This window comes from Lissotriton helveticus, chromosome 3_2, assembly GCF_964261635.1.
Source record: "Lissotriton helveticus chromosome 3_2, aLisHel1.1, whole genome shotgun sequence".
NCBI lineage: Eukaryota > Metazoa > Chordata > Amphibia > Caudata > Salamandridae > Lissotriton > Lissotriton helveticus.
In genome coordinates, this window is record NC_136062.1 from 128,579,513 (window position 1) to 129,617,533 (window position 1,038,021).

The following is a 1,038,021-nucleotide window of genomic DNA, read 5'->3' on the forward strand; positions in this document are numbered from 1 at the left end:
GGCATTTAGGGCGGGTGCCACCTTCCCCAGATGTTTAGCCGGGCACGGGTCAAGTGGAGAGCCTGATTTCAAACTTGACAGAAGCTCGAGAGAAGTGTCAAGGCATAAATGTGGAAATTGTAAAAGAGAAGGGCCTAGACCCTCCCTAAATGAAGGGGGGGATGAGGATCCCACACCCGACTGAGAACTAGAGTGGAAGAGAGAGGCTTGAATGGTTGTGATGTTACTAACAAAGAAAGTTGCAAGCTGTTTTATCCATACTTCTGAGTGAGTATGGGATGGTGTACAGATAGCTGGAGAGGTGAAATCCAGAACAACTTTAAAAATTTCTTTACAGCCATTTTCAGCCTCATCGATTCGACGCTCGAAATAAGCCTTTTTTTTGTTCCAGATTGACTGGTGGTAGGCTTTAGTGTCGTGTATTTCTATAGGTCCTGAATCGATCCCCCTATTCCTGACCCTATTCTGGTTAAACTAACTATCAAGTTAACTAACAGTCAGCCCATGAGGCAAGAAATCCCCCATGATGCAGATACCGTTATCTGACGCAGTCACACTACGGCACAGGAACGTGTTATCTGATTAGGTCATAACGCTTGAGATCTAATTAGACAAGCGACATTCCTCCAGCCCCTGATAAGGCATACGACGTTCTCATAACAAATCAAACCTATGACAACCTGGAAAATCCGTGCGGCCATTGTTTTGATTTCACAGAGAACTTTTGCAAAAGAATGTGCTAACGAGCAAGTCGTATGACATCTTTATTGACGTACCTATGTCCATCCTTACGTCAATCTCGGCACCTTTAAGGTATAAATATTGCCGATCTTGCCCTATGCAAACACACGCGTGGTGACAAGACGGAGCAGCCATACTTGCCGAAGCCGAGAGCAGAAGCAGACCCCGCAGGCAGCAGCCCCGCCTTCCTGACGCGCTGAGAGACGCGCTGCTATCTCAAGCCGAGAGACCCAGCACCGGCGCTTCTGGGCAGCCCTCGCAGGCAGCCTGGAATATCGAGAGCAGAGAAAGAGATACCATTCCTCATTCATCCTAACTTCCAGGTACAGAACTGAATAACCCCTCACAGAGAATTCTTTAGTTATTCACTTGGCAAAAACAAACTTAACTTAAACTGTAACTTTCTATTCCCGCCCACGCATTAGACTTAGGTCAGGTACACGGGGTAGGCGTATTTAGAAACACCAGTTGAGTACGTTTAGTCAAATGTATATGTGTATGTAAATATATTTTAATCATTTTAAACATCGTATGGCTCAGAAACCATATCAATGTTTTTACAGTATTATTTTATACTATTGCTTCTAATGTATGCACTTTACTTAACTATAAGTATCGCAATAATATCGATCCATTTCTCTTGTACGAGAAAAGAGACTGATCAATAAATAACATCTTTTATTGAACACGCCCGTCTCTTCCTTTTCTCTACATTCTGATGAGACTAAGAATGCACGTACTGACTGAGTAAAATAATTGCCTTGTGCTCACACGACTCTTGAGATTGACTCTTGATTAGGGGAGAGCAAAGTTGTCATGTTCTATGGTTGTCAGAAACTAAATCCCTTCTTGTCTAATCAGGGGAGTTAATCCTTCCTTGAACATTCGAGAAAGTTTCTAGCGAACTCTGAGCTTAGCTGGCAAACCCAAAAATTAAGTCTAGTATCGACAGTAGTAGACCTAGTTAACGTCTGGCCTAGGCCTTTACTGCTGTAGGTACTATTCCAATGCGCAGAGCCTATTGGGAAAATAGGAGCTACACTACATTAGTTATTGCTCGAAATTTCAGTTTTTCAGTCGGATCATAGGCCCGTCTCCAAACTCTCTCAGCCCTTTTACAACCCTGCCGATGCTCCCTTAACTGGGGAGTGAACCAAGGGGCCGATGCTCTGCGTTCGCCTGATTTAAGCTTTTTTTGGGGGATTAAGATCTCGAATCTGGCTATCAGCCAATTATGAAAGAGACTAAGATTCTCTTCCAGATTGCCCAAAAGAGGACATGGAAAGGTGGCAAGGGCCTCAGATAACATATCCACCGAAAGCAGATGGAAAGGGCGCGAAATTCGCGTGGTCTCTATTGATTCTCTCACCCGAGTAAGAGCAGTGGCAGGCACAGAAAAGGAGATCAAAAAATGATCAGACCATAGTACTGGTTGTATAGACGTTATCGTAATAGATTTTGTTGAAAAAATCTGGTCTAGAGTATGGCCTTTATTGTGCGTCGGTTTCTGCAAAAACGGAGACAATCCTAATGGAGCTGTGATGTCACTGAGTTTCATTGCATCGAGGTCCAATGTATTATCCATGTGAACATTGAGATCCCCAAGAAGAATACAATGCTCAGATCTGAGACAAGGGACTGAGAGAGCTACTTGTAGTTCATCAAAGAACGACCCTGCAGGTCCCGGGGCTCTATACAGGAGAATCCCGGTACAAGCCTGGAGGGGGGAGAGCTGAAGGGTGAAACCCAGGGCTTCACATCCCTGGATATTCTCTACCGGGAAGGTTAAACAGGGAATGTTTTTATTTACCACAAGAGCTACACCCCCCCCTCTGCCCGATGTTCTATCCCTCCTAAAGATGTTATATTCCGGAGGGATGGCGTTGGCTAGATCAGGTGCGGAGCGGTCACTCAGCCAGGTCTCAGTGAGAAATAGGCATGATATATTGGAGTTCTGTAATAGATTCCAGATATCAAGGGAGTGTCAGGTCAAGGATCTGGTATTAAGGAGGTGACATTGGTAAGGGGCCGAAAGAAGGAGTGGGATCCGCTGGAGATGTGTCAGAAAGACTAGGTTTGCTATACAGCTGTTGGAAATATGCAGCCCAAGTATCTCCATCGATTGCCAGATCTAACCTCCTCTCGGGCATTTTGACCCACGGAAGTGGGGCTTTAACAAATTTCCAAAAAGCTGAGGAATCACGGCTTTCACTAGTTGACAGCAGTGTCTGCCAAGCTTCCGCTTTCAAAGATTTTTTCCTACTCTTTATGGCAAGGCGGTACCGAGATCTAGCCTGACGAATCTCCAATGATGACTTTGGTGTAGATTGTAAGGCTTTCTTCAGAATTTTTAAAGCTCGCGTGCAATCTTTATCAAACCATCCTTTTGGAGTAAAATGACCTGGCTTGAACTGACGAGTAAGTAGCTTTTTTAGACTTTCTTGAATTTTTAAAAATGCTTTAAGGATTTTTTGGGGGTGTTCAATCGGGGACAGACAAATGTGCACCTCGTCCCACCTCAACTGCAAGAGGTTCTTAAGGAGGCTTGCGGGATGAATTTTTTCCCATTTTAGGGTATAGCCATTTGTCGCCCCCAATATGGTTGGTTGCTCATAAGTTATGGGATGAGAATAATGGCGAGTAGTAGAAGATGTTAGGAGGATAGAAAGAGCTAAGGGATAATGGTCACCATATAAATGGTCAAGTGTGTCCCAAGAGGATATCAGGGAAGCATATGTTTTGGAAAAAAAGTACAAAATCAATGGTGGAATTTGTACCTCTTCCATGAAAGGAAGGTTTGAAGGGTTTCGGTGGGAAACATAAATCATTTGCAAAGGCTAAATTAAAATGTGCTAAAAAATTATTTAATACCTCCCCTGTTTTAGAGTGCATGAAGTGATTTGGGGTATCATCAGTTTCATTATCAGGGGTGGAAGAAAACTCACATAGTCCCATTAAGGCATGTTGACAGGAATAACAATTTAAATCGCCCATAAAAGCAATAACCCATTCACCCCCGCACTGCTCTTTAATAGACATAACAGTGTTGGACAATTCATTTAATGCGCTCTCCAAACCCTGTAATGACATGTTGTTATAGATATTAATTATTAACAGGTTCAGTGATATGCCCATTTGAATGGCAATTATTTGATAATACTCCCTGAGGAGATATTTCCGAACCCTCAAACCCCCAACTACATTAACATATATACACAACCCCCCCCTATTTCTTCCTTGCTTACTTTCTGACGCCGGTGAATGGAAGGTTTGAAAGCCCAAAAGATGTACCGGGGTTTGCACCCACGTCTCCTGAAAGCATAAAACTGAGAAAGAGCTGACCACATCAAGCCAAGGTGGTAAAGCTATTTTAGTGGTAATACCAGCCACATTCCAACTAAGGATCTGGATTTCGGGGGATGTGACTCGATTCTCAGGATGGTTATAAAGTGACACTGTATTATTTGACTGATTTACACATGGTAATATAGTTAAGGAGTCCGAAAAAGCTACTCGGCTTTCTATCCCTTTATCATCTAACTTAGTACACGGGACGATACAACTTGAAGGTACTACATTAAAAGTGGTGCCAGCTACATTCTAAGCATGGGCGGCAAATCCGTTACGTCCGCGGATTTTTCGGATTTTTGGTGAATACGCAATCTGTGTATTTTACGTATTTTCCCAAAAATCCGAAAAAATCAGCGGATGTAACGGGTTCAAAAGTTGAACCCCCACCCACTCATGTAATGGCGCCAGCAAGCTGCCAGCGCCGTTGTAAAATAGTTACAAAGTTAGCTTGCACAGGAAGCACTTAGATAAAACGAAGCAGGTGCTGCTTTATTTTATCTAAGTGCTTCCTGTGCAAGCTAACTTTGTAACTATTTTACAACGGCGCTGGCAGCTTGCTGGCGCCATTGTAAACACACACATGGTCGCTGGAACTAGTTGAAGCTCAAATGCAGTGACTCATTCATCAGCCCCACATCTACCGTCGAAAGTCAGCTGTGATGCTGGATAGAGGCCTTTGCATCCTTGACTTTCACGAGCACAATCCCTGTGCTGTTCCTGTGACCAGGAGTCTCTGTATCTTCATCTGCTGCTCTGATCGGCCTCTGACCTTTCATACACACAAGAGGCATGTGCACTCGCATGGAAGCCCCGTCCGTTTGGCCATGAGTAGGCACATTGTGTTCGCACGGGTTTCTGCACGTTCGCGAGCGTTTTGTACAATAAAACCCTCGCGAACTTGCAGAAACCCGTGCGAACACGCAAAAAAAAAAATACGCTAGGATCCGCGGATTTTGCGTATTGTCGCAATCCGCAAATACGCAAATTCGCAGATCCGCGGATTGCCAATACGCAAAATCCGCTCATGCTTACTACATTCCCCTTCTCGTAGCTATCATCAGGAGCGAAAAGTCATTCAATGTCGTCCAGGCCAGAAAGTGGTGCATATTGATTGTGACAAGGGATGTTCCACTGAGATGTTGTAGGTGGCGGGCAATGACCATATCCGGCAAAGCCATGTGGAAAAGAAGAAAGAAATCTGTTTTCCATGGGTCTTGGCCTGAAGGGATAGGGGTTATAAGATGGTCTTTGATGCTGGGGGAAAGGGTAGTTATCATAGCACTGTTTAGGGCGATATATTTTACGGGGCATTAAGGCTTCAGGATAGAAGTAACTCACAACTTTAGGTGTAATCGTCCCCCTATTGTAGTCAGAGAACCAGTCCCTAATGTGCGAAATAACTCTAGAGTCTTTAAAAGTAATAATTACAATATCGCCCTCAATGTCCTTTGGGCGCAGTCCAACCCAGTTTGTTCGTCTTACAGTGATAATGTCACCATTTATGTGGGGTGGCAATGGCCTGTTTTTACATAGCCAATAAATGACTTTGTTCTTTAGACTAGTATGATTTTCAAGGGATCCTGTTGGTAAAGGTAGGACCCCTGTTAGAATGATGACATTATTAGAAGCAGCTGGGGGTAAATCCACATTTCTTTCGCGTGGGACTCTTGTTGATTTAAATCCATCCTTGTTCATCACGGGAAGGGTCTTTTTATTCCCCATTCTGGCTGATTCCATAAGTGAGTTTATTTGAGAAGCCTGTGACTGTGGGTTTTGTGGCTTCTTCATTGAGACGGTGGGAACCTTAGTGTTTGCTGGTTTCTTTTTAACAAGAGGGGTTTGCGCAGTAGTAGTATTTACTGCGGGTGTTATTTTAGCCTTATGTGATATTTTTTCTACCTCCTTTATGGTAGTTGATTTTGCTGCATCCTTTCTTAATGGAGTTTTTAATTTAGGGCCTTCAGTAAGTATATCCAATTGGGCACCTATTCTCTTGACTCTCTCTACTATGGGTAGCAGTAAAGCTTTCAGGAGGTGTTCCATCGCATCAACAAAGTCTATCAAGGATGGTGGAACAAGGGAAGGATTTTTATTAATGGAAGTAGTCGAGACCCCTTCTGCAATTTTAAGTAGTTCTTTTCTAAGGGAGTCTTTGGAAGGCAATAGATTACGGGCGGGGCTGGGTATTTTTCCCGAGCCTCTTCTCCTTCGTTTTTTGGGAGGTGAGCGGATAACTGCCTGTTTCTTTTTAGAAGGGTTATTTACAGTTAATGATTTAGGATCCACAGGAGGAAGAGTGCGTAATTGCACTTGCTGATCAACACCCAAGCCTGTTTGTGACCCGGTAAGACTTTGACTAGGGTGTACTAGCGCCTTTGGAGTTGTAGGGGTATTAAGGTCAATGAGATCAATAATTAGATTGCTAGGGGGAGGTAGATCTAACTGAGCGGCAACGGATGTTGACAAAGTGGCAATTTTTGGGGACGAGCTAACTTGAAATATTAAAGGAATACTGTAGGAGAGTAGGGTCTGCAATCCTATGATCACCCAGATTTTTGCTTTTTGCTGCACTGGTTTACGACTTTTCCTGGCTGTGGGCCTGCTAATCAGACCCACAGCCTAGCTGTTCTCTCTATCCAAATTGTACTCAGGTACTGAATTGGCCCTGGGCCCTCTCCAAGTCCCTGTACCCAGGGCTGAGGTGCACCCAGAAGTCTCCCAGGGGCTGAAGCATGTATTGTGCCACCCCTGGATTGACTAACTAAAACTGACACAACTGGCTGCACGACAGCTGGGGCAAAGTGGTGTACTCATCCTTTGCTTTAGATATAGTATACCTATATCTAACCCTAAAATGGACACACAGATCTCCTATCAGTCACTCCTATGGCAGGCCTTAACAATCCTGAAGGCAGAGTGCTTGGAATCGTGTGAGATGGTGCTCTGGCATGAGCTGAGCCTGTCTGCGGCTTTCGGGATCCATCCCTTAGCCGTTTCCATGATATCGCATACCATATACTCTTAAGTGCATTATAATCCTCGCGGTTATGTGCCAACTCTGGTATCGCTTTATCAAAACATGTCGAGTAAGGTGTCATACGAATTGGAATACTAACCCCTCGCCAATTCTGGCGACGGGGTTAGCATCCCACCCTTCTAGAGGGACACGACATGCCTGTAACCTATAACCCGGTTAAAAGTCAGACAGAGCCTTAGCATCCACAAAATGGATGCTGCCACCGAGACACAAGTCTGCCCTCCTGCTGCTGGGAGTCCTCCCAGAGCAGGAGATAAGGACAAAGGGTTTCCTGCCAGGGGCGGTGCCAGCACCGTCCCAGACAGGGTTTTGTGTATTGTAGGTAGGCAGGGCTTTAGAGGAAGGTGACTGCACGTGGCACCCCGGTGCTCACTGTGCATAGGCTGGCTGGAACCAGTTCCAGGGGCACTCCAGCCCCTGGCCTGGGGAAAAGCCCGCCAAGGAGGTGGGTGTAACCACCCCCCTCCTGGTCCCACCCATAGGGCAGGACCTAGTCGCGTGCCAGCCCCCTTTTCCCAGATAAAGGTAGAGACTGGCCCCCTTCCAAATCAGATCATCTTTGGAATCAAGACACGACTTTCTGCGAAAGGACTTCAAGATTTCCTTCTTCAAGATTCTCCCTTGTGACTAAGGAGTAGTCACCCTGCATCCGCAGGCACCATCTAAGAACACTGCGGTCTGCTGCAAGTCCTTCCTCCGGAATCCGACTGCCCAGCTCGACGAGAACCGGCTTCCCTGGCACCTCTGACCTCTACCCGCCTCTACAGCCCAGCTGAGAACCGTGGGTGCGACGAGACCTCAAGGGACCGGCCATCTTCAAGACTGCACGACTTCTTTCCAGCAAGCCCGCCGAGTAATCTACTGGTGAGTGCTTTGGGGTCCGAGAAGCCCCGACTCTGAGCAGCTCCAGCTCCGAAGTGCAGCCCCCCAGCATCTCCACGATCTGCGTGGGGCCCTTCTGCTTTCCGCTGCTCACCGCGTTGTTTGGCTACTAGCCCGTTGGCTTGTGGCCTTCCTGACGACGCCCGACGACATTTCTGCTGCTGGTCTGGTTGCTCCAGACTGGCCCTTGCTCCCTTCCAGAAGAGGAGCACCCCGGACCCTCCTGGTCCACTCAAGACGCCATTTTGAGTCCACCGCGTGGGCTTGAATTAGCCAAGGCTTGTTGCCCAATCCTGGGTACCTTCGACGCCGACAACTTCATCCGTCGTGGGACAGCTCGCACCTCCATCCTGGTCGCCGACAACGCCTCCTGGTCCGAGAGACTGCAGAGCCCAGCAGCGCCCACTCACCTGACTGCGGTGACTTCGCCCGGTGCCATCCTGGTGCCCACTTAATCACTGGCTAGTGATTCAAGAACTTGGTCCCCTCTGCTTTCAGGTTTTCTTCTTCCTTGATCCAGGCTTGGATCCCTCGAACTTTTCGTCACTGGTCGCCTGCCAGCAACTTCTTCCTTCCAGGCTCCTGGTCCGGCAACGAGATCCCCGACGTCTTTTCAGACCTATGCAGCTGCAGCCCCTGGGCTAGGTAACTTCGGCACTCCGGTGTCCCAGCATAGCCTCACTATCCAAGGGTCAGGATCCACTGTCATTTTCTCCCTACCAGGTCGGGTTCGCCCGTGAACACTAACTTTGTGAATTCTAGCTTCCATAGACTTTGTCCCGCATCCCGCGTGAGAGTGCACACTCTGCACCCGAGTCCCCTGGGCCTCCTAGTAGTAATCTAACGATTCCCTAGTCCAGTCCTAGCGATTCCAAAGCCTATTAGAACTGTTACTTACCTGCTAGTAATTCGCATTCCACTTTTAGAGTATATGGTTTGTCGTGCCCCTCGGGCATTTGTGTAACGTGCTAACTTAAAAGTATTTTCGTAAGAGTTTTGTTGTGTGCTTAGCTCCCTGTCTCATAAAGAGCCAGGGTAGTCTTGTTATAAATAAATACACTGTTTATTTTCATAACAACTTGTGTGGTGTCCTTTCACTGGGTGTTCAAGGGGTAATGTGATGGTAAAACAGCTGGCTTAACACGCCCTCTAGAGTCTTAGCCTTAGACTGCTCGTATCCACGCTACTAGGATAGCTGGTCTATAAGGTTGACTTACAACCAATCATCAATAAGGGTTGTTTGGACTGATATATAGTGATCACTAGAATAGTGAACACTGCACATCAGGCCAACTTCTCACATTGGTGAGCAGCGGTTGGGATTTGAGCTTGCTGTTGTTTTACCACACATGCCCTAAGAATATCTTGTGAAAGATCACATAAGTACTAAAGGTACATATAACTTAGCTTAGAATACTCTGAGTTCTACTGAACCAGCTGTTGTAGCTCCTAGGGCCTAGCACACCCTAAACTACAACTCTAGCAAGGGATCAGTAGGCAAACATATAGTGTAGGTAAGTGCACCACTTACACCTCACTAGAAAAGCATGTCGACTCAGGGGGACTCTACTGAGACTCCCCTGGTCAGTGTTGACCCTCCACAGGTCACTTCAAGATATGCAGCTCTCAGTTTTCATGAGATGAGACAGATCTGTGTCTCCAGAAAACTGAAGCAGGGGTCTAACCCCACCACTTCCTTTCTGATAGGTCTCTTAGAGACATATGATGCCAGAAAGCTTTCCCAGTTACATGAGAACATGCCAGCCTTAGAGGGAACCTCTGGGGATCCAGATCTCCCCAACACTGATTCAGCAGTTGAGGAGGAGGATCAGGAGGTACTCTCTGGGGATGAGGTAGACAAAGGTCTTGAGGTAGTCAGAAGGCTAACTAGGACCAACTTAGACTTACTTGGGCTAGGATCTGGGGGCCCCCCAGTACTAACCCGAAGTGGGCCTAACTTTGGAGTTAGGAGAGATAGATCTCTTTCTAGGGACTCCAATAGATCTCTGCACTCTAATGCCTCTTCTCAGGGGAGAAGGAATCCTCCACAGAGGAGATTTACTTCCCCTCAGAGAAAGGAGCATGAAGCTAGGATGAGACAAGCTGAACTGAGGATTGAAAGGGAAGAAATTGCCCTGGCCAAAGAGAAGCTTGCCCTGGCAAGAGAGCAGCAGATGAGTGGGCTAGCTCCCACTGGTGGCAGCAATCTCCCAAGAGATAAAGAGAAGGGTTTAGATACTAAACACCTGACTAAAATAGTGCCCCCCTTTAAGCAAGGGGATGACATCCAGAAATGGATGGCTGCTCTGGAGAGGGCCTGCACTGTGCAGGGCATTCCCCAGAGTCAGTGGGCAGCTATACTGTGGCTCTCCTTTGATGGTAAAGGTAGAGATAAGCTCCTCACTACAAGAGTGGAGGATGCTAACAATTACCAGGTCCTGAAGAATACACTGGTTGATGGGTTTGGTTTAACCACTGAGCAGTACAGGTTGCTGTTCAGAGACACCCAGAAAACTCAGTCTCAGGACTGGTCTGATTTTGTGGATTGTGCCACTAAGGCTTTGGAGGGCTGGTTGCTGGGTAGCAAGGTTACAGATTACACAGGATTGTATAATCTAATGATGAGAGAACACATTTTGAACAATTGTCAGAACCAGTTGCTGCACCAGCACCTTGTTGATTCAGATCTGACCTCTCCCCAAGAATTGGGAAAGAAGGCAGACAAATGGGTCAGGACAAGGATCAAGCAGAACCAGAACCAGAACCAGGGTGGTCAGAAGAAAGCAGACCAGAAGGGTAATGTTAAGAATGAGCAAAATGACCAGAAGTCTTCACCAGGTCCCCAACAAACCAAAGAGGGTGGGGGTCAGGCTTCCCAGAAGAAGAAGACTCAAGAAGGCCAGTCAAAAAGGTGGTGCCAGTACTGCAAAAGTAAATCTCACTGGTTTAGTGAGTGCACCAAAAGAGGAGGACAAACTCCTGCCACTACAGCTCCTAAAGCAACTGCAACCCCTAGTACAGTCAGTAGTGGTAGTGTACCTCCCAAGGCATTAGTTGGGTTAACCTTGGGTACTGAGGGGTCTGACAACTTAGTTGGCACACTCACTCAGGCTGTCCTTGTCTGTACAGGGGATGTGGATATGTCCCCTGAAATAAGTCCCAATACTTTGGGCAAATACAGGCAGACACCTTTGATAAATGGCAAAATGGCTCAGGCCTATAGGGACACTTGTGCCAGTGTCACCATGGTGACACCTAACTTTGTGGACCCTGGACAGATCATGCCAGGTACTGATTTCCTGGTGACCAATGCCAGCAATGTCACTACTAGTCATAGTGTGGCAATTGTGGCTTTCTCCTGGGGTGGAGTGAAGGGACAAAAGAAAGTTGTAGTCAGTTCAGACCTCCCAGTTGATTGTTTGTTGGGCAATGATTTGGAGTCATCACAATGGTCAGAAGTGGAGCAGAGGACTCACATGGAGATGTTAGGCTTGCCAGCACATGTGCTTGCTGTGACTAGGTCACAGGCCAGAAGATGCCCCACTGAACAGGTGCTGGATCCTGAAACTATGGACCAGACACCTCCCAAGAAGAAGAGCAGTAAGGGTAAGGCTTTGCCTTCCCCCTTGCCCCAGGTTGAGGATCAAGTCTCTGAGGAGGCTGATCTAGAAGAGCTGAGGGAAACTGAGCCTAAAGAGCTTGAACTTGATCAAGTTGAGTTTCTGGGCTCAGGGGGACCCTCCAGAGCAGACCTGGGGAAGGAACAGTTGAGCTGCCCTTCCCTTGAACCCCTCAGACAGCAGGCTGCTGCTGAGGCTGCAGGGAATGCCACAGGTGCCCACAGGGTATACTGGGAAGATGGACTCCTGTACTCTGAGTCAAGAGACCCCAAGCCTGGTGCAACCAGGAGGCTGGTCATCCCCTTGTCTCTGAGAGGTTTCCTTCTCACCTTGGCCCATGAGATTCCCCTTGCAGGTCATTTAGGTCAGACAAAGACTTGGGACAGGCTTGTCTCACACTTTCACTGGCCCCATATGAATGAGAATACCAAGGAGTTTTGTCGCTCATGTGTCACTTGCCAAGCCAGTGGTAAGTCAGGTGGCACAACAAAGGCCCCCCTCATACCACTACCTGTGGTGGGGGTTCCCTTTGAAAGAGTGGGGATTGACATTGTTGGTCCAATGGAACCCCAGACAGCATCAGGACACAAGTTTATACTGGTGGTGGTGGACCATGCCACCAGGTATCCTGAGGCTATTCCCCTTAGGACCACTACAGCCCCTGTAGTGGCAAGAGCCCTAGTTGGAGTGTTCTCCAGAGTGGGTTTCCCTAAGGAGGTCGTTTCTGACAGAGGTACAAACTTCATGTCAGGATATCTGACTGCCATGTGGAAAGAGTGTGGTGTGAACTACAAGTTCACCACACCCTATCATCCACAATGCAATGGGCTTGTTGAGAGATTCAACAGGACCCTGAAAGGGATGATTCATGGACTACCTGAAACTCTTAGGAGAAGATGGGATGTCCTGATCCCCTGCCTCTTGTTTGCTTACAGAGAGGTCCCACAGAAGGGGGTTGGCTACAGCCCTTTTGAGCTTCTGTATGGGCATCCTGTAAGAGGACCCCTGTGTTTGGTGAAGGAAGGATGGGAGAGACCTCTCAAAAAGCCTGCAACCAACATAGTGGACTATGTACTTGGTCTCCGCTCCAGGATGGCTGAGTATATGGAGAAGGCATCTAAAAACCTTGAGGCCAGCCAGGAACTTCAAAAAGCTTGGCATGACCAAAAGGCTGTACTGACTGTGTACCAGCCAGGACAGAAGGTGTGGGTGCTGGAGCCAGTGGCCCCAGCAGCTCTGAAAGACAAATGGTCTGGGCCCCACACCATCATTGAGCAAAAGGGAGAGGTTACCTACTTGGTGGACCTTGGAACTCCCAGGAGCCCTCTCAGAGTGCTCCATGTTAACAGGCTCAAGGCATATGTTGACAGGAAGGACATGAGCTTGCTCATGGCCACAGATGAGGGACAGGAGGAAGAGAGTGACCCTCTCCCAGACCTGCTCACTCAGAATCCTGATGATGGATCAGTTGATGGTGTTGTCTTTTGTGGCAGCCTCACTGAACATCAGCAACAGGATTGCAGGCAAGTCTTGCAATCCTTCAGACATATGTTCTCTCTGACACCCAGCCAAACTGATTGGTGTACCCATAATGTTGACACTGGAGACAGTCTGCCTGTCAAGAGTAAAATCTACAGACAGCCTGATCATGTTAGAGACTGCATCAAAACTGAAGTGCAGAAAATGTTGGAGCTGGGAGTCATTGAGCCCTCAGATAGCCCTTGGGCTAGCCCAGTAGTTCTAGTGCCAAAGCCTCACACCCAGGGTGGTAAGAGAGAGATGAGGTTTTGCGTAGACTACAGAGGCCTCAATGCAGTCACTAAGACTGATGCCCACCCAATACCAAAAGCAGATGAGCTTATAGATAGATTGGCTTCTGCCAACTTCTTAAGCACATTTGATTTGACAGCTGGGTATTGGCAAATCAGGTTAGCTGAGGAAGCCAAACCCAAGACAGCATTTTCTACCCCTGGAGGGCATTATCAATTTGTGGTAATGCCCTTTGGACTGAAAAATGCACCTGCCACCTTCCAAAGGTTGGTGAATCAAGTCCTCACTGGGCTGGATGACTTCTGTGCAGCTTATCTTGACGATATTGCTGTCTTTAGCTCCACCTGGGAGGATCACCTGGTCCACCTGAGGAAAGTGTTAGAGGCCCTGCAAAAGGCAGGCCTCACTATCAAGGCCACAAAGTGCCAGATAGGGCAGTCACAGGTTGTATACCTGGGCCACCTTGTAGGTGGAGGCCAGGTTCAGCCACTGGAGAGTAAGATACAGGCCATCAAGGACTGGACTCCTCCAATCACCCAGACTCAGGTTCGAGCTTTCTTGGGCCTGACTGGGTACTATAGGAAGTTTGTCAGAAATTATGGGTCCATAGTGACCCCCCTTAATGACCTGACAAGCAAGAAGATGCCAAAGAAAGTTCAGTGGACAGCAAGCTGTCAGAAAGCATTCAATGACCTAAAGCAGGCCATGTGCACAGCACCTATCCTCAAGAGTCCAGATTACTCCAAGCCATTCATTGTCCAAACAGATGCTTCTGAGTTGGGTGTGGGAGCTGTTCTGTCTCAACTGAATTTTGATGGTAATGATCAGCCTATTGCTTTCATTAGTAGAAGGTTGACACCCAGAGAGAAAAATTGGTCAGCTATTGAGAGGGAGGCCTTTGCTGTGGTCTGGGCCCTGAAGAAGCTGAGGGCCTACTTGTTTGGCACTCACTTCACCATTCAGACAGACCATAAGCCCCTCTTGTGGCTAAATCAGATGAAGGATGAAAACCCCAAACTGCTTAGGTGGTCCATTTCCCTACAGGGGATGGATTTTACAGTGGAGCATAGACCTGGGACTGATCACAGCAATGCTGATGGGCTCTCCAGGTATTTCCACTTAGAGCAAGAAGACTCACCTGGTCAAGGTTAGTTTATTGTCCCAAAGTTGGGGGGGGGGGGGTCATGTAGGAGAGTAGGGTCTGCAATCCTATGATCACCCAGATTTTTGCTTTTTGCTGCACTGGTTTACGACTTTTCCTGGCTGTGGGCCTGCTAATCAGACCCACAGCCTAGCTGTTCTCTCTATCCAAATTGTACTCAGGTACTGAATTGGCCCTGGGCCCTCTCCAAGTCCCTGTACCCAGGGCTGAGGTGCACCCAGAAGTCTCCCAGGGGCTGAAGCATGTATTGTGCCACCCCTGGATTGACTAACTAAAACTGACACAACTGGCTGCACGACAGCTGGGGCAAAGTGGTGTACTCATCCTTTGCTTTAGATATAGTATACCTATATCTAACCCTAAAATGGACACACAGATCTCCTATCAGTCACTCCTATGGCAGGCCTTAACAATCCTGAAGGCAGAGTGCTTGGAATCGTGTGAGATGGTGCTCTGGCATGAGCTGAGCCTGTCTGCGGCTTTCGGGATCCATCCCTTAGCCGTTTCCATGATATCGCATACCATATACTCTTAAGTGCATTATAATCCTCGCGGTTATGTGCCAACTCTGGTATCGCTTTATCAAAACATGTCGAGTAAGGTGTCATACGAATTGGAATACTAACCCCTCGCCAATTCTGGCGACGGGGTTAGCATCCCACCCTTCTAGAGGGACACGACATGCCTGTAACCTATAACCCGGTTAAAAGTCAGACAGAGCCTTAGCATCCACAAAATGGATGCTGCCACCGAGACACAAGTCTGCCCTCCTGCTGCTGGGAGTCCTCCCAGAGCAGGAGATAAGGACAAAGGGTTTCCTGCCAGGGGCGGTGCCAGCACCGTCCCAGACAGGGTTTTGTGTATTGTAGGTAGGCAGGGCTTTAGAGGAAGGTGACTGCACGTGGCACCCCGGTGCTCACTGTGCATAGGCTGGCTGGAACCAGTTCCAGGGGCACTCCAGCCCCTGGCCTGGGGAAAAGCCCGCCAAGGAGGTGGGTGTAACCACCCCCCTCCTGGTCCCACCCATAGGGCAGGACCTAGTCGCGTGCCAGCCCCCTTTTCCCAGATAAAGGTAGAGACTGGCCCCCTTCCAAATCAGATCATCTTTGGAATCAAGACACGACTTTCTGCGAAAGGACTTCAAGATTTCCTTCTTCAAGATTCTCCCTTGTGACTAAGGAGTAGTCACCCTGCATCCGCAGGCACCATCTAAGAACACTGCGGTCTGCTGCAAGTCCTTCCTCCGGAATCCGACTGCCCAGCTCGACGAGAACCGGCTTCCCTGGCACCTCTGACCTCTACCCGCCTCTACAGCCCAGCTGAGAACCGTGGGTGCGACGAGACCTCAAGGGACCGGCCATCTTCAAGACTGCACGACTTCTTTCCAGCAAGCCCGCCGAGTAATCTACTGGTGAGTGCTTTGGGGTCCGAGAAGCCCCGACTCTGAGCAGCTCCAGCTCCGAAGTGCAGCCCCCCAGCATCTCCACGATCTGCGTGGGGCCCTTCTGCTTTCCGCTGCTCACCGCGTTGTTTGGCTACTAGCCCGTTGGCTTGTGGCCTTCCTGACGACGCCCGACGACATTTCTGCTGCTGGTCTGGTTGCTCCAGACTGGCCCTTGCTCCCTTCCAGAAGAGGAGCACCCCGGACCCTCCTGGCCCACTCAAGACGCCATTTTGAGTCCACCGCGTGGGCTTGAATTAGCCAAGGCTTGTTGCCCAATCCTGGGTACCTTCGACGCCGACAACTTCATCCGTCGTGGGACAGCTCGCACCTCCATCCTGGTCGCCGACAACGCCTCCTGGTCCGAGAGACTGCAGAGCCCAGCAGCGCCCACTCACCTGACTGCGGTGACTTCGCCCGGTGCCATCCTGGTGCCCACTTAATCACTGGCTAGTGATTCAAGAACTTGGTCCCCTCTGCTTTCAGGTTTTCTTCTTCCTTGATCCAGGCTTGGATCCCTCGAACTTTTCGTCACTGGTCGCCTGCCAGCAACTTCTTCCTTCCAGGCTCCTGGTCCGGCAACGAGATCCCCGACGTCTTTTCAGACCTATGCAGCTGCAGCCCCTGGGCTAGGTAACTTCGGCACTCCGGTGTCCCAGCATAGCCTCACTATCCAAGGGTCAGGATCCACTGTCGTTTTCTCCCTACCAGGTCGGGTTCGCCCGTGAACACTAACTTTGTGAATTCTAGCTTCCATAGACTTTGTCCCGCATCCCGCGTGAGAGTGCACACTCTGCACCCGAGTCCCCTGGGCCTCCTAGTAGTAATCTAACGATTCCCTAGTCCAGTCCTAGCGATTCCAAAGCCTATTAGAACTGTTACTTACCTGCTAGTAATTCGCATTCCACTTTTAGAGTATATGGTTTGTCGTGCCCCTCGGGCATTTGTGTAACGTGCTAACTTAAAAGTATTTTCGTAAGAGTTTTGTTGTGTGCTTAGCTCCCTGTCTCATAAAGAGCCAGGGTAGTCTTGTTATAAATAAATACACTGTTTATTTTCATAACAACTTGTGTGGTGTCCTTTCACTGGGTGTTCAAGGGGTAATGTGATGGTAAAACAGCTGGCTTAACACGCCCTCTAGAGTCTTAGCCTTAGACTGCTCGTATCCACGCTACTAGGATAGCTGGTCTATAAGGTTGACTTACAACCAATCATCAATAAGGGTTGTTTGGACTGATATATAGTGATCACTAGAATAGTGAACACTGCACATCAGGCCAACTTCTCACAAATACTCTCAGTGTTAAACAGATCAGCGTCTATATTTTCCATAGAGACATGATCTATGTGTGAGACAATGGTATCCTGGGTAAGAGAGACAATTGCAGTATTTTTTAATAGCTCGATGGAAAGACGACGAGCAGCACGCCGCTCAGCTAGTGCAATGTCTCTATCGACGTCCGTAATTGCTCTGGTGAAATATTTATCTAATGGACCCAAAATGGATACACCTACCCTAGATGGATAGTCATCAACTACAGAAGTCGACATTTCTGCTGCTAGTGACTGGGATACGGTAAGGTTCTGTACAACCAGGAACAAAAGAGTAGGCGTTGGAGAGTATGCCAAGCCAAGCCTTGTTTGGCCGTAGAGGGTCCGCCCTTTGCCCGGGCTTCGCCCCGGGCGTCCCGCTCGCGTCCCGCGACGCTGAGGGCTCAAAGCTTTATCGGCCCCTCCTGGCGCGTGAGACGCGTCAGGGCAACGCGCCGCCGCAAAGGCTGCCGGCACACGTAGTCCCGGGGCGGCGGCGCGGTTGGTGGCGGTGAGACCCGCTGTTGGTGCTGTTGGCGCTGTAGAATGCTCAGGCTTCCCTCTGCCTCGTCTCGTGCGAGTTCTTCAGTAAGGTATGTCTCCCCCCGCTCCACCGAGGGCTCAAAGCTTTATCGGCCCCTCCTGGCGCGTGAGACGCGTCAGGGCAACGCGCCGCCGCAAAGGCTGCTGGCACACGTAGTCCCGGGGCGGCGGCGTGGTTGGTGGCGGTGAGACCCGCTGTTGGCGCTGTTGGCACTGTAGAATGCTCAGGCTGCCCTCTGCCTCGTCTCGTGTGAGTTCTTCAGTGAGGTATGTCTCCCCCCCGCTCCACCGAGGGCTCAAAGCTTTATCGGCCCCTCCTGGCGCGTGAGACGCGTCAGGGCAACGCGCCGCCGCAAAGGCTGCCGGCACACGTAGTCCCGTGGCGGCGGCGCGGTTGGTGGCGGTGAGACCCGCTGTTGGCGCTGTTGGCGTTGTAGAATGCTCAGGCTGCCCTCTGCCTCGTCTCGTGTGAGTTCTTCAGTAAGGTATGTCTCCCTTTCAAATGATTTTGAGTGCTGTAGTATGTTAGACCCGGGACAGACCAGGTTATGGGCACGGTGACTGTCGGAGACTGTTTAAGTCGCCATGCTGAATGATTGTAGCCACAGTAGGCCTCTCCTCCGAATTGCATGCGATTGACCATTACATTTGTCTGGCATACATGAGTCTAGATGGTCCTGCCCTTCTATGGTTTGTTTACTTTCTTGAAGTTTGGCATTTGGAACCTTGAGACAGGGACAGATCATTCATGGGCTCCACAGGGATCATTTGTGTCTCCTATTTTGTTCAATATTTATATATGCCCAGACATTTCATTTGCAGTACGTGTTACATGCAGGTGACACCCAGCTGTTTTTCTTTTTAGCTTCAATCTCCTTATTGATTAAATTAAAAATAAACTTAATGCTTTGTCTGTCTGCTGTTCAGTTATGGATGAGCTACATTATGCTCAAACTGAATTCCGAGAAGAGCAAGTTTCTAATGTGTGGTTCTTGATCTCCTTGGCTGGGTAATCTTTGGCCGGCCAGTCTGGGCTCTCCCCTTATGCCAATAGAGGTGGTGAAGAGCTTAGGCTTTAAGCTGGATAAAGAATTAGCAATTAAAGAACAGATCAATTCAGTGGTATCCTCAATCATATTAGCTCAGATTATTGAAAAAGAGATTGAAGGTGATTTTATTCTAGCATATGTCCATAGTGGCAGCTGCTGCAAAACATTTTAAAGGATTGGTTACCCAAACACCTGCTACTTGGAGTTACCTTCTAAGCTATTGAATTGATTACGTCTTATTCAGAAGTTGAACAGTGCTGAGACTTTGGCATGTGGAATGGCGACCATATTACGAAAACTGGACTAAATTGGCACTGGCTTCTGTAAAACCGGAGACTACAATTTAAGTAACTCTGCCTGGTTCACAAGGCTCTACAGAAGAAGGAGCCCCTGCTCTCAAGCCCCATATTTTCGAAATGTATCCTGACAAGGCTGTAGGGAAGTCATTCATCACACGGAAGACAGTTGGTTAATAGCAGATTTATTTCGTTCCTCCTTCTGTGAAGTTCAAGCCAGTAATAACGATATTAACCATGCTTAACAGTAAGCATCCTACATGTCTTTCAAAACATAACATATAACCCTTCTAGCGCACGCCCGTGTCACGAGCGCTAGACACTGCTGAGTGCTCGTGACACGGCTCGTGTAACATATGTACAATCTGTGATCTCTACACACCTCCCTCCTTTATATTAAAACAATTTTTAAAGTTTTTAATTCATCACATAGTCATTAAATTGGACAGGTAGACGATGACAACGTGTTGTTCTGTTACTGGTAGTACTATTTTCTTCATGTAGATGTTCCACATTGTCATTCTGTTTTCCCACATCAAAAAAAACATTGTTGTCAACATCATCTTCAATTTGGTTTGGACTAGGTCCTTTAAAAATTGAAATTCTGCTAAAATTCCATACAGAACCTCCATCAATCCTGACTGCGTTTCTGAAAATTTCTATAACTTTCTTGGGACTTGACCAAACTGGAAAACCCTTACTTACACCTTCCTTCCTTTTTACACGTACATAATCGCCCACTTTAATGGAACCACAATATGTAGAACCAATTCTTTTAACTAAATTATGTTTCATTTTGTTCTTATAAGATTGTACTCTGTTTCTAACTGCTTCAAAGTCCACCTTCATATAATTTTCAGTGCCCGCTAAATTTCCTTTTAACCACCATGGAACCAATTTGGTACTAGGTTTCCGTCCTCTTAGTAACTCAAAAGGTGTGACCAAAGTCACTGAATTAGGTGATGTCCTATAAGCCAACAACATGGATTGCAATGCATTTCTCCAATTTAAATTCCCCTTGATAGATAATTGTATGGCTTCTTTAATTACGCGGTTGAATCTCTCAACCTGGCCATTGGCTTCTGGATGGAAAACTGCAATCTTTTTATGGACAATACCGCATTTAACAAAAAACAATTCAATTTCCTTGCTCACAAATTGCGGCCCATTATCGGTCACAATCTCCTGAGGTATACCTTCCCTGCAAAAAATTTCATCTAAGAATTCTATTATGTGATGCGAGGTGACTTCCTTTACCATCTTAACTTCTGGCCATTTAGAAAAGTAATCTACAAGTACTATGCCAAAGGCCTCCTGTTTGGGTAAGCAACTAAAAGGTCCTATTATATCTATACCTAGTTTTCGCCAGGGGCCTAAAGGTAATTCAACTGGGTATGGTTCAGGACGCAAAGCTACTGCTGTCTTGTCACTACTTGAACAGTAAGAACAAGAACGTACATATTGATCTACACACGAGTCAATGCCCGGCCACCAAAATGACTCTTTTAAACGTCTTCTGGTGAAAGATATCCCCAAATGTCCCTCATGGGCAATTTTGAGAATAGTAGTTCTAATAGAAAAAGGTGGCACAATTTTATCGCTACGAAGAATCAATTCATTCTCTACTGCAAGTTCCTCTTGAATTTTATAAAAACCCATTAAGTTCCCTGTTAACTTCCTCTGTTCGGGCCAACCATGAACAATATACTTTTTGACATTGCACAATTCCAAGTCTTTACTCATCTCTTCCATCCAATCTTCTTTCTGTAATGACAATTGTTCACCACATACTAAACTAATGTCTTGAAAAGTAAAAGCTACTTCACAATCTTCTTCATTAATGTTTGTAGATGTCTCTGAATCAGAAATCAACCTGGACATGCAATCGGCATGCATATTTGCCTTTCCTTGAACATATTCAATAGTGAATTGAAAAGATTGTAATCTGGATGCTAATCTTGCAAGACGTGCCGACATAGTTCTGCCTCCACCTGGAGCCATTAGATACACTAAAGGTTTATGATCAGTTTTAATCAAAAATCTTGTTCCCCATAGAAAAGGTCTAAAATGCTCAGCTCCCCAAACACACGCTAATAACTCTCTCTCTATTACAGAATAATTTTTCTCTGCATCTCTCAGAGCTCTTGATGCATAAGCAACAACCCATTCGTTTTCATTGTCTTTCTGGAGGAGTACTCCACCTAAACCTGAAGAGCTAGCATCTACCATGATGATACATTTCATGCCAATCACAAAAGGTTTGAGACACGGTGCATTAACAATATACATTTTTAAGGATTGAAAGGCTTTTGTCATTTCCTCAGTCCAGTTAAATTTCACATTTTTCTTTAGCAAACATCTGAATGGATCAACTTTTACAGAAAAATTCGGAATAAATTTGGCATAAAATTCGATAAGTCCTAAAAAAGCTACAAGTTGTTCTTTTGAAGTGGGCACAGGAGTATTTACAATGCTTTTAACGTGGTTTCCCTTAGGTTTGATACCCTTTCCACTTATAGTATGTCCAAGATACTCTACTTCTTTTTGTTTAATTTTTTTTTTGTCAATGCGTAGTGTTAGTCCTTTGTTTGCCAATGCAGCAATCACACATTTCAAATTGTTGTCATGCTCAGTATCATCTTTTCCATATACTAAGATGTCATCTTGAAATGCTACAGCTCCATTTAAACCTTCTAAGGTATCTCTCATTAATCTTTGGAACACTGAGGCCGCACTCGCTAAGCCAAAAGGCATGCGACAAAATCTGTACAACCCTTCAGGAGTGATAAATGCAGTTATGTTTTTGATTCATCAGCTAATACCACTTGGTGATATGCACTGGCTAGATCCACACACGAGAATACTTTTGCGCCAGCTAGAGTCGAGACCATCTCATGTAGATTGGGTAAAGGGTGTGAATCAACCCAGATGGCTGCATTTACACTACGGAGGTCAATGCATAATCTGAGTTCCCCACTGGATTTAACCGAAATCACAATAGGGGAAACCCAAGGTGATGATTCTATCGGTTCAATAATATTTTTCTCACAGAGATCTTTTATCATTTCTTTAAGTTTGATCCTGTATGATAGAGGAACATTCCTTACTCTATGTCTTATAGGTATAACATTTTCCTTTAATTTGATGACATGTTCGAATCCCTTATATTGGCCTAGTTTATCGCTAAAGACAGTGGGAAAAGATTCTCGTAGTTTCTCCACTATTGAAGAACTATCTTCAGTGACACTTAAAATACTTAGTGTTTGTTCAATGTAAACAGGAGGATTGGCTCTGGGATCAATTTTCATCCCTAATTCATATTGATGTGGCCAACTTAAAAGTGATAGTCCAGATCTTGACACATAAATTTTTCCTGTTATGTGTCGGTTAGAGAATTGTATTTTTGCTATAAAGTAACCTATTAAGTCAATTTTGTGTCCTGTATATCCACCAGGAGAAATATCAGACTCATGTAATGTTCTGTTAGTAAATTTGTCTCTGAATACATTTAAGGAAATTATTGTGTACCATGCGCATGAGTCTACAAAAATTTCTAAATTTACTCCATCAATGTTTATAATGCATGATGGAAATTTTTTGCAATTTTCATCTCCACATACATTGATAACAGTATTTACTTGAAACCTTTCTTCATTATCTGATTGGTAGTCATCACAGTACTCGTGTATACAATTCATTTTTCCTTGTGCTGATCTACAGCATTTTGTGAAATGGCCTTTCTTGTTGCATTTTACACATGTTTTTCCTAAAGCAGGGCAATTTTTATAGTCTGCTAAATGGCTGTCACTGCCGCATCTAAAACATAGTAGCTTGGAAGTTTTCTTTTCATATCTCTGATTTTTGAATTTGTTATCATTCCTAGGAGTGTATTCATTCCTTTGAAAGAAACTTTTCCTAGATTTATCTAAATCTTTGGTAATGTTAAAAACATCATTTTTATCATTGCCTCTAATTTCTTTGACAAATTTCTCTGAATGTTCTATGGACTTAGCGATATCTATAGCATTATTAAGTGACATATCAGATGTTGTCCAAAGGCGTTCCTGTACTTTTTTGTTGTTAGTTCTCATTAAAATCTGGTCTCTCAACACTTGTTCATATGATATGTGTTCAAAATCACACGTGACAGCTAAGGATCTTAAAGCTGAAACAAAATCCTCTACAGGTTCGTCACTTCGTTGTTTGCGAGAATAAAATATGAACCTTTCCATGACCACATTCTTTTTCTTCCCATACCTTAGACTTAGCTGTTGAGAAGCATATTCATATACATTAATGTTCCCTGGGTTTACTAATACTGGCAATGTTTTGAATTCTTTCAATGCTATACCCCCTAAACAATGTTTTAAAAGAGATAACTTTCTTTCTGGTTCACACTCCCCTTCTTCTAACACATCAACATAAGCCAAGAATACAGGTTCCCAAATCTCCCAAGCCATGGGTGGTTCACCAGGTGAGGATAGAAACGAGGGGGGAGGTACTATGCCTGACATGTTAATTTCTTGTTAATATATTTACTTTTATGCTATATATATATATTTTACACTGTATGTAATATTTTTCACTCTAATTATAATTTTTGTGCACTTTAAATGTACATTAAATGCATGTTAGATAATAAAATATTTGGGTAAAGTACTTAGTTTCTGGAACACTCAGTGAGCGTGTCACTGAAAGGTTTTTGAAGGCGATGTAGGACACACAGTGAGTGTGTCACTGAAGAGATTTCCAACGCGATGTTTCATGAAATTGTAATGCGCGCTGTGTTGAAGGCGATGTAGGACACACAGTGAGTGTGTCACTGAAGAGATTTCCAACGCGATGTTTGCGTGCTGTGCCTTTATGTGCGCTGTGTCTTTAAATCCAGTGAAATCTTGGTTGGGTTCTTGTTACCGGAAACAATTTCCCGGAACTGACGTTGCGCGATGGCTTCAAGCGTCGTGTTGATCAGCGGTAAACAGTTATGCGCGAATCCCTGTGCGCGTGTGTGCCAGCATTCAACGCGAGCAAGGTGCTCGAGACTTTGATTCAGTTTAAAAGTTGCAGCATGAAAAGTAAGTAACCCAGTGAAAATTAATTTTCGCTTCCTTTAGGTTATAAAAACGATCTTCCGTTTCTTCTTCCCGTTATTCAGTAGTATTCCAATTTTGTTGATTTGATTTTGACATCGCTGAATTCCCAGAAAAATTTTAAAATCCAATGGAATAGATGTTTTTCTGTTGCAGCGAGGTTTCTTTTATGCAGGTAATCAAAATCCCATCCTCGTCGCCAGTGTAGGGAAGTCATTCATCACACGGAAGACAGTTGGTTAATAGCAGATTTATTTCGTTCCTCCTTCTGTGAAGTTCAAGCCAGTAATAACGATATTAACCATGCTTAACAGTAAGCATCCTACATGTCTTTCAAAACATAACATATAACCCTTCTAGCGCACGCCCGTGTCACGAGCGCTAGACACTGCTGAGTGCTCGTGACACGGCTCGTGTAACATATGTACAATCTGTGATCTCTACAAAGGCCCCTTTGCTTTGCTTCAAAAACCTTGGCATCGGGCCCCAAGATCGGAACAACCACTTTAATACTTCTGATGGGAATTTCACCTTATGAGTACATAGTAAGTTACACAAGGGCCTGTCTTGGTGTATGTGGAATCAATTCATTTACTTTCTTACATTGCCGCATTGTTGATGATGAGGGCATATGCCTCTGGTGGCACGTGGCCACCGCTGAAAGAGAGCCATGGAGATTCCCATGATCTTAGTGGCAGGTTGTCACACCTGTAAATGAGAAGGAAGTTCTGTACCTCCCACAGCGATCCTGAGTTGCCGGAATACTTTATTAAAGAGAAGATGGGTATGGAAGGCAATACAGATTGGATCCTATTTTCACTGTCATCTTTGAACTGGCTGGCGCATCTGGGAAGTCTCCCAGTCCTATTGACAGGACCAGACCGGGGAGTTGTCTGTGACGGGACAAGATGCGGAGTCCTGAGGATGTGACGGAATGAGCAGGAGTCCCCTGTGAGTTTCCGTGGCCTGTCGCCACATTTTAGGGCATGTATATAAAGGGCATGCATTGCGTGGCCTGTCGCCACTTTTTACCAGTTACTTCATGGCTGCCATCCCATCATTAGCCATGTGCATCAATACCATCTAGGGGGCGTTAAATGACGAGTGGATTCCTGCACCGTGTACCGATCCAGTTGTCTAGCTGGCGTACATCCTGTCCTGGTGGTGTGTGCATGTTTGTCCAGGTTACATCCACCCTTGAAGTTGCGCAAGTGACTAGGTGGAGGCTCCGAGGTGTTTTGCGACTGTCTAGATGCGGACACATGCAGACCCAGTGCAGCCCATAGGCGGTCCTGTGGCAACTCATTTAAAGGGCCTCCCAGAGCGTGAGAGGTGGATTTTACTTTGCCCCACCGGCAGATTTCCAAGGCTATAGTCAAGAGATTAAGGTGCTTACAGTGGGTATCACTCAGGCTCCAGATGCACCCATGTATGAACTGGACAACTTCAATTGTCTCACAGCAAGAGTACGCTGGACTGACTACCATCATGTAGGGGAACTCTCTGTTAACTGATGCAATACTGAAGGGCCGGACTTCATCAGCACTGTGCTCGTGTCCAGATGTACCTGGTTAAAATATGGACACGTGCCAAGATGCCCGGGTGCTTCCAGCTGCACCATTCCATCGCTGTCTGGCATTATGAGACTTTTAGTTGTTTTTATTTGTTTTTGCATTCCTTCCCATAGTTTGGACTTTTGCTTGTTTTTCATATGATTTGGGAGGAATGTTGTGTCCTGTTGGACACAGTTGAATGCTTTGCTAGCCACTCCCTCGAGGGCTGGCCCATACGCTCACCTACACCCATCCAACACAGGTGCTACCAATTAGGTGCCCTGCTAATAAAGGAGCCAGAGTGCACGTACTCGTGGCCATTAACAGTAACTACGATCACGGCGTTTGTTCATTTCCTCAACATGTGGGCCTAGAGCCCACGGATATCACATTTAGTAGGTAGGGCATTTTCTGCGATTGCAGCAAAAACTTGTAACATTCTCCCTGCAACCTATCTCTGACCATAACATTGGGTCCCCGGGGCCGAAATCAGCCAGGGGAGGGGGGTGCGAGGCCCTCCTCCTCAAAGAGCTATAATTTGTATAATGGCCAAGCCCCAGCGGATATGTTCCCCGGGGCCAATAGTGGCCCCCTTACTTGTAAATATTGAGAAAAAAAGAAGAGGCCATGCCTCAGGGGATGGGGTCCCCAGGGCCAAAAGTGGCCCAAGGAAGGGGGCCACACGGCCCCCTTCCCTTTAAATATGTATAATTTAAAAAAAATTTTTTTAAAAGGAGGCCATGCTTAGGGTCCCCAGGGTCTAAAAACCAGCCTCTGTAGGGGGGCCGCGCAGCCCCTATCCCGTTTTTTTGCTTCATTCTTCTTCAAGGATGGCGTCCCCAGGGCCCCAAAAATATTAAATTAAGGGGGTCACACAGTTCCCCTTTCTATAAAAAAAAAAAACAGGCATCTTGCAGGAGGCCACACCCCCTCCCTGTAACACTCTGCAAATGCACCTCCTGGAGCGTTCGAGTTGGGGGATTAAGTCCCCTTGAATACTAAGGGTCTTTGTGGGACAACTAGCCCACCAGGCACCTCCAATAAGCGCCACACAGCTGGATTGCAGAGAGGTGGTCCAAGGCCATGCCCCTTTTTACACCACTCCGCAAACACGCCTCTTGGCGCATTGCTGGTGGGGCGATGAGATCCTCTTGTGCCCTGAGGACCTCAGGACACAAGTGGACTTCATCCCCCGAGCAGCAGTGCCCCAGGAGGCATGTTTGCAGAGTGGTGTGAAAAGGGGGCGTGGCCTCGGACCACCTCTCTGCAATCCAGTTGCGTGGCGCTTATTGGAGGTACCTGGTGGGCTAGTTGGCCCCCAGGGACACTGAGGAGACAAGGGGACTTCATCCCCCAACCTAGAGCACCCCGGATGGCACGTTTGCTGAGTGGTTGAGAAAGGGGGGAGGGCCAGTGTCCGCTCTAAGCAATCCCAATATCTGGGGTTTGCTGGATGTGTCAGGTAGGCTAGTCAGGCACTAAGGACCTCCAGCAGTGAAGGGAACTTCAAACCCCATCTAAGAGCGCGCCAGGGAGCTTATTTGCAGACTGGTGGTCAAAGGGGACATGGCATGCTTTGAGAACTTACCATTGCTGCTGTATGGGACTTACTGGAGGTAAATGGAGGGGAAGTTGTACCCTAAGGTTGTCCTTGGGGGCCAACTACCCTTCCTATTACCTTCAGTAAGTGCCACACAGTGGTATTGCTAAGAGGTCTGCGGAGGCCACACCCCTTTTCCATAGCACACTGCAAATGTGCCTCCTGGCACACTATGGGTTGGGGTATGAAGTCCACTTTACTCCTAAGGGACTTTAGGGGCCAAGAAGCCCTCCTGGTACCTCCTGTAAGTCCTTCGCAGTGGAATTCCTGAGCGCTGGTCGGAGGCCCAGCCCCTTTTCTCCACCACTCTGCAAACATGGCTAGTTGTTAAAGAAGCATTAGCAATGCAATAGGTTTCGCATTTGCAAGAGTTAGAGCTATTGGTGTTGTAAATGTAAAATATTTTTACTCATGTTTTTTGAAGTGGAGTGAATGTACGTTGTGTGTAGTGAAATTATGTGGTATGTTGTGCAGTGAAATTATGTGGATAGAACGTATGTGGTATTTAGTGTATAGGAATTATGTTGAGTGGGTTTGTTTTAAAGTCAATCAATCAATCAATCACTGCATTTGTAAAGCGCGCTATACACCCGAGAGGGTCTCAAGGCGCTGGGGAGGGGGGGGGGGGGCGCTATTGATCGAAGAGCCAGGTCTTGTGGAGTCTTCTGAAGGCCAGCAGGTCCTGGGTCTGTCGTAGGATGGTGGGGAGAGTGTTCCAGGTCTTGGCAGCGAGGTAGGAAAAGAATCTGCCGCCGGCGGTGGTTTTCCGGATGCGGGGGACTGTGGCGAGGGCAAGGTTGGCTGAGCGGAGGCTTCGGATGGGGGTGTGGAAGCTGAGTCGGTTGTTGAGGTAAGTGGGTCCAGTGTTGTGTAGTGCTTTGTGTGCGTGGATGAGGAGTTTGAAGGTGATCCTTTTGTTGACGGGGAGCCAGTGCAGGCCTCTCAGGTGGGGTGTGATGTGGCTGCGGCAGGGGGCGTCGAGGACGAGTCGGGCCGAGGCGTTCTGGATATGTTGGAGTCGTCTCAGAAGCTTGTTTGTTGTTCCTGAGTAGAGGGCGTTCCCGTAGTCGAGTCTGTTTGTGATGAGGGCCTGGGTAACGGTTTTTCTCGTGTCGAGGGGGATCCACTTGAAGATCCTGCGGAGCATACGGAGGGTGTTGAAGCAGGACGCGGAGACGGCATTGACTTGCCTGGTCATGGAGAGAGTGGAGTCGAGGATGACCTCCAGGTTGCGTGCGTGGTCCGTGGGTTCCGGGGCTGTACCTATCGATGTGGGCCTCCAAGAGTCGTCCCAGGCTGATGGGGTGGGTCCGAGAATGAGGACCTCCGTCTTGTCTGAGTTCAGCTACAGTCTGCTGTCCCTTATCCAGTCGGCTACGGCCTTCATTCCTCTGTGGAGGTTGGCTTTGGCGGTGTGGGGGTCTTCGGTGAGGGATATGATCAGCTGGGTGTCGTCGGCGTAGGAGATGATGTTGAGGTTATGTTGTCGTGCGACGTGGGCGAGAGGTGCCATGTAGATATTGAACAGCGTTGGGCTGAGGGAGGATCCCTGTGGGATGCCGCAGTAGATCTCAGTGGTTTTGGAGCGGAAGGGTGGGAGGCGGACGCTCCAGGTTCTGCCGGAGAGGAAGGATGTGGTCCAGGCCAGGGCCTACTCTTGGATACCAGCATCATGGAGGCGTGCTGATAGGGTGCGGTAGCAGACCATGTCAAAGGCTGCTGATAGGTCCAGGAGGATAAGGGCGGCTGTTTCTCCTTTGTCCATCAGGGTCCTGATGTCGTCAGTGGCGGTGATGAGGGTGGTCTCGGTGCTGTGGTTGCTGCGAAAACCTGATTGGGAAGGGTCCAGGATGTTGTCTTCGAGGTAGCGGGTCAGCTGTTTGTTGACAATCTTCTCAGTCACTTTAGCCGGGAATGGGAGCAGGGAGATGGGCCGGAAGTTCTTGACGTTCTTGGGGTCCGCCTTGGGCTTCTTCAGAAGGGCGTTGATATCGGTGTGCTTCCAGCTTTCTGGGAAGGTTGCCGTCTCAAAGTAACAGTTGATTGTTTTCCGGAGGTGGGGCGCGATGGTTGTGCTGGCTTTGTTGAAGATGTGGTGAGGGCAGGGGTCAGATGGGGATCCAGAGTGGATGGAGTTCATGGTTTTGATGGTGTCTTCGTTGCTGACGCTGGACCAGACGGTCAGGCGACTAGTGCGGGTGATAGTCACAGGGGTGGTGGACTCGGTGGTGGGTGCGCGGGGCGCGGAGTGGAAGCTGTCGTGGATGTCGGTGATCTTGCGGTGGAAGAAAGTGGCCAGGGAGTCGCACAGGTCTTGAGATGGCGGGATGGCGTTGGTGTTAGAGCTGGGGTTGGAGAGTTCTTTCACGATGCCGAAGAGCTCTTTGGTGTTGTGTGCGTTGTCGTCTAGGCGGTCCTTGAAGGCGGTCTTCTTGACGGTCCTGATGAGTTGATGGTGTCTGCGGGTGGCGCTCTTGAGGGCTGTGTGGTTGTCTGATGTTCAGTCGTGGAGCCATTTCTTCTCCAGCTTCCGACAGGTGTGCTTGGAGATCGGAGGTCTTCGGTGGACCAGGCGGCTTTCTTGTTGGTGTGGTTGGTTGTGGAGGTCTTGAGAGGGGCGAGGGTGTTGGCGCAGTCATTGATCCACTGTGTGAGGTTGGTCGCGGCGGTGTCTGGGTCGGTGAGGTAGGTGGGTGGGTGGTCTCAGGGCGAGGGCGGTAGTCAGTTGTTCCTCTGTGACCTTGCCCCAGCAGCGGCGTGGTAGCTGTTGGGTGCGGTGGGTTTCCTGAAGGTGAAGTGGACGCATCTGTGGTCGGTCCAGTGGGGAACGGTGGTGTGGCTGAAGGAGACGTGGGGGCTTGCAGAGAAGATGGGGTCGAGCGTGTGTCCAGCGGCGTGAGTAGGTGTCGTTAAGAGCTGTTTGAGTCCGAGGTTGACGAGGTTGTCGATCAGGGCGGTGGAGTTGGCGTCGTCGTTGTTCTCGAGGTGGAAGTTCAGGTCCCCGAGGAGGATGTAGTCAGTGGAAGCGAGGGCGTGTGTGCTGATGAGGTCGGCGATGGTGTAGCAGAACTGTGGGCGGGGTCCTGGAGGTCTGTAGATGAGTGTTCCTCTGAGGGTGGTGTTGGGGTCGGTGTGGATCTGGAAGTGCATGTGCTCGGCGGTGGTGAGGGAGTCGTCGGTGTTCGTTGAGATTTTTATGGAGTCTTTGTGGATGATGGCGATTCCTCCTCCCACTCCGTTGGTGCGGTCTCTGCGGGAGATCTTGTAGCCCTGTGGGATAGCTATGGCGATGTCTGGTGCTGAGGTGGCGTTCAGCCAGGTCTCCGCCAGGAAGGCGACGTCGGGGGAGGTGGAGTCTAGGAGGTCCCAGAGTTCGATGGCGTGCTTGCGAGCGGAGCGGGTGTTGAGGAGGATGCAGCGGAGGTGGTTGGGTACTCTGGCTGGCGGTGTGGAGGGTTGGGTGCTGGTGAATCTGCAGTTCCGGCAGGTGAAGGGCCCCTGGTGCGCTTCGGGGTGGCCCGGTAGCTGGGGTGGTCTCGTTCGGTGTTGAGTGCGTGGAGGGTGCTGGAGTCGTAGTGCAGTCTGGCGTTGCGGGGGGTGCGGGGTCCAGGGGTTCTGGCACTGGGTGCGGTCCAGGCGCGGACGGGCGCAGACGGGCTTGCCTTAGGCGCGCCTTCAGCGCGCAATAGCGGCGCGCCCGCTGCGCAGCGCCGCTATTGCTTCGCGGAGGCTTCGCGGCCTCCATATGCGGACAGAGGGAGGGAGGAGCAGCTGGGAGGTGGGAGCGGGGCGGCCAATAGGAGAGAAGGGGGCGGGGCCGCAGGGGCTCAGCGGCGGGGGAAAACGTCGGGAAAAGACGGCGGGAGAGGCGGCGAGGGTCCCGGAGGGAGGGGGGATGACAAAAGGGGCACAGGAAGGGAGAGAGCACAGGGATACAGAAATTAAAAGCACAGGGGTACAGAAATGAAACACACAGGGGTACAGCAGTGACAGGGAGAAAATGCAGTCAAGTGGCAAAGCGGGAAAACGGAGGTCCAGTCACACAGGGGGCTGCATGGCAGTTGGGGGGAGCGACCTGCCTGGTGACAGGGTCAAAGGTCGCTCTCTACCACCGCTTCGCGGCCTCCAAATGAGGGCAGAGGGAGAGAGGAGCAGCTGGGAGGTGGGAGCGGGGCGGCCAATGGGAAAGAAGGGGGCGGGGCCCCAGGGGCTCAGCAGTGGGGGGGGAAACGGCAGGAAAAGACGGCGGGAGAGGCGGCGAGGGTCCCGGAGGGAGGGGGGGATGACAGCAAAGGGGCAAAGGAAGGGAGAGAGCACAGGGGTACAGAAATGAAAAGCACAGGGGTACAGAAATGAAAGGCACAAGGGTACAGCAGTGACAGGGAGAAAATGCAGTCAAGTGGCAAAGCGGAAAAAACGGAGGTCCAGTCACACAGGGGGGCTTCGTGGCGGTTGGGGGGAGCGACCTGCCTAGTGAGTAATTATGTGGTATGGTAGTGTGTGTTGTAGAGTGGTAACCTCAGCTTTAGTCTTCCTCGTCTCTACAGAAGTTAAACTATAAACTTAACTGAGACAAAAAAAGAAGTAACCACTGAAGAGCACTTCCGGATCTAGTCAGAGGTATGAGCTAGGCCATTGGAATTATGCAACTGTTTGGCTGTACTGATTTTCGCATAATTATCAATTTTCCGCATTTGCCGCATAATCCATCTTCTGCTTTATAATCTGCAGACTTGAACAAAAAAATCTTGTTTCTAGCTCAAAGTTTATCAAAAATGTAGCAACAAGTGTTACAGCGTGGTGGAAGGTCCTTTGCAAAGCTGGAATGGTCAACTGTTACTTATTGCTAAATGTAGGTGTTAAATTGGTACTAATGGTGCGCAAATCACTCTTGCTTCATTCTGCGCTTCTCTTGCCTGTCTGCACCTCACTTCCCTCAGTCTGTACCTCTTATGCCTCTTTCTGCACCTCACGTGCCACTTTCTGCATCTCACTTGCCTCTTTTGTACCTCTCTTGCCTCTTTCAGCACATTGCTTGCCTCTTTCTGCACCTCCTACCACACCTCACTTGCCACTTTCTGCACTTCTTGCCTCTTTCTGCACTTCTCTTGTGTCTTTCTGCACTTCTTTTCGCTCTTTCTGTACTTCTAATTCCTCTTTCTGCACTTCTGTTCCTTCTTTCGGTGCTTCTCTTGCCTTTTTGGGCACATCAGTTTCTGCACTTCTTTTGCCTCTTTCTCCACTTCTCGTGCCTCTTTCTGCACTTCTCTTGCCTCTTTCTGCACATTTCTTACTTTTTCTGCGCTCCTGTTTTTTTCTGCACTTCTCTTGCCTCTTTCTGTACTTTTCTTGCCTGTTTCTGCACCTCACTGGCCTCTTTCTGAAGTTCTCTTTCTCTTTTCTGCGCTTTTCATGCTTCTTTCTGCATCACCCGTGCCTCTTTCTGCACTTCTCCTGCCTCTTTCTGCACTTCTCCTCCTTCTTTCTGTACTTCTTTTGCCTCTTTTTGCACTTCTCTTGCATCTGTCTGTACCTCTTGCCTCTTTCTGTACCTTACTTGCCTCTTTCTCTATCTCTCTTGCCTTTCTGCACCTCACTTGCCTCTCTCTGTACTTCTTTTGCCTCTTTCTGCACTTCGCTTGTCTCTTTCTGCACTTCTCTTGCCTCTTCCTGTAACTCTTTTGATTCTTTCTACACCTCACTTGCCTTTCTGCAGTTCTCTTACCTCTGTCTGCACCTCACTCTTCTTTCTGCACCTCTTGCCTCTTTCTGTGCTTCTTTCTTTTCTGCACCTTACTCTCTTCCTTCTGCACCTCTCTTGCCTCTTTCTGCACATTTCTTACTCTTTCTGCGCTCCTGTTTTTTCTGCACTTCTCTTGCCTCTTTCTGTACTTTTCTTGAATGTTTCTGCACCACACTGGCCTCTTTCTGAAGTTCTCTTTTCTGCACTTTTCATGCTTCTTTCTGCATCTCCAGTGCCTCTTTCTGCACTTCTCACTCTCTTCTTTCTTTACCTCACTTGCCTCTGTCTGCACTTCTCTTACTTCTTTCTGCACCTCTTGCCTATTTCTGCACCTCCCTTGCCTCTTTCTGCACTTTTGCCTCTTTCTTCACTTCTCTTGCCTCTTTCTGCAATTCTCTCACTTCTTTCTGCACTTCTCTTGGCTCTTTCTATACTTCTATTTCCTCTTTTTGCACTTCTATTGCTTCTTTCTGCAACTCTTGTGCCTCTTTCTGCACCTTACTTGCCTCTTTCTGCCTCTCACTTGCATCTTTCTGCACCTCATTTCTCTCTTTCTGCACTTCTCTTGCTTCTTTCTGCACTTCTCTTGGCTCTTTCTGTACTTCTATTGCCCCTTTCTGCACATCTCTTGCCTCTTTCTGCACTTCTCCTCCCTCTTTTTTTTACTTCTCTTCCCTCTGTCTGCACCTCTATCCCCTTTCTGCACCTCTGTTGCCTCTTTCTGCAATTCTCTTTCGTTTTTCTGCACTTCTCACCTCTTTCTGTACTACTGTTGCCACTTTCTGCACCTCACTTGCCTTTCTGCACTTCTTGCCTCTTTCTGCACCTCTCTTGCCTCTTCCTGCACCTCACTTGCTCTTTCTGTACCTCACTTGCTCTTTCTGCACCTCTCTTGCCTCTTCCTGCACCTCACTTGCTCTTTCTGTACCTCACTTGCTCTTTCTGCACCTCACTTGCCTCTTCCTGCACTTCTCTTTCCTCTTTCTGTACCTCTCCTGCCTATTTCTATACCTCACTTGCCTCTTTTTGCACTTCTCTGGTTTCTTTCTGCACCTCTCTTACCTATTTCTGCACCTTACTTGCCTCTTTCTTCACTACTCTTGCCTCTTTTTTGCAGAAGTCTTGCTTTTTTCTGCACATCTCTTGCCTTTTTGTGCGCATCTCTTGCTTGTTTCTGCATTTCTTTGCCTCATTCTCCACTTCTCTTGCATGTTTCTGCGCTTCTCTTGTCTTTCTGCACATTTCTTACGCTTTCTGTAGCACTTTTGCTTCTTTCTACACTTCTCTTGCCTCTTTCTGCACCCGTTGCTTCATTCTGCACTTTCCATGCTTCTTTCTGCACCTGTCTTGCGTCTCTCTGCACCCCTGTTGTCTCTTTCTTCACTCGTCTTCCCTCTCTCTACCTTTCTTGCCTGTTTCTGCATCTCACTTCGCTCTTTTTGCACTTTTCTTGCCTCTGTCTACACCTCTGTTACTGCTTTCAGCAATTCTCTTGCCTCCTTCTGCAGTTCTCTTGCCTGTTTCTGCACCCTTCTTGCCTCTTTCTGTACCCATCCTCCCTCTTTGTGCACCTCTCTAGCCTCTTTCTACACCTCTCTTCCTTCTTTCTGCACCTCTCTTGCCTTTCTGTACCTCTGTTGCTCCTTTCTGCACTTCTCGACTCTTTCTGCACTCTTGGTGCCTCTTTCAGCATTTCTCTTCCTTCTTTCTGCACCCCTCCTGCCTCTTTCTGCACCTCTTCTACCTATTTCTGCACCCCTCTTGCCTCTTTTTGCACCTGTTGGTTCTTTCTGCACTTCTCTTGCTTCTTTCTGCACCTCTTTTGCAAATTTCTGCACCCCTCGTCCTCATTTTAGTTTCCCTCTTTCTGAACCCCGGTTCCCTCTTTCTGTACCCCTCTTGCTTGTTTGTGCACCTCTCTTACCTTTTTCGGCACCACTATTGCTTTTTTCTGCACCTCTCTTGCCTCTTTCTGTATCCCTTTTGCCTCTTTCTGCACCTCTCTTGGCTCTTTCTGCACCACTCACGCCTTTTTCTGCAGTTCTCTTGCCTTTTTCTGCATTTCAGTTGGTTCTTTCTGCACTGCTCTTGCTTCTTTTTTGCACATCTGTTGCACGTCTGCATCCCTCTTTCCTCTTTCTGCATCCCTCTTACCTCTTTCTGCACCTCTCGTTCCTTCTTTCTGCACCCCTTTTACCTGTTTCAGCAACTCTCTTGCCTCTTCCTGCAGTTCTCTTGCTTCCTTCTGCACCCCACTTGCCTCTTCCTGCACTTCTCTGGTTTCTTTCTGCACCCTTCTTCCTTTTTCTGCACATCTCTTGCTACTTTCTGCATGTCTCTGTCGCCTCATTCTGCACATCTCCTGGTTCTTGCCTATTTTTGGACCCCGCTTGCCTCTGTGTACCTCTTTTGCTTTTTTGCACTTCTCTATCTTTCTGCGCCTGTCTTGACTCTTTCTGCACCTGTTGCTTCTTTCTGCACTTGTATTTCTTCTTTCTGCACCTCTGTTGTCTCTTTCTGCACTCATCCTCCCTTTCTGCACCTCTCTTGCTTCTTTCTGCACCCTGCTTCCTTTTTCTGCACACCTCTTGCCTCTTTCTGCATGTCTCTTGCCTCATTCTGCACATCTTTTAGTTATTTCTGCACTGCTTTTGTCACTTTCTGCACCCTCTTGCCTCTTTGTGCACTTCTTGTGCTTCTTTCTGCACCTCTCTCCTCTTTCTGTACCTCTCTTGCCTCTTTTTGTACCTCTGTTGGTTCGATCTGTACTTCCCTTGCTTCTTTCTACACCTCTGTTGCTTCTTTCAGCAATTCTCTTGCCTCTTTCTGCACTTCTCTTGCGTCTTTCTGCACCTCTGTTGCCTCTTTCTTCACTTGCTTCTTTCTGCACCTCTCGCCTCTTTCGGCACTTCTGTAGCTTTTTTCTGTACTTCTCTTTCTGCACTCCTCCTGCCTCTTTCTGTACCTCTCCTGTCTCTTTGTACAACCCTCCTACCTTTTTCTGCACCTCTCTTGCCTCTTTTTGCACCTCTGTTGGTTCATTCTGCACTACTCCTGCTTCTTTCTCTACCACTCTTGCCTCTTCCGGCACATCTGTTGCCTCTTTCTGCACCTCTGACTTAGAGGTAGTTTTAATCCCCCTGCCCTATTATATACTAGGGCCTTAAGGGGAGTTCATGGCAATCACAGGGGTACCCCAACCCATAGTGTACTCTAGTTTATGTAGGTGTTTTCACTGTATTCTAAGTGTCTTTCAGCATAGCACTGGCTCTGGGCCTGATTAGTCAGTTACCACCAGTCAGCAAAAAGTTGGGGGCACAGGATGACTTTGCAACAAGGTCTCTTTTTGCACCTCTGTTGGTTCTCTCTGCAGCTTTCTTTATCTTTCTGGACTTCTGTTGCCTCTTTCTGCATTTCTCTTGCTTCTTTCTGTGCTTTTCTTCCTCTTTCAGCGCTGTTCTTCCTCTTTCTGCACTTGTCCTAACTTTGTAGGAATGGACGAAATTAGTATTTAAAAAACCTTCGAAATTCACTGAAAAAAACATAGGTTTCAGGGACGTTATAGTTAGAAATTATCCTTTAAAAAACCTTTGAAATTCACTGAAACAACCATAGGTTTCAGGGACGTTATAGTTAGAAATGAGCATTTAACCTTTAGATATTCACTGCAGAAACCACAGGTTTCAGGGACGTGATAGTTAGACATTTCACTCGTACAAAACCAGAGAAATTTGGCCGTTATATTTAGTTGAGCTAACTATAACTGGTGCCCCAGCAATGCACTGCTGATGAATTCACATAGTACATCATTCATGACATGGTCTGTGACATCACTGATGACATCTCAAATGACATCATCCACGTGATAATATATAACCTTTGATACACCCACTCCAAAATAACTATAATTTTTGAAACCATAGACACACCAATACCAGTTACTACATACCCACTCACCGATTCTTAGGTCTACACACACATCCAATCATTCACCCATACAGTCACTCATACATGCAGTCACTCATCAATACGGCACTATCATGCAATCATACACCTATACAGACACTCACATACTGCCACTCATCCATAGAGTTACTCACACACCTAGACAGTCATGCAAAGAATCAATCACACTCCCATTTACTCACCTAGTTATACACACACCACCTCACTTATTCATACATATATTAACACATACTTACACTCTTATACAATCACTAATACAAGCACACACTCATCCATACAGCCATCACTCACTCTCACATATAGTCATTTATACTCCCAACACTCACATATACTGCCTTTTACATATGTACTCGCATGTACCACTTAGACATCCATTCACTCACCAACGCACCCATACACACTCACCCACCCATACAGTCCATCACAGATGCAGTCTTGAAGCCATCACCCAGTGAATCACCCATTCACACATCTATGCAGTCATAGACCCCCCCCCCACCCAAGCACAGAGACACTCATGCACCCATACAGATATTCAGACAACCAATCAATAACCCATATAGAAACTCATTTAGCTACTCACCAACCCATGCAGCCGCTTACACACCAACTGACAGACTGATAGACATTTACAGCTTAGTCACTAACCCATGCATTCTGTAAAACACGTTTAATCACTCACTTATACAGTCAAGCACCTGCTAAATCATCCATTCAGACACTTAAACAACCACTCATTCTTCAATACACTTTTGCATATATATATAAAAAATATTTAAACTTTACAGAAACACAGTCACTGGATGATGTTATCAGTGATATAATCAGTGATTTCATTTGGGATGTCAGCAGTGATGTCACTGCCATGTCATGAATGATATAATATGTGACGTCATCAGCAGTACATTGCGGGGGCGTCAGTTATAGCTGAACTAACTATAACGTCCAAATTTCTCTGGTTTTGTACAAGTGAAATGTCTAACTATAACATCCCTGAAACTTGTGTTTTTTTCAGTGAATTTCAAAGTTTTTTAAATGCAAATTTCTAACTATAACGTCCCTGAAACGAATGTTTTTTTCAGTGAATTTCAAAGGTCTTTTAAATGATAATTTCTAACTATAATGTCCCTGAAACCTATGTATCCCTCCCCACACTACTTTTAATGTTATACAGCCTCAGGGATGTGGTGGCCTCCGGGGCTTGGGGCCCTTCGAGGGCCCCCCCACCCATATTATAATAATGCCCCGGGGAGGTGGCAGTCCCCGGGGCAGCACGGGGGGAGCAGGAGTCCCCCACGCAGATTTTTTACATGCCCCGGGGAGGTGGCGGTCCCCGGGCCCCCGCATCATAAATCTGCATTGCAATTCTTATAAAAAAGACTGTGTGGATGACCATGGTTAGGCACCTCAGTTTTAAAGTACACCTGTCAATACGTAGTTTGTGCACAATACATCCGGAGCTTGCCACACATATGCTCCACTGATACAAACTTTTGAGGACAAGGATGGTGCACCAAAGATAAAAGTCCAGAAAGCTTCCAATGTTGCCAAAATTAAGTCCTTTATTTTTCAATCTCTAAAAAGCCTCAGCCAAAGAGTTTCGTTCCTTTCAGATCTTCCTCAGGGCTCGGTAATCTCTTGAGGTTCCAACACAGCGGTCAAAAGGTTAGAATAATCCAAGTGTTTTTTTAATAAAAAAACACACGTTCTTATATATATTTCTTATTCTTCATTCAAGCTGAATTCGTGCGAGCTCGCTGGTATTTTGGTGCTGTTCCCGACAAACAAGGGAGGACGAATGTAGACGGGCGGGCCGTTTAATGACCGTAGTTTGGGGGTTATATATGCCCAGTTGATAATTGAGCTGAACGACCGTCATTCCGGTTGTGATGTATCCTTCATGTGATAGTGGGTTACTTATGCCCCCCTTCTTTGAATAAAAAGAATATTGGGCCCACTAAGTTACCGACACTAGAATTGTCTGATTTCTAAGGAGGACCTCTTAACATTTCGAAGTGTTTATTAAAATACAGAGGTATATATTACTGGTCTATGCTCTATTGGAACCCTCTCTGACTCTGGAGAAAGAAGGTTGCTTATATACAATTTTGCACGAATTCAGCACGAATGAAGAATAAGACATATATATAAGAACGTGTGTTTTTTTAATAAAAAAAATACTTGGATTATTCTAACCTTTTGACCGCTGTGTTGGAACCTAAAGAGATTACCGAGCCCTGAGGAAGTTCCGAAAGGAACGAAAAGCGTTGGCTGAGGCTTTTTAGAGATTGAAAAATAAAGGACTTAATTTTGGAAAAATTGGAAGCTTTCTGGACTTTTATCTTTGGTGCACCATCCTTGTCCTCATAAATCTGCATTGCCTCCGGGACCTGGCCTACCTGGGGGCTTCTAGAAAACGAAGTGCGGGAAACCGCTCTTCTTTTTTTTGTGGGATTCGCGGACCCCAAAATGTGTTTTTTGCCCCTCGGGTCCCTGTGGCCTAGTGGGTCAAGGTATTTCTACCCTGCCAACTTTTCGCGTTTTTGTCCTTTTTTTGTGACTCTGTTGTAGAGAGTCACAAGATGGCTGCCAACACTTCTTGGTTTGAAGTGTTGGCAGCCAATCAGAATCAAGCTTGTGATAGGAAGGGTTCCCTGACCCCACCGCGGTCACCAGATCGATATTTTTTATTTCTCAGGAACTACTGAACGGATTTACACCATTTAGAGCAAACAGTGCATTCTGGACAAAGAGGTATCGCTCTGCCAAATTTAGTGTAATTCCGTTCAACAGTTAGGGCTGTAGCCGAAACAAAATTTTCCTATGGAGAGAATGCGTTTTGGGACCCCCTCTTTTTCTCGGCCTCTGCTTCATGAATCACCCCGAAACATTCAAGATCGGAGCCGACAGGAGCGGGCCATTAGTTTTGGAAATTTCACGAAGATTCGTCAACCAACGCCAAAGAAATTGGCAAAAGAAAAAAAGCTTTTTAAATAGAAAGAAAGTCCTAACTACCTACTGGTGACCACCAGAAGGTAATATATATATATATACACACATATACATATACACACACACACACACACACATATGTATAGGCTTTGGAACAGCTGTATTCATCCATTGGTCTATCATACACACTTTGCTTCCATCCCCCACAGCATGCCGTTGGGAAGTGCGACAAGATCCTACTTCAACCAATGGCTCCCTTGCACTATATGAATGTATATGGTCTATAGAGATAGCACCAACCATGGTGCATATGTATAGCGCCAACCTAGCCCAAAAGGCAGCGGAGCGTGTGTACATGGTCAAAGGGAAGCTTAAAGTTAGCGAGTAATAGGAGGTGACGTCAAGTTGTGGACAGTTAATGCATTATAATTTAGTGTTCTTTAATGAGGCGAGCCTTCAATTCTTTCCAAAACTGGAGCAGCTTTGGGGCAATCCTGATAGATATAGGCATGTTGTTCTAGATCTGGGTGTATAGATAGAAAAGGTCTGTTATTGGGTGACTGGTTGCGGGAGGGGTGGGCTTCTCAGGCAGCAACTATTATTTCTGTTAGGATGAAGACACAAGCGATGCAGAGAGGCAGGAAATGCGACACACCTCTGCAGGTAGAGGACTCTAGAAGCTTCCCCCACTTCAAAGCGGGCACCAGCTACAAATATTGGACCCTCAGACTAAACTCGTGGGATCACTTCTGGACTTGTGGACTCTGCCAAGAAGAAGGACTACCCAGCTGTGAAGTATGTCCTGCTTGCTGACCAAGGACTGCTTTGCTGCAGAGGCCTGCTGTTTCTGCTCCATGGCTATTGTGAACCACCATAATGAATCCAGCCTGCCTGTGTGGACTCAGTACTACAGGAACTCACCAAGGGTCAGTTGTCTGGCTGCCTGTTCAAGCCACAGGATCTTGCACCGCAGCTCCTCGTGGACGGTCATCAAATCAGCCTCTGTGCAACATATCTCTACATTGAACCATGCATCGCAGCTCCTCGTCGATGGTTCCTTGAAGCCAGCCAGCGCATCTTGATGCCCAGGCCACAAGGTACTTTTTCAAGGGGCTGTACTCAGTCCTGTATACAGCCCATGCTCCATCGCTGTCGACCAGAACTTATGACAGGACCAGATAACTGTGATTGGAGCTTTTTGCTTTTTAGTGCTTGATTTGTATAAAATCTTAAATTACATATCTCTGGCACTACTAATTGAACAACTAATCTTTCGTTTTGGTGTCAATTAATTTATTACATTTTACTCGATTTCTAAATTGGTGTGGATCTCTTGTGTTGTGTTTCCACAGTATTGCTGTTTGAGAGCTGCATTAACACTTTACACATTGCCTCTACGTTAAACTGGACTGCTTTTGTGCCAAGAGGGTAGAGCACAGTTTAATTTGGGGTTTCCTTGTTTACCCACAATAAGAACTGTGATTGCTGCTTTAGTTATGTTTCACCCTCCCACCCCCCAACAAGTACTCCAATTTCCCACAGGCAGTATGTCTTAAATGATTAACCATGATAGCAGAACACAAACATGGCAGCAGCCTTACCAAATGAGATGGCCAGTCGAGGTTTAACAATCTATGTTAAATCTTCACGTATCTTTTGACAAGGGAGGTGTAGTAGTTAAACCTGCTGACTATTGGAATCTAATATTTATTGTTTGTCTGTTCTTTAATTTTAACAGCTAACGGTTTAATAAAATATATACCAAACCGGTTTCTTGGGATCTACTTGGTGGTTGTTCAAGAATGGCTCGTGTGAGATAAAAAGGGTTGCAATCTGGGTCTCGGGGGTTATAGCATATTTAAAAGCCCTTTTTCTCACTATTGCTTAGTGGATGGGTTACGTGTCCTCGATTATATGATTACCATATACACCTTATCCATCGGTTTCGCTGCAGTTGGTCAGGTTAATCCGATTTTCCTAACAGACAATCTAGTTTCAGGGAGTTTTGCAACAATTTTTTACCACAGTAACGATACGAGGCATGAAGAGCAGTCACTGCACAAAGGTCTGGGTGCGGCTGTTGTAGGTTTGTAAAGTTTACACAAGCTACCACTTTAAAATAAAAGTGCAAAGATAGGAAAAAACAAGGTACTTTAGTGGTGCAGAAAGCAAGAAATACAAATTTGTCAATTATCAATGTCATGAGTGAATACATGGAGTTAAAGGCAGACTGAGTCACTGCAGAAGCTTGGATGTCTAGCACAGGCTAGCCTGTTCAATGTGCAGATAGAGGAGGGTTCATTGCACTGCAGGCCAGCTCTGCAAGTCGCTTACACAACACGTAGTATGCCTCTAGGAGAGGAAGTAAAATGGGGAAAACTTACATTTTCTTCTTCATCTGACCTTTGAGGCGGCGAGAGGGCTCCCTTTGTGACCAAATCACTATTTCTCTTTCTGTGCAAACGCTAGCAGTGAGTAAATCTCTGCTCTGCTTGTGTTTGATGGTGTTTGTTGATGGAGATCCTAGAACCATTGGTCCATGGTTCTCGGTGCCCTCTCCCTTGCAGAGAGGGCCCACCTGCTCCTCAACAAGGATATCTGACAGACCTGTGCAACACTAGTAGAGAACAGCCTAGACTTTTGTTCAGAAATCGTATACTTTTTAAAGTATAAACAATTTTAAACAAGTCTTTTCTCTGAAATCTACAATGAATCTATGCCTGTAACTTAGGTCTGACAAGCATTTATTATAAAACAGAACACAGAATTTACAGTACACATATTAATAAAGTGGTATGTACAAGGTCAGCCCGCAAAATCCACTATAGTTTAAATTTCTGAACCGAAAGTTCTTGCTGTTTCTTCGCCTTTTTCTGTGCATTCTTGGCATCTTTGATCTGCAGTTTGACTTGATCTTGCAACTGAGAAAAGAATGCTTGAGATGACTTGAGAGCTTTATCCTTTCCAGCATCCTGAACGAAATAGAAAAAAAACAGATTTAAGATAAATTCACCATAATAATTTCTCTCAAGAGGATAACATCACGGAATCATCTTTATACTATATACAGGAAAGTGAGACTTATAGAGTTCGTTTATAAATTCAGTGATATTTAGCAGTTTGGTTTTCATGTTCTCTGGCCCACTAATGGGGAGGGAATAACATTAACAATGGTCCAATGTTTCAAACACCGAGTAGATTGCTGCATTGCAACAAACTAGAAGCTTTTTGTAGTGCAGGTCATAACTGTATGTTTCCAGTTAATTTTTGATGTTGCTGGTGAAAGTTGCATTACTATCTGAAATATCAACGTGGTCATTTTATTCGGAAACATTTGTGCCATGCATCTATTTCTGACTTATGGTGTGTGATGCATTTGTCACAAATAATTTTTTATCAATCTAGCTGCCTTGAGATACTTTACCAACTCAGTGCCTCCAATGCTGATGTGGAACTATGCCACGACGAGAGGACCAGGAGAGGGAAGAGGCAAATACACTAGTGTGTTAAGGGTCGAGGTACGGGTCTGACTGCTACCATTCTGGGATCCCAATATGCAGGCCCAGGTAAAAAAAGCAAATTCACAGCTCTAACACAATAGATTCATATCTCTGCTTGATTTAAAGCTCTCTACATATGCTCATTTGCAAAACAATAACTGTATTACATTTAGGGATTAGTTTTCCTTTGTGGAACCAAACCTGAAAAAAATTTCACCCTGCCAAATTAGTGCATTGATGGTGCTGTCTCTCTCTAAAAGTCAAACATGCAGGTAAGAAGCTGTATTTTCTTGGGGTGGGGTGACTACCCACTGTGAGAAGTTGGCCTGGCATATGCATTCCACTATTCTAGTGGGAACCTTGCACCAGTCCAAACGACCCTTATTGATGCTAGGTTTAAAGAAAACCTATATAGAAAAATATCCTAGTGGTAGCTGTGGAGAGCAGCCTTGAGGCTAAGTCTTGAAGGAATGTAAAGCAGCTAGTTTTACCAGTCTATAATCTCGTGAATGACTAAATGAAAGGAGAACCACACCAGGTATATATATATATATATATATATATATATATATATATATATATATATATAAAATATATGTATTTAATCTAAACACACCCCTCTAGTCTCTTTATGAGGCTAGAGGCAAAAGTACATATAGTAAACTTATTTAGCACACAGTAAATTAGCACAATATATGATTAGCCCTAGGGGCGTCATAAACCATATACTAAGTAAGTGGTATAAGAACCACGACAGAGACAAGGCCTAGGACCTTTAGAACCGCTGGGGCAACCAGGAACCACCCAAGGTAGTGACGCAGGAGACCCACGGGGGACGCGTGCAGTGTCTAAACACAGCCGCGAATCACCATTGACTTCTATGGAGAAAGATGCGATTAGAATTTGAAAGATTACAGACACTTAGGAGTGGATGTGGATGTGGAGCAAACCCCTTGAGAACTAGACAGTTCGAGAGTCAACACCCACGGGAGCACCGGAGTACTCGAGTTACCTCACCCAGGGAAGCCGGGTGCATAGGTGTCTTTTCGTGTCGGGTTTCGTCGTCGCTTTCTATGACGAGCTGCGGAAAAGTGCTGCAGGCATCCAAGTGGGAAGTGTCCGGATGGATCCAAGGGTGGATCGGAGATCTGAAGAACCTGAAAGCGCAGAGAGGACAGAGTCTGGGTCACTTGCCTGTGACGAGGGGCAAGATAGTCGAATGCCCACCGATGTCCGGTGATTTCAGGTGCGAAAGGTGAAGCTTGACTCTTCAGCCATGAGGACCAAGAGGCATCGACGACAACCAGGAGCTGGATTCGAGCTGTCCCATGTCGGGTGTCGAGTGCTGCGGTGTCGGTATCCGGATTGGACCCAACAAGCCTTGCTAACAGCAACCCACGCAGAATGCAAAGATTGGCTTCGGAGCAGACCAGCAAGGTCTGAGGGACTCACCCTTTGGATTGGAGTCAAGGCACGACTGGAACAACCAGGGTAGCCCAAGAAACAAAAGAGTTACCTTCGTGGGGGCCCAACAGTCGACGGACCAGGGATCGCGGAGGGGGCTCGAGCAGAAATGCTAGAAGCGGGCCCACAGAACACTCGTGGAGTGTATGCCCACAATCTTCGGTGCAGATGGTGCTCAGGGCTTGGACTACGAGTAGCCCAATGCACAACTTCGGGAAAACTTGGGTAGTAGGTGCACTAGCAAATGTGCACGGTGTCAAGGGGTTCCGGTTCCACGTCTCTTGTGATGGCTGCGGGTCTCAGCTTTGCTGGGATCTTGGGTCGGGCTCGGAGATGTCTGGAAGTCTGGGTCCTGTGTCGGAGCCTTGGAAATGCAGACCGGTAAGATGCTTCTTTGGTGCCTGTTTGAACAGGGGAGTCACTCCTTGACCCCAAGGGAGATTCTTCCGTCTTCTAGTCGATACAGAATATCGAAGTTACAGGATATATGTTGTAGAGTTTCGTCCAGGTATAATCTAAAGTCTTAAGGAATGGGTTCCTATACTTGTATTAAGTTTAGGGGTTGGACTTACTCTAGGGACCCACCTATGGGAGGACCCAGGGTGGGGGTGGTAACACCCATTCCCCTTTGTCCAGTTTCGCGCCAGAGCTGGGGTTGAGTGCCCCTGCAACCGGTTTGAACTAGGGTATGCACGGGGACACCAAGTGTGCCCCCAACACTGTCTGAAAAGCATTCACTGAATGCACCCACCCAGCCCCAATACACTAAAGCCTGTCTGGGGAGATGGATCCATCTCCCTGTGACAGGAAACCTATTGTCCAGGCCTCCCCTGCCGGAGTTTCGTCCAGCAGCAGGAGGTCAGACTCTTGTCTGGCTGCAGCATCCATTTTGTGACGCTGTTGCTCTTTTAAACTATTACCGGTCAGGAAAGTGTGTACATGTCTTCTCCCTCTAGAAGGATGGAATTCTACCCCCGCCGCCAGGACTGACTGGGGGGGTGGGAAGGGGGGGGTGAGGGGAGAGGGATAGGTTTCCAAAGTGTTTGACACCAAACACGACATGTTTTTGATGCAGCCATTCCAAAGTTAGCATTTACCGTGAGGTTATAATGCACTTAAAGAGTATATGGTATGGCTGTATCACAGAACAGCTTCAGAGAATAGATTCCGAAAGCTGCAGAGGGGTCCTGTTCATGCATGGGCACAAGCTCACACAAAACATAGCACTCTGCCTTCAGGATTAAGGTCTGGCATAGGAGTGACTTATACGTGTATATGTGTGTCATTAGAGGTAGATATAGGTAGCCTATATCTTAGTAAGGGGTGCAAGCACCACCTTACTCAGGCTGCAGTAGCAGACCTGTGGTGCCATTTTGGAAGGCTTCCCAGGTGTGGCATAATACATGCTACAGCCCCTGGTAGACCTCTGGTGTACCTATACCCTTGGTACCTAAGGTACCATATACTAGGGACTCACAAGGTTAACCCAGTAATCAATCTGGAGTGTACTTAAAGTACATGTAATCAATTTAGAGAGGAAGCAGCTACGCTGGGGTCCTGAATAGCAGGGCCCCAGCCAGACTAAAGTCGAAAAACAGTGAAACACCAGCAAAAAAAGGGGGGGGGGGGGTAACCATAGTAAGCAGATCCTACTCTCCTAAACACACACCTCAAGGAATAATCAAAACCTACGTCAGGGTGAACCTTTAAAGTCATTAAATTAACCTGAGTATAATATTCTAGTAGCTATCGTACAGAGCAGACCGGCTTAACATAGGGGAACATTTGTGAAGTATTTATGCAGTACCAAAACAGTAATAAAGTCAAAATGGAAAACAATAAAAATCCCAGGCCAAATTAGAAACAGAGTGAAATGTAATATACAAAATGACACCACAATGACAAAAATCCAATAAGAGAACCGGAGATATGATTTTTGAAAGTTTTCAAGCAGGACTAGCTTTAAGAAGCACAAAGCGCAATTGACAGTCAAGCGTCACCGTAGACCTGACCTAGGGCTGGTATGAAGCATGTCTGCGATGTATTACGGATTCCATACAGGCACTTAGAGACTCACAGGGTGTCAGGCAAAGGCCAACAGCAAGGTCCAGTTGCCACTGATCAACTAGGTAGATGCAGAGAAGGCCTTTTGTAGTTTGTTGTATCTCTATAGTTTGAACAGGAAGTCAGCCTTAGGACTGTGAAGTCCACTTCTTTGTCCAGGGTACAAGAGGGAGCAGGTCCAGTCCTTTAGGGTGACTCGCAGATTATAGACAGCAGCTCCAGTCCTCTTCTGTTTTTCCTCAGGTCCTTCAGTGTTCTGAAGTGGGTGCCAGGAGGTCCACATTTATGCCTGGCACTAGCGAGTTGGTAGGAATGTCTCCTGGACATGCCCCAGTCAATGAGATAAAAGTTCCCAGAGCCAACTCTACCCACTTTGGGCATTTTTTAAGATATCAATAGTATATGGCCACACTAAGCTTGGGCTCTGAGGGCTAGGTGTGTGTGGGCAGTGCACCATCATAATCCCAGTGTCCTCCCACATCCGACACTGAAGTCCAGTTTGAGGTAGCCACTGTACCCACAATAAATCCAGAGACAGAGGTCTGGTAGGACAAAAGCACCAAACAGGTGCTGGATATACAAGAATCGGCTTGGAATCCTGTTACCTTCCTTTCATGCGACTCAGCAGACATGTCGAGCAGAAATCTGACAATGTGCTGTCAAAAGGAGCCCCACCCTGCATATTCCATCAAGCTTAAAGGATTCACCTCTCTTAAGGTCAGTCTATTGTTTGCTCCTGGGAGGATTTTCACACCTAATGATTACTGGCTGGGAGCTGACAGATTATGCTTAGTTGTATTCTGACACTTCAGCTTTTCCTTAATATGTATTGAAAATCTGATTTCACTGGTGAATTGGATTTAAATAACTATTGAAAATAGTAAATTATTTTTCTAGATAGTCCCATTCCCAAGGTACGGTTTTAGGATTTTAATCTGTTCTCTGGTTTTCTACAAAGGAAAGCTAGACCTGCAACACTGAGAAATAGCTTTTGGGTGCTTGTCACTGTAAGAAAGTGTTAGTATTTAAAGTAGGATGTGTACAAATTAAATTTTATGCACCTTGCCTTGTGGTCTACAAGGTCTATGTAAGGGAGACTTATTAATATTTAAAAGGGAGCAGTCACAAGGATTTATTTTGACAGGTCAAACTTGACAGTTTTTACATTGCTAGAGTGGGTAGGCCTCAAGCCATGTTTGCACTACAGCTGTAGTGGATGGAACAATAGGTGCTGGAGTCTACTAGTGGTGTTCAATTTCCAGGCCATGGGTGCTCCTTGTACCATATAGTAGCAACTTATAGGTAAGTTATAGATACCTATTAGGAATGTGTGAATTGCCAATATTTAAAGGAGGCGCACAGGCGCTTTACTACTAATTAGCAGGGGTAAACTGCAGAGTTCTAAAGCCAAGAAAAAATAGAGTCCAGCAAAATGCAAAAACTCCATGGTTACTACTCAGAAAAGGCAGATTTCCCACAATGCCTCAACTCAAGGTACAGCAATTGTGAGCTGTGTTAAAGGTAACAGGATGTAATAGCGGACCAGATACACTTTACAGGTGCTAGTCAATTATTGGCCTCTTTCATTCTCAGTGTGCTAGAGGATGGTAGTCTGGGAAGAGACTCCCTACCAGGAGCAGATCCAAGACAGAGGAAAGCCCCTGTAGTTTGCAGACCTAGGCCACTTGATCTAAAAAGAAAGACTGAAAATCAATAAGATCAGAATATCCAAAACCATAATGTCAGAGATTTTGTTGGAGATATTAGGGGAGGATGGTTTCAAACTCCTCCTCTCCTCATATTCCGCTTTTCTTTTAGATGTCCCCATGTTAGACTTTTAGTATCCCAGGGGGCTTTCCTGCTCATTATCTTGTATGTTGTTATAGCACCTACCTGAACACTAATACAAATAACTCATTATATCGATTTTTAGCTGAAAGGCATTGTTTAAAACAAATTAAGTGGCATGACTGGGCATCATGGTGAACGGACTCTATGTGAACACCCATTGTGATGCAGTCTGGCAGCAGCAACCACAAAGGAGGACAGCCTACAACTGTGAATCATTCCACAGGACAGGGCAGGTAAAGAGATTCATCAAGAGCCATGCAATTTGAGACATTCCTGTATGCAAGGCCAAAACATTTGACGAGTGTATTAAACCCACCCACATGTGGGAAGAACAGCAAAGATGGCCCGACTGTGGTTTAAGTAGTGAAATGGCACAGGGGCTCCTGGAATCCGCCATTGGCACGGACACGGATGGAAAACCTGCCTCACCATACTAAGACCTGGAGAGCGCAGCATGCATGCACTATACATCAAAGAAGAACAAAACCCGGAAGGAGGTGAAACGTGACAAGAAGACAGCGCATACAGGGTACCTGGGGAAACTGGAGAAAGACAAGAGAGAGGAGTTACTATGCCAGATGGTATTCATCTTTTATGACAGGCCATATGGCTGACTAGGTTTGCAGCAGGCAACTGGAGACGTATCCATTTAGAAGACCCCTATGAGCATTTAATTAGACCTCTGACATCATCAGGGGAAGATCACATTAATTTTTCCTGAGCTACCGTCACTGTTTTGGACCTTTTCCCTTCTTCTGGGTAAGGTTTTTTACTTGTCTTGGTAACATGAATGAGGGTGCACTAATTCAAATTAGCTGTAGACATATTACCCACAGGATGTTTTGCCCGAAGGCCTTAATCCACTTGCAAGAATACCGAGAAAACGGTTAATGTTCGTCCGGGGAGGCGGGAGGGTTGCTTATGACTTTGATGAGTATACCCCTGGAAGAGAACTAGGATTACAGGTAAGTAACTTATCCTTCTCTTCCAGGGGATACTCATCAATAGTCATAAGCACTGAATAGAGTAGTAATCCCATACCCACTTCCGCACGGACGAGCAAAAAAAACCAGCAAACTAATTTGACGTACACATGTTAAACTGTATTAACAAGTTTCACAGTGAGGCTTGCCCAACCTGAGCATCTGTAGTGGCGAGTAAAAGTATGAACTGATCGCCACGTAGCTGCTTTACAAATTTCTGCTATGGGGACATTCCTCAGGAGAGCCATGGTAGAAGCTTTCCCCCTAGTGGAATGGGCCTTAGGCTTCCCCGGAAGGGATTTGTTGGCCAATTGGTAGGACAGTAGAATACAAGAAACTATCCATCTAGAAATGGATCTTTTGAAATCCTCAGAACCTGTGTTAACAGGACCATAGTTAATAAACAAATGTTCTGATTTCCTCAGAGTCTTTGTTGTGTCCAAATAACACTTCAGAACCCTCTTGAGATCTAGGGAGTGGAGAGAACTTTCCGGAGAATTCAAAGGATTCTGAAAAAAGGTAGGTAAAGTGATAGTCTGGTTAATATGAAAGTCCAAGACTATTTTAGGCAAAACACCTAGGATGTGTTCTGATAGCGTGAAACACAGTATATGGTTCCATATAGCAAAGAGCCTCAATCACCCTGCGAGCAGTTGTAATGGCCACCAGGAACGCGGCTTTCCATGTTAAATGCTGTAAGGAAGCTTTATGAATTGGCTCGAAAGGAGCCCCCATTGACTTTGTTAGCACAATGTTAAGTTCCCATGGAGGAGAAGGAGTTCTGACTGGTGGGTAAACCTTTCTAAAACCCTCAAGAAAATGCTTTACCACAGCAATCCTAAACAAAGAAGTCTGGTTGGGGGACTTCCTATAGGCTGTGATAGCTGCAAGGTGGACTTTGATAGAAGAGAACTGAAGACCAGATCTAGCTAAATGCAGCAAGTACGGTCAAATCAACTTATTCCTGACCCCGAATGGGATCATGTCCATTGTCCACACACCACAGGAAGAAACGCTTCCACTTGAAGGCATATAAACTCCTCGTGGAAGGTCTTTTCGCTTCTTTGAGAATAGACATACAGTCTGGATTCAATTGTAGGTGTCCATATTGTATGACTTCAGGAGCCATGCGGAGGGAGGACACGTTGGGGTGGAATACTCTCCCTGCCTGTTTGGAGGGGAGATCCGGGTGGCATGGTAACCTCCTGTGTGGCACTTCCGATAGTTGAAGGAGGTCCGGAAACCACCACTGGCGAGGCCACTCTGGGGCTATTAGGATCATCCTGTAGTTGATCCTGTACAGCTTGTTGATTACAACTGGGATCACCGGAATCGGTGGAAAAGCGTACAGTAAGCTCTGAGACCATTCGATCAAAAGGACATTCCCTTGAGATCCTTGTTGGGGAAACCTGGATGTGAAGACAGGGCATTTTGCATTTACCGCGTCTGCAAACAGTTCGATGTTTGGCATTCCCCATTCTTGAAAGATGCTGTGAGCGACCACGTTATTGAGAGCCCAATCGTGGGCTTCGAATAAGTCTCTGCTGAGGAAGTCCGCCTGGGAGTTGAGAGAGCCTGGTAGATGAATGGCTACTATTGATAGGTCTCTCGCTAGAAGCCAGTTCCATATGGTTTGAGACTATGGAAAGCGTTCTTGATCAGGTACCGCCCCGTTTGTTCAAATAATACATCGTTGTTGTATTGTCCGTTTGGATTAGAATGGAGCGAGACTTGGACGGAAACAGGGACTTGGGAGCTAGATGTATGGCTCTCAGCTTTAACAGGTTGATGTGGTAGCTCTTTTCGGAGTCGGACCATAGAACTTGTACTTGCAGAGGACCCATATGAGCACCCCAACCCTGGAGAGAGGTGTCCGTGACTATAGTCTGGGTTGGAGGATCCTGGTGGAAAGGGACTCCCTTCATCAGGTGCGATGGCTTCATCTACCACCGGATGGAGTCTTTGGCTGATTGGTGGAGAATGACATGATCCTCCCAGCGCCCCGATACTTGCATCCGCTGGTCCTCTAAACATTGTTGAAGTGGACGCATGTGTAATCGTGCGTTTGGTACTATAAAAATGCAAGACGCCATCGATCCCAGTAGTGATAACACCTGTTGAACTGTCGGGAGATGCGTGTGAAGAAGGGTCAGGAATTTTCTTTGGATTGATGACAACCTTTCCTCCGAAGGACACACGCTTGCTTTTTCGGTGTCCAGGGAGGAGCCTAGGTAATGAATCTTTTGCGCTGGATTTTGAATATGCTACTTACCAGTATGCATCTGTTCTTGGCATGTAGGGCTGCTAACATTCATATCTTAGCATCAGATCGCCGCCTAGTGTTGGGTCCGGATGATCGCACATTGTTGTCCTGGAAGAGTCTTCGAAGTATCCTGAGATAGGTGGCTCCTCCCCTGGACGACAGTGCGCATGGGCATTGGCTCCATCCCCAGATTGTTTTTCGCCATTGTGGCAGAAGATGGAGTGAAAAGTGTAAAGGATGTCCATGCTAATGATTGAATACAATAGTATATCTGCAGCTGCGACAGGCACCGGGGAGGAGGGTGGGCGATATGAATGTTAGCAGCCCTACATGCCAAGAACAGATGCATACTGGTAAGTAGCATATTCAGTTCGAGGCATGTGGGCTGCTAAATTCATATCTTAGCATAGACTACATAGCAGTCCCTCCATCAGCGGCGGTTGCCCGTGCTAGCTGCAGAAACCTGAAAAAGTGTCTTGAGAACAGCCTGTCCTACAGCAGCTTGCTGCTTGGAATGCACATCAACACAGTAGTGTTTTGTAAAGGTATGTGGGGTAACCCACGTGGCTGCTCTGCAAATGTCTTTTAAAGGAATGTTCCCCAGGAAAGCCATGGATGCCCCCAATTTGCGTGTGGAGTGCGCCCTTGGGGGTATCGTTAAAGTGCGCTTGGCCTTTTGATAACAGATTTGGATGCACTTAACGATCCACCTGGCTATTCCTGCTTTGGAAAAAGGGTTGCCTTTGTGCTGTGGTGAGAAGGCAACAAAAAGTTGTTTTGTTTTCCTAAAGTGTTGTGTTCTGTCTATTTAGTACATCAACGCCCTCCGTACGTCTAACGTATGGAGCATTCTTTCCGCTACCGTTTGTGGGTTTTGGAAGAATGCCGGTAAGTCAATAGTTTGGTTGAGATGAAACTGTGACACCACCTTCGGAAGGAATTTGGGGTTAGTACGTAGCACTACCCTATTTGGATGAATCTGAATGAATGGCTCTTGGATTGTGAGCGCTTGTAGCTCACTAACACGCCTCAGTGACGTAATAGCAATGAGGAAAGCTACTTTCCACGTTAGGAACTGGAGTTCACATGAGTGCAGTGGCTCAAAGGGTGGTCCCATCAGTCTGGTGAGGACCACATTGAGGTTCCACACCGGAGCTGGCGGTGTTCTTGGGGGAATGACTCGTTTCAGACCTTCAAGGAAAGCTTTAATGGCAGGCACCCTGAAGACAGAGAGATGCTGCCTATTCTGAAGATAAGCTGCGATGGCGGATAGATGTATCCGAATAGAAGTGAACGCTAGATTGCACTTGTAAAGATGTAGCAGATAGCAAATGATGTTAGGGATAGATGCATCTAGCGGGTTGATGTCATTGGCTGTACAGTAAATGACAAAACGCTTCCATTTTGCAGCATAGCATGCTCTGGTAGTAGGCTTCCTTGCCTCCTTGATGATGTCCATGCATTCTGGAGGTAGGTGGAGGTATCCAAACTCTAGGACTTCAGGAGCCAGATCGCCAGGTTGAGCTGTTGCGGATCTGGATGCTGAATGTCTCCATGGTTCTGCGTTAAAAGTCTGGGCGTGAGGCGCAGTCTTTGATGCGGCACCACTGAGAGTTCGAGGAACGTGGTGTACCATGCTTGGCGCGCCCACGTTGGAGCAGCCAGGATGAGAGTCATCGAGTGCTGCCTTAGCTTTCTTGCCACCAGCGGTATCAGAGGGGCTGGCGGAAAAGCGTACGCAAATTTGCCTGACCAGTTCATCCATATCGCATTCCCCTGCGACTGTGGGTGAGGGAACCTGGCGGCAAAGTGTTGGCATTTTGCGTTTTCTTTTGTTGCAAACAGGTCTATCTCCGGATGACCCCACTGCTGGAAGTACGGGTGGAGTACAGATGGGTGTAACTCCCACTCGTGCATTTGATGGCTGTATCTGCTGAGCAGATACGCCATCTGATTGTCCTTGCCCGGGAGGTGTTCTGCAATGAGGAAGATGTTCCTCTGAATGGCCCACCGCCACATGCCCTGAGCCAGATGAGACAGCTGTGGCGAGTGGGTGCCTCCCTGCTTTTGAATGTAGTACATCGCGGTCATGTTGTCCGTCCGGACTAACACTACCTTGTTGCACAGATGTACAATGAAGGACTTGAGCGCCATGAAGATTGCCATCAGTTCTAGATAGTTGATGTGCATCTTCTGTTGCTGCGTCGTCCATAGTCCCTGCACTGTGTAAGTGAGCAGATGAGCTCCCCATCCCTGGAGAGATGCGTCCGTTGTCAGGGTAATCTGTGGCACTGGCTCCTGGAACAGTCGGCCCTTGCAAAGGTTGTGTGGAGTCCACCAATGCAGAGAGTCATATGCCCGACTGGTAACCAACACTAGGTCTGTTAATTGTCCTTGAGCCTGTGTCCACTGATTTGCTAAGCATTCTGGAGCGGGCGCATATGCAACCGTGCGTGAGGGACTATGAAGATGCAGGAGGCCATCATGCCTATCAACTGCATGAACACTCTCGCTGGAAGTGAGTGTTGTGGTCTGAACTTCTGGATCAGAGACTGCATGCTGTTTATCCTGACTTGGTTTGGTTGAGCCATGGCCGTCGGGGTATTGATCGTTGCACCTAGAAACTGCCGGACATGTGCCGGCTGAAGATGCGACTTTGGGTAGTTCAACGAGAAACCTAGATCGTGAAGGAGGTGAATGGTAGTCGACATGTCCGCGGCGCACTGTTGTTTCGACTTGGCTTGAACGAGCCAGTCGTCCAGGTAGGGGTAGACATGGATGTTCTGCCTCCTGAGGTGCGCTGCTACTGTCGCCAGACACTTGGTAAACACTCTTGGGGCTGTGGTCACTCCGAAGGGTAGGACCTTGAACTGATAATGCCTGCCTTGGATAGTGAACCTGAGGTATTTTCTGTGGGACGGGTGTAGTGGTATGTGGAAATAAGCATCCTTGAGGTCTAAGGTTGCTAAGAAGTCCCCTTGGTTTAACAAGGGAAGAATCTGTTTCAGTGTGAGCATATGGAAATGTTCTGACAGTATATACAGGTTGAGGGGACGTAGATCTAGAATGGGCCTGAGATCCGTCGTCCTTCGGAATAAGGAAGTACAGGGAATATACCCCTGTGCCTTCCTCCTCTACTGGCACGAGCTCGATTGCGCCTTTTTGCAGCATCACCACTACTTCCTGCTGCAATAAGTGCAAGTGCTCTGCGGACATGGGCCGTTGCCTTGGTGGGATGTTGGGTGGAGTGGATTTTAACTCTAGACAATAACCGTACTGGACAAGTTGTCGCACCCACCTGTCTGTGGTGATGTTTCTCCAGACGGGCAGGAACTGCTGTAGTCTCCCCCCGACAGGTGTTAAGTGGTCGGGGGGCAGTGACAGAGAGTCACTGTTTGCTTGGGGCAGAGGAGCGGGAGTTGTTGTTCCCTCTGCCACGTCCTCTGGTGCTGTTTCCTCGGTAACCCCCCTTGTTCTGTTTGGGGTACGAGGATTGTGCTCCACCTCTAGAGAATTGTGATTGTTGACCCATCTGTCCTCTGGTGACTCCACGTGCACCTGAGCGACGAAAATTGTTGCCACGAAACTGTTGTGATTGTAGGGCCCCCATAGACTTAGCAGTTTCGGTGTCTTTCTTAATTTTTTCTAGGGTGGTGTCCACATCTGGACCAAACAGTCTATCAGGATTGACTGGCTGATTAAGTATGGTTGTCTGAATGTCAGGTTTAAACCCCGATATGCGGAGCCACGCCTGTCGTCTCAGCATGACGCTAGTGTTAATGGCCCTAGCTGCTGTGTCTGCGGCATCAAGTGCACACTTTATGGCTGCGTTGGAGATCAGTTTTCCCTCTTCTATAAGCAGTTTGGTGCCCTCTTGAAACTGCGAAGGCAGGTGTTCTAAAACCCGCTCTAGGGTGTCGTAATGCGCCCTATCATAACGTGCCAAGAGTGCCTGTGTATTTGCAATACGCCAAAAATTGGCAGCCTGTGCAGCTACCCTTTTGCCTCCTGCCTCTAGCACCTTGGACTCCTTATCCGGGGGAGGAGCTTCACCCGTTGTTTGGGAGTTGGCCCTTTTGCGGGCATTTGCGACCACCAGGGAGTCAAGCGGCAACTGTCCCCGAATGTATGCAGGGTCTGCAGGTGCTGGTCTGTACTTCTTTTCGATACGTGGATTGACCACTCTCGCCCTGGTAGGTTCCTTAAAGATGTCCGCAGCATGTTTGAGGACCCCTTTGAGCATAGGCAGTGTCTTTACTGTCCGTTCAGAGACTGAAAAAGTGTCAAATAGAAAGTCTTCTTCTACTGGGTCAGCATGCATGTCCACATCATGATTAGCAGCTGCCCTTTCAATGAGTGCATGAAAACCTGCAGAATCTTCTGTTGGGGATGCACGTGCAGTGAAAGGCTGTGGGTCTTGCCCCACATCTTGGGTGCCTTGGTCACCAATGTCATCATATGAATCCGGCTGTGCATCTGGTTCATTGATGGGGAAAGTGTATTGGTCATCTTCAACATATCCCTCACCCTCAGAGTGTTCTGGGGAAGGAGTTGGGCTCCTTCTTGGAGGAGGCTGGATAGGTTCCATGAGGCCTGAAGCGTCTTGAGGAAGCCTTTTTTTCTTTAGGGGGATGACATAGGAGTCCACTGGCTGTGAAGTGATCCTCCTCTTGTAAAGGGTCAATTTGCCCGTGTCTGCGTCGATAAAACGCTCAGAATCCTCTTCAGAGTCGAGTACCCGACTTGAAAGTGCCCCTGCCGTTGAAGAATCCGACTTGTTTGGCGTCGATTTCGTTGAAAAGGCCTTTGGCGTCTCTTTTGGCGGCAGAAGGAAGAGAAGTTTACCCGCAGGCTTCACCGGAATGTCCATCGGCTTCTGTGGCGATGGCATCGGAGCCGGCGTAGCAGAGGCCTTCTCCCTGATTCTCTGTAGTGAAGAGGCGATGGGGGACGCGTCACTTACAGTGGCCTTTGGCGCCGACGAGGAGGTCTTGACCTTGCCCTCGGATCCGACGTCCTGTCGGCCCTTCTGAGTTTTGGACGATGATGCCGCAGCCGCCGACCCAGAGTCCTTGGACCGATGCGCAGATGTGCCAGCCTTCGATCCGTGTGATTTTGTCGGCTCCGTCACCACCACGCGTCCGACTAAAGGAATCCCAGTCGGAACCGGAGCCGTGTCGCTGGCTTTGGCGGGCTTTGACGGCGTCGCAGCGGTTGACCCGTGCCGACCACCCTTCTTAGAGGATCCCTCCTCTGGCGCCGATTTCGACCCTGTGGAATCGACAGATTTCTTCGACTTTTGTGGACCGGAGGTCGACGGAGTCGATGAAGCAGCGGGTGTAGTAGTTTTTGGTGGTACGGCCGCCATCTTAGGGTCGCTCGAATCGATAAGTTTCGGTTTCGTTTTCGGGTCGGCCATTTTAGGTGTAGTCGATACCGTAGGTTTCAGTTTCGATACGGGCTGCGCAGCAAGTATGTCCGTGGCCGGGCCTGAAGGCGGGGCCGTGGCTTGCGGTACGGGGACTTGGGTAAGGCCGACAGGCGATCCCGTGACCCGATCTTGATTTTCGTAACCTTCGGGGCATAGCTCGTCCCCTGAGCTATCTTCCGCGGCCCCATAAATCTCTTCGACGTCCCCTACCTCGTCGACGTATTCAAGGCCTTGATCCACGACTCCGTCGTCGTCTTCCGGATCTGCCTCGACCTCCGTCTCGGGCGGGGAGATTTGAAGATGATGGCTCTGGTCCTCCTCTTCTCGGTCGCCGAAGATGTTTTCTGGATCCGGGGCCGCTTGTCTGGCCTCAAGGCGCACCGCGCGCCGAAGCTTGAGTGTCTTCTTTGACCTGAATTTTGCGCAGGCCCTGCAGTTGTCTTCGTTATGGTCTGGTGAAAGGCATTTGTTACAGACCGGGTGCACGTCGATATGTGGGTATTTGGACCCACAGAGCGGACAGTACTTAAACGGACTCCGCTCCATGCTGGAAAGTTGCGTCGTGTCGCGATGAGAAGGCCTCGATGTCCGAAGAGTGCAAGCACTCCGTTGATTCCGACTCCAAGAGACGGAAGAACTCAAGACCGTGCGCAAACAATACCGACGCAAAGAATACAAGGCCTTTTGGCCGTAAAAAGTTAGTTTTTCTCGGTTCCGACAGAGAGACGTCGATACATTTGGAGAATGTTCGGGGAGCTGATTTGAGCCTGAACGGGAGAACTGAGTACTGGTAAGGTTGAAAAGACACTCAAAATCGTCGAAATTTGCGATGTTTCTTTGATATTGGTACGTGGAAGTATGCGTCCTGTATGTCGATGGAGCACATCCAATCCTCTTGATGAAGCTGTGGGAAAATTTTATGGAGTGCTATCATTCGAAATTTCTCTCTGCGAATGTATTTGTTCAACAGTCTCAAGTCCAGTATCGGTCTGTACTCTGTGGAGGGGCCTCTTTTTTGCACAAGGAAGTAACAAGAGTAGACTGCTTGATTTCTTTGAGGAGCAGGGACTTTTTATATAGCTCCTTTCTTCAATAAGGGGTTTACCTCAGTTTGTAACAATAATTGGTCGGGGTGAGAAATGCCTCTCAGAGGTATAGATGGAGAGGAGTTTTGAACTTAAGAAGATAGCCATTTTGAACAATGTTGATGACTCATTTGTCTATTGTTATACGTTTCCACTCCTCCAGATGTAGTGAAACACTTACTCCCACCGGAGTGGACAACAGTTTTGGAGGAAGACACACCAAATTGCTTTTGTGGCTGCTATGTGCTGTTGACTGCTGTTTGTTTCCACCTCTGCCACGTCCCGGTCTACGTTGTTGGAACTGGGACCTTTGCTGTGTTTGACCTTGGTTCTGCGATGACCAGTTAGAGCAGTAACCCCGCTTCTGGAAAGAGTGTTTGTCATACGAACGAAAGCAACAATGAAATTCCTTCTTCTTTTCAAGGCCTACAGCCTTGAGGGTATCCAACTCAGTTTTAATTTTTGACATTTCGCCTTCCGAATGTGTACCAAACAACAATGAGCCATTAAAGGGCAGATTGACTATCTTTCCTTGAGCATCGGGCTTGAGACCCGTGAGTTGAAGCCATGCTTATCTTCGAGAGCAAATACCGTGAGCATATCCATGGGCTGCCAAATCTGCAGAATCGGCCGCTGTACTAATGATCTGGTTAGCTACCAGGCAACCTTCCTGTACGATCTCTAGAAAATCCCTTTGATATTCTCTGGGTAATTTCTCTGTGAATCTTGTTAAAGAGTCCCGTAAGGACCGTTCATATCGTCCCAGTAGAGCGGCTGCACTAGCCACCCTCATGACAGATCTTGAAGTACTGCACATTCTCCGTCCCAAAGAATCCATGTTTTTGCTATCCTTCTCTGGAGGAGTAGATGAAATAGAAGTATTGGAATGTGCTTTCCTGGCAGCGGCAGCTATAAGGGAATCCGGTGGCGGATCAGACCGCAGAAACAAAGGATCTTGGTCCTTGTATTTTTTTAAATCCTTGCGGGACCCGAGCCCACTGTGGCAGGTGTCAAAATGGTTTTTATTGCAGGCTCTAACAATCCTGGCACCAAAGGTAGAAGGGACTTTGCCGAAGCTCGATGGTGCAGCGTTTCAAATATGATGGAAGTAATCACCTGAGGCACAGTCATGGTTATGTTCAACTTGCTGGCACCTCTACAGAGCACCTCGTTGAATGTATTAATATCATCAACAGGGGAAACCCTGGATGGTGGAGTTGGAGATAGTCGTGGATTAATCTCTATACGATGACCTTGTTGATGAGGTCGTTGTAGGAGACCTCTGTCTTCTCCTTGGTGTGTGCGATCGGCAGGACCTTGAGCGCTCTTTAGAGCGTGAGCACCGTCTTAAGGGAGATCTGGATCGCCTCCGGGACCTACCAGCGGAATGTCATCAAGATTCCGTGGGAGGAGGTTTCTCTGTAGGTCTGGGTTGGATCTTCCAGTGTCTAATGTCCTCCAACCATCTGGGTGACATGTTAATAGGAGATTTGTTCCCACTAGCCGGAGAGCCCTCCGGTGTAACCTGTATGATGGTTATACCAGGCAAGGAAGAAGCTTCCTTCGACGTCGAGCGCCGTGATCTCGCCGTCGGTCTTTCTACGCCTTCAGCAGGAATAACATGCCGCTCCCTCGACGTCGAACGGGATGAGCCACTATCGACGATGACCGTGGTGGTGACACACTTGACGGTGGAGTCTATGGGACGAAGCTCTCGACGTCGGTCTCTTCGACATCGACCGCGGGTGTTCCTGCGGTATCTTCGATGTCGACCAGGCCCTCGACATAGATCGCTGACGGCACCGAGAGGGTCATCTGGAGTGTCTCACCGCCGACCTTCGAGAAGGGGGCGGAGATCTCAATGGTGACCTCTATATTGATGTTGACGGGCGATTAGACTTTGACTGAGGTCTATCAAGCTTCGAGCCCGAGGCATGTCTCGACATCGACTTACTTCTCAACTGCGATCTCCTCTTCGACGTCGATCTCGCTTGCGTCGTTGGTCTTGTCGACTTTTCTACGGCGATATTGCCTTCGACCTTACTTTCTTAGTTGGTTTCGACGTCAACGACGCGCTGTGATGCTTTTTCTTACTTCTAGCATCTGGTGATGCTGATCTTCTCTCTGTCTTTCAATGTTCTTCTTGAAAGTTGAAGACCGTGGTAGCATGTCTCTGTGTCGTGAGAAGAAGATAGGCACACGACGCAGGCCGAATGAGGATCGGATTTGGCCATCTTCTTCCCACAGGAAAGACATTTATAAAATAAAGGTGGCATATCTGACTAAAAAGAATGACCAATTAGTCAACAAAATAATGGTAAAGACAGCCGGTAACAAGAAATGTTGAAAAAAGTAGTTAGAATATAAATTCCGACTGGAAGAAGTCAAAATCATTTAAGCTCAAACTCCAGGTTCCTCACAGAAGGAGCCAGAAAAAAGAACTGACCTGTCACTTGTGATGCATGATGGGAGCAGGGGTCTCCTGGAGGCCTTAAAGGCAAAGTGCTCAGGGTCTCTGAGGCCTTAAAGGCGAGGTGCCAGTTTCCTTTTCTGTACAAAGATGGTATTTATTTATGCAGCCTTTCTTATGCTAATTGCCTGCTATTACCGGTTTTCTTTTATGAAATAAAAGGTTATTGCGGAATGCTATTACTGTGCATGTCCTTCTCTCACATTATATGTATGTGTGTGATATTCATACTAGAGAAATACATGCAATTATGGCTTCTTAGCCTACTGGATATGTATGGGGCTGTATTTCTGTTATACATGTGTATGTGTGTGTTTATTTAGTACTAAGTACTTCTTTTCTAAAACACACATATATATGTATTTAAGTATATGCCATGGGTTCCCGCACGTGGGCGGAGATAATTCAGTGCTTAGGACTATTGATGAGTATCCCCTGGAAGAGAAGTAGGAGTAATTAACAAGTGTTGTGTTTCCGGGGAAGGAGATGGAGGAGGGGAAGGGTTAATACCCACGTGTTTCCTCTTTAAAGGCTTCATCTGAGCCAGATTTGAGTTTAAGTCGCAATAGGTCCAGTTTTTGGATTGATGTATTGTTCCTTTTGTTCCAGGTCCGGTTTTGGAGGTGGAACATCGAAACGAGGCTCCTTCAATGGTATCGGAGCATCTTTATGTTTCGGTACCAAAGTTTTCAGTGCCGGTGTCTTGAGTGCCGAGTATTTAGGTTCCATAGCCAATTACGGCATCCAAGGATGTGGGCCTGAGACGGGTTTTGGCTTTGCCCCCGAAGGTTTCAGCATGGTGATCGAGAGTGGATGACTCGATCCCGAGCCAGAAGGCTTGGACATATGTTTCTGTGCCGGTACCGAAGGCGGGCGTTGGAAACATTTTCTCGGTGCCAACCAAAGCCCGAAGGCAGAGGTGGGAGCGGAGTGTTTTTCTTTGGCTGAGTTGGACTTTGGGGCAAGGAGGGGATCGGTACTCACGATACGCTGACCTTGCGGGATGTCTTCATCCACATTGGAGCCAGACTCGGAGACGGAGATATGATCTTCTTGTTCTTCCTCAGCTCCTATGGCATAGACCGTTTCCTGTTCGGAATCTTCTCCGAAGAGGTCCGGAATGGAGCTGGTGTTTTGGCTCTGCATGTCGCAACGTCGAGCCTGAAGGTCGCAGTGCGTTTTCTTCAAGCGGAAAGATTTACACACATTGTAGTCTTGTTTGTTGTGCTCCGCAGATAAGCATAGGTTGTACACTTCATGCTATTCAGTGCGTGGGAACTTCGCGTGGCACAGAGGGCAGAATTTGAATGGAGTCTGTTCCATCGACTGCGAGGCGGATAGACGTGGGTAGGCCCAATAGCCTTCCACGAGTTTCCATATTGAAAATACTTTTTGTTTTAAATCCGATACGCAGAGAGGGGAAATACGTGATCGAAAACAATACTGTCAAGGGTAAGTGGATTGCGCACCGAGGGAAACCAGTGAAACAGTGTAGAACCGGCGAGCAGCAATTCACGTCCGAACCTGATGGCGGAGAAAAACAATCTAACAATGGAGTCGATGCCCATGCGCACTATCACCGAAAAGAGGAGTCACCTACCTCGTGACTGGAAAGACTTCTTCAAAGAAAAACAACTTGCAAACATCTGACCCAACACTAGATGGCAGGAGTTTGCAAAACATGTGATATATATATCAGTCACACATGGCTCACTCCAAGGCTCCCGGGCGCTCTAAGGCGGTGCATCAGAAGAGCGGCAGAGCCAAGCCGCAAATTAATCGATTAGGGTTTCCCCGAGGGGCAGTTTTTCTTCGTGCACTCGCAGGCTAATATAAACGATATCCAGCCAATATCTTGTAGTTAGGTTGTTTTAATAACAGCAAGCCAGCATCTTCCTTACACGTTTCAGTCTCACCAGAGACCTTGCTCACAGGACTGTTAACAAACCACAATCAGTTTTTTGTGTGAAATAAATAAAGTGCAACATACAACGTGACATCATTTCCTGTTCTTGGCACAGGGCATTGTGGGACATGTAGTCTTTAGGTTATCTGATCTAAATTGCAGGATTCATGTTCCTTACGTGGTGCAATGTGGGGTTTGTAGTGCAACTATAATTCTTAATAGTGCGACTATTTACAATGTGTCATGTAAATTACATGTTTTAGAAATACAGGTTACCATTTTTATATGCCTATTACCATAGGATAAATGTGACTTTGTCAGAGATAATGCCCTCCAGTGGGCTGAATTATAACCTGTACTCTCGATTTATTCTAACCATTCGGCCCTCCAGTGGGTGTTCAATTGGGTATTTCTGATTTCCTTATGACTCTCAGTCTTGATGCTGTTGTTCCTGCATTGCGGTACAAAAGGGGTGGTGATGGACGGAGCATCTGAACCAATCAAACACTCACACCCAGTCAAAAGATCTGGGTTTAATCCAACACCACCACTAATCCTCTCTCACGCACCCCCCCCACCCCCCCCAACATCCTCACCTACCCGATCAGCAACACACTCACTAACAGTTCCAACCCCATCCACCTCACATGCACCACCCCCTATCATCGATTTCCTGCCCAATAGCACCAACACCACCACTAATACTCTCTCACTCACCCCATCATCCACCCCCGCCCCGACATCGCCACCTACCCGATCAGCAACACACTCACTAACAATTCCAACTCCAACTCCATCCACCTCAAATGCACCCCCTCCCCTCACCCCCCGTCTCTAGTAACACAGACACTAGCTCTCCATCAATCCCCAGCCCCAATACCGTACCCAACCCCACGCTTGACACTATCATGGCCACCCTCCTACAATTGAGAGAAGAACTCCACACCCTCAGAGAGTTTCTCTTCACACGCCCCAGACACCCCCTTCCCATCTCCACTTCCCGACCTAACATCCTAGCTCCCTCACACCGTTCTCGACATAACAACCTAGCCCCCTCACACCGCTCTCGACCGTACAACCTAGCCCCCTCATACCACACGCACCCCCCCCCAGTGGACCACTATCCCCTCTCGCAACACCTCCAAACGCCCTCGACGCACCATCAGGACGCTATCGGACCTCGACATACTCACCCTACTCCGTACATATGTCTCGGCTCGCCCAAACTCCATGGCCACGACACATCTGCCCATTCCTACGATTCTCTCTAACCCTCGTAGGCACCCCATGCAGAACAACAGAAGCTCTGTCCCCAACAACCTCACTAGGGTACCCTTCACTCAAGATCACCCACCCACCCTCTGCACCCCCAAGCTCAAATGCACACTTCTCAACTGTAGATCGGCCCAAAGACACTCCTCGGAGGTCGCGGACCTCATCATCTCTCTGAACCTTGACCTAGCCATCCTTACTGAAACATGGTTAACTGAATCCTCTGCTCCTTTCATGGACATCCTAGTCCCCCCTAACTATTGCATCATTCGACTTGATAGACCCAGGAAGACAGGCGGTGGAATTGCTTGCATCTACAAGAGCAACCTTGCAATTATTAGAGTCTCCGCCCCCTCTCTTACCTCCTGTGAATACTTCTGCCTTGAGGTCATCAGTGAAAACAAACCTATTTGTTCACTACACATCATCTACCACCCTCCTGGGGACAACCTCACGTTCTCCCAACAACTCATGGACATTATTTCAATCAACTCAGGCCGGCAAAACACACAAATTTTCCTTGGAGACTACAATCTTCACTGGAATGATGGTAGTGACGCAGTGGTCAATAGCCTCAAAAATTACCTTAGCGCCTCCGACCTCACCCAAATTTGCAACAGCCCGACCCATGACAAAGGATCTATCCTTGACCTCATCATCTCCAAAGAAGGCACTATTCAACATGATTCAATCCAACCCTGTGACTGGTCAGATCACCATATTGTCACCTTCTACATTAACGAAAAAGTGAAACGGATCCCGGTCCAATCCTCCAAGCCCAAAGTTTGGAAAAGAGACTTGAAGAAACTCAAGCCAAACACCGTACCCCCTAACAGCTGCAATCTCCTACTTCCCCCGTCCGACGTTACGGACGTTCAGTGCTTAACTGACCAATACCACAACGCTATGACCTCAATAATCAATGAGGCTGCACCGATGCAACTGAAAAGAGACACCTCCAAGATCTCTAACCCTTGGTACAACGGGAGTCTCAATGAAGACAGACGGGCCATGCGAATGGCAGAGCGCACATGGAGATCTGTTCCCTCGGCACAGCACCTAAAAATTCTTAAGAAAAAGAGAAACGCATACTTCAGGAAAATAAAGCGCTCAAAGTCGGATTTCTTCAGACTCCAGCTCGACCAAGCAAAAAAACGTCCAAGAAAATTGTTTGAGATAATTCGATCCCAATGCAAGGAACAACCCCAAGCAGCCGACACCATGGTCAATGCACCTTCCTGTGAAGACTTCTCTGCTTTCTTTAAACAAAAAACTGACAACATAAGGAACAATCTCCTCATTGACGCAAACCTCTACTCCAAACACCACTGCACAACATCCAATGAACCAAAAAACAATGCAACATGGTCAGCCTTTGACACGTACTCTGAAGAAGAAATTGGCAACCTACTCAGCACCCTGAAACCCTTAAATCACCTCAGTGACCCTCTTCCCGCTAACGCTGTAAAAGACTTCACCCCGTTCATCCTTCCACTCTGGACTAAAATTATCAATAGCTCGCTTCAGCAAGGAATGATACCTGACTCCCTCAAAGTGGGACAAGTAACACCTTTACTAAAGAAACCAACAGCTGACCCCACTGATCTAAACAATTACCACCCTATCACCAACATTCCCACTCTTGCCAAACTGTTGGAGAAATGCGTTCAACTACAATTGACAAAGCACATAGAACAGTTTGACCTCCTCAACTCTCACCAATCAGGCTTCCGAGCAGGGCACAGTACCGAAACGGCTATGACTCACATAATCGACGATGCCCTCCAAATCTTAGATCACAATGACTCCTGCCTGCTTATCCTTCTTGATCTCTCTTCGGCATTCGACACTGTGAAACATGAGAACTTACTGGAACTTTTAAAGACAAGAATGGGTCTCTCAGGGACTGTTCTTCAGTGGTTCACCTCATTTCTTCACAACAGATCTCAGAAATTCAAGAGCAACAACTTGATGTCCTCCCCAGTACCTGTATCATTAGGTGTACCTCAAGGTTCCTGCCTATCCCCTACTTTGTTCAACCTAGTTATGGAACCTCTCACCTCCTTACTACAAGCTTCCAATGTACACTTCCACATGTACGCCGATGACACTCAATTGTACCTCAAACTACAATCCCCCAAAGACATCATGCGTCTGAACTCAACGATCAGAAGCACCCAAGCATGGCTGGCCGATAACCACCTCAAACTCAATGCCATGAAAACGGAGTTCCTTCTGATCTCACCTCCTGCGAAAATATCCAACACTCAAACTTGGCTGAAACACCTAACTGCACTCAATGTCCAGCCGACCATCGTGGACTCCGCAAAATCTCTAGGTATAACACTTGACGCCAGTCTCAACATGCAACAGCATATCAGCAAGGCAACCAAGGGAGCGAACTTCCAAATAAATACCTTGAGGAAACTCAAACCCTTCCTCCCAGCCAAAGACTTCCAAACTGCTGTACAAGCGCTAATCATCCCTCGCATAGACTACGGCAGCATCGCCCTCAGCGGCCTCCCCTAACTACAACTGCACCCCTGAGAGCCTCACTAAACGCGGCAGCGAGACTCATCACTGGATCAAAAAAACATTCACATATCACCCCTGACTTCAAGTCCCTGAATTGGCTGCCTTTTGAAGCCAGAATACACCTGAAAATTGCCTGCCTGACACACAAGGCTATACACCTGAACTCACCCAGCTACCTCACTCAGAAGCTGACAATCTCAGGCGGCTCGAGATCCACCAGAAGCGCAAAGAATCTTCTGCTGAAACCACGAAGATTCCGGAAGGAAAGAACTTACAAACGCTCCTTCTCAGGAATGGCGCCGAGGATCTGGAACTCACTACCTCCTGAAACTAGGCTCATCCCCATCTCTTTTCTTTTTAAGAAAAAAGTTAAAGCTATCCTCATGGCTAAATTTACCTGAATTCCCACCCACGATCTTTTAAGACTCTGTTTCGATCTATATTCGTGCTCGATCCAGGTGCACAGCTGTTTTGATTTTACCTGTATTACCGACCTTTCCCGATTGCTATTACTATGTGTATTTTATTTTATGCTCCCTCTTGTACCCACCCTCCCTTGCATATGTTAAGCGCTCTGTTATTCTTGTTCGCGCTATATAAAACTTTCAAAATAAAATAAATAAATCACCGTTCTTTAGCCCACTCTGCCACCCCAGTTCAGAAATGGCAATATGCAAATCAGTCTGACCCTGTGCCTCATGGGAACAGTCCAGCCCGAACTGCCAAGCCATGCCTTCCCTGGACCGGAAACAAGCTTCCTAGGACCGGTTTCTGGCATTTCAGCCGTCTTCAGACAAGCTTGCTTGAATCCAGTGGCAAAGTGAGCAAGGGACTCTCGTCTGAGTATACCCTTCCAACTTATGGCGAACAAAACGGGGTGGTGATGGACTGAGCATCTGAACCAATCAAACACTCACACCCAGTCAAAAGATCTGGGTTTAATCCATCACCGTTCTTTAGCCCACTCTGCCACCCCAGTTCAGACATGGCCATATGCAAATCAGTCTGACCCTGTGCCTCATGGGAACAGTCCAGCCCGAACTGCCAAGCCATGCCTTCCCTGGACCGGAAACAAGCTTCCTAGGACCGGTTTCTGGCATTTCAGCCAGGCTTGCTTGAATCCAGTGGCAAAGTGAGCAAGGGAATCACGTCTGAGCATACCTTCCAATTTATGGCGAACAAAGCGAAAAGTTGTTCCTGCATTGGGCCACCCCTTGCCTATAACTTCGCTCGTGCCCTGTACGGTGTAGAATTAGTGGAATCTAAGCAGTGTGATATGTGAAGTTTAAAATGTAATGTGCCATAAAAAGTTTAAGGAGGAAGGTCTGTCTTATCCGCTCCTATTTTAACCCATCTTTTTGGGAGCTTCCAAACACGACAGTTCTCAGAGATGGTAATGTAATTCCTCATCCTGGTTCAATCCATGCGGGCTTAAAGTCCGGAAATTCAGGATGTGTTTTGACTCCTTTTGCCGCATTGTCTTTTCACGATCCCTCCTCTCGGGTGTACACCCATACTTCCCACAGCAAAGAATTTGAGTTCCTTCCAGTTACCACCATGTTCTCTCTCCATGTGTTTGGCAACAGCATTGCTCCTGTCAGTGTTGATCGTTGCTCGAACGTGCTCTAACGAATAGTTTTCTTACCTGTCGGTGTAGTTTTGCAGCTTGAAGATCTTTCTGGATTCACTATGCTGTGCATTATTCCGCGGTCTTGTGGTTGGGTCCGGATTCGTAGTCTTTTCTTTGTGTTTTTTTTTTTTTTTTCTTTGCCCAGGTGGGCGTCGGCGTCGCACCCCCTTTGGGTGTATTTCCGGTGACGTCGGCATGCTTCCTGCGGAAGCTCCCACTCTTGGGCGCCATCTTCGGGTTCTTTTTTTCCGTGTTTCTTTCGTTTCCGAAGTAATGGCAATGTTCTTCTTAGTTTGTATTTACCGCTTTGTACTTTCAAAGTCTATTCTTTAGTTAACCACCTCTTCTCTCTCCAGCCTCATCTTTCTGGCGGAGGTGGGTGGGTTCGCTAGTGAATCCAGAAAGATCTTCAAGCTGCAAAACTACACCGACAGGTAAGAAAACTATTCGTTTTGCAGCGTGAATCTTTCTGGATTCACTATGCTGTGCATAGATTTTGTAGCGGTTTCTCATCTCTGTGGCGGCTGGGTGGAAGATGAGCGTTGGGTGTTGAATATGTGCTGTAGCACCTTCTGTCCCACTTGAGCTTCCTTGTTCATTTGTATGTCCACACAGTAGTGCTTCGTGAACGTGTGCACCGAAGCCCATGTTGCCGCCAGGCATATGTCCTCTATGGGTGTGTTAGCCAGGAAGGCTATTGTAGCGCCCTTCTTCCTGGTGGAGTGGGCACGTGTCCCCTCAGCCAGTTCCTGTCCTGCCCGTTTGTGGCAGAGTTGGATTGTTTGTGCGATCCATCGTGCAATGGTCCTTTTGGTTACTGCTTTGCCCATGAAGCTGTTTGCGAAGGACACAAAAAACTGTTTCGTTTTCCTGTGCCCCTTTGTCCTTTCAATGTAGTGCATGACTGCCCTTCTGGCGTCCAGGGTGTGCAGAGCTCTCTCTGCGCTGGTTGTGGGTTTTTGGAAAAAACTCGGTATCTGTATAGACTGGTTCATGTGAAAATTGGATACCACCTTCGGCATGAAGTGTGGGTCAGTCCTCATCACAACTCTATCGTTGTGTATTTGTATGTATGGTTCTTGTAGCGTCAGCGCTTGAAGCTCGCTTACTCTGCGTAAGGACGTTATCGCAACCAGGAAGGCTGTTTTCATAGTTAGCATCTTTAGGGAGGCCTTGTGAAGTGGTTCAAAGGGCTCTTTCATGAGTTCCGTTAGGACTGTGTTCAAGTTCCATGCAGGTGGCGGCACCCGCTTGGGTGGCGCGATCCTTTTCGCTCCTTCTAGGAATCTCTTCACCACCTGTGATGTGAAGAAGCTCCTGCACGTTTCTCCCCTTGTGTAGGCTACTATCGCTGCCAAGTGAACTCTTAACGAGGATGAGCTAAGGTTCTTCTCCAGTAAGTGCGTCAGGTACCTTAGCACTGTGGAGTCCCTCTTCATCTTATTGTGGAGTCTTTCCTGTCTGCACCATATTGTGAATCTTTTCCATTTCGCAACGTAGCACTTTCGAGTGCTGGGCCTTCGTGCCTCCCGAAGTACCCTCAGGGTGCTTTCTGGTAGTCTCAAATGTGCGAACTCTATGTCCTCAGGAGCCACGCTACTAGGCTCATGCTCTCTGGCTCTGGATGCAGTACCTCTCCGTTCTGCATGGACAGTAGATCTTTCCTCCTGCTGAATCTGTGGGGTGCACACTGTGTCATCTCCATGATCTGCGAGTACCAGGTCTGCCTCGCCCACTGCGGTGCGACCAGTATCAGTGTCATGTTGCTCGCTCTGCACTTGCTCAGTACTCTGTGCATCAGTGGTATCGGGGGAAAGGCGTAGGCAAATGTCCTTGACCAATCTATCCATAGGGCATTCCCCAGTGTCCCCTCCTCGGGCTGCCTGGATGCGAAGTTTTGGCATTTTGCATTCTGGCGTGTGGCAAACAGGTCCACCGATGGTGTCCCCCACCTGTCGAACAGGTATCTTGTCTCCTGAGCATTGAGCTCCCACTCGTGGGATGCCGATGTCTGCCTGCTGAGCCAATCGGCTTGTATGTTGTCCTTCCCTGGTAGGTGTATGGCTAGCAGGTCTATCTTGAGAGGGATGGCCCATCTCCATATCTCCTGCGCCAGCGTTGAAAGCGGTGCGGACTGTGTGCCCCCCTGCTTGTTGATGTAGAACATCGCAGTGGTGTTGTCTGTTTGTATCAATACCTTGTGCTTGTACAGTCTTGTTTGAAAGGCCTTCAGTGCAAGGAAGATTGTCTTCAATTCTAAGTAATTGATGTGCTTTGTGGCATCCGTCGGTGTCCACAGTCCCCTCACCTTGAGCTCCTCCATGTGAGCGCCCCATCCCTTCAGGGATGCGTCTGTGGTGATGGTCACTGTTGGCGTTGGGGGCGTTAGAGGCTTTCCCCTTGCTATGTTCTCCATGGTCCACCATGTCATCTCCTTCTGCACTGCGTGCGTTACAACCACTAGATCCTCCCAACTGCCTGTAGCTTGTGACCATTGCTCCTGTAGCCATTCTTGAATGGGTCTCATGTGGAGTCGTACATTCGGTACCAGGTGGATGCATGATGCCATCATCCCCATGATCTTGCTCGCCGTCCTCACTGTCCGAGCTTGTCCCTTCCGGTAGAGGCGAGTTTCCTTCACCAGCGCCCTCGCCCTCTTCTCGCTGGGGAACACCTTGCCCTGTAAGGTGTTGATCTGTGCTCCCAGGAAGATCTTCACTTGTTCCGGCTCCATTGATGATTTCTTCCAATGGATGGAGAACCCCAGGTTTATGAGCGTGCTGGTCACTGTATGTGCGTGCAGCTTGCATTTCTGGTATGAGTTTGCTTTCACCAGCCAGTCGTCCAGGTAAGGGTATACATGTATTCCCTGCCTTCTTAGGTGCGCTGCGACTGCTGCGAGGCACTTTGTGAAAACTCTTGGTGCCGATTTTAGACCGAAGGCCAGTGTCGTGAACTGGTAGTGGCTTTCTCCGACGGTGAACCTGAGCATGTGCTTGTGCTTCCTGTTCATTGGGATGTGCAGGTATGCGTCTTTGAGGTCTATAGTGACCATGAAGTCCCCGGTCTGCAACTGTGGGAGCACCTCTTGCAGGGAGGTCATTTTGAATTTTTGCGTTCTTATGAATTTGTTCACGAACCGTAAATCGAGAATGGGCCTCATTGTCTCGTCTACTTTTGGTACCAGGAAGTATGTTGAGTATACTCCTGTGTTTCTTTCCTTGAAGGGTACCCTTTCTATGGCCTGCTTCCGCAGGAGTTCTTTTGCTTCTTCCTGAAGGCACTGCAGCTGCTTGCTTGCTAGCGGCTTTCTTCTTGGTTTTCTGCTTGTTGGCCTCGCCTCCAACTCTATGCAGTATCCGAATTGGATAATGTTGAGGATCCATTTGTCTGATGTGATTCCTCTCCACTCCTGGAGGTGGAATCTTAATCTTCCTCCCACTGGTGTCCTGTGGTCGTAGGTGTCTAGTTTGTCTTGACCCATCTGTACGTGCTGCCCCCTGGGATCTTTTTTGTGGGTGGGCACACGGATTTTTTTGAAGTCACTTGGAGGTGGGCTGCTGGCCCCCTCTCCTATTTTGTCCCCGTCCATTTCTCCCTCGAAAGGACTGGCCTCTTTGTTGGTACTGCCAGGGCTGTTTCTGATGGCCCTGCTGACCCTGCGAGTCTGCCTGGTGCGTTTGCTGGAAAGCCTGGTGTGATGTACCTGGCTGGTTTCCGCCTCTTCCGCCGGGCCTCCGTGACGGGGTGCCCCTCTTGTTCCCTCTGAACTGCATGCTCCCATGGATCTTGCTGTTTCGTTATCCTTCTTAAGTTGGCTGAGTTGCTCATCAACTGTTTGTCCGAAAAGCGTACTGCCGTTGAACGGTGTGTTCAGGATGCTGTGTTGCACCTCCGGTTTGAAACCGGATATCCTGAGCCAGGCGTGTCTCCTTTCCGTGACGCCCATCATCATGAGCCTGCTGGCGGTGTCTGCCCCATCCAGGGCCGTCTTAAGGCAAGAATTTGCAGCATTCTTCCCCTCTTCAATTAGCTTTTCGGCTTTCTGCTTGGCATCCTGGGGCAAGTCCTTCACCAACTGCCCCAGTCCCTCCATGATTTGGTACATGTGTCTGTTTACCAGGGCGTTGGAATTAGCCATGCGCCAGTGGGTCGCGGCATTCCGTTCGATCCTTCTGCCCACCAGATCCATCCTTTTGCTCTCTTTATCCGGTGGCGGGCCCGAGGTAGTGGGTACGTTAGCCCTCCTCCTTGCTGTGGCCGTGATAATGGAGTCTGCGGAGACCGTGCCCTGAATGTAGGCCGGGTCCTTTGCGGCATGCTTGTACTTCTTCTCAGTTCTGGGAGTTACTGCCTTGCATGTTGCGGGCTCCCTGAAAGCTTCCTTCCCCTGAGCCAAGACGCTCTCGAGCATCGGGAGGAACTGGCTCCTCGTTTGTGTTGGGAGCAATGTTTCCAGAAGGAAGTCTGCTTTCTGCTTCTCTTCGTCGAGCTTGAGCTTGAAAGCTGCTGCGGCAGATTGTATCACCGCGTTGTAGGCCCCGATGTCGTCCGGCGGCGAGGGCCTCGAGGGGTAGGTGTCGACCACCTCCTCCGGGCTGTCGGTGTCGACATCGATGTAATCTACCTCCTGAAGGTCATAGGGCGCCGACTCTGTGTCTGTCCTGCCCTCATCTTCCTCCCCATAGCTGTAGCTCTCGTGGGGATTCTCGTACTCCTCCTGGTCGTCGAACACCTCGACGTCCTGGTCTTGCTCGGTGACTTCGGCGACCTCTTCTTCTTCCTCCTCGACCGCCTCCAGCACTGGTGGCTTGGTCTTGTGAGGGATCGTGAAGGCCTTCATCCTTGCGTCGAAATCTTTTTTCCGCTGCATGAAGTTCTCCATTTCTGCCTCGAGGCGCCTTCTTTTCTTTTCCATCTCGGCCGCGTGTTCCGCGTCGGATGGTTCCGCCGCTCTCTTCGACGGATGGCTCGTCGCCGTGCCTCTCGGAGTCGAAGTTTTCGACGTCGAACCGGATATCGGGTCTCTGGTCGTCGTCGACAGTTTCGGGTCTTTCTCCCTCGTCGATCGATCCTTTTCGGGGACGATTTTCGACGTCTTCTGCTGATCAGCAGCTCTCGGCGCCGGGGACTCCTTCTCTGAGGATCCGCTGGGCCTGGGAGTAGTCGCGGACGCCGCCTTTTTTGGCGTCGGCGCTTTCGGGGTCTTGCCCTCGATTTTTCGAGACTCAGAGTCTCTCGGGTTCTTGGGGGCCGAAGAGTCTCCTACCTTGTCAGAAGTCTTCGTGTAATCGGTCTCTACGACCGTGTAGCTGTCGTCTTCGGCGGCAGCGTTGTCTTCTTCCTCGGAGGACATCCCCAGCTCGTAGAGCGACGGGGTCGGGGCCTTCCCCTGCAGGGCGGCGTGTGCTACCCTCTGCCTCTCTCTCACACGAAGGGTCTTCGGGGTGAAGGCGGAACAGGCGTTGCAGTCTCCGCTTTCGTGGTCCACCGGTAGGCAAAGGTTGCATACCGGGTGCTGGTCCTTCTGCGCGTACTTGTGGTGGCAGTTACGGCAGAACTTGAACGGCGTGTTGTCCATCCTCGAGCGTCCAGGGCCTCTCTGGTCGCGTGTTCGTCGACGGTCGTCGAAGATCTGGATGGAAAACGCCTTATCTTTGCTTGTCTTTCGTCGGTGAAGTCCCCTGGAGTCTTCAGATGACTTCTCCTCGTCTTTTCTGTATTTTCTTTCTTCTTTCTCCAAAAATGTCTGGAGCCCAAACGGGAACGATCCAGACCCGACCGCGGAAAAAAAGAATCTGAAGATGGCGCCCAAGAGTGGGAGCTTCCGCAGGAAGCATGCCGACGTCACCGGAAATACACCCAAAGGGGGTGCGACGCCGACGCCCACCTGGGCAAAGAAAAAAAAAAAAAAAAACACAAAGAAAAGACTACGAATCCGGACCCAACCACAAGACCGCGGAATAATGCACAGCATAGTGAATCCAGAAAGATTCACGCTGCAAAAATTCCGTTTTTTCAATTCGCCTTTCGTGCTCCCTAAATATTTCAGGGAGCAAGGATATTCAATGATGTATATAACGAATTGACTTTTACAATTGATTAGTTGTTGGATTCTCCACGTGCCTTTGTTTGCCATTGTTATTTCCTTGGTATTTTGCGCAATACAACACACCTTACAGCTTGTACATGTATAGAATCCTTATGGTTTTAACCATGTTTCTGGTTTCTTTTGTGGTTGAAAATGCCTGTGGACCAACTGATCCCTTAAGTTCTTGGCCCTCCGATAGGTTATCTCGAGATGATTTCCCACGATTTCTGATGTTGTAGTATCCATATGGAGTATATGCCAATTCTTTCTTAGGATTTTCGTCACTTGTTGGTTCGCCGTGGAGTATGTGGTAATTAGTCGTATTTTCTTGTCGTTATTCTCTTGCACTTGTTTTTCTTTTAGTAGTTCCATTCTATTTACTGACAGTGTTCGATTTAAGGCAGCTTTGATGGTTCCCGGATATTACTTTCTTTTTTCAAATCTAATTGCTGCTTGTTTTTGATGTTTGATCCATTTTTCCTCTTTCGAACAGATTATTTTTATTCTCAAAAATTACCCATACGGGATATTTTTAATCAAGCTGGGTTGATGAAAGATTTGAGCATGCAAAACCGCATTTGTGGCAGTGCTCTTGCGGTGTAGAGTCGTATGCACTTTGTTGTTCTGGATGAAAATCTCCGTATCCAAAAACACCACCCTCTCTTCGCTTATGTCATATGTGAATTTGAGTTTGAAATTGGAATTATTTAGTATTTTGAAGTACTCCGCGAATTCACTTTTTGTTCCGTCCCATATCAGTAGCAGGTCGTCAATATATCTTAGCCAGGCAATGGTTTTGCTGACAAAATGATCGCTCTCATGGTTCCATGCCCAGGTCTTCTCCCATAATCCCATGGTCAGGCAAGCATACGATGGACTAAAAGAGAAGCCCATCGCGGTTCCTTTTGATTGACGAAACATTTGTTCCCCAAAGAGAATTGCATTTTGTTCTAAACACATTTGGATCATTTCTAAAAGCATGTTGTTGTGGTCAGCAAATTGAATGTTTCTGTCCATCAGAAAATGTTCACAAGCTTTCAAACCAATGTCACTTTGGATATTGGAGTATAGTGATATCACATCCATCGTGATTAGCTTGTAGGTCGACTACCAAGGAGTTTCCTGCAGCCGTCTCAGCAAGTCGCCCGTATCTTGAATATATGAAGTGAGACCTTTCACATATGGTAACAGGAACACATCCAGATAGTTTGCCATGGGTTCAAGTAGTGCTCCCTTCGCCGAGATTATTGGCCTCCTGGTGGTTTAGTGGGATGTTTGTGCACTTTCGGGAGGAAATAAATCTTATTACCTGGCAGTGGAGATGCAGGAGTTCATCCACTGGCTGTACAACAGAAAGACTCTGGGGCAGGAAGTGGGACCATTCAGGCCCAGGCTCCAGTAGCTAATCCAGTTGCTTCTTGCTGTCTGATGACCACTTTGGGGGGAGATGGGACTCTGCAAAGCTCCAGGTTTTATAGTGCAGTTAGCTAAGGTGCTTACAATAAACATGCATGCGGTTCCCGCATGATAAGCCCCTACACATCCTAAAGGAATTACCCCATGGGGGATACTGGTGGGGACTGTCGGAGTGGACTGCTGCTGTTATAGCTCGAATAGGGGATTTATCCAGAGCAGATGAGTTACTCTCATTCGAAGACATGAGGTTAGAATTTCACCTCCCGCGAGGAGACTATTTGCTTCATTGAACGGTGTCAGGGGAGATTCGGAAACACTAGGGGGTGGGTACGGTGGAACCCCCTACTAACCGGAGTTGCCAATTAATAAGTATGACGTCTGGGACCTTCAAGGCAGTTTCCTGTTTTTACAAAGTGCTAAGGGAAATATATTAAACCCCTGGATGACCTCCTGAAACAATGTAAGAGGGACCTGGGAGAATAGATTCCTGAGGGAGACTGGACAAAAATCATAGAGCTGATATGTGAAATGTGTGTCCTACACTGGCCATATCTTACCCCCACCAGGGTGAAAAGGCTCCCTCAGGCAGCGGGAGCCGCATCTACTAGGTGTGGCACAAAGGGGGTGGAGATACACCATATATAGTGGTTCCGTCCCATATGTGTTACCAGGAGGATTCATCCCCGGTTAAAGAAATTTGAGACTATCGCATTTTGTAAAGCTGTACCATTTGTTAACCCACTTCACCCAAAACCGTCCGCTTGCAGACTAAAGGAAATACCAGGCCATGCGTAATAGGGAACTAAATGAGCACAAATCTCCAACCGCAATGGACTGCAATACCGGTATATTCTCTGAAAGTGGATTGCAGCATATATCGGATATATAGGATTGCCACACAAACTGCACAAAGCAAAGTCAACACAACAGGTGAGAAAGCGTTGTGAAAGTAAAAAAACAGATGTAATTAGGATTAAAGCAGCAGATCGTTATAAGTATTACATTATATAAAATTCAGAAAGTGTCTTACGGCTAATAATTTTGTTTTTCCGTCCTTCGTTAGTGTCTTTAATTTTTCTGCGGCAGCTTTTTTACTTAGTTTCTTATATCCTTCTTGAGGTTTTATCTTCTCCTTGAGCTTCTGATGCTTCTCTTTCTCTCTTAGTTTTATACGTTTTGTTAGCTTTTTCTTTCTCCTTTCTCTTTTCTTATCTGTGCTGGTCTTCTCAGCATCTGCCTTTAGATCTCCAGCTTTGTTTTTTTCCTATGGAAGAAACATTTTCATCAGTTTACAAAATTATTAACTTAACTATGCTTTTCAAATTGCACATCCCTTCCACTTTGGTAGTCACTTTACTACTAAGATGTCCTGAGTTAGTACGCAATACATGCATTTCTGCGTGAGGTGCTTAAAAATACATTTGCATTAATACCACTCAGAGTGGCACTCTTAGGTTCTTCAGTGTATCAAAACATATAGAATTATAGATGCGTAATAGTGAATTTACCAATTTTGTGGATTATGGGGATGCTTTTCACTGAGTGTTTCTAAGTCACATCAAATAGACAACAAGAGCGAAGCCGGAGTTGTCTATGAAGTCACTCAGAACTCGGAGGCGAAAAAAATATCCCCGTCATTAATTCAAGCATTCCACCATAACATTTTTGTATGCTTTTGTGTGCGTTCACAAGAAGTTACTCATTACTACTCTTCACTCAGGTTGTGGTAATGGGACTAGCGAAGCTATTAGCATGATGATACTGAATGCTGGGCTTTTAATGCACTTACCTTGACCTCTTCTGGAGCCAAGAGGGCTGCCTCGCTGACATGCACTGGTGCTACCTCTTCCATGGTAATCGCTGGCAGATTGGAGACTATCTTAACTTCTGGTATAGACTTGAAAGAAAAATACAAACGTACATTATTATTCATATTACGGACTTCAGAACACACATCTATCACTTGTGATAGGACATGGCCATTTTACAGAAGCAATATACTACTTGAACTCAACTACCTTAGATGTACGACTGGCTACATAGCAAATGATTAAGGCAATGTCTTACTTTGTTATCCCATTATCAGAAAGAAATGTGTTACTTACCTGTAACAGCAGTTATCCAGTATTGGTGTCTTTCATAGATTCACATGCCTTAATCATTCCCAGTCGTCGAGACGGGAGCCTCCGGTATATAGAAAAGTAATGTCCTATAGACATACATAAAGAAGAATAGGCCTAAGGGCCTCACCTTAGTAGCCTATCCTTGTCCTTATGCAAAAAGGACTAAACTCTTAGAGCCAGCCAATCAGCTATCACCTCCCTCAGCTATCACCTCCCTCTAGAACCTTCCTGGCAGGAGCCTCAGTCTCTCAGATTTTCGTACGCACCAAGCTAGGTAGGCGTAATGCAGGTAGAGAGAACGTGAGTCCTTCCAGGGGAGGCGGGAGGGTTGCATGTGAATCTATGAAAGACACCAATACTGGATAACTGCTGTTACAGGTAAGTAACGCATTTCTTATCCAGTATTAGGGGTGTCTTTCATAGATTCACATGCCTGAATCAGAGTAGTTAGCAATATATTATGCACATTTCTGGTGCAATGATGGCACATAATCAGTTAGAGAATACACTTAGTATCATGCGACTGTGACCATTAGCATACATCAACATAACCAAATAGAAAGAGATGTGCATACCAGGATGGCGGGATGTAGGAAGGCTCACCTCACTGGAATAGATGTCTAAGCACCGCCTGACCCACTGCTGCATCCTGCAGAAGCTCAACATCCAGGCAGTAGTGTCTGGCGAATGTATGCGGTGACTTCCACGTCGCTGCTCTGCATATGTCCAGAATCGGCACTCCAGCGAACAGCGCTGCTGATGTGGACATTGCTCTTGTGGAATGTGCTTGAACAGTAGCATTCAACGGCCGGCCGGCCTTCTCATGGCAGAATGCTATCGCTGAAGAGATCCACCTTGAGATACTCTGTTTCGTTAGAGGTAGACCCAGTCTTGGTCTACTGTAGGCCTCAAAAAGCTGTGACGACTTCCTGAAGTCTTTTGTCTTGTCCAAGTAAAACTTTATACACCGCTTGAGGTCCAAGGAGTGTAACGTCCTTTCTGCTGCAGTGGAAGGGTTTGCAAAGGAGGAACGTAGAACCACCGGCTCATTAAGGTGAAAGTCTGAAGGCACTTTCGGTATGAACTTGGGATTCATCCTCAGCACCACTCTGTCGTGTTTAAATTGCATGAATGGTTCCTGAATGGACAGGGCTTGTAACTCGCTGACTCTCCTGGCAGATGTTAGAGCGAGCAGAAGAGCCACCTTCCATGAGATGTACTTGATGGGTGCTCGATGAATGGGTTCAAAAGGGTGCCTCATAAGTTGGGTGAGGACCAAATTTAGATGCCATGTAGGTGGGATCCTTCTAGGTCTTGGGTAGGATCTATATAGGCCTTTGAGGAACTGTTTAACAAGCCTACTGGACCACAGCGAAGGGGCCTTCGAGGACCTAGTGAATCGTGAAATTGAAGCCAAATGAACTTTTATAGATGCATGTGCCAACCCTGACTGAGCCAAGTGTAGAAGGTATGGCAAGATCTGTACAGGAGTAACCTGGAGAGGTGACAGTCCGTGTTCCACACACCATATGCAGAAACGTTTCCACTTTAGAGAGTACGTTCTGTTGGTACTGTCCGCTCTTGCTTTCGCCAGTGCCTCCCTGCATTCTTGCGGGATGTCTAGATGACAGAATTCTCTGTGCTCAGGAGCCAGGCTGATAATCCGAGCGATTGTAGGTTCGGGTGTTGGATCTGTCCGTTGGACATTGTCAGCAGGGTTGGGTGCTGTTTCAGACGAATCGGAGTCCTGATGGAGAGGCGATGAAGGTCCGAGAACCAGTGCTGCCTCGGCCAGAACGGGGCAATTAGGATCAGGGTACAAGGCTCTGCCTTCATCTTCCTGAGGACCCTGGGAATCATCGGGAATGGCGGAAAAGCGTACGCAAATACGCCGAACCAACCGATGGAAAGGGCATTTCCGAGTGACCTTGGTTGGGGACGCCAGCTTGCGTAGTTTGGGCATTTGGCGTTCTCCCTGGTGGCAAACAGGTCGATCCTTGGGACTCCCCATTCTGAGAATACTTGATCCAATGTACTCTGGTCGAGCTCCCATTCGTGAGTGAGAGACGTCTGTCTGCTGAGAGCGTCCGCAATGGTATTGTCCTTGCCCGGGACATAGTCCGCTTTGAGCGTGATCCCCTGGAGCACTAGCCAGTTCCAGATTCCTTGCGATTCGCGTGATAGAGTGAGCGAACGCGTTCCTCCCTGTTTGTTCAGGTAGTGCATCGTCGTGGTGTTGTCTGTTCTGACGAGCACCTGGGAGTTCTGGATACGTGGTAAAAAGGCCTTCAGTGCCAGGAACACAGCTCGCAGTTCCAGAAAGTTTATATGGAATTGCTACTCCTGCTCTGTCCATTTGCCGCTTACTTGGAGGTCCTGGAGGACCGCTCCCCATCCTTCCAGGGAGGCGTCCGTGGTGATCACCAAAGGTGCTGCTGGAAGTAGGAATGGTAGGCCTGCCGACAGATTCCTGTGGTTCAACCACCATTGCAGGGTCTTGGACATTTGTGGTGTTACTCTCACTATGTCCTCGAAAGAACCTGTACTCTGAGTCCATTGGCATGCGAGGGCTTCTTGCAATGGGGCATCCTGAGCCTGCAGTGCGGGATGAGGAGTATACAGGACGACATCATGCCCAATAGTGATTTGAAAGTTCGAACTCTCATGGTCTTTCTTGATGCCACCGCCGTGGCCAGAGATATGATCTTGTGTTTCCGTTCCTTTGAAGGGAATGCTTTTGCACATTCCGTGTCCAAGGTCGCCCCAAGGAAGGAGATGTGTCTGGTTGGGGTCATGCAGGATTTCTCGAGATTGAGAGTCAATCCTAGCTGCAGAAAGAGATTGGTGCAGGCGTTGGAGGATGCGGTTGCGCCTGTCGCTGAGGGTGCTTTCACCAGCCAGTCGTCGAGGTAAGGGAAGACCTGGTGACCCATTTGACGTAGAAAGGCTGCCACAGGGGAAAGGCACTTCGTGAAAATCCGCGGTGCGGACTTGAGGCCAAACGGCAGAACTTTGAATTGGTAGTGGTGTCCTGCCACCTCGAACCTTAGGAATTTTCTGTGCCCGTTGAGTATCGGGATGTGGTAGTAGGCATCCTGGAGATCTAAGGATGTTATGAAATCTCCTTTTTCTAGAATGCCTAGTATTTCTTGAATCGTCACCATCCTGAACGACTGACTCTTTAGGAAAGAGTTGAGGGCTCTGAGATCCAATATGGGCCTCCACTTTTTCTCCTTCTTGCGAATAAGAAAGAAGCGGGAATAGAATCCCTTTCCTCTTTGAGACGATGGAACCAGCTCGATCGCTCCCTTCTTCAACATCGCAGATATTTCCTGGAGCAACGGCCGTAGATGTTTGTGCGGCAGTTTGCGTGGTGGTGTTGGAGGCGGGATGGTGATGAATTCCAGGGAATGGCCGAATCTTATTAATTGTAGGACCCACCGATCTGTGGTTATGAGATGCCAATTCTGTAGGAAATCGGTCAACTTTCCTCCAATCTTTAATGAGGGATATTGTTGCTGGACTGGCTGGAGTAATCGGTCACTGGCGTCCGCCAGTGCCCCTCCTCTGGTTCTTTCCTCGGAAGTTCGATCTTCCATACGAAGTTTGGCAACTCTGCTGTTGCTTCGGTGGATACTGCGATTTATTTTGGTAGGAATATGAGGATCTATTCTGGAAGGACCTCCTGTAGGAGGGCTGACCTCTGGACCTGTTACCCCGAAAGGACTGGTTTCTTGCCTGCAGCGTACCCAGTGCTCTAGCCGTATCGGTGTCTTTTTTGATGGTCTGGAGCGCTTCGTCAATTGTGGCTCCAAAAAGATGTTGTCCGTCGAAGGGCATGTCCAGCACCTTCGTTTGTACTTCTTGCCTAAATGAAGTAGCCTTAAGCCAGCCCTGGCGCCGCAGGACTGCTGCTCCAGCTAATTGGCGAAAGCCAGTCATGGTCCATCTATGGCACAGTCGATGATCTCCGCTGCCGAGGTTTGTCCTTCCGAGAGCAGTGCCTTGACCTCGTCCTCAACTGTATCTGGCAGCTCCGCCAAATAAGGGACTATATCTTCCCACAGCTGGCGATTATAACGTCCCAACAGGGCTATAGAGTTGGCAACCTTGATTGTCATGGCTGACTTAGTGGTGAACCTTTTCCCGATGGTATCCAACTTTCTTCCTTCCTTGTCCGGTGGGGCTGACAAGGGAGAGGAAGGGTTGCGGGAATTCTTCTGGGCTGCCTGGGTCACCACCGAATCTGGTTTCGGGTGCCCATTGAAACAAGCTGCCGCTTTGGTGGGAGCTTTGTATTTCTTGTCCAGGCGTGGAACCACCGCAGGTATGGAGGCCGGCGTGGACATCAGTTTCTTTCCCTGGTCCCAGAGAAAGTCTATAATTGGAATCGACTTTGTGATCTTTTTAGTTTGTTCCTTAAAGTCATGTAAGAAACATTCGGTTTCCGTCGTTTCCATCTCCATGTGAAAACGCTTTGCTGCCCGTTCCATTATCTTATGGAAACCGCCAATGTCCACTGGTCGGAGAGTCCGACTGGCGCGGTTGGGGCGAAGCTGGGGAGGGTGCCACATACTCCTCGTCGTCGTCCTGATCCGTGCGATCCTCATGGACTTCGCCCTCTTCCATTTCCTCAGCTTCCTCATCTGAGGACTCCACCACCTGAGGCGAGACTGTCTCATGGTAAGTCTGCGGAGGTGGTCGCGTCTGTCTTGGGGCTGCCGGTGGTGCATATGTAGCCGGCGTCGGGCCCCCTGCCTCAGTTGTCTGCGCTTCCGGGAAACGTTGTTTGTAGTCCTGGATAAGATGTTTAAGGTCATCCACGATGGAAGCAGGAAGGCACACCATCGGGGTCACTTCCGTCCGTACATGAGCTTGGAAAGAGTGTTCCTGGTAGACCAGTTCCTCTTGTTCCTCATCAGTGCTTTGGCATTTCACATGAAGGTCTGAAATGGACGTAGCCCGAGTCGTGATGTCCTCTTCCGATTCTTCACTCTGGAGAATCTCAGAAGGTAAATGGCTTTGTACTTTGCCTGGGGATGTTGTTTCCGGTGTGATTAGTTTTTTAGGCACCTTGCTCGGTGATGTCGGTGGTGGTAAGGTCCATGACGATGATTCTATTAGTTTGGACCTCTTCCATGGTGCAGCGTCGTCCCGGTACGTAGACGACCCTCCCGTCGACGGTCTTGTCGTCGACGGCATGAGCTCCGTCGTCGGTGGTTCCGCAGACGAGATCCTCGTCGTCGACGAGGTCTTCGTCGACGACGTCCTCGATGCGCTCGTCGACGATTCGTTCTTCGTCGACGAGTCATGCCTCGTCGACGGTCTCGGCGTCGATTCTCCCGTCGACGGCTGACTTCTCGTTGACGCCGTCGACGTACCAGTCTTCATCGTCGATGGGTTCCTCGTCGACGGTGTCGTCGTCGACGGTCCCGATTTCATCGTCGATGGGTTCTTCGTCGATGGGCCCAACTTCGTCGTCGAAGGTGTTGTCGTCGACGACGGCTTTGGCAGTATGACAGATGGTATAGGTCTACCCGCCGACGACGATGATGGGGTGGTCGTCGTCGAGGCGAGAATAGACGACGCCGTCGTCGACACCGGCGTCGTCGTTGTGGGGACGGCGGGTGGCGTCACAGCTCTTTTAAGTGTTGAAGATGATGCAGGCTTAGTGGATGAGTGCGCAGGCTTCTTAAAGGCATGAGAGCCTTTGTCAGACACTGAAGAAGTTGTAGATTTTGCCTCTGAAGATTTCTTTTGTACCTTCATAGGAGGAGTGTCTGAGGGGCCAGGGGGGTCCCCCCTTGGCCTCTTGAGGGAGACTTCCGAGGTCATGGAGAAGCTACCCTCCGAGGACTCCACATTATCCCTCTGTTTAAGCCTGTCCAGCCAAATTAGAAGTCGACCTTCCCTATCCCTCAAGGTCTTATTAGGGAAAGAGCGACATATTTTACAGTCTTTGGGGACGTGGTCCGGATAAAGGCAATATAAGCACAGGTCATGCTTGTCCTCCACATGGAGCCTTTTCTTCCCACAAGAAGAGCAGGCCCTGAAAAGGGCTTTCTTCTGGGATCCAGACATTCCTTAAAATTGTAAGGAAAGAACTCACTTACTGCAAGAGAAGAGTCTGAAGTATCTCAGTTGAAGAATTTGAGAAGGAAATCCTTGTCACAAGTGAAAAAGTAGGTTTAGAAGAAATCCTGAGGAGAGCTCAGGCTGGAGACTCCCTAGCACAACGTGCGGTAGAAAATCTGAGAGACTGAGGCTCCTGCCAGGAAGGTTCTAGAGGGAGGTGATAGCTGATTGGCTGGCTCTAAGAGTTTGTTCCTTTTTGCATAAGGACAAGGATACTAAGGTGAGGCCCTTAGGCCTATTCTTCTTTATGTATGTCTATAGGACATTACTTTTCTATATACCGGAGGCTCCCGTCTCGACGACGGGGAATGATTCAGGCATGTGAATCTATGAAAGACACCCCTAATACTGGATAAGTTATCTTAAGTTTAAGGACTACTGGGCCTCAATTACATTACCAGTAAACCATTTACAAACTTTATGCAAAGTTGATCTCCACAGTCATGAACACACGCTTGTTAGTATTTGCCTTTTCTTTCTTTTTAGCCAGAGTTAGCACTGTGACTCAAACAGTGGAATCCCACTGGAATCTAGCTACGCCTACACTGGTAGCATAACAAGAAAATTAAGGATAGACGCAAACAAGGGAAGGACGAACACATGCTAATTTCACAAGGGTGAAAAAAAGACTTTGCTGCAGTGTGAAAGGCAACACACTGGATGAAAGCGATCACAGGTAAGTTTGGCGGACTGTAATCCAAAAGACCATCAAAGAATGCAATTGCCAACAGATGTCTGGCATATGGACAGGTCTCTGGAATCGTTTTCCCAAATGTTACAGCACTTTCTTCGCAAATAATGATAAATATTACTATGTTCTAGACAGGATAAGTATTTGAATTTACTGTAGCGAAGGACATATTGATTTCAGTTCTTTTAGAGGATTTGAGCCATCAATAATAGCCTTAGTAGCAAGATTTACAGGTAGCATGCAGGGTATTTCATTGGCCAACTCTTAAAAAAGGGCAACGTTTGTAGGATAAGTAGCATATCTCCAAAGGTTTGACAGAAAAGATCTCCAACTGGTGCAGGATGCTTATAAGAGAATAATCAGTGATGGCTTGTGGTGGCGTAGATGAAAAGCAGAGATTTCAAATGCGGAACATGAACTAAAAAAAGTAGATGAAAAGTAATGATGCATGTAACCCAAACATGAACTGTTGTAGGAAAACAGCAGTGTTTATCTAACAGTATAGAGTCTTAATTTAAATATGTGGCACTGGTAATCTCTAAAGAACTAAAAGACCGAACAGAAATAAAAGAATGGACCAAAAAGCAAGCATGGATTGGCCGTTTAGACCCCGTGCAATTAGGTGCGCTAAACGCATGGAAAAAAACTGAAAAACGATTGCGAACTATTGTCGCTTTTTGGTGGTCAAACTAAAAACGGTGTTAGGAACAAAAAGGAAATTTCCCATCTAACGAAAATTGTGCGGCTGTAACATTCAATCACATGAAGCTCAAAACGAGAACATGTGATTTCATACCTTAGCAGCTCACAGCTTGCATAACTTCATTTTGGAGAAGAAAGTTAATTCTAAGGCAGGACCGCAGGCAAGGATTATGCTACCCTCTCTCTGCTTTATCATCATAGCAGCCTTTAACAAAACTTTCTTTCCAACTTTTCATTCAAAGGTGAAAAATGTGAAAAGCTAATAGTCCCATGAGACACTGGGAACACAGTTCAAAACATGGACAATCGGAACATACCTGTAGTCCTTGGTGCAGCCAATCAGGGCCCAGCTGACCGAGGAATATTACGCTTTCTGCTCTGATTTCCCCCCCCCCTCCCCTTTTTTTGCTGCTGCGGCCTCAAATAAGTCGCGCTGTTACTCTATCTGCAATACGTTTTGAGACCAGCGCTATTTCATTACTAAGTGTTGTGTGTGTGGAACGCCGCTTTGCGCTGATCGTTTCCCGGCCGGGGAGTGTTTCACTCGCTCCTCCGTGGCCAATTATTAATTTGTGCAGCGCCGCGGTGCGGTCCTCCGCCCGCCACATGGCACACGGCCTCCGGGACACATGATTCCTGTCAGTTTCAAAGCTGACAGGATCGCACACATGCAGTACCGGTGACCGAGAGCCTGTAGCTTGGAGACTGACGCCCGGTGTTAAGCGAGGTCTGTACTGATGATCTCTGCAGCATTTAAGAGCCTTGATGCCCGAGTAAGGGTTGGTATTTCCTGATTGAGTAACACCCTCCTGGAGTCAGTTTTATTTTTGGTGATCGGCGAGATCAGTTCAGGGATCATGTTCCCATGCACATTACCCCTCCTAATTTTGGCGCTAAGGGGGAAGTTTTCCCAGGGCTCAGACCCAATTTACAGGGTAGCTTTGGACACGTCAAATCCAGACCCTCAACTGCAGCCTCTGGTCTGCCCATATCCCCTGCCTGTATGGCATGCTGGAAATAGTTTTGGGCCAAAAACTTTCATCAAAAGCCTGAATACTACAGACACTGTGGTGTGCTGCATTAGCCTTAGCAGGAAAAAGCTAGGTAAGTCACTGTCGCTTACTTGGAGGCCTCAGGGAATGGGTATGAGGACCCGTTATCTAACCTCCTTTGGGATGACAAGTTCTACCAAGCGGTGGAGAAGGCTATGGGCCCGATGGAGGAACGCCTTGCTCAACTGATTGAGCCTCAGTGGGCCAAAAGACCACAGGATGCGCCAGTGGTTCTGTGGGGTGATACATTAACTTTCCTGCTCTACTAGGGATTCTGTTCATTACTCTCCCGATTTTTATTTTTTTTTAAATTCTTTTATTAATATAAAGGCATCGTAGTCAATGAGATCAATACAGATAATCGGCATAGTTACATTTATACAAGACCAAACCGGCATCATTTGTTGTGGCATACCTGTTACATCATAATCACATTCTGTCTGTCTAAACCCTGCATTTGTATTACTATTCATCAGACACATGTTACCAGTATTGCTTAACATGTTAAGTAATCGTGCCACGATGCCCATCCTGTAAAAATGTCTTGTAACTTTCAAGAAACATTCCCCCCCCCACACCCCAACTCAGCGTCATCACTTTTATTTATGTTGCACACTTCTCCTCCTCCTAACAGGCCTCACCGCCCTATTGTCTTATCTCGGTGCAGTCATCCCAACACGTCGCCACAATTAGCACAGAGAATCAGAACCCTATAGCCTCAACCATCACTCCTCCTCATCCTCGGAGTCCAGGTCATCTCCCTCCGGTAAGGGTTCACAGATTTCCCCCCTGTAAACATTCCACCCTGTCCATACCTTGTTCCATTTGCGGGGTGCAGCTCGAAGGGCATACACAGTTCTTTCCGTGACCATCAGGATGTCCATGTGCTCAGCCCATCTGTCTGCAGTGGGCACGTCTGGAGCTCCCCATTTCTGTGCAATATCACGTTTCGCCACTGTCATAGCAAGTGTGGCCCAAATGATACCATATCTGTTCAGGTCATTGGGGTCCCATATGTTTAAAAGGCACCTACGCGGGTCTGGCAGAGCGGAGACCTTAAGTGTCTGGGATATGGTGCGCATTATCCGTGTCCAGTATCCCTGAATTTTGGGGCAGTCCCAGAGTGTGTGAAATAGTGTCCCTTCTTCCCCGCAACCTCTCAAGCAAAAGGGAGTGGGTGCTCTGTGTATTTTGTGGAGTAGAGTCCTGGTGTAGTAGATGCGATGTAAAATTTTCAGTTGTACTAGTCTAAATTTGGCCGAAATGCCTACTTCTCTTGGAGAAGCCAAGGCCTCATTCCATTCCGTTTCATCCATCATTCCTATCTCCCCCTCCCATCGTTCCTTAAGTTTTGTCGTGGGGTCCTGTAAGTTGTTTATTAGTTTTTTGTAGGTGAGGGACGTGGCGCTCTGTAGCATGTATTCCGTTAACAGCCTGTCCTCAAGTGGCGAGGAGTCCGGCAGATCAGTGCCCTGCGGGATCGCTTGGAGCAGTGCATGTCTAATTTGGACATAGCGAAACGTTTCAGTGGGTCTGAGGTCATACTGTTGTTGCAGTTGTGAGAATGGGAGCACTGTGTCATTGTCCCAGAGGTCCCCCACCGTGGAGATACCTATCCGGTCCCACTGTGCGAACCCCTTGCATGTTCCAAGGCTTCCCAATGATTTCGTGTCCCACAGTGGCGTCATCTTGGTAATTTTCCCCGTCCAGCCCAGCCATGCCTGCGCTATGTGCCAAAGGGCCGCTGTGTGTCGTGTCGGGCCGTGTAGATGTTTAAGCTGTGGTTTATTATACAGTACCGATAGCATGGAGTCTGACCCTAATTGTGCCCAATCGGCCCTGCATGCCGCAATCTGTTTGAAGTAACGTGGAGGGACAAGATGTGGGGCGTTTTCCAAGATGTAAAGAAATCTGGGGAGTGCCATCATCTTAAATAAGGCTGCGCGCCCCAGGAGGGTGAGGGGTAAGGTCGCCCAGTGCTTAAAGTCAGCGCGCAGGCGGTCCAGAGGTGGTCTCAGGTTGCTAGTGAAGAAATCTGTCTCAGATCGCACGATGATAATGCCCAGGTACTTGAAGGAGGTCACTGGCGCCGCTAGAGGGCAATCATCCGGCAGGTTCGGTGCCGGACCCTTCAACGTGTAGATCATCGATTTTGACCAGTTCAGGGTATAGTACGACGTCTCCCCATGCATGTTACAAATGTCCAGCAGAGCTGGGATGCCGTTATCAGGGTCTACCATGTAAATGAGCATATCGTCGGCATAGAGGGAGATCTTGTCTTCCCATCCCTCCTGCCACTGAATGCCTCTAAATAAGGGCGTGTTTCTGATCAGAATTGCCAAAGGTTCGAGTACCAGTGCGAAGAGCAGGGGTGACAGGGGGCACCCCTGTCTGGTACCCCTGCCCAACGGGAACGCCGGCGAGATGTGGCCATTAGACACCACCTGTGCCACTGGTTTAGTATATAGTAGCCGTATCCAGGCTATATATTTCGACCCAAAGCCCATACGCGTGAGCACCTCGAAGAGGTATTCCCACTCTACTAGGTCAAAAGCCATTTTTGCATCGAGGGAAAGGATCACCGCCCTCTCAGTGAGTAGGTGTGACCGTGCCAGCACCCCATGTACTCTCCTAAGGTTCAGCGCCGTGCTCCTGTGGGGCATAAAGCCTGATTGGTCGGGGTAGATCAGGGTACTCAGGTGCGGCATCAGGCGGTTGGCCAGAAGTTTAGCCAGTACTTTGGCTTCCGTATTTAATAATGATATTGGGCGATATGAGGTACAGTCGTCTGGGGGTTTACCCGGTTTCGGTATGGCTACGATCGTGGCCGTGCGTTGGTCTAGCGGCAGTTCAGCCCGTTCCCTACTGTCCAGATACATATCCAGTAAGGGACCACTAAGTTCTGAGGCCATCGATTTGTACCATTCCACCGGAAGCCCATTAGGTCCCAGTGCCTTGCCTGATTGTAGTGAAGGAATCGCTAACTGGATTTCCTCCTCCGAAGGATCTGCCTCTAAGTCTCGTGCAGCCTCTGGTGTTATGCCGGGGAGAACAATGTCTGCCAGCGACACCGCCGCCATTTGTGCAGTGATGTCCCGATCAGGTGTATATGTGGTGTGAAAGTGACGTGCCAAAGCGCGCACTATGTCTTCTGGGTGTGTGAACACTTGGCCGTCGCTGCTAACGATCCTCTGAATCCCTCTCGCGCTACTCTCCCGATTTTGATGGCCACTTGGTGCCTTAGAATTCTGATTTTGCATTTCTCTATATTGCGCTGCTCACTGAGAAAACTTCATGGCATTGGCCCTGTATTGCCTTCTTTTTGAACTTGTAATAAAACCATTTAATTATTCAATCGATATAGAACTCAGTGAGTGGGCCTATTTACCTAATTGACTGTATTTCTGATATTTTGAGGCATTGGGCGGTGCCTTAACCTGGGCACACATTACCTCATGAAATTGAGGTTTAACATAGTCTCCCACCCAGTGAAATGTGGGCATCCGCACTGAGTGAATTTTGGGGTGTCCAAAATTGTGAGGGCTCTCCCGCACTCACACATTCAAAACTTTCCTATCATTTTAGGTGATTTTAATCACATCTTTACAATACCCAGGACATCCATAGATAAGGTTTACATTTTCTCCTGCAATCTTGTGGCTTGCAACAATATTCCAAAGCTCCAACTCACATTACTGGTCACATGCGTGATCTTTTTGTCTCCTTTAAAAACACCATTAGTTCAGCCACCTCTACCCCTATGGGTTGGTCTGACCATTGGGTTGTCCAATTGCAGATTATTCTCTCCTTTACTTTATTTCTCCAAAGACCATACCTCACAGCAAGTGGAACGTGAAGTAGAACTGTGCCCCACACTTTTGCGAAGAATTGTCAAATCTTCAACATCTTCAATGGCTAGCCGCCTGTGTCAGAATTTCTTTAGAAAACTCTGTGCACAATCCTCTCTTACACTCTAATCCATTTCATTTCTAAATAACTTGTCCCTTATACCACATCCAGACTCTTCACTTTTCTGGACTCTCTCTTCTTAGCACTCCCAGGTTTCACAAATCCAGATGCGGTGGTTGAACTCTCTCCATCATCACCTCTTCCTTGTGTGACTCCTTCGTTTGCGAGCTCTGCTATAAAATTTTTCACTTTATGTTCCAACAACAATTTAAAACATCTTTTTACCCGCAATATTTAATCCTGCACATCTACATAGGTCTTGCTTTCTATCTGAACTAATACCAAAGACCAAGAGACCTTGTTGGCGATAACGAGATTTACAAATATCTCTTTATATAACATACTTGGTCAGCCTTATTTGCAAATGGATGGTCGGCCCTTGAAATGGTATAGCTGAGGAATGGATGATGGAATGCTACACAGTGGTGTACCTCCATTAGACTCGAATTGTATGGTCAAGTTACTTTAACATTTATAGTTTTCAATATCACATGTTGTCCAGAGGGTCTCACATGATGACAAGTGCTAAATGTGCTCAAATTGTACAAAAATATATTCAGGGGGGCGTGGCTTGGCTGGTGATGGCGTAGGACGTGTCCCGGGTGAGCTCCGGCGGCCTACCACTGTTTTTAGCTATTATACGCGGAGCCGGGAGGACACGACACTTACCCTGGCGGGGACATAGACAGCGGAGTCCGGGGCTTCTGGCGGAGAGGCGGCAGTAGGCTCAGTGGCGCCCTGAAGCACGGAGAAGCGTGGACTTCGGAGGTCTGGGCGATCGGGCCACCATCTTGCGAGGCCCTGTCGGAGCTGCTCTCCTGGTGATCGTCCGGGGCCACCGAGGACTAGACGGGCTGTGACACGGAGGCGGAGGAGCCCGGCGGCGCCGACCCCCCCCTGGCGTTGGATGGTAGAGGAGGTGATTGTACTGGCGAGGAGTTGCGCGATGTGCTGAGGCGTCCCCTGGTGTGCCTGGAGGAGGTGCGGGATGCTCCGGAGGCCGGCTGGTGACAGAGCATTTGTGAAATTTCTTATATTGGCCAAGAAAAAGTTGGACGCTTGTGTTTGAATTTTGTGTAACTACTCTCAAGATGATTAATGGAATAATTTTAATGGTTCAGAGTACTTTTTATTGTTTTATGAGAAGTATTTGAATATAAGCGATGCATCAATGTTTAAGTATTGTATACATTTTTTTATATCCGTTTTGTAAGATTTTAATTAATCAAACAAATAAACATGAAACATGTGACAGAGGAGTGGCCTGCCATTTTGGGTACGCCTGGCGTGGGCTTTGCTGCTCTCGCCTCGGAGGCGGCAGGGGGCATCTGCGGAGAACGGACTGGCGGCCCCATTGTAGCAGCGGTGGGGACCCCTGACTCTGTGCTGGCTGCGGGGAGTCCGATCGGCCTGGTGGGGCCTGCGGTGTGGAGCTTGCCAGACTAATGCAGCGGGCTGCATCCCGGTGGAACTGCAGGCGGAGTGGAGGTCAGGTACGGCGAAGCTGGGTAGCGGGCCGCAAATAGGAGGCGTGACGGACTGCGAGTACCCCCTGCTTCTCTGAGACTAGGGGCTGCGGCTGTGAGTTGATGCGGAGCGTGGGCGGCCCTCCCCCAGCTTGGGACTGCGCTGGAGTCGGGGGATCTCTGTGGAGGCAGCTTGGGGTCCCTTCCATGGAGCGCTGAGGCCCTGGATTCTTGGGGTGAGCATTGATCGCCAGGGATCGGAGAAGGGTGGTCGAGCGCTCTGTGGACTGCGCTGGCGGGGACACTGGCGAGAGTGCACCCCTTACAGTTGAGAGACACGGAGGCGTTTGGCATAGTGCTGGGGCTGGGACTCCTGCGCTCTTCCTGGCGATCCTGCGCTTGGTGGCCCTTCTGGCGGTGGGGGCGAGGAACCTGTGACCATCGTGACGCAAGGGGTGACTGAGACCGATAGTTGAGCTGGGGAGTGCGTGGATAGTGGCTGCTGTGAGGCGGCGGAGGGCGAGGTTGGTGCGGCCTAGTGGATCAGAGGCCTGATAGAGCCCAGCCGGAGTGAGGCCTGGTGGGGTCATTGCAGCCACCCTCCTGTGGGGCTCGTGGGGGCTATATCAGGTACAGCACGGCTGGGACTGGGGGCTGCGAGAGAGCGGCACGACCTCAGGAGCATCACCCCGTCATTTTGAGTCTGCCACCCCGAGGGGATTTGGGACGTTGGTCACTGTGTGCTGCTGCGGCCGGGGGCTTTACATTTCCATTGAGGCCTCTGCGTCTGGAGGCACTGCTGGTGCGGGGGCACAGGGACTGTGATCAGAGAGCGAGTGGGCACGGAGGTGCTGGGAGGCCTCCTCGGGGGTTGGGGCGACCTGTGTTCCCTTCTATGCTGCTTGGCCTGCCAACACTGTACTGCAGGGCTGTTGGGGGCCTGCATTGGAGGCAACGGGGTTGGGGGATGCGAGAGAGCAATACGGAGAAGAAAGCACCTCTGCCCTCATTGAGGAGCCTACATCAGAGCAGGAGCGCATAGGCTACGTGGCCTGGTGGCCAGCAGGACATCGGCACCCTGGCGATGACGCGTTCTAAGGGGGGTAAGGCGGACCCTGCGGCGGCCTCCAGAGACAACACCGTGGTCGCCATGTGGGACAGGGCGGGATCGTCGGTTCCCAGTGTGGTGGCGGCACAGACTGAGGGAGAATCAGCACCTGAGACCCAGGCGTTTATGACATCCTTTTTGGCTGATCTCAAGTCAGAAATTGGCGCTTTGCGCACAGAGGTGCACTTGTGTGTGCGGGAGAATCGGCAGGAGGTGACGGACTTGGGAGATCGAGTGGACGGGCTGGAGAAAATAGTGGATGCTCGCACAGAAGATCAAGAACAGTTGTGGCAACGCCTTGCAACGCTGGAGGAGCAGAATATTGAGCTTTAAGTCAAGCAGGAAGATTTGGAAAATCGGAGTCGCCGAAACAACCTCCGGGTCCGGGGGGTGCCTCTTGGTGCAGAGGGAAGTGACATCATGACCTACATGGCAAAGTTACTGCATGAGTTATGGGAGGACGAGGATGCCTCGCCGCCGGCTTTGGATTGAGCCCATAGGGTCTCCGGGCCCGCGGGGAGGCCGGGTCTCCCTCCCAGACATTCTCACTAGAGTTCATTTTTTTTACTGAAAAGGAGGCTATCTTCAAGGCGGCCGATGCGAAACCGGATCTATGCTACGAGGGGCACATAATTCAGATCTACCAGGATCTGGCACTAACACCCTGAAATGAAATGAAAAATTGCACTTATATTTGATATTTTGATATTTATTGACACTTGTATAGCGCGACTACCGCTCCGGAAGGAGCATCTTGGCGCTGAGCGAGCAGAAGAACCAACGTGGAGAGGCGTGGATCAGATGGCTGCAAGAACCGCTGAGTCTGGCTGGAGGAAAATCCAGGTCTTCAAGAGTTTCCTGAACTGGCTTTCTGTGGGGGCGTGCCTAAGGTTAAAGGGGAGACCGTTCCATGCCTTTGACGCCAGGAATGAAAAAGTTTTACCACCTTTAGTTTTTAGTTTTATTCTAGGTATGGCAACCAAATTAGCTTCAGATGACCTCAGGCAGCGCGATGGAATGTAGCGCCGGAGGCGCTTGGCTAGATAGAAAGGGCCAGTGTTCCTAGTGGCCTTAAAGACCGTGACAAGGAGCTTGAAAAGAACTCTCTTGTGGAGGGGAAGCCAATGCAGCGTGTTGAGGGCTGCAGAGGCCGAGGACCTTTTCGGAAGTTTAAGAACAAGTCTGGCTGCTGCGTGTTGGACACTTTGCAGTTTCTTTAGAGAAGACTTCTTTATTCCTGCCAGGAGGCCGTTACAATAATCCAGCCGGGAAAGGATTAAGGCCACCGCGACTGTTTTTCTGGCAGAGATGGGGAGGAAGTCGAAGAATTTCTTCAGCTGTCTGATGAGGTTGAAGCAGCACCCTGCTGTGATGCGCACATGGTCATCAAAACTCAAGGAGGAGTCAAATTGGACACCTAAGTTGCGGGCCGAGGGAACCGCACTAGGCGGTGCTTCAGAGTTTTGAGGCCACCAATCCTTTGGTGAGAAAAGGATGTCTTTACCTAGTGGTATTATTTCAGTTTTAGCGCTATTGCACTTAAGATGGTTAAGGTTAAGCCAGGAAAAAACTTGGGAAAGGCAATTCTGAAATCTAAGGGCGGCGTCAGGGTATTTTTTATCAATGGTGACGACAAGCTGGGTGTCGTCAGCATATGATGTTACGAGGATGCCGTGGGATTCAATCAATGTAAGAAGGGGGGCCATATATATATTAAAAAAGAGGGGGCTAAGTATGGACCCCTGGGGCCCACCAGATGAAACAGGTCTTTCACCAGAAAGAAAGGGGCCAAGTGAAACTGTTTGTGTTCTGTTGGATAGGAATGATGTAATCCATATTAATGCAGTACCCGACACCCCAATCTCGCGCATTCTGTTAATAAGGATGGCGTGCGAGATGGTATCGAATGCTGCGGTTAAGTCGAGCAGGATGAGTACAGCTTGTCTCCCTTCATCCTGCAAGAACTTAATGGTGTCCGATAGCTCAATCAATGCAGTTTCTGTTGAGTGGCCAGGGCGAAAACCTGATTGCTGTGGGTGCAAAATGTGATTGTTTTCCACAAAGGCTTTTAATTCCTCGTGGACCAGCTGCTCGGTGATTTTGCCTAGTGCCGGGAGTAGAGAAATGGGGCGCATATTAGATAAATCTGTAGGGGATTTGTTTTGCTTTTTCATAAGGGGCTTGACTATGGCCTTCTTCCATTCAGCGGGAACAATGCCAGAGCTGAGGGATTCATTAACAATGGCATTGATGGAAGGGTTGACGGCCTCGATGAGGTGGTGGAGAATAATCGGAGGGCAGGAGTCCGTAGGGGCTCCCGATCGGCAGGTCATGATGGCCTTCTGTGTTTGTAGCAGAGAAACTGCAGTAAAATTGTCAAGTGGAGGTAATGTAGTGACGGCATCTTGTGTATGAATTAAGGGAGGGGGAAAGTCTTTGTGAATGGTATTTATTTTATCAATAAAAAAATCAGCTATTTGATCGCAAAGGATTTGAGATGGGGGAATTGCAAGTGTCAGGGCCTTGGGATGGGTGAAGGACTTGACTATATTAAAAATGATCTGTTGTTTCTGTTTAGCTTCCTCTATAGCTGAAGTAAAGAACTCCTTTTTGGCTTTTTTTATATTGGAGAGGTATTGTTTCCTCTGTGAGATGTAAAGGGATCTGGAAGTGTCATCATAAGTTTTCATCCACTCTCTTTCAAGGACCCTGCATTTAAGGTGACTTTCGGAGAGGGCCTGGGTATACCAGGGGGCATTGGGTTTTCTCTTGCGATGAACTGATTTTAGGATGGTTGGGTTGGAGAAAGACGAAACCACTCTGTCAATCCAGAAGTGGAGATTTTTGGAATCTTTAGATACATCTCCGACAATAGTGGGAAGGGGAGCAAGGGGCCGGGGATTTAACATAATGCGATCAGCCACTTTCTTCCAGTTGGTCGGGAAGGGAGCGGGAGAGTACATAATATTGGATTGCGCTACGGGTTTTACCTTGATGGAAAAAGGAATAAAACAGTGGTCAGTCCATATTTGTGGGATCGGGGGAAAGACAGCTAGGGCAGCAGAGTTTGTACAGATGCCATCTAGCGTGTGGCCGGCCAGATGCGTAGGGGGGGAAACCAGTTGAGAGAGGCCAAAAATGTCCAATGAATGTTGAAAATTCAGAGTGTGGGGGTCTGAAAGGGATTCCAAATGGAGATTAAAATCACCAAGAAGGGTGAAGGTGGGGTAGTGAGTCAAGAGTGAACCAAGGGTCTCGTCCAGGGAATCCAAAAACGGTGTGGCGTTCCCAGGGGGGCGATAGACGAGTCCTCCTGAAAAGGAAGTGGATGGGTTGATTTGGATCACAAAGCCTATACCCTCACAGTGCTCGAGAAAGGTCAGATCAAATGCATGGCACATAAAGGGTTTCTTGACGATGATGGCTATCCCCCCCTCCCCTACCGCAGGGTCTATCACGCCTGAGGATGGTAAAATCAGGGGGGAGGGCGGTTGCTAAGTCGGGATTTGATGCGTCGTTTAGCCACGTTTCAGTAATGAAAAGGGCGTCGAGGTCGCACGACAGTATGAGGTCGTGAATATCCTGTCCGTGGCAAGCTAGGGATCTGGCATTAATAAGACCGCAATTGAAAGTGGCATGTTTGTGTGGAGGGGGAGGGGGTGGGGAAGAAGTTATGCCAGAGGGTCCCAGGGATGTCCATCTACAGAGGCGGCATGAGAAAGGGCCCCAAAGACGATCAGTAGGAAGATGCCCCTTACAGCTATGGCTGGCCCTTGTCAAGCGCACTGAGAGCAGGGCGTCAGAATCATACCTGATGGCTGGATGGTTTTGGACAGCATGGCCCGCGCCCGGCGTGATCCTGGCGCGGACGGGCGCAGACGGGCTTGGCTTAGGCGCGGCTTCGGCGCGCATCCGGCGCCCCCGCTGCGCCAGCCCGCTGCGCAGTCTAGCCGCCTTACACATTTATGGGAAGGTAAGAGGGCGGGAAGGACGGCCCGACTTGAGCGCTGTCCCCACCTGCCTCACTCAAGATGGCGCCCACCGCCGCCGGGAATCGGCTGAGAAGCGGCTGGGCTGAAGACGAACAATAAAGGTGTTTAGAGGTGTCAGAGTACCTAATATTTCAATTCCCCTTGTACTGATATCCCCCACAGTCAAAAATAAGGCGGTTTTAAAATTGATTAGAGACGCTCCAGAAACGCTATTAAAAAGCACAAATCAAGTATCACATTGCTAAAATTACTCTGCAGCTCGCAGCCCCAGTTCCCCTCACCAGGGAGAGCTTCTGAGAGGCGCCGAGCGCTGCGGATGGGCTAAGTTAAATACACAAAGAGGGCGGGAAGGACGGCCCGACTTGAGCGCTGTCCCCACCTGCCTCACTCAAGATGGCGCCCACCGCCGCCGGGAATCGGCTGAGAAGCGGCTGGGCTGAAGACGAACAATAAAGGTGTTTAGAGGTGTCAGAGTACCTAATATTTCAATTCCCCTTGTACTGATACCCCCCACAGTCAAAAATAAGGCGGTTTTAAAATTGATTAGAGACGCTATTAAAAAGCACAAATCAAGTATCACATTGCTAAAATTACTCTGCAGCTCGCAGCCCCAGTTCCCCTCACCAGGGAGAGCTTCTGAGAGACTTATATAGCGCGTAACTACCCGGAGGCCTCGCAGCGCTTACCCTGAAGCGGCGGCGAGCCTTCAAGCCCGTGACGGAGAAGCTGCGAGACCTGGGCATCTCGTACCAGTGGGGGCATCCGTTTGCCCTCATCTTTCAATGGGAATCCAAGAAGCGGGTGGTGCGAACATATACTGAGGCGGCCCAACTACTGCGCATTCCGACGACTCCGCCGAGCCTGCCCCTCCCGCCCCTGACGCCAGGAGTGAATGCCCGCCAAAGCAGCTTGGTCTACAGTGCCCCGCTTCTGGCGCTCACCACGAGTGGATGAGCAGTCTGCCTCCCAAACCAAGCAGGACAACATCGCCCACATTAGGTCCCTTGAGGGGGATAAGGACGATCCATGCTCGCATCCCTCGACCCCATGAGTGCTGGCCTGTGCGAGCCTGAGACGTATATCCCCTTTGGCATGTGGTTGTCTTTCCTGGATTGCTGATCCTTATTCCGACCGGATCCACCTCCCGGCGCGTCTCCTATAGGGTGGGGACGCTGGGGCTCCCCCCAATGACGAACTTGTTGTTGATTACTCCCACGCCCCCACTGATTCCTGAGTAAGTGACATCCCAGGGCTGCTCCGAACCGTCGGGTGTAGGATGCCCGGTGGCGGGAACAGATTGATTTGGCCCAGTTGGCCATTGTTCGTTTATTGTCTTCCTCTCTTGTATCTCTTTTCTTCCTACTCTTTCTTGCTTCCATCCCTTCTCTCTTTCCCCTTCTCTGGTTGGGGGCTTTGCGACAGCGGCGCGTGGGGTGCGGGTGATGACTGACCTTCCTTGCGGATGTGTGATGCTGTGGGGCTGGGATGGTGAGATGCGAATGACACCTGTTTGGGCTTTCCTATGACAGCTAACTTGCCTAGCCCCTTAAAAGTCTTGACGCTTAATTTCAACTTGGTCTGTCACTCGGAAGCGGACCGCAGTGACGGCTCCTATAGCGGAACTGGGGCCATGTCCTCTGCGCTGCGCACTCAAGTGACGGAGCTGGGGCTGTTCGATGCATGGCGCTATCACTCCCCTTAATTGAGGGACTATTCGTTCTACTCCCATGCCCACCGCTCGTACTCCCGTATAGACTATTTATTCGTCTCCCATGATCTCCTGCGCGATGTGTTGGACGCCTCTATGTCTGTTATTTAAATATCGGATCATGCGCATGTCGAGCTGCTCCTGCAGGACCCGGCCGCTTGCCACACTCGGGAGACGAAGTGACGCCTGCCGCCAGGTATCCACCGGGATGCGGCCGATGTGGAAAGTATTAGGGCGGCCATTGATTCCTACTTTGATAGCAACGACTTACCAGAGACACCCTTTCCCATGGTTTGGGATGCCTTCAAGGCAACGATCCGGGGGCACATTACCACCCTCTCGATAGCACGGTCGCGCACGGCTCGAGCCTTGGAGGATGGCTTGGCAAAGGATATAAAGCTAGAGGAGCGGCGCATGCAGGGTGGCTCCTCGCTGGCATCTAGGCGGCGGCTTGCCAACCTCAGAGGGCAGCTTCGGCTGTTACGCACCAATAGGGCGGAGAAAGCCTTGCTAGCCTCGAAGCAGAAGTATTTTGAGGGAGGGGACATGGTGGGCAGGCTGCTTGCTAGGCGGTTAGGAGCACGTGCGGCTAGGGACCACATAGCCAATGTGCATCTACCAGACGGGACGAGAGTCACCTCGGAGAGGGATAAGAGTGAGGCGTTTCAGGCTTATTATACTGCGTTGTACAGGGAGGAGCAGACATCCCCAGAGGTGGTGGCGGACGTCCTGAGCAACTACACGGGGTCCAGGCTCCACCCGCATTATGCGGAGTCCTTGGAAGGCCCCATCACCCAAGAAGAGGGAGCGGCAGCCATGAAGAACCTTCCCCTTGGAAAGACTCCAAGGGGAAACCAGATGGTTTGCGCCTGGCTTTTTATCGCATGTTTAAGTCGCAGCTTCGACCTCACCTCTTGCGGTTGTACAACTCATTTACTGATCCGGAGGGGCCGCCCTGCGACATGGGTATGGCGGAGATAGCATTGATCTTGAAGCCGGGGAAGGACCCTGCACAGTGCGTATCCTACCGCCCCATTGCCCTCCTGAACACTGATTTTAAAATTTATACCAAACTCTTGGCGAAGCGCTTAGACCCCCCTATGCCGGGTCTCGTCGACCCGGATCAGGTTGGCTTTATCCGATCTCGACAGGGAGCGGATAACGTGCGCAAAACCTCGCAAACTTCATTTGGGGAGGGAAACGTCCTCGGTTTTCGCAGAAGCTTCTGATGACGTCAAGGGATAGGGGAGCCTGGCGTGTCCCAGTTTGGTGGAATACTATTGGGCCTCACACCTTCACTTTGTGGTGGAGTGGGGGGTAATGGAGAGTGAGAAGCAATGGCTGCACATGGACCGAGTAGTGAAGGGGCGAACCATCTGGGACCTTCCTTGGCGTCATAGGACGACACGCTCCAGGAGCGCATATATTGCAGTGCCCACTAGGACGGTGCTGGACATATGGGACAAAGTAGCAGTTCGCAGGGGTCTCACGACGTTTCCCTCTCCTCACACCCAGATAGAGGGGAATCCGTCCTTTCCGCCGGCGCACCAGTCACGTGCCTTCGCTAAGTGGACACAAGGAGAGTGCAGGGTAATCACTGATCTATTTGAGGGGGGCAAGCTTAAAACCTTTGCACAGTGTAGGGAGGAGTTCCATGTGCCATTGGCGGCAAGGTTGCAATATGCTCAGCTGAGGCACTGGGTGTCTGAAGAGGAAGTGTATCAGGAGGCCACGCGCACTTTTACCCCTTTTGAGCGGATCTACCAGATCTTGCAGCACCCAATAGTGTCGCCCTCGCATCCTTATCAGAGCAGATGACAGGCAGCGTCAGACACGGACATTACCCCAGCACAGTGGAGTGTGGCGGGACATCCCCAAAGTGTACCGTAGCATCCCGCAACGAGAGAATGCCTACAAGCTCGTGACTCAGTGGTACCATGCGCCCCAGCATCTACATAAGATGTTCCCAGCGACCTCCCCCTTGTGCTGGAGGTGCCGATCTGCATCCAGGGATTTTATACATATCTGGTGGTCATGCCCGTCGCTGACCTTATTCTGGAAGGAGGTCCTTAGCCAGATCAGGAGGGTCCTGGGATTCCCTTTGCCTGAAGTCGCAAGCACAATCCTGCGGGGTGTTAAACCTGCCGGCCTGAAAGCCCTTACCAGGAGTGATTGGATCTTGGAGCTCCAAATATTGGGAGCTGCCAGACAGCTCATAGCTCTGTATTGGAAGAAAGCTGAAACTCCTCCAATCGCAGCCTGGTTTGTGTGTTTATGGCATGTCCTCACGATGGAGCTTTTTACGGCGCGGTTGCAGGCAAGCGACACTCGCTACAAGGCTGTCTGGAAGCCCTTGATTAAATATCTTTGTGCGGTTGAACATGCGCGTCATTTGCCTACCAAGCTTAGGACACTGCGCCTGTTTGAGGATGCTGGTATCCCCCCCTGATCCGAGCAGACTGCTCTCATAATTGGCCCCCTGCAATGTAGCTCCACTGTGGCCGACGCTGGGTCGGATGTATGGCCCCGCCGCCTCCCCCTTCCCCGCGCCTGTTGCTCTTGCTCTCGCCTCTCTGTTCTTCCCTCTCTCCGTTTGACCTCCTCTCTTTCTCTATTCGTTTCCTTTCCATCTCTTCTGCTCTGGGCCCTGTTGGGTTGAGTGTTTTGTTTGGACTAGTTGCCCGTTCGCTTTGAAGATGGGCCCTATGGGGCTTGCCTTCCCACACGACCAGTTGACCCTACACTGTGCAGTTTTGAACGCGGCTGGCCCCTTGTGGGTTGTAGGCACAACGCTGTGTATAAGCTATCTTTATGCACTGACTCTCAGCGAAGTTCACGCCCTGTTTTCCTACGCGGCCGGCCCTGGTTAAGGGTTGTAGGCTTATCGCTGTGTATCTAATGGGCTTGTGAAGTGTGTGTTATTTGGAGGAAAATAAAAAAAGATTTGAAACAAAAATATATTCAGTATATTGGGCATAATTATTTTATATACATGTGGAGAAAATGTAAAAAATTTAAATATCAGATTTAGAGGCAATGTGAACTGCACCATAATAACATACTCACAGGTTTGGGTGTAAAGTGGAAATTAGAAAGGGCGTCTAATTTTAGGAAAAGAGAGTCCATCAACTTCTGAATTTCCACATGTTTTGGGTTTTCTTCTTCTTCAGTTTTTTTCTGCAGTAATTGAGAACACATAAAAGCAATCAATATGTAGAATAGCTTAACCACTAGCACCACACAGTAAAGCAGTGGTTCTTAACCACACATTAAGGAGTCAAAACAAATGAGGAAACCTAAAAGTAATAGTACCAAAAGAGGAAGGTCTCACACTACCTATTAAAATTAGATTCTGTTATCTGTACAGAGTATTGTCATCTTGAATTAATGTAAGCTTTCAGAAGTGGATCTCCTTGGCTAAAACATTTTCACTGGAACTAGTGAATGCGGTTACTTCTATTTAGGTCCCATCCATGTCAGAGAGATTTATCACAATCTGACACAAACCAGTACAAATATAGTGATACCCATTATCTTGGAAAAAAAGCTGTTCCACTTAAAATAAATGCACACTATTGTGCCCTCACACCCACAGTACATAGCATAGCTTTAGTAGTGCCTATATTGAATGGAACTAGTTTATCAAATGGATCTAGGGAAAAGGATGGGAGCGGTAGGAAGAACATACTTAATTGCTGTAGGATGAAAAGGTGAGCAAATAACAGGGTGGATCAAATGTGCTGTAATAAAGAGTCTAAAGTTTTAGTGAGGGACAAGCATGAATCACATACAGATCATCTCTGTCCGTCACAGTACTAAGAGCCCAGAATCTCTTCAAAAAACCTTCTGCATGAGAAATTGAAGTTCAATGTAAACAAATAACAGGTTCGACCAAAGTGCTGCAGGGACACTTGATACCTGCGTCCAGGAGAGGCAGGTTATGAGATAATCAATGCTTCATACAAGATCGATTTGTGGTATTATCTGTAAGTAAAAGCTTCAGCCAGTCAGTTTGACACTAAATGTTTAATGGCATCAACCATGTGATAATTTCCAATTGCTCAAGTCAAACAAAGAAGGTGTTCGGGGAAGGTGAAGCCAATCAGAATTTTCTGACTTCAACTGAGGGGAATTTAAAGTCAGCATCGTCTTGGAGAAACAGACTTTATCCAGTTCCTGTACAGGAGCCAAGTTACAAGTACAAAGCATGAACTATGCAGAATGCCCTCTAGTCAAAGAATTTTCTTAGGCACATATTCGATGAGATTGTAGTGTTCCCAGAGGAATGTAGAGGATACCAAGGAATATCTCGTTCAAGGTGAAAAATGGTTTAAAATTACTTCGATTGCGATTTTGAAAAGTAACTTGTACTGGCCTTATTGCTTCATGGGTTCATTAAGTGTATATAGTATAGAAGACTAGTGAGTCTAAGGTAAATATACTATCTCTGCAATTGACTGGTCAGACCGAACAGAAAACATAGCATTTATAAAATATATATTACCTTTTTTTAAGAGTCCAGGCACCTTGGGACGGTTTGTTACAGAAGAAAGGAATAGATGTCAGAATTGTTTTATTTCCAAACAAAAAGGCAAAGGATTATTTAGGAACACTCCGAATCAAGACCTCACAAGCTCTGAATCGAACCTTCTTTGGTGCTGTAACTACCTGCTGGATCCCCTTCCAATGAACCAAAGGATTGTACCTAGATTCCTATCTTTCAGGAAAACTAAAAATCCACCCAATTGATATGTATTGAACTGAACCACAAGACTACTTGCCAAACTAATGTTTTTAGCTATGTTTCATCTTATGATTTCCTCTAACGGCCTCATTAGGAGTTGGCCAGTATTTACTCTAGGGATATCGGGGGCTAAGTTAGGGTAAGTATTCTGGCATCAAATTCTAGTGATTCTGAGTTCTCTCGCCGCAACGGTGAATACCCACAGGGACCCTGGGATATTGTAGGTTTTTCTCAGATCCTGGGAGAAAGAACTCAAACATTTTCACTGAGCAGGTGAAAAGTGTCAGCAGGAGAGCCAGCAAGGGATTGAGAGGTGTGGTCCAAGGGGAGTATAATTTCTCCCCCCCAGAATGCTGCAGGTGGCAACCGAAGGTAGAGCAAATCTGCTGACTGCAGCCCATGTTCCTGCAGCATCTGATAGGCTCTGGTGTCTCTGAGTCCAGACCCAGAATTATTAAATATAGAGTTGCAGACCCGATAATTCTGGGTTTAGAGACACTTGGAACTTATCACAGAGGTATCGCTCTGGGTGAGATACGCCAGCTCGTGACAAGGGCCTCAATCTCTTGATTTGATTTTTATTCAGTTCATAGTAAAAGCACATTAATTCACTATAGTACACAAGCTCTTATATAAAAATACAGAATAAATCAAATTTAAATGAATAGACAAGATGAAAAGTAATTGACGGAGGGATTTACCATCAAAGAAGCCAACAGTATGCCTATATATGCCAGATAGGACAAAGATTTGTGGCTGGAACGCTTAAGGAAGCACAAGACCTACTACAGAAAGGAAAAGAAAGGAAGACGAGACATGAAACCAGAGCCGGAGAGCTACTGTAGTTCAAGAAGACTCATGATAGTCATAGGGCAATCTAGAGGTTTGAAGTGCAGGATTATACAATCAGGTGGGCTTAACAGAAGGTGCCTGTTTGGTAAGGAGTAAGTAGTGCATAATATTGGACAAGATAAAGATGGCAATAGAAACAACCTGGAACCTCGACAGCAAGAAGGCATGTGATGCATGCCTCAGCTTTCCCATATAAAAGTAGAAGTAGTTTGCATTATTCAAGGCCATATTGATGCCACTATGCCAAGTTAGTGGAGTCCCCAATTTTGTAGTCTTAAGGGAACTTTCTATTTTTGATCCAAGAACATCAACAGGAAGAAACTCGAGAGAGGCTTCCAAGAGCTGGACCTAGTCATTTGTTACAGCCTAAGACTGTGGAGACAGACAGATTTTCAAGAAGAAAACATACATAGAACACATACTATTACCTCATACATTCATCATTCTGCTTTCTATAGAGGCAGAGAGATTAGGGTATTAAGCCTGATAAAGATGTATCTGGTACTAACCACAATTAATTATTCAGATACAGTGAGGCAACAGAAGTTGAAGAGCACAGAAAAGGTGAAAAGTAAAAATTATGCCAAATATTGCCACAAAGGCTCACTCAAAAAGGTGACAGACTGTAGGAAGGTCTAAAATATGAACAGAGTTCAGTGGATTTCTGCGTGTTAAATACAAAATTTGTTTGTGTCCATATAAGGAGAAGGTGTTTGGTAAGGATTCCACATGATGCTCACATCAGCATGAAATTCCAGATAAAATGTCAGTACGATTTGACCAATTCACAGATTTAACAGTAATTCTAGGGAAAAATTGTGTCTACATTTTTTTTCTAGATTTACTACTGATTTGGAATGTACAAGATTCCTGTGTGGCTTTCTAAAAGTAAGTCTCCTTCCCACCCTCATCAGCATACACTGGTTCTTTGTCATTCTGGCAAATATGAAGGTACAATGACACTGGTATTCCAATGCAAGATAAAATGATTCAGAACACCATCACTGTTCAAATTAACTGCCTTGTCCATAATTTGGAACCATGGGCTTGCGCACCAAGTTTTGATGAAAATGTTGTAGTTCTTAATGCAAGCAGTATGCTGCAGTTCATTCGCCGCATCAGAACGTCAATCATGTGCATTTTCAGGGGCCTTAATTCAGCTGTCTCAATCTAAGATTGGAAGCAACAGCCTGTAAGATCAACCTAAAGAGCCTGCTGCTGTTTCTCACACAGGAAAATTATACATGTTATCCAAGACTGCTCTTTGTGCTACAATGCCTAACGAAAGTGTAAGTTTCATTTGTTAAGCCAACAATATTCAAATTCATTATTTGAATAAACTTCCAAAGTTTACCATGTTTTACCTGATTGAGTTTCACATATTCTTGTTCATAAAGCTCAGCAAGGCTTAATTTACTCTTTTCATGGTCCAATGTTAATCGCTTCTTGTATTCAAATGCATCCTCCTTAGGCTTTTCTTTGCGTACTACATCATCCCAGGACTTGAAACAGAAAACAATGTCAGGATATTAGTTTCACTAGATTTAGTAGAACTACAACATGTTACCAAGAGATCTCTACACTCCTCTATCCATGGCTGACAACTTCCCGGACCTGCTAATTTACATCCAACCCCGCGCGACTAACATTCTAATCATCCAAAAATACTATGGGCATTAAATCCCAGCCCAACATTTCCCTAACAAAACTGAAGAATGCTAATCAATTGATTAAGAAAGGATCCAAATCATGTCAACTGTCCCCAAATATAAACAGATTCCTCCTCTAAGACACCCAAAATGATGATGTGTGGGAATATTTTTCTTTACCCAGGGGCAGAAAAAATACTAGCTAGTGCTAGTAACTATTTTTTCTTACATTTTAATAATATTTGTCTGATTGACTAGTTGATCCCGGATTATTTAATCACATAAATATTTAAACCTGCCCGTGCAGATAGTGTTAGCAATTATATCTGCGGTTTTAGCTTACATTTCCGATTGGCATAATAGTAGAGACCTCAGAATATATAGCCAAGACTCCATTCGTTTACGTGAAGCATCTTGGGTCTCTTGCAGCAACATTCTTACAGTCCAACAGAAACTGTAGGCAAAATACACAGATCTTGAGACTAAATTGTTGGCAAAAGGCCACTGCATGATAGCTATGCAACCTGCTCCATATGGCTCCCGTGCATAACATTTCCGAAAAACAAACAGCTGAGCAATGACTGGTCGCAGACAAGGTTTTTGGGTGCCAGTCATCTTGTGGTTGGCAACAATAGACACTATCAGACATTACTGGCCAATAAGACGGCTTTTTGCCAGAAGTAGAATGAAAAATACTAAAAAGAGATGGCTGGAATGACAGAGTTAATTTCAGACACTAGTCGTTTCTAGGGGGAGCATCCCAGTTCATATTTGTTTGCCCATGTCATCGGCAAATCAGCCTTGGCCCTGCTCCAAATGGAACAGACCAGTCTGAACTGACAAGCCAGTCCTCCCATAACCACAACACAAGGAAACCAAGAGTAGTTTCAGCCTAATTAGACACCAGTCAGGTGCAGTTTGGTTCCAGTGGCACAGGGAGCATTGGGCATACCCGTTTCACTGAGAGCATTATCATGAAAAATACAAAGCACACTAAAGATGTGCATCAACACAAGGCACAGTGAGATGCATGTCATGCAAGATGTACCGGTACTTTATCCATCCAGATCTGAAAGAACTCACAATAAAGAAGCGGTGCACTATAAGCCAATGCTTGGATTCACCTTCATGTGGAAGTTATTGCCTCCTGAATTACCTAAACACACTGTGCTAACAAACAGTTAGTGGCGAAAATGAGTTCTCACCACGGAGTTAGTCTCTGCACCTCAGCCATATGGATAACTGCTTCCTTTGGTTTATTTTTCTAAATTCACTCAGACCCACCATAAAAGGTTTTCTTTTGGGTTTTATCTTCCAAATCTACAATGAAGGTCCAATCTTTTACAATAATTGATATTTGGTTCAATTTGACAGTTTTCTTAAATTCATATACTCAGGAAGAGGTGTGGCGCTGCGGCCAGGGCGACTGACACCGGAAGCTGGGGACCACGGTTCGATCCCTGGCACCGGCGGCAGATTAGTCCAGCACCATGTGATTCTGGGCAATAGCTTGCTTAATCTTCCCGACGGCCCCCAGCGCCTAGAGACTAACGGGTGATTGTACGCTTTACAAATGTGGATTATTATTATTATTACAAACATTATGCTACTGGACTATAACTAACCTGATCTTTTATTCTCTGTTTAATAATGTCTTCGAGCTGTAATGTGGTTTCCTCTGTGACTACTGGAGCTAGAAAAGATAGAAATGCAGAACGCCATCAAACAGGTATATTTACAATCAAATCACATTTTGACATACAGCTACATTAGTTACTTGCTACCATACACTGACTGGATACCACGAGTGGCGTTATCAGGCTTCACATGATACTTGGCAGTTATAATAACATTTGATGGCACGCTCAAGTAAACAGATTACAATTTAAGACCTGTGAGGCTTTTGCTCGCCAATGTTACAGATACCATGTTTCAGATGGAAGGTACTGAGGGGCAAGGGAAAGGATATGAACTGTGTGGGGAGGCTGGGAGGGGTACCTGCCCTCACGTTAGCTACGGTTTTGTTAACCACATGGTGGGGAAGATGTATTAATGTTTTGCAGGACACGAGGAGGCTTTAGAAAATTAGGTGGCATTTTAATAACTTTTCAGAAGCTCAGTATATTGACTGATTAGTATATATAGAGAACAAGGGTACCCCAGTAGTACGACGAGGAGTGTTGTACGTATTTGAAAAGAACAATGGTCTGGGTGAGGCCAAGCAGGTCCTCGTGTAGCAGAGCTACTGTCGATTATTATTAGGTGATGGTGACTTTAAAATGTACATCGCCTACCAGCATAGGCGATGTATGGGCTCGGGGACAAAATGGGTGTGCAGAGAAGCCAGGGGGTTAAGTTGTGGATAAGTAGAACGTGCAAGTAGTTTGTCTACGCGGTTGAGTCGGTGTGGCAGGAACTAATCACAGGAGTGCAGTGCTGCGAGCAACCAGCTAATGTGCGTTTCGGCCTGCGTTAACCAAGCCCATACAGCGCCTACGCTGGTCTCCTACACGACTATATCCCAGCGCTACTTCCAGCTTACTGAACTACCGACGACCGGCGCTCAATTCCACATAGCCAGATCCTATCGGCTCACACGCTCTTGTCCTGATGATGATCTCCAACCCAAGGAGATCGAAACACCGTTAACTTCCCACAACCAAAAACTCAATTTAAACAACTCAAACACTCATGGAGTTGTATAATGTGTTGTAAATGCGATGTAAATTGATGTAAATTGTAAATTCACCATCAACTATCACTTCACACACCTTCACATTTTGTGTGAGCACCAAGACTAGCTCCCTACACTTTGAATGACACTCCGTTTATGATGCTAATAAATGTGATGTCACCCTTACTACCTTGTGTCCCTTCATACACTGTGTTTCCAATGTTACTGGTTATCTTGCTAAACCTCTAACCTAGATGAAAGCTATACTTTAATCAACAGTAGCTCTGCTACACGAGGACCTGCTTGACCTCACCCAGTATATTGACTGAGGCAGTGATGTGCGCATAGCAAGATAGGGAGTTGCAACTCAGTGGCTAATACGCTTTCAGTATGGGCGAGTTGTTGCAAAATAATTTGCAGCATAATAGTGATGGACCTGAGATCCAGCCATCTAGTTATTCCGCAGTGGCATACTGTGTAGGACCTGGTGTGAAATAAAAAATATACTTCTGTTACATTCAAGCATTCAAGGGAAGCTGGTGAAGAAGGGTTAGAGTGCGTCATAAGAAGTCCCCCAATGTGAGTCCCTTGACAAACCAGACTTCTGCTTTTGGGCTAGTGGTAGGTCGTAAATTTGTTTTTAAGTTAGAGGCCTCGGAGTGGATTTGTACCTATTCTGCCTATAAAAAAAAATAAAATTAGTGTATAAAAATTACTTGGAGGGAGGATTTGTTTCAATTTTCGCAGGCAAGCTAGGATGCTGGAGCAGAATTCTAAAACGTCTTTTTTGGGGTGAAGATTCTCAGGGTTCCTTTTGCTGATGCTCAACAGCATTAGCAAAATAAGTATTAAAGAAAAAAAGTTTTGTGAAGCGAACTCGCACATGTGTACGTACATGTCATGATGCTGCTAAGGGCATCGTCATTCTGCATGCATGAGCATGCATGATGAAGTGGTACCTACAGAACAACACAGCACCATTTTATCTATTATTTTATTTACTATTCCAAGACGTCACTTAGAGCGGTAATTTAAATACGTAAAAATAAAACATTTACTTGCGCAAAGGCACTTATTTGGTACTGACAAATTAAAAATAAATAAACATTATTTGAAGGACTGCGTGTTGATGCTGTGGTGGAGGAGGGGCCAAAAAAGCGGAATTTAAAAAATAAGTCAGTGTAGGGCAAAAGAGAGCATGTGGGGCAGGTGGGGAAGCTAGGAATGCGGTTGATGAGAGCAACATGGAGGGAGTGGGCATTTGAGGAGGGAGCCACACTTGAGAGACAGAGCAAGAAAACAAATACACTCAAGTAATGCTTACATAAAAATAAAAAAATAAAAAAAAGTAGTTCCCTGGATGTGAGCAGCAGGAGAATTCAATCAATAGGATTGTAAAGAAGCTACGCTCCAAGGGAGGGATAAACTCACAAACAAGAACGGTCAGGTAAGGCATTTAATAAGAAGCAAGCAAATGAGAGAAAAAGTCAACCAATGGTAAGCAACGGGTTGGCTCTAAAGCCCACTCTACGTATTTGGTATGGTCAACAAGTCGTCCTTGGACAACTTGTAGCGATCTGTAGATGAGACCTAAAAATGAGGGCAGTTAGGGGAGAAGGGAATTTTTATTTCAGTCTCCTTGATCCTTAGGTCAATAATTACATTTTCATTAAGACAACTAGTTAGCAGACTTCCATTAATAGCTGGTATAATGTAGCCATGGTCTTTACATCTTTAGCACCCCTGATCTGCACGCTAGATTATGGGGAGTCTTGTCAGGGAATGGAACACTAAGGATTGAATGATTAAACAAATATGGGACTGTACGCTTAATCACACAGCATTTGGTGTTTTTATACGACTTTAAATGTTAGACACTGCTAAAGTAAGAGGTCCAGTCGAAAAGATGATATGATCGTGAGACAAAATTGTCTCAAAATTGCACACAAAGTGTTAAATATGTTATGTTTAGAATATTTTGATATCACAAAGTAAATGGGTGAAATAAAGGTTCCTGGATTAAAATGGACAGGTGTGACTGATCCTTCTTGAACATATGGATATTAGTGCAGAAATTTCTTTGACCTCTAACCTGTACTAGATATTGCATATTATCCTACAAAAAATGGAGTTCAAAGGAAAGGGTCACCCTCATCAAATAAATCACTAGCGCAAAAGCTGGGATCCATACCAAGTCAAACCATGAATATCCTTCAATGAAAAATAGAGACCAGCCTTGCTATAAAGGTTAGCGTTTGGCAAACACACTGGGGAAATCCCCAAGTTGGTTATAAACCATCAAATGGCACAGCCAGGACCCAAATATGTTCCTTAAAAAGTAGGAGCCACTTCTGGTGGGATAGCTGTGCATAACACTATACTATAAAGGGAACAGTCGACAGCATAATGCACGCCTCAAATGTAGTGCAACCAAGTGACTCTTAATTAACCAAGTTGTGTATGCTTCTTTTCCTGAAGCCACCTCAACATTGTACCTTTCTGAACTTTGTTTAGCGATAGATCCCAATACCCAAAATACCTTACTATGCCCGTGCTGTCTCCGAGGTGGAACTACAATCGAACTCGCCTAAAGTAAACTTTAAAAATAATGCATAGAATTCACTGAATTATCTTCATTACTAGTGCACCTGAACCAAAAGCAAAACAAAACTTTTAAATACATATTGGTACCACTTATTAATTAGTTCTAGACGTGTTCCACTGCATAATTTCTGCAGATATATTAGGCCAAGCTGCTTTATTGGATGACTATTACTTACTCATATATGGTTTGCACTCTGTCAAGGCAAACATATTTCCCCTTCAGTGATAAAAGGAGAACCTCGAGTACACATAAAAACATATCAGCAGCAGAAAAGTGTACTTGTCCCGACAGACGTAACTAACAATTAATAAGAGAATGGAAAATAGCAAATAAAAACAGCAGACAGAAATAGAATCTCATTTTGTACCAGCAGTCTCAACACTGTCTATCAAACACCTGATGTGAAAAAATAATGAAAATACCATGCTGTCAAAATACTAGTCGATTGTTTAGAAGATGGTTTTCTTTTGCCAAATAATAAATCATGCACTGAATACCTTTAATCTCATAGAAAATGTGTCATCGTGATTTCCGCAAAGAGGTAAGAAAAGATACAAAGAGGCGTTTACTGAGCAGTTGGTGTAAGGAACAAAACTATTCACCTTTATTATTCTCTTGCATGAAATGCCCTCTGCCAAAATCCCTCTAATGAGGTCATTTACCTGCCCTGGAAGCATGATCAAACAGTAACGTTTCTTCCAGTAAGCTGTTTTCAGGCCTCTTTTGAGCTGTGACTTCTCCCCTGAGCTGCCACGATTTTTCATTCAGTAAATCTTTCTCTAGATCGTTGATTTTTTCGGCCATCTAAAATAAAAATATTAGCAAATATAAGTCAGAAAATGCATTATTCACAAAGATTGGAACACAATAACAGCCCTGTGTGACTTGAGTCCGTAGAATTTTTACAAAAACAAAATACGTCAACAGCTGGCGAAACTGCGCTCAGTTTGGAATAATTTGAAAAGGAAAAATAAACTAACTTTGGATTGAAGTGTGTTATGAAACTCTTTTTGACCCAGCAAAAAATTCAAAATCAATTCATAAACAAGAGCATATGTGTAAAAAAAAAAATCAAATCTTTGAAACCACTTTAAAAAGTAGACCAATGGTTTTCTCGAAGTGATTTGAAATTAAATGAGCCACGCCAAGGTCAGAGGAAACCATTTCTGGCACAACGATAAGCCGAAAATGAATACATTACAAAATTAGTTGCAATGGGCATCTAGAGGATCTTCTCCCCAAATTCCCACCCTCAGTAAAACAAACAATACAACCTTTAAAAGGGCTTCTGGCACAACTAAATTGGGACAAAACAGTAGCGAGATATTCCTGAGCGAGTAGCTCATTAAGTGACACCTCCACAGAATGATGGACTCATCACTCTTCATGAAACTGCTTCCACCAGTGTGAAATTGTACTGAAAGTAGCATGAAAGGAAACCATACTCTTAAAAACGCTTTAGCTGCAAGGATCTGAGCCATAGCAGAAGCGACAGAAAAGGGCACCCTCAAGAATGTGCATAGGAAAAACAGTGCTTATGCAATTCAAATGGAGCATACAAATAAGCATGTGTGCAAGAGAAAGAGAATATGTGGTTAGTGTCCATGGGTGCACCTTGGCAATAGCAAGCAAAGGAAAGTTCTTTGCATGCAAGATATAGCCGCCATGGTATACCTAGAATGGGGCTGGCTAACAATATGTGGGAGTACTATGCAGAGACTTCAGCTGTTTAGTGACCAAAGTGATTGACCAACACATCACACTTTAAACATTGTGCGAGTGATTTTCGCTTCAGTCACAGCGGTGGTGAACCAGATTGGGTTTTAATGAGCTATATTAAGTTGAGAGACACAAAAGGAGACAACAAGTTTGAAATAGGTTAATTGTTTGGTTGTAGGAAGGGAAAGGGGGAAGTGGGAGATAGAATTTGAGAGGGTTTGAGCGATACCAATACACAAGGATGGGTATTCTAATTGTGGGACTGAAAGAACTTCCTCTGCGTTCTAGGCAGTCCAACAAGCTCTTACTTAACATATGTAAAAGCAAGCCATAAAAAAAATCAATTAGAGTCCAAAACACATTTGAATTGTTGCATTAAAAACACAAAAGCACTGGCCTTCAATAAACATGAAAATAAATATAGCTGTGAACTCATCTCAGAAGCAGTAAAAGAAAAAAATTAAGTCAAAGAAAATTCCAATTAGACTCAAAAGGGCGATTCCGAAAAAGGTGCCTCCCCTTTACGCGTACGTGCGACGATAACGCTTACATCTGTGCACTGCCACTTGGCCAACAGATCTGAACTACCCTTGCACGGGCTGCCATACTGAAATATCCGGCTCTTATTCCATCTACCACCCGCCTCCTCTTCGTTCAATACTATAAACTGCACAGCGCTTATCTCACACCGGACAAGATAAATCGCTATTATTGTCGTACTGACGCGGTTTGTCCTTGCTGCACCCTGCCCATTGCCAATTTCATTCACATGCTCTGGGCCTGCCCGTCACTTCACAGCATCTGGCTCGGCGTGACCACACACCTGTAGAACCGCAGAGGGCAATCCATACTGCATACATTGAAGGTGAGCCTCATAGGCCTGCAACACAGGGATGAAGAACACAAAGCCACTACCCACTTTATTGGTTTGGGACGCCACCTAGCCTGATCACCCGTAGGTAGAAATCATTTACTCATCTTGCGGTCACTGCTTGGGAATGTTCCATGCACTGCGCTCCACAGGGAAGGCCCGAGAGGCCTCCGTAAATACCCTCTTGCAGCCAGTTGGGAGGCCATACATGCCGACTACCCTCCCACCCTGTTACCCACCGCAGATTCACCCGAGGAGGACATGATTCTTGCAGATGCTGAGAACTCCGGTCACCTGCCCTCCACCAGATCTACTAGACACCCGGCCCTGAATTCCTCTCCCAATCTCATATCTGACATTTTATAGGGCACTGTCGCTTTACCTTCCTTTCTTTTTTCCCTAATGCCGTGGAAAGGCGCAGACTTGTTTCGTTATTAAAATTGTTGGTTTGATTTTTTGTATTTGTTGATTCACGAGTTGATTTCCCTGTAACTACAAGATACCACAATTGAACAATTACACGCGTTATGTATATGCTGAAATATATGTAAATCTTAACTCTAAAAAAAGATTCAAACAAAAAAAAGAATCGGAAAATGGTTCTTCCCACTGTAGCTGCTCAATAAGAATGGTGTCATCCTGTAAAAACTGTCCTATCATGAAGTATTGAAAAAATGTATATGGTGTGCGGCACTCCTGTTTTAATCACAGTAACTGTGGTATGTTTTAATCCGTCTGGACTCAATGTCTGTTTCTGGGTGCCAATAGGTAGACCCCCTCTGACCCTAGGGGGTACGTACTTGAAGAAACAAAAAGATGCAGTGTTGACCAAACAACACAGTGCCCTTGATGGCACTCCTACTGAGACCGTGTCTATTTGTGATCAATTGTATTCCATTTCGCTAAGAATACAAATCGTGGGTATCAAAGTTAAATCATGGATGAAAGGAATCCTTTGAAATTTCAACGAACCATTATTAACTTTTGAAAAATAAAGGACAAGAACACAAAGTCTGCAGCAGAACTAACCAGAATGGAACCACTACAAGGTTCGTTCAAGGGTGCAAGTGCCCACAACTTCACACAGCCAACACACATCAAACAGCCCATATGAAACACCTCTTTCCCATAAAACAATAAAAGGAAATCAAAAGGAAATAGGAACAAATTAAACGGCAAACAACAAGAAACTGTGAAGATTTAATGCAGTTACCCTGTCATCTTATAAAAGAGAACACAACAGTATAGGCTCCTGAGGATTACATTCAAGAATAGGGTAAGAAGCTTCAGAAATTCTGGCGGCTTAGCGGCAGATAAATTATTATGGTATAAACAAAAAATTCCAACAGGATGAAAGATTGGTCTTTGAGAATGAATGAAGAAGTTACTTACCTTCGGTAATACCTTATCTGGTTGAGGCTCAATCTAGCCACAGATTTTTTACCGTGGAATTTCCCCACGTCGAGTGGATCCACAGGATTTTCCATGAGCAGTACCCATGTGCACCAGTAGGTGGCGTTGTTTAGCTCGGAGTACGTTGACCGCGCCGGAAGGGACGTTCACGGCACTTATATAGGCCAACTATGTGCGCCGACGTCAGTTTATTTGTACAACTTTCCACTCCTGACACGCAAAGTCATAATGAACACTGACCACTGGTGTGGAAAACTAGGGCCCGGAAAAGGGATTAGATCTGTCCCTAGAAATCTGTTCGCCGAGCAGGGAGGATGGGTGGGTCGGTAAGGAATCTGCAGCTAGATAGGGCTTCTACCAGATAAGGCGTTACCAAAGGTAAGTAACTTTTTCATCTGACAGACTACTAGCCGCAGATTCCTTACCTTTGACCTTACCCAGCGCCAAGAAACCTTTTTTGTGAAAGAGCGCTATACAAATTTGGTATAACATAACACTGAGTAGGTTTCCAAGCAATACCACCCCAGAGGTGGGTCTGCGGACTAATTTCATACAAGCAAGTTCTGTAGGACCGAAAGTGCACAGTGTCCAGCTCTACAGATCTGACTGTCAAGACAGTAATGTTTAGTGAACGTGTGCAGGGAAGCCCACGCTGCTGCCAGGCAGATGTCCAAAACCTGAACTCGGTGTGCGAACCACAGTGGTCACAGCTTTAGCTTTGGTGGAATAAGCTTGCAAACCTTCAGTAGGTTCATTCTTAGCCAGTGCATAGCAGATTTTGATGCAAAGTATGAACCAGCTAGTGCACCACCCAACCTTTCTTGGCATCAACATACCCCACAAAGATTTTGTCATCCACCCCGAAATATTGTGTGCTGTCAAGCCAATGCTCTTTTTGAGTACAGACTATGGATTCACTCCTCTTCTTCAGAGGGATGTGCAGGACCGTAAAAGGTACACAGGGTGATGGGCTGGCCTACACGAAATGGGGTGACGAATTTTGGTAGAAAGGAGAACCTAGTTCGGAGCAGCAGTTTGTAAGGATAGACTGACAGGTAAGGAGGCTTTGATGATGAGGCCTGCAGCTCATTCACCCTGCAGGCAGAGGTAATAACCAAAAGAAAGGCTGTTTTAGTTGTCAAAAGGTTGAGGAGACAATTATGAAGAAGCTAAAAAAGAGCACACATTAAAAAAGTCAAAACCACATTAAGGTCCAACTAAAACATAGTAAATGGCATAGGAGGGAAGAGATGGACAATTTCTTTCAAGAATCTATGTATAATAGGACATCCGCAAAAAGGCAGAAAGAACAGATAGCCCTTAAGAGTTCCCAGAGCAGAGCCCTGCTGGGAAAGGAAAACAATGAAGAGTAAGACTTCAGAAAGGAGGGCAGAAAGGGGATCAATGTCTTTTTTCTGCACAACATGCCACAATTTCTTTTCTAACGGCAGGCATATACCATCTTGGTGGAGGTACGCCTAACTGCCCAGTTGACATTACAGAATGAGGGAGGAAAGTCGAAGGGTGTCAAATGTCACCGCTCAATATTCATGGCACAGTTTCAGAGAGTGGACAAGTTCGGTTGGAGAACCCTCCCCTGATGTTGTAACAGAAGATCCTCCAGAAGGGGCAACCTGGTGAGGGGATCAATGGCTATGCTCAGTTGCTCGGAATACCAGACCCTCCGTGCAGTCTGGAGCTACAAGGATGGGGGAAAGGCATACAGGAGGTCTGAGCTCCACTCGAGACAAAAAGCGTCTCAGAGCAAGAGCAGCTTTGCAAACTCCAGCATGCAAAACTACTGACATTGCGCATTTGACAGAGGTGAACATAGCTACCCACGACTCTCCCCACTATTGAACGAGACCTTGTACCACCTCCGAATGGAGACACCATTTATGATCCACTAAACATGGATGGCTGAGTTTGTCTGCTCTGGAGTACAGAGAGCCCACCAGGTGTTGAACCACCAGGGATATGCACTTGTGTTCCAGCCATGTCTAGATATGCAGGGCCTCTTGACAAAGGGTCCACGATCCCAACACCTTGCCCTGCTTGTATCAGTACAACATGGCAGTGGTGTTGTCCGTGAAAACTTTCACCAACTTTCCCTTCATGGAGGTTAGACAAGCTTTCAATGCCAGTCGGATCGCACAAAGCTACAGCAGGTTGATGAGGAGTCCGAATTCCGCTGGAGAGCAGACTCCTCTGACCTTCACCTCTCCCAGGTGGCTGACCCATCCCAGGAGTGACGCATCTGTCCCTACTGTGAGATCTGGTTGGGGAAGAGAGAGGGATCTGCCTCTGGCCAATCGCGTTTTGTTAGCCACCACTGCAAATCTTTTGCAGTTCCTGCTGAGATCTTTATTCAAAGTTTTACATAGCGCGAACAAGATCTTTGCAGATATCAGAGTGCTTTACAGAGACAGGGGTAGGGGCAACAGGAGGGTGATTTAAACACTATTGGGTACAATATAGTAGCATAATAGGATAGCAATCATGTACAAATAGGATATCAGTCAACGAACAAGTGACTAATAATACAAAACGGTGCAGAGTCTTTGATCCAGCAACAATAAAGATCAGGTGAGCTTAGGCCATAAAGATGGCATTTACCTCTTACTTAAAACCTGCAGGAAACAAGGGGTAGGGGCCGCCAGAAGGTGGTTAGACTAACTATTGGGTACAATATAGTAATCAGTAATAAGTGAGGTGACATAATCGGATATCAGTCCTGTACAAATATAATACCAACAGACAATCAGGTAACCAGTACTACAGTAAACGGTGCAAAAGTCTCTGTTCCAGCAGCAATAGAGTTCAGGTAAACTTGGCCATAAGGATGGCTTTGACCTCTTTCTTAAAAAGTGCTGTGGAGGAGATAAGCCTGGTTTTAGGAGGGAGTGCATTCCAGATCCTGGGAGCCATTCCTGAGAAGGAGCGTTTGCATGTTTTTTTCTTCCGGAATCTACGAGGTTTCAGGAGTAGATTTTTTGTACTTCTATTGGATCTCGAGCCTCCAGATATAGTCAGCTTTTGGGTGAGGTAGCTGGGTGACTTGTGGTGTACAGCCGAGTGTGTCATAACGGCTATTTTCAGCTGTATTCTGGCTTCAACAGGCAGCCAGTTCAGGGATTTTAAGTCAGGGGATATATGCGAATGCTTCCTTGAACCAGTGATGAGTCTCGCGGCAGCGTTCAAAGAGGCTCTTAGGGGTGCAGTTGTTGAAAGGGGGAGTCCGCTAAGGGCCACAATTCCGTAGTCTATGCGAGGGATGACTAGGGCTTGTACAGCATTTTGGAAGTCCTTAGCTGGGAAGAAGGGCTTAAGTTTCCTCAGAGTGTTGATTTGGAAGTTTGCTCCTTTAGTTGCTTTGCTAATGTGCTGCTGCATGTTGAGCTTGTCGTCAAGTGTAATACCTAGGGATTTCGCAGATTCCACGATGGTGGGTTGGACATTGAGCGCAGTTAGGTGATTGAGCCAGGTTTGGGTGATGGCCATTTTCGTGGGAGGTGAGATCAGAAGGAATTCAGTTTTCAGAGCATTTAGCTTGAGGTGATTGATGGCCAACCATGATTGGGTGTTTCTGAGTGTGGAGTTCAGAAGCTTGATGTCTTCCGGGGATTGTAGCTGGAGATAGAGTTGTGTCATCGGCGTACATATGGAAGTGTACATTAGATGCTTGAAGCAAGGTGGTGAGTGGTTCCATGACAAGGTTGAACAATGTGGGGGATAGGGAGGATCCTTGTGGGACGCCTAAAGTTACAGGCAGAGGTGAGGACAGCACGTTGTTGATCTTGAACTTCTGAGACCGGTTATGTAGGAAGGAAGTGAGCCATTTGAGGACAGTCCCGGATAAACCCATTCTGGTATTTAGCAGCTCCAATAGGTTCTCATGTTTGACCGTATCAAAAGCTGAGGAGAAGTCAAGAAGGATGAGGAGACAGGAATCATTGCGATCAAGGATTTGAAGGGCGTCATCAATTATGTGCGTCATAGCCGTTTCCGTGCTGTGTTTCGCTCTGAAGCCTGATTGATGAGGGTTGAGGAGGTCAAACTGATCAATGTGTTTTGTCAATTGGAGTTGTACACATTTTTCCAGTAGTTTGGCCAAGGTGGGGATATTGGTGATAGGGCGATAATTGTTTAGGTCAGCCGGGTCAGCTGTAGGTTTCTTGAGTATGGGTGTGACTTGCCCCACCTTGAGGGAGTCTGGGATGAGACCTTGTTGAAGGGAGCTGTTAATTATTTTGGTCCAGAGTGGGAGGAGCAGCGGGGTGAAGTCTTTCACAGCATTAGCCGGTAGGGGGTCTATGAAGTGATTAGAGGGCTTCAAGGTGCCGAGCAGTTTGTGAATTGCCTCTTCAGTGTAGGTGTCGAATGACGACCATGATGCGTTGTTTTTAGGGTGAGTGGTAGTCATGCTGATGGGGCTGGAGTATCGATTTACATCAATGAGGAGGTCACTTCTTATGTTGTCTGTCTTTAGCTTAAAGAAAACAGAAAAGTCTTCACAGCGTGGAATATCGCTTGTTGTGCTGTTTGATTGTAGAGGTTGCATCTTGGTTTGACTTTTGACTAGTTCGAACAGTTTTCTTGGTCGGTTCTGGACCATGTTGGAGAGGTTCACATTATGCTGTGCCCATTGAGCCTTCCAAGTCCCACTGCAGAGCCCGCATGTGCCACTGGGCATGAGATACCAATAGGATGAAGAAGAAATGAGTCCCAAAAGGATAGAGTCTGAAATATTGGTCTGATAGTCTGAATATCCTGAACTCGGCGCTTGATGGCTGAGCAGGAACTGGCACGTTTGGAAGCCCCTTCAGTAGCTGTGAAAGGCAGATTGGGGTGACGTAGAGCCAAAGAAAGGCCTGAGTATTTGGCCACAGCCACACTGTCCTTGAAGTGCTCCAGCACCGAATCTGCCTAGTGTCCGAAGAGACGGGTGCCATTGAAAGGCAAGTCCATAAGGGATGCCTGGGTATCCTCCAAAAAGCCAGTCCTCCTCAACCAGGCATGGCACTTCAGGGCCACCACCGAAGAAACTGCTCTGCTCAGCGAGTCTGTCTTATCAAGTACACAGCGAATAGTGAACTGTGCTGCCTCTTTCCCATCTGCAACAGCCTGAGAGAGTGCACCCGGGTCTCCTAAAGGACTGCACTTGCGCAACTGTGTCACACAGTGTGTGGGAGTAATGGCCCAATAGGCATGCGGTGTTCACAGACCACTGAGGGAAACTGGAGATCAAGGACCTCAGCCACCCTCCGAACCACTATTGCATATGAGGCTCCCTCCTTTGTAGCCATGGTAGGGTAGAAAGCATACAAGTCCACTGGCTTCACCAAGTTCATCACACCAGTCAATGTTAGAGTGCTCCTCATATGGCTGGTATTCTTCAGGGTCCACTAACCCATCCCATTCTTGCTAGTGTCCTAACTAACCCAAGTAAATCGGGCTCAGGCTCCGATCTAGGAGGCAAAGATCCTGTTGGTGCCGGAGGTGGGCGACGTCCATCCAACTCCGTATCAAAGTCAGCGATCAAAATGGGGATGGCACCGGTGATTTCGGCACCGGGACCGACTTTAGGGGAATGTTGAGTTGCTGTGACCGGCACCGGTCCAAAATGAGAAATGGACCCATGGGGGTCCACTGGAGCTGGGCCGCTGAGTCCAACCCTGTGGGGCTGAAGGTGCGCCAGAGGGGTCTGGCGGCCCAAATATGAGTTGCATGGCCTCATAGAACTCTTTTAATTAAGTAGGGTTCGCTCTGGCTCCCGGAATGTCAGGGAGGTGCGGAGTCAGCGTAGGCTCTACTGCGGAGCCAGGCCTTGAATGTCGATGCTTCCTCATCTCGTTGGCTGACGGACGAGGAGAAGTTGACGTCCTCTTCGGCGACGTCTTCTTGTGATACAACTCACCCAACTGTACCGACTACTTGAAGTGGTACAAAGAACCTTGGACTCTGTGACCGCTCCCAGGACCTTCCTCTCGACCGGGACCTTGAGTGATGTAGAGTCACAAGTCAGACAGCCATGATCTTGACAGACTGCTCCCTCAAGGCCTTCGGATTCATGGCACAGGCTCCACAGGGCTTGAATCCCGTTTTTCTAGTTGACATAAATCACACCAGGAGGGTAAGTTTCAAAAACCCTGGAAAAAACATTGAAAAAATTCAGTGAAACTGTGACTGAGTGGTAAGCACTTTTCCGGATCAGCGCTGGCTGGCGCAGAAAGAAAAGAACCAACGTCAGTGCACCTAGTGGCGCCTATATAGGTACCACAGACATCACTTCCGGTGCGAACAACACACGCAGAGCCGAAAGACACCACCTACCAGCACGCAGGGGTACTGCTCACAAAAAATCTTTCGGATCTAGTCTGACGCCTAGGGAAATTCAAAGGTAAGGAATCTGCGGCTAGAAGTCTCTATCAAATATTCAGAACAGAGCCCCAAAAAAAATAAAAAAATCAAGAAGGTGATTCAGAAACACTGGCAGCATACTGAGAATGACCATGAACTGCGGAAATCGTGTGTGCAAAACCAATCACTGCACATTTAAGAAATCATCCACTCTGAACAGGAAAATAAAAGAGATGGGCAAAAGGCATGGAACCTTGCCAACATTGTATACACTGTAACAATGATATAAAGGTTACATACATGGTACATCCACGAACTAGAGAAAAAATGAAATTGTAGGACAAAGTTATATGTGACACCAAGTGTTACATATACATGGCAAACTGTAGGTGGGCAAAATGAAATATAAAATAAAGATCTGAATAGCCACAAACAAGAGTAATATCAGAAATAAATATGAGACAGTTCTGTGTGTCACACATTGGATGGAAATGCAGCATAACATCAACCAATGAGGTCTTTAGTAACACCTACTAAAAACACCACCCACGTTCCAAAAGGAATATTTTTGGACACCCAGGCTAGGAACTCCGCAGCCAACTGGATTGAATGACAAGGTTGAAATAAGAGGTTTTATTTGAATTAAACTACTGGTTGGTGAGGCACATTGAATAAACTGTTTAATATGTTCTCCTTTTCTTTTACATTCTTTTCATATTTAAATAAAATACATTTTGGAACAGTAGTAGCAGGATGGAGAACGGCGGGCATGAACACAGATAATACTGCTTTATACAAATTTGTTTCATTATTAACTGAGCAAAGAAGTGTATGAATACTAAGGCTCCCGGTTTTCCATTTTTACGGATTTTTACAGATAAATACAAACAGAAAATAATGTGTTTTCGGTCTGTATTTAATTTTAAAAGTGGATAAATACAGAAAATTGGGCTTCTTTTAAGGGAATCTGCTCTCTTTCATGAATTATAGGCCAACAGCTGAGCAGATGGACAGCAAGGGAAATTAAATAAACATAGTGCAATTTCATTAAATAGTACATTTGTGGTATAATGCTAATGTTTACCAGTGGATGTTTTGATATATAATATTTTGCAGCTGAAATAGATATCAAAGCCTGAGTGTACGTCAATCAGTTAAATAAATATGGAAATGTACAGTTTTACAACTTCATTTCTCCACAAAACACAGATTAAATATGGATAAATACAGACGGAAATGCTAAAAAAAATAAATACCACAAAACCGGGAGCCCTAATTAATACGTATGTTATAGGCAGTATGAAATGATTCGTACAGAATGTTTAATGTACCAATAACATAGTGGAAGGTATAATGCACGTTAGGATGATTAAATAAGGGATGCGGTCTAAATTGTTGGAAGTTAGAGAGTATGATCCGTGAGCCGTGTAACTTGAGAGAAATAAGGCATCACAACTTAATAGTAAAGAACGGTTAAACACAGTTTTATTACATCATTATGAGGACAGAGTCAGCAATGGCAGAAAATCAAGGTTTGATAAAAGTGGTTATGGCACGCAGTGCCTTGGATAGAGTAAAGCAGGGTTGAAGATGACGGTGGGAAAGAAATCTTCTGGCCGTCAGTCTCTGGACGATGAAGAATGGGAAGTTTTTATTAAATATCAGCTGGTTGCTGAATGTAAGAATAGCATAATAAAAAATTGTGAGTGGGCAGTAGTTAACTGGCTGCGAATACCAGTTATGTGTGCACACATTTATACACACAGAGAAGCACTCAGGACTGGACTATCATGTTTGTTCATGTATATAGAGAAAGCTCTCTAGATTGGACAACTAAGTAAAGTATTGTAAAATGAGAATACTGTCTTTTTGGCAGGCATTTAAGTTTTTAATTATAAAAGGGTCCTCATGCTATTGTGAACCTGATGGTGTTGTGAAAACAGATTTTACGATGTATGGTGTTCTTAAGTGCTTGTGGGGTAAGACAGAGCACCGGTGGCTCTCCCTCGCTTGTGTGCTTCTCTCTAGCCTTTCTGCCCACTAACTCCCTGGAATTCTGCTTTTCCTCTCCCTCCCCTAAATCCCTGTTTTTTTTCTGTCCCCACCTGCTCCTACATTGCCACCCCCATCTACGGTCCTATTTGTTTTTTAAAAATATTATACTTAAGAAAAAGTGTTTGTGTGCTACTTTCATTTTTTATTTACCAATACATATCGGGATCAGTAAACTAAAAAAAAAAAAAAGCATTCTAGTAATTTTGAAGGCGCTTGCATGTGTGATCACACAAAATGATGCGGCTGCAAAGCGTTTGTCATCTTCTTTTGTACACGTGTACAGATGTACTTGCAGCGTGACAAAAGGCATTGTCAAAGCCAATAGGTCTAAAAGGCGAGACCTATTGGCTTTGCCAAAGCTTTTTTGTTCGTGCGCAGCGGCATGGCCCCTCCCCACTTGGCCACTCCTCACTTGCATGTTGCGGAGAAAACATTTGTTGTTTATGAAGACCCTCACTCACCAACCTAGTTGGTGGCATGCTTCATCATCCGGTCCCACCCCAGGCACTGAATGCACCTAGGGTGTGCTTCAACGCCTGACTACAGCGGAGCAGGTTGTGTACAGTGAGTGTGCAGTGAAAGTGGAACGTGTGTAGGTTAAAAACTGTCCTAAGGGTCCTACATTTTGAAAAATCTAATACTGGGGCCTTGGCAGTATTAACCCCTTCGGCGCTCATGACGAGCTCAGCTCGTCATGAGCCTAACCTGCGCTACGCGGATGACGAGCTGAACTCGTCATGTAACGCGGGTTTTTTTTAAATCGCAGCGCGCAGCGGGAAAACCGCTAGCGCGCATGCGGTTAAGAACAGAGAGGTGGATATTTGTGGAGGTAAATTATGTCTCCAATATCCTGTGCGGTCTACATGTTTCAGCCAGGTCTCAGGATTGTGCTGGCTTTCGTCAGGACCTATGTGAGTGGAGAACTAGTGTTGGTCAAAAATTTATATATTTTGTGTGTTTAAGACCAAAGTGTGTCTCGCGTGTTAACCCCTTCGATACTGATGACGGCCGGGAGCCGTCATGGCACACAGTGCTCGTGTGCTGATGACGGCTCCCGGCCGTCATGGCGCTCACCCACGGGGGAAGCGCTGGCGCTCCCCCCCGCGGGTCTCCGATATTAGTTTCTTAACTTGGGAAGACCTTCCCCTGCCTCCCCCTCCGCCCCCCTGCCTTGTCATCAATGACGTCAGCGCGCAAGCCGCGCTGACGTCATTGGGTGTTTACCTTCGGTTTCCCAACGCGGTGGAAGCCATTTGTTTCCAGCGCGTTGGGAAAGGAAGGTAAGTTTCTCCTCCGGGGAGCGGGCGATTTTTACAAAACAGGCATCGGGGGAAAGGAAAGGGTTTTCCTTTCCCCTGATGCCTCTTTTGTGCATTCCTCCTGCACGATCCGATCATGCGGCAGGAATGCCCACTAGAGCCAGGGATTTTTTTGTGTGTTTGTTTACTGTTTGGGGGAGCGGCCCCTTGGGCAAGGGTCGCTCCCCAAGGGGCCCAATTAATTTTACGTTGTCGGCCCCCCCCCTGGGGGGGGGGGGGATGGGTCCTTATTTTTTATTATATAGGCACCAATTGTGCATAATGTGGGCAGTGGCCCCTTGGGCAAGGGTCACTGCCCTTGGGGGGCATGTTTTTGGCTGTCTGCTCCCTTGGGGGGCCAGATCAAGCCGTTTTTTATGTTTTTGTAGGGCCCACTAGGCCACCAGGGATGTTTGTAAGGAGAGTGACCCCTTGGGCAAGGGTCACTCTCCATTGGGGCTATTACGCACCACATTTGGCCCACTAGACCACCAGGGATGGTTGTTGGGAGCGGCCGCTTGGGCAAGGGTTGCTCCCCAAGGGGTGCAATTTATTTTGGCATATTGAATGTTTGGTATGTATTGGCCCACTGGACCACCAATGAAGCCATGTGTGGGAGGTGGCCTCAAGGGCAAGGGTTGCTCCCTTTTTACAGGGGTGAATATTTTATTTATACTCTTAGGCCCACCTACCCCTTAGCTTAGCTGGTGTATTGTGTGTTGACTGGTGCATTATTTGAATATGTGATTGTAATGTTTTTTCTTCTCCTTTTTATTGTAGTGTAAATCTTGTGATTCCTGTTTGCGGTTTCGGCAGTGGTTGTTCTGCAGTTTTGCGTATTTGCATTTATTTGGTAAGAAAAACATTTTTGTAGGGTTTACTCCAAATGAGTATTATTGTTATGCATAAATGTCTTTTTTTGTAAGTGCTGTCATAATGGCTGTATTTCTGTTTGTGTTCTGAGTATGAAATTCTTTGCGATGTATTTTGCGTTGTCTTATGTGTAATTTTTCTTTTTCTTTTTTAGTGGGATATTGTTGATCCTTTCTGTGTCTGTGCAGAGTAGGTGGTGCTGAGTCTAGCTGCTTCTGTCAAGTGAGTGTTATAGTGTTGAAGTATATAGGTCTTTGAGATAAAGCAACATTGTGTTTTTCTTTTTTTTCCCAAAGGATTTGTTGTACACGTGTTTGACAAGTTACCTTTCTTAGTTAGCAATATGGCTAGCCGTAGAATGACTGCTCAGCAGGTGATTGGTTTGCTTCTTGAATCTTCCTCTGAGCTGGATTATGAGACTGACAGTGCGTCTGAGGGAGAGGAGGGAGGGGAAGATTCAGGCAGTGGGTTTTCTCTCCACATGGAATCATCGGATGATGAATCCACTCTCAGTGCGGACGAAGTGCCTGTTTTAGAGGAGGAGATTGATGTGCCGATGGTGCAAGAGACATCTGGATTGCAGCCTGGGGCTGCAAGCCTTCCCATTGGAAGTGCTGGACTCTGGGTTGATCCAAACATGGTGCAGCCTGTGTTGTCTGACTTTACTGGTTATGCAGGGTGTAGAGTGGATTGTGAAAGTTTCTTGCCTATACAGTTTTTTAAGTTGTTCATGGATGATGTCTTTTTGGCTGATATTGTTGAGCAGACTAATTTGTATGCGGAACAGTTTTTGAGGGACAACAGCGCCAAACTTGGGCCCCACTCTAGAGCTACCCGTTGGACTCCCACAAATCTGGATGAGATGAAGAGGTTTTTAGGTTTGACTTTTTTGATGGGCTTGATAAGGAAGCCTTCCCCGGCTTCATATTGGTCTTCCAGTCCCTTGATGGCAACGTCTATATTTCCTGCAGTTATGAGTCGTGATCGGTATTTACTTTTGCTTCGGATGCTGCATTTCGTTGATAATGCTTTGGCGTTGCCACGAGATCACCCTGACTGTGACCGCCTTTTTAAGATTAGGCCTGTTATTGATCATTTTGTAGATCGATTTTCAGAGATCTATACTCCAGGCAAAGAAATATCTATAGATGAGTCTTTGGTCCTTTTCAAGGGCTGTTTACTTTTTAAGCAGTACATTCCTAACAAGAGGGCACGTTATGAAATTAAGCTGTATATGTTGTCTGAGAGTAGGACAGGATATGCCTATAATTTACGTGTGTACACTGGTAAGGATTCCACTATTGACCCCCCTGGTTGTCCGTCCACTTTTGGAGTGGCAGAGAAAATTGTCTGGAATCTTGCTAGAGGACTGTTTAACAGAGGCCACCATTTGTACCTTGATAACTTCTACACTGCTTTGCCATTGTTTAAGGAGTTGTTCAAAGTGGACACTTTTGCCTGTGGCACAATCCGCTCTAACCGTAAAGGTTATCCGAAAGAGCTTGTTTGCAAAAAGCTTCAGAGGGGACAGTGCAGTGCCTTGCATAGTGATGAACTGCTAGCAGTAAAATTTGTCAACAGGAGGGATGTGTACATGCTGACTACCATCCATGATGAAAGTACTACATCTGTGCCTGTTTGGGGTGAGGTTGCTGAAGTGCGTAAACCTGTGTGCATTGTAGACTACAATAACCACATGGGTGGTGTTGACAGAGTAGATCAGAGGTTGGAACCTTACACTGCTATTCGAAAGTCTTACATTTGGTATAAGAAGTTGGCCATCCATCTGTTTAATATAGCAACTTTTAATGCTATTGTGGTGTTCAAGGAGTGTTCTCCTGCGTCAAAGTTGACTTTTGTTCAGTTTCAGGAGTCTGTGATAGGCAGCCTTGTTGTTCTGGAACAGGCACATGTTCCTAGAGTCGGAGTGGTGGAGGAAGTGGCTAGATTGCGAGATCGCCACTTTCCTGATTTAATTCCTCCCACGCCCAAAAAAACAACAATCCCTGTAAGAGATGTAAAGTCTGCTATCGAAGAGATGTGCGGAAGGATACTCGTATGCACTGTGCCGATTGTCCTTCTCATCCTGGGCTGTGTGTGCCCAGATGTTTCAGAATGTATCACACTCAAAAGAAATTTTGGGAGCTACCGTGAGTCTAATGGTCTACTGCCTGGTCTGTAATATTTTTTATTGGTTATTCAGTTTCACCTGTGGCATTAGTATTTTGTTTTTTAGTTACCGCTGTTTGTAGTTGTATTTTTGGATCTAGTTCCAAATGGTTTGTAATTTTTTTCTTTGTTTAAAAAAAAAATGTATTTGGCGGTGTGCGCGGACTGGTGATTGGCTGGCGGCGTGCATGGACTGGTGTGTGGCTGGCGTCGTGCATGGACTGGCACTTGGCTAGTGGTGTGTGTAGACGGGCGCTTGGCTGGCGGTGTGTGTGGACGGGCGTTTGGCTGGCGGTGTGTGTGGACGGGTGCTTGGCTGGCGGTGTGCGTGGACGGGCGCTTGGATGGCGGTGTGTGTGGACGGGCGCTTGGCTGGCGGTGTGTGTGGACGGGCGCTTGGCTGGCGGTGTGTGTGGACGGGCGCTTGGCAGGCGGGGTGCGTGGACCGGTGCTTGGCAGGCGGTGTGCGTGGACTGGCGCTTGGCAGGTGGTGTGCGTGGACTGGCGCTTGGCTGGCGGTGTGCGTGGATTGGCGATTGGCTGGCAGTATGCATTGACTGGCGCTTGGCTGGTGGTGTGCGTGGATTGGCGATTGGCTGGCAGTATGCATTGACTGGCGCTTGGCTGGCGGTGTGCGTTGACTGGTGCTTGGCTGGCGGTGTGCTTTGACTGGTGCTTGGCTGGCGGTGTGCGTGGACTGGTGCTTGGCTGGCAGAGTGTGTGGATTGGCGCTAGGCTGGCGATGTGCATGGCCTGGTATTTGGATGGTGGTGTGGGTGGACTGGCACTTGGCTGGCGGTGTGTGAGTAGTTTCATTCTGTTGGTCACAACAAACACTGCTAGCTGAGCGCAACTCCACGCAGTCCATCACTTTGTATAGTTGCTGTGTCTGGAATGTGGGTGTGTGAAAGTGATGGGCACTTGAATGGCGCGGTCTGCTGGTGTGAGTGTTGTAATGTGATGGGCCCGCGGCTGGCGGTGTGAATGTTTTGTATGTGTCACACGTATGAAAGGTGTATGAATGGCCTGTAAAGAGGTTGGTGCCTTGACGTGGCTTTACAGCTCACGAGCTGTGAGTCAATGGTTCAGTTCCTCATTCTTTCAAGTATTAACAGTTCATTTCATTTTTGTGATATGACTTGATAATACAATTGTATATACTGAATCATCACTCACCCTCGTGCCAAATCCAACCAGTATGTGTGTGTGTGTGCTTGAGGATTAGATGGCTGTGCAGTAATATTTGTCTTTTTTCTCTTTCTGAAGCAGGGTGTATCTTGTCCCTTTTTGTGAATATTGTAATGTGTTGTATTTGCTCCTGGATGGCGTGAATGGTCTTCTGTGTATCAGGTATGAAAGGTGCGTGAATGGCCTGTAAAACGGTTGGTGCCTTGTCGTGGCTTTACAGCTCACGAGTTGCGAGTCACTGGTTCGGTTTTTATGCATTTAATTATTGACAGAGCATTTCATTAGTGTGAAATCTCTTGTTAAATAAATTTTATGTACTGAACCATCACTCGCCCTCGTGCCAAATCCAACCAGTATGTGTGTGTGTTTGAGGAATAGATAGCTGTGATGAAATGTTTGACTTTTGAGTGTCTCTGTTAAGGTGCATTCCAGTTAAGAATAACCTACTAAATGTAGACATTATTGTTAAACCATGGGAGTATATGGTGATGTCTCTCTTGTGGATTCCCCCCGGGTGTTTAGTTTTCAGAAATGTTTGGGCTTTGTAGTTTCCCAAGATGGCCGCAAAGCCCGGGGCCAAAAACTCGTGGGAACCCCCTTGCAAAACCAGGTTGGTTTGTGATAGGTTATTTTGATGTCAGCTCATTATGTTTTGGGCCCTTTGCCTGTTGCGGGTCCTTGAGCCACCCACGCAAGTGAGGTACCATTTTTATCGGGAGACCTGGGGGAACGCTGGGTGGGAGGAAATTTGTGTGAGCCCAGTGATGCCACGCATTCCCACACAAAAATGAGTGAAAAATCTGATTTTTTCAGCTAAAATTGAGGTTTGCAAGGGATTCTGGGTAAAGGAACGTTGGAGGATCCACGCAAGCCATACCTCCTTGGAAGCCCCCAGGTGTCTACTTTTCAGAAATGTGTGGGTTTGGTAGGTTTCCCTAGATGGCCGTCTAGCACGGGGCCAAAAACCCAGGTAACCCCCCGTGCAAAAGCTGGTGGTTTTGACATAGGCTGCCTATGTCAAAACCACTAGCTTTTGAGTCAGTTGAGGCCCTTGAGTCACCCCATCCTCAATTCCCCTTGGTGTTTTATGTTTCAAAAACGTATAGGTTTGCTAGGTTTCCCTAGGTGCGGGTAGAGCTAGGGTTCAAAAACGAAAGGTAGGCACTTTTCCAAAAAAACGGCCAGTTTTCACTGCAAAATTGCGGTGCGACCACTTTGCGTTTTGCGCTGTTTCCGGTCGCAGGCACTAGGCAGACCCAGGCAAGTGAGGTACCATTTTTTTTGGGAGACCTTGAGGAACGCGGGGTGGGTGGAAATTTGTTGATCCACGCATATTCCAGAACTTTCCACCACAGAAATGTGAGGAAAATGCGTTTTTTTTTGTCAATTTTTCAGCTTTGCAAGGGATTCTGGGTAACAGAACCTAGTGGGAGGCAGTTGAGTCACCACATCCTGAATTCCCCTGGGTGTCTAGTTTTAAAAAATGTATAGGTTTGCTAGGTTTCCCTAGGTGCCGGCAGAGCTAGGGCTCAAAAACGAAAGGTAGGCACTTTGCCAAAAAAGGGCCCGTTTTCACTGCAAAATATCGGTGCGACCACGTTGCGTATTGCGCGGTTTCCTGTCGCAGGCACTAGGCAGACCCAGGCAAGTGAGGTACCATTTTTTTTGGGAGACCTGGGGGAACGCTGGGTGGGAATCTGTTGATCCACGCAGATTCCAGACCTTTCCACCACAGAAATGGGAGGAAAATGCGTTTTCCCCAATTTTTTAGGTTTGCAAGGGATTCTGGGTAACAGAACCTGTTGGAGGCCGTCAAGTCACCCCATCCTGAATTCCCCCCTGGATGTCTAGTTTTCAAAAATGTATAGGTTTGCTAGGTTTCCCTAGGTGCCGGCAGAGCTAGGGTGCAAAAACTACAGCTAGGCACTTTGCCATAAAAGGGTCAATTTTTAACTGCAAAATTGAGGTGTGACCACGTTGCATTTTGCACCGTTTCCTGTCGCAGGCACAAGGTCGACCCACACAAGTGAGGTACCGTTTTTATCGGGAGACTTAGGGTAATTCAGGTTTGTAAATAAACTGTTATTACCTATTGAGTTTTCATGCATTTCTCCCTTCCCAATGAAAGACATTGTGTAAAAAAAAAATCTTTTTGAAAAATGACCAATAATTCTCATGCTAGTATGAGTATTCCCAATTTTGAAAATGTGAAAATATATACTGTTTCTAAACTCTATAATTTGTACCCAATTCAGAAATACATAGGTGTCTTTCATACCGATTTTTCCATGTATACATTTTCCAAGAATAAGTGCTCTATACCCAGTAAATAATAAAATACCATTGCAAGTTGCTGCTCAGTTTTTGGCTCTGGGTTCGTCGGGTTCTTGGTGAAACTACAAGTCCTATATATCCCCACAACCAGGAACGTTAAACGGATGTAACGGTATATTGCTTTCAAAGAGCTGTCAAAATTACAAGAAGTTACAGGTGAAAACGTTGAGACGAAAGGCTGTTTTTTTCAACTAATTTTTAATTATTCCAATATTTAACTGTTAGTTTCTATAAAGAAACCTTCATGGATTTAGACAAATGACCCCTTTCTGAATTCAGAATTTTGTCTACTTTTCGAAGGATCCATTATTGCTTTCAAACTCATTTCTACCATTAACTGCAAGGAGGTTGAAAGCTCTAAAAATAGCAAAAATAGGCTATGTCCCAGAAAAATGCCAAAACTGTGTGAAAAATGTTGATTCTCTGACAAAAGACTGTCATTCCCTAAAAGCTGAGAAAATTGAGATTTCAGCCCCACAAACCCTTTTTTGATCACATTTGCAGGAAAAAACCCCAGAGGCTTTCATTTGCAGCCCGTTTTTCCCAATTTTCTGAAAAAAACTAAATTTTTACTGTATTTTGCTTAATTTCTGGGACCCCTGCAAGGGAATCCACAAACCCTGGGCACCTTTAGAATCCACATGATGGAAGAAAAGGACGCAAATTTGGCGTGGATACCTTATGTGGTCAAAAAGTTACAGGGGCCTAAGCGCGCAATACCCCAAATCGCCAAAAAAAGACTTAGCACAGGAGGGGAAAAGGCCTAGCAGCGAAGGGGTTAAGGTGCGGTAACTAGAAGAGGTATTCCTCTAATGCTCAGTACTAATTTTTCAGAACGAGCCCCATGAATCCCGTTGGGAGACGGACAAATAGTCACACATTAATCGAGGTCTCGAGCCCTCTGTCCATACCTACTGCAGGCCGCATACTTCTACCTCATAGCTAGTTCCCATTGATTTTTGCTTACATTAATAGGGGAAGTTAACTAGCACATTAATTTCCTCTCTCTCTCGCTTGAAACATAACACTCCTCACTTGCACCTAGCAAATTCATTGTGTGTCCTGGCTGACTCAAGTACTACCCACCCATATAGACCATTCTTCTTTCTGCTGGCCTCTGCCCCAGAGCACTTTAACGTGCTGGGATTGAGAGCTACTATTAAAGACAACGAAAAGCAGTTGTATGACAAGACTCATGATTTCATTGGAAGTTGGGTCTTTGACGCCACTACAACCACCTCTGATGTGGAGGTCTACACTGTACATTAATTAGTAGGGTTTCTTTCCATACAAAGGGATGGGGGATGGGGGAGGGGGTCACAAAATACAAAAAATACCTTTTCCTGTCTTTTCTCAAAAGACGACTTTGGTTCAGGGGTGTCATGTTTCTTTCCACCAAGAATATCTCCAAGTTCCTCTCCTTCGCTGTCATCTGATAATTGAAATGTCACTTTCTTAAAGTCTTCTTTTGCCTTCTTGCTCGCCTTAGTTTCTTCCATATAATTATCATCTTCATCACTTTCATCATCCTCGTCAACCTCCTCCTCATCCACTTCCTCATCTCTAAAATATACAATAAGATAATTAAGGAGAAAGCATACCTATGGGTCTATGGCTAGGCACTGGGAGAGGGGTGCCTCTCACCAATGTTCCGTCTTTGTCCAAAACTCCTCTCCATCAGGAAAGGACAAATTACATTTCTTTTTGAAACATAGATGGCTTAGAGTGGCTGACCGTGCTTACCTTGATGCAAGCCTTTCCCTTTTAAAGGCAGCTCAACATTTCCGCACCTCCGTTGAATCAACGAAATTGCTCCTGAAAACACAGCAACAGCTCCCAGTGTGAATTTAAGTAATTCAGTGAGGACAAGTTTCTTCTACACAATATTTGCAATCATTCTGACACTTTTTGACATTGAAGTACTTTCTAAAAAATTAATTCGTTAAGGGCTCCATTTAACTAAACAGAAATACAGCACCAACTCCTGATCTGAATTTTATTAATCCAATGTCAAAATTTTCTTCTGAACAATATTTATAACTATGCTGCAACCTTTTGACCTTTAATTATTTTCCAACGTATGCTGTTTCCCGGAAGCACTGAAATTGTAAACATCATGCATATGGTGCTTTTCTTCTATTACAGGCATTCTCATTGAAAATGATTGATTTCTCCATGCATATTGCTAATTTGCTCAAATAAATTAATTATTTGACCTGACTCGTGGTACGGTGCTCCTATTGACTACTTCACTTACTGCAATAGTGCCCGATAGAGAAGCACTTTTCAAAATATGTTATTTACATTTCTGTATACTTTTTTTTAAAAAAATTTAAACACGCAAGACAAGGATATAATACTTAATTCAAAGTGGTAGTAGTCCATTTCTTTTATATTGCATTGTGCTCTTATAATCAATTGCTATTCAACTGACACGCTCAGAAAGGGGTATCGGATAGACATGGTCTTTACGGAATCAAACAACCTTGCTCTATTTATTCCACACGTCTTACTGCTGCTCTTCTACTGATATTTCATGTGGCCACCATCAGGAGACTTACTGACCTCTTTATGTCGGTTCTCTCCACTCCTCAGGAACATTTCATAAAGCCTGCGGGTCCCAGGGGACTCACACAATCAGATGGTGTAGCCAGTGCCACAGCCGCATCCCGCAGGTGCTTTCAAAAGGACGCTCTCACTCCGCAGCCTGGGACACACTCCGGCCATGAGCGGTCCTGGCTGCACCCATAAGAGCTCGGAGGAGGCTGGGCTGGGCACCGCCCTCCCCCCTTAGCTCTCGCACAAAATGTACGGTTGAATCTCGTTGATCACTACAAGCTTATGGTGATCAGGCTGGAGTGGTCCTTGTTACTCCTACAACATATTTTACGACCTATTATGCGTGTGGGGCAGTGAAGGATAGCCTTTAGTGGTGTCATTGATTTGTTTATCCGACTGATCCAGGCAAGCTGATGTAGTGACAAGCTTATTTTATTTGTCCTCATTTATTAATTTGCTGTTCGAAGAGGTGCCGGATAGTATGAGTTACTGAATATTAATGTTAGCAGCAAATGGCTTATGCACTTTGGTTCATTTTGCAGTAGTGATTATTAGTCGGTTCTAGTCTTGCTGTTGTAATTTTACCATAATACAATATCAATATTTCTCATGTTTATTACCAACCCAAATTCTAACCCTTTGCTGTCCAAGTGTGAGGTGGGGCTGATAATTCATCCCTCTAATGGGGAAGAGGAAAGCAGACAACCTAGCTGATGCAGGGAAGGATAAGAAGCAGGCAAAACATGCAGCAGCTAATTGCGCCTTGGACGAAATTGACCTACTAATCGAGGAAGGGAGGGGCTTATTAAATACACATCAGAAGAAAAATAACCCGATAAAGAACAAAGGCAGGCAAGGAGGCATTAAGTCTTATTTAACAAAATCACTTGGGAGGGGAGGAGGGCTTGGCGGTGTACAACGGCCAGCGCTGTACTGCACCAAGAAAGTCCAAAGGCCCCATTTTGCAAACTAGTAAACTCAGAGACCCACAGGTGGGGTCATGGGAGAAAGACTAACTTCCTCTAATGTGATAACGGTGGAGTGTATGAAAAGATTTTAACCATTGGTGTAGTTTGAGAGTGATATGATGCCCGACTCCCCTTCACACACTGATCTCCCGTTACATAGCCACACTACATACTCCTTGATCTTAGATTATGGCAATGCCCGAGTGACATCGAGGAGATACTACTCTGGATAGTGACCACAAAGATCTTGCACTAGAATTCTCTGTTGACATGATCTTTAAGTCCCATGAGCGTGTCAATAACATCATCTTCGTGCCACTGACTGTTACAAATAGCTTTAGAAATTTAAAGTGGGCAACTTTAATCAACAACAATTAAGCACTGGCCAAGATATACCAAGTCTTTGTGGATTTTTTCAATCATATGAACAAACTAATCTCAGCATGTCTAAATTTGTTCCAACACATTCAGATTACTTTGATGTTTTAAAACCAATGTTCAGGAATTATGCAGAAGTCATATGACAGGAACAAATGTTGCCTATGATTTGCAAAAGAATGGCGTGAGAGGAAATTGGGTCTGATCAAAGCTGGTAAAAAGGGCAATAAATGTGGAATTCATGCTAGAAAGTCATAAAAGTTGATTTTGAGGGCAAAAAGGAAAAATTGGGATGAGGCCATGTGGGTCAAACTAGCAGATACCCTGCAAAGACAGTAGAAGCATGCTTTCTGAAGAGTCCTCGCCTTTGGAAGTTGGTTGAGTCAACCCCAATCTGACTCATTCATGCAGGCAAAGCCAAGGGTAGCTCACTTCTGTAGTCTCATCAAAGAAAGCAATATCTGTCTGTAGAGCATATATGCTGGCAATGGGCATAACCTAACTTTACAAGGGACGCAGTTAGCTGGCCCTAAACCTTCCACATGCACATTCTCACTTAAAGAAACAGAGTCAGCGATCCAAAAGATGCGACAGGGAAAAGCACCCACCTATGATAGTATACCAGGAGATCTGCTCATTTCTGAGCCTACTGTTTGGTTCCCCTATCTGAACACTCTTAGCATTACGATAGCCGGTGGAGAGGAACTCCCTGGGATGTGGTGTGGGGCCATTATTGTCTCCATTCACATGAAGGGAGCAAAGGATACTCCAGCAAATTACAGACCTATCAATCAATCAATCAATCAGGAGTTTTTATAGCGCAGCTACTCACCCTTGAGGGTCTCAATGCCCTTAGGGCGAGGGGGGGACGGGCCGGCTGTTCCATCTGGGTATCATTCTCATCGACAACACACAAAATGTTTTCTGTAGGCAAGTTATTTATCAGCCTCAAGGCTGGATGATAGACCATCAGTTCTGGTCGGACTTATAGGGTGGGTTCTGTGAGAAAATAAGACAGGAGTTCCGGTTCTTAGTTATCTGCGGGAAGTACTTTACCATAAGGAAAGACCATTTATATGTGGACTTCATGGATCTGAAGGCCACATTTGATTTAGTTCCTAGGGAATGTCTGTGAGAAGTGTTGAGGTAGTACGCTATCCCAGAAGATCTCTTGTACATTTTGACCAAACTGCATACAGACACTTATGCAGGGAGTTGACTAATAGGATCCTCATAAAATGTGGGGTGAGAAAAGGGGAGTCTTGACACCCGCATTATTTTGTCTGTACATTAACAGCGTGGCGAGGAGCTTGAATTCCTGCCAGCACGATGCCCAAAGTTAGCAAATGTCAGCAACCCGGTGCTTATGTTTGCTGACAGTACTTTATTGTTGTCATGAACCCCCATAGGACTACAGGAATTACTAAATCAATGTGTTATGTTCTGTAAAAGTAGGGAACTTGAAATAAATGTGGAGAAATCTAAGTTTATTTCTTTAAACCCTAAACACTCATTCAAAAATAAAACAGAGGTGGATGGGTCCCCAACTGAGTTTTGATGACTTGGGAGTCAGGCTCTACAAATATTTATCCTGGAAGGGCGAGCTTGATAAAAGCAAAACCACCCTGTAGCACAGATCAGCAGCCACCCTGAAAAAGTACAAGCAAACATGGAGTAGGACTGTCTCATCAGTCCTTAAGGTATATAAAGTGGTGGCCCTGGTTGGGACTTTGTACAGGGCTGAATAACGGAGGTATGGGGAAGCTAGTCCGATAACCCGCATGGAAAACTCATTTTTGAGATCCTATTTTATCTTTCGAATAGCACGCCCTTGCTACTACGGAAGTGGAATTTGAATATCTAAGAAGGAATATATCATATTGCCCGTCTAAGAATCCTAAATTATTGGGTCAGAATTTGGGCAATGCCATAATTGAGCCTGATGAAATGTCCTGGGGGAGTTACTAACATTAGATAAGAATGTTCCACGCCCTGGTTAAAGAGAGAAGTGTGGTGTAAACCATGACACGATGCCAGGGCTAATATGTTTCTCACCCACACATGTTCTCCTTTGTTTGAAATATTCTTGGACAGGAGTGTTGGTGCAACAGGGATACCCCTGTTGCACCAACACTCCTGCCTCTTCTGCCCAGCACTTTGGAAATAGAAGAGCACTTTCTATTCTTTTGCCCCAGGTATAGGTCATTCTCAAATTGGATTATTCCACTCTGCCGTTGTCTGTTTGTCAGACATTGTATTCAGGTGTTGCATTTACACAAAAATTGACACACATGAACCAATTGTTTTCGCCTTATTTAGGGTCTTAAACTAGAATCGCCCATTAGAAATCCCTGAAACAATCCATAAAGGTTTCTGATGATGGCGGTCATATTATTATTCAGAAACTGATGGGCCCCTTCAGAAGTGGTTATTGCCTACTGCATCACATCCAGGCTGTTGCACTCGTCATTTTAAAATGATTTTATAATCACAGCATTAATAGAGCTTGTCTATCATTTTATTACTTTTCCTGCCTTTTTATAGTCATGATCATTGCACCATGGGAATTATGCTTGTAATATATCTTGTTGATGTAGATTTTGACTTTTTTACATCAATGTGAATCTGCACTATTAATCTTATTCTTATCTGAATGTTGCACGTATCACTATATATAACCGCTGGACATTTTAAGACTAATGTTTGTGCGTGTAATTTTATTTGTGATATTTTTTATTGTACTTTTAGGCTAATTTATTTTAACAGAAATAAAGCAATTACTACTTCTATTCCTCTGGATAATACTATACAATCTATATCTGCCTTTGATACCATAGATGTTCCTTCAACACTTAAAAATGACTCTGCAGTCTAATGTATTCCTTGACCATACTAGTCTACTAAATCTGTTATGTCCTCAAATGTTAAAACAACAAAAAGACCTAAGAAAGAACCTCCTACTCCCATTACCTCAGTTTCCTTTGATCTGTTACTTGAGGAAATTAGAGACGTAAAACCATACATGTGATAGACTAATAAAAGACGGCAATCGTTGGATGATAAATGGTCTCATATAGAGTAGCTGAAGTATAACAACGTGTAAGTGATCTACAGGATTGTACTAAAAAAAGTTGATCTCATGCAACAAGAAGACCAGTAAAACAGAAGGAAGTAATCTCACGACTTGTGGTCTACTACATGGAATTGAGGAAAATTACCACATCATTTTCTTCTAAATATTAATAACAAGGGTCCTGGAAATGCCCCAATCTACTTACTTGAGTATACAGAGAGCGCCTACATTAGGTACAAACCCTTATTCATCATCGACTGTCAAACACGGAAAAGTCATACTTTTATTCTTGGAATACATAGATCTTTTCAACGTGATTTTATCTGCTAAACATAAGACCACCATCTCATGGTCTGGGTAACAATTTGTTCTTTACACAAGACGTTGCTCAAATGTACTGCTGACTGTCGAAAGAGGTATTTGGATATGCAGCCTGCCTTCAGGTCTCTCGAAGCTAGATTTGATTTATTGCATCCATGCCTTTTTAAGATTACCTAAAACAATAAAGCCACAGGATACGATGATCCTTAAAAACTGAAACAATTCATTGACAATGTTAAATGAAAAACTATGGAAACGTCATTCTCCTTATACACTTAATTTGTCTGTTTTATATAATGCCCTAATCATTTATCTCCTTCTTCCAGGACCTGTTAATTATTCATTTGATCAATTGTGTCCAAGATCTTAATTGTTTGTTTCCTCTGGTTCTAGATACATTCCCAACCATACTGTTCTTGTCCCAGCCATGTCTTATGTTATTCTCTCCTTGTTACCCCATGAAGTAAAGATGCACCAACTTCATTTTGTGGCTCCTCCAGCCACAACATTTATAGGTGTGTTTTTTTTTTTCCTACTCATTCAATGTTAAGTCAGTTCTTTCTTTCTTATCTTCCTCCTATTATCCACCTGTTCTAATGATTCCGAATGTTTAGCATGTAATCTTTACTTAGGTTTTGATATTCAAGTCACATGGAACCTAAAATAGTCTCTTGTATTATACAGCGACTTGATTCTCCCCTTCAACTCTTTTTTAATCTTTATTTTCCAGTTTGAATACACAATTATCAGGAAACAATATTAAAGGGGTACATTGTCAGGCGTTTCGTCACATAGCAATAATACTCTATGATATACATATCATAATATTTGGCAACAGCAGAGGAAAACCTGTCCAAAGAGCAAAGGAATTAACAAACTTCAAGACTCCAGTTTGTCCGATCAGATATGTACTAATATGTCGTGTCTGCGTATAATGTGGCAGTTACACAATCTGTAGTCCGTTTCACCCAATGAAATAAGCATATTGCAGAAGTGTGAGTATAGAGTACACAAAATAACAAGAATCGCATACCCATATTGTATCATCTCAACCCACCCCTTCTGGCACAATGCCGCATTCAACTTGTGCATCAGTGTCTCCGCATCTTTCAGCTATGTATGCCCTATATGGGCCCCATATCTCTTTGGGGCGTGAGGAGCTTGGCATTAGTGAAGCGTAAATTTCACAATTTACATTGCAATAAGCTAGGCTGCGCAGCCAGGCCTGCAATGTGGGAGCGGTTCTCTTCCCCATGTGGAAAAGTAAATTTTGCCAGGTTCTGTGTCCCTACGTGTCCTCCATCTTATGTTATGTGTGCATGATTAAATATGCATATGTATCCCCATGTTTGATTAAAGACGCAATTACAGTTGGGTCCATCACTAGTATGCCAGTTTCCAGTTCTTGTGAAAGCTACGAGTATCAGGCCTATGTAAAGTTACGTTGCCACGTTTCTCAGTGTGCACGTTATTTTATTGTAAAGTCCCCGTTTCTAGGCCTCAAAAGGGCCCGGACACCAGATTCAGCTCCTGTCTTCTGAGTCCTCGCTGAGGAGCGATACAGCCCCCACCTGTATCCTCGACCCTTCACTTACATCCTGCCTCGCAGTGCCCGGCTCAGCCTGGCTCTGCCTCTGAGTCTGCCAAGAGTATGTTATGATTCTAGTTATCAGTCCAGCCCTCCTTCTCTGCATTCCTAAGCTACTGAATCGCATCAATAGTTTCCGTCATTGTCTAGCCTTTACGTCTCCATGTAAGAGAAATACTGCATTTAATGGTCATTTAATATTCTTCATCACGCACTACATGTAGAATAATGCATGCACCATTCTTAGAGTCCGTTAGCCTTTACCCCGATAACTTTTGGATTCTATCAACATGTCCTCTAAACATCAGATACTAGATAGGGTTTAGGTACATGTCGCCCTGACTCTCCAGACTTCAGTCTCTGCTCCTAGCACAGAGTTCATAGCCCCCAGCTTCTCCTAGTAACACGTCATTGTCAGTTTGCGCGCACCATTAGGTTAGAGGTCCCGGCTCCTTAGGTAGCCCCCTCCATGTTTCCGCCCCATTTATGACATATTCTGTTACGTTTGCATCACATGTCTATGTATACGCCCCTGTTACACCCATTTTCACCCTTATCTTTCGCAACTGCTATTGACCACACCCACTGCTCCGCCTACTGTAATTCATTGTAATGTAACTGTTTTAGTATATATATTGGTGCACTGTTATTAAATGTTACGCCGATTCTGATCCTGCCCCCGGCAGCGCTGCCATCCTGTTCCCGTGCAGGTTGTCCTGTTCCTGTCCTTTATGCTGTATTAAACCTGCAAACTCCTACTACCTCGAATCTGGACTCTTATTTATTGAGCTATCTGTTATTGCTATGTCCAGTAAAACCTAGATCCGGTATTATTTATTTATATACCACATAATGGCGCCCGAACAGGGACCTGCCCTTTCCCCACGCGCCGGTGAAGCCACGCCGGCCCCCTGACCCTCTGCAGCCGTGACGGAACCATACCGTGCACGTGCAGATATTTCTGCTTCAAGTATCCCTCAGGCCCACGGAGGAGACGGAGGTGGCGGTCCAGCATCCAGACGAGGCGGTGGAGGAACGCGGCGAGTCCCGACCAGAGCCCAAGCCGAGAGTCCAAGGTCCGAGGTATCCGGAGGCCCACCCGTAACAGAAGTCCGAAGTTCGTCCGTCCGGCGTCGAAGCAGTCCAGTCCAGTCCGAGGCCTTCCGTTCTTGCTGCCCGGTGAGTACCATTGCTGGGGTAGTATCTAGACAGGGTCAATCTAATTGACTCTGGTCCGTGGGTTGGTGGTACACAGACCCAAAACGAAGTGTCCACTTCGGTGGATGCGGGTCCTGACGTGTCTCTTTATGAGACCGGTAAGTTTCGTACTGTTTCAGCAGTGCATCTAGTTTCTGTTCTAGTCAGTTCTGTTCTCGAGAAAATTCATGTATTCTGAGTATTCCAGGTAGTATTCTGTTCGAACTGTTATTTTAAATGTTCTTCATGTATTTTTAATGTCGTGGTATGAAAGTGGTGTAGTTATCGTGTTCGTTGTGTATTGTATTGTGTCTAGATTACAGTTCAGTCATGCCTTTATTCTCGAAATTACGTCAGTTAAAAACCAGAAAAGGTCTGCTAGAAGCAGCAGTTCCTGTCCCGCCTAGGGACAGTCCAGGTCATTTTATGTATCAAAAGCATGGCATAAGTGCCATATTATATCTAGATTTATGGGTAGAGTATACCAAAGAGTTAGAGGAAAAGTATAGATGGCCCGTATCAGGTACGTGGGATGCAGAGTGCATCATGAGAGTAGAAGAAGCATTATGGAAAAAGAAAGCCAGACAGTCACAGAAAGATGCCATCGAGTTATGGCGCAAAGAATCTCATAAAAGAACCGAAAAAGAAATCAGAAAGTCAGAACTAAGTAGAGAATCCTTAGAACGAGCCCAAGAAAAGGAATTAATCGAGATAGGTGAACGAGTTAAAACAGAACAGTCAGACAGACAGAGGCATGCCCTTATTAAGGGTATGTATCCACTTCTTGCCGAGGGCTTGCCAAAAGCGACCCCGGAGGCATCCAGTAATTTTCCGCCACCACTAGTTCCGACTAAGCTACGTCACAAACCGACCGCAGCTGATATTTTCATCTCGTCCTATTTGGACGACACAGTCCCGGAATATGCAAATCCTGTTCCGCCAGTCCCTGTAAATAATGTAAATCCTGCTCCTCCAGTCACCGGAGTACCTGCCACGGTACCCCCGGTTCAGCCCACATTACAATTTCCCACTCTGCCAGCACGAAAAGTATCAGTCGACGATTCCAGCATAGGGGCCGCAGGAGGAGGTCCTCCTGGTACCCCGCCACCACACCAACGTAGAACGTTGGCCGAGTTACATGAATGTGCGTTACAACGTACGCCCAAATTTAAGTCCGTTGCAGATATCCGACGAGCTCTTACTGAATGCCGCTATGATCCGGTTGCAGGTGATGATAGTACAGTAATATATTCCATCCGTGTAAGACGGGTGACCGGGTATTTAGACACCCTACCAGATATGAAAGGAGATCTAGACTGAATATATTGTTTCATCCGTACAGGGGATGATCCAGAAAGTATTGGTGAAGCCATGTCTCAAAGGAAAGCTGAGATCCAGCTCATGATATTAAAGTTTCTGATTAATTGTCTAATAAGAGAACAAGACTACCCGACTAAAGATCCGGCCGAAATGAGAATCCTGACAAGGTGGAGTGATAATATAGCCGAGGGTAAGCACAAGACTATCAGTAGTATAGAGAGTATGTACAAGAGAATTCGTAAAGAAATAATAAAGTTACATGAACAACGTAAAGCAGCACAAGTAAGCGAGAAAGAAAATGACTCTTCTACTGAAGAGGTAGAGGACGAGAATCCTGTCAGAATAGCGTATGTAGGAAAATCTAGATTTCCAGACCGACATTCACGTCTAGACTACAAGAAAACTGTTCCTCATCCAGCACCAGAACAAGGTTCTCTAGAACAAGTATTTCAAGCTACCGATCACATTCTGAAATCACGAATCGGTTATAGTGAGTTAAGTACTATGCATGAACAAGAACTAGCCCGATCAGCAGTCCGATGGATTACTGATTCTACCACTTTTCCAGATGAAATAGTGGCACAAATGTTCCTGAAATTGCCCCCAGCCGAGCAGCGACTGGTGGGTATGTATATGATCCAACACCTCATTACTCTGTATGAGGGTCAACATTCTGATCCAGGTCCGTTACACGATGTCCTGAACGAGTTACTCCAGTATAGATGGAAAGGTTTAGGTACCGATTTAATTAGTGTCATCCTAGAACAGCGCCACAAATATAGAACGTTTTTGAACCCGCATTTTGTTCATGTCTCACCTCCAGAAAGTAAACCGTTTTACATAGACAGACAGAATCCGTTACGAGAAGTACACCCAGTTAGGACAACAGATGGTGAAATGCAACGAGTGTTTGTTTACACTCCGATTACAAAGATGGAACTCTTAGAGATGAAGAAATTAATTCCCTGTCATGACAAAGATCCAGCAGGGTTCCACCGAGAATTAAAAGACATGCTCCGTATGGGAGAATACACGTATCCAGATATAATTAAAATGTTAAAAGTCCTGTTGCCCGCAGGGGTATACGAAAAACTCAAGGAAAAAGATTGGGAGGTGGGAGAGAAAAAGATCGACTGGGCAGTTCTAGAAGCTGAAGATAAGATACGAGTACCAGGTACCGGTCTAGGAGAGAAATGTAAAGAATTACCAGAACTGTTAATACAAGTTTTGCCAAGATTATTAGCCACTAAAAAGGAAGACTGGGATGCAATCTCAGCCTGTAAACAGAAACAAGACGAAGACACTAGTGATTTTTATTCTAGATTCGAGAAATGCTTTAGTATAAACAGTGGCCTCAAGACAAGTAGCGAGTCATACCCTCATCTTTTTGTTACTAAATTAGTCGAGAATTCAAGTCCACAAGTGAAGAATCGAGTTTTGAAAGTCGAAAGTACCTGGCAAGCTAATACCCCGTCCCAGATGTTACAGATGCTTCAGTATCACCAGAATAGAATCAGAGAAGAGCAAGATCATGAAAGAAAACGTATGAAAGACACGAAAATGAAAGTACTAGTTGCACAATCTGTTCCTCAAGACAGTCAGAAGAGGGGTCCGAATCAAGCCAGTCATCCTGCAGTTCCCGTTAAAGGGACCTGCAATTATTGTAAACAGCCAGGTCATTTCATAAACGAGTGTGCAGTTCTGAAACACAATATAGCTACTGGTAAGACTAAAGAAAGACCACGTCCGCCTAGACAAGAACAAGTTTCACAGACTTCTCAGCCACAGAATGCACAACAGACAGTTCCAGCACCGCAGCCTATTGCTGCAACACAGCATGTTACACAGCAGATGTACCAGTATGCACAATCCGAGTATCCAGAGTATCAGCCATATTCATGAAACAGCCTAGAGAGGGAGGTAGGCTTGCCTCTCATCGAGATACCTGTAGATCAAGAGGGTCCCTATGTTCTTAGTCAAGTACTAGGGAAAGACAGAAAGTTTCTGATTGATACAGGGGCAAGTAGGACCACCATCAGTCACGCCGAAGTTCCAGGGGCTCCGCTCTCAGGCTCTAGAAATGTTTCCCTTGGATTTTCAGGAAAGCCTATTGTAAACGAGATATCTAAGCCAGTTACTCTAGAAGTAGGTCCATTGTCCCGCACTACTGATCTATTACTTACTAAGTCATGTCCAGAAAATCTGTTAGGCATTAAGACACTGAAAGAATTAGGTGCAGTTATTTGCTGTTCCCCAGAGGGAATACGCCTGTTTCTACGTGACTTCAAGGGTCACTATGTATTACGAGATTTTGATCCGAGATTGTCTAATGTTCCGCAGCATCTATGGGCGCAAGGTCCAACTGATGTTGGTTATATGCAAATCACACCCCATCGTGTGACTCTTAAGTCAGGTGTAGTGTTACCACGAATCAGACAGTACAGATTGCCACCTGAGGCTGTAGCAGCCTTATCCAAAATTATTGACGAGCTCATCGCTCAAGGAGTAGTTGTAGAAACTGACTCCAATGTATGTAATTCTCCGATCATTCCAGTCATGAAACGTACTGATCCAAATGCACCCCCAGTATATCGATTAGTGATTGACCTTCGAGAACTCAACAAATGTATTATTCCCCAGTACCCAGTTGTCCCAGATATCTCTTCCCTATTGACAGCCATTGATTCTGAAGCCTCATTTTTCACAGTCATAGACCTCAAGAACGCGTTTTTCAGTGTCCCCATTCATCCAGACAGCCAGTTCCTTTTCGGATTTTGTTTAAATGGAAGGAGCTATATGTTCACACGCGCTCCTCAAGGTTTCACAGAAAGTCCTAGTATTTACAGTCAAGCACTTAAGAGACAACTAGATAATATTCACATGCCAACTGACACTGCCCTGCTCCAGTATGTCGATGATCTACTGATCACAGCCCGTTCTGAACGTGCATGCGAGCGAGCATCCCTTACAGTCTTGTACTTCTTAGCAGAGATGGGGCACAAGGTGTCCCCTTCTAAGCTTCAATTCTGTGTCCAGCAAGTGATCTATTTAGGCCACTTACTGTCCAAGAGGGGTAGGCAGTTGACACCTGACCGTATCCAGCTAATAGCGAGTCTTCCTCAGCCCAAGACCCAGAAGGAGGTACGTGCTTTTATCGGCCTCACTTCTTACTGCAGACAATGGATTCCTCAGTATGCATTTCTAGCTAAACCACTGATACAGTTAACGACACAGGAGGCAGCCGTATCGACTGTCCTCCCTTGGACATCTGAACATACACTTAGTTTCAATGAATTAAAGAAAGCCTTATGCCAAGCTCCAGTTCTAGCAACACCGAACTACAGTAAGCCTTTTACACTTTTTGTCACTGAACGGGAAGGTACAGCATTATCTGTTCTTACACAAGATCAAGCAGGACAATACAAGCCCTGTGCTTATTTTTCGAGCACACTAGATCCTGTAGCCCAGGCTCTGCCTGCGTGCCTCAAGTCAGTTGCAGCCACAGCTCTAGCTATCAGACAAAGTGATTCCATAGTATTAGGACATTCCTTGACAGTACAAGTTCCACACTCCGTGGAAGTTCTTTTAAACCGAACACAGACTCAGCACTTGACAATTGCACGTTTAACAGGTTATGAACTGACACTGTTCCAGCCACACATAGAAATCAGACGCTGCAACGTTCTAAATCCTGCAACACTGTTACCGTCAGTTACTTCAAATCCTGCCACACATGACTGTGTGGAAGTTGTTAACACTATGACTAAGCCAAGACAAGACTTGACAGATATTCCATTACCAGATCCCGACCTGACACTTTATGTGGATGGTTCATGTATGAGAACGAGTACAGGAGAACTAGTAGCCGCGTATGCAGTGACTACTGACACTGAAGTTATAGAAACACACCGTATTGACACCCTGTCTGCTCAAGCAGCAGAGCTAGTTGCTCTGACTCAAGCCTGCATACACGCCAAGAACCTGAAAGTTAATATTTACACAGATTCACATTACGCATTTGGAGTCGTACACGACTTCGGAGTACTCTGGCAGGAGAGAGGTTTCATGACTTCTCATGGAACCAAGATTCAGCATGGTCTCCTTATTCAAGCTCTGTTAGATGCCATACACTTACCGACATCTATTGCTATCATGAAGTGCAAAGCACATACGAAAGTTACTGACACTATTTCCCAAGGTAATGATCTAGCAGATCGCACAGCCAAGCTTACAGCACAGACTCCAGACATGTCAGTTAATCCGATACAGACACATACTCCAGATCCGACTACATGCATGACAGTTAAGGACCCTACTCAAGATGTCATAGATATCCAGTTACATGCTACTCCCGATGAAATCAAGAAATGGTCCGAACAAGGAGGGGTCCAGACAGATCAGGGATGGGTAACGAAGGGTAAAGCCACATGGTTTCTCCCCGACTCTATGGTTCAAGTCATTATCAATACCGCACATAGTCCAGCACATTTAGGAGAAAAAGCTATGTTAGATAGTATCCAGAACATTTGGTTCAACAAGCATTTACGAGCTGCAGCCAAGCAGAAGGTCCGTACCTGTATGATATGTTGCCAGTTTAATCCAGGTAAAAGTGTCCCGGTGGAACAAGGTGGTTTCCAGCCCCCTGACCACCCTTTTGAAGTCCTCCAGATGGATTATATTCAAATGGAGCGATGTCGAGGTTTCAAGTATGTCCTCGTAGTTGTATGCGCTTTGTCCAGGTGGACAGAAGCATATCCAGTCCCAGATTACACAGCCGCGACCACTGCCAAGCAGTTGGTTCGTGAGTTCTTCCCCCGTTATGGACTCCCAAGAGTCGTATATTCTGATAACGGCCAGCCATTCTCATCCGAGCTTATGAAACATATTTCCCTGTTGTTAGGGTACCAGTGGAAGTTCCATTGTGTACGCCATCCAGAAGCAGCCGGTCTCGTAGAGAGACATAATCAGACCCTGAAAATTCGAATTGCAAAAGTATGTAAAGAGAAAGGTGTGGACTGGCTGGTAGCTCTGCCAGTTGCCCTATTTTATATGCGCATGGTCGCACATTCCAGATCAGGTCTGTCCCCGTATGAAGTCGTATTCGGCCGCCCCCCTAACATGTGGGGTACACCTAGACCTCGAAGTATTACCGATGTTTCAAGTAATATGCTGACAGATTACCTAGCTTCCTTGATGTCTGCCCTCAACTCTTGTCGTTCACAGGTTGCTGCCGCATTTCCAGACAATACCGAGGTGGCACCGCATGAAATCGTTCCCGGATCCATGGTTCTGGTCAGGAACTTTGATCGTTCAAGTCCGCTGGAGCCTCGCTGGAAGGAACCCCGACAGGTCCTCCTGGCCACCCGTACTGCCGTCAAGCTGGAAGGCAGGAAGGGCTGGGTCCACCTGTCACATGTGAAAAGATTTTTTGGATTGAAGCCTGTTTCAAAGAACATTTCCGAGGATCTTAAAGACTGCCAAAGTACTATTCTTAAGGACTGTCCCGCAAAAGACATTGCTACGAACCCTTCCCTGTTAGAGAAAACTCCGCAGCAGGAGTATAAGCTTAAACTAAGGTCTAGTAAAATAAGTCAGCCAGTTTGATTGTCTAAGTCCTCCCCTAGGTGAAACGGTTAGACCGGTTTCTGACATGTATATAATAGACCCCCACAGAGAGAGAGTTAGTGAGAACTCTAGAAGTTGCACTATTATTTTATGTTTTCTGCTATATTTCAGCATTATAATTTCCTGCACCAGTTATGCATTTTATTTGTGTTTTTCAGTTTCTCATGTAAATAAGTCTGCTAATGTTACAGTAGAGCACACGTTTAGTGATCTGCCTCCTCATGAACTCTCTTATCGTCTTGCTATGCGTAATAACTCCTTTATCCGCATGTTACATTATTCACACCAGACCAGCAATGCCACTAATTGTTGGGTGTGTGGTCGACTCCCCCCTTTCCAGACACCGAAGGGAGTTCTGCCACTCTTTCCTTATCCATTTTCACATAATGGTTCGTGTGGAGCATGGTCCACGTTAACGTCATCCTCAACAGATATGTCTTTTCTTAACAGTACATGTTTTCCAGACAAGCAAGGTCTTCCCCACAGAACAGGGTTAGATCTAGAAAATGAAGTTTATAATTTAGGAAATTATTCTTCGAATTTTATGGTCCTGAATGTTCAGTCTGATACTACTCCAGACTTACCTGCTATGTCAGTACTACCAGTTAAAGGCGAATTATGTGTCCGAAAGAATGGTTCCGTACATGTAGGCCATAGTGATTGTACTACTATCGTCAAGTATAGTGACAGTAGGAAATCTATTTTCAAAGCTTCACGTCATTCTTATTTTGTTTGTGGTCAGACCGCATATGTTCGTCTGCCCCTCGATTGGGAGGGAATCTGTTACATTGCCTTCCTACTGCCACCAGTTTTTCTAGCCCCACCTGACTATCATAGGAATTCCCACCTAGTACATACGAGACACAAAAGAGACCTCCCGATTGTCGATTATACTGAAACTGCTCTAGAACAATACATAGATATCAATAAAGGTGTCTTCCCTTATTTAGGTACTGTCGTGAATAGTAAACTGATACGTAGATTAACGAGAACCCTTGAAGCAGTAGTGATTGAGACTACTTCTGCTCTAAGTAACTTAACCGAAGAGCAATCCTTTATGAGAATTGTCGTGCTCCAGAATCGTCTCGTCCTTGACGTCATACTGGCCGATAGGGGCGGGGCCTGTAGAGTCATCGGATCTAGTTGCTGCATTTTCATTCCTAATAACGCGCCGTCTGTTTATTCAGCTATAACCAGACTCCATAAAATTGCCCATATGTTACACCAAGATCCAGGCACCTGGACATGGTCCGGTTGGTTCTGGAATATAATTTCCGCCTGGGGATGGAAAGTATTGTCATTTCTGGGTATTGCAGTAGCGATCATATTCAGTTGCTGCCTCTGTTTACAATGTGGCCCTGCGATTTGCGGCATTTGTGCTACCTCTTGTATTCCTAGTCCCAAGTCCCGTTCTAAATCCCGCTCCGAGAAAATCCGAGACGAGCAAATGATACTGTATGAAATGATAGATGGTATCATGAATATTGATGTTTCCTGATGGAAACGTAGTGACAAGGAGGGAATGTGGAAAAGTAAATTTTGCCAGGTTCTGTGTCCCTACGTGTCCTCCATCTTATGTTATGTGTGCATGATTAAATATGCATATGTATCCCCATGTTTGATTAAAGACGCAATTACAGTTGTGTCCATCACTAGTATGCCAGTTTCCAGTTCTTGTGAAAGCTACGAGTATCAGGCCTATGTAAAGTTACGTTGCCACATTTCTCAGTGTGCACGTTATTTTATTGTAAAGTCCCCGTTTCTAGGCCTCAAAAGGGCCCGGACACCAGATTCAGCTCCTGTCTTCTGAGTCCTCGCTGAGGAGCGATACAGCCCCCACCTGTATCCTCGACCCTTCACTTACATCCTGCCTCGCAGTGCCCGGCTCAGCCTGGCTCTGCCTCTGAGTCTGCCAAGAGTATGTTATGATTCTAGTTATCAGTCCAGCCCTCCTTCTCTGCATTCCTAAGCTACTGAATCGCATCAATAGTTTCCGTCATTGTCTAGCCTTTACGTCTCCATGTAAGAGAAATACTGCATTTAATGGTCATTTAATATTCTTCATCACGCACTACATGTAGAATAATGCATGCACCATTCTTAGAGTCCGTTAGCCTTTACCCCGATAACTTTTGGATTCTATCAACATGTCCTCTAAACATCAGATACTAGATAGGGTTTAGGTACATGTCGCCCTGACTCTCCAGACTTCAGTCTCTGCTCCTAGCACAGAGTTCATAGCCCCCAGCTTCTCCTAGTAACACGTCATTGTCAGTTTGCGCGCACCATTAGGTTAGAGGTCCCGGCTCCTTAGGTAGCCCCCTCCATGTTTCCGCCCCATTTATTAAATATTCTGTTACGTTTGCATCACATGTCTATGTATACGCCCCTGTTACACCCATTTTCACCCTTATCTTTCGCGACTGCTATTGACCACACCCACTGCTCCGCCTACTGTAATTCATTGTAATGTAACTGTTTTAGTATATATATTGGTGCACTGTTATTAAATGTTACGCCGATTCTGATCCTGCCCCCGGCAGCGCTGCCATCCTGTTCCCGTGCAGGTTGTCCTGTTCCTGTCCTTTATGCTGTATTAAACCTGCAAACTCCTACTACCTCGAATCTTGACTCTTATTTATTGAGCTATCTGTTATTGCTATGTCCAGTAAAACCTAGATCCGGTATTATTTATTTATATACCACACCCATACTAGCCTATCTCAGACTTAGCCAGCAGAAACCCAAGTGCCGCAAACCTCTTTATCTTCTTGGGGAAGTTGGTCATGTATCCCATGAGTGCGATTTCCGGAGTGGGGGTCAGCGACAGGGAAGTCATTTCACCTAATGTGGCATGCACCTGTTCTCAATACTGCTGTAGTTTAGGACAGGTCCATGTTAAATGGGCGAAGTCCGCTTGAGGGGAAGAACATTTCAAACAATGATGTGGTCTAAAAGGATCCATCTTGTGTGACCAGGCTGGTGTGGTACATTCTGCGAATACATTAAAATGAATGAGTTTGTGCCTGCTGTTTAGGGATATTTCCTTCGTGACCCTGCAACACTGTTCCCATTGATCATCTGATATGGGCCGGCCTGGATCACGTTCCCAAGCTGTGCGAATTTTAACGTCGGTGATTGGAGGTACCTTGAGGCAGGCGCTGTACATTTGGAAATTAGATATGCGCCCGTCTCACTCCCAATAATCAGCGTTAATGGGGCCGCAGGGTCCGGTGCCACTGGATATGTAGGAAGAGCGGCTCGTAGAATGGAATGCATGCGTAGCATTATGAAGGAATCTATGATTGAACTGTCTTGAAACCGAGCGTCCTCTCACATCGAGAAAACATGATCATATGGGAATAGATTGCCTATCTTTCGGACATCAAACTTAGCCTGCATGTGTTGCGCTAGTGTTTCTCCCGTGATGGGGAGCCATGAAGGGTTTGGAAGTGGAAGCGCCGGGAGTATAGTAGATCCAGCCCCAACAGTCTCCGTAGCTCCTCCAATGCCCAGCTAGTGGTGGACACTGTCTGAATATCAAGTGGGTCCCTTGGGATTCCCTTGGTCAGTACTGTGGACAATTTCTGAGGGAGCACTAAGTCTGCCTCCGGTCACAAGAAAGGGATCGGGCGTCCGGGTGATACCAAGCGTAAGCATAACTGCACTGCGCAGTTAAGTAATATGAATACATATCTGGAACGCCAAAACCTCCCCTTTCATACGGGAGAGTCAAAATCTGTCAGTTAACCCGAGGTCTCCCCCCCGCCCCAACCAATGGTATCAGGTGTTGCTGCAGCTAAAGAAAAAAGGACTGAGTGAGGGGATGGGAATGTTGTTAAAAAGATATAAACATTTAGGCAGCACTATCATTTTGATAATGGCGACCCTACCCGCCATTGATAGAGGAAGGCGAAGCCATCTTTCGACCTGTGTCTCCAAGGAGCTTACGGCTCGTCCGTAATTTAGCCTAATTATATTAGATGTGTCCATATGTATGTGGATGCCGAGATATTTGACCGTATCATGTCACCACTCAAGTGGATACCCACAGTCCCATGGAGCAGTGCTGCGCATCAACGGGATTACAGACTTGTGCCAATTAATGCTGAGTCCCGAAAAACGGCCAAATCTCAAAATTTCCCTAAAAATTGGTTCAAGATTAATCTGAGGACGTCTCACATATAGAATAGTATCATCTGCATAACGTGATACCAATAACGGACCAGTGTTAAACTGTAAACCACGATGCAGGTGACGTTCCTGGAAATGTCTTAAGGGGTCCATAGCTAAAATATACAATAATGGGGACAAAGGGCATCCCTGCCTTGTTTCGCGCGTCAAGTGAAAGGGTTGAGATAGAATGCCATTGACACGCAGCCTGGCGGTGGGGCTAGTGTATAAGAGAGCTGTAGTGGCAACAAAACCCTCCGGCATCACCATGCGGCGCATCACTGAAATAAACAAGCATTTGCAATGCAATAGGTCTTGCAGTTACGCAAGTTTAAGCTATTGCCATTGTAAATGTGAATGCCTTTTATTTATGTTTTTTTAAACGAAAACAGATATAAAAGATATTGTTATTTGCAATGCCAATAGCTCAAACTCGCATAACTGCGAGACCTATTGCATTGCAAATGCTTGTTTCTTTTGCTTTCAACATTCTGAGGGAGTGGATGTTTTTTCTTGACCCCCCCCCTCATATCGTATCAACCCATGCTCTCTGTGTTGCTTTCCATTTTCTTCTTTTTTGCTGATGCTGTTCAGCATTGCCACGATGCATTGGTAAAACCAAAAGGTTGGCTAGCGCAATTCAAAGTGGAGACTTATTGGCTTTGCCAATGGTTGCTTGTTTTTGAAAGCCGTTCATTAAACAATTCAGAAAAAAGTACAATATTCACAGCAAAAAATGTAATAGGTGGGTATCCCCAAAGAGCTTTTAAAGAAACAAATGAGAACAGGTGCTCGGAGGTGACGCCTTTGGACAGCACCATGTTTAATGAGACCAGCGAGACGGGTGGTCTTCTCAGCAGGACAGTGCCCCCTCTCTTCGGCTTCTAATGAGTTATTCTGCAGATTTTAAATTCCAAACACGCCTTTGTCAGAGCAGCACTTACAGGCTCTTTTAAAGTAAAAAGCACCATGACACAGAGAATGTGAAATAATAACTGAAGGCACATGTGGGGATGCAAGAGTAAAACCGTAGGGAGAGACGGCTCCGAGGACAAAGAGGAGGGCAGGGGCGGCACAGAAGGTGAACTACGTTGAACTTGTCTTGTCAGTGAGTTTTCAGTTAATGCAGATAGAAACTGTCCAGTAACACCTTATCTTTTTTTTTTTCACAACCGTGTTTATTAGATGTTTAAGCAGATCATATGTACAGTTCTCCATAATCAGGAGGACACTGTCAGTGGTCAACATACAACAGAATGCATGAACAGCCTAAACGTTCAACTGGCCCCCCACCCCCAGCCAACAACCCCAAAATCCCCCACTACCCACCCCTTATCCCACCCTATCCCGGTGCACGTGATCACTGTCAGCTGCATTATACAGTTTAAAGCTAAAGAGGCGTCCTGGAGCCACCTAGTCCCCGAGGTCTCTACAGGTAGGCAGGCCATCATCCATGTCAACGGGAGGCTCCAAGGTCAGCTCCCTATAGTCCGCCCACCGCTTCCAGATCTTATAATGTTTTCGGGGGCAGCCCCTGGCCTCAAACACTGGCAATTCCAACCCCATGAGGAAATCCAAGCCCGCCCTCCAGGCGCCAAGTGGGGGGGCACAGTCACTCTTCCATGCCCTTGCCAAATCCCGCTTAGCCACAACTAGGCCAGCAGAAGGAGGTGACGCTTATAAATGTTACCACCCACTTGATCCAGGATATGTAGAAGACCCAGTCTGGGCGTACGAGGAAGATCCCACCCCAGCACCTCTGACAAGCAGTTCCACACTCCATTCCAGAACCGGGTCAGGCCCACACACGACCACACAGTATGTACCAGTGTGCCTCTCTCAGTCCCACAGCGCAGGCAGTCTGGGGTAGCAATAAGGCCAGCCTTCCACAGTCTCTCTCTGGTGTAATAGGCCCTATGCAGGTATTTGTATTGTATAAACCGGAGTCTCACAGCTATTGCAGCCCCACGGGGGGATTCCAGAGCCTCCCTCCAGTCATCGTCATCCAAAGGACCAACATCCACCTCCCAGGAGGCCTTCAGCGACAGGAGGGAAGAGGAGCAATGAGTGACTAGCGTTTGGTAAATTTTGGAAACTTTTTTATCCCCCAGGTCTCCCATGAAGAGCTTAGCTTCCACGGGGCTAAACTCCGGAAGACGGTCCAGCCCCACCAGACTCGGTGCAAGAGCATGACGAAGCTGTAGATTTTTAAAAATTGGGTCTTGGGCATGTCAAATTCGGCACTAAGAGCTTGAAAGGATTTGAGAGTATTCCCAGTAAGAACATGGCCAAGTGACGAGATCCCTATGGAGTCCCAGCCACCGAACCCCCGCAACGAGGCCAGCGCAGGGAGCTGTCCGTTGTTCCAAAGTGGAGTTTCCGCCGTCAGCCGACCCCACCAGCCCATGCGGCGCAGCACCTTTCTCCAAATTATGAAGACTACCTGAGTAGCCTGCGGCAGTTTTTTTCACCGCCCCGCCGAATACAACAGGGTATGAAGCGTGGCGTCCCCCATCAGACGATGTTCTTGGGCGTATGCCGGATCGCTATGTCCACCGTACCACCACTCGTTCAGAACCAACAAATGGGAGGCCTGATAGTAGGATAGAATGTCCGATGTTGCGAGACCTCCACAGTACGTGGACAAGAAACAGGTCCGCAGCGCCACTCTGGAAGCGCCCCCAGCCCATAAAAATCGACCCAGCACTGAATTTACTCGACGGAACCATTGCGGGTCGACCCTGTGTGGATGGTTTTGCAGTTGGTACAAGAGTCTAGGAAGTGCGACCATCTTGAAAATTGCGGACCTGCCATAAATATTAAGAGGCATGCGCGACCATGTTTTGACGTCCGATTGAACCTTGTCCCATACCGGCTGTATGTTGCGCTCCCATGCAATTGCAGCAGACTCAGAGAGGAAAACTCCCAGATATTTTAGACCACCGACCGCCACTTGTAGAGCCGAGGCCCAAGAGAATGCCTCAGACCTTCCCCCCAGTACCCAAAGAGTCGATTTGCGCGGGTTGAGGAAGAGTCCCGAAACTTCTCCAAAAATGTGCATTATTTCCAAGATTCGAGGGCCCGAGCGATTAAGGTCGGTCATAAAGAAAAGGACATCATCCGCGTACAGCGCGATCCTGTCCGAAAGTCCCGCTCCCCACACAAAGCCACGAAGCTGCGCATCAATGCGCACCCACGCGGCCAGTGGTTCCATGACCAATGCAAAGAGGTAAGGGGATAGGGGGCACCCCTGCCGGGTCCCCCTAGCAACCGGGAATCTCTACGAAATGGCTCCTGAAATACGCACTGAGGCGGTGATGTCTGTGTATAACAGCCTGACGTACGAGACAAAAACCGGACCCAGATTGAGACGCGGCAAAAGAGCGAAGAGGTAAGTCCAGCTGACAGAGTCGAATGCCCTGTCAATGTCCGCCAGCAGTAGCGCCGCCTGTTCTCCAGTCGCTCCCATCGCGTCCACCGCCACCTGTGCCCGTCTGATATTGTGTCTTGTCGCTCTACCCGGCATAAAGCCCGCTTGATCCGGGTGGACCAAGTCCACTATATACGGGAAGAGGCGATTCGCCAACGCTTTGGCCAACAATTTAGCTTCAAAGTTGATTAGAGATATTGGGCGATATGACTCGTGTCTGTCGGGAGGCCTGCCCGGTTTTTGGAAGACTACGATTTCAGCCTGACGCCAGTCCGCCGGTAAGCTACCATGTTCCCGCGCTGCCTCCAAGGCCCGCCGATAGTGCGGTCCCAGCTGCAAGTGGAATTTCTTGTAGAATTCACTGGGGAATCCGCTCGGTCCAGTATTGAGTTGTCCCAGTGCATCACCCAGTTCCTTCGCCGTCAAGGGAAGGTCCAGGGCTGTTCTGGCTTCATCCGATATCGCACGGGGGGGAAGGTCAGCTATGAACTTGTCAATCGCCTCCGGTGGGAGACTGTCCCTAGGGGCGTATTGTACCGCATAGTAGCCAGCAAAGCTCGCCGCAAGGGCAGCAGGATCTGTCATGGCAATCCCTTCTCCGTCCGTGAGGCCCGGTAGAGTAGTCGGCTGTAGAGTTTGTTGACACAGCCTATGGAGCATAGTGCAGGACTTCGTCGCCCCACTGGTAAACCCTGCTCCGTGAGGCTAGCCAGGCTTGTCGAGCTTTGTCTAGTAGGACCGAGGCGTAGGATTGCTGCGCCTGCAGGAGCAGTCTCAGCGCTACACCGTCACCGTCTTCCCGACGCCGATTCTCTAATACTCCCACCCTAGCCGCCGCTGCCACTGTGGCCTCTCGGCGACTTCGGCGGGCAGCAGCACACCAGGCTATATCCACGCCCCTCAATGTGGGCTTCATGGCCTCCCAGACCGTCATGCCATCCACTCCCTCCGTCAGGTTCTCCTGCCAGTAGTGGGCAATCGCTCCGCGCATGTGTGTTGTAAAATCTGCCTGCTGGAGATGCCACGAGGACATCCGCCACCGGAATGGCTGGTACGACTTGCGCAGCTCAATCCGTACTACGACCGGGGAGTGGTCAGACAGCCCCCGAGGCTGAATCTCGGCCTGCTTCACTCTGTCGAGAAAGGCCCCTGGGACAAACACACAGTCCAGCCGGGAGAAGGAGCCGTGTACAGCAGACACATACGTGTACTCACGTGTCCTGACATGCAAATGCCTCCAGGCATCCACCCAGCCCAACCCATCAATCATCGCTTTCAAGCGTGTAGGGGAGGTTGTCACCGCTGCCCCTTGCAGCCTCTGTCTGTCCAGGCCCACATCCACCACATCGTTCCAGTCGCCACCTATCACAGCCAAGGAATCTGGGATCTCGGCCCACAATTCAAATAGGCGCTCTGCCAGGGACCATTGTAGAGGAGGGGGAGCATACACACTACCAAACACCACTGGCTCCGCACCAATCATACCTTTAACAAACACATATCGACCTTGGGGATCGAGCCAATGACGCTCGTGAGTATATGACAGTCGTCGATGAATGAGGATGGCCCCCCCCCTCGAGCCCCTGGAAAACCCTGCATGAAACACCTGGGTATATCCAAAACGTTGTAAACTCAGTACCTTCGTTCCCAACATATGTGTCTCCTGTAACAGCATGACATCCGCTGAGTCCCTCTTACCCCAGCGCAGCACTGCCCCACGCTTAATTTTGTCCAACATCCCCCTTACATTCCAACTTAAGATTCGCATAGAACCACTAGCGAGCGCTAGCTTCGGGAAATCACCCATAGTCTCGATGGGAGAGTCTCTGAAAACCCCAGGACCCAGCCCAGGCGCCTAGTACCATGTATAGCACTGCAGCAAAAATCACGTGCATCCCCGTCAAGACCCCCCTTACCCCCCCATCCCTGCCCACTAACACAACCCCCCCAACTACCCAATGTCCGTCTATTCCCCCTCCCCCACCCCAATACCTCATTAAACACTGAAGTATCTGTCGCGGCATGGGGAGCTTCAGGCCCAAAACAGAGCACCCAAAGCCACCCATACCAATGGATCCCACTACTCCCCCCAACTAACGGTACCTTCCCTTAGGGCCGCCCCCCAAACGTGAGAGGACTAGGCCGCCCATGGGCCAGTACCCCGAGCCCCATTGAACCACAATTGTCCCACAGCTCGAATGGAGCGAGGCAGTCAGACAACGCCTATATCGCCCCTCCTGTGTCAAGCCATGCTCCAGATCTCACCACACCAGATGCTAGTCACTCGATTGACGCGGCAACCGCTCTGGGCCTCTCGGAAAGTCCAACGACGAAGAGTTGCCAGGGGAGCAAGAAAGAGCTCCCACGGCCTTCAAGTCCCAGTCCCGGATTGAGCAGTGTCAGACTGTGCACCATCCAGAGGACCACCCCCGGATCGGGAGCGCCGCCGTGATCGAGATTTCCTGTGTCTTTTACCCCTGATGGAAGATTCGCCCCTCTCCTGCGACGACCCACGCGATGATCCGGGGTTCAAGCCCGGTTGGGCGTTCGGTCGGAGCCTGGTCGTCTCATCAGTCCAGCCAAACACTGCCTCCGGGGTATCAAAAAAGTGGGTCTTGGATTGAAAGACGACTCGAAGACGAGCCGGGTATAGCAGCGAATATTGGATCTTCAGACCACGCAGTTTGGCCTTCGCATCCTGGAAGTAACGGCGCTGCTGCTGCACCATCTTAGTATAGTCTGGGAAAATCATAATCCTGTGATTGTCAAACAGCAAAGTCTCCTTGGCCCTCGCTTCGCGGAGTATAGTGTCCCTGTCGTGGAAGTTGAGGATTTTAGCTATGACCGGACGCGGCCATTCTCCCACCGGCGGTTTCTGCATCAGGGCTCTATGGGCGCGCTCCACCACAAAGCAGCGCGACAGGACGTCCGGGGGAAGCCAGCCCTCTAGCCAGCGTGTCAGGAACGCATCCATGGGCCCCTTCTCGCAGTCCTCCGGAAATCCCACGAAACGCAGATTATTCCTGCGCGCTCGCCCTTCTGCATCCTCGACGCGGAGTGCCAGCCCCTTTCGGATCCTGTCCATTTCCGCCACTTTCTTTTTCAGGGTAACTACATCCTCCTCCACCCCTGTGATCCTGGTTTCGGTCTCTGTGATGCGAGCAACGGCATTGCGGAGGTCCTGACGTAGTAGCATGACATCGGCTCCCACCGCACCAATCTTGGCATCAAGCATGTCCCTGGATTGTGTAATGGCGGCCATCAGGGCCGCGTTATCAGGTCCCGTGCCCTGGCCGGCCCCGGATCCCCCACTGGGTCCAGTGAATTTGTCGATCGGTCCTTGCTTGGCGGATCCAGCGCCGCCCCCACCTCTCGTCATGGTCAGCAGAAGGTGGGCGGACCGCTCCGCGCCCACGGTAGGTCCTTCACCCAACGCAATCCAACAAGAGATTCCACTCGGGGGCCCAAGGTAACCACAGTCAAGGCCTGGAGGCCGTCCCCAACAAGCACCCCCAGAGGCCAGGCACCCAGCCAGCAGGAGTTCTCGTCGTCACTCAGGGCTAAGGCCACTGCAACACCTTATCTTTTTGACTTTTTCTGCACTCAAACTCTGTGTCCAGCCGGGGCAGATAGAATCTAGGCTGAGTGAATCTAGGCTGAATTTCAGTTTATCCCGAGCCCACGAGTGTCATGTCAGTTAAAAACACTCAACAACTGATTAAAATCGGCCACCGCAAAACTAACGTACAAGAATGGCCAGTATATTGGGATCAAGTTGTTTTCATTAATAAAAGGTGCCTGTTTATCGATTGCTGGAGTGGTTGCCATTGGTGGGTGGTTGTGACAAGAATGGGAGAAGATGTGGTCAAAGTTGCCGATTTTGAAACTGTGGAACCAAGTTGGGGTCAAGCCATCAGCGCAACATCCAGTGGGCACATTACTTAACCCCACTATGCCTAAAAATGAATTTCCTGCTCCCCGCGCCTAAAAACATGCATGTGACCTTGCGCAATGCACCTGATACTCATGTAAAGCGCTCCAGTACCTTCAGCTCAAGTTAGCTTTACATAAAAGTGCACACACAAAAAACAAGAAAAAAACAGAACCATTAGTTCAGAGTTTTGTGTAATGAAAATGTTTTTTCTCTTTACACACAGCAGTAACAAGCTCACAAAATCCAAAATATGAACATGCATTACAGGAGCAGCATCACTGTATTGCAATAGATGAAATTGTAAATAACATTACATTCTTAAAAGACCGGATGGTATGTGCGGACTTATAAATGTGCACTATGTTGTGGAGTTTGCATTGCACATCAGTGCGGTTGTTACCATGAAGTTTCCGGGCCAACTGTGGGATGAGCCAATTATGTCAACACCTGTCTGTTGATGTACAGCTCGTGATCGGAAACAGATACTCTGGCACTTTTGGAGAGGCTCCAACGGACAGACAAGCGCTAATAAATCAAGCAATTGGGGGGAGCGTGTAAAGGCTCCTATCACTACAAAGGAGATGCCAGAGAGGAGACGCCATGCGCGTGCACATCGCCTGTCCAGGCGCGCACATGGTTTGTCTCTCTTTGTGAATGAAAGCCATACCAATAGAGTCTCGCCAAGCGAAGCAGCTGCGCTGCATTCGCTAAGCGAGACCTAAAAAGGGCCATTCTAAGGAATCAAAAGCCTTTTCGGCATCTAATAGCACCACCACTGCCGGCACCAGGGATCTATTCTATGAATAACTGCAAAAAGGGTCCGGAGATTAAGCAAAGTGGAGCGATGGGGAACAAATCCAGACTGCGCAGGGGACATAATATACTCCATTAACAAAGAGAGCCTGATAGCAATCACCATGGCTAATATTTTATAATCCAGATTCAATAAAGAAAGGGGCCTGTACGAGCCACACAGAGAAGGGTCCTTACCGGGTTTAGGAAGTAGTATAATAATGACGGCCTCTCGAAAAGTGTGGGGAAGAATGTGTTTTTCCAACGCTTCTGCGTAAACCTCTATCAATCGTGGGACCAGAATATCCTTGTACGCCTTTTAAAATCTGCAGAGAACCTATCTAGTCCCGGAGCAGAGGAACCCCGGGACGCGTCTATGGCCTCCACAATATTTTCTTATGATATTGGAATGTCCTGGAAGTCCTGCATATATTTCTCAAGATAAACTAATGCAATTTCGGATAAGTATTCTTCCTGCGCTGAGATCTCTGTCTATTCTGGAACTGTATAGGGTTTTAAAATGGGTCATGAATGTGTCACTTTCCACGGGGACCCACCCGTAATTCCGTCAAATTGCCCAATCCAGATTGCGCCCGGCAATTAATCATGGGATTTACGGCCGTCCGGATGATCCGGGATATGCTATGGACAGGTGGCTGCTCCCTGGAGCGGACTTTAATAGAGTTTTGTATGCAAAACCTAGTAGATTCCCCCTGACTGGACCCACGGCTCACTCCGCCCATGTATGGTATGCAGTTAACAGAAACATGAAATGGGAAAATAAACTCACTTTGGCCACACTGCTGTGGGGCTCTGAGAGACTTGGGAGCCTTTGGCGTTCTAAGGGGTTTGATAAGTGGGACATTATTGGGATCACACGGATAAAGGACGTCTGGGGGGAGGGTATTGTCCTTTCCTTTGCCTCACTGAAAAAGCAATATGACTTGGCAGATACCTAGTATTATAGATATCTCCAGGTTCGGCATGCCTTACACTCCCAGATACCGAAGAATACCACGCTCTCGAAAGCCTCCCCCCTGGAGGAAAAGACCATCTCCCTCATTTACAAGAAACTAAATTAACAATATGGCAGACCCTCTACAGGCCCTCAAGGGGAAATTGAATAATCATGGGTTGGAACTTGAGGAGGACTGGCAGGCGGCGATATCATCCCCACGGGAGGTTGCAATTCCGGCTAGACTGCGGTTAATACAGCTCAAAATACTGCACTGAATATTTGTGACAGGTCCTCGACTGGTCCAGATGGGAAAGACAGAGTGCAGAGTGTAAAAGAGGGTGTGGAGAACCAGGGACGTTCCTCCACATACTGTGGGACTGTCAATACCGCTCCTTTCCTGTGAGGCTCTCCAATTTTCCATTAAATTCACTCCCTCGGTAAACTTCAAAGGTATCCTTCTTTACCGTCCTCCAGGGCAAAGGTCGGCATTTATTTCCGACATCGGTCATATTCTGGAAGTAGCTGCCCTGGATGGTTCATTTACAATATTAGGCGACTTCAATTTTCATTTCGACAAAAGTGAAGACAATGATACAGCCGCTCTGCAGGCATGCCTAACAACATTCGGATTCTCCCAGTTAGTGAAAGCCCCTACCCATGAAGGAGGCCATACCCTGGATGCCATTTTTACTAATTTAAATGACCTTCAGGTCTCAGCCATTTTCCCCATCATCTGGTCAGATCATTTTGTCATAATGGCCACCCTAATCAACCATGCTCCACGAACAGCTATGGAAAATGGTAACCACCGTCAGCCCTTCTTGGATTGGAAAAATATTGACAGCAATAGCTTGCAATCGCTTTTGATTAAAACTAGTCCACATCTGTCATATGATTCCAATTCTGCGATCACTCAATACAATAAGTGGGTTGCTTCCGCGACCACTCTCTTGGTTCAGTCAAAACAAAGCTCCCGAAACAGATCATCCCCGTCTGCTCCATGGTACTCGGAAATTCTAAGGACACAAAAGCAGTTGTGTCGGAGGAATGAAAGGAATTGGCGCAGACTCTATTCCGAAGAGGCCAAAATGACCTACAAGCACTCGGTCATTATGTATAAAAACATGATCCTAGATGCCAAGAAGAAGTTCTTCTCTGAGAAAATTGAACTTTCCAAAAATTCAAACAAGGCTTTATTTGAGACCACTAAACAGTTGGCAGGATGCTTGCCTAACTTACAACCCCCCTCTTCCCAATCATTTTGTGATGCATTGGCTGACTATTTTTATAACAAAGTCAATGACATTTATGCTGTCTTTGCCAATGGTGTAAAAATGCCACAAAACACTGCTCCTGAGATGGCGAGCTCCTCCATGGCTGGCCCTTCTTTTTCTCAGTTTAAGGAGGTCTCTATCACTCAGGTCAGGGATATTTTGTTATCCATCAAATCAGGCTCTGCCCTTGATCCCTGCCCGTTTAAAGTACTGCGCCCAGTTTCGGAAGTGCTGCTCCCAGCAATCACTACCATCTGTAACACTATGATTAACACAGGAGTTTATCCCTCCGATTTAAAAAAGACACTACTAAAACCGCTGCTAAAAAAACAAAACCTAGATAGGAATGAGCTTAAAAATTATCGACCTATTGCCAATCTGCCTATTTTGGCTAAAGTTGTCGAAAAGGCCCTAAATATTCAACTGTCGGCCTTTATAGAAACCCACCGTCTACTGGATGATTCCCAGTTTGGTTTTCGCCTAAATCATGGGACAGAGACGGCCCTGATTAAGGCTACAGAGGACATCAGAACCATTCGCGATGCGGGTGGCACGGCAGTCTTGATACTGCTGGACCTGTCAGCAGCGTTCGACACGGTCGATCATGCTATTTTGATCGACCGTGTCGAAGACCTGGGGATTAGGCACAAGGCTAGGACTCTCCTGGCTTCCTTCCTCGCCGAAAGAACTCAGGTGGTCACCATAGGGCCTTTTTAGTCTACCACCTTGTCCTTGCCGTGCGGAGTACCCCAAGGCTCATCCCTGAGTCCGACACTCTTTAACATATATGTGTCGGACCTCGCCAATACCATTCGTGCCCATGGGATGAGCCTCACATCCTACGCTGACGACACCCAGTTGGTTCTGGCCATCAGAAATGACGGCCAAAAAATCGCCAATAATTTCAATCTGGGCATGCAGGCCATAGGGAATTGGATGGCATCCAATTGCCTTAAATTGAATTCGGATAAGTCCGAGGTGGTCATCTTTGGAAACTTAACCCCAGAATGGTCCTCCCGCTGGTGGCCACAGTCTATGGGCCCTCCCCCCACTCCCGTCAGCAAAGTGAGGAACCTAGGTGTCATGTTTGACGACCGTCTCACTTTTGTTCCTCACGCAAATCAGATTGCCTCTTCTGCTTTCTACAAGCTACGAATTATTAAAAAAATCCTCCCTTTCCTTCCGGATTCCGCTGGTAAAACCTTGATTACGTCCTTGGTCTTGTCCACCTTGGACTACTGCAATGCCCTATTCCTGAACTCCCAAGAAATAGTCCTCAATAAGCTGCAAACCATTCAAAATGCTGCTGCCAGACTGCTGGGTGATATCCCCAAATTTCAATCAGTCTCAGGAACCATCAGAGAACTTCACTGGCTTTCCATCAGGAACAGAACTAAGTTTAAGGCTTTGTGCATTGTCTATAAGGCGCTGCACAATCAGGGACAAGCCTTTCTCACTCAACAACTTGTCCCCTACCGGCCCACAAGGTCCCTGCGGTCCTCTGACCTTTTCCAGTTGGAAGTACCCCGTACCAAACTGGTTTCATGGGGTGATAGAAGATTCCTCGTTGCAGCACCCAAGCTCTGGAATACTCTGCCACTATCTATAAAGAACAGCCCATCCCTGTGGTCCTTCCGTAAGCACCTCAAAACGTGGCTATTTGAACAATAACCACATCCATCTGTAGGGCTGAATTCAGCAGATACTTAGCGCCGAGATGCCCAAGGGCCTTTGTTGCGCTTTATAAGTGTTTAAATAAATAAATAAATACATACAAGCATACTGGAGATACATACATGACACCTTGCGGGAGGTTTTGGGTGTAAACCTGCAACCAGAGACGCAAAGGTGTATCCTCAACGTTTGGGAACCCACAGATCTGAATACCAACGCTACGCAATGGGTAACCCTGGCATACATGATCACGAAAAGAAATGTTGCACAGCTGTTGGGGCGCTCCAGCCGCCCCAATTAAGGAAATGGGAGGAAGATCTAGACTGGAGTATGTATAGGGAAAAGTCGGTCTATGTGGCCAGAGAATGCCCTGGGAAATGGAGTAGGGTGTGGGGAGCGTGGAACCACTATAGAGGCGACATTTGCGCCCCACCAAATCGACAGGTCGTTACAGACACTCTACAATCCCCTTGACTTGTTTAGCTCATTAATCCTGATTTTTATTGCAATTTAAATGTCAATAATGTGAAATGATGTAGTCGCTGGCCTGACTGTAATTACTGTGATATATGTCGAAAGTGTTTAATAAAAAGAAATATATAAAATTTAAAATGAAGAATGCGTCACTTATCTCTGGGGTAGAATATACCGACTGGTCAACTGAGTTTCTTAATTTTGGTTATGTACGCTCTGCTTTAAGGGGTGGGGTATGTGTGCCAGAATTCTACCAGGACGTTCGCCCTCTCCGTATCTCCTGGTCGTGTGATATTTACCCAAGTGCAACAGTTCTGTCCGCTGCATCCCAGAAATCCACTAATTTATTCTGGTCCAGGTGTTATGGTAACCTGAATAGTGAGTACATGAAGTAGTAGCCGAATTGTGTGTCCGCTCAACGTCTACCAAGCAGAATTGCCGGCAGATGTCTTGTAATGCAAGGTGAGAGTGGGCTTTAGTGTCTGGAGAGGAGGAAGTGCTGACCCTTGTGGGATCTAATAACAAATTTAAATCACCTCCCATAATAAGCAAACAGGGATTTAATGCCAATAAGTGCACCTGTAAGGAATAAAAGAACTCTAGTGAGTCTATGTTTGGAACATAGATGCCTATCACTGCAACAAAGTGACCCATTAGGGTGCCTGTGACAACCAGGAAACAGCCCTCACTGTCTTCTATCACTCTACCCGGGTAAAAGGGGATCTTTTTGTGGATAAGTATGGCGACCCCCCTAGCGTGTCTACTATAATTAGAGAAATATCTGTGTGCCCCCCAGCTTGCGGCCACTAGGGAAGTGTCTGATTTGGACAAGTGTGTCTCCTGCAGGCAGGCTACATTGATGTTATGTCGTAGTAAGTAATTGATTACCTGGCGTCTTTTACGGGTGTTGTTTAGGCCCCTAACATTCCATGACATGAGGGACAGCCCAGAAGGTCCAGACAAGTTACCTAACTGTGCCATACTACCTCTGAGACATTAAACATGTATGTAAATAAGCTATTTAAACGCCTTGTGACAATGACCTGTTTGTCAATTCCCTGAAAATATTGAACATACTGCATGAAAACCGCCCACCACCCAGCCTCAACCCTTCCCAAGTGAGGCAATACCATGCCCATCGGATCAGCTGGTGGTGCTAGTAGAATGCACATCTAGATGTGATCTAGACCAATACCAGGTATACACCTTGAGGTGTGGCAACCCCACGCCGGCCGGATATTCAAGTAGCAACTTCAGTGAACAAGAAGAAACCGTATAACGAAAGCATCAGTTTCAGAAAGCCCATACATTACTGTCCGTTTATCCAGTCCCTGTATTTGAGAAGAGATCCATGCTGGATTCAGAGCCGCTCCGAGGAGGGGATGAAACCCGTCCACTGTCACCACCCCTTTGTTGTCCTTTTTGTAAGTGTGGAGGAACTCCTGTGCTTCATTTGGGGTGTTAAATATACGGGATCGGCCTCCCACGTCCACCCTAAGCCTGGCTGGATACAACATTCCATACCGTAGCCCCGGATTCCTCAGGGTAGCCTTCACCCCATTAAACTTGCCGCGAGCGTCCTGGATCATAATAGTGAAGTCTGGAAAGAAAGACAGTTTAGACCCCTGCCACTGTACGTCGCCACGTTCAAGGGCGGCACTCAAGATGGAGTCTCGATCCCTGAAGTTCATAATTCTTGCAATGATGGTTCTCGGTGGAAGTCCAGGATTAGGGCGGGGGGCCAACGATCTGTGAGCACGTTCTACTACAAACCCCTGAGTGAAGGCCTCCCTGCCAAACAGATCAGATAGCAAGTGTTCAGCGAAGACGTCCATATGACCAGTAGTAGCCGGTCCCGGTACGCCTAGGATGTGCACGTTGTTGCGCAGACTGCGCGCTTCTTGGTCCTCATTCTTAATTGCCACCTCCTTCAAGATTCGTTCCACTCTGTCCAGTCGTTTCTGGGACTGCGCCGCGCTATCCTGCACATCCGATATCCGAGCCTCCGCCACATCCAGCCGTCGATCATGTGCCTGCACCTTAGCACACATGTCTGCCAAGCTTTTATCCAGTGCGTCACACCTGCCTCCAGGGCCCGCAATCCCGCTCTCATTTCCTGGAGCATCGCAGCTGATAGAAACGGAGGGTTTTCTGTATCCTTGGCACTGTGGGCTCCGCCCGCCATGTCAGTGGGGTCGTCGGTCATGTTGTCTACAACTTTCCCAAAGGGCAAAGTCCTTTGCTTGGGATCTTTGCAGCCCATGCCTCAGGGTAGCGAAGGGGCACCACCAGGGGAGGCTCGGCGGGGCAGCCGTGTAGGCAGGGGCCCGGCTTGGGCCAAAGGCCTCAACTAGGCTGAACAGGCATATATGGGAGTAGAGGCTGCGTTCTCGACGTTCAGCCCACCAAGCCCAGCCCGGAGGCAGAAGTAGAATTGACTCCGCAACTGACAAGGTGCAGTGTGGACCAACAAGGCGTGATCAGAAAGCTATCAGTCCCCTCGTGTCTCAGCGTGTATGTCCCTCAAATCAGCCAGGGCCACCAGCGAAGCAATGCAGGGGATGGCCCATGTGGGAACCACTATCCTCAGCCCATCAGATCTGGACTAGGCCGGTAAGCATTATTCGAATCGTGGGGCCACCTGTAGTCGCCAGATCTGCTGAGAGCAATCTTGTTATGCCAAAGAACGTTTATCTTTTTTTTCCTCTTTTTTTTCAAGTAAGGCGGGCCATTGTCAGTGTGCAATTTCTTAACCAGGCCATGGGTGGCCATTATCTTCTCAAGATGAGGTATCGTTTGACTGGCGGTATTGTACTCCATGACTTCTACTTCGGGGTACTTTGAAAAATCATCGATGACCACTAACGTGTCTATCATCAGGTAGACTATCAAAATCAGTGCTGGCTCATTGCCAGGAAAACATCGGGATGTCGTCTGGGGGGATATGCGTGGGTGAGTCCGTAGGGCCGGCAGCCTGGTACAGGGAGCACCGACGCACAGTCTGCTCCATGAGGGCATCTGTATTGTAAAGTCAAACCTTGCATCGCAGCCACGATTAGGTCTTGACAACCTCTTGAAGCGCCAAGCGTTGTTGCAGGGTCGCAAGGACCACCCGGCGGGGCACCCCTCATGATACAGCCTTTTAGGTATACCTCCAGCTCCATGCAAAAATTGTGCAACGAGGTTAACATTAACCTCGCTCCGTCTGTGCAGTATGTGGGCTTGTCCAGCAAGGTGTACTGCCTTCCGTACCGCACAGCCGAGATGCCTAGCTGGATACACTTCTCAGTCAAAGTAGCTTCGATGATCTCCTCCAGTGAGATGGGGAGTGGGCCGGAGGGAGCGTTCAACGACAAAACGCACATATTCTTCCACATCTTCCGCGTCACATACTTCGCTTTCCGTCGCAGGCCGGAATAGGTAGTCCGCAGGATTCTGAGCACCTGGGCGAAAAAGCACTGTGAAATGGTAGTCTTGCAGTTGTAAAATTCATTTTTCTCACTGAGATGGTGGGGGTTTGGATGATGATCCCACGAACAAAGGGATGAGGGGTCAGCGTGCACCACGAAAGGTGTGCATTCATATATAGATGAAAATGACGACATTCCCAATGCACAGCAATGGCTTCTTTCTCTATATGAGAATAGCGTTGCTCAGTCTCCGTCAATGCTCAGCTGGAATAGGCCACCGGAGCCCATTCCCAGTTGATCTGTTTCTGGGATAGACCTGCTCCCAGACCCGTGGAACTGGCATCGATAGATAGCTCAGAGTCTTATGACTGGGTCTTATCAGCCGACAATGCTCGTTTCGTGGGCTGTAATGCTTCCTCCTGATTGGGCCCCCAATTTCAGGGTGTGTTGGCTTTTGTCAGCTCTCGCAAGGGGGCGGTGAGGTCTGTGAGATTGCTGATTAATCAGCCACAGTACATAACCATACCGAGAAAACTTCTCACCATGGTCACACTGGTGGGAGCTTGGGGGCAGCCTGTATGTTCTGGACTATGAATAGATCCGGTAATACCCCTTCTTGGGAGGAACGATAACCAGCCTGTATGTTCTGGACTATGAATAGATGCGGTAATACCCCTTCTTGGGAGGAACGATAACCAGCGAAGGATATTTATTTTTGGAGAAAAGCACAGTTTTCTCGATGAAGGGTTAGACCATTCTCTTTGAGGCGTTGGAAGGTGACTCTCAACACTCAACCGCTCAAAGCGTAGTTCAAGTGTCGGAGCATGGACCAGAATGTCTGGACTGACATTGAGGACTGCGGTTGCACTATAGATTCCAAAACGGAGAGGTTTGTACCTTCTCAATCCCATCCGAGTGGAGAATGTGGTCATCACTTGAGATTCTGGCTCCAACATCAGATGGTGATAGCCAGCCCTTAAGTCCATCTTTGAGAACCAAATTGATCTACTGACTACAGACACAATATCGTTGACGGAGGGTGTCAATAGCCAGATTAGGCAGGTGCATATCCATGTATATTCTGACTTCTCCTGGCTGTTGAGGTTTGCGAGCTACGTTAATTGGAGACACCCACGGTGTCAGACCTTCAACCTTCTCAATGATATTCGCATGTTCCAGCTCGATCAATTCTTCCTTCACCTTTGGCCTGAGGTGAAAGGCCACCCTCTGATGTTTCAAGGGCATGGCTGGATTGAAACATCGATGTGTAGGCGTATAAAACAGTTTGTGAGGCATCCCATGCCCTCAAACAATGATTTAAATTGAGTCACCAGGTTACTAGTGTATGCTGAAAATGAAAACAAAGATTTGACGGTGTTCTGCTGTACCTCAACTCAGTAGCATCCCTGTGCCTTCTTTCGTGACATATACTTTAGCACGAGTAGAGCGAGAATCATGAGCAATTTCGGTTCTGCATACCCCCACTAGAGGAAGAGAAGTGGATCCGTAGTTGAACACCTTTATAGTGGTTGGCCTTAGAGTGGGTTGTACTGGAAGAGTGTGCATTATGGACTGGTCCATGATCACATCTTACTGCTAATGCTACATACACCATACTTTTTAAATACAAAAGATAATTACTGACAACTGATCGATTACAAAAATTAATTCCAATTTGTTTACCAATTGTTGTTCTTGTAATGTACCCCATTCAGACTTCAAAACATATGCTTTAAGATTGCAATAATATATCTGAATTCTGTCAGATTACACGTATATTTTAAACTTATTTACCATTTAATACCATTGATCTGTTTCTAGGACTTGTATATCAAACAAATGGAATTGTTAGTTTAATGTTCAAATTCCTGATCTTCTTATAGCTGTAGCTTTTTTAAGAGATGACAAAAGATTGAAAATATAATTCTAATGTTTCTTTTCAAGCATGGTGTTATGGAGTTCACTTTAACCATAGATTAGATAAAGCATTTGTCACACCCATGACTTTGTTATCTAAACGAGAATTACTTTATCCAAGGTTTCAGCAGAACCCAATGTGCATTCTCCATTTATTAAGGATGTATCCAAACCACCTTGCTCTGTTATAGTTTAAATAATGTATATGACATGTTGTTTATGCCTAATAATACTTATATATTTAAAGTATCATATTATTTACTTGCTTATATATTATACATTCTCTGAAAGAACAATTCGAATTTTAGATTCCGTTTTAATTTCTCCCTTTTTCCATCCATGCATTTATTACAATATTTACAAGGTACTTTATTGTTCTTAATGTCTATTGTCTTATAAATCAATCACATTTCTTAAAACAAAACAAAAAAAGAAAGCATACCTACAACATGAAAATAGTTTTTAAACATAAGGTACTTCATAATACACTCAAATACTGAAGAAGGTAAATAAAAAAATAAAAAATTACAATGCCTTGTAAATGTAAAAATAATGGAGTGTGGAGTGTAGGGACAGTCATGTTGTGGAAATCTGCAGTCATTTGTAGCTAGATCTTTCAGTGGAAAAAGAGTCGAACTTTATATTCAAAATGACAGTAGTCCTGCATCATAAAATCTTGTGTTATCTTTCAATTTAGATATTTGGTCTAGGGACTTAGTGATTATCTTCCATCTGGGAGACCGGAGTTCTAAACCCAGTGTGGCAATGGTTTCTGGATAAAACACTATGTCCCATTCTTAAACATACCTCACAGCTGCATTGCAACAATTATACATCTTGTTCTTTACGAGACAAATGTCGTATAATATAACTTACTCAGATTCAAGAACATTAATTTCTGAAACAGAAAAAAATCAAATACTCACTATTCATGAACATTCATTTACAAACTTTAATTTTCAGAACAGTAGGAAGGCGACTCAGATACACTTACACTACTGACTCTTCGCCGTCTGCTTCTTCATGATCATCATCTACATCTGGCTCGACATTACCATTCTCCTGATCAACTGGATCAAAGTAGTCTTTATAATGGAGGTCTCGTGAACTTTTAATCGGCTGAAATTGTAAGTGTGTGTAAAAAAATTAGTATCTTATAGTTGAGCAAATAGATTTGAATAAGGCACCTAAGCAGTTATTGGCTGTGACTTGCACATTCTTATAACATACAGCATCAGAAAAGAAACGAAAGACAAACGACTTATGTGGCTCACAAATTCCATTTTTCCCTCACCGAAGTTGTGTACTGACTACTTACCTTACTTTTAATTGGGCACAATGCAAATACATGCAGAAGAATGGAACCAAAAACGTTGATTGATTTCAAAATAAAATGTATTATTATAATAATTGCAATTTAAATAAAAGGTCAAGGTTACAGGCAGTTTTGCTAAATTATTCTACAATTTTCGTGTAAGGTATCATTAAATAAAAAGTGTTTAAAAGAGAGACACCATTGAGGCTGGGAAGCATCCACCTTGCCTATGAGAACACCATTCGGTAGTAGCAGCCCACCCATCAAATGAATGGCCTAGGAGGTGCTGTAAAAGGCATCATTCCAGATCGGCATCTGATATGGTCCCATTTCCTACAGTGCTTCCGTGACATTTCTATGGCCACCTGGCAATGATACCTTAAACACAATATCTTTTGCCAAGCAACTGGCTGTATGCATATGTTGTCCTTTTTTGGGTATCTGGCTTCCCCATAGCGGGACTTTCAAGTTCTGAGCTATGTTTTATTTCTCACTATTGTGGCTGTTTTTTTAACTATGGAAGATTATATGGGACACTTAGGCTGGGCACCACTATCGGCCTTACTGCTAGCTAGAGGACGGCTTCACTATCCACAACTACTCGACAGATAGTGCATGGAATAATTAAAACAAGCATGGAATAATTAAAACAAGCTACAACTAAGAAACCTACACCCACCACCCCGTTCATTGTACTAACACATTCTACCAGCATTCCCACTTGCTATGTCCAACGATAGCCATAGAAATGCATGATGGCGAATACTTCCTTTGATAGCATCCCTGCGCCATTTAGATAGATGCCTCACATGGAATGACAATTGGTCACTTAAAGTTAAAACGGGAGCAACTCTAAAGGCTGCCAAGAAATAAGGGACCAATGTGCTCATGTTACAGGAGACACACTTGCTCAGCTTTAGAACAGCTTACCAAATGGGGTTCAACAGGGGGCTAAAGAGGTAGGGGTTTTGTTAGATTTTAATTCCCACTTCAGGAGGCCCGCTAGAGCAGGTAGGTCAAAATGCTATGATGGGGTTTCCGGGATTTACAGGTAATTTCCCTATCACTACTTTGTCCCAATAGCGGATTACTAGTGCTCCTGTGGCTTATCGGGCAATGCCTCCCACAAGATCAGATTCAAGAAGCACCTGTCTTTGCGACTAAGCTCAAGGTAGATCACCTAAGCAGAAAACAGGAAGTAGCTGCAAGAAGAAACAATGCAACAGTTTCAAACTATCACTGAGTAAGTAGATTCTCTTATTACCCACTGGAAGGCATTCAGGGCTATAGAGAGGAGCTATGAGTACTGTGTTCCATTGAGAGTCTGGTGGCATAGTGGACTAATGCATCCACTGTAGGGGCCTGTGTTCGACCTCAGTCACAGGTTCAAATCCGGGCAGGTCCACTCAGCCTTTCACCCTTCTGAAGTAAATAATAGGAGTACCACTGTGTTAGGTAACAATAAACATCTGTTATTCAGCACCAAGATACACTTCTGGGTGAACCTGGGCTTTACAAATACACGTTATATTATGTTATTGTATCACATTCCTTTTCTTTCACAACCAAACTGAGTTGGGAAAGACAATTTGCAAGCTTATTGCGAGAACCAGGTACAAGACAATATTCTTGTAATCCAACAATCCACCTGCTAATGCACATGGAGATAACATCAAGACCTTTGTTTACTAAACACTTCCACTAAGTATTTGTGATCGGTGAGCAGCGTGAGTGAGACGCTGGTTGGCAAGCGATGATTTTTGGAGGCATATAGGCGATTGCGTGGCTGATTTAAGAACCACCATTCGTTTTTAATCACTTGTACAACTTTTGTGAAATTTTAATAACAAAGTTAATTTTTAAAAACTGTGTGGGTGATTTGCTGGCAGAACTTTACACATTGTATCTTTGCACTTTGCCTCTTTGCACTTCCCCGGTCCGTTCCTTCACGGCTATCTGTGCCGCTTGAACGGAGGGACGCGACTCCTCCCCCTCGCAGATTCACTTCCGGGGCCCTTCCATGAAGGGAAATGTGCCTACGGCCGTGCAGCGGACGTGCGCAGCGGGCGCGCCAATGGCGCGCCGAAGGCAAGCCCGTCTGCGCCCGACCGCGACCGAATCGCGGCCAGGGCCTGTCATGGTGCCAGTTTGAGGTCAGGCGCAGGCAGGATTGTCCGGTCTAGAGAGGAGTTATTGACGCTGGAACCAAGACAGCCCTGTAAAGCCTATACACTCGATCCAGCTGATGACCTTAGCCCACAAGCCTGCCTGCACTGTGGTATTTCGCTGAGCTGGGCTACTCTCCCTAGACCGTGCTCTCCTTATAAGCCTCGCGCCCAGCCTGACTTTTGCTGGTGCAGCATGAAAGCGGGTCTTTTAAACTGTCGATCCTTGGCAAAACATGCCGATGACATCTGGCTACTGCTAGAGGACGGTGAGTGGGATGCGCTGTTCCTAACCGAAACGTGGCTGAATGACCACACTATGTCCGCTGTTGCCCTGGCGGTGCCACTCGTCTTCAAAATGAGTTTTTCTAATCGGGTGGATGGAAGAAGGGGCGGGGGGGGTGGCCCTTATCTTTAGAGATCGTTACACGCTTACGTCCTCCATACCTACTACGATCGCAGGGGTAGAAGGCTTGCACTTTTGCCTACAAATTAACCCACGCCAGTCACTGGCTGGACTGGTTATCTACCGCCCCCCAGACTGTTCAGAGGGGGTCTCTATGGCGCTTATAGACGCTATCGTCCAAAGTTCCATCCTTCACTCTCACTTCATAGTGGTAGGGGATTTTAATGTTCATGCCTATATAGCGGCGTGCCCGCTGGCGGAGCAGCTTATTTCTATACTTAGTGCCGCTAACCTGACATTGTCCAGCACAGGTCCCACACACAAAGCAGGCCATATGCTCGATTTGATATTCTCTAACATCAGGGATCTGGCGGTGGGAACCAGTTGCTCTGGTCAGATCATACACTGATCCCGTTTATGGTTAGGGTACCAGGGGGAGGGCCAGAGGCTGGGAGGCGCTCCTTTTTGCAGAGACAATGGAAAGAATTGGTCCCTGAAACTATGGGCCACGTTCTGGCTCGTAATCTCCCAGCACTTTCCTCCGATGCAAATAAGGATGCAGTGGCTATGTCTCAATGGATAGGCAATATGGTGACATCTATTGCGCCTGCAAAACGGGCAATGTCCCGCAGAGGTTCCCCCTTCTGCTCCATGATTTTCACTGGAGCTAAGGGCGGAGAAGTCAGCCTGCAAGAGATTAGAGCGACTTTGGAGGGTGAATTACTGTGATCAGGCGAAGGCCCGCTATAAAGCCGCCATCCGCGAATTTCACAAATCTATAAAAAAAGCAAGGCAACTTTTCATTACCACCTCCATTCAACAAGCAGAACACTCCAGTAAAGAAGTGTTCAAGATAGTGCAGTCCTTCTTTAAACCGAGATGTATTGAGCTGGATGTTACTCCGTCAAACATACTATGCGACAATATCTCAGAATATTTTGAGAACAACATTTTTTAAAGTGTTCGACACTTTTACCCTAGCCGGTCACACTGTTAAATCAGATTTAGTGGAGACTAGGGCCCCCCAAACAACCTTGTGCCAATTCCAGCCTGTCCCACTGGATGCGGTCATACAAGAATTAAATAGATGCAAATCAGGATCCCCTGATGATCCCTGCCCACCAAAACGATGTAGTTTGATGGCGGAATTTATCGCGCCCACTCTCCAACACATATGGAATACGTCCATTTCTACCGGTGTGTTCCCGGAGAGTTGGAAGCATGCCACCATCCTCCCACTGAAAAAAAAGCCAAACGGTGCTTCAGAGGACTTAAGCAATCTTCGCCCCATCTCACTACTGGCGGCTCCGGGCAAAATGCTAGAAAAACTAATTCAGCGGCAACTAAACAAATTCACGGAAGACAACAATGTGCTCCATGAAACTCAATCAGGTTTTAGATCCGGTTTTAGCACCGAGACCGCCCTGATCGAGGTGGCCGAGTCAGTTAGGTGGTCGCTGGATTCAGGAGCATCGGCAATGCTGGTGCTCCTGGATCTATCGGCCGCCTTTGATACGGTAGATCACGGCAGTCTTCTACAACGTCTAGCAGAGATCGGCCTCCAGGCTCAGGCACTTGGATGGCTCCATTCTTATCTGTCCGACAGATCTCAGAAGGTGGCTCTGGGCGCCTTTTCGTCTAAATCCAGGAGACTGAACTGCGGGGTCCCACAGGGGTCGGCTCTTAGCCCATTGCTTTTTAATATTTATTTGGCCCCGCTGTTCACACTGATTGCCAAATGGGGAGTCACTGCAATTTCTTACGCTGATGACACCCAATTGGCTTTTCCATACTCTGAGGTATCGGAGGCAGCCTTTGTTAATTTCAAGGGCTGCCTTCGTGATGTGGCGTGCTGGATGAATACCAATAAACTAAAATTGAATGCGGGAAAAACGGAGGTGATCTTTTTCGGGAAAGGTGCCCACCCTCCTGCCGAGTTCTGGTGGCCGGCCGAGATGGGCCCTGCACCGCTCCCCAGTTCAAAGGCAAAAAACCTGGGGGTTACATGGGATGATGGTCTATCTTTTACCCCTCACATACAGCAGGTCGCCGGAGGATGCTTAAGCATACTTAGGAACCTACGGAGATTTCTTCAACTGCTTCCGGAGGGATGCCGAAAGACGGTGATCCATGCCATGGTCACCTCGAGGCTTGATTATGCCAACGGTCTCTATTTAGGCCTCCCGAAATTTTTGATACAAAGGTTGCAAACCGTTCAAAACTCGGCTGTAAGACTGTTAAGGCATGTTCCTTTTAAACACCACATTTCTCCACATTTCCGCATGCTACACTGGCTACCTGTGGCCAGCCGGATAAAATTCAAGGCTCTCACTCTGGCCTACAGAGCCTTACACGGAACCTGCCCGAACTATTTAAAAACACGACTGCCTACATACTCTCAGGCTAGACTCCTCCGTTCTAACCACTAGGTTCATCTTCGCGTCCCTCGTGTGAAAAGGGCTCGCTTGGGCGGCAGAACTTTTTCCACAAGTACGGCACTTCTTTGGAATACCCTGCCGCCTGAAATACAATAGGCATCCTCTGAACCCAGTTTTAGGAGACTAATGAAAACCTGGCTTTTCACGCAATAATCTCAACTCCTATCATTCTGGTTTTTACTGCTCACCGACCGCCGGGACACTTCCTCCGGAGGTAGCCGCTCACGCTTTACAAAATTCAGTATTATTATTTTATTATTATCTATCAGAATAGTTAACATTTTCCCCATACAAAGTTTCTCAATTTCCTCCTCGAACAGTGAACACGTAATGCCTCTCTCAATCGTGGAATAATTAGCTTCTGCTGCATGCAAAGACCTGGAAATGTGAGTGATAGCCTTAAACTCTCCATCATTTATTCTCCTTTAGTAGCAATACAGCCCCCAGGTCCCACTCATTGCACTGGCATCTGTCATTGCAAAACAATGCTTGGATGGATCAAAACACTGCCAAATTATTCTCACACTCCAGACTTTTCTTGATCTCAACAAATTCCTTCTCAATTCAATTCAATAATCTTTATTTCGTTGCATTGCAACATAAAAGATATACAATAATACATAATTTAAAAAAATTCATTATACAATACCAAAAAACCAGTAATCAATACTACGCGTCATTATTTTAAAACAATCTGTCATGGTTTAGAATTATCACAGGGTTTAAATAAATAGATTAAAACACATTATACAATGTTAAAAAGTCATTAAACCAAGTCAAAATTTATAACATCCAAGGCATAGAGTTTTTAAAATTACAAACCTATAAAACTAAAAAACATAATCCGTGGTTTGAACAGGTACGAATGGTATACAGTTTAAAAAGGGAGAGACATTTTTAATCTAATGAAATTTGCAGCCAGAAGAAATCTACTAATTCCAAACCCGATTGCTTGGCTGGTGTCCTTTTTTCTTAAAATTCTACCAGCTTCCTTGTGGGATCTAGAGCCAATAATATAACATAATGGCTTTATCCATTTTTTCCTTGGTATGCTATAACTAGGGCAAAAAAACAATATGTGTAAAACATCTTCCCTTATATTATTAGAACATAAAGTGCAGTAGTCACTATTTGTCTTCCCCCAGTTTTTCTCTGTTACTTTGGTTCTCAGTGTTCCATAGCTGAATTTTAGGTACAGGGTTTTGGCCAACGGCGGCTGAACCTCATCAAGAAATGTTTCAAAACACACCACATTTTTGACCATTAAGAATGTTTCGGTTAAGGGGCCGTGTGTCCTAACATACGCAGAATCGTGGCTCACATAAGACCAGAAAGATAACTTTACGATTTTCTTGGAAGCCATAATTAAGGACTCCGGCTCACTCCAAAAGTGCGCTAGTCCTAGTTTGGATAACCACACTCTTACATGCTTAAACCAATAAATTCGGTTACCACTATCTAGGTCCAGTACTTCTTTCAACCCACTTTTGTAGTCAATCAATTCGGGGGTTGTCCATAATCTAACCCATAATATTAATGGTCTCAACATTGCATGATGGTCAGTATGCTTGATATTTAGATCTAAGAATAATGGTACCAATGGGGTGTTAGTGGGAACTTTTAATAATCCCCTAATAAACTTGTTTTCCAGTGTTTCGAAGGTCTTCCTACATACTGGTCCCCAAAGTTCCGCCCCGTACAAAACAGCTGATTGGACCTTGTACCTAAAAATCTCTATTGCTGGGGTTACTGCCTTGTTCACACATTTATTGTGTCTTTTTAATATTGGGAGACAGTTTTGTTTGAACACTATTTTAGATTTTTCTAGCGGAGGTCTCCATCCCATAGTCGAATCTAATAATACCCCTAAGTATGTAAAACTCTGTTCATAGTCAAGCTTGACCATTTAACATTAGTTTTTTAAAAAAACTTTTATGAGGGTTTAGTGCCATGTATTTAGTTTTTTTTGTGTTAATCTCTAACCCTTTTAAGGTACAGTATTGCTGGAACCTATCTAATAAGATCTGAAGGCCCCTAGGAGTCTGTGAGATGAGGATCGTGTCGTCCGCGAAAAGGAGGGACGGTACACGTTCCCCTCCCAATCAAGGCGAGTCATTATCACAATCCTCCATATAAGCCGCAATATCATTAACAAAAAGGGAAAAGAGTGTGGGAGCAAGTACGCATCCCTGGCGTACTCCCCTTTTTATTGGGATTGAGTCTGTAAGTTCCCCGTTAGGGCCCCACCTGACCTTAGCATAGTTTTCCTGGTGAAGGCCCATCACCAGTTTTAAAAGTTCCCCAGAGAGTCCCTGCCTTTTCAAGGACTTCCAAAGCAGGTCACGAGGTATTAGGTCAAATGCTGCTCGTAAATCTACAAAGGTCACATACAAGTGGCCCTTGCGGATGATGACATATTTCCAATACAAGCAGCATAACCTTAGAACCTGATATATGGTCCCAGTTTTTTCCCTAAACCCCGCCTGATATTTTGATAAAACTAATTCTTCATCTAACCACGTATTTATGCGATTTAATATGTGCCTGGCATATATTTTTTGAGTTATGTCTAAAAGACTAATGGGGCGATAATTGGCTGGATCGCCTCTATCCCCCTTTTTAAAAATAGTGATAATTTCTGCACCATCCCAAGTTTCTGGCATATGGTCACCGGCCGCAATAGTATTGAATAAATGGTTTAAATATGGTGCCCAAACATCAGTGTTATGCAAATAAAGATCGCCTGGAATTTTATCAAGTCCAGGTGCCTTCCCTTGTTTGACTGAAGCAACTGCTAACTCGGTTTCGTGTAAATCAAAGACTACCGGTGGGTGTGGGTTCGCTGGCTGAAAAAGAGTCGGTTCTTCCAAGGGAGCAACCTCGCTTATTTTAGCTGCGTACAAGTTTGTAAAATGTTTTACCCACGTGGCCTCGTCTAAAAAACAAACTCTCTAGAGCCTTTCTCACGTTTGTTCCCCATGGCCACTAATTCCCAGAAGTGCCTCTGGTCCTTGGTTTTAGCTGCTTGTAACATACTGGACCATATTCCGTCGTCCCAAGAGGATTTTACTTTTACCAATGTTGTATTATATAATTTCCTTTTGTCTTTAATTTCTACTGGACTTTTTCTTTTAATTGCCTCAATCAGAGCGGTTTTGGCAACACGGCATTCCTTGTTATACCATGGTTTCCCAACTGGTTTAGCATTTGCAATACCAGTCCCTTTTTTTGGTCTTTTTGTTAAAAGGTCTAGTAATTGGCTAAAAAAGGATTTGTGTAGGTTAATAAATTCCCCATGTTCACTTCCGAGCGGACAATACGATTCAAATGTATTTGCTAAGGTGCAATAAATATTAGATAGGAGGTCCTCTCTTTCCAATATATATGCCCATTTGACAGCCCTTCTATTGTTGCTAACAATGATGTTATCTAGTGTTGGTAACTGTGCATTTGTAACACCTCCCTCTATATTTCCCTGCCCATTTAATAAGTTTTTAAGAAAGCTGGTTTCAAGGGGGTAATGGTCACTCTCAAATCTCTCATTGACTTTTAAATCAATTGTATATTGCCACAAGTCAAACGAAATGATAACAAAATCAAGGTTGCTTTTGTAATTTCGCCTCCTAAAGGTGGGTGCTTTCGGGCTATCAGAAGGCATACGCCCATTACTAGCCCTCAGACCATGGCTTGTAAGCAACCTAGTGATCTGAAGGGCTAGTGTAGTCCCAGCAACGGTTCCATTATCAATCAGAAGAGGTATCCTATTAGCCACATCCTCTTCTTCATACAAATTGACCATGCCCGTAATCGGTTCAAAATTACAGTTCATGTCCCCGCATAAAATTACACTTGCGTCAGGCTCTAGGGTGTCCATAAAACTCTCCAGTTTTTCAATACATGGCGACACCTTATGAGATGGATGAGGACTATTATACACATTTATAAGGTTAATCACCCTTTTGTCCTCTATAGTTATTTCCAGGCCTAATATATCTAGGGAGTCAGTATTTAAGATCTTTATACCGATATTAATAGATACACTGATCCATATTAGTAGGCCTCCTGCGGCTCGACCTCTTGGTGCAGGGACAGCCTCTATTTGATATGTTTTGTATCCCACTCTATGGACCTGTTCCGTAGCCCATGTCTCCTGCAGCATACAGATATCAAAGATGTTCATGTATCTATTCCAATCTGGGTCACATATTTTTGCACGCACCCCCGCCACATTCCATGAAACTAATGTAATCAAAGAGGGCCCCTCATTTGACCCACAGTTGCCAACTATTGTGGGTGAAGACAAGCTACAATTAATCCCAGTGCCAATTACAGTAACAGAATTGTCTGCCCTCAGGGATCTACTTCCTTCTTCCTCCTTTGCTCCATCAGTATTATAGTTGTTTGCACCACCACTATCTACCTCCCTGTTCCTTGAACTTCAATCACATTCATCCAAACCACTGAAGACATGTTATGTTATGTTATGTTAATTTATTTCTTCTATAGCGCACGGCTACTCCGAGGAGCATCCCTGCGCTTTGGCGAGGAATATCCGCATATAAAAGCAGCCACACAACAAAGAGGAGCAGAGAAAGAAAAAGATCTATTTCGTGAAGAGCCATGTTTTCAAGTCCCTCCTGAAAGCCAGAAGACAGGGAGCCTGTCTCAAGGACAGTGGTAAATCGTTCCAGGCCTTAGGTGTTAGATGGCGGAAAGACCGGCCTCCCAATCTTACAAGTCGAATTTCAGGGACTGTCATCAAAGACAGACCCGATGACCTCAGGGTCCTGCTCGGAGCATACCGGGAAAGACGTTTCCCAATATACTTGGGGCCAATACCATGTAAGGCCTTAAAGGCCACGGTCAGGCATTTGAAAAGAATTCGCTTGGAGATAGGTAGACAGTGTAAGGTGTTCAGTAAACCAGTGGCACCAGCTCTCCTTGGGAGTCCAAAGATGGTACGGGCTGCCGAATTCTGGACTACTTGCAAACGGGTCATAAGATATTTCGGTAACCCCAAAAAAAGAGCGTTTGCGTAGTCCAGTCGTGAACCAATCAATGCCTGAACAACTGTTTTCCTATGGTTGAGTGATAGTAGAGGAAGAAATTTCCTCAACATCCGTAAAATGCCAAAGCATTTCCCTGAAAGAGACGAGATGTGAGGCCCAAAAGATAGTTCACAACCCACTATCACTCCCAAATTCTTGGCCTTAAAAGACACCTTGTCAGGGGGAAAACAGATCTTGTGGCCACCAAGATTTCCAATTGGGTTCAGGGGCGCAGCCGAAAAAGAGGAGCTCCGACTTATCTGAGTTGCACTTTAAGCCATGACATCTAAACCACTCAAACACCGCACCAAGGCAATCCCTAATCTGTATGCCATTGAATGACCCGCCCCTATCGCAAGTGAACAGGAGCTGGGTGTCATCAGCGTATGACACGATCTGGGCGCCAAATGATTCCGCGACTACCGCCAGAGGGGCCATAAAGATGTTAAACAGCATAGGGCTGAGAATGGAGCCCTGAGGGACTCCCACCTCTAGCGGAGCCATATCAGCGGAAAAAGGAGGCGCCCAGATCGTTTGTCGGCGGTCGGCCAGAAATGACTTAAGCCAGTTCCACACTGTTCCGCGAAGGCCACATTCCCAGAGTCTTACAAGGAGGCCTTCGTGAGGAACCGTGTCGAAAGCCGCCGACAAGTCAAGCATGACTAACATGGCCTTTCCCCCCGAGTCGAGCACTTCCCTGATGGCATCAGTGACCTCAAGCAAAGCCGACTCCGTGCTAAAATTAGCACGGAAACCGGATTGCGAGGCGTGCAACAGGTCGTTTCCTTCGATGAAACTGGAAATTGTCCTGTGCACGTATCTCTCGGCCACTTTCGCCAGAGAAGGGAGATTGGCCTGTAGTTGGCATGGATGAGGGGGTCCAAGGTGGGTTTTTTGAGCAGTGGTAGAATCATGGCATGCTTCCATGCCTGAGGCACCTCCCCTGTAGACAGGGAAGTATTCAACAGGGGATTCACCAAAATGTTAATGGCAGATGCCACTTTCCCCAAATATTTGGCCGGGCATGGGTCTAAGGGAGAGCCAGATTTCAGACCGGACAGAAGCTCCAAAGATGTACTAAAATCCATATGAGGGAATTCGAAGAGGAAAGGGCCATGACCTTCCACAAGAGATGGTGACGTTAAATGGCTCAAATCCGATTGAGAGCCGGAGAGAGAGGCTTGAATAGCTGTGATCTTGCTAACGAAAAAGGTGGCTAATTGTTGTATCCAAGAGTCAGTGTAAGTATAACTAGGAATACAAACAGCAGGAGAAATAAAATCCTGAACCACTTTAAAAATTTCTTTGCAGACATTATCAGCCTCATCAATACGATGTTCAAAATAGGCCCTTTTTTCATCCCAAATTGACTGATGGTAGGCTTTTATTGCTGCTCGAAATTTCAATTTCTCAATTGGATCATAAGCCCGCCTCCAGGCCCTCTCAGCCCTTTTACACTCCTGTCGCTGTGTCTTCAACTGAGGAGAAAACCAAGGGGCCGACGCTCTGCGCTCTCCTAATTTAGGTTTCTTAGCGGGGATTAAAGTCTCAAATCTGGCTAGGAGCCATTTTTGGAGGAGGACAAGATTCTCTTCCAAACTTCCCAGAAGGGGGCAAGGAAAAGTGATAAGAGCCTCCGATAACATATCCCCGGAGAGCAGATGGAACGGGCGTGAGGCCCGCGTGGCCTCTATTACTTCTCTCTCCCGAATGAGGGCAGTGGTAGGCAAGGAGAAGGATATTAAAAAATGATCACACCAGAGTACTGGCTGTATAGAACAAACAGAAATGGGTCTTGTTGAGAAAACCTGATCTAAGGTATGGCCTTTGTTATGTGTTGGTCCTTTCACGAACGGGGATAGCCCTAACGAAGCCGTAATGTCAATGAGTTTAGTAACGTCAGGGTCACAGTCATTGTCCATATGGATATTAAGATCTCCAAGAAAGATACACTGATCAGACCTGAGACAAGGAACTGAAAGAGCTACTTGCAAATCGTCAAAGAAAGGTCCCGTCGATCCGGGGGTTCTGTACAAAAGTATCCCGGTACAGGCCTGGAGAGGGGAGAGATGTAAGGTGAAGCCGAGGGCTTCACATCCCTGAATATTCTCCACCGGAAAGGTAGAGCAGGAAATACTCTTTTCCACAATAAGAGCTACTCCACCTCCTCTGCCCAATGTTCTATCCCTCCTAAAGATGTTATAATTCAGAGGGATGGCATTGGCCTCGTCCGGTGCAGAACACTCACCTAACCAGGTCTCAGTCAAAAATAGACACGTAATGTTGGAATTATGCAACAAATTCCAAATATTGAGGGAGTGACAATTTACTGACCTAGTATTAAGAAGAAGACATTGAAAAGGAACCGATGTATTGTCATGCACGGTTCCGTCTACAACCGGGAAACGCCACCCGCATGACGGACAACCTTTCCTTAATTTCCGACCCCCAGGAAAAATATGGGGGCAGTAGCCTCGAGGGAGGCGCAAGGCGAGTAGCTCAACCGCAGTATAGGTCAACATTTTTTAATAAAACGGAACAGACAGGGACCAGGATATAACAAACCAACAAGCTACAGCCGTCGAGCCCCGGCCGCCTCCGGAACGCTGACTCTGGCGTGACTCCGGCGCTGTGGAGGCGCCCCCGCTGCGCGATCCCGCTGCGCTCACAAGGGAGCTTTATGTAGGCGTGCATCAGATCCCACAGAGCGCTAGTCCGCTCGTAGTCACCGCCCCCCTCTCGGCAAACACCACTCAAAGATGGCGGCCGATGTTTTTCCCACCCCGGGACCCGGACCCGCAACAATAGCGGTGGACAACACAATTAAAGTGCAGGTGAGAGGGGAAGGAGAGCCCCACGTTAAAAACAGGGGATAACAAATGAACAGCAAAAAGCAAATATCAAAAAGGTAAATTTAAAAGAGAGCGCGATGTAAAGAGCGCGAGGCGCTATGCAGGGATTTCTTTACCTTAGCAAGGAAGAGCCAAGGGTCGGTCGCCTTATGTAGGCGTGCATCAGATCCCACAGAGCGCTAGTCCGCTCGTAGTCACCGCCCCCCTCTCGGCAAACACCACTCAAAGATGGCGGCCGATGTTTTTCCCACCCCGGGACCCGGACCCGCAACAATAGCGGTGGACAACACAATTAAAGTGCAGGTGAGAGGGGAAGGAGAGCCCCACGTTCTAAACAGGGGATAACAAATGAACAGCAAAAAGCAAATATCAAAAAGGTAAATTTAAAAGAGAGCGCGATGTAAAGAGCGCGAGGCGCGAGGCGCTATGCAGGGATTTCTTTACCTTAGCAAGCCTGTTCGATGTTTCCAATGGCGTGAATGGCAATATGTGAGACATTCTTCTATATTCACTTGTGTTGTATCTTGGGGGTATGGTATTCCACCCAGGTAAAACAGGGGCTGATGCTGGTTGGTACATATGAACAGGGTTTCTAGCAAGCTCCAAGTTAAAAAAATGGTTATCCAAGAGAGCATTGCTAGTTACCGGTTTATTTGGAAATACTATGGATCTTGGATAAAAGTAAGTCAGTGGACGCGGTATAATACAACTATTCTCATTACCATGCGGCCAGGACAGTATATATTGGACCGCATTTTTATCTCTGAAATTCACCACAACCACATCTCCCCCTATGTCCTTTGGTCTTCCTCCTAGCCAAGGCAACCGTCGGACATGGATTATTTCGCCATTAATATTGCTGGCCTTTGGTCTGTGTGAAATTAGACAATGCATTATTTTATTCTTAAGTTGGAAAAAACCTTCCCGCTTATTTCCAGGCAGTTCTGGTACCCCAGTGAGTACCACCACGTAGGGTACAGCTTCTGGTGGGAGTTCTGTGGGTGGTCTCCTACCTTGGACCCCTCTTGTATATCTGGCTTCTTCCCCTTCCAATCTAGGTAGCCCATTTAATGAGTTACCCACTTCCCTTACTTGATTATTATTAACGGGGATATCCGGAATATGATTCGTAGCTGCAGCTGATCTTGATGTCACTATTTGAGTCTGATTTGGTTTAGGAGTTGGGGAATATTTGGTAGCAGATAGTGTACCTGTAGGCTGGTTTTTGGTCACAACTGGTGTGGCTATTTTCAAATAATTACAAGGAGTAGTGGTAGGAGGTGTTGCCACTACTACGTTTGATGTAGTAACGTGGGCCGAAGTGGAGGCTCTGCTAGGGATTGATGCTATTATTGGACCCTTATTTCCTAAAGCCCTAGCTGAGTTTCCATGTGTGGCCAAGTCCGCCTCTATTTTCCCTAGTCTTGTCTCCACCCCTTTTAATCTTTCAACTATGGCTAGCGTATAACTCCTCACAATTAGTTCTATACTATCTAGTAAATTACTAGTGGGAGTTAATGGGGACCCTTCAACATTTATGGCGTGTTCTGTATTGTGCTTAGTGGCCAAGTGTGAAGTCGATAATAAGAGTGCTGGAGGGTCTAACACTGTCTCTGCAGCTCCCTTCGCAACTATAGATCCCGTTGCTTCAATGGTGGTAGAATTAGGCTTTTTCCCCAAATTCAGAATGACTTAATTTGGGCTTAGTTGGGTCCAATCTTTTGCGTCTCTTTTTCATTGGCGGTGGGCCATGGATTTTATATGGCAAGGGTCTCGTTGTTTTTCCTCTTACTATCTTCCCTGGCCTGGGTGTTGGTGAAATCATAACTTTTGATGCATTAGGGGTACTGGAAAAATCAAGGGAGATAGGAGCTGATTCAGTATGCGTTGAACCGATAGAAGGTGCTAGACACTCCCTTAACAATATGGGCACACTGTCCCCAATTAATGTAGCGTCCATGGTGTCAGCACAAAAGTTATTAGCTGTTGTAACAACAGGGATTGGTTCAGATAAAGCCCTGTTCTTAATTCGTTCTATAGAACGGCGGCGGTCGTCCCGGCGTTCTGCTAAAGATAGTACTCTAGTACCTTCAAGGGCAGTTTTAGTAAAATAGTTATCAAGGGTACCATTCAACAAGCCCCCTACTTTATCAGGGGCAATAGCAGAGGGTGATGTAATCACGGTGGTAGACATTACCAACAATAGCACCAAAATACAAGAAGTTTACACTCTTACTTAAATAGAGTCCCACAACCAGGGGGGTCTGGCCCAGTCCAGTCTCCTCAGGCCACAGAGGGCCCGCCCTTTGCTCGGGCTTCGCCCGGCGTCCCGCTCGCGTCCCGCGTTACGGGAGATCCCGTCCTTTAACGTGCCCCAGGCGCCTAGCGTGACGATGTTTGCGGGCGCCGCCGCATGGGTTGCTGGGTAGCCGAGTCCTCCGCTCGGCGGCCGCTGAAGATTGCACACGCGGCAGCGGGAGGACTCGGGGTGCAGCCAGGGCGAGTCCGGTGGTGAAGGTGAGCTACTCGGTTAAACCTCCGCAAGGAAATACTCCCAATGTCTATTTCTGGCGTTTTCCTTCTCACATTCTTCCCGCCACAGACATTCTTGTCTCTTCTTTAGTCTCATGTTAATCATTTAAGAAGCTAATCTGAGAATGAACTTAGCAAGAAACTCCACCATTCCGAGGAAAGACATCCACTCTTCCTATTTCTATGGACCGTGCACAAAATTAACTTTTTGGGAGAGATCCCATAAAATTTGATACAGTGAACCCAAATACTAAATTTCTTCTCTTCTGAACTTGTACTTACTGAGTTTGAGAATGAAGCCATTTATTCCAAGCACCTCCAGTACCCGCCTCACCCTAAAATCATGTATTTGCAAGGTTTCACCAAAGATCGATATGTCATTCTGGAAGCATTTTACTCCTCCCATGCCCCTGAACAACTTATACATCATCGTTTGGAATAACCAAACCAAACGGCATACACACAAAGCAGTATGTACTGAACAAAGTATTTAAGGTGGTATGGTCTTTAGAATCAGGATGCAACCTTATCTGGTGGTATGCTGCTGTTAAATATAGGTTGAGAAAAAACTTGTCCCATGCAACATGGACACCACCTCAGTAATATTTGACAAGGGAAACTGATCGATCACTACACACTTTTGTACAGCTCTAAAGTCTACACACAATCCTATGCAGCCCGATTGTTTTCAAGACAACAATGGGAGCAACCCGCTTTGAGCTCAATGATGCCTTTGTCACACATTCTTTTTAACTTTGACCAGATTCTCTCTTAGAAATGGCTGTGGGTGAACCATTAAACTTCTGAAAATGTATCAATAAATTTGGCACAGTGATCCATCTTTGCAATTTCTAAACTTTTAACACTAGTCATTTGTATCTCTCTGATATAAATCTGCAGTTTTACTGTGGAAGAGGCATTAAGATCCAATAAAATTCCAAGATAACGTTGATATGGCCATCTCAAAACGCTTTCACCCTTAACAAGAAAACACAATTTCACAAAGATTTTGTTGGTTTTAAATCCAATTTCAGCACCAAAGTTACCCCTTAATTATGTAGTTTGTCCCCCATATCCATCTGGAATCACATCGGGATCTTTCAATTTTATTTTATCACAAAATTCCTTATGAAATGCCTCAATGGACATCAGAGTGAAAAAAGAACCAGAATCAAAAAGAGCTTCCTCGCACTACCCATCAATGGAAATTAGATCTTTGAATGGTTTGTCTTTCCATTAGTGGAGACCATCAAAATACTATCTTCTACCACCTTGCCTGATTCAGTAGATACCTCAGTCAGCCCTCTTGTTCTTAGGTAAACAACATCATTTAGTAAAAGGTCACTTTTGTTGCAGAGCTTACACATTGCAATCATCGCAGGACATTTCTTTAAAGAAGACACATGGCCTGCATTTCCACACATATATTATGCACCCTTAAACTAAGATTTCCAGGCTTGGGCTACTTTGCCTTAACCATCTTCCTCCTTTAATTCCACTTTGATAATAACAGCGTTCTTGTTTTTGTCTAACTCCTCTACACAAGTTAAGAAATTATCAACCTAAGCAATGCAAATGACTTCATTAAGCGTGGGATCATCCTTCAACCAAAGTTCTTGCCTCACCTTATCAGAGTGACAGTCGGGCATAAACTGATTTTTTCATACCAGGGCTCGAAAATTCCACTCAACCGCTCGGATAGTCGAGCTAAATTTAACAAGGTCGAGCTGTTTTTAGGTCCTAATCGCCCTTTCTGGCGAGTAGTAAAACAAACCAACTTTTGTCCTCTGTCTGAGAAAACGGAGCAAATGTGACAAGATAAGATTTAAAGGCATTTTTATTGCTCACAAAGTTAATGAGCAATAAAGATGCCTTTAAATCTTGTTATCTTGTCACATTTGCTCAACGGAGGTCAAGTAGGTTGCAGTTAGGTCGAGGACATTTTGGAAGGTACTAGTCCTGCAGGACTAGTACCATTTTTTGGATTTTTCGAGCACTGCATACGCTCCTCCAAAATGGCTCTACATTTGCAAGAAGCAGCCTATTTCCTACGGGTAGTTATATACTCCTTCACACTTTCTCCAAATCTCTATCCCCTCTATTCCTAACAAATTACAGATTTTTTTTGGGACAAATTTTATTGAGTTTTTCCATCAAATGGGATGTGCCCCCAACAAGCAATATTCAACCATAGCAATGATCATAGTTATACAAGTCGCTGCCGAGGGTATCCTTCGAGGATCTATAAAACATCCAAACCAACAACCCGCGCCTCCCGCCACCCCTGCACCGCCCTACCCGCTTGAAATACTAACAAGCATTTACAATGCAACGGTTTCGCCTTCGGAAAAGTTAGAGCTATTGGCATTGTAAATGACAAACTTTTTATTTATGTGTTGGTTTTGAAAACAGATAAATAAATGGCATTGTCATTTACAATGCCAATAGCTTACTCTGTCGCAAATGCGAGACGTATTGCATTTACACACACACACACCCACACAAGAGCCCCACACACACACAAGAGCCCCCCACACACACACGAGGCCCACACACACACCATGCAAGAGCTGATGAATAATACAGCAAGAAAGAAGAAACAATGGCAGTGCTTCCGGGTGGGGGTAAGTGGGGTGGCAAAGTAAACAAACCTGATTAGAGACCGATAAATGCTAACATTTGCAAAGCAAGTTAAACATGTGTGCGAGGAAAATTGGATAAGGGCGAAACAAAGGAAGAAAAAGCACGTAACAAAAGAAAGAAAGATAGAAAAGAAAAATGGAAGAATGGAACAAGGGATGAAGGGAACTCTCTTCCGGCGGACCTTTCTAGAAAGGGTCCAGAACGCGCAAAGTGGAGTTTTCATTTAGACAGCCTAGGGAAAGTCACTCATGATGCTATCTACTTTAGCATAGGAGAAACCAGGATAAAAACACGTGAGCGTAAAGTAAATGCGATTTTAGGAAAGTCACATGATCGAAAATTAAAGCACAAACTAAGAATGTCAAGAAGGTAGGAAATTACAACCAAACATGCAAAAATGTGTCATCCAAATTACAAATCAACTGCAATGCTATGACAAAACAAAATACAAACTAAGGGAATGAGACCTACAACTGCGATAATATTAAAAGCATATCAGGCGGCACATAATTACACGTTGCCACATTGTTAGTACCCAGTGAAAAAGAAGTGTCGAACCCCTTGCACACCTGTTTGCACTGGTAATACCTGTCTTGCGGTAACTACTTCTGCAAACACTGGAGAACGTTCGCTATTTGCACCTCTTTTAGCACATACTTCCAAGTCTGAATGACTGGGTTTAAATAACATAGTATTGCAGTTAAAGAGGTCAGAAAAACTGATGAAAATTAGAATAGAGGCTTATGCATTTCACAGTGAAATGGAATATTGGTTCACATGCAACAGGATGTCGAACAAACTCCAGTGTACATAATTACATAAAACGTATCTTAGCAGAAAATTCCAATCAAACTTTAAAACATGACATCTGCACAATTGCCTTAACACTTGACTTTGGCCTGGTTGTACAGCAATGAGAAAGAGTAAACTCATTAACCGCTCGGGTGCCATACAATGTTGCTGAGACTTTGAACTCAGAGTACCACAAAAGAATGACTTCTGAACAGATGTCACAAATGACAAGAACGTAACATATGTATACTGCGAGTTCTGTGCAGCAACTACATACTTCTAATCCCAATGTCGACATCTGTAACGCATGCCAGAGAGGGTAATCTGGTAAATCATTTCCTAGCTGGAAACAGTGAATGTGCGGCAGGCATCAATCCTGACTGGGGACTACAGTAACACGCAGAACCATCGGGAAATGCTGTATTCATATCCTGTTAAAACTATGAGCTGTGTGTCCAAAGCAGCAGTAAGTAAAGTATATTCATTTTTTTACATACCAATATCATTTATGAGCCACAGAAAGCTGGGAAAACCCCTCGGACTGGTGTCCAACGAGCCCTTTAACTCCTCAGCGAGATTTGAGCGAGGGGAGCACGGCACACGCATGAATAATGCAGGTCAGCCTTACTAAGCCAGCTCATGTTCTCTGACGGGGCAGGAACACGGCAGCAATCCAATCAGCAGAGCTTAACTCGGTGGCAACTAGTAAACAGCGTGGGATCGCCATGGCAGCGAATCAATAAGAACCCTCTAGGTATAGTATTAACCCCGAAATGCGGATCCTTGGTGAAGCATGCGATGCAAGTAAGGCCATTTTGTGGGAGAAGAGAGCGCCGTGCTGTGCCGAGGAGACCCGCTGTCAGACTCTTCCGTGAAGTGCACAGGGGGGCAGAAAAGGCACGGACAGCGGGAGGGGGGGGGGGTGGCACACGGGCAGCGGGAGGGGGGGCGGGAACGGGCACTCACCTGGACTTATTCCAGCGGCGGTCGTCCTGGAATGAACAAAACAAACCTAAAAAAAAAAAAAAAAAAACGCCCACCGCAGCATGACGTAGGAAAAGGGGTGGGATGAGTAAAAATCGCAGGAACGCCCACGAATCTGCTCCGGCCATGACGGACAGATGTCTGCTCCAAAGGCTAGCCTCCATTTATGGAGCTAGCCAATGGAACAGAGGGCGGATTCCCAAGCCACATACTCTAAACAAAAGATTTCGCCTTGCGCGAAACGCTGCTTGCGCAGCTTTTCGCCAGGTCGAAACCTAAAAAGGCATATATACATATGATCGCAACTCCACGCCGGCTAATCCGCGAGTTAAAGCGGAAAGTTATGTAATGGTCAGTCTGTCTATGAGATCTTGATTCGTGGACAAGATAGAAAGATCAACGCCCCGGTACTTGGCCCATGCAGTCCAGATTTTCCCGTGCTTCTGAGGGCAACCCCTGGCCTGAAACACCGCCACTTCAGCATACATACATTTATCTAATGCAGATTTCCAGGCCGCCACCCCGGGGGAGAAGAAGACTTCCATTGTTGGGCTATGTCGAGCTTGGCCAGTTTGAGTCTCAGAAAAAGTAGGTGTCTTTTATATATGTTCCCCCCTATGTCACCAGTACTGTGGAGGAGGGTCAGGCGTGGATCAGCTAGAAGGTCCCACCCCAGTACCCGCCCCAGGCAGGACAGTACTCCGACCAAAATGACGTAACGCCGTGCAGCCCCAGACAGTGTGTAAAAAGGATCCGTCTTCTGACTGGCATCTGAGGCATGTGGGGGATGGAGGCAGGTATAGTACACCCGATGCAGGTATTTAAACTGTATCAATCTGTATCTAAATGACACTGCTGAACCCCTACGACTGGCAAGAGCCTCGGTCCAGTCGTCATCTGAAAGGGTCGGTACATCCGCCTCCCATGCTGCCCGCGTCCGGTGCAGGTTCGTCTTAGTATGTGTGGCCAATGTCTGATAGAGCTTGTGGAAAAGTAAATTTTGCCATGTTCTGTGTCCCTACGCCTCCTCCATCATATGTTATGTGTGCATGATTAATATGCATATGTATTCCCCATGTTTGATTAAAGACGCAATTATAGTTGTGTCCACCTCTAGTATGCCAGTTTCCAGTCCTCGTGAATACTACGAATATCAGGCCTGTGTAAAGCTACGTTGCCACGTTTCCCAGTGTGCACGTTATTTCATTATAAAGTCCCCGTTTCTAGGCCTCAAAAGGGCCTGGACATCAGATTCAGCTCCTGTCTCCTGAGCCCTCGCTGAGGAGCCATCCAGCCCCCACCTGTATCCTCGACCCTTCACTTACTTCCTGCCTTGCAGTGCCCGGTCCAGCCTGGCTCTGCCTCTGAGCCTGCCAAGAGTATGTTATGGTTCCAGTTATCAGTTCAGTCCTCCTTCTCTACATTCCTAAGCTACTGAATCGCATTAATAGTTTCCGTCATTGTCTAGCCTTCACGTCTCCATGTAAGAGAAATACTGTATTTAATGATCATTTAATATTCTTCATCACGCACTACATGTAGAATAATGCATGCTTCAGTCTTAGAGTCCGTTAGCCTTTCCCCTCCTGACTTCTAGTTTATATCAACATGTTCTCTAAACATCAGATACTAGATACTGCTTAGGTACATGTCGCTCCGACCCTCCAGACTTCAGTCTCTGCTCCTAGCACAGAGTTCATAGCCCCAGCTTCTCCTTGTAACACGTCATTGCCAGTTTGCGCGCACCACCAGGTTAGAGGTCCCGGCTCCTTAGGTAGCCCCCTCCAATGTTTCCGCCCATTCATGACATATTCTGTTACGTTTGCATCACATGTCTATGTATACGCCCTGTTACACCCAGTTACACCTACTTTCACCCTTATCTTTCGCGACTGCTACGCGTCACGCCTCTTGCTCCACCCACTGCTACGCCTATTGCAATGTAATGCTATGTGTTTGCGCTATGTATATATGCTCATGTACTGTTATTAAAAGGTTATTCCCTTGTCCAGATCCTGCCCCCGGCAGCGCTGCCATCCTATTCCCGTGCAGGTTGTCCTGTTCCTGTCCTTATGCTGTATTAAAACCTGCAAAACTCCTACTACCTCGAATCTTGACTCTTATTTATTGAGCTATCTGTTATTCATTTATACATTCAAAAATAGGGTATTATTTATTTATTTACCACATAATGGCGCCCGAATAGGGACTTGCCCTTTCCCCACGCGCCGGTGAAGCCACGCCGGCCCCCTGACCCTCTGCAGCCGTGACGGAACCATACCGTGCACATGCAGATATTTCTGCTTCAAGTATCCCTCAGGCCCACGGAGGAAACGGAGGAGGCGGTCCAGCATCCAGACGAGGCGGTGGAGGAATGCGGCGAGTCCCGACCAGAGCTCAAGCCAAGAGTCCAAGGTCCGAGGTATCCGGAGGTCCACCCGTAACTGAAGTCCGAAGTCCGTCGTCGTCGAAGCAGTCCAGTCCAGTCCGAGGCCTTCCGTTCTTGCTGCCCGGTGAGTACCATTACTGGGGTAGTATCTAGACAGGGTCAATCTAATTGACTCTGGTCCGTGGGTTGGTGGTACCCAGACACACAAACGAAGTGTCCACTTCGGTGGATACGGGTCCTGACGTGTCTCTTTATGAGACCGGCAAGTTTCGTACTGTTTCAGCAGTGCATCTAGTTTCTGTTCTAGTCAGTTCAGTTCTCGAGAAAAATTCATGCATTCGGTTTTCCTGTAGTCCGTATTCCAGGTGGTATTCTGTTCGAACTGTTATTTATAATGTTCTTCATGTATCTTGATGTTGTGGTATGAGTGAGAAGTGATTTTCGTGTTTATTATGTACTGTATTGTGTCCAGATTATAGTTCAGTCATGCCGCTGTTTTCAAAATTACGTCAGTTAAAAACTAGAAAGGGTTTGTTAGAGGAAGCAGTTCCAGTCCCGCCTAGGGACAGTCCAGGTCATTTTATGTATCAGAAGCATGGCATAAGTGCCATACTATATCTAGATTTATGGGTAGAGTATACAAAACAGTTAGAAGAAAAGTATAGATGGCCCGTATCGGGTACATGGGATGCCGAGTGCATCATGCGAGTAGAAGAGGCATTATGGAAAAAGAAAGCCAGACAATCACAGAAAGATGCCATCGAGCTATGGCGTAAAGAAGCTCATAAAAGAACCGAAAAAGAAATCAGAAAGTCAGAATTAAGTAGAGAATCCTCGGAACGAGCACAAGAAAAAGAATTAATTGGCGAGAGGTGAACAAGTTAGAACTGAGCAATCAGACAGACAGAGGAATGCCCTCATTAAGGGTATGTACCCTCTTCTTGCCGAGGGCCTGCCAAAAGCGCCCCCGGAGGCATCTAGCAACTTTCCGCCACCATTAGTTCCGATCAAGTTACGTCACAAACAGACCGCAGCTGATATTTTCATCTCGTCCTATTTGGACGACACAGTCCCGGAATATGCAAATCCCGTTCCTGCTCCGCCAGTCCCTGTAAATCAGGTAATTCCTGCTCCTCCAGACACCGGGGTACCCTTTGCAGTCCCCCCGGTTCAGCCCGCCATACAAGTCCAGCCCGCATTCCAATTTCCCACCCTGCCAGGACGAAAAGCATCAGTTGATGATTCTAGTCTAGGGGCCGCAGGAGGAGGTCCTCCTCGAACCCCGCCGCCACATAAGCGTTTAGATGCAGCCGCATTACATATGCAAGCGTCACAACGTACGCCTAGACTGTCCGTTGCAGAAATAAGAAAATCCCTTGCCGAATGCTGTTATGACCCAGTCCCAGGCGAAGATGATATGGTTTTATATTCATTACGCGTAAGAAATGTGGCCGAGTATCTAGTCACCCTACCAGATATGAAGGAAGATCTAGACAGAATATATCGTTTCATCCGTACGGGGGAAGATCCAGAAAGTATTAGTGACGTCATGTCCCACAGGAAAGCTGAGACCCAGCTCATGGTATTAAAGTTCCTGATCAATTGCCTAATAAGAGAACAAGATTACCCGTCCAAAAATCCGGCCGAAATGAAAGCCCTGATGAAGTGGAGTAATAGTATAGCCGAGGGTAAGCATAAGACTATCAGTGCTATGGAGAGTATGTACAAGAAAATCCGTAGAGAAATAATGAAGATACACGAACAACGTAAAGCAGCACAAGTAAGCGAGAAAGAAAGTAACTCTGATCCTGAAGAGGTAGAGGACGAGAATTCCGCCAGAATAGCGTATGTAGGAAAATCTAGATTTCCAAATCGCCATTCACGTCTAGAACCCAAGTCTACTTTCCATCATCCAGCACCAGAACAAGGTTCTCTAGAACAAGTGTTTCAAGCTACCGATCACATTCTGAAATCACGAATCGGTTACAGCGAGTTAAGTACTATGCATGAACAAGAACTAGCCCGATCGGCAGTCCGATGGGTTACTGATTCTACCACTTTTCCGGACGAAATAGTGGCACAGATGTTCCTGAAATTGCCCCCAGCCGAGCAGCGACTGGTGGGTATGTATATGATCCAGCACCTCATTACTCTGTATGAGGGTCAGCACTCCGATCCAGGTCCGCTACATGATATCCTGAACGAGTTACTCCAGTATAGATGGAGAGGTCTAGGTACCGATTTAATTAGTGTCATTCTAGAACAACGCCACAAATATAGAACGTTTCTGAACCCGCATTTTGTTCATGTCTCACCCCCAGAAAGTAAACCATTTTACATAGACAGACAGAATCCGTTACGAGAAGTCCACCCGGTTAGAGGAACGGGTGGCGAAATGCAACGAGTGTTTGTATACACTCCGATCACGAAGATGGAACTTCTAGAGATGAAGAAATTAATTCCCTGTCATGACAAAGATCCAGCAGGGTTCCATAGAGAATTAAAAGACATGCTCCGTATGGGAGAATACACGTACCCAGATATAATTAAAATGTTAAAAGTTCTGTTGCCCGCAGGGGTGTATGAAAAGCTCAAGGAAAAAGACTGGGAGGTGGGAGAGAAAAAGATCGATTGGGCAGTCCTAGAAGCTGAAGATAAGATACGAGTACCAGGTACCGGTCTCGGAGATAAATGTAAAGAATTACCTGAATTATTGATTCAAGTTTTACCCAGATTATTAACAACTAAAAAGGAAGACTGGGATGCAATCTCAGCCTGTAAACAGAAACAAGACGAAGATATTAGTGATTTTTATTCTAGATTTGAGAAGTGTTTTAGCATCAACAGTGGCCTCAAGACAAGTAGTGAGTCATACCCTCACCTTTTTGTTACTAAATTAGTCGAGAATTCAAGTCCACCAATTAAAAATCGAGTTTTGAAAGTCGAAAGTACCTGGCAAGCTAATACCCCGTCCCAGATGTTGCAAATGCTCCAATACCACCAGAATAGAATCAGGGAAGAACAAGAACACGAGAGAAAACGTATGAAAGATACGAAAATGAAAGTACTAGTTGCACAATCTGTTCCTCAAGACAGTCAGAAGAGGGGTCCGAATCAAGCCAGTCATCCTGCAGCTCCCGTTAAAGGGAACTGCAATTATTGTAAACAGCCAGGTCATTTTATAAACGAGTGTGCAGTTCTGAAACACAACATAGCTACCGGTAAGACTAAAGAAAGACCACGTCCGCCTAGACAGGAACAAGTTTCACAGACTCCTCAGCCACAGAATGCACCACAGACAGGTACAGCACCGCAGCCTATTGCTGCAACACAGCATGTTACATCGCAGATGTACCAGTATGCACAGTCTGAGTATCCAGAGTACCAGCAGTATTCATGAAACAGCCTAGAGAGGGAGGTAGGCTTGCCTCTCATCGAGATACCTGTAGATCAAGAGGGTCCCTATGTTCTTAGTCAAGTACTAGGGAAAGACAGAAAGTTTTTGATTGATACAAGGGCAAGTAGGACCACAATTAGTCACGCCGAAGTTCCAGGGGCTCCGCTCTCAGGCTCAAGCAATGTTTCCCTTGGATTTTCAGGAAAACCTATCGTAAATGAGATTTCAAAGCCAGTTACTCTAGAAGTAGGTCCATTGTCCCGCACTACTGATCTGTTACTTACTAAGTCATGTCCGGAAAATCTACTAGGCATTAAGACACTGAAAGAATTAGGTGCAGTTATATGCTGTTCCCCAGAGGGAATACGATTGTTCCTACGTGACTTTAAGGGTCACTATGTATTACGAGATTTTGATTCAAGACTGTCTAATGTTCCACAGCATCTATGGGCGCAAGGTCCAACTGATGTAGGTTACATGCAAATCACACCCTATCGTGTGACTCTCAAGCCAGGTGTAGTGTTACCACGAATCAGACAGTATAGATTGCCACCGGAGGCTGTAGCAGCCTTATCCAAAATCATTGACGAGCTCATGGCTCAAGGAGTAGTTGTAGAAACTGACTCCAATGTATGCAATTCTCCGATCATTCCAGTCATGAAACGTACTGATCCAAATGCACCCCCGGTATATCGATTAGTGATTGACCTACGAGAACTTAATAAATGTATTATTCCTCAGTATCCAGTTGTCCCAGATATCTCGTCCCTATTAACAGCTATTGATTCCGAAGCCACACTCTTTACTGTAATCGACCTTAAGAATGCATTTTTTAGTGTTCCCATTCATCCAGATAGCCAGTTTCTTTTCGGATTTTGTTTAAATGGAAGGAGCTATATGTTCACACGAGCTCCTCAAGGTTTCACAGAAAGTCCTAGTATTTACAGTCAAGCACTTAAGAGACAACTAGACAACATTCACATGCCAGCTGACACTGCCCTGCTCCAGTATGTCGATCTACTGATCACAGCCCGTTCTGAACGTGCTTGCGAGCAAGCATCCCTTACAGTCTTGTATTTCCTAGCCGAGATGGGGCACAAGGTGTCCCCTTCTAAGCTTCAATTCTGTGTCCAGCAAGTGGTATACTTAGGACACTTACTGTCCAAGAGGGGTAGGCAGTTGACACCTGACCGTATCCAGTTAATAGCGAGTCTTCCTCAGCCCAAGACCCAGAAGGAGGTACGTGCTTTTATCGGCCTTACTTCTTATTGCAGACAATGGATTCCGCAGTATGCATTTCTAGCCAAACCACTGATACAGTTAACGACACAGGAGGCAGCCGTATCGACTGTCCTCCCTTGGACATCTGAACATACACTTAGTTTCAATGAGTTAAAGAAAGCCCTATGCCAAGCTCCAGTTCTAGCTACACCGAACTACAGTAAGCCTTTTACACTTTTTGTCACAGAACGCGAAGGTACAGCATTATCTGTTCTTACACAAGATCAAGCAGGACAATACAAGCCATGTGCTTATTTTTCGAGCACATTAGATCCTGTAGCCCAGGCTCTGCCTGCGTGCCTCAAGTCAGTTGCAGCCACAGCACTAGCTATCAGACAAAGTGACTCCATAGTCTTAGGACATTCCTTGACAGTACAAGTTCCACACTCTGTGGAAGTTCTTTTAAACCGAACCCAAACTCAGCACTTGACAATTGCACGTTTAACTGGTTATGAATTGACACTGTTTCAGCCACACATAGAAATCAGACGCTGCAACGTCCTTAATCCTGCTACACTGTTACCATCAGTTAATTCAAATTCTACCGCACACGACTGTGTGGAAGTAGTTAACATTACGACTAAACCAAGACAAGATCTGACAGATATTCCGTTACCAGATCCCGACCTGACACTTTATGTGGATGGTTCATGCATGAGAACTAGTACAGGAGAACTAGTCGCCGCGTATGCAGTGACTACTGACACTGAAGTTATAGAGACACACCGCATTGACACTCTGTCCGCTCAAGCAGCAGAGCTAGTTGCTCTGACACAAGCCTGCATATACGCCAAGAACCAGAAAGTTAATGTTTACACGGATTCACGCTACGCATTTGGAGTCGTCCACGACTTCGGAGTGCTCTGGCAGGAGAGAGGTTTCATGACTTCTCATGGAACCAAGATTCAGCATGGTCTCCTTATTCAAGCTCTGTTAGATGCAATACATTTACCGACATCCATTGCTATCATGAAATGCAAAGCACATACGAAAGTTACTGACATTATTTCCCAAGGTAATGATCTAGCAGATCGCACAGCCAAGCTTACATCACAGACTCCAGACATTCAAGTTAATCCGACACAGACACATACTCCAGATCCGACTACATGTATGACAGTTAAGGACCCTACACAAGATGTCATAGACATACAGTTACATGCTACTCCTGAAGAAATTAAGAAATGGTCCGAACAAGGAGGGGTCCAGACAGATCAAGGATGGTTAACGAAGGGTAGAGCCACATGGTTTCTCCCCGACTCTATGGTTCAAGTCATTATTAATACCGCACATAGTCCAGCACATTTAGGAGAAAAAGCTATGTTAGACAGTATCCAGAACATTTGGTTCAACAAGCATTTACGAGCTGCAGCCAAGCAGAAAGTCCGTACCTGTATGATATGTTGTCAGTTTAATCCAGGTAAAAGTGTCCCGGTGGAACAAGGTGGATTCCAGCCCCCTGACCACCCTTTTGAAGTCCTCCAGATGGATTATATTCAGATGGAGCGATGTCGAGGTTTCAAGTATGTCCTTGTAGTTGTATGCGCTTTGTCCAGGTGGACAGAAGCATATCCAGTCCCAGATTACACAGCCGCGACCACTGCCAAGCAGTTGGTTCGTGAGTTCTTCCCTCGTTATGGACTCCCTAGAGTCGTATATTCTGATAACGGCCAGCCATTCTCATCTGAGTTGATGAAGCACGTTTCCCTGTTGTTAGGGTACCAGTGGAAGTTTCATTGTGTACGCCATCCTGAAGCAGCTGGTCTCGTAGAGAGACATAATCAGACCCTGAAAATTCGTATCGCAAAAGTTTGTCAAGAGAAAGGTGTGGACTGGCTAGTAGCTCTGCCAGTCGCCTTGTTTTACATGCGCATGGTCGCACATTCCAGATCAGGTCTGTCCCCGTACGAGGTCGTATTCGGCCGCCCCCCTAACATGTGGGGTACACCTAGACCCCGAAGTATTACCGATGTTTCAAGTAATATGCTGACAGATTACCTAGCTTCCTTGATGTCTGCCCTCAACTCATGTCGTTCACAGGTTGCCGCCGCATTTCCAGACAATACCGAGGTGGCACCGCATGAAATCGTTCCAGGATCCATGGTGATGGTGAGGAATTTTGACAGATCAAGTCCGCTGGAGCCTCGCTGGAAAGAGCCCCGACAAGTCCTCCTCACCACCCGTACAGCCGTGAAGTTGGAAGGTCGCAAAGGCTGGGTGCACCTTTCTCATATAAAACAGTTTAATGGACTGAAACCCGTCTTAAAGAACATTTCCCAGGATTTGAAAGATTGCCAAAGCATTGTTCTCAAGGACTGTCCCGCAAATGACATTGATTCAAAACCCCCCCTGTTAGAGAAAACTCCGCAGCAGGAGTATAAACAGAAATTAAGGTCTAGTAAAATAAGTCAGTCAGTTTGATTGTCTAAGTCCTCCCCTAGGTGAAACGGTTAGACTGTTTCTGACATGTATAAAATAGACCCCCATAGTGAGAGAGTTAGTCAAAACTCAATCCGATGTATCGTTTTTCTAAGTTTCATATTATTTCTCAGCATTATGATTTCCTGCACCAGTTATGCATTCTACCTGTATCTTCCAGTTCCTCATGTAAATATGTCTTCTAATGTTACAGTAGAGCACATGTTTAGTGATCTGCCTCCTCATGAACTCTCTTACCGCCTCGCTATGCGAAATAATTCCTTTATCCGCATGTTACATTACTCACACCAGACCAGCAATGCCACTAATTGTTGGGTGTGTGGTCGACTCCCCCCTTTCCAGACACCGAAGGGAGTTCTGCCACTTTTTCCTTATCCATTTTCACATAATGGTTCGTGTGGAGCATGGTCCACGTTAACGTCATCCTCAATAGATATGTCTTTTCTTAACAGTACATGTTTCCCAGACAAGCAAGGTCTCCCTCACCGAACAGGTTTAGATCTAGAAAACGAAGTGTATAATTTAGGTAACTATTCGTCGAATTTTATGGTCCTGAATGTTCAGTCTGATTCTACTCCAGACTTACCTGCTATTTCAGTATTGCCAGTCAAAGGTGAATTATGTGTCCGAAATTATGGTTCTGTACATGTAGGACATAGTGATTGTACTACTATTGTCAAGTATAGTGACAGTGGGAAATCTATTTTCAAAGCTTCACGTCATTCCTATTTTATTTGTGGTCAAACTGCATATGTCCGTCTGCCCCTCGATTGGGAGGGAACCTGTTACATTGCCTTCCTACTGCCACCTGTTTTCCTAGCCCCATCTGATTATCACAGAAACACACATCTAGTACACATTAGACATAGAAGGGAGTCCCCAATTGTCGATTATACTGAAACTGCTCTAGAACAGTATACAGATTTCAATAGAGGTTTCTTCTTCTTTATAGGACCTATCCAGAATAGTAAACTGATCCGTAGGTTAACAAGAACCCTTGAAGCTGTAGTAAATGAGACTGCCTCTGCTCTAGGTAACTTAACCGAAGAACAATCTGCTATGAGATTTGTCGTTTTGCAAAATCGTCTCGTCCTTGACGTCATACTGGCCGATAGGGGCGGGGCCTGTAGAGTCATCGGATCTAGTTGCTGCATTTTCATTCCAAATAACGCGCCGTCTGTTTATTCAGCTATAACCAGACTTCATAAAATTGCCCATCTGTTACACCAAGATCCAGGCACCTGGACATGGTCCGGTTGGTTCTGGAATATAATTTCCGCCTGGGGATGGAAAGTCTTGTCCTTTCTAGGTATTGCAGTAGCGATTATATTCAGCTGCTGCCTCTGTATACAATGTGGCCCTGCGATTTGCGGCATTTGTGCTACATCATGTATCCCTAGTCCCAAGTCCCGTTCTAAATCCCGTTCCAGGATAATTCGAGACGAACAAATGATACTGTATGAAATGATAGATGGTATCATGAATATTGATGTTTCCTGATGGAAACGTAGTGACAAGGAGGGAATGTGGAAAAGTAAATTTTGCCATGTTCTGTGTCCCTACGCCTCCTCCATCATATGTTATGTGTGCATGATTAATATGCATATGTATTCCCCATGTTTGATTAAAGACGCAATTATAGTTGTGTCCACCTCTAGTATGCCAGTTTCCAGTCCTCGTGAATACTACGAATATCAGGCCTGTGTAAAGCTACGTTGCCACGTTTCCCAGTGTGCACGTTATTTCATTATAAAGTCCCCGTTTCTAGGCCTCAAAAGGGCCTGGACATCAGATTCAGCTCCTGTCTCCTGAGCCCTCGCTGAGGAGCCATCCAGCCCCCACCTGTATCCTCGACCCTTCACTTACTTCCTGCCTTGCAGTGCCCGGTCCAGCCTGGCTCTGCCTCTGAGCCTGCCAAGAGTATGTTATGGTTCCAGTTATCAGTTCAGTCCTCCTTCTCTACATTCCTAAGCTACTGAATCGCATCAATAGTTTCCGTCATTGTCTAGCCTTCACGTCTCCATGTAAGAGAAATACTGTATTTAATGATCATTTAATATTCTTCATCACGCACTACATGTAGAATAATGCATGCTTCAGTCTTAGAGTCCGTTAGCCTTTCCCCTCCTGACTTCTAGTTTATATCAACATGTTCTCTAAACATCAGATACTAGATACTGCTTAGGTACATGTCGCTCCGACCCTCCAGACTTCAGTCTCTGCTCCTAGCACAGAGTTCATAGCCCCAGCTTCTCCTTGTAACACGTCATTGCCAGTTTGCGCGCACCACCAGGTTAGAGGTCCCGGCTCCTTAGGTAGCCCCCTCCAATGTTTCCGCCCATTCATGACATATTCTGTTACGTTTGCATCACATGTCTATGTATACGCCCTGTTACACCCAGTTACACCTACTTTCACCCTTATCTTTCGCGACTGCTACGCGTCACGCCTCTTGCTCCACCCACTGCTACGCCTATTGCAATGTAATGCTATGTGTTTGCGCTATGTATATATGCTCATGTACTGTTATTAAAAGGTTATTCCCTTGTCCAGATCCTGCCCCCGGCAGCGCTGCCATCCTATTCCCGTGCAGGTTGTCCTGTTCCTGTCCTTATGCTGTATTAAAACCTGCAAAACTCCTACTACCTCGAATCTTGACTCTTATTTATTGAGCTATCTGTTATTCATTTATACATTCAAAAATAGGGTATTATTTATTTATTTACCACAAGCTGACGGATTTTGTGTTCCCCCAGATCACCCATCAACAGTCTACCCTCCAGGGGATGGAATTCTGGCAGCGTCGTAAGGTTTTTAATCAGGGGAGACAGAGCGTGGCGCAGCTGGAGATATTTATGGAATTGGGATTTGTGTAGGTCAAACTCCTCCTGCAGCCTTTGAAAGGATTTAAGTGCGGGACCGCGCATCACATCACCCAGTGTCGAGATCCCTATTGTATCCCACCGACGGAACCCAGGCAAAGCCGCGACCGATTGGAGGCATGTGCCCCGCCAGAGGGGCGTCTCGCACGTCAGCATACCCCACCAACCCATGGACTTCGAAACATTTCTCCATATCTGGATCACCATGCGACAGGCCGTGGGAGAGCTTCCAGGGTGGAGTTACTATACAAGAGATCTAGCAGTGGATAGACCTCTAGGAAGAGCTGCTCCACCACGTAAGCCGGATCGCCCTGCGGATTATACCACCATTCATTGATAACCAGTAGTTGGGACGCCTAGTAATAAGATCGTACGTCTGCCGCCGCGATAGCCCCACAGTAAGTAGATTGGACAGAGGCCGCCAGAGCCACCCGGACCGCCCCGCCATCCCACAGGAAACTGTTCAGGAGAGCATTCACTTGACGGAACCAGGACGGAAGGATGGGATAAGGGTAGTTTTGCAATTTGTATAATAAGCACGGCAATGACAACGTTTTAAAAATCGCAGACCTGCCATACCGTCGTCTCCTCCCGGACCACAGGAAACAGAGGGGCCATGTTAAGCGACCACGCCTAGGTGGGATCCCTGGTGATATGGACACCGAGGTATTTAAATCTGTCATTTGCTATGACGAGCTGTGAGGCCCAGTCTTGACACCCCTGCTCCCCCATATCGGAAAAAGCGTAGACTTAGACGGGTTGGTGCGTAGCCCCGTCGCCTCGCCAAATACCCGCAGAATCTCAAGCACCCTCGGTCCGGTAACCCTGGGGTCCGAAAAGAAGAATAGTGCATCGTCCGCGTACAATTTTATCTGTGTATTCTGGGGACCAAACCAGGCCCCTATAGACCGCATCCAGGCACACCCACGCCACCAATGGCTAGATGGCCAGAGCGAAAAGAAGCGGGGACAGAGGGCATCCCTGTCATGTCCCCCGCCGGATATGAAAGGGGTCCGAGCGATACCCGGCCACTCTCACCCAGGCCGTCAGGTGGGTGTATAGAAGTTTAACGTAAGCTCGAAAGCGTGGACACATATTAACCGCCTCCAGTAATTTAAAAAGGTATGTCCAGCTCAGGGAGTCAAAGGCCTTGTCAATATCGGCCAGTAGGACCGCTGCGGGATGTCCCAGGCAGTGGCGTAATGCGCACAACGTATGTTATGCCTGGTGGAGCGGTGCGGCATGAAGCCTGACTGGTCCGGGTGGACGAGATCCAGAATACAAGTGCAGAGGCGATCGACCAACACCTTCCCCAGCAGCTTCGGCTCAAAGTTCAATAAGGATATGGGGCGATACAAGCCCTGGTCTTCCGGCGGTCGGCTGGTTTGAGGAAAACAACTATTTCGGTATGCCGCCAATCCGGGGGCAAGATTTCCTGCTCGAGCGCCTGGTGTAGTGCTCCAGGAAGGTGGGGACCAACGGTCCCCATGTGAGGACGTAGGAAGTCGCCGGGGAACCCGTTGGGTCCAGGTGCACAGCCCGGGTGGATATTGGTGAGGGCGTCAAGAGAGATGGGTTTATGAAGGGCGTCCCACAGCTCATTGCATAAGCGCTTCGGAGGGATATCTACGAGGAAGGCATCTATGAGCGAATCTGCGAGTTCCTCACAGGCACTGTGAAGAGTAGCGTAGAACTCTGCGAAGACCTACTCCACTGCCTCTGGGGGGGCGGGGTGGAGCACAAGGCGCCAGTAGAGGATCTAAGTATCGGGATCTGCGTCGGGCGGACCGCGCCTGGCAGAGTCTGTGGAGCATCTGACTGGATTTGTCACCCCGGTATTGTGTCGCCAGTCAGGCTTCCTTGGCATAGTTTGTAAGCAGCTGGCGCAGCTGATGCTGAGCATGGAGCAAAATTGCGGCGAGCACCACTCCCCGAGGCCTCCACCACCACCTCCTGGAGGTCGCGTTGACGCTCCTCCAACTCTATAATCTGTGCCAAGCGACGTCTCTTTTCCCCTGTACGGTAGCTAATATCTACCCCTCGTATCGTGGGTTTGAAGGCTTCCCAAAGCGATATCTTGGATGTAATCAACCCGACATTCGAGGCAAAGTAATCAACCATAGCACGATGACGTGCCTCCCGGGATCTCGAAGCAACCATGGTGACATTTGCCAGCGATAGGGGGACCGGCTGGTCTGCAGACAGAGTATGAGCTGGGTGGGTGAGTGGTCTGACAGGCCTCGGTGGAGGATGGAGGTGGACCTAACCCCCATGTGTGTAGCTATGTCGAAGAAATATGTAGTCTAAACGAGAGAGCGTGGGGTGTACTAAGACAGATACGTGTAGCCATCCTCGAAGGGGTGGAGGGCCCGCCATGTGTCCATCCTGCCCAAAGTATGCGCCAGGATGTTGAGTTGGGATCTAGGAGGGGGAACGGATGGAGGATGCGCCCGCCACCTGTCCAAAGGGGCCATAACGTCATTTTAATCACCCCCAAGTATTATCAAGCCATCAGGAAGTTCTCCCCAGAGCTGCGTCAGTCTGTCCACAAACAAACGTCTGGCTAATGGGGGTGGGGCGTACATACTACCTATGGTCATCTGTTCACCCGCCAGAGTACCTGAAACGACAGTGAAACGGCCGCGGGGGGTCAACGCATTGTCGAGTAATCTGGAAAGGGACCGTGCGATGGACGAGTATGGCCGTGCGCCCCTGGAGAAGCCCGAATGATACACCAAGTGGTAGCCAAATCTGGAAAGGCATGGGCCTTATTGCCTAGCAGGTGGGTCTCCTGTAGGAGCAAAACATTGGCAGAGTAGCGCTCGGCTTGGGTCAGTGCCGCCCCTCGCTTGACCTTATTCAGCAGGCCCCGCACATTCCACGACACAATATTGAGGTCCCCCATGGGGACGTCCCTAGCTGTGTGTGTCATGGGCCCTAAATGGAGCAAAGCGCAGATGCCTACACAAGCTTGTGAGTCGGTGCGGTGCAAACAACATACAACCTAACTTAGAAACAAACTGTTCAAACCCCCACCTCTGCCACCACCCTATACTCCCTGGAACATGGAGTATCTGTCGCGGCAAGAGTCTAGTCCAGGCCCTCCAACGAGAAGACCACAGCGGACCCTCCCTTCCACCCCTACCCATCAACTTAGAATAAGAAGGCGAGTCAGGTCCAACCCAGCCAGAGAGTATGTAATAGGTCCCTTCGACATAGCGTCCGGGCTTAGAGTGAGGCATCCCTGCTGACAACAAAAGGGAATAGAGCAGCCAACATTAGCACAACCCCCAGAGTACCTCACTCCGCTGCATCTGTCGTATCCTGGGAGCGCCAATTGGAGCAGGAGCGGCGCTGCCATTGAGAGGCATCTCCACCATGACGGCCACTCCGGTGTGAGGAGTCTGAATCGTGAGGCGGCGGAGTGTGTGGTTTAATGTGCTGGCGTTTGTCAGTCCATGCAAAGACCTCCTCAGGGGTGTCAAATAAGTAGGATTTGGATTGATAGAGTACTTTCATGCGGGCTGGGAACGTAAGAGCATAGGAGAGGTTCAGGTCACACAGTCGCCGCTTCGCAGCTACAAAGGACTGTCGCTGGACAATCAAGAGTGTAGTCAGGGAAAGCCATGATTGGATGGGACTCAAAGACCATTTTCTCCTTGTGTGTCCGGGCAAAACGCAGTATGGCATCTCGGTCTGCGTAGTTAAGGAGGCGAGCAGTGACTGGTCGTGGGCGTTCACCCGGCTGTGGCCTCGAGCCAGGGCTTGATGTGCTCTCTCGACCATAAAGCAGGATGAAATGTCCTCAGCGGGTAGCAGCGCCTTGAGCCAGTTTGAGAGGAAATTCCCCATCGAGGACCCCTCGCATCCTTCCGGAAAGCCCACCAGACGGATGTTGTTGTGGTGGGCCCTCCCTTCTGCGTCTTCGGCCCTAGCTGCTAGGTCCTTGGAGATCATGGCCAGCTTGTCGACCTTCTTCTGGAGGGTGGACACAGTATCTTCCACCGTCAAAACCCTCGTCTCGGCCTCCGTCATTCGGTCCACTTCCTTCCGAAGATCCTGGCGGAGGAACCCCACCTCGGACCCCACCGCTCCTATCTGAGCCTCAAGTGCCACGCAAGACTGCGTGATGGCCTCTAGAAGCATCACCGTATCCGAGGAGACCCCACCAGCGGCCTCATTCCCGGCCGTGGCGTACTGATCCATAGTGGGCTGCTAATGCGCCGGCGTTGTTTTTACCCATAGTGGGGTGGAAGCCCACTCACCGGCGGTCCGAGGCAGCACAGTCCACGGAGCAGCAGAGCAGGGGGAAGGACGGCAGGGACCAGCCCCACCGCGTGGCAAGACAGAGCACCCCCTGCCGTCCCGTCGAGCAGGCACCACTCCCCAGTGTACCGGTCCCAGCAAGTCAGGCCGCCAGGCGGCTCGGCCCGGCCCACGGGCTGCAACAGAAAATATCAGGCCCACCTGCTGTCCGCCGCCAGTAAACTATACACGGCTGCAGCAGAGAAAATGAGCACCCCACCTGCGGCGTCTCTGTCCTCAGGGGCCAGCCTCGGACCCCATCCGGTGCACTCCTGACATTGATGAGCTCCACGGGCCCCAGCCCCCTCGCCAAGCTTGAGTACCACCAGAGCTCCGTACCTGGCACAGGCCTCACTATTCCCCGGGGTCCGGCCCAGCTCCCGCAGTCACATCAGGGGGACCGTGGACATGTAGAGGCCCCACCCCGCCTCCGCCAGGCACCAGCAGTCAACTCTGTCGCTAGAGGGGGCATGGCGGCAGCAAAGCGAGACCCACCTCCTGCCAGGATCACCGGCCAGGCAGCCACTCGCAAGGGGCACGTCAATGTATGGGCTCTGGCTCCAGCCCTCCCCATTGCGCAGCCCGCCAAATCGTAGGACAGACCGGGGGTGGGGGCTCCACCGCCGCCGCACACCCCAGCTCAGCGCTGGGTCTGCTCCCGTTTGTCACACCCCCGAGCCTAGGCACTCAGGCAGCTCCCTCTAGGCCCAGGCCTCCTCAGCCGCAGGGAAGGAGAGGGGGAATGGGCGCCGCGGTGTCACCGTGCGAGCCGCCGACTCCGGGATCGGGCACTCAGCACAGCAGGCCGACCCAGCAGATCAGCCCCGCTCCAGGCGCTCGCCGCGGGACGCCCTGCTTCAGTCCTTTCGCCGCCGCCCTCGTAGAAGCCACGGCGGCAGCCCGCCAGCCAAGAACAGGTGCGGCATCCGATGCGGGCACCCCCGGACCTCCGGGACACACCGTCCGATGCCTGGTACGTACCCTCCAAAGCGCCCTGTAATTTCAGTCTGTCGGGACAAGGATAATAGGCGGATGATGGCTCTGGCAAGGGCGGACTGCGGAGCTCTAATGAGACCGGTCCGCCATGATCGGCACCCAAGCCACGCCCCCAAAGTACTGATTTTAAGAAGGCAATAGAGGTCCAATTATCTTATACATGTATAAAAATTCATTCAAATCCGCTGCCTCAACTTCTTCCTCCAAGTAAGGTAAATTTTTGAATATTTCTTGTACCTCACACAAACTATTCATCAACAGTGAATTTCTCCTTTCCTTTAAGGGATGAGATTAGAAGCACATACTTTAGCATAATGATTGAAAGCTTTCTTCCATTTAGAACATTTAATTGGAGGATCTGCTGGATAAGTGAGGAAAAATGGTGGAGGAACAATATTCTGCATGTTGACACCATGTACAGAAAAATGTTATCAAAATAGAAAACACAAATAAAAAACACAAACCAAACAAAATAAGGAATGACAGTAACACATTCCTTTTTATCTCCTCCAGCAGGAAGTCTTAACACTGAAGATCATGTGGTGCAGAAGGAAAGTATAAACACAAAAAAGATTGGCTCAAATTCCTTCTCTGGTGAGTAGTCTAGACACAGCAGATCACGTTGTGCAAGAAAGAGGTGGTCACGGCCACGTGGCGATATCCAGTTTACAAGTACTGTGAGTGAAGCAGCAATAGAGAAATAGTGAACAGTGGTTCCTTCTTCAGAAGTAAATTTGAACGGTAGGTTGGCAACACTAAACAGGCACAACAATGTCGATTTTGCTGCATGGGGTCCGTAGCAAAAGCGTTTGTTGCCGAAGCTTGAGCGAAATAGTGCATACACAGAACGTGGCACTGTTTACTGTTCCTTGCACACACCTCTTCACTTGCACAGGCTAAGAGTGCACATCTCCTTTACGGTTCAAAAGCAGAGATGCCTCGCATGGAGATGAACCTGCTTCTCTGCTCTCGCTTATCCCCGCGCTACAGTGGTTGCAGTTGCTTTTAGTACTCAAGACTTTCCTCTTGTATATTGAGCAGCCAAAAATAAAGATTTCAGTGGCTGAAATTAACAAGCATTTACAATGCAATGGTCTCACCTTTGCAAAAGTTAGAGCTATTGGCATTGTAAATGACACATTTTTTATGTATGTGTAGATTTTGAAACAGATAAATAAATGGCATTGTTTTTTACAACGCCAATACCTTAATCTCTCGCAAATGCGAGACCTATTGCATTTGCACACACACACTCACCCAGAGCCACACACACACACACAGAGCCACACACACACAGAGAGCCAGACACACACACATACAGAGCCAGACACACACACATACAGAGCCAGACACACACACATACAGAGCCAGCCAGACACACACAGAGCCAGACACACACACACAGAGCCAGACACACACACACAGAGCCAGACACACACACACAGAGCCAGACACACACACACAGAGCCAGACACACACACACAGAGCCAGACACACACCCACAGAACCAGACACACACCCACAGAGCCAGACACACACAAACAGAGCCAGACACACACAAACAGAGCCAGACACACACACACAGAGCCAGACACACACACACAGAGCCAGACACACACACACACACAGAGCCAGACACACACACACACAGAGCCAGACACACACAGAGCCAGACACACACAGAGCCAGACACACACAGAGCCAGACACACACAGAGCCAGACACACACAGAGCCAGACACACTTACACACCCTCAAACGCAGTAGCTAATGTAGTGTAGTTTGCAGAATGTTTGGTACCGTCCTGCGAATTTGGGCACAATCAGCTCTTAAAGTTCCCTGATACTGCGTCCACTTGATTGTATCACTATACAAAAAAATTAACTGTGCACAGACACTCGCTCTCACTTAAATGACATAACTTGCTATTAATCACATTCAACTGATTGTGTGGAACTGGGCAGACGGGGATTACTTGTACGTCAATAGTTTTACATAGAACTGCATAAAAGCGATTTAAAAATTAAAATCACTGCAATCATACATGAACCCTTAAAACCCACAGACAGTAAACAGCGCACAAAGCACACACACACAGCCCCACACCCACAGAGCCACACACACACACACACACTCAAACGCAGTAGCTAATGTGGTGCAGTTTGCCGAATGTTTGGTACCGTCCTGCAAATTTTGGCACAATCAGCTCTTAAAGTTCCCCGATACTGCGTCCACTGTATTGTACCACTATACAAAAAAAGCCACTGTGCACAGACACTCTCTCTCACTTGCCTGACGATGCCCCTCCTACTTTTGCCATGTTGTTTTTTTACAGGACAAGATAGAGAAAGAGTCAGATTTACGATACAGCCTTATCGGAATTATATAATTTTGGGGCAAAACTATTTTACAAAAACTGCATACCTGCCAATCATCAGAAGGCATAAGCACATTTTCTATTGGTTTTGTCATCGTTCCCCACTGAGAGTTCTCTTTTGCGATATTTATGTAGCGCTAGTAGCCGGGAGCTTCTAGGCACTGGTGATCTGTGGTTTACCTGTGCGTAACATTCTCGCTGCACACTGAAGTCTACAACATTCTAGCCTAGTGCCTGTGTTTGCCGCTCCCTCGACAGCCTGCTGACTCTTTGGTCTAAGATCATAGAGATGTCAGCTAACAAGACCCAGATAACCATCTCCCAGCGCTGCCCATGCTTTTCAGTGTCGCCCGGAGTCATTATTCATTGTTAAGCTGCGCCTCTTCGCATCTGTGCCCCCTGAAAAGGCGATGCCCCTCCTACCTCACACGTGGCTGTTCTTCGGGAGATTTTCACAAGGCTGAGCGTTCAATGTGCATTCGTTGTGAACACAGGTATTCGACCAGAACGAGTAATGACGTTTACTAAAGAGATAGGTTGAGGTATTTTCTTACCAAAGCCACTGCAACACGGAATACGAAATCCAATAAGAAACAAGATGCGAGGATTTTTCAAGTTAATCCATGCTAGGGTTAAAACATTGCATGTACCTTTGCACTGCACTCATACAAGGGTGCATCAGTGCTTATTACACCTACAGCCACGTTTATTTTCATAGCATGGCATAAACACATTTTGATGCACATACATACACTTTTTATTGTGCCTCCTGTAATGCAGCTTTTCAGCCTCTCTTCATCTGTCCCAACTTGCACTCTGGGTGAGCCACGTTTCATTCTGCTGCTAAATGTCACAAGCACGTCTCTTAAAAGTGGCGTACAAGCGGGTCGGAACGTATCAAATTATATTTGCAAAAGCAGATTTCAGAGCGGAAACCAGGCGTTTGTGGCGCAGGACGCGCTGAACATGATGAGCTCGGAGCAGTGAACAGACAACGCCTTCCTCCCAGGACCGTGAGAGGAGGCAGTCTGGTGTTAGCTTGGGCGGGTGAGTCAAACACTGCGTTACGTGCTATTGGAATGGGGACGCTAGGCGAGTAACGTTGCGCGAGCCTCAACAAACGGCTCGCGCGCCGCACACCTTCGAATCTCGCCGGTGTCTGACTGAAACCTACGGCCCAGGAAGGGTCAACGCAGCGCGGCGTTAAGCAGGGAGGCGCAGAGCGGCAGAATTCACCCGACATCAATCAGCAAGGGTTGGGCACAGCTGCCCGCCCTCTTGTTGTTGTGGTACCGATATATGGTCAACGCGCGCCGGCGGGGAGGTAGCGTTGCCCGTGGATGCTGCAGAACTGCAGATTTTTTTTCCCGTATTGATGCGCATTAAAGGGCACGGACGGCTGAACGAGCTCGGAGACGGACGCGGTTAACCCGTGCCGCCCGTCGACGCTCCGAGGAGCGGCATCGCTTTTTAGCAATGTCATGATTTCAACCAGCCCTTAATTATTGTGCACCACCCGCAAATTCGATCGCATTGGTCTCTGGCTCGGCTAAACAAACTACAACTTCCAGAAGCCAAAGGGAGAGGCGTAGTCATATGACCCAGGAGGCTATTCCCGCACAGACACACAGCAGAGACATGGCGGAACACTAAACAGTAGGAGCGAGCACTGCAAAAATTAAACCACAAGACAGAAGGTGCGCTGTAATTCGGCCCCCAGAGTTTTAACTAAAGTCCGCTGATAAATGGGTGCGTTCATAACAAAGTCTTTTAAACCCTTTCAGCTAGAAATATTGAAGGCGGCAGAGTAACTCATTAACGAAGACGCGCCGAAACACAGTAAAGTGATAAAACTACGGCACACACAAGTAAGAGCTCGCTTTACTTAAAGTGACTTCGAATGTTTGTAAATTATAACCGACTTTCTGTTGGAATTTAAAACAAATCTATTATTTACAAACAGAAGGGTGGTTCCCCCAGACCGTCTTTTAACGCAGGACCGGTCTGCAGCACGAGTTCACTGCATCAACTATTACAAGTAAGTCCGAGTACCAAAAATGCAAAAAATGTTTTAAGAAATGCCCATTTTGTTAAACACAAGGAGACAATGTCATGTCTCTTTTCATCAACACAGGAAAAAAAGTCTCCATATCAAGAGTGTACACGCCAAAGCGGCGCTGGAACATTAAGGTAAATCCGTGCGCTAGAAAGCCGCAGCACAACAATACAAAAAGATAAATAGGAGAAGGCACTAACCCGTTGGGTACCCAGGTTTGCCCTGAGGAAAAAACCGAACAATTGGACCGGGTTTGGAAACGCGTCGGCATTTCCGATCAGATTCGTCTCTCCAATTCGCCAAGGGCAGAAAACAAAAGGGTGTCCTAGTTGGGCACATTAGGTCAAAACAAGCCCATGGTGAAAATCAGTCCTGAAACATATAAAGAAATAAGTAGACAGGACTAAAACATAACTGAGTCTGGTGTACCTTTGTATGAAGTTTTTATAAAGATTGAATTGTAATGATTTATTCATATGCATGAAACCGTTTTGAATTATGATTTGTTTAGCACAATGTGTTTACAATTTATGTTAGAATGTGTTAAAACCTCGTATAAGAAATGAAGAAATGTCTTATATGAAACTTGTTAAAAATAAGTGAAATGGGGGAGGAGCCAAGCTCGCGTCCGAGATGGCCGCGTTTTAGCTCGGCTCCGATCACTCTCCTGTCTGCAACAAATATCCTGTACTTTATCCTGCCCCGGGAAGTATTCCACGATGTGCAGTGGAACGACGATAACTCACAGGCACTTACCGTTTGCTCCGGTGATTCCTGGGTGTCACGGATCCTGAGTTACGCCCCTGTCTGCTTCGGGGCCTCCGGAGCGGCCGGGTCTGGCACTCCTTGGCGGCGCCCGGGCTGGACGGGGCGCGGTGGCCGGCCCTTGGTGGTGGTGTGGAGTCTGTCGAAAGGGCCGCTGTGCTAATAGACCGATTGCGGCCTCCCGGGCCTGGTCCGGCGGTCCTGCGGCCTGGTGTTGGGGAGCTGACTTCCATGGACGGGGTTAACCGTACATCTGGCTCGTCTCCCCTTTGTTCTCCGGCCCGGCCATTTTGAGTTCCTCCGCCCGGACTCGGAGAACGGTGCCGGCGGCGTGTGGGGTGCCGGCGCATCGCCTTCTTCTGGTGGCTCCCCTTCCTGCCCTGGTGGCACTTCCGCTGGTGGTTGCCGGTGTCCTGTTTTGCCCCGCTGATATCCGGGCGGGGGTCGGTGTTTGAGGCGGCCCCGCCGGGCTTCTAAGATGGCGGCCGGCCCCATGATTCTCGGCCTGCGGGGACCGGCGATGCGGGTCCGCCGCGCGGCACGTTTGCTGAATACTGTAAAGGTGAGCCTACGCTTCGCGACATCCTCGCCGCCCTGCGCTCCTGGGGGGCACCCACGACCGCACCGACCGCTATCCTGGAGGGGGGTCCCTTTGCTGGGCCTGCCGGACCCCCCTCGGTTTGTGCGGCTTCATCTCTGTTGTGTGCTGCTGGAACTTTCCTTGGGGTCGTGGACCTGGAGGCTGCTGTTGGTGTGGATGTACGGGGGTCCGCTGCCCTTCTTCGTCCTGTGCCTCCTTCTGCTCCGGAGGTTCCCCGGCTGGATCCCGTCTGGACCGACCTCGATGGGTCTCCTTTTCCTCTTTTGCCTCACATGGCCGTACGAAGATCCTGTGACGGTGCCGCTGGACCGGCTTTCTCCGTATTCTCATCGGAACTTTGCCTGCTTAGCCTGAAGTGGTTACTGTACTTTCTGGATCATCCGGGTCACGATCGCTACAACTTGAGTGTATTTTTGATTCGACTCCCTGTTATTCACCTCCTGTTTTATGTGATCTGGTTCCTGGTGCGCTGGACGATTACAGTTTGCGAAAAACGAGGACAGGGTTGAGCTGATCTTGCCTCTGTGGACTGTTATTTTGTGGTATGGTTGGGTGATCCGTTCATAATTGTATGATTATGTTTGATACGTCTTTACGTTCCTGGAGCTTATCCGTGTGTTTCTTATCTTCCCGTGGGCTCTGAGTATTTTCGGGCGGGGGGGTGGGAGCTGAAGGGGTTTTGATTATGTGGCTCCTCTCCCGCTGGTTTTCCCTGTTTTCCCTTCCCCCCCTTTTTTAATCTAAGTGATTCTTTCTTTCTTATATTTCTCTATATTTCGGGTTCTAATTAGGGCGACAGGCACGCTGCTGGGGGGTAGGCCATAGCCTTCTGCAGGGGTGCAGGGTGGGCTGTGCGGGGTGGTGGGGGGGTCTGTTTATTGTATCTTTCCCTGTTCCTCTTTTTGGATCTATGGCTCTTATGTATCCCCTAATTTCGTGGCGCGGTGTCGGCACGTAGCCCCCCGGGGTGTTTGTGCTGGCATGGCCCTTTTGGTATGTTTGCTGTCACGGTTTACTGCGCATTCATTTCTCCTGTTGCCACTAGTTCCATGTGCCGAATTGGTATTGGGTGCTTTGTTAGCCGTGGGGGGCGTGCACTGACGCTGCGCCCTCACTTTCCCCCTCCCCCTTTTTTGATGTCCTCTTCCTCCCCTTTTTTCCCTTTCCCCACCCCATTTTCTTTTCCTCCCTTGGGTTGTTGTAACGGAGGGCTTTTAGTTTTGTAAGCGTATTTTTCGCTGTTTTATTATTATGTGCCCTGGTAGTGGTGGGTGGGTGCTGAGCAGCGATTGTGATTGTTCTTGATGTGGGACTCACGTTCTGCCTTTGCCAAAATGTATTGTTCTGTTGGTCTTTTCCTGTATTCGAGACTTCGGCTTGCTCACGGCCCACCACGGCCCTCTGGACTTTATAGATTGTCATTATCCTGTGACACCCTTTTTTCTATTATAAAATTAACCTACTTTTATCCTGTCCGTGATGGCGACTCAAAGACTTGTTGCCTTTGCCTTTCATATGAGCTATTTAGAAATCCTGTTGTCTCTCCTGTATTGCCTCGTATGTCTCTTTATTGTGGTGGCCGGCCCGGTGGGTTGTAGGCCCGTATTTGTGCGCGCCTTCTGTACAATAAAGGTTTAAAAAAAACAAACAAAAAAAAAAATAAGTGAAATAACACATGAGCTGCTTAAAGCTCATATTTTGTTGATAATTAAAAAACAGCATGAAATTAGAGACCAGGCGATTGTGTATTACTTATGATTTCAACCTTAGCATCCTATTTTCTTGGACTTGGCTGGCAGGCCGGTATAGAAGCTTTGCGTTCCCTAGTTGATGAGTAGTTGATAAATCTTGGCAGGGGTGAACTGTTAGAACAGTTAGATGGTGCTAGCGCAGTGACACTTGCAACATTTCGAGTAGTGATGACAACAAGCGCTCGCTATGCCTTTTGTCTGTAAGCTCCGTCCTTTTCAGATTGGGTTCCTTGACTTACTGCTGAATTAAAAGCTTCCTTATCTTCTTTATGGGGCCATCTGGACCCATAAAGAAGATAAGAAACCTTTTAATTCAGCAGTAAGTCAAGGAACCCAATCTGAAAAGGACGGGGCTTAAAGAGAAAGAAGAACGTCACTAGGACCTCTTATCCAATGGCTGACCAGCGTTTAGGAGGCCAGCCAATGAAGAAGAGGGGCGGGACTTAACCTCGCTAGTGATGTTCTCTCTATCTCATTAAATCTCGCCAGCGAGACTGCACAAGCGCAGCCATCGCAGGCTGAGACCTAAAAATGAAGACGGGTAAAGTCTCTGGATAAATAGTAAATTCCCTGTATCTAAGCAGCTTCTGTCAAACTCGCAACTCACGACGGGTTCCTTAGGGAGCTGTGAAATAGTGTAGAGGTGCTCTTGCCCAGTCATCACCAATGTGAAGATATCAATTGAATCAGAAAAGTTCATAGATTCTTTATTGAAGAGCACCTAATGCACAAGCCATCAGCCCTCCTGGACCAGCTTCAGCTGACCACAATAGAATTCCACCTCTACATTTTATCCCACTACATTCTAAATCCAACCTCGGGTAATAACACACCGTTCTTATTTACACTGGCTTTAATTGTCATCTGGGCTAAGTAGTTTATATTTCTTCTCTATAGCCAGGCAGATGTGACATGGACCAACATAGCAGGTTAGGAATCTGTAGGCTGGATGGAGGACATCCTTCCTCTACTCTCCCTCATTCGAAGAGACACCATTCAATAGTCTTCTCCTCCTCTATGCCAGATTGGAAGGTTGCCCTGGTTAAGATGCTGACCCTTCCCCAGAATTACATAGGTCTTGCAGAACTAACCATTCAGGCTTCCATCCTCCTCCTCAAAGAGCATCAGCTCATTGATGAGGCCTGTCTCCTTGCAGAATTGAAACCAAAGAGTAGCGACAGAAAGATGTAAAAAAAATTCATCTATGAAAGGGGGCTGGGCGTGGCTAGTCAACAAATAGCTCCATGGTCTTGTATTTGACCTGGCATATAAAAAGGGAACTATGTGCAATGTTTCATTGCTTCTTCATGTGTCTGGAGGAGTGGAGAGAGAGAGGGTTGGAGGGAATCCCCCTCTGGAATTTCCCCAGAAACTAAAGTAGTACTTGACATGTCCCAAGCCTCCCTCTCACAGACTGAATGAGCAAGAAAGTTCATGAAGACCCTCCATTAAGAGTTGGATATCGACTTATCCAAATAAAAGCCTTCTAAGGTTTCTTGTTGGTGGGACATGCTAGAAATCACTATGCTAGGGGTGGTAATTTTCCCTAGCCAATTAAATAATTAATGGAATTCCAAGAGGAATTTGAGTAACTACATTCACAATTTACCGCTATCTACAACTTGCCTTTGCTCATTATCTTGCTACTACTGATGAGTCGCCTGCCTTCAATCCACTGGAGGCTAGCTAACCTTGCGTCAATTGTTAAAGAAAGGGAAGATTTCAAGAATATATAGATCCCTTGTCATAAATAATCCAGACACATTTGAGAAGCAAAAGCTGGATAGGAGGCATACGTGGGCCCTTTAGAAGATTAGGAGTGGACATTCAAGCTCATGGCTCAAGATAAATTCACATTTCCAGTAGGTATTGACTGATAAAATTCACATATCTACACCAGGTTTACTTCGTCCCACAGTATTTACGAAGCAGGGGTGAGGAATTCCTATAGCCCGACACCCAGTACATATTGTTTGGGGTCAAGGGCAACAAGTTTTCAGTATAAACATGTGTACACACGTTTTCAAAGATTAGTAGTATGAGGCTATGTATCATGCTCTCAGATCACCTGCAAATATTTGCAGGAGCTTTAAAGCAAGATGGATGTTTCTTTGTTTTCAAAATAAAATGTTCACAAAAAAATGCAACTAGGAAAAAACATTTTGCTAAACTACTGTAAAATTTTAGGTACCATTTCTTTTCAAGATAATTTATAAAATGTGCTGATGCATGCTGGTAGTTCCAAATGATACATCTAACGTGTAATCAGTTTCAATGAGATTATAGGAAACCTAAAAATAAACAAGCATTGCAAAGTTAGTAGGTCTGAAATTGGTGGTCAGACTTTTGGCTTTGTCAAGGAGTGTCTTGTTTTGGCAAATCCTTTTTGGCGTAGGAGCCGTAGGGCCCTCACCATTATAACAAGTAATGGCAAAAAGCAAAACAAAATTTGGTCTCAAAATGCACCCAAGAGCACATTAGATCCTGGCACTGAAGAAAACTACTTTGTGGGTCAATATGCTCCTTGTGAAAGAGCAGAATGAGGTCACTCATAGTGAATCCAGCCAATATAGAGAGAGAAAAAATAAAAAAATACTGAAGGGCTTAATTAGGAGTCTGGTGGTCCGGAGACCACCAGACTCATCATGGTGGCGAGGCTGTGGCAGTCGCTCGACTGCCCTATTACAATAAGGGCCATTGGACTGCTATTGCCCCGCCCGCCCCAGCCGACAGGGAACCGCTGTTCCTTGGCGGTGTAGAGGCATTAATATGCTTTGCAGGACCATGTGAAAATCTGTTGAGCATTTGCAAGTTTACTTTCCCTGCAACCACTTTTTTTCTCAAACCTGGAAGAAGTTTAAGTCTGATATTGTCAGGAGAAAACTGCCAACCTCTCTCAGTAAGGGAAAAGAGAAGAGCTGGTGAAAACCTTTAAAAAATGCAAGTTAGTAGGTTTGCATAGGCTCAAAAGGGAATTCAAATCCTGGAACATTTGCTTACCACTACCTACAGCCCCAGTGCTCTGTGTAAGAATGGCAAAATAAGGGAATTTCTCATATTCAAACCCTACTATGGTATGAGCCCTGGCATAATCGGAGAGGTAACATCAGAGCTCTTATATAATGAGATTGCGGCCATAATTTGTCACTACACTGCTTGGCATGAAAGTGGATTTAACAGGGAAAGTAGATTTATAAAGCAACCTGCCCCATGGACAAGTAGATATTTTAATAAATTCTACACCCCTGAAGGAGTCTGTGGAGAAGGTCCTTTCCTGCTTGCCTCAGATGCTTGATTGAAGAAGGTGATTTACTCCACACAGTTTGGTTATCGTAAATCCTTTGGAGAAAGCCATAACAGAAACATTTCAAGTGGCTGTGAGTCACCCAGCCAAACTCCCGCCGAAGATGGCACTGTTAAACAAACTAGTGGATGAAGCCTTTAATTGAACCGTGATGCTCGCATAGGGATTTTCCTTGAAAAGAAAATCAAAAGACAAGAGGAATTTGGCAAAACAGGAACAAGTTGGTTTAATTCAATGCAGCGGCCATGAGAGTAGCAAACGAGGCATGTCTGATGACTACTTAGACAAACAGAGGTTTTGGCCGGCATTATATACAGTTCTTGAAGTAAAATAAAGGGATTGCACACTCTTGTAGAGAACATAAATCCGTGCCTACTCATTCAAACATTTGATAACGGGGCAGAGGTGGCTCTCGACTTTGTGGAGACCTAATGTGTATGTATGTGCCCAGATGTCCGGCGTGGAGCGAGTGATTTGTACATGCTGTGTTCAATTTGGTTGAGTGTTCCTAACTACATGTGGCATCTTAATTTGTGGTATCTTGGGGCCAAGTTTCTAGGACCTTTTGTGGTGTAGCTGCCTATTTGTGGGTTCGATCTTGGTTTTCTCTGTTTGCGCGTTTGTCTTTGGGCCCTCTGGTGGATTAAACACCAATGATACAAGTTCGTTATTATGTGTACATATAACATAGCGGTCATTAATGTTGCATTTACCGAAATCCTCGTTTTTATGCGTGCATTTGTCATGACGTACATTGGCAGCGTGTTTACCGGAATTGACATGGTTTTGTGTACATATATTGTGGGGTACATTGCCATCGCATTCAATGGAATTGACATTGTTAAGGGAACATATATTATGGTGTACATTGACATGGTATTCAGCAATATTATCAACAGAGAAAGCCATGTTGGGCCTAGGGGTAGTAATAGCAAAACGGAGCTATGCAGAGAATTGGAGGAAGACAGTAGTCCTCTGTATTGAAAGATGGAATATGGGACTTGATGTTAGTCGCTTCTTGAACTTCCAATAGGACTCATTCATAGTATTACCACATGAAATAAATCACAGGTAATAGGATTCATTCCAAATGCATTTACAGTCATACAATGATTGACACAAAGAAATATATTATATACATACACACAGAGACACATACACATATATACAAACCTCCCGTTATAGGAAGAGACTCGGACACCCAAAGCTCCTGGCAGGATTTTTTTTTATTATGCAGGTGGAAAAACGACACATTTCGCCATTACGGCTTGATCACGCTCGTCAAACAGTGTGATATGCGGGTGACCTTACTGGGACCGCCCAAGACAGCTGAAGATATCGAAGAAAGGACCACTTTACTTGAAAGTAATCACGAGGACACAGCAGGGAACGTTTCGGGAGGCTCTTTAATTCACAGGCACAGCATGCATTTCGGCGTATCAGCCTTCTTCAGACGCCACTGTTGCCACGCCTTCGCCTTCTCCCTCCCTTGTACATCCTCTGGCGCTCCCATTGGTGGGAGATCAGCTGACTGCTGCAAAGGGGCTCTGCAGGCAAATGTGAGCCTACAAGCCCCAGCGTGCATCAGTTCGAGTGAATGCAGCAGCTAGGTCCGGTTTTAAAATTGTGGCTGAAGTTTGCTTCTGCAAAGGAGGGGCCGTGTAGAGGCAGGTAAGGGCATATTGATAGTGTTAAAAGGGCTCCCTCCGGTCCCCTGCGTCCGAGCCTCAGACTGGAAGCAAACCGGGCTGTGAGGTGAGCTGTAATCATACTCGCCTCCCCATGTAATCAAAGGCCGCGTTGGCAGCAGCCACTGGCATGGTTCCTTCCAGAGGCGGTCCAGGTGTAGTGTAGTTCCTATTTTCCCAATAGGCTCTGCGCATTGGAATAGTACCTACAGCAGTAAAGGCCTAGACCAGACGTTAACTAGGTCTACTACTGTCGATACTAGACTTAATTTTTGGGTTTGCCAGCTAAGCTCAGAGTTCGCTAGAAACTTTCTCGAATGTTCAAGGAAGGATTAACTTCCCTGATTAGACAAGAAGGGATTTAGTTTCTGACAACCATAGAACATGACAACTTTGCTCTCCCCTAATCAAGAGTCAATCTCAAGAGTCGTGTGAGCACAAGGCAATTATTTTACTCAGTCAGTACGTGCATTCTTAGTCTCATCAGAATGTAGAGAAAAGGAAGAGACGGGCGTGTTCAATAAAAAGGTGTTATTTATTGATCAGTCTCTTTTCTCATACATGAGAAATGGATCGATATTATTGCAATACTTATAGTTAAGTAAAGTGCATACATTAAAAGCAATAGTATAAAATAATACTGTAAAAACATTGATATGGTTTCTGAGCCATATGATGTTTAAAATGATTAAAATATATTTACATACAAATATACATTTGACTAAACGGATTATCCAGGTTGTCATAGGTTTGATTTGTTATGAGAATGTCGTATGCCTTATCAGGGGCTGGAGGAATGTCGCTTGTCTAATTAGATCTCAAGCGTTATGACCTAATCAGATAACACGTTCCTGTGCCGTAGTGTGACTGCGTCAGATAACGGTATCTGCATCATGGGGGTTTTCTTGCCTCATGGGCTGACTGTTAGTTAACTTGATAGTTAGTTTAACCAGAATAGGGTCAGGAATAGGGGGACTGATTCAGAACCTATAGAAATACACGACACCCACTCCACGCTAACTATGGTCATATCTACTAATCTATGCATAGTATAACATAGTACAACATACTATAGAGTATAGTGTATACCTTACCACCCCAAAATACATAAATGCATTTCGAAATTTTCAAATATACTGAAAAATTGCAGTCATATATATTGTATGCACTTAAGCTATGAATTAAATGCAAAAGTAAACACGCATTTTTATGCATTATTGCTTATTGGTATATGAGAAATACACATGAAATGGCTCTTAATATGGCTATACAGAAAGGAAGTTCGAGACCATTTCATCACATAATAAAATATTTGTGAACATCCCAGCGGGCAGCTAAAGTCTATATAAAGTATCTAAAAATAGAAATTTTAGTTCTCTAGGAATAGTTTCTTACTTTAAGCAGAAGATCAGTGTCCCGGGAAAAATATAGGAAGAAAAATATTTTAGGGGCTTGCTGAAAAAATTGCTGTCCGTGAACTGGATTGTAATTGTTAATGTGACTTTATTTTTAAAAGTTGAAGGCCGAATTCAGGGAACGCCGTGTGCGAGTTTACTCAAAAGTCTCTATTTCTGTTCCGGAGAGAACATCATATCATTCAGGCTTTCGAAAAAACTGTCAACAGCTTCATGGGAAAGTTCCACTAAGTCGGGAATAGGTGTAACCATGCATTCGTGCGCATGATTGTCTCCATTGACATTCTGATTCGCATCACTGACAGAAGGTCGTACCTGTTCGATGCTGCTTTCATCTTGAACTTCACTACTCTTCAATCGTAGCGGTGAAGATTCCAGGAATGCCGTCATCAGGATTGGCAGCCTTTGAGGGCAGCACAAAGCGTGAACCTTGGTAGGAACCAACAGTGTATCTGCATCCACTGGCGCATCCGATTGTAGCGTCAGACAGGTGTCTAACACGCATTCTTCTCCGCATAGCAGACACCTTAGTACAGGTAAAACACACCTTTGCCACATTGGTCGAAATGATAGAAACCAAGTCATGTTCAGGTCTCTAAGCCGGGAGAGTCCCAGGATTTTTGATATCCGGTCCCGGTATCCAATGGCTAGGATCGTATCTTCCATTGTCGCGAGAGTTTGATCTGTGACATGGGTTGCCATAACGAAAAATAAGGACTAGGAATAGGATTCCTGCAATTAGTCCCAGGATCAGGGGAAGTCCGCCAAAAATCGAATGGACGAAATCTGGAAAAATACCCAGTATGGCTTTGAATGGTGTTAATGCCATCGAAAATACTGTCTTAAATACCTTTGAGACCCCAGTGGTATCAGAAATATTTAAGATTTCGCTCAGGATTTCCGCGAAATGTACGGGGGAATTAGTTGATAATAATGTATGTATCTCTGCAGTCGTCCTTGCGACTTGTAGATCATATGTTTCTTTTGATGACGTGAGCCTTGTAGGCGTCTGAAGAAGCACTGTTTTCATTCTGCTTAAAGTGTCTATTCGAATAGAAGTAATTTTCAAACTGGGCCATGCCCTTGCCTCCCTGTCTGGAAAGGAGCTGGGGAATAAAGAACGTCCACAGCACTTGACCTTCGCCGTTGTAGTTACTAGATAAGGAGTCCCGGGCATAAGACTGCAACATCTGCGGTCTACAATAAGAATGTAACTCCCATTATAGAGTCTTTGAAAGAATGGTTCTATTTCAGTTGCAGGTGCGCCTTGCTGGTGACATGAAAGGTTGTATGAATTCCCTTCACAGGCTCCATGCAAACTAATTCCGTTACACAGAAGCGTGCCGCTTAGTGACATAGCACAATTGTTGCCACTAAGAAACACTTTCTGTCCTTTATTACTGACACATGCATGTGAATAGGGCAGGTTCCATGTTGTTTTAAGGTACCCCTTTCCCAATTTCTCGTACATGCCAGCCTGTATATATTTTTGGCAGTATTGAAACCTGAAGGTTGAGATTGGAATATTTATGATTCCGTGGATTATCCATTCACTGACAGGTCGTTCTGACATTGTCATTGGTAATCTTTCTAGTTTTTCAATGCTCAAGATTGTATAATCAGCACCCTTTTGCGCCATACCGATTTGTCTATCAGTAAGGTTAAAGATTTGGAATAGTGACGTTGTGTTGATTAAACGGCAAGGCACATAGCCTGAACGCAGATTTTGTAACGTCCAGCCAAGCTGTACAATAGAACGCAATTGTGACTGACCATGTTGTAATAACAGTAAGTCTTGCGATAATATATCGATTGCTGAAGACACAATGCTGTCCAATGAAAAAATTCTGGAGGACAGAGTCATTAACCCATTGTCCACTACAGATAGTGATTTTTCCAAATTGATACGGTCAATTTCCCGTATTCTTTCTGCTGTTTCAATTTGAGTAACCTTCCAGGCCTCATTGTATGCTGCATATACAGAGGCTGCTATGAAACGCTTTTGACGCTGTTTGCGTGGTCCCAGTATGAAATCACGCAAGTCAGCACCATCAGTAAGTAAAGTTAGGTGTTGCTTAATTTCAGGCAGTGTGGAAGTCTGTAGCCATTGAAGGCATAATTTGCCCACACTGTAGGTTGTTATTATCCCTGGGTGATGTCTTTGGGGATATCTAGGGTCTGGCCTGGTCATTTTGAAACCCTGTGTTTTATTCAGGAATCTATCTTGACAGTTATTTGTATCTGTGGGCCAGATCAACCATTGTTTCCAATCAGGATGTGTTCTGTTTTGGTTAAGTATATGGTTTACGTCTATCTCTTCATCTGTATCAGAGCTATTGCTAAACATTGTTGGCTTTGGAATAGACGGTTTAATTAAATCTTTGATTTTGGCTAAGCCAAGACAGGTGGTTTGTTGAACAGTGTCATTTAAAAATATCATTTGTTCTGGGATCATGCAGGCTCTAAACAAAGCTTCTAAACCCTGTACTTGCCATTCTTTTGTACCCCAAACACTTTTCAAATCAACATTTTTGTCCCAATAATCAAATCCAAAAGTATTCATTTGTTCAAAGAATGAGTCTGAATATATCAATTTTGTGTTGGTTATCATGGTTTTCATCCCTGTCTTGTTTGACAATTTAAAATAAAATGTTTCAGCATTACTTGTGTTAAAACCTGAAAAATATGAATATTTGTCATACACAGTTCTAGAGCTCCCTTTTGGAGGTGTAGCACAATGTTCCCATTGATTATAATTTAAAACATTTCTAGGTTGTGCCGATTTATGCAAAAAATGGTTACCATAATGGTTATAGCAATACATACTATCATAATTTGTAGAACCTTGCAAATAATCATGTTTTGTAAATTTAGCAGACATTACTAAATCAGACATCATATTGTTAATGCTTTCGAAGTCCCAATCATCAGCAAATGAGTTTGGTTTTGCAAAGTCACTCAAAGAGATCTTGATTTGGTGTGGATATTTCAGGATCTCGACCGGACCATAAATTTCATAGTCAGTGTTGTCCCAGGCTACCCCACCAGGTATCGGATTGGCTGTGAAGTTGGCTGAAGAAAGTTCTGGAGAAAGTTCTCTTTTCTCGACGTGTGAAGATGTGTGTGGTTTGAGGACCAAGTTGATGTTCTGACTTGCTGTGTCCATTTTAGCATATTTTCCCTCAATGAAGCGTCCCAAAGTAAATACCATGATGAGCCAAAGTATGAGGATAAATGCACCAAAACCCACCCAAAATTCAATCCATGGAGAAATCAGATATGTTTCTTTCAGTTGTTTCAAAAGTTCCTTCGCTTTGTCTTTAAAGGATTTTGATGATGGCCGTGTCTTTGATTCACTGAAGCCGTCAGAGGAATCATCGAAGTTGATGAAGTAACCAGATGCAGTTCTGTCAATTGTTCCAATTGGTTCAGGATTTTTGTTTTTTGCATTTTCACTTGGTACTTCAGTATAGATTGGTGTGTCTCTGCTAAATGTCTTTATTTGGGTTTTCAGAGGTCTGAGTTCTATTGCATTATTGCATAGTCCTTGTTGTTCTTCTGTAGGCGTTTCGAATGTGATGAGCCTCTTTGTTAGGACCTCTGTACTGGTAGCAAACCTTGGTGTTCTGCTACTTATTGGGAGTCCACTTGGCCTACTGTTTGTTATCGGCCACATGTTGTGGTTTTACCAGGTCGATGGATACAACTCGGTTCTCCTTTTTTCCAGCAAGTGGCGGTAGTACAACTGATCTTGTCCCGTTGACAGACAAGACAGGAACTGCTTTTCTGTAAGAAGGCCCAAATTCCTTCTTTACCGCGATCTTCTCCCTGACTAGATCCCCGACTTTTGGAATCCAGACAGGTCTTGCTGGGACAGGTGGTGATTCTTCAGTGGTTGTTGGCTGTTGTTTCAACTGTATGTTGCTCAGGTCTTTTCTTGTTTTGTTTAAGTCCTGCAAAATAGCCAAACGGTCTTTGACATCAAAGGTTTTTTCTTTAACCACTGAAGTCTGACTATCAAGGTCAGAGATCAACATCCTAGTTCCGAATAATAATTCGTACGGACTGAATCCCTTCAGAGAATTTCTTGGCAAGTTATTTAGACTACGTTGGACACTTATTAGATGTTTGACCCACCCAGCTCCCGAACCTAATATCCTTTCCATTATAGATTGTTTTCTGCCTTGGTTTTTTCTTTACACCATCCCGTACCCTCAGGAAGGAAGTGAGAAGATTCCCGCTGGGCTGTGCTCATTTGGCCATGTTTCCCCCCCAGGCTGGATTGCCTGAGTGAAAACAATGGTCGAACGTAGCATGCTCTTAGCGTATATGCCATTTAGACTCGCAAATCTTGTATAATAGTCCGGACGTCAGCCGAGTGCTGGTGATCTACATTATAAGTGGAAACTAGCCTGTATATGTTAAATCGCAAGCCATTCTTTTTGCTGGTAATATTATCTGCCTTGATACGACGAGGTATTAAACTGCTTCTCTCCCCACTGCGATCTCTGTTGCAGTTTGGGCAGTTTTTTACAAACATGGTGTAGTGCAGGCTCATGCCTGGCCACCAGTACCGTGATTGTAATTCTTCCAGAGAATCTTTTAATTTAAGGTGTCTGTGACCCTCGCCCATGTGTGCGTCTGCGATTAACAAGTTTCTCCTGTCCATGTTTGGAATCACTCTATCCCCCACTCCAGGGATTCGAGCAAAAGGGACGGAGTTTGCATCGATTATGTATGTATAATTGAGTGGATAGTTGATCGGTAACGCTGAGCAGTCGCCTTTTGATGACGTTTTCACCGCCAGCATTGTTTCACCGTCAATGTATTTTAATGTACGCTTTTTTCGATCTACGGGAGCCGGTTTAGTGGCTGCCGCTGCGGCTGTTTCAGCCAATGAATTCCCCACAACGTGAACGCCATCACGCTGATGACTCAGTGAGTGTGTCACGTGAGTCTTTGGTAGTTCTTTTTTCAAAAGAGCTACTTGTTCCCAGAGCAGTTTCTGCTTTATTGGTGCATCTGTGTCATCTTTGTAACCGTTCTAAATCCATGTCTGCAAATCCTTGTTATATGCTTTGACGCAGTAATATGAATCTGACACTATAAGTGTCGGGAATTCGCGATCCGCATTATCTAGCGCCATTTTCAAAGCTATTATTTCAGTTTGTTTTTCTGAATTAGTTTCTACTGAGTGTGATTTTGTTAATAGAGGTCTTAGTTTACCTCCGCGCCACACTTCTTTTGTAATCTCACATGTGGGGTTGTATGCTTGTTCTCCCCAAACGGAGGGTTGAGCATGTCCGTCTGTATAGATTACACAGGCGTAATGTCGTAGAGGCAGAATGTCGATTGGCAGAGGATACGTCTTTTCATATTTTAGATTTTTTAATTCTTCTAGTTCTTAAAAAATTGTCAACCAGGCTATACTTGATAATTCATATCCTTCGTATAGAATTTTTAGATGGGCAATTCTGGACTTTTTGAAGTTAAATTTGTAACCCTCTGCAGCGAACCCAAGTATTATGGTGTTCACTCTTTTCAAGTGAGTATCCAAGTCATCATCTGTTAAGTAAATGTCATCGACATAAGATAATGCTTCATCATCATATAGTTGTAGTAATTCTGTTACTCTCGCTGAGAATACACCCGGGCTGTTCTTGTACCCCTGGGCTAACCGACAGAATTGTTTTTGAGTGCCATTTACTGAGAATGCAGTTAAAGATCTGCTCTCTGGTGCTATGTTTTGACAAAAGAATCCATTGGAGATGTCCAAGGTTGTTTTGTATTTTTTGCGCACTATGTTATTCATTAGTGCAGCACTGTGTGAGTTTTGCACTGCAAAGGTTTTGCAACATGTGTTAAGGTGTCGGTAATCCAAAACTAGACGATATGAATTGTCTGGTTTGGAGATCGGAAACAAAGGATTGTTCATTTGTGAGGTGCAAGTTTCAATCACCCCCTGGTATTCTAGCTGATCTAGTATTTCATTTACTTGTTTTTTAGCTTCTTGCTTAATTGGGTACTGCCTTTGTGCAGTAGGTTGTGATTTTAACTGGATTTTGTGAGGAGGAGAATCCTCATCCCATCCTACATGATTTTTATATAAAGCAGGTGCTAAGGCCACTGCCCACTTTCTAGCAAGTGTATATTTTTTATGAATCGGGATTTGATTCGAGAAGGCAGGCATAATTACTTCTTCGCCATGAGGGCACTCCCTGACAAACTCTGGTGGCCAGTCTTTTTCAGCTAGAAGGATGTCATAGCCTTTGGAGAGGTTATCCCAAAATAGTCCCCTTATTTTCCTAGTCTTATCTCCCTCTATACGTAATGTTATCTCGTATATCTTGTGGGGCTTGCTAACTCTGGTGTCTGCAGTTTCCACTTGAAGGTATTCATTCGTGTCCACTGTCTCCAGATGATTCATAAGGACTTTGCGAGCTATGCTCATCTCTGCTGCGCTGTCTAGCATTGTCTGAGCCCACTCTCCGTTTTTCAGTTGTGTCCTCAGTATTCTCGGCATTGTTAACTACCTTGATACTGGCTACCTTCTTTTTTGGAAATTGTAATTTCTTTTTTAGCTGAGCAGGTTCCTTGTCTTTGGACTTGGCGTGCTCTTCTGATCGTCCTCTTCTTTCCGATTTCTGCGAGGAATTCTGAAAAGATTGAGAGGGACGTGTATCAATGTCTTGATATCTATCAGGTTTTTTAATATTATCCCTATTTCTAAGGTTATATCTATTCCCAGAGGGGTCACTCTGCGGTGACCTCTGTCTTTGGTTTGGAGATTTCTCTCTTCGCCTCGGAGACCTTCCTCTGGACTGGAATTTCTTTTCTTTAGGATTGGATTGTTTGTTTCCATCCCAGTTCTTTTTTGGTGAATTATTATTATTAAAAAATATTTTTTCTGGACTTGTAGTCAGTTGCGGTTTTACTGGTATTCCACCTAGACTATCTCTGCCTAGTTCTTCATAGGATTTTTCTATGATTCTGGCTATTTCAGCTGGTTGGTCTGCTATATCTGTCTCTTTTAACCTCTGGCGGATCGCCACGTTTGCTGCTTCACCTTTTATGTTGGCTAGTAATATAGCCGAGACCTGCTTGAAGTCTTTCAGTAATTTCATACCAAGAGTTAAAGCAGGTTCTGGACCGTATTCATCTTGAATTTGTTTTAGCACATCTGGTATTACCGAAATGGATGGAACACCGTGCGTTTTTGTGTAGATGGAAGCAAAGACTGTACCCCAAGTGTCACAGTCCTCAATGTGTGGTGCGATTCCCATTGGGAGACATATAGTCAGAATCCTGTGTTTTTCTAATGGGGTGGTGTCAGGAAACACCGCCTCTATTTGGGTAATTTTCTGTGCCAACCAGAATGGTATTTGTTCCCGTTTAGCTGGAACTTTACCTAGGCAGGATTGGATGTTCTGTGGTGTAATTTTATTTGTGTTCCCCTGGTGAGGGGTCAGCTGTGGAAGTTTAATCGCTGGCTGAATTGTTGAAGTCCGCATTACATACTGAACTAATTGTCTATGAATTTTTAGTAGTTGTTTTAGCTGTATTAACAGCTCTGCTGCAGGCATTCTTTCGATGTCTGGATGTGGTGTGTATCCGGCTAAGACCGGCCACGTTGCTCCTGGTCTTCCTAAAGGACCGAGCCTTGTAATGTGATTGTTATGTTTTAGGGCGCCATCAAATAAGAGCAAATGCTCTTGGAATTTGAGTGGTACTTCCACCTCCTCGAAAGGAGTGTACGTTTCAGGAGGTTCCTCTACTTTGTAATAGTGGAAGTACTTTGTTACAGCATTTGCTGCTGGAAAATGTATCCATGAATAGTATACCTCTGTCTGCCGATATTCGTGTGCCTCAATTACGAATATGACTGTGCCACCTCTAGGTGTCAGTCCATTTTCTATAAGTTTTAAGGTTATAGATCTCCTTTTAATGACCGGAATGAGTGTTATATTCGGGTCTGCTGCTTGCATGGTAGCATCAGCATCTGCGAGTTCAGTTGCTAATCTAACTGCCTCTCTTTCATCATCACTCTCTGCCATTTTACAGACAGGATGGTATTATGTTTGTTTGCAGATCAGGTTTCTTTATGGAACAAAGATTAGATGTACAATATTTTGGAACTGTTTATCCTTCAACGTTGACTTGACCAAGAACCATACATAGGAGTTCCCTCCTGCGAGGTTTTGGAGGATATAACCTTTCACCCACTCCAGACGTCTTTGGAGTATTTGGGAAAAGGGGTCTGAGTGAGAAAGCACGACTGAGTTACTCTAAATGTCTTACGTTAGTTTTATCGCCCTTTCCAAACGCGTTGGGCGCCATGTAGTGTAGTTCCTATTTTCCCAATAGGCTCTGCGCATTGGAATAGTACCTACAGCAGTAAAGGCCTAGACCAGACGTTAACTAGGTCTACTACTGTCGATACTAGACTTAATTTTTGGGTTTGCCAGCTAAGCTCAGAGTTCGCTAGAAACTTTCTCGAATGTTCAAGGAAGGATTAACTTCCCTGATTAGACAAGAAGGGATTTAGTTTCTGACAACCATAGAACATGACAACTTTGCTCTCCCCTAATCAAGAGTCAATCTCAAGAGTCGTGTGAGCACAAGGCAATTATTTTACTCAGTCAGTACGTGCATTCTTAGTCTCATCAGAATGTAGAGAAAAGGAAGAGACGGGCGTGTTCAATAAAAAGGTGTTATTTATTGATCAGTCTCTTTTCTCATACATGAGAAATGGATCGATATTATTGCAATACTTATAGTTAAGTAAAGTGCATACATTAAAAGCAATAGTATAAAATAATACTGTAAAAACATTGATATGGTTTCTGAGCCATATGATGTTTAAAATGATTAAAATATATTTACATACACATATACATTTGACTAAACGTACTCAACTGGTGTTTCTAAATACGCCTACCCCGTGTACCTGACCTAAGTCTAATGCGTGGGCGGGAATAGAAAGTTACAGTTTAAGTTAAGTTTGTTTTTGCCAAGTGAATAACTAAAGAATTCTCTGTGAGGGGTTATTCAGTTCTGTACCTGGAATTTAGGATGAATGAGGAATGGTATCTCTTTCTCTGCTCTCGATATTCCAGGCTGCCTGCGAGGGCTGCCCGAAAGCGCCGGTGCTGGGTCTCTCGGCTTGAGATAGCAGCGCGTCTCTCAGCGCGTCAGGAAGGCGGGGCTGCGCCAGCGGGGTCTGCTTCTGCTCTCGGCTTCGGCAAGTATGGCTGCTCCGTCTTGTCACCACGCGTGTGTTTGCATAGGGCAAGGTCGGCAATATTTATACCTTAAAGGTGCCGAGATTGACGTAAGGATGGACATAGGTACGTCAATAAAGATGTCATACGACTTGCTCGTTAGCACATTCTTTTGCAAAAGTTCTCTGTGAAATCAAAACAATGGCCGCACGGATTATCCAGGTTGTCATAGGTTTGATTTGTTATGAGAACGTCGTATGCCTTATCAGGGGCTGGAGGAATGTCGCTTGTCTAATTAGATCTCAAGCGTTATGACCTAATCAGATAACACGTTCCTGTGCCGTAGTGTGACTGCGTCAGATAACGGTATCTGCATCATGGGGGTTTTCTTGCCTCATGGGCTGACTGTTAGTTAACTTGATAGTTAGTTTAACCAGAATAGGGTCAGGAATAGGGGGACTGATTCAGAACCTATAGAAATACACGACACAGGGACTATCAATACCTATATATATATATCCACAAAGCATCTCCATTTTACCGGGGGCCCCCGATCCTGCAGAGCGAGCTCTGGAGATCCTGGTAACAACGGTACTTTCACCAACACACAAAAGAGCCCAACATCGACTGAGTGACAGGCTGGACTTTTATTCGTTTCGAAAAGCGGAGCTTTAAACACTCATAAGTCCTTATGCGTTTCAGCCGTTAGGCCTTGGTCACTGGTGAGTGTTAATTTCAATTGTAGTCCCAGTGGTCACATGGCTTGTATTCCAACTGCAAACCCCAGAATGCAATGTTCTTTGCTTTCTTACATTGAGACATGGCATATTTACAATTTTGCATTATTGGCGTATATTTACAATGTCCCAATGGGTTAATCATGATTTGTCTCTGCATAGTGCGTTTTTTTCCGCTTTCCTGAAATAACTGCTTGCCATGCGATGCCGTCAGGGAAAGAATTATCCTTCTCTTCTCCCTTTCTCGTGTGGAAAGCTGCTAAATAACAGCGGAAATCCTTTTTGCTGGCGCTTTCTCGAGCGGATCCTGCCCCCTCAATTCACATCCACAAAGCATCTCCATTTTACCGGGGGGCCCCGATCCTGCAGGGCGAGCTCTGGAGCCAGGAATGGAGATCCTGGTAACAACGGTACTTCCACCAACACACAAAAGAGCCCGACATCGACTGAGTGACAGGCTTGACTTTTATTCGTCTTGAAAAGCGGAGCTTAAACACCCATAAGTCCTTACGCGTTTCAGCCGTTAGGCCTTCGTCACAGGTAAGTGTTATATATGCTATTCCATAGAATGAACATTTTGGGGTTTGCTAGTAACTTTGTCCCCGTTTGACAAACCTTCACAAACCTTTCAAAAACAAAGGTTCTACCACCTCAGCCACTTCCTGGAAAGTTTCGGGGTGATTCGTCAAGCGGTGGCTGAGAAAAAAGGGGAGTCCAAAACAAAAAATCCCCAAGCATTTTCCATAGACTACTTTAAACAAGGCTACAGCAAAAACTGCTGAACGGAATTACACCAAATTCGGCATGAAGCCAAGTTTTGGACTGCTGATTGTGCTTTATATGATTTGGCGTAAATTCGTTCAGTAGTTTTGAGAAATTTAGGGTAAAAAATAATTGTATATTTTGGAAGTTGTCTCGCGTGGGCACCAGTTAAAAAAACAGAGCATTCTGATTGGTCCAGCTAGCTCTATTTCCTGTGGGCCATCTTTCTCCCATCAGAGACAGACTACCACGAGAGTCAGCAACATGAGAAATGTGTTGCTGGCAGCCTTCACAAGACTCGAAGACTTAATCTCCTGCCCTGAAATTATATTTTTTAAAAATGAAGATATTTGGGTGCAGGACAGGGATACCCGGAACCCCTAGGCTTCTCTGGGAGGGGGGTTGCTTCAGAGGTTCCCCCTCCACCAGTGGCCGAAAATAAACAGCGTGATCTTGTAAGGCTTTCGTCCGGGGCTGATTTGATAAAGAGGAAAGAGGTTTCATGGCCCTCCCTCCTCTAGCCTCTAAAGGCCCCAGGGAGTCCAGACCCTGGGCCGAAATCTGTGAAGATTGGTGGATGTAGCCACTCTGTCCCCTCCCTACCTACCAAAGGCCCTAGGGAGACTACCTCCGGGGCCAAAATGTGCTTATATGAGGATGGGGCGTAACATGGCCCCCCTCCTTGAGTCTGAAAAAGCCCCAATGAATCCACCACTGGGGCCTATTAGCTGAAGTATGGGGGGGTCGTGTGTCTACCCCTCTACCCTGAGCCACCAATGGCCCCAGGGGCCAGCTCGGATGCTATGTCCCAAGGAGCCCACCCCCGGGACATAGTTTCCCTGCGTCTAAAAAATGGGGCGTGGGGACGATAAAAGCAGTCTCCCATTTGCGAGAGTTTGAGCTCTTGGCATTAAAAATAACAATGCCTTTTATATACGTGTTCCTTTTAAAAACACTTAAATAAAAGGCATTGTAATTTTCAATGCCAATAGCAAAAAGCGAGACCTTTCACATTGAAAATGCTGGTTAAAAATAGCGACTATAATTGAAGTTGAACATGTACTAGGTAAGGAGAAGTGGGCTAAACTCTTAAAAACATTGAATAGTAATGGGGCCCAGAATCCGTGGTTGGGGTTAAGAAGGTTAATCGGTACCCTGTCAGGGCTAGGGGTCTTACCCCATATGCTCTGATATATTGCATCTTAGACTTCCCCCAAGTTCAGCTGCACTAGCAAGAAATTTGGATCAGGCAGTAAGGCAGTGGTTCACTATCAATGGAAACAGGGCCATAGATATTAGTAAAATGTAGTTTCCAGGCCTCACTATTGATAGGACAGCTGATTCTTAACTCTACCTTGTTAAACTGTTTCATCTCTTTCACTACCGTTCAATAAACTTTGCTATTCTTATTGTTGGCCGTTAAAAGTGGGCAGAGTAACAGATTGAGCCAGAAGGAAAGGTGTTACTACCTTAGGCATAAAAGATGCCCTAGTGCGCAGCACTACTTTGTCCGGAAAGACAATAAGGTAAGGAGGCTGATATGACAGTGCCTGCAGTTTGCTCACCCTCCTGGCAGAAGTTACTCCCACTAAAAAGGGTGTTTTGATAGTGAGCAGCCAGGGGGGCCAACTGTGCAGAAGTTCAAATGGTGCACACACCAAAAAGGTAAGGATCAAATTAACGTCCCATTGGGGAATAATAAAAGGCAATGGGGGTAAAGATTGGTAAGCCCCTTCAAAAATCTGTGTACAAGAGGTGATTTAAAAAGTGGTGACTGATCCGGCAGCCGAAGAAAGGCAGACAGGTGCAAAAGGTAGCACCACAGAGTGCCCAGAGCAGACCCCTGCTGGGTCAAGGAGAGAATGAAAAGAAGTACATCTGACAGGAAAGCAGCTAAAGAGTCAACAGACAATTCTGTACCGTATTTACAAACTTTGCCATTAGCAGCCGTATACGCCTGGCTTCCAGAATAACTTCACAGACTTTAGGAGGAACGTCTAAAGCTCTCAACTGTCACCGCTCAATCGCCACGCAAGGAAGCGCAGAGTAGACCAGTTAGGGTTGAGGACCCTCCCAGGCTGCTGCGACACAAGATCCACCCAAAGGTGCAGACTGACCAGAGGATCGAAGCTCGTTTGCAGAAGCTCGGGATACCAAACTCTCCATGCTCAGTCCAGAGCCACAAGGATGGCTTTGGCCCGGTCACTCCTAAACTACTTCTTAAGCACTCTTGGCAGGAGTGGTATGGGCGTAAAGGAGGCCTAAGCTCACCTCGCGACGAAAAGTGCAGCTGATCGAGAGCCACCTTTGAAACTTCAATGCGCAAAACTGATGACATTGTGCAATCTCTTCAGGGGCGAATAGATCTAACCAAGGCTCTCCCCACTGTTGAAAGAGGCCTTGCAACACCTCCGGATGGAGACGCCACTTGTGATCCGCAAGGCACAGGAGGCTTGATTTGTCCGCTTTGGCGTATAGAGAACCGGCAGTTGTTCAGTTCATATCAAAGTTTCTGATTAGACGTGGATTTGAAAACCTAACGCATTTCGGGAGTTGTAGTTTTAGTTCACTTCAATTAAACTAGTTGCGCTAAAGTACCAGATTAGAACGATTGGTAAAATAAGTTAAGGGATAGAAAAAGCTAGCGCATGACCCTTGACTCTGGTAAAGGCCCACATAACACGGAGGCTCCAGCTCACCTCCCAATCTATGTGCTTCATTTATGCCTGAGCTATGTAGTTATCTCACTTTTCACAAAAATGCATCATGGTGGGTGAGGAAATGCCTTGGGATTATGAAGTGTGTGAAATACTACAGGAGTATTACCCGTAAACCAAGTCGGGAACGGGGTAGGAAGGTAGAGAAAACAAACAATATCCCAACAGGTACTACTCTGGAGACAATTAAGCATGTATGCTGAAAGCATTACTGGTACAGAAATAAGGAAACTTGAATCAAATTAAGGTATTGATTGTTATTCATCATATACTTTACGCGAGAACAAAGGAAAATATAAAATAAATACACAGTTATAGCAGCACTGTACGACAAAAATCAATAACAACCCGATTGTACTTGGTGCTCAGGTATGTGCAGGTGACATAGGTGGAAATACACAGTTATAGCAGCACTGTACGAAAAAAATCAATAACAACCCGATTGTACTTGGTGCTCAGGTATGTGCAGGTGACATAGGTGGCGACGCAAGTGACAATAATGGACAGCGTGGGCGGCGCAAGTTGAGTGATTGTGCAAATATATACAGTGAATGGGAACATGTGGCTCAAGGGCAAATACAGTAATGAAAGAATTAGACAGTTAGTGATTCAAAATGAGCCATCATAGAGACTGCGCCATGTCTTGCGCTGTGTTGTCGACGACGTTTCGATCCTCGTCAATTGGAATCGTCTTCAGGACAGGGTTGTGTTGTTTGGAGGGTGCTGGATTAAGTAGCTTGGAAGCGGAAAAGTCAGTGGTACAATTAATGTTGGCTTCCAGCTGAATGGACGCAATCTGAATAAAGAGGAAGGCGCGGGCGATCGGTGCACCGTCCGGGGACGCCTGGTGCTTCACGATGTGGCATCCGACAGGCTGAGGTAGGATGCCTGAATCAATCAGCGAGAGGGCTGTCTTGGAATCAATCCGAAGGACCGTGTGAGAATCGGCAGGTTTATTGTGGTAACACGGAGGCTCCAGCCCACCTCCCAATCCATGTGCTTCATTTATGCCTGAGCTATGTAGTTATCTCACTTTTCACAAAAATGCATCAAGGTGGGTGAGGAAATGCCTTGGGATTATGAAGCCAGCTTAATGTGACAGAAGGACTAACACCAACTCCACAATGTTGGGGAGTTAGGGTCACGACCACCTGCTGTACCCATATACTTATTTCTCTCATTTTCAGATTGTTTTCCTGTGCAAAAATAGTTTAGACATATGCACTAGAGCAAAATCGGTTTCTCCATTCCATAATACACATGGAGCATAAATAGTGGAAATACATTTGCTCTGTATTATTTATACCAGTGCAAAGTTTCTAAGATGCAACATCAGAGATCTATATATTGTGATGGTGAAATTGAGGTGAACGGATTCTTTAAATAAATTAGCTGATCATACAAATGTGGAGATTGTTATCATGGGGACACGAATCATAAATAAATAGAAAGGGAGGAAGGAAAATGGTAGGAGGATCTCAAAGCAAAATAATGTGAGAAAATGTTAAAACCTGTCTCCAGGTACTGATTGAACAGAAAGGCCTCGGACCATTATCGAAGTCATAACAATGATGATTCCGTGCACATAGAGGGGAGGAAAGAAATTCAGACTGAGGTACTTGAATCTGTGAATGACAGGGACAGAATTGTATAAGTCTCCTACGATTTTTAGAGGCCTTATTGAACTCCAAATTCTTAATTCCTAAATTCACAAAGCAACACAGCAGTGATGCTGCTCCACTGTGGGTGTCACAAAAGAGATACTCGGTTATACTGGTAGCACTTTTCACCTTCTTCCTGGACAGCACACACTAGATTTTCCCTCAATAACTAGATGGCTGGAGATATTTGGTAAAGCATTGTGGCATGAGAAAAAGGCGAAGCAACATGTACAAAAGGCTATGCTAAGCGCTAAGAGACCTGCCGTTGACTATGTGCTTTATAAATCCCAATTAACATAACATACGTGTAACAAGGAAGAAGTTTTTCAGGCACATGAAGTGATTTGGGGCGAGGGTGACTAATTGTAAAGCATCAAACATTCCGCTCACAAATTCTCTACACAACGACAGTATACGGTACATAGCATTACAATGAGTGACCTAAGCCACAGTGAGTTATGTTATGACATAACATTTATTTGTAAAGCACACATTTATTCTGAGGAGTGTCTTGCCTCAAATAACAGATGTTCGTCATTAGCCAACTCCCCAGTTCTCATTTTATCAAGAAAGATTCAAACCTTTGACCACAAGGCCAAACATAGTACTTTGTAATGGATGAATTCATCCACTAAGGCACCAGAGCCAGTTTGTTAAAGGAAGCTGTTGTGTGATGAGATGACAGCAGACACTAACTGCACATTTTATTTTTTCAGATTTGAATTGAAAACTCTTGGTATTAGTGGTATGGTCGGTAAAGGAGGCCAGGGTGCATGCCCCAACCATATACCAAAAGACACACATTTGTGTGTCTTTTGCTTTCTCGCCCTAAGTGCGCCAGGTATGCCCAGACGTGGGTCCTGGGCTCACTGTGCCACTGGAATCAAGTTATCCTGGCTGAAGAGGGGTGAAACTCCGAAACCGGTACTAGGATGCTTGTTTCCGATCCAGGGAGGACCTGGCTTGGCAGTTCGGGCTGCACTGTTCCCATAAGGCACCGGGTCAAAACTGATATGCATATGGCTAGGTCTAAACTGGGGTGGCATGGTGAGCAAAAGAATGATTGATTTAACCCACATCTCTTGACTGGGGGTGAATGTTTTGATTTGTTCTGCATGCCGTCCATCAATTGTGGGTCTACTGCTTGTCAACCATATACCAGCATGTACTACTTGTGCCAAATCACCAGAAGAACTGCTACACTTTAAGTGCCCGGCCATGAGATTGTCAGGCTTCTGCAGAAAACCTGATCTTGATCTACAGCATGGCAAGCACTCAAACAGAAATACTTCTAAGATGGATAGTTAAAATCACCTTTATTGCTCTCGGACCAATGATGTAACACCCAATTAGCGCCTCTACCATCATACTAAATATCTGGCACCAACTAAGTTGAGGAATCTTTTCCATCTTGTAAATATGTATTATGACCATCTACTGAATGGCAATATGCTTCATTCTGATTGAACACTAATATGTGCGTGCCCAAAGGCAAAACACTGCCGAATTGCAATAACTGCATTTGCCTGGTTTTACCAGTTTGCTCTTCATGTGCACTCGCAGGGCTTATTTCCCCTTTTCTATGAAAACGGACATGGAAAATACATTATTTCACCTTATTTAAAAAACAACTCAGGGAGATAAACTCTCTGAGGATGTTTTAGGACATTTGAGCCAGGTATTATTCACCATAATTTTTAAAGATTACCAACCACCACTGCTAGAGGGTTAGAACCTTGCAATCATCTTTCAGCCCGAGTTACCCGTAGCTTTCTAAATAAATGTAATTATTAAGGGTGGCTTTGCTTACACAAGAGTATATAAAAGCATCCTCTACTTGCTATTGCTTATACACAGGATGATCCTGGGCTTGGTTAGGTCCGATTTAAATCGACACTATTGTGAAGAGTGAAAACATTCAGAAACTTGTAAGCGTCTAGGGCAACGTACAAAGAAGTAGTCTTAAGCTGCACTGTATTACTGAAGCACCTCAGTACAACATTTACACTGGCTTCTGGAAAGGAAATATTCAAAAAACAAAAATGTTGTATGTGGCTGGACATGTAGTAAGTGCCCATGGTCCTCTGGCAAAATCAGAGGAAACAGGTGCATTCTGAAATCTGCTTGCAATTCACCATGGAGATTCGAAAAGGCCTAATTCGCTACTTTCTGATCACAGATACGACTATGTATTCCTACGGTTCTGGAGAAAGTTTTGACTCGGGGTAATTTGCAGCCCTCATCCTTCGCGGTCAAAAACAAGTAATGTGAAACACCTGACAGCCAAATTACCCTCTAATTTTCCATTCTCTCTGCAATGAAATGCTAAAAAACAACTATGCTTTACTAAAAACCGTTTCAAGAGCTGATACATCAATACCAATTAAGTATGATGTGGGATGTGTTCCGAAAGCTGAAGATCGCAAAATGCTCTAACACTTTGTTGCTATTAAAGAGCAAATAAAGCCTAAAAAATGAATTTAAATTTAAAAATATGAATCGGTTTACCTTTTTTCGCTTTCCAAAGAGCAGGTCTTCCTTCTCATCATTGTCTGTATCATCATCGTCGTCGTCAGATATGACATCTTCGAAATAATCAATATGATCAGCATCTGTTTCAGTCTTTCCAATTTCTCCTTTCTCTACATCATCCAAATAGGCTTCCATCTCAGCTAGTTTAAAAAATCTATCATCTACCACTGACTTTTCAATAGGTCTTCCTAGAGTTTTTTTGGTCTTTTTACTTTTCTGTTCTAGTTCATCAATGTTAAAATCGACATCAGAGTCTTCATCACTATATGGTTGTTTTCCAGTTTCATTGAAATTTGCTCTCTTTTTCTTTTTGATTTCCTCACTTTGCTCCAGATTGCCATCACTGCTCAGATCAGACTCCTCATCATCACTGTCATGATTGTCCTCATCACTGGAATGTGCTGCAGGCCCATCACCCTGCTCATCTGTGCTGTGAAGGAGAGTGGCATCTTTGTCTTTGACAATCTGATTAACAGATTTCTTAAAAAATCCCAGAATTGCACTGTTTTGAAGCTCTAGCTGTTGCCAAATCTGCTCTTCATCAAAATTCACTATCACCAGTTCCTTCAAAGGGCTTCCTGTTGTTGTCTCAGCAGGCTCAAGTTTATGGAAATCATAAAGGTTCTTAGTCAGACGTGAAAATTCTGAGGCCAATTCACCTTGCACACTAAACAAAATAGAAAAAAAGACTTAACAATATGCCAACTATATTAAAACCACATGAGATCTTACAATACAATCAATCCCAGATTTAAGAACACTTCTCAATATGGAAAGCCCTTATAAAAAATGTATATTGCAATATTTGTATGCTTTGCATTTTCGTCTTCAGAGGAACATTACAGAGATAAATTATTATATGCTTGGGACACTGCTACACAGAAGGAAAAATGCTTAAACACATCATATGGGTTTGTGTATATATCAGTCTTGCTTTCAAAGATATACCAAAAGCGTCTGAAACATATTAATGGGATGTTTTACACTTTCATTCCAATAGTAAACTCTTGTAATACACTCAACCATAATCATCTACTTCCATATAATTCAGAAGATACATTCACACAACGTTATAGTTATCTGTTTTTCTTTCTCGTTCTCCAAGAAGAAAACAATAAAAACGTCCAAATTAAAGTTGACTTGAGACCATATCTACCATGCTTGTTGGCGTGGACCAGAGAAGAAACTGTTTCAGCTTGCAGGGTTGTGCAGTAGCACCTGCTTCATAAACAAAGTGAAGATGCTGGAAAGCGCTAGGTCAGTGGCTAAAATCTTAACTTACTTGATAGCTGGAGCCAGCTGACTTATCCTGCATGCAGAGTCTGTTTGTAAGTGCACAATAAGTTTTAAAAGAGTTTTCAAGTCCATTTAGTATGTTTGTGCTTCCCTTTTTGATTGCGGCAGGAAACGGAAAGTGGCCTCAGCTTATTAGGAATCAATTAGGGAAAAAGCTTGAATTTTAATTGAAGTTTTTTTTTGCTGTCTCTCCTTCAATTTGGAGTCACAGATAATTATGCAAATGTTTTGGATATGTTTCATGTTCCTGAATTGGTGGTCTTTTAACGAGACCCATACTGAGCTTAGAAAATGGGTTCCAGCTTTCCAGTGTTGGTGTACAAACTAGGTGAAAAATATGGTAAATATAAAGTCCGGTCAAGATTCAATCTTACCAACAGAGGGAATAAGAATGTAACACTGATTTCTATGTGATAGGCGGTAACAAGGTTATTAAAAAGATGGGCCTTGCGCACGTTAGATCTATAAAAGAAGCTTGCAATGTAAACGGCAACCCTTTAGGTGATTCTATGGGTAGTAGTGGTGGTAGTAGTAGTGCATGAATCTTGCCTCGTTGTAATGGTGCTTCCTCTTCCCACATCAGCTAATGAAAATAAGACTATCAAAGCTAAAAATCATGATCAATATAATAAGGCTGATTTGGCGGCCTCTATAATAGAAAAGGTACTCACAAGTTGTGGAAAACTAAGTGGAATATTTGCGCTTTAAATCTATCAAAACCTTTAGCATTTTCTAAAGCCATCCCTTAGAAGTTATATGGATTTGTATTTGGTGGGGTTCAGCATGGTGAAAGGGTGCAGAGCAACTACAGAACAAGTTCAATCAAATTTGTGGCAACCATTGTGACGGAGGCAAGTGCTGACAGAGTTGTTAATGGTAACAAACTTTGCGACGGTCCTGAGGATTTTGAATGAAGGCTCCTAACCAACAGCTCCAATACTCACTTATTGCTCAGAAAATATGGGGGACTGCCCTCCATGCACATTTAACTTTCCTACCTATGTCAAAACCCACTACAGAAGAGAACAAAAATACTTATGAAAATACTGAACCTTTTGATAAAAATATAACAGGTAAGTGGAAATTATTTGCCAATGGTTATTATAAGTCGACTATTCCTCTTAGGTGTTTATCTCTAGAGCCTCAGGCTAGAAAGGGAATTGTTAGTAGAATGGGCATCCCGAAGCAATAAAGAAATCTTATTAGGAATATTCATGGATATACCGCTCAGCTTAACTCAAGTTAGTTTTCTATAAAGCAATCCTGGAAAAATATTCAATCTTGATTTTACAGTCTTGACTGATAGCGAGGCTCTAAATCGATGGGTTCATGAGACTCCGTGATACAGAGCTCCGTGGCCCCATATTTCCGGGTGATGCATCACCCGCGGCTGGGAGGCCGCGTTTAAATCAAAGCTCCAAGATTCCCACCTGTTGGAGACGCTCTCTGACATCCCCTGCAGCAACCATCATGAGGTAAAATCCGGATCACAGAAAAAAACATAGGTTTCAGGCATGTTATAGTTAGGAATTAGCATTTAAAAAACCATAGCAATTCACAGAAAAACCAAAGGTCTCTAGGGCGTTATAGTTAGATGGACATTTCACTCATACAAAACCATTGAAATTCCACTGTTATAGTTAGTTAGTTAGTTAGTTAGTTAGTTAGTTAGTTAAGCTAAGCTAAGCTAAGCTAACTATAACTCGCGCGACCGCAATGCTGATGACGTCACATATTACATCACTGATGACATCTCAAATGACATCACTGATGACATCATCCAGTGAATGTGTGTCTTTCTAAAAATTAAATACTTTTTATATATGTATATCTCAAGGTCGATGGAAGAATAAATGGGTAAGTAAGTGTCTAAATGGATGTTTTTTTGTAAAATTGATTGTATAACTGACTGATTAAGTGTATCTTAGAGAATACATGGGTTAGAGATTAATGTTTAAATATGTAAATATCTGGGGGGCGTGGCTAGCAGCCGACGATGGCGGCCACTGCTTAGAGGGGCTCCCGTGCTGAGGCGGCTTCCCGCTAATATCCGATGTATTTATCCTCTGTGTATCAGTGTATGCCGGGGTGTGCCGGACCCTGAGTCCTTGCAGCACCCGCCGGTGAGAATCCGGAGCGGCGACGACCTGGAGTCTGGCTGACATCGCAGGGTGCCGGCCGGAGTGGAATGAGGCCTTCCTGTATCCTGGAAGCAGCGGAGTGGTGAGCTGCGTGAATCCGGCCGGAAGTGACCCCCTTGGCGGCCGCGGTGAACCGGAAGTGCCGGTCACCGGTGCCCATCGACCTGCGACTTCCCCTGGCGGCCTGGAGTGGCGGATGGGACCCGGCGGTGTCCTGCGACCGCGGACGCGGCTGTAGGGCCCCTTTCAGAGGCGGCGCGACCAACACCGGCAAGCCGCGGGTCGGACCCGCCATATTGGGAGCAGGAGACACATCGCGCCCGGGGCCCCAGTAAGGGCGGCCTGCACTTCGGAACATTGATTCTGCGCCCCGCTGGCGTTGGGGGGCAGCGCGGAGCAGACGGGACAGAAGGGAGCGGACGGACTGCCCGGTGTATCTCCGCAAAGGTGGGGGCGTTGGCTGGGCCCCCCCCCCCGCAAACACCTTGCTCCTGAATACCTGCGAGGACCGGTACCAGCCCACCTGCTGTTGTGACACTGTGCCGAGGTGAGACGCTGCACCGTGCGCCTGCTCTACGGCGTGCTCGCCTGCATCCTTGAGCCTTTCTGCAGCCATATAGGCTCGGCGAGCCACGTGGGCACTAACTCCAATCGCAAAGTTTCCGCGTCTTGCCTCCGGCACGCGGCGGTAGCCTTGCCGGCCCCAACATCCCTGCTGGGCTGGGTCCTTACACGTAAAAGCCGAGGGGGTCGGTGAGACTCACGCCCTGTACATTTCTTTAACGGCGCCAACGCAGGCCGACACAGCAGCGCGACAGATATCCCTACCAGGCGGCAGAGCCCATCAGTGCGCAACTATGTCGAACAGAGGCCCCAAACACAACACTACCCAGGCCAAGCTGGATAAGTTTGCGTACGAGAGACACACTCCTCCACCGGAGCAGCGCAAGAACGCTGGGAAGGCAAATGACACTGAGGGGGCGAAAAAGGCCACGTTAGAAGATGTCCTGATGGCACTGGCCCAAGTGCAGGCGACGGTGAGAGCTACGGCCACAGAAGTTACCCTGATCCGGGCAGACCTCCAGAAAATGAGCGAAAAGGTCAAACAAGTTGAAGTGGTCACTAAATCCTTGGTGGAGGATGTCTCTGCTTTGCAGACGGAGATGGAGCAACTACAAACGGACAACAAACTACTCAGGGAAAGGTTGGATGACCAGGAAGGGCGCTCCCGGCGCAATAACGTACGAATTTTAGGTGTGCCCGAATCGGAGGACACGGGAGCGATGGACATCTATGTTGAAGGCTTGATCAAAACCAGACTTCAGCCCAAAGGCCTCTCGAACTTTTTTTCGGTGGAACGGGCACACCGAGTGCCGGGGGGCAAGCCCCGGACGGGAGGACCGCCTCGGCCAATCTTAGCCCGGCTGTTCAACTTTAGAGACCGCGACGCCATCCTTCAGGCCGCGAGGGTAGCGCCGGCCATTCAAGTCCAGAACTCGAGAATAGCGTTCTTCCCGGACTACACGGCGGAGGTCGCCAGACGGCGGAAAACATTTCTTGAGGTGAAAAAGACTTTGCGGGAGAAGGAACTGCCGTACTCGATGATCTACCCGGCGAGGCTGCGAGTAGTAGCGGACAAGAAGGTGTGGTTTTTTGACTCCCCGGAAGCGGCTCGGGACTGGCTGGAGGGATGGCACACAGTGGGCAAGCCGAGGAGGGCACCCAGATCTACACAGGATCGCGGGGGAGGCAGCAGGCCCGCTTCACTAATGTCTGGTAGGGAGGAGGCGGAGGGCTCTCCGCCGCGTGGGGTCTGATCTTGGGGCCCCCCCCCCCTCCACACATCGCTGGACTCTAAGGTCGAGACGATCGCTGTCCGTTTCAACACAGTTTCAAGGCTGCATATGGACACTGGCAAGGACACCCCGGATGCACGCAGGGATGCCGCCTGCTCAGGGGGACACTCTCCCCCTTACAAGCAAGTACTCTGGTTATGGGAGGGGTAAAGCGCTCTGCTAAGTTGGGGGGGCGGGCAGTTGTAAGTCCGTTAGGCAGGGATGCAGGGAGGGGGGATTGGTTGGGGGGTTGCTGTTGCTTTTTTGTGGTTTGGTGTTGGAATAGTATGTCACGGAAGAATGTTAGGCCCCTGTATGTGTTTGCCCCGACGGGGATAAGAGTGGTGAGGAAGACTGGCCCGATGGGTTCATCTGTTGTCCCCCTACATGGTCCTACCTCCACTGCCGATGCTGGGTATGCTTGTCGATACCCCATGCTGCCCGTAGTTCCCGATGGCTGACATACCTTTGAATGGCGGTGGCACCGCAGATACCGAGAGCACACGTCCCACCCTGAGACTCATGGCATGGAATGTGAGAGGGTTGGGTGACAAGGTAAAAAGGGGTTTGGTTCTAGCTGCGATTAAACGCCAGAAGCCCACTGTTGTGCTCCTGCAGGAGACCCACTTAACGGGGGGAGCAGTTAAGGCTCTGGACAGGAGAGGATACAAAATGGTGGTCCATTCGATGTTTACGTCCGGATCCCGTGGGACCGGAATCCTGTTACACAAAAATGCACTGTTCATCCCCCTGCTGACTAAGTTTGATGATCAAGGTTGTTTTGCCGCCCTGCAGGGACGGTGGGAGGGGAAACTCATTAATCTCGTTTCAGTGTACGTCCCACCGGCACTACACTCGGTGGTCCTCCCTAAACTGGGCGAATTTATCCTATCGCTCCCGGAGGGGGAGGTCATCCTCGGTGGGGATTTTAATGCCATCATGGATGCTCAACTCGACAAATTCCCGGCACCAGTCTCCGGGGGAGGGATCCCCCGGCTTCAACAATTTTTAACGGCCATGGGCCTAGTAGACATTTGGAGGCATCTCCACCCCGCAGATCTGGCATATACTTATCATTCAGCAGTGCATGGGAGCCTGTCTAGGATCGACCACTTCCTAACGCTGGGGGGGGGACTCCAATATATAGATGGGATGGCAATTCACCCTAGGGGGATCTCTGATCACTCCCCACTGACTCTTACACTTTCCTCCCGGATACCGACACGCAGGCGCATATACCTTATCCAGCCTACCTACCTCAAGGTGCCCCAGATTCACAAAGCTCTGAAAAAGGCCACGACACAATATTTCTCTGAGAACGCACACTCGGTGGACTCTGCGGAGATCCTCTGGGAGGCATATAAAACAGTTCTACGGGGACACGCTATAAGTGCCATCGCGGGTTACAAGAGGGAACGTTCCCAGGAACTAGCGAACCTGGAACTGACTTTACAGGACTCCACCACTACACATGAGCGCCATCCCACCCCGGAGACACTACACACGCTTACTTTGCACCAGCGGATGTACACGGATCACGTTCGCTTACACGTTAAGAATGACATTACCAACACTCAGAACAGGGTTTATGAGGTGGGGGACAAGGCGGGAAAGATGTTGGCGTGGCTCGACAAAAGGGAGGGGAGCTCAAGGGGAATCCATAGGTTGAAAGATGACCGAGGTGAGGTGCATTCCGACCCGGAGCACATTGTGGAACTGCTCGCTGACCACTTCGAACGGGTGTACACCCCTGAAAGAGAGGTGACGCCTGAGATGGCCAGGGAGGCGCTGGCTCCTGTCGAGGTCAGTACGCTGGCCCCGGAGGTGTCTGCAGAACTGGATGCGGACATTACCGCTGAGGAGATACAACTGGCGGTCAACGCTTTGAACCCGGGTAAGGCGACAGGCCCCAACGGGATTCCGGTGGAGTGGTACCAGGCAATGTCTGAAACCCTGAGTGCGCAATTGTTGGAAATGTATGGGGAATGCCTGGGGAGGGGTACACTTCCGCCGGATCAGCGGGTGGCTACGATAGTGGCCATCGCCAAGCCGGGCAAACCACCTGAGGAGTGCTCTTCCTACCGTCCCATATCACTGCTTAACGCAGAAACCAAAATCCTCGCCAAGCTTCTGGCGCTGAGATTGGTGCCCCACTTGGCTTCGCTGATACACCCGGACCAGTCCGGGTTTATGCCCCATCGAAACACTGCCCTAAATCTACGCAGGCTGCACGGGGTGTTGGCCCGTGCTGATTTGGTCACTACTCGGGCGGTCATCTTGGCGCTTGATGCTAGGATGGCATTTGACCTCGTGGAGTGGGCTCACCTATTTGAAACGCTGATACGCATGGGGTTCGGCCCCCGCTTTATCGCGTGGGTAAGATTGCTCTACACTGCCCCGACAGCGCGGGTGGTGGCGAATGGGCATATCTCACGGGCATTCCCGCTGGGCAGGGGCACGCGGCAAGGCTGCCCTCTGTCGCCGTTGCTGTTTGCAATCGCACTAGAACCTTTAGCCACCTTGATTAGGGGGTCGCCTCGACTTCAGGGAGTCTGCTGGAAGGAGGGGTGGGAAGACCGGCTGTCTCTTTATGCGGACGATATGCTGATATACCTCTCAAACCCCGAAAGTGGAATCCCTGCGCTCCTACACCTTTGCGATGCCTATGGTACGACCTCCGGTTACACGCTGAACTGGAATAAATCAGAGATGTACGTGCTGAAAGGGGAAGCCCCGGTCCTGGCAGTGGACTGCCCTCTACGGAGAGCGGATACCTCATTTAAATACCTGGGCATTCAGGTCACTGCGGATCCGGTGGAATTTATGTCCAAAAATCTTGGTCCCCTCGTGGATAGGCTCAAACGTGATGTGCAATTTTGGTCAGGCCTCCCATTGACGCTTCTAGGGCGGGCCGCACTCTATAAAATGATGACTCTACCTAGGCTGTTGTATGTCCTTGAGAATACTCCCTTTCCAGTAGCCCCGGGGTTCTTCCGAAAAATATCGTCACTGGTGTCGACCCTCTTATGGGGGAACTCCCCCCCACGTATAGCCCAATCCAAATTGCATAGAGGGTGGTTTGACGGAGGCATTGCCCTTCCCAATATAAAACTATATTATTGGGCGGCACACCTCAAACCCGTTAACCAATGGATCCACGCTCCGCAGACTGAGCCTGCGTTCCGAGCGGATAGAATGCAGTTGGGCACCGCCACTCTCCTGGCCCCACTCTATGACCATAGTAAAGCGCGCAAGCTGGTGGGACCTACGAAACTGTCAGTATCACTCTGGCACACAGCAACGGCGGCCCTGGGGTGGAAGGGCAGGATCACCAAACTAACCCCGTTGTGGGACTCTCGAGTCCTTGGTAACCTGAGAATTAGTAAAGGCTTTTCGCACTGGGACACTATAGGCATATCCGCCGTGGGCGACCTATGGGAACGGGGTGAGGTCATACCTTTCGCTAGATTGCAAGAACTATATGAGCTTAATGACAGGGAACTCTATAGGTACGTTCAGGTTCGACACGCACTACTGGCGGCCCTCCCCGCGGGAACGGACCTACCAGAATCCTCCCCGCTGGAGGACCGCCTCCTTACTGAATTCATGTTAGAGCGAGCCACGTCTTTTACATATCGCAAACTGATTAATAACCTACCAGACCCAATGCTCTCCCTGAAGATGAAATGGGAGGGAGATACGGAGGAGATGGATGAGCACGAATGGAATGAGGCATTGGCCTCGCCCAGGGAGGTGGGCATCTCCGCACGGCTGAGACTAGTGCAATTAAAAATTCTACACAGAGTATATTACACAAGGACACTGCTGCATCGTATATCTCGAGCTCAGCACCCCTATTGCCTTCGAGGGTGTGGGGAGGAGGGTACTTTTTTCCACACTATATGGGACTGCCCGCACATACGGGACTACTGGAGGCAGATAATGAGAACGATCTCACAAACATTAGAATTATCCCTAGTGCCAGACCCGAGGAGATGCCTGTTAAATGTGTGGGCGCCTACAGACATTACTAGACATGGGCGACTTTGGGCAACGGTGGGAATGGTTGTGGCTAAACGTGATATTGCACAGAGGTGGGGAGTGGCGGAGGTTCCAACCGTGTCAGCCTGGTGTCTGAACATGGACAGGATAATGATAACCGAGAGGGCGGTGTACTCCAACCGTGAATGCCCGGGAAAATGGAATAAAGTCTGGTCCAACTGGAATGTTTACAGGGGGGACATTTGTGACCCTTTGCCGGAGGAGGACCTAGCGGAATCCGATGAGGAAGGGGAGGAAGGCTGACATATGAGGTACCAGGGGGGGCAAGGAGACTGTGAAGCAGGGTCTCTAGTCACACTTAAGGGAGGGGTAGGATCGAGGGGGGATACGGGCTACAGCTAACTCGGGATCATTACCTCAATACATGCATTATAGTTGGGAAAGATGGGAGATTTGGTGAGAGTAATGCTTACAGACACATGGTTACGGGGGACACGATAATTTCTTGGTGACACTTCTATGAACACGTGATTATTCCTGATTGTTCTTTTCAGTTTCTATTGTTTGCTGGGGGGGGGGGGGGAGAAAATATGAAACACCAAAAACCTAACCTCACGAGTATTGATTTCGCTTATAACGCACCCTTTCTTTTCAGCAACGGACATGATGTTGGAATGTTTACGAATGCTATTTTACTTGTACTTGTATATCTTGTCTCATGCACACTACTATAGCGGCCAGCCCATACGGGATGTTGGCATTTCGCTGTGTGAATTGAAGGTGTAATAAAGGTTTTTGAAAAACAAAAAAAAAAAAAAAAAAAAATATGTAAATATCTGAATCAGTCTCTCACTTTGTGTATAAGTGGCTGCATGGGTTGGTGAGTAGCTGCATATATGGGTTATTAGTTGTTTTTTTGAGTATCAATATGAGTGTCTGTATGGTTCGGTGGGGGGGTATTTCTTAGCGCATAGATGCATGAATTAGTGACTCAGTGTATGTGTTTTGAAGACAGCATGTGTACAGGACTCTATGGGTGGATGAGTGTGTGTATGGGTGTGTTAGTGAGTGAATGACTCTCACTAGTGTCTTTATGAGTCTCTACATATGTTTAAAACTAGTATATGTGAGCATTGGTGTATTTTAGTGAGTATATGTGAGAGATTGGAAGAGTTCCTATATAAATACGTATGTTTTTCTATAAGTGATTGTTTAACAGAGTGTGTGTACGTTTCTGTAGCAGTAAGTGTAGTGGTGTGTGTACAACTGAATATGCCCATAAATGGGTGTTTTAGTCGTTATTAGCATGAGTGACTATGTGTGTGAATAACTATGAATGAGTGGTACAAAAGGGGGTGGTGATGGACGGAGCATCTGAACCAATCAAACACTCACACCCAGTCAAAGGATCTGGGTTTGATCCATCACCGTTCTTTAGCCCACTCTGCCACCCCAGTTCAGACATGGCTATATGCAAATCAGTCTGACCCTGTGCCTCATGGGAACAGTCCAGCCCGAACTGCTAAGCCATGCCTTCCCTGGACCGGAAACAAGCTTCCGAGGACTGGTTTCTGGCATTCCAGCCGTCTTCAGTCCGGCTTGCTTGAATCCAGTGGGCAAGTGAGCAAGGGACTCCAATCAAACACTCACACCCAGTCAAAAGATCTGGGTTTGATACATCACCGTTCTGTCAAGGCTGATTTGCATATGGCCATGTCTGTGCAAACAAACGATGGATTTAGGCCCAGATCTCTGTACTGGGATGAATGTATGACATTGTTCTGCATTCCGTCCATCAATTGTTGTTTTTGCATTTGTCACCCCGAGTGGGAGGGGTATGCTCAGACGTGAGTCCCATGCTCTCCACACCACTGGAGTCAAGCTATCTGTACAGTAAAGTTAAATTCCTGTAGACCTTCACTCCATCTCTTCAATCTAGGTGTCATATGATCACTTTGATGACAATAAAATATCTGAACAAGGGGGCGATGATCCGATCTCACAACAAACGGAATGCCCCATAGAAAGAACTTAAAATGACATATCGACCAAAATACAGCCCAATGCCTCTCTTTCAATGCAAGAGTAATTTAATTCTGCATCTTTCAAAGCTCTTGAAGCAAAAGCTATCACAACCTCCTCTCCATTCACAATTTGGGAAAGTACAGCGCCAAGGCCTTTAAGGCTAGCATCGCTAGTGACAATAGTTTTTAGTTTTGCATCAAAATGACTCAAAGTGGGCATTTTGCCAATCTCACTCTTTATCAAACGAAATGCTTCCTCACAATCGTTAGACCAAATGAATCGTACACCCTTTTTTAAAAGAGATCTTATAGGCTCAACAATGCTAGCAAAACCTTTAACAAATTTGGAATAAAATTCCGCCATGCCCAAAAAAGACTTGGCCTGGTCTTTATCCTCTGGAGCTGGTGCTTTAACAATACTTTCAGTCAATTCTAACTTCGGTTGTATCCCTTTCCCAGAGATTACATGCCCAAGATAAGTAACTGAGTCCAAGCCAGTTTTGCACTTCTCTTTCTTAACTGTGAGTCCCCTGTCAGAAAGTCTATTTAACACTGATCTTAGGACAGCATCATGCTCCCTGGCATCCACTGCATACATCAAAATGTCATCTTGGAAGAACATTACATTATGTAGATCTCCAAGAACCATTTTCATCACTCTTTGAAAACAGGCAGCAGCTGAAGCTAACCCGAAGGGCATTCTCAAGAAGCGATAAGCACCAAGGGGTGTAACAAAGGATGTTAAATGTTTAGACTCCTGATGTAAGACAATTTGGTGGTACGCAGAAGAGAGATCTAGAACACTAAACATGTTCGCTCCCTTCAAAATACTAACAGATTCAGAAATATTTGGTAAAGGTTGTCGATCAACCCAAATACATTCATTCAGCCCACGCAAATCCACACACATTCTTACCGCTTTTCCATCATCTTTGGGTGTCAAAACTATTGGACTTAACCATTCTGAAGATTCAATTTCTTCAATCACTCCCAATTTCAAAAGTTTCTCAATCTCCAATCTCAAAGGCTCAACCATCATATTAGGGACTTTTCGAACCTTATGCACACACGGTTTAGCAGATTTCTTAAGAACAATTTTGTGTTCAAATCCCTTTAAACATTCCAATGTATCTGAGAACACTTTAGGAAATTCAGAAAAAATGTTGTCAGAATTAGACACAGTACTAACTCCTTGAGGAAGAGAAGAAGAAATTAAGTCCTCCATAAAGATGACTTGATCATGAGGATTTTTAGCACAAGGATTAAGGATTATACCAAAATCATGTTGATGTTTCCACCCAAGAAGATTGTCCCCTCTCAAAGCCACATAAACTTTACCAGTGATTTCTTTACCTCTGAAAGAAATCTTAGCTACTGTATATCCCAAGATGTCTATCTTTGAACGACCATAACTTAAAGGAGCAATGTCTGGAGGTAATAGTGGAACATTTTCTAGACCAACAACCTCATCCCAAATTTTGTTACCTATTAAAGTAAAAGGAGATCCTGAATCTGCCATAAGCTTGAATATATACTTGTCAATACCTATATCACAAAAAGGCATAATAATCTTTTCAGAATCAACACTCTCTTCAATATCCTTCCCATTTGAAACAACTACAGTGCGTACAATGTCAGATACATTTTCATTAGATTCTTTCTTTTTGTTGGACTTACAAACTCGAGCATAGTGACCTTTACCCCCACAATTGTTACAAATACTATCTCTTGCAAAAACAATTTGGAAAATTAGAGGTGTGAGAAAAACTACCACATCTGAAACAACGCAATCTTTGATTAGAAAATGGGCGTTGTTGTCGAAAATCACTTTCCTTGGATAAAGAAGTCTCTCTATTAAACAAAGGACGACTCTCTTGAGGACCCTTCTGAGGTGATAAGTTCTTTTGAGGCAATTTGTTGCTTATATTAACTGAAACTTTGGCAATGGAATCAGGAGATTCTTCCAAAAATTCATCTTCTTCTAGTCTATGTACAACATCTTGACTTTTCTTTTTAACTTCGACAGAAGTGTGATTTGCCTCTTCTTTATTTTTTCTTATTTCTTTAACCCAAGTAGACGTATTCTCCATGCCTTCTACAATATCCATAGCCTCTTTCAAAGTGGGGTTTTTTGATAATTTTTCTTGGACTCTTGCGCTGTTTGTGCATCTTACAAGCTGATCTCTTACAAGTGACTCAGATAAATCTCCAAAATCACAAGTACGTGCAAGAGTTTTTAAAACAGCTACATATGTACCAACACGTTCAACAGGACCTTGTACACGAGTAAAAAATCTATGTCGTTCTAAAACAACATTAATTCTTGGGCCAAAATAACGTTCCAACATAGTCATAGACATTTCGAAAATGTCTGCAGGTTCACCATCAGCCCCACCCACTGGTATGGTATCCATGCTATCGTACGTGTGTCTGCCTTCAACCCCCAAGTTATGCAGTAAAATAGCTTGTTTCCTTATAGCTGAGAACTTCTCTCCACCAATTGCCACCAAATACGAGTCGAAAAGATTACGCCATCTCTTCCAAGGAAGAATAGGTTCTCCCCCCTCAGAAAGAAATGGTGGGGGTTGTGACATACTGGAAGTAGTAGCCATGTTAATATCCAATATAAAGCAGAACTAAATCAAAGTGTCTTTGAATGTAACTCACTTTCAAACAGAATCATTAAAAAAAATGATTGTGCTGTTATACACATCGTAAAAGAAATGTAACTTACTTCCAAACAGAATCATAAATCAATGTGCGGTCGTGCACATCGACGTTGCAAAAATGGTAATCCTAAAATGTACTGCCGTGTGTAAAGAGTAGTTATGGTAATGAAAAATTAGTGAAATTGCACTGCCGTGCGCATCGGCGTAATTGGTTACTATGGTAACGAAAATGCGCTGCTGTGCGCATCAGCGTGAAGGGTTGTGAAAATCAAAGATGGCCGCCGACGTGGCTTGCGTGATGCCACACGCTTCACGTTGCGTGCGTAGGGGTCAGAGTTCTCCAGAATCGTGACGCGTTGAAACAAGAGAAAGCCGTAGACCGAAAATGTCCGTTGGAGAACGTGTGGAACAGGCGCGTAAGCCACACGCGATGCCACACGCGGCCTCAGCAACACGCAATGCCTCATCCGACTGAGTTCAAAGGAAAACAAAGCGCAACAGTCACAGATGAACAGGTGAACCGAGTTAATTAAAAGTTACCTGTTTTCCGAAATTGGTTAGTTGTTTCCAAATATCTGCGCAATAATAAACAGTTCAAGTCCATCAGGGCAATCCAAAGTAATTTGTGGGTACAGTATAATCCATAGATACTGTACTAGAAAGTAAGCAAGCAGTCAGCCAATGTTAATATTAAATTTTTTAGAGTTTTCATAAAAGATTGTAAATCCAAGGCAGTCCAGCAATAAATCCAAATATCCGTGTCTGTACAGTATCAAAGGTACAGTAACTAATGTCCAATGTCCAGTATTCAATAACCAAAATCTAAGTTTGTTCAAATCAAGTCCAAACCATTTTTCCAATTGGAGGGGAGTTGATGGTTGAAGATGCTTGTCCCCAATCAAGCCTTGACCCTCGTCGCCATTGATAAAAGCTCTTAAACAGGTTGAATTGGAAGAGCAGGTTTATTGATACAACCATCCACAGCAGATTGCAGCAACTGACTCCACATAGGAAACATAACATTCCAACAATGATGTAAGGAAGACAGTGTTCCATTAAAGGGATAGTAACCATAACACGTATCACATTAGAGTCCTAAAGAAAATGTTGTTGACTCCTACAAGGAAGTAGCAACTGTCCAGGTCTGTTTGCTGCACGAGTAACGTCAATTTTACAAGAAACTGATTCAAAAGCATTGTCATATGTTGACTGACATTCACCTCACAGATGATGATGATTTTAACACCCACTTGGCAAGAGTAGATTGCATAATTTTGGGATTTGCTGATCATGGCTATAAATTACTTTTTTTTTAAATCCTCTTTTCTTAGCGTCCTGTTTTTAGGATATGAATTATCAAATGAAGGCAGAATCCTTGCCACATACTTCTTAGCGATGTGTGCTCTTCTCCAACCACCAAATACATTAAAATAGCAACAATAATGTTTAGGCTTTCTAAACTTTGGTAGAACATACCAGACAATGCACAGCAGATTAAACCTTGTACGATTTAATTTGTCTTCAATTTTTCAGACTCTCTCTATAAACTTAATTTTGGCTGTAAACCATAAATGCACACGAGATAAAAAAACATACATAATTCAATTGCCATTTACTTTATAATGGTGCAAAATTGTGCAGTAACAGACAATGAAGCAAACTATGACCCTTTGCTGTTAGGCAGGCACCTGCAGCCTAAAGGATTTATAAAATATTTTGTGAAGTGCCTGGTACCTCCCTGGCTTAAATTTATCGTTAACATAATTGCAGATTCAGCCATCATAAAGCTGGTTGTATGTGATTTTCTAGGAAATAAAATAGGTTCATCACCTGCAAAAGGATTCAAAAGCATGTAAAATTCTAATAAGGATCCTGTTAACCAACCAGTAAAAGTTTTCGATTCTCCTATGAATGTACCAACTGCTGTGTTACTGTTCGCCGCTATACATGTTTACTTAAGAGATACTCAGCTTGTACCTTATTCTCCACACACTCATCAGGAAACAAGACAGAGCAAAGATTGACAACCTACATATATCATTTCTCGGAATCCCGAGTGCTTCCCTGTGTTCCCTAGCTCCCAGAGCCCGACAGAGCGGGTTTATTCAACAACTCCTTTGGGATACATAGTTTCGGCAAAAGAAAATAATGTGCTCAATGGTTTTTATTCCCCACGGGCATTGCAGCTCCTTGGCCAGTTGAGCATGCTCCCACTTTGCAGTAAAAGCCCAGAGAGGTAAAGTTACATACCAGAACTGTACCGCTAGAGACGCCCGACTAAAGGGGGGTCTAATTCGTCCAGGAAATACTCCAGCTTAAAGGAATCCTTAACTAAAAGAAAAGCATTTGTTAGAGATACGTGGCTCAACTGGCTATGTATGCAATTGTCTTTGTGTTGCCTTTATGCACTTTTGATAAAGCATAGTCAGGAAGACATTTTTCCACAGACAGAAGAAAAGTACAATGGCTTTAAATGATCTATGAGTGGTGGATCATTGAGCTGCACCTGACTGTTCTGTTGGAACGAAAGGAACCCAGTAGGGAGAGATAAAAGGAACCGCCATTAACTAGCGGAGAAGACTAGAGATTGGGAGGAATTTGGGGTAGTGGAGATAACCTGGGAGGGGAACAAGCAATATCAGCAAAATGGCGCATAGATGGAATAATTAGCGAGTTGCGGGCAGGGGGCGGGTGAGGAAACAGTCAAGGGAGTTGTACATCTTCTGGTGTACTTCAGTATCTTCAGGGGGATCTGTATGGGAATTTGCCTATTTCAAGGGAGTTTATGGGGATACGCAGAGTAAAGTTTTGGGACCGCCATAGGCCATCAGTGTAAGCAGGAGATAGGAGCCCTTAAGGACTAGGGAAGAGGCGGAGGTACTATGTAAGCATGGTATCCCAGGCTGCAGATATGCAGTGCCTATGCATTAGTCGAGCTTACTTCCTTTGTAGTGCGGAGCTTTCCATCTCTGCCCAACGGAGTAGTGCCTTATCCCACTGGGTAAGGGTATTATTCCTGTTGATTAATGTGTTGTTGCTCTGCAAAGGTTGTTCCAAAACAAGGCCAAATGGTGATGGACTTACCACATGTCCGTCTGCTCCGTGAACGCATGGCGCAGTACTTTGGTTTGTCAAAGACACTGTTTTCCTTTCTTTCTGTGCTTCCTAGGAGGCACTTCATTTTAGTTTGATGAAACCAAATGTGCTGCTCTGAGCCTCTGCCACAGTTGATAAGAGCAGCGTTTTATTATATAAACAATTCCCGTGCTAAAGGTCTTTGACAGGAACATTTCCATGCAGGCAATTATCATGGAACCGCTGCAGACTGTGACTGAGATGCAGCACGGCGGACTTCAATCTCCATCCTGCTAAAGAAGATAATCTGTACACTACGACCGGTTTCCTGACACCTAAGAAAAAACTATAGGAGTTAAGCTATGCCAACATATCCAGCACAATAATGATACTGCTATGCTCTCTTTAGTATAGTGGCAGAGATAGATAGGAGCAGGCAAACATTAGCAACAATAAATATGGTCGAATTGTTCATATTGTTTGTTTACCATTGTAACAATGCTGATTACATAACATGCCTCATCTTTTTAAAAATTGCAGCTCACGCTTTTTGTACAAAAATACTATCATTTCAATAAATGTTTAAAAATGCAGTGTTGTATCATTCTTGTGTTGGGTGTGCAAGAGTAACCTAACGAAAGGGTCGATCTGTTTCCACTGATTCCTTGGGAATCAGAGAGTCATGTTCAAAGGTGCCAACAACATCTGTTACCCTGGGTGGTTTAAGGTGTTAGATGTAGTACTGTGAGCTTGCCGAAACCCACCAACACTCACTGATGGTATTTATGGACTAAGGCTCTATACTATGAAGGTTGTGATGGTCTAATAGACAGTCCTACTATACTTGTTGGAAATATATAACACACTGAAGAGTCATTTTTTTAAAAACCTGCCGAAATTTACAGTAGGAGTGGGACGAGGGGTGATACCCCGAAACACGTGTCCCTGCTGACGAGGGGTGATACCCCGAAACACGTGTCCAGGGATGGCGAAGACAACAGAGAATCGAAGGAAGATGCATCGCGGAACACGTAACTACATTTACCATAGTCCTTAGGGGCGATACTGCTGGTGTGTGAGTAGTGTGCGACCCCACCCCCAATTGTAATGTTAAAGCTCCCTCGTGCAGTTGGCTGACGAGCCTGGGACCCGCACCTACGCGCCTGAGTGGTACTAAACCTGGCAGATATTTGGCAGCCACCGGCAACCCCAGAACACGGCCTATCCTTGCTGACGAGGGGCGATACCCCGAAACACGTGTCCAGGGATGGCGAAGACAGCGAAGATAGCAGAGAATCGAAAGAAGATGCATCGCGGAACACGTAACTACATTTACCATAGTCCTTAGGGGCGATACCGCTGGTGTGTGAGTAGTGTGCGACCCCACCCCCAATTGTAATGTTAAAGCTCCCTCGAGCAGTTGGCTGACGAGCCTGGGACCCCGCACCTACGCGCCTGAGTGGTACTAAACCTGGCAGATATTTGGCAGCCACCGGCAACCCCAGAACACGGCCTATCCCTGCTGACGAGGGGTGATACCCCGAAACACGTATCCAGGGATGGCAAAAAGACATGCAGTATTTAGTGTAGTAAGCACAAAATCTGCATGTTCCACTCCATTTCAAGGGCAGTATTTGGTGATATTTATCGCGCCCAATAAATACCACATCATTTTCCAGGCTTACTGCATAGTTCCATTAAAATGCCTGAAGCAGCACTGAGAAGAGGTACTGTCTTATTTAATGTAAAGCCATAATGAGGAGGTTGAAAGCAAAGTAACCCGGGCCTTAGCGTACTTCCCAGTTAAAGGTAACGACAAGATATTTAATGGAACTGGTTTTAATTAAATTATGTCTAGCAAGCAGAGATCAATGCATACACCACCGAGTAATTGCCTAGGAATACAATCATTGGTGTCAGTTATTAATGGGACGCATGTTTGCAATAACCATCGCTGCACCCTCAGAATCGAACAACACTGCATGGACTTGACCGTGCTCACACGCAACTTAAATGCACAGGTTGATACCTACATGCCTATACTGCATGCAAAGCCCCGGTGTTACTATATTAACATCATCACACTGGTAACACAAGCTTCTACCATGAGCCCCTTTACTCGGCTTATTGCTAAACAGGAGTGTTTGTGTTCGTTAAACTGTAAATCGTGCTGAGGATCCTCACAGACACACTCCCACTAATGCGCTTTGTTTCATTTTTAACTGCACAACTGGTGACCCCACATTGATCAGGTATGGTTTGCTAAACCATGCGGCACTCCCACCAATGTGCCTGTCCAATTGGATTATTTAAGTGGTGGCCCCATGCTTATCTAGTAATTTTTACTCGCAGAAGCCAACCGGGTGGGTCATCTGCATTGAATTGTGCCTAACCAGGCCTCTTCCGCATTATCCGTTAGGTGAGTTCTCGCCACCTATCTTTGTCACCACAATCTAGTGGAATTTGGAACACATGACACTGTTATGAATAAAGAATTTGACACGCGCCTTAAATTACCCCTGCAGGTTGTCATCCCACACTCAAGTCCTGATGAAGACCCGCATGAAGATTTAATATCGCATACCTAGGGTTGAAACGTCAACAACATCTAAGCCCAGTACAAGACCCCGCTTGCAAAAAACCTGAATTATTTGGAGCAGCAGGGTCATTGTTTTCTCTGTCTCTTATACTGGCCTCTTACAAACTTGTATATAACCTTTCAATCCCTTTGTAGATATTACACACCCATTGTGTCACTTACGTCACCATGTCACTTATTCACAATTCACTTTAGACTTTCACAGTATTAGCAGCCTCTTATGCTACAAAGAATTGCACGTATATGGGTGAAAGTATAAATGATGCAATTTATATAAAAATACCTTGTCACCCAACAAACCTGATTCACTTGTGGTTTGAGTACCCTATTTATCCCATGTGTCCCTTCCCAATAATTTTCTTTTGTAGATTTACTGTAGATTGAAATAATCTGTTCTTTGTAAATTCAATTGTAATGAGAAGCAATATTGTGGTCATACCCGACAGAACCACAGTACCTTCTGCAAGTTATTTCAGTCAGGCATACAAATACTAAAAGTCCCACACTTCACTTACCTGTTAAACGAAAGCCAAGAACAACATAAGGGTTAAGGTTACCCGATGACTCTGCACCAAGGATGCAAAATGTCCTGGAGTTTTCTTTTACGGATCAGGAGAGTCATAAGATTTGTCAACTAGAATAAAATCAATAAAAGTTCCGTGACTTCTTGCTTTAAAGGTGGGTTCTTTTTGTATTGTCATCGGTGGGGCAACTGAGCAGAGTGGCGGCAAACAGGGCTCCCAGCAAGGGAAGGCGACAAGACAAGGGACCCAGGGCGTCAGGCGTCCACAAGGTGAGCTCCGACTCTGTTTGAAACAACCCGCTCGTTGGCAGGTGAGACGCCTTTTTCAAGCGCCTCCGGGCGCGTTTGGGGGCGTGACCAAGATGAGGGCTCCTGGGTGATGTAGTATTCCGAGCTAAGTTCCCCCCACTCTGCGGCTGCGCCTGGTGGCCTGCGGCGGGTTGGGGGGGCGGCAACTGGGCAGAGTGGCGGCAAACAGGGCTCCCAGCAAGGGAAGGCGACAAGACAGGGGACCCAGGGCATCAGGCGTCCACAAGGTGAGCTCCGTCTCCGACTCCGTTTGAAACAACTAGATTGTATTCCGTCCAAGTTAAATGCCCCTCCTTCACACCCGGATTTCAGTAATCCTCTTATCTAGATCCATACACACCAGCAGACATATATTTGTGATGTCCCTTGCTACAACAACAAGCATTGGCATTGCCAATAGGTCTCGCCTTTGAGACCTCATAAGTGTTTAGTCATGCAACGGTTGATGTTGTTGCACCAAGGATATTGTGCTACATAACTAAATTCTTATACGCGAGACATATTGGCTATGCCAATGCTTGTTTAATCGTGGAGCTTCACATGAAAATGGCATAACTGAGGAGAAATGGTATTAAGTTTGTTTTATTGAGTTTGCTGTATGCACAAACGCTTTGGAGCAGCGTGTTTATGGGCTGACAATTCAATTGTACATCCTCGCCGTGCCTTTTCCTATCTCCATTTTAGGATTAAAAGGTTAATGTCACTACTCAAATGTTTTCGAAAGGCTGTTTTTTGGACCCAGGTCCGCATTGTTGAATTTATTTTTTGACGGACGTCACCAATATTCCATCCGTCTCCCATGTTAAACACTTTGCCCAAATAAGTAAATCAGAGTAATTAATCTGATTATGAAGGGTGCAGGGAGGATGTCAATATGTTTAGCCCCATGTAGTACGATAATGGAAAGCTTTGTGCTTGGTCTGACCCACTGCTTGCTTACCAGTTAAATTGTTATGCCTTTAACCAACCGGTTCTAAAGGCTGCTGTATAATCTGAAAAACCGCCACGAGACACCATCCAGTAATCTCCCCTGCTGGTGCTGAAAAGCCTGTACCATCTCAAAGCAATGCAACCAATAGGAAGTTAAAGAGGCTGTTAAAGTGCCTGCTGACTATGGTGAGACAGTGGCCTTTGTTCAATTTTGCATAGGTACCCAGGTCTAAAATTAATCGTAAGAACAGAGTCAGTATCTGGGTACGCAACGAACCACAAAGTTATCATTAAAAAAAGGTGCATGATTTCTGATAAACTGCCTACTGCCAGGAATTGGCTGAACAGTAATGGCCTGGGGTTTATTGAACATTAAAGGGCCTTTTGACAGGGCCAGCTGCTTTTGGAAAGCTGGTCATCATTTCCTACTCGCAGGGTAATGCTCAATGACAGGATGTTCTCTGGTTAGTCATGCGAGCGCAGTGCAGCCAGTTGTGCTGCTTTTTAGGTCTCGCGACCTATCGATGCGCGCATGCGCATCGAGCGGAGCGAGAATTCAAGCGGCGAAAACATCATGAAACCACCAGCTTTTTGCTGGCGTTTTCATGGCGTTTTCATGCAGTTCATGTGAACTACGTGTTCAAACATGAACACGCATCAGCCTCCCTCCATTTGCCGCAGAGCGCATCAAAGGGCTTCGCCCAGCGTGCGCTCTGCGGCTTCTCCTCCCCTAATTAGTAGTTTTCGCCGCTCCCCTGCCCGCCGTGTCGCATTTCTCCTCCCCCCTCCCCTTCTCTGCCTTCTGCCTTCCTTTCCCGGCGCACGCATTTTTTTTTTACTCCCCCCTCCCCTTCTCTGCCTTCTGCCTTCCTTTCCCGGCGCACGCATTTTTTTTTTTTTTACAAGCCAAGCCGGCGGTAAACTGAGGTTTTTTTTTTGCAGAGTTTTATATAGCGCGAACTAGACCCGAACGGAATCAGGTATCAGAGCGCTTTACATATTTTCCTTCTTTGCTTTCCTTTCTTTAGAGTCCCCTCCTTGCAGCTCTGGAGCAGTTTAGGGTTAAACATCATCCAAGCAAGCAGTGTGACTTAGCATCATGTTCCCTCTTTCCCTCACTCCAATTCCCTAAAGTATTCCCCCCCCATGCCGTCATTCCCTCTTCAATTGTGTTGCAGCGCTTTAAACGTCTTAAACGCAATAAGCACTATACAAGCCAATACATTACATAAAGTGACATCCTCCCCTCGCCACTTCTGTGTACCTTTCCCCTTCAGATGCAGCGCTTTGACTATCTGCCTTGGCGGTAAACTGAGGTTTTTTTTTTGCCGAGTTTTATATAGCGCGAACTAGACCCGAACGGAATCAGGTATCAGAGCGCTTTACATATTTTCCTTCTTTGCTTTCCTTTCTTTAGAGTCCCCTCCTTGCAGCTCTGGAGCAGTTTAGGGTTAAACATCATCCAAGCAAGCAGTGTGACGTAGCATCATGTTCCCTCTTTCCCTCACTCCAATTCCCTAAAGTATTCCCCCCCATGCCCTGTCATTCCCTCTTCAATTGTGTTGCAGTGCTTTAAACGACTTAAACGCAATAAGCACTCTACAAGCCAATACATTACATAAAGTGACATCCTCCCCTCGCCACTTCTGTGTACCTTTCCCCTTCAGATGCAGCGCTTTGACTATCTGCCTCGGCGGTAAACTGAGGTTTTTTTTTTGCCGAGTTTTATATAGCGCGAACTAGACCCGAACGGAATCAGGTATCAGAGCGCTTTACATTTTTTCCTTCTTTGCTTTCCTTTCTTTAGAGTCCCCTCCTTGCAGCTCTGGAGCAGTTTAGGGTTAAACATCATCCAAGCAAGCAGTGTGACGTAGCATCATGTTCCCTCTTTCCCTCACTCCAATTCCCTAAAGTATTCCCCCCCCATGCCCTGTCATTCCCTCTTCAATTGTGTTGCAGCGCTTTAAACGTCTTAAACGCAATAAGCACTATACAAGCCAATACATTACATAAAGTGACATCCTCCCCTCACCACTTCTGTGTACCTTTCCCCTTCAGATGCAGCGCTTTGACCCTATCTGCATGTGGCATAAGCACTATCTATGCAAACTGCTGACATATTACATTGGGTTTTCCTGTTCCCTCTCTCTAATTCCTTTTCTCCTTCCACTTGTTTCTCCTCACCTTTACTGCTTCCTTAAAGTACTAAGTTGCACTATAAATGTAGGGCAACTTTACTGTCGTATAATAAGCAGCCAACGTGACATAACGTCCAGGTTCCTTTCTTCTCTCTCTCCGGCTCCCTCCTGTGTCCACTCCTTCCCTTGCTTGCCCCGCTCTGCGCATGCGCCAGCTGTTTGCAAGCGTTTATTAACAAAAGGAAAACATAGTCTGGGAATCACAGGGGCGGGTAACAGGGGGTCCTCAAGCATTGGCATTGCCAATAGGTCTCGCTTGTGGGACCTTATAAGTATTTAGTTTTGCAGCACAATATCCGATTATGCAACAAGGATATTGTGCTGCAAAACTAAATACTTATAAGGTCCCACAAATGCGAGACCTATTGGCAATGCCAATGCTTGTTGTGGTATTGTATTTTAGTTGCGTTCGATTTTCATCTGAAATTGCAGGTACTACAACTCTTGCTGCCAGCGTGTGATTCAATCGACAGTTATAAGAGCCTCTCTAGCATTCACTGTATCACTAATACATATGCCAACACTGTCAAAGGACTTTAATTGTTGCCTGGTTTTACTGCTTTTTTTTCATTGGTGTAATTTATTTTTCACCTCCCCTTCCTCGTAACCTATTTCCCATTTTCTGGTTTTCCAGCGCCGCGAGTCATACGAATGGGCATCGGTGCTAAGCAAATATGAGTACTCCACTCCACTGCAAACAAACAAACAAAAGCAAAAACCATTGTCATTTGCAACGCCTATAGCTCTAACTTTCACAAATACAAGACCGACTGCACTACAAATGCATGGTTGTACTACACATAGGCTGCTAACCAGCACTTTGACGGATGGAACTGTAAACATGAAATACGTTATAAGTACTGCGTTTAGGTCTCACCTTAGGAACCTTTCGGGTCGGGCACTGGCTACCTTAAGGCTCGTTAGGCACTTCTGCAGCACGTTTTCGTTCTGCTGCACTGCCATCCTTCAGAAACAGAAACCCACATGTGAAGCAATGGAGAGACTCTGGCTTGGAGTTGTGCATATCCGGTCCGGCCGGAAACACGGAACTCAGAATAGTTCCGCGACGAGCAGAAGTTGGTGGTGAACAGACAGCTCACTATTCCAATAAGGGAAAAGAGTATTGACGAATTTTCTGTACTACTTTTAAAAAGTGAAACCCGTCGAACACCATGCTACTAGATTGGCACAGAATCGGTAAAAATTACTTATCAAAAATTCATTTGGGGGGAACTTTCCATTCGTTTACAAACAGATTCGAAAGAGAGACGTCGCATGTAAATCAAAACAACACCGCGTCAGGGGTAGTAAGCGCTATATTAATACACAAATATAGAGACATTGCACTGATTGAAGAAAACTAACAGCCGTCCTAAAATTAACAAACTCATTCTCCTTTCAGCTTCCAAGCGGAATTTATTGTTATGGTTGAAAATAAATGCTCTGATATGTCCCGCATCGTTTCAAATATAAACGTGGCATAGCCAGGGAAAAGACGAAGTCCATTCACAATTAAGAAAACTTATGTGAATTCTACGCACATTTTTGCAGTTCCTAGTTCAGTTACAATTCTGCTCAAAATGTGTTCATTCATAATATTTCTCTATATTAAGTCCGGAAATATTAACACTCCAAGATGGCCGCACCCTTTACCTATGTCTCGCTGATACAAGCAGACAAGTCCTTTCTTTGTTACTCTCGTTTTTGTTCGTTTGTCTTTTTTTAAACATGCTAAGTAAAGTTATTTATGAATTAAATTCATTATGGCTGCTTCCATGTTTCGATTCACAGGTAAACCTTTTACTTTCCTTCATACGAAGTAGAGGGCATTATGGTTTATTGCATAGACTTATCGAATGCATTATGTTGACGGTAAAATAAGCCCAAACCTAATCGGTAGGCTCAGGCAAAAATAAGAAGGGGTGTTATAAGTAACAGGTATATCCTGGCAGTGACTGATTCATGTGGTTGATCGACTTTCCAGTAACCTTTCCCAGAGCATTTTACATTGTGTGCCTGTAACATACATCAGAAATGCTTAGGGGGGAGGGGTCTAGTATATAGCTACATGGGGGTATGACCATCCGTAAGACACCATAACATCAACTTTCCTAGCTTTTACCACTAAATACTGGTACACTATTCGTCTCAGTAGCAAAGTACAATATGCACGGCTACCTTTTTGGGAATTCTCCACAAACCCCAAGGGTTTTGTTGAAACGTTATTTTTTTAGAGTTTGTTAACTAAATTGCTGAATAAAAATATAGGGGAACTCATTTACAAGCCCCTTGCGCTGCTGGTGCGTCACTTTTAATATGGGATAAAGTGACGCCCCGGCGGCGCAAGGGGTAGTAAATAAGCCCCTGAATTTCTACAGTTCTGAAGGCATAAATGCAAACATTCCAAATTTAAGAGGAAAGCACCTTATTGCATTAGTTGTTCAAAGTTCTGCCTTGAAATCCCCCCGACTTCCATGCATCTTTATATGGCATTTAAATTCGGCCATTTTATCTGAATCCCCCCTCTCTCACCAGCATTCCCTGTTCATGGTGCGACTACCAGACTGCTCCTGCCTGAAGATAGCCTCACCAGCCAGCCTGCCTTGCCACCTCACTGTTTTCCTGCTCCTCCAGCGCAGTTTTTTCCTGCTCTCCTCTGCCTCCTGAGCGTCCCTCCCAGGACTATTTAATAGAGGCCATTGCGCTGTCCCATTGAGCAGGTCCTCACCAGCTGTCCCTGCTGCCTGTCCACACCTCGGCTGCCAGGCTGCTCTTGCCTGATGCCAGCCTGTCTGGGTCCATTACCCTAGGCTCAGCCCCAATGTTTATTGTGCCATAGGCCTAGGACCAGTACAACAGGGGGTGGTGATGGACGGAGCATCCGAACAAATCCAACACTCACACCCAGTCAAAAGATCTGGGCTTTATCCATCACCGTTCTTTAGCCCACTCTGCCACCCCAGTTCAGACATGGCTATATGCAAATCAGTCTGACCCTGTGCTTCATGGGAACAGTCCAGCCCGAACTGCCAAGCCATGCCTTCCCTGGACCGGAAACAAGCTTCCGAGGACCGGTTTCTGGCATTCCAGCCGTCTTTAGCCCGGCTTGCTTGAATCCAGTGGCAAAGTGAGCAAGGGACTCACGTCTGAGCATACCCTGCCACACTTATGGCAGCCAAAGCAGTACAAAAGGGGGTGGTGATGGACGGAGCATCCGAACGAATCCAACACTCACACCCAGTCAAAAGATCTGGGCTTGATCCATCACCGTTCTTTAGCCCACTCTGTCGCCCCAGTTCAGACATGGCTATATGCAAATCAGTCTGACCCTGTGCCTCATGGGAACAGTCCAGCCCGAACTGCCAAGCCATGCCTTCCCTGGACCGGAAACAAGCTTCCGAGGACCGGTTTCTGGCATTCCAGCCGTCTTCAGCCCAGCTTGCTTGAATCCAGTGGCAAAGTGAGCAAGGGACTCACGTCTGAGCATACCCTGCCACACTTAGGACCAGCACCTTGCAGTTGTTCCGCTCTTCCCGCGCCTTATTGTTTTGCTCTTGCCACCTCCTGCCTCCCCAGTGCCTTCCCAGGACCTACCTAATATTGGCTGCCATGCTACTGGTGCACCAAAGGCATGCTCTTGCGCGCCCAGCACCAAGAACCTTGGCGCTCCGTCTCCCTCTGCTACACCGCTGGGTAGCGCCTGGCCCTGGACACTGAATCATCAACTGCTGCATCTTTTCCCCACAAACAACCAATGGGCCCTTCACTTGCCGCCATTACTCCTGCAACACAGCACTGCCAGTCCACACAGGGTCCAGCTCGACATCCGCATGAAATACCACAAACAATACAGATCCGCTCCACTGCATAATGCTCAATGCACAATCCCTATGCAAATATGCCACAGAAATCTGGGAAACCATTACCACCCTCTCCCCCTATGTCGCCGTCATCACTGAAACATAGATCAGGCCTCCTTGAACCCCAACATCGTAGCACCCTTCGGCTACAAGATGATTCACAGGGACCGCACCAACAAGCTCGGTGGAGGCATCACCATCATTTTCAAGGAAACCATTCAATGCATCGTTAGGAAATCACCCAATGCATCGCCACCGCCAACGACCACACTCCCCTTGTGGAACTCCTCCACTTTCAGCTACAGACCCACGCCAAGACCACAATATACAGACCCCCAGGACCTTGACCAGCTTTCTGCGATGCCATATACAACCTCATCGCCCCCCCTAGCCATTAAATCCTACCGTTTCGTCCTACTCGGTGACGTACATTTCCACATCGACTCCACCTACTCCACCACCCTCCTGGAGAACCTGAATAACATTGGCCTCACGCAACTGGTCACCGAACCTACACACAGAGCTAGACACAAACTCAACCCCATTTCCATCTACAGAGACAGAGACGGAGAACTCACTTGGTCCAACCACGCCATCGTCCACTTCACCATCTCTGGCGTTCAGCACACTTTCACCAAACATCACAGCTCCGCCCACCATGGCTGGGGCAAGATAAGACAGACTCAATGGCCTCAGGCTCTGAACTCCAACCAACCCGAACCATCATCAGACCTGGAACAGGCCGTCCAGTACTTCTCTGCATAAATCACCAACTGCGTTGACAGAATTGCCCCAAAGAACCAGCTAAAACCAACATAACATCAAAACACTCCAGCTGGTACACCCCTGAGTTCAGAACCGTCTGGCGCAACTGCTACCAACTCGAGAAACTATAACGCTCCACAAGGGACCCCACCCACAGAGCAGCACACAGAGTGGCCCTCAGCAATTACCACCTGCACATCTAAGAAGCCGGGAGAGCAGCCATTCAGAAGCCAACCACACAGAAGAAATATTGAAAATAGTCAAGGAATTCTCTAACCCGGCAGCCTCAACAAACACATTCCACCCCTACCAAGAACTCTGCAACACCCTCTCGGAATACTTCCACAGCAAGATTTACACCACAAGTTCGACCCACAACCCACTGCTCTCAACCTTAACAGCCTCGGCTAACCAGAGCATGCCAGTTGAGTGATCACCACATGGTCTCCACTCACCACACAACCACCACAGCCCTCATTCCAGCCATCCACTCAGGGATATCCACCGACCCCTGCCCCCATCGTCTTTTTTCATCCTTGGAACCGTCCCAATCAGCTCAAAGCTCACCAGCATCATCAACACTCCATCTCCACAGCAGTCTTTCTGGACAGATGGAAAAAGGCAGAGGTCAGACTCCTCCTAAAGAAACCCTCCTACGAGTCCAGTGAACTAAAAAATTCTCAACCAATCTCCTTGCTCCATTACCCTACCAAAGTACTGGAGAAGGCATCAACCAACAGCTCACCTAATGCCTGGAACAAAACCACCTGCTTTGGGCCTCCCAATCAGGCGTCCATGCCAACCACAACACGAAGACTGCGCTTATCGCTGCTACAGACGACATCAGAACCCTCCTCCCCGGCAGGGAGACAGTAGCCCTGATCCTCCTCGACCTATCTGATGCAATTGACTCAGTATCCCACCACACCCTCACCAGCAGACTCCACAACATCGGCATACAGCCAAACGTCCTCAAGTGGACCCCCTTCTTCCTTACAGGATGGGCACAGAGCACCCAACTTTTACCTACGACCCCAAATACATCATATGCAGTGTACCCCAAGGATCTTCCCTCAGCCTCACGTTGGTCAACACCTACATGACCCCCCTCGCAGACATTGCCTAAACATAATTTCTTATGCAGATGACACTCAACTCACCCTCTCGCTGACCACCAGAACATACTTCTGAGATGCCACGACCAACGTAGCCAACTGGATGATAGCCAACTGCCTCAAACTCAACTCAAACAAGATTGAAGTACTGATCTTTGGGAAGAACACATCTTCGACAGCGAACTGACGTGAAACGACAAGTCAATGCTGCAGCCTCCTGCTTCCATACCCTCCGCACGCTCCACAGAATTTTCAGATGGATGACAATCATTAACATCAGGAAGATTGTCACTCAGTCCATGGTCATCAGCCGCCTCGACTATCGCAACACACTCTATACAGTTATACCCACCCAGCTCCTCAGAAGACCCCAGACCATACAGAACGCCACAGTCAGACTCATCTTGCACCTCCCCAGACAAACCTACCTCACCTCTCCCACCTCGGAAGCCTCCACTGACTCCCCTTTCAGAAGAGATGCATTTCTAGATTCTCACAAATGTCTACAAAGCCTTAAACGATCAAGGACGAGCCAACATCAACCACCCTTCATCAACCAGCAAGACATCTGCGCTCCTCCTCGCTAGCCCTTGTGCACACACACACTGTGAGAAAGTGGCTCTAAATCATGGGTACTCACAAACTTTCTCTCAGGGGCCAAATTTAGAGTTTGGTTTGTGTCCGAGGGCCGCATCGGTGGGGGCGGGGTCAGTGAGAGAGGGGGCGGGGCTAGAGCAAAAAAAAAACTGTGACCATGAGGTTGAACACAGGCCCCTGCAGCGGACGTCTTTGTCCACTGAGCCACCAGACCCAGCATACATACATATCTCTCTTGCTCTCGCTCTCTCTCTGTCTCCCTCCCTCCCTCTCTCTATCTCTTCCTCCCTCTCCCTCCCTCTTTCTCTCACTCCCTCTCTCTCTCTCTCTCTCCCTCCCTCTCTGTCTCCCTCCCTCTCTATCTGTCTCCCTCCCTGTCTGTCTCCCCCTCTCTTTCTGTCTCGCTCCCTCTTTCTCTCTCCCTCCCTCTCTCTCTCTGTCTCCCTCCCTCTCTCTCTGTCTCCCTCCCTCTCTCTCTGTCTCCCTCCCTCTCTCTGTCTCCCTCCCTCTCTCTCTGTCTCCCTCCCTCTCTCTCTGTCTCCCTCCCTCTCTCTCTGTCTCCCTCCCCCTCTCTCTGTCTCCCTCCCCCTCTCTCTGTCTCCCTCCCTCTCTCACTGTCTCCCTCCCTCTCTCACTGTCTCCCCCCTCTCTCACTGTCTCCCTCCATCTCCCTCTGTCTCCCTCCCTCTCTGTCTCCCTCCCACTCTCTCTCTGTCTCCCTCCCGCTCTCTCTCTGTCTCCCTCCCGCTCTCTCTCTGTCTCCCTCCATCTCCCTCTGTCTCCCTCCCTCTCTGTCTCCCTCCCACTCTCTCTCTGTCTCCCTCCCGCTCTCTCACTGTCTCCCTCCATCTCTCACTGTCTCCCTCCATCTCTCACTGTCTCCCTCCCGCTCTCTCTCTCCCTCCCTCCCGCTCTCTCTCTGTCTCCCTCCCGCTCTCTCTCTGTCTCCCTCCCGCTCTCTCTCTGTGTCCCTCCCGCTCTCTCTCTGTGTCCCTCCCGCTCTCTCTCTGTGTCCCTCCCGCTCTCTCTCTGTGTCCCTCCCGCTCTCTCTCTGTCTCCCTCCCGCTCTCTCTCTGTCTCCCTCCCGCTCTCTCTCTGTCTCCCTCCCGCTCTCTCTCTGTCTCCCTCCCGCTCTCTCTCTGTCTCCCTCCCGCTCTCTCTGTCTCCCTTCCTCACTCTGTCTCCCTCCCTCACTCTGTCTCCCTCCCTATCCCTATCTCTATCTCTCCCCCTCACTATCTCTCTCCCCCCTGTCTCCCTCCCTCTCTCTGTCTCCCTCCCTCTCTCTCTCTCTCTCTCTCTCTCTCTCTCTCTCTCTCTCTGTCTCCCTCTTTCTCACCCTCTGTCTCTCCCTCTGCCTCCCTCCCTCTGCCTCTCTTCCTCTGCCTCCCTCCCTCTGTCTCCCTCCCTCCCCCTCCCTCTGTCTCCCTCTGCCTCCCTCCCTTCTTCTCTCTCCCTCGCCCTCCCCTGACTCTCTCCTTCCCTCGCCCTCCCCTGGCCCTCTCCCTCCCTCTATCTCTCCCTCCCTCGCCCTCCCCTGACTCTCTCCCTCCCTCCTTCGCCCTCCCCTGACTCTCCCTCCCTCGCCTTCCCCTGACTCTTTCCCTCCCTCGCCCTCCCCTGGCTCTCTCCCTCCCTCTATCTCGCCCTCCCTCGCCCTCCCCTGACTCTTTCCCTCCCTCGCCCTCCCCTGACTCTCCCTCCCTCGCCTTCCCCTGACTCTTTCCCTCCCTTCCCCTGACTCTTTCCCTCCCTTGCCCTCCCATGACTCTTTCCCTCCCTCGCGTTCCCCTGACTCTTTCCCTCCCTCACCCTCCCCTGACTCTCCCTCCCTCGCCTTCCCCTGACTCTTTCCCTCCCTCACCCTCTCTGACTCTCCCTCCCTCGCCTTCCCCTGACTCTTTCCCTCCCTCACCCTCCCCTGACTCTCCCTCCCTCGCCTTCCCCTGACTCTCTCCCTCCCCCTCCCCTGTCTCTCTCCCTCCCTCTATCTCTCCCTCCCCCGCCCTCCCCTGACTCTCTCCCTCCCTCCTTCGCCCTCCCCTGACTCTTCCTCCCTCGCCTTCCCCTGACTCTTTCCCTCCCTCGCCCTCCCCTGGCTCTCTCCCTCCCTCTATCTCGCCCTCCCTCGCCCTCCCCTGACTCTCTCCCTCCCTCCTTCGCCCTCCCCTGACTCTCCCTCCCTCGCCATCCCCTGACTCTTTCCCTCCCTCGCCCTCCCCTGACTCGTTCCCTCCCTCGTCCTCCCCTGACTCTTTCCCTCCCTCGCCCTCCCCTGACTCTCCCTCCCTCACCATCCCCTGACTGTTTCCCTCCCTCGCCCTCCCCTGACTCTTTCCCTCCCTTGTCCTCCCCTGACTCTTTCCCTCCCTCACCCTCCCCTGACTCTCCCTCCCTCGCCCTCCCCTGACTCTTTCCCTCCCTCGCCATCCCCTGACTTTCCCTCCCTCGCCCTCCCCTGACTTTCCCTCCCTCGCCCTCCCCTGACTCTCCCTCCCTCGCCTTCCCCTGACTCTTTCCCTCCCTTGCCCTCCCATGACTCTTTTCCTCGCTCGCGTTCCCCTGACTCTTTCCCTCCCTCACCCTCCCCTGACTCTCCCTCCCTCGCCTTCCCCCTGACTCTTTCCCTCCCTCGCCCTCCCCTGACTCTCCCTCCCTCGCCTTCCCCATACTCTTTCCCTCCCTCGCCCTCCCCTGACTCTCCCTCCCTCGCCTTCCCCTGACTCTTTCCCTCCCTCGCCCTCCCCTGACTCTCCCTCCCTCGCCTTCCCCTGACTCTTTCCCTCCCTCACCCTCCCCTGACTCTCCCTCCCTCGCCTTCCCCTGACTCTTTCCCTCCCTCGTCCTCCCCTGACTCACTCCCTCCCTCGTCCTCCCCTGACTCTTTCCCTCCCCCGTCCTCCCTCTGTCTCCCTCTGCCTCCCTCCCTTCTTCTCTCTCCTCGCCCTCCCCTGACTCTCTCCCTCCCTCGCCCTCCCGTGGCTCTATCCTGATGCATTTGCAACTCCCGACTTCAAAGATGACCACCTCATTCAGATGTAATGACACAGTAGTGTACAGAGTGGCCTAGTAGGTAGTGCATGCAGCAGTAAGCCAACCACCAACCACTGTGGTGTGCTCCTTACCTTACCCCCAAGAGAAATCACATTTACCACTGCTGGGCTTCACTTAAAAGCATGGCCTTCTTTCGTGCAAGTGATCTCCAGCATATGCCAGTGTAGTGATCCTGTCTGAATGCTAACCAACTGCTTCTGTCAAACTCATTGTACTAGATCTGTTCCCTGTGCTTAAAAGTCGCTGTGTGTATGTGAAACAAGGAAGCCACTTCATGTACTGAGAAAAGCATGAGCAAGGTGAAAACGCTACTAAAAACTGCTGTACAGCTTATCCTGTGAGGAAGAAAGGGGAGTCTCGAACTAGAGTGTCTGCGACCACTCGAGGGTCCAGGGAGGGGACCGAGGTTCTTTTCACTGGTGTAACTGGTGCTTGGTCATGCCAGTAAATACAAGTAAGTGTAGAGAAGTAAGGGCCTTTGGGGGAGGGGACTGGCTGATGCGTAGGGCCAGCTTGCCATGAATCATTGGTTAATAATTCTAAAAACTAAATGAACATCCTCAAAAGAGAAAGCACTCCAGTCTCGCACACAAATGCATCCACTTAGGCCGCGCTCCCCCCCCCCTTTCGTGTGTGGCAGCCCGTGATGAGACGGCTTGCCAGTCGCGCACACAGCCGCACCGGCGCTCTTCACAGGTCTTTAAAAGACCATTAACTTGTTAATGAGGCTTTGTTCTGTTTCACCTCTTCTGAGGCCCCGGCAGCTCCTCTCTATGGCTGGAATCTCTCGGCCCTCATAGAGCAGAGCCTCTCCGAGTCGAGGCTGCTGCTGACACTTTTTTTTTTTTATCCTGGTACCATGTCTGCAAGGTCCGCGGGCCGCCAAAGAAGGCTTGCCGGGCCGCGGGCCGTACTATGAGTACCCCTGCTCTAAATGTTCTGGACCAAAGTAAGGTGCAGTGTGTATAGAGGCCACCAACCCCAGAGGTTAAAGTCAGGGCTGACCTTACTCTCAAAAGTGGTAGCTTGGTCGAGCAATAAGGCAGTACTAGAGGACAGTGTAAAGCATTTGTTGTACACACTCAGTCAGCAAAAGGCTTCACACACTCAAGGACTGAACTCCAGGCCAAATGTTGTTATATCAAAAGATATAGTTGTTTTATCTTTAGAATCAACAGGTATCGAAATATACTTTTCTCAGTGATGAGTAATCTCAGGTTATTGCTTTGCAGAAAGGCAATGACTTTGTAAACACAATAAGTACAGGGGATGCAATAGGCAACACAGTTCTACACACAATTTAGTATTGAGCTCAATGGGTTTTTCTACACAATTACAGTTGATTACTTTGCAGATTACTTTTGTAAGTCCACGACTGGATCCTAGATTCAGTCCTGGAGGTCTAAGCTGGAAACAGTTTAGTAAAATCGTTTTGGCTATTGCAATGATTTTTAAGGAATAAAAATGTATTTCAAAAGGTCACACTTAAGAAACTTTTCAGTAAAACTCTGGCAATGTTATCCAATGGGAGAAAATTCAGGTTACAGGTAAAGTATGTTCTCGTTACTTTTGTAATCAAGTACTGGGCTGCTAGATCCAGCACTGGGATCTCTACTTAGGACAGATGAGTAATTACGTTTCAATAGTATGTGCGAATTTTAAAGAATATTTCAAGTTTTCAAAAGAAGAAATTTCATTGAAAAGCAGACAATGGATACCTATGGAGAAAATACTGGTTAATGGTAAACCCGGTTCGGATTACTTTTGTGGTTCTATACTGGGCTACAAGGTACAGTACTGGCTTCTCTCCTGATCACAGGTGAGTACTTCAGAATTCGTTACTCGGCTGATTTTGTAGGACTATTTTAAGTTTTCAAAACTTCACAATGGCAGGTAAGTGAGTTACCGGTTTCCAGGTGAGTACTCGGCTGGTAAAGTTAAGGTTCTGGGCATAGACTCGGGGGTCCCCCAGGGTCAGGTAGGTACAGTTGGTTCACCCTCAGTGGTACAGGGGCAGCCAGGTGCAGAGGTAGTTAGGCCCCATGTTAGCCAATGAGGGGCAGGGGGCCTTCGGTTGGTGGCTGCTGGCCCACAGGCACCCTTTGTTGATTTCTGTCTCTGTTTGGGGGTTTTGTCAGTGTGCAGGTCTATAAATATGCCCTGGGACCCACCTCTTATCGTTTGTTATTGATGCTGGCTAGCAGGCCAAGCGGCTGTGGAAGCTGGGCTCCTGGTCACTTGCTCAGGGAAAATGGGGAAGTAGGATAGGACAAAGGTTGCACTGCCAGAGGCACTCTGCCTGCTGGGTGCAGGGTGCTTTTGAGCCGTCGTGCGCTCAATGTTATTCAATGGGAAAGGTAAAAAGGGAACAAAGGCTGCAGACTCGGGGACGGTGATTCTTCAGGTGCGACCACCACTTCGAGAGGTAAGTTGGGATCCTGTAGAAGAGGTAGGTACCCCAAAGGGAGGCACAGGGAGCCGCAGGGCGCCGGGTGCAGGGGTGTCTTTGGGTGTCAGGAAATCCTACGCTCGGCTGGCCGTGGTTTGAGGGGTCCCTGGTTCTGAGGCTGCAGGCTTCGTCTGGTTCGTCGAGGAGGGTTTGGGCCCTGGACTTTGGGTCCCAGTCACCGGGGGGACGTCCTAGTGGTCCTGGATCACTCGGACACGGGCCGGCACGGCGGGTGCAGAGTGGGCTGGCACCAGGGGTTGGTTTTAAAGCAGAGCCTCTACTTATGGGACTCCCAGTCTTTAAGAGGACCAAGGCAGGCAGGTCCTCCGGGTATCCCAAGGTTGCTGTTCGTAGTAGTTGCCGGGATTAAGCAGGGGCAGGTTCCAGGATCGACAGGCCGGTAGGGCTGGGGCCAAGTCGGTGTGTGTCGCCCTGTTGTGAGCAGCTGCACGGCAGGTCTTCTTCCTCTTGATCTTCTTTCTTCTTTTCGTATCGGGATCGGAGGAAGGAAGGTTCTGGGAGCCCCTAAATACTAAATTTAGGGGCGTTCCAGGTAGGGCAAGGGCAGGGACCAATAGGTCCCTGTCCTGGGGTGGGTACACCCCCCAGCCTGCTCCTCTCCAGTGGGAGGGATGCAGGAACCTAGCTGTGATTGAGCAGGGCTCCCCATCTTAAAGATGGCCGGAGCCCGGGGTCGTGCTTCACCTCGCCTCCCCCACCTGAGGGGTGGGGTTGGCACAGGCTGGCACACCCCCTTCCTGACGTAGGTTTTCCCGCCAGTCTTCCCGCCAGAGTGGGGGTCAGAACTGGTGAGGGCCAGTTGCTGGGTACAGCAAATGGTCTGGAGAAGCTCACAGAGGCAGCATGCCTTTGAAGCTTCCTCCTGCCCATCCTGGGGGAGGAGACCTAGCACCTCGCCCAGGATGTGCATTGTTTCAGGCCCAGGAGAGCGAGGGGCTCTCCACCCAGGGGTCCAGCAACATGTCTGCTGGGTGGCAGCCTGGGCAGCCACTCAGTCCAGATGTGGATTGTAGGTTAGGTTTCAGGGGGCATCTCTAAGATGCCCACTGGTGCATTTTACATTAAACCTCACACTGGCATCAGTGCGGGTTTAATGTGCTGAGCAGTTTGATACCAAACTTTTCAGTCTTAAGTGAAGCCATCATGGTGCTGTGGAGTTCGTAATGACGACCTCCCAGCACCATATACTCTTGAAATGGCAGTACTGCACTTACAGTGCTCAGGAATGGCCCTGGGTACTGTAGGGGCACAGAGCTCATGCACCTGTGCCCACACCACTGGCATAGGGCACCCAGCTAGGGGGGTGACTGATGTATGCCAGGGCAGTGGGGTTTGTAGGCATGGCACACAGGGATGTGTGCCATGTCGAACCTCTGTTTAGTTCTGTACGTAGACACTCAGCCTGCAAAGGCAGTGTGTGGGTGTCAGGGTACAGGGCCCCTAAGGGTGGCACAATAAGTGCTGCAACCCTTAGGGGTCTTCTCTGGTCACCATGCCCTGAGTACCTAGGGTACCATTTACTAGGGGCTGAAAGGTGGCCAGAGATGCCAATTGGGTTTTGTTTCAACACAGCTTTAGTGAAGGAACACAGGCCCTGGGTACCTGGTTGGCAGGAGCCCAGGGCACACTCAGTCAAAGCACATCAGCAGTTCAGCAAAAAGTGGGGGCATACCAATGCAAGAAAGATGGCACTTTCTCACACACACATCCTGCATCGCACCCCTGCATCCGTGGCAGTCGCAGCGGGGACCGTTCATTCTCCTACATTGCTGCTAAGACCTGGAACGACCTGTCCCTCCACCTCAGGCAGCTCCCTCCCTGGCACACGTCAGAAGAAAACACAAGACCTGGCTTTTTGATGTAGACCCCAAGCACTCAGATACCCTGTGGGGTGACAGTGCAACACTCTACAAATGCTGATGGATTGATTGATTGATTCCTTCAAGCAGATAGATATGCCAAAATTAGGGAACTATACATCTTAATTTAAAAAGTCCATGTAGCAGTCCCAAATTCTAATTCAAGTGCCTCAGACAAGACATATGGGTGCTTAGGAGGAAAATTTATATGATGAAGTCCAAGGCATATTAGTCCTGCAGAATAAAAATATGAACTTTATATAATTAAAAGTATTACCTCTCTTAATGTTTTCTTTGCTGAAAATTTGCCACAGAATTTTGTGTTTAGCCGAGTAACACAGACCTGGCCACTTATCACACCAGGCGTATCAAAATTTATAGTAGAGACGAGGATGATTATAAAAAAAATATCAAGGGGGTTACGTTTTCCATAAACTTACATTTGAATTGGGGGATATTTTTAATTGGGTGAAGTCTAAATGAAAACCATTGCCTCTAGGTCCATTGTCCCATACAGGTGAACCCTGCCATTTAGTAAACATCTAGACTACTAAAAATCCCATAAAAGGCTTGGCATTTTCAGCACCCTCTTGTTTCATTCCCTGTCTTAACTTGGGCAAAGACTACAGGTGTAAAAGTACCTGCTAGACATAGCCCTTTAACTTGGTATCTGCACACTCCTTCCCTTCAGGACTTAGGCGGAGACAGAAATCCATTGTGGGAGAAGTGACTGTGGGATTACTTGTGAAAATTCATGAATACATTTCAAGCCCCTCAGATGCTTCTGTGTGGTCAAGTTTACCTTGTGGGCTCCTGGCTGCTTGATGTGCAGAGCGCTCTAGCAGGGATTCTATTTTCTTAATTATTCATTCAAGATAATGGACTGGGGCCTGCAAATGTGGGACAGGTGGAAGAGTCATGTAGGAAATCAACTTTTTCTGCATGTTCATCCGGGATCTTTTGCATCTACAGTACCTGATATTTTTGCTGGCTTTATAACCTCGTGCAATATACCCCTGGTACACACTAGTAAAGTACCAGTTCTTCCCCTTTAAACATGGTTGAATTGTCATATTCCTAGTTGGACTTTGTAACCTGCCTATAAGTCTCTAGTAGGTGGTATAAAATGTAGACAGTGCCTGGAAGTTGAAAACCATTTGTGGACTGCAGCACCTCTGCCATTCACTACAGTAGTTGTGCAAAAATGGCTTCAGGCCTACCATTGCAGTCAGAGTGTTACAGTGTAAAGCCCCCACTTGACAGGTAAAAACCTTCTTATTAAATATGAATGTCACCCCAATATAGGCCTTGTAACGCACAAGGGCGTGGGCTTGGCATTTAAAGGTAGGACATGTAGAAATGTAATGTTAACATGTTCTTACAGTGACTAGCACCCAAAGCTATTTTCACTATCTGAAGGCTCATTAGGCCATAGAGAAAAACTGGGAAGCGGTATTAAAAACTAATACCCTATTTTGGGCATTTGACCAGCTAGAGAAATAATTAAACAATTATTGTTAATAGTTATTTAAATGCAATTCAGCGATGAAGTCAGACTTTTAATAAATATTAAGGGAAAGTGACTTTTAGAAAGTTAATTTTTCCTTGGTTGATATTCCTGGTTGCTAATTTGCATTGGTTCTCTAGCTTCTCCCAAACATCAATTAGCCTTGAATAGGTGAAATGTTCCTAGGAGCAAAGAATAGGCTGTTCTGGATGGGCAGCTATTACTCCTCTGAACTCCCCAGAATATGCATGGTGGGGTCTGTTGGCATCCTTTTTGAGACTACTGTAGCAAATCTTCCTTGAGTGTCAGATTCTGCTTGACTGGTCTGCTGTGTTCACATATACCACTTGGGGCACACTTGAAAGGGGAGTAAACAGGATGCCAATACAATTATTGTGCATCGCTATGTGGTTGCTGAAGGACCCTTTCTTTTTTGTCCTCCCAGTCTTCTGTCTCTGTGTTTTCATATAACCTTTGGGGCACACTTGAAAGGGGAGACACAGTCATGACAAGACAGTTCTTGTGCTATCACTGCCTGGTTGCGAAGGACTATGCTTTTGACCCACCAGATTTCTGTATCTGGGTTTAGTGTGGGTAGAGTGGCTGGCGCAAACTGTATTTAGTGTTAGATGTGAGAGGACAGGAGAATTGTAATAGTACATGCCTCACACACACCCCCAGCACCCAAGTTTAGTGTGTCAGAAGACCTTTGCCATCTTGTAAAACCCCAAAGTCATCAGGGTTGCCCCCCTAGAACTATTACTCTATGGTATCTCCAGTAGTCATTCCCACCCACTAGCTAGATCCAGGCACAAATGTAGCACCTTCAGGCACAAGGAACACTTCCTGAAACTTCAGAAGAGGACTGGATCTGCTGTCTGTGACCTCTTGTTTCCAGAAGTGGGCACCAAGGATCATATGGCTGACTTCCTGTTCAAGCTGCAGGGATACAACATGCAACAAAGGTCTTATCTTGAACTACCCAGCTGGTCCGTGGCAACTACACTCTGGTGTTGGCCTCTGGCAGATACGCTGTGAGTATCAAACTGCCTCCCCTGAAGTCCTGGGGAGTTTTAGTAGTGTACTCCCGAGGCGAATTGGGACTTAATAGAGTAAGTCAAAACGTAAAATCTTTGTCCAGGGCGTTCCAGGTTGGTGTATCCAACCTACGCTCCATCTTGGTCAGACTCAAATTACGCCTGTGCCCTGGTCTATTGCAACTATTGATATTCATTAGAGCTTTGTGCTTTTTTTCATGATTTATACTGAAACGTGTAAAAAAATGAATTTCCAGGTCTCCTGATTGGATTTTTGTTCTTTTGTTTATTACATTTTTCTCTCTTATTCTGGTTAGGATTTTTTTATTATTTCTCATTTTGTCATTCCTGGTTTGGTGTTGCATAAATCCTTTACACATTGCCCTAAGTGAACTTTTAACACCAATATGAAAGTAAGTGAATTGCTATATACAGCGAATTACCACATTTACCCTGCACATGAAAGCTTTTATATTGTTTTAATTTTTATTTTTTTAAACATTTTTAGTAAGAAGAAAGGTCTTTGTTTGATGGTATGGACAAGCAACGTGTTCCTATATAACCTGCAGAGTATTAAAAAGATTGTTGCCAACATCAACCACCCTTTCATCCCATCTCCCCATATTTAGCCATAAGTAAAAATTCAGATACAAACAACCACGATCCATTACATAATCGGCTATACACAATTGATGTGAAACATCACCACCAAAAGGAGGGGGCGGCCAAAAGTGTTCTTATGACTCACATAGCCCAGAGATAGCAACTGGAAGATATGGCAACAATGGCACTTCATGGTAACATAGGATTCCTGGGTCGCTGCCATCAAGATGTCCAATGAATAAGCCCATTTTGCAGTAGAAAACCAACAATTAGTAAAATATCCTGCAGAGTTTCCTGAAATTCACAGCAAACGCCATCTTGTTCATGTGCTTCATAAATCACATATAGTCACCCATCTTTGGAAATAATCTCTTCAGTGGTATGCAGCAAAAAGATGACAATGTTTGGAATTAATCACGGTGATCCAACAAAAAGTAGGGCTTGTTCGCCATCAAGATGTGCTATCTGTAATATTTTGCATCTCCCATTCAGAGTTCAGCTGCCTGCTTTGTAGTCGGCCTGGGTTTCAGCCCTAGGAATGGAAAAACTGTTTTGCTCTCCTTAGACTCGAAGTTAAAGTCACAATCTTTACATTAACAATTGTCATTAAATATCTGCGGAGCCAGAGGGATTCCTTGTGCCATTCTAAATTATTGAGGAATGTTTTTGTACATCCACTGCCTCAGATCTTCGGGCATGGTGACATCCGCCTCCTTGAACTTGATCTAGTTACCTTTGAGAAACCACACCAATCCCTGTTACCTCTTCTTTATCAGGACCAGAAGGAGGCCACGAACACTCTGATTCCCTTCCTGAACTCGACAGAGACTTCCCTCAGACTGTGCATAAGACTCAGTCCCTTGCTTCTTCCTGCACCATTCTGTTTGGTGCTGCTGTAAGAAAGAGCATCGGAAACGGCTTAGTGATTGCTCTGAGTTAGGCCTGTCTGCTCTGTTCCATTCCTACCAGGTGGTTGAGTACAAGTTATTATAATGACTTTAAGGGTTCACCCTGGCAAGGGGTGTGGCTATTCATTGAAGTCTGTGGGCACCCAGCCCAAATAATCCAATTTCTTACAGTACCTGCACACATCGATGTTTGTTTTTGGCTTGGGGTTGGTGATGTATCAGATCTCCGGATAGAGTTCGAAAAATCCACTCGCCCACTCACATTGTCGAGCAAGATTTAGGACGAGCTATTTTCAGAAACTACTCACCCTTTCTGGCAATTTGAAAATCCTCTAACTTCAGGGAAGACAAACTGACTTTTGACCTCTGTCTCTGAAAGCAGAGTAAATGTGACAAGATAAGAAGATTTAAAGGCATCTTTATTGCTCACAAAGTGAAAGATTAATAAATAAAAATTGCATTAAAACTTGTTATCTTGTCACATTTACTGGCTTTCAGAGACAGAAGTCAAAAGTCAACTTATCTTCTTATATTAATTTCCTTTCTGTGACTTAAGTTAGAGGATTTTGTTTCAAATTCTTTTTATTGAAGTTATTTGGAGCACCACAGTAAGAAAAACATGGCGGATACAATCATACAGTAAGAAGGTCAAATGCTAAAGAAATCTCACAAGTAAACACTGCTTGTGAACAAGGATTCGACCCAATATACATTTATGCTTCCACGCCCCTGCTTGTTCCCACTGCTTTTATTAACAGAGCTTATGGGTAGCGACCCAGTTGAAGGGGTACTCAGTGAGAATGTGAATGCTTACTGTCCATACTATGCGCTCCATTGAAAAAAAAAATGAACTAGTAAAATAAAAGAAAACGGAGAAAAGGATAGAAGAACAATGTGAACAATGTATCATGGTGAGTGGTGTGGAGTGAAATGCCGTGTGGGGTGGGCGGTGGGCCAAGTCCAGGAAAACTCAAAACAGGAAGGTTAACTCCATGGGGGACTCCCTACTTGGTCAGATATGAAAGAGGTGAAGACCCCTCAGTCAGGAGCTACAAGCAAATAAGGGTAGACCCTCCGAGAGGTATGACACTAACAGGGATCAAATGTAGTCGAAGCCATTCTTAGTGTCCTCGATGATGTCCGTCAGTCCTTACGAGCGCCAGTGCTCGCCACAATCTCACATGCCACTGTGAGATGGAAGGGGCCTCTGTCTTTGTCCAACCTGCTGCGACCTCCATCTTAGCCGCACCGAGGCATAACCACATAATAACTCGGTCACTGTTTGTTTGTCTCTTCAGTAGAGGGTCTCTTATGCCCAGGAGAGTGTGTTCAATGGTTTCCGGAATGAGATACCTGAGAATCAGTATTATTTGAGACAGAATTTCCTTCCAAAATGGTTTAATGGAGGGACAGTCCCACCAGATGTGTCTGAAATCACCCAACAAACCACAGCCCCTCCAACATCTATAAGAAGTGTTATGGAATATTTTATGTACTTTCTGCAGATACATGTACCAATCATACATTGTTTTGTAATGAGCTTCCCGGAGATACATTGAGCGATTATGTTTTGTTATATCTTTGTATAGGCGGGTCCACTGCTTCTCCTCTACTGGTTGAGGCAAGATGGCCTCCCAGAAAGCTCTGTGCTTTGGCCTTTCACGAGGGTCCAACGACTGAATGAGGGCATACAAAAAATAAATATTGCCCTTAGCGGAGGTACCGGACTGTGCCCATTTTTCTATTGGAAGCAAGTCCCTGGTAGCGGCCAGCCGCTCCTGTGGTTGCTGCACCCAATGTTTGAGTTGCGTGTAGTGGAAGCCCTCATGTGCTTCTAACTGGAGCTCTTTTGCACATTCCGCAAACGTCAATAGTTCCTCCTTCTTATATAGGTGGGAGATCATTAGACAGCAGCCCCCTGTTTCTACAGCGAAAAAGGCCCCTCCTGCAAGGCCAGCGGGAAGTCGGGATTAAAATGGATGGGGGTGAAGGGGGAGGGAAAGGTGGATAATGAAAACTTTTAGTAAGATGATCCCAAACTCTCAGGGTAGTGGCCGTAGGGGTACTGATGTAGGCGTTTGGTGATCTGTGTTGTTTTTTTAACCACAAAAGATCCCAAATGATCCTCCCAGTGATCTGGCGATCCATATGCAACCAATGTTTTTTCGACTCCCTAAGCGATCATTCCCTGATGACCCGGAGCTGGGGCCGCTCGGTGATAACTTCTAAAATCCGGCAAGGCCAGGCCCCCTTCTGATCTGGGCCCTAGCCATAATCTGATGCGCGAGTCATGCACTTCGGTACTGCCAAATAAAGTTGGTGACTGCTTGGTTATGGTCAGCAAAAAAATTCCCTGTCTACATTAATCGGGAGGCCTTGAAATAGGTAGAGTAGCCCAGGGAGAATATTCATTTTTATCGCGTTTACTCTACCAATCCAAGAAGTGTAGGCCACCCTCCACCTTTTTAGATCATCTTTAATTTGCCGCAGTAGCGGCGAGTAATTGGCTTTGTAGAGGCCTGATAGTTTGGGAGTAAGCTTGACCCCTACGTAAGTACGTTTTTTGTTAGTGCAACAGAAAGGCACAGTCTCACGTAGACACTCCCAGTCAGCCGCAGGAAGAGTACGATTTGGAGCTGTTCACCCGAAATCCTGCCACTCTTTCGAAGCTCTCCAGCTCCATTAAGGTTGCCGGGAGCGTGGTCTAAGGATCGGTGATGGGTAGGAACACATCATCGGCAAATAGAGTAATCTTGTGAGTGTCGGGGGCCAAAAGGTACCCCCTTGATGTCTTGGTTGGCCCTTATCCTCTCTACCAGAGGCTCAATACTGAGCGCGAGCAACAAGGGGGACAGCGGGCCACCCTGTCTCGTTCCCCCTCGTGAGCATGAAAGCGTCAAACACCGCTCCATTCACAAGAACTCTAGAAGTGGGAGAGTTGTAATTGGCCTACATCATAGCTACAAACGCATCACAAAAGCCGTACCGTCTCATGGTTCTAACTAGGAAGGCCCAATCAACACTATCAAAGGCCTTTTCCGTGCCCAGCAACAGGAGGGCTGCAGGGATGCTTTTCCTATGCACCTTTTCAATTATATGTCTCAGTCTGCGGAGGTTGTCATGGCTCTGACGTCTCTTGATAACCCCGGATCGGTTGGGATCTATCAACGCCAGGAGGAGGTTTTCTAGGAGCGTGGCTACAATTTTAGAGTAGAGTTTAACATCCAGGTTTAAGAGAGCAATTGGCCTGTAAGAGGCATACATTGTGGGATTCTTACCTGTCTCGGGGATGACTGTAACCAGGGTCTCTCCTATGGAATCCGTGACTATGCACGCCTTTGCTATCTTATTAAATAGGGTCACTAGCTAGGCCCAAACTTACGATAGAAGTGGGCATTAGCCCATCCAGGCCCGATGCTTTCTGTAGTTTTAAAGCGTCTATTGCCTTTTGGACCACCTCCTTCGTGAATGGCTTACTCAGTTCCTCGTTGGTGTGAGCCGAGACTTGGGGCAGGGAGAGGGACTGCAAGTATTGCTCCAGGGCTTGGCTGTCTACTGGGTCCGCGGAACACAAAGCTTTGTAGAATCGGCCAAAGGCAATCGCTTTGTCCTCTTCCATGGAGTGGTAGACACCCGTGTCAGCCACTATCTGTCGAATGTAGGCTTTTTATTGTTTTGCCCTGAGTTGGCGCGCTAAGAGCAACTTATCTTATTCCTACTCTCTGGCCTACAATCTCAACAGTGTACGCTCGGCCCTGTTAGTGTAAATGGCTTTCAATTTCCCCCTGAGGGCAGCGACTTTTCGTAGGGATTAGCTGGAGAGGAACGTTTGATGATTCTTTTCTGCCTCTTGTAGGTCTTTTTCCAGGTGAAGCCTCTCCTCTTTTTGTTGGTTTCTGACGGCTGTGACTAATTCTATACTTTTGCCCTGAATCACTACCTTGAAGGCGTCCCAGTTAGTAGTAAAGGAAGTCTGGCCTGGGTGGTTGTGTTAAAAAAATTCTGTGATAGTCGCCCAGAGGTCATCCCTAAAAAGTGTGTCCCGACTAAGCACATTGGGGAAATACCACCTCCTATGTTTTGACCGTGGCCAGGCCAATCTAATGTAGTCTCTAGTGGGGCATGATCGAAGAGGCAGATCGAGTGATAACAGGAATCCAAACCCCCCCCACCAACCCCCCCACCCCCCTCACCCCTCAGAAGAGATTGACTGAGAAAGGCATGGTCTATTTCTAGAGTGGGTTCTGTGGGAGTGGGAAAAAATGAGCAGTCTTTATCTGTGGGGTGGGCTTCCCTCCATGCATTTACCAAGCCTATTCGCTGAATCGCGCTTTAGGAGATGTACTAAATGACCCCCCCCCCGTAGCTCTCTGGGGATGGGGTGTATACAACGCGGGAACCCTAATGAGGTTAAAATACCCTACAAGCAGAATATAGCCCTTGGCAAACTCTTTCAGTGTGGTCAGGAAAGAGGACAAAAAATCCAGTTGACCGTTGTTAAGTGCATATAATGTGGCTATGGTGCACTCCTACCTCTAAGCACCCCGCACACTATTACACAGCGCCCTGAAGTATCAGATTTAGTCCTTGGTGCAGAAAGGGAAGCGTGGAATGGAAGAGGGCAACCCCATTCTGCTTCGAGGCGGCAGAGGAGCGGAATATATGAGGATACCTCTTGTGTTTCAGCCTACCCTCCTCAGTTTCCTTGAGATGTGTTTCTTGTAGTGCGGCCATGAGGATCTGATGATCCGATAGATATTTCCAGAGGGAATGCCTTTTATTGGGGGAGTTAAGCCCCCTCACGTTCCAGGAAATACAGTTAACTGCCATAGTCTGGGGCACATATGTTCCATCTAATTGTAGGACCCACCAGGGCCTCCTGGCTGGACCCCACCCCTCCCAACCCCCGACATCACCCCGCCCTGCCCAATAAGAAGTCACCATGATACACAACAAGTACAATAACAAATAACTAAAATATTTAGTTGTAGGAGCCTCCATCCCAGAGGAGGAATTCCCGTCGATCAACCCCGGAAGCAAGCCCAATTCCGCTCCTAGTTACCCCAGCTATTACGCAGTCAGGGTTCACATTTCATCTTCATCCTCAGTATGGACATGAGCATGACCCACATTAGGAATCAGACGTCGAAGTCACTCTGTGGGTTGTAGACTCCCATACACAGAGATCAGGGGTAGTCTACGTGAATGCCTTAGAACCATGATCCGATAACCTTGGCCCCCCCGGGGCTACTTGCCCTTGTTCAATGTCGCTCCCCCATGAGTGGGACTGCTCATCCTAAAAATTGTTCCCCAACAAACCAGCATCCATCCGGCATTAGCTTGAAGTCTTCTTGTTCATTAGACCTTACATTCTCAATGCCCTGGTGCCACTCCACCTCTCGCGCCAGACTCCTTCCTCGTTCTGCGACATGGATTCATTTGGAGAGGAGGGAGAAGTGAGACCCAGGAACTCCATCTCCTCTCCGAGTTCTGTACAGTGAATGCAATGCCGAAGGCATAGGTCCAGCTGTACTTGATGTCCTCTCAGCGCTTCTGTCACCGGGTGGAATTGCTGGCTGCGCATCAGGGTGGCCTGGTCCACTTCTTGAAAGAGCGAGCAGGAAGCGTTTTCAAAGGTGATTTTCTCCATCCCTCTCTCTTTCTGCAGAACCAGTTCTTTTGAAGGAGCTAAATTTCGCTAGGATATCCCTCGGCTTCTTGTTGGAGCCAGATAGCTTTGGTCCCACTCTGTGATTTGCTCGAGTTGCACCTCCGGGCCCCCCTCTCCGATGACAGTGGAGAAGAGGTCCACCGGGAAGGCCTCCAGGTCCGGGCCCTCACTTCCTTCCTCCAGATCTCTAATTCTTATGTTGTCGCGTCAGGAGCGATTTCCGAGGTCCTCACATTTAAGGACAGAGGCCTTCAGTTGCTCGCAGAGCGACGCTGTTCCTTCCTCAAGTGGGCCCAGTTGATCCTCCAGGTCCTGACATTTCCCCTGCACATCTTATGTACGGGCCCCCACCGAATCCACATCAGATTGCAGAGCTACCATCTTCGCCCTCATCTCCGCCTGGAAGGATTCAAAGGAGGCTGTCATGTCTGCCTTAATGTCCTCTCGTAGTTCCCTTTTGAATTCTCGGGGCAACTCTAATAGATCCTCTCGAGTGAGCGCCATGGTTCCTCTTATTTGTATGTCGCTGTCTTTGGCGGAACCCCGCCAAAATAGTTTGAGACTTTGTTGTTCGAAGTCTTTTTGGCTGGCATATGGGGACTGAGGCGGAGACCATGCCGGGCCATGACAAGGAGCGGGCGTCACACCCGACAGACCACCAGAAGTAAGACACGGCGGTGGGCTTTCACTGTTCTGGACCTGTGGGGCACCGCACCTCAGATCCTCCACTCAGCGGAAAGGCTGTCTGGCCGTATCATGTAAATTAGGCGCAGCTCCTCAGCGGAGGCCCCCCCGATCAAATGGCTTTGCGGCTCAACTGGGGGCCCAGATCACAAAGATTTATGGTGCCAAGGCAGGTTGCTTTGTTCGTCCCCTCAGCAGGCCATCCAACCAGCCACACAGACCACTCACCTCCGGGGAACCACTCTCGTAACCTCTGGACAGGGCCTGGTGGCTTGTAGTTGGTGTACTCCCGCAAAAGCACTAGAGCCTCCACTGGAGAGAGTGAGGAAATTTGGAACAGGAACCAATCTGTTGTGTGGTAGATGGGTCGGGACCAACGCTGTAGAAACCCAGGGGGAGATCCCCGGCCCAGGGAGCTGGCTGGTTACTTTTGGACTTCACATGCTGACCAGGGACCACACAGTGCAAAAAGGCGGCTCCCTGTCTGCGGCCACTGCCATGTTTGGGTCAGGCAGGCATCTTCGGCAGGCATCTTCTCTAAGACCGGTGCGCTTCACTGCTCTGGGTCCCTCGTCTCTCGGAGCTGCACCAGGGGGTCCGCCTTCCCCCGGGGCAGGGCTATTAGATGCAGGCCTTGAAAATTCATAAACATGGTACTAGACCTGCAGGTCTAGTGACTTAACTAATCTACTCAACCTATGTGTAATGCTCTTGACCCATAAACTGATTTCAAATGATGTGATCGTTGGAAAATATTTTAATTCATTGAGCCGCCATTTTCTTCATTATCACATACGAGAGAACCTACAAATGTGCAAGTTAAGTGGTTCTGTTATACAAAAAAATCTCTTGTGTTTGATTTAATAGACAACTTTTTTTCATATATAATACAAATCAAGCCACATATAGGATATACATGACCCCTGACTTGTTTCTTAGTTCATTAACAACATTGTTATCAGAGCGGGGGCAGGAATGTTTCTCAAATATGTTTAAAAACTATCACATTTAATACATTTAATAAATACATAACTAAATCCTGAAGTGGTAGCACACTGTCATTTGAAATCAGCAAATTTTACATTGAAATTGCCACAAACCTTCCCACTGACATGTGGCTTTACTGATAAAAATAGTACTTTGTCGTGTACGTTTTTAATGACCAAAGACTTTTACCAATTTGAGCCTGTCTTAGATGATGTTAGTCCTGCTGTCCTTAGAAAATTGTACCTCCAATGGAGACACGGCTCTTTACCTATTAGAGCCTTCACGAGTAAGTGGTGTCCAACTTCCCCTAAAAATTGTCCAGGTTGTACTTCGGAGCTGGAAACTGAATTGCATGTTGGTTTCTTTTGCCCTGCCTACCAAAAATCTAGAAGGAGGTGGATTATTCCCCTATGTAAAAATTTGGGGATCATGAATTGCTCACAAGGTTACAGAATACTTAAAACTAAATTTCTAGCAGCTATGTGGAACACAAGAAGGACGTATCTGAATATTGTCTGAAATGGGTTCTAACAGATATATCTGTATAAATGTTTTGGAGCTTGACCTCAAATTTTAGTTGGGCAAGGTGGACTATTTAGTCATCTACTTATCTATGTTCTCTGTTATCTACTTGATGTAATGATAAGTTTTTAGAGCAGAATATGGGGACCCCCTCTATGAGACCTAGTGTGGTCAGGGAAAAGAGGAGAAAGAACATACAGCAGTATCAATATTTCCCTCACAGACCATACAATTTACATCAATGATCTTTTTACACAATTGACAATTCTAATTCCAAAAGTACACCCTTAGACATATAGGATTATTTCAAAGTATATTTTTATTTGTATCAAAAGATTTATTATTATAAATTTTATTTTTTATTATTTTTCTCTTTTTACTATTTTAGCAACACATCCATGTGTCTAATAACAGAGTGAGGGCTACAGTCCTTCAGTACATATGTTCATTGATACATATATTTCTAGTGATTCATGCTATTCATAAAAAATACAGATAAAAAAACACATATTACTACATTCCCCTGGAACACTTCATTCATACACTCTCATCCCAACTTTCATACCACTCCTTTCACTCTCAAAACAACCTATATCCCTTTGCACACAACAAAAAAACAACCTATATCCCAACTTGGTACTCAAGGTGTCTCAATATCAATGTATGAGACTACGCACTAAAAATGGTCTACGCGCGTTTCGGTGGGTAAATGTTGTTCGACAACCACCTTCTTCAGGACCTTGTTAGGTGTCACACTTTTATCTTGCCAGGGGACATGTGAGTCTCACACCCAAACGTCCTTGTGGTGAAGTGTATCTCCTGGTAGTCGAAGTTATTCGTATAAACGACACGGGAGGTCTAGGTCCTTTTTTCCGCTAGAGCGTCAAGTACACATAATTCCACAGTCTCCACTGTTCTATTTCAATCTTGTAAGAGCTCAGTATTATTGTCGTCCTGAGGTGCTGTAATAATGTCCTCATAGATTTCAGTGGATCAAATCCATCATTTAGCTGTTTTCGTAGTGACCTGGTGTGGTCCAGTGATTGTTGTCAAATACCTGACTGACCAGACTGGTCCTCCTGCATTCCATGCCCAGCCGCCGGCCGGGATGAGCCGCAGGAGGGAGCGCTGAGACCCGGGGCCATGGAGGGGGCAGGTATTTGACAAGAATCACTGGACCATACCAGGTCACTACGAAAACAGCTAAATGATGAATTTGATCCACTGAAATCTATGAGGACATTATTACAGCACCTCAGGACGACATTAATACTGCGTTCTTACAAGATTGAAATAGAACAGTGGAGACTGTGGAATTATGTGTACTTGACGCTCTAGCCGAAAAAAGGACCTAGACCTCCCATGTCGTTTATACGAATAACTTCGACTACTAGGAGATAAACTTCACCACAAGGACGTTTGGGTGTGAGACTCACATGCCCCCTGGCAAGATAAAAGTGTGACACCTAACAAGGTCCTGAAGAAGGTGGTTGTCGAACAACATTTACCCACCGAAACGCGCGTAGACCATTTTTAGTGCGTAGTCTCATACATTGATATTGAGACACCTTGAGTACCAAGTTGGGATATAGGTTGTTTTGAGAGTGAAAGGAGTGGTATGAAAGTTGGGATGAGAGTGTATGAATGAAGTGTTCCAGGGGAATGTAGTAATATGTGTTTTTTTATCTGTATTTTTTATGAATAGCATGAATCACTAGAAATATATGTATCAATGAACATATGTACTGAAGGACTGTAGCCTTCACTCTGTTATTAGACAAATGGATGTGTTGCTAAAATAGTAAAAAGAGAAAAATAATAAAATAAAAAAATTATAATAATAAATCTTTTGATACAAATAAAAATATACTTTGAAATAATCCTATATGTCTAAGGGTGTACTTTTGGAATTAGAATTGTCAATTGTGTAAAATAATCATTGATGTAAATTGTATGGTCTGTGAGGGAAATATTGATACTGATGATAAGTTGTTAGACTACGCGTCATTTTAATCTTTTATTGTGTATTTAAATGCATTTCATCAATTTTTAATTGTCTTACCTATGTGATCTCTTTTATGACATTATTGTCGAAATAAAGGTGAAATGAAATGAAATGATAAAACAATATAATGTACAAACAATAATGTTTGGAAATAAAGTTTTTGCAAATATGTGTCATTTGCACAGCACCAAGTAAAGTGTTCTGGTTTGTTTTGCTCCTATTTAACTCTTTGTTTGCATCACACTTCTTAATTACAAACAATTTAGCTTTTGTAATTCCTGTTATATTTTGAAATATTTGTAATATTAATGTACAGGCTATTTTTATATTTGTTATGCGTTAGAGAAAAATAATTGACATCTTCTGGCAGCTCACTTGACAAAAATCTCTATCTCTAGTAAGAGAGAAAAATAAACCTCATTTTCCAAGCAGCAATTAGTTAATTGAGAAACTGACATTTGACCTCTTTCCTTGAACAGACAGCAAATGTGTCAAGATAAAAACAAGATTTAATATCATATTTATTGTTCATTCACTTTCTGAATGAACAGAACACCTGTTCCTTTCCACTTAAGTTAGGACTAGTAGGTGCTAAAAAAAAAAAAAGCTCGACCTAAGAAAATTTTAGTTGCAATTGCGAGTGGGCGAGTAGATTTTTCGAGCCGTGAAATGTCAACACAACACAACACTGAAATAGCTAAGTGAACTGTTCAAACATTTCAAATATATTTCACTGATTATGGAGACCCATTTTTGAAATTCTGTGGTGAGGAATCATGTGTACCCTATATATGGGCTTGATTCTTGTTATACCTGGGGCAAACATTTAGTCTAGTAAATAAAGAGTTTTTTTGTACAGCAGAAATAGTGAACTGACATATTTGAAGGTGCACTCTTATTTGATAATCAAGAAAAAGGCGGCTCTATAATACAAAATATTTGCCTAGGATCACACAATTTGAGACCAGTTCACTGGTCAAGTACATTACAATTAGTTCTAGTAGATTGTTAAAGTTATTATACCTGCAGGTCTAGTAAAATTTTTATTTTTCGAGCCATGCGTGTGGCTATTTAAATACTGGACACCCAATTAGGAGAACTTTGTTCTACATCGGAGGAAACATTCCTACAAAATTTTCAAAAAGCTCCTAATCTAGCAGTGCACACATATTAGATTGTTTTGCTTGTTGTGCGTAAAGAATGGAAGGATACTGATACATTTGTCTCAGTTTATGTCTCATCTCTTTCTCTTGGAGGATATGGAGACTACAATACCAGGCACTGTACATGTTGATGCGAGAGCCTCGATGGCAGAAGAACATATCCTGACAGTCAGCTTCGAATGTGGAATCTAATTTAAAGATTTTTATTCAGTATCTTGTTTGGTTCTTCCTACTGGCATTTATGGAGCTTGAACATCTTGGTCTATAATTTGAGATTTTAAGGTGCCATAAAAAGCAATTTAAGGTAGAATGGAGTGTTTTGTTTTAATTGGAGTTTTAGAGCAAACAATTAAAACTCTTATCAGACTTTTGGTGTAATGTTGAAAGAGTTTAGTGAAAAAAATCTCATTCATTCTGGAGGCTCAAGAGAGAATTCTCATATTTACAATACATTTGATGGACACTTATTTTGTCATACCCATTGCAAATTGCTGCCAGTACTTCCTGAGGTTTTGTATCTAGAATCAGTATTCTACATTTAGCACTAAGAGCCATTAGGAAATTAGTGGCTTTTTTGGTACTTCCATCTTCATTTCCAAGAAGTTCTCATCTATGCCTATCTCGCCAACTGGCTGATCTATTCTCAATGATAACATAGGACTGTGCAATATCTGGAAATGACACAGTCCTCTATAAGTCAAAGTATCACATCAGTCCAGCAAGAGATATGACGTCCCAGAAGCGTGGTTATGACGGAAGTTTTTCTTCTTGAGATGCAAGTGAACAGGTCCATGGACAAGTCGACTTTCTAAAAAAAAAATGAAAAAAAACAAACACTCCTACTTTCTTAGAGTACAAGTCTAACTTGGACAAAAATGCAGTTGAGACCTATACTAACAAAAACACCAAACAAGGCATACTAGATATTTATGACCAGGGTTGTTCCCAATAACCACAAAATGCCCAATGCGCATGTTAACAGATGGATACCTGTATCTGTGGCAATCAAAAAATATATTATTTATAATGTCAAGGCTGACATTAAAAAGTATTTACTTCTCACCTAAGAATACACACAATTCAAAAAAGAAAATTCTGATTATGTTGATAATAGTACACTAATAAATGAGTCACTAACATTAAAAAGAATATTCTTGGTGTTATAAGCATTTGTAACTATCCACCTTTGTTAGGTAACCTTTCCACATGTTTACCTTGCATTGGCGCAAAATGCACAATCCTTTTACCACTTCCTTCACTTAACCACATTGTGTGATCCTGGACAAATGTTCTTTTTCCCCTGGCCTTCAGTCCAAGTGGTAGGTGTTAGAGGGGCTTAAAGGACAGGCGCCAGATGCACAGGAGCAAAGCACCAAGAGAGGGAACCCTGGGACAGACCTCAGAAAGCGTGGATGGGACAGAGAGAAAAATCTCCAGGAGATGGGCCTGAGCGGCATACTTAAGATGTGTGTGAGGTTCTAGGGGGAAGAAGCCTACTAAAATAGGGGTCCGAGTGGAAGCATAAGAGGCCCGGGAAGCAAGGAACTCTAACTTTGTTCCCCCCGAATCGGGAATAAAATGCTAACGTTCCTCCTTCCTCCAACATATCATCTGGAAGTGATGCAATTGTCTCGAAAGTAACGTGCAATCCATCATGAGGTTTCTCTGGCTCTGAGGAAAGGAAAGGACAGACTCTTTTTCCAGTGAACTCGTGCAACCAACAACAGCAGCCCAGTTCCTACCCTGGTATCAGTTAACCTATAGGAAGACATTTTAGGGGTACACACAGCGCCCATGCAGCCAGTCACAGTTGAGTCTACAGTCATTAATCTGGGCCCAACCACAAGCCACTACACATTCCAGCACCTGCTGTATATAATTTGGATACTTTGATTGGATGAGAGCACAGCTAAATATTCTCTCTAATTTATTTTCAAGTTGTCTTTTGGCCAGAGCAGACTTTAAACCTTCTTTCCCATGTGAGGAATGTGGATGTCTCGGGTATTGTCCAATGTAAATTCAGCACCCCTGTATTTAGTTTGTCAGAGTCGAGTACTACCTCTTATACTGTACTCCAGGCGGCGTCCATCACAATCATCATCTTAATTTTTGGATCATATAAAGTGCATCTCACAGAATTATTACAAACGTAGCAATCATGATTTAAAAAGGGGTTCAAATAGAAGAAAAATACAAAAAACTACAACAATGCTTCCTGATTTAAAAAGGGGTTCAAATAGAAGAAAAATACAAACAACTACAACAATGCTTCCTTAAAAAACGGTCAGGTGAATGACCATTTAACAACAACATTGCTATATGAGGGGTTACCATTTCTCATTGTTTATAGACTCGTATGTACACAGTGGTTCCATTAATTTTTAGATTATAAAATTGAAAACAAGATCAGCAACCAAGTTCAAACATAAATATTAAAACAAGGGGCCTAACGCCTAAAGACATACATCTCAAAGAATAAAATCTACAACCATCCCACAGTTTTTAATATACAGTCACACAATACACTTCAAGTGTCTGATCCATAGGTCCATCAGAAAGTTTGCTAAGCCAAATTCTACAATTCTCCTAGTGTCCGTGCTGAGAATTCAGAGCACCTCAATGTGGTGATTGGAACCAATACACCTGACTAGGGGGACGATACACTTGGACCTCAAATTTTTGTAGTGAAGGCAAAAAAATAATGAGTGAACCAGGGATTCGAGACCTCCTTTGCATGCTGGGCACTGATCACAAAGTGGTGCTTGGGATCACCATCTGCTGCAGAACACCCTGGTAGGGAGTGTCTTGTATCTAAATTGGAGGAACAATTTCCGTGCTATTGCTTAGACAATCTCATCAATCCTTTTGGGGATAGGATTTAAAATTTATGAATACTACTAAAGTGAGCGGTTACACATCTTTGGTCGCTTTTTTCACCTGGATAGATTCACAGTAAGTTTCTTTGGCCCTGTCTCTGGAAATCTGGGTCATCTTTTCCAGGTCTGTCCAACATATTTCCCACCCTAGTTTCCTCAGGAGTTCCCTATGGGAGCATAAGCAGGTAATTTTGCTAACACTTGGGCACTGAATGGAATCCATGAGTACCACACGATAGGGGGCGAGTGCTTCACTAGACCATACCCTATGCCAAAACATTAGTAATCTGCCCTCTATTTTGTCGAAATCTTCATTTGAGCCAAATCTAAGAAAGCTGGGGTTGCAGGTGTTCTTGCCGGAAGATTGAGTAAGGGTCTTCTAAACGATACTCAACCATTGATAGGCTGTCAGTATGCCCACTTCTCCACAATTCAGCTCCGTACAAGACTGAGTCTAGGGCCTTGGTGTTGTAAATTTCAAGTGCTGAGGCCTTTTGTCTTGACACAGTTCTTCTATGTATCTTGGTTATGTGTGAAGTGTTCTGAATGAGTAAAAGTTGTGCTTTCTCAAGGAGAGGAGCTCAACGCAAATCTGGGGTGAGATGGATACCTAAATAATCAAATGTGGGGACCAGGCGGCTTCTACCAATTTGGTTAACATCCAGATTAAGCCCCATGTATGCTGATGACATCCAACTCTGTCTTCTGCAGGGAAATATCATTGTCTGTGATACTATATTGGGAACTGGATAGCCTCTTTTATTGAAGTTGAATCGCTCAAAAATGTAATTCATTTTGTTGTCAACTTTTACCACAGTGTCCTATGTTCAAAGTTTTCATAGTAGACTTTCTGCGGTGGGCATTATTACTTCAACTCTTATTTCTTCACAGAAGTCACTTGGTTTTATTCTTGATTGAAAAATGTCTTTCCAGCCATATGTCGATAGGGTATACAAATCATTTATGTACCAATCTTTTTGGTGAGAAAAATCAAATCTTTCATAGCCCGCACTCTCCGATTCCAACCACCATCCATTGTTCTTTCAGGTCTGGGTGAAAGAATGGCCGCTTTGGTTGGTTTAGCTGCCGTTTCGCTTTCTCCGTTGTAGTCTGTTTTACATTGCTGCTTTTTTTTATATATATTTCTGGCATTAGCAGAATTCATTATTTTGCACTGGTTGACCTTGCACTTACGACTGAGTACAAGCTGTGTTGCCCTTCCTTTGTTCAGCTTTGTTGTCGGTCTGAAAATGAAAGCTTTTAATGACTTTGGGGCATCACAAGGGAATATGATAAAAGTACTTCATGTAGTTAGATGTTTCCGTATCCCGCTATCTACAAACATACATTCTCTGCCATTGCTCTTCATTTATGTAATTATGTTCCATTAGCTATCCGCCTTCTCCCTGACCATCTGGCTTTTCCAAAGGCTTTGAAGACTGACGTTTTCAGACTGAATTATGTTCCAAGTTTCGCCTGTTTTTTTTAAATATGAGATTGTATTTTTTCTTTTTGCTTATTTATCTTTATGGATGTGCACATCTATATTACTTTGTTTTTGTTAGTGCCCCACTGCCACTAGAAAGGTGTAAGCGTTTGTAAATTTCGCGCTATATTTAAATAATTTGCAACTGCAATCTACCACAGGAACCACTTTCACTGCACGATTCTACAAAAACATAAAGAATACCTTTCCCCTGTGAAGTGAAAGACTCATTCCCATTCAAAAAGCTTTGAAACCTTAAATGCTTGAGTGAGGGTGAGCTCTGTGAGCTTTCAAATTTAAAGTGATGCATTCTGTCGAAGTGGCTAGTTCGAATACTTCGGGCATCGTTGTAATGGAACAGCTGTTTGAACACAATGGACTGTTGAACTTCCTTGGAATACAATCCTGTCATGGTCTTGATGAGCTTTTGTGTCCCCCAGGACTGTTTGCATTAATGCCCTGATTACTTACCGGTAATCTTCAATACTCCGAGTATAGTCTTCCTCGCCACATGAGTAACATAGTGAGCTTCAGCTCCACACTAGAACCCTCCAAAGCAAAAGAAGTCAGCCTCCAATGCCTCCCATCCCTTCCCAATATGGCCGACCCGTTACACCCTTGACCTCTATAAGAGGCTCGCTGGCCCAACCCTTCAGCCTGAAACTACCAAGCCTAAACATGAAGCCGACAGCCAGACAGGGAGGGAGGGATGGGAACTAATGTGGCGAGGAAGACTATATTCGGAGTAATGAAGATTACCGGTAAGTAATCAGGGCATTACCTCCTCGTAAGTCTTCCTCGCCACATGAGTAACATAGTGAGCACATACCAAAGCCGAGCGGCTTCATGGAAGCTCACAAGAAACCAACGGACGAGAAGGGGATGCCAAGGATGCAGGCAAACCCAAAAGACCAGACAAGTGGAAGGACCACCCGCGAGAAAGGCAACCACGTGCAGGAAGAACCAGCCCGGGACAGAGAGACACCGGAAGGGCCGAGAATCCGGACCCCCGGGACCCGCAGGGTCACCAGAAAAACCGCCCAACCAACAACCGAAGAAGGACAGAGAAGGCACGGAACCAGACCGTACGGGGCCAAAAGCCACAACAAACACGCCCAGAACAGACGGCAGCAAGCCGACCCAAACACACCAAGACCACCCAATGGACAGCCACAAGCGAGAGGGGAGCAAGCCCAGACACCGGAACCGAAGAAACAGAGGGCAACCCAACCACCGCAACCCAACAAAAAGCCACAGCAGGAAGAGAAGTAGTCCGACCGAAAAACAGCAACACCGCATGGCGGACCAGCAACATCGAGAGAGTAGATCCCACTCGAGGTCAGAAGCAGCGGAACCAGATGAAACAACACAGACTGGCAGGAGCCGCAAGAATGGAAGAGGTGCCGAAAGGAACCCAGCACGCCAACCAAACCACAACAAAAAAAAACGAAGGGCACCAAAACCCCACCAGCAAGGACAGAAACATGCGGGACACGAACCCCAGTGGCATAAAGGACCCCTCGGAAGGGAGCGCAACACTAAAGATAAAACCCAGGCAGGCACAAGGCAAAACAGACCTAGGAAGCCGCAGGAACGCCCCGGCCCCAAAGGGAACCCAACCGGTCAACAGCGGAAAGCCCATCAGGACGCCCACGGAACCCAAAGAGCGTAAGGGACCATGCCCAAGGCCAAGCCACCAGAAAGGAAGCGAAACCCCACCAGGGGCCACCATGCACAAGAAAGCAAACAGAACCCGATAGGGAGGGGAACACAATACGAAGGAGCGAGACCGCCCCGCCAAGGTGCCAAGCAAAACGCCCCAGGAACGCTCCACATGTAGCAAGCGAGCCACGAAGCGAGCACCCAGGAGGGCATACAGCCAGTCAACACCAGGTCCGACCCAGCCGAACAACGAAGAGCCGACAGGAACAGGAGTGGGAGAGAGGAAAGGCCACAGGTAGAAACACACCAAAGGCGAGAAGGACGGAAGAGCAGGGCGAAACGAGCCCGAGCAAAGCCAACTCCCCCAGGGAGAAAACCAGAGCCAGCAGGCACCAGCACCCCAAATCCAGGGACAAAGAAGAAGCAAAATCCAGACAGGAAGCGCAGGGGGCCACCACGGGCAAGGAGAACCTGGAAACCCAGTACCCCCGGACAAAAAGCACCATCCGAACATCACACTGGTATAACACGAAAGCAGTGGCAGGACCCAAACCCCTGTACTGCGCGAACCTGTGCCCCCAGAAGCACAATACAAATCATGGAACCAACGCCCCCGGACCAACACCCATAGCAGCAGAAACCAAGGGAGAAGCAGCCAGGCGAGTACCATCAACAGGCCAAAAGGCCCCGTCCAGGCCAAACAAGCCCATACCCCGAGCAAGCCAAGGGACCAGAGGAATCGGAAAGCCGGGAGTCCAGACGAGAAGGTAGACAGAGACACCACCTATGACTCCAACCGGAACCCAAGCGACCCAGCCAAGGAATGGAACAACCGAGCCAAAAACCAAAGGGGCAAACCCAGCAACCCCCCGGAGAACGAGGCAGCTGAAAAACTGCCCAGAATAGAAACAATGAGCCCTCGCAGGGCCGGGGCAAACCCCAGACCAGCCAAGGAACGGCCAATAGAAGCCAGACGAGAAACCCGCCACCTGGTGAACCAACCGACCCAGTACAGACCGGGAACCCAAGCACGCCCAACAGGATGGAAAAAGACAGTCAATATCCGGGAAGGGGACACCTGAACTAGAAGACCACAGGCTGCACCCGTAACAGGGCGGGAAAGGAGCCACCGGGGCAAGAGAAGGGACACCAACGGAACAGGCAAAGTAGGGACGGAACCGGAACCAAGGAGGGCCTAGAGGCAACGAGACCAATCGGATGGGAAGAATCCCCAACAGACAGACCGGGCAAGCACCACCAGCCAAGAAGGCACAAAAACCACCAGAAACACGCCCAGTGGAAGGCTCCTACCAAGGAATGCTCGTATGTATGTATGTATGGCACATCTATATAGCGCGAAAACAGCCACCCTACGGGCATCCTGGCACTTTAGATTTGGTGATTGACAGCACGAAACCAGCCCATAGTAGGCAATAGGAGGACTAGTTTTCCATCCTCGGGAACAACCAGGTTGTCAGATCCTTTCTGAAACAGGCCCACGAATTGGCCCGTCTGATGGACTGAGGCAGATTTGTGATGGGGTAGCACAGGTAAGAAGGTGCGAGGACCCGCTCTAGCAGGACCCACGGCCCAGGGGAGGAGGACCAGCTCGAGCTGGCACCAGCAATGGGCAATCCCCCGCCATGTGATACCTGGAAGAGCCCGCAAACATCAGAGCCCGCTAGAGCAGATCTGAAAAACAAAAACAAAAGGGGCAGCAGGCACCAGATGAACAGGAACCGACGGAGAAGGAGTAAAAGAAATAACATTGCCTAGACAATTGTAAATGAGCACAGTGTCCGGGAAAGACCAGGGATCGAGCACCTAATCTAGAGTAAGAGACCAGGACCCCAACCATAAGGCCAGAGAGACTGTGACCAGAGAGACAGCCAAAAGGCGACCCCAGAAGAATAGTACAAAACACACATCCCAGCAGAGGCGTGAAATGAACCCCAGGCCCGACCAAGCTGCCACCACCCGAAGGAAGTAGACCAATCAAAGTGCTGCAGCACGTTGGACGTGAGCAGGGGAGCCCAACAACCGACAACTGGAGCGGCCCGGCATGGGGCAGGACCCAAGGAACCGATACAGAGTCATCCAGGACGTGAGGAGAGGTAGCAGAAGGCCCCCAACAGAGCCCCCAACCCCCAGGAAGCGAGGAAAAGCACAAACAGGATGGGGGAGCAAGAGCCGCCCGACAAGGCAGGGAGCAGGAGGAGGAGAGGGTGACACGGTGTGACAACACACGTATTCCCAAAGCGTACATATCACCCATGGGTCGCAAGGCGCTGAATAACATGTTTATTGTTACCCAGCACAATGGTACTCCAGGAACGACCTCACATGGAAAAAAGGCTGAGTGGACCCGCCGAAATGTGAACCTTGACCACGAGGACGAACACCGCCCCTGCAGAGGACGCAGAAGGCCACTAACCCACCAGACCAGAAGCAAAAGCCCATATTGGGACCATCAAAGCGGCCCAGAGAAGGCCGGACAGGCGTCAACAGCCACCCACCGTCAACAGACCAGCAGTAGCCCACAGCCCCCGGAATCCCCAGGAGGACGCCTAATCAGAGACCAACCAGGTCGGACCCCGCATAACAAACGTGGGTAGGACGGATGGACCGCAGACCCAAAGCCCAGAAGGGAGGAAGGTGTCAGGGACAACCCAGGAAAAGAATATGAAGCCACGGCCCCGTAACACACCCCTAAATGCCAGTAAAAACACCAGGACAGGAGCACACACTCATTGGGCCAAAGGTCGATTTAAGTGCCCCCACACGCACAGGAAAGGCAAAACTTAAATAACCCATTACGAAGAGCGGGGAACCGTACCAAGGAACCCGTGAAGGCCACCCAGAATAAAGAATAAGAGTCCAAAGGAGAAGAAAGGAGAGCAAGGTACAGGTCACCCACTGCTCCATGATGCCGCTACAAAAGACAGCAAACAGAACTGCAAAAACAGAGAGAAGGACCAGCATCGCAAATTGCCCCAAACCAAACTTCGCAGTGAAGGACTACAAGGACCCAAGGACAGGCGACACACAAAATACAAAAATGGCCTGATGAACGGGTGAGGTGTGCGGCTACAAATGGGACAGGACGCAACCGAGGCCATGGCAACAGCGCACGGACCCGGGCTTCAAGCAGGTGCACGTGGCACCCGTCAGTTCACGCGCCCACACCAGGAGTGGGTGCCGCCCGGACATCGGAAATGCGTGCCCCTCCCTTCCCCCGCCGAAAACTCAGAACGGTCCACCGTGCGCGACCGAGGGGGAGAAATGGAGCGCCGCCACCCGCCTGTGCAGGACTCGCCACGAGCCTGGACAGACAGAGAGGGATGAGAGGTGCGGAACGGCGCCGGGAACTGCCACCGTCCCGGACGCCGACTCAGGAAGTAAGGATTCAGAAAAGGGGGTGGTGATGAACAGAGTGTCTGAATTAAGCAGACCACTCTTACCCAGTCCAAAGATCAGGGCTTGATCCATCACCGTTATTTAGCTCACTGCCCCATCCCAGCTCAGAACCTTGCTATATGCAAATTAGTCTGTCCCTGGCCCAGTGCATCATGGGAACAGGGCAGACCAAACTACCAAGCCAATTCTTCACCAGAAAGGAGACAAGCTACCGGGGACCGGTTTCTGGCATTTCAGCCTCGTCGGCCCGGCTTGCTTGAATCCTGATGGAGCAGTGAGCAAGGGACTCATGTCTGAGTATACCCTGCCACACCTATAGTGGCCAAAAACGATTCAGAAAAGGGGGTGGTGATGAACAGAGTGTCTGAATTAAGCAGACCACTCTTACCCAGTCCAAAGATCAGGGCTTGATCCATCACCGTTATTTAGCTCACTGCCCCATCCCAGCTCAGAACCTGACTATATGCAAATTAGTCTGTCCCTGGCCCAGTGCATCATGGGAACAGGGCAGACCAAACTACCAAGCCAATTCTTCACCAGAAAGGAGACAAGCTACCGGGGACCGGTTTCTGGCATTTCAGCCTCGTCGGCCCGGCTTGCTTGAATCCTGATGGAGGAAGTAAGGCCAGGACCCGCGAGGTCCATGCACAAACACGGCCCCTCCCAGCAATCTCCAACCAGCAGCGGAAAAACCACCCGCGATCACTCTACCATAACGAGTGCACATGGAGGTCGGTCGATACTATAGCCACAGTGAGCGACCTGCGTGCTAGAAGCCCATGTGTGCTGGGCGGGTCTAAATGCTAGCAACCCCAGATGGGGAAAAAATGCACCGGAAACCAGGCAGGAAGCCTCCACGGCTGCAGGGGCCGGGAAACCGAGCCCAATACCCCCGCAGCCGCCCCCTATTAACCCGTGGCTCGCTACAGCAGAGCCTAACCGCTCCCAAGCAAGTGGAACAGGGGAAGGAAGGGGTGAGGATCCCCGCGTCCATGGGCCCGCTAGAGCAGGGCCTCCACCAAGGGACCCATGCTCCCAGCTAAAGCAGGAACACACTTACCTGAACGCGCCTCAGAGAGTCTGCGCAGAACTAAAAAAACAGGCTTAAGGTCAAGGGTGTAACGGGTCAGCCATATTGGGAAGGGATGGGAGGCATGGGAGGCTGACTTCTTTTGTTTTGGAGGGTTCTGGTGTGGAGCTGAAGCTCACTATGTTACTCATGTGGCGAGGAAGACTTACCAGGAGGTAATGTGTGCTCAGATTAAACACCTCTATCTTTTTAAGCACCCTAAAACCAATAATTCTTGAAATCTAGTCAAAGATTAGTGTCTTAATTCTTTGATACCTTGCCCATTCTTTTAATCACTTTGGTTCCACCATTCGTTTAAATAATAGAAAAATAGTATTTGTCTCATACTAATAACAACGAGGCTGTGTTTGTATAATTAATTTTTTTGTGACAACAATCCTAGTAGGTTGCAGTGAGATCCTTAAGTAGTACTGACCATTAGTTTTCAGTCATTTATAAAACATATTAATGTATATTGATCAAATCTGCAATTCTTCCTACATCCGATACATTCCTCGACCCCTTCGCTTTACAGCTGTGGACTTTTCAAAGCTTAGTAGTTCCTTAAAAATTGTTTGAGAAGAGAACGGGTCTCCTGAGGTCCTGTTGGAGAAAGCAGGGCACGGATCTGTCAGTAATGAATCTCCTGCGGTCTCTTCCCAAAGGGCAGTCATTTTATTACCTGATTCTTTTATTGCTTTTTGAGCTTTAGCAAAATAGGTAGTGTTACAACTAAATATCCTTAAAAGGATTGACAAGGAGAATAGACGGTGTACAAGCAAATAAGAAACAGTGTCCACAACACAAACCTAAACGACTCATACAAAATTATCCCACTAGGGCTCCAAACCTTTTGACCTTTACCAGGGCACCCTATTGCTTAGTAGATTACCTTCTGAATCTGAGACCAGTGGTGCATACCTATCAGCCACTCTGTGAAGAGTGGTGCTATATTAGAATGCCACTAGTGTGCATTCTCATCTCTGACAAAAAGGAATCCTAGACCCAAAACTAATCACATGGGAACACTTCCATGAGCCAGAAAAGCCCCAACTTTGTGGAAAAGTCAGTTGGATATCCCAAGGCCCAAGAGAGCCTATTGCTAGCTCTCTGCCAATAACCCTGGATTACAAGGCAGAACCAAACCATGTGGAAAAAAGCTCCCTTCTCTGAGTAGTGTCTCTGACAGTGCTCAGAGGGGAGCATACCATTTACTATAATCTCTTAGGGGTTAAAAGTGTTCTGTTTAGGGATTAAAATTGACATAGATAAAATTTGGCTGAAATCACTAGCTCCCGTAGTGACATCTTAGCAACAACGCCATTAATTGTTCTTTAATTGTCCTAGACCACTTTCCCAATGGGCAAACCTACAAATTGGTTTGGATCGTTCGCCACTAATGAATGATATAATCATGAACTACCTTCTTTATGCGATGGGGGGAGGAGATCATCAATATGGCTTCCAGGTGTCTAAACTTGAGGAGGGCCACTAACTGTTGTGATGTCCTAGCTGCAAATACTTGACGATTTGTGGCTTTATGGAACTCCTCTGTCAGGTCTCCCAAGGATTTTATATGATCTATCTCCCAGTCCTGAAAGACCTATAAGGTCCCAGGCTCTGAAACCTTGCAGACCAGCAGATTCTGTTAATAAAGTGCCTTGCAACCGAGGTGCTATTTGAGTCAATTAACCTTCCCATATAATCCAGCTCTCACCCCAAGATTGGGCAGATGTATGTATTCCTGAACAATGTGGCGGTGGACTACCAAGAAGCTAAGTGGGCAGACAAACTGGGTACTCGCGGTGTAAATATTTGGATCTCAATAGAGGTTGGTATGCAAGTGTTGCTAACTGCAAGCCTGAAAACGTAACATTATGAAACAATTTTTAATTGATATTACACTCTGGCCAAATTGTTTAGCTGGGGCAGATGAGCTGATGACAATTGCCCACGGTGTGGGAAGGCACCTGTTGATTTAAGACACATGTTTTATGATTGTGTTAAGCTAGCTGTACTAAAAGAGGGTTTTGAGGATCCAAGGATAACCACCCTATCTTCAGAAAACGACTCAAGAGTTGGCTCTTCCCCACTTAACCATCACAAGCGAATAGAAATATACAGCATATCCCTCTGTATGTAAGCATGTATTTGGACTATAGATATGTACCTATATATGTGTATTGCTTTGTAAAAGCAGGTATAATAATTATGGGGCTCATTACGATGGCTGTAACATCATAAAGCACTTCTCCACCCGCCAAATTACAATGGCCGGCGATGTGCTGGGGGACGCAAAGTCCGTCTGCCACTGGTGGTGGACCTACCCTGAATCAACAATACGGTGCCGGTGCCTAGCAGGCACCATCCGCCATATTATGATGCTGCCTCCCCACCAGCCCATGTATGACGTTGTAACCGCCGTTTACAGTATGGCTGTGATTGCATTTGGGGGCCCGTAGCAGGCCCCCCTTTTGTTGGGAGAGGTGGGTGTGCACTGGGGAGGGTACCTATTGTACCCCCCTACATTTCCCTGCACCAGGGGGCAGGCATAGTGTGGTGCCTGCAACGTAGAGCAGGGAAATGCAAACAGTGCATTTCAGACATTGCGGCGGGTGCTGCAGCCAGCAGCACCCTTCGCAATGTTAGAGATACACGCATCATAATGTCATGTGCGGACCGGCGCATTACAGGCGGACGGTCCCAAAACCCCGGCATGATCGCCATCGAAATGACCCCCTATGTTTTTAAAAATATAGATATTCATTAGTTCTGCTTAACAAATGTACATATTACTGATATATGCATTATTATATATTTTTAACATGTGTATAAATGACGGCTTAAATAAGTAAATCTTTTGTCCTAACTATTTATCTACAATTGCTTCACTATTGAATTACAAAAAAAAATAAAAATTAAAGTACAACAACATTTAAAAGCCGGAGTTTATTAAATGTATTTTTAATCTGCATATACTACCTTTCTTATACATATATGCACCTTCCATGTACTTGCGTGCGTATCTATATATTTTTTACTTATCTTCGTATTTAGCATATCCAATGCACTAGCCTATTTATTACCCAATACCGCTATCAATATATCCTCTACCTCAACTCTCTGACTTTTCTCAAACCTAATTCTACTACTCTTTCCAATGCACTACTCTTTTTCTCACCCTATACCTCTATCAATATATCCTCTTCCTCCACTTTCACATTCATCCCAAACCCCATACCACTACTATGATCCCCAAAATAACCCTTTCTAGACTCTTCCCTACTCTATCCCTCCTTGCATCATCTCATACCTCTTTTTCTATTCAGATCTCCCAAACAAGCTGTTGTAAACCCTTCCGTCTGACTCTTCCCCCTCCACCTCCAGTTTACTTATACCAAGTCTCCTGCTGCTAGGAGCTCCAAATAAACAACATTCTAAATCCTTCCCTCTTCTATCCCTCTCCTATTCTTTTCAATCCAAATAACAGACTAACATGTCTATCACTCAACTTAATTTCATATTTCACTATACTAATTCACCACTAATCCTTTATGGGTTACGGAGTAGCATGCTACTCACCAAAAAAGCGATTTAACATCTCCTCAGGGGTAGCAATCACTATATAAATGTAATTACAATACAATAAGTGATTTGAAATGAGAAATCCTAGAGGAGAACCAGATCATCTTCAATAACTCAATCACTAGTAATTAATTTGCAGTTTTACATAGCGCATGTTTGGCCCAAGGCCATTAGAATGCATCACAAGAGAAAGGTAGTTCACAACAAAAGACAATCAAGCATCGGAGCCAATAAGCCCATGGTAGGAATAGTCAGGAGTGCAGTGACAAAAAGACGATTTAATTGTCTAAAATGTCAATCAAGTGGGAGGAATTTGAATTCCTTTTTAGAGGTATGAGGACAGTGTCATGCATAGAGCAGGTGGTATTTAGTTCAGAATCCATGTTGCACTGCTAAGAAAGAATTGCTTCGTACACATACACTGTTCTTGTACAAAAGTGGGAGGGAGTCCACATTCTGTGACCCCCAGTTGGGCACCTGGTATTACATTTTCATCAGTAGGTATGCAGGTGTGGAGTTATTCAAGGCGTTATGAGTAACACACGTTATCTTGTAGTGAGCTTTTGCTTCAACAGGGAGCTGACGAAGGGATAGAAAGACATGAGAGATGTGGTCTAATCACTTGTATGCTAAATAAAAGTGAGCAGCTGCATAGAGCATAGTACGTGAGTTTTTGGGAGACAAGTGTGAAGAGTGTTTCCATAGCCCAGATTGGAAATAACTAGTGCCTGTATTACTGACTTTAAGTATTAGTTAGGGATAAAATTGTAGATGTCTCAAACCCAAGATGGTAACATGCATTCTTGGCTATCTATATTGGAGATTCTATTAAGGACACAGAGGTGAGGATTATGCTTTCTCCCTCTTTACTGTCTCAAGCAGCAGCCAATAAAAACACAAGTAGCACGTCAAACAAAACTCTTAGGATGCAACCAGCATCCACACTTGAATCAATCCGCACCAAATTCTCCTGGAACAGTGAAACGCTACATTAGAGTTATCATTCAGCCTTCTGCTCCAAACCTGGAACAAGAATGCAAAATGGTAATACTGGACATCAACAAGGTTGGGCAAACATCAGAAAAAACGTGCAATACATGAAATTTAATATCATCCATCATCAGCATAAATAAATATCAAACAAGAGACATAACCACCTATTCCATCGTCCTGTAGGTGGGATAATTCTCGCCTCCATGTCCCTAATAGAATTTAAATTCTTGTTGCGAAAGCTTGTTTAAAGCTAATCCACCTCAGAACTAGCCACATGCACAATAGGTTTATAATAGAAATGCTTGAATGTAAAATCGGAGGACTAATCCACAGCCCTGAGAATGTCCTCCAACCGGGAGTGTAAGATGTCTTTAGATGCCATTGCTCCTGAGCAGAGTGGGCTCTAAACTTGCTCGTGTCAATACCTGGCGGAAAGACAGGCGGAAAGAACATGGAGGAAGCACTACTCTGAGCTATATAGATCCCGGTTCAAACAGTCACTCTTGGCCTATAAAGCTCAGATTAAGTGTGCTAAAGCCAAGTACCTTGAGGAGATGCTGGCTCAAGCAGCTAATAAATCACAGACTTTGTGTAAAATTGTCAATGATCTCTCCCATCCGGTGTGTGCGACCAATAACATCCCGGCCTCCCAGACTTTGTGTGATTCCTTGGCTGCTGCATTTGAGGACAAGATTGCCACCATTTTGAGTGGCCTGTCTGATATATGCACTCCTTGTTCTCAGTCCGCTCTCTGTACCCCCGGTCCTCGGTCCCCGATTGAGTTAGAATCTCTGTTCTCGTCGGGCGCTCCCGGGGAAGACAGAGAGTACTCGCCACTGGACAGCTTTATCTTTCCATCCTACGAGGACTTTTGTACTCTGGCCAATGGTGTGTCCTCAGGCTCCCCAATGGATCCGCTGGCCCATAAGTTTTGGAAAATGTTCCGTGAGGAACTTTTTCCCCCTCTCTACTCCATCTGCTGTCAGTCATTTAGTACCGCCACTGTTCCTGACAGCTGGAAACTTGCTGTGGTCTCCCCCCTTCTGAAGAAGGCCACACAGGACCCTACCTGCCCTGCGAATTATAGGCCAATCTCGCTGCTCCCATTCCCCGTTAAGATCATGGAGAAATTTGTCACCAAATCTATGTCCACTTTCATAGAGGCTAACACCTGCCTGGATGTGGCCCAGTTCGGCTTCCGGCCAGCTCATGGCACGGAATACGCGCTGGTGGTGTCCTGGACGATCTTCGTTCGCGGGTCGACACTGGGCGGGCAGCCTTTTTAGTGCTGCTCGACATGTCGGCCGCGTTCGATGCGGTCAACCATGCTACACTAACCAGTAGACTGGAAGAGATTGGGGTAGTTGGCCGGGCCCGGGATTGGCTAACTTCATAATAGGCATCAGGTGGTGGCCTTGCCGCCTTTTAGATCTGGTACCAGAAGGGTAGGACAAGTGGTGCTGCAGGGGTCAGCAATCAGCCCTATCTTATTTAATCTTTATCTCCATCCTTTGATTAGGCTGATTAAATCCTTTGGCATCTCGGTCATTAATTACGCCGATGACACGCAGCTAATTTTTTCCTTTGAAGGCAGAGATGCCATCTCTAAGGAAACTTTCCATCACTGCATGACAGCTACTGCGGATTGGCTGAGACATAATTCCCTCCAGTTTAATGGATCCAAAACGGAGGTATTGTACTGCTCCACGGACCGAACTCCTCGCCCTTTGCCGACGGGCTTCTGGCCAGTCTCTTCCCTGGGCACAGTTGTGGCAGCGGACGCTGCTCGCAATTTTGGCGTTATGTTTGGCCCAAATCTTCAGCTTGATGCCTTTGCAAATAAAACAATCGCTACATGTATGATGCTATTGCGTACACTGCGTAAGATCCTTCCTATGCTTCCGGCACCTGCTAGACCGGAGGTGGTGCGCAGTATCATCCTGAGCAGGCTTGATTACTGCAAAGCACTACTTCTGGGTGCCCCAAGTACTTTGATCAGGAAGTTGCAGCGCATACAGAATATGGCAGCGAAGCTTGCCCTCTCTCGGATGCGTTCGGCCTCCTCTTCTTTAGCGCTAAAAGATCTGCATTGGCTGCCCATTCACCAGCGTATCTGTTTTAAGGCGTCCTGCATTGTGTTTAGGGCTCTACACGGACAGGGGCCTGTCCTATTGCAGGAACTCTTTTCCTGGTATTCGACAGCTAGACTTCTTCGGTCCTCTTCTGCATGCCTGGTGGCAGTCCCTAGAATCCAGAGGATAAGGATGGGCGGCCGTTCCTTTAGCTTTACCGCTGCAAAACGTTGGAATTCTCTTCCCCTGTTCCTGAGGAGTATGTCCGAACTTTCCTCCTTCAAGAAAGGGCTGAAGTCTTATCTCTTCCCAAGGGCAGTGTAAATATCCGTGACAGTGCATAGTCAGGTAGAGTCAAAGCTCCAGGATACCCTTTGGGAGACAGTCTGCGCTATAAAAGTATGCGATACATACATACATACATACCTGCCTCAGCCATAATTCACCTGACCTATCTGGCCAAGGTTTCTGAATTACTAACAACAATTAACCAGGTATGTCAGAACGAATGGACTTAATACATTCCTCATAGACTTTAGGACATTTCACCACACAGAGGTGGTCATAATGCAGAAAAGCAGCATAATCCATGCATCTTGAAAATGTTTTCGTATGTCGAGATGAAAAAAACCAACTTTTTAACAATCTACAAACCAAAGAATGCAAACAGATAGGCTTAGCTGCTAAATGTGCATGACCTGCCGAAATGGCTGATCAGAAGTTTTTTACTGACCTGTTACACAAATTAGCATTTGCCATTTCCAAAAGGAAATTAAGGACATCTTTCAACTCTGCCTCTGCCTCCACAGGATCCAAATGTCGCTCCACGCATCAACCCACCCATCGCTTCCAAGCTGAAGAGTACCTTTTGTGGGTCGATGGAGCTCATGCCTGCTGAATTAATTTCGTAGCTGATCTGAAATGCCAGGCACATGATGACATTTCCCGATATTTTCCAGATCATGATTTGCAACTATTGCATGTGTCTCAATTGATACTCACTGCCTCTGTTTGCATGCCTCTCAAAATGAGGAGGTAGGAATTTAAAAACAAATAGCACAGCAGGAAAATAGATGTTGAAGTATTTATAAGTGTGAAGATCTTGGCCCTGCACACTTATGCATAGCTCTCTCTTGCTCATTTGTCATACAAGCGGGAAACAGGGCTTTTCCCCAGTCCATCTGCCCTGGTCAGAAAAAAGGAGTGTAGAGGTTTTTTTAGGTCTCGGACTAGCGTCCCACGCAGTGGGCGGAGTCAGAGATTTTATGTTTTGGCAGTATGGGGGCTTGAACCCGCCCCTCTTCTCCATTGGCTGGCCTCGTAAATGCTGGCCAGCCATTGGAGGAGAGGGGCGTCACTCGGTTCAAGCCCCGTCTTTTTGCCATTCGGGGGCGTTTTTTTGCAGTTTTTTAGCCGTGAAGTCATATGTCACTCAACTGCTAAAAACACGCCCCCGAATCGCGAAAATGGCGGTGCTTTTGTTCTGGCATTTTGCCCTGACCGCTGCCGCAAGAAGTCGCCGAGTCCTCCACCCGTTGTTTTCGCCCTGCCCCCTTTTTCTCTCAATCCAGATTTCTCGTTTCCTCTCTACTTTCACGTGCCCCCCAGCACCTACCCATCTCTCTCTGTTGCCCACACCCCTCAACTGCCCTCGTTGTTTGGCCTATGTTACCTTTCATTTCGCCCCTCTTTCCTTCACACCCAGCTTGCCCTTCTCTCTCCCTGCACCCACCCGTCCCTCTCTGTACTGCACAAGATGGCGGCGGTGGCTCTGCTCCACGTCTGACAGACAGTGCTGTACATTTGGCGCCTTAACCCCCCTCCTGGCTAACGCCGCCTCCCCAGCCATCCGAGACACCCCAGAATTCTAGAGAGCGTGGGGGGAGCTCGCATATCACACACAGAGAATATTGCTCCGGAGGAAGCTGCAGCTGCAAAATGGCTGTTATACCAACTTGCAGATAAACGCAAGATCTGCTTTCCCACTCCTGAACAACCGACGGCTGTGCTGGGTGGTACTCACACCCTTCACGTCTGAGTACCAAGAGGCTGGAAACTGGCTATTTTCCAAAAGTCTCTCAATCTGCCATAAAACACAGAATCCCCCCACACCTCCATAAAACCCCATTCTCTCCACCGATCTATTTCCTCAGCCAATACTTCACGTGCAATACGCATTACAGAACCGGCAGGGTATGCGCTGCAGAACATCAGCGGGCTGCAGAACGCCTGTTTAACCTCAAAGACCCCATAATCTGCCGACAAATACAAAATCAAACCCGCTGCCTTGCCTGCTACCCCTATGATATGTGCCCTCACCGACACTTTAATGATTAGCCCGCATTATTCAACGGATAGGGATAGTGGGCCGTTTGCAGAATATCTCGGGGTCGCAACCCGGTTTTTAGCCCACAAATCTCGTAATCTGTTGGCAGGTAGGAACCCACGCCACACCTTTAAATATGGGACGTCCAGCCTCGGTCCTCCGGGCATAGCTGGCTATAAACTCCGCCCCTAGGGTCCTTTGCTTCTTTCTGCGGGTTGCAAAACGGCCATTGACCCTCAAAGTGGGCCTGTCTTCTGACAAAATAAAAACCTCAAACATGCACCACCTAAAAAACCTTCTATCCCTCTGACCTGCCTCGCCCCCATTTCAGAGGATAGCTTCACGTCAGCTACCTCCCCCACAGGCCCCAGTAAGTCGATAAACACAAAACCAATTCCACACCCCGTTTGCAACACACGCCCCTCTGTGCCACATCGGCTAGTCTTGGTGAGCCCAGGGCCCCTGTGGGCTGAAAACACCTCTTCAGTCCCCAACACTCACAATGGCCATATTTACCCAAAGTATAGGGTCACTCCCGCCAGTGTTCTCTTGAGAATTTTTGGGACCTATGTTGGGGCCCCTGTTCGGAGAAATCTTGTTTTTTCATGTTTCTGTTGCAACTTTCGAATTCGCCTCCCTTTCAGACGTTGCTAATTGCATACTTTCTTTTGTTATGATTGTCTTTGCTGACATGTATTAGCATCTTCAGTTTAACACAGTAAATGAACGTTAAGTGTCAAGTGTTAGAATACCGATTCGCTGTGATGATACATTTTGTCACAAACGAATATTAGTTCCGCGTATCTTCTCACAGAACAATCTGCACCTTCATCCTTGCCGGCACGGTTCGCAGCGTCTCAGAACAATCCGCACCTTCATCCTTGCCGGCACGGTTCGCAGCGTCTCAGAACAATCCGCACCTTCATCCTTGCTGGCACCGTTTGCACTGTGTATTGAAAAGTATACATTCTAGCTAGAAGAGCTTGTTCTAACTTTGGTGTACTTTTATAAGGCCACAGAGTCCACAGAGAGGATTTCAAGGCAGGAAACAAACTGGGTATTTCTTAAAAAACACACACTACGAACGAACACCACGCAACATCCCAAGGTCCAGTTAATTGTATCATCAACAGAATCATATAACATTACGACTGCAAACTATCAAAGTATGGATTCACGTGTCCTGGTTAGAAAAAACATGCATTTTAAAAGGGCATTTATTGAACACGTTTTTGATTGTATAGTAGAGTCTGAAAGCGCAAACTGCAGCAAGAGGCGCTACTCGAAAACGGAAGTCACAATGAGTAGTCCCGTGAATACTATCATCCCTCCATACATATGTTTGTTTAAATCCCCAAACATAAAAGACTGCACTGCATACTTTCAAAATGCTGGGAACTGCAGAAGACGATTGGCGGACTGCCACTGAGTATCATTCATTGACACTCATGACCGTTCTCCAACTGATCATATCTCCTTAAGTCAGTGCGTGTTCATATTCAACTCATGCACTTTAACGATTCAGTGGTGGAAGGCGCAAACTAAGATAATGTTTTACAGAAAAAACACAATCCGGGTTTTTTCCTTATCAGAGGGCTGTCATAACGATCTAATTTTAAAGGTTTTTTTGCAGTTTTATACAGCGCGAATATGGCTCTAGAACTTCACAGCGCTTTCCCCGAGATCAGGATAATGGAATTCAATTTTTTTAGGCACAGGGAATTACAAACAACGCGGAACAATCAGTCAAAGAGACGGCGTGCCCGAGGACAGTGCTACAGGACACCACCTCTCGCTCACTTACGGAAGTTTATTTTATCAGCTGGCGCACTATGTGTGCGTGCGTGTTCGTGCGTGTGCATGCACACGTGATGTCATTGTCCAGCGATATGTTCAGAGCTGTAAGCACTTCCGAGCCCTTGTCCTCCAGGGGCCCGTTGTGAAGGCGGATCTTTACACCTGCACTTGGGCAGCCGGAGGTTATCTGATGAACCCAGTGGTTGAAGTGGGGAAAAAAAGTAGGGGAACTGTGGGCGGAGCATCAGGGGGCGGGAATAACCAGAGGATTGGGTCAGTGGGCGGAGTCAGAGGTGCGCCTAAAAAGAGCAAAACATACCAATTTTTAGTATATTTGCTATTTCACTGACCAGTTACAGATTAGAACGTTATTTAATGCAACCAATAGATACACGTTTATTTGAGGTTTGATATATGAGTTATTGATATCAAAATACATTTACAATGTGGGATATTTTTTCAATCACAGAATGTCCCAAATACGCTTATAAGTGGAAACATAAGCCATTTGTCTCTGAGCCATGCAGTTTCTTTCATCAGCACTTCTCCTCCCTTTTGCAAACCATTTCTGAACATAAGATTTGGGTTTAAATTCTATGACAGGAGACCCCATGTTTTGGGGAGCACTATTGATTATATAATTCTGTGCCCCACGGTCAATGCAAAATTGTAGTCCTACATTTTGTATGTGCTTCACGCAACATGTCATGAAGCCAGCATTAGATACCTCTTATTTCCTGTTATTTTATCTAGACATAGCACACAAAAGTGAATATATACACCGAATACAACCCAGTTATGTTGGTTTTGCAGATGCTTTAAGCAGTATCAGATGAATGAGATATAACTATTCTATTAGTAGTTTGTGTAATTACCACTCAAGATAGTTAACATTGAGAATTGCAAATGTATCAACTCAGTGTAGGAAGCTGGCTCTGTGTACACTATACCTTACTTTGGTATAGTATATACAGAGTACAGTGGATCCCCAAAGGCTTACAAAGGTAAAAGTAGATAATACCTTACACTCTATTTGTGGTAGTGTGGGCGAGCAGTAATGCTTTATCGCAGGGAAGTGGTGAGCATTTATTGTACACACTCAGGCAAGAAATGATAGCACACACTCAAAGAAGGAACTCCGACCAATTGTTTGTATAAAAACACTTCTTGTATTGTATTTTATTTTTAGAACCAAGCAGGACTTGGTAATGGAAAGTAAAATGTAGATTTTCCTAGTTATTATGACGGAAAGTCTTAATTTTATTAAAGACACGGAGGCGAGTATTATGCTTTCTTATCTTGCAATTTATTCCATAGCAGCCAAGATAAGTGCAAGAAACTACAGTTCCCAGAGGGCCAGGCAACAACTGGGCCATGGGAATGAGAAAAAACGAGATAACAGTAACCAATCAGCAGTCACATATTAGATAAGAGGACACACTGACTGCGCAGCTTCCTCTTTTCGCTGAGAGACAGTCAGATAACAATAGAAAATAAAGAAAAAATAGCCATAACCAGAAAGAACGCCAAAGTCCAGGAGCAGAAATCCTTAATCAGTGGAATCCAGAGCCAAAGTCCAAGGAAATGAGCCGAAGGAGCTGGAAGGACCGGAGGGGACATCCAATCAGGAGATGAACGGAACCGCTGGAGAGTAGATCCTCTATGATGAGGCAGGCGGTAAGGCCGGATTCGCTGTAGGGAGGGAGAACACATGTTAATAGTGTAGCGGCGGGATAATACTCGCCTCCGTGTCTTTAATAAAATTAAGACTTTCCGTCATAATAACTAGGAAAATCTACATTTTATGGCAAGACCGGAGGCTCCTATTATGCTTGTTCAAAGCAGATTAACAACATCAGAAGCAACAGAATGAATAGGTTTACAGTAGAACATTCGGAAAATACTGTCATTGGACCAATCTGCTGATCTCAGTATGTCCTCTAAACGGGAGCCAGACCAAAAGGCCTTAGAAGCCATGGCTCCTCGAGCCGAATGTGCTCCGAAAACAGAGACATCAATACCGGCAAGGGACATAACCCAGCGAACCCACCTGGCGAGGGTCGGGGAGGAAACAGGAAGGTGTGGTTTGCGAAAGGAAATGAGGAGTTGGGAACAAGAGGGCGTTCTGAGATCAGCGGTCCTTTGCTCATACATCTTTAAACAGTGACCCACACAAAGTTGAGGTTGATCAGGAAAATAAGGATAAAAAACAGAGTCTAAGTTAGTCTTCGTGCGTCTGCGAATCTGGAACAGCACACCTGTAGGGGAAAATTGACGAGAAGAAACATCCAAAGCTCTAACATCAGAAACCCTTTTGATAGAAACTACACAAAGTAACATGGTAAGTTTGTCCGATAACATTTTGAGAGACAAATCAGAATTAGAGGGCCAGTTTAAAAACAGTTTAAGAACCACAGAAACATCCCACAAAGAGGTATACTTAGCCAACGGTGGTTTAGAGCATCGAACACCTTTGAGGAGGCGACAAACCAGAGGATGAGCGCCTACAGGCTTTCCGTCAATTTGGTCGTGGTTGAGGGAAATGGCAGAGCGGTAGAGGTTGACAGTGCGATAGGCCTTCCCAGCACTGGCCTGAGAGGCCAGGAAATTGATAACCAAACCTAGAGGGGCTGAAAAGGGATCGAGAGACCTTTCCAGACACCAGCTTGCCCAAAGAGACCAGGCGGATTTGTATGCTTTGGAAGTGCCTGGAGCCCAGGCCTGGTCGATAAAGTGAGCAGCCTCTTGTGAAATGAGGATGTTAGGAGGGGAAGGCCGGAAACTTTCCAAGCCGACAGAGTGAGGGAGGAATCCAAGATCAGGCTGTGACGCTCGCCCCGAGGGTTGAGCAGAAGATCGTCGAAGGACGGCAGAAGTACAGGAAAATCCATTGCCATTTCTAGAAGAACCGGAAACCAGATTTGAGCTTGCCAGAAGGGAACTATCAGAACAAGAGAAGTCTCCTGGCGGCGGACTTGCGCCAGCACACGGTTGATCATAATGAAAGGAGGAAAGGCATAAGAGAGGTGAAGAGACCAATCCTGGAGGAAGGCATCCGTGGCCAGAGCTAGGGGGTCTGGACGCCAGCTGAAAAATTGGGGCAAATGGGAATTGAGGCGAGAAGCAAAGAGATCGATGGAAAAGGGACCCCACAAAAGAGAAAGAGAATGGAAGACGGAGGGACAAAGCCTCCAATCGCTGGAATCGCGCAGGAACCGCGAGTGCCAATCCGCCACAGAATTGAGGTTGCCTGGAAGGTATTCCGCTGTCAAGGAGAGATGATGGGCCAGACAGTATTCCCATAGACTCTTCGCTAAATCTGCTAGAGGCTTGGACTTGGTGCCGCCGAGATGATTGATGTATCGAACCGCAGAAACATTGTCCATACGTAGGAGTATGGAACAACGGATCCTGTCTTTGGAAAGACTTTTGATCGCAAAGGAACCAGCAAGCATCTCTAAACAATTTATGTGCAGACTGGACTCCTCTCTGGACCATGCTCCTCCAGTTGAGACTGGACCACAGCGGGCGCCCCAACCCGAGAGACTGGCATCGGATTCTAAAACAAGATCTGGGGATGTGGCGAAGATAGTGCGCCCGTTCCACGCATCTAAATGGTCTATCCACCATTGCAGTTCCGTGCGGGACTCTTGGTCGAGAGCGAGAACGTCTGAATAAGCTAAACCTTGACGAAGGTGTCTGATCTTTAGGCGCTGGAGGGCCCGATAGTGCAGGGGGCCTGGAAAAATCGCTTGGATGGAAGAGGAAAGTAGACCGACAATCCTGGCCAGAGATCTGAGGGAGATGACAGAAAGATGGAGCACAGAGGCAATCTCCGCCTTGATTTTGGAAATTTTGGAAAGGGGAAGGCGTAAAGACGCCGCCACCGAGTCCACAAGGAAGCCCAGAAATTCCATGTTCTGAGAGGGGATCAAAGAAGACTTCTCGAGATTTATCAGGAAACCCAAGTCCAGAAGAAGAGACTGAGTGGTCTGGAGATCTGTAAGGAGACCCTGTTTGTCCAAATTCAGGATAAGAATATCGTCTAAGTATATTATGAGTCTGATCCCAAGAGAGCGCAGAAAAGCAACCACCGGCTTCAGAAGTTTGGTGAAGCACCATGGTGCGGAAGAGAGACCAAAGGGAAGAGAGGTGAAACAATAGGTCACTCCTGACCACTGGAACTGAAGGAACTTCCAGTGAGACTGGTGGATAGGGACTGTAAGATAGGCATCCTGGAGGTCCAAACGAACCATCCAATCGTTTGGTCGAAGGGTATCCCTCAGATGAAGGATCGTTTCCATTTTGAAATGACGATACACCACAAAGTGGTTGAACCATTTCAGGTTTATGACGGTGCGTAATTTCTTGTTTTTCTTCTGAACTAGAAAAATGGAGCTTAAAAAGCCGGTAGAGTCGAAGTGAGAAATCCTGATGGCATTTTTCTGTAGCAAGGACTGTATCTCGGTGGAGATGAGGTTTGCCATGTGGGAAGAGAACACTAGAGGAGGAGGGAAAGAGGTCTGGACAGGAGGAGAGTAAAATTCTATAAGATAGCCTTGAATGGTGTTGAGGACCCACGGGTCTACACTTATGGAATGCCATTTTGGAAGAAACAGTTTTAAACGACCCCCTACAGGAGGGGAAGAAGAAAGGCTTACCTTGTTGATTGTGGTTGGAGTTGCGATAACCTTTGTGTCCCCTGCCGCGGAAACCACGTCCACGTTGTGGATAGAACTGCGGCTTGTATTCTTTGGAGGTGTCGTGGGAACCTCTGGAGCCTTGATTGTAGGGACAGCCGGAAGAGCGACCCCTTCCTCGTCCGGCCCGTCCAAAAACCCGAGGGGCGAAAGTCTTTTTGATGGATTGCTGGGCCTTGTCCAGAGAGGCAAAGGTAGAGACAAAGCGGCTGATGTCGCGAACCAAATTCTCCCCAAAGAGGAGGCCATTTGCCTTAGATCCGGGGTCCATAGGAGCGAGGTTAGCCAACTTGGGGTCCAACTTGATCAAAAGACCTTTACGTCTTTCATGGGTAATCGCTGCGTTTGCATTGCCCAAAAGGCAGAAGGCTCGCTGAACCCACATGGAGATGTCATCCGCTGAAAGATCAGTACCCTCAAGACGGGCAGACTCTGCCATGTCGAAGATACGGGCCAAGGGACCAACAATGTCCAGCAGCTTGTCCTGGCATGTGGACCATGCCTTGTCTACCCCGCGCCGAGGGTCTTTACCAAATTTAGAAAAGAAAGTAAGGAGAGGTTGGTCGATGGAAGGGACAAGGGTGATTTTGTCAGGAAGGGCAGGTTTGGGACATTCAGATTTTAACCTGGAACGCACAGCCGCCTCTAGGGGGAGACGAAGGCGGGCAGAAATGTATTCACCAACGTGATGAGAGGGGAACCACTCAGTTGAGTTGGGATGACGGATGGAGGACGGATCAAACATGGGGTGACCTTCCGAGTCATACACGGGGTCAAAATTAAAAGAATCACTTTGGGGTATTTTGGGGGGGGGGGGGTCTGTGACGTCAAAGATGTCGCACAAGTCGTCAGCGTCAGGCATGTCATCATCCGTGTCCAAGATGGTGGAAATTACTAATTTCTTAGTAGGAGACTCTGTGTGCTTGGATTTTTGCTTTCGCTTGCCCTCTGAACCGACAAACCCCTCCTTAGCAGGAGGCCTGGGAGGCACCTCGTCCTCATCCAAATGCGAGTAAGACTCGCTAACCAAAGTTGATGCCTTTTTAGGCTTATGCACAGTAGCAGAGTGTTCCACCTTACGCTTTCTGCTATCCCCCGCAGATTGGGCCAAAACCTTGGACAACATGCTGACCATAGTATTTTCCATGTTTTTTGACATCCTTTTCATTGAGACTTCAACTGCCTGTTCGACAGAAGTATTAATAAATCTATGAAGGTCCTTTTTTAGAGACCCATCATCCATGTGAGAGGGATTTTCCTCTGAGGAACTGTCATGCTCCATAATGAAGAAGGAGGGAGGAAATGGTTAACTCCAAAGAGGGAGGCGTGGTAGGGGCGTGCACCAGGGCGGGACGTCCTCAGGACGCGGAGCGAGGAGAAAGGCAGCAGGAAGGAAGAGCTCCGTCGAGCACAAATGCGACCGCTTTTGAAAGCGGTGGATGGAGGAGGCAGAAAGCTCCTGAAGCGGTAAGAGCCGGCGCGAGGAGCGCGAGCACCGCGAGCAGGGAGAAACCAACGGAAAGGGCGGGACTGGGGGACAGAAGAGTCGGGAAACAGAACCGGACGGGAAACAAAACACGCGACTAGCGTGAACCCAGGGGCGCAAGAGCGCAAAACGAGGTAGCAGAATTGTAGAAACAACACAATAAGCTGGTAAATAAACAACAAGAACCAAATATTAACAATAATAAAGCGAGCATAGATAAGGGAACACTTATCTGACTGCGAGCAGCAAGAAAAGAGGAAGCTGCGCAGTCAGTGTGTCCTCTTATCTAATATGTGACTGCTGATTGGTTACTGTTATCTCGTTTTTTCTCATTCCCATGGCCCAGTTGTTGCCTGCCCCTCTGGGAACTGTAGTTTCTTGCACTTATCTTGGCTGCTATGGAATAAATTGCAAGATAAGAAAGCATAATAGGAGCCTCCGGTCTTGCCATAAAATTGTAATTTTACAGACAGGTTTATAAGAAAATGCAAGCTGAATGAATTTGACTTTGTTACAGGTTGGTAAAATGCTTAAAAAAAGCTGCACTTACTTTTGGATTACTTTGTTAATACTTTTTAGGTTACTTTTTCTACTTAGTGTGATATGCGTAGATATCACACTGGGACATTTCCTAGACAAAGGTAAGTAAAACGCTTTACATTAAAAACACAGTTACTTAGGTTTCCATACAAACATAACTGAACACAGAACTTTTTCAGAGAAAGACAGTCTATGCAATCCTATGGAGGAAAATGTGGTTATCAGTTTGCAGGTAAGTAATCGGTCTTGAGGGTTGAGTTTCAGGGGCTAGAACAAGGAATCCCCCAGGGTCGAGGATGCACTCAAAAAGCACCCTCAGCGGCACGCGGGCAGCTGGGTGCAGAGTGCTGATGCCCAATGTTAGCCTATTGGGCTAGGGGGGCCTTTGGTTGGTGGCTGTTCACGGGCAGGCTACTCTGTCTTGGGAGCCAAGCTCCTAAGGTTAAGGTCAGGGCTAAGGGTGTCCCGGGTCAGCACTAAGTCCACAACACGAGCGGTGCCGGGGCGGCCGAGTGCAGAGTGGTTAGGAGGGGTCGGGAGCCCAATGCAATCCTATGAAGATTGCCTGTTTTGTTTTTTAGCTGCAGGCTTGGTCAAAGAAGTCTTCCAGGACGAACCAACAGCTGGGCAGGTAAGTTTGAGGGCTCAGAGACGTAGGTCCACCTCAGGTCCTCTTCGCCAGGGTGCAGGGCGGCCGGATGCAGGCGTACCTTTTGAAGTTGAAATTTCACCTTACCAGGCCACTCAAGGTTGGATGGGTCTCCGTACAGAGGCTGCAGGCAATGTCAGGGAGTCCTGGAGGGATCAACCCACGGAGGATTTGGACTATGGAGTCCTGCTGGGACTGGTGGGGGACGGGTGGAGTGGTGGTTCCAGGCATTGGGTTTCTTTGTCTTCAGCAGGCTCAGATTCTTTCTTTGGGGATTCTTTTGAACAGAGTGGCTGTTCACAGGATATCCTTTGTTGAAGGCAGTCAGACCTCCCAGGGGTTCTGGAGGTCTCTGGCTGCAGGACAAGATGACTTCTGGCGCAGGACCTCTGGAAACTCCAGATGGGCTGGTAGGGCTGGGGCCAAGTCAGTTCTCTGCTGTGCATCTTCTTTTGTCCTCACAGTATTCAGGGGGCGTGTTAGGGGTCTCGGACTAGTAACAAATAGGCTACTGACCTTAGAGTGACTGCACCCTTGGTGTGCTCACCCCACGTGGGGGAGTGGCCACAATCCCTAACCCTGATTGGAGAGGGCCCACCACCTGCAAGAAGGCAGGCACTGAAGAGTGGGCTTCACCTCGCCTTCCCCCACCTGAGGAGTGGGGTTGGCAGAGGGGGGCACATCTTCTAGGCTGTCCTAATTTTGCGGAGGGGAGGCAGGAAGGGGTCCTGCTACTGATAGCAGGAGAGGCTGGGGGTGGCGTTGCAAAGACGGCAAGGCCTTTGAAGCTCCCCTGCCACAGATGGCTCTTCCTGACCTGGGGGAGGTGTGAACACCTCCGTCCTGGAAAAACTTTGTTTCTGGCCTCAGAGAGCGAAGGCTCCCACCCCAGGGGTCCAGAAATGTGTCTTGTGAAAGCAGGCTGGTGTCTACCAGTCAGGGAACCCACCAGAGGCCTGTTGTTTTTTAGGTGGCATCTCTAAGATGCCCCCTGAGTGTAATCTAGAATAAATCCCACACTGGCATCAGTGTACCTTTCTGCACAAAACAATCATTTTTCTATGTGTGCTGCACATATAGAAAGAGGAAAAACAGGGAGAAATAAAGATATGTCTCCTTGTTGTGCCTCCCTTGGGGAGGCGTAAGATTTTGATGCATTCATCCAACTTTATTTTTTTGGGTGACACTATAGTATGTTAGTGATGCTGAAAAGCATCGCTAAAACAATTCACAAACCTAAGAGGTCCCAAAGCAAAACCCAGTAGCTTTGCTAATCCTTGTATAGATATCTCATTTGCTAAATGGGGTATTTTAATTTGGTGCCAGACATGGAAGAACTGGGAACCCAAAGCAGTCCTAGCAAAGATTTCCCAAAGACAAGACCTATTGGCTTTGCCACTGCTTGTTATCTCATTTGCTGAATGGGGCACTTTTAATTTGGTGTGACATAAGTCTGAACTGGGAACCCAAAGCAGCCCTGGCACTTTGTCCATCCCCTGTACGGTGTGTTGCGAGCCAACGCAGTAAGGAAGCCTGACCACTACAAAGGGGACATGGGAAAAGGGTGTTCTCTATCCAAGAAAATTTAGAACAAATTACATAAAGTGTGCATTCTACAACACATTTTATTATATATTCAATTATATTGGCATTTAGAGCACAGTAAATGATGACCTTACAGTGCACCAGGATACGCCAATCTTGTTGGGGCTCTTCAATGTTTCCCTCACTATCACCCTTCAACACTGCCCCTCATCTCTCCATAGCCGCTCTCACATGTATTTAATTTGTTTTATGTAGCGTCTCTCATAACAGTGTAGCTCTGCGCGACAGGGAGGGAGCAGGAGAGCGCCATTTTTTCAGAGATATGGCTCACTCCTCCCCTTTCCCTTGCGCCGGCGCTCATTACAGCTGCTGTGTGCCACACACATACACATACACATTTAATTCAAACCATACGCCAAAGAATGTTGTATAGATTTCTTCACAAATTTATTGAAGCGTTCTATACTGCCATTTGATTCGGGATGATAAAAATCTGTTTTCCTACGTCAAGAAAATTGATAAAATCCATTGTCTCCACTAAATTCACAACATTCACTTCTAGCCAACAGGAGTACATTTCCATACAAGTTATGACTTACTTGTCCGATTAAGAAATCCATATAGGCCCACCTATATCCAATGCAATATCAACCCATGGACCCAAAGGAAGTGCACGCACCATCATGGGTTGAGTCCCACATTTTAAAATCGTGTCACCGTTGACACACTCAAAACACTCCCTTTCAACCTTTTTGTCCATATCCGGCCACCAATACCCCTCTCCACGTCGAAGTGACCACCACCAGAAGGCAGGATGGTATCCAGATATTTATTTTAAATCAGTCATGCAGGACCCAATCCACATTGATTTTTTCTGCTGCCACCTCCAGCCCACATTGGAATCATGACATTCCTCTCTAGGAACGTTAGTTCACAAAGGTTCTACTTTCAGCTTATAAATACCACAACACGCCTTCCGAAAATGGCTCAATAAGGATTCTAATGTGCAAGCTTCTACCTCATGGGTTTGTAAAGGGATAAACCAAAACTGTGTTCTACTAATATCATAACCTGTAACAAAATACTTATCTACAAACTTTACCTTTAATGCCTATCGACATTAAGAAATGATTTTCACAATAAATATGTTGACCCCACTGCCTGTTTCGATACGTTTAACAATAAATAGGATGAGTCCTTCAGCCTTGATCACAGTCATGCTGTGTTAAGTATAACATTTGGCTTAAAGCAAAAGATACCCTTTTTGATGTTGTTTACATAATGTCACATGCGAGCTGCATTGTTAATCCAGACCTAAAACGCCACTCCTTTTTCCAAAGCTTATGATTGTGAGGTCTAATAGTTATCAAAGTGAGATGTAGTTGCCACATTATTGTTGATTGTTTATGGCTGTACTGATAATTATTTCTGCATATGTCCCCACACAGTCCTCGCCAAATCGATTTCTTTGACTTCTTGTACATGAGGAACCATTGTTATGTTGGCAATGACTGCAGACAGGTATCATTGTAATGGGATTCCATAAATGATTCGGTCAGCTAATACAGAGCGAGACCCACTGTGAATGTGCGTGCACTCAGCTTCTTTGTAATGACAGTGTTTACAACTGGAAAATTCAGACAGCCTATGCAACTCAGGGATATATTTTTAGCTTCATTTATTAAATCCGCTCACATAATTATGCAAATGTTTTGTTTGATATTTTGTAGCTCAGCTGAGGCTTAAAATTAAGATCCATTCCCTGTTAAGTCACCTTCAATAGCCAGGCATGATAAATCATGATGGTGATACTACTTTAACCTTTCCAGCATTAAATCAGAATGTTTCTGATAAAGTATTATTAGCAATTTAGTAAGAGCAGGCGCAAGGCTTTTAATGCCATGTGTAATGTTTTTCCCTCCACCACATGCTGCTAACAATTCCCAGTACAGTAAGTAGGGCCCCTACAGGCCAGGTTAGAAATGGAAGTAAGAAGCTTTGAGTTTCAGGAGAGTCTTTTCAAAGTACAATTTGATTTTTCAGGGTGCCTTATGAGAGCACAAAGGGCGGTGCCAACAATACGTACCTTCTCCTCATGTCTGCCCTTGGGTCAGAAGCTTCCTGCCTCTTTGTGGAAACTGGGTCGACTCAACCATGTTGCCATCGCAGTACCTGACCTGGAGAAGGCTAGGACTCTGTACCAGGACGTCCTGGGGGCCCAGGTGAGCGAGACGGTGCCTCTCCCAGAACATGGCGTCTACACTGTTTTTGTCGAGCTGGGAAACACAAAGCTGGAACTTCTCCATCCACTCGGGACGGACAGCCCTATTGCGGGTTTCTTGCGAAAAAACAAGACCGGGGGAATGCATCATATCTGCATTGAGGTACAGAGTTTGCTTTTATGATTAATAATTTGTTAATCAACTCAAAATAGCTCTGGCTGTAACGAAATGTGACCAAGGATACTGCATTGATGGTTATAGAAAGCAGACATTATATCTTTATAATTTGCTACAAATTTTTAGAAATGTCTATTTGACTTTCAGGCCAAATACAAGTCTCACCCAGTGTCTATCACATTAATATTTGCTAATTGCATTCTCTTGTGAATCTATAGCACTTGCGTAGCACTCCACTTTGCTTTTTTCTTTAAACAAATCTCTTCAAACTCCTCTCAGCTTTTCTGTAACATATATTTAAAGAAATATGTGAGGCATTTTCTCTGGGTCATCAAGAAGTAAGTGTTTACTCGCCAATGTCCATGAATGCACTGTTGTACACCACTGGCATTAAAGAGCCTTAGTTACTCAATGTGTACTCTTCATTCTCCTGAGGTATCCAAGTCAAGCACTCAGTGATTTCTGGGCATTGTAGTTGATTTGAATGGCAGATTTAGTAATCACTCATGAACTAAACGCTCAGTTACAAGTACCTGTTTCAAAAACAATACATCATAGAATGTAGAAATTAAAATGATGATCACCAGGACAAGCTAGGTTCTTGCACCTTCTAGGGCTGGGATGCAATCCCACACATATGCGGGAAGACACCAGTGGTATCCTATGAGGAAGGACTATATTATCAAGGTTGTCTTTGGAAACCTCAGGTTCTCTTCCCTGAGTTTACAGTCTGGTCATAGAGAACTTAGCAATGTAGTAAACAAGTTATTATTTTCAGCTCTTTGTCCTAGTTTCTAAATGGCGTTGGGTGCAAGAGGAAACAAGCATTGGCATAGCCAATCGTTCTCGCTTTTGGGACCTTCTTAGTATTTAGTACATCAACTGTTGCGTGGCTAAACACTTATAAGGTCCCAAAGACGAGTCCTATTAGCTATGCCAATGCTTGTTATTTTTTGTACTTGGGGGAAACCAGGAGGTGCCAGGAGGGTCAAGGGTGATTGGTAGGGAGGTGAGGAGTGAATGCCATTAGGGTCAGGGGTGACTGTCAGGCCATGGGGGTGAAGGGTGAGTGCCAGAGAGGTGAGGAGTGAGTGCAGGGGAGATGAGACGTAAGAGTCAGAAGGGTCAAGGGTGAGTGCCAGGGAGGGGAAGTATGAGTGCCAGGGGTAAGGGGTAGCTGCCAGGCCAGGGGGGTGAAGGGCTAGTGCCACGGATGTGAAGGTTGAGTGCCATGGAGGTGAGATGTAAGAGTCAGGAGGGTCAAAGGTGAGTGCCAGGGAGGGGAAGGGTGAGTGCAAGGGGTTAAGCTTAGATGCCAGGCCAGGGGGGTGAAGGGCTAGTGCCAAGGATGTGACGGGTGAGCGCCAAGGGGGCGAGTAGTGAATGCCAGGAGGGACATGGGTGAGAGTTAGGGAGGTGAAGGATATGTGTGTAGTGCATGAGCCACTTTAGTGGTCTGATGATCTTTGATGACCTTCGATCACCACCATTGTGTACTGATTTTAGTGTGCTAGGTTACTGTAGCCTTAATGTAGGATGGTCTTGCATTACAATAATCTTGACAAAGAATAGAAGGTGTGGGAGACCGAGGTGCTGAGTTGTTGGTGATGGTGCACACATGTGCTCCATAGTGGATACTGAGGGATTAAGTGCATAGTGTTATGTGAGTTAGGTGAATTATGACTTTAGCCTATTGGCTTTGACAGGGTATAATATCATTCTGCTTTCCAAGTAGTAGAGGCCTATGCTTGAGCAACTCCATATTCTAAACTGCAGCCATCTTCTGAGCCTCTGTAGGTGAGAGGTGATATTTGAGATTACATGTGTTGTTCACCGGCAGTGAACCAGAGCAGACCAGTTCTTATCAGGAGGAATGTGCCTTCTTCGCATTGGCGCCAGAACAGAAGCTTGGCCAGCTGCTGTTGGGTGCTTGGTGTGGAAAAGTACAGGAATCTTGTGAGAAAGGTAGGCGGGTTCTTCCTGAAGCTTCGATAGAGGATAGAGTTCTATATTAGAGAAAGGGGGTCCGAGAGATGCTCAGATTCAGAGATTCAGAGATGCAGGCAGATAGAGAGTTTCTGAGAGGCAGAGAGCTTCTGAGATGCTGAGAGATGCTGATATGCTGAGCTGAGATGCTGGTCTGGTGTTTTGGCGGTCTGATGATACATCACAATGCAGACGTGCAGTCGTGAGTGTGTGCAACAGAGAGTCCGGAACCAACCAGTGAGGCAAAGAGAGACGGACCCTTCTTCAGATGACAAGACGCCTAAGATTATGGTGAGGTGTTCGATGTATATCTAACTTTATCTAACTATGCTTTTATTTTCAGGCTCTATGTATATCTATGATTGCTGCTAATGTTTACTGTGATGTTTAGTTATTTCTTTCTTTTGTCATCCTATTATCATGTAATAAAGCATATAATTTGTTGGTATTCCTTGTGAGGGATGGTTGAGACCCCTTTTTTACCAAGTACTTACAGAGGGATTGGCGATTCCCCTCTAATGGGTAATTGTTGATACGGAAGGGAAATGCTTCCCATCAGGGATGTCTAAATTACATTGCTAGGAGGAGCATGCGCTGTGTACCCTCTTAGATTAGGAGGTGTTGTGACTTGTTGTTATTTGCGAGCTCCTCAGCAATGGTCTTTTATGTTGTCAGTGTTTATTCCTTTCTTGGGTAAGTATTGTGAAATGTGGTGTCTTTCTGTAACCTGAGAAAGGGTGTGGTAAGTAATGACCTGGTGACTGACAGAAGCACCAAAACATACGGAGAAACACGTCATTACAATGTGCCAGGGAGGGAAGTATGAGTACCAGGAGGGTGGAGGGTGAGTGTCAGGGAGGTGACAGTTGAGTGTCACGGAGAGTCAATGCTGAGTGCCAGAGAGGGAGAAGGGTGAGTGCCAAATGCGAGGAGTGACTGCCAGGCCTGAGGGGTGAAGGGTGAGTGCCAGGGAGGTGAGGAGTGAGTGACAGACTGCAAACAGTAGTGAGCTGGGGTCTAGAAGGAGGTGCGGAGATCATCATCTGGTGTGTGCCAGGCTGTGACGCACCAGTGCCAGGCCAGACTTGGGTGGATGCAAGAACCTCTGAAAGGCGGGTGCCAGGTCACTCGTAACCTTAGTACAGGAGTCGGGTGCGCAGGAGAGAGTAACATTTTCAAACAAGAAACTATTCAAAATCCTGAAAACTCCACTTTATGGTCTTGCAACCTTATGTGGAATATAATTAGCAAATTAATGGGCTTCCGTAACGGACTTGCAGCTTGTTACAGCAACTTATTGAGATAAAGTTTGCATTGCAAATAAGCCAACGCTAATACAATTTGAATTAGTAACGGTAAGATTCGCAATGAAACGAAATGAATTAAATGAAATGAAAATTAAACTTGTATAGCGCGTAACTACCCAGAGGCCTCGCAGCGCTTTAGCCAGGACCGTTCTGACAACAGGATAGGGCGCTAATAAGCTTTTGCAAACAGATGAGTTTTTAGTTGTCTCCTGAAAGTCAGCAGATTGTTGTTCTCTCTCAGGGCAAGCGGAAGGGAGTTCCACATTCTGGCGGCATTGTGCGAAAATGAGCGACCACCCCAGCGGGCTTTGTTTAATTTGGTCGTAGTGGCCAGGTGCAACACGCTGGATCGTAGGGCTCTAGAAGGAGAGTAGGGAATGGCCAAGGGAAACCTTATGGATAGGCCTGTCTTGCGAAGGGCCTTCTGAGCCAGGCACATAGATTTGAATTGTATCCTGGCTGCTACCAGAAGCCAGTGTTGAGGTACTGGGTTTTTAAGAACCGGTACAGAACCTACAGAACCGGTAACCCAGCGGTGCCAGGGGATCAACACCCAGAGACCTCGGGTTCTCCTGAGTCAGACCTACAGAAACTTCAGAGTCTTCCAGGTGAAGTCAAAGATTCGTTTATTGGCTGCAACCAAGGTGACAGGGTCCTAGAAGTACAATACCAGTATATTCAGGAGACTGCACACTTTCACAAAGTTAGGTTTCTCTTCTTATACACAATTTTCACCCTTGGGCAAAACATTCCTTGGATTCGCGGTATTTCATTTATGGTTACTGATTACAGAAGAAAAGCAGAGTCATGATGACATGTACATATTTCACGTCGTGCTGCTCATAACAAATCATCCGGCAAGGCCCAACATTTCATCAGATATCGCTGGACCCCTAATAAAAATGGTCACCTCCCCATCATAAAATAAGTGAGGAAAAGGAGTGGAGAAAGATGTGAGCGAGATATGGCAGGTGTGCGCGCTGAAATGGCTTTATGGCCGGTTGGGCCTAGATGCTATCTTGCTCGGCCACTGGGAGGGAACTGACCTAACGAGTTCGGCCTGGGGCAATGGTTCTAACTTGTACTGGGGTCAGGGAGAAGTCGATTAAGGAGTATGTGTCCTTGTGGAATCAAATTCAACTGGATTAAGGCCTATGTAGAGGGCAACATGCAGCTAAGGGTTTAGAAGGTAAATGACGATTTCGAGGTGAAATCGTCACTCGAATATGCCGAAAATACATGTACTTGATGTACTCGTCATTCTCGGTCTTTTTTTTTTTTTTTTTATAGTTAGCGCACCCGGTTTTATGGTATTTATTTTTTTGTCATTTCCTTCTGTATTTATTCATATTTTTTTTTTTTTTTTTTTTTTTTTTAAATCTTTATTGGAGTAAGCAAGAAAATACAAGGATGGGCCTACAACCACACGGGCTGGCCGCTAAAGAGGAGTCGAAATACAAGATACCTGCCCGCAGAGGCAACAATCGACCAACCATGCAATACTCCCCACGAAATACAGGACAAAACAGATTTTATTTTATATGAAAGAACAAGCACACAAAAAGGCGAAAGTATAGTACTGTCAGTCAGCCCAAAGGACGTAAAGGGGGTATAGCAGCAGGAGAACATAAACGGAGCTCCAAGCTCCAAGGAGATCGGGGGGGGGGGGGGGCGAGGAGATCAGAGGGGAGAACCGGAAACACCAGCACAACCCCTATATGAAAGGTTCCAGGAACGCTCGCCTAGGGAGACAGGGTAATCTCAGCAGTGCCTACAAGGGGAGGAGTACAAATGTCGCCACGGTAGTCATTCCATTGACCCCAAACCTTCGTCCACGCCCTGGGTCTGCCCCTGGCCACATAGACAGTCTTCTCACGGAACATGGACCAGTCCATATTATCCTCCCATTTCGAGACGTCAGGGGGCCTAGAGGCCCCCCAGAGTTGCGCGATATCCCGCTTCGCAACCATATAACCCAGGGTGGCCCATCTGGTCTGGGCCACCGAATAGTCGGTGGGTTCCCAAACATTCAAAAGACAGCGACGAGGTTCCGGACGCAAGGACACACCTGTCACCACAGCCATCACTTCAAGCACAGCCGTCCAATAAGCAGCCACCATCGGGCACTCCCAAAGAATATTCAAAAAAGTTGCACTCAAACCACAGCCACGCTTGCATAACCCGTCGGAGGAAAAGCCCATCACCACCAGACGCGGTCCCGTAACGTACACCCGATGAAGGATCTTAAGTTGAACCAGACGGAGACGAGCCGGAATAGCCACCTCCTTCGGGGAGGAGAGGGCCGATTGCCAGTCCTCATCATCAAGTTCCAACCCATCGCCCACCCACGCTTCCCGAAGTCGGACCAGTAGGTCGGCCCGATTATTAATCAACTTTTTATAGATCAGGGAGATAGTGCTATCAGGAAGATGCCCGTCAAGGATACGGTCTTCAAGGGGGGAAGAATCAGGCGGAATCTCACCAGGAGCAAATACCGAAGCAAGGGCGTGTCTGACCTGTAGATAACGAAAGAATTCCCGACCATTCAGGCCATAGTCAGCCTGGAGGGCCTGAAACGACCGCCCAGAACCCTTAGAGTACACATCCCCCACCTTACAAATCCCAATCACATCCCAACGGTCGAAACCCTTGGTAGACCAGAGACCGCCCAGACGTTCCGAAGCATAAAGCGGTGTCGCCAACGTCAAGCGATCTTCCCAGCCCAAGCTCACATTCGCAGCGCGCCACACAGTCAAAGCAGTCAATGTAGGTCCCACAAGATGGCGCCCAGCGGAGCGAGAGTAAAGCACTCTGTTAATGTCACCTCCCGGAAGCTGAAGTTTATCCATCTCGAACGCCGGATTACGACCCGGCGAAAACATAACGTGATTGATAGCAGACAGGTGGGAGGCCCAATAATATCTCTTAACGTCGGGGAGCGCCATGCCCCCGTCATACCACGGGATGGAAAGTTTCGCGAGAGCAATGCGCGGACGCCCATCCCAAATAAGCTGTCTCTGAAGACTCTCAATCTCCCGAAAATAGGTCTTAGGGATAGGATCATAAAAGTTCTGGAGAGCGTAGAGAAATCGCGGCAATGACATCATTTTAAACAGGGCCGCCCGACCCAGAGGAGATAAGGGAAGTTTACGCCAGCGGGCAACGTCCAAACGTAGTCTAAGCAACGGGGGAAGGAGATTACGATCAAAGCGAAGGGACGAGTCCAAAGTAACAAAAATCCCCAAGTATTTGAAGCCATCCTGGGCCACCTGAATGGGAAGTCTACTCGGCAACGGAGGCAAGACACCAGATAAAACATATACACAGGACTTGGTCCAGTTAATTACAAGGCCCGAGTTAGCACCAAAGGACGCGAGAACGTCAAATAAAACAGATAAAGACTTACGAGGGGAGGTAAGATACAAGAGGATATCGTCCGCATAAAGCGAGACACGGTCTTCAAAGTCCGGGGCCCAACGAATCCCTTTAAGGGACGGTTCCCACCGAAGCCAGGCCGCCAATGGTTCAAGAGCGAGTGCAAACAGCAGCGGAGACAAGGGGCAACCCTGGCGGGTGCCCCTGCCCAAGGAGAAGGGAGCCGACACCCTACCATTCACCACAACTTGCGCCAGAGGTTCCGCGTACAACAATTTAATCCAGCTAATAAACTCGCACCCGAATCCGAATTTCTCAAGAGTCGCCCATAAATAGGGCCACTCCACAGTATCGAAGGCCATAGAGGCATCCAAAGACGCCAAAATGGCCGGTTCCGTCAACAGCCCCGCCCTCGCTATCACGCCGTGAAGGCGACGTAGATTCAAAGCAGTGTTGCGATGCGGGATAAAGCCAGATTGATCTGGATGGACCAGGTCACCAAGAACCGACAGAAGACGGGACGCCAAAAGTTTCGCCAAAACCTTGGGTTCAACATTTAACAGGGATATAGGCCTATATGAGGAACAAAGGTCCCGCGGTTTACCATCTTTGGGGATGACGACTATCGTCGCCAGACGCTGATCGTAGGGAAGGATGTTCCGCTCTCGGGATTCTAAAAACATATCGCGGAGATACGGCGCCATCTTATCGGGACGTAACTTGTACAACTCAATAGGCAACCCGTTCGGGCCCAATGCTTTGCCCGAGCGGAGCGAACGGATAGCAGTAGCTATCTCATCAGCCGTAAAAGGGGAATCCAAAGCAATACGGTCCAAGTCGGAGACACAGGGCAGAGTTATATCACGCAACAGAAGGCGAGAATCAGCCACATCCCTCACAGACACGGGAGCATACACAACACGGAAGTATTCGGCAAAACGGTCAACAATGGCAATCGGGTCAGTCACATTCTCACCACTCGCAGACTGAATCACGGGCACCACACGATTAACTCTTTCTTTCTTGTCCAACCACGCTAGGAGTTTACCCGCTTTATCACCCACATCATATAACCTGCCTTGTTGTTCTCGAAACATCACCTTTGCAGCGTCCGTGACCAGGGATTTATAGGCAAATTGTTTCAAACCCAGGGCGTGAAGTTTCTCAGGCGTGACACCAGAGTCCAGTTCGTCCTCCAAAGCCGAAATCTCCCCCTCAAGGTCTACCACCTCCCTCTTCCCGGCTTTCTTAGCTTCAACAATCAAGGAAAGGGCCTGTCCACGAATCACCGTTTTAAAGGCTTCCCACAGGGACACAGCCGAAGAGACCGACCCCTCGTTGTCCAGGAAATACGCATCCATGGACTTGAGCAAGAGGCTACGGGTCTCAGGGGAGGAAAGGTACCATGGGTTAATGGGAGCTACTCGGCCCGCTGCCTCTACCCCAACCTCAAAACGAAGCCAGAGCGGCGAGTGGTCAGAGATACCCCTTGGCAAATGCAAAATCTCACTGACCGCCGACGACTGGGCCGCGGGCATCAGGAAGTAATCCAGCCGAGACAAACTGCCATGTGCCCCAGAGTGGAATGTGTATTGAAGCTGAGTGGGATGCAACAGTCGCCAGCAGTCCACAAGGCCAAAGGTATCTAGAAACCCACCCAACCACTGCTGAGCAGCCGGAGTATCCCTAGGGGGATGGCGATCGCGAAGGCCGGAAAGCACCGAATTAAAATCACCGGCCAGGAAGAGAGTACTATTAGGGAGATCTAACAAGACGCGGCCCAAATCAGTGAAAGTAGAAGTCTGCAAACCCGGGGGGACATAAACATTGAAGAGAGATAGGGTGCGGCCCTCATATCTACCCACCAAGACCGCATACCTCCCTCGGTCATCTTGAATCACCTCATCAATTGCCAGGGGGAGGGAGGTTCGAACAAGGATACCCACACCCCTGGAACCAGAGTTAAACCCCGAGTGTGCCACAAGGCGGTAGCCCCACCTATTCATTGCATAACAAACATTTCCAATCAAATGAGTTTCTTGCAGGAAAACAATGTCCGGTGATAAACGTCGTATACATTTCAAAACTACACTGCGCTTAAAACGATCTCCCAGACCGTTAACGTTCCAGGAAACGAATTTTAACCCTCTACCCCCATCCCATCCACCCGAGCCAAGACCCCACGTCCATGAGCACGACATCAAAAACAGCAGCAAACACAGGAGCAATCCGCCTTGAAAACAACACACAGAAAAGAAAGAACTTCCCAACCCCCCTCCCCCAAACTGAAAAGGAACACCCCCCACCCTGCACCCCTGCAAAAAGCTAAAGAGCCACCCCAACCTGCAGTGTGCCTGTCGCCCTAGAACCCCTATTCTACACAAAGACCCCGGAGGAGGAAAGGCCCCCGTTCCACCCGCCCCCCGACCACACCAAGAACTAAAAGGAACAAACTAAAGGCAAAATAATTATGCTGTAGAGGAACGCCGGCCAACACTCCTGAAAACGTATTCAAAGTAAGACATGAGAGCCGAACAGTCAGATCTCCGCACCACCTTCGGCACCACCAGGGTGAGCGGCGGGCTCAGTCTCAGGAGGACGGTCAGGCAAGGAGTCCAGCCAGTCATTAACAACATCTGGTCGATCAAAGAAAAGGGTACGCTCGTTATACTCGACCCGAAGCCTGGTGGGAAAGAGCATAGCATAGCGTAGGCCCCGGTCCCGAAGACGTTTCTTGGCACCACGAAATTCCATCCGTTGTCTCTGAACTTGTTGGGAAAAGTCCGGGTAAAAGTTCACCGTGGCATTTTCAAAGGCCACCGGGCCCTTCACCCGCGAAGCCTGCAGGATAGCGTCCCGGTCTCTATAGTGGAAAAGCTTCGCCACAATAGGTCTCGGCGGGGCTCCCGGCTTACCTTTGCCCCCCGGAACACGATGTGCACGTTCCACTGTGAAAAACTTAGTAAGACCAGAAGGGGCAAGATGGTTCAAGACCAGATCTTCAACCAGGAGATCCACCGAGTGGGGTTCTGGGTTCTCCGGTACACCAACCAGACGGACATTGCAGCGACGTGCCCTATTTTCAAAATCTTCCAGGCGTCGGGTCATGAAGTCGTTCACCCGACGGAGATTCCCAACCTCCGTCTGGAGCTCCGATACGTCCTTCGTGAGGCTGGATGATTTAATATCCAGTGATTGTACCCTTTCATTCGTCTTGCCGAGATCAGCACGAATCAGATTCACTTCAATAGCCACAGTGTCAAGTTTATGGGCCAAGGCCTCGTACTGTAGGCCGATGGATTCCCTCACGCCCGAAATGGCGCCCATAATGTCCTGCAGGGAGGGCTCCGCCGACTCCTCCAAAACTCGATCGGACGCTGTAATAGGACCAGGCAGGGCAGCTCCGGGGGACCCCTTAGAATGGGTATAGCGGTCCATAACATTTGATTGAACCGGAGCTCCGCGCAGAGGTGTTTTCGTCTTGCGCGTCTCCCTGTCCCCTCTGCCCGCCATTTTGAAGATGCGTCACAAGGCGAGCCACCAGGGTCAACGGGCCCGACACCCAAATCGCAGGACCAAAGGTTCCAAAAAGGGCACCACTCGGGTAGAGGTCGCCAAACCAGCAAATAGTCCACAGGAAGGCCCAACAGCCGATCTGCCTCCAAGTATCAGCCCCTGCACGACACGCACACTGTCGGCCCAAGTCGAAACAGAATCGAAACCGAAACTTAGGAGGGGGACCCACAAGGCTAGTTCTCCTGCCGCTGTTGTTCAATTCCAGGACGGCCACAGAACCGCACCCCGTCCCGGGCGCACCTCAAGGGCGGAGCCCAAAAGTTCAGATCACCATATCTCAGGAATCCAATGTCCAAATCGATTTCTGAAAAGTGCCAGGGTCATCAGCCAAACGTCCTCCACATGAATTCTTGCAGGAAATCAGGATTCAGTCAGGATAAAATGCCGGGAGCGGCGAGGGTCCGGAGAGCGCTGTGCTCAAGCGGCCATCTCGGATGCCCGCCAAGCTCCTCCTCCCATTCTCGGTCTTTTGATACCAAATTCGTCCTATTTCGACGAAGTTTTTATTCTCGAGTCCAATACTATAATATGAATCCAGATTTTTCAGAACCACAGACCCTCCTTTTGCCCTTACATAGGCAATTAATCTATCCTCATGTCAATCTGAGTCCAGATCTATATTCCTAAAGTCATTGAGATGTTGCTGCAACATCATTCTAGTGCTGAGCTCATGTCTTGACACAGGCTTCCTTACACATGATGTAACACAGAGGCCACATATTGCAGGAGCACACTGTATACATAGACAGAACAGAAGAAGAATGGCTAAGACCATCCCAATGACCATCAGAATTTTCCATCCCCAGGCAGATATCAGTCCCCAGAACCATCCCATTAATGACCAATCTCCTTTATCCACATGAATAGATTCGGAAATCTTATGTAGTTTGGAGATGGCCCCGTACACTGTTGGAGCATTATCTGGAATAAAAATGCAACAACTGGACTGGATCAATTTGCATACTCCACCTCGGTCCGCAAGTATTACATCCAAAGCGACCCGGTTCTGAAGGGTCATCAGTCGATCCGACTGGAGCTCAGCAGTCAGGTTACTAAGGGCACCAGCAGTTTCAATCACGGTGGATTCAACTACCCTTGTTAATTGCCTTATGTTTCTGCTGTTAACCATGGCTCCCCAGAACGGCAGAACACCCATTGCAAAGTCACCAAATTCTTGACCTGCAGTGTCTTCTTTACTCAAAACACCTCTAACTACCCTTGTCCGATGGTAATCCGCCGCTGCTGTGTAGGTGGGAGGTAACAGGAATGAAACAAAACATGAGCCCGAGAAGTCAGGGGGCAACCATGTATAGGCTCTATCATGACAGATGAAATAAGTACCCTTAGCGGCTAAAAAGGCAGGGGAAGTCTGAGATCCAAAAACGTACGTTTCTGTGCAGACACTCTTCCCTAGCTGAGCTCTGGGATTCTTACCAATACCTTGCAGACACAGGTGACCTTGATGGGGTACGATCTAGATAGGGGACGATCTCTTGGCTTGCTGTTTCTCACTTAATGTAGTGCCATATCCGGTCACATTCCAACCTACATATGCAAGTATCTCATCATCCGGGGTATCTTCGTAAGAAGTTACTTCCTTGATCATGTCAACTATACCCTTGACTAGGGCGCTAGTCTTGAGTTTGTCTTTTACAGAACGTAGGGGTTGGATTTCTCGTGCATATATGAACATTGTCCTATATGCCCATACTGACCCATTGTGACTAAATGGCAGGACCAAATAGGGGATACCTCTATCCGTGGTGTGGGGCATGAGACCACACACCCAACAGTTGGTTGTGTTCATTACAAGTTGGTGTTGGTGTAATAGCTGAACGAAGGAGTTATTAATGAACTCTAATCTCCAATTTGATTCGTGGTCAGGCAAAGGGAGGAAAGAATGAGAGGGAACAGTAGGAGGAGGTATGGGTGATGTAGTGGGCGCAAATGTCACATGAAAATAAAATAAAACATAGCTTATCAAAAAGACCATTACGCTAAGTAGCATAAAAATACACATTATTATAAAAAATTTCTTTTTCATTGTTTTCAAAAGTCTCTGCTTAAAGTTCATTTGTTTGGCAGTTCTCTCCACATCAGGAAACTCCATCCTCTCTAAGGTGCTGCCCGCGGCGGTAGGTTGTTTCTGCTAAAGGATGCTTCCGTCAGTCTAGGGTGACTCCCTTGGACCAACTGGAACCAGCGACCTATTGTCGTCAGCTGCACCCAAAAGTCTTTAATCAACCGCGACCCTAGCAGCGGAACCCGGATGGCGGTTCAAGAAAAACAAAAATAAGCAAGTTACCTAGATGGGAGAATCTGCACTTTCAAAAATAGGATTTGGGGAAAAAAACGTATTTTATTAGTCCACAGGTTTTTCTCTCGGATCATAAAATAAATCACTTTTACTTTTAGTCGGTTTTTCTTGGTCGCAAATTGTAGCGTCTTTTCCCGGGTACTGTCTGGTCCAGAAATAGTAGCTCAGGTGCCACAGAGTTCAATTGTTCTGATGGCGGCGTAGTTTCTTGAAAAATGTTCCCACTCTTACAATCACGTTTAGCTTCTTTTACACGTTCATCAGTTGTGCGCTCTGAGTCAGTGCCTCCTTTTCGGACCCCTTGGTCATGTGGCAGAGGGAAGGGTATCTTCTTACAATGGATCCCGTGGACCCAATTGGCCTTCCCCTCCACTTTAACAGTCGACCTTGTGGACAGGAGGACGAGGTGAGGCCCGGTCCATCTGGGCTGGTCGTTTCTTGTCCTCTGGAAATTGCGGACCAATACCCAGGAGCCGGGGTCAATGGAGTGACCCGGTGTCTCAGAGACCGGAGGCAAGGTGTTGTGGACCTGTTGATATAAAACACGCAATTTAGCCGTCAATTCATACAAATAGTCAAGCAAAATGGGGTGTTGCAGCTCGCTAAACTTCATGGGCCTAGGCACTCCCCATATGTTGGCTGGCCGACCAAAGATTATCTCATAGGGGCTGAGCTTCATTCGCGAATGCACAGTCATTCTGGTGGATAGGAGTGCTAAGGGTAGAGCGTCGGGCCATTTAAGACCCGTGCTCGCTTGGATTTTGGCCAATTTAAGTTTAAGCGTGCCATTGTAACATTCCACTAATCCAGCTGATTGGGGGTGATTTGCAGCGTGGAACTTCTGCCTAATGCCTAGCCCTTCACACACTCTTTTCATCACACAACCCACAAATTCACTTCCGTTGTCCGACCAGACCATTCTAGGCATTCCGAACCTGGGGAAGAACTCTTTCACAAGGGCTTTCGCTGTGGACAAGGCAGTATTGTCCCTTAGGGGATAAGCTTCTACCCATCTTGAGAAGGCACAAACAACCACGAGCACATATTTTAAGTTGTTGCACCTCTCCATGTGTATGAAATCTAGCTGCAAAACCTCGAACGGATACGTAGGAGGTGCAAAATGACCAGCTGGAGTTGGGGTTCCCCTACCAGGATTGTGCTTCAGACATACCATGCAATTCTTGACAACATTCTCTGCACACTTGGGAATCCCTGAATTCTTCCACACTGGGGCCAACGACTCGCAAATCCCTTTCGCGCTGATATGGGCCATCCCATGAGCCATTGTAACCACTGCAGGCACATATGCATCGGGTAACAACCATCTCTGTTGCTCTGTCGATTCAATCCAACAACCATTTGCATCCATTCTCCCTGTACTTTCTCTCCACATGCTTAACTCTTTCTCCGTGGCCTCAGCTTGGATGGACTTCACACTTTCTATCGTGTCTTCACATATTCCAACATCACCAGTCCATCTTTCTGGGCTCGCAACATACATTCGGCTCATCATATTCTTTGCAGTGTCCTTAGCAGTTTCATCAGCGAATGCATTTCCACGACCAACATCATCAATCACTTTCTTGTGTGCACTACACTTCACGATCGCTACTTTCAGGGGCAACGTCAGTGATTCAAGAAGCTCATTCACCAACTGACCATGCTGAATCTTAGCTCCATGCGAAGTCAGGAACCCACGTTCTCTCCACAATCGTCCAAAACTGTGAGCCACTCCAAAAGCATACTGACTGTCGGTATAGATAGTCACTTTCATTCCTTTGGATAACACACATGCTCTCGTTAGTGCCACGAGTTCAGCGGCTTGAGCTGAACCATGTGGTATTCGCGCAGTTTCAACGATTGTGTGCAAAGTTGTGACAGCATACGCTGTAGTCACGTTACCATTTGGGAGTTTAAAGCAGGAACCATCCACCCATAATGTACCATCACATTCAGCAAGAGGAGTGTCGAATAAATCAACTCTCCCTTTTGTCTCTTCCTCTGTTCTGAGGAAACAATCGTGCTGTTCTGAAGCATCCGATTCCTCAGTAATTGGTAACAATGTGGCTATGTTCAAGGTACTGCATCTTTTGATGTGCACATGGCTCGCTAGTAGCGTCAATTCATAACTGGACAGTCGAGCACTAGTTAAATGCTGTGTCTTGGTCCTATTTAACAATGTGTCTACTGCATGTGGGACCATCAAGATTAGTGTATTATTCATTACTAGACCTGCAGACTGTCGAATAGAAACAGCTGCTGCTGCTGTGGCCCTTAAACAACTTGGCAATGCTCGTGCTACCGGATCCAGAGTTGACGAAAAATAGGCGCATGGCCGCTGTCTATCTCCGTATAACTGAGTCAGCACGGACAATGCACAGCCCTCCTTCTCGTGGACATATAATGTGAAAGGCTTACTGTAGTTGGGGTTACCTAACACAGGGGCCGAACATAATGCTGTGCGTAATTCGAGAAAACTTTTCTGACACTCATCGGACCAAGGAATGGGATTGGGTGTATTTGTACACGTTAGTGCCAATAAGGGTTTGGCTAATAACGAAAAATTTGGAATCCACTGTCTACAGTACGATGTAATGCCCAAGAAAGCGCGTACTTCTCTCTGCGTTCTTGGCACATTCAATTTAGCTATTGCCTGAATTCTTTCTGGGGTCAGTTTCCTTCCCTCCTTCGATAAGAGATGACCTAAGTAGGTCACTTCTTGTCGGCAATATTGAAGCTTGGAAAGTGACACCTTGTGATGTAGATCACATAGATGACGCAGTAATTCCAACGTGGCCATTTTACATATTTTCTCAGTGTCCGCAGCTATGAGCAAATCGTCCACGTACTGTACGAGAGTGGAACCTTTGGGCAAAACCATTGTGTCAAGCTGACTTTTCAGAGCTTGACTGTATATTGAGGGGCTTTCACAGTAGCCTTGAGGAGCGCGTTTAAAGCGGAAACTGCGACCACCTAAACTAAACGAAAAAATATCCCTGCTTTCCTCAGCAATCGGATTACTGAAGAAAGCATTTTTCAGGTCAATCACCGAAAACCAGGATGCAGATGCTGGAATCCTAGTCAATAATGTTGTAATGTCGGGGACAACTGGGAATTGTGGCACCACTATCTTATTTACTTCCTTAAGATCGATCACAAATCTATACACAGGTGGCTGAGAAGGGTCAGTTCGTTTTAAAACAGGCAGAACAGGACTATTGCAAACATTGCCTCGTGTTTCTTCAATTACGTCTTTCTCGATTAACTCGTAAACAATCGCTAGCAAAGCTTTTTCGCCTTCATTGGATATTCTGTATTGGGGAATTCGTGGCATTTTGACATTCGGTTTCAATGTTACAATATACGGTGGAATTTCTAAAAGACCTACATCATTCGGACCAGTAGCCCAAAGAACATCTGGAAGAAATGCCAATTCTGCTGGAAGTGCGTTTCTCGACAAATACATGGGAGAAACCACTTTCTTACCTAAAGTAAGTTGTACTCCTGAGGGAGAACAGTACAGAGTCGCATACAATCTTTTTAGCAAATCTAATCCTAGCAAATTTTCACCACAACCTGTTGTCAAAATAAGGGGTGCTTCGAATTCACAAGGACCAACAGAAAGAGATAAAGGGTCAGAAATTGGATTTCTAACCGGGGCGCCAGAAAAACCTACGGAAACGTTCATTTCGCCAGACAAAGGTGCGCCAGGGAGTTTGGAGTGCATAATCGAACTCTTTGTAGCACCAGTATCCAACAGAAAAGGTTCTGACACACCCGATGTAATCACCTCAACGTAAGGTCCACTCTGATCTACTGGAACTGAAACAACTCCCTCTCCTTGTCTAAGGCTGTCCTAGCAATCATTACTCTCCCACTGCTCATTTTCTGTGTAATACTCATCGACGTAGTATTGAGCTGTCCTGTCAGATACGTTATTTTGCTGGTCAAACCTGTTCATAGAGTTTTGTGGTGGAAGGGGACGTGCGTCCTGAGGGGCGTTTCCACGCCCTCTACCTCTAGGCGCTTGCTGACTACCACGACCTCTTACGCCAGAAAATCCATTTGCCCGTTGTGGCAGGGCAGGACAGTCATATTTGTAATGACCCTCTTGTTTGCAGTATAAACACTGGTTGGGACCTACGCGGTTTTGATTGTAATCGAATCTCTGAAAGTTTCTCTGAGGCTGCTGAAAAGTGTTGTGGTACTGATTCGGACCATTATTATTTCTGTTACCACCACCACGTGGCGGATAGGCTTGCTGTAGCAAAACCTTTGTTTTGAGTTCTCTAGCTTTCTTCTCTACTTTATCTTTCTCATCCTTGTCTCTATTCTCGTAGTACTGTGCGGTAGCTAATATCTGGGCTGAAGATGAGACTGCCCAAGAACTTTCTGAATCTTTTAATTTCCTACACAAGTCTGGAAGTAGATTGTGCACAAATTTATCGACAAACAATCTCTGACCACCTTCTGTGGTCATATCTTGACCGCTGTGGTCAATGAATGTTTCTTCAAATCTGGTGAAGAAATCTGAAACAGTTTCTTCTTTCTTTTGCTTGCATGCAGATAACTTATCCCAATTTACGCGTATTGCAGGCATTATTGTTTTCTTGTAATCTACTATCCTACCAGGTAGTTCCGCTATTAGAGGCTCAGGCTTGGCACCACCAACTTGTCGTGCATCTGCAGCAGTAATATTGGCCCACGTGTCACCTAATTCCTGGTCATGATCTACATGACGAATTTTTCCCCATAAAGGCTGTGGAACAACGTTCCCGAATAACATATCGATATCGGCCAAATTCATTATACATGACCCAGCAGTTTGCGACAATTCTTTATAGTACCCTGCAGGATTTTTACGCGGATCTGGTAGTGTTTGTTTGAGTGCTAAAACTTCAGCTCGCTTCCATGGAACATGTACCCATACTCGGTGAAAGTGGGGCAGGACAGGTGGGACAGCTGTCGCGTCACCCTCTCTCCACTGTGGGGGAACTTCTCTCATAGGGTATTGTCGTGCCTTTTTCCTACTAGATGCACTAAATTCCGATGGTGACCCAGAACTGCTTCCCTTACTTCGATATGATAATAGCATTTCAACTGCTTTTTCTACATCGGGACCTACAATCATACCCTCTCCAAACTTAAATCGTACACGACACATCTCTTGTGGGATGCATTCTTGATCATTGTCTTCTAAATCCTCGCCAAGAAAGACACACATTTGTTCGAACACATATCTCTGTGTCGCTGTTTCCCATTGATGGAAAACTTCCATGACAGACTGTAAATCATATTTTGCAGTGTCCATGACCCATTTACGAGCTAAACCATTCAGGGAATCTCTCTCTTGATAATCAGGCAGTTGACTTCGCAACTGTCTTCTACTTATGTTAGGGGTCGCAGCAGGCGACCCAAAAAGGGGTAAAAGAAGATTAGTAACAGTGCTGGCCATTTTCTGCCGAAGGGAAGGTGAAACTGAAGGACAAACAGATGAAAAAACGGGGTGAGATAAGGCTGTGGTAGAGATGGCTGAAGAGGGATCAGTAATAATAGATGTGGTACTAGGCAAAATCGTAGAAAACACAGGAGAAACAGAAGTTGTCGGTGGGCCTGAAGGAGGCTGCACCGAAGAAGTAGGAGCCAGCTGAAGAACAGCTGGTGGGTGCTGTGGAAGAGCCGGAGGCGCAGCTTGTGCAACTAAAGGTTGCGGGGGTGCTGTGGCATTCTGCGCATAGGGGGGTGGTGAAGTTAATAATTGCGACATTAATTGGTCTTTTTCACGCTCTTTTGCTGTCCCTTGCTGAAGAGACGGCAAAACTGGATAACACTTATCTATTGCCATTTTACGTTGCCTGTGCAACTGCTCATTTATCTGCTCTTCCTCATTATCTTTAAACTGCACGGCAGATTTCATTACTGAAGGTCCCCCTTCTCTCTTATTTTTCTTAGCTAATTTAATTTCTTTTTGTTTGGCTTCTTTTCGCCATAGGCGGAAAGAGTCAAACATCGCCGGCCGGGCTTTCTTTTTGAAGAGTTTAACTTCAAGGTTGTCTAAGGTTTCAGAATCAAAGCTACCATATTGGGGCCATTTTAAAACACCATCTTTCCTAGTGTATTTAATCCATACCTCGTTGTAAACGATGGGGCCTACCCCATGTTTAACGTACAGCTCGTAAGTCGGAGTTCCAACTGGAGGAACCGGACATGAGTCCTCCAATCGGGAGTCCCTATTATTACTACCAAGACAAAACCAATTCCCGAGTCTAAGACTAGGCATCCTCGCTCTCTAGTCTAGTTCCAAAACTTCAAAGGATTTATCGATTACGATATTTCTCGTGAATACACGAGTCCTTCGGTTATGGTGCTTGCAAGTACCAATAAAACCTTTATGTATCTCCAAGATACCACAAAGTAAGTCCAACTAAGGACTAGGAGACGCTCCACTTATACTTAACTGAAAAATATCGATGGCTTCACCAGAAGACTCGTCTCAGCGTTTCGCTCTACCGAAAATTTCAAGGGTCCAACATCAGGGCGATAGCCAGGGCAGCAGTCCTTGTAGCCGTCGGGAAGCGGGGAACCTCGTAGTAAAGACCTTCGGACCACGTCGACATGCAGGGGTCGATGAGGTGGTGGGCCCTCCTCCGGAATTTTCACACGAAGCTCCTCACGATCTTCAGGCTGATTGGTACCACTGGAATCGCCCCAAACGCTGGGCGCCAAATGAGGTACTGGGTTTTTAAGAACCGGTACCGAACCTACAGAACCGGTAACCCAGCGGTGCCAGGGGATCAACACCCAGAGACCTCGGGTTCTCCTGAGTCAGACCTACAGAAACTTCAGAGTCTTCCAGGTGAAGTCAAAGATTCGTTTATTGGCTGCAACCAAGGTGACAGGGTCCTAGAAGTACAATACCAGTATATTCAGGAGACTGCACACTTTCACAAAGTTAGGTTTCTCTTCTTATACACAATTTTCACCCTTGGGCAAAACATTCCTTGGATTCGCGGCATTTCATTTATGGTTACTGATTACAGAAGAAAAGCAGAGTCATGATGACATGTACATATTTCACGTCGTGCTGCTCATAACAAATCATCCGGCAAGGCCCAACATTTCATCAGATATCGCTGGACCCCTAATAAAAATGGTCACCTCCCCATCATAAAATAAGTGAGGAAAAGGAGTGGAGAAAGATGTGAGCGAGATATGGCAGGTGTGCGCGCTGAAATGGCTTTATGGCCGGTTGGGCCTAGATGCTATCTTGCTCGGCCACTGGGAGGGAACTGACCTAACGAGTTCGGCCTGGGGCAATGGTTCTAACTTGTACTGGGGTCAGGGAGAAGTCGATTAAGGAGTATGTGTCCTTGTGGAATCAAATTCAACTGGATTAAGGCCTATGTAGAGGGCAACATGCAGCTAAGGGTTTAGAAGGTAAATGACGATTTCGAGGTGAAATCGTCACTCGAATATGCCGAAAATACATGTACTTGATGTACTCGTCATTCTCGGTCTTTTGATACCAAATTCGTCCTATTTCGACGAAGTTTTTATTCTCGAGTCCAATACTATAATATGAATCCAGATTTTTCAGAACCACAGTGTAACTTCCTCAAGGCAGGTCTGGCCGGCTGCCATCGAGGGATCTGGAAAAGCAATCGGGCTGCACAATTTTGGGTAACCTGGAGCTTATGTATTGCGGCCAGAGGGGCTCCAAGATAAAGTGCATTGCCGCAGTCCAGACGGGAGAGGATCAGAGCCTGAACCATGATTCTCCTCGCCTGGAACGGCAATAATGGGAGGACTTTCCGGAGCATTTTCATAAGTCCGAAGCAAGTAGCAGATGTCTTGGTTGCCTGGACAGTGAAGTCGAGTGATCTGTCTAACCAGACTCCTAGGCTCTTTATCTGGGGTTTGGGGGAGGGGGAAGGACCGAGACAGGGGGGCCAAATGGGAACCAGAATGGAAGGTGAAGGGTTCCCCAACAGCATAACCTCCGTCTTTTCCCCATTTAATCTAAGGCAGGAGAGCTCCATCCATCTGGTGACCGCCTCAAGACAGGTACTCAAAGTGCTAGACGAACTAGCAACAAATTGAAAAAGCACCACAGAATTGAACCGACGATACAGAATAATAAAATTGGGGGCAATATTGGTCTCCTTTTCACAGCTGACATCCAAAAAACAGGGTGTTGTGGAGGACTCGGAATCTGGTGGAATCAGAATTTTTAAAAGAGTCAATTTTTCATAAAACTTTTTTTTAAACAACTCTTTTGAACACACTAGCGTATAGTGCCATACGAGTGCCACTGCCCTTCTCCTAAGACACAACCTCTATGAAACAAACCGTTTAGAATAACTATTTGCTGTTTAAAACTAAGTGGGGCACAAATGCAGTTTAGTATTCCGGTTATTGCTTGAAGGAAGGATAACAAACCTTCATGGCGAATGTGGCCGTGAAAGTGAAACAGATCGCGATCGCGTGATAGTGAAACTGATCGCGCTACCTGGCTAAGAGGAGGCTGATAGGCAGTGAGTGGCCGGGCGGGGTGTGTGTGTGTGGTTGTGTGTGTGTGGTTGGGTGTGGTGGTGTGGTTGATGTGGTTGATGTGGTTGATGTGGTTGTGTGTGTGGTTGTGTGGTAGGTTGTGGTTGTGTGTGTGTGTGGTTGTGTGTGGGTGTGTGGTTGTGTGTGTGTGGTTGGGGTTGGTGGTTGTGTCTGTGGTTGTGCGTATGTGTGTGATTGTGTTTTGTGTGTGTGGTTGTGTATGTGGGTGTTGGTGTGGTTGTGGGTGTGGTTGTGATTATGGGTGCGGTTGTGGGTGTGTGTGTGTGGATGTGTGGTTGTGTGCGTGGGTGTGGTGTGTGTGGTTGTGGTTGTATGTGTGTGTGGTATTGTGTGGGTGTGTGTGTGGTTGTGTGTGTGTGGTTGTGGTTGTGTTTGTGGTTGGTTGTGTGTGTGGTTGGGTGTGGTTGTAGTTGTGTGTGTGGGGATGGTTGTGTGTGTGTGTGGTGGTGGTTGTGTGTGTGGTTGTGTGTAGTTGTATGTGAGTGGCTGTGTGTGTGGTTGTGTTTGTGGCTGTGTGTGTGTGGTTGTGTGTGTGTTGGGGTGTGTGGTTGTGTTTGTGGTTGTGTGTGTGTGGTTGTGTGTGTTTGGTTGTTGGGTGGTTGTGTGTGGTTGGTTGTGTGTGTGGTTGTGTGTTTGGTTGTGTGTGTTTTTTGTGTGCGGTTGTGTGTGTGGTTGTGTGTGTTGTGTGTCTGGTTGTGTGTGTTGTGGTTGTATGTGTATGGTTGTGTGTGGTTGTATGTGGTTTTGGTTGTGTGTGTTGTGTTTGTGGTTGCATGTGTATAGTTGGGTGTGTGTGTGGTTGTGTGTGTGTTGGTGTGTGTGTGGGTGTGTGTGTATGGTTGTGATTGTGTGTGGTTGTGTGTGTTGTGGTTGTGTGTGTTGTGGTTGTATGTGTATGGTTGTGTGTGTGGTGTGTGTTGTGTTTGTAGTTGTATGTGCATGGTTGTGTTTGTGGTTGTGTGTGGTTGTGTCTGGTTGTGTGTGTGGTTGTGTGTGTTGTGTTTGTGGTTGTGTGTGTGGTTGGGTGTGTGTGTGGTTGGGTGTTGTGTGTGTGCGTGTGTGTGGTTGTGTGTGTGTGGTTGTGGTGTGTGTGTGGTTGTGTGTGTGGTTCTGTGTGAGTGGTTGTGGTTTTGTGAGTGGTTGTGTGTATAGTTGTGTGTGGTTGTATGTGCTGTTTGTGTGTGTAGTTGTGCGTGTGGTTGTGGTTGTGGTTGTTAGGGTGGTTGTGGTTGTGTGTGTGACAGTAATACTAAAAGCATCTCAAAGTAAAGGAACACAGACATCGAGTTTGGGGAAAGAGAACGCACGTTGTAAGTCAAACGGGTGCAGCAAAGCATTGACACAACAACAAAACAACATCACTTAGCAAAGACCAAGTGCTGATAATGGATACACACAGCCCATCATCTTAAGAGTTTGATTGCAGCCAATTTGCACTCAAACCTGCCCCCTCCTTGTGAGTTGTACCCCATATTTTATGAGTTATATCTGCTGCATCCACCATAGCGCTTTGAGATCTAAAGCGCTACATAGGTCTAATCGACTAACCAGTCGCCAACATGCTGTGCTTTTAAAGAGAATGTGCTAAAAGTTTCCAGCTTCCTCCTCATGTCATCATGAAAGCGCCAACGAAATGACTGCCTGAATGGTGCAACGGACATGAAGCCGCCGCTGCGATCAGAAATAAACACTGTGAAAGTTGTCCAGTTTCACGATAATATTTAATGTTCCTTAAGTCACAAAACAGTAATACTAAAAGCATCTCAAAATAAAGGAACACAAATATCGAGTTTGTGGAAAGAGAAAGCACGTTGTAAGTCAAACGGGCGCAGCAAAGCATTGACACAAGAAAACAAGATCACTTACCGGAAGCGCTCATTCTACATATAACAAGCCCGGGAGTGGGAAATAAAATAAAAAAACACACGAGATGTGCACGTGAAAGTGGTGGCCGCGAGAGGCACTCTGTGGTGAGGGAGGGGCGAGCAAGACAGAGAGGCAGAGCACGGGGGAGGGGGGTGAGGAGCATGCAGTAAGGCTTAGTGAGCCATGAAAGAAAGGCAGATGGCGGCTGCGCGCGTGCACGCGCTCGTGAACGCAAGCTTTAGGCCAGGAAAAAGCCCCTGGTAGCACTTTTGAAGGCTCGTTTACTAAATTTCTTGCATGCGCTGGCTCAGCAAGACCTAAAAATCAAGGGTCCAATGCAATGTTAATCTAGTTCTGTGTGTAACTTCTGTCTGTGACTGAAACGAAGTACAAGTTTCTAAAATTAAACACACCTGGAATTATCTGGTGAGGCAAAGCCCAGACACATTTCCACATTAAAAAGGCAGGAGAATGTATGTCTGGCATCTGGTCCGGTAAGGGGAAAAACATGCTGAAAGACGCAGTAATTTTGCATCCTGACTTGTATTCCCCTTTACAAGCCCAAAAACTCATAATTGCACAGCAATGGTGGGTTGATACCGCATTGAAATGGGAATTTCTGGTGTGGAGTTCACACTGTGCCTTTATGATGAACCTGAGATCGATCTTTAAATGAGTTTCAACCCAGCAATCTGAGAATTTTAGGTTGGCAAAACTAGTCTCGAGTCCAGTAGCCAGTTACAGGACTACTGCTGCAGTGGTGGGTGTTACAGGAGGCACTGGACAAGATTCAGTCATAAACTAGCTGCTCTCGTCACATACCGGGAGGACACTGAAGTTGGAAATGGGTTTGTACCCACTGTAGATAACCACAGAGATAAACGTTAGTGGCACGCATCTCTTGAAGTCCTCGTTGCAGTCTAAATTTTTCAGAGATGGGTCAACCCACAGGACCGGCGGCACCCACTGATCCCAGCTTGTCTCAGTAGCAACTAGAGAACTGGGATTTAGGATTTTGGTCCATTTGCATCTGTTAACCTGCTATCAGAGTTAGAAGGATTATGAAGACTGTTCAGGAATAAAGACTTTCCAAATGGTCAAATATTTATCAGTAGTACGACCAAAAGTTCCTCTGCCTTAAGGAACAGTTTGGGGACATTGTCTGTGTGTCACAGATTATGGGTTGTTGACATATGTGGTAGAAAGCCATACTGATCTGGGTGTACAAGCTCTTCTACACCCAAGAATAGTGGATTTAGATGATTTCTAAGCCATATATCTGGCAAAACTGCTAATAACTACAAACGTTTGCTTGAGTCCATGGGAGTTTCAGAAAGCATGGATGCACTAATCAGCACAGAGGAGGGTAGTCAGCATTGAGCCTCTCTATGTCAGTGTGTCAGGGTACTTTAATGCCAAATATGTATATATGAGCTATATGAGCAAAAAGGCGGTAGGTGCCAGGACACAGCCTTGCGAACTCCACTAATGACAGGAAGTTTATCTGCCAATTTCCCATTAAGCCCACACATAACTCTTGCATAGTTGCTTGAATGAAGTCCAGTTATGGCATCTAATAACAGTTGCGAAACACCTGTGTCACATCCCTTCATCCTACACTATTGAGGACATCATTTAAGTTAACAAATTCTATATACAAGGGATTACCTTGGGGGGGGGGGGTATTTGGAGCAGGATACCCCCATATAAATGCATTCTTGGCTTGGTAGTTGGGTCTGGGGGGGCCTAATTCGGTACTGCTATGTCTTTTGTTGGTTTTTCTTGTCACCCTCTTTCACTTGGAGGTTTTTACTTGTTCATTTTTTGTGATTAGCAACTTATATTTAGTGACAGTTTTACTAAAGTGGCATTGAAAAGCCAAAAGGTGTTGCCTTTGTGACCTGTTTCTTTGCCATTGGTCTTTAGCCAGGCTGCACACCGTTGACCACTGCTTGTTTAGTTGGGAAAATCAGATCCACTTCCCGAATCTCAATATATATATATCTATTGTAGGAAGCTGGCACTGTATATACTATACCAAAGTAAGGTATAGTGTGCACAGAGTCCAGTGGAACCCCAAAGGTAGGCAGATGTAAAAGTAGATAATACCTTACTCCCTATTTGTGGTAGAGTGGGTGAGCAGTAAGGCTTTATCAGAGGGTAGGGTTAAGCATTTATTGTACATACTCTGGCAATAAATGATGTCACACACTCAAAGACTGAACTCAGACCAATTTTGTATGTATAAAAATATTATTTAGTTATATTTATTTTCTAGAACCAAGCAAGCCTGGCACAGGTATGTGTTAATGGTACTTTTCAAGGCAGATTGAACAATACAAGCAAGCTGAATGAAAATGACTTTGTTACATGTTTGTTAATACTTTGAATACAGTTGAAATTGCTGTTATATTACTTTTGATTACTTTGCAGATTACTTTTTCTACTCAATGTGATATGCCTAGATATCACACTAGTGGGAAAAATATCAAGTACCAACTACACACTTCTCTAAATCCTCACATTTGAGGAAAAACAAACCAGTGTTACTCCTAGGTTTATTGGGTATATCTTATTCGTACCCTTGTATTCTATTTTTTCATTTTCTTCAAAATTTTTATGTATGAAAAGAACACTAGACATTTTTACCATTTACACATAAATACAAAACATTATTCAACAACACAGATATATATACACAATATACAGTTTTTCACTTTATGTACACAAACCCTTTTCTATCTATACTTAACAAAGTAACGCTCAGTTCCAAATTAAATAGACCGCATATAAATGCTAACAACAAAACTATTTTTGAAATAGACCACAAATAAATTCATTGGTCTATAAATCAGTTAATGTCTATTTTATGTGCCGACGCGTTTCGAACCAGCTGACTTCAGTTCTCAGGTTCTCTTTAGGGCTCTGTCTTTTGTAATTATCTAGAAAATGTGTACAAAGCAAAAGTTTGTTTTAATTCACTATTGTTTATCACTTATCTTCTCTATCTACTCCAACTATCGCTATTTTTACCTGTTTATCCAGCAGTCGCCGGTCTACAGGTATGATTTCACTCAACCCAGTTCTCGTGGTCTTGTTCCTGCACCCAAAGTGAGAAAATTCATCACTATTTGTGCAGGACATTGCAGCTTTACAGTATAAAACCCGATCTCTCCTAGGATATACCTTGATGTATCTTTGTTGATAACACTGGACTCTTGCTTTAATCTCTTTGTACGGGGGCGCTCGGCTTTAAACCAATCTTGACCTAAAATTCATAAAAACGCCCTGTCATATCTCAAAAGCGTTTCTCTATTTTGCCTTTTACCCGCGTTCATAATCGGGAAGGCATACCTGTTGTGATTGCAGTGCACGGTCGGCAACCCTCCGTGTCTCTTAATCTCTTTGTGCGGGGGCGCTCATCAAGTGGCATTTATATCAATCATGACCTGAAATTCATAAAAACGCCCCTGTTATATCTATAGGCGTAGAATGGAGAAACTCCCAGCACCATATACTCTTAATGGCAGCACTCCACTTACAATGTCTAAGAATTGACTTAGACACTGTAGGGGTATAGGGCTCATGGTCCTGTACCTCACCCTCCTCTCTTTAAGAACAGCATTTTTTTAACCTTTCTACAAACCAGCTTCCATCTGTGCCATAATAACAAATTCTGTAAGCAAGATATTTGCATAGATTTTCTGGACTAAATCAAGTAAGCTAACAGGGGATTAACTTGACGGAACCCTTCGTCAGCCTTTTTTAAATACCCTAAATATCTTTGTCTAGCCAATAGTGAAGGGAGTGTCATGTTTTATTCTATAGCCCGCTAGAAAATTGCAAAGTGCTCTGATCTTATTCAGCATCCCGGATGTTCTTTGGGGGTGTGTGGTTGGAAGGGTGTAGGGCGTGGTATGTCTTTAGTGAGTAAAGCTGGGTGAGGATTAAACCTGCATACAATGCTGCACATAAGTGTGAAGAGCTGTGGACACCCAGGTTGTTCTCCAGCACATGCACACACGTTTATTTTCTTAAATAAAGTTGCCAATAAGCACTGTAGATGCTTAACTGCAAACCATCATTCATTTCATGACCAGGATGCTTCCACAGTCATGTCGCAGTTGGTGCATTGTAAATTTAACGATAAAAGGCCTCACATGACTGAAGGCGAGATCATGACCGTGATTGCATATATTCTGCCTCTCTAACTCAGTCTGTCCTTTGCCCCATTAGACTTGGAATCGTGTAGCGTGGTACAAGTCCGGTAATATTCATTTAACATTTTAGATTGCATATTGTAATTGCAAGTTCTGCTTTTATATGCTGCATACCTTGAACTAGCACACGCCTTCAAAAGCATAATTTTTGTTCAAGTAATGAGACTTTAATAATTTAGAGCCTTGTTAATTCGTGGACTCTTGGAGCTATAGCAGTAGCCGAGAAAGAGAGAGCGAGCGAGAGGGCATGCTAGAATGTTAAATCAAAATACTCCCCTTTAATAATTTACAGTTTATCATAAAATATAAAACCAGGGGACTGATGCAATAGTCTTGAGATTTTCCAGCTGCTGTTCCAGCCCACTTTTCCAGTTAATAAGGAAACCTTATAAAATGTAGTTTTGCATCAATAAGAACAAGTTGCATTTGCTTTCTTCTTGGTGCAAAGGTAAGGTTGGTCTTTTTCACAGTTGATTTAAATTCAGAATACTTTACGTGGAAGGTGAACGTGCGCATGTCAGCTTTGACTTGGTGGCATTTGTTAAAGAGTGCCACACTGCCACATCAACTTCATGAGAAGAACGGGTAGATTTCACCACGAAAAGTACATATTTGAGGACGCCTTTCCTGTTTAAGCGCGACTTTATTTAAAGTTTTTTTTATATTTATGCAGGTTTTGAATCTGAAAACCAGTAATATGTTGTTAAATCCGCCCAAACTAGGGAGGCTACCTGCCGTTGGAGGGCAACAGAGGTCTCTCCTTACCCCATATCAGGCCCGAATAGCTCATCTAGTGCTGTTTGTTTTATTGTGGCTTTCTGGAACATGTAGGCCTGCATGCAAGAACACTTGAGAATTGTGGAACAACTTGAGTAGATTTGGGTCATTTGAATTTGGTCAGCTGTTAGTTTTGCCTTTGTAGGCTACACATCACCCTGTATGGAAGTGGGAAAGCCATGACTCAAGTCCTAAAGATGTTAACACTGATAGTATGCCTGCTAAATATGACAACACTAGCTCACCCTCAATTCCTTATCTTCTTACATACACATGCACACACTTCCCAAGAACTTAAACAAGGCAGCATAATGGTACAATTAATTTATGTAGTTTGGACCATAACCTGGAACAAAGAAGCTACTAATACATTCACACTAATCGAAATATTGTCAATGACCAAATCATCAGCCCTCCCGGTAGCCATCACTGCTCCTTAATTCACTCTCATTCAGTACCATCGTACAAGTCAACTCCAGCTACACAAAAAGAGTAGCACACAAACTAATTCTCCACAGAAGGTCCAACCACCCATTGGCATGATTCATCTGAGAGGTGCGATTACTCATCTCATGCTTAATTACAAGCATTTACTGTGGACCAGCGACCAAATCTCGTATACATTCCCCATATCCCTAAAATGAAGTCAGCCCAAAGCTGAATCACCTACTTGAGATGGTACAGTGTCTGGAAACCACACTCTGCCAGTCTCTCCCACAAGCATTTGCCTCTCCCCGGGGCTTCTCTTCTAACCCACTTCTCCCCAGACACCCCATTCTGTAGACCTACTTGTGAGGAGCAGAAGAACCACCAACCCTAATGCTTTAGAGCATTCGTCCACGCAGACTAGCTCTAGTGCACCCCACACACCTGAATACTCTGGGCTCACAGACACCCCTACACATCCTATTATCATGTTACCAAAATCTTCAGAGCTAGACGTCTTAAAGGCATAAGAAATCAGCCTAGCCATGCATCCTCAAAAGAATCACTTCCTCTCAAAGCATTGACCTATCTCTTTTACATCAAATCAAAACTTCATCCTACAAAACGGTGACCTCTCTGTTCTCCTACAACCGAAAGTCTGGTTCTGAACAATCTGCAGACCACAGTCTTACCACTAAGACACAGCATCCGCCACCTCAAAAGAAGTAGTACTATCAATATGGGAGGCCTAACTTTATCAACAAGGAGTCCCTTAAATGCAAACTCTTAAAATAAACCAGTCCTGGTTCCAATGCCTCACCGTTCAGGTTAGATATGACACTTAAACCATTGAGGCCGAGCATTCTGCGTTGCCCATATAGCAGGAAAACTAGTTTAGTGATGGTTTTGTAGACAATAGCAGTGATCTAATTTCCCTTCAAAGTGAGCTTTAAACCTCCATTAGGGAAAAGGCGAAGACACCCACACGCCCACCCTCATTCAACTTTCTAAAAGTCTTCCTTACTCACTTTAATCACTATTCCATGGACATGATTTTCGTAAACGCCACAAACTAAACTAACCCTCTCAAACTGGATTTTTTCCAAACATCTGACCTTCTTTCAGTCTCCCCCAGCAAACACGGATTTGAAAAGGTAAAATGGTAAAACTGTAAAATCTCCAACACATTAACAACAAGCATTGACTTTAATATGCTCGCACATACAAACACATGCATGCAAACATGCACACAGACTATATGCTCTGTGTCTCTGTGCCTTTGTGGTGCTTCGGTTTATTAGGCCTCACGCTTGTGCTGCGAATTCTAAAGAACACTGTAAGGTTGGTGAGTTAAAAAAAGAAAATATATATATATCACACAAATACACTTTATGGTTTTGGTAGGAGATTGGCACAAACTTTTATCTATTACTGTGTGAACAAGTCGGATTTTACCGTGGTTATAAATTATTGCATAGAGTAATATATTATGAGTTGCAATATTAGACAGTATATTCTACAAGTTTGGGGTGGGTGGAGGCACTTCCCTCTTAAACCGCGATAGTCAGGAATCAACTCTGTTAACTACCTCAACCCGATAAATTATAAATCTAATGCTTGAGCATAATTGGCTTAACAAAGAGTTATCTAAAATTCTTACCTCATTTATACTAGTTTGATCCTAACAACTTTTATACATATATTTATATATGCATATTTTTCTTTGTATAGGCAATGTTTTATCTATATATCAATTGAAATATTTACGTTGTTCTAGATTTGTTATTTGAAAATGTTACACAGATGTATATGTATATTGGTATATATTTATGCAGTATGTGTTACTCATGTATATGAGTGAATCACGTTTTAACACAGAAATATATGTTGCGTACACCTGCCATTATGATCAATATGATAGTCTGCCTTTTTGCAATCCAACAACCCATCGTATTTCTGTCTTCAGTGGTTGTTGTTTGCAGGGCATGACATGGGCATTAGACAAAGAATTATTAAAAAGACACTTTGAGACGAACAGTATATGTGAACAAGGCCAGGCTTGGCCGAAAAGCATCATATCATACAGACATGTTGCTACTAAAATTAATTGCACATATAAACTTGGAGTCTGTGCCCAGTCTTCATTTTGGATTTCGGGAGTTCGAACGATATATATGTATATATGTATGTATGTAAATATTTATTTTCTTCCTGCCTTTCTTCTTGCTGGCATGCATCAAAGTGTTGGTGGTGCTCGCGGAGCGCGACTGGTGGCGCATTTGAAATTCAAACGGCTCTCTCACATTACAACAAAAGTGAAAAGATACACCATCTTGGAGTGGATATAAATTGGGAGCTAATTTTGTTTACAGTGCTTCCTGCAGAATCAACTTATTGCACGAGAATTTATTGAAAGAGAATTAACGACCCATTGCCCCTTTGTAATTATCCCCAAATGGGATTTTAAAAAACGCAATTAATTTGTCTCCATTTCATTACCACGTGGTCTCTCAAACACTAAAAAAGCACCTAAATTAATCACATTCACGACCATGTGATTGCCCAAATATTATCATGATTCCAATGTATCTTCTCACCCCAGTGGGTAATTCAGTATGTCACAGAATGCCTTCGTTGTTAAAAAAATCTAAAAGAAAAGAAAAATGAATTCAAATACAAAGTACATTAAAATTAGTAACATTAGTAAAGCTGGTATTTTACGTCAAAGAAATTCACATAGCGACTGGTATTATAAAAAACCTATATCTTCACAATTTTCTTTTGTGTGAAGAAACTGAGGTGGATAGAATTATGGCAATAGAATTGACAAATTTGGATTTTGAGGTGAAAAGGAGGTGTTGCAGTTCAGGACCAAGTTGAAATTCACCCCTCAAACTTCACACAACAGTATAGATACCTTCAATGAAGTTATAATAAAAGAATTAAAACTTGTACGTAACAAAGTTTCCAAAGGGAAGTCTTTTATTTTTTATGGAATTCTTCTTTATTGAGAAATCTGAACAAAACAATATAATAAAAAGGGGAGGGGACGGGAAGCATGAGATGCTGTGCGTGAGACAATATTGCAGCACGAAAGAATATAATACAAAATGAAACCAAATACTGGCCATATCACAAGCTGAGTACGCATGGTACAGGGACCCTTAAAGGGCGAGTTAAGCAACATCAAGGAGAGCTTGTGGATCCACAGTTGCATAAAACATAATCAATTGGATAAGGGTGGGGGGGATGTGGGACGAAAAAAAGACAAAAACATGACATAGGACAACAAATGGGGTAGGGGAGGGGGAGAGCAGAGAGTCCATACTCGCATCCACGCCCACACATCCGAGGGGAGACGGGGAGGAGAAAGATCAGGGGGGGGGGGAGAGAGAGAGAGAGACAGAAAAAAAATGGAGATGGAAAAAGACGGGAACCAATAAAGAAGAGAGAATTAGAGAAGGAAGAAACAAGAGGGAAAGAAAGAGCAAGTAATGTGGCACACATCTGCACAGGTCATGACCAGGTAGGATCCCAAAAGTGATGTCAATGTGGTGCAATTGAGCAACCAGCCAAACCATTAGGGATGTGTGTGTACACAGATAAGGATTAATGTGCAGTGTCCTGGAGGAAGGGCCCCCAGCTGTGAAGGAAGGCCTCTGTCCTGAAGGTTGTAGATGACCCGCTCATTTGAAGCCATCTGATGCATCGACGAGAGCCGTTCATCATGGAAAGGGGGTGGGACGCCAGCGGCAGAGAATGCAAATCTTATCTGTCGTGAGTGCTGTATGCAAGAGAAGGATCCAGGGGTAAGACAGAGGAGTCACGACCGGAAGAATCTGACTCCTCGTAATGCCAACTGCCTACCAGAAAGGACGTATCGAGGAGCAGTCACAGGGAACGTGCAGCAGGTCACAGCGGCCATGGGGGCAGCACCAGCAATTTGCGTGAGGTAACAGACCTGCTGCTCGCAACTTCATGTATGATTTTACCATGGCTTGCGGCATCGGGTTGGCTGAACCTGACATGGGTGCATCACCCATGTAGAGTGGTTGTAATCCCTGTGGGCAATACAACAGTTTACGCTCCACTACTGCGTATCCGTAGTTCTGGGGAGCATATAAACTAGGTGTGATTAGTGAAGGACTAAGGCATAGTGCTCAACCGGGCTAAGACCCTTGCCCCCACACGAGCAGTAAGCCAGGAGTTTGGCACTGACCAAGCGGGGATAGGAGGCCCCTCAGACGAAAGACCGTATACTCCAGAGCCCAGTAAGGACGAGGGACATATTAGGGCAGCACATCGAGTACGTATGTATAGCATGGCAGCGTCACCACTCTCACCGCCTGTACCTTCTCCCTTAATGAGATTCCAAGGTGGGCTCACTTTTCAAGGTCCAGTTTCATATGTGCCAGCAGGGGATTGAGGTTGTCTTCCTCTATTCAGTCCAAGCCTCTGTTTACAAACACCCCCAGACACTGGAGGGAGGAGGACTTCCAGTGGAAGGGGTAGGTGGACACCCCCGCACTGGTGGTCACCTGTGACATGGGTAGTTCTTCACTTTAGTCCCAGTTAGCCCAAGAGCACCGTAAACGCTGAGGATATCCAGGAGGGCGGGAAGGGAGCATGGGAGATCTGAGAGGGTAAGCAAGGCATCATCTGCATAGAGATAGATGGGGGACGTCCTGCCGGGGATGCTGGTAAGGTGATGGGATTGACGACAAGGGGTTCCATGGCAAGAAAGAACAGTAGGGGCGATAGTGGACATACCTGCTGGGTCCCCCTCTGTATTAGGAATGGATCCGCGAGAAACCCTCCACAATTAACTTGGGCAGTAGGTGAGTCGTAAAGCCAGCAGACTGTGCTTATAAATCCCTGCCCAGGTCAAACCATCGGAGGGTCGCAAAAACGTACCCCCACTCGATCCTGTCAAACACCTATTTGGCGTCCAGGAAGAGGGCGAGGGTCTCGTCCTGTAGATCCTTGGTCGAGACAGGGCACGGGTGAGCGTTTGGTTCCTGGAGGAACGGCCAGGAACAAGCCTCCACCTGCATATGATGGATCAAGGACAGAATAACCTTTCGGAGATGAGCCGTGAAGACACAAGCAAGTGTCTTGATGTCCCTGTTGAGGAGAGAAATGGGTCTATAGCTCCCACAGTGTTGGAGGTCTTTCCTTTGCTTGGGAAGGACCACTATTACCGCCCTATTTGAGATGGAGCCAAGGCAGTCTGTTTGACCAGCTTCACAGAAGTCTTCATAAAGGGAGTCCACCATGTTCTTGCCTGCCCGCTTATAGAACTCCACAGGGAAAAAGACTTCCCCAGGGGCCTTGAAGTAGGGAAGCCTAGAGGTGGCCTGTGCTATCTCTGTCTTGCTAAATTCCCGCTCAAGCAGGTCCCTACTGGACTCATTCAGGCTGGGAGGCTCACACCATTAAAGAAGGCCTCTAAGCGGGCAGGGTCGTCTGTCACCTCCAGGGTGTTCAGGTGCCGATTGAATTCTGCAAATTCATCATCAATGTCCTGTGGGTGGGTGGTTTAGTATACTCCCACCTGTAGATTGAATGGGTGGGATGGCAAGTGCTGTCTACTGACTGCCAATAGCCGCCTGCCTTCGCGCCTTACTCATCATGGTGAACCTTAAGCCGCTGGAGTCCATATTGAGCCTTGGAGGTGAACAGAGCGTTGAGGTCCAACCTCGCCTTCTCCAAGCGGCGGCGTAGAGGTGGCACAGGATTTACAGTCTAAAGGTGTATGATGGTCGCAATCTCGTTCTCTAGGATCCTCTCTGGGCTGGCCTCTGAGTATTGGCAAGGGCCGCGTCTCGCATGAGCTGGCCGCGGATAGTCTCTTTAGCAGCCACTCACAATACTCGGTAGGAAGAGACAGACCCTCTATGATTATCTAAGTAGGTAGAGACGTGGGTGCGGAGCAGAGATTTGCTGTGGGGGGTATGGTGTATGTTTTTCCGCTTTTAAAAATAAATACAGACAGGAAACACATTGTTTTCTGTTTGTTTTCATCTGCAAAAATCAGTATGAGGGGAAAACTGGTAGCCTTAATTTTAATGTACTTAGTATTTGAATTTAATTTTCTTTTGTTTTAGATTTATGTGCAAAGAAGGAAATTCCGAGACAGCTTAAATGACCCACATGGGGTGATATGATGAATTGGAAACATGATAGTATTTGGGCAATCACATGGATGTGAATGTTATTATTTTACGTGCTTTTATAGTGTTTGAGGGACCTCGTGGTAAGGAAATGGATACAAATTAAAAGCATTTTTTTTAAATCCCATTTGAGGATTATTACTGTGGGGAAATGGGTCGATAATTCTCTGTTGACTGATAAATGTGATTGCAATAAGTTGATTCTCTGCACGAAGCACTGTAATCAATATTCGCTCCCAGTGGAATTTATATCCACTCCAAGATGATGTATCTTTTTACTCTAGGGTATTGACCTTCACTTATGTCAATGTACATGAATTGTTAAGTCTTATGGTATTAAAATGACATGCTAAGATGCCACCATGGTCATATGCAAGGCTCTTCGGAGCCGAGATGCTTTGATTGTGCCTTAGCCATTAAATCAATTGCATTAAGAAACTACTGGACAGCCGACCTCTTTTGTTGTAACGTTAGAGACCAGTTTGGATGTAAATATAATATTATATTACATACATATACACTACATACATAGCGAACATAGCAGGTGGCGAAAAAGGAGGTCACACAGATTGTGCACAAATCATCCGTGCGCATTTGTTCATGTCTCTGTTTAAGTGTATTAGCTTAGTCAAGTCTGACTCACTCCTTTGCCAGTACTTAAATGTTATGTTATTAGTATTTGTATAGCGCTGGAATACCACGGACTTTCGTGGTGCTGTAGCAATAATAACACAATCTGACGGTAAACGTGAAAGCTAACAGATAGTAGTGTATTTATGGATTAAAAATAAAGGCTTTCTGTGTCTTCATAATCACTGAGAACAGGGGATTTGTACGCAGTTATGCAGGGAATTGTCCAAATTGATTTTTAATGTAATTTTTGTGCCTTTGCTTTTCGAAGACTCTGCAGGTCCAAAGCATCTCCTATCCAGGATATCCTGTTGGTGCTATCTGCTACCTGCAGTGCATGCTACCCATGTTTCAATGGAAGATTAAGAGATGGGAAGATGTAGGGACGAAGATCCTCCCTCTTCTACCGAAGCTGTGTGCCCCTGATGTTTGTGCTTCATTCTGCTCCTTTTGTCCAAGTGACATCTTTGAGTTCATTGAAGGAGCTCAATATATGTTTGCTCCTTCAACAGCGTAAAGGATTCCGCTTGGAAGTTAAATACTCTAAAAGTGTGCCCCTGCTCCTTGTGGAGGATAACTACTGCTCTGTCACCTTGCATCGGTGAGACAGGGACGTAGTGGTGGCTGACGTGTAGTGCAGAAGCGTAGGCATTGTTTTAACATGCCTTATGTAGATGACCCACTGACTCCTTCATCCATCATCTCCTCAGTTCCTCCTAACCTGCGATCTTTTCCCTTAGCATGGGGTTGTGAAGTTGGAGTATGAGGGGTTATTTAGTGGATGGTGTTTGGGCGTTAAATGAATAGGTGTTCATGGGCTACATGAGTGGTGTCCTGCGAGGCTACAGGGGCGGCAGCACAAGATGGAGTTTACCCCTCAGATTGTCCTGTTGTACGTGACAGCCTACAAGAAGCTTCCCACGGTAAGCCCTATAGATTATCTGGGGCAGTTGTGCTAATCCATATTCACACTCTGCCAGCACTCTACTAGGGGACACAGGACTTACCAGCACTGATTAATCTGCAGAGGCACCCACAAACCAAATCTTCCTGACAAGAGTCCCTTGCTTGAAATGTCTACACCCTGTTACCTGGTATGTATATTCCTGAGACAATCTGTGTCTTCCTGTTCTGCTTTGGGAACTGGCTTTGTGTACCTTGGAGCCTGTTCAAGGAGAATGGCCAGAAAGTGACATTCCTTTGGGCAATTGGTGCCTGCCTCTCTCCTCGCTTCCATCATAGAAATGCTAGGAACACGTGTCTGGTACTGGATTGGCTGCACATAAGCACTGTGAACTTTGTACTCTTTTTAAGGTCTCGCTAGACGAAAGCAAAAGCGAAGCTTTTGCTGTCTATGCGAGACAACTAATGTAATCACTTTTGGGGGAATGTAGACAGCAGACTGTCACAAGCTTCTCCTGCCGGAGATTGGACCTCGTGTGCGTGCACGCCCAGCCAGCGCCGTGCACATCCCCTGCCTCTGATTCTCACCTAAACACGCAGTCAGGCACACACGCAGGCAGGCACCCACACAGACGCAGGCACATACAATCACACATAGCACATGCCCCCCCCCACACACACAGCCACGCACGCACACCTACCACTCACGGGCGCGCACACACACAGATACAACCCCCCCCCCCCCCTCACCGTGCTCTTTCTGCCTCGTTTTAAATTGTGCTTGAATACTGTTCTGAAGGTTTGCAGAACTGCAGGAAATCGAGCATTGTTCCGACCCCCCTGTAACACTGACGAAGCCCCCGGGCTCCCCTAACGCTGCGCCTCCTGTACAGTTAGAGCTGCGCGCGCTCTGCATCCAGCGGGAGCCCGCCCAGCCTTCAGCAGTTCTTGCAGTCACACGCCCTCTACACAGATACAACCCCCCCTCCCTCCCACTCACCGTGCTCTTTCTGCCTCGTTTTAAATTGTGCTTGAATACAGGAAATCGAGCATTGTTCCGACACCCCTGTAACACTGACGAAGCTCCCGGGCTCCCCTAACGCTGCGCCTGCGCCTCCTGTACAGTTAGAGCTGCGCGCGCTCTGCATCCAGCGGGAGCCCGCCCAGCCTTCAGCAGTTCTTGCAGTCACGCGCCCTCTAGTGGCCCGGTGTGGTAGAAGAGCTCGCGCGCGGCTGACGTCAGCGGCGCGGCCGCCTGAGCTTGGAGGCTGCTGGAGCGCGAGACGAGCGCGCAGGGAAAGAGTTGCTGGCGGAGCAAGGAGTTGTGCGGGGGGCACGCGGGCAGCCGGAAGGGAGCCGGAGCATCGGGAGGACGCGCGGCTGGAACAACGGGGTGCAGGGGCGACTCCCGCCGCCGCCAGACTGGCGGCGGCAGCCATGGCGCGGGCGCTCGCTGCCATCCTCGGGACTTTGCTTGGACTTGTGACTGCGGTGCGGGAAGGCGAGAGTTACACAGGTAAGGAGAGCTGCGGATGGGACAGATCTGGGTGCTGGGGGGCGGGCAGCCCCCTTGTTGTGATTTTGCTTGATGCTCTGTTACAGCAGAGAACCGGTGACATGGGACGTCGTCTACCCCTGTACTGCCAACAGTGCCCCTGCAGTGCTAACTGTGCCTCTGCCAAGCTAAGGGGTGCACGGGCACAGGATGCATCTGTAGTTTAAGGGTGAAAGTGTTGATGTAGAGGCCCGTGGCGTGGGTGAGCCCTTCCCTATCAGTGCATGCAACAGTGTGCGTAGTTGGCAAACTCCTCACCTGTGACTCGGGAGCTCTCTGGCAGCAGGCGCCCTGGCACGGCACATGGTATCAGCAGCAACTTCAGGGTGGCGCCCAAGGCTGCCCCTTTCCTCGCCCGAAACTGCCCCCTGGTCTGTCATAGGATTTCTATGCTTCCATTCCTGTGCCCTTTCAGCTTTTGTTGCAACTCCTGATGCTACCCTCTTCCCTATACCATGAGGGTGCCCTCGCCACCATGCTGTATCACTCCCGTTGTATGTGCCCTCATGCCCAATGTGGCTGCCCTCCTTCCTTCTCTGTCGGCTCGCCGCAGTTGCCCTGTCCTGTGCATCTGACCTCAGGTCTGTCTCCTGTGGGCATATCTGCGATGTATTTACCCGAGATCTGCCCTTTCAGTTGTCCTATTCATGGCGGGTCGACTGGGTGGGACACGCCTTATGCCAGTCTCCTCAGTGGGGGATCGTCAGTAAACATTAAAGAAGAACGGGGGGGAGGTGGGGGCGCGATTCGCTCCAAACGCATCTCTTTCCAGAGATGGTGCGGTGCCCTGCAGTTTCAAAGTTTGGAGCCAGGGCACCAGCCGCCGAATCCTGGCGCTCCCCTCCCTTCACCTAAAGTGTCTGACACTGGGCAAATCTCTGTAATTTCCAGTTCCACGCTTCCTTATCAACGTGAGGGCTGGGAGCACTTACGCTGAAGTCTGACGAGCCTTGCTGAAATTAAATCAAGTTCACACTTAACTCTACGCCTAGCCGCAAATTGACCCCAAACTCTACTAAGCTCGGTTTCCGTTGCTGAATAGCATCCTAGCAGGGGCGTCTGTCAGTCATGGTGGTTCTCCCCTTGGGGCAGGCTACGTGCCACCTAAATTTGTAATCTGTAAATATGTAACTCTCACCTCGAATAACCGTAGTAGCCATAAATGTGGTTCCTTACTACCTTGTTACTTTAAACCTTCTCATGTAGCACTCCTCGCTCCAATCTAGAGCGCTCTGATGCCTCTGGTAGTGCAGGCACTATATAAAATCGCATACATAAATAAGTAATATTGACTAGTGCGTGTTCTTGGAATTGTCCCAGTTGACTTGCTATGACTAATAAAGTACATTTGAATTACATTTTGCTGAGGCCCTGTAATCCACCCTCCCCCCGGAGTGTTCTTTGGGGCTCGTTAAAAGCACACACTTGAAGCGAGCACCAGGCACACACACCACCAGCCGTCAGTGCACGCTTTAGCCAGGCACATACCACCAGCTGTCAGTGTACACTTTCACCAAACACACACAATACCAGCCGTCAGTGCACACTTGCACCAGGCACACACACCACCAACCGTCAGTGCACACTTCCACCAGGCACACACACCACCAGCCATCAGTGCACCATTTCTACAGGCACACACACCACCAGCCATCAGTGCACACATCAATTGTTAACGCATCCACAATTAACTATTGTAGAAATCGCAGTATGGCACACTTTACTTTCCACGCAACCACTGCATCACTCAGCGCAACCACAGCATCACTCAGCACCACCACAGCATCACTGGTTCAAATATGTTCTCTCAATGTTTCAAGCTTTATTACAAATGTCACAAAAAAATTTTAATATTTCACTTCTGTTCTTGGATTTTCGTCACAATAAAATACACTGAACATAATGTTCACAAAAGTTATTTACAAAAGTTTAAGCTATTGCCATTATAAATTAGAATCACTTTTAAGTATTAATTATTAAAAAGAAATAAAAGCCATTGTTATTTGTAATACCAACACATGTAAGTCACGTAAATACAAAACATGTTGCATTACCAATGCTATAGGTGTCACATTTGTGAAAGTTATAACTATTGGCATTGTAAATGACAAAGCTATTAATTACGTTATTTTAAAAAAAAACACATACATAAAAAATTTGTCATTTACCATACCAATAGCTCAAACTTTACTAATGCGAGACCTATTGCATTGCAAATGCTTGTTTATTGGCTCCGATTCCAGTTAGTGTTCCTTGAAGTGCATCACAACTAGCATTCAAATCCTGTTATTTGTATTCTTCTGTAATCTGCAGCACTAGCACAGACCGGCGACTGAGGAGAATGAAGACATTTGGGTTTCTTCTATACACTCCAGAGGCTGGGGCCAAGTCTTGGGCATCAAAGAAGTACTCTGTTGCATCCTGCTGAGAAGGCTGGCGCCTTAGATAGGAACAGGGCTGCCTGACTATGAAAGATGAGCCAGACACAACTGTCTGGATCTGCATGGCGGATGAATCTAGGACCTGATACTGACCTGCAGCCACTAAAGTGAGCAGATACATGTCAACATCTGCGTCACATGATGGTCGAGGGCTTACTTTGTGCCACAATGGGTGTGCGCCTTTTAGTGAGCTTGCACAGGCCCATATCCGTCCTATTTTCAGAATTAGAATGACGCAAGGTTTTCTCTTTAGGATTAAGACTCGGCATCATATATCGGCTAAGACAGGCCGACTATCCTCGTTCCAGGCTCATTTGAACCGTTTATCGACAGCTTCCCTTTTCAGAGCAATGGCGGTTTAAGGGTGCAGTAAATCCCTAATATTAAATTCCAAATTCTTCAGTTTTAGAGGTGATGTACTAGGATTTCCAGATCCTTTGCTACATCATCACTGGAAAGGTCTGACTTCTGACCTACATTGGCTGCTCGGTTTATGCCCTGCACCTGTACTCCCATGTTGGGATATTGACTTTGAAAACCCGTTAGAACTGTTACTAGAATGTTCCTTGTCGGCTTCTGCTACCGCTGCAACATGAAAGTGGGGGTTTAGGCTATTTTTAGAACTTTTGAAGGTTATTGACTACCTGGGCTCAAACGTACCTAGCTGGCCTCTCTTTCTTTGCTTTTGACCCTAGACCACTGGCAATCTAGGGCGAGAGACAGGCCTCTCATTGGAACACTGCACCTGGTGCATTTAGTCCATGATAAACATTGCCCATAGTAACAATAGAAAACCCCTAAGGTTGTGGGAGAATTTCTGACATAGACACTGCTACAGACGGTGCTAGGAGCATTGCTGTTTTGATTTGTGTTTAACTGTCGTATATTATCTTGCTTTTCAAACATAGATCTAATGACTCTGAGAAGTCGTTGAGTTAATTTAGTGTGAGTACTGTGTCAAACTATCTCCAAACCAGCACCTGACACAGTCTAACAGCTTCAATCCCTAGGGCTTTAAGTGACCCGGGTCCTGACGGTGCGGCAGTTCTAAAAAGCAGGTGCTGAGACGGATCCCCATCGGGCTCTCCATTTTTATCGCACCCTCAGGATGAAAAAAAAACCTCAACTCTGCAGCCGTACCACCCTTCGCTGCCTTTGATGTAACTTCTCGTTGTAGGTCTTTCATAGTCTCATCATTTCAGAACTGAAGCATCTTCACTGTGCTATAATACGAAGCCATGGTTGTTGCTTATTTATGTTATGCAACCAACAACCATTGACAAACTCAATAGTACTGGCTTGTAGGTATAATGTTACTTGTTCTATTATATATCTGGATGCACTGACAGAAGAAGCACATTTCCTCTCAGGCGGCACACTATGCTAAGCACAGATTTTTAGCTTACTTTTTAAGTTTTGCCCCCCAGTTTTTTCATCCCACTTAAAACCATAAGCTTCATAATGCTACCCTTGTAGTGCCTGGGTGTTTAAAAGAAGAAACGGAGCTGTCAATTGGAGAGGCTTCTCTGGACAAAATAATGCCTGATGCCGCCTTAGACACAAGTGGGAAACTACATTCCCCAGTGGAGATTCTGTCCAGTAACCACTGGCTGCTCTAGGGCCCAGGGAACAGGCCTCCAAGGGCCAAGTACTAACACAATGATAAGTGCACTAAAGGAACTTCTCTTTTAAGGTGGCATGTTAGCCGTGTGAGTTAATCTTTCCTTATTGAGAAGTATTGTGCCCTGAATTACACCAAGGCTAACTTAATTTTCAATCCTTCCGAGGCCTGTAATTGAGTACCATTACATTGGATAATGGTTACAGCTGCAATTTACAACACTTATTGCAGTATGAAGCGCTACATGAATAATAAATTATTAGCCATTATTCATAAAAATGTAGATGTAAAATGGTGCCGCCATGCTGCCGATTCTTGGTCTGTTTTTCAGAGCATTCCAAGCTCAGTCGACTTGTGCTTCAATGCCGGCGCACAATTCAATTGCATTTCCGTGTTGTGTCTGATGTTGCCTCTGATGGGCTCAGTGGACTAATGAATGCATCCATCGCAGACACTGTTTTATCCCATGCTCACGGGTTTCAATCTTGCTGCCTCTCAGCCTTTCATCGTTACTGGTCCATAAAATGGGTGCACCTGAAATGGGTACCCATAAACAACTGTTACTTAGCGACCAGAAACCCACGGGCGAACGGGCGCTGCACGTATCCTTTATTTTATGTGCTCTCTGCCCTCCCCTACAAGTAACAGATCAGTAAAAACAAAGCCAGAGTCCTGCGTGTAATCCGGAAGCCCATCTCTTGCGATGCCTGCTCTCTGTGCTGTCTGTCTCTGCTCCTCCAGTCAGGTGTAGGTGCAAGAAAGGATGGGCATTCACTACCGATGTAGAGCCCAGTCGCGCGGATTGATGTCAGACAGCAGTGCTCTGCGGTGATACTAATGACACATGAAAGCTCACTGCAGAACTCTGGGGCATGCTCACGAGCTCTATAAACTCTGGTGAGTGATGGGTAGACGCAGGCGCGGCTTAATGATCCCAGCCCCGAGAACAGGAACAGATTAGCTACCTGCCGCCTCCTCAGATCACTGTTAGATTGTGAGCCCTAATAGGAGGCAAGGATGTAAAGGGTGCATCAATCAGCGTAATAACCTTGAATTCTTCTGTGGATGCCAGCGGATTTCCGAGCAGCGAGGCTGTCTGACTCCAGCATCGTTCGTCTCCTGTGCTTTGTGCCTGCTCCTCTGGAGTCTTGACAGCAGGCAGTGTACACAGGCTGCAGCAGAGTAACAACGCGCGCACGGTGTGACTGTGATAAACAAGTCCCTGAGCTCGCCTCTTTAGCTTCCCTGCAGTGCTGTGCGGCAGTTCGGCTCCTAAGTGTTTCATTTCCATTCCCCTTATGAGAAAAGCCATGAGATCAGTCTTTGGAAATTTCTTCAGGTCTGGAATCTTAAATACGAAATCTATCTAATTTCCACGCAATGCAAATGGAATATGTTTCTGGGAAATCGTCTTATCTGGTGTTATTGCCTGTCAGAATTAACTGCCTAGTTACTTATGTGCAATCTTACTTGCTTTAAGGCCTGGTATTCCTTTTTTACGCCTCTTCACGGTGTTTAGTATCCGAAGCGGAAAACAGCAATTACAACATGAGGATTACGGTAGTTATAGTTAGGACCAATCGTCCATAGGAAAATCGTTTTTGTCTTAACAATAACTTTGGCGCTGTTTGACAAATCTTCACAAACTGTTCAAAATTAAAACGACACTCTGTTCAGCTGCGGTGTTGAAGGTTTTGGAGTGATTCATCAAGCAGGGGCTGAGAAAAAAAGGGGGGGGGAACCAAAACGTGTTTTCCCCATGCAGTTTTCCATATAGATTTTAAACACGACTTCAGCCCGAATTCCTGAACGGTATAACATCAAATTTGGCAGAAAGGTAGATCTTGGTCGAGAAAGCAACCTTTTTTTGAATTGGATTAAAAAAAGTGGATGAGAGGCAACACACAAAATCAACAGGTAATAGTGTACACAACTCAAGGTACAATCTTCAGACGTTGATTTCAAGTCTATTTATTTTTTCAAAATCCTTTTTGTACATGTAGAGAACAGCCAACGCGTTTCACCCTTCACAAGGGCTTTTTAAGGGCAATAAGTGGTGACTTTATTCATTGCTGGACCCGACATATGGACACACAAATTTGGCTACCACTTATTGCCCTGAAAAAACCCCAGTGAAGGGTGGCCGCGAGGTTTCACAGATGAGCGCTGTGTATGAGGCCGTACCCTGATGCGGGAAGTGTGTGTGTCTCCGTGATTTTTTAAATTGAAATCTCTGTTGTTTCCGCTATTTTAAAGATTGGAACCACATTTTAACTTGCACTATTGAACCAGAGAATCCGGCACTTTGAAGCTTGAAAGCTTAAAACTTAATTTGTACCTTGAACTTTTAAGCCCAGTCACCTTCTAGATTTCAGCCCCTTCGCCGCATGCCTCCCGCTCCGACCCCGGTCCACCACAGCCCAGGGCTGCCTGAGTGGAGGGCGGAACGGGGAGAGAGCGAGACACGCCCCTGATCCAGCTGGCCTACATTAGGCCCATAGCCTCGCGCCGCGCCTCAGACTACATGAGCGCTGTGTGTGAGGCCGTACCCTGACGCGGGAAGTGTGTGTGTCTCCGTGATTTTTAAATTGAAATCTCTGTTGTTTCCGCTATTTTAAAGATTGGAACCGCATTTTAACTTGCACTATTGAACCAGCGAATCCGGCACTTTGAAGCTTGAAAGCGTAAAACTTAATTTGTACCTTGAACTTTTAAGCCCAGTCACCTTCCAGATTTCAGCCCCTTCGCCGCACGCCTCCCGCTCTGACCCCGGTCCACCACAGCCCAGGGCTGCTTGAGTGGAGGGCGGAAGGGGGAAAGAGTGAGACACGCCCCCTGACTCCTCCTCCTAACAGTATATATGCAGTCCACGCCGAGACCGTGCCGCCGGCGCGCCAAAGGCAAGCCCGTCTGCGCCCGTCCGCGGCCGAATGGGGCCAGGGGCCACAACCCCTACATCTCGGGCATCAGAAAGGAGGAGCTACAGCCCTAGGGAACTTAAAGCATTTAGGGACAAACCCCCCACCTTATGTAACCATACCTGGCATCTGGACGCCCCCCAATTAGCCTGTTTCAAGTGCGGCTTCCAAGTTAAGCCTATCTCCAACAGCAACACTGCTCTGGACAGGCATAATATGCTCCTTGTAAACTGTAGATCTCTTGTGAAGCACGCCCTGGAAATCCACCTCCTCATTCAGGAGCTCGACTTTGATGCCATCTTCCTGACCGAAACGTGGCTCACCGATGAGTCTGAACCTGATTTGGTCCTGGCTTTACCACAGGGATACCAAATTGTACATGAAAATCGTAAGACAGGGAAGGGAGGGGGACTTGCCATCATCTTTAAAGACTCCTACCAGTGTCGGATCTCCCACCCTCCCATCTCGAGCTGTGAAAGCATGCCATTTGTAATAGATTTAGCCCCCACTAACACATTCTCGAGGATCCTAATATACCGTCCACGGGAACGCAACGACTTTTATAAACACTCTCCCCCCATCAGTTGCTGATCTAGCAACTATGCCCGCTAATTTCACCTTGCGGGGGGATCTCAATATCCACCTGGACGATGTTTCCAGCCCATCCGCCCTTCACCTCATCTCTACCCTGGCGGCGCTACAACTCATCCAGAGAGTGGACAGCCCCACCCATATTAAAGGCCACCTTCTTGACCCGATATTTAGCAACTGCCCGGGCCTAGAAGTACGTAGGCCCACGCCCATCCCGTGGTCTGACCACCATTCAATTTTCTTCACTTGGACCATTCCCAATTCCCAACCACAGCACCAAACGATCTTACCCCTACGGAGGAATTGGTCCAAACTCCCTGTACATGAATGGCAATCCACTCTGAACAAAACCAGACCTCTCACTAACACTGACCCCACATTAGCAAACGAGGACTTTAACAGGTGGATTACTAGTTCCCTAGACTCAGTTCTCCCTCTGAGGAGGATGGAGACAAAGCGGACCACTAAAACTGCCCCCTGGTACTCTCCCGAACTGCGGGAACTCAAGAGTAAATGTAGACATCTGGAAAGGAAGTGGAGACTTGACTTCTCCCCTGCTAGCAAAGTCATTTACAGAGACTCGATTAGGTCCTACAAAAAGGAGATCAAAGCCGCTGTAGTGTAGTTCCTATATTCCTAATAGGCTCTGCGCATTGGAATAATATATTCAGCAGTGTAGACGTAGGACTGAGGTCGACTAGGTCTCTACTGACTATATTAGACTTAAGTTTTGACAGCTAGCTCAGAGGTCACTAGAAACTTTCTCGAATAAACGAGGAGGAGTTTAACCTCCCTGGATAGACAAGAAGGGATTAGCTTCTGACAACCATATAACATGACAACTTTGCTCCCTCAGAATAAGAGTGTATCTCTAGAGTCGTGTGAAAACAATAGACAGCTATTTCACTCAGTCAAGTGTGCATACTTAGTTTCACCAGAGTGAAGAGAAAAGAGAGACGGGCGTTTTCAATAAAAGGTTGTTATTTATTGAGCAGTCTTCTTTCTCATGCAAGAGAAATGAATTGCCACAATTGCAATACTCATAGTAAAGTAAAGTGCGTACAGTAAAAGGAGGATTAAGAAATAATACTGTAAAAGCATTGATATGGCTTCTTAGCCATAAGATACTTTAAAGTAGATAAAATATATACATACTTATATACATTGACTAACGTACTCAACTGGTGCTTCTAAATACGCCTACCCCGGTGTACCTGACCTAAGCCTAATACGTGGGAATGAGTAAGTAGGTAGCAGTTTAAGTTAAGTTGGTTTTTGCCAAGAATCTGACTCAAGAATTCTCTCTAAGGTTTTAGTCAGCTCCGTACCTGGGTTAATAGAAAGCAGGAGGTCTTTTATCTCTCTCTCAGGACTCGATATCCCAGTAACCCGCGAAGGTATCTGCAAACACCGGAGCTGGATTTCTCAGCAGGAAAAAAGGCAGCGTCTCTCTCAGTGCGTCAAAGAGGAGGGGCAGCATCCGTGGGCTCTCGCATCAGCTGGGCTCTCGGGCAAGTAGATAGCTCCTCTGCTCCAAAAGAACCACCGTGTTTGCTTAAGGCAGCGTTGGTATATTTATACCTGAAAGGTGCCGGGTTTGACGTAAGGTTGGACATAAGACGTCAATAAAGATGTCACTAAGAACTGGCCGTTCTTAGAGTGCTCACAGGAGTTCTAGAACGAAATCAAAACAAAAGCAATGGGGAATTCCCAGGTTGCTGGAGGTTTGGTTTGTTTACAGAACTCGTTGTACTTGCTAGCAGCCTGGGGAAGTAGCCTTGCTTAATTTGGGCAGCATGGGCTATGACTAAATATCGATGTGATTCTTATGCCTTTATAAGGATATTATTCATTATAACCACATAAGGGCATAAATCAGGGCTATCGAATTTAGGGTCCTAGATAGAACTACAACACCCACTCCACGATCTAATGTCCCTCATTACTTAAAACTAAGCAATAGTAAACATATAATGATGCATGTGTTTTCCAACCCTCCCCAAAATACATAAATTTGCATATTGAAACGGTATATGGTAATACACGAAAGTGAGTATTAGTACTGTACGCTTTTCAAGCAGTGTTATCATTCAGAAAAAAGGATTGCATATAATTATCAGCTGAATGATTTGCGAAAATTACACATGAAATGGCTCTTAATACAGAAAAGAAGGTCGAGACCATTCCATCACATATGGATACAAAATGCTGTACATTTGCTAGAGGCTGAGGTAATATATTGTCTCTAGAGTTCCTAAAATAGAAGCTCTGTTCTCTAAGAATAGTTCTACTTTAAGCAGAGTACATGTGCCAGAAAAAGGTAAATATTTTGGAAGTGGGAAAAAATAATTTCTCTTCAGGGGAAAAAATAGTTCCAAATATTTTCAGTAGCTTTTGTTTATCAAAGCTGAAGGCCGAATTCAGAGTTCAGGGAACGCTGTGTGCTCGTTGCTTAAAAAAGTTATTCTTTCTGTTCAGGGGAGAACATCATTTCAGACAGACTCTCAAAAAATTGGTCTACGGCTTCTGGTGAAAGTTCGACCAAGTTCGAAAATGCCGCAACAGTGCAGTCGTGAGAATGATTGCTATAATCGATGTCAGGATCAGCAATGCTCACAGAAGGTCGTACCTGGGTGATGTTTCTCTCATCTCGTACTTCACTACTCCCTAATCGTGGTGGTGAAGTCTCAACGAATGCCGTCATCAGAATGGGTAGCCGCTGGGACAACACGATGCATGAGCCGTTACAGGACTTAGCAAAGTATCTGTATCCAATGGTACTGCTGATGGTAGTGTAAGACAGACGTCCAACACGCATTCTTCTCCGCATAGCATACATCGAAGCACAGGTAAGATGCAATTCTGCCAGATAGGTCTGAATGAAAGAAACCAGGTCATATTCAGATCTCTTAGCCGGGCTAATCCAAGGACTTTAGTTATGCGGTCCCGATAGCGTATAGCTAGGATCGTTTCTTCCATTGTTGCCGGAGTCTTGTCTGCGACTTGGCTTGCCATATCGGAGCAGAAGGATCAAAAATAAAATGCCTGCTACGAGTCCCAACAGAAGTGGTAGGCTGCCAAAGACAGAATGGACAAAATTAGGAAAAATGCCCAGAACTGTTTCAAAGGGTGTTAACAGTCCCGAAAAAATTGTCTTAAATATATGTGGGATACCACTGGTATCTGACATATTTAGAATTTGGCTTAGCATTTCTACGAAATGCACGGGGCAATTTGTTGATAAAAGGCTATGTATCTCTGCCGTTGTCCTTGCAACTTGCAGATCATACGTTTCTTTTGATGACGTTAAGGGCACAGTTGTCTGTAAAAGCACAGACTTTATTCTACTTAAAGTATCAATTCGAATAGAAGAGATATTCAAAGAAGGCCAAATTGTTGCCTCCGTATCTGGAGTGCTGTTTGGATACAACACTTGCATACAGCAAGTGACCATGTAACTCACGCTCACGAGATAGGCTTTTCCTGGCACCATGCCACAACAGCTGTGGCCCACTATTAGAATGTAACTCCCGTTAGAAAGTCGTCTAAAGAATGGCACTATTTGTGTTGCAGGTGTGCCGTGCTGGTGACATGAAAGGTTATTTGAAGTCCCCTCACAGGCCCAATGCAGGTCAATACCTTGACACAGAAGTATACCGCTTAGTGATTGTTTACAATTTTTTCCACTAAGAAATACATTCTGTTTCTTTAAACTGTAACATGTGTGTGTATAAGGTAATTTCCATGATGACTTAATGTACCCTTTACCCAACCTTTCATACTGGCCCGCTGGTATATACTCTTGACAGTATTTAAATTGGAAAGTTGTTATCGGAATTGTGATTATTCCATGTATTATCCGTTCAATGACAGGTCTTTCTAACATTGTCAATGGTAATCTCTCAAGTTTTTCAATGCTCAGAATCATATAGTCTGCTCTTTTTTGTGCCAAACTGATTTGTGTATCAGTAAGGTTAAAGATAGAGAATAATGACGTTGTGTTGATTAAACGCCATGGCACATAGCCTGAACGCAGATTTTGCAACGTCCAGCCAAGCTGTACAATAGAACGTAATTGGGACTGACCGTGTTGTAACATTAGTAAGTCCTGTTCTATGATATCAATAGCAGAGGATACAATACTGTCCAGTGAATATATTCTGGAGGACAGAGTCATTAACCCATTGTCCACAACAGAAAATGATTTTTCCAAATTAATACGATCAATTTCTCGTATTTTTTCTGCTGTTTTAATTTGCATCACTTTCCAAGCTTCGTTGTAAGTAGCGTACATACCGGCCGCTATGAAACGTTTTTGACGCTGTTTGCGTGGTCCCATTATGAAATCACGCAAGTCAGCACCTTCTTTAAGTAAAGTCAAGTGTTGCTTAATTTCAGCCAGTGTGGATTTCTGTAGCCATTCGGGGCAGAGTTTCCCTACACTGTATGTTGTGACTATCCCTGGATGTTGTCTCTGGGAGTATCTTGGGTCTGGCTGGTCATTTTTAACCCCTGTGTTTTGTTCAGGAATCTATCTTGACAGTTATTTGTGTCTGTGGGCCAGATCAACCATTTTTTCCAATCAGGATGTGTTCTGTTTTGGTTAAAAATATGGGATACGTCTATCTCAACATCTGTAGTGCTATTACTGTCAGGCGTTGGCTTTGGAATAGACGGTTTGTTTAAGTCTTTCATTTTGGCTAGGCCAAGACAGGTTGTCTGTTGAAAGGTGTCATTCAAGAATATAATTTGTTCTGGTATTATGCAGGCTCTAAATAATGCTTCTAAACCTTGGGCCTGCCAATCTTTGGTACCCCAGATGGTTTTTGTTTCAATGTTGTTTTTCCAGAAATCAAAACCAAATGTAATCATTTTTTCATAAAATGTTTCAGAATAGATCAATTTGGTATTAGTCAGCATTGTTTTTACCCCTGTCTTATTCAACAGTTTGAAATAAAACGTTTCTGCATCACATGTGTTAAACCCTGAGAAGTATGGGAATTTCTCGTAAAATGTTTTCGAACTGCTTTTAGGTGGAGTTGCACAATGTTCCCATTGATTATAATTAAAAACATTTCTAGGTTGAGCAGATTTATGCAAATAGTGATGTGCAAAGTGATTGTAGCAATACATTTCTTCATAATTTGATGAACCCTGTAAATAATCATGTTCAGTAAATTTTGCTGACATTACTAAATCTGACATCATATCATTAATACTTTCAAAGTCCCAATCATCAGAGAATGTACTCGGTTTTACAAAGTCACTTAATGAAACCTTGAACTGGTGTGGATATTTCAAGAGCTCGACCGGGCCATAGATTTTGTAATCCGTTTTGTCCCAAGCTACCCCACCGGGTATTGGATTGGCTGTGACATTCACTTATGATAGTTCTCTTTTCTCGATCTGAGATGACTTGTGAGGCTTTAGGACCTAGTTGATGTTCTGACTTGCTGTGTCCATTGTACTGTATTTTCCCTCAATGAATTTTCCTAAACAAAGAACCATGATGATCCAAAGCAGGAGGAAAAGTACACCTAACACAATCCAAAATTCAATCCATGGAGAAATCAGATAGGTTTCTTTGAGTTGATGTAGAAGTTCTGTTACTTTGTCTTTAAAAGTTTTTGTTGTTGGCTGTTCTTCAGGCTCGCTTGGATCCTCAGAAAAGTCATCGAAATTGATGAAGTAGCCAGATGCAGTTTTGTCAATTGTTGGAATTGCTTCCGAATTTTCATTTGCTTTTGGATTTTTCTTTGTTTCATTAGCATAGTCTGAGGCTACATAGTTGTAGACTGGTGTTTCTTGACGAACTGTTGCAATTTGGGTTTCAAGAGGCACAAGTTCCATGGCATTGTTGCATAGTCCTTTTTTATTCACTGCAGGTTTATCAAATGTGATTAGTCTCTCAGTTTGAACCTCTTGTATTGTAGCAGGTTTTGGTACTCTGCTACTTCTTGGTAGTCCACTGGGCCTACTACTTATTATTGGCCACATGATTGTGGTTTTACCAGGTCGATGGATACAACTCGGTTCTCCTTTTTACCAGCAAGGGGCGGTAGTACAACTGATCTTGTTCCGCTGATAGCTAAGACAGGTACTGCTTTTCTGTAAGAAGGCCCAAATTCCTTCTTCACCGCGATCTTCTCTCTGACCAGATCCCCAATCTTTGGAATCCAGGCAGGCCTTGCTGGGACAGGTGGTTTATCTTCAGTGGCTGTTGGCTGCTGTTTTAACTTTACATTGCTCAGGTCTTTTCTTGTTTCATTTAAGTCCTCTAAAATAGCCAAACGATCTTTGATATCAAAGCATTTTTCTTCTACCACTGAAGTCTGACTATCTAAGTCCTGAATATGCATTCTAGTCCCGAACAATAGTTCGTACGGACTGAAACCTTTTAGAGAATTTCTTGGCAGATTTTTAAGACTACGTTGGACACTTGTTAAATGTTGGACCCACCCATCACCCGAACCGAATACCCTCGCCGTTATAGATTGCTTTATGTCCCTTTTTTTCTTTCTACAATCCCATTTCCCTCGGGATGGAAGGGACAAGAATACCGCAATGCAATGCCCATGCTGGTCATGGCCTCCTTATAAGCCCGAGAGCTAAAAGCAGGACCCTGGTAAGAATGGAGCATGCCAATTGCGTATGTGCCGATATAGACTCGCAAATCTTTTATAACAGTTCTGGCGTCAGCCGAGCGCTGGGGCCACATCCAAATGAATCTCGTGCAGGAATCCACTGCGACCATGATATATTTATAGTTGCCATCCCTTTGTAAGGGACCACAGTGGTCCAGGTAAACACACGCTAATAGTTTATCTGAGATTAGAAGGGGCGCCTGTGCTGGTCGTTTCACTGTTGATACTTTCATTCTTTGGCATATCTCGCATTCTAGAACATAGTTCCTAGTCTGTTTTCTCATACGTGGCCACCAATATCTCTGTTTTAATAACAATATTGTGGCAGAAACGCCAGCATGTGCAGAAGCCAGCCCTTCGTGTGCCGCTGTAATTAGTCCTAACCTGTGTTCCATGTTTGGAATTGCCATGTCCCCCACTCCAGGGATTCGAGCAAATGGAACATTATTCGCATCAGTTATGTATGAGTACTTTACTGGAAAGCCTTTCGGGAGTGATTTTATATCATCTTTTACCGTAGCACTGACAGCTTGCATTATATCGCTGTCTATTTTTGTTTTTGACCGGGTGATAGCAGCTACGGAAGCCGTTTGCACAGCTGCCTTCGCGGCCTCATCAGCCAATGAATTCCCCGCAACGTGAACGCCATCACGTTGATGACTCAGTGTATGTATCACGTGAGTCTTTTGTAGTTCTTTCTGTAAAAGAACTACTTGTTCCCAAAGCGTTTTATGCTTGATTGTGCCACCTTTTGCATCTTTGAAACCGTTTTGAACCCAGTTCTGCAAGTATTCATTGTAAGACTGAACGCAGTAATATGAATCGCACACTATTAGTGTGGGGAATTCGCGATCGGTATTTTCAAGCGCCATCTTAAATGCTAGTAGTTCAGCTCGCTGAGCTGTACAATCTCCTAGAGATTGGGTTTTAGTGACCAATGGTCTAAATTTTCCTTCGTGCCAACGACCTTTAACAATCGCGCACGCAGCACTGTAAGCTTGTTTACCCCCAACTACAGGTTGTGCTGATCCTTCTGTATATATTATACCGCCGTAGTGTTCTAGAGGCATGATTTCGGTCGGCAGAGGACATTCATATTCGTATTGTAGAAATTCTTGTGTTTTCAAATTAGGATCAAATTCGTATACTACGTCTGTTGCAGCAAGAGAATTAACCCATTGTATCCATCTCGGATGTAGTGCTTTAGCATTTGGAATGCTTGCTTTTGTTACTGCTTCTAGGGCTGGTATTGGTGTAACGATTATTGTTCGTTTACCATGTGCTAGGGCTCTTTCTTTTGCTACAGCAGTTTGGACCGCAGTTAGAATTTTTTCAGTAGAACTGAATTTCATTTCCGCTTGTGTGTACAAGTGTGATTTGTAAACTATTGGTACCGTTTCTCCCTCATTAGAGGTCAGGTACGTGAATCGGCATCTTCCTGGGATGACTCGGATTACAAGGTTGCGTATGCTTTCGCGTGTTTGTAATTTTGTTTTAGCTAACATGTCTGTTTGCAATGCTCTTAAAATTTCTGTGTGTTTTTGAGTCCAATTGATTGGTTTGAAATCCGGTTTTATTAATTCATAGAGCGGTTTAACCCTCTCTGCATAATTTAGAATGTATGTTCTTCAGAAATTCAGGAAACCTAGTACTGATTGTAAGTTCTTCACCATTTTAGGTGCTTGGAGTACAGCGCATTTCTCTAAGAAATTGTCCGCTAGGCTTTTGCCTTCACTTGATAATTCATATCCTAAAAACAGGACTGTTAGATGGGCAATTCGTGACTTTTTAAAGTTGAATTTGTAACCCTCTGCTGCGATCCCAAGTATTATGGTGTTCACTCTTTTCAAGTGAGTGTCCAAGTCATCATCTGTGAGATAGATGTCATCGACATAAGGTTATGCCTCATCATCATGTATTTGTAGTAACTCTGTTACTCTTGCTGAGAATAATCCTGGGCTATTCTTGAATCCCTGTGGGAGTCGACAGACATTTTCTGTGACCCCATTATTGAGAAAGCGGTCAAATACCTGCTTTCAGGTGCAATGTTTTGACAAAAGAATCCATTAGAGATGTCTAATGTCGTTTTGTATTTCTTGCGCACGATGTTATTCATTAGTGCTGCACTGTGTGAGTTTTGTACTGCAAATGTTTTGCAACATGAGTTAAGGTGTCTGTAGTCCAAAACTAGAAGATATGAATCATCTGGCTAGGAGACAGGAAACAAAGGATTGTTCATTTTTAGAGGTGCATGTTTCAATCACCCCCTGGTATTCAAGTTGATCTAAGATCTCCCTGACTTGCTTTTTAGCTTCTTGTTTAATTGGGTACTGCCTTTGTGCAGTGGGTTGATATTTTAACTGGATTTTGTGAGGAGGAGAGTCCTCATCCCATCCTACATGATTTTTGTATAATGCAGGAGCTTGGGCTACTGCCCATTTTCTTGCATATGTATATTTTCTATGAATTGGAATATGATTTGAGAAGGCAGGCATAATCATTTCTTCGCCATGAGGGCACTCCCTGACAAACTCTGGTGGCCAGTCTTTCTCAGCTAAAAGGATGTCATAGCCTTTTGAAAGATTATCCCAAAAGAGACCCCTTACTTTCCTAGTCTTATCTCCCTCTATACGTAAAGTTATCTCGTATATTTTATGAGGTTTGCTAACTCTGGTATCTGCAGTTTCCACCTGAATGTATTCATTCGTGTCCACTGTCTCCAGATGATTCATCAGGATCTTGCGAGCTATTGTCACTTCTGCTGCGCTGTCTAGCATTGTCTGGGCCCACTCTCTGTTTTTCAGTTGTGTCCTCAGTATCCTCTGCATGTTTAATTATTTTAATACTGGCTACCTTCATTCTTGGAAATTGTAATTTTTTACTTTGATGAGCAGGTTCTTTGTCTTTGGACTTGACGTGCTCTTCCCTGTGTTCTGGCCGTCCTCTTCTTTCCGATTTCTGAGAGGAAGTCTGAAAAGATCGAGAGAGACGTGTATCAATATCTTGATATCTATCAGGTTTCTTTAGATTATCCCTATTTCTAAGGTTGTATCTTTTCTCAGAGGGCTCCCTCTGGGGAGACTTGTGTCCTTGGTCCGGAGATCTTTCTCTCCGCCGAGGAGACCTTCCTCTGGACTGGAATCTTTTTTCTTTGGGAGTGGATTGTTTATTTCCATCCCAGTTCTTTTTTGGAGTGTTTAGATTAATAAATATATTTTCAGGATTTTCAGTTAGTTGGGGTTTTACTGGTTTCCCACCCAAACTATCTCTACCTAGTTCTTCATAGGATTTTTCTATGATTCTGGCAAGTTCAAATGGCTGTTCTGCTATATCTGTCTCTTTCAATTTCTGGCCGATCGCCACAGATACTGCTTCTCCTTTTATGTTGGCTAATAATATAGCCGAGACCTGCTTGAAGTCTTTCAGTAATTTCATACCCAGAGTTCAAGCAGGTTCTGGACCGTATTCATTTTGAATCTGTCTTAGTACATCTGATATTACCGCCATGGACGGAACACCATGTGTTTTTGTGTAAATGGAAGCAAAGACTGTGCCCCAAGTGTCACAGTCCTCCACATGTGGTGCGATCCCCCTTGGAAGACAGATAGTCAGAATTCTGTGTTTCTCAGTAGGGGTAGTATCCGGAAATACTGCCTCTATTTGAGTGATTTTTTTGTGCTAACCAGAATGGAATTTGTTCCCGTTTTGCGGGTGTTTTACCAAGACATGATTGTATGTTCTGTGGTGTTATTTTGTTTGTGTTCCCCTGATGAGGGGTCAGCTGTGGAATGTTAATTGCTGGTTGGACTGTTGTAGTCCGCATTACATATTGGACTAATTGTCTATCTATTTTAATCAGTTGTTTTAGCTGTGCTAAAAGTTCTGGTACTGACATTTTATCAATGTATGGATGTGGTGTGTAGCTGGCTAGAACCGGCCACGTTGCTCCTGGTCTACCTAGTGGACCGAGCCTGGTGATGTGATTGTTATGTTTTAGGGCGCCATTAAACCAGAGCAGGTGCTCTTGGTAATTTAGTGGGATTTCCACCTCCTCGAAAGGGGTGTACTCCTCCGGAGGTTCCTCTATTTTGTAATAGTGGAAGTCGTGTGTGACAGCGTTTGCTGCTGGAAAGTTTATCCATGAATAGAATACCTCTGTCTGCCGATATTCATGGGCCTCTATCACGAATATGACTATACCACCTCGTGATGTCAGTCTGTTTTCTATAAGTTTAAGAGTTATAGTTTTTCTTATGTTGACCGGAATGAGTATAACATTCGGGTCATTGTCTCGGAGACTTGTGTCATCCGCTAGGAGTTGAGCTTCTATTCTAGCTGCCTCCCTTTCGTCTTCACTTTCTGACATTTTTACTGACAGAAAGGTTTTTGTTGCAGATCAAGTTTCAAGGAAACAAAGATTAGGTGCACAATATTTTGGAACACTGTATCCTTCAACCTTGACTAAACCAAAAACTATACATAGGAATCTCTTCCTACTAAGCTCCGGCGGATTTTAACCTTTTACCCACTCCAGACGTCTTTTGGAGTATTTACGGGAAAAGGGGTCTGTGTGTAAAAGCACGACTGAGTTACTCTAACGTCTTGCGTTAGATTTATTGCCTTACCAAACGTTGGGCGCCATGTAGTGTAGTTCCTATATTCCCAATAGGCTCTGTGCATTGGAATAATATATTCAGCAGTGTAGACGTAGGACTGAGGTCGACTAGGTCTCTACTGACTATATTAGACTTAAGTTTTGCCAGCGAGCTCAGAGGTCACTAGAAACTTTCTCGAATAAACGAGGAGTAGTTTAACCTCCCTGGATAGACAAGAAGGGATTAGCTTCTGACAGCCATATAACATGACAACTTTGCTCCCTCAGAATAAGAGTGTATCTCTAGAGTCGTGCGAAAACAATAGACAGCTATTTCACTCAGTCAAGTGTGCATACTTAGTTTCACCAGAGTGCAGAGAAAAGAGAGACGGGCGTTTTCAATAAAAGATTGTTATTTATTGAGCAGTCTTCTTTCTCATGCAAGAGAAATAAATTGCCACAATTGCAATACTCATAGTAAAGTAAAGTGCGTACAGTAAAAGGAGGATTAAGAAATAATACTGTAAAAGCATTGATATGGTTTCTTAGCATAAGATACTTTAAAATAGATAAAATATATACATACTTATATACATTGACTAACGTACTCAACTGGTGCTTCTAAATACGCCTACCCCGGTGTACCTGACCTAAGCCTAATACGTGGGAAGGAGTAAGTAAGTCGCAGTTTAAGTTAAGTTGGTTTTTGCCAAGAATCTGACTCAAGAATTCTCTCTAAGGTTTTAGTCAACTCCGTACCTGGGTTAATAGAAAGCAGGAGGTCTTGTATCTCTCTCTCAGGACTCGATATCCAAGTAACCCGCAAAGGTATCTGGAAACACCGGAGCTGGATTTCTCGGCAGGAGAAAAGACAGCGTCTCTCTGAGTGCGTCAAAGAGGAGGGGCAACGTCCGTGGGCTCTCACATCAGCTGGGCTCTCGGGCAAGTAGATAGCTGCTCTGCTCCAAAACCACCACCGTGTGTTTGCTTAAGGCAGCGTTGGTATATTTATACCTGAAAGGTGCCGGGTTTGACGTAAAGTTGGACATAAGACGTCAATAAAGATGTCACTAAGAACTGGCCGTTCTTAGAGTGCTCACAGGAGTTCTAGGACGAAATCAAAACAAAAGCAATGGGGAATTCCCAGGTTGCTGGAGGTTTGGTTTGTTTACAGAACTCGTTGTACTTGCTAGGAGCCTGGGGAAGTAGCCTTGCTTAATTTGGGCAGCATGGGCTATGACTAAATATGGATATGATTCTTATGCCTTTATAAGGATATTATTCATTATAACCACATAAGGGCATAAATCAGGGCTATCGAATTTAGGGTCCTAGATAGAACTACAACACCGCTCAAGCAATTTTCTTTGCGGAGGAAATTAATCTCGCCACCTCTAAACCCAAAGAGATCTATAGGATTGCAAAGACTCTCCTGAAATGGCGAGAACCGCCCCCCAACCCTCAGAATGCCCAATCCCGCTGTAATGATCTAGCTAATTATTTTTCTGAAAAAATTCAACTGATATATTCCTCCTTTCAGACATACCCCGTTCCTTCTCAGAGAGAGTCCTCATACATTCCCGAGACTCATCCGACCCACTCCCTGCAGTTCTTTCTTCAGATCAATATGGCCACACTCAATCTCATTGCCCCTCAGGTAAAATCAGGCTCCCCTAAGGACCCGGCTCCACCGCGAACCATTGATATGGTAAATGAAAACATTTTCCCAACACTATTGAACCTACTCAATACCTCTATCACTGCAGGCTCAGTTCCACCTCCCTGGAAACAGGCGATGGTCAAGGCTCTTTTAAAAAAAAACAGCCTCGACCATACTGACCCTAAAAATTATCGTCCAATCTCACTCCTCCCCTGGGCAAGCAAGGTGCTAGAAAAACATGTCAACTCTGTACTAATGGAGTATATTGAAGCTAGTCACCTGCTCGATGACTCACAAACAGGCTTTCGTCCCAAACATGGGACCGAAACCGCCTTGTTGGCAGTGACGGAGGAAGCACGGATGAACATGGACAGGGGGGGCTCAGCGGCCATAATCCTCCTGGACCTAAGTGCTGCCTTCGACACTGTCAACCACAGCACACTACTGTCACGACTGACAAACATCGGAGTGTCGGGTAAGGCCAGATCCTGGTTAAAATCTTTCCTTTCCGACCGCTCCTTTCAAGTGTTCGAGGGCGACTTCACCTCATTGAGCAAACCTCTCGTTTGCGGTGTGCACCAGGGTTCCTCATTAAGCCAGACGCTGTTTAACGTTTATATGGAGCCACTAGCGGGTGTCGTCCGACCGTTTGGAGTGCGAATCGTCACTTACGTGGACGACACCCAGCTGCTGGTGTCCCTCAATCAGTTGGAATCCAACCCCGGCAATCTGATAACATGCCTGGAGGAGGTCTCCAACTGGATGACCATGTCACATCACAAACTAAACAGCGACAAGACCGAGCTAATGCTCCTGAGCAACCCCTCCCCCCTGGCTCTCAAGCTGCTTTGGCCCTCCTCATTGGGCTCCACCCCGGTGCCCAAAGATGAAATCAAGACCGTGGGCATTTGGCTCGACAAAGCTCTCACTTTCAACTCCCAAGCCTCAAAACTTTCAGCGACCTGCTTTGGTTTGCTAAGGGTACTATGTAAGATTCTCCCCGTGTTACCATTTGAGGCCAGGAAAATCATGATCCAGGGACTTATATTGTCTAGACTGGACTTCGGAAACGCTCTGTATCTGGGTGCCCCCCAGTCGACCCTGAACACATTGCAGATTGTGCAGAACTGTGCGGCCCGCACACTGCTCCAAATTCCCCGCCGAACATCAGTTAGGGATGAACTAAGGAGCCTACACTGGCTGCCAATCCGATGAAGAATCGAATTCAAATCTCTATGCACCATCCACCGAGTAATATGGAAAACTGGCCCGCCCATCAATCGCTCCCCGGCAACTCCATATTCTCCCGCCAGGCAGCTCAGATCATCGAACTCATTTCTACTGACGGTCCCTAGGATCAAGAAAGCCAGATGCGGAGGCCGTGCCTTCTCGTACAATGCATCCAGGCTGTGGAACTCCCTCCCCCTCCACCTGCGTGCAGAATCTAACCTACTGGCTTTTCATAAACTACTAAAGACCCTTCTTTTCTTAAAACTCAATTAGGTTTCCTGCCCACCCCTTCTGCTCACAGTGTCTGTTAGCGCTAGGACGCCTCAGGGTAACTATCGCGCTCTATAAATCGTCTTTCCATTCCATCACAGATTTGTGGGTGAAGATGCTCTTGGAACAATCACTTTGCCAAAATTGATCTGCCTGGTTCTGACATTTTTGTCTTGCTACTAGCGCCTGAAATAATTTTTTTAATTTATTACAGCGGGCCCAGCTGCCATGAGCTTCTGATCAAGGAGCTGGGAACCAATCCTCTGAGTATGGCCTGCTCCACGTGGTGTCAGCAGCACTTGAGGTGAAACATAAGCATTAATAAACATCAATACAACAGAGGGTCCAAGGGGATTATTTTTAGTGACCAGGTACTCTCCAAACCCCCATAAACTAAGCATACAACAGAAAAGGAGAGAACTGGTCGATTTGTAACGAGACTAAGGAGCTAGAAAAACAATGAATATAGTGTAAAGCAATGTGAGTTTAGCTCCACCATGCTGAGAGGAATCCCATCAGCCCACCACACTGGCGGAGCATCGTCATCTGGGACAGAGATAAGCGAATCCAATGAAGCACACTCCTAATAGGGGGAACTAGCTCCTACTGTATTTAAGGGACGACTTGTCTGCCCAAGTATAATCTCAGTGGAGTGGTGCTGAAAGAAAGTATTGTGCAGTGCATAACTAAGTGAAGATTAAAAATGACTACCGGTAAACACAACCATATTTTATTAAGTGTTAACCAGGTGCCAAGATTAAAAAGGTGAAAGACTGATAGTTTGAAAAAATAACTATCTCAAGGCAAAAGGATCAGGGTCGACATGTTTCAGCCATATAGGTATTACTAACCTGGCTTTCGTCAGGACCTAGTGTGGAATAACGCTACTGCAATAATATGAAGAAAACGTGCATAGATAAATTGTAAATCATTGTTACGATACACCCTACCAAGACCTGGTGGACAATTCTGTCCTAGTATCCAGTAGATGTTGGGTGCTCATCCATTCCTGTAACAACAATGGTGATAACAATGAAAATCAAATGTGATTGCAAAACTAGCTCCTGGTCTCTATATACAACTTTACCATAAAGAACATGTTTACAGAAACAAAGTGCCCACTAAGGTCAATGCATCTAGTATGCTGAACAAATGTTCTACTAACACTGTAGATGTTCTCACCCAGCACCCAGTTATCACCATTGTTGTTACAGGAATGGATGAGCATCCAACATCTACTGGATACTAGGACAGAGAATTGTCCACCAGGTCTTGGTAGGGTGTATCGTAACAATGATTTTCAATTTACCTATGCATGTTTTCTTCATATTATTGCAGTAGCGTTTTTCCACACTAGGTCCTGACGAATTTCAATTTTTTCTTCCGTCAGCTAAAATCTAAAAGGTTCATTGTTTAGGCAACGTCCGGCCTAGTCACGTTCTCAATTAGCAACTTTACTAAATCTTCTCACGTTCAGAACCATTGTGCTCATCCTTTTTGGCAGCCATCTGGACTTCCAGGCCACTCTGTCCTTGTACCGCTTTCACTTCAGGCACAAGCAGCTCACATTCGAACTCGGACTTGGGCTGCGCATGCTCAGCTCATCATTTAATGAAACAGCCATATTTTCACTAGGCCTCAGAGGCCAGAATGGGAACTATCATAGAAACAAACACAAATAAACGTTAATTTTGGAAATCTAACCCTTCTGTTTACCTCCCCCCTTACTAGGTTTTTACCTATTAGTAGTTATATAGCGAAATAAGCAACATTTAGGCGTAATATACTCACCTGTCTTCATGTTTTGCCACAAAATACGTAAACGAAAAGTACATTTTTGCCGCATTCCAGTATCTCAAAGCTGCTGATTAGTTTAGGACACGACAAAATCACATAATTAGTTAATTATGATTGCAACATAAGCAAAATTAGTTCCCACGTATGTCTGTGTAGGTGCAACTTTTATTCAAGTTATGATTATTGAAGTGTGATTTTGCTAGGGCTACACAAAAATTTGTTTTCTCAACCTTGCTCCATCAACTCACCCCTTTGGTGATTTTATCACCAAATATCTCCCAAAATGTAGAAAATTTTTATCAAAACATGTTTCAAATTCTTCAGATTAGTATGGTGCTATACTCTAGTATCCTTTTCTCTAGTCTCTTTAAAGATCTTTTCTCGGAATTCCTCCATTTCTATATCCCCTTTTTCTCTTTCTCTCTCTCTCGTTTTTCTAGGATTACTTTCTTTAATGACTTTCTAACATTCCTTCTTTTTCTGTATATGCAACATAATCTTATCATTAAAATCACTAATACTATCACTGTTACTGGAATTAGTATTTTGCCTATAATTGAACTACTTATTAACGGCTGTAAAATCTTTACCAAGTCGTTCAAGAATTCCATCAACCTCCAGAGGTTCAATTTCTCTATGCAACTCTGTAATATTTGTGATGTACTTTTCAATGTTTTGACTTTTGTCTGGAATATAGGTGCAGCAGTGCGTACCTTCAAAATTCCACAAACTCCTCCTTTCTTTGCTAATATTATGTCAAGAGCAAGACGATTTTGCATTACCATAGTTCTCATAGCAATCATTTCGGTGTTTACCATTAAAAATCCACCGGCTGTGTCTGTTGACAAACGATCTACTATCGTTGACAATCTTCTAATTCGATTTGCATTGACAGATATTCCCACTGCTGGTATCAGTGCTCCAAAAACATCACCTATTATTTCTATTACACTCTCTCTTTTTCTACAACTTAAAGGTTTACCTATCTCATATATGCCATTAGTACCTCTATCTACATGAAAATTTTAAAGAAAGACCACACCCACGTAGCAAGTCCCATACCAATGGTCAGGTAATCTATAATAAGCCTTGTTTCCACAAATGAAATAAACACCAGGAAAAACTGGATCTTTCCCCCCTTTAAATCCCCAACCCCCTACGATTCTATAGGTATCTTTACATTGACTTGCTCCCACAAAATAATTGTCATACACAGTATTATCTCTCCTAATACAAAATATCCCTAACAATGGAGTGTCTATATTTATAGGTACATTCACATTTTCGTCATTAAATGTCCAATATTTGGATTTCTCATGCTTTACTTTTTCTTTACGTTTATAGGCAATTCTTCTTTCCTCTACCATATCTAAAAATGCTTTCTCTTCCACTCTCATTTTTAAATGCATAATCGTGGCTCAATTCATCTATTTCTAAAAAGTATTCCCCCATTACTGTGGCGTGCTTTTTCTTATTCAGTGCATTATCGATTTTCATTTTTGCAAAAAGTTCATCCATATTAAAATAATGATATTCTAATGTTCCTGTTTGATAAAACAGGCTTGCAATCACACTACACGTGACTCCATATGTAAGCGGAAGGTGGTGATATGTCACCCCTTCGGAAACAGATGCAGGTAACTTTACACATACATAACAGTCACTAGCATCCATTGTCCTGACATACTCGGATAACAATCTTGAAAATGTATTCTTGGTGAAATCACTAATAGAACTATCCTGATGTATTTCTGGCCTATATACATGCTGCTTGTTAGACTTTGATTACACATTTTGTTCATTTGAACTCACATTATGTTTCAGTTTGACTAAATTATCCTGAAAAGGAATGACAATAGCTAAGATTATCCATATCAATATTAGTAATCCAGTACATATCAAACATGATCTACACCATTTTCTAAAAATAGAACATTTCGTTTTATGCTCATTGTTAACCATTTTTTTTCCACTGCGATTTTTCTAACAGATTTTCTTCGACCTTATGTCCCCTACAAGCTTTTATTTTTCACTTACACAGTGATATTTCTAACAAGTTTTCTTCGACCTTGTGTCACCTACAAGCTTTTATTTTTCACTTACAGTGCCCTCTCTTTTATCAGGGTTTCAGGTTTTGCCTTTACCTTATCTCTTTGATCAATTACCACTTTTCTCTGTGTTTCGGTTCTCTACTCACTTTTACCATTTGTCTTTGGGCAGTTCAGATTCTCTTGACTGCTGTTTATTTCTTCAATTGGAGGCAGTATTATGTATGTCCACTCAGGTGATTTGTACTTCTGATTTGGTCTACTCAATCTTTTTGGCCTTTGGACAACTTCTATTCTTTTTCCCAATGTCTCTCTTTGACTTGTTATTTCGTTCACTTGGTCCTCCGGCTTTCTTTCTTTGTTAACCAGTTTAAATCTCAGTCCATCATTTCCTTTAGGCCAATTATCTCCCTTAAAAACTCTTTTTGTCTTAGGCTCCGTGGTGTTATGTTCCACTCTCCAAGCCCTATTTCTTGGACTCTTTCTCAATGAAGTTTCATCTGCACTGTCGTCAGTTTCACTTTCAGTGTCTTCAACAGTTTCATTTATGATAAACTTTACAATGTCTATCCCTTTTTCAGAGTCAGTTATCTCTTTTGACAGTTGTTTCACTCTGTTAGCAACATCTCCATAGCTGGTACTTGGAATCTCATCCTTCTCGTGAGTTTTTCCTTCTTTTCCAGTGTCAGGATTTTCGTTCCTGCTTCCAGAGCTTTCAGACTGTTCTTCAGAATTTTCTTGATCACCAGTTTTATTTTTGCTTTGCTCAGTGTCCTTACTGATCTTATTCTCTACCAATTCTCGATCTTCAGATTGATCTTCAGAATTCGGTACTTCAACAATTTCTCCCTCTCCTTCAGACGCAGAGCTATCATCTGATACTTCCAGATATCGACGTTCCTGTCGATCTTCAGTATCTGGACTTCTCTCTGGTTCACCTTCAGAGTCAGAATCAGTTGTGCTTTCACCTTCTTCGTTTGGATATTCAGGTTCAGGCACACGGATAGTATGACTTGCGTGCACCCATCTTTTTACTCCAGCACACTTAACTGCATTGGTGCTAACCAATATGACTTGTCTCGGTCTCTACCAACGAGGCACCAAACAGTTTCTTCTGCGTGTACCTTTATGCGTACCCAGTCTCCAGGAACTAGATCATGAGCTGGATTTTTCTCTTTCGTGTTCGATTCAGTTCCCACCTGATGGAACACAGAAGTCACCACGTCAGACAGGTTTTTGCAGTAATCCAGTATGATGTCATCATTAATAGTCAACAACTTATCAACTGGTACAAATGCCCGTCTCATCACCCTGCCCATTACGATCTCATGTGTACTCAGTCCAGTTTTTCTGTCAGGTATGCTTCTTAAGGTCATCAAAACAAGTGGCATGGCATCTGGGCACTTTAGTCCTGTTGCCAAGCACATTTTTGCAATCCTGTTTTTAATTGTTCCATTTACTTGCTCAACCACTCCTGAAGCCTCAGGTCTGTAAGCACAATGCAGTCTCTGGCGAATATCCAGTGCTTCACATACCATTTGCATAAGTTCATTTTGGAAATGTGGACCACGTTCAGTTTCAATGGTCACTGGAAACCCGAATCTTGGGATTATTTCGCGTAAAACCAATTTTGCAACAGTTAGCCCATCATTTCTCCTCGTGGGGAAAGCCTCTACCCATCGAGAGAACAAACAGATGATCACCAAAACATATCTGAGTCGGTTACAAGGTGGAAGTTCTATAAAATCCAACTGCATACGTGTAAATGGACCTCCCTCCTGTCCTATGGTTCCCAGACTCACAATTGTTTTCCTGTTTGGCTTAAACTGTTGGCATAAAAGGCACCTCTGGCATAAGCTTTCCGCAATCATTCTGAACTCTGGATTGTACCACGTCTGTCCGAATAAACGAAGCATGGCATCTCCCCCAGTATGAGCTTGACCATGGTACATTTGGGCCATACCTGAGATCATGCTATCTGGCATTACTGGTCTTTCATCTTTGTAAACCCAGATTTTATCTTCCTCTCTTTGTCTGCATCCTGCTTTTAACCAAATATTTTTATCTTCCTCATCAGCTTCCTCCTGCATTTGCCTCACTTCCTGCCAAGTTTCAACTACTGTTGTTAGCATTAAAGGACTTGAAACATGTTCTTTTTCTCTGTCCCTGTTAATTGAGGCCGAATTTCTAGCACAGTACTTTGCAATTGAGTCTACATACCTGTCACCTCGAGTGATATAATCATTCCCCTTTTTGTGAGCTGCACACTTCACCACAGCTATTTTGTGAGGCAGTTGAATTGCATCAATCAACATTCTCACTAATTCTACATTACGTATTGGTGATCCTGCAGAAGTCATATAACCTCTTTGGGACCACAGTTGTCCGTAATCATGGACAACTCCAAAACCATACTGACTATCGGTCACTATGGTTACCTTGATTTCCTTTCCCAACTCACATGCTCGAATCAAAGCAATCAATTCTGCTATTTGAGCAGAACAAATTCCTTTTTAGACAAGAAGCTTCCATTAGATCTGCCACTGTACAAAAGGCATATGCTGCACTCAAAACACCCTCATCTGTTCTCAGACACGAACCATCTACGTACATCACGTAATCAGATTCAGGCAATGGCTCATCTCTGATGTCTTGTCTTGGTTTGGTACAGTATTCAAGAACATCTAGGCATTTGTGATCTACTTCACTTTTCACCTCAACTTCCATGGTATCAGGCAATAACGTTGATGGGTTTACATTTACGCATCTAGAGATTGTCACATTTTCTGCTCCCAAAATTGTCTTTTCGTATTTTGTCACCCTATTGTTGGTCAAATACTGTGTTTTCGTCATAGTGAGGAGAATCTCCACAGAATGAGGTACATACACCCTCACAGGAAATCCCATCACTATTCCTTCACTTTGTTCTATACTGACACTTGTAGCTGCTACTGCTTTCAGACAACCTGGCTTTGCTTTTGCAACAGGGTCTAAAACAGCTGAGAAATACGCAATTGGCTCTCTCAGTTTTCCATGTCTCTGAATCAGTACTGACAATGCATATCCTTCTCGTTCACTACAGTACAATTCGCACTCTTTTTCATAGTCCGGCATCCCTAAAGCTGGTGCTTCACATAAACTCATTTTTAACTGTTCAAATGCTTCCATCTCAGTTTTGGTCAGTACTATAGGATCTCTGATATCTGCTCTGGTTAATCTCTGTAATGGCTTTGCAACCAGTGAGAATCCACTGTCTACAGTAACCTACCATTCCCAGAAACATCCTCACTTGTCTTTGAGTTTTTGGTGGCTACATCCCTTGTATCATTTTAATTCTTTCTGCAGTAACTTGTCTGATTCCTTTGGCAATTTTATGACCTAAGTATTGCACTTCTTTCTGACAAAATTGTAATTTAGATGGAGGCACTTTATGTCCCTCTTCTGCCAAAATGATTCAGCAATGCAACGGTATCCGTTACACATGCATTTTTTGTCTTTGATGCCACTAGGAGATCATCAATATATTAAACCAATACAGACTCTCCAGGCATGCTCAAACTTTCTAGTGATTTCTTTAGCAACTGATTAAAGATAGATAGACTTTCAGTATACCCTTGAGGAATTCGGCACCATGCCAAAATACGATCTCCGAATCTGAACGCAAATATTGGCTGGCCTTCTGGGTGCACTGGAACTGTAAAGAACGCATTACGCCGATCGATCACAGTGTACCTTTCTGCATCATGGGGTATTTGATATAAATCACTGCTGGATTTGGTACAATCGGACAACATGGAACAACAATGTTATTAACCTTTCTCAAATCCTGTACAATTCTAAATTTTCCATTTGGCTTTTTCAATCCCATTATCGGTGAATAACAAGGACTACTCTCTATTTCTCTCAGTATGCCTTGTTCAATCATTTTGTTTATCACTGGGGTTATTCCTTCAATTATTTCTGCGGTCATTTTGTATTGGGGAATGTTCGGGTAATTCGCACCTTCTTTTATAGAGACTTTTACAGGATCTACATCTTTCATCAACCCAATATCTTCTCCTGTGAAATCCCACACTTTCTCTTTCACTACCTTTTTCAATTCATCAGGTATCTTTTCTCCATCAAACACAGGGAACAATTTATTTTGTTCTTCCTCAATCATGAGCATAGTCGTTTTATACAGGCTATCTTCATCTGGGGTTTGCAATTCTATGCCATCTGGTGAACAATATATGGCACAGTTCATCTTGCACAAAATATCTCGTCCTAACAGATTTACGGGGCTACTATCACACACCACAAATCGGCGCATGTCTTTGAAATTTCCATTTTCTACCTCAACCGGTTGTGTCAAGAAAGTTTTAATCTGTCTATTAGCTACGTCTACAACCTGGATATGGTCTCCCGAGAGAGGAAGATTTTGGACTTCCACTGATCTAACAGAAGAACGGGTAGCACCAGTGTCCACTAGGAAAGTTATTTCTACATCATTCACCTTTCCGTTCACAAATGGACTAGACTGATCTACCTCAAGAGTGGGTCCAAGCACACACTCTTCTCCCTCTCTTAGGCACCGTCAGAAACTTTCATCCGACTCACTCCCGCCTTCCTCTTTTAACCAATACTGGGGACCCACATTCACTCCGGGCGATCTCTTTACCTGCTCACCTCCGCTGAATCCTGTCTCTGCACTGTATCTCTGTTGGTTTACACTGTGTGAAAGTGGCGGTTGTGGCACCTGACTTTGCTGATTAACTAACTGCTACTGTTGCTGTTGAATTACCTCATGCTGCACCTGTGGATTCAATGATGTATTTTCTGGATTAACTCTCTTAAGCTCTTCTATATTTCCTACTAATTTGGTTTTGCTGAAATTTCCTTTCAATTTTCCCTGACTTGCATCAGTATTTTTATTTCCAATTGTGCCACTTGGTGTTCTACTACCTTCACTTGTGCCCACATAGCTTTTTCTTTTAATTTCTTTTGTTTGGCATCGATCTTTTAACTACAATATTTTGCTTTTCTTAAGACATCATCTACAGTGCTCGATTGCCATCCTATCATACTATGCCTAATCATATCTCCAATTTCTGGTCTTAATCCATACACAAATCGATATATAAAATGACTCATGTCTTTTTCGCTCAACTCTTCATAGCCACTGTATTGTTTAAACACCAACAATAATCTTTCATAAAATGCATGTACAGATTCTTTCGGTTCCTGTGTAGTTCTGTCTATTTTAACCCAGTCTGTCTCTTTTGGTAGTATTTTATTTTTCAAAAACACTATCACTTGCTCATACTTTCGCATTACTTCAGGTGATGGAGCACCTGTTACTTTGTCTCGAGGATATTCCTCTTTTGGCCAATATACAGTTATTTTACAATCAGTCCACAAATCTGCTGGTACGACTATGTCAAATAATCCATCCAGATCAACCCATAGCACTTTTGAAACTTTCACAAATCGATCCACCTGTCGATACCATTCTACTGTTTTTTTCTCTCAATCTGGGGAAATCATTTGTAAATGATAATAAATCCTGTCTACTCCAAGGAACATGCACATATCCTCCTCCAGGTATTTCTCTCATAGGGAACTCATTTGCGACTGTCTCCTTTTCTCTGACTGGGAATGCTAATGTGGATTTATCACTAGCCTCCTCTTTCTTCTTTGCCCATTTCATTCTCCATTTATTCACATCTCCCCATCTCCGTAACAGCACAATTAATTCTTTTATTTGGGTTAACCTTCCGGCAGTATTCATGTTTTCAATGTCTTTTTCTGAAAAATCCACCCTATCGGATTTCTGCAATGCTTTAATCTTTGCAAATTCTACTTCAAATTCATTTGCCAATCCTTCTAATTGATCATGTACAGACTTCGCTTTCCATGTTATGCTTTTACACATGAACATTAGTTTATCATCATGGTACGTTTTTAATCTGTCTGTCCCAATTGTTCCGATAATTAATTTTCCATATCGACTTTTAATCTCGCTACATCCAATACTTTGGGTTCATGCTCTTTTAATTTCAACGTTTTAATCCAATCACTTAATTCCTGTTCTGATGGTCCTACAGGGGTTTGCATTAAATCTATTTTATCTATGCTCTTTTCAGGTGTAGCAGAGTCAGATTCTGCTCCGGTTGCATACTTATAGGGTAAACTCTGATTGAAAGTTAAGTCAGGTGGATTTACATTATTCGCTCGTTTGATTTCTGACAAATCTGGATAAATATTTTCTTTTACTTTTTGCAAACTCTGTTGTAAAGGGATTGTCAAACTTGATTCTTTTATTCTTTGGTTTTCAAACACTGGAATTGCAGGTCCTATCGATACTGGGACTGTTACTGCTTCTATGTTTTTCGTAAGTTCTTGTATCTTTTCTGTCAATGCATTTGTAGTCCGTATATATTCATCAGTGCTTGTTTGTTCTTCAGCTCGCTTTTCTACTCTATTTACGCTCTCTCGGTCACTATTTTGCTTGGGAGTACCGGTAAGTCTTGGTTCTGTTATCGAAGTACTCGGATTATATCTCACTTCTACTCTTTCTTGTACATCTCTAAAATTAGAAAATTGCCTTGGGGTTTCATTAATTCTTTCATCTACGGGTGGAGCATTAGGCGTAGTCCATAAAAAACCTGGTTGTTGTGGTGGGGGTCTACTATTTAATATTTCTTCCAGTACAGCATCCTCTGATTCGCTGTCAACATAACCTTCTCTCCCTGTTTCCACAGTTTTCCTTTTTTCTGTGCATTTCCGCCCTTCATATTCATCCACTAGTCTGACTGGATACATGCCATCACACATGTCAGCATTTCTCCATCTACGCATTCTACTCTCATGTGTCTCTCCCCATAAATTACGAAATGTACCTCTTGGTCTGATATGTCCTTTCAATCTTTCACTTTCCAATTCATGCATCTCATCTTCCCATTCAACTAAAGCTTCAAACTGAGTCGGTCTAGGTCTTGGATCAAGCTTCATCATCTTTTCTCTCAAATTTCTCAAAACTGCCACATCAGAAGATCCTACTTCTGGAAAAGCTAACACATCATCATTTCTGGTATATCTCACCCAATTTTCTAACTAGACACACGTATGGTAACCATATTTTGACAACATATAGGAAGCAGGCGTTTTCGGCGGAGGAAGTAATTTTCCCTCTGTTGTGACCATCGCCTTTTCCTTCACAAACACATTCTTCAATTTCTTAAACCATGAAGGTTTCTTCTTTTCCTCTTTGTAATAGTAATCCATTTTCGGTAAATTCCCTGTTTTTCAAAAGTTTGCGTACTATTCTGTTGCTGTTCCGTAACACCAACCTATCACATCATGGTTTACACTAGCATACCAATTAGAACAAGATACGTCTCTTTAGTGCTTAACCAATAGTTTAGCTGCTTTTCGTGATGCACCATCAGCCTTTGCTCTGTCTTGGTAACGAGAACCAATCCCTGCGCGACACTTTTGATGTCACCAGGGCTTTGGCTTCTGCAGCGCATACCTTTACAAGGTTTTTTCAAGAAGCCGTATTTACAAGATATTTGACAAAATCGGTTAGTAACTTAAACAAAACAACTCCATTCGTCTGTTTCGCTAAACAAAGTGATAGAATTTTCTCAATCACACAAGTATTCTGTATATCCAGTAGCCAGCGCTTACCTCATCTCTACCACAGAATTTTACATTCGCCAATAAAGTACCACCACTTCCTCTACTTTACCCTTCTCTCAAGCTCGGGTTAAGCTCTATTACTCTCCCAGCAGTAAGTTTTAAATCAGGATACACAATGATCCCTTTACTCGAAAGCTAAGATTTTATAGGCTGCCCTCGCTATGCATTTATCCTTTCACACGGAAAGTCCCTAAACCAGTGATGTGCGACAACACCACTTGTGATATACGACGATACCACCGCAGTATACGACGATACTACTTTTTGAAACAGACTATGCGATGCGCGACTTCACTTGCCACACTTCCTCTGCCTGCAGACAGAGTGACCAGCTTCACACAATCCTCGGAAGCCTTTTCAGGACTACATATAACGTAATACGAACTCAACAGATGTTAGTCATAATCTGTACATCAAAAACCCTTATATAACGCTATGATTGCAACATAAGCAAAATTAGTTCCCACGTATGTCTGTGTAGGTGCAACTTTTATTCTAGGTTGATTAATTTCACACATCACTCAATTAGTTCACATTATGATTATGGAAGTGTGATTTTGCAAGGGGTATGCAAAAATTTGTTTACTCAACCTTGCTCCATCAGGACCAAGTAGTTAGCAATGTCTGATGACGAAAAATACATGTGAACAGATGGATAATTATTCATTATCAGTCAGCACTGCAGCCCTCTGTGAATTGGTATAGTCTTACTGACTTCTGTTGTTTCTGGCAAGGCGCCACATTAATCATGTAGCAGTCGATCACGATTAGCCCAGTGGTAGTTGCGTAAAGATCCTTTTTTCTCCTCCCATTGCAGAGGGGCTTGCCAGACAAGTGGTGCTGCCTGGGGCACATGCTGCGACCCTCCTAATGCTGTAAAGGAGGCCGAACTAGCAGGATCATGTTATTTTCCTCTACGTCTCGAGTCCTGCCAGTTCCAGCGCAAGCAATTTCGGCTGCCCCAACAGGGTTGGATCATGATAAAAATGTGTGGGCGACAAGTCAATAACTCCTTTCCAACACTCCCGTCATGTGTCTAGAAGGGCACAATTTGTCCATTCTTAGCCACTCACAGACCCACACAGGCAATCACATACCCACACAGGCACTCACATACCCACACAGACACTCACATACCAACAGACACTAAGACAGCCACTCACAAAAGTGACCAGTTACAGTTAGGATTACAAAGTTGAAAACATTTAGATATTCATTGAAAAAACCCAAAGGTTACAGGGACATTATAGTTGGAAAATAGAATAAAAAACAAACCTTAAAAATTCACTGAAAAAACAAAGGTTACAGGGACGTTATATTTAGGCGTAGATTTCACTCGTACAAAACCATTGTTGTTCAGCAGTTCTAGTTACCTGAGCTAACAAATTACGCCACAACAATGCACTGCTTATGACCTCACATATTACATCACTCATGACATCTCAAATGACATCACTCATGACCTCATCATGTGAGTAAAAGTTTTGTGATTGCTGAGGGGATTTATCACGCCAACACGACATCAAATTTTACTTATTGACTTTTGGCAGAAAGACCTATTTCAGGTTGCAAGGATCATAGAAAACACCGTAATCTACGGATAGCAGAAATGTTCTCTCGACCAGGAGGTCCATCGAATTATGGCAGGCCCAATCCTCAGTTTGCTAAATCAACTTTCCAGGCATTGGAAAAGGCAGTTAAAAATGAAACCAGAAAATGGTGGGAAGCAGCTTTCCTTAAACTATACTTGGAAGCGGATAGAGGACTTTGCATCTTAATATTTCCCTTAGTGCAAACAACAAACCCCGAACAAATCTTAAATGGATAAAACATTTGAGAGAAGCATCCAATAATATGATACTGCAGCTGCAAGATATTGCTGAAGATAAAGATAATAAACACAAAACAGAAGTTGACTTTCTGTCAAAGAAAATTGATGACTCCAATTGGGGGAACGTTACCAATAAGAACTATGAGATATTAAACAGAGTTATTGATGAATATGAAGAAGACCTGATTCAACGTAAGAATCGCCAATTTCGACGTGATAAGTTGAATTACCAACTGGGTAGAGTATATACATTTGCGAAAAGCTATGACAATATCTCAAGAGGGGCAGTAACTTTTCAAACAAAACGTCCACCAGAATCAGTTTCCAGCTCAGACATGGAATCCCCAGGTAATTAAGTAGTAGCTTCCACTTCTAAAGTTGTTTTTTTTTTTCAAGGACATTTTAAAACATTGTCCCGGTTTTCAGACTCCAAACAATTAAGATGCCAGAACCTGAGTAGAAAATCCACCAAATACCACAGCAAAGAACCCTGCCACTGGAGTAACGACACAAGCCAGGAGAAAACAAGAAACTGAGACCAGGAATCAAATCAACTGATGATTAACATATCTAGAATGGATAGTAGGCTATCACAGAAAATTATCATCAATAGAGGCCTTTCATTTTGCCCAACAGCATTTTGAGATATTACCAGAACTCAGATTGACCTTTTTAAGTTTAGTCAAAAATTAAAATGTACCTCCTTTTTTTCACAACAAACCTAAAAAACCTGGAGAGATACGACTTACGATAACTAGCTCGGTCCAGGACTTGGGCAACATACATCTAGTGACAACATAATTGGATGATTCAAATGACCAACAATCATCACCTTTGACATTAGCTCAAGAACTGGTAATTGATATCACTTACACTATTTAATTGGCTAGGAATAAATACAGAAAAACACACATGACTGTTGGATATTTGGAAATTTTTCCAAAAATTAAATTATAAACCTGTGGTACAAACTGTCTTTTTTTACAGTTATCTCTTTCAGTCTGGGGGATCTTTGGGGTGTAACCACTTGACAGGTTGTCCTGCCTTTGGATCACTAACTAGGGCCCTTTCCACTTGCGCATGAATCCAGGAGCTTCACCCCTCATATAAAAAAGCTATACTAACCCTGAAACTGGATTAGAATTAAATATTGCACAAAAGAGTGACATGTTCCAAATAAGAGTATTCTGCTTTTGAAGTGAGCCTGGGGGGAAACACCCAACACATCGGGGTCAAAACATCGCGGTGCTATCACACCGCGACTTTGACATCGCATGGTCGCTCACATCGCATGCTATTACTACGCATGCTACGACCGCGCGAGGCCATTAACATCGCATGCAATTACAACGCATGCGATGTTAAGGTGGCTACAGAAACGGGCTTTTCCGAAAGAAAATTCAAGGGATGCAAACAGTTGTCTTTTAAACGGGCGCCAAACAAATGCAAAAGAAACGCAGAAACGGGCTTTTCCAACAGAAATTTATTGGACTAAATTAAAATGCTATGTTAAACAAATGCAAAAAAAATGCAGAAACGGGCTTTTCCAACAAATGCAAACATGCAGCGTGTATTATGCAGTTCCAATGAATGCTATATACAATGATACCTGTTCTATCACATTGTACTCAGTCATTCTACGACATGTGCTAAAATATGACATTTCACAACCCAACTGAACTCAGTCTAGTCTATATGCACTTAATTTTCCTTAAATGCTCAATGTAAAAGGTACCCACTGAGACATGTCGCAAGCTGCGATGACGTAATACTGGATCGTGTAATGCTGGACCAATCTTTTCTGAAGCCTTACTGGATTCTACACTGTTCTCGACAGGGCAGACTCCAAAACAAATAAAGACTAACCTCAGGAACACAAAAATAATAACTTCAAAGTCCCTGTCAGTGCGCAGAAAAAGATACGGTTTACACAAGACAATCTATGTAGTATCAATCTACTTGCGACACCTAGAACTTTCTCCAAGACTCCTTAGTATGAACCTGCATCCTGTGACTCGAGCAAAATCAGACATAAAACACACATTTGCGGAAGAGAATCTTGTCTGATGCACATCTCTTTAACGCTTTCGTGCATGAACCAGATCATAGTAGACGCACTGCTTAGCCTCTGGTCTGGACGTTGAGCATACTTGTCAAAGAATAGACTGTCGATGGCGGTGCCAAGTAAATGGCTGGTGGTCCACTGCAGTCTACGGGTTACATCAGGTTAAGTAGATTTTACTCCTGGCGCGGAATTGTGGTCCATCAGATGTTGTTTAATTGTTCTTTTTCGAAGGTGTAGCTGATGGTGTTCATTATATCACTGTAGACTAGTCCCTGCTTTGTAGGAGAAATGAGCACAGAAGCACACCTGACACGAGCACAGAAGCACACCTGACACGAGCACAGAAGCACACCTGACACGAGCACAGAAGCACACCTGACACATGGCGGGGGATGGATGGTGGATGGAGGCATGGATGAGTGCTGGGTGGGTGGATGGATGAATGGATGATGGCGGACCGTATGGTGGATGGGTGGGGGGGATGAATGGATGGATGATGGCGGACCGTATGGTGGGTGGATGCATGGACACCTGACACATGGAGGGGGATGGATGAATGGGCGGATGAATGGATGGATGGATGAATGGATGGATGATGGCGGACCGTACGGTGGGTGGATGCATGGACACCTGACACATGGAGGGGGATGGATGAATGGGCGGATGAATGGATAGATGGATGAATGGATGGATGGATGATGGCGGACCGTATGGTGGATGGATGGATGAATGGATGGATGGATGATGGCGGACCGTATGGTGGATGGATGGATGAAGGGCTGGATGGATGAATGCTCAGTCTCGCATGGCGGACCGTATGATGGATGGATGCATGGGTGGGTGGGGGGATGGATGGATGAATGGATGGATGGATGGATGAATGAATGCTCAGCCTCGCAGATGGGGACGGGGAGGGGGAGCAGGCATATGGGGTGTGAGCGTGCGCGCATGGCCATACAACATGCATTGTGAGAAATACCCTTGACATATGAAAAAAATAAGCCACATAGAAAAACACACGTTCTGGTTTTAAAACCATTTCCAATATTTATTTAACCCTTAGTGTATTTTCCCCTTTCCCCTAAATCCTTAATGTTTTTCGGGTGGTGCTAATACTAAGTCAAAGGTTTCTTCAATTCTCGTAAGTTTATGTTTTATGTTTGAAACATAAGCCGGTCCTCCCAATTTGCAAATGTCTTTAGTGTTTGGCCTTTCTTTGTCTCATTGACCTGCAACTGTATTTGCACTTTATTCAGAAGGCCGCTGTCATCACACTCGCAAAGCCTGATGTGATTACATTATGCACTTTATCCGGCCCTGACTGGGCTCACTTGAGAAAGAGTTAGGTTAAACATGTCAGTAAATTGATGCGTCCACACATGGGAATGACTGACAAAGAACACTACACTGTGCATGCTGCCAATCTCTATGGTGGGAAGCTACACTTTCCGGGCCAGATTTACTAAATGTTTGGTCTCCTGTGATCCAGCGCTCTCACCAAAATATTGCACAAATGACACTATCTACTACCACAAAACTTACACTACAACACTAGGCCCATAACAACAATAGAGCGCTTGAATCATGAGGCGATAAGATCTAAATATAGTTGTTTAAACCATCTGCAATAATCAAGACCAGCTTGTCATTTTAGAAAGTTTATTTTAACACATCTAGAAAAACTTAGGTTTTGGTATTTTATTAAACAAGCATTAGAAAATGTCATAAAGAAAGATTTATTCAGTATTAATAAAAAGAGCATAAATCAAGAATTATTATTCATTAGCAGGAATAAGTAAAATTAAGCATTTCCAAAATCCTAACTATATCTCTGTCTCTACCCTCATCACCTAGTAATAAAGTAATTAATAAAAACTCCTGTCCTCACGTGTAAAGTCCATCAGCATAACATCGTCCTCCAGAATTCTCGAGCGTAAGCCAACTATGTGTTCTCTGAACCTATTCTTATACCCTAATTTTAGCTGAGCTAACTATTTTTCACATTACAGCAGACGAATTCTAGTTCTCCATTGGCTGAGCCACCTCGTACCACAGTAAACTGTGACACCTCCTTCTTACATGCCCGGGCAAATTCACTAGTCCATTGTTCATTTAGAAGTCTTGGCAGTTCTTCCTTAGGCTGCTACATTTTGTAGCGACAGCTTCCTTTTTAACCTTGAGCTAGTCAGCTCTGAACTCCCGTGGCACGTTAGCAAACGTTAGCAAATTTCTCCAAAAAGTCATCTTTTAGCAGTTCAATCCAAAACCTTTCAAAATAAAAGCTCAGAGGCCTTTTCCATCCTTCTTGGAATTATTTTCACTTGAGCCATTTTCATCATTAGGCCTCTTTCAGAAAGCGTCAATTTTCTGCGCCACCTTCCCTGCGTCACTTTTAAAAGGGTACTATTTTCCTGCAGCCATCTCTAAGCTTCATTTGTAAAACTATTATATAAACAAACACAAAGAATAATTAATGAAAGAAATACAGTTTGTTCTGTTGCCTCCCATCATTGCTAATAATTAACCCATTAGTCTAAATTACCTAGCAGTAAAGCACAAATAAAGCAGCTTTTTATATCTACCTGTCTTCATGAATCCAGCAGGGTTCTTTATGCACCTATAAAGAATATAGTGACACCACATAGACAAGGGAAGCAAAATAAGCACATGCCATTATTTTAAAAACAGCTGCTATTAGTTATGACATGACAATAGACAAGATTAATTTATTATTTTCCACATACATAAGAATGCAACATAATGCACATTTATGAGCACACATGTTAGTTTCCCACGTGTTCTGTAATGTAATGTAACTTTAAACTAGGTTGAATTAACACACACAGCACAAATTGTTAGCATTATTAATTTATTTATGGAAGTGTGACTTCACGGGTTTAAACAAATTTTTGTTTTCTATCCCGCTCCATCAACTCCCTCATCTGGTGATTAACAAATCACCACACCAGCACCCAAAATTTTAGCAAAGATTTTATCTAAGATGAACATAATTCAATTTCACCTGTGTTAGTATTTCTAAAGACTTATCTCATCAGTTTATCTACAATTCTCATATATATATTTAAGAAACCCCTCTAGTTCTATTTCTTTCTCTTGTGTAACATACAACTAAGCTTCAATAAATGTGTTGCAAAAACTATAACTAATATAATGTCAGTATCTTGCTTGTCATATTAACCTAAAACTTCTCCTAGTTAATCTCTAAAAGAACAATAACCTAAATTAACCAAAGCAGAATTATGTTTTCATTAAGCTTGCAAGAAAAATAAAAAAAGTAAAAAAATTTTTTTACCTAAATTTTCTAAAAATTTCTAACACCCCCCTTTTTCAATTTTTTTTTTTTTTTTTTATATACTCTTTAAACCTTCTAACAGTTTTTCTTCGACCTAATGTCACAAATTAATTTTTCAGCTAACAGAATTTCTTCGACCTTGTGTCACCTAACAAGATTTCTTCAGCCTTATGCCAAAAACAGAAAACCTAAAAAATTTAACAGGTATATACTTCAATCATTGTCACTATTCTTTTCAATCACTTTTTGACTGTAACTATTTACCTCCATTACAGGTATCACTTCTATTTTCTTTCCTGCCTCACTTTTCTTCTCAGAATCTTTTTGACTTGATATCTCATCAATCTGTTCCTTTAATCTGTATCTCAATTTGAATTTTAGGCCTTCGTTTTTTTTTTTTTCTGGCCATTCATCACTTTTTCTTAGTAATTTCTTCTTTTGCTTGGTCACATTACATTCTGTTCTCCAAGCTCCTTTTCTGAATTTTCTTATTTCAGAATCTTCGTCATTTTCATCAGTTTCAGTGTCAGATATTTTCATTCTGGACTCAGGTACTTCTTTACTCAGCAACTTCACTCCGTTAGGAACATCATCTTTGTAGCTGGTACTTGGCAATTCATCTTCTTCTTCAATTACCTTCAACTTCCCAGTTTCAGAATTCTTGTTCCTGCTTTCAGAGCTACTTTTCTGCTTTTCAATACTCTCCTGGTCTTGAATCACAATCTGATCACATTCTTCTTCTGCTTCTTTTTCTAGCAGATTTCCATCATTTTCTGAGTCTTCAGTCACAATTTTCAAGTCTTCTTCAATCAAGGCTTGTTTTCTTTTCGTGTTCTCCAGATATCGACCAACTTGTCGACCTTCAAGATCTGGATTCTCTTCAGGCTCTTCTTCAGAATCTGAATCATCAATTGTGACACTATCCTCATCAGGATTTTCAGGTGTAGATACACGAAAAGTATGGCCAGTGTCAATCCACCTCTTCAGTCTTTTGCACTTCTCTGCATTTGTTGTGACAAGACTAACTAGCCTCCTTTTCTGCCACCTTGGCACTAGAGAATTTCTTTTTAGACGAACCTTTTTCCTGATTCTTTTACCTGGTAACGGATCAAATACTTGCTCTTTTTCTCTTGTTTGCACTTCAGTTTCATCTTCATCAAACACAGAGATCATTTCATCTGATAAATTCCTGCAGTTCTTCAAATTGATACTATCATTGATAGTCATCATTCTTTTCTCTGGTATGAATGACTGTCTCATGACCTTGTCCATCATAATCTCACGTGGACTTAAATCTGTCTTTTTATCAGTAGTACTTCTCAGAAACATCAAAACAAGTGGAAGGATATCTGTCCATTTTGTACCTGCAGCTAGGCACATTTTTGCATCTCTGTCTTTTATAGTATCGTTCTCATGCTCCTCAACATCTGAAATTTCTAGTCTATGTGTACATTGGAGCAATCTGTTTTCAATATGTCTTCTGTTATCTGTTAACTTTGCAACAGTAATTTCATCATCACGTCGCATCTGAAATGTTTCAACCCATTTTGTAATCAAATAGATAATCACAAAAATGTAGCACAGTTTTTCATGCAGTGACATCTCACAGAAATCTATTTGTAATTTGGTCAATGAATCACTCTCCTGTAATTCTGTTCCCAATCTCACAATTGTTCTCTTAATTGTGTTCACTTGCTGATATGTCAGACACCTCTGGTAAAGAAATTTTGCAATTTTATGGTACATATTGTCCATGTCAATAATTATGCTATTTGGTAAAACTACTCTATCATCTCTGTGTGTCAAAATCTCATTCTCATCTCGCTGTCTAAAATCTGTACTCAACCATGTGTTTCTCAACCATTTGTTTTCCTCCTCATGAATTGCATCATCTTGTAAGTCTTTGACTCCTTGCCATGTTTCAACTACGGATGTTAGTATTAGTGAACTCAAAGCATGTTCATCATTCATTTTGTATGCTGCACATATCACGACAGCAAACCTTTCTGCCAATTGAATATCATCAATCAACCCTTTAATTAAATTTGCATTTCTGAAAAGTGAACCTGCAGAAGTCAATGTTTTAATCTGTTTATCAATTGTGTCTTTTACTTTGATGTCTTCACTCAAAAGAACATCATTTTTATTCCAACATTCTGGAAGTGTATTTAATCTTTGTCGACTGTTTTCTTGTTCTTTAATTAATCCTGTATCTATTTTGTCTGACTGTTCATTAACAAAAATGTGTAATGGCAGTGAAGCCATGTCAATCTGCTGAACCATTACCTGTCTCTGTATTTTTAGCTGTTCATTTAGCTCATTTATTTCAATTTCCTTTTCCTTTGACCATAATTTTGACTCATCAGGCTGGGTCAATTTAATCAGATCAGTATCAGACTTCTCACTTACTAGAACTGAAGTCATCTCTGTTTCTTGCTGAGTTTTGATCCCTACCAGTTCAATCTCAAGTACAATAGAATAAACTTTTTCAGTTAATGGGACCTTTAAATTTGCTGAATTAATTTCATCTTTTCTAAGTACAGGCACTATCTCTTTTTCCAAAATTTTCATGGACTCCTTCAAATCATTTGATGAATTTATATAATCAGGAATATTAATTCCAGATATACCAATCATTTCATCATGTTTTTCAATTGCATTAATTTTAGTAAAAGTTTGAACTGGTATTTTATCAGTTTGATCTGACACTTTTGACGTTACATTAATCTGTTCTGGGGGTCTTCTTGAATTTCTGTTCTGATCCATATTTACAACATCAATTTTACACTGATCTATATTTTCTACTCTGACACCTTTATTATTTATTTTCGCTAATTTGGGAATCTTTAATTTATTCTCGCATTTGGTAACAACCTTTTTCATTTTCTTGTATAAGGAAGACATTTTCTTTAATTAATTTGGTAAATGTACTCTTTAAATTTTCCTTACAGCGCTTGTTGATCAATTAATTAATTAATTAAATACTATCAGGTGTAGAAAACTTTATAATTTGGTCAATTTAATATATCTCCTAATTTACCTGTATCACTAAATTTAATTAACCTGTAAAGAAAAATTATCAATTTGCAAAAACAGTAGCAACGTAATATATTTATTTATAACAATAATACCAACATATAATCACATGTGTTTTAAGTGTACTTATTTTTCACTTACACACCTTCTGCAACATATACCTGTGGAAAAAGAAAACCTAACTAGTTTTGCCTTAATTTACATATAATTTCTTGCTTGTAAATAACCCTTTACCCTTTAAATATTAATTATATATCATTATCGCATTTCGTTTTGCGACACAATGTTTTACTGTTCCTGCTATTACCTGTATTTAATTTACATTTTTATGATAACTATTTATTATTTAACATTTATTTATTAAACTCTAATCACCTTTGTTGCTATTGTCAATTAAACAGGGTAACTAGTTACATATAATATTCAATGTTTTATAAAATTTCACTATTTAATGTTAATCAGTTATTAAAATATATTTCTGGGCATTACTAGCATAGGAAATTAAACATTTGATAGAAAATAAACAATGTACATCAGCACAACAGGTGTTTTAATCAATCAGCGTGTGATTACTATAATGCTCAGCTGATCAGTTTATTCAGCAGTGAACCTCTACTAACAGCTCATCTCTAGCTATAACCACACTGTTGCTAAGGCCAAAAATCGCTACTGCTTCTGTCCCAATCGCCTCACGTTCAAGCCTCTGCATTAAATCAAGTCGGGGACAATTTAAAACCTTTTAACATATAACAGCGCTTCATCCAATCACAGCGCGACTTTGCTGTGACATCACAAACACCTCGTCCAATCAGAATGCAGCTTTCGCGTTATTCAGTCAATTTCAGCGCTGCTGCAGCTGACAGTCTCTTCAGCGCTCGTCATACAACAGCTGTAACAAAAAAAAAACGATAGCGCGACTAGAAAGGAAATTTAAAACGGGAATATTTACTTTTATTTTTTTCTCGGCAATTAAGTTTAAAATGTCAGCGCGTCACAGCCAATCAGTGGCTCCCCCATGACACTGTATCTCACCAGCCAATGGGTGCCCGGCTCCTCTATGACGAGTCGGGACCAAGGAATGTTCATCAGAAAAGCCTCGCCCAATCAGAGCGCAGCTCCCTTGACCAGGACTCAAAGCGGAGTCTCGCCCAATCGCTCACGAGCCTCCTCAACCTATAAGGTCGCGGCCCCTGTATGACGCTGCGCGTCAACAGCCAATGGGTGCGCGACCTTTGTGTGACACGCCGGGGCGCTTTAACCGAAGCGAAAATCTGTTTCTTAATTTAATTATCCTGTCGCTGCAGCTTCAAGTTTTCTCCTCTCGCGCTTCAAACAGTCTCTTTCCAAAATTCCTAGAGACTGTATTATAATGTGTAGCGCTCCCCACACGAACTCATTACAACTCGCTTATGCATAGAGTCAATCCATTAGAACGTACTCTTTATTATTCAATTTAATTTGGGGACATTTTCTATTTATTAAAATTTCAATAATCAAGGTGACGCTCATTAGCCAATTAGAGCGCAGGTTCGTTATGACGCTACGGGACTTTAACGAATCAGGACACAGCCTTGTCACGAAGCTGTGATATTCTAGCCAATGAGAGAGCAGCGGCTGTTTATGACGCACTGGTCACTTTCTACTAATCAGGGCAAAGCGGCTCTAACACACCCTCTCGCTGTAGCTCTAAGCTCTCTCCCCTCGCGCTTCAATCAATACAAAATAGCGCGATAAGAAGGAATCATGAAACAGGAATTTATATATTATTTCAAGTATTTTAATGCAAACTTGGGGACACTTATTATATCTTTATTTATTTAATTACTATCTTTGTGTACACTCGCTCAACCTACACACAGTTCATAGAGCTTTGCCCAATTAAGGCGCAGCTCACGAAGCCTTAACCAATAAGGTCGCGACCCTGTTATGACGCTACGCGTCAATATCCAATGGGTGCGCGGCCTTGTGATGACGCGACGGGCCGTTTTAGCCAATGGCAGCGCGGCTGCTGACGTAGGGAGCCGCTGCAGGCAGCTCTCTCTCCTACTCGCTCCTTAACGGCCCCCCTCCTTCACAAAATGTGATTGCAACGCAGTGCTATGCTTATGGCATACATTAATTTTTTGAAATAACAGTATAATTTTAACTAGAAAAACCAAAACGGACGATTAGCCAATTATAGCATCACAGCAATGCTTCAGCCAATCAGGGAACACTTTACTGTAATGCTCCAAATACACCAACCAATTAGAGTAAGGCCTTGTTTTTATTCTGTGACAATCTAACCAAAGAGAGTAACTTGGCATGAAGTGAAGACGCGCACTAGCCAATCACGCGCGACTATTCTAAAACATCACAGCGAATCATAACGCTGCCTTGCTATGGTGCTCCAGACACTTGAGCCAATCAGAGCGCGGCAAGCTCTGACGTAGGCAGCTGCTGCAGCTTCAGTCTCTCTCCCCACACGTTCTCACTCCTAAAACAGCCCCTCCCTTACAAATTTCGATCGGGGCACATTTTAATGTTTTTAAACTACGGAGAACAGTTTATTACTACAATTAAAGCGAGGAATGTTTATAAAATCAATACTAATCACTTTTTATTTACTTAAAAATGTTTAACAACTTAGAATACCTTAATTATAGCCTAATTAACACAAAACATTCTAAAATGCTCCTGAATGTTTTAAAATAGCATAGTTCACCTTTTTAGACTTTTCAACTATGCTGAACACTTTTGAATTCAATTTTATTAGCGTGCAGAGCTTTTAAATATATTTAAACACTGCACAATACTTTTAGAAAGTCTTAGAATGGTACAGACTTTATCCTGAACTTTCCTAAGTACCTTAGAATTACTTTTGGTACATTTTAGTGAATACATAAAACGAAACTCATCTGTCTGTTTCTCTAATTAGGATAGTTTACATACATTCAAGTATTCTCATTCTCGGAATATAAGGCGCTATTCCCATAGAATATTTCTCATTTGCCAGTAGAGTAACTCTTACCCTACCCTTCTAACACGTAAAATATGAACTCATTTTCCTCTGAACCCACCGCGAAGTGAAAGTTCTAAGAGTTCCACTTGAACATACCTTACAAAACAATCACGCACTTTCACACTGAAAATTCCCTAACTTCAGTCACACATGAAATCCGTACAGGACTCTCACCTGTTTATAGAAATCATGCACCGTTAGCAAAATAACACCGTTATCCGTACAGGGCTCTCACCTGTTTATAGATATAAAACATGTACCCGTACAGGACTCTAACCTGTTTATAGATAATCATGCACCGACATTACCCTGCCCTTCACTCAAGCTTGAATATAACTAATACTCTTATCACAGTGAGTTTTATGGAAGGCGCTTTGTCCCTATTCTCATGCTGCTCTAATTTCTTAGAAAACTCTCACTATTCAACATTCACACCTAGCCCTAAAACTGTGCTGCTCGGCGACAACACTATGGTACACGGCGATACCTCTTGTGATACTCGGCGATATCACTACAAACAGAACAGATGTCTTGTGTGACTGCCTTCTCATCACACAAACAGTACCGGTACAACTCACATATACCACAAAACAAACAAACTTAACATGTGTTAAAATTTAATCCTATGAATTTACCTACATATATGTATCATGCATGTAACATGTATGTCAAAAACAACATATATAAACCGTCCGATGGCTACCAGAAATTGATCCAGCGCTCTCACCAAAATATTGCACAAATGACACTATCTACTACCACAAAACTTACACTACAACACTAGGCCCATAACAACAATAGAGCGCTTGAATCATGAGGCGATAAGATCTAAATATAGTTGTTTAAACCATCTGCAATAATCAAGACCAGCTTGTCATTTTAGAAAGTTTATTTTAACACATCTAGAAAAACTTAGGTTTTGGTATTTTATTAAACAAGCATTAGAAAATGTCATAAAGAAAGATTTATTCAGTATTAATAAAAAGAGCATAAATCAAGAATTATTATTCATTAGCAGGAATAAGTAAAATTAAGCATTTCCAAAATCCTAACTATATCTCTGTCTCTACCCTCATCACCTAGTAATAAAGTAATTAATAAAAACTCCTGTCCTCACGTGTAAAGTCCATCAGCATAACATCGTCCTCCAGAATTCTCGAGCGTAAGCCAACTATGTGTTCTCTGAACCTATTCTTATACCCTAATTTTAGCTGAGCTAACTATTTTTCACATTACAGCAGACGAATTCTAGTTCTCCATTGGCTGAGCCACCTCGTACCACAGTAAACTGTGACACCTCCTTCTTACATGCCCGGGCAAATTCACTAGTCCATTGTTCATTTAGAAGTCTTGGCAGTTCTTCCTTAGGCTGCTACATTTTGTAGCGACAGCTTCCTTTTTAACCTTGAGCTAGTCAGCTCTGAACTCCCGTGGCACGTTAGCAAACGTTAGCAAATTTCTCCAAAAAGTCATCTTTTAGCAGTTCAATCCAAAACCTTTCAAAATAAAAGCTCAGAGGCCTTTTCCATCCTTCTTGGAATTATTTTCACTTGAGCCATTTTCATCATTAGGCCTCTTTCAGAAAGCGTCAATTTTCTGCGCCACCTTCCCTGCGTCACTTTTAAAAGGGTACTATTTTCCTGCAGCCATCTCTAAGCTTCATTTGTAAAACTATTATATAAACAAACACAAAGAATAATTAATGAAAGAAATACAGTTTGTTCTGTTGCCTCCCATCATTGCTAATAATTAACCCATTAGTCTAAATTACCTAGCAGTAAAGCACAAATAAAGCAGCTTTTTATATCTACCTGTCTTCATGAATCCAGCAGGGTTCTTTATGCACCTATAAAGAATATAGTGACACCACATAGACAAGGGAAGCAAAATAAGCACATGCCATTATTTTAAAAACAGCTGCTATTAGTTATGACATGACAATAGACAAGATTAATTTATTATTTTCCACATACATAAGAATGCAACATAATGCACATTTATGAGCACACATGTTAGTTTCCCACGTGTTCTGTAATGTAATGTAACTTTAAACTAGGTTGAATTAACACACACAGCACAAATTGTTAGCATTATTAATTTATTTATGGAAGTGTGACTTCACGGGTTTAAACAAATTTTTGTTTTCTATCCCGCTCCATCAACTGCAACGGGATGAAATGGGGATCAAACATCACTCACAGGCAACTTTTTGTGCGCATAGAACTGCTTTGCCTCCTCCCCCTTATTATGTTATGCCAAAGGCCATTCTGGGACGGGCAGCGCAAAAACAATAGGTTTTTGGCCAAAGCCAGATATAATCGTATGTCATTTGGTTTTACATGTAACTTATGTGCTATACCCTCGAGCACACATCTTACATGTTTGACTCCTGTGCTGTCGTTTACAAGTAAAAATGAATATTTATACGGGGGGTGGGGGGCTCCTAGAGTACACACCCTATGCCAGAAAATGCTGGCTTGCTTTAGCGACACAGTTCAAGGTGAGCAACACGCATATTATCAATCATTTTTAGTCTGAGCATCACCATGTTTTCGGCCTTCTCACAAGGCGAAACTCCAATTTTTCACACAACGCTCCATTGCATGAAGGATAGGGCCTCTGAGACTGTATTTGTTCTTACTAACATTTCTCTTATACATTGCCCTTATCATTGCTCATTCCATATTTATATAGTTCCACACCAGCGTGTGTTTACGCTTACTGTCACTTATCCCCTTAGGATTCAGGCCATCTTCATTCGTGTCCACTTCCTTGATTTCTTCATTGAACTGTCTCACTTTTGCCTTGGACCTGTCTCCCTCTCCTCTCCCCTCCCTTTCTGCCCTACCCCGTTGTTTGCTTCTTTTTTATTGCTTTTCACTCTTTTCTCCCCCGCCCTCTCTTCTAGCGCTGTCTCCCTGCCTCTCTCTTTCTGCCTCCCTTTCTCCTCCCTCCCTTCCAGTGATGCTCTGGAAGTACATGCCGGATCCGCCCTAAGATCTGTCCATCTAAGCAGCGGCGCATCTATCAGTGTCACCCCCACTGCACGATGCAGCAACAGTGCACATGGCAGCCGAGAGCCGCGGTTCACGGGCAATCACAAGCGTAGAGCGCTGTGCACGGATCACAGAGAGCAGTGCATGGATCAGTGAGCGCAGTGCACGGATCACTGAGAGCAGTGCTCTCACTGAGCACAGGGCGGGCGCAGTATGCAGATCTAAGAGCACAGCAAGCCTTGTCAGGAGCGCATGGTGCACAGTTCAAGGTCAGGGCTCAGTGCAGTGGAGCGAACATAGTTTACTGTGTACAGATTCCAGAGGGCAGTGCAGTGCTCGGTACTCAGTTCACAGTGTACCGGTTACAGGGCATATTGCAGTGAAGCAGGCGTAGCCCGTAGCACCGTAGTGTTAAATAACTAGAACCAATAGAAGTTGGCTGTAGGGCACAAACATCGCATCGTTATGTCGCGCGATGTAATGTCGGCGATGTAACACGCGATTCAATTAAAAGGCCGCATTAGCGGCGCAACAACGCGCGATGTTTAGATGTCATTGCCGTTGCGATTTAATAGCCGCGATGTAAATGCGCGCGATATCTATGTCCGCGATATCGCGTCATACAACCGAGCCTGGGACCAGGCCTAAGGAGTGCAATAAACTGACATTTCTTTATATATGGATCAGCTATCACTATGGCCCTCTCTGCTGACCACCTGATCAACGATCAGGGTACCAAAACCATCTTAGCTGACCACCAATGAAAGTGGTTTTGGGCAGACTCTGCAGCCACTGCAATTCTAAAGGTAAAAGTCAAGAAGGCAGTAGGGAATGGATAACTGGTTTTCTATGTTTATGGCACCAGAGGAATCCTAAGACTATCGATTGGATTATGATCAGGGTCCTGAAGTTACTAAACACTTAGCAGGGAATAGCTATAGGAGAGTGGGCATGTACCAGTGGCAGACCAAATGGCAGCTTAAGCACTTCCTCTTTTGACTTTGAGATGTCAGGGAGGGCTTCTCATATTCATTTCCAGAATCCTCTCAGATAGCCAGGCTCAAGTCACAGTAAAAGAGAGCAGCAGGTTTTCAACCCTGACAGGTGATAGGTGAATGTATCTAGAGTAGAGTAGAAAACAAGTTTATTAGGACAATTATTCATAAAATATTCTAAAACCATAGAAACACCTGTGCAATATAAAATTGACTTAAAGCCAAGCAACTCCTCCCTCCAACATTGCACCCTACTGAAACCTATCCATGATCAATGGCAATATAAAAAATACAGTCCATGAGGACATGCAATAGGGAACATTTTACATTAAGAGTGCAGGGGCAGAGACCATTACCGTCCCATATCATATTATACTGGATGCGGGACAAGTACATTGGATTGCATCTGACTCTCAACCTTAAAATTTTGTTCTGCAATCTGGGGCCTTGCAATTTAGCCAAGTAAAGGAAATCCATTTCGACGCACCGAGTATTTAAAGAGAAGCTGATAGATGGCTTCTTCCTCAGGTATTCCAATTCGAGAGACCCAGTAACCTCTCCTGCAGATCCACCTCTCTAGCAGATTAATGGAGAGCTCTTCTAAATAGAGGCGTTGCGAAGGCACTGAAGACCGGCCTGCCTGGTGGACAAAGGGTTCTGCCGGATTGAAACAAGAGCTTCTGGGTAATTTTACAGTAAGGCAAAGAGAAGGTGGGGATACTGCAAGATAATAGTTATGATTGGGTGACAGAATTCCTCCAAACACTGGCTAGTGCACAGGATAAATCAGGCCCCTCAGCTACCACGTCCTTAGAACATCTCAGGCCTGGGAAGGCTACACCCGAAGAAAAAGGCCCTACTGGAAGATTAGGACTCAAGGACTCCTGACTCTGCTAGAAGGTAATGTCTCAAAGGCGCCCACTGTCTGCTGCAGTAAGAAAGATTTCTACTCTCAACTGGCCCCTAAGAACTGGAACTAGTTTCCAAAGGCCAGGTGGCGGACTTCCATTTTGTCTGCTCCAGGGACACAAACAATAGAAGGATTTCTGACTCCATGAGGGCCCAACTGACCACAGTGGACTGAACCGTTGCATGAGCTGTGGTTGAGGAGTGATCTAGTGCCTAGAAGCATGTCACATAGATCTGGGGTACACAGGATTAACTAGAAAGAGTCTTTCTGTTATGTAGGAATCTAGGACCCTATGTGTAATTTTCCTGATTCATGCCCATATATAGGTATAATTCACCCAATCCTTTTATAGGCATAGGAATCATTACCTTATTTAGTCTTAGCCTATGCAGCCCAAATACGGCATGGCTACTTCTACTAAACTCCGAGAATCCACAACGATTTCTTGGAAAAACTCGCCTTCAGCAGTCAGAGACTTCCCCCTGCTTGAATATTAATCTATCCAAGAACTCCTGGAGTTTTCAAGGAACTGAGGGACTAGTGACGATATTATGTCCAATCTTACGTCAAACTCGGCACCTTCAAAGTAAAAATATGCCTACATTTGCCCAGTCAAACACACAGTGGTTTAGGAGCAGATCGACTAACTACTTGCCCGATGCCCTGTTGCAAAAAATCAAATGGGGAAGGATCACTTGTCCTGCATGAACCAGGGTATGCAGGAGATCGTACAACGGTGTCTCCAATAAAAACCCTCATGCACGTGTTGGGTGGTGCGGTAAGCGGTATATCTTGGTTCTCCGCTCTTCAAACACGTGTGTGCATAATCATAGGGTTAGTTTCGGTATGCAGCCTCCGCCAGGAGGATCTTACCCTTGGTAAAAACAGTAGTGACCCAGTGATGTGGACAATGTGCAAAAATAAATTTAAAAATCCCCCGGATAACCAGAAAAAGAATTTAATAAGGTCTGGGTTCGGGTGGATCCCATGAGGGAATGCTCAATTGGCGTGCGCTCTATTGAAAAAATTAAGTTTTCAGGACGCACTGGCATTAATAAAAATTGAAAATTAAAAGGGCCGACATGTTTCAGCCCTCTGTGCCGGGATTCGGACTTAAGGGCTTTCTTCAGGACCAGTAGTGGTAGGTGAAGGTGATACTGGTTTACTAAATTTTAGCAAGCAAGTGTTAGAAAAGGGAAATTATCAACCTGTTTCTTTTCTTCAAGGTCACGATGTACCTATAGATCAAACATGATGAAAACAAATACAATAGGGAAAAGGGTAAGGGAGACACATAGCGTAGTGAATTCACTACTTTTCAGTTGATGCAACTTAAAATGGCAATACTTTGTAGGTCCCAGTAAATGGCAGTGTCAACTCTCTCTTTCTCCAACAAGCGTGTGTCATGCAAAAAGGATTCAAATTTCTGGTTTGGTGGTGGTGTGTCATACAGTCATGCAAGGTGAAAATATGGAGCTTGTAGATCTCTTTTCACTCAAAAAACTGTTTTGGTAAGGCACAGATGTAATTCTCGTTACTAAAAAGCAAAGTGGTGATATGGCATGCAGTAACGTTGTAATCTGTGTGCAGTATCTACAGAATTCGTGTCTGTTTCATTCTTAATTAGCTAAAAAAATATTCGTGCTTTATTAATTTACGGTCTCAAAATATATATATATATATAATCATGCCACAGTTCTTCTACGCGCCAAATTTCGTACCTGAAGTATATGTCAGTTACACCTCCTTCGGGTGTGACAAGGGCTTTGAGGGGGCTAGGTAAAGAGGAACATTTAAACATTAACGGGGTGGGGTGTGTGATACTTGCGGTTTTGTAGCTGAATTCTGTTGAGGACGGGTACCTAACGCTCCGCTCCTCGCGCCTCGCGTTACGCTGCGGCTGCCTCTTGTGACCCGGAAGTAGCAGAACTCCGCTTCCGGGTCGTTTATGAAGTTCTTGGTCCAAGGTGATAGAAAAGGGACTCGCTATTTCTTGCTGTTAAATGTATCGCGATGTCAAAAGATTGTAATCAAAAAATGGATTATAATGAAGAAGCGTGAATTCTCAAAATGCTGCTTCTAAAACATGCGGTTTGTTATAAAAAATAAAAGTAAAAAAGAAAATCGATGCCCTGTTGCTGCAAGTGGCGAAGGAAGCCGAACCTCCAACTGACGCACTGAGAAGACGCTGTCTTTTCTCTTGCTGAGAAATCCAGCTCCGGTGTTTCCAGGCTACCCTTGCGGGTTGCTGGGAAATCGAGTCCTGAGAGAGAGATACAAGACCTCCTTCATTCTAAACCAAGGTACGGAGCTGATTAGACCCATAGAGAATTCTTGGAACAGATTCTTGGCAGAAAATTACTAGACTTAAGCTACACCACACTTACTCCTCCCTCGTACTAGACTTAGGTTAGGTACACCGGGGTAGGCGTATTTTAGAAGCACCAGTTGAGTACTTTTAGCCACTATTTTATCACTGCATGTATTTTATGCATTTTATGTATTCTATGTTTATGGCTTAGAAACCATATCATGCTTTTACAGTAATATTTTATAATACTATTCGTATTATATGCATTGTACTTCTTAACTAGCATTTAAATTGTAGCAGTGCATTTCTTATGCTTAAGACATAAGACTGTTCAATAAATACTTTTATTGAAAACGCCCTTCTCTCTATTTCTGAGCAACTCTGGTGAAACGAAGCATGCACCTCTGACTGAGTGAAATAGCCGTCTATTGTTTCCGCGACTCTAGAGATACGTTTCATTCTAGGGAAACAAAGTTGTCATGTTATATGGTTGTCAGAGACTAATCCCTTCTTGTACTTTCGAGAAAGTTTCTAGTGACCTCTGAGCTAGCTGGCACTCACAATTAAGTCTAATATATTCGGCAGAGACCTAGTCGACTCAAGTCCTACGTCTAAGCTGCAGGATATAATATTCCAATGCGCAGAGCCTATTGGGAATATAGGAACGACACTACTGGTGGACAAAGGGTACTGCCGGATTGAAACAGGAGCTTCTGGGTAATTTTACAGTAAGGCAAAGAGAAGGTGGGGATACTGCAAGATAATAGTTATGATTGGGTGACAGAATTCCTCCAAACACTGGCTAGTGCACAGAATAAATCAGGCCCCTCAGCTACCACGTCCTTAGAACATCTCAGGCCTGAAAAGGCTATACTTGAATAAAAAGACATCCTATTAAAACACAATTCATCTGAGTGGTAAGAAAGGCTACAACATTACATGGCAGAGTAGCCCTACATTCACTTTCCATAGTGGCCGCGACTTAATAGGCTGTAAATATTAACACTGTCCCTTGTATTGATCAGCAGCTATTAGTAAACATAAAGTGCAAATAATATTAGTAAAACAGTGCGCTAGGAACAGACATATCTTGTAAAAATTGTATTGCACGAATCAAAAGAACATGATTACACTGCCACAGTATCCAAAATGACTAGCTCAACGGCAGCCTATTCCTATGTCTGATAGCCCCAATTAAGAAACTTGCCACCCCAACACAGACTGTAGGTGAGGCTAACATTTGTAGATAAATCGGAGCCAGCCTAGCTTAAACAAATTTACAACCTCTGAGCAGGAGAGGATGAACTTCTTGCATAGGGGATCGTAGTGAGTGCAGAAGAACATTAAATGGAGAGAATCTTGCTCAGAGAAGTTGTCACAAGGCCAGGGTTTTAAGGAATCAGGTTTGAAATAGCCTTTGGGAAATGCCAATAACCGATTCAATCGGTATCTTGACAAGACAAAAAGATGGTAAGCTTTGTTTACATAAGATAAGTATGGTTGCATCTGTTGGCCCAGGCTCAGTGTAACAAACCTTCTCACTGGGGGTTTCGTTAATTCATGCCCCTTCCTTAGACCTTGGCGCCTATCTAAAAATTGCTGTTTAAAAGCTCTAATAGCGTTCTTGCCCAGGAAAGTGGGGGTCAGAAACAAACCGGGGCAACCAAGATTCTCAGTCTGATCCTTAATATATTTCAGTCACAGGATGTGTAAGGCCTTCTCTAGTGCTATACAATCTAAAATAATGAGTTGATTTAAATTTGGGTTGGTTGAGCCCAGACCCTCAGCCAACGTAAAAGTGGTGCAACCGCAATCTGGTACAATATGTAGCCCACTCCCAGTTCCTCATGTAAATAAAAAATCTGTATAGCAACAGGGACCAAATAGAAGTTTGCGCATAAAATTGTTCTCAGTCTCTTGAATTCCCTTCACGTTTTACAGCCCCAGATGTCACTACAATAGGTGTCCATGGGGATACACTTCGCATTATAGACCTTCAGAAGCGTGGGAAACAGCTTCGACCCTTTTCTTTTTGCAAAATCCAGGATAGCCCCTGCTGCTCTGGCTAAAACATTCTTTTTTAGTGCCGCTTCACTCACCAAGAACCTTGGTCATCGTAAAGTACCCCTAGATATGGGAATGTGGACACTTTAGTTAACTCTGCCCCCTTACAGTAAAATGTGGCCTTGGCCACCTTCCGGGAGCCTATGGTAATGGCATGCGATTTTTTTAAATTGGTGATTAAATCCAAAGAATTCATAAAATCTATAAAACAATTTAAAAGTAGTTGCAGCCCCCTTTCTGTTCTGGACACTAAAACCGCATCATCAGCTTACAGAAGTGCGGGAATCATCTTGGTGCCAGCTCTTGGTATATCTTTACAACAGGATGTTATTGAGTCCCCCAGTTTGTTGATGTAGAGGGTGAACAGCAGGGGAGCCAATATGCCCTGCTGTACCCCTCTTTTTACTGCCCAAGAGTCTGTCAGGCTCCCATCTTCAGTGAAGCGTACTGCAGCCGTTGTGTTATCATGGGCAGTAGCCAAAAAGGAGATCAAGTCAACATCAAGCCCAAGATCACGCAGGATCAACCACAGCTGAGATCTATTAACAAGGTCAAAAGCTGAGGTTAAGTCCATAAAAGCCAGGTGTAAGTCCCCCCCTCCCCCCCACCTTGGCAACAGTATACTTCCCAATCACCAAGTGAAGATTGAGGCATTGATCCAAGGTCCCTTTCCCCTGCCTCAAACCGTATTGGAGGTCAGAGACGATGTTAGCATGATCAAGCCAGGCTGTTAGATGATCCAAAACTACTTAACCCATCATTTTAGCCGCATAATCAAGGAGCGAGATGGGTCTATAACATGCAGGGTTGTCCCTGGCGCCCTTTTTAGATCTTGCTTGAGCAGCGTGCATGCCCTGCTCTGCGAGACTCTGTGTAAGAGTGCTTCAAAAAGCTGACCACACGCTCGGGCTTGTGTGGCCTATTGCTTGCGGTTACCCGCACCAGACACGGGCGCGATGATTCAAAACATAAGGCCTGATGCTCGCTCTCGCGTGCACAGGCTTGTTTTTTAACTTTCAGCATGAGGCTACACATCCTGACGCTTTCTCCTTCATTCCCCTTCCCTTGCTGTTATGGCGATTTCCTTTTCTCAGTCACTTCTCTCCTCCTTAACACTTGTTTCTCCATCTACACACCTGGAATCCGCCAGGTCTTCCATCTCTCGGTTTTTCCTTTCGTTTTGCCCTTCATTTGTGTCTGTATGTGCGTTCAAATAACTGTACATGCTACTATGCGTTGCTTGCATAGTGCCCACACTCCCAGCGCTTACTCCACTCTGCGCCCCATAACACTTACATACCAAGGAAACTCATGAGACAAATTAGTGGGAAAGCAGTGGTGCAGGTTTATTTTGCACAACAAGTGGAAATAAGGTGGGTCATCTTACGGGCGATCCAATGCGGCAGCCCCTCGCTGCCCCGCATGCCTAATGAGCCATTCTTGCACGGCGAGTCGATGCTCTGACGGTGCAGTCCATTATCACTTTCTTTCGTTCACTCCCGCCCCCCCTGTCAGGGCGGAGCGATGAGGCACACCCCCGGTCGGTTCAGGCCCCCCGACCGCCCGAAGGACTAACGGGGCGCCGACGCTGTTTCCTGGAACCCCCTCGGCTCCAGGTTCTTGGCTCAGGCACCCCTACTGTGCCCGGCAGAGGTATTGACTGTGTCCTTCTGCCGCAGAGGTACCCCTACTGTCCATCTGCTTCCAGATCGCCCTGTGACTCCGCCTGCAACACAAAAACAGACCGTTAACAGTTCAAAACATGCCTGCCGCTCTGCCGCTGGGTCTGGCCCAGGGAGGGAACAGCGCAGAGCAGCCAGGAACGCGACGGCAGGAAAGACCGAGCCTCGCTGCCGCGCTAAACTTAAACCCCTTAAGGGCCGCCCCTCACACCTGATGGCCCGCGCCCATTGGACGCGCATGAAAGGGGGCGGTCACGAGCTGGCAGCACCGTTTGTTCGCGCGGAATGTGGGACTAAGATGCTGTCTCGCTTAGCTCCCCTTCGCGTCGCGCGGCCAGCGGCATAGTGCCCACACTCCCAGCGCTTACTCCACTCTGCGCCCCATAACACTTACATACCAAGGAAACTCATGAGACAAATTAGTGGGAAAGCAGTGGTGCAGGTTTATTTTGCACAACAAGTGGAAATAAGGTGGGTCATCTTACGGGCGATCCAATGCGGCAGCCCCTCGCTGCCCCGCATGCCTAATGAGCCATTCTTGCACGGCGAGTCGATGCTCTGACGGTGCAGTCCATTATCACTTTCTTTCGTTCACTCCCGCCCCCCCTGTCAGGGCGGAGCGATGAGGCACACCCCCGGTCGGTTCAGGCCCCCGACCGCCCGAAGGACTAACGGGGCGCCGACGCTGTTTCCTGGAACCCCCTCGGCTCAAGGTTCTTGGCTCAGGCACCCCTACTGTGCCCGGCAGAGGTATTGACTGTGTCCTTCTGCCGCAGAGGTACCCCTACTGTCCATCTGCTTCCAGATCGCCCTGTACTCCGCCACAGCTCTGGAGGAGGCCCCCGTCGATGACAGAGCCCCCCCGACCCTGACAGAGGGACCAACCCTTCCTGTGCAGCCGCCATGGTGTCTAAACGCTTCTGAAATATATTCATCAACCCCAACATATCATCCATTGTCTTACCCATTTGGGCTAAGTCCGTCATTCCTGCCACTGTCTCATGTACCACGGTAGGTACGGCCACAGTCTCAACTGGCGGCCCGGCTGGATTGGATTGTTTCGTTTTATTACAGCGGGCTGGCGCGGCCGGGAATTCCTTCCGTGTGCCCTTCCGTTTGCGTGTGGACCGACGAGTCCCCTCTCCCTCTCCTGAAGTGCCCGGGGCGTCCTCAGGGGTCGCAGGTCTGCCAGCCTCCTCGAGCCGGCGCCCCTCGATGAAGCCTTGAGCCCAAGCTGGCCCCTTAGCCTGCGCGATCGCCAAAAATTCTGCCCATAGCCCATCCTGCGGCAACGCAGCTCCGTGGGAACTCATCGCGACTGCTTCTGCCCTTCCGGGTTCCTACGGATGAAAAAGTGCACGAGTTTAATAACCCATTTGGTCGGAACGTATCCTTGCCAGCACACCTGCAAAAGAAGACGCGTCACACGCTGCCTCGTTCCCGCCGACCTATGCAACCCAGTATTACCTGCCGCTCCCTCAAGATAGCCGGTGGCAATCCCTGCCCGTGTTCCTGGCAATGTGCTGCTCCTTCAAGGCAGCCGCTACCGGTCCCAACCCGCGGTCCAGAACGGAATCTGTAATACAACACTGTGTTATTTGTGGACAGACCAATCTTTGCCAGTTCACTTGCGCCAACGATGCCCCGCTCTTAACCGACGTACGCAATACGTGCATTACCTGCTACTCCTTAAATTCAGCCGCTGCCGGTCCTTTCCCCCCAGAGGCAGCTACCTTGAGGTATCTGAAAGAACAACAACTGTTATTCGCCGGCATATACACCTAAATGTAAATGTAAATGTAAATGTACATGTATTTATATAGCGCAAATCACCGACACGGTATCTAAGCGCTTGCTTAGGGAACCCGTCCTGGTATTCCCCTGTGAGATAACCCCGGCAGGGTATCCACAAGGTGAAAGCCAGGCATCCCGCCGCGAGGGGCCGTAGTGGAGATTAAGCAAGCTATTGCCCAGAGTCGCAGAGTGTGAACCCATGAGTCGAGTAGGCACCGGAGCGAGAATTATCGAGTCCGTGGAATTTTTGAGCCCAAGACCCGCTGAGGCGGGGAATTGAACCCTGGTCCAGGACCGATCTCAGCTTCCGGGTCTGCCGCCTCTAACCCCTGAGCCACACTTCTCCACTATGTACCACAAACTTTGTTTGATGTCATATACTCCGGCTGGCCCTGTCACTCCCCTGACCCCGTGGCCCGCAAAGTTATTAATTTCGCTATTTTCAAAACCCACCCTTAAATAAAATTTTGTGTCATTTATAATATCCAAACTTCAAACTTTCTTAATGCGAGGCCTATTGCGTTGCACATGCTTGTTAACTGGACGCTTTTCCACACGCTGATATTACGAGGAATTTTGCACCTAACTGTCCCTACGTGCCTCTGAATCTTTCCGCACGTCTTCACGTTCTGGAAAAGGTCACATTTTTGACTGATCCCGGCTGTCTAAGCGTTCCCGCTTACACATCTCAGTCCTGCTTTGATATTGTAACCCAGCAAAGCACAACTGCTAGTGCCTCCACACTCTGTACCCACTCGCTGTGTCTTAACTTCAATGCTCGTGTAGTCTGCAGTGCTCTACCGAGCACTTAATGCCAGTTTCAACCATTCCCTCACCATGTAAACCAACAAAATGGCCACCCAGGGTCATGCAGCATGACCTGATGGGCTGTGCGCGTCACGACGTGTAACTAAGGCATTGCATGCCGTGCACCTTACAGTGAGATGTTGGACTCTGAGTGTATGTGTACAGATGACGGTACCTGCAGCAGGATACTCAAGCACCCCGAGGCTTCTAACGTCGGAACCAACAGGATTCCAGGTTTGAAACGTACACCGCCCCACCTTTGCCAATAAAACTGGAACCGTAGTTATACTGTACTTGCCGGCCCGGGCAATTTGCGACTGAATGACAGTACCAGTGAGGCGCAGCCGGGTAGTCCAAGCGCTAAAAATTGGCTCAGTTACCAGCTTGTCGCCAAATTGAAGTGTAGTATTCCATGCCATATAAGTAAATATGGAAGTGGCTGTGATATGAATTTAACTTCTTTCTTCTAGTTCCGACCATACAGTAAAAAGGCCAGCCTGACTCTTCTGTTACAAACGCCATGTTCAGCATGCTCGCTGATGAACCAGGCGTACCCTTGAGTTCCCCAAGGTACAAACCACAATGTTGGGCTGAAGCTGTGTGGGTGTATTTCCCAGGGAAACCCTGCTCGAATATGGCTGTATCAGGATACAGATAACATTTTGTTCTCTCTTTCGGAGGGTGCCCTCAGCGGCACTCAGCGGCACTACGTTCACCAGATCGCTAGCCCGGGAGCCGTTTAGAGAACCGTGGGTGCATTCCAAGCAATTTACAAATGCAGAAAACTAACATTTAAATAGTTTAAGATGAAGCCACTTCTAGCAAGCATTGACAAAGCTCGCAAGCAGGGCTCGAGGGCTTGGTATTTATATGGGCGTGCATACTAACCCACGATGTTTCGTGACACAAAAGACAGCAGAGCGTTTCGCCAAAGCCTCACAAGAAGCAAGGGTGCGTTCCACGCAATTCGCAACTGCAAGAAACTACTTTTAAACAGTTAAGACGAAGCAACTTCTAGCCCGAAATGATAACGCGAGAGCTTGGATTTATATATGATGCGTGCATACTACACCCGATCCGATGTTTCCTTCGTGACACAAAAGACAGCAGAGCGTTTTGCCAAAGCCTCACAAGAAGCAAGGGTGCGTTCCACGCAATTCGCAAATGCAGGAAACTACTTTTAAACAGTTAAGACGAAGCAACTTCTAGCCCGAATTGGTAACGCGAGAGCTTGAATTTTTATATGATGCGTGCATACTACACACGATGTTTCCTTGATACAGAAGACCCTCCGGAACATGTTATGAAAGTCTGTGCCGCCCGGGGGTGGAGCGCGTGTCTATTGCGGAAGGGGCGGGCGTTAATGGGGGCTAACGAACGTTGCCGGCCAGAGCCCTCCCTGCCCCTGCTCTGCCCCGCTCCCCCCCCGGGCGACCGCAACAAACGTCGGAAAGAAGGCGAAACTGTGGTGCGTCCCCTATTGCCCTGGGGGGCACACACTTGCGCCGTCGCTTCTCACGCGCACCCATGCATCACGCGCTGCTATCTCTTCCCTAACTACCCGTTGCCACTTAACTTGCCTCGTGGTCGGCAATGGCGGCGGGTACTCACGGCATTTCGAAACATGTCGGAAGGGACTGACTCCGCTCCGTTTTACTTGCAGTGAAATGGCACACATTAACTTTCCACAAAGTGCATCATCGTTCTCATATTAACCGCTGTTCAGTTCAGCGGTCACCCCGTAAAGGCAATTTGTAGGACAACTGTTCTCGCTGTCCCCCGTGCTCACAAACGTTGCTAAGCGTGCGTTTGTTCTGCAGAAACATTTTTAACAAAACGCCTTCGTAATTCACATCTAATGCCAGGCGTGAGTTTGCTCCGCTAGCAAGGTATTTTTCACAAAACGCCTACGTAATTAGTCCAGGATTCGAGGCTTCCACTCTCTTGTTATTTCCGCTCGTCCTCGCACTGCTATGATTCTGCTTTCGATTAGCGCAATGCCTTAACTACACACCGCCGCCTAACTCGCCTCGTCCTCGCAGTGCTAGTACCCCGCTTTCGGTTAGCCCATATGTCCTAACTACACACCGCCGCGTAACCCACTGTCCTAACTACACACCGCCGCGTAACTTGCCTCGTGGTCGGCAATGGCGGCGGGTGCTCGCAAAGCACTTGAAACAGCCCGATTCCACTGTGCTTCACGAAGCACTTGAAACAGCCCATACACTTACTACCGAAACCCGCGCACCCCGCTTTCCACCGAAGCGCTCTCAGCCACTACCCGAACCCACTCTACATTGGTCTCCGACAATGGACGCGACCAGCAAACCCCAGCCCCCCCGTGATCAACATCACAGGGCCCAATCGACCTGAGCATGTCCAGGGATCGGGCCGGGGGGGGACCAAGCGAATGCAACATACCTCTGAAACCGATGACGATCGAGCGAAACAGCGCAGAGCAGCCAGGAACGCGACGGCAGGAAAGACCGAGCCTCGCTGCCGCGCTAAACTTAAACCCCTTAAGGGCCGCCCCTCACACCTGATGGCCCGCGCCCATTGGACGCGCATGAAAGGGGGCGGTCACGAGCTGGCAGCACCGTTTGTTCGCGCGGAATGTGGGACTAAGATGCTGTCTCGCTTAGCTCCCCTTCGCGTCGCGCGGCCAGCGGCATTCATGTGTTTTTTACGAATAGAGACCCTCCGGCATCTATCCAGGAGACGGTAGTGTTTTCCTTTCTCGTGGTTGCAATTTACTCTTCCAGCAGCGAACAATCCTTTTGATCAAATTAAAGCGTTTCCAAGCTAAGTGTTGCAATTCTTTGTTTATGGTAACACTGCTTTCTACCACTTGTACACATTCTTAATATAGAAGTTCAAAGGCTTGGCAGCGCGTATTTATATTTTGTGGCACATATACCGAACTGCACTAGCTGCTTGTTTTTTAAACATACAATGTTTACCTTGCTCCACCCAATGTGGCAAGGACAAGGTGGCATGCGTGGTATTGTGCCTTACCCACAAGCAATGCTAGGATTTCCCTTCACGCTGCGCTTAGAAGCACGTGCCGGCACACACCAAGCACAAGGAGCGCTTTAAGACGTGCAGCTTCAGGCTGCTCTCCGTGGACAAGGCAAAAAACACGGTGGGACCACTGTAAAGGTGCATGCCGCCTACCATTCCCTCTAGAAAAACCATTCACAGTTCCGTTGCTTTATTCCGCAAGTGCTGATTAACAGTGGTGGAAATAGTTGATAACTGTGTAAGTGGCACACAGCCGAAAGCTAAAAGCAAAAAGCTCTGCCGTTTTTTGTTAAGAATAAGGTTAGTTAGCCAATAGTGCTGCACACACGTAGATGGTTAAAAACCAACAAAGGGCGCGTGCTCCACAGAGTCTCTGCCGTGTGTGAGCAGTTTGCTTTTCTTTACATGTGCATTTTACTGACGTGAAAAGGAACAGTTTACATCAGACCACCCTTATATTAGAAGCTGTTTGAAATGTGCAGACATGTAGTTGCTAAAAAAACAGAGGTGTGCGTGCCAAGAAGTCTGTGATAGTGGGTGCAGTTTGTGTTTTCGAAAATCTGCATTTTATTGGCGAGAAAACAAACAGTTTCCAACAGTCTACCTTATTAAAGTAAGCTCTCTGTAGTGCACACTCATATACATATTAAAAGAAATAAGGAAGCTTGTTCCAAGAAGTATGTGACAATGGAATTAGTTTGTACTGTTTGTTATTGAGTTTGTAATAGTGTTACTGCGTACGTATTTGATTGGTAAAAATAATCAGAGTAGCACAGATAACAAGCGTTGGCAGAGCCAATAGGTCTCGCCTTTGGGACCTTATAAGTATCTAGTTATGCAGCACAATGTCCTTGGTGCAACAACATCATCTGTTGCATGGCTAAACACTTATAATGTCCCAAAGGCGAGACCTATTGGCTATGCCAATGCTTGTTAAAAATGGGGCTGATAACCGCCTTTGCCCATGATGAGGGAAAACCAGACACACAAGCTGCAATAAAGACGTGTTAAAATCTTAGCCCAGACTTCTAGGTCTGCCTTGTAAAGGTCAGCCGGTACCCCGTCAGGGCCAGGCGCCTTTCCACCTGAGATTGAAATGATGGCTTTATAGACCTCATCTATATTAAAGTAAAGGGAAGAACTTGCTAATTCGGGAAAGGTTTGTCCCAGGGTATCCCCTAAGTTGGCGTGTTGGAGTGTCAGAGAAGAGACTGTTAACAACAGACCAAAATTTAGAGCTATTAGTCAGCACACTGGCTTGGCTAAGCTCCTCCCAGGCCAGCTCCCTTAACTGTTCTTTCCTCCTCTGAACTGCAGGTTTGTAAGCCTTTCTACTGTTCTTAACTAATATTGTGTCCCTCGGTTTTTGCTTGAGGGCCTGCGTGAGCTCCTTATGGGTAGCCACACAGGTATCGTCAAAACACCTTTTCAGTTGTAGGCACCTTACTCTAGTTGTAGTAGATAATTTAAAGGCAACCTGTTAAGTAAATATTTCAAAGGCATCTAAAATGGCTCTGTCATGAGATGCCTGATCTAGACACACTTGGAACTCAGAGGCACAAGTAGTATACAGGTTATCAATAAAGCTCTCGGGGTGATCCTATCCCACCTCAATCTGCATGCTTGGTCTTTGAGACTAATGTTTTAATAGTGACTTGACTTGTGGCCCTTCCCTTAAGGGCAGCCTGGAGGTACGAATCCAATATTAAAGGATTATGGTTGCTAAAGTAATTCCAGGTGACACTTAAGTTATTTACGGCTGATGTTAACGGAGAGGATAGCAGAATATGATAAATTATGCTTTGACTACCATGGCCCACATAGGTAGGGACCAATGCTGACCTATCTGATTGTTGTTAGCAGTTCAAGTTATAGGCTGATAGGAGGCCTTCTAGGAAGGTGCTAGACGGAGCATGTTCAAAGTGATTTTGCTCCAGCAGGCCTTCTTCCTCCTCCAGCATTACTAAACAATTGAGGGGACAATTACCAGTATTAAAGTCTCCCCAAATTATTGTCATAGTAGGCTTCAGTTCCTTCCCCATAACTTCCCAAAAATAGCTCTAGTGCTGAAAGATGCTCCGTCTCGTGGTGCTCCATTGCGGGAATTATAAAAATGTACCACTAACAAAGTTGGTAAATTCTTCCTTGACAATTCCACAGCTAGCACATGGGGCAAACGGGAATCAATCAGCTTGGCACTATAAGAAAATTTGAGATTGAACATTAAAATAAGACCCCCCCCTTGCCTCTGCCCATGTTTGACGGAGTAGAAAATTTACAAAATTATATAAAACCCTCCAAATAGTAATGGTCAGTTGACTCCCATGTTTCTTGTAGAGCAATGATGTGATGTGTGGCAAGGAAAAGTTCCCAGGAGATGTCATCCTTTTTTGACCTTAAGCCAGCTATGTTCCAAGAAAGTACCTTCGTCATAGCATCGTCAGTAATAGTTGGAATTGTACAAAATTTTGCTGAGTTAACCTACGGTAATTGAATTGGAAGGGAAGGTGCAATTGGATGGGAGGGACCGTCAGCAGAGGCAGACACTGTCACAACAGTAGAATGGGGAAAGCTGTCAGCAGAGGCAGGTGCTGCCGCAAGAGGAGGTAGTCAATCTTGGGTGTCCAATCAAGAAAGTACTTGAAACCTATTAAAAGTGAGATTTGGAGGGGTCACGTTAGGGCAGGGCCCGTGGTTTGGTTTGTAAAAATAACCAAGGGGTAGTGAGCATATATTGGTGCACTTAGATGTTACAGACTCACAAGCCCTTAATAAGTATCTCACCAAGGCTGGCCTGCAAAAACTAATTACAATGCAGTCCCCTTCGATGTTCTTTGTAGAAGCGCCAACCCACCCAACTCTACGTAACATAATAATGTCCTTCATATTAGATAGATGGAACCTCCTATATCTAAATAACAAATCTTCACATTTCTTATGTAATTCAGCCCTCGGCTCGTGCTGATCCCTTTTTAATGTTGTTACATCTGCCAAAACCAGCACATAGGGACACGCAGCAGGCGGAAGACTTAAGACAACTTGGTTAGCTACTGTGGAAATACAATTTTGCATGGCTGAAGTGTTACTACTCGAGCTACCGATCAGTGGGTTCTGATCTACTCCATTAGGCCTACTTGGGCCATTTGCATTCTCCTGTATGAGCTGAGTGTTTGGGTGGTGGTATAATTACCAGTGGATGCAATGCTATGCCTGCCAGGGTTAAATTGGGGGCGGGCAAAGTTTGGTCTGGTAACACGCATGAATTACTTGCAGGAGTGATAGCTCTAACGGTAGGGGGTTGGGTTCCATGTAATACACGATTAGGTATACTCGTTATTGCATGCTTACTACCCTCACCTCCTCCCTTTGAAGTGGTGGACATTTGCACACTCCCTGCTGACTGTCCGGCCCCCCATAAGTAAAGCCAGGTTATCTATGCAAGCCTTAAGTGGGACAAGTTTCTTCTCCACGAGTTCATTAATTTGTTTATTCACTAGCACTGCAACAACGTTGGCGACAGTGTCCCCACAATTCTCAAGACAAGGTGTTTTCAGTCACAAACCCTATGATTTTACGACTTGTAGGGTTTGCTACCACAAAATGCCTTTGTAATCTCTTTTAGACCTTATATTGGTACTTTTAGCTTAAACAAACATTACATGTAGTTGTACTAATGTCTCGTTGACATAAACATATGACATTCATGCTATGAGAATGTATCCGTCATCTGTGTCTGCTAAAAACTCACTGGTACCATGTTGTTGCAAACTGGTGGCGGCAAGCCATCCACAAATTCGCCAGGTAAACTACCCAATAGTGTCCGCAATCCACAACAAACGAGGTAGAAAAGAACACCAAACATTGAACACCATATTGTAGATACGTGTGATAGACTGTACATTTTAATCAGATAGCTATGTGCTTGGTAGTGTCAGTTAACAGTTTCTTTTAACTTCCAGAGGAAACCCTTTTCGTAATTTGCCTTTAGTATAGCTTTATGGACCGCTGTAGCGAGCTAAAGGCGAGGTCCTTTAACAAGGGAGCAGGCTTTTGTAGCCCAGCAACGGAGGGCTATAAGGCTATTAGAACATTTCACCACTACAGGGCAGAATGTTCTAACAAATAAAACAAAGGCCTTGTGGAGCCAGAGGGAATTAAAATCCAGTGGTGGCTCCACCGATATGGCTGAGGAGGGTTGTCCCACAAAAAAAAAAAAATTATAATAAAACTATTTATTATCATTTTATTTTTCCCTTACTGTGCCGAGTGGCCCAAATCTAGGGCAGGCAGGGCCATAGTCCATTATGGCATCAGGCTGATCAGAAATTATTAGAGTTGCACTCTGTAAGTGCGCTTGTCGGTTTGGCCAGCCGTCTTAGGACAGCCAAACCGACATGCGCACTTACATTTCTCCAACCCAGCTGTATTGTACAGCCGGGTGGGAGAAAAGGTACAGGCTCCCTGTCTCTGAGCGAGCGCCACTCAGACCAGTCCAGACGCTGCTCTCGTGCATGATAGCAGTATCTGGAGTGGGTGGGGAGCCTGTGAGTGCTTGATCATGGAAGAAGCTGGACTCCGGCAGTGGCATTTAAGTCCTCTTGAAAAAATATATATTTATTATTCCCTACTGCCCTTTACAGCCCATTCTGTCTCACACTTGATTTTGGTAGCTGCCGCAACTGTTAAAATCGCCTTGTGCTCCGTGAGGCCTTTGTTCACAGCAACAGCTGTGAACGACAATATTGGAATGTTGAAGCTCCGGCTTCTACTGGCCAATAGAAGCCTGGAGCACACCATTGTTTTCAATGAAGTTCCCAAAATTCCAATGTTCCAATTAAGGTTAAGAACTTCCCATAGTGATGAATTCGATAGTTTACTGACATGCACATAGACGTCTGGACAAACTCTTTGACCCCGTCTTTCTTAATGACTACTACTACTCACCTACTACTGCCTAATGCTCACTACTCACCCATGGAGGTCTCAAGGGGCTGGGGGGTGGGGAGGGGTGCTGCTACTGCTCGAACAGCCAGGTCTTGAGTAGCCTCCTGAAAGTTAGTAGGTCTTGGGTCTGCTGTAGGAGGATGGGGAGGGTGTTCCAGGTCTTGGTGGCGAGGAAGGAGAATGATCTGCCTCCGGAGGTCGCTCTTTGAATGCAGGGGATGGTGGCGAGGGCGCAGTTGGCGGAGTGGAGCTTGTGGTTCGGGGTGTAGAAGGTGAGGCATCCGTTGAGGTATGCTGGTCTGGTGTTGTGGAGTGCCTTGTGTGTGTGGGAGAGGAGCTTGAAGGTGATCCTCTTGTTAACGGGCAGCCAGTGCAGGTCTCTCAGGTGGGGTATGATGTGGCTGTGTCTAGGGATGTTGAGGATCAGACGGGCCGAGGCGTTCTGTATGCATTTCAGCAGTTTGGCCAGGGCTCCCGCGTAGAAGGCGTTTCTGTAGTCCTATATGCTGCTGACGGGGGTCTGGGTAACCGTTTGTCTTGTGTCGTGGGGATCCACCTGTAGCTCTTGCGGAGCATGTGGAGGGTGTTGAAGCAGGAGGATGCGACGGCGTTGACTTGCTTGGTCTTGGAGAGTGTTGAGTCGAGGACGAACCCCAGGTTGCGTGCGTGGTCGGTGGGCGTTGGTGCTGCTCCCAGGGCGGTCAGCCACCAGGACTCGTCCCAGGTTGAGGGGGTAGAGCCGAAGATGAGGACCTCCGTCTTGTCTGAGTTCAGCTTCAGACAGCTGTTCTTCATCCATTTGGCGATGGCTTTCATTCCTTCGTGGAGGTTGGTCTTGGCGGTGAGGGGGTCTTTGGTGAGGGAGAGGATCAGCTGTGTGTCATCGGCGTAGGAGATGAGGTTTAGGTCGTGCAGTCTGGTGACGTGGGCGAGCGGGGCCATGTAGATATTGAACATTGTCTGGCTGAGGGATGATCCTTGGGGTACGCCGCAGATGATTTTGGAGGCTTCGGAGTGGAAAGGAGGGAGGCTGACGCTCTGGGTTCTGTCAGAGAGGAATGAGGTGGTCCATTCCAGAGTCTTGTCTCAGATCCCTGCATTGTGGAGTCATGTGCTTAGGATGTGGTGGCAGATGTCGAAGGCGGCTGATAGCTCTAGGAGGATGAGGGCTGCAGTTTCGCTGTTGTCCAGCAGGGCCCTGATGTCATCGGTGGCGGCGATGAGGGCAGTTTAGGTGCTGTGGTTGCTACGGAACCCGGACTGGGACGGTTCCGGGATATTGTTTTCCTCAAGGTAGAGGGTAAGCTGCTTGTTGATGGTTTTCCCGATGACCTTTTCCGGGAACGGGAGCAGGGAGATGGGCCGGAAGTTCTTAAGGTCCCTTGGGTTTCTTGAGCAAGGCGTTGATCTCGGCGTGCTTCCAGCTCTCAGGGAAGGTCGCAGTCTCGAAGGAGATTTTGATGGCCTTGCGGAGATGGGGTGCGGTGGTGGTGCAGACTTTGTTGAAGATGTGGTGTGGGCACGGGTCTGATGGAGAGCCGGAGTGGATGGTGTTCATGATTTTTATGGTGTTGTCGTCGTTGATGTTGGTCCAGGTGAGCAGGTGGTCGTGGGGTCTGAGGTGTCATTGGTTGTCGATGCTGTTGTGGATGCCTGTGATCTTGCGATGGAAGAAGGTGGCCAGGGAGTTGCACAGGTCTTGCGATGGTGGGATGTTGTTGATGTTGGAGCTGGGATTAGAGAGTTCCTTCACGATGTTGAAGAGCTCTTTGCTGTTGTGTGCGTTGTTGTCGAGGCGGTCCTTGAAGGAGGTCCTTTTGGCGCATCTGATGAGGTAATGGTGTTGGCGCGTGGCGCTCTTGAGGGATGCTTTGTTCTCCAGTGTCTGTTCACTGCGCCATTTCTTCTCTAGTCTTCAGTGGGTTTGGTTGGAGGTCTGGAGGTCCGTGGAGAACCAGCTGGCATTCTTGTTGGTGTGTCTGTTGGAGGGTTTCTTGATCGGGGCGAGGATGTTGGCACAGTCGTCGATCCATCGCCTTAGGTTGCTGGCGGCGGCGGTGGGGTCGGTGGGATCGGCAGGTGGGCTTCGGGCGGTGTTTAGCTGGTTTTTGGTGATTTTGCTCCAGCAGCGGTGGGGGATCTGTTGGTTGCGGTGGTGCGTGGTGGGTTACTGGAAGGTGAGGTAGATGCAGCGATGGTCAGTCCAGTGGAGTCCGATGATGTGGCTAAAGGAGACGTGGGAGCTTGCGAAGAAGATGGGATCAAGTGTGTGGCCGGCGGAGTGGGTCGGCGGTGTGATGACCTGTCAGAGTCCGAGTTTGCGCGAGGTTGTCAATCGGGGTGGAGGAGTTGGTGTCGTTGTTGTTCTCGAGGTGGAAGTTCAGGTCTCCGAGGAGGATGTAGTCTGTGGAGGTCATGGTTTGTGTGCTGACTAAGTCGGCGATGGAGTCGCTGAACTGAGGCCGGAGTCCGGGGGTTCTGTAGATCAGAATTCCTCTGAGGGTGGTGTTGGGATCAGTGTGGATCTGGAAGTGCAGGTGTTCGGTGGTGCTGAGGATGTCTTCGGAGTTGGTCGAGACCTTGAGGGTGGACTTGTGGATGATGCCGATTCCCCCTCTTGTTCTGTTGGTGCGGTCTCTAGGGGTGATTTATAGCCGGCCGGAATGGCTATGGCGCTGTCCGGTGCCGAGGTGTCGTTCATCCAGGTCTCCGTCAGGAAGGCGACGTCCAGGGAGGATGTGTCGAGCAGGTCCCAGAGTTCGACTGTGTGTTTGTGTGCGGAGCGGGTGTTCCATAGTATGCATCTGAGGTGGTAGTGTCCTGTCCTGGTGAGCAGGTTGGCGGCTTGTAAAGAAAAGTGGCTTTATTTCTCTTCACAGTAATTAGTTCAGGGAGCCACAGCTTTCAGCATCCTTTTTCCTGTTGTTAGGCTCTCAGAGTATGATTTTCTCATCTTCATCAAGACCCATCCTCCAACTTCTCATGAGATTCTGGTTAATCTTGGAGTAATTGTAGCAAAATACTACAAGTCTGAAACCTCATCTTGTGAGAAAGTCTCAAACATATCCTGTCAGGCAGTCTGCTACTTCTTTTGCTGCCATGCCTAGAGCATGCACTGTGGCTACTCTTTGTATATTAAACGGTCTTTAGCTTCCAGCCTCAAAGGGTAGCAGAGCAGGCTCCACTTATATAGCCTTATAGTCTGCTGTAGTGGGCTATACCAGACATTAAAGGTCCATTCCAGCGTTAACAAGGGAGCTGCACTTTAATGGCAGTATAGCCCAGCTACGGAGGGCAATAGGGATATTCGAACATTATGTCACTAGAGGGCAGGATGTTCCAACAAATACAAAAAAGGCCTTGTGGAGCCCGAGGAGATTGATATCCCCTCAGGGTCCGTGAGGCCTTTGTTCACAGCAACAGCTGTGAACAACAACATTGGAATGTTGGACCTCTAGGCTTCTACCAGCCATTAGAAGCCTGGAGCACTCCATTGTTTTCAATGGAGCTCCCAACATTCCAATGTTCTAATAACTTGCAAACGCTTTTATTTAATGTAGTTTTAAGCATTATGTTGTGCTTAGTCACTTGATTTTTCTTTCTGTTCTTACAATCTTTTGGTTTATAGAATCCAATTGTCACTTTTTTGGAAAAGGAGCTACTATTTAGATCTTGTCCGACCCCTTTCCAGGGCCACAGGGCATGTGGGTCTAGCGGTGGTGGTTGGGATTGTTTGCCAGCGGTGTCTTGGGACCTGTGCGGTTATGACTCTGCAACTGTAGCAGGGTAAGCAAGCACCGGCTTCTGAGGGAAGTAGTGGAGGGTGATCAAGATCTCCGAACTGAAGAAGTCAACCAGCAAACATAATAAGGTATTGCCTCGCCAAGGTTCTTCTCTTTAGAGAAAAAAAAAGTATTTTTAACCTTATAGCAAACCTAGATAGTTTACAGTTCAATGAATATGAGATAGAGGGCTGCAAAATGCTACATTCTATAAAGAGGTGCTGCAACCCTTCCTTTTCCAGTAATCGTCCTCATTTTCTCGTTAAAGACCAAACTCTCGCTATTAACGTCCCCACTCTTTTATAGGTTGAGGAAGGATTAGTCTTGGGTGCAGTTAATTCACACGTTCTCACTGGTTTCAATAGGCAGCTCAGTTTAACTGTTTATCGTTTCTTTACAACCACAAAACGTTTGTAGTGGACACTGTGTGCCACTCTGTGCCCTACAGTTTACTTTACCTAAAAGAATGCTTTTAACAATCTGAATGTGTGGCATATGCAGTCACACTGTCCCTCCTCGCAACTTGAATTCTTTAATATAGTGCTGCGAAAGCAGCCTTTCAAACAGCATCAGAAGATGGACTCTTAAAGGCAGGTCTTTATGGCAGTGCCTGGCTGAGCAGCAGCAGGTCTTGGAGTGTGCTGCAGGCAGAAGCTCAGTGAGGGTAGTTGCTGGTTCTAGGCCAGATCTTCTGATGGTAATCTCTTGGGCAAGAATAGCCCCAGGGCAGATTATACTGTCGACTTTGCAGTGACCCAGTCCTTCACTCTTAGTGGCAGCACCAGATGATCCAATCTAGCGGCTGGATGATATACCCCTGGCCTAAACATACCCAGCTCATTCCAGGAACATGTTATGGAGATCCTTCCACAGCACAGACTTTCCTAGCACAACTTCTTGGGCCATCTGCTTTCTTTGAGGTTTCCCTCTCCATCATCAAACATGGGCTACTTCTCCTGGACAGTCTCTCATCCTGCAGGTGTAGGCAAATTCCTACTCTCTTTCAGCAAGCAGGCAGGCATCGAGGCTTGTCACAGGGATCAGCAGAATGTATTAACTTCAGATGATGTTCCATGTGTGGGAGACTAACTGTCCAGAGGACACCAGCCCTAGCTGCTCAGCAGTTTTCAAGTACTCTGCAAAGTGCTTCCTTGGTCAAGAAGAACTTGGGATTGTTACGTAGCGGATAGTTATGTGCATCGCTTTTAAACACATTTGTGGAGGTGGAGCCACTGTCTCAAGTTTCAGAAATGGTTTTGGTTGGTTTTCTTGCAAGTGTTCTTCTCTGGCTGGACTCCAACAGAGCCTTTATGTAAAGTGGAGTTTCTCATAGCAGGTAGCACTTGGGCTAGATCCAAGCAGGAGCATGCACAACATGGACACAGTGATGTTTGACCTTCCTGCTACTGGCTGTCATCAGTCTTCCTGGGGCCGTATTCGGAGACAGACAAAAGGGCATGCTTGTCCTAGACACTTCATCACCTTGAACAATGGAAACTGCAGGCCCACTGGTCACCTCCACTAGTTATCAGTGATTGGGAAGAATTAATCAGAAGCCCCTTGCAACTAAGTCTTCAATTTCTAAAGGTAGCCCTGTCTCAACCTTTCTCGTTTAATTGTCAGGATCTCATTCCTCCTTCTCAGGAATGCAGACAATACATGCCACTCTCTGGGAAATTATCATCATGCTCCCTCTTGTGGCATGTTACAATCATAGGCATCCAAAATGGATCCCACTTGTATCAGCACTCAGACAGACAGACACACACACACACAAACACTCTCTATTTCTGTCAATCTCTCTCTCTGTCTCTCTCTTTCTCTCTCTCCCACCCAACTACTACCACAACTTATGCCACAGGATCACTATATATGCGCTTGACTTGTACACAGTTTGTCATTGCAAGGTTCTGGGTTGCAGATAACAGCTGTCCTTTAAACAGGAGACTCAGTGGGATGCACTCGCTCACTGACAGAGCTGGAAACGTATTGCCAGTTAAACATTCTCAAAACACGGTACGTAGCCATCGCCATTTATTTTTTTCAGCGTTTCAATATTTATTGAAGCATGTGATTCTTGAATAATACTTTTGCTGCAATAATCAATAAAAGGAAACAGAATAATGCAATAAGCATTACGAGAATGGTGAGCAAGATGAACAGTTCAACCATCTTGCTTGTTACAGAGAATATATGCTTCCATACAAGTAATGTAATATAGTGTGCTCCTACCTAGAGCATCCTAACCTATCATGTCCAGAATAAGCATGAAGGAGGATGCATGAATTGAGCGGAGGATTTTATTTTGGTGACACTGTCGTAGGTATCATTGGATGTTCACCGATAAACAATTTCCCCAGACATGATTAACTTCTGATGTTTTGCTAGCCTTATGTTCCATGGGTGTGAGGCATGTCCATGATTGTGACATAGTGTCAGCTAGCCATCTCCACTTTATTCTGACACCGAGGACAGGGATACTAGTCCACTGTCGACTATGAAGACAAGTAGTTCACCCTCTGAGGTCACTGGATAGGTCCTGGACTATGCATAGTCAGGGACACGTCTGGGGCTCTGCGCATATGATAAACAAGGACTCCACCAGTGCCAAAATAATAAGTTAGGGTACCGGGTTCATATGTATTAAAGCACTCATGGCACGGGTTCGCACCCGGGTGTATACCTGCAAGGAACATTCTCATCCCAACATCTGTTTTTTTATTAAATGTCTCTTGAGTGACCCTTAGGGGACGTCTTCACCCGTTAAGGCACCAGCCATTACTGCAATGACACCTCCTGAGTGCTGTCCTCCAAGTTTTTACCTACTGTTTCCCAGATTAAAATGAGTCTGCTGTAGGACTCTTAATACTCTGTCATTGTATGTATCTTACGAGTGGTCTACTTCGTACAGGACGCTTATGACCCCTATGAACCCACAGGTATGTTTGGAATTATCGCATCTCTGGCAGGTTGACACCTTCCACAGTACTTATTCTAATTTCTCTTTAGTCATCTAGCTTTCCTACTTCCTTTTTTGTGTATAGACCTACTCGAGAGACATACTCGAGAGCCTTTTTTCTAATCCTACTTTGGATGACCCTTCAATTATCTTCTCCAATCAGGAATGGCACATCTGCAGCAGACAACAACTTATCCTTTTTAGATATTGGTAGTTGCTGTGCTCAGATCAAGTTGAGATCAGCTGTCCACAGACTATCTTGTCTTTCCCCCCATGATCTGTCTTATAAACTTCACCTTGCAGGTATTGCACATATGATGCAGGGGAGCTGGCTCTTCCAAGAATTGGTAATGAAGAGCTCCAGATAGCATTGCAGGTGCAATAACCTGTTTTATGCAATGTCTGCTCTCTAAAATGGTTTGAAGGTAGGACTAGACTCTCTTATGTCTATTATAGCGTGCACTCATCGCTGCTTCTAGTTCCTAGTGGAGGTAACACACTATATACAAGCAACTAGGGCCTGTGGAACCCACCTTGTTCTCACTGTGTGATGGTCTTGGTGGTACAGTTCTTATTCCTTTCTCTAATGGTTCTTTATTTCCTTTACTTGAAATACTGCTGTATATAGTACAGACAAACAGGGTTGATGGGGTGCTGGGACTCTGCTGATTGATGAATTGAATGATTGGTTCTTGTGACACAGTTGAATAATCTTGACCCTTTGTCTCCCCAGCGAATCCTGTCCCAAGCTCTAGGCTTTTTAAAATTATTTGAAATACCTCACTTTCTCATCACCACTTTTAAAACACCACACCCATTGCCTCTCTTCAATAACCTGTCTGAAGTATTCTACACCTGGAAGGCACATCATCCCAGTCCTTGCAAAACCATATTATTGTCTCCTTTACCAGATGACGGCCTCCCTTACAAGAGGATTGCCTTGAGATAGATGCTCCAGCATGCTGATGTTCAGAGAATCCCTCAGATTACTCCTTCTTTAGAAGTGATAATACTGAACTTACATTTCAGTCTGGTGGATTTGTTTGCATGTAGGTAAAAGTTCTTGGGGCTAGTCAAAAGAGAATATGATTTAAATACCGTAACACATTTGTTGATTCAATATATGAATATGATTTGAAATGATAAAACGTACAACGTAAAAAAAAAATAACAATGGATGTACTTTCCTTAAAGCATGTTTGGGAAGCAAAGAAGCATGTAAGTAGAACAGAGTGTATCGTTCTAGGCCATACACTTGTACCTTTTGATCCACGGTTGACTCCCATGCATACACATTTCTACAATTCTGTTGCATTTGTAGGAACCACGTGATAGTTAAAAGTGGCTGTCCAATTTAATTTAGTGGCTACACGGATAAGGGATTTGCACGTATTCACCCTCAGATATTCATATTTTCAGGTATTAAAAAAAACAGAACCTATTTATTCACTTAATCAGTTCTATTTGATCTCTGGAGCCATTACACAGGAAACCAAAGCATCCAGGAATATCTAGGTTTCGACTTAATGATGGAATCCAATTTCACTGTTATCTTACTGAAGGATTCAGAAAGTCTGTATTTCTATGCAATACAGCAATTGCCTTGGGATCTGTCCCTTCCGCTGATGTGGCCCCTGATAGCTGTTCTTTTAGTTTGCTATTGTGCTATCCTTTCAGTATGTTGCATATGAAGACATATTTGTCTCATTAAAGTTGAACCATTGTATTCCCCCAGACTTTTAATTAGCCTCTTGAACTAGGCAGACCAAATTCTTTATTCTAGAAGACAACCGAATTTGAGAGTAGCATGTAACCATTAAATTCACTTGCTGGGGCAGCAGTCTTGTTTATTGAAAAGAACGCAGGTAACATGGGACTTTGTGTTGATTTCTGGGCAAAACTATAAAATCATAATACAGACCGAGCCCCCTCTTCTGATATCAGATATGAAGTGAAGAACAGTATAGTCACAAAACTGGGTTTGACTAATATGCTCCTGGGAAGACTATGTTCAAAACCAAACAAGGATACCTGAAATGCTCATTGATCTTTGTAACACCCCAGCCTCATTCCAAAATACCATTAAACTTGTGTTCCCCAAAACGTGTACTTTGTTTTTAGCAATATACCCAGGTGCAATCTGAGTGTATTCACTGATGTATTCCTATCATGTTATACAATTAAATGTATTATTAAGCTAACTTCATAATGATGTTTTCATTCATCCAACACAAACTTGTTGTCCTATGTTCTGTGCCTTTAAAAGGTATCTTTTCAACCAAATAACGTTGAGGCTATCAAAGACAGACTCATTCTGTGTGCTGGCCAAGTAATACAGTAGTTTGTGGGCTTAGCATACTTCTGTTGCTGTTTTATTCCACAGCATTTCCAATAAACAGGCTTTCAAAAACATAACATAAAAGAATACAATGTTCTCCTGGACTACAGGTATTGGCTATGTAGTTCTTGTGGGAAACGTTCTGTTCAGATTAATTAATCTCCCAGCAGATTCCTCACATTATGAATAACAAATAGACACTAGATTGAAATCAAACGTGTTTTTCTCCAGCAAAAGATATCCAACACTGTCAAGTGACCATAGGTGGCCTCAGCCATGACTTTCCCCACTCCAAATGGTGATCAGAAAATATAAGGCTTCAACCTATATGCTAATATTGGTTCCTGTTTTTCCATACCGTATGACCGCCAGCCAGTCCAATGCTCTTTGTACTTGACCAACTTAATTCTTACGCTTTTGACAGAATCTAGGAAAAATTGCTCTTATGAATTTGGGGGTTTAAATGCTTTAGCAGATGTCACAAGAAGATGTCTTTATTGAACCCGTATAACATTTACATGTGGTGTCCTATATCAGAACATGAGTCCTTGGGCTGCAACTTCTGTTCATTCATGTACACAAAGGAAATCAGAGAGCTTACCTGAAGTGATCACCAACCCCTTCAGGTAAGTGTACGAATGGAAATGATCACCCACAAGATCTTCCCAAAAAAAGCACACAAAACTCAAGGGAAAGGACCTAGAGGAAGGAAAAATATAGTGGAAATGATAATGCTGCTGTGGTCTTTCTTGTACTGAAGCTGATTTCAACATTTAAAAAAATTAAGCTGGAATTCTCAACTTCATCAGCTGACATCATAGGGGTAAAGGTGCTCCAAAAGACCATGCTGGATATCTTCAAGATGGCCACTCCACATAGCCAAGCCTTCTTCTGCTTTGCCGATGCCATTGACGCCAACCTTGAAGTCAGACTCTGCGTTTCCACACACCCCAGATCTGAATTTGCTTCTGACAAAGCAAGTGTCCTCCAAGGTGCAGCTGACATGTGCTCAGCATTGCCTTTAAAATCCTTGAAGTCAGCTGACATTATCAAAGTCGTTAAAGAAGAGGTTTGGACTTATTTTGATGATGAATCTTTGTAAAACTCCTTCCTCAGGACCAGGAATTTGCTCATATGAAGGAACTCTTTGGACCCTACTCTGATGCTCTTGTCATGGCCGATTAAACCTATGTCTGTACAGATGATGATGTTGATTCGAAGGCAGATAACCTCTTCCCAGATGTGGGTCTTTTCTTCAACTTAAAAAACGCAGGTGGTCTGGGTACGGATGTATGACGTTACAACGCGATATATTACAACGCACTCCGTTACAACGCATTTTTTACAACGCAGGATCCATTACATCGCATGCCTTTACAACGCATGACATTACATAGCAGATGCTATTACAACGCATGCCATTACAATGTAAGTATAGGTAAGTATATATATTTTTTTTAATGTAAGTAATTTAAATTTAATTAATTAAATAAATTAAATGATTTTTAAATAATTATTTAGTACATATAATATTTTACGTTTATTTTTAAAAGAACTTTTAATAATAAATAACTATTTTTAATAAATAATAAAATTATTAAAATTAATTTTTTTAATTAAAATAAAAGATTGTATTTTAAAACTAAACCCTAAAAAAACCTGTATCCCAAAACCCAACCCTGAAACCTAAAAATACCCCTGTACCCCAAAACCCAAACCCAACCCTGAAACCTAAAAATACCCCTGTACCCCAAAACCCAAACCCAACCTTGAAACCTAAAAATACCCGTGTACCCCAAAACCCAAACCCAACCCTGAAACCTAAAAATACCCCTGTACCCCAAAACCCAAACCCAACCCTGAAACCTAAAAATACCCCTGTACCCCAAAACCCAAACCCAACCCTGAAACCTAAAAATACCCCTGTACCCCAAAACCCAAACCCAACCCTGAAACCTAAAAACACCCCTGTACCCCAAAACCCAAACCCAACCCTGTAACCTAAAAATACCCCTGTACCCCAAAACCCAAACCCAACCCTGAAACCTAAAAATACCCCTGTACCCCAAAACCCAAACCCAACCCTGAAACCTAAAAATACCCCTGTACCCCAAAACCCAAACCCAACCCTGAAAACTAAAAATACCCCTATACCCCAAAACCCAAACCCAACCATAAAACCTAAAAATACCCCTGTACCCCAAAACCCAAACCCAACCCTGAAACCTAAAAATACCCCTATACCCCAAAACCCAAACCCAACCCTGAAACCTAAAAATACCCCTGTACCCCAAAACCCAAACCCAATATAAAAAAACATAAATTAATATATTTATTTATTTTTAATATTAAATAAAATAATTAAATAATGTTAAATAAAATATAAAATAAAATTATATACTTACCTATACTTACGTTGTAATGGCATGCGTTGTAATAGCATCTGCTATGTAATGTCATGCGTTGTAAAGGCATGCGATGTAATAGATCCAGCGTTGTAAAAGTTGCGTTGTAATAGAAGTGCGTTGTAAAAGTTGCGATGTAACGGTTGTTTCCCCTGGGTACATCTCCAAGCATACTTAGCATCCTGGTGCCTCTTCAGAGGAAGTCTCTTCATTCACTTTGGTGGTATGAACAACAACAGAAGCATTTTAATTAATTGTGTCCACCACTGAGGCCAAATTTCACTTTTTGATAGAGCTCATGCAACCTTCCTCTGCCTCACAGCTTGTTCTACCCTTCAGTAAGGCACTATTGGCTTGTTTTTGCTGTCTTGGAGGAGCCAATTTGGGCTTGACAGTCCACAGACAAATCACTGAGCAACACAGCATGTACCTTGTGACCTGAAAATCAGTGGTGCTAATCGGAAAGTCTTAAACCATTTCAGTTTCACCTTTCTGTATCTCTACACTTCTCTTTATCCCTTGCCAGGCAGGGCTTAGCATTGGCTAATGTAAAAGATTATTTTACCCATCCAGCCTTCTCTTTTTAATTCACCTCTAGCTGCATGGAGTTCTTGTCATCACATCCCTCTCTGAAGAGTCCGCTTTCAAAACTTTCTCTCTTAAGTTGAACCCAAATCTCTTTGATTTGGGCCTTCAGGTCTGAGTCCAAGAGAGTGGACTTTATGGACGAAAACGTTTTGTCCACCACGATGAGGGAAAAACTAATACACAGCGTGCATTTAGTTTGAAAAGCTAATCCCACGGCTGTTAGGATATAGCATGGACAGCACCATCAGCCGATGATGTGCAAAGTCTGTAGGACAGTTTTTCTCAGCAAGGTACACCAGCCAGAGTATTTTTAGGATTCGGAATCATCACAGCATACAGCATACCACGAACGCAGGACAGGTCACTAGTCTGTGAGCAAGCCAACTATCATTTTCCCACCATCATCTTTATAGTAGTGTTGCGACTTTGTTTCTTCTAAAATGTTTCTATTCTAACCATCTTCAAGCCTTTCTATTGATCATTACTGCGGGGAGGTAACATCTCGTGACGATGACTTTACAATTTTCTCTACACAGTCTTTGTCTAATGTTATACAACTTCCTAGAGAGGAAGAGGAAAAACTACAGTTTCAGTTATATATACTTCTTGCAACTGTTTCATTTCTGACTTCCAACAAACCTCGCCTAGGCCGGTGTTCTGAGAAGCATTGTACCCCCATGTGGCTATGTCCCCCCTACGTCACGGGGTGCAGAAAATCTCAGCACCGAGCTATTCGCCGTCGCTCCCCCATGGCGCTCTGTACCCCCTACGTCATGGGGGAGGAGCGGTTCGCGTGCTTCAGTGTAGCAAATCTCAACACCGAGGTATTCGCCGTTGCTCCCCTATGGCGCTTTGTACCCCCTACGCCATGGGGGAGGAGCGGTTCTCGTGCTTCAGTGTAATAGAAGAATTGCCGAAATTTCTTGCGGACGCCATTTGCTTTTTTAGGTTATTTAGGGCGGAGCGGCCCCCGCGCGGTGTACTCCGCAGAGTTTTGCCTACATTGACAGAGCGGCCCCTTTGACTAGGTTTAACTCCCCCGATGGCATGGTACTTTTTCCCGGTTATTTGAAGCTTCGAGTTTTATATCAGTGCGGTCCCTCCGGCCAGGTTTGCCTTCCCTCGATGGCCACGGTGGAGTTCTCCGGGGAAATAAATTAAAAAAATACAATAATAAGAAGCGGCGTACTGGTGGTGTTGCGCCTTTTTCAGCTGCAGTCTGTGGCTGGCTCGGCGCACGAGGCTTCATGGCGCAGTGAGACAAAAGGGCAGGCGCGCATCTCTTTGATTCAAGCAAGCTTTAATAGCTCAGTTGGTAGAGCGTTCGACTGCAGAGCTAGAGGACCCTGGTTCAATCCCGGGTTTCGGCATAGTTGCAACTTGTACTTTTAAATTTTTTTTATTTATGTATTTATTTATTTATGAGTTTTTATATAGCGCGGACTTTACCCGAAGGTGTCAGAGTGCTTCACAAGAGGACCGTTAATGATACAAGAGGAAACAATTGCAAATGAGCAAATTAAAAAAAAAAAACTTACATTACATGATCAAAACTGACAATAGTGAGCAACCAAAATACATGAGGTACCAATCGGTACATTTCAGGAGAATAAAGTGATATGTGTGCAGGTTACAAAAGCATACAATGTACAAGTAGAGGTATAATACTGCAATAAATCGCAGACACTCCAGCACAACAACAAACGTTACGTAGGCAATGGTGGCACTGGTGCAAGTATCTAAAGCAAACAAAATGTGAGAGGTAGCAAACAGTGTGTTACAAGAGAAAAGTGAAATGTGCAAGTTACAAAAGGCTACCATCACAGGTACAAGGATAATACTGGAAAAAATGGTAAACATTCAAACTACCAGAACACACTCGGAAGGAACTTCCATAGTCCTGGACAATAGACTTTTCAATAATGGGAGGACTTCCTTCCGATGATAGCGAGGGTGTGAATTAGATTTGGAGGTGTCTTTGGAGGAGGAGTCAGTCTTAAGTCAAAATCAAATTAAGATCAAAATACGCAACGCTGGTGGCCTTATTAGACTTACTTTTTATACTGTTTTCTCCTGTACCCGGTAACTCAAAAAAGAGCTTATACAGGCCTGTTCTAGTTTGCCTGTGTGCCCTGCCTAGTGTTTTGCTGGCGTTGATGGGTAGCAGGAAGTATTTAAGCTCCCCGTGGTTTTGTGTACTACCTAAATCAAAAGGCACTTTATACATGTCTGTTCAAGTTGTTTGTTGTGCCTTGGCTAGGGCTCGGCAGGCGTTGTTGGGGAGCAGGTAGGATTTCTGCTCCCCGTGGTGCTTTCTGTACCCCATAACTCCAAAGGGAGCTCATACAGGCCTGTTCAAGTTGTTTGTTGTGCCTTGGCTAGGGCTCGGCTGGCGTTGTTGGGGAGCAGGTAGGATTTCTGCTCCCCGTGGTGCTTTCTGTACCCCATAACTCCAAAGGGAGCTTATACAGGTCTGTTCAAGTTGTTTGTTGTGCCTTGGCTAGGGCTCGGCTGGCGTTGATGGGGAGCAGGTAGGATTTCTGCTCCCCGTGGTGCTTTCTGTACCCCATAACTCCAAAGGGAGCTTATACAGGCCTGTTCAAGTTGTTTTGTTGTGCCTTGGCTAGGGCTCGGCTGGCGTTGTTGGGGAGCAGGTAGGATTTCTGCTCCCCGTGGTGCTTTCTGTACCCCATAACTCCAAAGGGAGCTTATACAGGCCTGTTCAAGTTGTTTTTTTGTGCCTTGGCTAGGGCTCGGCTGGCGTTGTTGGGGAGCAGGTAGGATTTCTGCTCCCCGTGGTGCTTTCTGTACCCCATAACTCCAAAGGGAGCTTATACAGGCCTGTTCAAGTTGTTTTGTTGTGCCTTGGCTAGGGCTCGGCTGGCGTTGATTTGGAGCAGGTAGGATTTCTGCTCCCCGTGGTGCTTTCTGTACCCCATAACTCCAAAGGGAGCTCATACAGGCCTGTTCAAGTTGTTTTGTTGTGCCTTGGCTAGGGCTCGGCTGGCGTTGATGGGGAGCAGGTAGGATTTCTGCTCCACGTGGTGCTTTCTGTACCCCATAACTCCAAAGGGAGCTCATACAGGCCTGTTCAAGTTGTTTTTTTGTGCCTTGGCTAGGGCTCGGCTGGCGTTGTTGGGGAGCAGGTAGGATTTCTGCTCCACGTGGTGCTTTCTGTACCCCATAACTCCAAAGGGAGCTCATACAGGCCTGTTCAAGTTGTTTTTTTGTGCCTTGGCTAGGGCTCGGCTGGAGTTGTTGGGGAGCAGGTAGGATTTCTGCTCCCCGTGGTGCTTTCTGTACCCCATAACTCCAAAGGGAGCTCATACAGGCCTGTTCAAGTTGTTTTGTTGTGCCTTGGCTAGGGCTCGGCTGGCGTTGTTGGGGAGCAGGTAGGATTTCTGCTCCCCGTGGTGCTTTCTGTATCCCATAACTCCAAAGGGAGCTCATACAGGCCTGTTCAAGTTGTTTTTTTGTGCCTTGGCTAGGGCTCGGCTGGCGTTGTTGGGGAGCAGGTAGGATTTCTGCTCCCCGTGGTGCTTTCTGTACCCCATAACTCCAAAGGGAGCTTATCCAGGCCTGTTCAAGTTGTTTTGTTGTGCCTTGGCTAGGGCTCGGCTGGCGTTGATGGGGAGCAGGTAGGATTTCTGCTCCCCGTGGTGCTTTCTGTACCCCATAACTCCAAAGGGAGCTTATACAGGTCTGTTCAAGTTGTTTGTTGTGCCTTGGCTAGGGCTCGGCTGGCGTTGATGGGGAGCAGGTAGGATTTCTGCTCCACGTGGTGCTTTCTGTACCCCATAACTCCAAAGGGAGCTTATACAGGTCTGTTCAAGTTGTTTGTTGTGCCTTGGCTAGGGCTCGGCTGGCGTTGTTGGGGAGCAGGTAGGATTTCTGCTCCACGTGGTGCTTTCTGTACCCCATAACTCCAAAGGGAGCTCATACAGGCCTGTTCAAGTTGTTTTTTTGTGCCTTGGCTAGGGCTCGGCTGGCGTTGTTGGGGAGCAGGTAGGATTTCTGCTCCACGTGGTGCTTTCTGTACCCCATAACTCCAAAGGGAGCTCATACAGGCCTGTTCAAGTTGTTTTTTTGTGCCTTGGCTAGGGCTCGGCTGGAGTTGTTGGGGAGCAGGTAGGATTTCTGCTCCCCGTGGTGCTTTCTGTACCCCATAACTCCAAAGGGAGCTCATACAGGCCTGTTCAAGTTGTTTTGTTGTGCCTTGGCTAGGGCTCGGCTGGCGTTGTTGGGGAGCAGGTAGGATTTCTGCTCCCCGTGGTGCTTTCTGTACCCCATAACTCCAAAGGGAGCTCATACAGGCCTGTTCAAGTTGTTTTTTTGTGCCTTGGCTAGGGCTCGGCTGGCGTTGTTGGGGAGCAGGTAGGATTTCTGCTCCACGTGGTGCTTTCTGTACCCCATAACTCCAAAGGGAGCTCATACAGGCCTGTTCAAGTTGTTTTTTTGTGCCTTGGCTAGGGCTCGGCTGGCGTTGTTGGGGAGCAGGTAGGATTTCTGCTCCACGTGGTGCTTTCTGTACCCCATAAATCCAAAGGGAGCTCATACAGGCCTGTTCAAGTTCTTTTTTTGTGCCTTGGCTAGGGCTCGGCTGGGGTTGTTGGGGAGCAGGTAGGATTTCTGCTCCCCGTGGTGCTTTCTGTACCCCATAACTCCAAAGGGAGCTTATACAGGCCTGTTCAAGTTGTTTTGTTGTGCCTTGGCTAGGGCTCGGCTGGCGTTGATGGGGAGCAGGTAGGATTTCTGCTCCCCGTGGTGCTTTCTGTAGCCCATAACTCCAAAGGGAGCTTATACAGGCCTGTTCAAGTTGTTTTGTTGTGCCTTGGCTAGGGCTCGGCTGGCGTTGTTGGGGAGCAGGTAGGATTTCTGCTCCCCGTGGTGCTCGTGGTTTATGGTGAGATGATAGTGTTTTTGCTCTCTGCAGTTCTCTGTACCTTTAAACTTAAATTGGAGCTCATACAGGCTGATTATATTTTGGGATTGTCCGTTGATAGTGTTGCTGCCCAACCTCTGCTGCTCCTAAAACATTGTGACTTATAGTTTGTGCACTTACATTTACTTGTAGTACTACATTGTTACCCCCCAGTGTGCTTGGCTTTTATGACATTCTACCGTTGTTTATTTGGGAACACCGCATTGTCATAGATCTTTTGCACCTGCCATTGCAATCTGTTTATTTTGTGTCAGTTGTATTTTAGTATACCTCTTCAGCCGATTTTTCACATTCTGTAGAAGATCGTCTTACCTATTTATGCACTTTGGCTCTTTATTGTGTTTCATGTAGGACATAGGCTCTTCCATGCTTTACTCATAGTTCCGAACACACCAGGACATAAGGGTTAATGTGCTTTACCCATTTACATTCATTTCCAACAACCTACAAAATGTTGGTGTAACATACAGTGACAGTGTTTGGTTGCTTTTGTGTTACATTTTCCACATAGTAGGTAGGATACAGATTAATTGACTGAGTCTTCACCACCCAAGAATCTTACATGTTGTTCTTGCCACCTCTTTTTAAAAAGTGTATGCAGTTATTTGTAATGACAGTTTTGTAGTAGGCTTATGTCTGTTATACTTGTAATCTAATGAATATTCTTGCCTATTTGTGTGGACCCCTTGCGTAATCTAAATTACTCTGTCAAGTTGTTTTAATTGCAGTTATTGTTCATGCTGTGACTATAACAGAGATATCCTTAGTACAGAACTTTAATGACTACTAAGAAAGTACTCCATTGAATTTCTAGACTTAACGTCTTACTTGTCCAGTGTTTTCTCCTCACAGTCCAAATTTGTATAATTCTTTTGTCGTTGCCCTCTCAGTGCATGTTGGATCCACCACTTCATATTCATTATTAGACACCAACTTGTGCGTAACCATTATTATAATGCCTCCAATGGCCATTCTTCTTGTTTTTTTCTTTCATTTTTCGTGCAAATTGTATTTTCCACACCTCAATCACCATTCTTGATAAAAACCAAGAAGGATGTGATGCTGCTTCATTTGCTATCTCTGCATGCCATATTAATCACAAAATTATTAAAGTAGTTTCTTTTCACCTTTCTGCAATGTTCTTTATTTGCAGTCTGCTTGTACGTTTCACAACAATTGAATGCACCATCTCCATGCATATTGCGTACCAAAAAGACAATAAAGTCACAATATTTATTTTTAATTATTCTTTATTTCATTTCTTTTAATAATTTCCACATGTACCAATTACATTCATTTATTATTAGCATAATAAATAATAATTTTACATCATACATCACAAACACAAATATTACAGTAAAGAATTGTTGAGAATGTATCAAGTCACAATCCATTCAAAATTTGCAATTCCAACAGTAAAATTTAAAAATCCAATTCTGTACTTCACAACAAAATTTGTGGGCCCACAAATAAGTAATACTATTTTTAACAATTCTAAAAACCTCTCAGTTTACTTTTAATTTGAGAATATGATGTCTCCAAACACTGAAAAAACAGAACAGGTAAAAATAGTTTCAATGTTTCACATTGGTTATTTACTGTCATCTTTTCTTAGTACTGCTATATGTTACATATGTTACATATGTTAAACAGTCACTTACACAGTAAGTATCTCTTTTGCATGTTCGGCTGTACATTACCATGGTCGCTGTGTCAAGATATTTTTTCAAGGGTATACTTTCTTTTCTTTGCATCAATTTAGAGATGGTTGTAATTGAAATATGAACACTTTAATATTCTTCGATGTATATGTTAGTGAATGAAACTTGGACACTTCGTAAGTGTAACAATAAAAATAATTCTCATTTGCTAAGGCCTAAATCACACGTAAGGGCCGCTGGGGGCATTCTGTAAAAAAAAAACATGGGTTAATACAAAAATAAAAAGCACTTTCACTTCCAAATGGCATTAGAGGTACTGGAGTCTACAGCGGTAGCCATGGCCGCAAATGTGTTATGCAGTTTCTTACTGTTAGCTATCTCTCTCAATTTGCTAGTTCAACACGTTTAGTCCTAATGACTCAAGCATTAAAGGTAATCTAGTCAAGCGTACCTATTAATTTAAATCAAAAGTAATTAATGTTTTTAAGATCCACCTTCCTATAATATACATGCACCTTATTTGAAATTTGAAACTATTCTTTCTCTAAAAAATACTCGCGTTCATTGAATCAAAGTACCCAATTATAAAATTTGTCGCTTACCATAAATCCTTTTTATGGTTAAAGGCACACATCTGTAGCAATACATTTGTATTAGTGGAGATCTGTGTATTTATACTCTAATTACCACAGAGCAATTAAAAATAATGACATTGTCTGTCTTCTCTGCCTTTCTACATTGTCACTTTTTATGACATTAAAGACCTACATTGCCGTCTATAACCAGTTGTATACAACCATAATGACTGAATGTGCAAGTAAAATATATTTTTTAAAATTCATGTCATAAATATAGTGTAGTGTTGCATATTGGATACTTCAAGCAGAAGGTGAACATCTGACAGGTCGCCTGACAAGGATCACCAACCCATCCGCCTACAGATTTCTTAATGAACCTCAATTCAAAGAACATTATTATGTAATGTTATGGACAGGTCAGTACTTGCGAGGAGTGTGCATAAAGTGTCCAATGATTTTGATTACTGGTAGTGTACAGATAGTCCCAAGTAACCATGATGTTGAACGTTATTCATAAGCATAGTTAACTCTCAATTTGATACAGGTGTAGCATATGATTCAGAAATGAACAGAAGAAGGTGTAGATGAACATCGGCATGTTTGCCTCTAAAACTCTCAACGGTGATTGATAGGAAGCGACCAAGATGGTCAGCCAAAGATCATTAAATTACTTTACTGACTAACCCATTGTTATCAGAAAGGTTGCATGAAGAAATGGATTAATTTTTAACAAGGTAATTGAAAATGCAAATAGGCAGGTGCATTCTTATAGTCTTTGCCAGGGTCAGAGCCATATCCGAACAAAACAGATAGCCTGTGTGGATGGGGGTCAAGACGTAGAGTCGATTGAACACACAGACTTATGCTGAGGTCAAGAAGCGATCCCAGATTGTTGCGATTGTGTCCAGTGTAAATACATGGAAGCAGAACATGATGATATCTGCTGGCATCAAGCCAACTGTATGTTGAAGAACATCAATACCAACAGAGAAGTGGACTAAACCCAATTAACCAACACGCCCATTGTAAATAATTCACATACCACCAATGTAGGGGATTATGTGCACAGTACTTTTAAATCTGATTCAACTCGAAATTCATGCTCTCAACCAAAAAGAAAATAAAAAAGAAAACATAATATTGCAGGACTTTTTGGGTTGGTGAACTGAAGTTACCGACTAATTATTACAAAAATTTGAGGCACTGACATGAATTTTGAAACTCAGGCCACTCACTTCTTACATACAGTCAGAGCATGTTCATATGAACACTCGACAACAAGTACTCTCATTTTGAAAACCATATAAATCTTTTTCATTAAAAAATATATTACACTTGTTGTACATGCTGGATACTATCAGTTTAAAGTCAATCCATTTGTGCTTCAAAACTACATCACGAGTGTTTACAAACTCAACACCATTAATAACAGCACATCTTGGGAGAAAACATATTAGACATTAGACAACACTACAAGAAATTCTGAGCAAAACGGGAGTAAGCAGGTCTCTACATTTTTCAAGGTGAACAAAAAAAAGCAGAGTTTTAAGAAGACAATAAGATAATCGCCAAGGTCAAGCATCTAGTGGCCTAAAAGGCCCACCCCTCACTCCAAAAAGCCCTTATCATCTAACCACGGTTGATGTCAGAGAAGAATTTTGACATTGAAAAGATTGATGTTTAGTTTTTGAAATTGGAAGACATTGACGCAAATTAAAAAATATTATACATCAAGGAGACAGTACATGTTGAAAGTTGACCGTCATCATGTTCACACACACCAATATTTAAATGTCTTGTGACCGTACAAGCCATAAAAGAACAGTGACTCGTTGCGGCATATCAATTTAGCATCACCACAGAGATTACTGACACCATTTGGGGGGAAAAATGGATATAATGGGTCAGATTTTATTTTCAACCAAATACAAAGTTATGTTGTTTTGGGCTGAATAGCAGACTAAATACTTGCACAAAACTTATTGTAGTGTTGGGTCCCTGTCAAGGGATCGTTTGTCTGTACTCGTTTTGTCATGGATTTGCATCATTGATGCATTTCTGGACCTGTCCCGATCCCGTTGCCACACAACTATATTGATGCGTCTTATGAACAATACAAGTACAGGCCCAGAAGGGGCCCGTACTTAGGAAATCAGACAAGAACCCATACTATTCAAATGCTGGCCTCAAGTTGTCCAAAATGATCATGATTTTTGTGACTGCCTCAGCTGTGCTTGGCATGTGAAAACAAGCCGGTGAACAATTGGTTATCAGCACAACGAGTACTGACACCAGTAAAAAAAAATGAAGACATAATGTGTCCTGTTTGGTTTGTAACCTCACTACACAGATGTGGCTTTTGAGCAAGCAAACTCCAAGTAAGACTAAATACTTTCACCAAACGGATAGTAGTGTTGTGTATCGTTTGAATGCACACGAAATGCCATGGATTTGCCTCATACAGTCATTAATTGATATGTGAACTCTGGCATTAACAGATTAACAGATTCACAATAAAACTTTAAGAAAGAGCTTGAAGGCAAGAAGGCGGCCAAGACTCCAGGCAACCAATTGGCTTCAGTTGATTTAATCGAGTTTAAACAATAAATACAAAGGAGTAACATCCAACGGAACCAGATAGCCAGATGCGGGTGCCTGGAGTGCAAGCGCACAGCATTTGACAATATACCAGTACAATTTGTGAAGAAAGAGGCTGAGAACTGCTCGGAGAGTAACCTTTCACACACAACTTATAAGGCAAGCTAAGAGAGGCTTCTCAGATCTGATCTTGAAAGTGATGACCGCCTCTGCTGAGTTGAATGGAGTCCCACTGGGGGGATGCAAAGAAGTCACAGTCAAAACAATGTTAAAGAATACTGCGATCTGTCTTTAAAATGATGCTTAGATGCGGGCAGGAGCCTGGTTAGGAAAAGCGTCCTACTGTTTAAGAATATAGAGGAAGTTTCTAAAAAACAGAAAAAGTCAATCAGAACATCAAAGTACAAGCCCGGTAAGACCCGGTACTTTGTAATTTGAACAATGGCCAATTAAAAGGACCGTAAACAGCTCAGAAAGGGGCTGTACTTTTAATTGAAATCAACAGAAAAAAAACTTATCAGAAAAGGGTCTCGAGTTTGAACTCAATGAATGAACTGAATGAATTGAATGAATAGACAAACACATCTCTGACTGAGTTGGAAGACTAATCTTTTCTTCTATCCTGTTTTCCAGCAAAGAATGAAACGCTAGCCTCAAGTTGTCCAAAATGATCATGAATTTTGTGACAGCCTCAGCTGTGCTTGGCAATGGAAAACAATTAAAGTACAGGCACAGACACTTTGGCAGTGTGTTTAAATATAGATTGAACAGAATTAACCTGAGCAAATACACATGGATTAAAGTTAATGAAAAATGTGCTATTGGATTAAGCACATGAGTTTCACATTGAATTAGCCTTATAGCTAAAACGATTGTATGGACATACTGAAGGAGGCTTAGCGACCTTCCACTAGGACTTCTTCTGCTTATAAATGCAAGAGGTTTTGCATCTGGTGCAAGTCTAAGAACTATGATCCGACGACATGCAAGAGTTGGCGAATGAAATTCATGAAATATTTTGCTACCAGCGTCAACACCAACAACAATTTTCCTTTTAGTATCTTTAAAAGTATACAATAAATATCCATGTATGTAGATGCTCTACAAGGAATATCAAAGTGAACAAACAAAAGCAGGAAGCCCAGAATGTTGGCAGTACACCGTAAACAGCTCAGAAGGGGGCTGTGCTTTGAATTGAAACATACCAAAAAGACAGGTCTCAGGAAAGGGTCTAGGGTTTGAATTGAATGAATAGACAAACACATCTCTGGATAAGCTGGAACACTACCAATGTTTTCTTCTATCTGTTTTCCTAGTAACTTATAAAAACACTGGCCTCAAGTTGTCCAAAAGATCATGTTTTTTGTGACTGCCTCAGCTGTGCTTGGCAATGGAGTTGCAAAGCTGTGCTCTGTAATTTGAACACTAGAATACTAAATGGACAGTAAACAAACAATAAAGGCCATTGAAACATCTTGCAAAATAGGCCCCTTTGTCATGGAACAGAAAAATGGATCCTGTGCAGGGGAACGGGACACAGCTCAACGGAGATCCCGTCTACAGTGACCCCCTTAGCACACCGAGGTTGAAGCGTCTTCTGATTGTAGAAAGCCAAGAAACAACAGTGACTCTTGGCGGCAGAATAAGTAGTAAAAAAAAAAATCTTCAAGTCAAGAAGCAATGGAGCAGAACGATGGTGAGTCTGCAGATATGAAGGAGTATGGACAGGTCAGTACTTGTGAGGAGCTTTGGGATTTTCTCGTCGCTATATGTATAGCCCCATTTTGTGTGTGAAAATAGGAGCAGTATATTTGGCAAATTTTTCTGAGAAAATAAAGCTCCATCAAGGAAACTGGAAAGGAAAGCCCCGCAATGGCGTTTGTGGGGGACGTACACATATTATGGTCTCGCCAAGACAATCAACAATAAAGACTTCAGAGCACGGAATGCCAGGCTGAGATACTTCAAGAGTCAATACTTAATGTTTTTAATAAACCATTCAGATGTTATGAGTGCAACCCTTCTGCAGATGGACAAACATATTTATCTGACACATGAATAAGTTAAGAAGTACTCCTTTCAGAAGTAACTCAGTTGTGATCAGCTACACCACACAATGCATTAAGACTGTGTGCACACAAGACGGGTATCTGGCATTTAAACTGTGATGCTATTTATTATAAAGTTCGTTTCTCCCTTAGGATAGTATAATGTCGCTATATGATGAAGTATAATCATACTCTACGGTCACTTGTCAAGGTAAATACATGCTCACTGCTGGAGGCACAAAGTGCATTGTGTAGATTAGACGTTAAAGGGAAGTGTAAAAGGGGCTAATCCATAAAAGGAAAGCAGAGTCCAGACTCTGGTTCAGCATTTAAGACAAGATTGTGTGAGTTTGGAGTAAAAAGGCGACTTTGGAAATCACACAAGAAAAGTACAGGCCCAGGAGGGGCCCGTACTTTGGAAATCACACAAATCTTCAACCCACCATCGTGGACACAACTAAATCCTGTTTTAAACACAATGGTACAGCCGAAGAACATCAATAAGGTGCATGTATTTTGGAAATCAGACAAGATAAGTACAGGCCCAGGAGGGGCCCGTACTTTGGAAATCACACAAGAAAAGTACAGGCCCAGGAGGGGCCCGTACTTTTGAAGATAGCATGTATCGATTTATGTGAATCATATTACTAATTGCATATAACTAATGGTCATATAACCCCATATTAGTAATTGCCCAATTTAAACACGATAGAACTGCAGAAGAACATCAATATAGAGCATGTACTTTTTCAATCAGACAATACAAGTACTCTTGAAATCAGACAACACAAGTACAGGCCCAGGAGGGGCCCGTACTCTTGAAATCAGACAACACAAGTACAGGCCCAGGAGGGGCCCGTACTTAGGAAGATAGCATGTATCGATTTATGGGAATCATGTGACAGCTTGCCCAATTGAAACACAATGGAACTCTTGAAATCAGACAACACAAGTACAGGCCCAGGAGGGGCCCGTACTCTTGAAATCAGACAACACAAGTACAGGCCCAGGAGGGGCCAGTACTTTGGAAGATAGCATGTATCGCTCTATTGGAATCATGTGACAGCTTGCCCAATTGAAACACAATGGAACTCTTGAAATCAGACAACACAAGTACAGGCCCAGGAGGGGCCCGTACTTAGGAAGATAGCATGTATCGATTTATGGGAATCATGTGACAGCTTGCCCAATTGAAACACAATGGAACTCTTGAAATCAGACAACACAAGTACAGGCCCAGGAGGGGCCCGTACTCTTGAAATCAGACAACACAAGTACAGGCCCAGGAGGGGCCAGTACTTTGGAAGATAGCATGTATCGCTCTATTGGAATCATGTGACAGCTTGCCCAATTGAAACACAATGGAACTCTTGAAATCAGACAACACAAGTACAGGCCCAGGAGGGGCCCGTACTTAGGAAGATAGCATGTATCGATTTATGGGAATCATGTGACAGCTTGCCCAATTGAAACACAATGGAACTCTTGAAATCAGACAACACAAGTACAGGCCCAGGAGGGGCCCGTACTCTTGAAATCAGACAACACAAGTACAGGCCCAGGAGGGGCCGTACTTAGGAAGATAGCATGTATCGCTCTATTGGAATCATGTGACAGCTTGCCCAATTGAAACACAATGGAACTCTTGAAATCAGACAACACAAGTACAGGCCCAGGAGGGGCCCGTACTCTTGAAATCAGACAACACAAGTACAGGCCCAGGAGGGGCCCGTACTTAGGAAGATAGCATGTATCAATTTATGGGAATCATGTGACAGCTTGCCCAATTGAAACACAATGGAACTCTTGAAATCAGATAACACAAGTACAGGCCCAGGAGGGGCCCGTACTCTTGAAATCAGACAACACAAGTACAGGCCCAGGAGGGGCCCGTACTTAGGAAGATAGCAAGTATCAATTTATGGGAATCATGTGACAGCTTGCCCAATTGAAACACAATGGAACTCTTGAAATCAGACAACACAAGTACAGGCCCAGGAGGGGCCCGTACTCTTGAAATCAGACAACACAAGTACAGGCCCAGGAGGGGCCCGTACTTTGGAAATCACACAAGAAAAGTACAGGCCCAGGAGGGGCCCGTACTTTTGAAGATAGCATGTATCGATTTATGTGAATCATATTACTAATTGCATATAACTAATGGTCATATAACCCCATATTAGTAATTGCCCAATTTAAACACGATAGAACTGCAGAAGAACATCAATATAGAGCATGTACTTTTTCAATCAGACAATACAAGTACTCTTGAAATCAGACAACACAAGTACAGGCCCAGGAGGGGCCCGTACTCTTGAAATCAGACAACACAAGTACAGGCCCAGGAGGGGCCCGTACTTAGGAAGATAGCATGTATCGATTTATGGGAATCATGTGACAGCTTGCCCAATTGAAACACAATGGAACTCTTGAAATCAGACAACACAAGTACAGGCCCAGGAGGGGCCCGTACTCTTGAAATCAGACAACACAAGTACAGGCCCAGGAGGGGCCAGTACTTTGGAAGATAGCATGTATCGCTCTATTGGAATCATGTGACAGCTTGCCCAATTGAAACACAATGGAACTCTTGAAATCAGACAACACAAGTACAGGCCCAGGAGGGGCCCGTACTTAGGAAGATAGCATGTATCGATTTATGGGAATCATGTGACAGCTTGCCCAATTGAAACACAATGGAACTCTTGAAATCAGACAACACAAGTACAGGCCCAGGAGGGGCCAGTACTTTGGAAGATAGCATGTATCGCTCTATTGGAATCATGTGACAGCTTGCCCAATTGAAACACAATGGAACTCTTGAAATCAGACAACACAAGTACAGGCCCAGGAGGGGCCCGTACTTAGGAAGATAGCATGTATCGATTTATGGGAATCATGTGACAGCTTGCCCAATTGAAACACAATGGAACTCTTGAAATCAGACAACACAAGTACAGGCCCAGGAGGGGCCCGTACTCTTGAAATCAGACAACACAAGTACAGGCCCAGGAGGGGCCCGTACTTAGGAAGATAGCATGTATCGCTCTATTGGAATCATGTGACAGCTTGCCCAATTGAAACACAATGGAACTCTTGAAATCAGACAACACAAGTACAGGCCCAGGAGGGGCCCGTACTCTTGAAATCAGACAACACAAGTACAGGCCCAGGAGGGGCCCGTACTTAGGAAGATAGCATGTATCAATTTATGGGAATCATGTGACAGCTTGCCCAATTGAAACACAATGGAACTCTTGAAATCAGACAACACAAGTACAGGCCCAGGAGGGGCCCGTACTCTTGAAATCAGACAACACAAGTACAGGCCCAGGAGGGGCCCGTACTTAGGAAGATAGCAAGTATCAATTTATGGGAATCATGTGACAGCTTGCCCAATTGAAACACAATGGAACTCTTGAAATCAGACAACACAAGTACAGGCCCAGGAGGGGCCCGTACTCTTGAAATCAGACAACACAAGTACAGGCCCAGGAGGGGCCCGTACTTAGGAAGATAGCATGTATCGCTCTATTGGAATCATGTGACAGCTTGCCCAATTGAAACACAATGCAACTCTTGAAATCAGACAACACAAGTACAGGCCCAGGAGGGGCCCGTACTCTTGAAATCAGACAACACAAGTACAGGCCCAGGAGGGGCCCGTACTTAGGAAGATAGCATGTATCAATTTATGGGAATCATGTGACAGCTTGCCCAATTGAAACACAATGGAACTCTTGAAATCAGACAACACAAGTACAGGCCCAGGAGGGGCCCGTACTTGGGAAGATAGCATGTATCGATTTATGTAAATCAGATTACTAATTGCCCAATTTAAACACGATAGAACTGCAGAAGAACATCAATATAGAGCATGTACTTTTGAAATCAGACAATACAAGTACAGGCCCAGGAGGGGCCCGTACTCTTGAAATCAGACAACAAAAGTACAGGCCCAGGAGGGGCCCGTACTCTTGAAATCAGACAACACAAGTACAGGCCCAGGAGGGGCCCGTACTTAGGAAGATAGCATGTATCGATTTATGGGAATCATGTGACAGCTTGCCCAATTGAAACACAATAGAACTCTTGAAATCAGACAACACAAGTACAGGCCCAGGAGGGGCCCGTACTTAGGAAGATAGCATGTATCGATTTATGGGAATCATGTGACAGCTTGCCCAATTGAAACACAATGGAACTCTTGAAATCAGACAACACAAGTACAGGCCCAGGAGGGGCCCGTACTTAGGAAGATAGCATGTATCGATTTATGGGAATCATGTGACAGCTTGCCCAATTGAAACACAATGGAACTCTTGAAATCAGACAACACAAGTACAGGCCCAGGAGGGGCCCGTACTTAGGAAGATAGCATGTATCGATTTATGGGAATCATGTGACAGCTTGCCCAATTGAAACACAATGGAACTCTTGAAATCAGACAACACAAGTACAGGCCCAGGAGGGGCCCGTACTTAGGAAGATAGCATGTATCGATTTATGTAAATCAGATTACTAATTGCCCAATTTAAACACGATAGAACTGCAGAAGAACATCAATATAGAGCATGTACTTTTGAAATCAGACAATACAAGTACAGGCCCAGGAGGGGCCCGTACTCTTGAAATCAGACAAGAAAAGTACAGACCCAGGAGGGGCCCGTACTCTTGAAAGCAGACTATATAAGTACAGGCCCAGAAGGGGCCCGTGCTTAGGTAATCAGCATGGATCGCTCTATTGGAATCATGTGATAGCTTGCCCAATTGAAACACAATGGAACTTCCAAAGAAAATCAATAAGATGCATGTACTTTTGAATTCAGACAAGAAAAGTACAGACCCAGAAGGGGCCCGTACTTAGGTAATCAGACTATACAAGTACTGGCACAGAAGGGGCGAGACGTGCTAGAGACGGGGCTAGCCGTGCTGGAGAAGGGGCGAGCCGCCCTGGAGACGATGAAATGTGAATTGGAGTAGAAACATTTTGCGCTTCTGGGAAACGTGATGGTGACAGTCGGAGAGGTGCAGGACATGATTGAAGCACAGAAGACCAACTATCACTGTTCATTATAGCAAATAAAAACATAACAATTGGTCTGAATAATCAATTAGTATGGTATTTTAAGGAGCGTGAGGAGCGTGTTCAGAACAAGTCTGTTCATATCACTTAAAAAGTAAAATTAGAAAAACACCGTACTCTTGAAATCAGACAACACAAGTACAGGCCCAGGAGGGGCCCGTACTTTGGAAGATAGCATGTATCGATTTATGGGAATCAGATTACTAATTGCCCAATTTAAATACAATGGAACTGCAGAAGAACATCAATAAGGTGCATGTACTTTAGAAATCAGACAGTACAAGTACAGGCCCAGGAGGGGCCCGTACTTAGGAAATCAGACAAGAAAAGTACAGGCCCAGGAGGGGCCCGTACTTTTGAAATCAGACTATACAAGTACAGGCCCAGGAGGGGCCCGTACTTAGGAAATCAGACAACACAAGTACAGGCCCAGGAGGGGCCCGTACTTTGGAAGATAGCATGTATCGATTTATGGGAATCAGATTACTAATTGCCCAATTTAAATACAATGGAACTGCAGAAGAACATCAATAAGGTGCATGTACTTTAGAAATCAGACAGTACAAGTACAGGCCCAGGAGGGGCCCGTACTTTAGAAATCAGACAAGAAAAGTACAGGCCCATGAGGGGCCCGTACTTAGAAAATCAGCATGGATCGATATACGGCCCATCACCAATATCACCAAACTGGTAGAAAAATGTGTCCAACTACAACTAACAAAACACATTGACCATTTTGACCTCCTCAACCCTCATCAATCAGGCTTCCGAACAGAACATAGCACGGAAACAGCTATGACACACATAATTGATGACGCCCTCCAAATTCTTGATCGCAATGAGTCCTGCCTCATCATCCTTCTTGACCTCTCGTCAGCATTTGACACGGTCAAACATGAGAACTTGCTGGAGCTGCTAAGCACTAGAATGGGTCTATCGGGAACTGTTCTCAAATGGTTTTCGTCCTTCCTTCACAATCGATCACAGAAGTTCAAGATTGACAATGTGCTATCCACACCTGTGCCTGCAGATCTAGGTGTCCCACAAGGATCCTCCCTCTCCCCCACACTGTTCAACCTCGCCATGGAACCGCTCGCCACCTTGCTCCAAGCTTCCAATGTCCAATTCAATATGTACGCCGACGACACACAACTCTACCTAAAGCTACAATCTCCGGTAGATATCAAACATCTGAACTCCATGCGTATTAACACTCAATCTTGGCTGGCAGATAATCACCTCAAAGTAACTGCTCTGAAAACCGAGTTCCTACTCATCTCACCCCCGACGAAAACTTCCACCACCCAAACATGGTTTAATAATCTAACAGCACTCAATGTTCAACCTACCATCGTGGACTCGGCGAAATCCCTGGCCATCACACTCGATGCCAAGCTCAACATGCGGCAGCACGTTAGCAAAGCCACAAAAGCAGCTAATTCCAAACTGCTGTACAAGCTTTAGTCATCCCTGTAGTGGGATCAATGACTTGTACCGTCTTATATTACTTGTTTACCTGATTGTATTGTGATATGTTTCATGTATGTTACTTTTTCCCCACCATGTTAGTGACTACTATATTGCTCCCATTGTCTCTGTTCACTCCTACTGCCCCTACCCTGTCTTTGTGAAGCGCTCAGATATCCGTAAGGATCTTGTTCGCGCTGTATAAAACTCTGAATGAATAAATAAATAAATGGGAATCATGTGACCACACCAAAATATGCAACATCACAACACACGGCAAAGGCTCCATACTTGGTGACATCATCACAAAGACTGAACCCAAATAGGGGAAATCAAACCTTGTGATTGGTCAGACCGCCACATTATCACCCTCTACATAATTGAGAAAGGTTAAAACAATCGCGGCACATCCCATACAATTTAACATCTAGAAAAAAAGGACATGAAGAACCTGAACCACAACTCGCTGCCTCCCAACCTCACCAATTGCCTCCTTCCCTCTCCTGGGACCTCAGATGTTTAATCACTGACTGATCACTACCTCGACTCTATTAATTCAATAATCAATGAAGCCGCCCCACTGAAAGTAAAGAGCGTGTCCACCAAGATCTAGAACCCTTGGTAGAATGGCAGCCTCAATGAAGACAGGCGTGCTATGCAAATGACATAAGGCAGATGGACATCTGACCCCTCATCACAGCATCCCAAGATACTCAAGACCAAACGAAATGCATACTTTAAGAAAATAAAAGGCGCAATATGTGAGTTCAGCCTACAGCGGGACCAAGCAAAAAAAGAAGTTCGAAGTAGTCGAGAGTCAAACAAAGAAGCAACTCTTACTATCAAAAGACACAAGAAACGACATCCCACACTGTGAACACTTTTCTGCTTTCTTTAAGATAAAGACCAACAACATAAGGAGTGACCTCCTTAATGATGCGAGTCGATACACGAGCCTTATCGAAAGGCCCGACACCCAACCTGAAAGTAACACATGCTGGTCGTTTTTACACACCTACTCTGAAGAAGAATAAAACACGGGCCTCAAGTTGTCCAACATGATCATGAAGTTTATGGATGCCTCAGCTGTGGATTACACAGAACTCGTTAGTATACAGGTAGACCCCACTCACAATTACCTTCAATCTTAATGAAAGTACCTATAGATTGAACAGAATTGACCTGAGGAAACACACCTCGATTTCAGAGACTCTAAAAAATGCCAATGGATTGCACACACGAGTTAAAGACAGAATGACCCCTTTATCAAAAAAGATATAGGAACATATGAGGAGCAGAACTCGTTAGTATACTGGTAGAGCCCACTCACAATTATGTTCAATGTTTAAAAAAGTAAATGTAGATTGAACAGAATTGATGTGAGGAAATGCACATGGATTTAAAAATGTAATTCCTGGATTTAAAACTCATTTTCTGACCTTGCCACTTAAGCCTGGACTACAGTCCAGCATACTAGTCTGATAGATGGGGCTAGTAAATAGTCACTTTGCACACTTTTGGTAACGATTAGGAAAGGAGAAAACATTCCTGAGGAAATTAACGGAACTGGAAGGCAGAAGAACTAACTGGGCATTTAGGTACTGAGGTAAAGTTGAAATCAGAGACCTGGGTCAAGGCGCAGCAAATCTATAAACACAGATTCTTCCAGTGAAAAGTATTGTAGTCGCTATTAATAACGATGGTAACATGGGCTGGCGACAACTGGTGCCCTAAAAGTAAACTTGCATACAGTTTAGAAAGTTTGTCTTCTGATATTATCAACGTTAGCTAAAGAATGGCACAGTTGCAGCAACTTTATACTGTTCAAGACACGGTTCTACTGAATTCGCTCCCAATTCCATTCAAAACGAGAGGCACCACCCTCTCCTATTCTGCAGGAAAAACAAAAGGCAGTGCTCATTATCCACTTCTCAAGGAGCACACTATCTACTCTACCATATACTGCAACCTGCACAATATGATATTCCTCTAATTGCAAGGACCACTTCTCCAGAATGTATTTTGCTAGTTACCATAGCATACAGACAAAAAAAAGCATAACTCTCGCTAGAGCTCTTCCGTCTTACTGTACATCCCAGCTCAGATCATAAATTATTCAACTTTAAATAGTACAGGTCCGAATTTGGTGATGGATCTTTACATGTGTCAGGGGCAAAACTCTGGAACAATCTACGTAAAGCTGGTGAACAAATCCACATGCGTTAAGTGTAAACAAAAACAGCATCTGCATGAGTTAAGGATTTTTTGCCAGCTGCCTTCTCCTTATAACCAACACAAGGCCATTGCAAACGTCCCAACCTGGTTGCTTTATAAATGTAATTACTTTACTTGCTGGCTACCATTTAACTTAATAAATATTTAATATAAAAAGTATTTTTAATTTCCACAGCGTTACAATTATTGTGGTTTTTACACTACCATTCAAACGCGTCTTGTTTGTTAGGTATAAGTCAGTCCATGGCATTTGTAGGAATTTACAACAAAACAAAAAAATCATACACAATCAACAGTAAAGACAACGCATGTGACAGCACTTTGACTCACGTACACCTTCATAAATGGTTAAAGCAGGTTGGGTATAATCGTGGGCCTGGTGCCCTGATCCCTGTCATATGTGGCTTTTCAACATGGAAATCTATAAGGCCGACCCGCACTGGCCACCAAGCCGGGCTAACAACTGTTTGAAAAAGACCCAACTACTACATATGACCTCCGTGCTCAACGTCAAGTTGACCGTCATACTAAAAGTACTGTAGTGCGGGCGATATAGTGAGGGTGGGACCGGAGTCCAACGCCATGTTAGGGACACTGAGAGCAGTGCAAGGAGTTCTACAATGTGTGGCTGGGAACCAGCCCCCATGGACTTAACAGTGGGCTACTGTGTTGCGTGCGCACTCCACCAATTATATATCGCCCGCACTACAGTACTTTTAGTATGACGGCCAACTTGACGTTGAGAACGGAGATCATATGTAGTAGTTGGGTCTTTTTCAACAGTTTTTCAAACGGCCTCTCTCCGCAGGAAGGGAGCACCCACTCACCGTTGTGGTAGCGCTCTAGTGTTCAGAATATGGTTATGCAGGAAGCGGAAGGCGGCCATATTGTTCTTGGCACCGACCGCGATCAGAGCTAAGCCCCGGCGCTCCGAAATAAAGTAGCTTAAAACCAAAAGCCTGGCTACCTCACTTTATTACAATGGCGACGAGGGTGGGATCGGTAATTACCCGAACGCTCGCGCGAACATGCGTCTAGCGTGACTCACCAGAAAGAGAAACCTGATTATTATGCATACCTCCAGTTCTCACATACAAGGTGGAAGAGGAGGAATTCCTATACATTGATGTCCAGATTCTAGAAATGGATGGTTCCAATTCAGATAGACCCCGGCTCGACATGCACATAGGGGGGAGTACCCCTGGAGATGATCGCAGACAGTGGAGCGCCCATATCCATCGTTCAAAGGCGGGTATGGGAAGACAAATTTGCGTCAAGAATCAAAGAATCACTCTTGCCCATGGATGTGAGGCCGGTTACATACACCGGACAAAAGATTCCAATGTTGGGGTACTGTCCACTCATGTTTGAGTTTAGAGGCCGTCACGCTCAGTGCAAGCTGTATGTCGCAGAGAGAGGCCCGTCAGTGCTGAGTTGGAAAGATCAAAGAGCACTGGGGATCCAGCTCAACCCAGGTGGCATTGAGAAAATTCTACTCATGGACATGGAGGTCAAGGAAGACATGTGCACTTGTGGCAGACGACGTATCCCAAAGTCTTCAACGGGCAAATTGGTGAACTGGGCAAGTACACACACCTCATCAAGCTAAAAGATGGAGCAGTGCCGGTGGTGCACAAAGTGAGGAACATCCCCTTCCGTAGCAGGGAGACAGTGCAAGCAGAGCTGGACAGGCTGGAAAAGGAAGGGGTCATCAGGGCGATTGAGAGCGCGGAGTGGCTATCTCCCCTGGTTGTAGCACAAAAGCCCAACGGCAAAGTACGTCTCTGCGTGGACCTAAGAGAATTAAACAAGAACATTGTCATAGACAAATTCCCTCTTCCGCGCATCAATGAAATGTTAGCAAAAACCAAAGATGTCACATGGTTCTCCACGGTAGACTTGTCGTCAGCCTACCATCAAGTGAAGCTTCATCCGTCGTGCAGCCACCTCTTAAAAGACCTGAAAGACGTTCTGTTCTTCCAGGATGACATCCTGGTAATGGGGAGGTCGAAGCAAGATCACAACGTAAAACTCCACAAAGTGTTACAGAGATTACAAGACAACGGGCTGACCGCCGAATGGTCAAAATGTAATTTGGGAGTCCAATCTGTCACGTATATTGGCCATGAAGTGAGCGGACAAGGAATAACCCCAAAGAAGTCGAACATGAGAGCCATTATGGAATCGCCCACACCGGAAAGAATGGCAGAGTATTACAGCAAATTCATCCCACATTTCGCAACGAAAACCCACTATATCCGACAACTGCTCAAAGAAAAGAACAGATTTCAATGGGGACAGGAAGAGCAAATGGAATTCGATGCACTCAAGCAAGAAATGGGCAAGGCCATTCCCCTCAAAGGATTTGACCCGAGCGCTGAGTCCATCCTCACCACGGACGCCAGTGACCGCGGCCTAGGGGCTGTGCTGATGCAGAGAGCGGAATCAGGAGAGATGTCCACCATCAGTTTCGCCTCCCGCTCGTTGGCCCCCAATGAGGAGAAGTTCAGCGTGGTGGAGAAAGAAAAGTTGGCAGTGGTCTGGGCGGTGGAGAAGTTCAGGCAGTACTTGTGGGGAGCCAAGTTCCTGGTGAAAACCGACCACAAACCCCTGGTTCGTGTCCCGACGTCTAGTGGACATGATCATGCTACACCCAGAATCGCCAAGATGACCCTTCGACTATTGGACTTCGTCTATGAAGTTGAACACATCCCAGGGCCACAGAACAAAATTGCTGACTTTCTTAGCAGGGCGGCAGCCATGGAAGAGGCGAAGAGAAGCATGATTGGTAAGGCTACGTGGTGGCCACCATCCAGGACACGGAGGGAGTAATAAGCGCCCAAGAATGGGAAAGGGCCTACAAAGAAGACACAGACCTAGAGGCCGTGAAAGGTTACGTTGTCCATGGATGGCCAGAAAAAAGACACTTGAAGGAGGAATTGAAGAGATACTGGGAGGTCAGAGAGGAGCTGTCATTGGCAGAAAATCCAGTGTTTCTACTCCGAGGAGACAAAGTGGTCCCGCCCCAGAACCTCATAGAGCATCTGATGTCTTTACTGCATGAAGGGCATCAAGGGATTACGAAAACTAAAGCTCTGGCCAGACAAGCATACTGGTGGCCAGCCATCGATGCACAAGTAGAACGACATGTACACACGTGCGAGTCTTGTGCCAAGTCAGACAAGCCACAGAGCATGCTGAGACCACCTTTGGGGAGGTTCCCGATTCCGGATGGCCCGTGGGAGATGTTGTCGGTGGACATAATGGGTCCGGTCTTAGATATGGAGGGCACTCAGAAGTACGTGGTGGTAGCCATAGACAAGTACTCTAAATGGCCGGAAATATGTGTTTTAGAACATGTGGACACAGAGGCGGTCATACGATTTTTGCGTTCCACGTTTCTCAGTGAAGGCATCCCGAAGATCATCACCTGCGACAATGGCCCAATCAGAGAAGTGGATCGCCTTTACCAACAGGAACGGCATAGAAATGAAGCACACCCCGATATATCACCCGGCAGGCAATGGACAAGTGGAGGATTTTAATCGGGTGATAATGGGCACAATACAAGCAGCCATTGAGGATGGCATGGACTGGGAAAAAGAGCTTGAGAAAATGGTTTGGGCATACCGCATCACACCGGGGAGCACAGGATACAGCCCCTTCAAGATCTTAAGAGGTAGAGAAGCCTTCACCAAAGACAATGCAGCATGGAGGAAATTGGTTGTCCAGAGCAAGTGGTCACCGGCGGTGGTCAGGAAAAATTTAGAAAGAGCCCAAGAAGTCTACACGGCTCATTACAACAAGAGACGTAACACTCGAAGTACAGAACTAGACAAAGGTGATTGGGTGAGGGTGAAGCTAGCCATCATGAAAAGGAAGGGGGAGAGCAAGTTCTCACCTCCCCTCAAAGTAGTGGAACCCTATGCCCGGTCGGCTCTCCTGAGCGATGGAAAGGTATGGTCTATGGACAGAATGGCAAGGTTTAGCAAGATACTGAAATGGGAAGAGGAGACGGAAGAAGGAACAGAGCAAGTCTTCGAGGAAGGAGAAAGTGAAGGTGGAGAAAGGCAAGGAGAGAACGTGGATGGTACAGAAGGACAAACAGTAGGTGAGGAAGGCGTACGGAGAGAGACAACGGAAGGAGGAAGCAGAAGCGAAGAAGGTAGTGAGAAGAAGGCAATGGACAGAGAAGAAGAAGGTACGAGAGAGTGTATGGAGCACAAGACGACAGGAGGAGAGAGAAAAGATGAGAGTGGAGACTCGCGTAGGAAGGAGAGTTAAGGTACCTGAGAGATTCAAAGATTATGAGATGGACTGGAAGTAAGACTTTTGTAAATTGTTTGTTGTGCATTAAAGGGGGGAGATATGTGGTAGCGCTCTAGTGTTCCTAGAGCGGAACAGGATATGGTTATGCAGGAAGCCGAAGGCGGCCATATTGTTCTTGGCGCCGACCGCGATCAGAGCTAAGCCCCGGCGCTCCGAAATAAAGTAGCTTAAAACCCAAAGCCTGGCTACCTCACTTTATTACAACCGTTTGCCCGCTTAAGGGCGTTCTCAGGTCGCTGGAAATACACAGGCATGGTGGCGGTGACTACGAAGGGCTCCCCTGGTCCGGCGGAAATCAGAGGGCACGAGGCGGCAACAACAGCATGTCCCGGCCTGAGGAGAAAGAGAGAGGGCGGGCGAGGGGTGCTGACGCATCCACGGGGCCGAGGCGCAGACGCATTACAAGTAGGAAACAGAAGCCTCCATGAAATGGGTAATAAACACAGAGAACGGCGCAAAAATAACCATGATGGCCGCTCCCACGGTGTACAATTCAAAGCAGTTCCAAAGCATACTATGCATGGGATTAGAAAAACAAGTCAGGTCCCGGGCCAGCCAGCCAATCACAGCGCGGCCCGGGAAAGACGTCACGGGGGTGTCCCGGGCCGGCAGCCAATCGCAGCGCAGCTTAGGACAAAGGGGCGGGGCTTAAAAAAATCACCAGAAACGGCCCCGAATCGCGTTTTCAAGAGAAAGCGCGATTGACAGCCTCTGTCTCCCAATGGCTAGCCTCCATTTATGGAGCTAGCCAATGAGAGGCAGAGGCGGTGCCGACATCCCTACTGTAGACAATAGTTTTCGATCTGGGAGTGGCACTGCGTACCCCTCGCCAGGTCGAAACCTAAAAAGATATAGGAACATATGAGGAGCAGAACTCGTTAGTATACAGGTAGACCCCACTCACAATTACCTTCAATCTTAATGAAAGTACCTATAGATTGAACAGAATTGACCTGAGGAAACACACCTCGATTTCAGAGACTCTAAAAAATGCCAATGGATTGCACACATGAGTTAAAGACAGAATGACCCAATTATCATAAAAGATATAGGAACATATGAGGAGCAGAACTCGTTAGTATACTGGTAGACCCCACTCACAATTACCTTCAATCTTAATGAAAGTACCTATAGATTGAACAGAATTGACCTGAGGAAACACACCTCGATTTCAGAGACTCTAAAAAATGCCAATGGATTGCACACATGAGTTAAAGACAGAATGACCCAATTATCATAAAAGATATAGGAACATATGAGGAGCAGAACTCGTTAGTATACTGGTAGACCCCACTCACAATTACCTTCAATCTTAATGAAAGTACCTATAGATTGAACAGAATTGACCTGAGGAAACACACCTCGATTTCAGAGAGTCAAAAAAATGCCAATGGATTGCACACATGAGTTAAAGACAGAATGACCCCATTATCATAAAAGATATAGGAACATATGAGGAGCAGAACTCGTTAGTATACTGGTAGACCACACTCACAATTACCTTTAATCTTAATGAAAGTATCTATAGATTGAACAGAATTGACCTGAGGAAACACACCTCGATTTCAGAGACTCAAAAAGGTGCCAATGGATTACACACATGAGTTAAAGACAGAATGACCCCATTATCAAAAAAGATATAGGAACATATGACGAGCAGAACACGTTAGTATACTGGCCCATAAGGGGCCCGTACTTTTGAAATCAGACTAGACAAGTACAGACCCAGAAGGTGTTCCCTACTTAGGAAAATCAGACAATAAAAATACAGGCACAGAAGTGGCCCGTACTTTGGAACAACGGAACAAACCGCGACACTAAAAGTACAGGCCACTTCTGGCCATATCATTAGGAAATCAGAACAAGCAATCAACGGGCAGGCAATGAAGGTGTCCCCGCCGACGAGGCACAGACACGTGGTCAACAGAAGAAACACTTCTCAGGAAAGGGTCTCGAGTTTGAATTGAATGAATAGACAAACACATCTCTGGCTGAGTTGGAAGACTAATAATCTTTTCTTCTATCCTGTTTTCCAGCAAAGAATAAAACGCTAGCCTCAATTTGTCCAAAATGATCATGAATTTTGTGACTGCCTCAGCTGTGCTTGGTAATGGAAAACAATAAAAGTACAGGCCCAGGAGGGGCCTGTACTTTGTCAATCAGAACATAAAAGTACAGGCCCAGGAGGGGCCTGCACTTTGTAATTTGAATACTGGACCACTAAATGGACAGTAAAAAGCTCAGAAAGGGGCTGTACTTTGAATTGGAACCAACAGAAGAAACACTTCTCAGGAAAGGGTCTCGAGTTTGAATTGAATGAATAGACAAACACATCTCTGGCTGAGTTGGAAGACTAATAATCTTTTCTTCTATCCTGTTTTCCAGCAAAGAATAAAACGCTAGCCTCAATTTGTCCAAAATGATCATGAATTTTGTGACTGCCTCAGCTGTGCTTGGTAATGGAAAACAATAAAAGTACAGGCCCAGGAGGGGCCTGTACTTTGTCAATCAGAACATAAAAGTACAGGCCCAGGAGGGGCCTGCACTTTGTAATTTGAATACTGGACCACTAAATGGACAGTAAAAAGCTCAGAAAGGGGCTGTACTTTGAATTGGAACCAACAGAAGAAACACTTCTCAGGAAAGGGTCTCGAGTTTGAATTGAATGAATAGACAAACACATCTCTGGCTGAGTTGGAAGACTAATAATCTTTTCTTCTATCCTGTTTTCCAGCAAAGAATAAAACGCTAGCCTCAATTTGTCCAAAATGATCATGAATTTTGTGACTGCCTCAGCTGTGCTTGGTAATGGAAAACAATAAAAGTACAGGCCCAGGAGGGGCCTGTACTTTGTCAATCAGAACATAAAAGTACAGGCCCAGGAGGGGCCTGCACTTTGTAATTTGAATACTGGACCACTAAATGGACAGTAAACAGCTCAGAAAGGGGCTGTACTTTGAATTGGAACCAACAGAAGAAACACTTCTCAGGAAAGGGTCTCGAGTTTGAATTGAATGAATAGACAAACACATCTCTGGCTGAGTTGGAAGACTAATAATCTTTTCTTCTATCCTGTTTTCCAGCAAAGAATAAAACGCTAGCCTCAATTTGTCCAAAATGATCATGAATTTTGTGACTGCCTCAGCTGTGCTTGGTAATGGAAAACAATAAAAGTACAGGCCCAGGAGGGGCCTGTACTTTGTCAATCAGAACATAAAAATACAGGCCCAGGAGGGGCCTGCACTTTGTAATTTGAATACTGGACCACTAAATGGACAGTAAACAGCTCAGAAAGGGGCTGTACTTTGAATTGGAACCAACAGAAGAAACACTTCTCAGGAAAGGGTCTCGAGTTTGAATTGAATGAATAGACAAACACATCTCTGGCTGAGTTGGAAGACTAATAATCTTTTCTTCTATCCTGTTTTCCAGCAAAGAATAAAACGCTAGCCTCAATTTGTCCAAAATGATCATGAATTTTGTGACTGCCTCAGCTGTGCTTGGCAATGGAAAACAATAATAGTGGGAGATCCCACTTACAATTATTTGGATTGTTGAATGGAACAAGTTTAGTCTTCTTTGAATGACTTGAATGGAAAATGTGGAATTGGATTAAGCACATTAAATAGAGACTCTCGCCGGGGTCAAGAAGAGACAGCCGGCTTTTGAAATAGATTATTCCAGAGGTAGAACCCCTCGTTAATATAGTGGGAGATCCCACTTACAATTATTTGGATTGTTGAATGGAACAAGTTTAGTCTTCATGGAACGAGTTGAATGGAAAATGTGGAATTGGATTAAGCACATTAAATAGAGACTCTCGCCGGGGTCAAGAAGAGACAGCCGGCTTTTGAAATAGATTATTCCAGAGGTAGAACCCCTCGTTAATATAGTGGGAGATCCCACTTACAATTATTTGGATTGTTGAATGGAACAAGTTTAGTCTTCATGGAACGAGTTGAATGGAAATTGTGGAATTGGATTAAGCACATTAAATAGAGACTCTCGCCGGGGTCAAGAAGAGACAGCCGGCTTTTGAAATAGATTATTCCAGAGGTAGAACCCCTCGTTAATATAGTGGGAGATCCCACTTACAATTATTTGGATTGTTGAATGGAACAAGTTTAGTCTTCATGGAACGAGTTGAATGTAAAATGTGGAATTGGATTAAGCACATTAAATAGAGACTCTCGCCGGGGTCAAGAAGAGACAGCCGGCTTTTGAAATAGATTATTCCAGAGGTAGAACCCCTCGTTAATATAGTGGGAGATCCCACTTACAATTATTTGGATTGTTGAATGGAACAAGTTTAGTCTTCATGGAACGAGTTGAATGGAAAATGTGGAATTGGATTAAGCACATTAAATAGAGACTCTCGCCGGGGTCAAGAAGAGACAGCCGGCTTTTGAAATAGATTATTCCAGAGGTAGAACCCCTCGTTAATATAGTGGGAGATCCCACTTACAATTATTTGGATTGTTGAATGGAACAAGTTTAGTCTTCATGGAACGAGTTGAATGGAAAATGTGGAATTGGATTAAGCACATTAAATAGAGACTCTCGCCGGGGTCAAGAAGAGACAGCCGGCTTTTGAAATAGATTATTCCAGAGGTAGAACCCCTCGTTAATATAGTGGGAGATCCCACTTACAATTATTTGGATTGTTGAATGGAACAAGTTTAGTCTTCATGGAACTAGTTGAATGGAAAATGTGGAATTGGATTAAGCACATTAAATAGAGACTCTCGCCGGGGTCAAGAAGAGACAGCCGGCTTTTGAAATAGATTATTCCAGAGGTAGAACCCCTCGTTAATATAGTGGGAGGTCCCACTTACAATTATTTGGATTGTTGAATGGAACAAGTTTAGTCTTCATGGAACGAGTTGAATGGAAAATGTGGAATTGGATTAAGCACATTAAATAGAGACTCTCGCCGGGGTCAAGAAGAGACAGCCGGCTTTTGAAATAGATTATTTCAGAGGTAGAACCCCTCGTTAATATAGTGGGAGATCCCACTTACAATTATTTGGATTGTTGAATGGAACAAGTTTAGTCTTCATGGAACGAGTTGAATGAAACATGTGGAATTGGATTAAGCACATTAAATAGAGACTCTCGCCGGGGTCAAGAAGAGACAGCCGGTTTTTGAAATAGATTATTCCAGAGGTAGAACCCCTCGTTAATATAGTGGGAGATCCCACGTACAATTATTTGGATTGTTGAATGGAACAAGTTTAGTCTTCATGGAACGAGTTGAATGGAACATGTGGAATTGGATTAAGCACATTAAATAGAGACTCTCGCCGGTGTCAAGAAGAGACCCTAGTATCATTAGTACATCAGGGTAGAGGGGTATACTCACTATACTTCCTAATCCCCAAAAATGAAGTCAAGAACATCAATATAAGACCTCATAGCCCTAAAAAGGTCACTGAAAAACGCATAGTGCCCTTGCTGTGTCAAGGATATCAGACACTTACTTCCACATGCCTACACTCACTGTACACAGGAAATATCTCAGATTTACCATACAAGGACAACACGATCATTACATAATGCATCCATTGGTTGCCAAACAGTGTCTACCCTTATTTATAGAGTTCCCCATGCTTACGGGTATGATGTCTGCATTATAACATTCATCAATAGTATATTAAAATTGCCCTAAAAGCAATGTAAAATATAAGAAGTATATACAGAAATGTACTGTTTGATTGGAAACCATAACTTGAAAGGTTCCCAAAAACCAATGTATGTGTAATATCTGTGCTGTTACACACATTATTTGGAGCAACAAACTGTATCATTATCCACATTTTTTTAAAATTATAGTATTGCATATCAACTACATTTCATAAGAAGATTAACATTTAATGTGGCATTTCTCTACCAAGTGGACGTTGGCTGACATTTTATATATCTAAATTTAGAAAAGAGGTCATATTGGCGGTTTTAATATGGTATGCCTAGCACTTACAAACGATACACATTTTTAAATATAACCAAATTATAACTTCAAGTTTGTTTAGTTTTTGTCCCAGACTTTGTGTAACATTTTTTTAATTAAACGATATATGATCTTTTATCATATTTATGTTGTGAATTAACACAAAATAAAAGCTGGGAAAAATTAGCAATTTCAACGTCAACATTTTCATCCAGGATGCCTATTCAAGATTCTTATTGCTTAAGAGGTTTAAATACATTTTTGAGTTATTTGCTTGGCGTGCTGTCATTGACATAAAAACTCTTTGCACACAGCTTAACATGACTGGTTTGTCAGCTGTAAATAGAGGGACTGATCACGATGAAAGTGATGCGGTCAATTTGAAGTACTAGCAGAATATGTATTAGAATTTAAGGTTAAAAAATATCTTAGTATTTCGGTGGGATACAAAGATTGTAGTCTTTGAGAGGTGATTCATAGTAAAAATTTTGCAGTAGCAAAGTGATAAGTAGAAACTAAAATTGCAAAGCATAGACATTGTATGGAAGGAGCACAGGCATAGATCTTTCGGTATCACCCAAATAGTTGTAGAAAATTTTGGGCGACAACCAAATAGAGTGACTTCTCAGGGTAGATTTTCATGGTTAGGTAAGTTGAAAATCAGTAAACAGTAAGGAACTGCATAACACATGAAAAACACACAATGACTATCTTTTTGAATTGTTCCAGTGTTCCGACCACACAGACAACTAAAAATTCAAATCATCATTATTATTTTGTGGGTACATGCTGCTAATAAGTCATGGTGATTTTTGGAAAATCAGATAGCCACAGTGCTATCAAGAGATAGGATCGAACATAAGGCAAGCACCGTATGAGTGAAGGAAATAGGTTGCTTTAAATACCTAAAAGCACATAGTAACAAGTGTGGATAATGGCGGTTGGTTTCAAGTTAGGAAATGTGCATTTCAATGTACTTAAAGGCTGAGGTACAACCAATTTTATATTTCAACATTCACTCACCATTTTTCAATCATGGATTTAGAAGCAAAATATCGCTAATGCCAAACAGTAAAGAAGTTAACTTCCTTAATACCGAGAAGAGCACAGGACGACACTTCAGACCATGGTGATGTACAGCTGATTGGCAAAAACAAGATAAGTAACATAGTTACCATGCTTTTTCAAACACATTTGATACAAACGAAACCTCGATCAAAAGACAACGAAGACATGTCAACTTGGATGCATTTCAAATGAATCCATCGGCGGCACTCATTGCATAGGACGGTGGCCAAACCAGACGAGGTACAATTACATCCACCACAGAGATCTAAGACAGAATCTAAAATTAAATAAAGAGAAACAATGCATCATGAAACGGGGGTACGGTTAAATGAACATATTGAAAGAAGTGATAAGCAATCTACAGTTGGGAGACATGAAAACAATAATAAGTCTTCGATTCATTGCAAACAGCCAAAAACACCTAATACATAGAAAATGTACAGTTCACAATCCAAAAATACAGCGGTTTTATTTAAAAAAAGAATATTGTTGAATAATTCCCTCTAACCTGAGAACTCCATGAGCTTCATTGCAATAAAGAGTCTGTAATCCTCCAGAAAAGCAGCATTTATTATCTCTTGATGCGGAACAGGATAACCACTTAGGTACGATTCTGCAAACTAAACAAACATCACCAAAAATGAAATTTGGAGAAGTAAGGAAATGTTACCTATTAAATCTGTAAATACAATTTACTGTTTTAAATTGGGGAAAAATCCATCAAAGCTCACAAAATAGCGACATTCATATCGTGAGAATAATCTTAAAAAACTTAGTCAAAAACAGAGCAACATACACTTGCATTATCATCAAAGTAAGTTCCACAGTTGGAACATAATAAGCATAGCTTAACATAAAACCACAGAAGATAACATAAATAGATGATAACAGTATTGCAAAATTACCAGCATGCAAAAAACACCACAATTGTAGCTGTCCTGTTGCTTGGCGTTACTTTCTACCACTAACTCCCATTGGTCATGATCTTTACAACCGATTGCCTGTAGGAAAGCACTTTCCAAACATATGAAAGAGTTATTTTTCAAATTTCTACCAACAAAAAAATACAAGATGTAACTAGAATGAACAATTACTATCTTAAAAACATAACTCCCCAGTGTAACAAGACTTCAAGATTTACACAGATTTCAAAAACAAGTTAAGTATACTCTTACCTCCAATTTAATAAATAATGATGGTTGCTTGCAACATCAGCAACGATAGAGTCGTACAGTAATAAAAATTTGGACAAAGGTTTCACTATCTGGAAAGAAAAATAGAATGGAAAAAAAGTTTTGAAATTCAAGTCTTTTTACATACATTTCAGATTTCAAAACTTGTGGAAGGGAAATGCTAGCAGAGGGATTAATTAAATTAACAAACATCAGGCATAACATCTATTACATGAAGAACACTTGTAGATAAAAATAATTACATTTCACACTCACAATTAGTATCCAATGCATTCCCGTATTGGTGGGACACAGGACAGTCTCCTTTTCAAAAAGAGGAAGCTATGAAATAAAGAACAAAATAAATATATTCAATATTCTCACAAAAATGAATAACACAATTATCAGATAAAACAAATCAGATACAGGAAAAACATAACAGTATTTACCCGGCAAGAAGATGATGGATAATTGCCACTGAATACAGAGGAAGCCACTGTGCAAGACATCAATAAGCACTAAATATTAAAGAAATATAATGAGGTGAGAATACTGTCTGAAAATCTACTTTAAAAATGAGTAAAAATAATAAGTTATCTGATGACTTTTTGTTTCAAAGATAAGTACCTCTGCTCTTGGCATACATAGTCTTGACAGATAAGCATCTATCACCTTCAAAAATATAAGAAGAAAAACTGTCCATTAAGACTTGCACTAAAATGACAAGCATACAAAAGTACAGTACGTACACTAAAATTTTTTATAAAGTAAGCATACCTCGTCACATATCCATTCATTTGGTTGCAAGGTGGCAAACGAAGAATCATATAGTTTATAACTTGAAACTATTGCTTCCACCCTTCCAGTGATAGGTTTATTCCACACATCGAGAACTTGCTTCTTCAAAACACACTCAAAAGATAGAGGGGATGGAGGCCATGATGGAGAGATTGTAAGCTGTGCTGTAGACGCAGAAATGTGTGGTGGAGTTGCTGAGAAACTTGATGGAGATGGTGCAAGCACTGCTGGAGACATTGCAAACCGTGCTGGAGACCGGACGAGCCGTGATGGAGACGGGGCGAGCCGTGATGGAGACGGGGCGAGCCGTGATGGAGACGGGGCGAGCCCTGCAGGCGATGATGAAAGGTTGCTTGGAGGAGAGACATTTTGCAATTCTTGGGAACTTGATGGTGACAGTCGGAGAGGTGCAGAACATGATGGAAGCTGAGAAGACCAACTATCACTGTTCATTGTGCCTGCAGAAACATTTTTTATAAAACAACATTATTAACAAGTTCATTCAATAAACACAGTACTATATCGTGTACCTATAACAAATAAAAACATAAAAATTGTTCAGGATACTGAATTCGTCTGTTCTTTACAGTATCGTGTCCAGAACAAATCTGTTCATATCACTTTAAGAGAAACATAAAAAAGCTGCACCATGATTAGTAGGTGAAGAATGAAAGAAGTGTACTACAGCAAGAAATTACCTGGATTGCTTACATTGTAAGGCCTCAACATGTCCAAATTAAAAGTTCTACTTAATACTGTGTTTTTAGCATTCATTAGCTTTACACGCTTTCCTTTTACTTCAGAAACAGTGTAGGGTCCTGAAAATCTCTGCTCCAAAACGCCGCCTTTTCTGGTGGAACGCCTAGTATTTTGCAATAACACTAACTGTCCTTTTTGAAAGATGTATGGCTGATATTTCTTGCAAAGTCTATTTTTAAATTTGACTTTCTGCCTTTCCTGGCCAACCTCTATATTCTGTTTTGCCTGTTCATGCAAGTCTGCTGCTCTAATTTTCATTTCTGCAACAATGGAGGGATATTCACTTTCTGATGGTAGTACATACTCTTGCTAATAAAGGAAACATAAAAATTAAAAAATGATATTTAATTGCATAGAAATAAAAGTAGACTTTATAAATACAATCGATTAACAAATAAGTAATACTTAGTGTGGAAAGAAAACTAAAATACTACATAGCAAGTTTTGCACACATACCAATTAACAAATACCAATATTATTTCAAGTCTTGGAAATCTCATACCTGCTCAGCATCAAGCTCACAAGGGAATTTTGGTTCACGACCCAAATACAGTAGAAAGGGGGAAAATTTCGTGGTGGAATGCGGCTTCGATCGTAAGGAAAACAAAACATGGTCCAAATAACGATCCCAATCAGTCTGGTGCTCATTCACGTACTTGGTCAATGTGCTGTACAAGGAAACACGATGTTGCTTATGTGTTTTTTAAAAATAACAAATCATTATTGGACATTCTTTTCAACAAACATATGTGATGATTACAGACTTAACATACAAAAAAACGTTAATGACGTTTAAAAGAGACACAATATCGAAACGATACAGCAAAGTATACACAAGTCACAAAAATAAACACCTTGTTTGTGTGATTTTGAGCACATGGCATATATCATCCATAGAGCCAAAGTACAAATAAAATCGATTGCAGCTCCATATGAATTTTCTCAATCTTATTTTACGGCTTACCTGATTGAGGTATTTTTGGGATACACGACTGCTAACCTATTAAGCCTCTCATTACCACACCCTATCCATTATGAAGTGTAGTAACCTCCCTGTTGCCCCTATCCCTGTCTCTGTAAAACGATCGGATAACTATAAGATCTTTTGCTCGCTATATAAATATTTAAACAAATGAAGCTACGATTACCTTTTTATGTTGGCATTTGTACGCTCATCTAAACCATTTGTCTGGGGATGATAAGGTGCACTTACAGATCGTTTAATGTTCAACAGCTTACACATGTTAGCATTAACCTGAAAAGAAAAGTTCAGAACTTTCTAAAACAATTGTGCAATACAAGTTAACAATCAGAAGGATTACAAAACGACTCACTACATAATTCACAAATAAGAAAAACTATGAGAATACATGAAAACAGGACAACAATGTCAGAAAAAGATACTTTGCTTACCTCGTTGACAAACTCCCGGCCTTGATCTGAGAGGATCCTTTCAGGACTACCATGGCGCAGAAAGATTTCCATAAGTTTCAAAGCAACTTCAGATGCAGTCTTTGTTTTTAAAGGGAATGCTTCAACCCATTTCGACAAATAATCGGTTGCAGTTAAAATATATCTGTATCCAGCAGGAGTTGTTGGTAAGGGGCCCATCAAATCCACTCCTAGAAGCTCCCAAACACGAGTCACCTACAAATAAAACAATTGCAAAAGTATGGGATAAGAAATAGCAAAACATGATTCTGCGGATAGACCTTCAAATATAAAGTATGACATTTCTTAACATACTTTTATCGGTTTTAACTCGGGGCACTTCATGAGAGATGGCTGTTCCTTTTGACATGCATCACAAAGTTTAATCTGCAAATACATAATTGCGATGCTCAGTTAAACATGATGTCTGATTATAAAGAAACGCTCACATTACAGCAGATCATAGAACAAAAAAAAAGGAAAAACTAAAGATTTACATTTAACATAACAAATGTAAATAACAGGAAACAATAACACTCACCCATTCTTTGATATGAGTTGACATATCTGGCCAAAAAAAACGGGCACTGATGCTTCGCTGTGTCTTATTAATACCGGAATGACCACCAAATGTCGAAGAATGAAATTCATGAAATATATTTCGGGCAGCTTCAGCACCAACAACAACTTTTCTCTTCACATCCTTCAATTTATGGAACAAATGTCCATCTATCAACGACAAGGAATAAGAAACAAAAACAAAGATTTACCAAACAAGCACGATAGAAATGCAAAGTCAACAAGCAATACAGCACATATTATACACACTTTCGACCATTGAGAATTAACATTACAAAATAAGATACCTTCACATACGAAGTTTTTGGACATTCGACGCAATGCATGCTTATCAACCTTGGTGAAATCAACTGGATACACATTACGGCTCAAATATGACAGAAGCTGATTGAACTTAAAGGGATCCATTTTAATTAGCACAAAAAAACAAAAAAAAATTATTTCCAATATGCATAAACAGCATGGGGACGACATTAAAATAAAATGAAACCATCAAAACCTCGAGCATGTACAAATGATAACATCAATAGATGCCATACACTGTGAACTTTAAAAAAATACAAAGCCATTAAGGAGATGATAAAGGGAAAATGGCATCAGAAAAGATGTCTGACTTTACAGTACAAGAAAATGTAATATACAGAAAGAGATGATATCTTCGAATTTTTAAAAAGGAATATGAATGGCAAACACTTTCTACGACATTAAACGGCTAATAAGACTACATCATTTTATCTCAAAGCTAAAAAATAGAGGCAACATAGAAGGAATGCTACAAAAAGAAGGTTTCAGTATCATTACAGTGTGCTGAGGAAACGTTACTTTCACTATGGCTATGGAAATGACTTCTAATCATAAGTCAGCATACTGCTTCAATACGGAGCACATTACTAAGGATGATGATAGCAATAATGACATTCAGAGAGAATCAAATTAGAGCTCACAAAATGACGTTTTAAAAGATTAGTTCAAAAACAAATTCATTTTCTAACATTTTGCTGACGTCAGGACATAATTTACATTGACAGCTCATTGAACCACTTAAGTCAATCGATGAAACTTCGAATAATACTCAGAAAAAAAAAATGGGCTTAAATATCAGGGTGAGATTACAATGTAAAATGCACTCACCAACTACAAGGAACACAAGAGCCGTTTGCCGTGCTCAGAGAAAGCTTATTGAAAACAAGGAAGAGATAGAATACACACTGAAGTGGAACAGACGCCAAACAAGGTTTGGACAGCAAACTGTAAGCAGGGCGGTGACTGTTATACTGTCAGCAGGGCTGTGAGTGTGACCTAGGCAACAGAAAATAATCACAATTATTAATGTTGACTCACATATTACAGACGTTGCACAATGAAGGTGTGATCAACAACTAATACTTGATAAAACACTTCCATAAACATCATTAAACACAGACCAGACACATGAGGTGGTTAACAGAAAAAGTCATTTGAGAAGGAATGGGCAGACGCCATTTTGAAAAGTACCTAGATGCGTCACCGTTTTGAAATAATTCACACATTGGTGGGGTAAATAGAAATAAAGTTGAACAAATGCAATGCAAGCAGACGCAAAGCACAATATTTGATATTTTTTGATGGCTGCAATTTCAAACAAGCAGTGGTAATGCAATAGGTCTCGCATTAGAAAATTTGGAGCTATTGGTCTTGTGAATGACAAATATTTCATTTATGTCTTACTTTTTAAAATAGCTACATGGATAGTTTTGACATTTTCAAAGCCAATAGTTTTAACTTTTGAGAATGTGACACTTGTAGCATTTGGAATGCAACTAGTTTTTTATTTACGTGACTTTGAAGCCAGCTCTGGGCGTTAGGCCACATATCTAGAGAGTACGACAGTGCAGCAGAGGAAAGAAGCACAGACAGGGAGATGAGAGTGCAGCAAGGAAGAGAAGCACGGAGAGGGAGCCCAAAAGTGAAGCAAGGGTGAGATGCAAGGACAGGGAGCCTGAGAGTGCAGCAGGGGACAGAAGCATGGAGAGGGAAACAGAATCAGGGGCGAGAAGTACGGACACGGAGCACAAGAACGAAGCAAGAGAGAGAAGCAGGAGAGGGAGTCTTAGAGTATAGAAAGGGAGAGAGTGGAGTATAGAAAGGGAGAAAATGTGTTTGGGAGAGAGCCATGAGAGGTGGAAGGCAGGGCAATGGAGATAGACCTGGGAAAGGAGTAACCAAGAGGGAGAAGAAGATGAGAACAGGAAAAAACTAGTGCTGTTGACTAATGCCGAAATGGTATAAATGATGCTGTGTTAGTGCTCATTGACAATCGTGTGGACCATGAGGAGATATGGGAGAGGGGAGGGGAGAAAAGGAGGAGAGTGTGGAGAGGAGAGAGGAGAGAGAAGGAAGAGTGTGGAGAGAGATAGTGGAGGGGAGAGTGAGGAAAGGGGGGAGAGAGAAGACAGGAGAGTTGTGAGAAGGGAGAGTGGTGAGAGTGTGGAGAGTGGTTAGAGGGAGGAGAGTGGGGATAGAGGGGGAGGGGAAATTGATGGGAGAGTGAGGAGTGAAAAATCAAAAAAATTGAAGGGAGGGGAGAGTGCATACTGGTGAGGTGGGATGAGAGAAGATATTGGTGAGAGGGCAGAGTGGTGAGAGTGCAGAGTGGTGAGTTGAGATAGGAGAGGGGAGAGTGGTGTGAGAGGGGAGAGGGAAGAGTGGTGGTGAGAGGGGAGAGTGGTGGTGAGAGGGGAGAGTGGTGGTAAGAGAGGAGAGTGGTGGTGAGAAAGAAGAGTGGTGGTGACAGGAGAGAGTGCTGGTGACAGGAGAGAGTGGTGGTGAGAGTGGTGTTAAGAGGGGAGAGTGGTGGTGAAGGGAGAGAGTGGTGAGGAGAGAGTCAGGCCTGGAGAGAGTGAGGAGAAGGGCGAGTGAGCAGAGGGGAAAGAGGGGTGAGTGAGGAGAGAGAGATTGGAGAGAGAGTGTAGTGGTGAGAGTTGAGATGGTGAGTGAGGAGAGAGGGGAGGGAGTCAAAAGAGACTGGGATTTGAGAGAGGGAGGGAGAGTGTTGAGAGGGGAGGCGAGGGGAGGTTGAGGAGAGAATGAGGGGTGAGTGAGAAGAGCCGGGGGAGGGGAGGTTGAGGAGAGAGGGAAGATGGGAGGCGGAGAGTTATTTTTCATTTTTCAAAAAACCTTTTAAAAATATCTCTCAAACTTTTTTTATTTGCTCCTTTACAATCAGTCATTGGTTCGGAGACAAGCATGTGATTTATGAGGTATTTGTGCTTGACTTGATAGCGGTAATATGGCAGAATGGCAGTAAAAAAGGTTAGAGAATATGATGTATGTCTAAACTTTTCCTCACTAACTCACGTTCTGAAAGATGAGGCCGCTTTGGGTCAGAGACTTTTACCGGCCAATTCAGAGGAGGATGAGGAGAGGTAGAAGGGAGAAGTCGCGCCAGGAGCCTAATGAGGGCGCGCATAAACACCTACCACTCCTGTGAAGGATGTGGTAAGGTCGAAGGGAGAAGTCGCACTACTGAGGGCGCGCATAAAAAAGCTATAAAATTCACCTTGAATCTTTATAAGCACTTCTCAAAGCGGATACAACTCCCTTTTTTAATCCCTGACACTACATCAGGGAAGCCCTCTTGACCGGACATTAGGAGTGTATACCAAATATCTCCATGTCTAATTTTACTGCCTCACCAAGATGAACGTCGACGATGGCCTCTTCTACGAGGGTTGTTGACGACCGCCTCATCCCCGGAGAGTCAGTCATGGAGACCCCATGTTTGTCCGGCATGAAAGTGAGTTTTACCATCTTCACAGCCCCTTGCCAAAGCCTTCACGGTGTAAGCTCCACATAGGCACCGTTGTGCATACATATTTAATGCCCATGCAACTAACAAGAAACTTTAAAAAAGCAATTGGAAAGGGGAGCTGCGGTGAGGAATAGAAATTAAACACAGTAAAGTTTGGAGTTTTAAAGCAGAAACTATTACAAGTAACTATTATGCTGGCTGCACAAGCACCGTGATGGGGCCACATAAACGATAGAGCACGCACACGCCCACCACAATTAGGCCTAGAGCACGCCTTGGAAGAGACTCTGGAGGACACTAGCGTTTACAGTCAAGGCTAAAATCGTGCACCGTTCTCTACCACTGGTTAGGTATTGGCTGCTACAAAAAAGGCGCCATTCCGAACAGTAACTCGATGCGTCACAGTGTTAAAAAAAAATATGGGTGGGGTCCATAGAATTCCATAAGCAGATAGGAAATGCAAGCACATGCACAACATTTATTTTCGATTTGTGAGGAATAGAAATTAAACACAGTAAAGTTTGGAGTTTTAAAGCAGAAACTATTACAAGTAACTATTATGCTGGCTGCACAAGCACCGTGATGGGGCCACATAAACGATAGAGCACGCACACGCCCACCACAATTAGGCCTAGAGCACGCCTTGGAAGAGACTCTGGAGGACACTAGCGTTTACAGTCAAGGCTAAAATCGTGCACCGTTCTCTACCACTGGTTAGGTATTGGCTGCTACAAAAAAAGCGCCATTCCGAACAGTAACTCGATGCGTCACAGTGTTAAAAAAAATATGGGTGGGGTCCATAGAATTCCATAAGCAGATAGGAAATGCAAGCACATGCACAACATTTATTTTCGATTTGTGAGGAATAGAAATTAAACACAGTAAAGTTTGGAGTTTTAAAGCAGAAACTATTACAAGTAACTATTATGCTGGCTGCACAAGCACCGTGATGGGGCCACATAAACGATAGAGCACGCACACGCCCACCACAATTAGGCCTAGAGCACGCCTTGGAAGAGACTCTGGAGGACACTAGCGTTTACAGTCAAGGCTAAAATCGTGCACCGTTCTCTACCACTGGTTAGGTATTGGCTGCTACAAAAAAAGCGCCATTCCGAACAGTAACTCGATGCGTCACAGTGTTAAAAAAAATATGGGTGGGGTCCATAGAATTCCATAAGCAGATAGGAAATGCAAGCACATGCACAACATTTATTTTCGATTTGTGAGGAATAGAAATTAAACACAGTAAAGTTTGGAGTTTTAAAGCAGAAACTATTACAAGTAACTATTATGCTGGCTGCACAAGCACCGTGATGGGGCCACATAAACGATAGAGCACGCACACGCCCACCACAATTAGGCCTAGAGCACGCCTTGGAAGAGACTCTGGAGGACACTAGCGTTTACAGTCAAGGCTAAAATCGTGCACCGTTCTCTACCACTGGTTAGGTATTGGCTGCTACAAAAAAAGGCGCCATTCCGAACAGTAACTCGATGCGTCACAGTGTTAAAAAAAATATGGGTGGGGTCCATAGAATTCCATAAGCAGATAGGAAATGCAAGCACATGCACAACATTTATTTTCGATTTGTGAGGAATAGAAATTAAACACAGTAAAGTTTGGAGTTTTAAAGCAGAAACTATTACAAGTAACTATTATGCTGGCTGCACAAGCACCGTCATGGGGCCACATAAACGATAGAGCACGCACACGCCCACCACAATTAGGCCTAGAGCACGCCTTGGAAGAGACTCTGGAGGACACTAGCGTTTACAGTCAAGGCTAAAATCGTGCACCGTTCTCTACCACTGGTTAGGTATTGGCTGCTACAAAAAAAGGCGCCATTCCGAACAGTAACTCGATGCGTCACAGTGTTAAAAAAAATATGGGTGGGGTCCATAAAATTCCATAAGCAGATAGGAAATGCAAGCACATGCACAACATTTATTTTCGATTTGTGAGGAATAGAAATTAAACACAGTAAAATTTGGAGTTTTAAAGCAGAAACTATTACAAGTAACTATTATGCTGGCTGCACAAGCACCGTGATGGGGCCACATAAACGATAGAGCACGCACACGCCCACCACAATTAGGCCTAGAGCACGCCTTGGAAGAGACTCTGGAGGACACTAGCGTTTACAGTCAAGGCTAAAATCGTGCACCGTTCTCTACCACTGGTTAGGTATTGGCTGCTACAAAAAAAGGCGCCATTCCGAACAGTAACTCGATGCGTCACAGTGTTAAAAAAAATATGGGTGGGGTCCATAGAATTCCATAAGCAGATAGGAAATGCAAGCACATGCACAACATTTATTTTCGATTTGTGAGGAATAGAAATTAAACACAGTAAAGTTTGGAGTTTTAAAGCAGAAACTATTACAAGTAACTATTATGCTGGCTGCACAAGCACCGTGATGGGGCCACATAAACGATAGAGCACGCACACGCCCACCACAATTAGGCCTAGAGCACGCCTTGGAAGAGACTCTGGAGGACACTAGCGTTTACAGTCAAGGCTAAAATCGTGCACCGTTCTCTACCACTGGTTAGGTATTGGCTGCTACAAAAAAAGGCGCCATTCCGAACAGTAACTCGATGCGTCACAGTGTTAAAAAAAATATGGGTGGGGTCCATAGAATTCCATAAGCAGATAGGAAATGCAAGCACATGCACAACATTTATTTTCGATTTGTGAGGAATAGAAATTAAACACAGTAAAGTTTGGAGTTTTAAAGCAGAAACTATTACAAGTAACTATTATGCTGGCTGCACAAGCACCGTGATGGGGCCACATAAACGATAGAGCATGCACACGCCCACCACAATTAGGCCTAGAGCACGCCTTGGAAGAGACTCTGGAGGACACTAGCGTTTACAGTCAAGGCTAAAATCGTGCACCGTTCTCTACCACTGGTTAGGTATTGGCTGCTACAAAAAAAGGCGCCATTCCGAACAGTAACTCGATGCGTCACAGTGTTAAAAAAAAATATGGGTGGGGTCCATAGAATTCCATAAGCAGATAGGAAATGCAAGCAAGCAAAACGTCGAAAAATAATTCTAAATTTCGGTATGTGGCGCATTAGTAAAAGTGAAATGGGTTTTAGCCGCCGACAAGAAAACACAGACGTGTGGCGCATTAGTAAAAGGAACATTTCGGTATGTGGCGCATTAGTAAAAGGAACATGGCTTAGCCGCCGACAAGAAAACACAGACGTGTGGCGCATAAGTAAAAGGAACATGGTTTTTAGCCGCCGACAAGAAAACACAGACGTCGATCAATAATTCAACATTTCTGTTTGGTGCGCACTACTAAAAGGAACATTTAATAACTAAAAATTTACTATAACATTTGACAACATTTTAAAAAAAGAAGGAGCGATTACTAAAAGGAACATTTAATACAGAACAACCATAAACCAGCAAAAGACAAGAGCAGAGGAAAGACTCACCGCTGAACAGCTTAAAAAGAATTTCACGAACAACGTCGTGGGATTATATACACAACAGAATTAGATCATTGGTTAAATAGAAGTGCAAGTAAACGTAACCCTGCGATATGATTGGATGGACCGTGATTCTGAAATGTGATTGGCCTGCGACGAATGTGCGCAGATAAGGGGGTACAATGAATTATAACATACGTAGTGAAACGTCATGGAAACGTCACTGCGCATGCGCAATGTCTGTACGCATGCGCACAAACAGGGGGGGGACGCTCAGCCACGGGGGACGTTGGAACATGGAACACCGGAAAGAATACTACTGTTTTCTACATTCTAAGGAAGCCTTTGTAATTTTTACAAGGACATCGGAAAAGGAGCATGTTAGCACATCCCCTACCAAATACATTTGCTGAGACCTACTATTCCTAGCAAAGGATAGAGGAGAGAGAAAAATCATTTTTCTAAGGCCTACATAGCTTTCACGGAGAATAAAAAGCTTTTTCTCGTGTTTGCAGTTGCTTATTCCTGCAGTTCAGGAAACATACGAATATTTAAATTAGACAGACGAGATAGTAATTTCTCTCTCATTCTTTGATGAAGTTTCATTTTCCCTTAATGTTAGCTCCGCTACTTGTATTTATTCTGACTTTCAAAAACGTGCACAATTTGCACATTTCTCTGTCGTACTTTTGAAATCTGCAAGTTTAGTAATTTTGGTTTTTCACTCGTGTCAGTAATTTATTAAAACACACTCACGGGTGAATTTTCTCGAGCAGAGTTATTTGCAAAAATCGTGCTCCATCAGATCCCTCTCACCTTGGCCTTAACTGGATGAAACTCTGTTTGTTTTGATTGTAGATTTGTTGGAACTCAGCTTTCAGTCTCCCTTTCCTTTCTGCCATTAGGTGGACCTGCTTTTAGAGCAGTATGGGGAGGCATCCCAATCCCTAAACGCGATTGTACATATGGAAATTGAGAGTTATCAACCAGAGCCTTTCAGTGCCTGCATGAGGTTATAGACGTCATCTCGGCTGCCAGAAACCCATCCCAAAAACAATTTATCTTGATTGCCAAAACAGGTTTGTCCACTAGTGCTAGTCAGAGAGTCTGAACCTATTTCAGTTTCGCCTTTCTGTTCACTTTGCATGGTCTCTTACCCAGCAGGGTCTAGCAGTGGCTCATGTAAGGCGTTATTTGGCTGCCATTTCTGTTTACCTAAGCAGTCTTCTCTTTTTAAGTCCCCACTAGCGCTACATTTTCTGAAAGGTTTGCTTTACTTGTCGCTTCTTTCTCTGCTTACTGTTAATCAGTGGGATTTGACTATTGTGCGAACGTGCATCTCCATTCAAGCTGCTGGACAATTGCCCGGTTTCACTTCTGACCTTGACAACTGTCTTTTTAGTTGGCTAGTGAATTCCAGGGTTCCTCTGTCTGACCACCGTTTACAATTCGTGCCCAGATAAACTGTGACTTTGCACCTGTCTATCCTTCCTGCCAAAATTGCTATAGGCTTTTCACATGGGCCAGTCCACCACTATTCCATCTTAATTTCACCCTCCCAAGCACACCGAAGAGGAGGGGCAGCTGCACACACTGGACACAGGCCTGGACTGTGCTACGGTATCGACCTGGCACAACAAAATAGAGTGGGTGATCAGCTAAGAAGGGTAAAGCTGTCGCCAATTTTGCATTAAGTTACCCTCTGCATTAAGACCTATAATGCCTTGTCCAAGAAAGACCCTCTCACTGTCATTTGCGTCCACTCAGCTAGGACTGAGGCTGCTTCCACTGCTCTCATCAGAGACATTCCGGCAGTTCTTCTGACGGCGGCAATAGTCTTCTTTAAATACTTCTGTTAAAGCTTATAGCCTCAAAGATCACACATTCAGAGACTCATACTTTCACTTTGCCTTGGCTGGGTTGTATAACTCCCGTGGAAATGTGGTACTACTCAATACCACCACGTTTGCTTTGAAACTCATTTATTTTCATAGGGTGAGGAATCTGCAGGGAGCTAAGTATCCATTAGAAACAAGAGTTAATTTTACCTTTGTTCTGCTCCCATTCGTACTCCTCAAGCTTGCCTCTTGGGTAGGTATGCATTGTATACTGTCCCTTGAATGGTATTCTCACAGTGGAGTTTTGATGACAGTCTTCATCCTGCCTACTCCTGTAAACTAACATTACCTAAAGGAAATAATACCATCTACAACATAGACGTTTGCAACTCTGTGATAAATCGTCCACTGAGAAAATGACTTAGAAAGGAAAAATGGTAACAACTGATTGAATTCCTCATGCATAATTAAATCCTGACTTTTTGTTTGGCAGGTTGTCTTGGTCCAGGCAATGCTCGTTGAATGTTCTCCTTTGCAAGACTGTTTTATGCCATCATATATAGACCAGGTTTCAAACATGGACATGCTTATTTCCTTTCATGTATGTGTCACAGGGCAGGTTGCAAATCAGTCCCTTTACATATGTTAGCATCAGAGACCTTTATGCAGTAGAAGCAGTAGACATTTCAGGTCCATACTTTTGAGGATTTCTGTATGAACAAAGAAGGTTGTCTAGTGCATCACACTGGAGTGAATGTACTTACTGGATTGCGGTGCCAACATGGTCAGCAGGGAAAGAGTAAACTCTGAACCGAATGATAGATTTGGATAAGCTGGCCGAAAGTCAGACCTGCGATCATACATACACCTTCCACTTGGAAAGGGTGACTCAACCAATGTTTCTGTGTAATAACCTACTATGTGATATCGGTATGCTTTTGAAGCCAATTGTTTTGATTAATAATAAAAAAAATAGGAGGAGGAGCTACGCAAGCAACCAAGATGGCCACATAAGCTCCCGGCTCCGTCGACCTCCGTCGCTGGCGGACTTATCCTGAACTTCATCCTGACCTCCCGCCAGACTCCCGTGTGTCTGAATCGTTGCTGAGCCCAGGGGGGCAATCCCAGAGTTTGTCTCGCCTTTATTGACGAAGTTACACCGTCTTTCATTTTTGGGCCTCCTCCAGTGTGTAAGCCGGGGCCTCGAGTACTGACCCAGCTGGGTTTCAGTTGAACAACATCGGCCGCGGGTGCCCGGCAGAGTCCGGTCTCATCAGAGTGGAACATATTCTCTATCCTGGTGGTGGTCCTTGGTCCCTGTGAATACTGGACGAACAGCGACGGGACGTGGTTGCCGCGGTGGGTGGGGGCCAGGTCCCGGGACCCTGCTGCAGCCCTCGGGGTCCGCGGGTGGGGCACCCGCTCTCGGCAGTGGTGTAAAGGTTGCCAAGCCTGTGAGTGGCCAGTCGCTTCCGTCCACTCCGCGCCTGTTGGTTTCCCCGGAGTAGCCGGCCTCCGGGGTTGAAGATCTGCTTTGCTATCGCCCACGCGGAGATGGATCGGACGATGTGTGGACCGACTCTGGGGACCGTAATGGCCGCCATCGGGGCTCTTCGCCTGCAAATGGAGGCTGCTCTCCACAATTTGACTGCACGCCTCGAGACTGTTTGTTTGAGACCGGACTCCGGCCTTGTTTTAGACCTGCAGCATACGCTTACCCCCGCGAAGCTTGATCTACTTCGAGAGGAGAACCCCGAATATGATCTGAAATTGGTGATGATTGTGCCCGCATGATTACAGCGGTACGTTACTGGAGCCCCTGAACACCTAGCAAGATCGGCAAAGTCATCGCCCGCACGGGACTCACTTCTTCCTTCTCTTCTGGAGACCTCCACTGATATTTTTTGGATTGACTTTCGTGTATATGATAGACTTCGAGACTTAACCTTTTTGACTCTTTCTGGCTATATTGATCTCCTTTTTCAACAACACTTTGACTTTTTCGCTACTATATTGGTTCTACTGGATGGGGTTTGTGCAATGGATCGTAAGGGCCAGGGCTGAATTTGACTTGAATTCGGTACGATGACTTTCTTTTGGCTCAGCTGGGTTGTACCTGTGGGAGTGAGGGCCAGATGGAATTCTTATTGTCTGGGTTTGGTGTGACTGCTATGATCGAACAGGGATTTGCTGTCTCTGTGGTGCCGGGGGCTGGGCGGGACGGTCTTTTCTCTGTCGGTGGCTCCCATATTGATTTGCTTACTAGTCTGTTATACCTTGCTTAATACCGCGGTAGGGGTTGTCTGCTTTTGGCGGGGGGGAGGGGAGTCCGGGAGCTCGTATCATCTTGTAATACATCTCCTCCTCCATCTTTTCCCTTCCCTGGGGTGTAGTTTAGGGGGCGACAGGCACGCTGCTAGTGGGGTTAGGTCGTAGCCATCTGCAGGGGCGCAGGGTGGGGGGTTGAGTTTTTTTTTTTCCTTTATTTTGTTCTATGACCTTTCTATTTCCCTTTTCCCTTCTTCACAAGAGATGTGGCATCTTCTCCTGATCTTTTTGTCTCTCATATCCGGGTGTCGAATGTCCAATCTGCATATCCTGTATCCCTGGTGGGCGGGTTCTGATAAGGTTTGCTTATGGTTATCTGTATCGTATTGTTTTGCCTCGGCTCTAAGCTGGTATTGATATTTTTCAGATGCCTATAATTGTACTGTATTTCCTCAATTCATTCGCCCGTTCACCGCTGTAATATGTACCACCAAATGACACCCGATATGTACATTTTTACTCTTGTGCTATAATCAATAAAAATATATACAAAAAAAATATTAAAAAATAATTTTAAAAAAGTTATGTACTTACTGGCTGAACTTCATCCAAAATATTGTCTGTTTTGGAAAGTGATGATTTTTTTGCAGACTTTCACTGCAAAAAATGTTTTATTTCTCCTATTAGCGTTTTCTACCGTTTACATTCCGTATTTAGCATGGATCTCGAGTCCGCCTGCGTGCTTTGTGGTGTTACAGCAAACCAGAGAGGTTGATAGAGTGAAAAGAAAAAGAGAGTTTGAAAGACGGCGAGACTGACTGTAGAAACAATGAGCTTGAAAAATAAAACAAACATATGGGCGTGAGTGGTAAAGTATGAGGAGAGCCGGGGACGGGGGGGGGGGGGTCAGAAAAATGGTAAGAGAAAGGACAGAAATTGGGAAACATGGATTGAGAGGACAGGGCAAAGAATGCGAAAGTTTACAGAAAGAGAGGGGGCACCACTAGAAATAATGACATAGATAAGAAAAAGGAAAAGAGTAGGAAGGACAGTGGAAATGCATGGGAGTTAGAAAAGAAATCATGGAAACAAATGGAAGACAGCTTGAAAGAATTAAAGAAGAAAAAAGCTTTGAGTGGCTGACGAGGGAGGTGTGAAAAGCTGGACAGGCAAGAGGGAGAAAACAGGGACTGTTTAAAGGATTTGAGGGGGCACTGAGATACGTGGAAGTATGAGTGGCAAATTAGTGAAGAGGAGAGAATTAGGGGTAGTGAAATAGGGAAGACATTCGAGAGAGTAAGGAAACATTTCATTGATGAGACGAAAATAAACATAGAGAGTAAAGTGGATGCAGGAGTTGAGTGGTGAGGAATAGGAACTAAGGAAAAGAATGAAGGAGAAACGGGGAAAATATTAGATTGGGAAATCACAGTACATTTTAGAAATGTCAGGTGACCTCATGTCAAAAAAGCACATGGTTAATGGAAAAAAGGGCGACAATATATTTCAGATGTAAGGTTTACTTTTGCTAATTGCTGTATTGATAGGACTTAAGCTCTTTCTTTTGTTGCATTGTCTTTTGTTAAATTAAACCTACTGAACTAGCACAAAAAGTTGTTTGCAAAGTAAAGGCAGAAATCGTGCACACTGCATAACTGCTTACTGTCTGCATACACTAATGACATTCATCCAGTCATTGCTTTTTACACAACGGAAATTGGTGTGGTTTAAGTCTATAAATAAAATTGAAGTAACAGTCAAATTGCACAGGACTAGATGAAGGTTACCCATATGGAAATCATCTAATGCAACTTAAATAACGTGAATGAGTTCTGTCCTTTGATACTGATGCAAATATGTATATATTACTTTTTTATGCTTAATTACTTGTAGAAGTTTAAATTCCTGTAGATTTGCGTTTGGCGTTGCTAGTCATAACCACAAAACTCGTGAAATTAAAAAACGCCATAATTGTTACTTTTTCATTTTCTTTAAACGATTTCGCCATCAATGATTTGTTTACCATAAGCATGATTCTTATAAACCGTCTCTGATAGAAATGTTGCTGTTGCTAAAAACATAAATACATGAGCTGGAGCCAGTTGACAGGTTTAGTACAGCGAATAAAAATTGGAGAACATTCTATAGTAGGTTAATTCATACTCCTCGCGTAATGTCAATGAATACAAAAATGCTCTTTAATTTACTCCAGTGTATTAATAGCAATGCAAAGAAATGATCAAAGCAAAGTTCAGGGACTAAGAACAGGTCTGGGGAGAACGTCTCAGGGAGCCCTTCCTGAGAAAGATTCGAGAATTATTTTTACATTTTAATTCTGATTTAAAAAAAATATATTTTTAAAAACTTTGTTTATAGGTTTATTGTAAGTAACAAACAAGTTACATCTACACAAAACAGAACAAAGGAGTAGAAAGAAAAATTTAAAAAAACGAAATGGACATCACTTGTGATTATAGCATATGACTTAGTGCACGTTTACAGAATATAGTGTGGTTCCCATTACAAGCATCCGTACCAAGAGCAGCTGAAACAGTGTAAGGCCCAGCAAGGGTCTCAGTAGGCACTTAAACAGTATACAGTAGTATGAATCTTAATTTCATTGCTAATTTTAACCATTTACATCCTGTAGCTTCACCCCAACCCCACAAGGGCATCAATAGCATGAACCTGTGTCACCCTCTGGCCTCTATCACCCTGACGCACTCAACTCCCTTGTGGCTAGGTAGTTCTGGTAAAGTCTCCAAAAACTCTTGGGGCAGCTCTGTGGGGGGAGCAGCTCACTGTATAGTTCTGACTGTGTATTGCAGCATAACATGTCCTTAGACCACTTGGCAATTGTGGGGGCTGGGCCCGAGCCCATCTCATTGCCACTCTGCGCATCGCCATGAGCAAACCCATATCCATTAATTTGCGCAAATCCGTCTGCAGCAGTCTAGAATGTCCCAGGAGTGCCAGTAATAGGTCTATAGGGAGGGGCGTGCCTATGATGTTGCTTAACTGCAGGAAAATCAACCTCCGGAAGTTAGCTATAACTGGACATGACCAGGCTAGTTGCTTGTATTTCAGCGAGTCAGTGTTGCATCTTTCACACTCAGCGGAGTCTCTAAGGCCATATCTATGTAGTCGGCCTGGGGTGTAGTAAGTTCTATTTTGGAATTTAAATTGGATTAGTCTGTGTCTCCCAATGAGGGAAATGCGCCTTGTGGATTCACAGCAGTACCGCCATGTGGTATCATCAAGGATCGTGTCCAGGTCACTCTGCCACTCCAGTCTAGCCTTAGTGTAGATGTTTTTGCGTTCATCTTGTTCTAAACTATAAATGATAGATACTGTCTTATTAGGAGAGTCTGTGCATAGTATGTGTGAAAGGAGGCAAGCTCCAGTATGTCCTCCCGAGCAACCCAAAAAGGGCGTGAAGTGAAACCTAGTCGGCGGGGAGGTAGTATGACCCTCGGCTTCTACTTCGATCCAATTGCGAACTGTGCCAGCCATAAATAGATCCCCAATTTTAGTGATATTGATTGTACCCATTGCCCTCACTACCTCTTTTTCCCTGCAGGTTGGCAACCATTGACACCATTCCAGAGGTGTCAATGGGGAATACAAGATAGCTCCCGTGTGTCTTTTCAGCAGATTATTCCACGCATGCACTGTAGCACTGATTGAGTCCAAGATCCCCGCGCTTCTAGATGGAGTGCGAAACAATGACACCACTCGGGGTTCAGGGGCAGCAGCCAATCTTTCGATTTGTACGTGTGGGAGAGCTGTGCTCTAGTAAACACAATAGTGAGCGTGTGAACACCGCGCAACTCTGTAATAGAGTTCTAGATCAGGAGCTCCCAATCCCCCCATGATATAAGGGAGAGTGAGAATATTCCACCCAGCTCGGGATTGCTTACCAACCCAGGCGAGCCTCACAAGAAGAGACCTAACTTGCTTAAAGAAATGTGTGGGGAGGACCAACGGAATATTGAGGAACAGGAAGAGGAATCTAGGTAACACCACCATCTTCAGCAGAGAGATTCGGTCTAATAACGACTGGGGCAATCAAATCCAGTGCTCTACCTCCTCCTCCAGCTTGGTCATTTCCCTGCCATAATTCTCTCGAAAAATCATCTCCGGGTTCGTGTGGACCTAATATCAAGATAACAAACTGAGTCTGTGGACCATGACAGGGGGAAGTATAGCTCAATAGGCTTCTTAGCTGGCGTCAGTGGGAATATTATGGACTCATTCTAATTTATCTTAAGGCAAGAAAACTCCCCGTATCTCACCACTTCTCTTAGCATTGGGGATGAGTTGGCTGCAGGGTCTCTAATGTATAAGAGTATGTCATCTGCATATGTGGAAACAGTTAGGTCATATCCCGGGAAACAAATCCCTCTATGCCCGTGGTATTCTCTAAGTGCACACGCCAGCGGCTCTGCTACAATTGCATATAATAGTGGTGAAAGCGGGCATCCCTGTTGTGTGCATCTGGTAATCTTGATTGGCGCAGTCACTAAGTTTCCCACCCTGATCCTGGCAGATGGGGAATTATATAGCAGTCCTACGAGTTGTAAGAAGACTTCCCCAACACCCATTCTTCTCAACACAGTGGACATGAAGGCCCATTCGACAGAGTCAAAGACCTTCTGTGCATCAAGGAAGACTGCTGCGGCCTTGAAATCTGGTTTCGTATGTTGAATAGTGCCAAACACCGTTTGTAGGTTATATTCCAGATTTCACCCCAGGATGAGTCCCGCTTGTTCCGCTACAACCAATTGGGGCACTACAGGAGCCAAGCGGTTGGCAAGTATTTTGGCAAAAAGCTTGGTATCAACATTAAGTTGGGACAATGGTCTATATGAGGAGCATTCGTTAGGCAGTTTGCCTGGTTTAGGGAGAGTAGCTATCAATGGCTCTCGCATAGACAGAGGCATCTCACCAGTGTCACCCATCTCCTTAAACAAAGTGATTAGTGTGGGACCAGGAGTTCTTTGAATTCTTTGTAAAATGCGACGGTTAGGCCATCTAGCCCTGGTGCGCTACCATAGCGCATTATCTTCAACGCAGTTAGAACTTCCCAAGCGTCAAGCGGTCTCATTAGGTACTCCCTATGCTCATCAGTCAGCCATGGTAATTTAATATGCTCAATATGGCTTAGACTGGCTGCAGCATCTGCTGATGTTCTGGAGCTGTACAGTTCCGAATACTACTGACTAAATCTATCTGCTATAGAGGTGGGATCTTTCAATACCTCACCAGATTCAGTATATAATGCCGTAATCTGAGCCGCCTCCCTTCTGCTGCGTGCCAATGAGTTCAGGGTTGCACCGGGGTGCTCTCCTTCGCCATATGTTTTGGCAACAGCATATTGCCCCATATATTGATCTCCTTATCTGCAATTTCATAGTATTCTTCGAGTGTCTTCCTTAGCTCCTCTATAGTATGATCGTCACCCCCTGCTCTAGCCGCACTCTCGAGCTCAGCCAGTCTACCTTCAAGTAATTTCAGCCTATCTCTGAGGGAGAGATTAACTCCCAAGTGTTTAGAGATGGCAATCCCTCGGACATAAACTTTAAAGGTTTCCCAGACCATAGCAAATCGACTGACCGATCCGATGTTGATATCAAAGAAATATTCTATCGCTCCCGAGATTTATCTACTAGTGAACATGGTGGAAATTGGCAGGTGAATGGAGCTGGTCTTTTCTGCGGACATTCTATATCCAACTGTATAGATGCATGGTCTGAGTAAGAGCTAGGGTGAACTACACAATCCAGAACATGCGTGTACAAGGTTCTAGAGGAGAACCAAATATATAAAAGGAGCCGGATAGTGAGTGAAGCCCCCCACACCTGGAGAAATTGTGCGCCATATATCTACCATGTCTAATTGAGTAATATCATCTGTGATCGATTTGGCGGCCACTGACAGCCATCTGGGGGGACCAGCAGAGCGATCGAACATCGGGTCAAGTATGCAATTGAAATTGCGATTCTCCTATTAACATGACCAGAGAATCTGGATTTCATTAAAGACACGGAGGCTAGCATTATGCATATAACTTTTAATGCAACTCCAAACAGCCGCATATGTCATAAAGCAATAGTTCCAATGGAACATTACTAACAAAACAATTCTACAAAGTACTAGGCAATCAGCCTCTTTTAAATAAGGAGTAAAGTAAGGAAAAGTCATAATGAGAAATTCAACGATGAAACTTCAAGTAAACCAAGGTGGAAGAAGGCAAGAAATAACTTCAAGATCCTTAGGGAAGTAGTCAGGAACATGAGTTCAGGAGAGGTTATCTGAAAAAGGAAAGAAGTGTAATTAAAATCTAGATATATGAGCAAAGATAAATCCTGAAAAGGAAATGAAAATTAAAGAGAAACAATTCAATAGTTGTAGTATGTTCATTGTAAAGCAAGAATAATATCAAATGCATAAATACATAAAATATTAACCAAGAACCACCCAGGGAGGGTGGGAGGGATAATGCTAGCCTCCGTGTCTTTAATGAAATCCAGATTCTCTGGTCATGTTAATAGGAGAATCGCAATTTCATTACAAGACCGGAGGCTACCATTATGCATGTTGGTAGCCATGTAACACAACATTAGACATATGAGAGATCGGTTTGCAATAATGATGTGCAAAGGTTCTAGAGTTTGACCAATCAGCAGCTTTAAGAATATCATCCAACTTACCTCCTGACCAAAAGGATTTACTCGCCATAGCACCTCTGATAGAGTGTGGTTTGAAGACATTTAGGTCAATACCAGCAAGATTCATAACAGTTTTTACCCACCTTGCAATAGAAGCAGAGGAGACAGCCTTATGAGGCTTAACAAAGGAAATAAGCAGCTGATTTACACCACAGGGGCGAAGGGTACTTGTCATCAGATCATATTGTTTCAAACAATCCACGACACACAGTTTTTTACACATATCAAAACGAGGATAGAAAATGGAATCAGACATAGTTTTGGTCCTTCTGTGGAGTTCGAACTTAACTCCAAACATATCATAAGATCTATAAGATATATCGAGAGCTTTAACATCAGAAACTCTACGACATGAAATTAAACAGAGTAGGGTAGCTAATTTAATAGAAAGATTCTTTCTGCTCAAAAGAGAGTTATCTGGCCAATTGCAAAAAAGGTCAAGAATCAATTTGACATCCCACAAAGATTGATATCTAGGTTTGGGGGGTCTTCTAAGTCTTATACTTTTAAGGATTCTGCAAATGATGGGATTCTTACCAACCGTTCTATTGTTGATCAGGGAGTGACCAGCAGAAATGGCGGATCTATAGCAGTTGATAGATCTATAACTGAAACCTCTGTCGAATTGATCTCCGAGGAAGTTAACTATATCAACGATAGGTGCCTCCACGGGATCCAAGTTCCTTTCCAGGCACCAACGTAACCATACTTTCCAGATGTTGTTATACCGGTAGTGTGTCCCTGGGGCTCAAGATTCTCCGAGGAGAGTTGAAACTGTAGACGAAAGTCTTGCGAGATCATTGGATCTCCTGACACTCTCCAAGCAAGAAGGTTCAACTTCCCTATATGAACAAGGGGGTGAATTTGACCGTCTATGTCGGTAAGAAGGTTGTTGAGGGAAGGAATTAGGAAGGGGAGATCGCAGGACATCTCTAGAGTAGTTGGGAACCAGGCTTGTGAAGGCCAAAAGGGAGTTATCAGAACGATGGAGGCATGTTGATGTCTCACTTTCTGGAGGACTCTCTGAATCATTGCAAAGGGAGGAAAGGCATATGCGTTGACTCCTACCCAAGACTGCAGAAAGGCGTTGACTGCTAGAGCACCCGGGTCGGGCATCCAGCTGTAGTAAGGAATTAGTTGGAAGGTCAGTCTGCTCGCGAAAAGGTCTATTTGAAAGGGACCCCCAGAAATGGTTGAGGGATCTGAAAACTAGGGTGTTGAGTTTCCAATCGGAATGGTCTAAAAGGAACCTGGAATTCCAGTCTGCAGAAAGGTTGGAATCTCCTGGAAGGTATTCTGCTCTCAAGGAAATTTTGTGTTCTAGACAAAACATCCAAAGTTTTTTGGCTAAATTTGATAAGTCCTTCGACTTTGTTCCACCCAGACGATTTATGTAAGCGACAGCTGAGATATTGTCCATTTTTAGAATTACTGATCTGCCTTGAAGCAAGTGTTTGAAGCTCATTAGGGCGTAAAGGCCTGCAGTCAGTTCCAGATAGTTTATATGATGAGAAGACTCTTCTCGGGACCAGATTCCACCAGTATTCTGATCTAGGAGACAGGCACCCCAACCATGGAGGCTTGCATCCGATTCCAGAATAAAGTCCGGCGATGAACCGAATATTGCTCTGCCATTCCAGGCATCCAAATTCTCCAACCACCAGGTCAGTTCTGAAATGCAATCTTGATTCAGGGAAACATGGTCTTCGTACCAGAGGCCTGATCTCAAGGCACTTCCTTTTAACCTCTGGAGAGCTCGATAATTCAGAGGGCCCGGGAAGATGGCTTGAATGGAGGAAGAGAGAAGGCCGAGGAGTCTGGCCAATTCTCTTAGAGAAAGGTTCTGATGTTTGAGGACATGTCTTATATCTTTTTTGATCTTGGAAATCTTCTTCTGAGGAAGGAGGAGGAGACAGTTGGAGGTGTCTACGGTGAAACCTAGGAATTCCATGGATTTTGAGGGAGACAGTATTGATTTTTCTTTGTTTACAATAAAGCCAAGATTCTCTAGAAGATCCATAACCGTTTTGAGGTCTTGAAGGATCTAAGAAAGATCCTGAGACATGATAAGAATGTCGTCTAGATAAATGATCATGCGAATTCCTTTTTCTCTTAGAGAGGATGCAACAGCTCTCATTACCTTGGTGAAACACCAGGGGGCTGATGAGAGACCGAAGGGAAGAGCTTGGAATTGATAGAGACGGTTCTTCCAAATAAACTGTAGGAAGGATTGATGTTCCTTGGCCATGGGGATGGTAAAATAAGCGTCTTTGAGATCTAGTTTGACTAACCAGTCCCCTTCCAACAAAAGATCCCTTAAAAGATGGATGCCTTCCATCTTGAAGTGTCTGTAAACGAGAAACTTGTTGAGTTCCCTGAGATTTATGACAGGTCTCCAACCTTTGTCCTTTTTTTCCACAAGAAAGAGAGTACTTACAAACCTCAGAAGTTCCATGGGAACTTGTATAATTGCATCTTTCTGTAGCATGGAGGATATCTCCTCCTCTATGATCGCTTCTTGAGCAGGAGAAAGGGACATTACTCTTGGGAAAGAAGACTGGATTGGGGTTTCTATAAAATCTATTGAAAAACCGGTAACGGTGTTCAAGACCCAAGGATCTACAGTGATAAGTTTCCAATTTTTGACGAAGAATCTCAGTCTGCCCCCCACTTTGAGGGAAGGGGAGGGAGGAACCAAAACACTTACTTTGAGGGTTGACGTTGTTAGGTCCTCCTCTCGGTCTGGAGCCTCTCGAGCGGAAGCCTCTTCCTCTTGGAGGATAAAATTGGGATTGGTAAGAGGATTGGTAACTGCCTCTGCTGTCGAAGCCTCTGGATCTACCGTAGGGCCTTCGATTAAAACGGCCGAAAGATTGGCCCCTTCTTCCGGCCCTGCCAAAAAGGTTATTGGTGTTGGGGTTGAAGACTTTCTTCATATTCTGGTGAGCTCTGTCTAGGGCAGTAAACGTTGATACATATCTCCCTAGCGTTTTGATAAGGTCTTCTCCAAATAATAGTCCCTTTGGATTGAGGGAGGGCTCTTTGTCAGCCAAGTCACTCAATTTGGGGCTAATCTTTGTAAGTACGACCCTCCTCCTTTCGGAATTAAGGCCAGCATTTGCGTTTCCTAAGAGGACGAGTGCCCTCTGGCTCCAGCCGCGTATGAGGTTAGTATCCAAGGTGGAACCATTGATGTGACTATCTTCGGCTGCATCTATGATTTTTGAGAGGGGACCCAAGATGTCTAAAACTCGATCTTGGCAGATTTTGAGAGATCTCTCCATGCCCTTTCTTGGATCTCTCCCGAGTTTGAAGAGATACTTTATCAACTCTGGGTCGAGATTAGGCGTTTGGCAAACTTTGCCTTCAATGGAAGGTCTTGAGCATTCCATTCGTAGGAGATTACGAGTATTTCTCTCAAGCGGATTCCTGATCCACTTGCTGATGAATTGGCTGACATGTTCCAAAGGAGTCCAATCGTAGCTCCAAGGATGTTTGATATTGAGGGGAGAGAACATCTCTTGACCAAGGGGGTCTAAGATACTATCCTTTGAGGAGGAGGGTAGGTTATCATCAAAGGATTCGAAATCCTGATCATCCTCATCTAAATCGAGGACGTATTCGTCGGGAGATTCTGACATAGTATCGTTATAATTGTCATGGGTAAGGTTATTAAAATCGTCATGGTCAAGAGAAGCATCATTTCGAGCACTGGGATAGGTTGTGCCGCTGAGGACACCTTTAGGATTTGTGCCGCGATGGACACCTTTATACGTTGTGCCGCGGTGGACACCTTGATAAGTTGTGCCGCTGAGGACACCCGAGGTACTGGGACCTGAGATTGTGCTCTTAGGGGTAGTATCAATATTTTTAGTTTTTTTAGACTTTTTACCCCTTAAGTCAGGGAGGTCATTATCAAGTCCTCCTTGGAAATCTTCTTCCTCTTCTGGGGAGAGGGGTCTCTTGGATGCCATGACTTGGGAGAGCGTAGAAAACATGCACGAGCGCATTTCTCTATGGATAAGAGATTTAAATGCCTCATTATCAAAGTTAGGGAGAGAGACGTTGTCTTGGTCTGAGTCTGAGTCAGACATTGTAGGGAGATAAAGGTATAGTATATAATACAATTACAAGTTCAGTTCTCTCCTATTCTTCTCTCCTTTTTTTTTTTAAGACAGAGAATTAAATATATATAAATATATCTCCCCTCTTTTTTTTATTTTTTTTATATAGTATAGTATGGTAAAGCGTTTTTATCCCTGTTTTATGGGAAGGGTGGGCTTCGTTTTTAATTTGCGAGCGTAGAGAAACAGAAGCAGCCGATCGCGTCGGAAAAACCGTCAGTTTCCCGACCGCGATCAGCTGGTTGCTAGGGAACAGTCATTGTAATCGCGCGGTTAGAGGAAAGGGCTAGGCGGACACAGCGCGCAGCGCGTGGTTCGCCAAGGGCCCTTCCTCTAACGGTCGCGCAAAAGGGGAAAGGCACAAAGAGAGGCAGCCGGAAGGTTAGAGAAGCCGGCGCTGTTGTCTAGGGGGTATCCTGAATGGGTTTAGACGAATGAGGAATGAGGGCGAGCCGACCTCCGTAAATTGGAGGTCGGGGATCAGACAGGTCGGGGAAGGGGGAAACGGAGGCCTTCCACGACGTCGAAATCTGGGAATCAGCTATATAAAAAAGTACCACATCAAGGACGTGGTAGGGTAACAACGTGAGGGTAACACTTACCGTGTAAACTTACGCACTCATAATGAGGCGAACACACCTAAAGGTAAACACAAGTTATTATTAAGAGCAAGTACACAGTACTAGGCGCAAGTTAAGAGTAATATATATCTACATGTATAAGTCTGTTAAGATCATAAAAAGAACATTGTAATAGGAGTAAAAGAAAGCATGACTTATCTGCTTGGAGCCGCATTTAAAAGAGGCAGATTGCCTAGTACTTTGTAGAATTGTTTTGTTAGTAATGTTCCATTGGAACTATTGCTTTATGACATATGCGGCTGTTTGGAGTTGCATTAAAAGTTATATGCATAATGGTAGCCTCCGGTCTTGTAATGAAATCTCCACCCCACAGTTACAGGAGTGAGGTGCCTCCCAGGACACGTCCCAGGAGTTTTCTCTAGGATTGTGGATTGTCAACGTTGGGGCCATAGATATTAGTAATCATTATATCCAGTCCTCGACCCTTATACCTAGAGATGGCATAGCTACCCACCGTATCAGTGTCAATGACCTCTAATGTGATACCCGATTTTGGGTTAACCCATGTTAAGACTCCTCTTGCATGTGTGGAAAATCCAGCAGCATGGAAGTGACCATGTAATTGCCTGAAAGTAAGTAATTTGCTGTGTAGGGGCAAATATGTCTCCTGTAAGAGAGCGACATCTATGCTATGCCTGGTGAGGTACGCTAGCACCTTACAAAGCTTTCTTAAATCCTTAAGTCCCCTTATGTTCCATGTTAGGAATCACACCTTGCTACCATGCTTCAGAGCTACAAATGGATAACATTCTGTATACACCCTTACTATGACCGTTTTACTCTCCTTTGGATATATCAGTAGGTAAATGCTTTTGATGTCATAAGTAAACGTACAATGCACTTTATGTCCAAAATTATAGATCCCAAAATCCCCCTCCCTCCTCCCTTGTCATGGTCGAAAAAAACCTTTCCCCCTTTCAGAACTTGACTGGTGTGGTGCCAAAAAGTGAGTAACACACTGGGGCAGATGTTACCACAGCACAGCCTAGTATCTCTACATGGTAGGGGACTAGAAATGCCATCAAAACTTAGAATATACACCCAGAGAATGTAGAGTACAGTGATTATTTTTATTAGTATCAAGACCCTCTGTACCCACCCATGTGAAGCCCATAAAAACCTTTGACTGGACAATGGGAGACCTCATCAGTTTCAAAGTCTCGATGGATATGACAGCGTCTATCAAATGAGGTACTTTATGTTTGATTTGCAATGTCCCAGTGCTCTCCCAGGGGCCGGAGACCAGATCCTTTCAGTTTGGCAGCATGTATGTTAAGGAATCACATCACCTACCACTCAAAAGGTCTCGCCAGGAGTTATGCACAACACAGTATAAAACTTGCTCCTCCATGCTTCCTATAGCGACCTCAGAAAGTTTCTCTCTCTCGCTGCTCCTCCTGTCCGGGTTAGCGTAGTCCTTGAAGGCCGCATGCAAGGACCTGGGGCCCGAGAAAATCCTTGATTTGCCATTGAAATTCACCCTCAGCCTGGCGGGATAGAGCATTGCATATTAATGGTTGTAGTCACAGAGTTTTCACTTCAGAGGGGCGAACTGGCATCAGGCTTCCTGCACCTTAGAAGGGAAGTCCGGAAACAACGAAATTGCGGAGCCCTCAAACTGCAGCTCTCCTTTCTCTCTGGCCTGCCTCAGTGCGGCATCTCTGTCTCTATAATTCAATAGCTTAGCGATTATTGGGCGAAGAGTAGCCTCCGGCGGCGGTCTATGGCCCAGTGACCGATGAGCTCGCTCAACTTGAAATAAGGGGGAAAAGACATCTCGGCCGAGCATTGATACCAGTAGTTTTTTCACAAACAATTTCATGTTGCCCGTGGAGGTAGGTGCCGGGAGACCAATGATGCAGATGTTACTACTTCTTGACCTGGCTACCAAGTCTTCAGCCCGGTCCTGCAGGGCAGCAAGGATCTTCCCCATGTTCTTTTGAGCTACATCTGTCTACATGTGAGAGTCTTCAATCTCCGTCACGCGCCGTTCCGTCATGTCAAGGCATTTGGCATGCTTATCAATCCTCTCCGCCATGCAGTCCATACGATAAGCTAATGAATCAATTTTGCCATCTATGGTGGACAGACTTTTCTGCATTGCAGACAAGATTTGGCGTATGTCTTCAGGTAATTCCTCTGCCTCATCAGTCTGGTCATTGGGGGATGGAGCCCAACCCCTTTCTTTATTCCTCGACTTTCGCTGGTCAAACTGCAGCTTCGATTGTGTTTCATCAGCCTTACCCATTTCCGCAGAAGATGCAGGACCCAACCAAGGTCTTACTCAATATCCGCAACTTCAAATTATCTTATTACCACAGAGTCTAGTACGGTCGGGGAGATCAGCCTGTCCTGCAGCTGGAACACAGGGGTAGTTTGTATTATGAATTGCTGAGTTCAAACTTTTAATCCCCGGGTCGTACGCGCAGTGCCCCCAATTGCAGCTGAAGAGTTAGTAGCAGGCACTTGCCGTCAAAACAATCCCTGTTAAAAGGCCCAATTGCAGGGACCCACCACTAAACACTGGTGAGTCAACAACCTACCCGTGAGGATATAGTGGTGGTCCGAACTAGTTTGGCTCCTGTATGTCCGTGGTGCAAGCTTATGGCACCTCTGCCGGCCAGATATGGATACTGTTCTAGGCTTCTGCCCATCTCCTGGCGTCTGTTTGCAATGTAAAGGGTGGTGATTGATCACATTTCGGCTAGGCTTCACAACTCAGGCCTCTGTTCAAGTCAATTGTTGCTCTGGGTTAAGGACTCCTACAGGATATTAATTATGGTTTGCAGAGTACGATCAAGACGCGGCCATCTTGCGCTTAGGCAAGCTCTGCCCCTAATTCTGATTCAAATTATACTGGAAATAAATTACAATTATTGTTAATTGCTCTAGTACTTCTGTATTCTACTCAATAATTATTTGAGGGAGATCATGCAAATGCTGTGCAATTTCTACACATTTGTGATAAATGTTACTCTCTAAAACAAGTCTGGAGCCGATTTGGCCAGACCACTAACAGAAGGCTTCCCTCTTAAGGAACTACACTTTTTACGGGTTCTCTTAGCATAGAGAGATGCTATTGTTTTCCTGAAACTGAAGGTATCACACACGTTCCTAGGAATCCTCCGCCAAAATATATTAGGATGAACACCCGAGCATGCACCACAGATAATTTGTTTTTATTATGGTTGAAGAATTTCACCATTTGACAACAGTGTCATCAACAGGCACATTAATTGATTATTTCGTCTTGGACTAATACGCCGAGAAGGAGGACGAACCCCAGCATTAAACCAAACCTAATAGCCTTGATTAAGTCATAGGGATACTTCCCCGAGATGACAAAACACATGTTGGCTAAAGGAGATCTTTTTGGCAAAAAGAAAAAGCCAGAAAGTAAACCCATAAAGTCAAGACAAAAAATGTCTCTGTATTCATTGAATTGTAATATATTGGAATGTGTCTGATGATGTGAATCGTGTGTGCCTCAGAAGTGTAATTCTCTGTATATATTTTATATTTTTATATATATATTATATTATATTTTTTTTATTGACAATACAAATGTTGAAATGCTTTGAAAGAGGTAACAGTTCCCAGTATTGTGGTGTGCAAATATTTTAAGGATTTCGCCAATGGAACTGGCTAATATGTGTACAACTATACAATAATCTACTTCTAGGGGAAATCACCAAAGTGGTTTCTAAGCTCAACTAGATCAGGACAAATGTCAGTGAATTTTTGTTTTGAAATATATAATTTTCTAATAAATTCCCCAAATTCTAATTGGAAAACCCACCAGACCCTACTCCAAAGTCGTTTTTGAATCCTACCAAGTTATCATTTATTACAGTCCTGATAGGCTCCTTGATTGCACATTTCAAACATTCCTGGAATGAAAATTCACAACCATTCCTTTTCTTCCACCATGTTAAGTGGTTGTTTGCCAGGTCCCGTATGCTGATATGTTGTATGGAGTTTACAAGATGGTTTCCATTTTCACTGATATTTAAATTTTGCTTATTGCCCACAAAAGGTTGGGGAACTGCGACATAGCTGCACAAGTGATAGACTGAGCCTTCCTAACTTTTCTGTGTACAAATCTGCATGTATGTGTATGGTATGGTATGTATAACGCAAACCTAGCCAAAAGGCACTGAATCGCTGTACATGGTCGAAAACAAGCATACTTATGTATACTTTTCCTCCTGCCTGTCACCTGCTCGTGCTGCAGAGTGTTCTCTGTTGGAATCCTTGGAAGATTCTGCAGTGTTACTTCATTCTGGGGTTATACGAGTGGCAGGCAGGGAATACGGTCCGTTGTAAGAGCCAGCAATAAACCCCTCCAAACTCACCTACCTGTTTTTCGCATTCCTTTACTTCTTTTTTGGAGACGCTGGTCTGCTGCTCCTTCTCGCTGACTCTTCAACGACCACGACGAACCCATGGAAGAAGTCCGATCCGCCTCTAGTCTTGAAATTCCTTGTTTCAAAAGACTTCTTCTTTTCAAATTTCTCTCGGACATTCAAGGTAGTGTTCTTGCATATTAAGTGGCTATTTGGCTTTCGGCAGCTTTCTGTTTCGATTGGGTGCTCGAGCGATGCTCACGCTCGTGACTTCGTGACTCCTACGTCACTTTAAAATTCTCGAGCTGCCTTTGCTATCTCCTTGGCAACCATAGACGCTAAGCCTGACTGGTTCCGTCAGTACGTCTTGGTGCGCTTGCCTGCTATTGCAGGGGTGGGGAATTCGTATCGCCCGACGCCCTGGACATGAGCATTCTTGTTGCGGACAAGAAGTTTTATTGTCTACTTAGTCCTCCGGACAAGTAGACATTCTCTTTAACCCTTGTGCATCTATTAAAATCACAAACCAGTTATTATCCGATGGGAAAATTTTAGTGAATGCGCCTTTTTTTAGGTAATTACTGTAACCAAGCTAAGCCTGGCTGCAGCTGTAAGAAAGTTTGTGCTCACTGCCGTTGTTTTAATCTCCCCATTGGGATGATCTCCCCTTCATCTGCGTGCGTATTTGACCCTGCATGTGCATTTACAAAAATAAACCTTTGGCACGTCTTTCTGAGCTCCCCAGCAAAGCCAAAAAATACTGTCATTGCTCACTGTATTTGTAAGGCCCGTGTTAGAACACCGGCTCCCATATTAGTTATGCTTCCGGGTGCTAAAAGTTGCTGCACGTGCGCTCTTAAACAACAAAAATATGCAACTAGTGACGCTGGGCGGATTTCCCTGCAGTGGTAGATGCCTACGTGAGGGGGGTCAGAGAAGGTGCATTTCGTACGTTACGATTCCTTGAGAGTGTACAGGAAAGCTGTGTATGCAAATTCTCTGAAAGAGTAAGAAGTCAGAGGAGCCCTGCGAGCTAAAGTTGAAGGGAAGGAAGCTGAACAAGGAGGATGTGGTGCCACTGGACGCCCTCAATTACATAAAGGGTTACGGATATAAGTTGTACTTGTTTGATAAAACATACACATATTTCTCACTGCTTAAAAGCTCCTGAAGTCAGCTGTGTGTGAAATAACACCAGAGAGCCTTAACACCAGTAATGCAGGAAGTATTTGATGCACTTGTAGAGTCCTGAAGTCCCTGATTCAAGGAACGTCTGGGACATTGCTCTATTTACTGTGCAGAAAGATACATGGTGCAATTTGAAGGCATTTGTGATGCCATTTTCCACAGGAAAGCCGTTTCTGTCCAGGGGAATAGATCGTCTCATTTGCGTAGGCTCTGAAGACCAAAAATAACGGGCTTGTTGGAAATATATGGTGGAGATAAGAGAGATGGAAAGTCTAAGCCAAAAAACAGGAGAACAGAATAAGGAGCACTTGAGACCCCTCATTCTTCACCTGCCCCTATTGGCACAACGATGAGCCGATAGTAAGCAGCGCACAAGTAACTTTGAATTATTTGAAATCCTCACCGTGGCTTCGACCATACATGCTAACAATCTGAAATTATAAAGAGGGTGATTTAAAATAAATTTTAAAAAAAAGATTGTGTGACTGTATTTTTCATTCATAGACCTTCATTGAAGCAGATGCATTATTTTCAGGCAGCAGACTGTCAAAATAAAACAGTTTTAAACCAAGAGTCTCCTGTCTGAATCGGGTCTGTTGGCATCTATGGCTCCAACAGTTTTCAGATGTATCCAGCTTGGCTCATACGGAGCAGCAGGTGATGTGTGGGATGATGAGGGCCTCATAACAGTGTAAAGGTTGATAAATATGAAATGCAGGAGCTCCCAGGAGGCACTTACCAAAAGCGCAAAAAACTCAACTAGTGGGAACAAAATCCCAACCAAGAGGCAGGCAGCAAGCAACGGAGTGGAACATTGGGCGCGTTTCAAAATGCTCTATGCTTCTTTTACTACATTGTCTTAAAGGCATATGTTTCCCAATGGAGGTGGTACTGACCTTTCTTCACTGGGAGCTCGCTGTTGATGGTAAGTGCACCCTTTGAGTCCTCTAAGGTGCCCATTCCTCCTTCTCCCCGTCTTCCCCAGTTTCCTAACTTCACTGTATTCTGTTCCCGTTCATGTAACCTAACTGATCAGCTTCTACAATTTGTATTTCACAATACGTGGCACGCTTATACTGAGCGGGAGCATAGACTCTCATGGGGAATATCAGGCTCCCCGGGCGAACGCCTAGTAGTCCGACCTGCTCTGTGCGCTCTCCTCCACTTTTCTCTAAATACCTCCTCCGTTTAATGCCACACAATAATCATAAATGCTCGCCTCAAGCTGTTCTCTAATGCCCACATATCTGCTTGGAATCCTTCAGTTGCTTGTGTCCAGCCTGTCTCTTCCTCCCACCACACTCACTGAACTTTTAGCACCACATTTTACAGTGCTATATCCCAGTCGTTCACAAGTTCGCCCCTATTAGCTAGTACTTGTTGTTGATATTATAGTGCTATTTATAAATCAATGTGGAAAGGATCACTGGTCCTGCATAACCAAGGTCTGCAGGTGGATCGGTAGGTGTCTCCCAAATAAAAGACCCTCATACACGTGTTTTTTCAGAGTCGTGTAGCGGTATATGATGTGTCCCTGCTTCCTGTAACACGTGTCCGTGCGTAATCCTTGGGTCAGTTTTTGTTTGCACCCTCCGCCAGGAGGTTGTACCATTGGTTAAAACAGTAGTGATGGTGAATAAGTGAAATAGTGCTATAAAGGTGTTCTAAAATACCCGGACAGCCAGAGGTTCAACTTTAATATTTCTGGATTCGGGTAGAAGGTTAAGGCGTGTCGCTATGGAATTATTTAGGAATTCTAGCGCACTAATCTTGTGAGGTTAAAAGTGGTCGACATGTTTCAGCCTTATCTGCCTGTTGGTCAGTCGGCTTTCCTCAGGACCATAAAGTGATTAAGTGAAAAAAAGGAAAAGGTAAATTTGTAACCTGATTCGTTTTGTGGTAGTAGGTCACATTGTACCTGTAGTAAGAGAAAAGGGAGATAGTGCAACCACATTTGTAGCAAATAAGTGGGAAAAGACACTTCAGCAATGTACAATGACATAGAGACACAGTTGAGAATTATGAAGCATATTGTTAAAAAAAAAACCCAAAAAAACCCATATAATTAAAAGCGAGTTGTGCAATACTAGACTCAGAGTCACATTCATATTAAGCGTCAACTTGCTCATTCTCAAAATTCTATGCGGAATACTGTAATGTATAAATCCCAAAGTCGTATTTAGGCGTCATGAGATCATTTCTTTACAGTGCCCTGATATTAAAAGCGCTATTTACTTTAAGGCGCAATTTCATTGTTACATTACCATGACGTCAAAGGCGCTTATCAATTTTACTGTGTCATCACGATTATCTTAGACATTGGTATAATGATGTAATACCTTTTCGAGTATAGACTCTTGCTATTATTTCAAAGTACATGCATTCATTATTAGACGGTACCAAGCACTCGTTTTACATGTATTCTGAAAATTGAACATGTGCATACTGCCACTATAGTATCTTTAAATGCGCACTCTGGAAAGCCTATTCAGAAAGAGATTCTATTCAAAAAGTAGGCACTACTAACAAAAGTCTAGAACTAAGCAAAACTCAGTACAGAGCATGGTCTTCACATGCGCTTATGCGTAACTGGACCTTATGGAATGTACCTCTACATTATGTAAGACTTGTCTCCTCGGGAACCACGGCAGTTAGGGGGAGGCTTCACTGTTTTGGAGTGAGGAAAAAAGAGTTTAGTAAAGGGGTTTTAATACTTGCGGCTTACTCCATAACGAAAAGGACAATGCTCCTCAATACCTCTAGCCTTCAAACACCCGTCTAGCAGCTTGTGCTGTCTCTGCCCTTGGTGACCCGGAATCAATCGCCAGTGTGTAACCTGTCTTCTTTTATTGCATAGTGATGGAAACTGAAGAGTTACTCGAGTGTTTGTACTTATTAGTTGTACTAAATTGTTATACCTAATTTTTAGATGAGAATTGTAATCATTTCTAGCTTGGAAAAAGATGACAAATGGAGTTTATGAGAATGTACTCTTTAGGCGCTCATTCTGAATTTTCTCATAGTTAGAGAACGTTAGAGAATTCGTAATTCAGGCAAAATATCAATTATTTGTTAAGACATAACCATGGAGCGGCATCATTCAGGCCCTCACTGTCTGTCTTAAGTCTGTGCACCCAACGTTGCTCTTTTTCAAATAAAATTTTAGCTGCATTCCTGTCCACAGTTTCCAGGGTTTCCAGGATGACCCACTGTAGGTCATTCACAGAGTGCCCAGATTCTTTGTAGTGAGTTGACATTTTTGTGGTTGTTTTTTTACAGTTCACATTGCTGCGGTGTTCGCAAAGTCTTTGTTTTGCTTTACGACAGGTCATGCCAATATATCTCATTTGACACTGGCAGGTTATCATGTAAATGACATGGCTTGTGTTGCGTTGTTCTAGACTTTTGTTAGTAGTGCCTACTTTTCGAATAGAATCTCTTTCTGAATAGGCTTTCCAGAGTGCGCATTTAAAGATACTATAGCGGCAGTATGCACATGTTAAATTTTCAGAATACATGTAAAACAAGTGCTTGGTACCGTCTAATAACGAATGCATGTACTTTGAAATAATAGCAAGAGTCTATACTCGAAAAGGTATTACATCATTATACCAATGTCTAAGATAATCGTGATGACACAGTAAAATTGATAAGCGCCTTTGACGTCATGGTAATGTAACAATGAAATTGCGCCTTAAAGTAAATAGCGCTTTTAATATCAGGGCACTGTAAAGAAATGATCTCATGACGCCTAAATACGACTTTGGGATTTATACATTACAGTATTCCGCATAGAATTTTGAGAATGAGCAAGTTGACGCTTAATATGAATGTGACTCTGAGTCTAGTATTGCACAACTCGCTTTTAATTATGTTTTATTTTTTTGTTTTTTTTTAACAATATGCTTCATAATTCTCAACTGTGTCTCTATGTCATTGTACATTGCTGCAGTGTCTTTTCCCACTTATTCGCTACAAATGTGGTTGCACTATCTCCCTTTTCTCTTACTACAGGTACAATGTGACCTACTACCACAAAACGAATCAGGTTACAAATTTACCTTTTCCTTTTTTTCACTTAATCACTTTATGGTCCTGAGGAAAGCCGACTGACCAACAGGCAGATAAGGCTGAAACATGTCGACCACTTTTAACCTCACAAGATTAGTGCGCTAGAATTCCTAAATAATTCCATAGCGACACGCCTTAACCTTCTACCCGAATCCAGAAATATTAAAGTTGAACCTCTGGCTGTCCGGGTATTTTAGAACACCTTTATAGCACTATTTCACTTATTCACCATCACTACTGTTTTAACCAATGGTACAACCTCCTGGCAGAGGGCGCAAACAAAAACTGACCCAAGGATTACGCACAGACACGTGTTACAAGAAGCGGGACACATCATATACCGCTACACGACTCTGAAAAAACACGTGTATGCGGGTCTTTTATTTGGGAGACACCTACCGATCCACCTGCAGACCTTGGTTATGCAGGACCAGTGATCCTTTCCACATTGATTTATAATTATTGAAAGGAGATTGAAAGGATCTCTACTCTCTCTCCCTCCACCAATTGATGATACGCGATATTATAGTGCTTCACACTTCACTCGTGTTCTTTTCAAGCACCAGAAAAACAGACTTTACCACTACTTAATCGGATGCTAATCAGCGACTTTAGAAGGCTGAATGACGGAGGCTGCCCTGCCAGGGTTTTAGTAATATTCTCTTCCAACTTGAGACCAAAACTAAGAAAACATTTAAAGTGCCATCATCCCTCCTTCCTTTCGACTTTAATCCTGGGTGGAAGCTATCTAGATCCTAACACCTAAATGCCACAGTAATGGGGAAACAAAGGCACACTGCTTGTTATCACTGAAGTAAAAAAAGCTAAGATTTGGAGGCTGGTTTTTGATTTTCTGTAGCTCCTACATGTAACACATGTGCATGCACTGTAAACATTTCAGCTGTATAAGTACGTATGAATATTTACAGGAATAACAAATTAAATAGCAATTCCTAACTTTTTTAATTTAATACTTTTATAGCACTACTTATCCCACTGTAAAGTGTCAGAGCGCTTTACATCACACACACATTATACACTGACTATTAATCATACAAGTATGTAGTGTCAGAACAGTCTTTGCTGGTAGGGATTATATGCCATGATTGTATGGCTGGTAGAAATTGAAAGTTGGGGTTTAAAATATAATAGTGCCTGGGATGGTCTATTAATAATGCTCCCAAAAACTTTTTAGCATCCTTATAATAACAGATTGAGAATAAACAAGGTTCTCAACCCATGTCTTGCAGTTTACATGCAGGTGCTTGATGCCGGTTTATAGCTCACTGAATATTGATTTGTTTTCAATAATTCACAGCTTGGGTGTCTGTTCTCTCCACCTCAATCCAGCCTGGTCCCCTTTAGGTCTGCCTCAGTGCCATCTGTGAGTCTCATAACATTCCCTTCATTGATTCGGGTATTATGCTATTGAAATATCCACTCTGAGCTGTATTGTCCAGGCTTCTCAATTTTGACTCCTTCCACTGTTTCTGTGGAGGCAGTTGGCAGGGCTGATGGAAGGCAGGAAGCAAAGTGAGCTGGTTAAGGTAAAAGGGTTGCCCAGAGCGCTTAGATGAGTTCGCAGAGGGGGGTAAAGAAGGCTGATCAGCCTGTAATAAGCGGAGGCAAGGTAGCAACAGTAGACAAGAGAGGGGTGTGGAAGGGATGAAGCCTATGGTGAAACTGCAGAGGGAATAACACCTCTACTGAGAGGGGAGGAGAACCTGTAATGAAATGTGCAAGGTGTACAGAGCCTGTGATGAGGGAGTGGAGAGAAGGTCATGGGATGGGTATGGAGAGGAATATCCATTCCAATGTATATAGTGTGAAGGTATATTTGTAGTAAGAGAGAGGTGTAATTTAACAGTAAGTCTGTGAAGCCCTTGTTGTGAGCAAAGAGAACAGGCGGGTTATGAACGCTATGATGAAGATGTGGAATTGGCATGGGCCCTATGGCAAGTTAGTGGAAAGACAAATGATTTCTGCTGATAGCAAGAAAACCGTGTGGAAGGTAATACTTTATAATAAGAGAGTTTGCAAGGGCAAAGAGGCAGAGATGGCCAAGTATACTTTGGGTTTTATAGTTGACTAGTAATAAGTCCTTGCTAGTCTGTTTAGCTTTAATTTTATAGAGTATATGGGACTAGTGGATTTCTTTACAGGGCTAGAAGATTATTGCATCCCTTTGTCCCTTGGACAAGTAGAGTTTTTAAAAAATTCCACACCCCTGTATTGTCTTCGCTACACGCTGCGTTTCCATGGCATCCACATTACGCTGTGTTTATTTTATTGCCGCAGTGCGTCTATCAGCCTGGTAATGTCGTCGTAGAGTGCCACACTTCTTTTCAGCCTTCGTGTTCAGTTTCTTTTCTCGTTGATCTGCTCACCATACCAGCAGATCGTCTGTCATTTACTTTCTACGATTTTCTACTCACCATATTATCGCCATACACTGCGATTTGCAAGTCAAACTGTCATCTACACACCTTTACCACGGTGATTTGTCATCTGCACACCTTTACTACGGTGATTTGCACACCTTTGCAGACCATCAGTTTTGTGTAAATTCAACGGTGATTTGCACACCTTCACTACGGTGATTTGCACACCTTTGTAGATCATCATTTTTGTGTGAATTCAACAGTGATCTGCACACCTTTACTACAATTTTGGAGCTACGGTTTCTTGCGCACTTTTGCAAAAAAAATGTTTTTCTTTCCTTTCTGTATTCTTCAAATATTTTGGTTTATTTTATTATTATGGCTGCTTCTCAAAATATCACTCCTCCTCCTTTATTTTTAATTGAGGGAGATACACCGGACATTGAATGGGAAGAGTGGTTAAGTATTTTTGAGAACTATCTAGAAGCCATAGATGGTCTTAGATTTCAAAATTCCAGAAAAAAAATTCTATTTTACTTAATTCTTTAGGCAAAGCTGGTCAGCATGTGTTCAAGTTTTTACCTGAAGTTATAGGTGCTGATGTCGAACCTTTGTATAATCCATACTTTGAAGCCAAACAAAGGTTGGAAAAATACTTTGGTAAGCAGGTTAACATTGTTATGCAGCGCCATAAGTTTTATACCATTCCACAAAAGGGGAATGAATCTGTTGATCAAATGGTTACCAGACTTAGAGAGCTTTCTCTTAAATGCGATTTTGGCAATATGTGCGACCAACTTATTCGTGACCAACTTATTGTGCAATGTAAGAATAAGAGAATGCAGGAGAAACTTTGGGCAGCAAAGAACCCATCATTGCTTGAAGCTATCACTATTGCTAAGGTTGTAGAGGAATCTGATAAATGCCTGCAAGAGATGCGTTCTTTAGAACTAAAAAAAGATGATTCAGTTAATGTTGTTTCTAAAAAAGATTCTTCTACTGATACTGATGTGAAACCTAAACTACCATTTAAACCTAAGACAAGGTATTCTACTGATTACAAAAACAAATTCAAAGGTTGTTTTAGATGCGGTAGTGTAAATCATGCCGCAGATTTTGCAGGATGTTTTGCTAGAGATAAAACATGCAAAAGTTGTGGGAAAAGGGCCATTTGAGTGCGGTGTGCAACAATTCTAGAAAGAATAGAGTTGCCTTTGTTGATGACGATACAATTCCTCCTGAAATGTCAATATGTATTGAGGAAGATGTCACTGGTACACTACAAAGACCAAAGGCTGTTTTCATCTTGAATGTTGATCCAGGGTCTAGTAGACCCTGGATCCATGTTCACTATTATTCCCTTTCGCATATTTAGGGAATGTTGGCCTGATATATTTTGCTACCTACAGATGTGTCTCCCAAAGGTTATACAGGTCAACCTATCAACATCAAAGGCACCATGGATACCACATTTGAATTCAAAGGACGTAAGGCTGTAGGTAAAGTCTATGTTTCAGAAGATGGGCCAGCAATTCTTGGTTGGGTACAACAACACGATTTACACATCATCATTGATTCTCAATCTCAGGAACATGTCTTGGTTTTAGAAGATTTTCCTAGTCTTGAATCAATTTTGTCCAAATTCAGTGAAGTTTTTCGCTCAGATTTAGGTAAATTGTCTGGGTATACACACAAAATTATTTTAAAGAAAGACGCTATTCCCGTTAGGCATCCATTGAGGAGAATTCCTATTGCTGTTCGTGAAAAAGTTAGAGAAGTTACTTGATATGCAGAAGCAAGATATTATTGAACAAATAGAAGTGTCAGAATGGCTTTCTCCAATTGTTATCACGAAAAAAAACGATGGAAAGCTTAGTTTTTGTGTGGACCTTAGGTCCCTAAACCAGAACATCGTTGTTGACTCCTTTCCCCTCCCAAATATTTCTGAAATGATTTTGCTAATGGATAGGGCTAAATTGTTTTCAAAACTAGACCTACGATCGGCTTATCATCAAGTGGTTCTGCATCCCAATTCTAGAAAACTCACTGCCTTTCTTTACATTGGAGGGTGTGTTCCAATTCAAGAGGTTACCCTTCGGGCTAGTCTCAGCCGCTAGCGTGTTTCAACGAATGATGCATCAAATTTTGAAAGGTTTTTCTAATGTGCACTACTTTCAAGATGATATTCTTATTACTGGTAATCAGAATCAGAAATGTACCTATTTCCACCACTAAGGAACAGTTAAAGTCCTTTATGGGACTTATAGAGTACTATTCGAAGTTTGTTGATAATTTTGCTCACAAAACTGAACCACTTAGACAACTATTGAGAAAAGGAGTTTCCTTTTCTTGGAATACTCCGCAAGAACTTGCCTTTCAGGACATCAAAAATGAAATTATCAGTGCTGGCATTCTCAGACCATTTGAATCCGGCAAAAGTACTTTCGTCACAGTAGATGCTAGTGCACATGGTATTGGAGCAGTTCTTTCTCAAAATAAGATGGGCGTTGAGAAGCCTGTTGCCTTTCCCTCACGCACACTCAGTAATGCTGAAAGGAATTATGCGGTCATTGAGCGCAAAGCTCTGGCTGCAGCCTGGGGTGTACATTATTTTCGAACTTATGTGTGGGGTAATCGCTTCACTCTCAGGACCGACCATAAGCCGTTGGTTAGGATTCTCAGTCCTGGTGGTGCCAACAAGGGGTCTCCCCGTTTGATGAGGTTTGCTTCCAAACTACAGGAATTTTCATATGACATAGAATATATTACTGGTTGGAGAAATATTCAAGCAGACTGTTTATCTAGGCTTCCTTTGTCTGTCGAAGATGCCTTCAATTTCAAAGATGAAGTAATTTGTTCTGTAGCTAGTTTTGATGATGTTGGTGCTGAAATCTCCAAAGTTATCTCTAAAGAAGAATGGCATGATGCTGCTATCAATGATTCTGATCATTGTGAGTTACTCAATTGTATTCGTATTGGATGGAAACGTGAAGGTTCGGTGAAGTCTTCTTTACGTGCTTTTGTAAAATTGCATGATGAACTTAGCATTGGTGTCTCGGATGATTTGGTGTTGAGGGGTGATAAATTTATTCCCCCAAGTTCTCTTCGAAAGAAGTTGTTCTCATTAGCTTATGAGGGACATCTTGGGCAAACTAATACCGCTAAACGTTTGAAAGGTCAGTTTTGGTGGCCAGGCCTTGATGATGATGTGAAGACTTGGGTTGAGAAATGTTCTCTTTGCAGGGATAGCGAGAAACGGTTAAAAATTAATTCGAAGTCTACTGGATCCATTATTGATAGTACTGGTGCACCCTGGGAAAAAGTTTGTCTTGATTTCATTGGTCCCTTGGAATATGTTTCTGGTGATTTACGTTTTGGAATGGTGTTGGTTGATGTTTTTTCAAGATGGCTGGAAGTGAAATTTCTAAGGAACATCACTACCCTCACTGTCATTGATAGCCTCAAGGCTATTTTTATGAGGGAGGGTTTTCCACATTCCCTTATCACTGTTAACGGCACACAATTAACCTCTCATGTTATGCGTAATTGTCTTCAGCATAATGGAATTAAACATATTGGACCTCACTTTACAATCCTCAAGGGAACGGTATCGTAGAAAGAATGAACAGGGTTGTTAAGGGTTCTATTCAGTTGGCCATTCAAGGGCGACAAGATGTTCAAAAGTGTGTTCAAGATATGGTTTGGGCACATAATACCACAATACATAGCATTACCGGTGAAACACCGTTCATGAGGATGAGGGGGAGATCAGCAAAGACCAAATTAACACCTTTCTGGATGTATGCACCAGTTACTTCCGGTCCCAAAACGCCACGTTTTGGTAATATTGAAGTTGGTGACTTAGTCAAAATAAAATTTGGCAGAAAAGAGGGTGGTCAGAATAGGTTTTCTGATCCTATGAGAGTGACGGAAGTTCATAAATGGCATGTTGTTTTAGAGAATGATCAGAAATGGAATGTTAGAAGGTTAGATTTGTATAAAAAAAGTTCCTTTCAATTTAAATACCCCTCCTTTAAGTGTCAAAGAACCTGATGTGGGTGGTGGTTTCAGTGGTTTTAGTCATCCTTTATCAACTAGGTCGCGCCAGCTTCATAAGAAGTATGATGACTTTGTCATGAATTAATTTTGTTATTATACTACAAACTAGCAGCCCGTCCCGACCTTGTCCGGGTGCAACAGGCTTCCCCAACCCCCGCCCGTCCCGACATTGTGCAGCAGCCCAGGCCCCCGCCCTGCCTGTCCCCCGCCTGCCCCGACCCCCGCCTGCCCCGACATGGGTCCCCTTACCTGAGCCGGCTGTCCGCTGCTCGCACCGCCGCTGGCCTGTCCGCTGCTCCTCACGTCACCGCTCCTCCCCCGCGCCATGTCCGCCGCTCCCTTACCTCAGTCGCCGCTCCTCCAGCCTGTCTTCTGCTCGCACCGCCGCTGGCCTGTCCGCTGCTCCTCACGTCATCGCTCCTCCCCGGCCCCATGTCCGCCGCTCCTCGTCGCGCTCCTGGACGCCCCTCCTCCCCGCGGTCCTGACGTGAGCACGCAAGTCGCGGCCGGCGCTACTTCGGAGGGACTACTTTTTTTTTTACTGTCAATTTTTCAAATGTATATAGCCTATAACCATCTACACACCCGGACGATTCCAACGGTGTATCGGGTGTGTGGATTGGCGCTGTGGTTCCCGAGTTTACCCGCCTCAAAGGCTGAAAGTTCTTCCTTTATTATAGTAGTATAGATGTCATATCATTTCATGTTTGTTATTGTTATAGTACTCAAATGCCACAACATTTCTTCTTATTGCTTTTATAGTATGGTTTATTGCCCTTTCTTTAGGTATGATGATTTTGTCATAAACTGATTTTATTATTATATTACAAATGTAATATTATTTCTTGTCATTATTGTTATAGTACACAAATGTCACATTATCTCTTCTTATTGCTTTTATAGTATGATTTTATGCCCTTCCTTTTGTTATTGTTTTGTTTATTGTAACAAATGGAGATATGTTGTATACTTTTCCTCCTGCCTGTCACCTGCTCGTGCTGCAGAGTGTTCGCTGTTGGAATCCTTGGAAGATTCTGCAGTGTTACTTCATTCTGGGGAGACGGTTATACGAGCGGCAGGCAGGTAATACGGTCCGTTGTAAGAGCCAGCAATAAACCCCTCCAAACTCACCTACTTGTTTTCCGCATTCCTTTACTTCACATACAGCCAATAAGTAATAGGAGAAGTAGGTGAGTTTTGTAGGGTTAATTCTTTGTATTATAGTGGTCTTTAAAAGGTGAGTTTTCATCTAGTTTGTAAATTGGAGCAACGTTGTGGAAGTATTAATCGATAGTGGTGATCTTGGTAAAGATCTTGTGTGTATAGATGAAATTGCCTGTTGGTTTGTTTTCTATTTTTTACACTTTTTAGTCTGCAGCTTAATGGAGTCCTGGCAGCGGGTGTATCGAGAACCACAAGAGTGAACTTATATGCAAGATAAGTGAGAGTGTATGTGCTGCAAAGGGAGCCAGTAGAGTTCCATCAGGATGGGGTGATGTGATCATATTTCTTCAGGCCCTAGAGGAGACGTGTTTCAGCCCAGTATGATGCTCTGAAGGGGTGCTCCTGTGAGTCTTGGAGGCCATGTGGCAGGACGTTACTACTGTGAAGATGCAAGAATACAAGGGCTTGGACAGCAGTTCTGAAGCTATTTTATGAAAGAAATACTTTGAATTTCCTCAGAGGTCGACTTTGTTTTTTGGCAGCGTGTTCCTTGAGAGTGAGGCTGGTGTCCAAGTGATTTGGTATTCAGTGAAAGTTGGGGTTTGAAGCTGCCAAGAATCCGGTCATTGAGGCAGGTTTGTAATGTGTTTTCTTAATTGTTTTTAGCAAATAATAGGAATTTTGTCTTGGTTGGGTTGAGCTTTATTTTGGCCCTGGACAACCAGTGTTTGAGGTGTTGAATGTCTGAAGCAGAAGAGACCTTCAAGAAGAGTTGTGTATTATCAGCGTATCAGTGAATCGCAGTGCTGTTATCGAAGTGTAGGGCACCATGCAGCTCCATGTAAAGGTTGAAGATGGCAGTAGACCATCTAAAAGAGAGCCAACTACTAACCAGGAAGTGGGTAGAAGATGTGGCTAATGGCTAATGGCCAGAGCCGCTGACTTCAGAGCTGGGGATCCAGGTTCAAGCCTCTGCATCGGCTCAACATCTTGCAATTCAGGGCAAATCACTTAATCTCCCCGTGCCTATCAAGCATTTGTGTGTGCTCATCAAACTATAGTGTCGGTGTTGATGATTGAGTGGCGGTGCTGAGCATTGGCATGCACCGGCTCAAAGTAAGCACTGGTACAAAGCAAACACTGGTACAAAGCACAACAAACACAATTTTTAGTGACTGTTGTTTGGCTCCCCAGGATGAAACAAACTCAAAGAGGACCAAGGGAGAACATTTAAAGACCCAACCTACATCCCTCCCAAATACTAATACAACACAAATTGGATACATAGTGGGTGAGGGTTTTTCGTCCTTAAAACAAAGATGTCTTTTGCTTCTTCAAAGAGACTTGCACAGTGTGAGCACGACTTACTCGTCGATTGCTCCAAGCAGGCCCCATATATACACTTGGTCTTGTACAAATCTGTAAGCCCCCCTGATGCAGTGGAGTCTGACATACATTCCTGCCCAGGAGAAGCTCCAAATGTATCACAAAGCATCCTGCAACTGACACATTCACCTGGAAGTACAAGATTCCCATCATGGCATGCCTAGTAAGTACACCTGCATAGATAGCATTCTTACTGATCACATGAACATCACATTCATTTTTTTGTTTAAATATCCTTTATTGAATTCACAGGAGAAATGAAATCAGGAATGTTACATCACACATATTACCACATCTCAGAGATGTCTGTCATGTTCTCGGGGCGCGTCACACAATACAGTAGTTCTCCGCTTCATACATCATGACAATGGTTCATCACAAACCAACCGTGTTGGTGCAACAAAGAAGATGACATTACAAGATAAACAGCGAAGAAAAAAGCAACGGGGGAAAAGGAAAAGGGGGTTATGGTCTTCTGCTTTGGAAACGTGGTGTGCATGTCTAGTGGAGGTTGCATCGATGCGGTGGGGGCGCGTGGGCTCTATTGAGTAATGACTATTGGTGCGAGTTCAGCTTTGGGGAGGCCCATGTTTCAGCTGTGGTGGGTAATTGGCAGGTGGAGAGTGTCGGGAGGGGTATCACCATGGCCGTCATCGTGGGCTGCCAGCAATAGGTGCATCAACGGCATTGCCCGGGTGGTCGTGTAGTTCCCTGTCGGTATCGCCTGGGTTGCAGCCTATATGTTCTCTGCTCCGCCCTGTGCCTCCTGATCTCTTCCAGAGGGGGAATCGTTTGAGGGGTTCTGTACTAGTTGGCATTCCCTATGAAAGGAGCTTAGCGTTTCATCCCATAGCGCCGCAATTGGGAACTGCCTTAGACCCGCTGTTTCTTCATTATGGAGGGTGGTGCTTTCGGCTGTCGCCCAGGTGTCTAGGGAAGCGCGCCAGTGCTCCGTCAGGGGTGGGGTAGTTCGCTTCCAGTGTTTTGTGATCAGTCTTTTGGCCGTGAGAAGGCCCAGGTCCCAAAAACGAGAGGGGACTCTATTTAATTTGGTTCGTTTATATAAGCCTAGTAGGCATGCCTCCCATGTGTGCGGTATCGGCATGGCTGTGCATCTCTCCAGTATCGGCAGCACAGTCCGCCAGTATGTCTGAATCTGTGGGCATTGCCACAGCATGTGCAGTAAGTCTGCTCCCACCAGTGCACATCTCGGGCAGCTAGCTGCGGCGCCCGGGAAGTACTGGTTAATTTTATCAGGTGAGAGGTATGCCCTATGCAGTATATAGAACTGAATCAGTTTGAAGCGTGCGTTGCGGGGAATGTTCCTGGGACCCATTAGCACCAGCGTCCACTCCCTGTCCGTCCAGTCCCTCCCCCTGTCAACCGCCCATTTGTCGCGTAACGGCTGTAAAGTGTGTTGCGTGTGTATAGCACAATAGTGCTTGAGTCAGCCAATGCACCACATGCGTACCGTCCCCCATGACATGCAGGCTCTGGATCAATTGATGTGTGGGTAGTTCCTCAGTAATGTTACCCCATCGTTGCGTGTATGCCCTAACTATGGAGGCGTGTTGTATGAACTGTCCCGCTGGTAGACCCGTTTCGGCAGCCAGTGTCACAAAAGGTATCAGTGCACCATCGGCGTATAAGTCCGCCATGGTGTCCACTCCGGTGCGTGTCCAGTGTTCCAGTGCCGTTTCTGTGACAATGGAGGTGGTTTTTGGGGTGCCTAGAAGCGGGAGTGCCGGGGCATATGGTTTGGTGTGGTTCGTGAGCCGTAAGCTCCTGACATAGCATCGTACCGCCACGTCTACATGTAGTTGTGACGTTCTCCGCGGGTGTTGCAGGGGGTGAAATAAGGTATGTATCTGTGTGGAGGACAGCATATCTGTTGTCGTGGCTGTGTCCTCCAGATGATTTCCAGCGAGCCAGGCAGTTACCCATTGTAGTTGCGCAGCTAGATAATAAAGTTCTAGGTTTGGTACTGCGAGACCACCCTCACTAATCGGCGCATACAGTTTTTGCAGGGCCACTCTAGGTCTGCCAGCATTCCATATCAGGTCTCTGACCATGGTTGCCAGTTCTTTGAAGGTGTGGGCCTGTACGTATACTGGGATGTTGGCGAAGTAATATAGGAGTCTGGGAAGGACAATCATTTTCGTCAACGTCACCCTGCTCGGGACATTGAGCGGTAGAGTCTTCCAAAAGGCAATCTGGGCCCTTATGGACGTTATGGCGCGTGTTAGGTTGCCGTCCAGGATGTCCGGGGGTGTTCTGTAAATATAGATTCCCAGATACTTGAACGTGGTGTGGTGCCACGGCAAGTATTCGCCATTAATCCTAATTTCAGGGTCTGGGACGTCGGGATTGAACGAATATGCCCCTGATTTGGCCCAGATTACCCTGATGCTTGACATGTTCTCAAAAGACCGGAAGATCTCCGAGAGTTCCGGTGGTATTTGGGTGAGGTCCCTGACGTACAAGAGTAGGTCGTCTGCATATAGCGAGACTATGTGCACACCGTCCGCCAGTGGGACGCCCCAGTGCGAGCCCCTGTTGCGTAACACCTCAGCGAGGGGTTCTATTGCCAGTGAAAAGAGTAGTGGGGACAGTGGGCAGCCTTGTCTGGTGCCGCATTGCACCCTAATGGCGTCGGACACCAGCCTGCCCGTGCGGACTCGCACCACAGGTTGCCTGTACAGCAATCTAACTAGTTCAATATAGTCATCCCCTAGCTCGAACTTGCGCATCACTGCCAGTAGGTAGGGCCATTCGACCGAATCGAATGCCTTCTCCAGGTCAAGAACCAGGCAACCCGATCTTGGCCACTCCCGTACCGCGTACGTCTGCACCCGGAACAGCCTCCGTATGTTGTGGGAGGTACATCTAGTGGGCACAAAGCCGTTTTGGTCACTGTGTATCAAGACGGGCACCAGGCCTGCCAGACGTCGGGCCAGGGTCGAAGCCAGAATCTTATAATCGGTGTTCAGCAGCGCAAGCGGTCTATACGAGCCGAGGAGCGTGCCATCTCTACCCGGTTTGAGAAGGGACACCAGTGTCGCCTCATTCATTGACTGGGGTAAAGCCGAGTCTTCCAGCGCCGCAGCGTACACCTTGAGGAGCTCCAGGATCAGGATATCGGAGCAGGCTTTATAATATTCCGCTGGCAGCCTATCTGGGCCGGGGGCTTTGCCATTCGAGAGGGCAAAGATGGCTTCACGGAGGTCATCTGCTACCAACGGCGACCCTAGGTCATCCCGCTGGTCGTCTGTCAGGGCAGGCAGCGCGACATCGTCTAGATACGCAGTTATGGTGGGTTGCGCAGTTAGAAGTCGGGACACATATAGCGCGCTGTAGTGCGCCACAAAGACCTCATGTATTTTCGCCTGGGTATATACCTTCGGGCCAACGACTGGTTGTATCGCCGTCACTGGCGTTGCGCGCTCTTCGCGTTGTATCAGCCAGACCAACAGCTTACCAGGCTTGTCCCCAGTATGATGTGTGCGGGCTGAGTGTGCCTTGTAATTATTGTTTTTCAACCTGTCAATCAGTCTGGCATGCTCAGCCTGCGCCTCCAATAAGTCGGTGGTCGCGCCTGTAGCTGTTGCTTGTTCCGCTTGTATCAAGTCCGATTCTAAGTGTCTGAGATCTGCTTCTAACTGTCGTCGGGAATGGGCCTGTGTTCCTAGACATTGTCCTCTGAGTACTACTTTAAAAGCGTCCCATTCAATCTGCGGTGTCGACGCCGTGCCAGAGTTGTCTTCGAAATAGTGTGCTGTCTGCGTGCATATGGATCCTCGAAACGGGCCATCCAGTAGTAAGTCAGGTTGTAACCGCCATGTAGGGACCGGGGGCATAAACATCACATTCATTGTAGTTACCTTGGCATGCTCCATAGTAAGATTTGTGTCCCAGTGCAACATTCAATACAGTGACTCTGCCAATATAAAGTGCAATGTTATTGTCGGAGGCAACACCGAGTACAAAAATAAGTTGCTTCTGTAATGATTACTTTTCTCCAAAAGTGCGTGCAAGGAAGTAAAAAAAACATTACAGTGGTAATAGGACGGACCTTGACAAGCACTTCATATGTTTATGCTCTTTTTTGCCACAATGTAATAAGACTAACAGACATACTAACAAAAAATACAAAGATAAAGGAGTGCCCAGCAGCTTCTCCATTCGAGCCCTACTACTGAACTCTCCTTCAGGTGGCTATGGACCAGCGCTCAGTCAGAATGACCTCACTCACGGAGCAGCCAGGGCATGAAGAGAGCTGACCCATTAACCGGTGCTGTATGCTGTGGTGGGCAGAAGCAAACTTGTAATCACACTTAGACCTCTGGCTGCCCGAAAGCCACGGTATGCGAGTGTATTATGATTTTTCAGGGAACACATAAGGCTGTGAGACCTCTAAAGCTGCCTCTAGGCCACACATAAACTGGTTATGTAACAGCTGTTGTAAACAGGTGATGGAACTTTTCGAATTGTAAATTCCCACTTCTGTTGCTATGCGGACACTTTCGCAGGATTATATCTCAAGTGAAGGAAGAGTTTTGTCTGGAAGGTTAATAACGCACGTGCCCTTCTGTCGTCCTTTATTTTAGGTTGATGATATAAAAGCAGCAATCGCATCCCTGAAGGAAAGAAACATCCGCATCCTGAGCGAGGAGCCAAAAATAGGCGCGCACGGAAAACCTGTGGTTTTTTTGCACCCCAAAGACTGTGACGGAGTCCTGGTGGAGTTCGAGGAGGCGTGAGGTGCTCACAGGGTGGGGCGAAAAGGCTGCGGGGGGAGGGGAGAGGGGGAGGGAAGCGGGTAAGTGCTTCCGTCTCCACCTGCTACTGGGAACCTATTTATTCACTTTATGTCAGCTGGGACAGGCGATTAAGAGATATTTCCGATTTCCATTAACGCTCGGCTCTCTCACCCACCCGCGTGTTATTCTGAGTGAAACCTCTAATCAACACTGCGAATCTCATAATGAACACAGTATGTTTAGCACCACAGGCTTCCCAACACCGCCCCCTTACTTGGAAGCAGAAGTATTGACTAAAGCATCTCGATTATTACCTGTTGGTATGCAGGAATATGATTGCGCTGTTGATCATCACAATTTTCCTCAGCTCGGCATTCTTCCAGCAGCTTTTCACTCTTCGTGCAGCTTTGCAAACTTGGCTGCATGTTTCAGATTAGCAAATGTGTTCTTTCATCGTACACCCTTTTACCGTTCTTTATAAACACCTGCTCCTTTCCTTCTGATGTACCGTCAGGTTTGTCGCAGTTGAGGAAACTTGTGAAAAATAAAATGTGCATTTTCACATAATATTGTTTCTGCAGTGTTATTTGGGGCGGTGGGGTTTGGCTGAGGAGGAGTCCAGTGACAGCATCCCTCAGGTTCAATAATAATATGTTTTCGGATAAACACGAGAAAGCTCTGATTGGCTGTCGAACTACCCTATGCTGCACACATGGACCACTGTTGCTACAGAAACCCTCGTTCGTATGGCAACAATCCTAATTGCAAATTCTAGGTCACCCTGCCTCCCCCGGCTCTTATTCCAGAGTGAGATCCTCTTGGCAGTCACCACAAGATGCATCAGTGATGCTCGGAAGTGAGCAGACAACAGGAGAGCATCCTTTGTGCCACTTTGATGAGGAGGCTATCAGCTTGTTTGCCTTGGCTTGGTTCCTTGATAACCGGCTACTTGCCTTATTGTACATATGTCAAGGATTGCTAGGCAACCCTTATTCCGGACTGGAAATTATCCCCACTGCAAACGTTATGTGTAATGCTGCCTTTTTCAACTCTACAAGGCCCACTGCAAGTTCTTTAAACGAATTAATCGTCTATTAATTTTAATAAAACAAAACCCTGCCCCAGATAGCATGTTTTGACAAGTGTTTACCTCACGTTTGCTGTTGAAGCGAAGGCGCGGCGGACCTTTGTTCAGGCACTCACTCACCCCAGAGTGTGAATTATGTTCGAACTATATCATATATTTTCCTGCTAAGGAGACCCTCGGGATTACAATCTTTGGAACAAAATTCTCCTTTTATGTTTTGCTGAGCAGTGCTTCAAGCTGAATAGTCTACATGAAAAGGATTGTTGAAGGGCAAGGACTGTGTTCGCTTTTTTAAACTCGATTTATCAAACCTACTACTTGGTACTAGAAAAAGAATACTGTTTTGTTTGCTTGATGAACATACTTTCAAATGTGTACTACTGAAGTTATGAACCCTGCAGCATTTTCTAGAATGGTGCACAATTTCGACCTATTCCAGGTTATAAACTATCGCTTTATAAGTGTAAACGGATGGGATTAATGGTTAAGGCGAGTATCACTGCATGAATGTTAAGAATGCACCGATGTCATTACACAAGAGAGGAGCCTTCAGTTAAAAAGAAGAGCTTATAGCCCAGTCACTATAAAAACAATTTTGAAACATATTCTTGTCAGTAAATGGAAATATAATTCCTGTTAAAAGCAAAGTGCCATTATTCGTCAGTGCTTAATCGCACCATTAAGTAAAACATTTTCAGGCCTGTTAGCTGTTTGTATAGTAGCTAGAACACAGTAATATTTTTCTGTCTGCTATCGAAAACCTCTTGCCTCCAGTTCAGTAATGCATACAGTGTGCTAAAGGTCAGCCAATTGGGCATTGTTTATTGTCTTTATCTGTTACAATGATCCTGATTCGTTGGCTTTCCTTTATATTCTTGTGTTTGGATGCCTTGTATCCTTCTTCTACTGACATCACAGAACTATTTTTATTTGTTCTTCAGCATTCCAAGGGAGCCTATGAATTGCCTCTACCTATTCTGTCTCCCAGTATAATTACCAACCCCTGCTTATCCATTGCTGCCTCGTCACTCCCTGCTTCTTCATTGTTTTTTCTTTAATATATATATATATATATTCAAAAATAATTTATTATGTGAGAGCTCCACAGCTTCACACTGCTACCGGGCTGCTCTCTTTGTTTTGCACAACATTACACATACACCGTTGTCACCCCGTCCACTACTCTTTCCTACCTCCATTCATCTGTAGTTCCCTCACCCCTCCTTGCTTTTTCTTAAAATTTCCTTTTTTTTTTTTAAAAAACGGAAAAGAAAAAGTTTTCTTCCTGAGTGCTCTGCAGCTTTATACTATTACCAGACCAATTGCTTGTTTCTTTTTGAGCTTCCCTACCGTGTTTTGTTATTTCATTTGCTGCTTGTAAAAATGTCTGTCAGCTATATTGGAAAACTGAATTAAACTTAAAACCAAAAGTCACAATAGCCTCGGGTGTATGACTATGTATGTATTTAATATTTCTCTAGTCAAACCAAGCTAAAAGGAAGCGGAGTGCTGTGCAAGGCCAAAGACAAACATGACGCGGCGGCAGCCGATCCCAAATGTTGCAGTGACAATATCAATGATCTCAAAGAAGATGTCAGGGGTGGTGAAATACGTGCATGGCAAGGGCGTGAGTTATAGTTACCTCGGGGGACGAGTGGGTGTGTAAGAGTGTGTGGTGGGTGTGTGGGTCTGGGAGTGGGTGTGTCAGTGGCTGTGTGAGTACGTTTGTGAGTGGCTGTGTGGATGTGTAAGTGGTTTTGAGGGCCTGTGAGTGGCTGTATGGATGTGTGAAAGCTCTGTGAGTGGGTCTATGAGTGGGTTTGAGGGCCTCTGAGTGGCTACATTGGTGTGTTAATAGGTGTGTGGATCCACCCGAATCCAAGAGGAACAGAGGAGGATCCACAGATCCTCGCTTGGTATTAAAATAAAAAAAGGGTTTTGGACAATTTCTTGCCCATGAGGAGTCCCTCCCAGACCCCGCCATTAGTCTCATGGGGTCAGAGTACCTCCACCATGACCCCTTCTATCACTTTTTAACTTTATTTTTCGTGCTAGGGACCGAGTCCCAATGAACAAAATGGTGGCTACAACTTTTCTCTCAGGTTGCAGCCAGCCAATCAAGGCATTGCTGTTGGCTCGCTGACATCAGTTCTTTTCTCTCCGCGCCAGCTAACTCAGATCTGGCGAAGTAAAAACAAAAGACTGTCAAAAAGTGCCAGGGGGTGTTACTTTTTGACAGACTTTTTTTGCCTTTTTGTTGAGTCCTTTTGGTGTGTAGGTATGTTCAAGAATACCTCAGGGTTGAAGATGTGCAGCACCTGTCACCTCGCCATGCTGGTCACGGACCTCCACCTGGTGTGTCTTTGGTGCATGGAGCACAACTACGACACAAAGTCTTGCTCTGATTCCTGGGCCATAGCGCCAAAAGCTTGGAGGGAGCGGTCCCTAAAGCTAATCGCGGTCCCGCGTACAGCGCCAATGGAGGCCACTTTGTCGCTCCCGGTTGAGCGGAAGGTCCGAGCGTCGCTCCGAGCGGTTGAAGTCTTCTTCCTCTCAGTGGCAGTCATCGCGGTCAGGTGAGAAGCACTATAAAAAGCACAAAAAGTCGTAGCGTGCTTCCACTTCGCCCCGTCCGTCATGTGACGAGACAAAGGAGTCTCGGCGTTCCAGGCCCCGCTCCGCAGAACGGGTGCCTGGATCGGCTTTGCTTTCCCCTCCCTTTCTAGAGCCGGGAGCGACCCCCGCCTAATTACAAGAATTGTATGACTTCATTTGCGCCATATTCGGGCAGCCAGACCCTGTTGGCGCGCCTTCGGGCCTGCATGTTTAGTAGTAGCAGATCCAGTGAGGTTCGCACATCCAGTTCCAGCCCTGGTGCCATGGCCTCCTCTTCGATCCGTTCCTGGATCCGGAACGTGCCAGTTGTCCCTCAATTACCTTCCCCCGACTCTGTGACCCTCGGCATCGCCTCACCCATCGTCATTCCAGATGACACAGTGCTGGTTGGGCGTTCGCTGAGATTGATGCCGATAGAGCCGTACGGCTCCATGCCGTTCACCCTGCCCTATTCTGAAGGGCAAGGAATGGATGATGATGATTGGGAGGGGCAGCAAGATCCCTTAGAAATCCCGCAACCAAATAAAATCTGGACTGGTATGAGGACCTGGGTGATGCCAGCGACCTGAACCGGCCGAATCCCGGGATGCTACTGAGCCACCCCGAGACGAACCCACGGACCCTTCAGCTGTCACGCCTGCAAGTTCTCCTGCATCCGGACCTGCCCCGCACCAGCACCCGCCAAGCCGAACACCAACAGTAACCACCTCAAGTGCATCCTACTCAACACCCGCTCCGTCCACAGACACACCATCGAACTCTGGAACCTCCTCGACACCACAACTCCTGACGTCGCCTTCCTCACGGAAACCTGGATGAACGACTCCTCAGCGCCCGACATCGCCATCGCCATCCCAGAGGGCTACAAGATCACTCGAAGAGACCGCGGCAATCAGACTGGAGGAGGCATCGCCATCATCCACAGGGACACCATCCGCATCACGACCAACACCGACGACACCCTGACAACCGCCGAACACCTGCACTTCCAGATCCACACAGACCCCAAGACCACCCTCAGAGGCACCCTCATCTACCGACCCCCGGGACCACGCACACAATTCAGCGAAGACATCGCCGACTTCATCAGCCCGCACGCCCTCTGCTCCGCTGACTACATCCTCCTGGGGGACATCAACTTCCACCTGGAGAACAACAATGACCGCAACACCGCCACCCTGCTTGACAACCTCGCCAACCTCTGACTCAAGCAGCTGGTGACCACCCCCACCCACCTCGCCGGACACACACTCGACGCTGTCTTCTCTTCCAGCAAGGACATCGCCTTCAGCCACGCCACCGGGCTCCCCTGGACGGACCACAGCTGCGTCCACTTCACCTTCAGAAGATCCACGATCCACCACCACCAGCAACAGGTTGCTCGAAGAAACTGGAACAAGATCACAGCAGACCAGCTCGCCGCTTCCCTGAGCCAGCACCCTCCCGCCAGCTCAGCGAACCCCAGCCAGGCCGCCGACAACCTCAAGAAATGGATCAGCAACTGCGCAGACGACCTCGCCCCACTGAGGACCCCGCCTAGCAGACCCGGCAGCAAGAAGGCCCCATGGTTCACCGACGAACTCAAGAGCTCCAAGAAGAACTGCCGAGCCCTCGAGAAGGCCTGGAGAAGGGAGCCAACACCGGACAACATGACCACCCTCAAGCACGCCACCCGGAAGCACCATCAACTGATCCGCGCCACCAAGAAAACAGCATACAAGGATCGGCTGGACAACAACGCACACAACTGCAAGGAACTCTTCATCATCGTGAAAGAGCTCTCCAACCCCAACGCCGGAAACAACGACATCACCCCGTCGCAAGACCTCTGCAACTCCCTCGCCTCCTACTTCCACAACAAGATCGCGGACATACACAACAGCTTCAGCACTCAACCGACGCACGCCACGACCGAACCACGGCCCCCCACCACCACCCTCCGCGCCTGGACCCCGATCAGCACCGAAGACACCATCTGCACGATGAACTCTATCCACTCCGGATCTCCAACCGACCCCTGCCCCCACCACGTCTTCAACAAGGCCGACGCTGTCATCGCACCCCACCTGCGTGACACCATCAACACCTCCTTCGACACCGCCACCTTCCCTGAGAGCTGGAAGCACGCCGAACTCAGCGCTCTACTAAAGAAACCAACAGCGGACCCCACCGAACTCAAGAATTACCGCCCCATCTCGCTCCTCCCGTTCCCAGCCAAAGTCATCGAGAAGACCGTCAACAAGCAGCTGGCCGCCTTCCTCGAGACGAATGGATCCCTCGACCCCTCACAGTCTGGCTTCCGAGCCAACCACAGCACCGAGACCGCCCTCATCGCTGCCACCGATGACATCCGGGCCCTGCTGGACAACGGTGAAACAGCGGCCCTCATCCTCCTAGACCTCTCCGCGGCGTTCGACACTGTCTGCCACCGCACCCTAGTGCAACGCCTCAGCAACATCGGAATCCAGGAGAAGGCACTGGAGTGGATCATCTCCTTCCTCGCTGGAAGGACACAGAGAGTCCGCCTACCACCGTTCAGATCTGCATCCACGGAGGTCATCTGCGGCGTTCCTCAGGGCTCCTCGCTCAGCCCCACCCTCTTCAACGTCTACATGAGCCCCCTTGCGGCCATCGCACGCCAACACAACCTCAACATCATCTCCTACGCCGACGACACCCAGCTGATCCTCTCCCTGACCAACGACCCCGCCACCGCCAAAACCAACCTCCACGAAGGGATGAAAGACGTAGCCGAGTGGATGACGACCAGCCGCCTGAAACTGAACTCAGACAAGACGGAAGTCCTCATCCTGGGTTCCTCGCCCTCCGCCTGGGACGACTCCTGGTGGCCCCCCGCCCTGGGCATCGCACCCAAACCGACAGACCACGCACGCAACCTGGGCTTCATCCTGGACTCCTCCCTCTCCATGACCAGACAAGTCAACGCCGTCTCCGCGTCCTGTTTCAACATCCTGCGCATGCTACGGAAGATCTTCCGGTGGATCCCCACCGAGACCAGGAAGACGGTCACCCAGGCCCCCGTCACCAGCCGACTGGACTACGGCAACGCCCTCTACGCCGGAACCACCGCCAAGCTCCAGAAGAGACTCCAGCGGATCCAGAACGCCTCAGCCAGACTCATCCTCGACATCCCCCGACGCAGCCACATCTCCGGACATCTGAGAAACCTGCACTGGCTCCCCGTCAACAAGAGAATCACCTTCCGTCTCCTCACCCACGCACACAAAGCCCTACACAACCAAGGCCCGAGCTACCTCAACAACCGCCTCAACTTCTACGCTCCCAAACGCCACCTCCGATCGACCAACCACGCCCTCGCCGCCGTCCCCCGCATCCGAAGAGCGAGAACAGGAGGAAGGTCCTTCTCCTACCTGGCCGCCAAGACCTGGAACACCCTCCCCCCGACCTTCGACTGACCCAAGACCACCTCTCCTTCAGGAAGAAGCTCAAGACCTGGCTGTTCGAGCAGTAGCGGTACCCCCCCCGCCCCCCAAGCGCCTTGGTACCCTCCGGGTGAGTAGTGCGCTCTATAAATGCCTTGATTGATTGATTGATTGAACACCTCTCCGTATTCTGGCATGCTGTGTCCCCCTAACCTGGCTACAGAGGAGGGGACTTCATTTACAGTGGTGGTGCCTAGGGCTGCGGAGGTCTTGGATCTGCAGCTTCCTACAGTGGCAGTCAAGACTAACGTTGTAACGGAGGTCCTGCAGCCTGGTGCCTCCACCTTGAACCCTTGCTGCCTTTCAACGAGGCCTTGACCGACGTTCTACTGGTCACCCAGTCCAAGCCCAGCACAGGGGCTTCGGTGCATAGAACCATTGCCCGCTGCCACTGCCCTGCAACGGACCCATCCCACCCCACAAAGCTTGGTGATCCAAGCATCCACTTCCCGTGGTACGTTCCATTCCGCACCCTTGGGCAAGGAATCCAAATGGCTGGACAGCTTCGGAAAGAAGATCTTTTCTTCCGCCAGCCTAGCATTGAGGGTGGTAAAAACAACATGCCTCTTGGCCCATTAATCCCATTCGATATGGGATACGATTACGCATGTACTGCCAAGAGTCTCGGAGTAGACTGGGCTCTCCTCTCCCAAGACTGGAGAGATGCAGCGAAAATTGCCATATGCTGTGGCTTAGACACAACAGACTCGCTAGGCAGAGCGATTTCCTCAATGGTGGCCGTAAGGCCACACGCCTCGCTGAGGACGTATGGTTTTTCAAGGGATGTCCAAGCTAATTTTATGGACATGCCCTTTGATGACTCCCGTCTCTTCAGAGACAAGGCAAATGCAGTGCTTGAGCACTTTCACGACTCGCAGGCCAAGTCCTTAGGTCTTATCACGTCATACCGGCTTGTTTCTGCTTTTCGCCCCTTTCGTGGCTACACAAGGGTTTTCCAACTGCGCCAACCCTATTCCAGCCAGAGGACCTCGCGAGTCCAGCAACATCTGCAGGGCTGTGAACGTGGTTCACCCCAACCTTATGAGTCGGGTTGCCACAAGTCTAGTCACGTCACAAACCCATCCTAAACCACAAAATCTTCCTAGTCGGATCTCTCTGGACCATGGACGTCCAGTTGGTGGCAGGATACACCATCACCTCCACCACTGGTGAGATATCACATCAGGGTATCTGCAGAGATCAGGAGTCCCAGCCTTCCCCTATCTCGACGACTGGTTGTTAAATGCAAGCTTGTCCCAAGCAGATATCTCCCACCTCCAGATTACTGCGAACCTTCTGCATTTGCTGGGGTTCGCTATCAATGTGCCAAAGTCACACCTGACTCCCTCTCAGACGCATCCTTTCATCGGAGCAGTTTGGGACCCGGTGCAGTTTTGGGCTTATTCTCCAGAGCAGAGAGTCCAGGATAGTCAGGCTTTGATACAAATGTTTCAGCCTCGATCCTGGATTTTGGTTAGAATGACTCTATGGCTGTTGGGCCTCATGGCCTCCTGCATCCTGCTAGTGGACCATGCCAAATGGCACATGCAGGCTTTGCAGTAGGACCTGAAGTTCCAATAGGCACAGCATCGGTGACATATTACCGACCTAGTTCAGATATGGGAGGGCACTGCTAACGACCTGCAGTTGTGGTGATTGGGTCAGAGGCAGACCCCTCGCCCTTCCCCACCCAGATCTCACAGTAGTGACGGATGCATCTCTTCTGGGATAGGGTGGCCGTCTGGGAGAGGTGGAAATCAGTGGACTCTGGTCTCCGGCAGAAACCAGGCTCAATATCAACCTGTTGGAGCTTTGTGCGATCCAATTGGCACTAAAAGCCTTTTTTACCATCCCTCATGGGAAGTCTAGTTCAGGTGCTCACAGACAACATTACCACCATCTGGTACTGCAACAAACGGAGCAGAGTAGTGTCTTGGACCCTCTGTCAAGAGACCCTGTGTCTCTGGACTTGGCTGGAACAACAGGGCATATCCCTTGTGGTATAACATCTGTCCGGTTCTCTGAATGCCAAAGCTGACTAACTCAGGCATCGGTTCCTTGCGGATCATGAGTGACATCTCCATCCAGAGGTAGTGCAAGTTCTCTTTCTAGTGGGGAGAGCCTTGGTTAGATCTGTTTTCCTCCAAAGAGAGTGTGCAATGTCATCAGTTTTGCGCTTTGGAGTTTCTAAGGTTGCTGTCGCTCGGCCTCGCTTTTCATTGCTAGTGGAGCACAGGTCTTCTGTACGCCTTTCTGCCCATGCCACTTCTGCTCAGAGTGCTCAAGAATATCAGGAGCGACTGGGCCCAAGTCATCCTTGTGGCTCCGGACTGGGCACGGAGAGTGTGGTATCCCAAGCTTCTGCAAATGAGTATCGATCCTCTAATTGGGCTGCCTCTTCAAGAGGGTGTTCTGTCGCAACAGCAGGAGAGGGTCCTCCCAACCGAACCTGTCCGCTCACCGCCTCCATGGCTGGCAATTGAGCAGTGACAGTTGTCAGCTTTTGACCTTCTTGCCAAAGTCTGAGCGGTTATTTTGGCAGCCAGGCATCCCCCCACAAAGTTGGTATATGCCTGCCGATAGCCCCATTGTCCCATGGGGATGGGCCGCCCCTGACACTTGATGGCTTGCGGTGGGAACCCGACTGCTTATCGTATCTGGGGGTCTGCATATTTCATGCCCCTGCCGACCTCTTTGACGGGAACGTGGGTGGCGCGCTGAGAGGGCTCAGAGGCATCATAGCGTTCTGGCGTACTCTCCCCCTATCGGTAGCGGGGCACGTGGCCCTTCTGAAGATGGTGGCACTCCCGCGCCTGCTCTACTTCTTTCGTACCCTCCCGATCTGGATCCCCGTTTCCTTTTTTCGAACACTACGGGCGTTGGTGACGGAATTTATCTGGGGATCCGGCAGACCTAGGGTTGCGTTAACCACCCTGATGCGGCCGAGAGAGGAGGGGGGCTGGCGGCCCCAGACTTTGAGTGGTACTATCTGGCGGCGCAGCTGCAATGGCTTACACAGGCAGTGGCACGGGAGTTCAGGGGGCCGGACGGTCTGCAGGGCAGGGTCATTCCCAGGCATGTCCTATCATTCATTATCCTCCGACAGCAACTCTGGCTGGACCAGCTCACTCTCGAGGAGCGCACCCTCCGGTCATGCTGGCTGTGAAGTCAGAAGCGCGCGGGGTTCGCGAACCCCTATGCCCCGTAAATTCCTTTGGGTATGTGCACGGCACTCCCTCATGGTGGAGATTGGTCGGCATTGGCTGGATGGGAGGAGCGCGGGCTCCACATGATGGGCGATTTATATAGGGGCGGTGTCTTGCTGCCTTTCCCGGCCTTGCGGGAAGCCTTTGACCTTCCAAGAGGGGACTATTTACTGCATGCTGCCCTCGTGGCGGGAATTCAGAAATACTGGAAGATGGGATTGTCGGAACCCCCGACGGGAATTCAGAAATACTGGAAGATGGGATTGTCGGAACCCCCGACGTCGTCGGGGTGCCAATACGTCACTATGGCGGCGGGTACGGTTAAGGCCATCACCTGCTTATATCGGCGACTGTCCACTGAACACCTTCCCCCTCTGGATCGCCTGAGAGGCAAATTGAAGGGGGACCTTGGCAGGCCCATCCCGGAGACGACGTGGCCACAGTTGCTGAGACGGGCCTGGAAGGGCACGCGCAACGCTAGGTTCCAATTGGTCCAATTTTACACTCTCCACAGGGCCTACTTAACCCCGGTCAAGATTCAGCAGTATTTCGGGGGGGCCCAATCGCTGTGCCCTCGGTGCAGGCAGAAGACGCTGATTTTGTTCACATGTTTTGGTCCTGTGTGGGGCTAAGTTCTTATTGGGCGGATGTGATGGCATGCTTGAATCGTGTGACGGAGCGAGAGTTGGAGGCTGAGATGGGAACCTGCCTCCTGTTGTGGTTTCTACACACCCCTTCCACTAAAGTGACAAGCAAATGTTATGACTTGGGCTTAATTATGGCAAAGAGGGAGCTCACCATGCATTGGAAGGCGAGGGCAGGTCCTAGTTTTGGGAGATGGAAGGCGAGTTTCCAGCGGTGGGTTGGGAGTGAGGCGACACTTCGACTCCAGCTGGCTAGGCGCTCCTCTAATGATAAGGCACTGGAAGTTGCGAGGGCTTGGGGAGCATTGGTGATGGAGCTCCAGTTACCGGAGGAGCCGGAAGGCGAAGACGTGGTACAGGTTGGGGCAGATCAGGGAGAGAGCACTAGTGTGGAGGCCACCGGGAACGATGAGGGGAATGTCCTAGATGGGGACACTTAAACATGTATAGGGAGGAGCCACGCACTACACGACACATCCTGCCAGATTGATAGTTCAGAAAGGAGAGTCGGGGCACATGTGAGCGAACGGATGGAAATTACCTTTTCTTGGGATTCATGGTGATGTTATTTTACATTGATATAGATTGACCTTTGTGGACCCAGTTTTGTAGATGCTCCATTGTACAAGGTGATATGAGGGCACACTGACGGGGGGGTGGGGGTAGTGGGGGAGGAGGTAGGGGAGTTAGGGGGGGGAATAAGAATATTGAGTATTGCTTAATCCTGGTTGCTTGACGACGACGATCATCGAATTGTATCCAAGCTGTTTTATTTTCTTTTTGTATAAGATGGTAAATTGCTGATATGTCGCTTGTTTACTCAATAATAAAAAAACTCTTTAAAAAAAAAATGCCTGCCGATAGCAAAGAGTTTGTAAATACTGTACGGAATGGTCTATTGACACCTTGTCTGCCTACCTCTCGGATATTCTTTTTTTCATTCTCTCTTTGGCCCAGCAGGTTTCTGCTCTGGGCACTCTGAAGGGCTACCTTTCAGCCCTGTCTGCTTTTCTCAGTTTGCCAGAGCAACCATCACTTTTTAAATCACCTCTTGTAATGAGACTTTCGAAGGAGCTTACCCATTTGTTTCCCCCTTCACCTTTTATTATGCCCCAGTAGGACCTTTTTTTTTTTTTTCTTTTTTGCAGAGTTTTATATAGCGCGAACTAGACCCGAACCGAATCAGGTATCAGAGCGCTTTACATAGCACCAGTTACGTTACATGAGGAGGGACAAAGATTCATTTTAGGCACGAGGAGATTAAGTGATTTGCCCAGAATCACAGGAGGTTTTTGGCGTCGTTACCGAGACTCGAACCCAGATCCCCAGTTCCGAGATCGAGCGCCCTAGCCGTTAGGCCAACTCCTCTCCCACCTTGACTTGGTTCTCTCCTTCTTGATATGTGCACAGTTTGAACCTCTGCACAAGTGTGCCCTCCGGCTGCTCACTATCAAAACAGCCTTTTTAGTGGAAATAACTTCTACCAATAGGGTGAGCGAACTGCAGGCTCTGTAATCGCAGGCTCCTTACCTGACCGCCTTACTGGACAAAGTAGTGCTCCGCACTAGGGCTTCCTTTCTGCCTAAGTTAGTAACACCTTTCCATCTGGGACTGTCCGTTACCCTGCCCACCTTTTACGCACCTCTGCATCCTTCCAAGGACGAGGAGCGCCTCCACCGTCTGAACCGAAAAAGAGCATTATTGTTCTACCTTGATCGCACTAAAGAGTCCCGAGTTCATGGCCAAAGCGTTGTAGGGTACGATGGAGCAAAGAAGGAAGGTGCTGTGCAGAAGAGGACCATTTCACGCTGAATCATCCTCTACATACAATATTTTACACCTTGGCAAAGATACAGCCTCCTGAAGGCCCATTCTTCCAGGGCAGAGGCAGCCAACATGGCTCTTCAGTGTGGTGGTCCGGTTCGTGACAGCTGCCAGACAGCCACATGGGCATCCCTGCACATGTTTGCCAGACATTACTGACTGGACAATCAGACCCACAGTGAGGGCCTTTTTTGCCGTTCTGTCATGTCATGCAGAACTTTTTGGTTTGAAGTGTTTCTGCAGTTCCACCTCTGGATATGGTATTGCCCCTGTTCAAAGGTAAGGAATCTGTGGCTAGATGTCTCTATCAGATGGACCAGTTACTTACCTTCGGTCATGCCTTATCTGGTAGTGACATGATCTAGGCTCCGATTCCTTACTGACCCACCAATCCTCCATCACTGCGGATTAGTTTTAGTGTCAGGGCTGTTTCCCTTCAGGAACCTAGTTGTTTTTTGACACACCATGATCAATCACTTCATTGTTCTGTGTTTCTGGCGTGGATACTCGGGATGGCACCTATGTAGGCAACACAGACGTCATGACCACGATGAACCAGACGCCTACGAAGTCAGGCAGAGTCGACCGACCCCACCTAGCAGCGTGCAGGGATACTGCTATCAAAAATCTTCTGGATCCAGCCTGATGCCTGGAAGTTCAAAGGTAAGGAATCTGCAGCTAGATCATGTCTCTACCAGATAAGGTGTTACTGAAGGTAAGTAATTTGTTCTATTTGATCACCCCCAAAACATTCCATGCATAACTATAATCAGTGACACGTTTTGTTGTAAAATTTCATGAAGATTTGTCTGTCAAAACCAAAGATATAGGCAAGTCTAAAAATGCTTTTCCTATGGAAACTAGTTCCTAAATATAACTACCTACTGGAGACCACCAGTAGTATATATACATCAACCACAACTCTATAGACCAACTACTGACGTAATCATTGAGATAACTGGGACTTTTGCACATTCTACAACTTTTCCTACCACCAACACTGTCACTATCATTGCTGCAGGTATCTACATCCTTGTTGACATACTCCTTTCAAGTGCATGGGCTGTTGAAGCGCACTACTAGAACACAACTCTAGTTCCAAATCCTTCCATCATCAATCCATTCTTAAACATTTTTCCAACTTTTTGGGCCCTTGAGAATTTTTACCCCTGCTCACATCTGACCGTCTCCTTCACATTCACCCAATCACAAACCCGAACGTAACTGTCCTTCACACAGTTCCATTTATCAAAATACCCTTTTCTCTTAAACTGCAGTTCCTTCGCTTTTCATGTAATTTTTCCACCCCATTGAACTTCACCCTTTATCTCTGACAGATCCACCCTACATGTTGGGAGACCTTCCCTTGAAAACTCAAAGAGTGTTTTTCTTGTGGATGAATGAAGAAACATGCAATAGGCTGTGATCCTCTCATATAATGCCCCTCTCCATCCCAAACGGTTCATTCTGGACAATTGTAGCCTCTCAAACTTTTCTTCTCTCCGCTCCGTAATTGGTTTCATGGTGATAGATTGAACTCTATAGATTGCTTTTTCATTTATAACTAAAATATAGACTTTTTCCAAATCTTTGGATATGCTCTTGTGGACAGAGGGCATTTGAAAATTGCACGCTAGTACACTTAGAATCAGTAATACAAATTTTATTGGGGATATCAGGATTGGTGCTTGAAATAGGAGTGGTCCACTGTCCATATCTTGTTTTGTCTATAGATTGAACTCTATATATATATATATATATATTGTATTTCACAAAACTTTAGTTAAATTTCTTCTCAAATGAACAGAATTGGGGACCACTGTCAGACAAAATAGAGTTGGGATAACTCTCTCTTTTAAATTAATCTTCCAAAAACTTGATTATGCCTGTGGAAGAGATGTCCTGGACACACACAATCTCTACCCACCTTGAGTAAGGATCTATTAACAATATAAGATAAAGCGTGTGATGTTCTTCTTTCAACAGTCTCACTAAATCTATTGCTACTTCATACCATGGAAATTTTGGAAGGCTTCTTCACACCATGGGCATTTTCTGCCATTCAACACTTTGTTGCTGTATTTGCCTTCCTTGCAGCCTCTTACTATTCGTTCCACTTTTATGTCCACTTTTGAGCGTAATCTTTCTTTGGTCTTAGGTACGCCTGTTTGACCTTCATAAGCCAAACACAGTAACTTCCATTTTAAACCTCTGGAGGTAGCAGTCTTTTTTGCCTCAGTAAAATTGTATTATATGCTGACAACTCATCTTTAACCATGGACCATAATATTCCAGATCTTAACTCTCCTAGCACTTTGGTCAAGGCAGAATACTTTTCCATTTCTAATCTTCAGTCATCCTTGGCTGAATCTGCCACCTATGATCTTGCAAACACTTAGGTCTTCTTCCTCAGACTCATCCTGAGCATCACCATTGTCATCGCTCGCACTAAACTGGACAAGGAATCTGCAGAAAAACTCTTCACAGCTGGTATACACTCAGCTGTGAAATCAAACTCTTGAAGAGCAATGACCTACCTCCTTGTTTGTGAGGAGATGGAGTTCAGCCCTTTCCTCATGAAGGTTTGTGGTCTGAACGAACTTTAAATGTAGTGCCCGAGACCAAGTTCTGAAACTTCGTAAACAACCAATAGATAGTCAGGACTTCCATCTCAATGATAGAGTAGTCTAACTCTGACCCTCTCAAAAAACACAATGCACAGGCTATCAGTTGTTCCACACTTTGACTTTTCTGTACAAATACAGTACCTATGTACTTATAGCTCACGCCTGTTAACAATAAATATCTCCTCACTTAGCACACATGCCTACCAAGTTTAGTTGGCCCTACCAGCATTCTTCTGATCTTCTTTTAATGTATTCAAGTTCTCTTGAATGTTCCATTAAAACTCAACCTTTTTGTCCAGTGATCTCCTCAGGTGGACAGACGTATCAGCATACTCCTTTATGAACGTTTTTAAAATCTCCACCTTACTTACAAAAATACATAAGTTACACGTTAGTGTACAGTTATTTTAGCTCAGCAATTATATTCACCAACTCTTTTTTTGAGGATCCCAGATATATCATGTCCGAGATAATTTAACTCATGAACTCCAAACTTGCACTTATCTTTGCTTTTGGTCATCATTCTCTGGAAAACTAAAGCTGAGGATATCAACCCAAAATATATCTTCTTGAACCTGTATGCTTCATTGGGCTTGACAAAATGAGTCAAATCTTGTGAGCAACCGTCAAACTCAACTTGGCGATAAGCTGAGGTTAGATCAAGAGTTGTGAAATAGTTTACCCCCGCTAGAGTATTCACAGTGTCTTCAGTGCTGGGAAGGGGAAATCTATCCTCTATCACTTCCAGGTGGAGAGCTATAAGGTTGATTCTTAAGCAGATTTCACCACTTGCTTTCTTGGCTACAACTATCAGCACCAACCATTCTGTTGCCTCCACATATTCCTCTACTATCTTTAAGCCATTCTAGCTCTTTACTTACACTGTGTTGTACACTTGCAGGCATGTCTTACAGTTACAAGACCATGATCAGGCCTCCAAAAATCAAACATTTTACCAGACCTGCAGGTCTAGTGACTTAAATAATCTATTCCACCTAACTGAAATGTACTTGACCCATAATCCGGTCTCAAAGTGTGTAATCCTAGGCAAATATATTTTATTTTACAGAGCCTTTTTCTTCAATAACACATACGAGAGCACCTTCAAATATGCGAGTTTAGCATTTCTGCTGTGCAAATAACTCTTTTGTCTAGATTCAACTTTTACTACATGTTTAATATTCTAGCCAACATATAGGGTACATGTGACCCCTGACTTCTTAGTTCATGTTTAAAACCTACTCACTTTTAATACATATATTACAAAGCATGATGTGGTAGCACACAGTCATTTACAAACAACGCATTTTCCATTTAAATGGCCACAAACCTCCCCACTAACATGCAGCCTTACTGAAAGAACTGTATAGTATATAAACAATCTGTGTAAATTGGGTTTCAAGAAAAATATTTATCATTTGCACATCAACAACCAAAGTGTTCTGATTTGTTTTCATCCTAATAAAATCCTTTTTTCATCATTCAGAATTACAATTCATTTCTTTCATAACTAATGAAAAACTTTGTACAGTACATTTCCAAGCTATTTAAATGATGTTTGTTAGAAAAAAACTTTAAAGGATTTAATTTCACACTCTTATGCAACAGAATTATCAGATGGTTCACGTTACATAGTCTTCTAATTTTGCAGTTAGAGAAAGTAAACCTCCAGGATAAAATTGTAAGAAGACATAAACTTATATTTGACCTCATTCTCTTAACACAGAGCAAATATGAGAATATACAAACAAGATTTAGAGGCATCTTTGTTGATCATTCACTTTCTGAGTGAACAGAACACCTGTTATTTTTCAGCTTGCCAGAACAGGCCAGTATGCTCTAAAAATAGTTTGCCCTGATAAATTCTTACTCGCCATGGCTAGTGGGCGAGTAGATTACTAGATGCCTAACGGTGGTGTGTGCCCTCCCTGTATGATATCCCCATTCAATACTGAATTAATGTTCAAACTCTTTCTCAAAATCGTTCAGGTATTGCTCCATTTCTTGAGTTTTCACTTGAGGATTCCTATTGGGATTCATTATGACCCCAATTGATGTGGCAACCCTATCTAATTGTCTCCTTTGTTTGAAACGTATACTTTACCAACCAAATATCTGCTCCTCAAGCATTAAAACACTCCAACATTTTTATGGAGGTACCATTATGCTCTCCTTTAAAGTTTTCTGCGACTAGGGTTTTGTAACTATGGTCAAATATGAACGCAAACCAAACCTCATTAGTACATCAACATTTCTGTCTTGACCCTGTTAACTGGGTGATCATTGTCTGCTTCTCAAACTTGGAATATTATCTCGTTTGAAACCTCTTTCACATCACAATGTTGCTCTTTCTTTTACATCATTTGTTGATGTGCCCTTTTATTTACTACATTTATTTCAATACATATATAAGGCAGAATAGACATTCACATTAGCTTTTTGACCTTGCCTTCCACAACGAAAACATACACCATTGAAGTTACTTTTGCCTTGATCAACTTCTGACGTTTGTTTTACTTAACCCATCCCTTCATACACCTTGTTCTGGGTGAATAATGTGTTTGTTCTTAGTACCACCGAGTTCATTCACGCAGTTCAACATATGTTCCACTGTTTTGGGTATCGCTAGAACCTGCTCTAGAGGAGATTTTTGGTCATAGTTGCACCCTAATTTTGTCACTACCACACTTCAACATGAATTGGTTCCTAAATTCTCTCCTCTGTTGAACAACCAAACTTGCAGGTTGAATGTAGTTTCCTTAACCTAGTAATGTAATCTTCCACAGTTTCGTCTTTTTTCTTGCTCTCTCAATCCAAAATGGCAATGTTCCATAACTGTACTGACACACTGTAGTGATGATGCTGTTTAAGAATAAAGACTCCATATTTATTCATCGTTTTTAGTTGTTCTGCATCTAGACTAGGTAGAGTATCTAAAACGTTTTTGCCTTTTGCCTCCTAAACAGTGTAGCACAAGTGGGTATTTGCGTTCAGCACTGAGATTAATTCTGCAAACTCTAGCACAGTTTATAAAAATATTTCCCCACTTGTTCCATTTTACCACTGGTTCATCAGGGCTACTTAAGAAAAATGGTGCCGGTGATGCATTCTGCATCTTCGTCTCAGGAGTGGTAGAATACCTGTGCACCAACCCCTTTAGTGTGCCTCACTCAATGCTGATAAATGTAGTCATATTGTTTTAAATAACACCACAACAATAACAAACAAACAAAACAAAATACACTCTTATTGCTTCAGTACCTATTTTTAAGATTTCGTTTTTTTCCAGTTCTACTTGAAGCATTACTCTTCTAATTGCAGTGACAACTGTATACATCAACCTCTTAAATGTACCTCACTCAACGCTCATAAATGTAGCCACAGTGTTTTAAACACTACCACAACAATAACAAACAAAACAAGCATTTGCAATGCAATAGGTCTCACATTTGCTCGAGTTTGAGCTGTTGGCATTGTAATTGGCAATGCCTTTTATTTATGTGTTTTGAAAACCAGCAAGTTGTGTGTAAATATTCATTTTGTAATTATAGTCCTTACTTACGAGAAGCAAGTCTGACAGTAAAAGATGCACATTTTTGCCAGCCTTGCTTTTCATAAGCAACAACTATAAGTACAAAATGAATGTTTACGCACTGCTTGCAGGTTTTTAATACACATAAAAGGCATTATCATGTTGACGTTTGTTTTCAAGTAGTCCAGACCATGTATGTCATCTCTGCATGTACATTTATTGAATGTTGAATTTTTTTTGTAAAACAGCCAGATTTTGTCTCTTAAAGGGATAGGTGCTCCTCTCAAAAATAAATTTGATGTGGAAGCATCTGCTTTGCCAATGGTTTACCACCCGTTTTTGGTAGTCGGAAACTTATAAATGGTTTGCGTCTGCTAAGCATTGACACATTCCACAGCGAATCACAAAAAAAAGGGGAACACCAATTTCACGCCCTTCCGTTTGTTGTTCTTTATTAAAAACATGTTGCACAAATTAAGAGGGAAAAGTGATTTACATTTTACTTTGCTACGACTATACACTTATCACTACTACTTCTGAATTGGGGATAAAAGCACATGCAGACAATAACTGCACGCAATAATGCCCCCTTTTTGCACTCAACTACAATTCAGGTACAAAGTTTCACCACAAATTGATTTTATTTTTAGAGTTTTATATAGCGCAAACTAGACTCGAGACACTGGGTATCAGAGCGCTTTACATAGCACCAGTTTCGTTACTTGAGGACACATTCATTTCATTTCAAAATCTTTATTCGGTCTTTCAAGCAGAAAAAAACCATAAAAGCACGTTGTCCAAAGATAAATAATACACAGTAAAAACATGAAATACAAGCATAAAATACCCAGATAATATGAAAAATATTAATAGCGGCAATCACAAATAGGCAGGTGTAAAAATGGCAGCGGTACTTAAACAGTTAGCTTTCCCTACTGTTTCTAAGTCTTAAAGCAGATTTTAAAAAAACAGTCAAAAATAAAGTGCTTTCAGGGTTTAACAGTTGCAGATAGTAAAGGGCTGGTCTGACCTGGGTAAAGTTCAGTTTTTTTAAAAGAGGCTTTAAATAGAACCTCCGGGGTAAGTCATAAAATGGGCAGATAAATAAAAAGTGCACCAGATCCTGCGGGGACTCATTGTCGCAACCGCAGGATGGTCGCACTTGGCCTCGGTGAGAACCCCTTGGAACAGTTAGCAGAAGGTGGTAATAATTCAGACGAAACCTGATTAACAGTTCCCGCTCAAAGCCCGACATGGGCCAGGATAAATAAGGCTCCATTGAGGGTGTAGTTTTCAACATAGCATGGTTTCCGATACTGGGTTTATTTAGTTCCACCTCTTCCTGATTCATTTGTTGTAACAGAGAAAAAGTTTTCCTCACAGACTCTACATCAGCGAGTCTAATCGAATCAGGATTTGAAAACAGTTCTGGGCGCCCCACGGCATAAAAACAATCTTTTAAATATTTTAGCCACGGAATTTTGAGCATATTGTCTAAAGATAGTGCTTCCCTTAGGAGTAGATGGTTTAAAAGCAAATCTTTGTTTAGTCAACATTTTAGCCAAAAGATTAGTGGCCGTAGTGCTAAAGTATCACTAATGAATGGTGTTCCAGTTTCATCATGCACTATTAGGTTGGAAGTCCCCTTTGGAACCCCCAACAGTTGTTTCAAAAAGATGTTCTCTGCCACCACAATATCGTTAGCTGCCACGTACCCCCCGAGTGCGCTACCGTAACTCCCTATTGCCACGCTCTTTGCCTGATAAATCTTTAAAAGTGCAGCAATAGATTGCTTACCCATTTTCCGGGCAAAGTTAAATAGAGCTGCATTTGCCCGGGTTATCTCGCCCCTTTTCATTTGGATTAATGGTCCCCATTTTAGCTGGTCATCAAACAGAACTCCCAAATAAGAGAACGTTCTGGTTGTGGGGACCCTCTCCTTGTTAACCCTGAATAGATATGGCTTATTAATGCGCTGCCCCACCTGCATTATATAAGATTTTGTATTATTGATAGATAAGTCGCGGGCATCCATAAAATTATAAAAAGCATTTAATAAGGTTTGGAGGCCTCTTGCGGTCCTAGCCAGGAGGACGGCGTTGTCCGCATACAATAAAACAGGCAAACCCTTGCAACCAACATAGGGATAATCAGCACCAGTATTTAATAAAAACTCCTCCAGATTATTAATATATAAATTAAAAAGAAAGGGGGCTAAAATACAGCCCTGCCTAACACCCCTGTGAACGCTGAAATCCCTGGACACCCCCTGCGAGTACCTCACGTTGGCCTTAGTATCCTGATACAGGTCCCTCAGAAAGTTGACCAGATTAGGCTCCACCACCATGGCGCCCATGGCCTCCCAAAGTTTCACCCGGTTGACACAGTCAAACGCGGAGGAAAGGTCCATGAACGCCATGTGGATGGCACCATGCCTAGCCAAGGTATATTTCCCTAAGACCATGTACAGGTTGAGGCACTGCGCTATTGTGGAGTGGCCTGGCCGGAACCCATATTGGATTTTAGAGATGACCCCGTGGTTATTGGCCCAGGATGTCAGTCTGTTCAGGATTACTCCTCCCACTACTTTGACCACAGAGTCACTGAGTGAGATTGGCCTATAACAGGTAGTGCTATTACGGTCTCCTTTCTTAAATACTGGCACTATCGTGAATGTACCCTAGGACCTAGGGCAGCCATGCTCTGCGGCTGCGTTAAACACAGCGGTAAGAACCGGCGCCCAAAGAGATTCATTTGATTTAAATAAATCTGGGGGCATACCGTCTGGACCTGGTGCTTTGTTACTAGATAGCCCCAAGATGCTTTTCTTAACCTCATTAATTGTAAAAGTGGGAGGGTTACACTTTGTTCTCCTGTAACCATTTCTGTCTGCGGAATATTGCAGTTAAAAATAAGACTAAAATGAGATACCCACTCATCTTCGGGGATGTTGGTGCCAATTGAATTTGCCCCACCACATCAAACAGAGGTTTGTTAATGATAGCCCAAAATCGTTCACTGTTACCGAGGGTATTGGGGTCTAACAAATCTTGCCAAATTTTGTCCTTTATTTCTGCCTTGCGCTTAGCCAAGGCCTTTTTATAGGATAGACGTAGTGACCTGATTAATATGGGGTCTCTAGGGATAGTCTTCAAAGCCACCTTTAGCTCACGGCCTACTTTTGAGCAGGAATGGTCAAACCATTTGGGGTCCCTACAGCGAGGGCCCGAAGGTGGTACAGTTAGCATATCGCCTACTTTTGAAACAATCCCGTCAAATGCCAAGAGAATGTCTGGTGGGAGAGACGCAGGGGATACACATAGTGAAAACTCGTAGACACAAGTTTTGGAAATCTTGTCATAGATTGTGTCCGAGTTCACCTTAGACCATTTTAAACGCCGTCTACCGTCTGAGCATTTCAGGACACCGCGATTTGGGATCTTTTCACGTAAGTTTAAAAGATTACCAACCAATGAAATACAAACAGGATTGTGGTCGCTATATATGGTTTCCTGGATTTTAAAATCAGATATAATCGATTTTAGGCCACATTCATTTTTTGTTAGGTACAGGGAGATTAAGTGATTTGCCCAGAATCACAGAATGTTGAACGTCGCTGCCAGGACTCAAACCCGGTTCCCAAGATTCGAGGTTGACCGCTCTAGCCGTAAGGCTACGTCCTCTCTGTGTATGTTTACGTAAAGATTTAGGGCAAGGCTTAAAATGAAAACGCATTGGTAAATGCATTAGGTTTTTCATATGGGATTAATAATAAGTTAGGAGGTGTGGGAGTAGTGTGTGAGTGCAGGGAGAATTGTGTGACTGCTCTCTGTGCAGGGTGAGTGGTGTATAAATGAAGGACTATGGTCATGTGCGTTGCGGAAGTATTTGTTTAACTTATAATATTACACATTGTGAGGCTATAAGTCAAGCAGGTTTTTTTTACATATTTACGGGGGTCGTGGCCGAGCCGGCGACCAAGAAAGCTGCTTGACTCCGAAGCTATGAGCCGCCTACTGCGTGATCGACCACCCACCGCTTTTCCTGCTGCCGTTCCGGTGCACAGAGCACAGAAAAGAGGCTGCAAACAAGCGGTTCCAAGATGAGCCATCAGCGGCTCGGAATGACCCGGGATTGACAATGATGCGACCCGCACTCCCCTGGGCCTGACTTGGCCCTCCGAGGTCCACGGACGACAGGGGTCCCGGGTGAGCCTGAGGGCGGGGTTCTGGGTGCTTGGCGACTTAACAACTCAGTATCCTGGGTGTTTGCCCTCAAGAAGGGTACAAGGCAGGGCTGTACCTTTTCCCCAGTGCTCTTTGCCCTGGCCGTCGAGCGACTAGTGGCCTGGGTTCATCAAGATTCCTTCATATGGGGCATTCCAGTGAACAGGTTGTGGGACAAAAGAATCTCACTCTAAGCGGACTATGTCCTACTGTATGTCATGAAGCCAATGCACTTAATTGAATGATTTTTGCAGATGTTCTATACATTTGAGCACTACTCCGGGTACCGAATCAACTTGGGGAAGTCTATATTTTTGTTTGAATCTACTTTTATTACTTTTTAATTAATAACAGGGTGTGAAAAATATTTCATCTCCAATTTCGCAGTCTGGCGTGTCTATGCATCTTTTGCATAAAGGCAACCTTTCAGGGATATCACAGTAATACAATAAAAGGGGGCTTGCATTTCAGTTACATTTGTATCACGAGATAGATATGTGACCACTACTCAGGGACAACAAGGTGATCCCCTTGTTATACAGGTGAATTAGTGAATTATTCTTTTATGTCTTGTCATAGTCCTTAATCAGTTATATCTTTAGAATATGGCTCTTAAGTTAGCCTAGTTATATGGGAAGATAATGGAGGATGGATGAAGAAACAAAGGAATATGATGGGAAGTACATGGCCCAACTGTGGTCCCCTTGCCCCCCTCAAAGCCAATGATATAGACATCACTCCATGTTCTGGGTAATTTGTTCATCAGGACTTGGTTAATAGGTGAGGCAAGTATTTTTGTTGTCTGTTTGTTGTTTGAAGTGACCAATGCATCTTATATGTGGCGTGAGACGGCGTGTCAGATGTCATTGATTACCGCTGCGATAGACCCTGCAGCAGATGGGCAGACCGACTGTGTACGCTTCATTTTGTAGCTCGTGGAGTATAGTGTCCCAGATGGATGCAATGGGGATTTTACGAAGCCCCAGGATATCTTCCCTAAGTAAGGCAATGCTCTCTGCCTTGGCCCACACCAGTAGTGATTGTGTCAAGGCCACTCTGGAGGAAGTCTCTATTGTCTAGTTGGGGAGGGGGGGGGGGGGTTGAAACATCCAGGTGTAAGGTCCCAGTCTATATAGTTGGTTTCAGGTATTTGGGCGTGTATGTGAATATGTAGGCATTGGCCTTTTACACTAAGAACCTTGCTTTGCAGCTGGACCAGTTCCCCAAAGATGTCCAACACTGGCGGACGATTCCACTCTTGCTGATGGGTCTAGTGCCCATTTTTTAAATTATGACTCTCCCAGGCTTCGTATACATCTTAAAAAATACACTCTTCTGAATCCTTCAAGATTTCTTTCAAAAGATAATCTCAGAGTAAGTAAGGCAATGCCCTCTGCCTTGGCCCACACCAGTAGTGATTGTGTCAAGGCCACTCTGGAGGAAGTCTCTATTGTCTAGTTGGGGAGGGGGGGGGGGTTGAAACATCCAGGTGTAAGGTCCCAGTCTATATAGTTGGTTTCAGGTATATGGGCGTGTATGTGACTATGTAGGCACTGGCCTTTTACACTAAGAACCTTGCTGTGCAGCTGGACCAGTTCCCCAGAGATGTCCAACACTGGTGGACGATTCCACTCTTGCTGATGGGTCTAGTGGCCATTTTTAAAATTATGACTCTCCCAGGCCTCCTATACATCTTAAAAAATACACCCTTCGGAATCCTTTTAAGAATTTTTTCAAAAGATAAACTCAGAGCTAAGACAATTGTGGAGCATTGGCACTTCCCGTATACCTTTGCATAGGCTGCAGAGAATGAAGTGAATGAGGGTGGACTGGCAGTGCCTGATATTAACAAATACTGTTGGGATGCTCAGGTGGTATCTGTGAATGATTGGTTATTTGGGGACACAGAAGATCCAGCCTATAGATTAGACAGAATGGCCATGGGCGACAGAGGATACCTCCCACTTCTATATCGAAGAAAGACAGAGCAGGACTTGCCTTTCCACACAGAGACAGTGGTGGGTGTGGAGGGAGGCCGCCAAATACTTGGGTTGGGAGGGTAAACTGACAGAAATGACACCACTTTTGGAAAATTATCTTCCCCATGGGGTAGGGGGAACTATGGGGCTTCACGAAATTGGAGTTATTAAGTCTGGAGAGATTGGGTGATGTGTGGAGTGGGCAGGCATACCTCTTCTTTGAAACTCTCAAACAGGAATACGAATCGGGGAAAGCAGAGTGGCTCCAATACTTACCGATTGGACATGGACTGCGGAGCCACCTCCAAGAGGGGGAGCAGTTGGCCAGGGCAGCCCCACTTGAGGACTGCTTGTTGATCGACCCCCAGATAGACAAGACGATCTCAGACGTCTACAAAAAAACTGGTGAAAAATTCCCCAGACCCTCAGGGCCATTGAAGGCAGCTTGGGAAAGAGATCTTGGTCCAAGGGAGGTGGATGTAAGATCTTGCTTCAGGCTGGCCCAATTGAAGATTTTGCGCACAACTTCTTATTCAAGGCTACAGTTGCACCGCAGAGGGAGTGCTAACACTACCATATGTCAATGGGGATGTAGACAGGAAGAAACCTTTTACCACCTGCTGTGGGAATGCCCACTGATCCAGAGATATTGGGCGGACGTAATACGGATAATGGCTGAGGTGGTGCAACAGGTGGTCCCTCTGAAAGCTAAATGGCACCTGCTCCTTATCCCAGATGCGGAGACCTGGCCCAGATATAACAAAATCTTCCTGGCACTGGCTACAGCGGTGGCTAAGTGCAATATAGCACAAGGTGTGGCTCTGCGCAGAGGGGACTGGAGAGTGGCCCCTCTGGACAATTCTATGTTACACACTAATATAATCCCCTGAAATGTGCATTGTATGCACACGCCCTCGCACCTCTATGCAGTGTACTCATACCTAAGGTGCAAATTTAATCACATAGTACTACAGGAGACGCACCTGGCATCTACAGAAACGTATCGCCTTTGTCGCCATTAGCGGGGCCAGGTGTACGCCACAAACGACTCCATATATGCCAGGGGGTGTTGGTGTGAAATCGGGGACCCCACTCATAGCAAAAGATGTTGTGAAGGACGCAGAGGACAGATATGTGCTTGTTGTGTGTCTCCTTGATGGTAGACAGGTTCTGCTGGGTACGATAAATGCCCCTAACAGAGATCAGGCTACAGACCTATGTGCGCTATCTAGCGCCATGTCTCGCTTGAGCGGGATTCCCTGACTTCTTAGAGGCAACTTTAAGACTGTTTTCGAGACCACTCTGGATCGCTTTACATGTGCTACTTGAACGCATAGTAGGGTCGACCACTCTTCTTCCCACAATACGTCACATTAAAGTAAAGTAAAGTCCACATTTGTAAAGCGCACAATCACCCGTAAGGGTCTCTAGGCGCTGGGGGCCGTCGGGAAGATTAAGCGAGCTATTGCCCAGAGTCACATGGTGGTGGGCTAACCTGCCGCCGGAGCCGGGGATCGAACCGTGGTCCCCAGATTCCAGCGTCAGTCGCCCTGGCCGCGGCGCCACACCTCTTCCACATTGATTACTTAGCCCGAACACACTCCAGCCACAACCCTCAGTTCCTAACTCTTGCATGGGAAAGGGAGGCTCCTGCATCCCTGCACGGCATCTCTATCCGGCTGCACTGGAGGATATGCCGTTCATAAAGTTGTGGGTGTTGCCACAACAGACTATTTCGATCTTAATGCAGGTTCAGCGTCTGACAAGCTCATTGAATGGGATGCCTTCAAAGGTCGCCATAAGAGGGCGCAGTTTAGGCTTTACATGGAACATTCGTAAGCAATTGAAAATTCATACATCTTGAAACACGTTCGGTGACCTGCCCAGGATTCAAGCGACTACTGGATAAGGCCTGTAGCGAATATACTGCACTACTTCAACGCCTGCGCTACCTCAATTATACTGCTCACTCAGCGTGAACACTTGCAGCATCAGATCGGGCGGGGTGACTTGGTGTGGCTAATACACCAGGAGCAACCTCAATGTCACGATTGCCGGGACCGGGAGCAGCAAACTACAATGATGGCCGCCGGCCGGTAACACGCATGCGCGGGACAGGTCAGGCAAGTTAAAGCCCGGCCTCCCTCAAGCAGCAGCGCTTCGCGTTCTAGAGTTGGGTAGAGTTTAGTTCCGTCTTATCTGTTTGCTTCAGGGTCGTCGCGCTCCTCGCCTTGATGCAGCGTTTCTCCTGTCGGGTCATCTTTCCTTGGCGTGCCTTGGACTTCTTTCCTGTTTCCTGCAAAGAAAAGATATAGACAGACAAGACAAAGCAGCATTATCGTTTTATACCGTAACAGCACTTTATTATTTGTTCATATCACTTACCTGATCCTGTGCTCTTGGCGCTGTGGGCATCCGCCCCGTCTTTTGAAAACTAAAGGAAAAGTGTGGACAGTTATTTCCCTGAGCATAAGGTTTATTTATTTTGCGATATATAAGCTGTTGAAGACCGTTACTTGGGGATTGTTTCCTCGAGCTTTACTGGGTGAATAGGTAGGCACATACACAGATTCTTACCTATTGTGTCAACTCATTCTCAAATGGTCATTTTGCTTACATCACCTCATTGTTTTTTCCAGCACCCGACACAAGCTCTGAACTCCGTTATTATCTCACTAACCAGTTTAATGAAGAAGGGATATCATAAGGTAAGAAAGAGAAAAATAACAAAAATAACAGAAGAGCTAGTATATATTTCTGTTTTCTAACTTGTGTACTGATTCTCTCCTGCCTTTTGCCTTATCCTGACGGATCCTGTGGTTATCTGAGTTACAACGTGGAATTTCTTCCCCTTTGTCCTTGTTTTGTTTCCCTTCTTCCCCGGGTTACCATTGTCACCTTGTATGTGTTGGGTGCATTAGGTAATTGGGAGAAGTTGTGGACCTTACTTCAAATCCATGACTTTCCAGCCGAAACATAGGTGAGATTCTTACAGAACGCGAAGCCCAAAAGAATAGATTTTCTTTCTGCCCGGACGTCATGGAAATTAGTCAGGTGAATCTGGTTGATTGAGCCCACATATAGGGTAATCTTCAAGTGGAAACTCAATCCCTATCAACCAGGGTGGATTCCATACAACGTGAAATGAGAACTGATCCAGGTGTAGGTTCCCAGAATCCCAGTGCTAAAGTTCCAGTAATACAAGAAACTACAACTTCATCGTTCCCTTTGGCGCCGCCTGAGCATTTTTTAGGAGATACTTCTAAGTTTGCTGTCTTTGTCAGTCAGTGTCAGCTTCATTTCATGTGCAAAGCCTCCTGTTTTCCTACAGACCAAGATAAGGTGGCATTTGAAATTTCCTATCCAGCGGGGTCTGCTGCTAATTGAACCATACCTCTGATAGAAAGAAACAATCCATTGCTACAGGACTATTGTGCTTTCAACTGTTTGATAGACATACTTTCATGCACTCAGCAGACCCTGAACTTTTAACATTAAGACTGGGAACGAAGGATTTAACCTCTTACATTACCACATTCTATAGATTAGTAGCTGAAGCTGGGTGGCCTGAGGAGCGCTTTGTTTTACAAGTGGTTGAGAGACGAATTAAAGGATACATTGGCACAAGTGGTAGAACCTCCTGAGTCGTGCACTGCCCCTAGTGCCTTGGTGGTCAAGTTGGATCATAGAATCAGTGAGCGTAAGAGAGAAAGAGGCAGGTCAGAGGGGAGAGTTTTCCTTATCGGGAAAGAAAGCCTGATCCTGAGAGAACAGTAGAAGAACCAGAACCTATGCAAATAGGGAGCATAAGAGGGCCCCTCAGTGTAGAAGAAAAACAGAGAACGCATGAGAAGAAATTATGCTTGTTCTGTGTGTTGGAAAGTGGGTTATTGGTAGGGGCAAATGTAGGTCTGCCACTGGCAATAAGGCCACTAACACATGATAGGACTCAGCATAGGTCTTAGAAAATTATTTCTTTGCTCAACCCTTGGTAACATGGCTGCGAGCAGACAGGCTTAACTTCAAAGACAGGTATGTAAAGCATTCAAAAACACAATTTCAGTAAATAATTAAGACACAACACAAAATAAAAATCCAACACCAATTTATAAAAATAGGTAATATATTTATCTTTTAAATGACATGAAAACGAAAATAATCCACTGTAGGGAACCAGAGATCTGAATTTTTAAAGATTAGTCACTTTCTAGTGCTTAGAAACCAACAGTGCCCCTTTAAGACATTTTGTTTTCTCTGTCAGGGACACACCTTTATAAATTGTTCTGAAGAATTCTCACCACTGTAGTGGGCCGCCTTCTTGAGCAAGCGGGGTCCAGTTAGAACACCTTCCTGGCGTTCTGCTTGCGGGTCCCAAAGTATCCAACACACAATCCAAGGGTCTGGAATCTCCAAGAGGGTCCTTGAAAGTGTGAAACTTCAATTCCACAATCCACTTGAACAAAATCCTTACAAATCCACTGGTACTGCAGGCTTTGAATTCTTTGTGGGGCTGTCCAGGTGAGCTCTGTTAACCTGTAGCTTGCAGGGAGTCCACTCTTAGTCCTTTGGCAGCAAGGTAATCCACAGGGCTGTAGTTTCAGATGGTGCAGTCTTCATAGGTCAGGCCTTAGAGTTCCTCCGCAGCAAAACTTTCCAGCATGGCACTTCTTGCTTCATTCAGTTTCAAGCAGCAGATCTGGAGGGCTCTGCTCCTCTCAGATACTTATTCAAAATTCTCTGGGTCAAGCACCAGGTCACTGCTGACCAATGTGAGCAGGGCAACTCCTCATAGTTATGACCACATCCTGTAGAGTGTGGCATTAGTTTTTCCCAGAGTGCATCATTCTTCCAAATCTATAATGGCTGATTTTCCAGCAAGGAGGTAAGAGCTGACTAAGCACACCCCCTGGGATTGATTATTTCCATGGACTCTCCCACTACCATCTGCACATACCTTCCTTAAGCCTAGCCCTGACTCTGGGTCAAGACTGTCCGAGTGGACTGAAACCCGGGCCTCCCCTCTACCTTTGAAGCGGATGGTTTACGACTCCACCCCCTGGCCTGGCATTTCTATAGACCAGCACACTGCCCTCCGAGCAGAGTGATTAACCCGAGGGGTTCCTTATCAACTCTTCAAAGCAGCCTGGCTAATCCACTTAACTCTGACCAATCAGGGCAGACCACTGGAAGGCTGAATTTGGACTTACAAACAAGAAAGTCTTATAACTTCTTGTATGTACACTTTAGGAGAAATTCAACAATATAATATTGTTGGATTTACTACTACCATTCTGGGAAGTCTTTGAATGATCCGGCTAGTCCTCTCCTATCAATATTTATTAATCAATAACGTCCTACCATGCTAACCTATGGGCCATGGGGTTTGCAATGGGGAAAATGACTGAGGCCACCTTTGTAGTGCCAGGGCTTATAAAACCATATTTTATAAGTATTTCCCTAATTTATATATGACCCCCACCCCCTGTGCACCTAGGGGAGACTTCAGGGGTTCTGAATCTGCAGAAATCATGCAGAGTATCCTTACCCAATTCTTCTAGCAGCTCTTTAACACAATGTGGGGAGTGAAATGTAAAATGTCACTTTACCCAGGCATATAGAAACTCATTTTATAAGGGCTCTCCTTATAGATAACTGACCCCCCATCCATGGGATACCTAGGGGTGACCCTAGGGGTCCCTAATATGCATTAACATGGTAGGTTTTTCATTTTTAAGGGCCCCTACCCCCAAAGTCGAGTTTGGGCACAATTTAAGGTTTAAAAGCTGCCCTGGCCACCAGGGATGCTTTTAAACTGACCTCGGGCTTCAGCACAGCACACATGCTGGTGCAGAAAATCTGCTGGCCTCTACACTGCCCTGCCCCAGGATACTGGAGACTTCTAGGTAGTTTCAATCCCCTGCCATATTACATACTAGGGGCTTATGGGGGGTACCCCACAATACCGTAGTGTACCCTAGTGTATGTTGGGTGTCTTAACTGTATTCTAATGTGTTCTTTTTAGCTTGGCACTGGGCCTGGTTAAACAGAGCCCAGGGTCAGTCAGAGTCAGTTACCACCAGTTCCAGTCAGCAAAAAAGTGGGGGGTAACCAGGGCACAGGATGACTTTGCAACATAGCCCCCCCCAAACGAAAGGTGATGGGTTACTAACCTACACCCTGGTAGTCCTCATCGGCTAAGTGGAAAAACCTGGAAAGTCCATCTGCATTGGCATGGGTAGCCCCCAGGTCTGTGTTCCACTGTAAAGTCCATTCCCTGTAGGTAAATGGATCACCTTAACAGCTTGGGATTCTCCCCTCTCATCTGCATGAGCCACCTGAGAGGCCTGTGGTCAGTTTGAACACAAAAGTGAGTCCCAAACAAATATGGTCTCAACTTTTTCAGTGACCACACCACAGCAAAAGCCTCTCTCTCAATGGCACTCCACCTCTGCTCTCTAGGAAGAAGCCTCCTGCTAATAAAGGCAACTGGCTGGTCAAGGCCCCCTTCATTTAGCTGTGATAAGACTGCCCCAATCCCTTGCTCTGAAGCATCAGTCTGAACTACAAATTATTTTGTGTAGTCAGGGGCCAGTAACACTGGTGCTGAACACATAGCAGCTTTCAGAGTGTCAAAAGCCTTCTGACACTCTGGGGTTCAGATCACCTTTTTGGGCCTCTTTTTAGAAGTCAGTTCTGTTAGGGGCCCCACAATGGTCCCATAATTTTTAACAAACCTTCTATAGTACCCTGTCAGTCCAAGAAATGCCCTGACCTGAGTCTGGGTAACAGGATCTGTCCAATCCAAAATAGTTTGGATTTTAGCTTGGAGAGGCTATACATGGCCCCCACCTACCAGGTGGCCCAGGTACACTACAGAACTCTGCCCTATTTGGCACTTGCCTGCCTTCTGCATGGCCTGAAGAACTTCGCTTAGGTGGTTTAAGTGACCCCCCCAGGTAGAACTGTATTCAGCTATATCATCCAGATAAGCTGCACTGAACTGTTCCAACCCAGACAAGACCCTGTTCAGCAACCTTTGGAAGGTGGCAGGTGCATTCTTTATTCCAAAGGGCATTACCTTGAACTGATAATGTCCCTATGGTGTGGAGAATGCTGACCTCTCCTTTGCTCCATCTGTGAGGGCAATCTGCCAGTAACCTGAAGTCAAATCAAAAGTACTCAGGTACTTAGCAGCCCCTAACCTATCAATGAGCTCATCAGCTCTAAGTATAGGGTGAGCGTCCGTCTTTGTGACTGCATTCAAACCTCTGTAGTCCACACAGAACCTTAACTCCTTGGGTCCCCCCTGAGGGTTAGGTTTAGGTACCAGTACCACTGGACTGGCCCATGGACTCTCAGACGGTTCAATTACCCCCAGCTCCAGCATCTTAGCAACCTCAGCTTTAATGCTGGCTTTGACATGGTCAGACGACCTGTACAGTTTATTTTTGACAGGTAGGCTGTCACTAGTGTCAATGTGGTGCACACACCACTCAGTGATGCCTGGGGTCAAAGAGAACAGGCCAGCAAACTGCTCCAGCACCTGCTTACAATCTCTGTGCTGCTCGTCTGTCAATTTGGGAGAGAGTACAACTCTCTCCACTGACCCATCTTGCACATTAGTGGAGAGGAGGTCGGGCACAGGCTCAGTTTCCTCCTCCACGCCCTCATCAGTGACCAGTAATATGGTCATGTCTGCCCTGTCATGGTGGGGTTTCAATCTATTCATGTGCAGGACCCTGTGAGAGTTCCTGGTGGTGCCAAGGTCCACCAAATAGGTAACGTCACCCTTCTTTTCTAAGATTGGATAGTGCCCACTCCACTTGTCATGGAGGGCCCTGGGAGCCACACCAACTGTCCTGGAGTATACTCAGGCATAGTAGCCTTTTGATCATACCAGTGCTTCATGAGCTCCTGGCTGGCGTCCAGTTTCCTGTTTGCCTTGTACATGTACTCCGCCATTCTAGATCTCAGGCCTAGCACATAATCAAGCACATTGTCCTGAGCTTCTTTAAGAGGCTTCTCTAAAGACTCTCTTAACAGGCTCAACGGCCCCCTCACAGGGTGTCCAAACACCAACTCAAAAGGACTGAAACCAACCCCTTTCTGTGGCACCTCCCTGTAGGCAAACAGTAAGCATGGGAGGAGAACATCCCATCTCCTCCTGAGTTTCTCCGACAACCCATTTATCATGCCCTTCAGGGTTTTGTTGAATCTCTCAACAAGACAATTTCCTTGTGGGTGATAGGGGATGGTGAACTTGTAGTTGACACCACACTCATCCCACATAGCAGTCAGATAGCTGGACAGGAAGTTTGTGCCCCTATCTGACACCACCCCTTTTGGAAAACCCACTCTGGTGCACACACCAAGCAGTGCTCTAGCCACTGCAGGTGCATCAATGGTTCTAAGAGGTATGGCTTCAGGGTATCTAGTAGCATGGTCAACTACCACTAAGATATACCTATTCCCTGATGCAGTAGGTGGGTCCAGAGGACCAACAATATCCATCCCCACCCTTTGAAAAGGAACCCCAACCACTGCCAGTGGTATTGGGGGAGCCTTTGTATGGCCCCCTGCCTTGCCACTGGCCTGACAAGTGACACAGGAGCTGCAAAACTCCTTTACCTTTTCAGACATATTGGGCCAGTAGAAATGGTTCACCAACCGGTTCCATATCTTTGTCCGTCCCAAATGTCCTGCCAAGGGGATTTCATGACCCAAAGTCAGGATGAACGCTCTGTACTTCTGGGGCACCACCAATTTCCTGGTGGCCCCCTCCTTGAGGTTTCTGGCCTCAGTATAAAGCAGTCCATCTTCCCAGTAGAGTTTGTGAAACCCACTGTCATCCCCCTCTTGCTTAGAAGCAATCTGCCTCAAGCTCTCAAGGGTGGGACAGTCACGCTGTCCCTGACTGAACTCCTCTCTGGAGGGTCCACCTGCTCCTGTCAGTTCTGCCAAATCTGACAGCTCTGGCAGGAATGGAGTCCCTCCCTCAGAGGCCAGATCCTCCCCATCAGGGTTAGATTCTTCCTGCACCTCTGAGGTCCCTGGGCTGGCTCACCAGGCCCAGTGCCCTTGTCCTTGGATGCTTGGCCCTTTGTTCCAGGGTCCAAATGGCCAGCCCCTCTCTTCTGGCTACTCTGTGACCTAGTCACAGCACATACCCACTCAGGAAGCTCCAATATTTTCATATGGAGTTCCCTCTCCACCTCTGACCACGCAGATGCTTTAAGATCATTGCCCAGTAAACACTGTACTGGGAGCACCCTTGACACAGCCACCTTCATAGGGCCTGTCACGCCTCCCCATTCCAAATCCACCACAGCCATGGGATGGAGTTTGGTAGTGCTGTCTGCATATGTCACCTGGTGAAACTCACCAGGTAACAACCTCTCTGGTGGCATCAATTCATCCAGGACCAAAGTTACACTAGCCCCAGTGTCTCTGATAGCCTCAACCTCAGTCCCATTCACTTTAGGCTCTGCCTGTACTTGTCCGTGTTTGGAGATAAGGCAGCAAGGGTGGCAATACTCACCCACCCAGGGACACTAAGGTTGCTTGCACCACCTGACTACCCCTCTCTGGGGCACCACTCTCCACCCCTACACTGACACTGACAATCCCTGTGGAAGGCCCCTTAGGAGGGAGCTTCTTGGAGCAGACAGCATCTCCCTGCTTACGCCCTAGCTGGTTACAGTCAAAGCACTCACCCACCTTTGAGGGATCAAAGAACCTACTAGGCTTTCCCTGGAACCCCCTCCCTTTGAATTGGGTTGGCTCGGGCCCCCCCTCCTTGTGTAGGTTGTTGTGGGTCTTTGGAGGACTCCTTAGGTTTTTGACCTTTATTTCCCTGGGCTTTCCCCTGGGGAGGGACCTGTCCTTTCTTCTGGTCACCCCCCTGGTGCTGAATGGAAACCCGGGTTCTCACCCACTCATCAGCTGATTCCCCCAGCTCTCTGGGATCTGTCACCTTAGTGTTCACTAGATACTGGCATAACTTCTCTTCTGCACAATGAGTCAAAATGTGTTCTTTCAAAAACAAATTATACAATCCATCATATGTGTCAACTTTGTTACCAACAATCCAGCCTTCCAGTGCCTTTACTGAAACGTCCACAAAGTCTACCCAAGACTTTGAACTCAATTTCTGGGTGCCTCTAAGCTTCACCCTGTACTGTTCTGGAGTCAGATCAAGTCTCTTGACTAAGCATGCCTTCATCTGCTGGTATGATTTTGCATCCTCTCCCTTCAGGGTCAGGAGCCTATCCCTCCCAGCTACTGGAATCAACTCCCACAGGAGTGCACCCCAATATCTAGAGTGGATCCTACTCATTTTAAGAGCCCTCTCAAGAGCTGCTAGCCACTTGTCAATGTCATCCCCCTCAGTGTACTTAGGTACTATGCCCTTGGGAAGTTTAGGTTCAAATCTACCACCCCTGGGCATCTCAACATCTTCTTCACTTTCGCTGCCACCATTCCTTTTCTCCTCCTCCCTATCCCATTTTCTCTTAGCCAATTCGAATTTCTCCTTCTCCAAGACTATCAACTCTAATTGAGCCTGAAGCTGTCTCTCTGCAAGGGACAGTAGTGGTACCTGAGTAAGGGACCCTTCCCCACTCCCACCACCACCGTGATTCACCTGGCTAACACTAGTCACAATGGGAAGGGTCTCATTCTCACCCCTCTCTCGGGTGAGGTTGGGGGAACATCTTCCCACCCCCTTGGGTTCTCCTCCGCTGCCCTGGCCCAGGCCTTTAGGGACTCAAGCAACCCTTCCTTCCTCATCTTCTTTGCAGGACGCAGCCCCCTAAGCCTACGCTGTTCCCTAAGATCCGCCATCTTAAACTGGGACAGTTTAGCCAGGTCCTGCTCCATGGTTCCCTAGTTTTGGGTCCCAAAAAACTAGGCACAAGAGACTTAGAACAATTTGGAAAAATCAAAACAATGGATTAAAAACAGTTTAGTCCAAACTCGAAAAATCAAACTCAAAAGTTTTGTTCTAAGGCAATTTTGAGGATTTTTATAATCTTAAATTATTCACTGAAAGGTGTACTTTTTAAACACAAGTCCTCATCCACACCGCTGAACACCAAATGTTGGAAAGTGGGTTATTGGTAGGGGTAAATGTAGGTCTGCCACTGGCAATAAGGCCACTAACACATGATAGGACTCAGCATAGGTCTTAGAAAATTATTCCTTTGCTCAACCCTTGGTAACGTGGCTGCGAGCAGACAGGCTTAACTTCAAAGACAGGTATGTAAAGCATTCATAAACACAATTTCAGTAAATACTTAAGACACAACACAAAATAAAAATCCAACACCAATTTATAAAAATAGGTAATATTTGTATCTTTTAAAGGTCACCAAAACGAAAATAATCCACTGTAGGGAACCAGAGATATGAATTTTTAAAGAATAGTCACTTTCTAGTGCTTACAAAACCAACAGTGACCCTTTAAGTCATTTCGTTTTCTCTGTCAAGGACACACCTTTATAAATTGTTCTGAAGAATTCCCACCACTGTAGTGGGCCGCCTTCTTCAGCAAGCGGGGTCCAGTTAGAACACCTTCCTGGCGTTCTGCTTGCGGGTCCCAAAGTATGCAACACACAATCCAAGGTTCTGGAATCTCCAAGAGGGTCCTTGAAAGTGTGAAACTACAATTCCGCAATCCACTTGAACAAAACCCTTACAAATCCACTGGTACTCCAGGCTTTGAATTCTTTGTGGGGCTGTCCAGGTGAGCTCTGTTAACCTGTAGCTTGCAGGTAGTCCACTCTTAGTCCTTTGGCAGCAAGGTAATCCACAGGGCTGTAGTTTCAGATGGTGCAGTCTTCATCGGTCATGCCTTAGAGTTCCTTGCATAGCAAAACTTTCCAGCAGGGCACTTCTTGCTTCAGTTTCAAGCAGCAGATCTGGAGGGCTCTGCTCCTCTCAGATACTTATTCAAAATTCTCTGGGTCAAGCACCAGGTCACTGCTGACCAATGAGAGCAGGGTAACTCCTCATAGTTATGACCACATCCTGTAAAGTGTGGCATTAGTTTGTCCCAGAGTGCATCATTCTTTCAAATCCATAATGGCTGATTTTCCAGCAAGGAGGTAAGAGCTGACTAAACACCCCCCCAGGGATTGATTATTTCCATGGACTCTCCTCCTACCATCTGCACATACCTTTCTTAAGCCTAGCCCTGACTCTGGGTCAAGAGTGTCCGAGTGGACTGAAACCCAGGCCTCCCCTCTTCCTTTGAAGCGGATGGTTTACGACTCCACCCCCTGGCCTGGCATTCCTATAGACCAGCACACTGCCCTCCCAGCAGAGTGATTAACCCGAGAGGTTCCTTGTCAACTCTTCAAAGCAGCCTGGCTAATCCACTTAACTCTGACCAATCGGGGCAGACCACTGGAAGGCTGAATTTGGATTTACAAACAAAAAAGTATAACTTCTTTTTTTTTTTTTTGGTTAAAAACTTTTATTGAGCAATCACATAAAATTACATAGATGGGCCCACAACCACACGGGCTGGCCGCTAAGTCGCATAGTACGACACATGAAATAAACAATCATTTCCCAGGTCGGGCCAAATCGTAGAACGAAATTGCTACAGACATAGAACAGGATACAACAATTTTCTATATAAAACATAAAAATACCCAACACAAACATAAGGCGAGTGCAATAATCAAGTCAGCCCAAATAGCAGAGGGGGAGGTCACGAAACAGGAGAACAAAAATACATCAATGAAAGTCGGGAAGGCCGTGAGGGGGGGGGGAGCAGGGAGGACAGGAAAATCCTAGAACAGAGCGAAAAATTTCGGGAACGTCAGCCTAAGGAGACAGGGTAATATCGGAGGTGGCAACCAAGGGAGGGGTACAAATTTCTCCACGGTACGCATTCCATTGACCCCAAATTTTCGTCCAAGCCCCCGGCCTGCCCCTAGCCATGTAGACTGTCTTCTCACGGAACATGGACCAGTCCATGTTGTCCTCCCACACTGAAACATCAGGAGGTCGGGATGCGCCCCAGAGTTGCGCAATGTCACGCTTCGCGACCATGTAACCCAGGGTCGCCCATCTAGTCTGGGCCACAGAGTAATCGGAGGGTTCCCACACATTCAGCAGACATCGACGGGCCTCAGGCCGCAGGTCAACACCAGTCACCTCAGTCATCAACGCAAGCACATCCACTCAATAAGCTGCCACCACAGGACACTCCCAAAGTATGTGCATAAAGGTAGCGCTCATCCCACAGCCACGCTTACACAAGCCATCCGGGGAAAAACCCATCACGACCAGACGCGGACCAGTCACGTACACCCGGTGGAGGATCTTAAGTTGCACCAAACGAAGACGGGCGGGAATGGCGACCTCCTTTGGGGAGGAGAGTGCCGACTGCCAGTCCTCGTCATCTAGTTCCAAGCCATCACCTACCCACATTTCTCGGAGTCGGACCAACAAATCAGCGCGATTATGAATCAGCTTCTTGTAGATGAGAGAGATGGTGCTGTCGGGCAAGTGTCCATCTAGTATACGATCTTCAAGGGGGGAAGACTCGGGCAGGGCCATATCAGGAGTCAGAACCGAGGCCAAGGCATGTCGGACTTGCAGATACCGGAAAAACTCTCTATCACTCAAGTCGTATTCCGCCTTAAGGGCCTGGAATGATTTCACGCGACCATTCACACAAACGTCACCCACTTTACAAATCCCGATCACATCCCAGCGGTCAAAGCCCTTAGAAGACCAGAGACATCCCAAACGTTCAGAAGCATAAAGCGGAGTCGCCAGCGTCAGCCGATTCTCCCATCCCAAACTCACATTCGCTGCGCGCCACACGTTGACCGCTGCCCTGGTCGGGCCCACAAGATGGCGCCCGGCCGATCTGGAGTATAGCGCTCTATTAAAATCCCCTCCCGGCAACTGGAGCTTATCCATCTCAAACGCCGGATCGCGACCCGGCGAGTACATCGCATGGTTAATGGCCGATAGCTGGGCTGCCCAGTAGTACCTCTTGATGTCGGGGAGTGCCATGCCCCCGTCGTACCAAGGGATAGTAAGTTTCGCAAGGGCTATACGTGGACACCCATCCCAAATCAATTGTCTTTGCAGACTCTCGATTTCCCTGAAATAAGTAGCAGGAACATCGTCGAAAGAATTCTGAAGGGCGTAGAGGAACCGCGGCAAAGACATCATTTTAAAGAGAGCAGCCCTACCCAGAGGAGACAGGGGCAGCTTACGCCAACGGGCCACATCCAGTCGCAATCTAAGAAGCGGGGGGAGGAGATTACGCTCAAACCGGAGGGAGGAATCCCGGGTAATAAAAATCCCTAAATACTTGAAGCCAGACTGGACCACCTGGATAGGGAATCTGGCCGGCAAAGAGGGCAAAACACCCGAGAGAACATACACACAGGACTTAGCCCAATTAATAACAAGGCCCGAGTTAGCACCGAACGAAGTAAGAACATCAAATAAGACGTTCAAAGATTTACGCGGGGATGTCAAATAAAGAAGAATGTCGTCCGCGTAAAGAGAGACGCGGTCTTCAAAGTCCGGTGACCAACGGATCCCTTTGAGGGAGGGTTCCCATCGAAGCCACGCAGCTAACGGTTCCAAGGCCAGCGCGAAAAGCAATGGAGACAGGGGGCAACCCTGACGGGTCCCTCTACCAAGGCTAAAGGGGACAGAAACTCTACCATTCACCACCACTTGCGCTAAGGGTTCCACATACAACAACTTCACCCATCCAATAAATTCAGGTCCAAGTATAACTTCTTGTATGTACACTTTAGGAGAAATTCAACAATATAATATTGTTGGATTTACTACTACCATTCTGGGAAGTCTTTGAATGGTCCGGCTAGTCCTCTCCTATCAATATTTATTAATCAATAACTTCCTATCATGTTAACCTATGGGCCATGGGGTTTGCAATGGGGAAAATGACTGGGGCCACTTGTGTAGCGCCAGGGCTTATAAAACCATATTTTATAAGTATTTCCCTAATTTCTACAGGACCCCCACCCCATGTGCACCTAGGGGAGACTTCAGGGGTTCTGAATCTGCAGAAATCTTTAACACAATGTGGGGAGTGAAATGTAAAATTTCACTTTACCCAGGCATATAAAAACTCATTTTATAAGGGCGCTCCTTGTAGATAACTGATCCCCCACCCCTGGGATACCTAGGGGTGACCCTGGGGGTCCCTAATATGCAATAACATGGTAGGTTTTTCATTTTTAAGAGCCCCTACCCCCAAAGTCGAGTTTGGGCACAATTTAAGGTTTAAAAGCTGCCCTGGCCACCAGGGATGCTTTTAAACTGACCTCAGGCTTCAGCACTGCACACATGCTAGTGCAGGAAATCTGCTGGCCTCTAAACTGCCCTGCCCCATGATACTGGAGACTTCTAGGTAGTTTCAATCCCCTGCCATATTACATACTAGGGGCTTATGGGGTAGGTCATGCCAATTACAGGGGGTACCCCACCATACCATAGTGTACCCTAGTGTTAACTGTATTCTAATGTGTTCTTTTTAGCTTGGCACTGGCACTGGGCCTGGTTAAACAGAGCCCAGGGTCAGTCAGAGTCAGTTACCACCAGTTCCAGTCGGCAAAAAGTTGGCGGGTGCCCAGGGCACAGGATGACTTTGCAACACTGTGGAAAGCAGGGCCATTTTCTTAGGGAGAGTCCTGTCAAACCAAAAAAGACAAGGCGTTCGGAAACCTAGTGAGCCCGAAGTCTCAGGAGACAAGGACTTCAGGTAATTCAGGATTGATTGTCTCATCTATGGAGGTAACGGCATCCCAGCCACGTCACTTCCTTCTCTCCTCACATCTAAAATGGGAACATCAGGTGGTAGATGTGCAAATAATTGTTAATTCTGGTGCTTCGGGTAATTTTATGGATGCACAGTGGGCTTAGAGTAAGAAAATCCCTTGGGTGTCTAAATCCTCTTGGGAAGAAGTCACAACAATTGATGGTAGCACTTTGAAGTCTGGTCCCATTAAGCACGCTAAGATTTGTTTGACGGTAGTTATCTCGCAGAAACTCCAGGAACTCATTGCATTTGATCTATCTTATACAGTCTACTCAGTCTCTCCAGCTGTTTTAGGGCTACCCTGGTTATGTCAACGCAGCCCGTTTATTTGATTGGAAGACAATGATATTAACCTTTAATCACAACCTTTGTAGAGAGCATATTCTTCTTGACTCAGGTGATCCTGAGAAAAGTGTTTCATTCACTAGTATAGATGAATGTGTCATACCTTCCTCTTATCCTGACCTCAAGTAAATATTTGAGGCAGAACAGGCCACTAGTCTCCCACCACAACGAGAAAGCAAATGTTTTTTCTCGCTTAGGTTATGAACCCATAGAATCACAAAGTGAGCCCCCCCTCTATAATAACTAGAGTGCGAATAATTGGGGTTATGTGTTCTGAAGAAGACTTCTTAGAGTCAGTTAAGGAGGCACAAACATCCACAGCTATGGAAGTAATAACAGGTACACAAGATGTCACTGAAGAACAAGAACTGTCCTATGTTCAGGGAGGGTTGGTACTCTCCACTCAAGAGCTGAGATTACAGGCCATAGAATGGTGTCACACTCATCCTCTTGCAGGGCATCCAGGGTACAAGAAGACACTATAAGTAATAACAAAGGAGGGAGTGGAGAGGAAGTGGATTCGGTCTCCCCAACTGTGATATACATAAACAAAAAGAATCCACAGAAGTTTAGGATTCTGGTCCCTACAATGGTGGGGAGCACACAGTGTTCTTTAAATACCCCTCACACACCAAAAGGACCCTTGGTGTCATGCTTCATCATAGGGGTCTTAGCATTCCTCTACGGAATGCAGCGTGCTACTAACCAACGACTACGCGGGAGCACTGTTGGTAAATCTATGTGTGGTGCATGAGGGTGTATAGTGCTAGGTGAGTAGTGGGGTCAGAAGTGAATGAAAGGTGAGTGTTAAAAAATACCTGGCAAATGAGGTCTAAAAATGTTATTCAGCCTCCATGCTGGTATTGTTAAAAAGGGGTGGTAGAGGTACTGTTGTATTTAATGTACATTACCTCATTAGTGCGTCGACATGTTTCGAAGCTAGGCTTCTTCTTCAGGACAGGGTGCACAGATCCCCACCTTACTCACGTCACAGAAATAAACTCAGTAACCAAGGTTAAATAACCGGTAATGTAGAAATTATGTGTACCTATTGTTTTTATAATTTCTCATAAATCCCCTATTGATGAGGATCTAGACTAAGTACCTGCAATGAGGACCTAAGAACAAAAGGGAGGAAGAACACAAGAAAAACTTGTGGTACTTCAATTGGAACAACCAGCATGGAAATGTAGTGACCTTTAAAAAAGTGATATTAACACTCTCAAGACACTGAAGGCCAATCTAATCCGGTGCAGTGACCTGTAAAAAATGAGAATACATGACACACACACACTGAACACAAAACACACACTCTATGATTAAGAAGGTGATCCTGCAGCTTAATAATTGTGTTTTCTGCAAAAACTGTGGTAAAAGAAGGGAGAAATGCATACTTGTTGCCAAGTTGCTGATTAACGACATGAGCCTTTCAACGAAGGGACCAGGTGCTTATTAGCATTTCTACAAAATAACCAGGGCAAGAAAGAAAGATATATAGGTTCTTAGTAATAGTGCTCACTTTAGCAGGGCTCTTGGTTGCAGGGTTGAGATTGCATCGGCTAAGCCATACTTACGAACGGTAGAGATCTCTCTAACTCCAAACCTTTCTCTCCGCGGCTCCGTGGTTGAATGTGGAGTGTGGAGAGGTCGGCTAAAATACCCTAGTTAATTACATAATTGGCTGCAGGTGTCGGCAACCTGGAAACGTTGTAGGAGGCCGATTTCCTAGTCCAGAAAACACCAAGGATTCCTTACTTCTACACCATTCCTAAAATACATAAAAATGTGACCAACCCGCCAGGGAGACCAATTGTCTCTGGCATCGGTTCTATTCTTGAACCTTTGTCAAAGTTCGCTGACGCTTTTCTACGCCCCCTGGTACAAGCTACAGATACGTACTCGAAGGACACGAAAGCAGTGCTCCAGTTACTACAGACTCTACCCTTCAATCCCACGAATCAATTTCTACTGAGCTTGGATGTAGAAAGCTTGTACACCAGCCTACCCCCGATGAAACACTCTACGTTATAGAAGAGGTCCTTTTTTCTACACAATGGAAGTACCAGACCCCCAGGAACCTGGTGATGGAGTGTATCGCTTTGGCACTCACCAAGAATTTTATTCAGTACAAAACCACCTTGTACTTACAGAGCCACGGGACCAGCATGGGCAGCACCTTTGCTCACAGCCTGGCCGAGCTCTACGTACACCACCTGGAGGATCGGAGAATCCTCCACCAAAACAACCCCTTCCGCCAAAACATAAAAATGTGGAAGCGGTATATAGACGATGTTCTGGTCATTTGGGAAGGTGACCTCCAGTCCATTGAGCAGTTCATGGTCTGGCTGAATGCACAAAACCCTTTCCTTAACTTTACCAGCACCGCTTCACAAGAAAAAATGGTATTCCTGGATCTAAACATTTACCCGGAAGGGGGGTTTCTGAAAACGATGTATTTTTGCAGACAAAAACGATAATTAAGCTACAGGATCACCTTCTTAATCATAGAGTGTGTGTTTTATGTTCAGTGTGTGTGTGTGTCATGTATTGTAATTTTTTACAGGTCAGTGCACCGGATTAGATTGACCTTTAGTGTCTAGAGAGTGCTAATATCACTTTTTTAAAGGTCACTACATTTCCATGCTGGTTGTTCCAATTGAAGTACCACATGTATTTCTTGTGTACATTAAATACAACAGTACCTCTACCACCCCTTTTTAACAATACCAGCATGGAGGCTGAAAACATTTTTTAGACCTCATTTGCCAGGTATTTTTTAACACTCACCTTTCATTTATTTTTGACCCCACTACTCACCTAGCACTATACACCCTCATGCATCACCACATAGATTTACTAACAGTGCTCCCGCGTAGTCGCTGGTTAGTATCACGCCACATTCGGAAGCGGAATGCGAAGACCCCTCTGATGAAGCATGACACCAAGGGTCCTTTTGGAGTATGAGGGGTATTTAAAGAACACTGTGTGCTCCCCACCATTGTAGGGACTACAATCCTATACCTCTTTGGATTCTTTTTGTTTATGTACAAGAAAACACTAGACTTACTACAGAGGCACTTTTGGGGGCCTACTATGGGAAAAGACAAAACTCTATATTCAGACATTTCACATGTGTGCCCAGGGGAAGGCCTCTCACCAGAGCGCTGCAGGGTTGTTACAGCCTTTACCTACACCACCTAGTCCTTGGCATACAGTATCCTTAGATTTTATAGTAGAATTACCGAGGACTGCAAAAGGGAACACTACCCTCTTCGTTGTAGTAGACTTATTAACCAAGATGGCCCATTTTATCCCATTGACAGGTCTCCCCACATCTAGAGTATTATCCTCTGTATTTGTTCAGCAAGTGGTACGCTTACACGGCCTCCCCTCCGTGCTGGTATCAGACAGGGGAGCTCAGTTCATCTCAAGGTTCTGGAAAGGGATGGGAGGCTTATTGCAGATAGACGTACGGCTGTCCTCAAGTCACCACCCTCAGACAGATGGTCAAACTGAGAGAGTGAACCAATGTTTTGAACAATATATCAGGTGCCAGGTCTTACACACTCTTGCCGATTGGGATGAGATGATATGGATAGCTGAGTTTTCATTTAACAACAGTTACCAGTCTTCCACTGCTTACTCACCTTTCTATTCCACTTACGGTTTTCATCCACAAACTATGCTATCTCCGCTTTCCTCCTCTTGCTCTACTCCTGCAGCCGTAGACTTTGTAAAGGAATTACAAGATGTACACAAGACAACACAGGTGAACCTGGAAAGTGCCAAGGCTAGTTATAAGAGGGGGGGCGGATGTTCACAGACGCACAGAGCCTGGATACAAACAGGGCGACGAAGTCTGGTTATCCTCTAAGAATCTGACATTGAGAGAGTCTTGCAAATTCAAACCTAAGTACATAGGCCCTTACAAGACATGTAAGGTGGTGAACCCTGTCGCTATGAAGCTGGACCTTTTAGCCTCAATGAAGAGTCATCCGGTGTTTCATGTTTCTCTTCTGAAACCGGTAGAACCAGCCACACGTCTCCCTAACGTCCCCACGTCTGTAATGGTGGATGATGAACAAGAATATGAGGTTGAGGCGATCATTGATTCACGTAGAGTGAGACGCAAATTCCAGTATCTGGTACACTGGAAGGGTTACGGTGTTGAGGAACGTGCCTGGGAGCCAGCCAGTCAGGTACATGCCCCTCGGTTGTTGCGTTTATTTCACGGAAGACATCCTGAAAAACCCAAGCCAGTAAGGGATCCGCTGGGGGGGTGTAGTGTCACGATTGCCGGGACCGGGCGCAGCAAACTACAATGATGGCCGCCGGCCAGGAACACACATGCGCGGGGACAGACTGGGCGCAGCAAACTACATTGATGGCCGCTGGCTGGTAACACGCATGCGCGGGGACAGGTCAGTCAAGTTAAAGCCCGGCCTCCCTCAAGCAGCAGCGCTTTGCGTTCTAGAGTTGTGTAGAGTTTAGTTCCGTCTTACCTGTTTGCTTCCGGGTTGTCGCGCTCCTCGCGTTGGATTTGGCGTTTGGTGCAGCGTTCCTCCTGTTGGGTCGTCTTTCCTTGGCGTGCCTCGGACTTCCTGTTTCCTGCAAAGACAAGATATAGACAGACAAGACAAAGCAGCATTATTGTTTTATACGGTAACAGCACTTTTGCGCTCACATGTTATTTCATTATTATTTGTTCATATCACTTACCTGATCCTATGCTCTTGGCGCTGTGGGAATCCGCGCCGTCTTTTGGAAACTAAAGGAAAAGTGAGGACAGTTATTTACCTGAGCATAAGGTTTATTTATTTTGCGATACATAAGCTGTTGAAGACAGTTACTTAGGGTTTGGTTTCGCGAGCTATACTGGGTGTATAGGTAAGCACATACACTGATTCTTAACTATTGTGTCAGCTCATTCTCAAAATGGTCGTTTTGCTTACATCATCTCATTGTTTTTTTCTAGCACCCGACACAAGCTCTAAACTCCGTTATTATATCACTACCCAGTTTAATGAAGAAGGGATATCATAAGGTAGGAAAGAGAAAAATAACAGAAGAGCTAGTATATGTTTCTGTTTTCTAACTTGTGTACTGATTCTCTCCTGCCTACAGCCTCTTGCCTTATCCTGACGGATCCTGTGGTTATCTGAGTTACGACATGGAAATTTCTTCCCCTTTGTACTTGTTTTGTTTCCCTACTTCCCCGGGTTACCATTGTCACCTTGATTGTGTCGGGTGCAATAGGTGATTTGGAGAAGTTGTGGCCCTTACTCCAAATCCATGACGTTCCTGCGGAAACATAGGTGAGATTCTTGCACTAAACCCCCTATCCTCTCCTTACGTGTCCAAGACGACCGACACCTTCACACATAGCATAAAAAAGCTCACTGAGTTGGCACGCCACTACTCCTTGCTATATCAATTCACAGTTACACGTAGCCTGGCACTCCTTACCGTCTTCTTTTTCTTCATAAATGTGCCCGCTATCTCTCCCATTCAATGGGAAGACCTGGAGAAGCCTATTTTGCTCTCTGAAATCTGTGAAGCCATTAAGTCCTTGGCGTCCAGTAAAGCCCCTGGACCGGACGGCTGCCCGCTGACTATTATAAAGCGTACGCCTCGGCCTGTTGCTCCGCTTCTTCATGCTCGAATTAAAGATGCTCTAGCAGCCTCTATTCTTCGGGCATCACATAGAAAAACTCTTCTTATTTCCCTCCCTAAGCCAAACAGGGACCCCACTGCACTAGGCTCTTATTGTGTCCTCGCTGTTAATATGAGTGCAAATAAGGACATTTAAAGAGGCCTCAAGTGCTAAGTATATTAGTAAAAGGTTACCATAAAGTAAAAACTATGCTTTTCTATCTTGAATTGTAAACTAATGTTGAATTGTGCCTAAGACTGAGCAATAATAAATATTGCTCAGTGGAGTGAAGAACATTAGGCAATATTGAACTAATGTAGAAATATTCCAGGATAAGGGATTGGGCCCTCCATCAATGTGGGCATAAGTTTAACAGAATTAATTGCTATGGGTGGTTTTATCATGGACAATACAGTCTCTATTCCAACATTTTCAAACCATATATCAGTCTTAATCTAGTTTTTTTTATTTTCAAAGACATGCTATTTATTACAAGTCCCCCTTTCTTCAAACCTTCTCCTAAGTAGGTATGATGACCTTTTTTGAAAGGTTATATCTCCAATCTGCCACCCACCCAGCCTGTCTATGCGTCTGGTCACCAAAAATCACCACTACCGATTTTGTGCTATTTACCTTTGGAGCCCAATAGATGTCTGTTCAAGGATGATGGTTAAAGTGACCAACTGTCTGTAAATTTCACTGACCGTCTACAATTTGGACCTCACGTTCGTTGTCCCTGAGGATCCCTTTTATGGACTCCTTTTTTCTGTAATTTTGGGCCTTGTAGGGAGCAGAGCTTTTCCCCTGCGGGATGACTCAGCTCCCTAATGGGGCCACCTCGCACTCATCCTCGGAGCACAAGAGCAGCCCCACCCCGCCCATTATCATTCTGTCTGCTGCTGATTGTCACATACAGAATGACAATGGTCCAGTTTGGGCTCTTACAGCATGTGGCGGCCTCCTCCTGCCACAATCTAGGGCAGGGCATTCTGTTAGGGCTAAATGGAACAAATGTACTAAACAAATGTACAAAAATGCCCATGCTGCTATGTGCCTGTTCATGAAAAGAAGCTGGTGGAAGAAGTTAAAAAGAAGAGGTTATAGTTTAAAAAAAAAAATCTTGTTATTGGGTTTTTGAAATGAACAATCATCCTTACTGTCCTGCAAAGCAATACAATAAAAAAAGTGTATAATCCAGAAGTAACAAAACACAAGTTTGATTGACCAGTTCATATCACATCTTCACATGTATCCTGACATTACGCATCCCCTTTTAGGCTATGGTGAGAGCTGTCTTTGCCTATGAATGTATCTCAACAACCCTGCATGGTGTCAGTAGAGGCCTGCGACAATAGGTATTGCCGCAAAGGTTTCCAGATGTATTTGGGCTTCGAAGAGGAGGGCAGCTCTTCCGCGTAAAGTTCAAGATTTTCCTTGCAATACACCATGTCTCTGATCCATTTGTTAGTGTGAGGCGCTATAGTATTCTCCAACGTGAGCGCTATCCGCCTTTTCGCTAATAAGAGAGTGAATCTCCCAAATTTCCCAACCCTTCCCTTTATCTGAGGCACATAGCAAAGCAAACATATCAGTGGCGTACACTGCAAAGAAACGTTAGTCATGGCATGCATACACTTTACCACGTCTTCCTAGTATTGTATTACCATTCTACAACTCCACGCCAGGTGCCGGATGTCAGCGTCCGGGCTACCGCACCGTTTGCAATTACTCGTGTCCCGGAGACCAATTTTATAGAGTTTAAGTGGGGTGTGATATATTTGATGAATGTATTTAAAATGAATGATCCTCAGATTACCATTAGGCGTGAGCCGTCCGGTCAGCATACAGATGTGTTCCCATTCAGACATCGTTAGTGGGGTTGGTAATTTAGCATTCCAACGATCAAAACTTCTATCCGCACTCCTAACTGTCTCACCCCTCACTGCTTTATACTCAGCTGACGTCTAGTGGGAGCCACTAATAAGAGCTGCATGGAGTGTAGAGGAGGCGGCTCAGCGGAAAAAAGTCGGGTAGTGTGTTTTCACTGCAAGTTTCAGACGGTGGAATGTGAATTGAAAGAGAGGGGTTTGGTTTGTAATGTATGTAAGTTCTTCCGATGTAATAAACTCCCCATCCGTATATAGATCCTGCATGCAGTCTAAATCAGTCTCTTTGATAGAACACATTGGGCCAATCTCCCGTGTCACTGATAGTGCCGCATGAAAGGCCAACGGCATGGCCGAAGTGTATAGAGGAAGTTTATCCGCGAGTTTGCCTTTGTCCTGCCAAGCTGCAATTGTAGTATCTAAGGTATTTATCTCTGATTCCGGTGTGCCTCTGCGAGTGTGCGTTATTATACCAGCAAGGGGGATAGGGTGTGCATCCCCATCTTTCACAGCGACATGAGGTATATATGCATTTGGACAATAACAGTAATAAGCATATTGTGCTTGTGCACAGAGATAGTATGTGTAGAAGTCTGGTGCACAAAAGCCTCCCTTCGTGTAGTCCAGTGTTAAAATGTTCCACCCTACTCTAGCCTGTTTGCCCTCCTATATAAGTATAAGTAACTGCGTTCTCACTGTTGCAAGAAGTGTTTTGATATCTGTATAGGGATATTACAGAAGAGATATAAAAAGCGAGGCAATATAACCATTTTAATGACAGCAATGCGGTCAGCTAGTGACAGCGGGAGATGTGACTATCCACCTGAGACTCCAGGGCGGCGTAGGCCTGAACATAATTCTTACTCCCAACAATCTCCGGGTCGCGATGCACCTATAGTCCAAGATATTTCACAGGCTTAGTTGACCAGACCAGTTGGTATTCCATCTGAGGAGGTGCCCTATTTGTAGTCAATTATCACCGATTTTTCCCAGTTGATGGTAAGGCCAGAGAATAAACCAAAACTAATATATTCCCGTAGGACTGGGGACAGATACTTCTGTGGTTCACGGATAAATAGCACCATATCATCTGCGTAAAGCGATATGGCGATGCATAACATTTAGTTCTGATTCTCTATGATGCTGCCGGATCACGAACACCAGTGGCTCGAGCATGAGAGCAAGTAGAAGTGGGGATAAAGGGCATCCCTGACGGGTGCCTTGTTCTGTTCGGAATGTTGTGGACGTGAGCCCCCCCACTCGAACACACGCCATTGTATCTGCATATAGCAATCGTATCCATCCTAAAAAGACACCAGGTAGCCCTATTCTGCTCAAGATATAAAACATGTATCTCCATTCAATGGAGTCAAATGCTTTAGCAGCAGCCAACATTACGGCTGCGGTGGGTAGTTCAGGGCCTAAGACATGGAACATGGTGAAATTAGTCCTCAAATTATGGGAGGTGGAGCGTCCTGGTATAAACCCTAATTGGTCCGGGAGCACTAAACAGAACAACAGTGGTTGAAGTTTGGTGGCTAGATTTTTAGCTAGGATTTTCGCGTCTAGGTTGATTATTCATAGAGGACGGTATGATTCACACTGGGGCGGTGGCTTATCTTTTGTAAGAAGCATGATTATTAGGGCCCTGTTGAAGGGAAGGCTGTAGTATGCCCGATTCGTGTGCCTCCGCATACATCTCCAGTAAATAGGGTGCTAATAGGTGAACCTATCCTTTATATAATTTGACTGAGGCCGTCGGCCCCGGTGCTTTGTTATTGGGGAGGGAGAGTATCGCTGCTTTAATATCAACATCATCAATGGGTTGGCTGAGATACTCGTGATGCCCGTCCGATAACCATGCACAGGCAATATCAGATAGGTAATCATTCAAATCATCATCATCCATAACCCCTCTTGAGGTGTACACATCCGGATAACACTCCTTAAACTGATCTACAATTGCTTGAGGTGTGAACTGTTCCACTCCATGGCCATCGACTATCTTGGTGATATGGTGGTGTTCGGCCCGGAATTTCAATCTCATTGCTAACTGTCTGTCTGACTATCCCCCTCACCATATGCTCTGGCGACATGCTGACGTGAAATATAGTGTGTTTCAGATTCAGCTAATGTGTTGTATTCCAGTAACAGCTCATGTATGCGGGCTAGAATGGAGGCTTTCGGTGTGGGCTTGTATTGTTGTTCCAACTTCCCCAACGCTGCCCCAGTCTTCGAAAGCTGACCCCTGATGTCATGCAATAGGCCTGCTGTTGTGCTAATACAGACCCCCCTCACAGTGGCCTTAAAGGCTTCCCGTAAGGTGGCGCCACTATTGACCCTACCCACATTTATTTTGAAGTAGTCTGTTATTGCCTCCCTAACAGTGTCCTTGTATATAGGATCTAGTAAGGCATCAGCACAGAAGAGCCAGATGAAGGGGCGGTCCGTGTTTGTGGGATTATTGAGGTCTAGTCACACAGGGTTATGATCAGACAGAGTGCGTGAAAGATGTGAGATGTCTGTGACCCACTCATTCGCCCCCTCCCTTAGTAACCAGTAATCCAGGTGGGACCAGCTGTAATGTGCTGGCGTGGCATGTGTTCCCCGCTTGATTGTGGCATTTCGTAAACACCATGTATTTACAAGCCCCAATTCCGCTATAGCGTCTCTTACACATTGGGCAACTTTAACAGTGCATGCGCTCATTGAGTAAGATTTGTCCATATTATGGTCCGAGTGTGTGTTTAGATCATCGCCCCACAAGGAGGCTGCCTCCAGCCAGGTGCGCAATACGCTGAGCAGTTGTATAAATACTTGTGGCTCATCTACTACAGGGCCATACATATTGACTACCATAACCATTGATGCCCCCGGCTTACCATGGATCATAGTCCAACACCCCTTGTCGTCAGTATGGGTTATGATTAGTGTGAACTTTATGCGGAAGAGCTGCCCTTTCAGTAAAATGAGTACCCGTCTAGCATAAGAGGAGTACGGTGAGGCCAGTTTATATCCCGCCCATTTAAGCATTATTTTAGTCTCAGTCGTTTTAGTCAAGTGTATCTCCCTTAGGAGAGCCAGTTGAACCCCGTGCCTGTCTAAGTAGGCAAACACTTGGCAAATCTTTTTGGGCATGTTTAACCTGCGAATATTCCAGGTTAGGCAGGTGTGTCTATCACCCATGGTTAGGTATGAGGAATCCAAATGCAAACAAGGTGCACAACAAGGTGTACTCGGATGCAGTGATATAATGACATGGTAACCAGCATAATGGTACAATCACATTAAACAATCTCCAATGTAAAACATAGAGCCTCCCACCACCCACCCACTTTAGCATTCCCAATGTGCCAAAGCCATCTCCCAAACACCCAGCTTTCCCCACCATGTTAGACAAGTCCGATGCCAGATGCCAGCTTCGCGCTTGAATGCCTCACATGCACTGGCCATGAACCGCATTCCAAACATCTTTGGCAGAATTTTCTGCCCCTTACTAAATCTCTCGCATAGCGATTGCTTACGCAATAGCTAGGCTCAACCTAAAAAACTGTGTAACTCAATATGGGGTATACCCATTAGAGGCCGCAGCGGCACGTCTAACTCTCAGATGAGACGAGGAGGTGGTCCACTGAAGGCAAATTCATACTCCTGCGAGTCCACATCTATCTTAGTAAAAGGACAACTTATAGTGGCATGTATCTAAGCATACATCAGAAATGGCACACAACCAGTGCAACGGCAATCGATTACTTGGTGCTCCTCAGAGCCAGACCCCTCACCTTCTGCAAAAGAGAAACAGTTATGTCCTGATTTCCATACATCTAAGGGTGCACTGTATATAAAAGAGCCCCATGTGAGTGGGCAAACTATTCTACGAAATCACATTTACAGCCCACCACCTGTGCCCATCATGACATTCAGCGACTGAGTCTCAGTGAGATCTATAGTATAACAACAGTGTCCTTATTAACATCAGGGCTCTAACAATAACCAACAGTTCTAGGTTTGGGGCATGGATCCAATGTATTAATCTTCAGTATCAGGGGGGGCTGTTTTTTACAGTGTCCATCACTAGCTTAGGGCTGTTAAAAATCTTAGCCTTGTTGTCCATACCAATCCGTAGGCGTGCTGGCTACAGCATGGTGTAAGGAATATTTTCGTGTAGCAGCATTTTTTTCACAGTCTGAAATTCCTTCCGTGCAGATTGAACATTGGCCGTGAAATCAGGGTAGAAGGATAAAGCATTCCCTTGGTAGGTGATGGTGCCTTTCTGCCGAGTGATGCTAAGGACTGCATCTCGATCCCTAAAGTTGAGTAACCTTGCAATAATGGGCCTAGGAGGGGCGCCCGGAGGAGCATGGGATGCCAGAGAGCGATGAGCCTGTTTAACATTAAGCAGAGCAGATCGATTTTCGGCACCACATATGTCACGAAGCGTGTTTTCCACATATGCTTCCAGCCGGCCTGCATTTGTGGATTCTGGCAGGCCAAAAATGCGCACGTTATTACGCCGTGAGCGCACCTCAAGTTCCTTGTTCTTGGCTGAATACCTGCAAGACTTTTCTCCATGTCGGTGGTCTTTGTGGTGATTTGTTGCAGCCCAACCTCAGTATTCGAGATGCGATGTTCCGCCTCTCCAAGTCTCACTGTGTGTTTATCCAGCTTAGCGGATATGTCGTCTATGCGACCATTGAGGGCCTCTATCTTACCGTCTATGGACTGAAAGCTCACCTGGATGGCGGTCAGGGTCTGTTTCAAAGCAGTCGTGGGCAGAGAGGCGGAGTCCAGCTCAGAGTCAGAAACAGCAGTATGTGAAAATGTACCTGATTTGCATGAATCAAAATTGAGGCGCGGTTTATTTTTATCTGGTTTGCCCATGCTAACAGAACTATGATAGCGCCAGTGCCCAGCTTTCAAGTATTGACCCTATGCTTTCCTGTCCCAAAAACACTTGTCCGGTCAGCTGCAGGCCCCCCTCGCACTGAGTAACAGGAGTGTCCACAAGGAAGATGCTTACATTAGAACATTTCTCCTCACCTCCCCAACCCTAGAGGAGCACTGTTCCTTATCAATTAGCACCACAGCACTTTATATATAATGTAGTCTCTGCATAACCTTTCTTGTGCCCAGTAGAGGAAAGTGTGTAGATGGCAGACGCATCCGGATCCCCGCCTCCCAAAGATTGCAGATGAGCACCACGACTCCTCAAAACCCTGCCCACACACTTCACGTCCGTAGCGCCAGAGATGGCCAAGCAGTGACTGTAGACCCGGTAGGACCCCAGCACTCAATGTATTCCAGCGATTTCTGCTCCGCACAAGAGACCCCAGGCACTCGATTCAGGCGGGCTCACCAGAAGCACGCAGAGGCCATCAAGATCTATTGCTAGGCCTCCAGGTTCAGCAGCTATCTGGCGGTACAAGTTCCGTTAATCAGTCCGCCCAGGTAAGCACACCCCAAGTACTCCCCGCTGTCCGGGCCAGCGCTGCGTTAGCTTGTCACTTTATGTAGTACCCCGCATATGCGGCTCCAGCACAGCCCGTCCAGGGCAGAAGGGCAGCCCCACAGAACCGACAGCAGCAGTCGGGGAGAGAACGTTAGGCCCCGGCGTCACAGCGAGCCCAGGACCCACACCTGGCCAGCAGCGATTACCTTCCGAGGTCTGGCACCAGTAGCGCCACGCAGACATGGGCCACACACAGATCGGGCCTCAAGCCGGACAGATGGGTGAGTCCTGGCAGCCGTTCGGTATGCGGACGGGTGCAGCGAGCCGTACCCAGTGCCGCGCGCACCCCATCCACTGCAGGGTCCCTCGGCGACCACAGCAGACCGGAGCGTCTCTCTGCAACATGGGTATCAGAATGCCCCCATTAATCCTGGTACCTCCAGTCACAGGCAATGACGTGTTGAGCCGCGGGTCACCGAACAGCACAGGACACTTGAAAAGCCCCAAACGAAGGTGCCATGCCTCACACAGCCGTCATGTTGCCTCAATTTCCCTGGGGGATGCCAAAGCCTCCAGCCATTCCGTGCCCTCCATATCCGCAACGTCTTGTTCCCAGTGTGCACAGAGTTGGAGGAGGGGGTCGGGTATATTCATCTAGTATTCTATCTTTGAGAGGAGTAAATTCTGGAAGCAGCTTTTCTCTTGGGATAACAGATTGTAATACGTACCTTATCTGCAAGTACCTGAAGTATTCTGTTTCAACCAATTCAAATTTGGTTTGCAACTGTGCAAAGGGAATCACGTCTCCCTTCCTCCACAAATCTCCGACCCTGGAAATGCCTATCATATCCCATCGTTCAAAGCCCTTGCTGTTTCTTAGGTTGCCAAATCTTGTGTGCCATGCCTGGACCACATGCGCAGTTGGGACTCTTAATAGCAATTTATTAGGTTTGGAGTAGAATACTCCTGTAAAATCCCTTTCCGCGAGAAGCCACCTATCTATTTGATGTACCGGGTCACCCTGGGATCTGTATATGCATTGGTTAATAGCTGCTAGCTGTGCTGACCAATAATATCTTTTGACATCAGGGAGTCCTATTCCCCTGTCGTACCACCCCCATATTAGCATTTGGGTCGATATACCAGGTGGTTTCCCTTCCCACAAGAGTTCTCTTTGCTTGCTTTCAATGGCTTCAAAATAGTTTGTTTGCACCGGTCCCAATGAGTTTTGTAGGATATATAAGAAGCGTGGTAAGGACATCATTTTGAAGAGTGTGGTACAGCCCAGTAATGACAGTGGTAGTGACTGCCAATGTGTAACGTTGTCTCTTAGCCGTTGTAGCGGGAGCAACAGGTTGCGCTCATAATACAGTGCCGGGTCCTTAGTGACGTATATCCCCAGATATCTAAATTCCTACAGTGTATCCCCTGGGTAAGGGAGGGAACCAGGCCCTTAGCACATAGATGATTGATTTGGACCTGTTTATGATATAGCCCGAATAATTCCCAAGATTAGTGAAGATATGTAGAGCTCTAGTTAATGAGGTTCTGTTTGATGCCAGATATAACAGGATATCATCGACGTATAGTGAAATACGGTCCTCCCAGTCCTCCGACCATCTTAGACCCCTCATAATTGGATCCTTTCATATCCACATTGCTAATGGTCCCAACATTAGAGTGAAGAAGAGCGGGGACAGGGGGCAGCCTTGTCTGGTTCTCTTCTCAATGGTAAACACTGGGGACTATCAGTTATTTACTACAACCTGGGCCAGAGGGTCTCTATACAGGGGTTGGATCCAGCTCAGGTAATTATGGCCAAATCCCATTTTTCGGAAGACTGAAAACTTGTGTGGCCATTCGATTGTGTCAAACACCATGGTGGCATGGAAGGACACCACCACCGCATCCATACGGTGTATCTAATCTTCCTATTACTCCATGTAAGCACCGCAGAATGAGAGAGGTTTTTTGCTGGCATGAAGCCTGACTGGTCAGGGTGCACTTGTTTCATGATAACCTGTAGCAGGCGGGGGGCCAACAGTTTCCCTAGGATCTTAACTTCTGCGTTAAGCAATGATATTGGTCGATATGAGGAGCATTTACTTTTGGGATTTACATTTTTATGAATGACCACTATTGTGGCCAGTCTTAGGTCTGCCAGAAGTATCCCCTGTTCCCGACTTTCCAAGAACATTTTGGTGGGATGTGGTGCTATTTTGCCTAGGGATAATTTGTCAAACTATATGGACAAACCGTTGGGACCCATTGCCTTCCCTGCCTGTAATTCTCTTTTTGCCGCTCGGTGGAGGTGACGGAACTTGAGTCCTGATTGAAACTCCTTCCTGAGCTGTTGACGGACTTTCCCCTGCTTGAGCTGGCAAGGATGATGCAAATTTAATCGGTGAGGTGTTCCTAGCCATTCTTGTATATATTTTCTACGCTTTGCTATCTGTATATACTGCATTTTATTTCAATTGTTCATTGTAGTTAATTGATACTTGAGAATCTGCATTTACTGATATTTTTGGCCTACCGTTTTAAACAATGCATTAATAAACTTGTGTGTCTCATTTTAAATTCACCAGAATTTTTTTTCTTGCCTTGCCTGAAGAGAGTGATATGTCCTTTCCTCGTCTTTGGGAAGTGCTTTTCAAAGCGTATTATTTAAAGGTCCAGTGGATTATTTGGCTCCCAGGTGGGAGTGCAGGATTTGGGTGTGTCCTTTTTGTGAAGAGCACATTCATTACAATGACCCTGTGCCTGCAGGGGAGCGGTGGCTGGCCCAGTAGTGTGCCCAGACGTACTACTGCACCAAGGCCTTCAGGACACCATCTTGACTGTCGAGGAGGCTGAGACGTGTGGAGGCGCTGGGATCAAGTCAGTGCTTCGGGCCCCACACTGCCAGTCACGTGTCCTCATTAACACTGCGCTCCTGGTTGCACGCCCCATCGGATCTGCAGGCTTGGTTCTGCTGCGGGGGGAGCAGGTGGCTCTTTCTGCTCAGTCTTTAACAGTGCGCACTCCCCTTGGCCCGGTCGCGTGCTGTATTGCGGTTGGCTACTGAAATTGATTCGGGTCAGCCTCTCCACTTCCTTACACTTTGAGACACTTCTAGTCCTGGGATCCTGCCTTACGGTCCTGCCCCCCCCTCTCCTCACTGGCTGTGGAGCCAGAGGACCTGCTGCTGCGGCCCTCCGTGGTCCTTCCCGTGTAGCCTGGCCAAGCTACCATGGTATGGCCTAGCAATCAGACCTTGGCCATCAGTCCAAAATCAACAAGTTAACCAATGCCCGCCGGGGTGATGGGTGGGACCCCCAGATGACCAAGTTTTCTCAGAAATGATTCTTCAAGCCAACCAGACTTCCAGACTAGAGGATCACATTTGGGGGGGAGAAAGGCTGTGCTGGAGGTATCCTTGCTGAGGTAGGATTTGCACAACCTCTCAGACAGCACCAGGGAGGGACCGTATTTTGTCAGTTGTGGACCAACTCTGTGATCTCACGGCCAACTATACTACACTTATATCAACTGCAGAGTGGCTGGAAATGCATGTAGAGGATGCAGAGGCCAGATCAAGCTGGAAGATCCTTCAGTTAGTTGGATTGCCTTAAAGCCAGGAGGTCCCATGTCCTAAGATGCTTTTGACTGATTAGTTCAGATCTTGGATGCCACGTAAAGCACTCAATCCCTGCTTTATAGTGGCACATGCCCACTGTGCCCTGGTGCCCAGCACCTGCCTGGCACTCCTCCCCACATCATGATAATACACCTACTCAGTTATGCAGACAGTGACTCTAAACTTCGTGAGAATTTGGAGAGGAAAGAGGTTTTCGGCAATGCCTCCAAAATCCTACACTTTCTGTACTATACCTTCAAGAACCCGCAGCAATGTAGGTTATGAAAGTCAAGCAAAATATGAAAACCATGCAACTACAATATTCGTTACTGAATCCTGCAAAATTTGGGAAAGCACACTTTTTTGAGACACCTGAGAGGGCATGGGAGTAGGTGGAGGAGCAGCATGACTTCCAAGGACAGCAAGGGAAATATCCCTTGGCCACTTTGCAGGCTCACTGAGGAAGCACTAAGAGGCCTTGGGGTCGCTCCCAAACTGGGAACTAAAGTTGGCGAAGCCTTCGGTCGCAGCATCGAAAATGGAAACTAGATATTGATTCTGGTTCTCCTGTTTCCAGTGGTGACAGTGATGCTCAGGTTGAGGGGTTGAGGATCGTGATGACGTTTGGGGGGTGTTAAGTCACCAACCAAAATAGCAAAGCTACCACATTACATGAACTTTAATTCGTTTTGGCGGCTTAGCCGGCCATGCCTGGGACCTGAAGTCACTTAGTTGATCTTTTGGGGCGACAGATGCTTCAAATTAGGAAGTATGGGGTGGAGGGGAGTTGGGTGAGTTTGGGGGTTGTTCTCGTTTTCACTAGTTTAGTGCAGTACTGGCCTACAACTCGTGGGGAGGAATGCTTACTCTTGCAACACAGTGTCATTTTTATACACATCAGCTGATTTAAAAATCATTTCTTGGAACGTCAGCGGCATGAACAATAAGAACAAACAAGGTGCAGTTCTGCAATGCCTCAAAACTCAGAGCCCACAGTTAATACTATTGAAGGAAACCCATCTGCTTGGTACCAGGTGTGGATTTCTTGGTAGATACAGCTTCTCCAGGGTCTATCAAGCAGGGATGACAATTACCTGTTGCTTTGTGAGCATATATGTCCCACCGGCATTGATTGACAGTACATTGACTGCCCAATTCTGGCCTGATTGTGGAGCTCCCTGTCGGGAGGCTGGTTGTGGTAGAGGACTTCAACGTTATTGGGGACCAGGAACTGGACGTACATTCCCTGGGTGCCTGCCTTAATACTATCCCGCTGCCAGCCTGGACCTCTTCATTGGAGCTCCCAGATGCATGAAGAACATATCACCCAACCATCCAGGCATACACTTTTTTACTCTGGCGCCCATGGCTCGCACTCCAAGCTAGACCATTTCTTTTCCCCCCGCTTCTGACAGGCTGGCAATACTGTCCACAGCTATTCTCCCCAGATGCCTCTCCGACCACTCTCTAGTGGAACTGACCCTAGCAGGTCTCCCAAACAGTCAAGATTGCCAGTGGCTCTGAACACATATAGACTGACTGACAGATGTTTTAGCAGACTGGGTCCGGGAGGGCATTGAGGGGAATTTTTCTGTAACATTGCCTCTGCTTCGTCGCCGGTAACACTTTGGAAGGCGCTGAAGGTCACAGTCTTGCGGCACATTCTCTTCCACTGCTGGACACTGGTGGGACGTGGAAAGTGATATCGGTTGACTGAGCGCGTACCCCGTGAGCCTAGAGACGACCATGCATCATGGGGCCGGAGATGAGGTGCTCTACCCTGTCGAGTCGGTCAGATTGGAGCTAAAGGGTAAATTACTGGAGAAGACTAGAAAGCGGTGGGTCTCCCACACTGAATATACGATATGGGCGTCAAAATGGGTAATTAGCACACTGTGACTTAGAGCATCGAGTAGTGACGGGATTCCGCAACCCTATGGGTAGCGTTGCGACTGCATCCGCAGATATCACCAATATATTTGCAGATTATTACAGTGGGCTATATAAAGCTCTCCTCATCCCTGTGGCGGAATGTGACAATCCGAATAAGAGATCCCCTGGTGACTCACTACAACCAGATGATAGAGGCGCCCTAGATATGCCAATTATGTACTCTGAAATATATGCAGCGAACAGTGCCATGCCATCGAGTCAGAGCCCTGGCCAAACGTCTTTCCCTCAGACTTTTACAAAAGATTTTCCAGTTTACTGGTCAACCCATTTGAAGCTCTGTATCAAGAATCTCTACGTAAGGAAGAGTGGCTGCGAGACCTCGAAGAGGCGACCACAGTGGTACTTTTCAAAGCAGGTAGAGACCCTTTGGACTGTACTTCTTATCGCCCCATCTCCCTTATCAACTCTGAGGTAAAAAAGCCCACCAAAATCCTAGGCTCCAGCTTAGCAGGTATGATCCGCACTGCAGTTCCGGACCAAAATGGCTTCATGCTGGCATGAGGCACCAGGCATAATTTCAGGCGCCTGCATATAACCCTCGGCCTCCTTCGTCATTCCCCAAGACTACATAAACGGCTAGCGCTACTAGCCTTAGATTTTTAAAAGTCACTTGACTGCATGAGCTGGCCCTTCATGTTCCAGCTGCTCAATGAAATGACCTTCGGACCACGATTCATCTCGTACTTTCGACTCTTGTCTTTCTCTCCCTGGGCTTGGGTGCGCCTCAACGGCCTACTTTCTTGCCCCTTGCCCATCGAGCGGGGCTGCCTATTATCCCCACTCCTATTTGTCCTGCCTATTAAACCGCTTGCAGCGTGGGGCATTGACATGGGTGGGAGGTGGCGGGGTGGAGGATCGGGTGCCCCTGTACCAGGCTGATGTGTTACTGTACATGGAGCACGCATGTCTGACGATCCCTCGAATCTTTCAGATGCTGTTGGGTTACGGAGAAGCCTCAGGCCTCAAAGTTAACTGGCATAAATTGGGGATGATCAATGAAGTGATTTTGCCAGCTATTCTGGGCCTCTGACAGTCCCCTGCCCCCTTTAAATATCTGGGAATACACATCACACTGAGACCAGAAGACTGTTGGGGACTCAATGTAGAGCCATTGCTATGTAAATTTAAACTACAGTTCACTGCTTGATAAGGGTTCCCACTTTCGATTGCAGGGCGAGTGGTTTTGTATAATACGGTTTCTCTCTTGCAATTACTTTGCACACTATGGGACTACCCACACCCGCACCCACTGCTTTTTTCAGCCGACTGCATGCCACTCTTTCTGCACACTTGTGAGAGAATGGTCTCCGCAAGTTTCATTTACGAAGGTGACACAGTCAACATGGGAGGGGGGCTAGGAGTGCCAAACATACAGCTCTACTACGGGATGGCCAACATGCTCCCTATTAATGACTAGCTACATATGGACAGTGACGATCCTATAATATGACTTGAAGTTCTAGAAGTTGAGAAATAAGGGGGGTTTGTGCTTCTTTATGGAGCTTAGATACTGATGGACCTCCTTGCAGCCACGAGTCTGACCATCAAAATCTTGTCTAAAGTTATGCAATACATTCAATGAATGGGGCAGCTCATATGGGCGACCCCCACCCTCCATGTGGGCGGGCGACTGACTACCCTCGATGACACACCTACCGGGATTTGACCCTTGGGACAAAATAGACATTTCCACATTGGGAGATGTTCGGTCTGCCTCTCATACGAAATCCTTTGCTGCACTAGCAGCCTAATACGGTATTTATGGATCCCAATTCTCTTGGTTACTTTTGATACGAGATGCTCTGAAATCCTATAAAACTGCCCTTAGTCTTATCCCTGAACATAATTCTCTCGAGGGTTACTTAACTCTTGAAGCAATCCACAGTAAGTGAATATCCAAATTGTACAAAACATTAATCGTAAATTCTCCAGACCCATTCTCACGACTGAGGGAATTCTTGATGGCTGATGTGGGGGATTTGGACGATGATGATTGGCAGGAAGCCAAGATGACAGCCAGGACGCAGGCAATCTCGTATCAGCTGCTTCTGGTGCAATTCAGAGACTTTCATTGAATTTATTAGATCCCAGAGAAAATATATAAAATCCAACTCAACTTATGATTTGGGGTTGTCCACTGATACAAACCTATTGGTTTGGAGTGCACAACTCTCAATGCAGTGTCTTGGGTTACCCAGTGGAGCTTTACCTTTGAAGGGCTTTGCTGGGCTTCCAAAGAGGGTGGTACAGTACAACCGGGGACAAGATATTGCACAATATTGGTTGTCTAATCCTAACCTACTATCAATAATTTCATGCCTTCATTAGAATTTGTAGTTTGGGATGGTGGCTGCTGTACCAGATTTAAGTCAAGATGTTAATAATTACCCATCCCTCTTTGGAAACTGAATAGGCCCTGTTATTATCCTTCCCCTTCAGCCAATTAATAGGTTGTCAAAAGTGTCTAAATTTACCAGTTTTAAAGCTATCATAAATCAATTGATCTTCACCAAAAGTGAATTTCTTCTCCCAAATTATTATTTTTGGATCTTTTTCTTTATCTTTACCTTTTGATTTGCCTACTTATGTTTGTTTTCTCCTGTTGTAAATTAATATTGACCCAAGTGTTTATGCTTACTCTTTCATAAGGCTGGGGAACAAATATACCAAAAGCAACGTAATTAGATCCCTCCAAACAATATGTGCTTCTTTTTAGAGTTGGTAGAGCTACTAAATTGTGAACTCCTACCCAATGTCCCTGTTTGCGATGCCCTGATAGGCAGCTTATCTTTTGGTTTGGCATTCCATTTAATTCAGGACTATTCCATTAATTATCTGCATTGTCCCTGTGGTCATCTTCAGGAGGGTGAGGTGGGGCATATTCAGTATATATTTTCCACCTCCATCCTTAAGGGGGAAAGACTCTTTTTAAATTCTTTAAGTACCAGATGTTTAAACTTAGTGGACAAGCATATATTAACATTAGCTATAATTACCAATCACCCAGTTTTACCATTTATAAGTGGAGCTTTTAGAACTAATGTTTGTACAAATTGATTTGCCAATCTGCAGTTTCACAATCCAGTTGTATAACAATGTAGATTTTCAATTTCTCTTTATGCCAAACTTTCCTTGTGGGATCACTACACCAATAGAATATTTATGGTAGCTATGAAGAAAAATACAACTGTTGGACCAAGTCTTCTGTAAACATAATATAACAAAATACTCACACTAGATAGTGTGGTTGAATCCTTCAAGTGCCACTCCCACTCCCCCACTTTCAATGAGACCATCCTTAAATTAACGTTAATAGTACAAAAATGGTTGCTAGGTGTGAGATGTGGTGCTCATCTGGTCTTGGGGGAGAGGGTAATTGCAATCCCACTCCAGTCATTTGTGGGAGAGATCTCTGTGGAGGCCTCAATAAAATAGACCATTTTCCTTTTGTTTCCGTTCCCATGAAACAGTTAATTTACCTGGTCTTGGAAATTCCAAATGCGGGGAAGTTCCTCAGCATTGTTACAAGTTGCCTACTTATGTTCTGCTTCTAGTGAACCAAAATACTTTGGTATCTTTCAGTTTATACCCTGCATACCTGTATGCATAAATCATTATACATCTGTTTTAACACCCTACCCTGTGAGTTGTGTGATGTCTAGCCAGGCAACTTTAGTAGATTCCCTCATACTAATTAGAATCACTAGTCTAAACTGAAAGTAATCAATATTTTGATCGGGGTTAAGTCAAGAATGACTTAAAGCGGACCTGTTATTTTCCCTCTGTTCCAAAAGTCATGAGGTCCCTTGGAATCATAGATTGCTCCACCACAAATTCTCACTGCTACTTCTTCCTTCTCATCCCCAGCTATTTTCTTTGTTCCAATGCTAATTAATTAAACAATTAACTGTTAACTTCGTTCACCACTTTAGCATTCATTGACACATGGGGCCTGATGGAAAGGGGCTGTTGAATATAGGAAACAATGTGTGGTTGCTTTGGTTTCCAGGGGGCAGTTACTGTAACCTTTACTTTTTTCTTATTGTTTGAGAGAGCCCAGCTATAAATTGTGGGTCAGCTGATGGGCAGGCATAGTTAATTGGAGTCCTCTGTTTGATTACCTATTTTTGGTCTGCTTCAATGGGCAAAAGGTGAACCTCCTCACTCACAAAAGAAAGTCTTACACCCACCTAAAAAACGACCCCATGATATTGTTTACTTCTAGCACCAACTTCATCCCCATTTATTTCTAAGGATTTATTTGCTAATTTCTCCTTACAGTCATTCACCAGAGTGGTGGGCATACAGGGAAGTTATGTCTTGAGTTGTCTAAAAGAGGTTGGTCCGATTGCACAATTTTTTTTTAATCTTTGGAAACTAAAAAGGAGGTCAAAGTTTGTAACAAATTCACTTGTTTAACCAATTTGTTGGATTGCCAGTCTAATAAAAAAAAATCCATAATTTAAAGATGTTTTGTAATATCATAGGATGAATTTGTGCATTCTGAAGCTATATTTTGCTCTACGAGTCCTCATGCCTGGAGATATCAACTGTTTGTGAAATGTGACCATAGGGAAATAAATCTATTAAATCCATAGAGGGAAGGAAGGTATCCAAAATCAAATCTCCACTGTGACAATACATATGTCAATTCTGAGCCGAGTGAGTGCATGGGACAGCGTGCACTTTTATCTCTACCAGAATTTGACCAGTGTCTTGTTTTACAGGAGGTCCAATGGGCTACCTGAAACCTGGATGCATAATCCAATCAGGTGCTCCTCGTCTAATAAAGACATGTTCGCCTCTGCTTTAATAAAGTAAATCCATGATAGCCAAGCACATAAGAGTGTCAGCACATTAGTGTGGCTTGCTTGTAAATGAACATGGCCAACCACCATTACGTCAGGATACTTAAAATACCCTCAGTAATGCTACCTTTTCTGTGTACCGTTGTCATTGTGGCATGTCTCTCCTCCAACCTCTCACTATGTCCCAGATTTTTAAATAACACATTTTGCATGATGTCCTACTCTCCCACTGGTCATAGTAGTATGCTACTTGAAGGTTCGGCGAAGATCAGTATATTGCAGGACTTTAAGGTATATTTCATATTAATTTATTTAACAGTGAGTGTTTCTTCCTACAATGGAATTTAAGGTAACTTGAAGGGTTCTATACACTCGTCCCCATTGTGAAATTAGTCAATTTTCTCAGAAGGTTTACTAATAAAGGAAGTTTATTTAATCAAATAGGGGGTAAAGCAGGCTACCTCTACCACTGTCCTTTGCAGATTCAACAGCAAAGAATGCATATCCTATGTTTTGACAAAACCACACTGCGGTGGTAGATTGGAAGATACAGCATTAATCCTTTCGCTGCTAAGCCTTTCCCCCGTGCTAAGCCTCTTTTTTTGGCTATTTGGGGTAGTTTGTGCTTAGACACCTGTAACTTTTAGTCTACATAAGATATCCACGTCAAATTTGCGTCCTTTTTTTCCAACACCATAAGGATTCTAATGGGGCCCAGGGTTTGTGGATTCTTGTGGAGGGGACCCAGAAATTAGCCAAAATACAGAACAATTGTTTTGTTTTTTTTAAATGGGAAATAGGTGCTGCAGAAGCAAGCGTCTTTTTTTCCCTGCAAATGTCATCAACAAAGCGTTTGTAGTGCTGAATTCACCATCTTCTCAACTTTCAGAGGCAGACAGACGTTTATCTGAAAACCAAAGTTTTTTACACAGTTTTGCGATTTTACTGGGACGCAACCTGTTTTAGCTATTTTTTGTGCTTTCAACCTCCTTCCAGATAGTGGTAGAAATGGGTGTGAATCAAAAATAAATCCCAGAAAGCTATATGTTTCTGAAAAGTAGACAACATTCTGAATTCAGCAAGGGGTCATTTGTGTAGATCCTTCAAGGTTTATTTATAGAAACTAACAGTTGAAGTATAGAATATTGAAATTGAGTTAAAAAAAGAAAGCCATTTCTGCCAACGTTTTCACCTGTAACTTCTTCTAAGTATGACAGATGTTTGACAGCAATATACCCTTACATCCGCTGGACCCTTCTGGTTGTGGGGATATATAGGACTTGTAGGTTCACCAAGAACCCATGGAACCCAGAGGCCTTAACTAAGCTGCATCCTGCAATGGTTTTTCATTGTGTACCATATAGTGTAGTATGGATGGTGGCTTCATTGTCGACATTGCATGCCTTTATTTTGCAAGACTTTGTGCCTTTTTCACATGAGAACTGTCTGCTTTTCGCGTTCTCTGCTGTACTCTGAGGTTTAGTCTGCACATGATATATGAGGTCGATAAACAATGCCCCTTGTTATTCTGTTCTAGTCAGTCCCTCGCACCTAGACATAACATGACACACAGCTACTTTAATATTGCAAGGGAAGCATGTTGTACACACACACAGAGAGAGACCTTTCCAGAGAGAGGAGCTGTGCTTGTCCTGAAATGTAAACCTTTCATCCAGGCCTTGAGGGTACCCATACAAGCATGTGAATAAGAGGTCATTTTTCAAGATGACTTCTTTTTTTTTAATAAATTGTCTTACATTTGGATGGCAGAAATGTAAAGAATGTCAATTGATAATAACACTTGTTCTACCATTCTGTGTTCCCCTAAGTCTCCCGTTAAAATGCTATTTCACTTGTGTGGGTAGGTCTAGTGCCCACAACTGGAAACGGCCCAAAACCGAATGTGGACACATCACATTTTTCCAGTGAAAACTAACCCATTTTTTGCAATGTGCTTAGCTGTGGATTTTGAACCCTAGCTCAGCCGGCACCTAGGGAAACCTAGCAAACCTATACATTTTTTAAAACTAGACACCAAGTGGAATCCAGAATGGGGTGACTTGTGTAGCTCTCACCAGGTTCTGTTACCCAGAATCTCTTGCAAACCTCAAACTTTTCACTAAATAAACACATTTTCCTCACATTTCTGTGATGGAAAGTTCTGGAATCTGCGTGGATCCACACACTTCCACTCACACAGTGTTCCCAAAGTCTCCTGATAAAAATGGTTCCTCACTTGTGTGGGTTGGCCAAGTGCACGTGCAAAGAAGGTCCCAAAAGGTAATTTGGAGACAACAAAATTACCAATCACAAAACAATCTGGTTTTGCAAAAGGGTCACCTGGGTATTTGGCCCCGAGCTCGGCGGGAGTTTAGGGAGGTATGGCTTGCATGGATCCTGCAATGTTTTCCTAGCCAGAATCCCCTGCAAAACTCAAATTTAACTGAAAAAAATCACATTAGTCTCACGTTTCTGTGAGGGAAAGTTGTGGGTTCACCAGGCTGACACAAATCTCCCACCACCCAGCGTTCCCCCAGGTGTTTCAATACAAATGGTATCAAACTTGTGTGGGTGGGCCAAGTACCTACGGCAGGGAAGGGCCCAAAATGTATTGTGGAGACATCAAAATTACCAATCAAAAAATTACCTGGTTTTGCAAGGAGGGTCTTCTGGGTTTTTGGACCTGGACTCGGCGGCTATCTAAAGAAACCTACCAAACCCATACATTTTTGAAAACTAGACACCCGGGGGAGTCCAGGGAGGTATGGCTTGCATGGATCCTCCAATATTCCCCTACCCAGAATCCCCTTCAAACCTCAAATGTAGGTAAAAAAATCACCTTTTTCTCACATTTCTGTGTGGGAAAGTTGTAGGATCACTGGGCTAAAACAAATTTCCCACCACCCAGCGTTTCCCCAGGTCTCCCAATAAAAATGGTACCTCACTTGTATAGGTGGGCCACGTGCAGGGAAGGGCCCAGACCCGAATGTGGAAACAACAAAATTACCAATCACAAAACGACCTTGTTTTGCAATGGGGGTCTCCAGGGTTTTTGGCCCCGGCCTCAATGGCCATCTAGGGAAACCTACCAAACCCAGACATTTCTGAAAAAAAGACACCCAGGGGAGTCCAGGAAGGTATGGCTTGCATGGATTCCCCACCGTTTTTCTACCCAGAATCCCCTGCAAACCTTAAATTTCACTGTGGGAACGTTGTGGTATCACGAGGCTGACACAAATTTGCCACCACCCAGCTTTCCCGATTAAAATGGTACCTCACTGATGTGGGTGGTCTAATTACTTGTGGCAGGGAAGGACCTAAAACATATTGTGGAAACATCAAAATTACTAATCACAAAATGACCTGGTTTTGCACGGGGGTCACCTGGGATTTTGTCTCCGGGTTCGGCGGTCATCTAGGGAATCCTACCAAACCCAAACCTTTCTAAAAACTAGACACCCGGGGGAATCCAGGGAGGTATGGCTTGTGTGGATCCCCCAACGTTTTCCTACTCAGAATCCCCTGCACACCTTACATTTAGCTGAAAAATGTCTCAAGTTTCTGTGTGAGAACGTTGTGGGATCACGAGGCTGACACAAATTTGCCACCACCCAGCGTTCCCCCAGGTCTCCTGATAAAAATTATACCTCACTTGTGTGTGTGGGCCAAGTGCTTGCGGCTGGGAAGGGCCCAAAACTTATTATGGAGACATAAAAATCTGTAAACAGTCAAAATATCGAATTTAAAATATCGAGATGGCAAAATATCGAGTTTTAAATATGGAGAGGACAGAATATCGACTTTCAAAAATATAGTGGTGCAGAATATCGATATGCAGGTAAGAAATATAGTTTTTTATAATATGGAAGTTAGTAATATTGGCAGTTATAATATCATTGTTAAAAATCGATTTCTTTTTTTTTTGTGTTTTAAATGTTAGTATATGTGTTAAAAGTATATATTATTTTTGTAATGTATGTTTGAATTTTTTAAAAGTAATGAATTTTATGTTAAATTATTTTTGCATATTTTACTTCCTTAGCGGGTTATGGGTTTATAGGGGAATAGGGTGGGAAGTAATGTAATTATAATATCATATCTTAGTTAAGAATTTTTTTGAATTAATTAATTATATGTTAATTCCTTTTTACGTAATTTTATTCCGTAGCGAGCTGTGGGTTTATAGGGAAATAAGGTGGGAAGTAATTTGATTTTAATTAATTAATTAATATTTTTGTATTAAATAATTTATATTGTAAAGTGTGTTAATTAATTATTAATGAATTATACATTGATTAATAATATTTAATAATGTATTGCTAATTATGTTAATTGTGCTAAACAAGTTATTAATTAGTTATTATTTTGATATTAATTATTAATAATGAATTAGTTAATATGTTAATTGTGTTCTTTTTTTAGGATTGGGTTGAGGGTTGATAGGGGAGTAGGGTGAGAAGTAATTTAATTCGTATACATTTTTAAAATATTTTTATATAATAAGTATTTAAAGTTATTTATAGTGTTAATTGTGTGAATTAATTTATATTTGAAGGTCATTAGTTTTATTGTTAATTGTTAGTTGAATAATTAATTGATAATTATGTTAATTGATTAATATTTTACAATATTGGTGGTGACGTTTATAAGGTAGTAAGGTGGGAGGTAAAACATTTTTTAATTAATTAATTGTTAATTAATTTTAATTATATTGCAGGAGTGGGAATACTAAATTAATCCCTTATGCTATCCAACTCTTTCCCTACTGTTATACTTGATGGAGTCGGAATAGTAAATTATTCCTACCCGCTATTCAACAGTTTTCCTACTGTTACACTTGGTGGAGTGGGAATAGTAAATTATTCCCACACGCTATCCAACACTTTCCCTACTGTTGCACTCGCTGGGGTGGGAAATGTAATTTTTACCCACCCGCTATCCAACACTTTACCTACTGTCGCACTCACTAGAGTGGGAATAGTAAGTTTTACCCACCCACTATCCAACACTTTCCCTATTGCTGCACTCAGTCACTGGAGTAGGAATGGTAATTTTTACCCTTCTGCTATGCAACACTTTCCCTACTGTTACACTTGTTGGAGTAGTAATTTTATCCCCTACGCTATGCAACGTTTTCCCTACTGTTATAATTAATGTTGTGTGAAATGTAATTAAAAAAATATATAATTATAATATTTAACTTATTATATATAGCATTTCTTTTTATATGTATATTATTTATTTAATTTCTAAAGCGCGCAATCACCTAAAAGGCATCCTGGCGCTGGCAGACTCATATCAGAGGGGGGCCATGCAGATGACAAGCTAGAGCTTCGGGAATAGCCATGTTTTTAAGCTCCTCCTAAATAGAAGGAGGTTAGGTTTATTTATATATATATGTAATTATAATTTTAATTATGTATTTAACATTTTATAACTACATTTAATGATTATTTATTAATATTAAGTTAATATATATATAAAAATAATTATGCATGTTTAATATTTTTCACATTATATTTATTAATTTAAACAAATAAAATAATTCTAACTATATTTTATTTAATTATATTTATAATTGAATTAATGTTATATCATTTTTAAGACATAAAAAAATCGATATTTTATACTAATATATTTTTAACAACGATATTATGACTGATGATATTATGTCAGTGATACAACAAAATCACCAATTACAAAACGACCTGTTTTTGAAACCGGGGTAACCTGGGTTTTTGGCTCAGCGGCCATCTAAGGAAACTTACCAAACCCACACATTTCCGAAAACTAGACACTCGGGGGAACCAAGGGATGAGTGGATTTTGTGGATCCCCCAATGTTTTCCTACCCAGAACCCCCTGCAAACTGTAAATTTAGCAGAAGAAAATCAAATTTTCCTCGCATTTCTGTCTGGGATTACCATGCCGGCACAAATGTCCTACCACTCAGTGTTATCTTCAGTCTCCGAAAACATAGGGATTGAGGGGATAGCACAGTGTACTCTAAGCGCAATGTTTAAAAAAAAAATACATTTATAGGTGATTCTGCTTTGGACACCCACACAAGTAAGGTATCATTTTTATCAGGAGACCAAAGGGAATGCTGGATGGTAAGAAATTTGTGTCTTCTCAGTGATCCCACAACTTTCCTACACAGAAATGTGAGAAAATGTGATCATTTCAGGTAAATTTGAGGTCTACAGGGGTTTCTGGGTAGGAAAACGTTGGGGGATCAATGCAACGCATATCTCTCTGGACTCTCCCAGGTGTCTAGTATTCAGAAATGTCTGGTTTTGGTAGGTTTCCCTAGATGGCCTGTGCGGCTAGGGCCAAAAACCCAGGTGACCCGCTTGTAAACCAGGTCGCTTTTCTGGTAGGTAATTTTGATGTCTCCTCAATACGTTTTGGGCCCTTGCCTGTCGCGGGTACTTGGCCCACCCACACAAGTGAGGTACCATTTTTATTGGGAGACCTGGGGGAACACTGGGTTGTAGGAAATTTGTGCCGGCCCATTGATCCCACAACTTTCCCACACAGAAAACTGAGGAAAATGTCATTTTATTAGCTACATTTGAGGTTTGCAGGGGCTTCTGGGTAGAAAAATGTTGTGAGATCCACGCAAGCCACACCTCCCCGGACTCCCCTCGGTGTCTAGTTTTCAGAAATATCTGGGTTTGGTAGGTTCCCCTAGATGGCTTCTGATCCCAGGACCAAAAACGCAGGTGACTCCCTCCAGCAGGGTTTCTGTTCTCCCACAGAACTTTGCACAGAGGATTGGAACCTCAGCGAATTAGGGTGACCCAAAACTCACCTCAGTACCCAACAAACCCCTTACCGAGCTAGCTACAGTGTCTCATTGGTCATAACCAACTCCCAATGTTTAGACAAACCAGAACATGAACTCACCAACCTCAGGTTACGTGGAACACATGAGCACTCTTTCGTTATACAATCATTTCAAACCAGAACATGGAGTAAAGAAGAACACGTGAGCATTTGAAATGTTTATTTACTAATGCCGTCTTCTCAGGCGCAGTATCTTAGATAATACAAGTAAACATATTATCAACAACAAAGCTACAAGCATAGTTACTAGTCCATAGAAAGCGAACGGTGACAGCATGTTACCATGCTGTAAATTAATAAGGGTTAACAACACTTATTTCTCACCCTCCCTAACTCGCATATTATATTAATAGCTAAGAAGGTCTCTTTGGGTTGAATTAGGGCGGGCCCATACCTCAGTGTCCTAGAATGAAGGGATCACATCAGCATACACCAGCTCTCTCTGCATGCGAACAGCATCAAGTGTGTTTTTGTGCCTCAAGCAAAGCAATATAAAAACCCGCCTCAAGCCCAAAGTTGGCAGAAGCTGCACTTATGTTATGTCTATGAAGGCGCGAAGATCAGACCTCATAACAATTCTGCATCGTGTTGTTCCTGAAGCTTCAGCACTCTCTGTACAGACATAGTTTATTAAGCAAAGCTGATATCAGAGTAATAACATATTATTCTCATGTAAACCACAACGAACTACTAGGTTGAAAGCTAAATCAACAATTAAGTGTCGTGTGCAGAAGCAGCAAAAGGAAAAATGGCGTTTAAACATTTAATGAGCCTATGCTAACTTAACACATTATAAAGATATACAGTAGCTATATGACACCCCCCCATGATCCGAGGACGGATAAGATAAGATAAGATAAGGGCAACTTCATGAAAGCAGAGTTCAAGAACTGTGAGCCATGAATGAACTGTAAAAAAATTTAATATTTTGCTCAAGTCAATAAGTCTGGGAAATTGATCAATGTACGAAAACTCGCAAAATATGCAAGCTGAAAGTCAAATGTCCGGAAAGAAATCATGGAAAAGTTTTTAGGACAAGACCGTATAAGCAAAATATGCAGCAACAGCCTCCAGCATGAAATCACCGTCTTCATTAGAAAACAGTTCAGCCATCCAATTCAAAAGTGGAAAAGAACATACGTGTTCCCCAAGTATCGGAGCCTCTATTACCATCAGAGGACAACTCGGTGGGTTCTCCAGAAAGCTCAGTTCCAAGAAATCCTGCGCTGCCGTGAATATATCCCAGGGACCCATTAGTCCATGCACCGCTGCTATTGCCATAATCCTCTCGTCAGAACAAACCAACTCGTGAGTAGTGATAGGACTCATCAGCTGATTAAAATCGACGCCAGGAGAAACCGGCCCGCAGAGACACAAATCAATGGCCCAATCAAAATCACAGCTCAGGCAGTGAAACACAGGCTGGACACAGGTGAAGTAGGAAAATAGAAACGATAATCCATATGCCGTGCTTAAAATCGCAAGCGGCAGCGTGCCAAAATATTCAAGCATTCGGTTGCGAAACAGCGGCAGCAGAGGCTGGGCCGCTTCTTCCACATGTGGGGCATCCATATTTAAGGAAGCAGAGAGCAACTAGAACGCCTGCCGCTAGTGCCAGTAAAACCGGGAATCCACCAAACAGACTCGAGAAAATAGAATGAAAGAAACTAGGGATTACTCCAAATATTTTTTCAAATGAAGTCACAAGGCCGCTGCTAACTGCTTTATAAAAATGCGCTAGCCCAGATGTCGAGGACGCGTTAAAGATAGAATGTATCATTTCGCCAAAATGCAACGGTAAATCAGTATTTAAAAGGGCCTGAACCTCGGTCCGGGTGTTAGCTATGTGAAGCACGAAAGTTTCCCGAGCCGAACTCAAGGCCACTTCTTTCTGGGACAATAGAGCCCTCAGTCTAGTCATGCCGTTGAACTCTGCCTTCAAGGTTGGTGTGCGTGGCCAAATGGAAACCTCCCTATTTTCATGTGTGGGTGGGTACAGGACATTTCTGCAGCAAACGACACGTTCACTTACTGTTACCACATAAGCTACACCTTTAATTAACCCGCAACAATCTTCATTATTCAAAAGTAAATAACTTCCATTCCCCAACAAGGTAAAAGTCGGGGTAATTGCCGATACCGGAGTGCCTTTTAAAACGCAGGCCAAGTTTGGTCGGTCCTGATTGCAAGAACCGTGTAATTGAATGTGTCTACACATTAACGAATGATCTGGAGTTTCTGTACATTCCTCCCCATTTAGATAAACTTCTTGGCCGTCCCTCAAACATCTATAAGTGTAAGGAAGGGACCATACTTCATGGAGAAAACCACTACCCAAAGGCTCATAGCGACCTATGGCAACATATTTCATACAGTTAGTAAATTTATACAAAGCAAAAGGTAATGTTAACAGACCGTGGATAAGCCACGTTGCAGCTGAGGCTTCTGCCACAGAAAAAGGCAAGGATTCCAATTTCTCAATATGTAACATAGAAAAAGAAGCATCTCGCATAGAAAGCAAGCGTTGTTTGTCAGTCAAATTAAAGGGTGCAAAGAGAGAGGACACGTTCATGTAGCCCCATGGCACCTTGCCAGATTTAAGCGTTTGCAGGGTCCATGCAAATTGCATGATAGAACGTAATTGATTCTGCCCATGGTACAAAACAGATACCTCATCATGCACAATATCCACTACAGAAGACACAATGTTATCTAAAGTGTAAATGCGTGAAGAAAGCATGTTAATACTATTGTCTACCACTGCAAGGACCTTCTCTAGATTTGCCTGATCGATAGCTCTAAGTCGTATTGCAGCCTCAATCTGCGATGTTTTCCAAATTTCATTGTACACAGCATATATCCATCTTTTCGACCTACCACTAGCTGGGCCTTTTATGAAATCATTTAAATCTACATCATCATTCAGTTTTGCAAGATGTAACTTAACTGCAGATAACTTAGAATGCTTCAGCCAAGTTTGACATAATTTACACACAGAGTAAGTTGTGACAGAATGCCCAGTTTCAAAACGTGAATCTGGTTTTACCTGATTAAAACCGTCAGACAAACCCAGAAAACGGCGCTGGCACGAATCAGCACTCTTGTGCCATACTAGCCAACCTTTAGGGTCTATACTGGAGATGTTAAAGGAAGAATTCAGCAACAGGGTCTGTAATTCTCTAATCGAAAATTGAGTATGATTACTCCAGCCTGAATATTCCTCTAACTCGGGGATAGAAGGAAAATTTAATTTTTTAGCAGTAGCCAATCCAAAGCATGTCGTTTGTGAAATAGTAGAATTCAAAAACAAAATCTGATTAGGGATGAGACATGCACGGTGCAATGCCTCAGCGCCTTGTACCTGCCAGTCCTTAGAACCCCAAACTGATTTTAGGTCAATTATTTCCTTCCATACTTCATAACCGCCAATAGCCAGCTGATCTAGAAAGGACTTTGAATACAATAGTTTGGTATCGGTAAGTCTAACCTTGGACATAGGCTTCTGTGTCATTTTAAAATAAAAGGACTCGGGATTAGACTGATTGAAGTCAGTAAAATAAGTGTATTTTTTCAAAAAAGTACTAGAACTGCCTTGTATAGGAGCTGGGCAATGCTCCCATTGTGTATAATTCACAGTATTCCTTCTGGATGTCGTTTTATGTAAGAAGTGATTGCCAAAATGTTGAAAGCAAAATAAATCACCATAATTAGCAGATTCTAAATATAAATCTTCAGCATCAAAGGCAGCATAATATTTCAAATCAGAAAATAAAGACTCTACGGCCTGAACATCCCAATCATCAGAACGTATGTTTTGTTTCACCACATCCCCCATATTAACTCTAAGCACGTCAGGGACATTAACAACTTCCGTAGGGCCATGAATTTGAAACCGAACGGCATCCCACACGATTCCATCAAGGACAGGCCAAGCAGTGATGTTAACAAATGTTAAGTCTCTTCTCAGTCTATGTGCAGAATGCGATGAGGAAAGGGGAGCCAAAGTTCCATTGAGACGGCGAATGCATGTTCTTTCCTCGACATAGTGTCCATTTACCAACCGGAAAAAATAAAACACAAAGCCAATTGACATAAAAAGATATATCGAAAAAAGCACCAGCCAGATATATGTCCAAGGGGGAATCAAAAAATGTTTTTTGAATAAGGTAGCATAAACTGCAAAACGAGAGGGTTTCTTCGAGGCAAGGGAAACAGAGTCAAATGAAAATCTGGATTCCGTGGCTAAACGTGCTTGCAGGTCAGGCATGGACAAATCAGTGGGATATGTATAGTCTATTTCATTTTGATCCGCACCTGGCAAAGTACTCAATAAAGGACTGGAAATCGCAGGTAATTCAATGGCCACTTCTGATTCATGATTAAAAGCAGTGGGCACAACCGAATGTCTCACAATGGAAGGACAGGAAACTGCTGGTGTCATACTAAGAAGAATCGGCCACTCTGTGTATCTTGACATTGTCAATTGAAATAAACCTGTTTTCCTTACGACCAGGAAGCGGTGGTAAAATAACTGTTCTCGTGCCCTTCACTCCAAGGACTGGAACCGGAGCTCGATAGGACGGACCAAATTCTTTTTTGTTATCGATCTTCTCACGAACCAGTTCTCCAACTTGGGGTAGCCAGCCGACTACCGGGATCTGCAACGCAACATCCGACGTGGAGGGCAAATGTTCCTTTGCAAGACCGTCTCTGGTCTTTTGTAGATTCTGTAAAACATTGCAATGTTCATCTGCGTCAAAGGAAGTGGCGCGAACCACACGGTCTAGACCGTCAAGGTCAGGGACGTACATCTTGATGCCAAAGAGCATTTCGTATGGGGTCCGCCCACCCAGAGACCTTCTAGGGAGATTTTTAAGAGCACGCTGCACGCCATAGAGGTGGGCTAGCCAGTTTCTGCCAGTGCCTATAACTCGAGCTGTCAAAGATTGCTTTAAATCACGGTTCATTCGCTCCACTACACTGTTACCCTCAGGTCTGTAGGGAGACGAAAACTTGACTTGGACCCCCATCGAATGCATGGCATCCTTATACGCCTTAGAGGCGAAAGCCGGACCCTGAACCGAATGGAAGGTACCACAGGCAAAAATCCCTACAAAGATGCTCAAATCTCTAATGACAGTCCGTGAATCAGCGCTGCGATGGGGCCAGACCCACACAAAGCGTGTGCATGAATCAACTGCAACTAAGATGTACTTATACGCAGTATCAGAGGAAAAAGGACCGCAGTGATCCAAATAAACACAACCTAGTGGTTTATTAGAAATGTACAACTGAGTCTGTGGTGACGCGCAGCAGTCGAAGGTTTAATCTGCTGACATATGTCACAAAGAAGGACATAATCACGCGTCTGTTTGTACAGTCCCCGCCACCAGAAACGTTGTTGTAATTGAGTTACAGTGGCTGAGACGCCCGCATGCGCAGATGCCACACCTTCATGAGCCGCAGTAATCAAGCCTGCCCTGCGATCCGCGTTGGGAATCAAACGTTCACCAACATCAGGTATTTTCACAAAAGGAACCTTTTCGGGACTTAAGTGGTATGTGTACTTCGAAGGGAATCCCGAAGGATGTTTACCTCCCTTCTCAGTGGCAGCAACAGCTGCCAAGATGTCACTATCAATCTTATTTTTGGACCGTGTAACTGCTGCAACTAAGTATGTAGACACTGCTGATTTCGCTGCTTCATCAGCAAGCGAGTTACCGACAGCGTGGACTCCCACACGCTGATGGCCAAGAGTATGAATTACAAAAACGAGCGGCAACAAAGCCTTAAGCTCTGCCACTCGAACCCAGATCAATTTATGTTTTATTGTGCTACCCATGGAATCACGAAAGTCATTCTGAATCCAAAAGAACAAGTTTTCATTGTAAGACTGGACACAGTAGAAAGAAAGAATCACTTACAATAAGAGTAGTAACACTAGGATCTGCGTACTCCAACGCTAGTAAAAGAGCACGAAGCTCTGCCAATTGTGCGGTGCAATCTCCAAGCGGCAACGTGTGCACTTCCCTGGATATGAACTCATCGTTTAACATAGCACCGACCACAATGGCGCATGCGGAAACGTAGGCATGTTTAGAGCGATGCGCAACCTGCGCCGAACCATCAGTGTAAATGATGCAACGGAAGTCCTCCAAAGGTCGCATAGCTAGAGGAGCAGGGTGAACAAACTCATACTGCAAGTACTCCTGCGACCGCAACGAGGCGTCAAAAATAAACGTGACATCCGTGGACGTCAAGGACGCAGCCCACTGAATCCAGCGAGGGTGCAAAGCTTTTGAATTTGGTACACTGGCTTTCGTGACTGCCTCCAAATGTGGACAGGGTGTTACAACCAACATGCGTTTCCCTTGTGACAGAGCCCGTTCTTTAAGAATAGCCATCTGTACAGCTGTTAAAACCTTTTCCACAGTGGGAAACCGCATCTCAGCCGAAGTGTAGAAGTGTGACTTGTAAGCAATAGGTACTGTGTCTCCTTCATTAAAAGTGAGGTACGTGAAACCCACTGTCCCTGGTATTATTCTTATCACCATCCAAGCGAGCAAATCAGCCTGCAAGGATTGCAAAATGGCTGAATGCTCAGGCAGCCAGCATGATTTCGAAAAATTTGGTTGTATCAAAGCATACAAAGGCTTGATACACTGGGCATATTCCGGAATGTATGTCCTCCCGAAATTTAAAAAACCCAGCAAAGACTGTAATTTTTTCAGTGTAGTAGGAGCGCGCAACTGTGCGCACTTCTCCAAGAAGTGAGGAGCCAAACCTCTACCTTCATTGTTGAGCACATAGCCCAAAAACAACACTGTGTGCTCAGCAATGTGCGATTTTGCAAAGTTAAATTTGTAACCCATGTCTGCAAAGTTACAAATAACAGAATTTACACGACACAGATGCTCCCAAATATCGTCGTCTGTGAGATATATGTCATCCACATACGAACAAGCATCTGGGTCGAGTGCCTCCAGAATAGAGACAATGCGAGCGGTAAATATACCAGGACTATTCTTATAGCCCATTGGGAGACGCCGGAATTGTTTTTGGACCCCAGCGCACGTAAAACTGGTCCATTGGGAGCTAAAGCTGTCCAATCTGTGGGCATAGAAACCGTTGGATATGTCAAGCGTTGTCTTAAAACGCTTACGCACGAGACTATCCACAAGGGCAGAGCCGTGAGTATTCTGTACTACGCAGTTACGGCAATGCGAGTTCAAATGCCGGTAATCCAATACCAAACGATATGATCCGTCAGGCTTGGTCACAGTAAAAAGAAGATTATTCATCGGTGACACACAAGTTTCAATAACTCCCTGATATTCTAATTGTTCAAGGATTTCCGCGACGGAAGCTTTGGCTTCACGCCGAATGGGATATTGAGGTTGAGGCTGCGGCTGAGACCGCAACGGAATTTCGTGGCAAGGCGACAATTTATCCCAACCACATTGGTTTCGGTACAGAGCCGGTGCGAGAGCCCGAGCCCACTCTTCTGCAAAATGCTGCGCATGCTCTTTCGAGACAGTGTTCGCGAAACAGGGGAGGATTACCTCCTCCCCTCGCGGCGCCGCGGGCACAAAAGGTGGGGGCCAGTCAGCCTCCGAAAGCAAAATATCATACGTAGAAGACAGATTTTCCCAAAATACCCCTTTTACGGTACGCTGTATGTCACCTTCAATTAACAGGACAATTTCATAAAGTCTTTCAGGGGGAGCAAGCCTCGTATCTGCTGTTTCTATCACAACGTAGACATCAGTCGCTGTCACCCTCAGTAGTGGACGCAGCATCTCTCTGACTATGGTTATCTCTGCCGCGCTGTCCAGCAAGGTCAGAGCCCACGTCAGATTCCGAAGCCGCGTTCTCACTATCTGTGGCATATTGATGCGCTGTTAAGGCTGCGACTTTCTTTTTCGCAAACTGCGGTCTCTTTGGCGTAGAATCCTCCTGCTTCCAAGCGCCTTCGGTCTGGCGGGGCTGGCCACGTCCTTGTTGGCCACCACGTCCCCGTCCGCCTCCTCCTCCACCGGACTTCGGGCCGATGAGTCCTGAAAGGAACGAGGAGAGCGTTGATCAGAAACCTGAAATCGATCAGGTGATTTAATCATCGCGCGATCGCGCAAATCATAAACTTTCTCAGCCTGCGCAGGGACCTGTGACGCAGGATATGATTCCTGAGTCTGCTGTTGTTGCTTCCCCTGTTTCTGTTTCTGAGGCCAATTCTGTTTTTTGGACTTTGGTTGTACATCTGCCGCAGCAGATTGCACTTGTGGTTGTTTCTTCTCCTTAACCGCGAAGTACTGCAAACCCTTACTTGTGCGACCGATAGTTTTATAAGCGGCCACCACAATCTTCGCCAACTGGCGGGGCTTTTCGGCATCGGGTAACGCCGCCAGTGCATTAAAAACCTGGAAGTTCACAGCATCTCCCTTGATGTTGGAGAGTATGAGATCACTTACAATCTCAAAAGAACCACACAGGCGCATACCCAATTCAACCGCTGCCTCTGGACCGGGATCATCCTGAACACGTTTTATGATCGTAGGCAGTACAGCCATAGATGGGGTGCCGAAACACCTCGCATAAACAGCCGCAAAAGTTTTACCCCAACTTTCACAGTCAACGAGTTCGGGAGTGATATCCTTAGGTAAAGTAATCGTCAACATTCTATGTTTATCAGCAGGAGTAGAATTGGGAAACACGGCTTCCAGTTGGTCAAATTTCTCGGCCAGCCAAAAAGGAAAATCATCTTTATTATCAGGGCGTTGACCAAAAACCGAATTTACCATAACTGGATTGAGCCGTAAACCACCACATTCCGTTTGAACGGCCGGACCCCCCGGGGGACCACCCGGGAGATGACGACCTATGTATTGCACTAATGCACGAATCACAGCAATCGAGACAACGTGTAGTCTGCGAATATCAGCAAGGGGACAAGCGCCGTGATTCGGGTGCGGGGTGAATCCACCCAAAGCAGGCCAATTCGTACCTGGAATGGAAAGTGGACCTAACCTCGCAGCTGACCAAGAGTGGAGGAGGGCGCCATCAAACCAAACGCGATGCTGCCAATGATCAATAGGTATTTCCAGTGCCCTGTACGGTGTATATATTCAGCCGGTACAGGGCAGGGTGTGTAGTGTAGGAACACTTGAGAATTCGCGTCCACCTCTGGAAATGTGACCCACGAGTAAAAGAGCTCGAAAGGGTACGCCGGATCCGCACACACCACCAAAATCACAGCCATGCCTTCCAAAGGGACTTGGTAAGTTTGTAAATGGTTGCGCACCGCAATGCGACTATGCTGCGCAATGGCTACAGCCATGATTCCACCGGAACTACTGAAAAACAAAGGGAACTTTGTAGCACAACTGGGTAGTAATTCAAGGAAACCGTTTAGAAAGAATCAAGCTTGAATAAAGACCTATTTCAAAAAACAGGTAGGTTTCACCGACACCACAGTTTTCCGGAAACGATAGTGAAGGGGTTAAGGTTGAATGATATACTACTCGAGTGCCATGATATAAGACCACCAACGTATGGGCGCCATGTAGCAGGGTTTCTGTTCTCCCACAGAACTGTGCACAGAGGATTGGAACCTCAGCGAATTAGGGTGACCCAAAACTCACCTCAGTACCCAACAAACCCCTTACCGAGCTAGCTACAGTGTCTCATTGGTCATAACCAACTCCCAATGTTTAGACAAACCAGAACATGAACTCACCAACCTCAGGTTACGTGGAACACATGAGCACTCTTTCGTTATACAATCATTTCAAACCAGAACATGGAGTAAAGAAGAACACGTGAGCATTTGAAATGTTTATTTACTAATGCCGTCTTCTCAGGCGCAGTATCTTAGATAATACAAGTAAACATATTATCAACAACAAAGCTACAAGCATAGTTACTAGTCCATAGAAAGCGAACGGAGACAGCATGTTACCATGCTGTAAATTAATAAGGGTTAACAACACTTATTTCTCACCCTCCCTAACTCGCATATTATATTAATAGCTAAGAAGGTCTCTTTGGGTTGAATTAGGGCGGGCCCATACCTCAGTGTCCTGGAATGAAGGGATCACATCAGCATACACCAGCTCTCTCTGCATGCGAACAGCATCAAGTGTGTTTTTGTGCCTCAAGCAAAGCAATATAAAAACCCGCCTCAAGCCCAAAGTTGGCAGAAGCTGCACTTATGTTATGTCTATGAAGGCGCGAAGATCAGACCTCATAACAATTCTGCATCGTGTTGTTCCTGAAGCTTCAGCACTCTCTGTACAGACATAGTTTATTAAGCAAAGCTGATATCAGAGTAATAACATATTATTCTCATGTAAACCACAACGAACTACTAGGTTGAAAGCTAAATCAACAATTAAGTGTCGTGTGCAGAAGCAGCAAAAGGAAAAATGGCGTTTAAACATGTAATGAGCCTATGCTAACTTAACACATTATAAAGATATACAGTAGCTATATGACAATCCCACATCTTTCCCACACAGAAAACTGAGGAAAATGTCATTTTATTAGCTACATTTGAGGTTTGCAGGGGCTTCTGGGTAGAAAAATGTTGTGAGATCCACGCAAGCCACACCTCCCCGGACTCCCCTCGGTGTCTAGTTTTCAGAAATATCTGGGTTTGGTAGGTTCCCCTAGATGGCTTCTGAGCCCAGGACCAAAAACGCAGGTGACTCCCTCCAAAAGCAGGTAGTTTTGCGATCAATAATTTTTAAGTCTCTACAGTACGTTTTGCGCCATTTCCTGTCACGGGCACTAGGCCTACCCATACAATTATGGTACCATATTTATCAGGAGACCTGGGGGAACGTTGGGTGGTAGAAAATTTGTGGCGGCCCAGCGATCCCACAGCTTTCCCACATAGAAAATTGAGGTAAATGTGATTTTTTAAAGCTAAATTTGAGGTTTGCAGGGGATTCTGGGTAGGAAAATGTTGGGAGAGCCCCAGAAGCCACACCTCCCTGGACTCCCCTCGGTATCTAATTTTCAGAAATGGCTGGGTTTGAAGGTTTCCGTAGATGGCCGCTGAGCGCAGGTACAAAAACGTTTTGTGACAGATTGGTGCGCACCTGTGTTTTTGGTCCGGGCCTTCCAGACATCGAGGGGAACCTAAAAATCTCAGACAACAATACTTAATTATAATAAATATTGCTTTAGATTGAATTTGCCCTCTATCACAAAACTTAGTAAAGTTATGTAATTTGTATTGCACAACTCAACATTAGTGACCAGTAACTTGATGTAGTACAGTAGGAGCCAAAACAGTACATGTAGAGGACAATATATTTTGCATTCAGTATACATTTAGTTCATTAATCAATCAGTATTCGTATAGTGCAACACTATCACCCCTTAAGGGTATCAGGGCGCTGAGGTTGCTGTGTCTCTGTTGAAAAGCCAGATCTTGAGCTTCTTTCTGAAGTAAGACAGGTCTAGAATTCCTTTCTGTAGTCCGCCAAGGAGGGTGCTGTTCAGAGGTGGAGTGGCAGGTTGTTTTAGATCTTGGCAGGGGTGCAGGAGAAGACATGGCCCCTACTTTAGCAGCGATGGATGCGTCGGGTATGAGCAAGGGTGAGCAAGGCAGAATGCAGGTGTCTTGCTGGCAGGTGGTATCAGTCGATGGTTGATGTAGCAAGGTCCTTGGTTGTGTAGAGCTTTGTATGCATGCATGAGGATTTTAAACTGGCAGCTCCTCACCTCCTCTCTATTGGCACATATTGGGCATGCTCTGGAATACAAAACCAGTTCAGGCAGGGAAACAGTGTTTCAATAACAGTTCAAGTTCTCACTCAGAGGCCGGATGTCTCCCAACCACAATCCCGCAGTTAGACCTCCACTTTCGCCACATACATTCAGCCAGCCCCACTGCCAAACTGGGTGAATCAACCATAACATCCCCGCTTCCAACCCATTCCTCATGCTGCATGCCACTCATAATCAATCTGTAAGTGGCTCATTGTCCAACAAGTCAACCTGTAGGCGGCCCCAAATGGTGTTTTACCTACTGACGGGGGGGCATGGTAGAATAATACAGTTCCATGTGCTCGTTGCAGAAGGCCATGTGGAGCAAGCATTGCTTGATAGTGGGGGTTTTATCCATCCCCCTGATGCATGTCACTCGCCTCTTGGCCAACAAAAGAGTGATGGATACAAAATGCCGTACCCCTCACTGGACTTTGGCCTGCAACCCAGTAGAGCCATCCTGGGGAGGGCTCCAGTGATAACTCCATAATCTCCGAGAGAGTGGTGAATTTCTTGGTCCAGTATTCGGCTGTTGAAGGGCAGTGCCAGGTAAGGTGTATGAAGTCCCGCATCTAATTCATCAGGAGTCTGCACTCAGCCAGCATCTTGCCAGATAAAGAGTGTGCAGTAAACCTGGTGCAGAAACTTAAAGTGAATGAGAGGTAGTCTATCATTTGGGGACAACATAATTGTCTGCTTACAGCAATTTGCCCATTCCTTGTCTGAGATTGGTCCCCCAATATCCGCCTTTCAGGCCAATCTGGCTTCAGGCATTACCACAGGGGCCATTAGCCTGCAGTAATGTGTACAACGTAGTTACTAAGTGATAATTGGACAGCCTTGTGACCAGTGTCTTCAGGGCCTTGCAAAAAAGGGGGCTTCTGCGGAAAAAAGGGATTGTAAGTTTTGCAGAATGCACGCAGCCAGTGGTATGTGAATCTGTCCAGTACTGCACAATCCTGGGTGTCCATAATGGTTGCATAGTCAAGGGATTGACCCTCGGGATAAACCTATCCCATCTTGCACAATCCCCAGCCTCTAAGTCCATAGAGGACCTGCGACTCCTGCGTGAGATGAATCAATGCATAACGGGTTAGTGATTATGCTGGGGTGTAGAGCAGTGATTGTTTCGATCTGCAAAGTGCCGGCCACCAAGATGATCTCGGAGTGGCTACAAGTGCAGTGGCCATCGGTGACCCTCTAAAGGGAGGGCACAGACCGACAGTGACAGGCATTGTAATAAATCACAATGCCTTTAGGCTCAAAAGTTCTCAATCTTGACTCGTTAACATATTTCTGTTTATAATGGGCTGTGACTGAGAGCTATGGAGGTAAGGCTCAGGGCAATACAGATTTCTAAATTCTTACAGTGCCCGTCAGGGGGCCAATAAAGATAATAAATAAATAAAAAATTTACTTACGGAGCTTTTTCACCCTCCATGTTTTCTTCTGGAATGCCGTTAGCGCGACAGCACCTTGGAGCCTTAGCCAACTCCTCTCTCAAAATTCCCATACTGCTCTCATGCTGCAGATGAGCAGCATGAGAGCAGAGCGATGATTGGCTGGAGCAGGCTGCCTCCTGCGCTTCTGCAGGCATTGGGTGCCTGTAGCTCATCTCCACCTAGCTGTCTAAGACAGCTAGATGGAGAGGTTTACACTACGCATGTCAGGCTGGCCGTCGCAAGACAGCCGGCCAAAGTGACTTGCCCACTGCTGCCAGTCAGCAGCAATGGCCCCGCCCATAAACACTGCTCGGGCTGGGAGCAGTGAAAAATAAAATGGTAATTCATTTTACGACCATTTTATTTACCTTTGCTGCAATGGCAGCTGGGAGATGACGCTCCTCCACCCTATTGGGAGGGCCCTTGCCGTAAGTGGGCCTCTAACTGATAAGTGCCCAGAAGTGGTATGGCAGCGCAGTGTTGTGTTCGATTGCTATATGTGCCAGGTGCAGTGGGGGCTGCAGCTAATAGTGAACAAAATGCACCTGAATGCATATATAGTATGCTCAAAATCTAGTGCTGCTAAGCCACTCCAGGAATATGGTCAGATAGGAGTTTCCAAGCGAACCTTCGGGAAATCATATGCGATCTTATCGTAACAAAGACTTACTTAGTTAGAATGATGGGGTCATTTATTGACCTGGTTTTCCACCTTGGCCATGGCCACTCTGTAGTTTTCCAACAGCACACCAGTTTTGTCTTGGCTGAGGCAGAAACCTAAATCTTTGATGCTGATGCTTTAAACAGCACAAATTCCCTATTGACAAAACTAAGATTATGGGCTGGGTCATGTAGATATAAAGTGATATCACCCGCGTATAATGACACAATGAGATTACAAGAGGTGAAATTCAGGCCAGCCTGGGTGTTTAATTGTCTAATCTCGCAAGTCAACAGTTCGGAGTCTAGGGCATAGAGCACAAGGGATAGTGGACAGCCCTGCTGAGTGGCCATTCCCAATGACAGTGTGTCAGGATGAAGGCCATTTAATCTCACTGGAGCAGTCAGCTGCATGTACAGAACTGTAACCCAATGTATATAACTGTCGGGATAGCCCATTCTAGCAAGGACAATGAACAGGTTGTTCTATTCCAGAGAGTCGAACGCCCAAGTGATGTTCAAAAAGACTGCCATGGTATTCAGTTGCAGGTTCAGCTGACGAATCAGGGCAAACAGGAACTGGGATTGGAGCAGTCAGAGTTCCTATGGAATACCAGAATAAAATCTCCACCTCACAGTAGTTTCAGGGGATAGTTTGAATGAATGAATGAATGATCATTTTATAAAGCGTGAACTTTGCTCAAAAGCATCAAGGTGCTAAGACAGAACCAACAGTCAGGGAATAGGAGGTCTGAGTCCGGTAAGTTATTAAAGGGCAAAAAGCCAGGTCTTTAAGAATTTACGGAAGAGATGGTAAGACTCTAGGCAGGATATCAATATGGGGGGAATGTTCCAAAGCTTAGATGTGACCACAGCAACGGCTCTTCCTCTCCACCTTGCCCTCCTAAACCTGAACACTACCAGACAACTTTTGTTGGCCGACAGCAGCTGTTTAGGAGGAACGTAAAGTTGGAAGCGATGTTCAATTCCTTCTGGACCAGTATCGTGAAGTGCCCTATGAACTATGCATAGGGCCTTAAACAGAATTTGTTTCTCTAGTGGAAGCCAATGCAAATTGCGAATGGCAGCGGAAATCGAGTTTGGTGCGTGCAAGCCAGACCTGGCAATGTCCATGTTTGGGTCGTATGCATTGAGAAGCCAGCGACGGCTCCTCTGCTATGGCGGAGGAGCTTCGCCCCCCTGCCAGCAGCTTCAAAAGTAGGAAAATAAAACGATAATAAAACAAGTTTATTATCATTTTATTTTTCAAGTTCTAAGTGCCGCATCCTGGGAGCAGAGCCATCACAGAGGCAGTCACAAGGGGGAGTGGAAGGCACTGCTATCAGTGCGCATGTGGGTTTGGCCAGCCGTCTCAGGCCACATGCGCACTGAGCAGTCTCCAACCCTAGCTGCGTTGGCGAGTTGGAGACAGCAGGGAGAGGATCCCAGTCTCCCTGGGAGCGCAAATCAAGGGTGCTCAGGCCTATCCTGAAGCTGCTCTCATGGATGAGAGCAGCTTCAGGATTGGCTGCAGGGGAGGCAGGAAACCTCTGCCTGTAGTGCAGCCACGAGAGGAGCAGGTAAGTTCTTTTTTTTTCTTCTTTCTTTCTCGCCCCACCACCCCTGCTCCCATCCCCTGACCTGCCACTCTACCCGAACGCCAGCTGCTACTGTGAGAAGCTTAATCTGCTGGCAATTAACGATGGCCTGAATCAGGTTGTATTGCCCCTTGGGATCATTAAGCTTATGAAGCGAAAGAGAACTGGATACCACGTCTGACCAGGACAGCCATGCCTTGTGTGTAAGAGGAGTATGCAGCCAAAGCTCTGGCTCACTCCACCTGATTGCAAGACGGGAGTATTGAGCATCAGCCAGGTGCTTTTCTTGAAGGAAAGTTATGTTGGTATGGCTCCTGTCTTGGTATGAAATCACCTGCTTAGCTTTTCTGACCTCCCACATTCTTGGTAAGTAGATGGAGCAATGCAGTGTTGCCCCTACTCATGAGGCATTAGTGTTACTCGTGTTTTGTGCAGACCGCCCAGGAGATAGCAGCAGCTAAATGAATATCTTGCAGCACAGAAATGAAACTTTTGCGTCAGGCCTTGCCATTTTTTGGTGGCGTTTTTGCGGCACCTTATTTTAGTGACATGTCATAGTTATGTCCAAATAAAATGGGAATCTGCAGGGAAAAGCATGCTGTATGGTCTCTTAATCACGTAGCCTGTCACTTACGCTTTAATTGCATCCTGCGAGATATTAAAGACGAAGCATCAACCATGGATGTCAGAAAGAGATACCCATCTACTCACTGAGTTGCACAGCATTGAACTGAAAAAAAAACCAGGGATCGATCCTGGCTTCCTGCTTGACCTGTGTGATCCTAGGCAAATGCTTTATTTCACTGAGCCTTCTTTTTGTTCATTACCAGATATGAGAGCACCTTCAGATATGCGTGTTTAGTATGTGCGACGTACACTAAAATCTTGCTTGTGTTTGTTTTAATAATCTATAATTGTTCTCCAGCTTCCTGATTGACCAAATTGCGTGACCTTAGGCAAATTCTTTTTTCACTGAACCTCATTTATGTTCATTACAGATATGAGAGCACCTTCAAACATGTTAGTTCAGGATGTACACTATACCAAAATCTCTCGTATATGGATCGAGTGATTTTAATGTTGTTTATGACTTTCAGTTAGTTGAAGAATAAAAAAGCACAACTGGGGGGCAGAAAAAGGACGAGGGCGTAGCCCTTCCGCCCATATATAAGAACCCCCACTGCTCACTGGAGTAGGAATAGTAATTTTTACCCTCCTGCTATGCAACACTTTCCCTACCGTTACACTTGTTGGAGTGGGAGTAGTAATTTTATCCCCTACGCTATGCAACGTTTTCCCTACTGTTATTATTAATGTAATGTGAAATTTAATTAAAAAAATATATAATTATAATAATTTAACTTATTGTATATAACATTTATTTTTATATTTATATTACAGATTCATTTATATATATATATATATATATGTAATTATAATTTTAATTATGTATTTAACATTTTATAACTACATTTAAAGATTATTTATTAATATTAAGTTAATATACCTAAAAAATAATTATGCATGTTTAATATTTTTTACATTACAATTATTATTTATTAATTAAAAAAAAATTCTAACTGTTTTATTTAATTATATTTATAATTGAATTAATGTTATATTATTTTTAAGACATAAAAAAATCGATATTTAATAATAATATTATATTTTTAACAACGATATTATGACTGATGATATTATGTCAGTGATACATTAATATCACCAATTACAAAACGACCTGGTTTTGAAAGCGGGGTCACCTGGGTTTTTGGCTCGGCGGCCACCTAAGGAAACGTACCAAACCCACACATTTCCGAAAACTAGACACTCGGGGCAACCAAGGGATGAGTGGCTCTTGTGGATCCCCCAATGTTTTCCTACCCAGAATCCCCTGCAAACTGCTAATTTAGCTGAAGAAAATCACATTTTCCTCACATTTCTGTCTGGGATTACCTTGCCGGCACAAATGTCCTACCACTCAGTGTTATCTTCAGTCTCCGAAAACATAGGGATTGAGGGATAGCACAGTGTACTCTAAGCGCTATATTTAAAAAAAAATACATTTATAGGTGATTCTGCTTTGGACACCCACACAGGTAAGGTATCATTTTTATCAGGAGACCGAAGGGATGGTAAGAAATTTGTGTCTTCTCAGTGATCCCACAACTTTCCTACACAGAAATGTGAGAAAATGTGATCATTTCAGCTAAATTTGAGGTCTACAGGGGTTTCTGGGTAGGAAAACATTGGGGGGTCAATGCAACCCATATCTCTCTGGACTCGCCCAGGTCTCTAGTATTCAGAAATGTCTGGGTATGGTAGGTTTCCCTAGATAGCCTGTGCGGCTGGGGCCAAAAACCCAGGTGACCCGTTTGTAAACCAGGTCGCTTTTCTGGTAGGTAATTTTGATGTCTCCTCAATACGTTTTGGGCCCTTGCCTGTCGCGGGTACTCGGCCCACCCACACAAGTGAGGTACCATTTTTATTGGGAGACCTGGGGGAACACTGGGTTGTATGAAATTTGTGCCGGCCCATTGATCCTACAACTTTCCCTTACAGAAGACTGAGGAAAATGTCATTTTATTAGCTACATTTGAGGTTTGCAGGGGCTTCTGGATAGAAAAATTTTGTGAGATCCACACAAGCTACAACTCCCCGGACTCCCCTCGGTGTCTGGTTTTCAGAAATATCTGGGTTTGGTAGGTTCCCCTAGATGGCTTATGAGCCCAGGACCAAAAACGCAGGTGACTCCCTCCAAAAGCAGGTATTTTTGCGATCAATCATTTTTAAGTCTCCACAGTACGTTTTGCGCCATTTCCTGTCGCGGGCACTAGACCTACCCACACAATTATGGTACCATATTTATCAGGAGACCTGGGGGAACGCTGGGTGGTAGGAAATTTGTGGCGGCCCAGCGATCCCACAGCTTTTCCACACAGAAAATTGAGGTAAATGTGATTTTTTTAAAGCTAAATTTGAGGTTCGCAGGGGATTCTGGGTAGGAAAATGTTGGGAGATCACAGAAGCCACACCTCCCTGGACTCCCCTTGGTGTCTAATTTTCAGAAATGGCTGGGTTTGAAGGTTTCCGTAGATGGCCATTGAGCGCAGGAATAAAAACGTTTTGTGACAGATTGGTGGGCACCTATGTTTTTGGTACGGGCTTTCCAGACATCGAGGGGAACCTAAAAATCTCAGACAATACTTAATTATAATAAATATTGCTTTAGATTGGATTTGCCCTCTATCACAAAACTTAGTAAAGTGGTGGAACATGTTTTTAAAACATGTAATTTGTATTGCACAACTCAATATTAGTGACCAGTAACTTGTCGTAGTACAGTATGAGCCAAACCAGTACATGCAGAGGACAAGATATTTTGCATGCAGTATACATGTAGTTCATTAATCAATCTGTATTAGTATAGTGCAACACTATCACCCCCTAAGGGTATCAGAGCGCTGAGGTAGCTGTGTCTCTGTTGAAAAGCCAGGTCTTGAGCTTCTTTCTGAAGAAGACAGGCCTAGAATTCCTTTCTGTAGTCCGCCAAGGAGGGTGCTGTTCAGAGGTGGAGTGGCAGGTTGTTTTAGATCTTGGCAGGGGTGTAGGAGAAGACATGGCCCCTACTTTAGCAGCGATGGATGCGTCGGGTATGAGCAAGGGTGAGCAAGGCAGAATGCAGGTGTCTTGCTGGCAGGTGGTATCAGTCGATGGTTGATGTAGCAAGGTCCTTGGTTGTGTAGAGCTTTGTATGCATACATGAGGATTTTAAACTGGCAGCTCCTCACCTCCTCTGTATTGGCACATATTGGGCATGCTCTGGAATACAAAACCAGTTCAGGCAGGGAAACAGTGTTTCAATAACAGTTTAAGTTCTCACTCAGAGGCCGGATGTCTCCCAACCACAACCCCGCAGTTAGACCACCACTTTCGCCACATACATTCAGCCAGTCCCACTGCCAAACTGGGTGAATCAACCATAACATTCCCGCTGCCAACCCATTCCTCATGCTGCATGCCACTCATAATCAATCTGTAAGTGGCTCATTGTCCAACAAGTCAACCTTTAGGCGGCCCCAAATGGCTTTTTACCTACTGACGGGGGGCATGGTAGAATAATACAGTTCCATATGCTCGTTGCAGAAGGCCATGTGGAGCAAGCATTACTGGATAGTGGGGGTTTTATCCATCCCCCTGATGCTTGTCACTCGCCTCTTGGCCAACAAAAGAGTGATGGATACAAAATGCCGTACCCCACACTGGACTTTGGCCTGAAACCCAGTAGAGCCGTCCTGGGGAGGGCTCCAGTGATAACTCCATAATCTCAGAGAGAGTGGTGAATTTCTTGGTCCAGTATTCGGCTGTTGAGGGGCAGTGCCAGGTAAGGTGTATGAAGTCCCGCATCTAATTCATCAGGAGTCTGCACTCAGCCAGCATCTTGCCAGATAAAGAGGTGTGCAGTAAACCTGGTGCAGAAACTTAAAGTGAATGAGAGGTAGTCTATCATTTGGGGACAACATAATTGTCTGCTCACAGCAATTTGCCCATTCCTTGTCTGAGATTGGTCCCCCAATATCCGCCTTCCAGGCCAATCTGGCTTCAGGCATCACCACAGGGGCCCTTCGCCTGCAGTAATGTGTACAACGTAGTTACTAAGTGATAATTGGACAGCCTTGTGACCAGTGTCTTCAGGGCCTTGCCAAAAAGGCGGCTTCTGCGGAAAAAAGGGATTGTAAGTTTTGAAGAATGCACGCAGCCAGTGGTATGTGAATCTGTCCAGTACTGCACAATCCTGGGTGTCCATAATGGTTGCATAGACAAGGAATTGACCCTCAGGATAACATATCCCATCTGGCGCAATCCCCAGCCTCTAAGTCCATAGAGGACCTGCGACGCTTGCGTGAAATGAATCAATGCATAACGGGTTAGTGATTATGCTGGGGCGTAGAGCAGTGATTGTTTCGATCTGCAAAGTGCAGGCCACCAAGATGATCTCGGAGTGGCTACAAGTGCAGTGGCCATCGGGGACCCTCTAAAGGGAGGGGCACGGACCGACAGTGACAGGCATTGTAATAAATCACAATGCCTTTAGGCTCAAAAGTTCTCAATCGTGACTCGTTAACATATTTCTGTTTATAATGGGCTGTGGCTGAGAGCTATGGAGGTAAGGCTCAGGGCAATACAGATTTCTTACAGTGCCCGTCAGGGGGCCAAAAAGCTAATAAATAAATACAAAATGTACTTACGAAGCTTTTTTACTGTCCATGTTTTCCTCTGGAATGCCGTCAGCGCGACAGCCAACTCCTCTCTCCAAATCCCGATACTGCTCTCATGCTGCAGATGAGCAGCATGAGAGCAGAGCGATGATTGGCTGGAGCAGGCTGCCTCCTGCGCTTCTGCAGGCATTGGGTGCCTGTAGCTCATCTCCACCTAGCTGTCTAAGACAGCTAGATGGAGAGGTTTACACTACGCATGTCAGGCTGGCCGTCGCAAGACAGCCGGCCAAAGTGACTTGCCCACTGCTGCCAGTCAGCAGCAATGGCCCCGCCCATAAACACTGCTCGGGCTGGGAGCAGTGAAAAATAAAATGGTAATTCATTTTATGACCATTTTATTTACCTTTGCTGCAATGGCAGCTGGGAGATGACGCTCCTCCACCCTATTGGGAGGGCCCTTGCCGTAAGTGGGCCTCTAACTGATAAGTGCCCAGAAGTGGTATGGCAGCGCAGTGTTGTGTTCGATTGCTATATGTGCCAGGTGCAGTGGGGGCTGCAGCTAATAGTGAACAAAATGCACCTGAATGCATATATAGTATGCTCAAAATCTAGTGCCGCTAAGCCATCCCAGGCATATGGTCAGATAGGAGTTTCCAAGCGAACCTTCGGGAAATGATGTGCGATCTTATCATAACAAAGACTTACTTAGTTAGAATGATGGGGTCATTTATTGACCTGGTTTTCCACCTTGGCCATGGCCACTCTGTAGTTTTCCAACAGCACACCAGTTTTGTCTTGGCTGAGGCAGAAACCTAAATCTTTGATGCTGATGCTTTAAACAGCGCAAATTCCCTATTGACAAAGCTGAGATTACAGGCTGGGTCAAGTAGATATAAAGTGATATCATCACCGTATAATGACACAATGAGATCACAAGAGGTGAAATTCAGGCCAGGCTGGGTGTTTAATTGTCTAATCTCGCAAGTCAACAGTTCGGAGTCTAGGGCATAGAGCACAAGGGATAGTGGACAGCCCTGCTGAGTGGCCCTTCCCAATGACAGTGTGTCAGGATGAAGGCCATTTAATCTCACTCGAGCAGTCAGCTGCATGTACAGAACTGTAACCCAATGTATATAACTGTCGGGATAGCCCATTCTAGCAAGGACAATGAACAGGTTGTTCTATTTCAGAGAGTCGAACGCCCAAGTGATGTTAAAAAGACTGCCATGGTATTCAGTTGCAGGTTCAGCTGACGAATCAGGGCAAACAGGAACTGGGATTGGAGCAGTCAGAGTTCCTATGGAATACCAGAATAAAATCTCCACCTCACAGTAGTTTCAGGGGATAGTTTGAATGAATGAATGAATGAATGATCATTTTATAAAGCGTGAACTTTGCTCAAAAGCATCAAGGTGCTAAGACAGAACCAACAGTCAGGGAATAGGAGGTCTGAGTCCGGTAAGTTATTAAAGGGCAAAAAGCCAGGTCTTTAAGAATTTACGGAAGAGATGGTAAGACTCTAGGCAGGATATCAATATGGGGAGAATGTTCCAAAGCTTAGATGTGACCACAGCAACGGCTCTTCCTCTCCACCTTGCCCTCCTAAACCTGAACACTACCAGACAACTTTTGTTGGCCGACAGCAGCTGTTTAGGAGGAACGTAAAGTTGGAAGCGATGTTCAATTCCTTCTGGACCAGTATCGTGAAGTGCCCTATGAACTATGCATAGGGCCTTAAACAGAATTTGTTTCTCTAGTGGAAGCCAATGCAAATTGCGAATGGCAGCGGAAATCGAGTTTGGTGCGTGCAAGCCAGACCTGCCAATGTCCATGTTTGGGTCGTATGCATTGAGAAGCCAGCGACGGCTCCTCTGCTATGGCGGAGGAGCTTCGCCCCCCTGCCAGCAGCTTCAAAAGTAGGAAAATAAAACGATAATAAAACAAGTTTATTATCATTTTATTTTTCAAGTTCTAAGTGCCGCATCCTGGGAGCAGAGCCATCACAGAGGCAGTCACAAGGGGGAGTGGAAGGCACTGCTATCAGTGCGCATGTGGGTTTGGCCAGCCGTCTCAGGCCACATGCGCACTGAGCAGTCTCCAACCCTAGCTGCGTTGGCGAGTTGGAGACAGCAGGGAGAGGATCCCAGTCTCCCTGGGAGCGCAAATCAAGGGTGCTCAGGCCTATCCTGAAGCTGCTCTCATGGATGAGAGCAGCTTCAGGATTGGCTGCAGGGGAGGCAGGAAACCTCTGCCTGTAGTGCAGCCACGAGAGGAGCAGGTAAGTTCTTTTTTTTTCTTCTTTCTTTCTCGCCCCACCACCCCTGCTCCCACCCCTGACCTGCCACTCTACCCGAACGCCAGCTGCTACTGTGAGAAGCTTAATCTGCTGGCAATTAACGATGGCCTGAATCAGGTTGTATTGCCCCTTGGGATCATTAAGCTTATGAAGCGAAAGAGAACTGGATACCACGTCTGACCAGGACAGCCATGCCTTGTGAGTAAGAGGAGTATGCAGCCAAAGCTCTGGCTCACTCCACCTGATTGCAAGGCGGGAGTATTGAGCATCAGCCAGGTGCTTTTCTTGAAGGAAAGTTATGTTGTTATGGCTCCTGTCTTGGTATGAAATCACCTGCTTAGCTTTTCTGACCTCCCACATTCTAGGTAAGTAGATGGAGCAATGCAGTGTTGCCCCTACTCATGAGGCATTAGTGTTACTCGTGTTTTGTGCAGACCGCCCAGGAGATAGCAGCAGCTAAATGAATATCTTGCAGCACAGAAATGAAACTTTTGCGTCAGGCCTTGCCATTTTTTGGTGGCGTTTTTGCGGCACCTTATTTTAGTGACATGTCATAGTTATGTCCAAATAAAATGGGAATCTGCAGGGAAAAGCATGCTGTATGGTCTCTTAATCACGTAGCCTGTCACTTACGCTTTAATTGCATCCTGCGAGATATTAAAGACGAAGCATCAACCATGGATGTCAGAAAGAGATACCCATCTACTCACTGAGTTGCACAGCATGGAACTGAAAAAAAAACAGGGATCGATCCTGGCTTCCTGCTTGACCTGTGTGATCCTAGGCAAATGCTTTATTTCACTGAGCCTTCTTTTTGTTCATTACCAGATATGAGAGCACCTTCAGATATGCGAGTTTAGTATGTGCGATGTACACAAAAGTCTTGCTTGTGTTTGTTTTAATAATCTATAATTGTTCTCCAGCTTCCTGATTGACCAAATTGCGTGACCTTAGGCAAATTCTTTTTTCACTGAACCTCATTTATGTTCATTACAGATATGAGAGCACCTTCAAACATGTTAGTTCAGGATGTACACTATACCAAAATCTCTCGTATATGGATCGAGTGATTTTAATGTTGTCCTATCTATAATAACAATATAGAGCACATGTAGTGGGAACATAGCAAGTGACTACTGATGGTTAGGGTGGTGAGTTCATGAATAAATGTTACTCAATACAGTAAAACTTTCTCAATGCAGACTGCATTACAGCCTGCATTGAGAAAATGCCCAGGTCCCCATTTCCTGGATGAGCGCCGATCCACGGCGCTCAGACCAATCACAACAATGCATTGCAGCATTGTAATGGGCTCAGGGAAGCCTGGGAGCTGGGTGCTATCTGCTACCCTGTTCCAACTGGAGAGATGTAGGAGGGACGGCAGAGGAGAGGTGGTACACAGGTAAGTTTTAGTTTTAATTTTACCTCCTTCCCCCCACCCACCCAATCCCTGCCTGCCGCCACTGTACACAGTACAGTCCTCAAAATGTTTGTTTTATTTTTGCTGTTCAACTGAAAGCTAGCTACCCATGGTGGATGTAGAAAGTTCAAGGTGTGAACAGTTCATCTTTATCCCTAACTCCACTGGTCTATGGATTTACCAAAAACATAATAAGCATGTCACATCCGAATAGCCATCACCTCCTACCCTCTCCTCCCTCCACTCTCCTCCCACCTACTCCCGGACCCCACTGAACAAGGCAATACAGTTATATTAAAAATCTCATCCTTCAGCTCAAGGAATTGCTGCCCTCAGGTCTCTCGTATGCACAGCTAAACACCTCGTGGGACCCACCCTATTCTTTCCAAGTCCCCCATCTAAGTCGCCATATAGATGTCCATACCCTTCCTCTAGTCTGCAATTCTCGGCGCTCCCCATTCCCTAGCCACATGCCTCTTGGCCACCACTAACGCTGGCGCCCAGAAAATTAAATCAGGTCGGGACAGGTCCACCTCGGTCATTATCCCCAATAAGATCAGCTTAGGCTCCAGCGGTATGGCCACTCCTTGTATCTCACCAGGTTCTCTCAATATTTTCGCCCAGTAACTCTGGAGGACTCCGCATTCCCAGATGGTGTGATAAAAGTCGCCCTCTACATGGCCACACCTCAGGCAACACGGGTCGGCCGCCCGCCCCATCCGGTGTAAATGGTGTCTGTCATAATCGGCTCTGTGTAGAATTTTGAATTGAATGAGTCGTAGACGGGGTTTTATGGCCACCTCCCTAGGATGCATCAATGCAGTCTCCCAATCGAGCGTGTCCATCTTCCCTTGGTTTGACTCCCACATAGTTTTCAGTGTCGCCAGGCCGTCCGGCATGTTGTTGAGAAGAGTTTTATAGGTCAGGGAAACTACTTTGGCCAGCACCTGCTCCTGTAGCAGGCGGCCCTCTAGAGGGTCGTATTCCGGCAATGACTCCGAGAGCGCCCCCTCCGCCTGCCACGCATGGCGCAGTTGCGCATATTTAAAAAATTGAGAACGCTGTAACCCGTATTCTACCCTCAATTCCCGGAAGGACTTCAGGGCTCCCTGTCTCTGCAGGTCCCCCAACACCGAGATTCCTATGTCATCCCACTGTCTGAAGCCTTTCAACTTGTGCAATTCCTTCAACCAAGCGCACTGCCAAATGGGGGTTTGTGCCGAAGGCTTGTGACGCCAGCGCATCCCTCGCGTCGTCCTATCTCATAACTCTACAGTCACCCTAGTCGCTGATAGCAGTACAGTTTTCCCTTTCCCTCCATACAAATAATGTAAGCACGTACGACGGCCCAATTTCTCCCGTTCCAGTCTATACGCGGGGTGATCTGCCGGGGCATGAATCCAGTCATTAATTGGGGCAAGGTGTTCTGCCCAATAGTACGCCTCAATGTTAGGGAGGGAAATCCCTCTGTTATATTGGTTTCTCTGTAACGTCTCTAGCGCAATTCTCGGCTGCTTCCCTAACCAAATCAATTCTCTAATTCCCTCCTTCAGCTCCTTAACAACCTGACGCGGGAGAGGAAAGTATTCATTTTGCAGCGCATACAAGAGCCTCGGCAAAGTGATAATTTTGTACATCGCCGCCCAACCTAACATTGTAAGTGGGAGGGTCCTCCACCTAGCCGCATCTTCCTTAAAAATCTGGAGTACTCATTGTATGTTCTTTTGTACGAAACGGAACTATACTAATCCATATTGTTAGCATGAACAACTGAAGATAATACATTATCTATGTTTTTGAATGTTTGTACTCTATTTTGATAATTCTGATCGACTCTACCTAGGTGGTTTATGACTTGCTCATTAACATTTCACAAAGAAGTGCCCTGATTGATACATCAGGGGACGTGCATAGTAAACAAGTGTACTTGTAAAGCATTTTGAGATACAGGATAAGATTGTCCATCAATAGACAGATTTGGGTTTGGCCCGCGCTTCCAATCCTGGATCCGGCTACTTTATACTTACCCTTTAGCTAGGGTGCTGTTTAATGGTTCCATCTCCCGCTCCTTCACTTTGCATTGGGGAACGAGACAGGGATGTCTGCTGCTCCACGTGTTGTTGCGCTGGCTCTGGAGCCACTCGCGGCATGGGTGAGGGTGGTCCCAGTGGCCTCTGGTATCATTGGTAATGGACAGTGGGAGGAGAACATTTCTAAAGTCAGAGGAGTCAGGACGTGACTGTATTCTGGAGGATTGTGATTGTGGTCTATATTGCTGTTGCAAATCAGTGTGATTTGAACGCGGAGGATACGCTTGCTGCAACAAAACCTTCGTTTTGAGCTCCTTCATTTTCTTATCTACACGATCACTTTCTTCTTTTTCCCTATTCTCATAATATTGAGCCGTTGCTAATATCTGTGCAGTGGTTGAAACAGCCCATGCACTTTCTAGAATTTTTCAATTTGTTGCATAGTTCAGGCAAGAAATTCAACACGAATTTGTCAACAAACAACCGTTGGCCTCCCTCAGTGCCCATATCCTGACCACTATGATCGACAAATGCCTCTTCGAATCTAGTAAAGAAATCAGAGAAACTCTCGTCTTTCTTCTGCTTACAAGCTGCTAATTTATCCCAGTTTACCCTCATCGCCGGCATAAGCGTTTTCATGAACGTAATTATTCTCTGTGGCAGATCCGAAATTACCTGCTCAGGCTTAGCCCCACCAACTTGTCGGCCATCAGCCGCTATTATTGCAGCCCAATCACCGCCTAACTCATTCGCATGATTTTCCTGACGAATTTTCGCCCAAACCGGCTGTGGTACAACATTACCGAACAGCATGTCGATGTCGGCGAGGTTCATAATAGTAGCATCTACCAATTGAGACAACTCCTTATAGTAACCCGCCGGATTCTTGCGTGGATCAGGCAAGGACTGTTTGACCTGCAATACTTCTGATCGCTTCCATGGGAGGTGTATCCAAACTCTCTGGAAATATGGATGAACCACAGGATTAGCATTAGGATCACCTGGCATGCATACTGGCGGAACTTCTCTCATAGGATACTGACCAGGAGCCGCTTTCCAAGTTTCTAAGTCGTCATCATTAAATGACACACGAGAAGGCACTGTGGATCTAAAGGATAACAATCGCTCTAAGGCACGTCGTACATCGCCACCTACAATCATACCGTTCGAAAATTGACTCTGAAGTTCAATCATATCGGGCGGTACGTTATCTAAATTGTCATTATACCATTGTTCCCTCAAAAAGTTACACATTTCTTCGAACACGAATCTCTGTGTAGGCTCATTAAACTGAGAAAACGTCTCGAAAACCATGCGTGGAGGGTAGTTGGCAGGATGTCTTATCCACCTATGTGCCAATGTCACTAACGTCTCTTTCTCCCTTCCACTAGGGATCTGACTCCGTCTTTGGGGAGTTTCAGAAGTATCGGATGGAAATAACTGACCAGAAAGCGGTGAATAAAGGGTAGCAACAGTGTTAGGGATAAGATTACGAACAGAAGGAGAAAGGAGAACCGGAGCCACAACGTTTGAAGTGAAGGCAGACACAGCAGAAGCAGGCAAGATAGTCGGGGTGGCAGGGACAAGAGGCTGAGAAGGTACAGGCAAAGGAGCAGTAGGAATAGAGACAGGTGGTGGGACAAACGTAGGACCAACAACTGGCTGACCCGCAGCCGCCGGAACAACAGGAGGGACAACAGGAGGAACAACAGGCGGAACTACAGGAGGAACTACAGGGGCCGTAGCACCCTGTGCATAAGGGGGCGGCGATTTCATCAAATATGCTAACAAGGGATCCTCCTTTGAATCCTCTTCTTTCTTATCCTGACTAGTTGGTAAAACCGGATAACATTTGTCTATCCTCATATGATGTAATCTAGTAGAAACTTCTATTTCTTTTTCTTCATTATCTCGCTGACATTGTTGTACAACTTGCATTATCGGGACCATACCGTCTCTTCGATTCTTTTTAGACTGTTTGATTTCTTTCTGCTTGGCCTCTTTACGCCACAACCGAAAGGAATCAAACATAGCTGGCCTAGCTTTCTTTTTAAACAATTTAGCTTCAAGATTATCTAAAATCGCAAGTTCAAAACTTCCGTGCGGTGGCCAACTAAGGACACCATCTTTTTTCGTGTAACGGACCCAATATTTATTATATATAATAGGGCCCACACCATGTCGACTATAGAGCTCATATATCGGAGTTCCAACTGGAGGTATCGGACACGAGTCCTCCAACCGGGAATCCTTGTTGCAACATTTAAAGAAACCGAGAAAACCACTATGGCTAGGCATCATGTACACTAACCTAGTATCAAACTTCAAGGGTTACCGAAGCACTAATTCTTCCTGAAAAACAAAACCCTCGGTTTTTGGCAATTGCAATTGTCAAATAACAACTAAGAACCAACAACTAAGAACCACAAATGCACTGGAATTATGCAAACAACAAAGCTTCAACAAGCTGTAACAACAACTAAGGACTGGGAGCGACCCACAAATACTTAACTGAGGGCTTCAATGGCGTCACCAGGAAGGCCCGTCTATCGTCTCGCTGTACGAAAGGTCTACGCCAGGCGTCGAAAACAGGTCGACAGTCAGGGCATCGGTCCGTCGCAGCCGTCAGGAGGCGGGAATCTTCGCGGGAAAAATCTTCGGACCACTTATTTCGACAACAGGATCGATGAAGCGGGGTGCACCTTTTCGTCGGAGATTTCACACGAAGTTCCTCACAATCGTCAGGCTTTGGACCGGTACCGCCGATGTCGCCCCACGTAGGGCGCCAACTGAAGGACTGAGCTATTTAAGGCCCAGCGGTGCCAGGGGACAACACCTAGAACCTTCGTGGGATACCTGTTCTGGCGCACTAAAGACAGAGACACGGGACACTTCCTTGTGCGTCAAAGATCAGGGTTTATTACTGCAGGGAGGCAAAAGTCACAAGAAGTACAACAGAGTGTAGGTTCTGAGAGTCTGCTTCACTTGCATATGTGAGTCGCTCTCTTTTATACAGGATTTTGTCATTGCACAATATGTAAGCAAAAGGTTGCAACTCATTTCCCACAGTAAAATTCAAAGGATCGCTTTCATGTATTCAGAGCACCGGAACATAATTACACTAACATCACCAGTTCCAACTGTAAAAGCACATCTTCCCACCATTAGGTACATTCCACTTGAGTTGCAAATAAACAAGAGAAAGAGACAAGAACAGCTGCGAGGAAGTCAGACAACAGGGAAGAGGGAGTGTGAGGATAATATTGGATGCGTAATCGTAGCCTAAAAGGACTTGATCCCAGCACGTGCGAGGCTGAAACAATAGACCGGCACGGCAGGATCACCTCCGAGCGGAGACAACTGCTTTAGCAGTGTCCTCCCCCTACTCATAAAAGACGCATGAAAAGGCATATGCTTCTTCCGTGAAGCTTGGGAACAAAAGGGGTCACGATGCGGACAGTTGCCTGTTCGCTGACTACGTGAGGGCAAGAAACAAAATGGGTGCCGTATCTAAAATGGAACCCGAGCGTCCATTTGAAGAAACCTGTAATTGTAAGGAACTCTTCTGAGTAGTATGGCGAAAACGCGTACACTTACACAACTCGTCATTTACGGTTCATTGATACCCCATTCGTCCATATTCGGCGGTGCCCAAAACGTCGTAACGATTTTTACGGAACCTCAGCACACTGGAGGACGTTGACAATCTCCCTGATGGGGAGAGCCGTTCTGTTTAAAATGATGTCACTGCCACGAATGATATATGTCCCCCAGAACACTCCGTACGAGATACCTGAGTTTTTTTTAATGAGGTCAATAGCAAATTGCGGAAGTTATTATGGGATGGGGTGGTGCGCGAATAGCTTTGGCTAAACTCTATAGAGGCGTATAGGAGGGGGGCCTGGCAGTGCTAGATCTCAGGAAGTATTACTGGGCATTGCAACTGATGGTCTTAAATGATTGGGTCTTCGGAGATAGGAACGACCCAGCATACAGAGTTGACTATTTTGTAATGGGCACTGGAGGCTAACCAGTCGCACTGTATCGCAAACGAGTTGGGAAGTCTATGCCCCCCATACAAAGGTGGTTTTGGATGCATGGAAGGGGGCTAACAAGCTTCTCTGGTGGGACAATAGGCTGAAGGAACGTACTCTGCTTAGGGACAGTGATATGTTGGAGGAGGTTGGGAAATTACAGAGTTTCGGCAAATGGAAGCTGCTAGATATAGCTCATCTAGGTGATGCGTGGCGTGGCCCGGTGAGTACATCATATGAAGCCCTACAGTCTGAGTTCCAGTTGGTAGAAGCGGAAAGATTTAGGTACATGCAGGTGGGGCACGAACTCCGTACTCACATCTGAGAGGAAGAATGTATCCCGGATTATAGTCCCCTGGATGATCGACTCCTAGTGGACCCAATCCCGGAAAAGGCACTATCCCTCACATATAAAAAGATCATCAATAACTCACCCGATACCCTCGGGGTGCTCCGAGAGGCTTGGGAAACCTATATTGGGTTACTGGAAAACGATGACTGGGTAGAGGCCCTGCAGAGCCCGAGAGAGGTAGCGGTTAGAGCAATATTCAGGCTAGTGCAACTACGGATTCTTCATAGGTCCTACTCCACGAGCACACCCATGCATAAATTTTGACGCATCCACACAAATACTTGTATAAGGTATTGTGACCGAAAAGGCACCTTTTTCCATATCCTCTGGGAATGTCCTATTTCTGCAATTATTGGAGGAAGGTAATACGGGTGATGTCAGAGGTCCTGGGACAAGATATTCCCATAGATGCCAGATGGCACATATCATGTGTAACAGGGGAACAAATATAGCTGAAATATCAGAAACTCTGGCTGATGGTGGTTGCAATGGTGGCTAAGAGAAATATAGCCCGGGCATGGGGAGCTGCCCTACCACCGGGGGTGCAACAATGGAAGACCGTTTTGGACAGGTGTTGCTTTACCGAAAAAGTTGTGCATGAAAGCAGGGGTTGCCCTACAAAATGGGAGAAAGTGTGGCACCACTGGGTAGTCTATAGAGGTTTGTAAAGCTGGGAAGGAGAGTGGGGGTGGGTGGTGGGTTTGGCATCCGACGACGCGTGGGCCCTTACATGGGAGTGGTTATAACTTCAAGATACATAATCTAATGTACTCACACATGAGGTAATGTACATTAAAATACAAAATACCTCACAATCCCCCCTTTTAACAGTACCAGCACGGGGGTCTATTAAAGTTTTTTGTAAACCCCACGTGCCAGGTCCTTTTTAACATCACTTTGTCACTTTGGACCCCATCACTCATACACACAAAACCTCACATGCACCACACATAGCCAAAAAATAAAGTGCTCCCGCATAGTCGCTGGTTAGCAGCACGCCGCATCCCGTAGAGGGGTGCGAAGACCCCAATGATGAAGCATGACACCAAGGGTCCTTTTGGTGTGTGAGGGGTATTGAAAGAACACTGTGTGCTCCCCACCATTGTAGGGACCACGCAAACAAATACATTTCTATGTGGATTCTCTATGTTTATTTAAATCTGTAAAGGGAGGACAAATCCACTCTTTCTTTCCTTCCCTTGTTGTTATGTACGTAATCTAATGTACCAACAGTTTGAAATAGACTCGATCAGCTATTTCTCATGGATGTTGTACTGTATACTGCATACGTTTATATTCAATAAAAAGATTTGTTAAAAAAAGGTTGTCCATCAATATCCAGTAAGTTAATATTTGCTTTTATTCAACGATCACTGTGAAGCATGAGTGAGAAAAAAATCTGTCGTTTCTCTTCAATCTACTTGCTAATTGTTAAATATTTTATACACCTAATAATGATGCTGCTAGGGTGGGCATTACACAAATTTACAAGTGGGAATTGTGTTGCTTTGGCAGCGTGATGCACATATGTATTATAATGCAAGGGCTATTGTTCCAGTTGATTTTCCTTGACCATTTGGTTTTACCTCTTCTTGCCGGGATTTGATTTTCAAGACCGCCACTGTTTTTTCACTTTCCTTTATTATCTATAATTATATTTTCCCTTGTGAATTGGCTGCATGACAAGTCATTTTATTGTCTCTGGGGGATAAACGTTGTTTTAGGCAGTCAGCGAAGTAAATGAATCTAATTACTGCATTAAATGACAATTAATTTTGCTCAGTCTTCATTGTAAGCCATTCAGTGATTTTGCATAATATTTTGTATGCTGTCACTTTACATGGTTGTACAATTTACATTTTTAATAATTCGAACAAAATTATCAGGCTATCATTGTTCTTGACTGATAGATGAAGCGTGTTTTCAATTTCTTATGAGCGTTTGTAAAACAAATGTCCTCACATAACACGTCAATGGACTTAATGGCCCTCATTAATAGTGGACTCTTAATTCCTCTGGCGCCAGTAATAGTAGTTACTGGCCCCATCAGAATTATGAGATCTGTGGGAACTCCACTCTTAAATTGCACCCTGTCTTGCATAAAGGAGCCAAAAACTATATAAAGGTCTTTGACTGAAATTAAGAATTTAAGGGGGAATCGGACCTTGAATTGCAATTTTCCCTGTTAATTCCTCTTGATTTACTCGTCTGTGATGTCTGTAACTCCCAGGCTGTGGAAAATCCAGCTAATTTACTGGACCACTTCTAATAGGGTTTAAGTCTATGATTATAATGGTAAAATATCTTAAAATAGTTGTTTTTCAGTAGGCTGTGAATTAGTATTCATATCATAAATTTCAATCTTTCAAATTACGCTCAGCTAACCCTGCCAACTTCAAGTCAAAATCAACACAGGGGTCATATATACTTTATGACACATCTTATGTCCATGTTGAAGCATCTATAGAGGGGACATATACTAAGAATGTGTTTTTTTGGAAAACGTCTTCTTAGAGAACCCCATGGCCTTCAGCGGTTTTCGTGGCTCTGTTATGTTGTAGGGCTAAGGCATGAGGGAGAGGGACCTACTAAACGTCCTCTTGTATGTGATGAAGGGACCAGGATGGAAGCAGAGGAGCACAGTCCTGAGCCTGAACGGATGTTGCCGAAATGAGCGGAGCCATTGAGGGCATGATGACAGTGAATAGGCGCCCTCTGTTCTTACAAGGGAGCCAGTGTAAAGGCTGGCCCTTAGTTCATGTAGTCTGTTTGAGGATTGTTACCGTAATTATGAAAATAATCTTAAAAGGATTGAATTATCTTAATGACTGAGTTGGGTGGTATCTGAACAACAAAAGAGCTTCGTAGAAGCCACATTTGAAGATGGAGGCTCAGAGTGTAGGTGGGAGTGGAATGTGTCACTGAATGCAATGGAGGTGGTCTGGAAGGATAGGATAAATGAAGTAACTATTGTTTCATATTTAGTTATATAATGAATTTACATGGTGTAGCCTCACATATAATATATCAGAAATTGTACTCAAAAATAATTTAAAAAGATGGAGGAAATGGGCAATAACCTACAATGATATATGTGACCTAAGGGTGCAAGGTAAGTACTGAGTCCAGAGAAAGGTAGGTGGTGAGAAACATGCGGAGGAATGAAGTGATTGTAAAGCAGGTTTAATAAAGAATGACAAACACAGCGGTAATGGATAGTATGTGCACCATTTGGAGAAAAGATATACATGCACTCGACCACTGCTCTAGTAAGAATGAGGAGAAACAGTAATGAGTTAAAAATGAGAGGGAAATAAAAGCTCATATTGTCGGCACTCAAGAGGATTAACTGGATCTTCGGTTCATGAGTAATGGTTGATGTTTTTAAAAGGGTGCCAATTTTGCACGGAACGTGGTGGAGGTAGATTGGCTTCACCGCCCCCCACACATTGAATTCTTCAGCAGAGTTGGGGATTGTAGCTGTACCTCTGTCACCTTGCCACCAAAGACAACTCCCAGGGCCGGCTTTAGGGCAGTGCGACTGGTGCGGTCGCACTGGGTGCTGACCTGTGGAGGGGGGGCGCTGTGAATTCAGGGGGTCGCTGTGTTTACCAATATCTTTTGATGGGAGAGATAAGGGGCACTTTTGCAGGTGGTAGGGACAGAATCTGAAGAGGTGGTCATGGGATGTGGGGGCGTCAAAAGTGTATGTTGCACAGGGCGCCATCAGCGCTAAAGGATGTACGTTGTTACAACGCATGCTTTTACCACGCATGCTGTTACAACGCAAGTTTTACAACGCAAGCCATTACAACGCATTGCTTTGGGGGGTGCTGGATAGTGAATAGTTTAATTTACTATTCCAACTCCAGTCCCTGTGGATAGTAGGGAAGGTGTTGGATAGTAAATTAAACTATTACTTATCCTAGAGCGCCCCCCAGTGCAATGCGTTGTAATGGTTTTCGTTGTAAAACCTGCGTTGTAAAAGCACTGCGTGGTAAAAGTTGTGTGGTAAAGGATGTTTACCACGCTAAAGCCGGCCCTGACAACTCCAAATACACGAAGTGTTTGGAGATGTTTTTGGTGAACAGAACTGAACGCAGTTCTACTTAAATGAATTGGCTTGACAGGGATATCTGAAGTAAGGATCAGTTGTGGCATACTAAAGCTCTCTTCAATCGGAGCACACAAGGTGGTGGGCTAACACAAGGGGCCATATGTATCAAAAAAGAATTTTGCAATTCTCAAATTGCGACTTTTAGAGAATCGTAATTAGATTATCGCAAAATGCAATGTATGTAGGATTTGCCCACAATTTTGCAAATCCTACATATTCCTAATTTGCGAATCGCAAATTGAGATTTGCAATTAAGGAATACCTTCCCATTCATTCCTATGGGCTGGGAGGTGCATGGGAATGAATGGGAAGGCATTCTCAATATGCGATTACCAATTAGAGAATCACAAATTGAGAATGCAATTTCAAGGTTGCAAGGGTGCCAAAAGGACACCCAGTTGCACCCCTGAAATATGCATGTGGGCACATACATGCCCAAAGGGCATGTATGTACGACATATGGCACTTTAAAAAAATGTGCTTTTTTAAGAAAATCGCAAATTTCCACCAACACGAAGTTGGTGGTAATTTGCAATTCCTTACGGTCAAATAGCACATTTTTGGTGCATTTAAGTAATCGTAATTTGCAATACCTTAATTGCATTCACAGAATAGAGAATCGCACATTTTGCAGTTCTCTATTTTGCAATGGCCTTCTGGGATGATACATCCCAAAAGGCTTTTTTCAAATTGCAAACGGGCCAATTCTGAGAATCTTGATACATATGGCCCAAGGTCTATAATATTAATGGAGGAGTATTTGCAGTGAATAAATGTCTGTCTGCTCCTTCTACCAATCAATGGATGAGTAAAGATATCCATTCACTGCAAATACTCCTCCATTATTAATATAGACTTTGTGTTAGCCCACCACCTGTGCCCCGATTGAAGAGAGCTTTAGTATGCCACGAGTGATCCTTACTGCAGGACTGGATATTTCTCAGTGAAGACTCTGACTATCCTGTCTTTGGAGGCTTCAGTAAGTTGCCCGCAGTGATAACCAATAATTATGGGCTCGGAAACAATAAGTTTTGCGGTGTCTTCAGATGGGTAATTATTGGGTTCTCAAACTCAGGACCTGATAATTACGGGCCTGGAGACACTGGACTTTGAAACATCAGTGGAGCTGGTCTGCTTGTTGGCAGCTGCTTTGCCCAGCCCTGCCTGCCCGCATATTTCAGTATTGAGAAGGAAAAGAAGCTCCCCCAGCTATATTAAAAGAATACCTTCCCTTCCTTCACCCGTTGTCCCCTTCCGCCCACCCACCTGCAACAGAAAAAGCTGGCGGAACATATACCACTCGCCCCAAGCAGGTAGTAAAGGTTCACTGATTTGGGTTTGCTGTTTTTCCCTGGAAGGGGGAAAAACATGCGGAATTGGACCTTGTATTACCAAGTGTCCATATTATTCCCCATTCCTGGAAAAAAAACTTGTGATCCCTGTTGACTCTCAGCTAGAAACGGGCTGGACTCCTTCATTCCGGCACCGGTGTCTCCCTGTGGAGAATTATGGCTTTTGATTTGGTTGGAATTGTCAACTTGTGTCGAATGTAACTATTTAAGTATTCTTATAAGTAGGCAAGGAGCAATTACAAGCATGTTGTGAGGGTAGACAGCTCTTTGAACACCACCAGTCGGGATTCAGACAGTTGCATGCCACGGAATCAGCTCGCCTTGAGATCACTTCTTTAAGGGATAAAACACTTAGCAACTACTGATCGCCATCCTTTCAGATCTTTAGACAACCTTCTGTACAATTGACTATGATGTCCTTTTGATCTGCATGAGAGTCTTGTTCATCCAAGCTGTACTCTACATAACAGGATTCATTTACCTTGTGAAGTTACTCCATCTCATAAGACCTGTTATTCTTAAACAATAGTACTGAAAAAAGAATTATGGCTGATCAAACAAGCCTTCAATTCTGACCATTCACAATCTTAGCTGTTTCTGGCATAAGATTTATGTGAATCAATTGTTTAATTTTGTACTCTCGAAAAGGATGTACTACTGATAATATCAACACCAGCAATATCATTGTACAACAATTTCGAGGCCAAAACATCAAAGGGCAAAATATCAAAAGGTAAGAGCAGATAGGAGGTATAGGTTTACCATTCCACATACTGCTGCCTTTTTTTTCTTCAATGTAAGCTTATAGGCATTTTGATGTAATAGTACACGTACATACTTATTCCATTGACTACATAGAAAAGCAATAAGAGGAAATGGTTAACAAGTGCCAGCACCCTAAATATGAGAGGACAAATTGATGAACAGTGAAAGCCCAAAGCACTTACAACAAAGACCTCCTATTTTTGGCATTCCTCCATCTTCAGGCCAACGGATCATGGCAGCCGTGGCAGAATGAAGCTGTAACAAATTACATTTCAAATATAATCATCAGGTTTCAGAAATGTAATGTTCAGTCAATGATGAGAGGTATGGAAAAGTGTTAAAACTTTATTACTCGTTAAGAGATTAGCATTGCTTTTTTTGTTTTTATTCAGACTAGTCAAATTACAGAAATATTGAGAAAATGTTTAATTTGAGTCAACATAATATAGACAGGATATTCCATAAAGGAAATAGTCCCTATTGTAGTTTGAGTCCTAACCTAAATAAGAACCCATAAAGAGTTCTATAGGAAAAAGAGCAGGATTCTGGAGCTTCTAGCTATTAAAACATGAACTCCCCATAAAAAGCAATTCCAAAAACTCGGTCGAGTTCCACTACAAGTTGCAGCAGCAACTGTTAATTTAATCATGGAAAATTAATCACAGCAGTAGCTATGATCAACTGCAGGAGAAAGTCTCTCTGCAAAAAGATATGGGTAAATGGAAATCTCTGTTAGCAGTAGCACAGAGCAATCTGGGCAAGAATAGGGGAAAATAATGCATAAAGGATTGAGGGTAAGGTGACATGGAAAGGAAGAGTGTATTTGCCTTTTGAACTAGGAACATGTATATTTGAAAATATAAAACATTTGCAACATTCAGCACAGTTGAATCATCTTCGTCCAATGGAAACAGGTCTTCTGATGGCCTGTCGTCTCTCCTCCCATTTCCCACGGTAAGCATGCACTAGATACCTGTGGGAAGGTTCTCATGCGAACCTTTGCAGGCCTATTCTGTTAGCTGTTGTCAGTATCCCATTGATTGCACAAAGGGCTAGTCTAAAGCAGTAACACATCTCTATCAGTAAGTCTTGATGAGACCCTGCAAAACAATAGGTGCAGTAAGCTCAACATTGCTAATACTCTATTCATTATAAAATGTAGCAGAATACATTGTTTAGTGAAATGAAGAAATCATAAGGTGTGAGCAAAAATAAAGAAATACATTTTTCTTAGAACAGCACATTTTAAAGTGATGATTTTACAGTCAGAAGATTAAATCAACAGTTCTAAAAGGCATATTATTTAAATGTCAAGCAGAAGTCCCCCAAACATTTTCAGGCCTAGTCGTAGAAACACATTAGCTATGAAAGTCTACTACTTATTTAAGCAGCATGTTTGTTTTTACGTGTTCAAAACAGCATCTTCTCCTTTGGTTTAAAGCTGCATGATTTATTTATCACGTTTTAAAGAAGCATTTCTATGTTTTTTCTTTCTCTTCTACAAATAGGACGAAGTTAAATGAATTTTCAGTTGTCAGGAACATTTTCTTCCACGTGAACCGAAGTAAATTCTTTTGAAAAATGTTGACTTTAACAGTCCCTCCTTTCTAATGATTTGTAAATCAACCCTCAATAAGGTTTTACTTGCAAATTTGTTTCAGAATGCCCTTTTGTCATCAGGTGACTCCTGTTGTTTCCCCCTACATTTTAGAGATTTCATATAGTTATGGTTCATAATACTATGCCTTCCCATATCCCTTTCATAGAATTTCTTCTGGAGATTTTTCTGTCTTTTGCATAAGAAATATTTATAATTCAGTAAAAGGCATAAAGGCATGAAGAAATATAAATCAAAGACTAACTATTTCTGTTGGCATTAATTTAGCTTTCATTATACCTTTCTCTTCTGTTGAAAACCAATTCCCCATAGTGCTTAATTCTTTCCCAAACTTTTCATACAGACTTGGTGTTTCGAGTTCATGTAATTCAGGTGCTGAGCCTGAAACGTTCTTTGAATAATTTTCAATTTCTTTGCTTTCGTCAGGTATGTCTGTACAGCAGTGAGTTAAGTTAAGCATTCATCAAACTCCTCCTTTTTCAGCAAGTAGTATGTCTAAAGCAAGACGGTCCTGAAAAACCATGGACCTTAATGGAAATAATTCTGTGTTAATCACAAACAAGGCTCTCGATGTGCTAGTTGCCATTTTGTTAACTACTGTGGCTAATTTCCTAATCTTTTCATCATTTACACTTACATCAATAGGTGTAATTATGCTCCAAATATATATTCTACTAATCCAGTTCCAGTTTCTACACTATGTTCTGCCTATGTGCTGGTGTTAAAGCCACTGCATCTTAGCTTGTACCATGATATATCTTCAGGATTAATATGTCTACTTCATCTTTTTCGCATTGTTTCAGGGTCTCTTCATCAAATACAATTATATAATTATGATGGAACTTTTGAATGGATTTTAGTTTACACTTGATCCTGGCATTGAGATTTGGATGGATACTTTTTTGTTTGGATATTTGGTATTGTTTATTGGGAATGGATTTCCTACATTTTTGCTACAAATTAAATGTTGCTACTGACTTGTAATAGGGAGCTGTTGTCAATGAATATCTCATCCCTTATAAGGACCACTCCTCAAGCAGTTTTTAATTCCCTGGCTGACATGGTCTACATTTTAGTTCCCTATCTCTAGCGTCATCTCATTGTAGTGTTATACTTGTTCGCAGCGCCGGGACGCCCCTTGGCTGGGGCAGCCGTGCGCTATATAAATAACCATAACATTAACATTAACAATAGTGGCCCATCCTCAAATGTTTCTAAACATAAAGAGTGTTTGTCAGGCTGTTCTCTGCTCCCTATGTTCGGGTCAGGCAGCCAGGTGCTAAACATGCAGGTATCGGGCTGCCTGAACTGAACTATGTCAGGCTGAAAATGTCACAGCCCTGTAGGAATTACCTCCTTAGCCCAGAAAAAGGCTTGGTGGTCCTCCCTCTCATGGCGAGGGTGAGTGTCATTGATAACCTCAAACCTAGTGCTTCAATTTTAAACCCTGAAGTGCCCAGGGTTGATTGTCTATCAGTGACGCTTGCCACAGAGTGGGGTGTGGTCAGCAGTCTCATTAACCCCATCCTACACTGGGATGAAGTCGGATTTGCTGTCACTGTCAGCGGCCTGATAAGTTTTTTTTCTTTTTACGATTGGTGCATGCATGGATGTATGTATGAACGTATGTGTATTTGTGAGTTTGAGATGTGAATGCGTGTGTGTATGAATGGATGAGTGTGAGTGAGGGTACATATGTGTGTGTGGCCTGCTCGCCCCTGCCTGCTCAAATTACCGGCTGGCACTGAAACTTGTCAGAGTCCTGTTTTTGATGCAGGCTTGTTATAAGTAATAGGTGGTCTTCGAGACTCAGTGGAGCGGAGTGATCATCCTCTCTACATTTATTGATTCATCTGCTTGGAGGTTTCCCTACTTTATTTGCCGCTAACCCTGAATAAAATTTCATTCAAAGACCAACTCACACAACACTATTTTATACTTACACAGTACAATCCCCAAAAGTTTTGGTTGGTTTTTGATGTTCAACTGAAAGCTAGCTACCCAGAAAGTGGTGGATGTAGAAAGTTCAAGGTTTGAACAGTTCAACTATATCCTCGACTCGACCTAGGAGGTTTATGACCTGATCATGGACATTTCATAAAGGAGTGCCCTAATTGATGCATTAGGGGAAGTGCATAGAACCAGCGTACTTGGAAAGAATTTTGAGATCAAGAATAAGATTTTCGATCAATATCCACTAAGTTAATATTTGCTTTTATTTAACAACATTGAAGCTTGAATTAGAAAAAAATCTGGTGTGACACTTCAACATACTTACTGATGGTTAAATATTTTATAATGCCACTGATGATGCTGATAGGGTGGATATTACATTAATTTACAAGTGGAAATTGTGTTGTTTGTGTCGCATGATGCACATATGTATTATAATGCTATGGATGTTGTTCCAGTTGAATTTCCTGGAGCATTTTACTTTGCCTCTTCTTTCCGGGATTTGATTTTCTTGACAGCCACTCTGTTTTTCATTTTCCTTTATTATCTATAATTATATTTTCCTCTGTGAATTGGCTGCATGACAAGTCATTGTATTGTCTCTGGTGAATAAACGTTGTTTTAGGCAGTCAGTGAAGGTTGTGAAGTAAATTAATCCAATTACTGCATTAAATTATATTTAATTTTGCTCAGTCTTCATTGTAAGCCATTGAATGATTGTGCATAATATTTTGTCTGCTGTCACTTTACATGGTTGTACAATTAACATTTTTACTAATTCGAACAAAATCATCAGGCTATCATGGCTCTTGACCGTCAGATGATGCGTGTTTTCAACTTCTTATGAGCGTTTGTAAAGCAAATGTCCTCACATAACATGTAAATTGACTTTAATGGCCCTCATCAAAAGTGGCCTGTTAATTCCTATGGTGCTGGTAATAGTTGTTTCTAACCCCATCAGAATTATAAGATCTGTGAGAACTGCTCTCTTAACTTGGACCCGGAGATTTGTCCTGCATAAAGGAGCCAAAAACGATGTAAATGTCTTTGCCCGAAATTAAGAATTTAAGGGGTAATCGGACCTTGAATTACCATTTTCCCTGCTAATTCCTCACCTTTTATTGCACCTTCAAGGTCCAACTATTGATGGGACAGTTTTGCCCCACCCTTGAATTACTGGTATGTCGATGTGTATAACTCCCAGAATTTATTTACTGGGTCACTTATAATAGGGTCTATGGCTATGATTATAATGATAACAAATATAGCTGTTTTTCAATAGGCTGTGAATTATTATTCCTATCATAAATTTCAGTCTATCAAATTTTGCACCGCCAAACCGGCCAGCTTCAAGTACAAATCAACACATGGGTCAACACATCTTATGTCCGTTTTGAAGCATTTATAGAGTGGACATATACTAAGAATGTGTCTTTTTGAAAACGTCTTCTTAGACAACCCCATGGTCTTCAGTGTAAAACCACTTTCTTTTGGGGCTCTGTTATGCTAGAGGGCTAAGGCGTGAAGGAATAGGGACCAGTTAAAGGTTCTCTAGTATGTGGATAAAGAGACCAGGTTGGATGCAGAGAAGCACAGTCCTGAGCCTGAACAATTGTTGCCATCAGACATTGAGGGCATGATGACGATGAAGCGGCACCCTCTTGGTTGCAAGGAATCCAGTGTAAAGGCTGGCCCTTAGTTCATGTAGTCTGTTTGAGTATTTTTAGCGGAATTATGAAAATAATCTTAAAAGGATTGAATTATTTTAAGGACTGAGTTGGGTGGTATTTGAACAATAAAAGAGCTCTGTGGAAGCCCAAGTTTGGAGACTGAGGCTTAGAGTGTAGGTGGGAGTGGAAATGTGTCATTGCACACAATGGAGTTGGTCTGCAATTATAGGAAAATGAAGTAACTCTTGTTTCATATTTAGTTATATAATGAATTTGCATGCTATTGGTCCAGCCATATTGTATCAGAGACTTTACACAAAAATAATTTAAAACATAGAGGAAATGGACAACGACCTACAAAGATATATAAGACGTAAGGGTGCAAGGTAAGTTCTGAGTCCAGAGACAGGTAGGTGGTGAGAAACATTCTGAGGAATTAAGTGATTGTAAAGCAGGTTCAATAAAGACTGGCAAACACAGCGGATAGTATGTGCAACATTTGGAGAAAATATATAAATGCACTCAACCACTGCCCTAGTAAGAATGAGTAGTAACATAATACAGTAACAAGTTACAAAGTGAGCGAAAATAGAAAGCTCATAATGTCAGCACTCAAGAGGATTAACTACAGCTTCGGTTCATGATTAATGGTTGCTGTTTAAAAGGGTGCCCATGTTTGCACTGAACGTAGTGGAGGCAGATTTGCTTCATCGTCCCTCACACATTGAAGACTACTGCAATGTTGGGGATTATAGATGTACCTCTGTCACCTCACCACTAAACACGACTCTAAACACCTTAAGTGTTTAGAGATGTTTTTGTTGATCTGAACTGAACGCAGTTCTACTTCAATTAAAAGGCTTGACAAAGGATATCTTTCCTCTTCTTTCACTGAATGGTAGAATGAACAGACGTTTATTCACTGCAAATACTCTTCTCTTATCATTTTAGACTTTGTATGCCATGACTGATCCTTATTGCTTTCAGGACTGGATATTACTCAGTGAGGACTGTGACTATCTTGAGGCTCTTGAGCCATTAACACATGCCTTTGCCTTGATACAATAATTTCAACTCCAATAAATCATTACTCACAAAACTTCTACCTTTGCCTTCAATAAGTTGCCCAGGGTGATAACCAATAATAATGGGCTCTGAGTTTTGCGGTGCCTTCAGGGGCATAATTATTAGGTCCTCAAACTCTGGACTTGATCATTACAGGCCTGGAGACACCGGACCTGGAAACATCAGTGGAGCTGGTGGGCCTGTGGACAGCTGCTGGGCCCAGCCCCCGCCCGAACGCAGTTGCACTTCAATGAAATGGCTTGACAAGGATTTCTACCAGTGATTGGTAGAATGAGCAGACAGACATTCATTCACTGCAAACACTCCTCTCTTATTATTATAGACTTTTTGTTAGCCCACCACCTAGTGTTCTCTGATTGAAGAAAGCTTTAGTATGCCATGACTGATCCTTACTACAGGACTGGATATTACTCAGCAAATAGGGACCCTTGCTTCTAGTCAGGGTAAGGGGGATACACTTCTAAAGTAACCCCTGCTCACCCCCTTGGTAGCTTGGCACGAGCAGACAGGCTTCTCTCAGAGGCAGTGTGTAAATCATTTGTGAACACATACAGTGATACAGTGAAAAACACTACAAATAGACACCACACCAGTTTAAAAAATAGGTACTCTTGATCTAAAACGAACAAGACCAAAATAACAAAAATCCACAAAACAGTAATCAAAATATGACTTTCAAAAGGTAGAAACAGTTCTGTCCATAGCAAACTATGGATGCAACACTTTCAACACAAAGTACATTGGAATGCGTCACAGTCACAAATAAAAACAGCCCAGGAAAGGTGATGCGTCAGTTCCTTACTCTTGGGGAGGTGAGGCGTCGGTTCCTTACTGCCATGCAGGAGCGATGATGCGTCAGTTTCTTACTGTGGCCCGGTGTTCTTATAGACTGTTGCGCACCAGAGGTGAGGCGTTGATTTACGAGGCTTCATGGCATCCAGCGTTGGTGCTGGGGCTGCGCGGTGCGGATTCGAGTTGCCCGGCGGGACTCGGTGCGGCTTCACGTCGCCCAGCGCCGGTTCCGAGAGGCTTTGCAGGTTTTGCAATGTTTTGCGCCGGTTCCAGAAGAGATCTGCTGCAAAACCCACTTCTGAGGCCTTTTGACTGCAGGAGGCACCTTAGGCAACGGTACGACTCGCAGATGGCAGTGTTCAGCAGCACCAGCAGAATTGCTGGAAGTCTTTTGTGTCCCTGAGACTTCTTAACAAAAGACAAGCTCTATTTTAAGCCCTAGGAGATCTTCCTTAATCAGGGGAGACAGCAAACAGCATAGTCCGTTTCCCTTTCCTTGGCAGAAAGTAGCCACTGCAGGCCAATCCCAGACAGCAGTACTGAAAAAATTCCCTTCGAGACCTATATACTTTTCATTATAAACATGGTTTACATATATATACTTTGTTCATTCACAACAATAACAATCCCAGACAGCAAACAGCACAGGTGCAATAGTCCTCCTCAGTTTCTCCAGCTCTTCTCCTTGGCAAAGGTTCCTCTTGATTCCCAGAAGTGATCTTTGAAGTCTTTTCTATCCCTGAGACTTCCAACAGGAGGCAAGCTCTACTTCAAGCCCTTGGAGAAAACTCTAACAGCAGGATGATGAAAGCACAGTCCAGCCCTTTCCCTGCCCAAGACAGAAGCAACCACTGCAGGCCATTCTCAACAGCACACAGCACGGGGGCAGTACTCCTCCTTCAGCTTTCTCGGGCCTCCTTCCTGGCAGGTTCCTTAGTCCAGCGGTAAACTAAAATATTGGTGTCATGGCCCCACTATTTATACAGCAAATTCCTTTGTTCTCTTGGTGCAGAAAGGCTCTGTGCTCAGCCAAAATCAGTTCTGTCCTCTCTGGTGCAGCTGCCCGGCAGGAGGTGGAGAAGGATTGTCCAAGGAGGAGCTAGCGACCATGATGGCCGCTCGGAGCTGAAGATCCGAGGTGAACCCGCACGCCAGTATTTGGAGCGGTGCGATGCTGTGGTCAAATCCTACCGGAATCACTAGCCCAGTAATCGGAATGCTGGCGGATCACACAGACTCTTAAACAGCCTTTCTGCGATCCTAATCATCCGAGTTATGAGCTCTGATGTCCTCGTGAGAAAGTGAGCTAAGATGGCACCCAGTGGACTATGAGACTGCTCCTGGAGTCCTGGAAATATGAGCCACGAGGCCGCTGGTCTCCACTTGGGCGCCTGGTAGCAAATCCCCTACCCTTTCCATAGGTTGGTGTGGCACAGCCCGAGGCTTCGCACTGCCCAAGAGGCAGATTGGCACTGTATCCAACCCTCTGGCGCTATCCCGGCACGGCAGAGCACCACAACGGCATCACAGGTGGTGGCAAGAGATGAGACATCGTGTTGACCCTCACTGCGGTATCTGATATGATGCTCCAGCCTCCGGTGCTGAGATTGCAGTCTGAGTGAGCTGAAACAACATGGTGGCGCCTCATTCTTGAAACAGCCTGGACGAAGGGTTCATCACTCAGAAATCCCGAATCCGACATGGCTGCCCTAGCAGAGTGGTGGAGAGGTCGCTGGAACCGGCACGACACGGGGCAGCGGTGGCTCTACAAAAGTCCAATGAGTGCGGCGTATTGGACAGGAGACCAGATCTGAGTGAAGGAACTCGGGCCCATGGGCAGCTTGTAGGTAGCCCATCACTGAAACTGGCAAGCAACAATGTGGGGGGATTAGCACAATAAGAAAGAGTGCTACTGGAGGCCTGGAGAGCGATACCGGCTGCTCCAGATGGGACGGTAGTGCCCTGCCTGACCTTAACATGGCGCCGACTGTCTGACATCATTTAATAGAAGAACGGGGAGAACGCTGCGGGATTCTTCTTCAGCCTTGGGCATAAACGTCTTGCGGACTTCTGAGTGATTTTGGTTGGCCCTACAAACTTAGCAGCATTTCCGATCTCTGTCAGCCAAAATTATCCATACCAAGGTGTCTGAAACCTTAATTGTCTGTATGTACCATGGTGCCCGAGCAACCTTGGCCGATGCCCGTTGGAGCTGTCCTATGCAGCTATAGAGGAGTTTGGCTCTGGTTCACCCCTCGGCCGTCACCTACCCAGCTGGAATTCTGACATTGTTTCCTCGTCTACCCGTTGTGTCTCTTTTTCCATCCCCTGCCACCTCCCTTTGTGATTCTTTATCTGCCTCCCCTTTTCCATCCTGCCCTTTCTGTGTCCCCTGAAGTACTTTATGTTATGCTATGCTTTAATAATATCATGTAACTATGCTATACTGTTTTCCCTTTCTATGTTATGTGACGCTACAGAAACTGATGTAACTATGTAACAATGTTCTGAAACAATGTCCTACCTCATGTAAAGCGCTCTGATACCTCCGGGTCTAGCCAGCACTATATAAAACTTTTCAAAACTTTAAAAAAAAAAAAAGCAGACAGAGCCAATTCAGGTGCAAGGGAAATCTCTGCCCACCACTCTGAATGCTGCCCAGGTCTATTCAACCCTGCCTTGACTCATCCAGGCCTGGAGACTCTCTGGAGCTCTGCACATCATCAGCCCCGTCACTCCATGCCAGACAGTCAATACACATGCTATCAGAGGCACACAGGATGGCTAAGTAAGAAAATGCCTACTTAATAAAAGTAGCATTTTCAAACACAGAATGTAAAAATCACCTTTACTAAAAGATGCAACTTTAGATTCTGAGTTCAGGCATACTAAACTTTATTTTCCTACCTTGTTCCCAGGGGTAGTTATGTTTATAACATGTAATAAGCAACCTCCCCATTCTGTCTTTTGGGAACAGGTAGCCTTGCAATAGTGTAAAACGAAATTGTCAGTATTTCAATATGAGGACATGCCACACACCCCAGGGTATGTCCTACGTTTCACATACACTGCACCCTGCCTACAGGGGTACCTTGGGCCTACCTTAGGGGTGACTAACATGGAAGAAAAGAGAAGCAAAGGGCCTGGCAAGTGGGTGCACTTGCCAAGTCGACATGGCAGTGCTGGACTGCACACAGATATTGTAGTGGCAGATCTGAGTCGCATTTACAGGCTGCTTAAGAAGGTGGCAGAATCACTGCTGCAGGCCCACTAGCAGCATTTGATTTACAAGCCCTGGGCACACACAGTGCGCTGTACTAGGGACTGACTAGTAAATCAAATATGCCAATCATGGAATCACCAATCCATTAACACAATTATTAGGGAGAGCGTATGCACGTTAGCACTGATCAGCAGTGGTAAAGTGCCCAGAGTCATAAAACTACCAACAACAGGTCAGAATAAATATAGGAGAAAGGCAAAAAGTTCTGGGATCAGCCTGCAAAAAGGGCCAAGTCCAACAATAAAGGTCCTGAGTACCTCGCCTCTTTGGCGAAATGGCACAAACCAAGCCGCAATCTCAGATCCATGCATTTATTCTGCGGGTAAGGAAAGCTAGATGGGGCAGTCGCTCCTTTGCATTTCTAGCTGCTCAGGTATGGAATTCCCTTCCATCTGAAGATGGAACCATTGGAGCTCTTGTTCTGAATGTGACTAAAAACATGGCAATTACCCCCATATACTAGTGCAGTCATGAATCTCGGTTCTGGCAAGTAGTTAGACCTATGATACTTTATTTCCTGATATAGTTTCTCGCTCTCAACGCCGGGAACGCACCGCTAGGTGCAACCAAGCGCTTTAAAAATAGCAGTATTATTTTATTATAAATCCCCACACATAAATCTCCTACCTGGGTCCTCAATAAGTTGCCCGGGGTGATAACCAATATTAATGGGCTCGGAGACAACAAGCTTTGCAGTGTCTTCGGGGGTGTTATTATTGGGTCCTCAAACTCTGTACTTGATAAATACGGGCCTGGAGACACTGGACTTGGAAACATCAGTGGAGCAGGTGGGCTTGTTGGCAGCTGCTTTGCCCAGCCTCGCCTGCCCGCATATTTCATCATTGAGAAGAAAAAGAAGCTCCCCCAACTTAATATAAAAATACCTTTCCTTCCTCCACCCCGTGGTCCCCTTCTGCCCAGGCACATGCAACAGACAAAGCTGTCAGAATATGTACCACGCGCTCTCAGCAGGTGGTAAAAGTTCACTGAATTGGGTTTGCAGTTTCCCCCGAAAGGGAGAAAAACATGCAGAATTGGAACTGGTATTACCAACTGTCCATATTAGTCCCCATTCCTGGCAAAAGAGCTTGGGATCCCTGTTGACTTTCAGCTAGAAACCGGCTGGACTCCATCATTCTGGCACCAGTATCTCCCCATGGAGAATGATGGCTTTAGATTTGGTTGGAACTGTCAACTTGTATAGAATGTAACTATTTAAATATTCTTTTAGTGTAGTCAAGAAGCAATTACAAGCATGTTGTGAGGGTAGACAGCTCTTTGAACACCACCTGTTTAAAGATCACCAGCCAGGAGTCAGACAATTGCATACCATGGAAGCTGCTCTGTTTGAGATCACTTCTTTAAGGAATAAAACAATTTGCTACTAGTAATCTCCATCCTTTACCATCTGTTGGTAGCCTTCTGTACAAATGACAATGATGCCCTTTTGATCTGCATGAGAGAGTTGTTCACCTAAGCTGTACTCTACATAACAGGATTCTTTTACCTCGTGAAGTTAATCAACCTTACTTACCTTAAGGTGTTTCAGGGTTAAATTACCAATTTAGGACCTGTTTTTCTTAAACAATAGTACTGAAAAAAGAATTCTGGCAGATCAAACAAGCCTTCAATTCTGATCATTCACAATCTTAGCTGTTTTGGCAGCATTTATGTGGATAGGTATATAAATGGAATTCGGTAAAGAAAATCTAGACTTAACTTACCTGTCAATGTTTGTTTTCAACATTTTGATATCTTGATATTCTGATTCTGCCCCACCGATATTTTGAGTTCGATATTTAGGTTGCACACATCTCAAAATTGTCAATATTTTACATATATTCAAAACTTGACAACATGCTGTCATTGACTTGAGACAAGTCTGCATCTGGCCTTGATGTCCCACTTTTTGACCTGTGTGTCCCAAAGAGAGTGTAAAGTGAAAAGCTTCTTCTGAAACACACGCCTGCATGAACAGACACCACATTTATAAAATAATATTTTAAACTTATGTTCTTGAGGTGGAGTAGATTTGTATCAGAGTTCTGTTGGATTTTAAATTATGAGTAGAGTGTTGGGGATTTAACAAATACCAAAACAATTGTTAATACATGCCAGACAAGCAGTTTCCACAACTAGTAACAGGACCTACTCATGTCACAGGACTTACTTAATGGTGGCTGAAGCAGACACACCAATGATGCACCAAAGGTGTGCCAAGGACTCGCCCATCTGCACCTGTCCATGCCTGAGTCATACCCAGTGCAAGGAACCCTGGTCCTCCAGCCACTACCCCCTGCAACCCTACATGCCCTCAGCCCGCCTGCCATTCCACATGCTGCTGCCTTTTTATTTTAAACGTATGTTTATTGGTATTTCGATGTAATAGTACACATATATACTTGTATCATTGTCTACATAAAGAAGCAATAAGAGGTAATGGTTAGCAAGTGTTAGCACTAACAATTTGAAAAGGCTAATTGATGACCAGTGCAAGCCCAAGGCCAAGGCACTTACAACAAATTGCCTAATATTTTTGGCGTTCCTCCATGTTGAGGCCAATGGATCTTGGCCGCTGTGGCAGAATGGAGCTGTATCAAATTACATTGCAAATATAATCATAAACTTTCAGGAATATAATGTTCAGTCAATGATGAGAGGAATGGAATAGTTCTACATCTTTATTTCTCATTAAGAGATTAGCATTGTCTTTTTCGTTTTTATTCAGATTAGTCAAATTACAGAAATCTTGAGAAAATGTTTCATTAGAGTCAGAATGATATACATTGTATGTTCCATAAAGGAAATAGTCCCTATCGTAGTCTAAGAGTCCTAACCTAAATAGGAACCCATAAAAAGTTATCTTGGAAAAAGAGCAGGATTCTGGAGCTTCTAGTTATTCAAAGAATGAACTCCCCATAAAGATTAGTTCCAGAAACTCAGTTGAATTCCACAACAACTTGCAGTAACAACTGTTATCTAAATCAAGGAAAATTCATCACAGCAGTAGCTATAATCTGTCCGCAAAAAGATCATGGTAAATGGAAACCTACGTTAGCAGTAGCATACAGCAATCCGGGCAAAAGTAAGGGAAAATAATGCATAAAGCATTGAGGGTAAGGTGGCATGGAAAGGAAGAGCGGCTAAGCCTCTCTTACTAGGAAAACGGATATATGAAAACATTAAACATTTGCAACATTCAGCACGATTGAATCATCTTCGTCCAATGGAAACAGGTCTTCTGATGGCCTGTTGTCTCTCCTCCCATCCCACAGTAAACATGCACGCCGGTAAGCAGTTATCTAAAGGTTTCTAATATGTCTTGCACTAGATACATGAGGTAAGGTTTTCATGAGAACCTGTTAGCTGTTGTCAATATCCCATTGTGTGGACAAAGGGCTAGTCAAAAGTAATAAAACATTTCTATCAGTAAGTCTTGATGAGACCATGCAAAACAATATATTCAGTAAGCTCAACTTTGCTAATATTCAATTCATTATAAAATATAGCAGGATACATTGGTTTATGAAATGAGGAAATCATATGATGTGAGCAAAAATAAAGAAGTACATTTCTCCTAGAGCAGCACATTTTAAAGTGATGAATGATTTTACAGTGAGAAGCTTAGATCAACAGTTCTAAAAGGCATATTATTTAAATGTCAAGCAGAAGTCAAAACATTTTTTTCAGTCCTAGTCATAGAAGCACATTAGCTATGAAAGCCCGATAAAGAAGCATTTCTTTGTTTTCTATTCTACAGATAAGACGAAGATAAAAGCATTTTCTAATGTCAGGAACATTTTCTTCGACAATAACTGAAGTAAAAAAAAGATTTTTTTTTACTTTAACAGTCCATCCCTTCTAATGATTTTTAAATCATTATTCAATGAGCTTTTACATTACATAAATTTGTTTCAAAATGCCCTTTTGTCATCAGGTGAATTCCGTTGTCTTTTTGTCCCCCTAAATTTTAGAGATTTCATGTAGTCATCATTCATAATACCATGCATTCCCATATCCCTTTCATATAGTTTCTGTCTTTTGCGTAAGAAATATTTGCAGCTCAGTAGTAGGGCATAAAGAAATATAAAACATATACCCACTATTTCAGTTGGCTTTTATATAGCTTTCAATACACCTTTACCAGCTGTTGAAAACCAGTTCCCAATGGTTCTTAATACTTTATCAACATTTTTATACAGATTTGGTGTTTCCAATTCATGGTATTCGGGTTCTAAGTCTGAAATGTTCTTGCATAATTATCTATCTCTTTACTTTTATCAGGTATTTTTGAAGAGCAGTGAGTTAAGTTAAGCATTTGGCAAACTCCTCTTTCTGTGCAAGTAGTATGTCTAAAGAAAGATGGTGCTGCAACACCATGGGTCTTATAGCAACTAATTCTGTGTAATTCACAAGCAAGGCTCCAGATATTCTAGTCACCATTTTGTTGACTACTGGGGCAAATGTCCTAATATTTTCATAGTTTACAATGAGACTTACAGGTGTAAATATTTCTCCAAATATATCTTCTACTAATCCAGTTCCAGTTTCTACACTACGTTTCTGTTTATGTGCTGGTGTTAAAGTCAGTGATTCTTAGCTTGTACCATGATAAATCTTCGGGATTATTATGTCTACTACATCTTTTCAGGTGGTTGAAAGGTCTCTTAAGCAAATAAATAATTAATATGGAACTTGTGAATGAATTTTATTTTACACTTGATCTGGGCATTTAGATAAGGATGAATACTTTTTAATTTGGATATTTGGAATTGTTTATTGGGAAAGGATTTCTTACATTTTTGCTACAAATTAAATGCTGCTACTTACTTGTACTAGGGAGCTGTTGTCAATGAATATCTCATCCCTATGAGGCCCACTCCTCAAACAGTTTTTAATTTCCAGGCTGACAAGTTCTATATTTTAGTTTTCTATCTGTAGCGTCCTCTCATTGTGGTGTTATACTCATCAGTAGCGGCCTATCCTCACAATTTTCCAAACATAAAAAGTGTCTGTCAGGCTGATCTTTGCTCCTTATATTCTGGTAAGGTAGCCAGGTGCTAAACATGCGGGCATCTGCCTGCCTGCCTGACCTGAACTTTGTCAGGCTTAAAATGTCACAGCCCTGTAGAAACGACTTCCTCAGCCCAGCAAAGCGCTTGGTGGTCCAGGGAGTGTTACTGATAACCTCATACTTGGGTGCTTCAATTTTAAATCCTGAAGTGCCCTGGGTTGATTGTCTATTGGTGACGCACGCCACAGGGTGGGGTTGGGTCAGCAGTCTTACTGAGCCCATCCCACTCTGTAATGAAGTAGGAACTGCTGCCTCTTCTCATTAGCTGACCCATGACGAGGCCAGCTAATGAGGGGAGGCGGCAGTCCCAATCATCAGGAATCACCAATACTTCCCTTCCCATCCCTTTGCGATGTAAGTTGAATTGTTTTGTAATGTTTTCTACGTGCATGGATGTATGTATACATGTATGCATGTATGTGTAGTTGTGAGTTCAAGATGGGAATGGGTGTGTGTGTGAATGGATGAGTGTAAGTGAGTGTGGCCTGCCCGACCCCCACCCGCTCAAATTACTGGCTGTCACTGATACTCGTCCCAGTCCTGTTTTTGATGCAGGCTTGTTATAAGTATCAGCTGGTCTCCGAGATGCAGTGGAGTGGGCTGATCATCCTCTCTGCTTTCATTGATTCATCTGCTTGGATGTTTCCCTACTTTGTTTGTGGCTAGCCCTAAATAAAATTTCATACAAAGACTAACTCACAGAACACAATGTTATGCCTACACAGTACTGTCCTCAAACGTTTCGTACCTATAGAATGGTGGATATGGAAAGTTGAAGGTGTGAACAGTTCAACTTTACCCATAACTCCGCTGGTCTATGAAATTACTTCTTCCATATTGTTAACATGAAAAATTGAAGATAATACATCTATGCCTTTGAATGTTTGTACACTATGCTGGTACTACTAATCGACTCGACCTAGGTGGTTTATGACCAGATCATGAACATTTCACAAAGGAGTGCCATGATTGATACATTGGGGGATGTGCATAGAAAACAAGTGTACTTGGAAAGCATTTTGAGATACAGTTTAAGATTGCCCATCAATATCCAGTAAGATAATATTTGCTTTTATTTAACGATCACATTGAAGCATGAGTGAGAAAAAAAAGTCTGCTGCTACGCTTCAATCTACTTACTAATGGTTAAATATTTTATAAAATATCAGAGGGTCAACACAAAATATGAACGCCTGAAGAAACCAAAGAAAGTCACAGGACCATGTCTGGTGTATGTTCTGGATAGGGTCACCCCTAAAACCAACCCTCAGTGTGGTTTAAAAAGGATGCCCATCAGTCGCCACACGGAACCGCCCTTCATCATTTGGGTTTCCTGTCAAGACCACCGTTAAGGATGCCACATGCCGTTCACAGGGAAGGTATAGATGGTAAAAGCCTTAGCCTGATCTGGCAGATATTCTGTGGTCTTGTTTTTCAATTGAGAGGATGTTAAAGAAATTTTTAAAGGGGACTGATGTTGCAGTGCAAAAAAGTGAAAGTGTAAATGAAAAAAATGTGAATATAAAATTGGATGAGGATGTCGTCACTATAATTGAAAGCGTTTGGGATGCCCTGGATTACCTGCCGGAGAGCTTCTTGAAAAATCTCAACGGCTGACGATATTCCGAAGTTTAAGCGCTTATAGCGGAACAGGCCTTGATGGTTGGTGAAGGTGGTAATAAGCTGTGGGTCACCAGGATCCCACTCTCGTCACCAGTTTCACGTTTTTACCCCCAAAGGAAGACTCGCACACGGGAGCTCGATCATACATCTCTTTATTCTCCCGGTGCATGCGTGTACTGCACTTTCCTCCCCACCTCCAGCTCCTACCCTTCCACCTCCGCCTGCCCTGTACCAACACCAGGGTCAGGTGACACGACACTATGTAAAAGTCTTTTTTTTATTTTTTAAAAAGAGTTTTATATAGTGCGAACTAGACCCGAGACATCGGGTATCAGAGCGCTTTACTTAAAAACCAGTTTTGTTATAGATGGACACATTAATTTTTATTAGGCACGGGGGGATTAAGTGATAATCCCAGAATCACAGGAAGTTGACCGTCGTTGCCAAGGTTCGAACCCAGTTCCTCATCCTCTTCCCTTGCCTGAAATAATTTCAGGGGGAATAGGACCTTGAATCACCATTTCCCTTGTTAATTCCTCACTTCTTAGTGTACCTTCAAGATCCAACTTGTAATGAGAAGGTTTTGCCCCACCCTTAAATTTCTGGTATGCCCGATGTCTGGAAGTCCCAGGATGTGGAAAATCCAGGCCATTTACTGGGCCACTTATAATAGGGTCTAAGTCTATGATTTTAGTGATAAAAAATCTAAAAACAACTGTTTTTCAATTGTGTGTGAATTAATATTTGTTTCATAAGTTTGTCTATCAAATTTCGCTCAGCCAACCCTGCCAGCTGCAAGTAAAAATAAACGTAGGGAGCAGGGGTCACATACACGTTGTGACACATCTTATGTCCATGTTGAAGCATTTATAGAGGGGACATATGCTAAGAATGAGTCTTTTTGAAAAGCGTTTTCTTATACAACACCATGGCCTTCAGCGGTTTTAGTGGCTCTGTATCGTTGAGGGCTAAGTCATGAAGGGAGCGGGACCTACTAAACGTCCTCTGGTATGTGATGAAGGGACCAGGATGGAAGCAGAGGAGCACAGTCCTGAGCCTGAACAGCTGTTGCCGACATTAGCCATTGAGGGTATGTTGACAGTGAAGCGGCCCTCTCTTGTATACAAGGGAGCCTGTGTAAAGGCTGGCCCTTAGTTCATGTAGTCTGTTTGAGGATTGTTAGTGGAATTATAAAAATTAATCCTAAAATGACTGAATTATCTTAATGACTGAGTTAGGTGGTATCTGAACAATAGAAGAGCTCTGCAGAAGCCAAAGTTTGGAGACAGGCTTAGAGTTTAGGTTGGAGTAGGAATTATAAGGGTCGGGCCCTATGCCCCCATACAGTATAAATGACCACACAAACACAGTGGTGTAATATCTGGTACTGGTTCAGGGCACATGCGCACGGCCCCTTTTATTGGCAGGGTCACATGACACCTGTGATAGATGGGTGTGGGGTGAGTGTGGCAGCTAGGCTTTTAGGAGTGGCTGGTGGAAACACATTATTAAGGAACACTAGAACTTGACCAGCCGGTCACTACAGGAATGTGTCATTGAGTTTGTCTGAAAAGATAGGATAAATGAAGTAACTATTGTTTCATATTTAGTTATATAATGAATTTGTATGGTAGTCCAGCCATAATGTATCAGAGACTTTTCACAAAAATAATTTAAAACATAGTGGAAATGCACAACGACCTACAAAGATATATAAGACCTAAGGGTGCAAGGTAAGTACTGGAGACAGGTAGGTGGTGAGAAACATTATGAGGAATGAAGTGATTATAAAGCAGGTTCAATAAAGACTGGCAAACACAGTGGTAATGGATAGTATGTGAGAAACGATATACATGCACTCAACCACTGCCCTAGTAAGAATGAGTAGAAATTTAATACAGTAACAAGTCACAAAAGGAGAGAAAATAGAAAGCTCATAATGTCAGCACTCAAGAGGATTAACTACAGATTCGGTTCATGATTAATGGTTGCTGTTTAAAAGGGTGCCAATTTTTGCAGTGAAGGTGGTGGAGGCAGATTTGCTTCATCGTCCCTCACACATTGAAAACTACAGCAATGTTGGGAAATATAGATGCTTGAAACAAACAGGTCCCTAAAGTCTGGCCAACAGTTATGGTTTCAATAATCAATAAAAAGTACCTGCATCCGTATAGAGCTCAAACAAAGGGAACCACTAGTGCCAAAGTTATCAATATAGAATCACACAAGTATTATCAAAAAAGAGAAAAGTATAAATTAAAAACACATGGTGTATTCAATGCAATATATTGTTTTGTACAGAGGTACTATAAAAGCAGATTAAAAACATATCATTTTCATAATCACATAAAAAAGGAAAAACAGGTTGTCGACGCAGCGTTTCAGTTTTTAGATTTTACACCTTCTTCAGGACAGTTTTTCTATATAATAATAATAAAAAACATACAATTAGTTAACCTCATCTTTGCTCTTTGTACAATGTTCAATTTACACAATAAAAAAACTTTCTGTAAGAAACTTATCTAAAACAGAAAATATTTAAAAAAGACATTTTTCACGGCACTGTTATTTATAAAGGTTCAAACGAGCTACAGAGCAGCTATTTTATCTTAAGAATTCTTATAGACTCACATCTTTAATCAGCACATCTATGCGGTATACATCAATATTACATTGCAAATTAGAAAATAGTCTCCTATATTCAATTGTTATTCTTATTTATCCAATATTGATCTATTGGCATACCTTCAGTAATTCATTTTTTACACAAAACACCAGAGTGCATTGGAGCTCACACTTCCAGTTCTGAGTTCATGGGGTCTACTACATCAATTGTAGAAGATCAATTTTCTTCGAGTTAAAAATACCTTAGAAACAGAAGGAAGAAACCAAACTTAACTTAATGTGCTGGTTTCAACATTTATAATATATCATGCTTCCTTGCACAAAAAAATGTTTTACCTTGTGGTTTTCGAATTTGAACAGTGTATATATGTACACTGGAGCCACCATTGTCTGTATTTAATAAACGGTACTGTAGAAACAAATGTAAAGTAATCACAATAAATTCGAACGAGCCTCATATGCTAAAATGTATTATACCCAAAGATCACTTCAAGGGACTCACCGGAATAAATTGTGAAGGCTGAAGTTACATGCGTGATTGGATACGGGCATGTCTCTTTGCGGCACAAATAGCAGGGGATGTCCTCTTGTCGTGGTTTTTTTCAATTTACCATCTGCAAATAAGATAAGGACCTCTTACTAATTATATTTATTTTAGGATACTTCAGTATTCTATTATCAAAAGTGCCCTATTGCTGTATCTATTTGGTAATTCGCCTTGCTCTTATAGCCACCAATGATGCACTTAGTCAAATGGTACCCACTGCATCATTAAGTTGTTGCGTTAATCGCTTGCTTTTATTTGATCTCACTTAAAAACTACAGCTGAGTTCACGGGCAAGTTGGAAAACGAACCGTTATGGTCCTGGACTTATTTACAATGCGGGATGGCGTGTTTCAACGTTTCCATTAAAGTTTCCCCATGTGTTGGACCAATATTGTTAAGATTAACCTAGGTTTATATAGAATGTTAAAAGCCACCATTCATAAATGAATTGTATAGGGATTAAGCATTGATTGCTTTATTTAGGGTGGCGTTAGTCCTCAGTTACATTTTATCATATAACCGCATGTTTGCGAACCATTTTTATAAATGCAGCTTCGCCGTCATAGTGTCTTAGTGGAATAATACGATACCGTATGTTAACTGATTTTCCGCATAGGGTATCTAAGGGAATGTCCCACATGATATCAGTGTATCACCCCACAAAAAAACACCAGGGGGTCATTTATACTCTGCTTAAATTAGGCGCATAACAAGGAGTATAAAGCCAAAATCCTAGCGTGGTGTTACCTTACCTAATAGCAAGAGTGCGGCCTCCCTGCTCCGAGTGTACAGGCTCCGGCGATAATGGTCGAGATATGCCGGGAATATAGATGTACATCTGTCACCTCACCACTAAACACGACTCTAAACACCTTAAGTGTTGGGAGATGTTTTTGTTGTCCTGAACTGAACCCAGTTCTACTTCAATAAAAAGGCTTGACAAGGATATCTTTCCTCTTCTGCCAATTATTGGTAGAATGAGCAGATGTTCATTCACTGCAAATACTCGTCTCTTATTATTATAGACTTTGTGTTAGCCCACCAACTTGTGGTCTCCGATTGAAGAGAGCTTTAGTATGCCATGACTGATCCTTACTGCTGTCAGGACTGGATATTACTCAGTGAGGACTGCGACTATCTTGAGGCTCTTGAGCCATTGACACATGCCTTTGCCTTGATACAATCATTTCAACTCCAATAAATTATCACTCACAAAACTCCTACCTTTGCCTTCAGTAACTTGCCCAGGGTGTTAACCAATAATTATGGGCTTGGAGACAACACATTTTGCGGTGTCTTCAGGGGCGTAATTATTGGGTTCTCAAACTCTGGACCTTATAATTACGGGCCTGGAGTCACCGGGCTTGGAAACATCAGTGGAACTGGTGGGCCTGTGGGCAGCTTCTGGGCCCTGCCTTGCCTGCACACATATTTCAGCATTGAGAAGCAAAAGAAGCTCCCCCAAGCTGAATAAAAAGAATACCTTCCCTTCCACCACCCAGTGGTCCCCTTCTGCCCACCCACAGGCAACAGAAAAAGCTTTCAGAACATGTACCACTCGCTGCAAGCAGGATGCAAAAGTTCGATGATTTGTGTTTGCTGTTTCTCCCCAAATTGGACCTGGTATTACCAAGTGTCCATATTATTCCTGGCAAAACAACTCATGATCCCTGCGACTCGCAGCTAGAAACAGGCTTGACTCCTTCATTCTGGCACCGGTATCTCCCTGTGGAGAACGAGGGCTTTAGATTTGGTTGGAATTGTCAAGTTGTGGAGAATGTTACTATTTAAATATTATAAGTAGGCAAGAAGCAATTACTAGCATTTCGTGAAGGTCGACAGCTCCTTGAACACCACCTGTTTAAGGATCACCAGTCAGCATTCAGGCAGTTGCATGCCTTGAAATCTGCTCGCCTTGAGATCACTTCTTTAAGGGATAAAACAATTGGCAACTACTGATCTCCATTCTTTTAGAACTGTTGGCAGCCTTCTGTACAAATGACTATGATGTTCTTTTGATCTGCATGGGAGAGTCGTTCAGCCAAGCTGTACTCTACATAACAAGGTTCTTTTACCTCTTGGAGTTACTACATCCTGCCTTAAGGCCATTTAGGGTTCAATGACCAAAATAGGGCTGGTTTTCTTAAACATTCTGGCAGATCACAGAAGCCTTCAATTCTGACCAGTCACAATCTTGGCTGTTTCTGGCACAAGATTTATGTGAATAGATTGCTAACTTGTGTACTCTCGAAATGGCCCTACTACTGATAATATCAACACCAGCAATATCATTGTACAAGAATATTGAGGACAGAATATCAAGGGGCAACATACCAAAAGGGAAGACCAGATAGGAGGAATAGGTTTACTGTTCCTAACTCCACATCTACCTACGTTGAAGATATATGTACCACATAGGTATATAAGTGGGGTTAGATATAGAAATCTAGATTTAACTTGAATGTCAATATTTGCTTTTCAGTATTTTGATATCGTTATTATGATTTTGACCCAGCGATATTTTGGGTTCGATATTTATGGTGCACACCTTTCAAAACTGTCAATATTATCAGATATTGAAAACAAACTTGACAACATGATCTTATGGACTGGAGACAAGTTTACATCTTGCCTTGCTGTCACACTTTTTGACCTGTGTGTTCCACAGAGAGACTATAAAGTGAAAAGCTTCTTCGGAAACACATGCCTGCATGTCCAGACATCACATTTATAAAATAATATTTAAAACTTGTGTCCTTGAGTTCTTCGGAATACGTTCATATCAGGTTTCTCTTGGATTTTTACTAATGGTTATAATGGTTGGGAATTAACAAATAGCAATAGTATTTTTAATATATGCCAGACAAGCAGTTTTCACAACTAGTAAAAGGATCTACTCATACCACAGGACTTACTTAATGGTGACCGGAGTGGACACGTCGATGATGCACCAAACGTGTGCCAAGGGCAAGCCCATCTGCACCCGTCTGTGCCTGAATCACGCCCAGTGCCCGGAACCCTGGTCCTCCTGCCACTATCCCGCTGTGAGCCTACTGTGAGCCTACATGCCCTGAACCTGCGATTCCACATACTGCTGCCTTTGTGTTTTTTTAAACAAATGTTATTGGCATTTCGATGTAATAGTACACCTACATAGTAATATCATGTCTACATTGCTACATAAAGAAGCAATACGAGGAAACGGTTAGACAGTCTTATCAATATGACAGCGTACATTAGGACACAGAAGTATTGTTTGTTTCTTTTTTTGCATACAGAATTACAATAAACTTATGATTTCACTGCAACAAAAACGAATAATATTTGATAATATACTGGGTTCCACTCAAGCACTAAAGCATCTGGTCCCTGGGTGTCGCCAGAGTGATATATAAGTCATTTTGCTGTACATATTTCACCCTCAACAGCATACACATGTTATCCCAGCTTCATCTTTCAGGTGTCTCCAAGGGTGGTTTAACCGTATTCCATAATAACTTTAAGAGTATTTCAGAGGCCAACACGCTTCAACATAAAGAACTAAAAAAAGAACATTCTAACTAGACTGTCTCGGGGGGCCTTTCACCTATTCAGAGGTTACGAAGGAAGGAGGTGTCGGGCAATACAGCAGCCAGTTGAGGAGAACTGGGACGTAGGGGGGAAAAGGGCTCAGCTAATGTGGTAGATGCAAGTAGAAGATTGACACGGGGAGAGCAGAAGGAAAGAGGGAGGGTGTAGAAGGAGAGGCAACATAAAGATAGAGGGAAGGTGCCATCTCCAGTTTCTACATCTGTGTGTGTCCTTGTAGATATATCGCTGTGTATCTCTGCCAATGACCTTCCCCCTTCTACTCAGCATCGCCAAGGGGGCCATCTCCAAATGCTATAGTTGACACATCCTGTCCCTCCATCTCATCTTCTGCAGCCTCCTTGGGGTATTCCCAGGTCTCTAGGACTTCCGCCCACAGTCCCGCTATTGGGTGTCAATGTATACCACAGGCATTTTCCCTGATTAGGGCTCTTTGCTCAGCCCAGTCTCAGGCTGTGACATCCCTCACCTATGTCTCGAATGTCGGGCCTGTCACAGATTTCCACATCTTTGTTATACGTCTTTTAGCCAAGGCTAGGGGCAGATATAGGAATCTAGTGCCCACTTTCCACGTGCGAGGTTTGGGGAAGAGCCCCAGAATGCAGGTCTCTAAACTGCAGGGAAATGTGCATCCCAGTGATGTATTGAGTGTACATACCACTTTCCCCCAAAATGGTCATAGTTGATGGCAGCTTAAGGTTATGTGATCAAAATCCACGTACAATAAAGTACAACTGGGGCAGGGCCGTGACTTCCCACCATAGATGATTTTTAATCTGTGGGGAATCAGTCAGGTAAGTCATGGGGACATAGTTAAATTAGGCATACTTGAGCCTTATGTTCCTAGAGATTCTTTTAGGATATGCCAAGATCTTGCACCACTTCTTGTTCATTGGTTCCCACCCCAGCAGTGTCTCCCACGTGTCCCTGATTACCAGTAGTGGCTTCCGGGCCATATCCACCAGTAACCTATAAAACCATCTTACCAGGTGGTGTGCAGAAACCATAGACATCAGCAGTTGCAGTACTGCATTCATCTCAGGTCCGTCCCGGCCGCCTGACTACAGGTCCTCAAAGGATCTCACTAGTGCTCTATACATTAAAAATTGACCTCAGGGTATGTCATACTGGGCCACTAAATCGGACAGAGGGGTCAGTGTTCCCAACTTCCATGCCGCCAGTTGGCCATCTGTGAAAAAGGGAAGCAGATAGCCATGGATAAGTCCAACCAATGGCAATGCCGGGGCATATAGCGGGTTCCGGCTGTCCTTTGTATGCACCTCTTCCAGCCCTTCCAGGCCACTTCCAATATTGTACCTTGCCGGGGTATCTCTACTGATAATTGCCCATTCCCACTGTGCCTAGTTCCTCTTGGTGGTCCCCATCAGGCCACTGAGTGAATCACTGAGTCTGTGCGGCCAAGAAGTATAGTTCAAAACCAGGTGCACCCAAGCCCCCCTCTTCAGGGGGGGTGTCTGAGAGCCTCCAAAGAAACCCCATGTCAGCTGTCATCCCATATAAATTCCCCACATTAGTTATCTAACTGCCAGAACCAGGAACCCGGTATCTTGACCGGGCGGTTAGTGAAGAAGTATAACAGTCATGGCAGCATGACCATTTTGGACTGTGAGATCCGAGCCATGATGGCCAACTTTAAGGATCGCCAAAAGGGGACACAGGACCAAAGGGATCTAAGATCATTCCCCAGGTTGCCCTCCTGTAGATCTTCCATGGAGTGAAAAACACGAATTCCCAAATACTAGAAGGTCAATGGGGACCAGGTTAGGCCAGAAGCACATTTCTTTGCCTGTGGGCTCCAGCTAATAAGGGTAATAAATATGTCTTGGAGTCATTGACCTTGAGGCCAGAAACCGTCGCAAAGTCTACCAGTATGGTAATTGCGGAATTAGCACCCGTTGAGCCATCATCTACATAAAGCAGTAGATCTTCTCCATACAAGAAAATTATATGTTCTCCCCTCTCCTCCCCCCCACCATCCCCATGATGCCTGCTCCATCCCAACGGAAAAGCTCTGCTAATGGTTCAATAGACAGGGCAAACTGGAGAGGGGATAATGTAAACCACTGTTTAGTGCTCGGATAGACTTTGTATTGAGATGATATGGCCCGTTTTGACCGGAACAGTAGGGGCTGAATATAAGAGCATATCCCACTTAGTCTAGGCCTCCCCCAGACCCATCCTGCACATGACCTTGAAGTCCCACCTCATTGAGTCAAAGACTTTTCAAGGTCCACAGACATAATAGTAGCGCTGGGGTGGCGTAATACATCTGGGTGATATAAAACGTGGTATAATCTGAGGAGGTTTAGGGAGGTGCTCCGTTCCAGGATAAACCAGTTTTGGTCCCCATGTAATAGTGGGCCATATGGAAGCCGGATCTTACTATGGATTTTAAAATCCATGTTTAAAATGGCTAGAGGGCGAAATGCAGAATGCGAACTCCCGGGTCTTTGGACTTGGGGAGGGGAATTACCATGGCATTTCTGGTGGATGGAAGCAAGGGCCAATCAAATGGCATACAACTCTGCCTGGAGTCCATCGGGACCTCAGGTTTTCCCTGATGCCATTTCTTTCATCGCAAATTCATCTCCTGGACCGAGACTGGGCATCCCAGAGCCTCCTGGGCTCCAGGGTCCAGTACATGCAATGGAATGCGGCCAGGAAGGTGGTCAGAGTCCCGTGAGGGTAGAGGCTCTGGGCACTTATAGAGAGATTTATAGTATTCTGGAAATTACATGTTAATCAGTCAGTCAATCAGCTTTATTTCGATAGTGAAAGTATCATAAAAGCATTACATAAAAACATTGCAATAAAACCATTTTGCTTAAAATCCAATATCTATTAGGTAAAAATGCAGCACTTTCCAATCAGTTAAATACGAAGGTCCAACACATGACCACAATTTAAACAATACGTTTTAGCCTTTTACATCTGATTGACCAGGCCCAGCCTAAATATTTGGCCATTCCACAGACATACAGTGGCTGGGTATCCGACCGTAAAATTCGCAATGCGACAATGTGGTGTCTGGTACCCAGCTCCCTGCATACAGGTTTGAGCCACAATGACCTAGGGGACTTATAGGCCGGGCTTTGAAATAAAAAGTGGGCCACAGACTCCACTCTAAGGGGACAAAATATGCAAAAAGAAGAGGTTTGTGCAGGAATATCCCAGCGGGCTGTCAATTCACTCAGAGGAAGTAGGCCCAGCCTGAATTTAAAATACAGTGCACGATCAAAGGATTTAGAGATCAGGTCCATAAAGGGTTTACATAGGGGGACGTCCTTGATCCTAAGGAACTCAATGGATGTTCTGCTGAGCTTGGGATTCAAGTCTAGTTTGCTAGCTACCCACTGCCAATACATGGATTTGAAAACTTGTTTGGGGGGAGCGCTCCTAGATACCCAGACATCTCCGAGACCCAAGTTCTCAAGTAACGATTTAACATTAGTAAGCCACCCAATCCTGGACCACCCGGGCATTGCCAATATTTCCATTAGCCCCTCTGCGTAGCTAGCGAGTTCAGGAACTCTCCATAGTCAGGCCGACAATAAAAGTGGTCACAATTTGGCCTGATCGCCTATTGAACGACAGCCCATATCCAGCAGCAATGGGAGCATAGGGATGCTCTGGGGAAGGGACATTAGGTCCTTTAAGAATTTATTTTCAGATTTTAAAAGATGGTCAATATTGCCTAGTCCCCAAAGTTCGGCCCCATAGAGCGCTGCACTAACTCCCCTTGCTTTGTAAATGTCTAGGACTGGGGAAATAGGCCTAGAGGAGGATGAGCGTTGCTCTTTTATCAGTGTCCCTGCAACCCTTTTGTGTGTCAGCAACATTTTTTGGAGATGGGGGCCCCACAGCATTGAGTCACATAGGCGGATGCCCAGGTAATCAAATTCCTTGACCCTTTCCAAGGGAATAAGATTTAAAGAAGGAGGGCGACCAAGCTTCCTGGGGGGATTCAGTACTAAGTACTTGGTTTTGTCAGTATTGATCTTGAGTCCCCTGCTATTGCAAAAAGATTGGAAGTTGTCCAGGAGCCTCTGTAGGCCCATCGGGGTCTTCGAGATGAGCAGGGTATCGTCCGTGAATAGGAGCGTGGGTATTTTCTTTCCTGCCAGAGAGGGGGCGTCAGATGGTTGATTTAAAAGATGCTCCACCACACCGTTTACATATAATGAGAACAGGGTGGGGGCAAGGACGCACCCTTGGCGCGCGCCCCTATCTACTGGAATCTTAGCAGTCTTCTGACCCTGAAGGCCCCACCTCACCTGCGCGTAGTTCCCATCATGCAACTTAACCAACAGGGACAAAATATAAGTAGGAATCCCCAGGTCAAGAAGTACCCCCACAAGTGGTCCGGAGGCACCAGGTCAAAGGCAGTCTTTAGATCGATAAAAGCGAGGTAAAGACTGCCCTTGCCAAGTACTACCACCTTCCAATAAATGAGCATCAGTCTAAAGACCTGTTTGAAATTCTGAAAGAATTTCATTCTCGGTCTCCCACTGGAGAACTCTCTCCAGGACAACCTTTCCGGCTACCTTCTGTGTGGAGTCTATAAGGCTAATAGGGCGATAATTCGCTGGGTCGTCCCTACAGCCCTTTTTAAAGATCGGGACGACCTCTGCCCCCTTCCACGAGTCTGGAATCGCCGCCCCTTCCATAATAGCACTAAGCAAGGTTGCTATGAACTTACCCCAATCTTTTGGGTGCCGGCGAAGTAGGTCCCCCGGTAACCCGTCAGGGCCTGCTGCTTTATTTGGCACTAGAGAATTAATCACCGCTTCCACCTCTTTCGGTGAGAAGGACACCAGGTCACTTATCTTAGAAAGACCCAGAGCAGGGGGAAATGCCGGGCCCGACCTCTCCGCAGGGTGGATAGAGTAAAGAGAGGAAAAATGATCATACCAAGCTTGCTCCGTGATGTTACAAGTAATAAGAGTGCAATCTGGCCTGTTTCTGGTCCTTACCAGGTTCCAGAAACCCCCAGCATCCCTCCCTGCACTAGCAGCCTTTAGGTCACACCAGAACTGGTCGTCCCAATCCCTCCTAGCTTCCCTGATGGCAAGTCTATAGTTCTTTCTAGAAGACTGAATCAACACGATATCTTTTAGCTTAACAGCCTTCACCAGGGTGGATTTTAACATCCGACACTTTTTAGTAAACCACCCCGGATTGTGTTTTAGTTTCTGGGCCGCCCTGTCATGAGAATCCCTACATGGTTTGGTAAGTAGGCTTCCCAGGGCTTCGATGGTATTACAAAAGAGGCCGAAAACCTCAGACGGGGCCAAAGTGTTGGAATCCAGCCTAGATGCTGCCTTCTTAATCAAGGCCCCTAAGTTTTGCACCAACCCTTCGTCAAGGACGGCCGCGCGCCATTTGAGGCGCCTTCCTCTATTCGATGTACAGACATCTGACGTTATTTTTGCTCGTGGTTGGGGAACAACGTGTGGGGATGACCACAAAGGCTTTAGGCTCAAGGATAGAGGATTATGGTAGCTGTCCACGGTTGGCAGGACCTCCATATCTCTCAAGTAACTCCAGAGCTTTAAGTCGAGTAAAATGTAATCTATCCGAGAGGAATGGTCTACCCTGTTGTATGTGTGGGCACCTGAAGGGTCTGAGAATGTTCTCCCATTCACTGCCCTCAAACCAAATTCTAGAGTCAAGATATTAAGCTGAATGGACCGTTGGGACCATCTCTTAATTGGGGAAATGGTGAGGGCTGGGATATCCCTTCTACCATCCTCATCGCTAGTGCCCGAAATGTCATCGTCCGCCAGGGGTTCGAAAGTACAATTCAAATCCCCTGCGACCAGGACATTTGCGTGCTTGCTACATTTACTGAGCTCTTCTCCCAAAATGGTAATAATTGGAGATTCAGAGCCACCATTTGTACCTCTGGCGTAGATATTAAATATCTCAATAGTAGTCCCTCTGCGGGGGGCGTGGCCAGCAGCATGGCCGGCTAAGAGGTGTCTTGCCGGAGCTCCGGCTGGGCTGCTCACTAATCCGTCGTTTGACAACACCCCGGAGATCACACCTTTCACCAGACGGTGTACGAACGTATCCAGCATCAGGTGGTCGCTTTGAGGCACCAACACCAGCGTGGACCTCCCCGAATCCTGTGGACCAAGCTCCGGACCGGGAGCGCCCGTGATGGGCAAGATGGCGGCGAGGGACTAGGCGGCTGTAGCAGCGGAGCGAAACGGGCCTGTACGCCTGCCCGATCGCTGTGGCGGAGCCGGAATCACGGCGCGACCGGTACCGGACCTGGACCCCATTCTGGTGCTGATAGTGGTGCCCACACGGGAGCGGTAGAGCCAGATCGAAGTCCGGCCGCCTTTACCAAGATGGCGGCCGGTTGATTGATGATCCGGTACTCGGAGACCGAAGGAGGAGCGGGATAGGGCACACCCGCGCGTCGCAACCCTTGGAGGTGGAGGTGACCGGGAACGGATGGCGGAAGGGTCCCCTCCCCCCCCACCCAGCGACGAAGGGACCGAGAGACTGAATCGGCGAAGCCTGTCCAAGCCTACTGGAGGAATCGGAGTGACACCAGCGACGGAGGTGAGCCCAGGGGGAGACGCGCCGAAGGAGGGGGAAGCCTAGGGAGAAGCCTTGCTGTAGTGGCCTACGAGGCAGGTTATTACCCCCGAGCCCACGTATGTAACACCCGAATCGGCGGCGCTCACCCCACACCCGCTCCCACGACACGAACCACCGCTCCGCGGGGAGGACCCCCGGGGCACTGGGACCGGCGGCAGGGAAAGGCGGACGCCGGCAGCGAACATAAACCCCTTCTGGGGCGGCGCCGATCAGATGCCCGGTCCACACAGCACGGAGCAACTGCGAGGGCACGAGAGAGGCTAGGGGTGTGCCACTGGTCACTGATTTTCCCGCAAAGAAGACGCTAAACCCGGCCGGACAGGGAAAAAGACCCTGCAGACAAAGTGGGAAAACCAGGTCCCGGAAGTGGAGGCAGTGCCCCCCTGCCACCTCAAAACATCCGAGGTAACACTTTAGGGGGGCCGGCGCTACACGGGAGACGCTTGGGAGATCTCCACGACTCGGGCAGAGGGCGAGGGGACGAGGCGGCCATCACTGCCAACCCTAACACCAAGAGCCGCACAGCGGGAGACAGCGTGAAAAAGACAGTGAGCCCCTGATAGCAGAGACGCTCCAGGGACAACCCCAAGGAACAGGCTCCGGAGCGACAGGAGGCCGGGCGCAGGGAAGAACAGCCCCTGGAGACACAGAGGGGGGTGGCCAGGTCGCTCCAAGCGGAACCCTGAGGTGGACGAGGTACCAGCCAACCTAAAGAGTACCACCAAACAAAACCCGGGGGGTGATCTACCCTCCCCTGGAGACACTGTCTTACAGACTGCAGAGCTTGGAGTGGCGGCAACCTCGAAAGGGACGGCGCCGGGAGTAAAACCTCCTATAAACAACGAGTTTCAAACGCAACAGGCGGCTCACCCGTAGCGCTTCCCGCCCCGATACGAGGATCACCATGGGGAAAAGAGACCCGATCTCTCAGACAACGAAACAGGGCCCTATGGATAATTTTGCGACATCAAGGCCGGCAGCGGAGCAGCGGCCGGAAACACCTGGACCACAAACCGAAACAGCAATGCTACTGGCAGCCATCCAGGCCTCTAGGAGTGACATCCAGGAATCACGGGCGGCACTGGAGGTAAAAATTGGGGAAGTAGGATCCGAGATAACGTTGCTGCGCCAGGACTTTCGAAATCTAACTGAGCGAGTGACAGTGGCCGAAACTAGAGTCACGGACAATGAGGCATCGATTACTGCATTGAAAAAGGACATGGCAGAGCTTCAGGCTTTGCATCGCCATCTGCAATGGAAAGTGGACGATGCCGAAAATAGATCTCGGCACAATAACCTTCGATTTGTAGGTTTTAGAGAGGGACTCGAGGGGAGGGATATGGCCTCCTTCCTCCACACATGGCTAAAGACTACTTTCCCGGCGGCACAGTTCTCTGCATGCTTCGTCATTGAGAGGGCGCACAGGGCGCTCCTGGCCAAACCACCAGAGGGAGCAAGACCGAGACCAGTCATAGCGAGATTCCTGAACTATGCTGACAGGGACCTAATACTTCGAGAAGCCAGGAAACTGGGGGAAATCCGCTTCGAAAATGCCACGATCATGATCTTCCAAGACTATAGCCAGGAAGTGTCAAAACAGCGCCGTTCCTTTGACTCAGTGAAGATGAAACTACGATCCTTGAACATAGCCTACATGCTCCTTTTTCCGGCGAAGCTCAAAGTAATCTTTAAAGACAACTCAATTTTTTTCACTTGCCCGGAGGACGCCTGGCAATGGCTTGAAGAACGCCCTATCCTGAACAGTAGGGAGGCAGCTGGAAGAGAAGCCATGGACAAATCACTGAGGGAAAAGGCGCGCTGGGAACAGCCGAAACCACAACGTAGGCGATCTGGAAAGACTAGGAGACGTAAGCCGGCGACGCCCTATCAGACTCGGGGTGCCAGTGAAGGAAGAGAGGGCAGATCGACATCTCCGAGTAATAACTCAGTAGCGGGTTCCAGGTTCAGCTGCCTGCGGAATGGCATCCGCTCGGAAGGAGAGGAGGAGGAGGAATCGGAGGGACATGAATCCGGAAGAGACGGGGAGAACGGTCTTGGCGATTCGGTCCACCCTCTGGTCACCGAAATACAGTTGTTGGAGCAGGACTCGTCGGGGCGGGGTCACGCAACAGACACTCAGGACTCGCATTCATGAGCACAGATCTCCGGAGGACACTGAGATAGCAGCCCGGTTACCGGGAACACGCAAGTTGACACGCCCTCCTATGTTGTTTTTCTTGTTTGCACAGTTGTTTGGTGTGTGATGGGGGGATATGTGGGAGGGCGACAGGCCTTCTCCCGCGGATGGTTAGGTCCCCAGTTGGGACGCGACTGGAAGGGGAGGGAGGTGGGGAGGGGGAGGTAGGGAGGGGATGGATTTTCTGCACACGCAAGTTGGGGGACCGGGGGAGTTGGGGAGGGAGAGGGGAACCAGTTGAGAAACAGCAACAACACACCATGCCGTACCGTAAGCCACCCTTGCTCGGGGGACCCACTTGGAAGGATAGAGGAAATACACAATGGCAGACACACTAGATAACGCACACACAGGTGACGCAGGAGTCACCGTACTATCATGGAATGTTAACGGTCTTGGGTCAAAAATTAAACGAAGCCTGGTACATGCCTACCTTAAAAGGCTAGCGCCGGACATTATCCTACTCCAGGAAACCCACCTCAGAGGCAATCAATGCGCTTTTATAGCGAGAGGCAGGCACATGGTGCTAGCACACGCAGGCTACACGACGGATTCCAGGGGGGCTGCGATCCTCATTAAAAAATCTACGCCGTTCACTACCACTCGTACATGGCTAGACCCGCAGGGGTCATACGCAGGAGTACAGGGAGTCTGGAGGAGGCGCAGGTACACGATCATCTCAGTCTATGCCCCCCCAAAACTGCAGGCACGCACCCTCAAGGCAATCACCGCTATCCTTCTAGATACGGCGGACACGATTCAGATAGTGGGGGGGATTTCAACGACGTGATGTGTGTCGCAAGGGATAGATCGGGGACGCCACCCACAACAGGACGCGACACGGCACTAGCCCGGCAGATGCAAATCATAGGCCTCACTGATGTCTGGAGATGGCTAAACCCTACACGGGAGGCCTACTCCTTCTACTCCGGGGCCCATAGGGTATTTTCACGTCCCGACAGGATGTCTCTGTGAATGATCTAGCAGAATACAAGGCACGGGGAATCTCAGATCACTCCCCACTGTTTGCACATTTGGGACGGAGGAGGAGGGAGAGGAAAATGGAATGGCGCCTAGCAGCCTGGGAGATCCAAACACCAGAAATATTGAAGGGTATCAGAGCAGACATAAAGGTATATGTGGATGAAAATGAGGGCACGGTCCAATCAGGGGTTACACTCTGGGAAGCAATGAAGCCGGTCCTCAGGGATCGCATACAAAGTAGGTTGGGAGAGGCCAATAGAAAGCTACAGGACACGGTCACTAGCGAAGAGGTTTTGATCTTAGCCCTCGAAGCGGAATACCACCAGAAGAAGGACGAGGCTATACTTAGGAAACTGTTAGACACACAGAGACACTATAGGGAACTTGTCACTGGGGAAGCACGCACACAGGCGCTGGCGACGCTCCACCGATTATATGACGTGGGGGATAAATCGGGTAAACTTTTGGCATGGCTGAGCAGGAAAGAAAGGGCAGCAAGATGGGTGGATAAGATTACACTACCGGAGAATAGGTCAGCAGGCACGGACGAGGCTATAGCAGAGGCCTTTGCAACGTACTACGAAAACTTCTATAGGGCCAGGAACCTGGGTGGCGAGGCTGAAGCACGCCACTATATGTGCGACATGGAGGTGCCGACCCTGTCCCCTGAGGACGCCACGGCCTTGGACGCTGAGATGACACTAGAGGAAATAGCGGAGGCTGTGGCATCCCTGAAACCGGGAAAGACGCCGGGGCCCAACGGCTTCCCGGCGGAATTCTTCAAACGGACGGCTGACCTGTTACAACGTCACATAAAAACCCTATTTGTCGAGGCATTTCATGCGGCGAGCCTGCCTCCCGACCTCGCCTTGGCCACAATTGTCCCAATATACAAGGAGGGCAAACCTAGGGACGTATGTGCCTCCTACCGCCCAATTTCCCTCCTCAATATGGAGACAAAGATTTTGGCCAATATTCTTGCCAGACGCCTGCGGAGGGTAATTTCGGATCTGGTACACGCGGACCAGTCCGGTTTCCTCCCGGATAGGGCAACCAAATTGAATCTCCGCCACACACATAACTGGCTGCAGAAAGTCCGAGGGAGGAGCGAGCCGCACTGGTTCTTCTCGTTGGATGCAGAAAAGGCCTTCGATGCGGTCCATTGGCCGTTCTTGCTCGAGACGTTGCGGAGGTTCGGCTTTGGCCCCAAGTTCTTGAAGTGGATTCAGCTCCTGTACTCAGCCCCGAGGGCACGTGTGCGGGTCAATGGGAGGTTGTCGCGCGAATTCCACATCGGCAGAGGAACGCGCCAGGGGTGCCCACTGTCCCCCCTACTCTTCACACTAACAATAGAAATCTTAGCGATCAGGATTAGACGGAATCAGGGAATTAGGGGCTTCACATGGGGGGAGTCTGAGGATAACCAGGAGAAAATTTCACTATATGCCGATGACGTCCTGTTGTTTGTTACAGACCCGGACGCCACAATTCCGGTGCTGTTCAAGGAACTGGCTGATTTCGGTGCAAGGGCAGGTCACACTATTAATTGGCATAAATCGGTTCTATATGACCCGCAAGGCTTGGAGCGAAGGGACTGCCTGCCAGGACTTCTCATTCATACCACAGAGGGCTTCCAATATTTGGGAGTGTACATAACACTAGACAGGACGCTCTCCTTTAATAATAATGTGGCCCGCATCATGGCAAGCGCGAAGACAGAAATGGATCGGTGGCGACAGCTCCCGCTCACCTCATTGGGTCACGCAGCGCTATATAAAATGGTCCTGCTCCCGAAGTTCCTCTATGCCCTTCAAAACGAATATTATCCGCTACCGGCTAACACTTTGAATAAAATCCATGCGGACCTGCGTGCATTCTTATGGTTGGGGAAACAGCCGAGAGTGGCCTTATCCACACTGCAGCGACACCAGTACAGTGGAGGGATTTCCCTTCCCAACCTAGAAGCATATTATTGGGCGGAGCATCTCACTCCGATTAATGACTGGCTACACTCGGCAATGGATCACCCTACCTATGCACTAGAAAGGTCGAAATGGTCTACTACCAACGTACTGTACTACTTGTACGGAGGGACCGGAGGGAAGCAACTTCTGCCGGCCACTAGGATTACGCTGACTGCGTGGCATAAGGCGACCAAACGCATGGGATGGGGCAAGCGGCCCACCCGGCAGACGCCACTATGGCACAGTAAATGGGTGGGTGAACTCAACAAATTGAAAGGCTTCCGAAGATGGGATGACATTGGCATTTCTAAAATAGGGGACGTGATCTCCAGGGGAGAACTGAAAACGTTTCACGTGCTTCAGGGAGATTATGGCTTACATAACACACAGTATTACAAATACATGCAACTGAGACACGCCTGGAGGGCACAAAATATCACTCTGACAGACATCCCAGAATACGCTCCACTGGAGGGTAGGTTACTGCAGGAGCAGATTGGGGGCGGGGCAGTATCCCTCACATATAGAACACTGACCAACAATATGTTAGGTACCCTACAAGACTTGCGAAACAAGTGGGAGGCAGACACGGGGGCCATGGAGGACCTAGACTGGGAGATGGTTCTTATGCACCCGCGCGAGGTAGCGATTAAGTCTAGGCTTCGACTCATACAGCTGAAGGTGCTCCACAGAGCCTATTTCGATAGGGTACGCCTTTTTAAAATGGGGAAGGTCATGGACACAGCGTGCCTTAGGTGCCACCAGCAGGATGGCGACTTCTTTCACACACTCTGGGGTTGCGAAATCATACAAGCGTACTGGGGAGCAATATTTGTAGCATTAGATGAGGTACTGGAAACAACTCTACCACGCGACCCAAGGTTGGCTTTGTTGGGTATGACAACCGAAGTGGACCTGGCCCGCCCCTTGATCATCTTCCTAGTGCTGGCTTTGGTGGTGACGAAGAGAGACATTGCACGATACTGGGGGGCGGCCGAACCGCCAGACTTGGAGGAATGGAGGAGGGGACTAGACTTATACATGGCGGCAGAGAGAGTGACGTATAAAGCCAGGGGTTGCCCCAAAAAGTTTCGGAGAGTGTGGGCAAAGTGGAGACAATACCATGGACTAGAGTGAAGCCACAGGGAACCTGAGTGGGAGTTTCGGAGAACTTACCTGGTGACACAGGCCCAACGGTGGCGACTGGAGGTGGCCATGTCCCAGACCGTACTGTACAACCCAGATCTGAATAGTGGGTGGGGATACGCCAGGAGGGGGTGGTAAGGACCCGGGAGGGGGGGGAGGTGGACACGGAGGTGGCTGTTTCGGGGGTTGTTCTTTCATTTCTAAGTTACCTACAACGATGAGTGTTAAAACTCCACGTATTTAGTTGATTCATGTGGAATCCTGAGAGGCTAAAAAAGAAAAAGTTGCGTAACTGACGGGCAATGGCTGAATGTTGAAGCCAGTCCGTGTGCTCATTTTTTCATTTGTGATACTTTTAATGCAACAATAAAAAGTAATAAAAAAAAAAAATAGTAGTCCCTCTGCTCGGACCCCTCACTGACACTTTTAAAATGTCTGGAGATTTAGAAGCAAGCTGTCTGGTTTGGCAGCCCAAAGAGACATCAATCCAAATTAATAGACCTCCTGAAGGGCGACCGGTTTGGGGGGAAATAGCTGGTACAAAGAACGTGGAGTAGCCAACCTTATGACAGGGTTCCATGCTCCAAGTCTCCTGAAAGACACAAATTCCAAAGGATTCGACCAATGAATTCCAATCGGGAACATCTAGTTTTCTGGCGATGCCCGCTATATTTCAGCTCAAGATCTTTATAACACTATTCAAATTAGTCACTGCTGGAATATGCAGTGAGCCCTCCAAACTACTCCCAACATCAATCTCCACTGAGGGGATCGCCTGCTCCCCCAACCCGCTGATGTTCTCACGAGTTAGGGGGACAACACAGAGTTCGTTGTGGCGACTAATATCAGTGTCCACAGACAAACCACCCACCTTTGTAGGGGACTCAACAGGCTTAACAGAGGAATAGGGATTGTGTCACCAGCTGTAATCCGGCCTAACAGCAGCTCTACCGACCAGGGGCATATAATGCTGGTAAGGATCGAAGCCCGGGTCGGAGTAAAGCCAATTATCCCTCCAACCCCTGGAGTGCAGGCTAGCAATGGATTTGGGCGCCAAAACAGTTTGAAAATGGCTAAGTTCAAATGTGCCAATCCCTGTGTTCCCCATGGTGGGCAGGAGGTTACAGATATATCTAGTCACCCTGGGGTCCCTGAAGTTGACCACAATGCAGTCCCCTGGCAAATCTTTGGGCCTATTCCCAACCCAACCAACTCGTCTGACATGAAGAACCGTGCCATCAAATGAATTGGGCAAAGGTCTATTTTCAGAAAGCCAAAACATTGTTTTATTCTTGAGTTCGTTATACGATTCCTGAGGACAGCTATGTATGGCTGGCAATCAGGGGGAAGATTGATGGTGGGTAGGTCAGTATCAATTTTAACTACGGTAACTTTTTTGTTTGGGTTCACAACATTACCCTTCTGTCCCTCACTGCGACCCACGGTGGTTTTAGTGGGCTTGCTCTGAGCAGTCAAGCTTGCAGGGCGTCCCTGGATCCCTTATCCACACCGGGCTTCTTGCCAGCTTGGACATTGGATTCAGTGGATCCGTCCTGAGTAGTTGGGTTTTTGCCCACAATGGGTCTCGGTACTTCCTCAATTGTTGGTAACCCCTTTAGAACTGGAGATGTTAAGTCCATCTGAATTGCTCCTGACATTTCAGGTGACCCCCCTAATTTTAGTGTGTAATTTGATTAGGGATTGGAGAGAGGAAAAGTTGTCGAGAGTGGCTTGCTCGAACCGGTCGAGCCTCTCGGTCAAAACGTTCACCCTCTCAAGGACCGGGAGAATTAAAGACTTCAGCAGTTTTTCAATTTGGGCCAAGGAAAGGGGATTATCAGGGTGTGTTGGCATACTGGAGGTGCTTGATGCCTGTACTCTGGGCGAAAACACCCCATGGGGAGGCGAGCTTGATTATTCCCTCCCACCCTTCCTCTTGTAGATTCATTACATGCCTTCGGGTGCTTACTCATAAACTTCTTGGAAGGATTTGGGTAGTGTGGCCTTGGGTGAAATGCGGCTCTTTTCCGCTTAGAGGACACAAATCTGGGTCTGTTAGAGGGCACAACAACTGGCTGCACCGGGGTATGTTCTGGAGAACTAGGAGTGCTCTCTATAGCTTGATCCCTAGATGGCGTACACAAATCAACCCCTGAGGGGGGCTGGATAGTCGGATATATGCTAGAGTTTAGGGCGTTGAGCCTGTCAAGGCTAGCTCTAATGGCCCCTATTCTTGACAGATCTGGAACAGGAAAGCTTCCAGTCGATTGATCAGTGGCTGGCTGTACAGGAGATACTACCAGACCAGTGGGACCTAGGGATGAGCGCTTCTGATTACAAAATTCTTTGGAAAAACGACGTTCAGTATTAGCAATCTCTTTATCAATTGCCGAGACTGCTCTAGTAATAAACTGATCCATCGTGCCAATGACAGAGCCTGCCCCGGCCCCCTTTCCCTTCCCAGATCGGGTTGACATTGGCATCCGCGCTTAGCTAAAACGTGGCGCAGGCACAGGCAATAAATATATTACAAGGATTGGTAGAGGTTAAAGGGGGGAGCGGGTGCGGCGAGCGGGTGCGGCGAGCAGCAGCGTTAGGAGAATTCGAAGTCAAGGTGCAGGCTACCAGGCACAGGCTCCACTCGGCACAAAAGTTCACATGTTAATCGCTTTCGTGAATGAAGTGTGGTGTCCTTGCTTGACAGGATCTGTGTGATAGGGGCCCCCCTTGATCCAGGTCTGGTGAGCCAAGCCATCAGCCTACCCTCTTCATCATGTGCCCTAATTTTATGTTGTCACATCATGGGCCCGGATAGAAAGACCGCAATTTTACATGTTCACGTTGTTAAGTTGATTTCCTAAACACAATGACATTTGACACAAATTCATTTGCATGCCTGTGCATTTATTTGTGTGGCTCACATTTCCACTTCGTAGTCATAAAATACCTTGAACATTCTGTACAAGGGGTAAATTCACTATGCAAAATGTTATTTGTTATTGTCTGTTGGGCGCCAGAGCTATCACAATAGAATATTAAATAGCAGCCTGACTCGGGCTTAAGGATGGCAACGTGGATGATCTTAATTATATAAACAACATCACTCCCTTGTGTAGACAGAGGAGCATTTCACTGGCACTTGGAGGTCGACCCATGCTGGAATTCCAGCCCAGATTATTCCTGTTTACTTCATGGGAGGAATGCTTCCCAGCTTTTCACCAAGATGGTCAGCCTGATGACACTTACCCACAGGTAACGGGGAGTAAGATTACCCTATAGGGATTTGGCAGATTCACTCACCCCAGGCACAATAGATTAGGTAGCTCTAGGTAGGTGTACATTATATTACAGTACTTAAACATAAGCATATCTTCTGTGTAATAGCAAAATAGTTCTGAGCTGTTTTCTTTTTCGCCATTCTCGTTATGTTAATAACATTATTCTTTTTCCTTATATGATTATTGCAGCGCAATGCTTCAATAAATACTGAAACTGCATGTTGTGTACTACCTGTGTATCTCTTTGGGTATACATGAGTAACTAAACGTAAAGGTTCTAGATCTGTTACCATGGAGTTTGGGTTGTCATGTTCTGAGGTTGCACAATCTATTTGTTACCCTGTCAGGTTAAGGGTACAGAAGGAGCACTGTGAGCTAACAGGACTCAAGCCAACATATCTCGATGGTATGCGTAGAGTTGGTATCTCAAAGTCCTGATGTTTAACAAATGCACAGTTTTTACTGAGAAAGAAAAAGCTGTACAACACTAGCGACGCACTCCTCATAGTCATAGATGATGCGGTGTGAGCAAAATAGACAGTAATAGCAGCACCAAGAGATTCCCTAAAGCATGTGTTTTCCAGGGTCAGGGGATTAAGGCGCCATGTGGGGATTTCTGTGCGATCTTCTACAGGATGGAAGTTTAGAAGAATTGGGCTACAGTTGGCTAGTGTACAATCCAAGTACTCAGTGTGGGTCATATACTGGCTAAGCCTACTGCAGCATAAGAACATATTGAGCCTAGTATGTAGATGATAGATGTGGGAGTAGTAGGAATAATCTCACGTCTGCCCATGTTGGACTCTCTAGATATCCAAAGCCTCCCAGTGTCCCAACCAATCTCTAAACCCCTCAGAAGTCCTATGTGCAAAAGCCACGGGTGGGGGGTGGTGGGGAGTGGAGCAGTAAAATGTTACGTCAGCCACACAATTAAAGGCGGGTATAGTGGAGTGGTCAAGTGTTACGTCAGCCACACAATTGAAATCCTCTCTGAGGAGGAGGTCATCTGGTATGACAGGAGTCAGGGAAACTGACAACTGCTAGAGGAAGGCCACCCGGTCTTGGTTTGGGGCATACATGCCCCCCAAAGTGATATCTTTGCATAAGAGTTTACCTTTAATGTGGACATACCTTCCTTCTTCATTGATTGTTGAGTGAGTAAGCACAAAGGGTGTCCCTGCTCTAATCTATGAAGAGCCCCTTTGGCATATGCCGAGTAAAAGGTGGCAAACAACTGCCCTCTCCATCTGCATTATAATCAGTCAATCTCTACCCCCGTAAGGTGAGTTTCCTGTAACATAGCCATCTGAACATCTTGCCTCTTCAAGTATCTGTGCATATTGGGGCATTTAGAGGCAGATCCTTTCTCTCTAATGTTCCAGGACATCAAGGTTAATGTAGCTCTAGAGCCTGTCATGTCGACAGCTGCTGTAAATCCACCCAGAGCAGTCCCCAACCCCTTCCCAGTCCGCAGTAGCAAAAACATTGGAACCCAAAGAAAGATAAACAAAACCCCAACCACAGACAGCCCATCCTAAGAACAGCCTAGTCAAGGCCGGCCACCCAAACTGTAAAGTAAAAACATTCTTGTTATAGAACCAGCTCCTGTTCTCTGGCAGAGGCTATTCCGTGTGGGGTAGGCTAAACTGTATAAGCTTTATCCATGCCTCGCCTGCCTATCTCTCTATATATCCCGGGTGCATAGGCTAGCCCAGACAGGGCCCACAGCCTGTACCGCAACCACAGGCAGGGGTCAGTATCATAAAACAGAAACAGACACAATAGCCCTATCCGAGGCCACATCTGGCTGCAGAAGCTGTCAAGTCCTAGACACAAGAAACAATGCAAAAGCAATAGGAACCCCCCTTCCCCAAAGCCCCCCACTCAGATCAGGTCAGCTGCAGATTGTGGAGTCACTATAGGTCCCTATTGATCAAGGAAGTGTCCTATTCTTGGGCCATTGATCTGTGCTCCTTGCGGGTGTCAGTATAAGCATCCATCTTTTGCGTCATTAGTTCACTATCTCAGTCACTGCAAACAGCGCTGCTGCTCCCTCCAGTTCAGTATGAAAGGGAAACAGTTTCTTCAAGAATCTTCCACGAGGGGCACTTCAAGTGCATTTCCTGGGTCTTTGTTTAGTTGTTCCTGGTTTAAGCTGGGTTTTCGGAAGCACCGATCCTGCCCTGTAGGCCTCCAGCCAGTTCCAAGCTACCTCCGGCTCATCGTAAAAGTGAGTCATGCTATCCAGGTTGATCCCAAGTTTGGTGGGAAACAACAGGGAGCATTGCAGCCCTTTATCTTGGAGGACCTTGCTAACTTCAAGGCTCACTGTGCCTGGACTGATGCTGTAAAGTGATGGAACACTGAGACTTTGCCATTCTCCACAGTGAAGGGGCCCCTAGACTGCACTCTCTGGAGAATAATGTCCCTATCCTTGTAGTGAAGTAGTCTAGCCACCACTGGGCTGGGCGAGCAAGCTGGCCCCGACAGGCAAGCCGGTACTCTGTTGGCCCTCTCCAGTGGAAAGAAAGGGGTAAGGTGGGTCAGTGCCACCTCCGTCCAGAGCCAGCATTCCAAGGATGGCACTATATCACTTCCCTCTATGCCCTCCGGTAGCCCCACCATTCTGATGTTATTATAGCAGTTACAGCCTTCAGCATCTTCCGATTGCCTTTCTAGAATGTGCAACCTTTAAAAAAGACCATTCACACTGTGAGTTAATGCCTTATGCCCCAGTTGCATTTCCCCCACCAAGGTCTCAACCTCATTAACTTTGTTAGTCAGTTTACAGTGATCGGCCCACAGTAGACCCAGCCTCACTGGTACTGCGCTAATTTCCTGCTGGAGGGTTGCTTTAGTATCAAGATGAAAGTGTAATGAGGCCTCCCAGGGTTCTGGTCCCTCAGCCCCCCAGCCAGTGGTGGAGAGTGTTTCTGAGTACTGGGCTGTGTTCCTGGTGGTTTGGCTTTGGTTTCCCCATGGTAGGGTATTGCTCGCCCTTATGTTAGGGTATAGTCACACCAGTTCTAGAAGTAGGAAGGGCTGATTGGGAATTCCTGGGGGTAAGCTGGATCTAAGAGGAGGAGGCAAGCCGTGGGCTCAGGATGTCCATTGGAGGTCAGTGGATTGATTAGGGGAAGATGCACCTAAAGGCACTCTCCACCAGTGGAAAAATCAATCTGGTACCCAAGTGTGTTTTAATTGCTGCAGTGTAACAAAGGTGGGCACGCAGCTGCTATCACATACAGTCACCAAGGAGGCCATCCCCCCTCTTATCAACTGGGTTGCACAGAAAGGGGGCAGGCTGGTGTAGGAAGCAGTAGCTTTGGGTTTCTCATAGGAGTGCGTGCTGCCTCCCGTGGTTGTGTCAGCCAAAGTGGTGCTGTTCACTGAGCCACATCTGGAAACAGCCTCCCCTACTTCACTAAAGACTTTTCCCTCGGACGGTGGGGGGGGCTTCACTATGGGCCCTCCTGTCCCCAACGAGGACATCACACAGTCACAGGGGCCCCAACTCCCACATCAAATATACACAGGTTCTCTGGGTTGTCAGTTCAGTGTGCATGGGAAATTATGCCTAAACCGGGGGTGCCTCTGTTGGTAGCCTGAGGAGTGGTCCGGGTTCCAGGCTAGTTAGTGGTTGTACCCCCCCTTCACCTCCAGAATTGCCGCTGAGCCCTGATTTGGGCTCCAAGGTCCTACAGCGCAGCACGCTGACGAGAGTGTGCCCGACATCTCTCCCCTGTCGGTCTGAAGGGGGACCTATAAGGCGCACTGCACCCCTGGAGCCAGAAGGGTGGGTGCCAATCACCTGCCCGATATCATGGGCACTCGGGGTCCACAGTGACTGCCAAGCGATCACTGGCCTGGTCTCTTGTCTCCTGTGTTAGGTGCGCACTGCCAGCTTGTGGGGCCATGTCTGATGGCCTACCGCGACCCATGGAGCCACCATCGGGCAGGCAGCGTTCGTCACCAGCCCTCAAACTGCTGCTACAGGGGCCGTGTCTCCATCAGCGTGGTTGTTGCCGGTCTGCTGTCTTCCTGGGTCACGGATGTTACAGAATTGTTGATGGGGCTACGCGGAGCAGCAGACTCAAGCATCCGTCATCTGCAGCTCTTCACACATGCTGCTGCCTTATTGCACCACACAACACTGAGGGAGTGTTATTTGCACTTCCTGCAAGATTTCATGCTCTTAACCACACCAAACACTCAAGGCACCCGCATCAACAGCACCCAACACTCCGCTCTCTCACACTCAAACAGTCCTGCAACCACCCTTAAAACACTTTATACTCACATACATGCTCCTCAACCCCCCCTCTCTCACCAAACACGTCACAGAGATCTAGGACATGCTCCATGACAATGCCCCAAACCTAATTTTCCTCACAGAAATCGGGCTGAACCCTGCATCTGCACCTGACCTCACGACAGTCACCTCCTCCCCCCGGCTAAAGGATTGCAAGACAGACTTCACAAGCCCGGAGGCGGAATTGCCATCATCCACAAGAACACCATCTCCATACATACACACACACACACGTTATCCTCCAATGTGGAATATCTGTCATTTAAGCTCCATTTCACAGCCACCTTTACTCTAAGAGTCACTCTCATCTACAGACCACAGGACCATGCACCAACTCCACCGACAGATCATAGACTTCGTCACACAACTCGCCTTCGCTACTAGCAATTACATCCTACTCTGAGACCTGAACTTCCATTTGGAAGACCATGCCAAACCCAACTCAAAAACACTCATTAAATGCCTTGGAAGTCTAGGCCTCATCCAAAGAGTACAGATACCTGCCCTCGTCACCTGACACCTCATTGACCCTATTTTCTCAACCCTCGACAGCATCAGAGTCAACAAGCCAACACTAGTCTCCTGGAAAGATCATGCACTCATCAAGTTTAGCAGTCCTGTCACGGTCTAACGCACATGCACCAAGGCCAGACCAGCCTGCCAAAACTGGAACAGCATCACTGAGAAGTACTGGAACACCGTTCTCAACACCCACCTACCTCAACACAGCAACAGCCTCCTCAACGCCGTCAAGAATTTCATCAACTGGATCACCTCCTGCACCAACTCTCTGCCGCACGCCCTCCCCAAACATAGCAATACAACATGACATAGACCCCTGGCCAGTTGGTAGATGGAGAAACGTCACTGAAAACAACTGGAGCGCAACTTGAAAATTAACCAGGACAATACACACAGAAGCATGTGCAAATCTGCTCTGAGACGCTATCATCCAACGATCCAGATGACCAAACATAGCACTATGGTGACCTGCATTGATGGCAGCACCAACAGAAGCAAATAAAACTTTGCCGTTGTGAAGAATATCTCCACACCAGCCACCGCCACCAGGTCAAGCACAAACTCCTCAACACCACTCAGTTTGGTTTCAGACCCAAAGAAATAAAGAGGGAGTGAAGAGGTAGTGTCCAAACGGGGCACTGGAGGTGGATACATCCTCCTCTAGAAACGTTTAAAAAACACAGAGATCCACCTTAAGATAGATGTCAGAATAAAGTAATCACACGTCACATGTGTTTCCTACAGTGGTTGGAAGCACATAGTTTTTGTTTAAATACCCCTCACAGACCAAAAGGGCCCTTGGTGTCTTGCTTCATCATGAGGGTCTTCCCACCCCACTGCGAGATGGGGCGTGCTATGACCTACGACTACGCGGGAGCACTGATTTTCAGGACTATTTGTAGTGTAGGAAAAAGTGAGTGGAAGGGTCAGAAGTGAGTGAAAACAAGTGTGTTTAAAAAGTACCTGGCTCTTATGGACTAGAAACTTTAATATTCCTTAGGGATGGTACTATTAAAAGAGTGGGTTGGTGGTATCCTGCTTCAATGAGCGATCACTCCTGTTTATGTCAACATGTTTCGAAGCTCACAGGCTTCTTTTTCAGGACAAAAAGAGATCTCTTCTGTACTCACTGTATAGTTGAAACAATGTCGGTTAATATCTAGATTGGTAATATGTACAAGTGGTGTTACTAAGTGAAGAAGCAATACATAATGCACAAGATACAATACCCAATTGGTATTCTATATGGTAATCTGAAAGAGAAACACAATATTAAAAAACAAATGATATATATATATAGTGTAAAATATAAATGTATTCTCCTTGGCCTTAACCGTATTGCTATACACTGGTGCAGTGTCCTGTAGGTAAAAGTGAAAAAAAAAACTTCATCAGTGAGTTAAGTTAAGCATTCATCAAACTCCTCCTTTTTCAGCAAGTAGTATGTCTAAAGCAAGACGGTCCTGAAAAACCATGGACCTTAATGGAAATAATTCTGTGTTAATCACAAACAAGGCTCTCGATGTGCTAGTTGCCATTTTGTTAACTACTGTGGCTAATTTCCTAATCTTTTCATCATTTACACTTACACCAATAGGTGTAATTATGCTCCAAATATATATTCTACTAATCCAGTTCCAGTTTCTACACTACGTTCTGCCTATGTGCTGGTGTTAAAGCCACTGAATCTTAGCTTGTACCATGATATATCTTCAGGATTAATATGTCTACTTCATCTTTTTCGCATTGTTTCAGGGTCTCTTCATCAAATACAATTATATAATTATGATGGAACTTTTGAATGGATTTTAGTTTACACTTGATCCTGGCATTGAGATTTGGATGGATACTTTTTTGTTTGGATATTTGGTATTGTTTATTGGGAATGGATTTCCTACATTTTTGCTACAAATTAAATGTTGCTACTGACTTGTAATAGGGAGCTGTTGTCAATGAATATCTCATCCCTTATGAGGACCACTCCTCAAGCAGTTTTTAATTCCCTGGCTGACATGGTCTACATTTTAGTTCCCTATCTCTAGCGTCATCTCATTGTAGTGTTATACTTGTTCGCAGCGCCGGGACGCCCCTTGGCTGGGGCAGCCGTGCGCTATATAAATAACCATAACATTAACATTAACAATAGTGGCCCATCCTCAAATGTTTCTAAACATAAAGAGTGTTTGTCAGGCTGTTCTCTGCTCCCTATGTTCTGGTCAGGCAGCCAGGTGCTAAACATGCAGGTATCGGGCTGCCTGAACTGAACTATGTCAGGCTGAAAATGTCACAGCCCTGTAGGAATTACCTCCTTAGCCCAGAAAAAGGCTAGGTGGTCCTCCCTCTCATGGCGAGGGTGAGTGTCATTGATAACCTCAAACCTAGTGCTTCAATTTTAAACCCTGAAGTGCCCAGGGTTGATTGTCTATCAGTGACGCTTGCCACAGAGTGGGGTGTGGTCAGCAGTCTCATTAACCCCATCCTACACTGGGATGAAGTCGGATTTGCTGTCACTGTCAGCGGCCTGATAAGTTTTTTTTCTTTTTACGATTGGTGCATGCATGGATGTATGTATGAACGTATGTGTATTTGTGAGTTTGAGATGTGAATGCGTGTGTGTATGAATGGATGAGTGTGAGTGAGGGTACATATGTGTGTGTGGCCTGCTCGCCCCTGCCTGCTCAAATTACCGGCTGGCACTGAAACTTGTCAGAGTCCTGTTTTTGATGCAGGCTTGTTATAAGTAATAGGTGGTCTTCGAGACTCAGTGGAGCGGAGTGATCATCCTCTCTACATTTATTGATTCATCTGCTTGGAGGTTTCCCTACTTTATTTGCCGCTAACCCTGAATAAAATTTCATTCAAAGACCAACTCACACAACACTATTTTATACTTACACAGTACAATCCCCAAAAGTTTTGGTTGGTTTTTGATGTTTAACTGAAAGCTAGCTACCCAGAAAGTGGTGGATGTAGAAAGTTCAAGGTTTGAACAGTTCAACTATATCCTCGACTCGACCTAGGAGGTTTATGACCTGATCATGGACATTTCATAAAGGAGTGCCCTAATTGATACATTAGGGGAAGTGCATAGAACCAGCGTACTTGGAAAGAATTTTGAGATCAAGAATAAGATTTTCGATCAATATCCACTAAGTTAATATTTGCTTTTATTTAACAACATTGAAGCTTGAATTAGAAAAAAATCTGGTGTGACACTTCAACCTACTTACTGATGGTTAAATATTTTATAATGCCACTGATGATGCTGATAGGGTGGATATTACATTAATTTACAAGTGGAAATTGTGTTGTTTGTGTCGCGTGATGCACATATGTATTATAATGCTATGGATGTTGTTCCAATTGAATTTCCTGGAGCATTTTACTTTGCCTCTTCTTTCCGGGATTTGATTTTCTTGACAGCCACTCTGTTTTTCATTTTCCTTTATTATCTATAATTATATTTTCCTCTGTGAATTGGCTGCATGACAAGTCATTGTATTGTCTCTGGTGAATAAACGTTGTTTTAGGCAGTCAGTGAAGGTTGTGAAGTAAATTAATCCAATTACTGCATTAAATTATATTTAATTTTGTTCAGTCTTCATTGTAAGCCATTGAATGATTGTGCATAATATTTTGTCTGCTGTCACTTTACATGGTTGTACAATTAACATTTTTACAAATCCGAACAAAATCATCAGGCTATCATGGTTCTTGACAGTCAGATGATGCGTGTTTTCAACTTGTTATGAGCGTTTGTAAAGCAAATGTCCTCACATAACATGTAAATTGACTTTAATGGCCCTCATGAAAAGTGGCCTGTTAATTCCTATGGTGCCGGTAATAGTTCTTTCTAACCCCATCAGAATTATAAGATCTGTGAGAACTCCTCTCTTAACTTGGACTCGGAGATTTGTCCTGCATAAAGGAGCCAAAAACGATGTAAATGTCTTTGCCCGAAATTAAGAATTTAAGGGGTAATCGGACCTTGAATTACCATTTTCCCTGCTAATTCCTCATCTTTTATTGCACCTTCAAGGTCCAACTAATGATGGGACAGTTTTGCCCCACCCTTGAATTACTGGTATGTCGATGTGTATAACTCCCAGAATTTATTTACTGGGTCACTTATAATAGGGTCTATGGCTATGATTATAATGATAACAAATATAGCTGTTTTTCAATAGGCTGTGAATTATTATTCCTATCATAAATTTCAGTCTATCAAATTTTGCACCGCCAAACCTGCCAGCTTCAAGTAAAAATCAACACATGGGTCAACACATCTTATGTCCGTTTTGAAGCATTTATAGAGTGGACATATACTAAGAATGTGTCTTCAGTGTAAAAACCACTTTCTTTTGGGGTTCTGTTATGCTAGAGGGCTAAGGCGTGAAGGAATAGGGACCAGTTAAAGGTTCTCTAGTATGTGGATAAAGAGACCAGGTTGGATGCAGAGAAGCACAGTCCTGAGCCTGAACAATTGTTGCCATCAGACATTGAGGGCATGATGACGATGAAGCGGCACCCTCTTGGTTGCAAGGAATCCAGTGTAAAGGCTGGCCCTTAGTTCATGTAGTCTGTTTGAGGATTGTTAGCGGAATTATGAAAATAATCTTAAAAGGATTGAATTATTATAAGGACTGAGTTGGGTGGTATCTGAACAATAAAAGAGCTCTGTGGAAGCCCAAGTTTGGAGACTGAGGCTTAGAGTGTAGGTGGGAGTGGAAATGTGTCATTGCACACAATGGAGTTGGTCCGCAAGGATAGGAAAAACGATTTCATATTTAGTTATATAATGAATTTGCATGCTATTGGTCCAGCCATATTGTATCAGAGACTTTACACAAAAATAATTTAAAACATAGAGGAAATGGACAACGACCTACAAAGATATATAAGACGTAAGGGTGCAAGGTAAGTTCTGAGTCCAGAGACAGGTAGGTGGTGAGAAACATTCTGAGGAATTAAGTGATTGTAAAGCAGGTTCAATAAAGACTGGCAAACACAGCGGATAGTATGTGCAACATTTGGAGAAAATATATAAATGCACTCAACCACTGCCCTAGTAAGAATGAGTAGTAACATAATACAGTAACAAGTTACAAAGTGAGCGAAAATAGAAAGCTCATAATGTCAGCACTCAAGAGGATTAACTACAGCTTCGGTTCATGATTAATGGTTGCTGTTTAAAAGGGTGCCCATGTTTGCACTGAACGTAGTGGAGGCAGATTTGCTTCATCGTCCCTCACACATTGAAGACTACTGCAATGTTGGGGATTATAGATGTACCTCTGTCACCTCACCACTAAACACGACTCTAAACACCTTAAGTGTTTAGAGATGTTTTTGTTGATCTGAACTGAACGCAGTTCTACTTCAATTAAAAGGCTTGACAAAGGATATCTTTCCTCTTCTTTCACTGAATGGTAGAATGAGCAGACGTTTATTCACTGCAAATACTCTTCTCTTATCATTTTAGACTTTGTATGCCATGACTGATCCTTATTGCTTTCAGGACTGGATATTACTCAGTGAGGACTGTGACTATCTTGAGGCTCTTGAGCCATTAACACATGCCTTTGCCTTGATACAATAATTTCAACTCCAATAAATCATTACTCACAAAACTTCTACCTTTGCCTTCAATAAGTTGCCCAGGGTGATAACCAATAATAATGGGCTCTGAGTTTTGCGGTGCCTTCAGGGGCATAATTATTAGGTCCTCAAACTCTGGACTTGATCATTACAGGCCTGGAGACACCGGACCTGGAAACATCAGTGGAGCTGGTGGGCCTGTGGACAGCTGCTGGGCCCAGCCCCCGCCCGAACGCAGTTGCACTTCAATGAAATGGCTTGACAAGGATTTCTACCAGTGATTGGTAGAATGAGCAGACAGACATTCATTCACTGCAAACACTCCTCTCTTATTATTATAGACTTTTTGTTAGCCCACCACCTAGTGTTCTCTGATTGAAGAAAGCTTTAGTATGCCATGACTGATCCTTACTACAGGACTGGATATTACTCAGCAAATAGGGACCCTTGCTTCTAGTCAGGGTAAGGGGGATACACTTCTAAAGTAACCCCTGCTCACCCCCTTGGTAGCTTGGCACGAGCAGACAGGCTTCTCTCAGAGGCAGTGTGTAAATCATTTGTGAACACATACAGTGATACAGTGAAAACACTACAAATAGACACCACACCAGTTTAAAAAATAGGTACTCTTGATCTAAAATGAACAAGACCAAAATAACAAAAATCCACAAAACAGTAATCAAAATATGACTTTCAAAAGGTAGAAACAGTTCTGTCCATAGCAAACTATGGATGCAACACTTTCAACACAAAGTACCTTGGAATGCGTCACAGTCACAAATAAAAACAGCCCAGGAAAGGTGATGCGTCAGTTCCTTACTCTTGGGGAGGTGATGTGTCGGTTCCTTACTGCCATGCAGGAGCGATGATGCGTCAGTTTCTTACTGTGGCCCGGTGTTCTTATAGACTGTTGCGCACCAGAGGTGAGGTTTTACGAGGCTTCATGGCATCCAGCGTTGGTGCTGGGGCTGCGCGGTGCGGATTCGAGTTGCCCGGCGGGACTCGGTGCGGCTTCACGTCGCCCAGCGCCGGGTCCGAGAGGCTTTGCAGGTTTTGCAATGTTTTGCGCCGGTTCCAGAAGAGATCTGCTGCAAAACCCACTTCTGAGGCCTTTTGACTGCAGGAGGCACCTTAGGCAACGGTAGGACTCGCAGATGGCAGCGTTCAGCAGCACCAGCAGAATTGCTGGAAGTCTTTTGTGTCCCTGAGACTTCTTAACAAAAGACAAGCTCTATTTTAAGCCCTAGGAGATCTTCCTTAATCAGGGGAGACAGCAAACAGCATAGTCCGTTTCCCTTTCCTTGGCAGAAAGTAGCCACTGCAGGCCAATCCCAGACAGCAGTACTGAACAAATTCCCTCGAGACCTATATACTTTTCATTATAAACATGGTTTACATATATATACTTTGTTCATTCACAACAATAACAATCCCAGACAGCAAACAGCACAGGTGCAATAGTCCTCCTCAGTTTCTCCAGCTCTTCTCCTTGGCAAAGGTTCCTATTGATTCCCAGAAGTGATCTTTGAAGTCTTTTCTATCCCTGAGACTTCCAACAGGAGGCAAGCTCTACTTCAAGCCCTTGGAGAAAACTCTAACAGCAGGATGATGAAAGCACAGTCCAGCCCTTTCCCTGCCCAAGACAGAAGCAACCACTGCAGGCCATTCTCAACAGCACACAGCACGGGGGCAGTACTCCTTCAGCTTTCTCGGGCCTCCTTCCTGGCAGGTTCCTTAGTCCAGCGGTAAACTAAAATATTGGTGTCATGGCCCCACTATTTATACAGCAAATTCCTTTGTTCTCTTGGTGCAGAAAGGCTCTGTGCTCAGCCAAAATCAGTTCTGTCCTCTCTGGTGCAGCTGCCCGGCAGGAGGTGGAGAAGGATTGTCCAAGGAGGAGCTAGCGACCATGATGGCCGCTCGGAGCTGAAGATCCGAGGTGAACCCGCACGCCAGTATTTGGAGCGGTGCGATGCTGTGGTCAAATCCTACCGGAATCACTAGCCCAGTAATCGGAATGCTGGCGGATCACACAGACTCTTAAACAGCCTTTCTGCGATCCTAATCATCCGAGTTATGAGCTCTGATGTCCTCGTGAGAAAGTGAGCTAAGATGGCACCCAGTGGACTATGAGACTGCTCCTGGAGTCCTGGAAATATGAGCCACGAGGCCGCTGGTCTCCACTTGGGCGCCTGGTAGCACATCCCCTACCCTTTCCATAGGTTGGTGTGGCACAGCCCGAGGCTTCGCACTGCCCAAGAGGCAGATTGGCACTGTATCCAACCCTCTGGCGCTATCCCGGCACGGCAGAGCACCACAACGGCATCACAGGTGGTGGCAAGAGATGAGACATCGTGTTGACCCTCACTGCGGTATCTGATATGATGCTCCAGCCTCCGGTGCCAAGATTGCAGTCTGAGTGAGCTGAAACAACATGGTGGCGCCTCATTCTTGAAACAGCCTGGACGAAGGGTTCATCACTCAGAAATCCCGAATCCGACATGGCTGCCCTAGAAGAGTGGTGGAGAGGTCGCTGGAACCGGCACGACACGGGGCAGCGGTGGCTCTACAAAAGTCCAATGAGTGCGGCGTATTGGACAGGAGACCAGATCTGAGTGAAGGAACTCGGGCCCATGGGCAGCTTGTAGGTAGCCCATCACTGAAACTGGCAAGCAACAATGTGGGGGGATTAGCACAATAAGAAAGAGTGCTACTGGAGGCCTGGAGAGCGATACCGGCTGCTCCAGATGGGACGGTAGTGCCCTGCCTGACCTTAACATGGCGCCGACTGTCTGACATCATTTAATAGAAGAACGGGGAGAACGCTGCGGGATTCTTCTTCAGCCTTGGGCATAAACGTCTTGTGGACTTCTGAGTGATTTTGGTTGGCCCTACAAACTTAGCAGCATTTCCGATCTCTGTCAGCCAAAATTATCCATACCAAGGTGTCTGAAACCTTAATTGTCTGTATGTACCATGGTGCCCGAGCAACCTTGGCCGATGCCCGTTGGAGCTGTCCTATGCAGCTATAGAGGAGTTTGGCTCTGGTTCACCCCTCGGCCGTCACCTACCCAGCTGGAATTCTGACATTGTTTCCTCGTCTACCCGTTGTGTCTCTTTTTCCATCCCCTGCCTCCTCCCTTTGTGATTCTTTATCTGCCTCCCCTTTTCCATCCTGCCCTTTCTGTGTCCCCTGAAGTACTTTATGTTATGCTATGCTTTAATAATATCATGTAACTATGCTATACTGTTTTCCCTTTCTATGTTATGTGACGCTACAGAAACTGATGTAACTATGTAACAATGTTCTGAAACAATGTCCTACCTCATGTAAAGCGCTCTGATACCTCCGGGTCTAGCCAGCACTATATAAAACTTTTCAAAACTTAAAAAAAAAAAAGCAGACAGAGCCAATTCAGGTGCAAGGGAAATCTCTGCCCACCACTCTGAATGCTGCCCAGGTCTATTCAACCCTGCCTTGACTCATCCAGGCCTGGAGACTCTCTGGAGCTCTGCACATCATCAGCCCCGTCACTCCATGCCAGACAGTCAATACACATGCTATCAGAGGCACACAGGATGGCTAAGTAAGAAAATGCCTACTTAATAAAAGTAGCATTTTCAAACACAGAATGTAAAAATCACCTTTACTAAAAGATGCAACTTTAGATTCTGAGTTCAGGCATACTAAACTTTATTTTCCTACCTTGTTCCCAGGGGTAGTTATGTTTATAACATGTAATAAGCAACCTCCCCATTCTGTCTTTTGGGAACAGGTAGCCTTGCAATAGTGTAAAACGAAATTGTCAGTATTTCAATATGAGGACATGCCACACACCCCAGGGTATGTCCTACCTTTCACATACACTGCACCCTGCCTACAGGGGTACCTTGGGCCTACCTTAGGGGTGACTAACATGGAAGAAAAGAGAAGCAAAGGGCCTGGCAAGTGGGTGCACTTGCCAAGTCGACATGGCAGTGCTGGACTGCACACAGATATTGTAGTGGCAGATCTGAGTCGCATTTACAGGCTGCTTAAGAAGGTGGCAGAATCACTGCTGCAGGCCCACTAGCAGCATTTGATTTACAAGCCCTGGGCACACACAGTGCGCTGTACTAGGGACTGACTAGTAAATCAAATATGCCAATCATGGAATCACCAATCCATTAACACAATTATTAGGGAGAGCATATGCACGTTAGCACTGATCAGCAGTGATAAAGTGCCCAGAGTCATAAAACTACCAACAACAGGTCAGAATAAATATAGGAGAAAGGCAAAAAGTTCGGGGATCAGCCTGCAAAAAGGGCCAAGTCCAACAATAAAGGTCCTGAGTACCTCGCCTCTTTGGCGAAATGGCACAAACCAAGCTGCAATCTCAGATCCATGCATTTATTCTGCGGGTAAGGAAAGCTAGATGGGGCAGTCGCTCCTTTGCATTTCTAGCTGCTCAGGTATGGAATTCCCTTCCATCTGAAGATGGAACCATTGGAGCTCTTGTTCTGAATGTGACTAAAAACATGGCAATTACCCCCATATACTAGTGCAGTCATGAATCTCGGTTCTGGCAAGTAGTTAGACCTATGATACTTTATTTCCTGATATGGTTTCTCGCTCTCAACGCCGGGAACGCACCGTTAGGTGCAACCAAGCGCTTTAAAAATAGCAGTATTATTTTATTATAAATCCCCACACATAAATCTCCTACCTGGGTCCTCAATAAGTTGCCCGGGGTGATAACCAATATTAATGGGCTCGGAGACAACAAGCTTTGCAGTGTCTTCGGGGGTGTTATTATTGGGTCCTCAAACTCTGTACTTGATAAATACGGGCCTGGAGACACTGGACTTGGAAACATCAGTGGAGCAGGTGGGCTTGTTGGCAGCTGCTTTGCCCAGCCTCGCCTGCCCGCATATTTCATCATTGAGAAGAAAAAGAAGCTCCCCCAACTTAATATAAAAATACCTTTCCTTCCACCACTCCGTGGTCCCCTTCTGCCCAGGCACATGCAACAGACAAAGCTGTCAGAATATGTACCACGCGCTCTCAGCAGGTGGTAAAAGTTCACTGAATTGGGTTTGCAGTTTCCCCCGAAAGGGAGAAAAACATGCAGAATTGGAACTGGTATTACCAACTGTCCATATTAGTCCCCATTCCTGGCAAAAGAGCTTGGGATCCCTGTTGACTTTCAGCTAGAAACCGGCTGGACTCCATCATTCTGGCACCAGTATCTCCCCATGGAGAATGATGGCTTTAGATTTGATTGGAACTGTCAACTTGTATAGAATGTAACTATTTAAATATTCTTTTAGTGTAGTCAAGAAGCAATTACAAGCATGTTGTGAGGGTAGACAGCTCTTTGAACACCACCTGTTTAAAGATCACCAGCCAGGAGTCAGACAATTGCATACCATGGAAGCTGCTCTGTTTGAGATCACTTCTTTAAGGAATAAAACAATTTGCTACTAGTAATCTCCATCCTTTACCATCTGTTGGTAGCCTTCTGTACAAATGACAATGATGCCCTTTTGATCTGCATGAGAGAGTTGTTCACCTAAGCTGTACTCTACATAACAGGATTCTTTTACCTCGTGAAGTTAATCAACCTTACTTACCATAAGGTGTTTCAGGGTTAAATTACCAATTTAGGACCTGTTTTTCTTAAACAATAGTACTGAAAAAAGAATTCTGGCAGATCAAACAAGCCTTCAATTCTGATCATTCACAATCTTAGCTGTTTTTGGCAGCATTTATGTGGATAGGTATATAAATGGAATTCGGTAAAGAAAATCTAGACTTAACTTACCTGTCAATGTTTGTTTTCAACATTTTGATATCTTGATATTCTGATTCTGCCCCACCGATATTTTGGGTTCGATATTTAGGTTGCACACATCTCAAAATTGTCAATATTTTACAAATATTCAAAACTTGACAACATGCTGTCATTGACTTGAGACAAGTCTGCATCTGGCCTTGATGTCCCACTTTTTGACCTGTGTGTCCCAAAGAGAGTGTAAAGTGAAAAGCTTCTTCTGAAACACACGCCTGCATGAACAGACACCACATTTATAAAATAATATTTTAAACTTATGTTCTTGAGGTGGAGTAGATTTGTATCAGAGTTCTGTTGGATTTTAAATTATGAGTAGAGTGTTGGGGATTTAACAAATACCAAAACAATTGTTAATACACGCCAGACAAGCAGTTTCCACAACTAGTAACAGGACCTACTCATGTCACAGGACTTACTTAAGGGTGGCTGAAGCAGACACACCAATGATGCACCAAAGGTGTGCCAAGGACTCGCCCATCTGCACCTGTCCATGCCTAAATCATACCCAGTGCAAGGAACCCTGGTCCTCCAGCCACTACCCCCTGCAACCCTACATGCCCTCAGCCCGCCTGCCATTCCACATGCTGCTGCCTTTTTATTTTAAACGTATGTTTATTGGTATTTCGATGTAATAGTACACATATATACTTGTATCATTGTCTACATAAAGAAGCAATAAGAGGTAATGGTTAGCAAGTGTTAGCACTAACAATTTGAAAAGGCTAATTGATGACCAGTGCAAGCCCAAGGCCAAGGCACTTACAACAAATTGCCTAATATTTTTGGCGTTCCTCCATGTTGAGGCCAATGGATCTTGGCCGCTGTGGCAGAATGGAGCTGTATCAAATTACATTGCAAATATAATCATAAACTTTCAGGAATATAATGTTCAGTCAATGATGAGAGGAATGGAATAGTTCTACATCTTTATTTCTCATTCAGAGATTAGCATTGTCTTTTTCGTTTTTATTCAGATTAGTCAAATTACAGAAATCTTGAGAAAATGTTTCATTAGAGTCAGAATGATATACATAGTATGTTCCATAAAGGAAATAGTCCCTATCGTAGTCTAAGAGTCCTAACCTAAATAGGAACCCATAAAAAGTTATCTTGGAAAAAGAGCAGGATTCTGGAGCTTCTAGTTATTCAAAGAATGAACTCCCCATAAAGATTAGTTCCAGAAACTTAGTTGAATTCCACAACAACTTGCAGTAACAACTGTTATCTAAATCAAGGAAAATTCATCACAGCAGTAGCTATAATCTGTCCGCAAAAAGATCATGGTAAATGGAAACCTACGTTAGCAGTAGCATACAGCAATCCGGGCAAAAGTAAGGGAAAATAATGCATAAAGCATTGAGGGTAAGGTGGCATGGAAAGGAAGAGTGGCTAAGCCTCTCTTACTAGGAAAACGGATATATGAAAACATTAAACATTTGCAACATTCAGCACGATTGAATCATCTTCGTCCAATGGAAACAGGTCTTCTGATGGCCTGTTGTCTCTCCTCCCATCCCACAGTAAACATGCACGCCGGTAAGCAGTTATCTAAAGGTTTCTAATATGTCTTGCACTAGATACATGAGGTAAGGTTTTCATGAGAACCTGTTAGCTGTTGTCAATATCCCATTGTGTGGACAAAGGGCTAGTCAAAAGTAATAAAACATTTCTATCAGTAAGTCTTGATGAGACCATGCAAAACAATATATTCAGTAAGCTCAACTTTGCTAATATTCAATTCATTATAAAATATAGCAGGATACATTGGTTTATGAAATGAGGAAATCATATGATGTGAGCAAAAATAAAGAAGTACATTTTTCCTAGAGCAGCACATTTTAAAGTGATGAATGATTTTACAGTGAGAAGCTTAGATCAACAGTTCTAAAAGGCATATTATTTAAATGTCAAGCAGAAGTCAAAACATTTTTTTCAGTCCTAGTCATAGAAGCACATTAGCTATGAAAGCCCGATAAAGAAGCATTTCTTTGTTTTCTATTCTAAAGATAAGACGAAGATAAAAGCATTTTCTAATGTCAGGAACATTTTCTTCGACAATAACTGAAGTAAAAAAAAGATTTTTTTTTACTTTAACAGTCCATCCCTTCTAATGATTTTTAAATCATTATTCAATGAGCTTTTACATTACATAAATTTGTTTCAAAATGCCCTTTTGTCATCAGGTGAATTCCGTTGTCTTTTTGTCCCCCTAAATTTTAGAGATTTCATGTAGTCATCATTCATAATACCATGCATTCCCATATCCCTTTCATATAGTTTCTGTCTTTTGCGTAAGAAATATTTGCAGCTCAGTAGTAGGGCATAAAGAAATATAAAACATATACCCACTATTTCAGTTGGCTTTTATATAGCTTTCAATACACCTTTACCAGCTGTTGAAAACCAGTTCCCAATGGTTCTTAATCCTTTATCAACATTTTTATACAGATTTGGTGTTTCCAATTCATGGTATTCGGGTTCTAAGTCTGAAATGTTCTTGCATAATTATCTAACTCTTTACTTTTATCAGGTATTTTTGAAGAGCAGTGAGTTAAGTTAAGCATTTGGCAAACTCCTCTTTCTGTACAAGTAGTATGTCTAAAGCAAGATGGTGCTGCAACACCATGGGTCTTATAGCAACTAATTCTGTGTAATTCGCAAGCAAGGCTCCAGATATTCTAGTCACCATTTTGTTGACTACTGGGGCAAATGTCCTAATATTTTCATAGTTTACAATGAGACTTACAGGTGTAATTATTTCTCCAAATATATCTTCTACTAATCCAGTTCCAGTTTCTACACTACGTTTCTGTTTATGTGCTGGTGTTAAAGTCAGTGATTCTTAGCTTGTACCATGATAAATCTTCGGGATTATTATGTCTACTACATCTTTTCAGGTGGTTGAAAGGTCTCTTAAGCAAATAAATAATTAATATGGAACTTGTGAATGAATTTTATTTTACACTTGATCTGGGCATTTAGATAAGGATGAATACTTTTTCATTTGGATATTCGGAATTGTTTATTGGGAATGGATTTCTTACATTTTTGCTACAAATTAAATGCTGCTACTTACTTGTACTAGGGAGCTGTTGTCAATGAATATCTCATCCCTATGAGGCCCACTCCTCAAACAGTTTTTAATTTCCAGGCTGACAAGTTCTATATTTTAGTTTTCTATCTGTAGCGTCCTCTCATTGTAGTGTTATACTCATCAGTAGCGGCCTATCCTCACAATTTTCCAAACATAAAAAGTGTCTGTCAGGCTGATCTTTGCTCCTTATATTCTGGTAAGGTAGCCAGGTGCTAAACACGCGGGCATCTGCCTGCCTGCCTGACCTGAACTTTGTCAGGCTTAAAATGTCACAGCCCTGTAGAAACGACTTCCTCAGCCCAGCAAAGCGCTTGGTGGTCCAGGGAGTGTTACTGATAACCTCATACTTGGGTGCTTCAATTTTAAACCCTGAAGTGCCCTGGGTTGATTGTCTATTGGTGACGCACGCCACAGGGTGGGGTTGGGTCAGCAGTCTTACTGAGCCCATCCCACTCTGTAATGAAGTAGGAACTGCTGCCTCTTCTCATTAGCTGACCCATGACGAGGCCAGCTAATGAGGGGAGGCGGCAGTCCCAATCATCAGGAATCACCAATACTTCCCTTCCCATCCCTTTGCGATGTAAGTTGAATTGTTTTGTAATGTTTTCTACGTGCATGGATGTATGTATGCATGTATGCATGTATGTGTAGTTGTGAGTTCAAGATGTGAATGGGTGTGTGTGTGAATGGATGAGTGTAAGTGAGTGTGGCCTGCCCGACCCCCACCCGCTCAAATTACTGGCTGTCACTGATACTCGTCCCAGTCCTGTTTTTGATGCAGGCTTGTTATAAGTATCAGGTGGTCTCCTAGATGCAGTGGAGTGGGCTGATCATCCTCTCTGCTTTCATTGATTCATCTGCTTGGATGTTTCCCTACTTTGTTTGTGGCTAGCCCTAAATAAAATTTCATACAAAGACTAACTCACAGAACACAATGTTATGCCTACACAGTACTGTCCTCAAACGTTTCGTACCTATAGAATGGTGGATGTGGAAAGTTGAAGGTGTGAACAGTTCAACTTTACCCATAACTCCACTGGTCTATGAAATTACTTCTTCCATATTGTTAACATGAAAAATTGAAGATAATACATCTATGCCTTTGAATGTTTGTACACTATGCTGGTACTACTAATCGACTCGACCTAGGTGGTTTATGACCAGATCATGAACATTTCACAAAGAATGACATGATTGATACATTGGGGGATGTGCATAGAAAACAAGTGTACTTGGAAAGCATTTTGAGATACAGTTTAAGATTGCCCATCAATATCCAGTAAGATAATATTTGCTTTTATTTAACGATCACATTGAAGCATGAGTGAGAAAAAAAAGTCTGCTGCTACGCTTCAATCTACTTACTAATGGTTAAATATTTTATAAAATATCAGAGGGTCAACACAAAATATGAACGCCTGAAGAAACCAAAGAAAGTCACAGGACCATGTCTGGTGTATGTTCTGGATAGGGTCACCCCTAAAACCAACCCTCAGTGTGGTTTAAAAAGGATGCCCATCAGTCGCCACACGGAACCGCCCTTCATCATTTGGGTTTTCTGTCAAGACCACCGTTAAGGATGCCACATGCCGTTCACAGGGAAGGTATAGATGGTAAAAGCCTTAGTCTGATCTGGCAGATATTCTGTGGTCTTGTTTCTCAATTGAGAGGATGTTAAAGACATTTTTAAAGGGGACTGATGTTGCAGTGCAAAAAAGTGAAAGTGTAAATGAAAAAAATGTGAATATAAAATTGGATGAGGATGTCGTCACTATAATTGAAAGCGTTTGGGATGCCCTGGATTACCTGCCGGAGAGCTTCTTGAAAAATCCCAACGGCTGACGATATTCCGAAGTTTAAGCGCTTATAGCGGAACAGGCCTTGATGGTTGGTGAAGGTGGTAATAAGCTGTGGGTCACCAGGATCCCACTCTCGTCACCAGTTTCACGTTTTTACCCCCAAAGGAAGACTCGCACACGGGAGCTCGATCATACATCTCTTTATTCTCCCGGTGCATGCGTGTACTGCACTTTCCTCCCCACCTCCAGCTCCTACCCTTCCACCTCCGCCTGCCCTGTACCAACACCAGGGTCAGGCGACACGACACTATGTAAAAGTCTTTTTTTTTATTTTTAAAAAAAAGTTTTATATAGTGCGAACTAGACCCGAGACATCGGGTATCAGAGCGCTTTACATAAAAACCAGTTTTGTTATAGATGGACACATTAATTTTTATTAGGCACGGGGGGATTAAGTGATAATCCCAGAATCACAGGAAGTTGACCGTTGTTGCCAAGGTTCGAACCCAGTTCCCCATCCTCATCCCTTGCCTGAAATAATTTCAGGGGGAATAGGACCTTGAATCACCATTTCCCTTGTTAATTCCTCACTTCTTAGTGTACCGTCAAGATCCAACTTGTAATGAGAAGGTTTTGCCCCACCCTTAAATTTCTGGTATGCCCGATGTCTGGAAGTCCCAGGATGTGGAAAATCCAGGCCATTTACTGGGCCACTTATAATAGGGTCTAAGTCTATGATTTTAGTGATAAAAAATCTAAAAACAACTGTTTTTCAATTGTGTGTGAATTAATATTTGTTTCATAAGTTTGTCTATCAAATTTCGCTCAGCCAACCCTGCCAGCTGCAAGTAAAAATAAACGTAGGGAGCAGGGGTCACATACACGTTGTGACACATCTTATGTCCATGTTGAAGCATTTATAGAGGGGACATATGCTAAGAATGAGTCTTTTTGAAAAGCGTTTTCTTATACAACACCATGGCCTTCAGCGGTTTTAGTGGCTCTGTATCATTGAGGGCTAAGTCATGAAGGGAGCGGGACCTACTAAACGTCCTCTGGTATGTGATGAAGGGACCAGGATGGAAGCAGAGGAGCACAGTCCTGAGCCTGAACAGCTGTTGCCGACCTTAGCCATTGAGGGTATGTTGACAGTGAAGCGGCCCTCTCTTGTATACAAGGGAGCCTGTGTAAAGGCTGGCCCTTAGTTCATGTAGTCTGTTTGAGGATTGTTAGTGGAATTATAAAAATTAATCCTAAAAGGACTGAATTATCTTAATGACTGAGTTAGGTGGTATCTGAACAATAGAAGAGCTCTGCAGAAGCCAAAGTTTGGAGACAGGCTTAGAGTTTAGGTTGGAGTAGGAATTATAAGGGTCGGGCCCTATGCCCCCATACAGTATAAATGACCACACAAACACAGTGGTGTAATATCTGGTACTGGTTCAGGGCACATGTGCACGGCCCCTTTTATTGGCAGGGTCACATGACACCTGTGATAGATGGGTGTGGGCTGAGTGTGGCAGCTAGGCTTTTAGGAGTGGCTGGTGGAAACACATTATTAAGGAACACTAGAACTTGACCAGCCGGTCACTACAGGAATGTGTCATTGAGTTTGTCTGAAAAGATAGGATAAATGAAGTAACTATTGTTTCATATTTAGTTATATAATGAATTTGTATGGTAGTCCAGCCATAATGTATCAGAGACTTTTCACAAAAATAATTTAAAACATAGTGGAAATGCACAACGACCTACAAAGATATATAAGACCTAAGGGTGCAAGGTAAGTACTGGAGACAGGTAGGTGGTGAGAAACATTATGAGGAATGAAGTGATTATAAAGCAGGTTCCATAAAGACTGGCAAACACAGTGGTAATGGATAGTATGTGAGAAACGATATACATGCACTCAACCACTGCCCTAGTAAGAATGAGTAGAAACTTAATACAGTAACAAGTCACAAAATGAGAGAAAATAGAAAGCTCATAATGTCAGCACTCAAGAGGATTAACTACAGATTCGGTTCATGATTAATGGTTGCTGTTTAAAAGGGTGCCAATTTTTGCAGTGAAGGTGGTGGAGGCAGATTTGCTTCATCGTCCCTCACACATTGAAAACTACAGCAATGTTGGGAAATATAGATGCTTGAAACAAACAGGTCCCTAAAGTCTGGCCAACAGTTATGGTTTCAATAATCAATAAAAAGTACCTGCATCCGTATAGAGCTCAAACAAAGGGAACCACTAGTGCCAAAGTTATCAATATAGAATCACACAAGTATTATCAAAAAAGAGAAAAGTATACATTAAAAATACATGGTGTATTCAATGCAATATATTGTTTCGTACAGAGGTACTATAAAAGCAGATTAAAAACATATCATTTTCATAATCACATAAAAAAGGAAAAACAGGTTGTCGACGCAGCGTTTCAGTTTTTAGATTTTACACATTCTTCAGGACAGTTTTTCTATATAATAATAATAAAAAACATACAATTAGTTAACCTCATCTTTGCTCTTTGTACAATGTTCAATTTACACAATAAAAAAACCTTCTGTAAGAAACTTATCTAAAACAGAAAATATTTAAAAAAGACATTTTTCACGGCACTGTTATTTATAAAGGTTCAAACGAGCTACAGAGCAGCTATTTTATCTTAAGAGTTCTTATAGACTCACATCTTTAATCAGCACATCTATGCGGTATACATCAATATTACATTGCAAATTAGAAAATAGTCTCCTATATTCAATTGTTATTCTTATTTATCCAATATTGATCTATTGGCATACCTTCAGTAATTCATTTTTTACACAAAACACCAGAGTGCATTGGAGCTCACACTTCCAGTTCTGGGTTCATGGGGTCTACTACATCAATTGTAGAAGATCAATTTTCTTCGAGTTAAAAATACCTTAGAAACAGAAGGAAGAAACCAAACTTAACTTAATGTGCTGGTTTCAACATTTATAATATATCATGCTTCCTTGCACAAAAAAATGTTTTACCTTGTGGTTTTCGAATTTGAACAGTGTATATATGTACACTGGAGCCACCATTGTCTGTATTTAATAAACGGTACTGTAGAAACAAATGTAAAGTAATCACAATAAATTCGAACGAGCCTCATATGCTAAAATGTATTATACCCAAAGATCACTTCAAGGGACTCACCGGAATAAATTGTGAAGGCTGAAGTTACATGCGTGATTGGATACGGGCATGTCTCTTTGCGGCACAAATAGCAGGGGATGTCCTCTTGTCGTGGTTTTTTTCAATTTACCATCTGCAAATAAGATAAGGACCTCTTACTAATTATATTTATTTTAGGATACTTCAGTATTCTATTATCAAAAGTGCCCTATTGCTGTATCTATTTGGTAATTCGCCTTGCTCTTATAGCCACCAATGATGCACTTAGTCAAATGGTACCCACTGCATCATTAAGTTGTTGCGTTAATCGCTTGCTTTTATTTGATCTCACTTAAAAACTACAACTGAGTTCATGGGCAAGTTGGAAAACGAACCGTTATGGTCCTGGACTTATTTACAATGCGGGATGGCGTGTTTCAACGTTTCCATTAAAGTTTCCCCATGTGTTGGACCAATATTGTTAAGATTAACCTAGGTTTATATAGAATGTTAAAAGCCACCATTCATAAATGAATTGTATAGGGATTAAGCATTGATTGCTTTATTTAGGGTGGCGTTAGTCCTCAGTTACATTTTATCATATAACCGCATGTTTGCGAACCATTTTTATAAATGCAGCTTTGCCGTCATAGTGTCTTAGTGGAATAATACGATACCGTATGTTAACTGATTTTCCGCATAGGGTATCTAAGGGAATGTCCCACATGATATCAGTGTATCACCCCACAAAAAAACACCAGGGGGTCATTTATACTCTGCTTAAATTAGGCGCATAACAAGGAGTATAAAGCCAAAATCCTAGCGTGGTGTTACCTTACCTAATAGCAAGAGTGCGGCCTCCCTGCTCCGAGTGTACAGGCTCCGGCGATAATGGTCGAGATATGCCGGGAATATAGATGTACATCTGTCACCTCACCACTAAACACGACTCTAAACACCTTAAGTGTTGGGAGATGTTTTTGTTGTCCTGAACTGAACCCAGTTCTACTTCAATAAAAAGGCTTGACAAGGATATCTTTCCTCTTCTGCCAATTATTGGTAGAATGAGCAGATGTTCATTCACTGCAAATACTCGTCTCTTATTATTATAGACTTTGTGTTAGCCCACCAACTTGTGGTCTCCGATTGAAGAGAGCTTTAGTATGCCATGACTGATCATTACTGCTGTCAGGACTGGATATTACTCAGTGAGGACTGCGACTATCTTGAGGCTCTTGAGCCATTGACACATGCCTTTGCCTTGATACAATCATTTCAACTCCAATAAATTATCACTCACAAAACTCCTACCTTTGCCTTCAGTAACTTGCCCAGGGTGTTAACCAATAATTATGGGCTTGGAGACAACACATTTTGCGGTGTCTTCAGGGGCGTAATTATTGGGTTCTCAAACTCTGGACCTTATAATTACGGGCCTGGAGTCACCGGGCTTGGAAACATCAGTGGAACTGGTGGGCCTGTGGCCAGCTTCTGGGCCCTGCCTTGCCTGCACACATATTTCAGCATTGAGAAGCAAAAGAAGCTCCCCCAAGCTGAATAAAAAGAATACCTTCCCTTCCACCACCCAGTGGTCCCCTTCTGCCCACCCACAGGCAACAGAAAAAGCTTTCAGAACATGTACCACTCGCTGCAAGCAGGATGCAAAAGTTCGATGATTTGTGTTTGCTGTTTCTCCCCAAATTGGACCTGGTATTACCAAGTGTCCATATTATTCCTGGCAAAACAACTCATGATCCCTGCGACTCGCAGCTAGAAACAGGCTTGACTCCTTCATTCTGGCACCGATATCTCCCTGTGGAGAACGAGGGCTTTAGATTTGGTTGGAATTGTCAAGTTGTGGAGAATGTTACTATTTAAATATTATAAGTAGGCAAGAAGCAATTACTAGCATTTCGTGAAGGTCGACAGCTCCTTGAACACCACCTGTTTAAGGATCACCAGTCAGCATTCAGGCAGTTGCATGCCTTGAAATCTGCTCGCCTTGAGATCACTTCTTTAAGGGATAAAACAATTGGCAACTACTGATCTCCATTCTTTTAGAACTGTTGGCAGCCTTCTGTACAAATGACTATGATGTTCTTTTGATCTGCATGAGAGAGTCGTTCAGCCAAGCTGTACTCTACATAACAAGGTTCTTTTACCTCTTGGAGTTACTACATCCTGCCTTAAGGCCATTTAGGGTTCAATGACCAAAATAGGGCTGGTTTTCTTAAACATTCTGGCAGATCACAGAAGCCTTCAATTCTGACCAGTCACAATCTTGGCTGTTTCTGGCACAAGATTTATGTGAATAGATTGCTAACTTGTGTACTCTCGAAATGGCCCTACTACTGATAATATCAACACCAGCAATATCATTGTACAAGAATATTGAGGACAGAATATCAAGGGGCAACATACCAAAAGGGAAGACCAGATAGGAGGAATAGGTTTACTGTTCCTAACTCCACATCTACCTACGTTGAAGATATATGTACCACATAGGTATATAAGTGGGGTTAGATATAGAAATCTAGATTTAACTTGAATGTCAATATTTGCTTTTCAGTATTTTGATATCGTTATTATGATTTTGACCCAGCGATATTTTGGGTTCGATATTTATGGTGCACACCTCTCAAAACTGTCAATATTATCAGATATTGAAAACAAACTTGACAACATGATCTTATGGACTGGAGACAAGTTTACATCTTGCCTTGCTGTCACACTTTTTGACCTGTGTGTTCCACAGAGAGACTATAAAGTGAAAAGCTTCTTCGGAAACACATGCCTGCATGTCCAGACATCACATTTATAAAATAATATTTTAAACTTGTGTCCTTGAGTTCTTCGGAATACGTTCATATCAGGTTTCTCTTGGATTTTTACTAATGGTTATAATGGTTGGGAATTAACAAATAGCAATAGTATTTTTAATATATGCCAGACAAGCAGTTTTCACAACTAGTAAAAGGATCTACTCATACCACAGGACTTACTTAATGGTGACCGGAGTGGACACGTCGATGACGCACCAAACGTGTGCCAAGGGCAAGCCCATCTGCACCCGTCTGTGCCTGAATCACGCCCAGTGCCCGGAACTCTGGTCCTCCTGCCACTATCCCGCTGTGAGCCTACTGTGAGCCTACATGCCCTGAACCTGCGATTCCACATACTGCTGCCTTTGTGTTTTTTTAAACAAATGTTATTGGCATTTCGATGTAATAGTACACCTACATAGTAATATCATGTCTACATTGCTACATAAAGAAGCAATACGAGGAAACGGTTAGACAGTCTTATCAATATGACAGCGTACATTAGGACACAGAAGTATTGTTTGTTTCTTTTTTTGCATACAGAATTACAATAAACTTATGATTTCACTGCAACAAAAACGAATAATAATTGATAATATACTGGGTTCCACTCAAGCACTAAAGCATCTGGTCCCTGGGTGTCGCCAGAGTGATATATAAGTAATTTTGCTGTACATATTTCACCCTCAACAGCATACACATGTTATCCCAGCTTCATCTTTCAGGTGTCTCCAAGGGTGGTTTAACCGTATTCCATAATAACTTTAAGAGTATTTGAGAGGCCAACACGCTTCAACATAAAGAACTAAAAAAAGAACATTCTAACTAGACTGTCTCGGGGGGCCTTTCACCTATTCAGAGGTTACGAAGGAAGGAGGTGTCGGGCAATACAGCAGCCAGTTGGGGAGAACTGGGACGTAGGGGGGAAAAGGGCTCAGCTAATGTGGTAGATGCAAGTAGAAGATTGACACGGGGAGAGCAGAAGGAAAGAGGGAGGGTGTAGAAGGAGAGGCAACATAAAGATAGAGGGAAGGTGCCATCTCCAGTTTCTACATCTGTGTGTGTCCTTGTAGATATATCGCTGTGTATCTCTGCCAATGACCTTCCCCCTTCTACTCAGCATCGCCAAGGGGACCATCTCCAAATGCTATAGTTGACACATCCTGTCCCTCCATCTCATCTTCTGCAGCCTCCTTGGGGTATTCCCAGGTCTCTAGGACTTCCGCCCACAGTCCCGCTATTGGGTGTCAATGTATACCACAGGCATTTTCCCTGATTAGGGCTCTTTGCTCAGCCCAGTCTCAGGCTGTGACATCCCTCACCTATGTCTCGAATGTCGGGCCTGTCACAGATTTCCACATCTTTGTTATCCGTCTTTTAGCCAAGGCTAGGGGCAGATATAGGAATCTAGTGCCCACTTTCCACGTGCGAGGTTTGGGGAAGAGCCCCAGAATGCAGGTCTCTAAACTGCAGGGAAATGTGCATCCCAGTGATGTATTGAGTGCACATACCACTTTCCCCCAAAATGGTCATAGTTGATGGCAGCTTACGGTTATGTGATCAAAATCCACGTACAATAAAGTACAACTGGGGCAGGGCTGTGACTTCCCACCATAGATGATTTTTAATCTGTGGGGAATCAGTCAGGTAAGTCATGTGGACATAGTTAAATTAGGCATACTTGAGCCTTATGTTCCTAGAGATTCTTTTAGGATATGCCAAGATCTTGCACCACTTCTTGTTCATTGGTTCCCACCCCAGCAGTGTCTCCCACGTGTCCCTGATTACCAGTAGTGGCTTCCGGGCCATGTCCACCAGTAACCTATAAAACCATCTTACCAGGTGGTGTGCAGAAACCATAGACATCAGCAGTTGCAGTACTGCATTCATCTCAGGTCCGTCCCGGCCGCCTGACTACAGGTCCTCAAAGGATCTCACTAGTGCTCTATACATTAAAAATTGACCTCAGGGTATGTCATACTGGGCCACTAAATCAGACAGAGGGGTCAGTGTTCCCAACTTCCATGCCGCCAGTTGGCCATCTGTGAAAAAGGGAAGCAGATAGCCATGGGTAAGTCCAACCAATGGCAATGCCGGGGCATATAGCGGGTTCCGGCTGTCCTTTGTATGCACCTCTTCCAGCCCTTCCAGGCCACTTCCAATATTGTACCTTGCCGGGGTATCTCTACTGCTGGACAGAGACGTTTTGCCAGCAAGTTGTGCACTCTGATAATTGCCCATTCCCACTGTGCCTAGTTCCTCTTGGTGGGCCCCATCAGGCCACTGAGTGAATCACTGAGTCTGTGCGGCCAAGAAGTATAGTTCAAAACCAGGTGCACCCAAGCCCCCCTCTTCAGGGGGGGTGTCTGAGAGCCTCCAAAGAAACCCCATGTCAGCTGTCATCCCATATAAATTCCCCACATTAGTTATCTAACTGCCAGAACCAGGAACCCGGTATCTTGACCGGGCGGTTAGTGAAGAAGTATAACAGTCATGGCAGCATGACCATTTTGGACTGTGAGATCCAAGCCATGATGGCCAACTTTAAGGATCGCCAAAAGGGGACACAGGACCAAAGGGATCTAAGATCATTCCCCAGGTTGCCCTCCTGTAGATCTTCCATGGAGTGAAAAACACGAATTCCCAAATACTAGAAGGTCAATGGGGACCAGGTTAGGCCAGCAGCACATTTCTTTGCCTGTGGGCTCCAGCTAATAAGGGTAATAAATATGTCTTGGAGTCATTGACCTTGAGGCCAGAAACCGTCGCAAAGTCTACCAGTATGGTAATTGCGGAATTAGCACCCGTTGAGCCATCATCTACATAAAGCAGTAGATCGTCTGCATACAAGAAAATTATATGTTCTCCCCTCTCCTCCCCCCCACCATCCCCATGATACCTGCTCCATCCCAACGGAAAAGCTCTGCTAATGGTTCAATAGACAGGGCAAACTGGAGACGGGATAATGTAAACCACTGTTTAGTGCTCGGATAGACGTTGTATTGAGATGATATGGCCCGTTTTGACCGGAACAGTAGGGGCTGAATATAAGAGCATATCCCACTTAGTCTAGGCCTCCCCCAGACCCATCCTGCGCATGACCTTGAAGTCCCACCTCATTGAGTCAAAGACTTTTCAAGGTCCACAGACATAATAGTAGCGCTGGGGTGGCGTAATACATCTGGGTGATATAGAACGTGGTATAATCTGAGGAGGTTTAGGGAGGTGCTCCGTTCCGGGATAAACCAGTTTTGGTCCCCATGTAATAGTGGGCCATATGGAAGCCGGATCTTACTATGGATTTTAAAATCCATGTTTAAAATGGCTAGAGGGCGAAATGCAGAATGTGAACTCCCGGGTCTTTGGATTTGGGGAGGGGAATTACCATGGCATTTCTGGTGGATGGAAGCAAGGGCCAATCAAATGGCATACAACTCTGCCTGGAGTCCATCGGGACCTCAGGTTTTCCCTGATGCCATTTCTTTCATCGCAAATTCATCTCCTGGACCGAGACTGGGCATCCCAGAGCCTCCTGGGCTCCAGGGTCCAGTACATGCAATGGAATGCGGCCAGAAAGGTGGTCAGAGTCCCGTGAGGGTAGAGGCTCTGGGCACTTATAGAGAGATTTATAGTATTCTGGAAATTACATGTTAATCAGTCAGTCAATCAGCTTTATTTCGATTGTGAAAGTATCATAAAAGCATTACATAAAAACATTGCAATAGAACCATTTTGCTTAAAATCCAATATCTATTAGGTAAAAATGCAGCACTTTCCAATCAGTTAAATACGAAGGTCCAACACATGACCACAATTTAAACAATACGTTTTAGCCTTTTACATCTGATTGACCAGGCCCAGCCTAAATATTTGGCCATTCCACAGACATACAGTGGCTGGGTATCCGACCTTAAAATTCGCAATGCGACAATGTGGTGTCTGGTACCCAGCTCCCTGCATACGGGTTTGAGCCACAATTACCTAGGGGAGTTATAGGCCGGGCATTGAAATAAAAAGTGGGCCACAGACTCCACTCTAAGGGGACAAAATATGCAAAAAGGAGAGGTTTGTGCAGGAATATCCCAGCGGGCTGTCAATTCACTCAGAGGAACTAGGCCCAGCCTGAATTTAAAATACAGTGCATGATCGAAGGATTTAGAGATCAGGTCCATAAAGGGTTCACATAGGGGGACGTCCTTGATCCTAAGGAACTCAATGGATGTTCTGCTGAGCTTGGGATTCAAGTCTAGTTTGCTAGCTACCCACTGCCAATACATGGATTTGAGAACTTGTTTGGGGGGAGCGCTCCTAGATACCCAGACATCTCCGAGACCCAAGTTCTCAAGTAACGATTTAACATTAGTAAGCCACCCAATCCTGGACCACCCGGGCATTGCCAATATTTCCATTAGCCCCTCTGCGTAGCTAGCGAGTTCAGGAACTCTCCATAGTCAGGCCGACAATAAAAGTGGGCACAATTTGGCCTGATCGCCTATTGAACGACAGCCCATATCCAGCAGCAATGGGAGCATAGGGATGCTCTGGGGAAGGGACATTAGGTCCTTTAAGAATTTATTTTCAGATTTTAAAAGATGGTCAATATTGCCTAGTCCCCAAAGTTCGGCCCCATAGAGCGCTGCACTAACTCCCCTTGCTTTGTAAATGTCTAGGACTGGGGCAATAGGCCTAGAGGAGGATGAGCGTTGCTCTTTTATCAGTGTCCCTGCAACCCTTTTGTGTGTCAGCAACATTTTTTGGAGATGGGGGCCCCACAGCATTGAGTCACATAGGCGGATGCCCAGGTAATCAAATTCCTTGACCCTTTCCAAGGGAATAAGATTTAAAGAAGGAGGGCGACCAAGCTTCCTGGGGGGATTCAGTACTAAGTACTTGGTTTTGTCAGTATTGATCTTGAGTCCCCTGCTATTGCAAAAAGATTGGAAGTTGTCCAGGAGCCTCTGTAGGCCCATCGGGGTCTTCGAGATGAGCAGGGTATCGTCCGCGAATAGGAGCGTGGGTATTTTCTTTCCTGCCAGAGAGGGGGCGTCAGATGGTTGATTTAAAAGATGCTCCACCACACCGTTTACATATAATGAGAACAGGGTGGGGGCAAGGACGCACCCCTGGCGCGTGCCCCTATCCACTGGAATCTTAGCAGTCTTCTGACCCTGAAGGCCCCACCTCACCTGCGCGTAGTTCCCATCATGCAACTTAACCAACAGGGACAAAATATAAGTAGGAATCCCCAGGTCAAGAAGTACCCCCCACAAGTGGTCCCGAGGCACCAGGTCAAAGGCAGTCTTTAGATCGATAAAAGCGAGGTAAAGACTGCCCTTGCCAAGTACTACCACCTTCCAATAAATGAGCATCAGTCTAAAGACCTGTTTGAAATTCTGAAAGAATTTCATTCTCGGTCTCCCACTGGAGAACTCTCTCCAGGACAACCTTTCCGGCTACCTTCTGTGTGGAGTCTATAAGGCTAATAGGGCGATAATTCGCTGGGTCGTCCCTACAGCCCTTTTTAAAGATCGGGACGACCTCTGCCCCCTTCCACGAGTCTGGAATCGCCGCCCCTTCCATAATAGCACTAAGCAAGGTTGCTATGAACTTACCCCAATCTTTTGGGTGCCGGCGAAGTAGGTCCCCCGGTAACCCGTCAGGGCCTGCTGCTTTATTTGGCACTAGAGAATTAATCACCGCTTCCACCTCTTTCGGTGAGAAGGACACCAGGTCACTTATCTCAGAAAGACCCAGAGCAGGGGGAAATGCCGGGCCCGACCTCTCCGCAGGGTGGATAGAGTAAAGAGATGAAAAATGATCATACCAAGCTTGCTCCGTGATGTTACAAGTAATAAGAGTGCAATCTGGCCTGTTTCTGGTCCTTACCAGGTTCCAGAAACCCCCAGCATCCCTCCCTGCACTAGCAGCCTTTAGGTCACACCAGAACTGGTCGTCCCAATCCCTCCTAGCTTCCCTGATGGCAAGTCTATAGTTCTTTCTAGAAGACTGAATCAACACGATATCTTTTAGCTTAACAGCCTTCACCAGGGCGGATTTTAACATCCGACACTTTTTAGTAAACCACCCCGGATTGTGTTTTAGTTTCTGGGCCGCCCTGTCATGAGAATCCCTACATGGTTTGGTAAGTAGGCTTCCCAGGGCTTCGATGGTATTACAAAAGAGGCCGAAAACCTCAGACGGGGCCAAAGTGTTGGAATCCAGCCTAGATGCTGCCTTCTTAATCAAGGCCCCTAAGTTTTGCACCAACCCTTCGTCAAGGACGGCCGCGCGCCATTTGAGGCGCCTTCCTCTATTCGATGTACAGACATCTGACGTTATTTTTGCTCGTGGTTGGGGAACAATGCGTGGGCATGACCACAAAGGCTTTAGGCTCAAGGATAGAGGATTATGGTAGCTGTCCACGGTTGGCAGGACCTCCATATCTCTCAAGTAACTCCAGAGCTTTAAGTCGAGTAAAATGTAATCTATCGGGGGGCGTGGCCAAGATGGCGTCGGAGTAGGACGCTTTTCCGTGCCACTCCAGCGCCGATCCAGCACAGCTTCTGATAGCTCGGTGCTGCCTGTGCGGACTGACCCCAAAAGGGAGGCGGAGGTCTCCGACTTGAGGCGGAGTGGTCCGGTGCCGCCGGCGGGAAGCTGGGACGCTCGTAGCGGCTGCAGGAGCGGCGAAGAAGTGCGGCCTAGAGATCCCCGGCCTCGCGTACCCTGGGGGCCGGCCGGAGGCTCGGGGTGGCCGCGGCTGTGAGGAGGGGCCGCCCGCTGCCCGCCCGGGGGTTCCCCCCTGCGCCGGCCGCCTGGGACGGACCGCATTGTCAGCGGGTGGAGGCGTGACAGCCCGGAGAGCGTAGGAGGTGACGGGCGCTTTGAGAAGTGGAGCGGAGAGGGCCCGGGCCCAGGGGAACGCGAAGGCTCCGCAGAGCAGGCCGAACGGCTGGTGGGGGCTCCGACGCCTCCCGGACGCTGCACGGACGGGGGATGCACTGTTGGGCTTGGGACCCCGGCATGGCCTGATCTCTTGACGTGGAGGAGGAATATCTGAGGCGCCCTGCTGGCCCGGGCCTGGTAGGGGGGCGCAGCTGCCTGCGGAGTTGAGGCGCTTGGAGTCGATTGCGGCTCCCCCCCCCCCGGCTGACCCCGGCGGGCCGCCTACACGGGCCTGGGTGAGTGGCTGACACCGGCGTTGCTGAGCTAGGGCGTCTGGGTGGACTGGTGGCGCCCGCGCCCTTCCCGGAGGCTGAAGGACGCGGGCCTCGACCCCTTGCTGCGGCCTGGGCACGTCTGGGGAGCGACTGAAGAGCGGTGCCTGGAGGGCTGGAAGTGAATGGGACAGAGCACGTGAGAGGGCCGGTTTGGTCGGCTCTCCTGCTGGATTTGGGTGGCCATCGCCTGCACCTGACTGCGTTGCCCTGCTGCGCTCCCCCATCAGGAACTGCTCGAGGGGGGCGGCAAGCTCCCTGTACCTTGGCTTTGGTGAAGCCTGTCGGCTGGACTCTCGGGCTGTGGGACTCGGAATGACGCCTGGTGTCCTGGAGGAGGTCGGGTTTGCAGACGTGCTGCCGCCATTTTGCTTGCCGCGTCCGGCCATCTAGGTGCGTCACCCCCACGCCTACCTCCCTGGTGCCTGGGTTGCCCGCCGCACCCTTCCTCGGGGGCTTTTCAGCTGTCCCCTGGGGCTGCGACACACGGGGGCCCTCGGAGTACTGACGGCCGGGTGCAGAGTGGTTGGTAACGAGTCGTGCTGCCCGGCTGGGCCTTGGAGGTGACTGAGGACTCGTCCGCCCTGGTGTGGAGTTCCTGGCAGTATGGCAAACCAGGCCCGCAAGGGGCGAGTGGTGAAAGACGGAGCATCTAAATCTTCGCAACAGCCGGCTTCCCCGGGGGCGAGTGGGTCACCGAGAATGTCCGATGACGAGGCCCCGGCCACCAAGGCATTCATGACCGAACTTTTTGCTTCTATTAAGGAGGACATCTCCGAGCTGCGGGCGCAGCTGGCCTCTGATCTCCGTGAAGTGCGGAGGGATGTTGATGGGATTGGGGAACGAGTGGCGACCCTGGAAGACCATGATTTGAACACGGCCAATGATGTCCACTTACTGCAACAGGATGTCCTTCGTCTTACAGAACAGAACTTGGACCTACAGGCGCACACGGAGGACCTTGAGAACCGTTCCCGTCGGAATAACATTCGCATTAAGGCGGTGCCTTGGGACGGCGAGGCTGGGGACCTCCGTGGCTATGTGACGGACCTGTTTCTACAGATCTTGGCCGAAGACGATGTGAAGGAAATCCAGATGGATAGGGTTCATCGCGTTGGCTTGCCCAGGCGAGGGGGGGGGCCGCCCCCCGATATCCTGGTCTGTGTTCATGACTTTCAGGTGAAAGAGCGTATCCTCCGTAAAGCCAGGGCCATCACTTCGCTGCAGTTTCGGGATCACCGCCCTCAACTCTTTCAGGACTTGGCGGCCTCTACACTCCAAAAACGGAGGGATTTCAGGCCGGTGACCGCTTTTCTGCGGGAGCGCAGCATCGCGTATTCTTGGGGACATCCCTTCAGGATCATCTTCAGGTGGCAGAACAGATTAGTGCAGATACGCTCCCTCCAGGAAGCAAAGGACCTCTTGGGCTTGGAGGATACTACGCCATCACAGAGGTCGAATGCGTCTCCGTCCCGGCGGCGTCGACGGTCCTCCTCATGGCACAGAGTGGGTTCTTCTCCGGTTCGGGGGCGCCCGGACCGCAGTTCCAGCCAGCAGGAGAGGGGGAGCGCGGTGGCCTCTGTGGCCTCTGCAACGATGCCGGCGTCTCAGGCCAGCTCTGGGGCAGGGTGAGATGATTTACTCCGCGTGGATCGGCGCTGGAGGGGGCACGGACCCCCCCGGTCTGGGTGAATGGATGTACTTTTGGAGAAGACTCCCCAGACCGTGAACTTGGGAGGAACCGGAGAGGTCTCCCTGTCCTGTCCCAGGAGTGGCCGGAGCTCCGCGACCTATGGACCACTGGGACTGTTGAGTATTGTTTTCAGTTTGTTAATGTGTGGGGTGGTTGGGGTTTTGAGGGATAGTAGAGGGGTGGGGGTGGGGGGGGGGGGTGCTGGGAAGGGGGTGGCGACCGGGTGCTGTGTTTGCTTGATATGGTCTGCGTTTAGTGTGTCCTCCTCTACGGCCCATTGCACGGGGTTGCCTTCTGGAACGTTCTTTGCCTCATATGGGCCTATTGGCCCCCTGATAGATTTTGGATACATGTGGGTGGGGATGCTGCGCCTCTTAGACGGGTGGGTCCTTGTACCTCTGGGTTGGACACTAACCTGGCTAATGGTGGCGAGGTGCCTCGCTGTTTGGCCCCTGGATTGTCTGTTTGGAGGGCCGCCTGGTGTGCTTCGTTCTGGGGGAACTGATTATGCTGCTCTGCTGGGGTGGGGGGGCGGTGGGGGTGATTGGAGGGGGATGCTTGGAGTTTGGCCTGGTTCAGATGAGTGTGGAATGGCGATGTCCCTGGTGGGGGTTGGGGCGGGGTCCTTGCTGCCACGCTCCCAGAGCGATGTCTCCCAACTTCAACATGCCTATTGCTGTAGGGACTTGGAATGTTAAAGGTCTCAACTCCCCGCAAAAGCGTCAAAAGCTCTGGAAGTACCTGTTAGATCATCATCTGGATGTAGTGGCCCTCCAGGAAACCCACCTTGCTAGGAGGGACGAACTTCGGCTTCGTCACCGACAATTTCCCCTCATTTACAGGGCATCTGCGTCCACTAAGCATAGAGGTGTAGCCCTAATGTTCAAGGCGTCCCTCCATTTTCAACCCCTGGGTGTGAGCAGCGATAAGGAGGGCCGTTGGCTCATGGTGAAGGGGTCCCTGTATGGTCGACTATGTACCTTTGTAGTTGTGTATGTCCCTAATGCTGGCCAAAACGGGTTTTTGCAGGAGCTGTTGGAGAGGGTGGGGAATTTTGTGGAAGGGCACCTATTCCTCATGGGAGATTTTAATATGGTTTGGGACAAGAGCATGGACAGTTCAGGTGCGCGGCGGGGGCGGAGTCAGGGGTTTTTTCAGTAGAGACGCAGCGACAAATAGGGGCTTTGGGTCTCGTGGACGGCTGGCGCTTCCTACATCCGCAGACCAAGGACTATACGTTCTTTTCCTCAGTACATCAGTCTTACTCCCGTATTGATCACATTTTTATTAGCCAGGCGCTTAGGGGAGATGCCCAATTCTCCGATAACTTTTCGATCTCCCTCTCTGATCATGGCTTGGTGACTCTTGGCTTGCAATGGCGTGTGGGTGGGGACGGCTGGCGGAGATGGTACTTTCCGGCGGCACTCACTCGGGATGAGGACTCTTGTAAAGCACTTCGGAAGGCAATCGGGGAGTTCATGGCGCTTAACCCGCCCTCGGATACCTCGGTTTATGTGACCTGGGACGCATGCAAGGCCTCCTTGCGGGGCACCTGCCTCGCTCTCAACGCACATCTCAACAAACTTAGGAGGACGGAGAGAGAGACTCTGGAAGTGGAGCTAGCTCTTCTGGAGCAGGCGCACAAGTCCAATCCCTCCAGGGTGACTCTCCGGCCACTAACAGCGGTGAGGGGGAAATTGAAGGCCCACTATAATAATAGGGCTGAGTTTACTCTCCTTCGCCTCCGCCGCACCTCCTATTCCCAGGGGAATAAAGTTGGGCGGCACTTGGCGCGGCAGCTCCACGATAAACGCGAAAAGGACTACATTGGGGGAATCCGCGACCGGGCAGGCTCGGTACAACATGGTGATGCGGACAAAGCTGGCATTTTTGGCCGTTTTTACGCCGCCCTTTATGCAGGTGACGCCCCCGACTCGGAGGCTCAATCTGCATTCCTGAGGGATCTCCCTTTGCCACAGGTCTCTGCGGAGTGGAACGACATGTTGAGTTCCCCGATTACCAGAGAGGAGGTTCTGACCGCCATTAAGGCGTTGACACTCCACAAGGCCCCGGGCCCGGACGGCTACACCGCTCTGTTCTATAAGACGTTTGCGTCTGAGCTCTGCGACTTCCTGGTCTCCCTCTTTAATTCCATGGCATCGGAGGGCAGGACTTCTGACACGATGGCCGAAGCATTGATCACGGTTCTCCCCAAACCCGGGAAGGACCGTGCTGAGTGCGCCTCCTACCGACAGCGCTCCTCAACCTGGACGCTAAACTGTACTCTTCTATTCTTGCGGGGAGGTTGCGGGACTTGATGCCGGCTTTGGTGCAGCCGGACCAGTCCGGCTTCATCAAAGGGCGACAAACCCATGATAACCTGCGGCGTGTAGTCCACCTAATCGAAAAGGCTACTAGATTCCGTATTCCGGCGGTCTTAATAGGCCTCGACGCGGAGAAAGCCTTTGACCGCGTCGACTGGGGCTTCCTGCGTCATACTCTCGCTGCTTTTGGGTTTGACCCTCGCTTCCTTCAGATGCTTGAGGCCAATTTTAGCAACCCTATGTCGAGGGTGTTGGTGAATGGCCACAGGTCTGGCAGTTTCCGTCACTCACGGGGTACGCGTCAGGGATGTCCTCTCTCGCCACTCCTCTTCGCTTTAAGTATTGAGCCCTTGGCGCTTGCGATCAGGGAACACGACGGCATCTTGGGCATCCCCTTCGCCGGGGAACAGCATAAAATCTCGCTGTTTGCTGACGACGTGCTCCTCTCCCTTAAGGATCCGGAACTGTCATTACCCCATGTTCATACAGTGCTTTCTGTCTTTGAGAAGGTTGCAGGCTTTAAAGTTAATCTTACCAAATCATATATATTGAACTTGACTCTCCCGCCCGCAGGGGTGCAACGGTTGCGGGCACTTACCCCCTTGTCCTGGTCGACTTCCTCCATGATGTATCTCGGAGTGCACCTGACGTCTACTATAGGTGCCTTATTTTCGGCCAATTTTACACCCATGTTGAGTGTGCTTCGCACTGAACTCGAGAGGTGGAAGCCCAAGTTCATTTCATGGCTGGGCAGGGTTCATGCTCTCAAGATGGTCCTCCTTCCTAAGCTTCTTTACCTCTTTCAGGCATTACCTATTCCGGTGGAGTCAGACTATTTTCGTCGACTAAAATCTATGATGCTGAAATATGTGTGGCAGGGTGGCAGGGCGCGAATCTCCTATGCTGTGCTCCGCCGTCCGTGTTCGGAGGGGGGGGTGGGGTTTCCGGATATGGTCCTGTATTATAAGGCGGCGCAGTTGAGGGTCCTTGTTGAATGGTCGCAACGGCTCTCGGAAAAGCATTGGCTCCATATGGACCGGTGTGTGGCCGGCAGATCCATCTGGGACCTGGCGTGGAAACCCAAGGCTGACCGCCCCAGGAATGCGTACATTAGCACCCCTACCAGCACGGTGTTGAAGGTCTGGGATACACTTAGCGGAGACGACCGGTGGACCACCTTCCCTTCTCCCTTTACTCCTATTCATTTTAATCCAGCCTTCCCCCCGGCATTGTCGGGCGGAACGTTTGAGGTTTGGAGGGAGGGCGGCTGCCGAGCTCTTACTCACCTGTTCCATGGGACAGCGCCACTCACTTTTCATAACTGTATGCGAGATATGGGGTGCCGCCCGCGGAACGCTTTCGTCATCTTCAACTTTTGCACTGGGCGACTTCAACTACAGTTGGGGACGCCGCTGTAAGACCGCTGACGAAATTTGAGGCTTTCATTCTCCGCACGTCTGAGATGAAGGGGACGATTTCCTTCTTATATCGGATGTTACTTGATACTACGGATTCCCCCCGTCCTCGCTACATGGCCCACTGGGAGGCTACCCTGGGTAGGGATGTTTCTGACACTGAGTGGAGGAACCTCTGGCGGGATGTGACGAAGCATAACCATTCCACATCCCTCCGCGAGGCTCATTTTAAACTGATGTTTGACTGGTATCTATATCCTTCTAGGCTGCATCGGATCTTTCCGACTACTTCAGATAGGTGTTGGCGGGGCTGTGGTGGCTTAGGGGACTTTCGCCACATTTGGTGGGACTGCCCCAGCATTCGTCCCTTCTGGTCCGAGATTCTGTCCCATATTAAAGACATATTGGGCTATCCAATTCCGAATTCCATGGAGTATGTCCTGCTGGGGCTAAGGGATCCCTTATTGGAACATCAAACGAGGGCTGATAAACGCATGGTATGGCTGTGTTTAGGGGCGGCCAAGTTGACGCTAGCGACCGCTTGGAAGAGCCCATCTGCTCCGGCTATTTCATTGTGGCATGCACGGCTGTGGCGCCTTTTGAGTATGGAGAGATTGTCTGATATATTTCTGGGGAACTTCAAGAACTTCATATTTACCTGGGGTCCCTTGGTGAGGTTCCTCTCTCGGGGTCTCCCTTCTGCAGTTTGTCCCCCGGCACTTCGTGCACTACACCTATTTCAAGTTTAACCATTCGGTGTGGGTGGTTGTGATGTGTGGATGTTGGTCGCCACCTCCAGGGGAAGGGTGTGGGTGGGGGGGGGGGACTGGGGGGACGTTGGGGGGTTGTTGTTACTCTTGTTGCGACATGCTTCTATGTGGGAGTGTCCAAGCGGCGCTCCTATTTGACACCAGCTTGCCTTGGGGACGCCTTCTCGAGCCCGATGGACACTCGTTACGGACTTGCCGCACTCATTGCTTTAGTGACCACGAACATTGATATGTGAGGCAACATATCTTATTTGTATGGGGGGCGCTATGGCCGGGTTCCTGGCATCCCCTATGTGGGAAATGTGGCGTTATGTCGCCTGTTATGTGGTTCATCTCCTTCTTTCTCCCCTTTACTTTTCTACCTTTTCTTTCACTCTTGAGCAAAATACCAAAATAAAACTTTTACAAAAAAAAAAAAATGTAATCTATCCGAGAGGAATGGTCTACCCTGTTGTATGTGTGGGCACCTGAAGGGTCTGAGAATGTTCTCCCATTCACTGCCCTCAAACCAAATTCTAGAGTCAAGATATTAAGCTGAATGGACCGTTGGGACCATCTCTTAATTGGGGAAATGGTGAGGGCTGGGATATCCCTTCTACCATCCTCATCGCTAGTGCCCGAAATGTCATCGTCCGCCAGGGGTTCGAAAGTACAATTCAAATCCCCTGCGACCAGGACATTTGCGTGCTTGCTACATTTACTGAGCTCTTCTCCCAAAATGGTAATAATTGGAGATTCAGAGCCACCATTTGTACCTCTGGCGTAGATATTAAATATCTCAATAGTAGTCCCTCTGCGGGGGGCGTGGCCAGCAGCATGGCCGGCTAAGACGTGTCTTGCCGGAGCTCCGGCTGGGCTGCTCACTAATCCGTCGTTTGACAACACCCCGGAGATCACACCTTTCACCAGACGGTGTACGAACGTATCCAGCATCAGGTGGTCGCTTTGAGGCACCGACACCAGCGTGGACCTCCCCGAATCCTGTGGACCAAGCTCCGGACCGGGAGCGCCCGTGATGGGCAAGATGGCGGCGAGGGACTAGGCGGCTGTAGCAGCGGAGCGAAACGGGCCTGTACGCCTGCCCGATCGCTGTGGCGGAGCCGGAATCACGGCGCGACCGGTACCGGACCTGGACCCCATTCTGGTGCTGATAGTGGTGCCCACACGGGAGCGGTAGAGCCAGATCGAAGTCCGGCCGCCTTTACCAAGATGGCGGCCGGTTGATTGATGATCCGGTACTCGGAGACCGAAGGAGGAGCGGGATAGGGCACACCCGCGCGTTGCAACCCTTAGAGGTGGAGGTGACCGGGAACGGATGGCGGGAGGGTCCCCTCCCCCCCCACCCAGCGACGAAGGGACCGAGAGACTGAATCGGCGAAGCCTGTCCACGCCTACTGGAGGAATCGGAGTGACACCAGCGACAGAGGTGAGCCCAGGGGGAGACGCGCCGAAGGAGGGGGAAGCCTAGGGAGAGGCCTTGCTGTAGTGGCCTACGAGGCAGGTTATTACCCCCGAGCCCGCGTATGTAACACCCGAATCGGCGGCGCTCACCCCACACCCGCTCCCACCGACACGAACCACCGCTCCGCGGGGAGGACCCCCGGGGCACTGGGACCGGCGGCAGGGAAAGGCGGACGCCGGCAGCGAACATAGACCCCTTCTGGGGCGGCGCCGATCAGATGCCCGGTCCACACAGCACGGAGCAACAGCGAGGGCACGAGAGAGGCTAGGGGTGTGCCACTGGTCACTGATTTCCCCGCAAAGAAGACGCTAAACCCGGCCGGACGGGGAAAAAGTCCCTGCAGACAAAGTGGGAAAACCAGGTCCCGGAAGAGGAGGCAGTGCCCCCCTGCCACCTCAAAACATCCGAGGTAACACTTTAGGGGGGCCGGCGCTACACGGGAGACGCTTGGGAGATCTCCACGACTCGGGCAGAGGGCGAGGGGACGAGGCGGCCATCACTGCCAACCCTACCACCAAGAGCCGCACAGCGGGAGACAGCGTGAAAAAGACAGTGAGCCCCTGATAGTAGAGACGCTCCAGGGACAACCCCAAGGAACAGGCTCCGGAGCGACAGGAGGCCAGGCGCAGGGAAGAACAGCCCCTGGAGACACAGAGGGGGGTGGCCAGGTCGCTCCAAGCGGAACCCTGAGGTGGACGAGGTACCAGCCAACCTAAAGAGTACCACCAAACAAAACCCGGGGGGTGATCTACCCTCCCCTGGAGACACTGTCTTACAGACTGCAGAGCTTGGAGTGGCGGCAACCTCGAAAGGGACGGCGCCGGGAGTAAAACCTCCTATAAACAACGAGTTTCAAACGCAACAGGCGGCTCACCCGTAGCGCTTCCCGCCCCGATACGAGGATCACCATGGGGAAAAGAGACCCGATCTCTCAGACAACGAAACAGGGCCCTATGGATAATTTTGCGACATCAAGGCCGGCAGCGGAGCAGCGGCCGGAAACACCTGGACCACAAACCGAAACAGCAATGCTACTGGCAGCCATCCAGGCCTCTAGGAGTGACATCCAGGAATCACGGGCGGCACTGGAGGTAAAAATTGGGGAAGTAGGATCCGAGATAACGTTGCTGCGCCAGGACTTTCGAAATCTAACTGAGCGAGTGACAGTGGCCGAAACTAGAGTCACGGACAATGAGGCATCGATTACTGCATTGAAAAAGGACATGGCAGAGCTTCAGGCTTTGCATCGCCATCTGCAATGGAAAGTGGACGATGCCGAAAATAGATCTCGGCGCAATAACCTTCGATTTGTAGGTTTTAGAGAGGGACTCGAGGGGAGGGATATGGCCTCCTTCCTCCACACATGGCTAAAGACTACTTTCCCGGCGGCACAGTTCTCTGCATGCTTCGTCATTGAGAGGGCGCACAGGGCGCTCCTGGCCAAACCACCAGAGGGAGCAAGACCGAGACCAGTCATAGCGAGATTCCTGAACTATGCTGACAGGGACCTAATACTTCGAGAAGCCAGGAAACTGGGGGAAATCCGCTTCGAAAATGCCACGATCATGATCTTCCCAGACTATAGCCAGGAAGTGTCAAAACAGCGCCGTTCCTTTGACTCAATGAAGATGAAACTACGATCCTTGAACATAGCCTACATGCTCCTTTTTCCGGCGAAGCTCAAAGTAATCTATAAAGACAACTCCATTTTTTTCACTTGCCCGGAGGACGCCTGGCAATGGCTTGAAGAACGCCCTATCCTGAACAGTAGGGAGGCAGCTGGAAGAGATGCCATGGACAAATCACTGAGGGAAAAGGCGCGCTGGGAACAGCCGAAACCACAACGTAGGTGATCTGGAAAGACTAGGAGACGTAAGCCAGCGACGCCCTATCAGACTCGGGGTGCCAGTGAAGGAAGAGAGGGCAGATCGACATCTCCGAGTAATAACTCAGTAGCGGGTTCCAGGTTCAGCTGCCTGCGGAATGGCATCCGCTCGGAAGGAGACGAGGAGGAGGAATCGGAGGGACATGAATCCGGAAGAGACGGGGAGGACGGTCTTGGCGATTCGGTCCACCCTCTGGTCACCGAAATACAGTTGTTGGAGCAGGACTCGTCGGGGCGGGGTCACGCAACAGACACTCAGGACTCGCATTCATGAGCACAGATCTCCGGAGGACACTGAGATAGCAGCCCGGTTACCGGGAACACGCAAGTTGACACGCCCTCCTATGTTGTTTTTCTTGTTTGCACAGTTGTTTGGTGTGTGATGGGGGGATATGTGGGAGGGCGACAGGCCTTCTCCTGCGGATGGTTAGGTCCCCGGTTGGGACGCGACTGGAAGGGGAGGGAGGTGGGGAGGGGAAGGTAGGGAGGGGATGGATTTTCTGCACACGCAAGTTGGGGGACCAGGGGAGTTGGGGAGGGAGAGGGGAACCAGTTGAGAAACAGCAACAACACACCATGCCGTACCGTAAGCCACCCTTGTTTGGGGGACCCACTCGGAAGGATAGAGGAAATACACAATGGCAGACACACTAGATAACGCACACACAGGTGACGCAGGAGTCACCGTACTATCATGGAATGTTAACGGTCTTGGGTCGAAAATTAAACGAAGCCTGGTACATGCCTACCTTAAAAGGCTAGCGCCGGACATTATCCTACTCCAGGAAACCCACCTCAGAGGCAATCAATGCGCTTTTATAGCGAGAGGCAGGCACATGGTGCTAGCACACGCAGGCTACACGACGGATTCCAGGGGGGCTGCGATCCTCATTAAAAAAATCTATGCCGTTCACTACCACTCGTACATGGCTAGACCCGCAGGGGTCATACGCAGGAGTACAGGGAGTCTGGAGGAGGCGCAGGTACACGATCATCTCAGTCTATGCCCCCCCAAAACTGCAAACACAACAATGATGGACAGAATGTGGATCAATGTCACACATTCACCCCAGTCAAAAGATCTGGGCCCAAATCCATCGTTTTTCCACTCCACACCACCCTGGGTTAGACAATGGCGATATGCAAATCAGCGCTGACCCTGTTGCCCCATGGGAACAGTCCAGTCCGAACTACAAAAGCCATGTCCTTCCCAGAACGGAAACAAGCATCCGAGGACCGGCCCGGTTTCGAGGTAACACCTCTCATCAGCCCGGCTAGCTTGATTCCAGTGGTGTGGAGTGTCTGGGACTCACGTCTGAGCATCCCCAGTACACTTAGAGCGGTAACTGCAAACACAACAATGATGGACAGAATGTGGATCAATGTCACACATTCACCCCAGTCAAAAGATCTGGGCCCAAATCCATCGTTTTTCCACTCCACACCACCCTGGGTTAGACAATGGCGATATGCAAATCAGCGCTGACCCTGTTGCCCCATGGGAACAGTCCAGTCCGAACTACAAAAGCCATGTCCTTCCCAGAACGGAAACAAGCATCCGAGGACCGGCCCGGTTTTGAGGTAACACCTCTCATCAGCCCGGCTAGCTTGATTCCAGTGATGTGGAGTGTCTGGGACTCACGTCTGAGCATCCCCAGTACACTTAGAGCGGTAACTGCAAACACAACAATGATGGACAGAATGTGGATCAATGTCACACATTCACCCCAGTCAAAAGATCTGGGCCCAAATCCATCGTTTTTCCACTCCACACCACCCTGGGTTAGACAATGGCGATATGCAAATCAGCGCTGACCCTGTTGCCCCATGGGAACAGTCCAGTCCGAACTACAAAAGCCATGTCCTTCCCAGAACAGAAACAAGCATCCGAGGACCGGCCCGGTTTCGAGGTAACACCTCTCATCAGCCCGGCTAGCTTGATTCCAGTGGTGTGGAGTGTCTGGGACTCACGTCTGAGCATCCCCAGTACACTTAGAGCGGTAACTGCAAACACAACAATGATGGACAGAATGTGGATCAATGTCACACATTCACCCCAGTCAAAAGATCTGGGCCCAAATCCATCGTTTTTCCACTCCACACCACCCTGGGTTAGACAATGGCGATATGCAAATCAGCGCTGACCCTGTTGCCCCATGGGAACAGTCCAGTCCGAACTACAAAAGCCATGTCCTTCCCAGAACGGAAACAAGCATCCGAGGACCGGCCCGGTTTCGAGGTAACACCTCTCATCAGCCCGGCTAGCTTGATTCCAGTGGTGTGGAGTGTCTGGGACTCACGTCTGAGCATCCCCAGTACACTTAGAGCGGTAACTGCAAACACAACAATGATGGACAGAATGTGGATCAATTTCACACATTCACCCCAGTCAAAAGATCTGGGCCCAAATCCATCGTTTTTCCACTCCACACCACCCTGGGTTAGACAATGGCGATATGCAAATCAGCGCTGACCCTGTTGCCCCATGGGAACAGTCCAGTCCGAACTACAAAAGCCATGTCCTTCCCAGAACGGAAACAAGCATCCGAGGACCGGCCCGGTTTCGAGGTAACACCTCTCATCAACCCGGCTAGCTTGATTCCAGTGGTGTGGAGTGTCTGGGACTCACGTCTGAGCATCCCCAGTACACTTAGAGCGGTAACTGCAAACACAACAATGATGGACAGAATGTGGATCAATGTCACACATTCACCCCAGTCAAAAGATCTGGGCCCAAATCCATCGTTTTTCCACTCCACACCACCCTGGGTTAGACAATGGCGATATGCAAATCAGCGCTGACCCTGTTGCCCCATGGGAACAGTCCAGTCCGAACTACAAAAGCCATGTCCTTCCCAGAACGGAAACAAGCATCCGAGGACCGGCCCGGTTTCGAGGTAACACCTCTCATCAGCCCGGCTAGCTTGATTCCAGTGGTGTGGAGTGTCTGGGACTCACGTCTGAGCATCCCCAGTACACTTAGAGCGGTAACTGCAAACACAACAATGATGGACAGAATGTGGATCAATGTCACACATTCACCCCAGTCAAAAGATCTGGGCCCAAATCCATCGTTTTTCCACTCCACACCACCCTGGGTTAGACAATGGCGATATGCAAATCAGCGCTGACCCTGTTGCCCCATGGGAACAGTCCAGTCCGAACTACAAAAGCCATGTCCTTCCCAGAACGGAAACAAGCATCCGAGGACCGGCCCGGTTTCGAGGTAACACCTCTCATCAGCCCGGCTAGCTTGATTCCAGTGGTGTGGAGTGTCTGGGACTCACGTCTGAGCATCCCCAGTACACTTAGAGCGGTAACTGCAAACACAACAATGATGGACAGAATGTGGATCAATGTTACACATTCACCCCAGTCAAAAGATCTGGGCCCAAATCCATCGTTTTTCCACTCCACACCACCCTGGGTTAGACAATGGCGATATGCAAATCAGCGCTGACCCTGTTGCCCCATGGGAACAGTCCAGTCCGAACTACAAAAGCCATGTCCTTCCCAGAACGGAAACAAGCATCCGAGGACCGGCCCGGTTTCGAGGTAACACCTCTCATCAGCCCGGCTAGCTTGATTCCAGTGGTGTGGAGTGTCTGGGACTCACGTCTGAGCATCCCCAGTACACTTAGAGCGGTAACTGCAAACACAACAATGATGGACAGAATGTGGATCAATTTCACACATTCACCCCAGTCAAAAGATCTGGGCCCAAATCCATCGTTTTTCCACTCCACACCACCCTGGGTTAGACAATGGCGATATGCAAATCAGCGCTGACCCTGTTGCCCCATGGGAACAGTCCAGTCCGAACTACAAAAGCCATGTCCTTCCCAGAACGGAAACAAGCATCCGAGGACCGGCCCGGTTTCGAGGTAACACCTCTCATCAGCCCGGCTAGCTTGATTCCAGTGGTGTGGAGTGTCTGGGACTCACGTCTGAGCATCCCCAGTACACTTAGAGCGGTAACTGCAAACACAACAATGATGGACAGAATGTGGATCAATGTCACACATTCACCCCAGTCAAAAGATCTGGGCCCAAATCCATCGTTTTTCCACTCCACACCACCCTGGGTTAGACAATGGCGATATGCAAATCAGCGCTGACCCTGTTGCCCCATGGGAACAGTCCAGTCCGAACTACAAAAGCCAAGTCCTTCCCAGAACATATCGCCATTGTCTAACCCAGGGTGGTGTGGAGTGGAAAAACGATGGATTTGGGCCCAGATCTTTGGACTGGGGTGAATGTGTGACATTGATCCACATTCTGTCCATCACTGTTGTGTTTGCAATTACCGCTCTAAGTGTACTGGGGATGCTCAGACGTGAGTCCCAGGCACTCCACACCACTGGAGGCAAGCTAGCCGGGCTGATGAGAGGTGTTACCTCGAAACCGGGCCGGTCCTCGGATGCTTGTTTCCGTTCTGGGAAGGACATGGCTTTTGTAGTTCGGACTGGACTGTTCCCATGGGGCACAGGGTCAGTGCTGATTTGCATATTGCCATTGTCTAACCCAGGGTGGTGTGGAGTGGAAAAACGATGGATTTGGGCCCAGATCCTTGGACTGGGGTGAATGTGTGACATTGATCCACATTCTGTCCATCACTGTTGTGTTTGCAATTACCGCTCTAAGTGTACTGGGGATGCTCAGACGTGAGTCCCAGGCACTCCACACCACTGGAGGCAAGCTAGCCGGGCTGATGAGAGGTGTTACCTCGAAACCGGGCCGGTCCTCGGATGCTTGTTTCCGTTCTGGGAAGGACATGGCTTTTGTAGTTCGGACTGGACTGTTCCCATGGGGCACAGGGTCAGTGCTGATTTGCATATCGCCATTGTCTAACCCAGGGTGGTGTGGAGTGGAAAAACGATGGATTTGGGCCCAGATCTTTGGACTGGGGTGAATGTGTGACATTGATCCACATTCTGTCCATCACTGTTGTGTTTGCAATTACCGCTCTAAGTGTACTGGGGATGCTCAGACGTGAGTCCCAGGCACTCCACACCACTGGAGGCAAGCTAGCCGGGCTGATGAGAGGTGTTACCTCGAAACCGGGCCGGTCCTCGGATGCTTGTTTCCGTTCTGGGAAGGACATGGCTTTTGTAGTTCAGACTGGACTGTTCCCATGGGGCACAGGGTCAGTGCTGATTTGCATATCGCCATTGTCTAACCCAGGGTGGTGTGGAGTGGAAAAACGATGGATTTGGGCCCAGATCTTTGGACTGGGGTGAATGTGTGACATTGATCCACATTCTGTCCATCACTGTTGTGTTTGCAATTACCGCTCTAAGTGTACTGGGGATGCTCAGACGTAAGTCCCAGGCACTCCACACCACTGGAGGCAAGCTAGCCGGGCTGATGAGAGATGTTACCTCGAAACCGGGCCGGTCTTAGGATGCTTGTTTCCGTTCTGGGAAGGACATGGCTTTTGTAGTTCGGACTGGACTGTTCCCATGGGGCACAGGGTCAGTGCTGATTTGCATATCGCCATTGTCTAACCCAGGGTGGTGTGGAGTGGAAAAACGATGGATTTGGGCCCAGATCTTTGGACTGGGGTGAATGTGTGACATTGATCCACATTCTGTCCATCATTGTTGTGTTTGCAATTACCGCTCTAAGTGTACTGGGGATGCTCAGACGTGAGTCCCAGGCACTCCACACCACTGGGGGCAAGCTAGCCGGGCTGATGAGAGGTGTTACCTCGAAACCGGGCCGGTCCTCGGATGCTTGTTTCCGTTCTGGGAAGGACATGGCTTTTGTAGTTCGGACTGGACTGTTCCCATGGGGCACAGGGTCAGTGCTGATTTGCATATCGCCATTGTCTAACCCAGGGTGGTGTGGAGTGGAAAAACGATGGATTTGGGCCCAGATCTTTGGACTGGGGTGAATGTGTGACATTGATCCACATTCTGTCCATCACTGTTGTGTTTGCAACCCCCAAAACTGCAGGCACGCACCCTCAAGGCAATCACCACTATCCTTCTAGATACGGCGGACACGATTCAGATAGTGGGGGGGATTTCAACGACGTGATGTGTGCCGCAAGGGATAGATCGGGGACGCCACCCACAACAGGACGCGACACAGCACTAGCCCGGCAGATGCAAATCATAGGCCTCACTGATGTCTGGAGATGGCTACACCCTACACGGGAGGCCTACTCCTTCTACTCCGGGGCCCATAGGGTATTTTCACGTCCCGACAGGATGTCTCTGTGAATGATCTAGCAGAATACAAGGCACAGGGAATCTCAGATCACTCCCCACTGTTTGCACATTTGGGACGGAGGAGGAGGGAGAGGAAAATGGAATGGCGCCTAGCAGCCTGGGAGATCCAAACACCAGAAATATTGAAGGGTATCAGAGCAGACATAAAGGTATATGTGGATGAAAATGAGGGCACGGTCCAATCAGGGGTCACACTCTGGGAAGCAATGAAGCCGGTCCTCAGGGATCGCATACAAAGTAGGTTGGGAGAGGCCAATAGAAAGCTACAGGACACGGTCACTAGCGAAGAGGTTTTGATCTTAGCCCTCGAAGCGGAATACCACCAGAGGAAGGACGAGGCTATACTTAGGAAACTGTTAGACACACAGAGACACTATAGGGAACTTGTCACTGGGGAAGCACGCACACAGGCGCTGGCGACGCTCCACCGATTATATGACGTGGGGGATAAATCGGGTAAACTGTTGGCATGGCTGAGCAGGAAAGAAAGGGCAGCAAGATGGGTGGATAAGATTACACTACCGGAGAATAGGTCAGCAGGCACGGACGAGGCTATAGCAGAGGCCTTTGCAACGTACTACGAAAACTTCTATAGGGCCAGGAACCTGGGTGGCGAGGCTGAAGCACGCCACTATATGTGCGACATTGAGGTGCCGACCCTGTCCCCTGAGGACGCCACGGCCTTGGACGCTGAGATGACACTAGAGGAAATAGCGGAGGCTGTGGCATCCCTGAAACCGGGAAAGACACCGGGGCCCAACGGCTTCCCGGCGGAATTCTTCAAACGGACGGCTGACCTGTTACAACGTCACATAAAAACCCTATTTGTCGAGGCATTTCATGCGGCGAGCCTGCCTCCCGACCTCGCCTTGGCCACAATTGTCCCAATATACAAGGAGGGCAAACCTAGGGACGTATGTGCCTCCTACCGCCCAATTTCCCTCCTCAATATGGAGACAAAGATTTTGGCCACTATTCTTGCCAGACGCCTGCAGAGGGTAATTTCGGATCTGGTACACGCGGACCAGTCCGGTTTCCTCCCGGATAGGGCAACCAAATTGAATCTCCGCCGCACACATAACTGGCTGCAGGAAGTCCGAGGGAGGAGCGAGCCGCACTGGTTCCTCTCGTTGGATGCAGAAAAGGCCTTCGATGCGGTCCATTGGCCGTTCTTGCTCGAGACGTTGCGGAGGTTCGGCTTTGGCCCCAAGTTCTTGAAGTGGATTCAGCTCCTGTACTCAGCCCCGAGGGCACGTGTGCGGGTCAATGGGAGGTTGTCGCGCGAATTCCACATCGGCAGAGGAACGCGCCAGGGGTGCCCACTGTCCCCCCTACTCTTCACACTAACAATAGAAATCTTAGCGATCAGGATTAGACAGAATCAGGGAATTAGGGGCTTCACATGGGGGGAGTCTGAGGATAACCAGGAGAAAATTTCACTATATGCCGATGACGTCTTGTTGTTTGTTACAGACCCGGACGCCACAATTCCGGTGCTGTTCAAGGAACTGGCTGATTTCGGTGCAAGGGCAGGTCACACTATTAATTGGCATAAATCGGTTCTATATGACCCGCAAGGCTTGGAGCGAAGGGACTGCCTGCCAGGACTTCTCATTCATACCACAGAGGGCTTCCAATATTTGGGAGTGTACATAACACTAGACAGGACGCTCTCCTTTAATAATAATGTGGCCCACATCATGGCAAGCGCGAAGACAGAAATGGATCGGTGGCGACAGCTCCGGCTCACCTTATTGGGTCACGCAGCGCTATATAAAATGGTCCTGCTCCCGAAGTTCCTCTATGCCCTTCAAAACGAATATTATCCGCTACCGGCTAACACTTTGAATAAAATCCATGCGGACCTGCGTGCATTCTTATGGTTGGGGAAACAGCCGAGAGTGGCCTTATCCACACTGCAGCGACACCAGTACAGTGGAGGGATTTCCCTTCCCAACCTAGAAGCATATTATTGGGCGGAGCATCTCACTCCGATTAATGACTGGCTACACTCGGCCATGGATCACCCTACCTATGCACTAGAAAGGTCGAAATGGTCTACTACCAACGTACTGTACTACTTGTACGGAGGGACCGGAGGGAAGCAACTTCTGCCGGCCACTAGGATTACGCTGACTGCGTGGCATAAGGCGACCAAACGCATGGGATGGGACAAGCGGCCCACCCGGCAGACGCCACTATGGCACAGTAAATGGCTGGGTGAACTCAACAAATTGAAAGGCTTCCGAAGATGGGATGACATTGGCATTTCAAAAATAGGGGACGTGATCTCCAGGGGAGAACTGAAAACCTTTCACGTGCTTCAGGGAGATTATGGCTTACATAACACACAGTATTACAAATACATGCAACTGAGACACGCCTGGAGGGCACAAAATATCACTCTGACAGACATCCCAGAATACGCTCCACTGGAGGGTAGGTTACTGCAGGAGCAGATTGGGGGCGGGGCAGTATCCCTCACATATAGAACACTGACCAACAATATGTTAGGTACCCTACAAGACTTGCGAAACAAGTGGGAGGCAGACACGGGGGTCATGGAGGACCTAGACTGGGAGATGGTTCTTATGCACCCGCGCGAGGTAGCGATTAAGTCTAGGCTTCGACTCATACAGCTGAAGGTGTTCCACAGAGCCTATTTCGATAGGGTACGCCTTTTTAAAATGGGGAAGGTCACGGACACAGCGTGCCTTAGGTGCCACCAGCAGGATGGCGACTTCTATCACACACTCTGGGGTTGCGAAATCATACAAGCGTACTGGGGAGCAATATTTGTAGAATTAGATGAGGTACTGGAAACAACTCTACCACGCGACCCAAGGTTGGCTTTGTTGGGTATGACAACCGAAGTGGACCTGGCCCGCCCCTTGATCATCTTCCTAGTGCTGGCTTTGGTGGTGATGAAGAGAGACATTGCACGATACTGGGGGGCGGCCGAACCGCCAGACTTGGAGGAATGGAGGAGGGGACTAGACTTATACATGGCGGCAGAGAGAGTGACGTATAAAGCCAGGGGTTGCCCCAAAAAGTTTCGGAGAGTGTGGGCAAAGTGGAGACAATACCATGGACTAGAGTGAAGCCACTGGGAACCTGAGTGGGAGTTTCGGAGAACTTACCTGGTGACACAGGCCCAACGGCGGCGACTGGAGGTGGCCATGTCCCAGACCGTACTGTACAACCCAGATCTGAATAGTGGGTGGGGGTACGCCAGGAGGGGGTGGTAAGGACCCGGGAGGGGGGGGAGGTGGACACGGAGGTGGCTGTTTCGGGGGTTGTTCTTTCATTTCTAAGTTACCTACAACAATGTTTGTTAAAACTCCACGTATTTAGTTGATTCATGTGGAATCCTGAGAGGCTAAAAAAGAAAAAGTTGCGTAACTGACGGGCAATGGCTGAATGTTGAAGCCAGTCCGTGTGCTAATTTTTTCATTTGTGATACTTTTAATGCAACAATAAAAAGTAATTAAAAAAAAAATAGTAGGTCCTCTGCTCGGACCCCTCACTGACACTTTTAAAATGTCTGGAGATTTAGAAGCAAGCTGTCTGGTTTGGCAGCCCAAAGAGACATCAATCCAAATTAATAGACCTCCTGAAGGGCGACCGGTTTGGGGGGAAATAGCTGGTACAAAGAACGTGGAGTAGCCAACCTTATGACAGGGTACCATGCTCCAAGTCTCCTGAAAGACACAAATTCCAAAGGATTTGATCAATGAATTCCAATCGGGAACATCTAGTTTTCTGGCGATGCCCGCTATATTTCAGCTCAAGATCTTTATAACACTATTCAAATTAGTCACTGCTGGAATATGCAGTGAGCCCTCCAAACTACTCCCAACATCAATCTCCACTGAGGGGATCGCCTGCTCCCCCAACCCGCTGATGTTCTCACGAGCTAGGGGGACAACACAGAGTTCGTTGTGGCGACTAATATCAGTGTCCACAGACAAACCACCCACCTTTGTAGGGGACTCAATAGGCTTAACAGAGGAATAGGGATTGTGTCACCAGCTGTAATCCGGCCTAACAGCAGCTCTACCGACCAGGGGCATATGATGCTGGTAAGGATCGAAGCCCGGGTCGGAGTAAAGCCAATTATCCCTCCAACCCCTGGAGTGCAGGCTAGCAATGGATTTGGGCGCCAAAACAGTTTGAAAATGGCTAAGTTCAAATGTGCCAATCCCTGTGTTCCCCATGGTGGGCAGGAGGTTACAGATATATCTAGTCACCCTGGGGTCCCTGAAGTTGACCACAATGCAGTCCCCTGGCAAATCTTTGGGCCTATTCCCAACCCAACCAACTCGTCTGACATGAAGAACCGTGCCATCAAATGAATTGGGCAAAGGTCTATTTTCAGAAAGCCAAAACATTGTTTTATTCTTGAGTTCGTTATACGATTCCTGAGGACAGCTATGTATGGCTGGCAATCAGGGGGAAGATTGATGGTGGGTAGGTCAGTATCAATTTTAACTACGGTAACTTTTTAGTTTGGATTCACAACATTACCCTTCTGTCCCTCACTGCGACCCACGGTGGTTTTAGTGGGCTTGCTCTGAGCAGTCAAGCTTGCAGGGCGTCCCTGGATCCCTTATCCACACCGGGCTTCTTGCCAGCTTGGACATTGGATTCAGTGGATCCGTCCTGAGTAGTTGGGTTTTTGCCCACAATGGGTCTCGGTACTTCCTCAATTGTTGGTAACCCCTTTAGAACTGGAGATGTTAAGTCCATCTGAATTGCTCCTGACATTTCAGGTGACCCCCCTAATTTTAGTGTGTAATTTGATTAGGGATTGGAGAGAGAAAAAGTTGTCGAGAGTGGCCTGCTCGAACCGGTCGAGCCTCTCGGTCAAAACGTTCACCCTCTCAAGGACCGGGAGAATTAAAGACTTCAGCAGTTTTTCAATTTGGGCCAAGGAAAGGGGGTTATCAGGGTGTATTGGCATACTGGAGGTGCTTGATGCCTGTACTCTGGCCGAAAACACCCCATGGGGAGGCGAGCTTGATTATTCCCTCCCACCCTTCCTCTTGTAGATTCATTACATGCCTTCGGGTGCTTACTCATACACTTCTTGGAAGGATTTGGGTAGTGTGGCCATGGGTGAAATGCGGCTCTTTTCCGCTTAGAGGACACTAATCTGGGTCTGTTAGAGGGCACAACAACTGGCTGCACCGGGGTATGTTCTGGAGAACTAGGAGTGCTCTCTATAGCTTGATCCCTAGATGGCGTACACAAATCAACCCCTGAGGGGGGCTGGATAGTCGGATATATGCTAGAGTTTAGGGCGTTGAGCCTGTCAAGGCTAGCTCTAATGGCCCCTATTCTTGACAGATCTGGAACAGGAAGCTTCCAGTCGATTGATCAGTGGCTGGCTGTACAGGAGATACTACCAGACCAGTGGGACCTAGGGATGAGCGCTTCTGATTACAAAATTCTTTGGAAAAACGACGTTCAGTATTAGCAATATCTTTATCAATTGCCGAGACTGCTCTAGTAATAAACTGATCCATCGTGCCAATGACAGAGCCTGCCCCGGCCCCCTTTCCCTTCCCAGATCGGGTTGACATTGGCATCCGCGCTTAGCTAAAACGTGGCGCAGGCACAGCCAATAAATATATTACAAGGATTGGGGTACAATCAATACTCTACCCACGCACAAAACAGTAGAAGTTAAAGGGGGGCCCAGCCCAGCCCCCTCCGGCCCCGGACGGCCTAAGACGGTCCAGCCCTTGTCCCGGGCTTCTCCTGGGATGCTCCCGCACAGCAGCTAACAAAGACCACTAACTAGGGTGGATAGCGTCCTGAGGGCGGGGCGAACAGGGAGAGCGGACCAGGTGTAGCCCGTCAGTCGGCCAGGGGCTCCTGGTAGTTGGAGTCCCTGCAGCACCGCTCGCAGCCCTGTCGCGGACCTCACGAAGCCTCCGACAGTCCTTGGCACCTTCGGCCTTGGGGTATTAACACTCCCCCTCAATGAATAACGAAGCGGCACCCGCGGAGCGGGTGCGGCGAGCAGCAGCGTTAGGAGAATTCAAAGTCACCGTGCAGGCTCCCAGGCACAGGCTCCACTCGGCACAAAAGTTTAGTGTCCCACACGAGTGAAGGAGGCAGGGATTCTTACACCATCGGGTGTCCTGAGGGCGGGGCGAACAGGGAGAGTGGACCAGGTGTAGCCCGTCAGTCGGCCTGGGCTCCTGGTAGTTGGAGTCCCTGCAGCACCGCTCGCAGCCCTGTCGCGGTCCTCACGAAGCCTCCCACAGTCCTTGGCACCTTCAGCCTTGGGGTATTAACACTCCCCCTCAATGAATAACGAAGCGGCACCCACGGAGCGGGTGCGGCGAGCAGCAGCGTTAGGAGAATTCGAAGTCAAGGTGCAGGCTCCCAGGCACAGGCTCCACTCGGCACAAAAGTTAAGTGTCCCACACGAGTGAAGGAGGCAGGGATTCTTACACCATCGGGTGTCCTGAGGGCGGGGCGAACAGGGAGAGCGGACCAGGTGTAGCCCGTCAGTCGGCCAGGGGCTCCTAGTAGTTGGAGTCCCTGCAGCACCGCTCGCAGCCCTGTCGCGGTCCTCACGAAGCCTCCCACAGTCCTTGGCACCTTCAGCCTTGGGGTATTAACACTCCCCCTCAATGAATAACGAAGCAGCACCCGCAGAGCGGGTGCGGCGAGCAGCAGCGTTAGGAGAATTCGAAGTCAAGGTGCAGGCTACCAGGCACAGGCTCCACTCGGCACAAAAGTTCACATGTTAATCGCTTTCGTGAATGAAGTGTGGTGTCCTTGCTTGACAGGATCTGTGTGATAGGGGCCCCCCTTGATCCAGGTCTGGTGAGCCAAGCCATCAGCCTACCCTCTTCATCATGTGCCCTAATTTTATGTTGTCACATCATGGGCCCGGATAGAAAGACCGCAATTTTACATGTTCACGTTGTTAAGTTGATTTCCTAAACACAATGACATTTGACACAAATTCATTTGCATGCCTGTGCATTTATTTGTGTGGCTCACATTTCCACTTCGTAGGCATAAAATACCTTGAACATTCTGTACAAGGGGTAAATTCACTATGCAAAATGTTATTTGTTATTGTCTGTTGGGCGCCAGAGCTATCACAATAGAATATTAAATAGCAGCCTGACTCGGGCTTAAGGATGGCAACGTGGATGATCTTAATTATATCAACAACATCACTCCCTTGTTTAGACAGAGGAGCATTTCACTGGCACTTGGAGGTCGACCCATGCTGGAATTCCAGCCCAGATTATTCCTGTTTACTTCATGGGAGGAATGCTTCCCAGCTCTTCACCAAGATGGTCAGCCTGATGACACTTACTCACAGGTAACGGGGAGTAAGATCACCCTATAGGGATTTGGCAGATTCACTCACCCCAGGCACAATAGATTAGGTAGCTCTAGATAGGTGTACATTATATTACAGTACTTAAACATAAGCATATCTTCTCTGTAATAGCAAAATAGTTCTGAGCTGTTTTCTTTTTCGCCATTCTCGTTATGTTAATAACATTATTCTTTTTCCTTCTATGATTATTGCAGCGCAATGCTTCAATAAATACTGAAACTGCATGTTGTGTACTACCTGTGTATCTCTTTGGGTATACATGAGTAACTAAACGTAAAGGTTCTAGATCTGTTACCATGGAGTTTGGGTTGTCATGTTCTGAGGTTGCACAATCTATTTGTTACCCTGTCAGGTTAAGGGTACAGAAGGAGCACTGTGAGCTAACAGGACTCAAGCCAACATATCTCGATGGTATGCGTAGAGTTGGTATCTCAAAGTCCTGATGTTTAACAAATGCACAGTTTTTACTGAGAAAGAAAAAGCTGTACAACACTAGCGACGCACTTCTCATAGTCATAGATGATGCGGTGTGAGCAAAATAGACAGTAATAGCAGCACCAAGAGATTCCCTAAAGCATGTGTTTTCCAGGGTCAGGGGATTAAGGCGCCATGTGGGGATTTCTGTGCGATCTTCTACAGGATGGAAGTTTAGAAGAATTGGGCTACAGTTGGCTAGTGTACAATCCAAGTACTCAGTGTGGGTCATATACTGGCTAAGCCTACTGCAGCATAAGAACATATTGAGCCTAGTATGTAGATGATAGATGTGGGAGTAGTAGGAATAATCTCACATCTGCCCATGTTGGACTCTCTAGATATCCAAAGCCTCCCAGTGTCCCAACCAATCTCTAAACCCCTCAGAAGTCCTATGTGCAAAAGCCACGGGTGGGGGGTGGTGGGGAGTGGAGCAGTAAAATGTTACGTCAGCCACACAATTAAAGGCGGGTATAGTGGAGCGGTCAAGTGTTACGTCAGCCACACAATTGAAATCCTCTCTGAGGAGGAGGTCATCTGGTATGACAGGAGTCAGGGAAACTGACAACTGCTAGAGGAAGGCCACCCGGTCTTGGTTTGGAGCATACATGCCCCCCAAAGTGATATCTTTGCATAAGAGTTTACCTTTAATGTGGACATACCTTCCTTCTTCATTGATTGTTGAGTGAGTAAGCACAAAGGGTGTCCCTGCTCTAATCTATGAAGAGCCCCTTTGGCATATGCCGAGTAAAAGGTGGCAAACAACTGCCCTCTCCATCTGCATTATAATCAGTCAATCTCTACCCCCGTAAGGTGAGTTTCCTGTAACATAGCCATCTGAACATCTTGCCTCTTCAAGTATCTGTGCATATTGGGGCATTTAGAGGCAGATCCTTTCTCTCTAATGTTCCAGGACATCAAGGTTAATGTAGCTCTAGAGCCTGTCATGTCGACAGCTGCTGTAAATCCACCCAGAGCAGTCCCCAACCCCTTCCCAGTCCGCAGTAGCAAAAACATTGGAACCCAAAGAAAGATAAACAAAACCCCAACCACAGACAGCCCATCCTAAGAACAGCCTAGTCAAGGCCGGCCACCCAAACTGTAAAGTAAAAACATTCTTGTTAGAGAACCAGCTCTTGTTCTCTGGCAGAGGCTATTCCGTGTGGGGTAGGCTAAACTGTACAAGCTTTATCCATGCCTCGCCTGCCTATCTCTCTATATATCCCGGGTGCATAGGCTAGCCCAGACAGGGCCCACAGCCAGTACCGCAACCACAGGCAGGGGTCAGTATCATAAAACAGAAACAGACACAATAGCCCTATCCGAGGCCACACCTGGCTGCAGAAACTGTCAAGTCCTAGACACAAGAAACAATGCAAAAGCAATAGGAACCCCCCTTCCCCAAAGCCCCCCACTCAGATCAGGTCAGCTGCAGATTGTGGAGTCACTATAGGCGGGTGTTCCCTATTGATCAAGGAAGTGTCCTATTCTTGGGCCATTGATCTGTGCTCCTTGCGGGTGTCAGTATAAGCATCCATCTTTTGCGTCATTAGTTCACTATCTCAGTCACTGCAAGCAGCGCTGCTGCTCCCTCCAGTTCAGTATGGAAGGGAAACAGTTTCTTCAAGAATCTTCCACGAGGGGCACTTCAAGTGCATTTCCTGGGTCTTTGTTTAGTTGTTCCTGGTTTAAGCTGGGTTTTCGGAAGCACCGATCCTGCCCTGTAGGCCTCTAGCCAGTTCCAAGCTACCTCCGGCTCATCGTAAAAGTGAGTCATGCTATCCAGGTTGATCCCAAGTTTGGTGGGAAACAACAGGGAGCATTGCAGCCCTTTATCTTGGAGGACCTTGCTAACTTCAAGGCTCACTGTGCCTGGACTGATGCTGTAAAGTGATGGAACACTGAGACTTTGCCATTCTCCACAGTGAAGGGGCCCCTAGACTGCACTCTCTGGAGAATAATGTCCCTATCCTTGTAGTGAAGTAGTCTAGCCACCACTGGGCTGGGCGAGCAAGCTGGCCCCGACAGGCAAGCCGGTACTCTGTTGGCCCTCTCCAGTGGAAAGAAAGGGGTAAGGTGGGTCAGTGCCACCTCCGTCCAGAGCCAGCATTCCAAGGATGGCACTATATCACTTCCCTCTATGCCCTCCGGTAGCCCCACCATTCTGATGTTATTATAGCAGTTACAGCCTTCAGCATCTTCCGATTGCCTTTCTAGAATGCGCAACCTTTAAAAAAGACCATTCACACTGTGAGTTAATGCCTTATGCTCCAGTTGCATTTCCAACATTCAAAGGGAAAGGGGGAAGGGAGGACGGGAGAGTGATCAATGAGTATTGAAACACTCAGTGTATGTAAAAATACCCCTCACACACCAAAAGGCCCCTTGGTGTCATGCTTCATCATCGGGGTCTTCGCACCCCTCTATCGGGATGCGGCGTGCTTCGACCTGCGGCTACGCGGGAGCACTTAAGGTATTGGCTATGTGTGGTGTACAGTGTGTGGGGTATGTATTTAAGTGAGTAGGGGGTGTAGTGAAAAATATTGAAAAGTACCTGGCACTAGAGTATAAAAGAAAAACAATTTTATTCTGAACTCTGGCTGGTACTGTTAAAAGAAAGTGCAAGGCGAGGTCAAGTCTGTTATATTAATGAACAGGACCTCTGATGTGCTTTGGTGTCGACATGTTTCGGAGGCAAGCTCCTTCTTCAGGACAGGGGCACACACTCCCTTCCCTACTCACGTCTTCTATTATAGAAAAATGTGTATTTACAAAAAAAGTGAATTTTTAGAAATAGGCTAAGTGTGCCTACAGCGGTCTGCTACAAGCTCAATGACCTGTAGAAAGACAAAAAATAACACCTAATGGTTACCCATGTAGCGGGTAGTTCATGCAGGTGCAGTCACCTGGAACCTCACCATTTGCTTTATAATAAGCCTGTTGAAAAAAAGAGGGGACTCACAATACATACAACATAAAACACATAGACACTAGGATTTACTGTAAATTGTGTTCCTACTTGTGAAGCTTGGTTGTAGGCTTCATGAGCAAACTAGGAACGTCGGGGTGCTGCTCCAATGGCTATCTGTAGTGGAGAATGATACAGCTTTTATAATTCAATCTCTCACACTTACTTATGTAGGTGAGTGCAGATGGTCTTAATAATTTAAGTTCCTCCGTGCTATACTCACAAGATCAGGACGATCTGGTCGCCGCCCTACCCCTCACGCTGCTCCGCTGGTGTGGAGTCAGGTAATGGTCATGGTTATTTATACCCCGTTTTACTAATTGGTTGGAAGCGAAAGTGTTTCCATGTATGGGTATTCCGCTTACCCACCATCCAGGGCCTTCGTATGTAATAGACGCGTTAACACAGGATCAGCGTCTGCTTGTACTGGTGATTGATTCTGAGCGTGCGCATCAGATTGCCGCTGCTCCTATGCGCACGCGTAATAAAGAATGGTGTGTCTGTTCTATAGCGCGTGCGCATTGTGCACCTGCGCGTCATGCTCCATGTCTTCAGCACGCGTGTGGTAATTATATCAATATAACTACTGCGCGAGAGACGAAGTACAATAAATAAACAACCAGCCACGGTTTAGTTCGGGGAAATAGAGTTATCGGCTTTTCACAGGTTGCTTTCATATTTGATAAGTTACTCGACCTAGCCAGGTCGATCATTTGGAGTGAGCACTAATCAGTGTAACCGTCTAGATATTGTACAGCTAGGGTCTTCTTTTTGCATATTACTACCCACATTACGCTGACAGTTGACTCCATGGGACATCATCATTCAGCCCATTTAGATGGGTACCCAAACGGAACACCCACCGTTGTTCCTTTTGAAAAAGACCAACTTCTGAGGGTAATTGTTCAATGACAGTCCATTTTAAGTCGTTGACGCAGTGTTGGGTAGTTAAAAAATGTGTTGCCATTTTCGTTGTGCTTTTCTTGCATCGCACATTGCTTTTATGTTCATTCATGCGTGTTTTGATGGCTCGTGTGGTCATTCCCACATACTCAAGGTTGCATGGGCACTTTATAAGGTAAATTACATTTCTTGAGTTGCAATTCGTAAATCTCCTTTGTTCCCATGTGGAGCCATTACTAAAGTTGAGTCTGGTGCTTTTTACTGTCAGATGACAGCTGCTGCAGTTGCCGCATGGAAAATGACCCTGGACGCCAATAGATGGTTGTGAGTTCATAGTCGTTGGTTTCGGTCTGGTGTGTACCAGTATGTCTCTCAGGTTGCGTCCCCTGCGATGTGCAAACATTGGTTTTTCTAGATCTAACTCGCCACTTGTTAATATTCGCCAATGTTTGTTAACAATTTTGGACACTTCGTTTGACATTGTGTTGAACGTTGTTACACAGATCGGTCGTTTATTTTCTGTGGATTCCTTAGTTCGTTCCTCCAACAGTGCTTCCCTGTTATTGTTTTTCGCCCTCTTTAATGCTTTGTTGATAATTCTGTTGGGATACTTTCGTTGTTTCAGTTTATCTTTCAGGTCGTTCGCCTGCATCTTGAATTGGGACATCTCTGTGCAATTACGCCTCAGGCGCAAAAACTGTCCATATGGCAGATTTTCCCGGAGGTGTCGAGGGTGGAAACTGTCGTACCTCAGTAGACAATTCCGAGAGGTTGGTTTAAAATGGGTGGTTGTTTTTAACACCCCTGCATCTGCATAAATGTTGAGGTCCAGAAACACCAATGTTTGGTCTGAAATGGTGCTTGTGAATTTTAGAAAAGCATTTTGGTTGTTCAACCATTCCTGAAAATTCTCAGCTGATACACGATTGCCTTCCCAGATCAGAATCCATACAGGTCGAATATAAAATGCTGGAAGAGGTATATCGACGACATCTTGGTCATCTGGGAAGGCAATCGTGTATCAGCTGAGAATTTTCAGGAATGGTTGAACAACCAAAATGCTTTTCTAAAATTCACAAGGACCATTTCAGACCAAACATTGGTGTTTCTGGACCTCAACATTTATGCAGATGCAGGGGTGTTAAAAACAACCACCCATTTTAAACCAACCTCTAGGAATTGTCTACTGAGGTACGACAGTTTCCACCCTCGACACCTCCGGGAAAATCTGCCATATGGACAGTTTTTGCGCCTGAGGCGTAATTGCACAGAGATGTCCCAATTCAAGATGCAGGCGAACGACCTGAAAGATAAACTGAAACAACGAAAGTATCCCAACAGAATTATCAACAAAGCATTAAAGAGGGCGAAAAACAATAACAGGGAAGCACTGTTGGAGGAACGAACTAAGGAATCCACAGAAAATAAACAACCGATCTGTGTAACAACGTTCAACACAATGTCAAACGAAGTGTCCAAAATTGTTAACAAACATTGGCGAATATTAACAAGTGGCGAGTTAGATCTAGAAAAACCAATGTTTGCACATCGCAGGGGACGCAACCTGAGAGACATACTGGTACACACCAGACCGAAACCAACGACTATGAACTCACAACCATCTATTGGCGTCCAGGGTCATTTTCCATGCGGCAACTGCAGCAGCTGTCATCTGACAGTAAAAAGCACCAGACTCAACTTTAGTAATGGCTCCACATGGGAACAAAGGAGATTTACGAATTGCAACTCAAGAAATGTAATTTACCTTATAAAGTGCCCATGCAACCTTGAGTATGTGGGAATGACCACACGAGCCATCAAAACACGCATGAATGAACATAAAAGCAATGTGCGATGCAAGAAAAGCACAACGAAAATGGCAACACATTTTTTAACTACCCAACACTGCGTCAACGACTTAAAATGGACTGTCATTGAACAATTACCCTCAGAAGTTGGTCTTTTTCAAAAGGAACAACGGTGGGTGTTCCGTTTGGGTACCCATCTAAATGGGCTGAATGATGATGTCCCATGGAGTCAACTGTCAGCGTAATGTGGGTAGTAATATGCAAAAAGAAGACCCTAGCTGTACAATATCTAGACGGTTACACTGATTAGTGCTCACTCCAAATGATCGACCTGGCTAGGTCGAGTAACTTATCAAATATGAAAGCAACCTGTGAAAAGCCGATAACTCTATTTCCCCGAACTAAACCGTGGCTGGTTGTTTATTTATTGTACTTCGTCTCTCGCGCAGTAGTTATATTGATATAATTACCACACGCGTGCTGAAGACATGGAGCATGACGCGCAGGTGCACAATGCGCACGCGCTATAGAACAGACACACCATTCTTTATTACGCGTGCGCATAGGAGCAGCGGCAATCTGATGCGCACGCTCAGAATCAATCACCAGTACAAGCAGACGCTGATCCTGTGTTAACGCGTCTATTACATACGAAGGCCCTGGATGGTGGGTAAGCGGAATACCCATACATGGAAACACTTTCGCTTCCGACCAATTAGTAAAACGGGGTATAAATAACCATGACCATTACCTGACTCCACACCAGCGGAGCAGCGTGAGGGGTAGGGCGGCGACCAGAGCGTCCTGATCTTGTGAGTATAACACGGAGGAACTTAAATTATTAAGACCATCTGCACTCACCTACATAAGTAAGTGTGAGAGATTGAATTATAAAAGCTGTATCATTCTCCACTACAGATAGCCATTGGAGCAGCACCCCGACGTTCCTAGTTTGCTCATGAAGCCTACAACCAAGCTTCACAAGTAGGAACACAATTTACAGTAAATCCTAGTGTCTATGTGTTTTATGTTGTATGTATTGTGAGTCCCCTCTTTTTTTCAACAGGCTTATTATAAAGCAAATGGTGAGGTTCCAGGTGACTGCACCTGCATGAACTACCCGCTACATGGGTAACCATTAGGTGTTATTTTTTGTCTTTCTACAGGTCATTGAGCTTGTAGCAGACCGCTGTAGGCACACTTAGCCTATTTCTAAAAATTCACTTTTTTTGTAAATACACATTTTTCTATAATAGAAGACGTGAGTAGGGAAGGGAGTGTGTGCCCCTGTCCTGAAGAAGGAGCTTGCCTCCGAAACATGTTGACACCAAAGCACATCAGAGGTCCTGTTCATTAATATAACAGACTTGACCTCGCCTTGCACTTTCTTTTAACAGTACCTGCCAGAGTTCAGAATAAAATTGTTTTTCTTTTATACTCTAGTGCCAGGTACTTTTTAATATTTTTCACTACACCCCCTACTCACTTAAATACATACCCCACACACTGTACACCACACATAGCCAATACCTTAAGTGCTCCCGCGTAGCCGCAGGTCGAAGCACGCCGCATCCCGATAGAGGGGTGCGAAGACCCCGATGATGAAGCATGACACCAAGGGGCCTTTTGGTGTGTGAGGGGTATTTTTACATACACTGAGTGTTTCAATACTCATTGATCACTCTCCCGTCCTCCCTTCCCCCTTTCCCTTTGAATGTTGGATTTTCTCTGTTTATTTAAGTACCAAGTTGAGCCTAAATCCAACGATTAGCTCTACCTCCCCCCTCTGGTTTTGTTCCAGTTGCATTTCCCCCACCAAGGTCTCAACCTCATTAACTTTGTTTGTCAGTTTACAGTGATCGGCCCACAGTAGACCCAGCCTCACTGGTACTGCGCTAATTTCCTGCTGGAGGGTTGCTTTAGTATCAAGATGAAAGTGTAATGAGGCCTCCCAGGGTTCTGGTCCCTCAGCCCCCCAGCCAGTGGTGGAGAGTGTTTCTGAGTACTGGGCTGTGTTCCTGGTGGTTTGGCTTTGGTTTCCCCATGGTAGGGTATTGCTCGCCCTTATGTTAGGGTATAGTCACACCAGTTCTAGATGTAGGAAGGGCTGATTGGGAATTCCTGGGGGTAAGCTGGATCTAAGAGGAGGAGGCAAGCCGTGGGCTCAGGATGTCCATTGGAGGTCAGTGGATTGATTAGGGGAAGATGCACCTAAAGGCACTCTCCACCAGTGGAAAAATCAATCTGGTACCCAAGTGTGTTTTAATTGCTGCAGTGTAACAAAGGTGGGCACGCAGCTGCTATCACATACAGTCACCAAGGAGGCCATCCCCCCTCTTATCAACTGGGTTGCACAGAAAGGGGGCAGGCTGGTGTAGGAAGCAGTAGCTGTGGGTTTCTCATAGGAGTGCGTGCTGCCTCCCGTGGTTGTGTCAGCCAAAGTGGTGCTGTTCACTGAGCCACATCTGGAAACAGCCTCCCCTACTTCACTAAAGACTTTTCCCTCGGACGGTGGGGGGGGGGCTTCACTATGGGCCCTCCTGTCCCCAACGAGGACATCACACAGTCACAGGGGCCCCAACTCCCACATCAAATATACACAGGTTCTCTGGGTTGTCAGTTCAGTGTGCATGGGAAATTATGCCTAAACCGGGGGTGCCTCTGTTGGTAGCCTGAGGAGTGGTCCGGGTTCCAGGCTAGTTAGTGGTTGTACCCCCCCTTCACCTCCAGAATTGCCGCTGAGCCCTGATTTGGGCTCCAAGGTCCTACAGCGCAGCACGCTGACGAGAGTGTGCCCGACATCTCTCCCCTGTCGGTCTGAAGGGGGACCTATAAGGCGCACTGCACCCCTGGAGCCAGAAGGGTGGGTGCCAATCACCTGCCCGATATCATGGGCACTCGGGGTCCACAGTGACTGCCAAGCGATCACTGGCCTGGTCTCTTGTCTCCTGTGTTAGGTGCGCACTGCCAGCTTGTGGGGCCATGTCTGATGGCCTACCGCGACCCATGGAGCCACCATCGGGCAGGCAGCGTTCGTCACCAGCCCTCAAACTGCTGCTACAGGGGCCGTGTCTCCATCAGCGTGGTTGTTGCCGGTCTGCTGTCTTCCTGGGTCACGGATGTTACAGAATTGTTGATGGGGCTACGCGGAGCAGCAGGCTCAAGCGTCCGTCATCTGCAGCTCTTCACACATGCTGCTGCCTTATTGCACCACACAACACTGAGGGAGTGTTATTTGCACTTCCTGCAAGATTTCATGCTCTTAACCACACCAAACACTCAAGGCACCCGCATCAACAGCACCCAACACTCCGCTCTCTCACACTCAAACAGTCCTGCAACCACCCTTAAAACACTTTATACTCACATACATGCTCCTCAACCCCCCCTCTCTCACCAAACACGTCACAGAGATCTAGGACATGCTCCATGACAATGCCCCAAACCTAATTTTCCTCACAGAAATCGGGCTGAACCCTGCATCTGCACCTGACCTCACGAAAGTCACCTCCTCCCCCCGGCTAAAGGATTGCAAGACAGACTTCACAAGCCCGGAGGCGGAATTGCCATCATCCACAAGAACACCATCTCCATACATACACACACACACACGTTATCCTCCAATGTGGAATATCTGTCGTTTAAGCTCCATTTCACAGCCACCTTTAATCTAAGAGTCACTCTCATCTACAGACCACAGGACCACGCACCAACTCCACCGACAGATCATAGACTTCGTCACACAACTCGCCTTCGCTACTAGCAATTACATCCTACTCTGAGACCTGAACTTCCATTTGGAAGACCATGCCAAACCCAACTCAAAAACACTCATTAAATGCCTTGTAAGTCTAGGCCTCATCCAAAGAGTACAGATACCTGCCCTCGTCACCTGACACCTCATTGACCCTATTTTCTCAACCCTCGACAGCATCAGAGTCAACAAGCCAACACTAGTCTCCTGGAAAGATCATGCACTCATCAAGTTTAGCAGTCCTGTCACGGTCTAACGCACATGCACCAAGGCCAGACCAGCCTGCCAAAACTGGAACAGCATCACTGAGAAGTACTGGAACACCGTTCTCAACACCCACCTACCTCAACACAGCAACAGCCTCCTCAAAGCCGTCAAGAATTTCATCAACTGGATCACCTCCTGCACCAACTCTCTGCCGCACGCCCTCCCCAAACATAGCAATACAACATGACATAGACCCCTGGCCAGTTGGTAGATGGAGAAACGTCACTGAAAACAACTGGAGCGCAACTTGAAAATAAACCAGGACAATACACACAGAAGCATGTGCAAATCTGCTCTGAGACGCTATCATCCAACGATCCAGATGACCAAACATAGCACTATGGTGACCTGCATTGATGGCAGCACCAACAGAAGCAAATAAAACTTTGCCGTTGTGAAGAATATCTCCACACCAGCCACCACCACCAGGTCAAGCACAAACTCCTCAACACCACTCAGTTTGGTTTCAGACCCAAAGAAATAAAGAGGGAGTGAAGAGGTAGTGTCCAAATGGGGCACTGGAGGTGGATACATCCTCCTCTAGAAACGTTTAAAAAACACAGAGATCCACCTTAAGATAGATGTCAGAATAAAGTAATCACACGTCACATGTGTTTCCTACAGTGGTTGGAAGCACATAGTTTTTGTTTAAATACCCCTCACAGACCAAAAGGGCCCGTGGTGTCTTGCTTCATCATGAGGGTCTTCCCACCCCACTGCGAGATGGGGCGTGCTATGACCTACGACTACGCGGGAGCACTGATTTTCAGGACTATTTGTAGTGTAGGAAAAAGTGAGTGGAAGGGTCAGAAGTGAGTGAAAACAAGTGTGTTTAAAAAGTACCTGGCTCTTATGGACTAGAAACTTTAATATTCCTTAGGGCTGGTACTATTAAAAGAGTGGGTTGGTGGTATCCTGCTTCAATGAGCGATCACTCCTGTTTATGTCAACATGTTTCGAAGCTCACAGGCTTCTTTTTCAGGACAAAAAGAGATCTCTTCTGTACTCACTGTATAGTTGAAACAATGTCGGTGAATATCTAGATTGGTAATATGTACAAGTGGTGTTACTAAGTGAAGAAGCAATACATAATGCACAAGATACAATACCCAATTGGTATTCTATATGGTAATCTGAAAGAGAAACACAATATTAAAAAACAAATGATATATATATATATATAGTGTAAAATATAAATGTATTCTCCTTGGCCTTAACCATATTGCTATACACTGGTGCAGTGTCCTGTAGGTAAAAGTGAAAATACATGACACACAAACATGTAACATAAAACACACACTCTATATAATGAGTTCCAGGGGTTGTGACTTAAGGGATAAAATTTGCCTCTGAACCCTGGAAGTACCAGAATTTGTTTTTAGAAAAATAACGGACATGGATACATACTTGTTTTTGTGGCGACAATGCTCCATGAGCCTTAGAACGGGTGGGAAGGGTGCCTATAGTAACATTCTGTGGATGGAGGAAAACGGGTATGGATTTTAAGCACCATGATACTTATTGCATCCAAAGACATCCGTTCACATTAATCGGCTGTGCCGTACTTACTGACTCTGGGACGCTGCCTCGCTCAGGTAACGCCTCCCCGCGGCTCTGTTGAACACTGAGACCACGGGCGGGGACCTTAAGAAGTGACTGCAATTAGTCGACTTGCCGCCAAAAACGGTAAATCAGAGCGTTACTGAACTGCTCAGTGGTTGATTCATGGATGCCCTTTGTTCCATGACTGTGCTAGAACCTAGAGACTAGGCCGCTAACCTGTGAGGTATACGTTCCAAGGTGGTGTCCTGGAAGTCCTTTTATCGATAGTCTGTGTTAGAAAAAGAAAGGCAAAAAAAACCTAGGTATTGGATCGCTAACTCATTTCACCAAGCGGTACTCAGAGTTGTCCATCGTCCCGGTGGGAGTCCCTGGAGTTGTCATGTCACGTGACCAATGACGTTTAGTGAGGATCAAAACTACTCCTTGACTAGCTGTTAACACTGTGTGACGCATCGCGAGCAGTGTAATATTTACAGAAAATATGATTTCCGTATAATTGTTCATAATAGACCCCGTGGGAAAAATAAAAATAGACATGATAATTAAAGTAGGAATACCGCTAACTCATTTCACCAAGCGGTACTCAGAATTGTCCATCGTCACTGTGGGAGTCCCTGGAGTTGTCATGTCATGTGACCAATGATGTATGGTCAGGATCAAAACTACTCCTTGACTAGCTGTTTAGCACTGTGCAGTGCATCGCGAGCAGTGTAATATTTATAGAAAATATGATGCTCTGCTGCTCATTGCGAGGGGAAAACCTACCTGGTGACGCCGGACCCGCCTGCATCCACAACTCTTTGCCCGTGCACTGTCTCCCTCCCGCCGCCGCTGCAGTCCATCCCGCGGCCGCTGAGTGGAGGGAGACTACAACTCCCAGACTGCTCAGCGACCCGGAAGCCATTACCGGGGTCACCGCGCCCGGAGGCGCTTCAAATTGACGGCGCCCTCGGTGGAGCGGGGTGCTCTGCTGCTCATTGCGAGGGGAAAACCTACCTGGTGACGCCGGACCCCCCTGCATCCACAACTCTTTGCCCGTGCACTGTCTCCCTCCCGCCGCCGCTGCAGTCCATCCCGCGGCCTCCGAGTGGAGGGAGACTACAACTCCCAGACTGCTCAGCGACCCGGAAGCCATTATCGGGGTCACCGCGCCCGGAGGCGCTTCAAATTGACGGCGCCCTCCGCGTCGCGGGACGCATGCGGGACGCCCGGGGCTAAGCCCGGGCAAAGGGCGGGCCCTCTACGGCCCTCATCGGCAAGAAGAGACAGGGACAGGGCTCGGTACTCTGCCCAATTCACCTATTTGTAAGTTACTCCTTACCAACATTGTCGCTGCTTTTGCTGGAAAGTTATTTTGCGCACTGTTAGTGCCCGACACTTCCTGGGTATTATTATCCACGCAGCCATTTTACTATGTCGAAGGCAAAACCTACTTTAGCTGCCAATACCATTGATAATTACATGGTCCAGGTGGTTGCAAAAATAAACAATGACAGGAGATCCTTACTGGGGTTGAGCCTTTCTCCTGTATTGCCACCTGATAATACGCCTCTAGTTACACCTGCTTTTGATATTAGTAATGAGGTATTCCAGACATCTGAGAACATTCCACTAACCCAGCTATTAGAAGCCATAACAGACTCAGCCGCTGAGTGTACTCCAGATGAAGAAATAATACTGTTAGAAGAGGAGCCCCCAGCACCGGTACCAGCTCCAAGAGCTGCCAAGGGGGGGGGAGAAGAATCTTTTAAAACGGGGCGGTCTCCGTTCTAGTAAAAAACGCCATGATGTTTCCCCATTGAAAAACATTGGAGAAGATTCTAAGGGAAATTCTGGAGGGAAGCTACTCTTGGACGATGACCAATTTAAGAAATTGTTAAATGCCCTAGATAACAAAATTAAGACCATAACCAAACCTCTCCTAAGTAAAATAGACCACCTCACTGTAGAGGTGAATAGGCTGGTGGGTCTTCTGCAAAAATCACTAGAAGAAGCTGCAAACATTGCTAAGCAGGAGACACTTAGAGTCGAATCAAAAAATACACAGCCCCCAGATTAGAACTATTGGAAAATACCCCCTTTATTTCTATGCTGACTAACGATACAGGGGGGGGTGGTCCCACGGGTTTAGATATTAACAGCGGCGATCCTGAAGGGGCAAGTCAAAGGGACAGACTGGTAGATCTTAACATAGAGAAAGGTCCTGTAGAATTAATTGTTGAGGCATCCCCCTTGGTACTGGTCCTGGCAAATGTTCCGCTCGTAGAATCTGGGCAAGTAGAGAACACATCTTCCCTAATAAATAAGTCACTCCACTGGTTATCAAGGAACATGGCCTTCGCTCCGGGAGGTATGGACCAGCTGGCACAAGAAGTTGTGAAAGCTAGAAGAGTAGAATGGATTGGGGGCGATATTAAAAAATTTAAAGGCGATTGTGTGGTGTTACACTTTTCTGACCCCGAAGTGCTGCCAAACATCTTAGCAAATATATATCCCCCAAGCGTAGATCCACAGAAATAGTCCCGTTAACACTAGATTTCTTCTATGCAAAGAAAGGGAACAACCTAAATCCCACAGTACTTAGAACAAAGTGGATCCCTGTGTTAAGAAAAGGTAAACCCCTCGGTATAAGAAGTAATTGGGCCTTACCGATGGAGAATAGATTCTCTGCCTTTTCTGGCCTTAACGAGTGTGATTGACTGAATGGGCGGAAGAGTACAGTCAAGGATAATACAGCAGGGATTCAAGAGAGGGGAATAGGCATTGTTACGAAGCTTACTGACACCAACCCTAGTAATGGTAGGATACTATGCTCTAGGGGGGATTTTTCATGTACTGTGGGGCACTTGGCTCCCATTCCCCGCATCATTGAATACAGCGGGGCAACTAGCCCTTCACCTATTCTTATTCAACCCTCGCATGTAATATCATTACATGGGAGGACCATTCAGATGAAGATAGGTCTTAAACTTCTTTCTTGGAATCTGGCGGGAATCACCCATAAATTAGATTGCCCTGAATGGTGCGAATTTGTTGATAGCCACGATATAATCATGTTCCAGGAAACCTGGGCAGTGACCCCTGTTTATCGACAGGGTTTCCTACATTTTTTTGTCCCTGCGAAAAAGAACGCAAAAGGGCGGCCCTCAGGGGGTTTAATCACTTGGGTACGCCAATCACTACAATGCACCACTAGAGCGAGGCCCGTTAACAACTGTGATTTACTCCCAATTGTGATAACATGGGCTGATGGTCAAGATATGGCCCTTTATAACATCTATGCTAGGGGAACACAAGGGGGCAAAGCCGCTGAGGTGGTAGTAGCATTAGACAGTGATCTAGAGAATCTTCCAACACACACTACCATCCTAGTGGGGGGAGACAAGAACACCACATTCGAACCACTAGGGCAAGAGGATAATGAAATGTCCCTAGAAGAAGATACTAAATGGGGAATCCCTCAACTGGACCTACCTGTGGTAAAGAAATGGACTGAGGTGGCAATACAAGTGAAGAGTTTGTGCTTAGCCAGGGGGTTGAGGCCAGGGCAGTAAATGGCCGCACCCCCTCAGATTTTCAAGGTGTTCACACCTTTGACAATATAAGGGCAAGTAGTCGGATAGACTACATCCTTGTAGATGTTAGAGATTGGTATAAGATAATAGATATGAAAGTGACACCTAGATTGGAGAGTGACCACAATCCGTTGTGCTTGCTATTCAAGCAGGACAAGGGAGTAATTTTGCCCAGCCAGGAAGGGGGTATTATGCCACTAGATATCATTTCAACTAACAACCTCCGCCACATCAAATGGGCTAATTTGATGGATAAGCCAGGGGATATGCAGGACCTACTAGAGACAGTCGCAAAAGAGGTTAGCAGATTGCAGGACCATTGTAAAGAACCACATTTTAATAATTTAATTGAAGAGTCACATCCTAAGTTTTTTGTTAATTTACAGAGGTTTTTCTTAAAAAAAGCTCATCAAGGAAAGGGTGTTCGCCCCCAGAGAAACCGAGGATGGTATGACCATTCTTGTAGAAAGGCACGGCAGAACCTCAGCCTAGCGTTGAGGACTAAAGAAGGAGTGTTGACGGCCAGGGATGATTATAGAAAAACTCAAACTAGGGCAAAAAGGCTGTGGGATGAAAATCAATGGTTAGATCTTAAAAAAGCCTGTGCAGCTAAAGAACAAAAAGAGTTCTGGACCATCTTAAAATGGAGCAGGGGAGGAATTGCAGAGTGCCCAAAAAATCATGTGGCAAAGGAAGCTTGGGTGGATTTTTTTAAACCACAATATGCTGATAATTGCATTTTGACATCCCACCCGTGTCCCAGAATGCTATTTTACACCCATGAAATATTCACACTGAAAGATGTAAATGTAGCATTGGACGGGGTGACTAGAGGCAGGGCTCCAGGAATCGATGGAATACCGGCAGACATATTCTTATCTGACCGGACTAACTGGTGTCAATACTTTGTATGGCTCGCGAATTCCATCGCTCAAGGAGCCATGATACCAGCCTCATGGAAGGGTGCGGAGATTATTCCAGTTTATAAGAAAGGGGATAAGGCTTTACCAAGTAATTATAGGCCCATCAGCCTTATCGACTCAGCGCAAAAACTGATGGGTAGAATGATTCAAAATAAAATACAAGCCTGGATAGATGATAAGGATATCCTCTCCCCGTACCAAGCTGGCTTCCGACCCCTAACTAGTTCCGTCGACCAGGTATTCCATTTTTTAACTCTTTACTGGAAAAACGTGACTTTGACAAATGGCCCATTATATGCTGTTTTTGTTGACCTAAAGTCAGCATTTGACCTAGTACCTCGACAAAAACTCTGGATTGTTTTGAGCGATCTTGGTATTAGCCCTGAGTTGCTGACTTTGCTCGTGCGTATGCACGAAAACAACTACGCAAGGATTAGGTGGGGTGCACAGGGGGATGTCACAGATTCTTTCCCCGTGGAGCATTGGGTAAGACAGGGATGCGTCCTGGCCCCCGCCCTATTCTCCCTTTATATTAATGGCGTAGTGGACTTTTTAAAGAAATCACCAACTGATGCCCCCACGCTAGATTGAGAGCGGATCCCAGTATTAATGTTTGCTGATGACACTCTACTGGTCTCGCGGACCCCTAGCGGACTACAAAAGACAATTGATGCATTTGGAGATTTCTGTCGGATTCGGGGCCTGGAGTTAAATACTACAAAGACCAAATTTATGAATTTGAATCCTGCTAAGCAATTCAAGGGAAAAATACATTTCAATGGATCCTTTTTGGAAGAAGTGAACGCTTTCACTTACCTTGGCATCTCCTTGCAGGGTAGTATGAATTGGAAATCTCATATGGACTCGGTGGTTTTAAAGTTCCATCAGTTGGCCGGGGCCATAGCACAAAAATATAAATCATCATTAACAAAACCCATTCAGCCTATAATGGAGATTTATAGTATGAAAGTGCTGGGCGCCTGTCTTTATGGATCAGAGCTATGGGGCTTCACCAATCTGAGCGTCTTGGCTATTGCAGAGAACAAATTCTTTCGCCGGTTGGTTGGTGTCCCACAGAGTACCCCATCGATCCCGCTCCTATATGACCTTGGGAGGAAAAAGATCGAGGATATTGCGCGATTGCGCCCACTTCTATATTGGAGGCGCATAAAGACTACTCCTGAACTGGGTCATTACGCCTCTGCTCTCATGGACATCATTAGCTCTGATCGGTTCCATAAAATAACCTGGCTTAAAGAAATTAGGAACTTGCTCCAAAAACTGCACTTAGACCACTTATGGTCTACCACTGACCCTTCCGCCTTTCCATCTAAGGCGATGTTAAAAAAAATGTATTGGGACATGGTATATCATTCTGTTTTAATTTCCAATCAACCCTCTAAGTTGACATCCCAGTATTTGGAGTCTAAATTAACCCCAAAATGTGAACAGTACTGGGATTTGATCACAAAACCTTTGGACAGAAAGCTGTATTTCCAGTTTAGGGTTGGCTCCTTACCTATAAATGCTTTTACTTTTAAATGGTCTCCAGACAATGTTAATACATGTTGTCACTGTAAGGTACACGTTGAGGACATCCCACATTTTTTGTTTGTTTGCCCATTGTATGCTGCCCCAAGAAGTAGATGGCTAAAACCGGTTTGTAAGAATTTGGGTGTAAGGAAATATCTAGAAGCACTAAGAATATTAAGATCAAATTGTGCCCCCAATCTTGCAATGCCTTAGCCAAATATTTGGGATGGGCTTGGATCATCCGCACTCGCACTTTAACTGCAATTGATCATGTGTGACGGAAAATATCTAGTTTCTAAGATCAATCTCATTCTTTCTGAATTAGGCTCTGTGACTCTGATTTTTAAAATGTGTAAATCTTTTTAACCTGTAAGAATTCGCCAGCATTACTGTATCTAGTTGCTTTTAATGTGTATTTAAAGTTGATCTTAAATTTAGCGTAGTTTTTTATATGTTTAGAATAGGGATAAAACGCTTTTATGACAATGCTGTCGAATAAAGTATTGAAACCGTTAAAAAGAAAATATGATTTCTGTATAATTGTTCATAATAGACCCCGTGGGAAAAATAAAAATAGACATGATAATTAAAGTAGGAATACAGGGACAAAGTATGAAGGGCCAGGCCACGCCAGATCATTAGTGGCAATGGCGTTTCTAACCTATGTACATATCAACATGGAGAGGCTCAAAGGTCATGGGGGAGTCGGTAGATAATGACCAAGCGCCACCTGCCTAATAAGCATTGCATTATTGATACCCAACAGGGTGTGATAGTGAGTGGTCAGGTTTAGCCGGAATGTGGAGGGATACTGCTCATTGCGCGCCAGGTGGTAGACATGGCGTCACTTCCAACTGGGGTTCAGGAGAACTGGCCCCAGGGTATTTCGTCATTCAATCCCACTATGTGGGTGCCTAGGCAGAACACTCATCGTTGTTCCTTCTCCAGAAGGCCACTCTCACCATGTAGTTGCTTTATGACGGTCCATTGCATAGTATGTGCTGTGGACAGGTAGTGTGTGGCCATCTCGTGGTGCTCTTCTTGCAGAGAACATTGCTATTATGTTCTCCAATGCGGGTTTTGACCGGTCTGGATGTCATACCAATGTACTCTAAACCACACGGGCCCATGATCATGTACACAACGTATTTGCTACTGCAATTGGTAAACCTTCTTTGTTCTCACTCTGTCCCGTTCCTGAATTTGATGTGTCTACTCCTCTTCGTGAGGTGACGTGCTGCAATTCCCGCAAGGGTCGTGTCCCTGTACTGGGGGAAGGATACGTTTGGGATTGTCACGGGTGGTCCTGTCCGTGGTCTCGTGTGGACTAGCATGGTCTTCAGATTTCTTCCCCTTATATGCGCAAACATGGGTTACAGAAGGTTGAGGTTCCCACAGCTTAGAACGCATCAGTGTTTGTTCACTATATTGGATACTTAGTTAAATGTGGTAACGCATATTGGTTTCTCCTCTTGTTGTCTTGGTACCCTGTCTTCCAAAAGGGCACCCCTGTTATTGTTCCTTGCCCACTTCATAGCCTTGTTTATGATCACCTGTGGGTAGTTACGTCTGGCTTTATAATACACCCAATTCACAAGAAATGCTCTAAGTGCGACCCCTCAAATAATGGGTTTATTGACCTACTTGATTGATGTGGTAGCAAAATGGCACGCAGGGCTTCTAAAGCAGATATTAGCACAATTGATGTATGGTGACAGTAACAATACTTATCACTCAAACCATTGAAGGAACTAATAACCAATTATTGAATTCGTTTCACGCAAAGACTGCCTTGTCTTTGACACAAGACCAAAATATGAGGCATCCTCCATTTGGTTTACCGTATTTAATGCACGGCTTCAGTTTAAATTGAGTGCCAACTCTGTCCTTAAGAAAAACAAAACTCCATTAACAAAGGACTAAACTGGGGGTGTGCTCTCGCCCCCCTACTTTTCAACTGAATGTAGCTGACAATGGTCATGCTATCATTCTACTGAGAGCATGCCCACCAAAAGTTGGTGGTTGTGGGTCTTATATCATGCAATATGCAGATGACGCAGTTCTTCCTAACTAACACCTATTAGATGACAACATATATTGAGGATTTTGGGTGCTTACTGCTCCCAAAACCCACCGGTTATTAACCACTCGAAATGTGATGAGTGGATCTTTAAATAAACCATAGTTTGAGTTATACTGGTCCTTACAAGATTGCGGGGAGATTAAGGGAGTAGCGTTTTACAGTTTTCTAAGCGAAACTATCTCCAAATGGCTCCTATAGCGACCACAGGGTAACTTTAAACCCGAGGTAGCAACGCTTATCTCCACAAGCGCCATGTCTGCGTAAAACCGTCTCGGCTCTTTCACTGAAGCCATATTAGAGACATTTGCTCGCAATACATAGAGCAAATGTGGGATTTCCAAGCGCGTCGCGGAAATAGTTTCACTGGTTCGAGCTATCACAATGAGATTTTCCATCCTCCATCAGCTAATGCCACGGCCCACGTCAGACTGGGATTTGAACTTCTGAACCTGCGCTCCCTGCTTTAAATTCTAGTTCCCAGTCAGAGCAGCCTCCTGATTTGAGGCAGAACAGCTAATCTGAAGCCACTCAAATTAAAGCTCTGGCAGCTTTCCTGAAATAAACTCCCCTGGTTTTCCGCGTTTAATATAACATTAGAAACATTAAATATTGAAGTTATGTGGCAGAGGGGAGTTTCCCTAGAGAGCTTTAGGTTGAAATTAGCTCTGCCCATAAAATATCTCTCGTTTGCTGAAAACATAGCCATATTGGAAAGAAAAAAAAACACCGGTGGCTATTCAGAAACTACAATTTTATAGAACATTATATAGTAGTAGAAAAGGTACTACAAAATGCTATGCGCAAGCCTAGGTGCGAGCTGACGCCTACTCCTCTCCTACGGATATATGGCAGAGATATCCGCCCCACTGTGGAGTCTCCGCACAGATAAACGTTTTATTAGTAAATATGCGAGGGACACGAGGAGTGGCTGGAAAATGGGGAATACTTATAGATAAAGGTGTTGGGTTAAGGGAGGAGTAAGGTGGGGTTTAGGAAGAGAGAGAGTCAGGGAGGGGTGTATGGATTGCATCACCCCCACAAAGGAGTAAGATCATAGCTATTCACAAGCTGCACTTCTATAGTTATGACAGCTGAAAAGGAACCCACAACAGTCGTAGATTACTCCAGTTTAGAGCTGGTGTAAGTCTAGCACGACACAAAGTCAATCACTGATATTGCAACCCCTCCCGTAGGTAATAATGGACTTAGGGAGTTTTCCCTCAGGGTCTCAGCCACTTTTTAGTTCTTTGGTGCCTTAGTCCCAATGCCTTTGTCCCTAGACGCACTTATTAATGCACTTAGAGGGCAGCCGCGGCGGAAATATGTTCGGACTCCCACTGTGAGGGCCTGGCCTCCTTTTTCCGTGAAAAAGTGCAAGCCATTTATCGAACTTTTCCAATGGGCTCCCCAACTCCAGAGCGGGTCAGCTGCACTTTGGGAGACAGTGAGTGTCTTACCATCCTGCCTTCCCTATCTATGGAGGCCTTTGACTCTCTCAGTCGTAAGATCAAGTCAGGATCCCCGGCAGACCCGCTGAAACCGGCCCAACTTAAGAATTTGGCGCCGTTGTGTCGCACTCCGGTGCTTTCTCTGATCAACCTGTCACTTTCCTCCGGAATAGTTCCCGTCAGGTGGAAGCAGGCTGTAGTCACACCGATTTTGAAGAAGGAGACCCTTGACCCCCTTAAACCTGAAAACTACCGCCCTATCTCCTTACTCCCTTGGGCCACGAAAGTCGCGGAGGCCCATGTGAATGCCATTCTTGCAGACCATCTATCTAGGGCTAACATTCTTGACCCTACTCAGAATGGGTTCCGTGCGGGCCACAGCACGGAGACGGCCCTTCTTTCTATGGTCGAACATCTGCGTTCTGTGCTTGATGCGGGTCGGACGGCGGCACTATTGTTATTAGATCTCAGTGCCGCCTTCGACACGGTCTCGCACAGGATTTTGCTTCAGCGACTTGAGGAAGTGGGTGTCTCTGGCTCCTCCCTATGCTGGTTTCGATCTTTTCTTGCTGATAGGTCATTCCAGGTGGCGATCCCGCCTGGTAAGTCGACATCTTATCCGCTAGATCTGGGGGTCCCACAGGGTTCATCGTTGAGCCCCACCCTTTTTAATCTTTATGTGAGACCGCTGGCTGCGGTCGTCAAGCAGTGGGGCCTGACGATGGTCTCATATGCAGATGACACGCAGCTGGCGGTCGCACTGAGTGGGGACTCAGACATGGAGGCTCCAGGATTTTGCGATGGCTTACGGGCAGTGGCTAACTGGATGAATTCCAACTGTCTCCAGTTAAATACCAAGAAGACTGAGATTATGGTAGTCGGCAAGCAGGTGGCATTGTGGGGTGACAAGTGGTGGCCTTCGGAACTAGGTGTGACTTCTTCCCCAGCATCAGAGATAAAAAATTTGGGGGTTTGGCTTGACCCGTCCCTCAGTTTCATCTGTCATACCAAGAAGGTGGCGGCTTCTTGCTATGGCATTATCAGAGGACTTAGACCTATCCTCAAATTCTTTGATGCTCCCACTAGACAACTGGTGGTTCAAGCATCAATGTTGTCTCGGCTGGACTATGCCAACTCACTACTGGCTGGGCTCAATCAATCAGAACTCTCTCGGTTGCAGCGAGTCCAAAATGCTGCAGCCCGAGTGGTGATAGGTCTGCCTAGGCGTTGTTCGGCGTCTAAATCTTTGTGCTCTCTCCATTGGCTCCCTGTGCATCAGAGGATTAAATTCAAGGTTCTTTGCCTTGCATTTAAAATTCTCAAGGGTACATCTCCCCAAATCTTAGAGAATTTGCTGACACCTTATGTTCCTCTGCGTACCCTCACATCTTTGGGTCAGAATTTAGCAGTGGTCCCGCGTTTCAGACTGAGTAGAGCTGGTGGCCGCTCTTTTCGAGTCCTGGCGGCAAGCTGGTGGAATTCTCTTCCCATGCATATCCGGGCCATTAATGAGCTTCTTCAGTTCAGACGGGCCATCAAGACCTTTTTATTTGTTTAGCCCTTATGCTGTGTCTTTGCCCTTCTGATTTTCTTTGGTGTTGTGTTGTGTTTGCCTTGTCTAAGCGCCTGGACGCCCCTTTGCTGGGGCAGCTGTGCGCGGTATAAGTAAAAATAACATAACATAACATAACTTGCCCCCTTCTATCTACAGTAGTCACATGTTGTGGTCATGGGATATTTCAATGTACATATGATTGATCCCAATTGTTGATCGGCAGAACTGTTTAGGGTAGCAATGGATGACCTTAACTTACCTCAGTTAGTCGGGGTGCCACTCAGAGTGGTGGCCATACCCTTGACCTTATTTTCTCCAACTATCCTTCCCCTGTTACTTGTTCCCCCTTCCACTACCCTGGACAGATCACTTTTTGTACACTTTTGCGTACTCCACGCCGTGATCCAGTCCTTTCAATGGAGGCCAAGAGAACCTCCAGGCCATGGCATATAATCTCGGAGTCTAGTCTATCTAATATGTTTTCACAAATTACAGTACCTGTATCTGCAGTAATGGATGGAGCGATTCGTTCTCTTAATGATGCTTAATTACTAGGTTTGGAAAAACTGGCTTCTTTAAAAACCTGCATTAGGAAGCGAAATGCGCCCTGAGCTAGCTGTTTTTTTTCACCCAGTCTCCAGACAGTAAACCGTAAATGTAAACAACTTGAAAGGAAGTGGAAGCGGAGTTATGACACTGAGAAAAAGTAGGGTCGTAGTATTGCTCTTAAATACATTAACATTAAGAAAGCTAAAATTGATTTCTTTGCCAAGGAACTTGCTGCCTCTGATAATGCCCCTAGAATGGTCTTTAAAATTGTTAAAACATTTTTGCATCCGGAGGTTCACAAACAAAGCATTCCAACTTCTCAGTCTTTGCCAGAAGATCTGTCACTATTTTTCCGTACTAAAGTGGAAACAATCTGCTCCAATTTTATTAGCTTTATGGAGCTTCTTACCTCCGGGAAGAATCCGACCTTTTCTCTGGATATGGTTGGTTCATGGCTTATGTCATTTGAAGAGATTTCGCTAGTCGAATCTGAACATATTATTCAAAAAGTCAAATCTGACTCGCCACTTGAGCCCTGCTCACCCCTTCTTTCTATGGCTGTCCCTGCAATTAATCTGCAAATTAAAGCCCTTTAAAATTTGTGCTTAGAAAGTGGCGAAGTGCCTTCCAGTTGAAAAAATACAAAGAACCAGTGGTTCCTCAGCAAAACATGTACCGTTAACATAATGGGAATACAGTTATGCCAACATATTATGTCCTATACACAGATTCGATTTTTTTTATTATGAAACAAAGTCATGAAATCGGTGGGTGGAAAAACACAAAAAACAAACAGTCAAATTGACTAGAAGGCTCCGGTAGTAGTATGTGACAGAAATCAAAAGAATGAGTTAGTCTCAATTTGGAACTACACTTCTGCCCTTATGCTCATTACTATAAACATTACAGTAGGTGCGAAGGGCAGGAGCCTTACATAATCATAGGCTCACCATCAGGACATTAGACAATTCATGCCCAAGGTTTGTATACGCAATGGTAAACAGAATTCTTTAAGCAAAAGACCCTGTGGTCAAAGACCAACAAGAACCTTGGTAATCAATGTGTGTGGAGAACTGTCTGGATAATGATTTCTGACGTGCTGTCTGTGGTGGTCCAACCATCTCATCAGAGCTGGCGGAACTCTACACAGTTTTACACTTCCTGTGCAGGTATGGTGCTCATCATGCATTTCATACTGCTGTCCTACCTACTCGATTACCTGCAAAATTGAAACCGTCGCAAACATCACCGCTGGTAAGTGACACATCTACCCAAAGACATTGAACTGACCACAAAGTGATGGTCCACCAATGAGAAAGTGTTCTGTTACATGATAAGTTGGAGGTGGAGAGGAATCTCTGCATCAGGTGACCAGAGTTAGAAAAGAAAACACAGGGATAGGCCCAGCCAACCCACTCTTTTAATAGGCCCAACATAAAGGTAGGACTAGAAATGCGCTTAGCCACATATATGATATGTTAAAGAGTGTGGTCTTCTGAGATCAGCAGGAAAGAGGGTGATCGCTAACTGCGTGGCAATAAGTGAACAGGGGAGGAGGCTTAAATGGTCTAAAGTAATTCCCGATTCTTTTTTTGCGGATCTATGTACGAAGGCCAAAAAAAACATTTCAAAATGTGCTGATCATACCACCCCAAGGGTTGAAGTTCTTAGAGCCTTCGAAGGTATTTGTGGCCAGATAGCATCTGACCTGACTGTCACAACTAAACCCAGATTAAAAAAGGGAGAAAGGTGGTTTGATAACAACTGTTCACGGGTCCATCGTAACCTACTTCAAGCCCTGAAATATACACCTTGAGATAGGGAACAGTTAGCCAGCCTAAGGAAGCAGTATAAGTCAGGGGTCCACATACGGAAAAATCAGATTAAAGAAGGGGCTTGGAACACACTTTTATCGGTTGAAGTCTTAAAGGATAGCTCGAGATTCTGGGCTATCATTAATACTCCCTTTTTCACTGGCCTAGAAAATGATGCCCTGGAAAGTAACATCACAGAGGCACAGTGGCTTTCTCATTTTGAGCTAATTTATGGTTCTTATGTGGTCCTGGACCCTTGCCCTAGCTCAGTTTCCCAGTGGGCTTCATCTTTGTTTGTTTTTAAGGAGGAGGATAGCGAAAGGGCGATAATAGAGATTTCTAGTAATAAAGCACCTGTTCCCGACTGTGTCCCTGCAGATTTGTATAAATGTCACCCTAAATTCTGGGTGAAAATATTAACAAATGTTTTTAATGCATCAGGTGCTCAGGGGTTTCCTGCATCCTGGTCTTTATAAAAAATTATACCAGTTTTTAAAAAGGGTCAGAGAGGGGACCCACAGTGCTATTGACCAATATCATTGATTGATTCCGCAGTCAAAATACTAGGCAAAGTGATCCTAGCTAAAGTCATCGACTGGGTGAATGACAACGAAGTTTTATCCAAACTACAATATGGCTTTAGACGAGGCAAGAGCACCATGGACCAGTGCCTTAATCTATTTTTATTAATAGGCAAATGTACTATGGCTAAAGAAGGTTCTCTATAGATGGCTTTTATGGACCTCTTCAGCGTTCGATCTGGTAAACAAATCGAAGCTGTGGACTATTTTGCTTGATATGGGCATTGATCCTTACCTAGTTTACTTCTTGGCAGATCTACACCGGGATCTTTCTGCATTAGTTAGGGTCACTCAGGAAGGTAAATGCATAAGGCACTTTAAATCGGGCAGGGGCGTCCGTCAACGGTGTATTGGCGCCACTGCTTTTTTCCCTTTATAATAACCCGTTAGATAAATCTTTAGCTGTGGCAACCCTGAACCTCCCGCATGTAGGAGAAAGGACTATTCCAGTTCTTCTATACGCGGATGACGCAGTGTTACTAGCCCGTACTGCTGTAGGCCTTCAGAAGCTTTTGGATGCCTTTGGGGCCTATATGCAGTCCCTGGACCTGATAGTGAACATCTCGAAATCACACGTTATGACAATGGGCCGAGGAAACAGAAAAGCTCAATCTTTTTCATGTAATGGAGCAGAGGTGAACGGGGTGACCTCCTTCACTTATTTGGGAGTATTATTCGATGAAAGATGCTCCTGGGTCCCCCAACAGAAAGTAAAAAAAAATGCAGTAGTCAGATCTATTTCAGCTCTATTAGGGTGTGCACAGCATTTGGGGGCTAGGCCAATAGAGGCCATGCTCAACATCAATAGATCTAAATGCTTGACTATTGCTATGTATGGCTCATCTATTTGGGGCTATAAACAGCAGGAAGGGGTGCAGATAGCAGAAAACAGATTTTTACATGCCCTCCTGTCTGTACCTCAATCAACCCCAACCTTTGCTATCCATCAGGAACTGGGGATGGGTTATGTGTCTGACTCGCTGAGACTAGCCCCGTTGGTCTGCTGGTTTAAAACCTGGCTTAATCCAGATATAACACTGAATCATCAGATTTTGCAGGATTGTGTTAACCTGGATAAAGCCAGTTGTATCCTATGGTTGTCATAGGTTAAGCTTACGTTTTTTAAACTGGGGGCGTCCTGAACTTCTAAAGGGATAAAAAAAGAAGACGCGAAGTGGGTTAAATCTCAATATTTGAATTTGTTGGTGATGGATCGTAAAGAGCAGGAGCTACAGAAACCCCAGGATAGGGCTCACTATTTGATGAAATCCTCCTTGCTAATTGTGCCTTATCTGCGAATTGTGACCATGCCTTTCCATCGCAGGCTCCTGATCAGGTTCCGTTTTAATTTAATTAAATGTAGTCCCGTGTCAGTGCGACAATCACTCATCACAGGATACATTGCATTTCATGATGTTTTGTGGTTATTATAATGAAATTCTCAGGAAGTTTTTAGTCCCTTTAGTAAAGGGTAAAGGCTTTGTACAGGTTAGACCAGCATTGCTTTACCTTCAAATGCTTAGTAATACCTGGGACATCTTTAATATTGCTTGTTTTCTTGTCGCTGTCGTACGTCTTAGGAAAAGAAGATACCCTATGTTAAACCATGTGTAAATCCTCTATTTTATATTTTAAGGACATTTTATTAATTTTATATATTATGTTTTAATCCTGATGAATTAAATTAATGACGTTGTTGCTTTTATCTCTTTTTAATAACTCTCATATGTATTTATTGCTAATATGATAGTGTTTATTGTATATTGTGTGTTGTACTTTTATGATTTTAATCGAATAAAGTGGATTGACTGACTGACTGTCACAAAATGTATAAGGTACATTTACAAATGGTCCCAGTGTGGAACCATATAAGGACGAAGAGAGAAAATGCTTTAGATTTAGGAACAGAAGTTAGAAGAAAAAGAATTGAGATTCAATGTTAACCAATCACATAGAATCAAGACACAATATATGATTCACGTTTTAATGTAGTTATATATAGGTTCAATAATTTGAAAAATGACCAAAAATAACAGTGCCCCGGGGGGGAAGGGGAGGGGTGGTGCAAGGAATGGTGTGGGTTGGGGAACAAATAGTGAAATAATACTGGTCAGTAGGACCCAATTTATAACAAAAAATCAAAAGCGTGTTGGCTCGTAAGTTCAGCCACACTGTGTACATGAATGTCATTCAACATTGATACAAAAGCCTCTAGAAATAACCACTTAGATCAATATCACAATATGGTTAGTTGTGGGCAAGGTGGAAGATCGTCGACGTTTCGACCCCTTTATTTCTAGGATAAAGCTGAAAACCTTAGGCTGGGGTCTTCATCAGGACAAAAACGGTGGGGGCAAGGAACCTGTTGGGAGTGAGTGCAAAGAGTAAGGGTAACTCCGAAGAAAAGGGGGGTAAAAATACTTAATGCCTAGGAAGGCTGTAATTACCGTGATTTAATAGTCATCACGGCTCGGATACTTCATGGTGCAATTGGGCCATAGCTCCAAGCGAGGAATTAAAACCAATGTCTGAGGAGTATAAAGAAAAAAGGTAAGCGAGTGTAGCACAACCTACAACCATTATAAGCACACCAATACAGATTGTGGCGCATACTCACTTGCTATAGTGGTATGTTTGCAGGCAACCATTAAGGGAAAACGCTGCCAAAGGCTGGTCGATAGGGAAAGAAACCTAGAAGGATGGAGCTGACACTTAATGTATGAAAGGTGATCAAACAAACATACCGTCAAAAAAATGTGTCTTGTGGGGCTAACGGGTGCATATATGCGTATGCCACAAGAAACTACGGTTCTAGTTGAGAAACACAAGATGAAACAATAAACTGGGCCGACACAATGTCAGGGGGTGCTGGAGGTGGAAAAGCGATGCCTCGTGATAAACATGCCATTTGTGTGCCAATGCTCGGCAGCTCGGGAGAGACTGTATCGAGCTCAGTGAAACGGTTGAGTCTACGCCCGAGGTGAAACGCATGACCAAAGCGGTCCGGAGTGATCGAACAACGGTGTCTTGTAAATACGGGTGCAATTATGAATGTCCCTCACTGTACGGATGTACGACGTTACGACGCGTACCATAACAACGCGTGCTTTAACAACGCGTCCCTTACAACGCAAGTCGTTCCCACGACTTGCGTTGGGGGCGCGGATTGTGAATAGTATAATTTACTATTCTAACACCAGTCCCCGTGGACACTAGGGAAGGTGTTGGAATAGTAAAAATACTATTCTTAATCCTCTAGCGCCCTCCAGCGCAAGTCGTGGTTACGACTTGCGTTGTAACGGACGTGTTGTGAAAGCCTTGCGGAGTAAAATCCGTGTTGTAAAGGATGTTCCCCCACTGTACAGTTGTTGTTAGCGAGGCAATATAGATATCCGTCACTGTGTGAGATGGAAATTAGTCACATGATGGACTGTGGCCAAATGGGTCGGCTGTAGTGAAAAAGGGTGTGTCTACGTTCGGGACAATGCCTAACCAAAAATAGTCCAGAATGAATTAAAAGCAACCCGTGGGGGGGTGTGCAAGCACAAAGAACAATTAAGGGATACTCACGGAGTGAATCCAAAATCCGAAGGGAACGGGGTAGCCGCCTAAAGAGGTCGGGACTCACATTCTACAAGAGGAATAAAGTAGAACCATGTGGTGATTGGCAATTAAAAATGAAGCTTCTCAAAAGGGATGTGGGGGATAGAGGGGAGTCGTTTGCTTACCGGTGCACCGTAGAGAAGCCACAAAGATGTCGGTCACATCGTTACAGGAAAAACGCTCGAGCCCCACCGCTTAAATGGTGGATGATGGGTGGGGTGCGTACGCACGTCAGTAAAGTCAATGGAAACGCCCCATGCATCAGAATAGTCACCGTGGAGACCAGTAACCAGGAAGTGAGAGTTCCGGGACTGAGTGTAAGAGCTCGGGTACTTTCTGAGCTATATTTGCCGAGCATTAAACAATGGATGGTAAATGCGGGCACATACAAAATATATTAAACCCATGTAAACCACATCGCATGTATGAATAGGGATAACATTTGTCCGCAAAACAGCCCCAGGACATGTGTGCAGGAAAACAAGGTCAGTGCCTCAACATACAAGACGGCGAAGTGGCCTTGACATGTATCATACAATGGGGACACATACAATAGTCAGTTAATAACCGATGTAGGAACACTCATGGTGACCCGTGCCTCTCACACAGGAGGGCGAAGGGGAACCGGGTTGTGCATAAATCACAGTTATAGCGATGACAGAAGAAGTTGATTTCAAACACCAGAGCCTCTCACCACAGGAGGGCATAGGTGTTATAGAAATAAGAGAGTGTAATGATTCAAAAGGGAGTCGGAAATAGGTTGCAGGAGACAGAGTACGGTCCCTAAAAGGTATTGCTAGTGTCCAGAGAGAGGGAGAGTCAGGGATCACAGTGTGGCTAGTGGTGCTTGGCTCCCATCAAGTTCATTGAGGCCATTCTCGACTGAGTCGAATAGGGACATCCACTTGGACGCCTTAACGTTGAGAATAGTACGATGTCACCACCCCGGGGCCCCAGGGTGGCTTTTTCAATGACAAGCCAGCGTAGTGATTCGGGCGCATGTCCCTTGGTCTCGAAATGTTCCACAAGGGGAGCAAGCACCCGGGACTTCACAATGGATCCTGCTGCAGTGCTGTAATATTCCGTACTATTCTCAACCTTAGGGAGTCCAAGTGGATGTCCCTATTCGACTCAGTCGAGAATGGCCTCAATGAACTTCATGGGAGCCAAACACAACTAGCCACACTGTGATCCCTGACTCTCCCTCTCTCTGGACACTAGCAATACCTTTTAGGGACCGTACTCTGTCTCCTGCAACCTATTTCCGACTCCCTTTTGAATCATTACACTCTCTTATTTCTATAACACCTATGCCCTCCTGTGGTGAGAGGCTCTGGTGTTTGAAATCAACTTCTTCTGTCATCGCTATAACTGTGATTTATGCACAACCCGGTTCCCCTTCGCCCTCCTGTGTGAGAGGCACGGGTCACCATGAGTGTTCCTACATCGGTTATTAACTGACTATTGTATGTGTCCCCATTGTATGATACATGTCAAGGCCACTTCGCCGTCTTGTATGTTGAGGAGCTGATCTTGTTTTCCTGCACACATGTCCTGGGGCTGTTTTGCGGACAAATGTTATCCCTATTCATACATGCAATGTGGTTTACATGTGTTTAATATATTTTGTATGTGCCCGCATTTACCTTCCATTGTTTAATGCTGGGCAAATATGGCTCCGAAAGTACCCAGGCTCTTACACTCAGTCCCGGAACTCTCACTTCCTGGTTACTGGTCTCCATGGCGACCATTCTGATGCATGGGGCGTTTCCATTGACTTTACTGACGTGCGCATGCAGCCCGCCCATCATCCACCATTTAAGCAGTAGGGCTTGAGCATTTTTCCTGTAACGACATGACCGTCATCTTTGCGGTCTCACTACGGTGCACCGGTAAGCAAACGACTCCCCTCTATCCCCCAGACCCCTTTTGAGAAGCTTCATTTTTAATTGCCAATCACCACATGGTTCTACTTTATTCCCCTTGTAGAACGCGAGTCCCGACCTCTTTAGGCGGCTACCCCATTCCCTTCAGATTTCGGATTCACTCTGTGAGTATCCCTTAATTGTTCTTTGTGCTTGCACACCACCCACGGGTTGTCTTTAATTCATTCTGGACTATTTTTGGTTAGGCATTGTCCCGAACGTAGACACACCCTTTTTCACTACGGCCGACCCATTCGGCCACAGTCCATTGTGTGACAAATTTCCATCTCACACAGTGACGGATAACTATATTGTCTCGCTAACAACAACTGTCCAGTGAGGGACATACATAATTGCACCCATATTTACAAGACACAGTTGTTTGATCACTCCAGACCGCTTTGGTCATGCGTTTCACCTCGGGCGTAGACTCAACCGTTTCACTGAGCTCGATACAGTCTCTCCCGAGCTGCCGAGCATTGGCACACAAATGGCATGTTTGATCACGAGGCATCGCTTTTCCACCTCCAGGACCCCCTGACATTGTGTCGGCCCAGTTAATTGTTTCATCTTGTGTTTCTCAACTAGAACCGTAGTTTCCTGTGGCATACGCATATATGCACCCAATGGCAGCACAAGACACATTTTATTGACGGTATGTTTGTTTGATCACCTTTCATACATTAAGTGTCAGCTTCATCCTTCTAGGTTTCTTTCCCTATCGACCAGCCTTTGGTGGCATTTTCCCTTAATGGTTGTCTGAAACCATACCACTATATTTAATTTAATTTAATTGCGGGTTTATATAGCGCTAGGAATCGACTCCCGGAGGAGTATCTCCACGCTTCGACCGCTGGGGAACCCATCCTGGCTCACCCTGAGAGATGGTCCCTGATGGGTATCTCTTAGGTGCAACCAAGCATCCCCGGCGGTCTGGGGGGGCCGTTGTGAAGATGAGGCAAGCTGATGCCCAGAGTTGCCGAGTGTGGTTTCTGACTAGAGTAGGCACCGAGGCGAGAATTATCGAGTCCGCTGACCCTGGTCCATGACCCTATAGCAAGTGAGTATGCGCCACAATCTGTATTGGTGTGCTTATCATGGTTGTAGGTTGTGCTACAGTCGCTTACCTTTTTTCTTTATACTCCTCAGACATTGGTTTTATTTCCTCGCTTGGAGCTATGGCCCAATTGCACCATGAAGTATCCGAGCCGTGGTGACTATTAAATCACGGTAATTAAAGACTTCCTAGGCATTAAGTATTATTACCCCCTTTTCTTCGGACTTACCCTTACTCTTTGCCCTCACTCCCAACAGGTTCCTTGCCCTCACTGTTTTTGTCCTGATGAAGACCCCAGCCTAAGGTTTTCAGCTTTATCCTAGAAATACAGGGTTCGAAATGTCGACGATCTTCCACCTTACCCACAACTAACCATATTGTGATATTGATCTAAGTGGTTATTTCTAGAGGCTTTTGTATCAATGTTGATTCTATGTGATTGGTTAACATTGAATCTCAATTCTTTTTCTACTTACTTCTGTTCCTAAATCTAAAGCATTTTCTCTCTTCGTCCTTATATGGTTCCACACTGGGACCATTTGTAAATGTACCTTATATGACCTAGGTCCCAGTGACTATTTTGGGTGTATCCCCTTTTCTGTACCACGTCACAATATGTATAGACATGTATTGTAAGCTCACCACTGCTATATGTGCCAAATTTCATGGCATAACATCAATGCACACACAAAAGTATGTGCCACTGATACAAATACACAACATCCTCCCTGAACCTATTACCCTCCTCACCATCGCTAGGAGCAAAAACTGAGGGCCAAGCTGAGATTCTGCTCTGCAACGTGAAGGCGGTTATTGCAGTGCAGTGTCAGGGTGTAAAGGTAACATTTGAGAAGTACCACATGAGGGGGCAGGAAGGTGCATTGGATGAGCGAGCACTAACAGATGTATAGCAGGCCAAGAAGTGGTTTTGGTATTGATAGATCATAGCATTGACAGTATTAAAACTTGTTTGCACGGAAGGCTGCCACCTAATCTCTATTGAGGGCAGCACTATCAGGAACAGACATAAGGCTGACTTTGCAGCAGCTTCACCTACCACTGCCCCAGAAGGAATAGATGAGATATCAGGAACACTACAATCTCCTAATATCAGAATTGAGCTACGTACAAATACCTAGGTTTTAAAGCTATCTTTGTGTCACCTAAATGGATTGAAAACAACACCCATTGGCAATAACTAACACTTTTGCATCTTAGGTACAATGTAACGTGTACTATCACCTATCCACATCTTGGCCAATGCCAGAAGTAGTGACATACCGTATTTGTGCACATTTATGTGGCATATATGGCTGTAAAAGGTGGCGAAATGGACGTGATACACGTCCCTATGAGTCCTCACCCTAATGCCCTGTCATATGAAGCCACTCATGTTGCGACAAACACGCTAAATTAGTAAGAAAGCCAAACATCACTAGACTGATCTACTGTACCACAACCCAGAAGTCAAAGAGTGTGTGAATGTGCCACTGCTTGCAGGTGACACATCTTACCTGAACATATACACACACTCCACATCACTTGGTACCCAACACTCTTTGATAACCATGGCCCACATCTTACAACAATCGCCTCTCACCGACATCCTTGTTCCACCTAACTATGACATCATCAGGCTAGACAGGAGTGGCAAGTCAGGAGGTGGAATTGCATGCTTCCACCGGAGCAACATCACCGTAAATAGAGCCATATCACCTGCACCCCCCTCTTGCGAATACATTTGCCTAGACATCAACAGCAAGGGTAAACCTGTGTGTACGCTACACACCATTTATCACCCTCCTGGAGACAACCCCATCTTCATAGAACACCTCATGGACGTGGTCACCACATACATGGGACGACAAAACACCCAAATTTTCCTGGGGGATTTCAACCTTCATTGGAACGACCCCAATGATACTGTGGTCAACAGTCTTAAAAATGTCCTTAACGCCCTGGACCTCAACCAAATTTGCAACAGCCCAGCACACAATAAAGGCACAACTCTGGACCTAATTATCTCCAAGAGCGATTCCACTCACCTTGACTCGATCCTCCCCTGCGATTGGTCGGACCACCACATCATCCCCTTCTTTATCAATGAAACTATTAAACTCAACTCGGCTCAACCCACAAAACCCAAAGCTTGGAAAAGAGACTGGAAAAAACTCAACCCAAACATCTTACCCATCTCCAGCCACAATCTACTCGTGCCACCCGCTGATGCCTCCAACGTACATGATCTCACCAACCATTATCTCAACTCCATGACTACCATAATCAACGAATTTGCCCCCCTTCAACTTAAGAGAGCTGCAACAAAAGACTCCAAACCATGGTTCAATGGCTCACATAACGATGATAGGTACTCTCTTAGAACTGCCGAACGCAACTGGAGATCGGTCCCATCCGCCAAGCGCCTTATGATCCTAAAAGAAAAGAGAAATGCGTACTTCCGTAAGATCAGGCGCACTAAAGCAGACTTCTTCAGTCATCAACTTGACCAAGCAAGAAACCGACCCAAAAAACTCCATGAATTAATCAAAACACAATCTAAAGATGCGCCTTGAACGCTTTAACCTTCTTAATAAACACCAGTCCGGTTTCCGAGCACGTCACAGCACGGAGACAGCCATGACTCATATCATTGATGATGCTCTCCAGATACTGGATCAGAATGGTTTAAGCCTGCTTATCCTCCTAGACCTCTCATCAGCCTTCGATACTGTCAAACACAAGACTTAGCGCTTGGACGCCTCCTGGCAGCAATTCGCGCTCCACAAATCCACATCTAATCTAAGATGCTGTCAGATCTTTTGAGCTCTAGAATGGGCCTGTCTGGATCAGTGCTCAACTGGTTTACCTCTTTTCTGCAAAACTGGACCCAAAAATTCAAGGTCAACAACTCCTTCTCCTAAACCCTTGCCAGTCTCACTAGGCGTGCCACAAGGTTCCTCGCTATCACCAACACTTTTTAATTTATTCATGGAACCACTCACAAATATGCTTCAAACGTCCAACGTGCAATTCCACATGTACGCTGATGATACCCAACTCTACCTTAAGATCAACACCCTTCAAGACATCAACCTTCTCAAGGCGACCCTTAAGACCACCCAAACATGGCTGGCAGAGAATCACCTCAAATTGAATGCCTCTAAAACTGAATTCCTCCTAATTGCACCTCCTGCCAAAGTCCCCATAATGCACGAATGGATCAAACACCTCACGGCATTCAACGTTCAGTCAACTATTGTGGACTCAGCGAAATCACTGGGCATAACACTGTACTGCAACCTCAACATGCAGAAACACATTGGGATCGCCACTAAGGGAGCTAACTTCCAGATTAACAAACTGAGGAAAATGAAACCCTTCCTACCGGCCAACGACTTCAAAATGGCGGTGCAAGCTCTAGTTCTACCTCGTTTGGACTACGGAAGTGTCTCGCTTTGCGGTCTCCCTGCAGCTACTACTGCCCCCCTAAGAGCCTCTACCAATGCTGCAGCGAGACTCATCACTGGCTCAAAAAGAAGGACCCACATGTCCCCTGACCGTAAATCTCTAAATTGGCTGCCATTTGAAGCCAGAATTCACCTGAAAATAGCGTGCATGACGCATAAGGCCATACACCATAAGGCACCCAGCTATCTCACACAGAAACTTCATTATCAGGTGGACTAAGATCCACGAGAAGCTCGGAAAACCTCCTTCTGAAGCCACAAAGATTCTATAAGAAAATTATAAGCGCTCCTTCTCTGGAATGGCGCACAGGATCTGGAATGCCCTCCCCCCGGGAACAAGATTGAACCCTTCCACTGCAGCTTTCAAATGGGAAGTAAAAGACATTCTCACAGCAAAATTCTCTTAAACACAGACCTTTGCTTCCTTGAGTTCCTATGTACTTGTTATCAATGTATAGCACCCTATCTCTCGTTTTCATGGCTCCGCAGCTCGTTTTTATCTGTCATCGTACTAGTCCGCTTTTCCCGGTCCCTTTGATGTTATTCTTGTTCTGATCTACTTACCGCTACTGTTTTACCATCACTCCTGTACTAGTTTTGTACTTATGATGCTATTATCCCCATGTACTGTAAAGCGCTTTAATACCCACAAGGGTCTTGTCCGCGCTCTAAAAGTTTTTTTAAATAAATCATAGTCCTGGGATAGCACATACATCCCCTAGGAGGCTGGAGACCATGGTAAAGTATAGGGCATTACATCCCTGGATGAAAGCTCTATTGTGGAGCCATTTTTGCCACAAGACAAAATGTAAATCTACATCACATCTGCATGATGGGCCCTATGTCCTGGTTACTGATAATGTACAGGCACAGACTGACATACTCTAACTGTGAGTTAAGTCTAGAAGCTGATGCACATATGTGTGAATTGAAGTGTCATTCAAGTCAATCTCACCATTATTGAAATAGCTATACACTCCAGTGACACACAATTTAGTACCATAAGCTAGGTCCTCATGCATCTAACACATAGATCTGTATGGAATTTTAAATTAAACAAACATAGCTTAACTTACTAAGCACTGTAATGGATACACACACACACATCACCTACATAAAATCAGGAACTAAAGTGAATAGGATTACAACTATCCAAGTTCCAAAAGATCATAAACTCTCAGTGTATAGTCCTTGCATATAATGGATCCCAAAATTAGGTGGTGTCCTGGAAGCAAAGAGGGCCAGGACTCAGTCTCATTTGCATTGACCTCCTAGTCTCCATGTGGACAGGACATGTAGAATTCATCTGGGACTAACGGGTATGTGGCATTCACATGTGGCAATTGTGTCTTTGTAAGTTCATAACAATAGCCACAGAAGTAACAGTAATTGTCCCATATCTAGTATATAAAAATTGAAATGTCAACATTGCATTGGGTACATGTGCTTTCAAAGTACCTATCATGTATGAAAACAAAACTCCCCCAAATGTGCAGACTAACATTCTTCCTTTGTACACATCAAATACATTTGCAACATACATCTCTTTGAGTTCTGTCAGTTGACATGCTTGGACACTGGCCAAAGAAAGTGGCAAACCCATGAATGCATAGAACATCTAATGCAATGTATTGCCATTTGTCACCCCACACCCCTATATATACATCCTGTGGACATTGACTCTGGCCTCGATAGTTACATAATTCTACACAAGGTCACAATAGACTTACCTACTTAAGAACCAAATGCTATCATCCTTAAACAAACACAACTGTAGTCACACATCCCAAATTACACAAGACTAACAGTTAGTATCAGTAGCAATGGATGGAAACAGAGATACAAAAACAAGTAAGTGCTTTATTCATTCTTACTTTCAGAACGGTAAAAACAAAGCACAATGGCCAGTCCAAACGTTTTTGTTATGGACCAGCAAACTGTTGCCCATCTAAACTCGCCTTCAGATACATTGTCAGGGATCACCCCCAACCCCTCAGAAGGGGCAACTAGGGGTCAGGCCAGGCACCAAAAGGACAAAACTAGGGCGGGCCGGGTTGGTCCATGGAAGGGCTGGGTTCAGGATGGGAGGGTTGGCTGGGTCAGTGGGAGGGCAGAATCCTTTTGTGGGGGTCTGGGTTTCAGCAGTTTAGGAATTTTGTATCCATGAAGGGTGGTGAAGGGAATAGGGATTGGGGGACTTTTTTAGGCTTACTTTTCTTCCACATGAAAGTACTGTAGTGGGATTGGGAAGATGATCTTTCAGTTTTACAAGGAGGTGGGGCGCTGGCTGGATGGCTACCCTTCCTTTTATGCGTGCTGCTTGGGTTTAGTAGGGTGTGTGGTTTTTGATATTTGGGGTGATGTGGAAGAGTATGGTAGGGGTGGCCGGTCTTCTTCTTCGGTTTGGAAGGCAGTTGGTCAGTTTGGCTAGGGCAGAGGTCAAGGGCAGCGTGTTGGGGCAGACTGAGTATGGGTGAGTCAAGGGTTGAGGTTGTGGAGGTAGAGGGTTGTGATGGATGTGATATGTCTGTGTCTGCTAGTGTGGTGTCTGTAGTGGCAGTGGCTGGTGGTGTTGTGACTGTAGTGGCGGTGTCTGCTGCTGTGGTGTCTGCCTGTTTGTCTGTATTGGAGGTATGTGGGTGTGAAGTCTGTCTGCATGTCAGTAGATATGCTAGTGAGGGTGTCTCTTGTCTGCTGAGTGCATATGTGTCTGTCTTTAGGTGTATGTATGTTTGTGTGCTGCGTGTGGATGTTCAGTTGGATGTGTGGTCATGTTTGCATTTGCTCTGGGTAGGTATCGGAATAGGGATTGTGGATAGGGAAGTGTGGGGTGTGGGTTTCAGCGGGCCGGAATGACAGGCGGGAAGGCCAGATATAGTGCGCTATGTTTAGCGAGATTTATTGTGGACACAGGTAGGTGGTGATAACAAGTCTCTGTACAAAGGGCTCTTGGGGTCCTTTGGTCCAGTCCGAGGTAGAGACGAAGTCTGGTCCGGGAGGAAAGGGGAAGACGTCCGGCCGCTGGGCTGCTGTCGTCAGGAAGGTGTGCGTCTTCCGTCTTTTCAGTGCCGTAGGGTCCTTGACTTTCGTCGGTGGGCCTCGGAGGTTTGGGGTGAGAGAAGAAACAGAGGGCCGTTAGTATTTTGCTCCTCTCCAGAGTGGTAACAACCACCTACACCGGGAAGTGAGGGAACGGAAAAACGGACAGTGAGGGACGGGTAAAACGGGGAGGTGTAAGAGGCCGACAACTAGGAGGAGGGGGGGGGGAACGGGTCGACAGGGTGCTCGTGGTGAGAAAAGGGGGGGGTGGTTCTATCTATATATATATGTACAGTGCTCTCGTGCTCAGCTAGGTGCAGCGCTCTACTATTTACACTAATTACAGCTATCTACAAAAGGCACACGGAGACGGATGACGGGTACTCACGTGGCCCGCCGCAACTCCCTGGTGAGCTGCGGCCGCTCTCCAGCAACCTCCTGAGGACTCCACCAGTCCTCAGACCACACGTCGCCGTCGTCGTCCTCCTCCGCTTCTTCCGCTTGGTTCTCCGACTCCCCGTCTCTCTCTCTCAGCTCCGGTTCCTTCCTTGCTGCCTTCTGCCACAAGTCCGCGGGTTGGAACGCCCTTCGTTGGGGTTCGCCGGTTTTTCTCTCTTCCGGGTCGTGGTCAGGGGCGGGACTTCCGGGTTCAGGAAGGACTGCTTCCGGTTGTCCGTCTTCCGGGTTCCGTCCTCGGCGTGCCTGCAGAGGGAGAGAGAGAGAAGAAGTCCTATGGAGAGGAAACATGTCATCCTCGGGGGCATACGGACTCCTCCCCGCGCGAGGAAGTATCTCCGTTAAGGCAGGTACCGGGGCTTTTCCACAGGAAGAGACAGGAGGGTGGGTGGAAAGTTGGAATTGGGTGAAGGCCACTGTGAGTGTGGATGCTACAGCCTGAATGGTTCTCTGTAGGGAAGACTTGTCAGAGTGAATACACTCCAGGAACGACACCACCTGCTGATTGGTATGCCCCTGGAGGACATTCAGCACTGCTGTCTGACCCACAGAGATCTGCCCCAGGAGGTCAAAGGCATCCACACTCAGGGTAGCAGGGGAGGCAGAGGCAGTGGGTGAGGTGCCTGGTGGAAAGGAAACTCCTCCCCTTTTAGGGGAGTGGCCACGGACAACTGTCTGGGGAGCAGGTTTGAAATGGAGTAGACACAGTTCCAGGGAATCCACCACCACCTGGGAGAGCTCACTGGAGCTGGATTCTAACAAAGATTAAATTGTTGTTATGCCTGTCAGTTCCTCTGTGGCACTCCCATCATCCTCTGTTGCACTGGTTCGCTCTTGGTCACTGCCAGCACGTGAACCACTGTGACCCGCTGCTTCCCCAACATACATGGCTCTGTCTCTTCGCTGCCCTGGTGTGATGCTGAAAAACATAGTACAAAACAATTAAATCCAATTGTCTACATGTACTGGCCACATAGGTCTAAACAAAACTCTTACCTGAATTTCATATTTCACAATTTGTATTTGGATGTCTACATTAGTTCATATATGACCAGTAGCACGTGCATGAAAGCTTCCTGACCTGTGCACACTCTCACCTAATGGTGTCATAACCACAGTCTGATACGACTTTATGTGTGACCTCGTTCAAAATGTAACATCATGTATGTGCCAGCAGAAATATTGACTATAAATGGCTACCACTGCAATGCACCACAACCAGCATATGGTAAGGTATCCCTAATCCAGACCATGTTGAACCGCAGGTCACCTGCTACAGTGAACCCATTTAAAAATGGTGCTATCAAGATGAAGGGGGCATGGAATAGCCATTACTAACATTTCAAATAACATGTGCACATCTATCCACTGACAGATGATGCAGACGTCAGTGCCACCTGTGTACCTTGTATGGAAGTTAGCTGTACAATATTAAACTAAGAACTAATTTTGTTTGTTCCTTAAGTATATTGTTTGAAAGTAAGAATGGTGTAGTCATTTTGTGTGTTGTTTGTCAACTACATAACAACACTGTCTCACAACAACTAGTACATATGTCCCTAACATTTGCAAACGCATTCATACATTTGTGATCAGAAGCTTGTCTGGGTCTCATTGCCACAATCTGCCCTATGTGTATGGATACTGGACATGTAGGTAAGTATTTTATGCCTAAATAGTACTCACCTGCTCCTCTGGTGTGCAATACAGCTGCTTATACAAGGGAAGGGCCATGTCTACCAGGGTCTCCAGCTCTTAAGGTGTGAAGGCAGGGGCTCTGCACCCTGTACAGGTGTCATCATGGCTACCAGATGTAGAGTACAGCAGCAGAGAGATGGGGAGGTCTAAAAAATGCAGTTTCTGAAGGCAAGTGAGTTATATTGAAAATCGTGACATATATGTAGACAGCAAGGGGGGTCTTCTGTGTAGGCGGTCAAAAGGATTGGTCTGCGGCGGTCGCATCTTCCAACTTTAGCCAACATGTGTGATTGATGTGTGACACTCCGCCCTCCACAGGGTTCCAATTTGCCGGCAGTCCACGATGCAGCGTGTGCCATTAGTAATGGAAGTTTACCGCATCGGTCTTTACTGTAGGAGGACACATTCAATGAGCCGCGACTGTCACCATAGCAAGTAACAGCCTATGGCTGAGTCCACCTGGGGTCAGAACCGCCTACTACAACTTTTGAATTAGGCTGCGGTTAGAGCTAAGACATTTAGCAGTGTTGTGGCTTTGGACTCCACCATGTCTTGAGTCATATTGTTGTGTGTTAAAGGTGCAACTAAGTAAATCACCCACACTCCTTCTTGTCCGTCAGTACCCACGCTATTTCTGAGCCGTATACAGCCTCAATTCCCTAAGCTGTCGCCAGGTGAGGTGTGGTCCATTCCTCGTAAAATACGGGTGCCACCAGCATCCTGTAAAGTACAGAGGATTTGAACACCTGCATATCAGGTTACTTGGTTTTATTTGTTCCAACCCTGTTTGTATGATCACTTTGACCACGCAGTACCAATATATTTTTTGTGGTCCTGAGGAAGGTCAAGGATTACTTTTAATCCGTATGGCTGAAACATGTAGACCCAGCTATTACACCTCTGCAGTGATTTTGTCAAAACTGCTTTTGCACTGTTTTTCATCTTGGATACTAAGAGACACTTATTAAATCCTTTTTCTCTTGCTATCCAATTTTATCTTAACTTTTGACATTTAAGCACTGCGCCCATCACTCTCTCACTCAATTTCTTCCTCACATCTGTTAGATCCTATAGAGCTCTCTCTTTACAACATACTGCTTTGAAAAACCCATCTGTGAGCTCCCCTCTCTCAGCGCGAGGGTTGTAGCCCTTAGTTGCACCAGTGTGTAACTAGGAGGAGATCCCAGATGATGAAGCATGTCACTTCCGTGAGTGATGGGAATCTGTCCTTTTTTAAGGATTGTCCTATTGCAAGGATTTTCGTCTGTTAGCAAGATTATATGTATTTAGGTCTATAGTTGCATAAGGGTCTGGTTTTTTGACTCATTAGACCCGTGGATATTTTTTTTGTTTGGACTACAAGGCCTGATGGTAGTTTTGGTCTGTGCAAAGAGTCTTCCTACTCCCACCCACCCACACCACCTCCCTCTGGATCAATAGCTCCCTGCCAGTGAGGGGAAGTTGAGTTGAAAACTGGCTGACACAGGTGCCTGTAGTTAGGAGTACAAGGCCTGATGGTAGTTGAGGTCAGTGTGAGGACTCCTCCTCCCAACCACCCACCCCACCCCCTGGGCCAATAACTCCCTACCAGTGATTGGAACTTGCGCATTGGCTGACACTGGTGTATGTAGTTTGGACTACAAGGCCTGATGGTAGTTGTGGTTAGTGCAGAGAATCCTCCTCCTCCTACCCACTCACCCCAGCTCACCCTGGACCAATAGCTCCCTGTCAGTGATTGGAAAGTGAGTTGAGAACTGGCTGACACTGGTGCCTGTAGTTTGAAGTCCATGGCCTGATTGCAGTTGTGGTGAGTGCAAAGACTCCTCCTCCCAACCACCCACCCATCCCCTCTGGACCAATAGCTCCCTGTCAGTGATTGGAAGTTGAGTTGAGAACTGGCTGACATAGGTGACTGTTGCTTGGAGTACACACACTGATGGTAGTTGTGGTCAATGGAGAGAGTCCTCCTCGTAGCACCACCTCCCTCTAGGCCAATTGCTCCCTGCCATTGATTGTAAGTTGATTTGAGAACTGGCTGTCACAGGTGCCTGTAGTTTGGAGTACAAGCCCTCCTCCTCACCCCCAACCACACTACCTCCACTTGGACCAATAGCTCCCTGCCAGTGATTGGAAGTTGGGTTGAGAAATGGCTGACACAGGTGGCTGTAGTTTGGAGTGCAATGCCTCATGGTAGTTGTGGTGAGTGCCAAGATGCCTCCTGCCACTCACCCAGCCCCCCTGGACCACTAGCTCCCTGCCAGTGTTTGGAGGTTGAGTTGAGAACTCTCTGACACATGTGCCTGTAGTTTGGTGTACAAAGCCTGATTGTAGTTGTGGTTAGTGCAGAGTCCTCCTCCTCCCACCCACCCACATCACCTCCCCCTGGATCAATAGCTCCCAGCCAGTGAGGGGAAGTTGAGTGAAGAACTGTCTGACACAGGTGCCTGAATAGCTGATGGTACATGTAGTCCTTTTCTATTGTGAAATCTGATTACATGAAGAACTGGTTAGCATTACATACCTGAGAACTACTTACTCTAGATATGGCTATGTTTCTAGATGTTGACAGATGTTGTTGCTGGCATGATGACTTAATGGGTATGCACTTACAGCCTAGATATACACTTTTGAATTTGTCACCGCTTTGGATACTTTTCATCTTAAGTGCAGGTATACAGGTTCTCAGCATTAATTATACCTATCCAATACTTTGGCTACTGCTTTCTTTAAAAATCAGATTTACAAGACTTTGACCATTTCAGTCATTTGTTTTGAGGTGCAATGGATAATATTAGGGAAATGTTGAGGTATGACTTACAAGACCCTATTCCCTCAGGTATTCCAAGCAAGTTCTTTGGCTGCAGGATGGCATTCTCCTTCTCCTCCCAGGCAGTAAGTTGTACTAGTGGCACGGAAGAATAACCACCAGTCTGTTGCGGGGCCAGGTGGTTAGCCAAGGCCTTGACCCTCTTCTTGATGTCCTACCACCTGATTCTGATATAGTCGTTTGCGTGTAGGGTGCTAGATACAGCGTTCCCTTTGTTGACTATCCTGCCCCACATCTGATTTTCCTGGGTGACAGAAGTTTGTTGTACTTGGGATCTGAATAACAGTGACTCTACTCTGATGATTTCACCCACAGGCACTGACAACTTGTTGTTTTAAAAAAAAACATGGCTGTTTCTTTTTTGACATTGTGTGTGATGTAGTGAGTGTGAGTGAGAGTGTGAAATGGAAGGGGTGTACAAAAAATATATATAATGATATGTGCAGTGAATGGTACAATGAAAATGCATGATTGTTAAGGGCTGGCTGCTGTGTGACTGAAGAAAACGATATGGTCTGTCCTGCTAGGCAGAAGTGTGATAGCAAAGGATCATGGTCTGGTCCAGGGTGTTTTTATGGCTGGATTGGTAGGTGTGTCTACCTTTTCAAGGTAGTTTTGCCAACGCACACTAGGGTCGGTGTTGTGATCCTTAGCATACGTTTCTCAAAAGTACACTTGCCATTTGGCCTACAAACCGCCATGGAGCCACCAATGCGTTGTTGCATCATAATCTGCTTGGTGGTTTCACAGATGCATTTGCGGAATATTAATCCCTATGGACAGCCTCACCTACAGACGCAGTCCACAAATTTGAGTTCGAGTGCATAGAAAATGCCAGAGACGTTTCTCGCAATTTCAGCACTCAAACTCAGATTTTGATACTGTACAGAAGGATTCGATACTGAAAAACGACCCGAATTTAAATATTAACGTATGACAAAAGATCTCAGTTCATGTAGGGCGAGCGCCTTATCTACTATAATCATTATACAATGGTGTTTTTTAAATGAAGAAAATGAATAAAGAAAATTTGAACTTAGATACTGTCGTCAGATGCAGTGATTTACATTGTGTATCATACTCTTATTATTATTATTATTATTAATAATATTTCTAAAGCGCGAACAATGGCCCTTGGGCGTCTCGGCGCTAAGATATCTGCAACATTTAACCTGAGAGGGGAGATCTGAATTTAATGGTTAAAAAGCCATGTCTTGAGTTGTTTACGAAAAGACCAGAGTGAAGGGCTTGTTTTTATCGAGGGAGGCAGAGTATTCCATAGTTTAGGGGCTGACACCAGGAATCTTCTGTCTCCCCACGAAACAGATTTGGTACGGGGAACCACAAGGTCATTTAAACTGGAGGAGCGTAATGTTCTGAGGGGACAGTAAGGAGTCAGATTTTGAATGAGAAAAGCTGGTCCCAAATTGTGAAGAGCTTTGTACACAATACAGAGGGTTTTGAACTTTATCCTATTTCTAATAGGTAACCAATGTAAATCTCTGATGGTTTCCGAAGCAGATAGATGTTTGGGGATTCTGCCCAGGAGCCTGGCGGCTGAGTTTTGGATAACTTGCATTTTGTTTATGACTCTTCCTTGTGCATTTATGAACAAGGCATTACAATAGTCCAGGGTGGACAGTACCAGGGAAGTTACCAAGGTTTTGCCAGCTGAATCGGGGAGGAAGGGAAGGATTTTCTTGATGAGTCTCAGTTTGTGAAAGGCGGAAGAAGTGATGGGATTGGCATGTGGGAGAAAGTTAAGGCGTTCATCGAAAATAACTCCCAGGTTCCTCACCTTACTGACAGGCTTAGGGGGAGGACCTAAGGACGAGGGCCACCAGCGAGAGGACCATTCCGGGGTCAAGTGTCCGAAGATAACTACTTCCGTCTTGTCGGAATTTAATTTTAAGCAATTGGAGGCCATCCAGTCTCCAATTGCCAACATGCCCAATTTAAAATCCTCGGCTATTTTTTGGCCATCGTTTTTAATGGCAAGGACCAGCTGAGTGTCGTCTGCATAGGAAGTAAGGCTCATCCTGTGTGCTCGAATGATGTTAGCTAGGTCCGACACATAGATGTTGAAAAGTGTCGGACTTAGGGATGAGCCTTGAGGTACCCCGCATGGCAGCGACAAATTGGAGGAATGAAAGGATCCCAGTGTGACCACCTGAGTCCTGTCAGCCAGGAAGGAGGCCAAAAGTTTCTTGGCAGTTTGTTGGACACCAATGTTTTCGACACGGTCGATCAGAATAGCGTGATCGACCGTGTCGAAAGCCGCCGATAAATCAAGCAGTATTAATACTGCAGTCCCCCCAGCGTCACGGACTGATCTAATATCATCCGCGGCTTTAATCAAAGCCGTTTCCGTCCCATGGAATCGGCGGAAACCAAACTGGGATTCGTCGAGTAGATGATGTTCCTCTATAAAGGCCGAGAGTTGTAGGTTCAATGCTTTTTCGGCAATTTTTGCCAGAACTGGAAGGCTAGCAATTGGGCTGTAGCTCTTTAGTTCTTCCATGTCGAGATGTGGCTTCTTTAATAGGGGTTTGAGGAGGGTTTTTTTAAGAGTGATTGGGTAAATACCTGTTCTGAACATGGAATTGCATATTGAAGTAATGGCAGGAAGAAGCACATCAATGACAGGTAGTAATACTTTAAAAGGGCAGGGGTCAAGTGCAGAGCCTGATCTAATCGTAGATATAATGTCCACAATCTGGGAACTGGAGATATCTGCAAATTGGGTGAGAGTAGGACCGGTGCGGGTAGCGGTAGAAGTAGTAGAAGGAGTGTTGGTGTTGTTAGAGAAGGCCGAATAAATGTCATTGACCTTACTAAAAAAGAAGTTAGCCAAGGCGTCACAAAGAGATTGGGAGGGAGGTGGGGTCAGGTTGGAAGAATAGCCAGCTAACTGCTTAGTGGTTTCATACAGTGCCTTATTGGAGTTTTTGGCTATCTCAATTCTATCGCTAAAAAACTTTTTCTTGGCCTCACTAATCATGGTTTTATATTTAGCCACCGTTTCCTTATACATAGTTTTGGCCTCTTCGGAGTAGTCTTTACGCCAGTGCCTCTCTTTGTTCCTGCACTGTTGTTTCTGTGTTCTTAAGACCTCCGAAAAAAAAACTTAGAAATGCTCTCAGTATAAATCATTGATGATTATATGCCGGACTCTCAATAACTGGACATACTGCTAATAAGATTGTGGGTGCTGGACCACCAGTGAAAAATGTTATTTTGAAAGTTGTTTTCAACTTGGAGTAGAGAGGGGTTGTACTCCTGGTCCAATGCACTCATATAGAGTAATAATTTGCCCTACTCATTTGGTTGTTAGGTGCGTTACTGTATTGCCTCGATCCCTTTGTATATAGATGTTTATATATATTAATCTAGTTACATTTTACAGTGGGGTGTTGCACTACCAGGGGTTGGCAGTGTGTCATGCTAAAATTCCTACTTTTTGTTTTGTATCAGTAGTAACTTATACTTGTAAGCTAGACTCCTCCCGTATGTTTAGTTTTTAGACAGTGGAGACGTGCTACACTTTTTGAGTAATTTTATACTTACAAAAGTCAAAAGAAATAAAGTTACACAAGTGTTTAAGAGTAAATTACACATGTAAATTTACTCACAAGTGTATGTTACTTTTGTGAATAGCACTGATAGTAGTTTAATAATTCATATGTATCATATAGGACAGTTACAATCCAATTGCTTAATTGTTGCTGGCCCATTGTGGTTAATGGTTAAAAAGAGAGATGGGCGAGCAAGTGATGGCTCGAGCCTGGCTTAAGCCAGATAAGTAGCTTTGACTTGTCCCAACGTCATCTTAGACCTTTGAGCCAAAAATATGCCAAAGTTAAGTAGTACTTAAGTGACTGATGTCAGCACATGGTGTGAGTCAGAGTGAGAGAAGAAGAAACAGTGCATGGTAGAGAAAGAGGGACAGAGATGAGGAATCAAGACAGTTAAGAGGAAGCGAGGAAGAGGCAGAGAAGAGAAGGAGAGAGGTCACAGTGAAGGTTCACATGAGCGAGAAAAGAGAGGAAAATTTGGCATGGCAAAAAGCAGGAGAAGGAATAACACATTGTGGAAGAGGTGTGACACTGTAACAGACTAGTGAAAAAAGTAGATAAGGCTGGGGCACAGTTAATCTGTGACTGCCTGCACCACTGACATATCCATACCACCAAAGTCACAGCATGCACAAATCCACCAATAGGTCAGTCTGCCTGGCTTGCCCACCTTACCCACAGAAGCACCCCTCCAATTGCATCTCCCTACCACTGTGGCCTGTAACAGCACGAGAATGATTTTGCTAGCTTAATTCATGCATTGACTCATACAGCCAAGTGAAACCACTGGTTTGGTTGTGACTTGGCTCTTTTCTTACATTTTCCCCATTGCTGCTGTAAGAAAGTGGATTATAATTTGGAGTGAGCAGTCTCTTACCTCAAGACATTTTATCAATGACTTGTTAGGGTGAGCCCCAAAGTCACTAAATTAACCTGTCTTCAACACCCTGGTAGCTCTGGCATAGAACAGACAGGCTTATTTTAGGGCAATATGCAAAGTATATATGCATTAACAAAACTGTAATAGTCATATCACAAACAATAAAAATACCAACCATATTTTGGAAAACGTATTACATTTAGTAAAAAAAAAAATGAAACCAAATGAATGATAGACATGATTTGAAGACGTTTTTAGTAAACAAATAGTGCCAAAAAGCACCAATTGCTAATGATTGTATATGGAAGAGGTAGACCGAGACCTACACACCATTTCAGGCCAACCATATTAAAGCACAGGCTGTAAAAGCTCTGACTTAGCTCAAAATCCACTAGCGGAGCATGCCAGAACCTATATCCGAGGAAGTTGCATTGAAATCAGACACCTTTGTCGCAAGCTCCTGTTGAAGGCTCCAGAGATCTTGGTAAAGTCCAAATATGTTCTAAATCCCAACTTTTCAGGGTTTCGGGAGCTTGTGAAAACACAGACACCCTTAAACTTTAATAATGGTCCTGTGTCAAATCTAACTGACTGTCCTGCAAAGGGAAAAGAAACACATCCCCACACCCAGGCTATTGTCTCTGCCCTGGGAGCTGTTTTGACAACTTATTTAGGGCAAGCACAGACAGAGCAAACTTGGGCATGAATTAGGCCTACCAGGTGACATGTAATGTATCCTTACCGAGGTCATGTATGTACATGTACAATTACATGTATGTAATTGTAATGGATTAAGTGAAACCGAGCATTACAGCTTCCACCTTCTTCCGGTCCTTTTCCTTCAGCGGTTCCACCAAATCTGCCTTCCATGCCGCATATGCAGCCAGTGGGGAGGCGCCCGCATCTGCCCTCATTGACCTATGTATCAGAGATACGATGCGCTTGCCTGTCCCACTGGTGAGTAAGGTATCTAGTGTTTGTGTGAGTTGTGGTATCAGTGGGTACGTGGGCCATATCTCTTTGAATATATTGGCTAAGACCGCATGTTGTAAATATTGTCCCTGGCCTAACACAGAGTCCCTGCAAGCCTGTTTGAACGTGATGAAGAACTCACTCTTGTACAAGTCCACAAGCGAGTTACAGCCCCCTCCTGCCATGCCCTGGATGCCATATTGGCCATCACTTTCTGAATTGGTGCCAACTCCCACACGCTCAATTCCCGATGCAACGGAACATGCCTAAGGATGCGCTCCACAAATAGCTGCCATATCGATGCCGTCTGCTTAACCATGTAAGGTGCTGTTTCCGGGGCGCCCGCACCTTCCATAAGTAAGATTGGCCGCTCAGACGCTGGCACTCTGTCACATATGAGCCTCTTCTCTCAATTGTCCCCCTTGGCGAACCACTTAGTCACGTGCTGAAATTGAGCCGCATAGTAATATAATTCCATTCTGGGGACTTCAAGCCCTCCTCCCTCATATGTGCGATTTGGTGTTGCAAGCGATACTCTGCAACATCGTCCCGCCCTCTATCAAAAGGGAGTCCAGGGCCCTGAATATTTGTCTCAGTATTGGGCACATCGTGTTCTGTAACATATACAGGCAGCAAGGTAGCAACACCATTTTGGCTATTGCCAATCTTCCCATTAGGGATAATGGTAGAGTATTCCAAAATCCAATCGAACCCCTTAGAGCCTCCAGCAGTTTGTAAATATTCAGTTGCAACATTTTGGAGTCATTACTCGCCACCTGTATGCCCAATTACCTAAAGTGTCCAGTCTCCCATTTCAGTCCCAGTTGAGGTAGTGATTCCCCCGAGCTGCCTGGCAAACCCAGCCAGTGGAAAAAGTAAAGATTTGCTCCTACTTAGTCTCAAACCAGAGTAATGACCAAACTCCTACGGTATCCGCAACAGTTTCGGGACTGCCTCTTGGGGTGTGGAGACTAAGAATAATGCACCATCTGCATATAATGATATTACTTGGTGTGTTCCACCCACCCGGATGCTCCATGCGAGCAAGTCCCTTCGCACCCAAATCGCCAGCGGCTCTATTGCCAGTGCGAATAAGAGCGGCGTGAGCTGGCAGCCCTGACGTGTACCCCTTTCCAGCCTCCACTCGCCTGACCTGCTCCCTCCCACCATTACCCTGGAGTTGGACACCGAATACAGGATCTGTTTCCCATCTTTGAAACTTTTGGTCAAACCCAGCCACCCTAAGCACCTCCAGCAAGTATCCCCAGTCTACTGATTCGAAAGCCTTTTCCAAGCCAATTGACACCAAAGCCAAATCCTCAACTTTCTAAATGTTACTTTTAATACATAATTTTAATAAATTAGACTTTACCAGTAAATGTGATGTTTTTTAAAGTTGATATTCAGAATTGTATTGGAATGACTTGTGTATCTGTTTCCAAATCAAAGTTACAGATAAAAGAAATCTGAATTTGAATTTTTCAAGGATTCAGCTAGAGCCATGTCAGCGAAATTAGCTTTTGGGCCTTAATTATTGAAAGAATATGCCCACTTTAGTTTTGCACACTTTCCACTTTTAAATATGAGGCACTCTACCTTTTGGGCAACACGGTGTACTTAGAAGTGGCTTGTTAATATTAGAAACAGGGCTTCCTGCCTGTTGAAAATGGTTATTTATCTATTTGGCTAGGATAGTCTTAGGCTCTTGCAGTCAGGCTACACATGTTAGGCCTGAAGCTATGTTTTCCAAGCCCACTCTGTGGATGGCACAATAGGTGCTGCACTCCACAGGTGGCATTTAACTTCCAGACACTGGGTGCATTTACTGCACTTCATAGGAGGGGCTTGTGCGCAAAGTAAAAAAGTAAATCTGGATTAAGACAATGTAGTCATGTTCAAAGGCTAGAGCACAGGTTCTTTACTCCTGTTCAGCAACCTGTAAAATGCACAAAGTTCTAGGTCTAGAAATACATATGTTAATAAAATCCTTGTGAAAATGATGCAAAAGATAATCATTTACTACAGGTAGTAATTGAAATGACTACTATGAAAGGCTCTGGTTTTCCCATTTGACGTGTGTATATTCTGAATTTGACCTCTGTAGTATTTAACTGATGCGCATGTATGTGTGTTTTCAGATCCCTCCAGAGAAGGTGAAGGAGACATTGGCCAAACTTCCGAGGAGACGCATGAGTGCCTCTTAGATTTGGAAGCTGGATCATCCAACACCAAGGGACCCAGTGGCACTGAGTATGATAGGGTTTGCCAGGAGGCCTTCACTACATCTGATTAGGAGACATCTAATTTGGGCCAGCCTCTTGTTCTGGAAAAGTATCAACACTCAGTCTGTCAACCGTACATATCTCCCTCTGCTCCCTTCCCACCAGCACTCGCGAGAGGAGGCACTAGAAATCCCCAGAAACCTCTTTGTGGGGCAGACGGCATTGTTGCATGCTTTCCAGAATGTCAGTCAGTAAGTGGGTCAAGTTATTGACATTCTGGATGGCATGCACTCTGCCCTATCTGCTTTACAGAGATGTTCTCTGTCTCCTAGTGCCTCAAGTGATACAAGTGTTTCTGGCACACCTGCCACCATTCAAACACCTGACCTCATTCTACCACCAACACCTCACCTCATTCCACTACCCTCCCCCATTACAACAATTTACTCCATTCCACCCCATTTCCCCTTCTGACGCTATCCCTCCACCTTCCTTAACCATATTACAATACATTTGTGTAGGATAACCTTTTACTTCCATTTGCATATTTTGAACAAGTATTGCATTGTGATAGATGCAGTTCATTACATTGCAATACATTTCCCATGTTTTAAAGGAATTGGTAGTGTTCTCGTGCTAGAACTCGCATTCGAAGTGGTAGTTTGTGTGACTACGTTTAACAAGAAGATATTTTTCTTGCCAAGGTATTGATGAATTATGATGAAGTCGTTCAGATACTGTCCATACCATACATTATATATGCTGACACCTAGGCTAAGGATATGAGTGTAATGTTTTGCATGACATATATATTGCCCTTATTATATGAATTATAGTTTGAGGCACAACATATCAACGGGGAACATCCATGACAATGCGGTCAAAACACCGCACTGCCATTACCACGGGTCTTTTACAACGCAAGTCGGAACCACGACTTGCGCTGGAGGGCGCTCTAGACTAAGGAATAGTAGATTTACTATTCCAACACCTTCCCTACTGTGCGTAGGCTGGAGTTGGAATAGTAAATCTTACTATTCCTAAGTCCAGCACCCTACAGCGCAAGTCGTGGTAACGACTTGCGTTGTAAAAGATGCGTTGTGATGTACCACATCATACAACCCATATCAACAACTGGATTGTCTTAGGCAAGGGAGGGTACGCAGAAGGAACCCACACAACATCTGCTCATATAATACCTGCACACACTGAGCAATAGGAGGCACCAAACCCGCTGGTTGGCCAGTGCCTTAAGGACACACACTATGACTCCCCTCACCACAGTATATGACATCGGTCGTGGATGCACAGATAGCAAATGGTAGGCTATTCTACACTATACCTCCTCAGTATCCTGCAATACTTGCTCTCAATTAATCCAACTATATATTCTACACCGGGCCTATTTAACCCCTAGGACCATCAACCAATACTTCCATCTCGGTCTGTCCCAGTTGCCTGAATAGACGCAGGCATGACACATATGCTCTGTTCCTGCCCTACACTGACCCAACATTGGAGAGGCGTTACGGTGCACCTCATACACTGCACAGGGACCATCCTCCAGGACACTTGTGAAGTGAGCATACTGAGGCTCTATAGACACACTAAAAAACACCGGGTGATGATGAGATTTGCAGTCCTGATCACCTGTAGATGGAAGGTGCCGACTCCTCCATTGGCCTTTGCATGGACGCTTTCCATACTGGCATGGGCCTTAAGCTGAAAGTGCACTGTTGCATAGGGAAGAAATAAAAGCCCTCTGGATATACTCCATTTCAGACCTCTGGGACGCACTGCTTGGGAAATTCCATTAGGGACCTTCGGATCCCCAATACTCTCTTTGATCATGCACATTACCCACTGATCTCCCCCCCTTTTTTCCTACTTCCCCATCCCTGTTATGTTATGTTAATAGCCTCATATAGCGCATGACTCACCCAGGGGCATCTCAGCGCTTACTTAGAGGAAAACCAGAGTGAAAAGTGGGGTATCAATGACAGACAGAGTTAAAATAGGAAGGCCTTGAGTTGGTTTCTTAAAACCAGATAGGAGGTAGATTTATGCAAAGTCCCAGGTAGAGAATTCCAGTATTTGCGGGCAATATATGAAAAAGCTTTGCCCCCTGTACGGTTACGCCGAATGCGAGGGATCTTCAACGCCACATCATCGGATAATCTATTTACCAGCCTGTGAACCCCCTATCAATGATTTACGATACATAATCCTTTGCTATGAACAAGTGCGCCCAGTTGTTTCCCATGTTGTCCCCTTCCAACCTGTTCTTTCATCGACTGTTTCTTAAACAAATAGTCGTACTGGTGGTCTTCACCTTTACCACATTTCATTGGCACCTTTGTTGTCATGATGTTATATTATTCAGAATGATTTATATAAGAATATCCTTCTTTATCACAAAGACAATTGCATTCACTTTATTGTCTTTCCCAAGCAGCAGAGGCGTTGTGGCATCGATCCTCTTCATGATTGTGTGTCACTTTTACACCCCTATTTCTGACAATTCTGGCGATATTAAATATCACTATGATGACCTGCCATGGACGACATTCTGTTTATGTATCTATGTTGAAAAAATACCAATAAAATGACTTGCTAGAAAAAAAAACAATGTATCAGTCACCGGATAATATAAACCTGTACTTGAGATACATTGTTCATTTAATTGATTATGAAGTGTGTGATAGTCGTGTAAAGTGTGTTCTAGGTCAGAGAGTCAGTATTTTTTCAGTTAAACACTCAAAATGTGAATGTTTTTTGTTCTCCTTGTATTTAGAACAAGTTTAAAACAGCTTAATTATAGAGTGTCTGCATTATATGTTTGCGTAAACATGTATCCGTTAGTTTGTGCAAACATGCATCATGAATGCATCCCTGATGTGGGCACACCTTGGGTTCTTCACATAAGAGACTCCACACAGATCTTTTTGTACTTTTAGTTTTATTCCTTATTTTTTTGTATGATCTTTTTATATATCAAGTTCATCATCACTGTATTATCCTTATATCCAACATCTTAGTGCAAAGCTCCGATGCATTTCGGGCTGTCATGCCCTTTCTCAAGGAGCTCTAATAAATCAAAACAAATGAAATATAGCCGTCACATATCTCTAGTACAAAACATATCAAAGCTTATCAAGACAGTCGATCTGATATTTAAAACATTCTCTCATGCTTAAGGTTATAAAGTGCTTGTTGCGTGATTATGTGGTTAGGGTGTGCCGAGGGCGTGAAACGTGAAAAAGTGCTCGATTTAAAGTACATACTCAGCACTTACGTGTCTGAATGTCCCAGAGGTGAGGGATAAAGCTGTAAATAAACGGTAACGAAAATGGCGTTAAATTAATGCACAAGGCCTCGTGACTATATACGGATTTAAGGGTGTAGCGGTACAAAACCGACTTACTGGGTAAATGTGAATTTTCGACATGCCCGGTCCGGTAAGCTTCAATTCCGCCGAGGATTTGTTTGGGGTGTGACTCAATGTAATATCGTGTTCAGTGATTGGGTGATGTGACGTATTGGCGCGCCGCTGCATATGTAAAAATCAAAAACGGACTCAATATTAGCGACCATGTTAGGAGAAGATGAAGTTGTATTAACACAATCGGGTGTATGATTACTAGCATTTATACTTGAGAGGTATATCGAAATATGTGTTTACACAAGTACATGTATAGGTACAAAAGAGTTTGGGTAGCATCAAAAGCGCCACCGGAGCGGTGGCTATAAGAAGCAACTGAGTTCCACTCTATCGTTAAGCCCAAATGGCTTCATAGATTGGAGACGGTAAATCCAAGATGTTTCACGTCTTAGAAGAGTTTTATTATTGTCCATGCCTACTTTTTTCTCAATTATTTCAAGTATAAAAAACTTCAATTGGGCGATACTGTGTTTTTGTTCCATAAAGTGGGTGGCTATGTTCGACTTCTCATTTTTAGTCCTAATGTTCGATTTGTGCTCATTCAGACGTACTTTTATTTTCCGTTCGGTTTTTCCCACGTATATTTTGCCGCACGGGCATTTCAACATGTAGATGAGGTTAGATGAATCACATGTAGCGTTTACATTGAGCTTGATGTTGTAACCCTTCATTGGGTGGAAGTTTCCTTTCATTACGTTATTGCAGCTATTGCAATTTAAACAGGGTCTGGTGCCCTTAGTTGTGGTGAATTCAGTCGTCTCTTTCATGAGAATTTCTTTGAAGTTACTGTTGCGTGTGTACGCAAAAATAGGTAGTGTGGTGAATAGGTTGTTGAGTTCCGGTTCAGCTGTGAGGATCGGCCAGTGTTTTAGAATAATTTTTTTGTAAGTAGTGCTTAGGGTAGAAAATTTTGATACCAGCACCATTCTGGTGTCTTTGGGTTTTTCTGATTTTTTTAGTGCCTGCTCACGAGTAGTTTTTGATACCCTGTTTGCTGCGTCTTCAATTAGATTTTTTGGGTGTCCTCTCTCTCGGAATCTGTTACCCATTTCATTGATGCGTTGTTGTCGTGTGTCTTCCCTCGAAGTGATGCGTATAGCTCTTAACATTTGTGAGTACGGTAGGTGTCGTTTTAACGCACCCTGGTGGAAGCTTGAAAAATGGAAAGTGTTGTTACGATCTGTGTTCTTTCGAAATAGGTCTGTCTCAAATCCTTGGGGTGTTCTTGAAATTAGGACATCCAGGAAGGTTATTGATTTTTCGCTCATTTGCCATGTGAGCTGGATTCGATCATCTTTTGTATTCAGGTCATTTTTAAAATGTGCTTTCTCATCCTGATTAGAACTGTAGGGGTTAAATTAAAAAGGTATTGGGTGAATATTTAATTCAGGTATGGAGTGTGAGGCCTGTAGCCAAAAAGAGAGAGTGGGTTAATTGGTATTTCATATTTTATGGGAATCATAAAATGTGTTGTTTTAGGATTGAAATTAACATACTGCGTTTAAAACAACATTTTGCATGTTTAACTTATCTTCTGTTTGTGATGGATACATTTTTCCGCGCCTAGGACTTTTACCTCCATTAGATGTGGAGGATGAGCCTCCATGTTTTCGCTGACAGAAATAATACTCTAAATAGGCTGGACGGAGTAGAGTGCTTCATTTGCTATGTTAGTCGTGTCTAGTGTATATAAAACTGTAGACTGAGGGATTAAAATGTGGTGGAGACAGTGGATGGTTTGGTCCAACAGCGACAGCCTTCCATGATGGTAGAAGGGTTAACAGGTGTTTTTTAATGACTTGTGTTCATCTGCCAAACTCTAAATCAGGCCCTTATTCTTATTTATGGAGTTCAAAATCCTCCAGCGGGCAAGCCAATATTAATCCAAGATGGGAATTTGGAGGGCTATTGTGTCCGCTCAGAGGTGTGGCTGGGGAAATGAGCACTCCCATCCTCTAAGTCCATTCCAAACCAGTTATTGGAGTAGCTGCCCTCCCAACATGGTCGGATCCAGTCCAGCTACTGTGGGTACTGGGGACAAAGATTTTTTTCATTTCTTCAGGCCTTTCTGTTGCAAATCCTTGGGTCTAACACCCAGCATCTATGATTTGGTTTCCTAACCCACGGGTGTAAGGACCTAAGGCCCGATTACGACTTTCGTGCTGTTGTGCCTGCTTTCCGCCGGTATAGCTGCGGATAAGTCGTGCAAGGACAGCCGACCTGATTACGAGTTCAACCCATGTAGGCGGATGGTCCTTTTGCCTTTACTATGGCAGTGCCAGAAAAACAGGTACCTCAATGGGAATGGCAAAAAGTTTCCAGCATGGCATGGACGGTCACGTCCATGCCGTGCTGGAACTGGGGATACAACCAGACCAGGGAGCACATGTTGTGTCCCCCAGAACGCATCCCCATTGCGGGGAGGTATGGGGGCCCTATATGTCCCCTTTGTTCCTCCATAGCCAGCCTTTTAATGGTGGGGCGCCCGCCATGAAATGCCTGGCGTGGAGAAACTCTTAATATGCTCAGTGGGACTGTGCCAGTCCTACTCAGCATGTTATATTGGGCCTCTGCCTATGAAAGTCGTAATCCGACAGACGGTGGAGCGACACTCCTGCACCGCCGCAATCGTAATCAACCCCTTAGTTCAGTGAATATATCTGAGTATGAAGCACATTTTAACTGCAGCCCCAAACAACTCACTGAGCATTTCGGCATGGGTGGTGTTTATGTTTTCTGAGTTACTAACAGTTCCATAAAAGAATCAGGAGCACAATGGTGATTCAAACCTAATTTTGTTTTTAGATTAAGTCAGGTCAAGTCAAATACACTTTTATTTGATTTCATAAAAAAAAATCATAAAAGGGTGGAACAACCACCATAGGTAAGGAATACATAAAATGTATATTTTAAAAGCTTTAAAAATATGGAAAAGCACAAAGAACAAAGTTGAAAGACAAGTAGTCGTAATTTGAATAAAAAAGTTTTAAAACATGCAAGCAGTACAGTAGAGGAGTTTCGAGGCTGATTGTTCGAAAACTACTTGAGTTGGTTGGCTGTTTCTGTTCTGTCCAGCTCTTTTGCCCCAATTTTCAAAACGTTTAGAATTATGTTTAGATTAGCTCACTCAAGCATAGCACTAAGAAAGACACAATATATTTTAAAGCATTTATTTCAACAGTCTTGTTGAAAATTAGTACGTTTTGGTGAACATTATCTGCGCCATCTTGCCTCTTCCCCTGATGCCACACTTTTGTCGTGCGCACCCGCCATTTTAAGACGCCCCGATCAGAACGAACCCTTTTGCATGCCGCTGGCCCCTGACATAGCCCTTCGCCTTCACTAAGCCTGCACGCTGACCACCCCCCCTGCTTGCACCTGCCTTGAATCATAAACCCCTCTTCGGCGCTGCTCTGCCCCAGGCCCTCATCCTGTTCCCAGCGCGACACCTCCCTTCTTCCCTTTCATGATCCCCGGCCCTTAGATGCAAACCCCCTTTTCCCCGTGTGCCCGTTTGTCTTCCCCGTTCCCAGGCCGACACCCAGCTCTGCCGATACTATCCCTTGCCCCTCCCCGTACAATAGAAAGCTTCCCTCCTCAAAGGACCCCCGAGTTGATCAAAGCCCCCCCACCCCATGAGATCCGATCGAACCCCGCATTCCATGAATTGGCGGAATATCCAGCTGCGCGATAGTCATCACCTGCTGTGACCAGGGTGGGGATTTCTACTGTAGATATGTGTGGGAACGGGCCCGAAGGGGGATTCCGGGAATGTCTTTTCGTACATCAAAGCTTTATCATATGTATGTAAACTGTAATAAAAACCACAAACACTGTATATAAGGGGCCATGCCCCAAAACGTAAGTTAGAGCACCTCAGAACGATACCTTCTGTCCGTTTTGCTGTGTTCTCCTCCGGAGAGAATAAAAACCTTGTTTCCTGCTTTCCAGTCTCCAGCGCCTGCCTCTTCATTGATTAAATAACTAGAGGGTCACAGAGGCAATACCGCCGGGCAAATATCGATTGTCCCCGACCCGACTCAGGTTTCAACAATTGGCGTCCCAAGCGTGGGGCCCATCAGCGACTCGTGGATCCAGTGGGAGAGGTCCCGACGACAGAGTGAACGACTGCAACGATCGGGAGAGCTCTTGCCCAATAGACCCTCGTCTGGCAGCCGATCATCCGAACTTCACTAGTTCCGAACAGACCTCTCTCGAGTGATCTACGGTCCTGACTGGGGACCATTAGGAGTGCCGTGAGAATTACGAGAAAAAGAGGACGATCGGGCGCTGGATTCGGAAGACAAGAAACTGTCCACATGGTCCGGGTAAGGTCGTGTAATCACGACAAGGTGCGAAATGATTGCTTGATTGTTTGATTGCTTGATTATTTATAAAATACTAGTATTACTCTTTGTTTGACCTAATTGGAGATTCACTGTCTGCACACGGAGAAACAGTAGGCTCCTTCTCTTTTGCAAACGGTGAAGGATAGGTAACGTAACCGTCGCGCCTATCTTTCTCCCCCACTGACTCTATTATTTCTCAACGGTTTTTGGGAGACTCCCCACTCCCTCACTGATTAACTGGGTTCTTTAACCCCGAACTACTGTTCACAGATTGTCTTCTGGAGATTCTCTGTCTGCAAACCGGAAACAACAGCTTCCTCTTTGCGGTTAGTGAAAGGGTAGAGGACGCAGACTTTTGCGCCCTACTTACTCTCCCCATTATCCTTTTTCTATCCTATTTATTTATTTATTAATTGCTTGATTGTTCCGCGTTCTTGGTTACTCTTTTTTTATTTTTGTTCATGAGGTATTCACTGCCTGCAAACAACGTAGAATAGGAATATTCTGTCTAGTCTTTGCACCTAGTGATAAGATAGGCACTGCTGACTTATTAGTCCCTCGTTACGAGCCGTCATGTCTGTCTTCTCCCCATTGATTGATAATTGGTTCAGCCCGGACCGTGTATTAGAGGTGGACCATATAGCTCCACTAGAAGGCACCCCTAATAAGGACATGTTCATAAACTATGGATTAGTTACCATAGCCTATAATAAATTGTGGCACAGGTATACCAAAGAAAGTCAAGACAAACAGTGGCCACTGGCAGGATCCTTTGACCTTGATAAAATAGAAACGTTAGAAATAGCCCTTCGAAATAATAAGACAACGCCTATTATGCTCGACAGTCTCGGTATGTGGCGCAGAGAGGCTATGCAACGACAGAGAAAAGACGAGGACAAACCAAGTAGAGAAATATACCGACAGGACAACCCCAGGACACCGCTACCCACAACTTATCCCCCGACACTATGCAAAAGACGACCAGACTTAGGGCCAGACCAATGCGCTTTTTGTGGATATGTCGGACACTGGAAAGCCCAATGCCCGACTCTACTGAGCGTGAGTAAAGGCAAAGGGCCGACAGGAACGACAGACCGGCAGTACGAGAAAAAGCGCGAGACAAAGAAGAACCCGACTTACATAGACAGACCAGATAGAACCACCACGTTTGATTATGCCCGATGGCACAGATTTCGCCAGGACAATTTCAGCGGCATGCTCAAGTTCTCCTAGGTCGGGCAACGTCAAGACGGGAACCCAGCCTCGCTTTAAAATTCACAGACGGAAAGAGATAATCATGACCAATAACTGTTTTATATTCGTCTTGGGTCTTTGTATGTCGTACTTGTACTGTCCCCCGTCTGAGTTTGTGTGTATGTAATGTACGAATCTGCGTCATCCCTCTACACGTGTTTCCGTGTTACTCGACCTCTATTAGCAGAAACTTAGCATAAAAGCAACCTGGAAAGAAAGAAATGGTAAAACAAAATCCGTAGACCATTGATGAACTTGAACTTTTAATTTAGCACAACAAACAAGGAATAATAACGGTAAACTGTAGAAAATGAAAGTCAAACAGAACATTCGCCCCCCCCCCCCATTCTGGAACCTTCCAAGGTAGGGGAGGGTTACGGCTACGCCCAACCAGCGACAACCCATATAAGGCGGGCCCCGCTGCCAACTCTTGGTCAGGAAATCTTAACGTATGGGGGAGCCGGAGGAGAGGCAGGAGCCAGCAGCCTGGACAGTTGTAGGTAGTCCCGCCACATGTCTCCTCAGCCAGCCGCAACGGGCCTGGATAGACTTAAGTAGTCCCGCCACATGTCCAGAGAAGAACGAGGCACCTCTTTCTTTTCCCTTCCGTAACAGCCGCAGCAGCTCTGGACGGCGGGATGTCCTGCACGTACCTCCACAACAATTTGTCCAAGTTGGGCTGGGAGGGAGAGGCGACGCGGACGAGCCTCTCCCACCTCCACCGATAGGAGGTCTCCCAGCCCCCGGCCCGACGTCGAACACCCCCAGTCAGGCGATGGTGCCAATACTTCCACAGCACCGAACACACCATGGTGGCACCCCAGTACTTGCGCAGCACCGAACGTGCAATGGTGGCCATATTTTCGGAACACCGAACCTGCAATGACTGCACTGATACTCGTGCCGCGCCGAATGCGCGCCACAGGTGGCCATACTCCCACAGCACTGAGCACAAGACTTGGGGAACACCGGATGTGGAGAGACCTTCATGCGGGGCGATGAAAAAGAACAGCATGGAGTGCACCGGGAGAAGGAGACGGCGCGAACGAGTCTCCCTCGCCCCCCAGGTGGGGGCATCACAGCTGCACCCCAGCTGAACGTCCCGCTTTCACACAACAGGGACCTCTTCCTTTCACTCCGAAGGATCTCTCCCACTCTTGCAAACTCGACGAGAGTGGCCCCTGTAGGGCCTCAAAATGGCGTCTGGGTCCGCTGGAAGGCGGGCCCCGGCCACTAGAGTAACTTTGACCAGCAATATAACTCAAACATTTGCCCGCTGGGGCACGAGCCCCCATCTCCGACAGCATCTCCGCAGCCTTGAAGATCCTACAAAGGTCCCCGGCGGAACCTTCGGCCTCTGCAGGTTTCCGGTAAGGGACGGCTGCCTTGATCGCCAACGAAATAAACGTGACATTGCCACTCCCTCTGTTAGCATGAATTCTAGAACTGCCGAAAAGGACTCTGGTCCAACTGCCAGTAATGGGAAACATTTCCCCCTGATGCTGCTTCCGGACTGAGCCGGCCCCCGCCCAAGATGGCGCTGGTATCCATCGGAACTTACGAACACCTCGTGGTGTTCCTTCGCACTAATATAAACTTGATGTTCTGAGACTTTATATGATCCTTTGTACACTTGGCTAGAAAAGACAAGGAGAGCTCACTCGACGAACAGTATGAAAGGATCCCGTTACAAATGCTGATTACAAATGTACAATGTATTATATTTTTTATAGCTGATGTATAACCTCATCTACGACGCACACATACGGTATACATATAGGAAATCTGATTGCAACTATTATGATTATGCTTCTAAATTATGAAAATAAATGCCCCCCCCGAACCCCCAGCCAATTAATAGATGTTTTAGTTTCTTACAAATGAATGAATAAAACTTTCCGATGTTTTTATTGCTGCAAACGACACCCCCCACTGTACGCACTTTAGCCATTGCCACGACCGGCCAAATACGACCGCACCCTCATAATCCACGTGCTGAAATGATTTTGCAAAATAAAGTTTTTTTGAAACTATGGACGGGTATTGCATGCTTTATTTTAAAAATGTGGGATCGGTGGGAAAGTTCTTTTCTGTGCACCCTACTCTGCTCTCTCTTTAAGGTTAAAAGAAGATGGTTGCCCAGCCCTGGAGGACGGATCGGATCGACAACACGACACTCCGCCTTCAAAAGTACGCAACTGACCCATGAACTCTCGCGTAGAGGAAGGCCTTGACTTCCAAGGATGGGTAAAACGAACGGTGTGAATGAGGGAATGTAAAAGGAGGGTAAAATGAAATGGTGTAAATGTTATAAAGTACAACGTTCCAAGGTATCAGGGAACGGAGCTGACCCAAGAACCGAAGAACCTTAGAACGCCACAGCGTTGAAAGAGGTTTAAGGATCCCGATAGTGAGATACATCCTTTTGACTAGATACCTCGTACTAGGCACCTCTGGTTTCCTTTTTACGTTTTCCCCGCACACGACCTATAAGGGCACACTGCCCCCCCCTCCCCTCCCGACCCCAGAAACCATACCCCCGGGGCCCTGCCCCGAGGAGGAAAGACGAGTAAGAGGTAAGTAAAGGACTTATGAATCCCTGTATCTGAATATGCGCGAATGCTGTCTCCCCCACCCCCTTTTTTCCTTCCCTCTGCAGGTTACATCAGAGATTACAGCCGAGGTGTGACGAAGATCCGAAGCCTTGCCATGTCTAATACACGAAGCAGACTAGCACCGCAAGGTGGTGCCTAAGCACGCCTGCAAACTACTCACGTATCGAACAAACCCGAAAAATTAGCACAGCCTGATAAAAAGTGATCACCCTTAAACCAGACCGGACGAATGAACCCATGTCACATATGATGCGAAACTATGAGAGAATGTGTGTGTGTGACTAAGGCGTTGACCCAACTGGTCGAAGGACCGAGAATGCGAGAAATTGCGACAAAATGGTACCTCCTTTCTTCTTTCCTTTTTCTCAAGGCGCGTCCCCTCTACCCTGTCTAATGCTCAAACTGCATGATTACAAGATTCTAACGCAGACCCATGAATGCCCTTTACTGTGTAATGCACTAAATAGCCTTTCTTGAATACACTGCCACCCTCTCTGTTGCACGTGTACTATTTAGCCTGCCGTTGCGCTCTCTCTCTCTCTCTCTCTCTCTCTCTCTCTCTCTCTCTCCCTCTATTTTTGCACTCCCACTCTTCCGAGTGATTAGCCCCGAAATTGGCAGACTGCCACCCCTAGCACACCACCTAATTGGCTTCAAATACCGTCAGTATTTGCACAAAAAAAAACTTGTCTTTAATACAATCACCCTGAGACCGCGTCATTACCTCTCCTTTTCCGCTAGAAGTCAATGAACCGAGGTTGGGCCGTAAGGGAAAGGACAGGTAAGACGACAGAGGTTCCCTAATCTGGCCCGTAATAAGGGAACTACATGTCAACGGCTCCTATGGTATAAGAAAGGACCTCAGAATACGCGACCCTCCCCACCCCGACTTGTCGCAATACCCAAACAGGAAAAATGATCACCCCTGTTACATCCCCTGTATCAGCCGCCCAAAAACGGGAGTTATGAAACTACCCCTCATTTCCGGTTGTGAGAGATGGGTCGATTTACGCCCTTACCACAAGTTTCTATGTCCCTAGTTGTCTCCCACAAAACCCCTGTCTTTTCTGACTAAGTACTCAGGCCGTAGGAAGTTACGTAGGATCCAGAATGATGCTTTACAAGGTTAACTGACTAGTCCAAGGTGAATCATCGAAATGAACCCCGTAGTAGTTGAAAAGCAGGATGCATCGATAGAAAAGAAATGTTTAGCCATGTTCGTCTCTCAGCAAAATGCCTGTGTAGTACCATGTTGACAACTCACAGTACCCTTTGTAAATGTAAAACTCTAGAGAACGGCATATCTTTGCCAGGTTCGTCTCACGAAGGTGGGTCACCATCAGATGAACTGTCGTGACTGCAATAAATAATTGTGAAGGAAAGTCATAGTAGATCCAACAGGCCCGTCACCGGTCATTCATATGCCAGTTGTGAACACTAATATAACGGGCATTTTCATTCTTTGCCTGGAGCTGGAGAGAAATAGACTTTTTGATTATCTTCATCTGCAAATTCTCTAAAGACTGTCTTTTCAAACTTGTTTAAGGGTACTGCTGTTGGAGGAGAGAAGGACCGGATGTGGGAGCACGAGGCCTGACTGCAGACTAAGGAACACCTGCGACATTAGCCAAGGCGAGACCACGACAGAAAAGAGCTGCAGGACGAGACACTGTTTTCGACAACCTGAGAAGAAAGGGCCGACCTGATGCCCCTGCTCGATGTCCAGTGTTTGCCGACAAGTCCCCGCTCTCTGAATTCGGTCACACGCCCGCCTATCTGAAGTCTCTCGTTCCCCTAGTCTGTTCCTAATTTGGCCTTGCTCCATCCCCCTTTTTCTCCGACCTACCCTATGGACTGTTTTGTACGCTCTTCTTCCATCTGAACTTTCTGACAATCACCTCAAAGGACACAGGGCGAAAGGGACCTTTCCGACCAGAAACGCGAGGAAAGGGTCGTGCCCTGCAACGCAGAACTTAGAATAGAGCTGGACCCGTAGCTCCATCGCCGGTGCTCCACAGCGCCAACGAAAGACAACAAAGAATAATGAGAACTCGTTAACTTCGAACATTTGACATCCTCAATCACCGTTTCTGCTATGCCTCATTTCTCTCCCAGCCGCCATTGTATTGATCCTGCTCCAATCCGAATCTGAGATATGTAATAACCTGCCAGTTCACGTTATGAAATGTACTTGCTGCTCTCGCTACAGAACCGTTTTTTTTGTATTACATTCCTATGACTTTCCTGCTGAACAAGTTTATCAAAGTTTATCCAATAGGTCCACCTCCTAAAAACTAGAAATCTCAAAATGTATTGTTTACAACTCTTTCATCTAGGGTTCCTACCGTTTTCTTTCTCATGCCCACCGCAATAGAACCAAGTAGAAAATGAACCAGCAAGATGTCTTGAATATGTTAAAGGGAGGACTGTTGAAAATTAGTACGTTTTGGTGAACATTATCTGCGCCATCTTGCCTCTTCCCCTGATGCCACACTTTTGTCGTGCGCACCCGCCATTTTAAGACGCCCCGATCAGAACGAACCCTTTTGCATGCCGCTGGCCCCTGACATAGCCCTTCGCCTTCACTAAGCCTGCACGCTGACCACCCCCCCTGCTTGCACCTGCCTTGAATCATAAACCCCTCTTCGGCGCTGCTCTGCCCCAGGCCCTCATCCTGTTCCCAGCGCGACACCTCCCTTCTTCCCTTTCATGATCCCCGGCCCTTAGATGCAAACCCCCTTTTCCCCGTGTGCCCGTTTGTCTTCCCCGTTCCCAGGCCGACACCCAGCTCTGCCGATACTATCCCTTGCCCCTCCCCGTACAATAGAAAGCTTCCCTCCTCAAAGGACCCCCGAGTTGATCAAAGCCCCCCCACCCCATGAGATCCGATCGAACCCCGCATTCCATGAATTGGCGGAATATCCAGCTGCGCGATAGTCATCACCTGCTGTGACCAGGGTGGGGATTTCTACTGTAGATATGTGTGGGAACGGGCCCGAAGGGGGATTCCGGGAATGTCTTTTCGTACATCAAAGCTTTATCATATGTATGTAAACTGTAATAAAAACCACAAACACTGTATATAAGGGGCCATGCCCCAAAACGTAAGTTAGAGCACCTCAGAACGATACCTTATGTCCGTTTTGCTGTGTTCTCCTCCGGAGAGAATAAAAACCTTGTTTCCTGCTTTCCAGTCTCCAGCGCCTGCCTCTTCATTGATTAAATAACTAGAGGGTCACAGAGGCAATACCGCCGGGCAAATATCGATTGTCCCCGACCCGACTCAGGTTTCAACAGTCTTCTTCTTTTGCTTAGTACATGAATAATTTCCACCCAGCACTTGTGCATGATGCTAGCAGTGAGAATACAATGAACAATTCTAATATTCATTAGAGTGTTCTCTATTTTTTGTATAGGAAAATACAATGAACATAAACTGTGAAATATCCATATCAGTCTTGAGGTGAGAAACAATTGCTTTCAATATTGACTTTCTAATTTCCACCATGATATACATAAGAATTTTAAGCAGTAATTGGTTATTGCCATGATGGCGCTTTATAGGAATGGAGAAGCAAGCCTTCAATAATATACATGAAAGTTTATTTTGTATGACCAATTGGTTGTTGACCTAAACAGCTTTTGAGTGTTACTGTCCTATACCAAATTATCATTCCTAGAATTTCCTCTTAAACAAATTAATTTGATAATTAGATAGAAATGAGAGATAGTCACACATAATTCTTTCAACTTGCCACTTCATTAACTGGGTGTGACAGTGTGCTCAATACAAGGGTAGCGATCCCATATTGAACTATTTAAATACTATGGACTCAACTCCTCCTTTGGAAATTATTTTGAAAAGTTAATACCATTATAAGAAAGGTACACATGTTTTCAATGTATAACTGTTTTGAGTTAGTATTAGGAACTTTTGCGGTGTAAATATTGTATATAATGAATGTATAAATATTAATGAGAAGACTGAATTGTTTGGATTAAGAGGCAGTTCAATTAATGCAAATTTATATGTGATATAGCTTACATTACAGCCCTGAAGAAGCAGTCTTTGCTCCGAAACACGTGTTGGTTGTGGCTATATTGATTGTGGTGGATTTTTAACAACTGGAAAACATAGGATAACATATATATCACATGACTGTTAGATCGAACATTATAAGAACTCTATTATGAGTTCAATGGATCTAATTCATGAAATAGAAACACTTTCAAGGTAATGAGGTTCATGGTTCTTCCCAGAAGTCTTTTCTGTACTGATAGGGTTCATATGCCCTATACCTAGTCCTTCTAGTCACCAGGCCCAAGCCATTGTTCTGCTCTCGGAGCAGTTTTCATACTTCATACTGCATTAGGCCAAGGACAGGCTCGGCAGCTGCTAGAAGGCTAATGCAAATTCGACTCCAAGAGCTTCTGACAGGGGAAGGGTAACTTTCAACAAGCTACTGTACATGAATATTTATTAAATATACAACTTCAACAACAAATTGGACTTGTAATGCGTTTGAAAAATAGTATTTGAAATAAAATATTAGCCATTTCCTGTCAAAAGTTACAGTTTAAGGTTTATAATATGTGCATTTATATTTTTTGCATTTACCCACAGCCCAGCCAGTCAAAAAAGCTTTTGAAGAAAGCTATATGGAGAAACATAACAATTTCTATTTTGCACATGTTCCACTTTTAAATATCAGGCACCCTACCTGTGGGCGAAAAGGCTTACTTTGGGGTGACATTAATATTTACAAACAGGGTTTCCCAACTGTCAAAATGGGTTATTTTGCCAGGTTTGACAGCGGATTTATAGGCTGCCATAGTCCAGCTACACAAGATCAGCCTGAAGCCATGTTTTACAGGCCCACTCTGTGGATGCTACAATAGGTGTATACCTCATTGGAGTCATGTGGTGGCATTTAACAACTAGGCCCTGGGTGTAATTTCTACGTATACTAGGGCCTTATGGGCAAGTAAAATATGTCAATCAGGGGCAATCAAATGTAACCTTGCTTTAAGGGGGAGCACAGGCACTTTACTCCTGTTTAGCAGAGGTAAACTGTATAGAGTTCTAAAGTCAGGAAAACAGATAGGGCAAGAATTGTGGGCAAATCATGCCAACCATAGTAATTTCCTCTACCTACCACTATTTAAAGAGTTTATGTATCTTCGTATGGCCTATTTGATTGGAGGAAATTCATTTGGAATCATACATGCAGCTTCAGCAAATGTTACTTTTGTGACTACTTTATTGAAAGCATATCATGCATTATCTGCTGCTGCCCAGCGTTTGACTCAGCCCCCATGTTGTATGTGTTACCACCCCTTCTGGAGATTAGGGCCTGTAAAAATGCTGGGTTCTATGGTTTTTCTGGTACCAAGGACCTTCTGTCAAATTGTTTTACTAAATGCAAATGAAAATTCCAATGATAAGTCTTCAAATATTAAAGATTTGAGATGTGCTGTCAATCATTATTTATTTATTTATTTATTTATTTTTTGATTTTTCAAAAACCTTTATTAGTATTCTTAATCTGTACACCGCTATTTAGCCAACAACCCGGAGGCAGGCAGCATATGTCCAACTTTCATATAGCAGGGTTGCAATACGTGCACAGTTCTCATTCAGGCAATATAGTTTGAATATATAACATTTAACATAAACACATGTGAGAGATTGTCACAGGTCAACCCAATCAGTTTCCAGCAAGTGATCACAAGTCTTGCCGCCAGAAGCCCTTGGTTGTCTGCATGGAGCCATTCCCCCACCCCCCCTGCACCCGCTCTATATGTTCCCCCTGTACTGCCCTCAGTCACTTTCATCCCCCTCCGAGTGGGCCAGCCAGTCCACCAATGGCTGCCAAATGTCGGCAGGCCAAGAGCGGAGTGGCATCAGTTCCCAATACACCGTCAACTGGTTTTTGCAGTACAAGGCAGATTTCAGCCAGCTCGATATCGTAGGTGGGGACTTTTGTTTCCATTTGAGCGCTATCTGCCGCTTGGCAAGCAGGAGTAACATTGCGGCCAGCTTTCTGCACGTACTCGGTACCGGCAGCACAAATCCCAGGAGGCCTATTAATGGGTCGGGACCCAAGGGTATATGCATCATCAGACTCATAGTGCGAAACACATTCTCCCAGTATGCCCCTATCGGGCCACACGTCCAAGACAAATGATAAAAGGTGGCCTCTCTCTCACCACATCTCCAGCAGGAGGCGTCAGCTGACAGTCCCATTCTCACCAGTTGCAAGGGCGTACGGTACGTTTTGTGTAGATAATTGAAGTGTATGAGCCTGAGCCTGTAATTTGGGGATAAGTGTTCTAGTTGCGTGCAACAGAACGTCCATTGTTTTTCCGATATCTGTATTTCCGCCTCCCTCACCCAGGCCATCCTCGAGTCAGTGTGTGGGACTGGTGTCGTGTTCTGTGTGGCCCTGTAGATCCTTGTTATCAATTTATGGGAGGATGCATTCGAGAGAACGTCCTCCAGTGCCGCTAGTGTCGGCGGTGCCTCCGGGAAGCCCGGGTATCTACGTTTGCACGCAGCCCGCAGTTGATAATACAATAAGAGTTCTGTGGCCGTCGGGGACGTAGAGTCAGTCATGTCCTGTATCTCTATAAAGTTGTCATCCGGGCACAGGTCTCCTGCCATCTTCAGGCCTCTCTCGCTCGCTCTACGGACCACTGCTGCATCCGTGAGTGGTTCCAGCAGGGGGTTGCCGTCTAGTGGCATGCTCGGGGCGTACATGTCGCTCACGCCCGCTCGTTTTGCTATGCCCGCCCATGCCCATCGCACCATCTCCACCGTGTCTATGTCCTCATGCGGTCTCTTAAATTTTTTGTATACCGCCGTCTTGATGGGGCATGGAGACGCCACGTCTATCTCAATAGCTACGTGAGGTTGGTACGGGATCGGGTGGTGCCAGTAGTAGAGGAACTGAGCTTGTGCACTGTACGCATACAGCTCAAAATCTGGCGCAGCTAAACCACCCTGCCGGAACGGGAGAGTTAGGAGGTTCCAGGCCACTCTGGGTTGTCGACCCGCCCATACCAACTCAATGACTGCAGACCGGAGCCTGGCGAAAAATGCCATTGTTAACGGCAGAGGTATGTTTATAAATAAATACAGGAATTTGGGGACCACCACCATTTTGGCAAGAGCTATGCGACCCATCAATGAAAGCGGAAGAGTCTTCCACTTCTGTACTTTGCCCTCCAGCCAATCCATTGCCACTCCAAAGTTTGAGAGCCAGATGTCATGAACGGTGCGGCTCACTTTAATGCCCAAGTATTTTACTTCCTCCACTGCCCAGTCAATCTGAAATTCCGTGTGGCACCTCACCGTGCTATCTGTTAATGGCAGCATGGTCGACTTCGACCAATTAATATTAATCCCAGTGAGGCCGCTATATCTAAGTATCTCCCTCATCAGCGGATCGAAATTCGTCTCAGGGTCCATCATGTAGATGGTGATGTCGTCTGCGTATAGGGAGATAAGCAGACCGCGCGATGTGAAGCCTATGCTCCTCTGGGTGTGGTGTTGCCGCATACGTGCTGCAAGCGGCTCCGTAGCTACAGCAAAGAGTAGGGGAGAGAGCGGGCATCCCTGTCTCGTCCCTCTCGTGATCCGTATAGAGTCTGAGGTCTGCCCATTCACTCGCACCCTTGCAGTCGGGTGATTGTACAGCACGCCGATACGTCTGGCAAACAGCGGGCTGAAACCCATTCTAGTAAAGAGTGCGTACAGGAACTTCCACTCCAGGGAGTCGAATGCCTTTGTCGCATCAAGTAGCGCAGCAGCAGCTTTCGATTTGGGGTCCAGGTAGTGGAGCAACCCGAACAGAACTCTCAGATTGTGTGAAGTGGATCTCTCCAAGACGAAACCCGACTAGTCTGATAGTGCAATCTGCGGTAGCATGTATTTTAGTCGGTCAGCCAGCAGTTTCGCATAGATCTTGGCGTCCACATTGATGAGCGAGAGGGGTCGGTATGAGTCCGGCTCAATAGGGTCCTTGCCGGGCTTGAGTAGGGTGATGATCAGTGCCTCGCGCATGGATTGCGGGAGTATCCCTGATTCGACCGCTTCCTCAAAGACCCTGTATAGTTTGGGTACCAGAATATCTACATACTCCTTGTAAAATTCTGACGTTAAACCGTCTGGTCCAGGCGCTTTACCAGGCGGCATGCTCATTATTATAGCCCGTATGTCCTCCTGCGAGAACGGTAGGTCCATGTACTGTCTGGCCCCGTTGTTAAACCAGGCCAGGGCGATTGTGTCTAGATAGTCTGTGATAGTTTGGTCGTCAGGCGTAATTTTGGACGTGTAGAGTGTGCTGTAGTATTGCGTCATGACTCCGAGGATGGCCTTTGGCTCCCTCACTATGTCTCCTCCCTCATCTCTAATCTCTAGCACATAGTCCGCACCCCTGGGAGCACGGAGCATGTTGGCCAGCGTCCTGCCTGCCCTATCCCCCTCCCCGTACCGTCGTGCCTGCGCATCCTTCGCTAGAAAGGACACCTCTCTGTCTGCCTCTTCCTGATATTGCGTGAGCTTCGTGCGAAACTCAGCCCTCGCTCTGTCTGTAGGTGTTTCTTGAAGTCGAGCCTCGAGCGCTGCTAGTTCAGTTTCAAGTGTTTGCAAGGTGCTTCTGATTGAGCGGAGTACACCTGTCTTCAGTGACATGCAGCACCCCCTTATCACCACCTTACAGGCCTCCCACAGCGTGCCCGGGGAGTCCACCGACCCCTCGTTCAGCTCGAAGTAGTCCTCCAGTTTTACCCTCAACTCTTGGCTAAATACCTGGTCTCTAAGTGCCCTGGAAGGGAACCTCCAGCTAAAAGGTTGAATGTAGGGTGTTGGGGTGGCTAGGGTAAGGCATACTGGCGCATGATCGGACAGTGAGCGCGGTAGGTGTGTTACATCTGTCACAAGTGTATGGACGTCCCCAGAAAGCAGCCAGTAATCGAGTCTAGACCACGTGGCTCTGTGCATTGTTAGACAAGTACCTTCCCGGGCTCCCGGGTGCAGTACTCTCCAGGAGTCTATCAGGCGAGCCTCCGAGATGATATCCCATAGTGCAGCCGCCGCCTTGGGGTGGTGTTCTCTCGCTGTACCCTGTCTATCCATCGTGTCTGAGAGCACCACGTTGTAATCTCCTCCCCACATAATCGCTGCCTGCCCTTTAGTCTGCACTTTATACCAAAGGTCGTTATAGAACTCAGGGTTGTCATCATTAGGACAATACACATTCACCAAAATCATCCTCATGCCACACAGAGTTCCTACCACTATGATGTACCGCCCCTCTGTATCCAACTGCACCTCTGACGTTGTCCAGTGAAGACCCCGCCTAATGAGTATCGCTACCCCCCGGGAGTAGTTGGAGTAGGGTGCATGCAGTGTTACCCCCCATCTAGTACTACGGAGCATCGCAGCGGCATTGGCAGTCAGGTGGGTCTCCTGCAGAAAACATATGTCAATATTCCTTCGCAGCAAGTAGGCTTGAACCAGCCGGGCCTTACGCCTATCGTTCAAGCCGCGCACATTCCAGGTTAACAATTTAATGTGAGCCATGGTCAGAAGTGTGAGTATGCAGCGTCACTCCCTTCCGCAACATGCGCACCAGGGTACAACGCAATTGTTCACGATCAGTCACCATGCGATACCTGGCGCCTAAAGTGCTCTGGGGCCTATCTCGTTCAACTGTGTAAGTATTCGCTGCCTGTGACATCAGCCTCTCAACAAAACAATTAGCAACAGTGCTCTGCAATCCCAAACCCCCCCAACCCCCTCCCGCTCCAACCCCCCAATCAGGTCGTGCAATTCTATCCCTCCCCCCCCACCCAAACATCAAACACCCTGTAAGGCATTGCAATAGTTCAAGTTCAATGGGAGTCATCCCTCGGGGAACGCGGGTCTTACGCACACTAACCCTGTACTCATGCCAGGGCGACTGAGCGCCAGCCTGACAGTGCTCCCGTGTGGACCTCCCCCTCACACCTTACATGTATCAGTAACGGCCAACTTATCTTAATACGGAGGATCTGCAGTGTCCGAGTCCCTCAGCAGGCCTCCCCGGCCCTTGCATCGCATAGTGACAGCAATGATGGTTCAAAGTTCGCTCCTCCGTCACTCTATGTCACTTAGGACAGCTCTCTCTTAAGGTACCTCAGGAGCCGGCTGATTCTTTTGATCTCGCGATAGTTGCTTCGCATATTTCAATGCTGCCTTGGCGTCCACAAAAAAGGAAGGTTTGCCTGGGCCTTGTACCCTCAGCTTGGCGGGGTATATCAGCGAGTATTTAGTTCCAATTTGCTGGAAGATCTTCTTGGCCGGGACGAATTCCCTCCTAGCCGCCTGAACCTGCATGGTGAAATCCGGGAAGATCGAGATGTGGTTACCCTGGTATTGGAGGTCCTTTATATCTCTTGCCATGCGTAAAATGGTGTCACGGTCCCTGTAGTTCAGAATGCGCGCTATGATTGCTCTCGGCGGTGCACCCGGTTGTGGCTGGGGACCCAGCGTCCTGTGCGCCCTTTCGACCAGGAACATTTGGGAGAGGCCTGTCCCGAATAGTTCTGACATCATGGTCTCTACGTACACCTCCATTTTCGCAATGTTGGTCGTTTCGGCCACACCCGTTATGCGGACGTTGTTGCGTCTTGAGCGGGCTTCCAAGTCCTCATTCTTCTGTTGGATCAGCGTCAAGACCTTGTCCATGCCTCGTATTTTCCTGTCCATAGCAGTATGGCCCTCTTCCGTTTCAGTCACACGCGTTTCCAGCACGTCCATCCTGCCATCCTGCTTGTCCATGTGCCTGGTCAGGCCGTCCATACGAGCCGCCAAGTCGTCCATCTTTTGATCTATCCCTTGGAGACTCGTTTTGAGTTCCTGAAACATGGACTTGATTTCAGAAGTTTGCGCAGCCCCCGTTATCATTTTTGGCCGCCTCGTCTTCAGATTGCTCCTGGCCTGTCGTCCTCTGCTTGGTCTTATCAAAGGTGATCTTCGGCTGTCTCGTATCTGGTTTCCCCATCTTGCCTGGCGAACTCGACGGAGGGAGCACTGAGAACCTAGTCGTGCGCTGGCTCCGTCTAGCAAGGACTGCAGCTTGAGGTGTCCCACTCAGCCTAGGCTTCTCCAGCGCCCTTGCAGTTAGTTGTAGCTGTGCACGCTTGCATAGCAGGCAGTTCGTGGCCAGAATACCCTCCGCTGACCAGTCGCGGCAACTGAACAACCCACTCAGGGTCCGGCGGCACAAAATGGCGTCTCGCGCCAAAACAGTAGGGTTCCAGCAGCCGAGCCCAGATCCTGGGATTCGAGAGCGTTTTGCCACCACAAGCGTTCAGCGACCCTAGGGGGCAGTGGGCTAGTCTGTGCATTCACGGGGGGGGGGGGGGTGCCGCCAAAGTAATGTTCGCATCAGGCGCTTCTGCCCGCCCCTCCACGCAGTTTGGCCACGCGGGGGGTCCGCAGCCCGTGTATGGCACCCTCGCACCCAACTGGGTCTTGGAGCGTCGTCAGCCTCCCCCGTTATGCTCCTTACCGGATCGGCCCCAAAGCAGGACGGTAGCGCAGCTTTCCGATCTCACCGCCTCACAGTGCACCCCCGCTCCGGGCCAATCCAGCACGTTGTGTCACTCCAGAGCCATGGAGGGAGCGACCGTTCGTCCCAGGTACCGCCGCAGCTCAGCGCGGAGTTGTTGGGCGCCCCCTCCGGCCCCCGGTGTGCAGGCCGCGCAGCGCCGGGCTCCCCACTGCTTTCCTCCGGATCCCAGCTCACGCGAGGTCCCGGCTTCCAACTTGACTCGGGCCGCCTCTTCACTCGCAGGCTGCCCGCGTCAGTTCAGAGCGGTCAATCTTCCCGCTTAGTTTTCGTTCCTCCAGCGAGTGACCCCCGCCACTCCACGGGGCTTCTGAGCGGGAGAGGTCCGGGATCTCTGTCCGTTTAAAGGATAATTGCCAGATTTATTCGCTCGGTCGGCGGAGCTGCGGGTCTAAGCAGCTATTCCGCCTCGCGTCCAAGCCACGCCCTCGTCAATCATTATTAGGTGCAGATTTTATGAGTCCTTTTACTTCTGTGTCTCTCAACTATCAAGAATCAGCCCTATGAATAACATTTTTTTAAACTTTCTAATGATAGAGCCAAGGTGCTTGCGGCAAGATGGCGGCCGGACTCTCGGCCGGAAAAGCTGCCTAAGGTATTCTCTCCCGACTGGCTCACCACTATGCCGTAAACCTTGCATATGATCCCCAAACAATCCCAAAAGAAACCTGAAGGTCACGTTTAGCTACACTGCATATTTAGCAAGAATCGGCATGCTCTGGCACTCTCCTATCATCCAACTTACCCGCTGTCAACTCGCCCGCTGGATCCTTTTGTGGCGAGCCGGCTCTCCATCACCTTGCTCTGGCTGTAGTACGATCTCGCCTCAACTGTCCATCATCTTGTCTGAAGGGATGCCGCCAAAGGGAAAGGCCGCCGTGCCTGCAATCAATGGTGCGGGTCGTACCTCGCTCGCTCGCGCTGGCGGCCCGTGAAAGCTGTTACCGAGGCGGACCAAGCAGCGCAAGTACCGCCATGAGGTTCTGTGGTTCTCGACTTTGCCTCATATTTAGCCGCCATTTTGTGATGCCTTTACTCAGGCAGCACGGAGAACGGAGTGTTTTTGCTTTTCCAGCTGCTATGCGTCTCTTCTGTTAAAAAGTAACCCCTTGTCCTTGTTTACGAAACCGATGTCAGGGTCTGGCTGGGTTTGTTAATCCATGTCTAGACTGATTGATCCTAGTTTTAGTTGACTGTTTGGGTCCCACCATTCTTCCTTTACTTTATCTTATTTGACTGGCCTTCGCTATTCTCTCCTTGTATTCTCCTATTACACAACTATCCTTTGAATCACGCAAATACGTCCTGCCACCTGCAAATTGAATTACATGCACTATCATTGATTAACTTGAGGGGAGGAGAGAACACGGGGTCTGAAAGAAGGGCGTATTCAAGATACTTGATAGCTTGTTTTCAAACTTTTCCTATTTGTCAGTTTTGTATGTTTTGGGAGTGGACATTGTAAATATGTGTGCTATAAAAGATTGTGCGCCACGGAATTAAGTGGCAGTCTCCTAAGAATATACTATTGTACTTCTTGGATAACGGTGCTTAGCTGCAGCTAATAAACTCGATTTTCTACGCCTAACAGAGTGTCTCGTGTCTCTGTCTGACAAGGCAGGTGAACCCGGAGATATTAGGCGTGCCCTGCGCTGCTCGGCCCATAAGGCCAAGTTCTCCAACTGGCGCCCAACGTGGCGCGGCTTCAGTGGTAGCGGTTCAGCCCGTGGGTCGTGAGGAGCCTCGCAAGAAAATTCTGGAGGATTCGCGAACCACGTCAAGTGACCCCTGTATGTCAAAGTGGACCAACAGTCTTTTGCAGCGCGGCTACTCCTTTCCGACTGCTGCTGACGACTGCTGCCCTGACTGCCGCCCTGCCTTGGCCCTCTGGTGATGATTGGTATCGCGAGACATTAGATGGACATCTGTTGGCGTGAGAAAACACTTAGTTAAGTATTCGTAGGTAGCGCCCACCCTTTTGTCTTGTTTTTGTTATTCGACTTTTGCACTAGTGGAAGCCAAGGGGTAAGTACGGTTGTGCTGTGATCATTGTTTTAACCCCCTTGAAATTTGTGAACAGTCCAGTTCGTTACGAAATGCCTGGGCTTAGTAAGTTTAGAAAGTTTTGTTGTCTTGACTGTGTAGGGATTCCCGGCTAGAGGACTCTTGTCCAATTCCTCCGGTTGGAACTCCCACTGATGAGCTCTATTCGAAACATGGTCTTGGCCCTATTATTTTTAATGAAACATGGATCCGATATACAAAGAAAGATGGGGTTCTGCAATGGCCACAAAATGGTAGCTTTGAGCCTGACATATTAGATAATTTGGAAGCAATTTTGTTTAAGAGAAAAGCCCGGCCGGCAATGTTTGACTCTTTCTGCCTATGGCGTAAAGAAGCCAAACAGAAAGAAATTAAACAGGCAAAAAGAGATAGGAAAGCGCAAGATATGACGATTTTACAGGCTGCTCAACAGCTTAAGAATAATGACACTGATCAGATGATTGAAGTATCAGAATGACAGCATCGTATGGCAGTAGATAGATGTTATCCTGTATTGCCTACTCCCCCATAGAATAAAGATCTTGACGAAGATCCCTTAATGTCCCATTTGTTGCGATTGCCTCTGCCCTATGTACAAGATGCTAATGCACCCCCACTGTTGCCGCTTGTTCAGCCACCTGTCGGTCTGCCACAGGTTCCGGCTCTTCCACAATTGCCTCTTCCAGTAATTCCACCTCCACCCCCTTTGCCTCCGACTTCGGTACCTCAGTCTCCTTTACCGTCAGTTCCTCTTATGACCGTTGGTTCTTCCCCTGCTGTGCTTAATACATTATCTCCTGTTCTACTGTCAGATTCCCCTACAGCTCGAAGACGATTGGTCGATACTGTCTCTGGCCTTTTCTCCCCTCTCTTTGGATCTTTTAACCTGACTCCTGCTTTGTCTCGAAGACAATCTCGTAGTCAACTTCCAGGTACTGACGAACGAACTGTGTTGGATAATCTTGCCCGTAAATGGATCACGAGTGGACCACAGTATAGTGTGCCCGATATCATGAGCACCTTTTCCCAGTGGGATGAGCCCAGACAGAGGTATGCTTTTAATGTCATGTGTGACACCCTTGTTAAAGGTTGGGAAGATATGGATATGGGTCTCGCTCCCCAGGGTCTGTTAGATGTACAGGCTACGTTTGATAAGGGACTCATTGTGGGTTCTGAGGTTGAAAACGCTATAAGGACACTTGTCACCTTTCGGTCTTTATTTTCTTCTCAGGCTTCTCTTGAACCTGATCCTGCAGTAAGACAAAAAGTGAAACATTACCCTATGAGAGAAGTTCCTCCAATATTGAGAGATGCAGTTCCACAAGCAGGTGCTAATCCGCCTATCCCTGCCCATTTCCAGTTTATATGGGTACATGTCCCCTGGAAACGATCTGAAGTCTTGGCGCTTAAGCAGTCTTTGCCGGACCCTCGTAAGAATCCTGCTGGGTATTATAAAGAGCTGTCCCAGACTGTTGATGCGTGTGTCATGAATTTGGCCGATATTGATTTGCTGATGGGAAATGTAGTCCCACAAGCATTATGGGCTCGGATTCGTAAGGAGGACCATGATCAAGCTTTAGGTGGTGCGTGGGCTGCTATAACTGCTGCAGATGCAGCACAAGTAGGTGGTGCTAAACCCGATGCTTTGATTACAGAATTGCCCGGTAGGATCATTGCCTTAATGAAAACGATGATGCCTGCCTTACGTGTTAACTGGGATAAGTTAGCTGCGTGTAAACAGAAGAAAGATGAAAGTGTCTCCGATTTCTTTACTCGTTTGGAGGAGACGTTTATTGACCATGGTGGTCAAGATATGAGTACTGAGGGTGGACAGCGATTATTTGTGGATAAATTCGTATTTAATTTACTTCCAGAATTATCGCATAAATGAAAAGATTCTGAGAGTTCGTGGGCTGTTTCATCGTCTGCCCAGATATTAGCTACTGCCCAGTATTATGAGAATAGGGATAAGGAAGACAAGGATAAGATGGAGAAAAAGACTAAAGAGTTGAAGACGAAGATTCTTTTGCAACAAGATTATCCCCCTCGTTCTGCTCAGCGTCCATTGCAACAGCCTCCACAGTTTCAAAGATTGTTGCAGAAACCTGCATCTTTTGTTCCGCGACCTTTGTTGGGTCCTAATCAATGTGCCTATTGTAAGGAGGAAGGTCATTTTAAGATTAGTTGTTCGATTTTATTGCAGTGTAATGGTGGACTATCAGGGCCACGAGGTCGTGGTGGTTTTCAGTCAGCACCTAGGGGTAGAGGGCGAGGTGCGTTGTCTCAGGGACAGCGTTCTTTTCCCCCTCAGAATTCAATGAATTATTTTGATCAGCAGAATTCTCAGTCTGCAAAATATTGCAATGATGATTATTGTACTGAATGTGAAAATCAAGATTTTCATACTAGCTAGGACAGCCATTGACGAAGCAAGGGAGTGGTATCAGTTCCAGTGGATCAGAATGGGCCTTATGTTAACGTTGTTGCATTGGGTGTTTCAGAGCCATTTCTTTTGGATACTGGTGCAATGAGAAGTTCTATCATTCACTCCAAACTCCCTGGGGCACCTTTGTCTGGCTTAACAAATGTTTCTGTAGGATTCTCTGGCGCCCCAGTTCGCAACCCGGTTTCTTGTCCTTTGCCCATCTCCATTGGTCCTTATGATTTGGAAGCCCCGCTCATTTTAACGACTGGTTGCGGTGAGAATTTGTTGGGTGTGGATTTATTGAAACATCTACATGCAACGTTGTATTGTTCCCCCTCTGGTGTACATCTTACTTTGGGTGATAAATTGCTTTCTCCTATGTATTTGTCTAAGGATCAACTGTCACTTGAATTGCGTTCACTTCCTGCTACACTTTGGGCCACGGGTCCGAATGATGTTGGTTTGCTCAAAATTCCACCTTACGTGGTTACTGTCAAGCCTGATGTTAAGCTACCACGCATTCCTCAGTATAAAATTTCCAGCGATGGTGAAAGACCTCTGTTGGCCATCATTTATGATTTGGTTCAGAAGGGTGAGGTTGAAGAAACGAGAGGAAATGTTTTCAATAGTCCTGTTCTGCATGTTCTTAAACGTACTGATCCTTCTAAGCCTCCTGTATACCGTTTTGTGATTGATCTTCGAGAGGTCAACAAAATTGTTGTCCCTCAGTTTCCTGTTGTCCCGGATATTACTGCTTTGCTCACTATGATACCTGCTTCGGCCGCTTGGTTCTCAGTTATTGATCTTAAAAATGCTTTCTTTAGCATTCCTATTGCTGAGGAGAGTAGGGATCTCTTTGGTTTCTCTCTCGGAGGCCAAAGTTTTCGATTTAAACGTGCACCTCAAGGTTATTGTGAAAGTCCCTCCATTTATAGTCAGGCTTTGAAATCCCAGCTTGACGCTTTTTCTTTGCCTCCAGGTGCTACTCTTATTCAGTATGTGGACGATTTGTTAGTGGCTGCCGATTTAGAGCATGTTTGTAAAAATGCGACTGTTTCGCTTTTGCATCATTTGTCCGATTTACATCATAAGGTGTCACCTTCTAAATTACAATATTGCCGCCAAGAGGTTACCTATTTAGGTCATCTCTTGTCGAAGGAGGGAAGGCGATTGACCCCAGAACGTATTCATGCAATTGCACGAATGTCTGTACCATCGACACAAAGGGAGGTGCGTGCATTTCTGGGCATTACCTCTTATTGTAGACAGTGGATTCCGAATTTTTCCCTGTTGGCTAAACCTTTGTTGGCAATTACTTTGAAAGATACACCCCAACCTCTTCCTTGGACTGATGAATGTCAGAAGAGTTTTCCTGATTTACGTACTGCTTTGTGTTCTGCTCCTGTGTTGGGTACTCCGGATTATAGTAAGCCTTTCACACTCTATGTGCATGAAAGAGAGAGTTGTGCATTGTCAGTTTTAACGCAACAATTTGGAGACAAACAAAGGCCATGTGCCTATTTTTCGGCTACATTGGATCCAGTAGCCAAGGCATTGCCTAGTTGTCTCAGAGCAACAGCAGCAGCAGCGATCTCCATTCGTCAATCTGCTGGATTGGTACTGGATCACACTCTTATTGTTATGGTACCACATGCAGTGGATACTCTCTTGAATAGAACGAAAACGCAACATCTCACGAGTGCTCGCTTGTCTGGGTATGAGTTGATGCTTTTGGCTAGTCACATACATATCAAGCGATGTAATGTTTTAAATCCAGCAACATTGTTACCTATTCCAGATGAGAAAGATACACAAGAACAGCATGATTGTTTTCTTCGTACAGAAGAGGAAACTAAAGGCAGAATAGATTTAAAAGACACACCACTCGTGGACCCGGATGGGATCCTATGGGTGGATGGGTCTTGTTTCAAGCTTCCTAATGGCGAGACGACTGCAGCCTATGCTGTTACCACTTTGCATACAGTAGTAGAGACTGCACGCATTACACAGAATTCAGCACAAGCAGCTGAATCGATTGCACTGACGAGAGCATGTGTGTTGGCAAAAGGAAAGAGAGTGACTGTTTACACTGATAGCCAATAAGCCTTTGGCGTGGCTCATAGCTTCGGTTGTTTGTGGAAGGAAAGAGGATTCTTTACTTCCCATGGGTCTAAAATACAGCATGGTCAGTTGGTAACTGACCTTCTTGAATCACTTGCCTTGCCTACCCAGATAGCGATTGTGAAGTGTCGTGCACACAAAAGGATCATCGATTATGTAGGTCGTGGGAATGCTTTTGCAGATGAAGTAGCGAAAGAAACAGCGAGAGATTTTAAGAGTCGTATGTATGTTGCAGGTCCTGCAAGATGGGCCAGAGAAGGAGGTATGTGTGAAGACACAGTAGAAAGTGTGAAAATGATCCAAGAAGAAGCAACTGAGAAGGAATTGAGTACGTGGAGAGAAAGTACGGGAATGTTGGATGCGACAGGGTGTTGGACGGAATTGTCAGACCACCAACGTTGGTTGTTACCAGATGCCTATGTATTACCAGTGGTTACTATGGCGCATGGTCCAGCTCATTTCAGTGCGAAAGGAATATGTAAGCTTTTGGCTCCAGTATGGCAGAATGAAGGTATTCCCAAATGTGCAGAAAACGTGGTAAAGCATAGTATTGTTTGCTTGATGAATAATCCAGGAAAGGGAACACCAACTCCGGCAGGTCATTTTGCTCCCCCTACGTATCCTTTTGAGGTCTTACAAATTGATTACATTCATATGGAACGTTCCAATAACCTCAAGTATGTTCTGGTGGCCTACCCCCTAAAGGATAATACTCCTTTGTCCACTGCCAAAGTCCTCTTAAAGGAATTCTTCCCGAGGTTTGGTTTGCCGCGCATTGTCTGGAGTGACAATGGAAGTGAATTTGTAGGTCAAATTATGCAGAAGGTGTGTGCGGGTCTTGGTATTAGGCAGAAATTCCACGCGGCAAACCACCCTCAGTCAGCGGGTTTGGTAGAATGCTATAATGGCACTCTCAAGCTCAAGGTAGCAAAGATTCAGACCATGCTTTACCTTTGGCACTTCTCTCTACGAGAACAACTGTAGATTCTCATTTAGGACTTAGTCCTTATGAGGTCGTTTTTGGGCGCCCGGCTAATGTCTGGGGAGTCCCTCGACCTAAAAAGTATTCTGATATTCCTTACCCATTGTTGGTTGATTACCTGCATGACCTCACCACTAAATTACGTGTTATTCATCAACAGGTTCAAAACGCTTTGCTGGAGGCTTTCTCAGATCCAGGGCATTCCATTCAACCTGGAGATTTCGTTTGCCTGAAAAATTTCCAGAGGAAACAGAACCTGGAACCTCGTTGGGGACCCCCGCGACAAGTGATTCTCGTCACACGTACAGCAGTGAAGGTCGTTGGGAAGAAAAATTGCGTCTACGGTATGCACTGGAAGAGGGTACCCTTGCCTTTACCTTATGACCAGTGGGTCCAAGAAGGCGTAGGTGACAGTGAAAGTGAAAAAGTACCCCGATTTGTACCTTTCAGTAGTGCACGCCTGGACTGGACAAGCTCTGAGAAAGAAGATGACGATGTGTTGCAAGAAGCTGTACCAACAAAGTTGAGATTAAATACAACGAACCCAGGGACTTTGTTTCGAGACCAAACGATACCTGGCAAGACACGGTACAACCTAAGACCTAGGTTGACAAAAGACAATTGAATTTTTTTTTTCCTTCTGATTACTTTTTTGAAAGACATTTCCTTTTCACTATCCATCAAGTTGCAGGGTCATGGTATGAGTCTTAGGCTGTGACCTGAGTAGTGACATAGGTCTGCAGGACTTGCAGTGTCATAGGACGGCTAATAACCACAACTAAGTGATCCAGGAAGATTACCGTGAGCAACGCTTTAGAGAATGGATAATAAAGTGGAAGGGAATGATAAGAAAGTTGCAATGAAAATAAAAGTATAAGAAATTATTGTTTAGTCGATGTGGCGTAGCATTGTGTATTTTAGTATGTTTATGTATTTTATTAGCTTGTGTGGTGGGTTGGATTGTCCACACTATGCAGCCAGCACCTGCTCCAACTTAAGCTCTATACACTCCCAGATCATGACCAAATTAGGAGAACAGAATACTTCAACAATTCATTCATCCAGTTGTTACATCAGCATCAACTGGTAGTCAACACTACTGACTGTTGGGTTTGTGGGCTTATGCCCCATAACGCTGAGAAAGGGATGCCATATTTAGTCCTTCCGTTCTCTTATGAAGGTTCTGCTTGGGCTTATTTGGCTATGTTTTCTAATGCATACCAGAATCAACTTCAACATCCTCTTGATGGTCAATATAATGGTGGAACAGATTTTAGTCATAGTTCTTTGATAAAAGGGATTGTGACTATGGCTAAAATTGCCGACATTGGTAAGATTCCCGTTGATGAGAAACGAGCATATGATGTTTGGAACGTGACTCGTTACGTTACTAGCCTTACTGATAAGGCTAGACAAAGAAGATCTTTGCCAATTTGGACCATACCTCATAAAGGTAACTTGTGTCTGCAGATAAATGATCAGAATAAAAAGAATAAACAGGAAAAGAGTGTTTGTTCCCATACATACATCTATTCACCCTTGATTTCTTCACCGTTAGTACCATCTCAAGGTATATATTTTGTTTGTCATGATAGAGCCTATACATGGCTTCCCACCTATTTTTCAGGAACATGTTATGTGGTGTTCCTTCTTTCCCCTACATACACTGCTCCTTCAGGTCATCACAGAAAGAGATATGGCAGAGGGGTTATTGATTCTAAAGACACAGCTGGACAAGAGGGAGGAGACTTTATCAAAGGGTTTCTTCCTTTCTGGGGCCCAATGGCCAATAGCAGAAACATTAGACAGCTACTTCGTGTAGTTGAGGCTACGATAAATGTAACTTCTGGAGCCTTGAGTAATCTGAGAGCCGAACTTCAGGCGGATCGTCTTATGACTTTGCAAAACCGAATGGTTTTAGACATTGTCCTAGCAGACAGAGGAGGAGTGTGTAAATTGATTGGGTCTAGTTGCTGCATTTACATTCCTGATAATGCCCCTACAGTATACCAAGCCATTTCTAAGTTACGCATGATTTCCGAGTCTATTCATCAGGACACAGGAGATTGGTCTGTGATGGGATGGTTTTGGGGACAACTGTCCACATGGGGATGGAAAGTGTTAACTTTCCTTGGAATGATTTTAGCCATCATTTTCTCTTGCTGTCTTTGTTTGCAGTGTGGCCCTGCCATCTGTGGTCTTTGTGCCACCTTGTGTGTCCCAAAGCCTGTGTCACAGAAAACAGAGAACATTAAAATGATGTTGCAGCAACAGCTCAATGACCTCATTACCATTGACATTGACTCAGACTAACTTGAGTCCTTTTGTGTTTTGCCTGAGTAATTGCAAAAGGAGGGTCTGAGGCTCTGTGGTTCTCGACTTCGCCTCATATTTAGCCGCCATTTTGTGATCGTCGCCATTTTGTGTTGCCTTTACTCAGGCAGCACAGCGAACTGAGTGTTTTTGCTTTTCCAGCTGCTATGCATCTCTTCTGTTAAAAAGTAACCCCTTGTCCTTGTTTACGAAACCGATATCAGGGTCTGGCCGAGTTTGGTAATCCATGTCTAGACTGATTGATCCTTGTCTTAGTTGACTGTTTGGTCCCACCATTCTTCCTTTACTTTATCTTATTTGACTGGCCTTCGCTATTCTCTCCTTGTATTCTCCTATTACACAACTATCCTTTGAAGCACGCAAATACGTCCTGCCACCTGCAAATTGAATTACATGCACTAGCATTGATTAACTTGAGGGGAGGAGAGAACACGGGGTCTGAAAGAAGGGCGTATTCACGATACTTGATAGCTTGTTTTCAAACTTTTCCTATTTGTCAGTTTTGTATGTTTTGGGAGTAGACATTGTAAATATGTGTGCTATAAAAGATTGTGCGCCACGGAATTAAGTGGCAGTCTCCTAAGAATATACTATTGTACTTCTTGGATAACTGTGCTTAGCTGCAGCTAATAAACTCGATTTTCTACACCTAACAGAGTGTCTCTTGTCTCTGTCTGACAAGGCAGGTGAACCCGGAGATATTAGGTGTGCCCTGCGCCGCTCGGCCCATAAGGCCATGTTCTCCAGCCAGCACCAGCGTCAGCATCGCAGCAGGGGGCTGGAACGAGAAGGTGAGCGCGAGTGATTGGCAGTCCCCTGCGGAGCCTGGATCCTCCGTCGTGGCTGTGGTGCGGTCCAAAAGGACTGTGCCAACGATGCACAGTAAGCCATCAGATAAGGCTCAATAGATCGTCAAAAGCAAAAAAAAGTCAATTGACTGCTGTAGTGGTCGCATCTCCAAAGCCCGTAATTACCTCAGCATCGGTTAAGGGTAAAATGGACTCTGGTCTCTTATCTTCTTCTTCTCGCCCTGTATCAACCCCAGTAGTTGATAGAATGGTCCCGTCAGATAGCGCTGAGGCACAGCATTTAGGAGGGTTAAGCATTATTCCTGCATTAACAACTCCTAACGAAAATACGGTTCATCCTCCACAACCCAATGGAACTCTGGGACCTGTAGTCCTATCTCAGATCACAGGGGGTACCGCAGAGATTACACCAGCACCCATCGACCCTGGGCCTACATCATTGCCAAATGAAGCAACTTCGGACGCAACTAGTCCTAAAGCCATATGGAAACCAGGCGCACGCTCTAATGAGGATATGGCAGGGGGTGATAGATATAACTCTCTTTCAGACCACACAGGCTCCTCCGAGGAAGATTTTGGTGAGGAAAAAGACTGGACAGATGATGATAGTGAAAAGGGGGATTGGCGCACAAGTGAGGCATTGAGCTCACATTCTGGGCCCCGAACAGTCCGAAAGGCAGCTAGAGACCAAGGGGTCACAGCAACCTGGGCTGGAGGGCAACACCGTCACTGCTACCAATGAAGGGAATGAGCATGGGGCTAATCTCTCTTATTCTCCCTCAGGCGAAATTACCCTGTCGGTGATTTATCAGACAATCATGGCCTATCGTGAGGAGACTCAGCAAGAAAGCGTTCGCACCCAAGGGGCATGCCGTAGGGTGCAGAATGCTATCCGGAGAGTGGCTAAGACCTGCTCAGACATCGTCTCTAGAATTGGGGAGGCGGAAGAGCGGATTTCTACTCTTGAAGACGATATGGCCACCCAAAAAGGCATTACAGACTCAATTAAGGCTCAAAAGGAAGACATTGTATGGAAGCTTACTGACCTTGAAAACAGAGCCCGCCGCAACAACCTAAGAGTCCTAGGAGTTCCGGAAGGGGTCGAGGGGTCGGACGTCAGGCAGTTTGTTGCCGATCTATTTACGGAAGCATTCCCTGAGGTCAAACAATGGGATTGGGAGCTTGAGATCCAGCGGGCCCATCGCTTCCCATTCAAACTAAAGAAACAACCTGGCCATAACCGACGACAAGCCCCGTGCTATCCTTATATGCTTAAATAATTTTTGGGCCAGAGAAAGGATTTATGACTTGGCGCGGCCGGACAGGAAATGGTCTGGCAAGGGTTGCCAGTTCTTTGTTAGGCCTGACCTGTGCCCTGCTACTGTTTAGCAGAGGTGGCAGCTCCGCCAGCTAATAGCACCCTTTCAGTCAAAAGGGGCCCAAGCTTTTTTACTTTTTCCATCCAAATTAAAAATTATCGTTCCGGACCAGACCAGATTTTTTACCTCTGAAATTCAGCCCAAAGAATTGTTGAACTTACTTTAGGCAGTGCAATGCTTGTGATGTCCAGGCTTCTTTTGTTTTTTTCCTTTCAGGTTTCTAGGGGTTATAAGGGGTAGGGGGTGGGGGCGCGGTTTTGGAGTTTAGAGGATTGTGAATTATGTTTTTCATTTGCTTTTCTTTTTGCCTTCCTTTTTTTTCCTCTTTCCTCCCAAAGATCGTACCCTCCCGAATGATTATGGTGGTGAGGTCATCGGGGGACAGCTCCTCCATCACAAGGAGCCAGGTCCTGGTGCCCTACGTGGGGGGGGGGGGGTGGTGGGGTGGGTGGTTCTCGTGGGGGTGGGTTCAGGGTGGGCATGACTTGGGGGGGGTTTGGGGGTGGTGGTGGTAGAGGGGGCGGGTGGGTTTGGGGAGACTTTTTTTTAAAAAGCTTGAATGTACATTGCAATCATGACTCATTGGTCAATATGGCTACTATTAGGATGCTCCCAGTTTCTGAAGGGGGGGGTTTGATGTTGCTCTGTTGTTTTGTGTTGTTCTGCTTGCATTAACCAGATTTGGTCTCTTTAGTTTTTCTTTTCTGTATCAACGGTGCAGGGTAAAATTCGTATAGGCTCCTGGAATATTTGTGGGCTGAACAATGGCAAAAAAAGGGCACTATTTTCCAGGGTTGTTCAGGCCATTCACTTAGAGGTATTGTGTTTGCAGGAAACTCATGTTCCCTGGAGTAATCGTAACTGTTTGAAAATTCCTGGCTTTGATCTAGTTGGATGCTCTCGTCAGACCTCCATGATCAGAGGGGTTGCAATTTTATTAAGACATGGTGCAGGCTCGTGTAGGAAAACCACCCAATCTAGTAGTGGGAGATGAGTAATCCTGAGTTGTTAATCAATGGCAGAACCTTAACGATCTGCACTGCATATGCCTCAAATCTAGACGACCCTGCAGCTCTGCATCATCTGAATGTAGAACTGGCCCTCTGGCCTCGTCCTATCTGCTTTTGCAGGGACCTCAATATTACCTTGCCGGCTAATTTTAACTTAGTTGGGGGCCAAAATTATGTAGGTAAGAAATCTAGAGTCTGTAGGGCACTTCAAGCACTGGTCTAAGAGCATTGCTTGATAGACCTTTGGTTCCACCACAATAAACATCTTGATGGCAACACATATTTTTCTGCTCCCCACAACAAAATGGTTCGCCTAGATTATTGTTTCATGTCTGATCAATTGGCTGATGGCATTTCCATATCAACCCCGCCCAGGATTTTGTCAGACCATAACCCGCTGACTGTAGACTGCCCTTTTGCTTACACTACACAGTTGCCTAGGGCTTGGACATTCGAGAGAAAGCTACTATTAGAACAAACATATATTGATCATATGAGTAATTGGATTCTAGAATTTCAGGGCTTCAATAGAGATACTGCCCCCTGTTCAATCATTTGGGATACGCTAAAGGCGGCGGTCCGGAGCGAAACAAAGAGCTTCTCATCCTTCCGGCAGCGATCTATCCGAGATCAAATTAATAGGCGGATTGAGGAACTGGGAGTTACAGAGGTTCAACTAGTATGTGCAATTAAGGAGGGCCGCGATATTTCTCAAAGTCAGCTACAGGTTGCTAAGGTTAGGGCCTCTTTGTTGGAGTTCTTTGGCCAAGACCTTGCTGCAAAGTATTTGCTGTTCCGCTCCACAATGTTTGAGTTTGGGGAGAGATCAGGTAGAGTCCTGGCCAAACGACTCCAGCAGAGAGGGCTGGCTAATTGTATTACTAAGATCCAGAACTCCCAAGGCCTTATTCAGGATACATCTGAGGGGGTTATGGATGTTTTTTGTCAGTTTTATAGTTCTCTGTATACAGAGGAAGCTAGGGATTGAAGTCGGGGCCTTTCTTCAGGGTCCTAATACCTCCCATGTTACTGGGCAGCAGAATGAAGTCCTCTCTGCCCCTATAGAATGGGAGGAGGTTGAACTGGCGATTAATTCATTGGCTAACGGCAAAGCCGCTGGCCCTGACTTTATCTCTTTGGAATTCTATAGTTGATTTCGGTCAGAGATTAGGCATACGTTTTTTAAAGTCCCACGCGGGGCCCAACTTGGCTGTATACCGGACTCATGGCACCAAACCACAATTATCCTCTTTAAAAAGAAAGGCAAACCGGAGTTGGACCTCTCGTCATTCTGTCCGATATCTTTAATTAATACAGACAGGAAGATCTACTCCAAAATCTTAGCTACCAGAATGGCCTCAGTGATTTCTCCTTTAGTCTCACTGCGACAGCATGGCTTCATCCCAGGGCGAGACACGGCTGATCATGTTTGCCGTGTAATTGTACTCTTGGACTGGGCCCCAGTTACAAAATCTCCCCTCGGAGCGATCCTGTTGGACGCCGAAAAGGCGTTAGACAGGGTCGCCTGGGGGTTTCTATGGGCAGTCCTTCGGTGGAAGGGGTTTAGCTCTGAGTTCTCCCAAGCAGTTCCATCACTATATATCGCTCCAGAGGCAGCCAGGGTCAATATATCAGAGTATAAGTTGGTGGCGTATGCCGATGACATCATAGTCCTGACTAGCAACGTAGCCTCAGCTTTCCCAGTTATTGAATATCTAGCAAAACAACATGGTCAGCTTTCTGGCTATAAACTCAACGTTACCAAGACGCAGGTTATCCATTCAGCAGCTATGGGTCCCTCTGAAGCGCCAGTTGTGCGAAGTGCGTCATACCTTGGGGTCGACATTACAGCTGCAGTCGATAACATTGTAGATCTGAACATCCTGCCCATCATTGATTCTGTCAACTCTACTCTGATAAGACTGGACAATCTGCATCTGTCCTTGTACGGCAGGGGGAATGTCCTTAAAATGTTGGTCTTGCCAAAGTTCCTATACCTGTTTAGGACTATCCCGTTAGAATTTTCCCAATATAGTCTTGCCAGGGCTGAAAGGTGCTGCAATAGGTTTCTTTGGGGATATCATCAACCACGACGAGCGGACAAGTGTATGTACCTTCCGTACGATCGGGGGGGGGGGCTGGTCGGTGCCGAATTTGGTGCTTTACTGTTGGTCAGCTCTTCTCCAGCACTTGGCCATACCACTGTTTGGGGACAGAGCTGTGTTGCCACCATGTTGCAGACCATCTATCTTCGAGATAGGACTAGGGGAGGATGCTAAGGGGATATTGCTCCAGGTTCTTGAACCTAGTTATTACAAGAAGACCAGGTTCAAGGTCACCTTAGCAATGAACTCAGTTTGGTGCAAGATCCGTCGTAAATGGTCGATTTCCAATATCAACTATTATACACCTCTTACGGCTGCCAGACTCCTCCCTTCTGTCTTCCAAGATCAGGTTACATTTATGTGGATGGCGAAGGGAGTAAAGACTCTGGGTGACTTAGGGTCCGAAGAAACAATGACTTCGTTTTTATTTTTAAAAGACAAGTTTTCTCTCAACATGCATGAGTTTTTTAAATACCTGCAGATTCAAAGCTATATGGAAAAATTAAAGGCCCAAGCCACAACTTAGTTTAATAGGAATACGTTAATGGAATTGGTTTTGAAGCGGTCAAAAATAGGGGTAATTTATCAACACTTGCTTTCTGGTCTTCCTGACGACTTCTCCTCCCAAAATGCTAAGTGCGAAATAAAGCTGGGTAAGACAGGGCTGGATATCTCTCAGGCCCTTGAATTGTCAAGCAGTGTGTTAATATCAGGTAGCTTACGATCCCAATGTTACATGGCATTATTTGATCTTTATTACACCCCGGCCAAAATTTTTAAATGGGGAGGTAGAGGGGATAACTGCTGTCCGAGATGTGGCGGCTGCCAACGATGTACATATGTTCTTTTCCTGCCCCAAACTTGCTTTATTTCTCCAGGATGTAGAATTGTTTATTAACTCTAGATTTAATATTTCGGATGCTCTGTCACCAGAGCTAGTCATATTTGGCTGTGACAGTGATGGTCTTTGCGAGAGAACAAGACACGCATTATTGCTATGTCACTAGTGCGCCTTTGTATAACATCAGAAAGGATTAGTCAGGATGCCCCTACCTTTGTAAACTGGAGAGCGAGGATTTTGGCACACTATAATTTAGAATCTGCTGTCTTTCAGAGGAGGGGAAGAAGGCGGCGGTGAGCTGGGTCAGAAGATCTGGGCTCCATTGGTGGACTGGCTTAGAGACTGGTTAATCGAGTGCCTGGCTCAATTGCATTTTATGTTTACTTATTTTTTTCTTTCTATAATGCTTTGATTTTGCTTATGTTCTCTTCTTTTTCCCCCCTCTCCTTTGTTGGCTTACATTTTTTGTTGTTGTTCATATTTACCCTGTAAAGATATATTGTGTTTGCTTATGTATATGGTGATGTCTATTTCAAGCAGAATAAAAAAAAAAGAAAAAAAGAGCCAAGGTGCTTGCAGCGACTGTTTTAATTTTTGTGATAACTTATTTTTAATGAGCAACAGGTGTTCTTAACTGCTATTTAGCATAATTGTGATCAGATGGTAGACTATGTGAATTGTTTGTAATTATAGTCATGTTCTCTGCTTGTATTGATTTGGTTTAAAGTAACCATGAATAAAGTTCTATGCTATTCTATTGTGTTGCTTTCCAGCTACATACATTTTTTTCTGGGCCTATAGATCTTGGTATGCACAAAAGGTGCATGCTCTGTGGTCAAATAGATGATCAAATCTGTGGTCTGCGATGATGTGATCCATGTGGACAAACTGCTGATTTGCGAAAAACCAGCTGATGTCTGATGAAGGAATATTTTAAGTTGATTTGCTTCTTCATCCTCTGAGAACAGGAAGAAGGATCATCAGTAGTCAAGAATTGTTATTGAAAGATTTCCTGAAGAGTGTCGTTTTCAGGCCATACCTGAATATCAGATAGCTGACATGGAGCCTGATTGAATGATAATACGTGAGACAAAGCCATAGTTTTAATTATTTCAGAGATTTTCTACTGTGTTATTTTTAAGACACTGTTTGAGGATTCAGGTAGTCAAATTTCCGATGAGGCCCCTTAGGACCTTGAATTAAATTATTTGTTCTATTGGGAGCTAGGTGGGTATTGATTGGCCCTATTTTCTAAAGTTACAGCACATTATAGCTTTATAGATGGTGTTTCAGTAGACTAAACTTGGATGTATTTCATTCCTTGTTTGTTCGACTAGGTGATCCATCAGATGTCATTAGGCCTTCCTAAGCATGTCTAGTAATTTATTTCCTTCATTCCTACTTTGATTTGTGGTAAAGCGACTGGAAATCAAAGAAAAAGGAGATTCCTCACTGTTTAGGTTGTGGGTGTATTCCAGGTGGTTGGGACAAGAGAACAGATGTGGTGCCTACGGTAAACTCCAAGTCAAGGGAATATATGTTCTAGAACTATTTTCGCTTGAAAGTCTGTCTTTTGACCAAACAAATTTATGCTTGGAATAGACTGTGATTTTTGTTTGATTCTCCACTCTCCCACCAAGTTGTATATGTAGACATGTATCATCATGCAGTTGGAAGTAAAGATGGCCTTGCTCTGTGACCTAATGTAGTGGTAGCATGTACCCATTGAACAATAGCAGGGATAGTGCGGATCCATTTGATTCTCCACAAGCCATTTCTTTTAATGCTGGAATATGCTGTAGCAATTTGGACCTGCAGGTTTGTCATTTTAGTAAATCTCTAATCCATTTCCGGAGTTTTCCATCTAGTTGTGATAGTAGTCTTTCAAAAGCAACTGTAAGAATCACATTATTTCTTATGTAAGTGAGTCAGTAGGTCTTCTTTAATATTATCATTATTTCGTATTATTTATATTAAAAGATTTGGTTAATCTGGTACATCTGAAGTTGGATTGACAGTTGTATAGCCATTATTTAATAGTTTCTCTAGAGGTGTGAGTTACATTAACCACTGCAACTTTCCTGGATCTTCTGGCTCCACAAAAATCAGAATCCAGCACATCAACGGAAAATCCAAATCGAAGCAGATATTATAGTTATCAATTGATCATCACAGCCATGCACAGCAGTAGAAGAATCTCAATTAAGCTCCTCTCCTTTCCTACCACTTTCACTTATTAGCCATGGAGACCATATAATTCCACCTCATCCTCGATGAACCCAGCCCCAAGCCAGCCTTCAATGGAGAAATGTCCCACCTCATCTGAGAAATCTCTGCCAGCTACACTATCAACAATCTTCATGATAACTAAGGCCATGAATAATGTGTTCTTCAATTTCCATCAAGGGAACACCCTACATTTTATTCAAACCTCTTTGTCCAGCCTCACATAACACCTGCCACAACAAGTCAACTATTGTAAGCATGCTGTCATCAACTTTTACCTGTTACACTCATCTCTCACCCAGTGTGGTAAGCCAAAACAGACACTCTCCACAACTGCTTGTCACCCCAGGTGCCCACACCCATTCACAAGACCAATGTCAACATCCTACCAGACAAATGGAACCATGCCTTACTTTCAAGAAGTGGGTCTTGAGGTGCTGCTTACTGATCAGTGTGGTTTGTGTGCATGGTAGCAGTACAATTAGACCCCCTTATGTTGGCTGTCTTTAAGTGAGAGAAAACTAGGCCATCATTCCAGAGTCTTTGCACTGAATGGATTCAGGCTGTATGTGCGAGAAGGATTCACTGCAAGACAGTTTGTTGGCAATGAACTAGCAACTGGCCGCAAGCTCGCACTTATCTAGCGAGAGGGTTGCTATCTTAGATCTTTGGGTATAACTTCCTTGTGGTTCTCGGTATCTTTTGAGTTTTGGTGCTGCAAGAATCTATCTACTTGGATCTCGGATTACCCTTGCAAAGACCTCTTTCTTCCTAAACATTTGAATTACAGAGGTGTATCCTCAAAGCTCAGTGTTGATGAAAATGGTCTTTTGAACCACTTCTTTCAACATTTTGCTGAACTCCTAAGACTTCTAACAATTATGTGAACTCTGATATTGGGTTTTATGTGTTCTAATCAAGATTTCTTGTCAAGTAACGGAAAGGATTCTCAGGCGAACAACATTACACAAGGACATATGAATGTTATGTACAAGGTATTAGATTTCTACTGTTTGCATACAATTGCTGAAAAGTAAGGATGTTAGTAGGAATATTATTAATATTTATTAGCCTGCAGTTTTATATTAGTCAAATAAGAGCCCAGCTCAGCTACCACAAATGACGAAGTGACAAAGCTAGAAGTAATTATTCAAAGAATAGAGAGGGATATTAGTGAACTTTCATTTTTAAATACTTATTCTTCATGTGTTTCATTTTCAGGAATTTCCAGTCTCATTTCAAAATAGAAGCTGTTGGATATACAGAGAAATTACTAAGGAATATCCATTTAGAGTTACAGTCAGCATTCTTTATCAGTCAGTTTAGGTATATTTTTATCACGTAGAGAGCGACTTCATCCTGCAAATCTACTCAGCTGATACAGGTGACAAAGCAGAGGGTAGATAATTCATTTTAAGACATCCTGATTCCTCAATCCTCATCCCTACGTCTCATATCTATTTCCCAAACCATTATCCCTACTTCTCATCCCTGCTTCTTATCCATCATCCCTACTTCTCATCCTTGCTCCCCATCCCTACTACTTATCCATCATCCCCACTTCTCATCCATCATCCCAGCTTCTCATTCCTACTTCTCATCCATCATCCTTACATCTCACCCATCATCCCTACTTCTCTTTCAGCATTCCTTCTTCTCATCCTTACTTCTCTTCCATCATTCCTACTTCTCATCCCTACTTCTCATCCATCATCCCAACTTCTCATTCTTGCTTCTCATGTCTGCTTCTCAGCCATTATACCTATTTCTCATCCATTATCCCTGCATATCATCGCTACTTCTCATCCATCATACCTACTTCACATCTCTCATCACTACTTTTCCTCCCTATCCCTCATCCATCATCTTGATTTCACATCCATCATCCCTAATTCTCATCCATCATTCTTACTACACATCACTACTTCTTATCCCTCATCCCTGTTTCTCATACCTACTTCTCATCCATCGACCCTACTTCTCATCCATTATTCCTGCTTCTCATCCCTTCTTTTCACCAATCATCCCTACTACTCATCCATCATCCCTGCATCTCAGCCCTCATCTCTGCTTTTCACCCCTATTTCTCATCCATCATTCCTATGTCTCATCCATTATCCCTCTGTTTCATCCCTACTCCCAGTGGAGTAGTGTGGCTCACTGGTTAGAGGCGGCAGGCCTGAGAGCAGAAGTCAGCCTGGGACCAGGGTTCAATTCCTGACGCGGCAGGGTCGTGGACCTTGGTCAGCGGACTCGATAATTCTCGCTTCGGTGCTTACTCTAATCAGGGGTTCCACTCAGCAACTCTGGGCATTAGCTTGCCTAATCTCCACAACGGCCCCACCAATTCCAGGGATGCCTGGCTCCACCTTGGGGACTCCCAGCAAGGGACCATCCCACAGGGAAAGCCAGGACGGGTTCCCCAGAGTTATACAGCGCCGGGACGCCCCGTTGCTGGGGCAGCTGTGCGCTTTACAAGTATACTACATTAACATTTACATTTACTTCTCACCCATTATCCCTACTTCTCATCAATCATCTTTACTTCTAATAACTCATCCCTGCTTCTCATTCTTGTTTGTCACCCATCATCCCTAATTCTCCTCCATCATTCTTACTTCACATCTCTACTTCTCATCCTAAAATCCTAAGTTGAGACGGTGAATTTCAAAGAGAGTGCGGTGTAAAACCAAACAATGAATTTGCCTCCACAAGGGAGCAAAGCTACCCCGTGCATGAGCAGCTTATCAAGACTAGCTATTTACTTAGCCTTCTGGGACTTGTAATCCCAATTATATAATGGGCTAACATATAAGGCTACAAGTCTTCCAAGTAAAAAACCTGAACTGGATGATCTGCTCAGGCATCTTCCTTGGAGTTCTGCATTCGGTCACACCTTATGGCTGATTGTAGATGTAATTGGGACGAGTGTACCACATGCAGCACCATAAAGACGGAAGTTCCTGCTTTTGGCTGAAACAGCAGCACCTTTTTAGCACATTTATTCTTACGCACATTGTCCTGCTATCCTCCCCAAACCTCACTTAAGTGTCACATCACTCTCAGTCTCAGAGGAGCAATAGAAATGCAGTCATGCACCCCCCACAAGTATTGCAGTGTGGTACAAAGTAATGGTACACTGCATTGTGCATACTCCTTTATTTCATCAGGAAGGAAAAGGTGGCAGGGAACATTAACCGGGAAACTACCTTTACAACGCAACTATTACAACGCAGTGCTATTACAACGGAACTATTACAACGCAAAAACTATTACAACGCATGTTTTTACAACGCATGCTATTACAACGCAAATGCTGTTACAACGCATGCTTTTACATCGTAAATTTATTAATTTTAAATTTAATTAAAAAATGTTAAAAATGTTTAAAATATTTTTAATTTTATTAATGATTTTATTTACATGAATTATTACTCAGGTATCCTTTTTATAAAAGTTATATTTTTAAATATATATATATATATTTTTTTTAAATAAAGAAATATTATATTGCAAAAATGTTGAAAAAAAGGTTATAATCACAAGCATTAATACTCAGGTATTTATTTTGATAATTAAATATTTAATTATTTAAATTTAATGTTGGTGTTACTGTTAGATACATTTTATTAATTAAAAAAATTAATTCTTAGGTATTTTTTTTTTAAATGTAAAATTTTTAAAAATATGTTGATTTTTTTAATTTTTATTAATCAACTATTTATTTACATCACAAAAATTAATACTCAGGTATCTTTTTAGAAAAAGTAATTGTTTTAAATATATATTATAATTAATTTTCTTAAAAATAATTAAATATTATATTGGATAATTGTTGATAAAAAGTTTATAATCACAAGCAATAATACTCAGGTATCATTTTAGATAATGTAAATGTTTAAACTATAAGTAGTGAATATTTTATATTTATATTTAAATATTTAATTATTTAAATTTAATGTTGGATTAATGTTACAAAAATTAATACTCAGGTAGCTTTTTAGAAAATGTAATTGTTTTAAATATATATTATAATTAATTTTTTTAATTAATTAAATATTATATTGGATAAATATTAATAATAAGTATATAATCACAAGCAATAATACTCAGGTATCTTTTTAGAAAATGTAAATGTTTAAACTATAAATAGTGAATATTTTATATTTATAGTTAAATATTTAATTATTTAAATTTAATGTTGGATTAATGTTAAAAAAATTATTTCAATACAATCATTAATAATTATTTAATATTTAAGAAAATGTAAATATTTTAAATATTTGAAATGATTAATGTTTTATTGATGATTATTTAATAAAAATAAAAAAATACCAAAAAATATATATTATTTATATGAAGGAAAATATTATTATTAAAAAATATATTTATTGATAAATTAATTATTTGAAATATATATCACTTTTTAAAAATGATACACATACAATAACAAACATTTTTGAAAATGTTCCCACGGTTTAACATTGATTTCAATGGAAGGTTTAGTCCTTCGTTTATTGCAATGACCGCTCTATAGTAACCAACGCAATGGATTAGAAAGGTCGAAAAAGAACAGAAGGAGGAGAGAGAAGATGAAAACAAGACCAGCATACAGGTAAGTGAACAAAAACATTATTTATGGTAGTATATACATTACTTTAAGAGTAAATTTAATGAAGTCAAAAAGTATAAAGACAATGACGTTTTTTTAAAATTTGTTTTATTTTTGTTAAAAAATTATATAAAAAATATAGCAATTTTTATTAACATAAAATAATTTTACGACACAAAATAACATTTATAATAAAATAATATATTTTAAATAATAATGTTTAATAAATAGTCCTTTGTTTATCTTGGTACATTTTGATGACGTCGTTACGTTGACGTCGACGTTAGCGGCCATCTTGGATAGCATCGATTGCTGGCAGCAGCTGGAAGCTGATCTGCGCTCAGGTAGGAAACTTTATAAAGTTATTTTATAATATAAAAAAATTATGAACATATATATTGTAATGAAAGGATAAGGAGAGGTTGCGGTAGTTAATAAAAGATGTATAGAGTTTGTGTTCAGCATGTCGCCGAAGATATTACTTGCATATGTCTACGTCGGGTTATGTAAGAAATAATGTAATGGATACAGATTGAAAATAAGTTTATATGTTTGATTTATTGAAAACATTTTGAACGTTTAATGCTTTGATGTAACTTAGATATGTTTATCGATCGAAGATTTGAAGAGGAGAAATAGGATAGTTTGGTTGATTTTTTCAAAATGATTGCTTTTCACAAGGTATTTGATAAATAAAACTCTTTCTTTCAAATTGTACGAGAAAAAAAAGGGAGACATATTTTGTTTAAAATGTGGTACTTTTCGTTTCAGAGATTTACTTTGTTGTATATTGTATTTTTCATTTTGGAGCGTAGATTTGATGCATTGCTTTAAAATGTATTTGTTCTGGAAATCAAAGACATTTCTTGGCGCTTTTTTAAATTGGCAAATTTGGAATGTGATACTATTTGACATAGTTAGTGAGAAGAATAATAGTTAGGATGTGATACATGATAACAAAATCATTTAATTTACAGGCTGGGATCGCTAATTTTTGAAAAATATTATTTTAGTAAAAAAAGAAGATGGTTTAAGGATTTGTCTAACGAAGACGTATTTATTTAGAAAGACGTCCATTTTTGTTTAAAAAAAAGAAAACATTTTAAAATTTATACTAAATACGTTAGGACAAAGGATGGAATTTTATGGCTTTTAAATATTTATTTAATTATGAGGTACAATGCAATACTGACATTACCAAATACAAGTTTAGTTTACAATTTTCAAAAATATGACAAATACTGTCAAAAAATTAGACTTTAAAGCAAAGTTTTTAAGATATCAAACATTTGGGATAAAAAGCATCACTTTGGAAAATAAAAGTGGTGAGAAAGGAAAGAATATTTTAAAAGGATCGTTCAAAATGTTTTCACAACAAATATATTCCATTTTAAATGCGATGGATATCATCATAAGTTTTGGAAAAGAAGGAGAAAAGTGACTTTTTTCCGGATTTAAAGGGTTTTTTTGAAAAGGAAAAATATTCCAGTGGAATTGCCTTCTTTGGAAAAATGTGGAATAGAAAAAAAAACACTTCTTAAGGTAAAGGAACCCGACAAACATTTTTAACATTTTTTTTAACAAAAATGCCAATTAAATTAAATGTGTTAAAACATTTTTAGGTCAAAGCAGGAAAGTAAATTTATGAAAAATGATTAGAAATTTAATATGTTAGCAACATTTTCCAGGTAGTCTAATGCCACAGTCAACAAAAATTGTTGAAGTACTCCCAATAGTCTCTCGGACATTTCCTTAGCTTGCTTAGAAGGTCGTGGATTTAGGCTACCTGTTAATGCTTGGGCAAGTCTCATTTCTTGAAAACTTTGCTCCTTCTTCAAAGTTTTCAAAAAAGAGTAGAAATTTGGATGATGTTTACCAATTGTATGACTGAAGGAGTTGTGCCATCCCTCTATGGCATTGTTTGTTTTAGCACTTCCTTCTAAGCAGGTTGAGTAGCAGTTCCACCACTCCACATGGAAACGTGGCTTCCTCCTGCGACCTGATCGGCTTAGATGTCCAATCCATGTGTCCTCAAAGTAATTTAATAAGGGAGCCAATTTTTCTTCATTTTCGACATAATATTCTGATTCAGAAATTGCAGTGTCGTACTCGTCTACACTTTCAGGAGGTACAAAACAAAGTGCTGTTAATTTTTTTAATTCAAATTGTAGTTTACTATCTAAGCAGTAATCTGTAACCAGGGATGTTTTTTGTAACTTACGCCAATATGCCTGGGAAAAATGAAAAAAACACCCCTGAATTTGGGTATCCATGTACAATTTGTTGATCACATTGATCATAGTCAATTCAAAATCAATAATGATTTTCCGAGGACTTTTGCCAGATGTTTTCTCTTTAATCACTGTCAAAAATTCAGTGTAGGTTGCAGATTGCTTATCTGGTAGTAAACTGTACACTAAGGGAACTACATTTTTGTTAATTTGTGCATGAATGCTGTACATTTGAGTGAATGGATGGGGTGTACATTTAAACGTCCCATCCATCATCCAAATTTCAGTATTCTCTAACTTAAAAAGGTTGCGGGGAGTACTAACAATTAGAATACGTTTAAGAGGGTTTTGGTTGTCATAGAGTAAGAAAGGTTCATTAGAGAAAGACAGAGTAAGGTCATGAGGAATATTTATGTCAGCAAAAGTTTGAGGAGTAACTGTGTGTGTGTTACTTGCCTGCTCTTTACGTTGGATAATTCTACGCAAATTGGGTATAATAGGCATATTACAAGCAATATGACCAGGGACATGCTGTGCAACCTCTCTTAAAATAGAACCAGGAGTTTCATTGGAGGTGGATGCAATATCTTTCATCTCATTAATTGTTTGACGTTGACGTATTTCTATCTCCATTGCAGAGGCAGAGTGGTTATGTTCGGTTGTTTTTATTATGTTGTCACCAACAGTAACCGCTCTGCCGCTGCAACGGGAAGAATAATATTGCACACACCTCCAATGTTTCCTTGGTTCACTTATCCTTTCATTACAATATATATATCCACAATGTTGGAGAAGTCTGTTTCCTTTCCTGGATTTAATATAGGATGCTGTGGCCTGGCTTGACATTATCTGTTGAAAAAAATGAAAACAGAAAAGAAAATTAATATGTTTTTAATATTTTTGTTTTATCTTTTAGAAAAAGACAAATTTTTACATGTTTATACTAGTTTTGAGAGTTATTTTAGTAAGTGGCACCCCTACACTATCCAGCACTTACCCTACTGATGCACTTTCCTGGAGTTAGAATAGTAAGTGGCACCCTTACACTATCCAGCACTTACCCTACTGATGCACTTTCCTGGAGTTGGAATAGTAAGTGGCACCCCTACACTATCCAGCACTTACCATACTGATGCACTTTCATGGAGTTGGAATAGTAAGTGGCACCCCTGCACTATCCAGCACTTACCCTACTGATGCACTTTCCTGGAGTTAGAATAGTAAGTGGCACCCCTACACTTTCCAGCACTTACCCTACTGGTGCACTTTCATGGAGTTGGAATAGTAAGTGGCACCCCTACACTATCCATCACTTACCCTACTGATGCACTTTCATGGAGTTGGAATACTAAGTGGCACCCTTACACTATCCAGCACTTATCCTACTGATGCACTTTACTGGAGTTAGAATAGTAAGTGGCACCCCTACACTATCCAGCACTTACCCTACTGATGCACTTTCCTGGAGTTGGAATAGTAAGTGGCAACCCTACACTATCCAGCACTTACCCTACTGATGCACTTTCATGGAGTTGGAATACTAAGTGGCACCCTTACACTATCCAGCACTTACCCTACTGATGCACTTTCCTGGAGTTAGAATAGTAAGTGGCACCCCTACACTATCCAGCACTTACCCTAATGATGCACTTTCATGGAGTTCGAATACTAAGTGGCACCCCTACACTATCCAGCACTTTCCTGGAGTTAGAATAGTAAATGGCACCCCTACACTTTCCAGCACTTACCCTACTGATGCACTTTCATGGAGTTGGAATAGTAAGTGGCACCCCTACACTATCCAGCACTTACCCTACTGATGCACTTTCATGGAGTTGGAATACTAAGTGGCACCCTTACACTATCCAGCACTTACCCTACTGATGCACTTTACTGGAGTTAGAATAGTAAGTGGCACCCCTACACTATCCAGCACTTACCCTACTGATGCACTTTCATGGAGTTGGAATAGTAAGTGGCACCCCTACACTATCCAGCACTTACCCTACTGATGCACTTTCATGGAGTTGGAATACTAAGTGGCACCCTTACACTATCCAGCACTTACCCTACTGATGCACTTTCCTGGAGTTAGAATAGTAAGTGGCACCCCTACACTATCCAGCACTTACCCTACTGATGCACTATAAAATAGTTAGAATAGTAAGTGTCACCCTTACACTATCCAGCACTTACCATACTGATGCACTTTACTGGAGTTATAATTGTCAGTAGTACTCTTACACTATCCAGCACTTACATTACTGATGCACTTTCCTGGAGTTAGATTAGTTATTGGCATCCATACACTATCCAGCACTTACCCTACTGATGCACTTTCCTGTAGTTAGAATAGTAAGTGGCACCCCTACACTATCCAGCACTTACCCTACTGATGCATTTTCCTGGAGTTAGAATAGTAAGTGGCACCCCTACACTATCCAGCACTTACCCTACTGATGCACTTTCATGGAGTTGGAATAGTAAGTGGCACCCCTACACTATCCAGCACTTACCCTACTGATGCACTTTCCTGGAGTTAGAATAATAAGTGGCACCCCTATACTATCCAGCACTTACCCTACTGATGCACTTTCCTGGAGTTAGAATAGTAAGTGGCAACCCTACACTATCCAGCACTTACCCTACTGATGCACTTTCATGGAGTTGGAATAGTAAGTGACACCCCTACACTATCCAGCACTTACCCTACTGATGCACTTTCATGGGGTTGGAATAGTAAGTGACACCCCTACACTATCCAGCACTTACCCTACTGATGCACTTTCATGGAGTTGGAATAGTAAGTGGCACCATTACACTATCCAGCACTTACCCTACTGATGCACTTTCATGGAGTTGGAATAGTAAGTGGCACCCCTACACTATTCAGCACTTACCCTACTGATGCACTTTACTGGACTTAAAATAGTAAGTGGCACCCTTACACTATCCAACACTTATCCTACTGATGCACTTTCATGGAGTTGGAATAGTAACTGGCACCCCTACACTATCCAGCACTTAACCTAATGATGCACTTTAAAATAGTTAGAATAGTAAGTGTCACTCTTACACTATCCAGCACTTACCATACTGATGCACTTTACTGGAGTTATAATTGTCAGTAGTACTCTTACACTATCCAGCACTTACACTACTGATGCATTTTCCTGGAGTTAGAAAAGTTACTGGCATCCATATAATATTCAGCATTTACCCAAATGAAGAAATTTCAAGAAAATAGAATAATAAGTAGTACTTGTATACTTTTCGACATTTATATTAATGTTGCACTTTTCTGGGGTTTGATAAAAAATGTGAACTTTAAAAATATTTAACATTAATCCTACTGATGCAATTTCATGGTGTTACAACTGGAAGTGACTCATTTATATTAACCAGTATTTACTATTCTGATGATATTTTTTTTTTTTTTATAAAATTGATATATCTATATTTTGGTATTAATTTTGTGGTTTAGAGGTGATTATTATGAGAAATTACCTTTGCTTTTTGGTGTTTGCTTCTTGCTGTTCTTCCTGGTCTTCTAATTTATGTTTGTTTTGGATTTTTGTTGATTGCTTTCTCTGGTTTGGATCTTCAAGTTGGATTCTAAAATAGAAATTGGAGATTGTTTCAAATGTTTTCCACATGTTTCATGTAATTTGATTATTTAAAAAATTTAAAAGTATGACAAATTACTAAATGATTCTTTTCCAGTTTGGTGTAAAAAAATGTCTTTTGAATGTATACATTTTTCAAAAATGTCTCATTTTTAGTGAAATCAGAATACTCATTGGCACACTTACACTATCCAGCACTTACCCTACTGATGCATTTTCCTGGAGTTAGAATAGTAAGTGGCACCCCTACACTATCCAGCACTTACCCTACTGATGCACTTTCATGGAGTTGATATAGTAAGTGGCACCCCTACACTATCCAGCACTTACCCTACTGATGCACTTTCATGGAGTTGGAATACTAAGTAGCACCCCTACACTATCCAGCACTTACCCTACTGATGCACTTTCCTGGAGTTAAAATAGTAAGTGGCACCCCTACACTATCCAGCACTTACCATACTGATGCACTTTACTAGAGTTAATATAGTAAGTAGCAACCCTACACTATCCAGCACTTACCCTACTGATGCACTTTGCTGGAGTTAGAATACTAAGTGGCACCCCTACACTATCCAGCACTTACTCTACTGATGCACTTGACTGGATTTAAAATAGTAAGTGGCACCCCTACACTATCCAGCACTTACCCTACTGATGCACTTTTATCGTGTAAGAATAGAGTATTTACACTATCCAGCACTTACCTTAGTAATAAATCTAATTTTTTGATGTTTTTCTTTGGCTTTGTTTGTCGAGGTATATTCTCAGTTTGAGTCTTGATTGGAGGGCTTCAAAAGATAATTTTCAGTATCTAAAATGAATTTAAATTTTTTTTTCAAAAATAACAACTATTTTTTTGAGCTAATGATAACTGAGAAGTGCATAATCGACTCTTGCTTTCTTAAATGTATTCGTATTTCTAATTTTACAAAAAATTTACCTTTTTAAAAGTATTTTTTTTCTTGTTGTCTATTGAAAGGATGTTTTTCGTAAACCAAGTTGGTTTATCTGTGTGAAAAAAAATTAAATATAGCTATGGATTATTTTTTAGAAAGGTTTGTAAAATATTTAGTCATGTTTTTTGGTAAATCGTTAAAAAAATACCTTATTGTAATTCGCCCTGAGATATGTTGATTCGTAGAAAATTAGCTTTTGTTGAAAAGAAGCTTATGTACTAGTCTCACTTGTTTGGAGAACTGTTTCAGAAAGAAATACAATTTTGTCGTTGCTTAAAACAAGTTATCTTATCTTTCTGAAAAAATTACTGTCAGATGAAATATTAATAACGTTTTTATAAAAATTACATTTATATTTACATTGGATTATTCGGAGAAATTTTTAAAAATAATCTGGTGTTTTTTAAATTAATGGCTACTATAGTATTATTAATCGTGTTAATAAAAATTAAATGTTTAATTTATTCTTGATTAAATGTTCTACAGAAACATTTGTTTACTTCTTTTTAAGTACTTGAATATCCTTGAATAAACGCTTTAAAGTTGGCTACTGCTGATATCTAGTTGAAGAGGTCAGAGAGTCACCTTTTGATGTCTGCTTACTCTGGGAGTTGATAATCAACTGAATTTAAAATGGTGTCTTGCTCCTATTTATATCTTTTAGTCAGTAGCATCATTATTTTTTTACTTTACACCGTTAGATTTCTAATTTTATATTTAGACTTATTTTGTGGAAACGTATAATTTAAAATGTTTGGTTTTGAAGTGATGTTTTCATACTTTCGTTCCGTTTTTGGCATCCATTTTGAGACTACTGTTTATCTTTAATGTCAAGGAAATAGTTGATGGACTTCTTTGTAAACATCAGTACTTAAAATGGCGGATCTATACAAGCAATATCTTTCCGTTCATATAAAATGTTTCTTTGTCATTTACATAATAATCGTTTCTATGTTTTAAAGGCCGTTTTAAAGAAAAGATAATTTTTATTTCTGTGAAATTTGTGAATTTTTATAAATGCGAGTACTAATTTTGTTACTCGAGTATTAATTTAGTTACTCGCGTATTTATTTTAAGAAATCGTTAATTTCTGAGCATTTCCGTGCAGTTTTTCACCACATTTTAAAACACTTCCCCACCCAAAACCCCTAATTTCCCTGCATCCCGTGCAAGATTGTATATATCTTAAAATAAAAAAATTTAAAAAATTGTTACTTGAGTATTAATTTTATTACTCGAGTATTTATTTTAAGAAATCGTTAATTTCAGAGCATTTCCGTGCAGTTTTTCACCACATTTTAAAACACTTCCCCACCCAAAACCCCTAATTTCCCTGCATCCCGTGCCAGATTTTATATATGTAAAAAAAAAAATAAACATTTAAATGCGTTGTAAAAGTATACGTTGTAAAAGTTTTCGTTGTAATAGTACTTTTCTATTATTTACTCTATATTGCGTTGTAATAGTATTCGTTGTAAAATATTGCGTTGTAATATACTGAGCGTTGTAAAAAATGCGTTGTAAAAGCATGCGTTGTAATAGTATGCGTTGTAACGTCGTACATCCCATTAACCTCTTATACCTGTTCCTGCTGACCAACAAACTGCAGACTGCAAGGGCGTTTGCTTTTGTTGAAAGGAACTTCTGCTCGGGTCATGTTCACCCAGTGCTGGCTGTAGCACTGATGGTACCAGATGTGACATTCTTTTTTGGTACCCCCTCTCCGGTGACCTCCTACTGCGTGGTTTCCCTGACTACCACCCGCCAACAGTGCCCCTCCTCTCTCCATAGGCCCTCTCCCACATGCATTCATTTATTTTACAGTGCTACTTATACTAGTTTAATGTGTCAGAGCACTTTACAACACATCCAAGACTGTACAGCATTTCATTTTATTCAAGTGTTTTTCTATTTCCACTGGCCTCTGCAAGAAGCTTTGATGGTTTGGGGAACACAAGGGGCCTTCCAGCTTGGACCATAAATCAACACTTGGAGACAGGTTTATACAGATCATCAGAAACCTTGTTTGGTTTCAGTTTAATAAGTAACAAAAAAGAAGTTTAAAATCAACTCTTGGAGACAGGGTTATACAGTTCATCGTCAACCTTTTCTGGTTTCAGATTTATTTGTAACAAAGATAATGTTGAACTTCAAGGAAATCCTTTTTGAGGTCCAGCCTGAGCAGCGCATGCGCTGCTGCGAGGCATGCAGTAGTGGAGTTTTCACTTGAAGTCCCGCCCAATCTCCGCCTATATTTGTCATTGCCTTGTGTCATTGTCCTTTGGAAATGCTGGCTTCTGATTCATAAATAGGCTTGTTAGTCCCTCCTTAGTACCGCCTCATCTTCATTTGTAACCTCCCATGAGGACTGGCCCTTTTTACTTCAGTTGTTACTTAGTACCTGTTATTTAGTCAGTAAGCACTACTTTCTTTAATTAGTTTCTCTTACTGCAGGCACAACATACACTGCTTCAGCTGCGGTTATGTGCTCTCATGGGATCGGTTTTTATATCTTCCACAGCAGGTGCATTCAACAAGGCTGTTTACGATTATGTGCGTTCCTGGTTTGTCTTGATACATACATAGTTTGGTGTCTGTGCTTGGCCTAGTGTGTCGCGCCTTGTTAGCGCAAAAGTAAAATGACCCAGGTATTCACACACTACGTAGAATGCGAGTTGAAATATGAGCAATTGGGCTAGTTCCATCTGGGAGTGTATGTGTCTGTAAACAAAGGGGGCAGATTTCGTGAGGGGATGACGTTTGCTCCACCCGAGTGTCTTTAGTCTGAGGAGTTTGAGAACATTCAGTTGATGTGCCCAGCTGGGGTTGCTCACTCGCAGACGGGATTACCCCCTTCACCTCTCTGTTATGCAAGCAGGTTTTTATCACCATTGACTTTGTAACGTTGCATCTTTGTGGAAAGAGAGAAGGCAATTTATGTGACGCTCGACCCAGAATCAGTGATCCCTGCAGAAACAATAGGAAGACATGGGAGGGAGATCACTTTAACCAGTAGAAATGAGAATTTGCAATACAACAGGTCTCGCATTTACGCGAGTTTGAGCTGATTGCCATTGTAAATGATAATGCCTTTTATTTATGTTTTGGTTTTTAAAACATAAATAAAAGGCATTGTCGTTTACAATTGCAAACACTTAAACTCACTGTAAATGCGAGACCTTTTGTATTGCAAATGCTTGTATTCCAATGGAAACAAGCATTTTGATAGTTAGATTTGTGATACCTGGAGAGATCGTCTAATTTTCACACCGACTCTGTCACCGCCAGTACCTGCATCCAGTTATTGCGGCGCCAATAACCGCTGAGGGTGACTCCACGAACTTGCTGACTTTGCATCACCTCACCGGAACCGAAGCCTCACCGCCGACGCAACAGACTTCCCCTGTCCTGGATTCAACACTTCTCCTCCTCGCGCACACAATGCCTCACCTCCCCTTTGGCAGCCTGGCAGCTGGCCTCGAACTTGACACTGGCCTCAACTGCACGATGCCATGCATCAATATAGACTTAATCTTACAAAGGTACTGTTTGTTTGGGAGTCCATATGACTCTGTGCCTGATGCTGTGCATCATGCTGTCTGCACCGTACTTTGGATTTATTGCTGTCACGACATCGCAATAGCCCAAGGTGGAGCGATTAGTTTTCTACCTGCTTTATTTTGGAAATTACGGTTTTGAAGTACGATTTTACTACATGTTTGTTGGATTTTTGCCAGTTTGGTCTTGTTGAGTTTAGATAAATATACTTTACTTTTCTAGACTGGTGTGTTGTCCATTTGTAGTGTTATGACTGTTTTACTGTGTGTTTTAACTAAAAATACTTTACACATTGCCTTTGGGAGAAGCCTGTCTGCTTGTTCCAAGCTACCAAGGGGGTGGTAAGGGGTTACCTAGAGTGTGAATCCCTTTACCCGTCCTTATTTGGACAAATGTACCTACCTCTGCCAATTAGAGACCCCCAGTTCTAACACCTGTGTAAACTGAAAAGCACTTAAATAAAATGAAATGCTGTACAGTGTTGGATTTACTGGAAACAAACACCAGTTGTACTTCCCCTCCTCTGCTCTCATCCAGCATGTGCAATGAGAAGGCTGTTTTTTCAGTGGTTAGAGTTAGACCAATAGAATGCAGCCCTCTCTGTTACCTCAGAATGGCTGTTGTTTACCAATCTGTAAGAAGGGTGTGTTTTACAGCATTGAAAGTGTGGTGGTATGACTGAGGGATGAGGAATGATAACTAGGGATTATGGATGAGGAGTAGGGAGGAGAAGTAGGGATGATGGATGTGAAATAAGAATGATGGGTGAGAAGTAGGGATGATGACTGAGAAGTAAGGATGATGGATGAGAAGTAGGGATGATAGATGGGATGTATGGATGAGATGTAGTGGTGATGGATGAGAAGTAGGGAGGAGAAGTAAGGTGATGAATGAAAAGCAGGGGTTGGATGAGAAGTAGTAATGAGAAGTAAGAATCATGGATGACAAGTAGGGATGAGGAGTATGAATGATGGAAGAGAACTACGGATGAGAAGTAGGGATAATGCATGTAAAATGGATGCAAAGTAGGCATGAGGTGTGTGAAATGAGGATCTCCTAAAATGGATGCTGTAAGAGTGGTAAAGTCCTATTTCTCAGTTTTCTCTTTTATTACATTCCGTTCCCACTCTCTCCCCTTTACCAGTGACCTCCACCTTCTGGTGTATGTGGTTAATGGCGAGGGCAATGCAAGATGGAAGAGAGCAACTGCTGTATCCTGCATACAAGTTCATTACAAACCTGACCCTTCGATATGACAGAAGATGTCCATGCCATCCGCAAACTCTATTCTGTGATTTAGTTGAGAACTAAACAACAAAAAGTGCAAACAGGAAACAGAAATGAAGTGACAGTGAACACATTGTAGAATACCTGATGACACAAAAGCCTCCTAACCTCAGCCATAGGTTAATCATTACAGATACCAGTAATGTTTACTATATGACCACCACATACAGGAAGTTCAACAGAGGAAAGGCTGTCTTCAAACTATGAACCATGTCATGTCGTGACTTCAATAACGACATACAAATATAGTTATATTAATAAGAGCTTTATTACTACCTTCCATTCATGTCCCTGTCCCTACTCTAACTGCCCCTTTCCTGTTACTGCTCCTCCTCTTCCTCCAACCCTAAGCTCCTCCCATCCCAACTACTAGAGCGTGTACAACATCACATCTCCCCCTTTGTTAACGAAAAAAACTTTAGCTACTCCTAGTCCATTTCTTCAATCAGTCTCTTTGGCTTGAGTATGTCTCTTCGTGGTCGGAGACGCGTTCCCACATGTGTAGGCTCATCTTCCTGTGGCCTGTCAAGTCTCAGGGTTGGACTTGGTCGACTCAGTCCGCCAACATCTCTTTGGGCGGTGTCCCTCTCAAGTGTCTCTTTCAGGCCTGGTGTACATTTCTGAAAATGAGACACATTTCGAGTAATCCTTTTCTGCTCAGACTCGGCTGTGATCATGGTGCCTTTATGCTGAGTGACAATCAAAGGTTCTTCTTTGAGCCGACAGTCTGTTTTCTTGGCCTGCTCTTGTTTGACCACGACACAATCTCCTGCCTGAAGGGAGGGAGACTTGCACGCCGCTTGGCGTCCGCATACCTTTTCATCCTGCTCTTCTCCACATGGTCAGCCCTTGCTGTTTCTCGATGGGTGCGTGTTGGGGACACCGGTGCCAGAGCCCCTTCCCACGTCGGGATCCTTGTCCTGATGGGTCGCCCTAGCATGAGCGTGGCAGGGCATTTTCCGGTGGTGGCGTGTGGAGTAGTCCGGTACGCTCGTAGTACTTCGTTTAATGCTATTTGTAAGTCCTTCTTTTCCAATGTGGCCTGTTGAAAGGTCTTTTTTAGGGTGGCCATGAACCTCTCAAAGGTGCCATTGGCTTGGGGCCACAATGGCGTGATCTTTCTATGTCGAAAGTTTAGGTGCTTTGCAAATTCACTGAATTCATGGCCTTTAAAAGGAGGCACATTGTCTGTTTTGAGTTCCTTGGGAACGCCCCATGCGGCAAACACTTCGTCCAACACGGCAATTGTGCTGGAGGCATTGGTGGAAGACACAAACTGCGCTATCGGCAATCTGGAGTATTCGTCCATGATAGCCACCACATACCGGCCTGACTGGAGGGGTCCATAGAAGTCCATGGCAAGTTCCTGCCATACCCCTTTTGGCAGTGGAGTCATTTGAAGAGGAGCTGGAGGCTCTCCCGATTTCATCAGTTGACATTGGGGACAGTCTTTCAAGGTGAGCTCAACCATTTGATCGAGTTGCGGGAACCAGACTCTCTCCCTTAAAGCTCTGTTTGTGGCAACCACTCCCCGATGACCTTCATGCGCGAGGTTGACCACTCCTTGACGTACCTGCCTCGGGATGACGATCCGATGGTCTCTCAGCAGGAGCCCCTCTGAGGTGGTTGACAACTCGTCACTGACATTTCGAAAAGCTTGCATTTCCTGACGTGTTTGTGAGTCACTCGCTTTGTCCTCGCTATCATGTCTCCAGCGATTTGTGCGCAGTCGGCGCACTACCTTCTGAAGGATATTGTCCTGTGCCGTAGCATCTTTGATCGCTTCTAATGGGACTGCCGGTGGTCGGGCTACACCTACCACGAAGTGTATGTATTCCTCAGCCATTGATGGATGCGACTCATGGGATGTTTGGGGGTGTCTGGACATGTAGTCTGCCGGATTCTCACCTTTCCCGGGTTTGTGAATAATGGTGAAAGTGTATTCCTTCAAGCGCAGACCCCATCTTTCAATGCGGGGCGGCATCTTGGCTTTGGGATTGCCGAAAATGGTGACAAGGGCCTGGTGATCTGTGATCATGGTGAAATGTTTGCCAAAGATAAATACATGGAAGTGTTCACAAGCCCACACAACCGCTAGGCTCTCCTTCTCGGGCTGAGAATAGGCCTTCTCAGTATCGGAAAGGCTGCGGCTGGCGTATGCCACGATGTGACGCCGCTGCTTATCACTGTCATATTGAGCTAAAATGGCACCTAAACCCACTGGACTGGCATCCACTTTCATCTCCGTCTTCCTTTTGGTGTTGAAATAGGCCAGATTGTTCGCTGATTCCACCGCTTGCTTGATCTCTTGGAAAGCCCGCTCACACTGAGGGCTCCACACAAATGGTTGTCCTTGCTTCGTGAGTGCGCGAAGGGGGTGACTGATCGTTGCATAGTCCTTGATGTATCTGGAGCAATAGCTGGCCATGCCCAGGAATGATCGGACATTGCTGACATCTTGAGCACTGTTGGTGGTATTGAGCGCAGCTACTTGAGAGTGGACTGCTGGAATTCACACTTGTCCTTGTTCAACGTTAAATTTGCTTCCAGGAGAGCATGGCATACTCGATCCAGGGCTTTGTTGTGTTCTTGTGTGTTCGATCCATATACCAATATGTCGTCACTGTAGAGTAGGGAATTCGGGATATGCCTGATGGTTTGGCGTATCACCTCTTGAAATATTTCTGCTGCGGAAGAAATGCCGAAACTCAGTCTTTTGTACCGAAACAGACCCAGATGAGTGGCAAATGTTGTAATGTATCTTGATTTTTCGTGCAGCTCCAACTGATGGTATCCCTTGTTGAGATCCAACTTTGAGAATACCCTGGCTCCATTCAGTGCCGCTATCATGTCACTCAGATGGGGCCCTGGGTGCCGCTCCCATTCTATGTCTGTGTTGGGAAGCCTCATGTCCACACATAATCGTACTTTCTCAGGGGTACCCTTTTTAGGGACAATTACAACTGGTGAAACCCAGGGTGTGGGACCGTCCGTTTTTTCAATAATGTCTGCTTGAAGAAGTTCCTGAATCTCGTTCTCTACTGCCTGCTGAAGGTGGAAAGGTACCCGCCTTGGGTGCTGAGCAATAGGACGCACTTGGTCGTTTATGTGTAGGCGAATCAAGCACTTGTTCATTTTGCCTACTCCGCTGAACAACTTGGGAAACTTCCGGACAATGTCTGGATTGTCATGTACCCTGTATAGAATTTCAACCAGTCTGAGTCTCTCTGCCGTGGGCAAACTGAGGAGGCAATCAGCCTCCGGTCCTTCAATGACATGGATGTACGCCGGTACCGCTGTGGATTCATGTTTGAGTGTCGTTGCAAACTTGCCCAGGCAGGGAATTGGTTTCTTCGCCATCCAGGTAAATACTCTGACATGTGCGGGACTCAGGACCGGCAGCGGTTTCATCTTGTGATATTCGGTCACAGGCATGTAGTTCAAGGAGGCCCCACTGTCAAGTACAAATTTGGTGGCGTGAGTCCCCACTTTAATATCTAGTGGAGGATACTTTTTCAGCTGGTCTGGGTCAGCCACCATGCATCTGTACTCATCCGTGAATGCTGTCTCTTGAGAGGTCAACCTCGGATCCCTCGACGGTGACCTTCTGATCCATTGAGATCTGTGCGATTCCTTGCTGGAATGCGACGAGCCAGAAGATGACAGTGCTCTGTCTTGCACAGCCTTTGCCTGATGTCGCTTTTCATCTGGTCGAGATCTGGTTTTCTCTCTCCTTCTCTCCATGCTGTACACTCCACACATGGCTTCGAAGTGGTTCATGCGCCCACATTTCCGGGACTGTTGGCCCATTGCTGGACAGGTGTCTATGTGTGGGAAGTCATACCCACATCTGTAACATTTCCTTGACCGTTCTGGCTTCTTGATGTGACTCGATCTCTTTTCTCTCCTGCTCGATTCATGGCGTCGATGACTTTGTCGCGTGTGTCTAGACGCTGGCTGAGACCTTCTCTGATGGTCGCTTGATCTATTCTGAGGGCCAGAGCTTTGAGTCCAGTATGCTTGCTCCTTTTTCTCACCCCGCCCTGTCTCCATGGTTTTTGCGTGTTCTTCCGCCTGGTCGTATACTCTCGTCATTTCTTCAATCTCGTCGAGATCATGGCTCTTCCGTAGCAGTCGCATTCTAAGCGTTTCTGAATGACAGCCCTCAATAACTCTGTCTGATGGCATCCTCTGTTGAAAAGGAGTCAAAATTGCAGTACTGCAACACTCGGCGCTGTCATGAGATGAAGGTGCTCATCATTTCATCTTTGTCCTGACGTGCCTGATGAAACACGTATCTTTCGTAATCCACATTTCTTTTGTGCAAAAATTTTTTGTTTAGTGCGTCACGCACTTTGTCATAAGTTCCTTTGTCATCCGTCGGTAATTCTTTGATTACCTTGCCAATTTCTTTGCCAACAAGATTGCGAAGTGCAATTAATTTGTCTCTGTCTCCTGTGACTTTCGACCCTTCTAGGTAATCTTCAAAATCCTCCAGCCACTCCTGCCACCGAGGACCCATACTTCCGCCCGCCACTAGAGTCAATGGTTCGGGGGGGCGTAGATGAGAGACGATGGGCACGACTGGGGCAGCCGCAGCTGCTGCTGCACCACCTCCGTTACGGGCAGGCGAAGTCGACATGGCTGGACTGACGTGTTAACGGTGCACTTTTCGCAATGTTCAATGCTTGTTTCTGCAACTGTCACTCTTTGTTTTTCACTTGCACTCGCCAATGCTTGTTTTGTACTTGTCAATGCTTGTTTTTACTTTTTCAAGGCCTGTACTCGCCAATGCTTGTTTTGTACTTGTCAATGCTTGTTTTTGCTTTTTCAATGCTTGTTTTCGCCTCACACTGGGGATGCCTGACTTCAAAATGGCCGCCCATGTACTTCACAGGGATGTCCTTCCCAGCCGCCTGACTCTAAGATGGCCGCCACATATTACCCACGAGGCTTGAATCTCCATTCATTCTACAGCTCACTCGGTCTCTTTGGACACTCACCGAGGATCTCTTCTCCACACAGCAGGAATTGTGCAGCTCAGTTCCCACCTCCAGGCCACTTTCACCATTCAGGTAGGCCAGGGGGCAAGCTCCGGTTTCTTCCGTCCGCCGCGTGCCGTTCCTCACGCTTCGGGGGTGAGATCCGATGTCGGTAAATCGGCGCTTTTCTTCCGGCGCCTCTGCGGGGGTCCCTGGCTTCTCCGGACGCTCCCCACTTCTTCAGGGCACTTCAGGAGGACTGAGGTGGGCTCTCAGTTCCTTCTCTATGGGCACAGTTTTCAGGGTGCACTCGCAACTTTCTTTTGGCGCGAAGGGTCGCGTCGGGTGCCAGAGAGGCAGCGCTGCACTCACGCTGTTTTGGAGGGGCTCTACACGATCGCCTGATCGTGGAGCAGCTCATTCACCGCTGGCCTAGGGCTGTAGGCGGCGGTTTCGTCGGGGCACACGTGTCCTGCAGACAAATTTTATTTTTCTTCGTGGTGCCCAGGGACAGGACGCTTCTTCTAGGGTTCTGGGGTGATTGTCTTCACATCCCACCCTCGTCGCCAGTTGTCATGTTGTGACTTCAATAACGACATACAAATATAGTTATATTAATAAGAGCTTTACTACTTGCTTCCATTCATGTCCCTGTCCCTACTCTAACTGCCCCTTTCCTGTTACTGCTCCTCCTCTTCCTCCAACCCTAAGCTCCTCCCATCCCAACTACTAGAGCGTGTACAACATCACAAACCATTATGTTAACCACCCAATAATCCCATTCAAACATTCAGTGGACACGTTCACAACAACCTCTTCAAAGCTGGAATTGACAAGTTTGGACAGTACATTAATAATACAGTCTCACTCACCATCTCCACGGTGATCCCACCACACAATGCACTCAGTGTATAACCTTTGACCTTCCTCTCTGTTGACGGCAAGACTCCTTCATTCTGTGAAGACCACCTTGTACAATGAGAATGGCCTTCCATCGTCCATGGGGAAAGAAATATCTGCTGAGCCTCTTACACCTCTTCCTGATATCATGATCATGTTCTTTACAAAAGGTTCTTACCTAGATACCCTCAAGACCAGACATATTCTCGTCCTCATTAAGAACCCTGATCTGGGCCCCAAAAACCTCAATGTCCAGTAGCCGACTTATCGTTCCTTGGCATAAGAATGGAGGGCGCTGATACCACTCTACTCCTCAGTAAGATCAAGGGTGTCATTCTGGTTCCTACAACAGTGCAGCATGATGATAGCGACCCTCCAAGCGGTGGATGAAGCCCTACAAATTAACAACAGTGCCTCCTTCTGCTCCACCTCTCCGTAGCCTTTAACCTCATTGATCATGAAACGGTACCTCCCACACTCATATCCTGGATAGGCTGCAGTGGCATACCTGGAGAACAGAGCTCAGCTGGTCCATGTTTTCCTTCAATTCGGTGCATCGCATGATCTCCTGTAACATGACCCTGAACCTGTATAAAGAGTCCCTAGGTGTTCTGCTGACTGCCAAGTACGTTAGAATCTACTACAATCCATCTGAAAAACCAATCTGACTCCACCATCTTTTGCCTGAAGGATTGCTATGCCACCATGTAAGCATACACAACTAGGACCTTGAACTGACTCCAAACACCTAGGCTCGACATGGTAGATGAATTTTGTTGGCATTCCATTTAAACTTGAAACTGATGTGGGAGCACACTGCTTCACCTCCCAGCAGGTTCGCCCCTAGGCATCATGGTAGATGCAGTTCGCCAAGTGTGTATACTTGCAAAGTCACTCGAGTGTTTCACCAGGTGGGTGCAGTTTAGTGCTGGCCATATCTGGACACGTGTTTCTGCATTATTATCCATCATCAGCAGAGATTAGGCATAAGATTATTTGGGGTTGCTGAGCAGGCTGCCGTATTCTTGGGTCACAGTACCTCTCCAGGCGCGCAGGTGCCTCTCCACGAGCTCGTCAGCTCAAAGCGGCTCGAGGGAGCCTTTAAACAGGAAACTGATGTGGGAGCACACTGCTTCACCTCCCAGCAGGTTCGCCCCTAGGCATCATGGTAGATGCAGTTCACCAAGTGTGTATACTTTCAAAGTCTCTCGAGTGTTTCACCAGGTGGGTGCAGATTAGTGCTGGCCATCTCTGGACACGTGTTTCTGGTTAATTATCCGTCATCAGCAGAGATTAGGCATAAGATTATTTGGGGTTGCTAAGTAGGCTGCCGTATTCTTGGGTCACAGTACCTCTCCAGGCGCGCAGGTGCCTCTCCACGAGCTCGTCAGCTCAAAGCGGCTCGAGGGAGCCTTTAAACAGGAAACTGATGTGGGAGCACACTGCTTCACCTCCCAGCAGGTTCCCCCTAGGCATCATGGTAGATGCAGTTCGCCAAGTGTGTATACTTGCAAAGTCTCTCGAGTGTTTCACCAGGTGGGTGCAGATTAGTGCTGGCCATCTCTGGACACCTGTTTCTGGATTATTATCCATCATCAGCAGAGATTAGGCATAAGATTATTTGGGGTTGCTGAGCATTCCATTTAAACTTTTCATTCCAACAATGTCACATTCATGGCCTTCTACACTGATATTAACGTATGTTTGGGACTGACCTTAAACAAAGATTTTCTCGCACAAATTGGCCCTGCTCTGCAGAGTGGAGAATTCCTACCAGAAACTAATTTAGAATTATTTTCCAGGCTCTGATCATGTTCTGTCTTGGGTGAGACAATGCTTTGTTGTTGGCAACCTCTGAGATATAGCGGATGCCACTGAAGAACATCTTTCATACAACAAGCTGCCATATCAAAAGTCTTTGTAACCACAAGAGGTTAACATTATCTTTCTAATTATCCACTGAAGTCCATTCAAGACCACTGCATCTACAATACAGTAGAATCTGGTACCCCATCATTTGTGGTTTCTAAGAGCAAGAGCCCCCTTGCAGCATTCACGACACAGAGCAACAGCAGCATCATTACAATGGAAACCAGGAGACACAAGGAAAAGAATACTGTACTCCTTGATCTGAAATGCTGTCGAGGTCGTAGAATCAATGAAAGAGCTGAAATGCATCTCTTTAAGACGCACCTCATTATAGAGTAACCGCTTGATGACTAGACGATCCCTGTTAAGTTCCCACTCCTCTTCCACTCACACAGCTTCCCACTGCCACAACCCTACCACAGGTCTACCACTTTCGTGGCCGCCCTACCTACCCTGTTAGACTTCCCTCTGCTCTGCTCCCCTTTTCCCAGTAAACCCACGCCCTTGCTGCTGCATTCTCTCTTCTCCGCATTGTTCTCTGTAAAATCCCTATTCGTATAGAGTATAGAGTGCTCCGTTGTTTTGTCCACCCACTGTTTGTCATATACATGCCAACTGCGCTGTGACTACTTGCCAAGTGAAGCTCAAATCTTTCTGCAGGAATCTGGGAAAGTTGGAACCTTTGCCCACCACACATTCAAGAAAGGTGTAATTCTTCAAACCTGAAAGAACAGTAATGCCAGCATTACTATGCCAGCCTATTATCCCCAGGGTTCAAGAAGAGCCTCTGAGAGAGACAAATATGTGGAGATAGTACTAGAATACAGAATCTGTAATCCTTTCACAATTATCTTCCAAAACTAGACACATTTAAAATATTTGCCTTCTTATTCATGTAGTTTAATTAGTGTTGTGTTTGGGCAATCCATATCTGTTTACATAAAGAGGCTATTTAGGTTAAATATTTTGGTATGGCAAACAACCACTGCTTAATTTGGTGGATGAAAGCTGGGGATACCAACACCCATTCTTAGGCACCAATACTTATTTATCTTCAAGTTAATTTTGATCCAGAGTGATAAGAGAGAGAATAACACTCAAAGGAGCAATAACGAGGAAGAGAAAGACCGAGAAATACTGACAACAGGTGAGTTGGGAAAAGCCTGTATGAGTAAGATAAGAGACAGGAAGTGTCTGCTGGTGGATTGAAGAAACATGAGTTGGAATTGCCTTGGTATTCAGCATCTCGACCTTCCATATTGCCTGCCGCAGGCTTCTTAGCAAAACCTTGGGAAGCAGCACTTTCTTTTTTGAATACTAAGCCCTGTAAACAGGTCTAATTTGATAGAAGCTGTTCCATGAAGTACAAGGGCCGCCCCAGTCTGCAGAGCTATTTTCAGCAGGATAGGGAGGTAAAATATGTGGGAATTCCATTAAAAATATTTTTAATATTTCTTGAATCAATGCCAAAAATAGCTAGAAAAGTATGTCAACCTGCCCACATTGATCATCATTTCAATGGCCATGATAATTCCATGAGGTAATACTGGTTTGGGAAATGCTGATACTGAGTGGGTACAGTAATAACTCCCCAGGTTCTGCAGGTCTTAATGGGGGACTAATGTTGCAGTTTTTCCCAATTTCAATCAGCAAATCTCAGCATCTTGCATGTTTCCCCTGAACAAATTTCTCCAGGTCTTCCATGAAGAAGTTTGGTTAGAGAAAAATCACCTGGCCATTGTGCTATTTGTGCACCACTTGGAATCCCAAGTTGAGTGGAAACACCCATTGGCGCCCAAGTCAAGATCTCTTTGGCCTTTGTAATGAGGACTTTTGAGTAAGCATAGAAAACTGATTGAAATTATGAGGCATTTCTCTCTAGAACCACTGCTTGTGAGCCCTGATGTCAAGGTCCCCGTCTGCCTCAAACTCTTTGATTATAGAGCATACATCTCTGTGTCTTGTTGCTCTCTAGCAGCACACTCACAGACCTTCATGTAGGCCCCTCATCTCATGTTTGAACACCTAACAGTGGACATGTGCTCGCTGCATTCAGTTGTGGGGGATAAGAGTATAAGTGATTGGGAGACTTGGCTGCAAAAACGTGTTATGTAGATGCCAAGTGGTCAACACAGCTTGCTGCAGAGCGGAGCGTTTCTCGAACTGAATGGGCACCTCACTTAGGGGCCATAGTGTAGTTAGTATATGTTAATATTCATTCCCTCTATGGCTCCACCTCTTGGACCTCCTCCTTTCATCCTTTGTTTTTGATGGTTGTTGGACTTGGCCCATTTTGCAGGGTTATCCCTGAACATTTGTCTTCCTCCTATATTTTGTCTGACCATTTGTTGGTTTTATGACTCTTGGCACTTTACCACTGCTGATCAGTGCTAAAGTTCATATGCTCTCCCTATTGTAAATTGATGTATGGATTAGTGACTTCATGATTGGCTGGTTTGGTTTACTTGTCAGACCCTAGGACAGTGCACTGAGTGTGCCCAGGGCTTGTAAATCAAATGCTGCTGGTGGGCTTGCAGCACCGGTTTTGCCACCCACAGAAGCAGGATGTAAAGTGTGTCTCAGGTCTGCCATTGCAGAGCCTGCGTGCAGTCTGGTACTGCCTTGTTGACTGGGCCAGTGCACCCACTTGCCAGTCCCTAAATCTTCCCTTTTCTGCATATTAGTCACCCCTATGGTTGGCCCAAGGGCAGGGTGCATTGTAGGTAAAAGGTAGGGCATGCCCTGGTGTGTGTGGCATGTCCTAATAGTGAATTACAGCCATTTTCGTTTTTCACTATTGCAAGGCTACCTGTTCCCCATAGGCCAGAATGGGCAGTTTGATTATTACATCTTATAATCCTAACTGACTCAGGGATCTAGGTAGAAATTAGAGTTTAGTATGCCTGAACTCAGAATGACAAAATACATATTTTAGTGAAGGTGGTTTTAACATTCTGTGTTATAAAATACCACTTTTGGAAAGTAGTTATTTTCTTGCCTACCTGTCCAAGCCTGCCTCTGCTAGGTTGTGTATTCCTTGTCTGGAATTTGAGTGACAGGGGCTGAGGGATTCTAGACAGGGTGAGTCAGCACAGGGCTGAATAGAGAGATCTGCATGTAGATGGGTGGGAGTTGTTTCACCTGGGACCTGAAGAGGGCTGTGCCTTCCCTCCACAATTCTGGCTCCACCTCCTGTGGTGCGTCTGATGTTCCTGCCCGGAAAGGAAAGAAGGAGTTGTGTAAGCAGAGTGCTCCAGGACTGACCAGAACTGGTTTGGACTAGGCAAAGGACTCCCTGCCTTCAGAGAACAAAGAGAAACTGTGTATAAAAGGGGGACCCAGACCCCAGAACTTTAGATCACTTTTGGGAAACAAGGAGAAACCTTTGCTGAGGAGAGGAACCAGAGAGACTGAGGAGAGACTATCCCTAACCTGAAGTGCTGCTTGGGGGATTGGCCTGCAGAGGTTGCCTAATTGCCAAAGAGAGGAGAGAGGAACTTTGTGTGTACTTTCATAAACTTGTGAAGGATCTCCAAGGGCTTGAGAAAGAGCTTGCCTCCTGCTGAAGTCTCAGGGACAACAGACTTCACCAACCAGCTCCCCAAGAGTTCTTTGGAAGTACCTGCAGTTATGTTGGGCTTTCACGAGGAAGAAGCGTGTTGCTGCCACAGCCGCTGTCGTCGCATCACTGGAGAAGGGTGTCGCCGCTGCAGCTGCCGCATCGCCGAAGCGCCTTGCATCACCGGAGAAGCGTGTCGCAGGGCCTGTCGTGGCTCAGAAGAATCGTTGAGTCGCCGCACGGTCATCGGGCGTGCATGCATCGTGTCGCATCAAGAAGAAGACGCCATCTGTGTTTTCATTGCACTGGATCTTCATCGCATCACGGCGTTGCAGGTCGCGTCGCAACGGAAGAGCAGTAAGAAACCGACGCATCACCGTTCCTGTGTGTAAGGAACCGACGCATCACCTTCCCTGCAATCCTTTCGTTGTATAGCGTTACGCATCCTAAGGTACATTGAACACAAAGTGTCGCATTTTAACATCAAAAGAGAACTAAGCTAATTCTACCATTTTAATTACAGTATTGTGGTTTTTTGTCGTTTCTTGTCTTATTTTAAATCTATATAAAGAATACTTATTTTTAATATACAACTGGTATGGTGTCCATCTGTAGTGTTGTCACTGCTTACTGTGTGTGTTCACAAATGCTTTACACACTGCCTATGAGATAAGCCTATCTGCTCGTGCCAAGCTACTAAGGGGGTTAGCAGGGGTTATTTTAGGAGTGTACCCCCTTACCCTGGCTAGATGCAAGGGTTCCTATTTGTCAAAAGTACCTACCTCTGCCAACTAGAGACCCCCAAATCTAACAATGGTGCTAAATGCTTTCTCTCTGCCTAGAAGGTCTGACAAAGATCAAAATCAGCGTGTACTTTCAAAAATCAAAACCCTGCGGCATGAGCATTTTACAACTCTACCCAAAAAAAAAATCAGGTAAAGTTGCTTTTTTCTTCTCCTCATACTGGAATACCTATCTACATTGCTTTATAATCACCCAGGACTCAACATTGCATACGGCCTTCTGAGCCCCTTCTCCCCCTTGGATCAGTTATGTGACCTCCGTTATTGTGTATATATATGATCACAAAATGAATACATACTTTTACAAAAAATCCATCAGCCAAACTACGGAGCATTTCCAAAAGTCATTGCTGGACTCATTTGGAGTATCCAGGATTTATTATATCTGATAGAATCTGATTCCCCAGGGTTCAGAATTTATTGAGTCTGACAAATAGAACCTATTTCGAGTTTTTCCCCAGTACTGGGGAAGATCATTTGACTTGTGCTGCTTAGCTCACCACAATCTGCATGTCCCAGTAATCAATGAGCTGTTTACCCCAGTTAAAGGCCAGCAATTTGGCCAGCCGAAATTTAACAGAATTAGTTATTGGCTGCGATAAAGTAAGCAAAACCCATAACTCTGACCATAGACTGGAAACACATACCATAGCAAGTAAAGGTGGTGACATCCATTTTCCTTACCAAGATAGAGTGTGCTTAATAAACGCCTTTTCGGCTCTGTTTAAAATCTCGGGCAGAAACTGCTGTGCAGCTTGACTGCTATTATCACTGCCCCCTCACCCTCCTTACACCTTTGTCAATTACCTGCAACACATTCCTGTTAATACTCTATGTCAGCAGCTTCATTACCTACATCATGCAGCGACAGGTTACATGATGCTATAATTACATTTTGCAGCAACGTTGCACGTCAGTAGCCTACAGCGCACTACACCCTAACATACCTTAAAACGAGTACTTATAACCCTTTAAATAAAGAATCCAGTGCGTGTGAGATTTATCACACAAATTACTCAATGACGCCTCAAATCCAGGGCTCCGAAATAACATAGAAATCACACAGTTTACAGGAAAGAATGAGCTGTGGAAAGGATGCATTCAAGCTTTTTAGACCTGATACTCTTGAGGTGGTGCTTCCCTAAACTTTTTGCTTTTTCCTCCTGGGTTTTGCTGACTTCCCACTGTAATGCAGTGTGAAAGTGCGCATGTCCTGCTTACACATATTAGGAAGTGGTGCTTACATGATGGTTTTAAACATGTCTCACGCCTGCCATTGCAGGCCTGTGTGTGCGCACTTGCACTTATGCTCAGGTTTGCCTCTCTAAACCACTGGCCAATCCTGAGGGAACGTTTTATTACCACTATAGCACCCCTAGGGCACGCCCCTAAGGCACAGGTCTTCAACTTTTTTACTCTGAGCCCCCCCTAAGCAAAACGTGTTGGGGTCGGGCCCCCCTCCAAAACTTTATGGCAAGGATTGAGGGAGCGGTAAAGACATGGCTGCGTGCAGGGAGCGGGGATTATGAGATGATTTCAGGAATACCTTTTCTATAGTTTATGAACCACACTAAATATGAGACTTATAAAACAACAAATGAATCAAACAAAAACAGATATTATCCCAAACAAACTGCTCCACATAATTGGGGTGTTGTAAGCCCTTCACACTCTTTGACCCCAATGCAACTACACCTGCTGCACTAATGAAAACTGCAGTCCTGAGTAGCATCTTTTACCTCTTCCCCACCATGACGGATCATTACCTCAGTCCTAATGCTTGAAAGGAAAATAAGCTCTGATGCCCCTCTTTTTTTTTAACAACAAATGTTATTGATTTCAAGGTACCAAATGGGCAAAGCCCGGCGAGCAACAAACCATGTTTGCATACAGTATACAATTGCAAGGCACCTAGCAACATCCCTAGTGGGGTCTGCAGAACATTAGACCCTAACCCCCCTCCCCCACCTCCAACTACGCACCGTACATCATTTATACAACATTATACAAACATAGTGCAATCTTGCTATTTTACCCCTGCACAACATCATTACCCTATATTGGTTAGTTACTCACTACCAGCCTTTCACTTGGGTCCCAAGAAATCGCCGGCCCCAGGAGAGACAGGTCGATGCCACAGTACATGGCCCATCTGGCCCAGATCTTCTTGTGTTTTTGCGGACATCCCGAGCTTGAAACACTGCGACTTCAGCGGACAGGCACCTATCCATTGCTTTCTTCCAGGTACCTATACTGAATGGGGATGTTGCCTTCCAGTGTTGTGCAATGTCGCGTTTAGCTAGTGCAAGCCCCAGAAACAATAAATGCCTTTTATATCTATTCTGCCCAATGTCCTCAGTACTGTGTAGGAGAATCAGTTGAGGGTCTACAGGAATGTGCCATGCCAACACCCGCCCTAAACAGGACCTTATGCCCGACCAGAAATGGTGCAGTGCCCCACAAGTCCACACAGTATGGAAAAATGACCCCTCCTCCAAATCGCAATGGAGGCACATAGGGGACTGATTAAGCCCACATCCTGTAAAGATGTAAACGTATAAAATATATCCTGTAGATACCGCAGAGTATCGGGGGCTAGCCAGTCCCTTTGTCCAGTCATCATCTGTCAATGGGGGCAAGTCAGCTTCCCACGCCGCCCGAGTCCAGTGTACAGTAGTCGTGAAGTGTGTAGTTAGTGTTTGGTAAATGTGACAAATCTTGTGGGCACCAAGATCCCCCATAAGCAACCGGCCCTCCAGTGGGTGGAACTCTGGGAGGCTCGGGACACGGCGTGTCTGAGTTGCAGATATCTGTGAAATTCTGTTTTATGGAGGCCATCCTCCTGTACCTGCTGAAAGGATTTGAGTGAGGACCCCCGCATTATGTCTCCCAACATGGAAATCCCAATGTCGTCCCACCTACGGAAACCCACCAAAGTCGCGACTGGCCGGAGGTGTGTCCCTTGCCAAAGAGGTGTAGCACCGGTTAGCTTGCCCCACCATCCCATTTGTCCATTGCTCGTCTCCAGATCTGAATGACAGTCTTACAAGCTGGGGGAAGTTCCATCATAGACGAGGAGCTATAGAAAAAGTGGAGCAGCGGGCTTTCGGCCACGAAGAGTCGTTCCACAGCATACACTGGGTCTGACTGTGAGCCATACCACCAATCATTTATCACTAGGAGATGCGATGCCCAGTAATATGCCCTGACATCCGCTGCCGCTATCCCACCACAGTAGGTAGATTGGATACAGGTTGCAAGCACCACCCGAACCACTCCTCCTCCCCAAAGAAACCTTTTTAGTAATGCATTGATTTGACGAAACCACGACGGGGAATTGGAAAGGGGTAATTTTGCAGCCTATAAAGCAGGTGAGGCAAAGACACCATTTTAAAAATGGCAGATCTACCATATAACGAAAGGGGGGAGTTTGGACCACACCGTCGTCTCATCCCGGACTGTGGGCAGCAATGGAGCGATATTTCGTGACCATGCTTCGGTTGGGCACCGCGTAATAAACATCCCGAGGTGCCAGAATCCAGCCTCAGCCACTATTAACTGCGAGACCCAAGCCTGAGACCGCTCATCCCCGCAGATAGGAAACAGAATGGATTTGGACGGGTTAGTGTAGAGGCCGGAGGTTTCCCCGAAGACCCGCAGAATCTGCAGCACCTGGGGCCCAGAAACCCATGGGTCCGACATAAAAAACAGGGCGGCAGCGGCGTAAAGCGCAATCCTATCTGAGCACTTCGGAGACCAGTCAAGACCCTGTAGGCTAGAGTTCGGGTGGACCCATGCGGCCAGGGGCTCAATGGCCAGTGCTAACAACAGTGGGGAGAGCGGACTCTGATGCCTCTTTTTTAAAGGTAGACAGTCATAACTGTGATGCAGTGGGCCCCTCAAATCCCTGGGCCCCTGTCATGCTGCATCTACTTCCTTAATGATAACCAGCAGTGGCCACTTACACATGTGCCAGCAGTACCAGCTTCACTAATTAATGTCCCTTTAAGAAAAAAAACACTTCTATTGTCCCCTTCTTTGGGGTAGCTCTCTGAAGAAGCTGTCTCTGGCCATTTGTAAACATACAAATGAGTGCCTATACAGTGCTCCCTATTCTGGACCTTCTCTTTGACAAGTTCAATGACTTTCACTCATTTCCTCTGTCTCATAGACTGGACTGTGAGGCCCCAGGGATCGAGAGGATTGCGGCTCTGGATCTGACTGCAACCCTGCTGGCCTTCTACCTACCACCCCATGGATTCAGCTTTCACAAAAAAACTGCCCCTGATTGATTAATACTGACTTAGAGGTGCCTCTGCCTAGAATTGAAGGGTGTGGTGGTAGTGCATAAAGTAAAAAAAGAAACTAGCCTTCTTACCAGCCACTAATTGATTGAATTACTTAAAGCCAGGGCCACAGGAATTATCAGTTTCTGCAGCATCAGCGTTTTCCACATAATTATCAGTTTATTGCATTTGCTACATAATCTGCAGATTTCAACAAAAAAACTTGAGTATAGCTCAGACGGAACAAAAGTTACTTAAAGCATTACAAAGTGTTCTGGAGCAGTGGAAGGCCCTTTGCAAAGATTGACTGGTTATCTTGTAGTTGTTTACTGCTGTATTTGGGTGTTAAACTGATACTAATGGGGAGAAATATTTCACCTGACAGCGTTACCTTGAGTTAAAATAACAAAATAATGGAGTAATGCTAACCACAAAATGTGGTGCATTGTGCCACATAATTTTCCTTTTCTTGCTGTATAATTTAGTCAAACCTGCCGCATAATGTGGTCCTCTTCTGCTGAATAACTCCAGTGGCTCTGCTTAAAGCTTCATGGTGGCAAAAATGTGTATTTTTTTAGATGTAGTGTAAGGGTGTTATCGGCTGAGATCTGGAATAGTGGAGACACTTACAAAATGTGTGCATTAGATACAGTTTGACTACTTATTAATTACTAAAAAGTTTATTTTGTAAGAACTTGTTTTATCTCAGTCACTGCATCATTTTGCAGCAGCCTCGCTTAGAGTATGTAAATACTGTTCAAAATAATGACTTACATATTCACAGTGCTTTCTGCACAGCCTGGAATCTAATAGCACTATAAACAGGGCCACTGGAATTATGTGGCAGGAGAAGGCCAAATTATTCAGCATGGTTGACTATGTTCTGCAGCAAGCAAAGACGAATTATGCTGCATAATGCTGCATAATTTGTGATAGCATTACTGCATTAGTTTGCAATTTTTACACTTGTTAACACTGTCCTGCCCTTTATTGTCCCTCATAAGTACCACATGAACACCCACATATAGCAATAAGCAACAGAAAGGTGACCAGTCAACCTTTAGAAAGGACCTTCCACTGAGAGGTAACGTGTTGCTGCATTTTCAGTAACTTTTGAACCATTTGAGCTACAAACAAGTTTTTTTTACCTGAAAATTATGCAGCAGATGATGGATTATGTGGCAAATGCGGGAAATCTATAACTATGTGCTGTGAGTGCAGGGTGAGCGTGAAAGTGAAGGGTGAGAATGAGGAGTGAGTTGGCTGAATGCAGGGTGCATTCCCAGACACTTGAAGTAACTCAGCTTGTTATTGACGGTGGCGTATGGTTTCAGATATAAGTTAAACTATTGCTATTATGGCATTAATCAGGGATCGAGGGTGGAGGAAATAAATAATGTGCTGATCCTGCAACAAACTTCCAGTCTTATGATTAGGATAGCCAGCTCATTAATTCGATGTTGCAGATGATACAAAAATAAACAGTCACTTAAGGCCGTATTTTCAGCACTTATCTCTACGTACTTCGAACAGCAAATATAAATAGAAAGCACTTTTAATTGTGTTCTAGGACAGCCTGTATGATTCATGACTGATAATTAAAGGGAACAAAGACCGAAATGTCACACCACAAATGAATACGTGCACACTTTTTTATTTATAACCCTATTTAGTGACAAGACGAGGTCTTTGCAGGCTCTTTCGACAACACATGGCTGCCATTTTTCTATTGGCAACCCTACTCTCTACTCCTTTTCATGAAATGCATTTTCACACTAGAGCAGTAAATGTAAAATACAAATGTAAGGAATAGGCAGACTGGGGGCCCAGGGGGTACTGTAACCAGAAAAAAAACTAAGCCTTGGTAACCAGTTTACAAAGGTATGTAAGTATGCAAATAGTCTTTAAAGACTTGTGAAAAACTCTGGCGTGCCGGAGATAAGACTCTAGACACTGCCCAGCCAAGCCCACAGCTGCACACTCACTGACCTCCAGCCCCACGGCGCTTCGGAGTAAATGAAGACAGCCTGGAAATTCAGCAAATAAACATTGCTGCACTTCCGGGCCATCTGCATTTACATGTACTTGCAGAGGCATTTGCGCCCCCCTGGGAACCCAACCTTGCCACCCCGGGGAGGGCACGCCACACAGTTTGAAGACTTCTGTACATCACATGCAAGAGAAGGATCATATAACAACACTTTTAGCCCATCAAATCACACGTGACCACCTGGGCTTGCCCCGAAGCGGTCGCTCACCCACGCTCCCGCGCTTGCTGCCTGATCGTGTGCCTCATTGCTGCCTGCTACCCTGCTGGACCCGTGACCTCGCGCATTCGCACAGCGCCTGGTATCGTAGCCTGCAAAGCGCTATTAGTGCCCACCTGCACCGCATTGCCAAATTAAGATTAACATAGCCTGCTTATCGAAAAATAGAAATTGTACCAGCTGATTAGTTTTTGTGCACGTTAGCACTGCATTGTTGGAATTTAAATTGCCGTAGCCTGATATTGTATTAATTGCCGGTCCTCGGCTGTGCCCCGTTTCGCTTTCTGTTTAAAAAAGCCATTTTGTTGTTGTTGTGTCCACTCCAGGCTCGTGTCTCCTCCCCGCTCCCGCCTCCCAGCTGACCCTCCCTCGCCCCCGCCCCCTCCACCATCCATATATGACAGATGCTTTTGCGTGCAGCGTTCACGCGCAGCGTGCGCGCCCTATGCGCGCCGAAGGTGCGCCAAAGGTAAGCCCGTCTGCGCCCGTCCGCGCCTGGACCGCGCCCAGCGCCAGACTCTCTAGCTCCCGCAACCCCCACCCCTCCCGCTTAACGTATGACGCCTCGTCCCTCCTAGCCCTCAACCCCAAACGCAAACCACAATGTTTCGAAGCTGCCCCGGGACGCACCCACGGTCCTTTCGCCTGCCACTCCTGCAAATTTACCTGCATCACAATCCATACCACATCCTCCAACTCCAATCTCAGCTCCGACTCTAACCACCTGAAGTGCATCCTGCTAAACACCCGCTCAGTCCACAGACACGCAACTGAACTCTGGGACCTACTCGACACTGCTTCACCAGACATCGCCTTCCTTACAGAAACCTGGGTGAACGCATCATCAACACCCGACATCGCCATAGCCATCCCGGACACCTACAACATCACCCGGAAAGACCGCACCAATCAAACAGGAGGAGGCATCGCTATCGTCCATAAGAACACCATCAAAATCACGACCAGTTACGCCGATAACCTTGCAACCGCCGAACACCTCCACTTCCAGATCCACACCGACCCTAGGACCACACTTAGAGGCACCCTCATCTACAGGCCCCCAGGAACCCGTAAACAATTCAGCAAAGACATCACTGACTTCATTAGCCCACATGCCCTCGCCTCCGAGAACTACATTTTACTAGGAGACCTCAACTTCCACCTAGAAAAGAAAAACGACAGCAACACCACCACCCTCCTTGGCAACCTGGCCAATCTCGGACTCAAACAACTTGTTGACACCCCCACCCATGTAGCCGGACATACTCTCGACCAAATCTTCACTTCCAGCAAATACATTTCCTTCGATCGTACCACAGCTCTCCATTGGAAGGGCCACAGTTGCGTTCACTTCAGCTACAAAACCACCTCAACCCACAACCCCCCACAACCTATTCCCCGAAGAAACTGGAACAAAACCACCACCGACCAACTCCTCTCATCGCTCTACCAAAACCCACCCGCCCTCTCATCGGACCCAAACCAAGCCGCCACCAAACTCAAACAATGGATCACTCACAGCGCCGATGAATTAGCACCCTTGAAAATCCATCATACCAAACCGAACAGCAAAAAAGCCCCCTGGTTCAACGATGACCTTAAGAAATCCAAGAAGCTATGCCGTACTCTAGAAAAGACATGGAGAAAAAACCCAACCACTGACAACATGACCACCTTCAAGGCAGCCACCCGCAAACACCACCAACTGATTCGATCCACCAAGAAATCAGCATTCAAGAATCGACTCGACAACAACGCCCATAACAGCAAGGAACTATTCAACATAGTCAAAGAATTCACCAACCCCACCGCAGCCTCAAACGACATCACTCCCTCCCAATACCTCTGCGATTCGTTATCCTCCTTCTTCTCCAACAAAATTGCCGACATACATAACAGCTTCGAGAACATCTCCAACGAACAATCCTCTCCACCCCCCTCCGAACCTAAACCGCCCCCTAACAACCTCAGCGCCTGGAACCCAATCACCACTGAAGACACCATCCGCCTAATGAACTTCATCCACTCTGGCTCGCCAACTGACCCTTGTCCCCACCACATCTTCAACAAAGCAGACTCCATCATCGCACCCCACCTCCGCGAGGTCATCAACTGCTCCTTCAACTCTGCTACCTTCCCAGAAAGCTGGAAACACGCCGAAGTCAGCGCCCTCCTGAAGAAACCAACAGCAGACCCCTCTGAACTTAAAAACTACCGCCCCATCTCACTCCTCCCATTCCCTGCCAAAGTCATCGAAAAAGCCGTCAATAACCAGCTCGCCGCCTTCCTTGAAGCCAACAACTCCCTCGATCCCTCACAGTCCGGCTTTCGAGCCAAACACAGCACCGAGACCGCCCTTATCGCAGCCACAGACGACATCCGAACACTACTGGACAACGGAGAAACAGTGGCCCTCATTCTACTCGACCTCTCCGCCGCCTTCGACACAGTCTGTCACAGCACCCTCATTCAACGCCTCAGCGACATCGGCATACAGGAAAAAGCATTGGACTGGATCACCTCGTTCCTATCTGGGAGAACTCAGAGAGTCCGACTTCCCCCATTCAAATCAGAGGCCACCGAAGTCATCTGCGGTGTACCACAAGGATCATCACTCAGTCCCACCCTCTTCAATGTTTACATGAGTCCACTCGCATCCATCGCGCGTCAACACAACCTTAACATCATCTCTTACGCTGACGACACCCAGCTGATCCTTTCCCTCACCAAAGACCCTATCACCGCCAAAACCAATCTCCACGAAGGCATGAAAGAAGTAGCCGAATGGATGAAAAACAGCCGCCTAAAACTTAACTCTTACAAAACGGAGGAGCTCATCCTAGGATCATCCCCCACTGCCTGGGACGACTCATGGTGGCCTTCGGCTTTGGGCACAGCACCCATACCCACAGACCACACACATAACCTTGGCTTCATCCTAGACTCCTCTCTCTCGATGACCAGACAAGTCAACGCCGTCTCATCCTCCTGCTTCAACGTACTTCTTATGCTCAAAAAAATCTTCCCGTGGATTCCCTCCGAGACAAGAAAAACTGTCACCCACGCACTGGCCACGAGTCGACTGGACTACGGAAACACCCTCTACGCCGGAACCACAGCCAAACTACTGAAAAAACTCCAACGCATCCAAAACGCATCAGCGAGACTCATTTTGGACATCCCTCGCCAAGATCACATTACCGGCCACCTGAAAGACCTCCACTGGCTCCCCGTCAACAAGAGAATAACGTTCCGTCTCCTCACCCACGCACACAAGGCCCTCTACAAACTAGGACCCGAATGCCTCATCACCCGACTGTCCTTCTACACTCCCTCCCGCCAACTTAGATCCGCCAATCACGCCCTCGCCGCACTTCCACATATCCAAAAATCCACCATGGGAGGCAGATCCTTCTCCTACTTAGCGGCCAAGACCTGGAACTCACTCCCCACTCACCTCCGCCTTACACAGAACCACATCTCCTTCAGAAAAGAACTTAAAACCTGGTTATTCGGTAAATAATAAACCCCCTCCCCAAGCGCCTTGAGACCCCCTGGGTGAGTAGTGCGCTATATAAATACTTGAACTTAAACATGGCTGACAGTCAGTGAAATTAAACCACAGTGACCTCTGTGTAACATCTCAGGGAGACAGCAAGGCAATCTATGCATAGGCACAGAGATGATAGGAAGTGTCTAAAGTCACACAGGGATCAGCCACACATCTGTATCCAACAACTTGACAGGTGTATGTTATCAGCACAACACACAGGGCCCATGGTCACACTCCTTGACTGTCAAATGTAACTTGGACCCTTCACACACACCCCTCCCCACCTACCTCACACCTGCAACACTCAACACCAGTGTCAAACACACAGAATGGTGCCAATTATGTCCAGTGAATACACTGACAAACAACCTCACTCCCTGGGGGGCATCCACAAACATCGCACACACACACACTCAGGGATACCTGAACCAATGCTGGAACAGAAACAACAAACAAACACAAAACTCACTAACAACATACACAGAAGTACAGCAAGCCCATACCTGTTCAGTAAAACAGTGGAAAGGCAATGGGAGCCCAAACAGAAGTACACAAAATCATCACTCATGAACAATGCACAGACCCCAACACAGATAAGAAATGTGTCATCTCTAAAGAATCATGGACACAAACTGAGAGCAATGGGCCAATAAGAAAACAGAGACAGACATAATACACCAACCATCAAGTCAACATGGTGTAACAGTGTACCACATGCTTGCACATACACAATCCTGACAAATGACAGGTCAAATATAAGAGGAGAAAACACCAAGGATGCACACAAAACAAGACCAGGAACAAGAATAGCCCTAAGTGTATGTGACAGACACACAAGTAATGCACACTACACTTGCACCACACATCTCAATGTATCACAATGCACAAACAACTCACACACAATGACATGCAAACAGAACATCACACACAGAGACTTGTCAGCTGAAAGAGAAAACACAGGCCAAACACTGCACATATCCACTGTATACACACAACAGATGGAAATGCCAATCCATCACATTGCAAACACAGCTGGACATCAGGGGATGCACACCAGGTAAGTACAAGGCAACATACACTCACAGCACTGCATGCACGAAAACCAGTGTGTGCACAACAAACATATCAGTTCAACACAGATATGAGTGCCACACCATGAACCCACACAAAAACAAATCACCATAGCACACAGACAACATCACACTCAGGAAGGGAAGAAGTACCTCAAAAACACACATACATCTCACCCATCACCCACAGATGCACAAGTCTGGGACACCCAATTTGCGGCCTTTCGGGACAGCGGGTCAACTGGGGGAAGTCCTGCCTCTTCCCGGTGGCCCCAAGGGACTGCGAACCCCAGATGGATGGGAACCTTCGCTGGGAACTCCGCTGCCTCCCCTACCTGGGCACTCAGATCTACCACACTCAATCAGATTTGCTAGAAGGTAACATCCACAGGGCAATCAGGAATCTGCAGGGCTCCATGGGGTTCTGGCGAGCCTTGCCTCTATCAGTGGCGGGCTGGGTGGCGTTGCTGAAGATGATTGCTCTTCCTCGCCTTCTATATTTGTTTCGCACCCTGCCGGTGTGGGTGCCGGCGTCAATATTTCGCACACTCAGATCCTTGACCACAGGGTTCATTTGGGGAGTGGGCAGGCGGCGAGTCGCTCTGGCAACTCTGATGCGTCCCCGGGCTGATGGGGGATTGGCGGTCCCGGATTTCGAGTGGTACTACCTGGCGGCGCAACTTCAGTGGCTTACTCAGGCGGTGGCGCGTGAATTTCGTGGACCGGAGGGACAACAGGACAGGCTGATTCCAAGGCATGTCCTCTCTTTCATTGTTATGGGTCAGAAGTTGGAGTTAGGCCACCTCACCCTCGAGGAACGCACCCTTCGCCTGTGTTGGCTCCGGAGCCACAGGCGCGCGGACTCCTCGCGCCCCTATGCCCCGGAGATTCCTCTGGGGATGTGTAAGGCCCTCCCACATGGTGGGAATTGGTCGGCGCTGGCAGCTTGGGAGGACCTCGGGCTGCACATGCTTGGTGACCTCTATCGCGATGGGGCGCTGCTGACCTTTCAAGAGCTGCACGACGCTTACGGTCTCCCGCGTTGGGATTACCTATTACATGCCGCCCTGGTGGCCAGTATCCAGAAGTACTGGGGCGGGGGGCCTGCCGAACCAGCGATTTCCTTGGGATGCCAATATGTGGTCATGGTGGCTGGCACTTTTAAGGCTGTTACCTGTCTCTACCGGAGACTCTCGACAGAGGCCATGCTGCCCCTGGATGGGTTGCGTACCAAATGGGAACTCGATTTTGGGAGACCCATCACCGAGACGACGTGGCCTCAGCTAGTGCGACGCGCATGGAAGGGCACGCGGAACGCCAGGTTCCAATTAGTCCAGTTTTTCACACTCCATAGAGCGTACTTGACGCCTGTCAAGATTTTGCGTTATTTTGGGGGCACCGCGTCCCCCTGCCCGCGCTGCGGCGTGGTGGGGGCCGACTTTGCCCACATGTTTTGGTCTTGCGCAACATTGGCGGCTTACTGGACTGCGGTGGTAGATTGTCTGAACGCTGTCACGGACCGGCAGATAGAAGTGGACATGGGCGTTTGCTTGCTGCTCTGGTTTCCACACACCCCCCGGACGAAAGTCACTAGTAAATTCTATGACTTGGGCTTAATTCTAGCCAAGCGGGAACTTACCATGCATTGGAAGTCTTGTACCTGCCCTAGTTATGTGCGGTGGAAGGCGAGCCTCCTGCGCTGGGCGCGGGCTGAGAGTTCTCTCCGGCTGCAACAGGCCAGACGACAGGACAATGACAGGGCATTGGAAGTGGCCAGGGCGTGGGAGGCGCTGGTGACGGAACTGCAGCGCCCGGTGGATGGCTCGAGTGATGAAGAGGAGGGTGTGCTGTAGGGCTGGCGGCTGGGAGGATGGCCTGCTCTTGTGACGGACGGGTCCTGGGGTATGAATGGAGAGTGCTAGTAGGCACGGTCCCCCTTGTACCACTTGATATGATGAAACACGCAACTAGGAGGGTATTCCCGATTATTGCATTAGTATAGGTTGAACGAGGCGCATTGACAGGGGTGGGGAGGGCTGTTGGAGGGAGGGTAGACGGGGGTCAGTTCATAAAAGGCATGAATATTACTGATTGCGATGTACTTTGGAATTGCAAAGTGTTACTGTAATGTGATACGAGTTGATCCATCTAGATAAGAATGCCAATAAAAATTATGTTTACAAAAAAAAAAGTCTGGGCCACCCAGGTGACAACAACATGACCAGAGGACTGTGCAGCACAAATAGTTGAACTTCATATGAGCATCCTTGACTGGTAAACAGTACAGGAAAATCACATATAACCAATTGGGAAACTGTCTTGAGTGGCACATTGGTCCTGTGCACAGATCAGTACCACAAAGCATAGTGTAACAAATAAAGTGGTGGGGAGGCACACACACTGGCAACCCAAGGGGACAACTGACATGAGAGTGAAGTGGTGTGTACATCAGTAGTGCGCATGTCTGGAGTGCACCATACACAAATAGATGGAGTGCTTACTCACAATGTGTAGGCATCAGAAGCACAGATAGGGGATTGTATAACCCCACATGCCATACTGGAGCCAAAAATTGCCTCAAGTGACAGCAATGTATGAGAAAACACACCCACAATGACAGTGTGGCTGAGGTCTGCACAGTGAGCTCAAACAGTAACAAGACACATGGTTGATCAACAAAACACAACACTGACTTGCCAGTTACATACTCTGCATTCTCACAACTGGCAGCAACAACAAGTAAGTGCCCTCTAGGGTTGCAAGGACACACCAACACACTGCACAGTGCACAACCTACAACCCCTACATCTGCACACAATCTAAAGCACTTGGCTGATAATTCAAACAAATAGGAACTCAACTTCTGGGTTATACATGTGTATAGTTGGCATTGCAGGGGCACACACACATCAACACTACTGACCAAGTCACCCCTTCACACTTCATGAGCACTCAAGTGCACACATACAAATGTACCCATGTGACTAGGAAGACAGGTCATCACAAGATGACCACACATCAACACTGCTGTTCACACATCAAGTAATGTGTCACATAAAACCATTTATTTAGCAAGGACACTGACAACAGTAGTAACTGTCTTTATTCACATATTACACAGATAGTCATCAAAAGTAGACAAGAGCAAGGCCAGTGGCCAGTCCAAGTGCAGAGTTGGTACATGAGAGGCTGCACAGGGAATAGCAAACACAGCAAGGCACATCAAAGCCAGTGCCCAGCCCAAAGTGCAGATTAGGTACATGAGAGGCTGCACAGGAAACGGGCAAACACAGCAAGGCCCATCAAGGCCAGTGGCCGGTCCAAAGTGCAGAGTAGGTACATGAGAGGCTGCACAGGGAACGGGCAAACACAGCAAGGCACATCAAGGCCAGTGGCGGTCCAAAGTGCAGAGTAGGTACATGAGAGACGGCACAGAGGACGGGCAAACACAGCAAGGCACATCAAGGCCAGTGGCCAGTCCAAAGTGCAGAGTAGGTACATGAGAAGCTGCACAGGGAATGGGCAAACACAGCAATGCATATCAAGGCCAGTGGCCAGTCCAAAGTGCAGAGTAGGTACATGAGAAGGTGCACAGGGAATGGGCAAACACAGCAAGGCCAGTGGCCAGTCCAAAGTGCAGAGTGGGTACATGAGAGGCTGCACAGGGAATGGGCAAACACAGCAAGGCACATCAAGGCCAGTGGCCAGTCCAAAGTGCAGAAAAGGCACTGTGTCCATTAGATCCTGCACAGGGAATGGGTGAGACTGTACCCTGCCATGGTCAGCAACACAGTTAGGGGGATGACAATGAGCTGTCCAGGCACCGCTGTGGGAGAGACAGGTGTGTGAGGGGGACTTTCACACAGATTTGGCTGTCAGTCAGACTGGGAGGTGGCTGTGTGCCGGGGCCAGTTGGAGGACTGGACCGGGGAGAGAGAGGCCCAGCTGAGGTAGAGGGATCGGTGACTTTGGAAGCCAGAGGGCTGCTCGGACCAGGTGGTGTGGTGGCACGTGGAGGTGGAGTCATGCTGCTGTGAGATACAGTGTGGGTGGGAGAATGTGGAGGGGTACCTTTCCACTTCTTGGGGTGTCTAAATGGCTTTCCTGTCTTGATAGGAGTGGGAGGTGGGGCGGACAGAACAGGCACACTCTCCACCAAAGCTTCATCAGGTGCAGCCCGTGGCCTTCCCTCTGGGGACATGCTGGATCCAGCGGTACGCTTGGCCTGGCCTTGCCTTTGCCCCTCCATCCCCTGTTGACCAGGTGTACCCCCTCCAGTGCCCTCCTTTCCCTGCTTCACAGGGGTGTGGATAGGAGCTGAGGTAGTGGGTGAATCTGCCTTGGAGCTCTTTTTATGTGAACAAGCAGGCATGGCAACTTTCTGCTTGTCTTTGCGAGACGTTTTGGGACAGGAGAGTCCTTGGCTGGGGATGCCTCTGAGGCATGTGAGCCTGAGGGCTGCTTCTTGGCTTTATGCCCCTGAGTGTCGCCTGAAGGGCTTTTGCCTTTGCTCCCTGGAGTGGCTTTGTTTTTTTTGGAGGGATGGTGTCTGCGCTCTGGCCCGCTTGGGCTGCTGCTGTTATGTTCTGCGTGTGCTGTATCTTGAGCCTGAGGTCCATGGTGTGTGGTCACTATCGTCAAATGTAGCCACTGGCAGGGGGGTGGCCAAATGGACTGGAGCTGGACTCTGAGACTGTGCCAGTTGAATGGCTGCCGTCACTGTGGAGGACAAAGACTGGACAGTCCGGTGTAGCCCACCCACGTCTGAATGAAAGCCCTCCATGAAAGCAACGACCTGTGCCAACTTTTGTCGTGGTCTAGGAAGGCTCTGATGAGAGTTGTCTGGTCCATACACAGCTGACGCAAAAGGTCCACAGACTCAACACTGATGGCAGCAGGGGAGACAGGGGCAGAGGCAGCAGTGCCTGGGGTGAAGGACACTCCTCCCTTCTTACTGGTGCGAACACGGGCAGCACTAGTGGAAGTAGGTGGGAGGGTGGGCACTGGACGCTGTGTGGTGGAAGAGGAGACAGAGTACCCGCTCCTTGTGCCCGCCAAGATAGATGTGTCACTGCTGGCGTCATATGACGTTGAGGTTGGTGTCTCTGGCTGGGATTCCTCAAGCATACTCCTGTCCCCCTCCGAGGCGCTAGTCACATCAGTGTCACTGTGCTCGTGTGTAGCAGTCATGCTTGATGCCTCACCACTGGTGTCCTTCCCCTGTCCTTCTGTGCCCATGGTAGATGCTGCATGATGCAGAGATGTAGGGTCAGTTCAGTGGCATTAACACAAACATCATATGCAAGCAAAGCACGAAACAAGATGATGATATTCCCATGTTGCACACCACCCTGTACAGTAACATTGTGCAACCTCAATTCTAAACTCGATTTTTGCGTGTTAACATGCAAACTTGGCATAAGTGACCCATGTGATGACCACACAGCCGAATAGCCTGCCGGTGGCTCCGTGTAACCAGACACACAGATCCCTCTGAGCACACCAAGGGCACTGAGGGGGGAAAAGATGTACCTCCCAACATGTTGCCACTGTCACATCTGGAGGCAGCAGAAGTGGACAACACAGATACAGACTCCAACATATCAGTCCACAATAGCCATGAGCTCATGCCATCCACCATGTCGTACTTTGGGGCACAACTACAGTTGAACATTGGTGTCAGATGTGTAGCCCTAACAATTCTGACGTCAGGCAATGCACGCATTGATGAAGAACACTCAGATGATGCACAATGCCGTTCCCTTCCATGGGATGTCCCTGACTACCCCAATGCAGACAATGCCAGAAGGCCACAACTCAGAATGCAATAACAAGGGCCATTACTCCAATGACATGAGAAAGTACAGGTAGGGAAAATACATGAAAGCTGCTCCCAGAACAGAGGCCACTTACAAGCCTTTGCATCACACTAGCAACATCAGAGAGCCCAGCGCTGGCCCAGGCTTGGAATACATGCAGCCACTCACAACCAAAGTCACCCTTCCCAGCCTGCTGCAGATGCTCCTTAAACGTACATCCAGCTCAGGCTGTGTCACAGCTAAGATGCGGGCCATTTGTGGTGTCATTCTCCTGCACGCTAACCTGCCAGTCCGAGGGAGCAGCCCCAGCGTCATCTCTGCCACGTTTTTGCTCAGCCAGCAGATGTCATCACACCTCTTGTGACAGTGTGCGCACCGTCAGTTGGAGACACTCAGAGCCTGCACCTTACTTACAATGGCCCTCCACACGGCCTTACGCTGGTGGAGGAGGAAAAATCACTTACACAGTGTTATGTACCACTATCTCTCAGTACAGGAGCATGATACTAACTCAGCACAACTTCACAGCAGAGACAATACAGCATCTCATATAGTACATTAGCATGGGAGAATCATACGAAAATGCATGCAGGTATGAAGGTGGACTTAGTACCTGCCCATCTCATACACATGCAGGATGCCAGCCCAGAAAGCTATGTGTAGGCTGCCCACATCTACTATCCAGTTTGTGGGTGAGTAAGACATACATTAAATTTGAAAATATGTTTAGGGGCAGACTTACTGTGTCCAAAACTGCGCAGCCCTCAATGTCCTTGCCCTGTGAATGTCTCACTATGTCATGGAGGTCCTATTTAGGGACATGTTCTTACAATCTCACAACCTTCTAACAAGGCCTGTCGTGTGCAATCTACAGGGCTGAGATGGCTCTTTGATGGATAGTCCAGCAAACAACCCCTTATGTTTCACTCATTCAGTGATGTGTCCTTGTCAGATTGGGTAGTGACTGTGCAGTCCAGGTGGGCTCACACTGAGGTCCAACATGGGGCATCAGAAATGTCACATGAAGGGGCAAATTGAGAGCCTAAGCAGTGCTTACACATGTGAGTCAGTACACATGCTGATAATAGGTCATAGGTGAATTACCACCAAGAGTGTCACCCTCTGGTATTAAAGTCCTGAGCATAGTGCTGACCTATACATGATGCCAATTTGAGTCAGACACACTTCCATCAGTACCCTCTGGACGTTAACCCTTGCTAAGGCCAAATATGAGCCTGTGAAGAACATCAGGGACCCACACATCGATTCACACAGGCAATTTCTGTCCTGACTCCTGCATAATCAACTTGCTACATCACTGTATGGTTGACAAAATAATACATGTCCCTCCAATGTTGATGTGCAGGCAGGGAAACGTGTTAAATAGGCTGCACACCCCTTTCCCCTGGAGACAGCATGCTAGGCAGTGCATGACACAGCCCCACACTCTCAGGCACATACTGCAGCAGATCAACTTCATGTGTGCACTCCCTGTACTCTCACTTCCACTCTGAAACACTTACCATGACATCTGGAGCACTATGTAGCCTCCCATACTGTGTGAGCACTTCGTCCACCAGGAGCTCCAGCTCCTCAGTGATGAAGGGACGGGCCCGGATCTTCTATGTCCTCAACATCACTGGGTCCAGGAGACAGGAGCAGCAGCAGCTTGGTGGTGAGGGGTGTCAGGCAGTAGGCTCTGGGGACAGGAGCAGCAGCAGTTGGTGGGGAGGGGTGTCAGACAGCAGGCCCTGGAGACAGGAGCAGTAGCAGTTGGTGGTGAGGGGTGTCAGGCAGCAGGCTCTAGAGACTGGAGCAGCAGCAGTTGGTGGTGAGGGCTGTCAGGCAGCAGGCTCTGGAGACAGTAGCAGCAGCAGTTGGTGGTGATGGGTGTCAGGCTGCAGGCTTCGGAGACTGGAGCAGCAGCAATTGGTTGTGAGGGGTGTCAGGCAGCAGGCTCTGGAAGTAGTGGAAATGCGAGGCTCTCTCTCACATATATATAGGGTAGTTTTAGTGGTTCTGAGCTGCAGCAATTGGTGTTCCAGGTCAGCTTTTATCAAATGCATCCAATGACCGGCCCCGCGGTGGCGGAGCATGTCTACCACGATTTTCAAAATTGCATTAGTCTAACGTGATTGCGGTTCCCATTGGCTGTAAGGGCTTGGGCATTGGCGGTGACACACCACAGGGACCAGACTGTCGCTACCGCAGTCTTGCATCTTTCAATTGCATCCAATGATCGGCCCGCGGTGGCGGGGCACGCCTACCGTGATTTTCAAAATTGAATTAGTCTACCGTGATTGCGGTTCTAATTGGCTGTAAGGACTTGGGCATTGTTGGTGACACACTGCAGGAGCCAGGCGGTTGCTAACCCGATATGGCTGCCAGACATTTGAGCCAGGGACCATGATTTCGGTGGCGGAGCATGCCAACCGCCATTTGGCAATACACATATAACTATCACTACCGCGATTGTGGCTTTGCCATTGGCAGTGACACATCGCAGGGGCCAGGCGGTCGCTACCGCGATATGTCTGCCATACATTTGAGCAGTGACTGTGATTTGTGTGGGGAGCACTTTGACAGCACCTATAGACACATCATGCTGTGTGAATGGCCAGTTCTCAACAGTGCACAGTGGCCACATGATTAATGGTACAATATTGTGCATACAATGCCAATGCAAAATGTACCCCACTGCTGACTACGCATGCCATGTTGGTGTATATGATTGTAAACATTGGCATGTACTCCCTCACATGTCACTTGTGATATTGCTGGGCATGTACACAGAACAGTGTTGTGATGGACTCTCCAATAGGTACACATGTCAATGTGTGAGAGGGCAGAGCAACCGATACTGATGTATGTCTGACTACACATTGTGCATATGTCAGTGTCTACTCTGCTTGGCTCATGCACATACTTGTTAATGCACAGACTGTGATCATTGTGTTGTTGATGGGTGCCCTGTTTGACTTACGCAAGAAGGTGTGGCAGGAACAGCAGCTAAGTAGGAAACAGTAGTGCTGCTGTTTCACACATATGCTGCCTGAACTACTCTCAGGGCTGCTCATGCAAGATGTGGACATATCCCTTTGGACATTCACATAGTCAGAGATTGTTTGGGAGGTGCTAGCTGTGTGAAAAGTAGACAGGTGTATGGATGGTGTAGCTGTAGGTGTCCCTACATGTAAGTTGGGCTGTGAGCTTAACTGTGGTGACAGTCATTGTTGGCGCTGTGTCAGTCAAAACATAAGATGTCGGACACATCTCCTGGTGGATTGCATTCATATGTGTCCCCTTTCATCTCACCTAGGAGGAGGTCAAATGTGCATCGTCCCTACACAGTGCTGGCAGACATGGAGGATGAGGTGGTCATACGAAAATTCCGTCTGGATCGACCCACCCTACAAGACCTATGTGCTATGTTGGAGCCCCACCTGCAGCCTCGCAGGACATATCTGAGTGCTTTCACACCAACGTCTAAGGTGATGGCGGCCCTGCATTATTTTGCTTCTGGATCACTCTAGTACACGGTGTCCAGCGCAGGTGGGATGTCGCAACCTATGTTCAGTTGGTGCTACGTGATGTCCTGTTCGCTATGATGATCTACAAGGACAGATATGTCCATTTCCCCAGGAGGCATGAATTGGCGTATGTGAAGGGAGATTTGAATGCACTTGAGCACATCCCCAATGTTGTTGGTGCCTTTGACTGCACACATGTTGGCCTGGTTCCACCTCAGGCATGTGAGGACATCTATAGGAACAGGAAGCATTTCCATTCCATCAATGTGCAAGTGGTGTGCAAGGTGGATATGATCATCTCACACGTCTGTGCCAAATTCCCTGGCTCGGCCCATGACTCCTACATCATGCGTAACAGCATTGTGCCACAGCTGATGGATAATCTGCTTCCAGAGCATGCGAGGATTGTGGGTGAGTATGAAGAGTCAGGTAGCGTGCTGTGTGTGTGATATGCTGTCCTCTGCCACAGTCATATTACAAAGTCGGTCTGTATATCTCACACCTAGGTGATTCTGCATATCCCAACTGTCGTTGGTTGCTGAGCCCACTGCGGAATCCCAGGACCTCGGCTGAATTCCGCTACAATGATGCCCATGGGAGGACACGTAGTGTGGTGGAGCGTACTTTCGGTCTCTTGAAGTCACGTTTCCGCTGCTTGGACAAGACCGGACGTGCACTGATGTACTCACCCAAAAAGGTATGTCAGGTTGTAGTTGCATGCTGCATGCTCCACAACCTGGCCTTGCGCAAGGAGAACCCCCTGCTCCTGGATGCTGATGAGCAGCCAAGGCCCCCACCTGCAAACCAACCCATCTCCAGTGACGAGGATAGTGAAGAGGAGGAAGGTGTCGACCTGCGTCAACAGCTCATCAACCGCTACTTCAATTGAAGGTGAGTGACAATGTACAACGGAGCCATTGTCTGCTGCTGTCGTTGTTGGTGGAAAGGTGTGTGTGAGATTTGTGACTGCAGCCTGTTGTTGACTCAGTGCTGGCTGACAATGTTTCTGGGAGTGGCTAGTTTGGCACAGATACAGGATGTTTATGTCGGTAATGTTGCTCATTGTAATGTGTGCAGATTGGAGTACCCTGATGACAAGTGTTATGTGTTGGCTGTGATGCTACCGCCTGACTAGTGAATATTATTCTATTGTGTTTTCCTAGGTCCCTTCAGCCTCTCCTTGCCTACAAACAATCTGTACTCCAGGTACATTGTGTAATCATGGTGAAGACTGCACATCCTGTAATACACACGGAGCACACACAACAACATAGGTCAATCAATCAATCAAGACATTTATAGAGCGCACTACTCACCCGTAGGGTCTCAAGGCGCTAGGAGGGGGGGGGTGCCGTTACTGCTCGAATAGCCAGGTCTTGAGCTTCTTCCTGAAGGAGAGGTGGTCTTGGGTCAGGCGCAGGTTGGTCGGGAGGGAGTTCCAGGTCTTGGCGGCCAGGTAGGAGAAGGACCTTCCTCCTGTTGTCGCTCTCCGGATGCGGGGGACGGCGGCGAGGGCGTGGCTGGTTGATCTGAGGTGGCGCTTGGGGGCGTAGAAGTTGATTCGGTTGTTGAGGTAGGTCGGGCCTTGGTCGTGTAGGGCTTTGTGTGCGTGGGTGAGGAGACGGAAGGTGATTCTTTTGTTGACGGGGAGCCAGTGCAGGTCTCTCAGATGTCCGGAGATGTGGCTGTTTCGTGGGATGTTGAGGATGAGTCTGGCTGAGGCGTTCTGGATCCGTTGGAGTCTCTTCTGGAGCTTGGCGGTGGTTCCGGCGTAGAGGGCGTTGCCGTAGTCCAGTCGGCTGGTGACGAGGGCCTGGGTGACAGTCTTCCTGGTCTCGGTGGGGATCCACCAGAAGATCTTCCGTAGCATGCGCAGGATGTTGAAGCCTGACGAGGAGACGGCGTTGACTTGTCTGGTCATGGAGAGGGAGGAGTCCAGGATGAAGCCCAGGTTGCGTGCGTGGTCCGTCGGTTTGGGTGCGGTGCCCAGGGCGGGGGGCCACCAGGAGTCGTCCCAGGCGGAGGGCGAGGAGCCCAGGATGAGGACCTCCGTCTTGTCTGAGTTCAGTTTCAGGCCGCTGGTCGTCATCCAATCGGCTACATCTCTCATCCCTTCGTGCAGGTTGGCTCTGGCGGCGGCGGGGTCGTTGGAGTGTTTATTTATAATGGGTACATGTGACAGGGGAGTGAATATTTACAAACAGGTAAATAGTGAAGCAATGAGTTGTTGGTGATGGTAGATGAGACAATGGAGTAGTCACCACATTGATGTGGTGACCCAGTCCAACAGACGAATCCCATTAGCAAAGCAGTGTGGGTAAGGACAGTCAACAAAGTCAATGGCAAGGTGAAGAAGATCCTCCTTGGGATTTCTTTGGACTGCCCCTTGGTCGTTTTGTTGGGAGGGCCTCTGCTGCGGGCCCTGTGGGATCTGAGGAGTCCCCCCTCTCCGTGGCCACAGGGGAGGATGTGTCACTGTCATCCTGCGGCCCACCAGAGGGAGGTGGAGGTGCTGTTTGTGCCGCAGGACAAGTTGTGATTGTATCTAGGACCCTAATTAAATATTCCCGATTCATGCCCTTATGTGGTTATAACAAATAATATCCTTATAAAGGCATAAGAATCATACCCATATTTAGTCATAGCCAATGCAGTCCAAATACGGCAAGGCTACTCCCATAGACTCCTAGAAAGTACAACGCGTTCTTTAAACAGTTCTCCAGCAGCCCGGGAAATCCCCCTGCTTTTGTTTTGATTTGAACAAGAACTCCTGGAGTCCAGAAAGAACTGTAAGTTCTTAGTGACGTCTTATGTCCAACCTTACGTCAAACTCGGCACCTTCCAGGTATAAATATACCAACGTTGCCTTAAGCAAACACACGGTGGTTTGGAGCAGAGCGGCTATCTACTTGCACGAAGCTCAGCTGATGCGAGTGCTGAAGGAAGCCGACCCTCCCATTTGACGCACTGAGAGAGACGCTGTCTTTTCTCCAGCCGAGAAATCCAGCTCCAGTGTTTCCAGTCACCCTCGCGGGTTGCTGGGAAATCGAGTCCTGAGAACGAGATTCAAGACCTCCTTCATTCTATACCCAAGGTACGGAGCTGATTAGATCCTTAAGAGAATTCTTGATGCAGATTCTTGGCAAACCATCTTAACTTACTTACTCCTTCCCACGTATTAGGCTTAGGTCAGGTACACCGGGGTAGGCGTATTTTAGAAACACCAGTTGAGTACGTTTAGTCAATGATTTTATGTATGTATATATTTTATCCGTTTTAAGTATCATATGGCTTAGAAACCATATAAATGCTTTTACAGTATTATTTCATAATACTCCTTTTACTGTATGCACTTTACTTTATGACACGTATTGCAATTGTGGCAATTCACTTCTCTTGCACGAGAAAGAGGACTGCTCAATAAATAACAACTTTTATTAAAAACGTCTGTCTCTCTATTTCTCTGCACTCTGGTGAAACTAAGCATGCACGATTAACTGAGTGAAATAGCTGTCTATTGTTTTCACACGACTCTGGAGATACACTCCTTGTTCTGAAGGGAGCAAAGTTGTCATGTTTATGCGGTTGTCAGAAGTTAATCCCTTCTTGTCTATTCAGGGAAGTTAACTCATCCCTGTTTACTCGAGAACGTTTCTAGTGACCTCTGAGCTAGCTGGCATTCATAATTAAGTCTAACATATTCAATAGAGACCTAGTCGACCTAGTCCTACGTCTAAACTATCGTTTATGTTATTCCAATGCGCAGAGCCTATTGGGAATATAGAAACTACACTACATGGCGCCCAACGTTTGGTAAGGCGATAATCTAATGCAAGATACTAGAGTAACTCAGTCGTGCTTTTCACTCAGACCCCTTTTTCCCGTAAAAACTCCAATGTACGTCTGGAGTGGGTGAAAGGTTAATATCCGCCGGAACTTAGTAGGATGAAAATCCTATGTATCAGTTTTTGGTTTAGTCAAAGTTGAAGGATACAGTGTTCCAAAATATTGTGCACCTAATCTTTGTTTCCTTGAAACTTGCTCTGCAAACAAAACTTTCTGTCAGAAAAATGGGGGAAAGTGACGATGAAAGGGAGAAAGCTAGAATAGCAGCTCAACTTTTAGCGGATGACACAAGTCTCCAAAATGAAGACCCGAATGTTATTATCATTCCGGTAAACGTAAGAAGAACTATAACTCTTAAACTTATAGAAAATGGACTATCACCAAGAGGTGGTACAGTCATATTTGTGATAGAGGCCCATGAATATCGGCAGACAGAGGTATTCTATTCATGGATACATTTTCCAGCAGCACACGCTGTGACACAAGATTTCCACTATTACAAAATAGAGGAATCTCCAGAGGAATACGCTCCTTTCGAGGACGTTGAAATTCCACTAACATACCAAGAGCACCTGCTCTGGTTTAATGGCGCCCTAAAACATCAACATGGTCGGTTCTAGGAAGCTATACACCACATCCCGACATTGAAAAAATGTCCAGCGAAGAACTTTTTGTTAGGCTAAAAGAATTAACAAAAGCATATAGAGAATTAGTTCAATTAACACTTGACGGTATTACGATCGCCAAAGATTGAATGAAACAGATATAGCAGAACAACCTTTTGAACTTACCAGAATCATAGAAAAATCCTATGAAGAATTAGGTAGAGATAGTTTGGGTGGGAAACCACTAAAACCACAACTAATTGATGTAGGATGGGATGAGGATTCTCCTCATCACAAAATTCAGTCAAAAAAATCAACCTACTGCACAAAGGCAGTATCCTGTTAAGCAAGAAGCTAATAAACAAGTCAGGGAGATCTTAGATCAACTTGAATATCAGGGGGTGATTGAAACATGCACCTCACAAATGAACAATCCTTTGTTTCCTGTCTCTAAGCCAGGCGATTCATATCGTCTAGTTTTGGACTACAGACACCTGAACTCATGCTGCAAAACTTTTGCAGTACAAAACTCACACAGTGCAGCACTAATAAATAACATTGTGCGCCAAAAATATAAAACGACATTAGATATCTCAATGGCTTCTTTTGTCAAAACACAGCACTTGAAAGCAGGTATTTGACCGCTTTCTCAACAATGGGGGCGCAAAAACAATTTTGCCGTCTCCCACAGGGATTCAAGAATAGCCCAGGATTATTCTCAGCCAGGGTAACAGAGTTACTACAAATGTATGATGATGAGGCATTATCCTATGTCGATGACATATATCTTACAAACGACGACCTGGAGACACACTTGAAAAGAGTGAACACCATCATACTTGGGTTCGCAGCAGAAGGGTACAAATTCAACTTTAAAAAGTCACGAATTGCCCATCTAACTGTCCTGTTTTTAGGATACGAATTATCAAGTGAAGGCAAAAGCCTAGCAGACAATTTCTTAGAGAAATGTGCAGTACTCCACGCTCCAAAAACGCTGAAGAACTTACAATCAATTCTAGGTTTCCTGAATTTCGGAAGAACATACATTCTAAATTATGCAGAGAGGGTTAAACCTCTCTATGAATAATAAAACCTGATTTCAAACCAATTAATTGGACTCAGAAACACACAGAAATTTTACGAACATTACAAACAGACATATTAACTAAAACAAAACTACAAACACGCGCAAACGAACGCAACCTTGTAATCTGAGTCCTCCCAGGAAGATGCAGATTCACATACCTGACCTCTAATGAGGGAGAAACGGTACCAATAGCTTATAAATCACACTTGTACACACAAGCCAAAATGAAATTCAGTTCTACTGAAAAAATTCTGACTGCGGTTCAAACTGCTGTAGCAAAAGAAAGAGCCCAAGCCCAAGGCAAAAGCATATCTGTATTAACAGCAGTATCAGCCCTTGAGGCAGTAACGAGACCACGCATTCCAAATGCAGTGGCATTACATCCAAAATGGATACAATGGGAAAGTTCTCTTGCTGCAGAAGACGTGAAACACGCTTTTGATCCAAAAATGAAAAGACTAGAAGATCTAGAATATGAAAATGAATGTCCTCTGTCAATCAAAATTCTGCCTCTCGAACAAATACACCTGTGTAATCTACACGGACAGATTTGCACAACACTACGTTGTGAAAAAACAAGTTTACAATGCAGCATGCGCGATTGTTAAAGGTCGCTGGCGCATAGGTAAATTCAGACCGATGGTCACCAAAACTGAATCAATCAGAAACTGTACAGCTCAGCGAGCTGAAATAAGATCTTTAAAGATGGCGCTTGAAAATGCCGATCGCGAATTCCCCACACTAATAGTGTGTGATTCCCATTACTGCGTCCAGTCTTACAATAATGACATGCAGACATGGATCAAAAACGGTTGCAAAGATGAGACTGGTGCCACAATAAAGCATAAAAAACTTTGGCAACAAGTAGTTCTTTTGCAGAAAGAACTACAAAAGACTCACGTGATACATACACTGAGTCATCAACGTGATGGCGTTCACGTTGCAGGGAATTCATTGGCTCACAGAGCCACACGGCAGCTGTAAAACGGGCTTCCGTAGCTACAAAAAAGCGTACTAAAAAACATATAGACGGTGAAACGCTACTAGCAGTAAAAGCCTCAATGGAAGGCAACTATGCTGCTTTACCTCTAAATTATCCACTCGGAAATAAATACATAATTGATGCAAACTCCGTTCCTTTTGCTCAAATCCCTGGAGCAGGGGATAGAGTAATTCCAAACACGAACCGAAGAGCTTACTTGATTCAAGAAGCACACATGGGAATGGGTCTGAGGCACCAAGAGATCTTGAAATTTCTAATAGAATTACAATCACAATACTGGTGGCCGGGGATGAACGTGCAAATTTACAACTTTGCAACGAATTGTCAGGACTGCAATAGAGATTGCAGTGGTGAACCGGACCAGACACCAGCCCAGATACCTTTATTAGAAAGCATTAGGCAATCTATACGCTGACGCCAGAACTGTTATAAAAGATTTGCGAGCCTTTATCGGCACATACACAATTGGCATGCTACATTCTGACCAGGGTCCTGCGTTTAGCTCTCGAGCTTACAAGGAGGCCATGATCAGCATGGGCATTGCATTGCGGTACTCTAGTCCATTCCATCCCGAGAGAAACGCGGTAGTGGAGAGAAAAAAACGGGACATAAAGCAATCTATAACAGCGAGGGTGTTAGGTTCGGGTGATGGGTGGGTCAAACATCTAACAAGTGTCCAACGTAGTCTTAATAATCTGCCAAGAAATTCTCTAAGAGGCATCACTCCGTATGAACTTTTGTTCGGTGCTAGAATGATAATCCAGGACTTCAGTGGTGAAAGAAAAATCCTTTCACATCAAAGATCGTTCGGCTGTTGTACAGGACTTAAATGAAACAAGAAGAAGTCTAAGTAACACAAAGTTAAAGCCAACAGCCACTGAAGAAAAGCCACCTGTCCCAGCAAGACCTGTCTGGATTCCAAAGATTGGGGATCTGGTCAGAGAAAAGATAGCGGTGAAGAAGTAATTTGGGACTTCTTACAGAAAAGCAGTACCTGTCTTAGCTGTCAGCGGAACAAGATCAGTAATACTACCGCCCCTTGCTGGTAAAAAGGAGAACAGGGCTGTATCAATCGACCTGGCAAAACCACAATCATGTGGCCAATAATAAGTAGTAGGCCCAGTGGACTCCCAAGAAGTAGCAGAAGACCAAACCTTGCTACAATCCAAGAGGTTCAAACTGAGAGACTAATCACTTTTGATAAACCTACAGTGAATAAAAAAGGACTATGCAACAAAGCCATGGAACTTGTGCCTCTTGAAACCCAAATTGCAACAGTTCGTCAAGAAACACCTGTCTACAATGATGTAGCTTCAGACTATACTAATGTGACAAAAGAAGATTCAAAGATTAAAGAAAATCCGGAAGCAATTCCTACAATTGACAGCACTGCATTTGGCTAATTCATCAATTTCGATGACTTTTCATATGATCCCATACGCCCGTCTCTCTATTTCTCTGCACTCTGGTGAAACTAAGCATGCACGATTGACTGAGTGAAATAGCTGTCTATTGTTTTCACACGACTCTGGAGATACACTCCTTGTTCTGAAGGGAGCAAAGTTGTCATGTTTATGCGGTTGTCAGAAGCTAATCCCTTCTTGTCTATTCAGGGAAGTTAACTCATCCCTGTTTACTCGAGAAAGTTTCTAGTGACCTCTGAGCTAGCTGGCATTCATAATTAAGTCTAACATATTCAATAGAGACCTAGTCGACCTCAGTCCTACGTCTAAACTATCGTTTATGTTATTCCAATGTGCAGAGCCTATTGGGAATATAAGAACTACACTACAGCCTGTCCCCCAGAACCGCCACTAGCTGGCCCAAGAGGTCCATGATTTGGCCCATGCGGGTGTCGATGGACCTCAGCAGCAGGCTGAGCTCACGTGAATCTTCCTCAGCCTGGCCCGTTCGTCCCTGGGCCCGTTCGTAGGCCCCAAGGACTCTGTTGATGTTGTCCAGGACTTCGGTCCCAGTGTCCTGTTGGCTTCGACTCACCCTTGCCCTCCCCCTGCCCTGATGTCATAGACCTGTTGCCTCACCACTGTAGGCACCCGCCTCCTCCCCAGCCCTCCTCAATTGGTGGGGTGGTAATCCTCTTGGGCAGGGATAGTGTTGCAGGCAGCACTGATGGTGGTGGTGGTGGAGGACGCACAAGTCGTTCCAGCAGGGGTCAGCGTAGTTTTTATTGTTGCTGCTGAGGTGGTGGGGGGACAGTAGGGTCCTGGGACCTGTTGCATCCTGGCACATCGGATGGGCCGGCTTCAAGCTCCGCGTCTTTGAAATCCAGGGAGTCGTCATCCAAGAGTCCATGTGCCAGGGGTGGAGACTGGCTCTGCAGGTTGATGTTGTCGTCCTCTGTAGTCAGTTGTTGGTCACTTGGGACAGAGGGGAAATGGTCATTGACTTACACCCCTCAAGCTATGTGTTTGATGTATCTTATTTACTGGTTATGCAACACACAGTTAACTATTTCACACATTGTATGTCTGCAGAGTAATGCGCATCATGACATGATTTGGAGGTACATACATTACATTTCCATGGCGTGACATGTCAATGGATACCATGCCCCACATGTAGATTCTGTGCTTACGAGGAAAGGTAGTCCTCTGGCAGCAATACAACTTGATGTGTAGCATCTTTGCTGATTACTCGGCCTGTAATGCATTACATCTGCGCATATACTAGGCATTGTCATCAATACCTTTGTCATGTCCTCGGCTTAGATTTATTTGTTCGACAGACCATGCTTGTTTTGTTTTCATATGGTCCTCCAAGCTCAGCCCCCATTTAACTTACAGATAGCATTCATTGCTGTGCATGTTTGTGCCCTGATTTTCTTTAACATAGGATTTGATGAGTCACACTTCTGTTTCTGTGACAGTTACATACTCTTAGCTGTCTGTACACTATAATTTGTTATTTTATCTGTGTCCATTTTTGTGGGATGTGAGGGCTGGTGTTGTCATATGGCTCCATGCTTCTTGAGAGGAATGGTGGGGTGCATGTACTGTTTATTTACCTATTCTGTTGTCACAATGGGGTGGACTTTCGGACACATCTCTCTAGGTGTGTGTGTAAGTGCTCCATCCTGCTCAGGGGTGGCACAGGGGTGCCTGGTGGGAGTTGTAGTGCAGGCCTTACACCCTCAAACAGCCCTCCCTGTGAAGATGGCTACCTACCTGTTAGTTGAAGGTGAACCAAACAATGACTGGCACATGCTTCTGGCTGGGTGGGGGTGCTCTATCCTGCACAGGGTTAGGACAGTGGGGGGTGGTGGGAGTTGTAGTGCAGGCCTCCCATACCCAAACAACCCTCCCTGTAAAGATGGCTACTTACCTGTGAGGTGAACTATACAATGACTGCCTCATGCTTATGGCTGGGTGGGGGTACTCCATCCTGCTCAGGGGTGGGACAGAGGGAATGGTGAGAGTTGTAGTGCAGGCCGCCCACCCCCAAACTGCCCACCCTGGGAAGATGTCTTCCTACGTGTTGGATGAAGGTGAACAATGTAATGGCTAACACATGCTTCTAGGTGGGGTGGGGGAGTGCTCCATCCTGCTCAGGGGTGGGACAGGACTGCCTGGTGGGAGTTGTGGTACAGGCCTCCCATCCCCAAACAGCCCTTATTGTGAAAATGGCTACCTACCTGTTAGATGAAGGTGAGCAATGCAATGGCTGATACATGCTTCTGGGTGTGGTAGAGTGCTCCATCTTGCTCAGCTGTGGGACAAGGGGCATGGTGGGAGTAGTAGTACAGGCCTCCCATCCCAAACAGCCCTCATGGTGAAAATGGCTTTCTACCTGTTAGATGAAGATGAGCAATGCAATGGCTGACACATGCTTTTGGGCGTGGTGGAGTGCTACATCTTGCTCCGCTGTGGGACAAGGGGGCATGGTGGGAGTAGTAGTGCAGGCCTTCCAACCCCAGACAGCCCAACCTGGGAAGATGGCTACCTACCTGTTAGATGAGGGTGAGCAATGCAATGGCTGCCACATGCTTCTGAGTGTGGTGGAGTGCTCCATCTTGCTCAGCTGTGGGACCAGGGGGCATGGTGGAAGTAGTAGGGCAGGCGTCCCACCCCCAGACAGCCCAACCTGGGAAGATGGCTAGCTACCTGTTAGATGAGGGTGAACAATGCAATGGCTGAAACATGCTTCTGGGTATGGTGGAGTGCTCCATCTTGCTCAGCTGTGGGACAAGGGGCAATGGTGGGAGTAGTAGTGCAGGCCTCCCACCCCCAAACAGCCCTCCTTGTGGAAATGGCTATCTACCTGTTAGGTGGAGTTGAACAATGCAATGGCTGACACATACTTCTGGGGGATAGTGTTCCATCCTGCTCAAGGGTGGGACAGGACTGCCTGTTTGGAGTTGTAGTGCTGGCTGCCTATACACACATGAAATCCTGGAAATGTTGAAGGCTACCTTTGGGGAGATTTAGATGGAGTGGATGTTACATCTCTGAGACCTGTGTTGGGTATTGTGGTGCATATGAATGGACTTGGGCCTACGAGGTGTAGCTTTGTATTAGTGCAAGACAGTACATGGCAGTGTAATGGTTTCCATTTGTTTGTCCTTACCAGCCTGCACTCCCCGGCTATTCCAGTGAGACTCTCTGGATGCAGTATGGCAAGCACCTTCTCCTCCCATGCAGTGAATGTTTTTGGTGGAATGGGAGGACCCTTGAGCCAGCTCACGGTTTCTTGTGGCTCTTTTCTTTCACAGCCCTCTTCAGGTCATGCCACTGCTTCATGATTTCATTTCAGCAGCGCGGGTGCTCCTTACTGCATTCCCCTTGTCGACTATCCTTGCCCACATTTGTGCTCTTGTGGCTAATGGTGTCTGTTAGACCAGGGTACCAAACACTTGTGGTTCTACTCTGATTATCTCATCTACCATGACTGACAATTCACTCTCTGTGAATTCGGGCATTTTCTGTGGTGCCATGGTGTGTGATGTGCTAATGTTTTGAGGTGCACTTGTGAGGGTGGTGGTGTAGGTGGTGTGTGTGTGTGTTGTTGTGCTGGTGAGATGTGTGGTGTTTTGCCTATCCAATGTTCTGCAGAGTTTGGTTCCTTCAGTGCTGGAGTAGTGCAAAGGATTCTGGTCAGGGAAGGGTCTGGTTTTATACTCAGCTATGTGGGTGTGTCAAAATGGAGTATTGCTGTCAAGTGTGTTCTGTGGGTTGTCCTGGGATTTGTATGTTTGAAGTTGGCATGGGGGTGTATCATTGGGGTGTGCAAGGTGGTTTTGGGGGAAGCGCTAGCTTGCTGTGTACACTTGGTGGCCTTGTTGTGAGTTTTTTTTTGTCAAATGCCATATTTGTCACGGAGCGTCCGCAGTGATGTCTATGCTACAGCCCTTCCGCCGGCTCTCCCATTCATCACTGTTTAAGACCGCGCTGGTCAGAAACAGCGGAACTTCCCGCTGTCACATCGGGGAATCCTAATTTTCCGTGTGGTCTCTCCGCTGGCCTGGCGGCGGTTTAGTGTGTTTCTGCCGCAAATCCGACCGCCGTGGACAGATTTTCACCAGCTCTGCCAACTACGGGCAGTCTTTCGTGGCCTCGTTCTGCCACGGTCTGATTTTTTGGGCTGTTGATCCTAATGGGACAGCTGGTTTTACCGCGGTACCAGTGGACGGTTGATTTCCGCTACCATCGCGGTCAGGGTGGTTTTTCGACCGCCATCCTAAAAGGGCCCTGTTTTAATTAATTCATACTTGTAAAAGGCCGGACCTAAAATCAAGCACAAGGCAGCACTGTGAGTGACAGGGAGATTACAACAGTCAAACTCCGAAAATGGAACTCACAGTTTTGGAGATGCAATACAAGTGCGACAAGGAAGTCTATGGGTGTCAACTAGCAGTTTATGGATAAAAATAAAAATATAAAACACTGGATAAATGTTTGCTTCTCACTTGTTTTACATGTGCCCACACTAAGAAATGATTGAGGGACTGATTTGATTCACTTATATAACATCTTTACAAGATAAGTGACAATGATGTTTGAGTTTCTTTTAAGGTTGCTTTTGGTGCAATTGTTGTGTGGCAAAGAGGTGCAATTTCTCATGTTTGTTAGGACCAACTCTGCTAATAAGGTATATTTATGATCATCAGATTCATGATCTATCACGAAGTAGTGGCCAACCATTAGAACAAATCCAAGAAACAATAGTGTGTTCTAAAACTGGGGAAGTAAAAACAGAAAAGAAAAGAATTAACATATAAATTAAATGAACTGACAAAAATCAATAAGCAAAAATAGCTTCTTAAAAAAAGAACTTTAACATATTATGCATCAACAATAACAGGATGTATGCATGTGGCATTTCCCTTAGCTTTAGAGAAACATAAATAATTAAATCGAAGAAACAGGCAAATGGAGTGCCCTTGAAACCAATAAAAATAGAAAGCCTACCAAATTCATAAAACTATTAAGACTTAAGAACTATTAAGACATCTGCCCATTACGAAATATCAAATTAGATTGTGGCAGTCCTACAGCAACACCAAGTTTCAAAAGGCACTGGGATGAACACGTGGCATTATATGGTAACAACAATGGAGAAATCAGTTTTCTAACATTGGTTGCATTTGTTTAATGCTTTTAACATCCTATCTAGACACATCTTACTGAGTGCAAGAGTGAGTGCAAAAAGAAGCCTTATGTGGTTTGACCGTACTCTGGCCTTTCTCATGGAAAATATACAGTTGCTCTAGCAATACACTTTAAGATGTAAATTATGGGGAAGAACCAGAGGACTTCTTTATAAGAAAAAATTTAGAAACTAATGGGATATGACTAACCCAATAGTTTAACAGAGAAGTCCTCAAAAAATGATATATGATGTAATGGTGCAAATGAATATCTATTGAGAAAAAGAGCTGTAGTAAACACGTTACTTAGTATAAGCCATCTCCTATGGGGTAAAAACTTAGAAAAATATAGTGTACATCACAATGTAGAATGACCATAACAAATAACAGAAAAATATAATTTCTACAAAAATATAATCAGTTTTATTTATGTATTTTTTTTATATATTTTGTAATTTGTATCATATATTTTTTTTAACAGTTATAAGTGCTTCAGGATATTGCTGATATTTCATATACATGTAATAAGCAGTATTCACAAAAAAGAGAACAAAAAAGGACACAAATTATTATCAAATGACAAGATGAATATTAAGGACTTTTGAAGTAGGCAAAGCGGTGGGTTGGAACACTACGCGCGTTTCGGCTACTGCCTTCATCAGGAGACCGTCATTTGCAATAATACATTTATAGACAACACTAAAAAAATGCACAATTTTTTTTATCAAAAAACGAAAATATGTACACTATTATTATACATTAGTTACAGTTGATTTTAGAATAGTACCCCTAGGCATGGTCATTATTTTAGGTTATCTAACAATTAATTCAATACTTATAAGAGCAGCCAAACATTTTCTATAGTGTTATACCATTGATACTCTTTGATACATTTATACTATCTTCAGCCAATGTCTAGAGCTTTAAATTATGAAAACATTGGACCAAATTGTTGGAAAATGAACATTGAAGCTCTTCGGTACATTTTTTTATAAAACTCTATGTTCAACTAGTCTCTAAGACTTTGAAATGTGAAGCATTATATCAGAATGTCATGAAGTCATCACACTAACATAGGAATTGATAATTATCTTAAGCGTGCGTGGTAAAGAGAATGTGCACCAGAGTTATAGAATGAAGAGAGATCATTTTTGTTAAATTATGACAGAAATAGAAGAAAAAGAGCCTAACATCTTCGAATAATACAGATATCACTATAGTGTGATAGAGGTAAGATTTTAGTGTCCAACCATTGAGAATATATTAGAAAGGTAGCTAGCCGATTTTCGCTATGACTTTCTAATGGTATAAAGACTACCTTCGTTCGAAACAGAAAGGTACATATGCTTAGTTACTTACTTAAAATTTCACAAAGGTAAGTTCTAGCGTATCTCTTATAAATAACTTTATTCCTTTTTGGCCACTTGTCTTTCCTGTGGGTTTTTAAAAGATCTTCAGAGAAGGGTATCTGGGAATAAATGGTAAATTATCTAGGATAAGGCGTTTGTAAAGATATATCCTATTTTAGTGTAAAACTCTAAATGTGATATCCATGCAAAAGTGCAAAAGTCATATGATGAAAAGAGATATAGCTCCCCCACAGCTTTTCAGTATTTCGAACTGTTGTTTGTAAATTGCACTAGTATATCATCATAGTTGATTTATAGTATGGCAGTATATCACATTTTATTATGGACATGGAAATATAATATCCTTACAGAGATTTTAGTGATAAAAAAAGGGAAGGCTTCCACATAGCATTTCTAAAATTCGAAATGGTAGATATAATATCCTGTGTCGCCATATCAGTGTGCAGGCATTACTTCGATCAAAGTTATTCTCGACAAGACAACTAGAGTATCTATGATATGAATGGTACATTGGCATATACCTTAGATAAAACGGTGATACCTTGTAACTGAAGTTGTTACAGATGTTTTAACATTCAGAGGTGCGATATCATTAAGCATGGCTTCTCAAATAAAGAATATGTGTTCATCATTCAAGAGTATGGTCCAACAGCAGTCCTTTTTTAATGCCCCTAACGAGTTATACGAGCTTCAAATTGAAATTTGTACTTTTTAATTACCCTTTTTTGTCTTAGTACTGACTTGTTATTAATGATGCAATAAATTCCTTTTTAAAATTTTTCACTGAATAATACTTACTTAACATATATTAAAGCCTCCTTTTATAATAGCGACTTTTGCAACATCATTGAACATGATTTTTTGAATAGCGGTATCTGTTTAATTCTAGATGTAGTCCTCTCTCTAGATCAATGACTCACGTAACACCAGGCACTTCTTTGATGACGTAGATTTGCTAGCGACTTTACCCATGCCATCGGTTTCTCCACACCGGTGTTTAATTCAATCACTTAATACATATATATAAACCCGCGTTTTAGCACAGAGTTTCGTTACTCTTCCCGAAGACGGCTGACGGTCTTTAACCTTACAGAACCCCAGCTACAAGGAATCTTGCAACATCATGCAGGTTAGCTCCTAAACCGAGGCTTCTCAGTTTAAATCGATCGAGAAAAGCTACACGATTTAAAATATCGTTACCTTATGTATTTGTCTCTTAGATTCATGCCTTATAAAGATGGCCTCGCATCAACCTGGGTTCTTTAGCACAAATCGATCTAAAGAAGCGCAACTTTTAAAATATCGTTGCTCTGTTTATCTATCTCTTAGATTCTCGCCTTACAATGATGGTTACTTCAAATCTTTGGGTGTGTCTTCATTTATAATCAACGTTTATCGCTACGTCTTCTAAGGTACATATACATTTATCGGTAACTTTAAAAACTAACATGCCATGCAAGTTGCCGTAATTAGTGGAAACTGTTTGAGCTAGGCATTCATACTATTTTTGATTTATACAGGATATCACGTCTACCTGTTTAACTAGCAACATAGCCATTGGGATCTCGCACCTCTGAATGTTACAACATCTGTAACAACTTCAGTTACGAGTTATCACCGTTTTATCTAAGGTATATGCCAATGTACCATTAATATCATAGATACTCTAGTTGTCTTGTCGAGAATAACTTTGATCGAAGTAATGCCTGCACACTAATATGGCGACACAGGATATTATACCTACCATTTCGAATTTTAGAAATGCTATGTGGAAGCCTTCCCTTTTTTTATCACTAAAATCTCTGTAAGGATATTATATTTTCATGTCCATAATAAAATGTGATATACTGCCATAATATAAATCAACTATGATGATATACTAGTGCAATTTACAAACAACAGTTCGAAATACTGAAAAGCTGTAGGGGAGCTAAATCTCTTTTCATCATATGACTTTTGCACTTTTGCATGGATATCACATTTAGAGTTTTACAGTAAAATAGGATATATCTTTACAAACGCCTTATCCTAGATAATTTACCATTTATTCCCAGATACCCTTCTCTGATGATCTTTTAAAAACCCACAGGAAAGACAAGTGGCCAAAAAGGAATAAAGTTATTTATAAGAGATACGCTAGAACTTACCTTTGTGAAATTTTAAGTAAGTAACTAAGCATATGTATCTTTCTGTTTCGAATTAAGGTAGTCTTTATACCATTAGAAAGTCATAGCGAAAATAGGCTAACTACCTTTCTAATGTATTCTCAATGGTTGGACACTAAAATCTTACCTCTATCACACTATAGTGATATCTGTATTATTCGATGATGTTAGGCTCTTTTTCTTCTATTTCTGTCATAATTTAACAAAAATGATCTCTCTTCATTCTATAACTCTGGTGCACATTCTCTTTACCACGCACGCTTACGATAATTATCAATTCCTTTGTTAGTTTGATGACTTCTTGACATTCTGATATAATGCTTCATATTTCAAAGTCTTAGAGACTAGTTGAACATAGAGTTTTATCAAAAAATGTACCGAAGAGCTTCAATGTTCATTTTCCAACAATTTGGTCCAATGTTTTCATAATTTAAAGCTCTAGACATTGGCTGAAGATAGTATAAATGTATCAAAGAGTATCAATGGTATAACACTATAGAAAATGTTTGGCTGCTCTTATAAGTATTGAATTAATTGTTAGATAACCTAAAATAATGACCATGCCTAGGGGTTCTATTCTAAAATCAACTGTAACTAATGTATAATAATAGTGTACATATTTTCGTTTTTTGATAAAAAAAAAATTGTGTATTTTTTTCAGTGTTGTCTATAAATGTATTATTGCAAATGACGGTCTCCTGATGAAGGCAGTAGCCGAAACGAGCGTAGTGTTCCAACCCACCGCTTTGCCTACTTCAAAAGTCCTTAATATTCATCTTGTCATTTGATAATAATTTGTGTCCTTTTTTGTTCTCTTTTTTGTGAATACTGCTTATTATATGTATATGAAATATCAGCAATATCCTGAAACATTTATAACTGTTAAAAAAAATATGATACAAATTACAAAATATATTAAAACAAATACATAAATAAAACTGATTATATTTTTGTAGAAATGATATTTCTCTGTTATTTATTATGGTCATTCTACGTTGTGATGTACACTATATTTTTCCAAGTTTTTACCCCATAGGAGATGGCTTATACTAAGTAACGTGTTTACTACAGCTCTTTTTCTCAAATGATTGTTTTACCCTACTTGTAGTGAACGAATCATTAGTAGGGGTCCCCTATTTTTTTCCAAATGGCAAGTGAATATCTACTAATAACTTTTCAACATGCTGCGCAGCAGCCATGCTGCTCTACAACATAGCTTAAAGACACTAGCAAAGCCAGAAGCTGTGGCTAAACAATTATAAGGTTCCCCATATGCCAATGTTTGTTTATGGGGTTAATGCTGTTGCCCGAGCAGCAGATCTGCATGCAAAGGTGCCATGTAGTCCTTGGCTTGACTTGTATAAATATGGTGGTGCCACACCTCCAGTCTGGAAGCAGAGTGCAGCTGCAGGATAGCTGGGCAACCATGTTTACCCATGAAAGCAAGTAATCAAAGCCAAGCAATTTGGTCTAATTTTTAGAAATAATTTGCTGTTTCAGTTTCTGCTGCTGCAAAGCCACCAAGCATGTATGTGAAGAGATGTTATCTCAGTCTGCTCCAGTTAAATTATGTAATGGCAAGTTAATATATTTCGATCCTCATACCTGCCTCTGCCACACTTTCTCTTTTCCACCTGCGATTGCTGAAAGGACTCGTGTAAGACATGTTTAAATCACTATTTAAACAACCTAATACCGCTCTTTAATTATCTTGTTTATTTTTTTTAAGTGGGATAAAAAGGAGGTGGTGGGGTTTTTAAAATAAACATGCCCATAGAAACGGAACTAAGATTGCTTTCCTATGTCATTAAGGTCGTGGCTTAAAACATGAAGCCCACAAGTATATGCTTCACACAGCATGCTACCTAACAAATAAATAGGTGTGTCATTGTGAGTTTTCTGTTATTGCATCCAGCCAAATAGATCACATCAAAGGACAATTCAGACCTAGTAGCTCTCCCAGTGCCTGTTAGCAGTATCAAATAAATTGGCAATAACAATGATTTTGTTCTGAATAAGTACAACACAAATATGAGCCTTTGAATTAATGATTCCCAAAATCATTGGAAAGGACAGTGGCCTTTAGAGTGTATCAATCACTTGTTTTCTCCCCTTTACTTTCCTCTACAGTCTCTCATTCTATTAGACACTAGCACCTTTTTCTCCTATCCATCTCTCTGAAATCAACCATTTGCATATTTAACAAGTCATCTCTTTCCTATTCAGCACCATTTTTACTATCTCCTGCATGTAATTCTTTTTTATCTCCCACCGCTTCACCATCTTTCCAGCACATATAGAGCACCCACTCACCTGTAAGGATTACATTTTCCTTTCTTTTGGTTCTGTCAATAATTCCACAGTGGGCCACCCCTTTGCACACTTCCCTATAGAATCACAAATGCAGTTGGCACATATATGACCAAGACTATGCACGCTCTGCAGGGATGCCACAGATTGTATGCACATGTAGTCCGCACACCTCTATGATGTACTGACAACTACGTGAGAATTTCACACTGCCTGCAGCTCCAGCATTAACACCCGCCCACAACCTGAATTCGGTCAGACACCTGCAGGTGACACTGTTCACAGTATGCACTATACAAAAGTTATGTACTACATGATAAAACAAATTACACTTGAAACAGAACATCTGAAAAAATAAAGTAATTTTAGGGAATGTAACGTGAAGTAAAATATGCCAAATGTAAACAAGGATTGCATCGCTGACATAATATAGGATACTACTGCATGGTCCACAATACAATACCAGAAAACAGAATGGGCAGAATTCATGTCTACAGCCCAGCTGTAGACATGAATGTCATTGATGCTGTGTTGTTGGAATGTCTCTCCTCTGCTTTGGTTAGGCTCAGTGTGCCGCTGTCAGCGATTTGGTTTGTCAGGTGTACTACATTTAACACTTGATAGGTCTGTTGTAGAGTGGAGGGCGATTGCCCAGGACATGCGATGGACACCGCAACACTGTTGCTGAACTTCCTTTTCTCTCTTATTGTGGTCTTGTGAGCACATCTCTTTGATCGTTCATTTCTGCCAAGTGCCCATGTCATGTGTAGCACCTTAGGCCATTCCAGGCTTTTTACCAAAAGCCAATTTCTTTCTGGGACTTAGCGTTCACTTCTTTGCATTTATGTTCATGGATTGAAATTACCTATTGCAATATTTGCTCAGTTTATTTTGTTGTTGTTGCATGTAGCCATTGACTTGTTATTTGCTGATTATTTTGTGAAAGGCCTCCTCAGTTTCAATTCTTACTCTTGAGTGCACCCTAGGCCACAGCTATTTGTGTTAATAAAAGTGATTGCTAATTTGTGTCGTATAATTTAATTACCAGAGGTTTATTAGGTTCTGCAAAATCTAATGGTTTACAATACTTTGTACTCTAGTGTATCCTCTGCCTATCCATAGTATTAAGTGTGCAGTCTCATTCTGGGGGAGAACGGCTTCTGAATCTATCCATAGTGCTGAGAACTTAGAGAGATCAACAACTTTAACCAAATAGCTTAAAAATATCATATTTTAAATTTGAAAATCTTTTAGTTTAAAAAGATAAAAGTAAAAAAAAGTCTGTGAGACTGAAAAAAGTTAGACTGTTAATTCATATTAATAATAGGATATAATTATATTAGAATAAGAAGAAATAGGGACTGTTCATTCTGCTGCTACAGGCACTCAGCCATCAAGATTTCACACTTGGGGCTCAATTCCGATTTCGGCTGGAAATCTGCCCGACCGACTCAGACCCGGAACGGAGTCCGACTGACACCTACAGGCATTGTACGACCCGTGCAGTACGATGTAAAGCCCATGATCTACAACCGACCCATCCGGAAAACAAGCCGTACGACCGAGCCGTACAGAAACCAGCAATCTGGCCGGAAACTGGTCACAAGCCGCACCGCCCGACTCAAACCTGGAATGAACCTGACCGAAACGTACCTGTGACGTCTGACACGCCCAGTATGATGCAATGCGTTTGAAACCAGACCGACTCGCACGGAGCACAAGCCGCATGACCGAGACACACAGAATCAGGTACCTGAAGCAAGAGAGACCCCTGCGACCAACTCGCAAGCAACACAGAAAAAAACCAGCGTGAAAGACACGGAGCAGCCCGCACGAGCTAACATGAGCATCCGACTCGGTCCGAAGAACGTCTCCTACATGCCCACAAAGCATCAAGGAAAAACACCAAAAAAGGACAAATCAAGCATTGACAAAGTCAATAAATAGCAAAAAAAGCACTAAAGACACACCCATAACTCCTGAAAAAACGACGAATAACTGTGGGCCTCCAAACAAAATCAAAACTATGTGTGTGTAGAGCTTGCTATGTGTCTGCTTCAGAATTTAATTTGAAGACAAACTATTGGACAATTACCCATTATGAAAAAATGTCCATCAGTTACTCGTTCTGTACCACCCAGTACATCATTTGGTCTACTTCACAGTAGGTAGTCCATTGTTTATCTCCATAGATAGAGAAAGGAGATGGTTATTAAGGATGGATGTCTGGTAGATGTTATTTACTTGTAACTGAAAGCCGTGCATTAGTGATTAGTGAAAAAAGTGAATGTGTTCATAATAAGATTGGATGGTGCATGCAATATAACTTTATTCTAGAGTCATGCACCTCCAAAGCTAAAAACAATAGAGTGCAAAAAAGTCAGATGGTTCAAACAAATAACTTCTGACTGGGTAATCTGGTCGACATGTTTCTGCGGACATTTAAAGGTCAAAACTTGTACCTGCCGCTTCCTCAGGACCCATTAACTTGATTGCTACTGCTTTTACGTGAAAAAGAATAAATACAAAAAGGACCCTTGTGAACAAAAATGCTAAATGTCACCTGTTCACTTCTAGTTGTCCTCCTTCTTGGGTCAGAAGGTTCGATTGTAAATTCGCCAGCGTGCCCACACATAGGCAAAGAATATAAAATATGATAACACCATCATTAGTAAGGGCTATCATTAAACATTGCTAAATTGTTATTCTTAGCATATATGGTCCAATGACCTTAGCATCCAACCCATTGTTCAAATTATCAAGGGCTCACCTTAATTTGTAAGGGGAAACTGCCTCGCCTCACCTGGCAAACAGCTCAGGAATTTGAAGCACCGCTCTGTAGTACAGAAAATGTTAAAAGAGTTGTGATGGAACACATGACCACTTAACAATGTAAGACTCAATCCCTTTAAATGCTTGCTTCCTCGATACACAAGCTTAAGGGGACTTTATTTTATCAGGTTATTTCAATGTAAAATTGCTCATTAACCGAATTGCCTCTTATTCATTTAATTTACATTTTTATCATTTCTTGCTTGTCGCACTAGGCGCAGATGGAATGCCTCTCAGTTGACTAAACACCAATTAGCTTGTGCCCCATTATTTTGTGCGATAATCACACTAGGTGTAAAAGAAACACATCATTAAGATCTACTAACTGCGACCTGAAGTCTCTAGTTACGAAATTCAGCCCATGGTTCACCAATATCTCCGTGTGTTACTATGGAGACAGTTCCCCACAGAGTCTTCTCTCCCCATAGAAAAAGTGAGACCAGGCGCTTTGCGCATTCATCGAGTCAATGTAAGATCTATAGCTCATTCAATCTGACACATCGCCGTTCGCTATTCAGCACGCATACACTGTTGAGTTAACCCTGGTTTGTCCTCTCATCATTGCACCCTTACCTCTCCGTCGGTACTCCTGTCAGCCTGCTGGGCTGTTTGGGGAGGTACCGCGGCTCGAGTAGGGTACTTCCTTATTGTTTTTTGCGCGATCGTGATTGGACTACCAAGTTCTGGTTGAACTACCGCGACTCATGGGAAATGTAGTTTATAGTATGTCGTTCACTGTTATGTACCTCAATTTGTTAATGAATATGCCCACATCGATGCAAATGACGTTGACGTATTCATACATTTATATTAGTCACTAGCTTGGTCACAAACGAGTAAGGTACTTCCTTATTGATTTTTTGCGCGATCATGATAGGATTACAAAGTTCTAATTGAACTACCGCGATATATCTTGAGTTCTGGGATCTCTGGCACGGATATATCGTGGATTCTGGGATCTCTAGTCCACAGTATCTTATAAGGGACATTATAGTGCGCTCTGGGATATGCAGTCCACAGTTTGTTTTGAGTGACATTATTCTTATATCCCACAATCTCCCTGAGTACATAACTAGATACACTTTAATTGGTGAAAATCAATCACGTGTTCATATATTGTTTAGATCGATAACTCGTCAAAATACTAGCAGGTGGCCAAGGATTTCACCGCCAAATCGGTGCACACAGCACAGTATTTGTAAACGGAAAAGATAATTATGTGTTGTTTGCTCATGAGATATTAGAACGATCTGCCTCAATTGTAACAGATAAGGCACACAGTAAGGAGGCGAGTCTATAATGACATCCAAGGGATGTCTTCAATTAGCCCGGCTTTGTCACAATTAAGTTTATACACCCATTTTTGTTCCATTTTGAAAAGGTATTTGGACACATCAGTGATATGCGCTGGAATATTGGGTTGTTCCAGTACTGTCCATTCGAAATCTGTAGGTTTGTGGCCCACTTGGATGTAATGGTTCGTTAGACGGGTCGCTTGTTTTTTACACCTTATTGTGCTCTTATGCTCGGAAATCCTTGTTCTGATTCATAAGGCGCAGAGACCTCCACCCGGTCGTCCGATAATCTCCGGGATCGGATCGATATTGGAACCTCTATCAACATTTGTTGATATCTTCCTGAGACCAATGGTCAAACTGATGCCTACCTACCTTCAGGACACGAAGGATCTACTTAGACTCCTGCCCGAAATTGAATTTGACTCCGCAACAGATCTTCTAGTGTCCTTTGACGTGGAGTCATTGTATACCTCCATCCCTCAAAACGAAACGCTAGAAGCGATTGAAACTCTGCTGGGCGAACGAGATCTTGATTCTATAACACCTATCTCTATGATCATGAATCTGGCTACAATAGCCATGAAAGAGAACTTTTTCGAGTTTGAAGGCCAGTGCTACCTACAAACGTCAGGGACGAGCATGGGCAGCGTTTTTGCGCCGAGCCTGGCTAACCTATACATGCACAAATTCGAACAGGATCACGTTCTAAACATTGTTAACCCATATATAACATCAATACGTACATGGAGGAGATACATTGATGATATCCTGGTGGTCTGGCGTGGGGATGAAATCTCTCTCCAGTCTTTCCACAGTTGGCTGAATAACCGCAACAAGTTCTTGCGTTTCACACTGGAAAGTAATCAACATTCTTTGGCATTTTTGGATTTACTTATTACAGCGACACCACAGGGTCTCAAATCAGAACTGCATAGGAAGCCCATGGCCCGCAATTCATTGCTACAGTACACCAGTTGTCACCCGAAGTCCTTGCGTGACAATTTACCATATGGGCAGTTCTTACGTGTACAACGTAACTGCTCGAAAAGAGAAGACTTCGAGAAACACTCTGAAGACCTAGCCCAACAACTTGGTGACAGGAGTTACCCGAAGAGACTCATCAAACGCTCAAAGAAGAGAGCGGCGAATAATAATCGGGAATCCCTATTAGAACCACCTGTCCCTAAAGAGAAGATCGAAAGACTGACATGTGTCAATACTTTCAGCACAAGGTCGAATGCGAACCAACGCATAGTTCGAAAGCATTGGAAGATTCTGAACACTGGGAAATACTCTTTGGAACAACCACTGTTTGCTTTTAAACGAGCAACCAGCTTAAGAGATCAATTGATACACACCAGACCCTAGCCAGAGAGGTTCACCAAGTCGGCACACTATGGAATATGCCACCAGTGACAGGGCACCATCCGTGCGGAAACTGTGCTGCATGCCCTCAGACTAAACATACGACATCTATTGATATAGGGACCATCCGCCGCTGGGAACAAAAGCGATTTACAAATTGCAATAGTAGCAATTTGATTTACCTCATCACCTGTCCGTGCACACTTAGGTATGTCGGAATGACTACTCGAAAAATCAGAACAAGGATTTCCGAGCATAAGAGCACAATAAGGTGTAAAAACAAGCGACCCGTCTAACGAACCATTACATCCAAGTGGGCCACAAACCTACAGATTTCGAATGGACAGTACTGGAACAACCCAATATTCCAGCGCATATCACTGATGTGTCCAAATACCTTTTCAAAATGGAACAAAAAGGGGTGTATAAACTTAATTGTGACAAAGCCGGGCTAAATGAAGACATCCCTTGGATGTCATTATAGACTCGCCTCCTTACTGTGTGCCTTATCTGTTACAATTGAGGCAGATCGTTCAAATATCTCATTTGTAATCCTATCACGATCGCGCAAAAAATCAATAAGGAAGTACCTTACTCGTTTGTGACCAAGCTAGTGACTAATATAAATGTATGAATACGTCAACGTCATTTGCATCGATGTGGGCATATTCATTAACAAATTGAGGTACATAACAGTGAACGACATACTATAAACTACATTTCCCATGAGTCGCGGTAGTTCAACCAGAACTTGGTAGTCCAATCACGATTGCGCAAAAAACAATAAGGAAGTACCCTACTCGAGCCGCGGTACCTCCCCAAACAGCCCGGCAGGCTGACAGGAGTACCGACGGAGAGGTAAGGGTGCAGTGACGAGAGGACAAACCAAGGTTAACTCAACAGTGTATGCGTGCTGAATAACGAACGGCGATGTGTCAGATTGAATGAGCTATAGATCTTACATTGACTCGATGAATGCGCAAAGCGCCTGGTCTCACTTTTTCTATGGGGAGAGGGGACTCTGTGGGGAACTGTCTCCATAGTAACAAACGGAGATATTGGTGAACCATGGGCTGAATTTCGTAACTCGAGACTTCAGGTCGCAGTTAGTAGATCTTAACGATGTGTTTCTTTTACACCTAGTATGATTTTCGCACAAAATAACGGGGCACGAGCTAATTGGTGTTTAGTCAACCGAGAGGCATTCCATCTGCGCCTAGTGCGACAAGCAAGAAATGATAAAAATGTAAATTAAATGAATAAGAGGCAATTCGGTTAATGAGCAATTTTACATTGAAATAACCTGATAAAATAAAGTCCCCTTAAGCTTGTGTATCGAGGAAGCAAGCATTTAAAGGGATTGAGTCTTACATTGTTAAGTGGTCATGTGTTTCATCACAACTCTTTTAACATTTTCTGTACTACAGAGCGGTGCTTCAAATTCCTGAGCTGTTTGCCAGGTGAGGCGAGGCAGTTTCCCCTTACAAATTAAGGTGAGCCCTTGATAATTTGAACAATGGGTTGGATGCTAAGGTCATTGGACCATATATGCTAAGAATAACAATTTAGCAATGTCTAATGATAGCCCTTACTAATGATGGTGTTATCATACTTTATATTCTTTGTCTATGTGTGGGCACACGCTGGCGAATTTACAATCGGACCTTCTGACCCAAGAAGGAGGAAAACTAGAAGTGAACAGGTGACATTTAGCATTTTTGTTCACAAGTGTCCTTTTTGTATTTATTCTTTTTCACGTAAAAGCAGTAGCAATCAAGTTAATGGGTCCTGAGGAAGCGGCAGGTACAAGTTTTGACCTTTAAATGTCCGCAGAAACATGTCGACCAGATTACCCAGTCAGAAGTTATTTGTTTGAACCATCTGACTTTTTTGCACTCTATTGTTTTTAGCTTTGGAGGTGCATGACTCCAGAATAAAGTTATATTGCATGCACCATCCAATCTTATTATGAACACATTCACTTTTTTCACTAATCACTAATGCACTGCTTTCAGTTACGAGTAAATAACATCTACCAGACATCCATCCTTAATAACCATCTCCTTTCTCTATCTATAGAGATAAACCATGGACTACCTACTGTGAAGTAGACCAAATGATGTACTGGGTGGTACAGAACGAGTAACTGATGGGCATTTTTTCATAATGGGTAATTGTCCAATAGTTTGTCTTCAAATTAAATTCTGAAGCAGACACATAGCCAGCTCTACACACACATAGTTTTGATTTTGTTTGGAGACCCACAGTTATCCGTCGTTTTTTCATAAGCTTACCAGGGGGATATTAACTGTGCTCAGGTCGTTAAACTGTCCCTCGAACCCTCCCCTAATTTTATGTATGTTGTAGTACACCCATAACTCCACCTATAAAAAGTCAAAAAATCACTACCATGATCCTTTGCACATACAACAGACCAGCCAGCACATAACAACTTCAGACAGCAAACACAGACACACACAACTCATCCATTAAACAACCTTCACACCATCAACACCCCTCCAAAATCACTCCCACATACATCTAGCAAAACAGACAGACCCTCACTTGCACCCACACCCACACATCACTCCCCACCACCACCCATCACCATGCCCCCTAAGAAGAATCCACAGTGCACAGACAGTGAGTTAGAAGTATTGGTAGATGAAATCCTCAGAGTGGAGCCACATTAGTTTGGTACATTAGTACAAAGGACCCCCATGTCACAGAAAACCAAGATGTGGGCGAGGATTGTGGACAAGGTGAACGCACAGGCATCAACGTTGCGCACAAAGACCGACATCCAGAATAGGTGGTATGATGTGCGCAGGAGGGTCAAGAACCTCATCCGCAAGGACTATGAGTTGGCCCATCGCACCGGCAGTGGCCCTCCTGCAAAACCAGTATACTTCAGGTCCTGTGAGGAGAAGGTGGGGGACATGCTACCACTAGAGAGCGTCCATGGCCTACCAGACATACCAGAGCCTGGTGAGTACATAACCAATATACTCAATATTGTGTTGCAATACACACACATCACTGTTAATGGGGCAGTGAAAACATGCACTGATAGCAAAGGCAAAGTAAACAAAAGCCAATCAGCTCAAGAAGTGCATGCTAGTCATACAAACACAATACCGGCCACCTCATAAAGATACCTAACTGTGCCATGACATGTACAAACCTACCAACAAATAGAGCAACCCAGTGGAACCAATCTAAATGAACAGTGTCAGACATTTCTGCCACCACAACCACTACCTCACAGTGAAGCTGCCTGGCAGGAAGGAATAGTCGGTATGCTGGTGTAGTGAGTGTATCCAAAAGCATAATGGGGTTGTTGCCACAGATAATGTTCTCCCTCCCAATTGGACCATCAACACCTCCCTGAACCATGCTCACCTCACGGGGGGGGGGTGTACAGGCAAGAACTCTGGGACTGGGCTCTATTGTGGGGAGCATAAGGCCCTGTAGGGAATTGGCCACCAACAAACACCAGGACTGCACTGTCAGCCATCTTGTCAGCACAGGCACATCCCCTGACAGGAAAGCAGAGTCAAAAGGAGGGAAGTGAGGGCATGCTGGGAAGGGGGTGGACCAGAGCATGATGGAGTTGCAGTCACTTACAATCCTCAGCCACCTACATGGTCCAGCAAGCTCACACTGAACCATGCTCACCTCAGAGGGAGTGGAAATGGACTGGCAAGAACTTGGGACTGGGCTCTGTTGTGGGGAGCACAAGGCCCTGCTGGGAACTGTGCACCCACAGACAACAGGGCAACACTTTCAGCCATCTTGCCATTGCTGCCACACTCCCTCACAGGGAAGCAGAGTCAAAAGGAGGGAAGTGAGGGCATGCTGGGAAGGGGTGTGTGGCCCAGAGCATGGTGGGAGTTGCAGTCACTCACAATCCTCAGCCACCTACATGATCCAGCAAGCTCACACTGAACCATGTTCACCTCAGAGGGAGTGGAAATGGACTGGCAAGTACTCTGGGACTGGCTCTGTTGTGGGGAGCACAAGGCACTGCTGGGAACTGTGCACCAACAGACAACAGGGCAACACTGTCAGCCATCTTGCCATTGCCTGCACACTCCCTAACAGGAAAGCAGAATCAAAAGGAGGGAAGTGAGGGCATGCTGGGAAGGGGTTTTGGCCCAGAGCATGGTGGGAGTTGCAGTCACTCACAATCCTCAGCCACCTACATGGTCCTGCAAGCTCACACTGAACCATGCTCACCTCAGAGGGAGTGGAAATGGACTGTCGAGAAGTCTGGGACTGGGCTCTGTTGTGGGGAGCACACAGCCCTGCTGGGAACTGTGCACCAACAGACAACAGGGCAACACCGTCACCCATCGTGTCAGAACAGGCACACTCCCTCACAGGGAAGCAGAGTCAAATGTGAACAGGGATGACACTCCTGTGTCAGCCCCCTGATGGCCCTTGAGTACCAATGACCATGTACATCAAAATCCATACATGAGCTGGTCATGCACACACTTCAACATCCACATTGAAAGGCTTCATGTTGCCTGGACAATGTGCAACAACAATATCAATCTCTGTCTGTGACGACTGAAGACAATGCAGTGTACAGGCACGCATCCTGATGTCCCGGTGCAAATGTCATGTAGACGAACCATTGTTACAAAAATGAAGGAGGGGGAATGGTTCACTCATCCTGTGCAACCCAGGTCATTACGTATTGTGTTGCCTCCATTGAAAAACTCACATACGTACACATGCATTGTGCGGAATATCTTGGCTTTCCGCCTCAGTGTACTGTAGCCGCATTTTCATTGGGTCACCATTTTTGAAAATATCCTGTGCCTGGAGGTAAACAGGCTGCCATCTCTGTTGTGTCCAGAGATGAACATTAAGAGTGCGTGTCTGTGCTCAAGTGCTGTGAGTCAAAATCACTCACATCACCCAAAGGCTAAGTGAAAATGGTGAACATTGTGATGTACGAAGTTACAAACAAAGCTGTTACGTGTGTGGATCCAGCCACTGATCCACCACACCAGGGTTGTACATTGTTAAACAACATATTGCAGCCCCATGTGATTCCAGAGCCAGTTTCTGCTCTGGACACTACTGGGAAAGCAGCCAGTCTACCCCCAGGTGGAGGCACAGCATATTGTAAAAAATGGTGACCCAATGAAAATGCCGCTACAGGACACTGAGGCGGTGAACCAAGATGTACCGCACCATTCCTGTGTACGTATATGTGGGTATTTAGTAAGGAATGAAAATACCTAAATACCCTGGTTGTACAGGACGAGTGATCCATTTCCCCCTCCTTCATTGTTAGTACTACCCATTGCAAGCTGAATGGATCTGTACCTCTTCCTCCCTCCCTGTTGCAAAATACCTATGTGAACCATTAATGCATGTAGTAACATAACTGACAATGTCTTTCTCTTCCAAACACAGGTGGTCCTGGGGACACAGCAGCAAGTGAAGAGGAGTCCCTGGCCCAGACTTTGGTGGAGGATGAGCTCTCTGGTGTGTATCTGGCTCTGTCCTCTTCGGATGACGACCAACAGCCTGGCACCTCCGGTGTGAGTCATCATGCAGCCGAAACATCTGCACCCCCTGCACCCATGCCAATAACATCTGCTAACAGACCGAGCACCCACGCCAACATGGACAGACCTACGACACAGGATTCAAACTGCACAGGGCCACCGGCCACCCAGGGAGCTACGGACAGTAACACCAGTAGCAACACCCAAGGTGTCCCAGGGTCACCTGTGCGTGTCACCGCAGGTCCTGCCCGTGTGGCTAGGGGTGGTGGGAGGGGTGTTAGGCAGAGGTCACAGACTGCATGATGACCCCCAACTGCTACGCATCATAGATGCGTACCAGGATAGCACCAGAGGATTCGGCCAGGTCCCTGAGGACCTGTTGCAGGTCCTCAAGGACATGCAACAGGAGCAGGCTGGCCACCATGCATGCATGGAGGCCAAGTGGGACAAACTTACTGCGGTGCATAGCGACATATTGACTTGTTTCCACCAGATCAGCAGTAATATGTCCACACTTCCCTGTGTGCCCACAACATCTGTTGCTGTAACATCTGCAAATGCCACAGGGAAGGACGAGGAAGCTGGTGGAGTGTCTGATGCACCGCACCCGCCTACACTTGAGGATCCCCCCCAGAAGAAGAAGAGGGGTCGTCCGAAGAAGGACAAGTGAGCCACAGATGTCCATGCACATCCCCCAGGAACCCAGAACCTGTTTTGGATATTGGCCTTTGAGTGCAAAGCGTTCACCTTGTTGCACATGACACACCTCCCCAACATGACATGGAGGGTTCATGTTGTTCCAATGTAGGAGATGAATGTGGACTTCACTCTGGACATTTCATCTACCAAGACTTCTAACTCATCTGTGAACTTTGGATTCAAAAACTTATGTACAGCACCCAAAATCCTGTGCACTATCTCCACACATGTATGAAAACAAACTCACCTTTACACTATACTTGCCTATGTTGTGATTCCAACTTGGTATGTGTCATGGAGCTGATGATATGCCGTACAACTCACTGCATGCCAACTACTACAGCAACGTCATTACCGTCATTTGACTCATGTTGATGTGACACATAAGGGTGAGACACACCAATAGGGCCCCACAGCACATACTCACCATGGACATGTGACACATTGCCTACAAAGATGTCTGCCAGATATACAGTGGAATGCGCAGTCACCACACCTATCCATGGTCTGTGCTAACAAGCCCACAGGTGAGGTATCCAAATGTCAGTCAGATGTGTGAAGATCGACAGCACACATAACTAAGTGAAGCACAGGTTCATCACACATCAGCAACAAGTTTATTATACAACAGTAGCAAGGTAATTCCACCTGACAGTGGGCACAAGGTCAACAAGTGTCGTCGAATAGAGCTTCGGGTGTGTGTAGTACATCACATGATGGGATACTAGAAGTTCCACCCTGGCATTTGAATCTGGTTGTTGGGTGTCAGAGTTGACCAAGCAACAGGCAAAGTACCTTGAGAAGGACAGACATAAGACACAGTCAGAAGCACAGCAGAACAGGGTGGAAATGCAATTAACATGCACAAAACATGTCACAAGAAACCTACACAGTAAAAAGTTAGCATGTCGGCACTATTGTGGACTACAGACCATCTGACAAGACACATCACTGCACGCATCCAGTCAAGTACCACACGGACAAACTCAAACAGCAACTGAGCAGCACCCACACATCTCAGGCTAACTCAAGACATCTACATAACTCTGTGACCTCACATTCAGCTGAAGAAGTTGTTGATGAGCTGTGTTGGGACGTCACCCTCATCATCATCATGACTGGCCTCGTGGCCCAGGCCAGGATCCTCCACAGGTGGGGGAAGTTGGTCATCGTCATCCTGTATGAGAGGCACTTTCTTCCGCACTGACATGTTGTGTAGCATGCAGCATACTATGATGATCTTGCACACATTTATAGGCTCATATTGTAGGGCCCCTCCGGTCTTGTCCAGGTAGCGGAAGCGGCTTTTCAGGAGTCCAAAGGTCTGCTCAATCACTCTCCTGGTTCGACCATGTGCCTTATTGTAGCTCATCTCGGTTGCTTTCACAGGGTTCCTGAGGGGTGTCAGTAACCGCGGCATGTTGGGGTATCCAGAGTCACCTACAAAATATAGCACATTAGTTGAGTCTTGTAAGAGGGTGTGATAAGACATTGCCAAACACACACAATGGTAAACAGTACACACCAACAAGCCAGGCACACTGGTTTGGCATATGTGACATCATCAATGCTATGCGACTCCTCCTCATGACGTAGGCATCGTGCGCAGAACCAGGGAATCGTACACACACATGTGTGATACACATGTTCGCCAGACATACCACCAGAGCATTGATGGAGTGGAAATGTTTCCTGTTCCTGTAGGTTTGCTCATGTGCCTGTGGTGGTATCAGTGCCACATGTGTACCAGCAATTGATCCAATGACGTTCGAAATCCTCCCCAGTCTATAAAAAGCATCCTTTATGTTAGTGAGTTCACCAGGGCTAGGAAACCTGATGTGCAAGTCAAGGAAATGCAACATCTCCTCCAAGACATCACGAAGCACACGGCTGAAAATAGTTTGTGACATCCCACCAGCAGTAGCCACAGTGTACTGGAAGGTACCGGTGGCAAAGAAGTGCAGGGCTGCCATCACCTTCACCTTTGGGGTCAGTGCTGTAGGGTATGTCCGGCCAGGACTAGATGTGGTGCCAACTGCTCCGCAAACTACTCAATCAATGGCCTTGTAAAGCAGTACCGTCGGGTGGAGTCGCGTTCCAACATTTATTTATTTTATTTTATTTATTTAACTTATAAGGCGCGCAGCTACCCATGGTGGGTTTCCCGGCACCAAGGGACAGATTAAAAGAGGGAGAGGAGAGCAGCCATAGATCATTGCCAAAAGAGCCATGTCTTAAATCCTTTGCAGAAACGGGAAAAGTTAGTTTCAGCTTTTAAAGCAACAGGCAGGACATTCCAGAGCTTAGGACCAAGGTGGGAAAATGAGCGACCGCCCATTTTCACCAACCTAAATGTCGGGGTCACAAAATCACCTTTGCCTGAAGATCTAAGGGAACGAGTAGGATGATGGGCTTGAATAAGTTCTTGTAGATATTTAGGGGGCGCGCCTTGTTTAATCTTAAATGCATAGCAGAGAGCCTTAAACTTATTTCGACGGCCGATCCTAAGCCAGTGGAGGTCATAGAGTTATTGAGAGATCTCCGCGGAACATGACATAGAAGTCGTGCGGCCGCATTCTGCACAACCTGAAGTTTTTTTAAAGTTCCTAGGTCAGCTCCCAAATAAAGAACATTGCCATAGTCCAGGCGGGAAACAACTAATGTGAGAACAAGATAGGAGTATAGAGGGAAAAGAAAACTAGGACGCCCTCCACTCAGTAAATCGCCAAAATACAAATGTCCTAGTGTTCAAGGAAGTTCTCGTCTAATGATCTACAGGCATCACTAGTTGTACATGAATTACAACAAACCTCTCTTCTTACAAAGATTTAGAGTAGGGGATGTCTCAGTCTACTGCCGTTATTAAAAAAAGGAAGCCCAACTCTGATCAACAAACTTAGACAAATACAAAACCCACATTCACCTAAAATGACAACAGAAAAAGGTGAGAAAGGCGAGATGGCACCTCACGGGCACACCACCAATGGGACCCCTGGCTGGTACTCACCAGGATGGCCCTGTTATCATCATTGGTGCCATCAAGCCGTAACGGAAACGTGTCCTAAACCCAAAGAAAAGACAGTGAGTGGTGCAGTGAACACAAATTATATGTAACAAAACGTACAACACTTTAACACTTAACATATAATCCACTGTGCAACCAGGACAAAAACTTTACTGGTGTTCCTTTCTTGTTGCATACAGTACACATATAAACAATAAAAAGAAGGATGTGAATACTACCAATCGATTCACACCCTACTTACAGCCGACATGTTTCATTGCCTTGGTTTCTATCAGGCAATTTCCTCAGGGCAAACCACTTTAAATGCCACTGCAAAGGACACTGGGCTTTGCGTGCTGTAATAAAACATAAAACATGCATAGTCGAGGTTACCTACTATCCACCCTTGTTCAATTCCCAATGCTATTTTGCACAGTCAAACAAGCATGAAACAACTAATGCCTGGACCAATGTCTTTTGAGTAGAAGCAGGGAGCATCCAGAGAATTTTGTGGAGCCATCTTAGAATGGTAAAGCAGACAGATGCCACTTTTACCACCTGCTGCCGCATAGAAAGATTCTCGTCAATGAGAAATCCGAGGTTGCGCACCTGGGCAACAGGTTTGGGGATAGAACCCATTTCTTTAGGCCAATGTTGAGGGCCCCATGAGTTACTCCCTTTGCCCAAGATAACAACCTCGGTCTTGTCTCCATTGAGTTTTAGAAAATGACTTCACATCCACTCAGAGACCTTTATCAGTCCTTGTTTAAGGATAGAAGTGTTTCCATCTTCCGCATTAGAACAAGAAAAAATAATTTGCGTATCGTATAGAGAGTATAGAGAATAGAGTAAGACCTGCTTCCTCCACAATAGTAGCCAGGGGCCTAACATAAATGTTGAATAGTAAAGGACTCAGGATAGACCCCTGGGGAACACCGTACGCTGAAGAGGAAATTTTGGAGGAGGCCCCTGCAGAAAAAACCTGAAAATTACGGTTGCTTAAAAAAGATGCCACCCATGCCAAAGCAGGACCCTCAACTCCTAGAGATCGAAGTGATGCAAGGAGGATGGAATGTGACACCGTATCGAAGGCCGCACTAAGATCAAGTAATATGAGTGCAGATGTTTCACCACGATCGATACAGTGACGCAATTTCTCGGTGACTCCCAAAAGCGTTGTTTCAGTGGAGTGATTAGCCCTAAAACCTGATTGGGACAGATGTAAAAATCCCGAGCTTTCCACAAAGTGGGTAAGCTATGTATTAATATGCCTTTCTAAGATCTTCGATCGAATAGGCAAGAGCGAGATTGGCCTGTAGTTTGACAATTCGGAAGGGTCAGCTCCAGCCTTCTTCAGGAGAGGGCTAACCATTGCATATTTCCACTCCAATGGGACAAAAGCCTCTTTTAGAGAAGAGTTCAAAAGCTCCTTTAAAACACCACAAGAGTCCGGACCAGGTTGTTTCAGAATATTAATCGGCAACGGATCGCACGGAGAACCCAATTTAATACTTTCCAAATAAAGAGCAAAGGATACATCATCAAAAGGTGACCAGGCAGTAATTTTAGTTGCAGAGTCAGAAGCACTACTATGGGTAGACTCAAAAGGCAGAATGGATTCCCCAGGAGAAGCCAGGGAACCCAAAGAATCATAGATAAGTTCAACCTTTGCTATAAAAAATTCTGCAATTGAGTCACACTGTGCCTCATCTAAAATCGGGGGGATAGGGACAGTATTAGAGCCTGATAACTTCTTTACTACTGTAAAGAGCGTGCATGAGCAATTTTGAGCATGTATAATGGTATTGGCAGTATAGATAGCTCTTGCCAACCTGCACTGTTTATGATATTCTCTAAGGGCACCTTTTTAGTCCACTTTACGGGCGGTGAATAAGAGCGCCTCCATTTCCTCTAAAAGACCTTACATTTAGACTTCATATCTTTTAAATCTTCTGTAAACCACGGCACTGGGGGGCGATGAGGCAAAGTATGTTTAGGTACCAGAGGAAGCAGGGTATTAACAGCAGCATTAAGCCAGTTCGAGACAGCCAAATCGAACGAGGGTAATGACAAGCTGGTATCATCCAAATTCTTAGATAAGAGAGCATTAAGCTCATCAATATCAAGCTTACCCCAACGTTGGAAACTCTCATGAGGGTCTCCGCCGCCTTTATTTACAACCTGTGTAGGTGTCAAAAGGAATTGGACTGCAAAGTGGTCAGACCACTCCAAAGGGAGAGCAGAGAGACTACAGTTAAACGGAAGATTAGAAAGGATAGGATCCAATAAGTGCCCAGCCGTGTGTATAGGTTCAGAATTACATAAAAAAATATTGAGAGCTTCTAAATCTGATAAAAAAGATTTACTAATATTACACTGCGTATCATCTAAGTGCAAATTTAGATCTCCAAGAATGGAGAAATTAGCAGATTTTAGCAAGAGGGGGGCAATGGCATCAGAAAAGGAAGTGGCCCATGAATTGGGATTTCCAGGGGGACGGTATATCAAGAGGCCGGACAAAGTAATCTGAGGATTGACTGCAAGTTTAAACTGAGCAGCCTCAGAACCCTGGAGAGGAAATGCTTCGAACTTACAGCTGTAACTCGTTTTAAAAATCACTGCGATGCCATCTCCTTTGCCAGTGTCTCTGTCCTTTCTTACCATACCATAATCAGGGGGAAGGGCCACAGCAATATCGGGCCCTGAACTGGCATATAGCCAGGTTTCGGTAAGAAACAGAGCATCAGTTTTCTCAGTATTCAGGAAATCAAAGATATTATTTTTATGATGAGGGAGTGACCTACAATTAATACTCCAAAACCGTAAATCGCGGCAGATCTGGGTCGGGATTTTAGAACTAATTCTAGTGTAACGACGAGCTGTTTTCATCACCTTACTAAAGGTCATCCTACCCAGTGAAAATCCACAATGAAGGCATTTAAAGCCATACATAGGGAGAACACAAAATGCTCCGATTGTTTTTTCTTTTTTATTGTGCAAGTATGCGGCAAATTATAACAGTCTTAAAAGAGGTTCAATCAGCATAAAATGTTAGGCTGGTCTCTGTAGGACTGCGTGCTGGCATCTGCGTGTTTAAATAGTCACGCATAAAGACTAGCACGCTAACCAAGATGGCGCTGCCCCGAAGTCCCAAAAGGAAGAAGGGACTATCGGTAAGATCAGCCCGGGAAGCAAATAGCAGCAAAATACACGAGGATACAAGCCCCAGTAAGTTTAAAATGAATGCAAGTGCAAGATGTTTACTAAATGATTAAAACAAGCAAAATGCTCCGATCGTTTTTTCTTTTTTATTGTGCAAGTATGCAGCGAACTATAACAGTCTTAAAAGAGGTTCAATCAGCATAAAATGTTAGGCTGGTCTCTGTAGGACTGCGCACTGGCATCTGCGTGTTTAAATAGTCACGCAGAAAGACTAGCGCGCTAACCAAGATGGCGCTGCCCCGAAGTCCCAAAAGGAAGAAGGGACTATCGGTATGATCAGCCCGGGAAGCAAATAGCAGCAAAATACACGAGGATACAAGCCCCAGTAAGTTTAAAATTAATGCAAGTGCAAGATGTTTACTAAATGATTAATACAAGCAAAATGCTCCGATCGTTTTTTCTTTTTTATTGTGCAAGTATGCGGCAAATTATAACAGTCTTAAAAGAGGTTCAATCAGCATAAAATGTTAGGCTGGTCTCTGTAGGACTGCACGCTGGCATCTGCGTGTTTAAATAGTCACGCAGAAAGACTAGCGCGCTAACCAAGATGGCGCGGCCCCGAAGTCCCAAAAGGAAGAAGGGACTATCGGTATTATCAGCCCGGGAAGCAAATAAGAGCAAAATACACGAGGATACAAGCCCCAGTAAGTTTAAAATTAATGCAAGTGCAAGATGTTTACTAAATGATTAAAACAAGCAAAATGCTCCGATCGTTTTTTCTTTTTTATTGTGCAAGTATGCGGCAAATTATAACAGTCTTAAAAGAGGTTCAATCAGCATAAAATGTTAGGCTGGTCTCTGTAGCTTGCTTTCAAGGTCTGGGAACGGTCTATGGACATTTGGTGCCCTGCAGTACAGAGATGGGCAAAGTGAGATTTTACATTGCTCCACCCATGTGGCACCAACCTTGCATAAAATCACATGATACATCACAGCAATACACAATGAACTGAGATGTGTGCAGTTGGGTATGGACACACATGTCACCTTCATGCACATCATCTCACATATCAATGAGACATGTGTGCAGAAGTACCATGGAGTGCAATAGCAAATCATTAGTTTGTGGCACAGTACCTATGTACTGCTTCCACATACAAAACACACAACACAGTGACAAGTGAGGACTGATGTGTCACAGGCATCACAACTCCATGTCAGGGAGATAGCCATGGTCCCTGTACTGCCACATGTGCACTTGAATGCCATGGCGTATCATGTACATACCACAACTATTCATGAGTCCCACAGGTAGTGGCCCCTGTGGTCCCTGCAGGCCATACATGGACGTTCCCTAGACACACACACACACTCCATGATTATTGATGCGCAAAGCACATGGTGGAGACTGTCTCCCATTAGGCACATGGAACCACAGACATCAGAGACACAACATGCACATAGACTGTGGGTGTACATCATGATTGTGTCCATGGGTCGCACTGTGACGTACATACCATGCCATCCTGGACTCAGGTTGTATGTGACAGGTCATACACATCTCCAAACTGCTACTGTGTCCATGACTCATGCCCATAAGTGAAAATGTGCACATTACATTGGTGAGGTGCACAACACTAAAAGGATTCTGTCCACATTGAACCCGTGCCCAGCCTGGGATTGGCTGCACCAAAGTGCCACACAAGAAAACACATGTTGCCCCACCATACACACACATGTGATGTAACCTTACATGCCGTGGGATGTAGTGTGTGACATGCTGTGGTGTTGAAGCTGTGCCCCTGGCAATGAAATCTGTGTGGTATCCGTCTGCAGTCACACCAATGTGAATTGACGCCGGTGACTTGTTTGCAGACGCGCCCTACATGTATGTACCGAGTTGTGCGCATGCCTTGTCCATTGACTGCACAACGCGTATGCATTACAGTCACCCGTGTCGGTTCACATTGAAGGCAATGGGCTATGCGTTCGCCCGGCTCGGTTGATGCATGTACAACACGTATGCAATGTGACCCGATGCGGGTGACTGTGACAGAGACGCATCGTGCAGTTCTGGTCTGAGCCGTGCGCACGGCTTGGCCATTGACTGCAATCAGAACAGATGCGGGTGACTTGTAAGCAGATGCGTCATACAGGCATGGACCAAGACATGCGCACACATAGCCCATAGAATCGTATTGGGACGGATGTGTGTGCTTTTAAAAAATACGCGTCGTCTAGTCAGTTTACCGAGCCGTGCGCACCCTTTGGCAATGGGCTGTCATGGAGACGGAGCGAATTCAAAAATCGTACGAGTTGTGCGCTGGGAATTCAGTTGGATGCCTACAACAATGTTGCAATCCTAGGGTGTCATGAAGGTGAAATTTTGAACAATGCGGAAGACGTGCACAAGTCCTATTTTTTCATGGATTGGACAGATTCATAGAATGCAGCAGTGTCGGACCTATCAGTAAGGAGTAATGTCTCAGATACTGCCTCTGCAGCACTGATTTAAGGCTGGCAGGCCCCCAGGGAACTCACTATCCTGCACTACATGCTACAGGACCACATCTCTGATACCAATGATGCTGTCTCTGCATCCTCTGGATCCTGCAATGGCACGTACTCTGAAGAGGGCCCCAGCATTCACAGAGGAGGAAAACCAGACCCTGCTGGACTGGGTCCTCCCACAGTACTGCAAGCTGTATGGGAAACCAGGGGAGCAGGTGAGTGTGCAGTCCACTGCCTACCAATTGTGCAAGTTGTCTGACTAGCAGTAATAGAAGTGTGCACAGGAGTGGTAAGCATATGCACAGAGTACTTTCAGCACCCACATTATGTGGGTACATGTGATGAACAGGTGTCCTGCTGCAGAAGTGCAGTAGTGCTAGCCTTTAATTCCTAGGCAATGTTACAATGTCAGACCAGCAGCACAAATGCACATTTCTATGGGTGCACTACCTGTGTACTTCTTTTAGCTTTGTGATGACTACATGTATTTTCAACTGTATACAGCACAATTATGTGGCATGTGTGGTAATGTCCTCTTCACATTGTCATCCTCACAGGTTGATGCCCACCAGAAGCAGGAGATCTGGCTCACCATCGCCCAGGCAGTAAGGTCAGTGGGGGTCTACAAGCGCCGGGTCCGCAACTGCCAGAAGAGGTGGCAGGACCTACGTGACTGGCCCCGGAGGATCGCAAGGGTCCAGCTGAAGCTGTCACCCCCTCGCCGTAGGGGCGGACACCGGACCCTGACCCCCCCACATGCTCCAGATTCTGGCAGTGGTCTTCCCGGACCTGGATGGGCAATTGAAGGCTAGACAGCAGCAAGGAGGGGGTAAGTCCATGCTGAATCTGTGAACTATGTCTGACATGCTATTTGCAGTCTTTTCGCCTGGTCATGCTTCCACATTACGTTGATCTTATAGTCCTGGACTCATGTCCCTCAATTGTGTAAGTTACACTCCTCATCTGATCCACAGTTGTGGCCCCTACAGTCGGTGACTTTCTTCACTTGGGCACTGTGTCCCTGCAGTCAGCCATGCTTAAGGTCCTGTACAGCATATGTTACTGCGACTCAGATGTGTCCTTCGTGGGTGGGTCCATTGTATGCACGATGCCTGGTCTGTGACATGTGTTCTGTGTGTGCCTTTCATATGTGTTCTTATTGCTTGTCTGGGTCACCACATGTGTTTGGGGTTTTCAAAACACACCCATGCAGCAGGTGAGTCCATGTAGTGGCCTCAGGAGTATGTATTTCAAGTTTGTCACACTTGCCCAGACATCTGCCTACTGTCCAGGCCTATACACTGTTTCAGATTTACCTGGGCAGTCATGCCCACTCCACGGCATTGGGAGACTCTGTACTCACACTCCCGTGTATCAACCTACTGATTGTGCTTAGTAAAAATTGTCATCAGGTGTCTGACTCGATGTCATTGTGGTGTTGCTTCCTTTTTGTGACAACCGGTGTGTCAATGATTTTAGTGTCAGCAGGACATCTGAGATGTGACTATGGGGACGATACCGGTGTAACATATAGGGGTGTGCTTATTTGACTGTGCACAATACTGTATGCAACAGTGATTTTCAGGCAGCTGTTTTTCATTCGCAGCAGACTGTGAGGAGCTCATGTTCAGGTAGTTGTGTTTGCAGTCACTCATATGTCAGATTTTAGTGATGTGGGTTCATCATAGTCCAAGAAACAGTTTTTGGCAGGGGACGGACATGTGCACTTGTCATCTGAGGGGTTTGCTATGTGCATGAACTATGATTGTGACACAGTGAAGATTAATGTTGTCTGGATACCCTGCCCCTATGACATGTGGCAGTGAAGACCGACCTACCATGCATGCCTGTGCCAGGGCATCGACTTGCTAAGAGGGTTGCTGCATTGGTGTCTAAGGTGCTCCATGCACCCCATGGTGTCATTGACAATCAGGACATGAGGACATCATTGTGTATGGTGCTGCTAGGCATCACAAGATTGTGAAATGTGACTCTGGCCATCCATTCATCCTGACACATGTACTTAGTGAGTGGCATGTGATGTGATGTGTGTATAGTAATGAACTTCTACATGGTCACTTGCAGGTCCAACAACTGTGTAGGTGGTGCATGTGTGCACTTTGGGGTGTTATCAGCCAAGATGCAACAGACATATGGGTACAGGTACAGGAGGGATATGGGTGCCATGTCTGATGCTCAAACAGGCTATTGCCTTGTGTACACCAGTGTGGGGAGTTTGAGCAATTATCAGCTGATAATGCCAGTGCATGACCTGTAATGTGCTTTTATCACTGCCTTGTGTGCAGTAAGTGCAGCCAACTAATGCGGGTCTTGTTTTCAAAATCATATGCAGATACATCCACGGGCACAGGAGGAAACAGCGCCACGGAACTGAAGGAGTCGCAGAGCCTGCCTGGGCCAGCATCCGAGGAGTCGGAGGGACCCAGTGGCACGGAGGGTGAGGGAAGCCACACTGAGCAGCCCTTAGCACCATCCACCTCAGCTGAGGACCACAGCAGCTCAGAGGAAGACTCCCTTGTGGGGGTGGATATCAGCAGCCAGCAAACCACAGATAGTGAGGCTGGTCCCGCCACCACCACCACCACCACCACCACCCTCCCCTCGGCTCTCATCCTAGAGGTCCGTGGCAGCTCCTGTGTTCGAAAGCATGTCTCCTTCATGCCAGGCACCGCACCCCCTGCCCCTGTGTCCCCGGCTGCCCTGAGAATGGAGTCTGTGGACTTGCTTAAACAGATCAATGTATGGCAGACATAAATGCTGATTGTTCTCCATGCACACACCGGTCTGTTGACACAACTGGTGTCGTTCATGTTGGGCATCTCATCGGGCATGTCTGCCCTACAGAGGACCAATCAGTCCATGGCCTCCTCCCTGACGGCAGCAGTATCCCTCCTACAACAGTCCCTCACCCCTTCTGCCTCTGCCCCATCAACAAGTCCTAGCACCCTACCTGTTCCCAGTACCCACACACTGGCACAGTCACCCAAACACACACACAAAGACAGCACACAACCAAGTCAAGACCAAGTCAAGACGTGCACACAAGCAAAGTCAGGGCACTGATACCACACTCACAGGGGATGGGTTGCAGACACACACACAGGCATCCGCAACCACTTTGCAGTCCTCCAATCCCTGAAGAGCCCTTCCCTTGCCTCACCTGCAACCCCTTCTCCAAAGAAGCTCTTCTTGTGTGACCATGGCCTCTTCCCTTCGGATCCAGCAAATCTAGAATACAGGGGAAGAGGAAGTCCCCACACACAGGGGAGTGCCCCTCACACCTGGACACCCTCCCGCAGGTGCAGGCAGACTGAGGCCCCCACCTGCAAGTCACCCTGTCCCCGGAAGAGCAAGACCCCACCCCCACCCCCACCCCACAGCTCCACTGCACAGACTCCTTCATCCATCCCCAGGGTCAGCACTCCACAGGTTCCCCCGCCACTCCCTGTCTCAGGTTCCCCCACCCACAGATACATCATTCCCAAAATGCTCAGGCCCTCCCCAACTCCCACTTGCTCTTCCACTGACACCACCACCAGTCTGTCTGTTTGTGCAACTGGTGTGGGGACCGTGGCCCCCCCAGCTGTCCTGCCAACCTCACCTGAACCACTTTCCACTCCCATGGAGTTAGGCACTGCAGTGGAGTCCACAACCACCCAGTCTGACATGGGCACTGCAGTGGTTCTGGCACCCATCCCATCAGACTTGTGCCCCACAGTTGAGACGGCACAATCTATGTCAGACACCTCCACTGCAGTTGCCACTGACTCTCCTGTACCCACCACCCCTTCACAGCCTCTTTCTGATGAGCCCTGATCCTGTCCCTGCGGTGCCTGGCCTGCCCCATGTATGCCCCTCACAGTGGATTTCCCCAGTCCTTAGCAGTGCAGGCAAGCAGCGGGTGACAGGTGTCACTCACACCCTATTTGGACTTTGGATTTTGAAAGGACATTGGCCTATGTCTTATTTTGGACTTTCCCTTTTTTTTTAAATTTGCTGAATAAAGAATTTTTTGTTATCCTTGTGCATTTGATTTAGCTGTACATCATGTTGATGATGTTTACCATGAACTTGCTGTGATGATGCAGGATATCCAATGTCAGTACTGAGGTGTTTATGTGATGTACTCCATGTGGTCCATGAGATATGTATCCTGTTCAGGTTGGTATCCATGTCAGCCTTTGCAACTATCTGGGTGTGTCATAATTAACTTATTTAGCTCAGGGATGTTAACATTTCATTTGCATGGCCACATATGTGGCTTGCACCCATGCTCATTTGATGTGCTTCCTATTGTCCATTTTGTATCTTTCACTGACTGAGGGCCCATTTCCATTGGACATGCAGGTGTGGGCATCATTGGTGTAGGAGTCAACTGTGTCCTCTGTGCAACTTGCTAGGCATATGTATTGTGACTGTGCAGGTGACTTACGGGACACTACCATACCCAGGCAGATGTGACCAGTGCCTACATTGGGTGGTACATGATGGGTGACTGTACCAGTGTTGTGCTAACATGACTGTGACCTGCTGGAACTGTGTTTGGCACAGGTGTGCTTCCACAGGAGTTGAGTCCCATATAGTTAGTGTGTTGTTCAGTGACATTGTCTGTGCCCATGGTGTGTGTTGTGTGGGCATGTCTGTGTGTGTTCTCATCCCTTTTTCTACACAGGCTATGTACCCTTCATATGTGGGTGATGCTTGCTGAGTTGTCCTGTGTTCTTCACACATCTTTGTCAGGTCCTCCCAGATATGTGGGTGCACGACACACTATTGTTCATTTGTGTGTCAGCATTAGGATTTGTCAGTTCAGAGTGGTGATGTTGTGGTCAGACGCCGATGTTACACAGTCAGGGCTCCCCTGAGCACTTGTTTGTTCGCAATATCATGTAGATGTCCATAGGTGGTGTGTGTGGGTCTGCTCTCACCCGTCAGGTTCAGAGGTGCAATGTTGGCAGGTTTCTGCATGTGTGCCTTGTGCTTCTCCTTGGCCTCTGCATTGTCCTGGGACTGTGTCAGGGATTCCAAAGGTCAATGAAGGTCTGAAGTCATGGCTATGTACCTCATACTGTGCAGTATGTCTGTCATTCACCGTGTTTGTAGACTGTCCTTGTCTGATGAGTCTGTGCACCTTAGATCCTCACAACATTACTGTGTTTATCATGGGTGCCAGTGCAATGTTACCGGTCCATGTGGGCTTCAGTGATGCACATCAGTGCAGTTCAGGGTGTGCGGTGTTGAGGGTGGACAGATGTGAATTGTTGCGTGTCTGGGCCCCTACCTCCCTTTTGTCCCTGGTTGACGTGCCATGCTGAATGAATGGTGTTTGTGTAGGTGTGATGTACGTTTGTGTCACAGGACACGGTCTGTGTTTCCCAGTTTGCACGACATCGCCCTTTGACTTCACAGTGGACCTTTCATGCAGGCTTGTGTCACCCCAATTTATGGTCCCTGGGGGTAGTGCTGTTGTGGGTCTGTCTCATGCTGTTTCAGTTGATGTTCATTCCAGCTTGTGTCACATGTGTCTGTTGGTATCCCTATCATATCATGATGCCTGATTGCCCACTTAGGGGTGCACAATTGTTGGCTTACTTTTTTGTGGCACTGTGTCCATATCTGTGTCATTGTGGTTCAGACACCCTCATGTGTTGTGTAGTTGCCTGGGGATACTGAGACACACACACATGCTGTGTGAGATTTGTCGTGTGAGGTTGCCTGTTGGTGTTTGTGCATCTGCACCAGTGCATTGGAATTGCAGTTGTGGGCATTTTTCTGGATGTTGTTTAGTTTATTTTCCCTGCTGTCCCTAAGAGTCATATCTCATCATTCTGCACATTGTTCCTGGTTGTCCTGTCCCATTGCTGCCATGGAATTGGATTTTGTGGACTGACACCTTCAGTGTACACTGGGTTTATTGCTTTGTGTGTCTAGTTCCGAGTTGTGAGTATGCATTATGATGGTCACTTGTGCTTTTGTGTCATTATACACTGTGTGCAATGTCATGCCCCATGGGTGTTGCTTTTCTGCACATGGCCGAGTGTATGTTGTGTTTTCACTGCACGGTTTGCCTCACCAGAACTCTGTGGGTATGTGACACAATCACTGCTCTGCCACAAAATTGTGTGTCATGTTCTGCGACCAGGACACATACATGCTGTTTGACATTTGAAGCTATTTCCATGATGACACTTACCTTTAGGTCACTGTGATAATGGGTGATTTACACCTTTTGCCACAATGCCAACTTTTGCTGCAGTTTGTGCCCACACATTTTACATAGGATCTACACAGTGATGGGGATTTTGAGCACATTGGCACAGTGTTATTGTGAAGCTTGACTTGTGTAGCCCACACTCTGATGTTGGTCAGACATGTGATGGTAGTTACATTGTGTGCTCTGATTCATATTTACTGTTGGGGGTATTTGTCAAACACTACACACTGTTGTCATGATGTTATGGGGAATGTATTTGGCGGACATACCTGAGGTTGATGTATGATGGATGTGTGGCACATCACCCATCCAATGGGTGTTGGTGTCAATGTTGTTAGACACACAGACCCCTATGGGTGGGGGTGGCAGTGGTGATAGGCAACATGACACATATGGGTAGGGGTGGCAGTGGTGGTGGGCAACATGCCCCTATTGGTGGGGGTGGCAGTGGTGATAGGCAACATGCCCCTATGGGTGGGGGTGGCAGTAGTGACAGGCAACATGCCCCTATGGGTGGGGGTGGCAGTGGTGGTGGGCAACATATCACATATGGGTGGGGGTGGCAGTGGTGGTGGGCAACATGCCCCTATGGATTGGGGTGGCAGTGGTGATAGGCAACATGACACATATGGGTGGGGGTGGCAGAGGTGGTGGGCAACATGTCCCTATGGGTGGGGGTGGCAGTGGTGGTGGGCAGCATCACACATATGGGTGGGGGTGGCAGTGGTGGTGGGCAACATACCTCTATGGGTGGGGGTGGCAGTGGTGATAGGCAACATGACACATATGGGTGGGGGTGGCAGTGGTGGTGGGCAACATGTCCCTATCGGTGGGGGTGGCAGCGGTGGTGGGCAACATGACACATATGGGTGGGGGTGGCAGTAGTGGTGGGCAACATGACACATATGGTTGGGGTGGCAGTGGTGGTAGGCAACATGCCCCTATGGGTGGGGATGGCATTGGTGATAGGCAACATGACACATATGGGTGAGGGTGACAGTGGTGGTGGGCAACATGCACCTATGGGTGGGGGTGGCAGTGGTGGTGGGCAGCATGACACATATGGGTGGGGGTGGCAGTGGTGGTGGGCAAAATGCCCCTATGGGTGGGGGTGGCAGTGGTGATAGGCAACATGAGACATATGGGTGGGGTGGCAGTGGTGGTGGGCAACATGCCCCTATGGGTGGGGGTGGCAGTGGTGGTGGGCAACATGACACATATGGGTGGGAGTTGCAGTGGTGGTGGGCAACATACCCCTATGGGTGGGGGTGGCAGTGGTGGTGGGCAACATGACACATATGAGTGGGGGTGGCAGTGGTGATAGGCAACATGCCCCTATGGGTGGGGGTAGCAGTAGTGATAGGCAACATGACACTTATGGGTGGGGGTAGCAGTGGTGGTGGGCAACATGACACATATGGGTTGGGGTGACAGTGGTGGTGGGCCACATGCCCCTATGGGTGGGGGTGGCAGTGGTGATAGGCAACATGACACATATGGGTGGGGGTGGCAGTTGTGGTGGGCAACATGCCCCTATGGGTGGGGGTAGTAGTGGTGGTGGGCAACATGACACATATGGGGGGGAGGCAGTGGTGGTGGGCAGCATGAAACATATGGGTGGGGGAGGCAGTGGTGGTGGGCAGCATGACACATATGGGTGGGGGTGGCAGTGGTGGTGGGCAACATGCCCCTATGGGTGGGGGAGGCAGTGGTGATGGGCAGCATGACACATATGGGTGGGGGTGGCAGTGGTGGTGGGCAACATGACACATATGGGTAGGGCTGGCAGTGGTGGTGGGCAACATGCCCCTAAGGGTGGGGGAGGCAGTGGTGGTGGGCAGCATGACACTAATGGGTGGGGGTGGCAGTGGTGGTGGGCAGCATGACACATATGGGTGGGGGTGGCAGTGGTGGTGGGCAACATGACACATATGGGTGGGGCTGGCAGTGGTGGTGGGCAACATGCCCCTATGGGTGGGGGTGGCAGTGGTGATAGGCAACATTACACATATGGGTGGGGGTGACAGTGGTGGTGGGCAACATGCCCCTATGGGTGGGGGTGGCAGCAGTGGTGGGCAGCATTACACATATGGGTGGGGGTGGCAGTGGTGGTGTGAAACATGACACATATGGGTGGGGTGGCAGTGGTGGTGGGCAACATGCCCCTATGGATGGGGGTGGCAGTGGTGGTGGGCAGCATGACACATATGTGTGGGGGTGGCAGTGGTGGTGGGTAACATGACACATATAGGTGGGGCCGGCAGTGGTGGTGGGCAACATGCCCCTATGGGTGGGGGTGGCAGTGGTGGTGGGCAACATGCCCCTATGGGTGGGGGTGGCAGTTGTGGTGGCAATGGGATCCCTATGGAGGCATGACACATATGGGTGAGGGTGGCAGTTGTGGTGGGCAACATGCCCCTATGGGTGGGGGTAGCAGTGGTGGTGGGCAACATGACACATATGGGGGGGAGGCAGTGGTGGTGGGCTGCATGACACATATGGGTGGGGGAGGCAGTGGTGGTGGGCAGCATGACACATATGGGTGGGGGTGGCAGTGGTGGTGGGCAACATGCCCCTATGGGTGGGGGAGGCAGTGGTGGTGGGCAGCATGACACATATGGGTGGGGGTGGCAGTGGTGGTGGGCAACATGACACATATGGGTAGGGCTGGCAGTGGTGGTGGGCAACATGCCCCAAGGGTGGGGGAGGCAGTGGTGGTGGGCAGCATGACACATATGGGTGGGGGTGGCAGTGGTGGTGGGCAGCATGACATATATGGGTGGGGGTGGCAGTGGTGGTGGGCAACATGACACATATGGGTGGGGCTGGCAGTGGTGGTGGGCAACATACCCCTATGGGTGGGGGTGGCAGTGGTGATAGGCAACATTACACATATGGGTGGGGGTGACAGTGGTGGTGGGCAACATGCCCCTATGGGTGGGGGTGGCAGCAGTGGAGGGCAGCATCACACATATGGGTGGGGGTGGCAGTGGTGGTGGGAAACATTATTATTATTATTATTATGCTGTTTTGTAACGCGCTCAATTACTGCCGGAGTATCCTGGCGCGGAAAGAAAAACAAAGAATTTTAACAGCAAACACTAAACCGACCAAAAAGAACTAAACAGCCAATCTAAACAAATGAGTTTTTAACGCTTTTTTAAAAACAGCAAAGTCAACAATAGCACGCAGAGAGAGAGGAAGCTCATTCCAAGCTGACGCGGCTTTCACCGCCACTGAGTGCCCTCCCAGCCGGACATGCCGGAAGCGGGGAACCTGCATCAGATGTTGAGCAGCCGAGCGCAAGTCGCGGTTGGGAGAGTACCGAATGAATCGTTTCTTCAAGTAGGCGGGACCCTGCCCATTGATGGCTTTATGAGCCAGAGTCAGAATTTTAAAAGTAATCCTATGAGGAACTGGCAACCAATGCAGGCTCTTCAGGTAATTCCTAACGCTGATCCACCTAGAGATATTCCCCAACAATCTAGCGGTCGCGTTTTGGATTACCTGGAGCCGCCTTACCAAATAGGCCGGAGAGCCACTTAGCAGGGCATTGGCATAGTCCAGGCGCGAGAGGATTAAAGCTCTCGCTACTGACTCACGTGCCGAGACAGGTAGATAGGGAAAGAACTTTCTGAGCGACTTCAGGGTCCCAAAGCACCCTCCGGTTAGCTTTTTGATGTGCCCCTCAAATCGGAGGTCATGCCCAAACCAAACCCCCAGGTTCTTAGCAAGGCTGTTCGCAGCGCAGGGCATGGGGAAGCCAGCCGGCCAAAGTAAGTCCCTGAAATTAGGGGGGAACTGGCCATAGAGCAGAATTTCGGTCTTATCCTCATTGCATTTCAATTGAGATGAAGATAACCAGTTGAAAACTGAGGACAGACAATTCTGGATCTGCTCAGTCTCCAATACCGCACCAGGCCAGGTGAACAACAGCTGCGTATCATCAGCATACGCTATAATTTTGGCTCCCAGATGTTCGGCTAAGTCAATCAGGGGGGTCAGATAAACATTAAAGAGCAAAGGGCTCAAAGTCGAGCCCTGGGGGACCCCTGTCATGAGAGATCTAGCCGACGATGAAAAAGGAGGAAGCCATACCTGCTGAGATCTCGACGTCAAAAATGAGCTCAGCCAATCTAGAGCGAGGTCATTGACGCCAATGTCAGCGAGCCGGGCAAGGAGGCGTTGGTGAGGTACCGTGTCGAACGCGGCAGAGAGGTCCAATAAAATTAGAGCCGCTCTGCCGCCACCGTCCAGACACTCCCTGACTGCTTCCGAGATTTCCACCAAGGCCGACTCCGTGCTGTGGGCTACACGGAACCCAGATTGGGCCACGTGAAGGGCTCCTGATCTTTCCACAAACTCATTGAGCTGCTGAAAAGCCAATTTCTCGCCAATTTTGGCCAAAGCAGGAAGCAACGAAATAGGCCGATAGTTGGCCAACACTGCAGGGTCAGCTCTGGCCTTTTTAAGCAGAGGCAGGAGCTTAGCCTGTTTCCACTCGGCGGGCACTTCCTGCACAACCACATCGGCAACGCCTGCAAAAACCCTTGCCGGACAGGGGTCCGATGGTGATCCAGATTTCAAAGATTTGATCACAGCCAGGGTATCAGTAGTTGTAGGAGGAACAAACTCAGTCATCTTGGCCGATAGACCGCTCAAAGGGGGAGAAAAGTCAGACATGGCATCCGATAGGCTGATGGCAGCAAAACTTGACTGAATAGCAGCTATTTTTTCCTCAAAGAACATGGACAAACTCTCACACCAAGCCTTTGAAGCTGGAACTATCCGCTGCTCAGCAAAAGGGGCAAGAAAGCTATTCACGATCGCAAAAATCTCGCGACTGCTATTGTTGGCTTTAGCAATTCGATTGGCGTAGTATACACCTTTGGCCATTTTAATACTGGCGTAGTAACTTCTCTGTTCTCTACGTAAAATTACCTTGGCCAAAGGGCAATAGGTTTGACGCCAAGCCCGCTCGAGTTTTTTACAGGCCTGCTTGTGAATACGCAGCTCAGGAGAGAACCAAGGTTTGGAAGGAGTGGAGCGCAATCTGCCACACGACCTCCCTTTAGAAGAAACCGAAACCCCCGCCACCATCCATTCATTGAAGGTCAGCATCGCTTTGGCAAGGTCGCTGCCCAGCACGGGCCGACACTCATTCAGGGTGGCCGCCAGAGTCTCGTTGTTGATTTTTCTAGCACAGACGGTTTTAGCCCTCCCAGTGGCGGCTCCCAAAGCTGACCACGTAAATCTGTATAGCTGATGATCTGACCACGTCAAAACTTGAGGGGCATCTACCTGGAGAGAGAAATTGGAACAAATCACATCCAGGGTGTGCCCCCCCGAGTGCGTGGGTAGGGAGACCCACTGGGAAAGATGCGCCAGGTCCAGAAAATCATGCAAAATTTTACTTTCCGGTAGATCCGCTTCCTCGGCATGAATGTTAAAGTCACCCAGCAGTAAAAAATGGGGGAATCTCAGGGCTCGGGGGACAATAAAATCCAGCAATGCCGTAAGAAATGGACCAGCCGGCCCCGGAGGCCTATATATTAGTGTACCCCCGAGAGTAAAGTGAGGGGAGAGGACCAAAGAGAAGTTCATCACTTCACCACCTCCTAAATTTTCCGGAGGATCCACCTGAAGTGTCCATGAATCTCTCAGAATAATTGCCACACCCCCCCCTCTTCCTAGAGCTCTGTCCCTCCTATATATTTTATAGCCTCGAGGGACGGCTAACTCGACATCCGGAGCACTAGGCGCAGTGAGCCAGGTTTCCGTAACAAACAGAAAGTCGAGAGAGCTGTCCGCAAGGAGCTCAAAAATATCCGCAGCATGTTTGCACACTGAGCGCGCATTAACTAAAGCTGCGGAGAGTACGTGAGGAGCCGTCTCCGGGGTTGAGGGGACAGGCAGTGTTTCCACACAGCAAAAGCCGCAGGTCGGGCAAGGGTTGAGCCATAAACAATTCCTCACCTCCCCCCCGACATCCGGGCACCCTGCAGAACGCAAAGACAGCAACTGCTCACGAGTGTACAGAACCACGGTGCTAGCCACAGTCAGAGGCTGTGAGGCAGCCCGTCCTGCGTCCGTCATGGCCGAGGTGCGGACGGGCGCAGACGGGCTGACCTTTGACTTACCTTCGGCGCGCCTAAGGCGCGCCCACCACGCGTGACCGCAGCGCGTCAGAAATGGCATGGTGTTGTTATAGGAGCACGTCCCTCCCCCAGCTAGACCGCTGCCACAGGTTCAGCCGGGGAGAGGACTCCTAGTAAGATGGCCGCCCGCCCTCCACACAAACGGCACACCAGCCGCGATGGACCGGGGCATGGTAGGCTCACCTCACCCCACCGCAGATGTCAGGTAAGTAAAAAAACAGCCCCCAGAAGTTATACACAGATTTTAAGCTGCCCCCAGCAATAAGACAGACTGACTCGAAAAGCGAGTCCAAAATATGCTGAAAGAATAAAACAGATGTCACAGTCACATATGGGTGGGGCGGCAGTGGTGGTGGGCAACATGCCCCTATGGGTGGGGGTGGCAGTGGTGGTGGGCAGCATGACACATATGGGTGGGGGTGGTAGTGGTGGTGGGTAACATGACACATATGGGTGGGGCCGGCAGTGGTGGTGGGCAACATGCCCCTATGGGTGGGGGTGGCAGTGGTGGTGGGCAACATGCCCCTATGGGTGGGGGTGGCAGTTGTGGTGGCAATGGGATCCCTATGGAGGCCTGTTGCTTGTGGGCAGGCTCTGGACCCCCTGGGTGTGTGTGACATTTGGCGTGTACTTGTCGTTTGTTTGTGTGGTGGGTGTCCGACTTACCGTCTGCACCCTCGTTCGTGACGTACCTGTTCCTGGCTGGTCTGTCTCGAAGCCGTGGATTGTGATCTGGCGCGATTTGTACCTGATATGCAGCTCTACCGGATGCTGTGACTTGTCGTTTGTTTGTGCGGTGGGTGTCCGACTTACCGTCTGCGCCCTCGTTCGTGACGTACCTGTTGCTGGCTGGTCTGTCTCGAAGCCGTGGATTGTGATCTGGCGCGATTTGTACCTGATATGCAGCTATACCGGATGCTGTGATGTGCTGTACGTGGCGACCCGTCCGTCGCGTAGGCATCGTACTTGTCTGGCCGGAAGTTGCAGTGTTTATGGTGTCGTGCGACGCAAATTGTGTTTACGGGTCAGGCTCGTACGGAAAGGGTGGATGGATTGGGAGCGTACGTGTCGCTCGCAAATTTGGCACTTTTCCGCATCGTACTTGCTCGCATGGACGGTCCCGCTCCTTGTACGATTCGGCCGTAAGGTAAGGCTATGGACAGCTCTCGGGGAGCTGTCCGACCTAGATCGGAATCGACCCCTTGATTGTGGCTTGGTGTGCTTTGATGACAGGAATGCTTTTCTCTGTTTCTTTTTATCTCCCTTCCTCCCACACTAATAGATATGTGTCACTTCTGCATTATCTTTCCTGCTATTGAATTATTCTCTTCAAATCTGAATTACACAGGTCCATTTGAACTGAGAAGATACTGTCCATTGGCTCTTCACATGTTATGATGAAGACCCCTCTTAAGTGGTAAAAATTTGTATCCACGTCTAATAATGTTTTTGGACTAATTATTAATTCAGACAATTAGATTTGTTTTGCAAACAAACAAGTTTTGATGTTTGATGTTAAGCCAAAAATGTTATACCAAAATTACTCTTGAAATTGTCTGTTGGTTCACATGCACTAGTTTCATCTTTCACATGCACTAATAATGAGCTTTTACTCTCACTACTATGTATTCACTCTAGCACTTCCATTGTTGTTTGGAAACATTTTTATTGAAAGACATATTGTCTTTACTCATAATCAACAATAGTTTCCTACAAGTTGAAGCATTGTACTTTACCAGGCATGCTGGTATAACCTATTTACCATTTAGTATGTGTGCTTCGAATGCACTACATAATTATTTGCATCAGTTCGAAATATATTCCAAATAAGCAATTTTTCTGCTTACCCCTGTTTGCTCTGGTTCTTAGGCCTACAGGTCTTACCCTTGTTTCATTACTAGAATAAAAGGCAGCGCTAACACATTGGAAGGGTGCTTCATTACCTTTCATTTCTTCACATGCTTTTTAGAGGTGCAGCAGAATGGTTTACTGAATGGTGTAGTACAGGCGTCAAATGACATCACCATTTATAAAATGCAAAAATAGCCGAACTACATACCTTCAACTGAAACCACAATTCCACAGTTTTCATGAATTTTTAAGTAAATGTTAGTTTCTACCTTTAAACTTTTCAAACTTTGAATCGTAATTTGTCCTTTGATTATATTGAAGTATGTTTTTTGAATCAGGAACAAAGGTCATGAGTTGAACTTTACTGACCATCTTCAGCAATCAGTAGATAAATCCCTTCACAGATCTTCCAAACCATGCATATCAGCAGGGCTTGGTCATGCAGTGGTCTGTGTAAGTCTTGTACACCAAAAGACTTACTCAATTCCCGAATATTTACCTGTCTACATTTTGTCTCATTGCAATGCCTTATATGTAAGTTCACATATTTGCACCATCTGTGACAGTCATTACAGCCAAGTGAACAGAGACTATGGATCATGAAATGGTTACTCAAAGACGGAATACATTAATGCTCCAGGAGGAGGTGAAGATTCTATCTATGACAATACAGAGTACACCCAAGCTCATTTACAATGCTCATTCCCAATGTAGAGTACCCCAATGTACAAATCTATCTCAACATAGGGGCCATATTTATGGTGCAGAGACAGAATATCGAGTTGCACAAATATCGAGTCATTAATATTGTGGGTCAGAAATATCGACAGCAAGAATATCGTGGTGAAAAAGATCGACTTAAGGTAAGTATTATCGATTTTAAAAATATCAAAGTGTTTAATATCGTTTGCAAAAATATAGTTGTTAAAAATATCGGTTTTTATTATTATGTATTTCAGTATATATTTCATATGTATGTGATGTATGTTTTATGTATATGAATTGTTTGTATTTTTAATGTATGTGTAACATTTTTAGTAGTTATTAATTTTCTTTTATTTGAATTTAGCGCTTTTAGTTCCATAGCCGGTTGTGGGTTTATAGGGGAATAGGGTGGGAAGTCATTTAATTATAATAAATGTATTAATTTATTTTCTTTGAATGTTGTGTTTTTAGTTCCGCAGCAGGTTGTGGGTTTATAGGGGAATAGGGTGGGAGTTAATTTCATTATTTTAAATGTATTGATTAATTTTTATTTATTAATATTTGTTTAATTGAGATGGTATAGTGTTAAATGTGTAAAGTATTTTAAAAAATAATTATTTAATAATTGGTCATTAATTCATTGTAATTAATTAATTGGTTATTAATTGTGGTAATTTTGTGATTAATTTTAGGTGCATGTTGTGGTGTTTATAGGTGTAAAGGGTGGGGAGTAATTTATTTTTAATTTATGAATTATTAAATTTGTTGTTAATTAATTTTAATTAATTAATTTGTAACTAATTTTGGTAATTGTGTAATTAATTGTAGGTGTGTGTTGTGGTGTTTAATAGGAGTAAAGGGTGGAAAGTAATTTGTGTTTAATTAATTAATATATAGTTAATTAATGTTAATTATTTGATATTTATTTTGGGTAATTGTTTATTTTTGTGTGTGTTGTTTAAACTTTTAAAGGGGTAAAGTGTGGGTATTAAATACATTTTAATTATTTAAATATTAGTTAATAGTAATTGTTTTTACTTTTAAAATAAGTTTTAATTGTGTTTTATTAGTTTAATTTAGGTGTGATTTGTGGAAATTATAGTGTTAAAGCGTGTATAGTCTATGTTTATTTATTTTGTATTAATAATATTTGTAATTAATTATGTTAATTATGTAAATACATTTAATTAAACATTTTGAAGTGTTTTGTTATTGGTGTGGTTTTATAGGGTAGGAAATAAAATAAATACATTTATGTTTGATTTGTTTTTGTATATATTGTCTTGTTTAAAATATTAATTTTTTTGTAAATGTATTCATTATCTTATTATATATAGTATTTGTAGGTTTTTGTTATATGTAATTAATATTATAATATGTGTTCTTTTTATATGTTCAATATTTCTTTTTATTTTTTAAATATTGTTTATGAATTTTAATTTTAATTTTTTATATATATATATATATATATATGTTTTAAGTGTTTGAGTGTGAGTAGTATTTTTTTTCTCTGATAGCCAACACTTTCCCTACTGTTGCACTCACTGGAGTGGGAATAGTCATTTTTATCCCTCTGCTATCCAGCACTCCCCCTACTGTTGCACTCACTGGAGTTGGAATAGTAATATTTACCCCTCCACTATCCAGCACTTTCCCTACTGTTGCACTCACCGGAGTGGGAATAGTAATTGTTACCTCTCTTCCATCCTGCACTTTCCTTACTGTTGAACTCACTGGAGTTGGAATAGTAATTTTTACCCCTCCGCTATCCAACACTTTCCCTACTGTTGCTCTCTCTGGAGTGGGAATAGTAATTTTGATCCCTCCGCTATCCAACAATTTCCCTACTGTTGCACTCACTGGAGTTGGAATACATTTTTTTACCCCTTCGCTATCCAACACTTATCCTACTGTTACATTTAGTGGAGTGGGAATACTCATTTTTACCACTCCACTATCCAACATTTTCCCTACTGTTGCTCTCACTGGAGTGGGAATATTACATTTTACGCCTCCACTATCCAACACTTACCCTTCTGTTACACTCACTGGAGTTGGAATAGTAATTTTTACTCCTCCGCTATGCAGCACTTTCCCTACTTTTGCACTCACTGGAGTGGGAATGGTAATGTAACGGTAATTTCGGGACACTTATCTTCTGCTTAAAGTAAGAAACTATTCCTAGAGAACTAAGATTTCTATTTTTAGATACTTTATAAACTTTAGTTGCCCGCTGGTATGTTCACAAATATTTTATTATGTGATGAAATGGTCTCGAACTTTCTTTCTGTATAGCCGTATTAAGAGCCATTTCATGTGTATTTCTCATATACCATATAAGCAATAATGTATACAAATGCGTGTTTACTTTGGCATTTAATTCATAGCTTGAGTGCATACGATACATATGACTGCAATTTTTCAGTATATTTGAACGTTTCAAAATGCATTTCTGTATTTTGGGGTGGTAAGGTATACACTATACTCTATAGTATGTTGTACTATGTTATACTATGCATAGATTAGTAAATATGACCATAGTTAGCGTGGAGTGGGTGTCATGTATTCCTATAGGTTCTGAATCGATCCCCCTATTCCTGGCCCTATTCTGGTTAAACTAACTATCAAGTTAACTAACAGTCAGCCCATGAGGCAAGAAAAGCCCCCATGATGCAGATACCGTTATCTGACGCAGTCACACTACGGCACAGGAACGTGTTATCTGATTAGGTCATAACGCTTGAGATCTAATTAGACAAGCGACATTCCTCCAGCCCCTGATAAGGCATACGACGTTCTCATAACAAATCAAACCTATGACAACCTGGAAAATCCGTGCGGTCATTGTTTTGATTTCACAGAAACTTCAGTAAAAGAATGTGCTAACGAGCAAGTCGTATGACATCTTTATTGACGTATCTATGTCCATCCTTACGTCAATCTCGGCACCTTTAAGGTATAAATATTGCCGATCTTGCCCTATGCAAACACACGCGTGGTGACGAGACGGAGCAGCCATACTTGCCGAAGCCAAGAGCAGAGCAGACCCCGCTGGCAGCAGCCCCGCCTTCCTGACGCGCTGAGAGACGCGCTGCTATCTCCTGCCGAGAGACCCAGCACCGGCGCTTTCGGGCAGCCCTCGCAGGCGGCCTGGAATATCGAGAGCAGAGAAAGAGATACCATTCCTCATTTCATCCTAACTTCCAGGTACAGAACTGAATAACCCCTCACAGAGAATTCTTTAGTTATTCACTTGGCAAAAACAAACTTAACTTAAACTGTAACTTTCTATTCCCGCCCACGCATTAGACTCAGGTCAGGTACACGGGGTAGGCGTATTTAGAAACACCAGTTGAGTACGTTTAGTCAAATGTATATGTGTATGTAATATATTTTAATCATTTTAAACATCATATGGCTCAGAAACCATATCAATGTTTTTACAGTATTATTTTATACTATTGCTTTTAATGTATGCACTTTACTTAACTATAAGTATTGCAATAATATCGATCCATTTCTCTTGTACGAGAAAAGAGACTGATCAATAAATAACACCTTTTTATTGAACACGCCCGTCTCTTCCTTTTCACTACAATCTGATGAGACTAAGAATGCACGTACTGACTGAGTAAAATAATTGCCTTGTGCTCACACGACTCTGGAGATACACTCTTGATTAGGGGAGAGCAAAGTTGTCATGTTCTATGGTTGTCAGAAACTAAATCCCTTCTTGTCTAATCAGGGGAGTTAATTCTTTCCTGAACATTCGAGAAAGTTTCTAGTGAACTCTGAGCTACGCTGGCAAACCCAAAACTTAAGTCTAGTATCGACAGTAGTAGACCTAGTTAACGTCTGGCCTAGGCCTTTACTGCTGTAGGTATTATTCCAATGCGCAGAGCCTATTGGGAAGATAGGAACTACACTACAACCTCTCAGCTATCCAACACTTATCCTACTGTTGCAATCAGTGAAGTGGAAATAGTAATTTTTACCGCTCCGCTATCCAACACTTTCCCTATTGTTGCTCTTTCTTGAGTGGGAATAGTAATTTTCACCCCACTGCTATCCAACACTTTCCCTACTGTTGCAGTCTTAGGAGTGGAAATAGTAATTTTTTCCCCTTTGCTATCTAACACTTTCCCTACTGTTGCTCTGACTGGAGTGAGAATAGTCATTTTTAACCCTCCGCTATCCAACACTTTATCTACTGTTGCAGTCTTTTAAGTGGGAATAGTAATTTTTACCTTTTCACTATCCAACACTTGAAACTGTAAATTGTATTATTTTGCTATCCAACACTTTTCTTACTGTTGCACTGATTGTATTGGGCCATTTAAGTTTAAATATTTTTCATGTTTTAATTTATTCTAGAATTTTTATATATTTTAAATTATTCATATATATATTTTATTTTTATATAATTTTAAAGTTTTAAAATAAATTAAAGATAATAGCTTATTTATTATTTTAAAGTAAATATACATATGTGTAAATGATTATGTTTGTGTGTTTATTTTTTTTATTAAGTTTATTTGTAATATTTGTAGAAATGTATATTAAATGTAATTTATTTAGTTACAATTAATATTAATATTTAATATATTTAATATATATTACTTTCTTTTATATATATATTTTTTACATCAATATTTTTGATTCTATATTTTTGTACTTACCTGTGTAGGTATGGGAGTCGATATTTTTGTAGTCTATATATAGTTTCCGATATTTTGAACATCAATAGTTTGAACATTGATATTCTATTAGTGAACCCATATTTATCATAGGTTTGCACTGCCCTTGCACCACACAAGGGGGAGCAAGTGTGATGCAACACCTTGAATGATATCTGCCAAGGCACGCAAGGCCACCTTGTGGGACCTGCATGGCTTGCTAAATGAGAATTAACGCCATGCAGCACAAATAACTGCCTTGCGTTACTCTTCCCAATGGAGACATTACATGGCTGGAGTGGGGGTGTTTGCACACACCCACCCATGTATTGTGCAGCATTTCCAGATTTACCATTAGTGGTAAACTTGGGAATGCATCAAAATCCTGCACCTCCCCAGGGGAGGCGTAACAAGGAGATATAAGTATATTTCTCCTCTTTTTTCCTCTTTCTGCAGCACACATAGAAAGAGTAAAATGCCTCTGAAAACAATCCTGCCTACAATGCAGGCACCCTTCCACCATGGTTCAAGGGTGCCTGCATTGGCACTAGGCAGCCAAAGGTGCACCAGCACTTGTAAAGGACAGGAATATGCTGTGCAGTGTTTAATACGACACATTCTTGCCATTACCCTGCCAAGTAGCTCAGCGTAGCAAGCTGGCTTTCTGCACTGCGTGCATGGATTTTGGGTAAATATAGGGCATAGTACTTAAAATCTCTGTCCATTATCACCGCAGAATATGCCAAGGCACTTTTCTATCACAATAAAGTATCCCAAGTCTCAATAGTATTTTAAGACAGAGTACCTAAAGCCTATATTTTATCTCAGTACAAAATGCTCAAAGACTTTGTCTAAGACATTTTCCTATTCCAGAAGAGATCTTAAAGTTCAGTTAAATAAAGATAAAAAGTGTCACAGGGACTGCCCTATCCTAGCACTGGATGGAATACCCAGCAATTGCAGCCTTTCATTTCACTAGGTAAACTCAAAGTTATATTCCATCACCAAGTTCTGACTATGTAGAGTAACCTATGGTAGTAATACCAGGCACCCAAAAGGTCTATCATCCTATTCGGTCACCACGTTAACGGCATTTAATACAGCGCACAGCTACTCCAAGGAGTGTGCTGGCTCTTACCCTACTAGGTGATTAGGAGGACCAAGAATGTTTATTTAAAGAGCAAGGTTTTCAGTTTCTTTCCAAATAACCTCGGATCCCTCACATCACGTAACTCAGTCGTGAGCTGATTCCAGGCTACCGCCTACACCCGGGTCAAAGATCTGCCACCAGCCCTCTGTTTGAGGACCCATAGGGTGCACGCCATTAGCTTGTTAGAGGAATCGCAATTGCCTGGACGGTGTATAGAAGCTAAATATTGATCTCAAATACGACTGGCCATAACCATATAAGGTTACCATCACCAGAGATTTGAACTTTACCCTTGATTTGACAGGTAACCAGTGAAGATCACGGAGATGCAGCGTGACATTAGCCCTCCTGGGGAGGTAGAGTAGCAAACTAGCTGCCGCATTCTAGATCACCTAGAGTTTATTGAGAAGATAGCCTGGCAAGCCAACATATAGCGCATTGGCATAGTCAAAGCAAGATGTAATCAAGGCGTGGATGACCTTTTTTCTAGCATGAGTAGGAAGCATCAGTAAGAATCTTTTTAGTGCTGTCAAAATCCCAACACATGTTCCCAACAGCCTTTTAATCTGAGATCCAAAGCACAGTTTATCATCAAATCATATCCCCAAGTTTTTTACCAGTCTGCTGTGGGTCAGCGATGGGGGGGACTCGTCTGGCCAAAAGGAGAGCCAAAACGGCGGAGAGAAGTTTCAGAAGAGAAAAGTCTCCATCATGTCCTCATTACATTTCAATTGGGCCTTCGCTAGCCAGGGAAATACTGCGGTGAGGCAAGCCTTGACATGTGTGCAATTTGCTTTGCTCCCTTTGTTCTAGAAAAAGAGCAGCTGCGTATCTTCTGCATATGAGATGACTTTGTCCAGAGTTTGTCTGCTATCTGAATTAGTGGAGACATGTAAGTGTTAAACAACTGGGGGCTCAATACTGAACCCTGAGGCACCCCAGTATCCAATTTGTGGGAGGCAGTTGAAAAAGGAAAAATCTGATTTTGTTGGGTTCTATATTTCAAACAGGATTTGAGCCAATTCCAGGCTAAACCATACACACCAATTGCTCACCTTGCAATGTACATCTTGGGCCTACCCTATCTTCATTGGAGCAAACCAAGGCTTTCTGCCCTCATTGTCCAAGGTATTCCACAGTTCTTTTCTATCACCATCTTCAGGGCATTTTGCCACCTTTCTAGAGATTGATACTGTTAGATAACGTTACCTTAATAGTTGAGTATCAATTTGGAGTATCATAAAATTATCATGTGTTTGTTTCCCCCCATCCCCTCTTTTCCCTGCCATGGACTGATTTTGGAAGTTTCACCACTACTACACTATCAATGGTTGTACATGTGGTAAAGCTGCATAGGTTTAGCACATGTGACTAAAAATATGTTTGGTTTTACAACTTCTCTCAGTGACTGTGGTATTCAGAAATAGACAATTAACATCAGCAGGAAATGAAGCGAGAGAACACAAAGTGAGCTCTGGTGTCACACGCTCACTTTTTGCTGCATTAACAATCAAAGGCATCCCCATTATCCACAAGTCCAAGAATGATTTCAGTCTCTGTCTCCTCACAGAGGGCTGCATACCCCTTGTGGTTAGCCTGGAGTCAGGGCCAGGAAGGCATTGCACCTGTGCACTGCAAAGGCTTGCTTCTAGCATCTTCTCCCCACTTCAAAGGCACAACTGGGTATATATACTTGACCCCAGACATACATTCTTCAGTAGACCTCTGGACCTGTGGATACTCTGCCAGGAAGAAGGACTGCTGTGCTGCTGAAAGGACTACCGCTCTGCTGAACTTCTGCTCTGAAGGAACTACTGCCTTGCTGTGCTGAACTGCTGCCTGCTGCTCTCTTGCCTGGGGAGCAAGAACTGTACCTGCAACCTCATCCTGAGCCCAGGACCCCAGAATGACTACAAGGGCTAGTATACTGGCCTCCTGATCTGAGCCTCAGGTACATAAATAGCTTCCCAACATCCTGCCCCGGCACCTGGATCCAGCTGCAACAAGGTCCTGACCCCAAAGTGGTGCCTCTCAGGTCCTGGAACCTTGGTGTGGCTCAAGGGTGCTAAAATGCACATTTTGGCCTCCTTGCGACTGGGATCAGGCCTGTTCACACCGAGACCTCATCTGCTTGCACCGCAAATCAGTGTGAAGCTCCGTCAGCCCCACTCTTAGCACTACAGCATCCACCGCTCATGGTGACTGCCACACAAAGCTCCAGCAACACTCATTGTGCCTCACCGACAGCCTCCTGTGACGCAGTCCCTGATTCTCGTGGTCCTTTTCAATGCGAACAGGACTCTTGCCACGCACTTGAGAAGGTAAAACTTCAGCGGGCCTAACCCGGTGACTGTAGCTGACCTGTGCTCCCTCGGGGTCGGCCTAAGAGCGACCAGGTCTCCCTGGTTGGCGCTTTATGCTTTTTGGCTCTATTTTATACTTTATTATTTAAAAGTCCATAACTCCGGTTCTAGTGATTGGATTTTTGTCATTTTTGTCTTGCTTTATTTATTACATTTTGCTCTATTTTTCTAATTTGGTGTGAGATCTTTCTGTATGGTATTTTCACTGCTTTACGGCTCACAGTATTGCACAAATACTTTAAACTTTGCCTCTAAGTTAAGTTTGACTTCTTTATGCCAAGCTACCAGGGGGTTGAGCACAGGTTAATTTGGGGTTTGCTTGTGCCTTAGGCAGACAGAATTGTGGCTGCTGCTTGACCAGGGCTCACTCCCCAGTCAACATACAACCCAATATGTGAAAACAGGATCTTACTGAATCTATTTTCCGGTAGACAAAAATACAATAGACCATTGTTAAACACTTGTCTTTGAAAGAACGGTCAAATAGAAAGGACAGTTCTTGATAGTCACTTTATCTCTGGACTTGGGTACCCTGATTAAGGCCAATTTAAACATTTCAATTAGTGACCCTCTCACTGCCAGCAATCAGTACCAGCCCTCCGACAAATCTCAAATGTATGCAAGCACATTCACTAAGGTGAAAGTGATAGAAGCAGCACTTCTTATAGTATTACGGAGACCAATCTATTCTCAGCTGCACGACTGGCACCAAAGATTTCTCATCCTAGATAGTGGTCTTTGGCTTAGTCTAATGCATTATCTAAGAAATTTTGTATGTTCAATCGTCCTCAAAATAGCCCATGGTCTAACATTTCATATGGAATTAGTTCTGCTATCAGATAAATGATTTCTCAATTCCAGAAAAGCTACATGAAGTGATTGTTGACCAGTCTCAGCCTTCAGCATGTTAGTGCTTGTTTGTACTGAATTGTATGGAGACAAGTACTTTTGAGCTGCCTGTTTTCACAGCAGTGCCTGCATTAAATAAGGTGTTAGGCTTTTTAATATTGTAGCATAAGTTTGCCTGTCCTCTCATATTGGCCCAGGTCTCACTGCAGATGTTCTCCACTTGAGGCAGAGTGGATAATTGATGTCTGGAGGGTTAGATGGGCCTGTTATTGGAGTCTTTATTCTGGAGAGTTTGAGGCCAGATGTACTAAACCCTGTTGCTGTCACAAAACCTGTAATTCACAAAATCACAGGGTTTCCAACTTTCAAAAGGGAACTTGCAAATCATTCTGACTTGCAATTTGGAGGGGTTTGTCTAAAGGGTGCCCCCGTTTAATTGCATTTCACAGTGGTGTGCATGAATGTTTACAACTGATTCATAAGGGGTGGTAATTGATTCTCAAAGGAGAATCTGGACAGTTTTCCCTGTGAGAATCTTGTCATGCAGCTCTAGGGGAACAGGCACATTTCTAGGGGAGCACCAATGTTTTCCCTGATGTGTTCTTTAATGCGATTTTTTTTAAACCATCTGTGTCTTTTACAGGGACAGCCGCTACTTTCAGAAAGCAAATCGGAGTATGGTGGTCTGCTGTTCCTTATGCATTTACAACCATTCACGGGTCACAATGTTCTACCTTCCTAAATGATATTGAGTAGGCAGCTCATTTTGCAACCCCTAGTGATTATGCAATATCCAATGTGACCTATTAGTACTTAGGTTGTATCGGAAATTGCGCACCCATTTGCAAAGCAGCCGGTGTGAAAATTGCACATCTAGGTTTGAAAATGGGTATTAGTACACAGTTTCAAACCTACTTTGGACACCAGCATGCTAGATAACCATCTGATTTATCATACCACCGCCACATCATGGAAGTTACATTTGCCATAAAACCTATGAGGTATGTATAATCCCATAGGAAACCAAAGATTCAGAGGACGAACAGAGATTACATTTTCAAACCCCAGAGAAGATATCCTCACCGATCTATAGATTAACCTAATACTTGCAATGTTTCCACCACATTTCTATACTGCAGCCATAGAATATATGCAAACATCCCTTGAAGACAGGAGCCAGAAAATCAGAATAGCCTTGGTAAAACTTGATATGATGAGCTGTGCTTCACGAATTCTGGGCCTGGCTCCACTTACTCTATTAGTGGGCCTGCAGCACTGATTATGCCACCCACTTAAGTAGCACTTTAAACATGTCTCAGGCCTGCCCTTGCAGCCTTTGCCTGTGCAGTTTTAAACTGCCATTGCGACCTTGCAAAGTAAGCCTCTTGCCAGACTCAAACCTTCCTATTTAATACATATATGTCACCTCAAGGTTGGGCCTTGGACAGTCCAGAGGGCAGGGTGCTGTGTATTTAAAAAAGTGGGACATGCTCTTTTAAGTTTTACATATCCTGGTAGTGAAAAACTCTTAAACTAATTTTTCACTGCTGCAAGGCCTACCTGTCCCATAGAATAACATTGGAATGACCTTATTACATTGTATAAGTGTAATTTTCTAATGGGACCAGGTAACCAGTTAATGTTTGGCATCTCTGGAATTGTAATTTAAAAACCCAATTCAGTGTGAAGTCAGATTTTAAATTACAATTTTGAAAACGCTACTATTAGAACATTTGCATTTTCTCATCTTAACCATATGGTGTCTACAGCCTGCCTTTTTGTCACATGACTGGGTGTTGTTGACAGTTGGGCTTTGTGCAATTCTCCTAGACAGCCACACACAATGGGGATATTATGTGTGACTGGATGGACCATCACTTGCAGGATGAGAGGGAGGAGCTGGGCCCAGCTCCACTTGCGCTTGAATAGGCTATGTCCTGTCTCTACACAAATGACTGCACACCCCCTGTACCTAGTCTGGGGCAGGGAGGCAGAGCACCAGGGCATTTCAAAGGAATCCCTCTAGAAGCCTTTCCCCATTTCAAAGGCACAACTGGGTATAAATACTGGACCTCAGACACCAACTCTTCAGTACATTTCTGGTCCTGTGGATACTCTGTCAGGAAGAAGGACTGCTGCTCTGCTGGACTGCTGTGCTGAAGGGACTGCTGCCCTGCTGTGCTGACCTGCTGACCGCTTGCCTGGGTGAGAAGGACTGGATCTGCATCTTTTGAACCCAGAGTAACTCCTAATCTGTAGCCTCAGGGACATAACAGGGTTCTAACAACCTTGCACCTGGACTCTTCCATCTGTGAGCCTACCCTGCCAAGTGGTGCCACACCAGGCCTAGACCCTTGGAAGTGGGCTTAAGGTGCTCTGCCAGCCTTTGTGGATGCAGTGGAACCTAAGCATCTCCTCTGCTGTGCGGTGCAAACCCAAGCAGAACCGCAGCATTGCTGCTGCTGCGTGGATCGGACCTGTCATGAAGATGCGCATTGCATTGTAGACCAACAGAACTGATGCTGCCGGATGCATCCTTGGCGAAGGCCTTCGCATCCCTCATCAACAGTAGCCTTGATGACAACGCTGGACTCCACATTGCAGCCTCATAGTTCTTTGGAACTGATGCATCACCCCGACTGCGTGCCGCATCCTCAATGCCGTACTTCGCATCACAAGCCCCGTCAACAGGATCCTTGATAACGACACAGACCTCAAATTGTAGGCACACGGCATCTCAGAACCAACCCATTGCTTAGGCTGCACAACACATCTTCGTGAATTCTCGCAACGCTCCACAAACCAGGATTTAAGGTACTATGTTCAGCGAGTCAAACTAGGTCCCTTTAGCCAGCCCAAGCTCCATGGCAGTTGATGGAACTTGTGACTTTCTCCCGGTCCAGTGCAACCAGATATCCACAGTTGCAGCTTGGTGCCTTTTGGCGCTATTTTCACTAAAATCTTTAAAGTTGCATATCTCTGGTTCTACTGATTGGATTTTTGACATTTTCATCTTGTTTTATGTATTACGGAAAGTTCTGTTTTTATAACTCGGTGTGGGATCCTTTTTGTGTGGTGTTTTCACTGTATTACTGTTTGCAGGGTTTCACAAATACTTTATACATTGCCTCTAAGTTAAGCCTGATTTCTCAGTGCCAGGTGACCAGAGCTGGAAGAGTTAGTTGCCTGGGTAGGATTAGGTTCTATATTTGAATCTGGTTTTGCTAAGATAGGGGAGTGGCTTGGTAGTGTAGGAGGAGGAATTTAAAATTGCTTCTAACACCTCTCTAGGATACATTAATTGGCATTGCAAGTGTGCTTATTTTCCTCAAACTTTGCAAAAGAATGTAATCAAAAATGGTATGGATTTTGTGTATGAAATCTGTCAGCAAAGAAAGGAAGAAAAAGAAAGGGATGTGAGGTGAAGGTTGATGAAATGCAAAGTGATCTATATTACTTTGAAGGACCTGGGAGGGTCAAAGGAATGAGATACATCCAAAGTTAATGAGTAATGTGTTGTAATAAAGAGAAAAGGTGATATTTTAGAAATCATCAGTGGGGGGTTGTGATAGTTGTTTCTATTCTCTTTAGTTTAAATGTCTTAGAAGATGGGCAATGGTAACATAAACCCATGTTTACATTGCCCTCAAATTTGAATCACTTGATGACTAGTCTTACTATTTCTTGTTCTATATAAAGAAGTTCAAGCTTACTGTAACGATAATGAATGTTCCCAGAGACATTTCCCAGCTTGTGCAATATCAATGACATCCTAACAGTCCGAGGCTATTGTTGGTACAATGTATTGTTTAACATGTTCAACTAAACCTGTGTGAACCGTTATAACTAATGCAATACTATTATGAGAGAATTACCTAATGCATTTTGCAGTATTTCCTATACAAATTTGCTGAGTTCTTTATGCTTATGATTTGTACACTTTGCTGCTAAACTTATTGATGGCATATTTCATGTACCTTGGCTATGAACACCTTCTATAACATTTCTAATTATAACTGGTGTCTGTGATTCTCATGATAATGCCTCAATATTGATTATTGATTATGATCAGAAATTTACTATTGACAGGTCCAATCTGGGAGTTCCAAAGTCCATATGGGGACTATATCATTCCCGGTCCTAGCCGTTGGCGCTTTGGCATGATCATTTAGGAAACGTTTGTGCGCAGACACTGGTGGTAAAGTATTACTGTTCTGTAGTTAAACAATAATGCATACTATGGTATTTAGAAGGGACACCCTAAACACACCCTCACCAAATACCGAATCGCTAATACAAATTTGTACCGAATCATAATTTGTGCTTTTGTACATTTAAAAAAGACTTTTGTGGTCAGAAACAAATGTGTGAATATAAGGAACTTCCCATACACAGCTTTCCTCACCATTCACTATCACACTTTGAGCTTGCAACTATCCAACGCTTGCCTTAAGGCTAGGACTCTTCTTCTTACTGAAACAGATTAAATCAGATAGCTATTCAAAATTTATCCTATTTGGTGGGCACATATAATAAATTTACCACAGTTCAATCAATGTACATATTTAACAACAAACAAAGCAAAAAAAGCAGCAACAGCAATAATTCAAAAGTTATGGGGCAATTTTAATTCATTGCATTTGTGGCTGTCTCATTGTAAAGGCGTTTATAGTTGCCCAAGTAGAATGTGCAAGAAGATAGAAATATGAAGTGATTGATAGAAAAGTTAAGAGAAGGAGCATAGAGTATTACAATATTTACAAATTTATATATACAATATGTGAATTTGCACAAGAATAAATTCCTCAAAGTCCTGGTGTGTATTGCAAAAACTAGACACAGTTCATCTTTAATGGAGACATTGCTTCCAAACTGGTATTGCACTAAAGTGTGTATGACACCATCCAGGACAAACTAGAGCGTCGACGTTTTGACTCGTCTTGGGGCCATTAGGGTAATTTTAGACCGTGGCCATGCGAGTCTTCATCAGGACTGCGAATTTGGGCAACCAAAGGAGCAGCACAAGCCCTAAAACATAATGAATATATATGTCATGCTGTTGCTTTTTAAGGGTGCGATCATGTATGAATCGCATATACCCATGGTAAGGAATTAAACTTACCCAATGGTGGTCAAAAGAACCTTTTTATTCGTGGCTCTTATTCTGCTGGTAAGTTAATTACCTAGAGACATAACGGAGGGGTCATTAGACCTATCCTATAACAATTAACAACTCACTGCTTCCACCCAAGATGTCCACATCATTACCTTTAGAAAGAGGCGGAACTGAAGTTATAGATCCTCCAATTGTATGGCTTGAATTCAAGTTACGATGGACCCTGTTGTAACGAAACATGGGTAGAGAAAAGAAAAGGTCGTTTGAATTGCAATGACAAAGATAGATACATGGTATCTCAGCATAAAATGCACCATGTCTGGGGTAGATCTTACCAGTACTATGAAGGAATTGGTAGCCTACACAGTAGGTTGGAATACGTTAGCTTCAGTCTTGTTGAATTCGAGGGTGTGGGGCTTCCTATAAATTAAATAGCAATTCATCACTACCCATACCCTAATGCATATACTCAATATATAGCAAGCGAAATTAGAATTCAAAGAAGGCTTAGGTTGCACTCACCAAATCAATCGATGTAATGTGCACCCACTTCGTGTCAAACAGCGCGTGACTGCCTGCCGAGGTAAGCGGAATTTGCGTTAATGATCCGCGCATTTTTAGAGAAAGGGGTAGAGGGGTTATGTGTGCGCGAGGATTTGTATGGAACATATTATCTCACCTCGCTAGTCAGTTTCAGTCCCCAGAGGTTCGGCGTTCGCTATGCACGGCGTCCACTAGCTTGGTTCACCACAGCAATCAATAGCAAAAAAGGACCGCCGGCAGGTAAAACTCAGTGACCGGCAATGGAAATAGAAGACGGCTTTAAACATAATACTATTAATGAGAAAGAAAAGTCGGCCATTTTGAATTGGGGACACAGTCAAGGTACTAGTGTGGACGTCTGGTACCTCTTATAACAGTCCATGAATGTTTTAACTGGAATTCGATATTAAATTGCTGATGGTGCAAAACAAAGTAATTCCTTACATCTAAACAAGTGTGAGCAACTAAGCTAATGGAGGCACGTGGTCATCATAGGAAAAAGCGGAGTCATTATTATAACATCGGGTCAATACAGTACCTATTTCAATATTACAAATACATTGACTTCAAGCATGGTAACAAGGATTGTCTCCATATGCACACAATCGAACTTTACAAAGACCCATGTGTGACAGGGCATCCATTAGTAACCACATATTGGTGATTGATGGCAGTCTCGAATCATCATTTGAGACTAGTGGCATAACAATTTTCATGTATAACAGTGTGATCCAGAATGTATATATCGTATTCAATCAAAAAATCACAACTACGTGTTGCTTTCACTCATATACTGTTAAGCCCTCAGGAGAGACACCTGTCTGTTAATCTCCTCCTGTTCGTTCAGTCCTCGATTTACCGTGTTAAGCGAGTATATCCACTTACACTCTCTTGTATTGAGTACATTTCCAAAATCACCCCCCCGAACATTCCTGGCCACTTTTTCTATCACCCACCATCGAAGACTGTCGCAGTCATGCCCGAAGGTGGTGAAATGTTCGACCAGAGGAGCACCTGGTGTTCTACATCTAATGCGGCTACAATGCTGTAGGATTCTGCACTTGACTCTCTGTGTCGTTTGGCCCACATACAAAAACCCACAGGGGCACAAGATGGCGTATATGATCCCTGAGGTGTTGCAGTTACTGTGCTGTGTCAGAGTATATGTTTGGTTGTTGTGGTGGAATGTAGTGCACTCGTTTGTTAGAGGGCAAGCGCGGCATGTACCACACTTCGTGTGTCCTTTAATATCCAACACCTGTTCCAGACACTGGATGGTGTTGGGTATTGAGACTGCAGTGGAAGAGGTCGAGCGGTTGACTAGGGAGATCGCTGCACTCAAGAAGGAGATTATAGAGGACAAAGCCCTATCCAATGCCAAAGAGGCATTGGAGAGACTTGAAAAAACTATACGTGAATTTGATCTCTATACACAAGGGACCAAATTAGACAAAGTTGCGAAGGATATTAAAACCTATGATAAAAAAGCCACATATCCCTATCTCCAAGAAGGCTATTACTCAAGAGACCAACGTGGTGGCATAACCAGTAGAGGTAGGGGAGGATATAAGAGATTTAATACTTTTTCAGGTTCCTCTTATACCAGCAGTTCAGATAGTGACTCGGAACGCCCTGGAACCAGCACGGGTGGTGCCACAAGTAACCTGGTACACAACCCCCGGATCAACAGCCTTTTTTAGTGGAGGGGGCCACGAGGCAGGGGACGCCCCTGGGGCAGACCCAGGGGACAACGCTCTGCACGTTGGAATCGAGGCTCAGGCAGGGGGAACAAACAAGTACAGTTCCAACAGGACTCTCATGGCGAGATTCAAACAAGGCGCCAGGTCTACAGATGGTAAGATATGCCCCTGAAAATCCTATCATTAACATATCTGGCCACGAATTAAATATAAATGAACAGCAAATCCTGTGCAAGGGGTTATCCTTTGTCCCTACCTCCATGCCGGACAACTTTACCCTAAGAATGGAACTCCAACAGTTCTTTAGGAAAGTGAGACTGAAACATTACTTTCTAAGGACGCCTTTCAAACCTGTATTCTCAGGTAGTGGTCTGAGACCACCCTCCAAGTTCAACCCTCCACTATACCAAATTGACCACAAGATTAGAACGTACGAACAGGTGGTGCTACATAATGTAGACAAAATCTTAGCGGAAAGACGCTATGTCGCCTACAATATCACGAAATCAGAGAGAGAGGCATTGGGCACCTTGAAGCACAATAGCAATATTGTGATAAAACCCGCGGACAAGGGTGGTGCTATCGTTGTTCAGAGTGTCGAAAAATATAAGAGTGAAATACTGTCTCAATTATCTGTGGTGGGTAATTATACTCTTCTAAAATCTGACCCCACAAAAAAGATCAGTCTATCAATCAATCGAATTACTGCGAGGGCTCTCGAGGATGGTATAATCACGAAACAAGAATTTGAATTCCTAAACAACAAGCATCCACGTATGCCCACAATTTACACCCTACCCAAAATCCATAAACGGATGGAAGATCCCCCTGGCAGACCGATCATCTCAGGGTGTGGCTCATTATTGGAGCCTCTCTGCAAATTTATAGACATATTTTTAAAACCCATTGCTGTGTCAACCCCGACATATCTGAGGGATACTATGAATGTCATCCAACTAGTAGATGGGCGGACTTATGATCCTGTGACGAGTGTTCTGGCCACTATGGACATCACGGCCCTATACACAAACATTCCGCAACAGGAAGCACTGATGTGTATGGAAAAGGTGTTGAATGAGAGATCCAGGCCTCACCAAGTACCAACTGATTTCATCATCCAACTGTTGACAATAGCAATGACAAAAAACTTCTTCATGTTCCTGGGCCAATTCTATTTCCAGACAAAGGGGGTAGCGATGGGGGCTAGCTTTGCCTCGAATCTGGCTATAATATACATGCGTGAATTTGAACATAGATATGTCCTTAACCAGCAGAATCAGTACCATAATCAGAGCGCCCTATGGGCACGGTACATCGATGATGTGCTGTTAATTTGGCAAGGAAGTGACGAACAATTGTTGGATTTTCATAGGGGGCTCAACACCTGCTCTGATGATATTCAGTTCACCCTGGAATATGATAGGGCATCAATCAGCTTTTTGGACATCCAGATCAAGTCGGGTGAGGGGCATTTATACACCACCCTCTACCGAAAGAGCAGTGAGCGAAACACTTTGTTAAGATACAGGAGTCATCATCCCCGCAACCTCAGAGACAACTTGCCATTTGGCCAATTTCTGAGGTTGCGGAGGAATTGCACCAAAAAAGAGGATTACTTTGAGGAGTCATCCTCACTCGTGGTGAGACTCCAAGAACGCGGTTATCCCATGCGCCTTGTAAAAAAAGCACGCAAGAGGGCATGGTATAACCATCGTGAAGACCTACTAATGCCAAACCAGAAAAAGCAAAGTGAGGAACGCCTTGTATGTGTCACCACTTTTAATACTAAGAGTAGTGCCATCAAGAAATCTATTAATCAACATTGGCATCTGGTTAGTGAGGAATTGGGTCATCTGCCCCCACCTCTACATGCATTCCGTAAGGGAATGAGTGTGAGGGACCATCTTGTGCGAGCTTTGTTACCCTTAAATCGTACCATGGGTCAGACAACACTGTGGGATCTTCCCCCTATTAAAGGACACACGAAGTGTGGTACATGCCGCGCTTGCCCTCTAACAAACGAGTGCACTACATTCCACCACAACAACCAAACATATACTCTGACACAGCACAGTAACTGCAACAACTCGGGGGTCATATACGCCATCTTGTGCCCCTGTGGGTTTTTGTATGTGGGCCAAACGACACAGAGAGTCAAGTGCAGAATCCTACAGCATTGTTGCCGCATTAGATGTAGAACACCAGGTGCTCCTCTGGTCGAACATTTCACCACCTTCGGGCATGACTGCGACAGTCTTCGATGGTGGGTGATAGAAAAAGTGGCCAGGAATGTTCAGGGGGGTGATTTTGGAAATGTACTCAATACAAGAGAGTGTAAGTGGATATACTCGCTTAACACGGTAAATCGAGGACTGAACGAACAGGAGGAGATTAACAGACAGGTGTCTCTCCTGAGGGCTTAACAGTATATGAGTGAAAGCAACACGTAGTTGTGATTTTTTTCATTGAATACGATATATACATTCAGGATCACACTGTTATACATGAAAATTGTTATGCCACTAGTCTCAAATGATGCTTCGAGACTGCCATCAATCACCAATATGTGGTTACTAATGGATGCCCTGTCACACATGGGTCTTTGTAAAGTTCGATTGTGTGCATATGGAGACAATCCTTGTTACCATGCTTGAAGTCAATGTATTTGTAATATTGAAATAGGTTCTGTATTGACCCGATGTTATAATAATGACTCCGCTTTTTCCTATGATGACCACGTGCCTCCATTAGCTTAGTTGCTCACACTTGTTTAGATGTAAGGAATTACTTTGTTTTGCACCATCAGCAATTTAATATCGAATTCCAGTTAAAACATTCATGGACTGTTATAAGAGGTACCAGACGTCCACACTAGTACCTTGACTGTGCCCCCAATTCAAAATGGCCGACATTTCTTTCTCATTAATAGTATTATGTTAAAAGCCGTCTTCTATTTCCATTGCCGGTCACTGAGTTTTACCTGCCGGCGGTCCTTTTTCGCTATTGATTGCTGTGGTGAACCAAGCTAGTGGACGCCGTGCATAGCGAACGCCGAACCTCTGGGGACTGAAACTGACTAGCGAGGTGAGATAATATGTTCCATACAAATCCTCGCGCACACATAACCCCTCTACCCCTTTCTCTAAAAATGCGTGGATCATTAACGCAAATTCCGCTTACCTCGGCAGGCAGTCACGCGCTGTTTGACACGAAGTGGGTGCACATTACATCGATTGATTTGGTGAGTGCAACCTAAGCCTTCTTTGAATTCTAATTACGCTTGCTATATATTGAGTATATGCATTAGGGTATGGGTAGTGATGAATTGCTATTTAATTTATAGGAAGCCCCAAACCCTCGAATTCAACAAGACTGAAGCTAACGTATTCCAACCTACTGTGTAGGCTACCAATTCCTTCATAGTACTGGTAAGATCTACCCCAGACATGGTGCATTTTATGCTGAGATACCATGTATCTATCTTTGTCGTTGCAATTCAAACGACCTTTTCTTTTCTCTACCCATGTTTCGTTACAACAGGGTCCATCGTAACTTGAATTCAAGCCATACAATTGGAGGATCTATAACTTCAGTTCCGCCTCTTTCTAAAGGTAATGATGTGGACATCTTGGGTGGAAGCAGTGAGTTGTTAATTGTTATAGGATAGGTCTAATGACCCCTCTGTTATGTCTCTAGGTAATTAACATACCAGCAGAATAAGAGCCACGAATAAAAAGGTTCTTTCGACCACCATTGGGTAAGTTTAATTCCTTACCATGGGTATATGCGATTCATACATGATCGCACCCTTAAAAAGCAACAGCATGACATATATATTCATTATGTTTTAGGGCTTGTGCTGCTCCTTTGGTTACCCAAATTCGCAGTCCTGATGAAGACTCGCATGGCCACGGTCTAAAATTACCCTAATGGCCCCAAGACGAGTCGAAACGTCGACGCTCTAGTTTGTCCTGGATGGTGTCATACACACTTTAGTGCAATACCAGTTTGGAAGCAATGTCTCCATTAAAGATGAACTGTGTCTAGTTTTTGCAATACACACCAGGACTTTGAGGAATTTATTCTTGTGCAAATTCACATATTGTATATATCAAATTGTAAATATTGTAATACTCTATGCTCCTTCTCTTAACTTTTCTATCAATCACTTCATATTTCTATCTTCTTGCACATTCTTCTTGGGCAACTATAAACGCCTTTACAATGAGACAGCCACAAATGCAATGAATTAAAATTGCCCCATAACTTTTGAATTATTGCTGTTGCTGCTTTTTTTGCTTTGTTTGTTGTTAAATATGTACATTGATTGAACTGTGGTAAATTTATTATATGTACCCACCAAATAGGATAAAGTTTGAATAGCTAACTGATTTAATCTGTTTCAGTAAGAAGAAGAGTCTGAGACCATTGTTTTTGTGTAACGATTATCACCCAGGTCTGCCGACTTTAGGGGTACCCCATTTTCTTGATGGTTGCCTTAAGGCTAGAGCAGTCAACCTCGAAGCTGGGGAACAGGGGCTGAGTCTCGGCAACGACGCTCAGCATCCTGTGATTCTGGGCAAATCACTTAATCTGCCTGTGCCTAACAAAAAAATTAATGTGTACTTGTGTAGCGAAACTGGTGCTCATGTAAAGCGCACGGATACATGATATCTTTGGGTCTAGTTTGGGCTATATAAAACTCTAAAAAAGAATTACACAGTACCCACTGCATCAATACCCCACCGAAAATGGCTGTAAATAAAATGCCAATCTCACTAAGGAAAAACAAGAATTTGACCAGATTCAGATGCTCTATCCATACTCCTGATTATGAGAAACACCCACAATACTACCAGTTTCGCATGTGACCAGCATTAAATCCCTTCCATCCATCCTCAGAGCAATGATTTGACATGGACAAGAAAGAGGGTCCAATAGTCAGAAATAATATCATGCTATATCAGCAGCAGTCATTGGGGTCACCACTGGTGTAATACTCCCAACTTTCAAGGTACCAATCTTTAGCGTCTGTGGTCCATCTGTAGATCGGCTGGAAGAACTCAGAAACAAGATCCAATCTAGTTCCCCCAATGACCACTGTCGTGCTAGGATACAAAAAGAACTGCTTTCTCATTTTCCGGCTACCTTTCTCTCTCTTCTAAACATCTCCTTAGAGCAAGGGACAGTCCCACGCGCCTTCAAAGAGGCAGTGTTAGTCCCATTACAAAAGAAGGCTGGAGTAGACCTCAGCCTCCTGAGCAATTACAGACATATCTCGCTCCTCTCTTACCCGGCTAAATTGCTGGAGGCACAAGTTGCAAAACTTCTTTGCGCCTTCATTGAAGATTCTAATTTCCTGGATTCTCATCAGGCAGGTTTTAGACCATCGTACTCTACCGAATCAGTTATCTTCAGTGTCATGGACGATCTGAAGGAAGGAGCAGATAGGGGGTGTACTCAGGCCTTGGTACTACTAGACCTGTCCGCTGCATTCGATAGCATGGATCACTCCATCTTAGCAGACAGAATGGCAGCGGCAAGGCTCTCGATTGGATGCTCTCATTTTTAGGGGAACGCACCCAGTCCATTACACTGCACGCTTCAATTCATCTCGGGTCAATACCACTTGCTGGTACCTCAAGGGTCATCTCTTTCTCAACATCTGTTCAATATATATATATCTGTCCTCTGATGCAAGCTCTTCAAAAAAGGGGAGTGAAGGTATATAACTACACAGATGACATGCAGCTGATTTTCCCAATTGATGAGACAAATGACTCTAAGGATTTATTGCAACATACTATGCTCTTCATCAAAGAGTGAATGACTCATAATTATCTCAAACTAAACGCTGATAAAACAGAGATAATTATCTCGAACAACGGGCCAGCGGCACTGGGTACTCCACCTATACCCAAAAATTCAGTCAAAAGTCTGATCATCGGGGCGTGGCTTGCGGCCGCAACATAGTGGAGTTCCGAGGGTGAGGCCGACTCCCCTAGAACATCCGAGCATTTATCCGTATAATACCCTGTCTTAGAACCTGTACTTATGCTGTGGAGGTGGAGTGGAGCTGAATGATCCCGGTCTGAGGCCTTCCGAGACCGGATCGGTGACTAACGGCGGACGGACAATTGCGGCCTGTGTGCATACTTCAAGCAGCAGACTAAATTTTAGTGGTGTCCTGGCGCGCATGCGGTGCGTCTGGCGGAGTGACACTACGTGCAGGAGGTGACAGCGCACACCGTGGGGGTCTGACGTCGGCCGCCTGAGGTGCAAAGTGACGACGTGGGAGCTCTCCCCTCCCTCTGGTGCTGAGGGCGGTGTACAGGCCCGGAAGGCAATAATAGCAAGGACGGACACCGGGAGTAAGACTCGGCGCTGCACAGGGTTCTGGAGGGGCGCCACTGGGGGCTAATAAGGCCAGCAAGGCAAACCCGTGAGACTGTTGTAACGGGCCGGGCCATAAAGTGACCACGTCTAGGGGCCTTAATAAAGCGACGGCCAGAAGAGCCCCGGCGCATGAGGGGGAGAGGCAGTTTTCCTACATTACCGGGAGATTAAATCAAAAGCGGCACAGGCGCCACCCCCCTCTAAGGTGGTTTCAGGCAAGAGGCAAGAAGGCCAGAGGAGCGAAACAGAGGTGCATTGAGCGACGCGCTTGCGGTACGATAGGCCGCGTAGAAGGGCAGAGCGGCACTACACTTAGGAGGTGAGAGCGAGTGCCGTGGGTGTCCGACGCTGGTGGCGGCCGCCTGAAGTAAAGAGTGATGGTGTGGGATCTACCCCTCTTTTTCCCCCCGATGTTGTTGGTGGCGGACAGGCCCAGCAGGCAGTAATAGAGGGGCAATACTCATACATTGCCGGGTGCTTTGATCGACGGCAGCGCATGCGACGCCCTCATATCGGGTGACACCCGGCGAGAGAGACTGGGAAGCAAGATTAAAGTACATTAAGCCGTATACCAGCACAGGTGTGAGGCACGTAAGGGTTGGTGGACAATAAAACACGCATAACAGAAAAGTGGATTAAATATAGGACCAACGCCTCACGCATTCTACAGCGCCTCTCCCCCCTCCCCCCTGCAGGATTTGGGAATGGCGCTAAAAGAGGGGGTTTAGGCACAAAAAATTACGGAATAGGCGCAGAAGCCCTCGGTGACGGCCTACAAGCTCGACAGCCTAAATACACCTGCAACAATCCTTTGGAAGTGCAATAGAGAACTGTAGAGGCTGTTTCATAAAGAATGAGCGGCAAAGAATCACGCGCGACCCAACAAGGAAAACTCAACAAGTTTGCATATTCTAAGGACTTTCCCCCATTGCCGGATCGAAAAGGGGCTGGGGCTAAAGGCGCGGAGGAGGATGGTAGCTCCAAAGTGACGCTAGAAGATGTAATAGCGGCCCTACACCAGGTGCAAACCACGGTTGGTGCGATATCAACAGATGTCACATTCCTACGAGCAAATCTACAGAAAATATCGACAAGAGTAACTGAAGTAGAACAAGTGACGACATCCCTCACTAAGGACACTAAGCTCCTGATTAAGAGAGTGACACAACTGGAGGATGACAACAAGCGAATGGTGGCAAAGCTGGACGATTATAGGACGAACAAGAAGGGCACCCCGCCGCAATAACGTCCGAATAACTGGCCTTCCAGAGTCCGAGGGGGGACCCGCTATGGACCTCTACGTCGAAGATCTCACAAAAAACAAGTTACAACCTAAAGGACTATCAACCTTCTTCTCTGTGGAGCGGGCCCACAGGGTATCAGGAGGGCGCCCGAGACCTGGAGCTCCCCCACGGCCGGTGCTAGCACGCATATTTAATTTTCGGGACAGAGACGCTGTTCTCCAGACGGCACGAGGGGCGCCGCCTATACGAATACAGAACTCTGAGATCTCCATCTTTCCAGATTACACGGCGGCGGTTGCGGCATGCTGTAGAAGTTTCCTTGAGGTTAAAAAGACGCTGAGATCCCGTGAACTGCAGTACTCTATGCTCTTTCCTGCAAAACTCAGAGTGGTAGCAGACAAAAAAACGTGGTTTTTGAACACGCCAGAAGAAGCACTTGACTGGCCTGAAGGATGGCGACCGGCGGATAGGTCAGGACGGCCGGGAAGGAGGCGAGGACAACTGGGCAAAGAAGGTGATTCTGAAGAAGTCGAACAAGGAGAGGAAGAGGATGCACACATAAATAAGGACTCCGGAGAGTGAACTCCTCACGCACAAGGGAAGTGTCTCCCCCCTTTTTTTTCCTTCCTTCTGTTCTTTCTATATTAAGGAAACACACCTTATTATATGTTAGGGCCCACCTCCTCCTGTTGATGACAATGGACTTATTGATGGCTCGAGACTTAAAGACTGGGGGGGTCAATCAATCAATCAACCAATCAAAGCATTTATATAGCGCACTACTCACCCGGAGGGTCTCAAGGCGCTAGGGGGGGGTCCGCTACTGTCGAACAGCCAGGTCTTGAGCTGCTTCCTGAAGGCGAGGTGGTCCTGGGTCAGGCGGAGGTGGGTCGGGAGGGAGTTCCAGGTCTTGGCGGCGAGGTAGGAGAAGGACCTTCTCCCTGTGGTGGCTCTTCGGATGCGGGGGACGGTGGCGAGGGCGTGGCCGGTCGATCGAAGCTGGCGTTTGGGAGCGTAGAAGTTGAGGCGGTTGTTGAGGTATCCTGGGCCTTGGTTGTGTAGGGCTTTGTGTGCGTGGGTGAGGAGGCGGAAGGTGATTCTCTTGTTGACCGGGAGCCAGTGCAGGTCTTTCAGGTGTCTGGAGATGTGGTTGCGACGGGGGATGTCCAGGATGAGTCGTGCTGAGGCGTTCTGGATCTGCTGGAGTCTCTTCTGGAGTTTGGCGGTGGTTCCGGCGTAGAGGGAGTTGCCGTAGTCCAGACGGCTGGTGACGAGGGCCTGGGTGACTGTCTTCCTTGTCTCGGTGGGGATCCACCGGAAGATCTTACGTAGCATGCGCAGGATGTTGAAGCACGACGAGGAGACGGCGTTGACTTGTCTGGTCATGGAGAGGGAGGAGTCTAGGATGAAGCCTAGGTTGCGTGCGTGGTCTGTTGGTTTGGGTGCGCTGCCTAGGGCGGAGTGCCATCAGGAGTCGTCCCAGGCGGAGGGTGAAGATCCCAGGATGAGGACTTCCGTCTTATCCGAGTTCAGTTTCAGGCGGCTGTTCTTCATCCATTCGGCTACCTCTTTCATCCCTTCGTGAAGGTTGGCTCTGGCGGTGGCGGGGTCGTTGGTGAGGGAGAGGATCAGCTGGGTGTCGTCGACGTAGGAGATGATGTTGAGGTTGTGCTGGCGTGCGATGGCTGCAGGGGGCTCATGTAGACGTTGAAGATGGTTGGGCTGATGGAGGAGCCTTGAGGGACGCCGCAGATGACTTCGGTGGCTTCTGATCTGAACGGGGGAGGCGGACTCTCTGTGTCCTTCCGGCGAGGAAGGAGATGATCCACTCCAGTGCCTTCTACTGGATTCCGACGTTGCTGAGGCGCTGCACTAGGGTGTGGTGGCAGACAGTGTCGAAGGCCGCGGAGAGGTCTAGGAGGATGAGGGCCGCTGTTTCTCCGTTGTCGAGCAGGGCTCGGATGTCATCGGTTGCTGCGATCAGGGCGGTCTCGGTGCTGTGGTTGGCCCGGAAGCCAGACTGCGAGAGGTCGAGGGATCCGTTCGTCTCGAGGAAGGCGGCCAGCTGCTTGTTGACGGTCTTCTCGATGACTTTTGCAGGGAACGGGAGCAGCGAGATGGGGCGGTAATTCTTGAGGTCGGGGGGTCGGCTGATGGCTTCTTTAGTAGAGCGCTGAGTTAGGCGTGCTTCCAGCTCTCCGGGAAGGTGGCGGTGTCGAAGGAGGTGTTGATGATGTCCCGCAGGTGGGGTGCGATGACAGCGTCGGCCTTGTTGAAGACGTGGTGAGGGCAGGGGTCGGTCGGAGATCCGGAGTGGATGGAGTTCATCGTGCGGACGGTCTCTTCGGTGCTGACCGGGGTCCAGGCGTGGAGGGTGGTGGTGGGGGGCGGTGGTTCGGTCGTGGCGTGCGTCGGTTGGGTGCAGAAGCTGTTGTGTATGTCGGCGATCTTGTTGTGGAAGTAGGAGGCGAGGGAGTTGCAGAGGTCTTGCGAAGGGGTGATGTCATTGTTTCCGCCGTTGGGGTTGGAGAGTTCTTTAACGATGTTGAAGAGTTCCTTGCTATTGTGTGCGTTGTTGTCCAGTCGTTCCTTGAATGCAGTTTTCTTGGTGGCATGGATCAGTTGGTGGTGTTTTCGGGTGGCGAGCTTGAGGGCAGTCATGTTGTCCGGTGTTGGGTCTCTGCGCCAGGCTTTCTCGAGTGCTCTGCAGTTCTTCTTGGAGCTCTTGAGTTCGTCGTTAAACCATGGGGCTTTCTTGCTGCCGGGTCTGCTCGGCGGGGTCTTCAGAGGGGCGAGGTCGTCTGCGCAGTCGCTGATCCACTTCGTGAGGTTGGTGGCCGCTTGGCTGGGGTTCGTTGTGCTGGTGGGAGGGTTCTTGCTCAGGGAAGTAGCGAGCTGGTCGGCATTGATCTTGTTCCAGCTTCTGCGTGCAACCTGTTGCTGGTGCTGGTGATGGTGGATCGTGGTCCTTCTGAAGCTGAAGTGGACGCAGCTGTTGTCCGTCCAGTGGAGTCCGGTGGCGTGGCTGAAGGCGATGTCCTTGCTGGATGAGAAGACCGGGTCGAGTGTGTGTCCGGCGTAGTGGGTGGGGGTGGTCACCAGTTGCTTGAGACCGAGGTTGGCGAGGTTGTCCAGCAGGGTGGTAGTGTTGCGGTCGTTGTTGTTCTCCAGGTTGAAGTTGAGGTCCCCGAGGAGGATGTAGTCAGCGGAGGGGAGGGCGTGTGGGCTGACGAAGTCGGCGATGGTTGGTCTTCCTTGGACTTTCCCACCCCTGTACATACATGCAAACGAAGTTTCATGGTTGGGGTTCTAATCGATCTGGTGAGTTGGGGTGACGGGCAGTTCTAAGTCCGCATGGCAGGGAGGCAGGGAGGGGAGTTGGGCGGGGGGGAGAATGTTCATGTTTTTTGTTCACTGACTATGTTATAGACAGATATGGATATGGTTAAACAGTGTTGCTACTCACAGAGACTCACATTGGTCCCAGTATGGGGCAGGTCATTGCCAGTTATAGATCTTTACAGTATGCCGATGGGAGCCGACTAGCTTGCAGGGAGGCTCCGCTGCCATAACCCCGTCCTTATCCATACTCACGTGGAATGTGCGCGGACTGGGCGATAAGATCAAACGGGGCTTAGTTCTACAATGCATAAAGAGAGGGTAGTACTACTCCAAGAGATACACCTCACAGGCACATCTAGTAAGGCCATGGACAGATGGGGTTATAGAATGGTGACCCACTCCGAATTTACCTCAGGCTCTAGAGGGGTTGGTATATTGATTAAAAAGCAGTTCCCTCTAATCATCAAAGACGTTAAATCTGATGGGGCAGGTAGATTTGCTGCAATACATGCACAGTGGGAAGGGAGACCCCTAAATATTGTTTCTGTTTATATACCCCCCGCATTACATACAGTGGCCTTCCCAGATCTTGGCGCCTTCCTGCTGGGGTTCCCAGCGGGGGAACTGATCATTGGGGGGGACTTTAATTCGGTAGCTGATGGCTCAATGGATAGATTTCCTCTGCGAGCAAATATATCAGGGACATCCCGTTTGGGGAGCTTCATGGAAGCAATAGGACTGGTAGACATTTGGAGGACATATCACCCCACGCAGCGTCAATTTACATATCACTCCAGTGTTCATAATAGTCTCACCAGAATTGATTATTTCCTGGGATAGCTAAGTAGCCTTTGTAATATCGGTAGTGTAGAAATCAAACCACGGGGTATCTCTGACCACTCTCCAATGATGCTCAGTTACACACATCACCAGCAGAAAAGGCGTCGAACCTATCCAATACGCCCTGGGTATCTCCACAATCACAAGATTAGGAGAGAATTGCAGAAGGTGACGAAACATTACTTTGAAGATAATATTAGGTCAGTAACCTCTTCTGTCACTATATGGGACGCATACAAGACAGTCCTCAGAGGGCAGGCAATAGCCACTATTACACTTTATAAGCGAGAAGGGCAGTTGGAATTACAGGCACTAGAATCTGCAGTGACAATTGCAGAAACCCAACATACCAATGACCCAACCCCTAATGCAACCCATGATCTACAGCTTGCGCAGCGCCGCCACAAGGAATATCTGACGGAACTGGCCAGACAACAACTGACAAGCACACAACATAAAATATATGACATTGGGGACAAGGCAGGAAAACTGCTAGCGTGGCTGGACAAACAGGAGAAAAGGGACAAATGGATAGCACAACTTACAGTGGAGGGAGGCAACCCACAACAGAACCAAATATAATAGTACACATGTTGGCAAAACACTTCCAGAAAATATACTCATCAGATTCGACGATTTCGGAGGAGGAAGCAATGTCCTACATAAAAGAACTCAAAATGCCCAAATTAGCTCCAGAAGAAGCACAGTTATTAGAAGGTGACCTCACGACGGACAAGGTGACAGTAGCTATTAACGCACTACAATCGGGCAAGGCGGTAGGGCCCAATGGCATACCGGTTGAATTTTACAAAAAGATGTCTGACTCACTCGCACCACACCTGTTAAATATGTTTGCTGAAAGTCTAGAAACAAGAGAACTCCCACCAGACCAGCGCACGGCCACCATAGTGGCCATTTTAAAAGCCTGGGAAACCGGCAGATCAGTGTACCTCATACTGGCCTATTTCTCTCATGAATGCTGAAACCAAAATCCTCGCCAAATTACTAGCGCTTCGACTTATGCCATATCTATCTAAGCTTGTACATCAGGACCAATCGGGCTTTATGCCGGCAGAAACACAACACTAAATTTAAGAAGGCTACATGGAGTGATGGCACATGCTGTTATCTGCAGGAGCCAGCAGTGATACTCTCACTGGATGCGCATATGGCGTTCGACGTGGTCCATTGGCCCTTTCTCTTCGCAGTGCTGCGCCATCTGGGATTCGGTCCGAAGTTCTGTGCTTGGATCTGTCTACTTTACATTAAACCCATGGCACATGTCACAGCTAATGGCCATATTTCTGTAGACTTTCCCCTAGCCAGGGGCACGCGCCAAGGCTGCCCGTTATCACCACTATTGTTTGCCCTAGTACTAGAGCCTCTAGCGGCGTGGATACGTTGGGAACCAACTATCAAGGGCCTTAAATGGGCTGATAACTGGGAAGATAAAATCTCCCTTTACCCCGACGATATCCTGCTGTATTTCACCTCCCATAGGCGTTCCATCATTAGTCTTCTGGATGTCTGCACGGCTTATAGACGGGCGTCCGGATACACTATAAACTGGTCTAAATCCACCATGTACGTGCTTCACGGTCCGCCACCACGCCTTCCGAACGACTGTCCGTTACAGACTGCGGAAAGCACGTTTAAATAGTTAGGGGTTCATATCACAGACAATCCTGATGAATTTCACAAACTAAATCTACAGCCGCCACTCGAACGTTTAAAGCGAGACATAGGACACTGGGAAGTGCTGCCATTGACCCTGCTGGGAAAGGCAGCACTTTTTAAAATGATGGCTCTGCCTCGCTTTTTATATATTTTGGAAAATACACACTATCCAGTGCAAGCTTCCTATTTTAAAGCAATTGCGGTGCAGATCTCCATTTTATTATGGGGCCATAAGCCAGCACGTATAGCGCAGACCAAGCTGTTACACAGCTGGTACGATGGTGGTATAGCGCTCCCAGACATACACCTTTATTACTGGGCAGCGCCGTAAAAAATAATTAATCAATGGATACATCTTCCACAATCGGAACTGGCGCTGAAGGCTGACAGAGAACAGTTGGGATTATCTGGTATGCTGGCTCCCCTCTACGATAAAAAGTTATCATTGACAAAGTTTGGGCCGCTACAACACACGCTTACCTTATGGCATGCAGCGCAGGTAAAGTTGGGATGGCAGGGGATATTAACTCAGCTTACTCTGCTATGGGACACGAAGCAGCTAGGGAAACTTAGACGCACCAAGGGTTTCGATCGTTGGGATGACATAGGGATATCGACGATTGGAGACATGTGGCAGAAAGGAGAAGTGCTTTCCTTTGACACACTACGACAGCAGTACGACTTAGCCCCCACTGAACTGTTCAGATACGTACAGATACGACACGCCTTAACAGCAGCACTAACACCCGAATCGGAAGTCCCAGAGGCATCCCCTCTGGAGGACAGATTATTAACAGATTACATGCCAAAGAAGGCGACCTCCCTAATTTACCGTAAACTGGTGAATAATCTGCCTGATCCAAATGGGAACCCTATGGGAAAAATGGCCAAACGATTGTGGGGAGATTGATGAATCAGAATGGCAGGAGGCACTAGCATCCCCGAAAGAAGTAGGCATTCCCTCACGTTTCCGGTTGGTACAATTACTCATACTACACTGCTCCTATTACACTAGAAGTGTCTTACATAAGATAGGGAGGATAGAACATCCCTACTGTATGAGGGGATGTGGTGAAGAAGGGACCTTTTATCACACCATATGGGATTGCCCCAAAATAGTATTGGAAACAGGTGTTAAGAACTGTGTCTCAATCAGAGGGAGTCTCACTGCTACCGGAACCCAGGTGTTGCCTCCTAAACATATGGGAACCCAATGATCTTACACGTTCAGGACAGAGCTGGGCGACACTGGGTATGATGATAGCTAAGAGAAACATAGCGCAAAATGGGGTGGAATGGAGGGACCTACCTTAGCGGCATGGAGAGGGGACATTGTTGCGGCCATGATGGCGGAAAGGACGGTGTTCAGCAGCAGGGGTTGCCCTAAAAAATGGAAGAAAATTTGGGGGGCGTGGAATACTTACTGAGGTAATATCTGTGAACCACTGTCAGATCATGAAGATACTAGTTCAGACTCGGATTAGACCCACGGGCACAAGACTGGCTATGAAGACTATGCTCTCAATGGTGGGGAAAATGAATACTTATGACTGTAGAAAATTTGCAAATGTTTCTGATGGGAGGATACTGTGCATAATCTTATGTGTATGTTCAAAATGTCTATTCTGTACAAACCAAGAAAAACGAATAAAAATATTCCAAAAAAAAGAAAAAAAGTCTGAGCATCAAGATAAATGCTAATCTATCCATGCAGGAACAGATTAACCTGGTTTTGTCCTCATGCATTTATCAATTGAGGACCTTTAAGAAAACTAGGACATTTTTCTCCAGGGAGGCAAGCATAGCTATTATGCTTGCCCTGATAATGTCCCGGCTGGACTATGCCAACACCATTTATTTGGGGCCCCCTGCTAATCAAACTCACAGGCTACAGCTTATCCAAAATCGAGCGGCCAACCTAGTCTTTCAGCAACCGAGACACTGCCACACTAAACCGCTTATGAACCAGTTTCATTGGCTTCTTCCTGTGATGCAGCGGTCCATGTTTAAAACTGGATGCATGGTCTTTAACGCACTTCATGAAACAGGCCCCAAATTCATATCCACTAAGATCTCAAGATACTTACCCAAACGGAATCTCAGACCAGCCACTATGAATATGCTGACTACTGATAGAGCCCTGGAGGACAGCTCTCCCTCTCCTCAAAGCGCCAAGAGACCGTTGGTATATGTGCGCTTAATAAATTCCCTCAACATAAACATAAACATCTGGATGGCGGCACGCCCATAGCACGGAAATGTGCACAGGTTCCAGATTTCTTCTGAGCCAATTTATCCATTGTGTGGTAAGCTTGTTCCTATATATTGGAGCTGGGGCACGATATTCTGCCCCTGCAGTCCAAGGTACCACGCCTTATCAATCTGTTGAGGCTTTAGTGAATCAGTGAAAACTAGGAATCTCTGTTAAAAAATTATCTTCAGTTTTGCTGGGAACAGCAACACATACTTCAGCCGCAAGGGATGATGACTCTTTTAAATTTCCAATAATGAACTTCTTTGTTGCTGCACAGCCATTGTTTAATCAAGAAATATCAAAAATTGAGTGCTATCAATGCAGAATGGGATCTATAGTTATGAAACTTGGAGCCATATGCACAAAGCATTTTTGCATTCACAGAATTGAGCCATTTCCAACTGCAAAAATACTTTTTCGTATGTACAAAGTGTGTTACTAAATTGCAATTTGTGTTCAGCAATTCGGTATTTGGAATGGGCGTGCTTAGGGTGTCCCTTTCAAATACAGAATCACACTGATATGTATAAATGTTCAGCGACCAAATTACTGTCACAAAACATTCATATTTACCTACACCTCAAAGGAGGTGGTAATCATTTGAAATGGGAAGTGGTCCCCAAGAACCCCTTCTCCTTTGTGGATTTTGACACAAATATTGTTAGGAGCTGGTAGTGGTCCTATGGACCACTACCTATTCTTTAAAGAAAAATGCAACTTACACGTTTCATTTTCTTTTTTAAATGCATTCTGTTTTCCATTATGGAAAATGGGCTGCATTTAAAGAAAAACTATTGCTTTATTAAAAAGTAATAACAGACTTGGTGGTCTACTGAACTCAGCAGGCCACCATCCCTGTGATGACTGCGATTCCAATTGGTTCACAAATTGTGACCTACCTCATTAATATTCATGAGAATGATTGATTTGTAACCCACTATCATTCTCTTTTTGAGAGATGCACATTTTTGTACATTAGGAATCGCGATTACCTACTTGCGGTTCGGTAATTATCACAATTAAGAAAGTGCTATCCCTAAAATCTGTGGCTTGCTCTTTTAAGGAAGAAGATTTTAGTCAGAACTTAGTGTGTTCAGCAGCTTTCTTCCAGGTACAATTTCACACTTACTGAAAAGGGTACTCCATCGCAACAGCGAATGAGTACCCTATCCACCAACCTGAAGGTCTGTTCAGGTCATTTAGAGTCAGGCGGACCTTCAACGTATAAATTATGGAGGCTACTCAGGCTTCACTCCCTACACACACCTCTGACAGCCTGACGGAGTAAGGGTCACCATCAATTTTCACTGTCCCTTACCACCACGGTTTTCATGGCAGTGACGAGCAGTGAAAACTGCCTATGTTTCCACCAGTCATTTAGATTGGGCGGACAAATGGATAATTTACCCTCACATCAAGGGAGATTGCTCCCAGGCGAAATGTTCATTGTTTTTTTAATTTTCAAAAGAAAAGCCTGTTTTGGGATTTTTTTTTTGAAAATAAAAAAAAGTTGTAAGTTTGATGTACAGCTCTGTCAAGTAGATGGAGCCGTACTTCGAACTTACGATGCATTTCCAGGAATCTCCATGACAGAGGGTCTTGATAATGCAAGAGATGTCCGCAGGGACAATGGAAAGCATTAAATACAGTGAACGTCATACCCTCACCATGGTGGAAGTAGAGTACTCCGCAATGGCGTTGGTAAATACTACGCACACCTAAATTTAAATCAGCCCCTTAATCTATGAGTTTTCTGTGGTAATCCCACAATACTTGATAATGTTTCTTCTAGATAGCTTGCTCACCTGCTTTCAATAAAGTGAACTCCTTCCTATGGGTGTAATCCTTGTTTACAGTTAGTGATGATTCAGTAGCAGCCACTCTCTCTACCAACTTTGCTGGTTATTCCAGGGAAGACGTATGCCAGTGGAGCACACGTCAATCTAATGTGGTGTGTGTTTCATGTATTAAAGCCACTATGTGTTATAGTACTCCCTGTGATGTACCATCAGTGGAGCCACCCTTTACTCCACTGTGCTCTGAATGACTTTCACATCACTGCTTTATCGCCTCGGGATTTGAGTGGTGAGAGGTCACTGGTGGTGGATGCTTCTCAGACGCCCTATGCTGTTAATCCTATTGCTGCCCCAGCTACACGTTGTCTCCTACACCCAGTGGCAGTCAGCACAGATCCAGGTTCGTGGGGGGAGGGGGTAAGGAGGTATTATTGTAAAAAAAAAAGAGAATTCACTTACCTCCTCGCTGCTTTCTCCCACGTAGTCTCTCCTCCGCCGAACTGGAAGCAGCTGGGCTCCCCTGAGCCAATCACCATGTTGCAATGCAGGACATGCTAAAGTGCGCATGACGGTTTGGCCGGCCCAAGTGTGCCAGCCTCCCCCTCACCCCGATCTGTCAGCAGAGCAGCCCCGCCCTCACGCTGCTGCAGAAGGGAAGAATAAAATAATAATAACATTGTGTTATTATCATTTTATTATTTCTTTCTTTTACTGTAGTGGGGCGACACTCCTCCATCTTAACAGAGGAGCTGCCACTGCCTACACCTTTAGTCCTAATATTCAGTTGCAGGTGACAGTGCAGCATATCATTTGCTTCTGTCTGGCCTCCTAATGTATGTTAATTCGCTGTGGTAAGACTCTGGTGGTTCTAAAAATCCAGTAAACAATGTATAATCAGCATGCACCATTTATACAATGCAAAATTGGTTTCCCAGGGCGATCACCCAAGCACAGTGCCCGAAGTGAAATATTGTCTCACCACCCCTAAGCACGCCAGAGAAACCAACCTGAACTACCTGTATACAGTGCTTAATTTGTAATAAAATATGTGCCAATGCTCTCGTCAGGAGGCCACTGTAGCTGTTACCACCTATTGCCCCTGCCGCAAATGACAATACTTACACAACTACTAACCATAACGCTCCCACAATTGTGATAATTCAGACAATTCCAGGTCCCCAAAGCTAAAACAAAATTATTTGTCTGGCAGGAATTATTCATTTGTAATGCATATTGTATTAATAAATTGCTCTTGTTCTGCTCATCTCTAAATTACACTGGCAGCGCCACCATGTGGCAGACTGTCATAAGCGCCGGTGTTTAAAATGAAGTGCTGGTGCCAGCACTGGAACCCCCCCCCCCCCCCCCCCCCCCCCGCTCAAATTAATTATGGGGATAAATGGGGAGAGGAGTTGGCCTAACGGCTAGGGCGCTCGACCTCGGACCTGGGGATCTGGGTTCGAGTCTCGGTAACGATGCCAAAACCTCCTGTGATTCTGGGCAAATCACTTAGTCTCCCTGTGCCTAAAATGAAAGTGTGTCCTCATGTAACGTAACTGGAAAATATGTAAAGCGCTCTGATACCTCATTCGGTTCGGGTCTAGTTCGCGCTATATAAAAAACTGCAAATAAAAAAAACTCTGCAATTACTGCCTGTATATCAAAGAGGACCCACTCAAGTAGGGTGCCCAACCGTCCGTAAATTTCACGGACCGTCCGTAAATTGGACCTCACGTCCGTTGTCCATGAGGATCCCTTTTGCGGGCACCATTTGTCTGTAATTTTGGACCTTTTAGGGACCAGAGCTGTTCCCCTGCGAAAGGCCTCAGCTACCTGATGGGGCCGCCTCACACTCCTCTGAGCACCAGAGCAGCCGTACCCGGCCCATTGTCATTCTGTCTACGGCTGATTGCCACATTCAGAATAACAATGGGTCAGTCTCAACTGGTACAGTATGTGGTGGCCTCCTCCAGCCTGGGTCTAGGGCAGGGCATTCTGTTACATAGAGGTGCAAAAACGCCCATGCTGGTGCTACGTGAGAATGCAGTTCATCAAAGAAAGGTGGTGAAACAAGTTCAAAGGAAAGGATTATTGTTCTTTTCAGACTGTCATCATTTTAAATTGACGCATTTTCAATATTATATTCAAGGAAGTCAGGGTTGCTGCTTTTTTATTTTGGCAACCAATAACCATCGACAAAGCAAATAGTTCTGGCTTGTTGTAGGTGTAACGTTACTTGTTCTAGGTGTAACAATACTTGTTGTATTATATACCTGGATGCAATGACATAAGCAACAAAAATGCCAGTCAGGCGACACATTATACTAAGCACAGATTTTTAGCTTAGGTGTTTTAATCCACACCCTTATTCACAATCAAACACCCTTTTGGAGAGACCCCCCCTAGTTTTTTTATCCCGCTGAAAGCTCTGGAAACAACACCATGTCACAGTCGCCTAACGTCCAGGCACTGTGCATCATGCATGACTCATGCCTTACACTTTTTCAGATTGCCTATGTGCAGGGGCATAGTGAACCCTGCCCCACCCCTTGCTTTAGGAACTACAGCGAGAGTGGAGTTCTTTTTTGTTCAAATCTTTTTATTAGTTACAACCAACCGTGTGCATAACAATACTTTTTTGCATATACATCTATCAGTACTGGACGGTAATCAAACAGCATTTATACATTACATAGTATTCACACCTTATGTGTTTCTACGCATTTCCAATTCCACCACCCGGGACACCACTATATCCCCGATATTTATTCCAGCTGGACCATTTCCGGTCCCATTTCTTAGGGCAACCCCTCGCTACAAAGACCTCAGTTTCCGTCAGCATGCATCTGTCAAGTTCTTTCGCCCACATATGGACACTCGGATTAGCTGCTCCACCCCATCCTTTCGCTATTTCTCGTTTAATCAGCGTACAGCCGAGCATAGTAAACTGTTGTTCCACTTACGTCAGGTCAGTCGCCTCCCATATATTCAACAAACCCAGTTGTGGCGTCAGGGCAATCTCCTTACATAGGGCCTTATGCATGTGTTCAGAGGCCCCTCCCACAGGACACGTAACCTCGGGCAGCTCCACATAGTGTGATAAAATGTCGCCTGTTGGCCACATCCCCTCAAACAAAGATCATCTGATCTAGAACCTATTTTCACCAGGGTCTGCCCCGTCATATACGAGCGGTGCAGTATCCGAAGTTGGATTAGCCTAAATATTTGCGTCATGGCCGCCTCCTGAGGAGACATCAGGGCCTCCTGTCACTCTTCGTCACTATGTACTCCCAAATCATCCTGCCATCTCTCTCTAAGTCTCGGGAAAGCATCGGGAAGGCTGTTGCATGGTTTCCTATACATAAGGGAGATGGCCTTTGAGGTCAATGGCTCATCCAACAATCTATCCTCAATTGGCGATGAATCTGGTATGTCTGTAAGAGACGGGAAAGCCGCCTTAAGTGCATGACGGATTGGCAAGTATCTATACGCTTCTCCTTGGGCTAGTTGATATTGTTTCTGGAGTTCCGCAAATGAAAGTATCTCCACACTTTTGACCAGGTCTTTCACTACAGAGATACCAATCAGATCCCATTTGTCGAACACGGGCTGATGACACAGCATGCCCAGTTTCTGTTATACCAGAGTGGGGCCACCTTAGTAAGAATGCCAGCCCACCCCAGTCGGGAGTTCACCATTCGCCAGATCTCCAACGTGTGTAACGTATGCCCAAAGAAGCAGCCCTTGTTTTTCCTGTCATTTACGTACAGGGCCCCCAAATACCCGGACCGGTCAGTTTGGTAGCGGTCGAGTGCGTATGCGTGGTCTTCCGGAGGGCAGTAGGTCCAGCGATTGACAGTCACTAATTGTGCTGCCCAATAGTATAGTTGTAGGTCGGGGAGCGCAATGCCCCCATCAGACCAACTCTTTGTCAGTTTCTTTAGCGCCACCCTTGGTTCCCTCCCATCCCACAATAGCGTACGTCCCCTTCCACCGTTTTAAAATAAGAATCCAGGACTTTATACGGTCAATTTTGAAGGATATATAAAAATCGCGGAAGGGCCAGCATCTTAAACAGTGCCGCCCTGCCTATCAGTGAGAGCAGGAGGGACCGCCAATGTTTTACATCCGCTGAGAGTGGAGTTCTTGATGGGTCTCTTCTGTCTGCAACTCTGCAGGCAAAGGCTCAGCTCATAATTCATGTGAAAAGGTGAGTGAGTAAGTAAGTGAAGGAATGGGTGGCTGAATGGCTGGATGGATGGATGAGTGAAATGATGGCTAGATGGATGGATGATTGAAATGCTGGATGATGGGCTAGTAAATGGGTGGGTGGAGGAGTGAAATGATGGATGGATTGATGAATTGATAAGTGAAAGGGTGAATGGATGGACAGATGAGTGAACTTGTGGATGTAAGGCGGGATGAGTGAGTGAAAGGGCGTGTAGATGGACAATAGGATGGATAGATGAGTGAAGGAGTGACAGGGTGGATGGATGAGAGAAAGGATGGATGGATGTGTGAAAGGATGGATGAGTGATAGGTTCAATGAATGGATTCATGAGTGGATGGGTAGATGGATGGGTGGATGGATAGACGGATGGATGGTTAAGTGAAAGAGAGATGTAGAGGGAAAGGGAGGATGGGTGAATGGATGACTGAACGGGTGAATGGGTGGAAGGATGAGTGACTGGGTGGATGAATGAGTAAGTGGATAGGTAAATGGCTGGATGGATGAGTGAATGTATGGATGAGTGGAAGAGTGGATGGATGAGTGTACAGATGGATAGAGTGCAAGGGTGGATGGATGGATAATGGATGAAAGAGTAAAAGGGTGGATGGAGGGATGGATGAGTGAAATGATGGCTGAAAGGATACGTAAATGGATAGGTTTGTAAATGGTTGAATATGGACATGGAGGGCACGCAGATGGAAGGACAGAATGAATGGTGAAAGACTGAATTATGGATGAAAGTATGATTACACATTGTAAGCCCCATTATCTTAAGCAACATTTCCTATACACTGACTTTCACATTTATATGAGTCATTGTCTCTATATAATATGTGTGTGTTGTAACGCACTCCAACACTCGGCCCTACATAATTGGTTTGAGTAGCACTATAAAAGAAATTAAATACACATGAGAGAGGGTCTATGTGAAAATGAGGGGCACCATTGGAGGGTGGTCGCAAGGCAGACTGGCCGGACCGGGCACCAGGCATTTTCTCTGGGAGCTGGAAAGGTGGGGTGGGGGCAGCAGTTTTGTTACCACAAAATGACCTGCACATTTGCTTAAAGATGCGTGCATACTGAAAAACCATGCTGGTCTCAACCTAATATAAACTTATTTTCACTTGTACTCAAGTGGTTGTCTATTTACTTACTTATATACTATTGCGGAACCTCCTCTGATGTGTCTGTAAAACTTATCTTTTGTCCTGAATTTTGACCTCCTGTCCTGAATTTTTGTCCTGAATTTTGACCCTTTGTCCTGAATTTTTACACTCACTGCCCTGAATTTGCACCCATGCCAGTTGGTCACCCTACACTCAAGAAGCTCTATGGGTCTCCCCTCCCCTCTAAATGTATCACAGAGGAACACTCTCTGATGCAGGTGTCTCCACCACCATCCCATCTCAGGGCTCTCCCTTCCCGTTTGTCTCGCCTGGGCCCGGGCACATCTCACCAGTCTGCTGGAGTGAATGATTTGGTTAAATAATGTTTGAATGAAGCTATCCAGTTCTTCCAGACTCCGTCTCTCTTCATATATATTAAACCCCATCCATAATCCACAGTCTCCAATGCTTAAAATATCAAATATATTAATAAGTGCAAGGGCCCAGAGTTGTTCTTAGATGCCTCTCTTTAGCACTGCCGAATACTAATGCAGCTTAGTCTTGATTGCACTTCTCTTCCGTCAGCCTACACTTTCTGTCTATTTACATAATGTTGTAGATACTTTATCATACCTGTGTTCTCCTTTTCCCCTTTGGCACTTTTTTCTGTCTTTGTCTTCCCTCGCCTTTTTTTTCTATCTTTATTTTTTTTTTCTTGGCCAAAATCTTATGGCCCAAACTAAAATCCCCATCACCAAAAAAGACTGCTTGTGGCCACCACCGTTATTGTATTGTATTTATATAGCGCTTACTACCCCTGACGAGGCGTCGAGCCGTTATAGTTGCATCCTGAAAATAGGCAGCACACACAGATTCTTGCTGTCTTTCCACTATTGAACTTTCACTAGAACTGTAAAAGTAGGGGCGCAGCAAGGTGATATTTATATGGCCTTTGAAGCATATTGGCAGGGCACTTAAACCTGAAATAGTGAAGTTACGGCCGCTATTTCAGAGGCAGAAGTCTAAGAGAAGAGGCTGGAGAAGGGCTTGCAGGAAAGCCTATTTAACATGCTCCAGTGACCTTGATGCCCTGCAATCACACTCCCACCGGGGAGCTTAACAGCGGGCCGGCAGTGACAGAGAGGCTGTTCTCACTTCCCATTACACTCACTAGTAAGTACTTTACCGCAGAACTGAGCCAGCGAATACATTGTGGGTTTTCATTGCTCAGGCGTTCACGTAATTACACAAGGGAATACAATGTATTATCTATCTGCAAAATGTACTTATTTTACACTATTTTTTGCCTCTACTGAGTGAATGGTAATAAGTTATGTTGTTTGATTTTCGTTAAAATTGTACACATACATTTTTCACATACCTCTTCCCACCTGTAATTTTCTTTTCAATGTATAAAATCGATGAAATTATCTCGTTCGCCAATGCAGCCCTTTCAATATTTTCAGATATACATGTCCCTCTCGAAGGGATGGCTTAGTGGTGTGGTGGAAAAAGGTCTCAGAGTAGTGCTGCACCCTAACGGCAGAAAAAGTTGCATAAATAGGACAAGCTTCAGAGCGTTGGAAGCATGGTAGTAAATGAAAGATGCTTAGAGCATGTATACAATATGCTCGCCAAGAAGGCCACGAGCCACATGACTCCTTATCATTAATGGTGTATAAACAGATACTATTGAAAAAAATGACGAAATAACCAGTTCTTCCTTGCCTACCTGTCTCTGCACAGAATGTTGTTCGAACCTCAGGTACGTGCTGGACCATAGGCACAAAAACATACAGCGTAGCCACGGTCGCAACATGACAAAGAGCTGAAGGCTGGACAGAAGAAAGACCCAGCTGCTCATCCTCACACTGTGCAGGTCCTCAGATCACATAAACTAAGAGATACCTAACAAAAGATCTTAAGATATACTTTGGGGCAAATTCAGTCACATAAGGTGACAGGAGACAGCTTGACTCTGACCAAGTGACGGCAACCAAGGAATGCTTACTATAATCTAGACTTTACCACAGAACTAATCTACTGAAAAAGTCTTGCTCAACCTCCAACCCATGGTTTCATAGACTTCTGATTCACATAACCTTCTTGTTCCTTTAGGAAGCCAAGATTTTATAGCGACAAGAACTATTTACCCTATTTTCAACATGCCTAGAGTGGTTACGGCTCTCCTAGTCAATTCAGCGGAGGTCCAAGAATGTGGGTTTTAGAACCCACCCGTACTTCCATCCATCAATCACATAATGTCAGGTGTTGGGCGAGTGGTTCACAGTGTCCAATCTCCTTAGTCACTATTGGCACACTGAAAGAACACTGCAAGGTGGGTCTAACAGAGGCATGGAGTTGTCCTTGCATTCACCCTATTAACACACAGAAACAAACTGCTTATATAACCTAGAATTAAAACGTACTTAGTATTGTTATGAATTCGACTATTGCCTTCCGTCTGCATGGTATTCATTTTCTCAAATATCTCTTTTAGAATTGAGCATCTTCTTTCTATTTGATAACCCATTTCTCCAAAGTAAAAAAAAAACCAATCTCGGAGTGTTGAACATATCTGAAAAATTCCAATCTTGGCCTGCATAGTTATGTCTAAAGTGTCACTGTACTTGTCTTATCCTTTTATGATTTGTTTTTCTCCCTGTAAAAATATGTGAGCAGACAATTTTTCTTCGAAACTTAACACATAAGCTTAATGCATGTCTAGAGTGCATACAAAGAATTGAACCATCCCCAAGTAAGAAGCCGTGAACCAAGCTTTGGTGCATTTGGGCAGGGGCAGCTGTGTGGATGTCTAGATTTCGCAGGCACTTTTGTAAAAATCCCGCCATTTTTACAAAAGTGCCAATTTCGCGGCAAATCGCGAAATCCTGGAGGGTCTGAGTAACTATCAAGAACAAGCATTGGCAATGCAATAGGTCTCGCATTCACTCGCTTTTGAGCTACTGGCATTGGAAATCGCAATGCTTTTTTTTATGTTGTGGGTTGTTTTAGAACATAAATAAAAGGTATTGTCATTTACAATACTAATAGCTTAAACTCTCGCAAATGCGTGACCAATATCATTGCAATAAAGGGCCTTCTCAACCGCTTGTTAGATTGTAAATACCAGAGGAAGAGACCGGCGACGTCTTCAAAGTAGTGATAAATAGTGCAGTGAAGAAGATGTGTAAGTGTTGTAAATTACACAGACACAGAGTGTGAAGTGAGAGTTACATATGATCCGAGCTATAAACACTAACAAAGCGCTCCAACACCTTTTGTTGTGAGATTACACTGTCGTGGTTTAGGAGGAAGAGCGGGGGGGGCCTTTCCTGCCCTCTCTGTGATTTGAGTGTGCAGTGTGGCATTGCGTGATGTCATTGCTATCTTTGGCCTAATAAAAGACACTCCAGCTGTAGTAGGGCCCTGGTTTCACCTACTGGTGCAGGGCGGGCTATGCTTTATGGAAGGCATGGAGGGAGGGAGGGATTACTATTACTAGAGAGCAAAAGTGTCAGAAACCCCACAAATTACCTGGTTCTTGCGGAGAGATCTCGCAGAGACGACACGAGCTATCGCCCCCGCGTCCACCTTATCCCAATCTGGAACCTATAACAAACTAGGATGAGGATGGAAATGGGGAAGGTAGCTAAAAATGACAGGATGGCGTCAGGAAGACCAGTGGAGGACGTCCCTCAGTTTGGAGTAACCGTGGGCACCAGCTGGACAGGGAGACAAGAGAATACCATTACATGCAGCCCAAACAACCCTCTTCTGACACTAATCATACACTCATGCGGATGTTTAGGTTTTACCTCATATCTGGCCGTCTGAAGCCTGTAGCCATCCTTAAGTTGAACTAATAAGCGCTCCTGAGCAACCAAAGGTAAGAACCAAACATTAAGCGCTCCAGCGCAGTGTGGCAATGTCACGGAAATGTAAATAAGCGCTCCTGCACAACCAAAGGTAAGAACCCAACAATAAGCGCTCCAGCGCGGTGTGGCAATGTCACAAAAAACAGAAACAAGCGCTCCAGCGTAATGATGCAAGGTTTGGACAAGTACTACTGCCTACGCTCTAAGTGGCAAAAGCTAGTCTAAATAGGCAACACTCTTGTAAGCATACTAGTGCTAACAGGCAGTACAAGGTCAAAGGCGTCGTCAAGGCGTCAATACAAAGCGCCAATCCAGAGGAAAGCCGCTGTAGTTATGTGGATTCCCCCGGAAGCACTAGTGATGTGGTTAGCGGTTCCGGCAAGGAGAGCTGGACCGCTAACTGCCAGGAAAAACCCGGAAGTGAGAAGGCTCACCTCCGCATGAGAATGGTTCTCACACAACACAGGCATCCCGGTGACACGGGGTACGGGGGCAACAGGCGAACCATGACATAGAGGCGCTGATGTGGTGGTATTGGTGGTGGTGATTTTGGTGGTGGTGGTGGTAGTGGAAGTGGTATTGTTGGTGGAGGTATTGGTGGTGGCATTAGTGGTATTGGTGGTGGTGGTATTGGTGGGGGTGGTGGTATTGGTGGTGGCAGTATTGGCATTGGTGGTGGTATTGGTATTGGTGGTGGTGGTACTGGTATTGGTATTGGTGGTGGTGGTATTGGTGGTGGTAATGGTATTGGTGGTGGTGGTCATAGTGGTGGTGGTGGTATTTGTGATGTAATTGTAATTTGTAATTTAGATTTATGAAGCGCGTTATCACCCAGAGGTCTCTAAGCGCTGTCAGAAGGATCACCTAAGACCAGATGGAGAGGGCAGGCGGATTGCTTAAATAGTGCCCCAGGCCTCTAAGAAAAGCACAGTCTTTAGCTTCTTCCTGATGGGAAGGAGGTTTGCTTCCTTGCGGAGGTTTGCCGGGAGGCTGTTCCACAGCAGAGCGATTGATGTTGAGAAGGCTCTCCCACCTATGGAAGACAGCTTGAAACGGGGGCAGACCAGTAGACTGGCCTCTGCACACCGCAACGCCCTGCTGGGGACATAGTTGGCTAAGAGGTCCTTGATGTTGCTTGGGGCTAGGCCGTACATGGTTTTATGTGTAATGCAGAGACCTTTGAACTTAATTCTCTGCCTTACCGGGAGCCAATGTAGGTCGCGTAGCAAAGGCGTGGCGTGTGCTCGTCTCGGCTTTTTGAAAATTAGTCTGGCCGCGTCATTCATGACAATCTGTAATCTGGCTAACAGTTGTTGCAGGAGGCCAGAGTACAGAGAGTTGCCATAGTCCAGACGTGACAGTATCATTGCTGAGACTGCCCGTCTGAGTGTGGCAAAGGTAAGGAGCGGGGACAGTTTCCGCAGCTGTCTCAGCAGTCCAACATTGGTTCCCACAACTTCCGACACCTGTTGTGTCATGGATAGCTTGGCATCAATTTTGATGCCTAAGCTTTTCACGGCCACGGCTGGTTCCGGAAAAGGCCCAAGTTCTTTTGGACAGAAGAGATCGTTCTTTAGAGAGTTAGCTGATATCTAGTTGACAGTAAATTTAAGAATGTTTTGCATCCTTAGATGAGCCATTGATGAACTGTCGATCTGGATAATGATTTGGGTGTCATCGGCATAGTTATAGATCCGACACTCCATCTGATTTAGTGCGGAGATCAGGGGCTGCAGTTAGGCATTGAACAGAAGGGGCGATAGTGCAGAGCCCTGGGGCACTCCGCATGAAAGAGTGGCTGGATCAGACACCAAGTCAGCTAGCTGGACTCTCTGAGAGCGATCTTTGAGAAAGGAGGTGAGCCAGGCAAGAGCCGTGCCTCGAATTCCCAGATCCGCAATCCGCGACAGTAGTTGGTCATGGTTGACCGTGTCAAATGCCGCGGATAAGTCCAACAGCACCAGGCATTTTTTTGTCTGCCCTGAGTCCTAAATCATCCAGCATGGAAAGCATGACCTATTCCGTGCTGTGGTGGGCCCTGAATCTGGCCTGATTAGATTCTAAAAGGTGATTATGTTCAAGATGGCGGGAGAGGGATTGTAGAACGTGCTGTTCCAGTATTTTAGCCAAGAAAGGCAACTGAGAGATAGGCCTAACATTTTTTAATTCTTTATGTGTGCGCCTGTTTTTTTTTAGGAGCGGGATAACACGGGCCTCCTTAAAATTAGCAGGGACAAGGCCTGTTTCCAGGGAACGATTAAGGAGCAAGAGTACCTCATCATCAATTCCCAGGAGGGTCATCTTGAAAATCTTAGGTGGACAGGGGTCTGCTGGTGAGCCTGATTCCACCCACCCCATTAAGATGGTCAGGGATTCCTTGGTGAGTAATGGCAGGGTGGTTAGTGGATTAGTGAACGTAGGAGGTGAGACAGTAAGACATATAGAACAGGGAAGAGTCGGAGTGCGGTGAATTTCTGTCAGAAGGCCCTTTATCTTTCCAGAAAAAAAGGACTGGAATGTATGACAGTCTTCCTGGCTAAAGGAGGTTTTTGCCCTTTGGCCTTTCTTGACTCATTCAGGACCCTAAAGGTCTCTTTCTGGGGATTGACCGCAGCAGCAATCTTAGCCTCGTAAAATTCAGCCTTCCGTAATATGATGGCCTTTTTGTAGGAGGCAAACCTTGAGACATAGGCTGCCTGGGTGCTGGGTTTGTATGCTTTACGCCAGGCTCTCTCACACTGGCGAAGTAATTGTTTCATTTTCCTAAGTGTATCGGTAAACCAGGGAGCCCCTTTGCCCGTGTCCAAGATTCTAACCCTGCGAGCTGGTGCCACGACATTGATAGCGTCCTTAAGCCTTAACGATAGGGTGGAACTATCAGCCTCTAGGTTTCCCCTTAGTGTCAGTGATGGCTCAGAGTGTAGTAGGGTGGTTATCAGGTCGTCTGCATTAATCTTGTTCCAACTCCGCAGTAATTTCCACTCCGGCGGAGCGTTTGCCGTTGGATTGGGGAGGGAGAGTCGGCCCTGGATTAGATGATGGTCTGACCAGGAGCAAGGGGAGATAACAATAGGGATGGTCAACGGTTGAGACGACCAAACAAGATCTAATGTGTGGCCCTTTTCATGCGTAGACCCAACCACCATTTGGCAGAGTTCTAGAGAGATCAAGGCCTCTTCCAGCTGTTTTGCCAGGCTGTCCGTCGAAGTTTTCTCTCAGTGGAGGTTAAAATCTCTCATCACCACCAGTCTTTGATAGCGAGAGCGGAGATCGTGGACTAGTTCCAGGAAGGGTGCCACGAACCTGGGCAACGTCCACGGTGGGCGGTAGACAATTAGTATTACAAAGCAGTCTGTTGGGGAACAGAACTTAACCCCCAGTACGTCAGCACCCTCTATGCTTTCCGCACAGAGGGTTTCTGTCTTAAGTGAGCGGTTGTGGAGGATGGCAACTCCCCCCCTTTTCGTGCTACTAAGTCTGTTGCAATGGATAGCTGCGTAATTTGGTGGGAGCGAAGCTACCAAATCCGAGGTTGAGGACTCTTCCAGCCACCTAGAATGTCCGGGTTATCCTCTTGAAGGAGCGTAAAGACCTCGAGGCAGTGCTTCTGTAATGAACGAGTGTTGAGCATGAAAAGTTACAACCTTGAGGGCTCGCCGGCCTTGCCGGCCTTGGGGGTGGTGTGGTGTGATTCAACCTCCTAAAGCTTACTTGTGACTTCAGCAACCCTTCGTGCCTGATGTTTGGCTGTTGTTATGTTGTGTAGCGGTGGCACGCCTTGGTTTAAGAACAGGAGTTCCTGAATAGAATACATAAGGCGGGGGCCAGGGGTCCTGGCCCCTGGTCCCGGCCGGGCACATAGGCGCGCCCGCTGCATGCACGTGCTGCACACTTGCAGCGGCTGCCTGTTCCGAGCACTAGACCGTGAAACTGTCAGGAAGTGCAGAAAGCGGAAGTGACGGGTGCTGGGAGCGAGATGCAGGGAAAATCAGGTTCAAAATACAAATACAAGTTTAAACAGGTAAAACCCTTAAAATTGGATAAAACGTCAGCAATTAAAAGTTAGAAGCGTTTGATCAGCGTTTTTTATAATTCAAAGCTAAGCGGCGTTTCAAGCAGCCCACTCTGAGTCTAGGTGAGGCCCTCTAATACAGCGCGCTTGCTACAGCATTGATTTTTAAGGCCTGTGACTCCTCCCACCCACCACACAGCCCTGCTGTGCAGCGGCTGCCTGTTCCGAGCACTAGACCGCGAAACTGCCAGGAAGTGCAGAAAGCGGAAGTGAGGGGGCGCTGGGAGCGAGATGCGGGGAAAATCAGGTGCAAAATACAAATACAAGTTTACACAGGTAAAACCCTTAAAATTGGATAAAACGTCAGCAATTAAAAGTTAGCAGCGTTTGATCAGCGTTTTCTTAATTCAAAGCTAAGCGGCGTTTCAAGCAGCCCACTCTGAGTCTAGGTGAGGCCCTCTAATACAGCGCGCTTGCTCCAGCATTGATTTTTAAGGCCTGTGACTCCTCCCACCCACCACTCAGCCCTGCTGTGCAGCGGCTGCCTGTTCCGAGCACTAGACCGTGAAACTGCCAGGAAGTGCAGAAAGCGGAAGTGAGGGGGCGCTGGGAGCGAGATGCGGGGAAAATCAGGTGCAAAATACAAATACAAGTTTACACAGGTAAAACCCTTAAAATTGGATAAAACGTCAGCAATTAAAAGTTAGCAGCGTTTGATCAGCGTTTTCTTAATTCAAAGCTAAGAGGCATTTCAAGCAGCCCACCGGGAAGTTATACCTCGTCTGTTTTTTTCTGAATATTCGAAATATAAATACAAATTGCCATCCAGGTAGTAGAAAAGATACAGGGATCTTGATAAGTGAGGCCCTTTAATGGTGGTGGTGGTATTGTATTGGTGGAGGTATTGATATCGGTGGTGGTATTGGTGGTGGTATGGTATTGGTAATTCTGGTGGTGGTGGTATTGGTGGTGGTATTGTATTGGTGATGGCATTGTATTGGTGATGGCATTGGTGGTGGTGGTGGTGTTGGTGATATTGGAGTATGGGTGGTGGTGGTATTGGTGTGGGTAGTGGTGGTGGTGGTATTGGTGGTGGTGGTGGTGGTGGTATTGGTGGTATTGATGGTATTGATGGTGGTGATGGTATAGGTGGTATTGATGGTGATGGTGGTATCGGTGGTAGTGTTGTTGTAAATAAAACAGGCTGTTAATGAAACAGGCTTTTGAAAACAACCTGTAAGGTGGCTTTAGTACAGATGACATGTAACACAGATGTGCTGTTGTCAGCTTTGGCCCATTAGCCCAGGATTATGTGCTACCTGGAATTCACATGACTTAATTCACTAATCATTTGTTGGGGGTTTGAAACTGACACAAGATAATGCCGTTTTAAAGTGATTGAAAGCAGGCACCCTTGTTACGGGGGCAGCCGTGCTGCTCAAAAAACACAAGCAGTTTCGGGCCTATAGTAAGAGAAACTCAATAAAGTAAATATTGCTTACAGACTAAATAACAGGTCCGGTGTAACAACTGAAGAAAAATCAAATCACTTGATCTCCCCGTGCCTAACAAAAATGAATGTGTCCTCATGTACCGAAACTGGCGCTATGTAAAGCGCTTTGATACCCGATATCTTCGGTTGTAGTTCGCGGTATATAAAACTCCCCCCCAAATTTTTTAAAAAAAAGGTCCAGTCGTCATGGGAGGGTACAAATGAAGACAAAACCGTACTAAGGAGGGACTACAAGCCTATTAACGAATCCGAAGGCAGTATTTACAAAAGACAATGACAAAGCCAATGAAAAATATGGGAGTAGAGTAGGCTCGACCAAAAAAGCTGCAGCAACAAACACTCTAAAATCGTTTATTTTAGTGGAGAAATTGAGAGAGAGAGAAAAAAGTGAAACCTTTCCTTCTGCAGTAGCTGTTACCAGCACAACTTATAGTAACTAGTTGAAATGCAGCAAAGCCTCTTTAACTACGTGTAAGGAGGATTGACTCTTGGAAATCTTGCCTTGAAGATGAAGAATTACATGCACCTCTTAAAACGTTGTGGCATAGCGAAAAATGTGAAGGTAGACGATATTTGAAGTCATACCTCATTTGTTTTTTTCTGAATATTCGAAATACAAATACAAATTGCCATCCAGGTAGTAGAACAGACACAGTGATCGTGATAGTTTTATGACATTCGTTTCTTGCGGACAAATTGAATTATGAAAGGAATAAAAAGTTTGCCACCAACTAAAATATTAAAAACCCTTCACTTCAACAAATGTTTTCATGGCAATGTGGGGATAATTAGAGACGTCTAATTGACCAAATTAGACCCTGAAATGCCCAGGTACCAAGTTTGTGTAGCTCTCTTTCAGCAACCAAACTGGATTTAACCCAGTAGTGTCCACAGCAGAACATTGGCGTGAGGACTCGATTGGACACCCGTCCATAATACGGTCAGTGTTGGAAGCCCTGTAAGGCCAGTCTCATTGCAAATTTGATGGAGGACTGGAACCAGCAGCAAAGTGCAGTAATGCGTGGGAAGTGCTAGCTTCACGCCTCGGTGTTAAGTGTAATGAACATTGTAAGCACCCACAGCAAGAGGTGGTGATAAAGGGCACCTACATGGCACCGGGAGGCAAAGAGCTCTCGCTTTCATTGACTGCGCATATTGTTATGTTTGGACCTAGCTAGCAGAGATGTACTAATCAATGGCCAGCGGCAAGGGAGAGGGCAAGGAAAAGGTGAGCGGCATAGTGTGGTGCATGGAGGAGAGAGTGGGAGGACAACGTGACCTCATTCCATGTGTGACACTCTCCACATAGTCCTGCCAGCCAACTAAAGAGTGCATGCTCAGATTCAGAAGCCTGCATTTACAACGAGTACAGCAGAACTACAAGTTCCAGAATGCAAAGAGCGGATGGTTAAATAGTCAGACCTGCCTGAATGTGCCACACGCACTGAGAAGAGAGCAATGTAGGGGTGAAAGCAATCTAGAGATAAGAGGGGCACGGAAGAGGGACGGTGCACGGCGGAGGAGAAAGGATGGGGAAAGGCATATTAATAACCACTTGTGAAATATATTAGTCTGCACACATAATACAGAAAACCTGAAAGGCTATATCCCAAATGACATAAAATAACCGTGGGAGATGAGGCTAGCCCGCACACAAATTTGCTGTCACCGACCTCTAGCTACATTGCATTAATGCCCACCATATATGCGAGATAATTGCCAGTGATCACTTCAGTGCATCAGGCATGGTTGCCAGCAGTGATATAACAAGCATTTGCAATGCAATAGGTCTCGCATTAGGAAAGTTTGAGCAATTGGTATTGTAAGTGACAAATATGTTATTTATGTGTTGGTTTTGTAAATAGCGATAATAGATTTGTCATTTACAATGCCAATAGTTTTAACTTTCGCAAACGTGACACCTATAGCATTTGTAATGTAATCTGTGTTGTATTTACATGACTTAGATGTATTAATATTACAAATAACAATGGCTTTTATTTTTTTAATAATTAATTAATACTTAAATAAAAGTTATTGTAATTTATAATGGCAATAGCTTAAACTTTTGTAAATATCTTTTGGGAAGATTATGTTCATTGTATTTTATTGTGATGCAAATCCAAGAACAGCAGTGAAATATTAACATCTTTTTGTGACATTTGTAATAAAGCTTGAAACATTGAGAGAACATATTAGAACCAGTTGTTGTTGAATTGTTGCACAGAGTGATGCTGTGGCCTTCAGTGGTGATGAGTGATGCTGTGGCCTTCAGTGGTGCTGAGTGATGCTGTGGCCTTCCGTGGTGCTGAGTGATGCTGTGGCCTTCAGTGGTGCTGAGTGATGCTGTGGCCTTCAGTGGTGCTGAGTGATGCTGTGGCCTTCAGTGGTGCTGAGTGATGCTGTGGCCTTCAGTGGTGCTGAGTGATGCTGTGGCCTTCAGTGGTGCTGAGTGATGCTGTGGCCTTCAGTGGTGCTGAGGGATGCTGTGGCGTTGAGGGATGCTGTGGCGCTGAGGGATGCTGTGACGCTGAGGGATGCTGTGGCGCTGAGGGATGCTGTGGCGTTGAGGGATGCTGTGGCGTTGAGGGATGCTGTGGCGTTGAGGGATGCTGTGGCGTTGAGGGATGCTGTGGTGTTGAGGGATGCTGTTGCGTTGAGGGATGCTGTGGCGTTGAGGGATGCTGTGGCGTTGAGGGATGCTGTGGCGTTGAGGGATGCTGTGGTGTTGAGGGATGCTCTTGCGTTGAGGGATGCTCTTGCGTTAAGGGATGCTCTTGCGTTGAGGGATGCTCTTGCGTTGAGGGATGCTCTTGCGTTGAGGGATGTTCTTGCGTTGAGGGATGCTGTGCTGTTGCGTTGAGGGATGCTGTTGCGTTGAGGGGTGCTGTTGCCTTGAGGGGTGCTGTTGCCGTGAGGGGTGCTGTTGCCTTGAGGGGTGCTGTTGCCTTGAGAGGTGCTGGGGCGTTGAGGGGCGCTGGGGCGTTGAGGGGCGCAGGGGCGTTGAGGGGCGCTGGGGCGTTGAGGGGCGCTGGGGCGTTGGGGCATTGAGGGGCGCTGTGGCGTTGAGGGGCGCTATGGCGTTGAGGGGCGCTGTGCCGTTGAGTGGCGCTGTGCCGTTGAGTGGCGCTGTGCCATTGAGTGATGCTGTAGCGTTGAGTGGTGCCATGTGATGATGAGGTGCTGTGTTGGTAGTCAGTTGATGCAGCACTGGTGCTGTGCTAGTGCTGAGGTAGTGCTGCGCTGGGGCTGAAGTGGTGCTGTGCTGGGGCTGAACAATGTTGAGGTGGTGTGGTAGTACTCAGATGCAGCTGAGTGACGCTCATGTGGGGTTTCGGTAGTGCAGCTGAAGAGGTGCTGCGCTTATGCTGATATGGTGCTGAGGTAGTGCTGCACTGATGTAATGGTGCTTGGGTGGTCCTCAGGTGGCGCTAAAAAGGGGCTGTCCTGCTGAGTGATACTGAGGTGGTGCTGTGCTGGGGTGATGCTGCGCTGAGGTGGTGGTGGTGGTGTAGGTACGGTGGTGCTCGTTCATGCTACACTTTAAACCAATCTTTTGCACTACTTTATTTTTTTAATTTGACGATCCATCTTCGATGAATAAATAAAAATGAACAAAAAGACACAAGGTGGCAGGGGGCCACATCATACCACTAATTTCATCTGTAGTGCACTGCATACTGCAAGGCCACAGCCTCTAACTCAGGTGACCTGCATGCTAAATGTGGTGGCCATGCTGGAATTTTTCCCACAAGGCATCTACCCTTTGCTATGTTTAATTAATTTTTATTACATTCGTATGCCTGTTCTGTTTAGACAGCAGTATGTTTTATGTTTTTTTACTTCATTCCATTAGTGTATCTTCCACATGGTGTTTTGTGTGTGTGTGTTATTGTAATTGTGTAAGTGAATGGATGCAAAAATCAGTCAGCAGGTGACTGGATAGATGCTTGAGTGCATAGTGATAAAGTTGCATGTATGACGACGTATTGAGTGCTTATACTCATCAATGACTGAAGAGGCCCTTTCATTTAAAAGCCAGACCTATTGGCATTGCCAATTCTAGTTTCTTTGTAGGTCTTATTAAGAAGAGACGTTAAGCGCAGACCTTAGCTGTACTGAAAGAAAGTACACCCAGAGTATTTATTCAACTATTTGTAAGGGTGGGCAATGCCGTGTACGGATGCAGAACTGACGTTGATATTTTTCCTTTAGGCCTTTCGACCCAGTTGGACATGATAACCTATTTTTTCCTTGGGATAAGACCTTGTGCCAATATTAGCTACTATGTGTGAGCGGGCAGAGAATTATCACCTGGCATCGTTTGCAGGTGCTCTTTTGAACGAATTGCCACTTGGCACCCGTGTTTATCCGCCTGCTCTGCAGAAGGCACTGGTACCTTTCCCCCCTGCTCCGGGAGAGGACACCAGTGACTCAGCGCGTCCTCGTCTCCTGTGTTTCGGTGACGTGATTTAATTGAGTCTGAACTGAAGCTCTGCAACGTTTATCCTCCCTCCGCACATTCAGTGCTCTCAGGAAGTGCACTTCCCAGCAGGGTCATGCCGTTGTGTTTATTACAGAGCTCCGAGTACAGGATCTAAAAACTAGAGATGCAAGGAGATGTTTTTATTTTTCCTACACTGCTCTGCTTCTTTAAATTGCATGCTGAAACTATTTAGTGATGCTTATGTTGGAATGAAATGAGCTGAAGTCATCAATTCATATCATGGGTAAGGGAGCTTTAACATCCATCTGTGCTCACCTTGGCACCAGCGTGGTGCTTAGGGCCCGCAGGCGGAGCTGCAGCTCACCTGTCTCTCTAACACGACAATTTCCTGACTTGTGACGCAAAAACACAGCTATTAATACGGGAACTACTCAGGCATGCATGCTTACAGTGAAAGTTGGTAAAAATGGGAGAAGCCACGGCAATGCTGAGTTAAGCAGAAAAATCACTTGCTTAACTTTGTGCTGTGGTTGCGACTTCATGTGGTGCTGTATTGTCTGGCTCTACCTACTGCATAGCAGAATGTGAGTGTGCAACAAGGAGGGGTCACACTGGAACGGGCATGATTAATCATACCTCATACAATCAGTTAAGTCTCTTACTTGAGCTTCGATCTTCTGGTTCATCAAGCTAATATAGTTAGTGATGTTACGAAGCTGTCTAATAAAAGCAAAATAACGGAGACTGGCGCTTGTTCTTTATTTGTAGTCCGTGATCGCAACAACTTTTACACAGTATTTAACATGCTGTGTTTGCTGCAGAGGTCGCAGGCGCTTCACCTTCCTTGAACGAACTGAGCAGACGGAAGGTAAGTGCCGTTACACAAGTGCACTCATTCGGGGGCCAAGAAACGACGAGGTGCAGCATCCTGCCGAGTCCACAGCCAGAGAGCTTGTGCTCTCCTACACTCCTCGTCTTCCAGGAAGTTTTTGCAACAATGAAAAGTAAAGGTGCCCGATTCTGCCCCTCAGGACTTAACAGTCACAACACGCTTTTCGAAACGAGCCGGCAACAAAAGTGAAACTAGCGGAAGTCAGGCAGCCTTTGTTGGGACGTGGGCGGGGCCTGCAAAGCAACAGGAAGGAACTGCCGGGAGAACATCCTGGAACCCTGCACGCTGAATGCTGGCTGCCGAGGGACACGCGGAAAGAGCCCGGTGAGTGGATGGGGAGGGGGGGTGTACGCTCGTGTGTTTGTGTGTGTTCGAGTGTGTCTGTGCGTGTGTCTGTCTGTGTGCGTGTAAGTCTGTTTAAGGTGTGGGGTGCGAGTGTGTATGCAGTGTGTGTGTGCCTGTGTATGCGTGTGGCTGTGTATGTGCGCATGCGTGAGTGTGGCTGTGTGTGTGTGTTTGCGCACGGGAATATGAGGCACGAGATGGGCACGGCGCCGTGCGCGCCCATGAGGTGAAATCTACGCTCGTGCCCCTCAAGTGTCTACATTCCCAGATACGGGCAGCAATAGGTATCGAGCAGACTCTGTCTGCTCGACCTAAAAAAGAGCCTTTAACAATATATTATGCCTATACATGGAAAACACATACCAACCATAGCTGCAGTACCTCAGCACGAAGGTAGTAACATCTGTAAAAAGTCTCCCCAATGTCATTTAATTTACCACTCAAATATCATCTTTAAATGTATTTCTCAAATTCAGCCATTTTCTCCAGATATCAGCTTACGAGTTCTGAAAATAAACACAGGTTTCTCTTGAATAGATACACTCAATTTTGATATATAAGTATATAAATTCAACCAAGCAAAAGCTTCTAATTTAGTAGACTGGCAGCACAAAGGAGAGCTACTTGCAGGTACCAGTAGCTCACGAGCTACTTGTTGGAGAAGCCTATTTATAACTACTCATTCCAACTGCTGACCTTTTCACTGAGTCACTCAGGACTCACACAGTTATTCGTTTCATTAGTAATCACAGCACCAGCTGACTTACTCCCAATTCTGGATGCAGCTCCACAGTGGTGGGGCACTTTGAATGCACCCCCAAGTTTGACCGCTTCCTCCTTATTGTGCATTAAGAGTACTACGGTATTTGCCGCATTCCACAGTCCGTGATTCCGATTATGAGTCAGGTGGAGTGGAATTACCATATAAAATTCTTAATATTGCCACATGCCATTTTCCTAGCTGTTGACACACCGGATCCGATTTTACCTGTAATTCTGCACAGAAAAATTGTATGAGACTTTCGCTAGCGCATGCAACACTCTCCCTTTTTTTCTGGAAGTGAAGAACACAGCCCCCAGTGACAGAACTTAGCTTCCCCTCTCCTATTACCAAAACCCACTCACACCAACCCCATTCCACAGAGATCCTGCATGCATTTATTTGTTATACCTATTCTAACTTGGACAGTCTCAATTCTGAGCGCTCCATTTCTGCCCTAGAGAATATCTACACAGCCCTCAGCCCTTCTCATACCAAGAGCAGGGATTCTATTCTTTCTGCTTTTTCCCCTCTGACCCATGAACTGACTGAACAGTTTCTACAAAGTATTAAATCAGGCTCCCCACTTGAACCCTGCTCGCCTAAAGTGATGCAGTTGGGAGCGCATATCATTATTACTCACTTCACAGCAACTCCTAATAAAGCTAGCTCTTCTGGATGTTATCCCCAAAGCTGGAAAACTGCGATTGTTAAGCCTCAGCTTAAAAAACCCATCTTGGACCCCTGCAAATTGATGGCCCATTTCTATTTTGCCTGTCCCCTCAAGATCCTAGAGAAACATCTACATATCCAGTTGCTGACTTATTTGGAACAACAGCATCTGCTGGATACCTCCCAGTATGGATTTAGGAGTAACCATGGGACTGAGGTATCCGCGGCCAATAACATTCATACCATGATTAATGCTGGACAGGCTGCAATGGTGCTGACCCTTTTGAATATATCCACAGCCTTTGACACCATCTCTCCTACCGGGTTGATAGCTTGCAGGAAATTGGGGTCACAGATTCAGCCCTGAACCTTCTCTCATCCTTCCTGAAGGATAGATCACAGACAGTGGTAGTGGACCAGTTCTACTCTGCACCCATAGCGACTCTATGTGGGGTTCTGCAGGGATCATCCCTGAGCCTCACTCTGTTTAACCTATATGTATCACCGCTGGCTAAGCTGATTAGATCTTTGGGTTACAGGCTCTATCCTATGCTGATGACGCACAGATAATTGTGTCTATCACAAAGGACAAAGAGGCGTCTGCCATCAACTTTAACAACAGTATGCAGGCTGTGTCCATCTGGATGGTAAAAAACGACCTCTGACTGAATGGGGATAAAACTGAGCTTTTGATCTTTGGTGGTCAATAATCCATTTGGAACCATTCCTGGAAGAAAGAAATGCTGGGTCAACTTCCCAACTCTACTGACTCCGCAAAAAATCTTGGCGTTTTGGTTGATGACAACTTGTCCTTTAATCTTCAGGTTAATAGGACGTATCATCCTGTTTCTGGGTGATTAAGACCCTTAGGTACGTGTTTCTGTTTCTTTCCTTCTCTGCACGTAAACAAGCGGCCTTAGCACTAATTATATCCAGGATGGATCACTGCAACGTGCTCTACCTGGACATTAATAAGACAGCCACAGCCAAGTTGCAGCTCGTCCCTAATATGGCTTCAAGACTCTTTCTGGATCTTCCTAAATATCATTCAGTCTCTGCTGCTATTCAGAAACTGCATTGGCTTCCAGCCACTAAACAAATTACCTTCGAAGCCTGATGCATTGTCCATAAGGCACTTCACACTACAGGCCCTGAGGGAATTCTGTGTGGTTTTACAGCCATGAAATCCAGTCTCACACAGAAATTCCCCATTCTATGGGGTTTAGCTAGTCTTTGCATGGTACTGGAGCAGAGTTACCACACAGTAACATTATTTTCGGGTGCAAATTGATCACGCTGCCATTACTGTGGCATTTGTAATCAGGCCCTGAGGAGGAGCGAAATGCACGCAAACCTGTTTGTTTTTCCTGAGCAAGCCCTCACTACAGGTACCTCGAACCTCTAATTTCAATTCATATTAAATCTGTTGATACATCTTGCTCATTTACTCAGGAGCATAATTATAATCCAATTAGAAATTCCAAGGTCAGAATGATAAATAATCTGAAAACATTTATCTCTTTCCAACTGATTTTCTCCATGCAAATTTCCTAGGAATTACCTAGATGAAATCTGACTGTAAAATTCTCAGATTTGTGGTAATTTTGCACAATTTGGGATATCACGATCAGGTTTAAACAATGTTTATATTTAACAAACCAGTGGGTGGGGGGAGGATTGGGGCCAAGTGTGTGGCCAACCTAACATCAGAAAACTGCAAAAAAAAAACAACCTGGTTTTATTTTCTTGCCAAATTTCACATTGAAGACAGGTCTATCTGCTCACTGTTTTTTTTTGCTTAAGGACTTGGGACTTTCACCAACTTAATGCGGCATGCTTCACCGTCCTAGCTGTGAGTTTATGTCCAGAGCATCGTATTTCTAGTCAGCCCAGCATATTTGTTTGGGTCGAAAATGATCTAATTTTTAATTGAGGACATATTACTCTATGCAACAGAAAAAAATTCTACAGTTTTTATTAAATCCTTCATATTGTAGTGTAGTTCCTATTATCCCAATAGGCTCTGCGCATTGGAATAATATCTTCAATAGTATAGACGTAGGACTGTGGTTAACTAGGTCTTCTACTGACGATATTAGACTTAAAGTTATGTGTGCCAGCTAGCTCAGAGTTCACTAGAAACTTTCTCGAATAGGCAAGGAGGAGTTTAACCTCCCTGGATAGACAAGAAGGGATTTAGTTTCTGACAACCATAGAACATGACAACTTTGCTCCCCCTAATCAAGAGTATATCTCTAGAGTCGTGTGAAAACAAAAGACAACCTATTTTACTCAGTCAGTACGTGCATACTTAGTTTCACCAGATTGTAGAGAAAAGGAAGAGACGGGCGTGTTCAATAAAAAGGTGTTATTTATTGATCAGTCTCTTTTCTCATACAAGAGAATTGAATCGCTATTATTGCAATACTTATAGTTAAGTACAGTGCATACAGTAAAAGCAGAATTATAAAATAATACTGTAAAAGCATTGATATGGTTTCTTAGCCATATGATACTTTAAAATGGATAAAATAGATACATACATATATACATTGACTAATCGTACTCAACTGGTGCTTCTAACTACGCCTACCCCAGTGTACCTGACCTAAGCCTAATACGTGGGTGGGAGTAGATAAGTAGCAGTTTAAGTTAAGTTTGCTTTGCCAAGGGTCTGACTCAAGAATTCTCTGTAAGGGGTTATTCAGTTCAGTACCTGGATTTAGAAGGCTGGAGGGCTGGTATCTCTATCTCAGGACTTGATATCCCAGCTGCCTGCGAGGGCGGCTGGAAACGCCGGAGCTGGATTTCTCGGCAAGAGAAAAGGCAGCGTCTCTCTCTCAGCGCGTCAAAAGGGAGGGGCAGCGTCCGTGGGCTTTTTCTGCATCAGCTGGTCTCCTCGGCAAGTCGCGCTGCTCCAATCTCGTCACCACCGTGTGTTTGCTTAGGGCAATGTCGGTATTATTTATACCTGAAAGGTGCCGAGATTGACGTAAGGATGGACATAAATACGTCAATAAGGATGTCATAAGAACTGGTTGTTCCTACATTCTTTACTGGAGTTCTTGGCTAAATCAAAACAATAGCTGCGGGGGATTTCCCAGGTTGCTGGAGGTTTGATTTGTTTTGAGAACTCGGTATGCTTTCTAGGGGGGCTGGAGGGATAGTTGCCTAATGTGATAGCATGCGCTATGACCTAATCAGAAAACGGGTTTCTGTGCCGTTGTATGGCCACTAGTGATTTATTAACCGGACAAGGGTCAGAAACAGGAATATCGATACAGTTCCCATAGTAAATACATTACACCCACTCCACGGAATCTATGTCCATATTTACTAACCTAAGCATAGTAAACATAACTTAATAGTGTAAGTGTACACGAAACCACCCCAAAATACATTAATTTGTACCTAAAAAATGGTTTTGCGCAATACATGAAAATCAGTATAGCTACTGTATGCATTTAAGCAGTGTAATCATTCAAAGAGGATGCACATTATTATATCAGCAAGAATGATTTGCGAAAATAACACATGAAATGGCTCTTAATACAGAAGAAAAATTGCGAGACCACTTCATCACATAAAAAATAATTCTACTTGTAAACAACCTAGAGGTCGAGGTAACGTTTTCTAGAGTTACCTAAAAATAGAAGTTTTCTCTTCTCTAAGAATAGTTTTACTTTAAGCAGAAGATAAGTGCCCAAAAAAAAATGTAAATATTTTCGTTTTGGAAAAAAAGTTCTACTTTTTTTGCAAAAAACTGGAAAAAATTCTTAGTGGCTTTGTTATCAAAGTTTGAAGGCCAAATTCAGAGTTCAGGGAACGCTGTGTGCACGTTGCTTAAAGTCATTCCTTTTGTTCTGGTGAAAACATCATATCATTAAGATGTTCAAAAAAACAGTCAACAGCTTCTGGTGAGAGTTCGACTAGGTTGGAAAATGACGCTACCATGCAGTCATGAGCATGATTGCTTTCAGTGATGGTTTGATCAGCATAGCTGACAGAAGGTCGTACCTGATCGATGCTGCTTTCATCTTGTACTTCACTACCCTTCAATCGTAGTGGTGAAGTCTCCACGAATGCCGTCATCAGGATAGGTAGCCACTGGGGACAGCACAATGCATGAGCCCTAACAGGACTCAACAAAGTCTCTGCATCCAATGGTACTTCTGATTGTAGTGTGAGACAGGTGTCCAACACGCATTCTTCGCCGCATAGCATGCACCTTAATACAGGCATAACACAATTCTGCCACAAGGGTCTGAATGAAAGAAACCAGGTCATATTTAAATCTCGTAGCCGTGCTAACCAAGGACTTTAGTTATGCGGTCCCGGTAGCGGATAGCTAGGATCGTTTCTTCCATTGTTGCTGGAGTCATGTCTGTGACACGGTTTGCCATAGCGAAGCAAAAGTAGCAAAAATAGGACGCCTGCTACTAGTCCCAACAGGAGAGGAAGTCCGCCAAAGATGGAATGGACGAAGTTAGGAAAAATACCCAGGATGGCTTTGAATGGGGTCAAAGCTCCTGAAAAAACTGTCTTAAATACACTTGCGATACCACTTGTATCAGAAATATTTAAGATTTCGTTTAGTATTTCTGCGAAGTGTAGGGGGCTATTTGTTGATAACAGTGAATGAATCTCTGCCGTTGTCCTTGCAACTTGGAGATCATACGTTTCTTTTGATGACGTCAACTGGGTTGGCGTCTGTAGGAGCACAGTCTTCATTCTGCTTAAAGTATCAATTCGAATAGAAGAGATTTTCAAACTGGGCCATAACCTTGCCTCCCTGTCTGGAGCATCATTTGGAACAATACCCTTTCACAGAACATGACCCTGGTAGTCAGGCTTACGAGATAAGGTTTTCCTGGCAGCAGGCTGCAACATCTGTGATCTACAATTAGAATGTAACTCCCGTTCGAAAGTCTTCTAAAGAATGGTTCTATTTGTGTTGCAGGTGTGCCAAACTGGTGACATGAAAGGTTATTGAAGTCCCTTCACAGGCCCCATGCAAACTTATACCCTGACACAGTAGTATACCACTTAGTGATTTTGCACAATTATTGCCACTAAGAAATACATTCTGTCCTTTATTACTGACACATGTGTGTATAGGGCAAGTCCCATGTTGACTTAATGTATCCTTTACCCAACCTTTCATACTGGCCTGCCTGTATATATTTTTGGCAGTATTGAAACTGGAAAGTTGTTATCGGAATATTTATTATCCCATGTATTATCCATTCAATGACAGGTCGTTCTGACATTGTCAATGGTAATCTCTCAAGTTTTTCAATGTATAGTCAGCACCCTTCTGTGCCAAACTGATTTGTTTATCAGTAAGGTTAAAGATATTAAATAGTGACGTTGTGTTGATTAAACGCCAAGGCACATAGCCTGAACGCAGATTTTGTAACGTCCAGCCAAGCTGTACAATAGAACGTAATTGAGACTGACCGTGTTGTAACATCAGTAAGTCTTGCTCTATTATATCGATTGCTGAAGACACAATACTGTCCAGTGAATATATTCTGGAAGACAGAGTCATTAACCCATTGTCCACAACAGAAAGTGATTTTTCCAAATTAATACGGTCAATTTCCCGTATTTATTCTGCTGTCTCAATTTGAGTTTCTTTCCAAGCTTCGTTATAAGCTGCATATATAGAGGCCGCTATGAAACGTTTTTGACGCTGTTTGCGTGGTCCCATAATGAAATCACGCAAGTCAGCACCTTCTTTAAGTAAAGTTAGGTGTTGCTTAATTTCTGCCAGTGTGGATGTATGTAGCCATTGAAGGCAGAGTTTTCCCACACTGTAAGTAGTTACAATCCCTGGATGTTGTCTCTGGGAGTATCTAGGGTCTGGCCTGGTCAATGTGAACCCCTGTATTTTGTTCAGGAATCTGTCTTGACAGTTATTTGTGTCTGTGGGCCAGATCAACCATTGTTTCCAATCAGGATGTGTTCTGTTTTGGTTTAAAATATGGGTTACGTCTATCTCAACATCCGTAGTGCTATTACTGTCCGTTGTTGGCTTTGGAATAGACGGTTTATTTAAGTCTTTGATTTTGGCTAGGCCAAGACAGGTAGTCTGTTGAATCGTGTCATTCAAAAATATAATTTGTTCTGGGATCATGCAGGCTCTAAATAATGATTCTACACCTTGTACTTGCCAATTTTTTGTGCCCCAGATCGTTTTCGTTTCAATGTTATTGTTCCAGAAATCAAAACCAAATGTATTCATTTTTTCAAAAAATGAGTCCGAATATATCAATTTTGTGTTTGTAAGCATGGTTTTCACTCCTGTCTTATTTAATAATTTGAAATAGAATGTTTCTGCATTACTTGTGTTAAACCCTGAAAAGTATGAATATTTATCATAAAATGTTTTTGAACTGCCTTTTGGTGGAGTTGCACAATGTTCCCATTGGTTATAATTTAAAACATTTCTAGGTTGAGAAGATTTATGCAGATAATGGTTACCATAGTGGTTGTAGCAAAACATCTCATCATAATTAGATGAACCTTGCAAATAATCATGTTCTGCAAATTTAGCTGACATTACTAGATCAGACATCATATCATTAATACTTTCAAAGTCCCAATCATCAGCAAATGTGCTTGGTTTTACAAAGTCACTCAATGAAATCTTAAATTGGTGTGGATACTTCAGGATCTCAACCGGGCCATATATTTCGTATTCAGTATTGTCCCATGCTACCCCGCCGGGTATAGGATTGGCTGTGAAGTTTACTGAAGAAAGTTCTCTTTTCTCGACGTGTGAAGACGTGTGAGGTTTAAGGACCAAGTTGATATTCTGGCTTGCTGTGTCCATTTTAGCATATTTTCCCTCAATGAAAAGTCCCAAGCATAGTACCATGATGAGCCAAAGTATGAGGACAAATGCACCTAGTGCCACCCAAATTTCAATCCATGGAGAAATCAGATAGGTTTCTTTGTGATGATGAAAAAGTTCCTTTGCTTTGTCTTTAAAAGTTTTTGTTGTCGGCTGTACTTCTGGTTCACTTGGATCCTCAGAAAAATCATCGAAGTTGATGAAGTAGCCGGATGCTGTTCTGTCAATTGTTCCAATTGCTTCTGTGTTCCTTTTTGCTTTAGGAATTTGTTTTGTTTCTACTGAATAGTTTGTGGTTACATCACTGTAGAATGGAATTTCTTCATGTAAAGCTTTGATTTGGGTTTTAAGAGGTTTAAGTTCCATTGCTTTGTTGCATAGCCCTTGTTGAATCACTGTAGGTTTATCAGGTGTGATTAGTCTTTCAGTTTGAACCTCTGTGGTTGTAGCAAACTTTGGTGTTCTGCTACTTTTTGGGAGTCCACTTGGCCTACTACTTGTTAACGGCCACATGATTGTGGTTTAACCAGGTCGATGGATACAACTTGGTTCTCCTTTTTACCAGCAAGGGGCGGTAGTACTACTGATCTTGTCCAGTTGACAGACAAGACAGGAACTGCTTTTCTGTAAGAAGGCCCAAATTCCTTCTTTACCGCGTTCTTCTCTCTGACCAGATCCCCGATTTTTGGAATCCAGACAGGCCTTGCTGGGACAGGTGGTTTCTCTTCAGTGGTTGTTGGCTGTTGTTTCAACTTTATGTTGCTCAGGTCTTTTCTTGTTTCATTTAAGTCCTGTAAAATAGCCAAACGATCTTTGATATCAAAGCATTTTTCTTTAACCACTGAAGTCTGACTATCAAGGTCCTGGACTAACATTCTAGTCCCAAACAATAGTTCGTATGGACTGAGACCTCTCAGAGAATTTCTTGGCAGATTATTAAGACTACGTTGGACACTTATTAAATGTTTGACCCACCCAGCTCCCGAACCTAATACCTTTGCTGTTATAGATTGCTTTATGCCTTGGTTTTTTCTTTACACCATCCTGTTTCCCTCAGTAAGGAAGTGAGAAGAGTCCCGCAATGCAATGCTCATTCTGGCCAGGCACCCCCAATAAGCTCGAGAGTTAAAGGAAAGATATTGGTCAGAACGTAGCATGCTTCTAGCGTATATGCCATTATAGACTCGCAAATCTCTTATAACAGTTCAGACGTCAGCCGAGAGTTGGGGTCTACATTATAAGTGAAAATAGTCTTTACATGTTAATGTGACGCATTATTCATATTGGGTTTTATTTTTTATTGTTTTGATCCAATCTGGAGCGAAACGCCATGGTAATATACCGTCTCGGTCGCCACTGCGATCTCTGTTGCAGTCTGGGCAGTTTTTTACAAAAGTGTGATGATGCAGGCTCATGCCTGGCCACCAGTACACTGATTGTAATTCTTCCAGAGAATCTTTAAGCTTAAGGTGTCTAAGGCCCTCACCCATATGTGCGTCTGCTATTAACAAGCCTCTCCTGTCCATGTTTGGAATTACTCTATCCCCCACTCCAGGGATTCAAGCAAAAGGAACGGAGTTTGCATCGATTATGTATGTATAATTGAGTGGATAGTTGATCGGTAGCGCTGAGCAGTCGCCTTTTGATGACGTTTTTACCGCCAGCACTGTTTCACCGTCAATGTATTTTACTGAACGCTTTTTTGTAGCTACGGAAGCCGATTTAGTTGCTACCGCTATGGCTGTCTCAGCCAATGAATTCCTTGCAACATGAACGCCATCACGCTGATGACTCAGTGAGTGTATCACGTGAGTTTTTGGTAGTTCTTTCTGTAAAAGAACTACTTGTTCCCAAAGCGCTTTCTGCTTTATTATGGCACCTGTGTCATCTTTGTAACCGTTTTGAATCCATTTCTGTAAATCGTTATTGTATGATTTGACGCAGTAATACGAATCGCACACTATAAGTGTCGGGAATTAGCGATCGGCATTATCTAGCGCCATTTTTAACGCTATTATTTCAGTTTGTTGTTCTGAATTATTTTCCACTGAGTGTGTTTTCGTAAATAGAGGTCTCAGTTTACCTCCGCGCCACACGTCTTTTACAATTTCGCTTGTGGCGTTGTATGCTTGCTTTCCCCAAACTGAGGGTTGAGCATGTCCGTCTGTATAGATTACACAGGCGTATTGTTGTAAGGGCAGAATGTCGATTGGCAGAGGGTATTTTCTCTCATATTCAAGATGTTTTAATTTTTTCATTTCTGGATCAAAATAGTATTTCACTTTGTCTGTAGCAATAGAATTTACCCATTGTATCCATTCTGGATTTAATGCCATAGTAGGTAAATTACATGGGCTTGTTAATGCCTCAAAAGCTGATTCTGCTGTTCTGACTGTAATACGTCTACCGTCAGCTTGGTATTTTTCTCTTGCTATAGCCGTTTGAACCGCATGAACAATGTTTTCCTTAATGCTGAACGTTTTTTCAGCTTCTGTGTACAAGTGTGATTTGTATGCAATTGGTACCTTTTCTCCCTCATTAGAGGTCAGGTATGTGAATCCGCATCTTCCTGGGATGACTCGAATCACAAGGTTGCGTGTGTTGTCGCGTGTTTGTAGTTTTGTTTTAACTAACATGTCTGTTTGTAAAGATCTCAAAATTTCTGTGTGTTTTTGAGTCCAGTTGATTCTTTTAAAATCTGGTTTTATTAGATCATAGAGGGGGTTGACCCTCTCTGCATAATTTATAATGTAAGTTCTTCCGAAATTTAGGAAACCTAGAATTGATTGTAAGTTTTTTAGTGTTCTGGGTGCTTGGATTACAGCACATTACTCTAGGAAATTGTCAGCCAGGCTTTTGCCTTCACTTGATAGTTCATATCCTAAAAACAGGACAGTTAGATGGGCAATTCTTGACTTTTTAAAGTTGAATTTGTAACCCTCTGCTGCGAACCCAAGTATTATGGTGTTCACTCTTTTCAAGTGAGTATCCAAGTCATCATCTGTTAGATAGATGTCATCGACATAAGATAATGCCTCATCATCATATATTTGCAGTAACTCTGTTACTCTAGCTGAGAATAATCCTGGGCTGTTCTTGAACCCCTGTGGTAAACTACAGAAATTTTTTTGCGAGCCGTTTATTGAGAACGCGGTCAAATATCTGCTTTCTGGTGCTATATTTTGACAAAAGAATCCATTAGAGATGTCTAATGTTGCTTTGTATTTTTTGCGCACTATGTTATTCATTAGTGCTGCACTGTGTGAGTTTTGCACTGCAAAAGTTTTGCAACATGAGTTCAAGTGTCTGTAGTCCAAAACAAGACGATATGAATCATCTGGTTTGGAGACAGGAAACAAAGGATTGTTCATTTGTGAGGTGCAAGTTTCAATCACCCCCTGGTATTCAAGTTGATCTAGGATCTCTTTTACCTGTTTTTCAGCTTCTTGCTTAATTGGGTACTGCCTCTGTGCAGTAGGTTGTGATTTTAACTGGATTTTGTGAGGAGGAGAGTCCTCATCCCATCCCACATGGTTTTTATATAATGCAGGAGCTTGGGCTACTGCCCACTTTCTTGCAAGTGTATATTTTTTATGTATTGGAATATGATTTGAGAAGGCAGGCATAATTATTTCTTCGCCATGAGGGCACTCCCTGACAAACTCTGGTGGCCAGTCTTTTTCAGCTAGAAGGATGTCATAGCCCTTGGAGAGATTATCCCAAAATAGACCCCTTATTTTCCTAGTCTTATCCCCCTCTATACGCAATGTTATTTCATATATTTTATGAGGTTTGCTAACTCTGGTATCTGCAGTTTCCACCTGAATGTATTCATTCGTGTCCACTGTCTCCAGATGATTCATCAGGATCTTGCGAGCTATGCTCACTTCTGTTGCGCTGTCTAGCATTGTCTGAGCCCATTCTCCGTTTTTCAGCTGTGTCCTCAGTATTCTTGGCATGGTTGATTACTTTAATACTGGCTACCTTCTTCTTTGGAAATTGTAATTTTTTATTTTGATGAGCAGGTTCCTTGTCTTTGGACTTGACGTGCTCTTCCCTGTGTTCTGATCGTCCTCTTCTTTCCGATTTCTGCGAGGAAATCTGAAAAGATCGAGAGGGACGTGTATCAATATCTTGATATCTATCAGGTTTTTTATATTATCCCTATTTCTAAGGTTGTATTTTTTCCCAGAGGGCTCCCTTTGGGGAGACTTGTGTCCTTGGTCCGGAGATCTTTCTCTCCGCCGAGGAGACCTTCCTCTGGTTTGGAATCTTTTTTCCTTTGGAGTGGATTGTTTATTTCCATCCCAGCTCTTTTTTTGAGTGTTTAGATTATTTTTAATAAATACCTTTTCAGGATTTTCTATTAGTTGGGGTTTCACCGGTATTCCACCCAAACTATCTCTTCCTAGTTCTTCATAGGATTTTTCTATGATTCTGGCAATTTCAAATGGTTGGTCTGCTATATCTGTCTCTTTCAACCTCTGGTGGATCGCCACATTTGCTGCTTCTCCCTTTATATTGGCTAGTAATATTGCCGAGACCTGCTTGAAGTCTTTCAGTAATTTCATACCCAGAGTTAGGGCCGGTTCTGGACCGTGTTCATCTTGAATTTGTTTTAGCACATCTGGTATTACTGACATGGATGGAACACCATGTGTTTTTGTGTAAACGGAAGCAAAGACTGTACCCCAAGTGTCACAGTCCTCCACATGTGGTGCGATTCCCATTGGAAGACAGATAGTCAGAATTCTGTGTTTCTCAACAGGGGTAGTATCTGGAAATACCGCCTCTATTTGAGTGATTTTTTGTGCTAACCAGAATGGAATTTGTTCCAGTTTTGCGGGTACTTTACCTAGACAGGACTGTATGTTCTGTGGTGTGATTTTATTTGTGTTCCCCTGATGAGAGGTCAGCTGTGGAATTTTAATAGCTGGTTGGACTGTTGAAGTCCGCATTACATATTGGACTAATTGTCTATGTATTTTAATTAGTTGTTTTAGCTGTGCTAAAAGATCTGGTGCAGACATTTCTTCAATGTCTGGATGTGGTGTGTATCCGGCTAGGACCGGCCACGTTGCTCCTGGTCTACCTAGTGGACCGAGCCTGGTGATGTGATTATTAGGTTTTAGGGCGCCATTAAACCAGAGCAGGTGCTCTTGGTATTTGAGTGATATCTCCACTTCCTCGAAAGGAGTGTACTCATTCGGAGGTTCCTCTATTGTAGTAGTGGAACTCCTTTGTTACAGTGTTTGCTGCTGGAAAGTTTATCCATGAGTAGAATACCTCTGTCTGCCGATATTCGTGTGCCTCAATTACGAATATTACTGTACCACCTCTCGGTGTCAGTCCATTTTCTATAAGTTTTAAAGTTATAGTTTTTCTTATGTTGACCGGGATTAGTATTGCCTCCGGGTCTTGCTGTAGGAGACTATTGTCATCCGCTAGGAGTTGAGCTGCTACTCTAGCTGTCTCCCTTCCTTCTTCACTGTCTGACATTTTACTGACAGGAAGGTTATTTTTTTTATTTGCAGGTCAGGTTTCTACGGAAACAAAGATTAGATGCACAATATTTTGGAACAGTGTATCCTTCAACGTTGAATAAACCAAGAACCATACAAAGGAGTCTCCTCCTACGAAGTTTGGCGGATTTAACCTTTCACCCACTCCAGACGTCTTTGGAGTATTATGGGAAAAAAGGGTCTGTATGAAAAAGCACGAATGAGTTACTTTAATGTCTTACGTTAGATTTATCGCCTATCCAAACCGTTGGGCGCCATGTAGTGTAGTTCCTATTATCCCAATAGGCTCTGCACATTGGAATAATATCTTCAATAGTATAGACGTAGGACTGTGGTTAACTAGGTCTTCTACTGACGATATTAGACTTAAAGTTATGTGTGCCAGCTAGCTCAGAGTTCACTAGAAACTTTCTCGAATAGGCAAGGAGGAGTTTAACCTCCCTGGATAGACAAGAAGGGATTTAGTTTCTGACAACCATAGAACATGACAAGTTTGCTCCCCCTAATCAAGAGTATATCTCTAGAGTCGTGTGAAAACAAAAGACAACTTATTTTACTCAGTCAGTACGTGCATACTTAGTTTCACCAGATTGTAGAGAAAAGGAAGAGACGGGCGTGTTCAATAAAAAGGTGTTATTTATTGATCAGTCTCTTTTCTCATACAAGAGAAATGAATCGCTATTATTGCAATACTTATAGTTAAGTACAGTGCATACAGTAAAAGCAGAATTATAAAATAATACTGTAAAAGCATTGATATGGTTTCTTAGCCATATGATACTTTAAAATGGATAAAATAGATACATACATATATACATTGACTAATCGTACTCAACTGGTGCTTCTAACTACGCCTACCCCAGTGTACCTGACCTAAGCCTAATACGTGGGCGGAAGTAGTTAAGTAGCAGTTTAAGTTAAGTTTGCTTTGCCAAGGGTCTGACTCAAGAATTCTCTGTAAGGGGTTATTCAGTTCAGTACCTGGGATTTAGAAGGCTGGAGGGCTGGTATCTCTATCTCAGGACTTGATATCCCAGCTGCCTGCGAGGGCGGCTGGAAACGCCGGAGCTGGATTTCTCGGCAAGAGAAAAGGCAGCGTCTCTCTCTCAGCGCGTCAAAACGGAGGGGCAGCGTCCGTGGGCTTTTTCTGCATCAGCTGGGCTCCTCGGCAAGTCGCGCTGCTCCAATCTCGTCACCACCGTGTGTTTGCTTAGGGCAATGTCGGTATTATTTATACCTGAAAGGTGCCGAGATTGACGTAAGGATGGACATAAATACGTCAATAAGGATGTCATAAGAACTGGTCGTTCTTACATTCTTTACTGGAGTTCTTGGCTAAATCAAAACAATAGCTGCGGGGGATTTCCCAGGTTGCTGGAGGTTTGATTTGTTTTGAGAACTCGGTATGCTTTCTAGGGGGGCTGGAGGGATAGTTGCCTAATGTGATAGCATGCGCTATGACCTAATCAGAAAACGGGTTTCTGTGCCGTTGTATGGCCACTAGTGATTTATTAACCGGACACGGGTCAGATACAGGAATATCGATACAGTTCCCATAGTAAATACATTACAATATCATAAGATTAAGTGACAAAAAGTAGGACATTTTAGGCCACAAATCTCTGTGACAGTAGCCACGGAGGTTTGTGGCAGTCGTCAGGAAAAAACTAAACGACTAAACCATGAAAATGGCCCCAGAATTAGGGAAATGACAGAAGGGCTTATTATGAGTTTGGCGGTCCACGGACCGCCAGACTCACGGTGGTGGTCTGTCAATCGCCCTATTATGACTAGGGCCGCCCTGGGACCACTGGATTCGCCGCAACTGACAGGGAACTACCCTGGCAGTTGGGCGATGTGCCTGAGGCCTCTCCGCCATATCCATGGTGGTGCGACTGCCATGAAGAGTGTGGCAGTGAGGAAACAAAGGGGACCTTACAAGGACCCCTGGTGCTTCATGCCAATTTGTATGCAGACAGGAGTGCACACCATGTGCTCCCCTGTGTGCATGCACACTAGTACCTTCATGGCATGGTGTACAGCAGAACATGCTGTGCAGGTACTGCCTTTGAGATTCTCAGTGCGGTGCCTATTTCATAGGCACTGCCCTGAGAACACCAAAGAAGTGCCCACTAGACAAGAGAAAACTTCTGATCTGGCAGCAGTTCTTACATGAGTTTGGCGGTGTGGGATCGGGGTGGTCCCACTCCTGCACTGCCAAACTCTTCATAAGGCCCAGATTCCCGATCTGAAATCTGGGGCCATCTTATGCATTTTCATTGTTTGCGCCAGGTGTACCTATTAAAATGCACACCCAGTGCATACAATGATAGTTCACTCTATTACGGTACATGTGCTGCCGCAGGGCAGCCGTGAACTCACGCTGCCCCCAGGGCAGCGCAAAGCAAAACCAAAGGGGATGATGTACAAACTGTTGAACATTGCAAGCACTCACCCCCAGTCAACTGATCTGGGTTGCATCCATCATCATTCTTTAGCTCACTCCGCTACCCCAGTTCAGACATGGCCATATGCAAATTAGCCTGCCCCTGTGCTCCATGGGAACAGTCCAGCCCGATCTGCCAAGCCATGTCTTCCATGGATCTGAAACAAGCATCCTGGGACCGGTTTCTGACTAATCAGCCGTCATCAGCCAGGCTTGCTTGAATCCAGTGGCAAAGTGAGCAAGGGACCCACATCAGGGCATACCCTGCCAACTTAGGGTGAACAAAGCAAAACCAAAGGGAAGATGGACTTAGTGTTGAACATTGCAAACACTCACCCCCAGTCAACTGATCTGGATTTAATCCATTGTCATTCTTTATTTCACTCCGCCACCCCAGTTCAGACATGGCCATATGCAAATCAGACTGACCCTGTGCCTCACGGGAACAGCCTAGCCCGAACTGCCAAGCCATGTCTTCCCTGGACCCGAAACAAGCATCCTGGGACCGGGTTCTGGCTAATCAGCCGTCATCAGCCAGGCTAGCTTGAAACCAGTGGCAAAGTGAGAAAGGTACCCATGTCTGGGCATACCCTGCCAACTTAGAGCGAACAAAGAAAAACCAAAGGGGATGATGGACGGGGTGTTGAACATTGCAAGCACTCACCCACAGTCAACTGATCTGGGTTTAATCCATCCTCATTCTTTAGCTCAGTCCGCCACCCCAGTTCAGACATGACCATATGCAAATCAGTTTGACCCTGTGCCTCATGGGAACAGTCCAGCCCGAACTGCCAAGCCATGTCTTCCCTGGACCGGAAACAAGCATCCTGGGCAGCGCATTCATTTGAAAACACGGAGTGGCACCCGCCTGCACTTTTACACGGAATTAGAGATACCCTTGCAGGCAAGTGCAGTCAGTGACTGAACCTGCCTGCAAGGGGTTGTCTGGGGAGTCCATTCCCCCTGCAGAGAGCTGCTACCGGGGTGCACACTCACAGTGCGCCACCTTTTAGGTGCCCACCCTGAGAGCTTCTTTGTGTAATGCTGCGTGTTTGCAGAGACAAAGGAATCACCTAATTTGAGTTGTGCACACCCCCATGCAAATGGAATGCCCCCTGAAGGTATCGCTTGCGTTTTAAGTGCGCCAGCACTATCTGTATTACTGAAGGGAATGTACAAGCGTCTGCGCCCCCGTCTGTAATACCAAAGTGCCCCGGGGGCACGCAAAGCGGGTGCATATGCCCGTTGTGTCCCCAGGGCACTTACTGTAATATAGCCCCTGTTTGGAACCCCCACTATTCGAGCACTGAGTGGAGTACTTGCCATGCACCTGCATGCATGGTCTATGTTTGTGCTCTATAGGAGTACTATTCTTGCAGATGACTATGTGAACTTAGTCATTAACTAAACAGCTCCCAAAGCAACAATGGTAGAGATGATCAGTTCAGTAATTAGAGGGATCCCACCTGCCAGTTGCTAGAGCTTGGGATACAGAGCAGGCTGAGCATGTACCTAACATTTCACAGGCCTCTTCTGCAGGCCATCTGATCCATAACACAGTCCATCCTCTGGAAACATCATTGCTTAATTTGTTAATAAAAATAGATGCAATGGTCCAGAGTTTTTCATAGAAGTGCAACACCAATGTTGCCAAATGTAGAGGTTGACAAATAGCTAGTGTGCCTAGACTTGATTCTACCTCATGCCTCTTTCTAACACCACCCTGCATTTCTTGTCTCTTTCGCACTCTTGCTGTTTCTTTTTCACTCATGTTATTTCGCTTTGAGACCTTTCCCTATCTTCCCCTTCCTCCTTCTTTCTCTCTTTAATACCTATTCTCTCTTTTACTTTGGATAAAAGTCTAAATATGAAAAAAATGTTCTGGTCACCACTAATGAATGTCAGTGCCCACCAACTGTAACCACTGGCACAGTTTAACCACTAGTGGACATGCTAACATTGTCATCTACTAACTATACTAGTCTTCCGGTTACAAGGATATTACTTGTTGCCAAGTTTGTAGTGAGTGAGTGTCTGAAAAGTTTCAGCGCTCCATCCATCATCTCCTTGTGTTTGCCAATTCTGTAGAGTCATAGATGTTTGATGCCTGAATGGCACTGTGGCTACATACTTGCCTAAAATTGCTTGTACCAAATATGATGCCGGTCGTCCTTATGCTCAGCTGTCCGCGGCCACCCCCTCTTCATTCTCTGTCCTCCTCTCCACTGAGCAGGAAGCACCCAACCTGCCAAAATCCCCTGACCAATAACAGTGTTGCCTTAGCATCGCTGTGATTGGTCTGAGTGCTGTGGTTCGGTGCTCAGACAGGGACTGTCAGGCTCTGCATGTTCTCCACCCAGGCTGTGATGTAGCCTGGGTGGAGAACATGGATAGTGTGCATGATGCTTTGGCCGGCCCAATAGGACCTGCCAAAACTTCTTGCACACTTTAGGTGCAGCTGTCTCGCCTTCTCCTGTGACTCACGGGGAGACCAGCCCCACCCCTCCCCGGAAATCTGAATGCAAAAAACAAAATGATAATATAGATTAATATATTGCATGGACATTAGACATTTTACCTCCACCGCTATGGTGATAATTATGATTGACTCTACAATACCTGTAACTGGGGTTTCTTAATTCCATCATATATGAAGGTTTGGTGTGTATGTGATTTACTGACACTGGGTGAATGGTGGAGTCCTTTCAAACCCCAGTTCATGCTATCCAAGATTTCGTCCATCATCCAGTGTGCTTTCTAAGTCCATAGTAAAGTTGTTAGCCTACCCTTATTTCTTCCCAGACTCCCTTCCCTGGAATCAGTTCTATCTAGAGGATGGGGAAAAAGCAGCTAGTAGATTCACTTTAGCACATTAGGTTTCTACATACCGTAGTAAAATTCACCAATTTGCTGCTTCTGATGTTGCTGTTGACCTCTGAGGCAATTAGAACAGATGGAGAGGTACATCTGGTCTTGAATCAACAAAACAATCTCGACCAGTCCCTACTGGTCTGACCTGTGACTCTTGTCTTGGCTTCAGAATCCAGGAAAAGGTAGACAGCAATAGGAAGAAGCACTTATCCATGATTGTACTATACTTTATTCAGAATTTGTATATTGCTTCAAACTCTGCTAAGGGGTCAAAGCAATTATGGGTTATAACCTAAAAGGCAACCCTGTTTGTTGTACAAATTTGGTATTTAGTGGCGTCTGCAGCAACATTAGGTGTCATATATGAGTGTCTTCTGTTTCCCCTGTAATTTTATACACTTATGCTAAGATTTGTGTATGTTCAAACTATTTTTGAATTTGTAATAAATTTGCGGAACTTTCAAGTGGTTGACGAATTGGGATCTTGTGTGTAGCCTTACTAGTGTTGCACTGTATCTTAAATTGAGGCACAACATTTTACTCCTCTTTACACTTTCATGCTGCTAAAAAGAACTATTGTAAGACTGACCTTAGAGCAGAGCTTAACATATGGGCTCTGGCTCTTTCAAGGTCAACCCAGACCCAGGCCAAATTTGCTGGATTCCCCTGCGATGGGGCCTGGGACTTTGCATGATTAGTGCTCATCGTTGACTTCATCCCTTTTTCTCACCTATTTTACGGTCCAGATGGAGTTGGATTGTTTAGCCTCCATCTCTAAACTCCCTAATTCTAACGATGCAGCTACAATTGATTCCGTTTCAGGACACACCCGGCCATTAACAATTTTCAGCTGGAACATTGATGGTATTTGCTCTAAGATCCTACTCCCTTTGTGGCAGGCGTTTATAAGTACGTACAACTTTCTGCTATTCCAAGAAATGGGGGACCCTAACTAATAATACATGGAGGTTTTTTGTGTTTTTCGAAATCTGCAGTTCCATCCCATTCTGGGCATCTATCTAGTGGATTATCTATATGGATCAATTTGTTGTTTGAGGGTCGCGCAGAATCTTAAAAAATAACGGCAAACAATTTTCAAGTAGTAGTCTATAAGGGGTCTCTTGACTTATACCTTGTTAACTTTTGTAATAATGATTTTCATAATGTTTCAAACCAAAGATTTCTTGCTGTGTTTGATTACATTTGCTCCATTGTGGAACAAAAAGTACATGTGGGCCAACTGTATGTTTGCCTAACTGGAAATTTTAACACCAAACTCCCAATGAGAAGTAAATGTCATATTACTAATGGTGATATAAGGGATAAGAAGTTGGAGGCAACTAAGAACATGAGATGATGACCCCACTAGTAGGCAACAAATCGGGCAAAAGCTCCAAGATAATTAGAGAAACCCCACAGATCAGTTCTTAAACCATTTAATTATTTTTCATTTTTCATCAAAAAATGTTTTAAAGATAAAAGAGAAGTAGAAAAATGTATATTTATACATAAAATATCATACAAAAGATAAACGTATATTCATAAAATGACTACATAGATATTCATGAGCCATGAAAAATCAGCCAATGAAATACACAAAAATATGAGGAACACACTATAAACACAGCAGTATCATTTTCAAATAGGACATACAGAAGAAAAAAAGTTAGAGACTATTACAAGAAAAACCAAACAAGACATAAAACACAGTACATCACAATGGGTAATAGAAACACAATGTCTACAATCACATAACATAAAAACCAACAACAAAGGGAAGCGCCGACGCGTGTTTGGGAAAATGTAACTGCTTAGTGATTTCCTTCATCAGGGCCCATTGTTCCTGCTTTATATAGTGAGTAGATGCACTGTCAATCAAAATGGAGCTGGATATATTGCAAAAATAAAGTTGGAAGAACTGTCCCAGCAGTCACGATGGAAGGGCTGTCAGTAAAATATGGAGCCAGACTCCGTTGGGCGGACCCCAACACATTTGGAGTTGGCCAACCTGGAGATGAAAGAAATATAGACACGGCCAGCATGCAGCGATTGATAAAAGCAGTTTGGTGAATCCAAGAAGAATGTAACGGGCCTCACCGGAAATAAATAGAATGTCCAATTGTCTGTTAGAGATTGGCCAGTTTCAAAGTAGAGTGTGGAATCACTCTAAGGTTATATGACGGTTTGAATCCCACGGAACCAATAAGGCCAGGGCGGAACCACTTTAGCGAGGTCCCATAAAGGCGGCAGGTATAAATCCACCGATATATAGGGCCAGCTCAGTAAACTGATATGGAGCTTAGCGTAAATGTCCGAGAGCACGAACCGCCGGAAAGAGGGGCCGGCGTTACACCTTGATTTATATTATTTGTTAAATGTAATGGAGACTAGTGGTACAGGCAATTTAGGAGTGCCTACTTTTAGAGGGAGAAATCGTTCCTCTGTAATTTATTACTTATTTGTCTCTCGCAATCTGACTAATTGTTGGTTGCATGGCACCATTGCAGATACTCATTTTGGTGATCATAACCCTGTTGTAACAGCATTAGGCATCCCTCCTAGAAAGGCTCCCAAGATAGCAACTGGACCATCCCCGATAATGTAAGACTATGCTGGAAAATGCCTGTTCCCTAGCAATTATTGAAGAAAGTAGTAAAAGAGAATACCAAACTAATAATGGGGTGTCTATCAGAATACTAGGATCAATGGGCAATAGCTCTATTGTACATCTATGTAATGAGATCAGAAAGTCCCGTTTTAAACCCTACAGATCAGAAAGTCCCTTTGAAAACCCCACAGACCAGCATTGCAGAACCCATAGTGGTTTGACCATGAGTGCTCTCTGTCGTTTGGCCTGTTGCATAGAGCCTTTGCCAAGAATACAAGAGATCATGCAGTGGTTGCTTTATTACGGAAGCAATACAAATTAGTTACATCACCCAGCAGTGGGATATTGTAACACATAAAGCTCACTCAAAGAATAGTAAATCTTTCTGGAAAGCTGTAACTAGCATGTGTTCTCTGGACCAGACATCCACCACTATTTGTTGCCATATTGACATTGAGGTTTGGTTCATGCATTTTTCTAAGATCTATTCAGTGGCTGACCCTAATCTTCCATCTCCAACAAACCAGGTCCTCTCTAAAATTGTATAGGTTTTTCTGCACAAAGTTGTCTTAGCTAATAGGCAGAGTGAAGCGGGTAAATATCAGGGCCCCAACGGAGCTCCCATTAATTTTAACACCTTTGCTGCGGCAGCTATTCCGCCGCAGCGCTAAGGAGGCGGGGGGGCCGCGCGGCGTGCCCATGCTGGTGACGGAACCGCCTGCTCAATAGAATGCGCTGCGCAGGCGCGAAATCAGCACCGCGCAGGCGCGTTGGGCGGGCCATGGCGGAACCACTCCGTCATCAGCACAGCGCGACCGCGGCTGATGACAGAGCGGTTCGGTCATCAGCACGGAAGTGGTTAATAAAATCAAATTTGGTTATATGAGCCCCTTTGCCAACTTATGTTTTCAATAGCCTAAGCCACTCTACTATATCAATGTCATGGTCAAACTCCACCATAGTCCCAGTTTTTAAAAAAGGCGACTGATCAAAGCCTCACTGCTACCATCCTATTTCTTTGATTGACATTCCGGCAACGATATTCCGACAGGTCCTCTATAATAGGATTCAAGAGTGGGTTAACGACAATTATATTTTGAATCCATGTGAATATGGTTTCCGGGCTGGCATTGCTGCTGTGGAGCAGTGACTAAACTTGATCTTTGTGATTTGTAAGTACACAGTGGCACAGCAGTCTCTATTATATCTAGGTTTCATGGATTTGTCCATGGCCTTTGACTGCTTTAATCGACACAGGCTGTAGCAAGTTCTCCGTGAGATGGGACTTGTTGAGGCACTCATACACATACTGACCACGCTTCATACAAACACCAAATCAAGGGTATGATATGGTCAAAGTTGTGAAGTTGCATCACAAAAAAGCAACTGCTGTCATCTATATATCCCTCGGGATGTCTAGACTGTCAGAAAGAAAGAGAAAAACCAGAGGAGGAACGAGTGGTAGTGGTCCCACAGCGTTTACTTCCCCTCCAAAAAGTTCTTTGGTTGCGATATCCAAAGATATTGGCGAATACGCCTCACTCACTTATCGTGACATGCTTCATCATAGGCATCTTTCCACACCCAGGTAAGATGGTACTATCTGGGCGGATTCAACCAAAGCTGTTATGGGAGTTCTTATATAAAGCATAAAACTGGTTATGCAGGGAACCAGACGAGTGAAGTTAAAAATACCTCCAGGTATACCCAAACAGTGTGTTTATGCGGTGGGTACCTGGAGTATAGGAAACAAGCGTGAATGGGGTTGTGTCTTAATTAATTGATTCAGTTATACCCTCTTCAAAATGCCAACATGTTTCGGCCGCAACGTGACCCCACGTGGGTCTAGAGCCTTCTTCAGGGCTGGATAATCTACTCTTCAAAAAATCCCTGCTCTAAATCCTGCACAATAGAGTATGTTTCAGGGTGGAAAAAGAAAGTGGTGGATTGTCAATCTAGGCAGCCAAATATGCAGACCAGTGATACTGAATTGGAAATAGAGGAAGTTGTAGCGAGTGTGGGGTACAGGGTGGAAATGTGCAAGAAGGTTATATCTGAAGGAGATTGGCGAGGTGACATGATGAAAGATGAAATAATGTTTACTCTTATGAAAACTCTAAATAAAGGGTCACAAAGGTAAATTACTCTTTGTTAAGGAGTTCGACTCTATCACAATGTGGACCCTATATCAGGAATCTCTGGACATGGCTGGAACATCAAGGCCTTACCTTGGTGGTTCAACACCTGGCAGATTCTCTGAACGCCAGGGCGGACAAATTCAGCCATCGGTGCTTGATGGGTCACGAAAGGCGTCTTCACTCGGAGGTGGTGCAAGGTCTCTTTTGGCAGTGGGGAGAGCCTTGGTTAGATCTATTTGCCACCGAAGAGAATGTCATCAGTTCTGAGCGTTAGAATTTTCAAAGCGGCACTCGCTCGGCGATGCTTTTCGTCGCGAGTGGAGTTGCGGTCTATTGTACGCCTTTCTGCCTAGACCACTTCTGCCCAGAGTGCTGAAGAAGATTCGGCACAACCGGGCCCAAGTCATCCTTGTGGCTCAGGACTGGGCACGAAGATACTGGTATCCCGAGCTACTCAGCATAGCGATTGATCCCCTGATCCGACTGCCTCTTCGGGAGGATCTTCTGTCGCAGCAGCAGGGGACGGTCCTCCACCCAAAACTGTTCAGCCTCCACCTACATGCCTATTGACTGAGCGGCGACAGTTGACACCTTTCCACCTTCTTCCCGAAGACTGTGATTTCATTCTGGCAGCCAGACGTCCCTCCACTTAGACGGTATACGCCTGCAGGTGGAACAAATTTGTGGCATGGTGCACAGCTAAGGCTGTGGATCCCCTCTCTGCCCCTCTTTCTGAGTTTTTTCTGTTCCTTCTATCCTTGGCCCAGCAGGGCTCTGCTCTGGGCACTATCAAAGGTTATCTTTCGTCCATCTCCGCCTTTCTACGCCTTCCAGAACAACCTTCACTTTTTAAGTCCCTGGTTGTTAACAGTTTCATCAAGGGCATTAAGCACACATTTCCTCCCATGCCGTTCATAATGCCTCAATGGGACTTAAACCTTGTCTTGACATATCTGATGTGCGCTCCCTTCGAGCCCCTTCATAACTGTCCTTTGCGTCTTCTCACTCTCAAGACGGCTTTCCTGGTAGCTATCACCTCTGCCATAAGAGTGAGTGGGCTCCAGGCTCTTTCTTCCAAACCTTCTTTCATTTCAGTTCATCCGGACAAGGTGGTTTTAAGCACCCATTCTTCTTTCTTGTCAAAGGTTGTCACGCCCCTCCACGAACGGGCAGACCATCACTTGCCCACCTTCGTTCCGCCTCAGCATCCTTCTAAAGAGGAAGAGAGGCTTCACTGTCTGGACCCAAAAAGTGCACTCTCGTTCTATCTGAAGTGCACACAACAGTTCTGGGTGGATGACCAACTCTTTGTTGGCTACGTGGGCGCCAAAAAAGGTCGGGCCGTGCACAAACAAACCATCTCTCGGTGGGTTGTTCTGTGCATAAAAGCATGTTACTCATTGGCCAAGAAGGAGCCTCCTGTGGAGCTGCGTGCCCATTCGACCAGGGCAACGGCAGCCACTACTGCCTTGGGACGCGGCGTTCTCTTGCAGGACATTTGTCAGGCAGCTACGTGGGCTTCGCTGCACACGTTTACCAAGCATTACTGCCTTGACAGTCAAGTATGGATAGACGGCTTCTTTGGTCGTTCGGTTTTGCGTGACTTTCTCGTGTAATCTTGTTCTCAGACCCACCACCGGGATTGGTATTGCTGTGTATCTATTCTAAGGTAAGGAATTTATCACTAACGTGCCTCTTTCAGATGCACAAGTTACTACTTGTGTAACGATATATCTGTAGGAGATATTAGTTAGTGATAGATTCTTTACCGCCCCACCCATCCTCCCCGTTCTGCGAACTGATTTCTAAGGTTAAGGTCATCCCTTTCAGGTCCCTAGTTTCATGGCACCGGTGGTCAGTTTTTTGCATGGCTCTACGTTCCTGGCGCGGAAAGTCGTGTACAGAACTGACGTCAGCGAGCATGGGTGGCGCCTAAGTAGTCTCTGTGACATCATCTCGGCGCTTACGATGCCAGTGACGGACGTGGAGCCGCACAACGCCACCATACGACGCGCAGCTGTACTGCTGACGAAAAACTTTTCAGATCCAGTCTGACGCCAGGGGATATTCTAAGGTAAGGTATCTATCACTAACTAATGTCTCTCACAGATATATCGTTACACAAGTAGTAACTTGTGCATTTGGTGGCGGAGAAACAATGAAGGATTGGATTGGGAACACTGGATGGCAACACCACATAATGGACACGAAAATACCCTGGGAAAAGATTTATCTTGATTTTAAGGGGCCTTTCGACGTCCTCCTTGAACATCAAGGATTTCTTGCTGTCTGTGTTGATGTCTATACTACTCAGTTGACTGTGGAGATGTTGAAAGAGGACAATGGACTTAGCATTGAAGTTGGGTCTCGATCTAGAGGACACATTTAAAAATATGTTGTGGCCACATCTTTCCACTGTTAATAGTCCTCCAGGGAGGAGTCCCTTTGAGCTGATGAGACGTAGATCACCATGTACGAAATCGATTCCCAGGTGGTTGCAATGCTGTAGATATAAGGGTGAAGGTCTGTCACCTGACAGGGTACGCAATGATGGAAGTATTCAAAAAGGAGATATGGTGAAAGTGAAGTCTGAAGTTGTGAGTGCAGGACTGTCAAAATGTAAAGGTTAATTTAGAGTGTACTCATTAAGGTTGCAACTGGATCCAAATTCAGAATGGACAGTGCTGAATCTTGAGGCGTGTTTCTGATAAACAAAAAAGTGTGTGTGACAATGAAGAGCAGGAAGTATAAAGGTTTAGATGTTGGGCTTTAATTTCTGATGCCGAATTCTTGGCTAAATCCATGCCTGCGAACAAAGTGGTACAAAAAGGGGTAGTGATGGACGGAGCATCTGAACCAATCAAACACTCACACCCAGTCAACAGATCTTTTGTACCACTTTGTTCGCCATAAGTTGGCAGGGTATGCTCAGACGTGAGTCCCTTGCTCACTTTGCCACTGGATTCAAGCAAGCCGGGCTGAAGACGGCTGAAATGCCAGAAACCGGTCCTCGGAAGCTTGTTTCCGGTCCAGGGAAGGCATGGCTTGGCAGTTCGGGCTGGACTGTTTCCATGAGGCACAGGGTCAGACTGATTTGCATATGGCCATGTCTGAACTGGGGTGGCAGATTGGGCTAAAGAACGGTGATGGATTAAACCCAGATCTGTTGACTGGGTGTGAGTGTTTGATTGGTTCAGATGCTCCGTACATCACCACCCCCTTTTGTACCACTTTGTTCGCCATACGTTGGCAGGGTATGCTCAGACGTGAGTCCCTTGCTCACTTTGCCACTGGATTCAAGCAAGCCAGGCTGAAGATGGCTGAAATGCCAGAAACCGGTCCTCGGAAGCTTGTTTCCGGTCCAGGGAAGGCATGGCTTGGCAGTTCGGGCTGGACTGTTCCCATGAGGCACAGGGTCAGACTGATTTGCATATGGCCATGTCTGAACTGGGGTGGCAGATTGGGCTAATGAACGGTGATGGATTAAGCCCAGATCTATTGACTGGGTGTGAGTGTTTGATTGGTTCAGATGCTCCATCCAGCACCACCCCCTTTTGTACCACTTCATTTCCAATGAGGTATAGATTTTAGAGCTCTTAATTTTGTGTGGACAGAATGGTCTGCTGCAACCTGTATCGTTGCACACCCAACATTGTGCCTGGATTGCCTGTGCGAGTCTCTGATCAACATGTACCATGTGCTTCCTCCTTACAAGATGCCCACCCACCCTGTGGTATTGAATTGTAAGATTTGCTAGTGTTGGTCTGGCGTAGACAACCTGTTGCACCGCATAAGGGTGCTGGGGTGATGTAAATTAGGATCTTTCTCAAGTATGCATATTGCTGATGTCATTTGAACATGGATGGGCCTAGTACTGCTAGTAATAATTTTGAATGTGATTTATGCCCAGAAATACATCATGTACATGTTTTGTTGATTATTATGTGTGTTGAATACAATAGTTATTTACATACATTACGTGTGAAGTCTATTTTGTGATGCTCAAGCTATTTATTGTGGATGAGTGTTGTGCCAATGCTTTACACATAGCCTCTGTGGTGAGCCTGATTGCTCAGTTCCAAGCTACCTGAGGGTGAGCGCAGGATATACTGATGGGAGTGGTAAGTTCTGCCTGGCTGGGGTACTGCCTCAGCCAACTAGAATGTTCCAGTTCCAACACATCCTCTTATATTAGTGCACATTATAGAGATCCATAAATACAGATGGAAGGTAGGCTAGTCCTATGCAAATTACGTTGCTGTCATATCTCACAGTGACTGAACAATCAGTCCTGCATGTCCTCAGCTGTACCACAGATCCATAGCCAGCTTTCTGATACCTAGTCCCCCATAGCCTCACTGCAGCCCTTAGAACTCTTGGCTATCAGTCATATCTACTGTGTTCTACTGTCCTACACATGCCTTTGCTGGCAATCACGTCCTCTGTCAGTCTGCCACCAGTGCACAGAATCCTTTTTCTCCTACACTCACTCAGCAGCAATGTGCCTCATTGGGCAGTTCCAGTCTAAACTTTGTTTGTCTCACTATTCCAGACAATCTGAAGTGACACAAGTATTCCATAGTCGTCTTGGTGTGCCTACCTGCTGTGTGCCATTTAAAAAATGAGAGGCAGGAAAAATTCTCTTCCTTATAAGTATCTTTCCCTTTTGGACTCCCTTTTCATATTGTTTGTCAAAACTCTCCTCACAAGAACTGGGTTCAGAATGGAGGTATTCTCTCAGTAAATATAACACGTTTTTGGAAAGGGCAATCAACAATTGATAAGATGCTACATTTTCATTGTTAGTACAGAGTGTAGTTTAGTATCAGAGGATGCTGTTGTTTGCCTGTTTTAAAGGTCTATTTAAGATTTGATTGAGTGAATCCAGAAAGTCTGTGGAGGAAACTGAAACAATGTGGTATTAAATTCTCACTTTCATATATCATCTTTCAGCTACAAACACAAAGTTGGACACAATCATGGAGGAGTGTAATGGTTCTGGACTCCTTCATTTCCTATCTCCCGCAGACTAAAGCAGAAATGAGCCATAGCCTTACTTTCTTCCTTTCTTCTTTTATATAGCAGATTTGGAGGTCAGCTGTATTAATAGTCAGGTATTTCCTGTGAAAAGAGCTGCAAACTTGATATCATGCCTTAAGTATGCTGATGATACTATCCCTTTGAACTAATGGAAGAGTAAAATAATCTGAACAACTAGGTAATCAATTTAGGGAAAGCAAATGTGCTTATTTCAGTGGTCCATAGTATTGTCTATTGTTGATGGAATTGAAGCTTAAGAACATCTGAGCATCTAAATGTCAGAATCATTGACTACTTGTAGGGTTCAAATTGCTCTGCAAGGAAAGGCGCAATATATTTCCCAGGGTATTGGAAAACTGAATAATCCACTACTGGCTTCATTTGTCAGCTCAGACCTGTAGATAAAGTTAAAATCTGCCTTATGTTGCTTTTCAGTGCCCCAGAGATTTCCAAGCAACTTGATATGTTTTTGAGCAAGCTCGTCAGCTAACTCTTAGTTTACCTAACTTTATTTCACATGCCTCCTTAATATAAGAGTTTGGGGTGAAAGAGATTCTCTTGCAGCAGATCTGGCTCATGTAAAATATTTATTTCTCCTTAGACAACTGCTTCTTGCAACACTTTGTGGCCATGTGTGTATGTATGTGACACTTGCCACTGTGTTGTTAAGAATGTTTTTTGTTTTACTAGTAACTTAGGGAGCCATTTGATTAATCTGCACGAACCCCTCTGAAAAACAAGTTAATCCATTTCAGCAGCAAAATGGAAAGCATCAAACTAATCTGTCAAGCGTGGACCAAGAAAACGGAGTCCCAAAAATGTGATTTGTCATGTTAATGTACATAGAAAAACGTTGATCTATTTTACAGAAAAACAGGGCTAAATTGACTTTTTTCTGGTTCGCCCTGTCCGGAATTATTGTTGTTACCTGAGTGGAGGTTCCTCTCCCCTCAGCAAATAACCCAATGTCTTACAGTTACTCAGAAAGCATGCTTTTAGTGATTTGGTGTAAGTCTGTTCAGCCGTTTTTGAGAACTAATTTAAAGAGGGACATGAAGAGGTTAAAAAGTTAGGTATATCTGGATGTTTGGTCTCCAGATATGCTCTGATTGGCCAATTTAAAGGTGTCTAGTCAATGCTGATTGCCTGGCCACAACATGAGCAATATTTTGTGGCAGCCACAACAGGATTCAGGGGCATGGTCCCTCTGTCCTGAAAATAAATAAGCAAATATAAGGAGGGGACATGGTTAGCAAAGGGAAACCCCCTTGATTGGCTGGTGACAGCATGGAGAATATATATAGTGGTTGCAAATACAGGATTCAGGGACATGGTACTCATTGAATATGCATTTTAATAAATGCCAGATTTTGAGGGTCACATAAAGAGGCACATATAAACGGCTGTAGCAGACTTTAGTCACACTATAGATCATGTTTTAGCAGTGTAATACTTATTGTAAGAATCCTGGTGAGTTCCCATGTGATTTTACCCTGTGAAAAATGCTGATGCTCTTCTGAGATTTGATCAACCATATTTGAAAAGAAAACTTTCTGATGTGCAGAGTGAAACGTACTCCCAGCAGTAGCAGCTGTCTGTCAGTTAACTCCTAATATTCAAGTACAGCATTAGTAAAGGGCAGGATTGCTACCTTTCCAAGAGCAAAATGCCAGCCATTTGTTGTTGTTTAAGAGTCTGCATAGGTCAGGACAGACTAAATGTATTTTTTTATAATCATGTGTATTCATTTGTAACATCACTCTCCTGCCTTTGTTTACTTTAATTATTAGCCATGGATCATTAATACAGCTCTAGACCATATTTAAAATTAGTTTTTATTGATATGTTTTGTTTGACATATGCATAGATAGAGGCATATGCCAGGCTTTTGGTGATTTTGCATATTTTGTACTGGCTGTGGCATCAAAATACCAGTGGCACCAGTAAAAAAACGGTCAGGTTGCAAACCTATCGCAGGGTTCTAATCAACAACTAGAGCACTAACATTTTATAGTCAAGATAACAGTGAGGCACTGTTAAATTTAAAGCCTTTCCTTATGAACAGGCTTAAGTATATTCATATATATATAGAATTTTTGATCCTTATTGTCTGATATTTAATGATGATTGTCAGATTGTGGGTTATTAAATTGGGAGGCATTTACCTTTACCAACACAATTTAAACTCGCCGTTTAGGTTGCACCACAGTTCTAAGAGAATCTATGCTCAATCTTTTGTTTCAATGGCCCACGCCGCAGGCAATTACCCAGAGAAATGCAGGTTAAGTTCAAGCAGTGCTTAACAACAGTAATGTTAAGAGCACACCAAAATTAGGGGCTCATTATGATGGAGGATTTTCCGCATCCTCCGGGCCGGCGGAAGCCACCGCCGGCCCGGAGGATGCGGAAAATCCTCTGCGGATCCACCAAAGACCCACCGCCACATTAGGATGGCTGGTGGGTCCTGGTTTCAGTCCGCCGCTTTTCCACCGCGGTTGAGTTACAACCGCGGCGGATAAGCTGTAACATGGCTGGCGGTGTCTATCAGACACCGCAGCCATATTAGGATGGAGTAAAAAGTATGCTTTTCCACTACGGCTTTTCCGCCGTGGAAAAGCATACGGACCTTCACTTCGGGGGCCTGTTGCGGGCCCCCTGGGTGAAGGGGGTGTGGGGGTGCACATGGGGGGTACCTATGGTACCCCCCTGCATTTGCGTGAACAAAGCGGCAGGCACCGCGCGGTGCCTGCCGCTTTGTGCACGCAAATGCAGTGCATGCATTTTTAACATTGCGGCGGGTGCAGCTTGAAGCTCCACCCGCCGCAATGTTAAAAATAGGGGATGTGACCGCCACCCTGGCGGTCACATCCTAATCTGTATGGAGGGACCGCCGCTGCCCCTGCGGATGGTCCCTCCTACTCTATGGTGGCGGACGGACTCAAGTCCGTCCGCCATCAGAATCGGCCCCTTAGTGTCCCAAACCAATCAAATCTAGAAAAAATAAATAGGCAAAACAGAAAGATATTCTCAATTATATAAAGGGCACCAGAGATGTAAATTATAAAAACTTTAAAGCACAAAGTGCCAAGAAAACTTAAAGTGACACTTGAAAGTCACAATGATTTGAGGCCAACAGAGATGGAACAAGGAACAGGTAGTCGTCTATACAAGTCTCACTGGTTGAAGTTTTTAATTTGGGACTTAGATATGTTTTTGTTGGGCTCACCAGGTATAACTGTAGGAGCGAGGTGGAAGGACCCAGGCTGGCTCCCAACTTCCCTCACCCACCAGATCAGCCCAAGGAGGTCAACACTGAGGAGATGAATGTGGAGAAGAGGGGAAAACAAAACAAGGAAAGGGAGGAGTCGATCACGATTTGCATGTCTGGTCCCTTATCCTCAGGAATTTCAGTGGAGGTTCTCCCTAAGTGAAATAATCATACAATGAGTATTCGTCAATTAGATATAGGGATAACAGTTAAAGTCAACTGGTCATACCTGCAGAATTATTGTACCTGATTAACATCTCTCTTCCAAGGAAATCGAAGAAATAAGTACGTAGAATAATAATCAAACATTTGGCGTTTATAGGAAGGAAAATGTTAGGTATTAATGTAGAGGCTGATTAATCATAGACATAATAACATGGACATTGTGGGATACCCACCTAAGTGAACGCCTCCGCAATATCCATAAGAGCCAACTATTATTCATATATATATGTATATATATATATTACCTACTGGCGGTCGCCAGTAGGTAGTTATAGTTAGGACCTAGTTTCCATAGGAAATTCACAACATTCTATTGGGAATAACTTTGGCGCCTGTTGAGGAATTTGCATGTAATTTTCCAAAATTTAGGCAGCTCCGCTTTGCTCCTTCCCTGGAAGTTTCGGGGGGATTCGTTATGCGGGGGCCAAGAAAAAAGGGGGGTCCCAAAACATGTTTTCCCCATGTTAATTTCCATAGGACGTTCAGACACGGCTACAGCCGGAACCGCTGAATGGAATTACACCAAACTTTGCAAAATTGTAGGGACTGGTACGCAGAAGTGCCTTTTCCATATTTGGTGAAAATTGCTCCAGTGGTTTTTATGAAAAGTAACTTCAAAAACACATATATATCTATATGCGCGCTTCGAGCGCTCAGGGTACGCGTACCGGTAAGCGCACCCAGCGCGCCACGGAAGATCGCGAGCGGAAAGATGATTGGTTCTCGGGTGTCTGTCAACATTCCAAACAGTCCGGAGAGTCCGCCATCTTGTGTCTCGGTAGAATCGAGACACAAGAGGAGAAAAAATAAAAGGGGAATACTATAAAAGGGGACAGGGTAGAGACCCCCTGACCCCCTGGGTTTTCTCAGTGGGGCCTAGGAGGACCCTGAAGGGCAAAATCACGATTTTTTTTGTTGAAAATTTCATGGAGTAAGCTCAGGGTGCGCTTACACAGGCGTTTACAGGTACGCGTACCCTGAGCGTACCACGGGGGAAAACAGTGAAAAAAATTAGAGTAAAAAAAGAATTTAGAGTGCTTAGAGATAGGGTAGCTCTGAAAAGAGCTGTTGTGTTATGTGGGTGTTTTTTGTACCTACAAGTAGGTACTGATGCAGAGTCTAAAATTCAAGAGGAAGACTCTATTCCCCTCATCTGTAAAATGTACACCATCTCTCCTATAGATGCCTTGCATGTTGTAACGCAAGTTGTTGTGGTATATAGAACCCATACCATAGTCTCTGAGGAAAGCAGAAACAGATTTATTCACATGTTTCCTTGCTTTCTCAATCTGTGGACAAAATTGGTTGGACCAGTTCAATTTTTGCCTTTGGCATATATTAGAGTATACCAAGGCAGTTTTTGGAAAAAGTGACATCAATTGCCCAAAGATGTCCTTTAAAAGCATTTCCAGACCTACCCCAGTCAAAGTGCCCAGGTCATTGCCACAACAGTGCACAATTATGAGGTCAGGGTGTGGTAGATGCATAAAGGATTTTTACCAATGGTATCAATTGGTGACATCTCAATCCTCTCTGGCCAATCCACATAATATCCACATTTGGTAAATCAAGGTTGGGAATACCTCTGTTTGCTGCACACTTTTCACTGCAGTGAACAAAGCTATGACCCACAATCTAGACTTTAGGCCTCTTGAAGGTAGATGTGGTTGTATTCAGATGAGTTGTGGAAATGAAATGGCAGTTTGAAAGTAGGAGTTATGAAAAAAAAGTGGTTGAGATTCAGTGCACTTGAAAAAGAAGAAATGATTTGTGGTTTCTTAAAATTCTCCACTGAAAATTAGGGTGCATGCTTTTGTTTTTTGAAAGAAGTAATTCTAATGGTTGAGAAAAAGTCATTGAAAGAAACATTGCACAGGATAAGCTGCTATATTGAGAAGTCAAACACCCTTGCTGAGTTCATTTGCAACATAGTATCGTGAACTTTTCACCTGTGTGCTCAGTTAGGTGGGAGTTACCATGGTAACAGGCTGAATGAGCACTGGGGGGATGGGTGAATATTATGTGAGTTTGAAAGTGTTGAAATGTAGAACCAATTAAAATGTTAGCTTGGTTTTGAAATAGTGTGGGAAGAATTTTGATTGGTTAGGTCCAGGGATATGTGTGAAGAATTACAGGGAATAAGGGCCATTTGTGGTTGCAGTGTCTGAGGTGCATTTCAGAGATTCTGCTTAAGAAAATCTGGTGTGTGTGACTGACACTGTTCTAAATCTTCAAAAGCATTTTTAAAGGTGAGTAATGATTCATTTAATATAGATAGAGTGCTGTATGCACTATGGGGAAGATTAAGAAGCATATTGGGCTTCTTTATTCTTGCATTGTGTGTCATGTTTTTTTGTAATCCTGGTAAAAAATGTAATGGTGCATATTGGAAATATATTTTGGAAATAAGTCAAGTTTGTGCTCTGTAATGTAGTGCTCATTTAAATGGGCTGTGCTCGGTGTCTAAAACGATTTACTATGGTAAATGTTTTTTGGTAAAATGTATGGCTTTAACATTTTTGACAAGGATCACACTGAGTGTCTGTGTGAAATAAGGAATTATATTCTCACCTTTTTCTATAATGTCAACTGTGTCTCCTCACAGTTTGCATAGCTTAGCTTATAGGGTACTGTTTCTTTTTGCATTGTGTCTCATGTTTCTATCTAATGCTGGCAAAAAAATGAATGGTGCGTATTGGAAATGTATTTTGGAAATGAGTCAGGTTTCTGCCTTGTAATGTAGTGGTCATTTAAATGGGCTGTGCTCTGTGTCTAAAACGATTTACTATGCTAAATGTTTATGGGTAAAATGTATGGCTTTAACTTTTTTGACAAGGATCACACTGAGTGTCTGTGTCAATTAAGGAATTATATTTTCACCTTTTTCTATAATGTCACCTGTGTCTCCTCACAGTTTGCATCTCTTAGCTTATAGGGTACTGTTTCTTTTTGCATTGTGAAATCACAATTTGAATTTTACTCAATGTCATCTACTCTCTGCCTGCGCCATCTCTCTCTGTGCCTGCCCCATCTCTCTCTTTTTTAAACTGTTATTAACCAATCAAAAGTGTTGTTTTAAGGTCACATGGCTTGACGCGTGCTTACGCTACGCGTTTTGGGGCGCTTACGCGGGCGTTTACGCGGCACATACGTAGGCACTTCCGGGAACGCTTCCGGGGGTGCTTCCGGGGGCGCTTACGCGGCGCATCAGAATGATGTTTTGCTAGATTTTCTTAAATGCGTTTAAAGGTGAAATACGGTTATTAAAAATGAAAATTAGTACTTTTATGAGTATGCCACTGAATGTCTTGCATTATTATTTACTTTAAATACATAATTATATTTTTTTTCGCACACGGGAATAGCGCTCTCGCTACGTGTACGGGTGTGTTTACGGGTGCGCGTACCCTGAGCGCTCCGGGGTAAAAAGATTTTTTTTTAAAACACAGGAAAAATACATTGAAAAATTAATGTTAGAAAAATATACATTATTTAAATAATTTTATAAAAATTATAATAATTAATAGCTATAAAAAATAGCTATTAAAAAAACTTAATTCACTTTAAAAACCGTAGGTTACAAACTCGTTATAGTTAGGAATTAGCTTTTAAAAAACCTTTGAAATTCACTGAAAAAAACATAGTTTTAACACTCATTATAGTTAGGAATTAGCATTTAAAAAACCTTTGAAATTCACTGAAAAAAACATAGGTTTCACACCAGTTATAGTCAACTGAACATTTTACTCATACAAAACCATTGAAATTCCCATGTTATAGTTAGTTGGACTCACTATAACTCGCGCGCCCGCAATCCACTGCTGATGATGTCACATATTACATCATTCATGACATGGTCAGTGACATCACTGATGACATCTCAAATGGCATCACTGATGACATCATCCATGTGACAATCAAATACACCTCATCACACACTAGTATAATCTTTCATCGCTCACTGTAAAATAGAAAGTACACACATCTAATCACTTACCTATAGATTCAGTGTTATATGCAGTGAATAATCAACAGAACACTATCAAATATACTTATACGCCTATTTCAACATTACGCACATTGTATTCACTTATAAAGACATCCTTCTGACTTTTGCAAATAATTGATTATACTTACATTTACTCACCTACACACTTATACAAACACCACTTCATCTATTTATATGGATAGTAACTCACACTTAGTGTATTATAAAATCACTGTTACAAGTATACAGTTATCCATATAGTGACTCATACAATCACTAAGGCTTAGGCACACTAAATTAGATATAACTGTCCCATACACTGCCTTTTTTTCAAGTTTAATGGAGATGTACCATTGAGAGAAATATTTCATCACCACCACACCCATAAACATATACACTCACTGAAACAACTGTTATAACATGTAGTCTTAACCTCATATACCTACTGAATGAACTATTCACATATTTTTTGGCAATCACACACCCCCCACCAAACCACATAGACATTAATTTACCCATACAAATACTCAGTTAAGAAACCAATAACAAATATAGTCGTTAACATAGCAATTAAGACAAAGCAATAAAGACTTTCACACAGTTTAGTAACTACACATTATATATAGTGAGACTCTACAAATTAGTCAAGGAAACAATCAATGACACTTACTAAATCCACCATCCACACATTTATATTTATATATCCCACATTCACTGGATGATGTCATCAGTGATGTCATCAGTGATGTCATTTGAGATGTCATCAGTGATGTCATCAGTGATGTCACTGACCATGTCATGAATGATGTAATATGTGACATCATCAGCAGTGGATTGCGGGCGCGCAAGTTATAGTGAGTCCAACTAACTATAACGTGGGAATTTCAATGTTTTGTATGAGTAAAATGTTCAGCTAACTATGACTGGTGTGAAACCTATGGTTTTTTCAGTGAATATATATATATATATATATATATATTCACTGAAAAAACCATAGGTTATAGACCATATATAGTTAGGAATTAGCATTTACAAAACCTTGAAAATTCACTGAAAAAACCATAGGTTATAGACCATATATAGTTAGGAATTAGCATTTACAAAACCTTATTTTACTCACACAAAACCATTGAAATTCCATATATAGTTAGTTGCACTAACTATATATCGCGCACCCGCAATCCACTGCTGATGATGTCACATATTACATCATTCATGACATGGTCAGTGACATCACTGATGACATCACTGATGACATCTCAAATGACATCACTGATGACATGACTGATAACAACATCCAGTGATTTTTTGTTTCTGTAAAGTTTAAATATGTCTTACATATTGAAGATTGAGTGGATGTGTAAGTGTCTGGACGAAGGATTTAGTAGGTGCATGACTAACTGTATGAGTGAGTGATTAAATGTGTCTCACTGAGTGCATGGGTTAGTGACTAAACTGTCTTAATTTGTGCATCATTATGTCTGTTGTTCTGTAAACTGCTGCATGTGTTGATCAGTAGCTGTATGAGTAACTATATGGGTTATTGATTGATTGCCCAAGTATTTGTATGGGAGACTGAGTGTGTGTGTGGCTGGCTGGGAGGTGTGTGACTCTGTGCAGATCAATGTGTACTTGTATCAATGATTGTATAAGAAGGTAAGTATGTGTTAGTATATGTTTGAAAATGTAAGGTGCTCTATGTTTAACTGTATAGACAAGAAAATGGAAGTGTCATTGATTCTTTACATGACTGACTAGGTGAGTGAGTAACTCCATGGATGAGTGGCAGACTGTGACTGTCTGTATAGGTGTATGAGTGCATATGATAGTGTTGTAAAGATGAGTGATTGTATGTATGAATGATTGTATGGGTGAATGAGTGAAGGTGTGTGTAGACGTAGGAATCAGTGAGTGCGTATGTAGTAACTAGTATTGGTGTGTCAATGGTTTCAAAAATTATACTCTGTATTTAACACTGGGTGAAACAGAGGTTATATTAAAATGTGAGGAGATGCATTGTATTGTCACATGAATGATATCATCAGTGATGTGGTCATTGATGTCAAATGAGATGTCATCAGTGATGTCATCAGTGATGTCATTTGAGATGTCATCAGTGATGTCATCAGTGATGTCACTGACCATGTCATGAATGATGTAATATGTGACATCATCAGCAGTGGATTGCGGGTGCGCGATATATAGTTAGTGCAACTAACTATATATGGAATTTCAATGGTTTTGTGTGAGTAAAATAAGGTTTTGTAAATGCTAATTCCTAACTATATATGGTCTATAACCTATGGTTTTTTCAGTGAATTTTCAAGGTTTTGTAAATGCTAATTCCTAACTATATATGGTCTATAACCTATGGTTTTTTCAGGGAATTTCATTGGTTTTTTAACAGCTAATATCTGTAGCTGTAAAATGTATTCTTCTTTAAATCCAAAAATATATTTTATATGTTTATGAATAATTTTTTTTTTAAATATTTTTTTTTCTTCGTTCCCGCTTCGCGAATCGGGAAGCTTCCCGTTAGCTGACCTTGATGCCGCGAAATAGACCGCGAGCCGGTAAACGTTTCTTTACCGCAACTGCCGCGTTAGAAAACAACATCGTGACGCCTCCCGTCCGCATGACGTTTCGCGTTGTCGCGTGATACGTCATATGACGTGCTACGTTAGCGAACTGGTACGCGAAGCGAGTCGCAAAGCGCAGGTTTCTGGAAGCAAACCGGGAGGCCCTGCAAAGCGCTTAACGTAAACACAGCAGGTCATGTGACTTGGTAATAACACTTTTCATTGGTTCATTTCACTTTTGGTTTCCTAATGATGTAAGACTAGGTCATATAATCTAAAATGAACACTTTTCATTGGTTGAGAACTCTTGTTTTTCCCAAATGATGAAAATCCCTCCTTCTTTCCTCACTCTGACTTTCATCATTGTGAGAGAAAGACCCTTTGTGATCACTGAGCAATGGCTTCTTTAGTAGCTTCAGCTGGTGCTTCCCCACCACCTCCACCACATCCAAGGAAGAGTGGACCACCTGCTCAAGTTATAATTCAACAAGAAGAGGAAGAAGAGGAACAGGACGACGAGCACGAAGAGAGGCAGTTTTTGCCTGAGCAGCCCAGGACGTCTCACCGGAAAGAAAACTTCATTTGGCAATTTTTTAAAATTCCCAAAGGTCAGAAAAAAGTAAATGCAAGATACGTAACTTGCCTTATATGTCAAGATAGACTGTCCAGAGGAACCGAGAAAAAATACAGTTTCGGAAACTACACAATGCATCGCCATATGACTAGGTGGCATCCTAACAACTACAGTGCTGCACAGTTTCGGAACGACCTAGATAATCTCCCTATTATGGCCAGAAGATCTGTTGTACCGGAAGTAACGGGACCAGAGGGCAGGGAGATGGTGCCAAATATACAAATGAAATTTGGTGAAGTAAAACACATCTGCGTATTTTGCGATGGATTCATTTCCTACGGAGAAAGAAGCATCACTCTGATCAACAGAGCTATTGACTATCATATACAAGTTTGTACGAAACGCCCAAAATAATAAATACTTCTTTTTTTGTTTTGTTGCTCCTGTTGAGCCCTTTACAATGAATCGTTTTCATTGCCCCCTCCAAGAAAAACCCCCAAAAATATAAAACTGTTCAGAAAAATTCAAAAAAAGTAAAAAAATGTTCCGAAAAATAATAAAAAAAATATAAAACAACAAAAACAATAAAAAAAAGTTCTTTTCAGAACTACCTCCCCGTTATTAAAAAATTGGTACAATATTTGGAACTGTGCCAACCTCTATTTCTCTTAGTTCGCTTCCCAGTTCGCTCGCCGGTACGCGAACCGGAAGCGAACCAAAAACAGTAAGTATAAGGGAAGGAAACAGACACTTATGTTAAAAGAAAGACAGCTATAGGGGAGTAAACTAGAGATACTATTACCCGTAATCCACTGCTGATGATGTCACATATTACATCATTCATGACATGCTCAGTGACATCATCAGCAGAGGAATGCGGGTTTTTTGGCAACGTGCCTTATCCACGGTTTAATAACGCTGCCTTTTGCTTTATATAAGTTTTCAAATTGTATGAAATATATACCAATAGGTCGTTATGAACCTTTAGGTAGTGCTTTTCTTCATGAGGTCTGGTCGCTTCCATACACATACAGATGTTTCAAAGATGATCAAGAAGTTTATCTGAATGGAGAGGAATGCACTGAGACGCCAGATCATTCACTAATGTGTAGGCACATACAGTTACACGGTTCATGCAACAAACACCGACCAAATATGGCTTGCGTGTTGCAAGGCACGCCAGTTCCTGCTATCATCCCCACGTTCAAGTTGTTGGAAAATGGTAGTTATTTGATGCTCAATAATGAAGATTGTTCTGGGTTAATTAAAAGTATTCCTTTTATCGTAACAGTAAGTGAACGGGTTATTTGCTGCAGAAATGTTCTATTTCCTCCCACACATGAACATAGGGAGTTTTCAATCTCGCCACAAATACCAACCTTGGGAGCAGATTTCAACGGCATGGCAAGAATAAGAGCTCTTTTGTCTCAGAGAGAGGTGGCCTTGAGTTCGGCCCGTGAAACTTTCGTGCTTCACATAGCGAACACCCGTACAGAGGTGCAGACCCTTTTCAATTCAGATTTGCCTTTCCATTTCAGCAAGATGGTTCGGACTATCTCTAACGCATCCTCCACAAAGGCCCTGGCGCACTTTTTTAAAGTTGTTACCAGTGGTCTCGTGACTTCATTTGAGAAAATCTTTGGAGTCATCCCTGCTTTCTTTCATTCGATTTTTTCCACTCTGCTTCGTGGATTGCCATTTTTACTTGCATTACCAGCGGACGCTCTTGTGCTTTTTTACATTTTTAAATATGGATGTCCCTCCTATGCAACCTCCCGCCCTGCAGCTGCTGACACTGTTCCGCAATCGCATGCTAGAATATTATGGCACAATGCCGTTGGCGATATTAAGCACGGCATATGGATTATCTTTTCGATTCTCCTACTTCACCTGTGTCCAGCCTGTATTTCACTGCCTGACCTGTGATTTCGATTGGGCCATTGATTTGTGTCTCTGCGGACCGGTTTCTCCTGACGTCGACTTTAATCAGCTGATGACTCCTATCATTACTCACGAGTTGGTTTGTCCTGACGAAAGGATTATGGCTGTGGCATTGATGCATGGACTAATTGGTCCCTGGAATTTACTGGCGGCAACACAGTCTTTCTTGGAACAGAGCTTTCTTGAAAACCCACCGAGCTGTCCTCTGATGGTGATAGAGGATCCGGTGCTGGGAGAGCACGTATGTTCTTTTCCGCTTTTAAATTGGATGGCTGAACTGTTTTCGGATGAAGACGGTGACTTCCTATTGGAGGCTGTTGCAGCTTATTTTGCATACACAGTTATGTCATAGACCTTTTTCATGTTTGATATGCTGAGTACTAGCATTTCATTGACAATTCATTGACTTATTTGTCAAGTTTTTATTATTTACCTTGCCTATTGGCTTAAGACTCGATAAAGTACTTGGCTGTTTTATTTTTCTTTAGCATTAAATTTTCCTAGTTTTTAATGCTTTACCTTGCGGACCGTCCACATATAAACTTGCAATCTGCTCTCATGAGATGGCACTTCTGTTATCTTATTCAGTTCGTTTCCGGATCATGGGGAGGTGTCATCTACGTCCTGGATATCTTTACACCGTGTTAAGTTAGCATGGGCTCATTACCGGTTTAAACGCCATTTTTCCTTTTTTGCAACTTCTGCACACGACACTTAGTTGTTGCTTTAGCTTTCAACCTAGTAGTTCATCGTGGTTTACATGAGAATAATATGTTATTGCTCTACTATCTGCTTTGCTTGTTAAACTATATCTGTACAGCGAGTGCTAAAGTTTCAAGAACAACACGATACAGAATTGTTATGAGGTCTGATCTCCACGACTTCATACTCATAACATAAGTGCAACTTCTGCCAATTCTGGGCATGAGGCGGGTTTTATATTGCTTTGCCGAACACACATACACAACACTTGATGCGGTTCACATGAAGAGAGAGCTGGTGTATGCTGATGTGATTCCTTCAAATCTAAGACACTAAAGTATGGGCACGCCCTAAACCAACACAAAGAGACCTTCTTAGCAAATAATATAATATGTGTATTAGGGAGGGTGAGATATAAGCAGCCGCGGGCCGTGGAGGGAGTTACGGTGAGGCAGGGAGGCGGGGAGGGGGAGAAGCAGGGTGGAGCCCTCTCCACCCTGCCCCTCCCCCTCCCCGCCTCCCTGCCCCACCGTAACTCCCTCCACGGCCCGCGGCTGCTTATAAGTGTTGCTAACTCTTATTCATTTACAGCATGTTAACATACTGTCACCATTCGCTTTTTATGTACTAGTAACTATGCTGGTAATTTTGCTACTGATAATATGTGTACTTGTATTATCTAAGATACTACGCCTGAGAAGACGGCATTAGTAAATAAACATTTCAAATACACATGTGTTCTTCTTAACTCCATGTTCTGGTTTCTAAGAAATATATAACGACCGACTGTTCATGAGTTCCACGTATCCTGAGGTACTATAAGTTCATATTCTGGATTGTCTAAACATTGAGAGTTTGTTATATCCAATGTGACACTGTACCTAGCTTGCTAAGGGGTTTTTGATTACTAAGGTGAGTTTTGGGACACCCTAATTCGCCGAGGTTCCAATCCTCTGTCCACAGTTCTGTGTGAGACAGAAACCCTGCGACAGGGGCACCCCCGACCCTTGCTGGAGCTTCATCACACTTGCGATACAACTCCAGCAATGCGCCACCTTTACGGCACAGATACATCACGCATCTGTGCTGTTTTTGCCACATGATGCGCCGCATTGTAAATGCAGCACACCATAGGTGACGGAACAGCGGCACAGAATGACTAACACATCCCTGGTGATGCGCCAGTCATCATAAATCTATCCCTATGCTTCTTATCTTGTTAGAGATGAACCGCCATATGTATAATCAAAGTTTTTTGCATTTTCTAAATAGCGAACTTTAAGGAATAAATAGCGATTCTTTACCATTCCTAGTTTGCGATGAGCTATTTGCTAATTACAAATTACCCATTAATTTCCTTCATTTCCATAGGGCGGTTGGACTCACTTTTAGCTCGAACGGCTGAATGGATTTGCACGAAACTTGGCAAAATTGTAGGGACTGGTAGCCCGATGTGCCTTTGCTATGTCTCAAGATATATGCTCCAGTGGTTTTTACGAAAATTAACTTTGAAAAATATATATTGGGCTACATTGGCCTATATATATGTTGGAACCCAAATGTAGCCCAATGTAGCCCAATGAAGCCCAATGAAGCCCAATGTAGCCCAATGTAGCCCAAAGATGGCCGCCAGAGACGAAAAAAAACAAATGTAGCCCAAATATCAGCCAGATGTAGCCCAACTATAGCCCAGTGACAGAATGACCAATCAGCGTCGCAAACCTCCGTTACGCGAAGCGGAGCGCTGTTACAGATATATATCTTTTTTTGAACGTTAATTTCTCAAAATCCACTGGAGCACATATATTGAGACCTAGCAAAGGCACATCGGGCTACCAGTCCCTAATATTTTACCAAGTTTCGTGCAAATCCATTCAGCCGTTCGATTATTATTATTTTTTTTTTTTTTTGCCCCGCGGGGCCCTTTTAAAACCTCCACATCAAACCTAGGGGGTCAGCGAGGATCTACTATTCCCCCTTATGGTCATTTGCCCCTTCGCTTTCGCCTCCTCTTGTCTCTCGATCCTACCGAGAGACAAGATGGCGGCCGCTACGGACTGTTTGGAATGTTGACAGATGCCGGAGAACCAATCAGCTTCGCTTCACAAAGCTCCGTTGCGCGAAAAGTACGCGTCCTGGAGCGCTGCCCGGTCCGCTGTTACAGATATATATCTTTTTTTAAACGTTAATTTCTCAAAATCCACTGTAGCACATATATTGAGACCTACAAAAGGCACATCGGGCTACCAGTCCCTACAATTTTGCCAAGTTTCATGCAAATCCATTCAGCCGTTCGGGCTAAAAGTGAGGCCAACCGCCCTATGGAAAACTCAATGTTAAAAACACGTTTTGGGACCCCCCTTTTTTCTCGGCCCCCCCTTGACGAACCCCCCCCAAATTTTCAAGGGCTGCTCAGAAACGAAATGTGCCATTTCCCTGAAAATTTCAGCCAATTCCGTCCACAAACGCCAAAGTTATTAGACATAGAATTTTCAAAAATCCCATAGAGAAAAAATCCTAACTATATATACCTACTGGCGACCGCCAGTAGGTAATATATATATATATCATGTGTGTTAGGGAAAAAACCCAAAACATATTTCCCAAGATAGGTTAGATTGGAGAAAAAATGCTACACAAAAAGGTGCAGGGTCAGATTTAATAAATAATATTAGATCCCTAAACTCTGGGAATTACTAATACAATGATATCTGTGATTTACAGATTTTTGAAGAAATGGCTACACACCCCAAGAAGAACCAGGGCCACTCTTTGTGGATATTATACCATGATCAGATAAGTATTATTGACAAGTTAACAAATATCACGATCCTACCGTAAATTTCAGCAGGTGAAGGTTCTTTTTTTTCAATATGCAGCGTATCAGTAGCCAAAACGAACAGCAACTGCCCAGGACTAGCCATGGGGCAGCACGGGAGCAGAGGAGACAACCGACGAGAGAAACACCAACGGGATGAGGGGCAACCCGGTAGAAGATTCCTGCAATTCAGAAGGAGAAACTCCTTCTGACAACGAAGAACAGCGTCAGAGACGTCACCCACCCCGATGACTTCGTAGCAAGAACCAGGTATGGAGGCACAATGAAAGTGCAGGGAGACTTGGTGGTATCAGCAATGGAACACTAAGCGCGTTTCATTCACAGCCCGCCTCTTTTATGTGAATCGTGTCTGTCCTGCCAGCCAACTCTAATCGGCAAGCGGTGCGTGTCTGACAGTACACTCCAACCAGAACACCCCCTACAGGCTTGTGTTCATTTGAATGACGCCTGTGGAACAACTGTTAAGTTGTGGCTCCCTGTTGTGGAAACTCAGGAACATAAAAGTTTCCAAGTGTGTCTCAGTGTGCTATTTGCAACCTGAGACCTTCGTAAGAACTGCCCCATGATAGTGTACACCCGGAATCCAAGTGAGTCTCAGCAAACCTATGTGTGTGTGCTTCGTGCAGCCTGAGACCTTCGTGAGGATTGTCCTGTGATTGTGTGCACCCTGAGTCCAAGGGAGTCTCAGCGACGCTGTGTGTGTGTGCTTCGTGCAGCCTGAGACCTTCGTGAATATTGTCCTGTGATCCTGTGCACCCGGTGTCCAAGGGAGTCTCAGCGACGCTATGTGCTTCATGCAGCCTGAGACCTTCATAAGAACTGCCCCGTGATCGTGTGCACCCTGAGTCCAAGTGAGTCTCAGCTACGTTGTGTGCATGTGCTTCGTGCAGACTGAGACCTTCATGAGGATTGCCCTGTGATCATGTGCACCAGGAACCCAAGTGAGTCTCAGCGACGCTGTGTGCGTGTGCCCTGTTGCAGCCTGAGACCTTTGTGAGGATTGTCTTGTGATCATGTGTACCTGGAGTCCAAGTGAGTCTCAGCGACACTGTGTCCGTGTGCTGCGTGCAGCCTGAGACCTTTGTGAGGATTTCCCTGTGATCGTGGGTACCCGGAGCTCAAGTGAGTCTCAGCGACGCTGTGTGCGTGTGCCCTGTTGCAACCTGAGACCTCCATGAGAAATTGCCTTGTGACTGTGTGTCCCAGAGCAGTCTTGTTCTCTCCTTCGATTGACAGCGTGACCAGAAGTGCTGCAATCGTCATTGCCATCTGCCCAGACCGGCATCCCCAGAGGAGCTTTGGGATTTGACCGCCAACGGCCTGAGCCTGTCTTTGCCAAAGAGAGACCTCAAACCATCCCCTTCGGGGGTCCGAGTTCCACTGCCCAAGAACAACAAGTCGCATCAGAGGCCAGAGCTGCAAGGAGAGGAGTGGAGAGTGAGATCGTACCCCCCCAGGTAACGCTCAGCGAGCGTGTGTGCGTGTGTCGCCACCTGGGGCATGGTACGGCTACGAGAGAAACGCTCTCTGCCTTTCCCATCTTTGCAGCGTGAGCCTCCGCTCAAGTACGTATCGGGGCCAGTACTTGCCGAGTAGTGGCAGTACCAGGGCCGGAGTGCGGAGCTGCACTTTGTTTTTTATCATAACAGTTTTGGGGGCATATTTTGGCAGTGCCTGGTCGTGAGTCAGTACATTATTGTTGCATTATTTTTGCATTATTTTTGCATTACGAACTGCCTGATTGTTGCATTACGAATTGCATTATTTTTGCATTACGAACTGCCTGATTGTTGGATTACGAATTGCATTATTTTTGCATTACGAGCTGCCTGATTGTTGCATTACGGATTGCATTAGTTTGACATTATGAATTGCCTGATTCTTGCATTATGAGCTGCATAGCATTGCATTAGGACTGCATTGGATCATCGAGAATTGTTCATTAATACTGCAAGAACCTACAAGGGTTTGCTGGCCTAATAACCTGCAAGGTGAAATATTACAAATACGCATGTTTTGGATTTTTATCGTGTGGTCTCATCGTATATTTTTTTTATAAACATCTAATTGTTTTTATGAAACTCAAGTGGAGCACATTTGTGGTGTTATCACTGGGTTACTGAGAGGGTGGTTGCAAATACTTTACACATTTGCCTTGGAGATAAGCCTGACTGCTCATGCCAAGCTACTGAGGGGTGAGCAGGGGCTATCTGAGAAGGTGTCCTTCCTTTCCCTGACTTAGGAGCAAGGGTCCCTATTTGGACTAAGGTACCTACCTCAGCCAACTAGAGACCCCCAGTTCTAACAAGTTTACTTTGGCCTCCAATTTGAAGGAGCTACAAAGTGTGGCTGATGTGCCTTTGTTCATGGTCCATTTGTTTGGAAGTTGGACATTGTTTTCAGTAACTGCTATGATCTTTATCATCACTTTCATCTGTCACATCATCTTTTAATCATCACATTATGGATGGCATGGATGTTCCTGACAATGAGTTGTTAATGTCACTCACATTTAGTAGATTGTGGCTCAAAACTCCCTGCCTGTTTCCTTTCTGAATGGCATCCTCTTTATAAATCTTTCTTTGTAACCTTGTACAGTTTTTGGTCATTATTTCCTCCACAGTAAGTATGGTGGCATAATGACATGTTCACCAGGTTTGGTTTCAGGTTTTCGCAATTATGAATGATCCTTAATATATGTTGAATAGTTGTTGTATGGTGTTGCAGCCTTGAACAAGTCCTGCGGACAAAACATGTGTTGGTTGCTTCTATGGTGAAAATGTTCATGCCATGCGCAAAAGAATGAAACAAATAAATAGAAGACTTTGATTTTCCTGTTCACTTGTTACATTGACTTATCAAGGAATTAATGGAAACTGTAGAGTGTGTCCTGTGATTTCCCTTAAAGTTGTCCAGACTATCATACTGTAAGGTAATGCACACCCTAGGTGGCTGGATGCTTTCACCATGTGAGCCCCACCAAAAGGACTTCGTTTTTTCCTCATTTGTGATACTTGGAACTCACTCACTACCTACTATGTTTGATTTTGATGTGAAAGCATTTAGCAGAGTCACCAGTGGTTTATTTACTCTCATTCTGATACTGTTAAACTCAATCCTTTTTAGTTGCAAAATTGTGCAGAATAGCAAGTTTCTACAATTTTGCAACTTGTCTCAGTATAATATTGTAGGGCACCACCACTCTTAAGCAGACATCTAAAGAGAGTTTTAGTTATCCAAAAGTACATTTAGTGGCACCTCTGGTTCGATGATATGCACCACATTATACCGATGTTCATTGGGAGTAGTGGATGTTATTATCCATTACCATTACCATGACTTTGACCTACAAACAAATTTAGCTATGGGATTAAAGTGACATTTAAGGTCTGTGTTATGTGTTGTAAACTTTGGTAAATTCATTATGCTGGGATCTAAAAGGGTTGTGGGTGTTCCCCGGAAATCAGGCAACAATATGTGTTATTAAATTTTTGGCATCACACACCACTTGTATGTTAAAGAAATTTGTATTTTTATGATTCCTAAATAAAAATTCAAAATCAGATGGTGGGAATACAGACACATGTGTACCATCTATGCATCCAATTCCATGAGGAAAATTGACAATCATATACAATTCTATTTTGCAGTGTGCAATTTCTGTGCATTTCTGGGAAAATATATAAAAGTATGAGAAAGCTGAGAAAGGGGACTCTGTGACACACCACCAGCTGCTGCATTCACCCATTTGTTTCCAGAGGCTAAGATATGCAAACTACATAACACCTGCACATGGGTGGAGATGGAATTACTGCGCAAAGTGTTTTTTCAAGCTGAGGCTTTAAATCAGCTGTGAGCACGAGGATAAAAGCGCTACTTAGCCTGTACTTAAAATATACCTCTTTCTCCGTTTGGTCAAATAATGTGTTCATTAGTCTAAAGATCTTATCTTGTCTTCCCCACCTTCTCTGCCAACCAGCCAAATGCACATTCTTCTTGCCATCACGTACAGAGCAGCCATTTTGGGAATCACAGAAGCATTCTGGTCTACTTTTTATAGTTTGCACACAGTTCCCACCTGCTTAGCATTGGTGTTAATTTGCATGTGCAAAACGGTGTTTTTACTGCTAATTGCTAAATGCAAATGCATTGACATAAGAATAGTGATTTGCTATAAACAATTTCTTAATAGCGAATCACTATTTTGAGTTGGTAAAATACCAATTCATAATTCCTTTGCATTGCTTAATTGATGCCTGCAAATTGTTTTCTTACATACAAAACTATTGTTTTTGCCACCGGTAACCAGTTTTTGACTGATTACTGATTTGCAAAAATTTAGTACATATCACCTCATTTCCCTCTATGTGCTGATGCAGTCACAGAGCTGTTACCTGGGTCTGGTGGCTCAGGGGATTAATGCGTCTAGTGCAGGGGCCTGTGTTTGACCTCATGATCACAGGTTCAAATCCCAGCAGATTCACCCAGCCTTTCATCCATCTGAGGCCGATAAAATGAGTACCATTGAGTTGGGTATCAACAAACATCTGTTATTCAGCACTAAGATACCCGTACTGGTGAATGTGCGCTTTTCAAATACACATGTTATGTTATAGAACACACCTCTCCCGCCCTCTTTCGTGATAAAACATATACTGAGCTAGTACAATGTCCAATGGAATTCTATAGTTTCATACACATTTACAGGTGATGTGAAATGGAGAGTGGAGCCAAGAAGATCCATTGTTTAGGATGGGGAAGAGAATAATGGGCAGGTAATAGTAGGTGTTTCTGACATTTTTACTAGTGCCAGACTGGGACTCCACCAAATCTTTGAAGGAGTAATGTTTAATACTCACGTGCTGACATCCAACACCACAAACTAAATGTGAGCCCTAAAAAATCAATTATCAACCACAGATATCAGATTTCACCCACCTTAAGGGGACACGGAGGGGACTCCCCTTGCCTGCATCCTCTGCACCGCCCTGCTCGTGGAAGGGGCGCCGAGAGGACAATGCGCAAGAATCATTCGCAAGGCCCCGGACTACAATCCCCAGGGGCCCCCGCTGCACCCACAGTCGGTGACGCGGCTCTAGGGCGACTGAGGCCCATAAGACCAGCCGAGTACTCCCGCAGCGCGGGACGCGCGTGGGCCAAGCTCGGGCCAAGGGTGAGCCTGTCCGCGCCCGTCGTAGCCAGAAGGAGGCTGGGCTGGGCCACCCCCGAACATTGAAAAACCCGTAAGGAGCTTCCCATTATTATGTCTCATTTTGGTGACTGTTGACTGCTGTTTTGAGATTGACTGAGAAGTTTATTTTGGGGAGTGCAAGCAAACTTGTATTGTCTAATGGCGACGCGCACTGGAAGGGGGAAGAGGGTAGGGGTGGGGGATGTATAAGTGGGACATTGGACCAATTTATTGTTAGGGCTGCCTCTGTACTTGAACGTGAAATTGCCCTTACAGAGCGCCACCTATCTGTTGAACCAATGTATACCAGGCGATCCTCACTAGGGCCCTTAATGTTAGTCCCTTCTCCAAATCAACTAGAGGGGCACATTGCCAGAAATCGACTCGCTAATGTAGGAGATAATCTAGATAATGTGGAGGGAAGTGTAAAAGAAACATTTGGGCTAAATAGGATTTGTCCCCCTGTTACACCGAGTACACCAACGAGTGTGGATGCATCGAATACTGCCACTTCGTGTTCCCCAACAAAGGCAAATGGAAAAAATAAAGTAAATACTGACAAGAGGAAACGGGGAGGGGGTGTTCATAAGGGGAGATGTCCGAAGATAATAAAAACTTCAAAAGGGCCACATAATGACATAGACGAAGTGGTGACCATCGAACCTATTGTACCACTGCCAATGGCATCATCTTCTATCTCCCACTCAACGCTCCCCAATAATATGGTGGCTGACTTAACTATCCCCTTGACCCAACTACCTGAAGACTTTATTAATCAGATAGGGCAACTAGTACAGTCACTAATTTTACCTCTTTTAGAGAGGACAAGGCTAATTGGTGAAAGGCTAGAGAGGTTTGAACAATCTACTCTAGAAAATTTTGGGGCCCTAAAAATACTGGTCGAGCGCACATAGTAATAGCTCCCCTATTGGCTTCTCCAGTGATAGACATTTCCATCCCTGTGGCTTCTACTGATACTAACCAGGCGACAACTGCTTTAGCAAACGGAATGGTAGACCGGGCTGGAAGTCAGTGTAGGTCAGGGAAAGAGACTCAGACAAGCTTAAAAAGTAAATACTGTGATCTTCCGAGCACTCAATCAAATATCAAAGAGTCTTTATATAGTTTTCACTATATTTTAATGTCCAGTCTTCCTTCCAATTCAAATCCAATTTTCATCAAATGATTATTCGCAGCCAACGCACGTTTCGTCAAGTCCGTTTAGGACTAATGACTTCCTCAGGGCTGCAACCCAAATACACACAATCAGTCTTGATTTACACTAATCAAAAGTAACAAAACAGAATAATATATACATTTTCCAACATGAAATAGCTATAAATCATTCTAAATAATTCCTCCAACCTTGACTTAGGTCCAATACGTATTTACAAGTATTAACACACTGGTTACATAAAGAAGAGTCAAATATACCAAAAACGTGTTTGCCACATTGTTCAAATGTAAACCATTTACATTACAAAGCATCACAAGCTATAATTCCATATGAGTCGTATGAGAAAATATATAGGGTAAAAGGTTATGGTCCCTGATAACACCCTTAGCTTACAGGTTCTCTAATTTGTCATAACAAATCACTTATCTAAAACTCACCTATTTCCAAATAGGTATCCCCACTCTAATTGTCCATGTGTAGTAAACTTGATAGTTGTCAAGTATTGTTCTAATCTTAAAGATTATCTCCACATCTATAAGTAAAGTTAACAAATACTGCTGTCACGTACTAAATACACAATATTAAACAGATCAAGTAATAGCCAGTCCAAGTCTAATATGAGCAGCATAATTATAAGTAGACCGCTAGTAGCACTCACCAGGTCGTAATGAATTTATTGTATTCTAGACTCCAACATCCAAGTAAATTGTAATCCAAAAAATCTGCGGATTAACCAAGTCTCTACCTAAAGTAAAATAACAGCGCTATCAGTACTCTTAGTTTTACATATGGCAATTTAAACAGAGTATCAACACACAACTGTATGTATCTGCTCCATATTCCTCACCTTTCACTTCTATATGCGCGCGTCCCCTTACTGGTAAGTCTTCTAGTCTTTCTTATATTCTTAAATAGTCTGCACACGTGTTCGTGTCTAATAAAAATAAAATAAAAAGATAAACTTGTAAATTTCAAATCTACTCAAGTAAGTTCCTACAAAGTTATATTCATGTCGCGTGCTCACCATCCGTAAGTCCGAAGTGTTCCGACTTTGGCGTTCAGCACGGGTGCCATATTGGAGTGGCAATTTATAGTAGATCAAGCGGGCGCCATCTTGTAGTGTCCAACTTTGATGTTTAGCGCGGGTACCATCTTAGAGTGACAGTTTATAGTAGTACGTGCGGGCGCCATCTTATAATATGTTAGTTTTAATGTGAACCCGACGGATTCACAATAAAGTCAGTATCCCGTCTTAATTATATATGTTATATCATTGTTTGATCGGTCCTTCTATTGTGTATTCCGTTATTATTAGTAATTCCCAAAATACTGGGCTAATCACAAGCAATGTTATGGGTTGTGTAGAAACTTAATATATTGATCGTTATCTCAATGTTATATATGTTATTAATAACATATATAACATTGAGATATGTTATTAATATGTTATTAATAACATATATGTTATTAATAACATATATAACATTGAGATAACGATCAATATATTAAGTTTCTACACAACCCATAACATTGCTTGTGATTAGCCCAGTATTTTGGGAATTACTAATAATAACGGAATACACAATAGAAGGACCGATCAAACAATGATATAACATATATAATTAAGACGGGATACTGACTTTATTGTGAATCCGTCGGGTACATTAAAACTAACATATTATAAGATGGCGCCCGCACGCACTACTATAAACTGTCACTCTAAGATGGCACCCGCGCTAAGTTTTTACACAAGCCATAACATTGCTTGTGATTAGCCCAGTATTTTGGGAATTACTAATAATAACGGAATACACAATAGAAGGACCGATCAAACAATGATATAACATATATAATTAAGACGGGATACTGACTTTATTGTGAATCCGTCGGGTTCACATTAAAACTAACATATTATAAGATGGCGCCCGCACGTACTACTATAAACTGTCACTCTAAGATGGTACCCGCGCTAAACATCAAAGTTGGACACTACAAGATGGCGCCCGCTTGATCTACTATAAATTGCCACTCCAATATGGCACCCGTGCTGAACGCCAAAGTCGGAACACTTCGGACTTACGGATGGTGAGCACACGACATGAATATAACTTTGTAGGAACTTACTTGAGTAGATTTGAAATTTACAAGTTTATCTTTTTATTTTATTTTTATTAGACACGAACACGTGTGCAGACTATTTAAGAATATAAGAAAGACTAGAAGACTTACCAGTAAGGGGACGCGCGCATATAGAAGTGAAAGGTGAGGAATATGGAGCAGATACATACAGTTGTGTGTTGATACTCTGTTTAAATTGCCATATGTAAAACTAAGAGTACTGATAGCGCTGTTATTTTACTTTAGGTAGAGACTTGGTTAATCCGCAGATTTTTTGGATTACAATTTACTTGGATGTTGGAGTCTAGAATACAATAAATTCATTACGACCTGGTGAGTGCTACTAGCGGTCTA

At 45.3% G+C, this 1,038,021-nt stretch overlaps 2 protein-coding genes across 3 annotated transcripts; one reads left to right on the top strand and one right to left on the bottom strand.

The window, feature by feature from the left end:
- Nucleotides 1-42,834: 42,834 nt before the first annotated feature.
- On the bottom strand, nucleotides 42,835-265,996 carry MPHOSPH10 (M-phase phosphoprotein 10). Its single transcript, XM_078684919.1, has 11 exons — nucleotides 265,812-265,996; nucleotides 241,310-242,000; nucleotides 171,878-172,002; nucleotides 133,156-133,381; nucleotides 112,201-112,342; nucleotides 107,885-107,952; nucleotides 105,975-106,112; nucleotides 102,081-102,191; nucleotides 77,858-77,965; nucleotides 77,099-77,332; nucleotides 42,835-43,079 (listed from the first exon to the last, which is right to left on the bottom strand). The coding sequence occupies exons 1-11, from the start codon at nucleotides 265,895-265,897 to the stop codon at nucleotides 42,930-42,932; spliced, it is 2,079 nt and encodes a 692-aa protein (XP_078541045.1). The 5' UTR covers nucleotides 265,898-265,996; the 3' UTR covers nucleotides 42,835-42,929.
- A 4-nt stretch (nucleotides 265,997-266,000) lies between these two features.
- On the top strand, nucleotides 266,001-527,825 carry MCEE (methylmalonyl-CoA epimerase). 2 transcript variants are annotated; one of them, XM_078684921.1, is made up of 3 exons: nucleotides 266,001-266,131; nucleotides 325,988-326,328; nucleotides 527,106-527,825. In XM_078684921.1, the coding sequence occupies exons 1-3, from the start codon at nucleotides 266,107-266,109 to the stop codon at nucleotides 527,256-527,258; spliced, it is 519 nt and encodes a 172-aa protein (XP_078541047.1). In that variant the 5' UTR covers nucleotides 266,001-266,106; the 3' UTR covers nucleotides 527,259-527,825. The 2 variants fall into 2 exon arrangements, with proteins under 2 accessions (XP_078541047.1, XP_078541046.1); XM_078684920.1 differs by lacking the exon at nucleotides 266,001-266,131 and adding an exon at nucleotides 266,641-266,725.
- Nucleotides 527,826-1,038,021: the final 510,196 nt, after the last annotated feature.

Bases quoted from the DNA above. Each gene is read 5' to 3' on its own strand.
- MCEE (XM_078684920.1), top strand. From the start codon at position 266,698: ATGGCTGCTTCCATGTTTCGATTCACAG. The intron at 266,726-325,987 runs GTAAACCTTTTA...TTGATTTTTCAG, and splicing joins TTCCATGTTTCGATTCACAG to GGTGCCTTATGAGAGCACAA. The intron at 326,329-527,105 runs GTACAGAGTTTG...CCTTTATTTTAG, and splicing joins TGCATCATATCTGCATTGAG to GTTGATGATATAAAAGCAGC.
- MPHOSPH10 (XM_078684919.1), bottom strand. From the start codon at position 265,897: ATGGCAGTGCAGCAGAACGAAAACGTGCTGCAGAAGTGCCTAACGAGC. The intron at 172,003-241,309 runs GTAAACCGATTC...TTACAATTTCAG, and splicing joins TCTTTGGAAAGCGAAAAAAG to CCGATTAAAAGTTCACGAGA. The intron at 102,192-105,974 runs GTAAAACATGGT...CAATTACTGCAG, and splicing joins AATATGTGAAACTCAATCAG to AAAAAAACTGAAGAAGAAGA.